Source organism: Patella vulgata, chromosome 6 (genome assembly GCF_932274485.2).
Source record: "Patella vulgata chromosome 6, xgPatVulg1.2, whole genome shotgun sequence".
NCBI classification, from domain to species: Eukaryota; Metazoa; Mollusca; class Gastropoda; family Patellidae; genus Patella; species Patella vulgata.
The window spans coordinates 39,167,923-40,240,803 of NC_065884.2; the positions used below are offsets into that span (position 1 = coordinate 39,167,923).

The 1,072,881-nt window shown below is 35.8% G+C and overlaps 8 protein-coding genes, 3 long non-coding RNA genes and 1 other non-coding gene across 30 annotated transcripts; 3 read left to right on the forward strand and 9 right to left on the reverse strand.

The window, feature by feature from the left end:
- Positions 1–670: 670 nt before the first annotated feature.
- LOC126825405 (myosin light chain kinase, smooth muscle) lies at positions 671–104,390 on the reverse strand. Of its 7 annotated transcripts, none has more exons than XM_050555070.2 (10): positions 104,227–104,390; positions 41,550–41,617; positions 23,204–23,297; positions 21,696–21,899; positions 17,096–17,237; positions 5,396–5,595; positions 4,706–4,858; positions 4,131–4,176; positions 1,532–1,618; positions 671–1,081 (listed from the first exon to the last, which is right to left on the reverse strand). In XM_050555070.2, exons 1-10 carry the CDS (start codon positions 104,271–104,273, stop codon positions 1,028–1,030), a joined length of 1,095 nt encoding a protein of 364 aa, XP_050411027.1. In that variant the 5' UTR covers positions 104,274–104,390; the 3' UTR covers positions 671–1,027. The 7 variants fall into 7 exon arrangements, with proteins under 7 accessions (XP_050411027.1, XP_050411026.2, XP_050411025.1 ...); XM_050555069.2 differs by lacking the exon at positions 104,227–104,390 and adding an exon at positions 74,711–74,774; XM_050555068.2 differs by lacking the exon at positions 104,227–104,390 and adding an exon at positions 64,129–64,268.
- Positions 104,391–116,430: 12,040 nt separating this feature from the next.
- Positions 116,431–163,753, reverse strand: LOC126825428 (D-dopachrome decarboxylase-B). The gene is made up of 4 exons (XM_050555120.2): positions 163,630–163,753; positions 123,083–123,200; positions 120,635–120,807; positions 116,431–116,705 (listed from the first exon to the last, which is right to left on the reverse strand). Exons 2-4 carry the CDS (start codon positions 123,188–123,190, stop codon positions 116,657–116,659), a joined length of 330 nt encoding a protein of 109 aa, XP_050411077.1. The 5' UTR covers positions 123,191–123,200; positions 163,630–163,753; the 3' UTR covers positions 116,431–116,656.
- Positions 163,754–220,721: 56,968 nt separating this feature from the next.
- On the reverse strand, positions 220,722–590,053 carry LOC126825412 (inactive phospholipase C-like protein 2). 4 transcript variants are annotated; one of them, XM_056102008.1, is made up of 26 exons: positions 589,664–589,940; positions 550,842–550,991; positions 532,543–532,761; positions 522,587–522,626; positions 501,443–501,572; positions 464,981–465,093; positions 376,448–376,514; positions 370,921–371,014; positions 369,371–369,488; positions 368,971–369,056; positions 358,982–359,102; positions 342,597–342,765; positions 310,771–310,866; positions 310,559–310,661; positions 309,952–310,131; positions 282,652–282,830; positions 264,035–264,173; positions 252,541–252,687; positions 252,090–252,187; positions 245,546–245,644; positions 240,872–241,057; positions 240,535–240,603; positions 240,319–240,372; positions 239,991–240,083; positions 229,321–229,416; positions 220,722–226,183 (listed from the first exon to the last, which is right to left on the reverse strand). In XM_056102008.1, exons 1-26 carry the CDS (start codon positions 589,914–589,916, stop codon positions 226,097–226,099), a joined length of 3,186 nt encoding a protein of 1,061 aa, XP_055957983.1. In that variant the 5' UTR covers positions 589,917–589,940; the 3' UTR covers positions 220,722–226,096. The 4 variants fall into 4 exon arrangements, with proteins under 4 accessions (XP_055957983.1, XP_055957982.1, XP_055957984.1 ...); XM_056102007.1 differs by having other exon boundaries at positions 245,546–245,647; XM_056102009.1 differs by lacking the exons at positions 220,722–226,183; positions 229,321–229,416 and adding an exon at positions 234,878–235,533 and having other exon boundaries at positions 245,546–245,647.
- LOC126825881 (5S ribosomal RNA) lies at positions 407,476–407,594 on the reverse strand. Its single transcript, XR_007682292.1, has one exon. It is a non-coding gene; the product is annotated as a 5S ribosomal RNA (ribosomal RNA).
- On the reverse strand, positions 557,946–563,637 carry LOC126825452 (uncharacterized). Its single transcript, XR_007681973.2, has 4 exons — positions 563,085–563,637; positions 559,752–559,803; positions 558,267–558,514; positions 557,946–558,076 (listed from the first exon to the last, which is right to left on the reverse strand). It is a non-coding gene; the product is annotated as an uncharacterized LOC126825452 (long non-coding RNA).
- A 46-nt stretch (positions 590,054–590,099) lies between the features above and the next one.
- On the forward strand, positions 590,100–753,262 carry LOC126825387 (ubiquitin carboxyl-terminal hydrolase 44). 7 transcript variants are annotated; one of them, XM_050555012.2, is made up of 17 exons: positions 590,101–590,177; positions 597,570–597,701; positions 608,271–608,348; positions 633,274–633,314; positions 641,789–641,947; positions 667,858–667,908; positions 668,515–668,581; positions 668,868–669,013; positions 708,897–709,047; positions 709,515–709,633; positions 713,285–713,434; positions 725,395–725,497; positions 730,381–730,582; positions 730,884–730,995; positions 740,265–740,491; positions 742,601–742,940; positions 752,514–753,262. In XM_050555012.2, exons 2-16 carry the CDS (start codon positions 597,594–597,596, stop codon positions 742,912–742,914), a joined length of 2,028 nt encoding a protein of 675 aa, XP_050410969.1. In that variant the 5' UTR covers positions 590,101–590,177; positions 597,570–597,593; the 3' UTR covers positions 742,915–742,940; positions 752,514–753,262. The 7 variants fall into 7 exon arrangements, with proteins under 7 accessions (XP_050410973.1, XP_050410976.1, XP_050410974.1 ...); XM_050555013.1 differs by lacking the exon at positions 752,514–753,262 and having other exon boundaries at positions 740,298–740,491; positions 742,601–746,412; XM_050555014.2 differs by lacking the exons at positions 713,285–713,434; positions 752,514–753,262 and having other exon boundaries at positions 742,601–746,412.
- Positions 752,302–756,973, reverse strand: LOC126825443 (uncharacterized). The gene is made up of 4 exons (XR_007681959.2): positions 756,732–756,973; positions 756,484–756,561; positions 754,037–754,143; positions 752,302–752,641 (listed from the first exon to the last, which is right to left on the reverse strand). It is a non-coding gene; the product is annotated as an uncharacterized LOC126825443 (long non-coding RNA).
- A 7,855-nt stretch (positions 756,974–764,828) lies between these two features.
- On the reverse strand, positions 764,829–768,738 carry LOC126825472 (uncharacterized). Its single transcript, XR_007681996.2, has 3 exons — positions 767,660–768,738; positions 766,691–766,848; positions 764,829–766,253 (listed from the first exon to the last, which is right to left on the reverse strand). It is a non-coding gene; the product is annotated as an uncharacterized LOC126825472 (long non-coding RNA).
- Positions 768,739–872,596: 103,858 nt separating this feature from the next.
- On the reverse strand, positions 872,597–875,314 carry LOC126825424 (E3 ubiquitin-protein ligase RNF170). Its single transcript, XM_050555111.2, has one exon. The coding sequence runs from the start codon at positions 874,704–874,706 to the stop codon at positions 873,912–873,914; it is 795 nt and encodes a 264-aa protein (XP_050411068.1). The 5' UTR covers positions 874,707–875,314; the 3' UTR covers positions 872,597–873,911.
- Positions 875,315–882,361: 7,047 nt separating this feature from the next.
- Positions 882,362–895,517, forward strand: LOC126825422 (uncharacterized). Its single transcript, XM_050555109.2, has 2 exons — positions 882,362–882,502; positions 890,059–895,517. The coding sequence occupies exons 1-2, from the start codon at positions 882,418–882,420 to the stop codon at positions 890,919–890,921; spliced, it is 948 nt and encodes a 315-aa protein (XP_050411066.1). The 5' UTR covers positions 882,362–882,417; the 3' UTR covers positions 890,922–895,517.
- A 12,408-nt stretch (positions 895,518–907,925) lies between these two features.
- On the forward strand, positions 907,926–960,418 carry LOC126825425 (zinc finger CCHC domain-containing protein 17). Of its 2 annotated transcripts, none has more exons than XM_050555113.1 (8): positions 907,926–908,184; positions 927,611–927,668; positions 939,681–939,781; positions 941,322–941,401; positions 947,702–947,802; positions 957,417–957,550; positions 957,640–957,688; positions 957,994–960,418. In XM_050555113.1, exons 1-8 carry the CDS (start codon positions 908,071–908,073, stop codon positions 958,041–958,043), a joined length of 687 nt encoding a protein of 228 aa, XP_050411070.1. In that variant the 5' UTR covers positions 907,926–908,070; the 3' UTR covers positions 958,044–960,418. The 2 variants fall into 2 exon arrangements, with proteins under 2 accessions (XP_050411070.1, XP_050411069.1); XM_050555112.2 differs by having other exon boundaries at positions 907,930–908,184; positions 957,640–957,717.
- Positions 960,419–1,001,046: 40,628 nt separating this feature from the next.
- LOC126824344 (APOBEC1 complementation factor) lies at positions 1,001,047–1,023,267 on the reverse strand. Of its 3 annotated transcripts, none has more exons than XM_050553554.2 (10): positions 1,022,426–1,023,267; positions 1,020,533–1,020,713; positions 1,019,384–1,019,478; positions 1,017,866–1,017,919; positions 1,009,683–1,009,756; positions 1,009,054–1,009,195; positions 1,004,896–1,004,991; positions 1,002,649–1,002,778; positions 1,001,724–1,001,867; positions 1,001,047–1,001,353 (listed from the first exon to the last, which is right to left on the reverse strand). In XM_050553554.2, the coding sequence occupies exons 1-10, from the start codon at positions 1,023,152–1,023,154 to the stop codon at positions 1,001,265–1,001,267; spliced, it is 1,734 nt and encodes a 577-aa protein (XP_050409511.2). In that variant the 5' UTR covers positions 1,023,155–1,023,267; the 3' UTR covers positions 1,001,047–1,001,264. The 3 variants fall into 3 exon arrangements, with proteins under 3 accessions (XP_050409511.2, XP_055958025.1, XP_055958024.1); XM_056102050.1 differs by lacking the exon at positions 1,001,724–1,001,867 and adding an exon at positions 1,007,028–1,007,117 and having other exon boundaries at positions 1,001,048–1,001,353; positions 1,022,426–1,023,266; XM_056102049.1 differs by lacking the exon at positions 1,017,866–1,017,919 and adding an exon at positions 1,007,028–1,007,117 and having other exon boundaries at positions 1,001,049–1,001,353; positions 1,022,426–1,023,264.
- Between the last annotated feature and the right edge of the window lie 49,614 nt (positions 1,023,268–1,072,881).

The window sequence follows — 1,072,881 nt, forward strand, 5'->3', positions numbered from 1 at the left end:
TGAAGATGTATTTACAGCTAAAATATATTTAAATTTTAAATATGAACCCATTTAAAATTATGGAACTAGAATTAAGAATGTCCTATTCTACTGAATTTGATCTAGGTATCTGATTCATAAAATACGTGTATATTAAAAATCGCCAAGTTTCAAAATTCACCGAGTCTTTCAATTCCCAAACCATCAAACCAAATCGAATTTTTAACCGCGTTAAGTTAATTATACAACAATTATTTTAAAAAGTGTAATTACAAACTCCGCGATTTAAACATTTACATAGGAACAGTATATATAATACATGGGTTATTCTAAAAACACCAGCAAACGAAACATATATACAAAAGAGAAAGACCGTACGATAATAGGATGGAGATGGTATAATTAAAACATGCATTATTTACAATGAAAAGACAAAGTAGAATCACTTTTCATATAGAATATGAGGTGAATTATGGTATTTCACGTGTACGCGCAATTAGGACCATTTAACCCGAAATGACCTCCCTGGTTTGACGTGATCGTGTTTTTGTTTTGATTACCGAGAAGCGTCAAATATTGCTTAGCTAATGTAGCCAAGATAAATTTTGATCCAAACGATCCTAACATGCGTCAATTATCATACCATAATAAACATGTATTATCTAACATGTATTATATTATCAACAACAAATAATTTTAAATCAATTTTTATCAAACTACACGCGATTGTCTTCTGTTTTGTATTACAAATTCATAGTGTTGAAACATTTTCTTCTTTTAAACCACATTGTAATTTCTTTAATGTACACCACATCAGATGCTGACACTTTGGCGTATGCCGACAAATCTGGTAATATCCACCAACTGCATGGTAGCTTATGGCTTTACAATATTTACATTGCATTCAGATATATTTCTTGAAATAACAACTAATGATATTGATTCAATGGCTCTACATTGCATTCAGATATATTTCTTGAAATAACAACAAATGATACTGATTCACATTCACACTGTCCTAAACGTTCAAGTTTCTAATAAAAAAATATTATGACAACGTCACACCCATTCTTCTTAACGCTAGCATGGCGTTGATGGCTTTCTAAAATAAAATAAAATAAAACACGAATTAATGCAATTCGAATTAATAAAATTGATTAATAAGTAGCATTGATATTGGTTTCAAAAGTGTGAAAAGAGAAGTGGATCTTCTAGGAGCAAACACTATCTCGTGCATGACATCCGTCTGTTTAAAATACTAGTCAATGTGAAAAGAATTGATGTCTGGGGGGAAGTGCATGTATTGTTTCAGACAGTTAAGGATACACGCCCCGTCGGTACAACCAATCCCCATCGATCCACCCCCATCCTGCTCCTGAATGTTATCATAGTTTGTTAAAAGCACAGGCACTTGAAGGGATTAAAATAAAATTGCTTACTACTGCTTGACTATATATTATAGTATATATAATATATAGTCAAGCAGTAGTAATAAATTTTATTTTAATCCCTTCAAGTGCCTGTGGTTAAAAGTTATCCACTAGATACATACTTGCCATTTTCGACGATATACAAACTTTCTTAATCTCTTAGTAGATAGGGACCTCTCTGGTAAATGGCCTTCTCGTTTTAGTGATCTCTGTAAGAGAAAGAAAATAAATACAGACTAGATCTGCTATGCAGATATGAAAGCTTTCATATTCACGGTCAGTTTCTAGCACATGTCATGGGTTATATAAAGAATCTCAACAAGGAAAAAGAATTATTAAAATCGATCAAAACTCGAAGTTTTATGCGTATATATAGTGAGTAACATTGCACCCGGAAAAAAAAAATCTGGGAAATAATTGAGACTTGTATTGCTGTAATCGAATTGACTCCCCATTCCAGAAGTTTAAAGTAGCTAAGTCTCTAACTCAATATCATCAAAAATCTTCGACATTGACTACACGAATTATTTGTCAATTCAAATCAACATTGGTCTTGTGGTCTTACAGGGAAAAGATGGGCTTCTGATATCCAATATTCAAGACAAAATAAACATTATACCATTGGTACACGAATCGTGTACCATAATGCGTTTAAGCGCCATTTGGAACAACGGACTCAAAGAACAGGGCTAGACATATTCCACAAGTCATGTCAAATGGTGACGCTATATTCTTATCTGGAGAGCATGCGCAATAAATACCACCGGTGTAGAAAGGAAAAACCAGACGCTAAAGATCCCATTGACATGAAACTTCTGGCGTATTTCGCCAAACAAACTGATTAGAAATTACAGTAAAAGCAGACACGATTGAATGTAAATCAGTTTATATACATTCACATTACATTATTATATGCGTTACGACCCATTATTGTCAATTTCTAAGTCCCAAATATTAGCGATTTAGCTCCTTTAAAATACGGATCTAGATGTTGAAAAACGGGACAGATGAGAAAATGAAATGAAAATGGCGGAAAATAACTAAAAAATGGCAGGAAAATGTCGAACAAGAAAATTGGGTCGTGTGATGATCATTTGGAAAATTAGGCAACCCTAAATTGCACGGTTATTAATATGAAATGGGCTTTAACGTCCTGCTGTTCTGCTTCTACTGGGCTAATTAAGACAGGCATACGCTATACAGAATGCTATGTGGGAAACTATGGCCTACTCTTATATAGAATTTCAACTGCCAAGGGATCTTTTACGTGGACCCCAATTTATAGACGGGTCCTCAGTTGATCGACCCATCCGAAAGATTAGACAGCTGTGCTTGTCAACCCCTCCGTTTTGTACCACTGACAAGGGGAAACGACGCTGGAAAATGCTGATATTTATGCGTATATATAGTGAGTAACATTGCACCCGGGCAAAAAAAAATTTGGGAAATAACTGAGACGTGTATTGCTGTAATCATTTCATTTTTGTTATTTTAAAACTTGAAAGATATTTAAAAATGATCATTAATCGGTCAAAAACTCGCGAAGTTAATGCCATTTTTTACTCGTAAACAACTTTGTCGGCACGAAAAACGTCAAAGGCAAAATTCGAAATTTTGACATTTTCAAATACCATAAATTCATTTTGGAAACAGGGGACGTATTCTCCAAACTACGGCCTATTGTTTTCATTTTCATGTCCGTTATCATCGATTTTTCACTTTTTCTCATATTCAGTTCAAAATGGTGACCATCAGTTGGCCGGTATCAAAATTCTGATCCGATAGATTTTTAGGCATTCCTTCAAGGATTCAGAAAATGTAACTCCCATGTCTCTAAGTAAAATATTGCAAAGGCCTTATGGATTTTAAACGTTTCACAATGGTGGTACTTCCGGTTCAGTCGGCAGACTTCATATTTTGTGTACACATCAGTACTTTCTTAGCTAATACAGCATAAAAAAAAATCAAGGCAATCTGAGCTGTATTTCGTCGATTTTTTTTAAATTTTTGATCCTTAATTTCATCAAAGGGAGATAATTTAGAAAATTTATAATGACATCTGCCAAGTTGCATCAGTATGTTCTACCTACATATTAAATTTCATGAAAATCGTGCAACTATTAAAGAAGTTGTCAAGTTGGCCTCAACTTCTGGTTCGAAATCACAGAGACGTATTTTCGAAATTCGAAAATCCGAAATTGCATATTTGAAGTAAATGTTTCAAGGAACTCAAAGAAAAAAGAATTAGTAAAATAGGTCACAAAGTTACAGCAATGTAGGTCAAATACACTCGTCCGTAAAATTCGGTGATATAGTATTCGTAAAACGTTTTGAAAATATATTTGATCAAAAGCTACCACCCATTTTTTTTTTGGGGGGGGGGGAGGGGGGGGCGGGGGTGGGTGGGTAGGTTAAAGTTTCAGAAAAATCCTATGGTTAGATTCTGAGAAATCCGATTTGCATATGCAATATGAAAGCTTAATAATAATAATCTTAACAAAAACAATAAGCTTTCATAATGAATAGGTGGTCTGGTGGATCTTTTTTCATAGATCAAGAGTTTTTATTTCTATCTTTAGACAGATTATTATTACCATCACGCCTTTCCTTTACCAATGTACACCATACATAGGTAAAAATATACATAGCTATAAAAAAAAGAGTTATTCCCAGACACTTTGTTTACGATAATTTATATAGCGAAATATCATAAATACCCACCCTTAACCACTGATGTTCTAAACAGTCGGCAGCAGATAGCCTTTTCCTGTAATAACAAGATCCGGTAAAAACATTAATGACCACCATAGAAAGTTAAATACCACATATCGTCATATCAACGCATTTGTTAACAAACCAATTAAAGCTAAGGTCAGGGTCAATTATCATAAAAAAATACCAACTGGTCTTCAAACGATCAATTGATATGTTGGCGGAAAGAAACTTATCTGCATTTAATCAGTGTCTTATAAAAGATGTAAATCTGATCTCATGTACATGTGATTTCATTTTCATCATGAGCGTAGTATTGTCAAATCTAAAGCATTTTGAGGAACAATTTAAAGTGCCCAATGGAGGGGTTTCATGGTTGGTGATTCCGGGTCGCCGACCAAGATAGTTTGGGTGTTAGTTACTAGTCTCCTATTAACCCGGAGAATAAACCCAACGATGAAAAACCACGGCTACACTATCCAGAAACCTGTCACAGATTTTAGATTTTCTGCACCTGGGAATGTTTCTCTTCTTTTATTCCAAACATTATTTCTAGCTACTAAATGTATTAATGGATATCTTACCTTTTATCCTTGATAAGTAGCTTGGAAATGAAGTCTTTAGCTTCCTTGGAAATGCTGTCGAATTCCTCTGCATTGAAATCCCATGTTGCAGAAGTTACATTGGCAAGAGTTTCTGATTCCGAATCCCCCATGAACGGCGAAAGACCAGACAACCTAAAGAAATAAAAGGAATAAAATCGAACACAGGAAACATTAAATCGTGATCGTTAGAATGTCATATTCGTCTATGTTGACATCGAAAGCGGACTGGCTGTATAATAACAAAAATTAACGAAATCATCTCTTTATGGCAATATATCCCTTATGACATAAGATAACGTATGTTGTATTTATAACATTTCCCGGGTACGTCTAAGCACGTATTCATTCATCTACTGAAAACATAGCTTGTCCGGTAAAGAAACATGCGCCCATGGCAGCCAAGTCGTCCAATGGGTGCACAAACATATTCGTTTATTTATTCTTTTGTAGTTATAAAACAACAAACAAAACTGGTCAAGAGTAACAACTCATTAAATAACTCAGAAATCATAATACGACCACATTTCAAAGTGGGCATATAAAAACTCACAATATAATGCAAAAGTATACAACAAAAAAGTACAACGGAGAGGTTATATCAGTTTCCACAATAAGGAAGCTTAATTTATTTCATAATTTAAGATAAAATTTAATATTTCGTGTACTTACAATACATAACATATGACACCAACACTCCACATATCAGAAGCTGTGTTGATTGGGTCAAAGTTGACAACTTCCGGTGCTACAAACTCAGGGGTACCAAATAGAACTCGTAGATCTTCTTTAGGATTATATTTTCTAGCCAAACCAAAATCTATAATCTTTATCCGGTTCCCTTCTCTTGATAAACATAATATATTTTCAGGCTGAAAAGAAAAACAAATCAAATATTATATTTGAATATAGGTTGCCAGGCAACAAAACATACGCCCACAGCAGCTAAATCGTCCGTGCAGTCGACAAGGGTTGTCGCATATTTATTCTTTTGTAGGTAATTAGGGGAATTTAATAGACAATTTCATACAAATGACATTATAATATTCGTCGTTTGAGGGTTCACAAGGTTCTAAAAACTAAAATAAGGGCCGTAACTCTTGAAGTAATCTCCAGAAATTGTTGAAATTCGACAGGCTTTTTCGTTTTACTAATTCAAATAATGCATATAAATTTCATACTGATCGGATGATAATTTTTGTCGTTCGAACGTTCGCAAGGTTCAACAAAGTAAAACAAGGGCCATAACTCTAGAAATAATTGACGGAAATTGCTGACATTTAATAGACTTCTTCATTTCACTAATTTAAATGATGCATATGAATTTCATACAGATTGGTTGATAATTTAAGGGCCATAACTCTAGACATAATACACGGAAATTGCTGAAATTCAATAGGATTCTCCTTTTTACTAATTTAAATGACGCATATAAATTTCCTACAGATCGGCAGATAACTTCCGATGTTAGAGCGCTCACAAGGTGCAACAAAGTGAAACAAGACTCCTAACTCTAGAAGTAATAAACGGAGATTGCTGAAATTCAAGAGGATTCTTCTTTTTACTAATTTAAATGACACATATAAATTTCATACAGATCGGCAGATAACTTTAGATGTTAGAGCCTTCACAAGGTGAAACAAGGGCCATAACTCTAGACATAATAAACGGAAATTGCTGAAATTCAATAGGTTTCGTCGTTTCACTATTTTAAATAATGCATATAAATTTCACAAAGATCGGATGATAAATTTTGGAGTAAGAGCGTTCATAAGAAAACAAGGGCCATAAACAGAAATTATTGAAATTAAATGGGCTTCTTCATCTCACTAATATCAACAACATATATCAATTTTAAAACAATCGGACCATAACTTTTGGCGTTAAAGCGTTCACAAAAAATTGTGGACGACGGACGGACCGACAGACGGGCGGACGGAAGGGGCGACGACAAAATACGACCACATTCCAAGGTGGGCGTATAAAAAGTCGAAAAATTGTTAAATTACTGGAAATGCTCTTCTAATTTTTTTTAAACTGCCCAATGGATGTTTCTGAAACTTATGGTACAGGAAGTTAAGTTCCCATTCCACTTGTTAAATCTATCCCAACAATGATCTGTAAACCAGTAGTAATCGAAAAAAATATTCGATATTTGAACCCCCCCCCCCCCCCCAAAAAAAAAAACCCAGTAAAAAATAGGTGCTCTTGCGAAAATTGTGATTTCACCATCGGGTGTGATCGGATCAAAACAACTAAAGTATCGTTTGGTAGCTAGATGAATGGGGTTTTGTATGACACTCTTCCTGTCTGATTCCTGAAAGCCGGTTCAGTGCTGCTTGCCGGTCTAGTTATTATTATTTATCGTGGGAGCATATTTCTTCATGATTGAAAACAGATATCGATCTGGGACTAAACTTTCTATCAAGAAATCATGTGGTGGTTACTTGATAAACTATATTTGAAACTTCTGCGCAGACAGGAAGTGGCCGAATTTTGAACGGTGGCCAGAAATTAAAAATCGGCAGTGGTTTAGCCAATTCTTTACCTATTTTCAAACAAATGCCATTTTAAGAAACCTCGAATCTTTTCCGAGACAATGGCTATCTCGCATTTTTTCAATTTCGAACATTCATCTATGGCTTTTATCGTTCGAAATTTGAAAACACGTTGTTTACGAGACAATTTTTGTTATTTTTCAAAATTTTCAAATTTGACCTACATTTTTGGATACCTGAAGCCCACCCGATTCCAGTAATATAAGTTTCGTTCAGAGTTATCGCCCTTTATTTTTCGATTTTTATTTTAATTTTCTGTCCATTTTATAACCCTTATATTTTTTTTTAGAAAGATTCAATAGATGTTTCTGAAACTCCTGGAACATAAAGCAATTTCAACAACGATTCGTAAACCGGAAGTAGTCGATATATTGTGCAATATTTAAAAAAAAAAAAAAAAAAAAAAAACCACACGCGGAAAATGGGTGCTTTTGGGGGAAAAAAGCGATTTCTCCGTCGGATAGTAACGTATTGAAACAACTAAAATATTGTCGAATGGCCCGATGAGTGGACTATTGTATGATACCCAATTCATACAGATATCGTGATCGGGAAGCAAAATATGACACGCCCAAAATCAAGTATTTTCCGATTTGGGGTCTCTTTGGACGCCTGTATCTCGAAAACTGCCCCAGCGAATTTTCTTTCTTAAACTTTCTCTATCGAGAGTACCTTCGGTAGTCTTGTGCATGAAGACATTTGATAGGACTTTGAAATAACTGGAATAGGAGAAAAAAGGGACTAAAAATCGAAAAAAAAGAAAGATGAAAAATCGTTAAATTTTGGAAAATGCTCTATTAATTTTTTTATTTTTACAGATTTTCAAAAGATAGGTTGCCAGGCAACGAAACATACGCCCACAGTAGCTAAATCGTCCGGGCAGTCAACAAGAGTTGTCGCATATTTTTTACTTTTTTCAGTAATGAAACATTTATCATACACTAAAATCTGATTAAGAGTAACAACTCATGAAGTAATTATCAGAAAACCATTAGAATTTGTTTGGTTTGTTTCAAAATCAATATACTTGTTCGTCTCATCTGAAGTCAATCGGATGATAACATAAGCCTCTAGAGCGTCACAAGATTTTTCAAAGCGATCAAGGGCTATAACTTTGGCAGTAATTATCGGAAATTGTTGAAAATCAATAGGATTCTTCGTCTCATGACCTCAAACACTGCGTATAAATTTAAAGTGAATCGGATATTAGCGTTAGCCTCTAAAGCGGCCATAAGTTTTTTTGAAGTGATCAAGGGCCATAACTCTGGCAGTAATTATCCGAAAATGCTGAAAATCAATAGGCCCCTTTGTCTTTTGACCTTAAACACTGTGTATAAATTTAAAGTCAATCGGATATTATGTTTAGCCTCTAGAGCATCCACAGGATATTTTGAAGTGATCAAGGCCCATAACTCTGGCAGTAATTATCGGAAATTACTGAAAATCAATAGGCTTCTTCGTCTCATGACCTTAAATACTGTGTATATATTTAATGTAAATCGGATATTAACTTTGGCCTCTAGAACGTCCACTAGATTTTTTGAAGTGATCAAGGGCCTTAACTCTGGCAGTAATTATCCGAAATCTCTGAAAATCAATAGACTTCTTCGTCTCATGACCTTAAACACTGTGTATAAATTCAAAGTCAATCGGATATTAACTTTTATTATTATTATTATTACAGCATATATATGGTGCGCCCTTTCATATAACATGTTCAGGGGCACTTTACAAAGTGATAATGTAATCATAAATAAACAACAAGATTATGGACATGTTTACGATTGTATACAGAGTCAGTTAAAAGCCTGATTAAATAAATGTGTTTTAAGTTGTTTTTTAAAAGAATATAGAGATGTACAACGTCTTAAACTAAATGGTAGATTATTCCATAAAACAGGTGCTTGACAACTAAAAGAGCGCTGACCATAAGAGACTAGTTAAACATTTTGGACTTTAAAAGTAGTTTATCTGATGTTCGTAATGTTCGGCCAGGTGCATAAAATTCTAAAAGATCTGAGAGGTAAACAGGAGCTAAATTATTTAAACATTTAAAAGTAAGTAATAAAACCTTAAAATCAATTCGATATTTAACAGGTAACCAGTGTAAATTATATAAAACAGGAGTTATGTGGTCACATTTCTTAGTTAAACATGCATTATGCAAGAGCAAAATCTGCTTATTACAAGTCTTTCTTTAGGCCTGAAATGTTATCTAAATTATCAATTAGACATTAATTAACTTATCCAGGCCATAATAAACTCTCGATGTCAAGGCTAGCCTTCGATGTTGGCTGGATTAGATTCCTATATGCCGCTAACGGCCATTGATAATCAAATAAAAAAAAGTGGATAATCGAGACTATGCTGTTTATATTAATGATTTTAGTAATGATGACCGAGACTATGCAAAAATTAATGATGACCCGCTTCTTTCTGGCTCATAGTGGACCAATTTGACTGAAATTTTCAGCAAATTACCTTTACACTATCTAGTTTTTAACTATTATAGCGAAAACTGCCATCTCTTTATCTTATCTCCCATAATGTATCTTTAAAGTAGCAAGTCTAGCTGCAGTATTCTGTACTTTTTGTAATTTATCTATAAGCTTTAAAGGTAAACCAACTAAAAGTGAATTAAAGTTATCTAATCGAGAAGTGACCAGAGAATTAACAAGTGACTTAGTCACCTCTACAGTTACACATTTACGTATTTTACCTATATGTCTGATATTAAAATAGCACAATTTACAAATATTATTTACTTGAGCTCTCATAAGCATAAAACTATCAAAGATTGCGCCAATATTACGAGCAGCATAAGATAAAAAAATATATCACAATTACCAATTACAACAGGGGGGTTATCATGTGCAAATTTACTTAATTGATGCCTTTAGCCTAATAACAAATATTCGGTTTTATCATCATTCAATTTTAGAAAGTTCTTTGACATCCATTTTCTAATTTCACTAATACAGTTCTCAAGTTGCAATTTTGATAAATTGAAAGAAGGACAATTAGGTGTAAATGAAATATATAATTGAGTATCATCGCCATACAAATAAAAGCCGAGACCATATTTTCTGACAATATCACCTAATGGTGACGTATAGAGGGTAAATAAAATCGGACCAAGAACAGAACCTTGGGGAACCCCAGATGACAAAACAGATTCAGACGACGATTTACAATTAACTAAAATACACTGATTTCTACCCACAAGATAGCTTTCTAAAAGATTTAATGCAAAGCCACAAATACCGAATTTAAATTGAAGTCTACGCAGAGCGTCAACAAGATTGTTCAAAGTGATCAAGGACCATAACTCTGGCAGTAATTATCGGAAATCGCTGAAAATTACTTTTTCGTCTCATGACCTTAAGGGCAAGGTAAAGTGACACCATCTTGTGTGCATAGTAGTCTCAACACCAACAAGGCTGAAGATATTATTTCCCAACACAGAATAGTGGCCCTTGGATACAAACGTCCAAAATAAACTCTATTACTCACAATACACTATTTCACTGTCAATACCCCTTTAATTCGTACATCCGCGTGTTATCGCGTAAACGAAAATTTTAGTTTCATCACTTTCTTGCCCAATCGCGGTTACACCTTCAGACAAAACGATAAAACTTGGGGACAGCTATTATCTCTCTATTTATACTCTGATCTATGTAATACAGTAGTCGAATCTTAAATTTGCGAGTTGCTTTCCTATTTCCTTGTAGTGTGAGATTTCCACGTCCTTGCTACCACGGGTTGGGATCCGCCATTTTCTTTTTCAATCTTGAAAATGACCCATCATATCTTTAGACGAGTGATGCGGATAATCTTTAAACTGACAACGCTTGAATCGATATGCAAAGGTTTCATTTACATCACCATACATACAATTATGTCGTATTCCCATTAGTAATAACACATTTCGCCGTTGTATAAAAGTAAACAATGGTTCGTAGGTAGCTTTCGTGTCCAAATATCTGGAATGTCCTTGACCTTATGCTTAAATCAATGAGCAAAGTGTTAATTTTAAATACATATTTTTAATTTTTTAATTTAAACAACTGCGGAATACGATTAATTCATATCTAAATACAAATGAGGTGTCATTTACGGGATTTGATAATATTAAAAAAATAAGTCATGCATGAACTCAGAAAGATAAATAAAAATGCAGTAAATACTTTTTGACTTATATTATCACAATTATCCTTACATCAGGTGGTAAATCGTAATATTATAGACTATTGCGCTCCATTTGCAAGAACTGTCACATCTATCAACATTATTCATATGGACCGTAAATTGATGAAAACTGAAATGTGAAAATCTAAGCTGTCATGGCTGCCGTTGTCAAGTGTTGGTAAATGTTAGCAAAAAGGCTTGTTTCTAAATTTTGGATAGATTATTATTCATTTATGTTAGAAAAATAATCATGTTGAGGGTTTGACACCAAGATATAATTTTTGTGAGACAAATTCATTTCTATGGAGTACCATTTGAAACACATCATATTTTCCAATCAATCATTCAGCTGGATAAGATTAAACAATGTGTTGAGTGTGAATAAATATTTAATAAAATTTATAACAATTTATTTTACTGGAAAACTCAGTCAAAATGTTCAATGTTTAATTGTCAGTGCATCTATATGCTTCCTGACACAAAGTTTCAAGAATTGAATTAAGAAGTAATACAAATGATAACAATGTGTATTCATTATAAAAAATTGCTGAAAACCAAAAGCAGTTTCAAGGAAATTGTGATGCAGTATTTACAATTTTCCATACAGACCCGAAACATTTAATCCAAATGATGTTTATGATGGTACTCCATACAAAAAGTCTGAAAGCAGTCCCTTGAAAAAAGATAGGTTGCCAGGCAACAAAACATACGCCCACAGCTAAATCGTCCAAGCGGTCGACAAGGGTTGTCGCATATTTATTCCTTTGTAGGTAATTGGGGGCCTTTACAAGACAGTTCCATACAGATCAGATTATAAATTTTGTCGTTTGAGGCTTTACAAGGTTCTACAAACTGAAACAAGGGTATCAACTCTGGAAGTAATCTACAGAAATTGTTGAAATTTAACAGGCTTTTTTTCGTTTTACTAATTTAAATAATGCATATAAATTTTCATACAGATCACATGATCACTTTTGTCATTCAAGCGTTCACAATCGCCATAACTCTAGAAATTATTGACGGAAATTGCTGAAATTCAATATCGGATGATAAATTTCATGAATGGAGAATTAACATGGTTTAACAAAGTGAAACAAGGGCAATAACTCTAGAAGTAATTATTGTAAATTGCTGAAATTCAACAGGCTTTTTCGTTTCACTAGTTTAAATCATGCACATGATTTTCACAAAGATCGGGTGATAACTTTTGGCGTTAGAGCGTTCACAAGGATCAATAAAGTGAAACAAGTGCCATAACTCTAGACGTAATAGACGGACATAGCTGAAATTCAATAGGTTTCTCCGTTGCACTAATCTAAATAATGCATATAAATTTCACAAAGATTGTGTGATAACTTTTGGCGTTGGGGTGTTCACAAGGTTTAAGAAAGTGAAACAATGGCCATAACTCTAGACGTAATAAACGGAAATTGCTGAAATTAAATAGGATTCTTCATCTCACTAATGTAAACAACATATATCAATTTTAAAACAATTGGATGATAACTTTTGGCGTTAGAGCGTTCACAAGAAATTGTGGACGATGGACGGACCGACCGACGGACGGACGGACGGGGGCGACGGCAATATACGACCACATGTCCATGTGGGCGTATAAAAATGGACAATTTTGACATGAAACTTCTGGAACTTGAAGAACTCCGTTTTATAAAAATGTTTAATGCAAAGCTATGTAAAATTCTAAAAATAGTTACTATCTCTTGTAACTTTTGACGTCGCTATGACGGTCGAAAGTATCTGGCGGAATGTGATAAATTTATCAGTTTTTATGAATCGTTAAAAGTTAAAAATTGTGGTTATATATATGAAAAGTTAAAGATAACTACTCTTAGGTATTAAATACACAAAAATATAAAAGTGTTTGAAAAAAGAACTACATTATTTGTCGATTACTAGCACTTTCGCTTATTACCAAAATGTTGATTATCTGAAGTCCATCGTCCACAATTTCTTTTCAAAAGGGGGTCACGGTGGCTAAGTGGGTAGACGCTGGCTCGCTAGCCTGGAGGTCGGGTGTTCGATCCTTGCATTGGTCGAGAAAGTTCACCCAGATTTTCCGGCGTGGTTCCCCCTTGTCAGTGATGCAGGACGGAGGGCCTGACAAAGACAGCTGTCCAGTCATTCGGATGAGACAAAAAACCGAGGTCCCATGTACACATTGGCTTGCACGTAAAAGATCCCTTGCCAGTTGGAATTTCATATAAGAGTAGGCCGTAGTGCCGCTGTCCGGGCAAAATGTCCCTCATAGCACACTGTATGGCGCATCCCCGCCTTCATTTGCCCAGTTCGGAGCAAAACAGTAGGACGTTAAACCCCATTTCATTTCATTTCATTTCTTTTTTCAAAAACTTTTATATTTATATATATTATATATTATATATTATGATGTTTTAAATTAGGTCAAACCTGGTTAATACTGGAATGGATGACTAATCACGTGATTTTTTTGGGGTGAGATTTAAGTGATGAGTTTGTTGGTCAATCAATCACTTCAAATATGGAGATTAGCGAAATATCAACAATCTCCTTTTTCAACCACGATTAAATGGATTAAACGTAAACTCTACTGACCAACTATGGGCGATTTTGACCCCAATTTACCTTTCATTATAATTATAAAGGTCAAACGCCTTTAGTATATTTCATGACCCTGGTCCCAAATCACCATACAGATAAACTGTGAATTACCTCTCTTTCAATCAACTTACCGATCCTAATTAAGTCCATTTGATACAAATGTGTTGAAATGTGTATTCCTTAACTTTGTTCTTGGTTTGTGAAATATTTCATGTTTATGTAAATTATTGCTTTCTTCCGTAAAATCGGTCAGTATTCTGTTGATATCGTCATATATGCTACATTTATTGATCATTCCCGATCATTTGGCAGTGGTAAGGATAAGCTACCGTATTTTTCTTGTTGAGCTACAAAGTCTGGTATATTCTTGTATTTGGTCTAATAATATGTAAAGTAAATGGTCACTGCTGATCAAAATACGTAATAGAATGTATGGTGTATCACTTGCGCCGTTAACAAACTTGTATATTATGGCGGGGTATCGGGTTCAAAATGCAATCTAGAGTAAAAAGCAGAAAGTGAACAGTAAAAAGTAGAAAATCTAAAGTAAACGGGAAAATTCTTATCTAAAAGGGTATTTTTATGGTGAAATCCTATAAATTTATGTACTTAGTCTGCAGAAACATCAAGCTTTTCAACTTTCGTGGACATAATTTCTACTTTCTACTCTCAACTTTTGACTTTCCGCTTTCTACTTTCTACTGTCAACCTTTAACTCTCGACTTTCAACTTCAGATTTTCTACTCACGATTTTCTAACGCAGATTTTCTCCAATACTATGGTGGCTGATAGTGGCCATGTAATTTTTCGCCATTTTCATAACCCGTCAACACGACATAACGACAGTATTAGTGAGAGCATACGTCAAAGTAGACATGGATATTATAGACTTTTGGCAAGCGGAATCTTTCATGTCCGTATCGCGTATCCGTATCGTATACGTGATACGTTGCGTCAGTGTAGTTTTAGAGTTTTGACAGACGTTCGTGCCGCGTACGTATGAGTAGTTGAGCTTAGCTTAGTTATCTTACAACATGACGACGGTTATCTACCAAAATCACCATCAGTGCTAGTCAAGTGCCTAGCCACAAATGCCTAGACTCGACAGCAATTTTTGGTTTCACTCATTTCAGAAAGTTTATACCCCTTTACGGTAGAATCACATCAGTTACAGATTTGCATGGTCCCACCTTCCTAAATTTAGCACGTAGATCATTCAGCATGCAGACAAACAGGAAAAATATGAAAATACCGAGAAAAACTTATCAAAAATAATGATTAAATTTCCGTCTTTATCGTGGTTAAAATCACATCAAATATACACCTTCGTGTTCTAGGATACACATAGATTCATAAAAACGCTATGCAACAACATTTAGCGTATAAAAGTAGCAAAAAAGGCGATAAAAAGACGAAGATGTTATACGGACCCTTTCCGTATGAAAGCTGTTCGATACGTGCTGCCGCATCCGTGTGCCGTATCACGTATGAGAAATACACACACATTGATGACGTCACACACAAAATCCATACGGAGACGCGATGCGGACCAGGAATTTACGCTTGCCAAAAGTCTCTAATATCCAAGTCTACTTTGACGTATGGTCTCACTAAGTAATACTGTCGTTATGTCGTGTTGACGGGTTATGAAAATGGCGAAAAATTACATGGCCACTATCAGCCACCATAGTATTGGAGAATATCTGCGTTAGAAAATCGTGAGTAGAAAATCTGAAGTGGAAAGTCGAGAGTTAAATGTTGACAGTAGAAAGTAGAAAGCGGAAAGTCGAAAGTCAAAAGTTGATAGTAGAAAGTAGAAATTATGTCCATGAAAGTTGAAAAGCTTGATGTTTCTGCAGACTAAGTACATAAATTTATAGGTTTTCACCATAAAAATACCCTTTTAGATAAGAATTTTCCCGTTTACTTTAGATTTTCTACTTTTTACTGTTGACTTTCTGCTTTTTACTCTAGATTGCATTTTGAACCCGATACCCCGCCATAGTATTTGAGTCTGCGAAATGATGCGTCTAATCATTAATCCAGTCTTTTAAAAAGGTTGGTACAATACAAAAACTATGGTAATAAATCCTAAAGGGTAATCAATGACAAAATGTGCATAAAGCGAGAGGCAAAATCGAGGCCATCTACTAAAATGGGATTTTTGTTTTTACAAAAGTACAACACGAATTTAATTTGATCTTCACACAAACCGAGGATTATGTTCAAGCAACTTGTTTCGTATACCATATTCGTCATTATTTATGGTTAGTTATTGATGCAACGACTTGGACTGAACACTGATTTCGGAAGACTATGCTAGTTCGGAAAAGTTATAGTTCCTCCGCGATGCCTTGTAACTGCAGACTGAGTTTCAAAGTATATATAAAGCTGCGATGTCTATTTAAAGCACAGGTAATAAGAAAGGCTGTCTGAAGTTTTTTTTATGTACGAAACTGTAGATTGCGATAAATTACTATCTATATGAAAATAATCACCGACTTATTGCTGTCTGCCAGATTCATTTCCCGCCAAAAATATTCATCACGCGAAAAAACATGGTAAAATTACGTTGACCCGTGGGTTAAGTAAACACTCAAATATACTGACCAATGGAACATAAAACATTGGATTTATTTGTAGTAAATGGCCAATAAAACTTAAACTGTCATTTACAGTGTACATAGAATGTTACGATTGGGTCAAGAATCCATGTAGATCAAATTCCATAGCAAAGGGTTAAAAACAGTTGTCTGTTCGTTCAGGGTAAGACATTTGAGCCTTTCTAAAAAAAAAACCCAGACAATTAATTTCCGTCGGTTCTCCATATTACCTATATGCAGGTGATAACCAAACAATACTTTTTTCGTTATTGTGATCAATATGAACACATAAAGAGTAATGCATATACGTCATAATATGCAGACAAAAAATGGGTTGCACGCCAAAAAAAATCAAATTGACCTTCCGACCAGACCATCCATTTAACTATACTAGGCCAGGATGATATTAATTATAAACTAACCTTCATATCTAAATGTAGAATGTTCTGCGAATGCATAAAGGCAGCACCCTCACATATTTGTCTGAGGAACATAACACAAGCTTTTTCTGTGAGAATAAAATCATCATTTATAACCCGTTCAAACAATTCACCACCTTCAATTCTGTAAAAAAAAAAAGGAAATGGCATATTTAAAATTCTACTGAAACAAGTTCAAAACCAATCATATGAACAAAAATAATCAGGAATATCATCATTTTGGATATATTTGTCAGATTCTTACATGATATTTATACAAAATTGCATTCTAATGTAAAGAGTAATTATAGACAGGACATTTTTCTCATTAAAAACACATGTCATCAGAGACACAAAATCAATTAAGTGATCAACTAGTCTATAATCAATTACATGTACATGTCTGGCCCAATATATTTTGGTTTTTAGGGCCTCTGGATCTTATGAAACGTGATATTGTATGTTTTTTTTTTTTAACAAGAGCATCGCTAACGCTGCCATATACGCCCACATTCTTGCTTTGATTGATATGGTACTTTTTAAAATGAAGAGAATGAAATATGAAATGGCTGTAATATGATCAGAGGCAAAGAAGGCTAGGCGTTTGGTTTGTTTTGCCAAATTTACAACAAAGTACTAACAAAAACGTGGGTGTGACACTGCCCCAGGAGGTCCGGGCAAGCATCAAAATAAATAGTTGCTGTCTTTACGGTATAAGGAATAAATATGCAAAGTTCTAAGATGATCCATTCAGAATTGCAGCCTGTAGACGATAAATACAAAAAATGGGTGTGGCTCTGCCCTTGCGGGGTGGATATGGAAACAATATAAATAGGTACCATCCTTAGGGTATAAGGAATAAGTATACCTAGTTCCAAGATAATCCATTCAGAATTGGGCGCTAACGGCAAAAAGTGTGCGTGGCTCTCCCCCGGGGGTTCGGAGCACTAACCAAAATCAATAGTTTACGCCCTTAGGCTATAAGGAATACATATGCCAAGTACCAAGTTGATCCATTCAGAATTCCGTCCTGTAAATGATAAACACAAAAATTGGGCGTGGCTCTGTCCCTGGGGGTCGGGACCTGCCATTGTCGTCCTTAGGCTATAAGGAATACATATCCCAAGTTCAAAGACAATCCATTAAGAATCGTGGCCTGAGGCAACTCACAGAGACACACAGAAAAATTGGTAAGGCTCTGCCAATGGGGGTTGGGCAATCACCAAAAAACAACAGGGGCATCCTTAGGGTAGAAGGAATAGGTATGCAAAGTTTCAAAAGGATCTGTTAAGAATTGTGGCCTGTAGGCGACACAAAAGGCACACAAACATTGGGCGCGGCTCTGTCCCAGGGGGTCGGACATGCACCAAAAATAATAGAGGTCAGCCTTAGGGTATAAGGAATAAGTATAAAAAAGGTTTTCAAGACGATCGATGAAGCATTGCAGGCTGTATATGACATACAGACACACAAAAAGAAAAGGGCGTGGCTGTCCCTGGGGGTTGGGCATTCACCACAAACAATAGGGATTGTCCTTAGGATAGAAGGAATAAGTATGCAAAGTTTCAAGATGGTGCGTTAAGAAATGCGGTCTATAGATGACAAACAAATAAATACAAGAAATGGGCGTGGCTCTGCCACTGGGGGCCGGGCATGCACCAAACACAATAGGGGCCATCCTTAGGGTATAAGGAATTCATATGAAATTTTTTCAAGACGATCGATTAAGAATTGTGGCCTGTAGGCGACACACAGACACACAAAATGAAAATGGGAGTGACTCTTCCCCTGGAGATTGGGAGATTGGGCATGCACCCCAAACGATAGGAATGTTCCTTAGGTTACAAAGAATAAGTATGCAAAGTTTCGAGATGATACGTTAAGAAATGCGGTCTGTAGACGACAAAAACAAATACAAGAAATGGGCGTGAATCTGCCCCTGGGGATCGGGCATGCACCAAAACAATAGGGATCATCCTTAGGGTATAAAAAATAAGTATGGAAAGATTCAAGATGATCACTTAAGAATTGTGGCCTGTAGGCGACACACAGAAACACAAAAGGAAAATGGGCGTGGTTATGCCCTTGGGGGTTGGACATGCACCTCAAACGATAGCGATGTACATTAGGGTATGCAAAGTTTCAAAATGATATGTTAAGAAATCCGGTCTGTAGACGACAAACAAACAAATACAAAAAATGGGCGTGGCTCTGCCCCAGGGGGTCGCGCATGCACCAAAAACAATAGGGATCATCCTTAGGGTATAAGGAATAATTAGTATGCAAAGTTTGAAGAAAATCGAGTAAGAATTGCGCCCTGTAGGCGACCCACAGACACACACACACACACACACACAGAGACATAATACATTATGAATGTGGACGTATAAAAAACAATTTTTATTATCTAACGGAAATAATTAATCTAATACATTTCAATGTTTTTATCTTGACATCTTGAGGAGGGCCAATTTACTTCTTTTCTTTAAACTTCTGAAGAGTTTCCGTAATTGAATATAAGAAATATCCGGGCTTTTATAGATGATATTTTGATAAATTAACAGTTTTTCAAGGACGTAATTCTTTTAATTGTTTCAAATGATAATTTAGAACTTTCACATACCAGTATTTCCTCTAAAAGAATGTTAAATATCTTATATAAATATAATCGACACGCGTATATAAGTACTTTAGACATCATGAGGTTTACTTTCATCACGTAAAAATGTACGTAAAGCAATCTCCTAAAATTATTTGGAAAAATTCATTCAGTTGATAAAAAAATTATAAATGTTTTTACACGCTAAGAATAAAGTTGCAGTCAAGATTTGTAAAATTCTTTAAAATCTCCGGAACCATTCAATGTTTGCATATTAAAAAAGATTACAAATTTAAAATTTTTTTACTCAAATAACCCTACATCAAATTGTATGCATCTATATTTGTAGTTTCAGTCATAAACCGATCTGATTTTTTTTCATCCGAAACCTCACAACATAGCGTTTATATTTGATCAAACTTATCAAAAATAATAACCCGTCAGTCGGACGGATGTTGTTATAGTAACACAATTCTTGGCACGTGCTACAATGGAGAGGTTGTTGACGCCATATTGCCTTAAAGTGGAAATATATACTTTCTTTTAAACCTCCAGTTTCCCGAATCTTTAATTTCATTGATGTAATTTTTATTACAGGGATTGATTTGGTATATTTCAGTGCAACCCCCGGTTTTAAGATCTGGTAGTCATTGTAGAGGTTCCTTCAATAGACTTTGAATAGCCGTATTTTACATGCCACTCACTCCATTATGTACATTGATTTGTAGGCACAAATAGAGTTGTTTTTACCTTTGGTTGGGTGACCCACCATAAATAAATATCTCCAAATATTTCGACAATTACACCACAATATTTATATATGCACCAAGCCTTAAATCAGTTTCGCACATTTATAGTCACTAAAAAAACGGTCATGTTGTACTTAGTAAGTTATGACCATTTTAACCATCCATAAATAATACACTGAAAGATGGTTACGGGTGTCGGCCATAACATCCGGGCACTTTTGAGTAAAAATAGGTTACGTGTCCTTGTTTTGAAATTAGTCTACCGACCATTCTACGTCTGATTGACAGGTCGGGATAATCAAGACTACTTTTTTTACGAAACATACCAGAAAACTGGAAAATGAAATGGTGTTTAACGTCCTACTGTTTTGCTCCTAAACTGGGCTAATGAAGACGCGCATACGCCATACGCAGTGTGCTATGAGGGAAATTTTGCCCTGGCAGCGGCGCTACGGCCTACTCTTATATCGAATTCCAACTGCGTAGGGATCTTTTACGTGCACGCCAATTTGTACACGGGGCCTCGGTTTTTTGTCCCATCCGAACGACTAGGCTGCTGTCCTTGTCAGGCTCTCCGTCCTGCATCACTGACAAGGGGAAACCACGCCGGAAAATCTGGATGAACTTTCTCGGCCAATGCAGGGATCGAACACCCGACCTCCAGGCTAGCGAGCCAGCGTCTTACCCACTTAGCCACGTGATTCCCAAGAAAGCTGGAACAAAAAATTAAATTTAGAAACACGCACGTTAGGCAACTCAACAATTGTTTTAAGAACCGTGTAAAAGTAAAAAGAAACTACTGCTAGTATCATGTTCTTGCCTAACGCAAGTGTTTCAGAGATATTATTTGTACTAAACCAAAAGATGCCGCTACTAACGGTACAGTTAATGATAAAGCAATTTAAAAAATAAAACGAACGTAATTTCTAAAGCTGCTGTAATAACCAAAAAGCTAAATATTACTGCTATTCAGAATCGTCAACAATAGATTTTTTACGGCTGTAATAGTTGATAGATGTGTAGAGAATTGCACGTGCGATGGGTATTTATAGTCTCGTGGATTCTAACGCTGAGTATTATCATACTGCGTAGTTAGCCAGAAATCACTTCGAGATACGCCACTGAAGCGTGCACATTCGCCGTGTGGAGTTCAACTTTCTGTAGGGAAAATTTTCACTCATGGGTCATCCTTGGCACAGTACAATTGAACCAAAACAGAATGTAGAAATTGAAGTGTGTGTATAGGCCAACTTACAGTTCTAATACGAGACAGAAACTGTTTTTCTTCTCATAAGCATCGTAAAGTTGAAGCAGTCGTGGGTGTTGAAGACTTTTCATGATTTCTACCTCATTTAAGATATCTTTCTTGTCTTGTGGTCCATTCATATCAATAAACTTAGCAGCTAACATCCTTCCCGATTCTCTTTCTTTACATTGTTTGACTTCACCAAATTTACCCCTGAAGAAAATCAAATTCATAAAATGAGAAACACGAAAGTTATCTCACAGATCGGACAGAGCCAAGAAAGATAGGTTGTCAGCTAACGAAACATACGCCCACACCAGCTAAATGGTCCGGGCAGTCAACAAGAGTTATCGCATATATTTACTATTGTCGGTAATGAAACATTTATAATACACTAAAGAGTTGAAACATTTATAATACAATAAAATCTGATTAAGAGTAACAATTAATAAAGTAATATCAGAAAATCATTTGAATTTGTTTGGTCCATATTAACGTTTAGTATACAAAACAAGTAATATCATGGATTGAGCTGTTCGGGTTATCAAAAATCATTGAAAATCAATATACTTGTTCGTCTCACGACCTTAACCTCTGTATATCAATCCAAAGTCAATCGAAACGATTACATAAAGGCATAAACACGGTGTATAAATATAAAATCAATCAGATGATATAACTATGGTCTCTACTAAGCATCCACAAGATTTTTCAAAGTGATCACGGGCCATAACTCTGGCAATAATTATAAGAAATCGTTGAAAATCAATAGGCTTCTTCGTCTGATGACTTTAAACACTGTGCATAAATTTAAAGTCAATCGGATATTAATTTTAGTTAGCCTCTAGAACGTCAACAAGATTTTTCAAAGTGATCAAGGGCCATAACTCTGGCAGTAATTATCGAAAATCGTTGAAAATCAATAGGCATCTTTGTCTTATGACCTTAAACACGGTGTATATAAATTTAAAGTCAATCGGATATTAACTTTAGCCTTAAGAGCGTCCACAAGATTTTTCTAGGTGTCCAAGGGCCACAAATCTGGCAGTAATTATCAAAAATCGTTGAAAATCAATAGGCTTCTTCGTCTCATGTCCTTAAACACTGTGTATAGATTTAAAGTAAATCGGATTTAACTTTAGCCTCTAGAGCGTCCACAAGATTTTTTCAAAGTGATCAAGGCAGTAATTATCGGAAATCGTTGAAAATCAAAGCCTTCTTCGTCTCACTGTGTATAAATTCAAAGGCAATCGGATATTAACTTTAGACCCCAGATTGTCCACAATTCCGACGGACGGACGGACGGACAGGGACGACGACAATATACGACCACATTTCAATGTGGGCGTATAAAAACAATACAACCCATTTTGTAACTCCAAAGTTCCAACTTTGTGGGAGGGGGTGTTTAATTTCGGATTGGCTATGAACAGACAGGAGTACTTGATAATATGTTGATATTTTTTACGACACTATAAACGATATATAAACATTATTATATATGTGATATTGTTTACCTCCCCAACATGGTATCCATAACGTTATAATCTCTAGTAACCCATTTGTCTTTCTTGATGACCACATTCCGACATTCAAATGGCGGCTCTTCAACTACAATTACAAAGAAATATAATGAAATGTAATGAGGTTTAAATCCTACTTTCCTGCCCCATTCGGGATAATAAAGTAGGAATACGCCATGTAGTGTATTATGAGGGAAATTGTGCCCTGAAAGCGACACTAAGATCTAGTTATAATATCGATTTCCAACTGTCAAGGGTTTACACGATACCTCGGTTTTCGTGTCATTCGAATCAGCTTTTTGTCCAAATCCGCCAGTGTAGCACCATGGGTCTTCTGTCTGACGTGGAGAGCAGATTTAAGGGAACCGGTCGCCACATCCTACGTACGACCCATGCATCTTTTCTTACTACATATTTCTGTAGCCTTGTGATCGTCTAGAATTTGTCTCTAGCTGTCTTTATTTCTGCTTCACGTTGTGTATTTACTTCTTTCAGTTTCTTAAGACGTTTGTCTTACCAGGAATAACAATGCGACAGTTTGCTTCTACATTTTATATATATATAGCTGAATACAGGTATACAAGCATAATAGATAACAATACTAGTTAAAATCATTTCTCTACCCTATCCAGCCTCTCGGCTGTCTAGGAACTCAGATGTACCCTCGATCTCTGGAATCTAATGCAAGTCTGACTTACAGGGTTCCCCGGTTTCTTTTAAAGGTAAGTGAATATCATGCACAATAACGTGTGATCATGGCCCTGAACTTGTGTAATTAACAAAATGATTGGTTACTTTAAATCAAATGATGCAATTAGAATAATTCCACTCACGTGTAATTCTGGTGGTAAATGAGTGACATATGTTTTCGATAAATAACTCTTTTTATGTGTCAACTGTCAATTACAGACTAAGTTGATTTAAGTATTTTAAGTACATATCACATATTATGCGAATATGTTATTTCTCGAGCAAAAATTCTACTAAAAGTATTACATTCGTCCCTTCCTTTAAGACTTTTAGCTCGGTATTGGGTAAAAGATCCCTTGAATCCTTCACAATAACCATAGAATTATATAACTATTCATAAATGTAGCAGAAATCTAGAAAATCAACATATATCACCTCCCCCACTTGCAAGATTTATGCTAAATGAACAGGTAGGAGACTCTTAAACTTCTATGTGCTAAACCCTATAATTATTCATGCAACAGGCAAATATCAATGATACTATACTATATAACAAAACTATGAAATAAAAACACAAATAATCAAAAATCAAAAGTTAAAAGTTGCATGCAAAAGTTCTCCAAAAAAAGTTCATCACTGTAAAATCCTATGAAAATCCACTAAGCCTAAACACAGAAAACACAAATTGTCTTTTTTAAATCTTCAAGTGTCCTAATTTCAAAACACTATAACACATCACGTAATATTTATAAAGTTCAGGTTTCACATTAAATTCTGTCTCAGGAAATGTCAATTTGGTAAACTGGTAAACCATTTCTTCTTCTTGGATGTGTATTGGTCTGTTTCAGCTACCATAGTATCAAGTTGAAACTTTCTTTTTTTCTTCTAAGTATGATTGGTTTGTACAATTTTATCCGTCAATCAAACATGTCATTGCCATCAGACCAAGAACTAACTATTCCTAAATTATTAAAACTTTATTTTCATATTAATCTAACATTATTATTTCGAAAAATTATTTGTAAATCTTACTCATAATTAAAATTAACTTTATTTAAGTATTAATAAACTTTGATGTGTCCCTTTAATTATAAAACTTCAAACTAACTTTGACTTCTTGACCTGAACTCGATCAGTAATGGACAATTTTATAATTACGTTCATGTTTTATAATTTCCGTTTGTGTTTTAGAAGTCAGCCATTTTTATTTTTTATTATTTCTCAGTCAGTAATGTGACCTTTTTGACCTAATCATTTACAATTTAGTATTTCGTTTTTTTATAAACACTATCCACTATTACATAAACATTCCCTCTATTATTTCATTAGCCAGGATGACACACAGATATGGCCACTATCTGAATGACATCCCATTTTATCCTACCATAGGACGTTAAAGCCCATTTTATTTAATTTATCTACAACTATGTTGAGAGAAAATGGCCGTACGCTCCATTCAATCAGAACACAGTCCATATTCATATAATCATGACAATCAGAATATACCTAGCTTTTAATTACACATAATTTACTATATCCCACATAGTGTGACTTACACACACATCAAATTTAACACAGTGTTAGAACCTATTGTTTATAATAATCTGACCTAATGTCAAATTACACATTCTAATCATCTCATGCCGACAGCTTAAAGCAATTAGCAGTATATATTAAACGTTAATATTACGTTTCTAAAGCAAAAATTTAATTACATAAAATTATATACGGACAAAATCTACCGTATACCTACACTTTTCTAAAAAGTGTCGGATTCTTAACTTAACCTCCTATTAAACTCGTATTGATGACTTTGTGATAATCTCACAATTTAACGAGCCTTTAATTTTAGTTTTTCCCCAGGAAAACTATAACCAACATCCCTAGATTAACCATATGGGATTTTCAACATAACCTAACTTTTTAATCAAAAGTTAAATTACAACAACTCTAAGGCCTGGACTAAGGGCCCTAAAATTATATAGTGTACGAAACAACAAAAAACACAAATTAACGAATCACAGTAGAAACCACGGCCAACTAGGAAACTAGAGTTAATCACTCACAAATTTCATCCTGAGCTCTGCCGTCGTTGTCACTGCGATCCGGAGACAACATTAATTCCTTATTTTATTCCCTATTCCGTTTCCTTATTATTATTATTCCTTAGTTATATCAAAACATTTTTTTTAAAACCTACTCCCTAAACTTTCTCTTTAACTTTTAATTTTACTCAAATTTACTACAGGTCATGTTAACCTGGCAATATAGATACCTATAGCCAGTGACATTATTTTGTTTAATAAACCTATCAATCTCAACTTATGAATGACTCTAATTTATTCTCTATACAGTTAAATTTTAAATACTTAGTTTCTAATCAGATTTTAACTTTAAATTAATATTATTTGGTCTTTAAACAAATTTAACACATTTAATTTACCAATTTACCAAACAAAATGTATTTACCCAATTTTTCGAATATCTCCAGCAGATTTCTTTTTTTTCCACCAGAATTTGTCTTCTGTTGCTGGATTGTACAGATCTTTTTTTCTTCTTAACGTCTTCAAACATGTATTCTTCTTCTAAAGTGACTTCTTACCCAAAAGTTCGAAACTGCGTTACGGCATCAAATCGAATATGTAAGACTATGCAGTGCTATGCAGTCACTGGTTAGATGTGGAAAATATTACGAGAGAACTCCCCACATCCAACGTGTGATGCATACTATCTTTTCTTCTAATCTTCTTCCAAATTTTCTGCTTACCCTAAAGGTCGAAACTGTCACGGCAACCAAATAGAATATGTAGCACCATGGGTCTTCTGTCTGACGTGGAGAGCAGATTTAAGGGAACCGTACGTACGACCCATGCATCTGTTCTTACTACATATTTCTGTAGCCTTGTGATCGTCTAGAATTTGTCTCTAGCTGTCTTTACTTCTGCTTCTCGTTGTGTATTTACTTCTTTCAGTTTCTTAAGACGTTTGTCTTACCAGGAATAACAATGCGACAGTTTGCTTCTACATTTTATATATATATATAGCTGAATACAGGTATACAAGCATAATAGATAACAATACTAGTTAAAATCATTTCTCTACCCTATCCAGCCTCTCGGCTGTCTAGGAACTCAGATGTACCCTCGATCTCTGGAATCTAATGCAAGTCTGACTTACAGGGTTCCCCGGTTTCTTTTAAAGATAAGTGAATATCATGCACAATAACGCGTGATCATGGCCCTGAACTTTTGTAATTAACAAAATGATTGGTTACTTTAAATCAAATGATGCAATTAGAATAATTCCACTCACGTGTAATTCTGGTGGTAAATGAGTGACATATGTTTTCGATAAATAGCTCTTTTTTATGTGTCAACTGTCAATTACAGACTAAGTTGATTTAAGTATTTTAAGTACATATCACATATTATGCGAATATGTTATTTCTCGAGCAAAAATTCTACTAAAAGTATTACACCAGGCATATTCGTATAATTAGAGGTTTTTCTTTGCCAGACCCTCCGTACTGCACCATTTACCATGGGAAACAAATAAAGTGGGACCTACTGGTTAGTTGATCAGCACCACAATCACCAGGCAATAATTGCAATTAGAAAGATACAATATGTTTTAATCAGATTATACAATCGGCATTCGGTAGGAAAACTCTTTGGGCACACACTATTTACGTTTCATATTTTGCAACTTCGATCACACCTATTATCAAGTGGCTGCAATGTAGGAAGATGGGTTGCCAGACAACGAAACATACGCCCACAGCAGCTAAATCGTCTGGGCAGTCAACAAGTGTTGTCGCATATTTTAACTTTTTTCAGTAATGAAACATTTATAATACACTAAAATCTGATTAAGAGTAACAACTCATGAAGTAATTATCAGAAAACCATTAGAATTTGTTTGGTTTTTATAAAGTTCAGCCCCATGCTAACGCTTAGTATACAAAACTTTTAATATCATGGATTTAGCTGTTCAAGTCATAAAAATTTACTTGTTCATCCCAAGACCTTAAACGCTGTGTATCAATCTGAAGTCAATCGGATGATAACTTTAGCCTCTAGAGCGTCACAAGATTTTTTTGAAGTGATCAAGGGCCATAACTTTGGCAGTAATTATCGGAAATCTTTGAAAATCAATAGGATTCTTCGTCTCATGACCTCAAACACTGTGGATACATTTAAAGTCAATCATATATTAACTTTAGCCTCTAGAGCATCCACAAGATTTTTTGAAGTGATCAAGTGCCATAATTCTGGCAGTAATTATCTGAAATTGCTGAAAATCAATAGGCTTCTTCGTCTTATGACCTTAAACACTGTGTATAAATTTAAAGTGAATCGGATATTAACTTTGGCCCCTAGAGCGTCCCCAAGGTTTTTTGAAGTGATCAAGGGCCATAACTCTGGCAGTAATTATCGGAAATCGCTGAAAATCAATAGGCTTCTTCGTCTTATGACCTTAAACACTGTGTATAAATTTAAAGTGAATCGGATATTAACTTTGGCCCCTAGAGCGTCCCCAAGATTTTTTGAAGTGATCAAGGGCCATAACTCTGGCAGTAATTATCGGAAATCGCTGAAAATCAATAGGCTTCTTCGCCTCATGACCTTAAACCCTGTTTATAAATCTAAAGTCAATCGGATATTAACTTTAGCCTCTAGGGGGGTCCACAAGATCTTTTGAAGTGATCAAGGGCCATAACTCTGGCAGTAATTATCGGAAATCGCTGAAAATCAATAGGCTTCTTCGTCTCATGACCTTAAACACTGTTCATAAATCTAAAGTCAATCGGATATTAACTTTAGCCTCTAGAGCGCCCACAAGATTTTTTAAAATGATCAAGGGCCATAACTCTGGCAGTAAGTTAATCGGATATTAACTTTAGCCTCTAGAGGGTCCACAAGATCTTTTGAAGTGATCAAGGGCCATAACTCTGGCAATAATTATCGGAAATCGCTGAAAATCAATAGGCTTCTTCGTCTCATGGCCTTAAACACTGTATATAAATTTAAAGTCAAACGGATATTAACTTTAGTCTCTAGGGCGTCTTCGCCTCATGACCTTACAGGGTGTGCACAACTCAGAACACTTAAAATTCCAGGAGTTTCCAGGAGTTATTTACCAGATTTCAGGAGTCCCTGTTCAGGGCCGTTAAAACCAAATTTGAATCCACCAGCCCAGGGCTAGTAGTCTACTGTCAGACACTGGCCCAGTTTTGATTTCCACAAAGTACAAGCTTTAATATAAGCCTACATGTAAAATAAAACTTGGGGATGTTATAATTTTGCCCGTTGGAAATTTTTAGTTGAAGATTAAAAGAGGCCAGAATTAGGTCGCAAGAAGTCGTTTATCAGCTTCAGGAAATAAGTCTGCGGTTAAATAATTGTTTGTTTCCCATGACCCGCTCGCACGTCTGTTTTCATCCGTAATAATTACGCACTTCCAATTCCATCATTATGTGGTCAAATTTAGTGAGGTCACAAATTCATCCTGTAATATTTGTTTGCCTTTAAATATGAACAATGAATTGACGCATTAAAATCGACTGTTTATCGATAAACGTGACACCGTAAAAAACGTCTAGTTGGCTAGAATGTGAAAAAAAAATTATGCGAAGCATATACGTGAAACAGGAAGTTAGAAAAAAGCCGTATCTTATCTGTCAATCAAACCAAAGAATGGTAGCTGTGCATAACATTTTCTTTCACCGAAGACGTCATATATAATTTATAAGGCACTTGTCTTTTGTAATAAAATTCACGGAAAGATATAAATGTCTTCAAATTCCCTCCAAAATAGCACTCTATGATCAATGGTTCCAAAACTGACGCCATGAGATAGCCTCGATCATGAGGTACCGACTGATTGACACTTCACGGTAGGGCTGGGGTAATGGTAATGGGTAATGGTAATGGAATGTTTTCATTACATTTTTTAAGTAATGGCCATGTAATGAGTAATGGAAGATTTCAAAAGTAATGAATAATGGAAATGTAATTAATTACATTCCAAAAATCATGTAATGGTCAATTACATTTTAATTACTTTTCAATTACATTTTATGACATATATAAATATTTCCAATATGACAAGCCTCAAATTTTATAGCACCAAAGAAGTAATTAAGTGAATCTGACTCAAGTCCAATTCATTATAATTCTAAAAAAAAAGATTTTTAAATTAGAAGAAAAATAAGAAGGCATTAAACAGTTTCTTTTATTACTTTTTATGTAGGAACCTTTTTTAGACATGTAACCTAAAAAGTGGATTTCTGATAAGATGTATATTATTATTATAATCAAAGATTAGTACTAATTTGCAGCCAATCACTGAGTCAATCAATCAATCAATCAATCAATCAGTCAGTTAGATTAAAAGACAATAAATAGTCTTACTGCACTTTAATCTTAATCTCAAGGTAACAAGTGACAAACCAAACAATGACCTTCAAGTATCTCATCATTTTATGCTTACTTAAAACTAATATATATTTTGTTTTAAAGTCATGCTGAATAATTTACCATTTATTATAGATTATATTATACAAAAACTATTTGGACTGATTAAAAATTTAAAAAAATTACTTAAAAGAAAATACAGTTAATTAACTATAGTTTTGATTCATTTTTCAAGTCATACAGTGAAAATGTCAGTTTTTGTCACCTCTGCCCGTCACTATAAATTTGCCTTGATGTTATAATTGCTAGAAATAATAATTCATAAACAAATATCTATTAAGTGAATCAAGGATTATTTTGAGTTTGATTTTGTAGGTACTTCATGGCAGAAAAATAATGTTGTCTTTTTAATTTCTATGAAAATGTTATTTTTTTATTTATATAGTCATAAAGTAATGGGTAATGGTAATTAATTACTTTCAATGTAATGGGTTATGGTAATTTATTACAATGCTAAAGATAGGTTGTCAGGCATGGGTTATGGTAATTTATTACATTGCTAAAGATAGGTTGCCAGGCAACAAAACATAAGCCCACAGCAACTAAATCGTCCGGTCCGTCGACAGGGGTTGTCGCATATTTATTCTTTTGTAGGTAATTAGGGGAATTTAATAGATGCAATTAACGGAAATTGCTGAAATTCAATAAGCGTCTTTGTTTTACTAATTTAAATTATGCCAACAAATTTTATACAGATCGGTTGATAACTTTTGTCGTTAGAGCGTTCACAAGGTGCAACAAAGTGAAACAAGGGCCATAACTCCAGTAATTATCGGAAATAGGCTTGTTAATCTCACTAATATCAACTACATATATCAATTTCAAAACAATCAGATAATAAATGTAGTCTGTAGAGTGTTCACAATAAATTGTGGACGACGGATGGACGGACCGACGGACCGACAGACGGACGGACGGACGGGGGCGACGGCAATATACGACCACATTTCCCCAGGGGTATATAAAAAGGGTAAAGACGGCTTCTAATATAAATATGCACCAGTTCGTGTTTAGGTAATTGTTTAACACGCGTGAAAATTTGATACCATATTCATTTATTTCAGTGAAACAGCTGTGATGTAATATAGAAACCAGATGTATTATTCATGTTGAAAGTTGTATCGTGTATTTTAATGAGTAGTTTGTGAACACGAGAACAGATGATGTTAATTCTTACAAAATAGAGCGTAACAGATAAACATACCTGCTCAATATTAACTTACATCTTATACCTGATAAAATTTTGTAGTTACCTTAACTTTACACCATTTTTTCCAGTTTTAGAATGTAATATCAGTGTAAAACTGTGCTGGGAAATCTACACTGGAATGCCAAGGTAAAATCAAAACAAATGCATTTGCCTTTGTTTGGTGTGATACCTTTTGCTACAGTAGAATGTATACCGTAATTCATGATGTATTTTATATACCGTAATTCCTGATTTGTTTATTTTACAGTATTTATACAGTTGAAGTTGAGTGGAACCGAATTTACCAGATGAATTTGATCAGAACAATTTTTCATAAACATTTACAGAACTGTCGACCCTAATAAGTCATGGCGAGTGTCGTGCATCAGGAGATTTGGTTAGTCGAGAGGTCAAGGAGTCATAGGGGAAATCATGCCGGAAAATCCCGAGGAACTTTCTCGGTGAACATCGGGACCGAACCCGGGCACTCGTGTTTAAGATAACCGCGTCTTATAACTCACTGTCCCTGGGCCATCGCGACTCAAGCTTATCACCGGTACAGAGTGATAGTGATTAAAATTCAGTTGTTTAATCTAATAATGTTAACAATTTATCTTTAAACTAGAACAAGGGACATTAAACTATTCTTAAAAGTCTACTTGTTACACACTTGTAGTCGGGTATCTAATCAATGTATGTTAATTATGTGGAATTCATTACCGCATATTAAATGTGAATATTAATCTACACCACAGAATGTTCCATGAATATGGGTGGGTGGGGGTCTGTCATTGAGTCAAGTGGTGTGGTTTCGATTTCTCGTTTGTACGTGACAAGGAGTGGGGTTGCCTTTCCAACCTCGTGGGGTTTCTCCGGTACCCCGCTGATAAAGACCCCTGTGCGCAAGCAAATTATTGACATAAAATTGAATCATGTGTTAGTCCCGAAATGACCTAGTTTGTGTCAAGTGGACGTTACCCCCCCCCCCCTCTCTCTCTCTCTCTCTCTCTCTCTTCATGAATGGCAAAGCTGGTAGGATTTGATGACAATACCCAAAATGGAGGATTTGAGAAATTTCAAGGCATTCAAGACACCATGCCTCCGTACTCTTCATGCATTTGTTATCAAGACTATTTTAAACTTTGCATATTATATGCTGTCATCAAAGGACATTTCGATGCAATAAAATTCTATTATATTCTATTCTATGAAGACGATACTAGTAGCCAAATTGGGGATGGAAATGTTTAGGCTATCTCGCCAATGTTGCAGCACAGTCGATAACTCATATCTTTGGACTTAGCTCTTACTGGCAAACATAAGAGAAATACGACTGTTTGATAAAACATAACAAATCTGTCCGATAATCCAAACATTAGCCTTGCTTTAATCTTAAACCCAGTAAAATGCCTCTTAAAAAAATACACGCTATATGAATTACATAACATGCAAGTTTTGAATACATCGCAAAATAGGATGGTTTAAAACTTTGTTCGACATCAAACGAAATATCGCAACAGCATCTGATAGTGTTAATTATTCCCAGCACCATGTAAATGTACACCTTGATATTTCATGCCTTTGATCTTTGTAAAATCAAAACCATTCTGAAAAAGATAGGTTGCCAGGCAACGAAACATACACCCACAGCAGCTAAATCGTCCGGTAATGAAACATTTATAATACACTAAAATCTGATTAAGAGTAAGAACTCATTAAGTACTTATCAGAAAATCATTAGAATTTTTTTTTTATAAAGTTCTGCCCCATGCTAACGTTTAGTATACGAAACATTTAATACCATGGATTTAGCTGTACAAGTTATCCAAATTCATTGAAAATCAATATACTTGTTCGTCTCAAGACCTTAAACTCTGTGTATCAATCTGCAGTCAATCGGATGGTAACTTTAGCCTCTAGAGCGTCCACAAGATTTTTTAAAAGTGATCAAGGGCCATAAGTCTGGAAGTAATTATCCGAATCGCTGAAAATCAATAGGATTCTTCGTCTCACCGTGTATAAATTTAAAGTCAATCGGATATTAACTTTAGCCTCTAGAGGACAGACGGACGGACGGGGGCGACGACAATATACGACCACATTTCAATGTGGGCGTATAAAAACGGAAACCTGTTGCGTATATCAATATGTAAATATTAGTATGATCCATATCAAATTGCACAACTGGTAACAATCAAAATACTTTAGATGCCACAATATAAATAAACAAAATATATCCCCTACACATACTGATTATGTGTGTGTGTGCGTGTGCATATATAGATGTTAATTTTATCGTAACGTCGAGATGTCGACTTGTCAGCGCTATAGTCTTAATCTTTCTATAACTATTCGCTAAAACACTTAGCTCATGTGTGAAAACAGTATAATTTTAAAATTAAAAGAGTTTTAGAAAATAAAGACTTATAGATGGTCTCTGTTTAAATTTGGCATAATCATTACTTTCAAAGAAAGAATGACACCCTCAGGTGTAAATGTAGGACCGAACCACTACTGTCATATTGAAGACGGGCTGCATGAGCGAAATATTGCCTGGACAGCGGCATGATGACCTACCCTTATACGTGCCAGACCCTCTGTGCAGCACAACTGACAAGAGGGCACCACGCCGGAAATCTGGATGAACTTTCTCGGCCAATGTTTTCTCAAAATAATGAAACATTTTCGTATTATATTAAAAAAATCTTGAATTACAATAGCAGGACCCAAGTAAGTTAACTATGTTAATTCCTTGAATTCGGGCGGTATCGAAAACGTTAGCATACACTACCTCGTGTACGACACCCACCGATACTGATAGATGACTAGAGCGATAGTTTAGATTTCAGAAGATTTCACATTTGTTTTATTACAGGATGGGAAGGAGATTGTAGAAAGCCCCAAACCGGGCCACATTCTTCAAAATCACCGCATTGGTGTAGCACGCCGCCCCAACAGTTGCAGGAGAAGTTTTTTTTATGAGGTGCAGAAAACGATTCGCAGCTGTTATTGACCTTATCGCATATTCATCCGATTGACATCACTAATGGGATTGAGGCCTAGATGATTAAAAATAGGCCCAGTATTGCCTTCAGCTATGAACACACTCTTAAAGTCCCATACGCCCCCCTCCCCCACGTCTCTTATTTTGTTTTACAAATAATTTCAGAATCAATAAAATGGTATCAATGATGTTTGATACGACTGAAAAAATAATTTGCCTAAAATTGATTAAACAACAGAGAATGAGAAATATTACATTTTGAATCCGTATCAATGACCCTTTCTATAACTATTCGCTAAAACACTTGGCACATGTGAAAACAATCTAATTTCAAAATTAAAAGAGTTTTAAAAAATACATCTTATAGGTATGTTGTCCCTTTTAAACTAGCTGAATGGAGGGGTAGCGTGTTTAGTCCATCGATCGATTTGTCCATCCCGTCGTTACACTTTTGATGGTTGCGACTAAGCGAGTCTTAAAACTATGCATACTTATTCCTTACACCCTAATGATGATCTTATTGCTTTTGTGCAAGCCAGACCCACAGGAACGCAGCCACTCCCAATTGTTGGGCGTATCGTTTCCAGGCCGCAATTTTGAAGGAATCATCCTGGAAGTTAGTTACCCATTCCTTACACCCTAACGATTATCCTCATTGTTTTCGGTGCATGGTCGGCCCCCGGGGACAGCAACACCACGTTTTTTTTGGGTGGATCCCATGGAGGCCGCAAGTCTGACTGAATCGGCTTTGAACTTAGCATGCTTATTCCTTACACCCTACGGATGGTCCATATTGTTTTTGGTATATGCCCATTTTTTGGATGTATGTCCTACATGCCGATCCATAACAATATTGTTCCGTACCCAAGCCCCCTAGGGTCAATGACACCCACTTTTTTGTTGATATTTTGTGGGGGAGCCACAGTGGATAGGCGGGAAAGACGTTGGTTCGGTAAACCGGAGGCCGGGTGTTCGATCCCTGCATTGGCCGAGAAAGTTCATCCAGATTTTCCGACGTGGTGCCCCTTGTCAGTTGTGCTGGACAGGGGGCCTGGCACGTAAAAGATCCCTTGGTACTTGGAATTCGATTTGTCCTGGCAAAATTTCGCTCATAGTATGGGGTATGCCCATCTTCAATATGACAGTAGTGGTTCGGTCATGCATTTACATCCGAGGGTGCCATCCTTTCTTAGAAAGTAATGATTGTGCCAAATTTGAACAAAGTCCATCTAGATTTGCGCCCTATTAGAGTGTTGACAGATAAAACGTTAAAAAAAAAACAATAACAAAAAAACCCAGACCTATAAAAATATATTTTCTAAAACTCTTTATTTTGAATTACATTGTTTTCACATGTGCTAAGTGTTTTATTCAAATATTAACACAATCATCACTTTTAATGAAAGGATGACACCCTCGGGTGTAAATGCATAACCGAACAACTACTGTCATATTGAAACGTGTTTTTTTTTGTTTTGTTTTTTTTTTTTTAAATCCCTTTTCTTCGATCGACTGCATCCTTTGATTTCAAGTTAAATGATGATCCATTGGAAGGAACATATTGGGTAAATGTACGTTATCATTAATACGGATTCAAAATGTAATATTTCTCATTCTCTGTTGTTTAATCAATTTTAGGCAAATTATTTTTTCAGTCGTATCAAACATCATTGATACCATTTTATTGATTCTGAAATTATTTGTAAAACAAAATAAGAGACGTGGGGGAGGGGGGCGTATGGGACTTTTAGAGTTGTTCATAGCTGAAGGCAATACTGGGCCTATTTTTAATCATCTAGGCCTCAATCCCATTAGTGATGTCAATCGGATGAATATGCGATAAGGTCAATAACAGTTGCGAATCGTTTTCTGCACCTCATAAAAAAACTTATCCTGCAACTGTTGGGGTGGCGTGCTACACCAATGCGGTGATTTTGAAGAATGTGGCCCGGTTTGAGGCTTTCTACAATCCCCTACCCACCCTGTAATAAAACAAATGTGAAATCTTCTGAAATCTAAACTATCGCTCTAGTCATCTTTAAGTATTGGTGGGTACCGTACACGAGGTAGTGTATGCTAACGTGTTCGATACCGCCCGAATTCAAGGAATTAACATAGTTAACTTACTTTGGTCCTGCTACTGTAATTCAAGATTTTTTTTAATATAATACCAAAATGTTGGGCACAAAATGGTTCATTATTTTGAGAAAACATTGGCCGAGAAAGTTCATCCAGATTTCCGGCGTGGTGCCCTCTTGTCAGTTGTGCTGCACAGAGGGTCTGGCACGTAAAAGATCCCCTGGTAGTTGTAATTCGATATAAGAGTAGGTCATAGTGCCGCTGTCCAGTCAAAATTTCGCTCATACAGCCCATCTTCAATATGACAGTAGTGGTTCGGTCATACATTTACACCCGAGGGTGTCATTCTTTCTTTGAAAGTAATGATTATGCCAAATTTGAACAAAGTCCATCAAAAAGTCTTTATTTTCTAAAACTCTTTTAATTTTGAACCTATAGGCTATTGTTTTCACATGAGCTAAGTGTTTTAGCGAATAGTTATAGAAAGGGTCTTGTAGATTAAGACTATAGCGCATGTGCAGTTTTAAACTTCCGACACGACAAGTCGACAAGTCGATGATACGACAGTTTGGCTTGGATGTAAGTTTTGAAGTATATTATGTAGGTCTTTCAGGGAATCATTATCTTGCGTCCACAATATAAAACAGTCATCCAAAAATATTTTCCAATTTCGTTTGAATTCGTTTTCGAATTCATCTCCAAAGGTTTGTGTAAGTCTATCCTTTATAATGGAAGATAGCAATGAAAAGTTACAATTCTTAGATGTAATGGTAACTATAAAGTCAGGACAATGACATTATTTATGAATAGTCCTAAGACGGACGAAAAGTACTTTAAAATGTTAAAATGTTATTAAACCAGTGTTGAAAACAGTTTTTGTCGGCATACTTTTTATCTTTTCATCGTTTACCGTGAAACAAAGTAGTGCAGCTTTACGGTTGTGTTAATATTTCTGGATATATATATATATATATATATATATATATATATATATATATATATTAATTAAACATTTATAATTAAAACATTTTTAATTTACACAACTAGAATGTTAATATAACAAAAATCAACACCTTGAATTAAGCAGTGGTTTAAATTTTTCAATAAAATATGATTCCTTTGCTTCTAATAGGTCGTTTTAATTATAAATGTTTAATTAATAATTTTGTTAATGATATGCATATTATTTTATCGTGTATATTATAGCCATTATAGTTCATTGTCGTAACCATGACGTTATTACGTCACATCAATTGTTGGAATTGGTAAAGTTTGCCTGCATACTGCACGCAGCGATCCATCTACGTCATACTTCGAGAATATGATCTCTGCCCTAAATGCAGTCCATTTAAAAAGCTTACGTGACTGGACTACTGCTTTGTATACGCAACAGAGTAAAAATAATCCGAAGCACGTGTTTTATGTAAACACATATGTCAGGTTGGTAAAATGTCAACTTCTGCCACTCCGGTAAAAGCGATATATAATAATGTGCTAGTGGGTAGGTAATATTGCAATGCAGTCTTTACCACTGTAAATTGCTTTAGAGTTTCAATCTGTTTATCTTTCAAAACAAGGTTAGATACTCCTAAATTTGTCTTCGCAAACAAAACCGCCTCTGTGAAATTATCTGTAGACAGTCAGCCCAAGTTTGGGATGGTTTGCCTGAAGAAGCTTAATAAAGCGGAAAGTACTCGCAAAAACCTAGTTTTCTTTCCTAAAAGATCTTTATTTCGAAAATATATATATATAAGTAAAATTTATCAGTATATCAAGGTTATTATTACAGGTCAAGGTATTTACTTCACATGTTTACATCATTGTTTTATGTGAACATGTTACATATTTTTACGGTAGTGTTGTGTAAAAACATTATACACAGGACAGAACTAATGCACGTGGTTATATGTATATATTTATTATAAACAAAGTTTATTGTGAGGAGACGGACAGCGTGGGGGTAAATCTGTTAAGTCTAAAATTACGTAAAAATAAACAATTTTTTATAAGAATTAAAAACCTATGTAAAAGAGACATACTGTTTATTATGTTGACTATTTGATCAACATTACCAGCGAAAAAGAAAACAACTGGCTTTTTGTTGTTTTTAAAATATAAGACTTTACGAAACGGGTGGTTCTGTAATAGTTTTCTATTACAATAATTCTACAGAATGTGGCTGCAGTGAACAGTATGTTCCTTACTGCCTGAAAATTTCAATAACACTGAATCAATCTGTGACGTTTCACAAAGTTATTTTTAGGGCCTATATTTTAAAGCGCCTTTGGATAGATTTCTCTTCACTTCAAAGCAGACTACTTAAAGTAGCTAAGTCTCTAACTCAATATCATCCAAAATCTTCAACTTTGAAAACACGAATTTTTTGTCAATTTAAATCAACATTGATGCTGTGATCTAATCGGAAAAAGATGGGCTTCTGATATCCAATATTTAAGACAAAATAAACATTTTACCATTGGTACACGAATCGTGTACCATAATGCGTTTCAGCCCCACTTCTAGCACTTCTGTCCATTTCTAGGTCCCAAATGTTAGCGATTTGGCTCCTTTAAAAGGTTTTTTTTATATGAAATGTTGTGTATATTGGAACGGTCGTTTTATTTGCGCCCTGTAACATCACCAAATTAAGGTTTGTTTACTTAGGTACAGCTAGAAATGATAACACTACCATGTTTGCATTAAAACAAACACATCCGACAGACCAATGTTTTATTTTTAGCAAATCTTCGTAGCTCTAAGGTACAGTCTGAGAACACATGAAGTTTGGGAGGTCTATAAAAGTAGTTTGTGTGCCATCATCTTGAGGTGGAATTGAGGTGAATGTCTATGACGGGATGTTCATGTTTATCTATATTTTATCTATTAGAATAAACTCACAATATTGTACAGGAATCTAATTACAATCTATGAAATAATCATGAAATTATGAAATCGGCAACATGTACCATTAATCCGAAGAGTAAAGAAATCCATTCCAAGGTATTGATGTAATGAAACTATACACCAAGTTTCATCACTCTCACTTAATTGGAACTAAAGTTATCGTGTCCCAAAGCATCAACCAATCAAATTGCTTATCTCTACTTACCCTAAGCAGAAAATGCTCATCTTCACACTCCATCAAGGCATTGACCTAATAAACACCTACACCAAGTTTGAACATTTTAGCTCAATTAGAAGGAGAGTTATTGTGTTCCAAAGCCTCAGCCAATCAAATTGCTTATCGCTCTGCTTACCCTGAACAGAAAGTTTCATCACTCTCACTTAATTAGAACTAAAGTTATCGTGTCCCAAAGCATCAACCAATCAAATTGCTTAACCCTGCTTACCTTAAGCAGAAAAGGCATTGACCTAATAAACACCTACACCAAGTTTGAACATTCTAGGTCAATTAGAAGGAGAGTTATTGTGTCCCGAAATGTGTGACGGACAGACGGACAGACGGACGAACCCATTTTAATAGTCCCCTGCTTTCTTCGAAAGGCGGGGGACAATAATAATGCTTTATTACACGACTGCATGGTATATACACGAGTATGGTAAAGCATACAATACAAAGTACAATACAATAATAAACACCAAAGAACATAGAATAAGGTTTCTAAAAGTATATTAAATTATATTAATAATGCTTGGAAGGTATATATTAGGCCTTACATAGCAAATGGTATATAATGTCTATTTTTAAACAGTTTGCAACATCTTGTATACATTTATATTGAATCATTCAAACTAGTTTTAATGTGATAACTTAAAAACTTTTTCCGAAGATTATTGTGGGCGGAGCAATGGAGAAGAACGTGCGTTTCATCTTCTATCTCTCCGCTAGTACCATTTTTACAGGTCCGCTTATCCCTGTGGACAAAAGGTTTTTTTATGCCTTCCTGTCTCTATTTCAAGCTTATGTGCACTGAGTCTATATTTTATCTATTAGAATAAACTCACAATATTGTACAGGAATCTAATTACAATCTATGAAATAATCATGAAATTATGAAATCGGCAACATGTACCATTAATCCGAAGAGTAAAGAAATCCATTCCAAGGTATTGATGTAATGAAACTATACACCAAGTTTCATCACTCTCACTTAATTGGAACTAAAGTTATCGTGTCCCAAAGCATCAACCAATCAAATTGAACAATTTCTAGGCAGTTTCTATTAATATTGAATTTGTCAAAAAGTTTTCTTCCTGATTTATTAAAAATCTTTATCTGTGTTTTTTTTAATGTTAATTTTAAGTCTCCATTGCTTGCAATATTTATCAACTATATTTAATGACGTTTGTAAACCACTACTTGATAATGAAAACAAAATAATATCATAAGCATATAGTAATGCAGGAATAGGGGTATCATTTAATTTAGGGACATCAATAGAATGATTTAAAACATATGGGAGCTTGTCAATAAAGATGTTGAATAATAACGGACTAAGGTTATTTCCTTGCATGACACCTACTTTATTCATAAACGTTTCACTTAGTGTATTTCCAACTTTGACTTGTAATTGGCTGTTATAAAACATATTTTTTAAACATTTATAAACATTACCATTTACACCTATCTCTTATAGTTTGTAGAAAAGACCTTCTCTCCAAACTCTATCAAAGGCTTTATTAAAATCAATGAAACAAACATAAAGACATCTATTCTTCTTAAAATACTTAAAATTAAGATATTGCCAGAGGTTTTATAATGTTTTCTATATGAAATGTATTATCTGTTTTTTGGGGTTTTTTTGGTCTTCTCTTCCCAAAACATTCTTTACTCATTTTCTACATTTTGACACATTAACAAATTTAAACAGTCTCAGTTGTATAAAGTTCAAATTTGCTGCAAGGTTCCAACCAAAGAAATTCCCATGATCAGATACTTACCGCCGGTTGGTTCACTCTCATCCACGTGCACTTTGTTATTCATCGCAGACCGATCTTTGGGTAAACACCTGAAAAGAAACCGGAAATTAGGTCAAATCATGAAAATGTCAAAAATATTATCTGCAAGAAATTTGCCTTTCGTTCAAAGGAACATTCTTTCAAGATGGCATCCATAAGGAAAACAACCAACGTAATCTAATAACTTCCATCTTGGAAAATGTTATAGAGGCACAGATGGAGATGTAAGAACAGTATATAGGGTGGTCCCAAAATGTCTGGTAACCTTAGATCAGTGTATAACTTTTAGTACTAGGTCAAGGCATAGAAATATGTTTTGGATTTCATGTTCGTTTTTAATTCTAATCGCACAATCAAAGTTTAATGTACTGATGATTGCAGAACCAACAATGTATTTCCAAATATGCGCCTTTTGTTAAAAAATTGACCAAACTGTATCAACTGGAAGATAAATATCTAGAAATGCGTCAGGAACGACATAATATTGTAGTAATGACATTTGTTTCAATTAAGCAATTTACAATGGTCATTATTTGTTTCTGTAGACAACAGTCTGCAATGACTACAAGATGTTATAATACAAGTCTTTTGGTTATGTTTACTTAAGGAGCAGTGTGGGAGCTAATGACTTTAGAAATGAATTTCGCGTTAAAAACACGGTTGGTAATTGCTAAACAGCTTCAAGTAGGCGAATCATTAGTAATTGCAATCAAATAATCCAGTAGAGAGGCGCAACTCGGTGCAGATGCCAGCAATAATGAACAGCTGAATGGTAGTTCAAATTGTGAGAAGTATGCAGTATTTCATAATATAAACTTAATACCAATATTCTTATATAATTTCTCAAACTCGGTAGGCCAAAACATTCAGTTTAGAACCACCTTATAATATCACGTTCTTGATTTTAAAACAGCACCCAAACATTTAAGCACCGCTTTTTGAAAATCTATTTTGGAATCTTTATTTATAGTCGTAAGAAAACTTCAATATATATAAAATTATGATTGAATGGACCAAATGGGTTGGAATTCAGAAGACAAATATATTTCATTAATACAATTTCTTACTTAACATAACTTCACAAAAATCAAATATCCTAGTGGATTATTTTAATTTGACCAACTACAAATATATGATGATTGGCAGGAACAAAGCAACTTCCAATGTTTTTTTATCCATCTTTGATAGTTGGGATTGAATATTCTAGAAAGCCTGTGATTATTCCAAACTTTGTATGATAATGGAACCAACAGTAGCTGCAGCATTATCTCTTGATATTCGGTATCTAAATGATAAAATTACACAAGATTCAACCTATAGTGGTCTTTTAGTTAGCTTTTTACTAAATGTCTATGAACGGGTTGCTGTATGTACAAAGAGGTTCAACACGTTTCCATAACAGTTTTATGTTCCTGCTGATGGACATACCGGACAGAACGCAAAAAGGTTATCAGTTTAACAGCAGCAACACCCAATTGATTCTTTGATAAAGAAAGGAAAAATGGCACGATGCCGCGGGTGAAGACATTTAGATAATTACAGGCTAACATGAAACACAGGTGACCTATTAGAACAAGTGTGATAGAAAACAATAGGTATAGAAATTCACACATAAACCAGATTACTTGTCTGTGATACACTAACTTACAATGATACAATAATTTACCATGCGTGTATATGATACAGTAACTCACAACCGGTATATATGATACAATAACTTACAATGTGTGTATATGATACAATGACTTATAATGAGTGTGTATGATACAATAATGTATAATGAGTGTATATGATACAATAACGCGGCCTAAACACTTCAACGTGCTTTTATGAATTAGGTACAGTAGCGTATCTTGGACCGTTATTTGTTTTTTTTTACCAGGTACGTATTTTTAGAAAAACAAATTAAGAAAGAGATTAATTACAAGGTATTAATTAATGTATAGACACGGTAAATTAATGGAAAGAGACAGTATTGGTATATTTTTATTAGAATGGAACTGGGCATCATTGTAAAACGAGGTTTATTCAACACTGGTATTCATGCGTTATCTGTTGAAATACTAGGGCGTATTAGTCTATCGATACTATTGAGGAGATAACCCGGTCAGATAAAAACAATCAGAATACTAGTATCACACAACTTTAGATTAGTCATACGCGAGAAACAATTATAGTGGCCTCGACAAATCAGTTACGAAACCAAACAGGTCTGTAATATTATGAAGCTATGGCCCAACAGAAATCGAACGAATCACACCAGTGCCACACAGGCCCGGCGGAGTGTGTGTGTGGCGGGGGGGGGGGGGGGCTTTAGCCCTTCCAATAATATGGCCGCAAGTACTCTTTTCTCCAGGTTATTGCACGCAAGTAACTAGTTACAGTGACGTAACTGGAAGAGACCTGAATTTAATATAGAAGTGAGACTTTCAGAAGAAAAAACCCTGCTATTCACGATCCTGATCCCTGGGTTAAGAGCCCTCTCCCATGTTGCGAGGGTCGCGATTAGTTAACTTTACTGAGCAGTCGAATATTTCATTCAATCTCATTTCCGTTGTATTTATGACATATCGGCTAATTAAAACACGACGGGAAAGGGTTTTTCTAACATTCTATAGCAGGGGCTAAAGCTCTAGAATGGAAGGTTTCATGCGTACCAAAGTTAAACTCGTCCAAGAACATTTGATCCTCAACACATAGTTTAATTTTCATCTGATGAATCGGACAAAAATTGTCGCCTCTTGAAGGTCATATTTCACATTTTGCGTAAAAGGCATTTGGCATAACACCACAACAGAAGGTCCGATGCGGTCCGATGCGCATCAAACTTGAAATCACCCAAGAACTAGTGATACTTAAACACTCGTTTTAAGTTTCATCGAAATCGGATGAAAATTGTTACAAACACGGTATTACATACTTTTACACTATTTGCGTAAAGGGGAGCGGCCATTTGACGGAAAGTTTCGGTCCGATTTCCTAGGAAATTCGGACTCAACCATGATTATGGACACGGTGATATATTTGAACGAATTGGAAAATAAGACAAAAATTGCTACCTCTAGAGAGGACCCACAAGCTAAAAACGTGATTTTGGGTACAATCAGGGTCCATAATCCAGAAAGTTACGGTCCGATAAGTGCAAATCGAAAGTAAATTGTGACCTCTAGAAGGTCCACGACAGGGCGACCTTCGGTTGTACGGTCCATGATGTAAATAGCGCATTGGCAACTGGCAATTTTATGATATTTTCAGACAAATCTACACACGTGTCAGCCATCTTTAAACTATTTCGACCGTGCTCTATCGCATGGTACGGCTGGTCACGGCCAGAGGTTGAACTAAATGTCGTGGACCATCCGACCTTCGGTTGTACGGATTTCCGTACTCTAGTCGAACTATTTACATGCAAATGACATTTAGTTCAACCCCTGGCCGTGACCAGCCGTACCATGCGATAGAGCACGGTCGAGATAGTTTAAAGATGGCTGAAAAGACTGACACGTGTGCAGATTTGTCTGAAAATATCATAAAATTGCCAATGCGTTATTTACACCATGGACCGTAATTCAAGTTTCATGGTAACAACCGGAAGTTAGAGAATATATATAGGGTCACGACAAAAAACTTTGTGAAATGATCCATGTTACCAGTTAACCCGGATGGAGTCAGCTTTGTAAGCCAATGGTCCAGGCCATTTGCGTTCGGGTGCTGGTTCAGACTGTAGGCGCGACCACAGTTTACATCCGAAGGTCGCCCTGGGTATTATATGTTTTTACACTATTTGCGTAAAGAGGAGCGGCCATTTGAGCTTTGAACTCAGCCGTAATGGTGTAACTGTGATATATTTGAACGGTTTTTACAATCAATAAAAATTGTGATCTCTAGAGGGCCCACAAGCTTAGAGTGTGGTTTTTCGTACAATCAAGGGCCATTATAATCCAAGAAGTTACGGCCCGATATGCGCCAATATCGACAGGAACCGAGATCTTTGGGTTATAAACATTGTAAGTTTCATCAAAATCGGATAACCATTGTGACCTCTAGAATGTCCACAACCTTGGTATTAGTATGCATATATTTGTCCAGTTCAGCATCACAGGAAATCACCATCGTCTGCAGTGCTTTCATGGTAAGGGATTAAAAAACCCATAAAAACTTCAATGCTGAGTAATTTTACTAGACAGAAGCCGCTTAGAAAGCATCTCCGACGATCTAGACTCCCGGGAGCTTCCAGGGCCTAGACGACCACTGGACCCTCTGCCAAAGTCCTATAGGACGGTAGCCCCCCCCCCCTCCTCCATCCCCCAATCAAGAGTTGCTTCCGCCGGCCCTACTACAATTAAAGTATTGAGCAGCTTTATTTTTATGACGACGACCCTTTATGTTATTTAGTTGAAGACCACAATGACGTATTTCATAATTTATATTTATGGATACATCTATCAGCATCGAATGATGAAGAATAGGGTATAAACATTTGGTTATTAAAAACAATGATCTTAATCAGAAGCCACTTAACATGCTCCTCTGGGATCACTCACCAATCCTAAAGGTAGCGCATCGTCCATTTCATATAGCTAACTGATACCATTTACCTTAAAGTTGGCTTAGCGCATGTTTAACCTTTTCTACGAGAGATGGAATACCCCACAGATACCGTTTCAATTATTCCGTATCTTTATTCCTGGCGCCATAAGTGCGTTCATCATTATACGCTCGTATCAACAACACACCATTAGCCATAACATTCGGTGATGTTATGCATGTTACCCTGTTCTAGATACATAGGGCGCTGAAGGAAAACGATCTACATAATCAAACACGATTATGGTAGATGGCTCAGAAGTAAAGTCCTATATACCGTTTTTCATTCCATTAACAATTTTACCTTAAGTCAGCAATAAGAGTAATATGTCTCAAATATCTTTACAAGAGAAAGTTATGTAAAGATGAATGTCGGAGAATATGATATATTGCTTAAAGGTATATTATCTTCTTTCTAGTAATCTAATGTTATATTATTAGAAACGGTATGTTAACTCTGTAATACTGTTTTAACAAAGCAGTCACAACTTGTCAAAGTTTGGTAATTCTATTAAGCACCTGGATCTTTAGATACGGTGAGAAAAATGGTAACTCATAAAAATATTAAATAGTATGTACAATATTAGCGACAAAATTATGCTTTTTAACTGACATGCTGACGAATATTGTTTTGGCAGTAAAACAAAAGATAGGTTGCCAGGCAACGAAACAAACGCCCACAGCAGCTAAATCGTCCGTGCAGTCAACAAGAGTTGTCGAATATTTTTACTTTTTTCGGTAATGAAACATTTATAATACATTAAAATCTAATTAAGAGTAACAACTCATTAAGTAATTATCAGAAAACCATTAGAATTTGTTTGGTTTTTATAAAGTTCTGCTAACGTTTAGTATACGAAACTTTTAACATGGATTTAGCTGTTCAAGTCATAAAAATTCATTGAAAATCTCAAGACCTTAAACTCTGTGTATCAATCTAAAGTCAATCGCATGATAACTTTAGCCTCTAAATCAATATGATTCTTCGTCTCCTGACCTCAAACACTGTGTATCAATTTAAAGTAAATCGGATATTAACTTTAGCCTCTAGAGCATTTACAAGATTTTTTGAAGTGATCAAGGGCCATAACTCTGGCAGTAATTATCAAAAATCGCTGAAAATGAATAGACTTCTTCGTCTCATGACCTTACACACTGTGTATAAATTTAAACTCAATCGGAAATTACCTTTAGCCTCCAGAGCGCCCACAAGATTTTTCAAAGTGATCAAGGGCCATAACTTTGGCAGTAATTATCGATAATCACTGAAAATCAATAGACCTCTTCGGCTCATCAGCGGACGGACGGACATATAAAAAATCACAAATATCTTGTATTTTGATTGAAATCATAACTACACCGTTAAATAAATTCAACTTACGTTTAACTTGTTTACACTAACGTGAGTAGATACGGTCATTTCAGTTTTAGACACCATAAAATAACAATAACACTTAGCTAGACCTCATATGGTATGTATGTATACCAGTTATCATAAACACTTCAATCGTTTCCTGAAGATGTTCGACTGGCTATTCGAGCCGTATGGTAAAGATAGCCAAAAAAGAAGAAAAAGAATTGTTATCGAAGATATATACGTCTTGATATTCATGACTATCAAGAACGTGTACACTTCATTATGTTCATCACAACTGTGACCATTCATAAGCGGCACGTGCCTTTTGCACATTTTTGACCAGATACGTCAGTCATATTGGGATACGTCATAGGGTGGTGCAATTACCGTACACTTGAAATGACCATGATATGATAGTGTTCATCTTGTACTTATCTTGAAAATACCCCCAACTGATACATATCAACATACACGTCACTCACTGAAAAATCATTTAATTGGTTGTTCACATATTCTGAAGATACCGACCAGCCATGGTATCATGTGCCATCAACAGATAAAAAAGACATCTTGAAACTTTCAAATTATCAATTAATTGTCGATGCCCAATAAGCTAAATTTAATCAAACTGACTTACGTGTACCAGAATATGATCGAATACTAATGAATATTTTCTGAAAATAGCCCAAAATAAAATAGTATTCTTCCGTTAAGAACCTATCTACTGTTTGCTAGAGGGAAGAAGGTTTCCAAATAGTTTTAAAATTGTGAGAAGAATTTATTGTGTATGTCACCATTTTAAAATACACGTAGGTAACACTGTGGCAAATTTTAGTAGTTCGTATAGATCTACCGCTACACGTTTTGGTAAAAAATTAAAGCGAATGACATTTATTCAATGTATCTATTTCAAGGATGAGGAATCTATCTGTATGATGAAGTAAGACGTTAAACGTCAAGAAAACTAATAACGTTTGATCCATAACAATCTTACAGTGCACGAATTTAAAACTCTTATCGTTTTTGATAATTGCGTTGAGAATATTCAGCATTATCAATCTCATAAAATTAATTATCAAGAATTTCAATAAATGTAAGTTGTCAAGTATAAAGGGATTAATGTTGAAGGAAGTTGAGATTATCGAGAAGCAGAATCAAGCTCGTAATGGGGAAAGGTCATTTAATTACTCAAATGCCTTGATCCCTTTTGAGGAAGCGGGATGTTTACTGTATTGATATGGGTATCCAAGGAAAATATTTAAGTTATTAAATTTAATTCACGTTCGAAATTGACACGTAGTTATTAAATACTCCAAGGAACTGTTCATTCGACAATATTGAAATCATTTAATACATTAATTCACAATAAGGTTAAACACATGGATTTATGCATTAAATATAATCACTTTTAGCATATCAAGATCTTGTTGAACGCGTGTAATGGGGAAAGGTCATTTAATTACGCAAATGCCTTGATTCTAGTGGGAGAAGCGGGATGTTAACTGTATTGATATGGGTATCCAAGGAAAATATTTAAGTTATCAAATTTAAATTTAATTCACGTTCGAAATTGACACGTAGTTATTAAATACTCCAAGGAACTGTTCATTCGACAATATTCAAATCATTTAATACATTAATTCCCAATAAGATTAAACACATGGATTAATGCATTAAATATAATCACTTTTAGCTTATCAAGATCTTGTTGAACATATCTTATTAAAACCTAATTACTGGACCAAAATATTCTTAACATGGTTACTAATATAAGATGGTGATTTCACTAATTATGTTCAACTGAATGTACCAGGCCTTACTTACAACCGCTCAAAGTCCTGCGAAATATTCGCCTAAATGCATAATAATATTTAATTATCTGCGATGTTTATCTACCAACTGGAGCTTGTAAGACACAACTAGACACCACTTTGTAAGCTGACGCATGCCGATATGGTACATTAAATATTACAAGGACAATTACATCATGTCAAAACATTTAATGCATTTATTTATGTAAGTTAATCAAACAGACAGATCTAAATACAGCACTCTATTAAAGCGACTTCAAATATACCCCTCCCTTCAAATATACCCCTCCCTGGTTAACTTCATTCCATAAAAGGCAAACATGATTATCATAATGTTATCTGGTTTTGCATAAGATGGACCATTAATTGCATACTGTTGGGCGCGTTTACACACGAATTTATATTAAAATAATTAGAAAGGTGATAGATGAAAATGCAAGCAAGATACCTGGTCAGTATATTAAAGTACAAAGATAGATTGCCAGTCAACGAAACATACGTCCGCAGCACATAGCCTCGTCTAAGGATTTGGTCGGTGCGCCCGACCCACGAGCACCGTAGGTTCGAGCCCGCGCGGGGGGTCTTGTGGGCCATCCCCCAGAAAATTTTGAAAATTGACTCCCTTAGACTCGATTTCTGAGCACTTAAAAAATAGTTTCGGAGATTTGATACACTATTAGTTTTGGCATCTTGTTAAACCATGGATTGAGTAATACCCTGTAAAATCAAGATCAAAACACTGCTGCGGCTGACCCGCAGACAGAAATATACCCATAAAACAATCAGAAAGACGATTTTGTAAACCTTCGCACCATGATATAGTACTGGCACATGGGAAAAACCTTGTCAGCGATTTTCAAAACGTATGTATGTTGCCGGCCAGTCTTCAACTTTTGGGCTCAGTAGGCGGCAGTTTGGACAGTGCGCGGCGGCGGCGCCGCCTAGTCACCATGTTAAACGAGGCTCTGCCGCAGCAGCTAAATCGTCCGGGCAGACAAATCATTAAGTAATTATCAGAAAATCATTAGGATTTGTTTGGCCCATGCTAACATTTAGTATACAAAACATTCAAAATCAAGGATTTAGCTGTTTAAATTATCAAAAACTATTGATAGGGTGCCCCGTACAGCGAACATTTTCCCTACAGAAAGTTGAACTCGACACGGTGAATGTGCACGCGTCAGTGGCTTGTCTCGAAGTGATTTCTGGCTAATCACGCAGTGCGACTATACTCAGCGCTAGAGTCTATGAGTCTATAAATAGCCGTCGCACGTGCAATTTTCTACACATCTATCAACTATTACAGCCGTAAAAAATCTATTGTTGACGATTTTGAATAGCAGTAATATTTAGCTTTTTGGTTATTACAGCAGCTTTAGAAATTACGTTCGTTTTATTTTTTAAATTGCTTTATCATTAACGGTAGGATTAGGAGCGACATCTTTTGGTTTAGTATAAATAATAATTCTGAAACACTCGGGTTAGGCAAGAACATGATACTAGTAGTAGTTTCATATTACTTTTACAAGGTTCTTAAAACAGTTGTTGAGTTGTTCCAGCTTTCTGTTATGTTTCGTAAAAAAGTAGTCTTGGTTATCCCGGCCAGTCAATCAGACGTAGAATGGTCGGTAGACTGGTTAAGCGAGACTAATTTCAAAACAAGGGCACGTAACCTATTTCTTATTTAAAAATGCCCGGATGTTATGGCCGACACGCGTAACCATTTTTCAGTCTATTACTTATGGATGGTTAAATGTCCATAGCTTATTAAGTACAACATGGCCGTTGTTTAGTGACTATAAATGTGCGAAACAACTGATTTAAGGCTTGGTATATATACTCTTCAAAAAAATGTAGGGGATATTGAAATGCAATTACCTATGCAGGCTGTGATATGATAAATAGTCATTGATACTTAACATGCTTGGGAGTATGTTCACAGATGAAGAACTTATCGCCCCAACAGAAGCACTGAGCTGTACATGCGACACGCAATAGCGCCATACACGTGGGAGGGGTTCATTGTCAAATTTGGCACTTCAAGAAAGGGTTGGTGAAACTGCCGCGTGCTGGTTTATCTATCCATGTTTGCTTTCCTATCGGTTCTTGCATAATATTTACTGTTTAGCGTATTTTTGCTTTAGTGTGTTACGTTTAATTTGATCGGGAGACGTGTTCATCGACGTCAACGTCAACCGACAACACTACAAGAATTGGCCGTGGCACTGCAAGAGGAGTGGGTCAGATTGCCCCAAATCGTGATTGGACGGTTGATTAGGAGCATGCCACGACGAACTGGTGAATGTCTGAGGATTGGTGGAGCAATTACTCATTATTAAGACACAAATCAAAAAAGTCCATTTTCACTTTTGACAGTTTATCTCTTTGCGAGTGAAATGGAGCCGTCAGATAAGCCGCCCATATGAACTGTTTATGTCCATGTGGCCTGTTATTAACATACACTGGTTACCTCTAATAAAGATAGGTTGCCAGACAATGAAACATACGCCCACAGCAGCTAAATCACCCGGGCAGTCAACAAGTGTTGTTGCATATTTTTTACTTAAACCCTGTGTATAAATTTAAAGTCAATCGGATATTAACTTCAGCCTCTAGAGCGTCCACAAGATTTGTCAAAGTGATAAAGGGCCATAACTCTGGCAGTAGGCAGTAATTATCGGAAATCCTTGAAAATTTATAGGATTCTTCGTCTGACGACCTTAAACACTGTATAAATTTAAAGTCAATCGGATATTAACTTTAGCCTTTAGAGCGTCCACAAGATTTTTAAAGAGACCAAGGGCCATAACTCTGGCAGTAATTATCGGAAATCGTTGAAAATCAATAGGCTTCTTCGTCTCATGACCTTAAACAATGTGTATATATTTAAAGTCAATCGGATATTAACTTTAGCCTCTAGAGCGGCCACAAGATTTTTCAAAGTAATCAAGGGCCATAACCCTTGTAGTAATTATCGAAAATCGTTGAAAATCAACAGGATTCTTTGTCTCAATCGGATATTAACTTTAGCCGCTAGAGCGTCCACAAGGAATTTGGACGCCGGGCGGATGGACGGACGGGGCGACGACAATATACGACCACATTTCAATGTGGGCGTATAAAAAACGTTTATGTGAAATGAGAATGGGAAAACATACATGCCTCGTGCACGACATCCGTCTCTACTTAATTTAAACAGAGTAATAGTTTGGATCTGATGTCTACAGTGTACCTTGAATTTAAATCAGCATTACAAAAATACACATAAACCATTGCATTTAATATCTTTTCGGTGATTTGACTCCAGTGTTCACGAATTGGAATGAAAAATACCAATTCCTTTGAGTTGTACTTGTTATATTTCAACCTTACAAACTATTATAGTAGTATATGTTATTGTTACAGACAGTTGTGTTTATGTATATTGATCAAAGAAAGAAAAGAGTTACATCTACAAGACGACGTAGAGATGACACCTAAAAGTACTATATTTTTAGATATTATTTATGATTCTAAGATGACAAGATAACCAAGAACTTCCATTTCTCTAAAGGAATAGTATTGCCACAACATTGCAACAACTCAGAAGTTGATAACATCAGTGAAAATTGTACTCATCACTATACAGTGCTGATAAAAAAAAAGACAGATATATTGCCAGGTCGTAATTATACAAATACGAGTGGAAGATGATTTATGAAATAGTAATAACAAGTGTGACGTTATTTTTTTATTGTACATTTTCCCAGAGACTTATGAATGAAAATGTTACAACTATGGGGTAAGACAAGGAATCCCAACGCACGGTATCAATGTTTCTCAGTGCTCGGATGAAAGACAATTTTGGCGCCCCCCGCACAGGTATTCATAATTTCGACATATTTCACGAAATCTGGTTAAATCGCATAATGAGGTAAGAAAAACAAGCAATAAAGTGAAATATAACTAATTAATTGTGCCGAATAAATAACAAAGAAAATCTTAATGTTGTCACTGTATTTCAGCAGAAATATCGAATAAATAACATATATAATTTTAATGCTGGCACTGTAATTGAGCAGAAATAAAAATCTGAGGAGGGCATTAATTAATGGGAATAATTGGCCAGGGCCAGAGGGCAATTTGCACGCCATCACACCTGCGTGCTGAGTCCCTGTCACCACACGCTATTGCTTGTGATGATGATGAGTTAGTTGTATTTTACGTCCGCTTCCACCGAGATGATATCGCTATTGCTTGTGGACAGAACCGTCATTTAACAGCACAATAGGCATTGTACCTGGGCCCCCACCTACACAACCATTCACAGGAATAAAGATAGGTTGCCAGGCAACGAAACATACGCCCACAGCAGCTAAATCGTCCGGGCAGTCAACAAGAGTTGTCGCATAATTTTACTTTTTTCGGTAATGAAACATTTATAATACACTAAAATCTGATTAAGAGTAACAACTTATTAAGTAATTATTAGAAAATCATTAGAATTTGTTTGGTTTTTATAAAGTTCTGCCGCATGCTAACGTTTAGTATACGAAACATTTACTATAATTGATTTAGTTGTCCAAGTTATAAAAATTCATTAAAAATCAATATACTAGTTCACCTCAAGACCTTAAACCCTGTGTATCAATCTGAAGTCAATCGGATGATAACTTTAGATATTTTGAAGTGATCAAGGACCATAACCCTGGTCGTCATATGATCTTAAACACTGTGTATAAATTTAAAGTCGATCGGATATTAACTTTCGCCTCTAGAGCGACCACAAGATTTTTTGAAGTGGTCAAGGGCCATAACTCTGCCAGTAATTATCAGATATCGCTGAAAATCAACAGACTTCTTCGTCTCTGGGCCTAAAACACTGTGTATAAATTTAAAGTCAATCGAATATTAACTTTCGCCTCTAAAGCGTCCACAAGCAATTGTTTACGCCGGATCGCCGGACGGACGGAGGCGACGACAAAATACGACCACATTTCAATGTGGGCGTATAAAAATGTAAATGATTGTACATTTGTACTTCCAACAAAATCAGTCTTTAAACATTAAAAAGACATGCTGTACAGATGCGTTTCTGAATGTGGGTATGCTTGTCGCTGAATTAATTTCTCGAAATTCATGATGCCATCATTGTTTTTTTAAATAAATATCTTTGGGAATAGTAAATGGGGCAAGTTTAAAACACATTTATATACATATAAAACCACTGATTTATAGACAACATTCCAACGGTTAAGCTCCATTGGGAAAAGACGTTTGACAGGACGGAGGTTGTCATCATTTTCTAAAATATAAACCCGAATCTTTTGCCTTTCCAAAAAGGTGCCTTGGAAAACATGAGTTTGGGGGTAATGGTAATCTCTATTCTATGTTTATTGTGTGACGTCGACGCAGTTTTGATTTTATATAGTCAACAATCACTTTAATTAAAACACGAATTTAAAGGGAAGTTGCCCAATTATTATATTATAAATAGCACAAAGACATTAAATTTCCGTTAGAAATATATAGTATACTCCTTATGGTGTTCAATTAGGTAGGCACTATATGCAGTTAAGTATATATATAGAAAACCATACAGCCTGTGGGGCGTGATTGATCTCGTTTGGCCCCGAAGCTTATTTTTCTGAAACCACGCACTACATGATCACGTTCTCAACTTGTAGCTTGTGGCTTTTAGCATGTTCACGGTTGTTGTTTGTTTTGTTTTTTTTTTTGGGGGGGGGGGGGGTCAATAAAAAAAAGAATTTGTATGATGACAGATGAAAGAACGAAAACGTTTTAAAACTGAAAACCAAACCACATCTATATACCCCTATTTAAATTCCTGTCGCATATTTGAAAGGTCGACCTATATCCACAAGCTCATCGCAATTGACAAGAGGTTCAAAGAAAGACAGGCAATTTTTATTCATTACGGGGATCTTTACAAATCCGCAGAATGGAAGGACTAGCATAAATAAGGTCAATTTATTCCCTTGTACTGCGGTAGCTTATCAACGAGGAAAAAAACTTCAACAGTTTGTCAAGTATTTCAAAAATGTCAAAATACTTATCAGGATATAGAGGTTGGGCTGACGTAATTTCTGACATTTTCTTTGGAGATCGCAGAATGAACTAAAGAAATTGTAACGTTGCATTTTATCAATAATTTTAGTTTCGCTTCTGTAGCTTTCAATGTGGTGATTTCAATTATTAAATCGAAGCCTTGTTACGACATATCTGTACTGACTGGAACAACGTACCATGACATGTAATTTAATTTTATAATCGATTCTCGTTTGCTAAAGGCATAAATAATAAATAAAACATGCATTTCGCTAGAGCGAAAACGTTGGACTAATTGAATTTGATGGAGAACTATGCATAATTATTGTTATTTCGTCTCAGTAGATGAGTCAGCAGCAATTTGCTGACTGTTTTTCTGTGTGTATATTTCGGTCCAACAAAAAGGCAATTTAATCGAGCGTATCATGATAATTTCCCTGGAATTGTATACCGGGCTAAAGACCTAATAAGAGACAATTTCATAAAAGATCAAATGCATTGCAATTTGTCCCAATGTGAACAATAGAAATAAACAGTTCAATGCGACTAACGTGGTATATTGTTATTTCAAGCGTGGAATCCACCCATGACATATAACGAGCCATATGATCTACTCCATTTCTTTACACCTCTCGGCCAACACATAAATCGAATCGCTATAACAATTATTGGCCGATAGTTCGGACTTGGTTTTCAGACGTTTTATCTAAAACAAACTAAAAGAGGGAGCCGCAGTGGCTCAGTCAGTAAGGCGCTAAACAAGAGGCCCCGGGTTCGATCTCTGTGTTGGCCGAGAGAGACTTCCTTGGGATTTTCCAGCGTGGTTCATCTTGTAAGTGGTGCAGGGTTGAGAGCTTGGCAAGGAACAACGTCTAGTCATTCGGTTGGGACGAAAAACTTGGTCCCATGTATCCGTTGGCGTGCACGTAAAGAACCCTTGAGAGTTGAAATACGAAATAAGAGTGGGTTGTTGCGCCGCTGTCCCTCCAAAATTGTCCTCATTACACATTGTATGGCACATTGCATTATCCCGGTTGGTACAGAAAAATAGGACGTTAAACCCCATTTCATTTCATTTCCATCTAAAAGGTTTCTGCGATCTCTCAGAGCACCTACATGTAGGATATGCAAAAATGTATATGATACTTTGTATCGAAATTTTTTATGTAATATCCGGTTTATAAGTTCATGAAAGAAAAAACCCACCCCAAAGCAATAGGATATCGATATATGACTAATAGACTACAAATGTCATTAAATGTTAATTAGATCTATGAACAACTTTTTTTTTTCTAAAAACATTTTTAAAAAAATTGTTTCATGCAGTTTACATTTTAAATATTAAATGTTTTCCAAATCCCAATAAATACCGAAAGTTGTTAAACAATTGTCAGTTTAATATACAACAATATATAAAAATATATAAAAACTTCAAGACTTTAAGAGAGAAATGGGGTTTAACGTCCACTCGTCACAAACTAGGTCATTTCGGGACTAACATGGTTCAACTTCATTTCAATAATTCGCTTGCGCGTAGGGGTCTTTAGCAGTGGGAGGAAACCGGAGGACCCGGAGAAAACCCTCGATTTTGAACAGGCGACGCAATTCCTTGTCACGTACGACCGGGGAATCGAAACCACGCCATATGGTTCTATGGCAGACCTATATGATACAGCGCGGCGCACATGCTAACCATTCGCCCCCACCCCCCCACCCCCCCACCCCCCACGCATTTAAATGATGATAAATAAGGATGGATACAGTTTCTGGGAATATAGGTTTACAACTTGTTATTATTATACATATGTCTTGGATTTTTCATTTAAAAATATACATAAGAACTTACTTATTTCATCGGAAATCCTTCCAGTGGTACAATAATGCCAACTCTTTCATTATTTATCGGAAACATAATTATAGAAATTAAAAAAAAAATCAATAAATGAATTTACCTGATTTTGTAGAAACAAATATCGGGATAGTCCACCTCGAGGTTGATATAATGTCCCATAGTGTCGATATAGGTGTACACATTCCACACCAGGTAAATAATATATAATGATAGGTATTATAGAACCTATATCACACTATCTCGTCCAATACCGACAGTAATACCATACAACTTCCCATACTGACAGTAATACCATACACCTTCCCTATCACAACAGTTTACACTTTCACTGATCCAATCAGATACAGTTAGGCCAAACCAAATATTCAAACAGTCTGGATTGAGTGGCCTATATTATACGTACTGAGTATTCGTGTAAATTATATAAATAACGTTTGTTTTAATCATAGAGATGCTAATATATAATACGTTAACACAAATTTGATCCCGAGACAATTTGTTATTTTGTTAATTAAATATGAAACAGAAACAAGGTAAAATACATTTATACATCGCGTTCAACTCGATCCGTTGAACCCAATATATAGTTTACCTCATCGCAGTCCCGAGGCAATTTAATAGTTAATAGATTGCCCGTTTATTATAAATACCCTCAACATCTTATTTTTAAAAAAAAAAAAAGTTTCTTTTAGTAGCCGTGGCCTTTAGGTATTTTTAGTACAACGGGCTTTCTCATTCTATTTTATGTTCAATATGACGTTTAATTGCTTAGATACCCACTACACTATATACTTCTAACTACCCACAAAATACCTGTTACTATTATATATTTTACATATATGTACTTTATATAGACTCAATACTAACCTCCACAACACACCCTAAATACCAACGAAACAATCCGACATAATAAACACTACATGATCAAGACTAGAATGGTATATCAACTACATAATCAAGGCTACTGTGGTAGACCTTTATATCATAACAGCTATAACATATATTTAGTAGGCAAAATAGGTACATAAAATATTGAAGAGTGGAACACGTGCATAGTAAGATATGAGTAATAATAAACAAATGTTTAGTAGTTAAGTTATGGTTATTATATGGTAATATTTTAACCAGATAATAACGTCGATTGTTCAATAAAAAATAGCTTGAATGTTTGAAATTCGCAATCATTAATTGACCCAAAGGTGTATTAAGAATTAACACCTGTTTACGGGCTATAAACAGGTGTAGAAATTAAGATAATTGCAGCGAACCTTTTATGTGCTGAATGCGATATTATCTTTTCCCTTTCAAAGAAGAATTAACTTAAAATTTTAATTTTGTTTGCTCAGAAAGATTATTTCGGCTTGAAAATCGTATTCTTTCGATGAACACACATCGAGCACATCGTTATGTATATGAAATGATTGACAGTATGTGTCATGTCAATCTAAACTGATATACATTTCTAGCTTTGATTCATTGGTTAAATTGAAATGAACTGCAAAGAATATAAATAACCTGTTGTTGTTGTTGTTCTTTGTGATTAATGTCCGCTGCCACCGAAGGTGATATCGCAGAGAAGTTGTCTTTATTTTCATCTTAGCGCACGCGCAGGGGTCTTTCGTGTGGGAGAAAACCGGAGTAAACCCACGAGATTGAGAAGGCGCCCCTATCTCCAAGCCACATAACAGGCCCGACGGTGTGCATAAATTGGCCGCAAGTACTCTTTTCTCCAGGTTATTGCACACAAGTAACTATTCGGTTAGATACAGTGACGTAACTGGAAGAGACTCGATTTTTATATAGAAGTGAGACTTCTAGAAGTAGAACGTAGACTTTAGTTCAACCTCCAATCTGGTTAAAACACAGATCCTATTTCGTTTCGTATTTATAGTTCAAAATTTCGTTTTACTTGTCTTTACTACACTTGGATCTGGAAGAGTTGTTATTTAACTCGTGTTCTGAATGGTGTCAGGGATAAGCCAATGAAACGGTCTGTCACGGCGAGCTTTAGACGTGTTTTGCACGGAACTGTGGGTAATCCACTAGTAACATCAATGCTGATTGGTTAATCAAATGTCTGACATCATAGGGTCATAAGTCGGTCTTCTGACCCCTTACGTGACCTATCGCTATAACTTGTCAGATCTTCATGTAGTGTAGGCCATCGAAAGTATATAAAAACGAAACGAAATATAGATCTGTATTTTAATCAGATTGGTTCAACCTCTGGCCGTGACCAGCCGTACCATTAAATAGAGCACGGTCGAGATAGTTCAAAAATGGCTGAAATGACTGACACGTGTGTAGATTTGTCTGAAAAATATCATAAAATTGCCAATTGCCAGTGCGTTATTTACACCATGGACCGAAGTTAGAGATATATAGGCCCACGACAAGAAACCTTGTAAAATAATCCTTGTTACCAGTTCACCCGAATGGAGTCAGCTTTGTAAGAAAATGTTTTAAAAGCATTTCTTCATCCACATCGTCAAAATATAGTTTTAAAGATAGATTGCCAGGCAACAAAACATACGTCCACAGCAGCTAAATCGTCCGAGCAGTCGACAAGGGTTGTCGCATATTTATTCTTTTGTAGGTAATTAGGGGAATTTAATAGAAAATTTCATACAGATGACATTATAATTTTCGTCGTTTGAGGGCTCACAAGGTTCTAAAGATAGGTTGCCAGGCAACAAAACATACGCCCACAGCAGCTAAATCGTCCGAGCGGTCGTCAAGGGTTGTCGCATATTTATTCCTTTGTAGGTAATTGGGAGCCTTTACAAGACAGTTCCATACAGATCAGATTATAAATTTTGTCGTTTGAGGGTTTACAAGGTTCTACAAACTGAAACAAGGGTCTTAACTCTGGAAGTAATCTACAGAAATTGTTGAAATTTGACAGGCTTTTTCGTTTTACTAATTTAAATAATGCATATAAATTTCATACAGATCACATTTGTCATTCAAACGTTCACAATCGCTATAACTCTAGAAATTATTGATGGAAATTGCTGAAATTCAATAGACCTGTTTCACAAATTTAAATGATGCATATAAATTTCATACATATCGGATGATAACTATTATCAATCGAGCATTAACAAGGTTTAACAAAGTGAAACAAGAGCAATAACTCTAGAAGTAATTATTGTAAATTGCTGAAATTCAATAGGCTTTTTCGTTTCACTAATTTAAATCATGCATATAAATTTCACAAAGATCGGGTGATAACTTTTTGCGTTAGAGCGTTCACAAGGATCAATAAAGTGAAACAAGGGTCATAACTCTAGACGTAATAAACGGAAATTGCTGAAATTCAATAGGCTTCTTCGTTTCAGTAACCTAAATAATGCATATAAATTTAAGAAAGATCGGATGATAACTTTTGATGTTAGAGCGTTCACAAGGATCAATAAAGTGAAACAAGGGCAATAACTCTAGACGTAATAAATAGGAATTGCTGAAATTCAATAGGCTTCTTCGTTTCAGCAATCTAAATAATGCATATAAATTTCAGAAAGATCGGATGATAACTTTTGACGTGAGAGCGTTCACAAGGATCAATAAAGTGAAACAAGGGCCATAACTCTAGAAGTAATAAACGGGAATTGCTGAAATTCAATAGGCTTCTTCGGTTCAGCAATCTAAATAATGCATATAAATTTCAGAAAGATTGGATGATAACCTTTGACGTGAGGGCGTTCACAAGGATCAATAAAGTGAAACAAGGGCCATAACTCTAGGAGTAATAAATGGAAATTGCCGAAATTCAATAGGCTTCTTCGATTCAGTAACTTAAATAATGCATATAAATTTCAGAAAGATCGGATGATAACTTTTGACGTTAGAGCGTTCACAAGGATCAATAAAGTGAAACAAGGGCTATAACTCTAGACGTAATAAACAGGAATTGCTGAAATTCAATAGGCTTCTTCGTTTCAGCTATCTAAATAATGCATAGAATTTTCAGAAAGATCGGATGATAACTTTTGACGTGAGAGCGTTCACAAGGATCAATAAAGTGAAACAAGGGCCATAACTCTAGACGTAATAAACGGAAATTGCCGAAATTCAATAGGCTTCTTCGTTTCAGTAATCTTAATAATGCATATATCTTTCATAAAGATCGAATGATAACTTTTGGCGTTAGAGCGTTCACAAGGTTCAATAAAGTGAAACAAGGGCCATAACTCTAGACGTAATAAACGGAAATTGCCGAAATTCAATAGGCTTCTTCGTTTCAGTAATCTTAATAATGCATATATCTTTCATAAAGATCGAATGATAACTTTTGGCGTTAGAGCGTTCACAAGGTTCAATAAAGTGAAACAAGGGCCATAACTCTAGACGTAATAAATGGAAATTGCTGAAATTCAATAGGATTCTTCGTTTCACTAATTTAAATAATGCATGTAAATTTCAGAAAGATCGGATGATAACTTTTGCCGTTAGAGCGTTCACAAGAAATTGTGGACGATGGGCGGACGGACCGTCGGACGGACGGACGGGGGCGACGGCAATATACGTCCACATTTCAATGTGGGCGTATAAAAACTAAAACAAGGGCCATAACTCTGGAAGTAATTTACAGAAATTGTTGAAATTCGATAGGCTTTTTCGTTTTACTAATTCAAATAATGCATATGAATTTCATACAGATCGGATGATAACTTTTGTCGTTCGAACGTTCACAAGGTTCAACAATGTAAAACAAGGGCCATAACTCTAGAAGTAATTGACGGAAATTGCTGACATTCAATAGGCTTCTTCATTTCACTAATTTAAATGATGCATATGAATTTCATACAGATTAAGTGATAACTTTTGTCGTTCAAGCGTTCACAAGATTCAACAAAGCTAAACAAGGGCCATAACTCTAGATGTAATCAACAGAAATTTGCTGAAACTCCATAGGCTTGTTCGTTTTTCTAATTTAAACGATACATATAAATTTCATACAGATTAGATAATAACCTTTGTCGTTAGAGCATTCACAAGGTACAACAAAGTGAAACAAGGGCCATAACTCACGGCGTAATTAACGAAAATTGCTGAAATTTAATAGGCTTCTTCGTTGCACTAATATAAATGATGCATATCAATGTCAAACAGATCGGATGATAAATGTTGTCAATAGGCTTCTTTGTTTTACTAATTTAAATGGTGCATATAAATTTCATACAGATAGGATAATAACTTTTGTCGTTAGAGCATTCACAAAGTACAACAAAGTGAAACAAGGGCCATAACTCACGGCGTAATTAACGGAAATTGCTGAAATTCAATAGGATTCTTCGTTTCACTAATTTGAATGATGCATATCAATTTCAAACAGATCGGATGATAACCGTTGTCATTAGAGCGTTCACAACATTCAACAAAGTGAAACAAGGGCCATAACTCTAGATGTAATTAACAGAAATTGCTGAAATTCAATAGGCTTCTTTGTTTTACTAATTTAAATAATATATATAAATTTCATACAGATCGGTTGATAACTTTTGTCGTTAGAGCGTTCACAAGGTGCAACAAAGTGAAACAAGGGCCATAACTCCAGAAGAAATTAACGGAAGTTATTGAAATTAAATAGACTTCTTCATCTCACTAATGCAAACAACATATATCAATTTCAACACAATCAGATGATAAATGTAGTCTGTAGAGTGTTCACAAGAAATTGTGGACGATGGACGGACGGACGGACGGACGGCAATATACGACCACATTTCCATGTGAGTGTATAAAAATGAGTAAATAGCAGAAAATATAGCACACGAAACAACTGACATGGGCGCCGCCATAGCCAATGGTCCGGGCCATTTGCGTTCAGGTGCTGGTTCAGACTGTAGTCGCGACCAGAGTTTATATCCGAAGGTCGCCCTGGGTATTATATGTTTTTACACTATTTGCGTAAAGGGGAGCGTCCATTTGAACATTGAATTTGAACTCAGCCGTAATGGTGTAACTGTACGTATATTTGAGCGGTTTTTACAATCAATAAAAATTGTGACCTCTGGGGGGGGGGGGGCACAAGCTAAAAGTGTGATTTTTCGTACAATTAGGGGCCATAATCCAAGAAGTTACGGTCCGATATGCGCCAATATCGACAGGAACCGAGATCTTTGGCTTATAAACATACATTGTAAATTTCATCAAAATCGGATAAAAATTCTGACCTCTAAAGTGTACACAACCTTGGTATTATTATACATATATTTGTCAGCATCACAGGAAATAACCATCGTCTGCAGTGCTTTCATGGTAAGGATTAAAAAAAACAACAACAAAAATTCGATGCTGAGTAATTCTACTAGTCAGACATCGCTTAGAAAGCGTCTCCGACGATCTAGACCCCGGGAGCTTTAGGGGCCTTGGCGGCCCATGGAACCTCGCCTAAAGTCCTATTTCATGTGATCCCCATGCAACTAGCAGATGGAGTCCACGGTCCGACTATGCTCACATCGCTTTTTGCGCAACTGAGATTTTTGTGTCCCCCCGGGGCCTAGGCCCCTCCGTGCCCCCGTGGTGAAGCCGGCGGTGTCTGGAGTGGACGTTAAGCCCTATCTTCACAGGTTATCTTTCACCTGTTGGTTTACTTTCAGTATCAACAGATATTACGGATGATTTTTAAACTGCCACCTTTTTATAAATAATTTTAGATTGGTTTATACATTGAAGAAACATACGAAATACCCCTGCTACCATATACTCTGTGTTCTCCATGATGTCAACCCCATTATACTTGCTATACTTTGGACGAATGGCCTAATTAAATACAGGCACTGCATCATGTGTTCAACATTTACAAACAAAAGCAGCTAAAGAACGTAACCTGTACCACTTCTTACTACATATCCTAGATATATAGTAATATTTACTGAATTCAAACTTCAAAGGTCCTACCTGGGTAAAATGTTTGAATATCTTTCAGTTAAAGAACCCATTGGAATCATTCACTCAGTCTGTACTTAACATTTAGACGTCTTATTTTCTTTTAACAAATCTCTATCTACCCCAAGTGAACTTTGAACCCGGCAATTAAAACTATTCCGATCAACACAGCCACAGGAGACGTAGTAAATAAACCTAACAGCTCGTGAAATGGAATTTCTACGTGAACAAGCTCGCGCGCTTCACATATGCTGTTGGGAAACGTTGCTTATCTTTGATCCTGGAGGTGAATGAAAGTAAAAGAGGTCAAATGGGAGGCGTCAGCTGTTATCAAAGTCAGAAACGCGTTCAAGAAATAAACAAAATGGGCTTTGGTGCCAGAGAAGCATACCAGAAACCTCGAAAACCACTTGATATTCTTTAATCTGGTTTACTGGAATGAAGAATCTATCAGGACATTAGATAATAATAACCTATCCTGTTCACTCTTTTCAAATATTTGATCTAGTTTTTGTTATCTTCCTATTCAGTCCTACACACAAACCAGGTTTTGGCAAAATCCAGCCTGACAAAGGCTATCTTTTGTTTAACTGTCGTTAATAATTAAGCAGCCATACAAGGTGAATATCTGATACCATGTCCCCTTCTCGTGTTTACAGGAATTTCAACTGTGTGACCTCATAAATGCTGACTGGGTTCTTATGCAGTAAAATAAGTTATTTATACTTAGGTCAAAATTTTATTTAACAACATTAACAATACAGAGAAGAATACCATTCAGGTACAGTTAAGTATATCTTCGAAAAGTAAACAAGATTAATTGCATATTAAGTATCTTAATATGAACATCCAGTTGATTGATCAACACTGTTATTATTGAAATATTACAGAAGTACTAGTACATGCATTTATCATATCAACTTACAATAAATATGCATGTAAAAAGGCCCCCAAAATGTTGCAGGCTATTACATTTTTAAACTAAATATTTATTTCTGTGTTAGGAATAAGATTAAATGATAATGATTTTGGATTATTGTAACACGGGTTTTAATGCATTCCAAAATAGATACCTTTCTTTCCATGTACATCCATGAAACCACAGAAAGAAATACTAATTCACTTCATTTCACAATAGGTAAAAAAATCTTAGATATTGAAATTAATTTACTAATACATGCAGACATAATACATTTTTATACGCCCACATTGAAATGTGGTCGTATATTGTCGTCGCCCCCGCCCGTCCGTCAGTCCCTCGGTCCGGCGTCCACAATTGCTTGTGGGCCCTCTAGAGGCTAAAGTTAATATCCGATTGACTTTAAATTTATACGTCATAAGACGAAGACGCCTATTGATTTTCAGCGATTTTCGATAATTACTGCCATAGTTATGGCCCTTGATCACTCTGAAAAATCTTGTGGACGCTCTAGAGGCTAAAGTTAATATCCGATTGACTTTAAATTTATACACAGTATTTAAGGTCATGAGACGAAGAAGCCTATTGATTTCCGATAATTACTGCCAGAGTTATGGCCCTTGATCACTTTGAAAAAACTTGTGACGCTCTAGAGGTAATTATTTCCGATAATTACTGCCTACTGCCAGAGTTATGGCCCTTTATCACTTTGACAAATCTTGTGGACGCTCTAGAGGCTAAAGTTAATATCCGATTGATTTTAAATTTATAAACAGTGTTTAAGGTCATGAGACGAAGAAGTCTCTAGAGGCTAAAGTAATCATCCGATTGACATCAGATTGATACACAGAGTTTAAGGTCTTGAGACGAACAAGTATATTGATTTTCAATGAATTTTTACGACGTGAACAGCTAAATGTTTCGTATATTAAACGTTAACGTTGTTACTCTTAATCAGATTTTAATGTATTATAAATATTTCATTACCGAAAAAAGTAAAAAATATGCGACAACTCTTGTTGACTGCACGGACGATTTAGCTGCTGTGGGCGTATGTTTCGTTTCCAGGCAATCTATCTTTAATGTGGTAAGAAACCATATTACTGAATTATAAGTCAGTTATATCTCACCCCCCACCTCCTTGTAGAAAAAAAACCAAGAATCAATCACTTTAAAAAAAATGTCAGCAATTAGCTGGTACACTGTAAAAAATATCTGGGTTTTTTTTTTGGGGGGGGGGGGGTCGGAGCAATATTTTTGTTTTTAAACAGCAAAAAACTTTTTAATTACACGAATATTTGTTATGTAACAAAAAATATTTGTATAAATACAAAACCTTCTGTGGATTTGGTAGATTTTCTGGGGTTTTACAAGAAATCTGTTTTAGAACAGATATTTTATCATTTCACTGACAAAATGTGTACACTTTGCAAAATGAGAGACGACTCTGTTGTAAGATCAGAGGTAATCGGTAAATGAAAGACTTTTTCGGGTTTTTAACGTATTATTCTGTAGCCGATTAAACAACCTATGCGCATTACGTCGCGCACAGGTGCCATTTTGGTGTTTCGAGATTGTTCTGACTGAAGTCGTGGAAAGTCAAAGTGTCACAAAACAGTGAAAGCCAGCTATTAACTTAAATTCTTTAAGTAAGTAGATTTATTAGAGAACCGCGGAAGAACTAGAAGAATGTATATATTCAAGTAAGACTTGTGGTCGACAGTGTCAAAATATTCGAATTTACTGTTACGATCAGTCATTTCATAGAAACCGAGTGAATGTCAAGTTCCAATGCCAAATACCGAACTGTTTGAAGAGCTGCATTAATTACAAGTCGTTGCAAACAAATATTTCGAGATATCACAAAGATGAACGATCGATGGTAACTTCAAAATCAGATGTAATTAATACTAACATTGAATTAATCCTACAGTGCACTATAGGCGATCGTAACAAAATATTTAACAATCGGTCTGTATTGATTGATCATTTTAAAAAAAAACACATTTTGGAAGGCAATGAAATAGCGTGCCCCTATAATGAATGCAAAACCTCTTTTAAAGTGAAGTCCTCTTCTTCGTCCCATTTAAGTAGAAAACATACAAATACCAGAACTGAACAGTCTTCTCATGAGTATGTTCCTGTAAGTAATACTAATAGTACCGGTATGTGTAGGCCTACTGGAGAGGAAGTTTCTGTAGAACATTCAGATTCAGATTGTAATGAAATATCGTTGAACCAGATGTTCAAAGACCCTTGTGTAGATAATGAAATTATTTCTTCGAATATATCGGATGATTTTGAAAATGATTTTCTGAAGCTTCAAGCAAAATATTTGGTTCCGCAGTCTACGATACAGTTCATAAGTAATGAGATAGGATTATTGTATTCAACAGGATATATCTTAATGCATAAAAAGCTTAAAAATCTTTGGAAGATGCAGGATTGGATCAAAGTGTTGTTGGGCAAATTTTATTTGAAATGCAAAAAGATGATTTGTTTTCGAACTTATCTAATTCACAAGATGACCCATTCAGCATCACTCATAAAAGGAACATATATTATAGGTCAAAATTCAGGCATGTATCTCCAGTGAAATTTGAAATTGGTCGAAATAGTTCTTGACCTAAATACGGATATTATATCCCCATTGAGGAGACGATAGGAAGTCTTTTTCATGACGAATCAGTTCTTCATCAGTACCGAATTCCAATAATCAGAAAAAGAAATGAATTTCATGATGTACATGATGACTTTTTAATGAAAAAAAATGAATTTTTAAACAATCCTGCCAATATTAAACTATTATTGTATCAGCATGAGTTCGAAATTGTGAACCCAATTGGAACTGCGAAAACAAAACACAAGATGGTCGGAGTGTATTTTACACTTGGAAATCTGTACCCTTGGCAAAGATCCAAAATTGACACTATAGAGTTGTGTTTACTCTGTCATGAAAAAGCTTTTAACAGAATTTGGGGCATCAGCAGTTTTCAAGCTGTTTTTGATGACTGGAAAAGATTTGAAAGTCTGGGATTTCCTAATATTAATGGGGTAGAAGGAAGACTAAAAGGAACTGTTGCTTTATTATTAGGGGACAATCTTGGCTCACATGCAATTGGGGGGCTTGTTGAAAATTTAACGGGCGAATTTTCGTGTCGGTACTGTCTTTATTCTGAAAAGATGCCATAAATGAACCTAAAGAATCACGATCCAAAAAAAATCATGAGCAAATAATAAAATACATGACATAATCCCGAACTCTCATTATATAAAGGTGTCAAATATGACTCTGAATTTAACCAGTTAACACATGTCCATGTAGTATCATCTATCATGCCTTCCTCCATGCCCTGCACATGACTTGTTTGAAGGTGTAATTTCATATGACTTACAATTAATTATAGATTATTTCATAAATCAAAAATGGTTAAATTCTTATGGTCAAGTTAATCAGTTAATAAGAGACTTTTGTTTTTTTACTTAATGTCAAGGACAAGCCCTCCCCTCTGAAAGCAAAAATATCGAAGATGCCAGGAAATGGCATGAAAATGTGGTGTTTGTTGAGAATGTTTTAACTTATCTTTGGGATTCTTGTTAAAAACATAGACGATGCTGCCTGGAAATTGCTTATTTATTTGAAAGAATTAATACGGTTAATATGTGCCCCTGCATTAAGTTACGGACAGATTAATTACCTGGAGGAAATAATTTCATCTTACATACAAGAGCGCATTAATTTGTTTCCTGACTTAAAGTTGAAACCAAAGCATCATTATATTATGCATTATCCACAGTTAACATTAAGATATGGTCCTCTCATACGTGTATGGAACATGCGAATGGAGTTCAAACACTCATATTTTAAGCGATATATCCGCAGGTTTCAAAATTTTAAAATTGTTGGTCATACCCTTGCAGAACAACATCAATATTTACAATCATTTTGTTCCTGTGACTTTTTGTTTGATAATGATATGATTTTGGGTGACACATCCATGTTTACTTTGGATGAGTTTGATGTTCCAGTTCAGAAATGCATACGTGCAAGTAAAATAAACATTGATAAATGCTTTACCTGTGATTGTGTAATATTTCGCAATATTACATACTCAAAGGATTGTCACCTTCTGTTATTGGATAATTCAGAAATATTTCAAATTAGAAAAGTGATAATGTTTCTTGTGAAAGATGGTAAACCCTATTGTGTTGTCCAGTTGTTTGAACTTATTTATATACCCTCATATGGCATTCACAGACTAAAGAAATTAGATTCAGGCTTCAGACTTTTACCATTCACAGATCAGATTTTTGATTTTTATGAACTGCCTGTGTACCACAGCATAGTATACCAAACGGAATGTAAATTACTGCTTTAAAGTAGCTGCCTCTATGTAATTTAAACTTCTTTGTTGTAAAAATAGGTTATTCTTTAGAATATATAAGTGAGACAATTCTAATTGCCCTCATGTTAAAATACATGTAGGTACCCCCTTTTACAAGTTAAAAAGATCTTGTGTGACAGTGCCTCCTGAAAATCCCCAAAGTGAACCAGATCATAATGTTCTTTTAAAAAATGTATGCTACTGTAGGCACTTTGAATGAAGATAACCGTAAATTAATGACTGAAATGATGAATCGAACATACACAGAACAACGTCAAAATACTGAAAAAGACATGAATATGGCAGCACTTAAGGATATGTGGCCATATTTATTTGAGGAAGATTTCTTTCTATCCAATTTTTATAAATTAACAAATGCGATAGATATTACTCAAGCTTTTAGTCCAGATGGCAACCTATCTTTATGAACTGCCTGTGTACCACTTCATGGATATGCATTGCGTTTCACTTAAGCATAGTATACCAAACAGAATGTAAATTACTGCTTTAAAGTAGCTGCCTTTATGAAATTTCAACTTCTTTGTTGTAAAAATAAGATTTTCCTTAGAATGTAAGTGAGACAATTTTAATTGCCCTCATGTAATTTGTGGCTGAAATGATGAATCGAACATACACAGAACGACGTCAAAATGTTGAATGAAAAAGACATGAATATGGCAGCACTTAAGGATATGTGGCCATATTTGTTTGAGGAAGATTTCTTTCTATTCAATTTTTATAAACTCACAAGCATAGTATATCAAACAGAATGTAAATTACTACTTTAAAATAGCTGCCTTTATGTTATTTCAACTTCTTTGGCCGTCCCTCATACGCAAATAGTGTAAAAAAAAATATGGTATATCAAGGTTGTGGACTCTCTAAAGTCACAATTTTTTATGAAACTTTAAATTTATGTTTATATCTCAAAGATCTTTGTTCCTTTCTTTAATCGCGCACATCCAAACATAACTTCCTGGATTATGACCCCTGATAATTCGAAACGCATTTTTAGCTTGTGGACCAGCTAGAAGTCACAATTGGTATTCAATTTTAAAAGATAGGTTGTCAGGCAACAAAACATACGCCCACAGCAGCTAAATCGTCCGGGCAGTCGACAAGGGTTGTCACATATTTATTCTTTTGTAGGTAATTAGGGGAATTTAATAGACAATTTCATGCAGATGACATTATAATTTTCGTCGTTTGAGGGTTCACAAGGTTCTAAAAACTAAAACAAGGGCCGTAACTCTGGAAGTAATCTACAGAAATTGTTGAGATTCGACAGGCTTTTTCGTTTTACTAATTCAAATAATGCATATAAATTTCATACAGATCGGATGATAACTTTTGTCGTCCGAACGTTCACAAAGTTCAACAAAGTAAATCAAGGGCCATAACTCTAGACGTAATTGACGGAAATTTCTGACATTCAATAGGCTTCTTCATTTCACTTATTTAAATGATGCATATGAATTTCATACAGATTAGGTGATAACTTTTGTCGTTCAAGCGTTCACAAGATTCAACAAAGATAAACAAGGGCCATAACTCTAGATGTAATTAACGGAAATTTGCTGAAACTCAATAGGCTTGTTCGTTTTACTAATTTAAATGATACATATAAATTTCATACAGATCGGATCATAACTTTTGTCGTTAGAGCATTTACAAGGTACAACAAAGTGAAACAAGGGCTATAACTCACGACGTAATTAACGGAAATTGCTGAAATTCAATAGGATTCTTCGTTTCATTAATTTAGATGATGCATATCAATTTCAAACAGATCGGATGATAACTGTTGTCATTAGAGCATTCACAAGATTCAACAAAGTGAAACAAGGGCCATAACTCTAGATGTAATTAACGGAAATTGCTGAAATTCAATTGGCTTCTTTGTTTTACTAATCTAAATGATGCATATAAATTTCATACAGATCGGTTGGTAACTTTTGTCGTTAGAGCGTTCACAAGGTGCAACAAAGTGAAACAAGGGCCATAACTCCAGAAGAAATTAACGGAAGTTATTGAAATTAAATAGGTTTCTTTATCTCACTAATGCAAACAACATATATCAATTTCAAAACAATCAGATGATAAATGTAGTCTGTAGAGTGTTCACTAGAAATTGTGGACGGCGGACCGACGGACGAACCCATTTTAATCGTCCCCTGATTTCTTCGAAAGGTGGGGGACAATAAACAACACTATTCTTACAATATATGGGACTCTTCATTGATGAAATTTGGGAGAGATGTTACCATATTAACCTGTCAGCTAGAGTTGTGTCTTAATTACCACAGGTCTACATATGCGTGGCAAATGTAAAGATACCATAATCCTATAGATTAACTGTCATGCAAATAAACTTTTAGAAAGTCAAAGAGAGCGGTAAAATGTGTGTTTCTAAACCAGTTTACATTACTTTCATTTACATTGAATAATTAGGTTAAAGCACAGCTACATGATGAATACTATATCTTGTAGACATTTCTACATTTTATTTAGTTAAAGATACATTATGGGAGATTTTTATAAGGAGTTAGCCATTCTTGCTATAACAGTTCACAAATAGATGATGAAAGAAGAATATATTGAAAATTTCAGTCAAATTACTTTATTCTGAACATAGTTATCACCAGTGTAATTTTTATTAAAAATGGGATTGAATTCCATCTTCACCGATTCTTAGTATTGCCGATCGTTTGATTGACAGGCGTTAACTCCACCTACATAATCTCTGCTGTCATCATATCCGAATTTGTGTTTTACCTTTTTGGATTTATATAACAATTGGACAAAATGAGTGAGAGGGTAAATTTTCATTCTTACTTGTATTTTGGACATGCATTAAATCAATTGAATATAGGACATAATATTATAATACAATTATGATAAATCTATAGGTATACACCAGAGCCAGTGGCGCGTGCCTATTGGGGAAATAAAAATATTTTTATTGATATTATTAAGACAGAAGACCTGTCCGCCTGTATTAGTCATCACACGGTCTCCAGGATTTGTATAATTTGTCATTATCTGTGTTTAGTTTATTGCACTTTAAATAGTTTAGATGTCATTTTTTAAGGCATCGCCCAACAGCGGCCTCGCTTCGTACACTCTATCATTTAGCCTCGATCCGGGAGTATGACGTCAACGTAACGGTTAATCTCCGCTCACGACGCCATTTAAAATTAAATCAGTCAACGAAATCCCGTTTAAATCCAAGCTGAATCCAAGCCATCCGTGGGTCTACAGAGTTGATTTTGTGCTTGTTGTGTAAATAAAGATCTAATTTATAATTTCTATGACATCTGAAGCCTAAATAAAGACTTGCAATAATCAGTTTTAGCTCTTGCATAATGTATGTTTAAAATAACTAGATCTCTTTGTTTTGAGGAAAAAGTAAAATTATCGAGATATGTTTGGTGCGTTTTTTTGTTTTGTGGTCTGTTTAGAATTTGCGGTCTGTAGATAGACCCCAGGTAGTCAATAGACTACAGAGAGACCAGCTTCCGCATAATCTAATGGAGCTTGCCAGTCGGCAAACCTCGGAGGATTCCGTTAACCTACATCTAGCCTCAGCTGTACGACTATACGGCACCGGTTTACTTATTAGGAAAACTTGCCGCCATTAAAAAGAAGTTATCAAAATTCCGTCGTTCGAAGCGTGTGTAGAATTTTCAGTGCAAATTATGTTGTCCTTGAAGAATATCGGATAAACTTGAAAGAAAAACAGCTTCAGACTTTGAAATATTTGTATGATAAAATATTCTTCAAAGGCGTCGTCATGGTAATCCGGGAACTTGAAAGTAGTTCCAATGGCGGACTTCGTCATACAGCCGAGGCTAGATGTAGGGTACTGTAATCTGCTGAGATTTGCGGAGTGGGAGCTTGCACCATTAGTATTCGGATTGATACACATATCAACCTACACTGTGCTGGGATTTGTTGTGTGACATGATCAGTAGATAACTGTATGTACCGAATCTGGTGCACGAGCCTACCTAGGGAAATATAAAAGTTTCTCTATGTAGATAAAATACCAATCTTTATGATAAATTAGATAATAGACCAGGAGCCCAGGGGAGCCAACCTAGCTGAAAAGTGTACCCCACCACTAGAAATGTTTGTCAGAGTGTTTTGGTAATACCTGAACATGTGCGGTACGATTTTCATGTGGTACACTATAGTGCTAATCTAGCCTATTTGGGGGGCATGACATTTTGGGCGTGGAATACTACACCCACCACCAAATACCCGGCAGACTTATATTCTGATGATACCATATATGCATGCATTGATAGACCTACCATATAGAAGAAAATTGGTACACTTTTCAATTACGTTGACCCCCACCCCCACCCCTGGGCTCCCTCTCTATAAACCCGCAAGAAATATATTTTTTTTATTACGTCCATCTAATCAATATTCAAAATTGAAATATACTCTTAAGAAAAGGTAGAGGATATTCAGAAACAATACAAAACTGCGGAAATGCACTAGGGCCTACTGTTTTTATTAGAGGTAACCAGTGTATGTTAATAACAGGCCAATTGCCTACACATGAACATAAACAGTTCATATGGGCGACTTATCTGACGGCTCCCATTTCACTCGCAAAGAGATACACCTTCAAAAGTGAAAAAGGACGTTTTTGATTTTTGTCTTAATAATGAGTAATTGCTCCACCAATCCTCAGACATTCAGCAATTCGCCGTGGCATGCTCCTTATCAACCTCCAATCACGATTTGGGGCAATCTGACCCACTCCTCTTGCAGTGCCACGGCCAATTCTTGCAGTGATGTCGGTTGACGTTGACGTCGACGAACACGTCTCCCGATCAAATTAAACGTAACACACTAAAGCAAAGACACGCTAAACAGTAAATCTTATGCAAGAACCGATAGGAAAGCAAACATGGATAGATAAACCAGCACGCGGCAGTTTTCATCAACTCTTCCTTGAAGTGTCAAATTTGACAATGAACCCCTCCCACGTGTATGGCGCTATTGCGTGTCGCATGTACAGCTCAGCGGTTCTGTTGGGGCGACAAGTTCTTCATCTGTGAACATACTCTCAAAGCATGTCAAATTTCCATGCATGACTATTTATCATATCGCAACCTGCATAGGTATTTGCATTTCAATATCCCCTACTTTTTTTGAAGAGTATATATTCCACATTTCTTTACGTCACCCATCTGTCGATCATGGCTAAATTTTCTTTAAACTATTTTCCCCAAAAATGCAAATTTAAAAAAAAAAACATTATGTGCAAACTTACTGAAATAATCCACTGCGGAGATCCATTCCTATACAATACTCCAATACCATGAGATGAAACTATACACGGGAAATCGCACAAGAAGTGTAAATTTGCGCACATGCGTTTTTTCTTTATTCAACTAAGAATTATTACCTATGTAAAGATGAGCTAGAAAGTTATAAATGATGCCCAAGACATTATTCATTTGTTATTTCAATAACAATACACTACCCACGTCTTTTCATCTAGACACTACGGGTAGACTATACATGTCTCTACATATTTAACATGGTTCAGGGCAAGGACATCTTACTAACATTTTTAATATAATAATGATACTTGAAAAAAGAACGGCCTTTCTTATGACGCAAAATGTATGGACCCTATCAGGTGTAACCAAATATTTAATTTAGCATCTTATATATGTATAATACAATCAAAGAGCCTACTCTGTATATACACTAGAACATAGACACACCCTAATATATATTATACGTTCTATATCATGAGCTATTTAGCAAATACGAGTCTAAACAACGCCGCTTATTATACGCTTAAATTTTACCCATATAAACTCGAATTCAGCTAAAACAAAATGTGTTTTGCGAACTAAATTTTCTTAGACAAATCAGTAAATGATTAGACTTGATGTAAAACATATACGTGCTGTACCTTGGACACAAAATTTTCGTTCCGTTTTGCTTCTCGGTATGTCTTCTTCCTACTTCTATTTTAACAACCAGTCTTTATTAGCCCAGGCGGTGCAGAAAAGTAGGACCTTAAACCCCATTGCATTATTTCATTTTCTTATTTTAACAATGTGCCAACTCTATGGTGTCTGAAAGCATCCAATCAAACTGCCGTGCTTTCAGGTCTAACGCGAAAGTCGCCGTTAAGCCAGTGCGATAAAAAAAATATCACAAAAACAAATGCCGATGTAAATTGTATTTTACAAAATCCCCCCCCCCCCCCATTTGGATTTCTGACTGAAAAACCCCATTATAATTCATTATTTTAGAACCGGATTGATAATTTATGACGAATGCTACACGCAACTTACAACATGAATGGCATTCAAGAATACTTTTTGTATAAGGAGAAAAAGAGGAAAAACCCCATTTTCCCTAGCATTTACCATGTTAAAGGGGAAGACCAACGATTTTCAACAAGGTTTCCATAAATCTTAAATATCACTGGAAATGGCATTTCTGGGCTTCCAGTTTTCGAAATTTCTGGGGGAGGACATCCGAACCCTCCGCTGTCTCTAGATCTGCCCATGTTAAGAAAAGAAGTTCTGTAACTTATCGTAAACTAATCTGTAGAGAGCCACGGTGGATGAATGAGCAAGGCGCTGGCTCACTAATCAGGACATCGCGGGTTCGATCCCGATGCTGGTCGAGAAAGTTCCTTGTCAGCCTCCGCTAGCACCAGAGACTGAAGTCAGTAATGGCAGTTGCATATCCATGTCGGCCAATTTGGACGCACGCGAAAAATAAATGTTTAGATCCTAATGTACAATATTTAAAGGGGAAGACCAACGACTTTCAGCAAGGTTTCCATAAATCTTAAATATATATTGATAAATAATCCCCTCTGTAACACAAGCAAAAGAGTTTTTGTAAGTAAGAAATTAATTTTTAGTCAAACATTCAAGCAGACGAAATATCTCTCACTTGCAAGCTGTCAATTAAACCACGTGATGTAAACAATTAGCCATGTGGCGTGAATTGAGGCACATCGTACTGTTCAGTATGAGTGAACTTACGCGACGTGTTTATAATATCCTAATAAACAACCCATTTGATCAAATTTTTGGCCAAAGGACGACGCGTGAACACAATACAGGAGTAAACTTATGCCAAATCTGTATTCTTACTATAGAGCCGAGTGAGCGTGTTGAACCAACTATGTCACTTCCGGTTTGAATAAAAATTAATTTCTTACTTACAAAAACTTTTTTGCTTGTGTTACAGAGGGGATTATTTATCAATATATATTTAAGATCTATGGAAACCTTGTTGAAAATCGTTGGTCTTCCCCTTTAAGACCCGTGTTGAAAAAGGCCAGGCTTAAAATAGACACCGGATATACGTCGAGCGTAAAAGCTCCTATAGGATCAAACCCGCGATGTCCTGATTAGTGAGCCAGCGCCTTGCTCATTGATCCACCGTGGCTCTCTACAGATTAGTTTACGATAAGTCACAGAACTTCTTTTCTTAACATGGGCAGATCTAGAGACAGCGGAGGGTTCGGATGTCCTCCCCCAGAAATTTCGAAAACTGGAAGCCCGGAAATGGCATTTCCAGTGATATTTAAGATTTATGGAAACCTTGTTGAAAATCGTTGGTCTTCCCCTTTAACACGGTAAATGCTAGGGAAAATGGGTTTTTTCCTCTTTTTCTCCTTATACAATAAGTGTTCTTGAATGCCATTCATGTTGTAAGTTGCGTGTAGCATTCGTCATAAATTATCAATTTCAAACCGTGTCTCAATTATTTTTGTTTCGTTTTATTGACGATATACTGCGTTGTAGCAGACGATATATGGCAAGCTTGCAGTTGCACACGGTCCAGTTGATCGACCGCAGTACGCAAAAGCATTACAAAGATGCATTGCTGTATGAAGCCGATTTATATGTTTTGTTTTAATTTTACTGCAAACAATTAATAGATAACATCTGTTTGGTTGTAAAATGCCATGAAATAGAGCATAAGAGTAAATAATAGAATGGGTAATTAGAGATGGTAACCTGCGGTTCCACGAAAGAATTATTCAAGACGATATTAAAATTTAAGCACGACCGTTGCACATCTAATAAAAAAAGAGAACAAATAATAATCACGATGTATAGAATGCACCGAGTCCAGTTACATATTTTCATTCAACAGTTGATCTCTGAACCAAATACTGTATTAGAATTTGATAAAATGGACACAAATGTATCGTTCTTCTTCTTGGTTGCGGCAAGATAAACTGATTGGATTAAAATTTCACTGAGTGCCAAAAGCTGAGCCAAGACGATTTATGTGACTACAATTAACAGAAAAAACGGTTTTAAAAAATATTCACAGATTCAACTTGATCGTCGTTTTATTCTTTCTGTTATTCATATCTCATCAATCAAGAGGAAAATATATAAAAATGGCTGAAGATTTACCCCGTGCACCATCCAACTATTTTATCATTGGTTAGAGCCAACTAAACGCGGGGAAATTTACAATAGCTATTGGCTAACAGCACGCATACATAAACAATCTTATTTGCATATTGCATACTATTTTTTGTATTATTAGCTGGAATTATTTTCAAGTCGACAGCCTCAAACAAAGACCAACATAGTACCGTGTTTTGTGTCGAGTAGGGTAGCATGCAGTGCTATAGCAGACGATATATCAACCTCGCAAAGAACTGTCCAGTCGGCAGTTGAATGTAAATAGGATAGACCATTTAAATCTTTTGTGTTAATAGTCCCGTAATTAATATATAACACCTGTTTAACCGTAAAATGCGTAATAAACTTCACTTAATTCTAGTTCGGGCCATTGAGCACGGATCAGTCATCCACTTGTTTCCTCAATTGCAAACGGCCAATTACGGGTTTGGTAAATTTGCCGTATCTTTCCTATATCAAAGGTTTTGTAAATATCGCTTTCTGGCATCGGTCGGTAAACCTTACGCGTATATAGACATGGCGTTCAGTTCCATTTTATGTAAAAGAAGCTTACTGTACGACGTTTTTTTCACAAAAAAACACACACTGGCCTATGGGTTTCAGTCTACGAATAAGGCCAGTGTCTGCGCATGACCGAAAATGACGTCAAAATGGAAACCCGTAAAAGCTCCTATAGAGCCCAGTGAGCGTGTTAAACCAACTACGTCACTTCCGGTTTAATAAAAATTAATTTCTCGCTTACAAAAACTTTTTTGCTTGTGTTACAGATGGGGTTATTTATCAATATATATGTAAGATTTATGGAAACCTTGTTGAAAATCGTTCGTCTTCCACTTTAAGATACAATGAACATTTTAAAATCACTACACGACGTTGTTTACTCTATGGCCATAATGGTTTCGAGTGTCATTTGTAGTGAAATAAGAAAAACATATCCCACAAGACAATACGGAAGTGATTAAAAATGGCTGACTCACACTAGACAAAATAAGAATTATTACCTATGTAAAGATGAGCTAGAAAGTTATAAATGATGCCCAAGACATTATTCATTTGTTATTTCAATAACAATACACTACCCACGTCTTTTCATCTAGACACTACGGGTAGACTGTAACCAAATATTTAATTTAGCATCTTATATATGTATAATACAATCAAAGAGCCTACTCTGTATATACATTAAAACATAGACACACCCTAATATATATTATACGTTCTATATCATGAGCTATTTAGCAAATACGAGTCTAAACAACGCCGCTTATTATACGCTTAAATTTTACCCATATAAACTCGAATTCAGCTAAAACAAAATTTCTCGCTTACAAAAACTTTTTTGCTTGTGTTACAGAGGGGATTATTTATCAATATATATTTAAGATTTATGGAAACCTTGTTGAAAATCGTTGGTCTTCCCCTTTAAGACCCGTGTTGAAAAAGGCCAGGCTTAAAATAGACACCGGATATACGTCGTGCGTAAAAGCTCCTATAGGATCGAACCCGCGATGTCCTGATTAGTGAGCCAGCGCCTTGCTCATTGATCCACCGTGGCTCTCTACAGATTAGTTCACGATAAGTCACAGAAGACAAAATAATAATCAAAAAACTTGCGTGTAGCATGGCGCAAGCAGGGCAAACGTGTGTCGTTCAATATGGACTGCATGCGTATTTCACCGAACATAATTGATTAGAAATTACAGTACAAATTTTAAAAATTGGATGTAAATCCCTTTCTATACACTCATAGTACATTAATAGGTATTTTTCAACCCATTTTCATCTATTTTAAAGGAACCAAACCACTAACTCAATATTTTTCATAATAGTCGGAATTAGAAACACGAATTAGAATTCAATATTGATCTATTTCAATTAATATTGATGTTGTTATCTTGCCGTGAAAATATGAGATCCTAATATCCAATATTTAAGACACAATGAACATTTTATATTGAGTACACGAGTCGTGTATTCTAAGGATATAATGGTTTCTGGTGCCGTTTGAAATGAAAAAGGAAAACATATACCAAAAGACAACGCCGGGGTAATAAAAAGTAATAACTACAAAATAATAACAAAAAAAGACCCGCGTATAGAATGGACTAAGCAGGCCCAAAAGACAACGCGGGAGTAATTAAAAATAACCACAAAATAATAACAAAAAAAGACCCGCGTATAGAATGGACTAAGCTGGCGCAAACGACTGTCGTTTAATTAGGACTGTTCACGAATTTCACCGAACGTAATTGGTTAAAAATTACAATATATTTTTTTTAAAAAATGATTATAAATTACAATATTAAATTAAAAACAAAATTGATTATAAATCACTTCATAATCATTCATATACTAATGTCCAAAAGAAAGTACACACTGTGCATTTTGTGCTGCATCAACCAAAGTCGTTTTTCCATGGTATATGGTATTTGGGTAGAATGTCAATTTGTTTCACATTTTTATTTTGCTTAGAAATGTTGAGTTTGGACGCAAAAGTCAAACTCAGTAATGCTTTATCAAATGTTTTTAATCTAAACATAACTTAGTCATAGTTTTAGTGTGCATACTTTCTTTTGGACATCAGTATATTACATTAATATGTGCTTTTAGACAAAGGTTCCAAAGAATAGAGCCACACGCCCTTTAAGGTTCCAAAGAACAGAGTCATACGCCCTTTAATATTCATATTTCTTTGTTACACATACATAATTAGTCAATCTAGAATCACTAAGCTATAGTTGAACTGCAGATGCACAGAACATAATACCGTGGAAACTGGGTGAAGGATTCTGATTCTCTAGTTTTTAATTCGTGAAACAAAATTCGCCTCAATTATTAGATTCCTCGCCAACAGTAAGGGATCTTGTGGTATTAAGACTTATGCATTTATGGATCCAGGAAGTACAGCTAATTTTATAACCAAATCCTTAATGGACAAGTTAGGAGTATCTGGCCGGAAAGAAAGGATGACCCTGGAAACTATGGGCAAACCATTAGACATCGATACCCACTTTTGTAAGGGACTGGAAATTTGTAGTCTTGATGGATCGAATCCAGTAGAATTAGTCACAGTTGTCAGTAATGATAAAATCCCTGTTTCTAAATCGCACATTCCAACTCAGATAGATCTTAAAAACTGGTCACACTTGGATCAAGTTTATTTGCCACAAATTGAAGCAGATATTGGAATGCTAATAGGAAATGGAACACCAGGTGCTTACACACCCATTGAAGTTATTACTGGTCCTTCCAAAGATTGTCCGCATGCTGTTAAAACTGGTTTAGGATGGGTCGTCTGGAATATTGTCCGATGCAGCACAGGTCAAAACCAAGAGATCTGTAATTTTGCTATTGAAAGAGACAAGGATCGAATGGTTGTATCAAAAATTGTAGAATCCCCAAACTTTGAAGATTTGTTTAGAAAATACATTAATACTGATTTCCCTGAGAAAACTATTGATGATAAAAGAGAGCCTTCACTGGAAGATAAGAAGTTTGAAGAATCGGTGAAGAATTATATATTATATTGATGACAAAACTGGGGCGGATCCAGAGGGGGTTTGGGGGGTCGACCCCCCCCCCCCCCCCTGCTCAGCTACATATTTTTTTTTGTAAATCAACACTTTTTATGAGAAAAGTTTCTCGGCCGTGTGCTTTATCCTTTAGCGTCAGATGTGGGGCGGACAGGATGGGCAGTTGGGCACCCAAAGCACGAGATAATAATATAGATAGACATTATGTGATATCACAATTGTATTAATTCATAATAAAAAATTGGCGTCAAACGAGGTGTTGAATTTCTCTGTTTAAAAAGCTCAATGTGTATGTCTATACGCCAAAATGACGATAGAGACAATGCGGGAGGGGGGGGGGGAGATACATTGTCTAAGGAACCTGGCAAACCCCCTCCTGCAAAAAATCCTGGATCCGCCCCTGTAAAAAGGAGCCTTCACTGGAAGATAAGAAGTTTGAAGAATCGGTGAAGAATTATATATTATATTCTGATGGCCATTACACCATTAATTTGCCATTTCGCAGAAAAGAGATACAGTTACCAAACAGCTCTGAGGTAGCCTTAGCTCGCTTAAATGGGATTAAGAGAAAATTTAAGTTGAATCAAACTTTTTCTGAAGATTACTGTAAATTTATGAATGATATCCTGAGTAATGGTTATGCTGAAGAAGTACCAACAAGTTTACTGGAGAGAGATGATGGTAAAGTATGTTATATTCCACATCACGGTATTTACGGTTCTAGTGAAAAAAAAGAGTAAGAAGATTCGCATAGTTTTTGACTGGTCAGCTAAGTTTCGAGGAGTTTCACTGAATGACTTACTATTGCCTGGACCAAACCTAACAAACAAATTAGTAGGTGTATTGATGAGATTCTGGCAAGAAAATGTGGTGATTATGGCAGATGTGAAGTCAATGTTTTTCCAGGTACAAGTTCCAGAAGATGATCGAGATTATCTTAGATTTTACTGGTGGAAAGACGGAAACTATGAACTTAATCCAGAAATATTTAGAATGACAGTGCATCTCTTTGGAGGCATATCCTCACCAACCTGTGCCAATAGTGCGCTCCATAAAACTGTTGATGATTTTGGCAATCAATTTGAACCTGAGATAGCAGATACAATTAAAAGAAACTTTTATGTTGGTGATTGCTTGAATTCAACAGACAATCTGGAAAAGGCCATCACTTTAGTTGAAGATTTAACTAAACTTTGTAAGATGGGAGGATTCAAACTCACGAAATGGATTAGCAATCATAGAACTGCCCTTGACTCCATACCAATTGAAGAACGGGCTCAGGAATTGAAGAACCTGGATTTAAACTATGATGAACTTCCAATTGAACATGCCCTAGGAGTAATTTGGCCAGTAGAAAAGTACTTATTGGGCTTCAAGATTAACATCCAGTTCGTCAACCTACTAGAAGAGGAATATTGTCAGTCGTAGGGTCAGTTTATGACCCTTTAGGATTAGCAGCTCCATTTATTCTACCAGCAAAACTGTTATTACAAGAACTTTGCCAACAAGGCATAGGATGGGATCAGGAAATAGAACCAAATCAACTAAATAGATGGAATAGATGCTTAATCAGTTTGTCAGATTTAGAACAACTTTCAACTCCGAGATGTCATAAACCACCAAACTTTGGACCCATAACAAGGCTTGAACTCCACCACTTTAGCGATGCGAGTGACCTAGGTTTTGGAACTGTCTCCTATGTTAGATTTGCAAACAAAAAGGGAGAATACATTGTTCTATCATTATGGGAAAATCCCGTGTTTCACCTTTGAAGAAAAAGACTATACCAAGGATGGAATTGGCTGCGCTTACTGTAGCTGTAAAGATGAGCCAACTGATATCTGAAGAGAAGGATTATAGATTTGACGACACTTTCTTCGGGGCTGATAGCATGTCAGTGCTTCGGTATATTATGAATGACAAAACCAGATTCCAAACCTTTGTCTCAAACAGACTGGTAATTATTCATGAGGGTTCCAGAGTTGATCAGTGGCATTAGGTAGATTCCACATCTAATCCAGCAGACTATGCTAGTAGAGGGTTGAAAATTGAAGACGGCATGAAGAGTAATAAATGGTTACAAGGACCAGATTTTTTTTATGGAGAACCGAAGATGAATGGCCCAAAACAGACATAAACATGTGTATCTCTGATGATAACTGTGAAGGAAAGAAGGCTGTTCACATGACTAATTTAGATGAATCAGTTTCAACGACTAACAAATATTTGACTTACTTTTCCTGTTGGACAAAAATGAGGAAAGCAGTAGGATCAGACCTGTCAACTCTACCGCATCATGCGGTAAAGTGCCGCAAAAAGGCCTCATGTACCGCTTTTCAAACAAAAGAGTTTTTTTAATTTTCTCGCCAAAACTATGGAACTAAAGGAAGCAACTTTTTGCATGTAAACAATAAAGATCGCGACTTTCGGTTATCAACATCGATTTGGGATATTGTAAGGTGTAATTTAGCTCAGAGATTTGTTCTCAAATTCTTTTCAACCTATTTTAGAGTTAATAAAGCGAATATAATTATTGGCACATGTTCCAAATACTCTTAAAATGCGTAGCGATAAACTAAACAAATAGCGGCCAATTTACGGCACCAATGGCCGACATTTTCGTTTGCGCGCGTACGTACGTACAACATCTAATACAATACTTCGAATGCAACACAACTCGGAACTTTAATTTCAAGATGGGAATACGTCTCGACGATTCTGACTTATATGGAACACTCTCTCGAATAAAAATAAAAGCAGATTTACGGAATCACGGGAGAAAAAAATCCCGTACATTGAGAGGATAATCACCATGGGGGGGGGGGGGGGGCATGATTAAATCGATACCAATATTAAGTCGTTTGCAAAACTAATTTTTTTACGCCCCACCCCTCCCTCTATTTCTAATGTAGAAATACTATATAATCTTACTTACATGAAACAATATTGACAAAAACTCTCGGAATGGGGAACACACGTCACAAGGATATTTTCAAATCATGGTAAGTTACAACAAAAGAAAAGTGGTACTGGTTAGGCCTACTGCCAGAACCCTGGACTGGTAATTTTAATTATTATTTTTTTTTACGTTACTAATTATTTCTTTTTGTAGGCTACATATTCAATTTTGGTTTAATTACATAAATAATTTTAGATATGGCTACCATTGCTTGTGTATATTTTATCTATTACCCTTTTAATGCAATTTTTGTATTGTTGGGCCTGCAGTTCAGTGTATCATTTCTAAATTAATTACCCTTGGAAGTGCGAATTTTCGCGTTTTTGGAATTCTACTGCCAAATCATGGTTTCTACTGCATTTTTTACACTACCCTACTGCATTTCAGCTCTGAGGGGTTGACGGGTCTGAGTAGGATGGATTCTAGTCCTTATGGAAATATTGAGGAAATAAGCTAAGCGGAGGAAAGAATTAAGTCAAGAACTAGAAGATGAACCTGACAATGAAAGAAAAACTAAATTAGTGGATAGAAAAGTCAAACAAGAAAGAGAAAATTTAAAGAATAAAAGCCACCAAATCACTTCAACCGTTTGAAATATGAATATTTCAAAAAGGCTGAAGATAGAATTCTTGCATTTGAACAAAGACAGCATTTTGAGGATGAGATCCAGATTTTGAAGAACACTGACAATACAGAAAAGGGTATTAAGAGAAGTAGCAGATTAACCAAATTAGACCCAGTCTCCAAAAATGGGTTACTACGAGTTGGTGGTCGATTGAGTCGAGCTACTATTGAAGAGAATGCTAAACATCAAATTATATTGCCAAAGAATTCCTTTATTTCATCTCTGATTGTAGATTACATCCATCAACGTCTTGGTCATCTTGGCAAAAACTCTATTTTAGCTGAACTGAGACAAAATTACTGGATATTAAAGGCTAATGTTGTAATAAAGAATATAGTATCTAGATGTTTTACCTGTAGGAAATATCAAGCCAAGGTAGTGGAGCAGAAGATGGCAGATTTGCCTGCTAATTGTCTGAAGTGTGATGATCCTCCTTTTACTCACACAGGAGTAGATTTCTTTGGACTAGTAGAAATTAAACGTGGTCGAAGTTTAGTGAAGAGATACAGTGTCATTTTTACCTGCCTGACAACTCGTGCTGTACATCTGGAAGTGGCACATTCCCTGAACACTAACTCCTACAGTATAAATGCCTTCAGACGCTTTATTGCTCGCAGATCTACAGTTAAAACTATTCTCACTGATAATGAGTTGAAAGACGCTATTAAAGAATGGAATCAGTCAAAAATGTCTCAGAAACTTTATCAGTGCAGTGTTGATTGGTCCTTTAATCCGCCTTCTGCCAGATACGAACTATCAGAAAAATTATGTACTCTATGTTGAAAGAGCAAGTCATAAAGTTAAATGATGAGAACTTGTCAACCCTATTTTGTGAAATAGAGTCAATAATCAAAAGCAGACCAATCACATGAAATTCTGATGATCCTAATGATTTAGAAGTTATCACCCCTAATCATCTCCTTCTTTTAAAATACAAACCTGACTTCCATCCGGGACTCTTTTCAAGAGATGATTGTTACACCCGACGAAGATGGAGACAAGTACAATACTTGACAAATTTGTTTTGGACACGTTGGGTGAAAGAATATTTACCAACACTACAAGATGGACAAAAATGGACCAACCCTAGATGAAATTTACAAGAAGGTGATATCGTGTTACTTGTTGGTAACTTGGCACACAGAAGTAGTTGGGCCCTCGGAAGAGTTATTGAAGTTATGGCAGACAAGAAAGGTTTGTAAAAGTCAAAACGAAGTCATCAACTCTAACACGACCTGTTGATAAATTGTGCTTAATGTAAGAATCAGAAATATAGGTGCTGAAATTCATAATTCGCTATAATATTATTTAGGTGTTTAGCATTTGGCCTTTGTGTAATTGTGTCGGTTCAGACCTATACAATTAGGGGGCCGGAATGTTGAGGCCAAAATGCTCGAATATTCGAAAATTGGTATTATTATCTAAAACCTGACTGAATAATGTATTATTTTTCTATTTCATCTTGTGCAAAAGTATGTGCAACTTAATTTAATTCCTTTATCCTTCTTAATTAATTTGGGATCCAAATCCGCAAATTGAATGTTCTAAAATCATGGGAAAATCACTGGTGATGGCGGAAAACTGGGCTGACGAAAATCGAAGAAAGTATTTTGAAGAATTCTGGAACTTTTGTTGGTTTTTAAGTCAATAGGGCAGCAAACAAACTCGGTAACAATACGAATGAAACATTATTAACATTTTCGTGTATCATATGACTGTAATTATCAAAGTATTTAAGGAATTAGAAACTTTCACTGAGAACCACGTGGTAGACCCGATTATCCGGAACTTATGTACCGCCATAACTGTGAATTGTAGGACTGTGCCAAATTACTTTAGAATTAATCGTATAAGTGATAATATTATATAAATTCTATGGTGCCTTTGTCTGTGACCTACTTTATTTGTTTATTTTCATAATTCTAGTGTCAAGTGCCAGGGGGCAGCCAATAAGCCTTTGTACTGTTGATTTGTAACCTCTGTTGAATCGGAAGATTATATGTAGGGTGCCCCACCATAAATAAATATCTCCAAATATCTCGACAATTACACCACAATATTTATATATATACCAAGCCTTAAATCAGTTTCAAACATTTATAGTCACTAAATAAACGTTCATGCTGTACTTAATAAGCTATGACCATTTAATCACCTATAAATACTACGCTGAAAGATGGTTACGAATGTCGGCCATAACATCCGATCACATGTGAGTAAAAAATAGGTTACGTGCCCTTGTTTTGAAAGTAATCTCGCTTGACCAGTCTACCGACCATTCTACGTTTGATTGACAGGCTGGGATAATCAAGACTACTTTTTTACGAAACATAGCAGAAAGATGGAACAAGAAATTTAATTTAGAAAGACGCACGTTGGGCAACTCAACAATTGTCTTAAGAACGCTGTAAAAGTAAATTGAAACTACTGCTATTATCATGTCCTTGCCCAACGCAAGTATTTCAGAGATATTATTTGTACTAAACCAAAAGACGCCACTCCTAACGGTACAGTTAATGATAAAGTAATTTAAAAAATAAAACGATCGTAATTAATAAAGCTGTTGTATTAACCAATAAGCTAAATATTACTGCTATTCAAGATCAGAATCGTCAACAATAGATTTTTTACGGCTGTAATAGTTGATAGATATGTAAAGAATTGCACGTGCGATGGCTATTTATAGTATCATAGACTCTACGGCTCGATATTTTCATACTGCGTACTAAACGTGAGCGATCAGTTCGAAAAAAGCCACTGAAGCGTGTACATTCGCCGAGTCGACACCAATTTTCTTTACGGACAATTTGGGTGCACGGGTCACCCTATTATATGCTGTAGACTTGATCTGTTTACATTTCCCTTGATAATCCTGCATCTTATTAAGCTATTTGTCTCCATGTTAAAGGGACAATAACACTCTTGCTGGCTTCACAGCTCCAGAAAATAAAAAATAGCCTTATTCTATGTACTAGATGTGTAAGTGTCCTACCTGTTGTGTAAATTATCCATTAAATCCTATTTTACTTGTTAAGATGAAATTTGTATCATCAATTAATTGGAATATTGTAAAATAGTACAATTTGTTGACCAGAATAAAGATTGGGACATATTATTCAGTTACAACAAGAGTGGTATTGAGCCTTTAACACTGGGCATCTCAGATTATCCTTAGTTATGTCTTTTCATGTGGAAATTAGTTAAGACCCTCAGTACGTACATGTAGGATATGAGTTATTATTTTAGTATTGTGCTTATGGCAATCTTTGTATTTTTCAGTAAATCAATCAGTCATATGTCAACCATAAAGAATTAGATTGAGAATGTCCTTAAACTGAAAGAACATAGACCCTATATCTCATGGAAATATAATTGTATAATTAATTCAAAATAAACAACCATCACAGCTTTTCGGAAAATTCATTTTAGTTAATGATTGATTCATTCAGAAAATTTGGGTGACAAAGAAATTTTTCGGGCAAATAGACTCCCCCCCCCCCCCGCCGTCCCCCAATCCCCAACTCCCAACACCCAACTGAGATTGGCTCCCTACACACATGTAGCCCCTTACCTTTTGTTAAATCCAATTCAGTTTGTTGAGTCAGATATTGTTTAAACTATGGAGGGCACCGGGGTTGTCTTGTACATGTACACAGTGCCGGACAGGTGGGCCTAAGCTCATTAAAAAAAGTAGGCCTAAGCCTAGAAAGAAAAAAAGAAAAAAGAAAAGAGACAGAAAAAAGAAAATAGAAAGAAAGAAGAAGGAGAGGAAAGAAAAGAAAGAAGGAAGAAGAGGACAGGACAAGGGAAAGAAAAGATAGGAAAAAAATGGCTGACAAACAAGACAAAAAAAGAAGTGTACTACAAGGAAAGAACTTTATGAGTTTGACCTCATTATACCGAGAACCGTGTAATTCATCTTTTGTTTTTGACACTGAAGAGAATTCTCAAATTCATCTAACGATAGCCTCTTGGGTCATTCTGTTATCTAATTGTATCAGGAAATCAAAAAATTTCCTTCTTCTGCTTTGGTCTGATATGTTTGGAAAATGGGTTTGCGGTTGTCGCGTACTTGTGTGGGCCTTGGTCAATGACCTGACAGGTGGGCCTTTGTCCCACCAGTCCGGCACTGCATGTACATATCTAATCTCACACTAATCCGCAGTGAATATTTGCTTGGCCGCGACAATCACTGATAAGGATGACATTGATGCGGCTTAATGAGCTAGAAATATTAACTTTTTTCCTGCTACAAATTAAATTCTAAAACATTTTTTGTATATATTGGAAAAATAAATAAAGGCGTTTGACGTATTTGTAGGTAAAAATTATTTCCGATTTAGTGTATATGGGTATTAAATTGACTAAAATGCAGCATTCTCCACGAAGCAGTTATGTCTTATGTAAACAATGCACGCGCCATTCAGCCAATGATTCACACCGCGTGCTGTGACAGCACGTGTTAAGGCAGTCATCTATGACAGAGATATTATACGAGACTCGTAATTCTCTGTGAAACAGATTGATCTAATCTGTGTAAGTGTGGTAAATGTGAAAATGAACAAAAAGACTGTTAAAGAAACCGAATTTGATGTTTATACATGTAGTGACAGTGGTGATGATAACGACCAACCTTGATGACATTTAAAGTCCAGAGTAACTGCGTAATTTTGATTTTCAATAATTGTTTTACTTCAATAAATAATTAGTTTTTTCTTACATCTACATCTGTTAGCAAATTACACAATTATAGATACGGTTTCAGTTTAAATGCTTGTAATTTGGCCTGAAATATCTGAACTAGGGGTTTACAGCTACCTGTAGTAAAAATAATGTAGGGTCTAATTGAAAGGGTATGTGGGTGTGGGTTTGTTGTAGTGGAAAAAATCACGTGGTTTCAATGCGATTTACAAAACCACGGACAGAGTCCGGTCTCCATTACTTCATAGACATATTGCTCACCCAATGTCAACATATCTCCTTGCTCATCAGACTAGGCGCTCCGCCCATAATTTCTTGGTAAACACCCGCTCACCAACCCTTGCAGTCCCATGGAACCCCATTAACGATATAAATATTGGGCTTGTGTGCTCACAAATGGTCTTGTGCGTCATACAGCATCAGCAGTCAACACACACATAAAATACGGTTACCAATTGCAGGCATTTGACAGGAAGGGAGATAACTCCCTATTACCGTTAATGGATTTCCAAAATTCTGTATGTTCTCTTGTCCATTATGTTTTCTGCATTTTGGTTTAAATCAAAATTTAACCAATAGCATATTCTTTGCCGAGGATGATGTCATTGGGTGTTTTCGCCAATGTTTAATTTTATGTCAACTTCACAATTGTTAGTATAAATATAGCATTTACTTGAAAATTATCACAATTTTCATCTGGTGTTATAAGCTTTCCAAAAATGTATAGTTTGTTTATTAGGGAGGGCCATGAAGCGGAATTGTGTGGAATAATGAATTGCACAGAGAAAGATAATAAATTGATTCTAGTCATAGCCTTTAAGATATTGCATATTATTGGGCATGGCGATCAAACAGGTAGTCCGAATTCGATTCTGATACACTGTTTAGGAACAGTTGACTCAAGTGCTTTATTAGTAAGTGCAGGGGAACCTGCACCACTCATAATTTACACAAAACAAATACACGGACAAGACACAATACGCCGATATCACAAACAAACGAACGAAGAGGACATAGGGAAACCCACGAGGTTGGATAGGCGACCCAAGAGACCATTAGGTAATGTCAGCATATGTCATGATCTGCTATATTTTACAAGAAATATGAATGTAAGCATATTGAAGTAAAAACCACCTATACAACTAACCACATCGGTAAAATGTATAAAAAAAAAAGTAGTCTGAAACTAAATGTTCTAAGTCAAGTGAGAAACATATTTAGTATTTAAAAGAATCGAGGTATATTACATATAGTTAGGGAATATGTTCCATTTGCCACAAAAACAAAGTAAAGATGGGTTGCCAGGCAACGAAACATACGCCCATAGCACCTGAATCGTCCGGGCAGTCAACAAGAGTTGTAGCATATTTTTACTTTTTTCGGTAATGAAACATTTATAATGCACTAAAATCTGATTAAGAGTAACAACTCATTAAGTAAGTAATTATCAGAAAATCATTAGAATTTGTTTGGGTTTTTTTTTTATAAAGTTCTGCCCCATGCTAACATTTAGTGTAAGAAACATTTAATATCATGGATTTAACTTTTCAAGTTATCGAAATTCATTGAAAATCAATATACTTGTTCGCCTTAAGACCTTAAACTCTGTGTATCAATCTAAAGTCAATCGGATGATAACTTTAGCCTCTAGAGCGTCACAAGATTTTTCACAATGATCAAGAGCCATAACTTTGGCAGTAATTATCAGAAATCGCTGAAAATAAATAGGCTTCATTGTCTCATGACCTTAAACACCGTGTATACATTTAAAGTCAATCGGATATTAACTTTAGCCTCTAGAACGTCCACAAGATTTTTTGAAGTGATCAAGAGCTATTATTATGGCAGTAATTATCGGAAATCGCTGAAAATCAATAAACTTCTTCGTCTCATGATCTTAAACATTGTGTATAAAGTCAAAGTCAATCGGATATTAACTTTAGCCTCTAGAACGTCCACAAGCAATTGTGGACGCTGGACAAGCAATTGTGGACGCTGGACAAGCAATTGTGGACGCTGGACCAACCGACGAACGGACGGACGGGGGCGGCGACAATATACGACCACATTTCAAAACTGAATACAAAGAAGCAAATGAGAAAATGTGACCAGATATTTTATCTTTCTGGCTTAGGTATTTCAGTTATTCTTTCCCTTACATATAGTCTGAGATATTGGCCAACTAGTACATTATTGTAATGCACATAATAGATCATCCAATATGACAACCTGAAAACTGTTAAATCTGATAAGCCATACCTTTGTTCATTATATGTCTTAGTTTTTTTGTACGCAATAAGACAACTAACGATAAATAAACAATGGAAAAACGAGAATAGCTGTTTCATCTATGTAGATGTATGTAGATATTATGAGTTTTAAGTAGCTGGTGTTATGCCAGTTGTGCAAAGTGATAAAGAAACGTACACGTCGCAATATAATTGAATGATGCAGTAATCTAAACCGTAAAATATACCTCCAAAATGCTTAATTATATTATAAAATTCCCTTAATGGTACATTAACAGTGGGTTATGAATAGACGATAGCCAAGAAGGATTTTTTTTTTAACTAATGCTGTAATTTCCGTCTGTCACGGTTCGCGCTAGAATTTTTTAAAACGATTTTAGAGAAACGGCTTATTTGTAATGTCATTTTTCATGATTTTGAGAAAACCACAAAACACATTTTGATCTAATTGCATTCTTAGTTGGGATTATAATTTACAGATAAAGTTGGGGATCGCGTGGCTAAGTGGGTAAGATGTTGGCTCGCTAGCCTGGAGGTCGGCATATTCCTGAAGCAACGATCGCGAGTTTTACAACATCTAACCGTTGCTGCAGAACTGGGAAATTCCTGAAATTTTGCGCTCGTTGTGTTTACACGTGATCAATTAGCATTGTCCAATCAGTGGTCGTCGCACATAACACACTGTAAACAAATATGGCGTCCTCCATAGAAACTCTTTGTTGATCAGGTATGATTTCCAGCAACCTTGACATTGATCGAACCTTGAACATTGCAAATTGATTGTCACATGTAGACATTTTAGCTATAAGCGCGAGACTTGATAATCGTAACGATATTTTCAACGAAGGAATCTGATAGGATCACAAGCTGGGCTTATACCCAATCAAAAATAGTGCCAAAATATGCGGGGTATTACGTGAAGGGCTTGATAAGATGTACGTAGTTAAGGCGAGATTAAGCCTTCTATTGAAGATGGGAGGTCGGGTGTTCGATCCCTGCATTGGCCGAGAAACTTCATCAAGATTTTCCGGCGTGATTCCCCCTTGTCAGTGATGCAGGACAGAGGGCCTGACAAGGACAGCTGTCTAGTCCTTCGGATGAGACAAAAAACCGAGGTCCCGTGTATACATTGGAATGCACGTAAAAGATCCCTTGGCAGTTGGAATTCGATATAAGAGTAGGCGATAGTGCCGCAGCCCGGGCAAAATTTCCCTCATAGCACAATGTATGGCGTATGCCCGTCTTCATTAGCCCAGCATTGGAGCAGAAAAATACGACGTTAAAACCCATTTCATTTCACAGATAAAGTTGCTCAATTGTATGATATTTAAACAGCGCGTGACTCTGAAAGCACATATTAATGTAATTTGAATGTATTTAAAGTGATTTATATTCAATTTTTAATTGTTTTATTGTAATTTCTAATCAATTATGCACGGTGAAATACGTGAACTGTCCAAATTGAACGACACAAATATGGACACAGATACTATAGTGCATGAACTCCTTTCACCTTCAATAATTACAAATAACTAAACCCCAAGGGAATTTGTTTCATACATTAGTGATTATAGAAAACCTCGTAAGTCCATTTACACATTTAATTGTTTATAATCCAAACGATATGTTTTGACATGGTTGTCTTTTTTTCATAGAACTGGTTACTTTTTGAGTTTGCTAAAAAGAGTCTAAGACAATGCAGGATTCTAAGCACTTTTACCGAATCCATATTCTATTCGACCAATTCTAACATAAGCTTGCATATGGACATAATAAAGTTTATATTAGATTCTATATTATTTTACACCGTACAATTTGTGTATCTGTAGGTTCGTAAAAGTAATAATATTTTCGAAACCCTTTTTACACTTTTGTCCTCCAAGATTGTAAGAAAAATATCTTTTTATTCTTTAGTAGGTAAGATACAAGGCTTTACAACTGATCAAGAGTACCAACCAATGAAGTAATTATTAGAAATATTTAAAGTTTGATTGGCTTCTAGATCTTTTTGTATATAATTTTTAAGTCAACCAGATGATAACTTTAGCTTCTAAAATGCTTCAAATAACTGACCCAACAGTTATTTTTGGACATCTTTGAAAATCAATAGGTTTGTTCGTTTCATGAAAATAATCACTGAACAAATTTTGCATCAACTGACAATAACTGTAGCCGGTAGGGCGTCTACGAGATGTTACAAATTGATCAGAGGCCATAACACGAACAGTAATTCTCAGAAATCGTTGAAAATCAATAGACGTCGTTGCCTCATGAACTGTGTGTTAATTTAAAGCCAATAAGATGATAACGCCAATTTGTCTCAATTTTCAAATTTAAATATAGGGTATGATGTATTATATAAAATATGCATATCTATAATATACATTTCCCTCGGCACTTCTTGTAATGCTTTGAAAGCTGTTGACAAAAAAAAACCGCTCTTGTCCATTCTTGTCAATAGATTTTGATATCACCCAAACTTTGGAACTGTGATTTAAGCAGTCAAGTTTGTTTTGATTTTTATATGATTAAAGGACACTTGTGATTCCGAGTCTGATATGACGTTTTGAAATTTGAATTTTACCCCCCCCCCCCAAAAAAAAAAAAAAAAATACTGATCTTCACTTGCAGATGAATGATTTAAATGGTTCCTTATCAATTGAAGGTAGGCTGGTCATATTTCTGCTTGAGGAAGTAGGACGTAAGATAGTAAGTATATGTAGCTTTGTTCCAGATGTTATAGTAACATTTTTATTTACTAGTAGCATCACGAGAAGTATGATTGAAGAGTGGGTCACATGGGTGAGTAGAGGTAAACAAGTACCAAACTTGTTAGATCAATTATTAATGTACGTTTCCGGATAACCAATCAGATGTGAGCTAATTATTGCTGCAATTTTATCACGTCTACTATCTGTAATTCGTGGAAATGTTTTTAATTACTGTTCACAAAGATAAACGTATGGTCAGATAAAACGGTCAAGCATCGAACGTTGGTTGTTAAAACAAATATGTTGACATCTAGGACGTTAGTGATTTGGCTATCAGATGTGGTCAGATATAGGCCTACCTTAATAAGTCGGAAAGTAAGCAGTTAATATTATCTTTGTGAGAGAGAGAGAGAAAGGGAGAGAGAGGAAGAGAGAGAGAGAGTATCGGTCGGGGCTGGGGGGTAGTTTTGCCCGAGCATATTTACCCGCAATTCAGCGTTTGGAGAAATACAATTTTATTAAACATTTTTAAAACACTTCTTTAATAATAAGAAGCAGATGTATTATTTTAAAGGCTGATAGTAGAGACTTTATTTAAAGTATCATGTGTGTGTTTTATATCAATAGTTATCTATGTAAATATACAGGTAAAAACTTCACAATTGATCATGTCTAGTTTATTGTCAGTGTCAGTGGAAATGAAATCGAGGTTAGCGTCATACATTTCCACACCAGCCGGGCTAATATTATTGGATGTTTCAAGTTAAAAGAAACAGAATCTCTTTGAATTTGGACAAGACAAATGACCAGATTGAGGTGAAATGGGGTGGCATCTACTTTTGACTTGTGACGTTATTTTCATTTGGGCCATTTAAGTGTAACCAAGAAATATATTATTCAAAAACCCAAAGAAAAACATATTTGTAACGTTTTCATCATTTTGTGACCATTATCAACATGCAATAAAAAGATAGGTTGCAAGGCAACAAAACATTCTACCACAGCAGCTAAATCGTCCGTGCGGTCGACAAGGGTTGTCGTATATTTATTCTTTTGTAGGTAATTGGGGGCATTTAATAGACAATTTCATACAGATGACATTATAATTTTCGTCGTTTGGGGGTTCCGAAGGTTCTAAAAACTAAAACAAGGGCCGTAACTCTGGAAGTAATCTACAGAAATTATTGAAATTCGACAGGCTTTTTCGTTTTACTAATTCAAATAATGCATATAAATTTCATACAAATCGGATGATAACTTTTGTCGTTCGAACGTTCGCAAGGTTTAACAAAGTAAAACAAGGGCCATAACTCTAGAAGTAATTGACGGAAATTGCTGACATTCAATAGGCTTCTTTATTTCACTTATTTAAACGATGCATATGAATTTCATACAGATTGGGTGATAACTTTTGTCGTTCAAGCGTTCACAAGATTCAACAAAGTGAAACAAGGGCCATAACTCTAGATGTAATAAACGGAAATTTGCTGAAACTCAATAGGCTTGTTCGTTTTACTAATTTAAACGATACAAATAAATTTCATACTGATCGGATAATAACTTTTGTCGTTAGAGCATTCACAAGGTACAACAAAGTGAAACAAGGGCTATAACTCACGGCGTAATTAATGGAAATTGCTGAAATTCAATAGGATTCTTCGTTGCACCAATTTAAATGATGCATATCAATTTTAAACAGATCGGTTGATAACTGTTGTCATTAGAGCGTTCACAAGATTCAACAAAGTGAAACAAGGGCCATAATTCTAGATGTAATCAACGGAAATTGCTGAAATTCCATAGGCTTCTTTGTTTTACTAATTTAAATGATGCAATGAAGGTTGAGTTTGAATTTCATAAAAATCCAACCGAAACTGTCGGACAAAATGGCGCTCCTTGTACGCAAATAATCTAAAAGTATGTAATACCAAGGTTGTGGACCCTCTAAAAGTCACAATTTTTATTCGATTTTGATAAAACTTGAAATGTATGTTTATATCACAAAGATCTTGGTTCCTCTCGATAATCACGCATATCGGAAGGTAACTGCCTGGATTATGGCCCCTGATTGTACGAAAAATGGTGTTTATTAGCTTGTGGATTCTCTAGAGGTCACAATTTTTATCCGATTTTAAAAACCGTTTGAATATTTCACCATTCCACAATAATGAAGGTTGAAATGGAATTTCGGGAAAATGAAAACGAAACTGCCCGGCAAAATGGCAGCTCTGTGTACGCAAATTGTGTAAAAGTATGTAACACGAAGGATGTGGAACTTCTAGAGGTCACAATTTTTATCCGATTTTGATGAAACTTAAAATACATCTTTATGCCCCTTTCGATATTTGCGCATTTCAGACCATAACTTTGTGGATTATGGCCCCTGATTGTATATAAAATCGCTTTTGTTTTTAGCTTGATTCTCTATCCATCTTTTGCAAAATGTGGGCGTATCTTGCCTGGCAACCGCTGGTTTAATATCCTGCTAAAAAAAAAACATACTGAAAGAAAAAAAAGATCTCTTCAGATTATTTTATATCAAGAACCAACTTTCAATGAATTGAAAGATTCTCAATAATTCAAAATATTGATGCTGAACAAAAATGTATAGAACTATTAAAATACATAGAATCTTTTGTAAACCAATCAATATTGCTTCACTGTAAGTTTATAGCTCTGTGTACGTACATGTATGTATGTTTTGTTTGTTTCATGCATAGTCTTTTTTTCATACATGTATATATGCACATAACCCTGTATGTTTTTTTTATTTCCTTTCACGTCTCCACCTTTATGTTTCTGGTTACATAAATGAGTTCAAATAATTCAGCTATGTTTCGGTGCAAACCAAGTCATTCTTTATGTATGTTTTGGGCCTGGTCTTTATGCTAAAATATTGCATATTTAGACTTTTGAGATACCTGTGAACCACCTGACATGTTTTCCATTAATCGCTAGTTTCCATCAATAAAATTCTATCAAACATATGGTGGTTGTATCTAATAAAAAGTGAACTTACATTTTTAAAATATTTTGTAAAAGTCAAGATTTCTGACAACTTCTAATTTGAGCGAAGGTCTCGGAGTGCTTTAAATTGAAAATCGTGTATAACTATACTAGACATGGAACTAGTTCCAATTTTAGACAGCCTACTTCTGTTGTGTAACTTTCTTCTGGAAAGATAATTTTTTTGTACTGTATACAAGAAAGTGTAGCTGTACTATTTGATAAACTTATACATATATGTTTATACAGAAATGTATATCTTTTACGTAGTATCTGCTTAGCTTTGTAAATTTCATTCTTAAAATTTTACAGATTTTACTTAGACATGTATATATTTTTTATATGTTTTACTGAAAGATCGTATATATTTTTGAATTATTTAAAAGGATTATTCTGACCTTTCAGCAAAATACAAAGCTGGAATGTATAGTATACATGTAGGTCATAGTATTGTGATCAGTATTAGAAGTTCACATTCTTTATTTTAGATAAACATAAATTATATTGATTGTAAGTACCTGATTCTAACTTTTTCATTTGTTACCTAACATCCGCAAAACACTAAACTAACATTAATTCGAAATCTGTCTTACAGCATAATACATGTACCATACCTAACACTTTAACTGGAATGGTTTTTAACAATATTATACATTCGTCTTACTGCAGGTTTTTATGTACAATAATACAAGAACACAAATTGGATCGGGTAGACTAATCACCGGAAATCACCGGAATTTACATTCACCGGAATTCACTTCGAAAATCCCCGATTCCTCCCACAAAACTACTTTATTTTAAATGTATAATACATTATAATATAACCAATAACTATTTTGATCTCTCCACAAGCCAGATGAAGGCGCTGTAAGTGTATTTATTTGAAAGACTACTGGAATTCATTTCAAATATATGCATCATTATTACGATAACGTACATGTAGGGCGCGTCGGGGTGCGTTGGGGTGCGTCGAATTACCCAATAGGCCTAACTCCAAAATAACACAAAATAACAATTTGCGTCGAATTACCCAATAACTCCAAAATAACACCCAATTACTCCAAAAATGTTGACTGTGAAAACACAAAAGAACAATTTAGATGAATTTAAGAAGCCTCGCTGCTTTGTGCCCGAAACCGGAGGTTCACGGGAGATAACTCGTGTATGTGATTTTTGTTAACAAGAAACTACCGTATATATACTTTCGTTGCAATTTGTTGTAATGTATTGTAATTAGAGATTGATTAATAGTTTATTAAAACAGTAATTATAGCATGAACATATTATGGTATATATATATAGTGCAATACACAATTTAATATTATAGCTATGATTCTAGAGACAATCAACAAAAGGACCCTGTCAACAAACAGGTTAAACATAAATCTGAACTTCATATCCACTGCAAATTAATTATCAAAATAACTACTAAACACGTCAGTATTGATTTAAGGAATAATCAGTAAGGATTAAGCCGAAATTGTGCGACCCCTGTGTTTTTGCACTTTATTTAATCTGGACTGCTTCATGCTACAGCGGATTTGATTGGCTTATTATTACCAAGTTAATTTTCGAATTAGTGTTCTAGAGTGCCGCGCTTCGACCGCTAGCTGGTCGGTCACCTCTGGCTTTCGGCTGTGGTTTCGATCCCTGGTGTGACCGTATATGTGGCTTGGAGATAGGGGCGCCTTCTCAACCTCGTGGGTTTACTCCGGGAAAGACCCGTGCGCGTGCGCGTGCGCTAAGATGATAATAATAATAAAAACATAAGACTTGTCTACGATATCACCTTCGGTGGAAGCGGACGTTAAACACTAAGAACAACAACAACGAATAAACTTAGCTCATCTACACTGAGAACGTTTTGCTCCACATTCAAGAAATGTTAGGTTTGACATTTTACATGGATTACTGCTGTGTTCTTATCATATTGTGTTTCCCCGAGTTGACCATCTGGAAATATCGTTTTACAATAGATACATTCTAGTTTAATATTAATGCAAAATATAAGTAAATACAATTGTCTTGGGCGAATTGCGATTTTCTCAATGTGAATTCCGGTGTTTTAAAGTAATTTATTATTAATGTAAAATATTAGTAAATGCGAAGGTCTTAAGTGAAAATTCAGATATTTTGTAAGTTAATTCCTGTGTTTTAAATTAATTTATTATTAGTGTAAAATATTAGTAAGTACGAAGGTCTGAAATGCGAATTCCGATATTTTGAATGTGAATTCCGGTGTTTATGTTTTCAATGTGAATTCCGGCCATTGTGGTGTTTTAAAGTAATTTATTATTAATGTAAAATATTATTAGTAAGTACGAAGGTCTGAAATGCGAATTCCGATATGTTGAAAGTGAATTCCGATGTTTATATGTTTTCAAAGTCAATTCCGGTGTTTATATGTTTTCAATGTCCGATTTTCTCAAAGTGAATTCCGATGTTTTAAAGTAATTTATTATTAATGTAAAATATATATTACCATGGACCTTATAATACATAAGTTCCATGTAAACACGAAGGTCTTAAGTGCGAATTCCGATATTTTGAAAGTGAATTCCGTTGTTTATGTGTTTTCAATGTGAATTCCGTTGAATTTAGGTGTTTAAAGGTAGTTTATTATTAATGTAAAATATTAGTAAATACGAAGGTCTTAAGTACGATTTCCGATATGTTGAAAGTGAATTCCGATGTTTATATGTTTTCAAAGTGAATCCCGGTGATTTAAAGTAATTTATCATTAATGTAAAATATTAGTAAATACGTGTACGAAGATCTTCAGTGAGAATTCCGATATGTTGAAAGTGAATTCTGGTGTTTATATGATTTCAGTGTGAATTCCGGTAATTGTATGTGTTTTAAAGTATTTCAATATTAATATTAATGAAAAATATAAGTAAATAGGAAGATTTTACGGGCGAATTCTGAAATCTTCAAAGTGAATTACGGTAATCGTTATAGACAATTCCGGTAATCGTTATAGAGAATTCCGGTGATTGTAAATGAATTCTGGTGTGTGGATTTGGTCAACTAATCTTGTAAGTTAAAATTAGGACTGAACTACTAATAAAAGAGGATTTTTGACGAATTACAAATAGTTCTCTACACAACTGTTTTAAAACATCTCAAATTTGACGAGTTACAAGATTTTCTCCACATATGTCGAGTAATCTCCCTTTAATGAACAAAATATCGGATTTACGAATCATATTAAAGGAGCTAAGTCGCTAATATTTGGGACCTAGAAATTGACACAAATGGGTCGCATCGCATACAATAATGTAATATGAATGTATATAAATTGATTTACATTCAATCGTTTCTGTTTTTACTGTCATTTCTAATCAGTTAGGTTCGGCGAATTTCAATCTCTAGCTTCTGGTTATTCCCGTCTACGCCGATAGTATTTATTGGGCATGCTCTCCAGATAAGAATATAGCGTCACCGTTTGACATGACTTGTGGAATATGCCTAGCCTCGTTTTTCGAGTCCCTTATTACAAATAGCGCTGAAACGCATTATGGTAAACGATTCGTGTACCAATTGTAAAATGTTTATTTTGTCTTAAATATTGGATATCAGAAGGCCATCTTTTCCCCGTAAGATCACAACCTCAATGTTGATTTAAACCGACAAATAAATCGTGTTTTCAATGTCGAAGATTTTGGATGATATTGAGTTAGAGACTTAGCTACTTTAAATTTAAATATTGTCATTGTACAAGGTGACAAATCACATATAATCACAACACAATAAACTACCATAACATGGGAATTAATTGTCAGCGGTACTTATCTAAATTGATTTCATTTATTTCAAAACAAGTTACGATGTCGATGACCGAAAGTGACAATCGACACAAGTTGCAATTATAAATAAATAAATATAGCTATAATATTAAATTGTTTATTGCACTATATATATATACCATAATATGTTTCATGCATATAATTACTGTTTTAATAAACTATTAACCAATCACTAATTACAATACATTACAACGAATTGCCAGGAAAGTATACATACGGTAGTTTCTTGTCAACAAAAATCACATACAGAGTTATCTCTCATGAACCTCCGATTTGGGCCGAAAGCAGTGAGGCTTCTTAAACTCAACTAAATTGCTATTTTGTGTTTCCGCAGTCAACATTTTTGGAGTTACTGGGTGTTGTTTTGGAGTTTTGGGGTAATTCGACGCGCCCTACGTTGTCATAACCATGATGTATATATTTGAATTGAATTCCGGTAGTCTTTCAAATAAATACACCTACAGCGCCTTCATCTGGCCTGTGGAGAGATCAAGATAGTTATTCGTTATATTATAATGTATTATGCATTTAAAATAAATTAGTTTTGTGGGAGGAATCGGGGGTTTTCGAAATGAATTCCGGTGATTATATGTGAATTCCGGTGATTGTAAATAAATTCCAGGGGTTCCGGTGAATTCCGTTGATTAGTCGGGCCCAACTGGATCGGTATCATATTATATGTATGGGATATTTGTACTAGGATTGGTCTGATGTTGCTCTCGTGCCATCTTTAAAGTAGCTAAGTCTCTAACTCAATATCATCCAAAGTCTTCGACATTGAAAACATGAATTATTTGTCAATTTAAATCAACATTGATGTTATGATCTTACCGGGAAAAGATGGGCCTCCAATATCCAATATTTAAGACAAAATAACATTTTACCATTGTTACACGAATCGTGTACCATAATGTGTTTCAGCGCTATTTGTAACAAGGGACTTAAAGAACGAGGCTAGACATATTCCACTAGTCATATCAAACGGTGACAACATATTCTTATCTGGAGAGCATGCGCAATAAATACTATCGGTGTAGACTGGAATAACCAGACGCTTGAGATTACCATTCGATTAAGTCGAACATAACTGATTTGAAATTAGAGCAAAAACGGAAACGATTGAATGCAAATCAGTTTATATACATTCATATTACATTATTTTATGCGTTGCGACCCATTTGTGTCATTTTCTAAGTCCCAACTATTAGCAATTTAGCTCCTTTAACTATTAACATTAGGTTGTTGATTGGAATAGAATTGAAAGTCGTGTTAATATGAAGTACTCTATGGCTCTGATTAATGATTTATATGGTATACCTGAGATGTCCAGAGTCCAGATGGTTCTAGTATAACAGTTTAACGCTATCTCTTGTCTAGGTATACCAGATTACAATCTAGCATCAAAAACTATACCTTGAAATATTACGATCTCGGTTTGGGTAGAAAAGAACCTAGCTACGAGAACGTAGCTAAAAACGTTGAGATATACTGTGATGTGTTTGTTTATAGCTACGATTAGATTTCTTTATTAATGCATGTGACATCTTAAAAATAAGTTAAGTTAATTTTATACTATTAGGACTAATTAAACATACCCGGTCCAATGTAGTGAAACAACTTTCGTTTATTTGCAAATATTGTCAATAAAGTTAATCAAGCGGTGGTTTTTTTGGGGGTTTTTTTCTTTATCAAAATTGAAATGGATGGTGCATTATTGGCTGATGGATACGACATATATTTCGACCCGCCTTCATGACGTAAAGACGTCAAACCTATCCCGTTTTAAAATGTCCGGAAAAGCCAGCTACTATCGCTTCAATTAAAAAGAGATTGTAGGATTATATGCTTAATTGTAATTGGATGTGACAGAAATGTAATAAATCGGCCATAACTATTTGAGAAAAACAGTTAAATAGTTAATCAGCAAACTAAACTACACGTACACTTCAAATACGTACACCAAAGAAGAGAAAATACATCTAAATTAAGTCTCTGTGACATTCAGAATATTTTTTATGGATCATTTAATAATAACAACGAAAGCCTAGGCCTTTAATTGACCTTAAAGATACTATCCAGGATGTCCCAAAATCCAAGTTTTATAATGTTTATGTAAAGACTTGTTATTATATATAAGCACACCAGAGCGTAAAAAACGCCACGAGTCATGAGATGGCTTGTACAATTGATATTATTATTACTATATCTATCTAATAAAGATGGGTGAGTGAAAGCAATAGAAACCAATGCAAACTTGAAATGGCCATAACCTTAGTTAGAATGGATCGGTTTGAATAATGTTTGGCCAAAAACTTCTGTTAACACATGCACTTTTAATGGTGTAAGGTTTAAACTCGATGTTTAACCTGTATTCCAGTATGTCTACTCATCGGCATTTATAATATAATTCAGTAGACATAGAAAAAACGAGCAGAATGGAAGCTTTGTATACTTCAGAATTATGAAGCATTATAATATTGTTCTCTCGTTTAGTTTCAAAGCAATAAAATGTATTCTGTAACAGGTTGCTTTAGAACTGTTTACAGCTATTCAGAAATGTTTTGAGCTTTCAGTTATAAAGTCGTCTGACAGTCAATATACAGCTAAGTAAAAATAGGATTCTTGATAGATATTAACCTAGTTTCTTAAGTGTCTAAACTCAATATACTAGGATTACATTAGTGCAGGCTGGCACTGCCATAACTATAACTACCATACCTCACTAAACTAAGGTGCCTGGCTGGCAGAAGCAATGAGCAGACGACTTACCTTTCATTTTTACACTTCCAATCTTGTGTTAAGAACTGACTATTCATCTTATATACCTTATAAACAAGCCAATCGCAAACTTTGGGAACAGATAAGTTCCATACATTAATTGTTCAAAATAAATAAAACTTTCACCCTATCATCATAATCTCTTCAGTTGTAAATACGGCGTCTGCTACAGGCGTAATCTGATCTGTTGCAATGAATTTTTACCATGCGCAGAAGGTGGAACTGTTAATGTTCTTCATTAATAATACACGCTACAGTAATGTAAATGTCTCGTCATTCTAATTGAAGTGAAATACATTGGTGGTACCGTTTCGTTTACACAGTAATTGGTTAATTTCCATATCGGGCACAGGGAGCCACGATGGCTCAGTGATTAAGGTCCTGGTTCACTAATCAGGAGGTCTCAGGCTCGATCCCGGTGTTGGCCGAGGGAGTTCCAGTTAGGTTTCCCCATGTCAGTATGACTTCTGACGCGACCTTCCACTACAACCGATCAGATCTTCATGTAGGCCATCGAAAGTATAAACCAGCGGCTGCCAGGCAGGATACGCCCACATTTTGCAAGAGATGGATAGAGAACAAACTAAAAACAAAAACGATTTTTTTGGTACAATCAGGGGCAATAATCCAGAAAGTTATGGTCTGAAATGCTCAAATATCAAAAGGGACCGAGATATGTTTCATCAAAATCGGATAAAAATTGTCACCTCTAGAGGGTCCATAAACTTTGTATTACATACTTATACACAATTTGCGTACAAAGAGCTGCCAATTCAACCTTCATTATGGTGGAAAAAAATAATAATAAGAAGTAGAACTAGAACTGCGAAGAAGTAATGACGGGTTTCACCGGTGCCACGTTACCCTTAAACATATGTCACTTCCGGTACCAATGAAACCATTAAACAGGTTTCCACAAAAGCATTGCACACATCAAATAAAATGGACGCAGAATCAACAAAATCCAGCAATATCAATTCATTTTATACATTTGTTACATGTAAGTGTACAGTACTTCCGGTGATAATGAAAATGTTCAATTAGTTTTATGAAATCAGAAATGGCATAAGGCATCACATGGTGAAAATTTTATGTAAATCGAATAATAATTGCCACTTTTATAGACCAAAAACCTTGAAAAGTGACTTGTAGAAAACCGTCTATTTCTCTGCAACCGTACAAGTTAGAAACCATTTTCTGGTATCTCTATGATATCATAATTTTAAAAACATTACAAATCAGACTCATTTGAATAAAATACCTGTTTTGAAGGCTAAAAATACAGTTTTTGCCAAAATGACGTTACTTCCGTTGATAATAAAAATCTTAAATTACTTGTATGAAATCGTAAATGGCATTAGGTATCACACAGTGAAAATTTTATGAAAATCGAATAATAATTGACACTTTTATGGACCCAAAACCTTAAAAAGTGACCTGTTGAAAATCGCCTTTTTCTCCGCAACTGAACAAGTTAGAAACCATTTTGTGATATCTATATGATCTCATGGGTTCATTCTATTAGTTGATTGGAATCAAATATTCAAATTTTAAACAAATAACAGATACGACTCATCTGAATAAATTATTTGTTTCAAAAGCTATAAATATAGTTTTTGCCCAAATTACGTCATTTCCGGTGATATTGAAAATGTTAAATTGGTTTGACCTAGTCACAATTGACATTACGCATCAAATGGTATCACTTTTATGAAAATCCAATAATAATTGACTCTTTTACAGGCAAAATAGCGTAAAAGTGACACTTGCAAAATTGACCATTTCTCGGCAACTGCTCATATTACAAGCTAATTTTGAGATAGATTCTCTTCGTATGAATTAATGCTACAAGTTTATGAAAGTCACAAAGATATATTTTAAAATATGAAACGCCTGAATGGGTTGTAAAAAGCTCAATTTTACACCGTTTTTCACCTTTAAATCGAAATGGCGCAATAATGAAATTGAAATTAAAAAAACTGCTTCCGACTTTTTTTGCGCCTTTACATGGCACAACTTCTTTTTTTACTTATTTTAAAAAAAATAATATTTGCTTTCGAAAAGACGTTCCTAACCGCAAAAATTATAGTTTTATTCAAAATTACGTCATTTCTGCAACTGATAGAAAGCTTTATCGGTAATAAAAAAAAGTTGAGACTTTGCACCATTGAGCATGTGAACTTTGTTTTACACAAATCGATCAATAAATAATTAACCTAGAACCCATAAACTGAATTAGCCAATAGCGGCCAAGGTGAATTATCGAGACAAAAATTTCTCATATTTTTGCTCAAGTCACATGACCTTTTAATTATGGGTAAAGCGCCATAAAAAATATTCATAAATAAAAAAGTTTTTTGTCAAAATTTAAATTTTCAAAATTTGGCGCCTAATATTTTCGAAGATTAATCGAAAATAAAAAATCTAAACAGGCTATGTCAAAATGTATCAAATGTTAAAATCCGACAATTATTGTTAATATTACGGCAATATTTCAAAAAACGACAACTTCGGTGATTTCGGACATTTCGCATTGTCACAGAAAGTTTGAAATAGCTTTAATCTCTAAGTCACACCCACTTTCCCAGTAAAACCGAAGACATCGAGTTCATCCGACAAATAGTTTCTGAGATATGCTCAAGTGGAAAAAAAAATAAGAAGAAGAAGAAGAACTAGAACTGCAAACAGTAATGACGGGTTTCACCGGTGCCACGTTACCCTTAAACATATGTCACTTCCGGTACCAATGAAACCATTAAACAGGTTTCCACAAAAGCATTGCACACATCAAATAAAATGGACGCAGAATCAACAAAATCCAGCAATATCAATTCATTTTATACATTTGTTACATGTAAGTGTACAGTACTTCCGGTGATAATGAAAATGTTCAATTAGTTTTATGAAATCAGAAATGGCATAAGGCATCACATGGTGAAAATTTTATGTAAATCGAATAATAATTGCCACTTTTATAGACCAAAAACCTTGAAAAGTGACTTGTAGAAAACCGTCTATTTCTCTGCAACCGTACAAGTTAGAAACCATTTTCTGGTATCTCTATGATAGTATGGGTTCAATCTATTTGTTGATTGGAATCAAATATCATAATTTTAAAAACATTACAAATCAGACTCATTTGAATAAAATATCTGTTTTAAAGGCTAAAAATACAGTTTTTGCCAAAATGACGTTACTTCTGTTGATAATGAAAATGTTAAATTACTTGTTTCAGGCTATGTCAAAATGTATCAAATATTACAATCCGACAATTATTGATAACATTACGGCAAAATTTCGAAAAACGACAACTTCGGACATATAATAATAACTAGAACTGCGAAGCAGTAATGACGGGTTTCATCGGTGCCACGTTACCCTTGAACTTATGTCACTTCCGGTGCACGTTATCCGTGAACTTATGTCACTTCCTGTATCAATCATAACCTGTGAGCAGGACTTCGATAACTTTCATACATCAACAAACAGAGTAAATTCACAAGCTACTAAGTCTCTGTTTAATTACAACGAAGCTACTTTATCACATTCTGCAATCAACACATCTTCCGACTGTATAGATGATGATAACAGAGTTGGGCCATTAAAACAACAATCCTTACGAGATTTTGGCGGATTTGCCTCGACCCCACAGCCTGATAAAAAGAAATAATGATGCCCGACAGTATCTTTATATTTTTGAACCAATTTCATTCACCAATATCATTCCCAGACTACTGTACCTTATTGTGTACTGGTTTTTTCTTGTTTTTCTTAATGTTTACAAATGCATGAATATATATACGTATTTAATTATATTTAAACACCCATTACAAGAGCTGAATCTGCGTATTGCAGGTCTTTTTAAGGCCTGAAATTTTATCTAAATTATTAATTAAGACATTAATTAAAACTTATCCAGACCATAATCAACTCTCGATGTCATCACTAGCCTGCGATATTTACTGGATTAGGATCCGATTTGTTGCTCAGCTTTCATTCATGATTTAATCATGAAATGGGTAATCGAATTCCATTTACATTATCTAGTTTTTAACTATTATAGTGAGAGATGCCAGCTCTTTATCTAATCGCCCATAATGTATCTCTAAGTTGATGACCAACTGGATAGTACCTCAAATCGTTTCATGCATTCGCCATTGTCCCAATTTTCCTTCATGCAATAATAAGTTTGCTTAGATTTTTAAAACAATGACAAAATCTTTCTGTAAAGTAAAGTTATGTACATGTATTTTACTTGTTGGTTCCCTATTGTCTAACTTTTACAGAGTAATATTAGCTTAGACCACTGTTTAGTTTATAATACATAGTTACATGTAATTATACATTTATATTATTATATAACTAATTATGATATAAAAAGAATCGAATGTATAAAACTACATGCCCACATTATTTATGCATTTAAAATGGGCGTATCTTTTAAAAGTTCACAATTATCTACTTAAAAGTTCCATTCAAATATTAACTAATTGGGTTATCATCTCAGTTTAAACTTTTGATTTCGTTATTTATTCCATTTAACTTACTGAAATGTAAACAGTCAATTATCTAAATAATTGTCAACTATGGGAACTCAGTCCTTACATCAAAATTGCATATCGGATTGTTAAACTGACCACCCTCTAAGTATTATCACTTTAACTTTCATCTTCATTTTTTGTCCAAATTGCCTGCTCTAGATATCATCGTACGATATTGTTATATTAACTTAACTATGACCGAAACATTCAATGTTTATGTATTATACTATTGCTTTAACTGTAAATAATTCACTGTTTTTGTCTGTATATATGTTTTATTTGTTTACTAGTTTTTTACATCATGTTCTCATGTCTCTATATCCACCAAAAACTAACCACTAAATATTTAAGATCTAACTGTTTGATGATTTCTCAGTCCCCTCGTGCAATACTGGCGCAAGTGCAACACTCATTATATTTTCATCGCTACTGTAATAGTTGACATTTACTACACAGTAAAGCACGAGGCATCTGAGAAATGGCAATGTCGAATAATATATCTAATAGTTTTATGTGAACTTGATAATTTATGTCTGCTAAGTACTGTATTAGCCTTATTAGTTCTAAGATCAGGAGCCGTTCATAAAAATCCTGGACCTTCAAATCACGATTCAAATGAAAACCTATCAGTCTATCACTTAAATGCACGTAGTATAAGACACAAACTTGAAACAATATACAACGATGTCAATGATTACCATATTTGTAGTTTCACTGAGACTCATCTGGATAACTGTGTGTTAGATTCATCTCTAAAATGGGACGGTTACCATTCTCCATACCGGAAGGATCGGACGTCGCATGGTGGCGGATTATTATTATATGTTAATAAAACCATTTATTGCAAACGGCGAGATGATCTTGAGGTTACAGGTATAGAGAGTATTTGGGTGGAATGCAAATTTCCAAACACCGTATTACTTGTTGCCTTATTTTACCGCCCGCCAAACAGCACAATTGAATTCTGGTCATTGTTCGAAAGATCCATTGAACTAGCCTATCAAACCACGCTTAAGGTTGTAATTTTAGGTGATCTAAATGATGACTTGCTAGCACCACGCTGCAAGCTACGGGATGTTTTATCTTTAAATAATCTCAGAAATGTTATTGATGAACCTACACGCGTTACTCTGACGTCATCAACCTTATTAGATGTAATTTTAGTAAATGACGAAATTCAGATTAGTTTCAGTGAAACGATTAATGTCACTCCTGACATATCCAATCATAAGGGTGTTTTTGCATTATTAGATTTTCCAGTTTCAAGTCCCAGGAATTTTAAACGGGAGATATTTGTATATAAGGATGGTAATTATAATAGGTTAAATACTCTTACCAAAGAACACGATTGGGAGAGTACCTTTGCAAATTCTGATATTTACTTAGTATGTTCAAAATTTTATGAAATTCTAAATAGCTATATTACATTGTGCATACCAAAAAAATCAATAACTATAAGACTAACTGACAAACCGTGGTTCAATACAGAAATACGTAGAGCGATAAGAATCAGAAACAGGTTACACAAAAAAGCTTTGAAAACACAACATGAATGCGATTTAAGAAAATACAAAGTTCAAAGAAATAAAGTAAATAATTTTAAAAAAAGCGTTAAAAACAAAATACAAAGAAGAAATCACAAATTTCTTGAATTCTAACGATACAAATAGCCAGAATTACTGGAATAATTTATGGAAAGTATTAGGCCAAAATGTATCAAATGATATTCCTCCACTTTTAGACCCCAATGGAAGAATTGCTCATTCAAATTTTGATAAAGCTGAATTACTTAACAACTATTTCGGATCAATTTCAAATAACACTCAGCAAGGAGAATTACCAAAATTCAATAAGCGAACAAATTGTCTACTTGATATTCCTTTAGTCGAAGAAAAGGAAATCGCAGATCTTATAAGTACACTGAAATTAAAAAAAGCCAATGGATTTGATAATATTAGTAACAAGTTACTAAAATATACCAAAACCTCAATATGTGTACCATTAAAATATATCTTTAATAAATCACTAGAATCAGGCGTTTTTCCAACAATTTGGAAAAAAGCAAATGTCTTACCTTTCTATAAAAAAGGAGACAGCTCTCTAGTTTCAAACTACCGACCTATAAGCCTATTAAGTACTTTGAGTAAATTATTAGAAAAGGTAGTTTTCAAACACCTGTTTAACTACTTTCATGAAAACAATCTCTTGTACAAATACCAATCAGGGTTTCGACCGAACTACTCTACTGTTCATCAACTTTTAGAAGTGTATCATGATATCTCATCTGCAATAGATAAGCAACTATATTCCTGCTATGTTTTTTGCGATATATCTAAAGCGTTTGACCGCATATATTTACCTGGTTTGATACACAAATTAAGTCAATATGGGGTTTCAGGCATGCTAATTACGTGGTTGTCTAGTTATGTCCAAGACCGGACTCAACGAAAATTCGTAAATGGCTCTGTGTCATCAGAAATTACTCTTCAATCAGGAGTTCCCCAGGGATCAGTTTTGGGCCCCTTTTTGTTTTTGACTTACATCAACGATGTACAATATGTACTCCATAATGTGGCTAGATTATTTGCAGACGACACGGCACTTGGGTGTAGCAAACAGTCAGTTTCAGAGATAGAACAGTCCTTAAACTACGATCTGACAAATCTCAACATTTGGGCAAATAATTGGCTTATAAACTTTAATCCAAACAAAACAAAAGCTATTTTATTTAGCTCCAAAAAAACAGAAAATTATCCGAGTCTGATATTCGATAATCAAGCACTTGAAGTGGTTAAATGTCACAAACACTTGGGCATTACCCTTTCAAATGACGCCAAATGGACCAACCATATAGAAACTATTATTTCGTCCACCTCAAAATTATTAAATATTTTGCGTAAACTAAAATTCACCTTTAATAGACAAACTCTAAATAACGCATATTTGATATTCATAAGGCCGAAATTGGAATACGCTTGTGAAGTGTGGGATGGGTGTAACGTTTCCAATACCGAAAAACTTGAAAAGGTACAGCTAGAAGCTGCCAGGATTGTCACTTGACTAACTAAAACTTGTTCTCGTGAAGCGCTTTATTTTGAAACCGGATGGAATAAATTGTCAGACAGACGTACACAAAAGCGACTAACTACATTTTTTTCAAATTAAAAATCAGAGAAACCCAGTATACTTATATAACATTCTAGAATATTATCAACAAACACCACAAAAATACAATTTAAGAAACATTAGCGAATATAGATATCCTTATTGTAGAACAACATTACACCAAACTTCGTACTTCCCCACAACAATTCGAGGTTGGGAATTATTAGAGGACCCCATAAAGCAATCAACCAACATTAAATCCTTCAAATATCTATATAAACAAAAAATTACGTTCCTTAATAAATAAAGCGCCAATCTACTACTGTAAAGGTAATAGACCTGAAAATATTATTCACACTAGAATACGGCATGGGTGTAGTTCGTTGCAAAATGATTTGTATGAAATAAACGTTGTGAATGATCCCACATGTTCTTGTGGCAAATTTATAGAAAATGCCGAACACTATTTCCTGCAATGTCACTAATATGATGTAATTCGTGCCGAACTATTAAATACATTGTCAAATTATTCTGTGATAAATATAGATATCCTATTGTGCTGCAATTCAGAATTGTCAATTGAGATGAATACAAACCTTTTCCTTGAAGTTCACAAATATATCAAACTTTCAAAACGATTTAAATAAAAGTTATTGTTAGTAGTTACATCTTAGAATAAATTATTAGCTATAGCTTTTTTGGTGGATAACATTTATTATTGTATATACTATTTCGCAATCTTGTTTGTATTAAATTTTGTCTGTCATTTGTATGTATGGAAAGGGCTTTTCTAAGTTTTTGAAACTTGTGCTCAATCCTTTTGATATTTGTCAATAAAATATGTTTAAACCAATGAAACCGTTAAACAGATTTCCACATAAGCATTGCACAAATAGACGCAGAATCAACCAAATCTAGCAATATGAATTGCATCTATACATTTGTTACCATGTGTTACATACGTCAAAAAAGTGATCCTGACAAAATTTATTACTAACTTACCGATAAGTTAGCTCACTTTCTAATGGGAAATTAAAATGGGAAAAAAATCTATAAAAGTCATCCTGACAAAATTGGTTATTTCTCTATATGTCCATTGGAATCAAATATCAAAATTGTTAAACGAATAATAAATATAACTCACTTCTAAAAAAATATTTGTTTTGAAAGCTAAAAATACAGTTTTTGGCCAAATGAGATTACTTCCGGTGATAATTAAAATGTTAAATTAGTTCTATGAAATCATAAATGGCATAAGGCATCACATGGTGAAAATTTTATGTAAATCAAATAATAATTGCCACTTTTATAGACCAAAAACCTTGAAAGGTGACTTGTAGAAAACCGTCTATTTCTCTGCAACCGTACAAGTTAGAAACCATTTTCTGGTATCTGTATGATCGTTTGGGTTCTACCTATTTGTTGATTGGACTCAAATATCATAATTTTAAAAACATTACAAATCAGACTCATTGAATAAAATATCTGTTTTGAAGGCTAAAAATACAGTTTTAGCCAAAATGACGTTACTTCCGGTGATAATGAAAATCTTAAATTACTTGTATGAAATCGTAAATGGCATTAGGTATCACACAGTGAAAATTTTATGAAAATCGAATAATAATTGACAATTTTATGGACCAAAAACCTTGAAAAGTGACCTGTTGAAAATCGCCTATTTCTCCGCAACTGAACAAGTTAGAAATCATTTTTTGACATCTATATGATCCCATGGGTTCATTCTATTAGTTGATTGGAATCAAATATCAGAATTTTATACAAATAACAAATACGACTCATCTGAATAAATTATTTGTTTCGAAAGCTATAAATATAGTTTTTGCCCAAATTACGTCATTTCCGATGACATTGAAAATGTTAAATTGGTTTGACCTAGTCACAATTGAAATTACGCATCAAATGGTATCACTTTTATGATAATCCAAAAATAATTGACTCTTTTACAGGCAAAATAGCGTAAAAAGTGACACTTGCAAAATTGACCATTTCTCGGCAACTGCTCATATTACAAACTAATTTTGAGACAGATTCTCTTTGTTTGAATCAATGCTACAAGTTTATGAAAGTCACAAAGAAATATTTTCAAATACGAAACTCCTGAATGGGTTGTAAATAGCTCAATTTTACACCGTTTTTCACCTTTAAATCGAAATGGCGCAAAAATGAAATCGAACTTGGTGCAACTTCTTACTTTTTACTTATTTTAAAAAAAATAATATTTGCTTTCGAAAAGACGTTCCTAACCGCCAAAATTGTAGTTTTGGTCAAAATTACGTCATTTCTGCTGCTGACAGAAAGCTTTATCGGTAATAAAAAAGTTGAGACTTTGCACCATTGAGCATATGAACTTTGTTTTATACAAATCGAGCAATAAATAATTAACCTAGAACCCATAAACTGAATTAGCCAATAGCGGCCAAGGTGAATTATCGACGATACAAAAAATTTGCATATTATTGCTCAAATCACACGACCCTTTAATTATAGGTTAAGCGCCATAAAAAAATATTTATAAATAAAAAAGTTTTTTGTCAAAATTTAAATTTTTAAAATTTGGCGCCTAATATCTTCGAAGATTAATCGAAAATAAAAAAATCTAAACGATCGTAGCTATTTGCCGTGTCTCAGGCTATGTCAAAATGTATCAAATGTTAAAATCCGACAATTATTGTTAATATTACGGCAATATTTCAAAAAACGACAACTTCGGTGATTTCGGACATTTCGCATTGTCACAGAAAGTTCGAAATAGCTTTAATCTCTAAGTCACACCCACTTTCCCAGTAAAACCGAAGACATCGAGTTGATCCGACAAATAGTTTCTGAGATATGCTCAAGTGGAAAAAAAAATAATAAGAAGAATAATAATCTTAACAAAACCCTAATAATAAGAATAGTGTGAAACCCTAATAATAATCCGAACAAAAACAAAAGTGTTTCATACAAGCTACGCAGTGTGAAATCCTAATTATTATTTGGAATGACGAAATTGGTAGTGAACGAAAAAGCAATCTGATTAAAATGCAGATGTATATTTCGTTTCGTGTTTTATACTTTTGATGGCCTACACTACATGAAGATCTGACCAGTTGTACTGGGAGGTCACGTCAGGAGTCATACGAGCGGCTTTTGACCCTATGACGTCAGACATTGATTAATCAATCAGCGTTTACGTTTCTAGGGGTTTACCTACAGAACTCACTGTAACGGACCGTTTTATTGGCTAATTCCTCACATCAAGCAGAACGCCTGCTATATAACAACTCTTCCAGATCCTACTTGAAGACAAGTAAAACGAAAGTTTGAACTATAAAAAACGAAACGAAATAGCATCTGGGTTTTAATCAGATTGAACAAAAAAGCTAACGAGAAAACCGAATGGTTTCTGTCCCCAAAATGACATTTTGACCCCCCCCCCCCTCCGCCCGCCCCATACAATGGAAATCTTACACACATATTTACAGATGTGCAGCGGAATTAAAAGTAATGTTTTTACCAAGCTCTAAGAAAATCATCATTTAAATGTCCAGGGGCATCATATACACTTCTTTAGAGATGGACAGTCCTAGAAATTTATGTTTTATTAATACATGTATATAACATGATCATCATTTATATCAACATAATGACATTTCCCCCAATTGTAGCACCCTGCACGTTTCAAGTCAGTAGCTTGAAGCGTATATATGGTATTAGTGTCAGTGGCTTGTGGCACGAAGTAACAGTATATTGTCGCATACATAATATATTATGTCAACGCTTGGGCGACATAATATATTGTGTTGACGCTCCAAGCGTGTTAGCATATTAGACCTGTAGACTCAGTGGAATGTACGCGTCATCAGAGCGGATCCAGGGGTTGGACCATGGGGACCGGTCCACCCCCTTAACAATAGAAAGTGTCCCTGTAAATAAAAGAGGGCATCCTTATCATAAAAAGGGCACCTGTGATGTCAGAATTTCAAAAAAGGGCACTTTTCTTTCGGATTAGGGTTAGGGTTAGGGTTAGGACACAGAAAAGAGAGAAAAAACAGAAAAGAAAAAAACAATCGAAACTTACCGATTCCATGATGGAAAATACCGCCAAAATATGTCTCCAAAGCATTCATTGGTTATCAAAGCGCCAATTAAATCTATCGTTGCAAGTTCATGCCTAGTCACCTCCATCCTAGTTCCAAGCGTTGACATAATATATTATATCGCCCAAGCGTTGACATAATATATTATGTATGCGACAATATACTGTTACTTCGTGCCACAGGCCACTGACACTAATACCATATATACGCTTCAAGCTACTGACTTGAAACGTATCGCCTGATTGTAGACATTGGACCCCCATATTTCGAAAACGCCCCTCAAACGCCTGATCAACACCCAGATTCGGAATCTACGCAAAAAACTGGTCTAGAAAAACTTGGTCTCATAAATTCACAGCTCGGGTGGCGATTCCCCCCCCCCTTTCAGCCACCGGACTTATATACGTCCACATGAAAATGTGGGCGTAAAAAAAAAACGAAACGAAATATAGATCTGTATTTTAATCAGATTAGGGAAAAGTAGACCAGGCATTTACCATTTGAACAATGTCTATGGTTTTAAATAATACATTTATTTATTCATTTAATTATCAAATATATTGATTTATTCGACAATATTCCCTCAGCAATCTACTATATAAATCATGCTTATTATCAAATATTTGTACACAAATAAATTTTAAATATAAAATAATATCGGTAGATCATCAATAATTATTGACCAAACATGTAGCGTTGTGCTGGTATATAATGTACAACCGTCCTGGAAAAAAGGAGAACATTAATTTTAGAGCGTTTTAGTACATATTATAATATAATAGGCATTCTTTCGGGAATGGGACCCACTATCCTTCTAACGATGTATACTAAATTTCTACACACAACTTAACTTTTGTGAGTTTATACCTACATGTGGATAGAACTGGTTCCACTTCTGATAGTGATAATAAGGAATCTGAATGTACGTTGGCACTGTTATGTCAACAACCGGGCCTCTGGCGCCAAAATTCCTTGACCACGCACCCCCCCCCCTCTCCGAAAGAACAGCCATTTCAAATTTGAGATAAAGATGGACAAGTGAACTGTTTGCGACCATATTGTATCTTTAACTAATTATTGGGTTCACATATATATATTGTGGCTGATTGGTATCATGTCGTGATGTCGTGGTGTCGCCCTTTATAACGCGACAACCCGACAACCCGATATCACGACATTTTAACCCGGCACTACGACAACCCGACATCATGACATTTTAACCCGACAATACGACATTTTCACCCGACACCACGACATTAAAAATGTCCCGTGTATACATTGGCGTGCACGTAAAAGATCCCTTGGCAATTGGAATTCGATATAAGAGTAGGCCGTAGCGCCGCTGTCCGGGCAAAATGTCCCTCATAACACACTGAATGGTGTAAGCCCGTCTTCATTAGCCCAGTCGGAGAAGAACTGGGCTAATGAAGACGGACACACCCTATACAGTGCACTATGAGGGAAACTTTACCCGGATAGCGGCGCTACGGTTTACTCTTATATTGAATTCCAACTGTCAGGGGGTCTTTTACGTGCACGCCCATATGTAAATGGGGTCTCGGTTTTTTGTCCCATCCGAACAACTACACGTTATCCCTTACTAGGCCCCCAGTCCTGCACCACTGTCAAAGAGAAATCACTCAGGAAATGGGATGTAATGTCCTACTTTTCTGGTAGTCACGGTGACTCAGTGAGTAAGACGTTGGCTCGCTAACATTGAGGTCTCGTGTTCGATTACTGCTTTGGTCGAGAAAGCTCATCGTGAATTTTCCGGCGTGATCCCTCCGGAGGGCCTGGTAGGGGATAACGTATAGTATTTTCGATGGAACGAAAAATCGGGGTTCCGTGACATTTCTTCATCGAAATTCAACTGTGAAGGATTCTTCGTGTGAAAATATCGTATTGTCTGGTTAAAAATGTCGTGATATCGGGTTGTCGCGTTGTCGTGGTGTCGGGTTGTCGGGTTGTCGGCTTACGAAGGGTGACACCAGGACATCACGACATGATACCAATCAGCCACCATACATATATGTATTGCAGAGAAGTCCTATCTCACGTACTTAAAAAAATATATTGAGTGGTTGACACATTAAAAAATTTGTAAACCAAAACATAGATGATTCTAGGTGAACCCGGAATATCATGTTTATCACATGTGTTGAAAAATTCCTATTACATCATTTGGCTTAGTAACCAATCATTATATTAATTACGTAATATACTAAACAGCAAAAGAAACTTGCATAAAACTTGCCAAATGTTTTTATTGTATATTTGTGAGCACATCTCCAACTTTACCTGAGCAATAAGGCTCCTTCCCAAACACAGAATTGAATCCAGGAAATGTTCTCAAAAACGCAACCTGACTTCTGAGATGGTAATGTGTTCTCCGTGATTTTCATGTAACTCATGCTGCACGCGCTGTTCACCGGGACCAGCCCTATAAAATGCACCCTCCACACCTGGTTGAATCATTCACACTACAACGTCAGCAGCATGCCACGACTAACGACAGCTCAGAGGAACCAGGTGCTTGGAAGACTCGACGCTGGTCACACTGCCCTAGCCGTTGCCAATCACTTCCAGGTCAAAGTTAGAATCATCTACAGGCTTCGGCAACGCTTTCGGGCCACCAACACCACGGATGATCTCCCCAGAACTGGTAGACCAAGGGTTACCACAAGGCTATAAGTCCGCCATGTTGTGCGACAGCACGTGCAGAATCCCTTCACACAGGCATCTAAGACAGCACGTCAGACAGTGGGAACACACGGAAGACCCATCAGTACCGATACAATGTGCCGACGTCTCACCAGAGAGAACATCCATTGCCGTAGATCTTACCGTGGACCGATCCTCACCCCTCCCCATCGACGCGAACGTCTACAGTTTGGCCAACAACGTCTACAGTTTACCTGGCGACACAGGCAATGGAGAACTGTTCTGTTCACAGATGAGAGTCGGTATTGCGTATCAACTGCAGATGGCAGGACCAGAATATGGTGTCGACGTGGCCAGCGTTATTCTGACCAATGTGTCATGGAACGAGACTCATGGGGAGGTCCAAGCATAATGGTTTGGGGTGCAATCGGCCTGAATCAGAGAGTGGGTCCTGTGGTGTTCCAAAATCTTGGCCCAGGGAAAGGAGGCGGCATCACAGCAGTGCGCTACATCGATCAAGCTCTCAGACCCAACGTCATACCACATTTCGCACGTCATCGAAACAACATTTTCTAGCATGACAACGCCCATGCGCACACCGCCAGAGTTACTTTCTACAGCAGAGCAGTGTCAACGTTATGCACTGGCCAGCCGTTAGTCCGGACTTAAACCCGATTGAACATCTTTGGGATGAAATTCAGAGGAAATTTTTCTCAGCGTGTGGTTCCAGGTGCCAATGGCGTTCATCAATCGTCTGATCCACTCCATGTACAGTCGCTGCGCTGCTGTTATTGACACTCACGGTGGACACACCAGATACTGGTTTATAGACTGTGTACGGACTCTAAACCTTCTCGTAATATCGTGGAATTGTGATGAATTAATCACTAATGTGTCAACATACTGCTCACAAAAAATTTCTTTAATCCATTTGGTAAGTCGTTTTCTAGAATGATTTGATTAAAGTGCCTCTTTGATTTTGAAATCGTACTAACGTTTTTTTTTTTTTTGTTTTTTTTTTTTGTTTTTTTTTTTTTTGCTGTTTAGTATATTTGTCCAATTAAATAATTGACAGAGCTGTCTCTAGGACACTGTCAATGTTATAAGACTAATTTGGGTCCTATAGAATTTAGACAGCCGCTTAATTCGGGAGAGACCGCCGAGGTTCAGACACCAGCTGGATGGAGTACACCCCGTTGATTTGTAGGAGAGCCGTATGATGTTGGCATCCGTCGGTAAACTCGGTCTGCAAATTGGGGGGGGGGGGGGAGACAAGTTAATTTTAAGTATTGTATCCAGAGCTTAATATAAAATATAGAACTGATACATTGTTATTCCTGGTAAGACAAACGTTTTAACTACTGAGATAGTAAGAACAAAATACACAACGAGAAAAGGAATCCCAAAGCGGTGGACACACTTGCCAAATGATTCGGCCTAATCGTTCGGCGTCGAAATTCACCTGGTGTGTCCACTGTCATTCGGCAGAATTTCTATTCGGGCAAATGATTCGCCCAAATCAATCATGTTTGATATATTCGGCCGAATTTTCACTCGGCCGAATTATATTCGCCCGGTGTGTCCGCCAATCACCACTCATCATCCATTCATATCGAGAAGTCACGTGATTGTTTGAAGACATAGAGGACGCCATGTTTAATCATGTGACGTGAAAGGTGATGCAATCGACTGGTGAATCGGGCGAAGCATTCTTCTAGTGTGTCTACCCATTAGGCCAAATAAAATTCGGCGCCGATTGATTTGGCCGAATGATTCGGATGATGTGTCCACTGCATAAGAAGAGAATTACAAATACTAGACGATCACAAGTTTATCAAAATAAGTAGCAGAAGAGAGTACGCGTCACACGTTGGATGTGGGGAGTTTTGGGCTTACTGGCTTTCCACACCTGATCAGCGACGCATAGCGCTGCATGGTACTACACTGTATCATTGTCCAGAGCATTCACACGACTATGCTCTTTGAACTTACCTATTTTCACCGAGTCTTAATTGCGTTTTAAGAAAGTCTAGTAATGGCGGTGTGTAGGTGGGATTTCTTTGTTCATCAAATACATCAATCGAATAAAGCTGCATAATACATGCTGGTGCTGTACTCTCTTTACGATACACCCGCGCCCCACTATTTATTACAACTTGCATAGCCTGAGAGAGGAAACAATAAAAAGAATATCTTAAATAAAATGTTGTGCACTGATAACTTAATTTTCAGTGTTCCCGTACACGTCATAGAAAGTAAACTCATCGATGTCTAAAGGGGAATTATATCATGACGTTCATTAAGATGGTAAGCCAGATGAAATGGGGTTTAACGTCCTACGTTTCTGCACCAACCGTGATAATTGAGTTTGGCATACACCATGCGGTGCACTATTATGCATGACTCATATGAGGGAAATTATGCCCGAATAGTGCCGTTGCGGCTACTCCTTTATCGAATTCCTACTGTTAAATGTTCTTTTACGTGCACGCCAACGTGCAACCAGCATGGGACCTATATTATTGACTCATCGGAACGAGTAGACGATGTACTATGCTTGGCTGTCCTTTCTGCACCAGGGGATGGAAACCGTGGTTACAAGATGGTAAGAGTAATCTGCCTTGTTCAAAAGTCTTTTTGATTCCCGGTATTGTTTTCTACTTTCCACCAAGTGGATTAAACATTTCTGGACAATGGGTGAGGTCAGAACAAAAAGTTAGTGCTAGTGTTAGAGTTTGTGTCATTAAAAGAGTTAGCCCCAGCCCCTTAATCTGATTACAGATTCCACTTTGGAAAATATATTAAATTTCAAAATTGAAACTCATGGTCATTTTCCATAATTGGTTTGTTGCTATCCACCGCTAAGTACATTATCAGTGGATAATTATATATTTCATGTGAGACAAGCAGTAAAACTTTATTTTTTACTTCATTTTTTTACCTCTAAACTTTAAACTGACTCACTGTTTTGACCTCAACCAAATTTATAACATTATCTTGGCTTTTGATTACTCAAGTGCAGTGAAATCAACACTAGTGTCACTCTAGTGTTTCCCTAATCTTAGAAGTTTTACTATTTTTTTTTATCATGGGCTCCAATAGAACACTGCCTCTATCCCCTAAGGGTTAACACGTCATCGAGGTCAAAAGTAAGATGTAATGTGTTATCTAAATTTCATAAAATGTTGTTATTTTGTCGTCTAATATCATTATTCAATATTAAAAGTTCTTTAATATTTATATAAAACACACAACAACGGATATGTGTTGGGGTCAATTCTTTAGAAGTAAGCCAAAAAATTATCGAAGCAGGATAAGCGGTAGCCATGTTTGAATTTGTTTCGGGTAACACCAGTGTTGTCTGGAGACACTACCTTGTAATTCTATCTACAGTTGGCATAACATTTTATTTGATGTCAAAAGTAAGGAAAATAGTTACACTAGTGTTACATTACGTCATAACTATTTAATCCAACATTTTGACCTCACCAATTGTAAACTTAATTTCCTTCAATGAACACAGGAGATGTTTTCGTAACGGAATAAACACGCTTTAAATTCCAGAAGATTGGAACCACTACTATAGAACATCAAAAAGTTCAGTCTGCGGGAAATTGCTGTAAGTTTAAAAGAAACATCTTGAAACCACAGGATTCAAAGAAACAGTCATTTTGAAACCGTCTGATAGAAAAAGAGGGAAAACAAAGAAATAAAACCGGGTTGGAAATGTGAAAGCGCTCCATATTTTGTTAATTTCTAATAAATATTTAGGCGAAACATGCAGTAACTGTTATTAAACAATAACAACCAATTTGAAACAATCTGAAAATAATATATGAAAAAAAACCAACCAACTCAAAACATTCTGTAGTAACAATCTGAGAAACATTCTATAGCAACAGCAAACATCTTAAAGGGCCTCAACCTGTAACTCAATATTATCCATAATATTCGAAAATAAAACATAAATTAGAATTCAATATTGGTCAATTTCAATCAATATTGATGTTGTTATATGGCGGTGAAAATATGGGATCCTAATATCTAATATTTAAGACACAACGGACATTTTAATATCAGTGCTTTATGGACATTATGGTTTCGAGTGCCATTTGTAATGCACAAAGAAAAACATATCCCAGTGGAAAATTTGTAAGTAATTAAAAATGGCTGATTCACAAACCGACAAAATAATGAAAAAACGTGTAGAATGGACTGTTCGCGTATTTCCCCGAACATTATTGATTATATTACTAAGAAAAATATTATAAATTGGATGTAAATCCCTTTATATATATATATATATATACACTCATATTACATTTGCATATGCTTTTCGACCCATTTTCGTCTTTTTATGGTGCCAAAAAATAGAAATTTACACCCTTTAAAATAATCTGAGAAATATTCTATATACTGATCTACAGAAATTGGACTTACAGAAAGTGGTTTGTTTAATACACTGGCAACTTTCTCTGCCAATTTGGCTTCAAAATCATTCGGTATGTCTTCGCTTTTACGATTGGTATTTACTATACACATCGGCATGATAATAGTTCTGAAGAATAAAAAAATAAAATAAATATTGTTTAGATATTGTTGCAAAAATGTCGGTAATAAAAAGATTTTCACCTTTGCATGTTCTTATCTTGATAATTGAACGGGCATATACGAACACATTTTTTTCTTAAACTTAATGATACATATAGTTATTTGATTTAACGGTTATGAATTTGCCACGAGACATTAAAATGCAGTGTCTTAAGATTACATATTTTATGATTAGTGTAAATTATAAAACGTTCATAATAATAACGAATACGCAACTACACTATACAGGCACGGCCGAGTGGGGGGGGGGGGGCTTTAGCAAGTACTCTTTTCTTCAGGTTATTGCACGCAAGTAACTATTCAGTTAGATACAGTGACGTCACTGGAAGGGACATGACTTTAATATAGAAGTGAGACTTCTAGAAGTAGAACGTAGACTTTCAGAAGAAACAAAACCCTGCTATTCACTATACTGATCCCTGGGTTAAGAGCCCCCCCCCCCCCCAATCGGAAATAAATTGTGTCCACGACAAGGCGACCTTCGGTTGCACGAATTTCCGTACTCTAGTCGAACTATCTGCATGCGAATGACGATATAGCACGGTCGAGATAGTTCAAAGATGGCGGAAAAGACTGACACGTGTGTAGATTTGTCTGAAAAATATCATAAAATTGCCAATTGTCAATGCATTATTTACACCATGGACCATATTTCAGGGTCCATGTTAACACCTGTAAATCAGAGAATATATATAGGCCAAGGACCAAAAACTTTGTGAAATGATCCATGTTACCAGTTAACCCGGATGGAGTCAGCTTTGTAAGAAAATGTTTAAATGTTTTAAAAGCATTTCTTCATCCCCATCGTCAAAACATAGTTTTAAAAATGAGTAAATGGCAGAAAATATAGCAGGCAAAACAACTGACATGGGCGCCGCCATATTGAATAACCAATGGTCCGGGCCATTTGCGTTCGGGTGCTGGTTTAGACTGTAGTCGCGACCACAGTTTACACCCGAAGGTCGCCCTGGGTATTGTATGCTTATACACTATTTGCGTAAAGAGTAGCGGCCATTTGAACTTTGAATTTGATCTCAGTCGTAATGGTGTAACTGTGGTATATTTGAACGGTTTTTACAATCAATAAAATTTGTGACCTCGAGAGGGCCCACAAGCTAAAAGTGTGATTTTTCGTACAATCAGGGGCCATAATCCAAGAAGTTACGGTTCGATATGCGACAATATCGACAGCAACCGAGATCTTTGAGTTATAAACATACATTGTAAGTATTATTATGCATATATTTGTCCAGTTCAACATCACAGGAAATCACCATCGTCTGCAGTGCTTTCATGGTAAGGGATTAAAACATAAACATAAAAACTTCAATGCTGAGTAATTTTACTAGTCAGAAATCGCTTAGAAAGCGTCTCTGACGATCTAGACCTCCATCCCCTACCCCCGTCAAGAATTGGTTCCGCCGATCCTGCTTTACTAATGCGCTAATAGTTCAATATGGGCGTAATTTCTCGTCGTTCCTGTTCGTCACCAATTACATTCACTAAAAACCCTTAAACGCAATAGAGGCTACAGTCTTACGGGATTTTTGGTCAAATTGGGGTCATGAGAGGATGTACACTATCGATTTTCATTCTTATGCAACCTTTTATGCCGATGTTATGGCCCCCTTTTCCGAAACCATTGTTAACGTAATATAGATTCTACAGATTTTAATGCATTGTTTTCAAATTTGGTGTGACGGTGGATCCTTTTGCTTTTCAGTCCAGTCAGGGGATGAATCCTGTTGATTTTCAAATCTGCCGTGAAGCATTGGGATCGAAGACGATAAACCGTGTTGCGGCATTCTGCTTCAGCTCCTGAACACGATAGAGATAGGCCTAAGCATAAGGATCCTTCTCAAGTTTGATCAGTATCCAAGTTTCGTTTTCATAAGCAGTTGTCTATGGCTATATATCTTTTTGAGAGACATAACTGCGTTGTGGGCGTATTTCTAAGCTTAGTGTGGTTAATTTTATTGTAATTTCACTATATCCCGGAAGCGATGGTTATGAACATTATCATGTAATTCCAAACATTTATGTACCTTCTTGGTATATAGTTTCAATATCGCATACTCCTAAAGCGATTGTTATGGGCATTATCCGCTTATTAAAAATTTCTTTGCTACTGCGGTCATGCTTGAAATCAACTGCTACATTTCCCAAAAGCTTAAACTTTCCCCTTAACTAGGGCTAAATTTGAATCCTTCAATCCAATTAAGGAAGTTGTAAAATGTAGAAGGGATAATTGCGGTACGTGTAGATATTTAATTCAGCGTAAATCATTTATATGTGACGGTGGAAAGAATTTTTTGTCAGTGAAAGTATGAACTGTAAAGTAACTTATGTATTATATATGTCATAAAATGTAGGCCTAGTGACTGTGCCGAACTGTCCAACTTTTGCACTAACATTTACAAAACAGAGTAACGGTTCATAGACAACATATCAGGGAATCAAATTTAAACATACATTATGCAAGAGCTAAATCTGGTTATAGCAAGTCTTTATTTAGGCTTCAGATGTCATAGAAATTATAAATTAGATCTTTATTTACACAACAAGCACAAAATCAACTCTGTAGACCCACGGATGGCTTGGATTTAAACAGGATTTCAATGATTGATTAAATTTTTAAATGGCGTCGTAAGCGGAGATTAACCGTTACGTTGACGGCATACTCCCGGAAATTTTAGATCGAGGCTAAATTGATAGAGTGTACGAAGCGAGGCCGTTGTTGAGCGAGGCCGCATGTCAGTCAGTTTGATTGAAAGTTCGATATATACGGCCTTGATATTATGTTTAGTTGTGGTTAAAATGAGAGTTTGGATGTCGGTATTATACGCTCTTTTGTCACTTGCATTTACAGAACAATTATGGAAATTGATAAACATCGCAGCTAACATGACCCCAGTTGAATTGCAGCCCCATTGGATAACTGTTTCCTATTTTTCTGCTTCGGGAGTTGCGTAGGCCTACCAGTTACAGTACAAGAGTACACGCAGGCTAACAAGAAGTCGGCTATAATTATGCCTCATTGATTCGGTCCATTCCTTTCAAACTTTCGCTTCTTATCTATATATTAAAAGTCTTATTTTTAATTTGTAATAAAAATAAATGTGACACGAATTGAATTGCAACCCCGTCTCAAACCAGCCATTGGAAACGTTACTTGATAATCGAGATTATGTAGGTGGAGTTAACGCCTGTCAATCAAACGATCGGCCATTCTCGGAGACGGTGAAGAGAGAGTTGCCTCCTATTTCTTGGTGATAACTTTGTTCAGAATAAAGTAATTTGACTGAAATTTTCAATATATTCTTCTTTCATCATCTATTTTTGAACTGTTATAGCAAGAATGGCCAACTCTTTCTTAAAATCTCCCATAATGTATCTTTAATGCCCCCGCCAGACCGGGTGGCGTCCTTACTGCGCTGCTGCGACCGTACAGCGACTAGAAAATGCACAAGGTCGCCGGCAAACGTAAACATAACGCGAGAAATTGTCCCAAAAAATTTACAAACTTGATAAAACTCTCGTTCTTTACCCCGTCATACCGGGGTGGCGCCTTGGCTGCGCTGCTACGGCGACGGAAAATGGCCCCAGAGCGTGTCAAGATCGCCATAATTGTGGTAAAAGCGTGGTGGAAACGCCAGATATCGCGCTGTGGTCTCGATGGTCGCAAAAGATCGCCGGGTCACGGCGTTTGTTTTGAGCATGTTCAAAACAAACGCCAAGGTTCTGCGATCTGCCCTGGAAAGATGTGAAAACGCAAAGTTTGTAATATTTTGGGACATTTTCGTACGTTGTGTTCACGTTTGCCGGCGACCTTGTGCATTTTCTGGTCGCCGTACGGTCGCTGCAGCGCAGTAAGGACGCCTCTCCGGTCTGACTGGAGCATTACAACTTTCAAAGTTAGATCGCAAAGCCTTGGCGTTTGTTTGGAACATACTTAAAACAAGCGCGGTGACTAGGCGATCATTCACGACCATGGAGACCACAGCACGATATCTGGCGTTTCCGCCACGCGTTTACCGCGCTTATGGCGATCTTGACGCGCTCTGCGACCATTTTCCGTCGCCGTAGCGTCGCAGTAAGGACGCCACCCCAGTCTGACGGGGGTATAAGGAAGGTCCCTTTAAGTGGGACCCTTGATATCTGCGGTAAAGGCGAGTTCAAAATATCGTTCTTTAAGATGTCGTATTCAGATCCCATGAAAATGAGATTGAAGGAACAATATTTTATTGACAAATTTAAACCCAAACTAAATATTTCAAAATAATTACAATATTATGCTAACTACATCTACTTCATTATTATTTTATTATATTATTGTATTATTATTCTTCCATGATGTCACGTCATTGTGTTTGTTATTGTGTGTCTTGATAAACTCAAGCGAAACAATCAAACATGTAGTCAATTAAACGATAAACGATAGTACTTTCTTTAAGCATTTTCAAACTTTATTTATTCTATATTTATTTATTCTACATATACTCTTCCAAAAAAGTAGGGGATATTCAGAAACAATACAAAACTGCGGTAATGCACTGCTGTTTTTATTAGAGGTAACCAGTGTATGTTAATAACAGGCCAATTGCCTACACATGAACATAAACAGTTCATATGGGCGGCTTATCTGACGGCCCCATTTCACTCACAAAGAGATTTTTCTCTTAATAATGAGTAATTGCTCCACCAATGCTCAGACGTTCAGCAAGTCGTCGTGGCATGCTCCTAATCAACCATCCAATCACGATTTGGGGCAATCTTACCCACCCCTCTTGCAGTGCCACGGCCAATTCTTGCAGTGTTGTCGGTTGACGTTGACGTCGACGAACACGTCTCCCGATCAAATTAAACGTAACACACTAAAGCAAGGATACGCTAAACAGTAAATCTTATGCAAGAACCGGTAGGAAAGCAAACATAGATAGATCAACCAGCACGTGGTAGTTTTCATCAACTTTTCCTTGAAATGTCAAATTTGACAATGAACCCCTCCCACGTGTATGGCGCTATTGCGTGTCGCATGTGCAGCTCGGTGGTTCTGTTGGAGCGATAAGTTCTTCATCTGTGAACATACTCTCAAAGCATGTCAAATGTCCATGACTATTTATCATATCGCAACCTGCATAGGTATTTGCATTTCAATATCCCATACTTTTTTTGAAGAGTATATACGAGTATATATATAGTCTTCAAAAGAAAGTTACTTTTAAAATCACAAGATAATGGCAACTAGTTTGCTACGTTTGTGATTTTTTCTTCGCAAAAAAAACTGTGTTAGGTGTATGAAAATTAGTCTCTGTCTTATTCATATCAATATCAGTCCGTCTTGTATTTTTTAGAATATATGACCATCAGTTATTTACGGTCCATAGGGAGTTCAATACTTGAATAAGTTGTAGTATTTTTATTCACTTGTTGAAAATCTTTGAATTTGACCAATCTGATTATATGACTGAATGACCATAGCAACCATTATTGTCAGAACAGCCTTGAAATGAAATGTAGTATTATCTTTCAAATACACTCACTGACTTTGTTTTGGTTTTTTTGTGTGTTTCAGGGCCCTGTTTCTCGAAATCTTAACTAAAGATAAAATCCAAATTTTAGTAGATACTTCAATTTTGATTGGCTAAGCCCTAAAATCAATCTATATTATCCAATCTGATTACTAAAATTTGGATTTTATCTTAGTTAAAATTTCGTGAAACATGCCCCAGGTGTGTGTTTCAATAAACCAATGGCTGAATTTCATTGTTGATGACATAGGGCCTACAAGCAAAATTTCACGAAGATTTCCTAGAATAAAGTTTTAAGATGTTAACCTTTTGGCCACTTCAAAGGGAGTCTAGTACCTAGAAAATATTCATTCGCAGTGAGTCGCTCAGGAAATTTAGAGGGCTGTTATACTCATTCGACGCCACTTTACATAATATAGTATACGTGTATCACTTATGGTACACAGTTTATTAAATAATACCCATGAAATGTTAACTTAACATATTAGGATGTTTAAATGGTCTTGCGACTATCTCTTATTCAAAGTGTTAATCTTTGTAAATTTATCTATAATCCCTTTAACATGTGTAATTTAGTCGTAGTAAACTTCTGAACTGATCGTTCGTTCGTTTCTGGAGTTTTACGTCCACTTCCACCTAAGGTGATATCGTAGACAAAGATGTTTCCTAAGAAACTTGCTGGAGGAAGCCGTAGGGATTAGGCTTGATCCAGTTTAATTTGAGACATACTGTAGTGTCTTAGCAGGGAATGCCCAAGTTAAAAATCTCATCGAAAGGCCTCTCAACTGATGATAAGATTTGCTTTATAAACGACAGAAGACATATGGTCAGTATTCTTACTGTGCCAGTCTTTAATAAACGTTTGAACCTTCATCAGCGTATATAATTTATTTGGAACTCTATATTATTTTTAGATCCCCCAGAAAATACTGTGAGAACCGGAAAGATCCCCGAACTAATAGTATACTGAGCTGCACCCCAAAGTCATAACTACTACCAATTACTTAGCAAACGGATGCACGTTCTCAATACTGTACATTAGAACAACCACTTACTACTGTTATATTTTACGATGTACATGATAAAATAATGCCACTTTAAGTAAAAGGAAGTAAAACTTGCGAGGAAGCTACACTCACAGTATTAACAGATAGGCCCTACAAGTGGAAAACTTATACAAGTATCTGAGAAGTTGGATATTCTTATCGGTCTATCGAGAGAACATGAAAATCGTATAAAAGACCTTTTGGTAATAGTTGGGTGGCCTGTCACTCAGTCATTTCAAATTGATAGAAAAGTTTCGTTTTCAGTACCAATTTGAAAGAAAGAGTCTATAGAACAATTTTGTTTCGAGTGCCAAGCAGTCAGATAAACAAAATCAAAATAGCCGCCAAAATCCAACATGGCTGCCAATTTCCCGCTTTTTTTCGCATTACGCCTCATAACTTTTGTACTATTGAACCTAGAATGGTGATTTTGGTCTCTATACCTAGGTTTGCATGCATGAGTAATTGAATAAAAATAAAATACTTCCAACTAAATTCTTACACGATTGCTTGAAAAATCTCCATGAATAATACACCCAATAAGAAAATGGCTAACAAGCAAGGCTCCTATATACATGTTAGTATTGGAAATTGTTCTAGTCCAGCTACTTCTCGCAAATGCACTTGCAATGACGTCTGCATTTCAATTTTTCGTCACCCATTTGCACCGAGAGCAGGTAATTGGGCAAGTGCACTTCATATATCCAGGTTGAACCCATCCTTGGGGGGCGGGGCAGCGTGGTCCAAATGAGAAGCAGTTTGCCGTCCTCTTCCTTCCACCTATGGTAAGTTGGGTTGTTGACAGGCATCATGGACATGTGGGCTGTTGCCCAGATACTCGCTTGGAAGACACTCCTTTTGAGATGTTGATCCAACGCATCACTAGTTGGGGAATTCTCTCAACGTCCCTAGTCTTCTGTGAGAACAACCTCAATCGGACGAGGTCAACATCATTGTCCTCGTTTGATTCATTTGAGTACAGCCTATAAAGTTTGTTGCCAATTCTTTCAACCTTGGCGATGTTTAGAATGGGGGTCGACAATAGTTGCAAACTGATCCATAAGGGACGACAGTTTATGCATCAACGTGCAACAGGGTCGCTTACCCTTAAACTTGAAGGAAGAAGTACTGTCTGATCCAGTGAATGGTTAATTCATTGTCCAAAGTATTAGGGAAGACCCCATATTAAACGAACGGCTTTCGTGTTGCTGTACTTGGGATAGATTTGATTGAACGGGAAGAATAGACACACTCCCTCAAAAACTCAAGTATCAGAAGCCAATTCAGCAATGGCCAGAGAGGGATTTCTCGGGCCATTGCTTCAGGAATATGCAGTGAATTAACAATTAACACTCCTCGAATGACACCACGAAAGTCCAAATGGGCACAAAATCAGACCCAACTTTTCTATGGTAAAATTGTGCACAGAATACGTTGCCGAGTGGTAATCAGTCCGCCATTGGGGCGTTTTCGAGATATTCGGGGTCAATGGTCAAATGAGGTCATTTGCACTGAAAGTGAATGCGCAGCCATTCTTGTATCACGAAAACATGCTGAAAATGATCGAAAGTAATCACCCTTTCAATAAAAATATAAACTTGCTAAATTCAACTTTGATTTTTGTGACCCCGGAGGTTAAAAGGTCAAATTTTCCGTTTTTGCACTATGAAGATTAAAAGCAATAAATGTCAGCGTAAAATATAAAAACTAAAGCGAAACCTGTTCCAATTAATAATAGGAACATTGAAAATGTATCTTTAGGTGGTCTTAGCACCGTTATTTTAACTTGGGAACGTCGAAAAAGATCTTGCATAACATAACCAAAACACTTCGAAACCGGTTTCGAGGAGAAACGTGGGAGAAAAGTGACAAGCGTGCCCAATAACAGCCAGCGGTATAACACGCAACGGAGGACCAGACACACCTCTCAAGACCGGGGGCAGTTTTGTCAGAAAGGCCAATCCCAACCACACCGACCACCATCCCAGTCCCAGCCACCAGCTCCCCAATACAAGAAGGGAGTCCAGCGTCACTCAAGGAAAGTCCACACAATATCAAATTCTCAGAACCAGTACACCCAAAAATCATAATTATATCATTAGAAGTTCTAAATCATTACGATATAAACCTCCTATAGAAAGGACTGAAATTCACACCTATGCCTAAAGCTAATAACCAGGAATTAGAGTGTGATATCAACGCCTGCTGTAGGAAGCTACGACAAAAGGAATTTTTCGGTGATAGGGAAGACACTGCGCCAGAGGATATTTCATCGACTATTTAACCACAAGGACAGGGTTTTATGTATCTAAATGCGCGTATCTTCGATAATAATAATAATAATAACTAGATATGCATAGCAGATATCAAAGCTTTCATATAAACTTCAAAAGGGGTTATTAGAATCTATGAATCATCAACCACTCTGACGGATGTAGAAAGGAATATATTGTTACTAAATCTGTTGTACTGTTTCTTGTTATGGTAAAGAAAACATGAATACAACTATGAGATTTGTATAGAATTGGCATTAATCAATATATTTATTGTTTAATACTACATGTATATTATAGATACAAAGTGAATTAAATGAACCCAATTACATGTACTTTATATAAGCAATGTTTTTTTATTCATCGTTACTTTGAAATCACATTATTTTCATTGATGATAAAAAGGTTGTATTTGTACCGAATCCAAAAAGTATGTTGTATGACATTGCATTATCTGTACCAATTATTTATTTGCAAACCAATATACAATGTTTATTTCTACTCCAATATATTTGTTTCAACCCATGATAGTTTATTCACTCTTCTCACTTAAATACAAGAATAACACACGATTAAATTACTGAAACAAGTAATGCTGGTAGATTATAATTTGATATTGTATACCATTTACTCTCTGTTAGATAAGGCGACGTGGTAATCTGTTAGATAAACATACATGGAAGTATATGTTAGATAACTACAATTTATGATATATTTTAAACCAAGGAAGTGGCCTTTCTAAAAATAAAAAAAATTAAAGGAAAATATATTTCATACAATTGTTATACTGTTACTGTTATCGTGAAGAAACATGATTGTTTATTTAATGTTGTTTATGACAAACATGTAATCATGTACATTTTTTAAATAAGAACAATTATGCTACATGTATGAATAACTCTCAAAAATTATGTTTTCATCAATCCAAGTATTTTTTTATTTGTATTACTTGATTTATACTGAATAAAGATTACACAAACATACAAAATGGTGTTGGCTGTGTGACGGAATTCCTCGTTGAGAAGTGGTATCGGGTGTCCCATAGAGAAGAAGCAAACCCTCCTTGTGATACACTTGTGTACATTTTAAAAGACCCATTTCGCTGTGTTCCAGAAAAATCCCCATTATAGCTAGTGCATTACATGGTTGTTGTTGGGGGAAAGGTGGGTCTTTTCTATTGGCAATGATTTACTTTTTATAGGCCCACATTGAAATGTGGTCGTATATTGTCGTCGCCCCCCTTTTACTGTTAATATCCGATTGACTTTAAATTTATACGCAGTGTTTAAGGTCATAAGACGAAGAAGCCTTTGATTTGCTCTGCCCAGGCAACGTTCCTGTGCTCCGATTGCCTTCAAATATGCACAGAATGTACCTTGGGATTCTAGCTATCACATATTAAAAATAGAAGAGTGTTGGATTCCGAGAACGTTCAAAATAAATTCAAAACCCGCCCCCAACAATCAAAGGTTTTTTGCTTAAAAAATTGCCGTATTTTATCGAATTTTTATTGTTCTTGATATCTGAGGATTTTTCTCAATTTAGTATGTGATAAATATCATCGCGGCGCAGCCAACCGCTAGAAATTCCAGAGATTTGGACCACCGGAATGATGCCTCAGCAGTCAAAAAAGGTCAAAATAGGCGATTTCGGTTTCTAGTGTCGATACATCTTTACGGTCATTTTAAAAAATTGTCTTTTAAGGATAATGTGTATAGTACCAGTACCTATCACATACGGAAGAGGCGATAAAATCTCTTTGCATTTGCAATTTCAAAATTAATTAAAACCAATATTAAATTCCGAAAATGGTTTTTTTGCTAAAACTTTTTTTTTTTTAATCGGATCAAAATGGGAGTAAGGCACAGAGTCCGGGGTGGTAATGGGCGTATTGTGTCCAAATTTCATGGTTTTCGGACAATCGGTGCCGGTGTCACGGCGAAATTCCACTTTTTTCCCCTCATGGAAGCCGTAAATTGACTTGAAGCCAGGGTCCTTGAAGTTGTACAGCTGCACCCGGTGACCGATATTTATTTAACGGGGAATAAGTGATAATTCATATTATAGCAGTAAATAATTAAAATATTTCATAGGGATTATAATAATATCTATATCTTGTCTGGGTACAGGGTTAAAACCAATATTAAATTCCGAAAATCGTTTTTTTGCTAAAACTCTTTTTTTTTAATGGGATCAAAATGGGGGTAAGGCACAGAGTCCGGGGTGGTAATGGACGTATTGTGTCCAAATTTCATGGTTTTCGGACAATCGGTGCCGGTGTCACGGCGAAATTCCACTTTTTTCCCCTCATGGAAGCCGTAAATTGACTTAGAAAAAAAAAACGACGAAAGGCAGGTGACAAGAACTTTTTTCCCCTCATGGAAGCCGTAAATTGACGCAAGGAGTAGGGTCGCCTGTCCAACCTTGTGGGTTTTCTCCGGGTCCTCCGGTTTCCTCCCACTGCTAAAGACCCCTACGCGCAAGCGAATTATTGAAATAAAATTAAACCATATGTTGGTCCCGAAATGACCTAGTTTGTGTCGAGTGGACGTTAAACCCCATTTCTCTCTCTCTCTCTCTCTCTCTCTCCGTAAATTGACTTGAGGCCAGTGTCCTTTAAGTTGTACAGCGGCACCAGGTGACCGATATTTATTTAACGGGGAATAAGTGATAATTCATATAATAGCAGTAAATAATTAAAATATATCATAGGGATTATAATAATATATCATGTCTGGGTATTACAGGGTTAAAACCAATATTAAATTCCGAAAATCGTTTTTTTGCTAAAACTCTTTTTTTTTAATGGGATCAAAATGGGGGTAAAGCACAGAGTCCGGGGTGGTAATGGGCGTATTGTGTCCAAATTTCATGGTTTTCGGACAATCGGTGCCGGTGTCACGGCGAAATTCCACTTTTTTCCCCTCATGGAAGCCGTAAATTGACTTAGAAAAAAAAAACGACGAAAGGCAGGTGACAAGAACAAACGACTTGAACGAATGCAGGTATCACCTTGAAATTTTCAGGGTACCTAGGTACCAACGTGAAAAGTTGCTCGCCGGAATTTAGTACTCATGGTACCTTTGGTTCCAGCGTAGCGCATGCGCGAAGTCAAATCCAGCTAAACTCGAAAACAACCTTGTCGGCACGGAAAACATCAAAGGAGAAATTCGAATAAAAAATGATACAATGATTTCACACAACAGGCCAGCTATTAGCCTCTCGATTGACAAGAGTTTCATCGCCCTCCATTCATTATAACCAATGTCATCGTGCCCTAAAGAATCAACAAATCAGCTTGCTTATCTCTGCTTACCCTAGGCAAAAAATGCTCATCTTTGAACTCAATCATGACATTGACCTAGTGAACGCCTACACCAAGTTTGAACATTCTAGCTTAATTAGAAGGAGAGTTCTTGTGTTCCAAAGTACCGGCCCTTCAAATTGCTTCTATTTTTCATTTTCAATTCAAAATGGTGACCATCACGTGACCGAAATCAAAATTCTGATCCGATAGATTTTTAGGTATTCCTATATTTCGACGATTTTTTTGAAAACTTTGATCCTTAATTTCACCAAGGGGAGATAATTTAGAAAATTTCCAAGGACATCATTGAAGTCGCATTGGCAAGATCTACTAACATTCTAAATTTCACGAAAATCGCACAACTATTAAAGAAGTTGTCAAATTGGTAATAACTTCCGGTTCGAAATGACAGCGACGAATTTTCGAAATGAAAAAATCCGAAATTGCAGATTTGAAGTAAATGTTTCAAGATACTCAAAGAAAAAAGAATTAGTAAAATAGGTCAAATAGTCACAAAGTTACAGCTTAATAATAATACCTAGTAAAAACAATAGTCTTTCACCGAAGGTGAAAGCCTAATAATATTAATCTTAGTAAAAACAATAGCCTTTCACCGAAGGTGAAAGCCTAATAATATTAATCTTAGTAAAAACAATAGTCTTTCACCGAAGGTGAAAGCCTAACTAGATCTGCATAGCAGATATCAAAGCTTTCATATAAACTTCAAAAGGGGTTATTAGAATCTATGAATCAACAACCACTCTGACGGAAGATATTCTCTGGGCTAAAAAATCTTTTTTCTCTCAGCTATGAGAGATACGTAGAATTAAACCGGCCCAGAGCCGACCGTGTTGATACGAAGCCGCTTATTTGACATTGACACATAACTGAAGGTGAATAGGCCTACCCGTCCAGTTAATACAATGGGCAATCTCACATCGGTCCACTAAAGAGAGGCACATGCTAGTCGCCCCCTACTTCCCCAAGACATTTAGTCCATACCTTGACTCTCATACATATAAACCATTTGGTACTACATGTACATGTATTTCGTACTTATATCATATTAAACCCCTCGGCCGCCATGTTGAATCACACAGTATTTAACGTTCTATATCCTAACATCTTTATGAAATCAACGACAAATCTAAACTTGGGCACTCCAACCATTTTTATTTTTACATCATTCAGTTTTTTTTTAAATAAGTAATTCTATCACAAATTATAGTGAAGACTGGACCACTAAACTAGTTACCCATCAGTTTTTCTTTGTGTTAATGCGTTCTACATTTTCAAAGCAATGATTCTTATAATGTGCGAGCCGCCATGACACCGGCGGATATTATAGTGAAGACTGGACCACTAAACTAGTTACCCATCAGTTTTTCTTTGTGTTAATGCGTTCTACATTTTCAAAGCAATGATTCTTATAATGTGCGAGCCGCCATGACACCGGCGGATATTATAACTTCGATAGGCGAGAAACTTCAGGTAGCAGTTGGGTTTCATCAAATCATATAATTATGCGGTACGGCTTCACCTTTATTTCAATGGGAATTGGTTTATTATATGTGCAGTGCAGTTTTAGGTCAGTTTATGTGTAAATTAAGGGAGCTATACATAGGCCAGTAACCTTTTTGTAGTCATTTGACTAAAAAAAACTTGCGGAAAGGAACTCCGTAGGACAAGCCACTACTGTGGCAGGAGTAAGGCGGAAGACATCAGTAGTGGAACCATTTCTAAGTTAATCCCGAAGTGCGTTGCTATTGTAAGAATATATAAAATCAGGTTTCCGTTCCGCTTTTTTTTTGCTGTAGTTTGAGTAATGAGTTAGAGCGTATATTTTGTAGTCAAAAAATCATTGCAAATAGAAGACCTCATCCCCACCACCACCAACCTGTAATACACTAGCTAGCTTGTGTATTTCCATATTCTATTTCCGAGAGATAGATAGAGAACACGCGAAATATAAAGTGATTTTTCTTACAATCAGGGACCATAATTCATGAAGTTACGATTCGATATGCGCAAATATCGAAAGGAACCATATCTTTGGGTTATAAACATGCATGTCAAGTTTCATCAAAATCTTTCACTGTGAAAAACCGGGGCTAAGTCATCTGAAATCAAACAAATTTTACAATGTAGGTAGTGAAAACAAAATGTTATGTTAAGCGTTGTTCGAGGGTGGGGTGGGTGCATAAAATTCCAAATGCAAAGGGTTATTTTTCGTGCACGCCAATATGCACACAGGATTTCGATTTTTCGTCCTACCTAAAAAACTGCACGCAAAGTTAGTTGTCGGGCCTTCGGTCAAGAATCACAGACAAAGGGAGAGAACGGGGACCTCTGTTTTGCATACCATCCAAGCGACTAGGCACTAATCCTTGTACCATGGACGAGGGGACGGGCGTTTTTCGTCCCATCGAAACGACTAGACACAGATCCTTGCTAGGCCTTCCATACTTCACCACTGCCAACGGGGAACCACTTTGACCTCGGGTTTTCGTACCATCCAAACGACTAGACACTAATCCTTGCAAGGCCTTCCGTTCTGCAGCAAATGAGCCACGCTGGCCTCGTTTTGTCGTAACATACAAACGACTAGACAATGTTTCATAATTTAGTCATGTTCGCGTGGGTGGGTTGGCAGCAGAATTTATATGTACATGATAGTGACACGAGGAGGGGGGGGGGGCGGGGTGTACACAAATCACACAAATCAGAGCTTTGTAATACACGCATATACTTGATATACTAAATACACAAATGGCTGAATTTCGAGACATTTCTGGCACTCTTTTATCACATAATGAGAACACTGCATTAATTTCTATATATCAATAAAATATGCCTCAGACCCATTGTTTATTTTTAAATTTGAATTAGACTCGTAACAAAATATATTTTCTGGCAACAAATAGCATATAAATAAAACTAGATTTACTTTCTGATTATTTTTTTTAAATGAAATCATTCCAGGGCTTTTATTGACATTTCAGAAAATGTAGAGTTGGTCCCATGCACTTGAGGCCAAGGTCCTTGAAGTTGTACAGCTGCACCCGGTGACCGATATTTATTTAACGGGGAATAAGTGATAATTCATATTATAACAGTAAATAATTAAAATATCCCATAGGGATTATAATAATATGTATATCATGTAGGTGTGCATGTAGGTTAAAATTGTGACCTCTGTAAATAGGCCCGTTCCTTGCATTTAGTTTTAGAGTTAGGAGTGCTAAAATTGAGAGAGCGAAATGGGGTTGATCGACCACTCGACACAAACTAGGTCATTTCGGGACTAACGTATGGTTCAATTTTATTTCAATAATTCGCTTGCGCGTAGGGGTCTAGCAGTGGGGGGAAACCGGGTGATCCTGAAAAAATACACAGGTTGGACGGGCGACCTACTCCTTGTCACGTACGGAAAGATACCCCAGCAATCAAAATAGGTCAAAATAGGCGATTTCGGTTTCTAGTGTCGATGCATCGTTACGGTCAGTTTAAAAAATTGTCTTTTAAGGATAATGTGTATAGTACCAATACCTATCACATACGGAAGAGGCGATAAAATCTCTTTGCATTTCCAATTTCAAAATTAATTAAAACCAATATTAAATTCCGAAAATCGTTTTTTTGCTAAAACTCTTTTCTTTTTAATGTGATCAAAATGGGGTAAAGCACAGAGTCAGGGGTGGTAATGGGCGTATTGTGTCCTAATTTCATGGTTTTCGGACAATCGGTGCCGGTGTCACGGCGAAATTCCACTTTTTTCCCCTCATGGAAGCCGTAAATTGACGCAAGGAGTAGGGTCGCCTGTCCAACCTTGTGGGTTTTCTCCGGGTCCTCCGGTTTCCTCCCACTGCTAAAGACCCCTACGCGCAAGCGAATTATGAAATAAAATTAAACCATATGTTGGTCCCGAAATGACCTAATTTGTGTCGAGTGGACGTTAAACCCCATTTCTCTCTCTCTCTCTCTCTCTCTCCGTAAATTGACTTGAGGCCAGTGTCCTTTAAGTTGTACAGCGGCACCAGGTGACCGATATTTATTTAACGGGGAATAAGTGATAATTCATATAATAGCAGTAAATAATTAAAATATATCATAGGGATTATAATAATATATCATGTCTGGGTATTACAGGGTTAAAACCAATATTAAATTCCGAAAATCGTTTTTTTGCTAAAACTCTTTTTTTTTAATGGGATCAAAATGGGGGTAAAGCACAGAGTCCGGGGTGGTAATGGGCGTATTGTGTCCAAATTTCATGGTTTTCGGACAATCGGTGCCGGTGTCACGGCGAAATTCCACTTTTTTCCCCTCAGGGAAGCCGTAAATTGACTTAGAAAAAAAAAACGACGAAAGGCAGGTGACAAGAACACACGACTTGAACGAATGCAGGTATCACCTTGAAATTTTCAGGGTGCCTAGGTACCAACGTGAAAAGTTGCTCGCCGGAATTTAGTACTCATGGTACCGTTGGTTCCTGTGTAGCGCATGCGCGAAATCAAAACCAGCTAAACTCGAAAACAACCTTGTCGGCACGGAAAACATCAAAGGAGAAATTCGAATTTTTGAAATATTCAAATAACAAACATTCGACCATGATCCAGGCTATCCTCAAATGTATTAATTTCGGTAATAGGAGACAGATTCTCTAAGCCACGACCAATTGTGTATGTTTTCAAGCCCATAAATGTGGATTTTTCACTAATTTTCATTTTCATTTCAAAATGGCGTCCATCAGTTGACCTAAATCAAAATTCTAAACCGATAGATTTTTAGGCTTTCCTTCAAGCATTCAGAAAATGTAACTCTTATGTCTTTAAGTAAAATATTGCAAAAGCCGTATGGACTTTTCACATTTTGAGATGGTGGCACTTCCGGTTTGCTCGACAAACTCCATATTTTGTGTACTCATCAGTACTGTCTTAGCTAGTACAGAAAAAAAATTTCAAGGCAATCTGACCTATATTTCGTCGATTTTTTTTAAAACTTTGATCCTTAATTTCACCAAGGGGAGATAATTTAGAAAATTTCCAAGGACATCATTGAAGTCGCATTGGCAAGATCTACTAACATTCTAAATTTCACGAAAATCGCACAACTATTAAAGAAGTTGTCAAATTGGTAATAACTTCCGGTTCGAAATGACAGCGACGAATTTTCGAAATGCCAAAATCCGAAATTGCAGATTTGAAGTAAATGTTTCAAGATACTCAAAGAAAAAAGAATTAGTAAAATAGGTCAAATAGTCACAGAGTTACAGCATTGTAGGTCAAATGCATTCCTTCGTAAAATTCGGTGATTTCGGATTCGTAAAACGTTTTGAAAATATATTTAATCAACAGCCACCACCCATTTTTGGGGGGATAGGTAAAAGTTTCAGAACGATCCTATGGTTAGATTCTGAGAAATCCGATTTGTGGACAAAACACACAAAAAAAATAACAACTAGATCTGCTAGGCAGATATTAAAGCTTTCATATTCACAGTCACTGTCACATGTCATAGAAATAATATGAACAAAAAAAAAAAATCATTATAATGAGTAAAAATTTGGTGAAGTTAAATAGCCAAGCAATATTCAATGGTCATTGAGTTCTATCTATATACATTTGTACAGATATATTTGTATCCATAGATATATATTTGTATCAATACATTTAATTTTGTTGTTTGAAATAAGGGGGGGGGGGGTGAATGGTTAGTATGTGCGCGCTGTATCATAAGGTCTGCCATTTAGTGAACTGGTGTGGTTTCAAATCCCCAGTTGTACGTGGCAAGGAGTAGGGTAGCACGTTCATCCTTCGAGGGTTTTCTCTGCAAACTCCAGTTTCCTTCCATTGCTAATGACCCATACGCACAAGCAAATTATTGAAATAAAATTGGACCATGTGTTAATGCCAAAATACCTAGTTTATGTCGAGTCGACTTAAACCCCATTTTTCTCCGTCTTCTGATTGAAATATGAATACCACATCATTTATTGTCATTTTATATATTTATTATGTAATAATGATTTTTCTCTGTGTTAATTTTTCTTTGTGTGGATACACTATAATACAACAGCTGGCTGAAAAGTTCTAGATCTGAAGAGGAGAGATTTAATTGGCTTTTACCACCACAAGTAGAATCATTGAATGAATCATAGACATAAGACCTGCAGCTGAAGTGTTATTATTGTATTTGTACCAGACAATCTTGTGAACCTACCCATTGAAATCACCAAAAATGGACAGAACTATCTATATGGCAGTCATCAAGTATCTGCAACTGAAAGTCCTAACCCAAACATTGAAATATGTGGATACGGTCTCCACTATAGGAGACAATGGCCCTTCCTTTTCTGCACTAAAGAAGTGGTTGCAGGAGGTACTTGATCCAGTGACATCCAGTGACAATCTGTGCTGTTTTCAATATTTCCTAAAAAAAATTTTAGCCAGATTTTTAAACATAGAGGAGACCTGGATTCATCAGTTTCAACCAGAATGCAAAATTCAATAAAAACAATGGAAGCATCCAGACTCGCAAGTCCCCAATCAAGCCAGGTCAGTTCTTTCGACTGGACAGGTGATGGGTTCACTCGTTTATGATTCCTAAACTATTCTGCTGATTGACTACCTTAAAAACAGCCAGACTATCAATAGAAGTATTATAAAGGTGTTCTATTCACACAATACTTCTGTTCATAAATGGGTGATATCATTTTCCCTCTATGATTACGTCATGTCAGCTGTGATCAATTTTTTAAGGGTAACTGAAGATAATTTCTTCCTGGCAGACATCAAGGCCATGCAACATCATTAACTAAAGAGTGAGAGTGTACACTTCAAAAGTGACTACATAGAAAAATAAATGGAAACAATGGACTTTATACAATTCTATACAGTTCTTTCACAGATGGGTTTAGAATTTTTCAGCCAGCTCTCAATAGTTATTGAAATTGAATTATTTGTTTTGGTTTGATACATGATATTATAATTATTCTTACATTGTTTGTATTCTATTTTAATAATGAACATTAAAACATGCTAATATTTGTTCATCCTTGCTGTATTGGGTTGGATGGCCGAATGGTTAGTGTGTGCATGCTGTATCATACGGCCTGCCATTAAGTCAACTGGCGTGGTCTCGAATCCCTGGTTGTACGTGGCAAGGAGTAGGGTCACCTGTCCATACTCCTGATTTTCTCCGGGTACTCTGGTTTCCCCCCACTGCTAAAGACCCCTACGCGCAAGCAAATTATTGAAATAAAATTAAACCATATGTTAGTCCCGAAATGACCTTGTTTGTGTTGAGTGGACGTTAAACCCATTTCTCTCTAATTATGTTTTGCATACAATGTGTAAATACAAATGTAAAGGATGTAACTTTAAAATAGAAGAAAATCAAATATTTTTAATATTAAACAATTGCTTTGTTCTTATACTTCTACAATCATTCTCATGTTGTTCATTTTGCCATATTTTTGTTTATTCATTCATATGTCTTCTATATAATGATGCATAGTATAGTACACTATGTTAAAAAAAATACTAGAAATGTATGTTTCTTTATCACCAAATGATTTATGTAAGTTGTGAAGTAAAACAGTTGAACATTAAATCCCATTTCAATTTATTTGCATGAGGTGAAGAGAAATAATGGTATTGAACAATTGACTATTCATGAAAGATACTAAAGAGAACTTTATTAATTTATACATACTTTTGCTAATTTTATTGTTATATCTTGGTAGTAACATACCAATATAAATAGTAATATTGTTTCTAGATGAAGACTATTATAATTGAAATGAAATGGGATTTCACATCATAATGCTATGCACGGACTGGGCTAATAATGACAAAAAACTACAATGAATACAATAGTATAAAATGTTGCTATGAAATTAAATAAATGTTGTATACAATAATTAACCGGTTTAATACTATATTATACATAAAAGTGAATGAAATTCAATGTTTACTATTTTGCTTTATACATGAATATCACAGGTCAAATTATTGAAATAAATAATGCAAATAGATTATGATTTGAAACATCTTGTATGTCATTGTTCTATTTGTTATATAAGACTACATGATATAAACTTTTTGATAAGCCTCTTTTATCATATTTTGAACCAATGGAATAAAGAGCAAAGACCTAGAATATATTGTAAATATAATCAGGTTTTTGATCAACTGATCAAAGGAAAATATTGCGAATAAATTTGTTGTACTGCTATTGTAAAGAAATCATCATTGTTTTATTTGATATTTAGAATACACATAATCGTGTATATATTTGAAGTTAAGAGCAATTATGATTAGTGATACCTGTATGACCAACTCTCAAAAGATAATCTCATTAAACCAAGTACTTTTTTTCATTTGTATTAGTTGATTTATACTGAATAAAGATAACACAAACAAACAAAAATGAGTTGGCTGTGTGAACACCTCAATGACAAGTGGTATCAGATGCCTCAGAGAGAATATTCAAATGCTCCTTGTGATACGTTTGTAACACAATTATAACCTAATGTATTACACGGGAGTGGAGTGGGTGGGTCGGGGGGCTTTTCGATTGGCAGGGGACTATTAAAATGGGTAAGCAGAGATAAGCAATTTGATGAAACTTTGTGTGTAGTTTCATTACATTAGTACCTTGACCATATTACCTTGACCAAGTTCGACAATGAGCATTCTCTTAGTCAGGATAAGCAAAGCAACTTGATTGGCCGGGACTTTGAATTGGTTGATGCTTTGGGGTATGATAACTTTGGTTATAATGAAGTACTGGAACATAACAACCCAGCTTTTAATTGAGCTAGAATGTTTAAACTTGGTGTAGATGTTCATCAGGTCTTGACTGAACATTTTGAGCTACAGCTTGGCAATTTCATTGGTCGATGCTTTGGGACAAGATAACCTTGATTTCTATCTGACAGAGAGTGATGAAATTTACAGTATAGTTTGATTGCTCGATACTTTTGAAAAAAATATGAAAGTGCGATTAATTAATGTGTCATCTTTTACTTTGGGGTTTTGGCGGGAGACATCAGCCATACTGTTTGCTTGTTTAATATCCCCTATACAATATACGCTCGACCTCATTACCCGAACTGGGGTAGAAAAGTGGGATCTTTGACAATGAGGCAATGAACTTGTACATTCTTTTGCAGCTGCACAAGAGGGAACATCAACGCCGGATTAACCATGGTGGTGGGGAGGGGGGCTGATACCGACCGGGAAGCCCCGCAAGGGGGTCGGGTCAGGGGGTTCTCCCGCTAAGAAATTTTAATTGGAGGCCGAAAACGTGATTTCATGGCATTTCAGGCACTTGTGTCGGAGCCATTTAGAAGTACCTCCCCCAGAAAAATAAAATTCTGCCACAAAATTAGCCACAATCCATGCGGGTGCTGTGAAATTTCTAGAGGAGGGAGCTGGAACCCATGAGCCCGTTAAATTCGCCACTGTAAATGAGCAGAGCTACATCAAACCTAATTTTGAGTCCCTCAGTGATAAATAACTTGATTCAAAATCGTATTATAGCCCCAACGACGATTTGATGAATGGAGACCGTAACGTTACGACAAAGTCTAACACTGTAAGTACCAAATAGTCATACGAGATATGTGCATCTCATCAAATTCAGCTTATACCATACCCACAATAATGTTTCGGAGTCAGTGAGTTCAAGTTAGACAATACGCTGACCTTCCACTGACCATGCTTATAATATAAAATCTGTCAATGACAGCTGATTCATTGTTTAGTTTTTTATATGATATATTTAATATCAATAATATATGTATATGCATGCTTTATTTTACTTTACACGACCTCTAAAAATGCCCCAAATCGTAAAAATACGACTTTTTGGATTTCGATCTCCTTTTTTCGGCTACCCCGGACATTTTCAAAAAATGATACAATGATTTCACACAACAGGCCAGCTATTAGCCTCTCGATTGACAAGAGTTTCATCGCCCTCCATTCATTATAACCAATGTCATCGTGCCCTAAAGAATCAACAAATCAGCTTGCTTATCTCTGCTTACCCTAGGCAAAAAATGCTCATCTTTGAACTCAATCATGACATTGACCTAGTGAACGCCTACACCAAGTTTGAACATTCTAGCTTAATTAGAAGGAGAGTTCTTGTGTTCCAAAGTCCCGGCCCTTCAAATTGCTTCTATTTTTCATTTTCAATTCAAAATGGTGACCATCACGTGACCGAAATCAAAATTCTGATCCGATAGATTTTTAGGCATTACTTCCAGGATTCCGAAAATATGACGCCCGAGTCTGTAAGTAAAATAGCAAAAAAGCCTTTTTGATTTTTCACGTTTAAAGATGGTGGCATTTCCGGTTCGATCGACAAACTCCATATTTTGTGTACGAATCAGTAATTACTTGTCTAGTATCGAATTTTTTTTTTAGGTCATTCTGACCTATATTTCGACGATTTTTTTGAAAACTTTGATCCTTAATTTCACCAAGGGGAGATAATTTAGAAAATTTCCAAGGACATCATTGAAGTCGCATTGGCAAGATCTACTAACATTCTAAATTTCACGAAAATCGCACAACTATTAAAGAAGTTGTCAAATTGGTAATAACTTCCGGTTCGAAATGACAGCGACGAATTTTCGAAATGCCAAAATCCGAAATTGCAGATTTGAAGTAAATGTTTCAAGATACTCAAAGAAAAAAGAATTAGTAAAATAGGTCAAATAGTCACAAAGTTACAGCATTGTAGGTCAAATGCATTCCTTCGTAAAATTCGGTGATTTCGGATTCGTAAAACGTTTTGAAAATATATTTAATCAACAGCCACCACCCATTTTTGGGGGGATAGGTAAAAGTTTCAGAACGATCCTATGGTTAGATTCTGAGAAATCCGATTTGTGGACAAAACACAAAAAAAAAATAACAATAACTAGATCTGCATAGCAGATATCAAAGCTTTCATATAAACTTCAAAAGGGGTTATTAGAATCTATGAATCATCAACCACTCTGACGGATGTAGAAAGGAATATATTGTTACTAAATCTGTTGTACTGTTTCTTGTTATGGTAAAGAAAACATGAATACAACTATGAGATTTGTATAGAATTGGCATTAATCAATATATTTATTGTTTAATACTACATGTATATTATAGATACAAAGTGAATTAAATGAACCCAATTACATGTACTTTATATAAGCAATGTTTTTTTATTCATCGTTACTTTGAAATCACATTATTTTCATTGATGATAAAAAGGTTGTATTTGTACCGAATCCAAAAAGTATGTTGTATGACATTGCATTATCTGTACCAATTATTTATTTGCAAACCAATATACAATGTTTATTTCTACTCCAATATATTTGTTTCAACCCATGATAGTTTATTCACTCTTCTCACTTAAATACAAGAATAACACACGATTAAATTACTGAAACAAGTAATGCTGGTAGATTATAATTTGATATTGTATACCATTTACTCTCTGTTAGATAAGGCGACGTGGTAATCTGTTAGATAAACATACATGGAAGTATATGTTAGATAACTACAATTTATGATATATTTTAAACCAAGGAAGTGGCCTTTCTAAAAATAAAAAAAAATAAAGGAAAATATATTTCATACAATTGTTATACTGTTACTGTTATCGTGAAGAAACATGATTGTTTATTTAATGTTGTTTATGACAAACATGTAATCATGTACATTTTTTAAATAAGAACAATTATGCTACATGTATGAATAACTCTCAAAAATTATGTTTTCATCAATCCAAGTATTTTTTTATTTGTATTACTTGATTTATACTGAATAAAGATTACACAAACATACAAAATGGTGTTGGCTGTGTGACTGAATTCCTCGTTGAGAAGTGGTATCGGGTGTCCCATAGAGAAGAAGCAAACCCTCCTTGTGATACACTTGTGAACATTTTAAAAGACCCAGTTCGCTGTGTTCCAGAAAAATCCCCATTATAGCTAGTGCATTACATGGTTGTTGTTGGGGGAAAGGTGGGTCTTTTCTATTGGCAATGATTTACTTTTTATAGGCCCACATTGAAATGTGGTCGTATATTGTCGTCGCCCCCCTTTTGCTGTTAATATCCGATTGACTTTAAATTTATACGCAGTGTTTAAGGTCATAAGACGAAGAAGCCTTTGATTTGCTCTGCCCAGGCAACGTTCCTGTGCTCCGATTGCCTTCAAATATGCACAGAATGTACCTTGGGATTCTAGCTATCACATATTAAAAATAGAAGAGTGTTGGATTCCGAGAACGTTCAAAATAAATTCAAAACCCGCCCCCAACAATCAAAGGTTTTTTGCTTAAAAAATTGCCGTATTTTATCGAATTTTTATTGTTCTTGATATCTGAGGATTTTTCTCAATTTAGTATGTGATAAATATCATCGCGGCGCAGCCAACCGCTAGAAATTCCAGAGATTTGGATGCCTCAGCAGTCAAAAAAGGTCAAAATAGGCGATTTCGGTTTCTAGTGTCGATACATCGTTACGGTCATTTTAAAAAATTGTCTTTTAAGGATAATGTGTATAGTACCAGTACCTATCACATACGGAAGAGGCGATAAAATCTCTTTGCATTTGCAATTTCAAAATTAATTAAAACCAATATTAAATTCCGAAAATCGTTTTTTTGCTAAAACTTTTTTTTTTTTAATCGGATCAAAATGGGAGTAAGGCACAGAGTCCGGGGTGGTAATGGGCGTATTGTGTCCAAATTTCATGGTTTTCGGACAATCGGTGCCGGTGTCACGGCGAAATTCCACTTTTTTCCCCTCATGGAAGCCGTAAATTGACTTGAAGCCAGGGTCCTTGAAGTTGTACAGCTGCACCCGGTGACCGATATTTATTTAACGGGGAATAAGTGATAATTCATATTATAGCAGTAAATAATTAAAATATTTCATAGGGATTATAATAATATCTATATCTTGTCTGAGTACAGGGTTAAAACCAATATTAAATTCCGAAAATCGTTTTTTTGCTAAAACTCTTTTTTTTTAATGGGATCAAAATGGGGGTAAGGCACAGAGTCCGGGGTGGTAATGGACGTATTGTGTCCAAATTTCATGGTTTTCGGACAATCGGTGCCGGTGTCACGGCGAAATTCCACTTTTTTCCCCTCATGGAAGCCGTAAATTGACTTAAAAAAAAACGACGAAAGGCAGGTGACAAGAACAAACGACATGAACGAATGCAGGTATCACCTTGAAATTTTCAGGGTACCTAGGTACCAACGTGAAAAGTTGCTCGCCGGAATTTAGTACTCATGGTACCTTTGGTTCCAGCGTAGCGCATGCGCGAAGTCAAATCCAGCTAAACTCGAAAACAACCTTGTCGGCACGGAAAACATCAAAGGAGAAATTCGAATAAAAAATGATACAATGATTTCACACAACAGGCCAGCTATTAGCCTCTCGATTGACAAGAGTTTCATCGCCCTCCATTCATTATAACCAATGTCATCGTGCCCTAAAGAATCAACAAATCAGCTTGCTTATCTCTGCTTACCCTAGGCAAAAAATGCTCATCTTTGAACTCAATCATGACATTGACCTAGTGAACGCCTACACCAAGTTTGAACATTCTAGCTTAATTAGAAGGAGAGTTCTTGTGTTCCAAAGTCCCGGCCCTTCAAATTGCTTCTATTTTTCATTTTCAATTCAAAATGGTGACCATCACGTGACCGAAATCAAAATTCTGATCCGATAGATTTTTAGGTATTCCTTCCAGGATTCCGAAAATATGACGCCCGAGTCTGTAAGTAAAATAGCAAAAAAGCCTTTTTGATTTTTCACGTTTAAAGATGGTGGCACTTCCGGTTCGATCGACAAACTCCATATTTTGTGTACGAATCAGTAATTACTTGTCTAGTATCGAATTTTTTTTTTAGGTCATTCTGACCTATATTTCGACGATTTTTTTGAAAACTTTGATCCTTAATTTCACCAAGGGGAGATAATTTAGAAAATTTCCAAGGACATCATTGAAGTCGCATTGACAAGATCTACTAACATTCTAAATTTCACGAAAATCGCACAACTATTAAAGAAGTTGTCAAATTGGTAATAACTTCCGGTTCGAAATGACAGCGACGAATTTTCGAAATGCCAAAATCCGAAATTGCAGATTTGAAGTAAATGTTTCAAGATACTCAAAGAAAAAAGAATTAGTAAAATAGGTCAAATAGTCACAGAGTTACAGCATTGTAGGTCAAATGCATTCCTTCGTAAAATTCGGTGATTTCGGATTCGTAAAACGTTTTGAAAATATATTTAATCAACAGCCACCACCCATTTTTGGGGGGATAGGTAAAAGTTTCAGAACGATCCTATGGTTAGATTCTGAGAAATCCGATTTGTGGACAAAACACAAAAAAAAAATAACAATAACTAGATCTGCATAGCAGATATCAAAGCTTTCATATAAACTTCAAAAGGGGTTATTAGAATCTATGAATCATCAACCACTCTGACGGATGTAGAAAGGAATATATTGTTACTAAATCTGTTGTACTGTTTCTTGTTATGGTAAAGAAAACATGAATACAACTATGAGATTTGTATAGAATTGGCATTAATCAATATATTTATTGTTTAATACCACATGTATATTATAGATACAAAGTGAATTAAATGAACCCAATTACATGTACTTTATATAAGCAATGTTTTTTTATTCATCGTTACTTTGAAATCACATTATTTTCATTGATGATAAAAAGGTTGTATTTGTACCGAATCCAAAAAGTATGTTGTATGACATTGCATTATCTGTACCAATTATTTATTTGCAAACCAATATACAATGTTTATTTCTACTCCAATATATTTGTTTCAACCCATGATAGTTTATTCACTCTTCTCACTTAAATACAAGAATAACACACGATTAAATTACTGAAACAAGTAATGCTGGTAGATTATAATTTGATATTGTATACCATTTACTCTCTGTTAGATAAGGCGACGTGGTAATCTGTTAGATAAACATACATGGAAGTATATGTTAGATAACTACAATTTATGATATATTTTAAACCAAGGAAGTGGCCTTTCTAAAAATAAAAAAAAATAAAGGAAAATATATTTCATACAATTGTTATACTGTTACTGTTATCGTGAAGAAACATGATTGTTTATTTAATGTTGTTTATGACAAACATGTAATCATGTACATTTTTTAAATAAGAACAATTATGCTACATGTATGAATAACTCTCAAAAATTATGTTTTCATCAATCCAAGTATTTTTTTATTTGTATTACTTGATTTATACTGAATAAAGATTACACAAACATACAAAATGGTGTTGGCTGTGTGACTGAATTCCTCGTTGAGAAGTGGTATCGGGTGTCCCATAGAGAAGAAGCAAACCCTCCTTGTGATACACTTGTGAACATTTTAAAAGACCCATTTCGCTGTGTTCCAGAAAAATCCCCATTATAGCTAGTGCATTACATGGTTGTTGTTGGGGGAAAGGTGGGTCTTTTCTATTGGCAATGATTTACTTTTTATAGGCCCACATTGAAATGTGGTCGTATATTGTCGTCGCCCCCCTTTTGCTGTTAATATCCGATTGACTTTAAATTTATACGCAGTGTTTAAGGTCATAAGACGAAGAAGCCTTTGATTTGCTCTGCCCAGGCAACGTTCCTGTGCTCCGATTGCCTTCAAATATGCACAGAATGTACCTTGGGATTCTAGCTATCACATATTAAAAATAGAAGAGTGTTGGATTCCGAGAACGTTCAAAATAAATTCAAAACCCGCCCCCAAAAATCAAAGGTTTTTTGCTTTAAAAATTGCCGTATTTTATCGAATTTTTATTGTTCTTGATATCTGAGGATTTTTCTCAATTTAGTATGTGATAAATATCATCGCGGCGCAGCCAACCGCTAGAAATTCCAGAGATTTGGACCACCGGAATGATGCCTCAGCAGTCAAAAAAGGTCAAAATAGGCGATTTCGGTTTTTAGTGTCGATACATCGTTACGGTCATTTTAAAAAATTGTCTTTTAAGGATAATGTGTATAGTACCAGTACCTATCACATACGGAAGAGGCGATAAAATCTCTTTGCATTTGCAATTTCAAAATTAATTAAAACCAATATTAAATTCCGAAAATCGTTTTTTTGCTAAAACATTTTTTTTTTTAATCGGATCAAAATGGGAGTAAGGCACAGAGTCCGGGGTGGTAATGGGCGTATTGTGTCCAAATTTCATGGTTTTCGGACAATCGGTGCCGGTGTCACGGCGAAATTCCACTTTTTTCCCCTCATGGAAGCCGTAAATTGACTTGAAGCCAGGGTCCTTGAAGTTGTACAGCTGCACCCGGTGACCGATATTTATTTAACGGGGAATAAGTGATAATTCATATTATAGCAGTAAATAATTAAAATATTTCATAGGGATTATAATAATATCTATATCTTGTCTGGGTACAGGGTTAAAACCAATATTAAATTCCGAAAATCGTTTTTTTGCTAAAACTCTTTTTTTTTAATGGGATCAAAATGGGGGTAAGGCACAGAGTCCGGGGTGGTAATGGACGTATTGTGTCCAAATTTCATGGTTTTCGGACAATCGGTGCCGGTGTCACGGCGAAATTCCACTTTTTTCCCCTCATGGAAGCCGTAAATTGACTTAGAAAAAAAACGACGAAAGGCAGGTGACAAGAACAAACGACTTGAACGAATGCAGGTATCACCTTGAAATTTTCAGGGTACCTAGGTACCAACGTGAAAAGTTGCTCGCCGGAATTTAGTACTCATGGTACCTTTGGTTCCAGCGTAGCGCATGCGCGAAGTCAAATCCAGCTAAACTCGAAAACAACCTTGTCGGCACGGAAAACATCAAAGGAGAAATTCGAATAAAAAATGATACAATGATTTCACACAACAGGCCAGCTATTAGCCTCTCGATTGACAAGAGTTTCATCGCCCTCCATTCATTATAACCAATGTCATCGTGCCCTAAAGAATCAACAAATCAGCTTGCTTATCTCTGCTTACCCTAGGCAAAAAATGCTCATCTTTGAACTCAATCATGACATTGACCTAGTGAACGCCTACACCAAGTTTGAACATTCTAGCTTAATTAGAAGGAGAGTTCTTGTGTTCCAAAGTCCCGGCCCTTCAAATTGCTTCTATTTTTCATTTTCAATTCAAAATGGTGACCAGCACGTGACCGAAATCAAAATTCTGATCCGATAGATTTTTAGGTATTCCTTCCAGGATTCCGAAAATATGACGCCCGAGTCTGTAAGTAAAATAGCAAAAAAGCCTTTTTGATTTTTCACGTTTAAAGATGGTGGCACTTCCGGTTCGATGGACAAACTCCATATTTTGTGTACGAATCAGTAATTACTTGTCTAGTATCGAATTTTTTTTTTAGGTCATTCTGACCTATATTTCGACGATTTTTTTGAAAACTTTGATCCTTAATTTCACCAAGGGGAGATAATTTAGAAAATTTCCAAGGACATCATTGAAGTCGCATTGGCAAGATCTACTAACATTCTAAATTTCACGAAAATCGCACAACTATTAAAGAAGTTGTCAAATTGGTAATAACTTCCGGTTCGAAATGACAGCGACGAATTTTCGAAATGAAAAAATCCGAAATTGCAGATTTGAAGTAAATGTTTCAAGATACTCAAAGAAAAAAGAATTAGTAAAATAGGTCAAATAGTCACAGAGTTACAGCATTGTAGGTCAAATGCATTCCTTCGTAAAATTCGGTGATTTCGGATTCGTAAAACGTTTTGAAAATATATTTAATCAACAGCCACCACCAATTTTTGGGGGGATAGGTAAAAGTTTCAGAACGATCCTATGGTTAGATTCTGAGAAATCCGATTTGTGGACAAAACACAAAAAAAAAATAACAATAATAATCTTAACAGAAACAATAAGCTTTCATATGTAATATGAAAGCTTAATAATCTTAACAGAAACAATAAGCTTTCATAAGTAATATGAAAGCTTAATAATCTTAACAGAAACAATAAACTTTCATATGTAATATGAAAGCTTAATAATCTTAACAGAAACAATAAGCTTTCATATGTAATATGAAAGCTTAATTAAATGAACCCAATTACATGTACTTTATATAAGCAATGTTTTTTTATTCATCGTTACTTTGAAATCACATTATTTTCATTGATGATAAAAAGGTTGTATTTGTACCGAATCCAAAAAGTATGTTGTATGACATTGCATTATCTGTACCAATTATTTATTTGCAAACCAATATACAATGTTTATTTCTACTCCAATATATTTGTTTCAACCCATGATAGTTTATTCACTCTTCTCACTTAAATACAAGAATAACACACGATTTAATTACTGAAACAAGTAATGCTGGTAGATTATAATTTGATATTGTATACCATTTACTCTCTGTTAGATAAGGCGACGTGGTAATCTGTTAGATAAACATACATGGAAGTATATGTTAGATAACTACAATTTATGATATATTTTAAACCAAGGAAGTGGCCTTTCTAAAAATAAAAAAAAATAAAGGAAAATATATTTCATACAATTGTTATACTGTTACTGTTATCGTGAAGAAACATGATTGTTTATTTAATGTTGTTTATGACAAACATGTAATCATGTACATTTTTTAAATAAGAACAATTATGCTACATGTATGAATAACTCTCAAAAATTATGTTTTCATCAATCCAAGTATTTTTTTATTTGTATTACTTGATTTATACTGAATAAAGATTACACAAACATACAAAATGGTGTTGGCTGTGTGACTGAATTCCTCGTTGAGAAGTGGTATCGGGTGTCCCATAGAGAAGAAGCAAACCCTCCTTGTGATACACTTGTGAACATTTTAAAAGACCCATTTCGCTGTGTTCCAGAAAAATCCCCATTATAGCTAGTGCATTACATGGTTGTTGTTGGGGGAAAGGTGGGTCTTTTCTATTGGCAATGATTTACTTTTTATAGGCCCACATTGAAATGTGGTCGTATATTGTCGTCGCCCCCCTTTTGCTGTTAATATCCGATTGACTTTAAATTTATACGCAGTGTTTAAGGTCATAAGACGAAGAAGCCTTTGATTTGCTCTGCCCAGGCAACGTTCCTGTGCTCCGATTGCCTTCAAATATGCACAGAATGTACCTTGGGATTCTAGCTATCACATATTAAAAATAGAAGAGTGTTGGATTCCGAGAACGTTCAAAATAAATTCAAAACCCGCCCCCAACAATCAAAGGTTTTTTGCTTAAAAAATTGCCGTATTTTATCGAATTTTTATTGTTCTTGATATCTGAGGATTTTTCTCAATTTAGTATGTGATAAATATCATCGCGGCGCAGCCAACCGCTAGAAATTCCAGAGATTTGCACCACCGGAATGATGCCTCAGCAGTCAAAAAAGGTCAAAATAGGCGATTTCGGTTTCTAGTGTCGATACATCGTTACGGTCATTTTAAAAAATTGTCTTTTAAGGATAATGTGTATAGTACCAGTACCTATCACATACGGAAGAGGCGATAAAATCTCTTTGCATTTGCAATTTCAAAATTAATTAAAACCAATATTAAATTCCGAAAATCGTTTTTTTGCTAAAACTTTTTTTTTTTTAATCGGATCAAAATGGGAGTAAGGCACAGAGTCCGGGGTGGTAATGGGCGTATTGTGTCCAAATTTCATGGTTTTCGGACAATCGGTGCCGGTGTCACGGCGAAATTCCACTTTTTTCCCCTCATGGAAGCCGTAAATTGACTTGAAGCCAGGGTCCTTGAAGTTGTACAGCTGCACCCGGTGACCGATATTTATTTAACGGGGAATAAGTGATAATTCATATTATAGCAGTAAATAATTAAAATATTTCATAGGGATTATAATAATATCTATATCTTGTCTGGGTACAGGGTTAAAACCAATATTAAATTCCGAAAATCGTTTTTTTGCTACAACTCTTTTTTTTTAATGGGATCAAAATGGGGGTAAGGCACAGAGTCCGGGGTGGTAATGGACGTATTGTGTCCAAATTTCATGGTTTTCGGACAATCGGTGCCGGTGTCACGGCGAAATTCCACTTTTTTCCCCTCATGGAAGCCGTAAATTGACTTAGAAAAAAAAAACGACGAAAGGCAGGTGACAAGAACAAACGACATGAACGAATGCAGGTATCACCTTGAAATTTTCAGGGTACCTAGGTACCAACGTGAAAAGTTGCTCGCCGGAATTTAGTACTCATGGTACCTTTGGTTCCAGCGTAGCGCATGCGCGAAGTCAAATCCAGCTTAACTCGAAAACAACCTTGTCGGCACGGAAAACATCAAAGGAGAAATTCGAATAAAAAATGATACAATGATTTCACACAACAGGCCAGCTATTAGCCTCTCGATTGACAAGAGTTTCATCGCCCTCCATTCATTATAACCAATGTCATCGTGCCCTAAAGAATCAACAAATCAGCTTGCTTATCTCTGCTTACCCTAGGCGAAAAATGCTCATCTTTGAACTCAATCATGACATTGACCTAGTGAACGCCTACACCAAGTTTGAACATTCTAGCTTAATTAGAAGGAGAGTTCTTGTGTTCCAAAGTCCCGGCCCTTCAAATTGCTTCTATTTTTCATTTTCAATTCAAAATGGTGACCATCACGTGACCGAAATCAAAATTCTGATCCGATAGATTTTTAGGTATTCCTTCCAGGATTCCGAAAATATGACGCCCGAGTCTGTAAGTAAAATAGCAAAAAAGCCTTTTTGATTTTTCACGTTTAAAGATGGTGGCACTTCCGGTTCGATCGACAAACTCCATATTTTGTGTACGAATCAGTAATTACTTGTCTAGTATCGAATTTTTTTTTTAGGTCATTCTGACCTATATTTCGACGATTTTTTTGAAAACTTTGATCCTTAATTTCACCAAGGGGAGATAATTTAGAAAATTTTCAAGGACATCATTGAAGTCGCATTGGCAAGATCTACTAACATTCTAAATTTCACGAAAATCGCACAACTATTAAAGAAGTTGTCAAATTGGTAATAACTTCCGGTTCGAAATGACAGCGACGAATTTTCGAAATGCCAAAATCCGAAATTGCAGATTTGAAGTAAATGTTTCAAGATACTCAAAGAAAAAAGAATTAGTAAAATAGGTCAAATAGTCACAAAGTTACAGCATTGTAGGTCAAATGCATTCCTTCGTAAAATTCGGTGATTTCGGATTCGTAAAACGTTTTGAAAATATATTTAATCAACAGCCACCACCCATTTTTGGGGGGATAGGTAAAAGTTTCAGAACGATCCTATGGTTAGATTCTGAGAAATCCGATTTGTGGACAAAACACAAAAAAAAAATAACAATAATAATCTTAACAGAAACAATAAGCTTTCATATGTAATATGAAAGCTTAACTAGATCTGCATAGCAGATATCAAAGCTTTCATATAAACTTCAAAAGGGGTTATTAGAATCTATGAATCAACAACCACTCTGACGGAAGATATTCTCTGGGCTAAAAAATCTTTTTTCTCTCAGCTATGAGAGATACGTAGAATTAAACCGGCCCAGAGCCGACCGTGTTGATACGAAGCCGCTTATTTGACATTGACACATAACTGAAGGTGAATAGGCCTACCCGTCCAGTTAATACAATGGGCAATCTCACATCGGTCCACTAAAGAGAGGCACATGCTAGTCGCCCCCTACTTCCCCAAGACATTTAGTCCAAACCTTGACTCTCATACATATAAACCATTTGGTACTACATGTACATGTATTTCGTACTTATATCATATTAAACCCCTCGGCCGCCATGTTGAATCACACAGTATTTAACGTTCTATATCCTAACATCTTTATGAAATCAACGACAAATCTAAACTTGGGCACTCCAACCATTTTTATTTTTACATCATTCAGTTTTTTTTAAATAAGTAATTCTATCACAAATTATAGTGAAGACTGGACCACTAAACTAGTTACCCATCAGTTTTTCTTTGTGTTAATGCGTTCTACATTTTCAAAGCAATGATTCTTATAATGTGCGAGCCGCCATGACACCGGCGGATATTATAACTTCGATAGGCGAGAAACTTCAGGTAGCAGTTGGGTTTCATCAAATCATATAATTATGCGGTACGGCTTCACCTTTATTTCAATGGGAATTGGTTTATTATATGTGCAGTGCAGTTTTAGGTCAGTTTATGTGTAAATTAAGGGAGCTATACATAGGCCAGTAACCTTTTTGTAGTCATTTGACTAAAAAAAACTTGCGGAAAGGAACTCCGTAGGACAAGCCACTACTGTGGCAGGAGTAAGGCGGAAGACATCAGTAGTGGAACCATTTCTAAGTTAATCCCGAAGTGCGTTGCTATTGTAAGAATATATAAAATCGGGTTTCCGTTCCGCTTTTTTTTTGCTGTAGTTTGAGTAATGAGTTAGAGCGTATATTTTGTAGTCAAAAAATCATTGCAAATAGAAGACCTCATCCCCACCACCACCAACCTGTAATACACTTGCTAGCTTGTGTATTTCCATATTCCATTTCCGAGAGATAGATAGAGAACACGCGAAATATAAAGTGATTTTTCTTACAATCAGGGACCATAATTCATGAAGTTACGATTCGATATGCGCAAATATCGAAAGGAACCATATCTTTGGGTTATAAACATGCATGTCAAGTTTCATCAAAATCTTTCACTGTGAAAAACCGGGGCTAAGTCATCTGAAATCAAACAAATTTTACAATGTAGGTAGTGAAAACAAAATGTTATGTTAAGCGTTGTTCGAGGGTGGGGTGGGTGCATAAAATTCCAAATGCAAAGGGTTATTTTTCGTGCACGCCAATATGCACACAGGATTTCGATTTTTCGTCCTACCTAAAAAACTGCACGCAAAGTTAGTTGTCGGGCCTTCGGTCAAGAACCACAGACAAAGGGAGAGAACGGGGACCTCTGTTTTGCATACCATCCAAGCGACTAGGCACTAATCCTTGTACCATGGACGATGGGACGGGCGTTTTTCGTCCCATCGAAACGACTAGACACAGATCCTTGCTAGGCCTTCCATACTTCACCACTGCCAACGGGGAACCACTTTGACCTCGGGTTTTCGTACCATCCAAACGACTAGACACTAATCCTTGCAAGGCCTTCCGTTCTGCAGCAAATGAGCCACGCTGGCCTCGTTTTGTCGTAACATACAAACGACTAGACAATGTTTCATAATTTAGTCATGTTCGCGTGGGTGGGTTGGCAGCAGAATTGATATGTACATGATAGTGACACGAGGAGGGGGGGGGGGGCGGGGTGTACACAAATCACACAAATCAGAGCTTTGTAATACACGCATATACTTGATATACTAAATACACAAATGGCTGAATTTCGAGACATTTCTGGCACTCTTTTATCACATAATGAGAACACTGCATTAATTTCTATATATCAATAAAATATGCCTCAGACCCATTGTTTATTTTTAAATTTGAATTAGACTCGTAACAAAATATATTTTCTGGCAACAAATAGCATATAAATAAAACTAGATTTACTTTCTGATTATTTTTTTTAAATGAAATCATTCCAGGGCTTTTATTGACATTTCAGAAAATGTAGAGTTGGTCCCATGCACTTGAGGCCAAGGTCCTTGAAGTTGTACAGCTGCACCCGGTGACCGATATTTATTTAACGGGGAATAAGTGATAATTCATATTATAACAGTAAATAATTAAAATATCCCATAGGGATTATAATAATATGTATATCATGTAGGTGTGCATGTAGGTTAAAATTGTGACCTCTGTAAATAGGCCCGTTCCTTGCATTTAGTTTTAGAGTTAGGAGTGCTAAAATTGAGAGAGCGAAATGGGGTTGATCGACCACTCGACACAAACTAGGTCATTTCGGGACTAACGTATGGTTCAATTTTATTTCAATAATTCGCTTGCGCGTAGGGGTCTAGCAGTGGGGGGAAACCGGGTGATCCTGAAAAAATACACAGGTTGGACGGGCGACCTACTCCTTGTCACGTACGGAAAGATACCCCAGCAGTCAAAATAGGTCAAAATAGGCGATTTCGGTTTCTAGTGTCGATGCATCGTTACGGTCAGTTTAAAAAATTGTCTTTTAAGGATAATGTGTATAGTACCAATACCTATCACATACGGAAGAGGCGATAAAATCTCTTTGCATTTCCAATTTCAAAATTAATTAAAACCAATATTAAATTCCGAAAACCGTTTTTTTGCTAAAACTCTTTTCTTTTTAATGTGATCAAAATGGGGGTAAAGCACAGAGTCAGGGGTGGTAATGGGCGTATTGTGTCCTAATTTCATGGTTTTCGGACAATCGGTGCCGGTGTCACGGCGAAATTCCACTTTTTTCCCCTCATGGAAGCCGTAAATTGACGCAAGGAGTAGGGTCGCCTGTCCAACCTTGTGGGTTTTCGCCGGGTCCTCCGGTTTCCTCCCACTGCTAAAGACCCCTACGCGCAAGCGAATTATTGAAATAAAATTAAACCATATGTTGGTCCCGAAATGACCTAGTTTGTGTCGAGTGGACGTTAAACCCCATTTCTCTCTCTCTCTCTCTCTCTCCGTAAATTGACTTGAGGCCAGTGTCCTTTAAGTTGTACAGCGGCACCAGGTGACCGATATTTATTTAACGGGGAATAAGTGATAATTCATATTATAGCAGTAAATAATTAAAATATTTCATAGGGATTATAATAATATATCATGTCTGGGTATTACAGGGTTAAAACAATATTAAATTCCGAAAATCGTTTTTTTGCTAAAACTCTTTTTTTTTAATGGGATCAAAATGGGGGTAAAGCACAGAGTCCGGGGTGGTAATGGGCGTATTGTGTCCAAATTTCATGGTTTTCGGACAATCGGTGCCGGTGTCACGGCGAAATTCCACTTTTTTCCCCTCCTGGAAGCCGTAAATTGACTTAGAAAAAAAAACGACGAAAGGCAGGTGACAAGAACAAACGACTTGAACGAATGCAGGTATCACCTTGAAATTTTCAGGGTGCCTAGGTACCAACGTGAAAAGTTGTTCGCCGGAATTTAGTACTCATGGTACCGTTGGTTCCTGTGTAGCGCATGCGCGAAATCAAAACCAGCTAAACTCGAAAACAACCTTGTCGGCACGGAAAACATCAAAGGAGAAATTCGAATTTTTGAAATATTCAAATACCAAACATTCGACCATGATCCAGGCTATCCTCAAATGTATTAATTTCGGTAATAGGAGACAGATTCTCTAAGCCACGACCAATTGTGTATGTTTTCAAGCCCATAAATGTGGATTTTTCACTAATTTTCATTTTCATTTCAAAATGGCGTCCATCAGTTGACCTAAATCAAAATTCTAAACCGATAGATTTTTAGGCTTTCCTTCAAGCATTCAGAAAATGTAACTCTTATGTCTTTAAGTAAAATATTGCAAAAGCCGTATGGACTTTTCACATTTTGAGATGGTGGCACTTCCGGTTTGCTCGACAAACTCCATATTTTGTGTACTCATCAGTACTGTCTTAGCTAGTACAGAAAAAAAATTTCAAGGCAATCTGACCTATATTTCGTCGATTTTTTTGAAAACTTTGATCCTTAATTTCACCAAGGGGAGATAATTTAGAAAATTTCCAAGGACATCATTGAAGTCGCATTGGCAAGGTCTACTAACATTCTAAATTTCACGAAAATCGCACAACTATTAAAGAAGTTGTCAAATTGGTAATAACTTCCGGTTCGAAATGACAGCGACGAATTTTCGAAATGCCGAAATCCGAAATTGCAGATTTGAAGTAAATGTTTCAAGATACTCAAAGAAAAAAAATTAGTAAAATAGGTCAAATAGTCACAGAGTTACAGCATTGTAGGTCAAATGCATTCCTTCGTAAAATTCGGTGATTTCGGATTCGTAAAACGTTTTGAAAATATATTTAATCAACAGCCACCACCCATTTTTGGGGGGATAGGTAAAAGTTTCAGAACGATCCTATGGTTAGATTCTGAGAAATCCGATTTGTGGACAAAACACAAAAAAAAAATAACAATAATAATCTTAACAGAAACAATAAGCTTTCATATGTAATATGAAAGCTTAATAATCTTAACAGAAACAATAAGCTTTCATATGTAATATGAAAGCTTAATAATGACTTTATTTAAGAAGGCTTGAAGATTAGGCTATAATAACCTTTCTAACATCCTGCCCTTCGTAGAAAATATAATACAAAAGATATAGCTAACAAATTAAACAACACGCCACAATAATTTACAATAAAGAAAAAAAAATATATACAAATCAGTTAAGAGGTTTATTTAAGTACATGTATATGCGGGTCCTATAACAGAAAGTTTTAATACATATAGATATAACATGTATTAACAAATATACAATATGTACATGCTTATAATATGGAAATACACAGAACACATATCATAAGAGATAAGCTTATAGGTTTCTAAAATAAGATATTTGAAGTAGATTTAAGGTAAAGAAGAAGTGTTTTCCTGAAAAGATTCAAGTTATTTAAAGTTTTTAAAGAGGCTGTGAACGAATTCCAGAGTTTGGGACCTTTAAAGCGTATACTGCTTTAAACTATATTAATATTAAATCTTGCAACCATATTACCCAAATAACAAATATAATTTTCACAACTTTAAGTTTAGTATCAACGACAATACGAATTGTGACACAAAAAATCTCATATATGTCTTGACTTGTAATGGTTGTCAAAATTTCTACATCGGGGAGACGGGCACACATTGAAAATGGACCCTTATTTGTAATAGACAAAACCTACAAGTAAAATTCCAAATGTTCGCTTTTTATAAAATGAAAACTGATGACACCACGAAAAGGAAGTTAATGGAAAATCATTTTATTAAAAAATACGTTCCTCTACTTAATAGTCAATAAGTAACAAATGGTTATTAACTTTATTAATTTTCTTAAATCTATCCCAGGATTATCTTCCACTCATTGTTCCTAGATCGTAACAATATACAACAGATTAACACACGTGTGTACATGTTTTCTATTAGTTACAGAGATATCATGTCACCACAGACAATGGTAGCTAAAGTCAGTTAAAACCACAGTGTTACTATGTAAATATGTATAAATATACTCTACTGCCCATCTTTATACAATGACAATATTTATGAATAGTCCCAAAACGGACGAAAAGTACTTTAAAATGTTATTAAACCACTGTTGAAATCAGTTTGTGTCGGCACACATTTTATCTTTTCATCGTTTACCGTGAAACAAAGTAGTGCAGCTTTTCGGTTGTGCTAATATTTATGTGTGTGTGTGTATTACAGTAAATCTGTCAAATCAGCCATTTGGTCAAATGCCCAATGTGGTCAGGCATTTGGCCAGATGACTGAATTTTCTAGATATTTTACCAAAATGTGTCAGGCTATGTGTTAAAACGAACATGACATAGGCAGTATTCATAAGTTAACACATAAACATAATCCATATACAGGTAATGTGAAGGGTACAAAGTTACTTATTGCAGCAGTTCAGGCTGGAATGACACCCACCGTTTCACTTGAGATTGTCCTTGCAACACTTGTATCTCTTTGTCTTGTATTCAGAGGTTCCTGAACAGTTGACTTGACCGCGTAAAGTAAGGTCTTTGGACAATATTGATATTGTTTGTTACCATTGCCTCGACAATATTTTGTTGTATGAGAGACACTACAGACTTTCCTAATTATTATGACAGTTGGCTTGCACTGGGAGGTAGAATGAAGGGACTATTGTGTGGTTCTCCAAATGGTATATTTTTCAACCACCACAAGAAAAAATATATCCTCACAAAATGACATTGTCTATGTTTCGAATAACACATAGATTAACGTAATATAAATACTAAAGTTAGTCCCGCTTCTCCATTTTTAATTAAATCATTAAATGACCGAAACGTTTTAATCTACTTAAAATCGGAGCCATCGGATGGCCTAGATATTCATACTCCCAGGCCTACATCAATCAACCCGAAGTATCAACAGCCCCCATACACGAGACCTGTTCAGGTGTTCCGGAAAATGTAGGCATTGATGTCGACTAACAATATGGCTAAAGAAAACGGGGAAAGGTTGAGATATTCCGCACAAAAACACATTAAAATTCACTTGAATAAACTCTGTATAATAACCACCTACCTTTCGCTTGCTTCAAGTGTCAACACACCTCTTATGGGTTATATAAATAATATAAATCATCGAGATGGTGGAATTTTATCACAGTAGGTCCAAAGGACATTTCTTTATCAGTTAGTTATGCATACCCGAGCACCAAAGATAACAAATATTTAAACATGCACTGCTTTATCAAATAGATAACTAAAAAAGAAGACTAAAAATATAAAACATTTTGGGATGTAAAGGAGTTGATGCATACCCGAGCACCAAAGATAACAAATATTTAAACATGCACTGCTTTATCAAATAGATAACTAAAAAGGAAGACTAAAAATATAAAACATTTTGGGATGTAAAGGAGTTGATGCATACCCGAGCACCAAAGATAACAAATATTTAAACATGCACTGCTTTATCAAATAGATAACTAAAAAGAAAGACTAAAAATATAAAACATTTTGGGATGTAAAGGAGTTGAAAATTTCTCGATGTTATTTATGGCGTGTCTGGGTAACGTCGATGAACAAATATTTGCATAGTTATTTGGATTTTATGAATCATAAAGATAGTGTTGATAGTCTGTTTTGTTTTGTTTTTATAACACACTTTTGGAATTCGAAGAACAGTATACGATGCTGTTGGGTCTTTTTCTTTTATGTAAATAAATGTTACCAAGGGAAATCAACAATAACCATTGTAATTCTTGTAAAATAGTAAGATTTAATTTTCCTTTCACATAACCACAAAATTAATCATATAAAAAAAGGGTAGAGGTAACAACCCTGAAAATACAAAAAAGGCAAATATTAATAAATTTGTTACATTACGTTGATAAAGAGAGATATGGGGGGCCAACGCCCGCTCAACATAATCTAGGCCATTCCGGGACACGCACAAACCCACTTCACTAATCCACCTGCACATAGGGGATCTTAGCAATGGTAGGAACCAGGGGGTCCTGATAGAACCCACAAGGTTAGGCAGGCGACCCCAATCCTGTCACATACAATTGCGGGATGTAAAACATGCCAGCTGAGTCAGGCCACATAATCCAACAACGTGAAGGATAGCTTGACAAACATTAATTGCTGTAGACGCCCCATGGCCTTGTATAGTAGGCTACTTGAAAACCATGTGACATTTACAGGTACATAAAGCCAATGACTATTAAGGAATTCAATTAAATATTCAGAATTACACTCAAAAAGTAACTATATGACATGCACACCGATAAACTGTCTATTTAAGCCTGTAGGCCACCCGTTCCAAACACATGGCTAAGTATGAAACGGGTGTCACAGAAGAGTTGTCTCCCCTTAATATCTTTGTTTCAGCACACCTAGTCCATATAATCAAACTTTTTTTTCAAATATCCTCCATTTTTTTCAAGGGACTACTACAAACTGTTTGTATAGTGTAGGCCCTAAAATTATAAACATCATTTGGAGTAAATACTTCGGGTCTATATGGAAAATATTAAATTTCCTTGAAACGGCTTTTGTTTTCAGCTATTTTTATAATGAATACACATTTTTAACATTTTTATGACTTCTTAATTCACCCTCGAAACTTTGTTCCTGGAAGCTTAAAGATACACTGACAATTAAACATTGCATGTATTTAGTAAGTTTTACAGTAAATATTTATTCACACTCAACACAGTGTTTAATAATCTATGTTAAATTGTACACCAATAGTCCACTATGGAATGTGGACATGTCCAGTTGAATAATTGATTGGAAAAGATGATGTGTTGCAGATGGTACTCCATAGAAAAGAATTTGCCTCACAAATTCTATATTAAACCCTCATAATGCTTATTGTTCTAACATAAATGACTAATAATCTATCAAAAATTTAGAAACCAGCCTTAGTAGTATGGGAGGTACTTTCTAGGTAGTGCGCCAGTTTCGTCCTGCGGCACGTTGAGGTATGCGGCACTTCAGGCGATTTACAAATGATCATGTGACAACTACGTAATTTGAATGACTGATAGCGGTCATCGGTTGTACCTGTTTATATGAATATGAGTTCGCGAAATGTTTTATTTGTACCGCGTATGGGCCCCCGTCGCCACGCCCCCACGTCTTTTTTGTCGTCGCAGTGACCCAAAAACCAACACATGTTCTAAAAGCCCATCCAGTCAATTGTATAGTTAATTGTATTAATTTGTTCATTTACTTTTGTTATTTCTATAATTAAGTTAATTATCTATAATTAAGTTAATTATCTATAATTAAGTTAATTATCTATAATTAAGTTAATTATCTATAATTAAGTTAACTTAATTATCTATAATTACTTTTTTTCATGAATTTTTTTTTCATGAATTATTCATAATTCAATTATTTTTTCATTCATGAATTTTTATATCAATTAATTTTTTTTTTCATTAATTAATTTTTTTCATTAATTTTTTTCTCTTTCATTAAATTTTTCTTATTCAAAAACTTTTTGTATTTGTTTTTTTACAATTTTATTTTGATCTATTTTAATTTGGTGAAATTATTTACCGATCTGGTGGCAGATTTCAATTTGAGTTTTTGAATTTCATTATGTATTTAACAGATGTTTTAACAGATGCTTTGGGGGGTCTTAGGTGAACTTTTGACTGATATACTAAAAAATATTATGCCAATAACCTCTGTATCCTTTCTATGCCAGTTTTTAATTTGAGTTTTTAGTTTTTGCGACCAACATTGGGTTTTATATACGACAAGTGAAATGAGGTTTAACGTCCATACTGGCTAATAAGGACTAGATTGATATACACGCTTATTATCTGGACTAAAGAAAATATCTACACTTTTAGCTGTTTAGAGTCGTGTGCGACAGAATAGAGTGCGGTTGTTATATTTTGGAACTTGAATATTCTCAGATTTAACCAATCAAAATGTAAAAATAGAGCGGGAGGAAGAGAGATGTCAATAACCTTCGAGGGTAGATCATACTTTAACAGATAGGATTTTGTTTTGTTTTGTTTTTTTGCGGAGTGGCTAAAATAAAAAAAAACGTAGATCATTAAGGTATTAGAAATGTTTTTAAAAAGTAAAAAGATGACTAGATAATTGTAGTCATTATCGTATCAATTAATCTGTTAATTAACATATTAATTGTTTTGATTAATTAAAGTTAGTTAAACCCCAACTTACTTCACTAAGAATTTTGGATTTTTATGCTAGCATTTGAAATATATTTACGAAAAATAAAAATGGTTAGTTCTCTTAAAACAAGGTTAACATTACATTATGTATTTAACAGATGTTTTAACAGATGTTTTTACCGATATACAAAAACTACCATGGATCTATTTAAATACGTCAATAGCATCTGTATCCCTTCTATCCTTATAGATTTTTCATTCATTATTTTTTTTTCATATTTGAATTATGAAAATAGTATGACATGTTTCCACCACCGAAATATGTTCTTTATATAAATGGGTTTTATTTTCGTAACACAGTATTTTAGATATGGTTTATATATACTATTCAAAAAAAGTAGGGGATATTTGATTTTGGGGGCATAATACTAAAATATGCAAATGACTACGAAAAAAGTCACTATAGAACCTAACAGAAGAAACATTTCCAGTTACATGTGACGCCCAAACGCACCAATAGCTACCGCATGGAATGCAGGTGATGCTTGGGATCATCATGGGGGTCCAACCCAAGATTTGCACGACTCTGACTTTGAATGTTACAGTCATTGTGGCATTGAATTCCAGGGTGGAAACATCAGTTTAATTGTTTTAGTGACCAGAAAACAAATTTTGATATGCGTCGGCTTACCCAAAATGAAAGGTTACGTGCCCTTGGCATGCTACAGATCGGCACAACACGGGCGGTTGTGGCGCGGACGATGAATGTTTCTCAGTCTGTCATAAGCAGGCTATGGTCCAGATACCGTGATACACAATCTGTACAGGACAGACCACGCTCAGGTCGACCAAGGGCGACAACTCAAGCCCAGGATCGATTTATCCGTACCTTGGCCTTGAGAAATCGTGTCATCACAGCAAATCAGATCAGCGCTCGTCTTCAAACAGACACTGGTGTGAGAGTGAGTGGCCAGACGATTCGGAATCGACTGCATAGGGGTCACCTTCGCGCCCGACGTCCTCGCGTGATCCCTTGTTTGAGAGATCATCACATTCAGGCAAGACGTCGTTGGTGTAGGGATCGTCAACACTGGGATAATCGACGCTGGAGCAATGTGATGTTTTCAGATGAGTCAAGGTTCGCTGTTGATTTTTTGGACAGACGTAGGAGGGTGTGGCGTCGTCGAAACGAGCGCTTCAAAGACGTTAACGTCATCAGACATGATCGATTTGGGGGTGGTTCTGTTATGGTGTGGGGAGGCATCACTGTTGCTGGAAGAACGGCTTTACATGTTGTTGCAGGGCGTGTTACAGGCCAGTACTACCGGGACAACATCTTGGCAGTCCATGTTGTGCCGTTCGCACGACGTCATGGCCGCCGTTTCATCTTCCAGGATGACAACGCAAGATGTCACAGGGCCAGGATCGTTACAGGTTACCTCCAACAACAGAACATCACCACATTACCTTGGCCAGCACTGAGTCCCGACTTCTCCCCCATCGAGCATGTCTGGGACATGCTTGGACAGAGGTTACGTCAACGTCAACAACGTCCTGCCAATGTCCAAGAACTTGCTGCTGCGTTGCAACAGGAATGGGACAATCTGGACCAAAATATGACCTTAGACGTCTCATTAGGAGTATGCCACGTCGGATCAATGCTTGTTTGGCAAACAGAGGAGGATTTACCCGTTACTGGCTTGGTTGTGATGCTGTGGTAACTTTGCTGTTTGACCCCGGGTATCATTTTACCCTTATAATGGTCAGTCTGTGCCTTACTTAGTCTAACGATCATTTGGAATAAATCGATGAATGTGAACTTCATTTCATTTTGTCATTTGTTTCTTCGTCAGTTTCATTAGGTGACTTTAATAACACTTAAAAATCAAATATCCCCTACTTTTTTTGAATAGTATATTATAGCGGTGGTCACTGTTATCTTGTATGGAGTTATGACATGTTATAGCTATCAAATTGCAGCACACATGTTTATAACCATTCCATGTAATTTAATATCTTTGAGAACTAAAGAAAATGTCTTCTGCGAAGGAAATTTGGTGACTATTCTTAATTTAACACCAATCTCTTAGTTGTGACATATGTTTTAATCATCAAATTAAAAGTCAAGCCCCTTTGAAGTCAAATGATATTCTTAAGAACCAAAGAATATGTCTTTGGTGTAGGAAAGTTTGGTATGTGTTTTATAACCAGTGTCTTAGCTGTGTCAGATGGTGTCACAAAATTGGACCTTTGGTTCTTTTTGGGGCGGATTGACAGTCATGTACTTATAGTTCACATTAACAAAAACACAGTATAATTTAAATATCTTTATATAACTACAATATATCAATACAATTATAATATATATATTTATGTAATTATTCTCTAATAAGTTCACGTTATCGATATCACTGATTCAAAATACCACTAATCACATTTATATGTTGATGAGATGACGATGAGTTGGTGGTACACGCGCACACATCAGTCACTAACTATTTGGCTCCCCGCGGCACATTTAAGAAGATGATTAAGATGATAAGGTTGATGAGTTATTCGTGTAAATCTTTTAATCACCATAAAAATAACTAACTGGAACAGTAGGACCAGGGTAAAATATAGGTAACACTATCCGTAGCACATTAACATTATCAGAAACAGAAACAGACACAGAAACAGAATCAGGTCACCTATTAAAAATAACACAATGTTTAACAAATAATCAAATTATTTCTATACATCCACGATTATCAATATTACAAAAATCAAACAATATTTACAAGTAAATGTACTAATTATTGCTCATAATCACACAGATTACCATTATAACGACACACAGCCAAAACCAACGAGACACACAGTCTAACACCCATTTAGTTCAAATATATTTACGAATGATTCATGAATGATATGATCAATGAATACATGTTTCTCCCAAAATCCATTATTAGAGTGACAATATAAATTCATATCTCCCACCACGTAAACTACAGTTTCACTCACAACCAATCAGACTTTATTACCACAATCTGAAAACATGTTCACCAGTTGCCATAAACTGTAATAAACAACAATAACATATATACTATATTTATTAATGTACAAATACCTATGACCTTAAAATATTCAGCAATACCAGCGTGAATATAAATCTATTATTCAGTACATCCACGGCAAACCATATTGTAAAAAGATACTGCCAAATAATAAGGAAAGAACACTTTGGTGTCATTTGATATTCTTGAGAACCAAAGAATATATCTTTGGCGTGGAAAAGTTTGGCATGTGTTTTAAAACCAGTGTCTTAGCTGTGCCAGATGGTTTAGCTATCAAATTACAAGGCAACGCCACTTTGGGGTCATCTGATATTCTTGAGAATAGAAGAATGTGTCTTGCGTGGGAACGTTTGACAAGCGTTTTGATTACCAGTGCCTTAGCTGTGCCAGATGTTTTAAATGTTTTCAAAGTGTTTGCTTTATTTTGGGACAATCAATGATTTATATTTCGCCATTTATAAATTTAATTAAAATATTTATTTTATTTTGGGAGATGAAATTTTACTTGTTGGCAAAATATTTTGGACAAAGAAAATTTGATTTTGTTAAAGTAAATCTAACTTAATGAATAATGACTCCCACACACAACCTTCCCAGCACACACACACACCCATACCGGCATATATGTATTTGTCAGACCCTTGACCCAGAACATACTTATGGGGACGTCCTGATCCACCCATGCAATTAAGACCCTTTTTAGGCATTTATAGAGAGTTTGATATTCTAATCAATATTAGATATTGTAAAAACTGATGAAATTGAAAATAAAGATATTTATCATTGTGGGGACATCGTTGGTGGGGCCTGTTGATCATTATAGGGACCCGAAACTATTATTCAGTCTTGCCATCATACTGGGGACAGTCTCACAAGGGTGGGTATATTGGATAGTCCACTCAAACACTCTATTCTAGTTTTAGATACATAGCAAGGACCAATAATTTCCTTACCTGGGAGAGGAAAGTTGTGAACGAAAAGGCATAAAGGGTATGTTCTTTTGAAGATTACGGCTAACAATTAAACTATTTAATATTAATTGTTTGAATAAAGTAATAGGATAGTTACTAAATAGCGAAATAAGGTAAAATAGCCGTGAAGAATATGAAAACTATGTGAAGAACACATACAAAATATTTTTATATTTTTTTATCCGATTTGAAGATCAAAATAATTAAAAAGTTCTCTAGACAGAAACCAGACCCATAGTTCCATCACTAAGATATCTTCATTATTGGGACGTCCCCACACTGACGGGTAAATTCCATTTTTTAACACTTGCACAGCATAAACAACTAGAATTAACATGATTTTCACCTAAATAAGAATTTGTCAAATACATTATAGAAACAGATGCAAAGCTGCCCTTAAATATAGTCTGTCTTGCATAGTTATCCCTCTCTTCCACACAAATCATTGCCTGCATGGTAAAATTATAGTCTCTTTAAGAGTAAAACACAATATTAGCTGCATTATGGGGACGTCCCCGTAATGACAGGTATATTATGTTGCATAACACGTGCACACCATAAGCAACAAGCATTACTATTCGTTTAAGATTATGATATTTGACTCCAATGGACATAGATTGAATCAATACGATCATATAGATTTCCAAAAATAGCTTGTCGAGAAATAACCAATATTGTCAGGATCACTTTTTAAGATTTTTGTTCGCATTTTAATTTCCCATTAGAAAGTCAGCTAACTTAACGGTAAGTTAGTAACAAATTTTGTCAGGATCACTTTTTTGACATATGTAACACATGGTAACAAATGTGTGAATGGAATTGATATTGCCGGGTTTGATTGATTCTTCGTTCATTTTATAACACGTCTGCAATGTTTAAGTGGAAATCTGCTTATCGGTTCCATTGGTACTGGAAGTGATATGAGTTCAAGGGTAACGTGGCACAGAAAGTGACATAAGTTCAAGGGTATCGTGGCACCAGTAAAACCCGTCATTACTGCTTCGCAGTTCTAGTTAGGCTTTCACCTTCGGTGAAAGACTATTGTTATTACTAAGATTATTATTATTATTTTTTTTTCCATTTTGCCTATTTCTCAGCAACTATAAGAGATAGACGTCTGAAGTTTGATTTTCTCTAGGGAAACTGGGTGGTAGTTAGTGTAAAACGAAATTTGTGCGCATAGCGGAAATGCGTTAAATCTTGAACGTGCACGAAAATTGAAAATCGGCCCTAATTATGTTAATTCTCAACCGGTTTTCAGATATTTACATTTTTGGATAGACCGAGACATTTCTGAGCAGATAGCAGTTCAAAAACGTCGAGTTTAGAAACGTTGTCGCTCTTATTTTTTTGGTGAAAATTGGAAAGTTTTCAAAATTTTCTAAAATTGGTATTTTTTGGAGAATTTGGAAATTTGACTTATATTTTTGGATAGCTGACATCAATCTGTTTCCAACAATATAAGTTTTGTTCTGAAATGTTAACTTTGATTTTTCACTTTTTATCGCATTTTTGTCAAATCATAGAGTTATTTTTTTAAAACGGCGCCTACGATTTTTACGAAACTTATGGAATATGAAGTCAAAGGACCAAACTAGTCCGTGAACTATAAATTAAAATCCTATAATCACCGGAAGAGGTCAAGAATGGAATCCAAATTTTGACAAAATTCTGAAAAATAGGTGCCTGTGCGCAAAATGCGAGTTTACCGCGTAGTTAAAGTATTATGTTGTTGGATAGCCACGTGAATTATCTACAAGGTGGTACTATAGCGACAAGTTTCTTTTTCAAACTTAAAAAGTTATGGGACTATGGAAAGCGGCCTAAATGGACCTAAATCGTTTTAAACAATTCCAAGAAAATACAGAGGGATGTCTAAAGTAGTGCTCAGAGGTATTTTGGAGGTTCTCTATTGACCGGAAGTAGTCACAAAGTGTACCGAAACATTGATAAAATTATGGAAAATGGGTGCATGTTCGAAAAAAGCGATGCATCAATTGGTTCTTTGCCGAGTAGTGAAAGTATTAAGTCTTTTGATAGTCACGTGAATTATCTACAAGATGGTACTATAGCGACAAGTTTCTATTACAAACTATATAAGGTTATTTCTCGAAAACGCCACCAACGATTTTTTTAAAACTTTCTCAATCGAGAGTCTAATGGATAGTGTACCTAATTGTCATAGGTAGCCGAAAAAAAGATCGAAAATTGAAAACGGTGTATTTTTACGATTTGGAGTATGTTTATGGGTCTTTTTCTAGAAAAGTCAACTTAATATTTTTTGGGAACTTCTTCTACAGAGAGTCTTATCGGTAGTCTTATATATGAATCCATTGTACAACAGTCCCAAATATACTGAGCGCCATGGAAAACGCATCACTTAGTTTTTCGTATAACAAAATGATCCTGTAAACATATCTTATTTATTTTGCTTCTTATTGTGAACAATATTCAAATGGGAACACAGAAATAACAGCACATTTGCACACTTATGGATGTTTAATCTGTAATCAACGGTACAAAGTCAGAGGGGTCAAAACCAAAAGTACGACACAGATGTCAGTAGCGCGTGTGTCCTCCACGGGCTCTTACGCACGTTGTGAAGCGACGTCGCAAGGAATTTACCAATGTTTGAAAGAAGGCCTGGGGCAAATTGTTCCATTCTTTGACAAGAGCAGCTTCTAAAGCAGCAATGGTGTGCATCTGTGGTCTCCGATACAGACGCCGTCCAATCTCATCCCAGACATGTTCTATCGGTGGCCAGTCCAAGACATTCATGATGTTAGCAGCCAGGTAGTCCATACTAAAACGGGCGGTATGCGGACGTGCATTATCCTGTTGGAAGTGCTGAAGTTGTGGGTGCACATCGGAACAACAAATGATTGCAAGACATCATCACGGTAGGCTACAGCATTAACGCCACCCCTGCAAATGTGTAGGGCGGTCCGGTGATGAAATGTGAAGCCTCCCCACACCATTACACTTCCCCCACCCCATCGATTCGTTTCGAAGACGCAGCAGTCTGCAAGACGTTTTCAAAGACGTCTCCACACACGTTGACGGCCATCAGCGTGATAAAGATGAAAGCGACTCTCATCACTGAAGAGCACACTTTGCCAGGCTATTCTTCTCCATGTCTGGTGTCCTTGAGCCCATATCAAACGCCGCTGACAGTGATGATCCCTGAGGATAGCCCCAACATAAGGCCGTCGTGCACGGAGTCCTACTTCTCTTAGACGACGTCTTACGGTGTTGGCACTTACTGGTCCTTGTCTTCCGACGACTGCTGCACCTGTTCGAGTCGCTGGGTGGAATCTGTCACGCAGATGAATGACCCGAATGTAGCGGTCTTGAGCCTGGGTTGTAACGCGTTGTGGACCAGGACGTTGACGGCCACGTGTTGATCCAGTAACTCGAACACGTTCCACCAACCTTACAATAGTGGACTGATGACAATCGAAGTGTCTGGCAATAGCACGTGTAGACATGCCAGCCCTGGACATTCCCATGGCTTCATTCCGTTGATTTTCAGTAAGTCTCGGCATCTCTAGCTCGATTCCTTAACACGTCCAACAACAAATTACGACAGATTGACGTTTCACAGTTCATGTACTGCACATTAAGTTGAAAACATGCTTTTAAAGGGCTCACACACAATGCTGCACGTGAATATTGGGTTTTTCATGTGCATCTCGTGCAACTTTTTTTTTTTTGCACACGGGCCGATATTTTTTGCATATGGGAGCATTGTGTGAAACAATAGTTCATAGTATTGCATAATATTATACATACAAAACCACCTAGTAATAAAATATTTGGGAAAAAAAGTGATGCGTTTTCCATGGCGCTCAGTATATCAAGAGTAGGAGAACAAAGAGATCAAAAATTGAAAACGGCACCTTTCATTGTTAAGCGAAACATGCAGTAAGGGTGCATACAATCTGTACGTTATGTCAACGTATAGAGCATATTCAAGAGTGCCTTTTCTTTCACATTGACGATTTTCGAACTAAAATTATGAGTGTTTACTTCTACCCAAAATATGGGTTTATTGACCCTTTAACAGAAATAGTTGATTTCTGTGTGTAATAATTAGTCTTTAAATTAATATGGTTGCTTCTTTGTCCAAATTATCTCATAACCGTAATCATCAAGACCGAATCGGCGGCTCACGCGGTTTATAAGCAAGTCCAATTAATTACATGTTCGTAGTAGTATCAAATATTGTAGTTGTGAGAGAAAACCTGATGTTTAAGCATGGAGTCTATCTGTTATTATTAAATCTTTACATGTTAGTGGCGTCAAATCTTTAACGTGCACGAAACCAGAAAATTGGCGATATTTCATTGAATATTCAATCAACTTTTGAACCAGTTACATATTTGAGTAGCTGACATGAATGCGATTCCGAGGTCCCGCTGTACGGGCAAAACTTTCCACGTGGCCCATTCCGAACAGAACAGTTAGACGTTAAACCCCATTTTATTTCAATTCTAATTACACCTTGAGTTTCAACCTAAACTCTAATTACGACTACAATTTTTACTTCGATATTAATATCTATTGCGATTCCAGTTTTTACCATAACTTCGGTGTGGACCACGACATTGCTTTTCGTCCAATTCGCGAAGCTGTTCTTTTTCCATTTCGTGTAGATCTCAGAAACTGTAAGAAGTGATAGAGTTCTGAAAATTGATGTTTTCGCATGTAAGATGTTAACAGATAACATTAGTAACTATTGCGAAGGTTGTGAGCAGACCGGAAATGGTGTAAATCTTTAACGTGCACGAAAACTTCTTGTGTAGAGACTTTAATCGTTATTCTTGTGTGTTAAATCTTTGAACAACTGTCATAAATATCAGGAGTAGGAAAAAGGGTATCGACAATTGAACTACGAGTGTTTTGTTGTTAACCAAAATATGGGATTAGTTCTTCTAGAGTGGAATTACGTCATTTTAGTAAGTAACAGTTTTAATGAGAGAGAGAGAGAGAGAGATGGGGTTTAACGTCCAAACGACAGAAAGCAGGTGATTTCGGGACTAACATATGGTTTAATTTTATTTCAATAGTTTGCTCTTGCGCATAGGGGTCTTTTGCAGTGGGAGGAAACCGGAGGACCCGGGGAATAATGAATAGGCCTATGCGACTTTAGTCTTGATTAAGACATTGATTTTCAACTTAAACTCTACTTACGCCCTTGAGGTTACTACTTCGATTTCGACATTTCGGGACTAACATATTATGGTTTAATTTTATTTCAATAATTTGCATCCGCGTAGATTTCTTTACCAGTGCAAAGAAACCGGAGGACCCGGAGAAAACTTAGTAGGTTAGACAGGCGACCCTACTACCTGTCACGTACAACCTTGGAATCGAAACCACCCCAGTTCACTCAATGACAGACTTATAATACAAGACCCTGTGTTTTGTAGCACAAACAAAGTAGGCAAGGGCATAGATAATTACATGTTTGGATGCCAAACGTCTGCCCGATTCTACCGATCTAAGATTATTATGTTGTGAGTTGTTCAACTTTACTTTTCAATTCCCTTCTATTGTAATGCGCAAGCGAAGGACATGTCAATATCTGAGTTATGCATGTGTAACTAGGGTGTGTGTGAGGTTAGTCTTTGTCTTGCATCCGGCGACCGTGTAACGTCTTGGGTACGGTGAAAGCCTTCAGCCTTGCAAGCAAGTCTAGTGAGGGTTTCACACTGCGTAGCTTGTGTGAAACACTATTGTTTTTGTTCGGATTATTCTTCGATTCGATGTCTTTGGTTTTCCTGGGAAAATGGGCGTGACTTAGAGATTAAAGCTATTTCGAACGTTCTGCGACAATGCGAAATGTCCGAAATCGCCGACGTTGTGTTTTTTGAAATATTGCCGTAATATTAACAATAATCGTTGGATTTTAACATTTGACATATTTTGACATAGCCAGAGACAAGACAGATAGCTACGGTTCCTTAGATTTTTGATTTTCGACGAATCTTTGGGAGATATTAGGCGCCAAATTTTGACAAAAAACTTTTTAATTAATTAATATTTTTTTATAGCATTTTACCCAGGGTTAAAGGGTCGTCTGATTTAAGCAAAAATGTAAACATTTTTTGTCTCGATAATTTTTCTTGGCCGCTATTGGCTAATTCAGTTTATCGAGGTTAATTATTTATTGCCCGATTTTTATAAAACAAAGTTCATAAGCTCCATGATGCAAATTCTCAATGTTTTTATTACCGGTAAAGTTTTCTATCGGCACCGGATGTGGCGCAATTTTGCTAAAAACTTCAATTTTGACGAGTCGGAACGTCTTTTCAATAACAAATGTTATTTTTTGCAAATCTGATAGATCAAGATAAATACCCTTACAAAAGGCGCAAAAAATTTCGGACTCGGTTTTTTTAATTTCGGTTTTGTATTTGCGCCATTTCGATTTAAAGGTGAAACAGGTGTAAAAATGGGCTATTTACAACCCATTCAGGCTTTTCATATTTTAAAATATTTCTTCGCAACTTTCATAAACTTGTAGCATTAATCCGTACGAAGAAAATCTATCTCAAAATTAGTTTGTAATATGAGTTTTTGTCGAGAAATGGTCAATCTTGCATGAGTCACTTTTTACGCTATTGTGTTTGTAAAAGAGTCAATTATTATTGGATTTTCATAAAAGGGACACCATTTTGACTAGTTCAAACTAATTTAACATTTTCAATAATGCCGGAAATGGCGTTATTTGTGCAAAAACTGTATTTTTAGCCTTCGAAACAAATGATTTATTCAAATGAGTAGTATTTGTTATTTGTTTAAAATTTTGATATTTGATTCCAATCAACTAAAAGAATGAACTCATACGATCATAAAGATATCACAAAAGGTTTCTAACTTGTTCAGGTCACTTTTCAAGGTTTTTGGTCCATAAAAGTGTCAATTATTATTCAATTTTCATAAAAATTTCACTGTGTGATACCTAATGCCATTTACGATTTCATACCAGTAATATAATATTTTCATTATCACCGCAAGTACCGTCATTTTGGCAAAAACTGTATTTTTAGCCTCTAAAACAAGTAATTGTTAGAAGTAAGCAATATTGATTATTGGTATAAAATTATGATATTTGATTCCTATGGACAAATAGTATCAATCAATACGATCATATTGATATCACAAAATTGTTTCTAACATCTTCCCTTGCCGAAAAATAACCTATTTTGTCAGGGTCACTAAATAAGATTTTTCGCATTTTAATTTCAGTTTATGGGTTCTGGGATAATTATTTATTGCCAGATTTGTGTAAAAGAAAAGCCCATATTATGCTCTCTGGTGCAAATTCTCAACTTTCTTCTACTGATAAAAGTTTCTGTCGGCACCGGAAGTGACGTAATTTTGCCCAAAACTTCAATTTTGACGTGTCGAAAGGTCTTTTAAAAAGCAAATATTATTATTAATATTTAGAAATCTGATAGATCAAGATGAATGCTCCTACTAAAGACGCAAAATATGTCTTGCTTTGTTTTTTATTTTATTTCGGTTTTGCATTTGCACCATTTTGATTTAAATGTGGAAAAAGGTGGAAAAATGAGCTATAGCCATTCAGGCATTTCATATTTTAAAATATTTCTTGACAATTTTCATGAACTAATTTAACATTTTCATTATCACCGGAAGTAATTTTGTCTGAAAGCCTAATAATAATTTTAGTAATCACAATAGGCTAATAATAATTTTAGTTAAAAACAGTCTTTCAGACAAAGTCTGAAAGCCTAATAATAATTTTAGTAAAAACAATAGTCTTTCAGACAATGTCTGAAAGCCTAATAATAATAATAAGAAGAATAATAATCCGAACAAAAACAATAGTGTTTCACACTGGCTACGCAGTGTGAAACCCTAATAATTAATCTAGGACTGAAAAACTGAATTAGCGAATGGTGGCCAAGAAAAATATTTACGAAGACAAAAAAAATGTTGACATTTTTAGTCAAATCAGACAAATCTTTAACCCTGGGTAAATTGCCATATAAAAATATTCATAAATAAAAAAGTTTTTTGTAAAATTTTAAATTTTCAAAATTTGGCGCCTAGTATCTTCGAAGATTCGTCGAAAATCAAAAATCAAAAGTAGCGCAGCTATGTGCCTTGTCTTCGGCTATGTCAAAATGCATCACGTGTTAAAATCCGCTGATTATTGTTAATATTACGGCATTTTTTAAAACAACACGGTGATTTCGGACATTTTGCATTGTCACAGAACGCCCGATAGAGCTTTAATCTCTAAGTCACACCCACTTTCCAAATAAAACCGAAGACATCGTATCGATCCGACAAGTAGTTTCTGAGATACAATCAAATTGGAAAAAAATAATAATAACTAGAACTGCGATGCAGTAATGATGGGTTTCACCAGTGCCACGTTACCTTTGAACTTGTGTCACTTCCGGTGCCAAGTTACCCTTGAACTTATGGCACTTCCGGTATCAATGAAACCCTTAAACAGGTTTCCACATAAGCACTGCACACATGAAATGAAATGGACGCAGAATCAACCAAATCCAGTAATCAATTCATTTTATACATGTAAGTGATCCTGACAAAATTACATTACTTCCGGTGATAATGAAAATGTTAAATTAGTTTTTATGAAATCAGAAATGGCATCATCACATGGTGAAACGTTTAAGTAAATCGAATAATAATTGCCACTTTTATAGACCAAAAACCTTGAAAAGTGACTTGTAGGAAATCGTTTATTTCTCTGCAACCGTACACGTTAGAAACCAATTTGTGGTATCTGTATGATCGAATGGGTTCATTCTATTTGTTGATTGAAATCAAATATCATACTTTTAAAAACATTACAAATCAGATTCATTTGAATAAAATATCTGTTTTGAAGGCTAAAAATACAGTTTTTGCCAAAATAACATTACTTCCGGTGATACTGAAAATGTTAAATGCGAAAAAAAATCTTAAAAAGTGATCCGGACAAAATTGGTTATTTCTCGACAAGGAAAGATGCTAGAAGCAATTTTTGGACACCTATATGATCGTATTGATTCAACCTATATGTCCATTGGAGTCATATCACAATGTTAAACGAATAATAAATATAACTCACTTAAAAAAAAAATGTTTGTTTTGTGAAGCTAAACATACTGTTTTTGCCAAAATGACAATACTTCCGGGGTTAATGAAAATGTTAAATTTATTCTATGAAATCATAAATGGCATAAGGCATCACATGGTGAAAATTGTATGAAAATCGAATAATAATTGCCACTTTTATAGACCAAAAACCTTAAAAAGTGACTTGTAGAAAATAGTCTATTTCTCTGCAACCGTAAAAGTTAGAAACCATTTTGTGGTATTTGTATGATCGTATGGGTTCATTCTATTTGTTGATGGGAATCAAATGTCATAATTTTAGAAATATTACAAATCAGACTCATTTGAATAAAATATATTTTTTGAAGGCTATAAATACAGTTTTGGCCCATTGCCTATTTCTCGGCAACTGCTAATATTACAAACTAATTTTGAAATACATTGTCATCGTATGGATTAATGCTACATGTTCATGAAAATTGTCAAGAAATATTTTAAAATATGAAATGCCTGAATGGCTATAGCTCATTTTTCCACCTTTTTCCACATTTAAATCAAAATAGTGCAAATGCAAAACCGAAATAAAATAAAAAACAAAGCAAGACATATTTTGCGTCTTTAGTAGGAGCATTCATCTTGATCTATCAGATTTCTAAATATTAATAATAATATTTGCTTTTTAAAAGACCTTTCGACACGTCAAAATTGAAGTTTTGGGCAAAATTACGTCACTTCCGGTGCCGACAGAAACTTTTATCAGTAGAAGAAAGTTGAGAATTTGCACCAGAGAGCATAATATGGGCTTTTCTTTTACACAAATCTGGCAATAAATAATTATCCCAGAACCCATAAACTGAAATTAAAATGCGAAAAATCTTATTTAGTGACCCTGACAAAATAGGTTATTTTTCGGCAAGGGAAGATGTTAGAAACAATTTTGTGATATCAATATGATCGTATTGATTGATACTATTTGTCCATAGGAATCAAATATCATAATTTTATACCAATAATCAATATTGCTTACTTCTAACAATTACTTGTTTTAGAGGCTAAAAATACAGTTTTTGCCAAAATGACGGTACTTGCGGTGATAATGAAAATATTATATTACTGGTATGAAATCGTAAATGGCATTAGGTATCACACAGTGAAATTTTTATGAAAATTGAATAATAATTGACACTTTTATGGACCAAAAACCTTGAAAAGTGACCTGAACAAGTTAGAAACCTTTTGTGATATCTTTATGATCGTATGAGTTCATTCTTTTAGTTGATTGGAATCAAATATCAAAATTTTAAACAAATAACAAATACTACTCATTTGAATAAATCATTTGTTTCGAAGGCTAAAAATACAGTTTTTGCACAAATAACGCCATTTCCGGCATTATTGAAAATGTTAAATTAGTTTGAACTAGTCAAAATGGTGTCCCTTTTATGAAAATCCAATAATAATTGACTCTTTTACAAACACAATAGCGTAAAAAGTGACTCATGCAAGATTGACCATTTCTCGACAAAAACTCATATTACAAACTAATTTTGAGATAGATTTTCTTCGTACGGATTAATGCTACAAGTTTATGAAAGTTGCGAAGAAATATTTTAAAATATGAAAAGCCTGAATGGGTTGTAAATAGCTCATTTTTACACCTGTTTCACCTTTAAATCGAAATGGCGCAAATACAAAACCGAAATTAAAAAAACCGAGTCCGAAATTTTTTGCGCCTTTTGTAAGGGTATTTATCTTGATCTATCAGATTTGCAAAAAATAACATTTGTTATTGAAAAGACGTTCCGACTCGTCAAAATTGAAGTTTTTAGCAAAATTGCGCCACATCCGGTGCCGATAGAAAACTTTACCGGTAATAAAAACATTGAGAATTTGCATCATGGGGCATATGAACTTTGTTTTATAAAAATCGGGCAATAAATAATTAACCTCGATAAACTGAATTAGCCAATAGCGGCCAAGAAAAATTATCGAGACAAAAAATGTTTACATTTTTGCTTAAATCAGACGACCCTTTAACCCTGGGTAAAATGCTATAAAAAAATATTAATTAATTAAAAAGTTTTTTGTCAAAATTTGGCACCTAATATCTCCCAAAGATTCGTCGAAAATCAAAAATCTAAGGTACCGTAGCTATCTGTCTTGTCTCTGGCTATGTCAAAATATGTCAAATGTTAAAATCCAACGATTATTGTTAATATTACGGCAATATTTCAAAAAACACAACGTCGGCGATTTCGGACATTTCGCATTGTCGCAGAACGTTCGAAATAGCTTTAATCTCTAAGTCACGCCCATTTTCCCAGGAAAACCAAAGACATCGAATCGAAGTATAATCCGAACAAAAACAATATTCACGTGCAGCAAATAGAATGGAAATGAGTGTTTATCTTATTACGTCACGGATATTTTCATTACGTCAAAATTGTTTTCCTTGGTATTTACGTCATTAAAACCAAAAAACGACCGTCAACTATCGCGAAAGAAAGAATTCCTAGAAAAATGTTAAATATTTTGGGCTACAATTTCGATAAACACCTCCTGTTTAGAATTTATCGGACTGTTATTGTCTATTTGATACCGCTTAAATTTTTCATTAGAGGCGCTCGATCGCTACGCGATCTCGGCCTCTAATGATTTAAGCAGTATCAAATGGACAATAACAGTCCTGGCTCTAAATTCTAAACAGTCGGTGTTTATCTCCTAATTGAGTTATTGAAATTTAATTTTCGATATTTTGACATTTTTGCATTTTTGGCACCTTTGAACATAGGATTTCTCAGGGTCATTTTATCTGATCAGATAATGTAATATATCATTACAGAGCCCTGCCGCTATTTAATTGCCCAAACTGGTTATTAAAACTATTCCGACAATAATCTCCATACCGGAAGTATTCAAAAAATGAAAAAAAAGATTAAAAAATTGTCGCTCTTGCGAAAAGCTGGATTTCTCGGTCAGATATTACCGGACCAAAAGAAGTAAAGTGTCTTTGGATAGCCCCATTAATGGACTATTATATGGCATCTCAATGCGACGATTTCGATGGTTAGAAAATAAATTGTGGTACGCCGAAAATCTAGTATTTTCCGTTTTTGGAGCCTTTTAGACGTCTTTTTCTCGAAAACGACAACTCCGATTTTTCTGAAACTTTTTTAACGCAGAGTCCTATCGGTAGTCTGTGGCGTGAATCCAAAAGGAAAAGGTTTGAAATAATATAAGGGGTCCAAAAATGGCCTCAATCTTTGAAAAAAGTTGAAAAATCGTTAAATTATTGAAAATGTTCTTTTATTTATCTTTTTTACAAAAAACTACTGAATAGATTTTTCTGACACTTCTGTGACAGAAAGTTAAGTATCTAAACAAATTGTTAAAACTATCTCGACAATGATCCAAAAACCGGAAGTAGTCGAAAAAATATCCGATATTTTTGAAAAAAAAACGTAAAAAGTAAAAGAAGTGGTGATCTTGTGAAAAAGTGATTACTATGCCAGATTTCACCGAATCAAAACAACTTAAGTATCATTGTATATCCTGATCAATGGACGATTTTATGACATCTAAATGGTAAAAATTTGCTGGTTAGGCAATACATTATGGGACGCTGAAAATCTTGTATTTTCCTTTTTGGAGCCTATTCAGACGCTTTTATTTCGCAAACTACTCTTAATACATTTCATAAACTTCTGTTACTTGGAGTCCTAGGGTGGTCTAGCCTCAATATATACTCATGTCCAAAAGAAAGTATAAGCTGTGCATTTCATACTGCATCAATCAAAGTCGTTTTTCCATTCTATGCGGTATTTGGGTACAATTTCAAAGGTATTAGGGAGGTAACTATCTCTAAGCACGGTGGAATCCGGCTACTAATTATTAGTCTCTATCATCCAGAAAAATACTCTACGAATATTAGTCTGGATCCGTTGTCAATATTTGAGAAAAATTGGCTAGATAATCAGGGCTTTTACATTATCCAAGGGAGGTAACTCCTCTTAAAACCAGATGTTTACGCCCACGAAATTAATTTAAGAATGTCATTTCAAAAAAACCATTTGATTGCATGCCAGTGCAATATCTAACATCTCAATTTTTTTTGTAAAAGTTCTCTCTTCATGGGCCATATCTATGCTTTTAAAATTAATCCTAATTCGTCTTCACGATTCATGTTTGTTTATATCTTTGCAAGAATTATGGGATTTATTGTGGGAAGGGGTGCAACTCTTAGTTGACTTTGGCTAAAGAGACTGGATAATCAACCACATTAAAAACCAAACTCCCGGTTACGCATGGGTTTTCTCCCACTAGATAATCCGGTCTTTTACATTATCCATGGGAGGTAACTCCTCTTAAAACCAGATGTTTACGCCCACGAAATTAATTTAAGAATGTCATTTCAAAAAATCCATTTGATTGCATGCCAGTTAAATATCTAACACTCAACTCTTAGTTGACTTTGGCTAAATCGGCCGTGGTTTCGCCTATTCTTTACCTATTTTAAAACAATTCACATTTTTGGAAACCCTGAATCTTTTCCGAGACAATGGCTATCTCACATTTTTTAATTTCGAACATTCATCTATGGCTTTTGTCGTTCGAAATTTGAAAATTCAAATTTTTACAAAAAACTTTTTTATTTATGAATATTTTTTAGTCGTGTTTTACACAAAATTAACGAGTCATCTGACTTGGGCAAAAATGTGATATTGGCTAATTCAGTTTTTCAGTCCTAGATTAATTATTTATTGCTCGATTTGTATAAAACAAAGTTCATATACTCCGTTGTCTCAATTGTCATTTTTTTGTTACCGATAGAGATATCTGTCGGCACCGGAAGTGGTTTATTTTTACCAAAAACTACAATTTTGACAGTTAGGTACCATTTTTTGTTACCGATAGAGATATCTGTCGGCACCGGAAGTGGTTTATTTTTACCATAAACTACAATTTTGACAGTTAGGTACCATTTTTCAAAAGCAAATATTATTTTTTTTAAAAATTGATATAACTAAAAGAGTGTGCCCTTTAAAGGCGCACAAAATGTTGGGATCGTTTTTTTTAATTTCGATTTCATTTTCGAGCAAATTCGATTAAGAGGTGAAAAAAGGTGCACAATTGACCTATTTACAACCCATTCAGGCTTTTCAGATTTTAAAATATTTCTACGTAACTTTTATAAACTTGTAGCTATAAACCATACGAAGAAAATGTATGTTAAAATTAGTTGGTAATATAAGCAGTTACCTAGAAATGGTCAATTTTGCATAAGTCACTGTTTTCGTTATTTTGCCTGTAAAATAGTCAATTATTATTAGATTTTCACAAAAATGACACCATTTGATTCAAAAAGCAAGTATGCGTCGTATCAAATTGATTACAATTTAAAATTGACACCGGAAGTGACGCCATTTTGTCAAAAAATGCATTTTTAACTTTTAAAATCAATATTTTTTTCAACCAAGAATTCTTTAACTTTTGGTTTACATTCACATATTAATAAAATTCATAAGGTCATATAGATTTCACAAATTGTTTCTAACTTGTTCAGTTGCGGAGAAATAGGCGATTTTCAACAGGTCACTTTTCAAGGTTTTTGGTCCATAAAAGTGTCAATTATTATTCGATTTTCATAAAATTTTCACTATGTGATACCTAATGCCATTTACAATTTCATACAAGTAATTTAAGATTTTCATTATCGCCGGAAGTAATGTTATTTTGGCAAAAACTGTATTTTTAGCCTTCAAAACAGATATTTTATTCAAATGAATCTGATTTGTAATGTTTTTAAAAGTATGATATTTGATTTCAATCAACAAATAGAATGAACCCATTCGATCATACAGATACCACAAATTGGTTTCTAACGTGTACGGTTGCAGAGAAATAAACGATTTCCTACAAGTCACTTTTCAAGGTTTTTGGTCCATAAAAGTGTCAATTATTATTCGATTTTCATAAAATTTTCACTATGTGATACCTAATGCCATTTACAATTTCATACAAGTAATTTAAGATTTTCATTATCGCCGGAAGTAACGTCATTTCGGCAAAAACTGCTGTGTTTTTAGCCTCCAAAACAGATATTTTATTCAAATGAGTCTGATTTGTAATATTTTTAAAATTATGATATTTGATTCCAATCAACAAATAGATTGAACCCATACGATCATACAGATACCAGAAAATGATTTCTAACTTGTACGGTTGCAGAGAAATAGACGGTTTTTTACAAGTCACTTTTCAAGGTTTTTGGTCTCTAAAAGTGGCAATTATTATTCGATTTACATAAAAATTTTCACCATGTGATGCCTTATGCCATTTCTGATTTCATAAAACTAATTGAACATTTTCATTATCATCGGAAGTACTGTACACTTACATGTAACAAATGTATAAAATGAATTGATATTGATGGATTTGGTTGATTTGGCGTCCATTTTATTTGATGTGTGCAATGCTTGTGTGGAAACCTGTTTAATGGTTTCATTGGTACCGGAAGTGACATATGTTTAGGGTAACGTGGCACCGGTGAAACCGTAATCATAAAAATATTCAATATTAAAAAAAAAAGTAAAAAAACAGTAAAAATCGGTGCTCTTGCAAAAATCGTGATTTCACCGTCGGGTGTGACCGGATCAAAACACCTAAAGTATCGTTTGGTAGCTCGATGAATGGGCTATTGTATGACACACTTTCTGTCTGATTCCTGAAAGGCGGTTCAGTGCTGCTTGCAGGTCTAGTTATTATTATTTTTTTCCGCTGCAGCCTATTTCTCCATGATCGGAAACAGATATCGATCTGGAACCAAATTTTCTATTGGGAAACCATGTGGTGGTTACTCCTTAAAACAATTTTGAAACTTCTGCGCAGAACGGAAGTGGCCGAATTTCGTGCGGTGCATAAAAATTAAAAAACGGCCGTAGCTTCGTCAATTCTGTACCTATTTTCAAACAAAAGACATTTTCAGAAACCCTGAGTCTTTTCTCGGACGATAGCAGTTGAAAATTTCGAAATTTCGAAACTTCGTCGCTGACTTCTAGCGTTCGAAAAATGAAAATTTTTGTTTTAAACACAATTTTTGTTATTTTTCAAAAAATTTCAAATTTGACTTACATTTTTGGATACCTGAAGACCATCCGATACCAGAAATATAAGTTTCATTCCGAGTTATCGCCCTATGGGTGGGCCATGGCGTGAGTCCAACAATGAAATCATTAAAAAGAGCCTCAATCTTGGAAAAAAGTTGAAAAATCCTTACATTACTGAAAATGATCTTCTAATTTTCTTTCTTTGGAAAACAGCTGAATGAATTATTCTGAAACTTTTTGTACAGAAGGTAAGGTAACCAAACAACTTGTTAAAGCTATCCCGACAATGATCCATAAAACGGAAGTAGTCGAAAAAATTTCGGATATTTTGAGAAAAAAAACCGTAAAAATAAAAAAAAAATGGAGATCTTGCGAAAAAAGTGATTAATACGCCAGATTTCACCGAATCAAAACAACTAAAATGTCATTGGATAGTTCGAACAATGGACAATCTTATGAGATCTAAATGGTAAAAATTCGCGGGTTAGGCAATATATAATGGAACGCTGAAAATCTATTATTTTCCTTTTTGGAGCCTATTCAGACGCTTTTATTTCGAAAACTTCTCTTATTTCCTTTCTTAAACTTCTGTTACTTAGAGTCCTAACGGTGGTCTATGGTGTGAATCCAAATTTAAAAGCCTCAATATAGTATAAACGGTCCAAAAGGGCCACAATCTTTGAAAAGAAGTCGAAAAATCGTTATATCTGTAAATCTGCTTCTAATGGTATAAGGGAGGTAAAACTGTCCAATGGATCTTTCTGAAACTTCTGGTACAGGAAATTAAGTTCCCATACCACTTGTTAAATCTATCCCGATAATGATCCGTAAACAGGAAGTAGTCAAATAAATATTCGATATTTAAAAAAAAAGACAGTAAAAAAAATCGGTGCTCTTGCAACAATCGGGATTTCACCGTCGGGTGTGACCGGATCAAAACATCTAAAGTATCGTTTGGTAGCTCGATAAATGGGCTATTGTATGACACACTTCCTGTCTGATTCCTGAAAGCCGGTTCGGTGCTGCTTGCAGGTCTAGTTATTATTATTATTATTATTTTTCCATTTGAGCATATCTCAGAAACTACTTGTCGGATCGATTCGATGTCTTCGGTTTTACTGGGAAAGTGGGTTTGACTTAAATTTTAAAGCTATTTCCAACGTTCTGCGACAATGCGAAATGTCCGAAATCACCGAAGTTGTCGTTTTTCGATATTTTGCCGTAATGTTATCAATAATTGTCGGATTGTAATATTTGATACATTTTGACATAGCCAGAGACAAGGCACATAGCTACAGTTCTTTGGATTTTTTATTTTCGACGAAACTTAGGAGATATTAGGCGCCAAATTTTGAAAATTTAAATTTTTACCAAAAACTTTTTTATTAATGAATATTTTTATGTGGTATTTTACTTAGGGTTAAGGAGTCATCTGATTTGACCAAAAATGGCAACATTTTTTGCCACCGTATTTTTCCTTGGCCCCCATTGGCTAATTCAGTTTTTCAGTCCTGGATTAATTATTTATTGTTCGATTTGTATAAAACAAAGTTCATATGCTCCGTGGTCCAAAATGTCATTTTTTTTGTTACCGGTACATTTTCCTTTCGATAGCGGAAGTGACGTAAATTTAGCAAAAACTGCAAATTTGACAGTTCGGTACCACTTTTTGAAAGCAAATATTATTTTTTTCAAATCTGGTGTGACTAAAAGGGTGTGCCCTGTTAAGGCGCAAAAATCATCGCGCTCAGTTTTTTTAATTTTTATTTCGTTTTCGGATCATATCGATTTGAAGGCGAAACCCATTCAGGCTTTTCATATTTTAATATATTTTTTCGAAACATTCATAAACTAGTAGCAATAATCCATACGAAGAGAATGTATGTGAAAATTAGTTTGTAATATGAGCAGTTGCCGAGAAATGGGCAATTTTGCATGAGTCACCCTTTACGCTAGTTTGCCTGTGAAAAAGTCAATTATTATTCGATTTTCATAAAAGTGACACCATTTGATGCGTAATGTCAATTTTAACAAGGTCAAACTAATTTAACATTTCCTATGTCACCGGAAATGACGTAATTTGGGCAAAAATTGTATTTATAGTCTTCAAAACCAGTATTTTATTCAAATAAGTGGTATTTGTTATGTGTTTAAAATTTTGATATTTGATCCCAATCAACCAATAGAATGAACCCATACAACCATATAGGTATCACAAAATGGTTTCTAACTTGTTCAGTTGCGGAGAAATAGACGATTTTCAACAGGTAACTTTTCAAAGTTTTTGGTCCATAAAAGTGTTAATTATTATTCGATTTCATACAAGTAATCTAACACTTTTACTGTCACCGGAAGTAATGTAATTTTGGCAAAAACTGTATTTTTAGCCTTCAAAACAGATATTTTATTCAAATGAGTCTAATTTGTAATGTTTTTAAAATTATGATATTTGATTCCAATCAACAAATAGACTGAACCCATACGATCATACAGATACCAAAAAATGGTTTCTAACTTGTACGGTTGCAGAGAAATAGACGATTTTCTACAAGTCCCTTTTCAAGGTTGTTGGTCTATAAAAGTGGCAATTATTGTTCGATTTACATAAAATTTTCTCCATGTGATGCCTTATGCCATTTCATATGTCATAAAACTAATTTAACATTTTCATTATCAACGGAAGTAATGTAATTTTGTCAGTATCACTTCCATGTAACAAATGTATACAATGAATTGATATTGCTGGATTTGGTTGATTCTGTGTACATTTTATTTGATGTGTGCAATGCTTTTATGGAAACCTGTTTAATGGTTTCATCGGTACCGGAAGTGAAATATGTTCAAGGGTAACGGGGCACCGGTGAAACCCGTCATTACTGCGTCGCAGTTCTAGTTAGGCTTTCGCCTTCGGTGAAAGACTATTGTTATTACTAAGATTAATATTATTCTTTTTTTATTGGGGGAAGCTAGATCTCAGCAACTATAAGAGATAGAGGTTTGAAATTTGATTTTCTGTTGGAAAAGTGGTGTGCAGCTACTGCTTAAAGCCATTTTGAAATTTGGTCGCATACCGGAAGTGACGTTAAATACGAAAAACGAAAACTGGTCATAACTGTGGGAATTCTCAACCGATATTTCCGATATTTACATTTTTGGATAGCTGGTGACATATCTGGGCAGATAGCAGTTCAAAACCGACGAAACTTTGTCGCTTTCATTTATTTGGTGAAAATTGAAAAAATTTCTAAATTTTGGTAAAATTTTTATTTTTAGGAATTCTTAAATTATGATTACATTTTTAGATAGCTAGCGTCGATCTGATTCCAACGATATAAAAAATATCTGAAATGTTAACTTTTATTTTTCTCTTTTTTTCGCATTTTGGTCAAATCGTAGAGTTCTTATTTTTTTAAAACGGCTCCAACGATTTTTCTGAAACCGCAGGAATATGAAGTCGAAAGTCTAATCCAGTCCTTAAACTATAAATGAAAACAATTGAAACCCCGGAAGTAAACACGAAATGTATCTGAACTTTGACAAAATATTGAAAAATGGGTGCCTGTGCGGAAATTGCGATGTATCAATTGTGTTTTTGCTGATTAGTAAAAGTATTCTATCGTTTAATAGTTAACTATATTGTCTATCAGATGGTACTTCAGCGACAAGTTTCTATCAAAAAATAAAAAAGTTATGTGCCTTTGAAAAGTAAGGTATTTTGCGATTTCGAGCAACTTTAGACGCATGTTTCTCGGAAACGCCCCCAACGATTTTAAATCTGTTGCGTGAAACCACTGTATAATTTTTTGAAATGTCAGGGGTAGCCAAAAAAAGAGATCGAAAATCGAAAACTTCGTATTTTTACGATTTGGAGCATTTTTAGAGGTCTATTTCTCGAAAAGTCAACATAATATTTTTTTGGAACTTCTTCTACAGAGAGGCCTATCAATAGTGTTATATATAAAACCATTGTACAACAGTTCCAAATTTTAGGAGTAGCGGAAGAAAGGGATCGAAAATTGAACACGGCACCTTTCATTGTTAAGCGAAACATAAGAGGGGATACAATCTGTACGTTTTGTCAACGTATAGAGCCAATTCAAGAGTGCTTTTATCAGTGATGATATTTGAACTAAAATTATTTCAACTATGAGTATTTTCTTCTATCCAAAATATGGGTTTAGTAACCCTGTAACAGAAATAATTGATAGCTGTGTGTAATAATTAGTCTTTGAATTAATATTGTTGCTTCTTTGTCAAAATTATCTTATACCGGTAATCATCTGGATAGAAATCGACAGCTCGCGCTGTTTATAATAAAGTCCAATTTCTTAAGCTAATTGCAGTAGTATCGTACAGTAGTATCGAATATTGCACCGGTGATAAAAGGCGTGACGCTGTTTGAGCATTGACTATATCTGTAATTAATATTAAATTTTTATTAGTGACGTCAAATCTTTAACGTACACGAAACCAGAAAATTGGCGATATTTCATTGAATATTCAATCAATTTTTGAACCAGTTACAACGTACAACCGGGGATTCGAAACCACGCCAGTTGACTCAATGACAGTCTTTATGATACAGCGCGCGCACGCTAACCATTCAGCCATCCTACCCCCCAGAGAGAGAGAGAGGGAGGGGGAGATAGAGAGAGAGAGGTTTAACGTCCACTCGACACATACTAGGTCATTTCGGGACTAACATATGGGTTATTTTTTATTTCAATAATTCGCTTGCACGTAGGGGTCTTTAGTAGTGGGAAGAAACCGGAGGACCCGGAGAAAACCCGCGAGGTTGGACAAGCGACCCTACTCATTGTCACGTACAACCGAGTAATCGAAAACCCTCCAGTTGACTCAATGACAGACTGTATGATACAGTGCAGTCCCAAAGGCTAGCATACCGTGCAAATTCCAGCCAGCATAATGTATCTATATAAGAGACATTTATTCCTACTGGCGATTTACAAATATTACATGAAGAAATTCAAATCATAAGAACATAAACACGACTAATACACAGTATAATATTGATTATAAAAGTACAATGTATATATTGGTTACACTATATATGTCACAAAACAACAATCATTAGATAATGATAATTATTTACTGATTATATAAATCATTTTAAGATGTAGGAGTTATCCGTTGTTTAATTTAACAGTTATATAATGACCCTTCGAACACCTACGACACCTACCGATATTTCTGAAACGCCGGGACTATGAATTCGACGCTCCACACCAGTCCTTGAACTATAAATGAAAATCCTCTAATCACCGGAAGTGGTCAAGAAAGGTATTCAAAATTTGACAAAATTCTGAAAAATGGGTGCCTGTGCGCCAAATGCGATGTATCAATTGGTTGTTTACTGAGTACTTAAAGTATTATGTCGTATGATAGCCACGTGAATTATCTACAAGGTGGTGCTATAGCAACAAGATTTTATTGCCAACTAAAAAATTTATGGGACTTTGAAAAGTAAGGTTATTTACGATTTCGACTAAGTTTAAACCCATGTTTCTCGGAAAAGCCGCCAATGATTTTTTTCAAACTTGCTCAATCGAGATTCTACTGGGTAGTGTATTGTTTGAAACCCTTGTACAATTTTTCTAATTGTCATGGGTAGCCGAAAAAAGAGATCGAAAATTGAAAACAGAGTATTTTTACGAGCTGGAGCATGTTTAGGGGTCAATATCTGAATTATGCTAGAGTGTGGGTTTTTTGGGGGGTGGGGGGAGTGGTGGGGATAGTCTTTTGTCATATATCTGGCGATCGTGTGACGCCTTGGCGACAGTGAAAGCCTTCAGCATTGCGCGCAATTCTAGTGATGATTGTTTTTACCAAATAAACAATCATCCAACGCGTTTTATTTTCCACTTGAGTATATCTCAGAAATTACTTGTCGGATCGATCCGATATCTTTGGTTTTACGGGTAAGATGGCATGACTTAGAGATTAAATCTATTTAGAACATTCTGCAACAGTGCGAAATGTCCGAAATCACCGAAGTTGTTTTTTCTAAAAATATTGCCGTAACATTAACAATAATATTCGGATTTTAACATATGATACATTTTTACATAACCAGAGACAATGCATATAGCTACGGGTCTTCAGATTTTTGATTTTCGATGAATCTTCAGAGATATTAGGCGCCAAATTTTGAAAATTTATTAATGAATATTTCTTTATGGTATTTTATCCAAGGCTAAAGGGTCGTCTGATTTGAGCAAAAATGTCAACAAATTTTGTCTAGATAATTTTGCTTGGCCGCCATTGGTTAATTCAGTCTTTCGCTCTTAGATTAATTATTTGTTGTTCGATTTGTTTAAAAGAAAGTTCATATGCTCCTTTATCCAAAATGTCATATTTTTTGTTACCGATACAGTTATCTGTCGGCACCTGAAGTGACATAATTTTAACAAAAACTATAATTTTGACAGTTCGGTACCACTTTTTGAAAGCAAATATTATTTTTTCAAAATTTGATATTACCAAAAGGATGCGCCATGCAGAGGCGCACAAAACATCTGACTCAGTTTTTTTAATTTCGATTTCGTTTTCGTGCTATTTCGATTAAAATGTGAAAAACGGTGTAAAATTAAGCTATTTACAACCCATTCAGCGTCTTCATATTTTAAAATATTTCTTTGTAACTTTCATAAACTCATAGCAATAATCCATACGAAGAGAATGTATGTGAAAATTAGCTTGTACTATGAGCAGTTGCCTAGAAATAGGCAATTTTGCACGCGTCACTTTTCACGTTATTTTGCCTGTAAAGGGGTCAATTATTGTTAGATTTTCAGCTTTTTTTTTACCATTTGTGACCTTTTGCCAATTTTGACTAGGTCAAACTAATTTAACATTTTCACTGTCACCGGAAATGACATCATTTGGGCAAAATCTGTATTTTTAGCCAGAAAATAAGATATTTTATTGAAATGGTTCTTATTTGTAATGTTTTTAAAATTATGATATTTGATTCAAATTAACAAATAGAATAAACCCATACGATCATACAGATACCACAAAATGGTTTCTAACTTGTACGGTTGAAGAGAAGTAGACGATTTTCTACAAGTCACTTTTCATGGTTTTTGGCCGCAAAAGTGTCAATTATTATTAGATTTTCATAAATTTTCACCATGTGATGCCTTATGCCATTTAGGATTTTATAGAACTAATTTAATATTTTCATTATCACCGGAAGTAATGACATTTTGGCAAAAACTGTATTTTAAGCCTTCAAAACAAATATTTTTTTTGAAGTGGGTTATATTTATTATTTGTTTAACAATATGATATTTGATTCCAATGGACATATAGATTGGATCAATATGATCATATAGATGTCAAAAAATGCTTCTAATATCTTCCCTTGTCGAGAAATAACCAATTTCTCAGGAACACTTTTTACAACGTTTATGGGGAAATCAGTTTATCGGTTTCATTGGTTCTGGAAGTGATATGAGTTCAAGGGTAACGTGACAGCGAAAGTGACATAAGTTCAAGGGTAACGTGGCACCGGTGAAACCCGTCATTACTGCTTCGCAGTTCTAGTTTATAATTCGATTTGTATAATACAAATTTCATATGCTGCGTGTTACCGGTAAAGTTTCCTGCCGGGACCGGAAATGACGTAAATTCTGCAAAAACTACAATTTTGACAGATTTTGACAGTTCGGTACCACTTTTTGAAAGCAAATATCATTTTTTTTCAAATTTGATATTACAAAGGCGCACAAAACATCGGACTCGGTTTTTTTAATTTCGTTTTCGGACCATTTCGATTAAAAGGTGAAAATAGGTGTAAAAATAAGATATTTACAACCCACCTACCGTCTTCATATTTCAAAATGTATGTCAAAATTAGTTTGTAATATCAGCAGTTGCCGAGAAATAGGCAATTTTGCATATTCAAAGTTTGCGTTATTTTGCCTGTAAAAGATTCAATTATGATTTAATTTTCAATTTTTTTTTATATCTAATACCACGTTTGACTAAGTCAACCCATTTTAACACTTTATCTGTGACGTAATTTGTGCAAAAACTGAATTTTTAGCCTGCAAAACAGATATTTTATTCAAATGAGTCCTATATGTTATTTGTTTACAAGTATGATATTTAATTCTAATCAACAAATAGAATGAACACATACTACCATACAGATACCACAAAATGGGTTCTAACTTGTAAGGTTCATTATTCGTATCAAATTATGATATTTGATTTCAATGTACATATAGGTAGGAAGTGAGTTATAATTAGTATTCGTTTAATATTATGATATTTGATTCCAGTGGATATATAGATTGGATCATTAGGATCATAGAGATGTCAAAAAATGCCGTGTAGCATCTTCCCTTGTCTAGAAATAACCAATTTTGTTTGCCTTTTTAATTTCAGTTTATGGGTTCTAGGTTAATTATTCATTGCCCGATATGTATAATACAAAGTTCATATTTTTCAAGGTGAAAATTCGTAACTTATTTGTTACCGATACGGCACAAGAAGTGACGTAATTTTGCGAAAATTTATAATTTTGACCGGTCGGAATTTTACGCAAGCAAATATTAATTTTTACAAATCTGATAGATAAAGACGAATACCCCTATGACAGGCGCAAAAAATGTCGAACTCAATCTTTTTTAAATTTTGGTTTTGTCTTTGCGCCATTTCGATTTCAAGGTGAGAAATGGTGCAAAATTAACCAATTTATAACCCATTCAGGCTTTTCATATTTTAGAATATTTCTATGTAATGTTCATATACTTGTAGCATGTATCTATATGAAGACAATCTATGCCGAAATTAGTTTGTAATATGAGCAGTTGCCGAGAAATGGGCATGTTTTGCATGAGTCACTTTTCACGTTATTTTGTCTGTAAAAGAGTCATATATTATTGAATGTTCATTAAAGTAACACCATTTGATGCATAAAGCAAATTTGCAATAAATCAATTTGAGCAGAATTTAAAATTGACAATGGAAGTGACGTGATTTTGTCGAAAACTGTGTTGATAACCTCTAAAACAGATATTTTTTTTTCAAGTGAGTCTTTTTGTTATGTGTTTAAAAGTATCATATTTAATTCTATTCAACAAATAGAATGAACCCATACGATCATATAGATATCACAAAAATGGTTTCTAACTTTTCAGCTGCGGAGAAATAGACGATTTTCTGCAAGTCACTTTTAATGGTTTTTGGTCCATGAAATTGTTAATTATTATTTGATGTTTATAAAAGTTCCACCATTTGATGCCTAATGCTATTTGTGATTTCATAAAAACAATTTCAAAAATTTATTTTAACTGGAAATGACAACATTTTGGCAAAAACTGTATTTTTAGCCTTCAAAATAATATATTCTTCAAATGAATGTTATTCAATATTCCTTTACAATTCTGATATTTAGTTGCATCAAAAATATATAATGATTTTATACGATGCTATTGCTTCTAACTTCTTCCGTTACTGTGAAATAACCAATTTTGTCAGGGTCACTTTTTAAGATTTTTAAAACGCGGTAACAAATGTATAAATGGAATTGATATTGTTGGATTTGGTTGATTCTGCGCCCATTTTTTAAAACGTGTGCAATGCTAATGTGGAAATCTGTTTAACGGTTTCATTGGTACCGGAAGTGACATAAGTTTAAGGGTAACGTACGTGGCAACGTAAGTGATATAAGTTCAAGGGTAATGTGGCACCGGTGAAACCCGTCATTACTGCATCGCAGTTCTAGTTAGGGTTTCACATTGCATAGCTTGTGTGAAACACTATTGTTTTTGTTAAGATTAGTAATCTTATTATTATTCTTTTTCCATTTTGATTAGATCTCAACAACTGCTTGTCGCATCGTTGCGATTTCTTCGGTTTTACTGGGAAGGTAGGTGTGACTTAGAGAAAAGCTATTTTGAACGTTCTGCGACAATGCAAAATGTCCAAAATCACCGAAGCTATCGTTTTTATACGCCCACATTTTCATGTGGACGTATATTGTCGTCGCCCCTGTCCGTCCGTCCACAATTGTTTTTGAACAGTCTACAGGTCACAATTTTTATTCGATTTCAGTGAAACAAATATATAGGTTTATCACCCTAAGATCTCGCTTCCTTTCGATATTGGCATGTATCGGACTGTAACTGCATGGGTTATGGCCCCTGATTGTACGAAAAATCACGTTTTTAGCTTGTGAACACTGTAGAGGTCACAATTTTTATCCAATTATGTTGAAACTTAAAAAGTAAGTTTATAACCCAAAGAGGTCATAATTTTTATCCGATTTAAAAAAAACAACGTATTATTATATCACCGTTACACCATAAGGACGGCTGAGTTCGAATTTCGTCACAATTTTTATCCGATTTTGTTGAAATTTTTACAAAAAACTTTTTTATTTATGAATATTTTTTAGTCGTGTTTTGTACAAAATTAAAGAGCCTTCCGACTTGAGCAAAAATGTGAATTTTTTTTTGTCTCAGTGATTTTTCTTGGACGCCATTGGCTAATTCAGTTTATCGGATCTAGGTTAATTGTTTATTCCCCGATTTGTATAAAACAAGTTCATATGCCCCTTGTCTCAATTGTCATTTTTTTGTTACCGATAGAGTTATCTGTCATGACCGGAAGTGGCGTAATTAATTTTACCAAAAACTACAATTTTGACAGTTTGGTACCACTTTTCGAAAGCAAATATTATTTTTTTTAAAACTCATATAACTAAAAGAGTGTGCCCTTTAAAGGCGCAAAACACTGTCAGCTCAGTTTTTTTAATTTAGATTTCATTTTCGAGCAAATTCCATTAAGAGGTGAAAAGGGTCTAAAATTGACCTATTTACAACCCATTCAGGCTTTTCAGAAAATATGTCTAGGTAACTTGTATAAACTTGTAGCTATAATCCATACGAAGAAAATCTATGTTAAAATTAGTTTGTAATATAAGCAGTTGCCTAGAAATGGGCAATCTTGTATAAGACACTGTTTTCGTATTTTGCCTGTACAATAGTCAATTATTATTGGATTTCATAAAAGTGACATCATTTCAATCAAAAAGCAAGTATGCGTCATATCAAATTGATTACAATTTAAAATTCACACGGGAAGTGAAGCCAATTTGTCAAAAACTGCATTTCTAACTTTTAAAATCAATATTTTTTTCAACTAAAATTATTTAATATGTATTAATAATTTTAACTTTTAGTTTAAATTCACATATTAATAAAATTCATACGGTCTTATAGATATCATAAAATTGTTTCTAACTTGTTCGGTTGCCGAGAAATAGACGGTTTTCTACAAATCACTTTTGAAGGTTTTTGGTCCATAAAATTGTCAATTATTATTCGATTTTCATAAAATTTTCATCAAGTGATGCCTAATGTCATAGCCGATGTTATAAAACTAATTTAACATTTTTAGTATCACCGGAAGTAATGTCATTTTGACAAAAACTGTATTTTTAGCCTTCAAAACAGATATTTTATTCAAATGAGTCTGATTTGTAACGTTTTTAAAATTATGATATTTGATTCGAATCAACAATTAGAATAAACCCATACGATCATACAGATACCACAAAATGGTTTCTAACTTGTACGGTTGCAGAGAAATACACGATTTTCTACAAGTCACTTTTCAAGGTTTTTGGTCTATAAAAGTGGAAATTATTATTCGATTTACACAAAATTTTCACCATGTGATGATGCTATTTCTGATTTCATAAACTAATTTAACATTTTTATTATCACAGAAGTAATGTAATTTTGTCAGGATCACTTACATGTAACAAATGTATAAGATAGGATGCCATGCAACCAAACATACGCCCACAGCAGCTAAATCGTCCGGCAGTCGACAAGGGTTGTCACATATTTATTCTTTTGTGGGTAATTAGGGGAATTTAATAGACAATTTCATACAGATGACATTATAATTTTCGTTGTTTGAAGGTTCATAAGGTTCTAAAAACTAAAACAAGGACCGTAACTCTGGAAGCAATCTACAGAAATTGTTCAAATTCGACAGGCTTTTTTCGTTTTACTAATTCAAACAATGCGTATAAATTTCATACAGATCGGATGATAACTTTTGTTGTTTGAAAGTTCACAAAGTTCAACAAAGTAAATCAAGGGCCATAACTCTAGACGTAATTGATGGAAATCGCTGACATTCAATAGGCTTGTTCGTCTTCATTTCACTAATTTAGGTGATAACTGAAACTCAATAGGCTTGTTCGTTTTATTAATTTAAATGATGCATATAAATTTCATACAGATCGGATAATAAATTTTGTCGTTAGGGCATTTACAAGCTACAACAACGTGAAACAAGAGCCATAACTCACGGCATAATTAATGGAAATTGCTGAAATGCAATAGGCTTCTTCGTTTCACTAATTTAAATGATGCATATCAATTTGAAACAGATCGGATGATAACTGTTGTCATTAGAGCGTTCACAACATTCAACAAAGTGAAACAGGGGCCATAACTCTAGATGTAATTAACGGAAATTGCTGAAATTCAATAGGCTTCTTTGTGTTACAAATTTAAATGATGCATATAAATTTCATACAGATCGGTTGATAACTTTTGTCGTTAGAGCATTCACAAGGAGCAACAAAGTGAAACAAGGGCCCTAACTCCAAAAGAAATTAACGGAAATTGCTGAAATTCAATAGGCTTCATCATTTCACTAATTTAAATGATGCATATCAATTTCAAACAGACCGGATGATAACTGTTGTCATTAGAGCGTTCACACGATTCAACAAAGTGAAACAAGGGCCATAACTCTAGATGTAATTAACAGAAATTGCTGAAATCCAATAGGCTTCTTTGTTTTACTAATTTAAATGATGCATATAAATTTCATACAGATCGGTTGATAACTTTTGTCGTTAGAGCGTTCACAAGATGCAACAAAGTGAAACAAGGGGCATAACTCGAGAAGAAATTAACGGAAATTGCTGAAATTCAATAGGCTTCTTCATGTCACTAATTTAAATGATGGATATCAATTTCATACAGATCGGTTGATAACTTTTGTCATTAGAGCGTTCACAAGATTCAACAAAGTGAAACAAGGGCCATAACTCTAGATGTAATTAACAGAAATTGCTGAAATTCAATAGGCTTCTTCATTTCACTAATATAAATGATGCATATCAATTTCATACAGATCGGTTGATAACTTTTGTCATTAGAGCGTTCACAAGATTCAACAAAGTGAAACAAGGGCCATAACTCTAGATGTAATTAACGGAAATTGCTGAAATTCAATAGGCTTCTTTGTTTTACTAATTTAAATGATGCATATAACTTTCATACAGATCGGTTGATAACTTTTGTCGTTAGAGCGTCCACAAGGTGCAACAAAGTGAAACAAGGGCCATAACTCCAGAAGAAATTAACAGAAGTTATTGAAATTAAATAGGCTTCTTTATCTCACTAATGTAAACAACATATATCAATTTCAAAACAATCGGTTGATAAATGTAGTCTGTAGAGTGTTCACAAGAAATTGTGGACGATGGACGGACGGACGGACGGGGGCGACGGCAATATACGACCACATTTCCATGTGGGCGTATAAAAATGAATTGATTGCTGGATTTGGTTGATTCTGCGTCCATTTTATTTCATGTGTGCAATGCTTATGTGGAAACCTGTTTAACGGTTTCATTGGTACCGGAAGTGACATATGTTTAAGGGTAACGTGGCACCGGTGAAACCCGTCATTACTGCTTCGCAGTTCTAGTGATGATTGGGGTTTTGTTTTTTTTTTGGGGGGGGGGTAAAAACAATCATCCAACACGTTGACAGTTTTATTTTCCACTTGAGCATATCTCAGAAACTACTTGTCGGATCGATCCGATACCTTGGTTGTACGGGAAAGTCGGCATGACTTAGAGATTAAATCTATTTCGAACATTTGGCAACAATGCGAAATGTCCGAAATCACCGAAGTTGTCGGGGTTTTTTAAATATTGCCGTAATATTTACAATAATCGGCGGATTTTAACATTTGGTACATTTTGACATAGCCGGAGACAGGGCAAATAGCTACGGTACTTCAGATTTTTGATTTTCGACGAATCCTCGCTTATATTAGGCGCGAAATTTTGAAATTTAAATTTTTACAAAAAACTTTGTTATTTATTTGATGGTATTTTACACAGGATTATAGGGTCATCTGACTTGAGCAAAATGTGAACAATTTTTGTCTCAGTAATTTGTGTTAGCCGCCATTGGCTAATTCAATTTTTCGGTCATAGATTAATTATTTATTGTTCGATTTGTATAAAACAAAGTTCATCTAATCCGTTTTCGGAAATGTCATTTTATTTGTTACCGTTAAAGTTTCCTGTCGGCACCGGAAGTGACATAATTTTACCAAAAACTACAATTTTGACAGTTCGGTACCACTTTTTGAAATCAAATATTATTTTTTTCAAATCTGGTATAACTGAAAGGGTGCGCCCTTTAAAGGCGCACAAAATGTCGTTTTCGGCCTATCTCGATTAAAAGGTGAAAAAAGGTGTAAAACTAAGCTATTTACAACCCATCCAGTGTTTTCATATTTTAATATATTTCTTCGTAACTTTCATAAACTCGTAGCAATAATTTATACGGAGAGAATGTATGTGAAAATTAATTTGTGATATGCACAGTTGCCGTGAAATAAGCAATTTTGCATGCGTCACTTTTCACGTTATTTAGCCTGTAAAAGAGTCAATTATCATTTGATTTCAATATTTTTTTTTATGATTTGATGCCTAATGCAAATTTTGACCACGTCAAACCATTTTAACATTTACACTGTCATCGGGAAATGACCTCATTTGGGCAAAAACTGTATTTTTAGCATTCAAAACAGATATTTCATTCAAATGAGTCTGATTTGTAATGTTTTTCAAATTATGATATTTAATTCCAATCAACAAACAGAATGGACACAGACGATCATACAGATACCACAAAAGGGTTTCTAACTTGTACGGTTGCAGGGAAATGAACGATTTTCTACAATTCACTTTTCAAGGTTTTTGGTCTACAAAAGTGGCAATTATTATTTTATTTTCATAACATTTTCACCATGTGATGTCTTATGCCATTTATGATTTCATAGAACTAATTTAACATTTTCATTATCACCGGAAGTAATGTCTATTTGGAAAAAACTCTATTTTTAGCCTTCAAAACAAACATTTTTTGTAGTAAGTTATATTTATTATTCGTTTAACATTATGATATTTGACTGCAGTGGACATATAGATTGAATCAATACGATCATATAGATGTCCAAAAATTGCTTCTAGCATCTTCCCTTGTCGAGAAATAATCAATTTTGTCAGGATCACTTGATAAGATTTTTTTTCGCATTTTAATTTCCTATTAGAAAGTCAGATAACTTAGCGGTAAGTTAGTAACAAATTTATAAATGGAATTGATATTGCTGGGTTTGATTGATTCTGCGTCCATTTTATAACACGTCTGCAATGTTTATGTGGAAATCTGTTTCGCGGTTCCATTGGTACCAGAAGTGACATAAGTTCAAGGGTAACGTGGCATCGGAAGTGACATAAGTTTAAGGGTAACGTGGCACCGGTGAAACCTGTCATTACTACGTCCAGTTCTAGTTTAAATTAAAATTGATACAAGTTTGGTAGCCTTCACTGGCTGAATTAAAGAGAGTGGTGGTGGTGGTGGTGGTGGGCGAGTTTTTAATGTCAAAATACGTGTCTTAAAGTGATAATTTAATATTTTTAGGTTATATTTTTAAAATGTATTAAAATGAAGCCTTAAAATAGATAGTATCTATAAACAGTCCTACCTTGTTAAAGAATAATCCTATTAATCCTATAATTCACTAATGCCAGTTGAGAAATTGGCAAAAATATCATTTTCAACTTCAAATTCAAACGTTAGAAGATAGCTATTTCATTGGGGGGGGGGGGGATAGAAAAACAAGGGAAGTAATTGTGTTATTATTTCCGGGGTGAATGATTTTTAAGTGTGAGAATGATACCTATGATCGTATAATAGTGAGTCGACAACCTATTGAGCAAAAGACAGAAATAATTATGTTTTGACTTTCTTAGAAAATATGAAATTCTCGCTTTAATACGAAATTCCAGTTATTGTGTCATACATCACCTGAAAGTAGGTTTATATGGCTCTTTAAATCTACTTGTTATTTTCTGGCAAAGATATCATTTTCAACTTCAAATTCAAACGTTTGAAGATAGCTATTCCATTGGGGGGGGGGATAGAAAATCAAGGGAGGTAATTGTGTTATTATTTCCGGGGTGAATGATTTTTAAGTGTGAGAATGATACCTATGATCGTATAATAGTGAGTTGACAACCTATTGAGCAAAAGACATAGAAATAATTATGTTTTGACTTTCTTGGAAAATATGAAATTCTCGCTTTAATACCAAATTCCAGTTATTGTGTCACACATCACCTGAAAGTAGGTTTAGGGCGATTCCATGTGTGTTGTAGTGGACATTCACAACGTTGTATTAGATAATTCCAAACTAAATTACTACATATTCAATAATTATGTTTTTGTATATTGACAGTTTATCCATGTATACTATTATCTTATTGGAATTAATGAACATAAAATGTAAGATGTCTCAAGATTAAGGAATATGTTATATGTTGTACGGGACCAAAAAAAGACATTGTAGTTCAGACATATTAATTGAAGTCAAAAGACTGTGAAATATAAACATTTATGGCAATAAACCCCGTATCTGCTGTTAGATTAGATGTTAAAGTAGTAAGGGACACCTCTTAGTTTTTATCTTGAACCTTAATTTATGTGACAACAACAAAAAAGGGCATAGCAATTAATGTGTTGTACGGACAACAATAATATATTGTACGGACACTTATGAATTTATGACACAAAAACACACATGAAACATTAGAAACAATTTATTTTAACAGAATTAAACAAGTTTGAACAAACAAATCAAAAAAGATTACCAATTCAATATTTCAATATAAAAATATTCACTGGTATGTACAAACCAAAAAGGGCATGGCAATTGTTATGTTGTACGGACAACAATAATTATGTTGTACGGACACTTATGAATTCATAACACAAAATCACAGATAAAACATTGCCGTTGGTAACAATTTTATTCTAACAACATTTGAACATGTTTGAACAAAAAAATCAAAAAAGATTACCAATTTAACATTTCAAAATAAAAATATTCCCTGATATGTACATACTATAAGATTATATTAATAACAGATAACCAAGTTAAAAAAAAATTATACCAAATGAATAATTAAATATTTGTAAAAGTATGAGACCCTATAAAAATAACAACACAGCTAATATCAGTAGTAGGCTAAATAACAGTTAGATCTGATACAGGTACATCAAAGAAAATCTGAGCTGACATTGACAAGGAATAAGATTGGTGGGCGGTAATCTTCTTTACAACTGATGTTGGTTTGTAAAATATTTCATCTAAAATTAAAGGTCACTTAAAATATTGACCAGCCCTATGCATGACAGACAATTCTACATTCTCTACCTTCTTATCTAACACATCTCCAGGGCAGGGATCTCCATCATAGTTTACGACACACCAATCGCCAATAGAATTATTTTCTTTCTGTATTTCATACATATTTCAGCATTGGTTTTTGAAATGTTGTTAGTACCTGTACATTGGTGTAAATGCTGGTTTACACCTATACTCAGACCTGGCTGTTCCTAAAAATAGATAAATTTTTGGACTGTAAAGATTAACTTAATACTATGAATTCAAATTAATTATGAAATTCAACTTCAATCCGCAAGACAGAAACAAACTGGGGGGCTGGATTTTTCTTAATCTGAGTATTTGATCAACCGGAATACGACTATTGATTTTTATTATTAAATGATTCTTACCATCTATTGTTGTAATCAAATCAAGAAAACCTTTTCTTCAAATCAATCAAATGACCTTCAAAAGACCCCATCATCTATGGTACCAAAGTGATCTCCCTTGAAAAGCCTTTGTAGAATCTTGTGTTGTACGGGACATGGCGCGTACAACATTAGATATGTTGTATGGGACAAACATTATAACGTATTTTTTTTTAGTATATATGTTGAATTTTTAATTTCAATTTGATAGGTATTATTGGCATCATTATGATGTTAGAAAGTTTCATTTAGTTTAAAGTTATGTTCTTTTCTTTTTGAAATAAAAAGAAGTTATTGTTAAATAGTGTTGTACGGGACATTGACATAACTATCGGTTTATTTAACATTAATATTTTTAATAAAAATAGTCATCTTATTAAAAAATAGCTATTATTAGTTCCTAATGTAGTAGATTTATTGTCTTATAAATATTATTGATTTGATTAACTTACTTAAAGGCAATCAATTTAAAAAAAAACTATTATATGTCTATTGAATAAAAACGCGCCATTTATTGGGTAATTGTTTATTTCATCCTAAAATCTATAAAAAAAAAATAAAATGTACAAAATTTATGTACATATATATAAAATACAAATACTAACGTGTATGAAAAGAATAGTAACAATGATTTTTAATTCAGTTGAAACTTTTCTGTCAATGTTGTTGCATAAATGAGTTCAGAAGTAACACTTATATGATAATGACTATTAATACAATATCGAATATTGAAACAGACTATAGTTCTGCCTTACAACGCCTTACAAAGATTGTTTTTACTTAATAAATATATAACTATTCAAAAAAAGTAGGGGATATTTGATTTTTAAGTGTTATTAAAGTCACCTAATGAAACTGACGAAGAAACAAATGACAAAATGAAATGAAGTTCACATTCATCGATTTATTCCAAATGATCGTTAGACTAAGTAAGGCACAGACTGACCATTATAAGGGTAAAATGATACCCGGGGTCAAACAGCAAAGTTACCACAGCATCACAACAAAGTCAGTAACGGGTAAATCCTCCTCTGTTTGCCAAACAAGCATTGATCCGACGTGGCATACTCCTAATGAGACGTCTAAGGTCATTTTGGTCCAGATTGTCCCATTCCTGTTGCAACGCAGCAGCAAGTTCTTGGACATTGGCAGGACGTTGTTGACGTTGACGTAACCTCTGTCCAAGCATGTCCCAGACATGCTCGATGGGGGAGAAGTCGGGACTCAGTGCTGGCCAAGGTAATGTGGTGATGTTCTGTTGTTGGAGGTAACCTGTAACGATCCTGGCCCTGTGACATCTTGCGTTGTCATCCTGGAAGATGAAACGGCGGCCATGACGTCGTGCGAACGGCACAACATGGACTGCCAAGATGTTGTCCCGGTAGTACTGGCCTGTAACACGCCCTGCAACAACATGTAAAGCCGTTCTTCCAGCAACAGTGATGCCTCCCCACACCATAACAGAACCACCCCCAAATCGATCATGTCTGATGACGTTAACGTCTTGGAAGCGCTCGTTTCGACGACGTCACACCCTCCTACGTCTGCCAAAAAATCAACAGTGAACCTTGACTCATCTGAAAACATCACATTGCTCCAGCGTCGATTATCCCAGTGTTGACGATCCCTACACCAACGAGGTCTTGCCTGAATGTCATGATCTCTCAAACAAGGGATCACGCGAGGACGTCGGGCGCGAAGGTGACCCCTATGCAGTCGATTCCGAATCGTCTGGCCACTCACTCTCACACCAGTGTCTGTTTGAAGACGAGCGCTGATCTGATTTGCTGTGATGACACGATTTCTCAAGGCCAAGGTACGGATAAATCGATCCTGGGCTTGAGTTGTCGCCCTTGGTCGACCTGAGCGTGGTCTGTCCTGTACAGATTGTGTATCACGGTATCTGGACCATAGCCTGCTTATGACAGACTGAGAAACATTCATCGTCCGCGCCACAACCGCCTGTGTTGTGCCGATCTGTAGCATGCCAAGGGCACGTAACCTTTCATTTTGGGTAAGCCGACGCATATCAAAATTTGTTTTCTGGTCACTAAAACAATTAAACTGATGTTTCCACCCTGGAATTCAATGCCACAATGACTGTAACATTCAAAGTCAGAGTCGTGCAAATCTTGGGTTGGACCCCCATGATGATCCCAAGCATCACCTGCATTCCATGCGGTAGCTATTGGTGCGTTTGGGCGTCACATGTAACTGGAAATGTTTCTTCTGTTAGGTTCTATAGTGACTTTTTTCGTAGTCATTTGCATATTTTAGTATTATGCCCCCAAAATCAAATATCCCCTACTTTTTTTGAATAGTATATTAAGATAAGCCTACATCATTGAGTCTGTATAATAATATCCACAGATAGAACATGGTGTCAGAAGTAAATTTTTACTTTTAGCTTTGATGTTTGAACATGAAATTGTGTCAGAAACTGGGTTTGCTCATTCAATTGTTGCATCGGTAGACTGACTAGAAGACAAGCTGAAAAAAAAAGATGGCGAAATTGGCCCCACCAGAAACATTTCACTTTAATAAACCGACAGAGTGGCCAGAGTGGCGACAACGATTTAGTAGATACAGACTAGCGTCTACATTACATAAAGAGGATGGCGATGTTCAGGTCAGTTGCTTAATATATTCAATGGGAATGGATGCTGAAAATATATTTAAAACTTTTACATATTATGATGAAGACGAAAACGCCATGGATTATGATGTTGTGCTGGGAAAATTTGATGACTATTTTATTCCGAAACGGAATGTGATATTTGAACGATCGGTCTTCCATCAATGTGACCAGAAATCTGGTGAAAATGTCGAATCGTGTTTGCGCCATTTATACGAGTTATCAGAACATTGTGATTTTAGTGAAAAGGAGGAGAGAATCCGGGATAAACTCGTAATAGGATTAGAAGACAAAACTGTATCACAAAAATTACAAATGGAGTTAGACTTAACTCTTACATACGCTGTGGATATTGCGCGAAATCATGAATTAGTGAAAAGCCAGAATAATTCGTCGCAGATAGAATTATCGGAGATGAAGAAAGCGCTAGACGCTATAGGAGCAAACAAGGGACATTATCGTGAAAGTCATTGGAGACCCCGAACAAATTCTTATCAGGATAAAGCTGGAAAACCATGGAATTCATTCAATAAAGGATCAAGTAACCCAAGATACCAAAACAGATATAGCGCTAATAATTTTAATTCCAGATATCAGTATAATCATAGTAAATCTTCACATAGGAACTGTAGTCAGTGTAATAGGCGTCATAGACCAAAAGACGGATGTCCTGCTGAAGGTGCGACGTGTAGGAAGTGTAATAATGTTGGACATTTTGCAGTAAGATGCAAGTCAGAATTTATTAGAGAAATTCAGGTCAGCCCATCGATATCAACTAATCCGGAAAATAATGTTACAGCTGTCAATCAAATTGGCAACAATGTTGCAGACAAAGTGGTAAATAACAATTGTATGGAGGGTCGTCAGGGACAAAATACTGACTGTTTGTTTCTTGGTTCGGTTGATGATATTAATCACTGTTCAGATGATTTTGAGCCAGTTTGGCAAGTACAATTAAAAGTTTGCGGAAATAGTGTTAACTTCAAAATCGACTCAGGAGCTGATACATCAGTTTTATGTGAATCTACTTATAATGAACTTACTTCTAAGCCACAATTGAGACCATCTAATATTTTGTTAAGTAGCCCAGGAGGGGATTTGGTCTGTAAGGGATATTTTATTGTAGAAACTAAGTATAAAAATCAACGGTTTAGTTTTCCTGTGTATGTTGTGACGGGACAGATAGCTCATAACTTATTAGGTCGCGCTACGGCTGTTCAAATGGGACTTACTTATCGCATTGAAAATTTAGATGATGTTTTTGGACCAATTGGATTAATAAAATGTGATCCTGTCCATATATCTTTAAAGGAAAACTCCACTCCTTATGCTGTATATTCCGCGAGACGAATCGCAATACCGCTTCAGAGTAAAACTGAAGATGAAATCAGGAGGCTGGTCAACAATGATATCCTTGAACTGGTTACGGAACCATGTGATTGGTGCGCGCCGGTAATTCCTGTTCTAAAGAAATCCAATGGGAAAGTTAGACTATGTGTAGACCTCAGACAATTGAATAAAGTTGTCAAACGCGAAAGGTATGTTTTACCAACCTTTCAAGACATTTTAAGCAAACTCTCTGGAGCCAAATATATATCTTCTTTGGACGCCTCGAGCGGATTTCATCAAATACCTTTAGATGTAGAGAGTAGAAAGCTTACCACGTTTATTACACCCAGTGGGCGTTATAGGTTTAAAAGATTACCCTTCGGAATTACTAGTGCACCTGAAATATTCACTCGGATAATGAACGGTGTGTTATCAAATTTAAATGGAATAGCTATTTATATGGACGACATATTCGTATTTGGAGCTACATTAGAAGAACATGACAGAAATTTAGAATCAGCTTTAAAGAGAATAAAAGAAAGTGGTCTCAAATTGAATAAAAGTAAATGTTTATTTAGACAAACTGAAGTTAACTTTTTAGGACACAAATTAACGCAAAACGGTATTGCTCCTCATCCAGACAAAGTTTCCGCATTTAACAATTTACAGGCCCCGAATTCGGTAGCTGAATTACGTCGGATTTTAGGTATGATAAACTACATCGGATGTTATATTCCAAATTTATCTGATGTTTTGCAACCGTTAAATAATCTTCTTAGAAAAGACGTCGTATGGATATGGGGAGCCGCCCAACAATCCGCATTTCAACAAATTAAGGAACTGATAACTTCAAGTTCTGTCTTAGCAGTGTTTGATATTACGAAACCAACTATGGTGAGCGCAGACGCAAGTCAATATGGCATCGGGGGAGTTATTCTACAATTACATGAACAAAATTGGAGGCCCGTTGCATTCTGTTCAAGAACTTTAACGGATTCAGAAACTCGATATGCCCAGATAGAAAAAGAGTGTTTGTCATTAGTTTGGGCTTGCGAAAAGTTTAAGTAGTTTAACCGATACCTCTGTGGATTAGAATCGTTCACACTAGTAACTGATCATATACAACTGGTGGTAGTTTTTTCTTTGATGTCCATAGCAGTTATATCTCATAACAACCTGCCATGACGTCATCACAGGTTGATGTATTCGTCCATATCAACCGCTGATGACGTCATGACAGGTTGATATTTCATATCAACCGCTAATGACGTCATCTCAGGTCGATATATTCAGCTCATATCAACCGCTGATGACATAGATGATCGAAATAAAACAAAAAACACAGAAATAAATTTTTATTCTTTTGACAATTAAAAAATGTTATGGTACAGTTTGTAACATTCCGGGCCGAAATAGACGGCGTACTTATCGGCATATTTAAATCGATTATCCATACTCCATGTCTAAGATATCTTTCAGAATTTTCTTTCCGTCCACACACTCCTAGACTTGAACTTATTTATCGTTCAAGAGTTCCTTTATAAAGTATTTTAAAACAGTCGGTCAAATCCTTCTCTGAACATACCGAAAACCTTCAATCATGGTTCACTATCAGAAATCTTGGAAAAGATTGCCTTTTGGTCCAAATTTTCTGCAGGCTTTGGATAGATCCTCGTCGATATTTGCATTCACATCTATTCCATCGTCAATATGTTGGCTAAAAAGGATTGATTATTCGTCTGACTTCGTATTACTATCCATTTTGTTTTTGCTTTCAATTCAATAGTCCAAAATGGCGACGTATAAACAAAAACATGCACGTAATTGCGCGTGATTACTTCGGTAATTTTCGCTATTTGGCGGAAACTATCGAGCAATTATCCAATCGTTGTTGCCTTTTAATGGAAGAGCCCATTAAATTTAAGGGTGAAATGGCGTTGTATATGTCGGATATAAACCTACTCGCGTTCTCTACCATATCAACCTCGGGTAGGTTAATATCCTATACATAAACCACTAGTTCCCTTGATAAATAGGAAGGATATCGACCAGATTCCAGTACGCTGTCAACGTATGTTGATGCGTCTGATGAGATATAACCCAGTTGCCGAATATTCGCCAGGAAAAACGATGATTATTAATGATACTCTTTCCAGAAGTCCTCAAATAGACAAGAGTTATGATGATATAGAAGAAGAAATTAAAGCTTACATTAGTCCGGTTGTTAGTTCATGGCCAGCATCGGATAAGCAATTAGAAAATATTCGCCAGTCAACGTTAACAGACGAAACGTTGCAATCAGTTTTAAGATATGTTCGCGAAGGATGGCCTGAATATAAATGTTAGACAAAATTTATTAGAATATTTCTCAGTTCGAGAACGCTTAAGCGAAATCAATGGATTATTAACAGTTGGAAGTCGTGTCGTTCTTCCCGTTTCCATGCGGAAGGAGATGATTGGCAGAATTCATGATGGGCATTTAGGAATTACAAAATGTCACGAACGCGTTAACATGAGCATTTGGTGGCCAGGAATTATCAAGGACATAGATTATAAAGTTTTAACATGCGAGTTCTGTCAAGGAAATAGATCAATCAAAGAAAAGAACCGTTACTTCCAAATCAGCTACCTGATCGTCCTTGGCAACATTTAGATCTATTTACTTTTAATAATAACAGTATATTGTAATCGTAGACTATTTTTCGAGATATCTTGAGGTTTTATATTTAAGTAGTACTACCAGTAGTAATACCATTCATAAGTTGAACTTCTTACAACCGACAACGGTCCACAATTCATTTCAGCCGAGTTTGTAAAATTTTGTAGTGATTACGGTATAACGCACGTAACTACCAGTCCTTATTTCCCACAAGCTAACGGAGAAGCAGAGCGAGCTGTTAAGACTGCTAAAAGTATACTACAACAGAGTGATCCAGCATTAGCATTATTGATATATAGGTCTACTCCTCTCCAAGTTACAGGATCAAGCCCCGCTCAATTATTAATGGGACGACAAATCAGAACCACGTTACCAACTCTTTCGAAAAATCTTAAACCAAGATGGCCGAATCTCCAGGATGTAAGAAGAAGAGATAGTGACAGAAAGCAGTGTTCACAACGAAATTTTAATAAACATTATTCAGCACGAAATCTCTCAGAACTGAAACCAGGTGACAGAGTATTTGTAAAATTAGACTGGGAGAAACGTGGAACGCCAGGGACCATAGTTAGTAAATGTAATCAACCGAGGTCGTATATATGGTGAGAACCAGATTTGGATTATTTAGGCGAAATCGTCGTCACCTATACCTCGACAATTCCGTTAATTTTCATGGTAATCATTCCGATGAAGACCCAACTGATTGGACTGATATACATGATCATGCATCTCACAAACCAAACATCGTTCAACAAGAACTTCTACCACCAGATCCAGTACAACCTTAACGTCGCTCAGGTCGCGAAATTATAAAGCCTTTGCGATATCGTGATTAAAGAACAATCGACATCGTGTTTGTTTATCTGTTTCTAATACTTGAATATTATAGTTGTTTGGTAAATAACGTTATTATACTCAGCCAAATTAAAAACTTGACACTGATGAATTTCAACAAATTTTTTTTTTCTGGTAAGTCAAATAAATTTTAAAGTGTTTCTAACGATAGTAAGTAGTAAGAAGCCTTTAATTTCATAAAATTGTAAAGTCACGTGGATCACGTGACTTTTGAGCATATAAAGATGAAAAACCTGAAAAACACGTGCAAACACAAACTCGTGAGGTCAATCGATGCAAGTTTTCTTAAACTGAACACGCACACGTACTTGAACTAGAAAAAAACAAATTAAAATTGTTATTTTCATCTTTGTTAGAAAATGCCGCGCCTTTCAAATGTAGAACGTCTACGTGCTATAGGTAGGCTCTATGCTGGTCAGTCTGTGGTCAATGTTGCAAGAGCCTTTAATTGTCCACGCCAGACAATAATTAATCTTAGAATGAGAGTGCTTCAAACTGGAACTATTGCCGACCGCCCAAGTACGGGAGCGCCACGTGTGACGTCACTCCAGGAAGATCAAGAAATACGATTACGTCATCTTAGAAACAGATTTGTCACTGCAACCTCCACAAGTAGAGACACACAAGACACATAAGATTTACTCAAAGACAGTGGAATTCGGTTGTCTTTAGAGACGAATCTCGATTCACTTTGAGATTTGCCGATGGCAGGGTCCGAGTGTACCGCAGACGAGGTGAACGTTACGCTCAAGTATGCGTCAGAGAAGTTTACCGATTTGGTGGCGGCAGCGTCATGGTTTGGGGTTCTTTTTGTGCACATGGACGTTCTCCTCTTGTTGTTGTCCAAGGGAACTTAAATGCTGTCCAGTACAGGGATCAGATTTTGCAACCTGTTTTTCTTCCGTTTATGCAGAGACATGGGCCTAGACTAACGTTTCAACAAGACAATGCTCGACCCCATACAGCAATTGCTACCCAGAATTTTTTAAGAAATGCCTGTGTCCAAGTCCTGGATTGGCCGTAGCTTAGCCCCGACCTTAATCCTATTGAACACATCTGGGACGAACTGGGTCGACGTGTTCGTCAGCAAGTGAATCCACCACTGACGTTGCAGGACCTTCAACATGCTCTTGCTGAGCAGTGGCGACGTCTTCCTCGGGTAGTGTTTACTAATGTTCTGAGATCCACGAGAAGACGTTGTGTGGCAGTACGAGACGCTAGAGGAGGCCACAACCGTTACTAAACGTGGCGCCCCCACAGGCTGCACACATGAAAGTGCTCTCACTAAAAAGTGATAGTAATGCTGATATACTTTAAGTTTGTGTTATTTGGTTGAATATTTTGATGTGTAAGATGTAGTAGCTCATACCTATCCAGTTTTCAAAAACTTTTTGTGTTTGGATTTGGAGGAATTTAGAAGTGTTTTTCGTCAATAGACATATAACTATTTTATTTCTGATATCAACTCAACCTCTATCTGTGTTGATGAAATGGTGACAACAATTCATTCTGTACTGATTAGATTAATATGTGATTCCCTTGTATCTGAATACATCATGATTGCTTACTCACGACAACAACTCTTGGATTATAGCCACTCAAGTGTTACAAGATTATCTCCAACTGACTTTTCTACTCTAAAAGAATGTAATATTCTTAAGAAATTCAGAGGAAAAAGATCTGGCAATAAGAAACCTACTGGCAAACATGTAAATTCAAAAATAGTTTTACGTGTTAATCTGTGGAATGCTCAGTCAGTACGAAATAAAACTCTGGAGATTTATGATTACGTGATCGAATCAAAAACAGATATTTTGTTTATAACTGAAACTTGGCTATCAAAAAATGGAGACGAGTCTAAATGTGTAGAAATGACCCCACCGGGCTACAAGCTAATACAGTTTCCACGTTTACTAAGGGGAGGAGGAGGAATTGCTGTAATGTATAGGGACATTATTCTACTGAATGTCTCACAACTAAAAACTAACTTCATCTCCTTTGAACATTTAACTGCAATAATTACTTCTGGAAAGATCACAATCAAGATTATTTGTATCTACAGACCACCACCATCGCGAAAAAATAAACTAACTGTGTCTGATTTTGTCAACGAATTTACAACTTTCTGCGATATCACTGATTCAAAAGATAACACAATTATCATTGGCGATTTTAATGTTCATTATGATGTTTCTGATAATTCCACTACAAAACAGATTTCACACGTTTTACAATCCTGTGATCTAAAACAGTATGTAAAAACATCAACTCAAAAGGCAGGGCATATCATTGATTGGGTTATCTCAAGAGACAATCATCTTATCCATGATCTACAGGTTATTGATAAACAAATGTCTGATCACTCAATTATCTCTTTTGATGTCAATTTCACAACGCTTCCATCAAAGAGGACTGGAGTTATTTTTAGGAATTTTAAAAATATAAACATCGACGATTTCACGTCTGATCTCTCAAACTCTGTTTTATTGTGTAATCCACCTGATGATGTAGATGACTTAGTTGACTTGTTCGACACCACACTACTGGATATTTTAAATAAGCACGCCCCTATACACACTAAGAAACTTAGTCAGCACTTATCTACGCCATGGTATAATGAAGACGTTGCAATCTCCAAGAGACATAGAAGAACTGCAGAGCGTAGATGGAAAAAAATCTGGCTTAGAGTTTCATAAACAAATGTTCAACAATGCTCGTAATGATATAAACCGCTGTATTAAAAAGGCTAAATCTACCTACCTGATTACAGAGATTTCCAAACACTCTAAAAATCCCAAAGCGCTTTACTCTACATTGGATGTTTTATTGGGTAAGAAGTCTGAAGTCGTATTGCCTCAAGGTGAAGATCTACATGTCGCCAACAGTTTCAGTTCATATTTTTCCGAAAAAATTTCAAAAATTCGAGAAAGTTTCGATTCTACTAGTGATGTGTTGTCTGTTGCAGAATTCCCAGGTGCCAAATTGCAAGCCTTTGCTGATGTCACAGAAGCAGATGTTAAAAACATCATTCTACATTCGAAGCCAACCTCTTGCCAACTAGATGTTCTCCCTACAAAGTTCCTTCTCAAAATATTGGATGTGATTCTGCCTATCATTACTAAAATCATTAATCAAAGTCTAAACTCCGGAACTGTTCCTAAATGTTTCAAAAGGGCTGTTGTAAAACCCCTTCTTAAAAAACCATCATTGGATTCTGAGGTGTTTAACAAATATCGCCCTGTTTCAAATTTGCCATTCCTTTCCAAAGTTTTAGAAAAAGCAGTCGAAATACAACTTGTTGAGCATCTCACCTCGTTTGGACTACTTGACAAATATCAGTCAGCTTATAGAGAAGCCCACAGCACTGAAACCGCCCTAATTTGTGTTCTTGATAACACAAAGATGTCTGTCGATGCTGGAAATATCGGTTTGCTAGTGCTTCTAGATCTGTCTGCAGCATTCGATACCATAGACCACAGAATACTGCTTGATCGGCTGCAACTGGAATACGGTTTAGACAATAGTGTCTTGAAATGGTTCTCATCATATCTGACTGATAGGAAACAATGCGTAGAAATAAACAAGGTGAATTCTGGTAGTTTATTTATTTCGTGTGGTGTCCCCCAGGGATCTGTTTTGGGACCCATTCTTTTCACCATGTACACACGATCACTAGGCAAGGTTATTCGCGAGGAGCATGTTGATTACCACGCCTATGCAGATGACACTCAACTTATTGATAGTTTCCATACCGATCTTCAATACCAAAAGTCTGTATGTCTGAACATGGAATCTTGTATTGATGCAGTCAAAACTTGGATGTCCTCAAACATGCTTAAGTTAAACGATTCAAAAACTGAAGCCTTGTTAGTAGCTCCAACGCAAAGACTAAAAAAGAGCCACGCAGATGTTAACATCGGCCAGTCCACCATATATTTTTCTGATACTGTGAAGAATCTTGGTGTCTTCCTGGATTCTGGACTAACTATGGAGAAACACATTAGTTATTTATGCTCAATCTGCAATTTTCACTTGAGAAACATAGGTGCAATTCGTCATTTTCTGACAAATGAATCCGCAGCAATTTTAATCAGATCTTTGGTAATGTCACGATTAGATTACTGCAACAGCTTACTAACTGGTGTGTCATTGGAGCAGTTATCCAAATTACAAAAATTACAGAACAGAGCAGCCAGAATTGTGACCAGAACTAAACCGCGAGAACACATTACTCCAGTATTGAAATCGTTGCATTGGCTACAAGTTCGTGAAAGGATTGATTATAAAATTCTGTCGCTCACCTACCAATCAGTCCACAAAACCTCTCCAGACTACATTCAAGATCTCACAGTACAATATGTGCCGAACAGAATGCTAAGATCTTCAAAGCAATCACGTTTATATAAACCTGACATCAATTTAAAAACATTTGGTGCGCGATCGTTTGGTTATACATCAGCTGCTTTGTGGAATGAACTACCCGAAGATATCATAAGTTCCTCATCACTAGATATATTCAAATCAAGAATAAAAACTTACTTATTTAGACGCTATATAAAATAGTTGCCTTAAACCATGGACCTTATAATATATAAGGTCCATGCTTAAACCAAATATTAAAAATCTAGTCCCAAAAATCCAGAGTGTCAAGTTTTTAATTTGGCTGAGTATATTATGTTTCAGTTATAGGACACTTGAAGATATAGACACTATAGTAATTATGGTCAGAATTTAAGATTTTGTTACTATAAGGTCCATGCTTAAACCAAATATTAAAAATCTAGTCCCAAAAATCCCGAGTGTCAAGTTTTTAATTTGGCTGAGTATATTATGTTTCAGTTATAGGACACTTGAAGATATAGACACTATAGTAATTATGGTCAAAATTTAAGTTTTCGTTACTATATCCTTTAAGAAGGGAGATGTTGCATAAATGAGTTCAGAAGTAACACTTATATGATAATGACTATTAATACAATATCGAATATTGAAACAGACTATAGTTCTGCCTTACAAAGTATTGCACGGGTTCTTGTACGAAAACGGGGAGCTGTAAGCATGTTGGACCAAGCTGGGTCGCAAGATTGTTTTTACTTAAAGATACATTATGGGAGATAAGATAAAGAGAGATGGTAGTTCTCGCTATAATAGTTAAAAACTAGATAGTGTAAAGGTAATTTGCTGAAAATTTCAGTCAAATTGATCCACTCTGAGCCGAGAAAGAAGCGGGTGAAATTTTTGCATAGTCTCGGTCATCATTACTAAAATCATTAATATAAACAGTTTAGTCTCGATTATCCACTTTTTCTGATTTAATTATCAACGGCCGTTAGCGGCATATAGGAATCTAATCCAGCCAACATCGAAGGCTAGCCTTGACATCGAGAGTTTATTGTGGTCTGGATAAGTTAATTAATGTCTAATTGATAATTTAGATAACATTTCAGGCCTAAAGAAAGACTTTTAATAAGCAGATTTTGCTCTTGCATAATGCATGTTTAATAAATATATTAAGATAGCCTACATTGATGAGTCTGTATAATAATATCCACAGCATATTGATAGAACAAATGTTCACTTCACTGTGGAATTGCCCATTATATGGCTCTTTAAATCTATTTGTTATTTTCTGGCACCTTCGTGGTTACATACTTTAAAAGAGATAAAAGCATTTTTATTTTGAGCAAAGAAATGGGTTACTAAAAATAGACTACTTTCAATTCATTTTATTTATCGAAGGCTTGGATTAGCCCATACTGAGCACGTGATTTCACTGAAGTCGTGGTCATCCAGCGAATTTCGTACTGAGGGCCATTTTGATTCGCAGTTTATAGTGAAAGGACAAAGGTAAGTATTCTTAGTGAAGGATGAGGTAGTGAGGGCTGACTTGATCTCGGCTTCTTCAAGTTTGTGTATCTCAAAAGTTTGGTGGTCAACTTCATACAAATTTTAGTGCAAAGACATGACCGTTTGTTTCTCTGTAGTGAAAAGCATTCAGCCCAACGAAAATTTGGGGAAAAGTTGGAGGTGGGCAAAGAGGCTAGAATTAACATTGAAGTCAATGGGGAAATTAATGGTGGTCTGCCTCCATTTGGGCTTCGTCTTAAGTTATTCACCATTTTGTTTATCAGTTGTTCTCGGTTGCTGTATGATCGACACCAGTTGTAAGAAAGAATGCCGCAAGTTCAACTAGTTGCTTTGAGTTGTAAGAGGTGTTCAGGTCGACCCTTTTCAGTTGTATACAGTTGCACCGTCGACATAAGGGCGCCCCCCTTAAATTGGTTACTTTAGTAACGTAAATTGTAGAAGGCGTAAATTGTATCGGCTCTGCCTTCTACTACGTTACTGTCAGCTGCTAATGAAAATGAACTAGTACATGTATGAAAATAAGTCTTTTCCCCATCCCGGTTCTAAGGATATTTTGGAACCCTTGCCGTCTATTTTTCACTGTGATTCTTCTTTGGTTGCCAAAAGGAATCATTTCTTGTCACATCCAACACCAATTTATAAAAATATTAAAATCCAACACCATTTTCATGTAGAATTACGCGATACAAAAACATAAACAACTTTCATTTGAATTGGGCCGCCATGTTCAAACTGACGCTCAGCCAATAATCCAAATTTAGGAATGGAATTTTACCGTAAACGAAAAATCTCGCTGTACATGAGAATAACACATAGAATATTTAAAATATTTTATAAAGGTCAATATAATATGTTGTTCTATTTTAAAGATTTTATGTAATAATTATTCATGTATGTTGAATAAAAAAAACCTTTAGTGACCATGTACAGCACGAATTTTCGTTTACGGTAAAATTTCCTTCCTAAGTTTGGATTATTGGCTGAGCGTTAGTTTGAAAATGGTGGCCCAATTCAAATGAAAGTTGTTTATGTTTTTGTATCGCACAATTCTACATGAAAATAGAGTTGGATTTTCATAAATTTGTGTCGGATGTGGTAAGAAATGGTTCCTTTTAGCGACCAAAGAAGAATCACAGTGAAAAATAGACGGTAAGGGTTCCAAAATAGCCTTAGAACCGCGATGGGGAAAAGACTTATTTTCATACTAGTTGTCATTAGCAGCTGACAGTAACGTAGTAGAAGGCAGAGCCGATACAATTTACGCCTTCTACAATTTACGTTACTTAAACATATATTATGCAAGAGCTAATCTGCCTATTTCAGGTCTTTCTTTAGGCCTGAAATGGTTTCTAAATTATTAATTAGACATTAATTAACCTATCCAGGCCATAATCAACTCTAGATGGCTGCGCTAGCCTGTGATCTTTAGTGGATTGTAAGCCGATTTACTGCATAACTTTCCTTCTCATTAAACGATTAAATGGATAATCGAGACTATGCTGTTTATCGTACTGACTTTAGTAATGATGAACGAGGCTTATGGGAATTTCAGTCGCTTAGTTCTCGGTTCATAGTGGATCAATTTGAATGAAATTTTCACCAAAATGCGTTCTACCTTATCTAGTTTTTAACTATTACAGTGAGAACTGCCAACTCGTTACCGAATCTCCCATAATGTATCTTTAAGTAACTGTTTATGTTTTTGTATCGCACAATTCTACATGAAAATAGAGTTGGATTTTCATAAATTTGTGTCGGATGTGGTAAGAAATGGTTCCTTTTAGCGACCAAAGAAGAATCACAGTGAAAAATAGACGGTAAGGGTTCCAAAATAGCCTTAGAACCGCGATGGGGAAAAGACTTAATTTCATACTAGTTGTCATTAGCAGCTGACAGTAACGTAGTTGAAGGCAGAGCCGATACAATTTACGCCTTCTACAATTTACATTACTTAAACATATATTATGCAAGAGCTAAATCTGCCTATTCCAGGTCTTTCTTTAGACATTAATTAACCTATCCAGGCCATAATCAACTCTAGATGGCTGCGCTAGCCTGTGATCTTTAGTGGATTGTAAGCCGATTTACTGCATAACTTTCCTTCTCATTAAACGATTAAATGGATAATCGAGACTATGCTGTTTATCGTACTGACTTTAGTAATGATGAACGAGGCTTATGGGAATTTCAGTCGCTTAGTTCTCGGTTCATAGTGGATCAATTTGAATGAAATTTTCACCAAAATGCGTTCTACCTTATCTAGTTTTAACTATTATAGTGAGAACTGCCAACTCGTTACCGAATCTCCCATAATGTATCTTTAAGTAACTTCCCTTAATGACACCATATTTTGATTCGAAACTTTTAGATGAGGTAATTATTCACATTTGCATATATTTAAACTCACTTTTATACAAAGTGTCCTATGGAACAGCAACCTTTACATATGACTCAAGAAAAAAATAGTATCTTTGTATTAATATTTTATTCGTCATGTCCAGTTTAATATTAAAACAAACAGTCTGATATTGCACTAGAACCCAGATTAATTTTTTGTAGTTAATTTTCTTACAAAAAAAGGAAAAAAATCCAAGTCATACACATTCTTTCACTAAAAGAAACAAATTATTTAATCTAATTAACACATGTTAAAAATGAACATCATACACCAGTCACAGTTAGCTTTCCAAAAAATGTTTACATATAATATCTAACTTAAAATATCCATCAAAAATAAGGAATATGCTGAAATGTACATAAATAAGCTGTAATGGACATCCTTAAAAGTCATTCGCTTCATAAAAAGATCAGTTGCCAGGCAACAAAACATACACCCACAGCAGCTAAATCGCATGCGCAGTCCACAAGGCATAATTTTTCTGTTTCGCAGATATTCCTGTTTTTATTTTAAACAAGCCAATAGTGAGGCTGATGTCCCCTGCCGAAATCCCAAAATAAATAGATGACACATTAATTAATCGCACATTTATTTTTTTCAAAAGTATCAAGCAATCGAACTGATTATCAACTATACACTAAGTTTCATCACTCTCTATCAGATAGAATCAAAGTTATCTTGCCAAAGCATCGACTAATGAAATTTCTTAGCTCTGCTTAGCTTTAGCTTGAAATGTTAATCATTGAACTCAGTCAAGATATTCACCTAATGAACTTCTACATCAAGTTTAAACATTCTAAACTTAGTCAAGGTAATGATATACATTGTAATGAATCTATACTCAAGAGTTTCATCACTCTCGTGCCCCTAAGCATCAACCAATCAGATTGCTTATCTCTGCTTACCGTAAGCAGACAATGGTTATCATCTAACTCCATCAATCAAATTCACCTAATGAACGCCTAGACCAAATTTGAACATTCTACCTTAATTAGAAGGAGAGTGTTCCAAAGTCTCGACCAATCAAACTGCTTATCGCTCTGCTTACCCCGAGCAGAAATACTCATTATCGAACTTAGTCAAGGTACTGATGTGATAAAAATATACACCAAGTGTCCTCACTCTCACTTAATTAGAACTAAAGTTATCGTGTCCCAAAGCATCAACAAATCAAATTGTTTATCTCTTCTTACCCTAAGCAGAAAATTCTCATCTTCAAACTCCATCAAGGCATTGACCTAATAAAACTATACACCAAGTGTCCTCACTCTCACTTAATTAGAACTAAAGTTATCGTGTCCCAAAGCATCAACCAATCAAATTGTTTATCTCTTCTTACCCTAAGCAGAAAATTCTCATCTTCAAACTCCATCAAGGCATTGACCTAATAAAACATCTAGCTCAATTAAAAGGAGAGTTATTGTGTCGCAATAAATGTGACAGACAAACCCATTTTAATAGTCTCCGGCTTTCTTTGAAAGGCGGGGGACAAAAATTTAAGCCATCATCAATTACAGATACAAACTGACTTAGACATCTTGACTTTTGGTATTACAAATAATATGTGATGTTTTCAGCAATTAAAATGAAACCAATTAACAAGAACCCTGAACGATTAGAAAAGATCAAATCACACAAAAAGTGAACCGTTCACTTAAATCGATCTTTTTTTTGTCGCATTTATAAAGTAAAAACAAGGTGAATTGTGACCAAACTATCTATGGTTAGCAAAAGCAAACATATTTTATAGCATAACAAATGTAAATAATATAAACTGGAACTTGCGTATAAATTATATAATTAAAAACAGATTAACTATGTGATAACTAGTATATCAATTCGTTTAAGATATTTTTTAACATCATACCAGAAGTACTGGTGTTAAAAGGTAATCATATACAATGTATGGTTGTTGGAGAATACAGCTATAAATTTTTAAAAGTAAACAAATAAAAAACATAAGATGAAAATTACTGGAAACAATTTAAAAGTAATATGGAACTCAACAGATATTAGGATAAATTATTAATAACTATAAAAGTGTTTTGAGCTTTCTTAATTAGACATTATAGAAACTACACAAAAACCATACATATTAAATAGTCTAGGTTTATAGAGGTTTGTGCAACTATATATTATATTTTGTGACTGTTGGATTCAAATTGTGTAAGAATATCAAGAAACGGAATAAAATATCATAAATATGTACCATGTTGGTCTGATTATGCCACAATCCTAGCAATACATAGGCACTATGAGACAGGGTATTACAGGGTTCCTATTCTGTACATACATGTACATGAGTATATAGCATTACTTTCATGTACACACTATATTAAGGGTGTTGAAAGAGCTAGGATGCACATAATTTTGTGTCACAGATTTCATGATTCATATTTAAGGCAGGTTTTAGTCTATTATCCAAATGGTTGCTACAGTGCATATATGTAGTAATATCTAACTTATATTTTAACACTATCTTCATTAGCCCAGTCGGTGCAGAAAAATAAGACGTTAAACCCCATTTCATTGATTTTAACGAATTTTACAAAGTTTGAGCTTATTGGAGATTGGGTATTTAATTTTTTTTAGAAAGAACGTCATTCATGTTCCTCTGAAACAATATACGTGTACTAGAGATATTTGATGCTTAAAACCTTCCAGAGATACATGTATATAGGAAATAATGTTCTCAAAATAAATCTGCCCTACATATTAAGAAGAAATGTTGGATTTGATATTTTTTCATGCACACACTTCACTTACAACAATAAAATCAAAGATATCTTGGACAAAGTTTATGTGAATGATAGTCCAAACTCCAAGTAATCAACTGATATATTTCTTCATTGCACTTGATAATTAAAGGACCTGCTGGCATGAATTATCAACTATGTTTTGGATATAATTTAAATAAATGTACCGTATTAGGGTTGCCACACTGTGAATAAATCATTTCAGTAGTAGCATTGACCGATATGGATAATAAATTTTTTAATTTTTCAATATCATACAGAATCTACTCTTAAAATAAATCATCAATAGAATTTGAATTCCTTGAGATAGCTACATCTTTGGCTCTTTCAGACTCGAACAACATCTAAGTTTTAATGCAATATTATTTATACATTTAATTCATCCATTTCAAAAATATGTTTTCAACCAAACACTAAAATCGGGTAGTGATTCTTGTGACATCTTTTCATGGACTAGAAATGTTGCCGATATGTACTTAAAGCTATTTCTAATGATTAGATAAACTCTTGTACCGGTATATAATTAATAGAAAATATTTATCTATCGAATCATATACCCTAACTTGGCTATTATATTATTACTGCATTCAATTATTTTATTATATTAAAGATACATTCCAGCGTGCAAACTGGGTGATTTAATGGTATATATGGACTAAAAACATATTCAAACTAATTAATTTGTCATAATTTGGTTCAAATCCTTCTCAAACATTGTAATTGCGAAGGAATGCCCTGCTATAAAAATTTGATCAAACCAGGTCATGTTTATGTCACGTGACTTACCTCTCTTGGAAGTCAGAGGAGAATTCATTGCATACATAAGACGATGTTGTCTTTAATCGCTTACTATTTATTACAAATATCGAATCCTAATTAAATTATCGGATTATCCACTGCCCGCGTCTTTTTTATCTCAGAAAGTGTTGTACGTCTAACTCTTCATAAAGTTAATCAACTTGTACATCAAGCACTCAATGTTCGCGTGTGACCTTTGACATCACGCGTGCAGAAATTCCTAATCGTCGGGCTGACGATTAGGGGAACCCTTACATTTTTGTCCTGTATAAGCTCCATGAGTGCTTTTCGGGGAATCCAGTATTTTTCTAGTAAGATTGGATATCTCTACTTTCCATATATACCAAAATTGCCATACTTTTATTGGAAATAACCACCCAATAAATACTTTTCTGGGAACCCATCTTGAACCGATATGAGCATTAAAGGCTTTAGGAAAGCATGTAGTCCATTATAAAGGTTTAATTTTGGATGGAAGACCAGGCGGTTTTTACCCAGCAAACTGTATGTATTGGAGTTAAGGACCAGTGGACTGATGTAGGGTTTAAATTTGGAGAAGAGTGGTCTGGTATATGGTTTAAAGTTTCGGAGAAGTGTGGTCTGGTATAAGGTTTAAAGTTTTGGAGAAGGTTTTAATAAGTGGACTGATATCTGGTTTAAAGTTTTGGAGAAGGTTTTAACCAGTCAACTGTTTAAAAATCCAATTTAAAGTGGGTTAGGTTTTAATAGTCATTTTCTTAATACATAACCTTAAACATACATTATGAAGAGCTAAATCTGTCAATTTCTTTAGGCCTGAAATGTTATCTAAATTATTAATTAGACATTAATTAACTTATCCAGACCATAGTCAACTCTCGATGTCATCGCTAGCCTGCAATATTTACTGGATTATAATCCGATCTGCTGCTGAACGCTCATTGATGATTAAATCAAAAAATGGATAATCGAGCCTATGTTATTTTATCAAAAAGACTTTAGTAATGATGATCGAGGCTAGGCCCAAAATTCAATCACTAAATTCTCGGTTCAGAGTGGATCAATTCGACTAAAATTTAAAGCAAATTCCCTTTACATTATCTAGTTTTTAACTATTATAGCTCTTTATCTAATCTCCCATAATGTATCTTTAAATATCTGTGTTAATTAAAAATAACCAAAATATCTATTTTGTACAGAAAACAAGATTTAGTAATAATAAAGTATATTAATATCACAGAAGTAGTTCTGACACATAATTAACAAAAAACACATAACTTAGTTCAACAGTTTCACATATACTTCAAAAAATTAATAAAACATTAAAACAGTATTTTTTATACAATTCAACAATTCATTCTCTTCTTAATAAACATCTTTCTTTTGTTATCATGTTGATTATTGTAAGACAAACAAACAACTCTGTCATATTACTACAATTACCATAGTCAATATATAGAACAATGATTCTACTAATTACAGTAACAAGAGTAATATTAATTAATTAAGGCAGTAAGTTCATGTACAATAATGTTATTATAAATTATAATTAATGATAAACATTGTGTCTTGTATACATTAAACTGACTACATGACTCATTATACGTTGATTTCACATTCACAAATATTGCTCTTTTATTTCACAAAGTGCAGTTGGAAATTCCATTTGTTTTGTTTCTATATTTCTGGTTCACATGACTGATTAACAACAATTACTTTGAGCATGTTTATTCATTATTTCCCAACAAGAAAATCTTCACACCGAGTTGAATAATTGACTTTAATTCTGTATGAATTATGGCAAACATGAGTATCCATAGCTTGGTTTTTAAATACAGTATTTTCAGTGAGTGATGTAAAGATAAAACATGTAATGGCTTGTAAGTTATAAGAGTATTTAACTGTATGTTTTATACTTGTTGAAGATTCTGATGGTTATTACACAAATCAGGCTCTGGTTGTTTCGATAAACCTGTAGACACAGCAGCTTCTTTAATCTACCATAATAAATAAAAAAAAAAAAAATAAAATAAAAAAACAATTATATAGCTTTATTTAGATAGATCGTCTACAGTGTTTGAGAACCAGCGGCTGCCATGCAGGATATGCCCACATTTTGCAAGAGATGGATAGAGAACAAGCTAAAAACAAACAGGATTTTTTGTACAATCAGGGGCAATAATCCAGAACGTTATGGTCTGAAATGCGCAAATATCAAAAGGGACCGAGATCTTTCGGATATAAAGATAAGTTTCATTTCGATTTTTGGAATGGTGATATATTTAAACGGTTTTTAAAATCAAAAAATAAATGTGACCTCTAGAGAGTCCGCATGCTAAAAATGCAATTTTTCGAACAATCAGGAGCCATAATCCAGGAAGTTACGTTCGTATATACGCGATTATCAAAAGGAACTTAAGGAACCAAGATCTTAGTGTATAATGGTGATATATTCACAAGTTTTTTTTTAAATCAGATAAAATTGTGACCTCTACATAGACCACAACGTGATTTTTCGTACATTCAAGGGCCATAATTCAGGAAGATACAATCCGATACGTGCGAATATCGAAAGGAACCAAGATCTTTGGGTTATAAACATGTATTTCAACTTTCATCAAAATCGGAAAAAATTGTGACATCTACAAAATGTAGAGGGTCCACAACCTTGATTTACCAGATGTTTACACTATTTGAGTTGAAATTCGAAGTCAACAAACCTTACGGTTTAACGGTGATATATTTGAACTTTTTTTTAATCGAATAATAATTGTGACCTCTAGAGGGACCAAAAGCTAAAAACACGATTTTTCTTACAATCAGAGGCCATAATTCAGGAAGTTACAATTCGATATGCACGAATATTGAAAGAAACCAATATCTTTGGGTTATAAACTTGCATTTCAAGTTTCATCAAAATTGGATCAAAATAGTGGCCTCTAGAGGGTCCACAACTTTGATATACCACTACCAGATGTTTATACTATTTGGGTACGAGGGGCGGCCATTTTGTCTGGCAATTTTGATCCGATTTTCTTGAAACTCAACCTCAGACAAAATTACGGGGTAACGGTGATATATTCAAACAAATTTTTAAATCGGATAATAATTGTGACCTCTAGAGGGACCACAAGCTAAAAACGCGATTTTACGTACAATCAGGGGCGATAATTCAGGATGTTACGATTTGATATGCACGAAAATAGAAAGGAACCAAGATATTTGGGTTATACACATGCATTTCAAATTTCATCAAAATCAGATGAAAATCATGACCTCCAGAGGATCCACTACCCTGATACACAATATTTTGACACTATTTGCAAACAAGGGACGGACATTTTGTCAGTCAGTTTCGGTCCGATTTTTATACGCCCACATTGAAATGGGGTCGTATATTGTTGTCGCCCCCGTCCGTCCATCCGGCATCCACAATTGCTTGTGGACACTCTATAGGCTAAAGTTAATATCCGATTGACTTTAAATTTATACACAGTGTTCAAGGTCATGAGACGAAGAAGCCCATTGATTTTCAACGATTTTCGATAATTACTGCCTGAGTTATGGCCCTTGATCACTTCAAAAAATCTTGTGGACGCTCTAGAGGTCAAAGTTAATATCCGATTGACTTTAAATTTATACACAGTATTTAAGGTCATGAGACGAAGAAGCCTATTGATTTTCAACGATTTTCGATAATGACTGCCAGAGTTATGGCCCTTGATCACTTTGAAAAATCTTGTGGGCTCTCTAGAGGCTAAAGTTAATATCTGATTGACTTTAAATTTATACACAGTGTTTAAGGTCATGAGACGAAGAAGCCTATTGATTTTCAGCGATTTCCGATAAATACTGCCAGAGTTATTGTCCTTGATCGCTTTGAAAAATTATGTGGACGCTCTAGAGGCTAAAGTTATCATCCGATTGACTTCAAATTGATACACAGAGTTTAAGGTCTTGAGACGAACAAGTTTTTTGATTTTCAATGAATCTTTATGACTTGAACAGCTAAATCCATGATGTTAAAAGTTTCATATACTAAACGTTCGCATGGGGAAGAACTTTATAAAAACCAAACAAATTCTAATGGTTTTCTGATAATTACTTAATGAGTTGTTACTCTTAATCAGATTTTAATGTATTATAAATGTTTCATTACCGTAAAAAGTAAAAATATGCGACAACTCTTGTTTACTGCTCGGACGATATAGCTGTTTCGTTGCCTGGCAACCTATCTTTACTAAATTCGAACTCAACCATCCTAAGGGTGTAACGGTGATATATTCAAACGGTTTTGTAAATCGGATAAAAATTGTGACCTCTATGGGGTCCACAAGCTAAAAACGCAATTTTTCATACAATCAGGTGCCATAATTCAGGAAGTTATGGTCCGAAGTTATAAACATGCATTTCAAGTTTCATCAAAATCAGATGAAAATTGTGACCTCCAGAGGGTCCACAACTCTGATACGCAATATTTTGACACTATTTGCAAACGAGGGGCAGCCATTTTGTCTGTCAGTTTTGGTCCGATTTTTACGAAATTCGAACTCATCCATTCTTAGGGTGCAACGGTGATATATTCACACACTTTTTTCAATCGGATAACAATTTTGACCTCTATGGGGCCCACAAGCTAAAAACGTGATTTTTCGTACAATCAGGGGCCATAATTAAGGAAGTTATGGTCCGATATGCGCGAATATCGAAAGGAACCGAGCTCGGATCTGTGGGTTATAAACATACATTTCAAGTTTAAACCAAATCGGATAAAAATTGTGACCTCTACAGTGATTTTTCGTACCATCAGGGGCCATAATCCATGAAGTTACAGTTCGATACATGACCATATCAAAAGGAACCAAGATCTTAGGGTGATAAACCTATATTTCAAGTTTCATTGAAATCAAATAAAAATTGTGACCTGTAGAGTGTTCATAAACAATTGTGGACGGACGGACAAACAGGGGCGACGACAATATACGTTCAGATGAAAATGTGGGCGAATAAAAACACCATTTCTATTAGTATATTTTATTGGTCCATTTGTAAACTTTATAAAACTTTTGTTTGACTTTGAACCTAGAAGTAGAAATAATATATAATTATAATATTAGGCTGCAATTTAACATACCTGTCTTACATATTCATTACAATCTTTCTTAGACTGTAACACTAAATCAGCTTGTCCCTTCAATACACGAACATTCCATGCAAAATTCTCAGTTGCCTGCAATATAAACAAACCAACAGTGAGGCTGATGTCCACCGCCGAAATCCAAAAATAAATAGATGACACATATAATTAATGAATTGCAAATTTATCTCTTTCCAAAGTATCAAGCAATCAAACTAATTATCTATACTTAGTCTAAGCAGAAAATGTTCATGATCAAACTCAGTCACGGTTTTGAAGTACCTGGTAGTGAAATGAAATGAAATGGTGTTTGACGTCCTACTGTTCTGCTCCGAACTGGGCTAATGAAGAAGGGCATACGCCATACAGTGTGCTATGAGGGAAATTTTGCCCGGACAGCGACACTACGGCCTACTCTTATATCGAATTTCAACTGTCAAGGGATCTTTTATGTGCACCCCAAACGATTAGAAATCGGCTACATGCAGCCCATTTGCGTATTGTGCCTCCATTAACTCGCCAGCACATGGCAAACAGGCGTCAATGGTGTAGGCAGCGTAGAAATAGGGGTAATCGTCGATGGGCAATGGTAATGTTCTCAGAGGAGTCCAAATTTACTCTGGATTTCACCGATAGGCGTGCTTGCGTTTGGAGGCGTGTAAATGAGGTTCATGCTGACATTAATGTCAGACAGCATGACAGATTCGGGCGTGGGGAGGATTCACCATGACTGGCAAAACAGACTTGCATATTGTTCAAGGAAGGGTCACTGGTGTGTACTATGGGGACCACATCCTGGCACCAATAGTTTTGCCCTTTGCTCAATGTGCAGGCCGACGTTACATCTTTCAAGATGATAATGCCTGTGCCCACCGCACTCGTGTCTAGAATGACTACCTCCAGCATCACCATATTGTCCATATGCCTTGGCCAGCCATGAGTTCTGACCTTTCCCCTATAGAGCATGTCTGGGACATGATCAGGAGACCGCCAACGTCAACCGACAACACTGCAAGAATTGGCCGTGGCACTGCAAGAGGAGTGGTCATTTTACACTACACCGTTGTAACTAGTAGAAATGAATTCTGTGCCCCTGAAACCATATATATTGACACCAAACACTACTATTTAATCAAAATCAGTTCATTGTCCGATTTTCCCGCCAAAAATTGCCAAATCACAGTTGATATGTCGATTACATTATATTTAAGGTGAAAATAAAAAATAAGTTGGAATATTATCGCAAAATGGCTACCCTCAAATAATGACCTTCCATACTATGAAGAGTATTGAAGACATACTCAGAAAAAATGTCAACATTGGTTTTTTGTCATCAAACATCAAAACCTTCAAAATAAAACTTATTCCACGAATTGTACCCGAAAAGCTGACGGATGGGAAATATGTAACAAACTATAGAGTGTCAACCATTTTCATGCGTGACCTAGAGTTCCCCACAATTTTTATGCGTGGCCTTGCTTGACCCATGAGTCATGACCCACCTAACAATTTGTATGTGTGGCCGGGAGCAGGTCGTTTCATCCCACTACCGGTTTATCTCGGGCTGTTTCATCCCAAATATACACGGGTCCTTTCATTCCTCTTATATCGGGTCGTTTCATCCCACAAATTTAAAAACCGGTATTACATGAATTTTTATTATTTTCTTTATACATTAATACAAATAACAATATGTCAATGCAATTTTATCATGAATAGTGTCCAACTCCTTCTTTTGCATACGCCTTAGCTTATTTTCCGAATATTTTATTTATACGATGTCAATGCAATTTTAATATGAATTGTATCCCAACTTCTTTCTTTGTAGACGCTTTAGTTTATTTTCTGAATTCACACCAATTCTCAACACCAATTTCACTAAAATTACATTGCTTACAATCGAGCGATGCTCATAGCAAAACATTCAACTTGTAATACACTGTATAGTCATTTGCATGCATGTTGGGTTCACTATAACAGGATTTCCAGTGATAGAACAGATCAAAGGATAAAATTGCACGTAGCCACTATTTCGACACTGTTATCTTTAGATTTTCAGATTACCTGGCGTCTCAAATAACCCAACATTAAAAGAAAGCATGCAGTGTCCACCTTACAACAGGTTCCATTGTTTTACGATTTATTTTATAACTTATCACACAGTTTAGACCACAATGTGTTACGATTCGCATTTTGGTATTCTAAATGAATTCTTATTTGGATTTCCTATATTTGGAGATGTTTATTTTCATTTCGTGTACGGAAATTAAATCAACGATCAGTTTTAAAATTAATTATGGTTTCGAAATAATATCAGTCTAATTTGTCTTATTTAGAAGGGGCTCCTGCACAATTTAGTTGATTATTTGGTAATACGTAGAGTCCATGATGTATTTTTGGCGAGTGATTCAGCTGTCAATATGTAATTATAAAACACCTTTTTATAAAGAAGATAAATGATGTTGGACATGATCTTTTAGAGGCATTTAGTAACTGGATAGAGCAATAAACTATAACACATACTTATGGAAGAACAATTACTGATTTATTTGGGCGACGTTTCGAAGAGTATTCTCTCAACTTGAAAACGTTGAGAGAATACTCTTCGAAACGTCGCCCAAATAAATCAGTAATTGTTCTTCCATAAGTATGTGTTATAGTTTATTGATGTTAGACATCATAAACTAACAAACAATACAGTATACTTTATTACAAAACCATCGGTGAACTAATCTAAAATCATAACGGAAATTAACTAACAATACGAATAAACAATACGAATATACAGCGGTGAACTAATCTCGGCCGTGATCGGTAATCAACAAAAATCGACGAGTAAAACTTATTTATTCCATACATTATTGTTTATTTAACAATAAGTAAGTGTTTGACAGTTTATTTAATGATAAGTACAACTCAGGTAATTGACTGCTTTAAAATAACAAGGGGGATGAAACAGACCGATAAAAAATCAGGTTGGGATGAAACAGCAAGGGGTGAAACGGTTGTGAGATGAACTGACCCGCATCCTGTGTGGCCTAGGTTTTTTTTCTGTAATTAATGTTTTCAGTATTTAGTGATTTTCGGTGTTTAAGGTTTTTCAGATGTTTTCGGGATAATTAGTATTAAAAAAGGTTTTTCTGTGTATTTTCGGTACTTTCCGGTATTTTTTCAAGTTTTTTCAGTTTACATGTCTGTGTAGATGTCTGTTAGGTGAATGCCTTTACAGAGTTCGATCATGCGCATTTTCCACTAGGCTAAGCAATTTGATTGGTCGAGACCGTGGAACACAACAACTTTGGTTCTAATTGGATTATAGATTCATTATATCAATACCTTGACTAAAGTTCGATGATGAGAATTTTCTGATTAGGCTAAGTACTAGTAGTGATAAGCAATTTGAGTGGTCAAGAATTTGCAACATAACAACTCTGCTTTTAATTGAAGTATAGATGTTCATTAGGTGAATGTCTTGACTGAGTTCAGTGATTAACATTTCCTACTGAAGCTAAGCAATTTCATTGTTCGATGCTTTGGGACAAGATAACTTTGATTCTAACTAATGGAGAGGGATGAAACTTAGTGTACAGTTTCACTACCAAGTGGGGGATCACGGTGGTTAAGTGGGTAAGACGCTGGCTCGCTAGCCTGGAGGTCGGGTGTTCGATCCCTGCATTTGCCGAGAAAGTTCATCCAGATTTTTAGGCGTGGTTCCCCCTTGTCAGTGATGCAGGACAGAGGGCCTAACAAGTAGTCATACAATTAGGGGCCATAATCCAGGAAGTTACAATCTGATATGTGCAAATAGCGAAAGGAACCAAGATCTTTGGGACATAAAGATATGTTTCAAGTTCCATCAAAATCGTGGCCTCTAGAGGGCCTACAACCTTTTAATACTCTGCAAATGAGCGGCGGCCAATTTGTCCAGCAGTTTCGGTCCGATTTTCACCCAATTTGAAGTCAATCATCAGTAGGGTGAAAAGGTGATATATTCAATCGTTTTTTTAAATCGGATAAAAATTGTGATCTCTGGAGAACAACAAGCTAAAAACGTGACTTTTTTCGTGTAATCAAGGGCATAATTCAGGAAGTTTTGGTCCGATATGCGCGAATATTGAAAGAAACCGAATTATAAACAAACATTTCAAGTTAAAACCAAATCGGATAAAAATTGATCTCAACAGTGTTCACAAGCTAAAAACGTGATTTTTCGTACCATCCGGTGCCATAATCCATGAAGGGTGATAAACCTATATTTCAAGTTTCATTGAAATCGGATAAAAATTGTGACCTGTAGAGTGTTCACAAACAATTGAATACGGACAGGGGCGACGACAATATACGTCCACATGAAAATGTGGGAGTATAAAAATGATCACATGCTCACCTATTTTGCATATTTCCAAGATGGGATGATGTGCAGATATTGATTAAGTACATGTGTAGTCTTCTTTGGGAGAGCCACAGTGGCTAGGTGGTTAAGGCGCTGGCTCGCTAGCCTGGAGGTCGGGTGTTAGATCCCTGCATTGGGCGAGAAAGTTCATCCAGATTTTCCGATGTGGTTTCCCCTTGTCAGTGATGCAGGACGGAGGGCCTGAGAAGGACAGCTGTCTAGTCAGCTGTCTATCGAGGTCTCGTGTAAACATTAGAATGCACGTAAAAGATCCCTTGGCAGTTGGAATTCGATATAAGAGTAGGCAATAGTGCCGCTGCCTGGGCAAAATTTCCCTCATAGCAAACTGTATGGCGTATGCCCGTCTTCATTAGCCCAGTAGAGGAGCAGCACAGTAGGACGTTAAAACCCCATTTCATTTCAGTCTTCTTTGGTGTCAGTATATATGTTTTCGGGGCGCAGATTCCATTTCTGCCATTTACAACTATTTATATTGATCACACATTCAGATTTAGCATATTTCTAATATGGCTGTCATTTGTGGCGGGGATGATGTGCTGATTTTGATTAAGTAGTTGTGTTTTGTGTCAATAAATGTTTTCGGGGACGTAAATTCGATTTCTGCACTTTACAACTGCATGAAATGATGTTATGTTCACCCATTCAGCATATTTCGAAGATGGCCTCCATTTGTTGCAAGACTTTTTCTAAAGACTTTACTGAAAAGGTTTTTGAATCCAATTCTGCTATGTATAAGCTTGTAGCATGTTCCCGGAAGCCAGTGTCGTGTTTACCCATTAGGTACATTATCTAACTATGAAACATTCTCATCCGATTTGTCCACTGAGCTAATATCGATATTCCAGGAAAATAGCACATTTACTTGGTCGATCGTGTTGAAGTAGTTGGACTCCAGCCTGATTTAAGACTTGGAGGCGCCATCAAGACTTTCAGTTTATGTTGCCTGTCAGTTATAGATACAAAATTAGTGCTGGTTAAAAATGTGAGACTTACAACTTTTGCAAAGTTAATTAATAAATAAATGTATGATATTAAATATACAGCGGTACACAAAGAAATTAAAAATAAGGACTGCAAATGAAATAGGAATACTGGCTATAAGAAACCTTCGTGGCATAGATTATATTATCCACTGATCCGTTTAGCGGAATTCTGTTGCATTGGAAAACAAACTACATTACCAGTTTGTTTTTCCAACACAACAGCATTCCTCTGAACGACTCCCTCCACACGCAGCTTGGGCAGTTATAGGGACGGCACTAAGCCTCGTCCATCAGCTTCAGTCTAGCATCCAAACCAAAGATGGAACACCAAGAAAACTAACAAATGTTCTTAATTTCTTGACTTTTGGTTGTTCTCTGGTTTGAAAGTGAATGAGGACGGGGTGAGCATGAAACAGTCTCTATGGGCGTGGTGAGAGAGCGGTATACGTCTGGTAGGCACGTCATGGGAGTGTGGTGAGATGTATCCTGGCTTGACAGCTAACCACAAGATCTTGACTGAAGCGCACTAGGCGTAGTAAGCACTTGGTGTGGTCGTGGCAGGAGCATGATGGGTGCACGTCAATTTCTTGCCACACTTATTTACGGAAGTCCCACACTGCTGTTACGCTCTCTTTGCCTTCATGCCAGGAGACTGAATAGGCTTTTCCTTCCCAGGAAAATCGATATCAACTAAGTGGTCATCTCGGATGAGGAATTTTCATTGTTGGATAATAAACCAAATGGGTATGACTCTGTGCTGGCTTTCAGGAATGTGCAGCTAATAGCCTACGTAGCAGAATTGGAATCAGAAACCTGTAAATAACAACGACAAGTAAATAAATGATTATAATATGTTTAGAAAACATTCCGCCATCTTGCAAATATGCTAAATTAAAGAACATACAATCACTTTACACATTTGCATATGGCAGAAATCTGCGCCCCGAAAACATATATAATGACATCAAAGACGACTACTTAATCAAAATCAGCACATTGTCCAATTTTTCCTCCACAAGTGGCAGCAATGTTGGAAATATGCTAAATATGTGAACATGTGATCATTTTACATGGTTGTAAATGTCAGAAATGGAAGCTGTGACCCCGTAAACATATATAGTGACACCAAACACTACTACTTAATCAAAATCTGCACATCGTTCCATTTTCCCGCCAAGCCGCCATCTTGGAAATATGCTAAGTATGTGAACATGTGTTCATTTCGCAAGATTACAACTGTCAGAAATGGAAACACAACTACTTGATCAAAATCTTCACATTGTCGTATTTTCCCACCAAAAATGGCCGCCATCTTGGAAATACATGTATCTTCATGAATATAGAATGTAGTCATGACCCCTGTAAATACTTATACAGTGCCAAAACACAATATGTCGATAACATTATAAATAAGCTGAAAACAAAATATAACTATAAGTTGGAATATTATCGCAAAATGACTGCCTTTCAAATAATGGCGTCCCTTACTATGGATCTACTCAGAAAAAATGTCAACATCAGAACCTACAAAATAGAACTTGTTCCATGATTTCTACCCAAAAAGCTGACAGATTTACGTTAAGGATTGGACTACTAGGTGGGTAATGGGTCACGCTAGGCCATACATAAATATAGTGGGACACTAGGTTGGTCATGGATCACAATAGGTCCCGCATAAGACTTGTGGGGCACAAAGTGAAACAAGGGCCATAACTCTAGATGTAATCAACGGAAATTGCTGAAATTCAAGAGGCTTCTTTGTTTTAACTAATTTAAATGATGCATATAAATTTCATACAGATTGGATAATAACTTTTGTCGTTAGAGCGTTCACAAGATTCAACAAAGTGAAACAAGGGCCATAACTCTAGATGTAATTAACGGAAATTGCTGAAATTCAATAGGCTTCTTTGTTTTCCTAATTTAAATGATACATATAAAGTGAAACAAGGGCCATAACTCTAGATGTAATTAACGGAAATTGCTGAAATTCAATAGGCTTCTTTGTTTTCCTAATTTAAATGATACATATAAATTTCATACAGTTGACTTATATCTTTAATTGCCACTTTAACTCTGTGCAGTGATGAAGTTTTAATGGTTATTATCAAAATTGTTGACTTTTCATGTTGGTTTTAAAATAACTTCTAAATGACCTTAACTCCTCAAACGTGTCTATAATTTATAGTGACTATATTCATTTTGGATGTACATTGACCATTGTATTGTTCTTATTTTATTTTGCTGCCAAAATGAGAACAAAATAGTTAATACGCTTCACGAATTGGAATATTGGGTTTTGACAATCAGATTAAAATTATTTCTGAAAGACTTAGACCCCTCATATTTGTCATTTGAGATCAACTCTTAAAGGACAATATTGGTGTCAGTCATTATTACCTATGTGATAGAACTGGTTAAATACATTCCAAATATAATTTTAACACAGAGATCATTGCTACGGGAGACTTGTAACAAGCACGTGAAGAAACAGGAAGTGATGCCAAACATGACAAACACGAGTTGTCCTTCTATATAACAGACTGAAGTAACGAGCGGTAACAGACAAACCATCGAATTTCATTTCACTGATAATTCCGTTGAAGTTGAAAAGTTATTATATACTAATTATTCCTTATACTCTAAGGACGTTCCCTATTGTTTTTGTTGCTGCCCGACCCCTAGGGGCAGAGAGCCAGGCTCAATTTTTGTATACGTCAGTTTGTCACCTACAAGCGACAATTCTTAACAGATTGTTTTGAAGCTGTGCATACTTATTCCTTAAGAATGATCGCTATTGTTTTTGGTGCATGACCAACCCCCAGGGGCAGAGCTACACCTATTTTTTCTTTGTGTGCCTGAGTGTTTTGATCATCTTGAAACTTTTCATAGCTATTCCTTATACCTTATTATGACCGCTCTTATTTTTGGTGCATGCTTGACCCCCAGAAGCACAGCAATGCCCATTTCTTCTATGTTTATCGCCTAGGGGACGCAATTCTGAATGAAGCATCCTGGAAAGTGACAGGCATGCACCAAAAATAATAACAGTCATCCTTTGGATATGAGGAATATATATGAAAAGTTTTCAGGGCGATACATTAAGAATTATCACCTGTAGGCAAAACACACAGACACACAAAGAAAAAACGGGTGTGTCTCTGACCCTGACGGTTGGGCATGCACCAAAAAAACAATTTGGAACATCCTTAGGGTATAAGGAATAAGTATGCAAATTTTCAAAGCCATGCGTTAAGAATTGCGGCCTGTAGTTTTCGGGTGTAACAACATTACTGTTCTTCAACTTTCGAAGCAGACAAAACAGGTTTTCCCCTGTTTTTGAAAGCAAAATTAAATTGAAATGATACTCCCTTTAGCCAAAAGGAGTATATATTTATATTCTACATTAGAAATTGCTCTAAAATGCCAAATATGAGGGACCAAATTCTTTCAAAAGTAATTTTTAATCTGATTGTCAAAGCCCAATATTCCAATTTGTGAAGCGGAATAACCATTTTGTTCTCATTTGGCAGGCAAAATAAAATTAGAACAATACAATGTACATCCAAAATGATTGCTTATTCGTAATCTACTCAAACATTTACTCTGAACAGATACGTTTGAGGGGTATAGGTCATTTAGACATAATTTTAAAATCAACGTAAAATGTCAACAATTTTGATAATAGAACTTCATCACCGCACACAGTTAAAGTGGCAATTAAAGATATAAGTCATGAAATACACAAGATGGACTTCAATGTATGTTATAGTAGGGCCATATACTATAACATATATTTTTTTATAATGTTTTTGGAGTGGGTCATGTTCCCAACTTTCCGAAATTTGTTCTACTATGACCCAGGGATCTTTAACGTGCACGTCAATGTGTACACAGTCCCTCGTTCTTTTTGTGCCATCTGAACGACTGACAACTGTCCTTGTGAGGTCTTCCGTCCTGCATCACTGACAAGGGGGAACCAAGCCGGAAAATCTTGATGAACTTTCTCACCATATCTCAGCAAGTTTTCGACCTAGAGAGGTATAATTTTGGATTTGTTAGTTTAAGGCCATATACTATAACATATTTTTTTTATGTTTTTGGAGTGGGTCATGTTCCCAACTTTCCGATATTGTTCCACTATGACTCAGGGATCTTTAACGTGCACGCCAATGTGTACACGGTTCCTCGTTTTTTTTTGTGCCATCTGAACGACTGACAGCTGTCCTTGTCAGGTCCTCCGTCCTGCATCACTGACAAGGGGGAACCACGCCGGAAAATCTTGATGAACTTTCTCGGCCAATGCAGGGAGCCAGCGTATTACCCACCGTGACACTGGCAAAGCACGTTCGCAAACGGGTCTGTGGATGAACTCACCGCCTGCTATTTAGAGCCACGAAAGTATCAAAACCTTATACAGCAGCCAAAAAAAGACATATGTCTGTTTCCGTGTTGATAGGGGGCCCAGTTGTGGAAATATGGGCTTTTAATGTTACCCTACTTACCTTAATTTAAATTTTATAGACTCAATAATCAGGTGAATTGATCAACTTTCAAAATCAGCTTTGGCCGTAGTACACTGGATTATATATGCAATCAGCTAATACCTCAAATTATTTATTTTCTAATTTTGCCTGAAAGCTGATGACACAATCGACACTCATTTGTGGACTGTGACACACAGACCATCAGTAGTGGAATATGAAAAACAGTAGCAGATTGGGACACACAGGACATCAGTGGTGGAAAGGGTCACAGACCATCATTGGCGTATTGCTTGGGCCACATAGGCCATCAGTGGTGGAAAGGGCCATAGGCCATCAATAGCATACTGGGCCACACAGGCCATCAGCAGTGGACTGGGCCACAAGGGCCATCAGCAGTGGGCTGGACAACAGACCATCAGTAGTGGACTTGGACACATACCACCAGTGGAGGAATGAACCACAAACCATCACTGGTTTACTGGGGTACACACAAACCATCAGAAATATGTTTTCATAAAGGATGATGTTTGAAAATGGTGTGATAGTCATGTGTGCGGAATTTCTTGAAGATATTTGCCAATAAAGATTTGAGTTGAGGAAGATCATTGAGCACAAAAATGAAAAAAAGTACACTGTAATATTTATACACAATAGTTCGCCTTGATAATTTAGAAGGGGTTTATTGTTCATTCGAACACACTTTTCGACCAATCAGAATCAAGGAAATTTCTAATTTGTGCTACAATATATTTTTAATCATGTATTAAAATGTTGAAAACTTACTTTAGTTAATTTTTTAGTGCGTAGTCCAGCTTGTTGACAGACAGTTTCTAAATCTTCATGCCATTCTAAACCTGCTTTCTGACATTGTAATAGCTGTAAATATAGTCAATTTTATTAAACTACCTATTCAAATCTACACTAATAAGAAAAGTCTGAGAAAAATGACGACAACAACCTTTTTCACATATCTGTGCATCTACCACAGATCTTGCTGTTTTTACAGTAAAAGAAATTTGTGCCAGCTTTTCTGATCCTGGATTTCAAATCTAGCACAAAAAAGAATGTTCAGGCAATATTTTAGAGGGGAGAACAAAATCTCAATGCCTACCTTTTCATAAACTGTGTCTGCATTCTGAATAACATTTTTACAGTCAGAAATTAACTACAAAATAAGATCATCAAAATAAATTGAGCAAACAATAGATATATGCAAAAGAAAAACATGTAGTGAGAGCATGGCCGGGATATATTATAAATAGATAGAAAATTTTGATCTTTTAGCTATTCACTGTATCATATAATAGTTATATAAATAAATACTTACATCTTCAAATGACATGAGTGCTTTACGCAGAATATCTGGTAAATTACCTTGAGCTTCTAAACAAGGGTACTGAAATAAATATTGTATAATTTCTACCACATTCAAACAAAAGGCTAGGTGAGTACCACTATCTATTTAGCAGGCTCAGTTGATAAATATATATCAACATGTTTATTATTCTAGAAATAACTAAACATCTCTTAAACAATCGAGATTAACACCTGAGAAAGAAAAAGATAATTGAATAGTTGTGGAGAAAGAAAAGGCTCATACTTCTACAACACCAGGCAAATTGACTAGAAATGAATGAAATCCAATTAAGACTATAAATTATTACCTCTCCTTTCATGACATAGGTTAATGATGACTGTTCACCAGTATTGGCTATTCTAGTTGCCAATAGACGAATACATTGTTTAATATTAGCTATAGGTGCTAGACCACATGTCTCTTTAAATGCAGCTAATGATATCTGTACATCATCTCTTAAATCTGTTCCATCTCTCAGTGGCTGAACAGCTGCCTAAAAAATCATTTTCACTTTCCTTGTATTGAAATCATTATAATTACTAAAGTCTAGCATAATTACGATTGTATTGTTTTCGTAAGTGTTTTTATTATTTTTTTTTGGGGGGGGGGGGATTAGTCAGAGTTTGGAGACAAAATTGTGCGTTGTGCAAACATTCTGCCAATATAGATGTGGTTGGCCTCCATGGATGTATTTATTAAATACAACCTGGGTCATTTTTGACAATCAGGAAGTGTTTTTACGGATGGGATCGTCTTCGGGTTTTCATTTTTGAATTCTTTGGACGAATCCCATAATAGGCTCTGACTGACAGTTTATCGAAATTCAGAAGTTCGCTCGATTAATATCAGCATCAAAGATTTGCAAAAGTTTTCCTCATTATTTTTTCAGCATTCAAGATGACGTATCCCCGTAACTATTTGTTGTATAAGTTGAAACTTAGTAAGAATAAGGGAAACATCGATGCCTTCAAAATGGCATATTAAAAAATTACCGAGGCCTTCCGATTTTCCCTGAACATGAATAGTTCTTTCCATTTTAAAGATATGTTGCCAGACAACGAAACATACACCCACAGCGGCTAAATCGTCCGAGCGGTCAACAAGGGTTGTCGCATATTTATTCCTTTGTAGGTAATTGGGGGACTTTACAAGACAGTTCCATACAGATCAGATTATAATTTTTGCCGTTTGAGGGTTCACACGGTTCTACAAATTGAAACAAGGGTCTCAACTCTGGAAGTAATCTACAGAAATTTTTGAAATTTGACAGGCTTTTTCGTTTCACAAATTTAAATGATGCATATAAATTTCATACATATCGGATGATAACTTTCATCAATAGAGCAATAAAAAGGTTGAACAAAGTTAAACAAGGGCAATAACTCTAGAAGTAATAGAAGGAAATTGCTGAAATTCAATAGGATTCTTCTTTTACTAATTTAAATGACGCATGTAAATTTCATACAGATCGGCAGATAACTTTTGATGTTAGAGCATTCACAAAGTTCAATAAAGTGAAACAAGGGCCATAACTCTAGACGTAATAAACAGAAATTGCTGAAATTCAATACGCTTCTTCGTTTCACTTATTTAAATAATGCATATAAATATCAGAAAGATCGGGTGATAACGTTTGGTGTTAGATCGTTCACAAGGTTCAATAAAGTGAAACAAGGGCCATAACTCTAGACGTAATACACAGAAATTGCTGAAATTCAATACGCTTCTTCGTTTCACTTATTTAAATAATGCATATAAATTTCAGAAAGATAAGATGATAATTTTTGGGGTTAGAGCGTTCACAAGGTTAAACAAGAGCCATAACTCTAAAAGTAGTTAACGGAAATTGCTGAAATTCAATAGGCTTCTTCGTTTCCCCAATTTAAATATTGCATATAAATTTCACAAAGATCGGATGTTAACTTTTGGCATTTAGAGCGTTCACAAGGTTCAACAAAGTGAAACAAGGGCCATAACTCTAGACGTTATAAACGGAAATTATAGAAATTAAATAGTAGGCTTCTTCGTTTCACTAATTTAAATAATGCATAGAAATTTCAGAAAGATTGAATGATAACTTTTGGGGTTAGAGCGTTCACAAGGTTAAACCAGCGGCTGCCAGGCAGGATACGCCCACATTTTCGAGAGATGGATAGAGAACAAGCTAAAAAGAAAGCGATTTTCTGTACAATCAGGGGCCATAATTCAGGAAGTTACAGTCTGATATGCGCAAATATCGAAAGGAACCGAGATCTTTGGGTTATAAACTTACATTTCAAGTTTCAACAAAATCGGATAAAAATTGTGACCTCTATAGGGTCCACAACCTTGATATACCATATTTTTACGCTATTTGAGAACGAACGGCGGCCATTTTGTCTGTCAATTTTGGGGCGATTTTCACAAAATTCAAACTCAATTGTCCTTAGGGTGGAACGGTAATATAATAATACGTTTTTTTAAATCGAATAAAAATTATGACCTCTATAGGGTCCACAAGCTAAAAACGTGTTTTTTTGTACAATCAGGGGCCATAATTCAGGAAGCTACGGTCCGATATGCGCGAATATCGAAAGGAACCGAGATCTTTGGGTTATCAACTTACATTTCAAGTTTCAACAAAATTGGATAAAAATTGTGACCTCTATAGTGTCCACAAGCTAAAAAATGTGGGCGTATAAAAAAAGTGAAACAAGGACCATAACTCTAGAACTAATAAACGGAAATTGCTGAAATTCAATAGGCTTCTTTGTTTCCCTAATTTAAATATTGCATATAAATTACACAAAGATCGGATGTTAACTTTTGGCATTAGAGCATTCACAAGGTTCAACAAAGTGAAACAAGGGCCATAACTCTAGATGTTATAAACGGAAATTATTGAAATTAAATAGGCTTCTTCATCTCACTAATGTAAACAACATATATCAATTTTAAAATAATTGGAAGATAACTTTTGGCGTTAGAGCGTTCACAAGAAATTGTGGACGACAGACGGACGGGGGCGACGACAATATACGTCCACATTTCTATGTGGGCGTGTAAAAATAAATAAAAACTGACATATGACCTTGTTCCATAACATTTTCATCTGCTTGGCCGCCATATTGGATTTTACAAATGGCAACAATTCTTAGGGAGCCGATTTTTAAATTTCAATTTTGTTTACTTAGGGTTTCACAATGAATTTTGTTCAACTTTTCACCTTCTAGATGGTGACCTAACCTTTCAATGAACCTTGTTCTTTGTATGTATGATGACCCTGATGTCCACTAACAATGACCACCCTTCGTTCTCAAATAGCGTAAAAATATGGTATATCAAGGTTGTGGACCCTATAGAGGTCACAATTTTTATCCGATTTTGTTGAAACTTGAAATGCATGTTTATAACCCAAAGATCTTGGTTCCTTTCATACAATCAGGGGCCACAATTCAGGAAGTTATGGTCCGATATGCGCAAATATCAAAAGGAACCAAGATCTTTGGGTTATAAACTTACATTTCAAGTTCCATCAAAATCAGAAGAAAATTGTGACCTCTAGAGGGTCCACAACCTTGATATACCATATTTTTATGCTATTTGAGAACGAAGGGCGGTCATTTTGTCTGTCAGTTTTGGTCCGATTTTCACGAAAATCGAACGCAACCATCCTTAGGGTATAACGGTGATATATTAAAACGTTTTTTTTAAATTGGATAAAAATAATGACCTTTATAGGGCCCACAAGTTAAAAACGCAATTTTTCGTACAATCAGGGGCCATTATTCAGGAACCGAAAGGAACCGAGATCTTTGGGTTATCAACTTACATTTCATCAATAGGGTCCACAAGCTAAAAACGTGATTTTTTGTACAAACAGGGGCCATCATCCATGAAGTTTCGATCCGATACATGCCTATATCGAAAGCAACCGAGATCTTTTGAAGATAAACCTATATTTCAAGTTTCATTGAAATTGGGTAAAAATTGTGACCTGTAGAGAGAGATAGAGAAATGGGGTTTAAGGTCCACTCGACACAAACTAGGTCATTTCGGGACTAACATATGGTTTAATTTTATTTACATAATTCGTTTGCGCATATGGGTCTTTAGCAGTTGGAGGAAACCAGAGGCCCCGGAGAAAACCCACGAGGTTGGACAGGCGACTCTACTCCTTGCCACGTACAAATGGGGATTCCAAACCACGCCAGTCGACTCAATGACAGACTTTGTGATACAGAGCGCGCACGCTAACCATTCAGCCATCCGACCCCCCGTGACCTGTAGAGTGTTCACAAACAATTGTGGACGGACGGACAGGGGCGACGACAATATACGTCCACATGAAAATGTGGGTGTATAAAAATGATAGGTTTTTCACAGGTATCTATGTTACTATACTCAATAATTCATAGTGTAACTTGATTGTTGATGTGCCAAGGCGAGGGGACCTGATGTGACATACCAAAACACTTCAGTAGTCCTCCAGAGTTCTAGTTTTTTGTTTTACTATACTCAAATGAATGAGAGTTCATAGTCAATAATCTTAAATCCCACCAAAATATAAGCTTACTGAAACAATAATGCTAATTCAAAGTGAATTTTTGAAAAAAATAAGTCCTTTTTTCATCTTTCCATTTGACCGATTAGAAAATGTCTAATTTCAAGCTGATGCATCTCTGACTGGTGGAGCCATACATATACTATTTTCTATTTGCTTAAAAAGTTTTGGCAATTGGCTCATTCAATTCATTAGTGTGCGCTGAAATCTTAAATTTGTTATTGTTGTTATCATTGAAGTCTTATATTTCAAAAACTGTCCCAAAGAATTTTAAAAATTCAGTGGGAAGAATGCTGTCAGAACTTCTAGTTGCTGTTATCATTGATCTAAGTCAATAAACGTAGATGCAAATGCAACAACTACATGAGGGGAAGGCTGGTAGTTCCAGCAATTAAATGGAAGAGTCTTTAGACTGACTGACAAAGAATATATACAAACCTTGAAAGTTTCATCAATGGCTTTAACTCCAATATTCTTCATACTGGTATAATCACGAGATCTTTTTGTTTTTTTCACTGACATGCCACGTTTGTACGCCTTCTAGAATAAATGGCCAAATACCAGATCTATTAGTATTTAATGTTCATTCATGTATTATCAAAATTAATTAACAATAATACTTATTTACCCAGAGGCTAGATTAACAAAATTGTTATACAGTAGAATCTGCATTAAGCAGCCACCCAAGGGAATTTTCACGACTGACCGCTTAACGGGAGTGGCCTCTTAATAAAATCTCAGTTTTTTTTTGTGCTGACATCAACTACATTTTACGCTTGGATGCATCGGGAGCAAATACCAATACTTGCATCGGTAAATTTGGCCGTCGGTGAAACTTGCTTGGAACGAAAATTCATTACTCAAATCTCGGACATAACTTGTCATTTTGTACCAACCTTCGATACTACTTCCTATCATTGTGATGCATTCGATAATATTTATCCATTTTTGTGAAGAAAATCAATGAATTAATTTTATTTTATCAAAAAAGCACATGAACAAAAAAAACATCGCTGATTTTGTCACCGATTTACAGGGCGTGTAACTCTGTATGTAATATTATAGGAGGCGCTAAAACGTCTGTTTAACAACAAAGTGGCAATGGAAAAGAGATACTAGATGATTGTGGCAAAACTCGCAGCTTCGTCGGTACTTTTAGTTTATTCAATCAGTATCAAATAATGTTTCGTTACGTGTGAAGAAATGATAAGGTTAGTCGTTTAAAAAAACAAAAGATTATTTAACAGATAATCCCGGGTTTATTGTTATTTTCACATTTCTTTTTACCTGACCAGTGGGGTTCCAGTTAATTAACTACTACTCACGGGATTAGCGAGGGTTTTACGAAGTACGACAAGATGGTATCATTCAACAATGGCCGATGTTTTGTTAAATTTATTAGTAAAATAGTGACCGCTGGCTGTGTTAGAGGAGTGACCGTTGAATAAAGAGATGAAACAATAGAATTTTTACGGGGGGAATTTATCGTGACCGCTTACAAGGAGATGTCGCTGAACAGGAGTGGCTGCTCATACAGATTCTACTGGATCATTAAATTATGTTAATTATGGATATTTGATAATCATTCATAATGTTAAAAATATCAAATTCTTTCTCCACCACATGGCCTACAAATTGTTATTAGGGTTTCACACTGCACAGCTTGTGTGAAACACTATTGTTTTTGTTAAGATTATTCTTATTATTATTCTTATTATTATTATTTTTCTTATTCCATTTTGATTGTATCTCAGAAACTACTTGTCGGATTGATTTGATGTCTTCGGTTTTACTGGGAAAGTGGGTGTGACATAGAGATTAAAGCTATTTCGAACGTTCTGCGATAATGCGAAATGTCCGAAATCGTCGATTTTTGAAATATTGCCGTAATATTAACAATAATCGTCGCATTTTAATATTGGATACATTTTGACATAGCCAGAGACAAGGCACATAGCTACGGTTCTTTAAATTTTTGATTTTCGACGAATCGTCGGAGATATTAGGCGCCAAATTTTGAAAATTTAAATTTTTACAAAAAACTTTTTTATTAATGAATATTTTTATGTGGTATTTTACCCAGGGTTAAAGAGTCATCTGATTTGACCAAAAATGGCACCATTTTTTGTCACCGTAATTTTCCTTGGCCCCCATTGGCTAATTCAGTTTTTCAGTCCTGGATCAATTATTTAATACTCGATTTGTATCAAACAAAGATCATTAGCTCCGTGGTCCAAAATGTCATTTTTTTTGTTACCGGTAAAGTTACCTTTCGGCAACGGAAGTGACGTAAATTTAACAAAAACTACAATTTTGACAGTTCAGTACCACTTTTTGAAAGCAAATATTATTTTTTTCAAATCTGGTATGACTGAAAGTGTGTGCCCTGTAAAGGCGCAGAAAACATCGGGCTCAGTTTTTTTAATTTCGATTTCGTTTTCGGGTCATTTTGATTTATATGTGAAAAAAGGTGAAAAAATGAGCTATTTACAACCAATTCAGGCTTTTCATATTTTAAAATATTTCTTCTATAAACTTTTATAAACTTGTAGCAATAATCCATACGAAGAGAATGTATGTGAAAATTAGTTTGTAATATGAGCAGTTGCCGAGAAATGGGCAATTTTGCATGAGTCACGATTTACGCTAGTTTGCCGGTAAAAGAGTCAATTATTATTGGATTTTCATAAAAGCGACTCGATTTGATGCATAATGTCAATTTTAACTAGGTTAAACCAATTTAACATTTTCAATATCACCGGAAATGACGTAATTTGGGCAAAAACTATATTTATAGCTTTCGAAACAAATAATTTATTCAAGTCGTATTTGTTATATGTTTAAAATTTGGATATTTGATTCCAATCAACTAATAGAATGAACCCATAATCATATAGATATCACAAAATGGTTTCTAACTTGTTCAGTTACGGAGAAATAGGCGATTTTCAACAGGTCACTTTTCAAGGTTTTTGGTCCATAAAAGTGTCAATAATTATTCAATTTTCATAAAATTTTCACTGTGTGATACCTAATGCCATCTACGATTTCATACAAGTAATTTATGATTTTCATTATCACCGGAAGTAACGTCATTTTGGCAAAAACTGTATTTTTGACTTCAAAACAGATATTTTATTCAAATGAGTCTTATTTGTAATGTTTTTAAAATTATGATATTTGATTCCAATCAACAAATAGATTGAACCCATACGATCATACAGATACCAGAAAATGGTTTCTAACTTGTACGGTTGCAGAAAAATAGACGATTTTCTACAAGTCACTTTTCAACGTTTTTGGTCTATAAAAGTGGCAATTATTATTTGATTTACATAAAACGTTCACCATGTGATGCCTTTTGCCATTTCTAATTTCATAAAACTAATTGAACATTTCCATTATCACCGGAAGTACTGTACACTTACATGTATAAAATGAATTTATATTGCTGGATTTGGTTGATTCGGGCTCCATTTTATTTGATGTGTGCAATGCTTATGTGGAAACCTGTTTAATGGTTTCGTTGGTACCAGAAGTGACATATGTTTAGGGTAACGTGGCACCGGTGAAACCCGTCATTACTGCTTCGCAGTTCTAGTTCTGCTTGTATTTGCAAACTAAACCAGATGATTTTTTATCTATAAAGTTTTTATTTCAGATTGGATTGGTTTGTTATTAGGACTATGTATTGCTACCCAAAATAATATTGGAATACTGCCAAACATACTGAGAGAAATATTGCATGAAATATACTGCAAAATCAGTTTTCAAGAGAAAACCCCAAACTTTCATTGATCCATTAGGACTATCTATTGCTACCCAAAATAATATTGGAATACTGGCAAACATACTGAGAGACATATTGCATGAAATATATTGCAAATTCAGTTTTCAAGAGAAAACCCCCAAACTTTCATTGATCAGGCCTCAACAGAAACAATATTGCATATATTTGTGGAATGTTTCTAATGAAATTTTGATATTAGTAGATCTGATAAAACTGCAGTACAAAAAAATAACTGTCTGAAGTCACCAGTAATTTACATGAGCTCTTGCTGTGATATTGATTACAGTACTTGAATTTTAATGTATTAAATGATAACCAGCGGCTGCCAGGCAGGATACGCCCACATTTTCGAGACATGGATAGAGAACAAGCTAAAAAGAAAGTGATTTTTCCTACAATCAAGGGCCATAATTCAAGAAATAACAATTCGATATGCGCAAATATCGAAAGGAGTCAATTATCTTTGGGTTATAAACTTACATTTCAAGTTTCATCAAAATAGGATTAAAATTGTGACCTCTATAGGGTCCACAACCTTGATATACCATATTTTTACGCTATTTGAGTACGAGGGGCGGCCATTTTGTCTGTCAGCTTTGGTCCGATATTTACGAAATTCGAACTCAACTATCCTTAGGGTGTAATGGTGATATATTCGAACGTTTTTTTTAAATCGGATAAAAATTATGACCTCTATAGGGTCCACAAGCTAAAAACGCGATTTTTCGTACAATCAGGGGCCATATTTCAGGAAGTTAAGGTCAGATATGCGCGAATATCGAAAGGAAACGAGATCTTTGGGTTATAAACTTACATTTCCAATTTCAACAAAATCAGATAACCAGCGGCTGCCAGGCAGGATACGCCCACATTTTTGAGAGATGGAGAGAGAACAAGCTAAAAAGAAAGTGATTTTTCCTACAATCAAGGGCCATAATTCAGGAAATTACAATTCGATGTGCGCAAATATCGAAAGGAACCGAGATCTATGTGTTATAAACTTACATTTCAAGTTTCATCAAAATCGGATAAAAATTGTGACCTCCATAGGATCCACAAACTTGATATACCATATTTTTACGCTATTTGAGAACGAAGGGCGTCCATTTTGTCTGTCAAGTTTTGGGCCGATTTTCATGAAATTCGAACTAGCAGTCCTTATGGTGTCTTTAGGGTGTAACGGTGATATAATAATACGTTTTTTAAATCGGATAAAAATTATGACCTCTATAGGGTCCACAAGCTAAAAACGCGATTTTTCGTACGGCCCGATAAGCGAATATCGAAAGAAACCGAGATCTTTGGGTTATAAACTTACATTTCAAGTTTCAACAAAATCAGATAAAAACTGTGACCTCTATAGGGTCCACAACCTTCATATACCATATTTTTACGCTATTTGAGAACGAACAGCGGCCATTTTATCTGTCAATTTTGGGCCGATTTTCACGAAATTCGACCTCAGCTGTCTTTAGGGTGTAACGGTGATATAATAATACGGTTTTTAAAATCGGATAAAAATTATGACCTCTATAGGGTCCACAAGCTAAAAACGTGATTTTTAGTACAATCAGGGGCCATAATTCAGGAATTTACCGTCCGATATGCGCGAATATTGAAAGGAACCAAGATCTTTGGGTTATAAATTTACATTTCAAGTTTCAACAATATCGGATTAAAATTGTGACCTCCATAGGGTCCACAACCTTGATATACTAAATTGTATATTGTGACCTCTAGAGTGTCCACAAGCTAAAAACACGATTTTTCGTACAATCAGGGTCCGATACATGCCAATATCGAAAGGAACCTAGATCTTAGGGAGATAAAGCTATAAAAATTGTTACCTCTATAGGGTCCACAAGCTAAAAACGTGATTTTTCGTACAAACTGGGGCCATAATCCATGAAGTTTTGATCCGATACATGCCAATATCGAAAGCAGCCGAGATCTTTTGGAGATAAACCTATATTTCAAGTTTCGTCAAAATCGGATAAGAATTGTGACCTGTAGAGTGTCCACAAACAAATTGTGGACGGACGGACGACGACAATATTCGTCCACATGAAAATGTGGGCGTATAAAAAGTGTGTTTTCATACAAAAGTCTCTTTGTAAACAATGAGAACAACTATCAAAAGTCTATTTGCAAACAAAATGAAAACAACTTATTGTGGAATATCTGTATTGCTGCTATATATAGATTTTCTTTGAAAGCCCTATTTATCATCTAAGAGATAAGGTGGCTATGAAGACCTGGTTATCCCGAATGTCAGTGACTAGTTTCGTTCGTATTGAACTCTTCAGACTGATTGGACTCACGTGTTGGGCGTTTTTATTTATATTATTCCGAAACCCCGGTGGGGTTTCTATGGTTACTAATTGGCGGGGTTTGCGAATTTGTTACCGGGGTTGTACAGAGGTTTGGCAAATTGGTGGGGTGGGGTGCCGAATTTGTTACCGGGGTCGCTAGGTCGCTTAACGAGGTTGTACTGATCATTTAGATTGAAGTGCTAGTGTCCATAATTTTGCTAACTAGGATGCCTTGGGTTGGTTTGTAAAATTGTTACTTGTCATAACAATGAAGAGTGAAGTTAACGGAGGCATATTGAAATTGGCTCTGTCGGTCTGTCTTTCTTTTGTCAGAGCATATCTCGTAAACCATTCAAAATAGCTTTATGGATCTAAAAAAGTATTTGTGCCCTTTGCCAATTTGAAATCTCTTGGATTTAAAAAATGTTATGACTTCCATGGAAACAATTGTGACTTAGCATTTGTTTTTCTTCAGTTAACTTTTTCTGTGTGCAGTATCTGAGAGAAATCATTGCATTTGGATTGTACAAATTCAATTCTTGGTTAGTACACAGATAGATCGTGAGCACAAAATCGAAATAGCGATATGTAATCCATGTAGATAGTAGTGTTCATTTTAAATAAATAAATGAAACATTCTAATTAACATGGGCATATGCCATGAAGTGTGCTATGAGTGAAATTTGCCGGGACAGTGCCATTTCCCCCTGCTCTTAAGACACTGTTCCTTGCCAGGCACTCTATCCTGCCCCACTGACAGGGAAAAATTTGGGGGAACTTTTTCAGCTAACACTGAGTCGGCACCTTACTCAATGAGCTACCTTGGCTCCCCATTTTATAGAAATGAAGTTCAAAATAATAGTTTACAAGATTTACTTACACCTCCCCCTCTTTTATTAGTTATAGCTATATGTACAAATAATGTACAGTTTAATATAATACTTCCAGTATTAGATAATAGACGGATATGACGATAACCTGAAACATAAATATAATAATCATTAGTTTTGGAATCTGTCAATGCCAGAAATGAAGCTATTAAAAAGATAAATTTATCAACTTTTAAAAGTCCAGACGGTGATAGGTAAATCTCCCGAGACGATAAATTAACATTTAATGGAAAGGACACAATTTTCCTAAAGTCACTTTTCTAGTAAATATTGCATATAGATTTAAAAAATTATATAGTGGATATTTTTCTCCTTTTTCCAATAAGGATTTTCAAGGGAGATATCAAAGTGGATATTGTTCTCCTTTTTCCAATAAGGGTTTTCAAGGGACATATCAAAGTGATATACAAGGTAATCATCCCAAATTTGATTTGAACGTACCAGTTTGCATACACTCAAAAGGTATGGTATATTGTCCAATAAACTCATCTCCTATATATTCATCATCTAACACAGCAAATCTTATTAGAGCCAGTTCTGGTAGGTTGATTTGAAACTCAAAACTTTCATCAAAAATAGGATTATAACCTGAAAAACATACCTTAAAATTATAAGACTTTCCATTCTAATATTTACATTCAATTCCCAATCCTGGGCCCTGTTTAACAAAAACTTAAACTAAAATCACTAAAATAGATTGTAACTAAAATCAAACTGTAATTAAAAATTGTATGCGTTTCACGAAGATCGATTGTAACTTAAAATGCAATTTTAATAGATTTTAGTTAAAATTGCTTGCGCTCGTGCAGTGCACAATTCCGGCAAGGGCACATTACCCCCCCCTCTCTCAGGGTATACATACAAGTTTCTAGAACACTCGATAACAAGGCCTTTCATTGAGTCTTTGGGTTGGATGACCGAATGGTTAAAGCGTGCGCGTTTGATCACAAACCCTGTCATTGAGTCAAGTGGCATGGTTCGCATTCCCGCTATTATATAACCCAGGCCATTGGCATTATTATCATTATTCCAAATATATCTATATGTCGCAATAGATCTCACAACGTAGCTCTAATCAATGTTTATTAATGTCGTGATTTTAAGTTAGGAGAGGGTGACGGCTGTCCTAAGTTAAAATTGATTTTAGTTAAAACTGATTTTAGTTAAAATTGTCCCTAAAATAGTTTTTTGAAACGCCACTATTTTATCTAAAATGCTTAAAATCGTTTTTTGAAACGCATCTATCTTAAGTTAGGATGGAATTTTAGTTTAAGACGATTTTAAGGAGATTCAAGTTTTTGTGAAACAGGGCCCAGGTATTTTGATGTTGATTATAGACAGACATTTATGACCCCCCACAGCATACTGAGTCACAATGAGGAAATTTTGAAAATTGAGTTATTGTTATTTTCACATTCTCCAACTCATTACCTTCAATTTGATGTATAGTTTGTTTGAATTGGACAAAAATTGACTGAACTGTGTCCATTAGAAGCTACTCAACTCACAAAAGTAAGTTTTGAGAAAAAGCAAGTCAAAGATTTGGTATGTTCCAAAACAAAATCCCATAGCAACCAGGCAATTTTTCTGCTGTTTTGTCGTTGAATATATCTTTCCATGGGTTTTCAGGGATGCTGAAGACGAAAATCGTAGTAAAAATTTGATCCGACTATTTCCGCAATTTATTTGCTATATTTTGTTGTTTAATATGTTTTTTATTTAGGATTTTAAGGGTGCTTACGACGAAAATCTTAATAAATGCACTCCTTTCGTAACGAAACATCCACAACACATACGGCATAATATTCACATGATAGTGTTATACTGAAGAACAATCTATACATTAGTATTACATTAGTAGTCTGTTGTGTATAATTAATTAGCACCTTAGTGCCAGCTAGTGGTCAGGAGATTAAGATTGTTGATTGGATAATCAAAGAAGCCGCCACAGCTGTAAGCGTTTTCATTAAACACGTGAATTAAAATAAGATTTTGCGTGTTCGATAGGTCTATTATTATTTTCAGGTACCGTGACGTTATCAAAATATAAGTCCGTATAGAAATGTCAATTTCATAGTCAAGAAATGCTTACGTTCACTTTCGTGCATTTTGGCTTTAATGTAAATATCAACATTATTCAGAGGATACTCAATGGCAGACTGAGAATCGTCGCATTTCGGCTCGTTGGTCGTTCTCATTTTTTCGACCCATTGTGAGAATTTTAAAGAATAATATCCCAGTTGCATTCCTTACTTTGCATGCCGTATGAAGAAGCGACGGTAAACGGAATTCAGCTATCAATAAAATGCTCTTCGAAAAGAAAATTATTGGCCAGAGGATACTCAATGGCAGACTGAGAATCGTCACATTTCGGCTCGTTGGTCGTTTTCATTTTTTCGACCCATTGTGAGAATTTTAAACAATAATATCCCAGATGCATTCCTTACTTTGCATGCCATATGAAGAAGCGACGGTAAACGGAATTCAGCTATCAATAAAATGCTCTTCGAAAAGAAAATTATTGGCCATTTTGTTTATTTCCATTTAAGGCCTATAGATTATTTTTTTAAAGATGATATGAGATATCAAATAATCACCACTTGGATTAATTATTCGGAGTAAATAATGAGTTGTCGACGGCTTTATCATTGACCCGTGACAGTTGATTAGTAATAGTATTACTCAATGACACACACCCGCTTGTCGATTAATTTACATTATCAGCCAAATATTTATGGATGATGTCTTGCACGCGGTGTCTGTGCCAATTAGCAAAGGAGTTGTGTGGACAGCATGGCAACAGGTGGAGTTTATTTATATTTTTGGAGGGTTTTAAAACTCGATTGTATCCGTTCAAAATCAATTCATCGAAAATATTTTTATCATATTTATAAACTAGAGATGCTCCGCTTTACAACGATGCCAATTGTTATGCAAGAGGAATGACCGGTCGTCCGGCTGCGAGCGAAGACAAATAACTAATTTCGAAGAGAATTTTAAGAAATAGGACAGATTAAAGAATACGGTACTCTTACAAAACGTTCAAATACAGGTGTTTTAAAATGTTTTATTGCTATATTGATCTTCTGTGTTTTAAAATGTTTTATTGCTATATTGATCTTCTGTGTCGATAGATAGTATATTTATAGACTCATTTTTGTGAAAATCTCAATTTCGTTCAAAATCAATTTTTTCACTTATTTTGTCTTTATCTCATTATTGATTCTCGCGCATTCCGACTCATTTAAATGCGGCCGGTCACATTTTAAATCATACCAACTTTTTTAATCACAATGTTTTGATGCTAAACTTATTTTAAATCAATAATAAATAAATCGAGGTGGATTTCATTTACATTTTATTATATATAGGTCTCATCCTCCAAATGTGTTAAACCACTTTAGAATGCATAAGGGTCTCATTGTACATGTAAACACTAGAAACTGAGCAAAATTTGTTGTCTGTAGATTGAAAATTGATTGAGATACAGGCATTTGAGTTTCATGAGTTACCGATGAGTTTTGGAAACAAAATATTTATCAATAATTTACTTTAGTTTCAGATATCTTAGTTTTACCTTTCTAGTCAAAATATACTGCTCACATTTGGTTGTCTTAAGAACTTTTTGTGCAGATTACGAATCTGCAATTAGACTACAGGTGAGTGTTAGGGTTCGCCTGCTATGTGGTCATAAAACCAAAACAAAAATTTGGTGTGATTGTATATTTTCTGGATTTTGTAGTGTTCCACAGGAGCTACAAAGTAATAGATATAGACCCAAATCTCCCTATCCAGAGATTGCCGGTAGTACTACATAAGAAACATATGAAAATGCACCGTCTTCACTAGATTCCCAGTCGATTGGCCTCGAATATGGTTTTAGACACAAATTTTTTAATATTGCCTCATATTTTTGAGCCGATAGAACCCGGTAGATGAGCACCTAAAAATCTGAAACTTTGTGTGAATATAGTTTGTACGAATGTCTCCCAACCTATGTTAAAGCCATTCATGTCCCATGCCGTCTAGATATTTTTTCGATTTTTTAAAATCTGTGTTTTGGGGCAATCTATGTCAATTATCATATTTTCGAGCCGATTGAACCCGGTAGATGAGCACCTAAAAATCTCAAAACTTGGTGGAATTATAATTTGAACTAAAGTCTCTAACATATGTCAATGTTAAAACCATTCTTGTCACATGCCATCTCAATATTTTTTCGAATTTTTCAAAATCTGTGCTTTGGGTCATTCCATGTCAATTATCACCCAAGGAATAAAACCATACCCCCTTCGTTTTTGCTGAAATTTGGTTTATATGTTTATTATGGCCGAAAAGGATGATATTCCTAATTTTAGCTTGATCCAACTAACAGTTCCTGAGATACAGTCCACCCAATTTGGGGGATTTCAGCCAAAATGGGCATGGCCGCCATTACTCAAATGACTTTAACCCAGTAACCAATATGTCAAAATTGCTGGAATAAGTATTTCTGGAATGGAAATTCCACAAGGATTCCAAATCTACACTTATATTTGACATCCAAGCGTGTTTTAAAGAGTGAAGATCTTTAGACTTTGAATTTGACCTTGTAGACAATGTGACCTTGAGATGAACTTTCATGAAAAATTTAGCTAAACATGTTTTCTACACAATGTCAAACAATTGGAGGTACAATATCTTTTATAAACATGCAAAATCAACTTATATATTCACACTTGAGGTTGAAAATCGTGGATAAGCTCTGATGATACATAGTAACCTGCCGCAAACTTTCAAACATTAATAACTATAATTCAAACAGCAAGACATCCTCTTTCCCATCCCAGAAATACTTATTCCAGCAATTTTGACTGGTAACTGGGTTATGGTCTTTCGAATAATAGCAGCCACGCCCATTTTGACCGCAATCCCCAAAATTGGGTGGACCATATCTCAGGAACGATCAGTCGGATCAATCTAAAATTTGGAATATTAGGGCTTACCTAATAAACATATAAACCATATTTCAGCAAAATCAAAGTAGGTACGGTTTAAAGATACATTATGGAAGATTAGATAAAGATCTGGCAGTTCTCACTATAATAGTTAACCAGCGGCTGCCAGGCAGGATACGCCCACATTTTGCAAGAGATAGATAGTCTGGATAGAGAACAAGCTTAAAACAAAAACGATTTTTTGAACAATCAGGGGCCATAATTCAGAAAGTTATGGTCTGACATGCACAAATATCAAAAGGGACTCAGATTTTTGAAATACAAAGATATGTTTTAAGTTTGATCAAAATCGGATAAAAATTGTGACCTAGAGGGTCCTTAACAGGGATGGGATTTCACCCGTATATTCCGGACTTGTCCGACGCTATTTTCCAATTGTCCAAAATTGTCCGACAGGGAATATGCCCAATCGGACATCAAGACATGGTGAATAATATTCAAAATTCCAAAATTAATATAGTCTACTGAGTGTATAACTAACACTCAACCCGATTATCGTTGATAATACGCTGGATTGAATAGGTAATTAAGTGATCAAAATATTCATCATGTTGTACCGCCAAATACCTACCTTGATTAACTAGTTTATCTGCCTTAATCCTTTATCAGACAATTCATCAATCCAATCCTGAACAGAAGTCATTGCTTCTCCTTTGTCGGGATATGTATCAGTCCAGTAAGAGTGATTACAAACTTAATCTACGTGATTGACCCATGATTTCCACATTTTGGATATTTTAATCTCCTTGATGTCGGCAGACAGCACGTAGAAATTAGTCATATACAGGCCACGAAATTTCAAATTTTGGCGTAACCAGAAAAATGGTTGCGGGTTTATGCTCTGCGTAACCATTTTCTTTGGTTACGCCAGATGATCATTGCGTAACCAATTGGTTACATAAAATGGTTGCGCTGTTTTCTTGTTTTATCCAGATTTAAATGGTGCTATTATTCATTTTCACTTGCAGTGAATGTATTTTTTAAAGAAATAACTTGACTAACTTTATTCTTTTATATTTAATATTATATTAGGTTAAGTGTTAATGACTTTAATCCCATGGTGTCCCCATTTAAACAATATAACATTAGAAAAAAAATGTTCCACTTCACTAAATCCCTACATTTTAATAATGAGGGGAATCGGTTCCAAAAATTACTAATGGATTCTCGTTTTTATATCATATCTGACCTTCAAGATAGGTTGCCAGGCAACGAAACATACAGCAGCTAACTCGTTCGGGCAGTCAACAAGAGTTGTCACATATTTTTACTTTTTTCGGTAATGAAACATTTATAATACATTAAAATCTGATTAAGAGTAACAACTCATTAAGTAATTATCAGAAAACCATTAGAATTTGTTTGGTTTTTATAAAGTTTTGCCCCATGCTAACGTTTAATATAGGAAACTTTTAACATCATGGATTTAGCTGTTCAAGTCATAAAAATTCATTGAAAATCAATATACTTGTTTGTCTCAAGACCTTACACTCTGTGTATGAATCTGAAGTCAATCGGATGATAACTTTAGCTTCTAGAGGGTCACAAGGTTTTTAAAAGTGATCAAGGGCCATAACTTTGGCAGTAATTATCGGAAATCGTTGAAAATCAATACGATTCTTCGTCTCATGACCTCAAACACTCTGTATAAATTTAAAGTCAATCGGATATTAACTTTAGCCTCTAGAGCATTTACAAGATTTTTTGAAGTGATCAAGGGCCATAACTCTGGCAGTAATTATCGAAAATCGCTGTAAATGAATAAACTTCTTCGTCTCATGACCTTAAACACTGTGTATAAATTTAAACTCAATCGGATATTAACTTTAGCCTCCACAAGATTTTTCAAAGTGATCAAGGGTCATAACTCTGGCAGTAATTATCGGAATCGCTGAAAATCAATAGACTTCTTCCTCTAATGACCTTTAACACTGTGTATAAATTTAAAGTCAATCGGATATTAACTTTAGCCTCTAGAGAATTTACAAGATTTTTTGAAGTGATCAAGGGCCATAACTCTGGCAGTAATTATCGAAAATGGCTGAAAATGAATAAACTTCTTCGTCTCATGACCTTAAACACTGTGTATAAATTTAAACTCAATCGGATATTAACTTTGGCCTCTAGAGCGTCCATAAGATTTTTTGAAGTGATCAAGGGCCATAACTCTAGTAGTTATCAGAAATCGCTGAAAATCAATAGCCTTCTTCGTCTCATGACCTTAAACACTGTGTATAAATTTAAAGTCAATCAGATATTAACTTTAGCCTCTAGAGCGTCCACAAGCAATTGTGGACACCGGACCGACGGATCGCCGGACGGACGGACGGGGGCGACGACAATATACGACCACATTTCAATGTGGGCGTATAAAAAACCAGGAATGGTAGCTACCACATTGTTTTCGGTCACTGAAGACTACATGCGTACTTCATGTTTTATCCAGATTTAAATGGTGCTATTATTCATTTTCACTTGCAGTGAATGTATTTTTTAAAGAAATAACTTGACTAACTTTATTCTTTTATATTTGATATTATATTAGGTTAAGTGTTAATGACTTTAATCCCACGGTGTCCCCATTTAAACAATATAACATTAGAAAAAAAATGTTCCACTTCACTAAATCCCTACATTTTAATAATATGGGGAATCGGTTCCAAAAATTACTAATGGATTTTCATTTTTATATCATATCTGACCTTCAAAAACCAGGAATGGTAGCTACCACATTGTTTTCGGTCACTGAAGACTACATGCGTACTTGTCACTTGCAATCATTCATCCAAGCACGTAGCATGCAATAGCCTCACTCATAGGTATAGCGACTGATTGACAAACAGTATTTATTATAAACCTCGGCACTCTATACACAAAGTCTCAAAAGGAAACAGAATAGTTTGTTGTCATGAAATAATATTAAAATAGACAGGAGAGTAAAATCGTTTACATTATCACTCGAGCGATGCCGGGGGGGGGGGGGGAGGGGGGGGGAGGGCTTCAAAGTTGACGACATACATACGGGTCATTGGTACTACAGCATGGCAATAGTGAAAACTGAAAGGAACATGTGTAGTAAATTCTTTGGAAATATAGCCGACATGTTAAATAGTCAAACTCATTTCTCATTTTGTGTTTGAAAATCCAAAGGTACGTTTTCAAAATTTATGGCATAACCAATCATTTAAAGAATTAGGAGTGAGGGGCATTTTTAAATCAACGTGCTTGCAACTGGTCAATAGCCTACGTGTTGTCAAAATACGTGGCCTGCATATATATCCTAATTGTACATAACACCCCAAATCAATATGTATCCGATAACTCGTCTGCGATATCACTTCGGTGGAAGCGAGCATTAAATAAAGCTATTTCACACACACACATATCCGAAAAATACTGGGGGGTTGGATGGCTGAATGGTTAGCGTGCGCATGCTGTATCATAAAGTCTGTCATTGAGTCGACTGGCGTGGTTTCGAATCCCTGGTTGTACGTGACAAGGAGTAGGGTCGCCTGTCCAACCTCGTGGGTTTTCTCCGGGTCCTCCGGTTTCCTCCCACTGCTAAAGACCCCTACGCGCAAGCGAATTATTGAAAAAAATTAAACCATATGTTAGTCCCAAAATGACCTAGTTTGTGTCGAGTGGACGTTAAACCCCATTTCTCTCTCTCTCCAAAAAATACTAGACATTGCTAACTCTGTTTCTGATCGCACGTTGTTATAGCACTCGACAAACCTCGGCAGATTCCGTTACTCTACATCTAGCTTCGGCTGTATGACAGTAAGTGATGCGGCACCGGTTTACTTATTAGGAAAATTTGCCGGTTTTAAATAGAAGTTATCAAAATAGCGTCGTTCGAAGCGTCTTTAGAATTTTCAGAGCAAAGTTGTCCTTGTTTGAAGAAAATCTGATAAACTTGAAAGAAAAACAGATTCAGACTTGAACATACTGGTATGAAAAAACTGGAATCTGCTGCGGTTAGCCAAGTGGCGTTATAGTACGATAACTGAAAAGGAAGTAGAAATCTTGCGAGACGCGTGAAACAATGAAATGAATACGTGAAAAATTTCACAATCTTGATATACCAGATGTTTACACCATTTGCAAACAAGGGGCAAAATTTTGTCCGAGTTTTTGTCTGATTTTCACAAAATTCAAACTCAACCATCATTAGGGTGTAACGGTGATGTACTAAAAAGGTTTTTGAAATCTGATAAAAATTTTGACCTATAGATGGACCACAAGCTAAAAGCGCGATTTTTTGTACAATCAGGGGCCATAATTCAGGAAGTTACGATCTGATATGCGCGAATATCGAAAGGAACCAAGATCTTTAAGATACAAACATGCATTCCAAGTTTCATCAAAATCAGATGAAAATTGTGACCTCTAGAGGGTCCAAAACCTTTATATACATTTTTTTAAATCGAATAAAAACTGTGACCTCTAGAGGGACCACAAGCTAAAAGAGTGAATATCGAAATGAACCAAGATTTTCGGGTTATAAACATGCATTTCATATATCATCAAAATCCGATCAAGCTAAAAACATGATTTTTTGTACAATCAGGGGCCATAATCCATGAAGTTATGGTCCGATACATGCCAATATCGAAAAGAACCGAGATTAGTCAAATTGATCCACTCTGAACAGTGATTTTAGCGATTGAATTTTCGGCGTAGCCTCGGTCATCATTACTAAAGTTGGTACGATAAAAACAGTCTCGATTATCCATTTCATGATAATGTCTAATTAATAATTTAAATAACATTGCAGGCCTAAAAAAGACCTGCAATAGGCAGATTTAGCTCTTACATAATGTATGTTTGGGTGATAATTGACATGGAATGACCCAAATCACACATTTTGAAAAAAATAAAAAAAATATTGAGATGGCATGCAACAAGAATGGCTTTAACATATGTTGGAGACATTCGTACAAGATATATTCACACAAAGTTTCAGAATTTTAGGTGCTGATCTACCGGGTTCTTTCCGCTCGAAAATACGAGGCAATTTTGGAAAATTTTGGGTCTAAAACCATATTTGAGGCCAATTTTCTGGGAATCTAGTGAAGACTGATGCGTTCTCATATGTTTCTTATGTAGTACTACCAGCAATCTCTGGATAGGCCAAAATATGGGTCTATATCTATTACCTTGTAGCTCCTGAAGCACTACAAAATCCAGAAAATATACAATTACACTAAATCAAATTGTTTTTGGTTTTCATGGCCAAGTAGCATGCAAACAATACCACTCACTTGTCATCTGATTGCAGATTCGTAATCTACACACAAAGTTCTCTAACACTACAAAATTTGGTCTGTATATTTTTACTAGAAAGGTAAAGATAGGTTGCCAGGAAACGAAACATACGCCCACAGCAGCTATATCGTCCGGGCAGTCAACAAGTAATGAAACATTTATAATACATTAAAATCTGATTAAGAGTAACAACTCATTAAGTAATTATCAGAAAAACTTCAGAATTTGTTTGGTTTTTATAAAGTTCTGCCCCATGCTAACGTTTAGTATACAAAACTTTTAACATCATGGATTTAGCTGTTCAAGTCATAAAGCTTCATTGAAAATCAATATACTGGTTCGTCTCAAGACCTTAAACACTGTGTATAAATTTAAAGTCAATCGAATATTAACTTTAGCCTCTAGAGCGTCCACAAGATTTTTCAAAGTGATCAAGGGCCATAAATCTGGCAAAAATTATCGGAAATCGCTGAAAATCAATAGAATTCTTCGCCTCATGACCTTAAACACTGTGTATCAATTTAAAGTCAATCGGATATTAACTTTAGCCTTTAGAGCGTCCACAAGATTTTTCAAGGTGATCAAGGGTCATAACTCTGGCAGTAATTATCAGAAATCGCTGAAAATCAATACGCTCTCTTCGTCTTATGACCATAAACACTGTGTATAAATTTAAAGTCAATCGGATATTAATTTTGACCTCTAGAGCATCCACAAGATTTTTTGAAGTGATCAAGGGCCATAACTCTGGTAATAATTATTGGAAATCATTGAAAATCAATAGGCTTCTTCGTCTCATGACCTTAAACACTGTGTATGAATTTGAAGTCAATCGGATATTAACTTGGACCTTTAAAGCGTCCACAAGATTTTTTGAAGTGATCAAGGGCCATAACTCTGGCAGTAATTATCGAAAATCGCTGAAAATCAATAGGCTTCTTCGTCTTGGATATTAACTTTAGCCTATAGAGCGTCCACAAGCAATTAGCCTATAGAGCGTCCACAAGCAATTGTGGACGCCGGACGTAACGACAGACGGACGGATGGGGGCGACAACAATATACAACCACATTTCAATGTGGGCGTATAAAAACAAGATATCTGAAACTCAAGTAAATTATTGATACATGTTTTGTTTCTAAAACTTATCGGTAACTCATGAAACTCAAATGCCTGTATCTCAGTCAATTTTTAAGCTACAGATCATAAATTTTGCCCAGTTTCTAATTTTTGCATATACAATAACATATATTTTTTCCAGATTTTTTTTGAGGTGTTGGGGGGGGGGGGGCTATTTCCTAATTTTATGAAATTGACCCACTTGACATGGAATGACCTGTAAATTAATTCAAAGTTTATTATATGCTCCTGTCAGCGAAACAGATAAAAGTTTTTGGGAATAATTTTTTGTGAAACTTGACGGGATTGTTTGGCTAATCCCAATTTATGCATAGTTATTGCTCATGAATGCTTGAAAGCCTTCAAAATGCTTGTATTCATTACCTGGCAACACTATATGTGTTTATTTTTAAATTACATGACTAAGTAAAACATCTCACCAGTCCCAATTTAGAATATTTGAAAAATATCTCGCCATCTGTGCTTAAAATGTATTATATATGATTGAATTGAATGATAGAAGGAATTGTAGCTGATAAACATCTATTTACCATTATGAGCGATTGTTCTGGTTCTTTCTTCAGCACAATCTGCTGGTATGCCAAATACTTCTATATTTATATATGGATCTGTAACATCTCCTTTGGCTGCAGAACCTTTAGGCTTTGGGAAATTTTGGCCACTTATTATCTGTAATTCAAAATTACCTCACATAATAGTACACTAGCATGATTCAACATCCCTTATTAAAATCAGTTTTTGAGGCATTTAGAGTTCAAATAATTAACCAGCGGCTGCCAGGCAGGATACGCCCACATTTTGCAATAGATGGATAGAGAACAAGTTAAACAAAAAGTGATTTTTCGTACAATCAGGGGCCATAATTCAGGAAGTTACGATTCGATATGTGCAAATATCGAAAGGAATCAAGATCTTTGGGTTGTAAACTTACATTTCAAGTTTCATCAAAATCTGAAGAAAATTGTCACCTCTAGACGGTCCACAACCTTGATATACCATGTTTTTACGCTACAGTAGAACTTGTATTAAGCAAGCACCCAAGGCAAATTTAAAAATGCTTGCTTAATGGAGGTGCTCTTTGACTAGAGGTATCCAATATTGCCCAACCCCTACCACAAAAAATAAAGATATAGATTGCACATATTTTTTTATTCATGTAGTATAACAATAACAATACATGTACTTTTTATCTAGTTGTGAATTCAAAGTAGTCGTGTATACTTTTACCTTCATTTGATAACTGTATCACTTTGGCACATTCTTCAAGTGTCAAAACTTTTCGAGTAGGTGTAAGAACTTTAGGAGGCGTAGTAATATTAGACATATTGATAAACAATGTCTTATCAATTCAGACTCTTTCTTATATATCATCATTGGCTTGGATATGAATAGACTATTGATTAATGGGTAAAATTATCAGCTTGGGGTGTGAGTAAACTTGTTAATAGTGATAGTTAGTTCAAGCCAAGCGAGTAAATCGTGTCAAGATCAGTGACAGTTCAGTCTCGTTTGCTTAAGCGAGAACGTGATTCTCTGAGATTCTCCGAGATTCACTATGTTGTGCACGCTTAATCTAGTCGCGAATTCAAGGTAGTCGCGTATACATGTTTGTTTAGTAATACTGGATCTCTGGCCCCCAACTATTTTAGCGATTACGTGACCACTTTTACCTTCATTTGATAACTGTATCACTTTGACACGTTCTTCAAGAGAGAGAGAGAGAGAGAGAGAAAAATGCGGTTTAACGTCCACTCGACACAAACTAGGTCATTTCGGGACTAACATATGGTTTAATTTTATTTCAATAATTCGCGTGCGCGTAGGGGTCTTTAGCGATGGGAGGAAACCGGAGGACCTGGAGAAAACCCACGAGGTTGGACAGGCGACCCTACTCCTTGTCACGTACAACCGGGGATTCGAAACCACGCCAGTCGACTCAGTGACAGACTTTATGATACAGCACGCTAACCATTCAGCCATCCAACCCCCCGACACGTTCTTCAAGTGTCAAAACTTTTCGAGTAGGTATAAGAACTTTACGAGGCGTAGTAATATTAGACATATTGATAAACAATGTCTTATCAATTCAGACTCTTTCTTATATATCATCATTGGCTTGGATATGAATAGAATATTGATTAATGGTTAAAATTATCAGCTTGGGGTGTGAGTAAACTTGTTAATTAGTGATAGTTAGTTCAAGCCAAGCGAGTAAATCGTGTCAAGAATAGTGACAGTTCAGTCTCGTTCGCTCAAGTGAGAACGTGATTCTCCGAGATTCACTATGATGTGCTCGCTTAATGGATGAAATAGCATGATCTGGGGCTAATATAGATGCCCGTTGCACGCGGTAAACAGGTGCGTGTTTAGTAGTGGTTAAATTACTTAAAAATCGCTCGGGGGTACGAGGGGCGGCCATTTTGTTTGTCAGTTTTGGTCTGATTTTCACGAAATTCAAACTCGACCATTCTTAGGGTGTAACGGTGATATACTAAACATTTATTTAAATCGGATAAAAATTAAGACCTCTATAGGGTCCACAAGGCAAAAACAGGATTTTTTGTACAATCAGGGGCCATAATTCAGGAAGTTACAATCCGATATGCGCGAACATTGAAAGGATCCGAGATCTTTGGGTTATAAACTTACATTACAAGTTTCAACAAAATCAGATAAAAATTGTGACCTCTATAGGGTCCACAAGCTAAAAACGTGATTTTTCGTACAATTAGGGGCCATAATCCATGAAGTTTCGGTCCGATACATGCCAATATCGAAAGCAACCGAGATCTTTTGGAGATAAACCTATATTTCAAGTATATGTCCACATGAATATGTGAGTGCATAAAAATGATTTAGAATTTTGAAAGAAAACATTTTAAACTATTGTTTGGTGATGATAACTGAAAAGCAATAATTTCACCACTGGCTGCCATACATAGCCTATAGTTAAAATAAATGAATGCGACTTCTGACTGATTTTTCTGGCACCAGTCATGTACATTTCTAAAATAAAATTGGAATGTGGGACATATTTCGATGGGGTCTACATCCAATATTGTTTACTATCATAACTTATACTACCATTGTGCCAAATTTGATGATTTTACCACAAACCGCACAATTTAATACCTAATGAAGTTTTGCACAATTCTGCTGGACTGTAACATGCAGATTACAACAAATAATTGTCCTCTTTATAATTTGTAGCATGTAAAATTATAAATACTTATTAGTTGATTCCAGGATAAAACACACTAAATAAACTTGAATAAATACCATCTTTGTTCAATCAAAGTACAAACATGTCTGTACTGTTAATACAATTTGGAGGATATTATTTCAAATCCGTAATTTAATTTGAAAAAGAAACAGCCATTTTCATTCACGGTTTACAGTATGTGACCACAAACTTTTCTTCAAGGATGTGGATTTATATTACTACCAGTGATGGGATTTAACATGTATATTCCGGACTTGTCTGAATTTTTTTTCGAAACGCCCAAAATTGTCCGACCGGGAATATGCCCAATCGGACATCAAGACATGGTGAATAATATTCAAATTCCAAAATTAATATAGTGTACTGAGTGTATAACTACCGTGCAACCCCATTATCGTTGATAATGGGCTGGATTGATTAGGTAATTAAGTGATCGACTATTTATCGTGTTATATCGTCTTACACACCTACCTTGATTAACTACTATTCTGCCTTGATTGGCTGAACTAATTCTTTATCGGACAAGTCATCAAATCAATCCTGAACAGAAGTCATTGCTTCTCCTTTGTCGGACGATATATCAAACCAATAAGAGTGATTAGAAACTTAATCTGATTAACCCGTGATTTCTCCATTGTCTCACGTTTTAATCTCCTTTGTGTCGGACAATAACACGTAGAAATTAGTCATATATGTCACATATCCTGATAGTATATAACACCTCAAATCAACATACATTGTATCCGATAACTTGTCTGTGATATATTTTCGGTGGAAGCCGAAGTTAAATAAAGATATTTCACACACATGGCGCTTATAGAGTTCAGTAATTAAAATGAAAGTACAAATCTCGCGAGACATGTGAAATTAAGAGATGTATACGTGCTGAATCCAATACGCCTGATGTTCGAGAAAAGATTCTATTTTGATAGCATATTGTCGGATTTATGATCATATTTTGAAGGGGGTTTATGTCTTTAAATAAATAAATAAACACGCTAAGAAATGTTGACAAATATTTCGATTGGAATGACGTAAGTAGTTAATTGTTTTAGACGATAGCGCGTGCTACAGTCGAATGCAATTATTTAGAAGTTGGTTACACTCGCTCATTAGGGCGTTGTTAACTACGGTTTACGGCCAAATAAATTTCGGGATGTCATTTTTTTACCTTCCGTATATAAATCGAAACGGAGTATCAGACGAATGTCGGACTTTGCTGAAAAATGTACCGACGCATGACCCGAAAAATACGGTAATTTTGGGGGAGTTTGAAACAGATCGGCAGCAGTCGGCACGCTGCCAATTCTATAGTATTACGATGTCATGTAATTTTGTAGGAATATTATTGACATAAATTTGAATACCGTACGGGTTTTAAACATGAAATATAACGAGGTGCACCAATTTTTTTTTTACATATGAATTTGAATATATTTTGTTGACACATGATTCTTAATTGTGTTTTGAAAACGTCTGCTTAAATTACGGTAAGAGTTATGCCCCTTTATTTTCGGGAAAAAATGTCCGACATGAAATTTTTTGAAATCCCATCACTGATTACTACCCTACAAAACACTCTGATAACACTTGTCCTTTGAGTCATGTGAGTAGGGAGTAGGAAATGCCTGTATGGCGGTATATTAAATTCAAAATTCTAACATGTAGTAATTTCTAAATTAAGACAATGTATAATCCAACTAATTTTTTTGTTCAGGGGGGGTGGGGTAGGTTGGATATGGCTGAATGGTTAGCATGTGTGCGTTGTATCATAAGATCTGTCATTGAGTCAACTGGCGTGATTTCGATTCCCCGGTTGTATGTGACAAGGAGTAGGTTTGCCTGTCCAACCACATGGGTTTTCTCCGGGTCCTCCAGTTTCCTCCTACAGCTAAAAATCCCTACGTCGAACAAATTTAGAATTTTGATACTTCTACCTAGCAACCATCATTATGACGTTGTTTGATGTCGCCACCCTGTACTCAATTTGGCGATTGAGCACCTGATCGGGATCATTATGTTGACACAAACAACTAGCTCTTCGTCAAGTTGAATGGTTTGGTGAAGTGTTACCAGCGGCTGCCAGGCAGGATACGCCCACATTTTCGAGAGATGGATAGAGAACAAGCTAACAAGAAAGTGATTTTTCCTACAATCAAAGGCCATAATTCAGGAAATTACAATTCGATATGTAATTTCAAGTTTCGTCAAAATCGGATAAGAATTGTGACCTGTAGAGTGTCCACAAACAATTGTGGACGGACGGACGGACAGGGGCGACGGCATAATACGGCCACATGAAAATGTGGGCATATAAAAATTGAAAACAACATCAAACGTGATATGGTTTGCAAATACTATTTCAAATACAAGTTAAACAGCATTTGTTAATTTTTTTTTAAGACAAGTGCAGGATTTGGAGAATTTTATTTAGAATATACTCTTCAAACCAGCGGCTGCCAGGCAGGATACGCCCACATTTTCGAGAGATGGACAGAAAACAAGCTAAACCGAAAGTGATTTTTCCTACAATCAAGGGCCATAATTCAGGAAATTACAATTCGATATGCGCAAATATCGAAAGGAACCAAGATCTTTGGGTTATAAACTTACATTTCAAGTTTCAACAAAATCGGATAAAAATTGTGACCTCTATAGGGTCCACAACCTTGATATACCACATTTTTACGCAATTTGAGAACGAGGGGCGGCCATTTTGTCTGTCAGTTTTGGGCCGATTTTCATGCAATTCGAACTCAGCCGTCCTTAGGGTGTAACGGTGATATAATAATACGTTTTTTTAAATCGGATAAAAATTATGACCTCTATAGGGTCCACAAGCTTAAAACGCGATTTTTCGAACAATCAGGGGCCATAATTCAGGAAGTTTCAGTCCGATATGCGCGAATATCGAAAGGAACCAAGATCTTTGGGTTATAAACTTACATTTCAAGTTTCAACAAAATCGGATTAAAATTGTGACCTCTATTTGGGCCACAACCTTGATATACCATATTTTTACGCTATTTGAGAACGAAGGGCGGCCATTTTGTCTGTCAGCTTTTGGGCTGATATTAATGAAATTCAAACTCAGCCGTCCTTAGGGTGTAACGGTGATACAATAAAAATGTGATTTTTCGTACAATCAGGGGCCATAATTCAGGAAGTTACGGTCCGATATGCGCGGATATCGAAAGGAACCAAGATCTTTAGGTTATAAACTTGCATTTCAAGTTTCAACAAAATCGGATAAAAATTGTGACCTCTAAAGGGTCCACAATTTTCACGAAATTCGAACTCAGTCGTCCTTAGGGTGTAACGGTGATATAATAATACGTTTTTTTAAATCGGATAAAAATTATGACCTCTATAGAGTCCACAAGCTAAAAACACGATTTTTTCGTACAATCAGGGGCCATAATTAAGGAAGTTACGGTCCGATATGCACGGATATCGAAAGGAACCAAGATCTTTAGGTTATAAACTTGCATTTCAAGTTTCAACAAAATCGGATAAAAATTGTGACTTATTTGAGAACGAACGTCGGCCATTTTGTCTGTCAGTTTTGGGCCGATTTTCACGAAATTCGAACTCGGTCATTCTTAGGGTGTAACGGTGATATAATAATACGGTTTTTTAAATCAGATAAAACTTATGACCTCTATAGGGTCAAGCTAAAAACGTGATTTTTTGTACAATCTGGGGCCATAATTCAGGAAGTTACGTTCCGACATGCACGAATATCGAAAGGAACCGAGATCTTTGGGTTATAAGCATACATTTCAAGTTTAAACCAAATCGGATAAAAATTGTGACCTCTACAGTGTTCACAAGCAAAAAACGTGATTTTTTGTACAATCAGGGGCCATAATCCATGAAGTTACAGTCCTATACATGCCAATATCGAAAGGAACCGAGATCTTTGGGTGATAAACCTATATTTCAAGTTTCATTGAAATCGGATAAAAATTGTGACCTGTAGACTGTTCACAAATAATTGTGGACGGACAGACGGGGGCGACGACAATATACGTCCACATGAAAATGTTGGCGTATAAAAAAGTAGGGGATATTGAAATGCAAATACCTATGCAGGTTGTAATATGATAAATAGTCATGGACTTGCATAAGATTTACTGTTTAGCGTATCTTTGCTATAGTGTGCTACGTTTAATTTGATCGGAAGACGTGTTCGTCGATGTCAACGTCAACACTGCAAGAATTGTCCGTGGCACTGCAATAGGAGTGGGTCAGATTGCCCCTAATCGTGATTGGACGGTTGATTAGGAGCATGCCACAACGAATTGCTGCATGTCTGAGGATTGGTGGAGCAATTACTCATTATTAGGACAAAAATCAAAAACGTCCATTTTCAGTTTTGACAGTGTATCTCTTAGCGAGTGAAATGGGGCCGTCAGATAAGCCGTCCATGTGAACTGTTTATGTTCATGTGTAGGCAGTTGGCCTGTTATTAACATACATACACTGGTTAGCTCTAATAAAAACAGCAGTGCATTTCCGCAGTTTTGTATGGTTTCTGAATATCCCCTACTTTTTGGAAGAGTATATATACATACTGCTGATCTATATTTTTTTATTGCTCTAAAACAATGTCTCTTTATACCATCCAAACAACTAGCCACTGTCTGTGCCAGAACCCGTCCTGAATCAATAACAAGCGAGGGAGAACCACACGCTGGAAGATATTGGTTATATCATAGAAAGAAATATATGTCTATGGGTTTTTTAACATCGTCAGCTAGTATCACTGAAAGATTGGTATTGCTTAATCTCGCGTAAATAGTGTTAATTTCGGCTACTAGTGTTCAATTTGTACTTGTATCCAATTTAATTATGATTAACAAGCGTCTAATTAACTAGTGTTTAGTTTGTCGACACGTGTTTAATTATAAGCGTCCCGCTTAATTATCACGACTATTCAATAATTAGTTGAACCGTCTGTTCTATCAATATGCTGTGAATATTATTACACAGACTCATCAATGTAGGCTTATTATCAATAATATAATATATTTATTAAGTAAAACAATCTTACGACACAACTTGGTCTAACCTGCTTACAGCTCTCTGTTTTTGTACAAGAACATGTGCAATACTTATTAAGGTAGAACTATAGTCTGTTTCAATACTCAATATTGTATTAATAGTCATTATCATATAAGTGTCACTTCTGAACTTATTTATGCAACATCTCCCTCTTTAACCCTCTCGTTACGTAAGCGCCCGAATACGCCCGTAATGTCCTGTACGGGATCGCCAGATGTTTCCTGAAATGACTGTCGGTAAAACTCGGTAATTTTTCACTCATAACAAAACTCTCACGTGACATACGACAACTGGAGTGTACTGTAAACATAGCAGTATTCAAAATGGCGGCCTCCGTGAAAAATTTTTTATCAGAGATTTTTGTGTAAAAATGAAGGTTTTTTGTTGAATTTTTGAATGGCGTCATCGGATTCAGACTGCGATTTTGATGAATTCGATTCTTATGACGTTGAATGTGCCGAATTGAAGCAAAAGGAAGTGATAAATGGCCGTGAATTAGATGATAATTTTGGCGATGAAAGTGACATTGAAATTGAACAAGAACTGGAATACGATTCTTCTGAAGGTTCCAGCAGCGAAAATGATGAATTTGCGGACGTTTTAAATAGGGAAGATCTAGAATGGAGTCAAATAACTCGCAAGGTAATTACTAAAAGTTTTTCAGCAAAACAAGGACCGACAAATTTTCCAAATGTAGGTCGGATTGACATAGTTGATGACGCCGGGGATGGTTCCATGTTGCCTCCAGCTTCCGCATATTTCAATCAGTTGATTCCTAATACTTTTTGGGAAACAAACCGTTATTCATCCCAAAATGTAAATATATCAGATGATGAACTGAAAACTTTTATAGGTATTACAATGTTGATGGGGTTGATTGTTTTGCCATCCCTGAAACAATATTGGTCGTCAGACCCCTCGTTGAATAGTGAGTTCATTAGGAAGTGCATGTCTCGCGACAGATATTTTGCTATTCTAAGAGATTTGCATCTCACTGATTCTTCTAAACAGCCAGCTAAGGGAGAAGATGGTTTTGATCGTTTATATAAAGTACGACCATTGATAGACATGTGCAAAAAATCGTTTAGAGAACAATATGATCCTCCACAAAATATAAGCATTGATGAGGGCATGGTTAAATATAAGGGACGCCTTGGATTTGTACAGTATATGTCGATGAAGCCCATGAAAGAGGTATAAAAGTTTGGATCGCTGCTGCGTCGGATACCGATTATGTTCATGCCTTCAATGTTTACACTGGCAAAAGTCTTGATGGAGTGCAAGAAAAAAATCTTGGACACAAAGTTGTTATGGATCTTATGGAAACCATGTTATATGAGTATCGACATGTTTATTTCAGGGGCGTTCCAGGCCTGAAGGGGCGCCGCTGGTAGGGGGGTCTGGGTGGGTATTCTGGGAGAAATCTAGGTATCATATTTTCCAAATTTATGCTGCTATTTTGACTATAAGACATACTACTGTACTACACAAGACACTCATGACAGGTCTGCTTAATATAATGCTAATACAATGTATTTCTATCCAAATAATAAATTGCATCTTATACATATCGAGGCATGAATACATGTATGAATCTTTAGTCTCTATGAGACATGATACTAACACAAAAATGCAGGAAATGCAATTATGCTATCAGTACCACCGATTGTTTTAATCAAAGACCATTTCACCTTAAGGTGACAGACATTTGCACGTCAGCATAATATATTTTACTAATCGTTGTGTATGTATGATTTTTCGCGTGCGCACTCTCAATTTTTTGAGGGGGTTCCGCATGAAATTTAGAGCTCTCAGGGGGGCCCGCTTATACGGGTGGACTTATTGTTTAATGGGGGCCTGGGAGGACACCGTCCTCCTAAACTCCCTGCCAGCACGCCCCTGGTTTATTTTGATAATTTTTTCACTAGTGTTGATTTAGCAATCGAACTCTTGAATAAAAAGACGTACTGCTGTGGTACTATTCGGTCCAATAGGAAATACTATCTGCTATTAAATGTTCATAAACTTGTTAAAGGCAGTACCAAATTCATGCAAAGTAACAACTTGATCACGACAGCATGGCAGGACAAAAAGACTGTGCACATTCTGTCTACTAACTGTGATGCTGAAATGTCTGCAGTACAACGCAAAACAAGAGCTGGAACTATTGAAAATGTTTTAAAACCGCTCTGCATAATTAATTATAATAAATGTATGGGTGGAGTAGACTTGGGTGACCAGCTCCGCCAATACTATTCTTTTGGTCGTACTAGTGTCAAATGGTGGCGCTATTTATTTTACTTTTTACTGAATGTACATGTATAAAGATGGTTTTATAAACTCTATGGTGTTTCTCATTTTTTCCCTGGAATGTTTCTGGATATCTTCCTTAGCAGATACATGTATACATGTATGCCACAGACTTACCTAGTAGAAATAACATGAATCCAATCCATTGAAGTCGCCGCTCGAATTTGATGATGGCACTCAGAAAGTCAACAAAATATTGTTTATTTTTGTATATTGCCCTTTTTCAATTGTGTGGAATACATGTTAATACCAATAAGCCCTTAAAAACTACAGCTTCGTACATTAATATAAAGTTAAACAAGTCAATGTAAGCAAAATATGTTGACACCCTAACGGTTTCATCCGTCGCGACAATCACAGTACAGTCGGGGACTTTGTCACTCTTTTAACTAAAATGTTTGCCATTTTTTTATTTACCATCAGAATAAATCGATGAATGTGAACTTCATTTCATTTTGTCATTTGTTTCTTCGTCAGTTTCATTAGGTGACTTTAATGACATTTAAAAATCAAATATCCCCTACTTTTTTTGAATAGTATATTTTAAAACTCACTAGTAATGAAAGGGTTAAAGGATAAAGTAACAAAACCTTAAATTATGAACAGAATTACTATAGTATCTATATCTTCAAGTGTCCTATAACTGAAACATAATAATAACGTTATTTACCAAATAACTATAATATTCAAGTAAACGATATCGCAAAGGCTTTATAATTTTGCGACCTGAGTGATGTAATGGCTGTACTGGATCTGGTGGTGGAAGTTCTTGTTGAACGATGTTTGGTTTGTGAGATGCATGATCATGTATATCAGTCCAATCAGTTGGGTCTTCATCGGAATTATTACCATGAAATTTAATGGAATTGGCGAGGTATAGGTGATGACGATTTCGCCTAAATAATCCAAATCGGGTTCTCACCATGTACAATCTCGGTTGATTACATTTACTAACTATGGTCCCTGGCGTTCCACGTTTCTGCCATTTACTAACTACTGTGTCACCTGGTTTCAGTTCTGAGAGATTTCGTGCTGAATAATGTTTATTAATATTACGTTGTGAACACTGCTTTCGTTCACTGTCTCTTCGTCTTACATCCTGGAGATTCGGCCATCTTGGTTTAAGATTTTTCGAAAGAGTTGGTAACGTGGTTCTGATTTGTCGTCCCATTCTTGAACTTCTAAGTTCCGTAGGTGTCTTCTACAGCCATTTGGAACAGGTTTAAAAGTTAAAATATGTATTCAGTATTGACTGACTGTTCACATTACAATTTTAACTTTTGAAAGATTTAATGTTTATACTTCGTGTATGTAAAGAAAATATTAATTCCACCCAAGACTTGATATTTATTTTTTCTGTAATAAATAAATATTCACTTGTAATAATCTTGGTGATTACATGTAGGTCTACTTTATAGTACTGACAACGTATCTCGAAATTCCATTCACATAGAAATCTGAAGATTAAAATGGCCCTTCACATTCTCCGAAAATTAACAGAAAATATTGTGCATATAAATGAAATGAAATGAAACTGGCTTTTAAGTTCTTACAAAACACAGATTAACATGTCTTACATTTCAATGAACTTATTAAATTTGCTCTCCGATAGCAATAATCATTTGATTTGTTTCATTCATCATGACGTGTGGTTCTGTGAAATGAAAGATCGTGACCCAGTGTATAAAATTTGTCAAGAAAAGTCGTAGGCCAATAGGACCTGCTGGTAGACGCCATTCATGAAAGTTGTAGGTCCTAACATTGAGTTGTGGGCCCAATAAATATTAACAAAACACACGTACACTACCCCACCCCAAATGCCTTTATTTCTAAGTTCTAGCCATTTGGGACAGGTTTAAAAGTTAAAATATGTATTCAATATTGATTGACTGTACACATTACAATTTTAACTTTTGAAGGATTTAAAGGAGCTAAATCGCTAACATTTGGGACCTAGAAATTGACAAAAGTGGGTCGCAACACATATAATACTGTAATATGAATGTATATAAACTGATTTACATTCAATGGTATCCGTTTTTACTCCAATTTCAAATCAGTGCAAATTTCTAGCGTCTAGTTATTCCAGTCTACATACGCCGTTTGATTTGGCTCAATGTGTCAAGCCTCGTCCCTCGAGACTCTTGATGAAACTGGGGCTGAAGCGCATTATGGTACACGATTCGTGTACCAATGGTAAAATGTTTATTTTGTCTTAAATATTGGATATCAAAAGCCCATCTTTTTCCGGTAAGATCACAACATGAATGTTGATTTAATTTGACAAATAAATCGTGTTTTCAATGTTGAAGGTTTTGGATGATATTGAGTTAGAGACTTAGCTACTTTAAGTTAATACTTCGTGTATAGAAAGATAAAAATCATTCCACCCCTATTTAACCCCAGACTTGATATTTATTTTTTCTGTAATAAATAAATATTTACTTGTAGTTGTAATTATCTTAATGATTATATATAGGTCTACTAGTACTGACAATATAATATCTTGAAATTCCATTCACATAGAAATCTGAAGATTACGGATTAAAATGGCCCTTTACACTCTCTGAGAATTAACAGAAAATATTGTTCATTTAAATGAAATGAAAAAAACTGGCGTTCAGGTCCTTCCAGACATAGATTAATGTCTTACATTTCAATAAACATGTTAAAGCAACAATCATTCTATTCGTTTCATTCATCATGATGTGTGGAACTGTGATATGAAAGACTGTGACCTCTTTCAAAATGAAAGTAAACTATCACTGCTGTTTGGCAGACGACACATCATTTTTTATCATTATTAAACTGACCTGATGTCACACGTTGGGATAGTCCATATTTATGAAACCATAAACTCTTTGTTATTCTTTCTATATATGACATATTGTACGTGCCTGTTTTCGAAGACTTGGGTCTCCATTTCGGTAGTGAAATCGTCATTAAAGAAATAGACTTGATAATCAAGTCTGCTAGTAAATCACGAGATTTAGAAAGAATGGGGGGAAAGGAAACTCGTTTTTTCCTCACTGGAATTGTATTGTTACCAGTAGTTAGGCTTTCAGGGAATTTTCAGCTCTGCTTTTTAAATTTCATTTTTACAAGACAAAGAATTTATATCATGTGAATTTTTATTCTTGGAATCATGACAGTACAGTAGATGGACTGACCTAGTTTAGTAGCACGCGTTTGGTTTTCACAATTGAAGGAATATAATATGCCGGATTATGCATGTGTATTCAATATCGGATAAAGACAAATAAAACAGTAAGGCATACTATCGGAACACACACTCATCTATTCCACACTTGATCAAAATGGTTAAATAATATTCTGCCGAACTCTGGGAGCGTGCTGATATTTGCAAGCACAGCCTCACTCCTACATGGATTTCTTTCAGTGGACAATTTTATTTTCATTTCCGATAATGAAATACAGTTAAATATCTGGATGAAATATATAACGGATATAAATAGGGACAATATAAATATTTTCAAAGTAGAATTTGATAGAACCATGAACAAAATATCCATGACACATATTTTTCCTGACAAAAACAGTTGGCTCACAGGGCGGACCAACCATCTTCAAAATAAAAAGATGTCGGCCCGCCAAGTTATTTATCGGGGCTGGGCCGACGGACCGACGTAAATTTTAAACACTGTGACGTGACCTCTTTCAGCATGAAAGTAAACTATCAGTGCTGTTTAGCAGACGACACGTCATTTTTTATCATTATTAAAACTGACCTGATGTCACATGTTAGGATAGCCTAAATTTATGGAATGATAAACTCTTTGTTATTGTTCCCATAAGACATATTGCACATGCTTGATTTCGAAGACTTGGGTCTAGTGTAGGGCTGTATGATATTGCAAAAAAGGGACGATATCAATATTGGCATTTTTTTTCAACGATATAGTTAAATATCGCGATATTTAATAATAATGTCACCTTGCTATTAAATAAATTAAATATAAATGCATTAAAGCTGACTACAGTGTGAGTAAGAATTGTGGGTAAAAATTGCTTTAATCATACACTTTAAACTTTGCATTTTTTATAATATAGATTTATTAAAATGAACAACATCCTTTTTGGATAAAAATTAAATACAACCGCTGATGTTTAAAGATAGGTTGTCAGGTAACAAAACATACGCCCACAGCAGCTAAATCGTCCGAGCGGTCGACAAGGGTTGTCGCATATTTATTCCTTTTTAGGTAATTGGGGGCCTTTACAAGACAGTTCCATACAGATCAGATTATAAATTTTGTCATTTGAGGGTTAACCAGGTTCTACAAACTGAAACAAGGGTCTCAACTCTGGAAGTAATCTACAGAAATTGCTGAAATTTGACAGGCTTTTTCGTTTTACTAATTTAAATAATACATATAAATTTCATACAGATCACATGATCACTTTTGTCATTCAAACGTTCACAATCGCCATAACTCTAGAAATTATTGCTGAAATTCAACAGACCTGTTTCACAAATTTAAATGATGCATATAAATTTCATACATATTGGATGATAACTTTTATCAATCGAGCATTAACAAGGTTTAACAAAGTGAAACAAGGGCAATAACTCTAGAAGTAATTATTGTAAATTGCTGAAATTCAATACGATTTTTCGTTTTACTAATTGAAATCATGCATATAAATTTCACAAAGATCGGGTGTTAACTTTTTGCGTTAGAGCGTTCATAAGGATCAATAAAGTGAAACAAGGGCCATAACTCTAGATGTAATAAACGGAAATTGCTGAAATTCAAAAGGCTTCAGCGTTTCACTAATCTAAATAATGCATATAAATTTCACAAAGATCGGATGATAACTTTTAACGTTAGAGCGTTCACAAGGATCAATAAAGTTAAACAAGGGCCATAACTCTAGACGTAATAAACCGGATTTGCTGAAATTTAATATGCTTCTTCGTTTCAGCAATCTAAATAATGCATATACATTTCAGAAAGATCGGATGATAACTTTTGACGTGAGAGCATTCACAAGGATCAATAGAGTGAAACAAGGGCCATAACTCTATACGTAATAAACGGAAATTGCCGAAATTCAATAGGTTTCTTCGTTTCAGTAATCTAAATAATGCATATAAATTTCAAAAAGATCAGATGATAACTTTTGACGTGAGAGCGTTCACAAGGATCAATAAAGTGAAACGAGGGCCATAACTCTAGACGTAATAAACAGAAATTGCCGAAATTCAATAGGCTTCTTCGTTTCAGTAATCTAAATAATGCGCATAAATTTCAGAAAGATCGGATGATAACTTTTGGAGTTAGAGCGTTCACAAGGTTCAATAAAGTGAAACAAGGGCCATAACTCTAGACTTAATAAACGGAAATTATTGAAATTAAATAAGCTTCTTCATCTCACTAATGTAAACAACATATATCAATTTTAAAACAATTGGATGATAACTTTTGGCGCTAGAGCGTTCACAAGAAATTGTGGACGATAGACGGACGGACAGTGGGGGGCGACGGCAATATACATTCACATTTCAATGTGGGCGTATAAAAATAGAATTAAACTGATACCTTGTTAAATGTATTTTCACTGAATATATCTGATTTATGAAGAAAGTTCAGACGTTTACTGAATATTTTTACAACACTATCGTGTGCATATATAAAATGGGGATTGACAGGAAATGTGGACTGTTTGATGAGTAATATTTAGTTTCCACTGAAATGGAACATAATGAATTCTTCATATCCATTTAGCGAGAGAGAGAGAGAGAGAGAGAGAGAGAAATGAGGTTTAAGGTCCACTCGACACAAACTAGGTCATTTTGGGACTAACATATGGTTTAATTTTATTTCAATAATTCGCTTGCGCGTAGGGGTTGTTAGCAGTGGGAGAAAACTGGAGGACCCATAGAAAACCCATGAGGTTAGACAGGTGACCTTACTCCTTGTCAGGTATAACCGGGGATTCGAAACCATGCCAGTTGACTCAATGACAAGCCTTATGATACAGCGTGCACGTGCTAACCATTCGGCCATCCACCCCCTATCCGTTTAGCAAAATTATAACCATTTTTAAAAAACACTATGAAGGAGAACATTATGAGTCTTCGTATATGTTTTACTGGATTCCTTGACCTCAAAAACATAGGTATAGATAGACATCAAGATCACTGAAATCACTGCACTTACAGAAATTTTATGGACAAGAACTGTTTTATGGCGGCCATTTTGAATTTCTCAATTTTTTGCGGGAACAGCTGGAGTGACGTCGTGGTTCCCCCCTTTTTGGAATCAGCATACCCCAAAACCCCCATGGCCACCCATTTCACATATCTGCCCCACTAGTCTGCAGTACGGTAGTGAAATCTTCATTAAAGAAATAGACTTGACAATCAAGTCTGCTATTAAAAATCACGAGAGTTGGAAATAATGGCGGAGAGAGAGAGAGAGAGAGAAATGGGGTTTAACGTCCACTCAACACAAACCAGGTCATTTCGGGACTAACATATGGTTTAATTTTATTTACATAATTCGCTTGCGCGTAGGGGTCTTTAGCAGTGGGAGGAAACCGGAGGACCCGGAGAAAACCCACGAGGTTGGACAGGCGACCCTACTCCTTGCCACGTACAACCGGGGATTCGAAACCACGCCAGTCGACTCAATGACAGACTTTATGATACAGCGCGCGCACGCTAACCATTCAGCCATCCAACCCCCCGGAAATAATGGCGGGAAAGGCCAATTGTTTTACACACACTCATCTATTCCACACTTGATCAAAATGGTTAAATAATATGTTTGCAAGTACGACCTCACTCCTACAACGATAATTTCTTGCGGTGGACAATTTTATTTTCATTTCTGGTAATGAAATATTGTTAAATGAAATATATTTCGGATATAAATAGGGGCAATATAAATATTTTCAAAGGAGAATTTGATAAGAGCCATGAACAAAATATCCATGACAAAAACAGTCGGCTCACAGGCTTGACTCGCCATCTTCAAAATAAAAAGATGTCAGCCCGTCCAGTTATTTATCGGCGCCAGGCCGACGTAAATTTTAAACACTGAACACGTGTCGACAAACTAAACACTAGTTAATTAGAGGCTTGGTAATCAAAATTAAACACTGAGATTTAAATTGGATAGTAGTACAAATTGAACACTATTAGCCGAAATTAAACTATAGTTATGAATATTTGAACACAGGACAGAAATTAACGCTATTTACGCGAGATTAAACGATACCAATCTTACAGTGATATACACACTGGCGCCAAAGTCCGGGCTACATTTCCCCCATGGCACACTGTATGGCGGAAGTCCGTCTTCATTAGCCCAGTTGGTGTGGAAAAGTAGGACGATAAACCTCATTTCATTTTGTTTTAATTTCGTCAAGAACACTGCTATCTATGAAATTCCGTATTGCTTTATGCAACTTGAATAAAATATTGTTGGAAAAAAACTACCATAAAGTTAGTCAGGTCAGTATAATGAAGTAATCAGAAATAAAATCTTCATTGCTATCCATTTTCCTTTAAAGGCTGTTTCATCCCCATAATATGGGATTTCTAAATTTATATCTTTGAACCATTTCAAGAAAAAGTTTATCATTATAAAGTGACATTTTAGTAAGAGCAGTAATAGAATACAGATCAACAGTATATAAGTATTAATATTGGCTTAACTGTAAAAAATATCAAATAAAATTCTCCAAATCCTTCACTTGTCCTCAACAAAAAAAAAAATGAAAAATGTTGTTTAGCTTAAGTTATATTTGAAATAGTATTTGCCAACCACATCACGTTCGACGTTGTTTCAATTTCGGAATTAATTCCCCGTTTGTACGTGACAAGGAGTAGGGTCGCTTGCCCAGCCTCATGGGTTATCTCTGCTAGACCCTACGCGCAAGTGAATTATTGAAATAAAATTGAACCATATATTAGTCTTGAAATGAGCTAGTTTGTGTCGAGTGGTCGTTAAACCCTATTTCTCTTTCTCTCTCTAAATTTCAGCACTCCGTCCAACCATCAACCAGATGAAGAGCGAGTCAATTATATCAAGATAATGGTCCCGATCAGGTGCGCAATCACCAAATGAGCACACAGTGGCGACACCAAACTACTTCATAAGGTTGCTAGGCAGAAGTGTAAAAATTCTAAATTCCTTGATGTTCATGCTAAACGTGTAAAGCATCCATGAAGAAGACATTTTTCGTCTAAATAATAGAAATAAGATGAAATAGAATAAAAATTTACACTGAAAAATTGATGTTGGATTATACATTGTCTTAATTTAAAAATTACACGAATATAAGTTAGAAATTACATGAATAGAAGTTAAAAATTACATGAACAGAAGTTAGAAATGAGACGATAGTACGTTAGAATTTTGAATCTAATATACTACCATAGTCCTGTGGTAACAGTATTGAATTTAACAGAACTTCCATTTATGCAGTTTCCTGCAATTCTTGAACTGAGAATTTTCATACAATGCTTGAGATAACATTTATTCAGTTACACCATTCAGTAGATTTTTCCATTACCTTTATATGTAATATCTGAGGAGATACACCAGGAATAACCTCCCTTGTGCTTGCACTAAAATATGCAATTTCTTCCCTCATTATGGACGGTTTTAATACAAAACCACAGCCACCATTTTTACGAAACCAACCATTATATAGATCCATCATTAAGCCAGCTGTCTGAAAGTTCAAGGCAACTGAAAATAGAACAAATTAAAATACTTTTAAAAATGTTTCATGTTTCATAATTTAGTATTTTTTTAAAATAAAGATGTCTTTTGTATATAGAAGAAATGAACTTATTTTTGTTGTCGGACATGTTATTTCTGTAAATTCCATATTTATATTTATACTTACAATCAAATAGTTTCAGGAGACAAATGAGAGACAGAAAGAAAGAGAAATGCGGTTTAATGTCTAGTCAACACAAATCAAGTAATTTAGAAACTAACCTAATTATGGTATATCATTATTCCATTACTTCACTTGCATTCAGGAGACATTACAATGTAACCCAGGTATCATTTAATCTTGTGTATCTAGCACTAATTTCTTTCACATTCGTTTAATATCCAATCTTTGTTTAAAAATTCGAAATTCGAAAAAACTGTTTCAAATCACCATAAATTGTTTAATTTGTAGTTCTGTCCAGTTTAAAACTGACCATTCAATTTTGATAATGAGTGTCCAATTTACAAGTGTTTAATTTCTCAATCACTGTTAAAAAATAAACAACCCAATTGATTAATGATGGTCAGGAAATTAAATACTTGTAAATTGGACACTCATTATCAAAATTAATCAGTCAGCTTTAAACTGGACAGAAGTACAAATTAGATGATTTTTGGTGATTTTAAACGATTTTTACGAATTTTTAAACAAAGATTTGATATTAAACGAATGTGAAAGAAATTAGTGCTAGATACACAAGATTAAATGATACCTGGGTTACAGTGATTAGAAATGGAAGGAAATCCGAGAGACCCTACTTCTTGGCACTCCCACAAGCCTGGGATTGAAATGAAATGAAATGGGGTTTAACGTCCTACTGTTCTGCTTCTAACCTGGGCTAATGAAGACGGGCATATGCCATACAGTGTGCTATGAGGGAAATTTTGCCCGGGCAGCAGCGCTACGGCCTACTCCGAATTCCAACTGCCAAGGGATCTTTTACGTGCACACCAATATGTACACAGGAACTCGGTTATTCGTCCCATCCGAACGACTAGACAGCTATCCTTGTCAAGCCCTCCCCGTCCTGCATCACTGACAAGGGGAAAACCACGCCGGAAAATCTGGATGAACTTTCTCGGCCAATGCAGGGATCGAACACCCGACCTCCAGGCTAGCGAGCCAGCATCTTACCCACCTAGCCTGGGATTGAAACTACAACAATTGACTCAAAGATCTTAAAGCACTCACAACCTCCCAAAAACAAATTTCAAAACATTATTTTAACTGACATCGTCAACCTCCAGTACTCCACAAATTGACCGACAGCTAGACAGTGGCGATACTTGCATCTGATCTATGGCAGAAAGGTAACCAAGTCTAGCCTAATGACGTTCTGTTAAACAAGCCAACAGTGAGGCTGATGTCCCCCGCCGAAATCCCTAAAGAAATAGATGACACATATTAATTAATCCGACACTGCATTCACCTAATGAATATCTACACCAAGTTTGAACATTCTACCTCAATTAAAAGCAGATTTTTTTTATGTCCAAAGTCTAGACCAATCAAATTGCTTCTTAGCTTACGCAGAAAATTCTCATTATCGAACTTAGTCAATAAGGTATTGATATAATGAAACTATAATCTGAATTTCATCCCTCTCACCCAGTTTTCTTGTTTCAAAGTCTCAATCAATCAAATTGCTAATTTTGGCTTAACCCTAGTACCATGGCAAATGCTTAACATCAGACTCTGTCAAGACATTTATTTCGTTTAAAAATTCGAAATTACTGTTTAAAATCACCATAAATTGTTTAATTTGTAGTTCTGTCCAGTTTAAAGCTGACCGTTCAATTTTGATAATGAGTGTCCAATTTACAAGTGTTTAATTTCTCAATCACTGTTAAAAAATAAACACTAGAGTACGTAGCTCATGGTAGTTTTGTATGCACTTATATGTCCAGTGCTAAACTCTTCAAAAATCATCTATTTGAAGGTCATTGAACATTTTTTGATTGGTGACACATTTGTCACCAGGGCCGAAATACGTGAAAATGCCACGCCCCTTTTTAAGCGCAGCAATACCCCCTGCCATTACTGTATCTCTAGAACCGGTGGACCCAGAAGGTTGTGTGACCACTCAAAATCTTCGGAATGGTCACATTATAGGGGGTCTGTAATACATTTATTTGTTTAAAAGTCAATAGCTTTTAAGATATTTACCAAAAACTGATTTATTATTATATAATTTACTCATTATTATATTACTTGTTGCAATTTTTTTCAATTGTCTATTTTAGAGTTCAATTATGTGAATTTTTTACACTTATTGCTTTTACTACAGTCACAAAATATTACATATTTTATGTTCATTCTTCTGCAAGTGCATTAAAAAACCCTTGACAGTCGGAAATCTAACAAAAAAAAGAAGGGGAGTTATCCCCTTAATACTGATTTCAAGAGGGTATGAACCTCCCAGTTGATGTTACTATATAATGGCAGGATTTCATTATAGTTGAATTGTGCATATTACAATCATCTTAACAAAGTGTTTTTGTAATAACTGCATTATCTACAATTAATTACGCTTAGCCAAAATATTTTGACAGGAAATGTTAGTGGTTTCAAGGTCAGCAGCCAAGGGAGCTTTTGATGGGACTGCATGCGTTATATGTAACTCTGCAGGAAAAACTTTAACACAAACTAATGATGGGCGTGTTAAAATCCGAATGGCAGCAGAACAATTGTAAGATTCTTTAGTCGCCTCAAGAATAAATGCATACAGCAACACATTTATGTACCATCTGAAGCCGAAATGTTGTTATTCTACTTACATTCTGAAGTCGAAATGATCTGCCAAAACAAAAGATAGGTTGCCAGGCAACGTAACATAAGCCCACAGCAGCTAAATCGTCCGGGCAGTCAACAAGAGTTGTCGCATATTTTTACTTTTTTTGGTAATGAAACATTTATAATACACTAAAATCTGATTAAGAGCAACAACTCAGAAAACCATTAGAATTTGTTTGGTTTTTATAAAGTTCTGCCCCATGCTAACGTTTTGTATACAAAACTTTTAATACTGTATTATGGATTTAGCTGTTACAAGTCATAAAAATTAATTGAAAATCAATATACTTGTTCATCTCAAGATCTTAAACTCTGTGTATCAATCTAAAGTCAATCGGATATTAACTTTGGCCTCTAGAGCGTCCACAAGATTTTTCAAAGTGATCAAGGGCCATAACTCTGGCAGTAATTATCGTAAATTGCTGAAAATCAATAGGATTCTTTGTCTCATGACCTTAAGCACTGTGTATAAATTTAAAGTCAATCAGATATTAACTTTGGCCTCTAGAGCGTCCAAAAGATTTTTTGAAGTGATCAAGGGCCATAACTCTGGCAGTAATTATCGGAAATCGCTGAAAATCAATAGGCTTCTACGTCTCCACCTTAAACACTGTGTATAAATTTAAAGTCAATCGGATATTAACTTTGGCCTCTAGAGCGTCCACACGATTTTTTGAAGTGATCAAGGGCCATAACTCTGGCAGTAATTATCGTAAATCGCTGAAAATCAATAGGCTTCTTCGTCTCATGGCCTTAAACACTGTATCTAAATTTAAAGTCAATCGGATATTAACTTTAGCCTCTAGAGCGTCCACAAGCAATTGTGGACGCCGGACCGCCGGACGGACGGGGGCGACGACAATATACGACCACATTTCAATGTGGGCATATAAAAATGAGCCAGAACTTGTTGAAGAGGTTGAAGAGGAGGAAAGCAGTGACAGTTATAACGTCGCCAAATGACGAAAGAAGAGTTCTAGTTCGAGTTACAAAGATACTGAAAGAAAGTGTGTTATATGTGACAGAGTAAGAGAGAGTTGTGGTGATAGGGGTCGGGTACTGTGTCGCATCTCAGAGTCTGACAGAGCAGCATCGTTTCTAGATGCTTTGAACTTTTATAAAGACGAAGTTAATACAAGGTGTGCTTTTTTTGATGAAGCTGGTGATGTTTTTGCTGCAGATGTATTCTATCATGGGAATTGTTTACGACAATACTTGCTGAAGTATAATGGACAAATTGATGCATTGTTTGAAAATATCCAGCGATCAAATGAGGCAGCTACACTTGACTTAAACTGCAAATTTGTATTTGATAGTCTCGATTTTAAAACTAGCAGCTACAGTGTTAGCCACATTTGTGACCTCGTCAATGCTAACTTAGAGACAGATAAGCAAATAGATAACAGACGGACAAAGGTTCTTTTAATCAAGTGCTTCAAGGACACAATCTGCTTCACCTATCCTGATGACAGGCGAAAATCACAGATGGTTTATTCTAGCTCTCTCCTGCAGGGTAATATCATAGAGACTTTAAGATCTTCTGTAAAGTCAGGCCCACAGAAGTGTGCAATGGAGCTACTGCATGAATGCAAAAATTATGATGTTAAACTTTCAATGGACCACTACACATCACATCGTCCCCAACAGTGGGTGCAGTTTATGAAGTTTATGTTTCTGAATGGCTATTAAAGTTTGACACACTCTTTCAGTTTATTTATTATTGGTTAAGTTCTGGAAGGAGTAGAACTCCATTTCACAGTAGTTTGACACAAACGGTCCATAAACTCTCAAGATCAAGACAGCTTGTTGACATCATGAATAGGATGAATTTAGCTATCAGCTATGATACAATGCAGAGAATCAACACTTCAGTGGCCCAAAAAAAGGTAGAGGTTTCTCTTCCCAATAGATGTCCTGTGTCATCAAAGATTTCTGAATGCCATGTTGTCCAAGGAGCAATGGACAATTTTAACCATACAGAGAACACTATTTTAGGAAAAGATTCTAGTCATGACACTGTTCTAGTCATATTTCAAAACCAGCCAATAGATAGTGATTCTGATGGCATTCAGATGACAAGCTGTTCTGAACCACTTTGAAAGAGAAAGTTAGCTGATGTGCTCCCCTGCCAAGTCATTGCAAAGTCACACCTGGTCAAAGGCACTGGTGATATACCAGAGTCATTTTCAATAACACCATACAATGATAATCGAAAACACAGTATTGATGATGATTATTTTCTTTTGTGCTTAGCAAGACAGAAGTACACAGATCACGAGGAGGGATCTTTTCCTAGCTTCACAGCAACAATGAGTGCGCTTCAAGATCAACTGAAGTTTGATATTACGAAGACATCATTTATACCTATCCTTCCGTAGCGACGGAAATGGACACAATATTCACATCAATGCTCAACTTTCAAGATGTTCTAAAGCAAAAGAATGCCATGTCAGGGGCATTATGGTCTGATGAAGGGGTGTATGCAATCGCAAAAGAAATACAGCTCCTGAAGCCCAAACAGTTTGGAAAGATATTCCTTGGAATGGGACAATTTCACATGGAAAAGATTGTAATCGCTTGCCTTGGAAAGTTTCTAGGCTGTATCGGTATTGATCTGGCATTAATTGAGACTGAAGCCTTTGGGAAGCATGTTGTAGAGAATAGTATCATGACAGGAGGTCACTACTGTAAATGCAAGGAGGCAATGAGTCTGATATCAGAAGTTATGACAACTCTTATGTTTGAGGTGATTCAGACTGACCAGGACAGTGCTCATGGTGTATTAGAGAAGCAGATGGAGACCATGGAAACTAAAATGCAGCAGGCTTTAGATGTTGAACATAGAGAATTCAGAGTGATTTGGGAAGAAAGCAAGTTCTTACATTCTGACTTGAAGAAGTCTCTCACAGAATGGAAAGAAACATCGGGCAATGAAAATGTGAGGTTCTGGAGCTTGTTTCTAGATGAGCTGTATCCTATCCTGAGGGATCTTACACACTCAATCCGACAGGGTGATTGGCATCTTTTCATTTCAGTTGTGCGTAGATGCATGCCTTTGTTCTTTGGGTTTGGTCGGACAAACTATAGCAGATGGGGTACGCTGTTCTTTGAAGATTGTCTTGACATACAAAGAAAGTTTCCGGGTATCTACAGATGCTTTATAGATGGTGGGTGGGTAATGTGTAATGTACCCCACTCGTCGACACGGCAGTGCAGTAGGCTCTGACATGGCATTCGAAAAGTGTTACAATAAACCTGCTAAGGTCGCAGGAGGTATCATTGGGATGACAAGACAGAAAGAGGCAGTAGCCTTATGGAATCACTTAAAACATGAGAAAGATCTTCATGTAGCACAGTTGCTTGAATGGTGTAACTTGAGCGACAAAGACGACAGTGAACTGAACCTTCACCATGAGTTCAATCCAAGTTCTACAAAAATTGGCCATGAACGTGCAAGAGCACTTTTGAATTACATAAAATCCATCAACAATCCTTTCAGCACTGGGATCAGACTTCTCAATATCTTTACTGGAGTTGATATACCCCAGGAGGTTGTTAATGGATTACTTGAATGCCTGGAAACTGGTGAGAAGAGTTATCAAGAGTTTGTTGAGGCCAGATTTCAGAACAAGGAAAAACATCTACATGACACAATACCTACTAACTGCAAGGCTGTTTTTGGGAAGCATTTTTCTACACTGTCCGTAGCTAAAAAGTCAATAGCAAAGAAAGATGCTGCAGAAACTATTAGGTACATTGATTATGCTAGGGAAAGAGGGTACAGCATGCTAAACCTCCTGAAGTATGAATTGACCAGCTTTCTCAATTCCTCACCACTGAATGTAAAGGTGCTATCAGATTAAAAAAGCCAGATAAAGCATCCTTATTGAGAGAACTAGTCAATCAACTTCCAGAGGAGAAAAGAAGTGTCAAATGTGATGCTCAGATGACAATAGTTGACTTCATGGCACTTGTGCGAAAACTACCAATAAAAAAGATGGGCCTTAACAAATTTGGGCAATTGGCTGAGAGTCTTTCTAACAGCATTCTTGCTGAAGGTTCTGACTCCACAAGAATAGACATTATTTTTGATGTGTATCAAAAATCATCAATTGAGCAAATGGAACGTACACAGAGAAGTTCTCGTGAAGAAATCACTATCACCATTAGATCTGACAATCAAAAACTCCCTGTCAATCTTGATATGTTCTGGAGCTCCATGTTAAACAAAGTAAGGTTACAGGAGTACGTATTCAAGTGGATGCTAAAGAATGTTGTGTCGCAAAAGGAAATAATCTTTGTAGGAGTATATGGGGGTGAATGTAGGATACTGTTAGCTGGAACTGAAAAACAGATCCCAAAGCTCTCAAGCAACCAAGAAGAAGCCAATGACAGAATCATGTTCCATATTAATGATGGTGTTTTGAAACACAGGGTTCAATCAGTTTTGGTTGACTCACCTGACACCGACGTGTTTGTCAACCTTATTTTTCACTTCCATAAAACCTGGCAACTACAAAAGCTGTTTGTAAAGCTTAGTAGCCGGAAAAACAAGAAAACGGTCCATCTATAAGTTGATCAACTGGATAACAGTTTGCTGTCGTGTCTTCCAGCTATTCATGCACTCAGCGGGTGTGATAGTATCAGCAAGATGGGCCCAAAACTTTCTGGCATGAAAGCATCTATGGACCTCTCCCTACTGGAAGGGTTTGGCGTAGATAACTTGTCACCAGAGATGATAAGTAAAGCTGAAGAATTCCTTGTGTCTCGATTAACGAAAACCGACTGTTCCACATTCAATGAGTATCGGTGGGAGCAGTACCACAACTCCAAGAAAGAGCTTGACTTCAACCATCTTGTGTGCTGTTCTTCAACAATACAAGAACACATCAAGCGGGCATATCTGCAGTGTAAGATGTAGTTACAAGCTCCAACTCCTGCAGTCACCAAACCAGATCCACGCCAGTATGGTTATAGAGAATCAGATACCGGAATTACAACCTGTTATACTGCCAGTACCATGCAGACCTGATGACATACCGCCTCCATGCAAATGCCCAACATCATGTGTGAGTACCAAGACGTGCACTTGCAGAGGAGCAAACATAAACTGTGTTATGTTTTGTGGATGTAGTAAAAAGGAAAGTGTAGAAATCCACATAATTAATATGGACAATATGTAAAATTACAACAGGAAATATAACAAAGGGTCAATAGTATAATAATAAATCAGTTTTTTGCAAATATTTTAACAACCATTGACTTTTTAACATATAAATGTATTACACTACAGACCCCCTATAATGTGACCATTCCAAAGATTTTAAGTGGTCACACAACCTTCTAGGTCAACCGGTTCTAGAGATACAGTTATGGCGGGGGGTAGTGTTGCGCTTAAAAAGGGGCATGGCATTTCACGTATTTCGGCCCCGGTGACAAATGTGTCACCAACCAAAAAATATTCAATGACCATCAATTAAATGATTTTTAAAGAGTTTAGCTCTGGACATATAAGTGCATACAAAACTACCATGAGCTACTCTAGTGTTGTTTATTTTTAACAGTGACAAATGTGTCACCAACCAAAAAATGTTCAATGACCATCAATTAGATGATTTTTAAAGAGTTTAGCTCTGGACATATAAGTACATACAAAACTACCATGAGCTACTAGAGTATAATGATGGTCAGGAAATTAAATACTTGTAAATTGGACACTCATTATCAAAATTAATCAGTCAGCTTTAAACTGGACAGAAGTACAAATTAGATGATTTTTGGTGATTTTAAACGATTTTTTAAACAAAGATTTGATATTAAACGAATGTGAAAGAAATTAGTGCTAGATACACAAGAATAAATGATACCTGGGTTACAGTGATTAGCAATGGAAGAAAATCCGAGAGACAGAAGAAAACCCTACTTCTTGGCACTACCACAAGCCTGGGATTGAAACTACAACAATTGACTCAAAGATCTTAAAGCACTCACCACCTCCCCAAAAACAAATTTCAAAACATTATTTTAACTGACATCGTCAACCTCCAGTACTCCACAAATTGACCGACAGCTAGACAGTGGCGATACTTGCATCTGATCTATGGCAGATAGTCCATGTGGCAGACCTCAGATTTCGGAGTATCATTACCAATTTGATGAATAAATTCAACCATGATTTTCAGTTAGCCTGGTGCCCGAAGTGTTCAAATTTGGCTGATGGACTTCCAGGTCACTTTGCTAAATCCCATTTTGGCGGCCATCTTTAAAAATGGCCGCCGTTTTTTCATTGCAATTGAGCGCGTCAAGGAAACCTTCATAACTCATTCACAGATTGACCTATTGATATGGAATATGGCTCAAAATGTTCGCAATAACATTCTACAGCTGCTGTTATATGACACATGTTGGTGAATGAATCATATATTTTCCAAATCAACAGATTATTCTGAGAAAAGCAACGTTTTGGCATTTTTTTTCAAGATTTATTTTATAAGTTTACTATCAAATCATGTTCAGGGTAATTTTAGCCAAATTTTGTGTGTGGTCTTCTTAAGTTATTCATTTGGCATAAATAAATACGCTCAGTGACCCAGTCTGTACAGCTGCGGTGGTTGGAAACTCAACAAAAGTTTTGAGTATACTGTCAATTTTAAAATGTTGAGCCTCGGCGAGGTAGGGTACTAACCACGTTTTGGCATTTTTTTTCAAGATTTATTTTATAAGTTTACTATCAAATCATGTTCAGGGTAATTTTAGCCAAATTTTGTGTGTGGTCTTCTTAAGTTATTCATTTGGCATAAATAAATACGCTCAGTGACCCAGTCTGTACAGCTGCGGTGGTCGGAAACTCAACAAAAGTCTTGAGTATACTGTCAATTTTAAAATGTTGAGCCTCGGCGAGGTAGGGTACTAACCATGTGAACGTTTATAGAACGAAATAGTGGCTCAGTGGGTCAGGCTCAACAAGGTACGGAATTCGATCCCTGTGTCTGGGTAAATTTTTCCTTATTTCACACTGTATGACGAATAGCCATCTTCATTGACCAAGTTAGAACAGTAGGACGTTAACCCACATTGCATTTCATTTCTGGTCCACAAATCGTAATGTGATAGATTTTTACTTTGAAGAGTCTGGCAACCTTTTGTGGTATCATCTAGAATCTAGACAGATGGTTTCATGGATTCATATTTGTCAATTGTGAAAGTGTAAAGTGTAAAATGTATTTCACAAGTTCTAAGTTTAAAAATGATACTTACAGAGATAATTTAAAATACATTTACGACTAGGTATCCCAAAAGCCATGGCTCACGATTTCCTCTTTGTTAATGTCACAACCATCCACCTCATTGGAATTACTATGACAATTGCAACTACTGTTTTTCTTCAGCAATTGACACTAGCCAAAGTACAAGAAGAAACAGGAGATCTCGGCAGCGACAATGATGATATCATTTTAATATCATAGGCCTGCATAAAGCGAAAGAGGAAATTGGTCGACATTACTTTTGTGATGCCTAGTTGTAAATGCATTTCCAATTATCTTCGCAACGATTCTTTTTAAACTTTCAACTTGTTGTGAAATGGATCTGTGGATACGATATCTAGACTATACCACAAAAGTTGCCAGGCATAGAGTCTTTGATGAAAAACCGGTTCGGTTGTACCATTTACATCCCACTTCTACTCGTTGCCACTGGCAACCTTTGATAAAACTGTCCTGTTTAATTGCAATACATGCTTAAAAGTATCAGAAATGTACAGAAAGAGTACTGATCATTTCTGATACACAGATACTTTTATACCGTTTTAGATATCTATCAAGCAATAAGTAGCGGACGTTTAGTCCGACCCAGATCGCAATTGATAACGAGGCTCTAACCAATGTACATGAAACAACTAGTCAAAATCATAGTAACAAAACAAAATGGGGGGAACTACATGGCAGTTCAAAAACATATACAATGGCATTAAATTAACATAACAACATATTACAAAAATCAATTATTATACATACCAATTGGCATCTATTTCATAATTTGGTTTGATTTATATTAATATGCAAAATATATAAATTAGAATATTGAATAATTATTTTAATTAATTGTGATGGTAGAAGGCGCAGTTCTCTTGCTGGACACTTCACAGGCATTGAAAATAAGCAGGATGAAAAAAAAACGCCTAGAAAGTCCTAAACTTTATTACAAATAAATTTCAACGGAAGAACCATCCGCCGATGCATACTTTCACCAGGAATGACCCACGTTTCGCATTTCCTTTACACTACATTTAATAATATCGCAGTCCTCTACGCCATAGACATTGTTTTGACGATGTGGTCTAAACAAAAACGTGATTGTTTTACGCTCAGAGTATCATAGCAAGACGCACGTGTAAATACTACTCAGGTCGTCTCTCCACTGCGAAATCATTCTACCATGAAATGTAACGTGAGGCTCAGAAAGGGATAAATAATGAAAGAACAGAAAGTATTTGTCACTTTTCGGTTGAAACGACTCGATAATAAATACTATTTTTCACATTTTGCTTCACAATACTCGGTACTTTTCGCATTTTTTCATTATGTAGTAGTTATTAGCACACTTTCCTCGGTGAATATCAGGACAGTTTTGGTCGGGAGCCGCCTCGGCTGGGCCCCTCGACCAAAACTGTCTTGATATTCACCGATACACCGAGGAAAGTGTGCTAATAACTACTACATAATGAAAAAATGCGAAAAGTACGAGATAAAAATCTGAAAAGTACCGAAAAATGCCGACAAAATACCGAAACAGTGATGAATGCCGAAAAAAAAATTTGGATACTAATTACCGAAAAATCCAAAATATCGAAAAATCAATAAATAACAAAAAAACAACACTAATTACCGAAAAAAACCTAAGCCACACATAAAAATTGCTAGGTGGGTCAGACGAGACCATGCATAACAATTGTGGCGAACTGTAGGTTACGCATTAAAATTGTGGACACTCTAGGTGGGTAATGGGTCAAGCAAGATCAGGCATAAATATAGCGGTACACTTTCACTTGAAAAATGAACCCCAAATATGCGATTTGGTGGCATATCTGATTATAATCTTTGTCAAATAATATATCTCATTAATCGATTAATTAGGCCAAAACCCCGACTTACAAGTAATTTACAACCATCAACCTGTGAAATTATCATATCGTCATATTATTAATTAACGTATTATCATTGTATCGTCAAGTGTCAAGAGAATTTAACCGGTTAAAAAATGGGACTAGTTGAGAAAATTTTGATCATTTGATTAACCAGTTATGAATATTGAATAAGTAGGAATATTTTCATTGTAAAATGTCCCATTTTTGTTGCCGGGAGCGCTATTTGATTCATCCTGTGACGGAATTCGGAATCCCCATTGCAGGATTCCGAAATACCGGCCCACACCTGTCCCAGAAAGTCTATTATACCAGCCCATTCCAGACTCCAGTGACGGCGTGACGGCTCGTTAAAGCCACCGGCCACATACAACATGATCATCGTCGCTCCATGGCCTGTCCCATACCCCCCCCCCCCCAATATAATGTTCAGCAGAAAAGTTTTTTTAGACGAATTGGACAAAATTATTTTTTTCATTTTTTCTCACGATCGAACTTAGTCAAGCTAATATCGCCCTCACTTCATTATAACCAAAGTTATTGTGCCCCAAAGCATCAACCAATCAGATAGCTCATCTCTGCTTACCGGGTACCCTTAACAGACAATGTTCATCATCGAACTCCATCAAGGTATTCACCTAATGAACACCTATACCCAGTTTGAACATTCTACCTCAATTAGAATGAGAGTTATTGTGTTCTAAAGTCTTGGCCAATAAAATTGCTTATCGTTCTGCTTACCCTGAGCAGAAAATGCTCATTATCGATCTTAGTCAAGGTATTGATGTAATGAAACTATACACCAGGTTTTATCACTCTCACTTAATTAGAACTATACTATCGTGTCCCAAAGCATCAACCAATCAAATTGCTTATCTCTGCTTACCCTAAGCAAAAAAATCTCATCTCCGAACTCCATCAAGGCAAGGACCTAAAAAAACACCTACACCAAGTTTGAACATTCTAGCTCAATTAGAGAGTTATTGTGTCCCAAAAAGTGTGACGGACAGACAGACGAGAGAAATGGGTTTAACGCCCACTCGACACAAACTAGGTCATTTTGGGACTAACATATGGTTTTTAATTTTATTTCAATAATTTGCTTGTGCGTAGGGGTCTTTAGCAGTGGGAGGAAACCCCGCCAGTTGACTCAATGACAGACCGTATGATACAGCGCGCGCGTGCTAACCATTCGGCCATCCAACCCCCCATACACAATCTGTACAGGACAGACCACGCTCAGGTCGACCAAGGGCGACAACTCAAGCCCAGGATCGATTTATCCGTACCTCGGCCTTGAGAAATCGTGTCATCACAGCAAATCAGATCAGCGCTCGTATTCAAACAGACACTGGTGTGAGAGTGAGTGGCCAGACGATTCGGAATCGACTGCATAGGGGTCACCTTCGCGCCCGACGTCCTCGCGTGATCCCTTGTTTGAGAGATCATCACATTCAGGCAAGACGTCGTTGGTGTAGGGATCGTCAACACTGGGATAATCGACGCTGGAGCAATGTGATGTTTTCAGATGAGTCAAGGTTCACTGTTGATTTTTTGGACAGACGTAGGAGGGTGTGGCGTCGTCGAAACGAGCGCTTCCAAGACGTTAACGTCATCAGACATGATCGATTTGGGGGTGGTTCTGTTATTGTGTGGGGAGGCATCACTGTAGCTGGAAGAACGGCTTTACATGTTGTTGCAGGGCGTGTTACAGGCCAGTACTACCGGGACAACATCTTGGCAGTCCATGTTGTGCCGTTCGCACGACGTCATGGCCGCCGTTTCATCTTCCAGGATGACAACACAAGATGTCACAGGGCCAGGATCGTTACAGGTTACCTCCAACAACAGAACATCACCACATTACCTTGGCCAGCACTGAGTCCTGACCTCTCCCCCATCGAGCATGTCTGGGACATGCTTGGACAGAGGTTACGTCAACGTCAACAACGTCCTGCCAATGTCCAAAAACTTGCTGCTGCGTTGCAACAGGAATGGGACAATCTGGACCAAAATGACCTTAGACGTCTCATTAGGAGTATGCCACGTCGGATCAATGCTTGTTTGGCAAACAGAGGAGGATTTACCCGTTACTGACTTGGTTGTGATGCTGTGGTAACTTTGCTGTTTGACCCCGGGTATCATTTTACCCTTATAATGGTCAGTCTGTGCCTTACTTAGTCTAACGATGATTTGGAATAAATCGATGAATGTGAACTTCATTTCATTTTGTCATTTGTTTCTTCGTCAGTTTCATTAGGTGACTTTAATAACACTTAAAAATCAAATATCCCCTACTTTTTTTGAATAGTATATATACAAGAGCAGTGCGGACCCTCCAATGGGATGCAAAATCAGCTAGTATGGGCAACTGTCCCAAGCCGTTAGATAAAAAATGCACATAGACAGGTATAATCTGTAATTGGTATAGATAAGGACAAGAATAAAAGATCAAACAATTATTTAAGCGGTATAATGAACCACGAGCAATAGGCCATAACATTAAAAACATGATAACGACTTGTGAAATCTTGTTGAAACGTCGCAGTGAAATAAACTATAGTTATTGTTATCCATAAATAGTGTGTTATTTGATTATAAAAGACATATTACAAGCTACATCAAACAGAAAATCAATCATTTTACGGAAATTCTGGCCGCCATTTTGAATATTCACCATCTTCAATTTTTTTAAACACTCTGTGTTTTGGTTAATTTTAAGTTCAGTAATCTCTTTCAATTGGATATTACATGTAATATTAAACTGTGAAATAACTATTATCTGACAAATTGGCCATTTGAGCAACTTTTGGCCGCCATTTTGAATTTCTGCCATCTTGGATTTGGGACACTCATATTAGAGATTATTTTTTTTATGATCAATGTTTCTGATATCTAGTAAATCACTTTAGTTGACCAAATAGATAATTTGGCTTATATGGGTCTGAACAAGATTTTTTTAGTAAACTTATGAACAGACATCATGAAAAAAAAAACCGAAAATATTGCTGTTTTCAGATTAATCTTTTATTTTGTAACCGAAAGCATTGATTAAACAACATGTATCATATACCAGCAGATTTAGAATTGTATTATGAACATTTTGAGGCATATTACATATCCGTAGGTGAACCTGTTGAGGAGTTGTGGAGGTTTCCCCGACAAATAAAAAATGGCGGCCATTTTTAAAGATGGCCGCCAAACTCACATTTGGACACAGCTCACCAAATATTTCTACGTCGTCACCCACGAAACAAGGGCCAAAGTTATTTTTAGTCTCTCTCTCCCTTTCCTCCCTTTTTCCCCCTTTTGCATGGCGATTTTTGTTGAATTTTTGGTGTAGAATCGAAAAAAAGGGTTTGAAAATACATTTTCTGCCAGGTTTTGGTGAATATTCATGATTTTGAGGCGGAAGGATACAAGAGTTGTGAGGTTGGTTAAGTTGAAATGTAGGGCCGGAAATTGCATGTTTACTTGTCTCTACTTCCAACTTGTGTATCTCAAGTTTTTCATGGTGAACCTCATACATGCTTTTGGGCAAGAGTTTGCCACATGTTGCTCCATCTGTGGCAGAAAGCGTTCTACCCAACGAAAATTTGGGAAAAAGTTAGAGCCAGTCTAAGTGACGAGAATTAACATTAAAGTCAATGTGGAAATAATTAGTGATCTGTGGCCTGTCTGTGTATAACAAGGCTGTGACTGACATGCCTTAATTTTGAAAATATGAAGACTAAATTATCAGAAAATATGTATAAAATATTTTGAGTACAGAAAAACTAAAAAAAATGTTAAATCTTAAAAAAATTTATCGATTTTGGCGAAAAATTGTGATTTTACTGCAAATTTCTCAATTTTCAGTTTTTATTTAATTTCTAACAGTAAGAAAAGTATTTTAATGTCCAATTTTGGCTTATTCAGCCTCAGAGAGTACAAAGTGAACAGTATTGTAATTTCACCTAATTTTGTCTAAAAATCAGGAATATTCACAGAAAATCTCCAGATTCTCCCATTTTGAGGTAGAAATTAATGCTTTCATGACTACTAAAATGAGTCAAAATATAACTTATAACTTAGATAGGATCTATAAGTTTGTCAGGTTTAGAAATAGCTCCAGCTTTCCTACAGAAAATTGAAATTTAGTCACACTCAGTTAATAATATACAGCAGATGGGTTTGTACAAAATGTTCAAAACAGGGGTTGGCTCAATTTTGCCACTATTTTACCCAGAATAAGCATTTTTTTCTTCTCAGAAACATTAAATTCTTGCATTTCCTTCATGTAGGAAGCAATATCCCAGTCTTTCTAGACATTTTTTAGTCCATCATTCTGTTTAGAGAGGCTATAAATGCCCCACCCCACCCTTTTTTATTAATGTGTTTTGAGAGTTTTAATTGCACCTGAGTTGACAATTAAATGATAGAAATTGGAATTTGTGGTTGAATTGCGGCTAGGAATGTTAATTTGCACCAAGAAATGGTTATTTTGTACATTTCACAGATTTCTAATCTTTTTTATTTAAAGTCAAACTTAGAACCATAAGACATGTTAGGCCAATGAGACCACACCCTGGTACAAAACTGGTGTAGATCTGTAAATGTCAGTTTAATGTTCAATATTTTTTTATCAAAATCTAGGATTTGTGGTGTTTGTTGCATTTATGTTGCTTATAGAACAATAAAATGTACATTTTGCTCCTTTTCAGGCCTCCTTTTTGTTGTCAATTCTGTCATAAAAACTTTTTTGACTTCATTTTTTCAGGAAATTGATGTAAAGATCCAGACATCTTGCTTCAGCACTAGGATTGCAATAAAAATTTGTATGATGCCTCTGAGGTTTGAGATGTTGGAAACATTGAAATATTCCCAAATTTGTGAAAAATGTGTATCCTGTGACCCTTTTGTTAGAGAGGAGTGATCATAGACTAAATATTGCATTTTTTTTCATTCACCAAGGCCTATTTTAAACCATAATTTATATTTATTACACCTATTTTAGTTTCTATGCACATATGTTAGCCAGAGATGGTAAAACATAGCTGTTAGACAGATTCCTTTGATAATGTTAGTTCTGCAACCAAAGATTAGATTGATTCAATCTGTGGCATGTTCAGGGGGTAGGGATACATGTTTGAGTATAAATCTCTAATATTACAATCAATGCAACTGATTTGCAATTTTTCTGTTTGCATATTGTCCACCGATTCTAAAAATATATTTCTTGCCAGTCTGGATGACCTGGCGCCTGGTACATTCGGGCATTTTTATGCGCGAACTCTTAGTTTTTTTTTACTGGCATGCGCACAGGTACTATTTCTTTTTCTTTTAACAAGTACCCAAATCGGGGATTTCGTGCGGAGGTAGTTCGGAGGTAAACAGTCTGTGAAGTACAACACTTGCCACTGTACCTGTGTATCGCTAATTATAAACCGAATGTGTGAAGACAGTTCATACATATCACTCAAAAATTTTTCAGTACAAACTCAGTTGATTCACGCTCGATTTGCTACTAAACAAACCCATCGGTTTATTTTCTCAACAGTGTGACCCGAAGTGACCGCGGATTTATTGACCTTGTATGAACTTATCCATAGCTATATCCTTACACCGAGAGAAATTATCTAGTCTCGGTGAAAAGAATCATGGTCATCTGGTAGAAAATTACTTTTGTATTTTTTGGAACGGAAAACAGTGTTTTTAGAAGCAAACTAACCTGCCGCACATGAGGAAGTCATTATACTAATAATAAAAGGCGAGACCTCTTTTTGCGGCGCAGGCTTATCACTGAGTAGTAAACCGTCCACAAACAATAATATAGGAAGCCTAGTGACGAGTGTAGCAAGTAGGCTATAGACTATAGGTTTGAGTCGAGATTACTCGCTTTCAGTTTACTCTGTTTTTGCAATAACCAATTATGTGAGAAATACCATACTGACATTCGGTTTTTAAAAGTTGTACGCGAACTAAATGCGTTTGTTAGATACTGACAGAGCAGCCCCGAGTCGAACAATCGCCGCCCGAGCTGTCTTCGTCAGCTAGTTTTACAATATCATGCAATAGGTGTATTAATGTGATTTTTAGGTTTAACCCCGCAAACAATGCCAAAATAGTGTTTTCACTGCTTACAGAAAACTGAAATTTAAAAAAAAATTTTTTTATGAGGGTGACCCTCCCACACACTCCCTATCGAGCTGCCGCTCGGTCTGCGCAGCCTCATGCCTGGCACATACTGTCAACATTGTATATTTTTCCGTTTCCGCCCTTCCCCCCACAATATATATTTCACGGCTACGTTGCGACGGTACCAGCATACCCAGTTGTTGACACCCATTACATCACTCCTGTCTAACAAATCATAAAGCTGTGGTGTTACGGTGGCGGCATAGTATTTCACCGTAACACCACAGCCACTCTAACCATTCATAATACATCTAACTATCCCTTTACAGCACTTCACTCCCTACACATTTCCCCTCGTCCTACTTTCCCAAACGTCAACAACACATCTCATACATCCAGTTCGCTGATTAACCCTTGTACCACGTCTACTGGATATTTAAAAAAGTGGAAAATTATTAGTATTTTGAAAGATGCTACATGTAAATTTTGTACATTTTTCATGACATGGCAGTAAAAAATTATTTTTTTGAAAAAAATTCCAAATTATGAGTGTTTTCTATGTAGTTTATTTGCAACTTGTCTAATTTTTTCGCAGAACTCAAATCCTGCCCCTAATAAGAAATATTTTTAAATTTTAGCACAAAAGGTCCATGGACCGGAGATGCACCACTGTACATAAAGCAGCATGTATACTTAAAGGGCCATCATTTTTGCAGTTATTCTTTGATTTTGATTTCCTTTCACCAGCATGTTGCCAGAACACATGGGAAGCAAATAAAAAGGGCCTTTTGGTGATACCTGAAGTTTCACCCCTATATAGGACACAGCTCACCAAATATTTCTACGCCATCACCCACGAAACAAGGGCCAAAGTTACTTTTAGTCTCTCTCTCCCTTTCCCTTTTTCCACCTTTTGCATGGCGATTTGTGTATCTCAAGTTTTTCATGGTGAACCTCATACATGCTTTTGGGTAAGAGTTTGCCACATGTTGCTCCATCTGTGGCAGAAAGCGTTCTACCCAACGAAAATTTGGGAAAAAGTTAGAGCCAGTCTAAGAGACGAGAATTAACATTAAAGTCAATGGGGAAATAATTAGTGATCTGTGGCCATTTGGCAAAGTGACCCGGATGTCCATCAACCAATTTTGGACACTTTAGACCTAAGGCTAACTGAAAATCATGGTTAAATTTATTCATCAAATTGGTAATGAAAATCTGTCTGTCACATAGACTAAGAAAGGTAACCAAGTCTAGCCTAATGACGTTCTGTTAAACAAGCCAACAGTGAGGCTGATGTCCCCCGCTGAAATCCCTAAAGAAATAGATGACACATATTAATTAATCCGACACTGCATTCACCTAATGAATATCTACACCAAGTTTGAACATTCTACCTCAATTAAAAGCAGATTTTTTTTATGTCCAAAGTCTTGACCAATCAAATTGCTTCTTAGCTTACGCAGCGAATTTTCATTATCGAACTTAGTCAATAAGGTATTGATATAATGAAACTATAATCTGAATTTCATCCCTCTCACCCAGTTTTCTTGTTTCAAAGTCTCAATCAATCAGATTGCTAATTTTGGCTTAACCCTAGTGCCGTGGCAAATGCTTAACATCAGACTCTGTCAAGACATTTAACTAAGTTTGAACATTCTACCTCAATAGGAAGGTCAGTTATTGTGTTCCAAAGTCTCTACCAATCAGATTAAAGTCTCTACTTAAGAATGAGTAATTTGAGATGTCACATTGTACTCTCTAGTCTGGTTATTAAAAACAATAGATATTATGTCGTCTGCTCCCCGGTATGCAAGTCACTTGATGAAAAATTAGATAAGAGAATTATTAATGGGTGACTGGAATAATTACTAATGAGTAAAAACTTCATACATGTTTGGGTTAGATACAAATATAGACTGGTGTTCCCGTGAATGAAACTGCAGTCGTTTGCTTGGGACATAGTTCTATTCTAAATATATTATAGTCTAGTAATGTCATAAGTTTGAGCTCAGCTCGTGTCAGTGTCAGTATGAGAAGAATGTTTGTGTAATACTAATAGTGGCTCATGTTTATAAAAGATAGGTTGCCAGGCAATGAAACATACGCCCACAGTAGCTATAGTTTTTTCTATTGTCTGTAACGAAACATTTATAATACACTAAAATCTGCTTAAAGATACATTCCCGGGTACAAACTGAGTGATTTGATGATATATTTGGATTAAAAACATATTCTAACTAATTAATTTATCATAATTTTGCTTCAAATCCTTCTAAAAAAATTGCAATAGTCGGGGTATACCCTGGCTAAAAAAAATCGATCAAAAGAGATCATGTTTGTGTCACGAGACTTACATCTCTCGCTACCTAGCAATGCAAGTTAAGTCGGAGGAGAATTCATTGCATACACAAGACAATGTTGTCTTTAATCGCTGACTATTTATTACAAATATCGAAGCCTAATTAAATTTTCGGATTATCCACTGCCTGCGTCTTTTTCCGTGATTTTTATCTCAGAAAGTGTTGTACATCTAATTCTTCATAAAGTTTATGAAAATGTACATCAAGCCCTCAATCTCCGTGTGCAACCTTCGACGTCATGCGTGCAGACACTCCTAATCGTCGAGCTGTCGATTAGGGAAACTTTTACATTTTTGTCCTATATGCGCTCCATGAGAGTTTTTCAGGGAATCCAGTATTTTTCTAGTAAGATTGGATATTTCTACTTTCCATATACCAAAATTGGAATACTTTTATTGGAAATAACCACCCGATAAATACTTTTCTGGGAACGTAGCTTTAAGAGTTACAACTCATTAAGTAATTATCGAAAATCATTAGAAATTGTTTGGCTTTTAGTTCTGCCCCATGCCAACGTTTAGTATATGAAACATTTAAGTGCTTGTCCACGAGAAAACCATGCAAAATCGTGCAAAATCGGGAAGGTGAGGGGTCTGCCGATTCCATTCATATTCATAGGGTTTAGTCATGCCCATAAGACTACTTGATAGCCAAAACCGCCGATATCAGAAATTGACCCTAGCCGAGATGCGGCAGGCAGGTGTTTTGGGGGCTTTTTTCTGATGTTAGCTGCTGTTTTTCAGGTTGTAAATGAGTACTTATGAAACAAATGATGATTCAATATATTAGGCTAGGTAGTAATGTTTCAAAAAAATGAAGAAAGAAAAATCTATCTTTCCACTCAGGGGTGCCATTTCCTGAAGTGTATAAGTCAAACCTTATAAAGTACCCTAACTTTATGCCGCGATATCTCCACTGCCGCGGGGTCCCATGAATTCTTTTTGTGGTTGTTAGTAACTGGGTATCAGGTCTCTCGATTAAAAAATACAAGCCAACAGTGAGGCTGATGTCCCCCGCCGAAATAGGAAAATAATTAGAGGACACATATAAAAATCAAATTGCGTATCGCTCTGCTTACCCTGAGCAGAAAATGCTCATTATCAAACTTAGTCAAGGTATTACTGTAATGAAACTATACACCAAGTTTCATCAATCTCACTTAATTAGAACTAAAGTTATCGTGTCCCAAAGCATCAACCAATCAAATTGCTTATCTCTGCTTACCCTAAGCCGAAAATGCTCATCTTCGAACTCCATCAAGGCATTGACCTAATCAACACATACACCAAGTTTGAACATTCTAGCTCAATTAGGAAGAGAGTTATCGTGCCCCAAAGTATCAACCAATCAAATTGCTTATCTCTGCTTACCCTAAGCGGAAAATGCTCATCTTCGAACTCCATCAAGGCATTGACCTAATAAACACATACACCAAGTTTGAACATTCTAGCTCAATTAAAAGTTATCGTGTCCCAAAGCATCAACCAATCAAATTGCTTATCTCTGCTTACCCTAATTGGAAAATGCTCATCTTCGAACTCCATCAAGGCATTGACCTAATCAACACATACACCAAGTTTGAACATTCTAGCCCAATTAGGAAGAGAGTTATCGTGTCCCAAAGCATCAACCAATCAAATTGCTTATCTCTGCTTACCCTAAGCGGAAAATGCTCATCTTCGAACTCCATCAAGGCATTGACCTAATAAACACATACACCAAGTTTGAACATTCTAGCTCAATTAGGAAGAGAGTTATTGTGTCCCAAAAAGTGTGACGGACAGACAGACGGACGGACGGACGGACGGACGGACGGACGGACGGACGGACGGACGGACGGACAGACAGACAGACAGACAGACAGACAGACAGACAGACAGACAGACAGACAGACAGACAGACAGACAGACAGACAGACAGACGGACGAACCCATTTTAATAGTCCCCTGCTTTCTTCGAAAGGCGGGGGACAAAAATTTCATATATGTCTACAACTACACTCTCAAAAATAGTAGGTAATTTTGACAAAAATCGGATAAATTCGAGAATTTTACGAAGCTTTATCCCCAATATTATCAAACTGATATTCAAACAAATGTAGTATAATACAGTCGCCTTCACAGCTGCTATGTTTAATGTTCGTATGACAACTCTTACTGCAACTGGAAGTGAAAATTTGCTAAAATTTGCATTATTTCACTCTTAAATCTCTTGATATGTACAGATCTCATTATAAGCCGCAGTTGAGAGAACTGTCATACCTCACAGTAGTCATTGAATAGTAAAATGTAGGCCTAAATCCTCAAGATTGGAAAATAAATTCTACACTCTAAAAATTCCAGGTCAGCACGACTAATAAGGCAAGATTTTTTCTTTTCTTTCAATTTTCAGGACTGATGTTATCTTTACCTCTACCTGCGACCAACGAGTTAATCATCTATATTTAGACTATACCCTACCTACAAGTAGTAGTCCTACACTCTTAAAGTACGGTGATCATCATCTTCACAAAAAGCCCCCAAAATAAACAAAAAACTTTTTTTTTTTTCAATTGGCTTAATGTAGCAATATATTAGGTGTATGTATATATCAGAATATCGAACAGCAACAATTGGTACTAGTAGTAGAGTAGTTTTATACATGTTGGTCTAACTCGTAACATTTTTTTTAAAGGACAATATTGGTGTCAGTCATTATTACATATGTGATAGAACTGGTTAAATACATTCCAAATATACATTCCAGAGATCATTGCTACGGGAGACGTGTAACAATACGAGAAGAAACGGGAAGTGACGCCAAACATGACAAACACGAGTTGTCCTTCTATATAATAGACTGAAGTAACGAGCGGTTAGAGACAAACGATCGAATTTCATTTCACTGATAATTCCGTTGAAGTTGAAAAGTTATTATATGGGACAGTGAGAGGGTATCTACTGACAGGCAATTCTTTTTTTGAATTGTCAGATATCCTCTCATCGTTTCATATAACAACTTTTCATCTTCAACGGAATTATCAGTGGAATGAAATTCGATCGTTTGTCTGTTACCGCTCGTTACTTCAGTCAGTTATATAGAAGGACAACTCATGTTTGTCATGTTTGTCATGTTTGATGTCACTTCCCGTTTCTTCACGTGCTTGTTACACAACTCCCGTAGCAAAGATCTATGTGTTAAAATTATATTTGGGATGTATTTAACGAGCTCTATCACATATTTTATAATGACTGACACCAATATTGTCCTTTAACTTGTTGTACGTAAAGCAGAAAGCGCAGATTGCTCTCTGAGGTAAGAATATACAATCGCAGATTAAATACTAAATTGGGCAATGCCCGTTATTGACCTCGTGAGTCAATCCTTAATCCTCACAAAATATCAAATATATACAAAATTTACTTTCGGGAGGGAATACTAATCCTTACAAAATATCACATCTAATTACATTCATGAACCCTCACAAAATATCAAATGTAATACAAAAACTACATTCATAATTTTTCACAATATATCAGAGACATTCAATGAATCCTTTCCTTACAAAATATCAAATACATGTACAGTATTATACAAAATTTACATTCATGAACCCTCGCAAAATATCATACAAAATTTACATTCATAAATATTTACAAAATATCATCAGGATAAAATAGTGGAAGTACCTCATGAATCTAATCTCCTCAATATATATCATGATCTATCATCAGGACGGTGTTACTATCATTGACAAATAGTAAATATCAGCAGAACGGTGTTATAATCATTGACAAATAGTAAATATCATCAGGACGGCGTTATAATCATTGACAAAATAGTAAATATCAGCAGAACGATGTTATAATCATTGACAAATAGTAAATATCAGCGGGATGATGTTACCATCATTGAAAAATAGTAAATATCAGCGGGACGATGTTACTATCATTGAAAAATAGTAAATATGAGCAGGACGGTGTCATTGAAAAATAGTAAATATCATCAGGACGGTGTATAATCATTGACAAATAGTAAATATCAGTAGAACGGTGTTACTATCATTGACAAATATGTAGTAAATATCAGCGGGACGATGTTACTATCATTGAAAAAAAGTAAATATCATCAGGACGGTGTTATAATCATTGACAAATAGTAAATATCAGTAGAACGGTGTTACTATCATTGACAAATAGTAAATATCAGCGGGACGATGTTACTATCATTGACAAATAGTAAATATGAGCAGGACGGTGTTATAATCATTGACAAATAGTAAATATCAGCAGAACGGTGTTACTATCATTGACAAATAGTAAATATCAGCGGGACGATGTTACTATCATTGAAAAATAGTAAATATCATCAGGACGGTGTTATAATCATTGACAAATAGTAAATATCAGTAGAACGGTGTTACTATCATTGAAAATTAGTAAATATCAGCGGGACGATGTTACTATCATTGAAAAATAGTAAATATCAGCGGGACGATGTTACTATCATTGAAAAATAGTGAATATCATCAGGACGGTGTCATTGAAAAATAGTAAATATCATCAGGACGGTGTTATAATCATTGACAAATAGTAAATATCAGTAGAACGGTGTTACTATCATTGAAAAATAGTAAATATCAGCGGGACGCCATCTTGGATGGCTGGATACCAGAATTGATAGTTTTGACAGAGCGGGTTCTACGACTGTTTGAGCGGGTTCGAAACGCTAGTCTGTCAATTGCCGATGGTATCGAGTCATTTAGCATCCATATTTTGTCACTATATTGATTAGAACATATCAATGTGGGCGTATAAAAACGAAATACAAAATCATAAAATTGTAGATTACTGAGTTAAGGTCAAGAGGTCAAAGTTAGTTTGTAGATTTATAATTTAATACTGTTTTAGAATTCTGATGATTAAAGAGACACATCAGAGTTTATTAATAATTAAATAGAGATTTAATTTTAGTTAAGAGTACGAGTACGAGTTAAGAATACGATTTAGAAATAATAATGTTAGCCTAATTTTAAAATAAAGTTTTAAATACGAATATTTAGATCTTGGTCTGATGACAATGACATGTTTGATTTGAGGAAAAATTGTACCGAAATGTGGTATTTTTTGTCTCTGTTGATGATACTATTTAAGATACGGTATATTCAATCACAACGCGAATGACATTTAAAGATACGTCCTAACCAGTTAAGGAATTACATACGCAACCAGAAACAATACTAGACGATCAAGGGCTGTTCCAAAATATGTAGTAAGAAATGATGCATGGGTTATACGCCGGATGTGGCGACCGGTTTTAGGAGTGGTCCGCTCTCCACGTCTGACAGACGACCCATGGTGCTACACTTACTAAAGGTATTGGTGTAATGAAAGCTTACACCAAGTTTCACAACTCTGACTCGAATAGAATCAGTTATCGATCTCCACATTCTTGACCAACCAAATTGCTTATTGCACTGCTTGTTACACTGAGCTGAAAATGCTAATTATCGAACAGTCAACATGTTGCTATAATGAAACTATACACTGGGGTTTATCATTCTCACTTAGAAGAATTAACGTTATGATGTCATAAAGCATCGACAAATCAAATTGTTTTCCGATTAGCCTAAGCAGATTATGCACCTAATTTGAACGGGGATCACGTGTCTAAGTGGGTAAGATGCTGGCTCGCTAGCCTGGAGGTCGGGTGTTCGATCCCTGCATTGGCCGAGAAAGTTCATCCAGATTTTCCGGCGTGGTTCTCCCTTGTCAGTGATGCAGGACGGAGGGCCTGACAAGGAAAGCTGTCTAGTCGTTCGGATGGGACGAAAAACCGAAGTCCCATGTACACATTGGCGTGCACGTAAAAGATCCCTTGGCAGTTGGAATTCGATATAAGAGTAGGCCGTAGTGCCGCTGTCCGGGCAAAATTTCCCTCATAGCACACTGTATGGCGTATGCCCCTCTTCATTAGCCCAGTTCGGAGCAAAACAGTAGGACGTTAAACCCCATTTCATTTCATTTCATTTCCAAGTTTGAACATTCTAGCTTAATTAGGCGAGTTATTGTGTCCCAGAGCACAAACCGATAAAATTTTTTATCTCCACACTTAGCCTAAGCAGTATACCCAGAGTGTGCTCATCTTTGAATTCCCCCAAGGCATTCACTTAACAAACGTCTATACCAATTTTGAACATTCTAGCTCAATTAGAAGGAGAGTTAATGTGTCCCAAAAAGTGTGACAGGCAGACCCATTTTAACAGACAGACCAACCGACCGACAGACAGACCCATTTTAATAGTCCCCTGCTTTCAATGAAAGGTGGGGGACAAAAACAAAATATAATAGTTGAGAAGGAAAGTTATTGTGACCCAAAGCATTGATGAATCAAATTGCTTATCTCCGCTTAGCCTAAGAGTATGCTCATCTTCCAATAATGTCAAGGCATTGATCTAATAAACACCTAAAAAAAAAATTTGAACATTCTACCTCAATTAGAAGGAGTGTTATTGTGTCCCAAAAAGTGTGACGAAGGACAGATAGGGACCCTTCTTAATAGTGCCTTCTTTCTTAGAGCAAAGTTGAAACCCAGTGAGATTTTATAGATAGGATTGATGTCTCAAGAGCAAACTGTATTATGACAGTTGATCTATCATATATTGAACTAACTAAAGACAAACATATAATAACTCACCCATTTGACATCCACAGTTCCAGAGATCTTGAGGATTATAATTACTAGAATCAACTCGCATTCCATTAGGATAAACACGAGACAAAAAGCGCTTATTATGATTAACAAATTCCTCAGGACATGACATGGCTAGCTTCAATGCTTGAGATTCACTATATGAACACATTTCCCATAGGTTTTCTGTAACAATAAAATATAATTCTTTGATTTTCTCTTTCACAGTAGGAGAAGCATATTGTTTTCAATTTTACGAGGTTAATTCTGGCATTTATTTTATGATCAAAGGAAATTATTAACCTAAATATAGGTATTGAAATTTGATTTTTCATATGCTGATAAAAACCTAATTAACAAGTTCAATGATATTACATCATGCGATAGAAGTATTTTAACAGACACGTAATCATAGTTCATATAGGCAATAATTTTTAAAACAGAGAATTCTGAGAACTTCTATCTTGCCCTCATGTCTATAAACAAGGAGCTTTTTCACCTATGGTTAAATTTACCTCTTAAATATCAATATCAATTAGTTATGATAAAATTATAATTTGGAAAAATTTTTTTGTTGATTTATGAAGTATTTGGTTGTAAATAATAAACTTACGTTGTTGTACAGAAATCTGAAAACTCTCAAATCTCTTTGACACAAAAAAATTGACAAGTTCTGAAAGCTCTTTAGCAAGTTTATGTTTTTTCATTGACCCTTCCTGAAATTAAAGTTTATTTTTAAAACATTGTTTAAATGTAATAGTTTTAGGACCGAAGTTTTTATATAATTCCACTGAAATGTGAGCATATAAAATATATTCTTCCTACCCTTTTATTATTTTTCTTTTTTTCTGTCTCTGCTCCTTCATCTTCATCTGTAACGTAACCTTCACCACTCTCCTGTTTACCTGTTAATTTCTTACCCTATAAATATAAAAATAACCTTTATATAATTTATTTACAATTCCTGATTACTGTATCTTATTCTACAACATTTACATCAGTTCTAGTTATAGATCATAGACAAAGACCCAAGCTATAAACTTACTTTATCTGATAATATGTAATGCTGCTTCTAGTAATGAATGAATAAATCATAGGCTTTAGATGCTTAATTAGCTTCTAATTAATCACACAAGAGAATGACCCTATCTGTCAATCAGTTTTTTTTATTTTAACAATTTGAAAACACATCTTGCATCTCACAGAAAGAATGCAAGATAGGTTGCCAGACAATGAAACATACTCCCACAGAAGTTAAATAGTTGGGAGTGGTCTACAAGGGTTGTTGCATATTTATTCTTTTGTGCATAATTGGGGGCATTTACAAGACAATTTCATACAGATCAGATCATAATTTTCATCATATGAGGGTTCACAAGGTTTGACAAACTGAAACAAGGGCCATATCTCTGGAAGGAATAAACAGAAATTTATGTACGGACGTCAATATACAACCACATTTCCATGTGGGTGTATAAAAATATAAGTAAATGCAAACCTAGCACTGTAGGTTTTGTAGGTACCCTGCCATTTCGCCTACGTCCCATTTCGACTACAGCTTATACAGGGTTCCCGCTGCTTCGTCAAACTTTTTTTCAAGGATATTCAAGGATAAATATATGTCAACTTCAAGGATTTTCAAGGACATTTTTTAGCCTAAAGTTACAATTTTTCATCTTAAAAATAACCAAAACATTACAACTATCGTTATAAAACTTCTAATCTAAACAGGATTTTCATATCAACTTACTATTATTACCAATTTGAAACAAAATTAAGGATCTCAACTGGGTCCAGAACCTTGATATACCATATTTTTACACTATTTGCGTACAAGCAGTGGCCATTTTGTCCGGCAGTTTTGGTCCTATGTTCACAAAATTCGAACTCAACCTTCTTTACGGAGTAACAGTGATAAACTAATACGTTTTTTTGAATCGGATAAAAACTGTGACCGCTGGAGGAACCACACGCCAAAAACACGATTTTTCGTTCAATCAGGGACCATAATTCAGGAAGTTACGTTCCGATATGTGCAAATATCGAAAGGAACCGAGATCTTTGGGTTATAAGCATACATTTCAAGTTTAAACCAAATCGGATAAAAATTGTGACCCCTACAGTGTTCACAAGCTAAAAAGATAGGTTGCCAGGCAACGAAACATACACCCACAGCAGCTATATTGTCCGGGCAGTCAACAAAAGTTGTCTGATACATTTTTCGGTAATGAAACATTTATAATACATTAAAATCTGATTAAGAGTAACAACTCATTAAGTAATTATCAGAAAACCATAAGAATTTGTTTTGTTTTTATAAGGTCTCATGACCTTAATCGGATATTAACTTTAGCCTCTAGAGCGTCCACAAGATTTTTCAAAGTGATCAAGGGCCATAACTCTGGCAGTAATTATCGGAAATCGCTGAAAATCAATAGGCTTCTTCGTCTCTTATCGTTATTTAAGATGGCAGTTTTTACACCACACACAAAAATCATGTGTAAACAAAATATTCAAATTCGTCCGTAATATAAAAATAGGTGCACCTCGTTATTTTTCATATTTAATTCCTGTACGGTATTCAAATTTATGTCAGTAATATTCCTACAAAATTCGTAATACGATAGAATGAAAGCGTGCCGACTACTGTCGATCTGTACTGTTTCAAACTACCGTATTTTCGGGTCATAAGTCGCTATATTTTTCAGCAGAAGTCTTATACTCCGTTACGACTTATGTACAGAGGGTAAGAATATGATATCCGAAATTTTTTGGGCAATAAACGTTGCTATACCACAACGAGGAATGACACCATCCGCTAAATAATCGCATTCTACTCTAGCATGTGCTATCGTCTAAAACAATTAAGTACTTACACTATTCCAATCGACATATTCGTCAACATTGCCAAGATTACTTATTTCTTTATTTAAAAACATAAACCCCATTCAAAATATGATCATAAATCCGAGAATATGCCATCAAAATAGAATCTTTTCTTCAACATTAGAAGCGTGAATTTAGTCACGTATTCATTTCATAATTTCACGCGTCTCACAAGATTTCTAATACTGGTTCAGCACTCGGCAAACCTCGGCAGATTCCGTTACTCTACATCTAACCTCGGCACTATGACAGTAAGTGATATGTACCTAATCAGATTTTCTTCAAACAAGGACAACTTTGCTCTGAAAATTCTAAACACGCTATTTTGATAACTTCTTTCTAAAACCGGCAAGTTCGTAGGTACATATATCACTTACCGTCATACAGCCTAAGCTAGATGTAGAGTAACGGAATCTGCCAAGTGCTGTAACCGCGTGCTATTGATCTGGGCGTTATATACTCTTACAATATGTGACTTCTCGTTCGTTCGTTTCTAGAGTTTTACGTCCACTTCCACCTAAGGTGATATCATAGACAATGTGACTTCTATGACTAGTTTATACATATTGTCGGCTCACATCAATGCGATTAAAATGTCCGACAATGCAGAAACCATGAGGTTAACACGAAGATTCAAATTATAATGGATTGATGAATAGTCCGACAAAGGGGAAACAATGGCTTCTGTTTAAGATTAGATTGATGAATTGTCCGACAAAGGATTAAGTCAGTCAATCAAGGCAGATTAAGTAGTTAATCAAGGTAGGTTTATAGACTGTATAACACGATAAATACGTTGATCACTTAATTACCTAATCAATCCAGCGTATTATCGACGTTAATCTGGTTGAGTGGTAGTTATACACTCAGTAAACTATATTAATTTCGGAATTTTGAATATTATTTACCATGTCTTGATGTCCGATTGGGCCGTTTGGCCGTTTGGAAAAAAGATTCGGACAAGTCCGGAATATACGGGCAAAATCCCATCACTGCCTTAAACACTGTGTATAAATTTAAAGTCAACGGACGGACGGACGGGGGCGAGAACAAAATACGACCACATTTCAATGTGGGCGTATAAACACGATTTTTCGTACAATCAGGGGCCATAATCCATGAAGTTACAGTCCGATATATGCCAATATCGAAAGGAACCGAGATCTTAGGGTGATAAACCTATATTTCAAGTTTCATTGAAATCAGATAAAAATTGTGACCTGTAGACTGTTCACAAACAAACCTATATTTCAAGTTTCATTGAAATCAGATAAAAATTGTGACCTGTAGACTGTTCACAAACAATTGTGGACGGAGGGACAGGGGAGACGACAATATACGTCCACATGAAAATGTGGGCGTATAAAAACGATTTTTGTACAATTAGGGGCCATAATCCAGAAAGGTATGGTCTGAAATGCACAAATATCAAAAGGGACTGAGATTTTTGGAATATAAAGATATGTTTTAAGTTTGATCAAAATTGGATAAAAATTGTGACTGCTAGAGGGTCCATGACCTTTGTATTACATACTTATACACAATTTGCGTACAAAGAGCGGCTATTTTGTCGGGCAATTTCATTTCGATTTTCCTGAAATTCGAATTCAACCTTCATTATGGTGGAATGGTGATATATAAATCTAAACGGTTTTTAAAACAGGAAAAAAAAAATGTGACCTCTAGAGAAACCACAAGCTAATAAGATATTTACACTATTTGCGTACGAGGGACGGCCATTTTGTCTGACAGTTTTAGTCCGATTTTCACTAAAAAATTCGAACTCAACTGTCATTACGGTGCAACGGTCATATATTCGAACGTTTTTTTAAAACAGATAATAATTGTGACCTGAAGAGGAACCACAAGCTAAAAACGCGATTTTTTGTACAATGAGGGGACATAATCCAGGAAGTTATGATCAGATATGCACGAATATCGAAATCAAACAAGATCTTTGGGTTATGAACAACATGCATTTCAAGTTTGATCAAAATTGTGACCTCTAGAGGGTCCACAAGCTTGATATACCATATTTTTACACTATTAGCGTACCAAGGGTGGCCATTTTGTTCGGCAGTTTTGGCCTGATTTTCACAAATTTGAACCATCATTAGGGTGTAACGGTGATATATTCAAATGGTTATTTTAAATCGTATAAAAATTGTTACCTCTAGAGGGACCACAAGGTTAAAACGCAATTTTTCATACAATCAAGGGCCATAATTCAGGAAGTTATGATCCGATATGAGCTAATATCGAAAGGAACCAAGAAAATTGGGTTGTAAACATGTATCAATCGCATCAAAATTGTGAGCTCTACTAGAGCGTCCACAACCTTGATATATCACATATTTACACCATTTGCGTACAAGGGGTGGCCATTTTGTCCGTCAGTTTTGGTCTGATTTTTACGAAATTCGAACTGAACCGTCATTACGGTGTAACGTTGATATATACGAACGTTTTTTTTTAAATCAGATAATAATTGTGACCTCCAGAGGAACCACAATCAGGAGCCATAATTCAGGAAGTTACGATTTGATGTCCGCAAATATCGAAAGGAACCACAAGCTAAAAACGCGATTTTTCATACAATTAGGGGACATAATCCAGGAAGTTACGATCAGATAAGCGCGAATATCAAAATCAACCAAGATATTTGGGTTATGAACAACATGCATTTTAAGTTTCATCAAAATCAGATCAAAATTGTGACCTCTAGAGGGTCCACAACCTCACTAGAGACCAGGTATACACGTATCCAGCTAATAGATTGCAGTCAAGATGTGTTAAATGCCGTCAAGATTCATCAAAAAACACCCAGTTTGTGCTACCGTGTAGATTAAGAAACACTGTTTAGTTTTGACATCGAGTTTTTAGACAAGGCCTTTATTTTCCCGGACGATGTCAAGAAATGAACACAGTGTTGAATTACTTAAGGTGTTTAGATTTTACGCCAAATTACCACTGTACCGAGAGCCGTCTAGTAACTTACAGGTGAGTAGTAATGCAATGCTGTTTACTTTTCATGTCTTGTAATTAGTTTGCCCAGTGTCATCTAGAAAACTTAAGGCGTTTGTTTTTGTGTGAAATATTTAATTTCTGTCTACCAATTTTAGAAACTATGTTCAAATTGACAATCTGAGTATAGTGTCTAAAATTCTCGAAAGAATTGCATATTTTTTGAATATCGTCCATTCTTCGGTATTGCTGACGTCCGTTGGGAAAAGCCGATTTACAATGAATTGACATTTTTCCTGGCGTAGATAAAACTCACATTTTATTTATTAGAAATTAACAAAACAATGGAAGGATAACTTGTTACTTATAATCTTGCTTTCTGGGTTTTTTCCCTGCTTCCGCAATTAATAACAAATGTATTTGTGAATTTACAAATTAATGTGTGCAGTTCTCGTTTCGGCCACAAATGAAACGTCATTTTCGCCATTTATCTAGGCGTTTTTGGGAGACTATTTTCGCCAACATTTATTTTTGTATCCCTATCCCTTGGGAATGTTGAAGAAATACCGAAGGAGGGGAATTGTTAATTGTTAACAATTGTAGGTACAGCCCCCCCCCCCCCATTGAAACTGGCAAGGACCGCAAATCGTATCTAGTTTAGTTTTGTCACAATAAAATCGAGTATTTCTAATCAAACCAGCGGATGCCAGGCAGGAAATGCCCACATTTTGAGAGATGGATAGAGAACAAGCTAACAAGAAAGTGATTTTTCCTACAATCAAGGGCCATAATTCAGGAAATTACAATTCGATATTCGCAAATATCGAAAGGAACCAAGATCTTTTGGTTTTTAACTTACATTTCAAGTTTCAACAAAATTGGATAAAAATTGTAACCTCTATATGGTCCACAACCTTGATATACCATATTTTTACGCTATTTGAGAAAGAGGGGCGGCCATTTTGTCTGTCAGTTTTGGGCCGATTTTCATGAAATTCGAACTCAGCCATCCTTAGGGTGTAAAGGACATATAATAATACGTTTTTTTAAATCGGATAAACATTATGACCTCTATAGGGTCCACAAGTTAAAATGCGATTTTTCGTACAATCAGGGGCCATAATTCAGGAAGTTACCTCCCCATATGCGCGAATACCGAAAGGAACCAAGATCTTTGGGTTATAAACTTACATTTCAAAATAGAATTAAAATTGTGACCTCTATACGGTCCACAACCTTGATATACCATATTTTTACTCTATTTGAGAACAAACGGCGGCCTTTTTGTCTGTCAGTTTTGGGCCGATTTTCACGAAATTCGAACTCAGCCGTCCTTAGGGTGTAACGGTGATATAATAAAACGTTTTTTTTAAATGGGATAAAAATTATGACCTCTATAGGGTCCACAAGCTAAAAACGCGATTTTTCGTACAATCAGGGGCTATAATTCAGGAAGTTACATTCCGATATGTGCGAATATCGAAAGGAACCGAGATCTTTGGGTTATAAACTTACATTTTAAGTTTCAACAAAATCAGATAAAAATTGTGACCTCTATAGGGTCCACAACCTTGATATACCATATTTTTACGCTATTTGAGAATGAAGGGCGGCCATTTCGTCTGTCAGTTTTGGGTGCATTTTCATGAAATTCGAACTCAGCCGTCCTTAGGGTGTAACGGTGATATAATAAAACGTTTTTTTTAAATGGGATAAAAATTATGACCTCTATAGGGTCCACAAGCTAAAAACGCGATTTTTCGTACAATCAGGGGCCATAATTCAGGAAGTTACGTTCCGATATGCGCGAATATCGAAATGAACCGAGATCTTTGGGTTATAAGCATACATTTCAAGTTTGAACTAAATCGACTAAAAATTGTGGCCTCTACAGTGTTCACAAGCTAAAAACGTGATTTTTCGTACAATCAGGGGCCATAATCCATGAAGTTACAGTCTGATACATGCCAACATCGAAAGGAACCGAGATCTTAGGGTGATAAACCTATATTTCAAGTTTCATTGAAATCGGATAAAAATTGTGACCTGTAGACTGTTCACAAACAATTGTGGACGGACGGGGTCGACGACAATATACGTCCACATGAAAATGTGGGTGTATAAATACAAAAGAAAAACAAGCAGGGTCATTATAATATTTAATTTCCAAATACATGAAAAGTTCCTCTACAAACTATATACACATATATTGCACACAAAACACTTTTCAGTTTACACACTAACATTCGGGATACCTCACATTCAAGTCTAAAACCTAATCCGCGTATTGTTTACAAACACTATTTGGATATCCGTTAACGGATACAAAACAAGGGTTATCCGAATCATTTTACTATCCGTTACAGTCTTCTGACATTCTGTATGCTCTACATTTAGCAATTTTTACATCTGATTACTTTGAAATTTTCCCCAATGCTATTGATCAGGTACGCAGCTTTGAGCATAAATGTTAATATTAGCGATAGTAACTAATAAAAATATTAATGCAGTGTAACGAAAACTGTAGTCTAAATAAAAAAGTATTCATTCATTTCTCGCGCTCGTTTACGCTAGATAGAAGCTACTTTTTGGGTTTACAAGATACAAGTTAACACTTTGTTTAGACTTCCCGCAATGAAATTTATTCATAACGACCTAGGTCACGTATATTCTCACTTACTGATTGGTTCAATAGCAGTAGATTATCAGAATGAGGCAAACGACCTTGGCGGAATAAATGTTAGATGTTTTTATTTTACTTTTTTCATTCGTGTTGAGCAAAAATGATAAGTGGGAGGGCCGCGGATTACAGGAGTAGTTATACACAAATTTATTCACCTCATTGATTTTTTAGGATATCATGGATAGTCTTAATAATTGCGGCTAAAGGTAGGCATGTTTTTTTCTTCGTGGCTCAAACGATTTGCAAATCGAAAGTAAGATTTCATACTTGGCATACACAGACACTCATAAACATTGAAATATGGAAGAAATTATGAGTATATGTGATTTTGTTCAAGAATTTCATGTTTCCGAATATAGCAAACAAAAGTATTCAGATCACAAATCTCGATCCGATTTTCAACACTAATGTGCAAATATCAATAGGAACCAAGATCTTTGGGTTATAATCATGCATTTCAAGTTTCATCAAAATCGGATTAAAATTGTGACCTCTACAGGGTCCACAACCTTGATATACCATATTTTTACACTATTCGCGTACTACAAGCGGCAGCCATTTTGTCCGGTAGTTTTGGTCCATGTTTGGTCCATTACCATGTTTTTATTAAGTATAGAATGAATAAAAACAAGGGAATGTACTGACAATTTCTATTTTTCTCTTGTTGTTATTAAGAGCGTGTCCGCGAGAGCACCATGCAGGTGGTGACAAGACCTTGGGTCAGGGATTTTGACCAAATTTTTTCTGTGAGATGGGTTAGTACCCAGATTCATCCGAACAAAATATTAGATTGGTTCAGTTGATACCGACCTCAAAAATTGGAAAAATAAATTTTTATAGAAAAATAAGCAAAAAATGGGCAATTTTGGAACCAAATTTGGATGATCTGCTATTTGGACAATAATTGATTTGGACAAACAAAATTTTGGACATTAGTAGGACCACTCAGGTGCCTCCTACACACAGGAGTTTTAAGTTTCTACTGCTAATGATATCTTGCTACTGGCCGGATACCCACCACTCTCTGAAAATTGAATTTAATGAAAACAAAAGTTTGAGATGCTATAGCTCGCCCTTTGCAGGGGCTGGAACAATATTTGAATGTTACCCACAACTAGCAACCTTCCTACGAACAAAACAAAAAATAAAAATGACCACACCAGGCAAAGTAAAAACAGGAGAAATGAATTAAAAACACCAAAAAATAGGATAAAATGTTGTGTTTGTCAATACCCCAGATAAGATATATGTATAAACATTGTTACAATGATAATATATTCCATTTAGTTGTTAGCAAGGATGATTTAGACATGAGAGAAACAGGGTACAATAAGATTTAGTGTCCACTGGACACAAACTAGGTCATTATGAAACTAACATATGGTGATGCATATCTATGGATATCTTTACAAAGATAATATATTCCATTCAGTCGTTAGCAAGGATGATATTGACTTACGAGAAAGAAATCGAGTTTAAGGTCCACTCGACACAAACTAGGTCATTTTGTGACTAACATATGGTACAATTTTACTGCAATAATTTGCTTGAGCGAACAGAGAAAATCCATGAGGTTGGACAAACAACATTACACCATGTCACCTGCAAGCTGTCACGCCACTTAACTCAATGACAGACCTTATGATCTCAAAACAAGGGACAAGTTTCATGCAATTTACACAGAATAAATCATTTTATATGAATATATGATATGGTAAAGATAACTACAGTGTCAATAGCTGCGGAAGGTTCACAGCAGCATCTTCAGTATTTTCTTGCGGCTGGAAATATTCCGTGGAGAACCAGACAACCGAGCCGTGATGTAGAGAAAGAGAACCATGTCCACGATCACAAACAGTCGCCCATGGCTTGAAGATTTGAAGTGTTTCTGAGGAATGTATGTGTTCGCGCTTGTAACAGGGTTTAACACCACCAGCAAGATGACTACAAAACAAGCACAGGATTAGTGGGTTGGCATGCCCAGTCACCCGCTGATTATCACCTTTTCTCGTTCCTTGTACCAAATGGGGTATTTTGGTAAAAAATATTTTAGGAATCAGACCCGATTTTAGGAGCTGTTCGTTGTATAAAAACATTTGGAAGTTTTATGGAGAGTCATTGAAAATCAGAAGACTACCATACATTCCATATTGAAATCCCTGGAGGAGAAGAGGACATAGGCCAAAACCAGTAGTACAAAACAAAACAGTACTCTGGGGTCGAAAAACTTGAAGGAAGGTCAGAGAGCATTTGCACTCGAACATAGGAATCTAAGTAAGTGAGCACTTCTGCTCGAATGTAGGTATATGTAGGAGGTCGGCACATGTGGTCAATATTATCTTGGAGTGTCGTAAATCTTGTTGTGATCTATGTCATCTTCGCCTTCAGAGATTTCAATACCAGACATCAAATGCCCCTACATGAAAACTTCTAAATGTTTCTTCTTATGTTTTTTTTTTTTTTTTAAAGTGTTGCTGCTTTGGTTAAATTGTGCCGATATAAAAGCTTGTCATGCCAGCCCATACATTTATGCACGTTCGTGCTACCAACTACTGAATATAGATCAGAATAATCGCTGTCTGATCCTGCAAATTATACACCAGTTACGCCCCTTTCCTACGATGACCGTGAACGTCCCATTTTGTCACAAAAACTTCATGATTTTTTAACCAAGATAGTATATTTGGTACGAGGAACGTTCAAGTAACAAAATATAGTAATAATGTTGATAATCAACAGTCATTTGAACTTTTGAAGTCTGTAGTCGGTCATCAGTGAAAAGACGAATTGCGTGGAAAAAATCGTTTTTACACTTTTTCAGAATATTTCAGCACTCTAGTGGGTTGCGTTGCAGTCAGTTTTTTTCTTCTGACATTTACTTTGAGGAATACCCTTCACAACCACACCAAGCAATTCTATGCCAGACCTGCAAAGAGTAGCTACAGACGTTTTAAGATCACTCACAGAAACTTCCACACGAATCATTCATTCCCAACAACTGCCAGATTTTAAGTCAACTACTTGGCCTATCATACCTGACCAATATCAAAAATTTAGAGACACAACATTTCGGGTAGGAGGGTTTTGAAATTAGGGTTAAAAATTGGTCGGAATAGGTCAAATTTTGCCCGAAAACAACAATTTCCAGTTATACCGGAAGTTGTCTGTTCAAAAATTTTTCACTTCATTCTAGATGATAAGCGGAGTTTCTTTCCTTTTTTCGTAAATTCTGGACGATACCCAGTCCCTAATGCCCTGATATATCACATATTTACACCATTTGTGTACGAGGGGCAGCCATTTTGTCTGTCAGTTTTCATGAAATTCAAACTCAACCATAATTACGGTGTAACCAAGATCTCTAGAGAGTCCACAACTTTGATATACCATATTTTTACACTTGTTTGCGTACGAGTGGCAGCCATTTTGTCCGGCAGTTTTGGTCTGATTTTCACGAAATTCGAAATCAACCGTCATTAAGGTGTAACGGTGAGGTATTCAAACGGAATAAAATTATGACAGCTCGACATGCGCGAATATCGAAAGGAACCAAGATCTTTGGGTTATAAACTTACATTTCAAATTTCAACAGATAAAGATAGGTTGCCAGGCAACGAAACATACGCCCACAACAGCTAAATCGTCCGGGCAGTCAACAAGAGTTATCACATATTTTTACTTTTTTCGGTAATGAAACATTTATAATACACTAAAATCTGATTAAGAGCAACAACTCATTAAGTAATTATCAGAAAATTATTAGAATTTGTTTGGTTTTTAGAAAGTTTTGTCCCATGCTAACGTTTAGTATACGAAACATTTAATATCATAGATTTAGCTGTTCAAGTTATCAAAATTCATTGAAAATCAATACATGTATACTTGTTCGTCTCAAGACCTTAAACTGTGTGTATCAATCTGAAGTCAATCAGATGATAACTTTAGCCTCTAGAGTGTCACAAGATTTTTCAAAGTGATCAAGGGTCATAACTCTGGCAGTAATTATCAGAAATCGCTGAAAATCAATAGGATTCTTCGTCTCATGACCTTAAACACTGTGTATAAATTTAAAGTCAATGGGATATTAACTTTAGCCTCTAGAGCGTCCACAAGAATTTTCAAAGTGATCAAGGGCCATAACTCTGAAGTAATTATCTGAAATCACTGAAAATTAATAGGTTTCTTCGTCTCATCACCTTAAACACTGTGTATCAATTTAAAGTCAATCGGATTTTATCTTTAGCCTCTAGTTCGTCCAGAAGCAATTGTGGATGCCGGACGGACTGGGCGTATGAAAATTGTGACCTCTAAAAACGTAATTTTTCGTACAATAAGGGGCCATAATCCATTAAGTTATGGTCCAATACATGCCAATATCGAAAGAAACCAAGATCTTTGGGAGATAAACCTATATTTCAAGTTTCGTCAAAATCGGATAAAAATAGTGACCTGTACAGTGTCCACAAACAAATTGCAGACGTCTTGACGGACAAGGGCGACAACAATATACGTCCACATGAAAATGTTGGCACATAAAAATTGTGGCCTGTAGAGGATCCACAACATTGCTTTTACACTATTTGTTGAAAGGGGAGTGTCCATTTTGACGGGAAGTTTCAGTACGATTTTCTCGACATTCAAACTCAACCATAATTATGATTTAACGGTGATAAATATTTGAATGGTTTAAAAAAAAAAAAAAAAAAAAATTGCTACCACTAGAGGGTCCACAAGCTAAATTATTGACATTTCGTACTATCTGTGGCCATAATCCAGGAAGTTATGGTTCCAAATCAGGGATGGGAAGCTATTTTTCAAACGCCCAAAATTGTCCGATCGGGATTATTCCCCATCGGACATCAAGACATTGGGAATAATATTCAAAATTCCAAAATTAATATAGTGTACTGAGTGTATAACTACCACTCAACCCGATTATCGTTGATAATAGGCTGGATTGATTAGGTAATTAAGTGATCAACGTATTTATCATGTTATACCGTCTATACACCTACCTTGATTAACTACATAATCTGCCATGATTGACTGACTTAATCCTTTGTCGGACAATTTATCAATCTAATCTTAAACAGAAGTCATTGCTACACCATTGTCGGACTATTCATCAATCCAATAAGAGTGATTATAATTTTAATCCACGCGTTTACCTCGACAGCATCTATAAACTAGTCATAGATGTCACATATCGTAAGAGTATATAACACCCTAAATCAATGGACTGTCATTTTGTCTGCGATATATTTTATGTCTTTTAAGACTCCATATATAAATTCTCATCCACAGTGGCACTTTCCCATGATCTCGATTGCCGTACGAAAATTGCTTAACATATAAGGCAGTGCTTACTATGAAGCTATGTGCTATGACTCACGTACGCCATACGCTGAAGTTAGCTATGTCATCACCACAAAGTATTATTATTTCGAACGGCTTTCTTTCATTTGCTGCCGTATAAACCAAGACATGTAATTTTGTAGGAATATTACTGACATACATTTGAATACCATAACCATACGGGAATTAATAAATATGAAAAATAGTGAGGTGTTCCTATTTCTGTTACGCACGGATTTGAACATTTTGTTAACATTTTATAAAGAAACCAGCGGCTGCCAGGCAGGATCCGCCCACATTTTCGAGAGCTGGATAGAGAACAAGCTAAGAAGAAAGTGATTTTTCCTACAATCAAGGGCCATAATTCAGGAAATTACAATTCGATATGCGCAAATATCTAAAGGAACCAAGATCTTTGTGTTATAAACTTACATTTCAAGTTTCAACAAAATCGGATAAAAATTGTGACTTCTATAGGGTCCTCAACTTTGATATACCCTATTTTTACGCTATTTGAGAACGAAGGGCGGCCATTTTATCTGTCAGTTTTCGGCCGATTTTCACGAAATTCGAACTCAATCGTCCTTAGGGTGTAACGGTGATATAATAATACGTTTTTTTAAATCGGATAAAAATTATGACCTCTATAGAGTCCACAAGCTAAAAACACGATTTTTCGTACAATCAGGGGCCATAATTCAGGAAGTTACGGTCCGATAGGCGCGAATATCGAAAGGAACCAAGATCTTTGGGTTATAAACTTACATTTCAAGTTTCAACCAAATCGGATTAAAATTGTGACCTCCATAGTGTCCACAACCTTGATATACCATATTTTTACACATTTCAAGTTTCAACAAAATCGGATAAAAATTGTGACCTCTATAGGATCCACAACCTTGATATACCATATTTTTACGCTATTTGAGAACGAACGGCGGCCATTTTGTCCGTCAATTTGAACTCAGCCATCCTTAGGGTGTAACGGTGATATAATGATACGTTTTTTTAAATCGGATAAAAATTATGACCTCTATAGGGTCCACAAGCTAAAAATGTGATCTTTCGTACAATCAGGGGCCATAATTCAGAAAGTTACGGTCCGATATGCGCGAACATCGAAAGGAACCGAGATCTTTAGGTTATAAACTTAAATTTCAAGTTTCAAATAAATCGGATAAAAATTGTGACCTCTATAGGGTCCACAAGCTAAAAACTTGATTTTTCGTACAATCAGGGGCCATAATCCATGAAGTTTCGATCCGATACATGCCAATATCGAAAGCAGCCAAGATCTTTTGGGGATAAACCTATATTTCAAGTTTCGTCAAAATCGGATAAGAATTGTGACCTGTAGAGAGTCCACAAACAATTGTGGACGGACGGACAGGGGCGACGGCATAATACATCTACATGAAAATGTGGGCGTATAAAAACGATGTTCTGACATCACAAACTATTCTTATTTCGGAAGTTCTGCATTCATTTGCTGCCGTATAAAGAGAGAGAAATGGGGTTTAACGTCCACTCGACACAAACTAGGTCATTTCGGGACTAACATATGGTTTAATTTTATTTCAATAATTCGCTTGCGCGTACGGGTCTTTAGCAGTGGGAGGAAACCGGAGAACCCGGAGAAAACCCACGAGGTTGGACAGGCGACCCTACTCCTTGTCACGTACAACCGGGGAATCGAAACCCCGCCAGTTGACTAAATGACAGGTCTTATGATACAGCACGCATGTGCCAACTATTCGGCCATCCAACACCCCCTGCTGCCGTATAAACGAAGACGCATAATTTTGAAGGAATATTACGATTGTGAATTTGATGCCGAAGCAGGATCAGCAAGCTTTTATTCAATGTATTACGAAAATGCTTAATTTTGTAGGAATGTTACTGAAATAAATTTGAATGCCGTACAGGAATTAAATATAAAAAATAGCGAGGTTCACCTATCTTTATTATATATGGGATTTTAATATTTTGTTCACATGTGATTTTTAATTGTGGTATGAATTGAATACCGTACGGGAATTAAATATGAATTTTTATTACGCACGGGATTTGAATATTTTGTTGACATGTGATTTTTAATTGTGGTATGAATTGAATACCGTACGGGAATTAAATATGAATTTTTATTACGCACGGGATTTGAATATTTTTTTGACATGTGATTTTTAATTGTGGTATGAATTCTTCTGCTTATATAACGATAAGAGTTATATGCCCCTTTATTTTCGGTAAAATGTCAAACAAGAAAAATTTTGAAATCCCATCACTGTTCCAAATGCACCATTATCAAAAAGAACCAAGACCATTCGGATAAAAACACTTATTTTATGATCAGTAGTGGAATACCGCATTTTATCAGTGAAATAAAAGTGTTATTCCACTGGCTAAAGTAGTCCATGTTGTTTTTACCTAAAATGATTGTAAAATCATAAAATAAATAGAACATTTGTCGTTTTGTCGTGAATAACATATTTTATTTCATCTCTAAGGAAGAAAACGTTTATATTTTCACTCATGCTACGCATTCATGAAAATATAAGTTTTCTTGGTTAGAGATGAAATAAAATATGTTATTCACTCTAAAACGACAAATATCCTCTATATATTTTAAGTTTCATCAAAATCGGATAAAAATTATGACATCTCCACAGGCACTTGTAAGGATTAAAATAATGCTTCTTACTACTGCTTGACTATATATATATATAATATTATACTACAATAACAACAAGGTGTATCATCCGCCATATTGTTTTGACTCGTTGAATACTCATTACTCATTAATTCTTACACTTCCCGTCATTTTTATTGCCAAAGAGACTTTATTTGATTATCATACAGCTTCCAATGTAATTAATTTGGTCATTTTACAGAGTCAATAATTAACCAACGGCTGCCAGGTAGGATACGCCCACATTTTGCAAGAGATGGATAGAGAAAAAAATAAAAACAAACAGGGTTTTTTGTACAATCATGGGCAATAATCCAGAAAGTTATGGTCTGAAATGCGCAAATATCAAAAGGGACGGAGATCTTTGGGATATAAAGATATGTTTTAAGTTTCATCAGAATCGGATAAAAATTGTGACCTCTAGAGGGTTGACAACCTTTGTATTGCACAGTTTTTTTTACACAATTTGCGAACAAAGAGCGGCCATTTTGTTGGGCAGTTTCATTTCGATTTTCCGGAAATTCGAATTCAACCTTCATTAAGGTGGAATGGTGAATTATTTAAACGGTTTTTAAAATCGGAAAAAAAAATTGTGACCGTAGAGAATCCATAAGCTAAAAATGTCATTTTTTGAACAATCAGGGACCATAATCCAGAAGTTAAGTTTGGGTATCCGCGATTATTCACACATTTTTTTTTAAATCAGATAAAAATTGAGACCTCTAGAGGGACCTCAAGCTAAAAACGCAATTTTTCATACAATCAGGGGCCATAATTCTAGAAGTTACTATACGATATGCGTGAATATCGAAAGGAACCAAGATCTTTGGGTTATAAACTTACATTTTAAGTTTTATCAAAATCAAAAGAAAGTTGTGACCTCTAGAGGGTCCACAACCTTGATATACCATATTTTTACGCTATTTGACTACGAGGCATGGCCATTTTGTCTGTCAATTCTGGTTCGATTTTTACAAAATTCTAACTCAACCAGCTTTAGGGTCCACAAGCTAAAAGCGCGATTTTTCGTACATTCAGGGTCCATAATTCAGTAAGTTATGATTCGATAAGCACGAATATTGAGAGGAACCAAGAATCTTTGGGTTATTAACTTACCTTCCAAATTTCATCAAAATCAGAACATTGTGACCTCTAGAGGGTCCACAACCTTGATATACCATGTTTTTACGCTATTTGAGAACGATGGGCGGCCATTTTGTCAGTCAGTTTTGGTCCGAAATTCGAACTCAGCCATCCTTAGGGTGGAACGGTGATATATTAAAATGTTTTTTTAAAAATCGGATAAGAATTATGACCTCTATAGGGTCCACAAGCTAAAAATGTGATTTTTCGTACAATAAAGGGCCATAATCCATGAAGTTGCTTATCTCTGCTTACCCTAAGCAGAAAATGCTCATCTTCGAACTACATCAAGGCATAGATCTAATAAACACCTACACCAAGTTTGAACATTCTAGCTCAATTAGAAGGAGCTATTGTATTCCAAAGTCTCAGCCAATCAAATTGCTTATCGCCCTACGTACCCTATCGAACTTAGTCAAGGTACTGATGTAATGAAACTATACACCAAGTTTCATCACCCTCACTTAATTAGAACTAAAGTTATCGTGTCCCAAAGCATCAACCAATCAAATTGCTTATCTTTGCTTACCCTCATCAGAAAATGCTCATCTTCGAACTCCATCAAGGCATTGACCTAATAAACACCTACACCAAGTTTGAACATTCTAGCTCAATTAGAGAGTTATTGTGTCCCCAAAATTGTGATGGACAGACGGACAAACCCATTTTAATAGTCCCCTGCTTTCTTCGAAAGGCGGCGGACAAAAACTAATTTCATCTTAGCTCGAACTTTCACCCACTACGGGGATCATCAGGCATTTAATAATGAGATAGTGAACAATTAGATGACGTTATGGCGTTATTAATACATATATGTACATGACAATAACAATATCAAATATAAATATTTTAGAATACCAAATTACAATATAAAACTAGAACTGCGATGCAGTAATGACAGGTTTCAACGGTGCCATGTTAACCTTGAACTTATGTCACTTCCAGTGCCACGTTACCCTTGAACTTATGTCACTTCCAGTACCAATGAAACCATTAAACAGGTTTACAAATAAGCATTGCACACATCAAATAAAATGGACGCAGAATCAACCAAATCCAGCCATATCAATTCCATTTAGATCTGTTACCATTACATGTGTTACATATGTCAAAAGACAATCGGATATTAACTTTGGCCTCTAGAGCATCCACAAGCAATTGTGGATGCCGGACCACCAGACGGACGGACGGGGGCGACGACAATATACGACCACATTTAAATGTGGGCGTATAAAAAGTGATCCTGACAAAATTTGTTACTGACCTATCGCTAAGTTAGCTGACTTTCTAATGGGAAATTAAAATGCGAAATTTTTTTTAAAATGTGATCCCGACAAAGTTGGTTATTTCTCGACAAGGGAAGAAGCTAGAAGCAACTTTTGGACATCTTTTTGATCGTATTGATTCAATCTATATGTCCATTGAAGTCAAATATCACAATGTTAAACGAATAAAAAATATAACTCACTTCCATAAAATGTTTGTTTTGGAAGCTAAAAATACAGTTTTTGCCAAAATGACATCACTTCCGGGGATAATGAAAATGTTAAATTAATTCTATAATATTGTAAATGGCATAAGGCATTACATGGTGAAAATTTTATGAAAATCGAATAATAATTGCTGCTTTTATAAACCAAAAACCTTGAAAAGTGACATGTAGAAAATCGTTTATTTCTCTGCAATCGTACAAGTTAGAAACCATTTTGTGGTATCTGAATGATCGTATGGCCATAGTGCAGACCCTTCTAGATCTAGCTACATTAAAGGGTATATTTCTTTTTGTGTCTTTTTCCAGATCAGAAAAGCAACAAAAACACTGCTGTTTGTGAAAATGTCATTTGATAAAATGATGGTCGTTTATTAAATAACTAAATTAGGATGATACAAGTAATATTCCCAAATTAATGGATAATATCAAAACATTATGGGAAATAATACTGAATGAGTGTTGGGCTTAACGAAATGATCATGAAATGGCCCAATATAGTAATGATGAATAACATTATAGTATACATCGCAATAGAATGATAAATAACATTATACATGGTAATACAAAATAACAATAAACTGGGCATAGAATACATGGTAAAACAAAATAACAATAAAATGGGCAATAGTATACATGGTAATACAAGATAACAATAAAATGGACAAATAAGCAGCATTAAAATATAAACCAACATGCAACGCTAGGAGCACACATAACACTATTTACCAAGAAATGAGGCGGTGTAGGGAAGGTGGTGGGTTTTTGAGTCAGTAAACTGATTAGTACTATACAAGTTGATTAGAACTCTGTGTGAGGCTAACATCCAAGCTTCAAAAACAATCCAATAATCTAAAGGTCAACTCGCATAACTGACCCTGATCAGGGGAAGTTAGATAGAAGCGGATAAAGAAGGTAATCTAATATAAGATTGGACAGCTGAGCTCTTCCAGCGACCTAAAACACGAATTTGGTCTTCAGACAGACCAGCCATAATTGTTGTTGTAGCAGCTCCACTACAAAAGGAGTGAAGCTTGAATTGATCTGGATTTAAGCCGAGGAAAGTCACCAGTTCGTGTAAGCTAGCATTGACAAAATTGTAACATACGGGTGAGCCATCTGCAAATTGAAATAATGGCCCAGAGGAGTGTGGTATAGCTTGTAAATATGACCAAAGATTGCAGGGGGCACAAGTAATGTTACTTTCGGAAGTGCATGAGCCATTAAGAAATAATCAAGTTGGTGAAGATGTGGTTTTATGTTTATAATGATGCATGGCTATCTCAATGGCGGAGACAGAGGAAGCATGAAATGTAAACTGAATCTTGCCAACACAAAGAATATTTTGCATGTGTAAAGATGATTTAATTCACCAAGGCGAAAGAACCCTGCAAAAGTGAGGGAAAAAATGGCTCGTAAAAGTGGGCACAAAAATTAGTGCTTACAATGGTTGTAATGGGAAAGGATGGGGCCAAGAGTTGGTCTGTGCAAAAGACTAAAAATCTGGTCCAGGCACGGCAGTAAGATGATTGGGAGGCTGTTGATAAACTAGCATCCATAAGGTTAGCAGCAGTGTCACTTAAAGTTTTATCAAGTCTGGAGGGATTAACTGTGGTGCTGGATCCAGCCACGGAGCCGCTATTCTGGATTGCTGAAATTGAAAGCGAGATAAGTGATCAGCAACTAGGTTTGATTTGCCAGCAATATGTTTAGCACGGAGTAAGATATTATTTGAAATGCAAACAAGGACAATGCGGCGTATTAAGGTCATTAAATCAGGGCACTTAGAAGTCATTTTGTTGAGAACATAGACCACACATGCATTGTCCGTCAGGAAAAGGACTTTGCGGTTGCACAGTAAATGGCCCCAATGTTCAATCGCAAGAGTGATTGGGAAGAGCTCCATAACATTAATGTTAAGGGTCCCACAAACCACTGTGAACCGAAAACCGCAGCATAGCCTAAAGTAGTAGCTGCATGGGAAAAAAGCCTAAGATTATCAGATGCAAATCAAGCATCATTTAAGAACACACAGCGGCCATTGAAAGATTCCATGAAAATGGACCAGATCTTAAGGTCAGCTCTAGCCGAATTCGTTAAACAAATTTTATGAAAAGATTCAAAAACATTGCAGGGCAGGTCATATAGACAACGAAGGAATGTAAGACCAGGGACGACAACTAAGGTGGCAAAGTTAAGCAAACCCAGAAGGGATTGTAGTTCACGAAGAGATACTTTCTTCCGGGAAAGAGACCACAAAAGAGCAGAGCGGATTTTGGACACCTTGCTCGCAGGTAAGCGGTAGAGCATGTTATTAGAATCCACCTTAATGCCATATACAGTGCACTCTGTCACATCCGACCTCTGATCACTCCGGCACTCTGTTACATCCGACACCATTTTCATGTCCCGATTTATTTCCTTATTACTTCAGGTCAGCTCTAGCCGAATTCGTTAAACAAATTTTATGAAAAGATTCAAAAACATTGCAGGGCCGGTCATATAGACGACGAAGGAATGTAAGACCAGGGACGACAACTAAGGTGGCAAAGTTAAGCAAACCCAGAAGGGATTGTAGTTCACGAAGAGATACTTTCTTCCGGGAAAGAGACCACAAAAGAGCAGAGCGGATTTTGGACACCTTGCTCGCAGGTAAGCGGTAGAGCATGTTATTAGAATCCACCTTAATGCCATATACAGTGCACTCTGTCACATCCGACCTCTGATCACTCCGGCACTCTGTTACATCCGACACCATTTTCATGTCCCGATTTATTTCCTTATTACTTCAGCCAAAAAATCTCTGGGTAATTCGACCTCTGTACGTTCCGTATTACGACATCAATCAGCCGTCCCGTCATACGATTTCCATTGAATCCGGCCTTCAATCGGTGGGTGTGAAGCAAACACTTACCGATCAATTATCCGTGAGATTAAAACTGGATGGGTGTGAAGCCACAAAAGATTAACAAGCAATCACCAATCAATTATCTGTGAGATTAAAACTCGCTACTGTTGGTCTTGTTTGATTACTTTGATAATTTTAATCTCTTGACGAATACTCAAGAATATCCACGAATTTTCCCCCTAATTCACAGTCGTAAAAATATTCCTAGCACCTGTTGGAAACATTCGTTGCGCATTCCGATTGCACCTGAATAACCTATAAGTTTGGTCACCCAACAGATCTCTTCGAACCGTGTGACGACGAACTGGGGATGTTCGATTCCCAGTCCGGAACGTCCCAAATTGACAGAATTGCAATCGAGTGACACGGAATTCAGTCCTGTCACAGTTCTGTCAGTCCCGACGACGGAGGTGGTGTGAGTAGAATTGTGACGTAATTAAACACGACGAACAGGTTTCGGCTGTATGGTTGGATGAGATATTTATATATCCAGTCGACGCATGCGTTGTAGCCCGAAGTACCCATTTTCACTCGGTTGTCACACTTTTTTTTGGATTGAGAGAATCCAATTCCGGAACGTTCAATCGAGTACGCCCAATGAACACGTGATAGCAAAGACAAGAGTGCGATCAACTGAAGACGGCGAAGAAGATAAATTAACGACAGACTTGACATATTCAAAATGCTTACACATGTTAAATGAAATAAAAATTAATGTAATAAAATTTTGAATGTACAGAAAGGTTTATCATTTTTAAAGGAAATAACATTCTGGTGATTCGAAGTTCTATGTTCGAAGCTACATTATAATAATACTTCCGGTTTTCGAAGTTACAATATTTCCGGTTTTGAGAAAACTGGGTATTCCGACACTCTGCGTAATCCGACATATTGAAACGATCCCGTACGATGACGGATTTGACAGAGTGCACTGTATAGTTATAACTGTTGTGGGAGTTAATGTTTTGGAATCTTTTATAGGTATACCAAGGAATAAGGCAAGGTTCAGGAAGGTTGTGAGTGAGTTTTGGCACTTCGTAGAATTTGCAGGACCAATAAAGAAAAAGTCGTCGATCATGTGGCTAACTGAGCATTGGTACTTATTTTCTAAGACCTAATGAAGAGCTGTACTGAAATGCTCAAATGTTTTGCAACTCATGCTGAGACCAAAGGGCAGACACATGTCTGTGAATCAACCGGAAAGCACTTTCGCGGTCAGCTTTGGCCATGAGAGCCCCTGGACCAAAATGCTTGACCAAACTTGTCAATAGAGTCATAGGAAACAGCAGTGAAAATAGGGTCAATACCCTATGGAGTGGTGCCTAGGAAAGTAGAGGTCATGGATCAGACGGAAAGAGTCTGGTTCATGTTTAGGAACAATCCCAAGAGGGTAGCAAGTTAAATTTGGGAATGGGGGACTAAGAAAAGGACCCATGACGCGGCCAGCATGTAGCTCATTGTTAATTTTATTAACTAAACATCCATGTGCTGTGCACAAGATGGATGATTATTGGCGATAGAGGCAATTCTTGAACCTGAAAATGGTATATGAAAACCGAAACAGAAACCTGTGATTAAATATTCAACTTCCGTTGGATCATAATCTCGTAAAATGTCTTCAAGTCTATTTACCCGTATTGGAGTTGGGACCTTTATAGGAGGATGTACTTGGTTGACGAAAGGAATATCTGGGTTGTGGGAAGTTGTTGGTTTGCCTGTAGTGAAAGGAATAACGCGAGACGAAAGGTTGATTGTCCACCTGTGCAGAAGGCAATTGGGAATAGGGAAGCATTGCAGGTGGAGGTAGCATACGTGGTTGTTGAGGGGCTTGGGAAACTGGAGTGAGTGTTCCGGGTTGTGGGACAGGAGCGGTAGGAAGGGATGGGTTTCTGGATGTTCGACGCGTGTAGCAGTTGTGAGCAGGGTGACTATAGCTGCACAGGGAACATATGTGTGAATAGGTGCAAAAGGGTAACTGGCAGCCAGAATGGCTGTTGAATTTTAAGCAAACTCTTTGTATTTTTGATGTATTTGTTCTAGGTGTAAACTGACGAGGTCCACGCTGGCTATGGAGCGTAGAGGCCCGAAGCCAAAGGTCCGTGTGAATTTAGCCCCAAAGAGCTGGATTGTCGTAACACACAAAATTGGGCATCGCAGGGCCATAAACACTCGCCAGGTCTGTGACCAAGCTATTATACAACAATAAATGACTTGCGGCTTCTGGGCGTTTTTTGGATATAAATGTCCATAAATATAGAGAAAGCTTTTTGCCAGCGGGAAAGGGTTTTAGACTTTTGTTTAGGGGAGATAGTTAATGTGGGCAAGTCATTAACATCCTGAAGGTTGAAGGCATACTGGGTGTCAGAGGCCCCAGGTAACAGGGTGGATAAGTCCACATATTTTTCCAACCAGATGTCCAGCTTGGCTTTATCTGAAACATGATTAGACAAGGAACTAGTGATATTAGTAACATTATTAAATAATTGAGAGGCCTGGATGGAAAAAACGGATGGTGTGGGTACTTCCAAATGGTGCGAGTGGGAAGTTAAGGGATGGTGCCTGGATTGTTGTTGGTTTAGTTTGGGTGGTGATGCAGTTGGTACCGCTGTTTGTTACTGGTGGTTCTGATTGCTATCCCAGTGAAGATGATAAGTGAGGCGGTTGAGAAGTTGACGAACTTGAGGGTTGCGATGGGTATTCTGGTGGTGGTTGAAGAGAGCTTGGTGGCTGTATAGGTGAAGGTTTAGTAGGTGGAGGTGCAGCGACTTGGTATGACACGGGTGGTTGGAAAATAAGCCCACGTTGCAGCAATTTGTCGATCAGGATGTCAGTCAAACGATCCTCCGCTGTTGACATAGGTGCAACATCTGATGTGCTAGGTACTGACGCATCGCCTGAAACGTTAGCAGACTTGTGACGTCTCTTGGGCATTCTGAAAAGAGAAGAATTATAGATATCAAAACTAAGGCCTTGCAAAGTAGCTGCAGGGTAATCTTGCAAGGCAGCTGTGATTGCAGAACAATAAGCATAAAATTGTAAGGCAGCCTGTGTTAAACCGTAAAGACAGGCATATCAAAAGCACGACAGTATATATATATATATATATATAAAATAATAAACAATAAAAAATAGGCAATGGAGCACATGCAGCAGGCAAGATTCAATATATAAGCAGCCATTTTTTTTTTTTTTTTTAAATAGAGCACAGCAGGCAAGATTCAATATAGTATTATAGCACAGCAGACAAAGTATATATGTCAAGAAATAAAAGCAATATGTGCAATAGAGCACGGTTGGCAAGATTCAATATAAAAGCAGCTTTTTTTTCTTTTTTCTTTTTTTTTTTTTTAAAATAGAGCACAGCAGGCAAGATTTAATATAGCACAGCAGACAAGATATATATATGTAAAGAAATAAAAGCAATATGTGCAATAGAGCACAGCAGGCAAGATTCAATATAGCACAGCAGAGAAGATTTAATATAGCAAAGTAAGCAACCCAAACACGCAATGGTTATGGAACGGAGGTCCACACCTAGATTTGAAGTACAGTCAACCCTCTGGAGTGATACGCAGGACGCTGACAAATCGTGGATCCCGTTCGCCGTTGGAAGTTGGAATGTGGAGGGTAGATGGTCGAATAGGAACACATTGTATTCGAAGCCACCATATTGGAAGATTTCAAGCACGAAGAATAGAGCAGCGAAATTGAGCGCGAAAGCCAAAGCCTTGACCAAACAAACTTTTAAGTGACGTAAATATCTACAAAAATCGCGACTATAGCCAAGAGTAGACACAATTAATGAACAAATTTTGTCTAGTGATGCAAGAAAAAGCGTAAAAAAGTGTGGGTGGTATGTACTTTGACCTAAATAAAAGGGCACCAAGCTCAAGGAACTAGGGTGGTTTACGACACGTCGAAAGTGTTCGCAAATGCAAGAACCAAAAACACTTAGCAACGGAAATTGACAGAATTAGCAGCTCCAAAAACATAAATTTCGAAGAAATTCCTTCCTAAGCAACAATAGATAGTTTAGATATAAAATTACCAGTAATAAGTCGTAACTAAGCGTGCCGTGCGTATAGCACCAGTTGGAATTTACTTCAACCGTTGACCTACAAAAACGGGCACCACGCGATTGTTAAACTGAACGGATCTATTGATCAATGTAAATATCAGGTAGGACAAACTTAACTTATCAATTCCTTGAAGCGCTGTCAGTATCCAGGAAACAGAGGTGTGGCAAATACACTGTTGAAATCCAGGAACAAAGTTGTGGCAAATACACTGTTGAAATCCAGGAACAAAGTTGTTGCAAGTTTCTTTCTAGTCTCGTGTAGTCTACGGCAAGCCAAGTCTCTGCAAAATTTCTTTCTTTCAGATGATACCGGACGTAAACAAAAAGTACCGGTACTGCAAATAACACTGTTGAAATAGGTTTTGCAAATTTCTTTTCTTCTAATACGGTATTACAGGTATACAACTCTGTGTAAAAATTTTTGAGTCAGTAAACTGATTAGTACTATACGAGTGGCTTTAGTAAAATATGTCGACCGTAGGCAGGAGGAATGTTCGAATGATTGGCACCAAGAATAGAGGATCATGGGAGGAAGTGGCAGCAATAAAAGTATCCGATTACCAGCTACAGCACTGGGTATTCAAACAATAAAGTAATCGACACAAATACTATTATATATCATAATATTCATTTGTGTGTGGAGGGTGACATGAATTAAAATTTAGGTATTGGTGTGTATCTGTTGGTTTGTAGTATAGGTCAGTTTTTAATTCGCCATTATTTGACACTATAAGTTTAACATCTAGAAAAAAAGTTTAAAGATATGTTACTCCTTTCAATAGAGAAGCAAATATTTTCATCTAGCTCGTTAAGCGATCTATGCAGTTTATCAATTACCTCCTGAGCTGCTTTCAAGATTAAAAACCAGTCGTCTAGGAATCTTTTCCATGCTTGTTTTATGTATATATAGATCTCATGTCCAACATTGTTAAATATTTGATTATACCAATTGTTTTCTAAAAAACCCAAAGCTAATGTAGCGTACGTGGGGCTTATCTTGCTACCCATTGGACAGCCTTTCTTTTGAAGATAAAAATTCCCATCAAAGTAAAACACATTATTGGACATTATGATATCAATAGATTTTACAATAAAATATTTAGTGATTCTCTTGGGTATTTCGTCAGGATATTTAAGCAACCAGTATTCTATCGCTTTTATTCCAAGTTTGAGGTCTATGTTATTGTAGAGATTGACTACATCAAAGCTTATGAGTGTACTTCCAGTAGTTACTTTTGTATATATATATACTCTTCAAAAAAAGTAGGGAATATTCAGAAACAATACAAAACTGCGGAAATTCACTGCTGTTTTTCTTAGCGGTAACCAGTGTATGTATGTTAATAACAGGCCAATTGCCTACACATGAACATAAACAGTTCATATGGGCGGCTTATCTGGCGGCCCCATTTCACTCGCAAAGAGATACACTGTCAAAACTGAAAATGGACGTTTTTGATTTTTGTCTTAATATTAATAATGAGTAATTGCTCCACCAATCTTCAGACATTCAGCAATTCTTCGTGGCATGCTCCTAATCAACCGTCCAATCACGATTTGGGGCAATCTGACCCACTCCTCTTGCAGTGCCACGGCCAATTCTATCAGTGATGTCAGTTGAAGTTGACATGCTCTGTGGGGGAAAGGACAGGACTCATGGCTGGACAAGGCATATGGACAATATGGTGACGCTGGAGGTAGTCATTCACGACACGAGTGTGGTGGGCACGGGCATTATCATCTTGAAAGACGAAACATCGACCTGCACGTTGAGCAAAGGGCAGAACTATCGGTGGCAGGATGTGGTCACGGTAGTACACACCAGTGACCCTTCCTTGAACAATATGCAAGTCCGTTCTGACAGTCATGGTGATTCCTCCCCACACCACAACAGACCCACGCCTGAATCTGTAATGCTGTCTGACGTTAACGTTAGCATGACGCTCATTTACACGGCTCCAAACGCAAGCATGCCTATCGGTGAAATCCAGAGTAAATCTGGACTCATCTGAGAACATTACACGCGCCCATCAACGATTACCCCAATTTCTACGCTGCCTATACCATCGACGCCTGTTTGCGATGTGTTGGCGAGTTAATGGAGGCACAACACGAGGTGTAACTCGAACTTGGTACAAGTTTACAGAAAGCTGATTGGCCGTTTGTCCTCGATTTCGCAGGACCTGTGTACGAAGGTATTGATCCTGGACTTATGTAGTGGCTCTAGGATGACCTGAACGAGGTCTATCATCAACATTCTGTGTTTGTTGGTACCGGTTCCACAGTCTGCTGATCACAGACTGTGACACATTAAGCATGTTGGCTACTGCTCGCTGTGTAGAACCCATTTGAAGCATGCCAATAGCATGTAGACGTTCATCATGTTGAAGACGTCTCATTGCAAATTAAACGTAACACACTAAAGCAAAGATATGCTAAACAGTAAATCTTATGCAAGAACTGATTGGATAGCAAACATGGATAGGATAAACCAGCACGCGGCAGTTTTCACCAACCCTTCCTTGAAGTGTCAAATTTGACAATGAACCACTCCCACGTGAATGGCGCTATTGCGTATCGTACGTGCAGCTCAGTGGTTCTGTTGGGGCAGTAGAGAGAGAGAAATGGGGTTTAACGTCCACTCGACACAAACTCGGTCATTTCGGGACTAACATATGGTTTAATTTTATTTCAATAATTCGCTTGCGCGTAGGGGTCTTTAGCAGTGGGAGGAAACCGGAGGACCCAGAGAAAACCCTCTGTTGGGGCGCAAGTGTCCATGACTATTTATCATATCACAACCTGCATAGGTATTTGCATTCCAATATGCCCTACTTTTTTTGAAGAGTATATAAATATACACACACACACCTAATAAAGCAGATATCTATAATTAAACAATTCTATTTCCATTCCAAAAAAGTAATATATTTTTGGGGAAACTGATGGCAACTCATATTTCTTAAAACATGAAGAACACCTTTTTCATTTCTGAATACTGATCATATACTATGGCATAGACTGTCAGTCCATTCTTTTGTTTGTGATGCCTATGCCAAAAACTGCAAGTCTCAGGTTTCGGCCAGTATCTACTGTAATAGATTTTTCGGGCATCGATCATTATTTGTTTCATCAACGTTCAGAACCCGTTATTTTTCTAAATTGTCACATGAATTTAAAATATACTATTCAAAAAAAGTAGGGGATATTTGATTTTTAAGTGTTATTAAAGTCACCTAATGAAACTGACGAAGAAACAAATGACAAAATGAAATGAAGTTCACATTCATCGATTTATTCCAAATGATCGTTAGACTAAGTAAGGCACAGACTGACCATTATAAGGGTAAAATGATACCCGGGGTCAAACAGCAAAGTTACCACAGCATCACAACCAAGTCAGTAACGGGTAAATCCTCCTCTGTTTGCCAAACAAGCATTGATCCGACGTGGCATACTCCTAATGAGACGTCTAAGGTCATTTTGGTCCAGATTGTCCCATTCCTGTTGCAACGCAGCAGCAAGTTCTTGGACATTGGCAGGACGTTGTTGACGTTGACGTAACCTCTGTCCAAGCATGTCCCAGACATGCTCGATGGGGGAGAGGTCGGGACTCAGTGCTGGCCAAGGTAATGTGGTGATGTTCTGTTGTTGGAGGTAAACTGTAACGATCCTGGCCCTGTGACATCTTGCGTTGTCATCCTGGAAGATGAAACGGCGGCCATGACGTCGTGCGAACGGCACAACATGGACTGCCAAGATGTTGTCCCGGTAGTACTGGCCTGTAACACGCCCTGCAACAACATGTAAAGCCGTTCTTCCAGCAACAGTGATGCCTCCCCACACCATAACAGAACCACCCCCAAATCGATCATGTCTGATGACGTTAACGTCTTGGAAGCGCTCGTTTCAACGACGCCACACCCTCCTACGTCTGTCCAAAAAATCAACAGTGAACCTTGACTCATCTGAAAACATCACATTGCTCCAGCGTCGATTATCCCAGTGTTGACGATCCCTACACCAACGACGTCTTGCCTGAATGTGATGATCTCTCAAACAAGGGATCACGCGAGGACGTCGGGCGCGAAGGTGACCCCTATGCAGTCGATTCCGAATCGTCTGGCCACTCACTCTCACACCAGTGTCTGTTTGAAGACGAGCGCTGATCTGATTTGCTGTGATGACACGATTTCTCAAGGCCAAGGTACGGATAAATCGATCCTGGGCTTGAGTTGTCGCCCTTGGTCGACCTGAGCGTGGTCTGTCCTGTACAGATTGTGTATCACGGTATCTGGACCATAGCCTGCTTATGACAGACTGAGAAACATTCATCGTCCGCGCCACAACCGCCTGTGATGTGCCGATCTGTAGCATGCCAAGGGCACGTAACCTTTCATTTTGGGTAAGCCGACGCATATCAAAATTTGTTTTCTGGTCACTAAAACAATTAAACTGATGTTTCCACCCTGGAATTCAATGCCACAATGACTGTAACATTCAAAGTCAGAGTCGTGCAAATCTTGTGTTGGACCCCCATGATGATCCCAAGCATCACCTGCATTCCATGCGGTAGCTATTGGTGCGTTTGGGCGTCACATGTAACTGGAAATGTTTCTTCTGTTAGGTTCTATAGTGACTTTTTTTGTAGTCATTTGCATATTTTAGTATTATGCCCCCAAAATCAAATATCCCCTACTTTTTTTGAATAGTATATTTAAAATCAGTGTAAACATGAAATTTAGTGCCACTCTAGAATAGTCACTCTGCTTTATGCCCGCTTTTTTATGTTTGTATGCACAAGTAGACAGAGACAGCAACAACACGATGATGTCCCGTTATAAAAATATTGTGGCCCGTTTTTATAACTTCAAAGGCCTGACTTTGCTCTGGAGTTTACAATACCAGGGACACTTTGGATTTTCCCACGTGTGCTGCGTGGTTGTGTTTGGTGCAGTCTGGATCACCCATTCCGTATAATGGATGGGTTAATGAAGAGACTGGGTGATGCTGACTGCCAGGCAGGATACGCCCACATTTTGCCAGAGATGGATAGAGAACAAGTTAAACATAAAGCGATTTTTCGTACAATCAAGGGCCATATTTCAGGAAGTTACGATTCAATATGCGCGAATATCGACAGGAACCAAGATCTTTAGGTTATAAAGATATATTTCAGGTTTCATCAAAATCAGATCAAAAGTGTGACTCCTAGAGGGTCCACAACCATGATATACCATATATTTACACTATTTGCGTACGAGGGTCAGCCATTTGTCCTGAAGTTTTGGTCCGATTTTCACGAAATTCGAACTCTACTATCATTAGGGTGTAACGGTGATATATTCAAACGTTTTTTTTAAATTGGATAAAAATTGTAACCTCTTAAAGGACCACAAGCTAAAAACAAGATTTTTCGTACAATCAAGGCCCATAATCAGGAAGTTTATGATTTAATATGCGCGAATATCGAAAGGAACCAAGATCTTTGGGTTATAAACATGTATTTCAAGTTTCATCAAAATCGGATCAAAATTATGACCTCTTAGAGAGTCCACAACCTTGATATACCATATTTTTCATCGGTCAAGATGATAATGCCGGTGCCCACCGCGCTCGTGTCATGAATGACTACCTCCAGCATCACCATATTGTCCAGCCATGAGTCCTGACCTTTCCCCTATAGAGCATGTCTGGGACATGATCGGGAGACGTGTTCGTCGACGGTGACGTCAACCGACAACACTGCAAGAATGGGCCGTGGCACTGCAAGAGGAGTGGGTCAGATTGCCCCAAATCGTGATTGCACGGTTGATTAGGAGCATGCCACAACGAATTGCTGAATGTCTGAGGATTGGTGGAGCAATTACTCATTATTAAGACAAAAATCAAAAACGTCCATTTTCAGTTTTGACAGTGTATCTCTTTGCGAGTGAAATGGGGCCGTCAGATAAGCCGTTCATATGAACTGTTTATGTTCATGTGTTGGCCTGTTATTAACATACACTGGTTACCTCTAATAAAAACAGCAGTGCATTTCCGCAGTTTTGTATTGTTTCTGAATGACCCCTACATTTTTTTGAAGAGTATAGTTTTCGTACAATCAGAGGCCATAATCCATGAAGTTACAGTCCAATACATGCCAATATTGAAAAGAACCAAGATCTTTGGGATATAAACATATATATTTCAAATCGGATATCATGTGTCCTCTGGGTTATTTTACAAGTGGAACAAGTATGCAAAGTCCTAGTAAGTTAGTGCATATGACTATCTTCATTAGTAGGACGTTAAACTCCATTATATTTCATTTCATTTTTGATTTCTTACAATAACATTTACATCATTAACTTATCATATAAATAGCCTCTTATAAAGTTTAAAAGATTTTTTAAATTTGGATTTTGGAAAATTCAGGGTGGCCTATTTTGGTCCTAATAAAAAAAAATTGCATACTTTTATCATAATTTTTCCTTTAAAGAATTCAGGTGAAGGAAATTCTGTCATATTTTCAACTACAGTTGTCATATCTAGTTTATCACCAAGTATTGTTTTTAACTGTTGAGCCATTATTTGTTGTTGTTTCATAGAACAATGATTCTCAATACACAGAACCAACGGATACCTGGAAAATGAAAGCATTTACAAAAAGCGAATAACATATAGTTAAATAATATACATGATTACTTACAAATGAAATGTAAGACACTGAATTGTCCATATTCATTTATGGCACAATATTCCTGACTAAAGTCAAATACTGTCTGCAAACCAATGGCAATAAAGAAATAACAACATATTGGTCGAAAATCTATTAAAATCAAGCAATTATAATGTTATTTCAAATTCATATTACTTTCCAGGGCTAGAAATTCATGCTAATCTCCGAATCTGATTCGCGCAAGGATTCTCGCAAGAGCTTACGTTGCGAATCTACAAGGATTTGCATAAAATTAAAAAAAAAAAAAAAAATCTCGGAGAATTGTCGAGTCCGACTATTAATGTCAGTCAGTATACGACTGACATTTAATCTAGCCGATTGGTAAAACAATGAATCCATCACTATGGTATCATAATTCAATCTACTTTTGGCTAAATTAGAACGGGTAATTATTACTTATTAATAAAAAAAATAGGTTGCCAGGCAATGAAACATACGCCCACAGCAGCTAAATCGTCCGGGCAGTCAACAAGAGTTGTCACATATTTTTACTTTTTTCGGTAATAATACATTAAAATCTGATTAAGAGTAACAACTCGTTAAGTAATAATCAGAAAACCATTAGAATTTGTTTGGTTTTTATAAAATTTTGCCCTATGCTAACATTTAGTATAGGAAACTTTTAACATCATGGATTTAGCTGTCAAGTCATAAAAATTCATTGAAAATCAATATACTTGTTCGTCTCAAGACCTTACACTCTGTGTATGAATCTGAAGTCAATCAGATGATAACTTTAGCTTTTAAAGGGTCACAAGATTTTTCAAAGTGATCAAGGGCCATAACTTTTGCAGTAATTATCGGAAATCAATATGATTCTTCGTCTCATGACCTCAAACACTCTGTATCAATTTAAAGTCAATCGGATATTAACTTTAGCCTCTAGAGCATTTACAAGATTTTTTGAAGTGATCAAGGGCCATAACTCTGGCAGTAATTATCGAAAATTGCTGAAAATGAATAGACTTCTTCGTCTCATGACCTTAAACACTGTGTATAAATTTAAAGTCAATGGGATATTAACTTTAGCCTCTAGAGCGTCCACAAAATTTTTCAAAGTAATCAAGGGCCATAACTCTGGCAGTAATTATCGGAAATCGCTGAAATTCAATAGGTTACTTCGTCTCATGAACTTAAACACTGTGTATAAATTTAAAGTCAATCAGATATTAACTTTGACCTCTAGAGCGTCCACAAGATTTTCCAAAGTGATCAAGGGCCATAACTTTAGCAGTAATTATCGGAAATCGTTGAAAATCAATATGATTCATCGTCTCATGACCTCAAACACTCTGTATCAATTTAAAGTCAATCGGATATTAACTTTAGCCTCTAGAGCATTTACAAGATTTTTTTTGAAGAGATCAAGGGCCATAACTCTGGCAGTAATTATCAAAAATTGCTGAAAATGAATAGACTTCTTCGTCTCATGACCTTAAACACTGTGTATAAATTTAAAGTCAATGGGATATTAACTTTAGCCTCTAGAGCGTCCACAAGATTTTTCAAAGTAATCAAGGGCCATAACTCTGGCAGTAATTATCCGAAATCGCTGAAAATCAATAGGCTTCTTCGTCTCATGGCCTTAATCACTGTGTATAAATTTAAAGTCAATCGGATATTAACTTTGACCTCTAGGGCGTCCACAAGACTTTTCTAAGAGATCAAGGGCCATAACTCTGGCAGTAACTATTGGAAATCGCTGAAAATCAATAGGCTTCTTCGTCTTATGACCTTAAACACTGTGTATAAATTTAAAGTCAATCGGATATTAACTTTAGCCTCTAGAGCGTCCACAAGAATTTTGGATGCCGGACTGCCGGACGGACGGACGGGGGCGATGACAATATACAACCACATTTCAATGTGGGCGTCAAGGGCGTGGATTTGTCATAACTTTTGGGGGGGACGGACCAACCCTGGAATCTGGAACATTTCATTACCAAACGAAATAAATAATTACGAACAGTTTACTTTACCAGTGTTATCAAGGCTGTAACTAGGGGTAATATGATGGCAATATGGAAAAATTGACTACTACATCAAAACTGCATAAATATTAATTGTTCATGAAGTTAAGTGAATCGTCCAAAGACGTTTGTTCTACGATCAGGACTGTTCTCTTTGAATATCTTGGCGACATGAAGGGGGTCATTATGCACCGCACACGCCATCAAGTGGCTCAGTCGGTTTTGTGTCATGGAGTTGCGCAGCCGAGTTTTGATACAGCGCAGAGTGCTGAAGGATTTCTCGACTGGGCAGGAACTAGCTGGGTTCAGCAGTGTGAGATGAGAAAATCTTCGACAGAAGGGAACGTCTGCCTCACTTCAGGTGACATAATGAGGAAAGCTTCGTGCACAAGTGAAATAGATTTGGCCGAAAACTGGAGCTTGAAGAATGGCAATTCTTGTTCTAAGTCCCGATTCAGCTCCAGATACGTAGAAATAAGCTCACCATCATGTGGATATAAACCTGAAAATCTGTCCTGGCGATCAAAATCATGGGGCGGACAGAGACCTATTCGTCCCCCCCCCCCTTCCAATTCTAAGGGGTGATGGATTCACTGACCAGTTGTTAGGTCAATTTAAATCTTCATTGAATATAATCCCGATAGAACACTGAATACACAGAAAGAGAAACAGTGGGTATTTTCCCGACAGAATCTCAAATGCTGAATTCCTATGACAGGTGACATATTGGTTAGAATTAGGTCAATAAACCAATCTAAATAGCATTTACACACATGCTGAAAGAGGCTTAATTTTAAAAATATTATTGAACTTGAAGCTATATCATAGTTGTACGAATTTTATTTTATAGCAATTTCAATTTTGGTTGTCACGTGATCATTGTGCCGTTTGTCTATCATCGACGAACGAATAGAAACTTTTGCAAGTTATGTGACTAGTTACGTGATGGACAAAAGACAAATTGTGCTATAAAGAAATGCCATGGTGCCATATCAACTTATTTTGACTAAGGCATTTTCTGGATATTACTTTTGACACTATTTAAGTATTTACCAAAAAATCCATTTGATTGTTTATTTTTATCATTGTTCTTGTATTTTGATGTTTTAGATACACAATCTTGTTTTTTAGACAGTATTATTAATTAAGATTCGGAGGATTCGCGCAAATGCCATACTTGAGAATCCTGTTAGATTTTCACAAAAAATGCGAATTTCTAGCCCTGCTTTCTATTCATCAGTCTGAACTATAGATCATTTCCATGCATGAACATCAAGGTCAAGATACTATCACTTATCAGTCAATATATTTTTTTAAAATCCAAAGTTTATTGACCTTCTTACATATTGCAGCTTTAAAAAATGATGATTTTTTCAGAAAATCAAGGATATAGTCTGATTGGGTTTGTTACATAATTCCCATCCGTCGGCTTTTTGGGTAGAAATCGTGGAATAAGCTTTATTTTGAAGGTTTTGATGTTTAATGATAAAAAACCAATGTTGACATTTTTTCTGAGTAGGTCTTCATAGTATGGGAGGCCATCATTTGAGGGTAGCCATTTTGCGATAATATTCAACTTATTTTTTGTTATTTTTACCTTATTTATAATGTTATTGACATATCAACTGTGACTTGGCAATGTAATATTGGCAGGGGTCGTGACAATGTTTTAGATTTTTTTGATCACTTCATGAAGATGGCAGCCATTTTTGCTTATTTTGATTAAGTAGTAGTGTTTGGTGTCAATAAATATGTTTTCAGGGGCACAGATTCAATTTCTGCCAGTTACAAATGTGTACCAGCGGCTGCCAGGCAGGATACGCCCACATTTTGCAAGAGATGGATAGGGAACAAGCTAAAAATGTACGGTACTTTTTGTACAATCAGGGGCAATAATCCAGAAAGTTATGGTCTGAAATGCACAAATATCAAAAGGGACTGAGATCTTTGGGATATAAAGATATGATTTAAGTTTCATCAGAATCGGACAAAAATTGTGACCATTAGAGGGTTGACAACCTTCGTATTGCATACTTTTACACAATTTGCTAACAAAGAGCGGGCATTTTGTTGGGCAGTTTCATTTCGATTTTCCCGAAATTCGAATTCAACCTTCATTATGGTGGAATGGTGAAATATTTAAAATCAGAAAAAAAATTGTGATCTCTAGAGAATCCGCAAGCTAAAAATGCCATTTTTCAAACAATAAGGGGCCATAATCCAGGAAGTTAAGTTCGGGTATCCGCAATTATCAAAAGGATCCATGATCTTAGTGTGTAATGGTGATATATTTACACATTTTTTTTTAAATCAGATAAAAATTGTGACGTATAATCAAGGGCCATAATTTAGGAAGTTACTATCCGATATGCCGAATATCGAAAGGAACCAAGATCTTTGGGTTATTAACTTACATTTAAAGTTTCATAAAAATCAAAAGAAAATTGTCCACAACATTGATATACCATATTTTTACACTATTTGAGTACGAGGGGCAGCCATTTTGTTTGTCAACTATCCTTAGGGTGTAATGGTGATATATTCAAACATTTTTTTAAATCGGATAAAAATTATGACCTCTATAGGGTCCACAAGCTAAAAACGCGATTTTTCGTAAAAATCAGGGGCCATAAATCAGGAAGTTACAGTCAGATAAGGGCGACCATCGAAAGGAACCGAGATCGGATAAAAATTGTGACCTCTATAGGGTCCACAACCTTGATATACCATATTTTTACACTATTTGGGAACGAGGGGCGGCAATTTTGTGAGTTTCGGGCCGATTTTCACGAAATTCGAACTCAGCGGTCCTTAGGGAATAACAGTGATTTACTAAAACGTTTTTTTAAATCGGATAAAAATTATGATCTCTATAGGGTCCACAAGCTAAAAACGCTATTTTTCGTACAATCAGGGGCCATAATTCAGGACGTTACAGTCCGATATGCACGAATATCGAAAGGAACCTAGATCTTTGGGTTATAAACTTACATTTCAAGTTTCAACAAAATCGGAGAATGAACCAGCGGCTGCCAGACAGGATACGCCCACATTTTCGAGAGACCGATTGCGCAAAAGCTAAAAAGAATGTGATTTTTCCTACAATCAAGGGCCATAATTCAGGAAATTACAATTCGATATGCGCAAATATCGAAAGGAACCGAGATCTTTGTGTTATAAACTTACATTTCAAGTTTCAACATAATCGGATAAAAATTGTGGCCTCCATAGGATCCACAACCTTGATATATATACCATATTTTTACCCTATTTGAGAACGAAGGACGGCCATTTTGTCTGTCAGTTTTGGGCCGATTTTCACGAAATTTAAACTCAGTTGTCCTTATGGTGTAACGGTGATATAATAATACGTTTTTTTAAATCGGATAAAAATGATGACCTCTATAGGGTCCACCTCTATATGTGCGAATATCGAAAGGAACCGAGATCTTTGTGTTATAAACTTACATTTCAAGTTTCAACATAATCGGATAAAAATTGTGACCTCCATAATAGGATCCACAACGTTGATATACCATATTTTTACCCTATTTGAGAACGAAGGGCGGCCATTTTGTCTGTCAGTTTTGGGCCGATTTTCACGGAATTCGAATTCAGTCATCCTTATGGTGTGACGGTGATATAATAATACGTTTTTTTTAAATCGGATAAAAATTATGACCTCTATAGGGTCCACGAGCTAAAAAAGCAATTTTTCGTAGAATCAGGGGCCATAATTGAGGAAGTTACGGTCCGATATGCGTGAATATCGAAAGGAACCAAGATCTTTGGGTTATAAACTTACATTTCAAGTTTCAACATAATCGGATAAAAATTGTGACCTCTATAGGGTCCACAAGCTAAAAACGTGATTTTTCGTACAAACAGGGGCCATAATCCATGATGTTTCGATCCGATACATGCCAATATCGAAAGAAAACAAGATCTTTTGGAGATAAACCTATATTTCAAGTTTCATCAAAATCGGATAAGAATTGTGACCTGTAGAGTATCCACAAAAAATTGTGGACGGACGGACGGACAGGAGCGACGACAATATACGTCCACATGAAAATGTGGGCGTATAAAATTTGAGACCTCTATAGGGTCCACGACCTTGAAATAGCATATTTTTACGCTATTCGAGAACAAAGGGCGGCCATTTTGTCTGTCAGTTTTTGGCCGATTTTCACGAAATTCGAAAACAGGAGTAATGATATTAAAGACAATGTGAAAATAGATGCACTACCTTACATCCATTCTATACCTAAATTCCATAAAAACCCAGTAAAATTCAGATATATAATATCCTCCAGTATCTGCCAAACGAAACCATTAGCCAAGACTATCACCAAAGGGCTTAAATTATGCCAAACCCAACATGACATTTGGTGCAGAACACTTCGTAGCTATACTGGAATTAATAGTTTTTTTATAATTGATAAAAATAAACCTATAGTAGACACTTTAGAAAAAATCAATAAAAGAATAAATGCAAACACAATAGAAACGTTTGACTTTTCTACTTTGTATACTATGCTTCAACATGCAGATCTTAAAGATAATTTAGATTGGTTTGTAGATAAAGCCTTTAATGGAGCTTTCGGGAAAGGCAGAAACTTGATGGCCATTTATACAGAAGATGCTAAATGGATTATAAAACGTTGCAATGCCGACACTGTAGTTTTTGATAAAGAAAAATTTCAAAATATCATACATTTCCTTATTGATAATGCCATATTTGAGATTGGGGATCAGATAATGCAACAAACCCCGCCCCATTTATGGCAAACGCACATTTATATAAATACGAATTCGACTTTCAAGACCATAAAAGAAAAACAGATTACAAAGTAGCTAAAAGTCTAAACTACACCTTCCGATACATTGATGACATAACACCTATCAATGATAACGGAAATTTCAACAAATATAAAAGTGAAATATATCCTCCTGAACTAATATTAAATAAAGAAAATTCTGGTACTATAAATGCATCTGTTCTTGACCTTAACATCAATATAATTAACAATAAATTAAATTTAATGTCGATATTTTCGACAAAACGGACAAATTTGGTTTTGAAGTAGTAAAATACCCGTCAATCTATAGTAACATACCAGATACCATGCTATATAGTGTTTTCTATTCACAGGCATTACAATTTTTGACAATATGTAACGATAAAGAACTATTTCTCTCCCGAATAAAATCTCTTTACTTTAAATGCACTGCCAAAGGCACTACACAATTACACATTTTAAAAGAAATTTCAAAACTTCCATTACTTCAACATACCAAGTTTGACATTTCTTGTAAGTATATAACCGACTACATACTGGATAATAATGATCCAATTTAAATTTTATTTTAGATTTTCTGTAGTTACCTAACCCTGTCTGAATTACCTCCCTTAATGTTATGCCTTTATAAATACACTTAAAACATAGATATGACGTCACCCTTTGATGTTTTTAACCATTATATATGAGAATGTACGCTTTTCTTAAACAATTGTCAATTATTTATAAAACTGTCCATTATTTTCAATAAATAATGGACAGTTTTATAAATAATATAGACGATTGTTTAAGAAAATACCAATAATGGACAAGTATCTGAAAAATGAACATGTATTTTGGGATAATTTATTCTCTGAACAAATTAAATTACAGAAAATGAAATTACTTTAAAACCTCATAGTTACCGAAATGTCACATGACCGAATGTTGATTTCACATGTTTGTCTACATAAAGAATTCCACTTAAATCCGTCATGTGACATATGTCACTTATCCGTTTAATAGTACGTTCGGCTCTACGTTTCTATACGCCCACATTTTCACACCTTCTTTGTGGGCAATCCACAGGTCATAACTTGAAATATAGGTATATGTATCCCAAACATCTCGGTTCCTTTCTATATTGGCTTGTATGGGACCGTAACTTCATGGATTATGGCCCCTGGCTGTACACACTAGAGGTCACAATTATTAGCCCATTTTGATGAAACTGAACATGTGTATTTATAACCCAAAGATCTCGATTCTTTGCAATATTGGCGCATATCGGACCATAACTTCCTGGATTATGGCCCCGGATTGAACAAAAACAAGCCAACAGTGAGGCTGATGTCCCCCGCCGAAATCCCCAAATAAATAGATGACACATATTAATTAATCGCACATCTATTTTTTTCCAAAGTATCAAGCAATCAAACTGATTATCAACTATACACTAAGTTTCATCACCATCTATCAGATAGAATCAAAGTTATCTTGTCCCAAAGCAGGAAATTGCTTATCTCTGCTTAGCTTTAGCTCGATATGTTAATCATTGAACTCAGTCAAGACGAACATCTACATCAAGTTTAAACATCCTACCTCAATTAGAAGAAGAGTTGTTGAACTCAGCCAAGACGAACATCTACATCAAGTTTAAACATTCTACCTCAATTAGAAGAAGAGTTTGACCAATCAAAATGCTTATTGCTCGTTAGCCTAAGCAGAAAATTCTCATCATCGAACTTAGTCAAGGTATTGATGCAGTGATGGGATTTCAAAATTTTACTTGTCGGACATTTTACCGAAAATAATGGGGCATAACTCTTATCGTTATTTAAGCAGACGAATTTGTACCACAATTAAAAGTCACATGTCAAAATATTCAAATCCTGTACGTAATAAAAATAGGTGAACCTCGCTATTTTTCATATTTAATTCCCGTACAGTATTCAATTCATACCACAATTAAAAACCACATGTCAACAAAATATTCAAATCCCGTACGTAATAAAAAATTGGTGACCTCGCTATTTTTCACACTTAATTCCCGTACGGCATTCAAATTTATGTCAGTAAATGTCCTACAAAATTAAGCATTTTCGTGATATGTTGAATGAAAGCTTGCCGATCCTGCTTCGGCATCAAATTCACAACCATAATATTCCTTTAGAATTACGTGTCTTCGTTTATACGGCAGCAAATGAATGCAGAACTTCCGAAATAGTTAAATCACTTGTAAACAGGCATAGCTAACTTCAGCGAATAACACTCTTTCATAGTCACGACAGAGTGACAGGCATCATAGGCAACACAGCAGAATGATTGACGCCTACAAATACGTTAGAATTTCTGCTCATATAGCTATTGGTAGCCCCTCCCCTTTTTGTTATTTTGCTGGGTGCGTACTAGTCTCGGTCACCCAGAAACTCCTAGTCTTCAACATCTTCGTAGAATATTTTTCTGGATAAAAGAGACTAATAGCCTACGTGACTCATCACACGGCTTCATAGTAAGCACTGCCTAATAATATGTTAAGCAATATTCGTGCTGCGCTCGAGATCAAGGGAAAGTGCCACTGTGGATGAGAATTTCTATATGGATTCTTAAAAGACGTAAAAGATATCGTAGACAAAATGACTGTCAATTGATTTAGGGTGTTATTTACTCTTACGATATGTGACATCTATGATTAGTTTATTATAGATGATGTCGGCTCACATCAATGCGATTAAGATGCCCGACAAATGAGGTGGATTAAAATTATAATCATTCTTATTGAATTGATGAATAGTCCGACAAAAGGAAAGCAATGACTTCTGTTTAAGATTAGATTGATGAATTGTCCGACAAAGGATTAAGTCAGTCAATCAAGGCAGATTAAGTAGTTAAATCAAGGTAGGTTTATACTATAGACGGTATAACACGATAAATACGTTGATCACTTAATTACCTTATAAACCCAGCGTATCATCGACGATAATCGGGTTGAGTGGTAGTTATACACTCAGTAAACTATATTAATTTCAGAATTTTGAATATTATTCACCATGTCTTGATGTCCGATTGGGCATATTCCCGGTCGGACAATTTTGGGCGTTTGGAAAAAAGATTCGGACAAGTCCGGAATATACGGGCAAAATCCCATCACTGTATTGATGTAATGAAACTATACACCAAGTTTCATCACTCTCACTTAATTAGAACTAAAGTTATTGTGTTCCAAAGCATCAACCAATCAAATTGCTTATCTCTGCTTACCCTAAGCAGAAAATGCTGATCTTCGCACTCCATCAAGGCATTGACCTCATAAACCCCTACACCAAGTTTGAACATTCTAGCTCAATTAGAAGGAGGGTTATTGTGTTCCAAAGTCTCGGCCAATCAAATTGCTTATCGCTCTGCTTACCCTGAGCAGAAAATACTCATCAACGAACTTCGTCAAGGTATTGATGTAATGAAACTATACACCAAGTTTCATCACTCTCACTTAATTGGAACTAAAGTTATCATGTCCCAAAGCATCAACCAATCAAATTGCTTATCTTTGCTTACCCTAAGCAGAAAATGTTATCTTCACACTCCATCAAGGCATTGACCTAATAAACACCTACACCAAGTTTGAACATTCTAGCTCAATTAGAAGGAGGGTTATTGTGTTCCAAAGTCTCGGCCAATCAAATTGCTTATCGCTCTGCTTACCCTGAGCAGAAAATGCTCATTATCGAACTTAGTCAAGGTATTGATGAAATGAAACTATACACCAAGTTTCATCTCTCTCACTTAACTAGAACTAAAGTTATTGTGTCCCAAAGCATCAACCAATCAAATTGCTTATCTCTGCTTACCCTAAGCCGAAAATGCTCATCTTCGAACTCCATCAAGGCATTGACCTAATAAACACCTACACCAAGTTTGAACATTCTAGGTCAATTAGAAGCAGAGTTATTGTGTCCCAAAAAGTGTGACGGACAGACAGACGGACGGACAGACAGACAGACGGACGAACCCATTTTAATAGTCCCCTGCTTTCTTCGAAAGGCGGGTGACAAAAAACGTGTTTTGAGCTTGTGGAACCTATGCAGGTCACAATTTTTATCCGATTATAAAAAAAACGTTCAAATATATCACCGTTACACCATAATGACAGTTGAATTTGAATTTCGTGAATTGGTTTGTGCCTTTGATCCTGTGTCCTGTCACTTATATCAGAGTATATATTAAATTTTAAATCAAAATTGGGACGGCTGGTACCCTCCATATTAACTACAGTATTAAGAAAATTATCAATATCTAAATCATTCTCGTGGGCAGCCTTTCCATCACAACTTTGACGGCTATTATCCCCCATATCAAGAATATCAAAATTTTACGGCTATTATCTTCCATATGGAGTACATTACCAATGTAATCAGTATCCAAATGCTTATCACATATATTCTCATTGTCAATATTTGTTTTCGACTGTGTTGTAAACATGTGGTCTCCATGTAGAATATTTTGGACTGTCTGTGTATGCTTGCATTGTATGACTGGAGTGTTTTGTCACATGCATTCATGAGCATGTGCATGTTGTTTTAAGAATATATCCATTATTTTATGGCTTGTTGTTTTAGAAAACTATACATTATTTGTATCTCTATGGTGCTATGTTTTAAGTCTGATAATAGCCTCAGACTGTCCATTATGTAAATACAAAGAAAAACTTCGGGGCTAACGCCCCTCAGTTGTTCTTTCTATTTACATAATGGACAGTCTGAGGCCATTATCCATCATTTACATAGTACGATTTCTTCAACATACCTGTTTTGCATTTCTTGTGTGGGGTATTATATTAATATATTATTATATATTGTACAATTACATAACTTAATAATTCCGATTAGTCGCTAGAACTTATGGTTTTTAAGGTTTTAACATTATTTTATCTGGATTATCATCGCCCTTATTATTGTGATTTTTTATCACCTTCTAAGATATGACGGCTGTCCCTCGAGACAGTCTACATTTCCTACTTGCTTCTCTGTATTCAGTTTTGTTTTTGTTTTTTGTGACTATGGAACATGTACCCTATATGTACTAAATACTGAAGCGTTTCTTTATTGAATTTAAGAGTTTAGACTACTTTTTTATACATTTCACCATTCGTTTGACATTTTGTTCTCTAGTCGGGTAAACTAGTGATCAGGTGACGGACGGTATCTGGTCAGATCTATTTATCTCGACGATCGGTGCCTGACAGAATACTGTAAGACAGCATTTCCGGCAGTCTATATTTCAAAATTTTCTGGGGGAGGACTCCCTACTTTGACGCTCGTTAGTGGGCATCGTCGTGATTCGCAAGTCCGTTCATTTGACACTTTACCTCATCGATCAGTGCCTGAAATACTGCCAGGCTGCATTTCCGGCAACCTGTTGAAGCTCGTGCATTTGCCCCCTTAACCTTGGACTTTGCCCCAGCTTTGCCCCTTCAATTACCGACGGCTGGTGCCACCACTGCTAGCATCCTAAGAGGAAACATCGAGAAACTAAAAAATGTTCTTGATTGTTCGACGTTTGGCTGTTCCCTGCGTTGAAAGTGAATGAGAACGGAGTGAGCATGGCGCAGTCACTATAGGCGTGGCAAAAAAGTGGCTTACGTCTGGTAGGCACGTCATGGGATTGTGGTGAGAACGTATCTCAGTCTGACTGCTAACCGCAAGATTATGGTCGGAACATGGTGCGCGTATTCAGATCTTGAGCGCGCTGGGTGTAGAAAGCGCGTGGTGTGATCGTGGCAGGAGCATGATGGGCGCTTGTCAATGTGGCATAAGCCCCACGCTGCCGTTACACTCTCTTCATGCCAGAAGACCAAATGAATAGCCTTTTCTTTTCCAGGAAAATCGATATCAGCTCAGTGGTCATCTCGGATCAGTAATTTCCATCGTTGGATAATATACCAAATCAATCTGACACGGTACCGGCTTTCAGGAATGTGCTATCAGCTCAGTGGTCATCTCGGATCAGTAATTTCCATGGTTGGATAATATACCAAATCGGTCCGACACGGTACCGGCTTTCAGGAATGTGCTACAAGTTAATAGCCTACATAGCTGAATTGGACGCAGAAACGTGTAAATAACAACGACAAGTAAATATATGATAATAATACGTTTATGTTCTGCTGACTTGAAAATATGCTAAATTGATCATTGATCATTTTAGACAGTTATATATGTCAGAAATTGAATCTGCACCACCGAAAACATATATATTGACACAAAAGACAATCAGCAGATCGTTCGATTTTTCCACCACAAGTGGCAGCAATATTGGCAATATGCTAAATATGTGAACATGTGATCATTTTACAAAGTTGTAAATGTCAGAAAAATTCTGCGCCCCTGTAGTAAGCATATATATTGACATCAAACACTACTACTTAATCAAAATCTGGACATGTCCCAATTCCCGCCAAAAATTGCTGCCATCTTGGAAATATGCTAGTATGTGAACATGTGATCAATTTACAAGGTTATAAATGACAGAAAAGGAATCTACGACCCCGAAAACAAATATATTGACACCAAAGACTACTACTTAATCAAAATCTTCACATCGTCTCATTTTCCCACCAAAAATGGCAGCCATCTTGGAAATATGCTAATTATGTAAACATGTGATCATTTTACAAGTTTGTAAATGTCAGAAATGGAATCTGTGACCCCGAAAACATATATATTGACACCAAACACTACTCTTAAACAAAATCTTCATATTGCCCATTTTGGAGCTAAAAATAGCCGCCATCTTGGACGGAATATCTTCATGAAGTGATGGGAAAAAAATCTGAAATATAGTTATGACCCCTGTGAATACTAATACAGTGCCAAATCACAGTTGATATGTCGATAACATTATAAATAGGGTGACAATAAACAAAAATAAGATGGAATATTATCGAAAATGGCTACCCTCAGATAATGGCCTCCCGTACCATGAAGACCTACACAGAAAAAATGTCAACATTGTCTTGTTTTTTTGTCATTACACATCGAAACCTTCAAAATAAAGCTTATTCCATGATTTCAACCCAAAAAGCCGACGGATTTACATTAAGGATCGGACTAATAAACGTTACTGATAAAAGTTGATCATATTTCAGGGCTAACATGAATAATTTCGATATAGTGTCCAACGAATTGTCTTTTTACAGCATACCTTCTTCAGCTGGTTTAAAAAAGTGAATGACTGATAATAAGCTGACTTAACTTTGTTTTCTGAATGCAAAGGTGGAGCAAAAACCAGTTCAAAGATAGGTTGCCAGGCAACGAAACATACGCCCACAGCAGCTATATCATCCGGGCAGTCAACAAGAGTTGTCGCATATTTTGACCTTTTTCGGTAATGAAACATTTATAATACATTAAAATCTGATTAAGAGTAACAACTCATTAAGTAATTATCAAAAAACCATTAGAATTTATTTGGTTTTTATAAAGTTCTGTCCCATGCTAACGTTAAAGACCTTAAAAACTGTGTTATCAATCTGAAGTCAATCGGATGATAACTTTAGCCTCTAGAGCGTCACAAGATTTTTCAAAGTGATCAAGGGCCATAACTCTGGCAGTAATTATCCGAAATCGTTGAAAATCAATAGGCTTCTTCGTCTCATGACCTTAAACACTGTGTATAAATTTAAAGTCAATTGAATATTAACTTTAGCCTCTAGAGCGTCCACAAGATTTTTCAAAGTGATCAAGGGCCATAACTCTAGCAGTAATTATCGGAAATCGCTGAAAATCAATAGGCTTCTTCGTCTCATGACCTTCAACACTGTGTATAAATTTAAAGTCAATCGGATATTAACTTTAGCCTCTAGAGCGTCCACAAGATTTTTCAAAGTGATCAAGGGCCATAACTCTGGTAGTATTTATTGGAAATCGCTGAAAATCAATAGGCTTCTTCGTCTCATGACCTTAAACACTTTGTATAAATTTAAATTCAATCGAATCTTAACTTTGACCTCTAGAGAGTCCACAAGATTTTTTGAAGTGATCAAGGGCCATAACTCAGGCAGTAATTATCGAAAATCGTTGAAAATCAATAGGGTTCTTCGTCTCATGACCTTAAACACCGTGTACAAATTTAAAGTCAATCGGATATTAACTTTGACCTCTAGAGCGTCCACAAGATTTTTTGAAGTGATCAAGGGCCATGACTCAGGCAGTAATTATCGAAAATTGTTGAAAATCAATATGCTTCTTCGTCTCATGACCTTAAACACTGTGTACAAATTTAAAATCAATCGGATATTAACTTTGACCTCTAGAGCGTCCACAAGATTTTTTGAAGTGATCAAGGGCCATAACTCTGGCAGTAATTGTCAGAAATCGTTGAAAATGAATAGGCTTCTTCGTCTCATGACCTTAAACACTGTATATAAATTATAAGTCAATCGGATATTAACTTTGACCTCTAGAGCGTCCACAAGATTTTTTGACGTGATCAAGGGCCATAACTCAGGCAGTCATTATCGAAAATTGTTGAAAATGAATAGGCTTCTTCGTCTCATGACCTTAAACACTGTATATAAATTATAAGTCAATCGGATATTAACTTTGACCTCTAGAGCGTCCACAAGATTTTTTGAGGTGATCAAGGGCCATAACTCAGGCAGTAATTATCGAAAATTGTTGAAAATCAATAGGCTTCCTCGTCTCATGACCTTAAACACTGTGTACAAATTTAAAATCAATCGGATATTAACTTTGACCTCTAGAGCGTCCACAAGATTTTTTGAAGTGATTAAGGGCCATAACTCTGGCAGTAATTATCGGAAATCGCTGAAAATCAATAGGCTTCTTCGTCTCATGCCCTTAAACACTGTGTATAAATTTAAAGTCAATTGGATATTAACTTTAGCCTCTAGAGCGTCCACAAACAATCGTGGACGCCGGACGGACGGGGGCGACAACAAAATCCGACCACATTTCAATGTGGGCGTATAAAAAGGCCTTCTCGATATCTGTCTTTGAGAAGGCTTTTTCCCCAGAGATGACTTATCTTGGCCATCTGAACAATTTACTTACAAATGTTAGCTATTTTTGGGGCTTGATCATTTTTTTATATTTTGTGCAATTCCAAGTAGAGTATACATATGCGTAATTCACTATAAGCTGTGACCAGGCCAGACAGCAGGATTAAGCTTGTTTCCCCTCTAGTGTGTTTAATTGCTACATTCTCTTGCATAGCTTATACTTGGCTGTCTGAATGGCATATTAGTGTTTTGAGAGAAACAGCACATTTTTAATTATCACATTCACTTTTTCTTATCTTGTTCATCAATATTAAATAAAAGAGAAATAAAATATTAGTCAGAATACATACTCAGATTTTGAAAATGCATGTTCATTAATGGCCTCTATGACGGCTTGAAAAGATATTTTGGAAGTTAACGTGTGACCATGGTATATAATAGGTTCGTCATTTGGACCGTCCCAGCAATCCACTGAAACAACCAAAAAAAAAAAAAAGAAAGATAGGTTGCCAGGCAAAGAAACATACGCCCACAGCAGCTATATCGTCCAGGCAGTCAACAATAGTTGTCACATATTTTTACTTTTTTCGGTAATGGAACATTTATAATACATTAAAATCTGAATAAGAGTAACAACTCATTAAGTAATTATCAGAAAACCATTAGAATTTGTTTGGTTTTTCTAAAGTTCTGCCCCATGCTAACGTTTAGTATACAAAACTTTTAACATCATGGATTTAGCTGTTTAATAAGTCATAAAGATTCATTGAAAATCAATATACTTGTTCGTCTCAAGACCTTAAACACTGTGTATCAATTTAAAATCAATCGGATATTAACTTTAGCCTCTAGAGCGTCCACAAGATTTTTTGTAGTGATCAAGGGCCATAACTCTGGCAGTAATTATCGGAAATTGCTGAAAATCAATAGGCTTTTCGTCTCGTGACCTTAAACACTGTGTATAAATTTAAATCGGATATTAAATTTAGCCTCTAGAGCCTCCACAAGATTTTTCAAAGTGATCAAGGGCTATAACTCGGGCAAAAATTATCGGAAATCGCTGAAAATCAAAAGGATTCTTCGTCTCATGACCTTAAACACTGTGTATCAATTTAAAGTCAATCGGATATTAACTTTAGCCTCTAGAGCGTCCACAAGATTTTTCAAAGTGATCAAGGGCCATAACTCTGGCAGTAATTATCAGAAATCTCTGAAAATCACAAGGCGTCTTCGTCTCATGACCTTAAACACTGTGTATAAATTTAAAGTCAATCATATATTAACTTTAGCCTCTAGAGCGTCCACAAGATTTTTCAAAGTGATCGATGGCCATAACTCTGACAGTAATTATCGGGAATCACTGAAAATCACTGGGATTCTTCATCTTATGACCTTAAACAATGTGTATAAATTTAAAGTCAATCGGATATTAACTTTAGCCTGTAGAGCAACAACAAGATTTTTCAAAGTGATCAAGGGCCATAACTCTGACAGTAATTATCGGAAATCGCTGAAAATCAATAGGTTTCTTCGTCTCATGACCTTAAACACTGTGTATAAATTGAAAGTCAATCGGATATTAACTTTAGCCTCCAGAGCGTCCACAAAATTTTTCAAAGTGATCAAGGGCCATAACTCTGACAGTAATTATCGGAAATTGCTGAAAATCAATAGGCTTCTTCTTCTCATGACCTTAAACACCGTGTATAAAATTAAAGTCAATCGGATATTAACTTTAGCGTCCACAAGATTTTTCAAAGTGATCAAGGGCCATAACTCAGGCAACCAGCGGCTGCCAGGCAGGATACGCCCACATTTTCGGGAGATGGATAGAGAACAAGCCAACAAGAATTCAGGAAATTACAATTCGATATGCACGAATATCGAAAGGAACTGAGATCTTTGTGTTATAAACTTACATTTCAAGTTTCAACAAAATTGGATAACCAGCGGCTGCCAGGCAGGATACGCCCACATTTTCGAGAGATGAATAGAGAACAAGCTAACAAGAAAGTGATTTTTCCTACAATCAAGGGCCATAATTCAGGAAATTACAATTCGATATGCGCATATATCGAAAGGAACTGAGATCTTTGTGTTATAAACTTACATTTCAAGTTTCAACAAAATCGGATAAAAATTGTGACCTCTATAGGGTCCACCCACAACCTTGATATACCATATTTTTACGCTATTTGAGAACAAACGGCGGCCATTTTGTCTGTCAATTTTGGGCGATTTTCATAAAATTCAAACTCAACTGTCCTTAGGGTGGAACGGTAATATAATAATACGTTTTTTTAAATCGGATAAAAATTATGACCTCTAATGGGTCCACAAGCTAAAAACATGATTTTTCGTACAATTAGGGGCCATAATTCAGGAAGTTACGGTCCGATATGGGCAAATATTGAAAGGAACCGAGATCTTTGGGTTATAAACTTATAGTTCAAGTTTCAACAAAATCGGATAAAAATTGTGACCTCTATAGGGTCCACAACCTTGATATACCATATTTTTACGCTATTTGAGAATGAACGGCGGCCATTTTGTCTGTCAATTTTGGGCCGATTTTCATGAAATTCAAACTCAGTTGTCCTTAGGGTGTAACGGTGATATAATAATATGTTTTTTTAAATCGGATAAAAATTATGACCTCTATAGGGTCCACAAGCTAAAAACGCGATTTTTCGTACAATTAGGGGCCATAGTTCAGAAAAAATTACGGTCCGATACGCGCGAATATCGAAAGGAACCGAGATCTTTGGGTTATAGACTTACATTTCAAGTTTCAACAAAATCGGATAAAAATTGTGACCTCTATAGGGTCCACAACCTTGATATACCATTATCTTACGCTATTTGAGAACGAACGGCGGCCATTTTGTCTGTCAATTTTGGGCCGATTTTCACGAAATTCGAATTCAGTTGTCCTTAGGGTGTAACGGTGATATAATAATACGTTTTTTTAAATCGGATAAAAATTATGACCTCTATAGGGTCCACAAGCTAAAAACGCGATTTTTCGTACAATTAGGGGCCATAATTCAGGAAATTACGGTCCGATATGCGCGAATATCGAAAGGAACCAAGATCTTTGGGTTATAGATTTACATTTCAAGTTTCAACAAAATCGGATAAAAATTGTGACCTCTATAGGGTCCACAACCTTGATATACCATTATCTTACGCTATTTGAGAACGAACGGCGGCCATTTTGTCTGTCAATTTTGGGCCGATTTTCACGAAATTCGAATTCAGTTGTCCTTAGGGTGTAACGGTGATATAATAATACGTTTTTTTAAATCGGATAAAAATTATGACCTCTATAGGGTCCACAAGCTAAAAACGCGATTTTTCGTACAATTAGGGGCCATAATTCAGGAAATTACGGTCCGATATGCGCGAATATCGAAAGGAACCAAGATCTTTGGGTTATAGATTTACATTTCAAGTTTCAACAAAATCGGATAAAAATTGTGACCTCTATAGGGTCTACAACCTTGATATACCATTTTCTTACGCTATTTGAGAACGAACGGCGGCCATTTTGTCTGTCAATTTTGGGCCGATTTTCACGAAATTCGAATTCAGTTGTCCCTAGGGTGTAACGGTGATATAATAATACGTTTTTTTAAATCGGGTAAAAATTATGACTTCTATAGGGTCCACAAGCTAAAAACGTGATTTTTCGTACAATCAGGGGTCATAATTCAGGAAGTTACAGTCCGATATGCACGAATATCGAAAGGAACCGAGATCTTTGGGTTATAAACTTACATTTCAAGTTTCAACAAAATCGGATAAAAATTGTGACCCCTATAGGGTCCACAACCTTAATATACCATATTCTTATGCTATTTGGGAACGAATGGCGGCCATTTTGTCTGTCAATTTTGGGCTGATTATCACGAAATTCAAACTCAGTCATCCTTAGGGTGTAACGGTGATATAATAGAATGTTTTTTTAAATCGGATAAAAATTATGACTTCTATAGGGTCCACAAGCTAAAAACGTGATTTTTCGTACAATCAGGGGCCATAATTCAGGAAGTTACGGTCCGATATGCACAAATATCGAAAGGAACCGAGATCTTTGGGTTATAAACTTACATTTCAAGTTTCAACAAAATCGGATAAAAATTGTGACCCCTATAGGCGTCACAACCTTGATATACCATATTCTTACGCTATTTGGGAACGAACAGCGGCCATTTTGTCTGTCAATTTTGGGCCGATTTTCACGAAATTTGAACTCAGTCATCTTTAGGGTGTAACGGTGATATAATAGAACGGTTTTTTAAATCGGATAAAAATTATGACTTCTATAGGGTCCACAAGCTAAAAACGTGATTTTTCGTACAATCAGGGGCCATAATTCAGGAAGTTACTGTCCGATATGCGCAAATATCGAAAGGAACTGAGATCTTTGGGTTATAAACTTACATTTAAAGTTTCAACAAAATCGGATAAAAATTGTGACCTCTATAGGGTCCACAAGCTAAAAACGTGATTTTTCGTACAAACAGTGGCCATAATCCATGAAGTTTCGATCCGATACATGCCAATATCGAAAGCAGCCGAGATCTTTTGGGGATAAACCTATATTTCAAGTTTCGTCGAAATCGGATAAGAATTGTGACCTGTAGAGAGTCCACAAACAATTGTGGACGGACGGACGGACAGGGGCGACGGCATAATACGTCCACATGAAAATGTGGGCGTATAAAAATTGTGACCTCTATAGAGTCCACAACCGTGATATACCATCTTTTTACGCTATTTGAGAACGAACGGCGGCCATTTTGTCTGTCAATTTTGGGCCGATTTCCACGACATACGAACTCGGTCGTCCTTAGGGTGTAACGGTGATATAATAATACGTTTTTTTAAATCAGATAAAAATTATGACCTCTATAGGGTCCACAAGCTAAAAACGCGATTTTTCGTACAATCAGGGGCCATAATTCAGGAAGATACAGTCTGATATGCACGAATATCGAAAGGAACCGAGATCTTTGGGATATAAACTTACATTTCAGGTTTCAACAAAATCGGATAAAAATTTTAAACCTCTATAGGGTCCACAACCTTGATATACCATATTTTTAAGCTAGTTGAGAATGAAGGGCGGCCATTTTGTCTGTCAATTATGTGTCGATTTTCACGAAATTTGAACTCAGTTGTCCTTAGGGTGTAACGGTGATATAATAATACGGTTTTTTAAATCGGAGAAAAATTATGACCTCTATAGGGTCCACAAACTACAAACACGATTTTTCGTGCAATCAGGGGCCATAATTCAGGAACTTAAGTTCCGATATGCGCGAATATCAAAAGGAACCAAGATCTTTGGGTTATAAACTTACATTTCAAGTTTCAACAAAATTGAATAAAAAGTGTGACCTCTATAGGGTCCACAACCTTGATATACCGTATTAGACCGGAGGCTTAGCGCAGGGGGGGGGGGGTGGGGGTGGGTCCATCAAATGGGCACAAAACCAGACCCAACTTTTCTAGAGTAAAATTTTGCGTAGAATACGATGCCGAGTGGTAATCAGTCCACCGTTGGGGCGTTTTCGAGATATTCGGGGTCAAAGGTCAAATGAGTTCATTTGCACTGAAAGTGAATGCGCAGTCATTCTTGTATTATGAAAAGAAGCTGAAAATGATCGAAAGTAATCACACTTTCAATAAAAATGTAAACTTGCTAAATCCACCTTAGTGACCCTGGAGGACAAAAGGTGAAATTTACCTTTTTTGCACTAGGAAGATTTAAAGTAATAAATCTTGGTGTAAAATATAAAAACTAAAGTGAAACATGTTCTAATTAATAATAGGAACATTTAAAATTTATCTTTAGGGGGTCTTAGCACCAAATTTTTACTTTGGAACGTCGAAAATGATCTTGCATCACAGAACCAACAGACTTTGAAACCTGTTTCAAAAATACGTAAAAACTGTCAAATCGAAATCTCTCGGATTTTTTTTCACAACGATTGTTATACATAACGATACTAGTTATCTGAAATAGTTTCAGTGTTAGACTCCAGCCTGCAGGCCGCGTGGATTTCCGAGAATCCCAGTCTAGGAAAACCGAAGTTAATCTGTAACAGGAAAACACGTATCTGACGACGATTAAAAGTTTGCAAATTTTTTATGAGTTTTTATGAAGTTCTCCGGAACATGGACGCAGATAAAACCGACGAATGCATTGTACATAGTAGTTCACAGGATATATATGTCGTATTGGTAAATGTTAGCGGGGAAAATGTTGGCAGGCTTTGTGACGCGGCCTGCAGACTGAACTCCAGCCATGAAACTATCCAATTGTTTTTTCAGACAACTAATAGTAGTATCATTATGTATAGCATTCGTTGTAAAACTAATTCGGAGAGATTTTGCTTTAACAGTTTTTATGTATTTTTGAAAAAGGTTCCGAAGCGTTTTGGTTCTATTATGCAAGTTCATTTTTGACGTTTGAGAGTTAAAGTTCGGTACTAAGACCACCTAAAGATAAATTTTAAATGTTCCTATTATTAATTAGAACAGGTTTCGCTTTAGATTTTATATTTTACGCTGAGATTTATTACTTTAAATCTTCCTAGTGCTAAAATGGAAAATTTGACCTTTTCACCTCTGGGGTCACAAAGAACAATGGTGAATTTAGCAAGTTTACATTTTTATTGAAAGTGTGATTACTTTCGATCATTTTCAGCTTATTTTCATGATACAAGAATGACCGCACATTCACTTTCAGTGCAAATGAACCCATTTGACCTTTGACCCCGAATATCTCGAAAATGCCCCAACGGCGGACTGATTACCACTCGGCATCGTATTCTACGCAAAATTTTACTCTAGAAAAGTTGGGTCTGGTTTTGTGCCCATATGATGGACACCCCGCCGCACTGAGCGTCCAGACTATATTTTTAAGCTAGATCTTTGGGTTATAAACTTACATTTCAAGTTTCAACAAAATCGAATAAAAAGTGTGACCTCTATAGGGTCCACAACCATGATATACCATATTTTTACGCTAGTTGAGAACAAACGGTGTCCATTTTGTCTGTCAATTTTGGGCCGATTTTCACGAAATTCGAACTCAGTCGTCCTTAGGGTGTAACGGTGATATAGTAATACGTTTTTTTAAATCGGATAAAAATTATGATTTCTATAGGGTCCACAGCCTAAAAATGCGATTTTTCGTACAATCAGGGGCCATAATTCAGGAAGTTAGTCCAATATGCGCGCATATCATAAGAAAGGAACCGAGATCTTTGGGTTATAAACTAACATTTCAAGTTTCAACAAAATCAGATAAAAATTGTGACCTCTATAGGGTCCACAACCTTGATATACCATATTTTTATGCTATTTGAGAATGAAGGGCGGCCATTTTGTCTGTCAGTTTTCGTCCGATTTTCACAAAAATCGAACTCAGTCGCCCTTGGAGTGTAACGTTATATAATAATACGTTTTTTTAAATCGGATAAAAATTATGACCTCTATAGGGTCCACAAGCTAAAAACGCGATTTTTCGTACAATCAGGGGCCATAATTCAGGAAGTTACGTTCCGATATGCGCGAATATCGAAAGGAACCGAGATCTTTGGGTTATAAGCATACATTTCAAGTTTAAACCAAATCGGATAAAAATTGTGATCTCTACAGTGTTCACAAGCTAAAAATGTGATTTTTCGTACAATCAGGGGCCATAATCCATGAAGTTACAGTCCGATACATGCCAATATCGAAAGGAACCGAGATCTTAGGGTGATAAACCTATATTTCAAGTTTCGTTGAAATCAGATATAAATTGTGACCTGTAGACTGTTCACAAACAATTGTGGATGGACGGACGGACGGACGGACGACAATATACGTCCACATAAAGATGTGGGCGTATAAAAATTATCGGAAATCGCTGAAAATCAATAGGATTCTTCGTCTCATGACCTTAAACACTGTGTATAAATTTAATTTAAAGTCAATCGAATATTAACTTTGACCTCTAGAGCGTCCACAAGATTTTTCAAAGTGATCAAGGGCCATAACTCTGACAGTAATTATCGGAAATTGCTGAAAATCAATAGGCTTCTTTGCCTCATGACCTTAAACACTGTGTATAAATTTAAAGTCAATCGGATATTAACTTTAGCCTCTAGAGCAGTGCTTCTCAACAGGGGTCCATGTGCACCCCCAGGGGTGAATTCGAAATGCTCGGGGGTGAAATTTGGAAAAAGGGGGAATTGGGGGTGAATTATACACAAAGGGGTGAATTTTGTGAATAGGGGGGAATTTGCATGAATTGAGTTTTCAGACTCCTGACCGGGAACCATCAGTCAGAATGTTACCGACCACAAACCCACGTAGCCATTGGTTGGAAACTAAATGACTGACTAGCACAATTAATTTCGACGCTGAGTATAATGGCGCTTATCCTATCCCGCTGTACTGTTGATTGTCCGGGAAGTGGGTAACCTAGTCTCATCTCAATGTGAAATAGACTATAGGCAGCTAGGTAGGATCGATCGTCGATCGCTTAGTTTCTTTTTACACCCAAACTCTGCACGGCCTGAATGGGATTTCCAATTTAATTTCAATCACTTGTCTTTAGTATTGGTTGCTCAATTTTCAGTTTATTCGTGTCAGTGTGACAATAAGCACTGTATTGTGCGATTGTGCATTATTACCTCTGCAGTATCACTCACCTAATTAGCATGTTTCAGTTTTTAGTTTTTAGTAATTTGATGTTTTATAGTGCCAGGGGTGAATAGCGAAGAAAATATTTCTCAAGTGAGGAATTGTATCATAAAGGTTGAGAAGCACTGCTCTAGAGCGTCCACAAGATTTTTCAAAGTGATCAAGGGCCATAACTCAGGCAAAAATTATCGGAAATCGCTGAAAATCAATAGGATTCTTCGACTCATGACCTTAAACACTGTGTATAAATTTAAAGTCAATCGGATATTAACTTTTGACCTCTAGAGCGTCGACAAGATTTTTCAAAATGATCAAGGGCCATAACTCAGGCAAAAAGTATCGGAAATGGCTGAAAATCAATAGGATTCTTCGTCTCATGACCTTTAACACTGTGTATAAATTTAAAGTCAATCGGATATTAACTTTTGACCTCTAGAGCGTCAACAAGATTTTTCAAAATGATTTCAAATAGGATTCTTCGTCTCATGACCTTTAACACTGTGTATAAATTTAAAGTCAATCGAATATTAACTTTAGCCTCTAGAGTGTCCACAAGATTTTTTGTAGTGTTCAAGGGCCATAACTCTGGCAGTAATTATCGGAAATCGCTGAAAATCAATAGGCTTCGTCGTCTCATGACCTTAAACACTGTGTATAAATTTAGAGTCAATCGTATATTAACTTTGGCCTCTAGAGCGTCCACAAGATTTTTTTAAGTGATCAAGGGCCATAACTCTGGCAAAAATTATCGGAAATTGCTGAAAATCAATAGGATTCTTCATCTCATGACCTTAAACACTGTGTATCAATTTAAAGTCAATCGGATATTAACTTTAGCCTATAGAGCTTGTGGACGCCAGACCGCCGGACGGATGGACGAACGGACGGACGGGGGCGACAACAATATACGACCACATTTCAATGTGGGCGTTTAAAAACTAGATAATGTAAAGGCAATTTGCTGAAAATTTCATTTAAATTGTTCCACTATGAACCGAGAACTAAGCGGTTGAAATTTCCTGCTAGCCTTGATCATCATTACTAAAGTCAGTACGATAAACAGCCTAGTCTCGATTATTCATTTAATAGTTAAATCGTGAAGGAAAGTTATGCAGTAAATCGGCTCACAATCCACTAAAATCGATGCCATCTAGAGATGATTATGGTCTGGATAGGTTAATTAATGTCTAATTAATAATTTAGATAACATTTCAGGCCTAAAGAAAGACCTGCAATGCAATAGACAGATTTGGCTCTTGCATAATGTATGTTTCATGAAGCTACGTTATAAAGTTTACAAATATAAATTATTTTGTAAGTGCTTTAATAATTGAAAACATAAAGCATTTTTCATGTATTTAATATGTATTTGAAATATTGCTATAATATAGACAATATTACACTTGTACAAGCAATTTAGGATTCTAACTATGATCCTGCCTGGAAATTAGTAAGTGCCAGTTATATCATAGAATGACAAGGTATAAGTATAACCCTTAAATCAGGAATTTTTACTTTTTTTATCAGATCCCCATTTGTAAATATATGACAGGTCTGTGAGCTTTAGCTTGTTAGATTGCAGTTCATATCCAAAAAGAGTTTAATGGCTTGAGTGTAAAGGTATAAAACTCACATTCTAGACAACGACAGCCTTTTTTAAGTGCCGAGATATAACCATCTACACTAGACGGTCCCTTTAACTGATCCTCTAATAAGTAGCTGAAATGAAAAAGAAAGATAATAAATGAACATAATTCCTGTTTAATATCTAATACTGGCCAAATGTTCTTATTGAAAATGTTTATAAATGTTGAATCAATTGTTTAAATAAAAAAAATCCGGGAATTCTGAATAATAAATACAACAGTAGTTACAACAATTTGTTTACCAATGTGAACTTTCCAAATGAAGAGGTATTGCTGTTCTTTAAAGAGTTAGCATACCCTGCTTTATGTACAACACCTAAATGGTGTGATAGAAGAGAGAATTAACATCCAAAAATAAACAATGAGCTGAAGATGACAGATACTTACGTATTGTGAGATGTAGAAATGAAATAATGGGTAAAAGATTGGGTCATATCTTGACAAACTTCTTTATGCTCCTCATCAAAAATATCACATTCTTCCGATAAAAGATAGGCTGTAAAACCTAAAAATATCATAATTTATTCGTCTAAATATAGCTTTTTATATAAAATAATACTGTTTGAGTAATATTCAACCAAGAACAGAAAGCAATGTCATGTCGAAATGATTGTCAGACAGTGAAAAGCATGCCTCCCATCTGCCATTGCAAAATCACTAACAGAAATAGAAAATGTTGTCAATGCAATTTTTAAAATCGAAAAAACAAGTTTGTAAATATCATTTTACTTCAAAGATAGGTTGTCAGACAACAAAACATACGGCCATACACTACGTTGTTCAGACATTCAACTTGGGTTGTTGTGTCTCATATTTTTTCTTTGGTCAATAATGAAATATTTACAATATAGTCAAATCAGAATTATCAGAAATCATTAGAATTTGTTTGGCTTCTAGTTCTGCCCTATTCTTGTGGTTTACACTGAGAAGTAGTAAGAGTGTTATTTGTACGTTTAGGGCATAGATATCTCCCGATTTGGTAAATTTCTATGAATATCGGTAAAATTCTAATTATCGCAACAAATCTAATACGAAGAGGCTAAAATCTGTAGGTACGGTGTGTTAATTAACAGGGGTGAGAAATTGACTGAGTGGTGATATAATTATCGCTAGGGGTGAAAATCTCGGCGACGGTGCGTTTTCTGTACCGGTGTGTTAATTAACGAACGGGTTAAAAACGACTGACACGGTGTGTATTCTTTGTTTGGTGAGTTTTCTCGAAAGCGTGTTATAACTGCACCAAAGGTGTTTTATCAAGGACTAACAGGCTTTATCTGACGCGTAGGTGTTAAATCCAATTTACTGTGCGATTTCTTGTTTGACCATGTGTTTTACGCAGATCGGTCTTTGTTAAGTGTAGGTCTTTATACATGGATTTATACGTGCTGTAGTTACATATGTTCCTTCTTATATGTATTTCATTTCTTGATGAATACTCTGTGTTTTATATTTTGTACCCATATTTTCAGGCAATGAAAAATTCGACGACCTTTTTTTTCTATTAACGTTTAGAGAAAAAATATAACTAACTTATTTCGTCTTTTTCTTGTCCACTGCATGCCTGAAAATATGCCCGAAGCTCTCTTATGATATGTATGCCCGAAAAAACGGTATTGATTTCGGGCAATTTTCTCTTATGCCCCCCCTGGATTACTTTGAGCTCCTACGCCTATGTTTGTCGGGCTGCATTTATTTATATATTTGTCTTTTTTGTGGGTTTAATTTGTTTATATATTATCATGCTACCACTGAAGTATAAATGCGTGTGTCTTAAAATCAGAAAATAGACATTATTTAAATATGGAGTTAATAATTAGTAAGCTTTATGATATAGGTAAAGTTTGCTGTAAATATTATTTTTCTTTATTGATTTTTTGATGTTTAGAAATAAATTCAACTTAATTTCATAAAACAAATTTAGGCTGGGTGTAGCTTACCATCAATACCCAGATGACCTTTCTCTCGACCTTCTTTTGTTGGTTCAAATCTTGATATAATTTCCATACATCTTTCTTTGGTTACTCGTTGCATCTGATAAGATAAAAACTTAACATAACTCATTATATACAAGCAACATTATATATACCAAGAACATCAGAAAACAAAGATAATAAATATTCTCCAAAAGAAGAATGCATTATGTTTAAACAGAGAAATTATTTGAAGAGATTTTATTTTTCCCTGAGGTTTGTAATTACAAGAGTCTTTGGAATGCTCAGCACAGACATAACCCATTGATACGATTCACATTTGAACTAGATTTATAATCAGAACATATATTGCAGAATCAACAAGCGGTTGTCAAGCGACATACACCCACATTTTGCAATAGATGAACAGAGAACCCGCTAAAAAAATGGTTAGATGCCAGGCAACAAAACATATGCCCACAGCAGCTAACGATAACGATAATATTGTCAGTAACGATAATATTTACAACACACTAAAATCTGATTACAAGTAACAACGCTTTAAGTAATTATCAGAAATCATTAGAATTTGTTTCGATTGTTTGTTTCATGACCTTAAAGATACATTATGGGAGATTTGATAATAAGTTGGCAGTTCTCACTATAATAGTTAAAGATAGGTTGCCAAGCAACAAAACATACGCCCACAGCAGCTAAATCGTCCAAGCAGTTGACAAGGGTTGTGGCATAATTATTCTTTTGTAGGTGATTAGGGGAATTTAATAGACAATTTCATACAGATGACATCTTTTGAGGGTTCACAAGGTTCTAAAAACTAAAACAAGGGCCATAACTCTGGAAGTAATCTACAGAAATTGTTGAAATTCGAAAGGCTTTTTCGTTTTACTAATTCAAATAATGCATATAAATTTCATACAGATCGGATGATAACTTTTGCCGTTCGATCGTTCAACAAAGTAAAACAAGGGCCATAACTCTAAAACTAATTGACGGAAATTGCTGACATTCAATAGGCGTCTTCATTTTACTAATTCAAATGATCCATATGAATTTCGTACAGATTAGGTGATAACTTTTGTTGTTCAAGCGTTCTCAAGATTCAACAAAGTTAAACAAGGGCCATAACTCTAGATGTAATTAACAGAAATTTGCTGAAACTCAATAGGCTTGTTCCTTTTACTAATTTAAACAATACATATAAATTTCATACAGATCGGATAATAACTTTTGTCGTTAGAGCATTCACAAGGTTCAACAAAGTGAAACAAGGGCCATAACTCTAGATGTAATTAACGGAAATTGCTGAAATTCAATAGGCTTCTTTGTTTTACTGATTTAAATGATGCATATAAATTTCATACAGATCGGATAATAACTTTTGCCGTTATAGCATTCACAAGATACAACAAAGTGAAACAAGGGTCATAACTCACGGCGTAATTAATGGAAATTGCTGGAATTCAATAGGCTTCTTCCTTTCACTAATCTAAATGATGCATATCAATTTCAAACAGATCGGATGGTAATTGTTGTCATTAGAGCGTTCACAAGATTCAACAAAGTGAAACAAGGACCATAACTAGGGCTGGGTAAAATATCGATATAAATCGATAGTATCGATTGGACGGCCCAGAAAAGCACTATCGATAGCGGTGGGTTACTATCGATTATCGCTCTTCGTCTATTTTTCTTGCGTCTGAAATGTCAATGTTTTCTTTCAGTTAATCATAATACACCACTCACTTTAATTACTATCAAGTATCAATGTAACACGTAACAAAATTGTGACTGCTTATTGAACAGCCGTTTTCATAAATTCACTCTCATTGAAACGTTACTTTAGTTTTGAAGAAATTATTGTTGAATATCGCTAAATCGGAGATACCCGGATGTGTAAATAAAGTTAGAGTTATTTCCCTTTGCAAGCTTCAGAATTAGTCTGCCATATTGACATTTTTGCGCGCACGTACGCAATGTTTTCAATCGGAACAAGTTCATTTTGGTCCCTTAACATAATTATTTACGATATTTCTTCATTCGGAACCACGGCTGCATTATTTTAATAATAAACAACATCAATTTACGTATATACGTAATATAACAAGTTTTATTAATGTTTTCCAAATAAATCAAACGATCTTTCGCAACTTCGTATGGTTTTGAACTTTGAACTTACACTGTATCCAGTCTTGATGACGACCGTGAAAATAAGGTTGTTTTTGATACTATCGATTATCAACCGACATTTCATTGCCGATTATCGATAGTAAAAATCACTATCGATACCCAGCCCTAACCATAACTCTAGATGTAATTAACGGAAATTACTGAAATTCAATAGGCTTCATTGTTTTACCAATTTAAATGATGCATATAAATTTCATACAGATCGGATAATAACTTTTGTCGTTAGAGCGTTCACAAGGGCCATAACTCCAGAAGAAATTAACGGAAGTTATTGAAATTAAATAGGCTTCTTCATCTCACTAATGCAAACAACATATATCAATTTTAAAAAAATCAGATGATAAATGTAGTCTGTAGAGTGTTCACAAGAAATTGTGGACGATGGACGGACGGACGGACGGATGGGGGCGACGGCAATATACGACCACATTTCCATATGGGCGTATAAAAACTAGATAATGTAAAGGCAATTTGCTGAAAATTTCATTCAAATTGATCCACTATGAACCGAGAACTAAGCGTTTGAAATTTCCGTCTAGCCTTGATCATCATTACCAATTATTAAAGTCAGTACGATAAACAGCATAGTCTTGATTATCCATTTAATCGTTAAATCGTAAAGGAAAGTTATGCAGTAAATCATGGTTCAAAATGTTCGCATGTCTACTTGTCGCCGAAAGGCGATTTTTTCGTCTGACAGCTAGCAAGTAAAATGCAAGAATTAAGCACGGATATACCGCGAAATTTAAAGCTGTCATTTGCACTGTTTACATTTCGCTCTATCGTAGGCAACAGTTACACAGTTTGGAAGTAGACAATTTTATAACAATGAATTTCACACAATCTACGCTTGTTTTCATCTGCTTGACACTAGTTTATAGAATTATGAAGTATTATATCTAAATAAATTAAAACGCACCCCCAGGTCATCTAAAACGGTAAATATAGTTGTAGCTGGAATGGAAATGCACACAGCTCGTTGTCTGGTGTATTTAATCATTTAAAAAGTTTAAAACAATTTCCATAAATAATGGCTATTAATAATTTATAAGAAAATTTACAAAATCAAATAATTAGATGGAAAAATATTTCATATATAAATATAATTTGTAGTGTAAATATAGACAGGATATGTGAGAAAGGAATTCCAGGGGGCGTTACTTGTCCTCTGCATGCAGTACATGTAAATACGGTACCATGCACGGGTGTGATTCATGTTTTGATAATCAATGTATTACGGATATTTTAAAATCTGAATTCTACACCTCAATGGCGAAGTATTCGATTTAGTACGCAAGTTTGGTACCATGATACTTGGCGGATATGGAGCAATGTACGTCAAGACCTAAACAATTTAAGAGTGTGTGTGTGTGTGTGTGTGTGTGTGTGTGTACCTACATATATATGGATATGTGTCACGTGATTGGTCTTTGATAATTGAGAGTGACAGGTTATTTACTGAAGCGACAGGTATTTTAAACATTTCCAGGCCTGAGTAAATCAGCTCATAATCACAAGGTTCTACAAATTGAAACCAGCGGCTGCCAGGCAGGATACGCCCACATTTTCGACAGATGGAAAAAAAAAGATTTTTCCTGCAATCAAGGGCCATAGATCAGCAAATTACAATTCGATATGCGCGAATATTGAAAGGGACCGAGATCTTTGGGTTATAAACTTACATTTCAAGTTTCATCAAAATCGAATAAAAATTGTGACCTCTATAGGGTCCACAACCTTGATATACCATATTTTTACGCTATTTGAAAACGAAGGGCGGCCATTTTGTCTGTCAGTTTTGGGCCGATTTTCACGAAATTCGAACTCAGTCGTCCTTGGGGTGTAACGGTGATATAATAATACTGTTTTTTAAATCGGATAAAAATTATGACCTCTATAGGGTCCACAAGCTAAAAACGTGATTTTTCTTACAATCAGGGGCCATAATTCAGGAAGTACGTTCCGATATGCGCAGATATCGAAAGGAACCAAGATCTTTGGGTTATAAGCATATATTTCAAGTTTAAAACCAATCGGGTAAAAATTGTGACCTCTACAGTGTTCACAAGCTAAAAACGTGATTTTTCGTACAATCAGGGGCCATAATCCATGAAGTGACAGTCCGATACATGCCAATATCGAAAGGAACCGAGATCTTAGGGTGATAAACCTTTATTTCAAGTTTTCGTTGAAATCGGATAAAAATTGTGACCTGTAGACTGTTCACAAACAATTGTGGACGGACAGACAGACAGGGGCGACGACAATATATGTCCACATGAAAATGTGGGCGTATAAAAATAACAAATTATATAAATAAAAAAGTAGCACAAATCAGTTTTCGTGTATAGTCGGAACTCGGAAATATTAGTTTATTTTTAGTGTTACCCATATATATACAATTGTCGGGCTTTAATCCAGCAGGACTAGTTTGGATATCTGAGAGGATCTTTTCCTCAATTTCACTGGATATTAAAGAACTAATTTCAACATAACAATTAAAATCAAGATATAATTTTTTTGTCATTTCATGTCCCTGCTGTTCTGTCAAATCGTTCATAATTTAATTGATGGCAATGTTTTTTTTGCTATGAAATACGCATTTCGGATTAAACAATTGAAACAATTTCTATAGATTTGGGAATTAAACTCTTTATTCTGCCATCGTCTTTCTTTGCTGCGCAGGTATGATCATCAGATTTATATTGTCTTTTATTGCCGATAATTTGGTTGACCTATATTGGACGTGGGAGGATCTCCGGCTTTTGGAACTTCCATTAACAACATGCATGCTTGAACTTTTCGGGTTGGAGCGTTCACAAGGTTAAACAAAGTGAAACAGGGGCCATAACTCTAGAAGTAATAAACGGAAATTGCTGAAATTAAATAGACTTTTTCGTTTCCCTAATTTAAATATTGCATATAAATTTCGCAAAGATTGGATGTTAACTTTTGTCATTGGAGCGTTCACAAAGTTCAATAAAGTGAAACAAGGGCCATAACTCTAGACGTAATAATCGGAAATTATTGAAATTAAATAGGCTTCTTCATCTCACTAATGTAAACAACATACATCAATTTTAAAACAACTGGATGATAACTTTTGGCGTTAGAGCGTTCACAAGAAATTGTGGACAACGGACGGATGGACTGGGGCAACGGCAATATACATCCACATTTCTATGTGGGCGTATAAAAATGGTGAATTATGTATGAAAGGCTTTTATAATAGTCCGGTGGCTCAAGCGGGAGTATCACCACCCGAAAAGAGAATTTATGAGACCAAGTTTTTCTGGAGCAGTTTTGTACATAGATTTTGGTGTTTATCATTATTTGGAGTACCTACCCCTTGTTCTGCTTCTAAAAACAGTAATAAATCATCAGTACACAAATGATCTGCATTACTTGCATATCTGGAAATAAAGAAAACAGAAATGATCAACCAAACATTACAAGAGATACCGTAATGAGCTTTAAGTAGCCTATTGTTGCCAGTAAACATGTAGAACTACCCCAGCTGGTTACATCTTTTTTCTTCTTAGTCATTCTTTAAACAGCGGCTGCTAGGCAGGATACGCCCACATTTTGCAAGAGATGGATAGAGAAAAAGCTAAAAACAAACAGGATTTTTTGTACAATTATGGGCAATAATCCAGTAAGTTATGGTCTGAAATGCGCAAATATCAAAAGGTACTGAGATCTTTGGGATATAAAGATATGTTTTAAGTTTCATCAAAAGCGGATAAAAATTGTGACCTCTAGAGGGTCCACAACCTTCGTAGCATACTTTTACACAATTTGCGTACAAAGTGCGGCCATTTTGTCGGGCAGTTTCATTTCCATTTTCCCAAAATTCGAATTCAACCTTCATTATGGTGGAATAGTGATATATTTAAATGGTTTTTAAAATCGGAAAAAAAAAATTGTGACCTCTAGAGAATCTGCATGCTAAAAATGCGATTTTTCGAACAATCAGGAGCCATAATCCAGGAAATTGCGTTCGGATATACGCGATTATCAAAAGGAACCAAGATCTTAGTGTGTAATGGTGATATATTCACAAGAAATTTCTTTTAAATCACATAAAAATTGTGACCTCTACATGCACTGCAAGCTAAAAACGTGACTTTTTGTACATTCAAGGGCCATAATTCAGGAAGATACGCACGAATATCGAAGGGAACCAAGATCTTTGGGTTATAAACATGTATTTCAACTTTCATCAAAATCGGATCAAAACTGCGACCTCTAGAGGATCCACAACCTTGATCTACCTGATGTTTACACTATTTGCGTACAAATACAGGCCATTTTGTCTAGCTTCTGGTCTGATTTTCACGAAATTCGAAGTCAACAAACATTACGGTGTAACGGTGACATATTCGAAAGTTTTTTTAAATCGAATAATAATTGTGACCTCTAGAGGGACCACAAGCTAAAAACGCGATTTTTCGTACAACCATAGGCCATAATTCAGGAAGTTACGATTTGATACGTGCGAATATTGAAAGGAACCGAGATCTTTGGGTTATAAACTTGAATTTCAAGTTTCATCAAAATCAGATCAAAATTGTGGCCTCTAGAGGGTCCACAACTTTGATATACCAGATGTTTACACTATTTGCGGCCATTTTTTGTCTGGCAATTTTGGTCCAATTTTCATGAAAGTCAACCTTAGACAAAATTACGGATAATAATTGTGACCTCTAGATCGACTATGACCAGGTAGTAATTAACACAGCCATTCACCCAATATTAGGGAGTAGACGTACACCACAACTTGGCTCCCAAGATGGATTATCTAAAGTAAGTTAACAATGGTCAGCTATGACAGAGAGAGAGAGAGAGAGAGTAATGGGGTTTAATGTCCACTCGACACAGACTAGGTCATTTCGGGACTAACATGTTTTTTAATTTTATTTCAATAATTCGCTTGCACGTAGGGGTCTTTAGCAGTGGGAGGAAATTGGAGGACCCGGAGAAAACCCACGAGGTTGGACAGGCAACCCTACTCCTTGTCACGCACCATCGGGGATACGAAACCAAATAGTAATGAACATAACAGAATCAAGGCCCATGTAGTCACCTCAGCAAATGAATGAATGGATGTCAATTAAATACTACTCCTTAACAACTATAAAAAATTATTAAGTTTAAATATATAAAGTATTAATTATTGTTTATTGTTACCAAGTAATCTCTAGTATATCAGAGGAAAGATTGTTGATCACAGGAGTTGACCACAGGCAGGAAGAGGCCATACTGAAGGGCAGGTCTCTGATAAGTTATTTCTTAGATGCTGTTCCTTATAATACATGCATTATGCAAGAGCTAAATCAGCATATTTTAAGTCTTTATTTAGGCTTCAGATCAGTGATGGGATTTCAAAAAATTTCTTGTCAGACATTTTTTCCCGAAAATAAAGGGGCATAACTCTTATCGTAATTTAAGCAGACGTTTTCAAAACACAATAAAGAATCATGTGTCAACAAAATATATTCAAATTCATATGTAAAAAAAATAGGTGCACCTCGTTATATTTCATGTTTAAAACCCGTACGGTATTCAAATTTATGTCAATAATATTCCTACAAAATTACATGACATCGTAATACTATAGAATGGCAGCATGCCGACTGCTGCCGATCTGTTTCAAACTCCCCCAAAATTACCGTATTTTTCGGGTCATACGTCGGTACATTTTTCAGCAAAGTCCGACATTCGTCTGATACTCCGTTTCGATTTATATACGGAAGGTAAAAAAATGACATCCCGAAATTTATTTGGCCGTAAACCGTAGTTAACGACGCTCATATACAACGAGCGAGTGACACCAACTGCTAAATAATTGCATTCGACTGTAGCACGCGCTATCGTCTAAAACAATTAACTACTTACATCATTCCAATCGAAATATTCGTCAACATTTCTTAGCGTGTTTATTTATTTATTTAAAGACATAAACCCCCTTCAAAATATGATCATAAATCCGACAATATGCCATCAAAATAGAATCTTTTCCCGGACATCAGTCGTATTGGATTCGGCACGTATACATCTCTTTATTTATTTAAAGACATAAACCCTCTTCAAACTATGATCATAGATCCGACAATATGCCATCAAAATACAGGGTTCCCGCGGCTTCGTCAAACATTTTTTCAAGGATATTCAAGGATAAATATACGTCAAATTCAAGGATTTTCAAGGACATTTTTTAGCCTAAAGTTACAATTTTTCATCTTATAAAAATAACCAAAACATTACCAACTATCGTTATAATCTTATATTTAAAAGGAATTCAAGACATTTGAAACAAAATTAAGGATCTCAACTGAAATTCAAGGATATTTTCCTATTTCCGCGAAATTCAAGGATATTCAAGACCTTGAAAATGAAATTTTAAATTTAAGGATATTCAAGGATTTTCAAGGACCGCGGGAACCCTGAAATAGAATCTTTTCCCGGACATCAGTCGTATTGGATTCGGCACGTATACATCTCTTTATTTATTTAAAGACATAAACCCCCTTCAAAATATGATCATATAATCCGACAATATGCCATCAAAATAGAATCTTTTCCCGGACATCAGTCGTATTGGATTCGGCACGTATACATCTCTTAATTTCACGTGTCTCGCAAGATTTGTACTTTCATTTTAATTACTGAACTATATAAGTGCCATATGCGTGTGTGTGAAATATCTTTATTTAACTTCGGCTTCCACCGAAAATATATCACAGACAAGTTATCGGATACAATGTATGTTGATTTGAGGTGTTATATACTATCAGGATATGTGACATATATGGGTCACTTTTCAGTATTGGGCACTTTTCGAATGTTTTAATATAAATTCGATTTATAATTAAAATTTTGATATTTCAAATATTTCATTATTTTCCATCCATGCACCAATACCTGCTGTAATATTGAAAATAAAACTGGTTCAGTAAATATTTTTTTAAATTTTTTATCTATCAACAATTGTCAAAATTCGTTATTTTCAACTTGCAAAATTGTGACATGGAAATCTGAATCTTTTCATTCCATGATTGCAAGTATTACAGGCAAAGAAATGAAGCATGCTGACTTTTAATGAAATAAATAATAGTTCAAATCATCATTTAAAACCATATTTGACACCCCCCTGTTTGTTGATTTTTTTTTTACGTTCATCTGACTATGAGGTTGCGCACGTTACATTTTGTGTCCATCAAATATTAAAAAAATGTTTTTGTGTTGGAAACCGCAATGGCCCGATAAACCTACGAATGTTATTTTAGAATGTTGAATTCGGCCGTTCTAAAGAATATACCTTTGCATGACAAGCCAAAATTATAATGTAATGAAAAAAACACAAAGGTCATTCATTGATACATTTATTCGTGTCCTATTTTCATTTGTAACGTCGGTAAAACATTTACTTCCTTCGATCACCCATCCATCGCTGTAAGCGGTCGTTTGTTACTAGAAATAGATATTAACGACATTGCCGGTAGTTTTGTTTACTTGGAATCACGTGATGACTGCATACGGAATTTGTTTCATCTTTGGTCTTGTTGTGTCCCGCCCGGTGTGAAAGCTGTAACGTCGGTAAGAATTGTGAGTATACATTAAAAAATGCCTAATAAATTGAAAGAAAAATTTATGTTATGAAAAAACAGACGATATGATGGAAGATAATTATCTTGGTTACTGAAATTCACTGTGTATGTTCACCGTACGAGAGCTGTGTGAAGTACGTCGAAGGATATTTCAGTAATTTCACATTTAATGCTTGGCTTCCGTGTAACGTCGGTAAATCACTTTTTCAGGTTCTATTACTAATATAAAATGTAGTCTGTGGTACTTTGTTTAAAAATATCTTATTTTAGCCTATAATTTAGAAACAATAAAAGTACATTGCTACTTTTATAAGACTGTTGACAGGCAATGCAATTTAAGCTAGCTTCCCTTTTGAGTTCAATATTAGCATCAATTTATAATTTATAATTATATTTTTCAGATCCTGGAAATCAAGGGGGATGAGGTGTTTCTCCAATTTATGGAACAGTCTGGGGATTTTTATCGTTGGCCAACAAGGGAGAATCAAAGTTGGGAAATGGTTCATTCCATAACAAAAAAACTAAATCCCCAGCAATTGTGGAAAATAAAAGTTGTAACCTGTTTCAGTTGTTTAAATTTGTTTAATGAATTATTGGCACCAGTTTTTCTGGATTTGTTATTTTTATAATAAAGAAAACGTTAAATGTAATTTGTGTTTTTCTATTTTGGTGTCCCATCATAAAAATGTAACATACGCAACCAATTAATTTTCTTGAAACCAAGAAAGACAAATTGAAATTAAAACCAATAACATTGGAGTCCATTATTAGGCTTATTATTTAACATTAGAATTGATAAATAGAGATTAAATGTTATTGCCATGGTAAAATGTGACTAAACACTGTACGCGCAATAAGGTTTGTAGTTTTTTGTTTTGAAGTATTTTTGTCTTAAAAGCGTAAAAAATCTGGATGCTGTTGTTATATTTTGGGTCAGATGAACTGAGTTCTGATATAGCACATGAAAAATTGTATACAGTTTCAAAAATTGTACCAAACCTGAGTCACTATTTGTGTCCTGTGTAACATGCGCAACCCCTAAACATTGAGGTATAAAATCAGATTTTTTTTAATTCTCAGAACTTACATTATGTTTTCGTTCTAAAATATGAAAATGTTACATATTTTTATTTGTATGCAGATAAATTTAAGCAAAATTAGTGAAGATTTTTTTTCTAGCAATAATGTCACACTTTTGTGCACAATACCAAAAAGTGACCCACATGACTAATTTCTACCTGTTATTGTCCGACACCGGATGATAGGACCACAAACTAAAAACGCGATTATTCGTACAATCAGGGGCCATAATTCAGGAAGTTATTATTCGATATGCACAAAAATAGAAAGTAACCAAGATATTTGGGTTATACATGCATTTCAAATTTCATCAAAATCAGATAAAAATTGTGACCTCCATAGGATCGACAACCCTGATACACAATATTTTGACACTATTGCAACTCAACAATTCATAGGGTGTAACAGTGATATATTCACACGGTTTTGTAAATTGGATAAAAATTGTGACCTCTATGGGGTCCACAAGCTGAAAACGTGATCTTTTGTACAATCAGGGGCCATAATTCAGGAAGTTATGCGCGAATATCGAAAGGAACCAAGATCTGTGGGTTATAAACATGCATTTCATGATTCATCAAAATCAGATGAAAATTGTGACCTCCAGAGGGTCCACAACCCTGATACACAATATTTTGACACTATTTGCAAACGAGGGGCGGCCATTTTGTCCGTCAGTTTCAGTCCGATTTTTATGAAATTTGAACTCAACCATTCTTAGGGTGTAATGGTGATATATTAACAATGTTTTTTAAATCGGATAAAAATTGTGACTTCTATGGGGTCCACAAGCTAAAAACGTGATTTTTCGTACAATCAGGAGCCATAATTCAGGAAGTTATGGTCCGATATGCGCGAATATCGAAAGGAACCGAGATTTGTGTGTTATAAACATACATTTCAAGTTTAAACCAAATCGGATAAAAATTGTGACCTCTACAGTGTTCACAAGCTAAAAACATGATTTTTCGTACAATCAGGGGCCATAATCAACAAAGTTACAGTCCGATACATGCCAATATCGAAAAGAACCTAGATGTTAGGGTAATAAACCTATATTTAAAGTTTCATTGAAATCAATAAAAATTGTGACCTGTAGAGTGTTCACAAAAATTGTGGACTGACGGACGGACGGACAGGGTCGACGACAATATCCGTCCACATGAAAATGTGGGCGTATAAAAAATTTGGGAAAAGAAGTTTGTTACATTTTGTTAAATGTCATATTTTTGTTTCTTTTTACCAGCAGACTAAGACCCCCAAAGTGTTAATGCCTTGTTACTTATTAAAACCTTAAAGATCACATAAGATTAAAAATCTTAATTGAATGTACTTATAGCCAATGGTTACTATATCCATTTTACGGCAAGTTCAAACCAATCTGATTAAAATTAATTCAGCTATTGAGGTTTAAGTATCCGAAAGCCAAAAACGGTTTTCAAATTTTCAATTACAACCTTAATCCGGTTGATTGGCTGGTGACGTCACAGGCACTACACATACTATATACATTATCTATACAATACACACCACCAGTTGACAAGTGTGTACGTGTTGGTCCAATTAACATGTGACTGGTATAATCATAATCACCAAATTATCGTCTTGCGTTGTTATAGATTAGACATTTGTAATTGGAATATTTTAGAGTGAATTTAAAATGCTGTATCATGCTGTAGATCCATTTAAGGTGCCATTGTTTGAATAGGCCCCGTGACAACTAAAGACGACCTAAGCAATTAGCGCATTTACCGGTAATTTGGATAACCCCGTAATACTTGATATCCCAAACTGTTCTCTATAAGTACAGAAATACAAATGGTGCCAGTCAATTGTCGATATATTCATTATTAGCTATATATAATAAAAATAACCATTTCTATACACAAAGAACAACTTTTATCCAATCTGATTAAAATACAGATCTATATTTCGTTTCGTTTTTTTATACTTTCGATGGCCTACACTACATGAACATCTGACAAGTTATAGCGATAGGTCACGTCAGGGGTCAAAAGACCGACTTATGACCCTATGACGTCAGACATTTGATTAACCAATCAGCATTGATGTTACAAGTGGATTACCCACAATTCCGTGAAAAACATGCCTAAAGCTCGCCGTAACAGACCGTTTCATTGGCTTATCCCCGACACCATTCAGAACACGAGTTAAATAACAACTCTTCCAGATCCAAGTGTAGTAGAGACAAGTAAAACAAAATTTTGAACTATAAAAACGAATCGAAATAGGATCTGTGTTTTAACCAGATTGAACTTTTATCGTAACTCCATTTGAAATTCACAGCGAATATGGAATTTTCCAATGACCATGCATAGATCGCCCTCATTTCTCAGCCAATCAATGCTGGGAATCTTATTGCCATGTACGGTTCCGTGCACTACGGGCGTAGTAACTGAGGTTAAACTTTGGCGCGAAAATTGCATGGGATTCATGGACATGAATTTTAAATACACTTGATCATACGCAGAGTTCCTGATGCCGTTTGGTGAGTGATTAAACTGTCAATGCAATTGTAAAATACTTTTATTATAAAGAAGATAACCTAATCGTATCCCTCGAAAAATTTATATTCAGATTTCATATCAAGTCAATTAAATGTTGTTTAAATGCCAGTCAACAAATAATACGATGCTACTTGATTACAAAAACACCGAGCAATAAGTATTGGGTAAATTATAAACAACTGATGAGTAAAACTTAATTATTTTATACAATTAATATGTGTGTGTACGATTCTACCATTAGTTCATTTGTGGGTACTACGCACACGTTCCACCTAGAGTGATGTCTTTAATCTGGCCAGCGTAAAAAAGATAATTACCTAATCAGCATTCTTAATCCCACTAACAATCACTGCTAACACCGAGATGTAAATTAATTTATGACCCCAAGTCTGTATAACTTTAGTCGGATTGATTAATTAATGACAGATATTAACAACATTACTTGCCATATTATTATCAATACACAAAGATAGTAAGATGACCCTTCTCAATCTGTCGGTTATTCCATTTAGATGGTTACCTACAAAATTTATTTGTACTGTTAATTCTAACGTATATTGAGATATTTTTTCGGGCTATACTATATACCAGAAAACACGGAAAAACTACCGGAAAACACCATGTTATACTGAATACCGGAAAACCACTAAATACCGGAAAATACACTAAATACCGGAAACCACCCTAAATACATGTAGGTAACCCGGAGAAGGGCTATACTGTAAACCGCAGGCATGAGAACAGTAAAATATATTTTTGGAGGAAAAATATTTGAGTGCCGAAGGTACGAATACGCAGTGTGCGCAGCACACTGCCCACCTAGGGGGGTCTGGGGGCATGCCCCTCCAGAAATTTTTTTGACATTTAACTGTCAAAAACTGGCTTTTTCACACATTTTGAGTGATATGTGACCTGAAACATTACCATATTTCAACAGACTTAAAATGGATATTGTATCCTTTCTTGCTGTAGATCTAGTAAATATTGTTTAATTGCAATAAATAATACATGTAACAACAGACTCACTGTAATTATGAATGTGAAGAAAAGAATAAAATGGTTATTTAATTCTTTTAATACAATGTTCAACAAAAGCAGCGAGTCCTTTTGATCCGTAATTTACCAGTTTATCACATAATAACGCACATGGCCACACCTGCCTTGTCAACTTTACGAATGAAATTGCTCAGCATAAACGATGATGTATCGATTTTTCCCGAACTGTTTCTATAAGTAATATCCACGGATTTCTCCAGCCAGCTCCATCGAAACTTATTCTTAATATTTGTATCAATTTCTTTCAAACGTTCATCCGATTCCTCACTTTGAATTATGGCTGCCATTTTCGCGCTTTAGTGAACTACCACAATCGTTGAGGTACGACAACAATATGTAGAAGCTTAATGCCCATTCGGCAAACCTCGGCAGATTCTACGATATATCTAACTGTAGGGTACCGGATTCTCCAAGGTTTGCCGAATGGCTTAATGCCGAGAAGGCGGCACGCATTGGCGGCACGTACCGTGAGATTCGGGTAACCTCAGTCAAGCCTAGTACGTATACTGGAGACTGGGGTAACAGATAGTTTGTTTACATTTTTACCGAGCGTACTGAAAACGATCGCTCGGCAGATTGTGAAATTTGAGACCTCGCCCCCCTTGAAAATTTTTATTGCATTTTTGTATTGATCTCAAAATCACCCAAAATGAAAATAAAAACGCGGAAAATTCTCATGCCTGAAACTGGAAACTAACCCTAAATAGCCCCTTTTGTAGTCCCATTTAGCGCAACAGCAGCAAGTGCATCCAAAATCATCAGAAAACACTATACTGATCTCCAAGAAAATCACCCGAAAACATTCACACAGAAACTAATAATTGCATATTCTAAAAATAAAAATCTGCACGATATCCTAGTGCACAGTAAATTAGATTAACTAAGACAAGTCTCCACCCTAACCCAAAATAAACCATATATTAAATCCTATCCCTAACCGTTAGTAAATAAAATCAACTAGATATAAGAATCCCTAGCCCTAACCCGGTGATGTGGAACAAACACAATTTTTTTTAGAAAATCCAATTCGTAGTAGGAAACAAACTAATGTGGCTCTCCCCCGAGAGCCTCAAATTTATTCTTTTTTCTTCTTCATCATCCTAGGTCAGTGCCTATGTGGAGACTTAACCTCTCCCCCAAATTCTTAAACCTAACATTAACCCTAACCCAGCCACACAGAGGACCAGGCTCCCGGTTACCTATTTAGGGTGCCAGTCTCCGGGTTACCTTTTTAGGGTATTTTCCGGTATTTAGTGTGTTTTCCGGTATTTAGTGTGTTTTCCGGTGTTTTCTGGTTGTTTCCGGTTGTTTTCTGGTATATAGTATTGCCGTATTTTTTGGTTTTTCATTTTTAAGGTCTATTTCAGAGTAATGAAGTCAAATCAGCCGTACGATGATAAGGTGATTTTGAGATTATGATTATACATTTGATTTTATTAGTTTTTCAAGTAGATCTCATCATTCTTCTCCCAAAACTTTTTAGATTCAAAATTGGATGAAAATTTTTTTTTTATGGAGGCTCAAAGTTGCAATTTTTGACTTTTCGTGGAAAAAAGGTTTTACAACGCCTTGAAAAAGTCATTTTTGGTGTTTTTTGCGAGGTCATATTTCATTTCATAGCAAACCTATCAAAAATGTAGATGTAAATTCATGAAATACAACTTTAAACTTTAAGGCTAATTATGTTTTGATTTTCACATTTTTGTAAAAATTACTCTGATTTCCTAAGCAACTCCAAAATACATAGGTTTTCTCAAAAATTATATTTTGTCTAAGTGATTTTGGTCAATTTTTTCATCAAAAATTATCTTGTCCATGTTATATTTGAAATATGGAACCTGGTTGTTATGCATTTTAAAATCAGTAGCTATCAAGTAAGATTAACAGGAAAAAAAAATAAAAAAAATATTGGTATGCATTCTCTCAAGAGTAGGATATATGTTCATTTTTGAACAATTTTCCACGGGAGCAAATTGCCTATTTTTGAGGCGTTTTTTGGACATTAATAAAATAAGAAGGAATGGAGATACATAAGTGAAATTATGTGAACATGTCAAAAAGTTTGTGAATTTTTAAAATTACATACTACTAATCCACCATATATTATCAATTTTGGTTGTCATAGCAACCAAAATGGAAAAAAAATGCAATTTTCGACCATTTTCAACGCCATTTACCATAACCCAAGAGGTGATCTCCACATTTTAAAGTGAGCAATTTAAAATATTTGAAACCCATGCAATATCAAATTATATGGATTGTGTAAGTTTGAGAAAAATATGAAGGAGTTTGAGTTGTTACCATAGCAACCACAGTTTTTTTCCCAAAAAGCATTATTTTCCAATATTTCTGAAATCAATATTGATAATTGTATTATCTTAAAATCAGAAGCTATCAAGCAAGATTTTAAAAAATAAATAAAATCAAAATATTTTTATGTCTTCTCTCAACAGCAGGAAAGGGGTTCACTTTTGAAAGACATTCCTCAGTAGCAAATTGCCCATTTTGTTTTTAAAAATAACATTACTGTTGTTTCACTGTCATTATTGTTCTCAGCATTCGTTGCTTTCATGTAGGCCTACATGTTACAAGAAGGATTCTACTTTGACATATTATTTTCTAATCAGTAGATAACAAAATTGACCAATAAAAAGTTATTTTTGTGGTGCATAATTCTCAAAAAGTAGGCTATCGATAGGCTACGGTAGTGTTAAGGCCTATAACTGAAAGCTACGACATTATGTGGTCAAAGATAATGCGATGATTTGACTGAAAGAAATGTTTTGTTTTTACTTCACTTTTGAATTTTCATTATTCATTCAAATCCGCATGACTCTTCTTCCTTTTTATTTTGTACATTTTCATCAATGTGAATATCAAATCAACAAGGCAAGGCCTTACGTTTGTCGGTAATTTCAATTTGTTTAACTGGCCAATAAAAATAGAGCCCCTATAATTAGGTGTTAAATATATTTACCAAAAAAACCCCAAAGAATTAAAATTATAATAATCAGTATGACAACTATGTACAATGCTAAATTATTTTTAATAAAATGTTTTGTGACAATTAAATTGGTATATGTATCGGCATGACTAACCTAATTATATCTATGTCGGTTCCATCATCTCAACCTCAATGCCTCAAACGAAAAATCCAGAATTTGAGCCATTTTAGCGTTAATTCTTTTGTTGTTCCAGCTTTATTTGGGAATAATTCCCTTTTAAGTGGATAGAAATCGTATTTATTATCCGTATTAAGTTGTCTTCCCTCACAGCTGCGGAATGTAATAATGGCTCTGCGAGACCCGTGTTGATATTTTCTGGTTTCAATTCCATTCGTGTGCAGAGTAAATGCTTTAAAATAGGCATGAATAATTCACCGAACAGCAAATTTTTTATTCCAGAACATTGAAATACTCGTCAATGCTACGGAATATTTCAATTGTTGTTGAAAAACATTTTGTGTTAAATGTAAAGACGTGTTGTAGCTGGGAGAAAATTTCCTTTCAGTGTAGAAGCGCGGGAATATGAGTCACGTGATGTCAACACAGTCGCCCTTGCAAAAGGCGTGAAAATAAATGGAATTAATAAGTCCTTTATTCAATTACGCTTACTTCATAAATGAACATTCAGTTGCATTTCGACGTAATTTATCGCGAATATGGGTATTGGGAACTTGAAATATAGTTTTTCTTCGCCGTGTCTTATGACGTCATAACCCGAAAAACTACGAGGTTTATTCGATCACAAAAAGTCACATTGTATACCATTTTCAAGTGCTCGGCGGCAGCACTTAACATGCTCCGATTTTATTGATTTTAATAGCATCAGAACGGCAATAAAACAAACTTTTGATCAGTCGGGGGTAGAATCTTGACAAATTGCCTCATAAAAAGTGAGCGTGAATTGTTTCTTCAACTTGAAAAATATACATCGTATTTTTAAATGCCAACATTCCACCCCAGACCGATCGAAAGGTAGTTCAATTATCTTTCCAATGGTATCAAAATGAAAAAAATATATTAATAATAACAACTGCCGCTGAGCACTTGAAACGGGGGTTTCAAAACGTGACAATTTTTTTTACCGTATCGCCAAAACACGCAAAATTGACATTTTTCAAATTACGTTTATGAAATTAATAATATGATCAGGTTCATAAAAAATATATCAAACAAAACAATAAGAAATTGGCTTTCAAAATATGTTAAAAATATTTCAAAAGATTAAATAGCGACTATGTGACGTTAAGTTTAAAAAAGGTTACAAATTGGGAAAAAAACATTTTCTTCCAACGCGAGCAATGGAGTTGTGACACCTACTTTTATGATACATTTTGCATGACCACATCTTTTTACTCCTGTACTCTTTTACTCGGGGAAATTAGAACCACAATAGAGATTTTTGGCAACCGTAAATTCCTGATCTGTATCGCGTATCCGTATGGATTTTGCGTGTGACGTCATCAATGTGTGTGTGTTTCTCATACGTGATACGGCAGACGGATACGGCAGCACATATCGAACAGCTTTTATACGGACCTTTTCCGTATAACATTGTGTCTTTTTTGCTACTTTTAGACGTGAAATGTTGTGTCATAGTGTTTTTATGAACCTATGTGTATATTTGATGTGATTTTAACCATGATAAAGACTGGAATTTAATCATTATTTTTGATGAGTTTTTCTCGGAATTGTCATATTTTTCCTGTTTGTCTGTCTGCATGCTGATTGATCCACATGGTAGGGACGTGGGACCATGCAAATCTGTAAATGGTGTAATTCTACGGTAAAGGGCTATAAACTTTCTGAAATTAGTGAAACCAAAAATTGCTGTTGAGTCTAGGCATTTGTAGGTTAGGCACTTGACTCGCACTGATGGTGATTTTGGTAGATAACCTCCTTCATATTGTAATAGAACTAAGCTCAGCTCAGCTACTCATACGTACGCGGAACAAAAGTATGCAAAAACTCTAAAACTACATTGATGCAACGTATCACGTATACGATACGGATACGCAATACGGATGTGAAAAATTCCGCTTGCCAAAAGTCTCTAATTCTAATACTCTTTTGACGAAAATGTATCTCGATTCGATTGGACTGCACACGATGTTAGAGGGTATTAAAATTGCTGTCGTGAGAAACGAGAGCGACCGTACAATATGAAACAAATTCTAAATTGGATCTTAAATTAAAATGAATTACAAAACAAATTATTCCGTAGTCAATTGTTTTATTTAATTAAGGAACTAAGGGGGATTAAGGAATCAGTCAGGCGTTAATGAGTACACACGCCGGCTGTATATAGGTAATTAAGGAATAAACATTTCGAATATGAATTCGGTCACTGTGATGACACTGGTGTCTGAGGGGATTAAGAGTGTTTTCGATAATTGGCAAAGTCGTTTTTACGGGAGATCTATTTTTACGACTTTGAGTGAAGATAACTGAATTAATTTCAATCAGATTGGTGTGAACTTGCCGTAAAGTTGATATAGTAACCATTGGCTACACGTATCTAAAAGTTCCCAAGCCCATCTTATGTGCACTTTAACGTAAAGTACAGCAGAGAAATATGCTGGTGTTTATTGGGAAAACAACAGAAAAGGATTATATCACAGAACTGGAAGAACAACAGAACAAGGCAGATATTTTTGGTTAATTCCCTAATTTGTCTATTTAATGTAGGTATATTAAGGTTAATAAATTAAAGAATCCCCACTCAACAGTAGCACCTAGAGTTGGTAGAAGTGAAGATTGCTTAATCAGTATAAGTGATTCGAAACCATGCCAGTCGACTCAATGACAGACTTTATGATACAGCGTGCGCACGCTAACCATTCAGCCATCCAACGTCCTTGAAACATGTCCGACATAATGGCAGACTTGATAAATGTATTCAAGAGTGAATGAGTGATCAATGAATTTAATTTAGCATTCCTCTCAGCTATCAGCACAAGCTAGAAACCATATCCTTGTCTCTTTATAAGTAACAAGGTGTCATGATTGACATCAATGGCTTAGTAAGAAACACATAATTAAATTACTTCATGTCCATTTATCATGCTTCACCATCTTGCCTACCATACTAAAATTCTACTTGTAGACTGTTTCAAAATTTGAGCAGCCATGTTTACATTACATTAGCGATTTCTATTTGATGGAGTATGTCCCCCAATCATACCTAACATCAACAACCTTATACTGTAACTAGAACTGCGACGTAGTAATGACGGGTTTCACCGGTGCCACGTTACCCTTGAACATATGTCACTTCTAGTACGATGAAACCATTAAACAGGTTTCCATATAAGCATTGCACACATCAAATACAATGTACTCAGAATCAACCAAATCCAGCAATATCAATTCATTTTATACATTTGCTACATGTAAGTGATCCTGACAAAATTACATTACTTCCAGTAATAACGAAAATGTTAAATTAGTTTTATGAAATCAGAAATGGCATAAGGCATCACACGATGATAATTTTATGTAAATCGAATAATAATTGCCACTTTCATAGACCAACAACCTTGAACAGTGACTTGTAGAAAATCGTCTATTTCTCTGCAACCGTACAAGTTCGAAATCATTTTTTGGTATCTGTATGATCGTATGGGTTCAATCTATTTGTTGATTGGAATCAAATATCATAATTTTATAAACATTACGAATAAGACTCATTTGAATAAAATATCTGTTTTAAAGGCTAAAAATACAGTTTTTGCCAAAATGACGTTACTTCCGGTGATAATGAAAATACTAAATTACTTGTATGAAATCGTAAATGGCATTAGGTATCACACAGTGAAATTTTTATGAAAATTGAATAATAATTGACGCTTTTATGGACCAAAAACCTTAAAAAGTTACCTGTTGAAATTCGTCTATTTCTCCGCAACTGAACAAGGTAGAAACCATTTTGTGATATGTACATGATCGTATGGGTCTTCTATCAGTTGATTGGAATCAAATATCAAAATTTTAAAAAAATAACAAATACGACTCATTTGACTAAATTATTGGTTTTGAAGGCTATAAATACAGTTTTTGCCCAAATTACGTCATTTCCGTTGACATTGAAAATGTTAAATTGGTTTGACCTAGTTAAAATTGACATTACACATCAAATGGTGTCACTTTTGTGAAAATCCAATAATAATTGACTCTTTTACAGGCAAACTAGCGTAAAAAGTGACTCATGCAAAATTGCCCATTTCTCGCCAACTGCTCATATTACAAACTAATTTTCACATACATTCTCTTCGTATGGATTATTGCTACTAGCTTATGAAAGTTGCGAAGAAATATTTTAAAATATGAAAAGCCTGAATGGGTTGTGAATAGCTCATTTTTACACGTTTTTTCACCTGCAAATCGAAATGACCTGAAAACGAAATCGAAATTAAAAAAACTGAGCGCGATGATTTCTGCGCGTTAACAGGGCACACCCTTTCAGTCATATCAGATTTGAAAAAAATAATATTTGCTTTCAAAAAGTGGTACCGAACTGTCAAAATTGCAGTTTTTGCTAAATATAGATCACTTCCGTTGCCGAAATGAAAATGTACCGTTAACATAAAAAATGAAGGGATTGGGTGATAAATAAAATCCCCTCTCTCGTCTTTTTTGATATCAAAAAATATCAACACTCGTTGATAAAGTAAAAACAATTTTGGCAGAGCCTTGTTTTTTTTTACTTTATCGACTTGTGTCGATATTTCTTGATATCAAAAAAGACTTGTAGGAGATTCTCCATAAATACAAACTGACAAGTGTTTTGAATCCTTTTCCACAATTGTGATATCCCATTCAACCCCTCCAACCCTCTCTGGCATACTGTACAGATGAGTAGTAGGTGCCATTTTATCAGAATTATTAGTGCTACTGTACCTAACTAGAGGCTTTATAATGGTATTCTCATCATATACATAATTTATAGTACTAGTAATCAGATATGTACAAGGTAAATATATACAGCCATGGATATAGTTAATCTCCTGTTAATCTGAGAAAATGAGTTGAATATTAATTGAAAATCTGATAAAATATCATTAACATTACATACAATATAAATAAACATCTGGAGGATATATTTTTATCAGACATATATTATGTTATTTATGATTTGTATTCAAAAAAATTATGTCAGATAATTACTTCCCAGGTTTTACAATCTTGGTTTAATATCATATTCAAGATTAAAATTAAATCATTCTTGGGACCGTGGGTTATAAATTTAAATATAGCATGTTAAATTAACTGAATATCTATCTACTATACAGCCAATTTGTCAATTATGTCTTTGATGTAAGACTTGTTTATCTCATAGAATTTTAATATAGTGAAAAGCCTGTGGGAACAGCTCATATCAGTCACATAATGTATTCATATTATTCACTACCTTCTGTCCTAAAATCAAATATGTAGACTTCAGAGAATACAAGTTGATATCCAGAATTCAACCACATGAATATTCATTAATTCATTTCTTTCTATTGTCATTTACAGAATGGGATTTATTAATCAGTTGATGTGACACTTATGGTACTTATAATGGATGACCCTTTCTCATCTAGACCTGGCAACTAGCCAACCACAAGGTTCATAATAAGATTATGTTTTGTGCTGACTGAATATTGCCTGGTACATTAATATTAGACAATTTCAGGACAGCCCTGTCATAAACTTTGTTCAAGATATTGCTTAGTCCATCACTTAAGTCTAAATTTATTACTCTGTATATAACACAACACAGTTCTATGGATAAAAATCACTATATTATATACACACAAATACAACGTTTCGACAAGAATTCACTGGTCGTTACAAAGCATACAAATTACAAATGAGGAAAAGATAGGTTGCCAGGCAATGAAACATACACCCACCGCGGCTAAATCGTCCAAGCGGTCGACAAGGGTTGTCGCATATTTATTCCTTTGTAGGTAGTTGGGGGCCTTTACAAGACAGTTTCATACAGATCAGATTATAATTTTTGCCGTTTGAGGGTTCACAAGGTTCTACAAATTGAAACAAGTGTCTCAACTCTGGAAGTAATCAATAGAAATTGTTGAAATTTGACAGGCTTTTTCGTTTCACAAATTTAAATGATGCATATCAATTTCATACATATCGGATGATAACTTTCATCAATCGAACATTAACAAGGTTGAACAAAGTTAAACAAGGGCAATAACTCTAGAAGTAATAAATGGAAATTGCTGAAATTCAATAGGATTCTCTCTTTACTAATTTAAATGACGCATGTAAATTTCATACAGATCGGCAGATAACTTTTGATGTTAGAGCAGTCACAAAGTTCAATAAGTGAAACAAGGACCATAACTCAAGACGTAATAAACAGAAATTGCTGAAATTCAATAGGCTTCTTTGTTTCACTAATTTAAATTATGCATATAAATTTCAGAAAGATCGGATGATAACTTTTGGCTTTAGAGCGTTCACAAGGTTCAATAAAGTGAAACAAGGGCTATAATTCAATAGGCTTCTTCGTTTCCCTAATTTAAATATTGCATATAAATTTCACAAAGATCGGATGTTAACTTTTGGCATTAGAGTAGGTGGAAAAGGTGATTTTGAGATTATGATTATACATTTGATTTTATTAGCTTTCCAAGTAGATCTCATCATTCTTCTCACAAAACTTTTTACAGATTCAAAATCGGATGAAAACTTTTTTTTTTATTGAGGCTCAAAGTTGCGATTTTTGACTTTTCGCGGAAGAAAGGTTTTTCAACACTTTGAAAAAGCCATTTTTGGTGTTTTTTGTGATGCCATATTTCATTTCATATCAAACCTATTAAAAATGAAGATGTAAATTCATGAAATACAACTTTAAGGCTAATTATGCTTCAATTTTCACATTTTTGTAATAATTACACTGATTTCCACAGTAACTGCAAAATACATAGGTTTTCTCAAAATTTCCATTTTGTCAGAGCGATTTTGGTCAATTTTTTCATCAAAAATGGTCTTGTGCATGTTATATCTGTAATTTTGAACCTGGTTGTTATGCATTTTAAAATCAGTAGCTATCAAGTATGATTAACGAAAAAAAAAAGAGTAAAAATATATATATGCCTTCTCTCAAAGAGCTGAATATATGTTCATTTTTTAACAATTTTCCGCGGCACACAATTGCCTATTTTTGGGACATTAATAAAAAAAGAAGGAATGGAGATACACATGTGAAATTATGGGAATATGTCAAAAAGTTTGTGAATTTTTAAAATCACTTATTTCCAATCCGCCATATATTATCAATTTTGGTTGTCATAGCAACCAAAATGGAAAAAATGCAATTTTTGACCGTTTTCAACGCTACTTACCATAACCCAAAAGGTCATCACCACATTTTAAAGTAAGCAGTTTAAAATATTTGAAACCCATATAATATTAAATGATATGGATTGTGTAAGTTTGAGAAAAATATGAAGGAGTTTGGGCTGTTACCATAGCAACCACATTTATTTTTTTCCGAAAAGCATTATTTTCCAATAATCATGACATCAATATTGATAATTGTATTATTTTAAAAACAGAAGCTATTGGACAAGATTTTAAAAAATAAATAAAATGAAAATATTTATATGTCTTCTCCCAAGAGCTGGAAAGGGGTTCCCTTTTGAAGAACATTCTGCAGTAGCTAGTTGTCCATTTTGGCCATTATTAAGACATAAATAAAATATAAAAGGAATTAAGATCTTGAAGAGAAATTTTGTTTACAAGTAAATATGTTTGTGAATTTTTAAAATTACTTATCTTTACTCTTGTATATTACTTAATATTTGGTTTTTATAGCAATCAAAACGAAAACAAACACCCCAAAAAAGGCAATGTTATTCCATTTTCAATGATGTTTACCATGACAAACCAATTGATCGCCACATTTTAAGTACAGTAGCAGAAAGCTTTTTAGCATATATTTATAGCCCATGTAATACAAAATATTAAGAATTATATAATTTTAGTGAATTATTAAGGATTTTGGATGGTTGTCATAGCAACCACATAATTTTAAAAAACGGACAACTCTTGTTGCATTATCATTGTTCTCAGCATTCCTTGCTTACATTATTGTTAGAATTCTGCTTTTACATATTATTTTCTACTCAGAAGATAACATTGACCAATAAAAAATTATTCTCTAAAGACTAAAGAGTAAAAGTAGGTTACTCAGTTACTGATAGGCTATGGTAGGCCTAGTCATGTTTATAAAGGCCTAGGCCTAACAGCTACAATTTAACTCAAAGAATTGTTATGTTTTTACTTCACTTTTGAATATTTATATTATTCCTTCAAATTGGTATGTAGCCCATTGAGCAGCTTCCTTTTTTGTATATTTTAATCAATGTAAACAAATATCGAATCAAGGCCCAATTAACCCTTTCACTGCGTATACCCGGTAGTACCGGGTATTATAAAATGTCGGTAAAATGCCCGTACCCGGTATTACCGTGTACTCAGTAAAGCCCTCGCTAAAATTAGTACCGTAACTGCAAGTGCCCTCTATTGTATTTTCTATACACTAGAGCATATTTCCACGTGTTTCAAAGCAGCAAACCGTAAAATGGCGGAGTGCATTGTGACAACGTAGACGATGCACTCTCGACGAAGTCGTGAATGACGTCTTGCTGACCAACATGTGGACAATTTCGAGGCGGGTGATACACATAATTCGTTTCCAGTTACTTGATAATGATAGTAGTCAGGACAGTGATTGGTATTATGAAGTGTGTGATTTGTTGCGCGACGTTCCGCCCATGGCTAGCTATGTCTCCCGTGCATGATGAACAAGCCCAATGTGAACACGATAGCCCTGTGTCTGCAGTAGATTCTGACAATAATTCTGATGTTGATAATAATGCTGGCCTGCTGGATCGTAAAATACGTAGGTAATTCCTGATTCCCGAACGTGTAGATCTATTGACTGACTATATTGATAATGATATGGGACTTGGGGATGAAAGTGAAAGTGAAAGTAAAAACAAGGTATTGCAATCCGCACGTGGTCATGGCAGCGGGAGACGTGATGCGCGTGTTCGCGGCGGCATTGCTCATGGCTGCTATTGATATTTTTGTTCATTTTATATATCTTTATCAAAATCCAGTAAAAAAACCAATATCTTTTAAGTATTTCATGGAGAAAAATTCGTTTTCGTGTTAGCTTTAGTGTGAAATGAGAAATCCAAAATGGCCGCCATGACGTCACGTGACTACATTATTATGCAAATTTCCAAAATTCTATTTTTTCCTCTTAGCCCAACCTCATGCCCATCCCAACAGACAAAAAGATTTTTCATAAAAGCTTCCATAAGTACTGCTTGGCATTCAGTTCCAACCTCCCTTTTTTCCTCAAAAAAGGGTCTAGCACAGGCAGTGGATTTACGTCTAGCATTGAAAGGGTTAAGGTCTTAGGTTTGTCCGTTTATTCAATTGTTTAACTGGCCAACAAATATGTGATACTCGAGGTGTTAAATATATTTTCCTAAAACAAAGAATTAAAATCATAATAATTAGTATGACAACTGTTATATAATGCTAAATTATTTAGTAAAAACTAAAACGTTTTGCGAAAATTGGGTATCCGTATCAATACTGAGTGATATGATAGTAATTAGTATTGACATGACTGACCTAATTCATAATCTATGCCGGTTCCATCATCTCAAACGAAATGTTGCAAATCGCCAACGGCAAATCCAGAAATTGAGCCATTTTTCAAATTATTTCAGCTAGTTGGTCCAACTTTATATATTTGGGTATAATATCCGTTTAAGTGGATAGAAATCGATGTACTAATTATCAGTAGTACCTATACTATCTTCCTCACGCCTGCTGTCAGTACCAAGACCCGTGTAGATGTTTTCCGGTTTCATTTCCATTCGTGTGCACAGAAATGCTTTAAAATTGGGCTTGAATAATTCAGTGAACAGCGAATTTATGATTTCAGAGCATTGAAACATTCGTCAATTTTACGGAATTGTTCAATTCTTGAAAAATGTTTGGTGTTAAAAGTAAAGACGTGTGGTCGCCGATAGGAAATTTCCATTCGATTTTATATTTATATCCTGTCACATGGTTATAAAAGCGCGCGAATATGAGTCACGTGATGTAAACACAGTCAACCCAGCAAAGCCAAAAGGCGTGAAAAAAATGGAATTAACTATCCTTATTTATTTTCAGGCAAGTCCTTTATTCATATAACATAACGCTTACTTCATAAATAAACATCGGAGTTGCCTTTCGACGTAATTTACCGCGAATATGAGTCTAAGGAACATGGAATACATTTTAGTTTTGGTGTTGAAATGACGTCATAACAAGGGCTAAACTACGCGATTTATTTTTGACAAAATTTCTCATTGTATACCATTTTCAATTGCTTGGCGGGCGCACTTGCCATGCTCCGATTTTGTTGATTTTAATAGCATCAAAACGACAATAAAACGAACTTTCAATCGGTCGGGGGTGCTATATTGACAAATCGCCTAAAAAAAAGATTGCGTGAATTGAAGCGTTCAACTTGCAAAAAATGCATGGTATTTCGAAATGCCAACAAAGCACCCCCGACCAATTGAAAGATCGTTCATTTATCTTTCTAATGATATTAGAATGAAAAAATAATATTAATAATAAGTGCGCCCGCCGAGTACTTGAAGTGGGGTACCCTCGTTTAAAAACGTGACAAAATTTTTCAGCGTAACGTCAAAACACGGGAAATTAACGTTTTTCAACTTACGTTTATGAAATTAATAAAATGAACACATATATAAAAATTATATCAAACAAAAGAACAGGATATCGGCTTCCAAAATATTTAAAAATTATTACAAAATATTAAATAGCCACCGTATGACGTTAAGTTGAAAAAGGGTTACAAATCAGGAAAAAATGACTTTCTTCCAACGCGGGCAATGGAGCTGTGACACCTAATTAGAGCGTTCACAAGGTTCAACAAAGTGAAACAAGGGCCATAACTCTAGACATTATAAACGGAAATTATTGAAAATAAATAGGCTTCTCCATCTCACCAATTTAAAGAACATATATCAATTTTAAAACAATTGGATGATAACTTTTGGCGTTGGAGCGTTCACAAGAAATTGTGGACGACGGACGTACGTACGTACGTACGGGGACGACGGCAATATACGTCCACATGGGCGTATAAAAATTGTGACAGTGGTAGACCGGTACTTTTGTTTTACGTCCAGTATCGTCTGAAAGAAAGAAATTTTTGCAGGGACTTGGCTAGTTACTTTAGTAACGAAATATGATAGTCCTAGTACCTGGACTCTCCGTTACTGCCAGCTTCTATTGGCAACTAGTATGAAAATAAGACTTTTCCTCATCTCGGTTCTAAGGCTATTTTGGAATCCTTACCGTCTATTTTTCACCGTGATTCTTCTTTGATCACCAACAGGAATCATTTCCTGGCACATCTGACACAAATTTATAATAATCCAACACTATTTTCATGTAGAACTGTACGATATAAAAACACAAACAACATTCATTTGAATGTGGCAGCCATTGTAAACTGACGTCTGCGCAGACCGGTTCATAACTGCGCTCAACCAATATTCCAAATTTAGGAATGGAATTTTTACCGTAAACGAAAATTCGTGCTGTACCGCAATTAATAGACTAAACTTGCTAAAGTTTTTTTTTATTCAACATACATGAACAATAATTAAATTTAATATAGGAATACAAGATTTAATTAAATGATATCAAGTAAAATAAAAAAATGTAGCCTATCACAACTATTCAACACACATGAACAATTATTACATAAAATCTATCAAATGGACTAACACATTTTATCAAAATAAAAATGAATCTCATATTTAGTGTACATGTACGTTTGTCTTTGTAATTTTTAAAAACAAATATTTCCAATACTTTTACATTCCTCTCTTATTTATTTCCAGTATTTTTAAAATTTGTGTTTTTTGGTGTTTTTTTTTACATCATTATATTCATGTTTTTTTATTTATTGAATATTTGAGATTCATTTTTATTTTGATAAAATGTGTTAGTCCATTTGATAGATTTTATGTAATAATTGTTCATGTGTGTTGAATAGTTGTGATAGGCTACATTATTTATTTTATTTGATATCATTTAATTAATTCTTGTATTCCTATATTAAATTTAATTATTGTTCATGTATGTTGAATAAAAAAAAACTTTAGCAAGTTTAGTCTGTTAATTGCGGTACAGCACGAATTTTTCGTTTACGGTAAAAATTCCATTCCTAAATTTGGAATATTGGTTGAGCGTAGTTATGAACCGGTCTGCACAGACGTCAGTTTACAATGGCCGCCACATTCAAATGAATGTTGTTTGTGTTTTTGTATCGTACAGTTCTACATGAAAATAGTGTTGGATTATTATAAATTTGTGTCAGATGTGTCAGGAAATGATTCCTGTTGGTGATCAAAGAAGAATCACGGTGAAAAATAGACGGTAAGGATTCCAAAATAGCCTTAGAACCGAGATGAGGAAAAGTCTTATTTTCATACTAGTTGCCAATAGAAGCTGGCAGTAATGGATAGAGTCCAGGTACTAGGACTATCATATTTCGTTACTAGAGTAACTAGGACTTGGCTTGCTGTAGACAACACGAGACTAGAAAGAAACTTGCAACAACAGTGTTTTGCTGCACCTCTGTTTCCTGGATACGGACAGTGCTTCAAGGAATTGATACGTTAAGTTTGTACTACCTGATATATGTATTGATCAATAGATCTGTTAAGTTTACAGTCTTGGGTGTCCGTTTTTGTAGGTCAAACGGTTTAAGTAAATTCCAACTGGTGCTATACGCACGGCACGCTTAGTTACGACATATTACTGGTAATTTTATATCTCAACTAGCAATTGTTGCTTAAGAAGGAATTCTATCAAAATTTATGTTTTTGGAGCCGCTAATTCAATTATTTACGTTGCTAAAGTCTTTTTGGTTCTTGCATTTGAGCACGCTTTCGTGAACTGCCCTAGTTCCTCGCGCTTGGTGCTCGTTTATTTAGGTCAAAGTACATCCCACCCACACTTTTTTACACTTTCCCTTGCATTACTAGACAAATTTTGTTCATTAATTCTGTCAAATCTTGGCTATAGTCACGGTTTTGTAGATATTTAAGTCACTTGCTATATTTTATCTTGCCTGCTGTGCTTTATTGCATATTGCTCTAATTATCCCAAAAGCTGCTTACATTACTATATTGAATCTTGTCTGCTGCTGAAAAAAAATAATAATAACTAGATCTGCTAAGCGGATATTAAAGCTTTCATATTCACAATCACTTCCTGTCACATGTCATGGGTCATATAAAGAATCTGAACAAGATTAAAAAAAATCATTAAAATCGGTCAAAAATCAAATTTGGTTAATGTGATTTTTCACTCGTAAACAATTTTGTCGGCACGAAAAACGCCAAAGGCAAAATTTGAAATTGTGACATTTTCAAATACCATAAATTTGACCCTGATCCCGGCTATCCAGAAATGTATTCATTTTGTAAATAGGAGACGTATTCCCCAAACTACGGCCTATTGTTTTCATTTTCATGTCCGTTATAGTCGATTTTTCACTTTTTCAGTTCAAAATGGTGACCATCAGTTGACCAATATCAAAATTATGATCCGATAGATTTTTAGGCATTCCTTCAAGGATTCAGAAAATGTAACTCCCATGCCTGTAAGTAAAATACTACAAAAGCCTTATGGATTTTTCATCTTCAAGGTGGTTGCACTTCGGTTCAATTGGCAGACTTCATATTTTGTGTACACATCAGTCCTTTCTTAGCTAGTGTAGAAAAGAAATGTCAAGGCACTCTGACCTATATTTCGTCGATTTTTTTGAAAACTTTGATCCTTAATTTCATCAAGGGGAAAGTCGCTTCTCCTCCACCTACTCAACCTTAATGATTTGCCCACATTCACTATCTCCCCAAAACAAAAGACTAAAACCCTTTCCCATGTTGCAAAAAGCTTTCTCTATATTTATGAACATTTATATCCAAAAACGCCCAGTAGCCGCAAGTCATTTTCCTTTCGCCAGCCAAGTACATCCTCCTAGTATAAAGGTCCTAACCCCAATACGGGTAAACAGACTTGAAGATATTCTGCGAGATTATGATCCAACGGAAGTTGAATATTTAATCACAGGTTTCTCTTTCAGTTTCATAAACCATTTTCAGGTTTAAGAATTGCCTCTGTCACAATAATCACCAATCTGGTGCACAACACACGGATGTTTTAGTTAATGTGTCATGGGTCCTTTTCTTAGTCCCCCATTCCCAAATTTAACTTGCTCCCCTCTTGGGATTGTTCCTAAATATGAACCAGACTCTTTCCGTCTGATCCATGACCTCTCCTTTCCAAGGCACCACTCCATAAATTCTGGTATTGACCCTATTTTCACTGCTATTTCCTCTGACTCTATTGACAATGTTGTTAGTTTGGTCGGGCATTTTAGTCCAGGGGCTCTCGTGGCCAAAGCTGACATCGAAAGTGCTTTCCGGTTGATTCCCATCCACCCTACAGACTATGAGTTGCTAGGGTTTTCCGTTTGTCTGGGTGAGCAGAGCTATTATTTCACAGACGTGTCTACCCTTGGTATCAGCACGAGCTGCAAAACATTTGTGACCCCCCATGGCATACTGAGTCGCGGTGAGGAAATTTTAAAAATTGACTTATTGTTACTTTCACATTCTCCAACTCATTACCTTCAATTTGATGTATAGTTTGTTTGAAACGGGCAAAAATTGACTGAGCTCTGTCCATTCGAAGCTACCCAACTCACAAAAGTAAGTTTTGAGAAAAAGCCAGTCAAAGATTTGGTATGTTCCAAAACAAAATCCCATAGTAACCAGGCCATTTATTTGCTGTTTTGTCTTTGCATATATCTTTCCAAGGGTTTTCAGGGGTGCTGAAAACGAAAATCGTAGTAAAAATGTGATTCGACGATTTCCGCCATTTATTTGCTATTTTGTTGTTTCATATTTTTTTATTTAGGATTTCAAGGGTGCTGACGACGAAAATCGTAGTATATGCACTTGTTTCGTGACGAAACCTTCATAACACATGCGGCATATTCACATGATATACTGAAGAATAATCTATACATTAGTAGTCTGTTTTGTATAATATAACTTTGGTGAGATTGACAGTTAATCTCATCAATTAATTAGCACCCTAGTGCCAGCTAGTGGTCAGGAGATTAAGATTGTTGATTGGATAATCATCAAAGAAGCCGCCACAGCTGTACGCGTTTTCATTTAACACGTAAATTAAAATAAGATTTTGCGTGTATGATAGGTCTATTATTATTTTCAGGTACCGTAATGGTATCAAAATATGAGTCCCTATAGAAATGCCAATTTCATAGTCAAGAAATACTTACGTTCACTTTCGTGCATTCTGGCTTTGATGTAATTAAACAATGGCAGACTCGAGAATCGTCGCAATTCGGCTCGTTGGTCGTTCTCATTTTTTCGACCCATGGTGATAAGAGAATTTTAAACAATAATATCCAAGATGCATTCCTTACTTTGCATGCCGTATGAAGAAGCGACAGTAAAGGGATTCATCTATCAATGATCATATTTGTAAACTAGAGATTCTCCGCTTTACAACGATGCCAATTATTATGCAAGAGGAATGACCGGTTGTCCCTCAGCGAGCGAAGAAAAATAACTAATTTCGCCTAGAATTTTAAGAAATAGGACAGATTTAAGAATACGGTACTCTTACAAAATGTTCAAATAAAGGTCTTCTAAAATCATTTATTGCTTTTTTGATCTTTTGTGTCGATATTTATAGACTCATTTTTGTGAAAATCTCAATTTCGATCAAAATCAATATTTTCACTTAATTTGTCTCTAGTCCAAAATATGATTTTGCGTATTCCGACTCACTTTGATATACGTAGTCACATTTGAGCGTTTAAGTACAGCTCTTCACCTTATTACTTGGTATACCTATAAAAGATTCCAAAACAGTAACTCCAACAACAGTTATAACTATATATGGCATTGAGGTGGATTCAAATAACATGCTCTGCCTTTTCATGGTCACTTTCCCGGAAGAAAGTATCTCTTCGTGAACTATAATCCCTCCTTAGTTTGCTTAACTTTGCAAACTCAGTTGTCGTCCCTGGTCGTACATTCCTTCATCGTCTATGACTCCGTGCTAAACTTATTGCTAGCAAATCAAGCCTAGTTGCTGATCACTGATCTCGCTCCAGACTTGATCAAACTTTAAGTGACACTGCTGCCTACCTTATGGATGCTAGTTTATCAACAGCCTCCCAATCATCATAACGCCGTGCCTGGACCAGATTTTTAGACTTCTGCACTGACCAACTTTGGCCCCATCTTTTCCCATTCCAACCATCGTAAGTACTAATTTTTGTGCCCACTTGTTTGATTTGGGTTACTCCCCATCAACTCTAAGTTCCTATGCCTCTGCTCTAGCATTTGTCCAGAAATCCTTGAGCTATACAGACACTATTAATTCCTTTTCTCTGCATAGCCTCCTACGTGGAGCACTTTGATTCCATCCCCAGTCGGATAAGCGTTTACCAATTACACTACCATTATTAAAACGCCCCTTGCATGCCCTTCCACTAGTCATTCCACTCCAGGTGCATCGCATTCTTTTACGAGCCATTTTCTCCCTCGCTATTTCAGGGTTCTTTCGCCTTGGTGAAATAGTGTTTAAATCATCTTTACACGTGCAGAATATTCTTTGCGTTGGCAACATTCAGTTTTCATTTCATGCTTCCTCAGTCTCTGCCATTGAGATAGAGATGCATCATTATAAACATAAAACCACATCTTCACCCACCCGATTATTTCTTAAATGTTCATGCATTTCCGAAAGTAACCTGACTTGTGCCCCCTGCAATCTTTGGTCATATTTACAAGCTAAAACACACTCCTCCGGTCCATAATGACCTTTAAATGTGTTGGGACTTGATTGCCCATACCCTTTTAAAAGACCATGAATGCCCTAATTCCGATGCGCTCACTATTATTAGAACAAGCCAACGGTGAGATTGATGTCCCCTGCCGAAATCCCAAAATAAATAGATGACACATATTAATTACATGTAATAGCACATTTATTTTTTTCAAAAGTATCAAGCGACCAAACTGATTATAAACTATACACTAAGTTTCATCAATCTCTATCTGCTTAGCTTAAGCTCAAAATGTTTATCATTGTACTCTGTCAAGACATTCACCTAATGAACATCTACATCAAGTTTAAACATTCTACCTCAATTAAAAGCAGAGTTGTTATGTTCCAAAGTCTTGACCAATCAAATTACTTATCGCTCCTTAGCCTAAGCAGAAAAGTCTCATCATCAAACTTAGTCAAGGTAATGATATAATGAATCTATACTCAAGAGTTTCATCACTCTCAATTAATTAAAACTAAAGTTATCGTGCCCCAATTTAAAGCATCAACCAATCAGATTGCTTATCTCTGCTTACCTAAGCAGACAATGGTTATCACCGAACTCCATCAAGTTTGAACATTCTAACTCAATCAGAAGGAGAGTTATTATGTTCCAAAGTCTCGACCAATCAAATTGCTTATCGCTCTGCTTACCTTGAGCAGAAAATGCTCATTATCGAACTTAGTCAAGTAATTGATGTGATAAAACTATACACCAAGTGTCCTCACTCTCACTTAATTAAAACTAAAGTTATCTTTTCCCAAAGCATCAACCAATAAAATTGCTTATTTCTGCTTACCCTAAGCAGAAAATTCTCATCTTCGAACTCCATCAAGGCATTCACCTAATAAACCCCTACGCCAAATGTGAACATTCTAGCTCAATTAGAAGGAGAGTTATTGTGTTGCAAAATCTCGACCAATAAAGTTGCTTATCGCTCTTTTACCCTGAGCAGAAAATGCACATTATCGAACTTAATCAAGGTATTGATTTAATAAAACTATACACGAACCCATTTTAATAGTCCCCTTCTTTCTTTGAAAGGCAGTGGACAAAAATTAACTATTGAATGACTAGGAAGCACACAATTTGTAGTGTGTACCACGCATATTCCAATAGATCACAATAGTTTTATGCAAAATGTGAAAAGAGCTAATTTAACTATCAACCCTACATTAGGCCGCGGTTAATTAATTGTCAGTTTCTCATGACCTGAGTTTGTGAAACATGCATGCTACATGAGGTAATTATTAATTATTGAGATGAAATTTAATTTTTTTAGTTTAACGCACTTTCCATTTCCGCAATAACTAATGTCAGTTTTGAAAACCCAATAATGGAACCGTGATTTATTCACATTTAATAAATATTTATAGATTAAAATGTCTGTTGCACAATATCCAGGCACATCGGAAGACTTGATCATAATAAATAAGTTAAAATTATTAGTGATAGGCTTCTAAGTTAACAGTTCATTATTTCATTCATTCTTGGCATTTCATTTCTTTATCTTTCCCTACTTTGACAGGTTACAAGGTGATTTGTTCTGACATAAATAATTGAAAATGAAAGCATACCCTTGAATTGTAAAAACAAAACAAGTCAGATTATCATGTCAGTCTAAAGAATTTACTACACATGTGGTAGTGGTGGAGGAAGTTAGTACAAATGACATTGGCAATAGCCTGTATGCTAATTGTCTTCATTCAACTTTGACCCCATCCCCCCCCCCCCCCTGCACACAGCATCATGGTAATATAAATACTTTTATTATTTTGTCTATCTTAAACTGTTTACATTTATTTGTATCTTTGTGTCCTTTTGAGACTGTTTATATCGTGTTGTTAATAAAATACCATGAAGCAGTTCTGGGACCGTTGCTAGTCAAGTAAATAAAATAATTAAGCAAGAATTAAAAGACATTTATATCTTTCTGTGAATTTTATTACAAATGACAAGTGCCTTATAGAGTAAATATGTGGTCTTTGGTGAATCTTGTAGCTACCATTCCTTGGTTTGGCTGACAGAAATGAAATGGGGTTCAACGTCCTACTGTTCTGCTCCTAAACTGGGCTAATGAAGACGGGAAAAGGCGTCTACAGCACCCGGTGTTCCCAGGCGGTCACCCATCCAAGTACTAACCGGGCCCGACGTTGCTTAACTTCAGTGATCGGACGAGAACTGGTGTTTTCAACGTGGTATGGCCGTTTAGCTGACAGATATGATACAGGTTTATCACTTCTGTTTTACAATGGACTCTGTTTCATATATTTTTTTCACATTCACCTCTAGCCTACTTCACTTATCACCTGCGGTGTCATGTTCATCTACAAATAGTGGATTTTAATGCGTCAATTCATTGTTCATATCTAAAGGCAAACAAATATAGTTTTACAGGACAAATTTTTGACCTCTCTTAATTTGACCAAATAATTATGGAAGTGCGTAATTATTACGGATGAAACGGACATGCGGCCGGGTCATGAGAAACAAACAATTAATTAACCGCAGCCTTATGCTGCATTACAGACTCCAAAATCCACCATCGCCTCTTTGGAATGGCTGGAAAGTAGTGAACAGGAAGTGTTTGTCCATATGATACACACCTGATGCTCTATTATAGAAGTATTTAAAGAAAATAACAATACTTCAAAATCTGAGTGCGCAAGTCTGATAGATGACTCAAAATACCTAGACCAGTGCTTCTCAACCTTTATGATACAATTCCCCACCTGAGAAATATTTTCTTCGCTATTCACCCCTGGCACTATAAAACATCAAATTACTAAAAACTAAAAACTGAAACATGCTAATTAGGTATCGTTTCAAACACATATTTAATGAAATGAAATGAAATGGAGTTTAACGTCCTACTGTTCTGCTCCTAACCTGGGCTAATGAAGACGGGCATACGCCATACAGTGTGCTATGAGGGAAATTTTGCCCGGACAGCGGCACTACGGCCTACTCTTATATCGAATTCCAACTGCCAAGGGATCTTTTACGTGCACGCCAATGTGTACACGGGACCTCGGTTTTTCGTCCCATCCGAACGACTAGACAGCTTTCCTTGTCAGCCCCTCCGTCCTGCATCACTGACAAGGGAGAACCACGCCGGAAAATCTGGATGAACTTTCTCGGCCAATGCAGGGATCGAACACCCGACCTCCAGGCTAGCGAGCTAGCGCCTTACCCACTTAGCCACGTGATCCCCCATATTTAATGAACAGATGCCATGGATTTACACATTAAAAGCACAATATAGGTGTCATGACCCTTGTTTAGTGAGCACCTTGTGCTTGGTGTTTTTGAACAAGGGTCTTCCACAGGGGTAATCGTTCATCGTGAGGTGCCGCAATAAATCCAAAATTTAGATAATCAATTGAAAATTTTCGAACTTTCACCTTCGCTTTCGTAGCCATGATGTTAATTCACTAGGACACTAGCTTTGGTGAGTGATACTGCAGAGGTAATAATGCACAATCGCACAATACAGTGCTTATTGTCACACTGACACGAATAAACTGAAAATTGAGCAACCAATACTAAAGACAAGTGATTGAAATTAAATTGGGAATCCCATTCAGGCCGTGCAGAGTTTGGGTGTAAAAAGAAACTAAGCGATCGATGATCTATCCTACCTATTTGCCTATAGTCTATTTCACATTGACATTGAGATGAGACTAGGTTACCCACTTCCCGGACAATCAACAGTACAGCGGGATAGGATAAGCGCCATTATACTCAGCGTCGAAATTAATTGTGCTAGTCAGTCATTTAGTTTCCAACCAATGGCTACGCGGGTTTGTGGTCGGTAACATTCTGACTGATGGCTCCCGGTCAGGAGTCTGAAAACTCAATTCATGCAAATTCCCCCCTATTCACAAAATTCACCCCTTTGTGTATAATTCACCCCCAATTCCCCCTTTTTTTCAAATTTCACCCCCGAGCATTTCGAATTCACCACTGGGGGTGCACATGGATCCCGGTTGAGAAGCACTGACCTAGACTCTTTGCACATGTTTTCTGAGATTTGAGAATCATACTGCAGAAAACATTTTTATATAGTGCATTATAATGTATTATGAATATCATGACTGTAATATATGAAGGATAAGATTCATGGATATCTGGTCAGGGTTCTTTATCCATTTTGAAATGAACCGGCCAGAATTGGGTCAAATGAGGTCCCAAGGGAAATGGGTTAATTATAAGCTTAAATTCCCTTTAATATAACTAGACTTCAACAAAAATAATTCTTGGTAATTTGTTATGGAGAATGTTGTATTTTAATGTTATGTTATTACCACAATAACATACAGTAATATTCCAGAATAAATTACTGTCTTCGTTTATTTGATGAAACTTTCGCATTTCATAAGTCAATGATTTAAAATATTAGCATTTTTCTACTATTGCCAGTATCAGAAAATGCAGTAGCTTTTTTGTCTATCACGTAACTAGTCACATAACTTGAAAAAGATTTATTTATTCGTCGTTGAAGACAAACGGCACAATTGTCACATGACAACCATAATTGAAATTGCTTATATAAATTCTGTATAATTATGATATATATAGCCTTCAATAAAAACGACTATTTTTAAAATGAAGCCTTTGTAAGAATGTGTTTAAAATAAAAAAATCGTAACGGTAAACGCTATTTAAAACTGGTTTACTGACCTACTTCCTACTGATATGTCACATGTCATTGGAAATTGGCATTGGAGATTCTATCAGGGAAATATTAATGACTGTTTCTCTGTGTATTCAGTGTTCTATCAGGGGATTACATTCAATGAAGATTTAACTTTACCTAACAAGTGGTCAGTGAATCCATCAATGTATGTTCCAGATGTTATTTTAATATCTACCGGTACCTGGAATTCATATGGAGAGTGAAGACGCTCGATTGGCAAACCATGCTGAGATCCTCTTCTTTCGCCACGTCGGTTATTTTTACTAAAGCCGCTGACTGAACCTGTTATGAATAATCAGCAAGCTTGTTTTGTTTTTATTACCGGATTATCAAAATTACCATTAAATGTGCTAATTTAGGTTACTCAGATTATGAACCACATGGCGATTCTCACTAAGGTATGACTGTTGTTGTAGCTGACAAGCAAGTTGATTGACTTCTTAAAGATACATTATGTAAGATTTAGATAAAGAACTAGCCATTCTTGCTATAATAGTTCGAAAGTAGATGATGTAAAATGAATTATTTGAAAATTTCAGTCAAATTACTCTATTGCAAGCGAAGATATTAGCCTTTGAAGGTTTGACAGACGTGTGCAATAATTTCAACCAATGTACTGGTTGATCGAAGCTAAGTCTCGGTCCTCCATATTTGATTAAATCAAAGTATCGCTGAACTATTCTAATCTATTTAATATCAGAGAAATCTGATGTTATCGAGAGTTGATTAAGGCCTGGATCAGTTAATTAATGTCTAATTAATACTTTAGACCAGCGGCTGCCAGGCAGGATACACCCACATTTCCAAGAGATGGATAGAGAACAAGCTAAAAACTAAAACAAGTTTTTGTACAATCAGGGGTTATAATCCAGAAAGTTATGGTCTGAAATGCGCAAATATCAAAAGGGACTGAGATTTTTGGAATATAAAGATATGTTTTAACCCTTTCAATGCTAGACGTAAATCCACTGCCTGTGCTAGACCCTTTTTTGAGGAAAAAAGGGAGGTTGGAACTGAATGCCAAGCAGTACTTATGGAAGCTTTTATGAAAAATCTTTTTGTCTGTTGGGATGGGCATGAGGTTGGGCTAAGAGGAAAAAATAGAATTTTGGAAATTTGCATAATAATGTAGTCACGTGACGTCATGGCGGCCATTTTGGATTTCTCATTTCACACTAAAGCTAACACGAAAACGAATTTTTCTCCATGAAATACTTAAAAGATATTGTTTTTTTTACTGGATTTTGATAAAGATATATAAAATGAACAAAAATATCAATAGCAGCCATGAGCAATGCCGCCGCGAACACGCGCATCACGTCTCCCGCTGCCATGACCACGTGCGGATTGCAATACCTTGTTTTTACTTTCACTTTCACTTTCATCCCCAAGTCCCATATCATTATCAATATAGTCAGTCAATAGATCTACACGTTCGGGAATCAGGAATTACCTACGTATTTTACGATCCAGCAGGCCAGCATTATTATCAACATCAGAATTATTGTCAGAATCTACTGCAGACACAGGGCTATCGTGTTCACATTGGGCTTGTTCATCATGCACGGGAGACATAGCTAGCCATGGGCGGAACGTCGCGCAACAAATCACACACTTCATAATACCAATCACTGTCCTGACTACTATCATTATCAAGTAACTGGAAACGAATTATGTGTATCACCCGCCTCGAAATTGTCCACATGTTGGTCAGCAAGACGTCATTCTCGACTTCGTCGAGAGTGCATCGTCTACGTTGTCACAATGCACTCCGCCATTTTACGGTTTGCTGCTTTGAAACAGGTGGAAATATGTTCTAGTGTATAGAAAATACAATAGATGGCACTTGCAGTTACGGTACTAATTTTAGCGAGGGCTTTACTGAGTACACGGTAATACCGGGTACGGGCATTTTACCGACATTTTATAATACCCGGTACTACCGGGTATACGCAGTGAAAGGGTTAAGTTCCATCAAAATTGTATAAAAATTGTGACCTCTAGTGGGTCCATAACCTTTGAATTACATACTTATATACAATTTGCATACAAAGAGCGGCCATTTTATTGGCAGTTTCATTTCGATTTTCCCAAACTTCGAACTCAACCTTCATTACGGTGTAACGGTGATATAATCAAACGTTTTTTTAAATCGGATAATAATTGTGACCTTCAGAGGGACCACAAGCGAAAAAAGGCGATTTTTCATACAATCAGGGGCCATAATTCAGGAAGTTACGAACCGATATGTGCAAATCTTGAAAGGAACCAAGATCTTTGGGTTATAAACATGCATTTCAAGTTTCATCAAAATCGGATTAAAATTGTGACCTCTACAGGGTTCACAACCTTGATACACCATCTTTTTACACTATTCGCGTACAAGCCGTGGCCATTTTGTCCGGCAGTTTTGGTCTGATTTTCATGACATTCGAAATCAACCTTCATTACGATGTAATGATGATATAATCAAACGTTTTTTTTTAAAATCTGATAATAATTGTAACCTCCAGAGGGACCGCAAGCTAAAAAAAAGGTGATTTTTCGTACAATCAGGGGCCATAATTCAGGAAGTTATGATTCGATATGCGCAAATATCAAAATGAACAAAGATCTTTGGGTTATAAACATGCATTTCAAGTTTCATCAAAATTGGATTAAAATTGTGACCTCTACAGGGTCCAGAACCTTGATATACCATATTTTTACACTATTTGCGTACAAGTGGCGGCCATTTTGTCCGTCAGTCTTGGTCGAACTCAACCTTCATTACGATATAACGGTGATATATTAAAACGTTTTTTTAAATTGGATAAAAATTGTGACCTCTGGAGGAACCACAAGCCAAAAAACGCAATTTTTCGTACAATCAGGGGCCATAATTCAGGAAGTTACGATCCGATATGCTCAAATGGAGGCAGACCACCATTAATTTCCCCATTGACTTCAATGTTAATTCTGGCCTCTTTGCCCACCTCCAACTTTTCCCCAAATTTTCGTTGGGCTGAATGCTTTTCACTACAGACAGAGGAACAAATGGTCATGTCTTTGCACTAAAATTTGTATGAGGTTGACCACCAAAATTTTGAGATACACAAACTTGAAGAAGCATACTAAAATCATGTAACTAGTTGCCGTACATATCGCCGTAGCTAACCTGATAACCCTCTTATCCTTCCGCCTCAAAATCATGAATATTTACCAAAACCTGGCAGAAAATGTTAATTCAAACCCTCTTCGTCCATTCTAGACCAAAAAATCAACACAAATGGGCATGCAAAAGGGGAGAAAAGAGAGAGAGAGAGAATTGCTATAAATAGACGAACTACAATTCGTGGGTACTGAGATGATGAAATTTAATGGTGGTCTGCCTCCTATATGGTTTTATAAGTTCATATATCATCAAAATTCTTTTCTTTATAGCTTCACATTTATTTTTGCAATATTATTATAATATAGAATCAGAAAAAAATAATTACTGCAGAAATGGTGACCCTTTAAAGTTATGTAGTGTTTTGTATACCGGATTGCAGCTCAGGTCCATGGGCCTTTTGTTCTAGAATTGAAGATTCTTTCTTAATTTTGTCGAAATGTGAGTTCTGCGAAAAGATTTAAAGAGTTTCAGACAAGTCACATCAAAAATATTCAAAATATTGGAATATTTTTCAAAAATTGACTTTCTTTTACCTTTTTCTACAAAATGGTCCATTTTTGACACTTTGTATGCCTCAAAATGCTAATATTTCCCTATTTCTGGGAAAGTCTGAGATGAAAAGCATTTATTTCTAGAAACCTTGGCCGGTATACAGGAAGACAAGCTGCAAATTTGTTGCATTGAAGGTAACTGTAAGGAACTATAGTGAAACCTGTAAGCCCACCCCCTAAAAATGTTGGTGTGGTAACAAATCCCACTTGTGTCCACATAAGTAATACTGTTGATGGAATATGGCTAAAAGCCATGTTCTTCTATCCCTGGCTTATATACATACATATAAACACAGTTTGTTATAAGAAGTATGAATTATTTATTAAAATATGGATTGATAAATGTAAAATAAATGCTGTATTTAGGTGACAACCAGCCACTCTAATAAAAGGGTCGCAAAGCACTATTTTTTTTTTAAAAAATGGGAATATTTCAGTTTTTTTAAATACTTTAACAATCAGAGGTATCCTTGAAATTACATAGTGTAAATATTATGTGGAAGCAAGTTGTTTTAATCTTTACATCAATGTCCTGACAAAATGAGATGGAAAAAGGGAGTTCTGACATAATTCAAAGCATAAAAGGGGCATGAAAAGGCTATTAATTAATATTTTATTGCCCTGTAAGTGCCACATTTTCAAAGTTCACCACAAATAATAGATTTACATTCAAAATGTAAAACATTAAGCTGCAAAAAACACATCTACAACATATCCATTTTGGGGTGTGGACTCATTGGAAGAAATGTCATAGGATTACATGTTTGACCATAAACAAAAAGTCTTAGAAATCCTTGAAATCTTATATGTAACTATTTGTTTGTGTCAAATAAAATGCTCGGTTACAATTCAAGCACAAAATCAGATTACTGCTAATTTGGAGTCAACAAATGTTCAAATGAATATCCAAATATCATCTTCAAGAAAAGGGGTGGGGTGGGGAGGGTGAGCCAGTCTAAATGAAATGAAGACAGAGAAATTTCCCTGCAAACACATAGATTTTACTTTCTCGAGTAGGGAAATGCAACAATTTCAGGTTTTGAAAGATTAAAATTGTGTTAAGCCTGAGGAAAACAGCAGCAAAATGCAGTTCACTCATGTTTTGAAAATTCTAACACACCTAAGCAGAACATAATTAGACTAAATTTCTTAATTTTTAAATTTTTGACAAACACATGAATACTTTTTCAATATCTGACAAACACATGGATCCTTGCCAAGTTATTTAACAATGAAAATAAAGACATGCAAGACATTTTGGTTCATTTTACAACAGATGAATAATTAAAATTTTGACAGCAATATTGGGGGTAATCTGAAGAATTTCAGACAATTTATCATGATTTCTAGGCAAAATTGAGTGAAATTATGATACTTTCTTCCCGTCTAACAATTATAATGCAGAAAAAGTAAAAATCATACATTAAAATATTTTCCACTAATTTTGAAAAGTAAATAAACACTGAAAATCACAAAATTTTGACTAAAATCAAAATTTCCCCTCCCAGATTTGTCAAATATTTTTGAAATTTTACCATTTCACATTTTTTACTACTAAAATGCCATATATCACATTTTCTGACAATTTGGAGATCATATCCTCAAATTTAGGCCTTTCATCCACTGTCAGGTTGTTTTCATATAGGAGGCAGACCACCATTAATTTCCCCATTGACTTCAATGTTAATTCTGGACTCTTTGCCCACCTCCAACTTTTCCCCAAATTTTCGTTGGGCTGAATGCTTTTCACTACAGACAGAGGAACAAATGGTCATGTCTTTGCACTAAAATTTGTATGAGGTTGACCACCAAAATTTTGAGATACACAAACTTGAAGAAGTATACTAAAAACATGTAACTAGTTGCTGTACATATCGCCGTAGCTAACCCTCTTATCCTTCCGCCTCAAAATCATGAATATTTACCAAAACTTGGCAGAAAATGTTAATTCAAACCCTCTTCGTCCATTCTAGACCACAAAATCAACACAAATGGGCATGCAAAAGGGGAGAAAAGAGAGAGAGAGAGAATTGCTATAAATAGACGAACTACAATTTGTGGGTACCGAGATGATGAAATTTAATGGTGGTCTGCCTCCAAATATCAAAAGGAACCAAGATCTTTGGGTAATAAACATGCATTTCAAGGTTCATCAAAATCGGATCAAAATTGTGACCTCTAGAGTGTCCACAAGCTAAAAACATGATTTTTTGTACAATCAGGTGCCATAATCCGTGAAGTTATGGTCCGATATATGCCCATATAACGAAAGGAACCGAGATCTTAGGGAGATAAAGCTATATTTCAAGTTTCGTTGAAATCGGATAAAAATTGTGACCTGTAGAGTGTCCACAAACAAATTGTGGACGGACAAACAGGGGCGACGACAATATACGTCCACATGCAAATGTGGGCGTATAAAAAGATAATGAAGACATCTCTCTCAAAAATTGGGAAGAACATTTCACTTCCTTATTTGATGTTAAGGTGGATACCACATTATCAGATGATAATAAATTAAATATACAGTTTGAAAATGAAGTTAAAAATTCAAAATTAAATACAGATTTAAATAGAGAAATATCTGCCTCTGAAGTTCGTTCTGCATTTAGAAAACCTTAAAAGAAACAAATCCAGTGGACCTGACCTAATTATAAATAGAATGCTAATTGCATCGCTCAATATTATGATTCACAACTATATAAAATATTTTATCCTTATTCTTTTCTCAGGTGTATTCCCCAAAGACTAGGGCAAGTCATTTATTGTCCCAATTCACAACCAGACAGGATACGCCCACATTTTCGAGAGATGGATAGAGAACAAGCTAAGAAGAAAGTGATTTTTCCTACAATCAAGGGCCATAATTCAGGAAATTACAATTCGATATGCGCAAATATCGAAAGGAACCAAGATCTTTGTGTTATAAACTTACATTTCAAGTTTCAACAAAATCGGATAAAAATTGTGACCTCTATAGGGTCCACAACCTTGATATACCATATTTTTACGCTATTTGAGAACGAACAGCGGCCATTTTGTCTGTCAATTTTGGGCCGATTTTCACGAAATTCGAACTCAGCCGTCCTAATGGGTGTAACGGTGATATAATAATACGTTTTTTTAAATCAGATAAAAATTATGACTTCTATAGGGTCTAAAAAGCTAAAAACGCGATTTTTCGTACAATCAGGGGCCATAATTCAGGAAGTTACGGTCCGATAGATGCCAATATAGAAAGCAGCCGAGATCTTTTGGAGATAAACCTATATTTCAAGTTTTGTCAAAATCGGGTAAGAATTGTGACCTGTAGAGTGTCCACAAACAAATTGTGGATGGACGTCCGGACGGACAGGGGCGATGACAATATACGTCCACATGAAAAGACCTGCAATAGGCAGATTTAGGTCTTGCATAATGCATGTTTAATTAACAAGTAATTTAGCCAAAAGTAGATTGATTTATGATACCATAATGGCCGGTTCATAAAACAATCTGTTAAGATCCCTGATCCGAACAATTTATGGTTGTTATTATTACATATGTAATAGTGAAAATGCTTAACCAGCGGCTGCCAGGCAGGATACGCCCACATTTTCGAGAGATGGATAGAGAACAAGCTAACAAGAAAGTGATTTTTCCTACAATCAAGGGCCATAATTCAGGAAATTACAATTCGATATGCACATATATCGAAAGGAACTGAGATCTTTGTGTTATAAACTTACATTTCAATTTTCAACAAAATCGGATAAAAATTGTGACCTCTATAGGGTCCACAACCTTCATATACCATATTTTTACGCTATATGAGAACGAACGACGGCCATTTTGTCTGTCAAAATTCAAACTCAACTGTCCTTAGGGTGGAACGGTAATATAATAATACGTTTTTTTAAATCGGATAAAAATTATGACCTCTAATGGGTCCACAAGCTAAAAACATGATTTTTCGTACAATCAGGGGCCATAATTCAGGAAGTTACGGTCCGATATGGGCAAATATTGAAAGGAACTGAGATCTTTGGGTTATAAACTTATATTTCAAGTTTCAACAAAATCGGATAAAAATTGTGACCTCTATAGGGCCCACAAACTTGATATACCATATTTTTACGCTATTTGAGAATGAACGGCGCCCATTTTGTCTGTCAATTTTGGGCCGATTTTCATGAAATTCAAACTCAGTCGTCCTTAGGGTGTAACGGTGATATAATAATACGTTTTTTTAAATAGGATAAAAATTATGACCTCTATAGGGTCCACAATCTAAAAACGCGTTTTTTCGTACAATCAGGGGCCATAATTCAGGAAATTACGGTCCGATATGCGCGAATATCGAAAGGAACCGTGATCTTTGGGTTATAGACTTACATTTCAAGTTTCAACAAAATCGGATAAAAATTGTGACCTCTATAGGGTCCACAACCTTGATATACCATTTTCTTACGCTATTTGAGAACGATTTGGGCCGATTTTCATGAAATTCGAATTCAGTCGTCCCTTGGGGATAACGGTGATATAATAATACGTTTTTTTAAATTGGGTAAAAATTATGACTTCTATAGGGTCCACAAGCTAAAAACGTGATTTTTCGTACAATCAGGGGTCATAAGTCAGGAAATTACAGTCCGATATGCACGAATATCGAAAGGAACCGAGATCTTTGGGTTATAAACTTACATTTCAAGTTTCAACAAAATCGGATAAAAATTGTGACCACTATAGGGTCCACAACCTTGATATACCATATTCTTACGCTATTTGGGAACGAATGGCGGCCATTTTGTCTGTCAATTTTGGGCCGATTTTCACGAAATTCGAACTCAATCATCCTTAGGGTGTAACGGTGATATAATAGAACGTTTTTTTAAATCGGATAAAAATTATGACTTCTATAGGGTCCACAAGCTAAAAACGTGATTTTTCGTACAATCAGGGGCCATAATTCAGGAATTTACGGTCCGAGATGCACGAATATCGAAAGGAACCAAGATCTTTGGGTTATAAACTTACATTTCAAGTTTCAACAAAATAGGATAAAAATTGTGACCCCTATAGGGTCCACAACCTTGATATACCATATTCTTACGCTATTTGGGAACGAACGGCGGCCATTTTGTCTGTCAATTTTGGGCCGATTTTCACGAAATTCGAACATAGTCATCCTTAGGGTGTAACGGTGATATAATAGAACGGTTTTTTAAATCGGATAAAAATTATGACTTCTATAGGGTCCACAAGCTAAAAACGTGATTTTTCGTACAATCAGGGGCCATAATTCAGGAAGTTACTGTCCGATATGCGCAAATATCGAAAGGAACTGATATCTTTGGGTTATAAACTTACATTTCAAGTTTCAACAAAATCGGATAAAAATTGTGACCTCTATAGGGTCCACAAGCTAAAAACGTGATTTTTCGTACAAACAGGGGCCATAATCCATGAAGTTTCGATCCGATACATGCCAATATCGAAAGCAGCCGAGACCTTTTGGGGATAAACCTATATTTCAAGTTTCGTCGAAATCGGATAAGAATTGTGACCTGTAGAGAGTCCACAAACAATTGTGGATGGATGGACGGACGGACAGGGGCGACAGCATAATACGTCCACATGAAAATGTGGGCGTATAAAAATTAGTTTTATCAGCTTGGAAATGGCATAACCGCGTTTCTCGTTCCCAATAATCCCTGAAACGACATACCATACCACACATGTATGTCGCTATTGGTATTGACGGAATACTTTTCGAGCCAATTTCTGTTGCCATTTTGGATGTTGACGGCTATACTGGATCAACCATTTGTGAAATGAATGGGATATAGTCCAAAATGAGTTGGGTAACCAACAAAACGTATAAAATGACATATTACACGGGTCGTTTCACTAACAATTTCAGACCATTTTTGCCCGCCATCTTGGATTTGTTTGCTCTCCTGGAGTTAGCCCATAGATTTCAGAGGTAGTAAACTACAAATATCTTCACTAGGGTCAATTCTATCAGAAACCATCATCAAACCTTGTTCCCTGATAAATGGTCACCGATCTGGGGGTTGTGACCTGACTAAAAGCTGTTAGTTTCATTCTTATGCGAAATCTTCAGCCTTAATTGAGATTGTGTGCCTATAGTTATTGGGGACCCGATTATAGTTGAAGTCTCAGGTGGAACGGACTAATTCTGTTTGAACATAGTTGCTGCTTCCGTAATGTGTGAACAGAAAGTCGACTAAAGATTTGCTATTACAGAATTGCTTATTTGCATAGACTCAACTCCCAACCCTTATGACTATGTTGTTTAAATTAAAAAACACAAATGGGAACTATTTGGATAACCATGCTAAGTTATTGAAGTTTATGCATTAATTTTCTAACATTAGAAACTGATGTGGGATGGCCACAGCTAGCATAAATTACAACTGGTTCTGACATTTATTTTATGACTAAGATTATACTACTATTCAAGAGTTTTCTAATGTCAGGATTTACGAAAGAAACATGACAAAAACACTGACCTGTAGTCCTCTTGACTAAGTTTATGAATTTGCCAGATAGTCGTGTTTTAAGGTGGAAAATGCAGGCCAGGTGACCCAGGTCTCTAATGGATGGAAAAGGAATAGGGGAACAAGGTCCTATGTAGGTAATGTGCACAAGAGAGAAATAGCTAACAAAATTTCAAGAAAATAGTGCAGAAGGGTCAGTGAATAAAAACAGAATTATACAAAGAGGGTCGGGATCCTTTCAGGACTAAATCTTATCATTATGCCATCAAGTAGATTATTAGAAAGAGATATCATAACACCAAAAGCACATTTCTATTAACAATTTACTGAATGAGTATTAAAGGTACAAAATGAACAAATTTGAGTATTAATTTAAAAAACACTCATCCATCTGAAAGCTGTAAACTATCTGGTGGAGTTGATGATGTCACACTCACAAACACTTTATCTAACAAAAGTTAGCACTTAAAATTTGTAATACAGTAAACCTCGTATAAGTCAGATCTTCGCTCACCTCGGATAAAATCGTTTGGACCCTTTGATCCTGCATGTTTTTATTAAATTACTGCGCGTAAGTCGGATTTCCTAAGTTGGATCTTTGCTCTACTTGGATCAAAATATTCGGTCCACTAGATCTAATTCCGGCTTTTTTCCTTTGCCTATGTCAGATCGGGAGTATGTTCACAACATGCTGTTAAAAATATGTCCCCCTCCACCAAACGCCCTGGCAGACGCCATTGAAATCCAAAGACAGGGCAAAGCATAAATTTACACAACTCGGCCATAAAAGACTTTTTGAAAAAATTTGATTGTATTTGGGCTAGGCAAAGCAATAATTGACTGAAGTTTCTCAGCTTTTCAAAGATTCTAATTTTTCCCCACCCCAGCTTACCTAAATTTCTTTTCGTCTTATATGGCCGAGCCACGTAAATCCGTGCGCCACCCCACATCTAGACCCCAATGGCATCCGCCAAAGCTGAAAGGGACGCATTTTTAACAGCATGTTGTATAATTCTCAGTAAAATGTTCCTTTAAATTGTTCAGGCGTTCACAGAGACTGACACACGACTGTTTAACAGTAAAAAGTTGCCCAGTAAAATTGACTTGGAACTGATTTATTTCGACAAGGATTCAATAGGACGGTTCCTGAACGTACAGGGCGATAATGAGACCAACGTTCAGAGTTGAACTAGGTCTTCGGCTAACTCGGATCTTCGCTTAATTGTATAAATTAAAATCATGCACATTGACAGTGTTGCACTACATCTAGTCAAATGATGAAGGAACTTGTCAACATTCATTAAGAATTTATTTTTAATATAAAAAAAAGTAATTAATTCAAGATAATCTACACGAAGAGAAAATGTACGAAAGATGAGAAAATATTTACCTTTATCACTCAAGATCTAGTAGGCTTATGTCATGAACCACATTTATACTGGGACCCTATAAAAAGTGTACGGTACCAGGTCTGGAAACAAAATATGCATTGATGCACGAGCCGTCGATATGATTATCAGCCATACATCGATGTATCGAATGGCATGAAAAAATTAAAAATTCCATGTAAATCTATCATTTTGTGTCTAAAAAATTTGTTTGGGTGACAAATGACAGTTTTTATTTTCACCAATGAAGAGTGAACATCAACAACTGTATCGAAAAAAGATCATTCTCAAAGAACACAAACACAATTACAAGGCCAGATAAGTTTTGTCACACTCATTTGGTATCTGAAAAATTCAGACATGTGCTTTTTTGATAAAAAAAATTAATGTATATTCTTTACAAAAAGGGATAAATTATCGAACACATAACAAAGGGGTTGGCTGACAAGTTCAAAGAGTTCATAGAAATGAAACGAAATGGGGTTTAACCTCCTACTGTTCTGCTCCGAACTGAGCTAATGAAGACGGGCATACACCATACAGTATGCTAGGAGGGAAATTTTGCCTGGACAGCGGCTCTACGGCCTACTCTAATATCGAATTTCAACTGTCAAGGGATTTTTACGTGCACGCCAATGTGTACATGGGACCTTGATTTTCCAGCCCATCTGAATGACTAGACAGCTGTCCTTGTCAGGCCCTCCGTCCTGCCTGATTGACAAGGGGGAACCACGCCGGAAAATCTGGACGAACTTTCTTGAGCAATGCAGGGATCGAACACCCGACATTTTTTCCCCGAAAGTAAAAGGGCATAACTCTCATAGTTATTTAAGCAGGCGTTTTCAAACTACAATTAAGAATCATGTGTCAATATTCCAATTCATCATACGTAATAAAAGATAGGTGCACATTGTTATTTTTCATGTCTAATTCCTGTACGGTATTCAAATTTATGTCAATAATATTCCTACACCAGCAGCTGCCAAGCAAGATATGCCCATATGTGCATATCGGACCATAACTTCCTGAATTATGGCCCCTGATTGTACGAAACATCGTGTTTTTAGGAAGTTACGATCCGATATGTGCGAATATCGAAAGGAACCGAGATCTTTGGATTATAAATTTACATTTCAAGTTTCAACAAAATCAGATAAAAATTGTGACCTCTATAGGGTCCACAAGCTAAAAACGTGATTTTTCGTACAATCAGGGGCCTTAATCCATGTAGTTACGTTCCGATACATGCCAATATTGAAAGGAACCGAGATCTTAGGGAGATAAACGTATATTTCAAGTTTTGTTGAAATCAGATAAAAATTGTGATCTGTAGAGTGTCCACAAACAAATTGTGGACGGACGTCCAGACAGACGGAAAAACAGGGGCCAATATTGAAAGGAACCGAGATCTTAGGGAGATAAACGTATATTTCAAGTTTCGTTGAAATCAGATAAAAATTGTGATCTGTAGAGCGTCCACAAACAAATTGTGGACGAACGTCCAGACAGACGGACAAACAGGGGCGACGGCATAACACAGCCACATGAAAATGTGGGCGTATAAAAATTAGGTGACATCGTAATACCATAGAATGAAAGCGTGCCGATTACTGCCGATCTGTACCTGTTTCAAATTCCTCCAAAATTATCATATATTTCAGGTCATAAGTTGATAAATTTTTCAGTAGAAGTCTGGCATTCGTCTTATACTACGTTTCGACTTATATATGGAAGGTAAAAAAAATGACATCCCAAAATTTATTTGGCATTAAACGCTGCTCTACCACAACAAGCGGGTGACACCAACTGCTAAATAATCGCATTCGACACTAGCACATGCTATCATCTAAAACAATTAACTAATTACATTATTCAATCAAAATATTCGTCAACACTTCTTATTTAAAAACATTAAACCCCATTCGAAATATGATCATAAATCCGAGAATCAAAATAGAATCTTTTCTCCGGCATCAGATGTATGAGATTCGTTTACATCTCTTAATTTCACGTGTCTCTCGAGATTTCTACTTTCATTTCAGTTACTGTACTATAACCGCCATGCGTGTGTGTGAAATAGCTTTATTTAATTTCGGCTTCTACCGAAGAAATATCACAGGCAAGTTATCGGATACAATGTATATTGATTTGGGGTGTTATATACTATAGGATATGTGACATATAGGACTAATTCCTACGAGTTGTCGGCCGACATCAAGGAGATTGAAACTTCCGACAATGGAGAAATCACGCGTTAATAACGTAGATTAAGTTTATAATCACTCTTATTGGATTGATATATAGTCCGACAAGGAGAAGCAATGACTTCTGTTCAGGATTGGATTGATGAATTGCCCGACAAAGGATTAAGTCAGCCAATCAAAGCAGATTAAGTACTTTATCAAGGTAGGTGTATAGACGGTATAACACGATAAATACGTTGATCACTTAATTACCTAATCAATCCAGTCTATTATCAACAATAATCGGGTTGACTGGTAGTTATACCATGTCTTGATGTCCGATCGGGCATATTCCTGGTCGGACAATTTAGGACGCTTGGAAAAGTCCGGAATATACGGGCGAAATCCCATCACTGGGTACCATCCTGTTATTGAAATGATTGATATGCTGAATTTGATCAAAATTTGTTAATTACTGCAACCTGTAGAGTATTTACAGATAAAAAGAAGCCAACAGTGAGGCTGATGTCCCCCGCTGAAATCCCGAAATAAATAGATGACATATATTAATTAATTGCATGTTTATCTTTTTCAAAAGTATCCAGCAATCAAACTGATTATTAAGTATACATTAAGTTTCATCACTCTCTATCAGATAGAATCAAAATAAACAAGGCATTGACCTAATAAACACATACACCAAGTTTGAACATTCTAGCTCAATTAAAAGTTATCGTGTCCCAAAGCATCAACCAATCAAATTGCTTATCTCTGCTTACCCTAAGCGGAAAATGCTCATCTTCGAACTCCATCAAGGCATTGACCTAATCAACACATACACCAAGTTTGAACATTCTAGCCCAATTAGGAAGAGAGTTATCGTGTCCCAAAGCATCAACCAATCAAATTGCTTATCTCTGCTTACCCTAAGCGGAAAATGCTCATCTTCGAACTCCATCAAGGCATTGACCTAATAAACACATACACCAAGTTTAAACATTCTAGCTCAATTAGGAAGAGAGTTATTGTGTCCAAAAAAGTGTGACGGACAGACAGACGGACAGACAGACAGACGGACGAACCCATTTTAATAGTCCCCTGCTTTCTTCGAAAGGCGGGGGACAATTAACAAAAAAGTGGGTGGGGTACCACACCCCTGGGGGTCTGGACATTCACCAAAATAAATAGATGTTATCCTTAAAGTATAAGGAATAAATATGCCAAGTTCCAAGATAATCCCTTTAGAATTCCAGCCTGTATATGATAAACACAAAAATTGGGCGTGGCTCTGCCCCTGGGGGTCGGGACATGCAGTTGTCGTCCTTAGGCTATAAGGAATACATATGTAAAGTTCCAAGTCGATCCATTAGGAATCGTGGCCTGTAGGCAACACACAGAAGGAAAATTGGTGTGTGGGATATTTGATTTTTAAGTGTTATTAAAGTCACCTAATGAAACTGACGAAGAAACAAATGACAAAATGAAATGAAGTTCACATTCATCGATTTATTCCAAATGATCGTTAGACTAAGTAAGGCACAGACTGACCATTATAAGGGTAAAATGATACCCGGGGTCAAACAGCAAAGTTACCACAGCATCACAACCAAGTCAGTAACGGGTAAATCCTCCTCTGTTTGCCAAACAAGCATTGATCCGATGTGGCATACTCCTAATGAGACGTCTAAGGTCATTTTGGTCCAGATTGTCCCATTCCTGTTGCAACGCAGCAGCAAGTTCTTGGACATTGGCAGGACGTTGTTGACGTTGACGTAACCTCTGTCCAAGCATGTCCCAGACATGCTCGATGGGGGAGAGGTTGGGACTCAGTGCTGGCCAAGGTAATGTGGTGATGTTCTGTTGTTGGAGGTAACCTGTAACGATCCTGGCCCTGTGACATCTTGCGTTGTCATCCTGGAAGAAGAAACGGCGGCCATGACGTCGTGCGAACGGCACAACATGGACTGCCAAGATGTTGTCCCGGTAGTACTGGCCTGTAACACGCCCTGCAACAACATGTAAAGCCGTTCTTCCAGCAACAGTGATGCCTCCCCACACCATAACAGAACCACCCCCAAATCGATCATGTCTGATGACATTAACGTCTTGGAAGCGCTCGTTTCGACGACGCCACACCCTCCTACGTCTGTCCAAAAAATCAACAGTGAACCTTGACTCATCTGAAAACATCACATTGCTCCAGCGTCGATTATCCCAGTGTTGACGATCCCTACACCAACGACGTCTTGCCTGAATGTGATGATCTCTCAAACAAGGGATCACGCGAGGACGTCGGGCGCGAAGGTGACCCCTATGCAGTCGATTCCGAATCGTCTGGCCACTCACTCTCACACCAGTGTCTGTTTGAAGACGAGCGCTGATCTGATTTGCTGTGATGACACGATTTCTCAAGGCCAAGGTACGGATAAATCGATCCTGGGCTGAGTTGTCGCCCTTGGTCGACCTGAGCGTGGTCTGTCCTGTACAGATTGTGTATCACGGTATCTGGACCATAGCCTGCTTATGACAGACTGAGAAACATTCATCGTCCGCGCCACAACCGCCTGTGTTGTGCCGATCTGTAGCATGCCAAGGGCACGTAACCTTTCATTTTGGGTAAGCCGACGCATATCAAAATTTGTTTTCTGGTCACTAAAACAATTAAACTGATGTTTCCACCCTGGAATTCAATGCCACAATGACTGTAACATTCAAAGTCAGAGTCGTGCAAATCTTGGGTTGGACCCCCATGATGATCCCAAGCATCACCTGCATTCCATGCGGTAGCTATTGGTGCGTTTGGGCGTCACATGTAACTTGAAATGTTTCTTCTGTTAGGTTCTATAGTGACTTTTTTCGTAGTCATTTGCATATTTTAGTATTATGCCCCCAAAATCAAATATCCCCTACTTTTTTTGAATAGTATATGTGAATCTATTAACTTGCCAGAGATATTAATTAATACAACATAATGCTATCCTTAATTTAAAGAGCAAAAATTCTACAAAAAGTCTTACACGAATAAAAAAAAAATCTTTGTCTCATGACCTTAAACACTATGTAAAGATAGGTTGCCAGGCAGCTAAATCGTCCAAGCGGTCGACAAGGGTTGTCACATATTTATTCCTTTGTAGGTAATTGGGGTCCTTTACAAGACAGTGCCATACAGATCAGATTATAATTTTTGTCGTTTGAGGCTTCACAAGGTTCTACAAACTGAAACAAGCGCCTCAACTCTGGAAGTAGTTTACAGAAATTGTTGTAATTTGACAGGCTTTTTCGTTTTATGAATTTAAATAGTGCATATCAATTTCATACAGATTAGATGATCACTTTTGTCATTAAAACGTTCACAAAGTAAAACAAGGGCCATAACTCTAGAAATTAAAGACGGAAATTGCTGAAATTCAATAGACCTCTGTTTCACTAATTTAAATGATACATATAAATTTCATACATATCGGATGATAACTTTTATCAATCGAGCATTAACGAGGTTGAACAATGTGAATCAAGGGCCATAACTCTAGAAGTAATTATTGTAAGTTGCTGAAATTCAATAGGCTTCATGTTCACAAGGTTCAATACAGTGAAAAGAGCCATAATTCCCGGGAAATTGCTGAAATTCAATAGGATTCTTTTTTTTTTAACTAACTTAAATGTCACATATAAATTTCATACAGATCGGCAGATAACTTTAGAGGTTAGAGCATTCACAAAGTGAAACAAAGTGAAACAAGGGCCATAACTCTAGAAGTAATAAACGGAAATTGCTGAAATTCAATAGGATTCTTCTCTTTACTAATTAAAATGATGCGTGTAAATTTTATACAGATCGGCAGATAACTTTTGATGTTAGAGCGTTCACGAGGTTCAACAAAGTGAAACAAGGGCCATACATGTAACTCTAAGACGTAATGAACAGAAATTATTGAAATTAAATAGGCTTCTTCATCTCACTAATGTAAATCACATATATCAATTTTAAAACAATCGAATAATAATAATCGGACGGGGGCGACAGCAATATATATATGTCCACATTTCCATGTGGGCTTATAAAAAGCTCTTTGTCTCAGGACCTTACACTCTAGAGGGATCGAATTTGACGGACGCACACACGCAAAATGCATGTTGATTTTGTAGACTGCGTGTTACAAAATATGTCACACGAAAAAAAATGCATGTAACATTTTTTCGCTTATTGTTACTGAATAACATGATTATTCAATAAAAACAATACACACATATCATAATTGACCTTTTTTAGTGTTCGACCATTATCTGTCCTTTCATTATTGTCATTAATTCCATCAAACAAATTCCGACATCACATTGGTCAAAAATATACATGAATCATTGAATGGCTTTCATGCGACACAAAACAGTTTTAATAGTAAAAAAAACCACATACTGTTTTGATTTTTCTGGATGATATTTAGCATAAATATTGAAAAATGTTTTCCTTGATGTTATTTACGATATTTTATTGCTTCATGATTGATAAATACTGTTATAAACTCCCGATAAGGAGCTTTGTTTATGTTACGTGACATCTCGCTCACTTTTCCACCCGTTAGCATTATCCCTGTTTCTGTTCAATTTCTATACATCTTGACAAATTGTTTATACCGATACTTTGATTTGCCAAAGGAATCATTGATTTTCAGATTGAAATAGATTTTAATAATGCAGAAATATAAATAATGCCAACATTGCCAGCTATATATTTTGAGGGTTCCGGTAGACTGATTATCATTCACTTCAGCGTCAGACGTGTATGCATATAGCGGTCTGTGATCCGAAAAAGCGCCATTTGACTAAATTAATGGAAACTTTTTGACATAATACTTATGTTTTATAGTTTAATTTTTTGCAAGTTTGTAAATTTTGTTTGTATATTCAGTACTGTATGCTAAAAGTTATATTGACAAGAAATAATAATATTGACTAGAAAGTGTCAAGTGAATACTCCAGGGGTATTTTCCAATTTTTTATGCATGTTTATATACATTTAAAAAAAATATATGATAAACTGAAAGTATTGACTTTCATAATATCGCAATATAGTGATTATATCGCAATGTTTTCAGGGATATCGCCCAGCTCTAGTGTTGAGGGTAGTTTGGGTGTTCATTCTTGTGTTTTATTAGCCATTAGTTTTGTAATGAAATTGTAAGGAACATGTGTACACTCCAATGTATAACATAGCTTGTACATGTAATCCAAAGATAATAAAAATATTTTCATTAAAGAAAAAATTGCCCCTTGAATTTCTTCAGAATCCTAGTTTTGCTTGTACATTTGAAATCAACAAGCAAAATTTTGCTTGTGTGTTTTCAACTAAAGTTCTATCCCTGAAACACTTTGTAACAAGCCAACAGTGAGGCTGATGTCCCCCGCCGAAATAGCAAAATAATTAGATGACACGTATTAATTAATAGAACATTTATTTTTTTCAAAAGTATCGAACAGTTAAACTATAGACTAAGTTTCATCACTGTCTATCAAATAGAATCAAGATTATGAAACTGATAAGCTCTGCTTGGCTTCAGCTCGAAATGTTAATCATTGAACTTAGTCAAGACATTCACCTAATGAACATCTACATCAAGTTTAAACATTCTACCTCAATTAAAAGCAGAGTTATTATGTTCCAAAGTCTTGACCAATCAATTAAATTGCTTATTGCTCCTTAGCCTTAGCAGAAAATTTTCACCATCGAACTTAGTCAAGGTAATGATATAATGAATCTATATTCGGAGTTTCATCTCTCTCAAAGTTATCATGCCCCAAAGCATCAACCAATCAGATTGCTTATCTCTGCTTACCGTAAGCATACAATGTTCATCATTGAACTCCATCAAGGCATTCACCTAATGAAAGCCTACACCAAGTTTGAACATTCTACATCAATTAGAATGTGAATTATTGTGTTCCAATGTCTCGACCAATCAAATTGCTTATCGCTCTGCTTAGCCTGAGTAGAAAATGCTCATGATTGAACTTAGTCAAGGTATTGATGTAATGAAACTATAGACCAAGTTTCATCAATCTCACTTAATTAGAACTAAAGTTATCGTGTCCCAAAGCATCAACCAATCAAATTGCTTATCTCTGCTTACCCTAAGCGGAAAATGCTCATCTTCGAACTCCATCAAGGCATTGACCTAATCAACACATACACCAAGTTTGAACATTCTAGCTCAATTAGGCAGAGAGTTATCGTGCCCCAAAGTATCAACCAATCAAATTGCTTATCTCTGCTTACCCTAAGCGGAAAATGCTCATCTTCGAACTCCATCAAGGCATTGACCTAATAAACACATACACCAAGTTTGAACATTCTAGCTCAATTAAAAGTTATCGTGTCCCAAAGCATCAACCAATCAAATTGCTTATCTCTGCTTACCCTAAGCGGAAAATGCTCATCTTCGAACTCCATCAAGGCATTGACCTAATCAACACATACACCAAGTTTGAACATTCTAGCCCAATTAGGAAGAGAGTTATCGTGTCCCAAAGCATCAACCAATCAAATTGCTTATCTCTGCTTACCCTAAGCGGAAAATGCTCATCTTCGAACTCCATCAAGGCATTGACCTAATAAACACATACACCAAGTTTGAACATTCTAGCTCAATTAGGAAGAGAGTTATTGTGTCCCAAAAAGTGTGACGGACAGACAGACGGGACAGACAGACAGACGGACGAACCCATTTTAATAGTCCCCTGCTTTCTTCGAAAGGCGGGGGACAAAAATTTCAAGTCAATTGGATGATAACTCTGTCCAATGTTATCAAGGGCCATAACTATAGGTATAAATCACGTTTTCTGTTCTTTTCTGAGGGGAAATGGAGGTAATATTGGAAATTTTTAAAATAAAATGAAATATTATATCATATTCTTGTTTGTCCTGTAAGCTTTTAATTGAATTGTTTATCGAGAAGAATGTCAAAATTTACCCTAAAATAGCAGCCATATTTAAAATGGCAGATCTCCGACTCAAAAATTAGCAGTACTGTATGTCAAAATTTTAGCTTAAAAAGACTTTTCCAGCTGAATTTATCTACGAACAACCCTACAAATTTTTCAATTCTGGAAAATAGGCTGATAATGTCACATCCCTTTCAATAGGTGATGAAAAACACATGCCTTTAGGAAGATCAAACAGGCAATTTCAACTTGATCCATTCACACGACCCATGTCCCACAGCATACTGATCACCAGCATTTTAAGCAAACTTCTCTGTCTGAACAGTATATAGTTTACCTTTATTAAGTGATGGATTATGGCCGAAGACTGTACGTTAGGTAAATAGAAAGAACAACTGAGGGGCGTAAGCCCCAAAGTTTTTCTTTGTATTTACATAATGGACAGTCTGAGGCTGTTATCAAACTTAAAACATAGCACCATAGAGATACAAATAATAGATAAGTTTCTAAAAGAACAAGCCACAAAATAATGGATATATTCTTAAAACAACATGCACATGCTCATGAATGCATGTGATAAAACACACCATTCATACAATGCAAGCATACACAGACAGTCCATAATTTTCGACATGGAGACTATTGTGACTGGGTCTGATATTTACGTGGGTTAGATACGGAAAAAAACTTATAATACATAGTAGCTTTATTATGGAAAGCATGGCATCTCTACAACATGGTTGCAGCAAGTAAGAACGTTCATCACCGGAAACATGCACATATTCATACGTAGTACGCATGCGTATAAATTACAGTTATTAAACTACAGAAGATAATTGTTGACATACTAATAATAATTTGTAAAGACATCACATATTTTCCCTTCTTTTGAAGAAAATAGAAACTTAACATTACAGCAACTAGCACTGAGAACTGCTAAAGGGTGAATCTGTGCACAGCCATCATAGAATTCTCAGTCATGATTATTATTTGTACGTGTGTTGAAAGAAAATTAATTTTCCGATTATTACTCGGTATTACCGCGTTAAAACTGTAAATAACGTGTGTTAATTAACAAGGGTGAAAAACTGTAGGAGAGGGGAGTTAATTAACGCTAGGGGTGAAAAACTGTGCGTCAGTGCGTTTTCAGTAGAGGTGTGTTAATTAACCGACCGGTAAAAAATGAATGTCAATGTTGTGTATTGTTTAATTGGCGTGTTTTCTCGCTAGTTGCGACAACTGCACCAAAAGGAGTACAATCAAGGACCAACAGGCTTTATCTGACACGTACGTGTTAAATCAAAGTTTGGGAAGTAAAACTGTTTTACCGTGCCATTTATCATTCGACCGTGTGTTTTACGCAGGTCTTTGTATAATTAAAGACAGGTCTTTAGATAGGTGTGTGTGCTCGCTATGATCTACGTTTCTCATGTCTTTTGTATTGCGTACTATATATATATAAAGTTGAATTAAATAAAATAAAAATACGGACCTTAATCTATCGTATACGGAAAGGTGAATGTAATGTCGTCATTTATAAATACACAGCAGTCAGCGCCCAATTTGAATATCCACGGGAATATAGAGAGTAAATCCAGCAAAAACAACAGAAATATATTTCTGCTTTATTACTAAAAAGACGCGCACTAACCGTTTCACATTTATTAAATTTATAAAAACGGGCCACGTTGCGTAAATTGTGCATCTTACCTTCAATAGCAATATCCATAAAACAGAAATCTCCATATTGATAAATAATACGGCACAACCAACCGAACAGTGGTAATTTCCACACAAATGATATATTTAAACTAAAACAACTTTAGCTTTTCACTAAATTTACATCGCATACAATCCAACGATCATCATTCCAGAACTTGGAATTTATAATAGCCGCTTTTATGCAATTACAGAATTATCTTGTGATCTAACATATCAAAGAAGCACATACACTTTGTAGATTGGACTTCCTTGTTGTGTTTTCTTCGTGATCCTAATACATATAAAACTACAGGTTAAATGATTTCTTCAACTTTATTATTAAGCTGGATTGGCTTCAAAGGTCCCTCGTTCTCAATAAATGATTGCTGCTCGGAATACCTGGGTGAGCTCTGATCAGTCTCACTCAACACCATCTTTTATAACCCCCTAATTTCTGCACGTCCTAGACTGACCTTGACTTTAGTTTCCATCCCAAATATTGACCAGGGGGAGAACATTACCTTATTTGGTCTACCAACCATGTCATAAACAGATAGAATTTGATGGATATTTTGACAATGGTTAGGATTTTACCAAAAGACCACTGTTTTTTTTTACATATAAACATGTCATTCGCTTTTATTAGTACATGGGATTTGACTCTATAGAAAGAGTTAACCAATAATTTTTCAAAGACCCAATATTGTCTTAAGGACCAAAGCCTTACAACTTGTCTTCTATTCTTTCGACTATACCTGGCGTTTATACTGCGTACCATATAGTCACGTTACTTATAAAGTTGCATTTAATAAAATAAAAATATTGACCTTAATCTATCACATGAAATGCAATGTCGTCATTTATAATATCGAACAGATAGGCCCCAATTTGAATATCCCCGGGTATATAGCGAATAAGTCAAATTTGCCGTATGTAATTATACTGTCTTCTTATTCTTACGACTGGCACCTGAAATAACCCAGCCACATCAGAAAGCAATATCAGGTTTATTTTATAACCATATTAGACATTGTTTCATTTGATTAAACGCGCAACTTCACATATTGACCTTTGATAGATGGTGTGCATTGAAGGCCGAGCCGTTGGCGCCAAAATGAAAAATAAAAATCAGCATGGTATTGTATCTGTCCCGTGGATTCAGCGAAGATTTTAAAGTTCCATAAACTTATAATTACTGAACGATGGATCTGCTCCCGATAGAACTAGACGATATAATTACTTGGGATATGATCATTTAAATAGTTCATCAATAACACTGTCTACATTTCCAATCGTTTTTTAAAATACAATATTAGAGCACTAGTATCTTGTATATACAGTCAAACTGGGGGAAAGTATTGCCATCTTTTTGTTATGGTTGATTGATCAGAATGTTTGAAAACGTTGACCTCTAGGTGTTGAGTAACAAATGCGGTGTTTAGATACTTGATTGGGGCCATAAAGTAATAAACTAATTAACAAGCTACACACGGATTATTTATTTCAACCAAAATGTGTATTAGAAGTTGCTGTCTAAATTACGGTTGTTAATTTTGTTTATAGATTTATTAATTGACTGTTTTCACTAACTTGAAAAATCGTGCAAACTGAAAAATAAGGTAATTTTTTATGGCATGTAAATAGAATACATACAAACGTGTATAGTAAAATTTACTGCAACCAGTAACAAACTATCTCTTGATACAGGCGTATCTGACTGTAACCCAGTTATCATTTAATCTTGTGTATCTAGCACTAATTTCTTTCACATTCCTTTAATATCAAATCTTTGTTTAAAAATTTGTAATAATCGTTTAAAATCACCAAAAATCATCTAATTTGTACTTGTGGCCAGTTTAAAGCTGACTGATTAATATTGATAATGAATGTTCAATTTACAAGTATTTAATTTCCTGACCACTGTTCAAAAATTAATCATTATACATCAGAAATTAATTGGGTTGTTTATATTTTAACATTGATCAAGAAATTAAACACTTGTAAATTGGACACTCATTATCAAAGTTGAATGGTCAGCTTTAAGCTGGACAGAAGTACAAATTAAACGATTAATAGTGATTTTAAACAGTTTTTATAAATTTTTAAACAATGATTGGATATTAAACGAATGTGAAAGAAATTAGTGCTAGATACACAAGTTTAAATGATACCTGGGTTACAGTGTCTGTTTTATGGAATAATCTACCATTTAGTTTAAGATGTTGTACATATCTATATTCTTTAAAAAAAACTATTTAAAACACAGTTATTTAAACGGGCTTTTAACCGACGCTACATGTCCATAATCTTGATTTTTTGAAGATTAAATTGTCACTTTGTAAAGTGTCCCTAAGTAAGTTACATGGAAGGGTGCACTATAATAATATATAGTAACACAATTTCGATTTATAGTATTAATATTACTTTGTCCCCTTTATTTGCAAAACATCTCTCCGATGATAATAATAAATTTGAATTACATCTCCGTAACAGTTGGAAACGTAATTGTCTAAGGTCTAAATGAAATGTTAAGTTTAATCAAATATAAAATTACAATGCTGTTTGTTTCAAAGCTGGGTGAGATGCTGGCTCGCTGGCCTGGAGGTCGGGTATTCGATCCCTGCATTGGCCGAGAAAGTTCATCCAGATATTACTGCGTGATTCCCCCTTGTCAGTGATGCAGGACGGATGATCTGACAAGGACAGCTGTCAATTCTATTTATACATGTAAAGGCGTGCACGAGCTTATTTGCACGTATTCAAAAACTGTTCGGTTGCTTTATTTGAGAAGATACTGATATTAAACTATGAAAATTCTGATAAATTGGTAGCTCTTCTGGAAGCGTTGATCATATCGCCTACCCTGTTTGTGTATTGTACGTTTTTTATAATAGCTAGCAAATAATTTATGATATTTGAATACTTTCTGAAAGAACATATACAGTGGATTCTGTCACATCCGACATCGTACGGGATTGTTACAATATTTCGGATCACACAGCGTGTCGGAATAACCAGCTTTCTCCAAAACCGGAAATACTGTAACTTCGAAAACCGGAAGTATTTTTATATTGTAGCTTCGAATCACCAGAATGCTAGGCCTATTCCCTTTAAAGATAGGATGCCAGGCAACAAAACATACGCCCACAGCAGCTAAATCGTCCGAGCGGTCGTCTAGGGTTGTCACATATTTATTCCTTTGTAGGTAATCGGGGGCCTTTACAAGACAGTTCCATACAGATCAGATTATAAATTTTGTCGTTTGAGGGTTTACAAGGTTCTACAAACTGAAACAAGGGTCTCAACTCTGGAAGTAATCTACAGAAATTGTTGAAATTTGACAGGCTTTTTCGTTTTGCTAACTTAAATAATGCATATAAATTTCATACAGATCACATGATCACTTTTGTCATTCAAACGTTCACAATCACCATAACTCTAGAAATTATTGACGGAAATTGCTGAAATTCAATAGTTCTGTTTCACAAATTTAAATGATGCATATAAATTTCATACATATCGGATGATAACTATCATCAACCGAGCATTAACAAGGTTTAACAAAGTGAAACAAGGGCAATAACTCTAGAAGTAATTATTGTAAATTGCTGAAATTCAATAGCCTTTTTCGTTTCACTAATTTAAATCATGCATATAAATTTCACAAAGATCGGGTGTTAACTTTTTGCGTTAGAGCGTTCATAAGGATCAATAAAGTGAAACAAGGGCCATAACTCTAGATGTAATAAACGGAAATTGCTGAAATTCAATAGGCTTCTCCGTTTCACTAATCTAAATAATGCATATAAATTTCACAAAGATCAAATGATAACTTTTGGCGTTGGAGCGTTCACAAGATTCAATAAAGTGAAACAAGGGCCATAACTCTAGACGTAATAAATGAAAATTGCTGAAATTCAATAGGCTTCTTCGTTTCACCAATTTAAATAATGCATGTAAATTTCAGAAAGATCGGATGATAACTTTTGGAGTTAGAGCGTTCACAAGGTTCAATAAAGTGAAACAAGGGCCATAACTCTAGGCGTAATAAACGGAAATTGCTGAAATTCAATAACATTCTTCGTCTCACTAATTTAAATAATGCATATAATTTTTAGAAAGATCGAATGATAACTTTTGACGTTAGAGCGTTCACAAGGATCAATAAAGTGAAACAAGGGCCATAACTCTAGACTTAATAAACAGAAATTGCTGAAATTCAATAGGCTTCTTTGTTTCAGTTAACTAAATAATGCATATAAATTTCAGAAAGATTGGATGATAACTTTTGACGTTAGAGCGTTCCCAAGGATCAATAAAGTGAAACAAGGGCCATAACTCTAGACATAATAAACGGGAATTGCTGAAATTCAATAGGCTTCTCCGTTTCACTAATCTAAATAATGCACATAAATTTCAGAAAGATCGGATGATAACTTTTGGCGTTAGAGCGTTCACAACGTTCAATAAGGTGAAACAAGGGCCATAACTCTAGACGTAATAAATGAAAATTGCTGAAATTCAATAGGCTTCTTCGTTTCACTAATTTAAATAATGCATCTAAATTTCAGAAAGATCAGATGATAACTTTTGGAGTTAGAGAGTTCACTAGGTTCAATTAAGTGAAACAAGGGCCATAACTCTAGACATAATAAACATAAATTGTTGAAATTCAATAGGCTTTTTCGATTCACTAACTTAAATATTGCATATAAATTTCACAAAGATCGTATGTAAACTTTTGGCATTAGAGCGTTCACAAGGTTCAACAAAGTGAAATTGAAATTAAATAGGCTTCTTCATCTCACTTATGTAAACAACATATATCAATTTTAAAACAATTGGATGATAACTTTTGGCGTTAGAGCGTTCACAAGAAATTGTGGACGATGGACAGACGGACAGACCGACCGACGGGGGCGACGGCAATATACGGCTACATTTCAATGTGGACGTATAAAAATGATAAACCTTTCTGTACTTTCAAAATTTTATTACATTAAATAATTAACAATAACAATGCATGCATATAATATATTCATAAAATCATTTACATTTGGTGTAAAATCGTTTCTTACTGCAGTTTAAATTATCGGCAAACTTCTGTTTAAATTCATCTTTACGCTTTAATATGTCTGACACTGTAGCTCGGCCAATTGAATACTTAACGGCTAATTCCTTCTGCACAGGTCGTGGAACTTCCTCGAAATCAGCTATATAAGTTGCCGCTTTACATCTAATGTCAAAACTGTTCGGGCACGCTTTGCAGGATGTTCAGACATTTTGAATACAATAATGTATAATGATTCTTCAATCGCGACAATTTTTATATAATGTCGTGGTATATGATATGAGTAACTAAAATCAAATACCAAGCGCACTATTAAAAGAGATTATAAATTGTAAAACAATCAATAACGAATTTATAACATTATCAAAGTAATCAACACAGACCGGCGCTTGCGAGTTTTAATCTCACCGATAATTGATTGGTGATTGCTTGTTAATCTTTTCTGGCTTCACACCCTTTGAGTTTTAATCTCACCGATAATTGGATGCTTCACACCCACCGTGTCGATTCAATGGAAATTATGTGACGGGACGGCTGATTGATGTCGTAATCCGGAACATACAGAATCCGGATTTACCAGCGATTTTTTGGCTGAAGTAATAAGGAATTAAATCGGGACATGAAAATCATGTTGTATGTCACAGCAATCCGGAGTGATCAGACATCGGATGTAACAAGAGTCCACTGTAGCTCGTTATAGTCGTTCGGGTGGGAAGAAAAACCAAGGTCCATTGTACACATTGGCGTGCACGTAAAAGATCCCTTAGCAGTTGGTATTCGATATAAGAATAGGCGGTAGTGCCGCTGTCCGGGCAAAATTTCCCTCATAGCACACTGTATGACATATGCTCGTCTTCATTAGCCCAGTTCGGAGCAGAACAGTAGGACGTTAAACCCCATTTCATTTCATTTCATTTCAAAGCTGCGTTGGGCTGTTCATCTAATTAATGTGATTTATATTTGATATCTGTGATTGATATCCGACTATCATAAAAAAATGGCCAATTAAAAACTAACATCTAACAACGAAAGTATTCAGATATCAAATTATTTGCTAGCTATTATAAAGATAGGTTGCCAGGCAACAAAACATACGCCCACAGCAGCTAAATCGTCCGAGCGGTCGTCAAGGGTTGTCGCATATTTATTCCTTTGTAGGTAATTGGGGGCCTTTACAAGACAGTTCCATACAGATGAGATTATAAATTTTGTCGTTGAGGGTTTACAAGGTTCTACAAACTGAAACAAGGGTCTCAACTTGTTGAAATTTGACAGGCTTTTTCGTTTTACTAATTTAAATAATGAATATAAATTTCATACAGATCACATTTGTCATTCAAATGTTCACAATCGCCATAACTCTAGAAATTATTGACGGAAATGGCTGAAATTCAATAGACCTGTTTCACAAATTTAAATGATGCATATGAATTTCATACATAACGGATGATAACTATCATCAATTGAGCATTAACAAGGTTTAACAAAGTGAAACAAGAGCAATAACTCTAGAAGTAATTATTGTAAATTGCTGAAATTCAATAGGTTTCTTCGTTTCAGTAACCTAAAAAATGCATATAAATTTCAGAAAGATCGGATGATAACTTTTGATGTTAGAGCGTTCACAAGGATCAATAAAGTGAAACAAGGGCCATAACTCTAGACATAATAAACGGGAATTGCTGAAATTCAATAGGCTTCTCCGTTTCACTAATCTAAATAATGCACATAAATTTCAGAAAGATCGGATGATAACTTTTGACGTTAGAGCGTTCACAAGGATCAATAAAGTGAAACAAGGGTCATAACTCTAGACGTAATAAATGGGAATTGCTGAAATTCAATAGGCTTCTTCGTTTCAGCAATCTAAATAATGCATATAAATTTCAGAAAGATCGGATGATAACTTTTGACGTGAGAGCGTTCACAAGGATCAATAAAGTGAAACAAGGGCCATAACTCTAGACGTAATAAACGGAAATTGCTGAAATTCAATAGGCTTCTTCGTTTCACTAATTTAAATAATGCATGTAAATTTCAGAAAGATCGGATAATAACTTTTGGCGTTAGAGCGTTCACAAGAAATTGTGGACGACGGACGGACAGACGGACGGACAGGGGCGACGGCAATATACGTCCACATTTCAATGTGGGCGTATAAAAACGTACAATACACAAACAAACAGGGTAAGCGATATGATCAACCTTCCCGAAGAGCTACCAATTTGTCAGAATTTTCAAAGAAAAAATTGACAAATTTTATAGTGTAATATCAGTATCTTCTCAAATAAAGCAACCTAACAGTTTTCCAATACGCGCGAATAAACTAGTGCACGTCTTTATATGTGATAGAATTGTTACTTTGATCAAGGAGCTGTTATTGCTCTGCACGGACTATGCGTGAAACGGTTAGACGTGAAGTCTGAAATGGTTGGGTTGACATTTGAATGGTACAAATTTGAAGACACAAATAATAACTTGTCGGAAGTTGAGAATAAGTATATTTACGAGAATAAGTATATTTACATACAGCAAATTTGGCTTATTCGCTATATACACAGGGATATTTAAACTGGGGCCTACCTGTTCGATATTTATAAATGATGACATTGCATTTCGTGCGATAGATTAAGGTCAATATTTTTATTTTTATTAAATTCAACTTTATAACACTGTAAACCGGGTATCATTTAATCTTGTGTATCTAGCACTAATTTCTTTCACATTCATTTAATATCCAATCTAGCACTAATTTCTTTCACATACGTTTAATATCAAATCTTTATTTAATATAATATTTGTAAAAATTGTTTAAAATCGCCAAAAATCATCTAATTTGTACTTGCGTCCAGTTTAAAGCTGACTGATTAATTTTGATAGTAAGTGTCAAATTTACAATTATTTAATTTCCTGACCACTTTCAATTTACAATTATACATCAATAATCAATTACATGTAGGTTGTTTATTTTTTAACAGTGATCGAGAAATTAAACGCTTGTAAATTGGACACTCAATATTAAAATTGAATGGACAGCTTTAAACTGGACATAAGTACAAATTTGATGATTTTTAATGATTTTAAACGACCTTGTGGATTACAGTGTAAGTAGCGTGACTATATGGTACGCAGTATAAACGCCAAGTATAGTCGTAAGAATACAAGACATGTCTCCAAAAATGATTACGTGTCATATGTGCTTCTTTGATATGTTAGATCACAGGACAATTCTGTAATTGCATAAAAGCAGCTATTATAAATTACAAGTTCTGGAATGAGGATCGTTAGATTATATGCGATGTAAATGTAGTGAAAAGTTAAAGTAATTTTAGTTTAAATATATCATTTGTGTGGAAATTACCACTGTTCGGTTGGTTGTGCCGTATTATTTATCAATATGGAGATTTCTGTTTTATGGATATTGCTATTGAAGGCAAGATGCACAATTTACACATCGTGGCACGTTTTAATAAATTTAGTCAATGTCAAACGGTGAGTGCGCGTATTTTTAGTAATAAAGCAGAAATATATTTTGGTTGTTTTTGCTGGATTTACTCTCTATATTCCCGTGGATATTCAAATTGAGTGCTGACTGCTGGGTATTTGTAAATGACAACATTACATTCGCCTTTCCGTATACGATAGATTAAGGCCCATATTTTTATTTCATTAATTGCAACTTATGGTACGCAATACAAAAGACACATAAGAGAAACGTAGATCATAGCGAGCACACACGCCTATCCAAAGACCTGTCTTTAATTATACAAAGACCTGCGTAAAACAAATGGTCGAATGATAAATCTCACGGTAAAACAGTTTTACTTCCCAAATTTTGATTTGGATATTGCTTTTGAAGGTAAGATGCACAATTTACGCATCGTGGCACGTTTTTATAAATTTAATAAATGTCAAACGGTGAGTGCGCGTCTTTTTAGTAATAAAGCAGAAATATATTTTTGTTGTTTTTGTTGGATTTACTCTTTATATTCCCGTGGATATTCAAATTGGGCGCTGACTGCATGGTATTTATAAATGACGACATTACATTTGCCTTTCCGTATACGATTTTTATTTCATTAAATGCAACTTATAGTACGCAATACAAAAGACACATAAGAGAAACGTAGATCATAGCGAGCACACACGCCTATCTAAAGACCTGTCTTTAATTATACAATTTACTTCCCAAATTTTGATTTAACACGTACGTGTCAGATAAAGCCTGTTGGTCCTTGATTATACTCCTTTTGGTGCAGTTATCGCAACTAGCGAGAAAACATGGCAATTAAACAACATTGACATTCATTTTTTACCGGTCGGTTAATTAACACACCTCTACTGAAAACACACTGTCGCACAGTTTTTCACCTCTCAGACAGTTTTTCACCCTTGTTAATTAACATATCATATTTACAGTTTTAACGCGGTAATAATACCGAGTAATAGTCGGAAAATTAATTTTCTTTCAACACACGTACAATTAATAATCACCATGACTGAGAATTCTATGATGGCTGTGCACAGATTCACCCTTTAGCAGTTCTCAGTGTAGCTTGCCACATAAATAGAATTAAAATAGTAATTACATTTCAGAATATTCAAGAAAAGTTTCTAACAGTTATACAACTCAATACTTAGGAAGTTAAACACTTGTTAATGTACATCAAATAATAACACTGAAGGATTTACAATGAAAGTTTAACCATTAGTTTCTTGCAAAGAAATACAGGAATTATCTCAACTTGTTTGAATGTTTGAACGAATGAATAAATCATTAGACCTTTATGAATGTACATCTACAACACTGTAACATTGTGTTTTTTTAAGGTCATACCTTGCGCAATAACATCTTAAATAAAGAATAAGTCATTGAAAGTATAATTAAAGGAGCTAAATCGCTAATATTTGGGACATAGAAATTGACACAAATGGGTCGCAACACATATAATAATGTAATATGAATGTATATAAACTGATTTACGTTCAATCTTTTCTGTTTTCACTGTAATTTCTAATCATTTAGGTTTGGCGAAATACGCCAGAAGTCTCAATTGAATGGCAATCTCTAGCGCCTGGTTATTCCAGTCTACACCGATAGTATTTATTGCACATGCTCTCCAGATGAGAATATGGCATCACCGTTTGACTTGACTTGTGGAATATGCCTAGCCTCGTTTTTCAAGTCCCTTATTACAAATGGCGCTGAAAGCATAATGGTACACGATTCGTGTACCAATGGTAAATTGTTTATTTTGTCTTAAATATTGGATATCAGAAGCCCATCTCTTCCCGGTAAGATCACAACATCAATGTTGATTTAAATTGATAAATAACTTGTGTTTTCAATATTGAAGATTTTGGATGATATTGAGTTAGAGACCTAACTACTTTAATACACTATTTTACTGTGTATAATCTTCAAGATACTTAGGTTTAGTAAACCTTAAACACTCATTTGTAGGATGTGAATTAGGAATGCAAATCGTAGGGTTGGCTTGTGAATTATTACTATTCACCTTTTCAGCTCTATACAAAACTAAGTCATTGAAATGCCATTTTTTACCATCATCCAAAGTTAAAACATTACCTTGAATGTTAATAACTTTAAATTTATGATTTACAACTCTATATTTGTTATAATATCTATCTTTCATCATATTTTGTTTCTTTGACACATAATCATTATAAACATGATTTGAACAATGAAGATTACTGAACGGTTTTAGCATATTAAGTTTTGTCCGCATTTCTCTCCCAGTCATAAGAAAAACGGGTGTTTGATTTGTTGTTGCATGTTTTGTACAGCGAATTGTTCTCCGAACAGTACATTGTACGTAAGGACTTAATCCTTAACCCTTGAACTTATGTTACTCCCGGTGCCACGTTATCCTTAAACATATATCACTTCCGGTATAAATGAAACCGTTAAACAGATTTCCACATAAGCATTGCACAAATAGATGCAGAATCAACCAAATCTAGCAATATCAATTGCATCTATACATTTGTTACCACGTGTTACATATGTCAAAAAAGTGATCCTGACAAAATTTGTTACTAACTTACCTATAAGTTAGCTAACTTTCTAATGGGAAATTAAAATGGGAAAAAAATCTGTAAAAGTCATCCTGACAAAATTGGTTATTTCTCAACAAGGGAAGATGCTAGAAGCCATTTTTGGACATCTATATGATCGTATTGATCCAATCTATATGTCCATTGGAATCAAATATCATAATGTTAAACGAATAATAAATATAACTCACTTCAGAAAAATATTTGTTTTGAAAGCCCAAATAACATTACTTCCGGTGATAATGAAAATGTTAAATTAGTTCTATGAAATCATAAATGGCATAAGGCATCACATGGTGAAAATTTTATGAAAATCGAATATTAATTTGCACTTTTATAGACCAAAAACCTTGAAAAGTAACTTGTAGAAAACCGTCTATTTCTCTGCAACCGTACAAGTTAGAAACCATTTTCTGGTATCTGTATGATCGTATGGGTTTAATCTATTTGTTGATTGAAATTAAATATCATAATTTTAAAAACATTACAAATCAGACTCATTTCAATAAAATGTATGAAAATCGAATACTAATGGCCACTTTAATAGACCAAAAACATTGAAAACTGACTTGTAGAAAATCATCTATTTCTCTGCAGCCGTACAAGTTAGAAACCATTCTGTGATATCTGTATGGTCTTATGGGTTCATTATATTTGTTGATTGGAATCAAATATCATAATTTTAAAAACATTACAAATCGGACTCATTTGAATAAAATATCTGTTTTGGGGGCTAAAAATACAGTTTTTGCCAACATGACGTCATTTTCAGTGACAGTGAAAATGTTAAATTGGATTGACCTAGTCAAAGGTGGCATGAGGCATCACATGGTAACAAAAATTGAAAATCAAATGATAATTGACTCTTTTACATGCAAAATAACGTGAAAAGTGAAGCATGCAAAATTGCCTATTTCTCGGCAACTGCGCATATTACAATCTAATTTTGACATATTGTCCTCGTATGGATTAATGCTACAAAATTATGAAAGTTGCGTAGAAATAATTTAAATTATGAAGACGTTGAGCGGGTTGTAAATAGCTGATTTTTACTCCTTTTTTTTCACCCTTAAATCAAAATGGCGCAAATACCAAACCGATATAAAAAAAACCCAAAAAACTAAGCCCGACATATTCTGCGCCTGTATTAAGAGCATTCATCTTCATTGATAAGATTTGTAGAAATTAAGATTTTTCCTTAGGAAAAGACCTCCCGACCCGTCAAAATTTAAATTTTAGGCAAAATTACGTCACTTCCAGTGCCGACAGAAACCTTTATAGGTAGAAACAAGTTGAGAATTTGCACCAAGCAGTATATGAGCTTTTGTTTTATACAAATCAGGCAATAAATAATTAATTTAGAACCCATAAACTGTAATAAAAATGCGAAAAGTCTTAAAAAGTGATCCTTACAAAATTGGTTATTTCTTTGCAAGAGAAGATGCTAGAAGCTATTTTTTGACATATTTATGATCATATTGATCCAATCTATATTTCCATTGGAATGAAATATCATAATGTTAAACGAATACTAAATATAACTCAATTCAAAAAAATATTTGTTTTGAAGGCTAAAAATACAGTTTTTGCTAAAATGACATTACTTCCGGTGAGAATGAAAATGTTAAATTAGTTTTATGAAAAATCTGAAATGGCACAAGGCATCACATGGTAAAAAATTTATGAAAATCGAATAATAATTGACACTGTTATAGACCAAAAACCTTGAAAAGTGACTTGTAGAAAATCGTCTATTTCTCTGCAACCTTACAAGTTAGAACCCATTTTGTGGTATATGTATGGTCGTATGGGTTCATTCTATTTGTTGATTGAAATTAAATATCATACTTTTCAACAAAGTAATATTACGAAGTTACGAAGTAATATTACGAAGTAATTAATATTACGATGAATTGGATATTTCATCTTATCCAGGTTTAGGGTTTAATCTCTTCCAGGTTTGGATCTATTTCAATCCAGGTTTGGATATCTAGTTTTTTTCCCTGTTCAGATAATTGTATATCATCCCCCTTTTTTCCAGAGATTGCATCATGCAGAAGTGAAAGTTACCGGTCCAAGATACTCAAAGCTCCAGTGAAGAGGAGGTATCTCCTAATACTAACATCCGGCCGACTTCTTCAGCAGAAGACAGACTGTCCGAAATCATCTTGCAGAAAATGATCGACAGGGGCTTGGTTCACAAAGCCCCGTCGCCTACTGGTACCGTTCATCTTTCGAATCTACCAGCGGGTCCATCTGATGCGCCTCTGCTGCAGACATTATCTCCATTGCCGCAGTCCCCTGCAGTCCCTTTCACTGCAGCTACTACCACAGAATTGACCTCGACTGCTACTACCTCAGCAAGTATTTCAGCCAATGCAGCAACCACCCCTGGATTGGATGTGTTCTCAGTGAATGCTGCCAATTTGTTTGGAACTCAGCCTGCCAGGGACACAGGTAGACATCCCGTCAGTCATATTTCTCGACATGTTTCCGACAAACTTAAGGCCATGATTTGGTCTAAATACTTATGATGATTTCTGTCAATTGCTGCCAGATTCCTTGCCAGATCGTTTATCGTTAGACATACAGGACACAGAGGATGAGCCGGTTTTGAAGATATCGTCAACGCCAAGGTCTAAAACTCTGACCTTCTCGCAATGGCAACAGGCTTTTTCCATATTTATGGATATTTAAATTCAGAGGGTGCCAGACTCTACCTCTGTATTATTAACATATTTGTCCTTGACGAACGAGCTGGCACAGACCTGTGTCACAAAATCTTTTAATTTTTATGATACCCAATTTAGGCGTCTTCGCCAGTCATTTCCCTGTGCTTGAGATCAATTCAACGGTGATCTTTGGCTTAGGGCAACTACCCTGCATGGACCACAAGTTCCTACAACAGGTCAGGCCACTTCAGGATTCCGAGAGGGAATTTGTTGGTCTTTTAATAGGCCTTCGGGTTGTCGTTATCGCAACTGTATCTATCCCCACAAATGCATGAAATATGGAGCTGCCCATCCCCAGATGCAGTGTGATGCAGGGAATCGCAACTTTGACCCTGTACCAAAAAATCTCTCTCATAGTTCATTTGCTGCAACACCCAGTTTGGGTCAAACCATCTTACCACCTCGTTCCTCTTCCGCAACTGTGACATCAGCTCAAATTCATAATGTAGGTAAGCCCCCCCTCACACCTTCCTGCTCAAACAGTTAGCTCCCATCCTCAACCTTTTAGGCATGCGTCAAAAACTTTCACCACTCCAGTCCAGGCTAACCGGTATTCATTTCGCAAACATAGTTTACCCGCCAGCAAAGGTCCCAACCCCAGTAATTCCTAGTAGGCTACAAAAGGTATTGGAAGACTATGATATCACAGAACAACAATTTTTGTTTAAGGGGTTTCCACAAGGTTTTCGCATGCCTTTCAAGGGTCCTCGTATATCTCACTTAGGTGAATGAGGAATTATCAGCAGGGAGAGTTATGGGCCCCTTCCTTTCAATGCTCATCCTTAGGTGTTATCCCTAAGCGTGAGGCGAGGTCTTATCGTTTGATTCATGATTTATCATGTCCTGTAGGTAATTCAATTAATTCCGGTATTGATCCGTTCTTTACACAGGTTTCGTATGATTCTATAGATAATGTAGTTTCTTTGGTTAAGCAAATGGGTAGGGGAGCATTAATGGCAAAGGCTGACATCCAAAACGCTTATCGCCTCCTTCCAATTCATCCAGATGATTATAACTTGCTAGGATTCACTATTTCCTATGAAGGGACATTACATTACTTTGTCGATATGTGCTTACCAATGGGGCTTAGTATGAGCTGTCAAACCATTGAGTGGTTTAGCTCCGCCTTACAATGGGTTGTGGAAAATAATTTTTTTGTGAGTGTTAGTCCCATGATAGACGATTTCTTTTTTATTGGACCCACCAATTCACTTCAGTGTGTGACATTGTTACAGTCTTTTCTTGACCTTGCCAATTACTTGTCTGTGCCCATTAAACATTCTAAAACTGTTCATCCCACTACAAACATCACAATTTATGGTATAGAGGTGGACTCAATCGCCATGGTGTACCATTTACCAGATGATAAAGTCGCCAGAATTCGTTTGGCCCTAGATAATACCTTCATAAAGAAAAAACTGTCGTTAAAAGAGTTACAATCATTGTTGGGTTTACTTAGTTTTGCGACACTAGTCGTGGTACCAGGGAGAACCTTTCTACGTCGGTTATTTGACCTGACAATCGGTGTCAAGAAATCTTATCACTTGATTAGAATAACTAATGCTGCACGTCTTGATTTGAAAGTCTGGAGTCAGTTTATGCAGGGGTTTAACGGTCGATGCATGTTTTTGAATGACACTTGGGTTGGCTCCGATACTAAGGCCGTGTTGAATTGATTCCTTGTTTCTCCTCGCCCACGCGCTTAGGTCGAGGACCCTGGAAATCGTGCGCTTACGTTTTTAACACAAAAAAAAATATTCAAAAAATTACGTTAATAACATCTAAATAAAATTCTACCAAACATCAGACGTCAATTCTCGTTGTTTATTCTTCGTTACGAACTAAATAAGTAAGTGCAGGGGGCCGCACTACACGCAAAACAAAAATCTACAAGATAAACCTGCGGACAAGACAGAAAATAGGCATTGCACCGAATAAACAAATATCAAATCAAGTGAATGGATCCGGTTGATAATACACATGTAGGGGCCCGCATACTATGGAATAAGTTACACTGTATATGATTGGATGAATTCCGCAAAATGGCGCGTGTAGCAGTCATTTCGGCTAATGAGAAAGCATATTATAAACTGTAAGACAGTCGCTAATATTCAACCGCGAACCTGAATAATCAATTTTTTCATTGGCTAAAATTATAACACGTCATTATTATTCAAGTATTACCCAATCATATCTTGTGTAATAAATAACGCACGCCTTACAAAATGGTGAGCTATGCCGGGACATAGGTAAATTCGCATACCGGTCGGCCTAATTTATTGATGTTCAAGGAAATAATAGTGGTCCCGTTCGTTCGTTTCTGGAGTTTAACGAACAAACGAACGGGACCACTATTATTTCCTTGAACATCAATAAATAAATTAGGCCGACCGGTACGCGAATTTACTTATCTCGACTCGACTTTGGTGGGTATTCCCAGCACTTTCACGTTTGATGATATTATCGAAACCATCTATAACTCAACAAGCGAATCAAATTTCGTCTAACTGGAATGTTTCCATTGTATTGTAACACAAGAATACGGAAAATTTATATCAAAATATGGTTATTTCATTTTTTAAACAAAAGTTAAACAAAGAAGCCACTTGTTACCAAATTTTAGTTTGTTATTAAATTTATTTAATTAAATATTATCTGTGTTTTTATTCTAACCAATAATATAACTAGATTATTTATAATATTATTAAAAATGGTACACAACCCTCAGACTATATAGGTATTATGCCAAACCACTTTGTGTTTTGAAACCCACTTTGTGTTGTGTTTACCGCACATGATTGCCAGAGTGGTGGCAGGAGAAACAAGGAATCAATTCAACACGGCCTAACTATCAAATTGTTTTCAGATGCAGCCCAATCTTTGGGTTATGCTGCAGTATTAGGATCTAAATGGTTTTCTGGGTCTTGGCCCCAAGGCATGCAACTTTTAAATATAAGTGTCCTGGAACTTTTTCTCATTGTGTTAGCATTGGAGCACTGGGGTCATTTGTTGACTAATCACAAAGTCTTATTGCTTACTGATAATGAGGCCATTGTATGTAGTAGTTATTAGCACACTTTCCGAGGTGTATCGGTGAATATCAGGACAGTTTTGGTCGAGGGGCCCAGCCGAGGCGGCTCCCGACCAAAACTGTCCTGATATACACCGATACACCGAGGAAAGGTGCTAATAAGTTACTTACATCACATTTCTATCGAGTATTGTGAAGCAAAATGTGAAAAATAGTATTTATTATCGAGTCGTTTCAACCGAAAAGTGACAAATACTTTCTGTTCTTTCATTATTTATCCCTTTCTGAGCCTCACGTTACATTTCATGGTAGAATGATTTCGCAGTGGAGAGACGACCTGAGTAGTATTTACACGTGCGTCTTGCTATGATACTCTGAGTGTAAAACAATCACGTGTTTGTTTAGACCACATCGTCAAAACAACTTGTCTATGGCGTAGAGGACTGCGATATTATTAAATGTAGTGTAAAGGAAATGCGAAACGTGGGTCATTCCTGGTGAAAGTATGCATCGGCGGATGGTTCTTCCGTTGAAATTTATTTGTAATAAAGTTTATGACTTTCTAGGCGTTTTTTTCATCCTGCTTATTATCAATGCCTGTGAAGTGTCCAGCAAGAGAACTGCGCCTTCTATCATCACAATCAATTAAAATAATTATTCAATACTCTAATTTATATATATTGCATATTAATATAAATCAAACCAAATTATGAAATAGATGCCAATTGATATGTATAATAATTGATTTTTGTAATATGTTGTTATGTTAATTTAATGTCATTGTATATGTTTTTGAACTGCCATGTAGTTCCCCCCATTTTGTTTTGTTACTATGATTTTGACTAGTTGTTTCATGTACATTGGTTAGAGCCATCGTTATCAATTGCGATCTAGGTCGGACTAGACGTCCGCTACTTATTGATTGATAGGTATCTAAAACGGTATAAAAGTATCCGTGTATCAGAAATGAACAGTACTCTTACTGTACATTTCTGATACATGGATACTTTTAAGCATGTATTGCAATTAACCAGGACAGTTTTATCAAAGGTTGCCCGTGGCAACGAGTAGAAGTGGGATGTAAATGTTATCAACAAGTCCACGTCCAAATGTCCTAATCTAATGTCCTTGGTTCGTCATTTAGTAACTGCTTCCATTAAGTATAATGTGTTAATTAGGGCGAAGCACAAAGCTGGCAAATCTAACAATGTTGCTGATTGTCTTTCTCGTTTCAAATTTCAACAAGCACGAGAATGGGCTCCATGGTTGGATATAACCCCTCAGAGACGGTGAACCCAATGTACTTGAGAACCTAACTCCATCAGCTCTGCAGCTGCTGAATGCGTCTTTGGCAAATTCATCAAAAGAATTTTATTTAAGGGCCTGGACAAAGTTTATTTCCTTCTGTATTAGCAATAATTCGTCCCCAACTTTTCCTCTCCCAAATGTGTTCATTGTTAACTTTCTTGCTCATCTGTTTGAGTCAGGATACTCACCTAGTTCCGTTGCTTCTCATGCTTCTGTTATTACTTTTGTGCAAAAAACGTTAGGTTTTTCAGATTCTATAAATACCTTTCTGGTTAAGAATTTAGTGAAAGGTGCTCGCCGTTCTAGATCCTCGGTTCCATCTCGCTTACCAATAACAGTAAATATCCTCTGCCAGCTACTTGAGGCTATTCATGTGGCAATTTGTGTAAAAGCACACCACTCTCTCTTAAAAGCGATATTTTCCTTGGCATTTGCAGGATTCTTCAGGATTGGAGAATTGGTTTCAAAATCAAAATTATGTGCTGGTTATGTCATTCAAACTCCTAACGTAAAATTTTTCTTTACTAATCATGAGGTTTTATCTTATATAGAGACTAGCTGGATACCCGGCTTCGCTCTGGGGTCATAACTCCGAACCCGGAAGTGGTAGACTAACGCCACTTGGCCTATGTTACTCCCCGGTCCGAGCTACCCCATTACCCCAAATTTCAGACTCGGGGCAGACCTAGTGTAGCTGCCAACCCCGAACAGACCGGCTTTGCTCGGGGGTCATAACTCCGAAACCGCAAGTGGTAGACTAACGCCACCTGGCCTATGTTACTCCCCGGTCCGAGCTACCCCTATACCCCAAATTTCAGACTCTGGGCAGACCTAGTGTAGCCGCCAAACCCGAACAGACAGACAGACAAACGACAGTCACAAATATATATATAGATAACCATGCTTAATTTTAAACATAAGTCATCATCATCACCTGTTAAATTAATTTTGCACTGTCAGTGCAATATTGTTAACTCCAAATTTTGTCCGGTATGTTTATTGTTTGATTATTTAAAGAGTTGTCCCCATCCATCAGGTCCATTATTTCAATTTATCGACGGATCCCCTGTCCCATATGCCTTTGTTAATGCTAGTTTAAGTAGACTGGTGTCCTTCTTGGGTTTAGATAGTTCAAAAATTAAGATACATTCGCTTCGATTCGGTGCTGCCACCACCGCTTTCATGAAAGGTTACTCTCAGGATGCTATTAGAATCTTGGGCAGATGGAAGAGCAATGTGGTTAGAGCTAGTGCTGATATCAAGTAAAATTTTACGCATTGATGCATCGGACGCAAACATCGATTCTCGTATCGATGCATCAGGAATTTTTTGCCGCCATTTTGTTAATCAAAAATTACAGAAAATAACATTAGTATTTTTGATAGAAACACGAATTTCCCTAACATTATCATTAGGCCTTCTATAGGAATGTTGATTTATTTGAATAAATTTATTTCCACAATATTCTTCTGTTATTTATTATGACATTCGTTAGCCATTGTTCAAATTTGTTGTGAAGGCGTGAGGGGTGAGGTGATTACAAGAGACAGCGTTTGCATTATTTATACGGATCGTATCAAAGCATGTCTATAGGGGTTTATGAAGTATATTCTCTATTGTCCGTGGCAGAAAATAAGACTGAATCGTTTTAAAACTAGCGTTAAGAACCGTCCGCGAAATATTATCCTTCTGACAGGTCGTTTGGTCATTTAAATGAACCGTGAAATTGACCTTGGGGTTAAAGGACATGATAGCCAGGGGACGTGACCAGCAAATGCAGTCTTTGCAGTCACTGGAAAATGGAGACAAACATAGAGAGAGAGAGAGGGAGGGAGGGTTTAACGTCCACTCGACACATTTCGGGACTAACATATGGTTTAATTTTATTTCAATAATTCGCTTGCGCGTAGAGAAAAACATAACGGAAGCGTAGGGTAAACAGGTCAAGCCTAATAATTTGTGCGGGATTCATTGAATTGTTCCGTTATTGTTTTATTTTGAATTATATAAAACACGCAGAAAAACGTATTTAAAAGGTGTTTTTTTATTCTAGTGGACGAACTTGTGAACTCCTCGGAGTCCTCGGACACATAAAGGTAATTATTAGTATTTTTTGCCGATGCATCGATAATACAAAAGATAGGTTGCCAGGCAACGAAACATACGCCCACAGCAGCTAAATCGTCTGGGCAGTCAACAAGAGTTGTTGCATATTTTTACTTTTTTCGGTAATGAAACATTTATAATACACTAAAATCTGATTAAGAGCAACAACTGAGAAAACCATTAGAATTTGTTTGGTTTTTATAAAGTTCTACCCCATGCTAACGTTTTGTATACAAAACTTTTAATATCATGGATTTAGCTGTTCCAAGTCATAAAAATTAATTGAAAATCAAAATACTTGTTCCTCTCAAGATCTTAAACTCTGTGTATCAATCTGAACACAATCGGATGATAACTTTAACCTTTAGAGCGTCACAAGATTTGCAAAGTGATCAAGGGCCATAACTTTGGCAGTAATTATCGGAAATCGTTGAAAATCAATAGGATTTTTCGTCTCATGATCCTAAACACTGTATATAAATTTAAGGTCAATCGGATATTAACTTTGGCATCTAGAGCATCCACAAGATTTTTCAAAGTGATTAATAAGGGCCATAACTCTGGCAGTAATTATCGAAAATCGGTGAAAATCAATAGGTTTCTTCGTCTTATGACATTAAACACTGTGTATAAATTTAAAGTCAATCGGATATTAACTTTGGCCTTTAGAGCGTCCACAAGATTTTTCAAAGTGATCAAGGGCCATAACTCTGGCATTAATTATCGTAAATCGCTGAAAATCAATAGGCTTGTTCGTCTCATAACCTTAAACACTGTGTATAAATTTAAAGTCAATCGGATATTAACTTTGGCCTCTAGAGCGTCAACAAGATTTTTCAAAGTGATCAAGGGCCATAACTCTGGCAGTAATTATGCATGACAAGTATTAGGTATTAGATGCCTATCCTTAATGTAGGCAAAACTTTTTCGTTTAGGCCATAGGTTGTAATCAAATAATATTATGTGTACAGGCCAGCATTCCTTTATTTAAGTGTTTATTTAGCAAATTAATTCCAGTGTCCATCTTTGGGCATGATGCCTATGTAGACTAATTATTGATGTGCCCAGGCTGTAAAATATGCATGTGTTTTATATGTGTTATTATATTACTATCAGGGAATTATCAGTGTAGTTAAGTGTTGTTGGTGTGATGTGTCTTGAGTTGGGCACGACATCAAGTGTAGTGATGTGTATGGCCGGGCTTATTATTTTCATTCAGCCCAACTCATTCAGAAAACATGGGATACTGGAAATATTTGGGGAAATTGTAATTTAAATTTTGATATGCTTCCTTTCTCATCTCATGTTTTCATTTCGTCATTTTGTATAATAAATGACATGTCACACCAACACTTGTGTTTTGTTATTCATTATAAATGTGTGTGGAAGGGGGTCCTTCGCTAGGAGCACAAATAACATATACGACTCATTTGAAAAAAAATATCGGTTTTGAAGTCTAAAATTCAGTTTTTGCCCAAATGACGTCACTTCCGGTGACAGTAAAGATGTTAAAATGGTTTAATCTATTCAAACGTGGCATTAGGCATCAAATGGTGAAAGAAAATTGAAAATTGAATAATAATTGATTCTTGTACAGGCAAAATAACACGAAATGTGGCTATTTCTCGGCAACTGCTGAAATTACAAATTAATTTTGACATACATTCTCTTTGTATGGGTTATTACTACGAGGTTATGAAAGTTACGATGAAATATTTTGAAATATGAAGACGGTGGATGGTTGTAAATAGCTTATTTTTACACCCTTTTTCGCCTTTTAATCTAAATGATCCGAAAACAAAATTGAAATTAAAAAAAATGAACCCGATGTTTTGTGCCCCTTTACAGGGCGCACCCTTTCAGTTAAATCAGATTTGAAAAAAATGATATTTGCTTTCAAAAAGTTGTACCGAACTGTCAAAATTGTAGTTTTTGCTGATTTTACGTCAGTTCCGGTGCCGACAGGAATCTTTACCGGTAAAAAAAAAAATGACATTTTGGACCACGCAGCATATGAACTTTCTTTTGTACAAATCGAATGATAAATAATTAATCTAGGACCGAAAAACTGAATTAGCCAATGGCGGCCAAGGAAAATTACAGACACAAAAAATGTTGACATTTTTAGTCAAATCGGATAACTCTTCAACCCTGGGTAAAAAGCCATATAAAAATATTCATAAATAAAAAAGTTTTTTGTAAAATTTTAAATTTTCGAAATTTGGCGCTTAATATCTACGAAGATTCGTCGACAATCAACAATCAAAAGTAGCACAGTTATGTGCCTGGTCTCCGACTCCATCAAAATGCATCATATGTTAAAATTCGATGATTATTGTTAATACTACAGCATTTTTTTTTAAAAACGACAACTTCGGTGATTTCGGACATTTCTCATTGTCACAGAATGCCCAAAATAGCTTTAATCTCTAAGTCACACCCACTTTCCCAATAAAACCGAAGATATGGTATCGATCCAACATGTAGTTTCTGAGATGCAATCAAATTAGAAAAAAAAATAATAATAAGAAGAAGAATAATCTTAACAAAAACAACAGTGTTTCACACAAGCTAAGCAGTGTGAAACCCTAATTAAGACCCTTGAGGTGCAGATTCAAATGGTCCTTGAATGTCAATAGCAATATCACTCCATGGATATTTAGAAATTTTATGTGGAGTTAAAGGACCAGTGGAATGATTTGCAGATTTGTCACTATTGGCACAACTGTCAAAATTGTTTACAAAATGTTCAGTGTCCTTGTCGATCCCTGGCCAATATGAGACCGTTCTAAGGTTTTGTTTTGTTTTTACAATCCCACAATTACCTTCATGGGCTAAGTTTAAGACATCTTTTATTAACAATTTTGGAATTACAGTTCGGTTTCCACAACTTAAAAAATTGTCTTTAACACAAATAGTTCCCCACGAATATGGAAATATTTTTTTTATGGCTATGAATTCGTACTCTCAAATTCAACAACTTGATTCAACACATCATCTATATGCTTTTCCTCAGAAAGAACATTATGAGTTATTCTCACAGAATTCACAGTTAGAGATTCATCTATCGAAATGTCACACACAAATTCACTGTCGAGTTGTGATTCACTAGTGTACTCTGTTTACGTAAACGTGACAGCCTGTCCGCTATAACGTTGGTTGATCCTTTCTTGTATATCACCTGGAAATCATACTCTAGAAGTGTTGCGCCCATCTTGCAATTCTAGCTGGTTTGTGTCCTGACGTATCTTTAGTCGATTGTAGAAGTGTTACTAAAGAGATAGGATCTGTAACCAATTTAAAATGTTTACCTCTCAGGTATCTGTCCCATTTCTTAACAGCCCAGGTACATGCCAATGCTTCTTTTTCACCAATGCTATATTTACGTTCGCAGTCAGTAAGTATCTTAGAAATTAATACGACTGGTCGGATTTCGCTATTATCTTGAATTTGAGAAATTTCAGCACCCAAGGCATAATCACTGGCATCGCATGTTACATAAGTTGGCAAATCAGTTCGATAGAAAGCTAGAACTGGGGGTAAAGTTAAACTAGTTTTCAAAGTACTCAAAGCCTTTCTTGACTTTGAGTCCATTCCCATGATTGATTAGTACGAACAAGTTTACGAATTGGCTCTGTTACACCGGCGAAATCGGGAATGATTAAAGAATCCTAGGACACTCTGGATTTCTTTGTGGGAAGTAGAATATCTCAGACAGAGTCAATGTTTTCTGTTAGCATGTGAACTCGTTTAGACGAATGAAAAATATATTAAAAATTTCAGTCAAATTACTTTATTCTGAACAAAGTTATCACCATTGTAATTTTTGACTAGAAATAGGAGTCAACTATCTCTTCACCGTCTCCGAGAATGGCTGATCATTTTATTGACAGGCGTTAACTCCACCTACATAATCTCGATTATCAAGTAACGTTTTCAATGGCTGTGGTACCGTTAGCCTATTCGGTTTGAGACGGGGTTGCAATTCAATTCATATCACATTTATTTTTACTACAAATTAAAAATAAGACTTTTAATATATAGATAAGAAGCGAAAGTTTGAAAGGAATGGACCAAATCAAAGAGGCATAATTATAGCTTGTACTGTAACTGGTAGGCCTACGTAACTCCCGAAGCGGACAAATACTTGAAATAGGAAACAGTGATCCAATGGGGCTGCAATTCAACTGTGGTGATGTGATGTTAGCTGCAATGTTTATCAATTTCCATGATTTTTCTGTAAATGCAAGTGACAAAAAACCGTATAATACCGACATCCAAACTCTCATTTTAACCACAACTAAACATAATATCAAAGCCGTATATATATATAGAACTTCCAATCAAATTGATTGACATGCGACCTCGCTCAACAGCGGCCTCGCTTTGTACACTCTATCATTTAGCCTCGTTTTAAAATTTCCGGGGGGAGTATGACGTCAACGTAACGGTTAATCTCCGCTTACGACGCCATTTAAAAATTTAATCAATCAATGAAATCCTGTATAAATCCAAGCCGAATCCATGCCATCCGTGGGTCTACAGAGTTGATTTTGTGCTTGTTGTGTAAATAAAGATGATCTAATTTATAATTTCTAAGCCTAAATAAAGACTTGCAATAATCAGATTTAGCTCTTGCATAATGTATGTTTAAATCATCACCAGAGGTTACTACGTAGAATCTTCCTTTAGTAGTTCGACCTTTAAATTCCACACACCTTAATTTCAGTTTTATTGTAAGATTTCAGAGGTTTATCAGCCGTGTATAATTGACGATCACTGAAGTTGTTCATATACGTGTGCTTAGAAATAATGGATATCAGAGAAAATCTACAAGAAAATCTAACTCAGTCCGACCAATTGTCAAAAGACAATTCAATGTTTGAGATTTTGAACAATTCTTTACCGCCAAAACTGTTAATTCAGTTTCAATATCACTATGATCTTCTGTATCGACCTGATTTACTCAATTTTGTTCCTGCCGTTACACATCTTTGCAAAATGACCAACTTTCTGACAATAATTACATTGCTGTTTTAACGCAATACAATGTGGATATTGAGCTCGGTGGCGGTTACTTCCGCATCGGAAACATTGATCTCGATTATTATTAACAGGTTGCTGTCTACGTTGATCAGATCTATAACTCGGTGGTTGTTGATCTAGTCTGTAACTCTGCGGTGCTTGACGCCGAAAACTTGATCTTCCACGACCATTAAATCTATGTTGTCGATTCGTATAGCCATCCTTTCATATTTTCTGTACGGACTGCATCTCACGATCTGCGCAAGAATAATTTTCACTATCACTCTTTGTATCAGTCAATGTTTTCATATCTTTCGAAGCAAGTTCAATTCTTCTTGCTATTATGATTGCATTCTCCAAACTAAGATCATTACCCTCCATAAGAAGTTTTTCTCTGATTGTAGCATTGTTTGTTTTTTTAATAATATTATCGCAGATCAGTTGGTCCAATAAATCACCTGGATAATCACAGTTTATTGAGAGTCGTCTTAATTTAAACACAATATCATCGATGGTTTCTTCTTTTTCTTGGGTTTTCTCCATAAATAACTTTCGTTGTACAGGAATATTTAGCCATCTCGAAACGTATTATTCTAGGCATTCATACAACCTTCGAAGCTACCACTTTTGTCATGTTGAGTTTCATAAATCTGTCGGCCTCGGTCACCAAGAGCAGAAATAAACATCACTCGCTTTCTAACAGACAGATAATTCGTGCCACCAATGGCAATAATATAATTCTTAAATTCACTGCGAAATGTCGCTTATTTGCATCTTTTGTGCCCAGGTTTAGAAAGAAAATCAGCAGGAAAGGGTATTCCATGTGAAGCCATGTTGATGTTAGTCGTCTTGCAGTGGCGGGAAAGTTAAAAAAAAAAGTGTATTAGGCCAATCGAAAGAAATTCGAATAAAATACCTCTGCATCATCTTTTTTGAAAAGACTTCTCAGCATCCTAGTTGCCATATTGTGACTGGGTCTGATATTTACGTGGGTTAGATACGACGATAAAACTTATAATACATATAGTAGCGTTATTATGGAAAGCATGGCATCTCTACAACATGGTTGTGGCAAGTAAAAACGCTCATCACCGGAAACATGCACATATTCATACGTAGTACGCATGCATATAAATTACAGTTATTAAACTACGTAAGATAATTGTTGACATACTAATATAAATTTGTAAAGACATCACAGAGACGACATGTTTATAAGGCAGTCGAAAACAAATATTAATAATGCGAATATATGTGATAAGCATTTGGATACTGATTATATTTGGTAATGTACTCAAGCGGAAGATAATAACCGTAAAAATTGTGATGTTCTTGATATGGGGGATAATACCTGTCAAAGTTGTGATAGAAAGGCTGTTCACGAAAATGATTTAGATATTGATAATATTCTTAATACTGTGGTTAACAAGCCAACAGTGAGGCTGATGTCCCCCACCGAAATCCCCAAATAAATAGATGACACATATTAATTAATCACACATCTATTTTTTTCAAAAGTATTGAGCATCAAACTGATTATCAACTATACACTAAGTTTCATCACTCTCTATCAGATAGAATCAAAGTTATCTTGTCCCAAAGCATCGACCAAGAAAATTGCTTATCTCTGCTTAGGTTTAGCTCGATATGTTAATCATTGAACTCAGTCAAGACGAACATCTACATCAAGTTTAAACATTCTACCCCAAATAGAAGCAGAGTTATGTTCCAAAGTCATGACCAATCAAAATGCTTATTGCTCCTTAGCCTAAGCAGACAATTCTCATCATTGAACTTAGTCAAGGTATTGATGTAATGAAACTATACACCAAGTTTCATCACTCTCACTTAATAAGAACTAAAGTTATTGTGTCCCAAAGCATCAACCAATCCAATTGCTTATCTCTACTTACCATAAGCAGAAAATGCTCATCTTCGCACTCTATCAAGGCATTGACCTCATAAACACCTACACCGAGTTTGAACATTGTAGCTCAATTAGGAGAGTTATCGTGTTCCAAAGTCTCGGCCAATCAAATTGCTTATCGCTCTGCTTACCCTGAGCAGAAAATGCTCAATATCGAACTTAGTCAAGGTATTGATGAAATGAAAGTATACACCAAGTTTCATCACACGCACTTAATTGGAACTAAAATTATCGTGTCCCAAAGCATCAACCAATCAAATTGCTTATCCCTACTTACCCTAAGCAGAAAATGCTCATCTTCACACTCCATCAAGGCATTGACCTAATAAACACCTACACCAAGTTTGAACATTTTAGCTCAATTAGAAGGAGAGTTATTGTGTTTCAAAGTCTCGGACAATCAAATTGCTTATCGCTCTGCTTACCCGGAGCAGAAAATGCTCATTATCGAATTTAGTCAAGGTATTGATGTAATGAAACTATACACCAAGTTTCATCACTCTCACTCTCAATTAGAACTAAAGTTATCGTGTCCCAAAGCATCAACCAATCAAATTGTTTATCTATGCTTACCCTAAGCAGAAAATGCTCATCTTCGAACTCCATCAAGGCATTGACCTAATAAACACCTACACCAAGTTTGAACATTCTCGGTCAATTAGAAGGAGAGTTATTGTGTCCCAAAAAGTGTGACGGACAGACAGCTGTCCAGATTTTGATTTGAAATTTAATATATACTCTGATATAAGTGACAGGATCATAGGCACAAATCAATTCACGAAATACGAACTCAACTGTCATTATGGTGTAACCAGTGTTCGACACAAACGTCGGTCCGCAGGCCCGAGGCCGACTGATTTATCGGAGGACTCCTGCTTGCCTATTTCACTCGGGTCCGCCGGGCCTTCGACAATTTGGGAAATGCTAGAACTGCCATAGAAACGCAACCTCCGAGTCTCCGATAGTTGACGGTTATTTTTTACTTGTCATCGACATGACGGAAGCTGCTGTTTTTCCAAACATTGACTCGTGTAACCAGCCTTTGATTTGTAACTGGGTTTTTTTTGTCGGCTTTAGCCGCTTGAACTTTAAACAATCCGATTGGTAAAAACAATGAATCGGCCACTATGGTATCATAAATCAATCTACTTTCGGCTAAATTTAACAGGTTAATTATTAATTTTTGATTAAGTAGTCAATCAACTTGCTTGTTGGCTACAATAACAGTCATACCTCTCGATATGGATTGCGAATCTGGCTCGGGAATCGCGCTTCTTCGACGCTCCATATAGATTCCAGGTACCGGTAGATAATAATATAATAATTGGATCATGCATTTAATGGTTTGGCTGACCAGTTGTTACAGAAATTTAAATCTTAGTTGAATATAATCCTCAGAACAGTCATTAATAATATATTTTTCCGACAAAATCTTCGATGCCAAATCCGCCGATGACATGTGACATCAGTTGGAATTTCTAGGTCAATAAGCCAGCGATGCTAGGTTTAGTTTTAAGTAACGTTTACCGTTATGATTTTTTATTTGATACACATGCTGGCAGAGGCTAAATTTTAAACATATTGTCGTTATTATTATTGAAAACTATATGGCATAGTCGTACGGAATTTTATTTTAAAGTAATTTCAATTATGGCTGTCACGTGATCACTGTGCCGTGTGTCTCTCATGGACGAATGAATAAAAACATATTTGCAAGTTACGTGTTACAAAAACTACAAATTGTGTTATGAAAAATACCACCGAGCTGTATGTAGTAGTTATTAGCACACTTTCCGAGGTGTATCGGTGAATATCAGGACAGTTTTGGTCGAGGGGCCCAGCCGAGGTGGCTCCCGACCAAAACTGTCCTGATATTCACCGATGCACAGAAGAAAGGTGCTAATAAGTTACTTACATCACAATTCTATCGAGTATTGTGAAGCAAAATGTGAAAAATATTATCGAGTCGTTTCAACCGAAAAGTGACAAATACTTTCTGCTCTTTCATTATTTATCCCTTTCTGAGCCTCACGTTACATTTCATGGTAGAATGATTTCGCAGTGGAGAGACGACCTGAGAAGTATTTACACGTGCGTCTTGCGACGATACTCTGAGCGTAAAACAATCACATGTTTGTTTAGACCACATCGTCAAAACAACTTGTCTATGGCGTAGAGGACTGCGATATTATTAAATGTAGTGTAAAGGAAATGCGAAACGTGGGTCATTCCTGGTGAAAGTATGCATCGGCGGATGGTTCTTCCGTTGAAATTTATTTGTTATAAAGTTTATGACTTTCTAGGCGTTTTTTTTCATCCTGCTTATTTTCAATGCCTATGAAGCGTCCAGCAAGAGAACTGCGCCTTCTATCACCACAATTAATTAAAATAATTATTCAATATTCTAATTTATATATTTTTCATATTAATATAAATCAAACCAAATTATGAAATAGATGCCAATTGATATGTATAATAATTGATTTTTGTAATATGTTGTTATGTTAATTTAATGTCATTGTATATGTTTTTGAACTGCCATGTAGTTCCCCCCATTTTGTTTTGTTACTATGATTTTGACTAGTTGTTACGTGTACATTGGTCAGAGCCATCGTTATCAATTGCGATCTGGGTCGGACTAAACGTCCGCTACTTAATGCTTGATAGGTATCTAAAACGGTATAAAAGTATCAGAAATGAACAGTACACTTTCTATACAATTCTGATACACGGATACTTTTATGCATGTATTGCAAATAAACAGGACAATTTTATCAAAGGTTGCCAGTGGCAACGAGTAGAAGTGGGATGTAACATTTTATATCCATCCAAAAAACGAAGACAGTAATTTATTCAGGAATATTACTGACACGAAAATTTTCTGAACGGTGTAGCTGTAGGCCTACCTATTATTAAAGGTAATGGAAGCTTATAATTTTAAAACCATTTCCTACGGGACCTCATTTGACTCAATTCTAGGCTATTGTGCTAACAATCTAGGGCGGGATAAGCGAGTTTATGCCATTCCTCAACGTTATCGCCAGGCGTCAAGTTTTTTTGTGTAACTGTTTGAAGTTGACCTAGTTTGATGAGAAAACCCGTAAATTATGTAGCCGTGAATAGATTTGTTTCCATTAAATTGAAATGAAATTAAGTTACTAAACCCTTAGTCCTTCTGTGGTGTACTGGCTTTATATGTACTTCCTTTATTCTGATCGTTCTGTGCTTCGCTTGGAAACTATAAATTTTATTATTATTGGTTGGGCCTGTGTGTCACCTGAAGGACCCACATGATCACGTGTCACACAGGTCCTGTGGGCCTGTGCTTGGAAAATGTTTGTTTCGGACACTGGGTGTTACGGTGATATATTTGAACTTTTTTGAAATCGGATAAAAATTGTGACCTGTATAGGTTCCACAGGCTCAAAACACGTTTGTTGTTCAATCAGGGGCCATAATCCAGGAAGTTACGGTTCGATATGCAACAATATTGAGATCTTTGGGTTATAAACACACATGTTCAGTTTCATCACAATGGGCTATAAATTGTGACCTCTAGTGTGTACAATCAGGGGCCATAATCCATGAAGTTACGGTCCCATAGGCCATACAAGCCAATATCGAACATATTCCTGAAGCAATGGCCCGAGAAATCTCTCTCTGGCCATTGCTGGATTAGCTTCTGAAACTTGCACTTTTGAGGGAGTGTGTCTAGTCTTAATGTTCAATCCAATCTATCCCTAAGCACAGCAACATGACATCCCTTCTTTTAATCAGGGGCCTTTCCTAAAACTTTGGACAGTGATTTAAGGTATTAAAAACGGTGAAAGTTTTGTTCCACTCAAAACTGTATTGTTTAAATTATATCCGTGCTGATAGCCTCGTTTGTCACACAATTAGTTTTTCTGCAATATTCACTGGTTAATTAGGCATAATAAAATCATGAGTCATGACGTAACGTTATGTAAACATATTTGGTCCAATTTGGAGCTCTGTTTAGTATTGTTACGCAGTTAGCTATTGGTTGTTAATTGGACTATTGACCAGTCATAATTTAGAACAAGAATTTGCCGTCTTTACAGCAGTGAGTAATCGGATTAGCTCTAATCAAACGAAACACTGCGAGGAGTATGATATCGAAAGGAACCAAGATCTTTGGGATATATACCCATATTTCAAGTTATGACCTGTAGAGTGTCCACAAATAAGGTGTGAAAGTGTTGGCGTATAAAACATATCATCAATCTAGTGTCGAACGTACTATTAAACGGACAAGTGAATATAATGGACGGATTTAAGTGGAATTCTTTATGTAGATAAACACGTGAAATCAACATTTGATCATGTGACATTTCGGTAACTATGAGGTTTTAAAGTAATTTTATGTACTGTAATTTAATTTGTTCAGAGAATAAATTATCCCAAAATACATGTTCATTTTTCAGATAAATGTCTATTATTAGTAAAACTGTCCATTATTTTCAATAATAGACGACTGTTTAAGAAAAGCGTACATTCTCCTATATACTGGTTAAAAACATCAAAGGGTGACGTCATATTTATGTTTTAATTGTTGTAAATATAACAGAATAAAAGTATTCAGCATTCATCAGTTATTTTTCAGGTAATTTTTTTTCCAATCTGCTTTTCTAACCTTAATACTTAAATTGGACTACAGCATACAGCGTTATGATTCTTCAATAACCAAAATCTATAAAACATTGCTGTACCATTCTATACCTTTAAATGGCAGTAATGACTTTGTTAAAACATCGCAAAACATAATAATGCATGAAGAAATTCTTTGAATTACAAGAATTTCCATTATTTATGTCAACAATTAAATGATCTGGGTTAATGAAGACAGGCATACGCCATGCAGTGTGTTATGAGGGACATTTTGTCCAGACAGAGGCGCTTTGGCCTACTCTTATATCAAATTCCAACTGCCATGGTCTCTATGCCAATGTGTACATGGGACCTGGGTTTTTCGTACAAACCGAATGACTAGACAGCTGTCCTTGTCAGGCCCTCCGTCCTACATCACTGACAAGGGGAAAGCACGCTGGAAAATCCTGATAAACTTTCTCGACCAACACCAGGAGCAAACCCGCGACCACCAGGCTAGTGAGCCAGCATCTTACTCACTTAGCCAACGTGGCTCCCTGTAGAATTCAAAAAATTTTTAATCATCAATCAACATACCTTACAAGAAGAAAATATATCTCTGGTCTTGTAGAGATCTCTTTAAATAATGCAACAAATTCATCGCTGTTCAATCTGTTACGTAAACCATCTCCTCTTTTAATTTGTAATTCCTGAAAGTAACAAAAAATATTTCAATATTTGTTTTGGATCTACCAACAACAAAAACTACTGTGCAACATGAGTAGAACAATGTTTATCTACAAAACATGACAATGGCACTAGGTATAGCATGAAAACAAATCATAGTGTTCATAACAGGAGCTTTTACGAGTTTCCCTTTTGACGCCATTTTCGTTCAGTGCCTGGCCTTATTTACTCACAGAAACTTGTAGGCGGTTACATATTTTAGATACCAAAAGCATGTATTGCTTAAAATGGAACTGGCAACTATTTCCATTTCGGAAAAAAGGTTTACTGACCAGTACCAGAAGTTGATATTTGCGAGACTATTATTATTATTTTTCTGCTAATTCTTTGTTACCATATAGATCGTCTTGGTTTAGCTTTTGGCACTTAAGTGAAATTTTAATCCAGTCAGTTTATCTCCATCATCGCAGCCAAGAACGACACATTTGTGTCCCATTTTATCAAAATTTCAAATTCAGTACTTGGTTCAGAGATTGTCTGTTGAATGAAAATATATAACTAGGATACATACCATACAATCTTGATGTATCAGGATACACAACATTTGATTTTTGTCTACGAATGTGTGTGTCAGTGCTCTATTGTGTCTCTGAACACAGGAGTCTGACCTTCTATCCGTATATTTTATACATACACCATGTCCAACCAGACAATAAAAAAGAACAGGAATGCAATGCCTGTTGAAGCCTCGATTTTACCTGCTCTCGCTTCGTCTCATTTTTTTTCAACAATACGTATTGTCAGGCAACCAAACCTCAGTCAATTCACTCAGATATGTTTTTTCTTCAATCTAGCCGTTTTGATTTGCATAAATACTCCCCACAAAACGATATCATAGCTACTTGTTTTCAATATTTACATTGTTTTCATTCGTTACCGATGGTCATTGCCGCCATGCGCTGATGTCACACAAAATCAATCTGCAGTGACTAAACCACTGAAACAAGTGCCAAAGATATTTTTAGTTTTTCTCTCCCTTTCCATTTTTCCCCCTTTTTCATGGCAATTTTTGTTGACTTTTGGGTGTAGAATAGAAGAAGAGGGTTTGCATATACATTTTCTGCCAGGTTTTGGTGAATATTTATCATTTTGAGGCGGAAGTATACAAGACTTCAGAGGTTGGTTAGGTTTTTGTGTGACGTCAGTGCATGGCGGCAATGACCATCGTTAACGAACGAAAACAATTTAAATATTGAAAAATGTAAAACTTTCATTGTGACTTATCCACTGGTACAGTAGTGTTTTTCAATAGAATTAGATACAGAAATTATACAATGTACATTGACAAGGATGACACACAAAAATTTCTTAAGAAATACAAAATGAAATGAAATGAAATGGAATGGGGTTTAACGTCCTACTGTTTTGCTCTGAACTGGGCTAATGAAGACGGGCATATGCCATACAGTGTGCTATGAGGGAAATTTTGCCCGGACAGTGGCACTACAGCCTACTCTTATATCGAATTCCAACTGTCAAGGGATCTTTTACGTGCACGCCAATGTGTGCATCACTGACAAAGGGGAACCATGCCGGAAAATCTGGGTGAACTTTCTCGGCCAGCATCTTACCCACTAAGCCCATAAGAAATATCCATTTCCAAATTGCTCGCACTTTTCTATGAAGTTTGGCAAAAGATCAAGGAAATCCAGGAGCACAGTTTCTACTCAAAGGGTGACAATTATTTTATCACGGTTATCCAGTATTGTAGACAAGTTAAAAGATAGGTTGCCACTTGAAGTAATCTACAGAAATTGTTGAAATTTGACAGGCTTTTACGTTTTACTAATCTAAATAATGCATATAAATTTCATACAGATCAGATGATCACTTTTGTCATTCAAACGTTCACAAGGTTCACAATCGCCATAACTCTAGAAATTATTGACGGAAATTGCTGAAATTCAATAGACATTTGTTTCACAAATTTAAATGATGCATATAAATTTCATACATATCGGATGATAACTTTCATCAATCGAGCATTAACAAGGTTGCACAAAGTGAAAAAAGGGCCCTAACTCAGGAAGTAATAAACTGAAATTCAATAGGATTCTTCTCTTTACTAATTTAAATGACGCATGTAAATTTCATACAGATCGGCAGATAACTTTTGATGTTAGAACGTTCACAAGGTTCAATAAAGTGAAACAAGGGCTATAATTCTAGACGTAACAAACAGAAATTGCTGAAATTCAATAGGCTTCTTCGTTTCACTAATTTAAATTATGTTATATAAATTTCAGAAAGATCGAATGATAACTTTTGGCTTTAGAGCGTTCACAAGGTTCAATAAAGTGAAACAAGGGCTACAATTCTAGACGTAACAAACGGAAATTGCTGAAATTCAATAGGCTTCTTTGTTTCACTAATTTAAATAATGCATATAAATTTCAGAAAGATCGGATGATAACTTTTGGCTTGAGAGCATTCACAAGGTTCAATAAAGTGAAACAAGGGCCATTACTCTAGACTAATGAACAGAAATTATTGAAATTAGATAGGCTTCTTCGTTTCACTAATTTAAATCATGCATATAAATTTCACAAAGATTGGGTGATAACTATAGGCGTTAGAGCATTCACAAGGTTCAACAAGCCAACAGTGAGGCTGACGTCCCCCGCCGAAATTGCAAAATAAATAGATGACACATATTAATCAATCACACATTTATTTTTTTTCATCACTTTCTATCAGATAGAATCAAGATTATTTTGTTCCAAACCATCGACAAATGAAATCGATTAGCTCAAGACATTCACCTAATTAGTTTTGTAAGCCAACAGGACCCGCTGGTAGACGCCATTCATGATAGTTGTAGGTCCTAACATTAACTTGTGGGCCCAATAAATATTAACAAAACACACATACACTACCCCACCCCAAATTCCTTGAACTTCTAAGTTCCATAGGTATCTTCTACAGCCATTTGGGATAGGTTTAAAAGTTCAAATATGTATTTAATATTGATTAACTGTTCACATTACAATTTTAACTTTTGAAAGATTTAATGTTTATACTTTATGTATAGAAAGAAAAAAATCATTCCACCCCAGGCTTGTTATTTATTTTTTCTGTAATAAATATTCACTTGTAATAATCTTGGTGAGTATATGTAGGTCTACTTTATAGTACTGACAACGTATCTTGAAATTCCATTCATATAGAAATCTGAAGATTAAAATGGCCCTTCACATTGTCCGAAAATTAACAGAAAATATTGTGCATATAAATGAAATGAAACTGGCTTTTAAGGTCTTACAAAACACAGATTAATATGTCTTACATTTCAATGAATTAAATTTGCTGTTCGATACCAATAATCATTTGATTTGTTTCATTCATCATGACACGTGGAACTGTGAAATGAAGACCGTGACCTCTTTCAACATGAAAGTAAACTATCAATGCTGTTTGGCAGACGACACTCATTTTTTATCATTATTAAAACTGACCTGATGTCACACGTTGGGATAGCCTATATTTATGGAACGATAAACTCTTTGTTATTCTTTCTATATGACATATTGCACTGCCTGATTTCGAAGACTTGGGTCTGCAGTACGGTAGTGAAATCTTCATTAAAGAAATAGACTTGATAATCAAGTCTGCTATTAAATCACAAGAGTTGGAAATAATGGTGGGAAATGTCACTCGTTTTACCTCGCTGGAATTATATTGTTATCCGTAGTTAGGCTTTTAGGGAATTTTCAGCTCTGGTTTTTCAATTTTATTTTTACAAAACAAAGGTTTTATATCACGTGAATATTTATTCATGGATTCATGACAGTAAGTACAGTAGATGGATACAGTAGATGGACTGACCTAGTTTAGTAGCATACATGTTTGGATCTCTCCATTGAAGGAATATAATATACCGGATTATGCATGTGTATTCAATATCGGATAAAGACAAATAAGACAGTAAGTAAGGCATACCATCGGAACACACACTCGTCTTCACACTTGATCAAAATGGTTAAATAAATATCCTGGGAGTGTGCTGATATTTGCAAGCATGTAAACAAAAAAGATCGCGATTTTCGGTTATCAACATCGATTTGGGATATTGTAAGGTGTAATTTAGCTAAGAGATTTGTTCTACCCTACTGCATTTCAGCTCTGAGAGGTTGACAGGTCTGGTCAATCGGATGATAACTTTGGTCTCTAGCAATGAAAGGATTTCAAAATTTTTTACCAAAAAATAAAGGCACATAACTCTTATCGTTATTTAAGATGGCAGTTTTTAGACCACACACAAAATTCACGTGTAAACAAAATATTCCAAATCGTCCGTAATAAAAAAATAGGTGTACCTCGTTATTTTTCATATTTAATTCCCGTACGGTATTCAAATTTATGTCAGTAATATTCCTACAAAATTCGTAATACGATAGAATGAAAGCGTGCAGACTACTGTCGATCTGTACTGTTTCAAATTCCTCCAAAATTACCGTATTTTTGGGTCATAAGTCGCTACATTTTTCAGCAGAAGTCCGGCATTTTACTCCGTTACGACTTATGTACAGAGGGTAAGAATATGATATCCCGAAATTTTTTGGCCAATAAACATCGCTATACCACAACGAGCGAATGACAACATCCGCTAAATAATCGCATTCTACTCTAGCACGCGCTATCGTCTAAAACAATTAAGTACTTACACTATTCCAATCGACATATTCGTCAACATTGCCTAGATTACTTATTTCTTTATTTAAAAACATAAACCCCATTAAAAATATGATCATAAATCCGAGAATATGCCATCAAAATAGAATCTTTTCTTCGACATTAAAAGCGTGTATTTTGTCACGTATTCATTTCATAATTTCACGCATCTCGCAAGATTTCTAATATAGGTTCAGTTATCGTACTTTAACCGCCTGAAGTTGTTTTTCTTTCAAGTTTAATCAGATTTTCTTCAAACAAGGACAACTTTGCTCTGAAAATTCTAAACACGCTTCGCACCACGCAATTTTGATAACTTCTTTCTAAAACCGGCAAGTTCGTAGGTACATATCACTTACTGTTATACAGCCGAAGCTAGATGTAGAGTAATGGAATTTGCCGAGGTTTCCCCGAGTGCTGTAACTGCGTGCTAGCAATGTCTAGTTATTTTCGGATATGTGTGTGTGTGAAACAGCTTTATTTAACGCGCGCTACCACCAAAGTGATATCGCAGATGAATTATAATGACTGTCTATTGATCTGGGCGTTATATACTCTTACAATATGTGACTTCTATGACTAGTTTAAACATATTGTCGGCTCACATTAATGCGATAAAAATGCCAGACAATGCAGAAACCACGAGGTTAAGACGAAGATTCAAATTATAATGGATTGATGAATAGTCCGACAAAAGGGAAACAATGGCTTCTGTTGAAGATTAGATTGATGAATTGTCCGACAAAGGATTAAGTCAGTCAATCAAGGCAGATTAAGTAGTTAATCAAGGTAGGTTTATAGACCGTATAACACGATAAATAAGTTGATCACTTAATTACCTAATCAATCCAGCGTATAACTGAGTGGTAGTTATACACTCAGTAAACTATATTAATTTCGGAATTTTGAATATTATTCACCATGTGTTGATGTCCGATTGGGCATATTCCCGGTCGGACAATTTTGGGCGTTTGGAAAAAAAGATTCGGACAAGTCCGGAATATATGGGCAAAATCCCATCACTGGTCTCTAGGGCATCCACAAGATTTTTCAAAGTGATCAATGGCCATAACTTTGGCAGTAATTATCGGAAATCGTTGAAAATCAATATGATTCTTCAGCTCATGACCTCAAACACTGTGTATAAATTTAAAGTCAATCGGATATTAACTTTAGCCTCTAGAGCGTCCATAAGATTTTTCAAAGTGATCAAAGGCCATAACTCTGGCAGTAATTATCGGAAATCGCTGAAAATCAAAAGGCTTCTTCGTCTCATGACCTTAAACACTGTGTATATAAATTTAAAGTCAATCAGATATTAGTGTTCACATACAGAATAAATGTTGGCTTTTACGTCAGGCATTGTTAATAACGTACAGAAAATTAAGTCCATATTAAATGTTTTTTTGTCCCCCGCCTTTCGAAGAAAGCAGGGGACTATTAAAATGGGTTCGTCTGTCCGTCTGTCTGTCCGTCCGTCTGTCTGTCCGTCACACTTTTTGGGACACAATAACTCTCTTCCTAATTGAGCTAGAATGTTCAAACTTGGTGTATGTGTTTATTAGGTCAATGCCTTGATGGAGTTCGAAGATGAGCATTTTCCGCTTAGGGTAAGCAGAGATAAGCAATTTGATTGGTTGATGCTTTGGGACATGATAACTCTCTTCCTAATTGGGCTAGAATGTTCAAACTTGGTGTATGTGTTGATTAGGTCAATGCCTTGATGGAGTTCGAAGATGAGCATTTTCCGCTTAGGGTAAGCAGAGATAAGCAATTTGATTGGTTGATGCTTTGGGACACGATAACTTTTAATTGAGCTAGAATGTTCAAACTTGGTGTATGTGTTTATTAGGTCAATGCCTTGATGGAGTTCGAAGATGAGCATTTTCCGCTTAGGGTAAGCAGAGATAAGCAATTTGATTGGTTGATACTTTGGGGCACGATAACTCTCTTCCTAATTGAGCTAGAATGTTCAAACTTGGTGTATGTGTTGATTAGGTCAATGCCTTGATGGAGTTCGAAGATGAGCATTTTCCGCTTAGGGTAAGCAGAGATAAGCAATTTGATTGGTTGATGCTTTGGGACACGATAACTTTAGTTCTAATTAAGTGAGATTGATGAAACTTGGTGTATAGTTTCATTACAGTAATAACTTGACTAAGTTTGATAATGAGCATTTTCTGCTCAGGGTAAGCAGAGCGATACGCAATTTGATTGGTCGAGACTTTGGAAAACAATAACTCTCCTACTTTGATTGTCCCCCGCCTTTCGAAGAAAGCAGCTGTCTGTCTGTCTGTCTGTCTGTCTGTCCGTCACACTTTTTGGGACACAATAACTCTCTTCCTAATTGAGCTAGAATGTTCAAACTTGGTGTATGTGTTTATTAGGTCAATGCCTTGATGGAGTTCGAAGATGAGCATTTTCCGCTTAGGGTAAGCAGAGATAAGCAATTTGATTGGTTGATGCTTTGGGACACGATAACTCTCTTCCTAATTGGGCTAGAATGTTCAAACTTGGTGTATGTGTTGATTAGGTCAATGCCTTGATGGAGTTCGAAGATGAGCATTTTCCGCTTAGGGTAAGCAGAGATAAGCAATTTGATTGGTTGATGCTTTGGGACACGATAACTTTTAATTGAGCTAGAATGTTCAAACTTGGTGTATGTGTTTATTAACATTTTGAGCTAAAGCTAAGCACAGCTAAGAAATTTTATTGGTCGATGCTTTGAGACAAGATAACTTTGATTCTATCTGATAGAGAGTGATGAAACTTAGTGTGTAGTTGATAATCAGTTTGATTGCTTGATACTTTTGAAAAAAATTAATTAATATGCGTCATCTATTTATATTGGGATTTCGGCGGGGGACATCAGCCTCAGTGTTGGCTTGTTATTTTTAGTAAGGTTTAGGTTTCGTGTATTCACATGTCATTACCATATTGGACTAAGAAATAAAATATTAGTAGATCTTAAACATACATTATGCAAGAGCTAAGTCTTTATTTAGGCTTCAGATGTCATAGAAATTATAAATTAGATTTTTATTTACACAACAAGCACAAAATCAACTCTGTAGACCCACGGATGGCTTGGATTCAGCTTGGATTTAAACAGGATTTCGTTGACTGATTTAATTTTAAATGGCGTCGTGAGCGGAGATTAGCCGTTACGTTGACGTCATACTCCCGGATTGAGGCTAAATGATAGAGTGTACGAGGCGAGGCTACTGTTGAGCGATGCCTTAACAAATGAAATCTAACCTATTTAAAGTGCAATAAACTAAACACAGATAATGACAAATTATAATGACTAATACAGACAGACAGGTCTTCTGTCTTAATAATATCAATAAAAATATTTTTATTTCCCCGATAGGTACAACGCCACTGGTGTATACCTATAGATTTATCATAATTGTATTAGAATATTATGTCCTATATTCAATTGGTTTAATGCATGCCCAAAATACAAGTAAGAATGAAAATTTACCCTCTCACTCATTTTGTCCAATTGTTATAAAAATCCAAAAAGGTAAAACACAAATTCGGATATGATGGCAGCAGACAAAAGACAGTCAGAGATTATGTAGGTGGAGTTAACTCCTGTCAATCAAACGATCGGCCATACTAAGAATCGGTGAAGATGGTATTCAATCCCATTTTTAGTCAAAAATTACACTGGTGATAACTATGTTCAGAATAAAGTAATTTGACTGAAATTTTCAATATACTCTTCTTTCATCATCTATTTTTGAACTGTTATAGCAAGAATGGCCAACTACGTATAAAAATCTCCCATAATGTATCTTTAAGATAATCATTTATTAACAAAAAAGTCCCTTTTGGCTATTTTAATAGGTTTTATTATCGAAGAAAAATCATTCCAACATTGCCTACACCTATTATTACCACATGCTCGATAGAAAAACACACTGACCATGATAATTTTGGTTTTATTACAATAACTTCAAAATGAATATAAATATATATAATTGTCTACGACATATTTCTCACATCTATTGGTTTGAGACTAGTGCTGGGTATTGCGACTGCAGTCACGATACGATACGTATTGCGATTCATGTGCCACGATATGATACGTATCACGATTCATAACTAGGTCATAGATTTATCAATAAAACAACAAATTAAATATGTGATTGTGTTTTTAATGAAGCTCGAACTTCACCGCAGGTTGAACTGGTCGTCTTCTTAATCTTAGCAGACGAACTAATAGACAGTCGCCACTATGGTGTCTTGTCAAATGTCGTTTTATGTATTTAAATATGTATGTTTTATTAACTAAGCCTTATAACAAACTTTAAAATTCGGAAACAAAACGAAAAGGCGTTAAAATGTTGTTAATCTAAACCTACGAAACTAACGGTAATTACGGTTGTGCTCTATTTATAGTAACACACATGTCAAGACTACTGGACATCGTTTGCGAAGTGTCATTGTTTCAATAAAATTTAGTGTATAATTTAAAGTTTTTAAAGTTAATAATATATTTGAGAAAACGCAAAAAAGAATCGTGAAAAATCGATTCGGCATCCCGCGATTCAATACAGGTATCGTGAGACGGTGAATCGTGATACATCGATTCAACGATATATCATGTCAGCACTATTTGAGACCATCTCTTGCAGTATTACTGAATGCAGAATTGTGATATAAATCCTAATATTGAATAAATAATTCAAATGACATACTAACTTCACAGCTAGTTACAGCCCCCCCCCCCCCTACAATATGGTATATCGTGCAAAAATAACAATAACTAATCCAAATGACATACTAACTTCACAGCTAGTTACAGACCCCCCCCCCCTTACAATATGGTATATCGTGCAAAAATAACAATAACTAATTCAAATGACATACTAACTTCACACCTAGTTACAGCATCCCCTAGAATACGGTAAATCGTGCTTAATAAAAATAAGCATATACAATACAATTTTGTGCATGTGGATTGTCAATATTAATATGGCTATAAAATAACACTGGAATAAGTAATGTTCTTAATTTTTCGTTTAAGAGCACATCAAGTGATCAAACTTTATTTTAAGTACTTATAATAGGGTGACCCGTGCACCCAAAATTTTCCGTACAGAAAGTTGGTCTCGACATGGCGAATGTACACACTTCAGTGGCTTGTCTCGAAGTGATTTCTTGCTTACTACGGACTATAGAATCTATGATACACTATTAGTCTATAGTATCATAAAGTCTATGATACTATAAATAGCCATCGCACATGCAATTCTCTACACATTTATCAACTATTACAGCCGTAAAAAATCTATTATTGGTTATTACAGTATCTTTAGAAATTTCGTTCGTTTTATTTTTTAAATTGCTTTATCATTAACTGTACTGTTAGGCCGCGTTGAATTGATTCCTTGTTTCTCCTGCCACCACTCTGGCAATCACGTGCGGTATAGTGCGGTAAGCACAACACAAAGTGGGTTTCAAAACACAAAGTTGTCTAGCATAATAATAGTCCGAGGGTTGTGTACCCTTTTTTAATATTATAAATAATCTACTTATATTATTGGTTAGAAAGAAAACAGATAATATTTAATTGAATCAATTTAATAACAAACTAAAATTTGGTAACAAGTGGCTTCTTGTTTAACTTTTTAAAATATTAGATAACCATATTTTGATATAAATTTTACGTATTCTTGTGTTACAATACAATAGAAACATTTTAGTTAGATGAAATTTGATTCGCTTGTTGAGTTATAGACGGTTTCGACAATATCATCATCAAACGTGAAAGTGCTGGGAATACCCACCAGTCGAGATAGGTAAATTCGCGTACCGGTCGGCCTAATTTATTGATGTTCAAGGAAATAATAGTGGTCCCGTTCGTTCATTCGTTACTCGAGTTTAACGAACGGGAACACTATTATTTCCTTGAACATCAATAAATTAGCGGTACGCGAATTTACCTATGTCCCGGCATAGCTCACCATTTTGTAAGGTGTACCTAATTTAGTACACAAGATATGATTGGACAATACATGAATAATAATGACGTGTTATAATTTTAACCAATGAAAAGATAGATTGCCAGGCAACGAAACATACGCCCACAGCAGCTAAATTGTCCGGGCAGTCAACAAGAGTTGTCACATATTTTTACTTTTTTCGGTAACGAAACATTTATAATACATTAAAATCTGATTAAGAGTAACAACTCATTAAGTAATTATCAGAAAACCATTAGAATTTGTTTGGTTTTTATAAAGTTTTGCCCCATGCTAACGTTTAGTATAGGAAACTTTTAACATCATGGATTTAGCTGTTCAAGTCATAAAAATTCTTTGAAAATCATTATATTTGTTCGTCTCAAGACCTTAAACTCTGTGTATGAATCTGAAGTCAATCGGATGATAACTTTAGCTTTTAGAGGGTCACAAGATTTTTCAAAGTGATCAAGGGCCATAACTTTGCCAGTAATTATTGGAATCGTTGAAAATCAATATGATTCTTCGTCTCATGACCCCAAACATTCTATATCAATTTAAAGTCAATCGGATATTAACTTTAGCCTCTAGAGCATTTACAAGATTTTTTGAAGTGATCAAGGGCCATAACTCTGGCAGTAATTATCGGAAATCGCTGAAAATGAATAGACTTCTTTGTCTCATGACCTTAAACAATATACGACCATATTTCAATGTGGGCGTATAAAAATTGATTATTCAGGTTCGTGGTTGAATATTAGCGACTGTCTTACAGTTTATAATATGCTTTCCCATTAGCCGAAATGACTGCTACACGCGTCATTTTGCGGAATTCATGCAATCGAATACAGTGTAACTTATTCCATGGTATGTGGGCCACTACATGTGTATTATCAACATCTTTAGTTCTTAATGAGGAATAAACAACGAGAATTGACTTCTGATGTTTGGTAGAATTTTATTTAGATGTTATTAATGTAATTTTTTGATTATTTTTTTTTGTGTTAAAAACTATATTGCACGATTTTCGGGGTCCTCAAGCTAAGCGCGTGGGCGAGGAGAAAAAAGGAATCAATTCAACAGGGCCTTAGGAGAGGCATCTTTTGCTTTAGTACAAATAATATCTCTGAAATACTTGCGTTGGGCAAGAACATGATACTAGCAGTAGTTTCATTTTACTTTTTACAAGGTTCTTAAAACAATTGTTGAGTTGCCCAAAGTGCGTATTTCTAAACTCAATTTCTTGTTCCAGCTTTCAGCTATGTTTCGTAAAAAAAGTGTCAATCAAACGTAGAATAGTCTGGTTAAGCGAGACTACTTTCAAAGCATGTGCTCGGATGTTATGGCTGACACTCGTAACCATCTTTCAGTGTATTATTTATGGATGTTTAAATGGTCATAACTTATTAAGTACAGCATGACCGTTTATTTAGTGACTATAAATGTTTGAAACTGATTTAAGGCTTGGTGTATATATAAATATTGTGGTGTAATTGTCGAGATATTTGGGGATATTTATTTATGGTGGGACACCCTACTTATAGCCATGTGGTTACTATATACACTTTATATCCTTGTAACATACTGACATAATCATTACCTCATTATAATTATCTACCTGTAAGTTACAAATCACTCATCACTCTTTAAAGATGGGTTCCCCACATACAAACTGGGTGATTTAATGTTAGATTTGAACATATTCAAACTAATTAATTTGTCATAATTTTGCTTCAAATCCTTCTCAAAATTTGTAAGGAATGTCCTGCTATAACCAGCGGCTGCCAGGCAGGATACGCCCACATTTTCGAGAGATGGATAGAGAACAAGCTAAAAAGAAAGTGATTTTTTCCTACAATCAAGGGCCATAATTCAGGAAATTACAATTCGATATGCGCAAATAACGAAAAGAACCGAGATCTTTGGGTTATAAACTTACATTTCAAGTTTCAACAAAATTGGATAAAAATTGTGACCTCTATTGGGTCCACAACCTTGATATACCATATTTTTACGCTATTTGAGAACCAGGGGCGACCATTTTGCCTGACAGTTTTGGGCCGATTTTCACAAAATTCGAACTCAGCCGTCCTTAGGGTGTGACGGCGATAAACTGAAACGTTTATTTTAAATTGGATAAAAATTATGAGCTCTATAGGGTCCACAAGCTAAAAACGCGATTTTTCCAACAATCAGGGGCCATAATTCAGGAAGTTGCAGTCTGATATGCGCGAATATCGAAAGGAACCGAGATCTTTGGGTTATAAACTTACATTTCAAGTTTCAACAAAATCGAATAAAAATTGTGACCTCTATAGGGTCCACAACCTTGATATACCATATTTTTACGCTATTTGAGAACGAAGTGCGGCCATTTTGTCTTTCAGTTTTGGGGTGATTTTCACGAAATTCAAACGCAGCTGACCTTAGGGTGCAACGGTGATATAATAATACGTTTTTTTAAATCGGATAAAAATTATGACCTCTATAGGGTCCACAAGCTAAAAACGTGATTTTTTGTACAATCAGGGGCCATAATTCAGGAAGTTACGGTCCGATATGAAGGAATATCGAAAGGAACCGAGATCTTTGGGTTATAAACTTACATTTCAAGTTTCAACAAAATCAGATAATAATTGTGACCTCTATAGGGTCCACAATCTTGATATACATGTACTATGCATATTTTTACGCTATTTGAGAATGAACGGCGGTCATTTTGTTTGTCAGTTTTGGGCCGATTTTCACGAAATTCGAACTCAGCCGTCCTTAGGGTGTAACGCAGGGGCGTAAAAAAAATTTTGAATCCACTAGCCCAGGACTAGTAGTCTACTGTCAGGCACTAGCCCGGTGTTAATCTTCAATATTTTGGCATATGTTTTGTTGCCTGCCAACCTATTGTTTTTAATAAAGGATGTATACACTACTCGGTTAACAGGTCACGGTTCGGTTGCAGTGGTGAAACGGTTCAAAAAACTACAATCCGATATTCATTTTCATATCATATCTGACCTTCAAAACCAGGAATGGTAGCCACAACAATGTTTTCTTTCACTAAAGACCATATAAATACTTCATATAGCACATGTCATTTATAATATACTGAGCGCCATGGAAAACGCATCTCTTAGTTTTTCGTATCACAAAATTATCCTGTAAACATATCTTATTTATTTTGCTTCTTATTGTGAACAATATTCAAATGGGAACACATCAATAACAACACACTTGTACACTTATGGATGTTTAATCTGTACAAAGTCAGAGGGGTCAAAACCAAAAGTATGACACAGATATCAGTAGCGCGTGTGTCCTCCACGGGCTCTTACGCACGCTGTGCAGCGACGACGCATGGAATTTACCAATGTTTGAAAGAAGGCCTGGGGCAAATTGTTCCATTCTTGGACAAGAGCAGCTTCTAAAGCAGCAATGGTGTGCATCTGTGGTCTCCGATACAGACGGCGTCCAATCTCATTCCAGACATTTTCTATCGGTGCCATGTCTGGAGACATGGCTGGCCAGTCCAAGACATTGATGTTGTTAGCAGCCAGGTAGTCCATACTAAAATGGGCGGTATGCGGACGTGCATTATCCTGTTGGAAGTGCTGAAGTTGTGGGTGCGCTCGAAACATCGGAACAACAATTGGTTGCAAGACATCATCACGGTAGGCTACAGCATTAACGCGACCCTTGCAAATGTGTAGGGCGGTCCGGTGATGAAATGTGAAGCCTCCCCACACTATTACACTTCCACCACCCCATTGATTCGTTTCGAAGATGCAGCAGTCTGCAAGACGTTCCCCAAGACGTCTCCACACACGTTGACGGCCATCAGCTTGATAAAGATAGGGCTGGCGGAAATAATCGATAATTGCCGATAATCGTCGGTAAGTGTTTTGAAAATCGATTATCGATACAGTTTTAAAATATCGATTATCGCGCAATTATAGGTACTTCACTTGCAAAAAGAAGTCCATAAAAATAATCCTTATCACTGTATTCTTTGCAACGCATGCTTGGGCCTAGAACTGTAATTAAACAGATTAGTCATAATAAAACACACGTTTTTTTTTTCACGCGAGACGCCACCGGTGAGAAATGTTGGTGGGTTATGTCATGATGAGAGCCAATGGTTTCACGTAACATCCAGCTTTGTGCCCCTTATTTTAACTCTTCATTTCTTTTGTCTTCTCTGTTTCTAAGTCAAACACGTACTTTCCCTTTATAAAATTTATTATTTTATAAAGAAATTTGCAGAGAAATGTCTGAAGAGGAGATTTTTAATTTCCCCAGGGGGAAGAAATCACTGTAAGAAATAAACTGTTAACGCGAACTGAAGAATTCGTTTGATGTAATCAAAGGGAAATAACTACATTTTACTCATTATTATCAATTATCGATCGGTGGATGGTCGGCGATAATCGATACTTGAAACAGGATCGTTTGCCAGCCCTATCTGGCAATAGCACGTGTAGACATGCCAGCCCTGGACATTCCCATGGCCTCATTCCGTTGATTTTCAGTAAGTCTCGGCATCTCTAGCTCGATTCCTTCACACATCCAACAACAAATTACGACAGATTGACGTTTCACAGTTCATGTACTGCACATTAAGTTGAAAACATGCTTTTAAAGGGCTCACACACAATGCTGCACGTGAATATTGGGTTTTTCATGTGCATCTCGGGCCGATATTTTTTGCGTTTGGGAGCATTGTGTGAAACAATAGTTCATAGTATTGCATAATATTATACATACAAAACCACCTAGTAATAAAAATATTTGGGAAAAAAAGTGATGCGTTTTCCATGGCGCTCTGTATAGATCACGATAAATTAACGTCCTTTAATTCCCGCTCGAAGATTTGTATATGTTACGTTATTATTAGCACTTACTGCAAAGCACAAGATAGCCTCGACTGATTGACAAATTAATTGTTTTACCGTATTTATTTACCTGGTCACTAAAGAGTCTCAAAATGAAACAAATCAGTTTGATGTGCTGATATAATTTTAAAATAGACAGGATAGTAAAATTGCTTATATTATCACTCGAGTGCCCTGCTGCTTGCCGATAGGGTCAAAGTTGACGACACACGGGCCACTGGAACCATTCATCATGGCATGTGTGTAATGAACACGTGTAGTAAATTCTTTGGAAATACCTGACATGTTAAATAATCAAAATTATCTTGTATTTAAAAATACAAAGGTATGCCTTTCAGATATTTATGTCAGAACTAATCTAATATAAAGTATAAAAGTGAGTCTTTTGTTTTTAAATCAACCCGATTTCAAATTGTTTATATGTGACCTGTCAAAGCGTGCAAGATTTAGAAATGATAATTCAAGAATGAATGAATAGAAGGGGTACAAAAAATGTCCATAAGGCTCTAAGTTTTACTACAGAAAATCTTTGGTTATGATTGAGTTTTCCTTGGAATTTGAGAAATAAATGTGGAATGTTTTATAGCTTACTTATCTATATTGTCACTAGTTTAATTCACAAACCGGTGAAAGGGCACTAGCCCAGGACTAGTACGGCTAAATAGATCACTAGCCTGTAAGTTATTTTTGGTAGCCCCGGGCGTCGGACAAAAATAATACATTTCAAGTTTCAACAAAAAATCGAATAAAAATTGTGACCTCTATAGGGTCCACAACCTTGATATACCATATTTTTTACGCTATTTGAGAATGAAGGGCGGCCATTTTGTCTGTCAGTTTTGAACCGATTTTCACTAAATTCGAACTCGGCCGTCCATAGGGCATAATGGTGATATAATCAAACATTTTTTTTTAAATCGGATAATAATTGTGACCTCAAGAGGGACCACAAGCTAAAAAAGGCGATTTTTTGGACAATCAGGGGCCATAATTCAGGAAGTTACAATCCGATATGCGCAAATATCGAAACGAACCAAGATCGTTAGGTTATAAATATGCATTTCACGTTTCATCAAAATCGAATTAAAATTGTGACCGCTACAGGGTTCACAACCTTGATATACCATATTTTTACACTATTTGCGTACAAACGCGAACATTTTGTCCGGCAATTTTGGTCCGATTTTCACGAAATTCAAATTCAACCTTCCTTACGGTGTAACGGTGATATAATCAAACGGTTTTTTTTAAATCGGATAATAATTGTGACCTCAAGAGGAACCACAAGCTAAAAAAGCCGATTTTTCAGACAATCAGGGGCCATAATTCAGGAAGTTACGTTCCGATGGGGGCAAATCTCTAAAGGAACCAAGATCTTTGGGTTATAAACATGCACGTAAAGTTTCATCAAAATCAGTTTTGGGCCGATTTTCACGAAATTCGAACTCAGCCGTCCTTAGGGTGTAACGATGATATACTAAAACGATTTTTTAAATTGTATAAAAATTATTACCTCTATAGGGTCCACAAGCTAAAAACGCGATTTTTCGTACAATCAGGTGCCATAATTCAGGAAGTTAAGGTCTAATATGCACGAATATCGAAAGGAACCAAGATCTTTGGGTTATAAACTTACATTTCAAGTTTCAACAAAATCGGATAAAAATTGTGACCTCTATAGGGTCCACAACCTTGATATACCATATTTTTACGCTATTTGAGAACGAAGGGCGGCCATTTTGTCTGTCAGTTTTGGACCGATTTTCACGAAATTCAAACACAGCCGTCCTTAGGGTGTAACGGGGATATAACAAAACGTTTTTTTAAATCGGTTAAAAATTATGACCTCTATAGGGTCCACAAGCTAAAAACCCGATTTTTCGTACAATCAGGGGCCATAATTCAGGAAGTTATGGTCCGATATGCTCGAATATCGAAAGGAACCGAGATCTGCGGGTTATTAACATACATTTCAAGTTTAAACCGGATAAAAATTATTACCACTATAGTGTTCAGAAGCTAAAAACATGATTTTTCATACAATCAAGGGCCATTATCCATGAAGTTACAGTCCGATACATGCCAATATCGAAAGGAACCGAGATCTTGGGGTGATAAACCTATATTTCAAGTTTCATTGAAATCGGCTAAATATTGTGACCTGTAGAGTGTTCACAAACAATTGTGGACGGACAGGGGCGACGACAATATACGTCCATATAAAAATGTGGGCGTATAAAAATTTGATCAAAGCAGGTCATGTTTACGTCACGTGACTTACCTCTCTTGGAAGTCAGAGGAGAATTCATTGCATACATAATTATAAGAGGATGTTGTCTTTAATCGCTTACTATTTATTACAAATAAACTCTTCATAAAGTTTATCAACTTGTGCATCAAGCGCTCAATCTTCGCTTGTGAGAGAGAAATAGGGTTTAACGTCCACTTGATACAAACTAGGTCATTTCGTGACTAACATATGGTTTAATTTTTTATTTCAATAATTCGCTTGCGCGTAGGGGTCTTTAGAAGTGGGAGGAAACCGGAGGACCCGGAGAAAACCCACGAGGTTGGACAGGCGACCCTACTCCTTGTCACGTACAACCGGGGATTCGAAACCACGCCAGTCGACCCAATGACAGACTTTATGATACAGCGCGCGCACGCTAACCATTCAGCCATCCAACCCCCCCACGCATGCAGAAATTCCTAATCGTCGGGCTGCTGATTAGGGGAACCCTTACAATTTTGTCCTGTATACGCTCCATGAGTTTTTTTCGGGGAATCCAGTATTTTTCTAGTAAGATTGGATATCTCTACTTTCCATATATACCAAAATTACCATACTTTTATTGGAAATAACCACCCGATAAATACTTTTCTGGGAACCCATCTTTAATGCAAAGCATGTTCAAGAGCTGATCACTCTTCACTCCGTAAGCAAACCATGTTCAAGAGCTGACCTTTCTAGTCTTGTATTGTTATAAATACTTGTGACTGGAATATTTTAGAGTTAATTTTAAAATGCCACATTATCTTTGTGATGTTGAGAGTTGTGGAAATTCCAGCAAAGAAAAGGGACACAGTTTTCCGTCGGATTGGGGTGCCACAGTGGCTAAGTGAGTAAAAAGCTGGTTCGAGTTAATTTTAAAATGCCACATTATCTTTGTGATGTTGAGAGTTGTGGAAATTCCAGCAAAGAAAAGGGACACAGTTTTCCGTCGGATTGGGGTGCCACAGTGGCTAAGTGAGTAAAAAGCTGGTTCGATCCCGGTGTTGGCCGAGAAAGTTCATCAGGGTTTTCCGGCATGGTTTCCCCTTGTCAGTGATGTAGGACAGATGACCTGACAAGGACAGCTGACTAGTCATTCAGATGGGACGAAAAACTGAGATCCCGTGGCAGTTGATATTTGATATGAATTTGATATAAGAGTAGGCCGTAGCGCTGCTGATCAGTCGGAGCAGAACAGTAGAACGTTAACCCAATTTTATTTCATTTCATCTCATTGCCGTCGGTTCTCTTCCGTCAAAAGTAAAGACATTCTCTATCATGAACATATCTCATATCACCAACAAACATGAATCACCAACAAACTATATTACACACAACTATCAATTTGGAATGGAAAGAACTCCAAGCCATTTATATTGTTTTTTTGTAAAATACGACAGTTTGTTGATTTCGACAAGCAGTACTTCATACATATCTTATTATCTTTATTTTCGAAGATAAAACTAATCACTTTTACACCGTGTGTGACCGTAATAGAGTAAATTCTTATGACTTGTGAACAACGCGTGGATGTTCAAATAGAGAATGACTAACAATGGATCGGTTTTTGTCATTCATAAGATTCCCAAATGACAATTAACTTTTATTGTTCTACTACCAGACATTCTTCATTAATTATCAAACCTGCCGCTGCCAGACAGCATATGCCCACATTTTGCAAGAGATGGATAGAGAACAAGCTAAAAACAAATAGGATTTTTTGTACAATCGTGGGCAATAATCCATAAAGTTATGGTCTAAAATGCGCAAATATCAAAAGAGATATAAAGATATGTTTTAAGTTCCATCAAAATCGGATAAAAATTTTGACCTCTAGAGGGTCAACAATCTTCGTATTGCATACTTTTACACAATTTGTGTACAAAGAGCAGCTATTTTGTCGGGCAGTTTCATTTCGATTTTCCTGAAATTCAAATTTCATTGTGACCTCTAGAGAATCCACGAGCTAAAAATGCGATTTTTCGAAAAATCAGGAGCCATAATCCAGGAAGTTACGTTCGGATATGTGCGATTATCAAAAGGAACCAAGATCTTAGTGTGTAATGGTGATATATTCACATGGTTTTTTTTAAATTGGATAAAAATTGTGACCTCTACAGGAACCGCAAGCTAAAAACGCGATTTTTCGTACAATCAAAGGCCATAATTCAAGAAGTTATGGTCTGTTATGTACAAATATTGAAAGGAACCAGGCAGTTTTGGCCTTCATTAGGGTGTAACTGTGATATACATGTATTCAAACGTTCTTTGAAATTGGATAATAAATGTGACCTCTAAAGGGATCACAAGCTAATAACAAGATTTTTTGTACAATCAGGGGCCATAATTCAGTAAGTTACAATCTAATATGTGCAAATATCGAAAGGAACCAAGTTCTTTGGGTTATAAACATGCATTTCAAGTTTTATGAAAAGTGTTCAATCTTATACCCCCATCTAGATTGAACATACAACCCATCATCGAAGCAGGTCCATAAACCCTCGGATGATATATGGGGAGTGCCATTTGATCAACGGAATCTCACAAGCCAAGCGAGTCTTCTTCTTTATGTCTACAACCTAGAAAGGAAAGCTGACTTTACTATGGCTAGATTCATTTGAAAGTTATTGTGTACTTCAAAACTGGGAAGAGAACAAATATAAAGTAGCAGGCCTTAGATCGCTATGAAAGACAATGCCGCTGTATGGTTAAAGTGTCTGCCAGAAGAAACAAGAAGTGACTATAAATCAGTGGAAAGTGCTTTTATAGAACAATAATGTACAGAAGTGGATGATGGTGAAGAAGTGGTTAGACAAGTTACAAAGAGAAAACAAGCCAACAGTGAGGCAGATGTCCCCCGCCGAAATACCAAAATATGACACATATTAATTAATAGCACATTTATTTTTTCAAAAGTATCAAGCAATCAAACTGATTATCAACTATACACTAAGTTTCATCACTCTCGTGATGTAGTTTATCTCCAATTCGTCTCGTTCTTACACCAAGATAAGTGAAGCCTAATAATCTGATTCTTTCCTTCAGAAAATGTTAACTTAGATAGAACATAATTCTTCATGACCTGACAGACAGCAGACAACATTTACTACCTCTATATATTACCCACTGTTCTAGAGTCTGTCTCTTTTCCTTTAACTTTAACAACACTGACCTATTAATTTTCTCACAACACAACTTTTATTGGTGATCAAATTCACTACAACACTTCATTCCTAGCATGCCTTAATTCACCACCTATAGTTCCTTCACTCAGACTGACTCAAGGGGATTTTATCTAAGAAGTTCAATTAGATTACTGTTCAATATCTTCCACCTATTGATTTCCATAAAACTACATTAACATCTGCTCAACCAAAAAATCTAATGGTAAAGGAGTGAAATTGGACCTTCGGGGGTTGAATGGTTCTAATAAAGGTTGAATGTTTTCCCTTAACAAGAAATGGAACATATTTCTAGTAAATCAGTATTTTTTTTCCTGGGTGCTTATATAGTTATAAAGTATTGAAAATTCAATATTTTAACTATTGAGTGAGATTGGGTTGGCATCCCATAAAAATACTCCAGAGTGTCTTGAGGTTATGTGTGAAGCTGTACTTATTTGGAACGAACCGCGACTGAATTCTTGGCGCATCAAATAGCCATGAGCTAAAAGACGTCAGTCGATTAATTCTAAATGCATGTCCTTCCTTGTACTGAACAACAATGACACTTACTGACAAACAAACGTTGTTCAGTGAAACAGGTTTATCCAATATCACATACACCAACATTTCTTTAAGTCGCAATGTTGGGATAGTTTGACCTTTTTTGACGTCATATCCTCCACATTAAAATTTGAGGACCCCTGTGGCTGTTTTACGTGAAACTAAGTGCATTTTTGCACAATATTTCTATGAATTGCGTAAGTACTGTTTTTGTAGAGATTTTATATCGGAATAGAAGACGATGTTTATTGAAGGAATAACAAGCCAACAGTGAGGCTGATGTCCCCCGTCGAAATCCCAAAATAAATAGATGACACATATTAATTAATCGCACATTTATTTTTTTCAAAAGTATCAAGCAATCAAACTACACACTAAGTTTCATCACTCTTTATCAGATAGAATCAAGATTATCTTGTCCTAAAGGTAATGATATAATGAATCCATATTCAGAGTTTCATCGCTCTCACTTCATTATAACCAAAGTTATCGTGCCCCTAAAGCATCAACCAATCAGATTGCTTATCTCTGCCTACCGTAAGCAGACAATGTTCATCATCGAACTCCATCAAGGGATTCACCTAATGAATGCCCACACCAAGTTTGAACATTCTACCTCAATTAGAAGGAGAGTTATTGTGTTCCAAAGTCTCAACCAATCAAATTGCTTATCGCTCTGCTTACCCTCAGCAGAAAATGTTCATTATCGAACTTAGTCAAGGTATTGATGTAATAAAGCTATACACCAAGTGTCCTCACTCTCACTTAATTAGGGGGGTGGCCGAATGGTTAGCACACTTGCGCTGTATCATAAGGCCTGTCATTGAGTCAACTGGCGTGGTTTCGAATCCCCGGTTGTACATGACAAGGAGTAGGGTCGCCTGTCCAACCTCGTGGGTTTTCTCCGGGTCCTCCAGTTTCCTCCCACTGCTAAAGACCCCTAAGGGCAAGCGAATTATTGAAATAAAATTAAACCATATGTTAGTCCCAAAATGACCTAGTTTGTGTTGAGTAGATGTTAAACCCCATTTCTCTCTCACTTAATTAGAACTAAAGTTATGTGTCCCAAAGTATCAACCAATCTTCTGCTTACCCTAAGCAGAAAATCCATCAAGGCATTGATCCAATAAACACCTACACCAAGTTTGAACTTTCTAGCTCAATTAGGAGAGTTATTGTGTTCCAAAACCTTCTCCAATCAAATTGCTTATCGCTCTGCTTACCCTGAGCAGAAAATGCTCATTATCGAACTTAGTCAAGGTATTGATGTAATGAAACTATACACCAAGTTTCATCACTCTCACTTAATTAGAACTAAAGTTATCGTGTCCCAAAGCATCAACCAATCAAATTGCTTATCTCCGCTTACCCTATATGGAAAATGCTCATCTTCGACCTCCATCAAGGTATTGACCTAATAAACACATACACCAAGTTTGAACATTCCCAAAAAGTGTGACGGACGGACAGACGAACCCATTTTAATATTCCCCTGCTTTCTTCGAAAGGCGGGGGACAATTTGGTCGCTCTTCACGTGTAGTTGAAAATACACAACGTCCATTGAGAACTTAATAATTATTTTCTGCACGATTAATTAGTAGGCCTAAATCATGACCAGTGCTTGAAATTAGGATTCTTCAACAACGGCACCAAAAATTTATAAATGCCGTAGCTAAAATTAGCCGACAAGGCATGACTGCCTTTCTTCATATTTAACAAATACTGTTGTTATTTTCCGTCACTGAACGTGCAATTTTTATATTTGTAGATAGACAAACGGCCCGTGCAATGATTTTCTGTGTCGATTAATCTGGTTCTAATTGTGTTTGGTGGTATTGTCATAAGTATAAAATTTACAGAGTCTTCTAAGAATAATAAAGTCATCGAAATTTGTTTTCCTTTCGATCATTTAGTTATTTGTGTTCCCAACAGTTGCGATCATGTCAACCATAACTAAAATTGATTCATCAAATTTCCCACGGCTCTGCCATAACCTTCTATAATAAGGGCACTATTTTAGAAAGTGAGAATTCTTATGAAAAAATAAATTATAACGGTAGGGTCGGGACACTTTTTACAACTAAATCTTGCATTTCTGAATTATTGACCTAATCCTAAGCCCAGACGCCCCTGAACGACTGTATGATATTGAAAAGTTATTACCTATGCATTTCAAGCGTCTACATGTATATATAAAAGGCATAACTTTTTGAGATTCGAGATAATAAAGGCTCCAAATTATTATGTGAGCGGTAATAGAAAATTGAGTATTTTACACACAAAACTTCGTCATGGGTGCAGTTCCCTTAAATCAGATCTGTTTCGGATAAATTTAATTGAAAATCCTAAATGTTCTTGTGGCGCGTCATCCGAAAACGCAAAGCACTATCTTATGGAATGTAACTTGTTTGATATCGAAAGAAATGAACTTTTCGATTCTTTACGGAAAATCAGCACCATAACCTTAAATATACTTCTTTGGGGTGATTCTAGTTTAAATACTGACATTCACATTTATGTCTTTAATCAAGTACAAAAATATATTAAGTCAACTAAAAGGTTCAATTGATAAGTATGCATAGTGTAGTTTCATTTTTTTTTTTTTTTTTCTAATTCTATTTGCTCAGCTGTAAAAATGTTGGGGTTTTTTTGTGTTTTTTTGTTGTTGTTGTTGTTTATTTTTGTGTACATAATACTACTACTTTGTGAGTTTTCCCCCTTCCAACTTTCGATTTCGATTTTTTATTCGCAAGGGTGAATACTCATATTGAATTTTAAAAGAAGATACTAAATCCCCCAGCGAGATTCTTTGGGCATGTCGAAAAAATTACTTTCATAATCCAAATATTTAAGAATTTCTCTATAATGGGATTTTTAACTATTTATTATAACATTTATATCCTTCGTTTTTGTATGTTCTTATCAATTGTACTATTATAACTATCAATTACAATGTATGTGGAGAGGGCATCGGTAAGTTTTCGTAACTTTTGTCCCAATCTGTTTGTACTTTATTTATGTTCTAATACAATAAACTATGTTTAAAAAAAACCCAACAAACTTTTTGATATGTGTACGTGAACAACGGCACAATTTGGGCTATTTTTATTACCGTGGCAGTCTGTGTTTGCTTCAGCCTCTATATCGTCCACAAGATTTTTTGAAGTGATCAAGGGCCTTAACTCTGCCAGTAATTATCAAAAATCACTGAAAATGAATAGACTGCTTCGTCTCACGACCTTAAACACTGTGTATAAATTTAAAGTCAATCGGATATTAACTTTAGCCTCTTGAGCATCCACAAGATTTTTTGAAGTGATCAAGGCCATAACTCTGGCATTAATTATAGGATATCGTTAAAAATCAATAGGCTTCTTTGTCTCATGACCTTAAACACTGTGAATAAATTTAAAGTCAATCAGATATTAACTTTAGCCTCTAGAGCGTCCAGAACCAATTGTGGATGCTGGACCGACGACAATATACGACCACATTTCAATGTGGGCTTATAAAAATCAAGATTGAAATAATGTTTTCTTGCGACTAATATACATGTATCTAAAATTTGAAAGAAAAAAAATATCAGAAATTTTTAGATTCACAGTGAAATATGCAATTTGGAGTTTGAAATGAAATACAAACGACATAAATAATTACAACTAGTGATGTTCCAATTATTGGTTTCACCATTGGTAATTGGCTAATGAGTGGCCTATCGGTAAAAATTGTTAATCGCCAGATAAACAGCTATTGGCCGATACTTGTTCAAAAAGACTTGGCAAATATCTTCAAAATATCATTGAGTTGTGCGCAAATCATTCACATTCTGCCCTTTTATTAAGTTGCCATTGTGTGACTATTCAGACATAATACAGGACTTGACACTCAGACAGTTCGTAATAGATGGTTGTATTTTCAACTATTTATGGAAACGGCAGGAGAGTGTAGTGCCGATAAATTTAGGGATTTTGCAATCTACATTTAATAATTCATAATCTTGATCATATAGTCAGTGCTTGAAATTAACCGCGGCATACAGCAGAACTGTGGTAAAAACCATAGCAAACAGGGGCTGCTACTGCAAAATAAATTTTGACGTTGTATTAGACCATGTACATGTTTCAAGTGTTCATGTAATAAAAACATATATACTCTTCAAAAAAAGAAATGCAATGTGACATTTCGTCGTCGGTATATTTTCGCCCTACCATTGCCTCGTTGCAACAGGAACCGCGACACATCGTTGAACCAAACTGTTCCCCAGTGTTGCTGTGGCCATACCCTCAGTTTCTGAACCCATTGAAGTCGGATTTCACGGTGTTGGCGTATTTCAAAACAGCAGCTCTAACGGGACGTCTGACTCCTAATCCAGTTTCACGTAGGTGTTTACGGACAGTCTGGTCTGAGATATTATGCCGTCCAGAATTGCTACTGCAGTAGAGGTTGTTGTTGAGAACCCTTTCGGCAAATGAAGTAACTGGATGTGATGATCCAGGGCAGGTGGGGTCACGTGTTGAACTTCGATGTCGGTACCTATGCCAAAGGCGAGAAATGGTACTCAGAGAAACATTCAGCCGCCAGGCTTTATTTGTCTGGGATTCACCTGCTTGTAACCGACCAATAGCGCTGTTGCGTTGGTCTTCGTTCAGGTAAATGAAATGAAATGAAATGAAATGGAGTTTAACGTCCTACTGTTCTGCTCCTAACCTGGGCTAATGAAGACGGGCATACACCATACAGTGTGCTATGAGGGAAATTTTGCCCGGACAGCGGCACTACAGTCTACTCTTATATCGAATTCCAACTGCCAAGGGATCTTTTACGTGCACGCCAATGTGTACACGGGACCTCGGTTTTTCGTACCATCCGAACGACTAGACAGCTTTCCTTGTCAGCCCCTCCGTCCCGCATCACTGACAAGGGAGAACCACGCCGGAAAATTGTGACCTCCAGTGTGTCCACAACCCTGATACAGAATATTGTGACACTATTTGTGAACGAAGGGCAGCCATTTTGTCTGTCAGTTTCGGTCCGATTTTTACGAAATTCAAACTCAACCATCCTTAGGGTGAAACGGTGATATATTTAAACGATTTTTAAAATATATTCAAATGGTTTTTAAATCTGATAAAAATTGTGACCTCTATGGGGTCCACAAGCTAAAGATAGGTTGCCAGGCAACAAAACATACGCCCACAGCAGCTAAATCGACCGAGCAGTCGACAAGGAGTGTCACATATTTATTCTTTTGTAGGTAATTACGGGAATTTAATAGACAATTTCATACAGATGACATAATAATTTTCGGTGTTTGAAGGTTCACAAGGTTCTAAAAACTAAAACAAGGGCCGTAACTCTGGAAGCAATCTACAGAAATTGTTCAAATTCGACAGGTTTTTTCCGTTTTACTAATTCAAATAATGCATATAAATTTCATACAGATCGAATGATAACTTTTGTTGTTCGAAAGTTCACAAAGTTCAACAAAGTAAATCAAGGGCCATAACTCTAGACGTAATTGCTGACATTCAATAGGCTTGTTCGTCTTCATTTCACTAATTTAGGTGATAACTGAAACTCAATAGGCTTGTTCGTTTTACTAATTTAAATGATGCATATAAATTTCATACAGATCGGTTGATAACTTTTGTCGTTAAAGCGTTCACAAGGTGCAACAAAGTGAAACAAAGGCCATAACTCCAGAAGAAATTAACGGAAATTGCTTAAATTCAATAGGCTTCTTCATTTCACTAATTTAAATGATGCATATCAATTTAATACAGATCGGTTGATAACTTTTGTCATTAGCGCGTTCACAAGATTCAACAAAGTGAAACAAGGGCCATAACTCTAGATGTAATTAACGGAAATTGCTGAAATTCAATAGCCTTCTTTGTTTTACTAATTTAAATGATGCATATGAATTTCATACAGATCGGTTGATAACTTTTGTCGTTAGAGCGTTCACAAGGTGCAACAAGGTGAAACAAGGGCCATAACTCCAGAAGAAATTAACTGAAGTTATTGAAATTAAATAGGCTTCTTCATCTCACTAATGCAAACAACATATATCAATTTCAAAACAATCGGTTGATAAATGTAGTCTGTAGAGTGTTCACAAGAAATTGTGGACGATGGATGGACGGACTGCAATATACGACCACATTTCCATGTGGGCGTATAAAAATGCGATTTTCCGTACAATCAGGGGCCATAATTCAGGAAGTTAGGGTCCGATATGCGCGAATATCGACAGGAACCGAGATCTGTGGGTTATAATCATGCATTTTATCAAACTCAAATGAAAATTGTGACCTCCAGAGGGTCCACAACCCCGATACACAATATTTTGACACTATTTGCAAACGAGGGACGGCCATTTTGTTTGTCAGTTTCGGTCGGATTTTTATGAAATTCGAACCCTGCCACCCTTAGGGTGTAACGGTGATATATTGTAACGGTTTTTTAAATCAGATAAAAATTGTGACCTCTATGGGGTCCACAAACTAAAAACGCGATTTTGCGTACAATCAGGGGCCATAATTCAGGAAGTTATGGTCCGATATGCGCGAATATCGAAAGCAACTGAGATCTTTGGGTTATAAACTTACATTTCAAGTTTCATCAAAATCAGAAGAAAACTGTGACATCTAGAGGGTCCACAACCTTGTTATACCATATTTTTACGCTATTTGAGTACGAGGGGCGGCCATTTTGTCTGTCACTTTGGGGCCAATTTTTTATGAAATTCGAACTCAACCATGCTTAGCGTGTAATAGTGATATATTAAAACTATTTATTTAATTTGGATAAAAATTATATCCTCTATTAGGTCCACAAGCTAAAATCGTGATTTTTCGTACAATCATGGGCCATAATTCAGGAAGTTACGGTCCGATATGCACGAATATCAAAAGGAACTGAGATCTTTGGGTTATAAACTAACATTTCAAGTTTCAACAAAATCAGATAACCAGCGGCTGCCAGGCAGGATACACCCACAGTTTCGAGAGATGGATATTTTTACTTTTTTCGGTAATGAAACATTTATAATACATTGAAATCTGATTAAGAGTAACAACTCATTAAGTAATTATCAGAAACCATTACAATTTGTTTGGTTTTTATAAAGTTCTGCCCCATGCTAACATTTAGTATACGAAACTTTTAACATCATAGTTTTAGCTGTTCAAGTAATAAAGATTCATTGAAAATCAATATACTTGTTCGTCTCAAGACCTTAAACTCTGTGTATCAATCTGAAGTCAATTGGATGATAACTTTAGCCTCTAGAGTGTCACAAGATTTTTCAAAGTGATCAAGGGCAATAACTCTGGCAGCAATTATCTGAAATCGTTGAAAATCAATATGATTCTTTATCTCATGGCCTCAAACACTGTGTATAAATTTAAAGTCAATCAGACATTAACTTTAGCCTCTAGAGCGTCCACAAATTTTTTTGATGTGATCAAGGGCCATAACTCTGGCAGTAATTATCGGAAATCGCTGAAAATCAAAAAACTTCTTCGTCTCATGACCTTAAACACTGTGTATAAATTTAAAATCAATCGGATATTAACTTAAGCCTCTAGAGCATCCACAACCAATTGTGGACGACGGACCGACAGACGGACGGGGCGACAACAATATACGACCACATTTCAATGTGGGCGTATAAAAACTACAAATTGTGTTATGAAAAAAATGCCATGGTGCCGGTGTTTAAAATTTATGTCGGTCTGCCGCCGATAAATAACTGGACAGGCCGACATCTGTCTATTTTTAAGATGGCGAGTCTACAAGATTTTTCAAAGTGATCAAGGGCCATAACTGCCTATAACTCTGGCAGTATTTATTGGAAATCGCTGAAAATCAATAGGCTTCTTCGTCTCATGACCTTAAACACTGTGTATAAATTTAAAGTTAATCGGATATTGACTTTGACCTCTAGAGCGTCCACAAGATTTTTTGAAGTGATTAAGGGCCATAACTCTGGAAGTAATTATCGGAGATCGCTGAAAATCAATAGGCTTCTTCGACTCATGATCTTAAGCACTGTGTATAAAGTTAAAGTCAATCGGATATTAACTTTAGCCTCTAGAGCATCCACAAGCAATTGTGAACGACAGACCGACAGACGGACGGGGCGACAACAATATACAAATATTGCAAATATCAGCAAGCTCCCAGAGTTCGGGAGGATATTATTTAACCATTTTGATCAAGTATGGAATAGATGAATGTGTGTTCCGATAGTATGCCTTACTTACTGTCCTATTTGTCTTTATCCGATATTGAATATACATGCATAATCCGGCATATTATATTCCTTCAATGGAGAGATCCAAACACGTATGCTACTAAACTTGGTCAGTCCATCTACTGTACTGCCATCAATGCAAGAATAAATATTCACGTGATATAAAACCTTTGTCTTGTAAAAATAAAATTGAAAAACCAGAGCTGAAAATTCCCTGAAAGACTAACTATGGTTAACAATATATTTCCAGCGAGATAAAACGAGTGGCCTTTCCGGCCATTATTTCCAACTCTCGTGATTTAATAGCAGACTTGATTATCAAGTCTTTCTTTAATGAAGATTTCACAACCGTACTGCAAACCCAAGTCTTTGAAATCAGGCACGTGCAATATGTCATATAGGAAGAATAACAAAGAGTTATCATTCCATAAATATAAAATATAATGATAAAAAATGAGGTGTCGTCTGCCAAACAGCACTGATAGTTTACTTTCATGTTGAAAGAGGTCAAATCAAATGATTATTGCTATCGACAGCAAATTCAATAAGTTCATTGAAATGTAAGACATGTTAATCTGTGTTTTGTAAGACCTTAAAAGCCATTTTCATTTCATTTATATGCACAATATATTCTGTAAATTTTCGGGGAATGTGAAGGGCCATTTTAATCTTCAGATTTCTATGTGAATCGAATTTCGAGATACGTTGTCAGTACCATAAAGTAGACCTACATATAATCACCAAGAATATTTATTTATCACAGAAAAAATAAATATCAAGCCTGGGCAGGAATGATTTTTTTTATTTCTATACACGAAGTATAAACATTAAATTAAATCTTCTAAAAGTTAAAATTGTAATGTGAACAGTCAATATTGAATACATATTTTAACTTTTAAACCTGTCCTAAAGGGCTGTAGAAGACACCTATGGAACTTAAAAGTTTAAGGAATTTGGGATGGGGTAGTGTACGTGTGTTTTGTTAATATCTATTGGGCCCACAAGTTAATGTTTGGACCTACAACTTTCATGAATGCCGTCTACCAGCGGGTCCTGTTGGGTTTTCTTGCCGAATTTTAAACACTGTATGGCACTGTATCAGTTTATTTTGGCTGCAGCATTTTCTGATACAGGCAATAGTACAAAAATGCTAATATTTTTGATCATTGACTGATGAAAGATGAACGTTTCATCAAATAAACGAAGATAGTAATTTAAGTATTGTACTGACGTGAACTTGAAAGCTACTACGTGAATTAAATATAGAAAATTTTCAAAAGGTATACCTAATTGTGTATTTTTGTGGTAATCACATACATCAGGATACACATTCTCCATAACAAATTACCAAGAATTATTTTTGTGGAAGTCTCGTTATATTAAAGGGAATGGAAGCTTATAATTAACCCATTTCCTACAGGGACCTCATTTGACCCAATTATGGTCAGTTCGTTTAAAAATGGATTAAGAACCCTTTGTCCACAACCTTAGTATTGCATGCTTTTACAATATTTGCGTAAAGGGGAGTGACCGTTTTGAGAGAGAGAGAGAGAGAGAGAGAGAAGGAGATTAACATCCACTTGACACAAACTAGGTCATTTCGGGACTAACACATGGTTCAATTTTATTTAAAAAAATCACTTGTGCATAGGGATCTTTAGCAGTGGGAGGAAACAGGAAGACCCGGAGAAAACCCACGAGGTTGGACAGGCGACCCTACTCCTCGGGAATCGTGACCTTGTCAGCTAACTCAATGACAGACCTCATAATATAGCGTGCATGTGCTAACCATTCGGCCATCCAACCCCCCATAATTCATGAAGTTACGATCCAATATGCGCGAATATCGAAAGCAATCGAGATCGTTGGGATATAAAGATATATTTTAAGTTTCATCATAATCGGAAAAAAATTGTCACCGCTACAGGGTCCACAACCTTGGTATTACATACTTTTTCACTATTTACATGTACGTACAGGGGAGAGGCCATTTTGTCAGGCAGTTTCAGTCCGATTTTCACAAAATTCGAAATCAACTGTCATATGATGTAACAGTGATATATTTGAACGTTTTTTGAAATCATATAATAAGCGGCTGGCATGCAAAATATGCCCACGTTTTCCAAGAGATGGACAGAGAACGAACTAAAAGAAAAATGTGATTTTTTGCACAATCAGGGGCCATAATCCAGGAAGTTACAGTCCAATATGCACGAATATCAAAAGGACCCAGATCTTTGGGTTATAAACATATATTTCAAGGGATCGGCCATTTTGTTCGGCATAAACATAAGTTTCAACAAAATCATACGCTAAAAACATGATTTTTCGTACAGTCAAGGGCCATAATCCATAAAGTTACGGTTCGATACATACCAATATCGAAAAGAACCGACACCATTTGGAGATAAACCTATATTTCAAATTTCATCAAAATCAGATAAAAATTGTGACTTGTAGTGTGTGTCCGTCCACAGGGCGATGACAATATATGAAAGCCGTGGGAAATATTATGACCCGATCGTGACCCAATTCTTCCCTCGATAATCATTGCATTTTGATTCCCTGAGATAATATAGTACCCAGCATTTCCTGACTAACAATGACATGTATCAACATCATGACATTCATGGCATTCTAATGGGTAACATTTTTGAATGAGTCACTATTGGTAAATGTATCTGTATCAGCTGATATGTTTCACTGTCAACATCTGATATAGGTAAAACCGATAGTAGCCATTGTTAGCACATCACTTAGCATTGATCAGAAAGGGGGAAATTTGCTCAATGGAGGTAACTCCAAATGGAAAGTACATGCATTAATATTTGAATTTTTTACATGCACATCTTATGTGCTTTACACACATAAATATAGACAAGATTATCCATGCAGATAAAAAATATTTTCAAACACTACATGGGGAATATTGGCTAGCTTTGAATGAAAAATACACCAATTAATTTTAGGATTTTTTACATCCGCATTTTATTATCCATGTAAGTAATAGTTATTAGCACACTTTCCGAGGTGTATCAGTGAATATCAAGACAGTTTTGGTTGAGGGGCCCAGCCGAGGCGGCTCCCGACCAAAACTGTCCTGATATTCACCGATACACCGAGGAAAGGTGCTAATAAGTTACTTACATCACATTTCTATCAAGTATTGTGAAGCAAAATGTGAAAAATAGTATATATTATCGAGTCGTTTCAACCGAAAAGTGACAAATACTTTCTGCTCTTTCATTTATCCCTTTCTGAGCCTCACGTTACATTTCATGGTAGAATGATTTCGCAGTGGAGAGACGACCTGAGTAGTATTTACACGTGCGTCTTGCTATGATACTCTGAGCGTAAAACAATCACGTGTTTGTTTAGACCACATCGTCAAAACAACTTGTCTCGGGCGTAGAGGACTGCGATATTATTAAATGTAGTGTAAAGGAAATGCGAAACGTGGGTCATTCCTGGTGAAAGTATGCATCGGCGGATGGTTCCTCCGTTGAAATTTATTTGTAATAAAGTTTATGACTTTCTAGGCGTTTTTTTTCATCCTGCTTATTTTCAATGCCTGTGAAGTGTCCAGCAAGAGAACTGCACCTTCTATCATCACAATTAATTAAAATAATTATTCAATATTTTAATTTATATATTTTGCATATTAATATAAATCAAACCAAATTATGAAATAGATGCCAATTGATATGTATAATAATTGATTTTTGTAATATGTTGTTATGTTAATTTAATGTCATTGTATATGTTTTTGAACTGCCATGTGGTTCCTCCTGGTTTGTTTTGTTACTATGATTTTGACTAGTTGTTTCATGTACATTATCCTTGTGCATTGTATAGAGCTATCGTTATCAATTGTGATCTGGGTCGGACTAAACGTCCGCTACTTATTGCTTGATAGGTATCTAAAACAGTATAAAAGTATCCGTGTATCAGAAATGAACAGTACTCTTTCTGTATAATTCTGATACACGGATACTTTTAAGCATGTATTGAAAATAAACAGGACAGTTTTATCAAAGGTTGCCAGTGGCAACGAGTAGAAGTGGGATGTAATAATATATATTTTCAAACGCAACTGGTGTAAAGCTTCTAATTAATTCTTATCCCAAACTATGGAAAGAGGTAATATTCTGAAACCAAATTTACAGGGTAAGGAGATAATAAGCTTATACATATTATAATTTTCGAGAACGGTATTGTAATTGTAGAGTCTGAGCTCCAATAGCAGAAAATTGTTCCTATTACCTATTGGTAATGATGAGTGCCACGCAGTGGGAGGGTATGTCACTTTTTTTCTGGAACACCTGATTTGAGAAACTCACATTGACAAAAAATATTTTGTACTTTCATATCTTAAAGTCACCATATTTGGCAATGCCTCCTTTGGCAAAGGTGAATTGTAGTTTTTGAGCAACTATTAGAGTGAAATAGTGTTGAAAATCGGATCGAGATTTGTGATCCGAATACTTTTGTTTGCTATCCGAATACTATTCGGATAATTCGGAAATGTGAAATTCTTGAACAAAATCACATCAAAAGTTCATATACTCATAATTTCTTACTTATTTCAATGTTTATGAGTGTGTGTGTATGCCGAGTATGAAATCTTATTTTCGATTTGCAATTTGTTTGAGCCGCAAAGAAAAAAACGTGCCTACCTTTAGCCGCAATTATTTAGACTATCCATGATATCCAAAAAAATCAATGAGGTGAATAAATTTGAGTATAACTACTCCTGTAATCCGCGGGCCTCCCACTTATCATTTTTGCTCAATCAACACGAATGAAAAGACAGGTTGCTAGGCAACGAAACATACGCCCACAGCAGCTAAATCGTCCGGGCAGTCAACAAGAGTTGTCACATATTTTTACTTTTTTCGGTAATGACACATTTATAATACATTTAAATCTGATTAAGAGTAACAACTCATTAAGTAATTATCAGAAACCATTACAATTTGTTTGGTTTTTATAAAGTTTTGCCCCATGCTAACGTTTAGTATAGAAAACTTTTAACATCATGGATTTAGCTGTTCAAGTCATAGAAATTAATCGAAAATCATTATACTTGTTCGTCTCTTGACCTTAAACTCTGTGTTATGAATCTGAAGTCAATCGGATGATAACTTTAGCTTCTAGAGGGTCACAACATTTTTCAAAGTCATCAAGGGCCATAACTTTGGCAGTAATTATCAGAAATCGTTGAAAATCAATGATTCTTCGTCTCATGACTTTAAACACGCTGTATCAATTTAAAGTCAATCGGATATTAACTTTAGCCTCTAGAGCATTTGCAAGATTTTTTGAAGTGATCAAGGGCCATAACTCTGGCAGTAATTATCGAAAATCGCTGAAAATGAATAAACTTCTTTGTCTCATGACCTTAAACACTGTGTATAAATTTAAAGTCAATCGGATATTAACTTTGGCCTCTAGAGTGCCCACAAGATTTTTTGAAGTGATCAAGGGCCATAACTCTGGCAGTAATTATCGAAAATTGCTGAAAATGAATAGACTTCTTCGTCTCATGACCTTAAACACTGTATAAATGTAAAGTCAATGGGATATTAACTTTAGCCTCTAGAGCGCCCACAAGATTTTTTGAAGCGATCAAGGGCCATAACTCTGGCAGTAATTATCGGATATCGCTGAAAATCAATAGGCTTCTTCGTCCCATAACCTTAAACACTGTGTATAAATTTAAAGTTAATCGAATATTAACTTTGAACCCTAGAGCGTCCACAAGATTGTTTGAAGTGATCAAGGGCAATAACTCCCGCAGTAATTATCGAAAATCACTGAAAATCAATAGGCTTCTTCATCTCATGACCTTAAACACTGTGTATAAATTTAAAGTCAATCGGATATTAACTTTAGCCTCTAGAGCGTCCACAAGCAATTTTGGACGCCAGACCGCCGGAAGAACGGGGGCGACGACAATATACGACCACATTTCAATGTGGGCGTATAAAAAGTAAAATAAAAACATCTAACATTTATTCCGCCAAGGTCGTTTGCCTCATTCTGATAATCTACTGCTATTGAACCAATTAGTAAGTGAGAATATACGTGACCTAGGTCGTTATGAATAAATTTCATTGCGGGAAGTCTAAACACAGTGTTAACTTGTATCCCGTAAACCCAAGAAGTAGCTTCTATCTAGCGTAAACCAGCGCAAGGAATGAATGAATATTTTTTTTTATTTAGACTATTGTTTTCGTTGCACTACATTAATAATACGTGTGATATTAACATTTATGCTCAAAGCTGCGTACGTGATCAATAGCATTGGGGAAAATTTCAAAGTAATCAGATGTAAAAATGGCTAAATATAGAGCATACGGAATGTCAGAAGACTGTAATGGATAGTAAAATGATTCGGATAACCCTTATTTTGTATCCGTTAACGGATATCCGAATAGTAGTTTCAACACTAGAGTAAAACTTGTAATTTCGATCTCTGGCATGGAAGCAGTAGTGTATACAACAAATATCATAACTTACCTTTATTTTCTGTGATATAACAGATGTTGTTATTGTGTCGTTGATGCGTTTAAATAATTTCACTACTTCTGAGTCTGCAATAAGACCTGAGTTCTCTGGGTCAGCATTGGTAAAAATATCCAACAACCAGGTGAATAAAAGTTAAAGAAAATACTTGTTGAAGGACAAGCACATGTAAATTGTATGTCAATATTCAAGTATATGACATACTGGTATGTACACCCAGTAACTGCCAATAAAATGACATGAAATGGGGTTTTATGTCCTACTCCTAATGAAGATGAGCATACGCCGTACAGTGTGCTATGAGGGAAATTTTGCCAGAACAACAGCACTATGGCCTACTCTTATATCAAATTTCAACTGTCAAGGGATCTTTTACTTGCACGCCAATGTGTACACAGGACCTTGGTTTTTCGTGCCATCCGAACGACTAGACAGCTGTCCTTGTCAGGGCCTCCGTCCTGCATCACTGAACTTTCTTGGCGTAAGCAGGGATCAAACACATGAACTCCAGCATCTTACCCACTTAGCCACCATGATCCCCCTAACTGTCAATAATTAATCTACAAGAGTTTTTGATATATTATTATAAGATAGATTCAGCTCATAAAGGGACCAGCGGCTGCCGGACAGGATACGCCTATATTTTGCAAGAGATGGATAGAGAACAAGCTAAACAAAAGGCGATTTTTTGTACAATCAAGGGCCATAATTCAGGAAGTTACGATCTGATATGCGCAAATATCGACAGGAACCAAGACCTATGGGTTATAAAGATATATTTCAAGTTTAATCAAAATCGGATCAACATTATGACTTCTAGAGGGTCCACAACCTTGATATACCATATATTTACACTATTTGTGTACGAGGGGCGGCCATTTTGTCCAGCAGTTTTGGTCCAATTTTCACGAAATTCTAACTCAGCCATCATTAGGGTGTAACAGTGAAATGTTCAAACGTTTTTTTTTTCAAATGGATAAAAATTGTGACCTCTAGAGGGACCACAAGCTAAAAAATGCTATTTTTCGCACAATCAAGGGCCATAATTCAGGAAGTTATGATCAGATATGCGCGAATATCAAAAGGAACCAAGATCTTGAATAATCTCTGATAGAACACCAGATATCCTGAGAAATAGACATTAATAATATATTTTTTCCGTCAGGATCTCCAATGCTTTCTGATTCCCGATAACATGTGATATGCATCAATTGGAATTAGGTCAATAAACCAGCATTGCTAGATTTAGTTTTAAATAGCGTTTTAGTTTTATTCATTTTTATTTTATACACATGCCGACAAGGAATTATTTTAAAAAATATTGTCCTTATCAATCAAGGCTATGGCATAATTTGGTAAAAATTATGGTTGTCACATCCTTGTGCCGCTTGTCTATCATCCACAAATGAATAAAAGCTTTGTAAGTTACATAATAGACAAAAACAGTAATTTGTGTTTTAAATATGACGAAATGCCATGGTGTCGTATCAGCTTATTTGTTCAGGAATATTACTTGAACTTCAAGTCATATCTTAGCCTATTCAGAATACGACATTCTCCATAACAAAATACCCTATTTCCTACCGGGACCTCATTTGACCAAATTCTAACCGGATTCAAAATGAATTAAAAACCTTGTTCTTATCACAAATGCTAAAAAAGCTCTCTCAACAGATTTAGGAGAGTGATTTACCCTTTTTCCAATTTCAGGAGAGGTTTTTTCGACTCTCCAGGAATTTATTCACGTGAAGGCCTGGGAAAGTTATGATCCTATATGTGTGAATATTGAAAGGAACCAAGATCGTTGGGTAATAAATATGTGAGTCGCTCCCAGCATATCAGTCGCTTGTCGCACGACGTCATTTTGTGCTACGGGCACAAAAGCATTGTTATCAATGGATTTTGGTCAAATTGTCGATTTTGAGATTGAGGTTGGAACATCAAGAAATACAAAAGAACTTTGTTATTTGAGAAGGATTTTGACGATCTGAAAACTGGAAATGGTGTTTTGGGGGTATTTTATGAGCCTACCTGATTAAAAAGGCCCAAGAAATGACGTCTATTCTGTGAAAAAATCAGCGAAAGTATTCCAATGTTTTGAAAACGCACGCGGTGCTTGATGCTAATCTCCATACGTCATTTGAAAGGTCGTGAACTTAACTTCCCATATTTGGAGTAAACAAAGGCAAATTCTTTGTCAATAACGAATCAGAGTCAGTTTAACAAGATCAACCGTAGGCCTTTTCGTTGCCACGAATGGCCGACCTCCCGATGATAATACGCGATTTCATTGGCTTAAAGCTCTTGCACGTGCTCGATGTGTAACATGGGCATGAGAAACGAGGATGTAAACACAGATTTGTTGACTTGCCTATCTATCAAATTCATCTTTTGTTCAATAGTTTTATGAATGAAAATTTCGTCATTTCGTATTAATATTAACTAAAAAGTTTGAAAAATGTCACCCAAGTCTAGACCCGCTGCCCATGTTGCACGACTCCTGAATTTAGCCAAGCAAATCGGTATTTAAGACGCCGGAATGATGAATTTCTACTCGGTACTAGTACTACTGACACTGTATCGGCCATGGCGGGTTCGATGTTTCTAAAGTACTAAACCTTCTATGTGATATTTAAACATGCATTATGCAAGAGCTAAATCTGATTATTGCAAGTCTTAATTTAGGCTTCAGATATTATAGAAATTATAAATTAGATCTTTATTTAAACAACAAGACCAAAATCAACTCTGTAGACCCACGGATGGCTCGGCTACAGCTCGGATTTAAATAGGATTTCACTAATTGATTAAATCAAATAAGAGGTAACCTGATGAAAATACGTCAGTTAGATCGAGGCTAAATGATAGAGTGTACTTAGCGAGGCCGTTGTAAAGCGTTTCCGTATGCCATTGAAAAATTTACTTGATAATCGAGATATGTAGGTGGAGTTAACGCCTGTCAATCAAACGATCGGCGAAGGTGAAGACGCATTTCGCTACCATTTTTAGTCAAATATTACAAGGATGATAACTATGTTCAGAATAAAGTAATTTGACTGAATTTTTCAATATATTCTTCTTTCATCATCTACTTTTGAACTGTTATAGCAAGAATGGCCAACTCTCTATAAAAATCTCCCATAATGTATCTTTAACATAAGTATTGAAAAAAAAAATCTTTATGTTAGGCCTATATATGATATTTTATTGCTTAAATGATTGATACTGTTATAACCCCGCCCAAAAGGTTCACGCCGTGAAAGAGCTTGTTTACGTCACGTGACTTCACGCTCACTTTTCCACCCAACTCGACTGATTACCGTAAGAACTATCCCTGCTTCTGCTCAATTTCTATGCATCTTGACAAATTTCTTATACAGATACTTTGATTTTCCAAAGGAATCATTGATTTTTTTATTGAAATACATTTTAATAAAGCAGAAGTATAAATAATGCCAACTAGGACATGAGGGATCCGATAAGTCGGAAGTGTCATTCAATTGTCATGTGGTCAGTGAACCGAAAAAAATCGCTACTTCAAGTACTTGGCTAAATAAATGGATACTTTTTGGCTTAGTACGTATATTCTATAGTTAAATTAGTATTCTTGGACTAATGTAAATGTATTTTCAAGGAGGTATACGCTCGAATGAGTAAACACGAGTTTGCACTGGTAAATATCAGATCATTCCCGTAGCTAATAGTAACAAGATGACTAGTCATCAACATCCCGCGCCCTTGCACTTGTTTGGACGAAATAAGGAAAAATAACTTGTTTATGCTATTGGTAATCAATATAAAAATGTATCAGATTTCACAAACAGTGTCACTGGTCCTAATATTGTGGCCCTGTTTAGTAGATATTGCTCTCTATTTCTGAAAACAAATGACTGATTGCTATTTACTAGAAGATTTGAGATAATTTATGACATTAAGCTCTGGTTTTAAAAAATTAGACATGACTACATAGAAAATAGAGATATTTTGCAAGTGGAGGGAACTGGAGCTTTAGACAAATCTCATATTCCGACACATGGTATATCAATTCACAGAATTTCATACTCTGATCACAGTAGCTCGGCAAGGCAGGGTCGCTATTCCCTGTAAGGTTTGCACAACACCCTTTGCCTACCTCAATTAGCTGCTGTATGTTAAACAATAAACTTATACATCAGAAAATAAAATATAATAGGTTAATGTTTGTACAAAGTTTCAAAAAGATTTCTTGAACAGATAATAAAATATGCTCCAGAAAGAAAATCAGGACGGAAGGCTGGATTTCAGAAAATAAAATAATGGGTAAAATTATTTTAAAGGTATCTTGAACAGTCAAATGTATTTCCATGGATTGGAAACACATAAAATTATCAAATCTGAGAAATTCAAAATAAGTGCCATGAAAATATCTTGAACGATTTATGAGATATGCTCCAGAAACAAAATTGTACACCAAAAACTAAGTAAAATTTGTTTCCATGGAAACACACAAAATATCAATCCCAGAAATTCCTAAATAGCAAAAGGCACAACTACTGTAATGGGTTGATGTGTGTGCAAAGTTTCAGAAAGATATCTTGAACGGTTTATGAGATATGCTCCGGAAACCAAATTGTACACAAAAAAACTAAGTCAAATTTGTTTCCATGGAAACACACAAAATATCAATCCCAGAAATTCCTAAATGGCAAAAGGCACAACTACTGTAATAGGTTGATGTGTGTGCAAAGTTTCAGAAAGATATCTTGAACGGTTTATGAGATATGCTCCGGAAACAAAATTATACACCAAAAACTAAGTCAAATTTGTTTCCATGGAAACACAAAAAATATAAATCCCAGAAATTCCTAAATAGCAAAAGGCACAACTACTGTAATAGGTTGATGTGTGTGCAAATTTCAGAAAGATATCTTGAACGGTTTATGAGATATGCTTCGGAAACAAAATTGTACACCAAAAACTAAGTCATTTTTGTTTCCATGGAAACACAAAAAAATATAAATCCCAGAAATTCCTAAATAGCAAAAGGCACAACTACTGTAAAAGGTTGATATGTGTGCAAAGTTTCAGAAAGATATCTTGAACGGTTTATGAGATATGCTCCGGAAACAGAATCGGACGGACGGACGGACAGACAGACAGACGAACGGACGAACCCCATTTCAATATCCCTCCCTAACTTCGTTCGGCGCGGGATAATAATTAGTACGGTACATGTCTAAGAAAAGAACCCTATATGATATATCCAAGTGAAAGTATTAATAAAAAGAAATGTTTAATGCCTTCTTATTTATTTTGCTAAACTGATTTAAATCTTTTTCTTAAAATTAGAATGAATTTGATTTGTGTCAGATACACTTATTCTTTGGTGCTATAAAATTTGAAGCTTATATTAAAAATAATTACATGATTTTTGGAAGGTAATTAATTCTATTACTCATTACTTTTGAAATCTCCCATTACTCATTACGGCCTTTACATTCCATTACCATCACCCCAGCCCTGGCATACAGCTTAATACGAAAGAAATTTTGCCAGGACGGCTTTCTCTTATATTGAATTCCAACTGCCAAGGGATCTTTTACTCGCACGCCTATGTGTACACAGGACCTCGGTTTTCCATCCCACCTAAACGGCTAGACAGTCCTTGTCAGTCCCTTCATCCTGCACCACTGACAAGGAGAAACCCTGCCGGAAAATCCTGATGAACTTTCTCGGTCAACACCGGGATCGAGCCGCGACTTCCAGGCTAGCGAGCCAACCTCTTACTCACTTAGTCACCGTGGTTCCCATTATAAAATGGTGATATGTCTAGGCCTATACCATGTTGAAGATAGGCCTATACATTAAATGTTCTATTAATGAGAGTGATACAGATTTTATGATAAGTGTAGATTTTGATAGTTTTGTGTTAATTTGTGATACAAGTAAATTACTTGATTGTAATTGTAGAGTTCAAACATACTTCAAAAACATATTAGCCTTTGAGGTTTGATAAAATGGGTGCACTGATTGCAATCACCGTACTGGTTGTTCGAGGCTGAGCCTCAATTCACCGTTTTTAACTTAATTCATTAAATTGTCGAACAATTTTTACATGTATGTACTGAAAATCCGACCCATAAAATGGCATCGAGAGTTGATTATGGTCTGGTCATGTAAATAAATATTTTATTAATAGTTTTTATAACACTTAAGGCCTAAAGAAAGACTCGCAATAGGTAGAATTAACTCTTCCATAATACATGTTTTAAAAAAAGATTCACAATAAATGATTTTTAGTTCACAACATGAATTTTGCGTGAAATATATAAATTAGAATATTTGCCATAGTCCACATAAAAATAGTCGTCGCCCCTGTCCATCCAGAAACATAGGTTTATCCCCCCCAAGATCTCCGTTTCTTTTGATATTGGCATGTATCGGACCATAGCTTCGTGGATTATGGTCCCTGATTGTATGAAAAATCATGTTTTTAGATTGTGGACACAGTATGTTTATAACCCAGATATCTTGTTATTCGTGCATATTGGACCATAACTTTCCGAATTATGGCCCCTGATTGTAAAGATAATCACGTTTTTAGATTGTGGACCCTATTACAATTTTTATCCGATTTAAAAAAAAAAAATTCAAATATATCACCGTTACGCCCTAAGGATGGTTGAGTCTGAATTTTGTGATTATCAGACCAAAACTGCTGGACAAAATTGCCGCTCTTGTACGCAGATAGTTTAAAAGTAGTAATACCAAGGTTGTTGATCATCTAGGTCACAATTTGTATCCAATTTTGATGGAAATTAAAATATATGTTCATATCACAAAGATCTTGGTTCCTTGTGATAATATTGATAATGACTCCACATTGTACGAAAATTCACGCTTGTTCTCTGCTTAATCTCTTGCAAAATGTGGGCGTGTCTTGTATGGAAATCGCTTTTTGAGTTGACTTTAAAATGCACAATAATATCTATATTTTAACACTATTGACAATAATGATTATGACGTGTTTGTTTTTATAAGGTTATGACGTCAAACATCTGGGTCTTTTAAGAGTTGATCTGTGATTAACGTCATGATATCGCATCATGACATCACGTCATGATGTCGGTCACAGAGCTTTGCCCTAAATACAGCCCCGAAGCCAAGGCCACATGATTTTGGGAATGGGCTATTGGTGATTTGTTATGAGGTTATGACATCAGACATCTGGGTCTCTTAAGAGTTGATCTGTGATTGACGTCATGACGTCGCATCATGATGTCGGTAAGTGAGCTTTGCCCCTAAATACTGCCGCGCAGCACAAAACCACATGATATTAGGAATGGGCTATTGATGATTTAATACATTCAGTGTACATGAAATAACTTACAAGAAAAAACATTTTGGCCGCCGTTACCATGGCAACCAACATGGTTAGATTTTGATGGGCACATTCATTTTGTGTAATCAAAAAATTTTTTTACTAATAATAAGGTAAACTCCTTCCTGCTATGCTATTGGCTTTAAATCCCAAATAAAAGAAGCATGTTTGGAATAGACTGTTTTCCCCTGTTTGGCCTTTTTTCTAAAATGTGACAAAAAGTCTGCGATTTGATTTTATTCATTTAGAAAAAGTAAAAAATGTCCCAACCGAGTTGTAACCACGCCTTGGGTGTTGTCTTTGGTTTATACTATCAGAAAATCATGGGTTTAGATATCTTAATTGAAGGTTGCTAAGGATTATTGAGTGAAATTTCTTCTGAAAATGTCCCAATACTTTGAAGTCCGTTTTCTCATTTTGACGTTTTTCCCATTTCGAAACACCCACAAACTTCAAAATATCATAAAATTCTTATCCCCGGTCCTAATTTAAAAAGAGTTACATTTTTGGAAGGCTCAGACTGTAGTCTATGCAAATATGCTATCAACTCATTTTTCATAAAAATGACCAAGAGACTGGTTTTGTGGGAGCAGCTCACATATATTCAAACAGTTTTTTAAATCAGATAAAAATTGTGACCTCTATAGGGTCCACAAGCTAAAAATGTGATTTTTCGTACAATCAGGGGCCATAATTCAGGAAGTTATGGTCTGATATGCGCGGATATTGAAAGGAACCGAGATCTGTGGGTAATAAACATACATTTCAAGTGTAAACTAAATCGGATAAAAATTGTGACCTTCACAGTCTTCACAAGCTAATAACGTGATTTTTCGTACAATTAGGGGTCATAATCCATGAAGTTACCACAGAGTAAAAATACAGAGTGGCGACTGCTTCATTTGCATACAAAGTAGGTCGCGCACTGCATCTTGGGTTTTGTCTGTAATGTCACTAAACACGTCGGCTAAAGAAGACGCTTCGCAGTTGAACAGAAGAAAATACTATAATACTATAGATAATAATAACAGCAGTATATATCATCAAAAAATTTATTTTGTAACAGTACATATTTGGTGAAGGGTGTTTTCATCTTTGATTAATTGGCATTATATTGCATACATGTATTATGATATATTCCAATGTAGAGTACTGAGTAGTGTAGGCCTAGAAGTAGATCTATAGTATAGGTATATGTCTTTAGGCTATCTAACTTATGATATTATGACCTCTCGCTCTAACTTGTCTAAGCTAAATCAAATCAAGGTAATTTCGGGACTAACATGGTTCAGTTTTATTTTAATAATTTAATTGATGGGTCTCTTTTTTTTAGCAGTGACTGAGTGAGAGGAGACTGGAGGACCCGGAGAACACCCACGAGGTTGGACAGGCGACCCTACACCTGTCGCGTACAAGCGGGGAATCGAAACCACGCCACTTGAATCCATGACATGTCATAGGTCTAATAAACGTATTAATATCCGGTAATTTAAATTGTAGATCTTTTTTTAGTAGTTGCGCTTTCGCGGGACAAGAAGTAGTTGCGCTTCGATGTAAACCAACTCATTCCTTGCATTCTTTATCGCATGCTATCTAGTATTTTCGTAATTTTAGAATTACATGTAGTTGTGATTTTAAAGGATCAAATTTTAAATCGTAAGCTTTACCCATTAAGTCTGTAGTTGCACATTTTCTTTTTACATTCTATATTTTGTGTATAGAAAAATGTGATTCTATGGTATGTTATATATACCTTTCCAAATTTCATAACAAAAATATTATTTTGCTCAATTTTCAATTGCAATAAGCTTTTAATACAGTAAGCCTAATACTGTTATGCTATTCAAAATCACATTTTCCCTTTTACTGGTAGGCCTTAATCCGATCAATAAAATATTTAACAAAAGAAAAAATAGGGGGATGCCCAAGTTCAGATTTTGTCATTGATACCGTGTGGTTGGAAAGTTTTCAATCTAATGATCCAATGAAGTTCAATGGCGCGTCTATTGGTTGTAGATTTTTGGAGGTCAGGATTGGTACCCAATTGTTTAATTATTTGGTAGTCAAGGTTTCGACTAGAATGGCTTGGTAGGTGGAAGTGAGAGGCAACTGGGGTGTCTCTCTTATGGGTGATATCAGCATAGTGTTCTTTAAGTCTAATTCTAAACAATCTTTTTGTTTCTCCTACATACTGAGACAGAGATTGCAAGTAAGCAGGTAGATCACGTTTCGGCTATGGCAAGTGTAATTGCTGTTGCAATTGTAAGATTTGCCAGTTTTGCTGGAGTGAAAGGTTTTCTTTCCTTTAAGCGTGTTGCAGTAATTGCATTGGGGATAGTTACAGGTGGATTCTAGAAAATTGTAACTGTTCCCATTTACTTGTGGCAAGGGTTTAGGGTCTTATATAGTGGCTGAGGTTAGAAGATCTTTGAGGGACGGGTTTCGTCTGAAGGCTGTTAAGCAAGGTTGTGGGAAAATAATCCGCCAATCGTTCGAGCTGTGGAGGATGTGCCAGTTATTTCTGATGATCTTGCTGATATGGACCGATGTTGGATTGTAGTTCGTTATGAAAACCGGACGTTTGTTATCCTTCGGCGTGGTTTTTGTGGTTAGGTGAGTTTTCCTCTGAATATTATCGGCTTTCTTTCGGTTAGATTCGATTATATCTAGTGGGTAGCCCCGTTTGAGATAATCGTTTACCAAGTTGTCTGCATGTTTTGTATAATCCGCTGGAGTGGAGCAGATTCGTTTTAGTCGGAGGAATTGACTGTATGGTCCCTTGTGTTTATTATGCGGTGGGTGGCATGAAGTGTAAGATAAGTATGAATGTGTGTCTGTCCGTTTGCAGTACAAATTAAACGTGAGTTTTTTTGTATAGTGTTCAAAGCTGACCACGGTGTCTAGGAAGGACACATTTTCCGTGGAGTATTCGGCTGTGAATTTGATGGTTTTGTGAAAGCTGTTCGTCAGCTGTAGGAAATCTAGTAGTTTAGAATTTCCATGTGTCCAGATGATGAAGATGTCGTCTATGTACCGGACGTAGACTAACGGCTTGAAAGGTACTTTATTTAACATAATTTGTTCTAATTCACTTAGGAAAACACAAGCGAAGCTGGGGGCCACTTTGGTCCCCATGCTGGTGCCTCCTATCTGGAAATAATGTTGATTGTTGAAAACAAAGTTGTTTTTAGTAAGGCCTTTAGTAAGTCAACTATAAGGCCTTTTAGAAGTTTTTCCGTAATCTGTCCCGACTGGTAAAGTTGGGTTAGAAATTGCGTGATTTGCGTATTAAATTCCGCAGTTGGGTCTTCCTGAAGGGGCAGGTAAAAGGCAGTATTAGACAGTTGTCTTTCTGCTTCTGTGATATAATCAGATTTGTTGAGTATGACAACGGCCGAGCCTTTATCGGCTTTTTTGATAATAATATCTGGGTTCGTCTTTAAATGAACAATGACTTCCCTTTCTTCTATGGAGAGATTGTTTCTCTTGAAATTTATTATCTCTGTGTTGAGGATTTGGTTCTTTATAACTCTAAAGAAGATTTCTAAGTTTAAGTTTGCCCCTGGGTTGGGGGTCCAGGTGCTTTTCGGTGCAAATCTTTTATCTTACTTTAGATTAAAAGTATTGGGGGGGTGAGGGTGCATTGTGAAAATGATAGGTTATTCTCATTTTGCGGAATAATTTTCTCAAGTCTATGAGCGATTGACTAAGGTCTATCCCTTTGGGTGTTGGGCTAAAGGTAAGTCCTTGGCTGAGGACAGAGAGTTCTTGTGCACTTAATTTGGACTTAGATAAATTAACAACGAAAGACTTAAGGTAAGTTTCAGAGGTTTTATTTGACGAAACATTAAAATCACTGTTATTATTGAGGTTTAAAGTGTGAGCTAGTTCTTTTACCATCCTGAATATTCTAGATTGGTTGTTGTGGGTGGTGGAATTAAATCGTTTTCTGGATGAGGATCTGGAGTGATACCTCTTATTGTTGTTATTGACTCTGGAGGTCCTGGGGGCGGATCCTCTTGGTGTGTGTGGCTTTTTCCCACTTCCATTGAAGTATTTTCCTTGGAAAGGGTCATCCTTTTTGCTCTCTAAGCTGAGGCGGTCGAAACAGAGTTGCAATTTGGCTTTACCCGTAGAGATTTCTCTATCTATGACCGCGGTGACTCCCAAATCCGCTTCGGAAAGTTGGCCGGCGTCACATGCATCTGTGAGTTTGCTTTTAGCTATTACGAGATCTTTTTGAATTTTCTCGCAGGTCCTATCTAGGTGTTGGATATGGATCCTCATCATGGTAAGACAGTTCTCTTTGGTGGAGCGGGCTCTGAATTCCGCTACTTCTTTGTCGTATTCCGTATTGCCCGGTCGAAACGGGGTTGCAATTTGGCTTTACCCGTAGAGATTTCTCTCTCTATGACCGCGGTGACTCCCAAATCCGCTTCGGAAAGTTGGCGGGCGTCACATGCATCTGTGAGTTTGCTTTTAGCTATTACGAGATCTTTTTGAATTTTCTCGCAGGTCCTATCTAGGTGTTGGATATGGATCCTCATCATGGTAAGACAGTACTCTTTTGTGGAGCGGGCTCTGAATTCCGCTACTTCTTTGTCGTATTCCGTATTGCCCGTGTAGATCCTGGGTTTAAAGGAAGACGCTACGATTTTTGCGGCATGGCAAGCCTCTAGGAAATCATTCTGTACTTGGAGACGAGCGGCTTTGCTCTTTATATTTCTGACACTTTTATAAAGTGGTAGGATGTTTTCCGGTAATTGTACCGATTTAACATTGGAAGACTGGTTGGTGGTTTCAGAATTGACTGGGAGTCTTTTAGCCGGTGGAGCTTCTTCCATTAGGGTCGTTATGGATTCCGAGTTGAAGAGGGAATCATGACTGCCCGCTGGGGTCACAAATTTAGCAATAACTGGTTAATGGCAGGTTTAATAAATAGGTAGATAGAGATGGGCGATTTCACCAGTTATCCCTTTTAGTAGTGACTAGTTTCGTTCAGAATTGAACTCTTCAAACTGATTTATCTCACTTAGTGAGGTTCTATATATACTGTGGGGAAACCCCGGTGAGATTTCACCGGGGTTTCTAATACCGGGGTTTGGTATTTTACCGGGGTTCCGGAATTTACCGGGGTTATATTGAGATTATTTTTGGCGGGGTTTCCCGTAATTAAAAATACCGGGGTTTGGTATTCCCCTCCGAATTGGTTTGGGGATGTGAGGAAATCCCAGTGGCTGAAGACTGGGAACGGAGCGCCGTTGATGTCCGTAGAGTTATTGCTTCGGCTAGGAGTATATGAGATTCTTTCTGGTGGGAATCTTGTGGCGACGACTGTGGTAGTCGAAAAGGAAGTACTCGGTAGCTCTTGGGCGGTGACTGTGGGAGTCGAAAAAGAAGTACTCGGTGGCCCTTGGGCGAGCTCCCCGATGGTTTCTTGGATGGCTGTCTGGAGGGTGTCTGTCTTTGTGGGCTGGTTTCCCTCATCATTAGGAAGGTTGCCTTTGCATTTGTGTTTGGTTCGGTATTCCTTCCTACGGAAATCCTTCCCGCAATTGACACATCTGAAGAAAATTGGATGATGTCGCTCCCTGGCGTGTCGCAGGACATAGCATCGTTTGGAAAAAACTTTTCCGCATTCTTCACAGGCTTCCATTATGTTTGTAAGGAAGCGGTTATTATGACGTGAAATGGGTCATTGTGACGTAAAGTGGGGCGACATATACATTAGAGAGTATATAAGGAAAAGAAATGGGGGTGGTTAAAGACGAACCCCCATAAAGAAAATGGGGGGGTTAGAAAAGAACCCCCCGTGAGAGGGTTGATAGGCTAAAAAATCCAAAGTTGGAACACCCAGTGGAGGGGTTGTAAACAAAAAAAAAATAGGGGATGCCCAAGTTCAGATTTTGTCATTGATACCGTGTGGTTGGAAAGTTTTCAATCTAATGATTCAATGAAGTTCAATGGCGTGTCTATTGATTGTAGATTTTTGGAGGTCACTAATTTTAAACCATTCAGTAATTCAAAATAAATTTAATTTACTCTGTCATTACCTAGTAATAGTATGCTGTATGGTTAACTTCAGTTTTCATGGCAGATAATTCCATAAGTACACAGTATAAACTAAATTTTCTATTTCTAAATAATCAGTTGACAAAAAAAATCACAAAAATAAAAGTAACTCTGAACACAGATCATGGATATCTAGAGCAAACTTCAGATTTATAATAATTTAATATATTCTTGTGTAGTAGTGTAAAATGGATAATTTCATAGTATTACGGGGCCTATAAAGTCTGTCAAAACATTACATGACACCCAGAGCAATATGCAAAGTATTCATTCTAAAGTTGTTTTTGGTTTATACTTGTTTGTAAAAATAGAAACCAATCAACTCAAATAATGTTTATTGAAAAATTTTTCCCGAAATAGTATAAATAGAACTTCACTTTTGAGTCTAACCAGTCTGAAGAGTTCAATACGAACGAAACTAGTTACTGTAAAACACTTGGGATAACTGGAAGAATCGCCTATCTCTACCTATCTTGAAAAATTTTATAGGCCTATTTCAAATAGAATTTTAATATTGTTAATTATTTTATTTCTTTTTTTTTAAAATGAAAGCCTACCTTAATTAATAGAACAAAAATCATAAAAGCACACAGTGAGTCAATGTTGCGGCCAAAGGTATTTTATCTTGGAAAACAACCAACGGCCCAAATCTGTTTGTTGGAAAACGTTATATGCCTCTTTGAAATTCGATTTTAATATTCTTAAATTATTTTTTTTATATTTTAATGAAAGCTTACTTTATTAACATAACATAAATAAGAAAATCACACAGTAATAAGCTCTAGAAGACAAAGGTAAATCATGTTGATGTTGAGTAAAATAGGCCTTATCAAAAAAAGGGCGTGTCACTTTGACATTTTCAAATGGTCCATTTTAATCTGGGAATCGTAACAACAAGTATTTGGTGGATTAGTTTTAAAGTTAATAAAACCTTTTTAAAATCGACAATAATTTACGGCCTTATAGACCAATTCATAAACCGTCACAAATGCCGTCTCTCACTTCATTCCGGGCTGTACCACGCTTTATCTATGCATGTTTTAAAAATATAAATCATGTTTTATAAATTCACGAAAAACACACACAACTAACATATAATTGTATGTGATAATTCTCGGTAGTTTTGTTACCGAAAATACTATAAAACTACGAAATTAAAGAGATTTAGTTCATCGATATAGATATCGTAACGTCGTTGAGCGAACTGTCAGTGTGTGTTTATTACAGACAATTCCCAAGATGTGTTACTGATATAATTTATTCCCTAGAGTGATCGGCACCTGGATAGATGTAATGGTTCAGGCGGTAATGAATGATACATGAAAGCGATAGCTTCCTGACCTGTCTGTCAACAGCGGCAGTCATGTGGCATTCTCCCCCATTTCTAGAGCTATAGTTAAAGATGGGTTGCCAGGCAACGAAACATACACCCACAGCAGCAAAGTCGTCCGAGCAGTCAACAAGAGTTGTCACATATTTTTTCTATTGTTGGTTATGAAACACTTATACATGTTATAATACACTACCAGCGGCTGCCAGGCAGGATACGCCCACATTTTCGAGAGATGGATAGAGAACAAGCTAAAAAGAAAGTGATTTTTCCTACAATCAAGGGCCATAATTCAGGAAATTTGATTAGATATGCGCAAATATCGAAAGGAACCAAGATCGTTGGGTTAAAAACTTACATTTCATGTTTCAACAAAATCGGATAAAGATAGGTTGCCAGACAACGAAACATACGCCCACAGCAGCTATATAGTCCGGGCAGTCAACAAGAGTTATCACATATTTTTACTTTTTTCGGTAATGAAACATTTATAATACATTAAAATCTGATTAAGAGTAACAACTCATTAAGTAATTATCAGAAAACCATTAGAATTTGTTTGGTTTTTATAAAGTTCTGTCCCATGCTAACGTTTAGTATACGAAACTTTTAACATAATGGATTTAGCTGTTTCAAGTCATAAAGATTCATTGAAAATCAATATACTTGTTCGTCTCAGGACCTTAAACTCTGTGTATCAATCTGAAGTCAATCGGATGATAACTTTAGCCTCTAGAGCGTCACAAGATTTTTCAAAGTGATCAATGGCCATAACTCTGGCAGTAATTATCCGAAATCGTTGAAAATCAATAATTGTAATCAAAATGAACCGATCGGATAAACGGCTCGCAGGAAAATAAACGATTCATCTAATAGTTAAACATAGTAGATAAATTAACAGGTGTTGATTTTTAAACGCCTCTCGGGAAATTGGACTACTCGTCTAATAAATAAACGCATTAGACAAGTCAACGCTTCGGCCATTTCTAAACACCTCTCGGAGAAAATAAACGGTGTACCATTAAATTAAACTATAGTACTAATTAAACGATTTTTGTAATTTCCAAACGATTTTTATCGATATCAAACAATGTTTTGAAATTAAACTATATGCATAGTTTTTAGCGCTAAAAACCCCTTATTAAACAATACAAGTTTTACAGTGTACTCATCATAGAGTTATATATAGAAACTAGAGTCCGCACTGATCACGTGACTCCCATGACTACAACGTTAAAGGTTTGTGCCAGAATGGAGCGACGGCCGCCATGTTAGTTCCGGGGATTATGAACGTAAATACCCGGATGCTCACTATGTTATCGCATCAATCAATCTGTGTCAAACTGTTTTAAAACGTGCACAAATATTAAATTTTTAAATTTTCTCACCCAAATTTTTATTGTTTAATAAAAATAATAATAAAGATCCATGGACCGACTTATCTCCGGCCCATCTTCCCACGTAAAGGTTATAGAGCAATTTAATTTGACATGTCAGCGATCTCGACCGCAGTGTCTCTACGGCTACTTTGGACTTACTTTACCTTCGTTTTCTCTTTTAAATTTTTTATTAAAATATTGATCTTTAAAATTAGTGCAAAGTCTACAATATGTATTCCTATACAGTAAATTTGTTAAATTGTTTTAGAAATTTATGGAACTAATTAATAAAGAGTGTAGAGAAATGAATGGCCCGCAGAATTATATGTACCGGTATTTTTATTTATTTGTTAATTATTTTTTTTTAGGAAATTAGGGAATGAAAAGTGAAGAAAAATTAATAGCCTACGTAAAATGTTGTATTTCTATTTACCGGTATTTATTTATTTGTTAATTATTTTTAGAAATTTATGGAACTGAAAAAGTGAAGAGAAATTAATGGTCTGTAGAGAAATGATCGGAATAGTTTTAGAACAACAACAATAATAAAGGAAATATGTTAATGAAATGAAATGAGGTTTAATGCCCTACTGTTCTGCACCAACCGGGATAATGAAGATGGGCATACACCATAAAGTGTGCTATGAGAGAAATTTTACCCGAACAGCGGCGGTACGGCCTACTCTTTATATCGATTTCCACCTGTTAAAGGTTCTTTTACGTGCACGCCGCATTTTCATCACATCCGAACGACTAGACACTGTACCTTGACATACACTCCGTCTGCACCACTGACAAGGGGAAGCTCCGTTGGAAAATCCTGAGGTATACTTTCTCGCGATCGAACACCGGATCCCTTTATTCTGTCACTTAGAAACCGCGGTTCCCTAACTTACAAGTACATTGAAGACTGCCCGACCATAATATGAAAAAACAGCAATAAAATGAAAATTAAAAATATCATCAATTGTAATTTGTACCTAATAATCCTATCTGCTGTTACGAAATTGTCTCAGTTTAATGTTTAACAGCCATCTGTTCAGAAGGCTCAGGACTTGTTTTTTTAGTGGAAATCTGTAATTTAAGAAAATAATATTTTAAGCCCTGTTGTTGCATTGATATTTATTTACTGCAGAGGAGAGGTGGACGGACAGTGAATGGTGGACTGGAACTTCGATCCAGACTTTGAGAGACGGTCATAAAGTTTGCTTCACTTTTTGAGGCCTATGTCAGAGTATTAGAAAAAAAACCCACCTAGGTGAAAAAAACAGTACAACTCTTGCCGTAGGTTCATATTGAGAGAGAGAGAGAGAGAGAGAGAGAGATAGGGTTTAACGTCCACTCTACACAAACTAGGTCATTTCGGGACTAACATATGGTTTAATTTTTTTATTCAATAATTCGCTTGCGCGTAGCGGTCTTTAGCAGTGAAACCGGAGGACCTGGAGAAAACCCACGAGGTTGGACAGGCGACCCTACTCCTTGTCACGTACAACCGGGGAATCGAAACCCCGCCAGTTGACTCAATGACATATAAGAGTTAGAAGATATGGTGACTGTATAATTTAATAATATATATTTTTTTAAAAAGGTGTTAAATGTGTCAAATTGTGTGTGTGTTTTTTGTGTGTGTGGGTGTGGGGGTGTGTGTGTGTGTGTGTGGGTATGGGTGTGTTTGTTTTCGGGGAGCATTGCAGAGACAGCGTATCGTTCGGATGGGACGGAAACTGAGGTCCCGCGTACACCTTGGCGTGCACGTAAAGAACCCTTGCCAGTTGGAATTCAATTTCCCTTATAGCACTGTATGACGTTAAACCCCATTTCATTCATTAATTTGTTTGTTTTCGCTTGTTCAACTGAACTTGTTTATGTTTTGAAAAATATTATGACATGAAAATTTATTATATATCTTAAGTTTCTTCTAAAGATTTAGTAGTAAAGGTTTTTTTTTATTTTAAAATGACTTTTAGATTAGGTCTTCACATCAAATTAATGACATTAATTCGATTGTTATTGACGTTTACATTGGCAACTAAGCTTGACCCTAACCCAGTGCTAGAAGAATGGACCGATTTTTGATAGGCACAGTTGATAAATAAATATAACCTATGAAACGCTATTCCACTACCCTTTTTTCGGGTGTTTGAGCAGCCAAAACAGCAGCAACTTTCTGGCATATTGATTATAATAATCTAATGGTCGTCAGCGTCAACTCCCCGGAACTAACATGGCGGACAAGGCCCCTTCTCGGCACGCTGTCACATGATCACTGCGGACTCTAGTTTCTATATATAGCTCTATGGTACTCACCTATAAATTGTTTGCCTCTTTGTATTGTGATTTAATCATTAATAACATATTGTCTGTATTATATTTTTAAAATGAATAAGTCAAGCCTTATAATGTAATTTAATTGGTCCTTGTTGTCCTTTGGGTTGGTCCGAATAGCAAAGATAAATATGGGTCCGATGTTATGCAATATCGATGCAGGGTTGTTTTTTTTTTTTTTCTCTTTTTTTTTCTAACAATATTTATTCAATATTTACATATTATAAAGATACAATATTCGATTATGGGATCTGAAAACAAGCCGTACAGATATATAAATGCATTGTTTATAATTATAATCACGATTTACATACAATTATAATTACAAAAGCAAATGCAGGTTCAATCAAGAAACTGCGTGTTCACAGTCTAGTATAACTTTCGAGCTTCTGATATCTAGATTTTAAAGCTTATAGATTGCAGTTACACAGGGTACATGCATATGCAGTAGGAAATCGGGAAGTTGGACGTACAAAAGAATGGAATCATTCAGAAAGATTACTCAAAATAAGAAAATTATAACGGGGTGAAGGCGAGAATTACATGTAACACACTCGTGGACATTGTATAAATATATGACATGCGCATGTAATGTAAACGTATGTGTGTGTGAAATGGCTTTATTCAATATCCACTTCCACCGAAATGAATTGGGCGACATTTAAAGTAGATGTATATTGTGACAGCGGAGATTTGTCACCGAGTAACACAGAGTAAGAATATAGTTCCAATCTTTTGGCGCGTTTCTGATCACTTGACTTACCGTTAAGCGCCCCGTAGAGTGATTTACGGCACTGTGCTCTATGAATGATTGATTTAGATTAACTGAAGCTGCAAGTAATGTGTAAAAGCTCATCGTATGACGTATATAATTCAAAGTTTGGATTTTATAGCAGCCAATAATTGATGGATTACATCTAAGTTATAGACGAAGATGTAATGATACGTTTTAAAAAATTGTAAGTTGTTCATTGTAGCATACATTTTGGCCGACGTTATATGAATGTACAGTGCGCTAGAAAAAAATCCTAACCGATACAGAATGCCGGTAAATGTTTTCCCGAGATTACCTAACTCATTTTGTTGTTATTCAAACCGGCCCGTACATTATACATGTACACGTTTTCGCGGCAGCATTACTGTATTACAACTCCTTCAATTAATTATAGACAATATTATTTCGACCCTAGCTTCTCGCGAATTCCTTGCGGGAAGCATGGCAAAACACGATGTAACGTATCTCTTGAATTCAACGGCTCGTCTAATAAATGAACGCCCTAGATCATTGAACGGGAAGTCCATTTTTAAATGCATCTCGGGAAATTCAACGGCTCGTCCAATAAATGAACACCATAGATAAGTGCACGGGTAGTCCATTTTTAAACTCAACTCGGAGAAACTAAAGCTGTTGACATTAATCTAAACAATAGTACTAATTAAACCATTTTTGTTATTCTTCAACGATTTTTATCAATTATCGAACGGGGTTTTGAAAATAAACAGTATGAATAGTAACCAACACTAAAAAACCCATATTAAACGATACCATATTTGTAGTGATGGTCATCACCATATACAATTTAAAGTTTGAATTTGATAGCAGCCAATAATTGATGGATTACATCTAACTTATAGACAAAGATGTAATGATACGTTTAAAAAATTGTAAGTTGTTCATAGTTTGCATACATTTTGGCCCCATGTAATGCATGTACAGTGTGTTAGAAAAAAAAAATCCGACCCTAGCTTCCTCGCCAACATACCTTGTATTCAACTGAAATAAATTACTTTTTTTTCAACATGCTTAAATTGGGATAATATCGGCACTCAAGCGATTACCATGTTCCTCCGCGAAACACTGTAATACACCGCGAAACACCCTATTTTGCGGTGATTTTGCTAGCTGGCGTTTCGCTAGCGATTCTCCAAGATTCCGCCACGGAACAGGGAGTTTTTCCGCCATGTTGGGTGATTCTAGTCCCAAACTCCAGCAGCGTAGTGTACATGTTAAGTCACAAAACTTAATAAACAGAAACAGAGGCAAACTGGAGACCACCACAAAAATAAGCCATTAGAGAATACTAAGAAATTGGGGAACATGCTGCAGTAATCTAAATAGTTCCAAATATTTTTTTATACTTTTTTTTATCTCTGTTGAAATATATAAGCTTATAATTTAAAGCATGTTGGGAATATTTTAAGTGCTATATAGAACGCATTATCTTCAATGGCAATAAATTCATCAGATACATTAAATTGAAATAATATAATTTTCTTATGAATGTATTAAATTATTTTAGGTATTTTAATCCTCATTCTAACAAAGTTATAGTCAGTACACAATTCTATGGAATACAATTATTGTTTACGGAGCTACGATTTAACTACTGGTAGTTTTCTCTAATCTTTATTATGCATCAAGGATCCTGGTCAAAATGTGGCTAAGTAATAAAATTTAATTGTATTTTATAGAATTGTGTCCAGTGTCAGTGTACATGTAGTTCCAGTTAAATTAGTAAATAAAAGTTAGTTTGATATCCATGTTCTAGTTTGTTTTTTTTAAATTTTAGTTCCACTTCTAGAAACAGACACAATTACTGCCAAGCTGAGCATGTGCACTAATTTTTGTTATGTGTAAATATGCATAGAATATATTATTAAAAGGATATGAATCTCTCATTCTCTGCATTTCTTCTATAGCATTAGGAGCTGAAATATAAAGAAAATACAAGTTCAGATCCTATTTGTAACCTTATGTAGTGAAGTGGATCTCTGGATAGAGCGGATTACTGTGGTAGAGGGTTCACTACTGTAGAGGTGTGGGAGTAGCAGCTGGCTCAGAAAGACTAACACCAGATTAATCAGCAACTCTCTTTATTATACTCTGTCTCATGCTTGTCAGGCTCTCGAACCACGCTCCTAGCAACGGCTCTCAAAATGGCTCTCTCCTCAGAGCTCTAATCTAACGCTCCCACAAAAGGGCTCTCTGTAACGCTCCTTAACGGGCTCTCTATAACGCTCCTACAAGGGCTCTATGTATTGCTCCCTGTAAGTTGGGGTCAAACTCGTCAATGTAATCTACTGGAGAAATGGTCTCGGTCTTACCTCTGCTAACACGACTGAATTCCACTGCTACTGGGCAAGACAAGGTACTATATACCCAAGCAGAGGTCGCAGTGGATCAATTTCGAGTTGTGTAAAAATATGCAGACATTAAAATTTTTTGCGTTTTTGCTCTCTACATCTGCGTGATTTAAAGTCTCTCAAAATATGCAATAGAAGCAAGGAAAATCTTTACGTGAACAACCCTATTTTAAGTGTTTTTATTTCATCGATATTGTATTTAGTCTAATGACGACATAAGGTTGACAGCATATCTATGGTTGACGGCACAGTCATTTCAATCTTTCATTTCGACAGGAAGTAAAGAGCAAACTATCGCTATGAGAGAGAGAGAGAGAAAATGATACTGAAATTTCGGTGAAAATTTTGCCCAATCTCACTGAAATGACCAAATTTCACTGAAATCTCACCAAAATTTCACTGAAATAAAAATATATTTTGGTCTATTACTGAAATTTCACTGAAATAAACAAAAATTTTGGTCTACTGAAATTTCACTGAAATAAAATATATTTTGGTCTACTGGAATTTCACTGAAATATTTATATTGCAAATTTCATTGAAATTTCACTGAAATTAAAAAATATAAAAATGTCATTTTTTCATGGTAAATATTTTAATAACTGCATGTCGAAATGTTTTTAATTTCCATTAATTAATCACGTGATTTCGTGAAGTAAACAATTTCATTGACGTTTATTTTATTCGTCCATCACCGTGCGTAATCCACGAACACGTGCTACATGTAAGTAATATTAACTACATGTTTAAAATGATTTCTAAACTTATGAATGACTCAACATCAAAATTTGTTCCGATAATCATTGTATTATGATAGAATGGCTATTTTCTCAAATGTAACACCCATGTTTCAATACCCATATTTGGAAACGAGGTCATCGATTACGGCACCCGTAAATTTCATTTACAGTAAATATTTAACGATCAATTAATGCAACCATGTTTTGAAATCAACCTCTTTTATTGTGAAAAGATAAAATAAATCTAAACCTTCTTAAATTCAAATTTTGAGGTCATTGCCGGTTAGCGTAAACAATGTCAATGACAGAGATTCCAAGAGTGTCGGGTTACAGGCGAGCGGCAATGTTTTTAAAAATTTTGGAATGGAAAACGAACGAAGAAATTTTTAATTCTATAATGGTTGTAAATTATATGAAACTCTCATGCAAACAAAAGCTAGGACCTCGCGTGCATATTTCATTACTAAATTGATAAACTGGTGCTGCTATTTAAACAGATTAACGGGCTAATTAACCTAAGTTCTTTTCATCGTTTTGCGAAAGGCTTCGCATTTTTAATATGTGGAATAATAGAGTTGTGTTTGTGCTCGTTATTTTCTGGATTATATGACCCCCAAAACACCTATCACAGAATGGTTTGTTGGATAAATTTCGAAGTAATTAATTATAAAATGGATGTACTGATGATAAGGCGTAATTTCAAAAGCAGCCATGGTGAGTATAGTTGCTTAAATTCTAGTTGATCGGGCTATCGGCTATTGGTATATTTCGTCATGCAAATAATTATGTGACCTTGCTACATGTATGTTTAGTTTTTAAAAAATATGGTAAAACCGTTCTGTCTATATATATTACGGATCCACTAAAAATAAATAAAAAGATATAAATTATCAGTGTTAAAACCTTGTGTATTCAGAAGTAAATGCCTGCCTGCCACAAGTGACAGCCGATGCACATTTATCCCAAAATTTATTTTATATGCTTTGTTTTTGACAGGATAATTTTGAAACTGCTGAATGCTCTAACATCACACTGCATTGCACATGCCTATATTTATTTAATATTATTTTGATTGTGTCATTTCAGGCCATATTTTTATTATCATCGAAGAAAAGGACAACAGAAGAAAAAGAAAATACAGAAATTTGAGGGATAATTAATAATAGAATAATATTGTAATTGATTGGATTTTTTTTTCAGAATGCATGTTAATAAAGACTTTGAAATAGTAATGAGATTTCAGTAAAATTTCAGTGAGTTTTCAGTAAAATCTCAATGAAATTTCAGTGTGAAAATACACACTGAAATTTCAGTGAAATCTCACTGAAATTTCAGTGAGAGATTTGGTCAAAATATTATTGAAATTTCAGTGAGATTTCAGTGAAATTTCAGTGAGAAATTTGGTCAAAATTTTATTGAAATTCGCAAATAAAGTTTATGTATAATTACTATAGTTTACAGGACAATTTGGTCAAAATTTTATTGAAATTTCACTGAGATCTCACTGAAATCTCATTGAAATTTCAGTGAAATCTCACTAAAATTTCAGTAAAATCTCACTGAAATTTCAACAATACTTTGACCAAACCTTCACTGAAATTTCAGTGTGTATTTTCACAGGGGAAATTGTTTAATTTTCTCAAATTGTCCTGTAAACTATAGTAATTATACATAAACTTTATTTGCGAATATTGTTCTGAATTTTTTCAATGTTTATATTTTCATTGGAAACAAAACGAGAAACATTGAATTGTTACGGTGCAGACTTTGTGCCAAAATTATCAGGGCGTCAAAGTAAAACTTAAGATTTTTTCTGTGACTTTTCTTTATGGTTTTCATCAAGTCAGTATAGGAGTGAAAGATTGATACTGAAATTTCATTTTTCTTTTTATTTATTCTAATAGATATCGAAACATTTTCTAAATATTAATGGTCAATAAATGGCTTCATCTATGGTCAAAGTATAGTATGAAATACATGAATGGTCCTTCTAAATAATGGATTAGAGTTGAGAAGTGCTATTTTTGCTGGAGCGATTTTCAGCTGTTGTAATTTTAGAAGAGCTTTTTATGGTTCCTCTTTTTTTTTTAAACGTGAAGCACTGTCATTCCGACGTCGGGGAAATTTTCTGCGTCTAAATTACACAGCGTCCGTCATTATATGTGCGTTAATTTTGAAAAAAAATGTGTGAAAAACGCAGATTTTTGCGTGACTGCGACCTCTGTACCCAAGATTATGTGACGTAACCATGTGGTATAAGAAACAAGGAAATTGATGACGTAGTGTACAAACTACGAAATAGAATAATCTAATTATTCTCACATCGGGGAAATTTTCTGCGTCTATATTACGCAGCGTCCGTCAATATTTGCGTTTATTTTGAAAAAGATGTGTGAAAAACGCAGATTTTTGCGTGACTGCGACCTCTGTACCCAAGATTATGTGACGTAACCACGTGGTATAAGACACACCTACTGTTCCTGCTAATCCTAAGCATGTGCCGCCAATAGACAACAAGCCAACGACAGCGCGTGTAGTGACGGATATAACTTTTCAGTATCTTTCAGAAATTTAAATATACCATAAAATTTTATTTTTTTATCTCTTCATTGCTATTAAACTGTCAATCATAAAACTGATTTGCCAGCAGTGGTTTGGAAAATCAATATCTAAGCTTACACTATAAGCTTATTTGATTTCAGAAATAAAATATAAAGAAGAAAACACAACAACTAGTATAATAACATTAAACATCTCATCAGGGTACTGTTACTATTGCCCATGTAAACATATAAAAAAAAAGAGGTACACTCATTTGTGACATCAAAACAGCAGCTGCCAGGCAGGATACGCCCACATTTTCGAGAGATGGATAGAGAACAAGCTAAAAAGAAAGTGATTTTTCCTACAATCAAAGGCCATAATTCAGGAAATTACAATTCGATATGCGCAAATATAGAATGGAACCGAGATCTTTGGGTTATAAACTTACATTTCAAGTTTCAACAAAATCGAATAAAAATTGTGACCTCTATAGGGTCCAAAACCTTGATATACCATATTTTTATGCTATTTGAGAACGAACAGCGGCCATTTTGTCTGTCAATTTTGGGCCGATTTTAACGAAATTCGAACTCAGCCATCCTTAGGGTGTAACAGTGATATAATTATATGTTTTTTTAAATCGGATAAAAATTATGACCTCTATAGGGTCCACAAGCTAAAAATGCGATTTTTTCGTACGATCAGGGACCATAATTCAGGAAGTTACAGTCTGATATGCGCGAATATCGAAAAGGAACCGAGATCTTTGGGTTATAAACTTACATTTCAAGTTTCAACAAAATCGGATAAAGATAGGTTGCCAGACAACGAAACATACGCCCACAGCAGCTATATAGTCCGGGCAGTCAACAAGAGTTATCGCATATTTTTACTTTTTTCGGTAAGGCTGACCTTAAAAATATCTTTGTTTCGCCTAACGCGACCGACTAACTAAAACCACCCCCGACTTAAATTATTTTATTGCACTTTTCCACGATCTTTTTATTTTATTTTGTGTGTCAACCTGAAATATATCACGAGAGTTATTTCCCTTTACTATGGCTATAGTTTGATTCATTATTGAAACTGGTTGATCAAGACGAAAGCGTCATAGGTGTCGCTTCTCAACAATATGGTTGCAGACGAATACACGTCCATTCCCACGAAATGATTCTGCTTCTATGTCTGTGGTGCGTAGTTTTAAACATGACGACGATATTTTCAATATCCGTTTTCGAGAAAAATGAAGGCACAACCCGCAGTATCGTTAAAAACGTGTTGAAGGAGTTTCACACTTCAAGTTCGTGGCAAATCGTTTGCGAGTCGGGCATCACGAAAAATTCCCGATGTCATTCACTCATTTATTTTTTTGCCAATTGAATAAAGAAGACGAATGTTTCCACCCGGAAAATTATTAAGCTGTCAAATTAGCTCTTAAGTTTAATAAAAAAACCTTTCAGTTCGTTACTTTTTACGTCAGACCCCAAATTCATTAAACAAAATTAATGAATCTGTAGTATACAGCTAATAAGTTTTCTGTATTGATTTCTCTAACTTTAAAAAAAAAATCTGAAAAAAAAAACCGACCTACCGACCCTTCTCCTCGATTGTGGGTCGGGTTTGGTGAAACAAAGATATTTTTAAGGTCAGCCTAATGAAACATTTGGGCCGATTTTAACGAAATTCGAACTCAGCCATCCTTAGGGTGTAACAGTGATATAATTATATGTTTTTTTAAATCGGATAAAAATTATGACCTCTATAGGGTCCACAAGCTAAAAATGCGATTTTTTGTACAATCAGGGGCCATAATTCAGGAAGTTACAGTCCGATATGAGCGAATATCAAAAGGAACCGAGATCTTTGGGTTATAAACTTACATTTCAAGTTTCAACAAAATCAGATAAAAATTGTGACCTCTATAGGGTCCACAACCTTGATATACCAGGTGACACAAAAAAAAACGTTCATCACCGAAACTTGAATAACGAAGAGGGGTTGTCAGGGACCTCCAGTGGTTCCAGCAGGATGGTGCCACCCCCCACACCTCAAACGAATCATTGGCATGGCTACAGCAGCGTTTCCCTGACCGACTGATCAGCCGCAGGTGTGACCTGGAGTGGTCGCCGCATTCACCGGACTTGAACGCCCCATATTTTCATCTGTGGGGATACCTTAAGGACAGGGTGTATGGCAACAACCCCCAGACTATCCCTAATCTGAAGGCAGCAATCACAGCAGCAATAAAAGCGATCCCAAGAACTTTGCCCGCCGGATCCAAATGTGCTTGCAGCACCGGGGAGCTCATTTAGAGCACATTTTTTGAGCGCCAGTTAAACAAAGAGTTTTTGTGGTACAGACTTGAAACTTTGGAGATGTCTGCTACATAGACTTAACCTAATGTAGCTGAATTTTTGTGTTAATCTAAATAAAATTTTGAAAGTTATTCGATTTTTATTGATGAATGTTTTTTTTGTGTCACCCTGTACCATATTTTTACGCTATTTGAGAACAAACGGCGGCCATTTTGTCTGTCAGTTTTGGATCGATTTTCACGAAATTCGAACTCAGCCGTCCTTAGGGTGTACATGTAACTGTGATATAATAATACGTTTTTTTTAAATCGGAATAAAATTATGACCTCTATAGGGTCCACAAGCTAAAAACGTGATTTTTCGTACAATCAGGAGCCATAATTCAGGAAGTTACAGTTCAATATGCGTGAATATCGAAAGGAACCGAGATCTTTGGGTTATAAACTTATATTTCAAGTTTAAACAAAATCGGATAAAAATTGTGACCTCAATAGGGTCCACAACCTTGATATACCATATTTTTACGCTATTTGAGAACAAACGGCGGCCATTTTCTCTGTCAATTTTGGGCTGAATTTCATGAAATTGGAACTCAGCCGTCCTTAGGGTGTAACGGTGATATAATTTACGTTTTTTTAAATCGGATAAAAATTATGACCTCTATAGGGTCGTACAATCAGGGGCCATAATTCAGAAAGTTACAGTACGATATGCGCGAATATCGAAAGGAACCAAGATCTTCGGGTTATAAACTTACATTTCAAGTTTCAACAAAATCAGATAAAAATTGTGACCTCTATAGGGTCCACAACCTTGATTTACCATATTTTTACGCTATTTGAGAACGAATGGCGGCCACTTTGTCTGTCAATTTTGGGCCGATTTTCACGAAATTCGAACTCAGCCATCCTTAGGGTGTAATGGTGATATAATTTACGTTTTTTTAAATCGGATAAAAATTATGACCTCTATAGGGTCCACAAGCTAAAAACGCGATTTTTCGTACAATCAGGGGCCATAATTCAGGAAGTTACAATACGATATACGTGAATATCGAAAGGAACCAAGATCTTTGGGTTATAAACTTACATTTCAAGTTTCAACAAAATCAGATAAAAATTGTGACCTCTATAGGGTCCACAACCTTGATTTACCATATTTTTACGCTATTTGAGAACGAATGGCGGCCACTTTGTCTGTCAATTTTGGGCCGATTTTCACGAAATTCGAACTCAGCCATCCTTAGGGTGTAATGGTGATAAAATAATACGTTTTTTTAAATCGGATAAAAATTATGACTTGTATAGGGTCCACAAGCTAAAAATGCGATTTTTCGTAAAATCAGGGGCCATAATTCAGGAAGTTACGGTCCGATATGTGCGAATATCGAAAGGAATCGAGATCTTTGTATTATCAACTAACATTTTAAGTTTCAACAAAATCGAATAAAATTGTGATCTCTATGGTGGCCACAAGCTAAACAAGAGCATCGCTAACGCAGCAATATACGTCCACATTCCTGTTTTGTTTGATATGGTCCAGTTTGCATTGAGGGTCTGTGAAATAAAACTGGGTTGTAGGACTGCTATCAGTTTAACACTTCGTTCACATTAACAGAACACAATTTTATTTTAAAACAATCGATGTCTTTATTCTAAAAGCATGGCGTTTCGAATAGGTATGCAAAGTTTCAAAAGGATCTGTTAAGAATTGCGGTCTGTAGGCAAAACACAAGACACACAAACATTAGGCGTGGCTCTGTCCCAAGGGGTCGAGCATGCACCAAAAATAATAATAGAGGTCGGCCTTAGGATTAAGGAATAAGTATAAATAGTAGCCTTAGGCTATAAGGAATAAGTATAAAAAAGTTTTCAAGATGATCGATTAAGAAATGCGGTCTGCAAGTGACACACAGACATAAAAAAAGAAAATGGGCGTAGCTCTGCCCCTGGGGGTTGGGTATTCACCACAAATAATAGGGATGTTCCTTAGGACAGAAGGAATATGTATGCTAGGTTTCAAGGTGATACGATAAAAAAATGCGATCTGTAGATGACAAACAAATAAATAAATATAATGGATGGGCGTGGCTATGCCCCTGGCGGTCGGGCATGCACCAAAAACAATAGGGATCATCGTTAGGGTATAAGCAATTCATATGAAATTTTTTCAAGACGATTAAGAATTGTGGCCTGTAGGTGACACACAGACAGAAAAAGAAAAGAAAATGGGCGTGGCTCTGCCCCTGGGGGTAAAAAAAACAATAGGGATCATCGTTAGGGTATAAGCAATTCATATGAAAAAATTTCAAGACGATTGATTAAGAATTGTGGCCTGTAGGCGACACACAGACATAAAAAAGAAAATAGCCGTGGCTTTGCCCCTGGGGGTTGGGCATGCACCCAAAACGATAGGGATGTTCCTTAGGGTACAAAGAATAAGTATGCAAAGTTTCAAGATGATACGTTAAGAAATGTGGCCTGTAGACGACAAACAAACAAATACAAAAAATGGGCGTGGCTCTGCCCCGGGGAGGCGAGCATGCACCAAAAACAATAGGGATCTTCCTTGGGGTATAAGGAATAAGTATACCAAGTTTGAAGAAAATCCAGTAAGAATTGCGCCCTGTAGGCGACACAAAGACACACGAAAAGAAAATGGGAAATGGGCGTGGCTCTGCCCCTGGGGGTTGGGCATGTACCCCAAACGATAGGGATGTTCCTTAGGGTACAAAGAATGTGTATGCAAGATTATAAGTTAAGAAATGTGGCCTGTAGACGACAAACAAACAAATACTAGAAATGGGCGTGGCTCTGCCCCTGGGGGTCGGGCATGCACCAAAAACAATAGGGATCTTCCTTGGGGTATAAGGAATAAGTATACCAAGTTTGAAGAAAATCCAGTAAGAATTGCGCCCTGTAGGCGACACAAAGACACACGAAAAGAAAATGGGCGTGGCTCTGCCCCTGGGGGTTGGGCATGCACCCCAAACGATAGGGATGTTCCTTAGGGTACAAAGAATGTGTATGCAAAGTTTCAAGATTATTAGTTAAGAAATGTGGCCTGTAGACGACAAACAAACAAATACTAGAAATGGGCGTGGCTCTGCCCCGGGGGGTCGGGCATGCACCAAAAACAATAGGGATCTTCCTTGGGGTATAAGGAATAAGTATACCAAGTTTGAAGAAAATCCATGAAGAATTGCGCCCTGTAGGCGAACCACAGACACACACACACACACACACACACACACACACATACATACATACACACACACACACACACAGACAGGGGCGACGGCATAATACGTTCACATTATGAATGTGGACGTATAAAAACGTGTTTTTTCGTACAAACAGGGGCCATAATCCATGAAGTTTCGATCCGATACATGCCAATATCGAAAGGAACCAAGATCTTTTGGAGATAAACCTATATTTCAAGTTTCGTCAAAATGGGATAAGAATTGTGACCTGTAGAGTGTCCACAAACAAATTGTGAACGGACGGACAGGGGCGACGACAATATACGTCCACATGAAAATGTGGGCGTATAAAAATGCAAAGCCCTTGAAAATATCTGTTTATGTTTTTATGTTTCAAAACAAACAACTTTGCTTTTTTGTTGAGAATTTGTTAAGCTGTACATTAAATTACGAAGCTGATTATCATGTATCTTCAAGTACAGCTTCAATTTTCTCTCAATAATATTCCATTAATGACAAATAATTTCCCAAGTATTTATTTCCATTAGGTAGTCAACCAGTTTGCCTAAATAAAATTTCAACAACCAATGAGACTACCAAAAATCCAGTAATGACACTTGTCTTGAGAAGGTGAATTAAAGAATATAAAAAGATTTCTTAAATAATTCTTCACTTACCAGTGCTAGACTTGGAATTGGCATTGATAAGACAAGTTAATCCAGTCACCCAAATATTGGCTTCATCAGCTGTGTTAGCTATCAAATCCATAGATTCAAACTCTTCACCAAAGATAATAGAAAAAGCACATTCATCTGGATAGATTCCTGCTATTTCCTTATTTCTTAAAGCATCAGTTGTTTTTCCTTGTCGAACTTCTTTTACTGATGCCACACCAACTAAAAATAGAAACATTACAATATAACACAACAATTACGGGTATAATTAAATTATTACTATGGTAAGTCAAATACCGGTAGCTAAAGCTTGATAACGGTGAGAGTAACCTCATTGAAACCTCGCAGTTACTAAACTTAACTGACACAGTTATATGGGACAACAATCACTGGTTTATTATACACAAGCACAACGTTTCAATAAGTATTCTCTTATCGTTATCAAGCACAATAAACCAGTGATTGTTGTCCCATATAACTGTGTCAGTTTTGTTATGTTTCCAACTGCTAAAATGCCACTAAAGCTAAAATGCCACTAAAGAGTTACTAAATTTAATGAATGTTATCCATAATGCTCTCTGTCATTAGCTACAGCTAACATTTACTTATACTGTTCATAAACCCCATTTATACTGGTTTTGAAGTACCTGGTAGTGAAACTCTACACTAGGTTTCATCACAAGTTTGCTTGTCTCAAAGCATCAACCAATGAAACTGGTTAGCTTGAACTCAGGCAAGACATTCACCTAATGAACATCTACACCAAGTTTAAACATTCTACTTCAAAAGCAGAGTTGTTATGTTCCAAAGTCCTGACCAATCAAATTGCTTATCAGAAAATCTCATCATCGAACTTAGTCAAGGTATTAATATAATGAATCTATTCTCTGATGAGTTTCATCACGCTCACCCAATTAGAGCCAAAGTTATTGTGTTCCAATGTCTCAACCAATCAAATTGTTTATCTCTGCTTAGTCTTAGTGGAAAATGTGCATGACTTTTTAGACATTTTTTTTAACAATTTTGGTTCCAGCACTCTATGTTATTGTTCTCTATGACGTCTTTTCTGTTTCCTTAGAGATTATTTTTAAAAGTTTCATTTATTACCTTGAAGAAGTCCTCTTCGAAACATTGGTTCAAGAAAATAAATTAAATGATACATGTAACTACCTTCTCTTCGGAGGAACTGATTGGACATCTCCAAGTTTACATGTATTTACTGATGAACAAGAAACAGTTTTCCTGTCAAATTCTTATTTTTTTTTTTTTTTTTAAACAAAGATTATGAAGAAAAAAAACTGCTGAAAATTGTATAATTCAACAGGTGGAAGGCCGAAAGATGTCTGTGGAAAGTCTGCTTTCTTGAGGATCTATAGATGCTGGGTGGATCATGAAAAACAGAACCAGCGGCTGCCAGGCAGGATACGCCCACATTTTTCCAGAGATGGATAGAGAACAAGCTAAAAACAAGCAGGATTTTTTGTACAATCAGGGGCAATAATCCAGAAAACTATGGTCTGAAATGAGCAAATATCAAAAGGGACTGAGATACGATTTAAGTTTCATCAGAATCAGACAAAAATTGTGACCTCTAGAGGGTCGACAACCTTCGTATTGCATACTTTTACACAATTTGCGTACAAAGAGTGGCCATTTTGTTGGGCAGTTTCATTTCAATTTTCCTGAAATTTGAATTCAACCTTCATTATGGTTGAATGGTGAAATATTTAAACAGTTTTTAAAATCGGAAAAAAAATTGTGACTTCTAGAGAATCTGCAAGCTAAAAATGCCATTTTTCGAACAATCAGGGGCCATAATCCAGGAAGTTAAGTTCGAGTATCCGTGATTATCAAAAGGATCCACGATCTTATAGTGTGTAATGGTGATATATTCACACATTTTTTTTAAATCAGATAAAAATTGTGACCTCTACAAGAACCACAACCTAAAAACACAATTTTTCGTACAATCAAGGGCCATAATTCAGTAAGTTACTATCTGATATGCTGAATATCGAAAGGAACCAAGATCTTTGGGTTATTAACTTACATTTCAAGTTTCATCAAAATCAAAAGAAAATTGTGACCTCTAGAGGGTCCCCAACATTGATTTACCATATTTTTTACACTATTTGCGTACGAGGGGCAGGAATTTTGTCTGTCGGTTTTAATCCGATATATTTAAGAAATTCGAATGGTGATATATTCAAACTTTTTTTTAAATCGGATAAAAATTATGATCTCTACAGGGTCGACAAGCTAAAAACGTGATTTTTCATACAATCAGGGGCCATAATTCAGGAAGTTATGGTCAGATATGCGCAAATATCAAAAGGAAACAAGATCTTTGGGTTATAAACTTACATTTCAAGTTTCAACAAAATCAGATAAAAATTGTGACCTCTATAGGATCCACAACAGGATTTTTTGTACAATCAAGGACCATAATCCAGAAAGTTATGGTCTGAAATGCGCCATAATTCAGGAAGTTACTATCCGATATGCATGAATATCGAAAGGAACCAAGATCTTTGGCTTATAAAATTTTATTTCAAGTTTCATCAAAATCAAAAGAAAATTGTGACCTCTAGAGGGTCCACAACATTGATATACCATATTTTTACCCTATTTGAGTACGAGGTGCGGCCATTTTGTCTGTCAGTTTTGGGTCGATTTTTACGAAATACAAACTCAACCATCCTTAGGGTGTAATGGTGATATATTCAAACATTTTTTTTAAATCGGATTAAAATTATGACTGCTATAGGGTCCACAAGTTAAAAACGCGATTTTTCATACAATCAGGGGCCATAATTCAGGAAGTTACGATCCGATATGCGTGAATATCAAAAGGAACCGAGAACTTTGGGTTATAAACTTACATTTCAAGTTTTATCAAAATCAGAAGACAATTGTGACCTCTAGAGAGTCCACAACCTTGATTTATCATATTTTTACGCTATTTGAGTACAAGGGGCGACCATTTTGTCTGTCAGTTTTGGGTCGATTTTTATGAAATTCGAACTCATCCATCCTTAGGATGTAACGGAGATATATTAAAACGTTTTTTTAAATCGGATAAAAATTATGACCTCTATAGGGTCCACAAGCTAAAAACATGATTTTTCCTACAATCAGGGGCCATAATTCAGGAAGTTACGGTCCGATATATGTGAATATCGAAAGGAACCGAGAACTTTGGGTTATAAACTTAGATTTCAAGTTTCATCAAAATCAGAAGAAAATTGTAACCTCTAGAGGGTCCACAACCTTGATATACCATATTTTTACGCTATTTGAGAACGAACGGTGTCCATTTAGTCTGACAATTTTGGGTCGATTTTCACGAAATTTGAACTCAACCTTTTTTACGGTGCAACAGTGATATATTTGAAAGTTTTTTTAAATCGGATAATAATTGTGACAACTAGAGGGACATCAAGCTAAAAACGCGATTTTTCGTACAATCAGGGGCCATAATTCAGGAAGTTACGATCCGTTATGCGCGAATATCGAAAGGAACCAAGATCGAATTCAGCCGTCCTTAGGGTGTAACGATGATATACTAAAACGATTTTTTAAATTGTATAAAAATTATTACGGTGATATAATAATACGTTTTTTTAAATCGGATAAAAATTATGACCTCTATAGGGTCAACAAGCTGAAAACACGATTTTTCGCACAATCAGGGGCCATAATTCAGGAAGTTACCGTCCGATATGCGTGAATATCAAAAGGAACCAAGATCTTTGGGTTATAAACTTACATTTCAAGTTTCAACAAAATCAGTCTAAAATTGTGACCTCTATAGGGTTACAAACCTTGATATACCATATTTTTAAGCTATACTATTCAAAAAAAGTAGGGGATATTTGATTTTGGGGGCATAATAATAAAATATGCAAATGACTACGAAAAAAGTCACTATAGAACCTAACAGAAGAAACATTTCCAGTTACATGTGACGCCCAAACGCACCAATAGCTACCGCATGGAATGCAGGTGATGCTTGGGATCATCATGGGGGTCCAACCCAAGATTTGCACGACTCTGACTTTGAATGTTACAGTCATTGTGGCATTGAATTCCAGGGTGGAAACATCAGTTTAATTGTTTTAGTGACCAGAAAACAAATTTTGATATGTGTCGGCTTACCCAAAATGAAAGGTTACGTGCCCTTGGCATGCTACAGATCGGCACAACACAGGCGGTTGTGGCGCGGACGATGAATGTTTCTCAGTCTGTCATAAGCAGGCTATGGTCCAGATACCGTGATACACAATCTGTACAGGACAGACCACGCTCAGGTCGACCAAGGGCGGCAACTCAAGCCCAGGATCGATTTATCCGTACCTTGGCCTTGAGAAATCGTGTCATCACAGCAAATCAGATCAGCGCTCGTCTTCAAACAGACACTGGTGTGAGAGTGAGTGGCCAGACGATTCGAAATCGACTGCATAGGGGTCACCTTCGCGCCCGACGTCCTCGCGTGATCCCTTGTTTGAGAGATCATCACATTCAGGCAAGACGTCGTTGGTGTAGGGATCGTCAACACTGGGATAATCGACGCTGGAGCAATGTGATGTTTTCAGATGAGTCAAGGTTCACTGTTGATTTTTTGGACAGACGTAGGAGGGTGTGGCGTCGTCGAAACGAGCGCTTCCAAGACGTTAACGTCATCAGACATGATCGATTTGGGAGTGGTTCTGTTATGGTGTGGGGAGGCATCACTGTTGCTGGAAGAACGGCTTTACATGTTGTTGCAGGGCGTGTCGTTCGCACGACGTCATGGCCGCCGTTTCATCTTCCAGGATGACAACGCAAGATGTCACAGGGCCAGGATCGTTACAGGTTACCTCCAACAACAGAACATCACCACATTACCTTGGCCAGCACTGAGTCCCGACCTCTCCCCCATCGAGCATGTCTGGGACATGCTTGGACAGAGGTTACGTCAACGTCAACAACGTCCTGCCAATGTCCAAGAACTTGCTGCTGCGTTGCAACAGGAATGGGACAATCTGGACCAAAATGACCATAGACGTCTCATTAGGAGTATGCCACGTCGGATCAATGCTTGTTTGGCAAACAGAGGAGGATTTACCCGTTACTGACTTGGTTGTGATGCTGTGGTAACTTTGCTGTTTGACCCCGGGTATCATTTTACCCTTATAATGGTCAGTCTGTGCCTTACTTAGTCTAACGATCATTTGGAATAAATCGATGAATGTGAACTTCATTTCATTTTGTCATTTGTTTCTTCGTCAGTTTCATTAGGTGACTTTAATAACACTTAAAAATCAAATATCCCCTACTTTTTTTGAATAGTATATTTCAACCTCATTCAAATTACGAAAATTTCAAAGTTTACACACATAGATGCTGGTCTTACCGTTAGCGAAAGTTTTGTCCATCGAAATAGCCATTTCCATTTGGACAAATATGTCACACAATGCATTTTAAATTGATAAATCACACCCGAACAAGTAATATATGCCTTTTTTTTTTTTTTTTTTTTTTTAAAATATAGTTTATTTATAAAATTCATATAATTACATTCAGTTATGCATAATTATATTAACAAGGCAATAGATAATTTAATACAGTAGAATTATTTATTTATTTACAATTGTTATATACAAAGTCAATATGAGATGATATATACAAACGGTAATATAATACAAAATACAATTAAAGTTCCTATATTATAGCTACTTTCTTATATACAGCTAAAAATATATTTGAAGTCTGTAGTGGAAAAGCGTCTGGTTGAAAGAGAGTGTGATGTTTCCCAGCACAAAAAGAACGTGCATAGGGAATTGTGGGATGTTATGATGGCCATGTTAATGTTAGAGGTGAGTGTTGATTACAGTGAATCAATAGCGGTAAAACAAACGGGTAAAACTTGAGTTAGTGTTTAAATGTTTTTAATGGATTTCTATTTTACTGTTGGACATATTTCAGTGGGTGTATAGGTATTTTATTTATATGACAGAGTGAGATAGTGCCATTTAACGAAAACGAAAGATGACTAAGATGTCAAGTTGTGACAACTTAAAGTAAATAGCACGGTCTGTTTAGTCATATAGTAGAGTAATTAATATGGAAGCTTCATACAGGACGATAACTTGCCTTATACAGGAGAATTCGGTAAGGCAGAGTAGGCTGAAGCTTGGTGATTTCGATTTTATTTCCTTTTGTATAATATTGGTTTATCAATTAAGCCAAAATTTTCCAGAATTTATATGGGGTAGGCCTACAGGTGTTTGGTTATTTTCGCTTGTAGGCCTACATTCTTACTAAAAAAAAAAATTGCAATGAGTGCTCATATACGAAAGAAATATAAGAAGATGTCTATGGTTGTAGCTACTTATTATAGTAGCAAAGTCAATATTTCATGGGAGAAGTTGCAGAGTATAAATTCAGACATGATGACACAAACCTAGCCAAATGTTTTGAATTGTTCTAGGAGGGTGCTGTATGAAGAAAGTCTAGATATTATAGCAGAACAGTCATCTGCATGCCTTCATCTCCTGTTTTCAAGCACACATAGCCAGAAGTCACCGTCAACCTTGCTAAATACATGTATCAGTCGGATAATACCTTGATTTCGGCACCAAAGAGTCTGGGTCAATGCATACTGTCCGTCAAGATTCCTAATTAATTACGTGAATTCACACGTGTCATCAAAAGGAATTGATAATTGACTAAAATAGAAGCCCCTTTAACAACAAATTGTTACCATGTCGTATTCTTGTAAACAATACTTTCTATTAATTTTATTTACGATAAAACTCGGGATTTAAAAATGTGGATATAAAAGATAATTCAATTTTTGAATCGGTACAGACTTAAAGGTTATCGTATGCGCCGTGTGAAAAGAATACTTAATCATCATATTCGCAGGTGACATATTCTGTTAAAATCATTCGTTGAACCGGTGGTGATATTTTTTTTAATTTGGCACAAAAACCATCCCTTATATCGCACCGTGTCCCTTTAAGTTGGACTTTCCATGCATGTACAGTCAGCACATCCGTACATGTAAATGTTTTAAAATAGCTAGGTTTATTTATAGTGCAATTGCACCGCAGTCATCATATCGTAGTCGAATATCAGCTAATACGGCATGCAAAAAAAAAGATTGTTAATTTAACACGGTTAGACACGCAGATTTTGCTGTCTTAAAATTGAAAATATAACAAATATCAAAAATTGGCAGGCTTTTATATAATATAATAAACAGAGTTATGGCTGTACGATTCATTACTTTATCAATATGTTCGACATTTTTAAGACATTCAAACTCATTCAAATTACGAAAATTTCAAAATTTATACACATAGATGTTGGTCTTACCGTGGGCGAAAGGTTTTGTCCATTAAAATATCCATTCCCATTCTGACAAATAAGTTTCACAATGCATTGTAAATCGGTAAATCACACCTGAAGTATTATATCTTCGGATTTAAATCACAAAAGAATTAAATGCACACCTCGCCAGAAGTCAACGTCAAACATGTACATAATACCATGATGACCTATTCATTTCGGCACCAAAGAGTCTGAGTCAATGCATACTGTCAATCAAGTTTCCAAATTATGTGAATTCGCACGTGTCATCAAAGGGAATTGATAATTGACTATAATAGAAGCCCCTTTAACAACAAATTGTCATTGTCTGCGATATCACCTCGGTGGAAGCGGACGTAAAATACAACTAACTCATCATCATCATCATCAACAAATTGTTACCATGTCGTAGTCTTGTAGACAATACTTTCATTCTGAATTGTCAGTAAGTAATCATTACCCAAAATAGTTGACCTCATTAATAAAGAATAATTACAATTGGGACGCGAACAAACTGGATTTTCACACTAAATAGGTGCGGTTGTCACGGCTAAATTACTAACAGGCTACGATGAATTAGGGTTAGGTTAGGTTAGGGTTCCGATATCTTTATTTAGGGTTAGGGTTGGGTTAGGGTTCATTAGTCCACCGATATCTATCATTAGGGTTGAGTTAGGGTTAGGTTTATTGATACCCACATTATAGTATTTCTTATAGCGGCGGACTAGTGAACCCCTGTCGGTGATAATATTTTTAATTTGGCACACAAATCATCCCTTATAACTAACGCATGCTTTTTTGTGAGGCAATTTCCTTTGTTCTGTTTGATGTTCACTCTTTGATCAGTTACTATTAATCTAAGTTCTGTCGGACAAGATCCCATTCATAAGATCTGGTTGTTAGGTGTTTTTTTAAAGGTTCTTTGATATGTTCATTGATAATTATTGGAAAGAAACCGAACCGGATTATTATTTAGGATATTTATCGTCAACTGTATAAATACGGTAAGCAGTTTGTGTGTTGCATTTATAAGTTAAAGTATAAAAAGAAATATTTGAAGGGGCTATTTAAGACATGATATTTTTAAGCCTTATACCTGTAACTGAAACGATTTGACGTGTTGATCTGTTTTGCAATGTGGGGAATGGGGCATCTGTAAAGTCAAATACGAAACTGAAATAAGTAAACAATCTTCCAGCTTCTATCCAATATGACTTTTAATTTTGGGGACATAAAGTACATGTATATATTGAACGTTGGGAGCCGAATCGTCATTTTAATTGAATTACCGTTAAAGGAGAAAATATTCCTTCCTAGCAATTTGTGCTAATTCGTTTATTTCTACGAATATCGTTAAATTGTTGTTCATAATTAAAACGGATAATAAATCAGTATATAAAAAAACAGCATATTTTAAAACACCCACGTGCAAATCGCTGCCTTCTATATATGTTTATTGTCGTCCATTTTCAGACATTGTTATCAGAATTCACGAGACATAGAAAATTGCTATGTGTCTGTGCTTTATGGTGGGATTCACGAATTAAATACCGATGTAGATGTACATTATAAATGAATAGAACATAACGGACATTTTAGGATATGAATACAATAATACATTGGTACACTTTAGTTAATAATCAAAACGGAATTTGAAAAGAGTATTATGAATATATGAATTACCGGTGAACTAAAACAACTAATATACTCGTGATATCGTTCCATTAAATATTTGTTTCTTTCTAATAACGTTGTGGCAATATGGACTAAATTACTCTGACTATTTCAAATCACTATGGACTATAATCCGCCGAGGATTTGATATTTCCACCGACTCTAATCCGCCGCGAATTTAATATTTTCGCGGGCGATAATCCACCGCGAATTTTATATTTTCGCGGACTTTTTTCCGCCCAGAACGTCTCTAATTCCGCGGAGTGTATATGGGTAAAAAAACCGCGATTTTTGAGCGGAAAAAACGCCCACAAGGACTATTTTCATACTTCCGCCTGAAGCGTACTGTAATTAGGGCTGGCAATCGATCCTGTTTCAAGTATCGATTATCGCAGACCATCCGCCGATCGATAATATCGGCAAATTATTTTGACTTACAATTGGTTTGAAAACAATCATAATTTGTCCACGAATTATATGCGAGTTTATGCTGTGATATCATTCTGTATACATGTAGAATTTTTTTTCTCATTTATTTGACATTTGACAATAAAATAATAGCACTCCATAGCATAACCAAGGTGTAGAAAGAAACTCGATTAACTTCATTTGGAAGACAGAACCCGCCACCGCTCGCCATATCTTTGTCGCTTATGACCTAAATAATACTGAGTAAAATGTAGTTATTTCCCTTTGATCTCATCAAACGAATTCTTCAGTTCGCCGTGACAGTTTATTTCTTGCAGTGATTTCTTCGCACTGGGGAAATTAAAAATCTCCTCTTCAGACATTTCTTCGCAAATTTCTTAATATAATAAATTTTATAAAGGGAAAGTACGAAAACACTTACTGACGATTATCGGGAATTATCGATTATTTCCGCCAGGAAGTTACTACCCGATATGCGCGAATATCTAAAGGAACCATGGTCTTTGGGTTATAAACTTACATTTCAAGTTTCATCATAACGCGATTTTCATACAATCAGGGGCCATAATTCAGGAAGTTACTATCCAATATGCACAAATATCGAAAGGAGCCGAGATGTTTTGGAGATAAACCTATATTTCAAGTTTCGTCAAAATCGGATAAGAATTGTGACCTGTAGAGTGTCCACAAACAAATTGTGGACGGACGGACAGGGGCGACGACAATATACGTCCACATGAAAATGTGGGCGTATAAAAATTGTGACCTCTATAGGGTCCACAACCTTGATATACCATATTTTTACACCATTCGCGTACGAACGGCGGCCTTCCTTACGGTGTAACGGTGATATAATCAAATGTTTTTTTAAATCAGATAATAATTGTGACCTCCAGGTTGCCAGGGAACGAAACATACGCCCACAGCAGCTATATCATCCGGGCAGTCAACAAGAGTTGTCGCATATTTTTACATTTTTCGGTAATGAAACATTTATAATACATTAAAGTCTGATTAAGAGTAACAACTCATTAAGTAATTATCAGAAAACCTTTAAAATTTGTTTGGTTTTTATAAAGTTCTGCCCTATTGATTTTCAGCGATTTCCGATCATTACTGTCGGAGTTATGGCCCTTGATCACTTTGACATATCTTGTGGACGCTCTAGAGGCTAAAGTTAATATCCGATCGACTTAAATTTATACACAGTGTTTAAGGTCATGAAACGATTGTGACCGGACGGACAAGGGCGACAACAATATACGTCCACATGAAAATGTGGGCGTATAAAAATTGTGACCTCTATAGGGTCCACAACCTTGATATACCATATTTTTACACTATTCGGGTACGAACGGCGGCCTTCCTTACGGTGTAACGGTGATATAATCAAATGTTTTTTTAAATCGGATAATAATTGTGACCTCCAGGTTGCCAGGGAACGAAACATACGCCCACAGCAGCTATATTGTCCGGGCAGTCAACAAGAGTTGTCGCATATTTTTACATTTTTCGGTAATGAAACATTTATAATACATTAAAATCTGATTTAGAGTAACAACTCATTAAGTAATTATCAGAAAACCTTTAGAATTTGTTTGGTTTTTATAAAGTTCTGCCCAGGGCTCACACTGTCGGTCGCCAAAGTCGCAATTTGCGATAAAAATATGAAAGTGGCGATTAAAATTTGATTTTGGCGATAATGTTTGGCGGTACTGGCGATTCTTTTTGAGAATTGGCGGAAAAAAATCTTAAAATTCTAATCGTATTTATCCTGGATTAACCATTATTGAGTGTCAATCACATGGCGGGATACTATAAATTAATCAACTGGCTGATAATCCGGATCGCGTCAATGAATAATACTAATCAGTTGTCTTGGATTAATGATTAGTTGATTGATAATTGCAAATGATATATATAAAGCCTATCTCAAGTCATTATTTGCAGCTAATGATTAATCCAAGCGGTGACTATTTGATGTTTCGTTTCGTCCTTAAAAAAAAATGGCAATACATTGTACAGGTAATCAAAATGGCCGACAGTTTCTTTCGAAGAGAATGAAATATTTTGATAGTTGAATTCCGTTTACTGTGGCTTCATACAGCATGTAAAATATACAAGCATGTCATTTGGATATCATTATTTCAAATTATATCATCGCCACTGGTCGAAAACGTAAGAACGAGTTGAATAGTGACGATTCTTGAACGAGAAAACAGTTTGTCATTTGTAACATATTACCTTCGCCAAAATGCTTTAAAAGTGAACGATGGGTATAATTGTAAGCATCTCTTAAAAATATAATTGACATTTATATCATTCTATCAGGGATTCAGATTCTAATACCTTTACGGTACCGAAAATAACATTTAGTATACGTAACTTTTAACATCATGGATTTAGCTGTTCAAGTCATAAAGATTCATTAAAAATCAATATACTTGTTCGTCTCAAGACCTTAAACACTGTGTATCAATTTAAAGTCAATCGGATATTAACTTTAGCCTCTAGAGCGTCCACAAGATTTTTCAAAGTGATCAAGGACCATAACTCTGGCAGTAATTATCCGAAATCGCTGAAAATCAATAGGCTTCTTCGTTTCATGACCTTAAACACTGTGTATAAATTTAAACTCAATCGGATATTAACTTTAGCCTCTAGAGCGTCCACAAGATATGTCAAAGTGATCAAAGGCCATAACTCCGACAGTAATGATCGGAAATCACTGAAAATCAATAGGATTCTTCATCTCACGAGCTTAAACACTGTGTATATAAATTTAAAGTCAATCGGATATTAACTTTAGCCTCTAGAGCGTCCACAAGATTTTTCAAAGTGATCAAGGGCCATAACTATGACAGTAGATATCGGAAATCGGATGTTAACTTTAGCCTACGGACGGATCGACGGATGTCCAGACATACGGACGGACAGGGGCGACGACAATGTAAGTCCACATGAAAACGCAATTTTTCGTACAATCAGGGGCCATAATTTAGGAAGTTACGGTCCAATATGCTCGAATATCAAAAGGAACCGAGATCTTTGGGTTATAAACTTACATTTCAAGTTTCATAAAAATAAGAAGAAAATTGTCACCTCTCGAGGGTCCACAACCTTGATATACCATATTTTTACGCTATTCGAGTACGAGGAGCGGCCATTTTGTAGCGGTGCACAATTCCCATCGCCCGGGACAGGTTAATCATTTTGTTGGACAGCTGATATTTCGCATTACGTCCGCCTGCAGACAAGCCTATTTCCTCTGACAGAAATTCTTTGAAATTGAACAATACTTTGTGATCATTTAAAGCATTTTAGTTCCAGTCTGCAGAATAATACTAGCTGAATAAACTAACTTCAGTTACAACTAACTTTCTAAGCACATGATAGTCCTACCGGTAATAGCTTCCGGTACTAAAAATAACTTTTCTAAAATAAATGAGTATTGTAGATTGACAACATTCCTTACCGAAGATACCACAATTTTTTTTACTCTATTTTGTGAAAATATGTCCTCGTTTCAATGTCATTCACAGCATTTTATTGTTATAAGTGTTTATTTCACAAAGATTGCAAATGCTGTAATATAGCTCATTTTTCCACATGACCGGTTGTACTGTCAGACTTATCCCTGTTTTTTCACGAATTGCCCACACTTTTTCAAAGGAATCATTGATTTTCTGATTAAAATAAAATATATCTTATGTAGGCAGAAATGTGAATAAAGCCAACTATACTGAGAGGTACCGGTAGACTGATTATCAATGACAATGTTTCATGGTGGTCCGTAAATCACATGATCCGAAAAACCGCTATTTATTTGACTTGGTTAATGGGCAGTTTTTGAGACAGCTCTAATATTGTATAGTTTAATTAACATGTAGCATTCTTGTATTGGAATATTTCATTTTCAATACGGCATAAGCTTGAATGAGAAAAAACGAGTTTGCAAGGGTAAATGAATATCTTCCTATATCGAACCCGGTCGTAGCTATCAAAACGGCTGATAGAACAACACAAACTTTTTCTGATGTTTTTTCCTTTTTATCCCTCCATTTATGGTTATTGTTGTCTATTACAATTATAACGTCCTATACATTATTGATGATAACATAGACAGGTTGAAACATTATTGGAACATTTGGATGCTTAAATATTTGTTACTTTATTCTTTCTATTTACTTAAAATGGACAGTCTTCGGCCATTATCATCTCTTAAAAACAAAAGACCTTATTTTTATATTGAGGGCAGGTGTATTTTTCTGTAGGGCTAGCAAATTTTGTCATGACACCTGCCCATGGGCTAGTGGTTCAAAAGTGAAATCGTGCACCCCTGCATTTTGTCTTGTCAGTTTTGGTCCGATTTTTACGAAATTCGAACTCAACGATCCTTAGGGTGTAACGGTGATATATTTAAATCGCATAAAAATTATGACCGCTATAGGGTCCACAAGCTAAAAACATGATTTTTCGTACAATCTGGGGCCATAATTCAGGAAGTTACAGTCCTATAGTATATGTGCGAATATTGAAAGAAACCAAGATCTTTGGGGTAAAAACTTACATTTCAAGTTTCATCAAAATCAGAGGAAAATTGTTACCCCACAACCTTGATATACAAGGCTCTACAATGCGACTGATATTTATAAATGCTAGGTTTCTGCGAGGACTCTGAGAGGAAATTCTAATTGCTCATGCGCTGTATTTATCGAAAGTTTACAAGACAGCTGACAGCATGGCTAGCAGACGAATCAAACCTATATCGTCTTACTTTACTAGTAAAGTAACTTCATCTCGCAGTGAGTCTCAGTCGGGGAAAAATGATGATAGTCATGCTTCTGACGCTACACCACCCAAACAAGCAAAATTACAAGCCTCGCCGTCTTCATCTCACAGTGAGTCACACTGATTTTTGTTGGCTACGGTATGACAAGGAAACCAATCTAATCTTCAGACTTGGCAACTGAAAATTTTGTTTGGCTAGTGGTTTTGAAAATTTACTTATGTTTGCACAAGTAAGTTCAAAATGCTGTGTAGAACCTTGATATACCATATTTTTACGCTATTTGAGAACGAGGGACGGCCATTTTTGTCTGTTAGTTTTGGGCCGATTTTCACGAAATTCGAACCATCCTTAGGGTGTAACGGTGATATACTAAAACGTTTTTTTTTTAAATCGGATAAAAATTATGATTTTTTGTACAATCAGGGGACATAATTCAGGAAGTTATGATCCGATATGCGCGAATACGAAAGGAACTGAGATCTTTGGGTTTTAAACTAACATTTCTAGTTTCAACAAAATCGGATAAAAATTGTGACCTCTATAGCGTCCACAAGCTAAAAAAATGATTTTTCGTACAATCAGGGGCCATAATCCATGAAGTTTCGGTCCGATACATGACAATATCGAAAGCAACCAAGATCTTTTGGAGATAAACCTAGATTTCAAGTTTCGTCAAAATTGGATAAGAATTGTGACCTATAGAGTGTCCACAAAATATTGTGGACGGATGGACGGACAGGGGCGACGACACTATATGTCCACATAAAAATGTGGGCCACATAAAAATGTGGGGGTATAAAAATTGTGACCTCTATAGGGTCCACAAGCTAAAAACCTGATTTTTGCTGACAATCAGGGGCCATAATCCATGAAGTTACGGTCCGATACATGCTAATATCAAAAGGAACAGAGATCTTAGCGAGATAAAACTATATATTAAGTTTCCTTGAAATCGGATAAGAATTGTGACGTGTAGAGTGTCCGGACTTACAGGGACGACAACAATATACGTCCACATGAAAATGTGGGCGTATAAAAACAACAAGATGACTAGTCATCACCATCCTGCGCCCTTGACCTTGTTTGGAAGGCATAAGGGAAAACAACTTCTTGGAATATCAATGGGACTAGTCAGAAGATTGATACTCTGATCATAGTAGCACGGCAAGGCACAGTTGCTACTCCCTGTAGGGTTTGCACAACAACCTTTGCCTACCTCAATCAGCTGCTGTATGTTAAACATTAAGCTTATACATCAGAAAATAAAATACTTAAAGTTTGATCTTTGTATAAAGTTTTAAAAAGATTTCTCTGAACAGATAATGAAATATGCTCTAGAAATGAAATCAGGACAGAAGGAAAGTCATCAAAAAAAAAAATAATAGGTTGATGAATGTAAAAGTGTTATAAAGGTATCTTGAACAGTTTCTGAGATGTGCTCTAGAATAATAATTATATACCAAACCAGCAGCTGCCAGGCAGGATACGCCCACATTTTGCAAGAGATGGATAGAGAACAAGCTAAAAACAAACAGGATTTTTTGTACAAGCAGGGGCAATAATTCAGAAAGTTATGGTCTGAAATGTGCAAATATCAAAAGGGACTAAGATCTTTGGGATATATAAAGATATGTTTTAAGTTTCATCAAAATCGGATAAAAATTGTGACCTCTAGAGGGTACACAACCTTCGTATTGCACACAATTTGCGTACAAAGAGCGGACATTTTGTCAGGCAGTTTCATTTCGATTTTCCTGAAATTCAAATTCAATCTTCATTATGGTGCAATGGTGAAATATTTAAACGGTTTTTAAAATAGGAAAAAAAAATTGTGACCTCTAGAGAATCTGCAAGCTAAAAATGCGATTTTTCGAACAATCAGGAGCCATAATCCAGACAGTTACGTTCGGATATACGCAATTATCAAAAGGAACCAAGATCTTAGTGTGTAATGGTGATATATTCACATGTTTTTTTTAAATTGGATAAAAATTTTGACCTCTACAACAAGCTAAAAACATGATTTTTCATACATTCAGGGGCCATTATTCAGGAAATTACCATCTGATATGGCCAAATATCAAAAGGAACCAAGATCTTTGGGTTATAAACATGCATTTCAAATTTCATCAAAATCAGATCAAAATTGTGACCTCTAGAGGTTCCACAACTTTGATATTATTATTATTATTATTACAGCATATTTATAGTGCACCCTTTCATATAACATGTTCAGGGGCACTTTACAAAGTGACAATGTAAATCACACATAAACAACAAGATTATGGGCATGTTAACGATTGTATACAGAGTCAGTTAAAAGCCTGATTAAATAAATGTGTTTTAAGTTGTTTTTTAAAAGAATATAGAGATGAACAACATCTTAAACTAAATGGTAGATTATTCCATAGAACAGGTGCTTGATAACTAAAAGAGTGCTGACCATAAGAGACTAGTTGAACAGTTTTGGGCTTTAAAAGTAGTTTATCTGATGTACGTAATGTTCGGCCAGGTGTATAAAGTTCTAAAAGATCTGAGAGGTAAACAGGAGCTAAATTATTTAAACATTTAAAAGTAAGTAATAAAATCTTAAAATCAATTCGATATTTAACAGGTAACCAGTGTAAATTATATAAAACAGGAGTTATGTGGTCACATTTCTTAGTTAAAGTAACAAGTCTAGCCGCAGTATTCTGTACTTTTTGTAATTTATCTATAAGCTTTAAAGGTAAACCAACTAAAAGTGAATTAAAGTTATCTAATCGAGAAGTGACCAGAGAATTAACAAGTGACTTAGTGGCCTCTACAGTTACACATTTACGTATTTTACCTATATTTCTTATCTAATATTAAAATAGCACAATTTACAAATATTATTTACTTGAGCTCCCATAAGCATAAAACTATCAAAGATAGCGCCAATATTACGAGCAGAATAAGATGAAAATATATCACAATTACCAATTACAACAGGGGGGTTATCTTGTGCAGATTTACTTAATTGATGCCTTGAGCCTAATAACAAATACTCGGTTTTATCATCATTCAATTTTAGAAAGTTCTTTGACATCCATTTTCTAATTTCACTAATACAGTTCTCAAGTTGCAATTTTGATAAATTGAAAGAAGATGGACAATTAGGTATAAATGAAATATATAATTGAGTATAATCGGCATACAAATGATATACAAGATGCTTACACTAATTGTGTACGAGGGGCCGCCATTTTGTCCGGCAGTTTTGGTCATATTTTCACTAAATTCGAACTCAACCAAAATTACGGTGTAACAGTGATATATTTGAACGTTATTTCAATTGGATAAAAATTATGACCGCTATAGGGTCCACAAGCTAAAAACGTGATTTTTTCGTACTATCAGGGGCCATGATTCAGGAATTTACGGTTCGATATCCTTCTCAAAACACTGCAATTGTCGGGGAATACCCTGGCTATAAAAAATAGATCAAAATAGGTCATGTTTGTGTCACGTGACTTGCCTCTCTCGGTACTTAGCAACGAAGGCGAAGTCGGAGGAGAATTCATTGCATACACAAGACGATGTTGTCTTTAATCGCCGACTATTTATTACAAATATCGAAGTCTAATTAAATTATCGGATTATCCACTGCCTGCGTCTTTTTCCATGATTTTTATCTCAGAAAGTGTTGTACGTCTAATTTTTCATAAAGTTTACCAACATGTACATCAAGTGCTCAATCTCCGCGTGCAACCTTCGACGTCACGCGTGCAGACACCCCTAATCGTCGGGCTGTCGATTAGGGAAACCCTTACATTTTTGTCCTGTATGCGCTCCATGAATGTTTTTCATGGAATCCAGTATTGGATGTTTCTACTTTCCATATATACCAAAATTGCCATACTTTTCTTAGAAATAACCACCCGATAAATACTTTTCTGGGAACGTAGCTTTAATTAATCAGAACTTCATTACCAGTATACATTTACTGACATAATAAGTACACTATAACTTGTAATAACTATACATGACATGAACATGTAGTGTATGATTGATATATATGTTTACTTACTTTTAGCTTTGTGTGGCTTCTTATTGGTGGGCTGCCAGCGTATTTCTGTCATGTCATTGCTAAGTGAAAAGAACCGATGATATTGTCGACTATTTGAACGAACTTTGATAAGTTCACTTCCATTCTGCATATATGCTAAACAGTCTTGAGCTGTAAAATATAAAATGATAACAACTTTAGGAAAGATTTGTTTAAAGTTTTCAGTCATTGTAATTATAATTTACCTGTCAATGAGGTTGGATGCCTTGTCACCTTTGCATGACATTTTGAGTAGAGATGAATAAACAGTATTTTTATATTTTATTCATTTGACTTAGAAACTACATCAAAGATAAATTAAAGATAGGTTACCAGGCAACGAAACATACGCCCACAGCAGCTAAATTGGCCGGGGAGTCAACAAGTGTTGTCGCATATTTTTACTCTTTTCGGTAATGAAACATTTATAATACACTAAAATCTGATTAAGAATAACAACAGATGAAGTAATTATCAGAAAACCATTAGAATTTGTTTGGTTTTTATAAAGTTCTGACCCATGCTAATGTTTAGTAAACGAAACTTTTAATATCATGGATTTAGCTGTTCAAGTCATAAAAATTCATTGAAAATCAATATACTTGTTCGTCTCAAGATCTTAAACTCTGTGTATCAATCTGAAGTCAATCAGATGATAACTATAGCCTCTAGAGCGTCATAAGATTTTTCAAAGTGATCAAGGGCCATAACTTTGACAGTAATTATCGGAAATCGTTGAAAATCAATAGGATTCTTCGTCTCATGACCTCAAAGATTGTGCATAAATTTAAACTCAATCGGATATTGACTTTAGCCTCTAGAGCATTCACAAGATTTTTTTTGAAGTGATCAAGGGCCATAACACTGGCAGTAATTATTGAAAATCACTGAAAATGAATATATTTCTTTGTCTCATGAACTTAAACACTGTATAAATTTAAAGTCAATCGGATTTTAATTTTAGCCTTTAGAGCGCCCACAAGATTTTTCAAAGTGATCAAGGGCCATAACTCTGGCAGTAATTATTGTAAATCGTTCTTCATCTCATGACCTTAAACACTGTGTATAAATTTAAAGTCAATTGGATATTAACTTTGGCCTCTAGAGCGTCCACAAGATTTTTTGAAGTGATCAAGGGCCATAACTCTGGCAGTAACTATCGGAAATCGCTGAAAATCAATAGGCTTCTTCATCTCATGGCCTTAAACACTGCATATATATTTAAAGTCAATCAGATACTACTAACTTTAGCCTTTCTCATTTGGAAAACTATCTTGGCCAAATAGTAGATTTGCATAAACTATTAAATGACCTGGATATCAATATTAAATCCACTATTGAAACTAGTTATAAGGAAATTGCATTTTTAGATGTGCTCATAATCAAATTATTACAGATATTTACTCGAAAGAAACAGACACTAACAAGCCAACAGTGAGGCTGATGTTCCCCACCGCAATCCCAAAATAAATAGAACACACATATTAATTAATTGCACATTTATATTTTTGAAAAGTATCGAGCAATCAAACTGATTATCTTTACTTAGTCTAACTAAGCAGAAAATGTTCATGACAAAAGTCAGTCAAGGTTCTGAAGTACCTGGTAGTAAAACTCTACACTAAGTTTCATCACTCTCCATAAGTTAGAATCAAAGTTATCGTATTCCAAATCATCCACCAATGAAATTGCTTAGCTTGAACTCAGTCAAGACATTCACCTAACGAATATCTACACCAAATGTTTAAATCTTCTAGCTCTACCTCAATCAAAAGCAAAGTTGCTATGTTCCAAAGTGCTTATCGCCACTTAGCCTATGCAGAAAATTCTCTACTAATTGAGCTAGAACATTCAAACTTGGTGTAGGTGTTTATTAGGTTAAGTGAGAGTGATGAAATTTGTGTATAGTTTCATTACATCAATACTTTGACTAAGTTCGATAATGAGCATTTTCTTCTCAGGGTAAGCAGAGCGATAAGCAATTTGATTGGTTGATGTTTGGGACACAATAACTTTATTTCTAATTAAACATACATTATGCAAGAGCTAAATCTGCCTATTATAGGTCTTTCTTTGGGCATGAAATGTTATATAAACTATTAATTAGACATTAACTAACGTATCCAGACCATAATCAACTCTCGATGTCAACGCTAGCCTGCGATAATTATTGGATTATGATCCGATTTGCTGCATAACTTTCCTTCTCGATTTAACAATTGAATGGATAATCGAGACTATGATTTTTGTCATACTGACTTTAGTAATGATGACCGAGGCTATGCGGAACTTTCGATCGCTTATTTCTCGGTTCATAGTGGATCAATTTGACTGAAATTTTCAGCAAATTGCCTTTACATTATCTAGTTTTTAACTATTATAGTGAGAACTGTCATTTCGTTATCGAATCTCCCATAATGTATCTTTAAGTGAGAGGGATGAAACTTCGAGTATAGATTCATTATATCATTACCTTGACTAAGTTTGATGATGCGAATTTTCTCCTTAGGCTAAGGAGTAATAAGCAGTTTTATTGATCAAGATTTTGGAACATAACAACTCTGCTTTTAATTGAGGTAGAATGTTTAAACTTGATGTACATGTTCATTAGGTTAATGTCTTGACTAAGTTCAATGATTAACATTTTGAGCTAAAGTTAAGCAGAGCTAAGCAATTCCATTGGTCGATGCTTTGGGACAAGATAACTTTGATTCTATCTGATAGAGAGTGATGAAACTTAGTGTATGGTTGATAATCAGTTTGATTGCTTGATACTTTTGAAAAAAATAAATGTGCTATTAATTAATATGTGTCATCTATTTATTTTGGGATTTCGGCAGGGGATTTCGGCAGGGGACATCAGCGTCACTGTTAGCTTGTTTCTTTTGTCAAAAGATTGTTGCATAAAATCTGATTTAGAGTTACAACCAGTGATGGGATTTCGCCCGTATATTCCGGACATGTCCGACGCTATTTTCCAAACGTCCTAAATTGTCCGACCAGGAATATGCCCAGTTGGTGAATAATATTCAAAATTCCAAAATTAAAGAAAGGGTCTGGCACTCGTTTAAGTTGCTGTGGGTGGAAAGACAATTGTCTAAAAATAATGTAAAACTTTATTTTTCGAATATCAGTCTAATAGTTTAAAAGATATGATCCGTTAAAGTTCCAAAATTATCACCTGTCCACAGAACGGCACCGAGTATACCCTGTGTTACGAAAAATAGTCGTGACGTAGTTGGCATTTTTTAATTTAATATGGCGGTGTTATACTCATTAATAATGGATCGTGACAGCATTTTAGAATCGGAGAGCGATCAGCGTGATATTGCATCCTCGGGGTCAAATTCCGACAGATTTAATCCACGAGAATCTTGAAGAGAGAAATTTAGAACCATATCAATTTGAGTCGTATGTTTCTGATGAAGAAATAGTAGGGATATTGGCGCTACGAGTATGACCGATGCAGATGAAAGAAGGCTTATTTCCACAAACTGGTCAGTTTATAACTTTTATTGTTTCAAAACAATAGCATAGTGATGTGAATGATGTGAAAATTTGGCACCTTTCCAAAAAGTGCATAAGGAATATTTATGATGGGCCTAGTAATGCATTAGTCCATATTGCCAATGTTGATTGAACTATTAAGGCTAGGTATCCCCGGTCCTTTGTTTCGGTTAATTATTTTTTTTTGGACCCATTTATTTATGGGCTGGCTCTATTAATTAAAGTCCATTTTTTAAACAAATTATTTATTTCACAGGTGTTCTTGTGGCAGTTGTACCATTATGCCAACAGTACAAGAAAGTATCTGCTGCAGAGAAGTTGATTTAGTTGAGAAAAAATGTGAGGAACAGGGGTTATATTGCATTCTCCAGCACCCTGGTTTTCATCCAGTCTGTCTGAATGCCTTTGTTTTAGAAACTGCATCTACATGTACAGTATAGGCAACAGTATGGGGTGACACAGAGGAAACAGGACCTGAGTATTTAAATTAAATTAAATAAATCTGTCTTGCAGGAGAAAAAAGCCTTGATCTGTCTGTATACTCATTTGAATTGGTGTTTTCAATTACATTTAAAAATATATGCCAAAATAATATAATAATGTTGGCTTGATACAGGTATCTTTTTCTTACAGATGCAGCCATTACACTTCATACAGACAGTTTGTAAGATGGTGTTGGGGATACCTTGGGAAAAAAGTTTGTGTGGCAATACCTTCCTGTGTTGTGACAAAAATTAGAGAAACATTTCCATCCCAGGATTATAAAGGATTTATACAAATAAAAAACTAATTCTGAATATTTAAACTTATTTATTTGGAAATCGTGAAATTTTTTAACTTCACAGCGTCTTCTTTTAGTGGGTGAACATAACCGGAGCATAATGGTGGTGGGACTCTCAAAGGAATTGCAGTTCTGTTTTGATTGTCACACTTTTCCGTTGCATATTGAATGAGGCTTTTAACTTACTCTGAAAGAATACAAGACCAGTGTTATTTTTTTCAACCAGCGGCTGCCAGGCAGGATACGCCCACATTTTCGAGAGATGGATAGAGAACAAGCTAACAAGAAAGTGATTTTTCCTACAATCAAGGGCCATATTTTTACGCTATTTGAGAACGAAATTCGAACTCAACCTTTCTTAGGGTGTAACGGTGATATAATAATACGGTTTTTTAAATCGGATAAAAATTATGACCTCTATAGGGTCCACAAGCTAAAAACATGATTTTTCATACAATCAGGGGCCATAATAGTAATATAATAATAAGTTTTTTTAAATCGGATAAAAATTATGACCTCTATAGGGTCCACAAGCTAAAAACGCAATTTTTCGTACAATCAGGGGCCATAATTCGGGAAGTTACGGTCCGATATGCGCGATTATCGAAAGGAACTAAGATCTTTGGGTTATAAACTTACATTTCAAGTTTCAAAAAAATCGGATAAAAATTGTAACCTCTATAGGGTCCACAAGCTAAAAACGTGATTTTTCGTACAATCAGGGGCCATAATCCATGAAGTTTCGATCCGATACATGCCAATATCGAAAGCAGCCGAGATCTTTTGGGGATAAACCTATATTTCAAGTTTCGTCAAAATCGGATAAGAATTGTGACCTGTAGAGATTCCACAAACAATTGTGGACGTCCGAACGGACAGGGGCGACGGCATAATATGTCCACATGAAAATGTGGGCGTATAAAAAGTAAAATCTAATTATAACGTAAACAATAAATTCAAAATTGTTCCATTGAAAGTAACTGTCTTTAATAGCCCAGTTTGAGCGGAACACTAGGACGTTAAACCCCATTTCATTTTTATGTCATTTCATTGAAAAAATTCATTGTTCTTTTTAATTTTCAGCAAAATATTCCAATAATACATACTATAAGATGTTGGCTCTTTGCACTCCCTAACTATATAATCTCCTTTTTTATATTTTGGATAGATTACATCAAATTTTGGTCTACCATCTTTGGTAACAGCTTGAATTCGTGCACTATTTTCGTTGTAATGGAGTGCAGCAATTAAAAGTCTAAAACAAAGAATAAGAAACTGTTAAATTAGAACTGGGAATTATTGCCATGAACATAAAATTTCTAAGACATTTATACCTGATTTCAATTTCCACATGTTAGATACTTTGATAATTTGAGAAGGAATGAATTATAAAATTCAAATAAATAATTATGTTGAACAATTTTTGGGAATCTTTAAATAACAAGAATGGAGAATCACATTTTTAAGAGCTCTAATTGATATTTAACGGTACATTGAAACAACTTTTAAAAAAATTTTGGGAATCCATCCCAACATATGTTCTTAAAATAACAATATTGGAGAATCACATTTTTAAGAGCTCTAATTAATATTTAACGGTACATTGAAACAACTTTAAAAAAGATAGGTCGCCAGGCAACGAAACATACGCCCACAGCAACTAAATCGTCCAGGCAGTCAACAAGGGTTGTCGCATATTTTTACTTTTTTCGGTAATGAAACATTTATAATACACTAAAATCTGATTAAGAGCAACAAGAGCACGAAGTAATTATCAGAAAACTATTAGAATTTGTTTGGTTTTTATAAAGTTCTGCCCCATGCTAACGTTTTGTATGCAAAGCTTTTAATATCATGGATTTAACTGTTTAAGTCATAAAAATTCATTGAAAATCAATATACTTGTTCGTCTCAAGATCTTAAACTCTGTGTATCAATCTGAAGTCAATCGGATTATAACTTTAGCCTTTAGAGCATCACAAGATTTTGCAAAGTGATCAAGGGCCATAACTTTGGCAGCAATTATCGGAAATCGTTGAAAATCAATAGGTTTCTTCGTCTCATGACCTTAAACATTGTGTATAAATTTAAAGTCAATCGGATATTAACATTGGCCTTTAGAGCATCCACAAGATTTTTTTACGTGATCAAGGGCCATAACTCTTGCAGTAATTATCGGAAATCGCTGAAAATCAATAGGCTTCTTCGTCTCATGACCTTAAACACTGTGTATAAATTGAAAGTCAATCGGATATTAACTTTGGCCTTTAGAGCGTCCACAAGATTTTTTGAAGTGATCAAGGGCCATAACTCTGGCAGTAATTATCAGAAATCGTTGAAGATCAATAGGCTTCTTCGTCTCATGACCTCAAACACTGTGTATAAATTTAAGGTCAAAAGGATATTAACTTTGGCCTCTAGAGCTTCCACAAGATTTTTCAAAGTGATCAAGGGCCATAACTCTGGAAGTAATTATCGGAAATCGTTGAAAATCAATAGGCTTCTTCGTCTCAAGACCTTAAACACTGTGTATAAATTTAAAGTCAATCAGATATTAACTTTAGCCTCTAGAGCGTCCACAAGCAATTGTGGACGCCGGACCGCCAGACGGACGGACAGACGGGGGCGACGACAATATACGACCACATTTCAATGTGGGCGTATAAAAATTAAAATATGACCAGCAGACAACATCCCAGCTTGGATTCAATTCAATGCTCACACACATCTTTGACGGTATATTTTATCATTAGTTACCTGCAATGCATTCCATGAAACAAAAATCCTATCATTTTAGGGGCAAAATGATTTACGACACTATGGTAGGCTTCTATATTTGATGTTTGGTAGATCGGATAAAGTTTCTTGACATCTCTCTTTACTTGATTTGTAGTTAGTAAATCTGTCAACTTCTCACAAGCTTTAGTACCTGTAATTAAATTATTCTTGTAACAAAGATCCAAATATGGAATTAGAAACCTGGGTAATATTAATGATCAAAGGTGGTCATGCAATATATTACAGTTTTATGGGAAACAATCACTGGTTTATAATATAGAACAACATTTCGACAAGTATCCCCAATATTACTAAATGCCACTTAGACATTAATATATTACCTGGTTTTAGCCATTTTATTTTCAATCCATCCTCATGACAACATTTTGGAAAAAATTCACTATGCCCTTCGTGTACATATTTTGAACATGGTTACACACTGACTCTCAATTTGCCCACATAACATTCCAATCTCCATCTTCAGTGGAGCCAGCTGACCAATAGAGGTGGTTTATGATGCTTTTTGTCCACAAACCCACATCTTCACATTCTTTTTCTTTTGACAATGATGCCATTTTTTTCTTTAGACCTATAGAATATAAAAGATAGGTTGCCAGGCAACGAAACATACGCCCACAGCGGCGAAATCGTCCGAGCAGTCGACAAGGGTTGTCGCATATTTATTCCTTTGTAGGTAATTGGGGGCTTTTACAAGACAGTTCCATACAGATCAGACTATAAATTTTGTCGTTTGAGGGCTTACAAGGTTCTACAAACTGAAACAAGGGTCTCAACTCTGGAAGTAATCTACAGAAATTGTTGAAATTTGACAGGCCTTATCGTTTTACTAATTCAAATAATGCATATAAACTTCATACAGATCACATGATTACTTTTGTCATTCAAACGTTCACAATCGCCATAACTCTAGAAATTATTGACGGAAATTGCTGAAATTCAATAGACCTGTTTCACAAATTTAAATGATGCATATAAATTCGAACTCAGCCATCCTTAGGGTGTAACGGGGATATAATAATACGTTTTTTTAAATCGGATAAAAATTATGACCTCTATAGGGTCCACAAGCTAAAAACGCGATTTTTCGTAAAATCAGAGGCCATAATTCAGGAAGTTACGGTCCGATGTGCGCGAATATCGAAAGGAACTGAGATCTTTGGGTTATGAACTTACATTTCAAGTTTCAACAAAATCCAATAAATATTGTGACCTCTATAGGGTCCACAACCTTGATATACCATATTTTTACGCTATTTGAGAACAAAAGGCGGCCATTATGTCTGTCAATTTTCACGACATTCAAACTCAGCCATCCTTAGGGTGTAACGGTGATATAATAATACGTTTTTTTTAAATCGGATAAAAATTATGATCTCTATAGGGTCCACAAGCTCAAAAACGCGATTTTTCATACAATCAGGGGCCATAATTCAGGAAGTTACGGTCCGATATGCGTGAATATCGAAAGGAACTGAGATCTTTGGGTTATCAACTTACATTTCAAGTTTAAACAAAATCGGATAAAAATTGTGACCTCTATAGTGTCCACAAGCTAAAAACGTGATTTTTCGTACAAACAGGGGCCATAATCCATGAAGTTTCGATCCGATACATGCCATTATCGAAAGCAGCCGAGATCTTTTGGAGATAAACCTATATTTCAAGTTTCGTCAAAAGCGGATAAGAATTGTGACCTGTAGAGTGTCCACAAACAAATTGTGGACAGACGTCCGGACGGACAGGGGCGACGACAATATACATCCACATGAAAAGCAATAAATAAAGTATTAAAAACATACATGTACCTTTCTCCCTACATTGAGGTGTAGCTTGAACATCGACTGACTTTAAGATATTCTAAAAGATAAAGCATGCTGTTAAACTAAGGAATAATTCATTGTGTGTAATAGTAGGGCTTCTTGTCACAAAATCGTGCTCAATTAAAACTCATGCAAAACCATTTAAAACCAGCGGCTGCCAGGCAGGATACGCCCACATTTTCGAGAGATGGATAGAAAACAAGCTAAAACGAAAGTGATTTTTCCTACAATCAAGGGCCATAATTCAGGAAATTACAATTCGATATGTGCAAATATCGAAAGGAACCAAGATCTTTGAGTTACAAACTTACATTTCAAGTTTTAACAAAATCGGATAAAAATTGTGACCTCTATAGGGCCCACATTTTTACGCTATTTGAGAACGAAGAGCAGCCATTTTATCTGTCAGATTTTGGCCGATTTTCACGAAATTCGAACTCAGTCGTCCTTAGGGTGTAACGGTGATATAATAATATGATTTTTTTAAATCGGATAATAATTATGAACTCTATAGGGTCCACAAGCCAAAAAACACGTTTTTACGTACAATCAGGGGCCATAATTCAGGAAGTTATGGTCCGATATGCGCAAATATTGAAATGAACCAAGATCTCTGGGTTATAAACTTACATTTCAATTTTCAACAAAATCGGATAAAAATTGTGACCTCTATAGGGTCCACAACCTTGATATACCATATTTTTACGCTATTTGAGAACGAACGGCGGCCATTTTGTCTGTCAATTTTGGGCCGATTTTCACGAAATTCGAACTCAGCCATCCTTAGAGTGTAACGGGGATATAATAATACGTTTTTTTAAATCGGATAAAAATTATGACCTCTATAGGGTCCACAAGATAAAAACGCGATTTTTCGTACAATCAGGGGCCATAATTCAGTAAGTTACGGTCCGATATGCGCGAATATCGAAAGGAACCGAGATCTTTGGGTTATAAACATATATTTCAAGTTTCAACAAAATCGGATAAAAATTGTGACTTCTATAGGGTCCACAAGCTAAAAACGTGATTTTTCGTACAAACAGGGGCCATAATCTATGAAGTTTCGATCCGATACATGCCAATATTGAAAGCAGTCGAGATCTTTTGGAGATAAACCTAGATTTCAAGTTTCATCAAAATCGAATAAGAATTGTGACCTGTAGAGGGTCCACAAACAATTGTGGACGGACGGACGTCCGGATGGACAGGGGCGACGGCATAATACGTCCACATGAAAATGTGGGCGTATAAAAATCAAAAGGCTTCTTCGTCTCATGACCTAAAACACTGTGTATAAATTTAAAGTCAATCAGATATGGACAGGGGCGACGGCATAATACGTCCACATGAAAATGTGGGCGTATAAAAATCAAAAGGCTTCTTCGTCTCATGACCTAAAACACTGTGTATAAATTTAAAGTCAATCAGATATTAAACATACATTATGCAAGAGCTAAATCTGCCTATTGCATGTCTTTATTTAGGCTTCAGATGTTATAGAAATTATTAATTAGACCTTTATTTACACGACAAGCTTAAAATCAACTCTGTAGATCCACGGATGGCTTGGATGCTGTTTGGATATAAACAGCCTCGTCCATTTAAAATTAAATAAATAAATGGCGGACCAAGCTAACGCTGACGGTTACTTGCTGATGTCACAACTGGAAGCCTGCCAAACGAGGCTACCGTAGCCATTGAGTATGTTATTTGATAATCGAGAATATGTGGGTGGAGTTATCGTTTGTCAATCAAACGATCGCCAATTCTCATAGACGGTGAAGATAGAATTGATGCCTATTTCTAGTCCAAACTTCTAACAGTGACAATTTCGTTCAGAACAAAGTAATTTGACTGAAATTTTCAACATTTTCTTTTTTTATCATCTATTTTTGAATTATTATAGCAAGAATGGCCAACTCTTTATAAAACTCTTAACTAATGTATCTTTAATTTTGGCCTCTAGAGCGTCCACAAGATTTTTTGTAGTGATCAAGGGCCATAACTCAGGCAGTAATTATCGGAAATCGCTGAAAATCAATAGGATTCTTCGTCTCATGACCTTAAACACTGTGTATCAATTTAACGTCAATCGGATATTAACTTTGACCTTTAGAGTGTCCACAAGATTTTTTGAAGTGATCAAGGGCCATAACTCTGGCAGTAATTATCGAAAATCGCTGTAAATCAATAGGCTTCTTCGTCTCATGACCTTAAACACTGTGTATAAATTTAAAGTCAATCAGATATTAACTTTGGCCTCTAGAGCGTCCACAAGATTTTTTGAAGTGATCAAGGGCCGTAACTCTGGCAGTAATTATGGGAAATCGCAGAAAATCAATAGGCTTCTTCATCTCATGACCTTAAACATTGTGTATAAATCTAAAGTCAATCAGATATTATCTTTGGCCTCTTGAGCGTCCACAAGATTTTTTGAAGTGATAAAGGGCCATAACTCTGGCAGTAATTGTTGGAAATTGTTGAAAATTAATAGGATTCTTCTTCTCATGACCTTAAACACTGTGTATAAATTGAAAGTCAATCGGATATTAACTTTGGCCTCTAGAGCGTCCACAAGATACTTTGAAGTGATCAAGGGCTATAACTCTGGCCGTAATTATCAGAAATTGTTGAAAATTAATAGGATTCTTCTTCTCATGACCTTAAACACTGTGTATAAATTTAAAGTCAATTGGATATTAACTTTGGCCTCTAGACCATACACAAGATATTTTGAAGTGATCAAGGGCCATAACTCTGGCAGTAATTATTGGAAATCGCTGAAAATCAATAGGCTTCTTCGTCTCATGACCTTAAACACTGTGTATAAATTGAAAGTCAATCGGATATTAACTTTGGCCTCTAGAGCGTCCACAAGATACTTTGAAGTGATCAAGGGCTATAACTCTGGCCATAATTATCAGAAATTGTTGAAAATCAATAGGATTCTTCTTCTCATGACCTTAAACACTGTGTATAAATTTAAAGTCAAATGGATATTAACTTTGGCCTCTAGACCATCCACAAGATATTTTGAAGTGATCAAGGGCCATAACTCTGGCAGTAATTATTGGAAATCGCTGAAAATCAATAAGCTTCTTCGTCTCATGACCTTAAACACTGTGTATAAATCTCAAGTCAATCGGATATTAACTTTAGCCTCTAGAGCGTCCACAAGCAATTGTGGACGCCGGACCAAGGGACGGACAGGGGTGACAACAATATACGACCACATTTCAATGTGGGCGTATAAAAAACGACAAAGTTATGTCCTCTTCATGTCATGATTATATTAATTAATTATAAAATTCCTACCCTAGTGACTTCTCTTTTGTGGTAAGCTGATCTCTTTCCTTTCTTTGGAAGGGAACTATCGGTTGTTTCCTGGTTTATTGCTGGATAAATGGATGGCACGGATCCCGGAAGAAGCTTTTTGTATTTTTCTGTGAAATCCAATGCCTTTTTTATGTCATATTTTTGGTCATAACAATCTGCAGAAAAGTGGACTTCGCATTACATAGCATAATTCCTAGTTGGTTGGGTAAAGTCAGCTCTTGTCAGTTTAACAAACCGTGCCCATTGTGTCTTCAAGGATTTTTCTGTCGGAAACAAATGCACGGATACCCCTTCCTTGTGAGTATTGCTGCATCCCGCAGCAACACAACGTCTCCCCATCACATAAAGAAAAATCTGAATCTTTGAAGGTGCCCCCCTCTTTTCTTCACAATGAGATCTTGGCGCTTCCGGCTCCCTGCTAACTCGCATGACGTCACGCGGGGGAATTCCTTATAATCTAATCAGGAAAGGTATGTCTTTTTTCGCCAATAGCCCAGTAGGCCCTCGGCGCACAACTTTCAAACTTCCTACACTTGTTATCATGATATAGATGAAGGATTTAAAGCAATGATGCTCAAGTTCCGGACCCTATCTTTAATATAGTGTACTGAGTGTATATCTACCACTCAACTCCATTAGGCTGGATTGATTAGGTAATTAAGTGATCGACGTATTTATCGTGTTATACCGTCAATACACCTACCTTGATTAACTACCTAATCTGCCTTGATTAGCTGACTTAATACTCTGTCGGACAATTCATCAATCCAATCCTGAACAGAAGTCATTGCCTCTCCTTTGTCAGACTATGTATCAATCCAATAAGAGTGATTATAAACTTAACCTACATGATTAACCTGTGATATCTCCATTGTCGGACATTTCCATTTCCTTGACAAGTCATTAAAGATAGGTTGCCAGGCAACGAAACATACGCCCACAGCAGCTATATCTTCCCGGCAGTCAACAAGTGTTGTCGCATATTTTTACTTTTTTCGGTAATGAAACATTTATAATACATTAAAATCTGATTAAGAGTAACTACTCATTAAGTAATTATCAGAAAACCATTAGAATTTGTTCGGTTTTTATAAAGTTCTGCCCCATGCTAACGTTAAGTATATGAAACTTTTAACATCATGGATTTAGCTGTTCAAGTCATAAAGATTCACTGAAAATCAATATACTTGTTTGTCTCAAGACCTTAAACACTGTGTATAAATTTAAATTCAATCGGATATTAACTTTTGCCTCTAGAACGTCCACAAGATTTTTCAAAGTGATCAAGGGCCATAACTCTGGCAGTAATTTCAGAAATCGCTGGAAATCAATAGGCTTCTTCGTCTCATGGCCTTAAACACTGTGCATAAATTTAAAGTCAATCGGATATTAACTTTGACCTCTAGAGCGTCCACAAGATTTTTTGAAGTGATCAAGGACCATAACTCTGGCCGTAATTATCGAAAATCATTGAAAATCAATAGGCTTCTTCGTCTCATGACCTTAAACACTGTGTATAAATTTAAAGTCAATCGGATATTAACTTTAGCCTATAGAGCGTCCACAAGCAATTGTGGACGCCGGACCGACGAAACGACATACGGACGGACGAACAGGGGCGACAACAATAAACGACCACATTTCAATGTGGGTGTATAAAAATGCATCATTTAAGATTTAGATAATGAGTTGGCCCTTCTTGCTACATGTATAATAGTTCCAAAATAGATAATTCAATTTCAAAGTTAATATATTGAAAATTTCTTTCAAATTATTATATTCTGAGCGACATTATCACTGTTTGACATTTTGACATGGATTGTTTATTATCGTACATGTAGCAACATTAATTGTTTATTGAGACTCAGCCTCGCTTCTCCATTTTTAAATTAAATCATTAAATGGCAATCATATTTTAATCTGTTTGCATCTGCGCCATCCGACAGTCTAGAGGGTTGATTTTAAGCTTGTCATGTGAATTTATGTCTGAATAAATCATTTATATAACATTTGAAGTCAAAATAAAAACCTGTAATAGGCAGATTTAGCTCTTACATAACACATTTTCAAGAAATTATCACAAATCATTAGAATTTGTTTGGTTTCTATTCAAAAACTGTTTAAAGTTGGTATTGGTACTAGGGCTGCAAAGATATGCCAGGCCATGATACGATGCACATCACGATTCATAGTCTACGATACGATTAATATCACGATACAGGAAATAAATTTTAAAAATGCTGTTAAATTTTGACAGTCTTTCACTGTCAAAATACGAAGGCCTACTTTTATGATTTATTTTAAATGTGGTGTTTTCCTCGGTCAACTGACCGGTTTTCATTGCTGTCATGCATAACGGGGGAATCCTAAAAACTCCCATACTTCACTTGTGACTTATAGGGGATTTCGATCTCAATATTGCTTTTGTTGATTGTGGGACTTGAATTTGGTGGATTCATTATTAATAAATTACAGCTAATGAAAAGCTTCCGCGTAGTCAGATTAGTCATAGATTAGGGAACAGCAAAGGAAATAACATTACGAAGATTTTAATATCAAATATTAATATACATTGAAAATGTGCTGATCAATGTATTCAGTATACAAATCGCCATTCTTATACAGGAATATTATTACAAATCGCATATTATAGACGTATATAGGCCTATATATATTAATATGTTGTTTTTTTCTGCATATTATTCAAGTGTGTAATTTGAACGCAACTTAATTTCCAGCATGACTTGCTTAACCAGACTGATATTTTAATCTCGACGAAATAGCTACAATGAGCCACTTCATGTGTCGAAAATGCCTTAACACTCGCTGAAAGTAAAAAAATTATTTTGCTCATGGACTTATTTACGCATTTAAAGGAATATCAGTCTATTTTTCTGAAATTGTTATTTGGATAACGAATCGCGATACGGCTAGTGATTGTATCGTGCATCATAGATTTTTAAAACATAGTGGGTCATCGATTCATTGTTGCAGCCATAATTAGTACATAAAATGAACTTCCTAACAAAATTCTAAAATTCAAGGTACAAGATACTGTACCTGTAACAAAATAATCCCTTTAAATCCTATTAATTATTAAATGTGGTTATTCTGAAAGCAATTTAATTTGCTTGTGCACTTATATGGATGAAAAATATATCAAAATAGCATCTAATAAATCACAGTTAACATGTTTTTGATCTGTGTAAAACAAAGTAAAAAAAAAATGTAACTCTTTTCATAACTACATGTGTTCTGACAAAACAACATAAAAAAGAGGATTTGAAAAAATAAAGGTTGACTTTAATAGTGTAATAGTGTTATTTATCACACATTATTACTGATGTTAAATTGTAGGTAGGAAGACATGTTACAGTCATGAGCAGCCTGTCTCTTACAGGCAATTTTAAACACAGTTTTTCTTCATGTAAAAAGTAAAACAGTTTTATTTTCTAGTTTAATTTATATACGTATGTTACTGTTATTCACAAAGAAATAACTTTAATCCTTGGTATACAACTTTGACCTCTAGGGCGTCCACAAGATTTCTTGAAGTGATCAAGGGCCATAACTCTGGCAGTAATTATCGGAAATCGCTGAAAATCAATAGGCTTCTTCGTCTCATGACCTTAAACACTGTGTATCAATTTAACGTCAATCGGATATTAACTTTAGCCTCTAGGGCATCCACAAGCAATTTTGGACACCGGACCGCCGACAATATACGTCTAGATTTCAATGTGGGCGTATAAAAATAATCAATTAGAGAAATTTGATATTTTCCGAATATACAAATTAGGCATCATTACTTTAATTAACACACTCTAAAAGAATTGGAGCATGTCACTAACCATAACACTGAAATTCAGTGTTTGTTGTTTGCATGACTAACCGTAAATTCTGAATAAAGATTTATGTTTTGAAGAATTAAGAGCGAGATAAAATAATTTTAATGATAGTTTGAAAGTCAACAAAACATAAGCCTACAACAGCTAGGTCTTCTGAGTAGTCAACAAGGGGTGCCGCATATTTAAGGTATTAAGGATTATAAAGTTAGAAATTAAGGTATTAAGGATTATAAAGTTAGAAATTAAGGTATTAAGGATTATAAAGTTAGGGTTACTAAGAAACAAAGCTAAGGTATAAAAAAGTCCTGAAAATTGTATAAGAAGGTGAGTGGACCATACTGAAGGGCAGATCTCTGGTAAGTTATTTCTTAGATGCTGTTCCTTATTAATATTAAGTTACCTAGCCTGTGGGTCAGTTTTGTATTATATACTCTTCAAAAAAAGTAGGGGATATTCAGAAACAATGCAAAACTGCGGAAATGCACTGCTGTTTCTACATGTATTAGAGGTAACCAGTGTATGTTAATAACAGACCAGGCCAATTGCCTACACATGTGACATGAACATAAACAGTTCATATGGGCGGTTTATCTGACGGCCTCATTTCACTCGCAAAGAGATACATGTACACTGTCAAAAGTGAAAATGGATGTTTTTGATTTGCTCCACCAATCCTCAGACATCCAGCAATTCATCATGGCCCACTTCTCTTGCAGTGCCATGACCAATTCTTGCAGTGTTGTCTGTTGACGTTGACGAAAACGTCTTTTGATCAAATTGAACGTAACACACTAAAGATATGCTAAACAGTAAATCTTATGCAAGAACCGATAGGTAAGCAAACATGGATAGGATACACAAGCAAGTGGTAGTTTTCATCAACCCTTCCTTGAAGTGTCAAATTTGACAATGTACCCCTCCCTTGTGTATGGTGCTATTGCGTGTCGCACATACAGCTCAGTGGTTCTGTTGGGGCGACAAGTTCTTCATCTGTGAACATAATATCAAAGCATGTCAAGTGTCCATGATTATTTATCATATCACAACCTGCATAGGTATTTGCATTTCAATATCCCCTACTTTTTTTGAAAAGTATATAATATTATTGTTTAAAGTAGCTAAGTCTCTAACTCAATATCATCCAAAATCTTCAACATTGAAAACACAAATTATCTGTCAATTTAAATCAACATTGATGTTATGATCTTACCTGGAAAAGATGGGCTTCTCATATCCAACATTTAAGACAAAATAAACATTTTACCATTGGTACACGAATCGTGTACCATAAGGCGTTCAGTGTCATTTTTAACAAGGGACAAGAAAGAACGAGACTAGAGATTCCACAAGTCATGTCAAACACTGACGCAATATTCTTATCTGGAGAGCATACGCAATACAGTCATTATCTTTTGAGGCGTGCGATCGCTTGCGAGCGCCTGTCGCGCACCCGAATGTTGACCGAGGGAAGGTTTTTCTCCCTCGCCTTAAAATTGAAAATCGCTCTCCATATAATCATGGACATGTATTTGGGTTTTTTTTTTAAAAGAGCGTGAAAGACTCCCATTCCGATCGCCACCATGCTGTCATTGTGAACATTTATTTGGTGTAATTAGTATAATGTGATCGCACATGGTTCCTATGAACCATTGGTTAATTTAACTGAAATTAAAAGTAGAACTGTCGCGAAACCTGAGAACTTACGAGAGATGGCACATAAAAATTTCCAATGAGAATAATTCCGGAAGAAATAGATTATATTTTGATGGAAATTTCAAGCGAAAATGATTATATTTTGAATAGGGGTTATGTTTTTAAACAAAATTTTTACAAGCTATATATATTTAGAAAATTACTTCTATTAGAATACATTATGTACTGTAGTTATAGACGACAGCAGAAGTTTGACTTGACCGTACAACTACGAGTGCTATTATTTAGCAGATGATGTTTATTATCATTTATGTAACCAAGAATGGCCCCTTACACGCAGTTGTTGATCTTCAGAACCATTTCCCATACAAACAACTAATCATTTTCCTTAATATCAGATCATTCTCCTTAATTTCTAAACCACTCTTCTTATCGAAACTGGGAGTGGGAGAGCTTTTTTAGGGGAGCGATTTTTTCAATTTGTTCATTAAGGGGAGCTTTTTTCGCTGTCATCTAAAATACAAAGATAGGTTGCCAGGCAACAAAACAACCGCCCACAGCAGCTAAATCGTTCGAGCAGTCGACAAGGGTTGTCGCATATTTATTCTTTTGTAGGTAATTTGGGGAATATATAGACAATTTCATACAGATGACATTATAATTTTTGTCGTTTGAGAGTTCACAAGGTTCTAAAAACTAAAAAAAAGGCCGTAACTCTGGAAGTAATCTACAGAAATTGTTGAAATTCAACAGGTTTTTCGTTTTACTAATTCAAATAATGCATAATTTCATACAGATCGGATGATAACTTTTGTTGTTCGAACGTTCACAAGGTTCAACAAAGTATAAAACAAGGGCCATAACTCTAGATGTAATTGACGGAAATTGCTGACATTCAATAGGCTTCTTCATTTCACTAATTTAAATGATGCATATGTATTTCATACAGATTAAGTGATAAATTTTGTCGTTCAAGCATTCACAAGATTCAACAAAGCTAAACAAGAGCCATAACTCTAGATGTATTTAACTGAAATTGCTGAAATTCAATAGGCTTCTTTGTTTTTCTAATTTAAATGATGCATATAAATTTCATACAGATCGGATAATAACTTTTGTCCTTTGAGCATTCACAAGGTACAACAAAGTGAAACAAGGGCCATAACTCACCGCGTAATTAACGGAAATTGCTGAAATTCAATAGGCTTCTTCTTTTCACTAATTTAAATGATGCATATCAATTTCAAACAGATCGGATCATAACCGTTGTCATTAGAGCGTTCACAAGGTGCAACAAAGTGAACAAGGGCCATAACTCCAGAAGAAATTAACGGAAGTTATTGAAATTAAATAGGATTCTTCATCTCACTAAAGCAAACAATATATATCAATTTCAAAACAATCAGATGATAAATGTAGTCTGTAGTGTGTTCACAAGAAATTGTGGACGATGGACGGACGGACGGACAGACCGACAGAAATATACGTCCACATTTCTATGACAATGCATTAACACTATTGGCACAAGGGCAGTTTTGGTCCCATTTTCACAAAATTTGAACTCAGTCGTTATCGGATAAATATTGTGATCTTTACAGAAACCACAAGCTAAAAACGCGATTTTTTGTACAATCAAATGAAATGAAATGGAGTTTAACGTCTTACTGTTCTGCTCCGAACTGGGCTAATTTAATGAAGACGGGCATACGCCATACAGTATGAAGGAAATTTTGCCAGGCACTACGGTCTACTCTTATATTGAATTCCAACTGTCAAGGGATTTTTTACTTGCACGCCAATGTGTACATGGGGACAATGGTTTTCCGTCCTATCCAAACGACTAGAGAGCTGTCCTTGTCAAATCTTCCGTCCTGCATCACTGACAAGGGGGAACCGCGCCGGAAAATCTGGATGAACTATTTCGGCCAATGCTGGAATCGAACACCCGAACTCCACTTAGCCACCGTGACCCCTTGTACAATCAAGGGCCATAATTATGGAAGTTACGATCCAATATGCACAAATATCAAAAAGTTATATTTGAAATTTCATAAGATAGGTTGCCAGGCAACAAAACATACGCCCACAGCAGCTAAATTGTCCGAGCGGTCGTCAAGGGTTGTCGCATATTTATTCCTTTGTAGGTAATTGGGGGCCTTTACAAGACAGTTCCATACAGATCAGATTATAAATTTTGTCGTTTGAGGGTTTACAAGGTTCGACAAACCGAAACAAGGGTCTCAACTCTGGAAGTAATCTACAGAAATTGTTGAAATTTGACAAGCTTTTTCGTTCTACTAATTTAAATAATGCATATAAATTTCATACAAATCACATGATGAATTTTGTCATTCAAACGTTCACAATCGCCATAACTCTAGAAATTATTGACGGAAATTGCTGAAATTCAATAGACCTGTTTCACAAATTTAAATGATGCATATAAATTTCATACATATCAGATGATAACTATCATCAATCGAGCGAGCATTAACAAGGTTTAACAAAGTGAAACAAGGGCAATACTCTAAAAGTAATTATTGTAAATTGCTGAAATTCAATAGGCTTTTTCGTTTCACTAATTCAAATCATGCATATAAATTTCACAACTTTTGGCGTTAGAGCGTTCACAAGGATCAATAAAGTGAAACAATTGCCATAACTCTAGACGTAATAAACGGAAATTGCTGAAATTCAATAGGCTTCTCTGTTTCACTAATCTAAATAATGCATATAAATTTCACAAAGATCGAATGATAACTTTTGGCGTTGGAGCGTTCACAAGGTTCAATAATGTGAAACAAGGGCCATAACTCTAGACATAATAAACGGAAATTGCTGAAATTCAATAAGCTTCTTCGTTTCACCAATTTAAATAATGCATGTAAATTTCAGAAAGATCGGATGGTAACTTTTGGAGTTAGAGCGTTCACAAGATTCAATAAAGTGAAACAAGGGCCATAACTCTAAACGTAATAAACGGAAATTACTGAAATTCAATAGGATTCTTCGTCTCACTAATTTAAATAATGCATATAATTTTCAGAAAGTTCGAATGATAACTTTTGACGTTAAGAGCGTTCACGAGGATCAATAAAGTAAAACAAGGGCCATAATTCTAGACATAATAAACGGAAATAGGCTTCTTCGCTCCAGTAACCTAAATAATGCATATAAATTTCAGAAAGATCGGATGATAACTTTTGACGTTAGAGCGTTTACAAGGATCAATAAAGTGAAACAAGGGCCATAACTCTAGACGTAATAAACAGGAATTGCTGAAATTCCATAGGCTTGTTCATTTCAGCAATCTAAATAATGCATATAAATTTCAGAAAGATTGGATAATAACTTTTGACGTTAGAGCGTTCACAAGGATCAATAAAGTGAAACAAGGGCCATAACTCTAGACGTAATAAACGGAAATTGCCGAAATTCAATTGGCTTCTTCGTTTCAGTAATCTAAATAATGCATATAAATTTCAGAAAGATCGGATGATAATTTTGGCGTTAGAGCGTACACAAGGTTCAATAAAGTGAAACAAGGGCCATAACTCTAGACGTAATAAACGGAAATTGCTGAAATTCAATAGGCTTCCTTGTTTCACTAATTTAAATAATGCATGTAAATTTCAGAAAGATCGGATGATAACTTTTGGAGTTAGAGCGGTCACAAGGTTTATTAAAGTGAAACAAGGCCATACATGTAACTCTAGACGTAATAAACAGAAATTGTTGAAATTCAATAGGCTTCTTTGTTTCACTAACTTAAATATTGCATATAAATTTCACAAAGATTGTATGTTAACTTTTGGCATTAGAGTGTTCACAAGGTTCAACAAAGTGAAACAAGGGCCATAACTCTAGACGTAATAAACGGAAATTATTGAAATTAAATAGGTTTCTTCATTTCACTAATGAAAACAACATATATCAATTTTAAAATAATTGGATGATAACTTTTGGCATTAGAGCGTTCACAAGAAATTGTGGACGATGGACGGACGGGGGCGACGGCAATATACCTCCACATTTCAATGTGGGCGTTGAAATGTGGACGTATAAAAATTTCACTAAATTTGAAATCAACCATCATTAGGGTGTAACGGTGATATACACTGTATTTCAAACGTTTTTTTTAAAATCGGATAAAAATTGTGATCTTTAAAGGAACCACAAGCTACATGTAAAAACGTGATATTTCGTACAATCAAGGGCCATAATTCAGGAAGTTACAGTCCAATATGCACAAATATTAAAGATAGGTTGCCAGGAAACGAAACATACGCCCACAGCAGCTAAATCGTCCAGGCAGTCAACAAGTGTTGTCGCATATTTTTTACTTTTTTCGGTAATGAAACATTTATAATAAACTAAAATCTGATTAAGAGTAACAACTCATGAGGTAATTATCAGAAACCCATTAGAATTTGTTTGGTTTTTATAAAGTTCTGCCCCATGCTAACGTTTAGTATACGAAAATTTTAATATCATGGATTTAGGCTGACCTTAAAAATATCTTTGTTTCGCCTAACGCGACCGACTAACTAAAACCACCCCCGACTTAAATTATTTTATTGCACTTTTCCACGATCTTTTTATTTTATTTTGTGTGTCAACCTGAAATATGTCACGAGAGTTATTTCCCTTTACTATGGCTATGGTTTGATTCATTATTGAAACTGGTTGATCAAGACTAAAGCGTCATAGATGTCGCTTCTCAACAAAATGGTTGCAGACGAATACACGTCCATTCCCACGAAATGATTCTGCTTCTGTCTGTGGTGCGTAGTTTTAAACATAACGACGATATTTTCAATATCCGTTTTCGAGAAAAATGAAGGCACAACCCGCACTATCGTTAAAAACGTGTTGAAGGAGTTTCACACTTCAAGTTCGTGGCAAATCGTTTGCGAGTCGGGCATCACGAAAAATTCCCGATGTCATTGATTTTTTTGCCAATTGAATAAAGAAGACAAATGTTTCCACCCGGAAAATTATTAAGCTGTCAAATTAGCTCTTAAGTTTAATAAAAAGACTTTCAGTTCGTTACTTTTTACGTCAGACCCCAAATTCATTAAACAAAATTAATGAATCTGTAGTATACAGCTAATAAGTTTTCTGTATTGATTTCTCTAACTTTAAAAAAAAAATCTGAAAAAAAACCCCGACCTACCGACCCTTCTCCTCGATTGTGGGTCGGGTTTGGTGAAACAAAGATATTTTTAAGGTCAGCCTTACATGTAGCTGTTCAAGTCTTTTATAAAAATTCATTGAAAATCAATATACTTGTTCGTCTCAAGATCTTAAACTCTGTGTATCAATCTGAAGTCAATCGAATGATAACTTTAGCCTCTAGAGCGTTACAAGATTTCTTGAAGTGACCAAGAGCCTTAACTCTGGCAGTAATTATCGGAAATCACTGAAAATCAATAGGCTTCTTCATCTCATGACCTTAATCAATGTGTATAAATTTAAAGTCAATCGGATATTAACTTTAGCCTCTACAGTGGACGACGGACGGGGGTGACAACAATATACAATGTGGGCGTATATAAACAATAATAGTTTACGTGAATTCTTACTTTGATTTCTCATTTTACAATACGTTTACACATATTTATTTTTTATATTTTATTTACAATACAAGGGGGTTACACTGAATTTATTTTTTTCAATTTGAATACTGATATACATGTAATTACTCAAAATTGACATGTCTCGCAACGTGAGTGGTACTATTTCCGGTTTAATAGTCCCGATTCGTAGAGTTATGTCCCTGTATTATATAGTATAATGAATTGAGTCTGGGTAGTTCGAGAAGAAAATGTCACACAGAGAATTCCGTTTTGTTTATAAAATTTATTTGATATTTTACGTTGAAAGTGTTGAGAAATGTGGATAAATCTTTGTGTCAATATCCAAAATGACAGGCATGTTAATGACTGCGAATCAAAAACGTTAGATTTTAATTTTTGATTAGCAATGGACAAAATATGTATCGCACATTGCACTGCGATATTGGTTGTCGGCAGCCCTGGAGGGGCGGCCATTTTGTCTGGCAATTTTGGTCCGATTTTCATGAAACTCAACCTCAGACAAAATTACGGTGTAATGGTGATATAATCAAAGGTTTTTTTTTTAAATCGGATAATAATTGTGACCTCTAGAGGAACCAAGAGCTAAAAATGCAATTTTTCGTACAATCAGGGACCATAATTCAGGAAGTTACGATTCGATACGCACGAAAATAGAAAGGTGCATGATATTTGGGTTATAAACATGCATTTCAAATTTCATCAAAATTGTAACCTCCAGAGGATCCATAACCCTGATACACAATATTTTGACACTACATGTATTTGCAAATGAGAGGCGGTCATTTTGTCCGTCAGTTTCGGTCCGATTTTTACGAAATTCGAACTCAACAACCCTTAGGGTGTAACAGTGATATATTCAAACGGATTTGTAAAATGGATAACCAGCGGCTGCCAGGCAGGATACGCCCACATTTTCGAGAGATGGATAGAGAACAAGCTAAAAAGAAGGTGATTTTTCCTACAATCAAGGGCCATAATTCAGGAAATTACAATTCGATATGCGCAAATATCGAAAGGAACAGAGATCTTTGTGTTATAAACTTACATTTCAAGTTTCAACAAAATCGGATAAAAATTGTGACTCTATAGGATCCACAACCTTGATATACCATATTTTTACGCTATTTGAGAACGAACAGCGGCCATTTTGCAGGGCTCTATAAAAGTTGAGTGTGGATGCGCACACACTTGAAAATGTGCCTGCAGGGTCATTTTTGGGAGGGGGGGGGCGTGGTCTTTTATGAAAATTAAACCCTTCTTGGTGTATTTTCAGAGCATCTGCTGCCTTTTGTATTTGGTTCAGTGCAAATCAAATTTCCATTTACATGTATATATTCAAATTTTACCAAATTCACTTAATTTTCATCAATGATACAGGGATCTAAAAACTTTTTGACACCACCCAACCGAGCATAAAATTGTCCCTCCCCACTCTGTTTCTCTGGATAGATAAGTTGAGGACCTTTCGGTATTTGTTGTTTTGTTGGGGTTTTTTTTTCAAATATTACTTTATTACTTTGAGATTAAAAATTATTAAAACGGTGTTTGTGTTTTATTTGAGTACAACGAATTATGACAACAGGTAGATATTGATAATTAAAACACGTTGTATTATTTGAATTGTTTGTAAAGTTGTTGTACGTGTCTCACGAATATTATTATTATTACGGTGGAATGGGAATCAGGTCAGGCAAAAACTGGGAAAGCTCTCATCGTCCTGCTAGTCCTACTCTCGGGCCGTAGCAAATCCACGGTCAACACAGGTAAGAAATAAAATAAGATCATCGTGAAAATTTGCAGGCACGTGTTGGACAATTACGACATTCAAACCTTTAACATTGGAGTGCCATAAATTGGTCTGGGTGACCTATTTACGGCAAATAAACAAATATAAAGACCGTAGAATAATTGTAAAATGAATAGAACTAGGCCTACACATCTTCTAAGTATAAATAAACAAAATACCAATACATCTTTCTTTAAACTAATTTGGGGTGATAGGGTCTACTACGGCACACAATAATAAATTATGCCGTGACAGACATGGTTTGCGTACGTCGGCTTTTACCATGGCTTTGCCGTTTAATTGCCATGGTAAATTTCGGGCGCCGAGTTTGTGTACAGAGAAAGACGAAGGGGTTTAAATACGACCGGGCCTTTTTCAATTTTTTCTTTGTGCTGGGCGGCAAAAAATAGTGCCGGGTGATATCTTCAAAATGTGCCTGCAAAAAAAAATTTTCAAGCAAATGTGCCTGCGCACACCGTGCGCATGTGCGCGGAAATATCGATGCCTGGTCATTACGGTGTTCATTTTACAAATAGTCCCCCCCCCCCCCCCAAAAAAAAAATTTCAGATTTTTTTTCTCCAAAATTTTGTTGATGCCTATTATGTTTTGAATGTTTTCAAGAACGCAATCAGTCTACCTCCATCATTGACCATATTTTATTTTGTATTTTAATTTTAGTTTTCAGTAGATTTCAGTGTTTCAGTAGATTAAACACTGCCATCGGAGGGCCCCATTATATGCCAGTTGCGCCGGTCTCCTGATCCTTACCAGTAACGCTGGCATCAGGGTGGTACGAATAAGTGGAAGGCACGACTAGGCCAACTCCTCCTTAGGTAACAAAAAATTGCATCATAAAACAGAAAGTATCATCAAAAGTTAATAAATCTCTGAATAGTTCGAGTTGAAGTTCCCGGTTTAACCGCTATGTGTCCTAATCACCAAACGAAATGGATGCCACGCAATTCTCGGACAGGCTGTAATCTGAAAAGTGTCTATCCTTTCCAAGAGCTATCCATCTCGTTGGAAGGGCTAACAATCTACTTGTTTCTGAGCTTACTTTCATTCCAGGGTCAAATATAATCACTTGAACCATAATAATATTCAACATATTCCATCATATTCCGAGGGCCACACACAGGATTTTTTTCTGGATTACTTTTCGAGCCTTTTTCCCCAACTTGTTGACCAGTTTTCCTTGACAAAACCCCAACTTTCGCCCAATTGTCCATGAGAAAACTATATATTCTATCTTACTGCACTGACGGGAAGTGGTAAGCTGGACGTCTGTGAAAAGGGTTGATCGATAAATTTTCAAGGAAGCAATTGTTGTTTTTGTTTGTGAAATAGAGGACTCTAGCCTACTTTCCCCCCGAGAACCCTCTCAGGCAACCAATTTGTTTTATGTACTACTACCGTAATAAAACATTACTATGTTAACCACTTCCTGGTGGCTGAAGACTTACACCGAATGCGTATTTGGAAAAAAATGTCCCCGAGAAAATGTTTTTTCAGACAATTGATATTCGAGATGTCTTCTGTTGCACAAATTATGCTGCACTGTGTAAGAACTTGCATCCTTTGATCAGAAGATTGTAGATGGAAAATTATCATTTGCACTATTTCAAAGTAAACCTGCATTTTCGTATTTCATCCCGTAATTTGTGATTAATGACAATGACAGTTGAAATAATATGGGTTGAGGAACGGAAGATCTATGTTCGTCACGTGACTGGAAATTCCACCCCCGTCCCACCCTGACGATGATCCCTCCCGGAGAGGTGCTGCGCGCTCTCTAAATAAATCTCGGGCACAGTTTACTCTTCTAAGTTTTCCGGTAGCTATTTAGTAACCCAGAGTTTGGTCCTCGCGTGTGGTTTTGGACCAGGTGAGCGCTGATGAAATAAGTTCATCAACATACAAGCGAGCAATCGCCTACGGTCAAAGAAAAATTTCTTTTCAGATTTTTTTTTAACAATTTTTTTTTAACAATTTCTTCTCCCAAATTTCTTTCCCAAAAAAAATTCTAATTTTTTTTCCAGTATTTTTCTCTGTAAAATTATTCTCTACGGAATGTTTTTTTGTAAAACCAATTTTTCGAAAAAATTCGAATTTTTGTTTTGTTACAAATTTTTTTTCGGCAAAAAAATTTTTGAAAAAAAAAAACCGGAATTTTTTTTTTTTTTTTGGGGGGGGGGGGGGGGGGGGTATTTGTAAAACGAACATCGTAATGACCTTGACCTTCCTTCATCGGCGCTCACTTGGTCCAAAACCGCACACAGAGGACCAGGCTCCTGCTTACCAATTTAGGGTGTTTTCCGGTATTTAGTGTTTTTCCGGTATTTAGTGTTTTTCCGGTGTTTTCCGGTATTCAGTATAAAATGGTGTTTTCCGGTTGTTTTCCTGTATATAGTATTGCCGTAAAAATTATGACCTCTATGGGGTCCACAAGCTAAAAACGCAATTTTTCGTACAATCAGGGGCCATAATTCAGGAAGTTCTGGTCCGATATTTGCCAATATTGAAAGGAACTGAGATTTGTGGGTTATAAACATGCATTTCAAGTTTCATCAAAATCAGATGAAAATTGTGACCTCCAGAGGGTCCACAAGCTAAAAACGTGATTTTTGGTACAATCAGGGGCCATAATCCATGAAGTTACAGTCCGATACATGCCAATATCGAAAGGAACCGAGATCTCAGGGTGATAAATCTATATTTCAAGTCGGATAAAATGGGATAAAAATTGTGACCTGTAGAGTATTCACAAACAATTGTGGGCCGACGGACGGATGGACAGGGGCGACGACAATATAAGTCCACATGAAAATGTGGGCGTATAAAAACCGTATTAGTATATCAGCGTTACACCTTAAGGTTGGTTGAGTTCGAATTTCGTGAAAATCGGCCCAAAACTGACAAATAGCGTAAAAATATGGTATATTGAGGTTGTGAACCCTCTAGAGGTGACAATTGTCTTCTGATTTTGATGAAACTTGAAATGTAAGTTTATGACCCAAAGATCTCGGTTCCTTTTGATATTCTCGCAGATCGGATCGTAACTTCCTGGATTATGGCCTCTGATTGTACGAAAAATTGTGTTTTTAGCTTGTTCTCTATCCATCTTTTGCAAAATGTGGGCGTATCCTGCCTGGCAACCGCTGGTGGTTACTTGTATAGTTAAATTTTACTACAATATGCTTACATTCATATTTCTTGTAACATATACATGTAGCAGATCATGACTCATGCTGACATTACTGTTCACAATGGTTTCTCTGGGTTTTATTCCTGATTGTTTTCAAATTTGAGTGAAGTCTGTGTCACTACAGCCCCAGGACTGTACAGCGCAGTAGACGCTTACGGCTAGCCCCCAGATGTATTCCCTTTATTTGAATTGTGTGTTTGTTTGTGAGTTCTGCATATGTCTTGTGCGTATATTTGTTTTTGTGTAAATTATGTGTGGTGCAGTCCCCCTGCACTTACTAATACAACTAATTTATGCTTACATTCATATTTCTTGTAACATATACAATGTACATGTAGCAGATCATGACTCATGCTGACATTACTGTTCACAATGGTTTCTCTGGGTTTTATTCCTGATTGTTTTCAAATTTGAATGACGTCTGTGTCACTACAGCCCCAGGACTGTACAGCGCAGTGGACGCTTACGGCTAGTCCCCAGATGTATTCCCTTTATTTGAATTGTGTGTTTGTTTGTGAGTTCTGCATAATGTGTCTTGTGCGTATATTTGTTTTTGTGTAAATTATGTGTGGTGCAGTCCCCCTGCACTTACTAATACAACTAATTTAATCATTTTCATTGTCACTGGAAGTAATGTCATTTGGCAAAATAGTTTTTTGAAGTGAGTTATACTATAGGCCTATCTATTATTCGTTTAACACAGGGGTCGAAATAACGCTTGTCTACTTGTCGAATCCAAGTAACATTTTCAATGGACAAGTAGAAAAAAAATCTACTTGTCGCCGGCGACAACTAGAATAATATCTATAAAAATTCAGGCTAAAAATGTATGTCTGTTTTATCCATTCCAATAAAATTGGAAGAGGGGAACTTTTCATTTTAAAACAAGGAACCAGGAAAAGGGTACGGCAACACTCCCTTAGAGAGTAATTAAAGCTGGACAGGCTGATACATCTGCGTGGAGACTGGATCAAAAGATGATACCGGCGGGGCGGAGAAGTAAAATAAAATTAAAGAATCCCCGCTCAACAGAATACACAACAGACTTGTAGAAGTAGAAGATTGTTTAAAGGGTCGACGTTTCGGGTGCAATACCCTTTATCAAGATTAAATTATGATGATCCTGTGACGCCTTATATACAATAATGGTGATGACGTCACAGGATTTTTAAATTTATTTATGTACAGTATAAAGATTGTTAAAAAAAGAAAGAAAAGATTGTTAAATTTAATTGAAGTATAAGATTACATGTATGTACAAATTTGATTAAATTGCTAAAATGATTAGAAAAAATTGTTTAAAATGATAAAAAAGAAGAGTTAATTACTAAGAATGTTTAAAGATTGATGATAATTATGGAGCGATTTAAAGTGAATAGTAGATAATGGTCTCCAGAATGGCTGAGGCAGTGGTTGTTTCATCTTCTTCTGTATTGATGGGATAAGTTGATATGTATAGTCTCGGTCATCCGGAACCTCTTAGTCTTCAAACTCGCAGAGGAGGAATAAAAGACTAGAATACGTAAGGAGTTTGCTACGATCGGACTGAAGGTTGCGTGGTTAGCGGAGTATAGAGTTAAAAGAGTAATTACGTAGCTTGGTGGTTCAATTCTTTTGGATCGTGAAATCAGTGATAATGATGAGTGGTGGATCGTATTCAGGTTAAATAGAAGGGTTGTTGGTCACCTCTAGGAGGTTCCGGATGACCGTAATGCCATTGGCTATTCCTTTTTAATTACCCAATCACAGTCAATATTACATAACTCCATGGCAATCATGGCTCAGCTGTAGGTCGTCAAATTGGCGATTTACCATATTAAAATGGAAGTTGTGATTAAAATTTAATTTTGCCGATAATGTTTTGGGGTACATGGCGTTAAAAAATCTTAAAATTGTAATCGTATACATACATGTATGTCCTTGCTTGACCATTAATTACCTTGAAATTTGAATGCCAATCACAACCATGTGAGCTAAATCGGTAATATTTTGGACCTAGAAATTGGCACAAATGGGTCGCAACACATACAATAATGTAATATGAATTTATATAAACTGTTTCACTGTGAATTGTCATCAGTTATGTTCGGCGAAATACACTAGAAGTCTCAATCGCATGTCAGTTTCTAGTGTCTGGTTAATCCAGTCAACACCGATATTATTAATTACACATGCTCTCCAAATAAGAACATGATATCACAGTTTGACATGACTTGTGGAATATGTCTAGACTCATTCATTGAGCACCTTGTTACAAATGGCACTGAAACGCATTATGGTACACGATTCATGTACCAATGGTAAAATGTTTATTTTGTCTTAAATATTGGATATCAGAAGCCCCATCTTTTCCAGGTAAGATCACAACACCAATGCTGATTTAAATTGCAAAAAGATTCGTGTTTTCAAAGTCGAAGATTTTGGATTGAGTTACGGACTTAGCTACTTTAACATAGACGTGAGTAGAAGTGAGACTTCTAGAACGTAGACTTTCAGAAGAAGAAAACCCTGCTATGCTCTATACTTTTCCCAGGGTAAAGAGACCCCCGGTTGCGAGGGTCGCGATTAGATAACTGAACGGTCGATCTTTATTTCAAGTCCATCTCATGTCTGTTGTATAGTGTATAGATGACATATTAGGTAATTAGAAAAACGATGGGATAGAGTTTTATTTATACTCTTTCCTTGTGCCCCTTATCAATCAAATAATTCACTGCTATGGCCAGTTGAAACAAGCGGTTGCCATGCAAGATATGCCCACATTTTGTAAGAAATGGACGGGGAAGAGGTGAAATGAAAAGGGCTATCCTATCATTCAAGATCATTTGATCTTTAACATATTTAAGGTACATCAGAATGGGACAACAATTGTAGCCTACCCCCCCCCCCCACCTGGGGTGCCTACAAAATCTGTACATATTTCAGATTTTGCGTGAAAAGCAGGGGTTATAGCTCTAGAATGTAAGGTCTGATGCTACCAAAGTTGAACTGATCCAAGAACTTTTGATCCTTAACACACAGTTGAAGTTCATAGTGAAAGGTACACAAACTTCATTCATATTTAACATTTTGTGTAAAAGGCAGGGGCAGATGCGCAAGCAAATGGAACCCACCCATGAACTAGTGATACTTTTTTTAAGTTTCATCTAAATCGGATAAAATTGTGACCTCTAGATAGTCCACAACCTGGGTATTACATGATTTTATTATACTATTTTTGAAAAGAGGAGTGGCTATTTGACGGGGAAGTTTCGGTCCGATTTTGCGGAAATAATTATTGTGTAACGGTGATATATTTTAACAGTTTTGAAAATAAGATACAAATTATGACCTCTAGAGGGCCTGTAAGCTAAAAACATGATATTTCCTACAATCAGGGGATCAGAATCCAGAAAGTTACGGTCCAATACGAGCCAATATCGAAGAAACCCAGATCTTTGGGATATAAATATACATTTTAAATTTCATCAAAATTGGATAAAAAATTCCAACCGCTGGATGGTCTACAACCTGGGTATTACGATCAGAATCAGATCCTAATGTTAAAGCTACTGGCAGATTTCGTCAAGGTCACGACATGTAAACAGGGTTAGGGCAAGTGATTGTTGCAGAGGATTGTGGGTTAGGGTAAGGGCTAGATCTTTGGTTAGGGTTTGCGCTAGCCTTGTTTACATCTCGTTACATTTTCAGGAAATGTGAACTCAACCGTAATTATGGTGTAACGGTGATATATTCGAATGCCTTTTAAATTGAATAAAAATTGTAACCTGAAGTTTCATCAAAATTGGCTGAAAATAGTGACCTCTAGAGTGTCCATAAGCTAAAAATGTCATTTTTCGTAGAATCAGGTCATAATCCATGACATTACGGTCCAATACATGCCAATTTCGAAAGAAACCAAGATCTTTGGGAGATAGACCTATATTTCAAGTCTCGTCAATTTCGGATAAAAAAATTTGACCTGCTATAATTGAATGTTTTTTTTACAATCAAATAAAAACTGTTACTTCTACTGGGTCCACGGTTCTTAAAATCAGGGGCCATAATCCAGGAAGTGACGGTCCTATATACGCCAATATCGAAAGGAACCGAGATCTTTCGGTAATAAACATACATTGTAAGTTTCATCATTCATTATGCATATATATCTATAATTTGTCAAGTTCAGCATAACAGGATTAAACCACCATAGATTGTGTTTTTATGGTAAGGGAGTTAAAAATGAAATAAAATTTCACTTCATTACTGATTAATTTTATTAGCCAGAAATGGCTTAGAAAGCGTCTCCGAAGATCTAGACCCCCAAGAGCTTCCGCAACCTAGGCGGCCCCTTGACCCTCGCCAAAGGACCTAGGATGTTAGCCCCCCAATCAAGAATTGCTTCCGCCGGCCCTGTATAAAGCCTATCATTTGATGTTTTGTTTTGTCTTAAAAATAAAATAAAATATATTAGAAAATTCTTTCCAAAGAAAATGAAATATTTTGATTGTTGAATTCTGTTTGCCGTGGTTCATTTGATTTTGGAATGTAAAATATAGGGACCTACACGCATGCCTGATTGGATACCGTATTATTTCAAATTATATTATCACCATGGGTCGGAAACGTGCGGACAACGAACGAGTCGGAATAGCGAAGATTCTCGAGTGAGAAAACGGTCTTCATTTGTTTCATTACTTCCGCCAAAATGTGCTAAAGTGAACGCGGAGTCTGATTGTAAGCATCTCTTACAAATGAAATTGAAATACAATAAGTTTATTTATTATTAAATTTTTTTTTTTATTAAAAACGAAAATTAGTGGTGACAACTTGAAATGACCAAGTGACAAGTAAAAAAAATTTCTACTTGTCATCTGAGACAAGTAAAATTTTACAAACATTTCAACCCCTGGTTTAACATTATGATATTTGAATCCAATGGACATATGATATATACATTGTAGATTGGATCAATACGATCATATAGATAACAGATGTCCAAAAATGGCTTCTGGCATCTTTCCCATTAGAATGTCAGCAACAAATTTTTTCAGGATCACTTGTTTAACGGTTTCATTGGTATCGGATGTGACATAAGTAGAAGGGTAATGTGGCACCGGAAGTGACATACAAATGTAAGTTCAAGGGTAACATGGCACCGGTGAAACCCGTCATTACAGCATCGCAGTTCTAGTTATATGTGTTTTAATACAATTGCTTTCTTCAAAGACCACTCAGACCAATCTGATTTTGTTATGAAAATGTGTTATCTTAAAGTAGTTAAGTCTCCAACTCAATACCATTCAAACATTTTACAATTGGTATACGAATCGTGTACCATAATACGTTTCAGCGCAATTTGTAATAAGGGACTCGAAAAACTGAGACTAGGCATATTCCACAAGTCATGTCAAACGATGACGCTATATCCTATCGGTGTAGGCTGGAATAAACAGTCGCTAGAGATTGAAATTCGATTGAGAATACTGCCGTATTTCGCCGAACCTAACTGATTAGAAATTACAGTAAAAACAGAAACGATTGAATGTAAATCAATTTATATACCCGGTACATTCATAATCATATTACATTATTGTATGCGTTGCGACCCATTTGTGTCAATTTCTAGGTCCCAAATATTAGCGACTTAGCTCCTTTAATAAAATTGATATACAGATCTTTTGTTGTTTTAATTAAATTGATATTGTGTTTTAATAAATTGATGGTTGTGTTTGAACAATGTTTGTATTAATGTTTTAGTACTTTGTTGTTTTAACAGATTGGTAGTCCTGTTTGTTTTATTATTTCATCATGAAGCACTTCAAAGAAAATCAATTAACAAAACATCAAGTAACTAAACTGATTAGTAGTACTAGTAGTACTCATACAGGGCTGTGCTTTCCAGTGGGGTCAGGCAGTTTGAAGAAAGATCCAAGACCAGCGGCTGCCAGGCAGGATACGCCCACATTTTCGAGAGATGGATAGAGAAAAAGCTGAAAAGGAAGCGATTTTTCGTACAATCAGGGGCCATCATTCAGGAAGTTACGGTCCGACATGTGCTAATATCGAAAGGAACCGAGATCTTTGGGTTATAAACTTACATTTCAAGTTTCAACAAAATCGGATAACAATTGTGACCTCTAAAGGGTCCACAACCTTGATTACCATATTTTTACACTATTTGAGAATGAAGAGCGGCCATTTTGTCTGTCAGTTTTTGGCCGATTTTCACGAAATTCGAACTCTGTCGTCCTTAGGGTGTAATGGTGATATAATAATACGTTTTTTTAAATCGGATAAAAATTATGACCTCTATAGCGTCCACTAGCTAAAAACGCGATTTTTCATACAATCAGGGGCAATAATTCAGGGAGTTACGTTTCGATATGTGCGAATATCGAAAGGAACCGAGATCTTTGGGTTATAAGCATACATTTCAAGTTTAAACCAAATCGGATAAAAATTGTGACCTCTAAATTGTTCACAAGCTAAAAACGTGATTTTTCTTACAATCAGGGGCCATAATCCATGAAGTTACAGTCCGATACATGCCAATATCAAAAGGAACCAAGATCTTAGGGTGATAAACCTATATTTCAAGTTTCATTGAAATTGGATAAAAATTGTGACCTGTAGACTGTTCACAAACAATTGTGGACGGACATCCGTCCGGACAGGGGCAACGACAATATACGTCCACATGAAAATGTGGGAATATAAAAACAGACTTCATGTATGTTATTTTAAGAGTATTTGAAATAATTCACGATACAATTATCTGATATTATTTACAATCATTTTTGTGTTTCTATTTTATTGTAGACTGACTACAACCAAAAGGACGCTGTGTATACACTACAGTGCTGGAGTTTGGGAATATAATCGCCGAACACCGCAGAAAAACACTCTATTTCACGGTGGAGAATCGCTAGCGAAACGGCAGCTAGCCAAATCATCGCGAAATAGGGTGTTTCGCGGTGAATTATGGTGTTTCGCGGTGAAACACGGTGAATCGCTTGAGTGCCTATATGATCCCGATGTAAGCATGTTGACGAAAAATGTAATTTATTTAAGTTGAATACAAGATATGTTAACCGTTGGCGAGGCAGCTACGGTCGTATTTCTAACACACTGTACATGTATAACGTGGTGCCACAATGTACGTGTATGCAAACAATGAATAACTTACAATTTTTTAAACGTATCATTTCATCTTATTGGCTGCTATCAAATCAAAACTTTAAATTATATTCGATGAGATTTTACACATAACTTCATTACTCGCAGCTTCAGTTAATCTAAATCAACCATTCATAAATCACAGTGCCATACATGTAAATCACTCCGCAATGCGGTTAACCGTACGTCACGTGGTCAGAAACGCGCGAAAACATGAGATGATGGGTTCGACACGGGGACTATATATTCTTACGTTGTGTTACTTGGCGAAAAGTATTTAGCAAATCTTGACTGTCACCGGTATATGATAATAATGTATTATGACGTATTAAAATAATATGGGTGGGAGGGGGTACACTGCGAAAGTCACAAAAGTGACAAATAGAACTTGCAACGGGAGTCGAAAGCGCTTTCAAATCAGACATAAGAAGCTCGTACTTACCGCAAAAATGAAATGAACGCGACACAAGTCTCCGATGTCAGAGAATATTAGTAAAGTATAACCGCTATCAAATCCACACAAAAATCCAAGGCACTCATTTTATTTTAGAAAAGAATAACTGTAGGCTCGATAGAAGAGCCTATTCTTCATGAACCCCAAACCAATGGTAACTGTCAACTTGTATGTTGTCATTCTCGTGCAGTTTGTTTGAATAACAGAAATGTCCCGTGTATCAAGATCAAAGAATAAAATCGCAGGTAGCTACTATTTGTTGTTTTTATGCAAATTCAATTAATCTAAAAGGTGCTCTGGCGCAGTTTAAGGAATTATTTTTGAGCCAATATTAACCATCGCCAATTTTTTAAATCATGGGATAAAGTCAATTAACAAACAATACGGGTCTACTTTATTACAAAAACATTGGTGAATTTACCATTTTGTCTAAAATCATAACGCTAATCAACAAACAATACTATTGTTTTTTATTACAAAAACATCGGTGAACTATATTGTTTTTGTACATATTGTATTTATTTATTTGTTTGTACTATATGTTATACCTGATGAGTCTTTGGCTTAAAGGAATAAAGAATTTGAACTCGAACTAATCGCTGTCGGGATGGCGAGCCAAGCTAGTTGATTATTAGGTAAATAAAACAATATAAACAACCAATGAGTAAAAAAAGTGATCTATTCTAATCAATTAAATAATATACAAGTCAAGTACCGGTATTACCTTAACCGTGGACGGGTTTGCTTGTGGACGGGTTAACGGACACTCAACTTACAAATATTAAATCATCGCCGTATTGGCACTGACTGACGGCACTTCGTGCACGGACTGTTGAATTCTCGTTTAATTTATTGTGTTAATTTCACTATTGTTTAAAATGTAAACAAAATCTTATCTCGAGTACATAGTACCGTATATCGAGCTAGTCTAGTAAGTAGTAGGCTAGGTTAATCCAGACTAAAACGAAAGTCCTTTTATTGTATTAATAACATTGGCTTCTGGTAGACTCGATTGTCATCTAAGGGATTATATTTTCTTTACGCGGTCTATTTATACAACAGTAAAACGATTGTAAATATTGGCGCGATAAAAATTTAATTATAAGTCCAAGCTATTGTTGATAGAAAATAATAATGATTTACGTGTATCATAGATAATATTAAGTAACAATAGAATAAAAATACTGTTTGTTGTTTTTCGAGTTTTAGGCCATTATTACTTATTTTATGCATATTTTTGGTATGAACTTTTTTGGACCAGTAAAATCTCATTCGGTCCAGCAATAGTTGGAATAATACCTGCCCAAATGTCCAGTAAAAAAAATATCATTTCGCATGGACTGCAGGGTACATGTATATGCAGTAGGAAATCGACAAGTTGGACGTACAAAAGAATGGAATCATTTAGAAAGTGTACTCAAAATAAGTAAATTATAACAGGGTGAAGACGAGAATTAACACACTCTATCGTGGATATTGTATAAATATATGAGGCGCATGTAATGTACACGTATGTGTGTGTGTGAAATGGCTTTATTCAATATCTGCTCCCACCGAAATGAATTGGGTGACATAAAGTAGATGTATATTGTCACAGCGGATATTATTCGCCGAATAAAACAGCGTAAGAATATACATGTAGTCACAATCTTTGGCGCGTTTCTGACCACGTAACATACCGTTAAGCGACCCGCGGAGTGATTTACTGTACGTGCTGTATGGATGATTGATTTAGATTAACCGAAGCTGCGAGTAATGAAGTAATGTGTAAAAGCTCATCGTATATAATTTCAAGTTTGGATTTGATAGCAGCCCCAAATTGACGGATTTACATCTAAGTTATAAACGAAGATGAATTGATATGTTTAAAAATTGTAAGTTGTTCATAGTTAGCATACATTTTGGCCGGCGTTATGTATACATGTATAAAGTGCGTTGGAGAAAAAATCCTAACCGATACAGAATGCCCGTAAATGTCTTCCCGAGATTACCTTACTCATTTGTTATTCAAACCTGCCTGTACATTATACATGTACACATTTCCCGGGAGCATTACTATATTACAACTCCTTTAATTTATTATAGACAATATTAGTTCGACCCTAGCTTAAGGTAGGCTCGCGAATTCCTTGTGGGAAGCACGGCAAAACACGATGTATTCTTATCGAAACACGGCGAATTCCTAGAGAAACACAGTGAATTCCTAGTGAATCTTAGAGAAAAATCGCTGCGGAATCAAGTGAAATTTCACCGTGAAATCTAAGAGAATTCTGAGAGGTTTTTTTCACCACGTCGCGGCGATTTCGGTCCAAAAAATTTGGGAGGAACTGTAGGTTTTTGTTTTAGAAAAGTACTACCTACTTTCGATAAATTAGAGGAGAAATCCGCCACAGACCCTATAAAGGCTGTAATGTGTTACATATTTGACAATTGGATGACAGGCAGTACATATGGACCATCCCGACTTGGGCTGGAGTGTTTTGGGGAGAACCACAGTCACCGTGACAAATATTATAAAAATATAATTTGTTGGGCCTGGTTATCAATATATAATATCAGACTGAATGAACTGCAGTAATTGTCAGAGGTGTCACTGACAGTCACAATAAAAACCTACCTAAAATTAATACTGGGCTAGTGCTTATTGCCTGTACTAACAAACTACGACAAAAACTGCCAACCTTTACTTTCTGGCTTTCGACTCTTCTGAGCCTGACAAGTCGTCAGTTGCAGACTCTGTATTACTGCAACAGTATATCATTATGTGTCTAATGCTTTAACCATGCCTTAGGAAATCTGTAACTTGGACTTTGCACAAAGCAAATATTGAAGACAAAAATAATTCACTCTTACCGGTTGCTATTTTGCGCTCAGTTGGCATACTGCTAAAAGACACCGTTTTCTTACGCGGTGTTCGTTTGGAATGTCCATCTTTATTCATTAAACTACTCCTCCGTGGCAACGATGGTTTAGGAACGGTTAATTCATTTGTCGATTCTATATCTAAATCCTCTGGTTTAGCACCAGAATCACCATTTACAAATACATCCTCGGGTTTTTCATTTTCCGTAACACAAGCAGGCTCCTGCTGCACATCGTCCGCCATTTTGGAATCTTATTGGACGATACCACTTAGATATATAGGGGCTTTCCTTTTTCAGTAGCTGTCAAATGTAATTTCATGCAAGAAGCTTCTATTTGCTACATAAATATATCTGCTGAAATATTAGTTCTAATGGACTTCTGTTTCATTCACTGAGAGTATAAAATAAAATGTACCGCTACATTATGTCAATAAACTGTTCCATGTACTTGGAATCATGGGTAATAAAATAATTTAAATATGGCAACCAAGACGTTCGGGGAGGTAACTATGAATTATAATAAAAAGATAAACAAAATCCTTTACTGCATGAATTATTTGTTAATGTTCTTGCAGACATAATATGGTCAAAAACTTTATATTGACTGATCAGTCGAGAATGTAATTTCTCAAAAGGCCCTATATTTCACAAGCTCGAACGCGTCCAGAGATCTGCTGTCCGATTCATAAAGAAGGACTAGACCTACCGATTAAGTAATACCGAAGTATGATCAAGAGAAGAAGGCTGTGTATCTTCCATGTTGAAGGATCTGAGCTACCCACTCTCCAAGAAAGAAGACGTCACCAGAGATTGACCTTCTTATACAAGGTGGTGGAAGGGCACGTGCCGGCCATTAATATTGAGCACTACCTGAAATCTCAGAGAGTGAGAGAGTAAAACTTTCTATCAGAGCTAAAAAATTTGAAGACTTTACACATACTAACATTGTACTGAATTCAGTTAACAACAATAGCAAGTGTTTCGACATTATTCCAACTAAAAGTGTCAATTACAAACATTCATTCTTCCCAAGAACTCTATTACTACTATTAGAGTGGAATAGACTTAGCGATAGTGTTGTGAAAGCAGATACCATCAAGCGCTTCAAGACACTAGTGGCTACGAGTGAAATCTAATAGCGCACTCCTCCCCCGTTGAATGAAAGCCAGATTTGGTCGCTTCAACGTAACCCTTCAGATCAGACCCTTCAGATCAAAAACGATATCAACTGGCAGTGAAGAAACCCAACTAAGCAGGCCTTGAAGAAGTGAAGGAAATTCGAACCTGACTGAACAGTGAAGTGTCATTCATCCATTTCATCCCATCACATTTCCAATATTCAGACCAAGTCATCTAGCTACTGTCCAAATATCATAATATAAAAAAATTGTCATCAAAGTTATATAGTGCGATTTTAGTCTGATTATGTATAAAATTGTTTTAGGTGAATTTTATGCTGTCCACTGCCTTTAAATATAAAGAAATTGTTGTGGCATTGTGATGCAACACTTTTCTATTGTTAGTGAAGTCTAGCTGCTGTATATTCTTTTGTTTTCTTTTGTGTAACATATTCTAGACAACTTCTTCTTGAATGTCTGTCCAGTGCCACCTAAGTGTAACAATATAAATATAGACAAGGAAATCACACGATGCATATTTGGCAGTGTCTTTTATTCGATTACATGTCATTTCGGTCCCGCGTCATTTCGGACTTACGTCATTTCGGACTCCAAAAAATATGTCCTCAACATTTCGGACCTCGGGTACATGTAGGTGACGTTTCGGACTTGGGTAGATGATGTTTCGGACTCGGGTAGGTGACGTTTCGGACTCGGGTATAGAACATAGAATTATAGAACACTGACGTCAATTTACTTTATAAACTATTTTATTTATTAATATAGCATAAAACGATAACAGCGATTTATAACAATGCCAAACGGGCATATTTATTTGATGAAATAATAGCCTCAGTCGGGTATTCATTTATTGTATAATAAAACATACATTTAAATTCATACATTTAACATAGCATCAGTGATTTATAACAACAACAGGCATATTTATTTGATGAAATAATAGCTTCAGTCGAGTATTCATTTATTTTATAAAACATACATTTATTTTATTTATAAAACATACATTTATTTTTTCAGTTTTCCAATTATTTTAATTATTTTTTCACTTTTCTTTATTAGGCAGGTGGGCCGTACAAATGGCTTTTTTTTTTTTTTTTTTAATAGCCTACTCGTACTAATATCTTAGTGGTTATATCCATCCCATAGTTGAAATAGTCGGCCCTCTATATGCCGATACCGGCTTCTCCGGTGCCGTCTCATCGAGCTCTCCGACATCATGGTAATGTTGAGGGGTTATCTTTTCTGCCTCTGAAAATAACTCACAATAGTCACAATTAAGTAAATAAAATGACACCGGGCCCGTGGCGTTGACTCAATCAACAAAAGAAAGGCAGCGGTGTTTTTATTTCTCAATCGTTTCTTAACGGCTTTAAGAATCGCCGATCAATTGATCAATTATAGTCAATAATCTAAACTTACTCAGATTAAATACAACAATCGCCAATCAATTAAATAATCTCGGCTTGGTTTCACTATATTATCATATACCTGACAATAGATAATGCACAGTTGTATATCTGTTTGATTTGTATAAACTTTTGGGAAAAAAATTAGCAAAATAGCTACATATAAAAATATATAAACAAATATAAAATGTATTATATGTTTGTCCATGCATGTTGTTAATTGTTCATATTATAATTTTGTATAAATGTATATTTGTAAATAAATAAAGCTAAAAAAAAAAAAAAAAAAATAAATACAGTATTCGCCGATCAAGTAATATTGGTTTTACTTCAAGTTCAAGGTCTGTATGGGATAAATAAAACATAACTAACAATGTTTATATTCTTTATTATAGTGAATGGTCTGTCTTCGGCCCCATCTAAAATGAAAGAATAAACAGTTATTACAAATACATACATATAATTTTTCAGCTTTTATTGAGTCCGAAACATCACCAGTCCGAGTCCGAAAAGTCGGCAAGTAAGTCCGAAAGGTCGTCAAACTGAGTCCGAAACGACGTTTGTGTTGAGTCCAAACTGACGCAGGACCGAAATGACATGCTACCTTTTATTCAAGTGACATAGTACAGGCAAGATGCACGTGCAAAAACTGAGTGACAACATGATCGGCTACATGCTTACAAAACCAGTCGATAAATTTTTTTAACATGATAATACTACAACCTCAAACATTTTTTTTTTTTTTTTTTTTATTATTTGTTCAATAGATGTTTATTATTGTACGTAATAGTTAACAGATTACTATTTGTTGGTTAATCTCTGTAAACAATAATCTAAGTCCTATGATCACATAACATAGTCTTTGAATTTCACTGGTTGTTGAACTCTTCTACCACTTGATCGTACAGGTGTTGGGCTAGTTGGCTTGACCTGACCGTTTACATCTGGATCACTGATTGCCGGTTTTAAAGAATGTGTATTCGGATTAAGATTATCAATATTATTAATATCATTTTGCGTTTTAACGGATTTTATTACATTTACACGATTTCTCCTGTAACTAGAACCATCTGGAGTAATGACGTTATACCATCTTGGCGTATCTGCGCGATTTTCTACGAAAGCAGGGTTCCACTTATTACCATCCTGCATTCGGATAGTTTCATTATCAAAAAGTTCTGGCAAAGCTTATTTGGAGTGTTTAGCAAAATAATGCTTTTGACGCGAACTTTTGATTTTGAAATGTTCCCGGGCCTTTATTGGATCTACTACAGCAGGAATTAACTGGTTAATAGGTTGTTGGTAAAAGTGACCGTAATCGTCTACTCATCAACAGTTGCGACGGAGAAGCGATGCCATCAATTGGTGTATTACAATATTCTATCATACCTAAATAAGGATCTATTCCGTCGGATTTGCTTTTAGTTAATAAACGCTTTACAGTCTGTACCGCCTTTTCAACCAAACCATTTGCCTGCGCGTGATACAGACTTGTTGTTGTGTGAACAAAATTCCACTCATTAGCAAACAGTTTGAATTCATTAGATGAATACTGTGGACCATTGTCACTTTTTACTTCTGATGGTATACCGTGTCTGGCAAAAATTGATTTCAAATGTAAAATGACATTAGATGACTTGGTATTATTGAGTTTAGCTATTTCATAAAATCGAGAATAGTAGTCGACTGCGATGAGATAATCGGAATTGTCCCATTGAAAAAGATCCGTTGCGATTACTTCCCATGGACGACATGGTATCCTGGATGGAATCATTGGCTCTTTCTGGTTGGATAATCTGTTTTCTAAGCAAATTTCGCATTTTGAAACCATGTCAGAAATATTCTGACTGATGCCGGGCCAAAACATCACATCGCGAGCCAGTTTACGACACTTTTCAATACCTAAATGTCCTACATGAACACGTTTCAACATTTCTCTTCTAAGAGATGGTGGAATAACAATGGTTTCGCCTTTCAAGATAAGTTTGTCTGATACAGAAAGTTCATCTCTGTACTGCCAGTATTCACTAATATTAGCAGGTAATTGCCATTTACTATCTGGAAACCCGAAACAATAACCTTTTGTAGATCATGTAATTCAGTCTTCGTAGCTTCACATATTTCGGCTAGTTTGACATCTGTAACCGGCAAATGTAATACGATACTATGAACAAAATAATTCATCTCACTATCAAGATTTTCTTCACTACTGCTTTCTGGTAATGCGGCTCTTGATAACGTATCTGCTACTATCAGCTGCTTTCCTGGTTTGTACTGTAATGTGAAAGTATACCTCTGCAGTCTCAACAACATGCGCTGAAGCCTTGGTGGCACTGCTGAAAGCGACTATTTCAAAATAAACTGTAAAGGTCTATGGTCATTTTCAACTACCACTTCTTTGCCATAGGTATATGTGTGGAATCTTTCTAGGCTAAAAAGAATTGAAAGTAATTCTTTCTCTATCTGTGCATAACGCATCTAGGCATCTGTCATGGACCTGGAAGCGTATGCAATAGGATGCCCCTCTTGCTGCAAGACTGCACCTAATCCACATTTAGAAGCATCACAACTTTTGGTGATTGGTTTTGAAACATCAAAATACTTCAATACTGGACCTGGTTCACGTGTAAGTATTTCTTTTATTTCAACAAAAAATTTCTCTTGTTCGTGTAACCATATAAATTCCACATCTTTCTGCAGTAATGACCTTATTGGCTGAGTTATGGAAGACTTGGGTACAAATTTGGCCAGATAATTTACTGTTCCTAAAAGTCTTTCAACACCTTTCTTGTCAATTGGTGGTGGCATTTCCGATATGGCTTTGATTTTGCGCGGATCTGGCTTTATGCCATCAGCTATTAATTTATGACCTATATAACTAACCTCACGTGCAAAGAAGACACATTTATCAATATTTAAAGTCAAGTTAATTTGCTTACACCGATTCAAAACCAACTTTAGACGTTTTTCAAGTTCAAGTCGGGATTCTGCCCAAATCAAAATATCGTCAATGTCAGTTTCTACACCGGGTAAATCAAAGAAATGTTCAGCTATTCTTTTTTGAAATACTTCTTGCGCGGATTTGATGCCAAATGGCATTCTACAGAAACAGTATCTCCCGAATGGCGAATTAAAAGTAGTAAGAAGTTGACTTGTTGTATCTAAGGCGATCTGCCAGTATCCACTATTAGTATCTAGTTTAGCAATCCACTTAGCCTTGGACATACGCGTAGTAATGTCTTCAATAGTTGGTAAATCAAAATGCTCTCTTTTGATTGCTACGTTTAAATGTCTTGGGTCGAGGCATACGCGAAGTTGACCATTCAGTTTTTCAACAACAACAAGTGAGCTAACCCAGTCGGTTGGCACATCAACTTTTTTGATGACACCCTTATTTTTCATATAACTCAGAGTTGCTTGCAGTTTTTCACGAAGCGCGACTGAGACTTTCCTGTCAGGGTTTATCACTGGAATTACAAACGGGTCAATTTTAATATGATATGGTCTCTTTAAACAACCTAAACCATTGAAAACTGTAGGGTACTGTTTAACAACATTAGCTTTAATTTTAATGTCTAATTCAATATTATTGTCAACATTCATAACCACTTTAATTAAACCCAGTTCTTGAGACGCCCTAAACCCCAGGAGTGGAGATTGGTTAGTTTCTGTTACATAAAACTCAAGGTTTTTATTTTCTACTTTTAAGTGGCATTTAAACTTCACAGATAGTGGATTCCCTGTGTAACTGGTTAAAGTGGACGTCGATGGTTGTTTAAAAATATTTCCATTGTCTATTTTCTTGAAAATATCAACAGGAAGTATGTTGGCCTGAGACCCTGTATCCACTTTAAGCTTGACTGGCATGTCTTCAATTGTGACTGTAACAAAACATTCACCTGTCTTGAACAAATCGTCACTTTTCTCTACAGAGCCGATAAACAGAAAATCAGAGTCACTTTCATTATTCTTAATTTGATGGACAGTTTTTGAACGACAATATTTTTCATCATGATGCAGACCTTTACATCTTCTACAGGTTATACCATACGCCGGACAATTTCTCCATTCATGACGCGTTCCACACTTAAAACAATCAAATGTGTAAACCTGATACGATTTCCTTCTGGGTAAATCATATTTCTTATCGCCATACAATGTATGTTGAAGTGTCACGATACTTTTTTCTGGTAGAATTTTTGCTAAAGGAACGACTCTTCCGATTCGCACTAAAACCTGTTTCTTTCTGTCTCACACCATGAACACTAATATTAGCAACATCTTCATTTATGTCTTTCATCTGTGCTTTTGAAGGTTCATCCGCACGACAAATCGATAAAGCCTTGGCCAAAGTCAGTTCTTCATGATCCTCTCGTAGCAACCTCTCTTTAATTTTTTCATTATTGGTTCCACAAATAATTCTGTCCCTTATTAATTGTTCAGTCAAATTTTCAAATTTACAGTTTTTTGCAATTAACTTCAGGTCAGTCACAAATTGATCAATTGGTTTGTTTTTACCTTGCACACGAATATTGAACTTGTGTCTTTCAACCGTTACATTTTGTTTTGGATTACAATAACCATCAAATTTCTCAATTAAGGGTTGCAGTTTGTCTTTTTCGTCTGGTTGAGACTTAAAAGTTTCGTAGATTTCTCTTCCATCTTGACCAATCATGTAAAGAAAAGCGTTGCACTGGTCTTTTTCAGAACCATCGGACATCGCCAAGTTGAGATATAACTGAATCGTTTGCTTCAACCTGCGCCATCGCTCTGATCTATTACTGTCATTGAAATCTAATTCTGATGGTTGTTTCAAATTCAAATAGTCCATTATTGTGAATAAACTAACCTCACTTCTTATTGATGTGGTTTTATTCACTGCGACAAATGGGTTACATTTTCTGACACCATGTAACAATATAAATATAGACAAGAAAATCACACGATGCAGGCAAGATGCACGTGCAAAAACTGAGTGACAATATCAGGCGTAACCAACCGAGCACATATCTGATCGGCTACATGCTTACAAAACCAGTCGATAAATTTTTAACATGATAATACTACACTAAGTAATATGAAGTTAGTTTATACTTGGGCCTAAGACTTAAAATTTAATACTACCAAATTAAAGTACAAATTATTTTTAGCTCTTTTTTTCAAAAGTTATTATTTGTATTTGATCTACCTACTTATGGCTATGCAGTATTGTAACCATACACAGTGTGGTTGTTGCTTTTCACAAACGATAAATTTTGAGTAAGCTTACCCGTTATAATGAAAGTTATATCATAATGTTACAATTAATGAATTTTATAATAATCAGTAATATAGTTTGTTTACTTTTCAGACAGAATGAAATAATGGCTCAAGAATGGAAGTTTGTAGTCATTTAAATAAACTGCATTTAGGAACTAACACTACTATTCTAAATCCTGAAAAATGGCTTTGTTTTATTTGTGGTACTACAGAGAGTGTCTGGGTAATATTATTATGAAAGTATATATCGTCGTTGGGCGTAAAAAATCTTGTAACTCAATTTTCCTGGTTTTTATACGCCCACATTGAAATGTGGTCGTTTATTGTTGTCGCCCCGTCCGGCGTCCACAATTGCTTGTGGATGCTCTATAGGCTAAAGTTAATATCTGATTGACTTTAAATTTATACACAGTGTTTAAGGTCATGAGACGAAGAAGCCTATTGATTTTCAGTGATTTTCGATAATTACTGCCAGAGTTACGCCCCTTGATCACTTCAAAAAATCTTGTGGATGCTCTAGAGGTCAAAGTTAATATCCGATTGACTTTACATTTATACACAGTGTTTAAGGTCATGAGACGAAGAAGCCTATTGATTTTCAGCGATTTTCGATAATTACTGCCAGAGTTATGGCCCTTGATCACTTCAAAAAATTTTGTGGAGGCTCTAGAGGTCAAAGTTAATATCCGATTGACTTAAAATTTATAGTTATACACAGTGTTTAAGGTCATGAAACGAAGAAGCCCATTGATTTTCAACGATTTTCGATAATTACTGCCAGAGTTACACATGTATGGCCCTTAATCACTTCAAAAAATCTTGTGGACGCTCTAGAGGTCAAAGTTAATATCCGAATGACTATAAATTTATACACAGTGTTTAAGGTCATGAGACAAAGATATTGATATTGATATTCAGTGACATCCGATAATTACTGCCAGAGTTATGGCCCTTGATCACTTTGAAAAATCTTGTGGACACTCTAGAGGCTAAAGTTAATATCCGATTGGCTTTAAATTGATACACAGTGTTTAAGGTTATGAGACGAAGAAGCCTATTGATTTTCAGCGATTTCTGATAATTTTTGCCAGAGTTATGGCCCTTGATCACTTTGAAAATTCTTGTGGACGCTCAAGAGGTCAAAGTTAATATCTGATTGACTTTAAATGTATACACAGTGTTAAAAGTCAGTACGATAAACAGCATAGTTCCAATTATCCATTTAATCGTTAAATCGTGAAGCAAAGTTATGCAGTAAATCGGCTCACAATCCACGAAAGATCACAGGCTAGCGATGCCATCTAGAGTTGATTATGGTCTGGATAGGTTAATTATGTCTAATTAATAATTTAGATAACATTTCAGGCCTAAAGAAAGACCTGTAATAGACAGATTTAGCTCTTGCATAATGTATGTTTAAGAGTAACAACTCATTAAGTAATTATCAGAAAATCATTAGAATTTTTTTTTTTAAAGTTCTGCTCCATGCTAATGTTTAGTATTCGAAACATTTAATGTCATGGATTTAGCTTTTCAAGTTATCAAAATTCATTGAAAATCAATATACTTGTTCGCCCCAAGACCTTAAAGCGGAAATTGCAAATTTTTAAATTATATTTTTAAAATTTATTAAAATAAAGCCTGAAAATAGATGGTATCCATAAACAGTCCTACCTTGTTAAAGAATAATCCTATTAAATCTATAATTCACTATTGCCAGCTGAGAAATTGGCAAAAATATCATTTTCCTCTTCTTTTTTAAGAGCCACTTTCTGTAAGAATCAGGCAAGGCCCTTAAGTGACCACCTTCAAATTCTCTAATTTTTCAACATAATGTACCATTTAGTACTACAATCACAATTCTAAAAAAAAAATCGTTAATTTTTGTCGGTTGTTGAGATATGGGAGCTTGGAAATTGACCCAAATTTTCAAAAACAGCTTTTGGAGAATTTTAACTGAAAAATTACAACAAAGTACATGGTTACCCGTAGGTTATTTGGGTGGTTCTTGTTATCTGCTATGAGTAGAGATGAAAAATAGTGAAAAACCTGTGGGATACTTTTGGCTTACCAAAGTGTCATGGCTCAAAAGTGCGCGAAAATGAATTTTCGAGCTTTTTTCAATGGTCATTTTCTCCAAAAGCCTTTGGTATCCCATAATTTCCTTTTGTGATATTGCAAGACTACCTACATAATGTCTCTAAAATGCAAAAACATTCATGGGACAGTAAAGGCTTTTGGATATATTTCAATTCAAAAATAATTTTTGTGTCCATTTTAACACTCTTTGTAGCCCCATAATGGCTGATGCCCCGCCTTTACAAAAAAAAAAACAACACTTAAATTAAACCTTAAACATAAAAATATTATTTTTTAAGGAGAAACCTATTTGTAGCCCCATAATGGCTGATGCCCCATGTTTATAAAAAAAAAAAAAAAACTAAAATTAAACCTAAAACATAAAAATGTTATTTTTTAAGGAGAAACCTATGGGATACTGACCTACTCCTTTAAAAAAAACTAATCTTTTGTAACATGTTTTTACAAAAAAAAACTTTACTTTGACCTTGAACTTGACCCTGTGGCCCACGTGACCTTGAGATGACCTTTTATTAAAAATTTAGCCCTACACAATATCAAAAATTGAAGGCAAAATTTGAATTATTTGTCTGTAAAATCAAGGACATTTCAATCGGAAATGAAATGAAGTGAATTGGGTTTAACGTCCTACTGTTTTGCTCCTAAACTGGGCTAGTGAAGACGAGCATACGCCATACAGTGTGCTATGAGGGACATTTTGCTCGGGCAGCGACGCTACGGCCTACTCTTATATCAAACTCAAACTGCCAAGGGATCTTTTACGTTCACACTAATGTGTGCACAGGACCTCAGTTTTTTGTCCCATCCGAACGACTAGACAGCTGTCCCTGTCATCCCTCCGTCCTGCATCACTGACAAGGGGAGACAACGCCGGAAAAATCTGGATGAACTTTGTCGGCCAATGCAGGGATCGTACACCCAACCTCCAGGCTAGCGAGCCAGTGCCTTACCCACCGTGATCCCCTCATTTCAATAGGAGAAACTTACTTGAATATTGACCTACTTAGTTAATAATTAATATTTTATTATACCATGTTTTTTTTAACTTTAAAAATAGCAGTGGACGCTTATAAGGCTAGTCTCCAGATCCACTCAGTTGATTTCATATTTATATTTTTGCTATTTATTTCTTGCAATGTCTGTGGGTTTCTGTTTGTGTGGGGGGACTTTGACTTTGACATGCTTGTTATTTTGATGTCAATTTGGAAAATTGTCAGCGCCAAGTAGTCATATTATGTTTGTATGGCATGATGATACATTACCTATGGAAGAAGAACTTTGCCAATATTATTTCAATGTAACCGCTGCAAAATGCTTATTTTTGTTTTACAGATTGCAATGTCATGGTGTTAAAATTCAATAATACAAAATACGGTATAATTGTTATTTTGCACATTACACTTCTCCGTTCTGCATTTTGCATTATTGACAAATATCATTTGAATACAGAAAAAAGTCTGGACTAAGACGGAAATTAATAATTTAAGGTCAAGGTCAGTAGATGGAGGCCGAGATCAGACTGGCATACAATAAGTCACCATACAATAAGCTGACTTGCCATGTAATAAGGGCAGCTGTCTAGTCATTCGGATGGGATAAAAAACGGAGGTCCTGTGTACACTTTGGTGTGCACATAAAAGTTCTGTTGGAATTCAATATAAGAGTAGGCTATAGCTCTGGTGTCCAGGCAAAATTTCTCTCATAACACACTGTATGGCGTATGGCCGTCTTCATTAGCCCATTGGAGCAGAACAGTAAGACTTGTCAGACCCTCCGTCCGGCATCACTGACAAGGGGAAAAATAAATGCTCAAAGTCAAAGCCGGGTGGTACAAAACTCTTATTAAATGACAGGGTAAAATACCTGCGGGGTAAATATATTGTGTTCCTTTTCACTAAAAAGCATGTATGTAAATAATTTTCTGGCGCATTTATATTTACAAACATGTACCCTGAAAAAAAGATTATTAAAGTTGAAATGAAGGGTTTGGGTAGGTGGTATGAAGTAAAAATACAGGGCTTATAGAAGGGGCGGATTAGCTATACTGGGAGCATGATTTCATTGAAGTCATGGTCATTCAGCAAATGCTAGCTTGACTCGCCCATATTGCTTGACAAGTCGACTTATATTGTACGGTGACTTACATATCCCTGAAGCAATGACCCAAGAAATCCCTCTTTGCCCATTGCTGGATTGGCTTCTGATACTTGAGTGTGTCTGTTCTTCCTGTTCAATCAAATCTATCCCAAGTACAACCCGTCGTTTAATCTTAAAACTTTGGACAGTGATTTAAGGTATTAAAAATGGTGAAAATATTGTTCGTCTTCAAACAGTATTGTTTACATTGTATCCATGGTTATAGCCTCGTTTGTCACGCAATTAGTTTTTCTGCAGTATTCTGTGATGCACTGGTTAATTGAGCATAATAAATTCTTGAGTCATGTTGTAACGTTATGTAAACATATTTGGTCCAATTTCGAGCTCTGTTTATAGCGTAATGATGTGATGATGCCCTTATGGCTGCTCTCAGTTTTGTGTGTCTACAAAGTTAAGCTATTAAATCATATTGCCTGTTTATAAAAGTGGTACCAGTGTGTTTCTCATGTAGCAGAGAATCTTATGATGCAGTTTTGTGGTAACGTTGTATTTTAACTTTGAAGAATTTGACAATTTTATATTATTTCAACTGATCAGCAATGGCAAGTCAAGCATGAAATCACTGACTGAGTTTAGGTCGTTACTAAATTTAGCAGTGTGTTTACAAGTTTCACTACTGACAACTCTCTCTGACTTTTATGGGGAACAATTGCTGCCAAATCAACATTTTATTTATGGCGAGGAATGAGCGCCAAAACTGTTGTCAAACTTACTCAAGAGACCAACTGCTGTCCTTGCGAGACTTTAACCCACTTAAAAAGACACATATAGACTATCTTAAAACTCTTACAAGTAACATAACGAATTTTCAGAAAACAAGGAGAGGGTGTTCCTCGGGAAAAAATAGAAAGCATCGTATTAGTGTGATAACTTTTCCCCCATATGGAAACGACCGAGCTGTTCCCGGTAAACCTAATTTAAGCAACCTTATTCAAATAAACTGTCCGAAGGCGTTGCAAGAACCTTCACGTAAAGAATGTGGTCTAAAACTTTGTTTGCTAAACGCTCGTTCTGTGCGGAATAAATCAATTGAATTGAACAAATTTATTTGTGAAAATGAGTTTGATCTATTCGCAGTAACCGAAACATGGCTCAGTGGTGATAGCGAAGGCCCTGTGCTATCTTCCCTGATACCTAAGGGTTATTCAATACTTCATAAACCCAGATTAACAGGAAGAGGTGGTGGTGTAGCACTGATTTTTAAAACCGCCCTCAAAGTGCAGAGACATAAACAATTTTCTTACTCGTCTTTCGAATATCTTGAGTGTATCCTGAATTCTAAAGTTTCAATAATTGTTATTTATCGTCCTCCGAATCGCAATACCAGTCCACAATTTATTGAAGATTTTTCAGACCTGTTAAACAAATTATCAACCTCAAATCTTGAACTTTTGATTACCGGTGATTTTAATATACATCTGGACAAGAAGGACGACTCATTGGCTGTTCAGTTTGAAGATGTTATCAAATCCCATTCCTTGTTACAGCATGTCAATACTGCTACCCATGTTCGTGGCCATATTTTGGACCTCATCCTTACTAGAGAAGACGGGTTATCAGTTCACAATGTGGAGGTTACGAATAAACTTCTATCTGATCATTTCGCACTTACAATGAACCTCAATATTAAACGAGCTACTATCTCTACTAGACAGATAACTTATCGTAAATTTAAATCAATGAATTCTGACGAATTCAGATCGTCATTGGATTTTTCTCGGATATCAGAAACCGCATCGATACAAAATGTTCATCAAAAAGCTGTTCATTTCAATGAATGTATCCAGTATGTGTTAGATCAGGTTGTTCCAATTCAGACTAAAACTATCAAGGTCAGACCAGGGAATGTGTGGTTTAATGAAGAGATACGTGAGGCAAAACGGGGGCGTAATAGGGCGGAGAGAAAATGGCGACAGACAGGTTTAGTAGTTCATAGGGAAATTTATCACGCGGCAAAAGTTAGTGTTACGCGTCTTATTGAAAACTCAAAAGCTTCATATTATAAAGACAAGATAGAAACTAGTAATAATTCTAAAGAACTTTATATGGTTGTTAATTCTCTTCTTGACCACAACCATGGTGTCAAAATATTACCCTCCGTAAATAATTTGTACTTGCCAACTCGATTCTCAGAATATTTTGAAAGTAAAATTCTTAATATTAGGAATAATTTCACTGATAAAAATTCCATTCATGACCATGAGAAAAACATTTCGAGTGCTCTGGACAGATTTGAAATATTGTCTCAGGACGAAATCTCTCGTGTCATCAAATCTATGGCAACAAAATCATGTGCCTTGGACCCATTGCCAACACAGATACTGAAAGATCAGCTTCCGGTATTACTCCCGACTATTTGTGACATCATAAACTCTTCGTTTAGAACCGGAACATTCCCAGATATCTATAAACATGCCAATGTAATCCCTCTCATTAAGAAACCCTCGCTTGATCCAAACCAAGTCAAGAACTATAGGCCGGTATCCAACCTAAGTTTTGTGTCGAAAGTTCTAGAGAAATGCATCGCAAAACAATTGATTGGTTATATATCTGAATTTAGTCTTCTCAGCACCTATCAAAGCGCCTACCGTCAATATCATAGCACAGAAACTGCACTGTTAAAAGTACAAAATGACATTCTCTTGTCCATTGATAATCAAAGCTGTGTGTTTTTGCTGCTTTTAGATCTTTCTGCAGCATTTGACACAGTTGACCACAAGGTGCTGTTCTCGCGACTTGCTGGTGAATTTGGTGTAACTGGTTTAGCTCTCGAACTACTTAAATCTTATTTAACAAATCGTTCCCAATCTGTCATTATACACAACAATCTGACAAAAAAGATCTGAGCTTCTGTGTACCGCAGGGCTCAGTTTTAGGCCCAATTTTGTTTAGCATATACACCACCCCATTGTCCAAAATTATTGAGAAACATGGTCTGCAGTTCCAACTTTACGCAGATGACACTCAGTTGTACCTGTCGTTTAAACCCTCTCTGCCTGGAGATTTCAATACATCAAAATATCAAATTGAAGAGTGTATTAGTGAAATTTGTGTATGGATGGGAATCAATTTCCTTAAACTGAACCACGAAAAGACTGAATATATTCTTTTTGGATCAAACAATTTAGTATCTAAGTTTGATAAAGGTGTTTTCACTCTTAGTTGGTGAGCATGAAATAATCCCAACATCTTCAGTCTGTAACATTGGTGTTATCTTTGACAGTGAACTATCCATGGAGAAACAAATTAGCAATATTTGCAGATCTTGTTATTTTCAACTGAGGAATATAAGTAAAATCAGTAAAAATTTGCCAGTTGAGTCCATCAAAACTGTTGTTCAGGCGCTTGTCACATCACGATTAGATCAATGTAATTCGTTACTTATTGGTTTACCATCTCGTCTCACTGATAAATTGCAAAAGGTTCAGAACGCTGCAGCTCGACTCATTACCAGATGTAAATATAATGATCATATCACCCCTATTTTAATTCAACTTCACTGGTTACCCATTGTTTTTAGAATTCAATATAAGGTCATTCTTTTAACTTTTAAATGTTTAAATCATATGGCACCGTTGTATTTATCGTCGCTTTTAGATACATATTCCCCTACTCGTACATTGAGGTCCTCAAGTGACCATTATTCACTTGTCTGTAAAACAGCTAGACTGAAAACTTACGGTGAACGATCGTTTACAGTGCAGGCCCCTAAACTGTGGAATAAGCTCCCACTTACTCTCAGAAGTTCTACCTCTTTATCGAGTTTTAAATCGCAATTGAAAACACTTTTATTCAAACAAGCTTTTGATTTATAGATTTATTTTTACTGTTTTAATTTTATACAATTATTATAGATTTTTAAACGTATGTTTTATTTTTTATATTTTTTTATGTAATATTTATTGTACAGAGCATCTGAACACATTTTGTGAAAGCGTGCGCTATATAAATGATGATAATAATAATAATAATAATGATATTGTTAATCTGACTATTGACAAGTCATTATTTGGAACAGAAATTTGCCTCCATTACAGCAGTGTTAATTGGGATTAGCTCTAATCAAACAAAACACTGCGAGGAGTATGGGTGACTTATTGTATGCCTGCTTGATCTCGGCCCCCATTTATGTACCTTGACCTTGTAGATTGATCGCGTAAATTATTATTTTCCGTCCTAGTCCGACTTTTTTCCATGTGCGAATGAGATTCAGTAAAAAGGCATTCGTCTATAATGCAAAATGCAGAATCGAGAAGTGTAATGTGCAAAATAACTATTATACTGTATTTTGTATTATTGAAAAGTGTATTCTGAATTTCAACACTGTGACATTGGTATTGTGGAGCAATAGAAATTGCAAATTGTAAAACTATAAAAATAGGTATTTTGAACTGCTGACATTTGCATTTTGCACTGGTAACATTGAAATAATATTGGTAACATTGAAATGATATTAGCAACATTATTCTTCCATAGGTAATGGGTCATCATGCCATACAATCATAATATGACTACTAATTGGTGCGGACTAATTTTTCAAATTGACATTAAAACAACAAGCATGTCAAAGTCAAAGTCACCCCATTTTACCTTATAGTAAATGTAGGAGGACCATGCCACACACAAACAGAAATCCTCTAGACAAACCCACAGACATTGCAAGAAATAAAAAGCAAAGTATAAATATGAAATCAACTAAGTGGATCCGGAGACTAGCCTTATAAGCGTCCACTGCTATTTTTAAAGTTAAAAAATCCATGGTATAATAAAATATTAATTATTAACTAAGTAGGTCAATATTCAAGTAAGTTTCTCCTATTGAAATGTCCTTGATTTTACAGACAAATAATTAAAATTATACCTTCAATTTTTGATATTGTGTAGGGCTAAATTTTTAATAAAAGGTCATCTCAAGGTCACGTGGGCCACAGGGTCAAGTTCAAGGTCAAAGTAAATTTTTGGGGGTAAAAACATGTTACAAAAGATTAGTTTTTTAAAGGAGCAGGTCAATATCCCATAGGTTTCTCCTTTAAAAATAACATTTTTATGTTTTAGGTTTAATTTTAGTGTTTTGTTTTTTTTTATAAACGTGGGGCATCAGCCATTATGGGGCTACAAAGAGTGTTAAAATGGACACAAAAATTATTTTTGAATTGAAATATATCCAAAAGCCTTTATTGTCCTATGAATGTTTTTGTATTTTAGAGACAATATGTAGGTAGTCTTGCAATATCACAAAAGAAAATTATGGGATACCCAAGGCTTTTGGAGAAAATGACCATTGAAAAAAGCTCGAAAATTCATTTTCGCGCACTTTTGAGCCACGACACTTTGGTAAGCCAAAGGTATCCAACAGGTTTTTCACTATTTTTCATCTCTACTCATAGCAGCTAACAAGAACCACCCAAATAACCTATGGGTAACCATGTACTTTGTTGTAATTTTTCAGTTAAAGTTCTCCAAAAGCTGTTTTTGAAAATTTGGGTCAATTTTCAAAATCTCATATCTCGGCAACTGACAAAAATAATGATTTCTTTTTTTTAGAATTGTGATTGTAGTACTAAATGGTACAATATGTTGAAAAATTAGAGAATTTGAAGGTTGTCACTAAAGAAAGTCTTGATTTTTGCCTGAATCTTACAGAAAGTGGCTCTAAAGTAATGGTGATCAAGGCTAGCCGGAAATTTCAACCGCTTAGTTCTCAGTTCTTAGTGGATCAATTTGAATGAAATTTTCAGCAAATTGCCTTTACATTATCTAGTTTTTATCTGTTATTATAGTGCGAACTGCCAAATCGTTATCGAATTTCCCATGATGTATCTTTAATCAGATTTTAGTGTATTATAAATGTTCCATTACCGAAAAAAGTAAAAACATGCGACAACTCTTGTTGACTGCCCGGACAATTGAGCTGCTACTGTGGACGTATGTTTCATTGCCTGGCAACCTATCTTTTTATCATTAAACATCAAAACCTACAAAATAATGCTTATTCCACAATTTCTACCCGAAAAGCCGATGGATGGGAATTATGTAACAAACCGAATCGGACTAGACATGTTGTTAATAGCGTTATTCTGTTGGTTTGAATTTGTAAACTTAAAGTAGCTAAGTCTTTAACTCAATATCATCCACGGTCTTCGACATTGAAAACATAAATTATTTGTCAATTTAAATCAACATTGATGTTATCTTACCGGGAAAAGATGGACTTCTGATATCCAATGGTACATGAATCGCGTATTTCACTGAACATAACTGATTTCAAATTAGAGTAAAAAAGGGAAAAGATTGAATGTAAATCAGTTTATATACATTCATATTAAATTATTAAGTGTTGCAACCCATTTGTGTCAATTTCTGGGTCCCAAATATTTGCGATTTAGCTCCTTTAATGTTATAGTGTGTAGACAGTTTATCTCACCTGTGCTTTTTCATGGGAAACCTTCTCTTAATCATTGATAATTGTCTAAATATTGTATGAATTATAACCTTAATGGATAAGCTCCAATAATTTAAAAAAAAAAAATTTCAGGCATGTTTGAGTTGCAGTAATGTAGCATGTGGTCGTTTAAACAATGAACATGCTCTGAATCATTTCGATGATAAAAAGGTAAGTACCAGTATTGTAAAACAATATTATGTATATTATGCAATAAACGCAGGGGACTATTAAAATGGGTTCGTCTGTCTGTCTGTCCGTCCGTCCGTCCATCCGTGACACTTTTTGGGACACAATAACTCTCTTTCTAATTGACCTAGAATGTTCAAACTTGGTGCAGGTGTTTATTAGGTCAGTGCCTTCATGGAGTTCGAAGATAAGCATTTTCTGCTTAGGGTAAGCAGAGATAAGCAATTTGATTGGTTGATGCTTTGGGACACGATAACTTTAGTTCTAATTAAGTGAGAGTGATGAAACTTGGTGTAGTTTCATTACATCAATACCTTGACTAAGTTCGATGTTGAGCATTTTCTGCTCAGGGTAAGCAGAGCGATAAGCAATTTGATTGGCTGAGACTTTGGAACACAATTACTCTTCTTCTTATTGAGCCAGAATGTTCAAACGTGGTGTAGGTGTTTATTAAGACAATGCCTTGATGGAGGTCGAAGATGAGCATTTCCTGCTTAGGGTAAGCAGAGATAAGCAATTTGATTGGTTGATGCTTTGGGACACGATAACTTTAGTTCTAATTAAGTGAGAGTGAGGACACTTGGTGTATAGCTTTGTTACATGAATACCTTGACTAAGTTTGATAATGAACATTTTTTGCTGAGGGTAATCAGAGTGATGAGCAATTTGATTGGTCAACAGTTTGGAACACAATAACTCTCCTTCTAATTGAGGTAGAATTTTCAAACTTGGCGTAGGTGTCTATTAGGTAAATGTTTAAATTTGATGTACCGGTAGATGTTCATTAGGTGAATGTTTAAACTTGATGTAGATGTTCATTAGGTGAATGTCTTGACTGAGTTCAATGATTAATATTTCGAGTTGACGCTAAGCAGAGCTAATCGATTTCATTTGTCGATGGTTTGGGACAAGATAATCTTGATTCTATCTGATAGAGAGTGATGAAACTTAGTGTAATGTTTAATTGCTTGATACTTTTGAAAAAAATAAATGTGCGATTAATTAATATGTGTCATCTTTTTATTTTGGTATTTCGGCAAAGGAACATCAGCCTCACTGTTGGCTTGTTATGCTTATATTTGCCCTGTAACTAGAACAAAAAAGTATGTGGTATATAGTTAGCTAAATCAATGAACAAAAGTTCTTAAAGATGCATTATGGGAGATTTTTGATAGAGAGCTGGCCATTCTTGCTATAATAGTTCAAAAATAGATGATGAAAGAAGAATATATTGAAAATTTCAGTCAAATTACTTTATTCTGCTGAACAAAATTATCGCCATTGTAATTTTTGACTAGAAATAGGAGTCAACTATCTCTCTTCCTCCTATAAGAATGGCCGATCGTTTGATTGACAGGTGTTAACCCTACCTACATAATCTCGAGTAACGTTTTCAATGGCTGTGGTACCGTTAGCATATTCTGTTTGAGACGGGGTTGCAATTCAATTCGTATCACATTTATTTTTACTACAAATTAAAAATAAAACTTTTAATATATAATTAAGAAGCGAAAGTTTGAAAGAAATAGACCAAATCAATGAGGAATAATTATAGCCGACTTCTTGTTAGCCTGTGTGTACTATTGTACTTTAACTGGTAGGCCTACGTATTAAACTCCCGAAGCAGACAAATAGGAAACAGTGATCCAATGGGGCTACAATTCAACTGGGGTGATGTTAGCTGCGATGTTTATCAATTTCCATAATTTTTCTGGAAACGCAAGTGACAAAAGAGCGTATAATACTGACATCCAAACTCTCATTTTAACCACAACTAAATATAATATCAAGGCCGTATATATCAAACTTTCAATCAAATTGACTGACATGCGGTCTTGCTCAACAGCGGCCTCGCTTCATACACTCTATCATTTAGCCTCGATCTAAAATTTCCCCGAGTATGACGTCAACGTAACTGTTAATCTCTGCTTACGACGCCATTTTAGAATTTAATCAATCAATGAAATCCTGTTTAAATCCAAGCCGAATCCAAGCCATCTGGGGTCTACAGAGTTGATTTTGTTCTTGTTGTGTAAATAAAGAGCTAATTTATAATTTCTATGACATCTGAAGCCTAAATAAAGACTTGCAATAATCAGATTTAGCTCTTGCATAATATATGTTTAAATAGATGGTAATCATTGTCCTTGCTAACATCACACTGATAAGACGTCTAGTTTCTAATAATAACATATGGCCGGGTAAGTTTATTTATGACTGACTGTAACATCATTGCTTGAATTTGAAAATATCTACATGTATTAAAACAAGGTTATGTAATTGCTATTGAGAAATAGACATAAATATCTGGATTTAGTATAGGGCAATTCCACGGTAACGTACGTACATTTTGAACTTGTCACATTTTTATCACTTCCAATATTATCTAACCATGAATAACTAACTGTTTGAGTTTTTGTCCTCCGCCTTTCTAAGAAAGCAGGGGACTATTAAAATGGGTTCATCTGTCTGTCTGTTCGTCCGTCTGTCTGTCCGTCACACTTTTTGGGACACAATAACTCTCAGGACTTCTAATTGAGCTAGAATCCCCAAACTTGGTGTAGGTGTTTATTAGTTCAATGTCTTGATGGAGTTCGAAGATGAACATTTTCTGCCTAGGGTAAACAGAGATAAGCAATTTGATTGGTTGGTGCTTTGGGACATGATAACTTTCGTCTTTAGTTCTAATTAAGTGAGAGTGATGAAATTTGGTGTATAGTTTTATTACATCAATACCTTGACTAAGTTCGATAATGAGCATTTTCTGCTCAGGGTAAGCAGAATGATAAGCAATTTGATTGATCGAGACTTTAGAACACAATAACTCTCATTCTAATTGAGATAGAAAAATGTTCACACTTGGCAATTGGCATAGGTGTCTATTTGGCTTTGGGACACGATAACTTTAGTTCTAATGTGAGAGTGAGGACACTTGGTGTATACATGTAGTTTTATCACATCATTACCTTGACTAAGTTCGATAATGAGCATTTTCTGTTCAGGATAAGCAATTTGATTGGTCGAGACTTTGGAACACAATAGCTCTCTTTCTAATTGAGGTAGAATGTTCAAACTTGGTTTATCACCTAACGAATGTCTTGAAGGAGTTCGATGATAAACATTGTCAGCTTACTATAAGCAGAGCTAAGCGATCTGATTGGTTAATGCTTTGGGGCACAATAACTTTGGTTATAATTAAGCAAGAGTGATGAAACTCCCAGTATACATGTATATCGTTACCTTGACCAAGTTTGATGATGAGAATTTTCTGCTTAGGCTAAGGAGCGATAAGCAATTTGATTTGTCAAGACTTTGGAACGTAACAACTCTGCTTTTAATTCAGGTAGAGTGTTTAAAGATGGGTTCCCAGAAAAGTATTTATCGGGTGGTTATTTCCAATAAAAGTATGGCAATTTTGGTATATATGGAAAGTAGAGATATCCAATCTTACTAGAAAAATACTGGATTCCCCGAAAAACACTCATGGAGCGTATACAGGACAAAAATGTAAGGGTTCCCCTAATCAACAGCCCGACGATTATGACCTTCTGCACGCACGATGTCAAAGGTCACAAGCGAACATTGAGCGCTTGATGTACAAGTTGATAAACTTTATGAAGAGTTAGACGTACAATGCTTTCTGAGATTAAAATGACAGAAAAAGACGCGGGGAGTGGATAATCCGAGAATTTAATTAGGATTCGATATTTGTAATAAATAGTAAGCGATTAAAGACAACATCGTCTTATGTATGCAATGATTTCTCCTCTGACTCCCAAGACGTGACGTAAACATGACCTGGTTTGATCGAATTTTAATATCAGGGCATTCCTTCGCAATTACAATGTTTGAAAAGGATTTGAAGCATAATTATGACAAATTAATTAGTTTGAATATGTTTTTGGTCCATATATACCATTAAATCACCCAGTTTGTACGCGGGAACCCATCTTTAAACTTGATATAAATGTTCATTAGGTGAATGTCTTGACTTAGTTCAATGATTAACATTTTGAGCTAAAGCTAAGCTGAGCTAAGCAATTTCATTGGTCGATGCTTTTGGACAAGATAACTTTGATTCTATCTAATAGAAAGTGATGAAACTTAGTGTATAGTTGATAATCAGTTTGATTGCTTAATACTTTTGAAAAAAGAAATGTGCGATTAATTAATATTTATTTTGGGATTTCGGCGGGGGACATCAGCCTCACTGTTGGCTTGTTCATTTTTTTTGAAGACAAGTGAAGGATTTGCAGAATTTTATTTGATTTTTTTTACAGCTAAACCAATATTACTATTTATTTACTGTTGATCTGTATTCTACACTGCTTTAACAAAAATATCACTTTATAATGATAAACTTTTTCTTGAAATGGTTCAATTTTTCTTGGAATAGTTCAAAGATATAAATTTAGAAACCCCATATTGTGGGGATGAAATGGCTTTTAAAGGAGACCGGGATAATCTGTACGCGTAGATAGTGATGAAGTTTCTCTCTCTAATGCTTTCATTATACTGACCTGATTAACTTCCAACAATATATTCTCTTCAAAAAAAGTAGGGGATATTCAGAAACAATACAAAACTGCGGTCAAATGCACTGCTGTTTTTATTAGAGGTAACCAGTGTATGTTAATAACAGGCCAATTGCCTACACATGAACATAAACGGTTCATATGGGCGGCTTATCTGTCGGCCCCATTTCACTCGCAAAGAGATACACTGTCAAAAGTGAAAATTGACGTTTTTGATTTTTGTCTTAATAATGAGTAATTGCTCCACCAATTCATCGTGGCATGCTCGTAATCAACCATCCAATCACGATTTGGGGCAATCTGACCCACTCCTCTTGCAGTGCCACGGCCAATTCTTACAGTGTTGTTGGTTGATGTTGACGTCGACTAACACGTCTCCCGATCATGTCCCAGACATGCTCTATAGGGGAAAGGTCGGGACTAAATATAGCTGGCCAAGACATATGGACAATATGGTGATGCTGGAGGTAGTCATTCACGACACGAGCGCGGTGGGCACGGGCATTATCATCTTGAATTAGGTGTCACAGCTCCATTGCCCGCGTTGGAAGAAAGTCGTTTTTTCCGGATTTGTAACCCTTTTTTAACTTAACGTCAAACAGTGGCTACTTAATCTTTTGTAATAATTTAAAAATATTTTGGAAGCAGATATTATGTTCTTTCGTTTGATATACTTTTTATATACGTGTTCGTTTTATTTATTTCATAAGCATAAGTTGAAAAACGTCAATTTGCCGTGTTTTGACGTTACGCAGAAAAATGTTGTCACGTTTTTAAATGAGGGTACCCCACTTCAAATGCTCGGCGAGGTCACTCATTATTAATATTTCTTTTTCATGTTAATATCATTAGAAAGATAATTGAACGATCTTTCGATCGGTCGGGGTGCTTTGTTGTCATTTCAAAATACCATGCTTTTTTTTTTTAAGTTGAACACTTCAATTCACATAATCTTTTTTTGAGGAAATTTGCCAATATAGCACCCCCGACCGATCGAAAGTTTGTTTTATTGCCGTTTCGATGCTATTAAAATCAACAAAATCAGAGCATGTTAAGTGACCTCGCCGGGCATTTGAAAATGGTATACATCGGAAAATGTTTTGGAAAATAATTAATAACGTGGTTTGGCATGTGATGACGTCATTTCATCGCGCGAAGAAAAAAATAATTTCAAGTTCCTAAGACCCATATTCACGGTAAATTACGTCTAAATGCAACTCATTGTTCATTTATGAAATAAGCATTATGTTATATGAATAAATGACTTGCCTGAAAAGACATAATGATAGATAATTCCATTATTTTGATGCCTGATCTCGACAAGAATCCACAATGTTTACATCACGTGACTCATATTCGCGCGCTTTTATCGAAGGGAAATTTCCTCTCGTTTCAGCTCCAATTACACACGCCTTTACGTTTAACACCAAATATTTTTCAACCGTTAAAAAATTTCCAAACATAGACAAGTATTTCAATGTTCTGAATTACTTAATTCTCTGTTGTTCATGCCTCATTTGAAGTATTTAATGTGCACACGAATGAAATTAAAATCGGAAAATATCAACACGGTATGGGAGAATCATTTCCGGTTGCGACTTGTATTCGTCTGAAGGAACGGACTTACGGATAAAAGTAACATGATTTCTGACCATTGTAATACCCAAATAAAGTTGGAATGGCAAAAGAATTAACACCAACAAAAAATAATTTAAATAATGGCTCAAATTCTGGAATTTCCGTTGACGATTTACAACATTTCGTTTGAGATTTATATATATATATATTGCCGTGGTAAGTCAATAAAATGGCCGTACAGTTACAAAGGCAATTTATTCAATATTTTATCATAATATATCGGTTTTCATACTTCATTGTAATTTTGGGAAAATACATGTATTTAACACCAAATTTTATTTGTTAGCCAGTAAAAAACAAATTGATATAAAATTGCATTTTTGGGGTTTGTTTTTCGTTTTGGTTGCTGACAACAAAATATATGTTAAATATACAAAAGTAAAGATATGTAATTTTTAATATTCACAAAATTCTGGACTTGTAAACAAAATTCACTTCAAGATTTCAATTTCTTCATATTTCATTTACAGTATGTCTTAATACCAGCGAAATAAATGGGCAATTTGCTACTGCGGAATTTTTTCAAAAGGGAACCTCTTTCCAGCTCTTGAGAGAAGACATATTTATAAAGATTTTGATTTTATTTATTTTTTAAAATCTTGCCCAATAGCTTCTGATTTTAGATAATACAATTATCAATATTGATGTCATAATTTTTGAAAAATAATGATTTTTTAAAAAAAATATAGTGGTTGCTATGGTAACCACTCAAACTCCTTAATATTTTGCTCAAACTTATACAATCCATATCATTTGACATTATATGGGTTTCAAATATTTTAAAATGCTTATTTTTAAATGTGGTGATCACTTTTTGGGTCATGGTAAACAGCGTTGAAAATGGTCAAAAATTGCATTTTTTCCATTTTGGTTGCTATGACAACCAAAATTGATAATATATGGCGGCTTAAAAATATGTAATTTTAAAAATTCACAAACTTTTTGACATATTCCCATAATTTCACTTGTGTATCTCCATTCCTTCTTATTTTACTATTGACCCCAAAAACGCCCCAAAAATAGGCAATTGTGTGCCGCGGAAAATTGTTCAAAAATGAACATATATTCAGCTTTTGAGAGAAGGCATTTAGATATTTTTACTATTTTTTTTTTCTGTTTATCTTACTTGATATCTACTGACTTTAAAATGCATAACAACCAGGTTCAATATTTCAGATATAACATGGACAAGACCATTTTTAATGAAAAAATTGACCAAAATCACTTTGACAAAATGGAATTTTTGAGAAAACCTATGTATTTTGGAGTTGCTGGGGAAATCGGAGTAATTGTTACACAAATGTGAAAATCGAAACATAATTAGCCTTAAAGTTGTATTTCATGAATTTACATCTACATTTTTGATAGTTTCGATACGAAATGAAATATGGCATCGCAAAAAACACCAAAAGTGACTTTTTCAAGGTGTTGAAAAACCTTTCTTCTGCGAAAAGTCAAATATCACAACTTTGAGCCTCCATAAAAAAAAAAATTTTCATCCGATTTTGAATCTGTAAAAAGTTTTGTGAGAAGAATGATGAGATCTACTTGAAAAACTAATAAAATCAAATGTATAATCATAATCTCAAAATCACCTTTTCCACCTACTTGAATGAAAGATGAAACGTCGACCTGCACGTTGAGCCTTTGAACAATATTCAAGTCCGTTCTGCCATTCATGGTGATTCCTCCCCACACCATAACAGACCCACGCCCAAATCTGGCATGCATGCTGTCTGATGTTAACGTTAGCATGGTGCTCATTTACACGCCTGCAAACGCGAGCACGCTTATCGGTGAAATCCAGAGTAAATCTTGACTCATCTTAGAACATTACACGCGCCCATCGACGATTACCCCAATTTCTATGCTGCCAATACCATTGACCCCTGTTTGCCATGTGCTGACGAGTGAATGGAGGCACAACACGCAGTTGTCGCACATGCAAATGGGCTGCATGTAGCCAATTTCTAATCGTTTGGGGTGTAACTCGAATTCCTGTAACTTGGTACAAGTTTACAGAAAGCTGATTGGCCGTTTGTCCTCGATTAAGCATGTTGGCTACAGTACTGCTAGCTGTGTAGAACCCATTTGAAGCATGCTAATAGCACATAGACGCTCATCATGTTGAAGACGTCTCATTGCAAATTAAATGTAACAAACAGTAAATCTTATGCAAGAACCGATAGGAAAGCAAACATGGATAGGATAAACCAGCAGGCGGCATGACTATTTATAATATCACAACCTGCATACACTGGTGATAGGGTATCATTTAGAATGGGGTTTTTGGCGCTGGAAAATATGGATATAGTTTACTTTCAAAACGTTGTTCGATAATTGATAAAAATCGTTTAAGAATTACAAAAATGGTTTAGTTAGTACTATGGCTTACTTTAATGGTAACAGGTTTAGTTTCTCCTATAAATGGATGACCCGTTCACTTATCTACGCCGTTTACTTATTAGACGAGCCGTTTACTTTCCCTGAGATACGTTGGAAAATCAACACACAGTTAATTTATCTACGGTGTTGAACTATTAGATGAACCTTTTAATTTCCTGCGAGCCGTTTATCCGATTGGTTCATTTTGATTACAATTATTTACATATAAGTACGAATAAAAAAGTTGAATATAAAAAAATGCACACCCATAGATGATCACCTTACCGTGGTTGTAGTATTATTTATTATCCATTATCCTATAAAATTAGTATTCAACCATTGACAAATACATCCAAAATCGGCATAGGCGTACGGACCCGATGACAGTTAGGGAGGGCAGAACCCGAAATGCCCGAAAAAATTTCGGGTTTACAGAGAGCACCAGTTTTCCTTGACAGGCGAAGAGAGCGGAGCTTACCTTGCCCCCCACCCTCACCCCCCTCAAAAAATTTTTTGGGAATATTTGACGGCTGCAAACACATTTTCCTGCTATTTCAGCCCGTGAACAAAGTAACTTCAAAGTGGTCTAATATTAACGTGGCTGACTCTAATTCCAATCAATCGTTTACAGTCCCCGAAGACGGGGCCGTTGGGAGAAAATTTTGAAATTTTAACTGCCGCAAACGCGTTTTTCCTGCTATTCCAGCCTGTGAATACAGCAACTTCAATTTGGTCCAATATAGCCTACCTGGCTGACCGGAATTCCAAACAACCAATCAATCGTCGCTGGGTTCAGGGTTATACCCTTCCGGAGAAAATTTTGAAAATTTAACCACCGCAAATGCGTTTACTGCCTGTGTAAACTCCAAAAGTATCCAATGGTTTTGTAACCGAAATCCCACTCTGAATCCCAACCATCCAATCAGACTGTTGCAGCTGCATTCACAAATAATAATAGATGCCCGAAAAATGTCGCACAAAGTAGATTGGCTCCAGACAATATGTTTTAATCCATAGTCAACTCAGTACAAATTCGTGGTATTCAATTAAAAGAAAAGTAAAATTAGTGTTATATTAGGGCTCGATAACAGTAAGGGAAGCAAAACTAAAAATGCCTGAAATAATTTCTGGTTTACAGACAGCGGCGCCGGTTTTCTTCGAGAGGTGAAGAAGCGGAACTGACCTTGTATGGCCCCCCCCCCCCAAGAAAATTTTGGAATATTTGACAGCCGCAAACACTTTTTCCTGCTATTCCAGCCCGTAAAATTAGTGTTTTATTAGATTTTGGGCACTTTATTTTGCCAAGTAGATGAAATAAAAAATTTTTTTTCACTTTACCCGTCTGCCCGAAAATTCAGCTTGCCCAAAAGTTAGGGGGGCAGCTGGCTCGTACGCCTATGAAAATCGGTAAATTACTCCCAGGTAATTATACAATTGGAAATCGGTAAATCACGTCCCAGGTAATTATACAATTGGAAATCGGTAAATCACATTCCAGGTAATGTATCTTTTTTAAATCACAAATCAATTAACATAGTCTTCCATCTGTACACATGGCAAGAAGTCAACCTCACAATGGCAGTGCGATAATCTTGCGAGACTGTTACACTGTCAATCTCTATAGACAAGCTGTCACCCATTTTCAGATAGGATTATCGGATTGGCTTCAAGCAGGAAATAGGCTTCAATGATGTTACGTAATCACTTGATGGGGGGCAATAAAATGCAGAACGATTTGTTATACCTGAATCAAATGATATTGCATTAAATCAACATTTACACTGTCCCAATATATGTACTTGTATATATGGTATTATAAAACAAGCCAACAGTGAGGCTGATTTCCCCCGCCAAAATCCCAAAATAAATAGATGACACATATTAATTAATAGCACATTTATTTTTTTCAAAAGTATCGAGCAATCAAACTATACACTAAGTGTCATCACTCTCTATCAAACAGAATCAAGATTATCTTGTCGCAAAGCATCAACCAATGAAATTGATGCTCTGCTTAGCTTCAGCTCGAAATGTTAATCATTGAACTCAGTCAAGACATTCACCTAATGAACATCTACATCAAGTCTAAACATTCTACCTCAATTAAAATTAGAACTAAGTGAACGCTCTAACGACAAAAGTTATCAACCGATCTCTGTATGACATTTATATGCATCATTTAAATTAGTAAAACAAAGAAGCCTATTGAATTTCAGTTAATTACATCTAGAGTTATGGCCCTTGTTTCACTTTGAATCTTGTGAACGCTCTAATGACAACAGTTATCGTCCGATCTGTTTGAAATTGATATGCATCATTTAAATTAGTAAAACGAAGAAGCCTATTGAATTTCAGCAATTTCCGTTAATTTAACGCCGTGAGTTATGGCCCTGGTTTCACTTTGTTGTACCTTGTAAATGCTCTAACGAGAAAAGTTATTATTCGATCTGTATGAAATTTATATGTATCATTTAAATTAGTAAAACGAACAAGCCTATTGAGTTTCAGCAAATTTCCATTAATTACATCTAGAGTTATGGCCCTTGATTTACTTTGTTGAACTTTGTGAACGTTCGAACGACAACAATTATCATCCAATCTGTATGAAATTTATATGCATTATTTGAATTAGTAAAACAAAAAAGCCTGTCGAATTTGAACAATTTCTGTAGATTACTTCCAGAGTTAGTTTTTAGTTTTTAGAACCTTGTGAACCCTCAAACGACGAAAATTATAATGTCATCTGTATGAAATTGTCTATTAAATTCCCCTAATTACCTACAAAAGAATAAATATGTGACAACCCTTGTCGACTGCTCGGACGATTTAGCTGCTGTCGGCGTATGTTTTGTTGCCTGGCAACCTAACTTTATAATTGCCGTTATGATTTTACATTAGTTCACTTATGTTTTTGAAATAAAGCTAAGTATACTTGTATTGTTTGTTAGTTTATGATGTCTAACATTATTTATCTTCTTTATAAAAAGGTATTTTATAAATACATATTGACAGCTTAATCACTCGCCAAAGTACATCATGGACTCTACGTATTACCCCAAAATCTGAAAATGGGCGACAGCTTGTCTATAGAGATTGATAGTGACTTATGTACAGTCTCGCAAGATTATCGCACTGCCATTGTGAGCTTGACATATGACGACGTGTACAGATGCAAGACTAGTTTATTCATTTGTGATTTCAAAAAGATACATTACCTGGGATGTGTTTTACCGATTTCCAATTGTATAATTACCTGGGACATAATTTACCGATTTCGGATGTATTTGTCAATGGTGGAATACTAATTTTATAGGATAATGGATAATAAATAATACTACGACCACGATAAGGTGATCATCTATGGGTGTGCATTTGTTTATATTCACCTTTTTTATTCGTACTTCATATGTAAATAATCGTAATCAGAATGTATCGATTGGATACATGGCTCGCGGAAAATTAAAAGGTTCATCTAATAGTTCAACGTCATAGATAAATTAACCGTTTGTTGATTTTTCAACGTATCTCGGGGAAAGTAAACGGCTCGTCAAATAAGTAAACGCCGTAGATAAGTAACCCGTGTGTTGATTTTTCAACATATCTCGGAAAATTTATAATGGTCGTCCATTTATAAACGCCTCTTGGAGAAACTAAACCTGTTACTATTAAACTAAGCCATAGTACTAACTAAACCATTATTGTAATTCTTAAGAGCCACTTTCTGTAAGATTCAGGCAAAAATCAAGACTTTCTTTAGTGACAACCTTCAAATACTCTAATTTTTCAACATATTGTACCATTTAGTACTACAATCACAATTCTAAAAAAAAAAAATCATTCTTTGTAGACCCATAATGGCTGATGCCCCGCGTTTATAAAAAAACCCAAAACACTAAAATTAAACCTAAAACATAAAAATATTATTTTTTAAGGAGAAACCTATGGGATATTGACCTACTCCTTTAAAAAACTAATCTTTTGTAACATGTTTTTACCAAAAAAAACTTTACTCTGACCTTGACCTTGTGGCCCACGTGACCTTGAGATGACCTTTTATTAAAAATTTAGCCCTACATGATATCAAAAATTGAAGGTATAATTTTATTTATTTGTCTGTAAAATCAAGGACATTTCAATAGGAGAAACTTACTTGAATATTGACCTACTTTAAAAATAGCACTGGATGCTTATAAGGCTAGTCTCCGGATCCACTTAATTACTTGATTTCATATTTATACTTGTGCAATGTCTGTGGGTTTGTCTAGTTGATTTCTGTTGGTGTGGGGCATGGTCCTCCTACATTTACTATAAGGTAAAATGGCGTGACTTTGACATGCTTGTTGTTTTAATATTTGTCAATTTGGAAAATTAGTCCGCGCCAATTAGTAGTCATATTATGATTGTATGGCATGATGATCCATTAGCTATGGAAGAATAACGTTGCCAATATTATTTCAATGTTACCAGTGCAAAATGCAAATGTCAGCAGTTCAAAATACCTATTTTAGTTTTACAATTTGCAATTTCTATTGCTCCACAATACCAATGTCACAGTGTTGAAATTCAGAATACACTTTTCAATAATACAAAATATGGTATAATAGTTATTTTGCACATTACACTTCTCTATTCTGCATTTTGCATTATAGACAAATGCCTTTTTATTTTAATGAATCTCATTCACACACGGAAAAAAGTCTGGACTAGGACGGAAATTAATAATTTACGCGATCAATCTACAAGGTCAAGGTACATAAATGGGGGCCGAGATCAAGCAGGCATACAATAAGTCACCCATACTCCTCGCAGTGTTTTGTTTGATTAGAGCTAATCCCACTTGACTTGTCAATAGTCTGATTAACAACCAATAGCTAACTGCATTACAATATCAAGATTTTATTATGCTCAATTAACCAGTGCATCACAGAATACTGCAGAAAAACTAATTGCCTGAAAAACGAGGCTATAACCATGGATACAATGTAAACAATACTGTTTGGAGACGAACAATATTTTCACCATTTTTAATACCTTAAATCACTGTCCAAAGTTTTAAGATTAAACGACGGGCTGTACTTGGGATAGATTTGATTGAACAGGAAGAACAGACAAACTCAAGTATCAGAAGCCAATCCAGCAATGGGCAAAGAGGGATTTCTCGGGTCATTGCTTCAGGGATATGTAAGTCACCGTACAATATAAGTCGACTTGTCAAGCAATAAGGGCAAGTCAAGCTAGCATTTGTTGAATGACCATGACTTCAATGAAATCATGCTCCCAGTATAGCTAATCTGCGCCTTCAATAAGCCCTGTATTTTTACTTCATACCACCAACCCAACCCCTTCACTTCAACTTTAATAATCCGTTTTTCAGGGTACATGTATGTAAATATAAATGCGCCAGAAAATTATTTACATACATGCTTTTTAGTGAAAAGGAATACAATATATTTACCCCGCAAGTATTTTACCCCGTCATTTAATAAGAGTTTTGTACCACCCGGCTTTGACTTTGAGCATTTATTTTTCCCCTTGTCAGTGATGCAGGATGGAGGGTCTGACAAGTCTTACTGCTCTGCTCCAATGGGCTAATGAAGACGGCCATACACCATACAGTGTGTTATGAGATAAATTTTGCCTGGACACCAGAGCTATAGCCTACTCTTATATTGAATTCCAACGGAACTTTTATGTGCACACCAAAGTGTACACAGGACCTCCGTTTTTTATCCCATCCGAATGACTAGACAGCTGCCCTTATTACATGGCAAGTCAGATTATTGTATGGTGACTTATTGTATGCCAGTCTGATCTTGGCCTTCATCTACTGACCTTGACCTTAAATTATTAATTTCCGTCTTAGTCCAGACTTTTTTCTGTATTCAAATGAGATTTGTCAATAATGCAAAATGCAGAAGGGAGAAGTGTAATGTGCAAAATAACAATTATACTGTATTTTGTATTATTGAATTTTAACACTGTGACATTGCAATCTGTAAAACAAAAATAAGTATTTTGCAGCGGTTACATTGAAATAATATTGGCAACGTTCTTCTTCCATAGGTAATGTATCATCATGCCATACAAACATAATATGACTACTTGGTGCTGACAATTTTCCAAATTGACATCAAAATAACAAGCATGTCAAAGTCAAAGTCCCCCCACACAAACAGAAACCCACAGACATTGCAAGAAATAAATAGCAAAAGTATAAATATGAAATTAACTGAGTGGATCTGGAGACTAGCCTTATAAGCGTCCACTGCTATTTTTAAAGTTAAAAAAAACATGGTATAATAAAATATTAATTATTAACTAAGTAGGTCAATATTCAAGTAAGTTTCTCCTATTGAAATGAGGGGATCACGGTGGGTAAGGCACTGGCTCGCTAGCCTGGAGGTTGGGTGTTCGATCCCTGCATTGGCCGACAAAGTTCATCCAGATTTTTCCGGCATTGTCTCCCCTTGTCAGTGATGCAGGACGGAAGGCCTGACAAGGACAGCTGTCTAGTCGTTTGGATGGGACAAAAAACTAATGTCCTGTGCACACATTGGTGTGAACGTAAAAGATCCCTTGGCAGTTTGAGTTTGATATAAGAGTAGGCCGTAGCGTCGCTGCCTGAGCAAAATGTCCCTCATAGCACACTGTATGGTGTATGCTCATCTTCACTAGCCCAGTTTAGGAGCAAAACAGTAGGACGTTAAACCCAATTCACTTCATTTCATTTCCTATTGAAATGTCCTTGATTTTACAGACAAATAATTCAAATTTTGCCTTCAATTTTTGATATTGTGTAAGGCTAAATTTTTAATAAAAGGTCGTCTCAAGGTCACGTGGGCCATGGGGTCAAGTTCAAGGTCAAAGTAAAGTTTTTTTTGTAAAAACATGTTACAAAAGATTAGTTTTTTAAAGGAGTAGGTCAATATCCCATAGGTTTGTCCTTAAAAAATAATATTTTTATGTTTTAGGTTTAATTTTAGTGTTTTGTTTTTTTTGTAAACGCGGGGCATCAGCCATTATGGGACTACAAAGAATGTTAAAATAGACACAAAAATTATTTTTGAATTGAAATATATCCAAAAGCCTTTACTGTTCCTTGAATGTTTTTGCATTTTAGAGACATTATGTAGGTAGTCTTCCAATATCACAAAAGAAAATTATGGGATAACCAAGGTTTTGGGAGAAAATGACCATTGAAAAAAGCACTTTTGAGCCATGACACTTTGGTAAGCCAAAGGTATCCCACAGGTTTTTCACTATTTTTCATCTCTACTCATAGCAGCTAAAAAGAACCACCCAAAAAACCTATGGGTAACCATGTACTTTGTTGTAATTTTTCAGTTAAAGTTCTCAATTTTCAAGCTCCCATATCTCGACAACCGACAAAAATTAACGATTTTTTTTTTAGAATTGTGATTGTAGTACTAAATGGTACATTATGTTGAAAAATTAGAGAATTTGAAGGTGGTCACTTAAGGGCCTTGCCTGAATCTTACAGAAAGTGGCTCTTAAACGATTTTTATATGCCCACATTGAAATGTGGACGTATATTGCCGTCGCCCCCGTCCGTCCGTCTGTCGGTCCGTCTGTCGGTCCGTCGTCCACAATTTCTTGTGAACGCTCTAACGCCAAAAGTTATCAACCATTTGTTTTAAAATTGATATATGTAGTTTACATTAGTGAGATGAAGAAGCCTATTTAATTTCAATAATTTCCGTTTATTACGTCTAGAGTTATGGCCCTTGTTTCACTTTGTTGAACCTTGTGAACGCTCTAATGCCAAAAGTTAACATACGATATTTGTGAAATTTATATGCAATATTTAAGTTAGTGAAACGAAGAAGCCTATTGAATTTCAACAATTTCTGTTTATTACGTCTAGAGTTATGGCCCTTGTTTCACTTTATTGAACCTTGTGAACGCTCTAACTCCAAAAGTTATCATCCGATCTTTCTGAAATTTACATGCATTATTTAAATTAGTGAAACGAAGAAGCCTGTTGAATTTCAGCAATTTACGTTTATTACTTCTAGAGTTATGGCCCTTGTTTCACTTTATTAAGCCTTGTGAACGCTCTAACGCCAAATGTTGTCATCCGATCTTTCTGAAATTTATATGCATTATTTAAATTACTGAAACGAAGAAGCCTCTTGCATTTCAGCAATTCTAGAGTTATTGCCCTTGTTTCACTTTGTTAAACCTTGTTAATGCTCGATTGATGATAGTTATCATCCAATATGTATGAAATTTATATGCATCATTTAAATTTGTGAAACAGGTCTATTGAATTTCAGCAATTTCCGTCAATAATTTCTAGAGTTATGGCGATTGTGAACGTTTGAATGACAAAAGTGATCATGTGATATGTATGAAATTTATATGCATTATTTAAATTAGTAAAACGAAAAAGCCTGTCAAATTTCAACAATTTCTGTAGATTACTTCCAGAGTTGAGACCCTTGTTTCAGTTTGTAGAACCTTGTAAACCCTCAAACGACAAAATTTATAATCTGATCTGTATGGAACTGTCTTGTAAAGGCTCCCAATTACCTACAAAGGAATAAATATGCGGCAACCCTTGACGACCGCTCGGACGATTTAGCTGCTGTGGGCGTATGTTTTGTTTCCTGGCAACCTATCTTTATCAATTATCAAAAGATGTTTTGAAAATAAACTAGATGCATACTTTCCAGCGCCAAAAACCCTGTCCTAAACGATACAAATACAATATCTCCAGTGATAGGTATTTGCATTTTAATATCCGGGCTACTTTTTTTGAAGAAATTATTATTCAAGTTGCATAAAAGCGGTATAGAATTTAATAGACGAAATTAAACCAAAATGAAATGGTGTTTATTGTCCTATACTTTTCTACACCAACTGGGTTAATAAAAATGGACTTATGCCATACAGTGTGCCATGCGGGAAATTTAGCTTGGAGAGCGGTGCCATGGTCTGCCTTTATTATGAATAGACACTGCCTCTGCCTACAATACGGAACTAATAATATCAGAAATATTATAAAGCTTAGTTTTGCCAGTGTCATGTGTATACTAGCTGACATTGTTATATAACCCATAGAAATAGATTTCTTCTGGCGTGGGTATAAAGAGATATTTTTTTTAGAGCAGTAATAGAATATAGACCAACAGTATATAAATATTAATTCGCTCAACTGTACAAAAAAAATGAACAAATGCTGTTTGGCTTATATTTGAAATAGTATTTGCAAACCATATCACGTTCGATGTTTTCAATTTTAACACTCTGCCAAACCATTCAACCTGACGAAGAGCGAGTCGTTTGTATCAACATAATGGTCCCGATCAGGTGCACAATCGCCAAATTGAGCACACGGTGGCGAAACCGAATGACGTAAATAATGATGGTTGCTCGGTAGAAGTATTAAAATACTAAATTTGTTCAATGTTCATGCTTACATGTAAAGCGACAATGAAGTAGACATTTTCATCTTAATAATAGAAATATGATTAAACAGAATTAAAATTTACACTAAACAAATAAAGAAGTTAGATTATATTATACATTATCTTAAACATACATTATGCAAGAGCTAAATCTGATTATTGCAAGACTTTATTTAGGCTTCAGATGTCATAGAAATTATAAATTAGATCTTTATTTACACAACAAGCACAAAATCAACTCTGTAGACCCACGGATGGCTTGGATTCGGCTTGGATTTAAACAGGATTTCATTGATTGATTAAATTTTTAAATGACGTCGTAAGCGGAGATTAACCGTTACGTTGACGTCATACTCCCGGATCGAGGCTAAATGATAGAGTGTACGAAGCGAGGCCGCTGTTGACAGGGTTCCCGCGGTCCTTGAAAATCCTTGAATATCCTTAAATTTAAAATTTCATTTTCAAGGTCTTGAATATCCTTGAATTTCGCGGAAATAGGAAAATATCCTTGAATTTCAGTTGAGATCCTTAATTTTGTTTCAAATTGGGAATAATAGTAAGTTGATATAAAAATCCCGTTTAGATTAGAAGTTATGCTAGTTATACTAAACAATAACTCTGACGTATACCTGTCAATCAACTGATCTAAATAAACAGCTGTGTTTTGTCACGTAATAACAAGATAAGCCAATGACATTTACCGTTAGGCAACCAAATACTCTCACGTGACCCCATTGTCCAATTAACATACTAGAAGCCACTACACTGACTAATCAAAATCGTTATTAGTAATTATATTAAACCATGCATAATAATTAAGGCAAGCCTGCATGACATTGAAAATAAAACATGTCTTGCAAATTTCAAACTTCGTGGCTTGATAGCTATAACTGGCTAAGTCGTGATGAAACAAACATTCATCAAGTGAAATGTTGCATATGCAAGAAGAGTTTCAGTATCAAGAAAATGGGTATATCCGCTGTACGTTCACACGAAAAGAGTGAAAAACACATCAAATTAACGAAAGCTATGTCATCAAATATGACTATTAGCTTCACATCGGCATCAGGCTGCAAGTCGACAGCTGCTGCTAGTGCTACAGAAAGGAAAACCTCTCCCCCTGCGACAGCGCAACCACAAATAGATACTGTCTTAACACGGCCTCCCGATGCCGGCCAAGCGGGTACAAGTGGCCAGACACAAATATCTGTCACTGGCAATGCCGTTTTAACTGCTGAAATTTTATGGGCAGTAAAATGTATTACGTCACATTATAGTTATAACAGTTGCACGGATATAGACAAATTTTTTCAATGTGCATTTCCAGACAGCCTAATTGCCCAGAAATTTACATGTGGCGAAAATAAAATTACCTATCTCGTTTGCTTTGGTATTGGTCCCTACATACAAGACAAATTAAAAACATTGATACGCGGTGTCGAAAATTACGTCATTATGTTTGATGAATCACATAATGAAAGTTTACAGAAAAAGCAGGTTGATGTTCATGTTCGCTTGTGGGATAATGGATCAAATGTTGTGGTTTCTCATTATTAAACTTCCGAATTTATTGGACATGGCAAAGCTGAAGATCTTCTTCCCGTTTTTATACGCCCACATTTTCATGTGGACGTATTATGCCGTCGCCCCCCGGACGTCTGTCCGTCAACAATTTGTTTGTGGACACTCTAGAGGTCACAATTCTTATCCGATTTTGACGAAACTTGAAATATAGGTTTATCTCCAAAAGATATCGGCTGCTTTCGATATTGGCATGTATCGGATCGAAAATTCATGGGTTTTGGCCCCTGTTTGTACGAAAAATCACGTTTTTAGCTTATGGACCCTATAGGGGTCACAATTTTTATCCAATTTTGTTGAAACTTTAAATGTATGTTTATAACCCAAAGATCTCGGTTCCTTTCGATATTTGCGCATATCGGACCATAACTTCCTGAATTATGGCCCCTGATTGTATGAAAAATGCCATTTTTAGCGTGTGGACCCTATAGAAGTCATAATTTTTATCCGATTTAAAAACCCGTATTATTATATCACCGTTACACCCTAAGGACGACTGAGTTCGAATTTCGTGAAAATCAGCCCAAAATTGACAGACAAAATGGCCGCCGTTCGTTCTCAAATAGCGTAAGAATATGGTATATCAAGGTTGTGGACCCTATAGAGATCACAATTTTTATCCGATTTTGTTGAAACTTGAAATATAAGTTTATAACCCAAAGATTTCGGTTCCTTTCGATATTCGCGCATATCAGACCATAACTTCCTGAAGTATGGCCCCTGATTGTACGAAAAATCGTGTTTTTAGCTTATGGACCCTATAGAAGTCATAATTTTTATCCGATTTAAAAAAACGTATTATTATATCACCTTGGTATATCAAGGTTGTGGACCCTATAGAGTCACAATTTTTGTCCGATTTTGTTGAAACTTGAAAGGTAAGTTTATAACCCAAAGATCTCGGTTCCTTTCGATATTCGCGAAATATCGTACCGTAACTTCCTAAATTATGGCCCCTGATTGTACGAAATATCGCGCTTTTAGCTTTTGGACCCTATAGAGGTCATAATTTTTATCCGATTTAAAAAAACGTATTATTATATCACTGTTACACCCTAAGGACGGCTGAGTTCGAATTTCGTGAAAATCGACCCAAAACTGACAGACAAAATGGCCGCCCTTCATTCTCAAATAGTGTAAAAATATGGTATATCAAGATTGTGGACCCTATAGAGGTCACAATTTTTATCCGATTTTGTTGAAACTCGAAATGTAAGTTTATAACCCAAAGATCTTGGTACGTAACTTCCTGAATTATGGCCCCTGATTGTACGAAAAATCGCGTTTTTAGCTTGTGGACCCTATAGAGGTCATAATTTTTATCTGATTCAAAAAACCATATTATTATATCACCGTTACACCCTAAGGACGGCTGAGTTTGAATTTCATTAAAATCTGCCCAAAATTGACAGACAAAATGGCCGCCATTCGTTCTCAAATAGCATAAAAATACGGTATATCAAGGTTGTGGACCCTATAGACGTCACAATTTTTATCCGATTTTGTTGAAACTTGAAATGTAAGTTTATAACACAAAGATCTCAGTTCCTTTCAATATTCGCGCATATTGAATTTAAATTTCCTGAATTATGGCCCTTGATAGTAGGAAAAATCACTTTCTTGTTAGCTTGTTCTCTATTCATCTCTCGAAAATGTGGGCATATCCTGCCTGGCAGCCGCTGGTAATAAAATGTGTCGACGATATCGGGCTTAACAAAAGTAATGTTTTAGTTTTACAACTTTCTATGGATGGTCCAACTGTTAATTAGAAACTTTTTAGATTACTTAATTCGAATTTCGGAGACTCTCTGATTAACATAGGTAGCTGTGGGTTGCATACAGTGCACAATGCTTTTAAAAATTTTGTTGAAAAGTCAGGATTGGGTGTTGGCGATTTTCTCAAATCACTGTACTGGATATTTAAAGATACGCCCGCATGAAGGTCCGGCTATACAACTTTAACTGATTCAACAGTCTTTCCACTTAAATTCTTTGGTCATCGGTGGCTTGAAAACAAGCCTGTGGTAACCTGGGCAATTGAAATTTGGCCAAGTGTTGTAAAATATATAAAAGATAAATCCACACAATCATATAAAAGTAAAACATTTGAAGTTGTGCGCAATGGTATTAATAATGATAAACTTATGTTTGTTAAATTAGCCTTTTTCCTGACTGTAACTTACTGTAAGTAATAAGCCTAATGACCCCGTTCTTGCAAATATTTCAGAGTGAACGACCCTTAGTAACACTTTTGTGCACTCACATAGAATCAATGATTAAACAGTTGATGAAGCCTTTTGTAAAATCGTCCTACTAAAAACCGCTACAAATATCAGTAATTTACTTAAAATTGATGTTGAACAAGTAGATAATCATATCATGTATAAAGACATCGATCTCGGGATTAAGGCTGAGGGAGAACTACGGAAACTAATTAGTGGGAAAGTTGTATCCGAAAGGGACGTTTTGGACTGTAGAATCCAGTGCAAGAATATGTTAATACATATAGTTTTAAACATTTAATGACAAAAACACCTATTACATATGCCATGGCCAGAAATCTAGAGGGTGTCTGCATCCTAAACGGATAGCGAATCTTCCGGATATAGCAAAGACACAATTTAAACACATCCTTGAAATATTAATAACAGCCAAAAAATTAGATGAGGCGACAAGTGATTTGATAAAGTCTGAATATGATGATTTGATTAACTATGTGTCTAACTTGTCAAGATGTTGCTGATCTTATCTCACGAACAAGCTGGAGTAGAACGCAGGTTTTCTTTTAATGCAAAAATTTTAGCGGAAAATATGCGGGGAAAATCTATAATAAATCGAAGGCATATTGTGCATCATGTACATTTAATTGGCGGAGTGGACAAATTACGCCCCAGTGCCTTCAATATGCTAGTGCAGCTCGAATAAAATACAGATAATACCTGGATGACCAAAAGAAAGAGGATGCTAAGTCAACAGTAGATTCAAAACGAAAATATATTGGAGATGAACTTACTGACTGTAAAAAGAAAAAGAAATGCCTCGAAAATGACCTTATTGTGCCGAAAGTCGATCTGTAATAATAAAAAAACAGTTTATGTCTTCAATTCCTTTTAAATATGAGATTATAACGATAGTTGGTAATGTTTTGGTTATTTTTAAGATGAAAAATTGTAACTTTAGGCTAAACAATGTCCTTGAAAATCCTTGAATTTGACGTATATATTTATCCTTGAATATCCTTGAAAAAATGTTTGACGAAGCCACGGGAACCCTGTGTTGAGCGAGGCCGCATGTCAGTCAATTTGATTGAAAGTTCGATATACGGCCTTGATATTATGTTTAGTTGTGGTTAAAATGAGAGTTTGGATGTCGGTATTATACGCTCTTTTGTCACTTGCGTTTACAGAAAAATTATGGAAATTGATAAACACTGCAGCTAACATTACCCCAGTTGAATTGCAGCCCCATCAGATCACTGTTTCCTATTTGCTTCGTGAGTTGCGTAGGCCTACCAGTTACAGTACAAGAGTACACGCAGGCTAACAAGAAGTCGGCTATATTTATGCCTCATTGATTTGGTCCATTCCTTTCAAACTTTCGCTTCTTGTCTATATATTAAAAGTCTTATTTTTAATTTGTAGTAAAAATAAATGTGATACGAATTGAATTGCAACCCCGTCCCAAACCGTATAGGCTAACGGTACCACAGCCATTGAAAACGTTACTTGATAATCGAGATTATGTAGGTGGAGTTAACGCCTGTCAATCAAACGATCGGTCATTCTCGGAGACGGTGAAAAGGGAGTTGACTCCTATTTCTAGTCAAAAATTACAATTGTGATAACTTTGTTCAGAATAAAGTAATTTGACTGAAATTTTCAATATATTCTTCTTTCATCATCTATTTTTGAACTGTTATAGCAAGAATTGCCAACTCTCTATTAAAATCTCCCATAATGTATCTTTAATTTAGAAATTACACCAAATATAAGTTAGAAATTAGACGATAGCATGTTAGAACTTTGAATCTAATATACTGTCATATAATAAATATATAATATGTTCTCAACAGAATTTCTATATGAAAGCCCAATTTTTCTATCAAAGATTATTTTATTAGGGTTTCACACTGCGTAGCTTGTGTGAAACACTATTCTTTTTGTTAAAATTATTCTTATTATTATTTTTATTATTATTATTATTTTTTTTTTTTTTCCAAGAGAATGTATGTGAAAATTAGTTTGTAATATGAGCAGTTGCCGAGAAATGGGCAATTTTGCATGAGTCACTATTTACGCTAGTTTGCCTGTAAAAGAGTCAATTATTATTGGATTTTCATAAAAGTGACACCATTTGATGCTGATATCAATTTTAACAAGGTCAAACCAATTTAACATTTTCAATGTCACCGGAAATGACGTAATTTGGGCAAAAACTGTATTTATAGCCTTCGAAACAAATAATTTATTCAAATGAGTCGTATTTGTTATTTGTTTAAAATTTTAATATTGGATTCAAATCAACTAATAGAATGAACCCATACGATCATATAGATATCACAAAATGGTTTCTACCTTGTTCAGTTGCGGAGAAATAGACGATTTTCAACAGGCAACTTTTCAAGGTTTTTGGTTCATAAAAATGTCAATTATTATTCGATTTTCATAAAATTTTCACCCTGTGATACCTAATGCCATTTACGATTTCATTCAAGTAATTTAAGATTTTCTTTATCACCAGAAGTAACGTCATTTTGGCAAAAACTGTATTTTTAGCCTTTAAAACCGATATTTTATTCAAATGAGTCTGATTTGTAATGTTTTTAAAATTATGATATTTCATTCCAATCAACAAATAGATTGGATACAGTTACCAAAAAATGGTTTCTAACTTGTAGGGTTGCAGAGAAATAGTTGATTTTCTATAAGTCATTGTTCAAGGTTTTTGGTCTATGAAAGTGGAAATTATTATTCGATTTACATAAAATTTTCACCATGTGATGCCTTATGCCATTTCTGATTTCATAAAACTAATTTAACATTTTCATTATCACCGGAAGTAATGTAATTTTGTCAGGATCACTTACATGTAACAAATGTATACAATGAATTCATATTGCTGGATTTGGTTGATTCTGCGTACATTTTATTTGATGTTTGCAATGCTTATATGCAAACCTGTTTAATGGTTTCATCGGTACCGGAAGTGACATGTGTTCAAGGATAACGGGACACCGGTGAAACCCGTCATTACTGCTTCGCAGTTCTAGTTATTATTATTTGAAATTATTCATTATGTTCGATCATGTAATAACATACTGTTTCATATTACTTTCAGCATCCATTAGCTATAGAAGTGAACAACAGATATGTTTATTGGTATTTATTCTTCTATTTGCTATAAAAATTAGGGTTGTCACGATTAATCGGTTTCTAGCTCAAACCGATTCACATTTTGAAAAATCGGTAGTCGTTTCATCATATTTATACAATTACATATAATGTTTGACTTTTACTGTCTGCTAAACACACTGCTGAATTGCTGCCTATTAAAACCGTATGGAAAGTAAGTCTTTTGAGACTCTATACAGAAATTCCCATTTACAGTGGTACGATCTTAATGTCACATGGAATTCTTCGCCTACCATATTAGGCATTGCTTACTACAATGGTTGATTTTGGCGCGAAATAGCTGTCAACAAGGGACAGTAACAACATTATAATATCATGGGCATTATAATACATGGTCTGATATGCATGCCCCACGAGACGGGGAAGTTGGCTATGCCTTTTTATGAGTGATAAACTGCCAATGTAATTTTAATAAAATACCGTTTTATATGCTGTATTCGTTACTGCTTGAAAATATGGTGTTTCCCACAAGGAAATAGTAAATACCATACTTGTAGTGTTCGGGTGCACAAGTGGGAAAATCAACATGGCTGTCATTCTCCCTTCTCAAGGATTTTTAATACCGCTAAACACAATTTGTGAAAATAAAATAGCTTAAACGAATATCAACCCAAAGAAGGTTCGGCTCTGTTCAGTATTTACAAAGATATAATGAATTGAAAATTTATCAGCGTTTGGCATCCAATGCAAACAATAAAAACAAGCCAGTGTAACCCTTGGTAAATCTTTTGATGGGTCTCTTTTAATTTTAATTGAATTCAACGTAGGAAAATATTAAATATACCGCTGATGACCTATATTGTTTTTGTTTTCTTAATTAAATGTTAAATAATCAATCTGATTCTGAGAACATTTTATCGTAAATTGAGCCGTGAATAATTAGAAAGGGCCTATTGTCCTAAAAAATACGTGACAAGGAGTAGGGTCGTCTGTCCAACCTCATGGGTTTCTCCAAGTCCCCTGATTTCCTCCCCCTGCTGAAAACCCCTACGCGCAAGCGAATTCTTGAAATAAAATTGAACCATATGTTAGTCCCGAAATGACCTAGTTTGTGTCGAGTGGACGTTAAACCCCTTTCTCTCTCTGTCCTAAAACTGCAAATTTTGAGCAGATGGTCACGTTACTGGAACCTTTTTGTTGATATAGACCGCACCGTCCTTAAACCTGCATGAACTGCCAGACAATAACAAGTTAAAACAAAATAGAAAGCCGCATGTTTTTCTAGTTTTCTGTTTAATGTGTTTATTGTCGATGTTCAGAAAATGTATCCCAATATGTAAAATCCTATAAATCACGTAATCATGTATTCGGATCAATATGCACATCCACAACAAGCATTTAACTACAAAAATAGTATAATTACCGTTCAAAACATTTAACTTTGTAACTTTGGCTGCCATCTTGTTACATCATATGTCGTGAACTCGATATAGTTTTAGCTACCCGAGTTCTCCAGCAGAAATCACGACTTCCGAGCCATTTTTATACGCCCACATTTTCATGTGGACGTATATTGTCGTCGCCCCTGTCCGTCCGTCCGTCCGTCCACAATTTGTTTGTGGACTCTCTACAGGTCACAATTCTTGTCCGATTTTGAAGAAACTTGAAATATAGGTTTATCCCCAAAAGATCTTGGCTGCTTTCGATATTGGCATGTATCAGATCGAAACTTCATGGATTATGGCCCCTGTTTGTACGAATAATCACGTTTTTAGCTTGTGGACCCTATAGAGGTCACAATTTTTATCAGATTTTGTTGAAACTTAACTTGTAAGTTTATAACCCAAAGATCTCAGTTCCTTTCGATATTCGTGCATATCGGACTGTAACTTCCTGAATTATGGCCCCTGATTGTACGAAAAACCGCGTTTTTAGCTTGTGGACCCTATAGAGGTCATAATTTTTATCTGATTTAAAAAAACATATTATTATATCACCGTTACACCCTAAGGAAGGTAGAGTTCGAATTTCGGGAAAATCGGACCAAAATTGCCGGACAAAATGGCCGCCGTTTGTACGCGAAGTGTAAAAATATGGTAAATCAAGGTTGTGGACCCTGTATGGGTCACAATTTTAATTCGATTTTGATGAAACTTGAAATGCATGTTTATAACCTAAAGATCTTGGTTCCTTTCGATATTGTCGCATATCAGATAGTAACTTCCTGAATTATGGCCCCTGATTATAGATAAATCGCATTTTTAGCTTGTGGACCTTATATAGGTCCTAATTTTTATCCGATTTAAAAAAACGTATTATTATATCACTGTTACACCCTAAGGAAGGTTAAGTTTGTATGTGGGGAAAATTGGACCAAAATTGCCGGACAAAATGGCCGCTGTTTGTACACAAATAGTGTAAAAATAAGGTATATGTCAAGGTTGTGGACCCTGTATGGGTCACAATTTTAATTCAATTTTGATGAAACTTGAAATGCATGTTTATAACCTAAAGATCTTGGTTCCTTTCAAATTGTCGCATATCGGATCATAACTTCATGAATTATGGCCCCTGATTATACGAAAAATCGCCTCTTTTAGCTTGTGGTCCCTCTGAAGGTCACAGTTATTATCTGATTTTAAAAATCGTTTGAATATATCACCGTAACACCATAATAAAGATTGAGTTCAAATTTCCTGAAAATCAAACCAAAACTGCCGGACAAAGTGGCCGCCGCTTGTACGCAAAAGGTGTAAAAATATGGTATAACAAGGTTCTGGACCTTGTAGAGGTTACAATTTTAATCAGATTTTGATGAAACTTGAAATGCATGTTTATAACCCAAAGATCTTGGTTCCTTTCGATATTTGCACATATTGAATTGTAACTTCATGAATTATGGCCCTTGATTGTAGGAAAAATCACTTTCTTTTTAGCTTGTTCTCTATCCATCTCTCAGCCGCTGGTTTGTAATTACGAATGCTGCCTACCATATCGTTAGTCTTATTTTCCATAAAACCGAGGAGTAACGAATACAGCATTAAAGAAGAAAGCAATGCTCCAACAATGTAATGGAAAGATTCCCTCAGAAATTCATCCAGTATAAATTAATTTTAAATCCAGTTGTAATTTATTATTTAATTCACAATCAAAATGTGCAGTTAATGTGTACGAAACAATGAATAAACGAGTTCCTGACATTACGAGTCAGGAGGATCTTCTATTCGCCCCCCTTGGCAAATGTTGTCACTTTTTTAAATGACACATGTTCTTTTCTATTTGTACCGTCTTCTGCGGCTTCTCTTGTTGTTTTTCGTCAACATGATTATCGCTGTATGTTAAAATATTATATACAGGATTCGTTGTACTAGTGAATTGTAATCTATTACCAGTATTGGATTTTTAATTAGCAGTTAAAGCTGTAGGGGTAAGTCAGAACACAGGAATGTCTTACTCAGCTCATCCGCGTAACTAAGTATCAAAACTAATGACTTTGTAAATGTTGTTTATTAACAATTTAAACGATTTATTCCAACATCTCTTTATCACAAACTCAACGAAATGTACTACAATAATATACAATCAGCTATTCAGTCGTCACGCGTCATTTTATAATTTACTTATCAACAAAAAATCACAAGAAAAAAAAATCAGAACGCAGTACATACATTGCCATTATAGAATTTATACGGCATCCGATTAATCGGCACCGATACGTTTTTTGGCTGGCCGATTATCCGATTCAAGAATTTTGTAATCGTGACAACACTAATAAAAATTCATGAATACAGTTTCACTTTATACTTATAATATAAAGCTCTTCTCTTAACATTATATACTCTTCAAAAAAAGTAGGGGATATTGAAATGCAAATACCTATGCAGGTTGTGATATGAAAAATAGTCATGGACACTTGACATGCTTTGAGAGTATTTTCACAGATGAAGAACTTATCGCCCCAACACATGGCTCAAAATGTTCGCCTGTCTACTTGTCACCGACAGGCGATTTTTTCGTCTGACAGGTAGCAAGTAAAACTACCTGTTGCTTGCGACAGGTGGACTAGATATTACTTGATGTTCAGTAAATTGACTTAAAGACCACAATACTCACGTCCACGTCACGTACATTTAATTATTCGTTTCTAAATGCAAGAATTAAGCACGGAAATACCGTGAAAAGCCGCCATTTGCACTGTTTACATTTCGCTCTGTCGTAGGCAGCAGTTACTAACACAATTTGAAAGTAGACAATTTTATAACAATGGATTTCACACCATCTACGCTTGTTTCCTTCTGTTTGACACTAGTTTATAGCATATGAAGTATTATATCTAAATAAATTAAAACGCACCCCCAGGTCATCTAAACTAGTTCTATCGTAACGCCACCACAGTAAATATAGTGGTAGTTGGAATGGAAATGCACACGGCTCATTGCCTGGTGTGTTTAATCATTTAAAAAGTTTAAAATAATTTCCATAAATAAAGGCTATGAATAATTTATAAGAAAATTTACAAAATCAAATAATTAGATCGGGAAAATATTTCATATATAAATATAATTTGTAGCCTAAATATAGACAGGATATGTGAGAAAGGAATTACAGGGGGCGCTACCTGCCCTCCGCACGCCATACATGTAAATACGGGAGCATGCACAGGTGTGATTCGTGTTTTTTTATAATCAATGTATTACGGATATTTTAAAATCTGAATTCTACACCTCAACGGCGAAGTATTCGATTTAGTACGCAAATTTGGTACCATGATACTTGGCAGAATTCGCGTGGATACAGATGATAGAATTGTACGAATCTTCAAGTCACTCAGCTAAAGCCGATTCGCCGACTTTCAAGAACTCTTTGGCATTTCTATGTTGAAGAAATAAAAAGGTTTCATATTACAATGTTTATATGGAGCAATGTACGTCAAGACATAAACAATTTAAGAGCGTGTCTGTGTACCTACATGTATGGATATGTGTCATGTATTGGTCTTTGATAATTGAGAGTGACAGGTTATTTACTGAAGTGACAGGTATGAAGAAAAGCTACCTGTCGCTTGCGACATGTAGCTTTTTTTAAACATTTCGAGGCCTGCAACAGAACCACTGAGCTGCAAGTGCGACACGCAATAGCGCCATACACATGGGAGGGGTTCATTGTCAAATTTGACATTTCAAGGAAGGGTTGATGAAAACTGCAATGTGCTGGTTTATCCTATCCATGTTTGCTTTCCCATCAGTTCTTGCATAAGATTTACTGTTTAGCGTATCTTTGCTTTAGTGTGTTACGTTTAATTTGCAATGAGACGTCTTCAACATGATGAACGTCTACGTGCTATTAGCATGCTTCAAATGGGTTCTACACAGCGAGCAGTGGCCAACATGCTTAATGTGTCATAGTCTGTGATCAGCACACTGTGGAACTGGTACCAACAAACACACAATGTTGATGATAGACCTCTTTCAGGTACAGTACGGAGATCGTGAAAGTTTGAGGAAACACGATATTACCGTGTTTTCTATCGTGGAATTCCATGATTTATCGAGTGAATATCGAGTGACACGATAGCACTGCCTCGGTGTTGAAAATACGGTATGACTCGGTGTTTTAATTAAAACATGCCTCTCTTCTTTTATTTTAGGTGAAATACATGTAGCACTTTAATTATTATAGATCTACGTTGGCATTTTCCCATTAATCACGAAAATTTGACGGCTAGTTCGAAATTGGAGCAGGAATAAACACATTTTTCGTTAAACCCCGGGTACTATTCATTCTTCTTCTAAACAGAATATGCCTAAAGATACCAATACGTTATGACTCTGTGTTTTAATTAAAACATGCCTCTCGTTGTTTATTTTAGGTGAAATACGTGTAGCACTTTAATTATTATAGATCAGTTACTACGTAGGCATTTTTCCATTAATCATGAATATTTGACGGCTAGTTCGAAATCGGAGCAGGAATAAACACATTTTTCGGGAAACCCCAGGTACTAATTCTACTATTCATTCTTCTTCTAAACAGAATATGCCTAAAGATACCAATTATACGTTATTACTTAATTAATAATAATATGTTCCATATTTTTAATACTTGCGTCAATCGACTATTACAAATTCATTCATATTACGGAAAAATGATAAAATACGCACAAATTGATTCTGGTCTTACCGGGGTGTAGTTTTATCCATCCAAATAGTAATTCACATATTGACTAATAAGTCACACGGTGCATACATTATTGGTAAATCACACCTCAACTAATATATCTTTTCTGGTTTAAATCACAAATGAATTAAAAGTCTTCGTCACCTGATATTAAGCACACTTTGCTGAATGCATGAACTCGTATCAGTCCAGTCCGATAAAGGCGATAATATAATGCTGACTTTTTCATTTCCGCACCAAAGAGTCTGGGGAATGCATACTGTCAATCAAGGTTTCATAATGTGAATTGGCACGTGACATCAAAAGTAACCACTTGTTGATTGACGTTATCTTATGACTTAAAATGTTTGGCGATGGTTAATATCACCTCACATAATTTACATTGCTGTGAGTTGTTAGTACAGAACACAAGTAATTTGTATGTGATTGGCTTCAAAAGAACCTAAGCTGCCAATCATTCTTTGAACTCTCGGTATTACAAATGTAAAAATAGCCAACAAGCCTGACTGCACGATTCTTTCAAGACAATGTTCTATGATGCGTAGACATGTTGTCTCCCAACCAGCCACGATTGCGCCTTGTTTAACCAATGCTGTTATAAACCACACAGTGGATTTGATCATGTATTAATGTCTGCTGCATTATAACTTATCGCAGACGTCCACCTGCGAATATTTGAAGTTGTTGTTTATAACGTTAAAAAAGCAAATACACATCACGTGTCATTAAGCGATTTATATTTTGATTAGCATAATAGGCGGATCCCTGGTGCAATGGCATTTGGGCCACTGTAGTCCTAGAGCCAATACACAAGCCCAGGATCGATACATTCATACACACAGGTCCTGCGAAATCGAGGAATCAGCTTTCTGTAAACTTGTACCAAGTTACAGGAATTCGAGTTACACCCCAAACGATTAGAAATAAGCTACATGCAGCCCATTTGCATGCGTGTTGTGCCTCCATTAACTCGCCAGCACATGGCAAACGGGCGTCAATGGTGTAGGCAGCGTAGAAATTGGGGTAATCATCGATGGGCACGTGTAATGTTCTCAGTTGAGTCCAGATTTACTCTGGATTTCACCAATAGCATGCTCGTGTTTGGAGGCATGTAAATGAGCGTCAAGCTGACGTTAACGTCAGACAGCATGACAGATTCAGGCGTGGGTCTGTTATGGTGTGGGGAGGAATCACCGTGACTGGCAGAACGGACTTGCATATTGTTCAAGGAAGGGTCATTGGTGCGTACTACCGTGACCACATCCTGGCTCTGATAGTTCTGCCCTTTGCTCAACGTGCAGGTCAACGTGTCATCTTTCAAGATGATAATACCCGTGCCAACCACGCTCGTGTCGTGAATGACTTCCTCAGCGTCACCATATTGTCCATATGCCTTGGCCAGCCATGAGTCCTGACCTTTCCCCTATGGAGCATGTCTGGGACATGATCGGGAGATGTGTTGGTCGACGTCAACTGGCAACACTGCAAAAATTGACCGTGGCACTGCAAGAGAAGTGGGTCAGATTGGACGGTTGATTAGGAGCACGCCTTGTCAAATTGCTGAATGTCTAAGGACTGGTGGAGCAATTACTCATTATTAAGACAAAAATCAAAAATGTCCATTTTCACTTTTGACAGTGTGTCTCTTTGCATGTGAAATGGGGCCGTCAGATAAGCCGTCCATATGAACTGTTTATATTCATGTGTAGGCAATTGGCTTGTTATTAACATACTGGTTACCTCTAATAAAAACAGCAGTGCATTTCCGCAGGCTCCACTACTGATGTCTTCCGTCTTGCACCAGCCACAGTAGTGGATTGTCCTACAAAAAAGTTACTGGCCTATAACTCCCTTAATTTCCGATTACACTGACCCCAAACTGTACTGTACATAACTTATGTAATAAACTAATTCCCATTGAAATAAAGTTGAAACCTTACCGCATAATTATATGATTAAAAACCCAACGGCTATGTGAAATTTATGTTCCTTTTAAAATGGCTGCCAGATCAGAATCACATGATTTCATCTCACATGAAAATACAGAAAAACTGTTCAGTAAGATAGATTAAGATTTCAGTGTTCCACTATTCGCTATTTGTAAAATAATTACTTATTTCCATGCAAACTGTGATGATATGTGTTGCAAATTTGCAACTGAACCTACTTTTACTTGCGCAAAAGCCTCAAATAGTGTATCAGTTGTAGTCGCAGATAAGAAGGATGCAGGTACACTATTGTAGCTAGGGGAAACATTGATTTGATATTTATAGACCATTTTGACTATTTACCACATTAAATTTTGGCACGGTCATTTATTTTAGTTATGAATGTGATGAGTATATATATGGAGATAATAAATCAGGAGATCTTGCTTTACTTAGAGATGCATTGAGTGCAATAACTACACAAAGTTTTGAACAAGTAGAATCAAGAGGTCAAAGGTTACTACGATCTTATTCAAACACAGAAATCACTTCAAGGTAAAATCTAAAGTATTATTTAATCCCTTTTGGGTTAATGATAATCTGTTGTTTTATTTTAAACACTATAGCTAAAATATGGAATTTAAAAAGTATCAATATTATCTTTTTGAAATATTAGGTCAGTGCTTTCAAAAAATTGTGTTTTGTGTCTAGGTATTGCATTTTTCACAGCATAAGCAAAGTTAAACCATAGCCATGATGTCATCCTTTTTTATAGGCCTACTTTTTCTTGTGGACGTATATTGTCGTCGCCCCTGTCCATCCACAATGTGTTTGTGGTCACTCTACATGTCACAATTTTTATCCCATTTTGACGAAACTTGAAATATAGGTCTGTCTCCCAAAGATCTTGGTTTTTTTCGATATTGGCATGTATCGGACCATAACTTCATGGATTATGCCCCCTGATTGTACGAAAAATCACGTTTTTAGCTTGTGGACACTCTAGAGGTCACAATTACTCACAATTTTGATCCGATTTTGATAAAACTTGAAATGCATGTTTATAACCCAAATATCTTGTTTACTTTTGATATTTGCGCATATCGGATCGTAACTTCTAGAATTATGGTCCTGATTGAACGATAAATCGCGTTTTTAGCTTGTAATCCTTCGAGAGGTCAAAATTTTTATCCGATTTAAAAAAATGTTTTTGTGTATCAACGTTACACCCTAATGATGGTTGAGTTCGAATTTTGTGAAAATCGGACCAAAACTGTCGGACAAAATGGCCGCCCCTTGTACGCAAATAGTGTAAACATCTGGTATATCAAGGTTGTGGACCTCCTAGAGGTCACAATTTTGATCTGATTTTGATGAAAACTTGAAATGCATGTTTATAACCCAAAGATCATGGTTCCTTTCGATATTCGCGCATATCGGATTGTAACTTGCTAAAAAATATCCCTTGATTGTACGAAAAATCTCGTTTTGAGCTTGTGGTCCCAATAGAGGTCACAATTTTTATCGGATTTAAAAAAAACAAAACATCTGAATATATCAGTTATAGTTATACACTAATGATGGTTGAGTTCGAATTTCGTGAAAATCGGACTAAAACTGACAGACATAATGGCCGCCCTTTGTACGCAAATAGTGTAAAAATATGGTATATCAAGGTTGTGGACCCTCTTAGAGGCCACAGTTTTTATCCGAAATATATGTTTTTATCATAAAGATCTTGGTTCCTTTTGATAATCACACATATCCGTATGTAACGTCCTGGGTTATGGCCCCTAATTGGTCGAAAAATCGCATTTTTATACGCCCACATAGAATTGTGGACGTATATTGCCGTCGCCCCTGTCTGTCCGTCTGTCCACAATTTCTTGTGAACGCTCTAACTCCAAAAGTTATTATTTGATTGTCTTATGTGGTTTACATTAGTGAGATGAAGAATCCTATTGAATTTCAGCAATTTCCTTTTATTATGTCTAGAGTTATGGCCCTTGTTTCACTTTATTGAACCTTGTGAACGCTCTAACATCAAAAGTTATCTGCCGATCTGTATGAAGTTTACATGCGTCATTTAAATTAGTAAAAAGAAGAATCCTATTGAATATCAGTATCCGTTTATTACGGCTAGAGTTATGGCCCTTATTTCACTTTGTTGCACTTTGTGAACGCTCTAACCTCTAAAGTTATCTGCCGATCTGTATAAAATTATTACATCTAGAATTATGGCTCGTTTCACTTTATTGAACCTTGTGAACGCTCTAATGCCAAAAGTTATCATCCGATCTTTGTGAAATTTATATGCATTATTCAAATTAGTGAAATCAGGAAGCCTATTGAATTTCAGCATTTTCTGTTTATTAAGTCGACTCATGTTTCACTTTGTTCAACCTTGTTAATGCTCGATTGATGAAAGTTATCATCCGATATGTATGAAATTTGTAAGCATCATTTAAATTTGTGAAACAGAGGTCTATTGAATTTCAGCAATTTCCGTCAATAATTTCTAGAGTTATGGCAATTGTGAACCTTGTGAACGTTTGAATGACAAACGTGATCATCTGATCTGTTTGAAATTTATATGCATTATTTAAATTAGTAAAAAAAAAAAAGCCTGTCAAATTTCAACAATTTCTGTAGATTACTTCCAGATTTGAGACCCTTGTTTCAGTTTGTAGAACCTTGTGAACCCTGAAATGGGAAAAATTATAATCTGATCTGTATGGAACTGTCTTGTAAAGGTAGAGTGGTTCAGAGACTCACATTTTTGTCCTTATAAAAACTGACCCACTTATCTGTCTGATTGCATCATCAGGGATATTTTCTGAAGTGAGCAATGTTTAGTCCCGCGCACGTGATTTTGGAGGTCGCAACAAATATACGTCACAAATAGCTTTCCACGTGATATTATATACAAACATGTATTGGTATATAAAGCCAAGTAAAAATACACTCATTACGCACTTCGACTTTCGTGTTTATTTAATAGCAAACGTGAGCAAAAATTTTGATTACAACTCTTTGGTTTAATTTTTGATTTTGGGGTTTTTGGCGATTTCGGTACAGAGCTAGCTGTAATAGCTTCGTTTCATTTCTAACTTTTAAAACCATGAGCGTGGCAAGATAAACTCATTACAACATTTTGGGATTTTCTTTTATTTAGTTGTTACAACCTTCGTTTACATGGCACTCTATTTACTTTAGGAAATAAATATTTGCTAGCTCTAAATACGCAGAACTATTTGAGACCGGAAAATAAACGAAACAAACTTTTTATTGGTAGTCTTTATTTTCCAGACACTTTTCGGTAGCTTGGTGTAAATTACTTTCATAATCATAGTATCTTATTTAATTATTCTGTAGCCATAAGCTTTGATCGACGGACTTAGTTTTTTTTTTTCTAAATCTGAGACTGAGCCCTGCAAGATGACGTCCACCGATGATTTGCTATCCAGCATTGGATTGGACAAGTACCCCTATGATTTGAGCACTGTAACCAAACTACCTATGGCAAAAATTACAAATAGGCCTATACTAGGCATTGTGAATGTTTGAATGACAAAAGTGATCATGTGATCTGTATGAAATTTATATGCATTATTTAAATTAGTAAAACGAAAAAGCCTGTCAAATTTCAACAATTTCTGTAGATTACTTCCAGAGTTGAGACCCTTGTTTCAGTTTGTAGAACCTTGTAAACCCTCAAACGACAAAATTTATAATCTGATCTGTATGGAACTGTCTTTTAAAGGCCCCCAATTACCTACAAAGGAATAAATATGTGACAACCCTTGTCGAAGTCTCAGATGATTTAGCTGCTGTAGGCGTATGTTTCGTTGCCTTACAGTTACAACCCATGTTTAGCTTGTGGATTCTCTAGTGGTCACAATTTTTTTCCGATTTTAAAAAAATGTTTAGTTATATCACTATTCCACCATAATGAATGTTGAATTGGAATTTCGGGAAAATCGAATGAAACTGCCCTACAAAATGAAATTTATATGCATCATTTAAATTTGTGAAGCGAAAAAGCCTGTCAAATTTCAACAATTTCTGTATATTACTTCCAGAGTTGAGACCCTTGTTTCAATTTGTAGAACCTTGTGGACTCTCAAACGGCAAAAATTATAATCTGATCTGTATGGAACTGTCTTGTAAAGGCCCCCAATTACCTACAAAATAAATATGCGATAACCCTTGTCGACCGCTCGGACGATTTAGCTGCTGTGGGCGTATGTTTCGTTGCCTAGCAACCTATCTTTGTTTAGCATTTTCTCTATCCATCTCTTGCAAAATGTGGGCGTATCCTGCCTGGCAACCGCTGGTTATCCGATTTTGTTGAAACTTGATATTTAAGTTTATAACCCAAAGATATCAGCTCCTTTCAATATTCGCGCATATCGGATCGTAACTTACTGAATTATGGCCCCTGATTGTACAGAAAATCGTGTTTTTAGCTTGTGGACCCTATAGACACATTCTCGTTTAAATAGCCCAAATTCAAAATGACAAATGAAAATTGTGGAGGTCTTTTATTTGGTTAGCATTACACTCATCTGTAACAATCATCTATGTACTTAATGAATTTGATAATGTACGACTTAATTACAGTCTTGAATTTTCTTAATGACGAATTAATAAATCACACTGAAAAATGATAAATGAGATAAATGTTTCACATACTTCTAAAAAATTCTCAAAAGACTATGGTTCCAAGTAGAATTTAATTTTGCAAAATAAAAGTCTTTTGTTGTTAGCTATAAGAACTCAAAGACAACCCAGGTGTTTTAAAATCATCTCATATCAAGTAATTGGGGTACGTGAGATTCCACAAATGTATGGAACTATTTGGCGTTTTAAAGCTTCTTAGGTACAAAATGCCTTTCAAATATATAACCTATCTAACAAGAAAAGAAACAAAATTTATGTTTGACAAAAATTTATTTAAAGCAGTTTAAAAAAGAACAATATTAAATATTTGAACACAAACGTGATTAATAATGCCAATTTTTTTATTTTTTTTTTAAATATATCCAATATCAAAAGCTAACATATTTGATGAAAAATAATTTTAACGAAATCCCGAATTTAAAATTATGTCAACTGAATTTGTAAAAATATTTTTTACACCTGTTTACCCGAATTTGTAGATTTCGAACAGTTTCATTTATTATGCCCTTCTCTTAACCATCTACTTATTTCTGATAAATAACATATCTGACACAAAAATCAAATAAATTCATAAACATTTAAATTCCTAAACAATTTTTCAAAGTATGAACAGAATTTAACATTCGTGAAACAAAGTTTGCTTAACATTAAGGTGAAAAAGTCACGATCTATGTCTTACTGAGGCGCTTATCCACCTTCTCCAAAATACGATATAAAGTCTCTTTATCGATTTTGAATTGTCGGTGTGATTTTCCAATTGGGACAGGCGGATCAATAATCATTACAACATCATCGCAATCAACCCAAATAATATCTGGAGGATTTGGCAATCTGAATTTTGTGTCTTCATCTTTAGTTTGGGTAGTATAAATAAAAGTGGCGTGCACATCCTTATCATTATGGTCTACTTTCAGGACTCTTCCTACATACCACAGATTTTCATATATAGCGATGACGTAATCGTTTTCGGATGGAATAATTGTAGAATTGGTGCCTTCTTCAATCATTGGATTAGATGCAGACACTGTCAAATTCTTGGTATTTGGCAAAGCGACAGCATTCTACCCTTCACACATACCGTCGGCCATTACCAAACACGGTCCACATTAGAATGATGTTGTGCGGGTATATAAAACGTTATCTCTGTTACAAATAGCATGTAATTTCATGGTACCAGGAACTGGTTTGAGTTTAAGTGATGAAATACTTTCAGCCATTTTGTCATATTCACTTTGAGAATAAAAGATATACTGGATCAACTTTTGATTTTGAACAGCCCAGGAAAAGAAGTCATGTGCATCTTGTATCTGGGTTTTACCTTGCTTCACCGCCTCAGCCGCCTGTTGTTTGGCTGTCCCACCTATACCGTCGCACGGGCCCTTACCATGGCCACATTCAAAATTATTCCATCTTGCTGCTACTCCAAACAGTTCTTCATGTCGCTTAACGGCATCAAAAATAAACCGGTTTCTGTATTGTGAGGAAGGACTGTCAGTCCAATAATGTACCATATTAACATCAGAAAATAGTTTTTTTAGTTCTGGTATCAATTTATTGATGATTGTCAATACAGCTGTAGCTTTGTGTTGACCGATGTCTGAGACAAAGACTAAACTCTTATGTTGAATGATACCCTTGTCATCTTTATGGTATGCTACAACTGGGTGAATGGTTACTCCAGTTGAATTAAAATAGACTTTACAATATTCTCTGGGTTTGGAGATATCTTGACACCAAGAGACCTTAGACACTGAAGCTTCTTGGCAAAACTTTGGTGTTTATGACATAAACATATGTTACGGGACAGGACAGATGTAACATGAATATACGTAGGTCGAAATTTACAGAATGTTGAAAAAGAAATCTCAACATATGGATGGTCTGCTTTAAATTTTTCATAGAGATTTGATAAATAATCATTTAGTATTCGTTTCTTGTATTTTGTTCCATCAGAATTTGTGACATCATTTTTCCCCGGCATCATTCTACTGATATCTTCTCTTTCCATAAAAGCTTTCACCTTTTGTTGGAGATCAGTGCGCACTGCCTCCATTCTCTTTCTTGGTATCAACTGTATATTCTTGCTGTTGTTAAGCCTCTGTGATTTTCTGCTTAACGTCATCTCTTTCTCAACAATGGACATACATCTATACTTTTAATAATCTTTCCGCTCACCACTCCATACAAAATGCGCCTTTTCGATTCTTCTGTGTTTAACTTCTTTGTCTCCTTAACTTCTCTTATTATGTCATTTGTCATTATTAATTTCTTGACTATTGAGGGTTTCATCTTTTGGGACTGATACCAGCTTGTCTTAGTTCATGTTTCGTTTTTATACGCCCACATTGAAATGTGGACGTATATTGTCGTCGCCCCCGTCCGTCCGTCTGTCGGTCGGTCCATCAATCCATCGTCCACAATTTCTTGTGAACGCTCTAACGCCAAAAGTTATCATCCAATTGTTTCAAAATTGATATATGTTGTTTACATTAGTGAGATGAAGAAGCCTATTTAATTTCAATAATTTCCGTTTATTACGTCTAGAGTTATGGCCCTTGTTGAACCTTGTGAACGCTCTAATGCCAAAAGTTAACATACGATCTTTGTGAAATTTATATGCAATATTTAAGTTAGTGAAACGAAGAAGCCTTTTGAATTTCAACAATTTCTGTTTATTACGTCTAGAGTTATGGCCCTTCTTTCACTTTATTGAACTTTGTGAACGCTCTAACTCCAAAAGTTATCATCCGATCTTTATGAAATTTACATGCATTATTTAGATTAGTAAGACGAAGAAGCCTTTTGAATTTCCGTTTATTATGTCTAGAGTTATGGACCTTGTTTTACTTTATTGAACCTTGTTAACGCGCTAACGCCAAAAGTTATCATCCGATCTTTCTGAAATTTATATGCATTATTTAGATTACTGAAACGAAGAAGGCTATTGAATTTCGGCAATTTCCGTTTATTATGTCTAGAGTTATGGCCCTTGTTTCACTTTATTGATCCTTGTGAACGCTCTCACGTCAAAAGTTATCATCCGATCTTTCTGAAATTTATATGCATTATTTAGATTGCTGAAACGAAGAAGCCTATTGAATTTCAGCAATACCCGTTTATTACGTCTAGAGTTATTGCCCTTGTTTCACTTTATTGATCCTTGTGAACGCTCTAACGTCAAAAGTTATCATCCGATCTTTCTGAAATTTATATGCATTATTTAGATTACTGAAACGAAGAAGCCTATTGAATTTCAGCAATTTCCGTTTATTACGTCTAGAGTTATGGCCCTTGTTTCACTTTATTGATCGTTGGGAACGCTCTAACGTCAAAAGTTATCATTTGATCTTTCTGAAAATTATATGCATTATTTAAATTAGTGAGACGAAGAATCCTATTGAATTTCAGCAATTTCCGTTTATTACGTTTAGAGTTATGGCCCTTGTTTCACTTTATTGAACTTTGTGAACGCTCTAACTCCAAAAGTTACCATCCGATCTTTCTGAAATTTACATGCATTATTTAAATTGGTGAAACGAAGAAGCCTATTGAATTTCAGCAATTTCCGTTCATTACGTCTAGGGTTATGGCCCTTGTTTCACTTTATTGAACCTTGTGAACGCTCCAATGCCAAAAGTTATCATTCGATCTTTGTGAAATTTATATGCATTATTTAGATTAGTGAAACTGAGAAGCCTATTGAATTTCAGCAATTTCCGTTTATTACGTCTAGAGTTATGGCCCTTGTTTCACCCGATCTTTGTGAAATTTATATGCATGATTTAAATTAGTGAAACGAAAAAAACCTATTGAATTTCAGCAATTTACAATAATTACTTCTAGAGTTATTGCCCTTGTTTCACTTTTTAAACATTGTTAATGCTCGATTGATGATAGTTATCATCCGATATGTATGAAATTTATATGCATCATTTAAATTTGTGAAACGGGTCAATTGAATTTTAGCAATTTCCGTCAATAATTTCTAGAGTTATGGTGATTGTGAACGTTTGAATGACAAAAGTCATCATGTGATCTGTATGAAATTTGTATGCATTATTTAAATTAGTAAAACGAAAAAGCCTGTCAAATTTCAACAATTTCTGTAGATTACTTACAGAGTTGAGACCCTTGTTTCAGTTTGTAGAACCTTGTAAACCCTCAAACGACAAAATTTATAATCTGATCTGTATGGAACTGTCTTGTAAAGACCCCCAATTACCTACAAAGGAATAAATATGCGACAACCCTTGACGACCGCTCGAACGATTTAGCTGCTGTGGGCGTATGTTTTGTTGCCTGGCAACCTATCTTTGATTTTGGTGTCATATCTTCTTGGGTAATAATTGTACTTTCGAGGGTTTGTGGGGTTTTTTTCATCATTCTTTCACACCTCTTCTCACATTTTTTTTTAGCTTTCTTCAGTTTCTTTATTTCTTCTCTCAATTGGTATATCTTGTTATTGGCTTTCTTTAGTGTATTCGTTCTAACCGTGGGTTTTTTCTTTGGGAACTTTAATTTAACAAATAGTTGGCTGGGAGAAGTAGATGATCTTCGATTAGATGGACTTGGCCCAAAGACAAAGGCATCATTAGAAGACGATATAGTTGGTGACTGCTCATTACTTGTTTTTCTACATTCTACAATTTCTATTTTTCGCCTTTTTGTGTTTCTTTCTCTCTCCATATGTGAAACTATATAATTTCGACATCTCGCTTCTTTTCTTCTGATCTTTTATATTTAAATCATTTATCCCCTTTCTGTAATGTTCTTGTCGTTTTCTCTCTCCTTCAAGGTATGCCGGGTCTTTTCTTTTCTTCCTCTCTCTATATTCTCTCTGATATTCAGCTGGCGTTTTACCCATATTACTGAAAAAAGATAAAAGATAATTTGAATTATTTCAGTAAAGTCATGAATTTTAGAATTTATATCTAATACATTAAATTTTTCGTCAGATACGTTAATACTGATAGCACAATATAATGCAGGACTTCCCAAATACTAATGGCAGATAATGCACGTTTATCATTCTTATGGGGTAATTACTGATTGATGAATCTCCAGACTAATTAATTTTGATTCTATGGACTATACTAATAATACCGTAAAATACGTTAACTTTTCTTCAGATACGTTAAGGGATAAATGGTGGCGTCAACAATATTATCTTGTGTATAAATCGTTGGTATTTATTTCAGGGTAATTGTGGGGGATTTGTATTACTTATATTTCAGAATTTTGACGAACTAGGATGTAAACAATAACCATGACAGAATCACAACTTTACTTACCTAATGCATCTGTGTTTCTCTTCAAATTGTAGATGAAAACGTGGCCTAGACGTGTTTCACTTTGACAAAAATGGCAGCCTACTGTCAATGACACGTGGTAAACAGGCTATTTGGCGGGAAATAATATATGGAACACTAATGTAGAAACAATATTTGAAGAGTGTAACGTATCTGATGAAAACGTATCTCACGTAAAAATGATTCCACTAGCCATATAACTATATTTAGTACTCTCAAGGACCGAAAAAAAATGTTCAGATGGAGAGCTATCAGATGTGAATCGACTTGCACAATTATCAAGATAATAATCTTGTATGAATAGCATTTAATCATGCTTGAAATATATCGTATCTGATGCAGATATTACATACTTAGTTTATTTTTTCACTTTCAAACTAACTAGAAATATTTATCTTAATGGTCATCTACCCGACGTAATATTGTTTCTTAAATATGTAAAGTTGTACTCTGTTTAATAGTAAAAACTATGTTTTCGAAACGGATTTTGTAAGTGACTGTAAGTCCAGAAACAACTATCGTATCTGATACAAAATTTTGCGACAAGCCATAATGTTGCGACTTCAGGGTTTTGGTCAAGTACACTCAATATTTGCTTTCGATAATATATTTGAACTTTATTTGTGTAAAGTTTCCAAACAAAACGTGGTGAATTTTCATGACCAGTGCGTCAGAACATTGGTTTAAATACAGCAATCTGTCAATGCGACATTAACGTATTTGATGATTTCTGATCAATACGTTATATGCTACATCATATGACAGGGTATCAGGTTCAAAATGCGATCTGCAGTAGAAAGTAGAAAATAAAAAGCAAAAGAGAAAATTCTTATCCAAAATGGACATTTTCATGTGGGAAACATATACTGCTCGTGCTTTTCAACCGAATACGTCCACCTTTTTAACTTTAAGTCGTAAATATTCTACTTTCAACAACATAATTTCTACTTTCAATAATCAACTTTTGACATTCGACTTTGAACTTCAGATTTTCTACTCGAGATTTTCTCCATGCATATTACGGAAATAAATTTGATCACGTGACTATTTCTGCATGTCATTAAAATACGGTATTTTTCCAGAAAAATAAACGATCCCAGAGAAAGATAACTCTAGTTGTAAGACTAAGATAAGATGGACTCAGACTAGCAATTATTTGCCCGTTGTAATCAGTTTGGGTTCCAGCCCCGAGGACCTTTGTAAACTTTGCTGTTTAGTGATGACTTCATTTTCGTGCTTGAAAATGATGCCCTTGTGTTTATCATGGCCTCTCATATTTGAAGATAACATAAATTGCTTGTGTGTTGACGGTTGTGCATATCTCTTGGTCAGGAAAGTTGTAGGCACCATCGCCATTGTAAATCATTTGACAGGCCAGAGTGAAAAGGGAGACCTATGATTGGTCAGCAATGTATCAGATTCCATACTGGGGGGGGGGGGGGAACTGTTGTAGTGTTACATAATCAGATTATGGACAATTCCATGCTAAAGTATACAATTAGGTGAAAAATTTGATTAGTTGATAAGTGGACAAAAATAGTGTCTTATGGTGAGAAATAATCCATACTTTGAAGAAAAATTTCAATTTGGGTGGAGACTCTTCCGATTTTTTTTTTATTTGGTCTTGTGTCAAGGTTTATGTTGTAAATGTTGAATTTATAATTCTATTGTATTTTCTTACTTTGTGTTTGTTTGATTATTCTGACTCATAAAGAATGATTTGGCATTAGTTATATGACAATGTATATAAACATAATATTTAAACATTAAAATATAAAAATAATATATTTTTGTGAAGGTAACCAAGATTGAAAAATATCACTATGAGAATGTACGTCCGTTACCAAATATTTACATTTTTTATACAAGCACATTGAAATGTGGTCGTATATTGTCGTCGCCCCCGTCTGTCAGTCCGGCGTCCACAATTGCTTGTGGACACTCTAGAGGCCAAAGTTAATATCTGATTGACTTTAAATTTATACACAGTGTTTAAGGTCTTGAGACAAAGAAGCTTATTGATTTTCAGCGATTTCCGATAATTACTGCCAGAGTTATGGCCCTTGATCACTTTGAAAAATCTTGTGGACGCTCTAGAGTCCTAAGTTAATATCCGATTGACTTTAAATTTATACACAGTGTTTAAGGTCTTGAGACAAAGAAGCTTATTGATTTTCAGCGATTTCCGATAATTACTGCCAGAGTTATGTCCCTTGATCACTTTCAAAAATCTTGTGGACGCTCTAGAGTCCTAAGTTAATATCCGATTGACTTTAAATTTATACACAGTGTTTAAGGTCTTGAGACGAAGAAGCCTATTGATTTTCAGCGATTTCCGATAATTACTGCCAGAGTTATGGCCCTTGATCACTTAGAAAAATCTTGTGGACGCTCTAAAGGCCAAAGTTAATATCCGATTGACTTTAAATTTACACACAGTGTTTAAGGTCATGAGACGAAGAAGCCTATTGATTTTCAGCGATTTCCGATAATTACTGTCAGAGTTATGGCCCTTGATCACTTTGAAAAATCTTGTGGACGCTCTAGAGGCCAAAGTTAATATCTGATTGACTTCAAATTTATACACAATGTTTAAGGTCATGAGACGAAAAAGCCTATTGATTTCCACCGATTTCCGATAATTACTGCCAGAGTTATGGCCCTTGATCACTTCGAAAAATCTTGTAGACGCTCTAGAGGCCAAAGTTAATATCTGATTGACTTTAAATTTATACACAGTGTTTAAGGTCTTGAGACGAAGAAGCCTATTGATTTTCAGCAATTTCCGATAATTATTGTCAGAGTTATGGCCCTTGATCACTTTGAAAAATCTTGTGGACGCTCTAGAGGCCAAAGTTAATATCCGATTGACCTAAAATTTATACACAGTGTTTAAGGTCTTGAGACGAAGAAGCCTATTGATTTTCAGCGATTTCCGATAATTACTGCCAGAGTTATGGCCCTTGATCACTTAGAAAAATCTTGTGGACGCTCTAAAGGCCAAAGTTAATATCCGATTGACTTTAAATTTATACACAGTGTTTAAAGTCATGAGACGAAGAAGCCTATTGATTTTCAGCGATTTCCGATTATTACTGCCAGAGTTATGGCCCTTGATCACTTTGAAAAATCTTGTGGACGCTCTAGAGGCCTAAGTTAATATCCGATTGACTTTAAATTTATACACAGTGTTTAAGGTCATGAGACGAAGAAGCCTATTGATTTTCAGCTATTTCCGATAATTACTGTCAGAGTTATGGCCCTTGATCACTTTGAAAAATCTTGTGGACGCTCTAGAGGCCAAAGTTAATATCTGATTGAAAGGTCATGAGACGAAAAAGCCTATTGATTTTCACCGATATCCGATAATTACAACCAGAGTTATGAGATTAAGATCTTGAGACGATCAAGTATATTGATTTTCAATGAATTTTTATGTCTTGAACAGCTAAATCCGTGATATTAAAAGTTTTGTATACAAAAACGTTAGCATGGGGCAGAACTTTATAAAAACAAACAAATTCTAATGGTTTTCTGATAATTACTTCATGAGTTGTTGCTCTTAATCAGATTTTAGTGTATTATAAATGTTTCATTACCGAAAAAAGTAAAAATATGCAACAACTCTTGTTGACTGCCCGGACGATTTAGCTGTTGTGGGCGTATGTTTCGTTGCCTGGCAACCTATCTTTTCTCTCTCATTCATATTTTTATATAGAATTATTTAAAACTTCATATCTAAAGCTAGAATAACCCATTCTTACTATAATGACCGTAAAAAGAAAAGATTTGCAAAAATTCTCAGAATAATTTGGGTTTTCATAGATGTACTCCGTTACTTTTCACAATATTTCATGTTACCAAATATTTCCATTTTATCTCTCTCATTCATATTTATTGATGGAACTGTTCAAAAACTCATATTTAAAGCTAACATCACTCATTCTTGTTACAATGACCATAAAAAGAAAACATTTGCCAAAATTCTCTGAATTGCTTAGGGTTTCATAGATGTATGTACGTCCGTTACAAAAATTTTAGGGTAAAAATGTACGTCCGTTACAAAAATTTTAGGGTCACAATATTTCATTCAAGGAGTAATGTTTTTAGGAAAGTAACTGTTCCATTAATTCAAATGAGTTAACTATTATTATTATCTAGTATAAGTCTGATTATTTGAAAGTTTACATATCTCATGTAATGGGTTAGCAATTTGCACTCGTATGTCCGTTACCAGAAAATATGTACGTCCGTTACCACAATAATTTCTAATTTACTGGGTTACAAGAATCCAAATGTGAGAAGTGATAATGCAGTACACATGTAGTACTAGTGCCCTTTCTTAAAAGGATTATAACTTTTAAATTCCACAAGACAATTCACAGAGTTTTGAAACTATGTTCATGCAGGCAAATCATGGTGTTCATTTCTGTGCGTCCGTTACCTATACTTTGAAGAGCCAATGTTTATTTCCAGTGTTCATGAACAAATTAAATTATATGTCAATTTATACTTAAATCATGTGTCTTTAATGCTATATAAAACCCAAGCAGTTAATTATTCATGGTTAGAAGATATTGGAAGTAATAAAAATATGGCGAGTTCAAAATGTACGTCCGTTACCGTGGAATTGCCCATATTTCAACTTACTTATTGGAAATACAGCTATATAGGAGATATTTTGAAATTCATGAGCACTGCATGTTTCAACATTTTAGATTTGACCACAATTTGGCACTTGAAACTATGTTAACAGAGAAAAACTGTGTGGTTTTCGATGAAAGTGTTAAACTTAAAAGTCTAATATTGCATCATGATTCAGATTACTCTTTTAAAGTATTTTCGTGTTTGATTTATATTGAATTCATTTCATCTGTTTGAAGAATGCATTTATGTTAAAAACAAAATTTCTGTGGAATTCAAAATTCATGTGCTTTTAAATTATCAGATTCCAACTGGGGGGTGGGGATGAAAAAGCTGTTGTAGTTTTACATAATCAGATTATTTCAACTTACTTAGGAGATATTTTAAAGTTGATAGGCACTGCATGTTTCAACATCTTAGATTTGACCACAATTTGGCACTTGAAACTACGTTAACAGAGAAAAACTGTGTGGTTTTTGATGAAAGTGTTAAAAAGTCTAATATTACATCATGATTACTGTTTTAAAGTATTTTCGTGTTTGATTTATATTGAATTCATCTCATCTTTTTGAAGAATGCATTTATGTTCAAAAATAAAAATGTTCTGTGGAATTCAAAATTCATGTGCTTTTAAATTATCAGATTCCAAACTGGGGGGGGGGGGTGTGAAAAAGCTGTTGTAGTGTTACATAATCAGATTATTTCAACATACTTATCCTATGGAAATACAGCTATATAGGAGATATTTTAAAATTGATAGGCACTGCATGTTTCAACATCTTAGATTTGACAACAATTTGGTACTTGAAACTATGTTAACAGAGAAAAACTATATGGTTTTCGATGAAAGTGTTAAAAAGTCTAATATTGCATCATGATTACTGTTTTAAAGTATTTTCGTGCTTGATTTATATTGAATTTATCTCATCTTTTTACAGAATGCATTTATGTTCAAAAATAAAAATGTTCTGTTTAATTCAAAATTCATGTGCTTTTAAATTTCTGTCTGAAATTCCACAGTTTTCTGATGTATTATATAGTGTTTGCAGAATGCCGCACAGCTCATCTGAAAATGCATAGATTTTCATAATCTTTGGCCAGGGCATTGAATATAATGTTTGTTTATTAGATAACAACAGATTTGTTTACACTGCGAGTTATAAATAGACTCTTCCTGCATTTTTGGGTTGACTTTTTGGTCTAGAATTGGAGAAAAGGGATCAAATTTGCAATTTCATAGCAGTTTTTGGTAATACTGATGATATTACAATGGAGGGATAGGGGATGTAAAGTGTCTTTTTGCAGAGCAATCATTGTGTCGGAAGTGAGATTTTCACCCCAGTCAACTTCAAATCCCCATAGCAAAAAATCTAAACGGTCAATCCCCTACAAATTTATGATGAGAATATTGCCAAATGTGGTCCCCATTGTGCCTATAAAGATTGGAACCAACGGAATGTTGAGCAAACAGCTACAGCCTGTGATGTTACAGCCATTTAACATTGAAGTCAATGGGCAAATAATTGCTAGTCTGAGTCCAACTTATCTTAGTCTTACAACTAGAGTTATCTTTGCCTGGGATCGTTTATTTTTAAATACCGTATTTTAATGACATGCAGAAATAGTCGCGTGATCAAATTTATTTCCGTAATATGCATGGAGAGAATCTCGAGCAGAAAATCTTGAGTAGAAAATCTGAAGTTGAAAGTCGAATGTCAAAAGTTGATTATTGAAAGTAGAAATTATGTTGTTGAAAAGGAAGAGCGGTATATGTTTCCCACATGAAAATGTCCATTTTGGATACGAATTTTCTATTTTGCTTTTTATTTTCTACTTTCTACTGCAGATCGCATTTTGAACCTGATATCCCGCCATAACATCAACACAGTAAACTTTAAGGTCAAAGATGAAACGTGCAATTATGATACACATTGGCGTAATTTATTTAAACACGTTTACACATATTAATTTATGTTTAATTGGCGAAAAAATGGATCCGACAAGACAATGTGCTTTTGGGTCCATTAGTGGAGAATGTGTCTATAGAGGTCATAATTTTGATCCGATTTAAAAAAACGTTTGAGTATATCACCGTTACACCCTAAGGATGGTTGAATTTGTATTTCGTGAAAATCGGCCCAAAACTGACAAACGAACCCTCGTTCTCAAATAGCGTAAAAATATGGTATATCATTGATGTGGACCCTCTAGAGGTCACAATTTTCTTCTGATTTTGATGAAACTTGAAATGTAAGTTTATAATCCAAAGATCTCAGTTCCTTTCAATATTCGTGCATATCGGACTGTAACTCCCTGAATTATGGCCCCCGATTGTACGAAAAATCACGTTTTTAGCTTGTGGACCCTATAGCGGTCATAATTTTTATCCAATTTAAAAAAAACATTTTAATATATCACCGTTACACACTAAAGATGATATTCGCGCATATCGGATTGTAACTTACTGAATTATGGCTCCTGATTGTACAAAAAATCGCGTTTTTAGCTTGTGGACCCTATAGAGGTCATAATTTTTATCCAATTTAAAAAAACGTTTTAGTATATCACCGTTACACCCTAAGGATGGTTGAGTTCGTATTTTGTGAATATCGGCCCAAAACTGACATACGAAATAGCCGCCCCTCCTTCTCAAATAGAGTAAAAATATGGTTTATCAAGGTTGTGGACCCTCTAGAGGTCGCAATTTTCTTCTGATTTTGATGAAACTTGAAATGTAAGTTTATAACCCAAAGATCTCGGTTCCTTTCGATATTCGCACATATCGGACTGTAATTTCCTGAATTATGGACCCTGATAGTACGAAAAAATCGTGTTTTTAGCTTGTGGGACCCTATAGCGGTCATAATTTTTATCCTATTTTAAAGAAAACACATAGTATATCAACGTTACACACTAAGGATGGTTAAGTTCGAATTTCGTAAAAATCGAAACAAAACTGACAGACAAAATGGCCGCCCCTCGAACTCAAATGCGTAAAAATATGGTTTATCAATGTTGGGGACCTTCTAGAGGTCACAATTTTCTTCTGATTTTGATGAAACTTGAAATGTAAGTTTATAACCCGAAGATCTTGCTTCCTATCGATATTCGCACATATCGGATAGTAACTTCCTGAATTATGGCCCCTTATTATATCTGAAAAATCGCGTTTTTAGCTTGATGTCCCTCTAGTTGTCACAGTTATTATCCGATTTAAAAAAACTTTCAAATATATCACTGTTACACCGTAATTTTGGCTGAGTTTGAATATCATGAAAATCGGACCAAAACTGTTGGACGAAATGGCCACCCCTCATACACAATTTGAATTACTGTAAACATCTGGTATATCAAAGTTATGGACCCTCGAGAGGTCTTGTGGATGCTCTAGAGGCTAAAGTTTGAGGTCATGAGACTAAGATTCCTATTGATTTTCAATGATTTCCGATAATTACTGCCAAAGTTATGGCCCTTGATCACTTTGCAAAATCGTGTGACTCTCTAAAGGCTCAAGTTATCATCCGATTGACTTCAGATTGATACACAGAGTTTAAGATCTTGAGACGAACAAGTATATTGATTTTCAATGAATTTTTATGACTTGAACAGTTAAATCCATGATATTAAAAGCTTTGTATACAAAACGTTAGCATGGGACAGAACTTCATAAAAACCAAACAAATTCTAATAGTTTTCTGATAATTACGTCATGAGTTGTTGCTCTTAATCAGATTTTAGTGTATTATAAATGTTTTATTACCGAAAAAAGTAAAAATATGCGACAACTCTAGTTGACTGCCCAGACGATTTAGCTGCTGTGGGTGTATGTTTCGTTTCCTGGCAACCTATCTTTCAAATAATTACTTGTAAAGTTATGGCCCTTGTTGAACCATATGAATGCTCAAATGATGAAAGTTATCATCCGATCTGTATGAAATTTATATGCATTATTTAAATTAGTGAAATCGCGACTCTTATTGAATGTCAGCAATTTCTGTCAATTACTTCTAAATTTATGGCCCTTGTTTTAAAACTTGTGAACGTTCAAATGGCAAAAGTTATAATCCAATCTGTATGAAATTTATATGCATTATTTGAATTAGTGAAATGAAAAAGCCGGTCAAATTTCAACAATTTCTGTACATTACTTCCAGAGTTAAGACACTTATTTCAGAACCTTGTGAACCCTCAAATGACGAAAATTATAATCTAACCTGTATGAAATTGTCTTGTAAATAAATGCCCCCAATTATCTACAAAAGAAAAAATGTGCGACAATGTATGTTTCGTTGTCTTGCAACCTATCTTTAAAGTAACTGTCCATTATTTTTGGGGTGTTGTTACACAAGACACTGTTTTTTTTTAAGATGTCTGTTATTTTAGACCAGAGATTCTCAACCAATGTGCCGCGGCACACCAAGATCTTCCTTAGTGTGCTGCGAAAAACCATGCAATCCCAATTGTGCATTCACTGGTGTCTACTGATAAGTTTATAGCTCTATTTTTCTTTTTTTAATTTGTGTCATCCTATATGTCTGTAGCCCCGTTAACACTTGGCCGCAACAAGCGTGCCGATCTGGGCACAGTACCAGGCGGCGATGAATTTCAAGAAATTGACCCGTTTACATTACACCAAATGTGGAACTCTTCACAGAAAAGTTAATTTCAGTTCCTATGCAAATTACCCGGATGATAACAATTATATTGGTTGATTTAGTTTGAGCAGTCATTTTGAAAGAACTGATGACAGATCTGTCAAAGTTTGTGGGGAGAACAGGAGAAGGTTCGTTTTGCGCATGCGCTGTAATTCAGACTGATACCGTGCTCAGACCGGATAGCGTTTACACTATGAAAATTTAACTGTGCCGTGCCTGGTACCGTGCCGAGACCACCTCATTTCAGTGGGCCACATTGCCATGGTACTCAGTACGGCACGCTTACCCGATCTTTTGGCCCGTTTACACTACAAAAAAATTAACCGTGCCATGCCTGGTACCTTTCCTGGCACACTTAAAATTTGTAATTTAAACAGGGTTTATGACTAGTCTCTGTCTATGGTTTTATGCCATCTGACTTACCATGTTTTTATTTTGCAAAATTCAAACATTTTTCATATTTAGCCAGGTGTGCTGCTATTTTTTCATGTGTTCCAAGGTGTGCCATTGGCAAAAAAAGGTTGAGAACCACTGTTTTAGACAAAGAGTGGCTATGGTTTAAGTTAGATAATAGCCTCGGATGTCGGATTGTCCATTATGTAAATAGAAAAACTTTGGGGCTAATGCTCCTCAGTTGTTCTCTCTATTTACATAACGGACAATCTTTGGCCATTATCAATCACTTAAAATGTACTCAGATTGATATTTGAAAACATTTAAATAAGAAAACAAAACCAATGGTGGATTCAGTCAGATTAAATAGAGGCCCATCAAAAGACTTTACCCAAATTATCAATAGTAGATTAAATCTTGGATTCAGTGGGACTCAAGAGGCCAAAGGAAAGATTTTAAAGCTGGCTCTGACTTGTTTATATTGTTTGCAGAGAATGACAAGTGTTGTCTAATTTTCATTTCATCATATCTTTGGGCAATTCCATGGTGACGGACGTACAAGTGGGACAATATTCTGCCTTGTTACTTCCTTGTACAACAACACAGAACAATTTTACTTTGGTAATGTTTAAGTACTTGATGCTATGCTACTATGGTATATCAACAAGCTTGCCTTTGTCCCTTTGCAACTGAGATATAGGTCCTGAAACGTGTGTGACGGACGTACGCACAGAAACGAACATTATCCAATCATATGTATTCAAACATTATTTTCTGTGAATTGTGATTACTCTCGAATCTAACTTTATCACAGAATCAAACCAAGATTCGTCCCTACATAAATTCCTTCTCGATTTTAACCAGTCTCTCTTACGTTTTTCGCAGATTCACCATTTTTAGTGTGACGGACGTACAAATTTTTGTGACGGACGTACAGTGTGCGATTTCATCACTGTATTTCATCAAACAGTTGAAAAATAATTTGTCAAACCATATTATATAGCAGAGCGACAACAAATAAAGGATATAGTGTCTTTGTTACAGCTGATACATGGAAGAACAATATGTAAGATTTAGATAAAGATAGGAAAAGAGGGGCGGAAGAGTCCCCATAACAGTGCAAGCAAGTTTGTTACCGGGGATTTTTTTACTATGATTTATCTACAAGGAATTGTTCCTGTTTTTCCTCGGATGCATCACTGAGATCCAGACTTGCTTGCACTGTTATGGGGACTCTTCCGCCCCTCTTTTCCTATCGTGTGTGAGGTTTTTTCGTCATCTTCTTGGGATTATTTATTTTATTTTACGGACGATTGAGCATCCTCTGTGGATCCCTTCACACGTTCCAGAGACACCCGAACGCCAATGGCGTACCATCTCTACAGCCTCAACCTACCAGCATGGAAGAAGAAAATCCTTATAAAACACCCAGAACGATACTGAATCTGAAACGTTTTTTCAACTACTATTATAAGCAGCTAGAAACTTTACGAAAACCCAGTAAAAATGTCGAACTCTCCTTTACTAGATACCACCTATTTTTTTTTGACATATTTCGAAACTTATTATCGAATTCACCTTGTTATAGCAGAAGAGATTTAAAGTTTCCACTATACCAATAATAAAGAAATTAGAAGATAAATCTTTACACACTTGGGATTATTTATTTTATTTTACGGACGATTGAGCATCCTCTGTGGATCCCTTCACACGTTCCAGAGACACCCGAACGCCAATGGCGTACCATCTCTACAGCCTCAACCTACCAGCATGGAAGAAGAAAATCCTTATAAAACACCCAGAACGATACTGAATCTGAAACGTTTTTTCAACTACTATTATAAGCAGCTAGAAACTTTACGAAAACCCAGTAAAAATGTCGAACTCTCCTTTACTAGATACCACCTATTTTTTTTGACATATTTCGAAACTTATTATCGAATTCACCTTTTTATAGCAGAAGAGATTTAAAGTTTCCACTATACCAATAATAAAGAAATTAGAAGATAAATCTTTACACACTTGGGTTTGATTTAGAAAAACCTAACTTCACCCTTAAGAAGAAATAATACCACCAGTACATACCAGATCGAGGAAAACCTATTGAAACCAAATCGACAATCTATTTTTACAGCATCCGTTTTAGAGAAACTGTTATTCTAACAACTTCTGCACCTTTAAGCTATACTTCGTACACTTTTTTCCCGAGGCCCTCTAAACTACAGAATATATTTTTATTCATAGAGGTGACCAATACGATCTACCGCCCATCAGCATCACCGATTTCACGATCCAGAGTTGAACCACTAGCTACGAAACTACTCCTTTGAATTCATAACCGATCGCAGCAGAACTCCATACGTATAGGCCTATTCTACCTCTGCACGTTTGAAGACTAGGAGGTTCCGGATGACCGAGACTATACGTATTCATCTCTAAGGAAACTACCGCCATTGTTGTTACCTGACTACAGTCCTTTGATGATAGTCGCCGTTTATATATATTTAATTGTTTTGGTTTTGTTTGTACATCAATTTTATTCATATTTATATATTTTTTTTTATTTTTTTATGTACATTAATGATCTTAAATTTGTCTATATTATTATGTCATTATTATTTTTATAATCCCAGTATAGGGATTAATTTTATTAATCCTCAACGTTATGCGCATGCGCAATAATTCTATTGTCTATATATACCCGGTAACGGGATGATTTTTGTAACCAGTTGATAAAGGGCGAACGCCCGAAACGCGTCCTGGATAAATTCTGTTTATATCTACACAGTCTTGTCAAGTTTGTTACCGGGGATTTTTTTACTATGATTTAGATAAAAAGATGGCCATTCTCGCTATAATAGTTTAAAAATAGATAATGTAAAATGTATATGTTGAATTTAAGTCAAATTACTTTACTGGGCACAGTTACGCTCATAATGAGCGTTTGAAATTTTGACAAGAAAAAGTGTAGTCTCGATTGTCAAAGCACTCTATTCCCTAGATAATAAATAATTATCCATGAACTAAAAGTTTAAAAACACAACACAGTTTATATGGAAATACAATCACTGGTTTATAGGCATAGCACGACGTTTCGACAAGTATTCTCTTATCGTTATCATTTGTGCTTGATAACGATAAGAGAATACTTGTCGAAACGTTGGCTATGCCTATAAACCAGTGATTGTATTTCCATATAAACTGTGTTGTGTTTTTAATGTGTTCAATCGCTAAATGCCACTCAAGGATTATAACTAAAAGTTTAGTAAATAGTAGTTTAATTATTAAATGGGTGTGGTGTTCTAATCTACTTAAAATCAGAGCCATCCGATGTCCTAGAGAGTTGATTATGGGCTTGTTATGTAAATAATTTAATAAATGTTGGACATAAGCATCTTTAGAAGACCTTATTTTAGCCCTTCTTCTGGCCTGTCTTTCTCTAGCTGTTAAAGCCATTTTTGAGCTTCTGATCTGGCGCTTATGACTTAGTGAATAAAATGTGAAACTCATAGAGAGCACCCCTTCAATGCTTGGCACTGCATTGAATATTTTTCCATAATAAAGAATAAAAGTGTGTTTTTATTTAATTAATACTTAGTTTAAAGCATGAAACTTACTGACAGAATTTATTTCATTCATAATTAAATTTTGGTGGAGGAAAACCTAAGGTTTGCAGTTATTTTGTTCCTGCAGCAAATTAATAAATGATGTTTTATATAAAATCCTATAAAATTCTGAAGAGTTAAAAATATGACTGACTCTTTAAGTTTTCTGGCTTGGTGTAAAATGTTGTAGATTCATAATTTTAAGCCTTTTAAAAGTTAACAACCGATTACCATGCAAGATTAGATACGCCCACATTTTTCGTACAATTAGGGGCCATAATCCATGAAGTTATAGTCCAATGATATATACTCTTCAAAAAAAGTAGGGGATATTGAAATGCAAATACCTGTACAGCATGATATGGTAAATAGTCATGGACACTTGACATGCCTTGAGAGTATGTGAAGAACTTATCGCCCTAACAGAACCGCTGAGCTGCATCTGCGACAAGCAATAGCGCCATACACGTGGGTGGGGTTCATTGTCAAATTTGACACTTCAACTTAGTTCATGGAAGGGTTGATGAAAACTGCTGCGTGCTGGTTTATCCTATCCATGTTTGCTTTCCTATCGGTTCTTGCATAAGATTTACTGTTTAACGTATCTTTGCTTTAGTGTGTTATGTTTAATTTGCAATGAGACGTCTTCAACATGATGAATGTCTACATGCTATTGGCATGCTTCAAATGGGTTCTACACAGCGAGCAGTAGCCAACATACTTAAAGTTGCAATTTCATATTTTTACGTTATATTTTTAAAATTTATTAAAATAAAGCCTTAAAATAGATGGTATCTATAAACAGTCCTACCTTGTTAAAGAATAATCCTATTAATCCTATAATTCACTATTGCCAGTTGAGAAATTGGCAAAAATATCATTTTCCTCTTCAAATTCAAACGTTTGAGGATAGCTACTCCATGGTGGAGAATAGAAAACAAGGGAGGTAATTGTGTTATTATTTCTGGTGTAAATGAGTTTTAAGTGTGGGAATGACACCTATGATTGTATAATAGTGAGTTGACAACCTATTGAGCAAAAGACATAGAAATAATTATGTTTTGACTTTCTTAGAAAATATGAAATTGTAACTTTAATGTATCACAGTCTGTGATCAGCAGACTGTGGAACCGGTACCAACAAACAACTACACAAGCCCAGGATCAATACATTTGTACACAGGTCCTGCGAAATTGAGAACAAACAGCCAATCAGCTTTCTGTAAACTTGTACCAAGTTACAGGAATTAGAAACTCGCTACATGCAGCCCATTTGCATATGGATGACCGCGTGTTGTGTGTCCGTTAACTTGCCAGCACATGGCAAACAGGCGTCATGGTGTAGGCAGCGTAGAAATTGGGGTAGTAGTCGATGGGCGCATGTAATGTTCTCAGATGAGTTCAGATTTACTTTAGATTTCACCGATAGGTGTGCTCGCGTTTGGAGGCGTGTAAATGAGCGTCATTCTAATGTTAATGTCAGACAGCATTACAGATTCGGGCGTAGGTCTGTTACGGTGTGGGGAGGAATCACCATGACTGGCAGGACGGACTTGCACCGATAGTTCTGCTCTTTGCTCAACGTGCAGGTCGATGTTTCATCTTTCAAGATGATAATGCCTGTGCCCACCGCGCTCATGTCGTGAATGACTACCTCCAGTGTCACCATATTGTCCATATGCCTTGGCCAGCCATGAGTCTCACCTGGGACATGATCGTGAGACATGTTCGTCGACGTCAACGTCAACCGACAACACTGCAAGAGGAGTGGGTCAGATTGCCCCAAATTGTGATTGGACAGTTGATTAGGAGCATGCCACGATGAATTGCTGAATGTCTGAGGATTGGTGGAACAATTACTCATTATTAAGACAAAAATAAAAAAAGTCCATTTTCACTTTTGACAGTGATCCAATGGGGCTGCAATTCAACTGGGGTGATGATAGCTGCGATGTTTATCAAGTGACAAAAGAGCATATAATACAGACATCCAAACTCTCATTTTAACCACAATTAAACATAATATCAAGGCCAAATATCGAACTTTCAATCAAATTGACTGACATGCGGCTGTGCTCAACAGCGGCCTCGCTTCGTACCCTCTATCATTTAGCCTCGATCATCACTGCCTTTTATGGATAATTTCCAGGAGTATGACGTCAACATAACGGTTAATCTCTGCTTACGCCGCCATTTAAAAATTTAATCAATCAATGAAATCCTGTTTAAATCCAAGCCGAATCCAAGCCATCCGTGGGTCTACAGAGTTGATTTTGTGGTTGTTGTGTAAATAAAGATCTAATTTATAATTCCTATGACATCTGAAGCCTAAATAAAGACTTAAAATATGCTTATTTAGCTCTTGCATAATGCATGTTTAACATAACTGGTTACCTCTAATAAAAACAGCAGTATACATGAATATTGAAAGGACCCAAGATGTTTGGGTCATAAACATACATTTTAAGTTTCATAAAAATTGTGACCTCTGGAGTTTCCACAAGCTAAAAACATGATTTTTCATACCATCAGGGGCCATAATCCAGGAAATTACGGTCCAGTATTTGCGAATATCGAAAGCAACCAAGATCTTTGGGCGATAAACCTATATTTCAAGTTTGGGGATCATGTGGCTAAGTGGGTAAGACGCTGGCTCGCTAGCCTTGAGGTTGGGTGTTTGATCCCTGCATTGGCTGAGAAAGTGCATCCAGATTTTCCGACGTGGTTTCCCCTTGTCAGTGATGCAGGTTGGAGGGCCTGACAAGGACAGCTATCTTGTCGTTCGGATGGGACGAAAAACCGAGGTCATGTGTACATATTGGCGTGCACGTAAAAGATCCCCTGGCAGTTGGAATTCGATATAAGAGTAGGCTGTAGCGCCGCTGCCCGGGCAAAATTTCCCTCATAGCACACTGTATGGCATGTTTGTCTTCATTAGCCCAGTATAGGAGCAGAACAGTAGGACGTTAAATCCCATTTCATTTCATTTCATTTCATTTATTTCAAGTTTCATCAAAATCGGATAAAAAAAACTGTGACCTGTGGAGTGCCCACAAGCAAAAAGTGAATGGACGGACAGGGTCAATGACAATATACGTCTACATGTGGGCGTATAAAAATATTGTTGCGTTCATGCTACATGTATGTTAATCTGTAATTGTTCTATTCATAATTTAGGTGTCATGCAGATGAAAATGATCGTATAGCTACAGCTGTTTGTCATTTTGGGTATGCATATTTTAGATTTTTTCAACCAACTCTTACCATTTATATGGATAATTGTTGTAAAAGTTATCAAAACTAAAAAATTAAAAAGTTTGTGAGTAAAAGTGGTCTTTTTGAAGTAGGAGTAAGGACAGGTAATACTTGACAATATTGCAATTTTGGTTGCAATATGAGCAATGTCATGGAAAATGGAAAAACTATTTCTCTTGGCTGACACACTAAGCATCATCTGCATGTCTGCCCAAGATTTCTTGTGTGATGGTACTTAAACTCTGAACTCCACAAAATTTAGTTAAAGATACATAAAGGGAGGAGGGGGTGTGGTGTGGTTTAATGCATAATTTATAAAATTCATGTATATGTATTACCATATTTTATTTCTCTTTTTTTTTTATTATATGATATTTATTGTAAATCAGCAAATTTCAGGGTAGGATGAACTTGTTTAATTAAATCCACTATAATAAAGACCTCTTTTAAGCAGCCATTTTTTCAAGGATGAAATATTATATTTGAATTGTATGACCGTATTTATGAGGGTGGCATTTTGTATTCTCAATATACTTTTGGTAGGCATTAAAATATTTCAAAACAATTTATGTTTTTCAGACGAGTCATACTGTGTAAAGTATTTAGTGCCTGGCATTTTTATGTTAAACAACAGAAAATTGCTCAGGTAAGAAATTAATATGTTAAATGCAATAAACACATGCATGTATCATTAGTCAAACCAGTAAATTAATTGATTGGATGATAATTAATTGATAACATATCAGTTATGTGATTATATATATAGTATCTAACTGTGTCTCTTAGCCACATTGTAAGAAGCCACTCAGATGATAATGGTCCTAAAGGTTTCTCCTGCCTAACTCGAGCAATTCCCTCCCCCACGGCTCTCTCTCTCTCTCTCACAAAATATACAGTTAGCCAACATTAAGTTTATACTTTCATTGTTATAGGAACAAAGTTCAACACCTAAAAAGAGAAAATTAGATATTCCACCCACACCTCCATCTGTTAGGAAACGAACCCTGATACCTGGAGTAACAGGTCTACGTAACCTAGGAAACACATGTTACATGAATTCTATACTGCAGTGTTTAGGGTAAATTTGTTGTTTAATTGTACGTTTTTTGTCCCCTCACTTTTCGAAGAAAGCAGGGGAGTATTAAAATTTGTCTGTCCGTTTGTCACACGTCTGTCTGCCATCACACTTCCGAAGCTAAGCATTTTCTTTGCATAGGGTTGATACTTTGGGACACGATAACTTTAGTTCTAATTAAGTGAGAGTAATGAAACATGGTGTATACATGAATCACCCATTCCAAAAAAATGGCGTCTCGCTGTTGCATTGTGGGAGATTCGTGAGCAAACTCACAAGTAGGGCCGCCATTGCTTTGCATGGGATTTCTCTGACCAAATTGCGAAAAACTCCGATTTTACTGTTATTTTAAGGATGGAGGATATTTCATTCGATGTGATAGAGACCTGGGGGCAGTTTCACAAAAGTTCGTAACTTTAAGAAAAAAAACTACGTTAAGAAAAACTTACGAAAAAGATACGAATTATTTACGCCGGTTTCACAAAGGCCGGTGTAAGTTTTTTCTTAACTTTTTCTCGTATCTTTTTTCGTCACTTCATTCACACTTCTGTAAACATTCCCACGGACTGAATGTTGACAAAGATCCTTACCTTTTGAAACATAAACGACGAAATGATATATTCCTTATATATACGCTAAGATTTAGCGGTGTATTTATGAATAAAATGCTATTTTCATGCCTGTTGTTTACTTGTTTTTGTTTGCTACGTCATAGCGCGTGACATAGTACCATACGTCGTCTGTAAGTCTGCCAAAAGCCGAAATGGAACCAAAAAGGCGAAAACAAAATTGGAATCCGGCAGCTCTCGGTGTTTTAATTGAGGGGGTTGAACAGAATTATGGGATTCTGAAGGAACTATGCAGTGAACTATGTATTTTTACGACGAGTCCCCTTATCGCTTTCCCCTTATCGCGTGTCATGTTGAAGCTTAAAGTTAAAACAAGACGATAATTCGTACGTTTACCCGAGTTTAGAATCAGCTGTTGCTTGAACATTAATGGAATGAAACCCTTTCCTGCAGACGAACAGCGGTTCATTTTCTCCCGATGGTGCTATGATGGCAACTTGTGTACCATCAATCGTTCCCACTACATTTGGGAAGCCTGCTATTGGTGAAAACCTTCCTTTGTAGAATTGATATCTTCCATGGAATAGGGGAAATTTATTGATAATTTATCGTCAACACAGGTTGTTATTGCTCGTGAAACACGATAAATTCTCTAGACACTGATGGTACACTCATCCCATGTGCATCAGCAATGAGTTTTTGGAAGCTACCTGTGGCATAGTATCGTAATGCAATCAGGACTTGTACAGGTGATGACAAGGATTTCGATCGGTAAGTTGCGGTTTCGATATCATCATTATTAATAATAATACAGTTAATAAGATGTAATTTACTGGTCCGGTCAAGTCTGTACCGCGAAACTAACTCCTCATCTGTATGGGTGTCGAGAGGGTTTAATCTATCCCAGAATATTCTCTCTCGTCGAAGTTGCCGATCCGCATAAAGTAACAAGGCGGCCATTTTGTCAAAGATACGAAAAAAATTCCAACTTACGACAAGGTGAGAGTTGCCGTAGACTTTACGATAAAAGTTACGAATTTCGTAAGTTAAGAATTTAGTGAAACGCGATTTTTACGTAAGTTTACGTTACGATAAACTTACGCAAATTTTTCATCGTAAGTTGCTTTGTGAAACTGCCCCCTGGAAGGTTGATGCACTTAAAGAATACCTGAGAAGCGAAATCTTAAGTGTACAGGCCGCAAAAAGGAGTTGGTAGCGCTGGTCTACTCAGCAAAACAAATGCAGGTAATAACAATTGTTTGTTACCATAGTATAAAGTATATAGGGTCTAAATATTTGATGTCTTTTTATTAAGCATTCTTAATGTACCCTGTGCTATTTATTTCTATGCAACACTGTACACTCACAGTAGTATTGACCTGCTAAAAGTGACAGCGATCAGCTGATTGATACGAAGGTTAAGTTTTGACAGCTGTTTGTTTTGAAGTTTTCATTTTACCTTTTTGCGATCTGTATACTTCAGAATGTGTTTTCTGAGGTATTCTTTACGTGCATTAACCATCTGTGTCTCTATCACATCATATGAAATATCCCCCATCACTAAAATTAACGTAAAATCAGCCTTTTTTCGAAATTTGGTCAGAGAAATCCCATGCATAGCATTGGCGTCCTCCTCGTGAGTTTGCTCACGGATCTCCCACAATGCAACAGCGAGACGCCATTTTTTTGAATGGGTGATTCATGTATAGTTTCATTACATCAATACCTTGACTAAGTTCAATAATGAGCATTTTCTGCTCAGGCTAAGCGGAAGGATATGCAATTGATTGTTTGAAAGACAATAACACTCCTTCTAATTGAGATAGAATGTTCAAACTTGGTGTAGGCGTTCATTACAGACCTCGTCAGGAGGCGCGAGTCATTACTCGCGCGCATGCTATACTCGCCTGAAATGCATTTCACAAGAGTAAGGCATTACTCACGAAAACATTTCTGGAAACTTTTCATTGAAAAATGTACAATTCTTAAATGAAAATTAAATACTATCTAAGGCCATAGTTATTTGATTTCCTGGTTTGCTCGGTTAACCATTTTTAATTCAATATCTACGATAAAATACTCTGTTTCCTATGGAGGCTGAATGGTATCGTGTTGTGATGTCGCCCTTCATAAGGCGACAACCCGACATCACAACATTATAACCCGACACCACGACAACCCGACATCACAACATTTTTAACCCGACACTACGACATTTTTACCCAACATCACGACATTAAGAATGTCGGAATGTCGCGCAAAAAATAATGTATTGTCGCGTAAAAATGTTGTGGTGTCATGATGTCGGGTTTATTTATCAATGTTGAAGCGGCCATGAAAAATAGAGTGCTGTCGAGATCAAGTCAGCCCTCACTATCTCATCCTTCACTAAGAATACTTACCCTTCACTAACTGCGAATCAAGCTGGCTTACCAAATTCGCTGGATGACCATGACTTGGGAGTAATCATTTGCTCGGTATGGGCTAATTTGAGCCTTTGATAATTAAAATGAATTGAAAGTAATCTATTTTTAGTAACCCATTTCTCTGCTCAAAATAAAAATGCTTTTATCTCTTCTAATGTATGGAATTATGAATAAGCTAGAAAATAACAAGTAGATTTATTAAAGAGCCACAGAAACCCACTTTCCGGTGATGTATGACACAATGACTGGAATTTCGTATAACACATATTAAACACTCGCCCATCCCCACCACTCTCTTTAATTCAGCCATTGAAGGCTACCAAACTTGTATCAATTTTAATTTTAAAAAGTATATGCATTCCGCCGAAAATATAATAAATACATTTCAAGAGAGGATTAACTTTACTTTTCAGTATAGATATACAGAATTTTGAATTAAGCCCCGCATTTTTATTTCAAATACCCCACCCCCTTTTCACTTTTCAAGGCAAGTAAATATAAATTAATTATATATTTGAACGTGCTTTCTACTGATATGAAGCATGATATCTCGAATTTTGTATTAGAACCCGTAATTAGACATTGAATACCCCCTCCCCCCACGTAATTACTTAAATATGCAAGAGCTAAATTGCCTATTGCAGGTCTTTCTTTAGGCCTGAAATGTTTTCTAAAGTATTAATTAGACATTAATTAACTGATCCAGGCCTTAATTAACTCTCGATGGCATCAGATTTCTCCGATATTAAATAGATTGGAATGGTTCAGCGATACTTTGATTTAATCAAATATGGAGGACCGAAACTTAGCTTCGATCAACCAGTACGGGGGTTGAAATTATTGCACCTGTCTGTCAAACCTTCAAAGGCTAATATCTTCGCTTGCAATAGAGTAATTTGAATGAAATTTTCAAATTATTCATTTTACATCATCTACTTTCGAACTATTATAGCAAGAATGGCTAGTTCTTTATCTAAATCTTACATAATGTATCTTTAATAGAGTTCAGTATAATCCAACTTTGATAGTTTGTCAACGTAAGTAAATATAAATGTGCCAGAAAAGAGAAATGAAAGTGCTTTTCAATGATATATAACATAATATCTGGAATTGCGTATTAAGACCCGTATTTTTAGTTTGAATACCCCTACCCCCATCATTTAATAGATTTTTGTACCATTCGTCTTTGATCACCTCTCAAGGCAAGTAAATATAAATGTGCCAGAAAATTATTTATATATGAAAAGACCGGTGAAAGTGCTTTCTAGTTCTACTGATATGTAACATGATATATGGAATTTCGTATTAAGACCCGTATTTGGTAGTGAGGGCCAGCTTGATTCGTAGTTAGTAAAGGGTAAGTATTCTTAGTGAAGGATGAGATAGTGAGGGCTGACTTGATCTCGTGGCCGCTTCAACATTGATAAATAAAGTCGACAACCCGACATCACGACACCACGACAACCCGACATCACAACATTTTTACGTGACAATACAACATTTTTACGCGACATTACAACATTCTTAATGTCGTGGTGTTGGGTGAAAATGTCGTTGTGTCGGGTTAAAAATGTTGTGGTGTCGGGTTATAATGTCGTGAATGTCGGGTTGTCGCCTTATGAAGGGCGACATCACGACATGATACCAATCAGCCACCATAGTTTCCCGTTGTACATGACTCTGCGCTAATATTATTCCGATTACACAATGCTAAGAATAGAATAAAGTAAAAATAGAAGGCGTCTATTGATTGGACAATAAAGAAATTATTTTGGGCTTGCAACGTATAATTTTTATGATTGGTTAATTTAACTGAAATCCAAAGTAGAATTCTCGCGAGAAATATTACGAGATATGAAAATGTGTAGAATGTTGTAACGTATATAATGTCATTTTCTAGTTTCTATGACTGAAATGTTTTCTAAAGTATTAATTAGACATTAATTAAACATACATTATGCAAGAGCAAAATCGGCCTATTGTAGGTCTTTCTTTAGACCCAAAATGTTATAAAAACTATTAATTAGACATTAATTAGCTTATACAAACCATAATCAACTCTCGATGGTAAGGCTAGCCTGTGATATTTGTTGGATTATAGTTCGAATTGCTGCAAAACTTTCCCTTCGTGATTAACGATTAAATGGATAATCGAGACTATTAGTATTGTCTTACCGACTTCAGTAATGATGATCGAGGCTAAGCGGAATTTTGACCCGCTTAGTTCTCGGTTCATAGTGGATCAATTTGACTGAAATTTTCAGCAAATTGCTTTTACAGTATGTAGTTTTTAACTATTATAGTGAGAATTGCCAACTCGTTATCTAATCTCCCATAATGTATCTTTAACTTATCCAGGCCTTAATCAACTCTTGATGGCATCAGATTTCTCCGATATTAAATAGATTGGAATGGTTCAGCGATACTTTGATTTAATCAAATATGGAGGACCGAGACTAAGCTTCGATCAACCAGTACGGTGGTTGAAATTATTGCACACGTCTGTCAAACCTTCAAAGGCTAATATCTTCGCTTGCAATAGAGTAATTTGAATGAAATTTTCAAATTATTCATTTTACATCATCTACTTTCGAACTATAATAGCAAGAATGGCTAGTTCTTTATCTAAATCTTACATAATGTATCTTTAATAGAATTCAGTATAATCCAACTTTGATAGTTTGTCAAGGTAAGTAAATATAAATGTGCCAGAAAAGAGAAATGAAAGTGCTTTTCAATGATTTAATAGATTTTTGTGCCATTCGTCTTTGATCACCTCTCAAGGCAAGTAAATATAAATGTGCCAGAAAATTATTTATATATTTGAAAAGAACGGTGAACGTGCTTTCTACTGATATGTAGCATGATATATGGAATTTCGCATTAAGACCGGTTATTTGGTAGTGAGGGCCAGCTTGATTCGTAGTTAGTAAAGGGTAAGTATTCTTAGTGAAGGATGAGATAGTGAGGGCTGACTTGATCTCATGGCCGCTTCAACATTGATAAATAAAGTCAACAACCCGACACCACGACAACCCGACATCACAACATTTTTACGTGACAATACAACATTTTTACGCGACATTATGACATTCTTAATGTCGTGGTGTTGGGTGAAAATTTCGTAGTGTCGGGTTAAAAATGTTGTGTTGTCGTGGTGTCGGGTTATAATGTTGTGATGTCGGGTTGTCGCCTTATGAAGGGCGACATCACGACATGATACCAATCAGCCACCATAGTTTCCCGTTGTACATGACTCTGCGCTAATATTATTCCGATTACACAATGCTAAGAATAGAATAAAGTAAAAATAGAAGACGTCTATTGATTGGACAATAAAGAAATTATTTCGGGCTTGCAACGTATAATTTTTATGATTGGTTAATTTAACTGAAATCCAAAGTAGAATTCTCGCGAGAAATATTACGAGATATGAAAATGTGCAGAATGTTGTAACGTATATAATGTCATTTTCTAGTTTCTATGACTCTATTTTAAATAGTGGTTTCATTTTAAAATAAATATTAAACAAGCTAGAATAAAGTTAGAAATGCCGAGAACTATTTGTATTGGAATAAGGTCAGAACACAGTGCGTTGACATTGCCGTACGCACGAGTGCTTTTTAATTACTAAACTATTATTAGTATATTTTAGCAGGCGATGCCACTGTTAACATAGTGGGGCAACAGTACATTCTACGATTTTCAAACACCAAATGTATATGTGTAGAGACGTATTTCTGAAAACCTTCTTATCTTAGCTAAACAGGATAACGGAAAATTTTGTTATAATAAAGATGAATATGACCCCTAACGACAAGGGTATTACATTAGACTTTACACACGATCGACTAATATTATTTTCACCGGTTGTCTTTGTTCCTTCGACAGAAGCCTTTCATTTTTTTTTTATAAGTAAACTACTATTATTTTCACATTCAGCCAAAATCAATTGGACAAAATATTATTTTATTATTCTTTATTAAATTAATCTAGGCACTCGCATAAATAGGTTTTCTTTTTGGAATTAGAATGAATAAAAATTCAAGTATTGAATTAATATTTATAATATTACAAATGACAAGAAGGCTTACTTCTAATGAAGAACATTAGAAAATAAAGTCTTACATCTTTGGAATGGAAGTTAATCAATGGAGTCTAGGCTTAACTTCCATTTGTCAGAGTTCTTGCGTAAGTAAGTCAGTTACTCGCCAAACTCACGCAGAGTCTTTTTTGCGGGAGTAATGGAGTACTCACACAGTGATTCTTCGTGGCAAGCACTGCATTAGGTGAATGCCTTGATAGTTGATGGAGTTCGAAGATGAATATTTTCTGCTAAGGGTAAGCAGAGATAAGCAATTTGATTTGTTGATGCTTTAGGACACCATAACTTTGGTTTTAATGAAGTGAGAGTGATGAACCATAACCATTTTTATACACCCACATTTTCATGTGGACGTATATTGTCGTCACCCCTGCCGTGGGTCCACAGTTTGTTTGTAGACACTCTACAGGTCACAAGATCTTGGTTCCTTTCGATGTTGGGATAAATCAGACCATAACTTCATGGATTATGGCCCCTGATTGTGCGAAAAATCCTGTTTTTACCTTGTGGACACTCTACAGGTCACAATTTTCATCTGATTTTGATGAAACTTGAAATGCATGTTTATAACCGCGCATATCAGATCGTAACTTTCTGAATTATGGCTCTTGTTTGTAAGAAAAATCTCTTTTTGTTTAGCTTGTTCTCTATTTATCTCTTGCAAAATGTGGGTGTATCTGCCTGGCAACTGCTGGTATTTTTATTTTGTAAAAAATGTAAAATGAAATGCATAAAATTTGCTGTTTTTGAATTTGATGGTTCGTTTCTGTCAATAATTTTAAATTGTGTTTTTCAAAAATTGCAATTTCAAACAAAGTTAAATTTCTCAGCCATTCTTTTAAGATAATTGCACATGTCACACACCAATCTAAATGTCTTTATAAAGACAGAGTATAAAGTTGCCTTTGGATTTTTCTGATTTGACCCTTGTGTTTTATTTAGCCAGACCTATTCATATGTTAAATTATGTGATGTAAGCTATTGCCTAATATTTCAAGTTGTATAACACGATTAACACATTTAGGTGTAGTGCAACACTACACCATATTATAATTATAAAAGAAGTTCTAATCTATATTGCTGATAAGGCCGCGGTTAATTAATTGTCAGTTTTTCATGACCTGAGTTTGTGAAATATACATGCTAAATGAGGTAATTATTAATTATTAAGAGTGTATCCGTGAGAAGACCATGCAAAAATCGCAAAAAGTGCTAAGATGGGGGGTAGGAAGTTTTTGATCAAACTTATGGTATGACACCCCCTAGGGGCAAGAGGTAACATGCTGAAGTGGTTACAGGCTGATGTCGCTCTAAAGGACTGTACAGGAATTATTCATTTTATGGGTAAAATATTGCGGTTTTCACACGTGTATTTATCACCCTTTTTAAGCACAGACTGCATTCTATGGTGGAATAGCAACCTTCTAATTTTGACCCTGTCTGATAAAGCGGGTGGTCAACTTCTACCCCAGCACTAATTTGAAAAAAAAAATAAGTACATACTAATTTTGTGTGGACTTGTTTTAGGGTACCATATTCACATTGTCCTTACAGTGCAGAAAAAGATACACTGTAACTTTTACTTTCATGGTCGCAAGTAGAATTTCTTTGGATGGTTTTGAAGTGCTAAGCACATAGTATCCATAGGTGTAAAAAAAATGACCGGAATGCAACATACTTAAAATATACAGCTTATTGAAAAGTGCTAAAAATAAGCTTTTGTGAAACATTTTTTTGCAAATTTAATTAGAGAAATAAAATTTTTGGACTTTTATACGTTTTCATCATATCCATAGCCATTATTTGTACCATGTTGTACTCTATATAAGTGTGTATTTGTATTTATTGTATATTTGGTATTGTCGTATTGTCCCTTTAACATATTTGTTGTATTGTCTCTTTAAGATTTCATTTTCAAACAAGTTACCGAAAATGGCTACAAAATGTTTAATTTCAGAGCATGTTTCCACTATTCATTTTGGGACACATCCACTGATTTCTACAATACAGAAATGTGGAAGCTTAAATATTAACGGCAACGAAGCCTAATTGCGTCGAAGTAGGTGACATTGAACAGTGTAGTATGGTAGCTACAGCTCTCGGGCACCGTCAGGTGCACCTTCAGGGCCGGATTTAGAATAAGAGAGGTCCTAGGCAAACCCCCTGAACAGGGCCCACGACATGGGCCGTGGGACAAGCAACTCGGTGAGAGGGTGGGTCGGGGGAAGTCATGGGGTTGGTGGTTCGAATCTCACTTTTAGGTGAATTTTTCATTTTTGTTGCATTATTTTATTTAAAATAATGTCTATTTGAGAGTAATGGATATGTTTGTTAAGATTGAGCACGTCGAAACTCCAATGGAAGGTCGTGGACAACTGCGGAAGTCAATTCCCGTCGACGCCAGATGAGCCATGAACGATTACAGGCCTTTGAAAGTATTTTTTTTCAAGATATTTTTATAAAACAGATACTAATGTATTTTAGGGCTGGTAGTAAACACCATATGAATGAAAAGGAAAATAAATTCTTAGGTTTTTTTTATCTACTACGGTTAACTATCTCCAAAATAGGGAAATAACAGATTAATTTCCTGGGTTATTGTTTCCTTTACCTAGTTTTTGTCAAGTCGATTCTGGTCATTTTTATTTTTTGTATCAAATGTTGGGAGGTTGCTTGTTCACGTGAGCATAAATTTTTTAAACCCACCCCATGAAAGAAATAGCTATAGGGCGTCAAACTTTGGGTGACGAAAAATGGGGAATTTAGACAGGCTTTGATATCCAGTCCGTATACAGATCTCGTTCGCCAGAATCGTCTGAAGTTAATATTGTGGTAACAGCACTGAGTCATCGATAAACTGTGTGAGTTTGGTCTTTCTGCTAAGTATAGTTAAGGTGTAAGGACTTGCCAAAGTTGGTATTTGAGAAAAGACAGATTTTGGCAATTTCACCATATGAAAAATGTTTTTTCAATTTTCTCATACAGGAATTGAAAGATTTATCTAATATTGCACATTTCTGTGTTTTGGGACTATCCCAACTTATAAACCAAATTTGGTCAAAATCTGCGATTGAAGCCTTAGCACCTTCTGCATGGTTTTCTCGTGGACACGCTCTTAATTATTGAGATGACATTTAATTTTTTTAGTTTAATGCTGTTTCTATTTCAGCAATAACTAATGTCAGTTACTTGGTCGTTGGAAACCCAACCCAACGGTAACCAGTGTCCGCGATTTCTTCTTCACATTTATTAAATATTTATAGATTAAAATATCAGTTGCACAATATCCGGGCACATCGGAAGACTTGATAAGTTAACGGTTTGTTAATTCATTCATTCTTGGCATTTCATTTCTTTATCCTTCCTTACTTTGACAGGTTACGAAATGACCTGTTCCAAACTGGTTAATAATTTGTTCTGACATAAATAATTAAAAGCATACACTTGGATTTTTAAATACAAATAAGTTAGATTATTTATAAACAAGTCAGTCAAAGAATTTACTACACACGTGGTCGTTTCTATAGATGTGAGGGAAGATAGTACCAATGCCATGGCAATAGCCTGTATGTTAATTGTCCACAACTTTGAACCCATCATCGGCACGTGGCATCACGATAATATAAATACTTTTATTATTTTGTCTATCTTAATCAAACTGTTTACATTTATTTGTATCTCTGTGTCCTTTTGAGACTGTTTATATAGTGTTGTTAATAAAATTCTGTGAAGGGGGTGAAGCAGTGTCAACCAGTCAGTATCTCATGATCGAGGTTATCTCATGGCGGCAGTTCTTGGACTGTTGCTAGTCAGTAAATAAAATAATTTAGCAGGAATTAAAAGACATTTATATCTTTCTGTGAATTTTATTACAAATATGACAAGTGCCTTATAGAGTATATATTGTGGCCAGGTCTTTGGTGAATGTTGTAGCTACCATTCCTTGGTATGGATGACAGATATGATACGGCTTGATCACTTCCGTTTTGCGGATGGACCCACACTCACATTCTAGCCTACTTTTAAGTACTTTACTTATCACCTACGGTGTCATGTTCATTGATAAATAGTGGATTTTAATGTGTCAATTCATTGTTCATATTTAAAAGCAAACAATAAAGTTTTAAGGGACAAATTTTGGATCTCACTAAATTTGACCAAATAATTATTGAAGTGCGTAATTATTACGGATGAAAACGGACATGCGGGCCGGTCATGAGAAACAAACAATTAATTAACCGCGGCCTAATATCTGTCTTTATTTTTTCTGACACTTAGCTTGATGTCAAATACATTTTACAACCAATACATGTTGAATGTTGTGATACTATTTCAGTAATGTACCTCTACCAGTTCCTGTGACTGTACAGACTTGAAATTTTCAGGGGATGTTCAGAGTAACTAGTCATGATATGCATGACCTTACACCAAATTTCAGCCGTATCTGTCAATAACTTTTTATTTTACCCTAGGGCTATTTACACAGTAAAGGGACATATTACTCCCAACAGGAAGATTAAAATAAATCTTATAATAGGTCATATATCTATTTTGATTCATCAAGGGACCATTTTTATACGCCCACATTTTCATGTGGACGTATTATGCTGTCGCCCCTGTCCGTCCACAATTTGTTTGTGGACACTCTACTGGTCACAATTCTTATCCGATTTTAATGAAACTTGAAATATAGGTATATCTCCAAAAGATCTCGGCTGCTTTCGATATTGGCATGTATCGGATCGAAACTTCATGGATTATGGCCCCTGTTTGTACGAAAAATCACGTTTTTGGTTTGTGGACCCTATAGAGGTCACAATTTTTATCCGATTTTGTTGAATCTTGAAATATAAGTTTATAACACAAAGATCTCGATTCCTTTCGATATTCGCGCATATCGGACCGTAACTTCCTGAATTATGGCCCCAGATTGTACGGAAAATCGCGTTTTTAGCTTGTGGACCCAATAGAGGTCATAATTTTTATCTGATTTAAAAAACCGTATTATTATATCACTGTTACACCATAAGGACGACTGAATTCGAATTACGTGAAAATCGGCCTAAAATTGACAGATAAAATGGCCGCCGTTCGTTCTCAAATAGCATAAAAATATGGTATATCAAGGTTGTGGACCCTATAGAGGTCACAATTTTTATCAGATTTTGTTGAAACTTAACTTGTAAGTTTATAACCCAAAGATCTCAGTTCCTTTCGATATTCGTGCATATCGGACTGTAACTTCCTGAATTATGGCCCCTGATTGTACGAAAAACCGCGTTTTTAGCTTGTGGACCCTATAGAGGTCATAATTTTTATCTGATTTAAAAAAACGTATTATTATATCACCGTTACACCCTAAGGAAGGTAGAGTTCGAATTTCGGGAAAATCGGACCAAAATTGCCGGACAAAATGGCCGCCGTTTGTACGCGAAGTGTAAAAATATGGTATATCAAGGTTGTGGACTCTGTATGGGTCACAATTTTAATTCGATTTTGATGAAACTTGAAATGCATGTTTATAACCTAAAGATCTTGGTTCCTTTCGATATTGTCGCATATCAGATAGTAACTTCCTGAATTATGGCCCCTGATTATACGATAAATCGCATTTTTAGCTTGTGGACCTTATAGAGGTCATAATTTTTATCTGATTTAAAAAACCGTATTATTATATCACTGTTACACCATAAGGACGACTGAATTCGAATTTCGTGAAAATCGGCCTAAAATTGACAGATAAAATGGCCGCCGTTCGTTCTCAAATAGCGTAAAAATATGGTATATCAAGGTTGTGGACCCTATAGAGGTCACAATTTTTATCCGATTTTGTTGAAACTTGAAATGTAAGTTTATAACCCAAAGATCTCAGTTCCTTTCGATATTCGCGCATATCGGACCATAACTTCCTGAATTATGGCCCCTGATTGTACGAAAAATCGCGTTTTTAGCTTGTGGACCCTATAGAGGTCATAATTTTTATCCGATTTAAAAAAACGTATTATTATATCACCGTTACACCCCAGGGACGACTGAGTTCAAATTTCGTGAAAATCGGACCAAAAATGACAGACAAAATGGCCGCCCTTCGTTCTCAAATAGTTTAAAAATATGGTATATCAAGGTTGTGGACCCTATAGAGTTCACAATTTTTATCCAATTTTGTTGAAACTTGAAATGTAAGTTTATAACACAAAGATCTCGGTTCTGTACGATATTCGCGCACATCGGACCATAACTTCCTGAATTATGGCCCCTGATTGTAGGAAAAATCACGTTTTTAGCTTGTGGACCCTATAGAGGTCATAATTTTTATCTGATTTAAAAAAACGTATTACTATATCACTGTTACACACTAAGGACGGCTGAGTTCGACCTTTGTGAAAATCAGCCCAAAACTAACAGACAAAATGGCCACCCTTCATTCTCTAATAGCGTAAAAATATGGTATATCAAGGTTGTGGACCCTATAGAGGTGACAATTTTTATCCGATTTTGTTGAAACTTGAAATGTAAGTTTATAATGCAAAGATCTCAGTTCCTTTCGAAATTTGCGCATATCGAATTGTAATTTCCTGATTTATGGCCCTTGATTGTAGGAAAAATCACTTTCTTTTTAGCTTGTTCTCTATCCATCTCTCGAAAATGTCGGCGGCGGTTCCTATTTTTAATATTATTTTTTCATTTTAATATCATTAGAAAGGTAATTGAACGATCTTTCGATTGGTCGGGGGTGCTTTGTCGGCATTTCGAAATACCATGCCTTATTTGTAAGTTGAACGCTTCAATTCGCGTAATCTTTTTGTGAGGCGATTTGCCAATATAGCACCCCCGACCGATCGAAAGTTCGTTTTATTGTCGTTTCAATGCTATTAAAATCAACAAAATCGGAGCATTTTAAGAACTGCCGCCGAGCATTTGAAAATTGTATACAATGGGCAATTTTGTCAAAAATAAATCGCGTAGTTTTGCCTTGTTATGACGTCATTTCTACTTGAGAAGAAAAATCCATTCCAAGTTCCTGTGACTCGTATTCGCCGTAAATTTAGCTCGAAATGCAACTCGATGTTTATTTATGAAGAAATCGTTATGATATATGAATAAATGACTTGCCTGAAAATAAATAACGATAGTAATTCCATTTTATTCACGCCTTTCGCAGGGCCGACTGTGTTTACATCACGTGACTCATCTTCGTGCGCTTTTATAACCATGTGACAGGACATAAAAAAATCGAAGGGAAATTTCATCCCAGCGACCACACGTCTGTACTTTTAACACCAAACATTTTTCAAGAATTGAAAAATTCCGTAACATTGACGAATGTTTCAATGCACTGAAATCATAAATTCGCTGTTCACTGAATTATTCAAGCCCTATTTTAAACCATTTCTGTGCACACGAATGGAAATGAAACCAGAAAATATCTACACGGGTCTCGGTGCCGACCGCAGCCGTGAGGAAGATAGTATAGTACTACTGATAATTAGTACATCGATTTCTACCCACTTAAAAAGGGAACTTAAGCCAAATAAAGTTGGAATAACAAAAGAATTAACGCTAGCTGAAATGGTTTGAAAAATGGCTCAATTTCTGGATTTTCCGTTGGCGATTTACAACATTTCGTTTGAGATGATGGAATCGACATAGATTATGAATTTCAATTAGCCTAGGTCAGTCATGTCGACAATATTAAACTAATAATTACTATCACTCAGTATCGATACGGATACCCAATTTTCCCAAAACGTTTTATTAAATAATTTAGCATTATATAACAGTTGTCATACTAATTATTATAATTTTAATTCTTTGTTTTTTTAGGAAACTATATTTAACACCTCGAGTATCACATATTATTTGTTGACCAGTTAAACAAGTTGAAAGAACCGACAAACATAAGGCCTTTAGGCCTTGATTTGATATTTATTTACAATACATGGATTAAAATATACAAAAAAGGAAGTTGCTCAATAGGCTACATACAGATTTGAAGGAATAATAGAAATATTCAAAAGTGAAGTAAAAACAACAATTCTTTGAGTTAAATTGTAGCTTTTAGGCCTAGGCCTTTATAATATAAACATGACTAGGCCTACCATAGCCTATCAGTAACTGAGTAACCTACTTTTACTCTTTAGTCTTTAGAGAATAATTTTTTATTGGTCAATGTTATCTTCTGAGTAGAAAATAATATGTAAAAGCAGAATTCTAACAATAATGTAAGAAACGAATGCTGAGAACAATGATAATAAAACAACAGTTGTCCGTTTTTTAAAATTATGTGGTTGCTATGACAACCATCCAAAATCCTTAATAATTCACTAAAATTATACAATTCTTAATATTTTATATTACAATTACATGCCATGGGCTATAAATATATGCTAAAATGCTTTCTGCTACTATACTTAAAATGTGGTGATCAATTGGTTTGTCAGGGTAAACACCATTGAAAATGGAATAACATTGCCTTTTTTGGGGTGTCTGTTTTCGTTTTGATTGCTATAACAACCAAATATTAAGTAATATACAAGAGTAAAGATAAGTAATTTTAAAAATTCACAAACATAAATACATGTAAACAAAATTTCTCTTCAAGATCTTAATTCCTTCATATTTTATTTATAATTATGTCTTAATAATGTCCAAAATAGACAATTAGCTGCTGCAGAATGTTCTTCAAGTTAAAAAGGGAACTCCTTTCCAGCTCTTGGGAGAAGACATATAAATATTCTGATTTTATTTATTTTTTAAAATCTTATCCAATAGCTTCTGTTTTTAAAATAATACAGTTATCAATATTGATGTCATGATTATTGGAAAATAATGGTTTTCGGAAGAAAAAATAAATGTGGTTGCTATGGTAACCACTCAAACTCCTTAATGTTTTGCTCAAACTTATACAATCCATATCATTTGATATTACATGGGTTTCAAATATTTTAAAATGCTTATTTTTAAAAGTGGTGATCACCTTTTGGGTTATGGTAAATAGCGTTGAAAATGGTCAAAAATTGCATTTTTGCCATTTTGGTTGCTATGACAACCAAAATCGATAATATATGGCAGATTGGAAATATGTAATTTTAAAAATTCACAAACTTTTTGACATATTCCCATAATTTCACTTCTCTATCTCCATTCCTTCTTATTTTACTAAGGTCACCAAAACGCCCCAAAAATAGGCAAATGTGTGCCGCGGACAATTGTTCAAAATTGAACACATATCCAGCCCTTGAGAGAAGGCATATAGATATTTTTACTATTTTTTTTTCGGTTAATCTTACTTGATAGATACTGATTTTAAAATGCATAACAACCAGGTTCAATATTTCAGATATAACATGCACAAGACCATTTTTGATGAAAAAATTGACCAAAATCACTTTGACAAAATATAATTTTTGAGAAAACCTATGTATTTTGGAGTTGCTTGGGAAATCAGAGTAATTGTTACAAAAATGTGAAATCGAAACATAATTAGCCTTAAAGTTGTATTTCATGAATTTACATCTACATTGTTGATAGTTTTGATATGAAATGAAATATGGCATCACAAAAAACACCAAAAATGATTTTTCAAAGTGTTGAAAAACCTTTCTTCCGCGAAAAGTCAAAAATCGCAACTTTGAACCTCAATAAAAAAAAAAAATTTCATCCGATTTTGAATCTGTAAAAAGTTTGGTGAGAAGAATGATGAGATCTACATGAAAAGCTAATAAAAACATATGTATAATCATAATCTCAAAATCACCTTTTCCATCTACTATTAATACATGTCATTGTGATACATAAATAATGGCACTTTAACAATTTAATACAATGGGATCCAACAACTATGCATGAAAAGTGGTATACAAGATAGGACACAATATAATCCATAACACTATAATGATTGAAGGATGAGTATGAACTCAGTTATGCATGCAAAATGATATACAAGGTAAAAAAACAAGACAAAACACACCACTAGACTAAATAACAAGAAATAATTGAAACGGCCTACAAACTTAGCCCTACTAATATATGTCATTGTGATACATATTTAATGGCACTTTAACAATTTAATACAATGGGATCCAACAACTAGGCATGAAAAGTGGTATACAAGATAGGACACAATATAATCCATAACACTATAATGATTGAAGGATGAGTATGAACTCAGTTATGCATGCAAAATGATATACAAGGTAAAAAAACAAGACAAAACACACCACTATACTAAATAACAAGAAATAATTGAAACGGCCTACAAACTTAGCCCTACTAATATATGTCATTGTGATACATATTTAATGGCACTTTAACAATTTAATACAATGGGATCCAACAACTAGGCATGAAAAGTGGTATACAAGATAGAACACAATATAATCCATAACACTAATATAATGATCTAAGGATGAGCATGATAACAAAAACGGAGACACTGTAGCAGCCTACACTGACAACAATTGACTCCTGTTAAAGGAAGGATTTCTGTTAGGATCTAAAGTTGGAGGACGGGCAGGCGAATATAAGAACGTACTGCGTTACTATATCTTTACAACATTTAATTTCTTGATTTAATTATTTACAATAATTTTTATACGCCCACATTGAAATGTGGTCGTATATTGTCGTCGCCCCGGCCGGCCGGCCGGCGTCCACAATTGCTTGTGGACGCTCTAGAGGCTAAAGTTAATATCCGATACTTTAAATTTATATACAGTGTTTAAGGCCATGAGACGAAGAAGCCTATTGATTTTCAGCGATTTCCGATAATTACTGCCAGAGTTATGGCCCTTGATCACTTCAAAAAATCTTGTGGACGCTCTAGAGGCCAAAGTTAATATCCGATTGACTTTAAATTTATACACAATGTTTAAGGTCATGAGACGAAGAAGCCTATTGATTTTCAGCGATTTCCGATAATTACTGCCAGAGTTATGGCCCTTGATCACTTCAAAAAATCTTGTGGACGCTCTAGAGGCCAAAGTTAATATCCGATTGACTTTAAATTTATACACAATGTTTAAGGTCATGAGACGAAGAAGCCTATTGATTTTCAGCGATTTCCGATAATTACTGCCAGAGTTATGGCCCTTGACCACTTCAAAAAATCTTGTGGACGCTCTAGAGGCCAAAGTTAATATCCGATTGACTTTAAATTTATACACAGTGTTTAAGGTCATGAGACGAAGAAGCCTATGGATATTCAGCGATTTCCGATAATTACTGCCAGAGTTATGGCCCTTGATGACTTCAAAAAATCTTGTGGACGCTCTAGAGGCCAAAGTTAATATCCGATTGACTTTAAATTTATACACAGTGTTTAAGGTCATGAGACGAAGAAGCCTATGGATTTTCAGCCATTTCCGATAATTACTGCCAGAGTTATGGCCCTTGACCACTTCAAAAAATCTTGTGGACGCTCTAGAGGCCAAAGTTAATATCCGATTGACTTTAAATTTGTACACAGTGTTTAAGGCCATGAGACGAAGAAGCCTATTGATTTTCAGCAATTTCAGTACTTACTGCCAGAGTTATGGCCCTTGATCACTTTAAAAAATCTTGTGGACGCTCTAGAGGCCAAAGTTAATATCCGATTGACTTTAAATTTATACACAGTGTTTAAGGTCATGAGACGAAGAAGCCTATTGATATTCAGCGATTTCCGATAATTAACGCCAGAGTTATGGCCCTTGATGACTTCAAAAAATCTTGTGGATGCTCTAGAGGCGAAAGTTAATATCCGATTGACTTTAAATTTATACACAGTGTTTAAGGTCAAGAGACGAAGAAGCCTATTGATTTTCAGCGATTTCCGATAATTACTGCCAGAGTTATGGCCCTTGATCACTTCAAAAAATCTTGTGGACGCTCTAAAGGTCAAAGTTAATATCCGATTGACTTTAAATTTATACACAGTGTTTAAGGTCATGAAACGAAGAAGCCTATTGATTTTCAGCTATTTCCGATAATTACTGTCAGAGTTATGGCCCTTGATCACATCAAAGAATCTAGTGGACGCTCTAGAGGCCAAAGTTAATATCCGATTGACTTTAAATTTATACACAGTGTTTGAGGTCACGAGGCGAAGAATCCTATTGATTTTCAAAGATTTCTGATAATTACTGCCAAAGTTAGGCCCTTGATCCCTTTGAAAAATCTTGTGGACGCTCTAGAGGCCAAAGTTAATATCCGATTGACTTCAGATTGATACACAGAGTTTAAGATCTTGAGACGAACAAGTATATTGATTTTCAATGAATTTTTATGACTTGGAACAGCTAAATTCATGATACAGTATTAAAAGTTTTGTATACAAAACGTTAGCATGGGGCAGAACTTTATAAAAACCAAACAAATTCTAATGGTTTTCTGAGTTGTTGCTCTTAATCAGATTTTAGTGTATTATAAATGTTTCATTACCGAAAAAAGTAAAAATATGCGACAACTCTTGTTGACTGCCTGGACGATTTAGCTGCTGTGGGCGTATGTTTTGTTGCCTGGCAACCTATCTTTATTCAATCTGTGAATTATGTATTAAACAAATAAATAACAAAATAATCTGTTGCCAAGCTTTCATCAAAATAAATGCTGGTTTTTGTTTGTTATATTGGATGGAAATGTAGTAATGTTATCAATAAATGGATGAAAGATAACGTTATCAAAAATGTAATTGATGGAAAATAATGTTATCAAAAATGTGACGGATGGAAAATAACGTTATCAAAAATGTGACGGATGGAAAATAACGTTATCATAAATTCTAATGATTGAAATGGCAACAAATTTCATGTAGATTAGATGTGTAAATGTGATATAGAGCGAAATAGCAGAATAGCAGACACCGTCCCTGAGTCTCGATTTGGACGGAACCAGGAATCCGGATGTTTACATTCTGAACAGATGCGTCATCTGCGAACATCGATTATTACTATTTTTAGAACGTGACGGAATTTGAAAACATGAGGAATTGATAGATTTACCAATGTCGGGTTTTGTTCTCTTTATTCTCCTCAATGGCAAGTCCTATTCGCGTCCGTTTTTGCGAAAAACCGTTCCCTCTTAGTAGTTAAGAAAAGTTTTGGAATGCATTTTGTCCGAAGTCAACGTTATGTGTGTACGGATGGAATGAATTTTATGTGAAGTTCGACATTTTGTTACAGCAAAAATAACGTGGAAATCAGTCCTAAATACAGAACAGATCAGTGTAAGACACACTTTATGCCAAGTTCTACCAAATTTTACCAATGTGAGTGGACTTATTGTAAAATATCAACGCTTAGACACAATACAAAATGTCGAGCGTTAATGAATTATTTTTATACGCCCACATTTTCATGTGGACGTATATATTGTCGTCCCCCCTGTCCGTCCACAATTTGTTTGTGGACACTCTACAGGTCACAATTCTTATCCGATTTTGACGAAACTTGAAATATAGGTTTATCTCCAAAAGATCTTGGTTGCTTTCGATATTGGCATGTATCGGATCGAAACTTCATTGATTATGGCCCCTGTTTGTACGAAAAATCACGTTTTTAGCTTGTGGACACTATAGGGGTCACAATTTTTATCCGATTTTGTTGAAACTTAAAATGTAAGTTTATAACCCAAAGATCTCGGTTCCTTTCGATATTCGCGCATATCGGACTGTAACTTCCTGTATTATGTCCCCTGATTTTACGAAAAATCACGTTATTAGCTTGTGGACCCTATAGGGGTAATAATTTTTATCCGAATAAACAAAATGTATTATTATTATTACCGTTACACCCTTAAGACGGCTGAGTTCGAATTTCGGGAAAATCAACCCAAAACTGACACAAAATGGCCGCCGTTCGTTCTAAAATAGCTTAAAAATATGGTATATCAAGGTTTTGTACCCTGTAGAAGTCACAATTTTAATTTGATTTTGTTGAAACTTGAAATGTAAGTTTATAACCCAAAGATCGTGGTTCCTTTCGATATTTGCGTATATCGAATTTTAACTTCCTGAATTATGCCACCTGATTGTACGAAAAATCAAGTTTTTAGCTTGTTGACCCTATAGAGGTCATAATTTTTATACGATTTAAAAAAACGTATTATTATATCACCGTTACACCCTAAGGATGGCTGAGTTCGAATTTCATGAAAATCGGCCTAAAATTGACAGACATAATGGCCGCCTTTCTTTCTTAAATAGCGTAAAAATATGGTATATCAAGGTTGTGAACCCTATAGAGGTCACAATTTTTATCCGATTTTGTTGAAACTTGAAATGTAAGTTTATAACCCTAAGATCTCGCGCATTTCGAACCATAACTTCCTGAATTATGGCCCCTGATTGTACGAAAAATCGCGTTTTTCAGCTTGTGGACCCTATAGAGGTCATAATTTTTATCCGATTTATAAAAATGTATTATTATATCACTGTTACACCCTAAGGACGGCTGAGTTCGAATTTCGTGAAAATCGGTCCAAAATTGACAGACAAAATAGTCGCCATTCGTTCTCAAATAGCGTAAAAATATGGTATAACAAGGTGATAGAGGTCACAATTTTTATCCTATTTTGTTGAAACTTCAAATGTAAGTTTATAACCCAAAGATCTTGGTCCCTCTCGATATTCGTGCATATCGGACCGTAACTTCCTGAATTATGGCCCCTGATTGTACGAAAAATCACGTTTTTAGCTTGTGGACCCTATAGAGGTCATAATTTTTATCCGATTAAAAAAAGCGTATTATTATATCACTGTTACACTCTAAGGACGGCTGAGTTGAAATTTCGGGAAAATCGGCCCAAAACTGACAGACAAAATGGCCGCCGTTCGTTCTAAAATAGCATAAAAATATGGTATATCAAGGTTTTGGACCCTGTAGAGGTCACAATTTTAATCTGATTTTGTTGAAACTTGAAATGTAAGTTTATAACCCAAAGATCTTGGTTCCTTTCGATATTTGCGCATATCGAATTGTAATTTCCTGAATTATGGCCCTTGATTGTAGGGAAAATCACTTGCTTTTTAGCTTGTTCTCTATCCATCACTCGAAAATGTGGGCGTATCCTGCTTGGCAGCCGCTGGTTAGCTTGTGGACCCATTAGAGGTCATAATTTTTATCCGATTTAAAAAAAAACGCATTATTATATTACCGTTACACCCTAAGGACAGCTGAGTTCGAATTTCGTGAAAATCGTCCTAAAATTGACAGACAAAATGGCCGCCGTTCGTTATCAATTAGCGTAAAAATATGGTATATCAAGGTTGTGGACCCTATAGAGGTCACAATTTTTATCCGATTTTGTTGAAACTTGAAATGTAAGTTTATAATCCAAAGATCTCTGTTCCTTACGATATTCGTGCATATCGGACCGTAACTTCCTGAATTATGGCCCCTGATTGTATGAAAAATCGCTTTCTTTTTACCTTATTCTCTATCCATCTCTCGAAAATGTGGGCGTATCCTGCCTGGCAGCCACTGGTTTTGAGAAAAAAATAATATATGTTTTTCATGCAGTTATTTTATATTGTCTTTTCTGTCTCCCCAACCATATATCAATTAGGAACAATAACAAAAACATAAGAAATATACATATATTTTTATTTACATGTCCAAGTTGATTGTTATGTTTTGTCCCTTTACTGTGCAAAGAGCCCTAGTTTAGCTTCTGCCAAGATAAAAGTTTATCCGTTTTGACGCCATTTTGTTTGTTGACTATTTAGACTCGAATAACAAGACACTAAGATGGGTTCCGACACACTGCGCTTCCTGCCTAATGCTGCAGTTCCTGATAATAGCAATCTTTTTCGTATATTTTAATTTTTGTGTTAAGCCACCAATTTCTATAAACGACTATTTGGCGTTGACCAGATGGATTGGCCTTTACGTGTGAATATCGCCATAACCTTGACTTTGACTTCTAATTTCCTATCGAGCTAGGGGCCTTTGCGCTTGTTTGTGAGTCAACTTGTGTGTTTTTGGTTGTCCGCGACAAGGAGTAGGGTCGCCTGTCCAACCTCGTAGGTTTTCTCTCGGTTCTCCAGTTTCCTCCCACTGCTAAAGACCCCTACGTGAAAGCGAATAATTGAAATAAATTTAACCATAATGTTAGTCCTGAAATGACCTTATTTGTGTCCTATGGATTCTCTGGTTGTGCATGACAAGGAGTAGGGTCACCTGTCCGACCTCATGGGTTTTCTCCGGGTTCCTCCCACTGCTTAAGACCCCTACGCAGAAGTGATCGAATAATTGAAATAAAATTAATCATTATGTTAGTCCAGAAATGACCTAGTTTGTGTTGAGTGGACGTTAAACTCTCAAACTCTCTCTCTCTCTCTCTCTCTCTCTCTCTCTCCCCCCACCCCCCACAGAATATGGACTGTTCACCACCTCACCCCCACCCCCGACTCCTACGCTTATGCAGAGCCTATGACAGTAATCTTAAGTGATTTGGCTTTCCGATCTACCCTCGGACCACAGCTACTCTTCTAGAAAAGGGGGCAATTGTCAGCTTGAAAGTGACTATAGACTACTCATATACTGCCAGACCCTAAATTTATGTAATAACTATTTTTTCAAACATTTTATGTTAAAAAAAGCATGGGCCTATAGGCTATTTAATGACATCGGCACTACCCTATAAATAGTATAATACGTCTGGTGTTGTAACCAAGTGACAGACCAAAAGATCGCCCTTGTGCATCTGCGTTGCTAGTTTTACCATCACTTTGTTCGGACGTATTTTACTTCTTACAAACAACCATCATTGCTTTTAGTGCATTTCTGATCCATTTTGTATATAGTTTTTACAAACACACCATCATTCTTTTTAGTGCATTTCTGATCCATTTCGTATATACTTTTTTTATATTTTTTCATCCATATAGGCGTCCTGTCCTATTGACATTTCTAATTTTATGGTCACTTCGTTCCGACATATTTTACATCTTACAAACAAACCATCATTCTTTTTAGTGCATTTCTGACCCATTTCGTATATAGTTTTTACTAAATTTTCCAAACACACCATCATTCTTTTTAGTGCATTTTTGATCCATTTTGTATAAACTTTTTATACGCCCACATTGAAATGTGGTCGTATATATTTATTTTGTCGTTGCCCCTGTCCGTCCGTCGGTCCCGCTTCCACAATTGCTTGTGGACGCTCTAGAGGCTAAAGTTAATATCCGATTGACTTTAAATTTATATACAGTGTTTAAGGCCATGAGACGAAAAAGCCTATTGATTTTCAGCGATTTCCGATAATTACTGCCAGAGTTATGGCCCTTGATCACTTCAAAAAATCTTGTGGACGCTCTAGAGGCCAAAGTTAATATCCGATTGACTTTAAATTTATACACAGTGTTTAAGGTCATGAGACAAAGAAGCCTATTGATTTTCAGCGATCTCCGATAATTACTGCCAGAGTTATGGCCCTTGATCACTTCAAAAAATCTTGTGGACGCTCCAGAGGCCAAAGTTAATATCCGATTGACTTTAAATTTATACACAGTGTTTAAGGTCATGAGACGAAGAAGTCGATAATTACTGCCAGAGTTATGGCCCTTGATCACTGATCACTGTGGATGCTCTAAAGGCTAAAGTTAATATCTCATTGACTTTAAATTTATACACAGTGTTTGAGGTCACGAGGCGAAGAATCCTATTGATTTTCAAAGATTTCTGATAATTACTGCCAAAGTTATGGCCCTTGATCACTTTGAAAAATCTTGTGGACGCTCTAGAGGCCAAAGTTAATATCCGATTGACTTCAGATTGATACACAGAGTTTAAGATCTTGAGGCGAACAAGTATATTGATTTTCAATGAATTTTTATGACTTGGAACAGCTAAATCCATGATACAGTATTAAAAGTTTTGTATACAAAACGTTAGCATGGGGCAGAACTTTATAAAAACCAAACAAATTCTAATGGTTTTCTGAGTTGTTGCTCTAATCAGATTTTAGTGTATTATAAATGTTCCGTTACTGAAAAAAGTAAAAATATGCGACAACTCTTGTTGACTGCCCGGACGATTTAGCTGCTGTGGGCGTATATTTCGTTGCCTGGCAACCTATCTTTAATATATTTTCATCCATTGTTCAATTATGGCTGCTGCCGCTGGAAATGTTTCAAATCAAGCTACATTTGATACCATTAACCTTATTCAGATTGGAAGACATTTCAACAATATTGATGCCACTGTACAATTTTGTAGGGCTAATGGGCTTTTGGCCACTCGGATGGACTGTCCCACCTGCAATGTTCCCTGTAACGAGGGTGTTTTGAGACGATCAAATGAAGGCATATGCTGGTGGTGTCCCAACTGTAGAAAAGTGATAAATATTCGAAAAGGGAGTTTTTTTGAAGAGTCTAAGTTAGATATCTGGCAAATCCTGGGTTTAACGTACCTGTGGTGTCAAAGTTGTGGGTCCTCCCGGGGTTTAAGCATTGAACAGGTCATGAAAGAACTAGAGATTGGTGGTTGCACAACAGTAGTCGAACGGCATCAATTGTGTAGAGATGTTTGTGTCCAGTATTTTTTAAATCATCCACAGCAGATAGGGGGTTATTGTGGAAATAGATGAGTCTTTTTGCCAGACGCAAAGCCAATGTTGGTAGAGTTGTTCAACCCCAGTGGGTTTTTGTATTGAACAACATAATTCTATCACAATTCTCAACACATCATCACAGTTTGTATTGAAATAAGTAATTCTATCATAATTCTCAACACATATCATCATAGATTGTATTGAAATAAGTAATTCTATCATAATTCTCAACACATATCATCACAGTTTGTATTGAAATACGTAATTCTATCACAATTCTCAACACAGTTTGTATTGAAATACGTAGTTCTATCACAATTCTCAACACACGTCATCACAGTTTGTATTGAAATAAGTAATTCTATCACAATTCTCAACACACATCATCACAGTTTGTATTTAAATAAGTAATTCATTCTCAACACATATCATCACTCTATACTATCAATGGCGATGACCCACGTCCTGGAAGACATCAAAAGCAACCAATCAAGAAAATATTATGCGTGTGCATGTTGGTGGTGGTTGATCGATGATTGAACACTCAATATTAGGGATGGGCGATGTTTCGATATTGTAGGTATAACCGGTATGAAAATTCTAGTAACGAAAATATCGCCTTGTAAAAAAATAGCTGCATTATCGTATCGTCACTAATATCGTCTTCGAAAAATATCGCGGTATTGAAAATGAGAGTTAATTCCCTTTCTTCTTAAAATAAGTCTTGTTATTCGTAGCTACAGTCAGCTGATGCGGGGAAAATATCCGGTAAAGATTAAATTATTCTTCGCTAAAGTAAATGCAATGACTTCGTTAGAATTTGATGAGCAAATCGAAGTTCATGGAATTAGACAAGATGCCGGCGACAATTCGTCGTCAGTTTCAACTCAATCTGACGATAACCCGTTATTTAGAAGCGGACGACAACTTGTTCCAAAGAAAAATTGTACAAGCGATGTTTGGTTGTATTTCGGCTATGACGAATCTGACGAACAGCAGACAACTATTCTTTGTCGATTTTGTATGCGAACAGTCGGCGCTAAAGGAGGGAATACAACGAACCTGTATCAACACCTCAAAATTCACCACCCCACGAAATATACCGCATGTAAACAGAAACTTGAAGGTTGTTTTAATGAACAAAGTATCAAAAATAGAAAACTGTCTTCGAATTCTTGTCATACCACCACCACCACCACTCAGATGTCGCTAAAGGACTCATTTCCTTATGATAAAAAATCTAAAAAGTGGATATCCATGACAAATTCAGTTACTCACTTTTTGGCTAAAGATATGATACCCATATTTACTGTTGAGAAAAGTGGTTTCCGAAATATGATGAAAACCTTTGATCCTAGATATTGTTTACCTGGTAGAAAATTTTTTTCAGACATTGCCATCCCTGCTTTATATAACACTGTACATGATAAGGTTTTAGAGGAGATCAGACGTAGGCCTGTTTGTTATTTTGGGGCTACTACAGATATGTGGAGCAGCCGAAATATGGAGCCTTACTTGGGTTTCACTGTGCATTTTATAGGCGAGGATTGGCGACTCAAGTCCAGACATCTGGAGACTTTATATTTTCCGTCTGACCATACTGCTGAAAATTTGGCATTGGGTTTGAGGGAGATCATTACAGCATGGGACTTTCGAGAAACTGACATGGTATGCATAACAACTGATAATGGAGCCAATATCACAAAAGCAGCATCGTTAAATAATTATCTTCGTCTCCAGTGCTTTGGACACAGATTGAATTTGGCCATAAACAATGCATTAAAAGACCAACGCATCGATAAGGCTGTAGCTTCCTGTAAAAAAGTAGTATCAGCATTTTCTTATTCCTGGAAGAAAAAACGTGAACTTTTGAAAATACAACAAAAATTACATATGCCAGAACACTGTTTAATATCAAACTGCGACACGCGTTGGGGATCTCTTCAATCAATGATAGGAAGATATTTAGAACAAGAGAAAGCAATCACGCAAGTTCTCTCTTCAGACCGCAAAAGTTTGTCATTAATACCAAAATGGCAGACTGTATGTGTCATGGAGTCTGTTAACAAAGCTTTGGCGCCTTTGGCCGATTTCACCGATGCCCTAAGTGGTGAAGATTACGTATCGATTTCATCAGTAGTACCAGTATTACATTTGCTAAATAATGAAATTTTAGTCAACGAACCAGAGGATACTGAGATGACCAAAGAAATAAAATCTAAGATTTTAAAATATCTAAATGAAAAATATTCCGCTGAGTCAGACCCAGAATCAAGAATTCTTCTAGAAATAGCAACAATGCTAGACCCAAGGTATAAAGACAAATATCTCCCACCAAATACACAGCCGGAGATCAACGACATACTTATTAGATTCATCGCATCAACAAAAACAATACCACCTGCGCTGTCTATCACATCATCGCCATCTGATACAAATGAAAGTATGTCCCAAGATGATGGTAGCGTGGTGCTAAGAAAAAAAGCAAAGATGAATCTGGGAAAATTGTTTAAGAGGAGAGAGTCATCTGAAGCAGATATATCGTTATCACCGGAAGAACAGATCATGAAAGAATTAGAGCGTTACCTTTTTCTCCCATCTATTGACTTCGAGCATAATCCGTTAAGTTGGTGGAAGGACAATTGCAATATTTATCCTCACCTAGCCCTATGCGCCCGAAAATACTTATGTGCTCCTGCAACATCCTGTCCATCAGAACGTTTATTCAGTACTTCCGGAAACGTAGTTACTTGTTCGAGAACACGCCTCAAACCAGCAAAAGTCAACATGTTGGTCTTTTTAGCTAAAAATTTAGATTGAACTGAGAGCTTAATTGTTGAACTGTATTACACCTTACATTGTCGCAAACTGACCATTGATATGTTTTAATTGTCTTCCTTATTTAACTAAGGTTATGTGGTTTTTACAAGTGGATACAATTAGTTTTTTAGTGTTTACTATCTGATCATATTTTGAACACTAAGTAGTGTTGTAAATTGTTTTTGAATTTTAGACAGCTATATGGTGTTTTAAAAAGGGAGTTATATAGTGACTTAAACAAATTCCCAAAGAATGGGAAATGAAAACTAATTTCGTAATTCTGTCCCTTTTTTATCCGCATAAAGTGGGTTTGTTTTTAGTTGTGTTTTCGTTTTGTTTTTACTTTTGTTTTATTTCTTAGATTAAAATATTATGACTCGCTAATATGGGTGTTACTTGTTTCTCATATATGTGCAGGCAAAATCTGCCCCCCCCCCCGTAACCCTGTTTACATTGATATATCGATCTGTCATCCTGAAAAATCAAAACAAAATATTAAAAAATGCGATACGCTATAATTATGGTCTATATCATGATTATTTTACAAACAAACAGCATACTGGATATCGCCACAATATATAGCGATATCACAATATGAATACTGAAATATCGCAATGTTGAAAATAGCAGATATCGCCCACCCCTACTCAATATATTGCCAGTTTTGTGGGCATCCTCATGAATATGTAGAAAAATAATGAAAACCATTGACTTTGTACAGGTCTTTCACAGTATAGGCTTAGAACTTTTCAGACAGCCGGTCACATTTTTACTAAACATCCCCCCCCCCCCAAAAAACCCAACAAAAACAAATCTTTATGTACGCCCTTGGCTATGCTGTATTATTGAGGATAATGCCCAGGGTGAAAGTAGAGAGAACACCCTTCTAAGCAAAGGAGGGGCAAAGATTTTACAATATTTTCATAACGTGACACTAATTTACAAAAACCTCTTTTTTTCTGGATGATGTACAAGTTTCAGCCTGTCAAATAAAGAAACAGCTAAGACATATAATAATAATAATAATAATGTACATTTGTTGAGCACCAAATCCATCCAAAAACATGCTTAAAGCACAGTAAGACAATAGTTATATCACAGTGAACAGAATGTCTAATTATCATAGCATTCTCGAAATAAGTCTTCGGCTGTGATATGAAAGTAGTCAAAGTTTCGCTGTTTCAGATTTTCAGAGGTAAATCATTCCACAATTTGTGAGCAACTACACAAAAACTTCTGTCACCAAAATTTTTCAGTTTTGACTGTTGATCGACAAGAGTGTTCTGGTTATAAGATCTCAAGTACCAGTTTGGTTGATATAGTGTTAGTAGTACAGATAAATAGCTGGTGCAAGATTTCGTAGACACTGGTATGTGAGGCACAGAACCTTAAAGTTGACGCGAGCTGGAATTGGGAGTCAATGTAATGATTTTAGAATAGATGTTATGTGAGATAATGTTTTTGTTCGTGATATGATTCTGGCTGCTGTATTCTGTAGCTTGAATTCTGGACAGAACTAGTGACTATATTAGAGATTTGACGGTGTCAATCATGATGAGATGTCTAATATCATTGATGCACCGCAAATGAAAGTAACAGGACTGACACAGCTTATCAACTTGTGTTTCGAATGTCAAACACGGATCTAGATATAAACACTAAGATCCTTCACAGCACTAACTAACTGAATAACCGAGTCTCCAATTTTAACATTTGTTTGAGATCAGTAGTATATTTGTTCCAAATAACATAGCTTCAGTTTTGTCATTATTCAATTTGAGTTTATTTGAGGTCATCCAATTTCGTGAAAATCGTCCCAAAATTGATAGACAAAATGGCCGTCGTTCGTTCTCAAATAGCGTAAAAATATGGTATATCAAGGTTGTGGACCCTATAGAGGTCACAATTTTTATCCGATTGTGTTGAAATTTAATTGAAATGTAAGTTTATAACCAAAGATCTCGGTTCCTTTCGATATTCGCGCATATCGGACCGTAACTTCCTGAATTATGGCCCTTGATTGTACGAAAAATCGCGTTTTTAGCTTGTGGACCCTATAGAGGTCATAATTTTTATCCGATTTAAAAAACTATTATTATATCACCGTTACACCCTAAGGAAGGCTGAGTTCGATTTTCGTGAAAATCGTTCCAAAATTGATAGACGGAATGGCCGTTGTTTGTTCTCAAATAGCGTAAAAATATGGTATATCAAGGTTGTGGACCCTATAGGGGTCACAATTTTTATCCGATTTTGTTGAAACTTGAAATGTAATTTATAACCCAAAGATCTTGGTTTCTTTCGATATTTGCGCAATCGGACCGTAACTTCCTGAATTATGGCCCCTGATTGTACGAAAAATCGCGTTTTTAGCTTGTGGACCCTATAGAGGTCATAATTTTTATCCGATTTAAAAAAACGTATTATTATATCACCGTTACACCCTAAGGACGGCTGAGTTCGAATTTCGTGAAAATTGGCCCAAAACTGACAGACAAAATGGTCGCCCTTCGTTCTCAAATAGCGTAAAAATATGGTATATCAAGGCTGTGGACCCTATAGAGGTCACAATTTTAATCCGATTTTGTTGAAACTTGAAATGTAAGTTTATAACACAAAGATCTTGGTTCCTTTTGATATTTGCGCATATCGAATTGTAATTTCCTGAATTATGGCCCTTAATTGTAGGAAAAATCGCTTTCTTTTTAGCTTGTTCTCTATCCATCTCTCGAAAATGTGGGCATATCCTGCCTGGCAGCCGCTGGTTAAGTAATGGACACACAATGGCCTGCTTGAAGATTTCATGAAATATTCCGCTTTGCAAGCTATAATTTACTATGGAGGTTATGATAGGCAAAAGTGTATCAATGTAGTCACAGACAATGGTAGACAGATCCCATTCCTTCGGATTTCTTCCTCGGCAAATGGACGAAATTCAGTCAATATGGCTTCCGTCCTGACTTGTCTGTAAAAACAGACTGGGTTTGAGCAAAAAAATTGTCCAACTGACTTTTTATTTTTCCGATCTTAGAGATGAAGAAATTAGAAAAGTTATTTGCTTACTCACAAATCACAAGTTGAATCAGAAGTTTTGATTTTGACTGAACACCTAGTATTGGTTGCATAAATCCGTGAAATTTCTTCAAGTCATTGCCAATGGCAGAAATTTTGTCCATACACTAAAAGGGCTATAGCATTCTTTAAGGTTTTACCGACATTGTTTCGATTTGATTTGTAGATGCTGTGGTGAATCTCCTGGTTAGACTTACACCACTGTAGTTCTGCCACCCTGCATTGTAACTTAACTTTCTTAACGTCCCCATTATACCATTTTGAACCAGGTCTACCCATGGTAATGGTCGATGGTCCAAGCCAAGATAGTGGCCTTTTAAAATGGTTACGGAGTGAAGGTAGTATGTCAAGGTCATATATGTCCAAAAACGGAATTTGAAAATTTTGAGTTTAGTTTTCTGTAGCGCGACTTTGACCCAATTAACTTTTCTGAGGCCCATCATCTCTGCTTTTACTTAGAACCTCGATAATACAATCAGAAATATGGCCATGACACGCATAAACGCAAAGGCCCCAAACTTGATGGGAAGTTTGGACTCCGGGTCAAAGTCGAGGTCACGGTTGGTTAGCATTGATGACTGGAGGTCGCCATGATCTTTGTATTGACCACGTCCACTGAATTCCTTTCGAACAGGGGCCCCTCTGAGTTTGACCTTTTCTGACCAAGCAGTGTGCGACAGGACCCAGGTAAAAGTCAATTGTCCAGGCCAAGATTGGGGCCTTTTAAAATGGTTACGGAGTGATCGAAGGTCAAATGTCCAAAAACGGAATTCGAACATTTTAAGTTTAGTTTTCTGTAGGGGAACCTTGACCCACGGCTTTGACCCAATCGTCTTTTCTGAAGTGCATCGTCCCTGCTTTCACCTCGAAAATTAACCTCAATAATACAGCAAGAAATATGGCCATGGTATCCATAAGCGCAAACCAAAGGTAATTTGAAACCAAAGTCAAGGTCATGGCGATATTCACACGTAAAGGCCAATCCCTCTGTTCAACGCCAAATAGTTGTTTATAGAAATTGGTGGCTTAGCACAAAGATAGATTGCCAGGCAACAAAATATACGCCCACAGCAACTAAATCATCCGAGCGGTCGACAAGGTTTGTCGCAACTCGCATATTTATTCTTTTGTAGGTAATTAGGGGGCATTTAATAGACAATTTCATGTAGATGACATTATAATTTTCGTCGTTTGAGGGTTCACAAGATTCTAAAAACTAAAACAAGGACCATAACACTGGAAGTAATCTACAGAAATTGTTGAAATTCGTTTTACTAATTCAAATAATGCATATAAATTTCATACTCATCGGATGATAACTTTTGTCGTTCGAACGTTCACAAAGTTCAACAAAGCAAAACAAGGGCCATAACTCTAGAAGTAATTGACGGAAATTGCTGACATTCAATAGGCTTCTTCATTCCACTAATTTAAATGATGCATATGAATTTCATACAGATTGGGTGATAACTTTTGTCGTTCGAGCGTTCACAAGATTCAACAAAGTGAAACAAGATGTAATTAACGGAAATTTGCTGAAATTCAATACGCTTGTTTGTTTTACTATTTTAAACGATACATATAAATTTCATACAGATCGGATAATAACTTTTGTCGTCAGAGCATTCACAAGGTACAACAAAGTGAAACAAGGGCCATAACTCACGTCGTAATTAACGGAAATTGCTGAAATTCACTAGGCTTCTTTTGTTTCACTAATTTAAATGATGCATATAAATTCTAAACAGATCGGATGATAACTGTTGTCATTAGAGTGTTCACAATATTCAACAAAGTGAAACAATTGCCATAACTCTAGATGTAATTAACAGAAATTGCTGTAATTCAATAGGATTCTTTGTTTTACTAATTTAAATGATGCATATAAATTTCATACAGATCGATTGACAAGCCTTGAAGTAACTGATAAGGTTTAGCCTGACATCATGTAATTCAATAGGATTCTTTGTTTTACTAATTTAAATGATGCATATAAATTTCATACAGATCGATTGACAAGCCTTGAAGTAACTGCTAAGGTTCAGCCTGACATTTCAGATTTTCAGCCTGACAAATACTTTATAAAGTATATTAAACCAAAAAACTTTTGAAATTTACTATGTTTATATATATTATTATACATACATTTATTAATAAAATAAATTGATGACTCACATACAACCTGGAGTTTTAAGTTTTTATATGTATATGGAATACAACTTTATAGTTCATATAATAATGTCATTAATCTCTTTGGTGGGGCTGGGGATTAAGATTCAAATTTAACTAAAGAATAGACATCTTGAGTTGTCGTAAATGGTTCAGAATCGGCCAAGTCATTTTTGATCCACTTTTTTAGTCTACGGTTCGTGTTTGTAATTTTCGAACTGGTGACGGCGACGGCCCCCGTTTAGAAGTGTCTTTATGAAAGACATAAGACACAGTACCAGTCTTTGAATTTTCTGGAACGGTCTCACTAGCCGGGATATCCGTGTCCGAGGGTTGGGAAAAGTAAGAAGTTATTTTATTCGACATGTTTTCACGGCTCTTCTATTTACATTCACATCGGAAGTGTCCAACAAAGTAAGTTATTTTCGTATAAAAAGTCTGTCCCTAATTACATCCATAGTCAACTTGAACATTTTCTTGTAAACTAATTTTAAAATATTATTACTTTTATTACTAATAATTTATATAATTATATGTCATGTTAGGTGTGATTTAGAGCTAATCATATACGAAAGTACGAAAGTAACGCAAAGCTAGCTACGAGACTCGAATAACCAGTGTAAAAGAACCGATTCTCAATATTATTCATTATTTTATCTTCACGCGGCCGAGAGAGATACATGTATAAATAGTAATATTTTTACTATGACTCGGGTCGTTGATATAACCAGCGTAAAAGAGTCGATTCTAAAACTTTGAAGATTTTATCTGCACGCGGCCGAGATATAAATGGTAACATTTTCACTATGACTCGGGTCATTGATATTTTTGGTCCTGGACTTTCGAGTCTAATAATAAATAGCGATCGACTCGAATATTTTTGACTTAATGTTTTACAAAAACACGGTCGGACAATTATGTCCGGACGAAAGGCAATTTGGCCTGTCAAAAAGGGTCAATTCGCCCGGACATTGTCCATGTCGGGACGCTTATTTCAGCGCTTGTCGGTTGATAACTTTTGTCGTTAGAGCGTTCACAGGATGCAACAAAGTGAAACAAGTGCCATTAACGGAAGTTATTGAAATTGAATAGGCTTCTTCATATCACTAATGCAAACAACATATATATCAATTTCAAAACAATCAGATGTTAAATGTAGTCTGTTGAGTGTTCACAAGAAATTGTGGACGACGGACGGACCGACCAACCAACAGACGGATGGACGGGAGCGACAGCAATATACGACCAATTTCCATGTGGGCGTATAAAAATTAAAATATGCGAAAATTGTTGTTAGGCAGCGTTAGGCAGGAAGCGCAGTGTGTCGGAACCCATCTTAGTGTCTTGTTATTCGAGTCTAAATAGTCAACAAATAAAATGGCGTCAAAATCAGATAAACTTTTCTCTTGGCAGAAGCTAAACTATGATAAAATGAAAAGTTATTGACCGATTCGGCTGACATTTGTTGTGAGGTCATGGCCAGTTCCTGTGAATATCCCCTGAAAATTTCAAGACTCTACGATCACAGGAACTGGTAGAGATACGTTACTGAAATAGAACCGTGAATGTTCTTGAGATAGTGTTGCATATTAAATCTGATTTGTCCTCTTTGTGGAAATAATTTAAGAGCCACTTTCTGTAAGATTCAGGCAAAAATCAAGACTTTCTTTAGTGACCACCTTCAATTTCTCTAATTTTTCAACATATTGTACCATTTAGTACTACAATCACAATTCTAAAAAAAAAAAATCATTATTTTTGTCGGTTGCCGAGATATGAGAGCTTGAAAATTGACCCAAATTTTAAAAAACAGCTTTTGGAGAACTTTAACTGAAAAATTACAACAAAGTACATGGTTACCTATAGGTTATTTGGGTGGTTCTTGTTAACTGCTATGAGTAGAGATGAAAAATAGTGAAAAACCTGTGGGATACCTTTGGCTTACCAAAGTGTCGTGGCTCAAAAGTGCGCGAAAATGAATTTTCAAACTTTTTTCAATGGTCATTTTCTCCAAAAGCCTTGGGTATCCCATAATTTTCTTTTGTGATATTACAAGACTACCTACATAATGTCTCTAAAATACAAAAACATTCAAGGGACAGTAAAGGCTTTTGGATATATTTCAATTCAAAAATAATTTTTGTGCCCATTTTAACACTCTTTGTAGCCCCATAATGGCTGATGCCCCGCATTTATATAAAAAACAAAACACTAAAATTAAACCTAAAACATAAAAAATATTATTTTTTAAGGAGAAACCTATGGGATATTGACCTACTCCTTTAAAAAACTAATCTTTTGTCACATGTTTTACAAAAAAAAACTTTACTTTGACCTTGAACTTGACCCTGTGGCCCACATGACCTTGAGATGACCTTTTATTAAAAATTTAGCCCTACACAATATCAAAAATTGAAGGTATAATTTTAATTATTTGTCTGTAAAATCAAGGACATTTCAATAGGAGAAACTTACTTGAATATTGACCTACTTAGTTAATAATTAATATTTTATTATACCGTGGGGTTTTTAACTTTAAAAATAGCAGTGGACGCTTTATTATAAGGCTAGTCTCCGGATCCACATAGTTGATTTCATATTTATACTTTTGCTATTTATTTCTTGCAATGTCTGTGGGTTTGTCTAGTTGATTTCTGTTTGTGTGTGGCATGGTCCTCCTACATTTACTATAAGGTAAAATGGCGTGACTTTGACATGCTTGTTGTAATATTTGTCAATTTGGAAAATTAGTCCACGCCAGTTAGTAGTCATATTATGATTGTATGGCATGATGACCCATTACCTATGGAAGAATATTGTTGCCAATATTATTTCAATGTTACCAATATTATTTCAATGTTACCAGTGCAAAATGCAAATGTCAGCAGTTAAAAATACCTATTTTAGTTTTACAATTTGCAATTTCTATTGCTCCACAATACCAATGTCACAGTGTTGAAATTCAGAATACACTTTTCAATAATACAAAATATGGTATAATAGTTATTTTGCACATTACACTTCTCGATTCTGCATTTTGCATTATAGACAAATGCCTTTTTACTGAATCTCATTCGCACACGGAAAAAAGTCTGGACTAGGACGGAAATTAATAATTTACGCGATCAATCTACAAGGTCAAGGTACATAAATGGGGGCCGAGATCAAGCAGGCATACAATAAGTCACCCATACTTCTCACAGTATTTTGTTTGATTAGAGCTAATCCCACTTAACACTGCTGTAATGGAAGCAAATTTCTGTTCCAAATTATGACTTGTCAATAGTCCGATTAACAACCAATAGCTAACTGCGTTACAATATCATTACGCTATAAACAGAGCTCCAAATTGGACCAAATATGTTTACATAATGTTACAACATGACTCAAGATTTTATTATGCTCAATTAACCAGTGAATCACAGAATACTGAAGAAAAACTAATTGTGTGACAAACGAGGCTATAACCATGGATACAATGTAAACAATACTGTTTGGAGACGAAAAATATTTTCACCATTTTTAATACCTTAAATCACTGTCCAAAGTTTTAAGATTAAACGACGGGCTGTACTTGGGATAGATTTGATTGAACAGGAAGAACAGACACACTCAAGTATCAGAAGCCAATCCAGCAATGGGCAAAGAGGGATTTCTCGGGCCATTGCTTCAGGGATATGTAAGTCATCGTACAATATAAGTCGACTTGTCAAGCAATAAGGGCGAGTCAAGCTAGCATTTGCTGAATGACCATGACTTCAATGAAATCATGCTCCCAGTATAGCTAATCCGCCCCTTCTATAAGCCCTGTATTTTTACTTCATACCACCTACCCAAACCCTTCATTTCAACTTTAATAATCTTTTTTTCAGGGTACATGTATGTAAATATAAATGCGCCAGAAAATTATTTACATACATGCTTTTTAGTGAAAAGGAACACAATATATTTACCCCGCAGGTATTTTACCCCGTTATTTAATAGTTTTGTACCACCCGGCTTTGACTTTGAGCATTTATTTTTCCCCTTGTCAGTGATGTAGGACGGAGGGTCTGACAAGTCTTACTGTTCTGCTCCAATGGGCTAATGAAGACAGCCATATGCATACAGTGTGTTATGAGAGAAATTTTGCCTGGGCACCAGAGCTATAGCCTACTCTTATATTGAATTCCAACGGAACTTTTATGTGCACACCAAAGTGTACACAGGACCTCCGTTTTTTATCCCATCCGAATGACTAGACAGCTGCCCTTATTACATGGCAAGTCAGAATATTGTATGGTGACTTATTGTATGCCAGTCTGATCTTGGCCTCCATCTACTGACCTTGACCTTAAATTATTAATTTCCGTCTTAGTCCAGACTTTTTTCTGTATTCAAATGAGATTTGTCAGTAATGCAAAATGCAGAACGGAGAAGTGTAATGTGCAAAATAACAATTATACCGTATTTTGTATTATTGAATTTTAACACTGTGACATTGCAATCTGTAAAACAAAAATAAGCATTTTGCAGCGGTTACATTGAAATAATATTGGCAACGTTCTTCTTCCATGTATCATCATGCCATACAAACATAATATGACTACTTGGCGCTGACAATTTTCCAAATTGACATCAAAATAACAAGCATGTCAAAGTCAAAGTCCCCCCACACAAACTGAAACCCACAGACATTGCAAGAAATAAATAGCAAAAGTATAAATATGAGTGGATCTGGAGACTAGCCTTATAAGCGTCCACTGCTATTTTTAAAGTTAAAAAACCCTCGGTATAATAAAATATTAATTATTAACTAAGTAGGTCAATATTCAAGTAAGTTATTCCTATTGAAATGATGGGATCACGGAGGGTAAGGCGCTGGCTCGCTAGCCTGGAGGTTGGGTGTTCGATCCCTGCATTGGCCGACAAAGTTCATCCACATTTTTCCGGCGTTGTCTCCCCTTGTCAGTGATGCAGGACGGATCACTGACAATATTCAAGTAAGTTTCTCAAATTGAAATGAGGGGATCACGGTGGGTAAGGCGCTGGCTTGCTAGCCTGGAGGTTGGGTGTTCGATCCCTGCATTGGCCGACAAAGTTCATCCAGATTTTTCCGGCGTTGTCCCCCCTTGTCAGTGATGCAGGACAGAGGGCCCGATAAGGACAGCTGTCTAGTCGTTCGGATGGGACAAAAAACTGAGGTTCTGTGCACACATTGGTGTGAACGTAAAAGATCCCTTGGCAAAATGTCCCTCATAGCACACTGTATGGCGTATGCTCGTCTTCACTAGCCCAGTTTAGGAGCAAAACAGTAGGACGTTAAACCCAATTCACTTCATTTCATTTCCTATTGAAATGTCCTTGATTTACAGACAAATAATTAAAATTTTGCCTTCAATATTTGATATTGTGTAGGGCTAAATTTTTAATAAAAGGTCATCTCAAGGTCACGTGGGCCAAAGAGTCAAGTTCAAGGTTAAAGTAAAGGTTTTTTTTGTAAAAACATGTTACAAAAGATTAGTTTTTTAAAGGAGTAGGTCAATATCCCATAGGTTTCTCCTTAAAAAATAATATTTTTATGTTTTAGGTTTAATTTTAGTGTTTTGTTTTTTTTGTAAACGCGGGGCATCAGCCATTATGGGGCTACAAAGAGTGTTAAAATGGACACAAAAATTATTTTTGAATTGAAATATATCCAAAAGCCTTTACTGTCCCATGAATGTTTTTGCATTTTAGAGACATTATGTAGGTAGTCTTGCAATATCACAAAAGAAAATTATGGGATACCCAAGGCTTTTGGAAAAAATGACCATTGAAAAAAGCTCGAAAATTCATTTTCGCGCACTTTTGAGCCATGACACTTTGGTAAGCCAAAGGTATCCCACAGGTTTTTCACTATTTTTCATCTCTACTCATAGCAGTTAACAAGAACCACCCAAATAACCTATGGGTAACCATGTACTTTGTTGTAATTTTTCAGTTAAAGTTCTCCAAAAGCTGTTTTTGAAAATTTGGGTCAATTTTCAAGCTCCCATATCTCGGCAACCGACAAAAATTAAGGATTTTTTTTTTAGAATTGTGATTGTAGTACTAAATGGTACATTATGTTGAAAAATTAGAGAATTTGAAGGTGGTCACTTAAGGGCCTTGCCTGAATCTTACAGAAAGTGGCTCTTAAAAGATAATATTAGTTGATGTTGTTATTGCAGACATTTAGATGAATTTCGAGACTTCATTTTGGATTTAGATTTTAGTAATGTGTGGAGTCCAGTAGGTACACCGTCTGCTAGAAAAGAAAAAATGCCTTATAAACCATCAACACGAACTAATCATAGACTTAATACTTCAGATTACTTTCAGGTATATTATAATACTTGTTTTGATTACTATTCTCAACAAGAAAAGGAATGGGTGTCCTCGGTGAAGGAATTCCCACCAGGCGTCGCTAGTAAAAATGCGGTTCAACGTGACCTTATCGATGGTAAGAGCACCGTATTTCAACGTATCGGGATTAAATTTCATATTAACGACAAAAACTAACGTTTGTCAACACACCAGGTTGTAATGAATGTACAGGAAAACGATGCTGTAAGGTAAACCATAAGGTCACGTGGGACCGCCTCCTCTATGGTGTCACCTATAAATTATACCCCTTTATCTCTAGCGAGGACGCCCATTGTGCAGCATAAAAGTGTGGTGTAAACAATCACTGGCAACCCACAACTGTTACTGTTAGAGTAAATTGGTGACAGTTTCACAGTTTGTAGTTGTCATGGCAGACAAGTATATAATGAATATATTTTTTTTCATTCTTATTTTTGTTTCAGCATTTAAGTAAACCAGTAAATAGTCCATGTGAAAGTAGGAATAAAGGTGGATTGATTGGAGGAGGAGGTTTTCCTTCATCTAGTGTTCAGCTACATTCTTCTTTTCATCTTAATAACATGTAAGTAGACTGGAAAGAAAATATCATTTTCTGTACATGGAGGTTGGGCCTTTTGACTGTTCGATTTTCCTCACTTCTTGCAATTGACAAAAAAGAGATATGTTTAAATTTGCTGTGGGTGGGGCTGGGGCTGGGAAAGTGGTCTACATCAGATCTTGTCTAGTGCCATGTCATGTTAATATGTTGCAAGGATGGAATAGGGTCACCTAGGCCAAAATTAAAAGATTGTCTGTTTGCCCAAACGCGACCGACCCAAAAAAAAGCTGCCGAGTCAAATTCTTTTATTGCTGTTTTTGAAGATTTTTTTTTTTCTTAACAGCATTATTTTTATGCTTGACAATGACACCCAAACGCGAAATAATCAGTCGGGAGATTGAACAGCCACTGTCATGTCTATACATATTAACACCAAACTCGACACGTGATTTCGTAAAATCCTGTTATTTATCGCGATAGTTGTTGTTAAGGAACGGTATGTGTCATGGCGGACAATAACTTTACACTGTCGTCTTCGGGAGTGATAAAAACTGAAAATAAAGTAAAACCAATCGTTTCGAACAAGTTGCAGCGAATTAACAACAGTAAGACATGGAGGGACGTCTTTGATGATGTCACTGTTGATGAAATAGACACGAAGACAACGGACAAAATGGTTGTGACTGTTTCAACAGACAGGGTTGGAATTAGCTGCAATTTTCAGCCGAGATAATTCTTATCTACGTCTGCAATTGATACACTATTCGACTCTTTGCGCATGTAAAATTAGGTTTTAACCTAATAAGTTGCAAAATTTTCAACACATATCATCATAGTTTGCATGGAAACAAGTGATTATGTTACAAATAGTGACGAGTGGGACACAGAAATCTTAATCTTATCATACCTAACAGTTTTTCTGTATTTTCGAGTGATATAATATCACATGATTCTGGTATGGCGACCATTTTAACTAAACAAAAATTACGCATTGCAGTTGGGTTAAATCAAATCATATAATTATGCGGTAAGGTTTCACCTTTATTTCAATGGGACTTGGTTTATTATATGTTAAGCTATGTGCAGAACAGTTTGGGGTCAGTGTAATCGGAAATTAAGGGTGTTATAGGCCAGTAACTTTTTTGTAGTCAAACGACTACAAAACTTGCGCAAAGGAAGGCCTTAGGACGGTCCACTACTGTGGCTGGAGTAAGACGTAAGTAACGTACGAAAATTAATTGGTGGCTAGCTTTTTTTTCGCACATATACAGTGAATGGCCATTTTGCTCAGTAATCCCAGCCAGAATTTGGCTATTTTCTAAATTTGCGTTAAAGTTTAAAATATTTGTTTTAGAACTGAAATAAATTAACTATTAGTCAATCCCAACGCTAAAAACATCAACAGAATTGATTGTGTATATCTGAAATAGACACGACCGACGCACAAAATAGTGCCAAGATGGCAGCCTCTATGAACAACCATTCGCAGACGCTGTCATTGAAGACGACGTCAATTCTATGAGTTGTAGATGTTATTTTTGTGAAAAATCATTGGAAGAAGAGAGAACATGTTGGGACTGGACGAATTATATAGTCTTTATGGGTGCAAAGGAAACAATGCTGAAGATAAACCTTTTGTTTACAATGTAACGTGTTGTTGACCTCATGACCCATTGACGTCAATGTCATGACCTGTGATGTGTAGATCACATGATATGGATATCATGGCTATTGACTGTGTTTGAGATACTTTTCCGCATGTAGCGTGTCTCAGATGTTCAGAATGGGGTGGAATACAAACTTTTGAACCTGATATGAATGTGCTGATTCAAGTTGTCCAGGCATTAGACAACATGTTAAAGTTTGCGACGTTTACTGTTAACAGACATTCCTCTGATGAAAATGAGAATAACAACGTAGACGCATCCATTTCTGTCAATGCCACAGAAAAAACATATTTTGATTTAATGATGTCAAATGAGTTAAAGTGTACAAAGAATGGTGGTATTTTTTTAGCATTATTTTCTGGTTTACAACCAGTGTTCTAGTCATTAATAACAATGTGTTGTGTTGTACTGTTCTCATTAATAAAGTTAGAGTTTAAATATTGTTTTATTTTTGCATTTAGTTCTCAAAGTCTGGTCCTCCCCCCCCCCCCCAAAAAAAAAAAAGAATTTGCCTACTTACCTACCCATAATCATCATGAGTCGGGTTTGGGCAAACTGAAATATTTTTAACCCTTGGAGCTGAAAATTGACCGTATATCACCAGGGCTAGAAATTCTCGCAAATCTCCTAATCTTTATTCGCGCAAGGAATCTTAGAAGAAAAAAAAATCTCGGAGAATTGTCAAGCCCAACTGTTGAATGTCAGTCAGGGTCAGTGTTCTTAATCGGCTGTGTTTTCTGGGATTTAGCCGATTGATGTTTAATATAGCCGATTGGTAAAACAATGAATCAGCCACATGGTACATGTATCATAAATCAATTTAAAGCTTTTGGCTAATATTATGTGTTAATTATTACTTGTTAATAAAGAAGTGTCGGCTACAACAACAGTCATACCTTAGTGAGAATCGGCCATATGTGGTTCATAATCCGAGTAATTAGCACATTTAACGGTGATTTTGATAATCCGGTAAAAAAACAAAACAAGTTTGCTGATAATTCATAAATAGGTTCAGTAAAATACGCCACGAGAATGAAGACAATCTCGGTATGGTTAACGAATCGCGCATCTTCCATGCTCCGTTCGTGTGAATTCCAGGTACCGGTAAACATTAAAATAATAACTGGATCATACATTGATGGATTCACTGACCAGTTGTTAGGTAAATTTAAATCTTCATTGAATATAATCCCCTGATAGAACACCAAATACACACAGAGAGAAACAGTGGATATTTTCCCAACAGAATCTCGAATGCCAAATTCCAATGCCATGTGACATATTGGTTGGAATTAGGTAAATAAACCAGTTCTAAATAGCGTTTACTGTTACAATTTTTTTATTTTATATACATGCTGACAGAGGCTTAATTTTAAAAATATTATTGAAGGCTATATCATAGTCATACAGAATTTTATTTTATAGCAATTTCAGTTATGGTTGTCACGTGATCATTGTGTCGTTTGTCTATCATCGACGAATGAATTAAAACTTTTGCAAGTTATGTGACTAGTTACGTGATGGACAAAAGACTACAAGTTGTGCTATGAAGAAATGCCATGGTGTTGTATCAGCTTATTTTGACTACGGCATTTTCTGGATATTACTTTTGACACAATTTAACTTTAAGTGTTTACCAAAAACTTCATTTGATTGGGATTTTTTTGTATCATTGTTGTTGTAATTTGGTGTTTTAGATTAACACAATAAACACAATTTTGTTTTTTAGACAGTATTATTAATTAAGATTCGGATTATTCGTTCAGATTCCATGTATGGGAATCCTCTTAGATTCTTGCAAAAAATGATGAATTTCTAGCCCTGCATCAGTCAGTTATATACGGAAAACTTGTTTCTTCAAATGATCGTTACGCAACTACAGTAGTAATGATCCCTGTGTTAAAATTATAGTTGGGATGTGTTTATTAACCAGTTCTATTATATGTAATATTGACTGACACCAACATTATTCTTTAAAAAACAAATATATTATTTGAATGTACTCTAGGTCTTTGTGGCAAGAAATACACGGTTTACTGCGTGTTTTGTGGTCTGGTAAATGGGCGCAGGTTAGTCCTCATGCTTTCCTACATACAGTGTGGAATCGTATACCTGTCTTTAAAGGTCATTCTCAACATGATGCTCAGGAATTTCTCTGGTAAATATCCTGCATCTTATATGCTACATTTTCATTGTTATTAATGTTGTTAAATGTATTGTCTTTTCATTTCAAATTTGTTGCGGCCATTTCCATATTTCTTTCAAAATTACTGTGTTAGTCTCAAGACGATCTAAACTTTGATCTTGGCATTTTTATACACCCACATTTTCATGTGGACGTATATTGTCGTCGCGCCTTTCCGTCTGTCCACAACGAGCGTCCTCGCTGGCGATAAAGGGAGGTAATTAATAGGAGGCGCCACCATTAACCTGGTTCCACGTGACTTTTTGTTTACGCCATTGCAAAGCAGAAGTCAGTATTTCACACAGTTACTGTTACGTTTCTTACATCTTTTGCAATGGAATTCATTGGTGAAACTTCGAAGGTTGGTTCTTCGAACATCACGGTTTTAAGAAAAGAATTAAGCAGAAGGGGTGCCATGTTATCAGGCCGTAAACAGGAGTTGATCGATCGGTTAGTATTTAATAGGCCTTTTTTGTTTACTTTTTGACGGCTGGACGATTTACCCAATACTAACATAATACTGCCAGATACCACCACATATTACCTTATTATTGTTAAAAACAAAGAGAACACTTTAATTATATTTTTTTTAAAAATCAATTAATACACGGAAAACTAGCCAAAAATGTACGATAAATATTAAACTTGTAAGTCTGTTTAGCTTTCTTAGACCTATGTTATGTACCGCTAGGCCTAGACTGATCGAGTAGCTGAAGTTTTCCGCGAATTAACTAAATTTTATTTCATATAATAGAAGTATTCTGTCAGTTTTTCACAATAATAAAGGTAGTATATGTGGTAGTATTGGGTTGGAAGCCTATTAGGCAAATCGTCCTGACCCTTTCTTACAAGTCTTTTTGTAATGTAGGCCTATCGTTCCATTTAGGCCAGAAAAATGTGACCTGGCAACATACCATATCAGTTCATTACATTAATTTTAATCATACTTAGAAACGTTATAATACATGTAATAGAGAAGAAATAGAATTTCAAATATTATTTTTGCTGATAAATCATGCACAAGAGACTGGTTTAAAAATAGCAGCTAAAAAATCCAAGAAAACTGGAAAAATGTTAATTCTTAACTATTTTGTCTGTTCTTTTTGATTGCATGTTTTTACCTTTCATTTCTTTTTATATTTTCAGTTTGGAAGCATATGAATAGGTGTCACAACTCCATTGCTCACGTTGGAAGAAAGTGTTTTTTTCCCAATTTGTAACCTTTTTATACGTCCACATGTCGTCGCCTCGGTCCGGACGTCCGTCCACAATTTGTTTGTGGACACTCTACAGGTCACAATTCTTACCCGATTTTGACGAAACTTCAAATATAGGTTTATCTCCAAAAGATCTCGACTGCTTTCGATATTGGCATCTATCGGATCGAAACTTCATGGATTATGGCCCTGTTTGTACGGAAAATCACGTTTTTAGCTTGTGGACACTATAGAGGTCACAATTTTTATCCGATTTCGTTGAAACTTGAAATGTAAGTTGATTACCCAAAGATCTCGGTTCCTTTCGATATTCGCGCATATCGGACCGTAACTTCCTGAATTATGGCCCCTGATCGTACGAAAAATCGCATTTTTAGCTTGTGGACCCTATAGAGGTCATAATTTTTATCCGATTTAAAAAAACGTATTATTATGTCAGAGTTCGAATTTCGTGAAAATCGGCCCAAAATTGACAGACAAAATGGCCGCCGTTCGTTCTCAAATAGCGTAAAAATATGGTATATCAAGGTTGTGGACCCTATAGAGGTCACAATTTTTATCCGATTTTGTTGAAACTTGAAATGTAAGTTTATAACCCAAAGATCTTGGTTCCTCTTAATATTTGCGCATATCGGACCGTAACTTCCTGAATTATGGCCCCTGATTATACTAAAAATCGCGTTTTTAGCTTGTGGACCCTATAGAGGTCATAATTTGTATCCGATTTAAAAAAACGTATTAACCGTTACACCCTAAGGATGGCTGAGTTCGAATTTCGTGAAAATCGACCCAAAATTGAAAGACAAAATGGCTGCCGTTCATTCTCAAATAGCGTAAAAATATGGTATATCAATGTTGTGGACCCTATAGAGGTCACAATTTTTATCCGATTTTGTTGAAACTTGAAATGAAAGTTTATAACCCAAAGATCTCGGTTCCTTTCGAAATTTGCGCATATCGAATTGTAATTTCCTGAATTATGGCCCTTGATTGTAGGAAAAATCACTTTCTTGTTAGCTTGTTCTCTATCCATCTCTCGAAAATGTGGGTGTATCCTGCCTGGCAGCCGCTGGTTTAAACTTAACGTCACATATTTTTTATGAACCTGATCATATTATTAATTTCATAAACGTAAGTTGAAAAACGTCAATTTTGCGTGTTTTGATGTTACGGTAAAAAATTTTGTCGCGTTTTGAAACGGAGGGTACCCCATTTCAAGTGCTCGGCGGCAGTTGTTATTATTAATATATTTTTTTCATTTTGATACCATTAGAAAGATATTTGAACTACCTTTCGATCGGTCGGGGTGGAATGTTGGCATTTAAAAATACGATGTATACTTTTCAAGTTGAAAAAACAATTCACGCTCACTTTTTATGAGGCAATTTGTCAAGATTCCACCCCCGATCGATCGAAAGTTTGTTTTATTGCCGTTCCGATGCTAATAAAATCAGAGCATGTTAAGTGCTGCCGCCGTCCGCCAAACACTTGAAAATGGTATACAACGTGACTTTTTGTGTACGAATAAACCTTGTAGTGTTTCGTGTTATGACGTCATAAGACACCCCGCGAAGAAAAACTATATTTGAAGTTCCCAATACCCATATTCACGGTAAATTACGTTGAAATGCAACTGAATGTTCATTTATGAAGTAAGCGTTATGTTATATGAATAAAGGACTTGCCCAAAAATTGTTAATTCCATTTATTTTCACGCCTTTTGCAAGGGCGACTGTGTTGACATCACGTGACTCATATTCCCGCGCTGCTACACTGAAGGAAATTTTCTCCCAGCTACAACACGTCTTTACATTTAACACAAAATGTTTTTCAACAAGAATTGAAATATTCCGTAGCATTGACGAGTATTTCAATGTGAAATGAAATGAAATAAAATGAAATGGGGTTGAGTATTTCAATGTTCTGGAATAAAAAATTTGTTGTTCGGTGAATTATTCATGCCTATTTTAAAGCATTAACTCTGCACATGAATGGAATTGAAACCAGAAAATATCAACACGGGCCTCGGAGAGCCATTATTACATTCTGCAGCTGTGAGGGAAGACAACTTAATACGGCTAATACATACGATTTCTATCCACTTAAAAGGGAATTATACCCAAATAAAGCTGGAACAACAAAAGAATTAACGCTAGCTAAGAATAATTTAAAAAATGGCACAGATTCTGGATTTTTCGTTTGAGGCATTGAGGTTGAGATGATGGAACCGACATAGATAGAATTAGGTCAGTCATGTCGATACGTATACCAATTATCGCAAAACATTTTATTAAATAATTTAGCATTATAGATGTCATACTGATTATTATAATTTTAATTCTTTGTTTTTTTTGGTAAATATATTGAACACCTAATTATAGGGGCTCTATATTTATTGGCCAGTTAAACAAATTGAAATTACCGACAAACGTAGGGCCTTAAGGCCTTGTTGATTTGATATTCACATTGATGAAAATGTTGGTTTGTTTTTCGTTTTGGTTACCGGTACTATAACATCCAAATATTAAGTAATATACAAGAGTAAAGACATGTGATTTTAAAAATTCACAATCACATTTACTTGTAAACAAAATTTCATGTCAATATCTCAATTCCTTCATATTTTATTTATGTCGTAATAACGCCATAACGACCAAAATGGGCAATTTGCTACTGAGGAATGTTTTTCAAAAGTGAACCCCTTTCCTGCTGTTGAGAGAAGACATAAAAATATTTTGATTTTATTAATTTTTTAAAATCTTGCCTGATAGCTTCTGATTTTAAGATAATACAATTATCAATATTGATGTCATAAATATTGGAAAATAATGCTTTTTGGAAAAAAAATAACTGTGGTTGCTATGGTAACAACTCAAACTCCTTCATATTTTTCTCAAACTTACAGAATCCATATAATTTGATATTGCATGGGTTTCAAATATTTTAAATTGCTTTCTTTAAAATGTGGAGATCACCTTTTGGGTTATGGTAAATGGCATTGAAAATGGTTGAAAATTGCATTTTTTTCTATTTTGGTTGCTATGACCACCAAAATTGATAATATATGGCTTATTAGTAGTATGTTATTTTAAAAATTCACAAACTTTTTGAAATGTTCACATAATTTCACTTATGTATCTCCATTCCTTCTTATTTTATTAATGTCCAAAAAATGCCCCAAAAATAGGCAATTTGCTCCCGCGGAAAATTGTTCAAAAATGAACATATATCCTGCTCTTGAGAGAAGGCATATGAATATTTTTTTCTTTTTTTCCTGTTAATCTTACTTGATAGCTACTGATTTTAAAATGCATAACAACCAGGTTCAATATTTCAGATATAACATGAACAAGACAATTTTTGATGAAAAAATTGACCAAAATCACTTTGACAAAATATAATTTTTGAGAAAACCTATGTATTTTGGAGTTGCTTGGGAAATCAGAGTAATTGTTACAAAAATGTGAAATCGAAACATAATTAGCCTTAAAGTTGTATTTCATGAATTTACATCTACATTTTTGATAGGTTTGCTATGAAATGAAATATGACATCGCAAGAAACACCAAAAATGAGTTTTTCAAGGCGTGGAAAAACCTTTCTTCCGCGAAAAGTCAAAAATCGCAACTTTGAGCCTCCATAAAAAAAAAAAAAATTTCATCTGATTTTGAATCTGTAAAAAGTTTTGGGAGAAGAATGATGAGATCTACTTGAAAAACTAATAAAATCAAATGTATAATCATAATCTCAAAATCACCTTTTCCAATTTTAATTTTGGAAAATCCCAAGTGATGAATCAGTCTGAGTATCAAATGGACACACAGAAAGAACACTTATAAATATTTACATGAGGGAAGTGTCATACCAGAAATAACTATGGACAACATTGAAAGCTATCTGGGTTCCCTGATTAAGAGTTTAAGTAGAGAGAGTATAAATCTTGTTAATGAAAAATTCCTTATATACATCAAGACCATGACGAAACAGGACCATTCTTTTTTAAAAGTCAGTGTAGAGCTGAAATGCAAAAGCATGTGAAATACAATATTGACGTTGCTGTAATCGACACATGTCAATGTGATTGTTGAGCTGGTATGGGCCCTGAAGCTCACTGCAAACATGTTAATGCTGTGTTGTATGCTCTGTTTATTTTTTATACGCCCACATTTTCATGTGGACGTATATTGTCGTCGCACCTGTCCGTTCGGACGTCCGTCCGCCTGTCCACAATTGTTTGTGGACACTCTACAGGTCAGAATTTTTATCCGATTTCAACGAAACTTGAAATATAGGTTTATCTCCCTAAGATCTCGATTCCTTTCGATATTGGCATGTATCGGACCGTAACTTCATGGATTATGGCCCCTGACAATTTGTTTGTGGACTCTCTACAGGGCACAATTCTTGTCCGATTTTGATGAAACTTGAAATATAGGTTTATCCCCAAAAGATCTCTGCTGCTTTCGATATGGGCATGTATCGGATCGAAACTTCATGGATTATGTCCCCTGTTTGTACGAAAAATCACGTTTTTAGCTTGTGGACCCTATAGAGGTCACAATTTTTATCAGATTTTGTTGAAACTTAACTTGTAAGTTTATAACCCAAAAAATCTTGGTTCCTTTCGATATTCGCGCATATCGGACCGTAACTTCCTGAATTATGGACCCCTGATTGTTCGAAAAATCGCGTTTTTAGCTTGTGGACCCTATAGAGGTCATAATTTTTATCCAATTTAAAAACCTGTATTATTATATCACCGTTACACCCTAAGGACGACTGAGTTCGAATTTTGCGAAAATTGGCCCAAAATTGACAGACAATTTCGAATGCCCGCCGTTTGTATGTGAATAGTGTAAAAATATAGTAAATCAAGGTTGTGGACCCTGTATAGGTCTCAATTTTAATTTGATTTTGATGAAACTTGAAATGCATGCTTATAACCTAAAGATCATGGTTCCTTTCGATATTTGCGCATATCGGATAGTAACTTCCTGAATTATGGCCCCTGAATGTACTCAAAATTGCCTTTTTTAGCTTGTGGTCCCTCTGGAGGTCACAATTATTATCCGATTTAAAACCAGCGGCTGCCAGGCAGGATATGCCCACATTTTGCAAGAGATGGATAGAGAACAAGCCAGAAACAAACAGGATTTTTTGTAACAAACAAACAGTTTATTTATAACTATAAGGCAACAGCCTACAGTACATATACAATAAATCTGAAAGATAATCTATAAATTATATAATATCAAATGTTCAACTTAAGTTACAAGTTACTTTCTATTTGATGATACATGTGTTTAACGAAAGTAAGACGTATTTCAAGAAAGGTGATATTTACAATTTAAATCTTACTATTTTAGTTAAAAATATTCACAATAAATAAAGTAACTAAATTTAGAGTTAATAGCGGAGCATTATGTGCCTTAATTCGATACCTTTTGATATAAACAATGACAAATTCCTTATTTCGATGTGATAAGTCGAATTAAATAGTGACACTAGATTACTTACTGTTGGGGATCTAATAAACCATGACGGTAAGAAATTATGTCTTAGTTAGATCTCGCAAGATTGGACAGCATATCATGAAGTGGATTTCATCACCCACTTGATTAGTGTTACACAGTTTGCATATACGTTCTACCCGGAGGATTTTGTCTCTACGACCTTGTTCTACATCGAGAAGAACAGTTGAACATTTAAAGTTTGCTAATGCAAATCTCAGCTTATGTGGAAGATTGCTGTTTAAGTATGATTCGCAATAAATACTAGATTTAAGTAGACTGTAAAACATACATTTTGGGGAATGGGTAATAAAATCATGCCATTCTTGAAGACTTACATCTCTAACACGTTGTTTAAAACACAGCATAAATTGTGCAATATTAGCAACACCTTGATTAAACCAAACATGACCAAATCCGTATTTGAACAAAATCTTACGTACATTAGTGCACCAATTTATTCTATTATGTACATCCAGATCATAGAGCATTTTGTAACACAATTTCGGTAATCTGGAGTTATCCATGCCCAATAATTTAAACCAATACTTAATGGGTTTACATACATAATTAGTGTATAATTCATATCTACCACATTCAGCTCTTGCTAAAGCATTTGTTGATTTAACACCAGTACATAATAACCACTTACAAAATCTATTTTGGACTTGTTCGATAACTATTCTTAATTCAGTTCCCCACACTTCAGCCCCATAATACAATATAGGAGAAACCTTTGAATCAAATAGTTTGAATATGGTTTTAACATTTTTGTGACCTAGTTTGGAAATGCATAGTTTGATGACATTTAATGCTTTAGAAGCTTTTTGTGCTAATGTTGTACAACATAGATTCCATTTGAGTCGATTTGAGAATACAACTCCTAAGTATTATTTATATTGATTTTTTGTACAATCAGGGGCAATAATCCAGAAAGTTATGGTCTGAAATGCGCAAATATCAAAAGGGACAGATCTTTGGGATATAAAGACATGATTTAAGTTTCATCAGAATCGGACAAAAATTATGACAACCTTCATATTGCATACTTTTACACAATTTGTGAACAAAGAGCGGGCATTTTGTTGGGCAGTTTCATTTCGATTTTCCCGAAATTCGAATTCAACCTTCATTATGGTGGAATGGTGAAATATTTAAAATCAGAAAAAAAATTGTGATCTCTAGAAAATCCACAAGTTAAAAATGCCATTTTTCGAACAATCAGGGGCAATAATCCAGGAAGTTAAGTTTGGGTATCCGCGATTATCAAAAGGATCCATGATCTTTGTGTGTAATGGTGATATATTCACACATTTTTTTTAAATCAGATAAAAATTGTGACCTCTACAAGGACAACAAGCTAAAAATTTGATTTTTCGTACAATCAAGCACCATAATTCAGGAAGTTACTATACGATATGCGCAAATATCGAAAGGAACCGAGATCTTTGGGTTATTAACTTACATTTCAAGTTTCATGAAAATCAAAAGAAAATTGTGACCTCTAGAGGGTCCACAACATTGATATACCATATTTTTACACTATTTAAGTACGAGGGGAGGCCATTTTGTCTGTCAGCTTTGGTCGATTTTCACGAAATTCGAACTCAGCGGTCCTTAGGGTATAACATTTTTTTAAATCGGATAAAAATTATGATCTCTATAGGGTCCACAAGCTAAAAACGCGATTTGTCGTACAATCAGGGGCCATAATTCAGGACTTTACGTTCCGATATGCACAAATATCGAAAGGAACCGAGATCTTTGGGTTATAAACTTTCATTTCAAGTTTCAACAAAATCAGAGAAAAATTGAGACCTCTATACTATAGGGTCCCACAACCTTGATATTTACGATATTTTTACGCTATTTGAGAACGAACGGCGGCCATTTTGTCTGTCAGTTTTGGGCCGATTTTTACGAAATTCAAACTCAGCTGTCCTTAGGGTGTAACGGTGATATAATAATATGTTTTTTCAAATCGGATAAAAATTATGACCTCTATAGGGTCCACAAGCTAAAACGCGATTTTTCGTACAATCAGGGGCCATAGTTCAGGAAGTTACGATCTGATATGTGCGAATATCGACAGGAACCAAGAGCTTTGGTTTATAAACATGCATTACAAGTTTCATGAAAATCAGATTAAAATTATGACCTCTAGAGTGTCCACAAGCTAAAAATGCGATTTTTCGTACAATCAGGGGCCATAATCCATGAAGTTTGGTCCGATGCATGCATATATTGAAAAGGAACCGAGATCTTAGGGAGATAAAGCTATATATCAAGTTTCGTTGAAATCAGATAATAATTGTGACCTGTAGAGTCTCCACAAACAAATTGTGGACAGACGGACAAACAGGGGCGACGACAATATACGTCCACATGAAAATGTGGGCGTATAAAAACGTTTGATTATATCACCGTTGAGTTCGAATTTCGTGAAAATTGGCCGAAAATTGCCTGACAAAATGACCGCCGTTTGTATGCGAATAGTGTAAAAATATGGTATATCATGGTTGTGGACCTTGTAGAGGTCGCAATTTTAATTCAATTTTCATGAAACTTGAAATACATGTTTATAACCTAAAGATCTTGGTTCCTTTCGATATTGTCGCATATCGGATCTTAACTTCCTGAATTATGGCCCCTGATTATACGAAAAATTGCCTTTTTATACGCCCACATTGAAATGTGGTCGTATATTGTTGTCGCCCCAATCGGTCCGTCTGTCCGGCTAAATTTAATATCCGATTGACTTTAAATTTATACACAGGGTTTAAGGTCATAAGACGAAGAAGCCTATTGATTTTCTGCGATTTTCGATAATTACTGCCAGAGTTATCACTTTTGATCACTTCAAAAAATCTTGTGGACGCTCTAAAGGTCAAAGTTAATATCCGATTGACTTTAAATTTATACATAGTGTTTAAGGTCATGAGACGAAGAAGCCTATTCATTTTCAGCGATATTCGATAAATACTGCTAGAGTTATGGCCCTTGATCACTTCAAAAATCTTGTGGACGCTCTAGAGGTCAAAGTTAATATCCGATTGACTTCAAATTTATACACAGTATTTAAGGGCATGAGACGAAGAAGCCTATTGATTTTCAGCGATTTTCGATAAATACTGCTAGAGTTATGGCCCTTGATCACTTCAAAAATCTTGTGGACGCTCTAGAGGTCAAAGTTAATATCCGATTGACTTCAAATTTATACACAGTATTTAAGGGCATGAGACGAAGAAGCCTATTGATTTTCAGCGATTTTCGATAATTACTGCCAGAGTTATGGCCCTTGATCACTTCCAAAAATATTGTGGACGCTCTAGAGGTTAAAGTTAATATCTGATTGACTTTAAATGTATACATAGTGTTTAAGGTCATGCGACGAAGAAGCCTATTGATTTTCAACCATTTCCGATAATTTTTTTCTGAGTTAGGGCCCTTGATCACTTTGAAAAATCTTGTGGACGCTCTAGAGGCTAAAGTTAATTATCTGATTGACTTGAAATTTATACATAGTGTTTAAGGTCATGAGACGAAGAAGCCTATTGATTTTCAGCGATTTTCGATAATTACTGCCAGAGTTATGGCCCTTGATCACTTTGAAAAATTTTGTGGACGCTCTAGAGGTCAAAGTTAATATCTGATTGACTTTAAATTTATACACAGTGTTTAAGGTCATGAGACGAAGAAGCCTATTGATTTTCAGCGAATTCCGATAATTACTGTCAGAGTTATGGCCCTTGATCACTTTGAAAAATCTTGTGGACGCTCTAGACACTAAAGTTAATATCCACAGCAGCTAAATCGTCCGAGCGGTCGACAAGGGTTGTCGCATATTTATTCCTTTGTAGGTAATTGGGGGGCTTTAAAAGACAGTTCCATACAGATCAGATTATAAATTTTGTCGTTTGAGGGTTTACAAGGTTCTACAAACTGAAACAAGGGTCTCGACTCTGAAAGTAATCTACAGAAATTGTTGAAATTTGACAGGCTTTTTCGTTTTACTATTTTGATTAGTGCATATATATTTCATACATATCGGATGATAACTTTCATCAATCGAGCATTAACAAGGTTTAACAAAATGAAACAAGGGCAATAACTCTAGAAGTAATTATTGTAAATTGCTCAAATTCAATAGGCTGTTTCGTTTCACTAATTTAAATCATGCATATAAATTTCACAAAGATCGGGTGATAACTTTTGGCGTTAGTGCGTTCACAAGGATCAATAAAGTGAAACAAGGGCCATATATCTAGACGTATTAAACGGAAATTGCTGAAATTCAATAGGCTTCTTTGTTTCACTAATCTAAATAATGCATATATATTTCACAAAGATTGGGTGATAACTTTTGGCGTTGGAGCGTTCACAAGGTTCAATAAAGTGAAACAAGGGCCATAACTCTAGACGTGTTTATTTTTAATGTGTTCAATTACTAAATGCCATTCGAAAATCGAACAGTAGTTCAAATATATCACCGTTACACCGTAATTTTGGTTGAGTGCGAATTTCGTGAAGATTTGGACCAAAACTGCTGGACAAAATGGACGCCCCTGGTACGCTAATAGTGTAAACAAAACATCTGGTATATCAAAGTTGTTGACCGTCTACTTCTAGACGTCACAATTTTGATAAAACTTGAAATGCATATTTATAACCCAAAGATCTTGGTTCCTTTCGATATTTGCACATATTGGATTGTAACTTCCTGAATTATGGCATCTGATTGTTCAATAAATTGCATTTTGGTCAAAATTTTTTTTCCGATTTCAAAAAAACGTTTAAATATATCACCATTCCACCATAATGAAGGTTAAAATCGAAATAAAAATGCGCAACAAAATGGCCGCTCTTTGTATGCAAATTGTGTAAAAGTAAGTAATACGAAGGTTGTGGACCCTCTAGAGGTCACAATTTTTATCCAATTTTGATGAAACTTAAAACATATCGTTATATTCGAAAGATCTCAGTCCCTTTTGATATTGCGGCTTGCGCATTTCAGACCATAACTTTCTGGATTATTGCCCATGATTGTACAAAAAATCGCGTTTGTTTTTGGCTTGTTCTCTATCCATCTATTGCAAAATGTGGTCACACATGTATATTGTCTAATAAATGAATAATATTTAAAAGAAACAATATTACTATATAGTTTATGATAGACAGTTAGATAAAAAGATTGTTTTTCTTGTAGTGAATTATTAGATAAATTAGAAGAAGAAGTACCATTATTACCAGAGTATAGTCATCATTCAAATATATTAGCCGACACATTCCAAGGACAGCTTATCAGTCAGGTAAAGTTATTGTTGTAGCATTTGTTACTGTCTGAGCCAACCTAATACTATACTAAGCAGCAAAAGAAATGTCAGGTTGGTAGGTTACTCTGAATAGACGCATTGCATAAAACTTTCCAAATGTTTTTATTGTATATTTGTGAGCACATCTCCAACTTTACCTGAGCAATAAGGCTCCTTCCCAAACACAGAATTGAACCCAGGAAATGTTCTCAAAAACGCAACCTGACTTCTGATATGGTAATGTGTTCTCCATGATTTTCATGTAACTCATGCTGCACGTGCTGTTCACCAGGACCAGCCCTATAAAATGCACCCCCATACCTGGTTGAATCATTCACACTACGTCAGCAGCATGTCATGATCACGACAGCTCAGAGGAACCAGGCGCTTGGAAGACTTGACGCTGGCCACACTGCCCATCTCATTGTCAATCACTTCCATTTCAATGTTCGGACCATCTACAGGCTTCAGTAACGCTTTTGGGCCACCAACACCATGAATGATCGCCCCCGAACTGGTAGACCAAGGGTTACCACAAGGCGACAAAGCCGCCATGTTGTGCGATAGCACATGCAGAATCCCTTCACACAGGCATCTGAGACAGCACGTCAGACAGTGAGAACACACGGAAGACCCATCAGTAACAAAACAGTGCTCCGACGTCCCACCAAAGACAACATCCATTGGCGTAGATCTTACCGTGGACCGATCCTCACCCCTCGCCATCGATGTGAACGTCTACAGTTTGCCCAACAACACCAGAACTGGCGACACAGGCAATGGAGAACTGTTCTGTTCACAGATGAGGCCCTGAACCAGAGAGTGGGTCCAGGGAGAGGAGGTGGGATCACAGCAGTGCGCTACATCGATCAAGCTCTCAGACCCCATGTCATATCACATTTCTCACATCATTGAAACGTTTTCCAGCATGACAACGCCTGTGCCCACACCACCAGAGTTACTCGGGTCTTTCTACAGCAGAACGGTGTCAACTTTATGCACTCGTCTAGACTTAAACCCGATTGAACATCTTTGGGATGAAATTCAGAGGAGACTTAATAACATCGTACTGAGACCAAACACAGCCAATGGATTGCGCCAGGCTTTTCTTAGAGTGTTGTTCCAGGTGCCAATAGCGTTCACCAATCATCTGGTCTACTCTGTGTACAGACGCTGCGCTGCTGTTATTGATACTCGTGGTGGACACACCAGATACTGATGTATAGACTGTGTACAGACTCTAAACCTTCTCGTAATGTCTTGCAATTGTGATGAATTAATCACTAATGTGTCAACATACTTTTCACAAAAATTTGCTTTGATCCATTTAGTAAGTCGTTTTCTAGAATGATTTGATTAAAGTGCCTCTCTGATTTTGAAATCGTACTGACGTTTTTTTGGCTGTTTAGTATAGATAAAGAGTTTTCATCCTGTATGAATGAACTACTAAATTGTGTTTTTTTAAAAAAAACTTCCCTTGGTTCAATAAAATTCACAATTTTTAGTATTCCAACGAATAAAAAAGTTCTCTTGAAATATCAACATATTTACTTGTATTTTCGACTAAGTTCAACACAGCATGGCACTCATAACAAGGTAGACGAAACCCAAAAATGCTGTTGTGGGGTGATAGAGTTTGACAGATTTCGACAACCAGCTGTAGCCATCAAAACAAACTGTGATCGTTTGAGTGGTTTTATGTTCAGTACACCAACATTGTTTTTATAGGTCATAACAGATTCAGAAGGTAATTTGATAAAAGATACTTTATGTTAATCATTGTAGAATTGTATGATTTTATGTTTTCTGCTTGAAAATGAAACTGATAATTCATATGTAGAATATAAAATTAAAATTACCTCTACACCTTTTTAATCTATTATTACCTATAAAATCAATGTCTACATCTATAATCCTTAAACATACTTGAAAACGATAAGAGAATACCTGTCGAAATGTCATAGTATGTCTATAAACCTGTGATTGTTTTCCGTATAAATTGTGTTGTGTTTTTTAGTGTCCACATCCTGAGAATATATGGTTTGAGTTTGGGTAATGATAAATATCAACTGATATTATATTGAGACAATTGCTCGCCAATCTACTAAATTTTATTTTTCGCCCACATTTTCATGTGGACGTATATTGTCGTCGCCCCTGTCTGTCCGTCCACAATTGTTTGTGAACAGTCTACAGGTCACAATTTTTATCCGATTTCAATGAAACTTGAAATATAGGTTTATCACCCTAAGATCTCGGTTCCTTTCGATATTGGCATGTATCGGACCGTAACTTCATGGATTATGGCCCCTAATTGTACGAAAAATCACGTTTTTTGCGTGTGAACACTGTAGAGGTCACAATTTTTACCCGATTTGGTTTAAACTTCAAATGTATGCTTATAACCCAAAGATCTCGGGTCCTTTCAATATTCGTGCATATCGGAACGTAACTTCCTGAATTATGGCCCCTGATTGTACGAAAAACCTTTTTTTCAACTTGTGGACCCTATAGAGGTCATAATTTTTATCCGATTTAAAAAACCGTATTATTATATCACCGTTACACCCTAAAGATGGCTGGGTTCGAATTTCGTGAAAATCGTCCCAAAACTGACAGACAAAATGGCCGCCCTTCGTTCACAAATAGCGTAAAAATATGGTATATCAAGGTTGTGGACCCTATAGAGGTTACAATTTTTATCCGATTGTGTTGAAACTTGAAATGTAAGTTTATAACCCAAAGATCTCGATTCCTTTTGATATTCGCGCATAACGGACCGTAACTTTCTGAATTATGGCCCCTGATTGTACGAAAAATCGCGAGGTCATAATTTTTATCCGATTTAAAAAACATTTTATTATATCACCATTAAACCCTAAGGACGTCTGAGTTCGAATTTCGTGAAAATCGGCCCAAAACTGACAGACAAAATGGCCGCCGTTCGTTCTCAAATAGCGTAAAAATATGGTATATCAAGATTGTGGACCCTATAGAGGTCACAATTTTTATATGCCCACATTGAAATGTGGTCGTATATTGTCGTCGCCCCCGTCCGTCCGTCCGTCCGTCCGGCGTCCACAATTGCTTGTGGACGCTCTAGAGGCTAAAGTTAATATCTGATTGACTTTAAATTTATACACAGTGTTTTAGGTCATGAGACGAAGAAGCCTATTGATTTTCAGTGATTTCCGATAATTACTGCCAGAGTTATGGCCCTTGACCACTTCAAAAAATCTTGTGGACGCTCTAGAGGCCAAAGTTAATATCCGATTGACTTTAAATTTATACACAGTGTTTAAGGTCATGAGACGAAGAAGCCTATTGATTTTCAGCGATTTCTGATAATTACTGCCAGAGTTATGGCTCTTGATCACTTCAAAAAAATCTTGTGGACGCTCTAGAGGCCAAAGTTAATATCCGATTGACTGCAGATTGATACACAGAGTTTAAGATCTTGAGACGAACAAGTATATTGATTTTCAATGAATTTTTATGACTTGGAACAGCTAAATTCATGATACAGTATTAAAAGTTTTGTATACAAAACGTTAGCATGGGGCAGAACCATTCTAATGGTTTTCTGAGTTGTTGCTCTTAATCAGATTTTAGTGTATTATAAATGTTTCATTACCGAAAAAAGTAAAAATATGCGACAACTCTTGTTGACTGCCCGGACGATTTAGCTGCTGTGGGCGTATGTTTCGTTGCCTGGCAACCTATCTTTATCTGATTTTGTTGAAACTTGAAATACAAGTTTATAACCCAAAGATCTCGGTTCTTTTCGATATTTGCGCATACCGAATTGTACCTTCCTGAATTATGGCCCCTGGTTGTACGCAAAATCACGTTTTTAGCTTGTGGACCCTATAGAGGTCATAATTTTTTATCCGATTTAAAAAATCATATTATTATATCACCGTTACACCCTAAGGACGATTGAGTTCGAATTTCGTGAAAATCGGCCCAAAACTGCAAATAAAATGGCCGCCCTTCGTTCTCAAATATAGTAAAAATATGGTATATCAAGGTTGTGGACCCTATAGAGGTCACAATTTTTATCTGATTTTGTTGAAAATGTAAGTTTATAACCCAAAGATCTTGGTTCCTTTTGATATTCGCGCTTATCGGACCGTAACTTCCTGAATTATGGCCCCTGATTATACGAAAAATCATGTTTTTAGCTTGTGGACCCTATAGAGGTTTTTTATTTTTATCCGATTTAAAAAATCGGATTATTATATCACCGTTACACCTTAAGGACGGCTGAGTTCGAATTTCGTGAAAATTGGCCCAAAACTGACAGACAAAATGGCCGCCGCTCGTTCTCAAATTGCGTAAAAATATGGTATATCAAGGTTGTTGACCCTATAGAGGTCACAATTTTTATCCGATTTTGTTGAAACTTGAAATGTAAGTTTATAACCCAAAGACCTTGGTTCCATTCGATATTTGCGCATATCGAATTGTAATTTCCTGAATTATGGCCCTTGATTTTAGGAAAAATCACTTTCGTTTTAGCTTGTTTTCTATCCATCTTTCGAAAATGTGGTAGCCGCTGGTTCACAATGAATATATCACTGATTGCACAGATGCTAGTAAATAATAGTAAATCCATATCTTTAAAACTAATATTATGATCTAACTTAAGCTTATCACATCATCACCCCATAGTTGTAAATACCCATATGTTATATCATTTCATCAAGAAATAATTATGGACAAATTTCTAATGTTGTCACACTGAATTTATATCCGCTTAAGTAATTGGTTTTTCACTAAAAGTAAATCTCACATGTTATCATATTTTCTTGAACTGTCAATACTAAGATGTTTTTGACTAAAAAAAATTTTTTTTTTTTTTTTTTTTTTTTTTACAGGTCACATGTTTGAAATGTGATAACCAATCTTCTACTCATGAACCATATCTAGATCTGTCTCTGGAATTCCCTGATCGTTATCAAATAACATCCTCCAATACAAATGTCTCAAATGCTTCTTGTCACGTAACAGAAATGTTGACCAAATTTACAGAAATAGAAATGCTGGAAGGTCCTATTTACGCCTGTGAATATTGCAACAGTAAGTCTTTTCCTTCTATTTGACTTGAAGTATACATGTAAAGTATAGCCTGTTATTGCTATTCTATGAATAATTTTACGTCTAGTTGATGGATTTTGATAAAACTTGGAATAAAACTTCATTATCGCCGTCCGTCACTTACCAGATTCCAAACATCAATCCCATCTGTAAATATTTAATATTCAAGATTTAGAGAAAGCGCAGGGGGTTCTGGCTTTACTATATTAGTTCAAATATAGATATTTTGCATACCTTCTAATTCAAATAAAATGATGAAATTAAATGATTGTTTGCCTTGCAGAGAAGCTAGTTGAAGCAGGTGATAACAAACCGTCCATATTATCTGAAGCCTGTAAACAATTATTGTTAAACAAACTACCTCCTGTACTCAGATTACATTTAAAACGATTCCGGTAAGTACATGACCTGCCTTTAATTAATATGCATTTATACTTGGGCCTTATTTACTAAAATATTTCAAGAATGCCCTTGTTAAAATCAGTGCTTTTCTTTGAGGAGTTAGCCATAAAATATTAAAATTTAATGCCTAAAGTGATTTGTTACTATTTAAGCTGGACCAGCTCATAAAATTTGAAAGCTAAGGTATAGTCCAACCAACTCAAACAGACCATAAATCATTGATGCATTTTTCAGACAATGTTTCATGGCTTAAACATACATTATGCAAGAGCAAAATCTGATTATTGCAAGTCTTTATTTAGGCTTCAGATGTTATAGAAATTATAAATTAGATCTTTATTTAAACAACAAGCCCAAATTCAACTCTGTAGACACACGGATGGCTCGGCTACAGCTCGGATTTAAATAGGATTTCACTTATTAATTAATTCAAATATGGCGCATCCTGATGAGAATACGTCAGTTAGATCGAGGCTAAATGATAGAGTGTACTTAGCGATGCCACTGTAGAGCGTTTCCGCATGCCATTGAAAACTTTACTTGATAATCGAGATATGTAGGTGGAGTTAACGCCTGTCAATCAAACGATCGGCCAAGGTGAAGGCACATTTCACTACCATTTCTAGTCAAATATTACAACGATGATAACTATGTTCAGAATAAAGTAATTTGACTGAAATTTTCAATATATTCTTCTTTCATCATCTACTTTTGAACTGTTATAGCAAGAATGGCCAATTCTCTATAAAAATCTCCCATAATGTATCTTTAATCAATTTTAAAATGTACTCAAATTGGTTATTTAGCCTCAATTAAGAAAACAAAACCTGCTTGGATTCAATCTGATTAAAAAGAGGCACATCAAGAGATTTTACTCAGCACTTGTAGATGACACTAAATGATGCAAAAAACTTCAATTCATCATATCTTTTATGTAAATAGTGAATAGACTTGAACCCTTTTTGAACTGATATTGTTTTAGAGATTCAACTTATACAGTTTTGTAGTTACAAAGAATTCAAAATACCTCAAATGACATTCAGTAACTTTAAAGATGTATTATGTTTCGCCCCTGTTTGTCCGGACGTCTGTTCATGTTTGTTTGTGGACACTCTGCAGGTCACAGTTTTTATCCAGTTTTGATGAAACTTGGAATATAGGTTGATATTCCAAAGATCTCTGTTCCTTTTGATATTGGCATGTATCGGATCATAACTTCATGGATTATTGCGCCTGATTGTACAAAAAATCTAGTGTTTAGCTTGTGGACTCTCTAGCTAGGTCACAATTTTTATCAGATTTTGATGAAGCTTAAAATGTATAACCAAAAGATCTTGGTTCCTTTTGATATTGCCGCATATCAGACTGTAACTTCCTGGATTATGACTACTGATTGTACGAAAAATCATGTTTATTAGCTTGTAGATCCTCTAGAGGTCCCAATTTTCCCTCTCCCCGTCTATCTCTTGCAAAATGTGGCAACCGCTTGCTCAAATTTATATGTGACCCTCCAGCACAAAACCAGTCAGATGTCCCACTGCTCAGTTTCTAAAGACACAGCAAAATACACTATATGGGTCAAAACTACCGAAAAAATAGTAGATTAATACGAGATGTTAGTTGTTACTAATAGTAAGTGCAGGGGGACTGCACCACACAAAATTAAACAAAAGCAAATACACGGGCAGGACATCATACTCAGGAAAACACAAACATACAGACAATTCAAAAAAAGTGAATGGATCCGGGGGCTAGCCGTAAGCGTCCACTGCGCTGTACAGTACCGGGTCTGTAGTGACACAGACTTCACTTAAATTTGTAAACAATTAGGAATACAACCCAAAGAACCCATTGTGTAATGCCAGCATGAGTCATGATCTGCTATATGCTACACGAAATAAGAATGTAAGCATATGTAGTAAAATTCAACTATACAAGTAACCACATCGGTGAAATGTATAAAAAAAGTAGTCTAAACTCTAAATTCAATCAAGAAACACTTTAGTATTCAATACATATAGGGTACATGTTCCATCGTCACAAAAACAAAAAACAAAACTGAATACAAAGAAGCAAATAGGAAATGTAGACTGTCTCGAGGGACAGCCGTCTGCTGACTGAGAATGACGTCATATCTTAGAAGGTGATAAAAAATCACAATAATAAGGCCAAGGGCGATAATCCAGATAAAATAACGTTAAAAGCTTAAAAAACCATAAGTTTTAGCGACTAATCGGAATTATTAAGTTATGTAATTGTACAATTTATAATATATTAATATAATATCCCACACAATTTATAATATATTAATATAATATCCCACACAAGAAATGCAAAACAGGTATGTTGAAGAAATCGTACTATGTAAGTGTATTTATAAAGGCATAAAATTAAGGGAGGTAATTCAGACAGGGTGAGGTAACTACAGAAAATCTAAAATAAAATTTAAATTGGATCATTATCCAGTATGTAGTAGGTTATATACTTACAAGTAATGTCAAACTTGGTATGTTGAAGAAATGGAAGTTTTGAAATTTCTTTTAAAATGCGTAATTGTGTAGCGCCTTTGGCAGTGCATTTAAAGTAAAGAGATTTTATTCGGGAGAGAAATAGTTCTTTATTGTTACATATTGTCAAAAATGGTAATTCCTGTGAATAGAAAACACTATATAGCAGGGTATCTGGTATGTTACTATAGATTGACGGGTATTTTACTACTTCAAAACCAAATTTGTCCGTTTTGTCGAAAATACCGACATTAAATTTATTGTTAATTATATTGATGTTCAGGTCAAGAACAGATGCATTTATAGTACCGGAATTTTCTTTATTTAATATTCGTTCAGGAGGATATATTTCACTTTTATATTTGTTGAAATTTCCGTTATCATTGATAGGTGTTATGTCATCAATGTATCGGAAGGTATAGTTTAGACTTTTAGCTACTTTGTAATCTGTTTTTCTTTTATGGTCTTGAAAGTCGAATTCGTATTTATATAAATGTGCATTTGCCATAAATGGGCGGGGTCAGTTCCCATTGGCAAACCAATGGTTTGTTGCATTATCTGATCCCCAACCTCAAATATGGCATTGTCAATGAGGAAATGAATGATATTTTGAAATTTTTCTTTATCAAAAACTACAGTGTTGGCATTGCGACGTTTCATAATCCATTTAGCATCTTCTGCATAAATGGCCATCAAGTTTCTGCCTTTCCCGAAAGCTCCATTAAAGGCTTTATCTACAAACCAATCTAAATTATCTTTAAGATCTGCATGTTGAAGCATAGTATACAAAGTAGAAAAATCGAAGTTTCTATTGTGTTTGCATTAATTTTTTTATTGATTTTTTCTAAAGTGTCTACTATAGGTTTTTTTTTATCAATTATAAAAAAACTATTATTCCAGTATAGCTACGAAGTGTTCTGCACCAAATGGCATGTTGGGTTTGGCATAATTTAAGCCCTTTGGTGATAGTTTTAGCTAATGGTTTTGTTTGGCAGATACTGGAGGATATTATCTGAATTTTACTGGGTTTTTATGGAATTTAGGTATAGAATAAATGTAAGGTAGTGCATCTATTTTCACATTGTCTTTAAAGCTGCAATTTCATATTTTTAAGTTATATTTTTAAAATTTATTAAAATATAGCCTTAAAATAGATGGTATCCATAAAACGTCATACCTTGTTAAAGAATAATCCTATTAATCCTATAAGTCACTATTGCCAGCTGAGAAATTGGCAAAAATATCATTTTCAACTTCAAATTCCAACGTTTGAAGGTAGCTAATGCATGGAGGCAATAGGAAAACAAGGGAGGTAATTTTTAGGGGTGGGAAATAATGCCCATGGTCGTATAATAGTGAGTTGTTAACCTATTGAGCAAAAGACATAGAAATAATTATGTTTTGACTTTCTTAGAAAATATGAAATTATCGCTTTAATATCATTACTCCTGTTAAATGTATATTGGTTATGTAAAATATCTAGTTAAGTTAAATCTGTAATGCATTTATAAGTGTCATTATGGGTATTGGGCCAAAGTAAGAATATTTCTAATATAGTATTTTTTACAGATAAAGGCAATATTATTGCTGGCCTTATCGACAGGCGTTAGAACAAATCTATCTTGAAGAGAAGCAAGACATTCAACTGCGGATGTATTATTTAGGACTTCGGGTGGCGGGTGTCTTGGGTTAAGTTTTATATATTTGATTCTTTTTGACAAGAGATCAAAAACAGTGTTTTTCCATTCTCCAAAAGATTCTAATGGTGCACGAAATTTATCAGACCAAGCTACTATGCATTTCCTGATTTGAGATTTAAGATTATGTAACTTTTTGAAATTAGTTTTACTAGGTTGTTCTCGAAATTGTGGTCCAAAGCGAAAAAGTTTTTTTAAGATTTTTATCTTCAACAATATCGAAGTTTCTTGTAAGTATATGGTCATGAAACTTGTCTTTAAAGGGAGAGTTGGCGCATTGACATATAGTATTATCGTAATTGTTAATAAACTCTTGTACGTTAAAGTTTTCAATAGTTTGATGGTAGTTAAATATTTTATTACGAATTGGAGGTAAAAATTTGTATACGACTGTAGGTGAAATTTTAGGAAAAGTATCTGGTATAGATTTTTATAATTACTGATCGGTCTCTAAAGATTCTATTCAATCCAATGTCTTGTATATGTTTATCTGTAAAAAGGATTTTACATAAGACGTCAGGTTTTTTCTTTTGCACTTTATGAGGCTGTATTGAATGCTTAGGTGAAAATTTACTATTTATCAAATCGGTTATAACATCGTAATATTGTGGAAGAAAGCGTTCATTAAGTTGATTAGAATAGATGATATCCTGTATTAGCACACCCAAGTTTCTTAGCTGTAGATTTTTTCAAAGTGTGTATAATTTGTCGTGCTAGGTTGAGTACACAAGCTGCACAGTACAATTTATCGGAAGCATGGCATTGACATACAGAATACGATTCATTCAAAATACTTTCTGGGTCTTTTTGAAATTTCAATTTTTTTTATAGAACTTTTTTATATGCCCACATTGAAATGTGGTCGTATATTGTCGTCATCCGTCCGTTAATATCCGATTGACTTTAAATTTATATACAGTGTTTAAGGCCATGAAACGAAGAAGCCTATTGATTTTCAGCGATTTCCGTTAATTACTGCCAGAGTTATGGCCCTTGATCACTTCAAAAAATCTTGTGGACGCTCTAGAGGCTAAAGTTAATATCCAATTGACTTTAAATTTATACACAGTGTTTAAGGTCATGAAGCGAAGAAGCCTATTGATTTTCAGCGATTTCCGAAAATTACTGCCAGAGTTATGGCCCTTGATCACTTCAAAAAATCTTGTGGACACTCTAAAGGCCAAAGTTAATATCCGATTGACTTTAAATTTATACACAGTGTTTAAGGTCATGAGACAAAGAAGCCTATTGATTTTCAGCGATTTCTGATAATTACTGCCAGAGTTATGGCCCTTGATCACTTCAAAAAATCTTGTGGATGCTCTACAGGCCAAAGTTAATATCCGATTGACTTTAAATTTATACACAGTGTTTAAGAGCATGAGACGAAGAAGCCTATTGATTTTCAGCGATTTCCGATAATTACTGCCAGAGTTATGGCCCTTGATCACTTCAAAAAATCTTGTGGACGCTCTACAGGTCAAAGTTAATATCCGATTGACTTTAAATTTATACAGTGTTTAAGGTCATGAGACGATGAAGCCTATTGATTTTCAGTGATTTCAGATAATTACTGCCAGAGTTATGGCCCTTGATCACTTTGAAAAATCTTGTGGACGCTCTAGAGGCTAAAGTTAACATCCGATTGACTTTAAATTTATACACAGTGTTTAAGGTCATGAGACCAAGACGTCTCTTCATTTTCAGCAATTTTCGATAATTACTGCCAGAGTTCTGGCCCTTGATCACTTCAAAAAATCTTGTGGACGCTCTAAAGGCCAAAGTTAATATCCGATTGACTTTAAATTTATACACAGTGTTTAAGGTCATGAGACGAAGAAGCCTATTGATTTTCAGCGATTTCCGATAATTACTGCCAGAGTTGATTTCAGATTGATACACAGAGTTTAAGAGCTTGAGACGAACAAGTATATTGATTTTCAATGAATTTTTATGACTTGCACAGCTAAATCCATGATATTAAAAGTTTTGTATACTAAACGTTGGCATGGGACAGAACTTTATAAAAACCAAACAAATTCTAATGGTTTTCTGATAATTACTTCAACATTTGTTACTCTTAATCAGATTTTAGTGTATTATAAATGTTTCATTACCGAAAGAAGTAAAAATATGCCACAATACTTGTTGACTGCCTGGACGATTTAGCTGCTGTCGGCGTATGTTTCGTTGCCTGGCAACCTATCTTTTATTTTGAAATTTATGATCAAGTTTTTTGTAACAATTTCTTGTAATCAAAGTGTTTTCATCACGGTTACTGTAATCGATGTTTTTAAATCTATGATTGAGACCATAAGGGAAAATGGTTTGTAATTTTATTATCCAAGTTTCTTCTGCGTGATTTCTTTCTTGTGTAACTGCAGGATCGATTTTGCCATTACTGAGGTGTCCTAAACCAGAAAGTTTTTCAATTATTTGAACTCTGTATCCAAAATCCTTTCATGGATTTTGTTTGAAATGTTGATATAGTAGTTTGTGTGCATTTTCAGAATTTCCTGCTGATCTATGATTATTAAACCTTGTTTTACAAGATTTACTAGTTTCCCCAACATACTGTAATCTGCAGTGATTGCAAGTCAATAAATATACTATATTTTGCATATTACAATTAAGATTTTGATCTGTAGAAATATGGTAGCATCTACCAGTAACCGAGCTACCAAATGTGTGGGCTTCATTGTAATCAGTACATAATTTACACTGTCTATAGTTACAAGCACCAAAAGACAGACTACAAAATTCACAATTAAAGATACATTATGGGTGATAAGATAAAGAGATGGCAGTTCTCGCTATAATAGTTAAAAAATAGATAGTGTAAAGGTAATTTGCTGAAAATTTCAGTCAAATTGATCCACTACGAGTCGAGAACGAAGCGGTTGAAATTTTTGCATAGTCTCGGTCATCAATACTAAAATCATTAATATAAACAGCATAGTCTCAATTATCCAATTTTTTTTTATTTAATTATCAACGGCCGTTAGCGGCATATAGGAATCTAATCCAGCCAACATCGAAGGCTAGCCTTGACATCGAGAGTTTATTATGGTCTGGATAAGTTAATTAATGTCTAATTGATAATTTAGATAACATTTCAGGCCTAAAGAAAGTAAAGACTTGTAATAAGCAGATTTTGCTCTTGCATAATGCATTGTTAATATTTGAATCAATTAAAGTATCAGGTAGGTTACCTGCAGCCAATTCATCAAAACTACCTGCTAGATTCTTATTGGTGAGATTAACATGCGGAGTCACATAAGGTGTTCCGTGTAGAGGGACAAAATTTCTCATAGGGTTGCTAGCCCTATGGCAGGCTACACCAGGTGGGGGTGCATGGCAGGCTACACCAGGTGGGGGCTGCCCACTGGTGCTTACATTTTTTCTAGTAAGAACCATATTAGAAAAATCGGATAAATATAAATAAATAAATAATAATGACGAAAAATGTATTGTTAAATTCAATATCACCATATAAGATTATGTGAAATTGAGCCATATGCTAATATTTCTACTCTAATAAGAGGGTTTGGTTTAGGTTTTCCCCTCGAATGTGATCTAAAACCAATTATTTATAAAACAGTTACCATGGTAATGGGCAAAAATAGTTTTATTTGGGTGACTCAAGATATATATCATCACTTAAAAATAAAACACATTAAAGGACAATATTGGTGTCAGTCATTATTACATATGTGATAGAACTGGTTAAATACATTTTAACACAGAGATCATTGCCACGGAAGACGTGTAACAAGTATGTGAAGAAATGGGAAGTGACGTGCAAAATTATATTTTGTGGCAAAAATGTGGAACCAGGCCTTTGTAGCCATGGCCATAATGCAGCCAATGCGAGTTATATGGATCTCCTCAGGTATATTTCAGAAAACCAACAACAAAAATATGTTACTAAAGGAATATGTTGATGAAATTTTGTACAAATGTTGGTACACCACACATTATTATACACACAAAATTACATTTTGATGTATGCAATAGTATATGTCTTTCTATGGGATTTATTTTGGCTGTTTTAAAAGGCAAATTTCTCATTATTTTGAATTTGGCAGCACCGCAGCTATGGAAACTTCAGATGGCCATAACTCAGCCAATTTTTATGTGGTCGTATATTGTCGTCCGGCGGTCTGGCGTCCACAATTGCTTGTGGATGCTCTAGAGGCTAAAGTTAATATCCGATTGACTTTAAATTTATACACAGTGTTTAAGGTGATGAGACGAAAAAGCCGATGATTACTGCCAGAGTTATGGCCCTTGATCACTTTAAAAAATCTTGTGGACACTCTAGAGGCTAAAGTTAATATTCAATTGACTTTAAATTTATACACAGTATAAGGTCTGCTCCTAACCTGGGCTAATGCAGACGGGCATACGCCATACAGTGTGCTATGAGGGAAATTTTGCCTGAGCAGCGGCACTATCGCCTACTCTTATATCGAATTCCAACTGCCAAGGGACCTTTTACGTGCATTCTAATGTATACACAGGACCTCGGTTTTTTGTCTCATCCGAAGGACTAGACAGCTGTCTTTGTCAGGCCCTCCGTCCTTCATCACTGACAAGGGGAAACCACGCCGGAAAATCTGGATGAACTTTCTCGGCCAATGCAGGGATCGAACACCCGACCTCCTACCCACTTAGCCACCGTGATCCCCAACTGGTTTTATAGTACATGGAGGGTCACATATGGAAAAAGATCTACATCATTTGGACCAACATCAAACATACTAATAGCCAATCCTGATTTACAGTTGATACATAATAGTATAACATTAACATTCACTTATCTGGCTTAGTTTAATTATAAAACTTGATATTAATAATAAGGTGTATTCTAGATCAATCCTCCCATGTTTTTCTGGCAAAAATTGCTTAATGCATGCAGCAGGTGCAGAGAAATTACTGGTGTGCATGTTGATTTAGCATGAATGTTTTTAGTGCATAGTGCATGGTCGGGTGTATATTATCTCACCATATAACACATCATAATCATCATTTTTTTTCTTACAAATACATTTTTAGGGAAAAATCAACGAAGCTGTTTGTTAATTCCAGGTGGTCAGGTCGATATCATCGTGAAAAAATCAGTACTCATGTAAGTTTTGATGAGGACTTAGATATGTCCCCATATTGTTCTGACTCTGTGAGTTGGACATCTTGTACATATAGATTATCTGGTGTTGTAGTACATCATGGATGGGGTTTCGGTTCCGGTCATTATACAGCATATTGCTGGAGTAGTGAGGCCGGTAAGTATTAATAATTAAGTTTTGGATTAGATATTTATGACCAAATCATCTTAATTTCTTTACTGTTAAATATCAGTATCAACAAATATCCGAAATGTACATACTACATACATAGTGTTGAAAATCGGATCGAGATTTGTGATCCGAATACTTTTGTTTGCTATCCGAATACTATTCGGATAATTCGGAAACGTGAAATTCTTGAACAAAATCACATCAAAAGTTCATATACTCATAATTTCTCACTTATTTCAATGTTTATGAGTGTCTGTGTATGCCGAGTATGAAATCTTACTTTCGATTTGCAAATTGTTTGAGCCGCGAAGAATAAAACGTGCCTACCTTTAGCCTTAATTATTAAGACTATCCATGATATCCAAAAAAATCAATGAGGTGAATAAATTTGTGTATAACTACTCCTCCCACTTATCATTTTTGCTCAATCAACACGAATGAAAAAAGTAAAATAAAAACATCTGACATTTATTCCGCCAAGGTCGTTTGCCTCATTGTGATAATCTACTGCTATTGAACCAATCAGTAAGTGAGAATATACGTGACCTAGGTCGTTATGAATAAATTTCATTGTGGGAAGTCTAAACACAGTGTAAACTTGTATCCCATAAACCCAAGAAGTAGCTTCTATCTAGCGTAATCCATCGCAGGGAATGAATGAATATTTTTTTATTTAGACTACTATTTTCGTTGCACTGCCTTAATATTTTTATATGCCCACATTTTCATGTGGACGTATATTGTCGTCGCCCCTGTCTGTCTGTTCGTCCACAATTGTTTGTGAACCGTCTACAGGTCACAATTTTTATCCGATTTCAATCAATCTTGAAATATAGGTTTATCACCCTATGATCTCGGTTCCTTTCGATATTGGCATGTATCGGACCGTAACTTCATGGATTATGGCCCCTGATTGTACGAAAAATCACGTTTTCAGCTTGTGAACATTGTAGAGGTCACAATTTTTATCCAATTTGGTTTAAACTTGAAATGTATGCTTATAACCCAAAGATCTCGGTTCCTTTCGATATTCGTGCATATCGGAACGTAACTTCCTGAATTATGGCCCCTGATTGTACGAAAAATCGCGTTTTTACTTGTGGACCCTATAGAGGTCATAATTTTTGAATTTCGTGAAAATCGGCCTAAGACTGACTGACAAAATGGCCGCCCTTCGTTCTCAAATAGCGTAAAAATATGGTATATCAAGGTTGTAGACCCTATAGAGGTCACAAATTTTATCCGATTTTGTTGAAACTTGAAATGTAAGTTTATAACCCAAAGATCTTGGTTCTTTTCGATATTTCCGCATATCGAATTGTAATTTCCTGAATTATGGCCCTTGATTGTAGGAAAAATCACTTTCGTTTTAGCTTGTTTTCTATCCATCTCTCGAAAATGTGGGCGTATCCTGCCTGGCAGCCGCTGGTTATTAGTTACTATCGCTAAATAATACGCATGAACATTTATTCTCAAAGCTGCGTACGTGACCAATAGCATTGGGGAAAATTTCAAAATAATCTATAGTAAAAATGGCTAAATAGAGAGCATACGGAATGTCAGAAGGCTGTAACGGATAGTAAAATGATGCAGATAACCCTAATTTTGTATCCGTTAACGGATATCCAAATAGTAGTTTGAACACTATACATACAACAAGTACATAGATTGTTGAAAATCTCACATTTAAATCAATATGTTGAAAATCTCTCTCGTCTGGCATCTAAATCAGTACTTGACTTGAAAGTATCAAAAAGTTGGATAATATTGAGCTTTAAAAACATACTTTTGGGAGTCTACAGCCTTATTCTATCTTATCTGAAGTGCAGACGGACAACACAACAGAAAACAAACTAAGTATGAAACCTGACAAACATTACAGTGATCTAAGGACATGGACTCCACAGTCCGTCCTTAGCAACTACTGAACTATCAATAATAAATGAATCCGTTGACTGGCTGTTAGTCTCTATTGCTCTGTATAGTCCATAGTCTGTCATATACCTCAAGTACAATCACTTTAATGAGCAAAACTCGATCTGTTTTCTATTAATAGTATTAATACTTTAGTTCCTTATTTTTCACTATTTTCAGAATCCTGGTTAAATTGTAATGACTCAAAAGTGGAGTTTTGTTCATTAGGTGATGTTCAGAAGTCTCAAGCTTATATTCTTTTCTACACACAAGTTACAACAGATATATCTAATGACAGTTTAGCCACACCCTTAAATTCATTTGAAACTGTGCCCTGTTCAGAGAGTGAATCATTCAGTGAAAATTCTTTAATGGTTGATGAGGAAATAACTTTCAATTTCAAAAACTCAGACTCATTTCAAGGAGAGAATTCTAGTTCTCAAAATAATACTCCTACACGATTAAAAATGAAACGAAGGCGAACAACATTTTAGTGAAATGTTGAGACAGCTTTTAAAAGGTTTGTGTGCTTATGCTGAATCTAAGTGAAACAATTGCGCATGTGTCAAATATGAACGCAATTTATGGTGTAAATTGTTCTTTTCGTCTGACATGTTTTCAAACTATGCAGTTTTCTTTTTGTTGCTTGATTCAACAGTATACTTTTATTTCCACACTGATATACATTATTTAACCATGAGCATTCTTTCCGTTAAAATCTCCCCTCACTTTACTCAGATAGTGGCAAAGCATGTAATACATATACCAAGGTTGTGGACCCTCTGGAGGCCACAATTTTTGTCCAAATCAGATGAAACTTAACATATATCATATTTTAAACATACATTATGCAAGAGCTAAATCTGCCTATTGCAGGTATTTCTTTAGGCATTACTTAACTTATCCATACCATAATAAACTCTCGATGCCAAGGCTAGCCTTCGATGTTGGCTGGATTAGATTCCTATATGCCGCTTAACGGCCATTGATAATTAAATCAAAACAGTGGATAATCGAGACTATGTGTTTATATTAATTATTTTAGTAATGATGGCCGAGACTATGCGAAAATTTCACCCGCTTCGTTCTCGGTTCATAGTGGATCAATTTGACTGAAATTTTCAGCAAATTCCCTTTACATTATCTAGTTTTTTAACTATTATAGTGTGAACTGCAAACTCGTTATCTAATCTCCCATAATGTATCTTTAAAGATCTTGGAAGAGTTTGCTTTTTGTGCACATCAGACCGCAATTTCATGGGTTATGACCTACCTTTTTTACACAAGTGTGAAATATGTACAAAGTTTGTGGTCCCTCTTAGAACCCACAATTTTTATCCGATTTAGATGACACTTAAAATATATGAAAATGTATGTCAAAGATAAAAAGTTAACTTTTGTTACTCATCAGACCTTCTGTTCTGGAGTTAGCTCCCTTTTCTGAAAACCTTATGAAGGCGATAGAGGCCTTTGTTTTTAACAGATTTTTTTTTCTGATTGTTCATATTTTCCATCATCTCTTGCAAAATGTGGGCTTATCTTGCATGTTAAACCACTTGTTTAGTTATTTGATAAAGCATCTCAGTCTAGACAGTTGTCTTCATTCTTTGCATGATCAATTTATTAAACTGTTAGCCTTGGATATTATAAGAGAAAGAAAGATTATAAGAAACAACTAAATACAAAATGCGACAGGCTAAAAATGCAATATTAGAAAAACTTGATGATCTTGATAGCAATAACCCGCGTGAATACTGGAAACTTGTCAATTCCCTTCTTAAAGACAAACCAGATGGGGTGATAACATAACCATTAACGTGTGGGAAAATCATTTTACCACACTTTTTGAAAAAAAACATGATCAGTCCAAACTCTCTGAAATATTTGAAAAAATTGAACAACTTAAACAAGAGCCTATTAATACCAACCTGAATGAGCCTATCTCTGCAAATGAACTTCGAAAAGCTGTAAAAAAAACTAAAAACAAAAAAATAGAATGGGCCTGATTTGATTCTCAATGAAATGTTAATATCTTCCTCCGAAATTATGATTGATCAGTTCCTAAAATTGTTCAATATGATTTTAACGACGGGTTGCTATCCAGCGTCCTGGATGGAATCATATATTGTTCCACTACACAAAAAGGGCAGTAAGGATGATTTAAATAACTATCGTGGCATTTCCCTGTCCAGTTGCTTCAGCGAGTGTTTTCTGTCTATTATCAATAATCGAATAACAAATTACCTTGAAGACAACAATTTACTTGACCCGGCACAGGGCGGGTTCCGTAAAAATCATCGGACAGTTGATAATATTTTCATACTCAAAACGATTATCAACAAATTTAAGTGTAAGAAACAGAATTTGTTCATGGCCTTTGTGGACTTTAAAAAAGCCTTTGACTCTGTATGCAGAACAGGCCTCTTTTATAAATTACTAAAAAATAACATCAACGGACCGATATTTGATTTAATTACATCCATGTACTCAAATACTTCATATACTGCGAAAACTTCCATGGGAATCTCCAATACAATAAACTCTTTCATGGGTGTGAAACAGGGATGTGTGTTAAGCCCTGTACTATTTAATATCTATATTAACGATTTACAGTTTTATATTAATAATGCGAACACAAATCCTCCCTCACTAGAATCTAATAATGTCTCCCACCTGCTGGTTGCTCTCCACTACTGAAACTGGGTTACAAACTAGTCTTGACCAACTTAATAAATTTTACGGTGATTGGCAGATTGACCGTAACCCAACAAAATCAAAAATCATGATAATCAAAAATAATCAAAGAAAAATAAAGAACATATTTCATTTTGGCAATATTAATCTTGAAATAGTTAAATCATACGTTTATCAAGGGGTGTGCCTTTCCAATAACTCTACGTTCAAGTCTGCAATCACCGAACTTAATAGTAAAGCTAGACGTGCATGGTTTTATTTGTGCAATAAAATTGGTACTACCGATTTTCTTCCTACCGATGTTCTGATCAAATTATACCAATCCGTTGTCAAGCAGATAGCTATATATGCATCCGATATCTGGGGATCTAGTTTGGTACACAGCAAAATTTTTGAAATTAGTAAATGGGACCAAATTAATCATCATAAACTAACTATTAAAATCTGCAAATCAATACTAGCACAACCATCAAAAACATCCAACATTGGCTGTCTAGCAGAATTGGGTATTTTCCCAGCTAACCTTGACATATTTCAAAGAATGATCTCCTATAAACGTCTTACTAATTCTAGTATAGACAGTTTTCCTAAAAGTGTTCTTTTACATTCTGCCTTCATTACCGATAGCAACCTCATTGCAAACAATAACATTAAATATTCTTGGACAGCATCCATAGCAAAATTATATGAATATTATGATCTCCCTCATAACCCCTCTCCCTCAGCAACTAAACTAAAACTTCAAACTAAATTCAACCATCATTTTGCAGAACTAACTAAATCAGGAACCAAACTGAGAACGTATGGTCTGTATAAAAACTTAATAAATCACCCCGCTCGTTACCTCCTGCAGGTTAAAAATAAAAACTTTAAATCCGCCTTACTTAGCTCACACAAACTGGAAATAGAGAGAGGGCGATACAAGAATATTCCACCAGACCAAAGGTTATGCACCCAATGTTCTCTTTCCAGTGTCCCAGATATGAAAACTTGCGCTTAAAATATATCTACCCTACTTTAATACAATCTTGTCAATTAACCTTTGAGCTTCTTTTTAATCCGCCAGATTTTCTTGCTAAAGAAGCAGTAGCAATGTATACATATCATACTTTCATTGTTATATTTTCATTATATCATCTCAATGGTACATGCATTTTCATTTCATTATATCATGTTATTCCAATATATTGTTCCATGTAAAATATATTTTTGTATACCTGATATTGATGTATGCGTATGTTTTGTATAATGTTCTTAATGGACGTAATATGCAAATAAAAAAAAGTTGAAAATTCAAAGTTGAAGTTGCCCCCCCCCCCCATCCCCATCACGTTGTGTATTTACTTATTTCTGTTTTCTTAAGACGTTTGTCTTCTCAGTAGTTATAACAATGCAACTGTTCGTTTTTATACGCCAACATTTTCATGTGGACGTATATTGCCGTCGCCCCTGTCCGTCCGGACGTCCACAATTTGTTTGTGGGCTCTTTACAGGTCACAATTCTTGTCCGATTTTGACAAAACTTGAAATATAGGTTTATCCCCAAAAGATCTCGACTGCTTTCGATATAGGCATGTATCGGATCGAAACTTCATGGATTATGGCCCCTGTTTGTACGAAAAATCACGTTTTTAGCTTGTGGACCCTATAGAGGTCACAATTTTTATCCGATTTTGTTGAAACTTGAAATGTAAGTTTATAACCCAAAGATCTCAGATCCTTTTGATATTCGCGCATATCGGACGTAACTTCCTGAATTATGGTCCCTGATTGTACGAAAAATCGCGTTTTTAGCTTGTGGTCCCTATAAAGGTCATAATTTTTATCCAATTTAAAAAAAAACGTATTATTATATCCCCGTTACCCCTAAGGGAGGTTGAGTTCGAATTTCGTGAAAATCGGACCAAAATTGCCGGACAAAATGGCCGCCATTGGACGCGAATAGTGTAAAAATATGGTAAATCAAGGTTGTGGACCCTGTATGGGTCACAATTTTAATTCTATTTTGATGAAATGCATGTTTATAACCTAAAGATCTTGGTTCATTTCGATATTGTCGCATATCGGATCGTAACTTCCTGAATTATGGCCCCTGATTGTACGCAAAATCACTTTTTTTTAGCTAGTGGTCCCTCTGGAGGTCACAATTATTATACGATTTAAAAAAAAACGTTTGATTATATCAAGGTTGAGTTCGAATTTCGTTAAAATCGGACCAAAATGGCCGCCACTTGTACGCGAATAGTGTAAAAATATGGTATATCAAGGTTGTGGACCCTGTACAGGTCGCAATTTTAATTTGATTTTGATGAAACTTGAAATGCATGTTTATAACCTAAAGATGTTGGTTCCTTTCGATATTGTCGCAACTTCATGAATTATGGCCCTTGATTGTAGGAAAAATCACTTTCTTTTTAGCTTGTTCTCTATCCATCTCTCAAAAATGTGGGCGTATCATGCCTGGCAGCCGCTGGTTACATTTTATTTATCAAGCTGGATACATATAAGCATAGTAGAGATTACAATACTAAAGTCATTCTCAAACCCTAGCCAGCCAGACTCGATATGGGCGAGTCTCCTGATAGAAATGGTTACATCTTTTACCTTCCAGAATCTGTCTGTTGTCTAACGAATTCTCACAAGTATGATAATTTTGTAGCTGTGGGTTTTGGACGTTCAATTATCTAATTGGTCAAATATGATGTAAATAATTATAGCTATTGGTTAATTAAGTCACATGACGTCGAAACCCACTGTTATATGGTTAAATGGAAATTTACTGCAGAAACTTCCCATGAGATATCTGTTATCATGTTATTGACATATAGAACCAGCTATGTTTTGATTCTATAACTCTTTTTTATATAGCAATATGTCATTCGTTCACTCATTTTGATTTAAGTATTTTTAGTACATATATGTGAATATGTTTGAATCTAATAACTTGCTAAATCATTAATTAATACAATATAATGTCATCTTATTTCTCTATTCCTTGCCTATAAATTGAAAAGAATATAGCAACGACAATATTGCTGCACTTGTGCACGAAGCATTATGTCACCTGAAGTGAGGCAGACGTTCCCTTCTGTCGAAGCTCTTCTCATTTCACACTGCTGAACCCTGCTAGTTCCTTCAGCACTCTGTGCCGTATCAAAACTTGGCTGCGCAACTCCATGACACAAAACCGACTGAGCCATCTGATGGCACGTGCGGTGCATAATGATCCCCTTCATGCGCCAAGATATTCAAAGAGAACAGTCCTGATCGTAGAACGAACGCCTTTGGACGAGTCACTTAACATCATGAACAATTAATATTTATGCAGCTTTGTTGTAGGTAGTCAATTTTTCCATATTGTCATCATATTACCCCTAGTTACAGCCTTCATCGAAATAACACTTGTACAGTAAACTGTTCGTAATTATTTATTTCGTTTGGTAATGAAATGTTCCAGGTTCCAGGGTTTGTCCGCCCCCCCCCCCTCAAAGTTATGACAAATCCACGCCCTTGATGGGGAGCTTGGTATCTCTGCCACCAGGGATCAATTCCTGGCTGATCACGAGCCACCGGTAAACGGAACTTCGGAAGGGTGTAAGGACCAGCTAAAAAGTGGTCATTAACGGTGTTTGCTAAAATTAAGATAAGCTTCACCGTAGGAATAAGACAGACTCGTTCAGTGTTCAAACTCTTATGTAACAAAACTTTTAAAATATATTATATCAGTATTTACAGCTTCAATGCGTTTATTTCTGTTAACTGTCCTTTTTCGGATGAACAGTGTTCACCGTACTATCAAAGTGTCTTTACTTTTTCGGGCGAATAACATTCGCCGTACTTGTTCTTGAATCTGCAACTTGTCTTTTTCGGCAATCCTTGGTTGCCGTACCCTCTGAAACAGAAAGGGTACTGACCTCTTTCCTGATAGGAGGTTCTATGCCATCGGAACGTAGCTTGCCAATGTCAGCGATTTGATCGCTGATTATTGGCCGCAGTCCCATTCGCTGGGGGGGGGGGGAGTGAGTGGCTGAATGGTTAGCGTGCGCGCGCTGTATCATACAGTCTGTCATTGAGTCAGCTGGCGTGGTTTTGAATCCCCGGTTGTACGTGGCAAGGAGTAGGGTCGCCTGTCCAACCTCGTGGGTTTTCTCCGGGTCCTCCGGTTTCCTCCCACTGCTAAAGACCCCTACGCGCAAGCGAATTATGTAAATAAAATTAAACCATATGTTAGTCCCGAAATGACCTAGTTTGTGTCGAGTGGACGTTAAACCCCATTTCTCTCTCTCTCCCATTCGCTGGCCTACCGTGCAAATTCCAGCCACTGGCTGTGTCTATAAGAGACATTTAAATGTATTCCTACTGGCGGTTTACAAATATTGCATTCAAATCATAAGAATATAAACTTGACTAATACACAGTATCATATTGACTATAACAGTATAATGCATATATTGGTTACACTATATATATGACAAAACATCAATCATTAGATGATAATAACTATTCACTAATTATATAAATCATTTTAACTCGTAGGAGTTATCTTTTACCCTAATCTAAAAATAATTACTCTGGTTAGAAAGGTATGGACAATTAAGGTATTTAAAGAAATGATTACGAGAAAACATAACACTATAGACTTCTAGATAACACATATAATCATTGTTTAATATATATATAAATGGCCATATAGTGCCGCTGTCCTGGCAAAATTTTACTCATAGTATGGCGTATGCCCGTCTTCATCAGCCCAGTCCAAGCAGAACAGTAAGATGTTAAACCCCATTTAATTGTTTTAGTTTTTAGAACCTTGTGAAGCCTCAAACGATGAAAATTATAATGTCATCTGTATGAAATTGTCTATTAAATGCCCCTAATTACCTACAAAAGAATAAATATGCGACAACCCTTGTCGACTGCTTGGACGATTTAGCTGCTGTGGGCGTATGTTTTGTTGCCTGGCAACCTATCTTTTTTCTTTTCAAACGTTATCATCCGATCTGTATGGAATTTATATGCATCATTTAAATTAGTGAAACGAAAAAGCCTATTGAATTTCAACAATTTCCTTTAATTATGTTTAGAGTTATGGCCCTTGTTTCACTTTGATGAACCTTTTCAACGCTCTAACTACTAAAGTTATCATCCGATCTGTATGGAATTTATATGCATCATTTAAATTAGTGAAACGAAGAAGCCTAATTGAATTTCAGCAATTTCTTTAAATATGTCTAGAGTTATGGCCCTTGTTTCACTTTGTTGAACCTTGTGAATGCGCGAACAACAAAAGTTATCATCCTATCTGTATGGAATTTATATTAAACGAAAAGGCCTATTGAATTTCAGCAATTTCCTTGAATTACGTATAGTTATTGCCCTTGTTTCACTTTGTTGAACATTGTGAATGCTCCAACGACAAAAGTTATTATCCGATCTGTATGGAATTTATTTGCATCATTTAAAAAACAAAAGTTATCATCCGATCTGTATGGAATTTACATTCATCATTTAGATTAGTGAAACGAAAAAGCCTATTGAATTTCAGCAATTTCCTTTAATTATGTCTATAGTGATGGCCCTTGTTTCACTTTGTTGAACCTTGTGAACGCTCCAACATCAAAAGTTATCATCCGATCTGTATGGAATTTATATGCATCATTTAAATTAGTGAAACGAAAAAGCCTTTTGAATTTCAGCAATTTCCTTTAATTATGTCTAGAGTTATGGCCCTTGTTTCACTTTGTTGAACCTTTTGAACGCTCTAACTACTAAAGTTATCATCCGATCTGTATGGAATTTATATGCATCATTTAAATTAGTGAAACGAATTTCCTTTAAATATGTCTAGAGTTATGGCCCTTGTTTCACTTTGTTGAACCTTGTGAATGCGCGAACAACATAAGTTATCATCCGATCTGTATGGAATTTATATTAGTTAAACGAAAAGTTATTATCCGAACTGTATGAAATTTATATGCATCATTTAGATTAGTAAAACAAAGAATCACATTGCATTTCAGCAATTGTTGCGCCTTGTAAATGCTGTAACAACAATAGTTATCATCCGATCTGTATGAAATTTATACAGATAATTTAAATTAGTGACACGAAGACCCCTCAGCAATTTCCAATAATTACGACTAGAGTTATAGCCCTTGTTTAACTTTGCTGAACCTTGTGAACATTCGAAGGATGTAAGTTATCATCTGCTCTGTACGAAATTTATATGCATCATTTAAATTAGTGAAACGATGAATCCTATTGAATTTCAACATTTTCAAATAATTACTTGTAAAGTTATGGCCCTGGTTGAACCTTTGTGACACTACGGTGTCCTTAATTAGATGAATTATGAATTATTTCCACGTTGTGTATACGGCCCTTGACACTAGGGTGACACTTATCTATTCAGGAAGTTCACGTTGTGCATATGATCAATTAACTCTGGAACACTTTTTACGTTAACTATGTTTTTATATCTTTATAACATCCATAATACAACGATTATATAAGGAAACTACACACACAGCTATGACATTAAATATAAGCTAAATATAGATTACGATTAACGTCATTCTCTCTACCCCACCATTTCGTAGGATAAGTTTACTGAGGGTACCCCACAACATCATATGGCTCTCCTAGGACTTAACAGGGTGGTCTAATCCAAGTGGTGTCTAAATGATGCCCGAAGATGTCTATTTCCCAGCCTCTCAGCCGAGGAGGCTGTTGGTATGATGTTCCCCTCTCGGACCGCTCTATGTAATTTAGGTGCACGGATTCACGCAAATTCATGTATTTGAGATTTTTCCCTTCTATTCTGGCATTGTTTGTTTACCTCATTAATTCATTTAGTTGCTGATGCATAAATTTGAGACCGACTGCAGTGATTGCACTTATTTTGAGACCGACTATTTTTTCCCCCTTTCTGGAATTTTTTTCTTAGACCAACATACTCACAAAAGAATAAGGGCAAAAACATTTTCTCAAATAGGATAAGTTGACAAGGTTATTTTATACTAAAGGTTTGCGTGAGCAGCCTAACGTATGCAATTTAGGTGCACGGATTCACGCAAATACATATTTGGGATTTTTTCTTCTATTTTGGCATTGTTTGTTCACCTCATTAATTCAGTGAGGACTTATTTTGAGATCGACTGCACTTATTTTGCGACATAATTACTCTGTGAACTTAAAAATCGTTTATTATTTAATCAATCTTGTCCCATTTCTGCCCATCCAGATTACTATTTGTGGGAAAAGAGAGTGTAAAAACCACCAATGATGACTGATCATGAGAATGGAAACAGGACTGATAGACTGTCAAATAACCTCAACTCTACCCCCACACTATCATAACAGTATGATAATTTTTTTTTTTTTTTTTTGTATGTTTAAGAATATGCCAAACATCATACTGGTGTTGTATTGATGGGTATTCCTCTCGCATTATTTTGGTGATTGATGGAGATCTATCAGTAGTGATGGTAGATACTGTTATACCATGGTCCAAGATGTTTCTGTCACCTTTTAATAGAAAGCAACACAAAATGACTAGGCTGGCAGTCATCAATGCAATATGAAGATATAAATAAGGTTATTTTTCTGTCCATTTTCTCAAGTTGAAAGTTACTACACTTTGAGTCAATTTCCCTTTGGTGGCTAAACATATATATTTTATATTTTGGATTAAGGGCAAGGTAAAGTGACACCATTTTGTCACAACACCTGAAATGGGGGGTTCTCAAAAAGGCATTAACACTAGCTTCAATGCCCATATGTTGGAATCTACATGTGCATGAGATGATACAGAACAATAAAAGATAGGTTGCCAGGCAACGAAACATACGCCCACTGCAGCTATATCGTCCGGGCAGTCAACAAGAGTTGTCACATATTTTTACTTTTTTCGGTAATGAAACATTTATAAATTATAATACATTAAAATCTGATTAAGAGTAACAACTCATTAGTAATTATCAGAAAACCATTAGAATTTGTTTGGTTTTTATAAAGTTCTGCCCCATGCTTACTTTTAGTATACGTAACTTTTAACATCATGGATTTAGCTGTTCAAGTCATAAAGATTCATTAAAAATCAATATACTTGTTCGTCTCATTTATCTTAAACACTGTGTATAAATTTAAAAGTCAATCGGATATTAACTTTAGCCTCTAGAGCGTTCACAAGATTTTTCGAAGTGATCAAGGGCCATAAATCTGACAGTTATTATTGGAAATAGCTGAAAATCAATAGGCTTCTTCGTCTCATGACCTTAAACACTGTGTATAAATTTAAAGTCTATCAGATATTAACTTTGACCTCTAGAGCGTCCACAAGATTTTTCAAAGTGATAAAGGGCCATAACTCTGGCAGTAATTATCGAAAATCGTTGAAAATCAATAGGCTTCTTCGTCTCATGACCTTAAACACTGTGTATAAATTTAAAGTCAATCGGATATTAACTTTGACCTCTAGAGCGTCCACAAGATTTTTTGAAGTGATCAAGGGTCATAAATCTGGCAGTAATTATCGAAAATCGCTGAAAATCAATAGGATTCTTCGTCTCATGACCTTAAACACTGTGTATAAATTTAAAGTCAATCGGATATTAACATTAGCCTATAGCGCGTCCACAAGATTTTTTGAAGTGATCAAGGGCCATAACTCTGGCAGTAATTATCGAAAATCGCTGAAAATCAATAGGTTTTTTCATCTCATGACCTTAAACACTGTGTATAAATTTAAAGTCAATCGGATATTAACTTTAGCCTATAGAGCTTCCACAAGCAATTGTGGACGACGGACGGACAGGACGACAACAATATACGACCACATTTCAATGTGGGCGTATAAAAATGGATGGAAATCCAAAATAATGACTATGAAATAAAATATTTACTAAATAATGAAGCAAATACCTAAGTCAGGACTGCGCGTCTACAAGCTTTATAAAAAAGAACACAGGAAAATTAAACTGGCTAAAAGTTGCTCAGATAATCAAACTCCAACCATCAAGACTTGAAATCTGAAAATAAATTATCAAAAATTAGTTATAGGACCTAAAAAATTTTCAAATATTTTGTAATCAAAAGGCCATTTTGTTTCATGCACTACTTTCACTGCAGATGTATGTGTGGCACAGTGAACAGCAATATTGCCCCTATGATATGAGGTACACAAAGCTATGAATGTGACTGCATTTAACATAGTGTGCTACATTGTACAAAAAGCCTTCATATTCCTGATATGACATCTAATTACAATAATAGCAGCCTTTTTTGGGGGGGAGGGGGGGATTTTTTATGACTTGAATGCTATATTAGAATGTATACTAAGGCTTATTACATGTATATATATAGTTATACCATAATGATGAATGTATTATTTGTGTGTAAGAGATCGACAGAGCGAGAGAGGTTTAATGTCCTCTGGATACAAACTAGGTCATTTCGGGAATAATTTCAATAATTAGCTAGCGTGTTGGTGTCTTTAGCAGTGGGAGGACCTGGAGAAAACCCACAAGGTTGGACAGGCAACCCTACTGCCTGTCACATACAAGCAGAGAACTGAAACTACGCCCCTTGACTCAATGACAGACAGACCTTGTTATCAAATGTGCACGCGTTAAACTTTCGGCCACCCAATTTACTTAAAGATAGGTTGCTAGGCAACTAAACATACGCCCACAGCAGCTAAATTGTCCGAGCGGTTGACAAGAGTTGTCATATATTTGTTCTTTTGTAGGTAATTAAGGGGCATTTAATAGACAATTTCATACAGATGACATTATAATTTTCGTCGTTTGAGGGTTCTAAAAACTAAAACAAGGGCTGTAACTCTGGAAGTAATCTACAGAAATTGTTGAAATTCGACAGACTTTTTCGTTTTACTAATTCAAATAATACACATCAATTTCATACAGATCCGATGATAACTTTTGTCGTTCGAACGTTCACAAGGTTCAACAAAGTCCATAACTCTAGAAATAATTGACAGAAATTGCTGACATTCAATAGGCTTCTTCATTTCACTAATTTAAATGATGCATATGAATTTCATACAGATTGGGTGATAACTTTTGTCGTTCAAGCGTTCACAAGATTCAACAATGTGAAACAAGGGCCATAACTCTAGATGTAATTAACGGAAATTTGCTGAAACTCAATAGGCTTGTTCGTTTTACTAATTTAAATGATGCATATCAATTTCAAACAGATCGGATGATAACTGTTGTCATTAGAGCATTCACAAGATTCAACAAAGTGAAACAAGGGCCATAACTCTAAATCTTATTAATGGAAATTGCTGAAATTCAATAAGCTTCTTTGTTTTACTAATCTAAATGATGCATATAAATTTCATACAGATCGGATAATAACTTTTGTCGTTAGAGCATAAACAAGGTACAACAAAGTGAACAAGGGCCATAAACAAGGTACAACAAAGTGAACAAGGGCCATAACTCACGGCGTAATTAAAGGAAATTGCTGAAATTCAATAGGATTCTTCGTTTCAATAATTCAAATGATGCATGTCAATTTCAAACAGATCGGATGATAACTGTTGTCATTAGAGCGTTCACAAGATTCAACGAAGTGAAACAAGGGCCATAACACTAGATCTAATTAACGGAAATTGCTGAAATTCAATAGGCTTCTTTTTTTTTAATAATTTAAATGATACATATAAATTTCATACAGATCGGTTGATAACTTTTGTTGTTCGAGTGTTCACAAGAAGCAACAAAGTGAAACAAGGGCAATAACTCTAGATGTAATTAACGGAAATTGCTGAAATTCAATAAGCTTCTTTGTTTTACTAATCTAAATGATGCATATAAATTTCATACAGATCGGATAATAACTTTTGTCGTTAGAGCATTCACAAGGTACAACAAAGTGAAACAAGGGCCATAACTCACGACGTAATAAACGGAAATTGCTCAAATTCAATAGGCATCTTCGTTTCACTAATTTAAATGATGCATATCAATTTCAAACAGATCGGATGATAACGGTTGTCATTAGAGCGTTCACAAGATTCAACAAAGTGAAACAAGGGCCATAACTCTTGATGTAATTAATGGAAATTGCTGAAATTCAATAGGCTTCTTTGTTTTACTAATTTAAATGATGCATATAAATTTCAAACAGACGAAATTAATGGAAGTTATTGAAATTAAATAGGCTTCTTCATCTCACTAATGCAAACAACATATATCAATTTCAAAACAATCAGATGATAAATGTAGTCTGTAGAGTGTTCACAAGAAATTGTGGACAGACAGGGGCGACGGCAATATACGACCACATTACATGTACATCAAATGGAATAATCAACATTATTTACAATTTGTTATACCCACCTGTTATTATATTAAAGTCAACAAATCCTAAATCACATTTCAGTTCCTGGCATTCATTAGACAAGTATTCCTATATTTCTGAAAAATAAATAATGTAAAGGTGTATTTTTCAATTCATTTTCTAAATCCAACAAATTCTATATTTGAACATCAATATACATGTACATGAGTAAAGCATCCAGAATTATTTGCAAACTTTCCAATGGCAATTGCTATCAGATGTTCTAGTTAATTAGATGCTGACATACATGAATCACATCCATTCACAGATGTACAATATACATGTCTTCTAGAAGGGTTGGTACCATAGAGGTGTATATATTGACTAGAGTGTATTGTGGTCACGTGATCCCCATTGACGTAACGTTAACGCTGTGGGCTGTCACTGGAGACTGGCCGCCATGTTTCAAACGGGAAAGAATCACGGAAGTGCCCGGATGAACGTTATGTAAACAAAGGGAAATAGACTGACGGAGGGCGGACAAGCCCATTAAAAAAGCAGTTCTAATTCAACAATATCAACCAAAAAAATGATGATTGAAAGGTCTTACCTTACTGTCCTAAAAACAAAATCGTTTTGGTCAACTGGCATATTTTTGGGGCTTTATTATTAAGAATAACTCTTATCATAATCATCATCATCATGAATACCGTGGCATGGTCACCATCCATGGTGTAAATTGTAATGCAGAACTGACGAAATCATGTTTATTTTATTAATTGAGCACAATGAAAGGACTGCTTCATTGATTGACAGATAACTAAACTATGTAAAGAAATAAAATCGATTTTAAAAATAATCTATGACTTCTATCATTTACCAGTAGAATAATATCTGATGCCGATTGGAAATATTTTTTTTAAAAAAAGGAAAATATAAACACGCCTAGCAAGGCCTTAGTAGGCCTAGCTATATGGTTTTCAATTTCCATGATCTGGTGTCTGATTTTTCTTTGTTGAAAAATACGGCGGTATATTAAATTTTACAAAAAAATAAGACTAACCTAATCATATTTAATAAGATTTTCGTAGTAGCAGCGATTAAAAAAAATATCATTATCAGGCCTATTTTTTTTTTTTACAAAATTTGACTGGGAATGAAGTTATCAAGATTACTTATTATTAACCATTTTTTTTTTAAAACTATTTCGGGGGTTTTAAGAAGAAGAAAAAAAACAAAACATAAATATTGCAAGAAACTTTCACTTTATTCTGTACATATGTGTACACAATGAATGTCGGCCTAAATCCGAGGGAGTAAAACTAACCGATAGCAAAGCAACTACTGGCCAGTGAGTGCATGTCTGTGACTAAACACTTCACTCCAATAAGTAGACTTACTCCCCGCGATATTTTTCGTACAATGCAAAATGTGTGTATATATATATATAATATGCGCAATTTCCATAATAATTAAATATACATTAATTTGGAAGTTCGCTAAACGCACGGACCTTGTAATTAATACATAATAAAAGTATCAGTACTAATAATATAGACCCGCCCGGTTTTCGGCCTCAAACTTCCAGTGTTCGACGTCTTTTCGCCCGCGCCGTGTTTATTAAATTATTTTACACAATTATCATGATTATACTATATCTATTAGATCACTATTTCTTACCTACTTATGAAATGATAATCCACTCCCTTTTTGCCTGACACTGAATTAACCAAAACAACAACAACTCTCCGGCATGTTGATATATGCCAACGTAGGCTAAATCTTCCCTGTTGTAAAATGGCTGCCGACCTCCATAGTCGGCACACTATCACGTGACCACCATACACTCTAGTCAATATATACACCTCCATGGTTGGTACGGTGTAGATTTGTAAAGTTGCCAACAGGGTTTGTGTAATAGTGATATTGTGGGCATACCCTGCCCATGCACAACACTCATCACTGTGCAAAAGTGTAACTTTACTGTCTAGATAGGGAATGTTCATGATTGGCATGTACATGTATGTGATGATTGCTTTAGGTATGCTAGATTTAAAAGATAGGTTGCCAGGCAACGAAACATACGCCCACAGCGTCCGGGCGGTCAACAAGTGTTGTCACATATTTTTACGTTTTTCGGTAATGAAACATTTATAATACACTAAAATCTGATTAAGAGTAACAACTCATGAAGTAATTATCAGAAAACCATTAGAATTTGTTTGGTTTTTATAAGGTTATACCCCATGCTAACGTTTAGTGTACAAAACTTTTAATATCATGGATTTAGCTGAAAATTAATAGGATTCTTCGTCTCTTGACCTTAAACACTGTGTATAAATTTAAAGTCAATCGGATATTAACTTTAGCCTCTAAAGCGTCCACAAGATGTTTCAAAGTGATCAAGGGCCATAACTCTGGCAGTAATTATCTGAAATCGCTGAATATCAATAGGCTTCTTTGTCTCGTGACCTTAAACACTGTGTATAAATTTAGAGTCAATCGGATATTAACTTTAGCCTCTAGAGTCCACAAGATTTTTTGAAGTGATCAAGGGCCATAACTCTGGCAGTAATTAACAGAAATCGCTGAATATCAATAGGCTTCTTTGTCTCATGGCCTTAAACACTGTATATAAATTTAAAGTCAATCGGATATTAACTTTAGCCTCTAGAGCGTCCACAAGCAATTGTGGACGACGGACGGACGGACGGGGCGACGACAATACATTCTTTTTCTCTACTAAAAAAATATTTGATATAAATTGGTCAGAGTCAGACCTAAAGACAGGAACAATAGCGCTTTTTGCTAGCAAAGTCTAAACTTCAGCATCCATTTGCTCCTCATCAAAGGGAGGTGAACCAGGAATGGAAAACTGAACTGGTTTCGATATAAAATCTATTTGATAGCCTTGTACAATATCAAGAATCCATTGATCAGAAGTTAAATTACCCCAGTTCCAAAATATGTTACCAGCAGTAAAATCAGTACTTATTGAATTATTTATTTGTATTGTTGAAATTGATTTTGGAATGGTCTTTGACCCCTTCCTCGTGCTCTTCCCCAGCTTGTGTAGGGTCTTCCCCTGAAGTTTCCTCTCCGATCCTGAGGTCTTCTGTTCTGGAAACCTTGTCCTAAAAAAGATCTTCTATTAGACCTGGGATTTAAACGTCCTGACATATTGAGAGAGGATGAAAATCTATTAGATTGATCAATCTCCTTCATTCTGTTGGCAACATCAGGCCCAAAAAGTGTCTCTCCTACAGGTCTTGTTGTTGAGCAAAGAGGGTGATAATGTCTACTCATAAATTTCTTAAGAAATATCTGACGTCTAAGCGAAAGTTCTAATATACTATAATAGAATCCACCAGGGTATTTTTAAATTCCTGGGGCCTGTTTCACGAAATTTTAACTAAAGATAAAATCCAAATTGTAGTAGATACTTCAATTTTGATTGGCTAAGCACTAAAATCAGTCTAATATTATCCAATCAAATTACTCAAATTTGGATTTTATCTTAGTTAAAATTTGGTGAAACAGGCCCCTGGTTATTAGACTTGGGAAGTAAACCCAGTAAAGGGGCAATGCCAAGGCCTATTAATTTTTGCACCTCCTGTAGTGAACTATCCTGCACTTGAGCAGGCCTGGGTAATACCTGCCAAATATGAGGTTCAACCAGAGGAGGTTGTAACCTCTTACAATTTTCAGGGATTGGATATTTTGTAACCAATTTGTTAACTTGTATTTTTTTTTTAAGTCACAATATTGACTAAATTAACCAAATTATCACCAACGGGCTTGCCATAAAAGTCATCACCCTGAAATATTTTAGGCACATCAAAGGAATCTGATTCAGACGGTTCCTCTTGGAATTCGTCATACATAGATTGCGGGTCAACGATATCTAATACTGGTTCATTGGCATAATCATCATACGTCTCAGTTGCATTACAAGAAGTAGATGGGCCTGTATCTGATTTATTTACATAAACTTCTTGTTCCCCCAAATTGAATTATAACAAGCAGTTGCCATGCAAGATACGCCCACATTTTGCAAGAGATGGACAGAGAACAAGCTCAAAAAAGAAGTGATTTTTCGTACAATCAAGGGCCATAATTCAGGAAGTTACAATCTGATATGCATGAATATTGAAAGGAACCAAGATCTTTGGGTTATAAAAATGCATTTCAAGTTTCATCAAAATCGGATCAAAATTGTGTCCTCTCTCTAGAGGGTCCAAAACCTTGATATACCACATGTACAATATTTGCGTACGATGGGCAGCCATTTTGTCCGGTAGTTTTGGTCCGATTTGTACGAAATTCAGACTCAACCATCATAAGGGTGTAACAGTGATATATTCAAACGTTTTTTTAAATCGGATAAAATTTGTGACATCTAGAGGGATCAGATCCTAAAAACACGACTTTTCGTACAATCAAGGGCCATAATTCAGGAAGTTAAGATCCAATATGTGCGAATATCGAAAGGAACCAAGATCTTTGGGTTATAAATATGGATTTCAAGTTTCATCAAAATCGGATCAAAATTGTGACCTCTATAGGGTCCACAACCTTGATATACCATATTTTTACACAATTTGAGAACGAACGATGGCCATTTTGTCTGTCAATTTTGGGCCGATTTTCACGAAATTCGAACTCAGCCGTCCTTAGGCTGTAACGTTTATAAAATAATACGTTTTTTTTTAAATCGGATAAAAATTATGACCTCTATAGGGTCCACAAGCTAAAAACGCGATTTTTCGTACAATCAAGGGCCATAATTCAGGAAGTTACGGTCCGATATGCGCGAATATCGAAAGGAACCAAGATCTTTGGGTTATAAACTTATATTTCAAGTTTCAACAAAACCGGATAAAATTGTGACCTCTATAGGGTCCACAACCTTGATATACCATATTTTTACGCTATTAGAGAACGAACGGCAGCCATTTTGTCTGTCAATTTTGGGCCGATTTTCACGAAATTCTAACTCAGTCATCCTTAGGGTGTATCGGTGATATAATAATACCAATCGGATAAAAATTATGACTTCTATAGGGTCCACAAGCTAAAAACGCGATTTTTCTTACAATCAGGGGCCATAATTCAGGAAGTTACGGTCCGATATGCGCGAATATCGAAAGGAACTAAGATCTTTGGGTTATTAACTTACATTTCAAGTTTCAACAAAATCGGATAAAAATTGTGACCTCTATAGGGTCCACAACCTTGATATACCATATTTTTACACAATTTGAGAACGAACGATGGCCATTTTGTCTGTCAATTTTGGGCCGATTTTCACGAAATTCAAACTCAGTCGTCCTTAGGGTGCAACGGTGATATAATAATAAGGTTTTTTTTAAATCGGATAAAAATTATGACCTCTATAGGGTCCACAAGCTAAAAACGCGATTTTTTCGTACAATCAGGGGCCACAATTCAGGAAGTTACGGTCCGATATGCGCAAATATCGAAAGGAACCGAGATCTTTGGGTTATAAACTTACATTTCATGTTTCAACAAAATCGGATAAAAATTGTGACCTCTATAGGGTCCACAAGCTAAAAACGTGATTTTTCGTACAAACAGGGGCCATAATCCATGAAGTTTTGATCCGATACATGCCAATATCGAAAGCAGCCGAGATCTTTTGGGGATAAACCTATATTTCAAGTTTCGTTAAAATCGGATAAGAATTGTGACCTGTAGAGTGTCCACAAACAAATTGTGGACGGACGGACAGGGGCAACGACAATATACGTCCACATGAAAATGTGGGCGTATAAAATCTCATTTACAGCTGGCAGACTCTGTTTTATTTGATCAAATTTCGGTCCTATCAATGACAACATTATTATTATTGTTAGGTGCATCATAATGAGGTACCGGCAGATATTAACCAAAACTAGAAATAGGTACAGGAATATCAATATGCTGATTAATAGGATTGCTTGTGACAGTAGCACTAGGTGCAGGCCTAAGATTGTTTTTCCTAAAAGTAGAGCCCAAAACATTAGTATGACAACTACTAGTGTTAGATTGCTTGTTATTAGTCATCCCAAACTTAGGCTGCCTATCTACAGCTAGCTCCGGCTGAGAATAGGCCCTAAGCTAATTTACCGACATTTTAATTCCTACATTGACGATTTTAGTCGAAAACACCGAGTATGCTTTTAGAAATTTTTAAAAGTATTTATTTCTCTTCTATTATCATATTGAATGAAATTAAATATGTTTATTTAGCCGCTGTGTGTATGAAAGGTGTCAAACTAATCAAAGCCGAATCACAAAATAGTCATCTTATTATTCAATATGGCGGCGCCCATGAAACATAATTTCACAGAGGCGGTTTTGTTTGCGAAAACAAACTTAGGAGTATCTAACCTTGTTTTGAAAGATAAACAGATTGAAACTCTAAAGACAGTTTACAATGGTAAAGAATTTATTGCAATATTACCTATACCACATATTATATATCGCTTTTACGCGAGTGTCAGCGACATGGCGTGTTTACATAAAACACACGTGCTTGGTTATTTTTACTCTGTTGTCTAAACAAAACGCTGTATAGTCGATAAGTCCCGCCCCAAAATGATCACGTGAACGTTTTAAATGGCGGGTAATCAGTGCAGTGTCACATTCTGGGAAGTATGACGCAGATGGGTCGCTGCATGCAGTATGGGTATTAGTATTACGCTGAGTGACCTTGACAATATTTGCAGCTTTTTTAATAGTTATTCTGGGTGCGATCTTCTCAGACGACTCAACAACAGTCGGATCAATCACACTAACTAAATCACCCTCAATTTTGCGACTTTTGGGATTTTTGATCGTCTTTATAGATGTAATTTTACCGTCCTTTCGTTTTCTTGTATTCGACGGGGTTTGTTTACATTCTTTCTTGGCAATACTATTTCCGGGGAAACCTACAGTAACATTGCTGACGACAGCCGTGTTTTCATTGGACGATTGATGGTTGAGGTTGTCACCAAAATCAAAATTATTAAGATCCAGAGGATCATAATCGATTATTAGATCATTGCTATTAGATGGTACGTGACCATCTTCAAAATTATCCATATCTGCTGAATACAATGTAATTATCAACCCAACAGATTGATAGCGATAAGACAATAAAAAAATAAGGGACAAATCAACGATTAGTCCACGATTGCTTACAACAATGATAAAGAGCTATAATATGGATGATAAAGGGTAAACGAATCAGCAATTCTGAAATACAAACCAACGGAACGTAGTGCAAAGGTCTAGGTTCAACAAGAAAAAAGACATTGATGATGGCTACATTACTGTTTATATACCCTATCTGGGTACACATGATTGTTATATATACACGCACGTGTGAGTTTTGTTTACTTTAAACGTTGAATTTAGTGCATATTCTAGTGACGTCACAAGAAACATGCAATCATAAATTGGAGAAGCCCGAAGGTCTATAGTGGAATATAACTTAAAACACATGTTTATAACCCAAATATCTTGGTTCCTTTCTATTTTCGTACATATCGAATTGTATCTTCCTGAATTATGGCCCCTGATTGTACGAAAAATCACATTTTAGCTTGTGGTTCCTCTAGAGGTCATAATTATTAACCGATTTAAAAAAACGTTCGAATATATCACTGTTACTCCGTAATATTTGGTTGAGTTAGAATTTCATGAAAATTGTACCAAAACCGCCGGACAAAATGGCCGCCCCTCATACGCAAATAGTGTAAACATCTGATATATCAAAGTTGTGGACCTTTTAGAGGCCATAATTTTGATCCACATTCGCACATATTGGATTGTAACTTCCTGAATTATGGCCTCTGATTGTTCGAAAAATCAAGTTTTTAGCTTGTGGTCCCTCTAGAGGTCACAATTATTATCCGGTTTAATAAAACGTTTGAATATATCACCGTTACACCGTAATATTTGTTAAGTTCGAATTTCGTGAAAATCTGGCCAAAACTGCCAGACAAAATGGCCGCCCCTCGTAAGCAAATAGTGTAAACATCTGGTAAATCAAGGTTGTGGACCCTCTAGAGGTCACAATTTTGATCCGATTTCGATGAAACTTTAAATGCATGTTTATAACCCAAAGATATTGGTTCCTTTCGATATTCGCGCATAGCTGATCGTAACTTCCTGAATTATGGCCCTTGATTGAACAAAAAATCACATTTTTAGCTTCCTGAATTATGGCCCTTGATTGAACAAAAAATCACATTTTTATCCAATTTAAAAAAAAAGTGTGAATATATCACCATTACACACTAACATCTTGGTTCCTTTTCATAATCACGGATATCCGAACTTAACTTCCTGGATTATGGCCCTGATTGTTCGAAAAATCACATTTTTGCTTGCAGATTCTCTAGAGGTCACAATTTTTTTCTGATTTTAAAAACCGTTTAAATACATCACCATTCCACTATATTGAAGGTTGAATTATGGCCCTTGATTGAACAAAAAATCACATTTTTATCCAATTTAAAAAAAAAGTGTGAATATATCACCATTACACACTAACATCTTGGTTCCTTTTCATAATCACGGATATCCGAACTTAACTTCCTGGATTATGGCCCTGATTGTTCGAAAAATCACATTTTTAGCTTGCAGATTCTCTAGAGATCACAATTTTTTTCTGATTTTAAAAACCGTTTAAATACATCACCATTCCACTATATTGAAGGTTGAATTATGGCCCTTGATTGAACAAAAAATCACATTTTTATCCAATTTAAAAAAAAAGTGTGAATATATCACCATTACACACTAACATCTTGGTTCCTTTTCATAATCACGGATATCCGAACTTAACTTCCTGGATTATGGCCCTGATTGTTCGAAAAATCACATTTTTAGCTTGCAGATTCTCTAGAGGTCACAATTTTTTTCTGATTTTAAAAACCGTTTAAATACATCACCATTCCACTATATTGAAGGTTGAATTATGGCCCTTGATTGAACAAAAAATCACATTTTTATCCAATTTAAAAAAAAAGTGTGAATATATCACCATTACACACTAACGATCTTGGTTCCTTTTCATAATCACGGATATCCGAACTTAACTTCCTGGATTATGGCCCTGATTGTTCGAAAAATCACATTTTTAGCTTGCAGATTCTCTAGAGGTCACAATTTTTTTCTGATTTTAAAAACCGTTTAAATACATCACCATTCCACTATATTGAAGGTTGAATTCGTATTTCGGGAAAATCAAAATGAATCTGCCCGACAAAATGGCCGCTCTTTGTACGCAAATTGTGTAGAAGTGTGTAATACAAAGGTTGTGGACCCTCTAGTGGTCACAATTTTTATCCGATTAAAACTTATCTTTATATCTCAAAGATCTCGGTCCCTTTTGATATTTGCACATTTCAGGCAATAACTCTCTGGATTATTGCCCCTGATTGTACAAAAAATCGCGTTTGTTTTTAGCTTGTTCTCTATCCATCTCTTGCAAAATGCGGGCGTATCCTGACTGACTGCCGCTGGTTTTTAAAGGGGTAGAGATGGACGGGGGCTCCAGCATCCCCCTTCTGAAGACCCGGCTTTTCATTTGGTGTATGCTGCCTAAAATGGGTGTAAAATTGTAATAAAATCTTAATACTAACTTTACTCTGCTCAGTCGGGTCAGAAAATATTTCTCTTTCTGACTCAACAAACTCCGAATCTAAAGATGTGTCAAAAGTGGGCTGCCACAAAGGAGATGAATGACTGGCTACAGGGCTGGAGAATGACTGCTTGTGGGTGGATCATTAAGGAGTTTTGAAACTGGAGGTAACGGTAATGGCTTACTCTGTTCCTGAAAATTAAATTTAAAAAGTCAGTATATATTGGTTTATATAGTCTCAATGAAAGCTACATAGACAGGTAAAGGTTCTACAAGTAATGAATAGGAAAATTATCTTACAATGAAACACAAACAGTTATGAATAATATCTGAGATAACACCTTACCAACATGTTTACATTCCCCTGATTGCATTGAGCGTACCATGATTTCCAATACATGCATGTAGAAAACTTTCATTTTTTTACAGCTACCCCAGGATATTTATATAAATATAACTAATCCTATGCTATAAACTCTAGTACTAGTAGCCTTCTGCACATGTAATTCTTTGGGTGATGATACATTGGCATTTTATTTATCAAACTCAGAAATCAAAAGAATTGATTAAATGTAGATTTGACCATTAAGATTTGGTTTATTAATTAAAAAATTATTTTCATAACCTACTAGATCTACAACAGTTTTTTCTTCTGTACATTTTCTTAAGTTTTCCCTCTTTTAATAGGCACTTCTCACATACTGAATTTGAGGTGTTGTCTCATCGGCACATTTACTAGTAACAGTACATGTAGGCCTACTTGTTGCAAAAGTAGACTTTAGCTTACCTGAAGAAAAAATGTTTGAAAAGAATGAAAATAAAGTAGACCTAATATGTTTATATTTTTATTGGCAAAACACAATCAGTTATTTCAGAAATATCCATGTAATTGAATATCAACCTAGAATAATCAAACAGAATGTGGGGACTTTCTGAACAAAAGAATGTGCCTGCAATTACTAGTTCCCTTCAAGAAACCATAACATACGCCCACAGCAGCTAAATCGTCCGGGCAGTCAACAAGTCTTGTCGCATATTTTTACTTCTTTCGGTAATGAAACATTTATAATACATTAAAATCTGATTAAGAGTAACAACTCATGAAGTAATTATCAGAAAACCATTAGAATTTGTTTGGTTTTTATAAAGTTCTGCCCCATGCTAACGTTTAGTATACAAAACTTTTAATATCATGGATTTAGCTGTTCAAGTCATAAAAATTAATTGAAAATCAATATACTTGTTCGTCTCAAGATCTTAAACTCTGTGTATCAATCTGAAGTCAATAAGATGATAACTTTAGCCTCCAGAGCGTCACAAGATTTTTCAAAGTGATCAAGGGCCATAACTCTGGCAGTAATTATCGGAAATCACTGGACAGGCGACCCTACTACTTGTCACGTACAACCGGGGAATCAAAACACGCCAGTTGACTCAATGACAGACCTTTTGATACAACCCCCTTCAAAATTTGAAATAAGTTTTAATGTTTGTAAGAATCAATGAACAAAACTGAGTCTATCTGTTATCCTATTTACATTTTCAGGGACAGTATAATATTGGGCTGTGTATGACTATAGCCCCTATAAATGACTTACCTTTACTTGTCATACGTATATTGCCTTTGATCATGTTGTTTTTTAATCCTTTGATCTTGTTGTTGTCATGCATGGTTTCTGAATTGTTGTTATTGCTTGTCTATATATAATTGCTCTACACACTTGTTACTGTACTTGCTTGAAAACGTTGAGAGAATACTCTTCGAAACGTGGCCCAAATAAATCAGTAATTGTTCTTACATCGTATGTGTTATAGTTTATTGCTCTATCCAGTTACTAAATGCCTCTAAAAGATCATACTTGTTTGACATTCTTCGAAGGAAAATTGAGTGGGAACTGCTGTCTTTTTCAAATTATTTCTTTTCTTAAATAGATGAGGTGCCACCAAATGCTTTGTTTCACATTCGTAATCACTTGGTTTGAAGTGTTTGCCACATACGTGATAGTTCTGTGCTCTCATGTTGACAAGTCACCGTCGTCTTATTTCTGGATCTTTTGGGAAATTGTGAAAAGGAATGCCAAGTTTCACAGTTAAAGTGGAATGTGAACATCCCGGTACACAACAACAATACATTTCAGTGAGAAAATCTACAATCACAGTCTTATACTGACCAAAACAAACTACATTTGCTTGAGCTTCCAATGAAAAAATGTTTGTTTTCCTTTGAGGTACGTCAATTCCGTTTTGAATAGGTGGAGGTCACTGCTAAACGGTGCTATTGCGGTTTACTTAAAAATTATCTTTGGAATCTTTTAAGTTATTCTATCGCATATGTAATATTCACTGACACCAATATTGTCCTTTAATGTCTCACTCTCGACCATTAAACCACGCATAAACTTGCTTTCGAAACAGATTCGTTAGTTTGATATCAATGGAGGTTGGTCCGGATATCGGTAAATAACGATACTGCTTGTGATCAATTTTAAGATACATTTCTTTATTGTTCAGTGGTACGCACGATAATATGTAAATACACGTACGCTTTCGAGAAAACTCACCATACAAAGAATACACACTGTGTCAGTCGTTTTTAACCCGTCCGTTAATTAACACACCTAGTACAGAAAACGCACCGACGCAGAGATTATCAGTCAATTTCTCCCCCACTTTTAATTAACACACCGTATCTACAGATTTTAGCCTCTTCGTATTGGATTTGTTGCGATAATTAGAATTTTACTGATATTCATACAAATTTTCCAAAATTGGTCGATATCTATACCCTAAACGTACAAAAAAACCACTATAGTACGTATTGTTTAATGGTCGAGAGCGAGACATTATAAGTAATATATTGTAACAAAATGAGGGCCGTGAGGTCCGAATGTTTTTACAATATATTACGCAATGTCTTAAGCTCGAGACCATTAAACAACTTAAAATACAGACACTTGCACGTGCTTTGCAATGAAATACGTCACTCGAGTTCAATATTTTACCAAGTTACGCTTGGCGCATTGCACGTACAATTATTTGAAAAAATGGTACCCCAACATCAAAGGATGACGTCACATCTGTATTTTAATACTTCTTAGTGCCGGTAGGACATAGATCTATTGTCTATAATAGTCGCCGGAAAGCAGTTCTTTCAAGTTGATATAAAGTTCATTAGGGTTTTTGTTAAGATTATTAAGCTTTCATATTACATATGAAAGCTTATTGTTTCTAGATTATTAAGCTTTCATATTACATATGAAAGCTTATTGTTTCTGTTAAGATTATTAAGCTTTCATATTACATATGAAAGCTTATTGTTTCGTAATATGAAAGCTTATTGTTTCTGTTAAGATTATTAAGCTTTCATATTACATATGAAAGCTTATTGTTTCTGTTAAGATTATTAAGCTTTCATATTACATATGAAAGCTTATTGTTTCTGTTAAGATTATTATTGTTATTAAGCTTTCATATTACATATGAAAGCTTATTGTTTCTGTTAAGATTATTATTGTTATTTTTTTTTTGTGTTTTGTCCACAAATCGGATTTCTCAGAATCTAACCATAGGATCGTTCTGAAACTTTTACCTATCCCCCCAAAAATGGGTGGTGGCTGTTGATTAAATATATTTTCAAAACGTTTTACGAATCCGAAATCACCGAATTTTACGAAGGAATGCATTTGACCTACAATGCTGTAACTCTGTGACTATTTGACCTATTTTACTAATTCTTTTTTCTTTGAGTATCTTGAAACATTTACTTCAAATCTGCAATTTCGGATTTTGGCATTTCGAAAATTCGTCGCTGTCATTTCGAACCGGAAGTTATTACCAATTTGACAACTTCTTTAATAGTTGTGCGATTTTCGTGAAATTTAGAATGTTAGTAGATCTTGCCAATGCGACTTCAATGATGTCCTTGGAAATTTTCTGAATTATCTCCCCTTGGTGAAATTAAGGATCAAAGTTTTAAAAAAAATCGTCGAAATATAGGTCAGAATGACCTAAAAATAAAATTTGATACTAGACAAGTAATTACTGATTCGTACACAAAATATGGAGTTTGTCGATCGAACCGGAAGTGCCACCATCTTTAAACGTGAAAAATCAAAAAGGCTTTTTTGCTATTTTACTTACAGACTCGGGCGTCATATTTTCGGAATCCTGGAAGGAATACCTAAAAATCTATCGGATCAGAATTTTGATTTCGGTCACGTGATGGTCACCATTTTGAATTGAAAATGAAAAATAGAAGCAATTTGAAGGGCCGGGACTTTGGAACACAAGAACTCTCCTTCTAATTAAGCTAGAATGTTCAAACTTGGTGTAGGCGTTCACTAGGTCAATGTCATGATTGAGTTCAAAGATGAGCATTTTTTGCCTAGGGTAAGCAGAGATAAGCAAGCTGATTTGTTGATTCTTTAGGGCACGATGACATTGGTTATAATGAATGGAGGGCGATGAAACTCTTGTCAATCGAGAGGCTAATAGCTGGCCTGTTGTGTGAAATCATTGTATCATTTTTTATTCGAATTTCTCCTTTGATGTTTTCCGTGCCGACAAGGTTGTTTTCGAGTTAAGCTGGATTTGACTTCGCGCATGCGCTACGCTGGAACCAAAGGTACCATGAGTACTAAATTCCGGCGAGCAACTTTTCACGTTGGTACCTAGGTACCCTGAAAATTTCAAGGTGATACCTGCATTCGTTCATGTCGTTTGTTCTTGTCACCTGCCTTTCGTCGTTTTTTTTCTAAGTCAATTTACGGCTTCCATGAGGGGAAAAAAGTGGAATTTCGCCGTGACACCGGCACCGATTGTCCGAAAACCATGAAATTTGGACACAATACGTCCATTACCACCCCGGACTCTGTGCCTTACCCCCATTTTGATCCCATTAAAAAAAAAGAGTTTTAGCAAAAAAACGATTTTCGGAATTTAATATTGGTTTTAACCCTGTACCCAGACAAGATATAGATATTATTATAATCCCTATGAAATATTTTAATTATACTATTCAAAAAAAGTAGGGGATATTTGATTTTGGGGGCATAATACTAAAATATGCAAATGACTACGAAAAAAGTCACTATAGAACCTAACAGAAGAAACATTTCCAGTTACATGTGACGCCCAAACGCAACAATAGCTACCGCATGGAATGCATGTGATGCTTGGGATCATCATGGGGGTCCAACCCAAGATTTGCACGACTCTGACTTTGAATGTTACAGTCATTGTGGCATTGAATTCCAGGGTGGAAACATCAGTTTAATTGTTTTAGTGACCAGAAAACAAATTTTGATATGCGTCGGCTTACCCAAAATGAAAGGTTACGTGCCCTTGGCATGCTACAGATCGGCACAACACAGGCGGTTGTGGCGCGGACGATGAATGTTTCTCAGTCTGTCATAAGCAGGCTATGGTCCAGATACCGTGATACACAATCTGTACAGGACAGACCACGCTCAGGTCGACCAAGGGCGACAACTCAAGCCCAGGATCGATTTATCCGTACCTTGGCCTTGAGAAATCGTGTCATCACAGCAAATCAGATCAGCGCTCGTCTTCAAACAGACACTGGTGTGAGAGTGAGTGGCCAGACGATTCGGAATCGACTGCATAGGGGTCACCTTCGCGCCCGACGTCCTCGCGTGATCCCTTGTTTGAGAGATCATCGCATTCAGGCAAGACGTCGTTGGTGTAGGGATCGTCAACACTGGGATAATCGACGCTGGAGCAATGTGATGTTTTCAGATGAGTCAAGGTTCACTGTTGATTTTTTGGACAGACGTAGGGGGGTGTGGCGTCGTCGAAACGAGCGCTTCCAAGACGTTAACGTCATCAGACATGATCGATTTGGGGGTGGTTTTGTTATGGTGTGGGGAGGCATCACTGTTGCTGGAAGAACGGCTTTACATGTTGTTGCAGGGCGTGTTACAGGCCAGTACTACCGGGACAACATCTTGGCAGTCCATGTTGTGCCGTTCGCACGACGTCATGGCCGCCGTTTCATCTTCCAGGGTGACAACGCAAGATGTCACAGGGCCAGGATCGTTACAGGTTACCTCCAACAACAGAACATCACCACATTACCTTGGCCAGCACTGAGTCCCGACCTCTCCCCCATCGAGCATGTCTGGGACATGCTTGGACAGAGGTTACGTCAACGTCAACAACGTCCTGCCAATGTCCAAGAACTTGCTGCTGCGTTGCAACAGTAATGGGACAATCTGGACCAAAATGACCTTAGACGTCTCGTTAGGAGTATGCCACGTCGGATCAATGCTTGTTTGGCAAACAGAGGAGGATTTACCCGTTACTGACTTGGTTGTGATGCTGTGGTAACTTTGCTGTTTGACCCCGGGTATCATTTTACCCTTATAATGGTCAGTCTGTGCCTTACTTAGTCTAACGATCATTTGGAATAAATCGATGAATGTGAACTTCATTTCATTTTGTCATTTGTTTCTTCGTCAGTTTCATTAGGTGACTTTAATAACACTTAAAAATCAAATATCCCCTACTTTTTTTGAATAGTATATTTACTGCTATAATATGAATTATCACTTATTCCCCGTTAAATAAATATCGGTCACCGGGTGCAGCTGTACAACTTCAAGGACCCTGGCTTCAAGTCAATTTACGGCTTCCATGAGGGGAAAAAAGTGGAATTTCGCCGTGACACCGGCACCGATTGTCCGAAAACCATGAAATTTGGACACAATACGCCCATTACCACCCCGGACTCTGTGCCTTACTCCCATTTTGATCCGATTAAAAAAAAAAAAGTTTTAGCAAAAAAACGATTTTCGGAATTTAATATTGGTTTTAATTAATTTTGAAATTGCAAATGCAAAGAGATTTTATCGCCTCTTCCGTATGTGATAGGTACTGGTACTATACACATTATCCTTAAAAGACAATTTTTTAAAATGACCGTAACGATGTATCGACACTAGAAACCGAAATCGCCTATTTTGACCTTTTTTGACTGCTGAGGCATCCAAATCTCTGGAATTTCTAGCGGTTGGCTGCGCCGCGATGATATTTATCACATACTAAATTGAGAAAAATCCTCAGATATCAAGAACAATAAAAATTCGATAAAATACGGCAATTTTTTAAGCAAAAAACCTTTGATTGGTTTTGAATTTATTTTGAACGTTCTCGGAATCCAACACTCTTCTATTTTTAATATGTGATAGCTAGAATCCCAAGGTACATTCTGTGCATATTTGAAGGCAATCGGAGCACAGGAACGTTGCCTGGGCAGAGCAAATCAAAGGCTTCTTCGTCTTATGACCTTAAACACTGCGTATAAATTTAAAGTCAATCGGATATTAACAGCAAAAGGGGGGCGACGACAATATACGACCACATTTCAATGTGGGCCTATAAAAAGTAAATCATTGCCAATAGAAAAGACCCACCTTTCCCCCAACAACAACCATGTAATGCACTAGCTATAATGGGGATTTTTCTGGAACACAGCGAAATGGGTCTTTTAAAATGTTCACAAGTGTATCACAAGGAGGGTTTGCTTCTTCTCTATGGGACACCCGATACCACTTCTCAACGAGGAATTCAGTCACACAGCCAACACCATTTTGTATGTTTGTGTAATCTTTATTCAGTATAAATCAAGTAATACAAATAAAAAAATACTTGGATTGATGAAAACATAATTTTTGAGAGTTATTCATACATGTAGCATAATTGTTCTTATTTAAAAAATGTACATGATTACATGTTTGTCATAAACAACATTAAATAAACAATCATGTTTCTTCACGATAACAGTAACAGTATAACAATTGTATGAAATATATTTTCCTTTATTTTTTTTTATTTTTAGAAAGGCCACTTCCTTGGTTTAAAATATATCATAAATTGTAGTTATCTAACATATACTTCCATGTATGTTTATCTAACAGATTACCACGTCGCCTTATCTAACAGAGAGTAAATGGTATACAATATCAAATTATAATCTACCAGCATTACTTGTTTCAGTAATTTAATCGTGTGTTATTCTTGTATTTAAGTGAGAAGAGTGAATAAACTATCATGGGTTGAAACAAATATATTGGAGTAGAAATAAACATTGTATATTGGTTTGCAAATAAATAATTGGTACAGATAATGCAATGTCATACAACATACTTTTTGGATTCGGTACAAATACAACCTTTTTATCATCAATGAAAATAATGTGATTTCAAAGTAACGATGAATAAAAAAACATTGCTTATATAAAGTACATGTAATTGGGTTCATTTAATTCACTTTGTATCTATAATATACATGTAGTATTAAACAATAAATATATTGATTAATGCCAATTCTATACAAATCTCATAGTTGTATTCATGTTTTCTTTACCATAACAAGAAACAGTACAACAGATTTAGTAACAATATATTCCTTTCTACATCCGTCAGAGTGGTTGATGATTCATAGATTCTAATAACCCCTTTTGAAGTTTATATGAAAGCTTTGATATCTGCTATGCAGATCTAGTTTTTTTTTTGTGTTTTGTCCACAAATCGGATTTCTCAGAATCTAACCATAGGATCGTTCTGAAACTTTTACCTATCCCCCCAAAAATGGGTGGTGGCTGTTGATTAAATATATTTTCAAAACGTTTTACGAATCCGAAATCACCGAATTTTACGAAGGAATGCATTTGACCTACAATGCTGTAACTCTGTGACTATTTGACCTATTTTACTAATTCTTTTTTCTTTGAGTATCTTGAAACATTTACTTCAAATCTGCAATTTCGGATTTTGGCATTTCGAAAATTCGTCGCTGTCATTTCGAACCGGAAGTTATTACCAATTTGACAACTTCTTTAATAGTTGTGCGATTTTCGTGAAATTTAGAATGTTAGTAGATCTTGCCAATGCGACTTCAATGATGTCCTTGGAAATTTTCTAAATTATCTCCCCTTGGTGAAATTAAGGATCAAAGTTTTCAAAAAAATCGTCGAAATATAGGTCAGAATGACCTAAAAAAAAAAATTCGATACTAGACAAGTAATTACTGATTCGTACACAAAATATGGAGTTTGTCGATCGAACCGGAAGTGCCACCATCTTTAAACGTGAAAAATCAAAAAGGCTTTTTTGCTATTTTACTTACAGACTCGGTCGTCATATTTTCGGAATCCTGGAAGGAATACCTAAAAATCTATCGGATCAGAATTTTGATTTCGGTCACGTGATAGTCACCATTTTGAATTGAAAATGAAAAATAGAAGCAATTTGAAGGGCCGGGACTTTGGAACACAAGAACTCTCCTTCTAATTAAGCTAGAATGTTCAAACTTGGTGTAGGCGTTCACTAGGTCAATGTCATGATTGAGTTCAAAGATGAGCATTTTTTGCCTAGGGTAAGCAGAGATAAGCAAGCTGATTTGTTGATTCTTTAGGGCACGATGACATTGGTTATAATGAATGGAGGGCGATGAAACTCTTGTCAATCGAGAGGCTAATAGCTGGCCTGTTGTGTGAAATCATTGTATCATTTTTTATTCGAATTTCTCCTTTGATGTTTTCCGTGCCGACAAGGTTGTTTTCGAGTTTAGCTGGATTTGACTTCGCGCATGCGCTACGCTGGAACCAAAGGTACCATGAGTACTAAATTCCGGCGAGCAACTTTTCACGTTGGTACCTAGGTACCCTGAAAATTTCAAGGTGATACCTGCATTCGTTCAAGTCGTTTGTTCTTGTCACCTGCCTTTCGTCGTTTTTTTTCTAAGTCAATTTACGGCTTCCATGAGGGGAAAAAAGTGGAATTTCGCCGTGACACCGGCACCGATTGTCCGAAAACCATGAAATTTGGACACAATACGTCCATTACCACCCCGGACTCTGTGCCTTACCCCCATTTTGATCCCATTAAAAAAAAAGAGTTTTAGCAAAAAAACGATTTTCGGAATTTAATATTGGTTTTAACCCTGTACCCAGACAAGATATAGATATTATTATAATCCCTATGAAATATTTTAATTATTTACTGCTATAATATGAATTATCACTTATTCCCCGTTAAATAAATATCGGTCACCGGGTGCAGCTGTACAACTTCAAGGACCCTGGCTTCAAGTCAATTTACGGCTTCCATGAGGGGAAAAAAGTGGAATTTCGCCGTGACACCGGCACCGATTGTCCGAAAACCATGAAATTTGGACACAATACGCCCATTACCACCCCGGACTCTGTGCCTTACTCCCATTTTGACCGATTAAAAAAAAAAAGTTTTAGCAAAAAAACGATTTTCGGAATTTAATATTGGTTTTAATTAATTTTGAAATTGCAAATGCAAAGAGATTTTATCGCCTCTTCCGTATGTGATAGGTACTGGTACTATACACATTATCCTTAAAAGACAATTTTTTAAAATGACCGTAACGATGTATCGACACTAGAAACCGAAATCGCCTATTTTGACCTTTTTTGACTGCTGAGGCATCATTCCGGTGGTCCAAATCTCTGGAATTTCTAGCGGTTGGCTGCGCCGCGATGATATTTATCACATACTAAATTGAGAAAAATCCTCAGATATCAAGAACAATAAAAATTCGATAAAATACGGCAATTTTTTAAGCAAAAAACCTTTGATTGTTGGGGGCGGGTTTTGAATTTATTTTGAACGTTCTCGGAATCCAACACTCTTCTATTTTTAATATGTGATAGCTAGAATCCCAAGGTACATTCTGTGCATATTTGAAGGCAATCGGAGCACAGGAACGTTGCCTGGGCAGAGCAAATCAAAGGCTTCTTCGTCTTATGACCTTAAACACTGCGTATAAATTTAAAGTCAATCGGATATTAACAGCAAAAGGGGGGCGACGACAATATACGACCACATTTCAATGTGGGCCTATAAAAAGTAAATCATTGCCAATAGAAAAGACCCACCTTTCCCCCAACAACAACCATGTAATGCACTAGCTATAATGGGGATTTTTCTGGAACACAGCGAAATGGGTCTTTTAAAATGTTCACAAGTGTATCACAAGGAGGGTTTGCTTCTTCTCTATGGGACACCCGATACCACTTCTCAACGAGGAATTCAGTCACACAGCCAACACCATTTTGTATGTTTGTGTAATCTTTATTCAGTATAAATCAAGTAATACAAATAAAAAAATACTTGGATTGATGAAAACATAATTTTTGAGAGTTATTCATACATGTAGCATAATTGTTCTTATTTAAAAAATGTACATGATTACATGTTTGTCATAAACAACATTAAATAAACAATCATGTTTCTTCACGATAACAGTAACAGTATAACAATTGTATGAAATATATTTTCCTTTATTAAGCTTTCATATTACATATGAAAGCTTATTGTTTCTGTTAAGATTATTATTGTTATTTTTTTTTTGTGTTTTGTCCACAAATCGGATTTCTCAGAATCTAACCATAGGATCGTTCTGAAACTTTTACCTATCCCCCCAAAAATGGGTGGTGGCTGTTGATTAAATATATTTTCAAAACGTTTTACGAATCCGAAATCACCGAATTTTACGAAGGAATGCATTTGACCTACAATGCTGTAACTCTGTGACTATTTGACCTATTTTACTAATTCTTTTTTCTTTGAGTATCTTGAAACATTTACTTCAAATCTGCAATTTCGGATTTTGGCATTTCGAAAATTCGTCGCTGTCATTTCGAACCGGAAGTTATTACCAATTTGACAACTTCTTTAATAGTTGTGCGATTTTCGTGAAATTTAGAATGTTAGTAGATCTTGCCAATGCGACTTCAATGATGTCCTTGGAAATTTTCTAAATTATCTCCCCTTGGTGAAATTAAGGATCAAAGTTTTCAAAAAAATCGTCGAAATATAGGTCAGAATGACCTAAAAAAAAAATTCGATACTAGACAAGTAATTACTGATTCGTACACAAAATATGGAGTTTGTCGATCGAACCGGAAGTGCCACCATGTTTAAACGTGAAAAATCAAAAAGGCTTTTTTGCTATTTTACTTACAGACTCGGGCGTCATATTTTCGGAATCCTGGAAGGAATACCTAAAAATCTATCGGATCAGAATTTTGATTTCGGTCACGTGATGGTCACCATTTTGAATTGAAAATGAAAAATAGAAGCAATTTGAAGGGCTGGGACTTTGGAACACAAGAACTCTCCTTCTAATTAAGCTAGAATGTTCAAACTTGGTGTAGGCGTTCACTAGGTCAATGTCATGATTGAGTTCAAAGATGAGCATTTTTTGCCTAGGGTAAGCAGAGATAAGCAAGCTGATTTGTTGATTCTTTAGGGCACGATGACATTGGTTATAATGAATGGAGGGCGATGAAACTCTTGTCAATCGAGAGGCTAATAGCTGGCCTGTTGTGTGAAATCATTGTATCATTTTTTATTCGAATTTCTCCTTTGATGTTTTCCGTGCCGACAAGGTTGTTTTCGAGTTTAGCTGGATTTGACTTCGCGCATGCGCTACGCTGGAACCAAAGGTACCATGAGTACTAAATTCCGGCGAGCAACTTTTCACGTTGGTACCTAGGTACCCTGAAAATTTCAAGGTGATACCTGCATTCGTTCATGTCGTTTGTTCTTGTCACCTGCCTTTCGTCGTTTTTTTTCTAAGTCAATTTACGGCTTCCATGAGGGGAAAAAAGTGGAATTTCGCCGTGACACCGGCACCGATTGTCCGAAAACCATGAAATTTGGACACAATACGTCCATTACCACCCCGGACTCTGTGCCTTACCCCCATTTTGATCCCATTAAAAAAAAGAGTTTTAGCAAAAAAACGATTTTCGGAATTTAATATTGGTTTTAACCCTGTACCCAGACAAGATATAGATATTATTATAATCCCTATGAAATATTTTAATTATTTACTGCTATAATATGAATTATCACTTATTCCCCGTTAAATAAATATCGGTCACCGGGTGCAGCTGTACAACTTCAAGGACCCTGGCTTCAAGTCAATTTACGGCTTCCATGAGGGGAAAAAAGTGGAATTTCGCCGTGACACCGGCACCGATTGTCCGAAAACCATGAAATTTGGACACAATACGCCCATTACCACCCCGGACTCTGTGCCTTACTCCCATTTTGATCCGATTAAAAAAAAAAAAGTTTTAGCAAAAAAACGATTTTCGGAATTTAATATTGGTTTTAATTAATTTTGAAATTGCAAATGCAAAGAGATTTTATCGCCTCTTCCGTATGTGATAGGTACTGGTACTATACACATTATCCTTAAAAGACAATTTTTTAAAATGACCGTAACGATGTATCGACACTAGAAACCGAAATCGCCTATTTTGACCTTTTTTGACTGCTGAGGCATCCAAATCTCTGGAATTTCTAGCGGTTGGCTGCGCCGCGATGATATTTATCACATACTAAATTGAGAAAAATCCTCAGATATCAAGAACAATAAAAATTCGATAAAATACGGCAATTTTTTAAGCAAAAAACCTTTGATTGTTGGGGGCGGGTTTTGAATTTATTTTGAACGTTCTCGGAATCCAACACTCTTCTATTTTTAATATGTGATAGCTAGAATCACAAGGTACATTCTGTGCATATTTGAAGGCAATCGGAGCACAGGAACGTTGCCTGGGCAGAGCAAATCAAAGGCTTCTTCGTCTTATGACCTTAAACACTGCGTATAAATTTAAAGTCAATCGGATATTTACAGCAAAAGGGGGGCGACGACAATATACGACCACATTTCAATGTGGGCCTATAAAAAGTAAATCATTGCCAATAGAAAAGACCCACCTTTCCCCCAACAACAACCATGTAATGCACTAGCTATAATGGGGATTTTTCTGGAACACAGCGAAATGGGTCTTTTAAAATGTTCACAAGTGTATCACAAGGAGGGTTTGCTTCTTCTCTATGGGACACCCGATACCACTTCTCAACGAGGAATTCAGTCACACAGCCAACACCATTTTGTATGTTTGTGTAATCTTTATTCAGTATAAATCAAGTAATACAAATAAAAAAATACTTGGATTGATGAAAACATAATTTTTGAGAGTTATTCATACATGTAGCATAATTGTTCTTATTTAAAAAATGTACATGATTACATGTTTGTCATATACAACATTAAATAAACAATCATGTTTCTTCACGATAACAGTAACAGTATAACAATTGTATGAAATATATTTTCCTTTATTAAGCTTTCATATTACATATGAAAGCTTATTGTTTCTGTTAAGATTATTAAGCTTTCATATTACATATGAAAGCTTATTGTTTCTGTTAAGATTATTATTGTTATTTTTTTTTTGTGTTTTGTCCACAAATCGGATTTCTCAGAATCTAACCATAGGATCGTTCTGAAACTTTTACCTATCCCCCCAAAAATGGGTGGTGGCTGTTGATTAAATATATTTTCAAAACGTTTTACGAATCCGAAATCACCGAATTTTACGAAGGAATGCATTTGACCTACAATGCTGTAACTCTGTGACTATTTGACCTATTTTACTAATTCTTTTTTCTTTGAGTATCTTGAAACATTTACTTCAATTCTGCAATTTCGGATTTTGGCATTTCGAAAATTTGTCGCTGTCATTTCGAACCGGAAGTTATTACCAATTTGACAACTTCTTTAATAGTTGTGCGATTTTCGTGAAATTTAGAATGTTAGTAGATCTTGCCAATGCGACTTCAATGATGTCCTTGGAAATTTTCTAAATTATCCCCCCTTGGTGAAATTAAGGATCAAAGTTTTCAAAAAAATCGACGAAATATAGGTCAGATTGCCTTGAAATTTTTTTTCTGTACTAGCTAAGACAGTACTGATGAGTACACAAAATATGGAGTTTGTCGAGCAAACCGGAAGTGCCACCATCTCAAAATGTGAAAAGTCCATACGGCTTTTGCAATATTTTACTTAAAGACATAAGAGTTACATTTTCTGAATGCTTGAAGGAAAGCCTAAAAATCTATCGGTTTAGAATTTTGATTTAGGTCAACTGATGGACGCCATTTTGAAATGAAAATGAAAATTAGTGAAAAATCCACATTTATGGGCTTGAAAACATACACAATTGGTCGTGGCTTAGAGAATCTGTCTCCTATTACCGAAATTAATACATTTGAGGATAGCCTGGATCATGGTCGAATGTTTGGTATTTGAATATTTCAAAAATTCGAATTTCTCCTTTGATGTTTTCCGTGCCGACAAGGTTGTTTTCGAGTTTAGCTGGTTTTGATTTCGCGCATGCGCTACACAGGAACCAACGGTACCATGAGTACTAAATTCCGGCGAGCAACTTTTCACGTTGGTACCTAGGCACCCTGAAAATTTCAAGGTGATACCTGCATTCGTTCAAGTCGTTTGTTCTTGTCACCTGCCTTTCGTCGTTTTTTTTTCTAAGTCAATTTACGGCTTCCATGAGGGGAAAAAAGTGGAATTTCGCCGTGACACCGGCACCGATTGTCCGAAAACCATGAAATTTGGACACAATACGCCCATTACCACCCCAGACTCTGTGCTTTACCCCCATTTTGATCCCATTAAAAAAAAAGAGTTTTAGCAAAAAAACGATTTTCGGAATTTAATATTGGTTTTAACCCTGTAATACCCAGACATGATATATTATTATAATCCCTATGAAATATTTTAATTATTTACTGCTATAATATGAATTATCACTTATTCCCCGTTAAATAAATATCGGTCACCTGGTGCCGCTGTACAACTTAAAGGACACTGGCCTCAAGTCAATTTACGGAGAGAGAGAGAGAGAGAAATGGGGTTTAACGTCCACTCGACACAAACTAGGTCATTTCGGGACCAACATATGGTTTAATTTTATTTCAATAATTCGCTTGCGCGTAGGGGTCTTTAGCAGTGGGAGGAAACCGGAGGACCCGGAGAAAACCCACAAGGTTGGACAGGCGACCCTACTCCTTGCGTCAATTTACGGCTTCCATGAGGGGAAAAAAGTGGAATTTCGCCGTGACACCGGCACCGATTGTCCGAAAACCATGAAATTAGGACACAATACGCCCATTACCACCCCTGACTCTGTGCTTTACCCCCATTTTGATCACATTAAAAAGAAAAGAGTTTTAGCAAAAAAACGATTTTCGGAATTTAATATTGGTTTTAATTAATTTTGAAATTGGAAATGCAAAGAGATTTTATCGCCTCTTCCGTATGTGATAGGTATTGGTACTATACACATTATCCTTAAAAGACAATTTTTTAAACTGACCGTAACGATGCATCGACACTAGAAACCGAAATCGCCTATTTTGACCTATTTTGACTGCTGGGGTATCTTTCCGTACGTGACAAGGAGTAGGTCGCCCGTCCAACCTGTGTATTTTTTCAGGATCACCCGGTTTCCCCCCACTGCTAGACCCCTACGCGCAAGCGAATTATTGAATTAAAATTGAACCATACGTTAGTCCCGAAATGACCTAGTTTGTGTCGAGTGGTCGATCAACCCCATTTCGCTCTCTCAATTTTAGCACTCCTAACTCTAAAACTAAATGCAAGGAACGGGCCTATTTACAGAGGTCACAATTTTAACCTACATGCACACCTACATGATATACATATTATTATAATCCCTATGGGATATTTTAATTATTTACTGTTATAATATGAATTATCACTTATTCCCCGTTAAATAAATATCGGTCACCGGGTGCAGCTGTACAACTTCAAGGACCTTGGCCTCAAGTGCATGGGACAAACTCTACATTTTCTGAAATGTCAATAAAAGCCCTGGAATGATTTCATTTAAAAAAAATAATCAGAAAGTAAATCTAGTTTTATTTATATGCTATTTGTTGCCAGAAAATATATTTTGTTACGAGTCTAATTCAAATTTAAAAATAAACAATGGGTCTGAGGCATATTTTATTGATATATAGAAATTAATGCAGTGTTCTCATTATGTGATAAAAGAGTGCCAGAAATGTCTCGAAATTCAGCCATTTGTGTATTTAGTATATCAAGTATATGCGTGTATTACAAAGCTCTGATTTGTGTGATTTGTGTACACCCCGCCCCCCCCCCCCTCCTCGTGTCACTATCATGTACATATCAATTCTGCTGCCAACCCACCCACGCGAACATGACTAAATTATGAAACATTGTCTAATCGTTAGTATGTTACGACAAAACGAGGCCAGCGTGGCTCATTTGCTGCAGAACGGAAGGCCTTGCAAGGATTAGTGTCTAGTCGTTTGGATGGTACGAAAACCCGAGGTCAAAGTGGTTCCCCGTTGGCAGTGGTGAAGTATGGAAGGCCTAGCAAGGATCTGTGTCTAGTCGTTTCGATGGGACGAAAAACGCCCGTCCCCTCGTCCATGGTACAAGGATTAGTGCCTAGTCGCTTGGATGGTATGCAAAACAGAGGTCCCCGTTCTCTCCCTTTGTCTGTGGTTCTTGACCGAAGGCCCGACAACTAACTTTGCGTGCAGTTTTTTTTTAGGTAGGACGAAAAATCGAAATCCTGTGTGCATATTGGCGTGCACAAAAAATAACCCTTTGCATTTGGAATTTTATGCACCCACCCCACCCTCGAACAACGCTTAACATAACATTTTGTTTTCACTACCTACATTGTAAAATTTGTTTGATTTCAGATGACTTAGCCCCGGTTTTTCACAGTGAAAGATTTTGATGAAACTTGACATGCATGTTTATAACCCAAAGATATGGTTCCTTTCGATATTTGCGCATATCGAATCGTAACTTCATGAATTATGGTCCCTGATTGTAAGAAAAATCACTTTATTTTTCGCGTGTTCTCTATCTATCTCTCGGAAATGGAATATGGAAATACACAAGCTAGCTAGTGTATTACAGGTTGGTGGTGGTGGGGATGAGGTCTTCTATTTGCAATGATTTTTTGACTACAAATATACGCTCTAACTCATTACTCAAACTACAGCAAAAAAAAAGCGGAACGGAAACCCGATTTTATATATTCTTACAATAGCAACGCACTTCGGGATTAACTTAGAAATGGTTCCTCTACTGATGTCTTCCGCCTTACTCCTGCCACAGTAGTGGCTTGTCCTACGGAGTTCCTTTCCGCAAGTTTTTTTTAGTCAAATGACTACAAAAAGGTTACTGGCCTATGTATAGCTCCCTTAATTTACACATAAACTGACCTAAAACTGCACTGCACATATAATAAACCAATTCCCATTGAAATAAAGGTGAAGCCGTACCGCATAATTATATGATTTGATGAAACCCAACTGCTACCTGAAGTTTCTCGCCTATCGAAGTTATAATATCCGCCGGTGTCATGGCGGCTCGCACATTATAAGAATCATTGCTTTGAAAATGTAGAACGCATTAACACAAAGAAAAACTGATGGGTAACTAGTTTAGTGGTCCAGTCTTCACTATAATTTGTGATAGAATTACTTATTTAAAAAAAACTGAATGATGTAAAAATAAAAATGGTTGGAGTGCCCAAGTTTAGATTTGTCGTTGATTTCATAAAGATGTTAGGATATAGAACGTTAAATACTGTGTGATTCAACATGGCGGCCGAGGGGTTTAATATGATATAAGTACGAAATACATGTACATGTAGTACCAAATGGTTTATATGTATGAGAGTCAAGGTTTGGACTAAATGTCTTGGGGAAGTAGGGGGCGACTAGCATGTGCCTCTCTTTAGTGGACCGATGTGAGATTGCCCATTGTATTAACTGGACGGGTAGGCCTATTCACCTTCAGTTATGTGTCAAAGTCAAATAAGCGGCTTCGTATCAACACGGTCGGCTCTGGGCCGGTTTAATTCTACGTATCTCTCGTAGCTGAGAGAAAAAAGATTTTTTAGCCCAGAGAATATCTTCCGTCAGAGTGGTTGTTGATTCATAGATTCTAATAACCCCTTTTGAAGTTTATATGAAAGCTTTGATATCTGCTATGCAGATCTAGTTTTTTTTTATTTTTAGAAAGGCCACTTCCTTGGTTTAAAATATATCATAAATTGTAGTTATCTAACATATACTTCCATGTATGTTAGCTGTTGTTATTTTTTTTTTGTGTTTTGTCCACAAATCGGATTTCTCAGAATCTAACCATAGGATCGTTCTGAAACTTTTACCTATCCCCCCAAAAATGGGTGGTGGCTGTTGATTAAATATATTTTCAAAACGTTTTACGAATCCGAAATCACCGAATTTTACGAAGGAATGCATTTGACCTACAATGCTGTAACTCTGTGACTATTTGACCTATTTTACTAATTCTTTTTTCTTTGAGTATCTTGAAACATTGACTTCAAATCTGCAATTTCGGATTTGGGCATTTCGAAAATTCGTCGCTGTCATTTCGAACCGGAAGTTATTACCAAATTGACAACTTCTTTAATAGTTGTGCGATTTTCGTGAAATTTAGAATGTTAGTAGATCTTGCCAATGCGACTTCAATGATGTCCTTGGAAATTTTCTAAATTATCTCCCCTTGGTGAAATTAAGGATCAAAGTTTTCAAAAAAATCGACGAAATATAGGTCAGATTGCCTTGAAATTTTTTTTCTGTACTAGCTAAGACAGTACTGATGAGTACACAAAATATGGAGTTTGTCGAGCAAACCGGAAGTGCCACCATCTCAAAATGTGAAAAGTCCATACGGCTTTTGCAATATTTTACTTAAAGACATAAGAGTTACATTTTCTGAATGCTTGAAGGAAAGCCTAAAAATCTATCGGTTTAGAATTTTGATTTAGGTCAACTGATGGACGCCATTTTGAAATGAAAATGAAAATTAGTGAAAAATCCACATTTATGGGCTTGAAAACATACACAATTGGTCGTGGCTTAGAGAATCTGTCTCCTATTACCGAAATTAATACATTTGAGGATAGCCTGGATCATGGTCGAATGTTTGGTATTTGAATATTTCAAAAATTCGAATTTCTCCTTTGATGTTTTCCGTGCCGACAAGGTTGTTTTCGAGTTTAGCTGGTTTTGATTTCGTGCATGCGCTACACAGGAACCAACGGTACCATGAGTACTAAATTCCGGCGAGCAACTTTTCACGTTGGTACCTAGGCACCCTGAAAATTTCAAGGTGATACCTGCATTCGTTCAAGTCGTTTGTTCTTGTCACCTGCCTTTCGTCGTTTTTTTTTCTAAGTCAATTTACGGCTTCCATGAGGGGAAAAAAGTGGAATTTGCCGTGACACCGGCACTGATTGTCCGAAAACCATGAAATTTGGACACAATACGCCCATTACCACCCCGGACTCTGTGCTTTACCCCCATTTTGATCCCATTAAAAAAAAAGAGTTTTAGCAAAAAAACGATTTTCGGAATTTAATATTGGTTTTAACCCTGTAATACCCAGACATGATATATTATTATAATCCCTATGAAATATTTTAATTATTTACTGCTATAATATGAATTATCACTTATTCCCCGTTAAATAAATATCGGTCACCTGGTGCCGCTGTACAACTTAAAGGACACTGGCCTCAAGTCAATTTACGGAGAGAGAGAGAGAGAGAGAGAGAAATGGGGTTTAACGTCCACTCGACACAAACTAGGTCATTTCGGGACCAACATATGGTTTAATTTTATTTCAATAATTCGCTTGCGCGTAGGGGTCTTTAGCAGTGGGAGGAAACCGGAGGACCCGGAGAAAATCCACAAGGTTGGACAGGCGACCCTTCCCCTTGCGTCAATTTACGGCTTCCATGAGGGGAAAAAAGTGGAATTTCGCCGTGACACCGGCACCGATTGTCCGAAAACCATGAAATTAGGACACAATACGCCCATTACCACCCCTGACTCTGTGCTTTACCCCCATTTTGATCACATTAAAAAGAAAAGAGTTTTAGCAAAAAAACGATTTTCGGAATTTAATATTGGTTTTAATTAATTTTGAAATTGGAAATGCAAAGAGATTTTATCGCCTCTTCCGTATGTGATAGGTATTGGTACTATACACATTATCCTTAAAAGACAATTTTTTAAACTGACCGTAACGATGAATCGACACTAGAAACCGAAATCGCCTATTTTGACCTATTTTGACTGCTGGGGTATCTTTCCGTACGTGACAAGGAGTAGGTCGCCCGTCCAACCTGTGTATTTTTTCAGGATCACCCGGTTTCCCCCCACTGCTAGACCTCTACGCGCAAGCGAATTATTGAAATAAAATTGAACCATACGTTAGTCCCGAAATGACCTAGTTTGTGTCGAGTGGTCGATCAACCCCATTTCGCTCTCTCAATTTTAGCACTCCTAACTCTAAAACTAAATGCAAGGAACGGGCCTATTTACAGAGGTCACAATTTTAACCTACATGCACACCTACATGATATACATATTATTATAATCCCTATGTGATATTTTAATTATTTACTGTTATAATATGAATTATCACTTATTCCCCGTTAAATAAATATCGGTCACCGGGTGCAGCTGTACAACTTCAAGGACCTTGGCCTCAAGTGCATGGGACCAACTCTACATTTTCTGAAATGTCAATAAAAGCCCTGGAATGATTTCATTTAAAAAAAATAATCAGAAAGTAAATCTAGTTTTATTTATATGCTATTTATTGCCAGAAAATATATTTTGTTACGAGTCTAATTCAAATTCAAAAAAAAAAAAATGGGTCTGAGGCATATTTTATTGATATATAGAAATTAATGCAGTGTTCTCATTATGTGATAAAAGAGTGCCAGAAATGTCTCGAAATTCAGCCATTTGTGTATTTAGTATATCAAGTATATGCGTGTATTACAAAGCTCTGATTTGTGTGATTTGTGTACACCCCGCTCCCCCCCCCCCTCCTCGTGTCACTATCATGTACATATCAATTCTGCTGCCAACCCACCCACGCGAACATGACTAAATTATGAAACATTGTCTAGTCGTTTGTATGTTACGACAAAACGAGGCCAGCGTGGCTCATTTGCTGCAGAACGGAAGGCCTTGCAAGGATTAGTGTCTAGTCGTTTGGATGGTACGAAAACCCGAGGTCAAAGTGGTTCCCCGTTGGCAGTGGTGAAGTATGGAAGGCCTAGCAAGGATCTGTGTCTAGTCGTTTCGATGGGACGAAAAACGCCCGTCCCCTCGTCCATGGTACAAGGATTAGTGCCTAGTCGCTTGGATGGTATGCAAAACAGAGGTCCCCGTTCTCTCCCTTTGTCTGTGGTTCTTGACCGAAGGCCCGACAACTAACTTTGCGTGCAGTTTTTTAGGTAGGACGAAAAATCGAAATCCTGTGTGCATATTGGCGTGCACGAAAAATAACCCTTTGCATTTGGAATTTTATTCACCCACCCCACCCTCGAACAACGCTTAACATAACATTTTGTTTTCACTACCTACATTGTAAAATTTGTTTGATTTCAGATGACTTAGCCCCGGTTTTTCACAGTGAAAGATTTTGATGAAACTTGACATGCATGTTTATAACCCAAAGATATGGTTCCTTTCGATATTTGCGCATATCGAATCGTAACTTCATGAATTATGGTCCCTGATTGTAAGAAAAATCACTTTATATTTCGCGTGTTCTCTATCTATCTCTCGGAAATGGAATATGGAAATACACAAGCTAGCTAGTGTATTACAGGTTGGTGGTGGTGGGGATGAGGTCTTCTATTTGCAATGATTTTTTGACTACAAAATATACGCTCTAACTCATTATTCAAACTACAGCAAAAAAAAAAGCGGGAACGGAAACCCGATTTTATATATTCTTACAATAGCAACGCACTTCGGGATTAACTTAGAAATGGTTCCACTACTGATGTCTTCCGCCTTACTCCTGCCACAGTAGTGGCTTGTCCTACGGAGTTCCTTTCCGCAAGTTTTTTTTAGTCAAATGACTACAAAAAGGTTACTGGCCTATGTATAGCTCCCTTAATTTACACATAAACTGACCTAAAACTGCACTGCGCATATAATAAACCAATTACCATTGAAATAAAGGTGAAGCCGTACCGCATAATTATATGATTTGATGAAACCCAACTGCTACCTGAAGTTTCTCGCCTATCGAAGTTATAATATCCGCCGGTGTCATGGCGGCTCGCACATTATAAGAATCATTGCTTTGAAAATGTAGAACGCATTAACACAAAGAAAAACTGATGGGTAATTAGTTTAGTGGTCCAGTCTTCACTATAATTTGTGATAGAATTACTTATTTAAAAAAAACTGAATGATGTAAAAATAAAAATGGTTGGAGTGCCCAAGTTTAGATTTGTCGTTGATTTCATAAAGATGTTAGGATATAGAACGTTAAATACTGTGTGATTCAACATGGCGGCCGAGGGGTTTAATATGATATAAGTACGAAATACATGTACATGTAGTACCAAATGGTTTATATGTATGAGAGTCAAGGTTTGGACTAAATGTCTTTGGGAAGTAGGGGGCGACTAGCATGTGCCTCTCTTTAGTGGACCGATGTGAGATTGCCCATTGTATTAACTGGACGGGTAGGCCTATTCACCTTCAGTTATGTGTCAATGTCAAATAAGCGGCTTCGTATCAACACGGTCGGCTCTGGGCCGGTTTAATTCTACGTATCTCTCGTAGCTGAGAGAAAAAAGATTTTTTAGCCCAGAGAATATCTTCCGTCAGAGTGGTTGTTGATTCATAGATTCTAATAACCCCTTTTGAAGTTTATATGAAAGCTTTGATATCTGCTATGCAGATCTAGTTATTGTTATTTTTTTTTGGTGTTTTGTCCACAAATCGGATTTCTCAGAATCTAACCATAGGATCGTTCTGAAACTTTTACCTATCCCCCCAAAAATGGGTGGTGGCTGTTGATTAAATATATTTTCAAAACGTTTTACGAATCCGAAATCACCGAATTTTACGAAGGAATGCATTTGACCTACAATGCTGTAACTTTGTGACTATTTGACCTATTTTACTAATTCTTTTTTCTTTGAGTATCTTGAAACATTTACTTCAAATCTGCAATTTCGGATTTTGGCATTTCGAAAATTCGTCGCTGTCATTTCGAACCGGAAGTTATTACCAATTTGACAACTTCTTTAATAGTTGTGCGATTTTCGTGAAATTTAGAATGTTAGTAGATCTTGCCAATGCGACTTCAATGATGTCCTTGGAAATTTTCTAAATTATCTCCCCTTGGTGAAATTAAGGATCAAAGTTTTCAAAAAAATCGTCGAAATATAGGTCAGAATGACCTAAAAAAAAAATTCGATACTAGACAAGTAATTACTGATTCGTACACAAAATATGGAGTTTGTCGATCGAACCGGAAGTGCCACCATCTTTAAACGTGAAAAATCAAAAAGGCTTTTTTGCTATTTTACTTACAGACTCCGGCGTCATATTTTCGGAATCCTGGAAGGAATACCTAAAAATCTATCGGATCAGAATTTTGATTTCGGTCACGTGATGGTCACCATTTTGAATTGAAAATGAAAAATAGAAGCAATTTGAAGGGCCGGGACTTTGGAACACAAGAACTCTCCTTCTAATTAAGCTAGAATGTTCAAACTTGGTGTAGGCGTTCACTAGGCCAATGTCATGATTGAGTTCAAAGATGAGCATTTTTTGCCTAGGGTAAGCAGAGATAAGCAAGCTGATTTGTTGATTCTTTAGGGCACGATGACATTGGTTATAATGAATGGAGGGCGATGAAACTCTTGTCAATCGAGAGGCTAATAGCTGGCCTGTTGTGTGAAATCATTGTATCATTTTCTGAAAATGTCCGGGGTAGCCGAAAAAAGGAGATCGAAATCCAAAAAGTCGTATTTTTACGATTTGGGGCATTTTTAGAGGTCGTGTAAAGTAAAATAAAGCATGCATATACATATATTATTGATATTAAATATATCATATAAAAAACTAAACAATGAATCAGCTGTCATTGACAGATTTTATATTATAAGCATGGTCAGTGGAAGGTCAGCGTATTGTCTAACTTGAACTCACTGACTCCGTAACATTATTGTGGGTATGGTATAAGCTGAATTTGATGAGATGCACATATCTCGTATGACTATTTGGTACTTACAGTGTTAGACTTTGTCGTAACGTTACGGTCTCCATTCATCAAATCGTCGTTGGGACTATAATACGATTTTGAATCAAGTTATTTATCACTGAGGGACTCAAAATTAGGTTTGATGTAGCTCTGCTCATTTACAGTGGCGAATTTAACGGGCTCATGGGTTCCAGCTCCCTCCTCTAGAAATTTCACAGCACCCGCATGGATTGTGGCTAATTTTGTGGCAGAATTTTATTTTTCTGGGGGAGGTACTTCTAAATGGCTCCGACACAAGTGCCTGAAATGCCATGAAATCACGTTTTCGGCCTCCAATTAAAATTTCTTAGCGGGAGAACCCCCTGACCCGACCCCCTTGCGGGGCTTCACGGTCGGTATCAGCCCCCCTCCCCACCACCATGGTTAATCCGGCGTTGATGTTCCCTCTTGTGCAGCTGCAAAAGAATGTACAATTGTCAAAGATCCCACTTTTCTACCCCAGTTCGGGTAATGAGGTCGAGCGTATATTGTATAGGGGATATTAAACAAGCAAACAGTATGGCTGATGTCTCCCGCCAAAACCCCAAAGTAAAAGATGACACATTAATTAATCGCACTTTCATATTTTTTTCAAAAGTATCGAGCAATCAAACTATATTGTAAATTGCATCACTCTCTGTCAGATAGAAATCAAGGTTATCTTGTCCCAAAGCATCGACCAATGAAATTGCCAAGCTGTAGCTCAAAATGTTCAGTCAAGACCTGATGAACATCTACACCAAGTTTAAACATTCTAGCTCAATTAAAAGCTGGGTTGTTATGTTCCAGTACTTCATTATAACCAAAGTTATCATACCCCAAAGCATCAACCAATTCAAAGTCCCGGCCAATCAAGTTGCTTTGCTTATCCTGACTAAAAGAATGCTCATTGTCGAACTTGGTCAAGGTAATATGGTCAAGGTACTAATGTAATGAAACTATACACAAAGTTTCATCAAATTGCTTATCTCTGCTTACCCATTTTAATAGTCCCCTGCCAATCGAAAAGCCCCCCGACCCACCCACTCCACTCCCGTGTAATACATTAGGTTATAATTGTGTTACAAACGTATCACAAGGAGCATTTGAATATTCTCTCTGAGGCATCTGATACCACTTGTCATTGAGGTGTTCACACAGCCAACTCATTTTTGTTTGTTTGTGTTATCTTTATTCAGTATAAATCAACTAATACAAATGAAAAAAAGTACTTGGTTTAATGAGATTATCTTTTGAGAGTTGGTCATACAGGTTTCACTAATCATAATTGCTCTTAACTTCAAATATATACACGATTATGTGTATTCTAAATATCAAATAAAACAATGATGATTTCTTTACAATAGCAGTACAACAAATTTATTCGCAATATTTTCCTTTGATCAGTTGATCAAAAACCTGATTATATTTACAATATATTCTAGGTCTTTGCTCTTTATTCCATTGGTTCAAAATATGATAAAAGAGGCTTATCAAAAAGTTTATATCATGTAGTCTTATATAACAAATAGAACAATGACATACAAGATGTTTCAAATCATAATCTATTTGCATTATTTATTTCAATAATTTGACCTGTGATATTCATGTATAAAGCAAAATAGTAAACATTGAATTTCATTCACTTTTATGTATAATATAGTATTAAACCGGTTAATTATTGTATACAACATTTATTTAATTTCATAGCAACATTTTATACTATTGTATTCATTGTAGTTTTTTGTCATTATTAGCCCAGTCCGTGCATAGCATTATGATGTGAAATCCCATTTCATTTCAATTATAATAGTCTTCATCTAGAAACAATATTACTATTTATATTGGTATGTTACTACCAAGATATAACAATAAAATTAGCAAAAGTATGTATAAATTAATAAAGTTCTCTTTAGTATCTTTCATGAATAGTCAATTGTTCAATACCATTATTTCTCTTCACCTCATGCAAATAAATTGAAATGGGATTTAATGTTCAACTGTTTTACTTCACAACTTACATAAATCATTTGGTGATAAAGAAACATACATTTCTAGTATTTTTTTAACATAGTGTACTATACTATGCATCATTATATAGAAGACATATGAATGAATAAACAAAAATATGGCAAAATGAACAACATGAGAATGATTGTAGAAGTATAAGAACAAAGCAATTGTTTAATATTAAAAATATTTGATTTTCTTCTATTTTAAAGTTACATCCTTTACATTTGTATTTATACATTGTATGCAAAACATAATTAGAGAGAAATGGGTTTAACGTCCACTCAACACAAACAAGGTCATTTCGGGACTAACATATGGTTTAATTTTATTTCAATAATTTGCTTGCGCGTAGGGGTCTTTAGCAGTGGGGGGAAACCAGAGTACCCGGAGAAAATCAGGAGTATGGACAGGTGACCCTACTCCTTGCCACGTACAACCAGGGATTCGAGACCACGCCAGTTGACTTAATGGCAGGCCGTATGATACAGCATGCACACACTAACCATTCGGCCATCCAACCCAATACAGCAAGGATGAACAAATATTAGTATGTTTTAATGTTCGTTATTAAAATAGAATACAAACAATGTAAGAATAATTATAATATCATGTATCAAACCAAAACAAATAATTCAATTTCAATAACTATTGAGAGCTGGCTGGAAAATTCTAAACCCATCTGTGAAAGAACTGTATAGAATTGTATAAAGTCCATTGTTTCCATTTATTTTTCTATGTAGTCACTTTTGAAGTGTACACTCTCACTCTTTAGTTAATGATGTTGCATGGCCTTGATGTCTGCCAGGAAGAAATTATCTTCAGTTACCCTTAAAAAATTGATCACAGCTGACATGACGTAATCATAGAGGGAAAATGATATCACCCATTTATGAACAGAAGTATTGTCTGAATAGAACACCTTTATAATACTTCTATTGATAGTCTGGCTGTTTTTAAGGTAGTCAATCAGCAGAATAGTTTAGGAATCATAAACGAGTGAACCCATCACCTGTCCAGTCGAAAGAACTGACCTGGCTTGATTGGGGACTTGCGAGTCTGGATGCTTCCATTGTTTTTATTGAATTTTGCATTCTGGTTGAAACTGATGAATCCAGGTCTCCTCTATGTTTAAAAATCTGGCTAAAATTTTTTTAGGAAATATTGAAAACAGCAAAGATTGTCACTGGATGTCACTGGATCAAGTACCTCCTGCAACCACTTCTTTAGTGCAGAAAAGGAAGGGCCATTGTCTCCTATAGTGGAGACCGTATCCACATATTTCAATGTTTGGGTTAGGACTTTCAGTTGCAGATACTTGATGACTGCCATATAGATAGTTCTGTCCATTTTTGGTGATTTCAATGGGTAGGTTCACAAGATTGTCTGGTACAAATACAATAATAACACTTCAGCTGCAGGTCTTATGTCTATGATTCATTCAATGATTCTACTTGTGGTGGTAAAAGCCAATTAAATCTCTCCTCTTCAGATCTAGAACTTTTCAGCCAGCTGTTGTATTATAGTGTATCCACACAAAGAAAAATTAACACAGAGAAAAATCATTATTACATAATAAATATATAAAATGACAATAAATGATGTGGTATTCATATTTCAATCAGAAGACGGAGAAAAATGGGGTTTAAGTCCACTCGACAGAAACTAGGTATTTTGGCATTAACACATGGTCCAATTTTATTTCAATAATTTGCTTGTGCGTATGGGTCATTAGCAATGGAAGGAAACTGGAGTTCGCAGAGAAAACCCTCGAAGGATGAACGTGCTACCCTACTCCTTGCCACGTACAACTGGGGATTTGAAACCACACCAGTTCACTAAATGGCAGACCTTATGATACAGCGCGCACATACTAACCATTCACCCCCCCCCCCCTTATTTCAAACAACAAAATTAAATGTATTGATACAAATATATATCTATGGATACAAATATATCTGTACAAATGTATATAGATAGAATAATCGTATAGATAAAGAAAAATTAAAATCCCCGGCTACAATCCAACCAGGGAATAGCGGGAGTGTAGACGATCTGGGACCTAGCTCTCCAAACAAATTACGCTCCTGAAGCAAAAAGAAAGAGTAAATCGGTGCTGCCTGTTGTGTGTATTATATGTAAAAAACGTGACAGATTTGTCACTGTTGGAGAAAATAGGAAGAAGGGTGTATTAACACAGACTCAGACCCAAACAGGCTCAGGTAGGCCTAATGTTAATATTATGTTACTTACTAAATTTATAATTATTACTAATAAATATTAAATATATTCATCCTACAGTTTTTAATTATTGTGTTGTTGTTTTTGTTGTAAATGGAATCAGAAGTGCTACTGCAATCACTGTAAAATTGTTATGAAGCTAGCCAGTAAAGCCCTTTACCCCATTTGTTGATTTGGCACAGTCATTGGTTAAAGTGTTGCACATTTGCTTGCACAGGGGATGAAACATAGAGAAGTTAACTTGTTTTTTATTTTCTTGGCCCACTTGTAGGTGCCTTGCTAAGACGATCTGTCTCTAGACCATTTCCGCTCACACAAAGGATCTGAACTAAACCGCATGCCAGAGTTGACCAGCCAGGTACATGTACATGTAGCACAAACAACATTCAACGCTATATGGTGTATAATTTGTTTGCAAATTTGTTTGTAGGCCAACTGTTGAAAGCTGCTGAATTGAAAGAGGATGAAGATATTTTAAGGCATATCAGAGGGCAAGATTGTGTGGCCATTGAGGTCAGATATCACCAAAAATGTTATAGGCAATATACATGTACTGAATTTCTTAGACAGTTATCAGAAAGGTAAATATTTGTGATGTTTTTTTTATTTGTATTCTCCGCCTTCTTGCCACTGGTATTATTCAAATAAAACTGAACCATGGGTGAGTCCTGAAATTACTATGTTTTTGTCCAGTTGACGTTAAACCGCAATTCTCCTCTCTATCTCTCCTTGTACTGCTAATGCCTTCCTGTCTTCATTAGCTGGTTTCTGCATGAAAATAAGATGTTAACCCCTGTGTAAGTGTCTTTTTCCTCTGTTGTACGAAATTAATGAGAGTAAACCAAGCTCCAGAATTTTGTTTTAATTGTGTACATGTATATGTTTATTTATATTTTTCAGCAAAGATGACTAGCCCTCCGTCGAATATTAAACCACATACAATATATTCTGTGAAGATGTCATAAGAGAAAGAATCATAAATGGCCAGCAAAGTTGTCTTGTACAGAGAGAGAGAGAGAGAGAGAGAGAGAGAAATGGGGTTTAACGTCCACTCAACACAAACTAGGTCATTTTGGGACTAACATACGGTTTCAATTTTATTTCAATAATTCGCTTGCGCGTATGGGCCTTTAGCAGTGAGAGGAAACCGGAGTGCCCGGAGGAAACCCACGAGGTTGAGAAGACGCCTCTATCTCCATGCCACATACGCTCACACCTGGGATCAAAGCCACAGCCACAAGCCAGAGGTGACCGACCAGCTAGAGGTCGAAGCGCGGCACTCTAGGCCATCCCAACCCCCCTTTCTTGTACAGACCTGTGCATGTGTAGTCAATGTGAAAATGAAAAAAAAACTGTTAAAGAGACCGAATTTGATGTTAATACATTTAGTGACAGTGATGATGATAATGAAGATTAACTTTGATGACATTTGATGTGCAGAGTAACTGTTTAATTTTGATTTTCAATGATTGTTTCACTTTAATAAATAATTTCACAACTGTTCATCCTGTTTTCTAACCTTTCCCTTCATTCCAGCCCAGATACACAATTATTTTTTTTAACTTATATCTACATGTATGTTTGTAATTTGACCATTAATCATATCCTAAATAAAATTCACAGCTACATGTACAGTTGTAAAAATACTGTAGTGGCTAATTGAAAGGGAACATGTATGTGGGTTTAGAATGTTTATCTTAGTGGAAAAAAATCATGTGGTTCAATGCTTATAAAGTGCTACTGATCTCCATTATTTCAAAAGCATATCACTCAACTACTGTCAAACATATCCCCTGGCTAGAATATGCTACAAATCGACTCTAGCATGTTCCATACAAGCGATAATTTCTGAGCAAACATCCAACAACCAACCCTAACAGGCCCTTGAGATCCAACAAACAAAATAATTATTGGGCTTGTTTGCCCACACCTGGTCTTATGATTCATACAAGACCTGATAGTCTATCAATTACAGGCATTTGACAGAAAGGGAGATAATTCTTTTTTACCGTTAATGGATTTCCACAATTCTTTATTCACCCATGACATTTGTGTTTTGAGCATTTTTATTTACATCAAAATCTGTCCAATAAACTGTTCATTGCCAAGGATGAAGGCATGAGGTGTTTTACCAACTATTTAATTTTATGTCAACTTCAGAATTGTTAGTACACAAATAGCATTTATTTGACAATTTTGACGAATTTCATCTGGCCCTAAATCAATAAATTGCAAACATTTTGCTTGGAACTCCCAGATTTTGTCTTCCTGGCATCATAAGCTTTCCAAAAATGTATAGTTTTTCTTTTATGGAAGACCATGTAGCGGAGTTGTGTTTCTAAGCTAGCTAGAAATTTTGGCTGCAGGCCTACACCTCCCAAGCTAAATTTCCCTCATGTCATCCTGTATAGCAAAGGCATATGCCTGTCTTAATTAACCCAGTACTAAACACAATTTACTTGTTTAATTTTTCCAGCATTTTTCAGGATAGCTGATGGGATGCGGGTCAAGTTATGCCACTTGTCTATTTAATTATTTACCAGTGAAAAATCGAATTAACTTCACCAAATTTTTACTCATTATAATGATTTTTTTTTTTCTGTTCATATTATTTCTATGACATGTGACAGTGACTGTGAATATGAAAGCTTTAATATCTGCTTAGCAGATCTAGTTAAGCTTTCATATTACATATGAAAGCTTATTGTTTCTGTTAAGATTATTAAGCTTTCATATTACATATGAAAGCTTATTGTTTCTGTTAAGATTATTAAGCTTTCATATTACATATGAAAGCTTATTGTTTCTGTTAAGATTATTATTGTTATTTTTTTTTTGTGTTTTGTCCACAAATCGGATTTCTCAGAATCTAACCATAGGATCGTTCTGAAACTTTTACCTATCCCCTCAAAAATGGGTGGTGGCTGTTGATTAAATATATTTTCAAAACGTTTTACGAATCCGAAATCACCGAATTTTACGAAGAAATGCATTTGACCTACAATGCTGTAACTTTGTGACTATTTGACCTATTTTACTAATTCTTTTTTCTTTGAGTATCTTGAAACATTTACTTCAAATCTGCAATTTCGGATTTTGGCATTTCGAAAATTCGTCGCTGTCATTTCGAACCGGAAGTTATTACCAATTTGACAACTTCTTTAATAGTTGTGCGATTTTCGTGAAATTTAGAATGTTAGTAGATCTTGCCAATGCGACTTCAATGATGTCCTTGGAAATTTTCTAAATTATCTCCCCTTGGTGAAATTAAGGATCAAAGTTTTCAAAAAAATCGTCGAAATATAGGTCAGAATGACCTAAAAAAAAAATTCGATACTAGACAAGTAATTACTGATTCGTACACAAAATATGGAGTTTGTCGATCGAACCGGAAGTGCCACCATCTTTAAACGTGAAAAATCAAAAAGGCTTTTTTGCTATTTTACTTACAGACTCGGGCGTCATATTTTCGGAATCCTGGAAGGAATACCTAAAAATCTATCGGATCAGAATTTTGATTTCGGTCACGTGATGGTCACCATTTTGAATTGAAAATGAAAAATAGAAGCAATTTGAAGGGCCGGGACTTTGGAACACAAGAACTCTCCTTCTAATTAAGCTAGAATGTTCAAACTTGGTGTAGGCGTTCACTAGGTCAATGTCATGATTGAGTTCAAAGATGAGCATTTTTTGCGTAGGGTAAGCAGAGATAAGCAAGCTGATTTGTTGATTCTTTAGTGCACGATGACATTGGTTATAATGAATGGAGGGCGATGAAACTCTTGTCAATCGAGAGGCTAATAGCTGGCCTGTTGTGTGAAATCATTGTATCATTTTTTGAAAATGTCCGGGGTAGCCGAAAAAAGGAGATCGAAATCCAAAAAGTCGTATTTTTACGATTTGGGGCATTTTTAGAGGTCGTGTAAAGTAAAATAAAGCATGCATATACATATATTATTGATATTAAATATATCATATAAAAAACTAAACAATGAATCAGCTGTCATTGACAGATTTTATATTATAAGCATGGTCAGTGGAAGGTCAGCGTATTGTCTAACTTGAACTCACTGACTCCGTAACATTATTGTGGGTATGGTATAAGCTGAATTTGATGAGATGCACATATCTCGTATGACTATTTGGTACTTACAGTGTTAGACTTTGTCGTAACGTTACGGTCTCCATTCATCAAATCGTCGTTGGGGCTATAATACGATTTTGAATCAAGTTATTTATCACTGAGGGACTCAAAATTAGGTTTGATGTAGCTCTGCTCATTTACAGTGGCGAATTTAACGGGCTCATGGGTTCCAGCTCCCTCCTCTAGAAATTTCACAGCACCCGCATGGATTGTGGCTAATTTTGTGGCAGAATTTTATTTTTCTGGGGGAGGTACTTCTAAATGGCTCCGACACAAGTGCCTGAAATGCCATGAAATCACGTTTTCGGCCTCCAATTAAAATTTCTTAGCGGGAGCGCGTATGGGTCTTTAGCAGTGAGAGGAAACCGGAGTGCCCGGAGGAAACCCACGAGGTTGAGAAGACGCCTCTATCTCCATGCCACATACGCTCACACCTGGGATCAAAGCCACAGCCACAAGCCAGAGGTGACCGACCAGCTAGAGGTCGAAGCGCGGCACTCTAGGCCATCCCAACCCCCCTTTCTTGTACAGACCTGTGCATGTGTAGTCAATGTGAAAATGAAAAAAAAACTGTTAAAGAGACCGAATTTGATGTTAATACATTTAGTGACAGTGATGATGATAATGAAGATTAACTTTGATGACATTTGATGTGCAGAGTAACTGTTTAATTTTGATTTTCAATGATTGTTTCACTTTAATAAATAATTTCACAACTGTTCATCCTGTTTTCTAACCTTTCCCTTCATTCCAGCCCAGATACACAATTATTTTTTTTAACTTATATCTACATGTATGTTTGTAATTTGACCATTAATCATATCCGAAATAGTAGTTCACAGCTACATGTACAGTTGTAAAAATACTGTAGTGGCTAATTGAAAGGGAACATGTATGTGGGTTTAGAATGTTTATCTTAGTGGAAAAAAATCATGTGGTTCAATGCTTATAAAGTGCTACTGATCTCCATTATTTCAAAAGCATATCACTCAACTACTGTCAAACATATCCCCTGGCTAGAATATGCTACAAATCGACTCTAGCATGTTCCATACAAGCGATAATTTCTGAGCAAACATCCAACAACCAACCCTAACAGGCCCTTGAGATCCAACAAACAAAATAATTATTGGGCTTGTTTGCCCACACCTGGTCTTATGATTCATACAAGACCTGATAGTCTATCAATTACAGGCATTTGACAGAAAGGGAGATAATTCTTTTTTACCGTTAATGGATTTCCACAATTCTTTATTCACCCATGACATTTGTGTTTTGAGCATTTTTATTTACATCAAAATCTGTCCAATAAACTGTTCATTGCCAAGGATGAAGGCATGAGGTGTTTTACCAACTATTTAATTTTATGTCAACTTCAGAATTGTTAGTACACAAATAGCATTTATTTGACAATTTTGACGAATTTCATCTGGCCCTAAATCAATAAATTGCAAACATTTTGCTTGGAACTCCCAGATTTTGTCTTCCTGGCATCATAAGCTTTCCAAAAATGTATAGTTTTTCTTTTATGGAAGACCATGTAGCGGAGTTGTGTTTCTAAGCTAGCTAGAAATTTTGGCTGCAGGCCTACACCTCCCAAGCTAAATTTCCCTCATGTCATCCTGTATAGCAAAGGCATATGCCTGTCTTAATTAACCCAGTACTAAACACAATTTACTTGTTTAATTTTTCCAGCATTTTTCAGGATAGCTGATGGGATGCGGGTCAAGTTATGCCACTTGTCTATTTAATTATTTACCAGTGAAAAATCGAATTAACTTCACCAAATTTTTACTCATTATAATGATTTTTTTTTTCTGTTCATATTATTTCTATGACATGTGACAGTGACTGTGAATATGAAAGCTTTAATATCTGCTTAGCAGATCTAGTTATTGTTATTTTTTTTTTGTGTTTTGTCCACAAATCGGATTTCTCAGAATCTAACCATAGGATCGTTCTGAAACTTTTACCTATCCCCCCAAAAATGGGTGGTGGCTGTTGATTAAATATATTTTCAAAACGTTTTACGAATCCGAAATCACCGAATTTTACGAAGGAATGCATTTGACCTACAATGCTGTAACTCTGTGACTATTTGACCTATTTTACTAATTCTTTTTTCTTTGAGTATCTTGAAACATTTACTTCAAATCTGCAATTTCGGATTTTGGCATTTCGAAAATTCGTCGCTGTCATTTCGAACCGGAAGTTATTACCAATTTGACAACTTCTTTAATAGTTGTGCGATTTTCGTGAAATTTAGAATGTTAGTAGATCTTGCCAATGCGACTTCAATGATGTCCTTGGAAATTTTCTAAATTATCTCCCCTTGGTGAAATTAAGGATCAAAGTTTTCAAAAAAATCGTCGAAATATAGGTCAGAATGACCTAAAAAAAAAATTCGATACTAGACAAGTAATTACTGATTCGTACACAAAATATGGAGTTTGTCGATCGAACCGGAAGTGCCACCATCTTTAAACGTGAAAAATCAAAAAGGCTTTTTTGCTATTTTACTTACAGACTCGGTCGTCATATTTTCGGAATCCTGGAAGGAATACCTAAAAATCTATCGGATCAGAATTTTGATTTCGGTCACGTGATGGTCACCATTTTGAATTGAAAATGAAAAATAGAAGCAATTTGAAGGGCCGGGACTTTGGAACACAAGAACTCTCCTTCTAATTAAGCTAGAATGTTCAAACTTGGTGTAGGCGTTCACTAGGTCAATGTCATGATTGAGTTCAAAGATGAGCATTTTTTGCCTAGGGTAAGCAGAGATAAGCAAGCTGATTTGTTGATTCTTTAGGGCACGATGACATTGGTTATAATGAATGGAGGGCGATGAAACTCTTGTCAATCGAGAGGCTAATAGCTGGCCTGTTGTGTGAAATCATTGTATCATTTTTTATTCGAATTTCTCCTTTGATGTTTTCCGTGCCGACAAGGTTGTTTTCGAGTTTAGCTGGATTTGACTTCGCGCATGCGCTACGCTGGAACCAAAGGTACCATGAGTACTAAATTCCGGCGAGCAACTTTTCACGTTGGTACCTAGGTACCCTGAAAATTTCAAGGTGATACCTGCATTCGTTCAAGTCGTTTGTTCTTGTCACCTGCCTTTCGTCGTTTTTTTTCTAAGTCAATTTACGGCTTCCATGAGGGGAAAAAAGTGGAATTTCGCCGTGACACCGGCACCGATTGTCCGAAAACCATGAAATTTGGACACAATACGTCCATTACCACCCCGGACTCTGTGCCTTACCCCCATTTTGATCCCATTAAAAAAAAAGAGTTTTAGCAAAAAAACGATTTTCGGAATTTAATATTGGTTTTAACCCTGTACCCAGACAAGATATAGATATTATTATAATCCCTATGAAATATTTTAATTATTTACTGCTATAATATGAATTATCACTTATTCCCCGTTAAATAAATATCGGTCACCGGGTGCAGCTGTACAACTTCAAGGACCCTGGCTTCAAGTCAATTTACGGCTTCCGTGACACCGGCACCGATTGTCCGAAAACCATGAAATTTGGACACAATACGCCCATTACCACCCCGGACTCTGTGCCTTACTCCCATTTTGATCCGATTAAAAAAAAAAAAGTTTTAGCAAAAAAATGATTTTCGGAATTTAATATTGGTTTTAATTAATTTTGAAATTGCAAATGCAAAGAGATTTTATCGCCTCTTCCGTATGTGATAGGTACTGGTACTATACACATTATCCTTAAAAGACAATTTTTTAAAATGACCGTAACGATGTATCGACACTAGAAACCGAAATCGCCTATTTTGACCTTTTTTGACTGCTGAGGCATCATTCCGGTGGTCCAAATATCTGGAATTTCTAGCGGTTGGCTGCGCCGCGATGATATTTATCACATACTAAATTGAGAAAAATCCTCAGATATCAAGAACAATAAAAATTCGATAAAATACGGCAATTTTTTAAGCAAAAAACCTTTGATTGTTGGGGGCGGGTTTTGAATTTATTTTGAACGTTCTCGGAATCCAACACTCTTCTATTTTTAATATGTGATAGCTAGAATCCCAAGGTACATTCTGTGCATATTTGAAGGCAATCGGAGCACAGGAACGTTGCCTGGGCAGAGCAAATCAAAGGCTTCTTCGTCTTATGACCTTAAACACTGCGTATAAATTTAAAGTCAATCGGATATTAACAGCAAAAGGGGGGCGACGACAATATACGACCACATTTCAATGTGGGCCTATAAAAAGTAAATCATTGCCAATAGAAAAGACCCACCTTTCCCCCAACAACAACCATGTAATGCACTAGCTATAATGGGGATTTTTCTGGAACACAGCGAAATGGGTCTTTTAAAATGTTCACAAGTGTATCACAAGGAGGGTTTGCTTCTTCTCTATGGGACACCCGATACCACTTCTCAACGAGGAATTCAGTCACACAGCCAACACCATTTTGTATGTTTGTGTAATCTTTATTCAGTATAAATCAAGTAATACAAATAAAAAAATACTTGGATTGATGAAAACATAATTTTTGAGAGTTATTCATACATGTAGCATAATTGTTCTTATTTAAAAAATGTACATGATTACATGTTTGTCATAAACAACATTAAATAAACAATCATGTTTCTTCACGATAACAGTAACAGTATAACAATTGTATGAAATATATTTTCCTTTATTTTTTTTTATTTTTAGAAAGGCCACTTCCTTGGTTTAAAATATATCATAAATTGTAGTTATCTAACATATACTTCCATGTTAGGGTGACCCACCATAAATAAATATCTCCATATATCTCGACAATTTCGCCACAATATTTATATATATGCCAAGCCTCAAATCAGTTTCACACAATTATAGTCACTAAATAAACGATCATGTTGTACTTAATAAGCTATGACCATTAATCATCTATAAATAATAGACTGAAAACTGGTTCCATGTGTCGTCCATAACATCCAGACACTTTTGAGTAAAAGATAGGTTACGTGCCCTTGTTTTGAAAGTAGTCTCGCTTAACCAGTCTATCGACCATTCTAGGGCTGATTGACAGGTCGGGATAATCAAGACTACTTTTTTACGAAACATAACAGAAAGCTAGAACAAGAAATTGAATTTAGAAATGAGCACGTTAGCTAGCTCAACAATTGTTTTAAGAAGCTTGTAAAAGTAAAATGAAACTACTGCTAGTATCATGTTCCTGTCTAACCCGAGTGTTTCTGAGATATTATTTGTACTAAACCAAAAGATGCCGCTCTTAACGGTACAGTTAATGATAAAGCGATTTAAAAAATGAAACGAACGTAATTTCTAAATCTGCTGTAATAACCAAGAAGCTTAATTTCACTGCTATTCAAAATCGTCAACAATAATTTTTTTACGGCTGTAATAGTTGATAGATTTGTAGAGAATTGCACGTGCCATGGCTATTTATAGTATCATACTGTCAGAAAGTTGGTCTCGACACGGCGAATGTGCACGCTGCAGTGGTAGTCTCGAACTATCAGCGGTGGACTGTATTTCTGTAGGTGCGTGGGCCACCCTATCCATGTATGTTTAGCTAACAGATTACCACGTCGCCTTATCTAACAGAGAGTAAATGGTATACAATATCAAATTATAATCTACCAGCATTACTTGTTTCAGTAATTTAATCGTGTGTTATTCTTGTATTTAAGTGAGAAGAGTGAATAAACTATCATGGGTTGAAACAAATATATTGGAGTAGAAATAAACATTGTATATTGGTTTGCAAATAAATAATTGGTACAGATAATGCAATGTCATACAACATACTTTTTGGATTCGGTACAAATACAACCTTTTTATCATCAATGAAAATAATGTGATTTCAAAGTAACGATGAATAAAAAACATTGCATATAAAGTACATGTAATTGGGTTCATTTAATTCACTTTGTATCTATAATATACATGTAGTATTAAACAATAAATATATTGATTAATGCCAATTCTATACAAATCTCATAGTTGTATTCATGTTTTCTTTACCATAACAAGAAACAGTACAACAGATTTAGTAACAATATATTCCTTTCTACATCCGTCAGAGTGGTTGATGATTCATAGATTCTAATAACCCCTTTTGAAGTTTATATGAAAGCTTTGATATCTGCTATGCAGATCTAGTTAAGCTTTCATATTACATATGAAAGCTTATTGTTTCTGTTAAGATTATTATTGTTATTTTTTTGTGTGTTTTGTCCACAAATCGGATTTCTCAGAATCTAACCATAGGATCGTTCTGAAACTTTTACCTATCCCCCCAAAAATGGGTGGTGGCTGTTGATTAAATATATTTTCAAAACGTTTTACGAATCCGAAATCACCGAATTTTACGAAGGAATGCATTTGACCTACAATGCTGTAACTTTGTGACTATTTGACCTATTTTACTAATTCTTTTTTCTTTGAGTATCTTGAAACATTTACTTCAAATCTGCAATTTCGGATTTTGGCATTTCGAAAATTCGTCGCTGTCATTTCGAACCGGAAGTTATTACCAATTTGACAACTTCTTTAATAGTTGTGCGATTTTCGTGAAATTTAGAATGTTAGTAGATCTTGCGAATGCGACTTCAATGATGTCCTTGGAAATTTTCTAAATTATCTCCCCTTGGTGAAATTAAGGATCAAAGTTTTCAAAAAAATCGTCGAAATATAGGTCAGAATGACCTAAAAAAAAAAATTCGATACTAGACAAGTAATTACTGATTCGTACACAAAATATGGAGTTTGTCGATCGAACCGGAAGTGCCACCATCTTTAAACGTGAAAAATCAAAAAGGCTTTTTTGCTATTTTACTTACAGACTCGGGCGTCATATTTTCGGAATCCTGGAAGGAATGCCTAAAAATCTATCGGATCAGAATTTTGATTTCGGTCACGTGATGGTCACCATTTTGAATTGAAAATGAAAAATAGAAGCAATTTGAAGGGCCGGGACTTTGGAACACAAGAACTCTCCTTCTAATTAAGCTAGTATGTTCAAACTTGGTGTAGGCGTTCACTAGGTCAATGTCATGATTGAGTTCAAAGATGAGCATTTTATGCCTAGGGTAAGCAGAGATAAGCAAGCTGATTTGTTGATTCTTTAGGGCACGATGACATTGGTTATAATGAATGGAGGGCGATGAAACTCTTGTCAATCGAGAGGCTAATAGCTGGCCTGTTTTGTGAAATCATTGTATCATTTTTTGAAAATGTCCGGGGTAGCCGAAAAAAGGAGATCGAAATCCAAAAAGTCGTATTTTTACGATTTGGGGCATTTTTAGAGGTCGTGTAAAGTAAAATAAAGCATGCATATACATATATTATTGATATTAAATATATCATATAAAAAACTAAACAATGAATCAGCTGTCATTGACAGATTTTATATTATAAGCATGGTCAGTGGAAGGTCAGCGTATTGTCTAACTTGAACTCACTGACTCCGTAACATTATTGTGGGTATGGTATAAGCTGAATTTGATGAGATGGACATATCTCGTATGAGTATTTGGTACTTACAGTGTTAGACTTTGTCGTAACGTTACGGTCTCCATTCATCAAATCGTCGTTGGGGCTATAATACGATTTTGAATCAAGTTATTTATCACTGAGGGACTCAAAATTAGGTTTGATGTAGCTCTGCTCATTTACAGTGGCGAATTTAACGGGCTCATGGGTTCCAGCTCCCTCCTCTAGAAATTTCACAGCACCCGCATGGATTGTGGCTAATTTTGTGGCAGAATTTTATTTTTCTGGGGGAGGTATTTCTAAATGGCTCCGACACAAGTGCCTGAAATGCCATGAAATCACGTTTTCGGCCTCCAATTAAAATTTCTTAGCGGGAGAACCCCCTGACCCGACCCCCTTGCGGGGCTTCACGGTCGGTATCAGCCCCCCTCCCCACCACCATGGTTAATCCGGCGTTGATGTTCCCTCTTGTGCAGCTGCAAAAGAATGTACAAGTTCATTGCCTCATTGTCAAAGATCCCACTTTTCTACCCCAGTTTGGGTAATGAGGTCGAGCGTATATTGTATAGGGGATATTAAACAAGCAAACAGTATGGCTGATGTCTCCCGCCAAAACCCCAAAGTAAAAGATGACACATTAATTAATCGCACTTTCATATTTTTTTCAAAAGTATCGAGCAATCAAACTATACTGTAAATTTCATCACTCTCTGTCAGATAGAAATCAAGGTTATCTTGTCCCAAAGCATCGACCAATGAAATTGCCAAGCTGTAGCTCAAAATGTTCAGTCAAGACCTGATGAACATCTACACCAAGTTTAAACATTCTAGCTCAATTAAAAGCTGGGTTGTTATGTTCCAGTACTTCATTATAACCAAAGTTATCATACCCCAAAGCATCAACCAATTCAAAGTCCCGGCCAATCAAGTTGCTTTGCTTATCCTGACTAAGAGGATGCTCATTGTCGAACTTGGTCAAGGTAATATGGTCAAGGTACTAATGTAATGAAACTATACACAAAGTTTCATCAAATTGCTTATCTCTGCTTACCCATTTTAATAGTCCCCTGCCAATCGAAAAGCCCCCCGACCCACCCACTCCACTCCCGTGTAATACATTAGGTTATAATTGTGTTACAAACGTATCACAAGGAGCATTTGAATATTCTCTCTGAGGCATCTGATACCACTTGTCATTGAGGTGTTCACACAGCCAACTCATTTTTGTTTGTTTGTGTTATCTTTATTCAGTATAAATCAACTAATACAAATGAAAAAAAGTACTTGGTTTAATGAGATTATCTTTTGAGAGTTGGTCATACAGGTATCACTAATCATAATTGCTCTTAACTTCAAATATATACACGATTATGTGTATTCTAAATATCAAATAAAACAATGATGATTTCTTTACAATAGCAGTACAACAAATTTATTCGCAATATTTTCCTTTGATCAGTTGATCAAAAACCTGATTATATTTACAATATATTCTAGGTCTTTGCTCTCTATTCCATTGGTTCAAAATATGATAAAAGAGGCTTATCAAAAAGTTTATATCATGTAGTCTTATATAACAAATAGAACAATGACATACAAGATGTTTCAAATCATAATCTATTTGCATTATTTATTTCAATAATTTGACCTGTGATATTCATGTATAAAGCAAAATAGTAAACATTGAATTTCATTCACTTTTATGTATAATATAGTATTAAACCGGTTAATTATTGTATACAACATTTATTTAATTTCATAGCAACATTTTATACTATTGTATTCATTGTAGTTTTTTGTCATTATTAGCCCAGTCCGTGCATAGCATTATGATGTGAAATCCCATTTCATTTCAATTATAATAGTCTTCATCTAGAAACAATATTACTATTTATATTGGTATGTTACTACCAAGATATAACAATAAAATTAGCAAAAGTATGTATAAATTAATAAAGTTCTCTTTAGTATCTTTCATGAATAGTCAATTGTTCAATACCATTATTTCTCTTCACCTCATGCAAATAAATTGAAATGGGATTTAATGTTCAACTGTTTTACTTCACAACTTACATAAATCATTTGGTGATAAAGAAACATACATTTCTAGTATTTTTTAACATAGTGTACTATACTATGCATCATTATATAGAAGACATATGAATGAATAAACAAAAATATGGCAAAATGAACAACATGAGAATGATTGTAGAAGTATAAGAACAAAGCAATTGTTTAATATTAAAAATATTTGATTTTCTTCTATTTTAAAGTTACATCCTTTACATTTGTATTTATACATTGTATGCAAAACATAATTAGAGAGAAATGGGTTTAACGTCCACTCAACACAAACAAGGTCATTTCGGGACTAACATATGGTTTAATTTTATTTCAATAATTTGCTTGCGCGTAGGGGTCTTTAGCAGTGGGGGGAAACCAGAGTACCCGGAGAAAATCAGGAGTATGGACAGGTGACCCTACTCCTTGCCACGTACAACCAGGGATTCGAGACCACGCCAGTTGACTTAATGGCAGGCCGTATGATACAGCATGCACACACTAACCATGATATAATATGAATTATCACTTATTCCCCGTTAAATAAATATCGGTCACCGGGTGCAGCTGTACAACTTCAAGGACCCTGGCTTCAAGTCAATTTACGGCTTCCATGAGGGGAAAAAAGTGGAATTTCGCCGTGACACCGGCACCGATTGTCCGAAAACCATGAAATTTGGACACAATACGCCCATTACCACCCGGGACTCTGTGCCTTACTCCCATTTTGATCCGATTAAAAAAAAAGAGTTTTAGCAAAAAACCGATTTTCGGAATTTAATATTGGTTTTAATTAATTTTGAAATTGCAAATGCAAAGAGATTTTATCGCCTCTTCCTTATGTGATAGGTATTGGTACTATACACATTATCCTTAAAAGACAATTTTTTAAAATGACCGTAACGATGTATCAACACTAGAAACCGAAATCGCCTATTTTGACCTTTTTTGACTGCTGAGGCATCCTTCCGGTGGTCCAAATCTCTGGAATTTCTAGCGGTTGGCTGCGCCGCGATGATATTTATCACATATTAAATTGAGAAAATCCTCAGATATCAAGAACAATAAAAATTCGATAAAATTCGGCAATTTTTTAAGCAAAAAACCTTTGATTGTTGGGGGTGGGTTTTGAATTTATTTTGAACGTTCTCGGAATCCAACACTCTTCTATTTTTAATATGTGATAGCTAGAATCCCAAGGTACATTCTGTGCAAATTTGAAGGCAATCGGAGCACAGGAACGTTGCCTGGGCAGAGCAAATCAACCCGGTCGCGGAAATTTGTTCATTCTTTAAAGTTATTATAACCGCCATCTTAGATACACCGTCACCTACCAAACCACTCCGAAATATACCCAAAATCCCAAAATCGACCATAATTTCTTTTGACTTCGCGCATGCGCCGCGCTGGAACCAAAGGTACCATGACTACCAAATTCCGGCGAGGAACTTTTCACGTTGGTACCTAGTTGCCCTGAAAAATTCAAGGCGATACCTGCATTTCTTTCAGGTCGTTTGTTCTTCACATGGTTCCTGCCGTTCGGCTTTTTCCGCGATTTACGGCTTCAGTAAGGGCGAAAAAAGAGGAATTTCGCCACGACACCGGCGCCGATTGTCCGAAAACCATGAAATTTGGAAAGAATACGCCCATTACCACCCCGGACTCTGTCCCTTACTCCCATTTTGATCCGATTAAATAAAAAAGAGTTTTAGCAAAAAAACGATTTTCGGAATTTAATATTGGTTTTAATTAATTTTGAAATTGCAAATGCAAAGAGATTTTATCGCCTCTTCCTTATGTGATAGGTATTGGTACTATACACATTATCCTTAAAAGACAATTTTTTAAAATGACCGTAACGATGTATCGACACTAGAAACCGAAATCGCCTATTTTGACCTTTTTTGACTGCTGAGGCATCCTTCCAGTGGTCCAAATCTCTGGAATTTCTAGCGGTTGGCTGCGCCGCGATGATATTTATCACATATTAAATTGAGAAAATCCTCATTTATCAAGAACAATAAAAATTCGATAAAACCTTTGATCGGTGGGGATGGGTTTTGAATTTATTTTGAACGTTCTCGGAATCCAAAACTCTTCTATTTTTAATATGTGATAGCTAGAATCCTAAGGTACATTCTGTGCAAATTTGAAGGCAATGGGGTACATTTGCTCATTCTTCAAAGTGATTATCATAATGTGTTATGATCGGCATGTTAGATCAATCCGAGTCAAATCGACCGTAATTTCTTTTTACTTCGCGCATGCGCCACGCTGGAACCAAAGGTACGTTGACTACCAAATTCCGGCGAGGAACTTTTCACGTTGGTACCTAGGTGCACTGAAAACTTCAAGGCGATACCTGCATTCGTTCAGGTCGTTTGTTCTTGACACGGTTCCTGTCGTTCGTTTTTTTCCGCCATTTACGGCTTCTGTAAGGGCGAAAAGAGTGGAATTTCGCCACGACACCGGCACCGATTGTCCCAAAACTATGAAATTTGGACACAATACGCCCATTACCACTCTGTGACTTACTCCCATTTTGATCAGCAAAAAATAAACAACCGATTTTCGGAATTTAAATTTGGTTTTAATTAATTTTGAAATTCCAAATGCAAAGGGATCTTATCGCCTCTTCCGTATGTGATTACTATTAGTACTATACACATTATCCGTAAAAGACATTTTTTTTAAAATGAACGCAACACCAAAAACCGAAATCGACTAAATTTATACAGAGTGTTTAAGGTCATGAGACGAAGAATCCTATTGATTTTCAGCGATTTCCGATAATTACTGTCAGAATTATGGTCCTTGACCACTTCAAAAAATCTTGTGCACGCTCTAGAGGCTAAATTCAATATCGGATTGACTTTAAATTTATACACAGTGTTTAAGGTCATGAGATGAAGAAGCCAATTGATTTTCAGCGATTTCCGATAATTACTGTCAGAGTTATGGCCCTTCATCACTTGTGGGTGCTCTAGAGGCCAAAGTTAATGTCCGATTGACTTTAAATTTATACAGTGGTTAAGGTCATGAGTCGAAGTAGGCGATTGATTTTCAGCGATATCTGATATTTACTGCCAGAGTTGTGGCCCCTGATCACTTCAAAATATCTTGTGGACGCTCTAGAGGCCAAAGTTAAGATCCGATTGACTTTAAATTTATGCGCAGTGTTTAAGGTCATGACACGAAGATGCCTACAGTATTGATTTTCAGCGATATCTGATATTTACTGCCATTTCCGATAATTACCGTCAGAGTTATTGCCCTTGATCACTTTAAAAAATCTTGTGGACGCTCTAGAGGTTAAATTCAATATCCAATTGACTTTAAATTTATACAGTGTTTAAGGTCATGAGATGAAGAAGCCAATTGATTTTCACCGATTTCCGATTGAATCCTTTGAAAATCACACCTAACTCTAAAACTAAAGGCAAGAAACGGGCCGGTTTACATTGAAGCACAACTAATTCCTGTCCTGCGTACTCTGTATATAATATACGGTTTTCTAAATATGCCTTGGATGGTAGCCACAAGTCGACAATTTTTGTTTTGTATTTTTGCCATTTTGTTCATATGGTAAATGTAATTTTTCAGATACCTGATGACATTTATACTTATTGTTTCAATAGATTCTAATAACCCCCTTTGCAGTTAATATGAAAGCTTTCATATCTGCTATGCAGATCTAGTTAAGCTTTCATATTACATATGAAAGCTTATTGTTTCTGTTAAGATTATTAAGCTTTCATATTACATATGAAAGCTTATTGTTTCTGTTAAGATTATTATTGTTATTTTTTTTTTGTGTTTTGTCCACAAATCGGATTTCTCAGAAACTAACCATAGGATCGTTCTGAAACTTTTACCTATCCCCCCAAAAATGGGTGGTGGCTGTTGATTAAATATATTTTCAAAACGTTTTACGAATCTGAAATCACCGAATTTTACGAAGGAATGCATTTGACCTACAATGCTGTAACTTTGTGACTATTTGACCTATTTTACTAATTCTTTTTTCTTTGAGTATCTTGAAACATTTACTTCAAATCTGCAATTTCGGATTTTGGCATTTCGAAAATTCGTCGCTGTCATTTCGAACCGGAAGTTATTACCAATTTGACAACTTCTTTAATAGTTGTGCGATTTTCGTGAAATTTAGAATGTTAGTAGATCTTGCCAATGCGACTTCAATGATGTCCTTGGAAATTTTCTAAATTATCTCCCCTTGGTGAAATTAAGGATCAAAGTTTTCAAAAAAATCGTCGAAATATAGGTCAGAATGACCTAAAAAAAAAATTCGATACTAGACAAGTAATTACTGATTCGTACACAAAATATGGAGTTTGTCGATCGAACCGGAAGTGCCACCATCTTTAAACGTGAAAAATCAAAAAGGCTTTTTTGCTATTTTACTTACAGACTCGGGCGTCATATTTTCGGAATCCTGGAAGGAATGCCTAAAAATCTATCGGATCAGAATTTTGATTTCGGTCACGTGATGGTCAAAATTTTGAATTGAAAATGAAAAATAGAAGCAATTTGAAGGGCCGGGACTTTGGAACACAAGAACTCTCCTTCTAATTAAGCTAGAATGTTCAAACTTGGTGTAGGCGTTCACTAGGTCAATGTCATGATTGAGTTCAAAGATGAGCATTTTTTGCCTAGGGTAAGCAGAGATAAGCAAGCTGATTTGTTGATTCTTTAGGGCACGATGACATTGGTTATAATGAATGGAGGGCGATGAAGCTCTTGTCAATCGAGAGGCTAATAGCTGGCCTGTTGTGTGAAATCATTGTATCATTTTTTGAAAATGTCCGGGGTAGCCGAAAAAAGGAGATCGAAATCCAAAAAGTCGTATTTTTACGATTTGGGGCATTTTTAGAGGTCGTGTAAAGTAAAATAAAGCATGCATATACATATATTATTGATATTAAATATATCATATAAAAAAATAAACAATGAATCAGCTGTCATTGACAGATTTTATATTATAAGCATGGTCAGTGGAAGGTCAGCGTATTGTCTAACTTGAACTCACTGACTCCGTAACATTATTGTGGGTATGGTATAAGCTGAATTTGATGAGATGCACATATCTCGTATGACTATTTGGTACTTACAGTGTTAGACTTTGTCGTAACGTTACGGTCTCCATTCATCAAATCGTCGTTGGGGCTATAATACGATTTTGAATCAAGTTATTTATCACTGAGTGACTCAAAATTAGGTTTGATGTAGCTCTGCTCATTTACAGTGGCGAATTTAACGGGCTCATGGGTTCCAGCTCCCTCCTCTAGAAATTTCACAGCACCCGCATGGATTGTGGCTAATTTTGTGGCAGAATTTTATTTTTCTGGGGGAGGTATTTCTAAATGGCTCCGACACAAGTGCCTGAAATGCCATGAAATCACGTTTTCGGCCTCCAATTAAAATTTCTTAGCGGGAGAACCCCCTGACCCGACCCCCTTGCGGGGCTTCACGGTCGGTATCAGCCCCCCTCCCCACCACCATGGTTAATCCGGCGTTGATGTTCCCTCTTGTGCAGCTGCAAAAGAATGTACAAGTTCATTGCCTCATTGTCAAAGATCCCACTTTTCTACCCCAGTTCGGGTAATGAGGTCGAGCGTATATTGTATAGGGGATATTAAACAAGCAAACAGTATGGCTGATGTCTCCCGCCAAAACCCCAAAGTAAAAGATGACACATTAATTAATCGCACTTTCATATTTTTTTCAAAAGTATCGAGCAATCAAACTATACTGTAAATTTCATCACTCTCTGTCAGATAGAAATCAAGGTTATCTTGTCCCAAAGCATCGACCAATGAAATTGCCAAGCTGTAGCTCAAAATGTTCAGTCAAGACCTGATGAACATCTACACCAAGTTTAAACATTCTAGCTCAATTAAAAGCTGGGTTGTTATGTTCCAGTACTTCATTATAACCAAAGTTATCATACCCCAAAGCATCAACCAATTCAAAGTCCCGGCCAATCAAGTTGCTTTGCTTATCCTGACTAAGAGAATGCTCATTGTCGAACTTGGTCAAGGTAATATGGTCAAGGTACTAATGTAATGAAACTATACACAAAGTTTCATCAAATTGCTTATCTCTGCTTACCCATTTTAATAGTCCCCTGCCAATCGAAAAGCCCCCCGACCCACCCACTCCACTCCCGTGTAATACATTAGGTTATAATTGTGTTACAAACGTATCACAAGGAGCATTTGAATATTCTCTCTGAGGCATCTGATACCACTTGTCATTGAGGTGTTCACACAGCCAACTCATTTTTGTTTGATTGTGTTATCTTTATTCAGTATAAATCAACTAATACAAATGAAAAAAAGTACTTGGTTTAATGAGATTATCTTTTGAGAGTTGGTCATACAGGTATCACTAATCATAATTGCTCTTAACTTCAAATATATACACGATTATGTGTATTCTAAATATCAAATAAAACAATGATGATTTCTTTACAATAGCAGTACAACAAATTTATTCGCAATATTTTCCTTTGATCAGTTGATCAAAAACCTGATTATATTTACAATGTATTCTAGGTCTTTGCTCTTTATTCCATTGGTTCAAAATATGATAAAAGAGGCTTATCAAACAGTTTATATCATGTAGTCTTATATAACAAATAGAACAATGACATACAAGATGTTTCAAATCATAACTTATATCTACATGTATGTTTGTAATTTGACCATTAATCATATCCGAAATAGTAGTTCACAGCTACATGTACAGTTGTAAAAATACTGTAGTGGCTAATTGAAAGGGAACATGTATGTGGGTTTAGAATGTTTATCTTAGTAGAAAAAAATCATGTGGTTCAATGCTTATAAAGTGCTACTGATCTCCATTATTTCAAAAGCATATCACTCAACTACTGTCAAACATATCCCCTGGCTAGAATATGCTACAAATCGACTCTAGCATGTTCCATACAAGCGATAATTTCTGAGCAAACATCCAACAACCAACCCTAACAGGCCCTTGAGATCCAACAAACAAAATAATTATTGGGCTTGTTTGCCCACACCTGGTCTTATGATTCATACAAGACCTGATAGTCTATCAATTACAGGCATTTGACAGAAAGGGAGATAATTCTTTTTTACCGTTAATGGATTTCCACAATTCTTTATTCACCCATGACATTTGTGTTTTGAGCATTTTTATTTACATCAAAATCTGTCCAATAAACTGTTCATTGCCAAGGATGAAGGCATGAGGTGTTTTACCAACTATTTAATTTTATGTCAACTTCAGAATTGTTAGTACACAAATAGCATTTATTTGACAATTTTGACGAATTTCATCTGGCCCTAAATCAATAAATTGCAAACATTTTGCTTGGAACTCCCAGATTTTGTCTTCCTGGCATCATAAGCTTTCCAAAAATGTATAGTTTTTCTTTTATGGAAGACCGTGTAGCGGAGTTGTGTTTCTAAGCTAGCTAGAAATTTTGGCTGCAGGCCTACACCTCCCAAGCTAAATTTCCCTCATGTCATCCTGTATAGCAAAGGCATATGCCTGTCTTAATTAACCCAGTACTAAACACAATTTACTTGTTTAATTTTTCCAGCATTTTTCAGGATAGCTGATGGGATGCGGGTCAAGTTATGCCACTTGTCTATTTAATTATTTACCAGTGAAAAATCGAATTAACTTCACCAAATTTTTACTCATTATAATGATTTTTTTTTTCTGTTCATATTATTTCTATGACATGTGACAGTGACTGTGAATATGAAAGCTTTAATATCTGCTTAGCAGATCTAGTTAAGCTTTCATATTACATATGAAAGCTTATTGTTTCTGTTAAGATTATTAAGCTTTCATATTACATATGAAAGCTTATTGTTTCTGTTAAGATTATTAAGCTTTCATATTACATATGAAAGCTTATTGTTTCTGTTAAGGTTATTATTGTTATTTTTTTTTTGTGTTTTGTCCACAAATCGGATTTCTCAGAATCTAACCATAGGATCGTTCTGAAACTTTTACCTATCCCCCCAAAAATGGGTGGTGGCTGTTGATTAAATATATTTTCAAAACGTTTTACGAATCCGAAATCACCGAATTTTACGAAGGAATGCATTTGACCTACAATGCTGTAACTCTGTGACTATTTGACCTATTTTACTAATTCTTTTTTCTTTGAGTATCTTGAAACATTTACTTCAAATCTGCAATTTCAGATTTTGGCATTTCGAAAATTCGTCGCTGTCATTTCGAACCGGAAGTTATTACCAATTTGACAACTTCTTTAATAGTTGTGCGATTTTCGTGAAATTTAGAATGTTAGTAGATCTTGCCAATGCGACTTCAATGATGTCCTTGGAAATTTTCTAAATTATCTCCCCTTGGTGAAATTAAGGATCAAAGTTTTCAAAAAAATCGTCGAAATATAGGTCAGAATGACCTAAAAAAAAAATTCGTTACTAGACAAGTAATTACTGATTCGTACACAAAATATGGAGTTTGTCGATCGAACCGGAAGTGCCACCATCTTTAAACGTGAAAAATCAAAAAGGCTTTTTTGCTATTTTACTTACAGACTCGGGCGTCATATTTTCGGAATCCTGGAAGGAATACCTAAAAATCTATCGGATCAGAATTTTGATTTCGGTCACGTGATGGTCACCATTTTGAATTGAAAATGAAAAATAGAAGCAATTTGAAGGGCCGGGACTTTGGAACACAAGAACTCTCCTTCTAATTAAGCTAGAATGTTCAAACTTGGTGTAGGCGTTCACTAGGTCAATGTCATGATTGAGTTCAAAGATGAGCATTTTTTGCCTAGGGTAAGCAGAGATAAGCAAGCTGATTTGTTGATTCTTTAGGGCACGATGACATTGGTTATAATGAATGGAGGGCGATGAAACTCTTGTCAATCGAGAGGCTAATAGCTGGCCTGTTGTGTGAAATCATTGTATCATTTTTTATTCGAATTTCTCCTTTGATGTTTTCCGTGCCGACAAGGTTGTTTTCGAGTTTAGCTGGATTTGACTTCGCGCATGCGCTACGCTGGAACCAAAGGTACCATGAGTACTAAATTCCGGCGAGCAACTTTTCACGTTGGTACCTAGGTACCCTGAAAATTTCAAGGTGATACCTGCATTCGTTCATGTCGTTTGTTCTTGTCACCTGCCTTTCGTCGTTTTTTTTCTGTCAATTTACGGCTTCCATGAGGGGAAAAAAGTGGAATTTCGCCGTGACACCGGCACCGATTGTCCGAAAACCATGAAATTTGGACACAATACGCCCATTACCACCCCGGACTCTGTGCCTTACTCCCATTTTGATCCGATTAAAAAAAAAAAAGTTTTAGCAAAAAAACGATTTTCGGAATTTAATATTGGTTTTAATTAATTTTGAAATTGCAAATGCAAAGAGATTTTATCGCCTCTTCCGTATGTGATAGGTACTGGTACTATACACATTATCCTTAAAAGACAATTTTTTAAAATGACCGTAACGATGTATCGACACTAGAAACCGAAATCGCCTATTTTGACCTTTTTTGACTGCTGAGGCATCATTCCGGTGGTCCAAATCTCTGGAATTTCTAGCGGTTGGCTGCGCCGCGATGATATTTATCACATACTAAATTGAGAAAAATCCTCAGATATCAAGAACAATAAAAATTCGATAAAATACGGCAATTTTTTAAGCAAAAAACCTTTGATTGTTGGGGGCGGGTTTTGAATTTATTTTGAACGTTCTCGGAATCCAACACTCTTCTATTTTTAATATGTGATAGCTAGAATCCCAAGGTACATTCTGTGCATATTTGAAGGCAATCGGAGCACAGGAACGTTGCCTGGGCAGAGCAAATCAAAGGCTTCTTCGTCTTATGACCTTAAACACTGCGTATAAATTTAAAGTCAATCGGATATTAACAGCAAAAGGGGGGCGACGACAATATACGACCACATTTCAATGTGGGCCTATAAAAAGTAAATCATTGCCAATAGAAAAGACCCACCTTTCCCCCAACAACAACCATGTAATGCACTAGCTATAATGGGGATTTTTCTGGAACACAGCGAAATGGGTCTTTTAAAATGTTCACAAGTGTATCACAAGGAGGGTTTGCTTCTTCTCTATGGGACACCCGATACCACTTCTCAACGAGGAATTCAGTCACACAGCCAACACCATTTTGTATGTTTGTGTAATCTTTATTCAGTATAAATCAAGTAATACAAATAAAAAAATACTTGGATTGATGAAAACATAATTTTTGAGAGTTATTCATACATGTAGCATAATTGTTCTTATTTAAAAAATGTACATGATTACATGTTTGTCATAAACAACATTAAATAAACAATCATGTTTCTTCACGATAACAGTAACAGTATAACAATTGTATGAAATATATTTTCCTTTATTAAGCTTTCATATTACATATGAAAGCTTATTGTTTCTGTTAAGATTATTATTAAGCTTTCATATTACATATGAAAGCTTATTGTTTCTGTTAAGATTATTATTGTTATTTTTTTTTTGTGTTTTGTCCACAAATCGGATTTCTCAGAATCTAACCATAGGATCGTTCTGAAACTTTTACCTATCCCCCCAAAAATGGGTGGTGGCTGTTGATTAAATATATTTTCAAAACGTTTTACGAATCCGAAATCACCGAATTTTACGAAGGAATGCATTTGACCTACAATGCTGTAACTTTGTGACTATTTGACCTATTTTACTAATTCTTTTTTCTTTGAGTATCTTGAAACATTTACTTCAAATCTGCAATTTCGGATTTTGGCATTTCGAAAATTCGTCGCTGTCATTTCGAACCGGAAGTTATTACCAATTTGACAACTTCTTTAATAGTTGTGCGATTTTCGTGAAATTTAGAATGTTAGTAGATCTTGCCAATGCGACTTCAATGATGTCCTTGGAAATATTCTAAATTATCTCCCCTTGGTGAAATTAAGGATCAAAGTTTTCAAAAAAATCGTCGAAATAAAGGTCAGAATGACCTAAAAAAAAAATTTGATACTAGACAAGTAATTACTGATTCGTACACAAAATATGGAGTTTGTCGATCGAACCGGAAGTGCCACCATCTTTAAACGTGAAAAATCAAAAAGGCTTTTTTGCTATTTTACTTACAGACTCGGGCGTCATATCTTCGGAATCCTGGAAGGAATATCTAAAAATCTATCGGATCAGAATTTTGATTTCGGTCACGTGATGGTCACCATTTTGAATTGAAAATGAAAAATAGAAGCAATTTGAAGGGCCGGGACTTTGGAACACAAGAACTCTCCTTCTAATTAAGCTAGAATGTTCAAACTTGGTGTAGGCGTTCACTAGGTCAATGTCATGATTGAGTTCAAAGATGAGCATTTTTTGCCTAGGGTAAGCAGAGATAAGCAAGCTGATTTGTTGATTCTTTAGGGCACGATGACATTGGTTATAATGAATGGAGGGCGATGAAACTCTTGTCAATCGAGAGGCTAATAGCTGGCCTGTTGTGTGAAATCATTGTATCATTTTTTATTCGAATTTCTCCTTTGATGTTTTCCGTGCCGACAAGGTTGTTTTCGAGTTTAGCTGGATTTGACTTCGTGCATGCGCTACGCTGGAACCAAAGGTACCATGAGTACTAAATTCCGGCGAGCAACTTTTCACGTTGGTACCTAGGTACCCTGAAAATTTCAAGGTGATACCTGCATTCGTTCAAGTCGTTTGTTCTTGTCACCTGCCTTTCGTCGTTTTTTTTCCTAAGTCAATTTACGGCTTCCATGAGGGGAAAAAAGTGGAATTTCGCCGTGACACCGGCACCGATTGTCCGAAAACCATGAAATTTGGACACAATACATCCATTACCACCCCGGACTCTGTGCCTTACCCCCATTTTGATCCGATTAAAAAAAAAGAGTTTTAGCAAAAAACCGATTTTCGGAATTTAATATTGGTTTTAATTAATTTTGAAATTGCAAATGCAAAGAGATTTTATCGCCTCTTCCGTATGTGATAGGTACTGGTACTATACACATTATCCTTAAAAGACAATTTTTTAAAATGACCGTAACGATGTATCGACACTAGAAACCGAAATCGCCTATTTTGACCTTTTTTGACTGCTGAGGCATCATTCCGGTGGTCCAAATCTCTGGAATTTCTAGCGGTTGGCTGCGCCACGATGATATTTATCACATACTAAATTGAGAAAAATCCTCAGATATCAAGAACAATAAAAATTCGATAAAATACGGCAATTTTTTAAGCAAAAAACCTTTGATTGTTGGGGGCGGGTTTTGAATTTATTTTGAACGTTCTCGGAATCCAACACTCTTCTATTTTTAATATGTGATAGCTAGAATCCCAAGGTACATTCTGTGCATATTTGAAGGCAATCGGAGCACAGGAACGTTGCCTGGGCAGAGCAAATCAAAGGCTTCTTCGTCTTATGACCTTAAACACTGCGTATAAATTTAAAGTCAATCGGATATTAACAGCAAAAGGGGGGCGACGACAATATACGACCACATTTCAATGTGGGCCTATAAAAAGTAAATCATTGCCAATAGAAAAGACCCACCTTTCCCCCAACAACAACCATGTAATGCACTAGCTATAATGGGGATTTTTCTGGAACACAGCGAAATGGGTCTTTTAAAATGTTCACAAGTGTATCACAAGGAGGGTTTGCTTCTTCTCTATGGGACACCCGATACCACTTCTCAACGAGGAATTCAGTCACACAGCCAACACCATTTTGTATGTTTGTGTAATCTTTATTCAGTATAAATCAAGTAATACAAATAAAAAAATACTTGGATTGATGAAAACATAATTTTTGAGAGTTATTCATACATGTAGCATAATTGTTCTTGTTTAAAAAATGTACATGATTACATGTTTGTCATAAACAACATTAAATAAACAATCATGTTTCTTCACGATAACAGTAACAGTATAACAATTGTATGAAATATATTTTCCTTTATTTTTTTTTATTTTTAGAAAGGCCACTTCCTTGGTTTAAAATATATCATAAATTGTAGTTATCTAACATATACTTCCATGTATGTTTATCTAACAGATTACCACGTCGCCTTATCTAACAGAGAGTAAATGGTATACAATATCAAATTATAATCTACCAGCATTACTTGTTTCAGTAATTTAATCGTGTGTTATTCTTGTATTTAAGTGAGAAGAGTGAATAAACTATCATGGGTTGAAACAAATATATTGGAGTAGAAATAAACATTGTATATTGGTTTGTAAATAAATAATTGGTACAGATAATGCAATGTCATACAACATACTTTTTGGATTCGGTACAAATACAACCTTTTTATCATCAATGAAAATAATGTGATTTCAAAGTAACGATGAATAAAAAAAACATTGCTTATATAAAGTACATGTAATTGGGTTCATTTAATTCACTTTGTATCTATAATATACATGTAGTATTAAACAATAAATATATTGATTAATGCCAATTCTATACAAATCTCATAGTTGTATTCATGTTTTCTTTACCATAACAAGAAACAGTACAACAGATTTAGTAACAATATATTCCTTTCTACATCCGTCAGAGTGGTTGATGATTCATAGATTCTAATAACCCCTTTTGAAGTTTATATAAAAGCTTTGATATCTGCTATGCAGATCTAGTTAAGCTTTCATATTACATATGAAAGCTTATTGTTTCTGTTAAGATTATTATTGTTATTTTTTTTTTGTGTTTTGTCCACAAATCGGATTTCTCAGAATCTAACCATAGGATCGTTCTGAAACTTTTACCTATCCCCCCAAAAATGGGTGGTGGCTGTTGATTAAATATATTTTCAAAACGTTTTACGAATCCGAAATCACCGAATTTTACGAAGGAATGCATTTGACCTACAATGCTGTAACTCTGTGACTATTTGACCTATTTTACTAATTCTTTTTTCTTTGAGTATCTTGAAACATTTACTTCAAATCTGCAATTTCGGATTTTGGCATTTCGAAAATTCGTCGCTGTCATTTCGAACCGGAAGTTATTACCAATTTGACAACTTCTTTAATAGTTGTGCGATTTTCGTGAAATTTAGAATGTTAGTAGATCTTGTCAATGCGACTTCAATGATGTCCTTGGAAATTTTCTAAATTATCTCCCCTTGGTGAAATTAAGGATCAAAGTTTTCAAAAAAATCGTCGAAATATAGGTCAGAATGACCTAAAAAAAAAATTCGATACTAGACAAGTAATTACTGATTCGTACACAAAATATGGAGTTTGTCGATCGAACCGGAAGTGCCACCATCTTTAAACGTGAAAAATCAAAAAGGCTTTTTTGCTATTTTACTTACAGACTCGGGCGTCATATTTTCGGAATCCTGGAAGGAATACCTAAAAATCTATCGGATCAGAACTTTGATTTCGGTCACGTGATGGTCACCATTTTGAATTGAAAATGAAAAATAGAAGCAATTTGAAGGGCCGGGACTTTGGAACACAAGAACTCTCCTTCTAATTAAGCTAGAATGTTCAAACTTGGTGTAGGCGTTCACTAGGTCAATGTCATGATTGAGTTCAAAGATGAGCATTTTTTGCCTAGGGTAAGCAGAGATAAGCAAGCTGATTTGTTGATTCTTTAGGGCACGATGACATTGGTTATAATGAATGGAGGGCGATGAAACTCTTGTCAATCGAGAGGCTAATAGCTGGCCTGTTGTGTGAAATCATTGTATCATTTTTTATTCGAATTTCTCCTTTGATGTTTTCCGTGCCGACAAGGTTGTTTTCGAGTTTAGCTGGATTTGACTTCGCGCATGCGCTACGCTGGAACCAAAGGTACCATGAGTACTAAATTCCGGCGAGCAACTTTTCACGTTGGTACCTAGGTACCCTGAAAATTTCAAGGTGATACCTGCATTCGTTCATGTCGTTTGTTCTTGTCACCTGCCTTTCGTCGTTTTTTTTTTAAGTCAATTTACGGCTTCCATGAGGGGAAAAAAGTGGAATTTCGCCGTGACACCGGCACCGATTGTCCGAAAACCATGAAATTTGGACACAATACGTCCATTACCACCCCGGACTCTGTGCCTTACCCCCATTTTGATCCCATTAAAAAAAAAGAGTTTTAGCAAAAAAACGATTTATGGAATTTAATATTGGTTTTAACCCTGTACCCAGACAAGATATAGATATTATTATAATCCCTATGAAATATTTTAATTATTTACTGCTATAATATGAATTATCACTTATTCCCCGTTAAATAAATATCGGTCACCTGGTGCAGCTGTACAACTTCAAGGACCCTGGCTTCAAGTCAATTTACGGCTTCCATGAGGGGGAAAAAAGTGGAATTTCGCCGTGACACCGGCACCGATTGTCCGAAAACCATGAAATTTGGACACAATACGCCCATTACCACCCCGGACTCTGTGCCTTACTCCCATTTTGATCCGATTTAAAAAAAAAAAGTTTTAGCAAAAAAACGATTTTCGGAATTTAATATTGGTTTTAATTAATTTTGAAATTGCAAATGCAAAGAGATTTTATCGCCTCTTCCGTATGTGATAGGTACTGGTACTATACACATTATCCTTAAAAGACAATTTTTTAAAATGACCGTAACGATGTATCGACACTAGAAACCGAAATCGCCTATTTTGACCTTTTTTGACTGCTGAGGCATCCAAATCTCTGGAATTTCTAGCGGTTGGCTGCGCCGCGATGATATTTATCACATACTAAATTGAGAAAAATCCTCAGATATCAAGAACAATAAAAATTCGATAAAATACGGCAATTTTTTAAGCAAAAAACCTTTGATTGTTGGGGGCGGGTTTTGAATTTATTTTGAACGTTCTCGGAATCCAACACTCTTCTATTTTTAATATGTGATAGCTAGAATCCCAAGGTACATTCTGTGCATATTTGAAGGCAATCGGAGCACAGGAACGTTGCCTGGGCAGAGCAAATCAAAGGCTTCTTCGTCTTATGACCTTAAACACTGCGTATAAATTTAGAGTCAATCGGATATTAACAGTAAAAGGGGGGCGACGACAATATACGACCACATTTCAATGTGGGCCTATAAAAAGTAAATCATTGCCAATAGAAAAGACCCACCTTTCCCCCAACAACAACCATGTAATGCACTAGCTATAATGGGGATTTTTCTGGAACACAGCGAAATGGGTCTTTTAAAATGTTCACAAGTGTATCACAAGGAGGGTTTGCTTCTTCTCTATGGGACACCCGATACCACTTCTCAACGAGGAATTCCGTCACACAGCCAACACCATTTTGTATGTTTGTGTAATCTTTATTCAGTATAAATCAAGTAATACAAATAAAAAAATACTTGGATTGATGAAAACATAATTTTTGAGAGTTATTCATACATGTAGCATAATTGTTCTTATTTAAAAAATGTACATGATTACATGTTTGTCATAAACAACATTAAATAAACAATCATGTTTCTTCACGATAACAGTAACAGTATAACAATTGTATGAAATATATTTTCCTTTATTTTTTTTTATTTTTAGAAAGGCCACTTCCTTGGTTTAAAATATATCATAAATTGTAGTTATCTAACATATACTTCCATGTATGTTTATCTAACAGATTACCACGTCGCCTTATCTAACAGAGAGTAAATGGTATACAATATCAAATTATAATCTACCAGCATTACTTGTTTCAGTAATTTAATCGTGTGTTATTCTTGTATTTAAGTGAGAAGAGTGAATAAACTATCATGGGTTGAAACAAATATATTGGAGTAGAAATAAACATTGTATATTGGTTTGCAAATAAATAATTGGTACAGATAATGCAATGTCATACAACATACTTTTTGGATTCGGTACAAATACAACCTTTTTATCATCAATGAAAATAATGTGATTTCAAAGTAACGATGAATAAAAAAACATTGCTTATATAAAGTACATGTAATTGGGTTCATTTAATTCACTTTGTATCTATAATATACATGTAGTATTAAACAATAAATATATTGATTAATGCCAATTCTATACAAATCTCATAGTTGTATTCATGTTTTCTTTACCATAACAAGAAACAGTACAACAGATTTAGTAACAATATATTCCTTTCTACATCCGTCAGAGTGGTTGATGATTCATAGATTCTAATAACCCCTTTTGAAGTTTATATGAAAGCTTTGATATCTGCTATGCAGATCTAGTTATTGTTATTTTTTTTTTGTGTTTTGTCCACAAATCGGATTTCTCAGAATCTAACAATAGGATCGTTCTGAAACTTTTACCTATCCCCCCAAAAATGGGTGGTGGCTGTTGATTAAATATATTTTCAAAACGTTTTACGAATCCGAAATCACCGAATTTTACGAAGGAATGCATTTGACCTACAATGCTGTAACTTTGTGACTATTTGACCTATTTTACTAATTCTTTTTTCTTTGAGTATCTTGAAACATTTACTTCAAATCTGCAATTTCGGATTTTGGCATTTCGAAAATTCGTCGCTGTCATTTCGAACCGGAAGTTATTACCAATTTGACAACTTCTTTAATAGTTGTGCGATTTTCGTGAAATTTAGAATGTTAGTAGATCTTGCCAATGCGACTTCAATGATGTCCTTGTAAATTTTCTAAATTATCTCCCCTTGGTGAAATTAAGGATCAAAGTTTTCAAAAAAATCGTCGAAATATAGGTCAGAATGACCTAAAAAAAAAATTTGATACTAGACAAGTAATTACTGATTCGTACACAAAATATGGAGTTTGTCGATCGAACCGGAAGTGCCACCATCTTTAAACGTGAAAAATCAAAAAGGCTTTTTTGCTATTTTACTTACAGACTCGGGCGTCATATTTTCGGAATCCTGGAAGGAATGCCTAAAAATCTATCGGATCAGAATTTTGATTTCGGTCACGTGATGGTCACCATTTTGAATTGAAAATGAAAAATAGAAGCAATTTGAAGGGCCGGGACTTTGGAACACAAGAACTCTCCTTCTAATTAAGCTAGAATGTTCAAACTTGGTGTAGGCGTTCACTAGGTCAATGTCATGATTGAGTTCAAAGATGAGCATTTTTTGCCTAGGGTAAGCAGAGATAAGCAAGCTGATTTGTTGATTCTTTAGGGCACGATGACATTGGTTATAATGAATGGAGGGCGATGAAACTCTTGTCAATCGAGAGGCTAATAGCTGGCCTGTTGTGTGAAATCATTGTATCATTTTTTGAAAATGTCCGGGGTAGCCGAAAAAAGGAGATCGAAATCCAAAAAGTCGTATTTTTACGATTTGGGGCATTTTTAGAGGTCGTGTAAAGTAAAATAAAGCATGCATATACATATATTATTGATATTAAATATATCATAAAAATTTGGACACAATACGCCCATTACCACCCCGGACTCTGTGCCTTACCCCCATTTTGATCCCATTAAAAAAAAAGAGTTTTAGCAAAAAAACGATTTTCGGAATTTAATATTGGTTTTAACCCTGTACCCAGACAAGATATACATATTATTATAATCCCTATGAAATATTTTAATTATTTACTGCTATAATATGAATTATCACTTATTCCCCGTTAAATAAATATCGGTCACCTGGTGCAGCTGTACAACTTCAAGGACCCTGGCTTCAAGTCAATTTACGGCTTCCATGAGGGGAAAAAAGTGGAATTTCGCCGTGACACCGGCACCGATTGTCCGAAAACCATGAAATTTTGACACAATACGCCCATTACCACCCCGGACTCTGTGCCTTACTCCCATTTTAGCAAAAAAACGATTTTCGGAATTTAATATTGGTTTTAATTAATTTTGAAATTGCAAATGCAAAGAGATTTTATCGCCTCTTCCGTATGTGATAGGTATTGACCGTAACGATGTATCGACACTAGAAACCGAAATCGCCTATTTTGACCTTTTTTAACTGCTGAGGCATCCTTCCGGTGGTCCAAATCTCTGGAATTTCTAGCGGTTGGCTGCGCCGCGATGATATTTATCACATATTAAATTGGGAAAATCCTCAGATATCAAGAACAATAAAAATTCGATAAAATACGGCAATTTTTTAAGCAAAAAACCTTTGATTGTTGGGGGTGGGTTTTGAATTTATTTTGAACGTTCTCGGAATCCAACACTCTTCTATTTTTAATATGTGATAACTAAGATCCCAAGGTACATTCTGTGCAAATTTGAAGGCAATCGGACCACAGGAACGTTGCCTGGACAGAGCAAATCAACCCGGTCGCGAAAATTTACTCATACTTCAAAGTGATTATCATGTTGTGTTATGATCGCCATGTTAGATCAATCTGAGTCTCTGATCCACCGTCATCTACCAAACCACTCCGAAATATACCCAAAATCCCAAAATCGACCGTAATTTCTTTTTACTTCGCGCATGTGCCACGCTGGAACCAAAGGTACGTTGACTACCAAATTACGGCGAGGAACTTTTCACGTTGGTACCTAGGTGCACTGAAAACTTCAAGGCGATACCTGTATTCGTTCAGATCGTTTGTTCTTGACACGGTTCCTGCCGTTCGTTTTTTCCGCCATTTACGGCTTCTGTAATGGCGAAAAAAGTGGAATTTCGCAATTCCAAATGCAAAGGGATCTTATCGCCTCCTCCGTATGTGATTGCTATTAGTACTATACACATTATCCGTAAAAGACATTTTTTTTTAAAATGAGCGCAACAACAGAAACCGAAATCGACTATTTTGTCTTTATCATACATTAAATATTATATGCCATCGGTTAATTTTTATACGCCCACATTGAAATGTGGTCGTATATTGTCGTCGCCGCCGTCCGGACGGCTAAAGTTAATATCCGATTACTTTAAATTTATACACAGTGTTTAAGGTCATGAGAGGAAGAAGCCTACTGATTTTAAGCGATTTCCGATAATTACTGTCAGAATTATGGTCCTTGACCACTTCAAAAAATCTTGTGCACGCTCTAGAGGTTAAATTCAATATCCGATTGACTTTAAATTTATACACAGTGTTTAAGGTCATGAGATGAAGAAGCCAATTGCTTTTCAGCGATTTCCGATAATTACTGTCAGAGTTATGGCCCTTCATCACTTAAAATAAATCTTGTGGATGCTCTAGAGGCCAAAGCTAATGTCCGATTGACTTTAAATTTATACACAGTGGTTAAGGTCATGAGACGAAGTAGGCGATTGATTTTCAGCGATATCTAATATTTACTGCCAGAGATGTGGCCCTGATCACTTCAAAATATCTTGTGGACGCTCTAGAGGCCAAAGTTAATATCCGATTGACTTTCAATTTATGCGCAGTGTTTAAGGTCATGACACGAAGATGCCTACAGTATTGATTTTCAGCGATATCTGATATTTACAGCCATTTCCGATAATTACCGTCAGAGTTATTGCCCTTGATCACTTTAAAAAATCTTGTGGACGCTCTAGAGGCTAAATTCAATATCCGATTGCCTTTAAATTTATACAGTGTTTAAGGTCATGAGATGAAGAAGCCAATTGATTTTCAGCGATTTCCGATTGAATCCATTGAAAATCACACCTAACGCTAAAACTAAAGGCAAGAAACGGGCCGGTTTACATTGAAGCACAACTAATTCCTGTCCTGCGTACTCTGTATATAATATACGGTTTTCTAAATATGCCTTGGATGGTAGCCACAAGTCGACAATTTTTGTTTTGTATTTTTCCCATTTTGTTCATAAGGTAAATGTAACTTTTCAGATACCTGATGACATTTATACTTATTGTTTCAATAGATTCTAATAACCCCCATTGCAGTTAATATGAAAGCTTTCATATCTGCTATGCAGATCTAGTTATTGTTATTTTTTTTTTGTGTTTTGTCCACAAATCGGATTTCTCAGAATCTAACCATAGGATCGTTCTGAAACTTTTACCTATCCCCCCAAAAATGGGTGGTGGCTGTTGATTAAATATATTTTCAAAACGTTTTACGAATCCGAAATCACCGAATTTTACGAAGGAATGCATTTGACCTACAATGCTGTAACTCTGTGACTATTTGACCTATTTTACTAATTCTTTTTTCTTTGAGTATCTTGAAACATTTACTTCAAATCTGCAACTTCGGATTTTGGCATTTCGAAAATTCGTCGCTGTCATTTCGAACCGGAAGTTATTACCAATTTGACAACTTCTTTAATAGTTGTGCGATTTTCGTGAAATTTAGAATGTTAGTAGATCTTGCCAATGCGACTTCAATGATGTCCTTGGAAATTTTCTAAATTATCTCCCCTTGGTGAAATTAAGGATCAAAGTTTTCAAAAAAATCGTCGAAATATAGGTCAGAATGACCTAAAAAAAAAATTCGATACTAGACAAGTAATTACTGATTCGTACACAAAATATGGAGTTTGTCGATCGAACCGGAAGTGCCACCATCTTTAAACGTGAAAAATCAAAAAGGCTTTTTTGCTATTTTACTTACAGACTCGGTCGTCATATTTTCGGAATCCTGGAAGGAATACCTAAAAATCTATCGGATCAGAATTTTGATTTCGGTCACGTGATGGTCACCATTTTGAATTGAAAATGAAAAATAGAAGCAATTTGAAGGGCCGGGACTTTGGAACACAAGAACTCTCCTTCTAATTAAGCTAGAATGTTCAAACTTGGTGTAGGCGTTCACTAGGTCAATGTCATGATTGAGTTCAAAGATGAGCATTTTTTGCCTAGGGTAAGCAGAGATAAGCAAGCTGATTTGTTGATTCTTTAGGGCACGATGACATTGGTTATAATGAATGGAGGGCGATGAAACTCTTGTCAATCGAGAGGCTAATAGCTGGCCTGTTGTGTGAAATCATTGTATCATTTTTTATTCGAATTTCTCCTTTGATGTTTTCCGTGCCGACAAGGTTGTTTTCGAGTTTAGCTGGATTTGACTTCGCGCATGCGCTACGCTGGAACCAAAGGTACCATGAGTACTAAATTCCGGCGAGCAACTTTTCACGTTGGTACCTAGGTACCCTGAAAATTTCAAGGTGATACCTGCATTCGTTCAAGTCGTTTGTTCTTGTCACCTGCCTTTCGTCGTTTTTTTTCTACGTCAATTTACGGCTTCCATGAGGGGAAAAAAGTGGAATTTCGCCGTGACACCGGCACCGATTGTCCGAAAACCATGAAATTTGGACACAATACGTCCATTACCACCCCGGACTCTGTGCCTTACCCCCATTTTGATCCCATTAAAAAAAAAGAGTTTTAGCAAAAAAACGATTTTCGGAATTTAATATTGGTTTTAACCCTGTACCCAGACAAGATATAGATATTATTATAATCCCTATGAAATATTTTAATTATTTACTGCTATAATATGAATTATCACTTATTCCCCGTTAAATAAATATCGGTCACCGGGTGCAGCTGTACAACTTCAAGGACCCTGGCTTCAAGTCAATTTACGGCTTCCATGAGGGGAAAAAAGTGGAATTTCGCCGTGACACCGGCACCGATTGTCCGAAAACAATGAAATTTGGACACAATACGTCCATTACCACCCCGGACTCTGTGCCTTACCCCCATTTTGATCCCATTAAAAAAAAAGAGTTTTAGCAAAAAAACGATTTTCGGAATTTAATATTGGTTTTAACCCTGTACCCAGACAAGATATAGATATTATTATAATCCCTATGAAATATTTTAATTATTTACTGCTATAATATGAATTATCACTTATTCCCCGTTAAATAAATATCGGTCACCGGGTGCAGCTGTACAACTTCAAGGACCCTGGCTTCAAGTCAATTTACGGCTTCCATGAGGGGAAAAAAGTGGAATTTCGCCGTGACACCGGCACCGATTGTCCGAAAACCATGAAATTTGGACACAATACGCCCATTACCACCCCGGACTCTGTGCCTTACTCCCATTTTGACCGATTAAAAAAAAAAAAGTTTTAGCAAAAAAACGATTTTCGGAATTTAATATTGGTTTTAATTAATTTTGAAATTGCAAATGCAAAGAGATTTTATCGCCTCTTCCGTATGTGATAGGTACTGGTACTATACACATTATCCTTAAAAGACAATTTTTTAAAATGACCGTAACGATGTATCGACACTAGAAACCGAAATCGCCTATTTTGACCTTTTTTGACTGCTGAGGCATCATTCCGGTGGTCCAAATATCTGGAATTTCTAGCGGTTGGCTGCGCCGCGATGATATTTATCACATACTAAATTGAGAAAAATCCTCAGATATCAAGAACAATAAAAATTCGATAAAATACGGCAATTTTTTAAGCAAAAAACCTTTGATTGTTGGGGGCGGGTTTTGAATTTATTTTGAACGTTCTCGGAATCCAACACTCTTCTATTTTTAATATGTGATAGCTAGAATCCCAAGGTACATTCTGTGCATATTTGAAGGCAATCGGAGCACAGGAACGTTGCCTGGGCAGAGCAAATCAAAGGCTTCTTCGTCTTATGACCTTAAACACTGCGTATAAATTTAAAGTCAATCGGATATTAACAGCAAAAGGGGGGCGACGACAATATACGACCACATTTCAATGTGGGCCTATAAAAAGTAAATCATTGCCAATAGAAAAGACCCACCTTTCCCCCAACAACAACCATGTAATGCACTAGCTATAATGGGGATTTTTCTGGAACACAGCGAAATGGGTCTTTTAAAATGTTCACAAGTGTATCACAAGGAGGGTTTGCTTCTTCTCTATGGGACACCCGATACCACTTCTCAACGAGGAATTCAGTCACACAGCCAACACCATTTTGTATGTTTGTGTAATCTTTATTCAGTATAAATCAAGTAATACAAATAAAAAAATACTTGGATTTGATGAAAACATAATTTTTGAGAGTTATTCATACATGTAGCATAATTGTTCTTATTTAAAAAATGTACATGATTACATGTTTGTCATAAACAACATTAAATAAACAATCATGTTTCTTCACGATAACAGTAACAGTATAACAATTGTATGAAATATATTTTCCTTTATTAAGCTTTCATATTACATATGAAAGCTTATTGTTTCTGTTAAGATTATTAAGCTTTCATATTACATATGAAAGCTTATTGTTTCTGTTAAGATTATTAAGCTTTCATATTACATATGAAAGCTTATTGTTTCTGTTAAGATTATTATTAAGCTTTCATATTACATATGAAAGCTTATTGTTTCTGTTAAGATTATTATTGTTATTTTTTTTTTGTGTTTTGTCCACAAATCGGATTTCTCAGAATCTAACCATAGGATCGTTCTGAAACTTTTACCTATCCCCCCAAAAATGGGTGGTGGCTGTTGATTAAATATATTTTCAAAACGTTTTACGAATCCGAAATCACCGAATTTTACGAAGGAATGCATTTGACCTACAATGCTGTAACTCTGTGACTATTTGACCTATTTTACTAATTCTTTTTTCTTTGAGTATCTTGAAACATTTACTTCAAATCTGCAATTTCGGATTTTGGCATTTCGAAAATTCGTCGCTGTCATTTCGAACCGGAAGTTATTACCAATTTGACAACTTCTTTAATAGTTGTGCGATTTTCGTGAAATTTAGAATGTTAGTAGATCTTGCCAATGCGACTTCAATGATGTCCTTGGAAATTTTCTAAATTATCTCCCCTTGGTGAAATTAAGGATCAAAGTTTTCAAAAAAATCGTCGAAATATAGGTCAGAATGACCTAAAAAAAAAATTCGATACTAGACAAGTAATTACTGATTCGTACACAAAATATGGAGTTTGTCGATCGAACCGGAAGTGCCACCATCTTTAAACGTGAAAAATCAAAAAGGCTTTTTTGCTATTTTACTTACAGACTCGGTCGTCATATTTTCGGAATCCTGGAAGGAATACCTAAAAATCTATCGGATCAGAATTTTGATTTCGGTCACGTGATGGTCACCATTTTGAATTGAAAATGAAAAATAGAAGCAATTTGAAGGGCCGGGACTTTGGAACACAAGAACTCTCCTTCTAATTAAGCTAGAATGTTCAAACTTGGTGTAGGCGTTCACTAGGTCAATGTCATGATTGAGTTCAAAGATGAGCATTTTTTGCCTAGGGTAAGCAGAGATAAGCAAGCTGATTTGTTGATTCTTTACGGCACGATGACATTGGTTATAATGAATGGAGGGCGATGAAACTCTTGTCAATCGAGAGGCTAATAGCTGGCCTGTTGTGTGAAATCATTGTATCATTTTTTATTCGAATTTCTCCTTTGATGTTTTCCGTGCCGACAAGGTTGTTTTCGAGTTTAGCTGGATTTGACTTCGCGCATGCGCTACGCTGGAACCAAAGGTACCATGAGTACTAAATTCCGGCGAGCAACTTTTCACGTTGGTACCTAGGTACCCTGAAAATTTCAAGGTGATACCTGCATTCGTTCAAGTCGTTTGTTCTTGTCACCTGCCTTTCGTCGTTTTTTTTCTAAGTCAATTTACGGCTTCCATGAGGGGAAAAAAGTGGAATTTCGCCGTGACACCGGCACCGATTGTCCGAAAACCATGAAATTTGGACACAATACGTCCATTACCACCCCGGACTCTGTGCCTTACCCCCATTTTGATCCCATTAAAAAAAAAGAGTTTTAGCAAAAAAACGATTTTCGGAATTTAATATTGGTTTTAACCCTGTACCCAGACAAGATATAGATATTATTATAATCCCTATGAAATATTTTAATTATTTACTGCTATAATATGAATTATCACTTATTCCCCGTTAAATAAATATCGGTCACCGGGTGCAGCTGTACAACTTCAAGGACCCTGGCTTCAAGTCAATTTACGGCTTCCATGAGGGGAAAAAAGTGGAATTTCGCCGTGACACCGGCACCGATTGTCCGAAAACCATGAAATTTGGACACAATACGCCCATTACCACCCCGGACTCTGTGCCTTACTCCCATTTTGATCCGATTAAAAAAAAAAGTTTTAGCAAAAAAACGATTTTCGGAATTTAATATTGGTTTTAATTAATTTTGAAATTGCAAATGCAAAGAGATTTTATCGCCTCTTCCGTATGTGATAGGTACTGGTACTATACACATTATCCTTAAAAGACAATTTTTTAAAATGACCGTAACGATGTATCGACACTAGAAACCGAAATCGCCTATTTTGACCTTTTTTGACTGCTGAGGCATCATTCCGGTGGTCCAAATCTCTGGAATTTCTAGCGGTTGGCTGCGCCGCGATGATATTTATCACATACTAAATTGAGAAAAATCCTCAGATATCAAGAACAATAAAAATTCGATAAAATACGGCAATTTTTTAAGCAAAAAACCTTTGATTGTTGGGGGCGGGTTTTGAATTTATTTTGAACGTTCTCGGAATCCAACACTCTTCTATTTTTAATATGTGATAGCTAGAATCCCAAGGTACATTCTGTGCATATTTGAAGGCAATCGGAGCACAGGAACGTTGCCTGGGCAGAGCAAATCAAAGGCTTCTTCGTCTTATGACCTTAAACACTGCGTATAAATTTAAAGTCAATCGGATATTAACAGCAAAAGGGGGGCGACGACAATATACGACCACATTTCAATGTGGGCCTATAAAAAGTAAATCATTGCCAATAGAAAAGACCCACCTTTCCCCCAACAACAACCATGTAATGCACTAGCTATAATGGGGATTTTTCTGGAACACAGCGAAATGGGTCTTTTAAAATGTTCACAAGTGTATCACAAGGAGGGTTTGCTTTTTTTTTTATTTTTAGAAAGGCCACTTCCTTGGTTTAAAATATATCATAAATTGTAGTTATCTAACATATACTTCCATGTATGTTTAGCTAACAGATTACCACGTCGCCTTATCTAACAGAGAGTAAATGGTATACAATATCAAATTATAATCTACCAGCATTACTTGTTTCAGTAATTTAATCGTGTGTTATTCTTGTATTTAAGTGAGAAGAGTGAATAAACTATCATGGGTTGAAACAAATATATTGGAGTAGAAATAAACATTGTATATTGGTTTGCAAATAAATAATTGGTACAGATAATGCAATGTCATACAACATACTTTTTGGATTCGGTACAAATACAACCTTTTTATCATCAATGAAAATAATGTGATTTCAAAGTAACGATGAATAAAAAAACATTGCTTATATAAAGTACATGTAATTGGGTTCATTTAATTCACTTTGTATCTATAATATACATGTAGTATTAAACAATAAATATATTGATTAATGCCAATTCTATACAAATCTCATAGTTGTATTCATGTTTTCTTTACCATAACAAGAAACAGTACAACAGATTTAGTAACAATATATTCCTTTCTACATCCGTCAGAGTGGTTGATGATTCATAGATTCTAATAACCCCTTTTGAAGTTTATATGAAAGCTTTGATATCTGCTATGCAGATCTAGTTGTTATTTTTTTTGTGTGTTTTGTCCACAAATCGGATTTCTCAGAATCTAACCATAGGATCGTTCTGAAACTTTTACCTATCCCCCCAAAAATGGGTGGTGGCTGTTGATTAAATATATTTTCAAAACGTTTTACGAATCCGAAATCACCGAATTTTACGAAGGAATGCATTTGACCTACAATGCTGTAACTCTGTGACTATTTGACCTATTTTACTAATTCTTTTTTCTTTGAGTATCTTGAAACATTTACTTCAAATCTGCAATTTCGGATTTTGGCATTTCGAAAATTCGTCGCTGTCATTTCGAACCGGAAGTTATTACCAATTTGACAACTTCTTTAATAGTTGTGCGATTTTCGTGAAATTTAGAATGTTAGTAGATCTTGCCAATGCGACTTCAATGATGTCCTTGGAAATTTTCTAAATTATCTCCCCTTGGTGAAATTAAGGATCAAAGTTTTAAAAAAAATCGACGAAATATAGGTCAGATTGCCTTGAAATTTTTTTTCTGTACTAGCTAAGACAGTACTGATGAGTACACAAAATATGGAGTTTGTCGAGCAAACCGGAAGTGCCACCATCTCAAAATGTGAAAAGTCCATACGGCTTTTGCAATATTTTACTTAAAGACATAAGAGTTACATTTTCTGAATGCTTGAAGGAAAGCCTAAAAATCTATCGGTTTAGAATTTTGATTTAGGTCAACTGATGGACGCCATTTTGAAATGAAAATGAAAATTAGTGAAAAATCCACATTTATGGGCTTGAAAACATACACAATTGGTCGTGGCTTAGAGAATCTGTCTCCTATTACCGAAATTAATACATTTGAGGATAGCCTGGATCATGGTCGAATGTTTGGTATTTGAATATTTCAAAAATTCGAATTTCTCCTTTGATGTTTTCCGTGCCGACAAGGTTGTTTTCGAGTTTAGCTGGTTTTGATTTCGCGCATGCGCTACACAGGAACCAACGGTACCATGAGTACTAAATTTCAAGGTGATACCTGCATTCGTTCAAGTCGTTTGTTCTTGTCACCTGCCTTTCGTCGTTTTTTTTTTCTAAGTCAATTTACGGCTTCCATGAGGGGAAAAAAGTGGAATTTCGCCGTGACACCGGCACCGATTGTCCGAAAACCATGAAATTTGGACACAATACGCCCATTACCACCCCGGACTCTGTGCTTTACCCCCATTTTGATCCCATTAAAAAAAAAGAGTTTTAGCAAAAAAACGATTTTCGGAATTTAATATTGGTTTTAACCCTGTAATACCCAGACATGATATATTATTATAATCCCTATGAAATATTTTAATTATTTACTGCTATTATATGAATTATCACTTATTCCCCGTTAAATAAATATCGGTCACCTGGTGCCGCTGTACAACTTAAAGGACACTGGCCTCAAGTCAATTTACGGACAGAGAGAGAGAGAGAGAAATGGGGTTTAACGTCCACTCGACACAAACTAGGTCATTTCGGGACTAACATATGGTTTAATTTTATTTCAATAATTCGCTTGCGCGTAGGGGTCTTTAGCAGTGGGAGGAAACCGGAGGACCCGGAGAAAACCCACAAGGTTGGACAGGCGACCCTACTCCTTGCGTCAATTTACGGCTTCCATGAGGGGAAAAAAGTGGAATTTCGCCGTGACACCGGCACCGATTGTCCGAAAACCATGAAATTAGGACACAATACGCCCATTACCACCCCTGACTCTGTGCTTTACCCCATTTTGATCACATTAAAAAGAAAAGAGTTTTAGCAAAAAAACGATTTTCGGAATTTAATATTGGTTTAATTAATTTTGAAATTGGAAATGCAAAGAGATTTTATCGCCTCTTCCGTATGTGATAGGTATTGGTACTATACACATTATCCTTAAAAGACAATTTTTTAAACTGACCGTAACGATGCATCGACACTAGAAACCGAAATCGCCTATTTTGACCTATTTTGACTGCTGGGGTATCTTTCCGTACGTGACAAGGAGTAGGTCGCCCGTCCAACCTGTGTATTTTTTCAGGATCACCCGGTTTCCCCCCACTGCTAGACCCCTACGCGCAAGCGAATTATTGAAATAAAATTGAACCATACGTTAGTCCCGAAATGACCTAGTTTGTGTCGAGTGGTCGATCAACCCCATTTCGCTCTCTCAATTTTAGCACTCCTAACTCTAAAACTAAATGCAAGGAACGGGCCTATTTACAGAGGTCACAATTTTAACCTACATGCACACCTACATGATATACATATTATTATAATCCCTATGGGATATTTTAATTATTTACTGTTATAATATGAATTATCACTTATTCCCCGTTAAATAAATATCGGTCACCGGGTGCAGCTGTACAACTTCAAGAACCTTGGCCTCAAGTGCATGGGACCAACTCTACATTTTCTGAAATGTCAATAAAAGCCCTGGAATGATTTCATTTAAAAAAAATAATCAGAAAGTAAATCTAGTTTTATTTATATGCTATTTGTTGCCAGAAAATATATTTTGTTACGAGTCTAATTCAAATTTAAAAATAAACAATGGGTCTGAGGCATATTTTATTGATATATAGAAATTAATGCAGTGTTCTCATTATGTGATAAAAGAGTGCCAGAAATGTCTCGAAATTCAGCCATTTGTGTATTTAGTATATCAAGTATATGCGTGTATTACAAAGCTCTGATTTGTGTGATTTGTGTACACCCCCCCCCCTCCTCGTGTCACTATCATGTACATATCAATTCTGCTGTCAACCCACCCACGCGAACATGACTAAATTATGAAACATTGTCTAGTCGTTTGTATGTTACGACAAAACGAGGCCAGCGTGGCTCATTTGCTGCAGAACGGAAGGCCTTGCAAGGATTAGTGTCTAGTCGTTTGGATGGTACGAAAACCCGAGGTCAAAGTGGTTCCCCGTTGGCAGTGGTGAAGTATGGAAGGCCTAGCAAGGATCTGTGTCTAGTCGTTTCGATGGGACGAAAAACGCCCGTCCCCTCGTCCATGGTACAAGGATTAGTGCCTAGTCGCTTGGATGGTATGCAAAACAGAGGTCCCCGTTCTCTCCCTTTGTCTGTGATTCTTGACCGAAGGCCCGACAACTAACTTTGCGTGCAGTTTTTTTAGGTAGGACGAAAAATCGAAATCCTGTGTGCATATTGGCGTGCACGAAAAATAACCCTTTGCATTTGGAATTTTATGCACCCACCCCACCCTCGAACAACGCTTAACATAACATTTTGTTTTCATTACCTACATTGTAAAATTTGTTTGATTTCAGATGACTTAGCCCCGGTTTTTCACAGTGAAAGATTTTGATGAAACTTGACATGCATGTTTATAACCCAAAGATATGGTTCCTTTCGATATTTGCGCATATCGAATCGTAACTTCATGAATTATGGTCCCTGATTGTAAGAAAAATCACTTTATATTTCGCGTGTTCTCTATCTATCTCTCGGAAATGGAATATGGAAATACACAAGCTAGCTAGTGTATTACAGGTTGGTGGTGGTGGGGATGAGGTCTTCTATTTGCAATGATTTTTTGACTACAAAATATACGCTCTAACTCATTACTCAAACTACAGCAAAAAAAAAGCGGAACGGAAACCCGATTTTATATATTCTTACAATAGCAACGCACTTCGGGATTAACTTAGAAATGGTTCCACTACTGATGTCTTCCGCCTTACTCCTGCCACAGTAGTGGCTTGTCCTACGGAGTTCCTTTCCGCAAGTTTTTTTTAGTCAAATGACTACAAAAAGGTTACTGGCCTATGTATAGCTCCCTTAATTTACACATAAACTGACCTAAAACTGCACTGCACATATAATAAACCAATTCCCATTGAAATAAAGGTGAAGCCGTACCGCATAATTATATGATTTGATGAAACCCAACTGCTACCTGAAGTTTCTCGCCTATCGAAGTTATAATATCCGCCGGTGTCATGGCGGCTCGCACATTATAAGAATCATTGCTTTGAAAATGTAGAACGCATTAACACAAAGAAAAACTGATGGGTAACTAGTTTAGTGGTCCAGTCTTCACTATAATTTGTGATAGAATTACTTATTTAAAAAAAACTGAATGATGTAAAAATAAAAATGGTTGGAGTGCCCAAGTTTAGATTTGTCGTTGATTTCATAAAGATGTTAGGATATAGAACGTTAAATACTGTGTGATTCAACATGGCGGCCGAGGGGTTTAATATGATATAAGTACAAAATACATGTACATGTAGTACCAAATGGTTTATATGTATGAGAGTCAAGGTTTGGACTAAATGTCTTGGGGAAGTAGGGGGCGACTAGCATGTGCCTCTCTTTAGTGGACCGATGTGAGATTGCCCATTGTATTAACTGGACGGGTAGGCCTATTCACCTTCAGTTATGTATCAATGTCAAATAAGCGGCTTCGTATCAACACGGTCGGCTCTGGGCCGGTTTAATTCTACGTATCTCTCGTAGCTGAGAGAAAAAAGATTTTTTAGCCCAGAGAATATCTTCCGTCAGAGTGGTTGTTGATTCATAGATTCTAATAACCCCTTTTGAAGTTTATATGAAAGCTTTGATATCTGCTATGCAGATCTAGTTATTGTTATTTTTTTTTTGTGTTTTGTCCACAAATCGGATTTCTCAGAATCTAACCATAGGATCGTTCTGAAACTTTTACCTATCCCCCCAAAAATGGGTGGTGGCTGTTGATTAAATATATTTTCAAAACGTTTTACGAATCCGAAATCACCGAATTTTACGAAGGAATGCATTTGACCTACAATGCTGTAACTCTGTGACTATTTGACCTATTTTACTAATTCTTTTTTCTTTGAGTATCTTGAAACATTTACTTCAAATCTGCAATTTCGGATTTTGGCATTTCGAAAATTCGTCGCTGTCATTTCGAACCGGAAGTTATTACCAATTTGACAACTTCTTTAATAGTTGTGCGATTTTCGTGAAATTTAGAATGTTAGTAGATCTTGCCAATGCGACTTCAATGATGTCCTTGGAAATTTTCTAAATTATCTCCCCTTGGTGAAATTAAGGATCAAAGTTTTCAAAAAAATCGTCGAAATATAGGTCAGAATGACCTAAAAAAAAAATTCGATACTAGACAAGTAATTACTGATTCGTACACAAAATATGGAGTTTGTCGATCGAACCGGAAGTGCCACCATCTTTAAACGTGAAAAATCAAAAAGGCTTTTTTGCTATTTTACTTACAGACTCGGTCGTCATATTTTTGGAATCCTGGAAGGAATACCTAAAGATCTATCGGATCAGAATTTTGATTTCGGTCACGTGATGGTCACCATTTTGAATTGAAAATGAAAAATAGAAGCAATTTGAAGGGCCGGGACTTTGGAACACAAGAACTCTCCTTCTAATTAAGCTAGAATGTTCAAACTTGGTGTAGGCGTTCACTAGGCCAATGTCATGATTGAGTTCAAAGATGAGCATTTTTTGCCTAGGGTAAGCAGAGATAAGCAAGCTGATTTGTTGATTCTTTAGGGCACGATGACATTGGTTATAATGAATGGAGGGCGATGAAACTCTTGTCAATCGAGAGGTTAATAGCTGGCCTGTTGTGTGAAATCATTGTATCATTTTTTATTCGAATTTCTCCTTTGATGTTTTCCGTGCCGACAAGGTTGTTTTCGAGTTTAGCTGGATTTGACTTCGCGCATGCGCTACGCTGGAACCAAAAGTACCATGAGTACTAAATTCCGGCGAGCAACTTTTCACGTTGGTACCTAGGTACCCTGAAAATTTCAAGGTGATACCTGCATTCGTTCAAGTCGTTTGTTCTTGTCACCTGCCTTTCGTCGTTTTTTTTCTAAGTCAATTTACGGCTTCCATGAGGGGAAAAAAGTGGAATTTCGCCGTGACACCGGCACCGATTGTCCGAAAACCATGAAATTTGGACACAATACGTCCATTACCACCCCGGACTCTGTGCCTTACCCCCATTTTGATCCCATTAAAAAAAAAGAGTTTTAGCAAAAAAACGATTTTCGGAATTTAATATTGGTTTTAACCCTGTACCCAGACAAGATATAGATATTATTATAATCCCTATGAAATATTTTAATTATTTACTGCTATAATATGAATTATCACTTATTCCCCGTTAAATAAATATCGGTCACCGGGTGCAGCTGTACAACTTCAAGGACCCTGGCTTCAAGTCAATTTACGGCTTCCGTGACACCGGCACCGATTGTCCGAAAACCATGAAATTTGGACACAATACGCCCATTACCACCCCGGACTCTGTGCCTTACTCCCATTTTGATCCGATTAAAAAAAAAAAAGTTTTAGCAAAAAAATGATTTTCGGAATTTAATATTGGTTTTAATTAATTTTGAAATTGCAAATGCAAAGAGATTTTATCGCCTCTTCCGTATGTGATAGGTACTGGTACTATACACATTATCCTTAAAAGACAATTTTTTAAAATGACCGTAACGATGTATCGACACTAGAAACCGAAATCGCCTATTTTGACCTTTTTTGACTGCTGAGGCATCATTCCGGTGGTCCAAATATCTGGAATTTCTAGCGGTTGGCTGCGCCGCGATGATATTTATCACATACTAAATTGAGAAAAATCCTCAGATATCAAGAACAATAAAAATTCGATAAAATACGGCAATTTTTTAAGCAAAAAACCTTTGATTGTTGGGGGCGGGTTTTGAATTTATTTTGAACGTTCTCGGAATCCAACACTCTTCTATTTTTAATATGTGATAGCTAGAATCCCAAGGTACATTCTGTGCATATTTGAAGGCAATCGGAGCACAGGAACGTTGCCTGGGCAGAGCAAATCAAAGGCTTCTTCGTCTTATGACCTTAAACACTGCGTATAAATTTAAAGTCAATCGGATATTAACAGCAAAAGGGGGGCGACGACAATATACGACCACATTTCAATGTGGGCCTATAAAAAGTAAATCATTGCCAATAGAAAAGACCCACCTTTCCCCCAACAACAACCATGTAATGCACTAGCTATAATGGGGATTTTTCTGGAACACAGCGAAATGGGTCTTTTAAAATGTTCACAAGTGTATCACAAGGAGGGTTTGCTTCTTCTCTATGGGACACCCGATACCACTTCTCAACGAGGAATTCAGTCACACAGCCAACACCATTTTGTATGTTTGTGTAATCTTTATTCAGTATAAATCAAGTAATACAAATAAAAAAATACTTGGATTGATGAAAACATAATTTTTGAGAGTTATTCATACATGTAGCATAATTGTTCTTATTTAAAAAATGTACATGATTACATGTTTGTCATAAACAACATTAAATAAACAATCATGTTTCTTCACGATAACAGTAACAGTATAACAATTGTATGAAATATATTTTCCTTTATTTTTTTTTATTTTTAGAAAGGCCACTTCCTTGGTTTAAAATATATCATAAATTGTAGTTATCTAACATATACTTCCATGTTAGGGTGACCCACCATAAATAAATATCTCCATATATCTCGACAATTTCGCCACAATATTTATATATATGCCAAGCCTCAAATCAGTTTCACACAATTATAGTCACTAAATAAACGATCATGTTGTACTTAATAAGCTATGACCATTAATCATCTATAAATAATAGACTGAAAACTGGTTCCATGTGTCGTCCATAACATCCAGACACTTTTGAGTAAAAGATAGGTTACGTGCCCTTGTTTTGAAAGTAGTCTCGCTTAACCAGTCTATCGACCATTCTAGGGCTGATTGACAGGTCGGGATAATCAAGACTACTTTTTTACGAAACATAACAGAAAGCTAGAACAAGAAATTGAATTTAGAAATGAGCACGTTAGCTAGCTCAACAATTGTTTTAAGAAGCTTGTAAAAGTAAAATGAAACTACTGCTAGTATCATGTTCCTGTCTAACCCGAGTGTTTCTGAGATATTATTTGTACTAAACCAAAAGATGCCGCTCTTAACGGTACAGTTAATGATAAAGCGATTTAAAAAATGAAACGAACGTAATTTCTAAATCTGCTGTAATAACCAAGAAGCTTAATTTCACTGCTATTCAAAATCGTCAACAATAATTTTTTTACGGCTGTAATAGTTGATAGATTTGTAGAGAATTGCACGTGCCATGGCTATTTATAGTATCATACTGTCAGAAAGTTGGTCTCGACACGGCGAATGTGCACGCTGCAGTGGTAGTCTCGAACTATCAGCGGTGGACTGTATTTCTGTAGGTGCGTGGGCCACCCTATCCATGTATGTTTAGCTAACAGATTACCACGTCGCCTTATCTAACAGAGAGTAAATGGTATACAATATCAAATTATAATCTACCAGCATTACTTGTTTCAGTAATTTAATCGTGTGTTATTCTTGTATTTAAGTGAGAAGAGTGAATAAACTATCATGGGTTGAAACAAATATATTGGAGTAGAAATAAACATTGTATATTGGTTTGCAAATAAATAATTGGTACAGATAATGCAATGTCATACAACATACTTTTTGGATTCGGTACAAATACAACCTTTTTATCATCAATGAAAATAATGTGATTTCAAAGTAACGATGAATAAAAAACATTGCATATAAAGTACATGTAATTGGGTTCATTTAATTCACTTTGTATCTATAATATACATGTAGTATTAAACAATAAATATATTGATTAATGCCAATTCTATACAAATCTCATAGTTGTATTCATGTTTTCTTTACCATAACAAGAAACAGTACAACAGATTTAGTAACAATATATTCCTTTCTACATCCGTCAGAGTGGTTGATGATTCATAGATTCTAATAACCCCTTTTGAAGTTTATATGAAAGCTTTGATATCTGCTATGCAGATCTAGTTAAGCTTTCATATTACATATGAAAGCTTATTGTTTCTGTTAAGATTATTATTGTTATTTTTTTGTGTGTTTTGTCCACAAATCGGATTTCTCAGAATCTAACCATAGGATCGTTCTGAAACTTTTACCTATCCCCCCAAAAATGGGTGGTGGCTGTTGATTAAATATATTTTCAAAACGTTTTACGAATCCGAAATCACCGAATTTTACGAAGGAATGCATTTGACCTACAATGCTGTAACTTTGTGACTATTTGACCTATTTTACTAATTCTTTTTTCTTTGAGTATCTTGAAACATTTACTTCAAATCTGCAATTTCGGATTTTGGCATTTCGAAAATTCGTCGCTGTCATTTCGAACCGGAAGTTATTACCAATTTGACAACTTCTTTAATAGTTGTGCGATTTTCGTGAAATTTAGAATGTTAGTAGATCTTGCGAATGCGACTTCAATGATGTCCTTGGAAATTTTCTAAATTATCTCCCCTTGGTGAAATTAAGGATCAAAGTTTTCAAAAAAATCGTCGAAATATAGGTCAGAATGACCTAAAAAAAAAAATTCGATACTAGACAAGTAATTACTGATTCGTACACAAAATATGGAGTTTGTCGATCGAACCGGAAGTGCCACCATCTTTAAACGTGAAAAATCAAAAAGGCTTTTTTGCTATTTTACTTACAGACTCGGGCGTCATATTTTCGGAATCCTGGAAGGAATGCCTAAAAATCTATCGGATCAGAATTTTGATTTCGGTCACGTGATGGTCACCATTTTGAATTGAAAATGAAAAATAGAAGCAATTTGAAGGGCCGGGACTTTGGAACACAAGAACTCTCCTTCTAATTAAGCTAGTATGTTCAAACTTGGTGTAGGCGTTCACTAGGTCAATGTCATGATTGAGTTCAAAGATGAGCATTTTATGCCTAGGGTAAGCAGAGATAAGCAAGCTGATTTGTTGATTCTTTAGGGCACGATGACATTGGTTATAATGAATGGAGGGCGATGAAACTCTTGTCAATCGAGAGGCTAATAGCTGGCCTGTTTTGTGAAATCATTGTATCATTTTTTGAAAATGTCCGGGGTAGCCGAAAAAAGAGATCGAAATCCAAAAAGTCGTATTTTTACGATTTGGGGCATTTTTAGAGGTCGTGTAAAGTAAAATAAAGCATGCATATACATATATTATTGATATTAAATATATCATATAAAAAACTAAACAATGAATCAGCTGTCATTGACAGATTTTATATTATAAGCATGGTCAGTGGAAGGTCAGCGTATTGTCTAACTTGAACTCACTGACTCCGTAACATTATTGTGGGTATGGTATAAGCTGAATTTGATGAGATGGACATATCTCGTATGACTATTTGGTACTTACAGTGTTAGACTTTGTCGTAACGTTACGGTCTCCATTCATCAAATCGTCGTTGGGGCTATAATACGATTTTGAATCAAGTTATTTATCACTGAGGGACTCAAAATTAGGTTTGATGTAGCTCTGCTCATTTACAGTGGCGAATTTAACGGGCTCATGGGTTCCAGCTCCCTCCTCTAGAAATTTCACAGCACCCGCATGGATTGTGGCTAATTTTGTGGCAGAATTTTATTTTTCTGGGGGAGGTATTTCTAAATGGCTCCGACACAAGTGCCTGAAATGCCATGAAATCACGTTTTCGGCCTCCAATTAAAATTTCTTAGCGGGAGAACCCCCTGACCCGACCCCCTTGCGGGGCTTCACGGTCGGTATCAGCCCCCCTCCCCACCACCATGGTTAATCCGGCGTTGATGTTCCCTCTTGTGCAGCTGCAAAAGAATGTACAAGTTCATTGCCTCATTGTCAAAGATCCCACTTTTCTACCCCAGTTTGGGTAATGAGGTCGAGCGTATATTGTATAGGGGATATTAAACAAGCAAACAGTATGGCTGATGTCTCCCGCCAAAACCCCAAAGTAAAAGATGACACATTAATTAATCGCACTTTCATATTTTTTTCAAAAGTATCGAGCAATCAAACTATACTGTAAATTTCATCACTCTCTGTCAGATAGAAATCAAGGTTATCTTGTCCCAAAGCATCGACCAATGAAATTGCCAAGCTGTAGCTCAAAATGTTCAGTCAAGACCTGATGAACATCTACACCAAGTTTAAACATTCTAGCTCAATTAAAAGCTGGGTTGTTATGTTCCAGTACTTCATTATAACCAAAGTTATCATACCCCAAAGCATCAACCAATTCAAAGTCCCGGCCAATCAAGTTGCTTTGCTTATCCTGACTAAGAGGATGCTCATTGTCGAACTTGGTCAAGGTAATATGGTCAAGGTACTAATGTAATGAAACTATACACAAAGTTTCATCAAATTGCTTATCTCTGCTTACCCATTTTAATAGTCCCCTGCCAATCGAAAAGCCCCCCGACCCACCCACTCCACTCCCGTGTAATACATTAGGTTATAATTGTGTTACAAACGTATCACAAGGAGCATTTGAATATTCTCTCTGAGGCATCTGATACCACTTGTCATTGAGGTGTTCACACAGCCAACTCATTTTTGTTTGTTTGTGTTATCTTTATTCAGTATAAATCAACTAATACAAATGAAAAAAAGTACTTGGTTTAATGAGATTATCTTTTGAGAGTTGGTCATACAGGTATCACTAATCATAATTGCTCTTAACTTCAAATATATACACGATTATGTGTATTCTAAATATCAAATAAAACAATGATGATTTCTTTACAATAGCAGTACAACAAATTTATTCGCAATATTTTCCTTTGATCAGTTGATCAAAAACCTGATTATATTTACAATATATTCTAGGTCTTTGCTCTCTATTCCATTGGTTCAAAATATGATAAAAGAGGCTTATCAAAAAGTTTATATCATGTAGTCTTATATAACAAATAGAACAATGACATACAAGATGTTTCAAATCATAATCTATTTGCATTATTTATTTCAATAATTTGACCTGTGATATTCATGTATAAAGCAAAATAGTAAACATTGAATTTCATTCACTTTTATGTATAATATAGTATTAAACCGGTTAATTATTGTATACAACATTTATTTAATTTCATAGCAACATTTTATACTATTGTATTCATTGTAGTTTTTTGTCATTATTAGCCCAGTCCGTGCATAGCATTATGATGTGAAATCCCATTTCATTTCAATTATAATAGTCTTCATCTAGAAACAATATTACTATTTATATTGGTATGTTACTACCAAGATATAACAATAAAATTAGCAAAAGTATGTATAAATTAATAAAGTTCTCTTTAGTATCTTTCATGAATAGTCAATTGTTCAATACCATTATTTCTCTTCACCTCATGCAAATAAATTGAAATGGGATTTAATGTTCAACTGTTTTACTTCACAACTTACATAAATCATTTGGTGATAAAGAAACATACATTTCTAGTATTTTTTAACATAGTGTACTATACTATGCATCATTATATAGAAGACATATGAATGAATAAACAAAAATATGGCAAAATGAACAACATGAGAATGATTGTAGAAGTATAAGAACAAAGCAATTGTTTAATATTAAAAATATTTGATTTTCTTCTATTTTAAAGTTACATCCTTTACATTTGTATTTATACATTGTATGCAAAACATAATTAGAGAGAAATGGGTTTAACGTCCACTCAACACAAACAAGGTCATTTCGGGACTAACATATGGTTTAATTTTATTTCAATAATTTGCTTGCGCGTAGGGGTCTTTAGCAGTGGGGGGAAACCAGAGTACCCGGAGAAAATCAGGAGTATGGACAGGTGACCCTACTCCTTGCCACGTACAACCAGGGATTCGAGACCACGCCAGTTGACTTAATGGCAGGCCGTATGATACAGCCTGCACACACTAACCATGATATAATATGAATTATCACTTATTCCCCGTTAAATAAATATCGGTCACCGGGTGCAGCTGTACAACTTCAAGGACCCTGGCTTCAAGTCAATTTACGGCTTCCATGAGGGGAAAAAAGTGGAATTTCGCCGTGACACCGGCACCGATTGTCCGAAAACCATGAAATTTGGACACAATACGCCCATTACCACCCGGGACTCTGTGCCTTACTCCCATTTTGATCCGATTAAAAAAAAAAGAGTTTTAGCAAAAAACCGATTTTCGGAATTTAATATTGGTTTTAATTAATTTTGAAATTGCAAATGCAAAGAGATTTTATCGCCTCTTCCTTATGTGATAGGTATTGGTACTATACACATTATCCTTAAAAGACAATTTTTTAAAATGACCGTAACGATGTATCAACACTAGAAACCGAAATCGCCTATTTTGACCTTTTTTGACTGCTGAGGCATCCTTCCGGTGGTCCAAATCTCTGGAATTTCTAGCGGTTGGCTGCGCCGCGATGATATTTATCACATATTAAATTGAGAAAATCCTCAGATATCAAGAACAATAAAAATTCGATAAAATACGGCAATTTTTTAAGCAAAAAACCTTTGATTGTTGGGGGTGGGTTTTGAATTTATTTTGAACGTTCTCGGAATCCAACACTCTTCTATTTTTAATATGTGATAGCTAGAATCCCAAGGTACATTCTGTGCAAATTTGAAGGCAATCGGAGCACAGGAACGTTGCCTGGGCAGAGCAAATCAACCCGGTCGCGGAAATTTGTTCATTCTTTAAAGTTATTATAACCGCCATCTTAGATACACCGTCACCTACCAAACCACTCCGAAATATACCCAAAATCCCAAAATCGACCATAATTTCTTTTGACTTCGCGCATGCGCCGCGCTGGAACCAAAGGTACCATGACTACCAAATTCCGGCGAGGAACTTTTCACGTTGGTACCTAGTTGCCCTGAAAAATTCAAGGCGATACCTGCATTTCTTTCAGGTCGTTTGTTCTTCACATGGTTCCTGCCGTTCGGCTTTTTCCGCGATTTACGGCTTCAGTAAGGGCGAAAAAAGAGGAATTTCGCCACGACACCGGCGCCGATTGTCCGAAAACCATGAAATTTGGAAAGAATACGCCCATTACCACCCCGGACTCTGTGCCTTACTCCCATTTTGATCCGATTAAATAAAAAAGAGTTTTAGCAAAAAAACGATTTTCGGAATTTAATATTGGTTTTAATTAATTTTGAAATTGCAAATGCAAAGAGATTTTATCGCCTCTTCCTTATGTGATAGGTATTGGTACTATACACATTATCCTTAAAAGACAATTTTTTAAAATGACCGTAACGATGTATCGACACTAGAAACCGAAATCGCCTATTTTGACCTTTTTTGACTGCTGAGGCATCCTTCCAGTGGTCCAAATCTCTGGAATTTCTAGCGGTTGGCTGCGCCGCGATGATATTTATCACATATTAAATTGAGAAAATCCTCATTTATCAAGAACAATAAAAATTCGATAAAACCTTTGATCGGTGGGGATGGGTTTTGAATTTATTTTGAACGTTCTCGGAATCCAAAACTCTTCTATTTTTAATATGTGATAGCTAGAATCCTAAGGTACATTCTGTGCAAATTTGAAGGCAATGGGGTACATTTGCTCATTCTTCAAAGTGATTATCATAATGTGTTATGATCGGCATGTTAGATCAATCCGAGTCAAATCGACCGTAATTTCTTTTTACTTCGCGCATGCGCCACGCTGGAACCAAAGGTACGTTGACTACCAAATTCCGGCGAGGAACTTTTCACGTTGGTACCTAGGTGCACTGAAAACTTCAAGGCGATACCTGCATTCGTTCAGGTCGTTTGTTCTTGACACGGTTCCTGTCGTTCGTTTTTTTCCGCCATTTACGGCTTCTGTAAGGGCGAAAAGAGTGGAATTTCGCCACGACACCGGCACCGATTGTCCCAAAACTATGAAATTTGGACACAATACGCCCATTACCACTCTGTGACTTACTCCCATTTTGATCAGCAAAAAATAAACAACCGATTTTCGGAATTTAAATTTGGTTTTAATTAATTTTGAAATTCCAAATGCAAAGGGATCTTATCGCCTCTTCCGTATGTGATTACTATTAGTACTATACACATTATCCGTAAAAGACATTTTTTTTAAAATGAACGCAACACCAAAAACCGAAATCGACTAAATTTATACAGAGTGTTTAAGGTCATGAGACGAAGAAGCCTATTGATTTTCAGCGATTTCCGATAATTACTGTCAGAATTATGGTCCTTGACCACTTCAAAAAATCTTGTGCACGCTCTAGAGGCTAAATTCAATATCGGATTGACTTTAAATTTATACACAGTGTTTAAGGTCATGAGATGAAGAAGCCAATTGATTTTCAGCGATTTCCGATAATTACTGTCAGAGTTATGGCCCTTCATCACTTGTGGGTGCTCTAGAGGCCAAAGTTAATGTCCGATTGACTTTAAATTTATACAGTGGTTAAGGTCATGAGTCGAAGTAGGCGATTGATTTTCAGCGATATCTGATATTTACTGCCAGAGTTGTGGCCCCTGATCACTTCAAAATATCTTGTGGACGCTCTAGAGGCCAAAGTTAATATCCGATTGACTTTAAATTTATGCGCAGTGTTTAAGGTCATGACACGAAAATGCCTACATTATTGATTTTCAGCGATATCTGATATTTACTGCCATTTCCGATAATTACCGTCAGAGTTATTGCCCTTGATCACTTTAAAAAATCTTGTGGACGCTCTAGAGGCTAAATTCAATATCCAATTGACTTTAAATTTATACAGTGTTTAAGGTCATGAGATGAAGAAGCCAATTGATTTTCACCGATTTCCGATTGAATCCTTTGAAAATCACACCTAACTCTAAAACTAAAGGCAAGAAACGGGCCGGTTTACATTGAAGCACAACTAATTCCTGTCCTGCGTACTCTGTATATAATATACGGTTTTCTAAATATGCCTTGGATGGTAGCCACAAGTCGACAATTTTTGTTTTGTATTTTTGCCATTTTGTTCATAAGGTAAATGTAATTTTTCAGATACCTGATGACATTTATACTTATTGTTTCAATAGATTCTAATAACCAATCTTTGCAGTTAATATGAAAGCTTTCATATCTGCTATGCAGATCTAGTTTTTTTTTTGTGTTTTGTCCACAAATCGGATTTCTCAGAATCTAACCATAGGATCGTTCTGAAACTTTTACCTATCCCCCCAAAAATGGGTGGTGGCTGTTGATTAAATATATTTTCAAAACGTTTTACGAATCCGAAATCACCGAATTTTACGAAGGAATGCATTTGACCTACAATGCTGTAACTTTGTGACTATTTGACCTATTTTACTAATTCTTTTTTCTTTGAGTATCTTGAAACATTTACTTCAAATCTGCAATTTCGGATTTTGGCATTTCGAAAATTCGTCGCTGTCATTTTGAACCGGAAGTTATTACCAATTTGACAACTTCTTTAATAGTTGTGCGATTTTCGTGAAATTTAGAATGTTAGTAGATCTTGCCAATGCGACTTCAATGATGTCCTTGTAAATTTTCTAAATTATCTCCCCTTGGTGAAATTAAGGATCAAAGTTTTCAAAAAAATCGTCGAAATATAGGTCAGAATGACCTAAAAAAAAAATTTGATACTAGACAAGTAATTACTGATTCGTACACAAAATATGGAGTTTGTCGATCGAACCGGAAGTGCCACCATCTTTAAACGTGAAAAATCAAAAAGGCTTTTTTGCTATTTTACTTACAGACTCGGGCGTCATATTTTCGGAATCCTGGAAGGAATGCCTAAAAATCTATCGGATCAGAATTTTGATTCCGGTCACGTGATGGTCACCATTTTGAATTGAAAATGAAAAATAGAAGCAATTTGAAGGGCCGGGACTTTGGAACACAAGAACTCTCCTTCTAATTAAGCTAGAATGTTCAAACTTGGTGTAGGCGTTCACTAGGTCAATGTCATGATTGAGTTCAAAGATGAGCATTTTTTGCCTAGGGTAAGCAGAGATAAGCAAGCTGATTTGTTGATTCTTTAGGGCACGATGACATTGGTTATAATGAATGGAGGGCGATGAAACTCTTGTCAATCGAGAGGCTAATAGCTGGCCTGTTGTGTGAAATCATTGTATCATTTTTTGAAAATGTCCGGGGTAGCCGAAAAAAGGAGATCGAAATCCAAAAAGTCGTATTTTTATGATTTGGGGCATTTTTAGAGGTCGTGTAAAGTAAAATAAAGCATGCATATACATATATTATTGATATTAAATATATCATAAAAATTTGGACACAATACGCCCATTACCACCCCGGACTCTGTGCCTTACCCCCATTTTGATCCCATTAAAAAAAAAAGAGTTTTAGCAAAAAAACGATTTTCGGAATTTAATATTGGTTTTAACCCTGTACCCAGACAAGATATACATATTATTATAATCCCTATGAAATATTTTAATTATTTACTGCTATAATATGAATTATCACTTATTCCCCGTTAAATAAATATCGGTCACCTGGTGCAGCTGTACAACTTCAAGGACCCTGGCTTCAAGTCAATTTACGGCTTCCATGAGGGGAAAAAAGTGGAATTTCGCCGTGACACCGGCACCGATTGTCCGAAAACCATGAAATTTTGACACAATACGCCCATTACCACCCCGGACTCTGTGCCTTACTCCCATTTTAGCAAAAAAACGATTTTCGGAATTTAATATTGGTTTTAATTAATTTTGAAATTGCAAATGCAAAGAGATTTTATCGCCTCTTCCGTATGTGATAGGTATTGGTACTATACACATTATCCTTAAAAGACAATTTTTTAAAATGACCGTAACGATGTATCGACACTAGAAACCGAAATCGCCTATTTTGACCTTTTTTAACTGCTGAGGCATCCTTCCGGTGGTCCAAATCTCTGGAATTTCTAGCGGTTGGCTGCGCCGCGATGATATTTATCACATATTAAATTGGGAAAATCCTCAGATATCAAGAACAATAAAAATTCGATAAAATACGGCAATTTTTTAAGCAAAAAACCTTTGATTGTTGGGGGTGGGTTTTGAATTTATTTTGAACGTTCTCGGAATCCAACACTCTTCTATTTTTAATATGTGATAACTAAGATCCCAAGGTACATTCTGTGCAAATTTGAAGGCAATCGGACCACAGGAACGTTGCCTGGACAGAGCAAATCAACCCGGTCGCGAAAATTTACTCATACTTCAAAGTGATTATCATGTTGTGTTATGATCGCCATGTTAGATCAATCTGAGTCTCTGATCCACCGTCATCTACCAAACCACTCCGAAATATACCCAAAATCCCAAAATCGACCGTAATTTCTTTTTACTTCGCGCATGTGCCACGCTGGAACCAAAGGTACGTTGACTACCAAATTACGGCGAGGAACTTTTCACGTTGGTACCTAGGTGCACTGAAAACTTCAAGGCGATACCTGTATTCGTTCAGATCGTTTGTTCTTGACACGGTTCCTGCCGTTCGTTTTTTCCGCCATTTACGGCTTCTGTAATGGCGAAAAAAGTGGAATTTCGCAATTCCAAATGCAAAGGGATCTTATCGCCTCCTCCGTATGTGATTGCTATTAGTACTATACACATTATCCGTAAAAGACATTTTTTTTTTTAAATGAGCGCAACACCAGAAACCGAAATCGACTATTTTGTCTTTATCATACATTAAATATTATATGCCATCGGTTAATTTTTAAACGCCCACATTGAAATGTGGTCGTATATTGTCGTCGCCGCCGTCCGGACGGCTAAAGTTAATATCCGATTACTTTAAATTTATACACAGTGTTTAAGGTCATGAGAGGAAGAAGCCTACTGATTTTAAGCGATTTCCGATAATTACTGTCAGAATTATGGTCCTTGACCACTTCAAAAAATCTTGTGCACGCTCTAGAGGTTAAATTCAATATCCGATTGACTTTAAATTTATACACAGTGTTTAAGGTCATGAGATGAAGAAGCCAATTGCTTTTCAGCGATTTCCGATAATTACTGTCAGAGTTATGGCCCTTCATCACTTAAAATAAATCTTGTGGATGCTCTAGAGGCCAAAGCTAATGTCCGATTGACTTTAAATTTATACACAGTGGTTAAGGTCATGAGACGAAGTAGGCGATTGATTTTCAGCGATATCTAATATTTACTGCCAGAGATGTGGCCCTGATCACTTCAAAATATCTTGTGGACGCTCTAGAGGCCAAAGTTAATATCCGATTGACTTTCAATTTATGCGCAGTGTTTAAGGTCATGACACGAAGATGCCTACAGTATTGATTTTCAGCGATATCTGATATTTACAGCCATTTCCGATAATTACCGTCAGAGTTATTGCCCTTGATCACTTTAAAAAATCTTGTGGACGCTCTAGAGGCTAAATTCAATATCCGATTGACTTTAAATTTATACAGTGTTTAAGGTCATGAGATGAAGAAGCCAATTGATTTTCAGCGATTTCCGATTGAATCCATTGAAAATCACACCTAACGCTAAAACTAAAGGCAAGAAACGGGCCGGTTTACATTGAAGCACAACTAATTCCTGTCCTGCGTACTCTGTATATAATATACGGTTTTCTAAATATGCCTTGGATGGTAGCCACAAGTCGACAATTTTTGTTTTGTATTTTTCCCATTTTGTTCATAAGGTAAATGTAACTTTTCAGATACCTGATGACATTTATACTTATTGTTTCAATAGATTCTAATAACCCCCATTGCAGTTAATATGAAAGCTTTCATATCTGCTATGCAGATCTAGTTATTGTTATTTTTTTTTTGTGTTTTGTCCACAAATCGGATTTCTCAGAATCTAACCATAGGATCGTTCTGAAACTTTTACCTATCCCCCCAAAAATGGGTGGTGGCTGTTGATTAAATATATTTTCAAAACGTTTTACGAATCCGAAATCACCGAATTTTACGAAGGAATGCATTTGACCTACAATGCTGTAACTCTGTGACTATTTGACCTATTTTACTAATTCTTTTTTCTTTGAGTATCTTGAAACATTTACTTCAAATCTGCAATTTCGGATTTTGGCATTTCGAAAATTCGTCGCTGTCATTTCGAACCGGAAGTTATTACCAATTTGACAACTTCTTTAATAGTTGTGCGATTTTCGTGAAATTTAGAATGTTAGTAGATCTTGCCAATGCGACTTCAATGATGTCCTTGGAAATTTTCTAAATTATCTCCCCTTGGTGAAATTAAGGATCAAAGTTTTCAAAAAAATCGTCGAAATATAGGTCAGAATGACCTAAAAAAAAAATTCGATACTAGACAAGTAATTACTGATTCGTACACAAAATATGGAGTTTGTCGATCGAACCGGAAGTGCCACCATCTTTAAACGTGAAAAATCAAAAAGGCTTTTTTGCTATTTTACTTACAGACTCGGGCGTCATATTTTCGGAATCCTGGAAGGAATACCTAAAAATCTATCGGATCAGAATTTTGATTTCGGTCACGTGATGGTCACCATTTTGAATTGAAAATGAAAAATAGAAGCAATTTGAAGGGCCGGGACTTTGGAACACAAGAACTCTCCTTCTAATTAAGCTAGAATGTTCAAACTTGGTGTAGGCGTTCACTAGGTCAATGTCATGATTGAGTTCAAAGATGAGCATTTTTTGCCTAGGGTAAGCAGAGATAAGCAAGCTGATTTGTTGATTCTTTAGGGCACGATGACATTGGTTATAATGAATGGAGGGCGATGAAACTCTTGTCAATCGAGAGGCTAATAGCTGGCCTGTTGTGTGAAATCATTGTATCATTTTTTATTCGAATTTCTCCTTTGATGTTTTCCGTGCCGACAAGGTTGTTTTCGAGTTTAGCTGGATTTGACTTCGCGCATGCGCTACGCTGGAACCAAAGGTACCATGAGTACTAAATTCCGGCGAGCAACTTTTCACGTTGGTACCTAGGTACCCTGAAAATTTCAAGGTGATACCTGCATTCGTTTACGGCTTCCATGAGGGGAAAAAAGTGGAATTTCGCCGTGACACCGGCACCGATTGTCCGAAAACCATGAAATTTGGACACAATACGTCCATTACCACCCCGGACTCTGTGCCTTACCCCCATTTTGATCCCATTAAAAAAAAAGAGTTTTAGCAAAAAAACGATTTTCGGAATTTAATATTGGTTTTAACCCTGTACCCAGACAAGATATAGATATTATTATAATCCCTATGAAATATTTTAATTATTTACTGCTATAATATGAATTATCACTTATTCCCCGTTAAATAAATATCGGTCACCGGGTGCAGCTGTACAACTTCAAGGACCCTGGCTTCAAGTCAATTTACGGCTTCCATGAGGGGAAAAAAGTGGAATTTCTCCGTGACACCGGCACCGATTGTCCGAAAACCATGAAATTTGGACACAATACGGCCATTACCACCCCGGACTCTGTGCTTTACTCCCATTTTGATCCGATTAAAAAAAAAAAGTTTTAGCAAAAAAAAGAGTTTTAGCAAAAAAACGATTTTCGGAATTTAATATTGGTTTTAATTAATTTTGAAATTGCAAATGCAAAGAGATTTTATCGCCTCTTCCGTATGTGATAGGTACTGGTACTATACACATTATCCTTAAAAGACAATTTTTTAAAATGACCGTAACGATGTATCGACACTAGAAACCGAAATCGCCTATTTTGACCTTTTTTGACTGCTGAGGCATCCAAATCTCTGGAATTTCTAGCGGTTGGCTGCGCCGCGATGATATTTATCACATACTAAATTTAGAAAAATCCTCAGATATCAAGAACAATAAAAATTCGATAAAATACGGCAATTTTTTAAGCAAAAAACCTTTGATTGTTGGGGGCGGGTTTTGAATTTATTTTGAACGTTCTCGGAATCCAACACTCTTCTATTTTTAATATGTGATAGCTAGAATCCCAAGGTACATTCTGTGCATATTTGAAGGCAATCGGAGCACAGGAACGTTGCCTGGGCAGAGCAAATCAAAGGCTTCTTCGTCTTATGACCTTAAACACTGCGTATAAATTTAAAGTCAATCGGATATTAACAGCAAAAGGGGGGCGACGACAATATACGACCACATTTCAATGTGGGCCTATAAAAAGTAAATCATTGCCAATAGAAAAGACCCACCTTTCCCCCAACAACAACCATGTAATGCACTAGCTATGATGGGGATTTTTCTGGAACACAGCGAAATGGGTCTTTTAAAATGTTCACAAGTGTATCACAAGGAGGGTTTGCTTCTTCTCTATGGGACACCCGATACCACTTCTCAACGAGGAATTCAGTCACACAGCCATCACCATTTTGTATGTTTGTGTAATCTTTATTCAGTATAAATCAAGTAATACAAATAAAAAAATACTTGGATTGATGAAAACATAATTTTTGAGAGTTATTCATACATGTAGCATAATTGTTCTTATTTAAAAAATGTACATGATTACATGTTTGTCATAAACAACATTAAATAAACAATCATGTTTCTTCACGATAACAGTAACAGTATAACAATTGTATGAAAAATATTTTCCTTTATTTTTTTTTTATTTTTAGAAAGGCCACTTCCTTGGTTTAAAATATATCATAAATTGTAGTTATCTAACATATACTTCCATGTATGTTTATCTAACAGATTACCACGTCGCCTTATCTAACAGAGAGTAAATGGTATACAATATCAAATTATAATCTACCAGCATTACTTGTTTCAGTAATTTAATCGTGTGTTATTCTTGTATTTAAGTGAGAAGAGTGAATAAACTATCATGGGTTGAAACAAATATATTGGAGTAGAAATAAACATTGTATATTGGTTTGCAAATAAATAATTGGTACAGATAATGCAATGTCATACAACATACTTTTTGGATTCGGTACAAATACAACCTTTTTATCATCAATGAAAATAATGTGATTTTAAAGTAACGATGAATAAAAAAACATTGCTTATATAAAGTACATGTAATTGGGTTCATTTAATTCACTTTGTATCTATAATATACATGTAGTATTAAACAATAAATATATTGATTAATGCCAATTCTATACAAATCTCATAGTTGTATTCATGTTTTCTTTACCATAACAAGAAACAGTACAACAGATTTAGTAACAATATATTCCTTTCTACATCCGTCAGAGTGGTTGATGATTCATAGATTCTAATAACCCCTTTTGAAGTTTATATGAAAGCTTTGATATCTGCTATGCAGATCTAGTTAAGCTTTCATATTACATATGAAAGCTTATTGTTTCTGTTAAGATTATTATTGTTATTTTTTTTTTGTGTTTTGTCCACAAATCGGATTTCTCAGAATCTAATCATAGGATCGTTCTGAAACTTTTACCTATCCCCCCAAAAATGGGTGGTGGCTGTTGATTAAATATATTTTCAAAACGTTTTACGAATCCGAAATCACCGAATTTTATGAAGGAATGCATTTGACCTACAATGCTGTAACTTTGTGACTATTTGACCTATTTTACTAAATCTTTTTTCTTTGAGTATCTTGAAACATTTACTTCAAATCTGCAATTTCGGATTTTGGCATTTCGAAAATTCGTCGCTGTCATTTCGAACCGGAAGTTATTACCAATTTGACAACTTCTTTAATAGTTGTGCGATTTTCGTGAAATTTAGAATGTTAGTAGATCTTGCCAATGCGACTTCAATGATGTCCTTGGAAATTTTCTAAATTATCTCCCCTTGGTGAAATTAAGGATCAAAGTTTTCAAAAAAATCGTCGAAATATAGGTCAGAATGACCTAAAAAAAAAATTCGATACTAGACAAGTAATTACTGATTCGTACACAAAATATGGAGTTTGTCGATCGAACCGGAAGTGCCACCATCTTTAAACGTGAAAAATCAAAAAGGCTTTTTTGCTATTTTACTTACAGACTCGGGCGTCATATTTTCGGAATCCTGGAAGGAATACCTAAAAATCTATCGGATCAGAATTTTGATTTCGGTCACGTGATGGTCACCATTTTGAATTGAAAATGAAAAATAGAAGCAATTTGAAGGGCCGGGACTTTGGAACACAAGAACTCTCCTTCTAATTAAGCTAGAATGTTCAAACTTGGTGTAAGCGTTCACTAGGTCAATGTCATGATTGAGTTCAAAGATGAGCATTTTTTGCCTAGGGTAAGCAGAGATAAGCAAGCTGATTTGTTGATTCTTTAGGGCACGATGACATTGGTTATAATGAATGGAGGGCGATGAAACTCTTGTCAATCGAGAGGCTAATAGCTGGCCTGTTGTGTGAAATCATTGTATCATTTTTTATTCGAATTTCTCCTTTGATGTTTTCCGTGCCGACAAGGTTGTTTTCGAGTTTAGCTGGATTTGACTTCGTGCATGCGCTACGCTGGAACCAAAGGTACCATGAGTACTAAATTCCGGCGAGCAACTTTTCACGTTGGTACCTAGGCACCCTGAAAATTTCAAGGTGATACCTGCATTCGTTCAAGTCGTTTGTTCTTGTCACCTGCCTTTCGTCGTTTTTTTTCTAAGTCAATTTACGGCTTCCATGAGGGGAAAAAAGTGGAATTTCGCCGTGACACCGGCACCGATTGTCCGAAAACCATGAAATTTGGACACAATACGTCCATTACCACCCCGGACTCTGTGCCTTACCCCCATTTTGATCCCATTAAAAAAAAAGAGTTTTAGCAAAAAAACGATTTTCGGAATTTAATATTGGTTTTAACCCTGTACCCAGACAAGATATAGATATTATTATAATCCCTTTGAAATATTTTAATTATTTACTGCTATAATATGAATTATCACTTATTCCCCGTTAAATAAATATCGGTCACCGGGTGCAGCTGTACAACTTCAAGGACCCTGGCTTCAAGTCAATTTACGGCTTCCATGAGGGGAAAAAAGTGGAATTTCGCCGTGACACCGGCACCGATTGTCCGAAAACCATGAAATTTGGACACAATACGCCCATTACCACCCCGGACTCTGTGCCTTACTCCCATTTTGATCCGATTAAAAAAAAAAAAGTTTTAGCAAAAAAACGATTTTCGGAATTTAATATTGGTTTTAATTAATTTTGAAATTGCAAATGCAAAGAGATTTTATCGCCTCTTCCGTATGTGATAGGTACTGGTACTATACACATTATCCTTAAAAGACAATTTTTTAAAATGACCGTAACGATGTATCGACACTAGAAACCGAAATCGCCTATTTTGACCTTTTTTGACTGCTGAGGCATCATTCCGGTGGTCCAAATCTCTGGAATTTCTAGCGGTTGGCTGCGCCGCGATGATATTTATCACATACTAAATTGAGAAAAATCCTCAGATATCAAGAACAATAAAAATTCGATAAAATACGGCAATTTTTTAAGCAAAAAACCTTTGATTGTTGGGGGCGGGTTTTGAATTTATTTTGAACGTTCTCGGAATCCAACACTCTTCTATTTTTAATATGTGATAGCTAGAATCCCAAGGTACATTCTGTGCATATTTGAAGGCAATCGGAGCACAGGAACGTTGCCTGGGCAGAGCAAATCAAAGGCTTCTTCGTCTTATGACCTTAAACACTGCGTATAAATTTAAAGTCAATCGGATATTAACAGCAAAAGGGGGGCGACGACAATATACGACCACATTTCAATGTGGGCCTATAAAAAGTAAATCATTGCCAATAGAAAAGACCCACCTTTCCCCCAACAACAACCATGTAATGCACTAGCTATAATGGGGATTTTTCTGGAACACAGCGAAATGGGTCTTTTAAAATGTTCACAAGTGTATCACAAGGAGGGTTTGCTTCTTCTCTATGGGACACCCGATACCACTTCTCAACGAGGAATTCAGTCACACAGCCAACACCATTTTGTATGTTTGTGTAATCTTTATTCAGTATAAATCAAGTAATACAAATAAAAAAATACTTGGATTGATGAAAACATAATTTTTGAGAGTTATTCATACATGTAGCATAATTGTTCTTATTTAAAAAATGTACATGATTACATGTTTGTCATAAACAACATTAAATAAACAATCATGTTTCTTCACGATAACAGTAACAGTATAACAATTGTATGAAATATATTTTCCTTTATTTTTTTTTATTTTTAGAAAGGCCACTTCCTTGGTTTAAAATATATCATAAATTGTAGTTATCTAACATATACTTCCATGTATGTTTATCTAACAGATTACCACGTCGCCTTATCTAACAGAGAGTAAATGGTATACAATATCAAATTATAATCTACCAGCATTACTTGTTTCAGTAATTTAATCGTGTGTTATTCTTGTATTTAAGTGAGAAGAGTGAATAAACTATCATGGGTTGAAACAAATATATTGGAGTAGAAATAAACATTGTATATTGGTTTGTAAATAAATAATTGGTACAGATAATGCAATGTCATACAACATACTTTTTGGATTCGGTACAAATACAACCTTTTTATCATCAATGAAAATAATGTGATTTCAAAGTAACGATGAATAAAAAAACATTGCTTATATAAAGTACATGTAATTGGGTTCATTTAATTCACTTTGTATCTATAATATACATGTAGTATTAAACAATAAATATATTGATTAATGCCAATTCTATACAAATCTCATAGTTGTATTCATGTTTTCTTTACCATAACAAGAAACAGTACAACAGATTTAGTAACAATATATTCCTTTCTACATCCGTCAGAGTGGTTGATGATTCATAGATTCTAATAACCCCTTTTGAAGTTTATATGAAAGCTTTGATATCTGCTATGCAGATCTAGTTATTGTTATTTTTTTTTTGTGTTTTGTCCACAAATCGGATTTCTCAGAATCTAACCATAGGATCGTTCTGAAACTTTTACCTATCCCCCCAAAAATGGGTGGTGGCTGTTGATTAAATATATTTTCAAAACGTTTTACGAATCCGAAATCACCGAATTTTACGAAGGAATGCATTTGACCTACAATGCTGTAACTCTGTGACTATTTGACCTATTTTACTAATTCTTTTTTCTTTGAGTATCTTGAAAAATTTACTTCAAATCTGCAATTTCGGATTTTGGCATTTCGAAAATTCGTCGCTGTCATTTCGAACCGGAAGTTATTACCAATTTGACAACTTCTTTAATAGTTGTGCGATTTTCGTGAAATTTAGAATGTTAGTAGACCTTGCCAATGCGACTTCAATGATGTCCTTGGAAATTTTCTAAATTATCTCCCCTTGGTGAAATTAAGGATCAAAGTTTTCAAAAAAATCGACGAAATATAGGTCAGATTGCCTTGAAATTTTTTTTCTGTACTAGCTAAGACAGTACTGATGAGTACACAAAATATGGAGTTTGTCGAACAAACCGGAAGTGCCACCATCTCAAAATGTGAAAAGTCCATACGGCTTTTGCAATATTTTACTTAAAGACATAAGAGTTATATTTTCTGAATGCTTGAAGGAAAGCCTAAAAATCTATCGGTTTAGAATTTTGATTTAGGTCAACTGATGGACGCCATTTTGAAATGAAAATGAAAATTAGTGAAAAATCCACATTTATGGGCTTGAAAACATACACAATTGGTCGTGGCTTAGAGAATCTGTCTCCTATTACCGAAATTAATACATTTGAGGATAGCCTGGATCATGGTCGAATGTTTGGTATTTGAATATTTCAAAAATTCGAATTTCTCCTTTGATGTTTTCCGTGCCGACAAGGTTGTTTTCGAGTTTAGCTGGTTTTGATTTCGCGCATGCGCTACACAGGAACCAACGGTACCATGAGTACTAAATTCCGGCGAGCAACTTTTCACGTTGGTACCTAGGCACCCTGAAAATTTCAAGGTGATACCTGCATTCGTTCAAGTCGTTTGTTCTTGTCACCTGCCTTTCGTGGGTTTTTTTTCTAAGTCAATTTACGGCTTCCATGAGGGGAAAAAAGTGGAATTTCGCCGTGACACCGGCACCGATTGTCCGAAAACCATGAAATTTGGACACAATACGCCCATTACCACCCCGGACTCTGTGCTTTACCCCCATTTTGATCCCATTAAAAAAAAAGAGTTTTAGCAAAAAAACGATTTTCGGAATTTAATATTGGTTTTAACCCTGTAATACCCAGACATGATATATTATTATAATCCCTATGAAATATTTTAATTATTTACTGCTATAATATGAATTATCACTTATTCCCCGTTAAATAAATATCGGTCACCTGGTGCCGCTGTACAACTTAAAGGACACTGGCCTCAAGTCAATTTACGGAGAGAGAGAGAGAGAGAAATGGGGTTTAACGTCCACTCGACACAAACTAGGTCATTTCGGGACCAACATATGGTTTAATTTTATTTCAATAATTCGCTTGCGCGTAGGGGTCTTTAGCAGTGGGAGGAAACCGGAGGACCCGGAGAAAACCCACAAGGTTGGACAGGCGACCCTACCCCTTGCGTCAATTTACGGCTTCCATGAGGGGAAAAAAGTGGAATTTCGCCGTGACACCGGCACCGATTGTCCGAAAACCATGAAATTAGGACACAATACGCCCATTACCACCCCTGACTCTGTGCTTTACCCCCATTTTGATCACATTAAAAAGAAAAGAGTTTTAGCAAAAAAACGATTTTCGGAATTTAATATTGGTTTTAATTAATTTTGAAATTGGAAATGCAAAGAGATTTTATCGCCTCTTCCGTATGTGATAGGTATTGGTACTATACACATTATCCTTAAAAGACAATTTTTTAAACTGACCGTAACGATGCATCGACACTAGAAACCGAAATCGCCTATTTTGACCTATTTTGACTGCTGGGGTATCTTTCCGTACGTGACAAGGAGTAGGTCGCCCGTCCAACCTGTGTATTTTTTCAGGATCACCCGGTTTCCCCCCACTGCTAGACCCCTACGCGCAAGCGAATTATTGAAATAAAATTGAACCATACGTTAGTCCCGAAATGACCTAGTTTGTGTCGAGTGGTCGATAAACCCCATTTCGCTCTCTCAATTTTAGCACTCCTAACTCTAAAACTAAATGCAAGGAACGGGCCTATTTACAGAGGTCACAATTTTAACCTACATGCACACCTACATGATATACATATTATTATAATCCCTATGGGATATTTTAATTATTTACTGTTATAATATGAATTATCACTTATTCCCCGTTAAATAAATATCGGTCACCGGGTGCAGCTGTACAACTTCAAGGACCTTGGCCTCAAGTGCATGGGACCAACTCTACATTTTCTGAAATGTCAATAAAAGCCCTGGAATGATTTCATTTAAAAAAAATAATCAGAAAGTAAATCTAGTTTTATTTATATGCTATTTGTTGCCAGAAAATATATTTTGTTACGAGTCTAATTCAAATTTAAAAATAAACAATGGGTCTGAGGCATATTTTATTGATATATAGAAATTAATGCAGTGTTCTCATTATGTGATAAAAGAGTGCCAGAAATGTCTCGAAATTCAGCCATTTGTGTATTTAGTATATCAAGTATATGCGTGTATTACAAAGCTCTGATTTGTGTGATTTGTGTACACCCCGCTCCCCCCCCCTCCTCGTGTCACTATCATGTACATATCAATTCTGCTGCCAACCCACCCACGCGAACATGACTAAATTATGAAACATTGTCTAGTCGTTTGTATGTTACGACAAAACGAGGCCAGCGTGGCTCATTTGCTGCAGAACGGAAGGCCTTGCAAGGATTAGTGTCTAGTCGTTTGGATGGTACGAAAACCCGAGGTCAAAGTGGTTCCCCGTTGGCAGTGGTGAAGTATGGAAGGCCTAGCAAGGATCTGTGTCTAGTCGTTTCGATGGGACGAAAAACGCCCGTCCCCTCGTCCATGGTACAAGGATTAGTGCCTAGTCGCTTGGATGGTATGCAAAACAGAGGTCCCCGTTCTCTCACTTTGTCTGTGGTTCTTGACCGAAGGTCCGACAACTAACTTTGCGTGCAGTTTTTTAGGTAGGACGAAAAATCGAAATCCTGTGTGCATATTGGCGTGCACGAAAAATAACCCTTTGCATTTGGAATTTTATGCACCCACCCCACCCTCGAACAACGCTTAACATAACATTTTGTTTTCACTACCTACATTGTAAAATTTGTTTGATTTCAGATGACTTAGCCCCGGTTTTTCACAGTGAAAGATTTTGATGAAACTTGACATGCATGTTTATAACCCAAAGATATGGTTCCTTTCGATATTTGCGCATATCGAATCGTAACTTCATGAATTATGGTCCCTGATTGTAAGAAAAATCACTTTATATTTCGCGTGTTCTCTATCTATCTCTCGGAAATGGAATATGGAAATACACAAGCTAGCTAGTGTATTACAGGTTGGTGGTGGTGGGGATGAGGTCTTCTATTTGCAATGATTTTTTGACTACAAAATATACGCTCTAACTCATTACTCAAACTACAGCAAAAAAAAAGCGGAACGGAAACCCGATTTTATATATTCTTACAATAGCAACGCACTTCGGGATTAACTTAGAAATGGTTCCACTACTGATGTCTTCCGCCTTACTCCTGCCACAGTAGTGGCTTGTCCTACGGAGTTCCTTTCCGCAAGTTTTTTTTAGTCAAATGACTACAAAAAGGTTACTGGCCTATGTATAGCTCCCTTAATTTACACATAAACTGACCTAAAACTGCACTGCACATATAATAAACCAATTCCCATTGAAATAAAGGTGAAGCCGTACCGCATAATTATATGATTTGATGAAACCCAACTGCTACCTGAAGTTTCTCGCCTATCGAAGTTATAATATCCGCCGGTGTCATGGCGGCTCGCACATTATAAGAATCATTGCTTTGAAAATGTAGAACGCATTAACACAAAGAAAAACTGATGGGTAACTAGTTTAGTGGTCCAGTCTTCACTATAATTTGTGATAGAATTACTTATTTAAAAAAAACTGAATGATGTAAAAATAAAATGGTTGGAGTGCCCAAGTTTAGATTTGTCGTTGATTTCATAAAGATGTTAGGATATAGAACGTTAAATACTGTGTGATTCAACATGGCGGCCGAGGGGTTTAATATGATATAAGTACGAAATACATGTACATGTAGTACCAAATGGTTTATATGTATGAGAGTCAAGGTTTGGACTAAATGTCTTGGGGAAGTAGGGGGCGACTAGCATGTGCCTCTCTTTAGTGGACCGATGTGAGATTGCCCATTGTATTAACTGGACGGGTAGGCCTATTCACCTTCAGTTATGTGTCAATGTCAAATAAGCGGCTTCGTATCAACACGGTCGGCTCTGGGCCGGTTTAATTCTACGTATCTCTCGTAGCTGAGAGAAAAAAGATTTTTTAGCCCAGAGAATATCTTCCGTCAGAGTGATTGTTGATTCATAGATTCTAATAACCCCTTTTGAAGTTTATATGAAAGCTTTGATATCTGCTATGCAGATCTAGTTCTTATTATTATTCTTATTATTCTTATTTTTCTTATTCCATTTTGATTGTATCTCAGAAACTACTTGTCGGATTGATTTGATGTCTGTGGTTTTACTGGGAAAGTGGGTGTGACTTAGAGATTAAAGCTATTTCCAACGTTCTGCGATAATGCGAAATGTCCGAAATCGTCGAAGTTTCGATTTTTGAAATATTGCTGTAATATTAACAATAATCGTTGCATTTTAATATTGGATACATTCTGACATAGCCAGAGACAAGGCACATAGCTACGGTTCTTTAGATTTTTGATTTTCGACGAATCGTCGGAGATATTAGGCGCCAAATTTTGAAAATTTAAATTTTTACAAAAAACTTTTTTATTGATGAATATTTTTATGTGGTATTTTACCCAGGGTTAAAGAGTCATCTGATTTGACCAAAAATGGCACCATTTTTTGTCACCGTAATTTTCCTTGGCCCCCATTGGCTAATTCAGTTTTTCAGTCCTGGATCAATTATTTAATACTCGATTTGTATCAAACAAAGATCATTAGCTCGGTGGTCCAAAATGTCATTTTTTTTGTTACCGGTAAAGTTACCTTTCGGCAACGGAAGTGACGTAAATTTAGCAAAAACTACAATTTTGACAGTTTTGAAAGCAAATATTATTTTTTTCAAATCTGGTATGACTGAAAGTGTGTGCCCTGTAAAGGCGCAGAAAACATCGGGCTCAGTTTTTTTAATTTCGATTTCGTTTTCGGGTCATTTTGATTTATATGGGCAAAAAGGTGAAAAAATGAGCTATTTACAACCAATTCAGGCTTTTCATATTTTAAAATATTTCTTCGCAACTTTTATAAACTTGTAGCAATAATCCATACGAAGAGAGTGTATGTGAAAATTAGTTTGTAATATAAGCAGTTGCCGAGAAATGGGCAATTTTGCATGAGTCACGATTTACTCTAGTTTGCCGGTAAAAGAGTCAATTATTATTGGATTTTCATAAAAGCGGCACGATTTGATGCGTAATGTCAATTTTAACTAGGTCAAACCAATTTAACATTTTCAATGTCACCGGAAATGACGTAATTTGGGCAAAAACTGTATTTATAGCCTTCGAAACAAATAATTGATTCAAATGCGTCGTATTTGTTATTTGTTTAAAATTTTGATATTTGATTCAAATCAACTAATAGAATGAACCCATACGATCATATAGATATCACAAATTGGTTTCTAACTTGTTCAGTTGCAGAGAAATTGACGATTTTCATAAAATTGTCACCGTGTGATACCTAATGCCATTTACGATTTCATTCAAGTAATTTATGATTTTCATTATCACCGGAAGTAACGTCATTTTGGCAAAAACTGTATTTTTAGCCTTTAAAACAGATATTTTATTCAAATGAGTCTGATTTGTAATGTTTTTAAAATTATGATATTTCATTCCAATCAACAAATAGATTGAACCCATACGATCATACAGATACCAAAAAATGGTTTCTAACTTGTACGGTTGCAGAGAAATAGACGATTTTCTACAAGTCACTGATCAAGGTTTTTGGTCTATGAAAGTGGAAATTATTATTCGATTTACACATAAAATTTTCACCATGTGATGCCTTATGCCATTTCTGATTTCATAAAACTAATTTAGCATTTTCATTATCACCGGAAGTAATGTAATTTTGTCAGGATCACTTACATGTGACAAATGTATACAATGAATTGATATCGCTGGATTTGGTTGATTCTGCGTACATTTTACTTGTGTGTGCAATGCTTATATGGAAACCTTTTTAATGGTTTCATCGGTACCATTAGAGATTAAAGCTATTTTGGGCATTCTGTGACAATGCGAAATGTCCGAAATCACCGAAGTTGTCGTTTTTTAAAAAATGCCGTAGTATTACCAATAATCATCGAATTTTAACATATGATGCATTTTGACATAGCTGGAGACCAGGCACATAGCTGTGCTACTTTTGATTTTTCATTGTCGACGAATCTTCGTAGATATTAAGCGCCAAATTTCGAAAATTTTGAAATTTTACAAAAAAATTTTTTATTCATGAATATTTTTATATGGCATTTTAACCAGGGTTGAAGAGTTATCCGATTTGACTAAAAATGTCAACATTTTTTGTGTCCGTAATTTTCCTTGGCCGCCATTGGCTAATTCAGTTTTTCAGTCCTAGATTAATTATTTATTATTTGATTTGTACAAAAGAAAGTTCATATGCTGTGTGGTCCAAAATGTCATTTATTTTGTTACTGGTAAAGATTCGTGTCGGCACCGGAAGTGAAGTAAAATCAGCAAAAACTACAATTTTGACAGATTTTGACAGTTCGGTACAACTTTTTGAAAGCAAATATTATTTTTTCAAAATTTGATATTACCAAAAGTATACGCCATGCAAAGGCGCACAAATCATCGGACTCAGTTTTTTTAATTTCGATTTCGTTTTCGGGCTATTTCGATTAAAAGGTGAAAAAAGGTGTAAAATTAAGCTATTTACAACCCATCCACCGTCTTCATATTTCATCGTAACTTTCATAACCTTGTAGCAATAACCCATACAAAGAGAATGTATGTCAAAATTAGTTTGTAATATCAGCAGTTGTCAAGAAATAGGCAATTTTGCATGAGTCACATTTCGTGCTATTTTGCCTGTACAAGAATCAATTATTATTCAATTTTCAATTTTCTTTCACCATTTGATGCCGAATGCCACGTTTGACTAGATTAAAACATTTTAACACCTTTACTGTCACCGGAAGTGACGTCATTTGGGCAAAAACTGAATTTTAGCCTTCAAAACCGATATTTTTTTCAAATGAGTCGTATATGTTATTTGTTTAAAAGTATGATATTTAATTTCAATCAACAAATAGAATGAACCCATACGACCATATAGATACCACAAAATGGGTTCTAACTTGTAAGGTTTCAGAGAAATAGACGATTTTCTACTAGTCACTTTTAGAGGTTTTTGGTCTATAACAGTGTCAAATATTATTCGATTTTCATAAAATTTTCACCATGTGATGCCTTATGCCATTTCTGATTTCATAAAACTAAAATTTCATAAAATTCCCACCGGAAGTAATGTCATTTTAGCAAAAAACGTATTTTTAGCCTTCAAAACAAATATTTTTTTGAAGTGAGTTATATTTAGTTTTCGTTGACCATTATGATATTTCATTCCAATGGAAATATAGATTGGATCAATACGATCATAAATATGTCAAAAAATAGCTTCTAGCATCTTCTCTTGCAAGGAAATAACCAATTTCGTCAGGATCACTTTTTAAGACTTTTTGCATTTTTATTACAGTTTATGGGTTCTAAATTAATTATTTATTGCCTGATTTGTATAAAAAAAAAGCTCATATACTCCTTGGTGCAAATTCTCAACTTGTTTCTACCTATAAAGTTTTCTGTCGGCACCGGAAGTGACGTAATTTTGCCTAAAATTTAAATTTTGACGGGTCGGGAGGTCTTTTCCTAAGAAAAAATCTTAATTTCTACAAATCTTATCAATGAAGATGAATGCTCCTACTACAGGAGCAAAATATGTCGGGCTTAGTTTTTTGGGGTTTTTTTTATATCAGTTTTGTATTTGCGCCATTTGGATTTAAGGTTGAAAATAGGAGTAAAAATCAGCTATTTACAACCCATTCATCGTCTTCATATTTTAAATTGTTTCTACGCAACTTTCATAATTTTGTAGCTTCAATCCATACAAGGACAATGTATGTCAAAATTAGATTGTAATGTGCGCAGTTACAAAGAAATAGGCAATTTTGCATGCGTCACTTTTCACGTTATTTTGCATGTAAAAGAGTCAATTATCGTTCGATTTTCAATTTTTGTTACCATGTGATGTATGCCTCATGTCACCTTTGACTAGGTCAATCCAATTTAACATTTTCACTGTCACTGAAAATGACGACATTTGGGCAAAAACCCATAAGACCATACAGATATCACAAAATGGTTTCTTATTTGTTCAGTTCCAGAGATATAGGTCTTGGTCTATAAAAGTGTCAATTATTATTCGATTATCATAAAATTTTCACCATGTGAGGCCTTATGCCATTTATATTTTCATTGAATTAATGTAAAAATTTTATTATCACCGGAAGTAATGTAATTTTGGCAAAAACTGTATTATTAGCCTTCAAATTGTTTTGAAGTTAGTTATATTTATCATTTCTTTAACATTATGATATTTGATTCCAATGGACATATAGATTGGATCAATACGATCATATAGACGTCCAAAAATTGTTTCTAGCATCTTCCCTTGTCGAGAAATTTCCCATTAAAAAGTCAGCTAACTTAGCGGTAAGTTAGTAACAAATTTTGTAAGGATCACTTTTTTGACATATGTAACACATGGTAACAAATGTATAAATGAAATTAATATTACTGGGTAACTGGCACCGGAAGTGACATAAGTTCAAGGGTAATGTGGCACCGGTGAAACCCGTCATTACTGCATCGCAGTTCTAGTTTCATATTATGATTGTTATTGATTTGGTTATTATTTTTTGTGAACCTTAGGGGCAGTGGCTGAAGGGCAGAAAATTTGACTCAATATCCTGGCTTTTGAGATCATTGCTGAGAGCAAATTCTTGTGAACGAGAGGATCAGAAATCCATTTTAATATTGGCACATGAACCGCATGCCAGAATGCTTTCGACTGCCATTTTTAATGAAGTGACTCGATGAACAAGGTTTAACATATCCCACTGGATAATACTACCTGTGCACACTGGAATAATCAGACGCCAAAGACTCTGACTGCCATTCAATTTGGACTCTTCGCTTATTTTGTCGAAAATAACTTATTATAAATTTCAGCAAAAACAGAAACGATTGAATGTAAATCAGTTTATATACATTCATATTACATTATTATATGCATTGCAAGCCATTTGTGTCCATTTCTAGGTGCCAAAGAATAGAGATTTAGCTCCTTTAAATGTTGCAATTATGATACAATTTTCCTGAAATTTTTGTCAGTTGTTTAGCTTGTAACTCCTCAGACAATTTAGCAGCTGGTGGGCATGTTTCATTGCCTGCCAAAGTGTGTCTTACCTACTAGCGAAAAACACCCTCCCACCCCCACCCCCACACATACTAATGTTTGTTTAATATGGAAATAATTACCATACACTACTAGTGTACACAGTACCAAATAATTTAAATGAAAGGCACTGTGTGTTCTGACATTTGTTTCAGCTGTTGTATTTAAAAAAAAGATTAATAATTTACCGAGACGCAATGAAAATGCAGCACATCTCGTTTGAGAGACACACTGTAACAACATCAGATCACAACAAATGACAATAACAATTTCGTGTTTGTGTGAACACACCCCAGATCAATTCTCTAATTCGGCAGACTGGAAATGTTGAAAATCATGATCTGGTGCAGACAGGGGTTATAAAAATTTAAAATGTGTTTCAAAAAGAAAGGGCCAGTACAACTTTTATAGTTCTGTATCTGTGGAATACGCAATGATATGCTAAGGTTGACATCTGAATTCTGAAAGTGCAACATTAATTCAAGACGGTGTGAGCATCAGAGCCATCAGCTGAAGTTTTGGATGCCATCACACTACCATCCAGTGCCTGGCTGATTGTTTCCAGCAGAATAGAGATTGGCAAAAAGGCTGGACAGCCATGCATAACATTCACCTTAACAAGACTAGCATATTATCTGTCAACATCTGCAGGATTGCATTTTGCCAGCTTCCCATACTGCTATGGGGTCATCAGTGCTGGCACTATTTGCTGCCGACTACACTCTCCTTGAGCACAATACTCTCCATGTATCTTTTTGAAATTGATTCTGACTATACTCTGCTGGACTGCGTGCCAGACTGCCTTACATTGGACCAATTCTGACTAGACGCCATCACTAACTTTGGATTTTTACCCCTTGTGCCCACTTCTCACTGTACCTAGTGTAAACGGTAAAGCAATGTTGTTATGGCCCCTGATGTTTGTTGTCACACAAAAACTGCATTAAGTCCCGCCAACACTTCCAGTCAAATCATTGGGGTGTTTTCATTGCATTGCAGTATATTACTAGACATTCTTACATTACAATTAAACATTACTGGCAGAGTAATTTAATACATTGTGTTTATAATAATAATAAAAGCCTTAAGCTTACAAAAAGAATTCTATAAGGCTGTACCATTATCGGCAGTTGGTCTGCCTCTATTTTCAACAACTCTTCTATAAATAAGACTAACATAAATAGCTAATAACAGTATGATAAAAATATCATCTAGAAAACCAAGAAGTCCGAACATTGATTCTGGTATGATATCAAACGGTGAGATAAAATATAATAAGGCAGCAATACAACACATTACAACTCGTAATCTAAACATCCACAACAATCCACCCACAGTAAAAAATTCAGAGAAGGCATGACGCAGAAGTGTAGGTAAATCTCGCACATAATCTAAAAACGGACGAGGTTCACCAGAAAATCTGGCATTATAATGATTTATTGCACCCTGAATTAAAGTTCTTTCGGCCGAAGGAGTCTGAACTTCTTCTTCTGTAAAATTGAAAAGCATAATTGTAACAGCTTGCCTACACACCGGGCATTTTACTCCCCCTAACCAATGTCCATGTTCCCAATATGCTACGAAACAGCTACTGCAAAAAACATGTCCACAATTAGTTTCTGAAGCAAATACAGCATCCCCCAGACATATTGGACATGTAAACTGATTATTATGATCTCTTCTGGCTCTTGATGGTGTTCTGGCACTCAAATGTTCTCTGGTTGCTGCCACATTAATGGCACTGTCGGGGTGAATATTGTTTGAACGCTCTTCATTTTGTATCTTCCATACAAAGTAAATCAGAGGTATGAGTATCCCCAAAAACGCTGCAAAACCATACAGAATTTCATTACCTACCCCTTCTATGAGGTTAGTTTTACGCAAATAATAACCTGACATTTTCTTATTCTCTATAGTGCTGGCACGATATATCGTTGAATTATCGTGATTCACCTTCTCACAATTCACATATTGAATCACGATCACTGAATCGATGCATCACGATTCTTTTTTTATGTTTTTTTTTTTTTTTTGTGGCTTCAGTAAGTAACCTAGCTGTCACCGTAATTATCAACATCACACATTATCCATCATAGGTACACTAATGACTAAAACTCTTAAATTATTTTGGACCTTATCAATAGGCCTATTGTGATATAAAACAGTTTTATTTTTCTGAGATCAGCAGGACTAATCACTAGGCCTAATAATAACAATAAAAATCAATTTCAGTCCTACTCATTCGTACATTTTTCTCTTGTTTTGGTAAATATTGACCTGGTACGAATCGTATCGTAGCACCTGAATCGCGATACTAAGGGCCTACATGTATCGCATCATGACTGCAGTGGCAATACTCAGCACTATCTATCTTAAACAATCACTGAAAATCCATTAAAAAACCCCCACAAGAATTGTAAAACGTACTTTGTATTGTAGATTTCCTACATGGTCAAGGATGCTTTCGGGTCAAGTTCAAGGTTGGTGATGCATTCGGCAAACCTCATCTGATTCCAGTACCCTCGTATTTAGCGGCGCGTCGAATTACCCAATAACACCCAATAACACCCAGTAACACCCAATAACTCCAAAATAACACCCAATAACTCCAAAATAACAACCAATAACTACAATTTAGTTGAATTTAAAGTAGCTAAGTCTCTAACTCAATATCATCCAAAATCTTCAACTTTGAAAACACGAATTATTTGTCAAATTAAATCAACATTCATGTTGTGATCTTACCGGAAAAAAATGCGCTTTTGATATCCACTATTTAAAGGAGCTATATCGCTAGCATTTGGGACCTAGAAATTGACCAAAGTGGGTCGCAACGCATATAATACTGTAATATGGATGTATATAAACTGATTTGCATTCATTGGTTTCCGTTTTTACTCTAATTTCAAATCAGTCATGTTCGGCGAAATAAGCCAGCAGTTTCAATCGAATGCAAATTTCTAGCGTCTGGTTATTCCAGTCTACATACGCCGTTTGATTGGTGCAATGTGTCTAGCCTCGTCCCTCGAGTCTCTTGTTACAACTGGGGCTGAAGCGCATTATGGTACACGATTCGTGTACCAATGGTAAAATGTTTATTTTGTCTTAAATATTGGATATCAGAAGCCCATCTTTTTCCGGTAAGATCACAACATCAATGTTGATTTAATTTGACAAATAAATCGTGTTTTCAATGTTGAAGATTTTGGATGATATTGAGTTACAGACTTAGCTCCTTTAATACAAAATAAACATTTTACCATTGGTACACGAATCGTGTACCATAATGCGCTTTAGCCCCAGTTGTATCAAGAGACTCGAGGGACGAGGCTAGACACATTGAGCAAAATCAAACGGCGGATGTAGACTGGAATAACCAGACGCTAGAAATTTGCACTCGCTTGAGACTGCTGGCTTATTTCGCCGAACATAACTGATTTGAAATTGGAGTAAAAACGGAAACCATTGAATGTAAATCACAAAAACAAAACTATACAGTTATATGGGACAACAATCACTGGTTTATTATACACAAGCACGACGTTTCGATAAGTATTCTCTTATCGTTATCAAGCACAATGACATTTAGTAAACTTGAGGGTCTATATATATGTACAATGCGAAACCATTCTTATTACTAATCATTAGAAGAGTTCAACCAATCAACCAAGTCTCTAACTCAATCATCCAAAGTCATATACCAGGAAAAGACAGGCTTCTGATATCCAATATTTAAGACAGAATAAACATTTTACCATTGGTACACGAATCGTGTACCATAGTGCGTTTTAGCGTCATTTGCAACAAGTGACCAGAAAGAACGAGGCTAGACATAATCGACTGGAGAACCTGCTCAATAGACTCGAATAACCAGACGCTAGAAATTGCTATGGGGTTGAGACACAGGCCGTATTTCGCTGGACATAACTGATTTGAAATCAAAGAGTCAAAACGGAAACAATTGAATGTAAATCAGTTTATATACATTCATATTACAGAATTATATGCGTTGCAACCCACTTTTGTCAATTTCTAGGTCCCAAATGTATGATGGCCCATGGTCGCAATAGCGTTTTTTGGGTTATTTTTGGTATTTCATTTAAAATAATAAAAATATTAGTACAAAAAAAAAAAGAAACATTTTTTTTTTTTTTACAAAATAAAAAAAAATAATCTTTAAAAATTAAAAAAAAAATCTTTTTAAAAATTTAAAAAAAAAAAATCTTTTTAAAAAATTTAAAAAAAAAAAACTTTTTAAAATGAAAAAAAAATCTATATATATATATATATATATATATATATATATATATATATATAAAAATAATAAAATATATTTTAAAAAAATAAAAAAGAAATAATATTTAAAAAAAAATTAAATGAAAAAAAAAAAAAATTGAAAAAGAAAAGATGAAAAATAATTCCCGACGTGGCCCATCGTCGCAATAGTGTCTTGAGTATCCAGACCCAGTATACAGCTATCATTAGACTAGAGCGACCAGAAACATTTTGTGGCCCATTGTTGCAGTAGTATCTCGATTATTATGTGTGGGATCTATGAAGAACGTATAAACTCGAACGACAAGAAACGAGTCTGTAGTTATCTCACGTCAACATAATTGTAGATACTTCAATTTTGATTAGCTAAGCACTAAAATAAATCTAATATTATCTATTATCCAATCAAATACTAAAATCTGAATTTTATCTTAGTAAAACAGGCCCCAGACGAAGTCCACGTAGGCTATCATGCTCCATTTTGTCTTTGAAATTGATGTTGTCCGACATCGCACTTTCGCACCTCTTACCCGTTCCTGTGGTCGTAGCGGGGGACTAGCGATGACCTCAGGGAGAGCAGGGGTTTCACAAACACTGAAGCTAAAATCACTAACATAGATTTTAAAATCAAAGTGAAATTTTAAATTTATGCGTTTCACGAAGATCGATTGTAACTTAAAATTTAATTTTAATAGATTTTAGTTAAAATTACTTGTGCCTTGATGTGAGGTAACTATAGACTGGTTTCTTGTCGCTCGAGTCTATACCATACGTTCTTCATAGATCCCACACAGGATAATCTGAACGACAGACCCACGATGTTTGACAGGTCACCCTACTCCTTGTCACGTACAACCGGGGATTCGAAATCACGCCAGTTGACTTAATGACGGGCTTTATGATATGACAGGCTTTATGATACAGCGCGCACGTGCCAACCATTCGCCCCCCCCCCCCCCGGCTACTTAGTAGTAGTAGGCCTATACTTCGAGGATTAGTTTCAAAGTTGTTAACTACTTTTGAAATTCGACCTCAGGGAGACCAAGTGTTTTAAAAACATTACATAAGCCTTTTGAGGGGAGAATAGGCCTTGCGCACTAGTAGGCCGAATGGTGTCATTAAAGTCAATGACTTCAAACGTCATTATGTATGTAGGCCTAGTTCTAGTTAGACTGGATAAACTAGTCTAAATGACGCTAGGCTTCTATAGTCTATTAATTATACATTTCTATTGACTTGCATATGTATAAATACATATATCCAAGTCCATAGACGTCATGGGTGGAAAAATTGTGTTTCACGTGTTGATGTCTGTTTACCTTTTTCCTTTCGGAAGGGGAGATAACTACAAACTCGTTTCTTGTCGCTCGCGTCATGCCACATAGGATAATCGAGACACTATAGCAACAATGGGCCACGAGGTATTTCTGGTCACTCAAGTCGAATGATAGCTGTCGTAGGCTGATTTTATACCGAGTCTGGATAATCAAGACACTATTACGACGATGGGCCACGTGCAGAATTCTTTTTTTGATTTTTTCTATTTCACTTATTTTTTTTTTTAATTAAAATGTTATTTTTTTTATAGATTTTTTTAATCTTAAATATTTTATTAATTTTTTTTATATAGATTTTTTTATTTTAAAAAGATTTTTTTTTTTTCTTAAATTTTAAAAAGATTTTTTTTTCTTTTTAATTTAAAAAGATTTTTTTTTCTTTTTAATTTAAAAAGATTTTTTTTTCTTTTTAATTTAAAAAGATTTTTTTTTCTTTTTAATTTAATCAAATTGTTGTAAATGCGAGGTCGATAGCATGCGAACACACACGTCTGCGTATCGCTACAGCAAACATGATCGGAAAAAATAACGTACTGGCGTTGGGTATGCTTATGGCAGTAACAATATTTAAAAAGTTTTTTTTCCTTAAATTTTAAAAAGATTTTTTTTTATTTTGTAAAACAAAAGAAAAAAAAATGTTTTTTTTTTTTTACTTTTATTTTTTATGATTTTAAATGAAATACAAAAAATAACCCCAAAAACGCTATTGCGACCATGGGCCACCATACAAATGTTAGCGATTTAGCTCCTTTAAGAAGCATCGCTGCTTTGTGTCCAAATCGGAGGGAGATAACTCGTATATGTGATTTTTGTTGACAAGAAATTAATAACACCCAATAACTGCTCAATAACTGCCCAATAACACCAAATTGTTGACTTTGGAAGTACAAAATAGCAATTTAGTTGAATTTAAAAGCCTCGCAACGTTGAGCCCAAATCAGAGTTTTACGCTCATCGCCTGAAGGGAGATAACACCCAATAACTGCTCAATAACACCCAATAACTGCTCAATAACACCCAATAACTGCCCAATAACACCAAATTGTTGACTTTGGAAGTACAAAATAACAATTTAGTTGAATTCAAAAGCCTCGCAACGTTGAGCCCAAATCAGAGTTTTACGCTCACTCGCCTGAAGGGAGATAACTCGTGTATGTGATTTTTGTTTACAAGAAATTAATGTATGCAGCGATGCTTCTTAAATTCAACTAAATTGTTATTTTGTGTTTCCAAAGTCAACATTTTGTAGTTATTGGTTGTTATTTTGGAGTTATTGGGCAGTTATTGGGTGTTATTGGGCAGTTATTGGGTGTTATTGGGCAATTATTGGGTGTTATTGGGTAATTCGACGCGCCCGTATTTAGTTCTATATGATGCCATTAAATGCCTACATCTAGCCTCGGTTGTATGACGAAGCCCGCCATTGGAACTACTTTCAAGGTCCCGATTTACCAACGGCGTTGCCCATGACGACGCCTTTGAAGAATGTTTTATCATACAAATATTTCAAAGTCTGAAGCTGTGATTCTTTCAAGCAGAGAGAGGAAGAGAAATGGGATTTAACGTCCACTTAACACAAACTAGTCATTTCGGGACTAACATATGGTTTAATTTTATTTCAACAACTCGCTTGCGCGTAGGGGTGTTTAGCAGTGGGAGGAAACCGGAGGACCCGGAGAAAACCCACGAGGTTGGACAGGCGACCCTACTCCTTGTCACGTACAACCGGGGATTCGAAACCACGCCAGTCGACTCAATGACAGATTTTATGATACAGCGCGCGCACGCTAACCATTCAGCCATCCACCCACCCCTCTTTCAAGCAGAGCCTCGTCTAAAGATGTGGTCGTGCGCGGCAATGTCGGGCGAAGCACGACCCGCGAGCACCGTAGGTGCGAGCCGCGCGATCGTGAGAGCCCGCGCGGGGGGTATGGGGGGCCCTCCCCCTGAAAATTTTGAAAATTGACTCCCTTAGACTTAAAAAATAGTTTCGGAGATTTGATACACGATTAGTTTTGGCATCTTGTTAAACCATGGATTGATTAATACACTGTAAAATCGAGATCAAAACACCGCTGACAGAAATATACCCATAAAACAATCAGAAAGACGATTTTGTAAACCTAAATGTCAGTGATTTTCAAAACGTATGTATGTTGTCGCCCAGTCTTCAACTTTTGGGCTCAGTAGGCGGCACAGTTTGGCAAGTGCGTGGCGGCGGCGCCGCCTCACCATGTTAAACCAGGCTCTGCTTTCAAGTTTATCCGATTTTCTTCAAACAAGGACAACTTTGCAATGAAAATTCTACACGCTTCGAACGACGCAATTTTGATAACTTCTTTTTAAAAGCGGCAAGTTTTCAAATAAGTAAACCGGTGCCGCATCGCCATTGTAAAGGTGTGGATACATATCGCCACTCGGCAAACAGCAGATTCCAGTACCCTACATCTAGATGTACAATCTGTTTCACAGAGAGTTACGGAAGTGTTCTAATATCTCTGTAAAAGTTGACCGCTTTCAACACGTGGCTTCACAGCACGCGGCGTCAATCATTGGCTCAATGGCGCGTGCATTGTTTACATAAGACGTTACTAGTTCGGGCAGAATGGTGCCTTGTACTCGTTGTAATACCCATTTACACTAAATAGGAAATAATTTTTACCTACAAATACATAAAGGAGCTAAATCGCTAATATTTGGGACCTAGATATTGACCCAAATGGGTCGCAACGCATATAATAATGTAATTTGATTGTATATAAACTGATTTACATTCAATTGTTTCCGTTTTGACTCTTTGATTTCAAATCAGTTATGTCCAGCGAAATACGGCCTGTGTCTCAACCCCATAGCAATTTCTAGCGTCTGGTTATTCGAGTCTATTGAGCAGGTTCTCCAGTCGATTATGTCTAGCCTCGTTCTTTCTGGTCACTTGTTGCAAATGACGCTAAAACGCACTATGGTACACGATTCGTGTACCAATGGTAAAATGTTTATTCTGTCTTAAATATTGGATATCAGAAGCCTGTCTTTTCCTGGTATATGACTTTGGATGATTGAGTTAGAGACTTAGCTACTTTAAACATGCATTATGCAAGAGCAAAATCTGCTTATTACAAGTCTTTCTTTAGGCCTGAAATGTTATCTAAATTATCAATTAGACATTAATTAACTTATCCAGACCATAATCATCTCTCTATGTCAAGGCTAGCCTTCGATGTTGGCTGGATTAGATTCCTATATGCCGCTTAACGGCAATTGATAATTAAATCAAAACAGTGGATAATCGAGACTATGCTGTTTATATTAATGATTTTAGTAATGATGACCGAGACTATGCGAAAATTTCACCCGCTTCGTTCTCGGCTCATAGTGGATCAATTTGACTGAAATTTTCAGCAAATTACCTTTACACTATCTAGTTTTTAACTATTATAGCGAGAACTGTCATCTCTTTATCTTATCTCCCATAATGTATCTTTAAACGTCTTTATTTATTTTTCTAATACATAAAAAAATGTTTTAGAATTTAGTTTGTCGGTGGAAAAAAGTTAATATTTGTGACTCATTAAGTCGCATCGATCTCATCCTTATTAGTGATTGTAGCGGCCAAGCGAATATTCACTTCTGATCAGGCCTGGAGGTCGGGTGTTCGATCCCTGCATTGGCCGAGAAATTCCATCCTGATTTTCCGGCGCGGTTTCCCCTTGTCGGATCAGCTGTCTAGTCGTCGGATGGGACGAAAAACGGAGGTCCCGTGTACATATTGGCGTGCACGTAAAAGATCCCTTGACAGTTGGAATTCGATATAAGAGTAGACCATAGTGTCCGAGCAAAATTTCCCTCATCAGCACACTGTATGGCGTATGCCCGTCTTCATTAGCCCAGTTAAACCCCATATATATTTCATTTCATTTCATTTACTTCTGATCAGTGTGCTAGATGTATGTGACCAAGTGATCAAGTCACAAAATTATAGTCTTGCTTGGTCCGGTCGGATGTCACATGTTGCCTCACTTTCACATGTCCGCCATTTTATTATCAAACTTGTAGCAACAACAGTTTTGGAACACCCAGTCAGAGGTGATTTAACAATGTTTATTTTGTATATTTTATTCGCTTTCAGTGCTATTAACTAAGACCTGTACAGGTAGATTTATATTTGTGGTGCAAATACTTAATATTAAGTCAATATATTCTCATTTATTGAAAGAAGCACTCAACTCATGTCCCGCGCTGTTCACGATCTTTGACCTATGTCAGATTTCTTGATTTTATGCAGAATTGGTAATAGTTTGTATGACAATTGTTGTCTTCTGCTGTCATACAAGATTCTAAATAATGTAGGTTGTTTGTTGATGAGGGTTAATTGTGATATTAGACGGTATTTTATTTATCCTGAAGTCATATGTAAAGACATGTTATGAATTGAAAGCCACGCGTTTTATGATTGAGGGGAGACGACTCTTCTATGACCCCTGTTTCATCATTAGCCATGTGTTTGGAATTTGTAGTATACAGGCTTAAATAGGCAGGTTACCGGTGTGCATGTCGTATAGTTACTTTTTGAGTGTAATTCTCAATATTTATTTGAATCCCTAAATAGTCAATTAATTATTAATACTATAATGGTGTTAGGCTTTTGACTTTATGTACATGTAAACGTCAAAGGGTTTTCAAGCACTCTTATACAGGGACATGAGGCATCTGCAGCAATTGATGTTTGTCAACCCTCCTTCACATTGTTGGATTATGTAAATATTTGTTAACAAATTAAGAGCTTTGGGTGGCCGAGTGGTCTGACGCATGAGCTTGGATCATATGTTCTGTCAATGACTCGGGTGGCATGCTTTGGATCATGCACTTGTACATGTATGTGACAGGATTGGGGTCGTCTGCCTAACCTCAGGGGTTTTATCAGGGCATTCTGGTTCCTACAAATGTACCATTGTTAAGATCCCCTATGTGCAGGTGAATTTATAATGCGTGTCCTGGAGTGGCCCAGATCATGTTGAGCGGTTGTTAGCCCCATCTCTTTTATCAAGTCAACTTCATGATGTAACAAATTTATTAATGTTGTTTTTTTGTACTCTCAGGGTTGTTACTCCACCCTTTTTTTTGTATGTTTAATAGATTTAAAAATTAAATCTTATTGTATTAACAACATGGTTTTTGTTAATTCCCCTTGGTCACACGTAGAACAGTGATTCTCAACCAGTGTGTCGCGAGATCTTCCTAAGTGTGTCGCGATATTTTGAACGGCGCGCTAAGAAAATGCGAAAAGCGACTTGATCCCAATTGAGTATTCTCTGGTGACTACTGGTACGTTCATAGCTGTGTTTTTCTTTATTTAGTTTGAGTTTCTATGTGGCTATAACTAGTCTCTGTCTACGGTTGTATGCCGTCTACGACTTGCCATATTTTTATTTTGCAAAATTCAAATATATATTTCGGGGGGTTAGATGGCCGAATGGTTAGCACGTGCGTGCTGTGTCATACGGCCTGTCATTGAGTCAACTGGTGTAGTTTCGAATCCCCGGTTGTACGTGACAAGGAGAAGGATCGCCTGTCCAATCTCGTGGGTTTTCTCCGGGTCCTCCGGTTTCCTCCCACTGCTAAAGACCCCTACGCGCAAACGAATTAATGAAATAAAATTAAACCATATGTTGGTCCCGAAATTACCTAGTTTGTGTCGAGTGGACGTTAAACCCCATTTCTCTCTCTCTCTCAAATATTTTTCATGTATATTTAGCCAGGTGTGCCGCTATTTTGTCATGTGTTCCAAGGTGTGCCGTTGCCCAAAAAGTGTTAAGAACCACTGATATTGTAGAGTAACGGAATCTACCGAGGTTTGCCGAGTGGCTCATCAAAATAAGGGATGGAACTCTTGTTTGTAAACGGACTGAGACTAGCAATTATTTGCCCATTGACTTCAATGTTAAATGACTGTAACATCACAGTCTGTAGCTTTTTGCTCAACATTCCGTTGGTTCCAATCTTTATAGGAACAATGGGGACCACATTTGGCAATATCCTCATCATAAATTTGTAGGGGGTTGACCATTTAGATTTTTTGGTACAGGAATTTGAAGTTGACTCGGGTGAAAATCTCATTTCCGACACAATGATTGCTCTGCAGAAAGACACTTTACACCCCCTATCCCTCCGCTGTAATATCATCAGTATTACCCAAAACTGCTATGAAATTGCAAATTTGATCCCTTTTCTCCAATTCTAGACCAAACAGTCAACCCAAAAGTGCAAGAAGAGGGGAGAAAAAAAATAAGGGAAAAGTTGTCTATTTATAACTCGCACTACATCATGAAATAAGGGGAAATAATTACTAGTCTTAGTCCAAACTGGTCTCGAGCCACTATGGTGGCCTATCGTTACCATTCCGGGGCCTGTTTTACGAAATTTTAACTAAGATAAAAATCCAAATTTTAGTAATTTGATTGGATAATATTAGATTGATTTTAGTGCTTAGCCAATCAAAATTGAAGTATCTACTAAAATTTGGATTTTATCTTTAGTTAGAATTTCGTTAAACAGGGCTCAGGAATTTAACAAAATTTCTTTAAAAACCTAAATAAAACTAAATGAAAATGAAAAACAAAGTCAAAATCCAAAGTAAAATAGAAACAAAAGTAAAAGTAAAATCAAAAGCAAAGGTTAAAGCAAAAGTTAAATCAAAAGTAAAAAGTAAATCAAAAGTAAAAGTAAATCAAAAGTAAAACCAGAATGTAAATTAAAATCAAAACACAAATGACAACTAAAATCATTTTTAAAAGTAATTTGAAATGTAAAACAAAAGTAAAAGTGAAACACAAAATAAACATATTTGTCGGCCTATCGCTATCATTCAACTTTTCTTTTTTCACGCAAAAGTAAAATAAAAATTTTGGGTCGGCCTATCATTCATGTCACGTGATTAACCTATAGCCTAAACAGGAAAGCAGGTTAAGTAAACAGGGTTATTAAGTCTACCTTTTATTTCATAGATATCCTAAAAATATGGTGGCCGATAGTGGCCATGTTAAATATCACCCTTTTCATAACGCGACAACACATCACGGCAGTATTGACGCAATCACACGACACTATACTCCGTCGTAACATCGTGTTATTTTTGTCGTAACATCGACTTGTCGGCTTAGTCTCTTTCTACAAGTCACAAAAATACAGCTGTACTCATTACATCATATAAGTAGCAGATTAGATAAATATAAAAGAGATAATAGGAAAACGTTGATTAATTTGTTTTCCCAAAATAAAGAAGCATTCTGCGCCCAAAAGTAAATTATATTTGGTGTTATATTCAAAAAATCTAGATTTACAATAACAGGACCAGAGTGAGTTACCTATGTTAATTCCTTGAATAAGAAGTGGTGTCGGAGGTATCGAACAAGTAAGCATACATTACCTCGTGTACGACACCCACCAATACTTATAGGTGACTGGAGCGATAGTTTAGAAGGGATTTCAGAAGATTTCACATTTGTTTTATTACGAGGTGGGAAGGGAATTATAGAAAGCCTCAAATCAAGCCACAATCTTTAAAATCACTGCATTGGTGTAGCAGGTGCAGGAGAGGGTTTTTTTGTTCGTTTTTTTAAGGTGCAGAAAACTATTCATCCGTTTGGCATCACAAATGGGATCGGGGCCTAGATAATTAAAAATAGGCCCAATATTGCCTTCAACTATGAACACATTCTAAAAGTCCTACAAAAAAAAACAATTGCGTAGTTTTCAATGTGGATTTCCACGCTATTGGCATACACTTGCAGGCCTTCACGTAAAAGGAGCGCGATCGCTCTCGCTCTCCTGGGCGCGCCTGGATGTCGGTCAAGGTGCGCTTTTTATCGCTCGCCTCTGTAGCTAATTTGACTCTCCTCAACGAAGACGAATGTTAACTTGGGTCTCGGATCTCCATCGCTGTTTATTCTTTACTAGTCTTACCGTCGGATATATGAAATAGCCAGCGGTTATACCATAGAAATATGCGTCTGGTTAAGTTAGTCTATTTTGTGGTTGTGCTTAATATAACAGGACAGTTCATTGGGTCACTTGACGAAAATAGCCAATCAGAATGACCCTTCTAGTTGACGACTGTCGTCTTGGCAACTCTGACTTCCTGTCTCGTAAAAAAATGAATGGTTGCATGCTCTCAAATATTCTGAATGAAGTCTCTCATTCTTTCTACTTTATACCTACGTTTCGTTACGTTTTTGGTATGGAACTGTTTGGATAAAATGTCTGCCTCCGCTGAAAGTGACACAACTGATACACCAAGTCCAAATTCTCGTTCAGTCCAACTGAAAACATTTTTGCGGTGGAATACGGGGGGACAAATCGGTGTCAAGACGGACACAAATGGGCATCTTACAAGCGTTTGGTGTAAACTTTGTGCCAAACATTGTGAACAAGTTATCAAAGACACGAAAATATGAGGACAGGCAAAATCTGATGTGCAAAAATATATTTGTGGAATTGACTTTATAACTAAACATAATGTGATGAGACATTTGGGCTCAGCAGCCCACAAGACTGCAATTGAATATGAAAAACTTTGTTCTGGAACAGATAAAATAATTGATCTTGATCTAGATGATCCGGACACTGACAGCAATAATAGTAAACCCCATTTTGAAATCCCCCTACGACAACCAACGATTACAAAATCATTTCAAGACCTGTCAAATGATGCATATAGAAAACTTTTAGATGCAGCTTACACACTGGCTGTAGATGGATTGCCATTTAGCCATTTTAAAACTTTAGTTCAAGTTATGAAAAACTGTGGAGCAAGACTGATATCGAAATATGATAATTCCAACCGGGCTAGGGAATTTGTAAATTTCCTAGCCGATGCTGTTCGGGAAAAAATTACCAATGTTCTTAACTCAGTTACTTGCTTTTCTTTACTCACGGATGGGTCCCAAGCACGAAAAACGGGGAGTGAAAAAGAACTAGCATTTATCAAAGTCATTCACGACGGTAATCCAACTTTTTTGTGTGCTGCACTGTGTAACATTGATGAATACGGAGATGCAACTTCTGATAATTTGAAAACATCCATAGATGATATATTTCTGAAGACTCTTAATCTCAGTAAGGATGACTATGAACGAAAGTTAATAAGCTTTACAAGTGACGGCGCCTCTGTTAATACAGGCACTAAAAATGGTCTCATAAAACAAATGAAAGATGATAACAGGAACTGGTTGATTGACATTCACTGTGTTCTGCATAGACTTGAATTATCTGTAAAAGATTCACTTATGAAAAAAAGTGAATTTTGTGGTGTGTTCGATTTTATGGTTTTAATTTATTACCAGTTTAAGAGATCAGGAAAACTTACAAGACATTTTACGAAAATGTCAGAGATTTATGATACAAGAGTGCTGAGATTTCCAAAGGTGAACGGCACAAGATTTATTAGCCACCAGATTCGTGGACTAAACATTTTGATTGAAAATTGGGTAATTTTAGGCTTGACATTAGAAGACTGTATCAAAACGAACAAATGTGCCAAGACCACAGCCAAATTACAAGGAATTCTAAATAAACTTAAAGATTATTCATTTCTGTGTTTATGTGTGAACTACTATAATATTATTAAACCTTTGTCAGCTCTCTCTTTGTGTTTGGAGAAAGGTGATGTTATTGTGACTGAGGTGATGCCTTCATTAGAGAGAACAGTAAGTGAATTAGAAGAGTTGAAAGACAGTTTTATTCAAGAAAATCAAAAAGATTACCAGAAAGAAGTTTGTGAAGCAAGGGGTTTTCATTTAAATTCATCGGTATCAGCCTTTGGTAATTATCTTTCTTTATTTGTCTTTCTGCATCTGGAGACATTCTAATGACAAAAGTATAGCAGTTGCTACTAATTAATGAATGATAATATTGGTAATCTCAGTGTTAGTATATCAGACCAGTAAGCAAGGTCTTTCAAAAACATGTGAGTAAATTTCCTAGTATTCATGTCTATGATTGAAGGAAGAAAGCCTCTTTGAGTACATTCTTGACTGACGTTTAGTGACAGTAGGCTTAATTTGATACATGTATATATATACTATTCAAAAAAAGTAGGGGATATTTGATTTTGGGGGCATAATACTAAAATATGCAAATGACTACGAAAAAAGTCACTATAGAACCTAACAGAAGAAACATTTCCAGTTACATGTGACGCCCAAACGCACCAATAGCTACCGCATGGAATGCAGGTGATGCTTGGGATCATCATGGGGGTCCAACCCAAGATTTGCACGACTCTGACTTTGAATGTTACAGTCATTGTGGCATTGAATTCCAGGGTGGAAACATCAGTTTAATTGTTTTAGTGACCAGAAAACAAATTTTGATATGCGTCGGCTTACCCAAAATGAAAGGTTACGTGCCCTTGGCATGCTACAGATCGGCACAACACAGGCGGTTGTGGCGCGGACGATGAATGTTTCTCAGTCTGTCATAAGCAGGCTATGGTCCAGATACCGTGATACACAATCTGTACAGGACAGACCACGCTCAGGTCGACCAAGGGCGACAACTCAAGCCCAGGATCGATTTATCCGTACCTTGGCCTTGAGAAATCGTGTCATCACAGCAAATCAGATCAGCGCTCGTCTTCAAACAGACACTGGAGTGAGAGTGAGTGGCCAGACGATTCGGAATCGACTGCATAGGGGTCACCTTCGCGCCCGACGTCCTCGCGTGATCCCTTGTTTGAGAGATCATCACATTCATGCAATACGTCGTTGGTGTAGGGATCGTCAACACTGGGATAATCGAGGCTGGAGCAATGTGATGTTTTCAGATGAGTCAAGGTTCACTGTTGATTTTTTGGACAGACGTAGGAGGGTGTGGCGTCGGCGAAACGAGCGCTTCCAAGACGTTAACGTCATCAGACATGATCGATTTGGGGGTGGTTCTGTTATGGTGTGGGGAGGCATCACTGTTGCTGGAAGAACGGCTTTACATGTTGTTGCAGGGCGTGTTACAGGCCAGTACTACCGGGACAACATCTTGGCAGTCCATGTTGTGCCGTTCGCACGACGTCATGGCCGCCGTTTCATCTTCCAGGATGACAACGCAAGATGTCACAGGGCCAGGATCGTTACAGGTTACCTCCAACAACAGAACATCACCACATTACCATGGCCAGCACTGAGTCCCGACCTCTCCCCCATCGAGCATGTCTGGGACATGCTTGGACAGAGGTTACGTCAACGTCAACAACGTCCTGCCAATGTCCAAGAACTTGCTGCTGCGTTGCAACAGGAATGGGACAATCTGGACCAAAATGACCTTAGACGTCTCATTAGGAGTATGCCACGTCGGATCAATGCTTGTTTGGCAAACAGAGGAGGATTTACCCTTTACTGACTTGGTTGTGATGCTGTGGTAACTTTGCTGTTTGACCCCGGGTATCATTTTACCCTTATAATGGTCAGTCTGTGCCTTACTTAGTCTAACGAACATTTGGAATAAATCGATGAATGTGAACTTCATTTCATTTTGTCATTTGTTTCTTCGTCAGTTTCATTAGGTGACTTTAATAACACTTAAAAATCAAATATCCCCTACTTTTTTTGAATAGTATATATTAAAAAGTTCTATCAATTTATATTTTTCAGGCACCACAGAATATTCTATAAGTAAAGATGGTCTAAGATTGAATCATGGTAAACTGCAGGCTGATAAACAGGAGAAAACTGTTGTTACACTGACTGGAATTAAGAATATTGAGAAATCGTCATCCCCTGGTTGTGGTAGAGGCAACAGTACTGCAATTGATTCTGTTATAAATTGTTTAACGCAGAGATTTTCTTCCTTTAGGAACCAGGATATTTACAAATACATGTTCTGGGTAGACCCAGCTAACTGGTCTGATATAGACACTGAGATGGATGCTATCCGTTGGTGTTATGAACGTTTCCAAGTTACACTAGACTATGGAAAGATTGATTTTAGCAGAGTTAAAAGTGAATGGAAAGATTTCAAGAGAACTGTAGGTCATTTCTATTCAGGTGTTACAAGTGCTGTTAAACTGTGGCAAAAGATTTGTGCTTATAGGAAGTTACAATTTCCAAACTTAATTAAAATTGTGGAAATTTTGTTGTGTTTGGGTCCCAGTAACAGTACTGTAGAGGCAGGCTTCAGTCATTTAACTGGGATGCTGTCGGATAGAAGGCTTAGCCTTCATCACAGTTCTATGGAAGACTTGTTATTGATTAAAATCAACAATCTTGTATGGACAGAAAAAGAAAGAAATGCAATTCTAGAATCGGCTGTAAAGTCTTATATAAGTAGTAAAAGAAGAAAATGTGAATTGGACCCCCCTGCATCAACCAGTACAATGGAAGTTCATGATCATGATCATGATCATACAGATACATGTATGGACACTGAGTGTGACAACAGTGATACAGATGATGAAATTGATGAGCATGATAATTGTTCAGACATTGACAGTTTGTGGGACAGACTCATTGATTGACTTGTAAATGAACAGTCTGCCAGTTGTTGTTAATTACTTGACTGTGGTTTTTAGTTTATGTGGAAATGTCTCTTATTAAAAGCTGACTCTTTTACTCTTCATAACACAAGACACGTGTTCCTAACTTTTATTTATGGTTCATTTTAACACATGATAATAAATACTCATTCTTGATGACAATTAATACTTTTATCTTCTCATATAATCCACCATAGACCAGATATTTAGGCCCCTAATCAAAAATGAAAAAAAGCTCTCCTTAAGAGATTCAGGAGAGTTTTCTCAGGAGAGCGATTTACCCTTTTTGCAATTTTAGGAGAGCTTTTTTTGACTCTCCAAGTATTTATTCACGTGAAGGCCTGCACTTGCCATATCTGTTCAAACAGTGGCTCAGATATACCACAAATCGACTCTAGCATGTACCAAAGGCCCTAGATACGAGAACGTAGCTAAAAACGTTGAGATATACTGATGTGTTTGTTTTTAGCTACGATTGATGCCTTTAGTTCCAAGTGGCAAACTCAATTTCTTTATTAATGCATGTATCATCTTTAAAATAGATAAGTTTATGATATTATGATTAATTAAACTTACAGAGGCCAATGTAGTGGCACAACTGTCGCCTAACTCCAAATATTCGCGTTTAAATTAATGAAGCGTTGTTTTTGTCTGACATTTCACCGCCATCGAAATCCATTCATAGTTACTGTGCTTTCAATTGTCCTTTTGATTGGCTGTTATAAAAGCCTTATATTTAGCCCCGCCTTCATGATGACAGCCTATCGTTTAAAAAGATGGCGGTCCTAGTAACGGCTTAACGCCTCGATTTTAAAAACGACGATTTGTAACCGTTTCAGGTAGGATTATATGCTTAATTGTAGTTGGGTGTTGTAGAAATATTATAAATAACAATAATCAATCGTTGTTTTGATTAAAACTATTGTCAATTTTGTTTAAAAATGCCGGGTGTGAATCACTCCCGCAGGTGCAACGTTATAGGTAATGGGCTCCTGTCTTATCTCGAAACACGGAGGGTTGAGAGATTAAGGTTTGTTATCTACAAAGGCCCAAGAACCGAAAATATCCCCCCCCCCCGCACCACACACACACCCACACACACACACACACACACACACCCACACACACACACACACACACCCGCCCCTTTAACGATGCATACCGTGGGTTTTTATGCCACCCCAGGGATATCATTCCCCATACAAAATTACGTGTCACCACGCCCCTGGCAGAGAGGCCTGTACGCGAGACACAAGAAGCGAGCGTGGCACCGCGTGCATGATGCCTTGCGGAAACAAATTATTGACAAAAAAGTAGGTGTGGCCAAAACATCAATTGGTGCCTTCCTTAGTATATAATAAAGAATCAATATGCCAGGTTCAAGGGTGATCCAACTTAGCACTACCCCTTCGCTAAAATCAATTGTTGTTTTCGTGAGAGTAGAGGCGATCAGTGTGTCAAGTTTCATGATAATCGGTTAAGAATTGCGGCCGTAAAATATCGAAATGAAATTAAATGGGGTTTAACGTCCTACTGTTCTGCTTAGACTGGGCTGATGAAGACGGGCATACGCCATACTATGAGTAAAATATTGCCAGGACAGCGGCACTATATGGCCATTTTTATATATATATTAAACAATGATTATATGTGTTATCTAGAAGTCTATAGTGTTATGTTTTCTCGGTTTATTCCCACGAAGGCGCAGTTATTGACCGTAACGGATTAAACGAGGTCGTTTTCGACGACTTCGCGGGAATCCAGCTCCTAGGGATTAAAATGGATTAAAATTGTAACAATGGTGTTATAGATTGTTATGATAAGAATTTACACTTTCATAATCCCCAATGTAACTAATTAACCAACATTTTAGAATCATTTTTGGCATAAGAAATGAAAACATAACTACACTATAACAAAAATTAATTTAATTTCGCCAAATAAGACACCCTGTCTAAATACTCGACTAAAGTCAATTTCTCTTCCTCGTGTCTTCCTTTTAATTCCTGGAGCTGGCTTTGGATTTGAGCATATTTATATCTCTTCCTTGGTAGTTAATATTTTGTTCTTGTTGGAAAAATGTGATCATTTCAAAAACATTCGGATGGGCTTTTCCAACTATCTTCTTCATTCTTGCATGCCATCCTTCCAGAGTGTTGTTGGTTCAGAATGAACATAAATTCATAAAATCTTTAACGCCCTTAATTGGATCCTAATAGCAACATGCCTGTCTTCAAACGAAAGCCGACAAATCGATATCTGCGCCTTCGTGGGAAGGTTTAATTTTGGTCACGCTCTGTAACTGCGCCTTCGTGGGAATACACCGTTTTCTCGTAATCATTTTTTTAAATACCTTAATTGTCCATACCTTTCTAACCAGAGTAATTATTTTTAGATTAGGGTAAAAGATAACTCCTACGTGTTAAAATGATTTATATAATTAGTGAATAGTTATTATCATCTAATGATTGATGTTTTGTCATATATATAGTGTAACCAATATATGCATTATACTGTTATAGTCAATATGATACTGTGTATTAGTCGTGTTTATATTCTTATGATTTGAATGCAATATTTGTAAACCGCCAGTAGGAATACATTTAAATGTCTCTTACAGATATAGCCAGTGGCTGGAATTTGCACGGTAGGCCAGCGAATGGGAGAGAGAGAGAAATGGGGTTTAACGTCCACTCGACACAAACTAGGTCATTTCGGGACTAACATATGGTTTAATTTTATTTACATAATTCGCTTGCGCGTAGGGGTCTTTAGCAGTGAGAGGACCCGGAGAAAACCCACGAGGTTGGACAGGCGACCCTACTCCTTGCCACGTACAACCGGGGATTCGAAACCACGCCAGTCGACTCAATGATAGACTGTATGATACAGCGCGCGCACGCTAACCATTCAGCCCCCCCCCCCCCAGCGAATGGGACTGCGGCCAATAATCAGCGATCAAATCGCTGACATTGGCAAGCTACGTTCCGATGGCATAGAACCTCCTATCAGGAAAGAGGTCATCACTCCCGCAGGTGCAACGTTATAGGTAATGGGCTCCTGTCTTATCTCGAAACACGGAGGGTTGAGAGATTAAGGTTTGTTATCTACAAAGGCCCAAGAACCGAAAATATCCCCCCCCCGCACCACACACACACCCACACACACACACACACACACACACACACACCCGCCCCTTTAACGATGCATACCGTGGGTTTTTATGCCACCCCAGGGATATCATTCCCCATACAAAATTACGTGTCACCACGCCCCTGGCAGAGAGGCCTGTACGCGAGACACAAGAAGCGAGCGTGGCACCGCGTGCATGATGCCTTGCGGAAACAAATTATTGACAAAAAAGTAGGTGTGGCCAAAACATCAATTGGTGCCTTCCTTAGTATATAATAAAGAATCAATATGCCAGGTTCAAGGGTGATCCAACTTAGCACTACCCCTTCGCTAAAATCAATTGTTGTTTTCGTGAGAGTAGAGGCGATCAGTGTGTCAAGTTTCATGATAATCGGTTAAGAATTGCGGCCGTAAAATATCGAAATGAAATTAAATGGGGTTTAACGTCCTACTGTTCTGCTTAGACTGGGCTGATGAAGACGGGCATACGCCATACTATGAGTAAAATATTGCCAGGACAGCGGCACTATATGGCCATTTTTATATATATATTAAACAATGATTATATGTGTTATCTAGAAGTCTATAGTGTTATGTTTTCTCGGTTTATTCCCACGAAGGCGCAGTTATTGACCGTAACGGATTAAACGAGGTCGTTTTCGACGACTTCGCGGGAATCCAGCTCCTAGGGATTAAAATGGATTAAAATTGTAACAATGGTGTTATAGATTGTTATGATAAGAATTTACACTTTCATAATCCCCAATGTAACTAATTAACCAACATTTTAGAATCATTTTTGGCATAAGAAATGAAAACATAACTACACTATAACAAAAATTAATTTAATTTCGCCAAATAAGACACCCTGTCTAAATACTCGACTAAAGTCAATTTCTCTTCCTCGTGTCTTCCTTTTAATTCCTGGAGCTGGCTTTGGATTTGAGCATATTTATATCTCTTCCTTGGTAGTTAATATTTTGTTCTTGTTGGAAAAATGTGATCATTTCAAAAACATTCGGATGGGCTTTTCCAACTATCTTCTTCATTCTTGCATGCCATCCTTCCAGAGTGTTGTTGGTTCAGAATGAACATAAATTCATAAAATCTTTAACGCCCTTAATTGGATCCTAATAGCAACATGCCTGTCTTCAAACGAAAGCCGACAAATCGATATCTGCGCCTTCGTGGGAAGGTTTAATTTTGGTCACGCTCTGTAACTGCGCCTTCGTGGGAATACACCGTTTTCTCGTAATCATTTTTTTAAATACCTTAATTGTCCATACCTTTCTAACCAGAGTAATTATTTTTAGATTAGGGTAAAAGATAACTCCTACGTGTTAAAATGATTTATATAATTAGTGAATAGTTATTATCATCTAATGATTGATGTTTTGTCATATATATAGTGTAACCAATATATGCATTATACTGTTATAGTCAATATGATACTGTGTATTAGTCGTGTTTATATTCTTATGATTTGAATGCAATATTTGTAAACCGCCAGTAGGAATACATTTAAATGTCTCTTACAGATATAGCCAGTGGCTGGAATTTGCACGGTAGGCCAGCGAATGGGAGAGAGAGAGAAATGGGGTTTAACGTCCACTCGACACAAACTAGGTCATTTCGGGACTAACATATGGTTTAATTTTATTTACATAATTCGCTTGCGCGTAGGGGTCTTTAGCAGTGAGAGGACCCGGAGAAAACCCACGAGGTTGGACAGGCGACCCTACTCCTTGCCACGTACAACCGGGGATTCGAAACCACGCCAGTCGACTCAATGATAGACTGTATGATACAGCGCGCGCACGCTAACCATTCAGCCCCCCCCCCCCAGCGAATGGGACTGCGGCCAATAATCAGCGATCAAATCGCTGACATTGGCAAGCTACGTTCCGATGGCATAGAACCTCCTATCAGGAAAGAGGTCATCACTCCCGCAGGTGCAACGTTATAGGTAATGGGCTCCTGTCTTATCTCGAAACACGGAGGGTTGAGAGATTAAGGTTTGTTATCTACAAAGGCCCAAGAACCGAAAATATCCCCCCCCCCGCACCACACACACACACCCACACACACACACACACACACCCGCCCCTTTAACGATGCATACCGTGGGTTTTTATGCCACCCCAGGGATATCATTCCCCATACAAAATTACGTGTCACCACGCCCCTGGCAGAGAGGCCTGTACGCGAGACACAAGAAGCGAGCGTGGCACCGCGTGCATGATGCCTTGCGGAAACAAATTATTGACAAAAAAGTAGGTGTGGCCAAAACATCAATTGGTGCCTTCCTTAGTATATAATAAAGAATCAATATGCCAGGTTCAAGGGTGATCCAACTTAGCACTACCCCTTCGCTAAAATCAATTGTTGTTTTCGTGAGAGTAGAGGCGATCAGTGTGTCAAGTTTCATGATAATCGGTTAAGAATTGCGGCCGTAAAATATCGAAATGAAATTAAATGGGGTTTAACGTCCTACTGTTCTGCTTAGACTGGGCTGATGAAGACGGGCATACGCCATACTATGAGTAAAATATTGCCAGGACAGCGGCACTATATGGCCATTTTTATATATATATTAAACAATGATTATATGTGTTATCTAGAAGTCTATAGTGTTATGTTTTCTCGGTTTATTCCCACGAAGGCGCAGTTATTGACCGTAACGGATTAAACGAGGTCGTTTTCGACGACTTCGCGGGAATCCAGCTCCTAGGGATTAAAATGGATTAAAATTGTAACAATGGTGTTATAGATTGTTATGATAAGAATTTACACTTTCATAATCCCCAATGTAACTAATTAACCAACATTTTAGAATCATTTTTGGCATAAGAAATGAAAACATAACTACACTATAACAAAAATTAATTTAATTTCGCCAAATAAGACACCCTGTCTAAATACTCGACTAAAGTCAATTTCTCTTCCTCGTGTCTTCCTTTTAATTCCTGGAGCTGGCTTTGGATTTGAGCATATTTATATCTCTTCCTTGGTAGTTAATATTTTGTTCTTGTTGGAAAAATGTGATCATTTCAAAAACATTCGGATGGGCTTTTCCAACTATCTTCTTCATTCTTGCATGCCATCCTTCCAGAGTGTTGTTGGTTCAGAATGAACATAAATTCATAAAATCTTTAACGCCCTTAATTGGATCCTAATAGCAACATGCCTGTCTTCAAACGAAAGCCGACAAATCGATATCTGCGCCTTCGTGGGAAGGTTTAATTTTGGTCACGCTCTGTAACTGCGCCTTCGTGGGAATACACCGTTTTCTCGTAATCATTTTTTTAAATACCTTAATTGTCCGTACCTTTCTAACCAGAGTAATTAATTTTAGATTAGGGTAAAAGATAACTCCTACGTGTTAAAATGATTTATATAATTAGTGAATAGTTATTATCATCTAATGATTGATGTTTTGTCATATATATAGTGTAACCAATATATGCATTATACTGTTATAGTCAATATGATACTGTGTATTAGTCGTGTTTATATTCTTATGATTTGAATGCAATATTTGTAAACCGCCAGTAGGAATACATTTAAATGTCTCTTACAGATATAGCCAGTGGCTGGAATTTGCACGGTAGGCCAGCGAATGGGAGAGAGAGAGAAATGGGGTTTAACGTCCACTCGACACAAACTAGGTCATTTCGGGACTAACATATGGTTTAATTTTATTTACATAATTCGCTTGCGCGTAGGGGTCTTTAGCAGTGAGAGGACCCGGAGAAAACCCACGAGGTTGGACAGGCGACCCTACTCCTTGCCACGTACAACCGGGGATTCGAAACCACGCCAGTCGACTCAATGATAGACTGTATGATACAGCGCGCGCACGCTAACCATTCAGCCCCCCCCCCCCCCCAGCGAATGGGACTGCGGCCAATAATCAGCGATCAAATCGCTGACATTGGCAAGCTACGTTCCGATGGCATAGAACCTCCTATCAGGAAAGAGGTCAGTACCCTTTCTGTTTCAGAGAGTACGGCAATCTAGGATTGCCGAAAAAGACAAGTTGCAGATTCAAGAACAAGTACGGCGAATGTTATTCCCCCGAAAAAGTAAAGACACTTTGATAGTACGGTGAAGGCTGTTCATCCGAAAAAGGACAGTTAACAGAAATAAACGCATTGGAGCTGTAAATACTGATATAATATATTTTAAAAGTTTTGTTACATAAAAGTTTGAACACTGAACGAGTCTGTCTTATTCCTACGGTGAAGCTTATCTAATTAATTTTAGCAAACACCGTTAATGACCACTTTTTAGCTGGTCCTTACACCCTTCCGAAGTTCCGTTTACCGGTGGCTCATGATCAGTCAGGAATTGATACCAAGCTCCCCATCAAGGGCGTGGATTTGTCATAACTTTGAGGGGGTGGGGGCGGGCGAACCCTGGAACCTGGAACATTTCATTACCAAACGAAATAAATAATTACGAACAGTTTACTGTACAAGTGTTATTTCGATGAAGGCTGTAACTAGGGGTAATATGATGACAATGTGGAAAAATTGACTACCTACAACAAAGCTGCATACATATTAATTGTTCATGATGTTAAGTGACTCGTCCAAAGGCGTTCGTTCTACGATCAGGACTGTTCTCTTTGAATATCTTGGCGCATGAAGGGGATCATTATGCACCGCACGCGCCATCAAATGGCTCAGTCGGTTTTGCGTCATGGAGTTGCGCAGCCAAGTTTTGATACGGCACAGAGTGCTGAAGGAACTAGCAGGGTTTAGCAGTGTGAAATGAGAAGAGCTTCGACAGAAGGGAACGTCTGCCTCACTTCAGGTGACATAATGCTTCGTGCACAAGTGCAGCAATATTGTCGTTGCTACATTGTTTTCAATTTATAGGCAAGGAATAGAGAAATAAGATGACATTATATTGTATTAATTAATGATTTAGCAAGTTAGTAGGTTCAAACATATTCACATATATGTACTAAAATACTTAAATCAAAATGAGTGAACGAATGACATATTGCTATATAAAAAAGAGTTATAGAATCAAAACATAGCTGGTTCTATATGTCAATAACATGATAACAGATATCTCATGGGAAGTTTCTGCAGTAAATTTCCATTTAACCATATAACAGTGGGTTTCGACGTCATGTGACTTAATTAACCAATAGCTATAATTATTTATATCATATTTGACCAATTAGATAATTGAACGTCCAAAACCCACAGCTACAAAACTATCATACTTGTGAGAATTCGTTAGACAACAGACAGATTCTGGAAGGTAAAAGATGTAACCATTTCTATCAGCAGACTCCCCATATCGAGTCTGGCTGGCTAGGGTTTGAGAATGACTTTAGTATTGTAATCTCTACTATGCTTATATGTATCCAGCTTGATAAATAAAATGTAACCAGCGGCTGCCAGGCATGATACGCCCACATTTTTGAGAGATGGATAGAGAACAAGCTAAAAAGAAAGTGATTTTTCCTACAATCAAGGGCCATAATTCATGAAGTTACAATTCGATATGCGCAAATATCGAAAGGAACCAAGATCTTTGGATTATAAACATGCATTTGAAGTTTCATCAAAATCGGATTAAAATTGTAACCTCTACAGGGTCCACAACCTTGATATACCATATTTTAACACCTTTCGCGTACAAGCGGCGGCCATTTTGTCCGGCAGTTTTGATTGATTTTCAGGAAATTTAAACTCAACCTTTAGGGACCACAAGCTAAAAGAGGCGATTTTTCGTATAATCAGGGGCCATAATTCAGGAAGTTACGATCCGATATGCGACAATATCGAAAGGAACCAACATCTTTAGGTTATAAACATGCATTTCAAGTTTCATCAAAATCGAATTAAAATTACGACCTGTACAGGGTCCACAACCTTGATATACCATATTTTTACACTATTCGCGTTCAAGCGGCGGCCATTTTGTCCGGCCATTTTCACGAAATTCGAACTCAACCTTTATTACGGTGTAACAGTGATATAATCAAACGTTTTTTTTTAAATCGGATAATAATTGTGACCTCCAGAGGGACCACTAGCTAAAAAAAGAAGCGATTTTGCGTACAATCAGGGGCCATAATTCAGGAAGTTACGATCCGATATGCGACAATATCGAAATGAACCAAGATCTTTAGGTTATAAACATGCATTTCAAGTTTCATCAAAATAGAATTAAAATTGTGACCCATACAGGGTCCACAACCTTGATTTACCATATTTTTACACTATTCGCGTACAAACGGCGGCCATTTTGTCCGGCAATTTTGGTCCGATTTTCACGAAATTCGAACTCAACCTCCCTTAGGGGTAACGGGGATATAATAATACGGTTTTTTTTAAATTGGATAAAAATTATGACCTTTATAGGGACCACAAGCTAAAAACGCGATTTTTCGTACAATCAGGGACCATAATTCAGGAAGTTACGTCCGATATGCGCGAATATCAAAAGGATCTGAGATCTTTGGGTTATAAACTTACATTTCAAGTTTCAACAAAATCGGATAAAAATTGTGACCTCTATAGGGTCCACAAGCTAAAAACGTGATTTTTCGTACAAACAGGGGCCATAATCCATGAAGTTTCGATCCGATACATGCCTATATCGAAAGCAGTCGAGATCTTTTGGGGATAAACCTATATTTCAAGTTTCGTCAAAATCGGACAAGAATTGTGACCTGTAAAGAGCCCACAAACAAATTGTGGACGTCCGGACGGACAGGGGCCACGGCAATATACGTCCACATGAAAATGTTGGCGTATAAAAACGAAGTTGCATTGTTATAACTACTGAGAAGACAAACGTCTTAAGAAAACAGAAATAAGTAAATACACAACGTGATGGGGATGGGGGGTGCAACTTCAACTTTTTTTATTTGCATATTACGTCCATTAAGAACATTATACAAAACATACGCATACATCAATATCAGGTATACAAAAATATATTTTACATGGAATAATATATTTTACATGGAATAGTATATTGGAATAACATGATATAATGAAATGAAAATGCATGTACCATTGGGATGATATAATGAAAATATAACAATGAAAGTATAACAATGAAAGTATAACAATGAAATGAAAATATGACGTATACATGTATAATGATCAAATAAACTAGGCAGGTGCCCCCCTTTCCTTAAAAGCATGATATGTATACATTGCTACTGCTTCTTTTGCAAGAAAATCTGGCGGATTAAAAAGAAGCTCAAAGGTTAATTGACAAGATTGTATTAAAGTAGGGTAGATATATTTTAAGCGCAAGTTTTCATATCTGGGACACTGGAACAGAAAATGGAATTCAGCTTCTACGGTAGAAAGAGAACATTGGGTGCATAACCTTTGGTCTGGTGGAATATTCTTGTATCGCCCTCTCTCTATTTCCAGTTTGTGTGAGCTGAGTAAGGCGGATTTAAAGTTTTTATTTTTAACCTGCAGAAGGTAACGAGCGGGGTGATTTATTAAGTTTTTATACAGACCATACGTTCTCAGTTTGGTTCCTGATTTAGTTAGTTCTGCAAAATGATGGTTGAATTTAGTTTGAAGTTTTAGTTTAGTTGCTGAGGGAGAGGGGTTATGAGGGAGATCATAATATTCATATAATTTTGCTATGGATGCTGTCCAAGAATATTTAATGTTATTGTTTGCAATGAGGTTGCTATCGGTAATGAAGGCAGAATGTAAAAGAACACTTTTAGGAAAACTGTCTATACTAGAATTAGTAAGACGTTTATAATAGGAGATCATTCTTTGAAATATGTCAAGGTTAGCTGGGAAAATACCCAATTCTGCTAGACAGCCAATGTTGGATGTTTTTGATGGTTGTGCTAGTATTGATTTGCAGATTTTAATAGTTAGTTTATTATGATTAATTTGGTCCCATTTACTAATTTCAAAAATTTTGCTGTGTACCAAACTAGATCCCCAGATATCGGATGCATATATAGCTATCTGCTTGACAACGGATTGGTATAATTTGATCAGAACATCGGTAGGAAGAAAATCGGTAGTACCAATTTTATTGCACAAACAAAACCATGCACGTCTAGCTTTACTATTAAGTTCGGTGATTGCAGACTTGAACGTAGAGTTATTGGAAAGGCACACCCCTTGATAAACGTATGATTTAACTATTTCAAGATTAATATTGCCAAAATGAAATATGTTCTTTATTTTTCTTTGATTATTTTTGATTATTATGATTTTTGATTTTGTTGGGTTACGGTCAATCTGCCAATCACCGCAAAATTTATTAAGTTGGTCAAGACTAGTTTGTAACCCAGTTTCAGTAGTGGAGAGCATGATAAGGTCATCCGCAACCAGCAGGTGGGAGACATTATTGGATTCTAGTGAGGGAGGATTTGTGTTCGCATTATTAATATAAAACTGTAAATCGTTAATATAGATATTAAATAGTACAGGGCTTAACACACATCCCTGTTTCACACCCATGAAAGAGTTTATTGTATTGGAGATTCCCATGGAAGTTTTCGCAGTATATGAAGTATTTGAGTACATGGATGTAATTAAATCAAATATCGGTCCGTTGATGTTATTTTTTAGTAATTTATAAAAGAGGCCTGTTCTGCAAACAGAGTCAAAGGCTTTTTTAAAGTCCACAAAGGCCATGAACAAATTCTGTTTCTTACACTTAAATTTGTTGATAATCGTTTTGAGTATGAAAATATTATCAACTGTCCGATGATTTTTACGGAACCCGCCCTGTGCCGGGTCAAGTAAATTGTTGTCTTCAAGGTAATTTGTTATTCGATTATTGATAATAGACAGAAAACACTCGCTGAAGCAACTGGACAGGGAAATGCCACGATAGTTATTTAAATCATCCTTACTGCCCTTTTTGTGTAGTGGAACAATATATGATTCCATCCAGGACGCTGGATAGTAACCCGTCGTTAAAATCATATTGAACAATTTTAGGAATTGATCAATCATAATTTCGGAGGAAGATATAAACATTTCATTGAGAATCAAATCAGGCCCATTCGATTTTTTTGTTTTTAGTTTTTTTACAGCTTTTCGAAGTTCATTTGCAGAGAGATTGGCTCATTCAGGTTGGTATTAATAGGCTCTTGTTTAAGTTGTTCAATTTTTTCAAATATTTCAGAGAGTTTGGACTGATCATGTTTTTTTTCAAAAAGTGTGGTAAAATGATTTTCCCACGCGTTAATGGTTATGTTATCACCCCATCTGGTTTGTCTTTAAGAAGGGAATTGACAAGTTTCCAGTATTCACGCGGGTTATTGCTATCAAGATCATCAAGTTTTTCTAATATTGCATTTTTAGCTTGTCGCATTTTGTATTTAGTTGTTTTCTTATAATCTTTATTTCTCTTATAATATATTGACCGCAGTTTAGAGTTGTTTGGATTATTATTTAATTGTTCTAGGGCCATAAGCATATCTCTTTTCAACCTATTGCAATCTCTGTCAAACCATTTATTCTTTTTATTACATTTTTTTACCTTCACAAGTTTTACACATTGTTTTGGGGTTTGGATCAAAGTCTTTCATCAAGAAATTATTGATAGCCAGTTTAGCGCATGGCTTATGTAGTTCTACCTGGAATGCTTGGTCAGATTCTACTTTCCATATAAATTTCAATGGTGATTTTCGTCGGGACGAATGTAGTGCGAGTTATAAATAGACAATTTTTCCCTTAGTTTTGTTCTCCCCTCTTCCTGCATTTTTGGGTTGACTTTTTGGTCTAGAAAAGGAGAAAAGGGATCAAATTTGCAATTTTATAGCAGTTTTGGGTAATACTGATGATATTACAGCGGAGGGATAGGGGGTGTAAAGTGTCTTTCTGAAGAGCAATCATTGTGTCGGAAGTGAGATTTTCACCCCAGTCAACTTCAAATCCGTGTAGCAAAAAATCTAAACGGTCAACCCCCTACAAGTTTATGATGAGGAGATTGCCAAATGTGGTCCCCATTGTGCCTATAAAGATTGGAACCAATATTGCATCATGATTACTGTTTTAAAGTATTTTCGTGTTTGATTTATATTGAATTTATCTCATCTTTTTACAGAATGCATTTATGTTCAAAAATAAAAATGTTCTGTTTAATTCAAAAATCATGTGCTTTTAAATTTCTGTCTGAAATTCCGCAGTTTTCTGATGTATTATAGTGGTTGAAGAATGCCGCACAGCTCATCTGAAAATGCATAGATTTTCATATTCTTTGGCCAGGGAATTGCATATATGTTTGTTTATTAGATAACAACAGATTTGTTTAAACTGCAGAAACATGTGAGGTGTATAGGACTAAGACTAGTAATTATTTCCCCTTATTTCATGATGGACGAATGTAGTGCGAGTTATAAATAGACAATTTTTCCCTTAATTTTATTCTCCCCTCTTCCTGCATTTTTGGGTTGACTTTTTGGTCTAGAATAGGAGAAAAGGGATCAAGTTTGCAATTTTATAGCAGTTTTGGGTAATACTGATGATATTACAGCGGAGGGATAGGGGGTGTAAAGTGTCTTTCTGAAGAGCAATCATTGTGTCGGAAGTGAGATTTTCACCCCAGTCAACTTCAAATCCGTGTAGCAAAAAATCTAAATGGTCAACCCCCTACAAAATTATGATGAGGAGATTGCCAAATGTTGTCCCCATTGTGTCTATAAAGATTGGAACCAACGGAATGTTGAGAAAAAAGCTACAGCCTGTGATGTTACAGCCATTTAACATTGAAGTCAATGGGCAAATAATTGCTAGTCTGAGTCCATATGTTTCCCCATTGACTCCAATGTTAATTCTCGTATCTTAGACCGTCTCTAACTTGTTCCCAAATTTTCGTTGGGTAGAAGCTTTCTACCACAGATGGAGCAACATGTGGCAACCACTTGCCCAAAAGCACGTATGAGGTTCTTCATGAAAAACATGAGAAACACAAGCTGGAAGTAGAGACAAGTAAACATGCAATTTCAGGCCCTACATTTCAACCTAACCAACCTCTCAAATTGTATCCTTCCGCATCAACATTATATGAATATTCACAAAAACCTGGCAGAAAATGTATTTTCAAACCCTTTTCTTCGATTCTACACCAAAAAGTCAACAAAAATCGCCATGCAAAAGGGGGAAAAAGGAAAAGGGAGAGGAAGACTAAAAATAGCTTTGGCCCTTGTTTAGTGTAGGACGGCGTAGGAATATTTGGTGATCTGTGTCCATCATTCTGAACATCTGAGACACGCTACCTGCGGAGAAGTATCTCAGAAACAGTCAATAGCCATCTTATCCATATCACGTGATCTACACATCACAGGTCATGACATTGACGTCAATGGGTCATGAGGTCAACAACACCTTACATTGTATACAATAGGTTTATCTTCAGCATTGTGTCCTTTGCATCCATAAAAACTATATAATTCGTACAGTCCAAACATGTTCTCTCTTCCTCCAATGATTTTTCACAAAAATAACATTTACAACTCATAGAATTGACGTTGTCTTCAATGGCACTATTGACAGCGTCTGCAGCCATCTTGGCACTATTTTGTGCGTCGTCGTGTCTATTTCAGATATAAACAATCAATTCTGTTGATGTTTTTAGCGTTGGGATTGACGAATAGTTAATTTATTTCAGTTCTAAAACAAATATTTTAAACTTTAACGCAAATTTCGAAAATAGCCAAATTCTGGCTGGGATTACTGAGCAAAATGGCCATTCACTGTATATGTGCGAAAAAAAAGCTAGCCACCAATTAATTTTCGTACGTTAGTTACGTACGCTGTGTCCATATGTTGACAAGAAACTAATGTATATATGGCTACAGATCATTAAAGATTTGCCTTTAATGTTAATTGTTGTCTCTTATACCGGCTCTAACTTTTTCCCGAATTTTCGATGGGTAGAACGCTTTCTACCACAGATGGAGCAACATGTGGCAACCTCTTGCCCGAAAGCACGTAATAAATTCACCATGAAAAACTTGAGATACACAAGCTGGAAGTAGAGATAAGTAAGCATGCAATTTTTGACCCTACATTTCAACCTAACCAACCTCTCAACTCTTGTATCCTTCCGCCTCAAAATCACGAATATTCACCAAAACCTGGCAGAAAATGTATTTTTAAAGCCTTTTTTTCGATTCTACTCCAAAAAGTCAACAAAAATCGCCATGCAAAAGGGGGGAAAAGGGAAAGGGAGAGAAAGACTAAAAATAACTTTGGTCCTACATTCGTAGAAATATTTGGTGAGCTGTGTCCATATAATTTCGTTGCAATTTGTTGTAATGTATTGTAATTGATTAATAGCATGAAACATGTTATTGGGTGTTATTTTGGAGTTATTGGGTAATTCGAGATCGACGCAAATTGTTATTTTGTGTTATTTTGGAGTTAGGCTTATTGGGTAATTTGACGCGCCCTACGTTATCATAATCATGATGCATATATTTGAAATGAATTCCGGTAGTCTTTCAAAATAAATACACCTACAGCGCCTTCATCTGGCCTGTGGAGAGATCAAAATAGTTATTCGTTATATTATAATGTATTTTACATTTAAAATAAATTAGTTTTGTTGGAGGATTCGGGGATCTTCGAAGTGAATTCCGATGATTGTAAATGAATTCCGGTGATTAGTCTACCCGACTAGCACTCGGCAAACCTCGGCAGATTCCGGATAAACTGGATGGAAAATAGCCTAGAGACCATGGTCCGATAAGGACGGAAAGGGGCGGGGTTTATGCTTTTTAACCAATCGGATGTGAGAAGTAGTTACATCTGCGGATCCTCGCGGGTTGTTTCAAAACGGTAAGCGTTTTTTTCCATCCACTGGAGCCAGGTGTTATGACGTCATATGTGGATTGTGGGTTAGGATAAGGGTTAGGGTAAGGGCTGTGGCCTGCAGATTTCGTCAGAGTCTCGAGATGTAGACAGGGCTAGCCCTAACCCTAACCCTGGGCCATTCCTAACCCACAATCCACATATGACGTCATAACACCTGGCTCCAGTGGATGGAAAAAAACGCTTACCTTTCAAAACACGTGCTCAAAACACAAATATTAATAAGTAAAAGATTCGAGGTAATTTATCTGATTCTGAATGAAAAAGACCGATATAACATAATATAACTGGCGTGCAATTTAATATAGTTTCACGCCATGGTCCATTTATTGACTCTATTTAAATCGCAATTCTCAGGCACCGAATGTCATATAATAAGTAGTTAATTATACTTATTTATTTATGTTTTGAAACAACCCGCGAGGATCCGCAGATATAACTACTTCTCACATCCGACTGGTTCAAAAGCATAAACCCGGCCCGCCCCTTTCCGTCCCTATCGGACCATGGTCTCTAGGCTATTTTCCATTCAGTTTAATATACCTCCTAGCTTAGATGTAGGGTACTGGAATCTGTTGAGGTTTGCCGAGTGCCCGACTAGATGTTGGTTACTGGAATCTGCTGAGGTTTGCCCAATCTGTTTAACAGAGTATTACGAAAATCTTCTAATAGCTCTGTAAAAGATGACCGCCTTCAACAAATGACGTCATATCACGCGGCGTCAATCATTGGCTCAATGGAGCGTGCATTGTTTACATAAGACGTTACAGATTCGAGCAGACTGGCGCCTTTTACTCATTTTAATACCCATTTACACTAAAATAAGGAATAATTTTTACCTACAAATACTTCAAACGTCTTTATTTATTTTTCTAATACATAAAAAAATGTTTTAGAATTTAATTTGTCGGAGGAAAAAAGTTAATATTTGTGACTCATTAAATTGCATCGATGTCATCCTTTTCAGTGATTGTCGCGGCCTAGCGAATATTCACTGCGGATCAGTGTGAGGTTTGCCGAGTGGTCTATTTGAACGCTCTTCAATGCGAAGATCCTTCTAGTTTGCTAGATGTAAACTAATATATAGTAATATAAGAATTTAATATTAATATTTACTAGATCTTAGGCCTACACGTTTTTCATCTATTAAATTAATGCCAAAACGCGGCTATGAGAGAGGGGATGAAGAACAACATTATGAGAGAAAAAAACATAGAACCAATAACCCAGAAGATATTCCAAATCTACATACAATTTTTAATGGAGAGGTAGGGGGTCATTTCATGTCAACTGGACCAATGGTTGGAAAATGACCCCATCCAAAAAAATTATAAAAAATATATGTTATAGTATATGACCTTAAAGGAGCTAAATCGCTAACATTTTGGACCTAGATATTGACAAAAGTGGGTCGCAACGCATATAATACTGTAATATGAATGTATATAAACTGATTTACATTCAATGGTTTCCGTATTTACTCCAATTTCAAATCAGTTATGTTCGGCGAAATAAGCCAGCAGTCTCAAGCGAGTGCAAATTTCTAGCGTCTGGTTATTCAAGTCTACATACGCCGTTTGATTTGGTGCAATGTGTCTAGCCTCGTCCCTCGAGTCTCTTGATTCAACTGGGGCTGAAGCGCATTATGGTACACGATTCGTGTACCAATGGTAAAATGTTTATTTTGTCTTAAAGGAGCTAAATCGCTAACATTTGGGACCTCGAAATTGACAGAAGTGGGTCGCAACGCATATGATACTGTAATATGAATGTATATAAACTGATTTACATTCAATGGTTTCCGTTTTTACTCTAATTTCAAATCAGTTATGTTCCACGAAATAAGCCAGCAGTATCAATGGAATTCAAATTTCTAGCGTCTGGTTATTCCAGTCTACATACGCTGTTTGATTTGGTGCAATGTGTCTAGCCTCATTCCCCAAGTCTCTTGCTAGAACTGGGGCTAAAACGCATTATGGTACACGATTCGTGTACCAATGGTAAAATGTTTATTTTGTCTTAAATATTGGATATCAGAAGCCCATCTTTTTCCGGTAAGATCACAGCATCAATGTTGATTTAAATTGACAAATAATTCGTGTTTTCAAAGTTGAAGATTTTGGATGATATTGAGTTAGAGACTTAGCTACTTTAAATATTCGATATCAAAAGCCCATCTTTTTCCGGTAAGATCACAACATGAATGTTGATTTAATTTGACAAATAAATCGTGTTTTCAATGTTGATTAAATTTTCAAATTTTTCTCCGGGAGGGTGAGGCCTCCATATACCGCGCGACGATTGATTGGTTGTTTGGAATTCGGGTCAGCCAGGTAGGCTATATTGGACCAAATTGAAGTTGCTGTATTCACAGACTGGAATAACAGGAAAACGCGTTTGTGGCAGTTACATTTTCAAAATTTTCTCCCAACGGTCCCGTCTTCGTTGACTGTAAACGATTGATTGGAATTCGGGTCAGCCACCTTAATAAGGCTATAATATATATTCGACCACTTTAAAGTTGCTTTGTTCACCGGCTGAAATAGCAGGAAAACGCGTTTGCGACAGTTAAATTTTCAAAATTTTCTCCTAACGGTCCCGTCTTCGAGGACTGTAAACGATTGATTGGAATTCGAGTCAGCCACCTTAATTAGGCTATATTAGACCGCTTGAAGTTGCTTTGTTCACTGGCTGAAATATCGGGAAAACGCGTTTGCGGCAGTTAAATTTTCAAAATTTACTCCTAACGGTCCCGTCTTCGAGGACTGTAAACGATTGATTGGAATTCCGAGTCAGCCACCTTAATTAGGCTATATTAGACCACTTTGAAGTTGCTTTGTTCAACGGCTGCAAAAGCAGGAAAACGTGTTTGCAGCCGTCAAATATTCCAAAATTGTCTTTGGGGGAGGGGGGTTATACAAGGTCGCTGCTGTCTGTAAACCCGAAATGTTTTTGGGCATTTCGGGTTTTGCCCCCCTAACTGTCATCGAGCCCCTACGCCTATGATGATATTGAGTTAGAGACTTAGCTCCTTTAAACTAAGAAATCCGAAATTTTACCTCTCTAGGTTGGAAACTCGCTATGATATGGCCATTTGAAATTAGGGTACTAAAACAGATCATAAATTCAGTAATTTTTTTCAGGTTTTCAGATATGCTTTAAACTCACATTTCTAGTAATAGTAGTAGGACCCTCTAACTTTGTAATCTAAGACAACTTTTGGTGAAGATTATGAATTTAGCATCATACTCATTATCCAATGCATACTGTTCGCGCCACCAGGTGGCAAAATGCGGAACAAATGAATTATTCACTTTTATTTTCAGGATTTCCACAGCCTCTGGCAAAATCACTATTGTATACATAAACTGCAAAATTGGCATAGTTAATGTCAGTTTGTCTTATATCAATTTACAAAAGATTCTAAGTTGATGGGATATATATACTTTTCTAAATATTCAGTCTCGAAATTCAATGCACACTGAAAACATACAAAATATACCCATTTTCACCTTCAATTTTGGCAATGTGGGACAGAGGTTAAAATTCTGAAAAAGTTTTAGAATGAAACTTCAATTACCCTACTATAACATACATTAAAGTCTATCTTGGGTATTTGATGGCTTATATTTTTAATTGGCACTTGAAATATGTGCTGTGATAAAGTTTTAATGGCTGTTATCCAAATTGTTGACTTTCACGTTTATTTTAAAATGACTTCTAAATGACCTATACTCCTCAAACAAGTTTATTTAAAGTGATGTTTTACGTAGATTACAAATATGTAATCATTTTGGATGTACATTGTATTATTCTAATTTTATTTTGCCTCCAAAATAAGAACAAAATGGTTAATACGCTTCACGAATTAGAATAATGGGTTTTGATGATCAGATTGAAAGTATTTCTGAAAAACTTAGACCCCTCATATTTGTCATTTTAGATCAACTCTTAACAAACGAATTAGAATAATGGGTTTTGATGATCAGATTGAAAGTATTTCTGAAAAACTTAGACCCCTCATATTTGTCATTTTAGATCAACTCTTAACAAAGAATAAGAATAAGGACTCTTTTAGGATCCAGGGAGTATCGGTTCGTTTTAGTTTTGCCTTAAAACAGGTCAAAGGTTTTTTGTCTGCTCAGAAAGTTTGAGTACGGCCTTATGTACTTTCACTATCTCAAGACACATCAAAACTACAGGCCGCAATACTTAACGCATCGTCTTGAAACTATGTATACTAGTTTTTCCTTAGACCATAAGGATGTTCCCTATTGTTTTTGGTGCGTGCCAGACCCCAGAGGCAGAGAGCCACGCTCAATTTTTGCATGTGTCAGTTTGTCGCGTACAATCCAAGATTCTAAATGGATTGTCTTGAAGTTCCTTATACCCTAAGAATGATCGCTATTGTTTTTTGTGTGACCAACCCCCAGGGGCAGAGCCACGCTATTTTTTCTTTGTGTGTCTATGTGTTTTGATCATCTTGAAAACTTTTCATACTTACTCCTTATACCTTTAGAATGACTGCTCTTAGTTTTGGTGCATGCCCGACCCCCAGGGGCATAGCAACGCCCATTTTCTTTTTGTTTATCGCCTGGGGGCCGCAATTCTGAATGGACCATCCTGGTGCGTAACAGGTGTCGGGCATGCACCAAAAGTTTAAAATTGCAGCCTGTGGACGATAACACTAAAATCTGATTTTGCTGTGCCCCTGGGGGTAGGGCGGGCATACACCAAAAGTCATAACAGTCATCCTTTGGGTATAAGGAATATATATGAATAGTTTTCAAGACAATCCATTAAGAATTACGGCCTGTAGGGCAAAAAAAAACCCACACAGACACACAAAGAAAACATGGGTGTGGCTCTGCTGACCCGGGTTGGGCAAGAACCAAAAACAATAGGAAACATCCTTAGGGTATAACTATAAGGAATAAGTATGCAGTTTCAAGACCATGCGTTAAGAATTGCGACCTGTAGTTTTCAAGTGTTCAGTGATAGTGTAACAACACTACTGTACATGTACTTCAACTTTCTGAGCAGACAAAACAAGTTTTCCCCTGTGTTGGAAAGCAAAATTAAATTGAAACGATACTCCCTGTAGCCAAATGAGTCTATATTCTTATTCTACAATATACGTTGCTCTAAAATGACAAACATGAGGAGCCTAAGTCTTTCAGAAGTAATTTTAATCTGATTGTCAAAGCCCTATTTTACAATTTGGGAAGAGGAATAACATTTTTATACGCCCACACTGAAATGTGGTCGTATATTGTTGTCGACCCCGCAGGCATCGATATTTCCGCGCACATGCGCAGGCAGGTTTGCTTGAAAAAAATTTTTTGCAGGCACATTTTTAAAGATGTAGTCACGCCGCCCGGCACTATTTTTTGCCGCCCAGCACAAAGAAAAAAATCGAAAAAGGCCCAGTCGTATTTAAACCCCTTCGTCCTTCTCTGTACACAAACTCGGCGCGCGCAATTTACCACGGCAATTAAATGGCAAAGCCATGGTAAAAGCCGACGTACGCAAACCATGTCTGTCACGGCATAATTTATTTTTGTGTGCCGTAGTAGACCCTATCATCCCAAATTAGTTTAAAGAAAGATGTATTGGTATTTTGTTTATTTATACTTAGAAGATGTGTAGGCCTAGGTCTATTCATTTTACAATTATTCTACGGTCTTTTTATTTGTTTATTTGCCGTAAATAGGTCACCCAGACCAATTTACGGCACTCCAATGTTAAAGGTTTGAATGTCGTAATTGTCCAAAACGTGCCTGCAAATTTTCACGATGATCTTATTTTATTTCTTACCTGTGTTGACCGTGGATTTGCTACGGCCCGAGAGTAGGACTAGGAGGACAATGAGAGCTTTCTCAGTTTCTGCCTGACCTGATTCTCATTCCACCGTAATAATAATAATATTCGTGAGACACGTACAACAACTTTACAAACCAGTCAAAATAATACAACGTGTTTTAATTATCAATATCTACCTTTTGTCATAATTCGTTGTGCTCAAATAAAACACAAACACCAATTTAAGAATTGTTTTAATTTTTAATCTCAAAGTAATAAAGTAATATTTGAAAAAACCCCAACAAAACAACAAATACCGAAAGGTCCTCAACTTATCTATCCAGAGAAACAGAGTGGGGTGGGACAATTTTATGCTCGGTCGGGTGGTGTCAAAAAATTTTTAGATCCCTGTATCATTGATGAAAATTAAGTGAATTTGGTAAAATTTGAATATATAAATGGAAATTTGATTTGCACTGAACCAAATACAAAAGGAAGCAGATGCTCTGAAAATACACCAAGAAAGGTTTAATTTTCATAAAAGACCACGCCCCCCCTCCCAAATATTTTTTGGTCTCGCTTCGCTCGCCCAATATATTTTAACACCACTCACCAAATCCTTGCTACATCCCTGTGTTTCAGTATGACCCTGCAGGCACATTTTCAAGTGTGTGCGCAGGCACACTCAACTTTTATAGAGCCCTGCGCCCCCGTCCGTCCGTCCGGCGTCCACAATTGCTTGTGGACGCTCTAGAGGCTAAAGTTAATATCCGATTGACTTTAAATTCATATACAGTGTTTAAGGCCATGAGACGAAGAAGCCTATTGATTTTCAGCGATTTCCGATAATTACTGCCAGAGTTAGGGCCCTTGATCACTTAAAGAAATCTTGTGGACGCTCTAGAGGCCAAAGTTAATATCCGATTGACTTTAAATTTATACACAGTGTTTAAGGTCATGAGGCGAAGAACCCTATTGATTTTCAGCGATTTCCGATAATAACTGCCAGAGTTATGGCCCTTGATCACTTTGAAAAATCTTGTGGACGCTCTAAAGGTCAAAGTTAATATCCGATTGACATTAAATTTATACACAGTGTTTAAGGTCATGAAACGAAGAAGCCTATTGATTTTCAACGATTTTCGATAATTACTGCCAGAGTTATGGCCCTTGATCACTTCAAAAAATCTTGTGGACGCTCTAGAGGGTAAAGTTAATATCCGATTGACTTTAAATTTATACACAGTGTTTAAGGTCATGAGGCGAAGAACCCTTTTGATTTTCAGCGATTTCTGATAATAACTGCCAGAGTTATGACCCTTGATCACTTCAGAACATCTTGTGGACGCTCTAGAGGGTAAAGTTAATATCCGATTGACTTTAAATTTATACACAGTGTTTAAGGTCATGAGGCGAAGAACCCTATTGATTTTCAGCGATTTCCGATAATAACTGCCAGAGTTATGGCCCTTGATCACTTCAAAAAATCGTGTGGATGCTCTAGGGGCTAAAGTTAATATCCGATTGACTTTAAATTTATACACAGTGTTTAAGGTCTTGAGACGAACAAGTATATTAATTTTCAATGAATCTTTATGACTTGAACAGCTAAATCCATAATGTTAAAAGTTTCGTATACTAAACGTTAGCATGGGGTAGAACTTTATAAAAACCTAACAAATTCTAATGGTTTTCTGATAATTACTTAATGAGTTGTTACTCTTAATCAGATTTTAATGTATTATAAATGTTTCATTACCGAAAAAAGTAAAAATATGCGACAACTCTTGTTGACTGCCCGGACGATATAACTGCTGTGGGCGTATGTTTCGTTGCTTGGCAACCTATCTTTTTCTAATTTGGGAGGCAAAATAAATTTAGAACGGTATGAAGTAGATGCAAATTATTACATATTCGTGATCTAGGCAATAAGGTTCTATAAATAGACACGTTTGACGGGTATAGGTCATTTAGAAGTTATTTTAAAATCAACAATTTTGATAATAGCCATTAAAACTCCACCACTGCACAGATTTCAAGTTCAAATTAAAAATATAAGACCCCAAATACACAAGATGGACTTTAATGTGTGTTATAATAGGGTAAATGAAGTTTCATTTTCAACCAGTTTCAAAATTTTAACCTCTGTCCCACATGGCCAAAATTGAAGGAGAAAATGGGTAAATTTTCCATGTGAATGAATTTTGAGGCTGAATATTTTGAAAAGTATATATTCAATTGACTCAGAATCTTTTGTAAATTGATAAAGTACCAACTGACATTAACTATGCCAATTTTGGAGGTTATGTATACAACAGTGACTTAGCCAGAGACTGTGGAAATCGTGAAAAAAAAAGTGAATAGTTCATTTGTTCCGCATTTTGCCACCTGGTGGCCTAAAAAGTTTGAATCGTACAATAAATGTGATGCTAAATTCGTAATCTACACAAAAAGTTGTCTTAGATTTCAAAGTTAAACAGTTATACTCCAATTACAAATGTGAGTTTAAAGCAATTGAAAACCTGAGAAAAACTTTTCAATTTATAGTCCGTTCCAATACCCTAATTTCAAATGGCCATCTCTCAGTGATTTTTTTATCTAGAGAGGTAAAATTTTCAGATTTGTTAGGTAAAAGACTATATACTATAACAAATATTTTTTATAATTTTTTGGGAAGGGGTCATGTTCCCAACTTTCCGAAATTTGGTCCAGTTGACATGAAATGACCCTAGGAAGAAAGAACGTCACTACTAAACTAAAACTAAAACTAAATCCCTTTATTAAGGATTTAGTGTAGTTTACGGTAGTTAGGCCTAGTTGGCAGTTAGTTTACCCCTCCCTTAGAAAAAAATTCTGTAGAGCAGTGGTTCTCAACCTTTTTTCGCCAACGGCACACCTTGGAACACATGAAAAAATAGCAGCACACCTGGCTAAATATGAAAAATATTTGAATTATGCAAAATAAAAACATGGCAAATCATAGACGACATACAACCGTAGACAGAGACTAGACACATAGAATGACTCAAACTAAATAAAGAAAAAACACAGCTATAAACTTATTTTATTGTAGTGTTTTGAATTTCATCAGTCCAATAGCTGGCTTCTTTAGTGAGAAATTTTCTTAGTAACTTAGTGTGCTGTTTAAAATTTTGCGGCAGACTTAGGAAGATCTCACGGCACACTACTGTAGTTTACCTTTTTTTTTTTTTAAAGGAAAAAGGAATGATGTAGAGGTGGGGGGTGGGCAGGGGTATAATAATCCCATTTAAAATTTAGTGCTGGGGAATTTTTATACATCCACATGAACATACGGGTCCAATTGTCATATTCCACAGGCCCAACATTCTCCTGAACATCCCCCGCCAAGTTACACCATCTGCCAATAAAAATAAAGATACGATCAAACGTAATTCGATACCTACTTTTCCGCTTAAAATCATAACCAGTTTATAGCTACCTTTTTAACTAGATAATTTATTAAGGTCCATGACCATATTTTAGACGGTTTGGTCCATGTCTTTGGTTTTGACGCTTATAACTGGAGTATGAAATTGAAAAGGTTTGTCGTGTCTGAGACACCCGGTTTAAAAACTACATGTGTTTTGTGTTTTCATTGACTGAGAGCCCATGTCCAGCTTATTTGAATATTTCCTTAAATTGTTATTATTGAACTTTGAGTTTTAACTTTGACGATTTTGTTTGTTTAGCCTACTTGGAACCGGAATGCAGATTGGATTGATGTAATTAAACTTATGATAAAATGCCTGTAAAATCTATAAATTCATATGATTTATTTACCCCTGTAACTGAGCCAATGTTTCATGTTATGTCAAATGTTAACGAGTTACCTGTTAATTATACTTTACCTGTTAGTATAATCGTAGTACATCTGTTAATACTTACCTGTCACATCTTCTTTAATTTATGTTTCATTTGAGAATGATAATTATTTTACCTGTTAGCTCCTCAAATGAATTACCTGTTTATACCACATCCTTTGACTTACCAGCTGATTCTTACTCTAGGCCTATAGCACAAAATGTGGAATTTCCAGTTAATTCATCCAGTGTATCTCCTAATGTTAAACCAGTTACATGCAGTTCCTTATATATGCCTAGTCAGAACAATATTGATATTAGCTTACCTTCTAGACATTATGGAATTGGAATGCCTGTTAATTTAAGTAGTAATAATTGGTTGCTGAAGGTCAAAGTGTTAATACTTTACCTGGTATTAAGTCACACTTGTCAAATAATTTACAATTTAATAGTTCTCTGATTGCTCATGTGTTGCCTCCTGAGACTTATAGAATGCCCTTTGTTTCACAGGCGCCAGAATTAATTTATCCTAATGCATATAATTACCATGTAGAATAATAACATGTTGTATAATCAAGAACCATTTGCACCAAGACAGTTTGTTCCTCCTGTCAGATGTAGTTCATATCCCACTTTTAATTCTAGTCCACAAAGTGTAAACAATGATACTATTTTACAGAAACTGTGTCAGGTTACTTCAACTTTAAAATATGTGTCATTTATTAGTCAGACATTTTAATTTCACCTATCGATATATCGATGATGTTCTATCACTGAATAATCCCAAATTTAGTGATTATGTAGAATTCATATATCCTGATGAGCTCGAAATTAAAAACACTACTGACTTTGACTTTCCGATTGTTAACTTTCCATTTATTAGTAGTAACATTCCAATATCACCAGCTTATGGAGTGTTTGTGTCTCAGCTAATTCGTTACGCGAGAGCTTGTTCCTTTTATTCTGATTTTTTAAGTAGATCAAGGCATTTGTCATCAAAGCTTCAACTACAGGGATACTTGTGAACTAAACTTATTAAAACCTTTAAAAAGTTTTATGGCCGTCATATTGACTTGATTGGTAAATATAACATGTCTCTCTCAGCTATTATTCTAGATATATTTAATTGACGCATATACTATCTCCCTGATAATGTCTGTCTACTACAATCCCCGGTTGTACGTGACAAGGAGTAGGGTTGCCTGTCCAACCTCGTGGGTTTTCTCTGGGTCCTCCGGTTTCCTCCCACTGCTAAAGACCCCTACGTGCAAGCAATTTTTGAAATAAAATTAAAACCATATATTAGTCCCAAAATGACCTAGTTTGTGTCGAGTGGACGTTAAACCCCATTTCTCTCTCCCTCTCTGTCTACTACATCGTTAACACTGTTCATCACAGTGTTAACGATCTACTACAATCCCCGGTTGTACGTGACAAGGAGTAGGGTTGCCTGTCCAACCTCGTGGGTTTTCTCTGGGTCCTCCGGTTTCCTCCCACTGCTAAAGACCCCTACGCGCAAGCAATTTTTGAAATAAAATTAAAACCATATATTAGTCCCAAAATGACCTAGTTTGTGTCGAGTGGACGTTAAACCCCATTTCTCTCTCCCTCTCTGTCTACTACATCGTTAACACTGTTCATCACATTTTGCATACTGATAGTCCATTGGCCAATCACGCTATTTTACTGAGATTTCGTCTAATAGTTTGATGCAGCTATGGTGGGTGTGGCGCCAGGCAGGGTAAGCTTACTCTTCCGGACACCTGTTACCACTGTTTGTCGTGTATTTTGTACACTGTGAACAGTCCATATGCTGATTGCACTATTTTGCCTTATTACACGTTTTTTAGGACTTCAAATTTTGTCTAATGGTTTGGATTGTTCGTACTTGGTTTTATTTTATTTATACATAACTTTGAAACTTGTCTTGAAGAACAAAACCCTGAAGAGTCACGCAGACTTCAATTGTTAATTCAACATTGTACAGGAAAGGGTAAGGAGGCTATTGAAAGTTACCTGTTATAAAACTGCAAAGGAGACGTTGCAGGAAAATTTTGGTAGACCACATATTATTGCTAAAGGGCTTTTAACAAAATTAGAAAATTTACCTATTATTAAACATGCTGATGGCACAACTCTATTAGAATTTTGTAGACATTTAGAAATTACTAGTAGAACTTTGACAGGGGTGGGTCCCGATTATGTGAGTGATTTGAATCATTTACATACTCTTATTTTATTAAATAGAAAACTGACACTATTTCTTCGTGCCAAGTGGACTGAATGCGCAGGAAGAATCCTACAATCGACCTTAGACCGAAATTTTTAGACTTTCTTAGTTTCGTAAAATACAGAGCTAAACTGGTTAATAATGAATTCGGTGAAGATATTATGATTCAATCAAAAGACAAAATTACTGATAGACCTATGCCTAAGAAGTTTACAACTCTAACAGTACAACATAATGAAGAAGCATATCAAGAATTAAAATTTGTTTATTGTTCTGGTCAACATCAAATTTGGAAATGTTATAAGGCTAGTAAACTGTCTGATCAAGAACGTGTTAAGGCTGCACTTGATGACCGACTTTGTTTTAAATGTTTGACCTCAGGACATCAGTCAAAACTGTGTGATAAACCTGACATTAAATGCCAAATAGAAGGTTGTAGTAGAAATCACCATACATTGTTACATGGGGTTAAATTTTAGTACTTTAGCGGAACGAAGAAATATGGAAATGAAGAGACAAGAAACAAGAAATGTTAATTTTAATAGCAATTCGAAAACCAATGGAAATAATGATGTCAAGAACTGTGGAACAGTAACTGCTGCAACTGGGGCTGGCGAGTGTAAAGTTTGTTTAGGTACCATACCAGTCGAGTTGGAAGTAAACAATCAAGTAAAGAGAACCTATGCGTTGTTAGACACCGGGAGTGAAATTACACTTCTTAAACGGAAATATCTTGGCTAGTCTTGCAGTGGAAATAGATCATCACCTATTATAAAACTTACTGGTATAACCGGAGTACGACTGAAATAAATAGTGAGATTGTAGACATTGCTGTAAAATCATTGAATGCAGACACATGTTAGAACTGTTGAATCTACCCATTTCACAAAGTTGTATTCCACGGTTATCCGATATTCGAAAATGGCCTCATTTGAATGATGTTGAATATGAGGACTTAGACTCTATGGACATTGATTTAATAATTGGTGTTAAAGAGAAACCTCATTTGTTTATTCAGCATGATTACAGAGCAGGCGAAGAAGATCAACCTGTCGCAATTCGGTATAGTTTGGGTTGGATGGTTTTGGGACCTGTGGGCAAAACCAGGAAGGACTCTGCTGATTATTGTGTTAATTTTGTAAAAATTAACTCAGCTGATGATAAACTTGATAATTCTGACATTGATAGACTATGGAACACAAATTTCGGCGATTTAGAAGTAGATAATAAAGTTTGTATGTCGATCGATGATAAAAGAGCATTGTACATATTATTCAAAATAGTTTAATTCACGTAGGTGAACATTTTCAAGTTGCGTTACCATGGAAACGTAAACACCCAAGCTTACCTAATAATAAAAACATTGCAGAAGATAGACTTTATGGTTTTAAAGGGCGACTACATAGAGACCAACTGTTATTTGAGAAGTATACAACTACTGTTCAAGACTACATAGAGAAGGGAGTCAAGGGACATGCTGAAATAGTGCCAGAAGAAGACTTAGTTGTTAAAGATAGGCCAGTTTGGTATTTACCACATCACCCGGTTACACATCCGTTGTAAACAGAGAAGGTTAGAGTTGTTTTTGACTGTGCTGCTAAGTATAGAGGTACTACTTTGAATCGACAACTATTACAAGGTGTACAAAGAAATAACAGAAATACTATCTAAAGGTGGAATTCATATTACCAAATGGTGTAGTAATAACAGAGAATTTTTAGCTACTGTTCCAGAGACAGAAAGAGGCAAGTCAGTAGTAAATTTAGATTTGGAAAACTTACCAACGGAGAGTGCCTAAGGACTAAAATGGAACACAAAATCTGATACTTTTGCCTGGGAACCCTTGAATTCTGCTAACAGTAAACCAATGACAAGAAGAGGAATATTGTTGGTTGTATATTCCTTGTTCGATCCTCTTGGGTTTATAGCACCGTTTGTCATGAAAGCTAAACTGATATTGCAGATGTTGAGTCGAAAAAAGTTAGGGTGGGATGATCCTATAGCAGAAGAAGATAAACTTCAGTGGACTCGATGGTTAGATGATCTCCAAAAGTTATCAAATGTTAAAGTTGATCGTTGCTTTAAACCAAAGAACTTTGGTGAAGTTATTGACACACAATTGCATGTAATTTCCGATGTGTCGCGTGTAGGCTATTCTTCCGTTGCCTATCTTAGATTCGTTGATAAAGAAAACCGGATACATTGTTCATTTGTTACTGGAAAAGCTAGACTTGCTCCTGTATGTAAAATTTCGATCCCATGTTTAGAATTATCAGCAGCTGTAATTTCGGTTAAACTCAGTGAATTGATTCAAGATGAACTGGAATATGACATTAAAAAGTGTATATTTTGGACTAACTCAATGTCTGTGTTAAAATGTATAAATTAATAATGAATCTAAACGGTTTCATGCATCCATATGGGTGCTAATGTTTCTCAATTTAGATACGTAAATAGAGATGTTAATCCTTCGGATGATGGGTCAAAAGACTTAAAACTAAAATCATTCTTGATAGATGATAGATGGTTGACTGGTCCTGAGTTTTTGTACAAAGAAGAGAGTTGTTGGCCGAGAATAGTTGAAATCCCAGAATTACAAGACAGTGATCCAGAAGTTAGAAAAGAAGCACAGATTTATGCTACTGTGTCAAATGTAGATTGTTTGAATAATCTGTTACTACGTTTTTCGTCATGGTGGAAATTGAAAAGAGTTGTGTAGTAGCTTGGTTATTACGTTTTAAGCAGTTTATTTGGGATCGAGTAAATAGTCGTTTGGAATTAAGTGAACTTAGAAGTGTACCGAAACATTTGACTGTTGATGAACTTAATCATGCGGAAATTGCGATTCTGAAATTTATTCAACGTGATGTTTTCTCTGATGCTTTGAACATTATTAGTTCAGCTCTAGATGATTGGAAAAATCCTCAAAGATGTCTTTGAAGAAAATTGGTACGTCGTTGATTAAACTCAATCCCAAATTAAAGGATGATTTGTTATGTGTTGGTGGACGATTAGAATACACACCTGTTGAATTAAAACATCCTGTATAATATTACTGTATAAGCATCATTTCACAGATTTAAATATTCTTTATTATCATATGAACGTTGGTCAAATGGGACAAGAATCGGTTCTGTCAGCATTAACACAGAAATTTTGGGTTGTTAAAGGGCGTTCGGCTGTACGAAGCGTTCTTAATAAATGTATTGATTGTCAACGTAGAACTAAAAAAACCTGAAGAACAGTTTATGGCTAATTTACCAAAAGAGAGATTAACCCCTGATAAACCCCCATTTACTTGTGTCGGTGTGGACTACTTTGGACCTTTATTAGTAAAACAAGGTAGATGTACTGTTAAACGTTATAGCTGCCTTTTCACGTGTATGTCAACACTCGCTGTTCACATTGAGATAACTCATAATTTGAACACGGACTCCATGATTAATGCATTGCGTAGATTTATTAGTGTTTGGGTTATCCTGAATCCATTATAAGTGACAATGGTACAAACTTTACCAAAGCTGACAAGGAACTGAAAGAAGCTATTCAGAACTTTAACAACTCTAGAATTGTTGATGTTTGTGCACAAAAAAGTATATCTTGGCGATTTAATCCTCCTGCAGCTAGTCACATGGGTGGCATATGGGAGATAATGATCCGATCGGTACGACAAATTTTGAAGTCACTTGTAAAAGAACAGTTAGCATCTGACGAAGTGTTGTTAACTGTCATTGCTGACGTTTTGTTATATATCATTATTTGCTTGATAACGATATCTGTACGTGTATCGAAACGTAGCATGTTAATAAATTCAGAAGTAGTGTATCCATATAAGTGTTTTTAATCTGACGTTGTTCTTATTTTAAACAACAGACCGCTTACTAGAAATAGCGATAGTGTATCTGACGCATTACTATTGACTCCCAATCATTTATTACATCTACGACCCTGTTCTAGTTTACCCCTTGGGACCTTTGAAAAGAAAGATTTGTATATCAAACGTAAATGGCGACAAGCACAATATTTTGCTGGCGTCGTTGGGTTAAAGAGTATTAACCCACCTTATTAGAGCGTACTAAGTGGAATATTGCTAAAAGAAATATTTGTATTGGAGATGTTGTACTTTTAGTAGATGATAATTATCCTAGAGGTCAGTGGCCTATAGCATGTATTGTAGATGTTATTAAGTCACAAGATGTTTTTGTAAGATCTGTAAAACTTAAAACTAGTTCAATGGTTGCAACTAATGTTAAACGACAACATAATAACGTATCTGTACATGGTAGTATTGTATTAACAAGGCCTATAACTAAGATTTGTTTATTTGAACTGGATTAATTACATATCCTGGAAAATGTACATGGATATTTACATGTAGTTAAATATATTACTATTGTCCATTTAGACGTTAAGAAAATGGTATTATTGTTTGTGGTAGTTTTTACTGTTAAGTTAAAATTCGGCATGTACTGTCGGTCGGTTTATTCTGGTGTGCTTTTGGTTTACATAAAAATGTCGGCAATTAGTTTTTATGTAGGGGCTGGTGTAGCTACCTTTTTATACGCCCACATGGAAATGTGGTCGTATATTGTCGTCGCCCCTCTCCGTCTGTCGGTCTGTCCGTCCACAATTTCTTGTGAACACTCTACAGACTACATTTATCATCTGATTGTTTTGAAATTGATATATGGTGTTTGCATTAGTGAGCTGAAGAAGCCTATTTAATTTCAAGAACTTCCGTTGTTTTCTTCTGGAGTTATGGCCACTGTTTCACTTTATTCCACCTTGTGAACGCGCTAACGAAAAAGTTATCAACCGATCTGTATGAAATTTATATGCATCATTTAAATTAGTCTATTGAATTTTAGCAGTTTCCGTTAGTTACATCTAGAGTTATGGCCCGTGTTTCACTTTGTTGAATCTTGTGAACGCTCTAATGACAACAGTAATCATCCGATCTGTATGAAATTTGTATGCATCATTTAAATTAGTGAAGCGAAGAAGCCTATTGGATTTCAGCAATTTCTGTTAGTTACGCCGTGAGTTATGGCCCTTGTTTCACATTGTGGTACATGTACCTTGTGAATGCTCTAACGACAAAAGTTATCGACCGATCTGTAAGAAATTTAAATGTATCATTTAAATTAGTAAAACAAAGAAGCCTATTGAATTTCAGCAATTTCCATTAATTACATCTAGAGTTATGGCCCTTGTTTCACTTTGTTGAATCTTGTGAACGCTCTAATGACAACAGTTATCATCCGATCTGTATGAAATTGATATGCATCATTTAAATTAGGGAAACGAAGAAACCTATTGAATTTCCGCAATTTCCGTTAATTAAGCCGTGAGTTATGGCCCTTGTTTCACTTTTTTGTACCGTGAATTTCAACAATTTCTGTAGATTACTTCCAGAGTTACGGCCCTTGTTTTAGTTTTTAGAACCTTGTGAACCCTCAATCGACAAAAATTATTTATAATGTCATCTGTATGAAATTGTCTATTAAATGCCATGACAATATTTTAGACGGTTTTGGCCAGGTCTTTGATTTTGACGCTTATGCAAAGTGTGGCGCAGTTTCCCTGTTTTTTGGCTAAGCTCAAGCAGACGGCTTCACGACTGGAGTATGAATTTGAAAAGGTCTTGTGGTGTCTTAGACACCGGGTTTAAAAACTACATGAAAACCAAACCAAACTACTAACATGAAAATTATGATGTGGTTGTGTTTTTATTGACTGAGAGCCCATGTCCAGCTTATTGGAATATTTCCTTAAATTGTTATTATTGAACTTTTAGTTTGAACTTTGACGATTTTGTTTGTTTAGCCTACTTGGAACCGAAATGACGATTGGATTGATTTAAGTAATTGACATTGTTTGTAACAGTGATGGTTTCAGTTTAATAAACTGTGGAAAATTTGATGAGATTTGTACTGATAATAGTAATAAATAGTGATAAACGATCCAGTGTGACTTATGTCACACAGTTTTTGGACCAAATATTAAGCAAACAGAGTTAACTGCCCTTGAGCTTGGTACACGCTACGAACTTAGTGTGCCGTTCAAAATTTCGCGGCACACTTAGGACAATCTATCGCGACACACTGCTGTAGTGTACCGCTTTTTTTTTTTAAAGGAAAAAGGAATGATGTAGAGGTGGTGAGTGGGCGGGGGTATAATAATCCCATTTAAAATTTAGTGCTGAGGAATTTTTATACGTCCACATGAAAATACGGGTCCAATTGTCAGATTCCAAATCATAACCAGTTTTTGGACCAAATATTAAGCCAAACAGAGTTAACTGGGGAATTTTTATGCGCCCACATTTTCATGTGGACATATATCGTCGCCCCTGTCCGTCCACAATTGTTTGTGAACACTCTACAGGTCACAATTTTTACCCGATTTCAATGAAACTTGAAATATAGGTTTATCACCCTAAGATCTCGGTCCCTTTTGATATTGGCATGTATTGGACTGCAACTTCATGAATTATGTCCCCTGATTGTATGAAAAATCACGTTTTTAGCTTGTGAACACTGTAGAGCTCGCAATTTTTTTCGATTTCGTTAACTTGAAATGTATGTTTATAACCCACAGATCGCGGTTCATTTCAATGGTCACGCATGTCGGACCATAACTTCCTGAATTATAGCCCCTGATTGTACGAAAAATAGCGTTTTTGGCTTGTGGACCCTATAGAGGTCACAATTTTTATCCGATTTAAAAAAACGTTTGAATATATCACCGTTATACTCTAATGATGGTTGAGTTCGAATTTCGTGAAAATCGGGCCAAAACTGCCGGACAAAATGGCCACCCCTCTTACGCAAATAGTGTAAACATCTGGTAAATCAATGTTGTGGACCCTCTAGAGGTCACAATTTTGATCCGATTTCGATGAAACTTGAAATACATGTTTATAACCCAAAGATATTGGTTCCTTTTGATATTCGTGCATATCGAATTGTAACTTCCTGAATTATGGCCCTTGATTGAACAAAAAATCCTGTTATTAGCTTGTGGTCCCTGTAGAGGTCACAATTTTTATCCGATTTAAAAAAAAAATGTGTGAATATATCACCATTATACACTAAGATCTTGGTTCCTTTTTATAATCGCGGATACCCGAACTTAACTTCCTGGATTATGGCCTCTGATTGTTTGAAAAATCGCATTTTTAGCTCGTGGATTCTCTAGAGGTCACAATATTTTTCCTATTTTAAAAAACCTTTAAATACATCACCATTCCACCATAATGAAGATTGAATTCGAATTTCGGGAAAATCGAAATGAAACTGCCCGACAAAATGGCCGCTCTTTGTACGCAAATTGTGTAGAAGTGTGTAATATATTTGCACATTTCAGGCCATAACTTTCTGGATTATTGCCCCTGATTGTGCAAAAAATCGCTTTTGTTTTTAGCTTGTTCTCTATCCATCTCTTGCAAAATGTGGGCGTATCCTGCCTAGCAGCCACATGTTTTTGTTAGATTTGACAATATTCAACTCTGTGTCGCCTACTATGCCAGTATGGCACAATTAACAATTGACATATTGTACATCGATAGCCAATTATATATTATATTATTATTCATAATAAGCTAAAATATTGTTATCTTACCGGTACTTATTGTCCGCCGCCTTTCGAAGAAAGCAGGGGACTATTAAAATGGGTTCGTCTGTCTGTCTGGCTGTCTCTCTTCCGTCCGTCCGTCCGCCTGTCCGTCCGTCTGTCCGTTTCACTTTTTGGGACACAATAACTCTCCTTCTAATTGACCTAGGTTCTAGGTTCTAAGATGCGCATTTTTGGCGTAGGCTAAGCAGAGATAAGCAATTTGATTGGTTGATGCTTTGGGACACGATTACTTTAGTTCCAATTAAGTGACAGTGATGAAACTTAGTGTATAGTTTCATTACATAAATACCTTGACCAAGTTCGATGATGAGCATTTTCTGCTTAGTTATAAGCAATTTGATTGGCCAAGACTTTGGAACACAACAACTCTCCTTCTCCTTCTAATTAAGCAAGAATGTTCAATGCCTTGATGGAGTGCGATGATGAGCATTTTCTGCTTAGGGTAAGCAGAGATAAGCAATTTGATCGGTTGATGCTTTGGAACACAATAACTTTAGTTCTAATTAAGTGAGAGTGATGAAACTTGGTGTATAGTTTCATTTCATCAATACCTTGACTAAGTTCGATGATGAGAATTTTCTGCTTAGGCTACGGAGCAATAAGCATTTTGATTGGTCAAGACTTTGGAACATAACAACTCTTCTTCTAATTGAGGTAGAATGTTTAAACTTGATGTAGATGTTCGTCTTGACTGAGTTCAATGATTAACATATCGAGCTAAAGCTAAGCAGAGATAAGCAATTTCCTTGGTCGATGCTTTGGGGCAAGATAACTTTGATTCTATCTGATAGAGAGTGATGAAACTTAGTGTATAGTTGATAATCAATTTGATTGCTTGATACTTTGGAAAAAAATAGATGTGCAATTAATTAATATGTGTCATCTATTTATTTGGGGATTTCGACGGGCGACATCAGCCTCACTGTTGGCTTGTTTACAGGGAGTATGGCTGTTTGGCCTAATCCCAGGCAACTCGCTGCGAGTTCCAGAGCTGCTTTGGGTAGTCATTTTAATTGCTTATATGGTCATCATTTATTAGCGACATATTTAACGTGGGTACCCAAAACAGTTCTAGAAGCGAGATGCCTGTGTTTAATATATGTACATCCTAAAAAAAAAGGTAAGATTATTTTAGCATTTACAAATTTTGAAGCAGAGAAGCCAGTTATTCTTGATGATCTATTCATAAATAACTATTTTCAGGTAGCCAGTGTACAGAATTATGGAGTATTTGTTAAAATACCAGGATGTAAAAAACAGGGTGAGAAGACTGCTTATTTACTGACGTATACCTCCACAAATATGGAAGCGTGGGAGAGTTGGGTCACTTTGTAAACTTCCCTATATTCCACAGTATATTATATATATATATAAAAGAAAGTTACTATATTTTAGGTGAATCGGGAACAACCCACCCTGGCTTTTAGTAAGTTTGTTTGAATTTGTGTGATAATATTTAAAGTGGTGAAGGATTTTCAAGAGGTGTTAAAATGGCACAAGTCTACCCACCCGCTGGGGAGAGTTGTGCATATGCGTGGTAAACATGAGCCGGGGTAAGGATTTCTACACAGTGGCTTAAACAATAAACAGACACATTTAACTAGTCAGTGGTAATATGTAAATTGACAATCACGTGTGCTGCAATCACATCAACGCGCGACCTTTCCGATCGTTTGAGTTTGGGCAACAAAAATGACAAGTGAAGACAATAAAATTAATTTGGAAACAATTCATTGTCAGTCTTCTCAATTTTATTCACAATGAATATATCACCGATTACACGAATACTCGTAAATATTGCTTTTCACATCATCATCACCCCATAATTGTAAATACCCTGTATATTATATATGTTTTAATAAATTATATTAGACCCTACATCCCTGTCAATTATATGCAACTCTGTGGCTAACATTTATAAATAAACACACTTTATTTCATAATTTTAATTGATAATATTTCATAACGCGGGATCTAATCCCAATGCTCTGTGGTTATTAGTCCATTTTCAATGTTTTATGATTACGACAAAAACTATGAAAAAAGTCCACAGCTTCTCAATAATTTCCATATTTAATTCACGTTCCGACTGTTCACGTCAATAATATTCCTGATTTAATTACTTTTTTTTTCTTTATTCGACAGATACTGAACTCGAAACATTGTTGATAAGAACAGTTTGGGATGTCTAAATATGGTTTATCGTCTTTATGAAAATGTATTTAAAACAAAAAATCACTTGTCAAAAGAGGTATCGCAGATTGCATGTATTATTCGATCTTGTGGGTTAATTATGCAGACCGTGGGAAAAACATGTGCAAGTTTCGCGCTAAATTTAACCATTTTCACTGCATCTGTGTAGCATACAATAACTCATATGGCATGGTACCTTTTACGGTAATACTATAGAATTCAAAGCGTTGATTGGTTGAGGCATGATCGCGATCTACGAAATGCCATCAGAAAATTCCATTCTCTGTGGATTTCAAAATGGAGTTGTACTTGTGGTTAATATAGGCCTATAGTTAATAACCGAGAGTACAATCGTATGGATACATTGCCCTGTGAATTTCAAAACAAAGCCGGGATTTTCGGAAATTGTGTTACCGAGATGAAAAATTCTGAACAGTTTTTGCACAACGGAAATAATATTGGAAGAGAAATAGAAAGACATGGAACTATCTGACGATAATTAAACCGATGTGCGGTATCATATGATTTGTTCAAATTCTTGTTGATAATAATTTTTGGTATTTATACAAAAAAAAAATAATAACGTTATATACTTATTCAATGATTCAATCGCCTCAGCTATTAATTTTGCCGAGGCAAATGTAAAATACATCGGCATTTACGGATTTACCCCGGCTACAGCAGATTGCCGAGGTTAATTGACAGGACTGCTTAAGTTCATCAGGATATATTAAAGGAATAGTATTCTTTTTGTTCTGAACATGTGTTCAAAAGAAATAATCCCACCCAACTGTCTAACCAAATAATTAATACGGGCGTATTTATGTTTGTAAACACCCAAACTCATTACTGGGTCCGAGAGCAATAGCTTATTCATACACAAAATTTGAATTGTCGTGAAAGAGCCAAACACCGTTACGATAGACAAGCCTTGCTGAGATCCCCTTATACGAAATGATCTGTCCCGATAAGTGAGGTAATTAGCTTCCATTTGTATACGCCCACATTGAAATGTGGTCGTATATCGCGTCACCCCTGTGCGTCCGCCCGCCCGCCCGTCTGGCGTCCACAATTGCTTGTGGACGCTCTAGAGGCAAAAGTTAATATCCAATTGACTTTAAATTTATACACAGTGTTTAAGGTCATGAGACGAAGAAGCCTATTGATTTTTATACGCCCACATTTTCATGTGGATGTATATTGTCGTCGCCCCTGTCCGTCCGGACGTCCATCCATCCGTCCGTCCACAATTGTTTGTGAACAGTCTACAGGTCACAATTTTTATCCGATTTCAATGAAACTTGAAATACAGGTTTATCACCCTAAGATCTCGGTTCCTTTTTGATATTGGCATGTATCGGACTGTAACTTCATGGATTATGGCCCGTGATTGTACGAAAAATCACATTTTTAGCTTGTGAACACTGTAGAGGTCACAATTTTTATCCGATTTGGTTTAAACTTGACATGTATGTTTATAACCCACAGTTCTCGGTTCCTTTCGATATTCGTGCATATCGGACCATAACTTCCTGAATTATGGCCCCTGATTGTTGAAAAATCGTGTTTTTTTAGCTTGTGGACCCAGTAGAGGTCACAATTTTTATCCGATTTAAAAAAACGAAACTGACGGACAAAATGGCCGCCCCTCGTTCGCAAATAGTGTAAAAATATTGTGTACCAGGGTTCTGGACCCTCTGGAGGTCACAATTTTCATCTGATTTTGATGAAACTTGAAATGCATGTTTATAACCCACAGATCTCGGTTCTTAATATATTTGCGCATATCGGACCATAACTTTCTGAATTATGGCCCCTGATCGTATGAAAAATCGTGCTTTAAGCTTGTGAACCCCGTAGAGGTCACAATTTTTATCCGATTTAAAAAAACGTTACAATATATCACCGTTACACCTTAAGGATGTTTGAGTTCGAATTTCGTAAAAATCTGACTGAAACTGACAGACAAAATGGCCAGCCCTCGTTCGCAAATAGTGTCAAAATATTGTGTATCAGGATTGTGGACCCTCTGGAGGTCACAATTTTCATCTGATTTTGATGAAACTTGAAATGCATGTTTATAACCCACAGATCTCGGCCCCTGATTGTACGAAAAATCGTGTTTTTAGCTTGTGGACCCCGTAGAGGTCACAATTTTTATCCGATTTAAAAAAACCTTACATTATATCACCGTTACACCCTAAGGAGTTGAAATTTCTTAAACTTCGGACCGAATCTGATGAAGAAAATGGCCGCCCCTCGTTCGCAAATAGTGTAAAAATATTGTGTATCAGGGTTGTGGACCCTCTGGAGGTCACAATTTTCATCTGATTTTGATGAAACTTGAAATGCATGTTTATAACCCACAGATCTCGGTTCCTAACAATATTCGCGCATATCGGACCATAACTTCCTGAATTATGACCCCTGATTGTACGAAAAATCACGTTTTTAGCTTGTGGACCCCATAGAGGTCACAAAACTGTTTGAATATATTACAGTTACACCCGATGCTTTAGTTGCAATTTCGTAAAAATCGGACCGAAATTGATGGACAAAATGGCCGCCCCTCGTTCGCAAATAGTGTCAAAATATTGTGTATCAGGGTTGTGGATCGTCTGGAGGTCACAATTTTCATCGGTTTTGATAAAATTTGAAATGCATGTTTATAACCCAAATATTGTGGTTCCTTTCTATTTTCGTGCATATCTATTCGTAACTTCCTGAATTATGGCCCCTGATTGTACGAAAAATCGAGTTTTTAGCTTGTCCCTCTAGAGGTCACAATTATTATCCGATTTAAAAAAACGTTTGAATATATCACTGTTACACTGTAATTTTGTCTGAGGGTGAGTTCCACGAAAATGGACTAAAATTGCCAGACAAAATGGCCGCCCCTCGTACGCAAATGGTGTACACATCTGGTATATCAAAGTTGTGGACCCTCTAGAGGCCACAATTTTGATCAGATTTTGATGAAACTTGAAATGCAAGTTTATAACCCAAAGATCTTGCTTCCTTTCAATATTCGCGCATATCGAATTGTAACTTCCTTAATTATGGCCTCTGGTTGTACGAAAAATCACGTTTTTAGCTTGTGGTCCCTCTAGAGGTCACAATTATTATTCGATTTAAAAAAACGTTCGAATATATCACCATTACACATTCAGATCAAGGGTTCCTTTTGATAATCGCGTATATCCGCACGTAACTTCCTGGATTATGGCTCCTGATTGTTCGAAAAATTGCATTTTTAGCATGCGGATTCTCTAGATGTCACAATTTTTTTTCCGATTTTAAAAACAGTTTAAATATATCACCATTCCACCATAATGAAGGTTGAATTTCAATTTCGGGAAAATCGAAATGAAACTACCCGACAAAATCGCAGCACTTTGTACGCAAATTGTGTAAAAGTACATGTTTCCCTTTGTTGTACCTTGTTTATGCTCTAACGACAAAAGTTAGTATCCGATCTGTATGAAATTTATATGCATCATTTAGATTAGTAAAACAAAGAAGCTTATTGAATTTCAGCAATTTGTGTAATTACATCTAGAGTTATGGCCCTTGTTGAATCTTTTGAACGCTTTAATGACAACAGTTATCATCCGATCTGTTTGAAATTGATATGCATCATTTAAATTAGTGCAACGAAGATGCCTATTGAATTTCAACAATTTTCGTTAATTACACCGTGAGTAATGGCCCTTTTTTCACTTTGTTGTACCTTGTGAATGCTTTAACGACAAAAGTTATTATCCGATCTGTATGAAATTTATAGGTATCGTTTAAATTAGTAAATCGAACAAGCCTATTGAGTTTCAGCAAATTTTCGTTAATTACATCTAGAGTTATGGGCCTTGTTTCACATTGTTGAATCTTGTGAACGCTTGAACGACAAAAGTTATCACCCAATCTGTATGAAATTCATATGCATCATTTAAATTAGTGAAATGAAGAAGCCTATTGAATGTCAGCAATTTCTGTCAATTACTTCTAGAGTTATGGCCCTTGTTTTACTTTGTTGAACCTTGTGAACATTCGAACGACAAAAGTTATAATCCGATCTGTATGAAATTGATATGTATTATTTCCATTAGTAAAATGAAAAAGTCTGTCGAATTTCAACAATTTCTGTAGATTACTTCCAGAGTTACAGCCCTTGTTTTAGTTTTTAGAACCTTGTGAACCCTCAAACGACGAAAATTATAATGTCATCTGTATGAAATTGTCTATTAAATGCCCCCTAATTACCTGCAAAAGAACAAATATACGACAACTCTTGTCGACAGCTCATACGATTTAGCTGCTGTGGGCGTATGTTTAGTTGCCTGGCAACCTATCTTTATCCGATTTTGTTGAAACTTGAAATGTAAGTTTATAACCCAAAGATCTCGGTTCCTTTCGATATTCGCGCATATCGGACCGTAACTTCCTGAATTATGGCCCCTGATTGTACAAAAAATCACATTTTTAGCTTGTGGACCCCATAGAGGTCACAATTTTTATCCGATTTACAAAACCGTATGAATATATCACTGTCACACCCTAAGGATGACTGAGTTCGAATTTCATAAAAATCGGACCGAAACTGACAGACAAAATGGCCGCCCCTCGTTCTCAAATAGTGTCAAAATATTGTGTATCAGGGTTGTGGATCCTCTAGAGGTCACAATTTTCATCTGATGTTGATGAAATTTGAAATGCATGTTTATAACCCAAATATCTTGGTTGCTCTCTATTTTCGTGCATATCGAATCATAACTTCCTGAATTATGGCCCCTGATTCTACGAAAAATCACGTTTTTAGCTTGTGGTCCCTCTAGAGGTCACAATCATTATCCGATTTAAAATAACGTTCGAATATATCACCATTACACCGTAATTTTGTCTGAGGATGAATATCATGAAAATCAGACCAAAATTGCCAGACAAAATGGCAGCCCCTCGTACGCAAATAGTGCAAAAATCTGGTATATCAAATTTGTGGAGCCTCTAGAGGCCACAATTTTGATTAGATTTTGATGAAACTTGAAATGCAAGTTTAAAACCCAAAGATCTTGGTTCCTTTCAATATTCGCGCATATCGAATTGTAACTTCCTGAATTATGGCCTCTGGTTTTACAAAAAATCGCATTTTTAGCTTGTGGTCCCTCTAGAGGTCACAATTATTATTCGATTTAAAAAAACGTTCGAATATATTACCGTTACACTGTAATGTTTGTTGACTTCGAATTGCGTGAAAATCAGGCCAAAACTTCTGGACAAAATGGCCGCGCCTCGTATGCATATAGTGTAAACATCTGGCAAATCAAGGTTGTGGACCCTCTAGAGGTCACAATTTTTATTAGATTTTGTTGAAACTTGAAATGTAAGTTTATAACCCAAAGATCTCGGTTCCTTTCGTTATTCGCGCATATCGGATTGTAACTTCCTGAATTATGGCCCTTGAATGTACAAAAAATCACCTTTTTAGCTTGTGGTCCATGTAGAGGTCACAATTTTTATCTGATTTAAAAAAAACTTGTGAATATATCACCATTACATACTAAGATCAAGGTTTCCTTTTGATAATCGCATATATCCGAACGTAACTTCCTGGATTATAGCTCCTGATTGTTCGAAAAATCGCATTTTTTAATTTTTAGCATGTGGACCCTATATAGGTCACAATTTTTTTTTCCGATTTTAAAAACCATTTAAATATATCACCATTTCACCATAATGAAGGTTGAATTCGAATTTCGGGAAAATCTAAATACAACTGCCCGACAAAATGGCCGCACTTTGTACGCAAATTGTGTAAAAGTATGCTACGAAGCTTTTGGACCCTCTAGAGGTCACAATTTTTATCTGATTTTGATGAAACTTAAAACATATCTTTATATCCCAAAGATCTCAGTCACTTTTGATATTTGCACATTTCAGACCATAACTTTCTGGATTATTGGCCCTGATTGTACAAAGAATCCTGTTTGTTTTTAACTTGTTCTCTATCCATCTCTTGCAAAATGTGGGCGTATCCTGCCTGGCAGCTGCTGGTTATCTGATTTTGTTGAAACTTGAAATGTAAGTTTATAAACCAAAGATCTCGGTTCCTTTAGATATTTGTGCATATCGAATTGTAATTTCCTGAATTATGGCCCTTGATTGTAGGAAAAATCACTTTCTTTTTAGCTTGTTCTCTATCCATCTCTCGAAAATGTGGGCGTATCCTGCCTGGCAGCCGCTAAAGTTAATATCCGATTGACTTTAAATTTATATACAGTGTTTAAGGCCATGAGACGAAGAAGCCTATTGATTTTCAGCGATTTCTGATAATTACTGCCAGAGTTATGGCCCTTGATCACTTTGAAAAATTTTGTGGATGCTCTAGAGTTTAAAGTTAATATCCAGTTGACTTTAAATTTATACACAGTGTTTAAGGTCATGGCCCTTGATCACTTCAAAAAATCTTGTAAATGCTCTAGAGGCTAAAGTCCAATTGACTTTAAATTTATACACCGTGTTTGAGGTCATGAGATGAAGAATCATATTGATTTTCAGTGATTTGGGATAATTACTGCCAAAGTTATGGCCCTTGATCACTTTGAAAAATCTTGTGATGCCGCTAGAGGCTAAAGTTATCATCCGATTGACTTCAGATTGATTGAGACGAACAAGTATATTGATTTTCAATGAATTTTTATGACTTGAACAGCTAAATCTATGATGTTAAAAGTTTCGTATACTAAACGTTAGCATGGGGGAGAACAAATTCTAATGGATTTCTAATAATTACTTAATGAGTTGTTACTCTTAATCAGATTTTAGTGTATTGTAAATGTTTCATTACCGAAAAAAGTAAAAATATGCGACAACTCTTGGTGACTGCCCAGACGATTTAGATGCTGTGGGCGTATGTTTCTTTGCCTGGCAACCTATCTTTGTATTTATTGATGTCCAAGTTTTTGAGGAGTCCAAAGGATATATGCGAGCTTTTGATTAGCCATCAAAAAGATATTTATCCTGCTCATATTATGAACTTTGATTTTGAATCTTCTGATGAATATTAAGAATAAACTAATATCTAAACATGTCTCTAGTGTACTGTGTTTTTTTTATGTACATTTCCAGATCTCTTGAAAAGTACCATTATAATTTAATATTTTGAATGACGAAATTGGTACTGAACAAAAAAGCAATCTGATTAAAATACAGATGTATATTTTGTTACGTTTTTTTATACTTTCCATGGCCTACACTACATGAAGATCTGACAGGTTGTACTAGGAGGGTGCGTCAGGGCTCAAACGAGCGGCTTTTGGCCCTATGATGTCAGATATGGATTAATCAATCAGCGATGACGTTTCTAGGGGTTTACCCACAGTTCTGTGCAGAGCACGCCAAAAACTCGCCGTAACAGACCATTTCATTGGCTTATTCATTGGCTAACTAGATCGCTAGACGAGAAAACACTTTGCCAAGCTCTAAGAAAATCATCATTTAAATCAAGGTGAACTCATTTCCCGCCAATTTCCCCACCCCCTTCCATACACGCACACCTGCTACCCCCACCCCACCTCCCCACAAATCAAAACAGTTGTCCCGGGGCATCATATACACTTCTTTAGAGATTGACTTTCCTAGAAATTTATGTTTTATTAATATATAACAAGATCATCATTTATGTCAACATAATCACATTTTGCCCCAATTGTTAACATTGGACCCCCCCCCCCCCTCCATATCTCGAAAACCTCGGTCTCATAAATTCACAGCTTGGGTGGTGATCCCCCCCCCCTTCAGCTTCCAGACTATTACACTGAAATTTCTTTTCATCAAGAATTTGTGCCAAGTTGGCTTCAGGTGTTCGAATAGCCAAGTTATTCCTCTGCTTAAAAGATTGCCAAAAATGTTCCTCTGTCATTCCTCTTGTTCTCCACAACATTGGTTCAATAATATCATTTCTTGTTGCGAATTCCACAACCAGGGAACAACATTTATTTCTGGTTAGTCCAGGAAACTGAACTGCCAAAATCTTAATATGCTCTGCTAATTCAACTTTCATATCTGTAGAAAAAATCATGTTCTTTAACTGGCAGTTTTTAAAACCAAAAACGTCGCCTGGTTTATCAATATATCTTTTAAGGGTCATCCTTGAAATATTAAAGTCTTTAGCAGTTGCTCTAATAGTAATACTGGACCCTGTTTGAACTTGTATCTTGGCTCTCTCTAAAATATCTTGAGGCACACTGCATTCACTGCCAGTGTCACCCCCCCTCCCCTCCTCCCCCCCCCCTCCCTAACAACTGTCCCAACTCTTCCTCATGTCAACCATATTTGAAAATCTCATCTTTTTGTCGGTCGACAGACTTTTTGGGAGACACAATAACTCTCTTTCTAATTGAGCTTGAATGTTCAAACTTGGTATAGATGTTTATTAGGCCAATGCCTTGATGGAGTTCGAAGATGAACATTTTCTGCATAGGGTAAGAAGAGATGAGCAATTTGATTGGTTGATGCTTTGGGCCATGGTAACTTTAGTTCTGATTAAATGAGAGTGACGAAACCTTGGTGTATAATCAGTACCTTGACTAAGTTCGATAATGGGCATTTTCTGCTCAGGGTAAGCAGAGCGATAAGTAATTTGATTGGCCGAGACTTTGGAACACAATAACTCTCTTTCTAATTGAGCTAGAATGTTCAAACATGGTGTAGGTGTTTATTAGGTCAATGCCTTGATGGAGTTCGAGGATGAGCATTTTCTGCTTAGGGTAAGCAGAGATAAGCAATTTGATTGGTTGATGCTTTGGGGCATGATAACTTTAGTTCTAATTAAGTGAGAGTGATGAAACTTGGTGTATAGTTTCATTACATCAATACCTTGACTAAGTTCGATAATGAGCATTTTCTGCTAAGGGTAAGCAGAGCGATAAGCAATTTGATTGTCCGAGACTTTGGAACACAATAACTCTCCTTCTAATTGAGCTATAAAGTTCAAACTTGGTGTAGGTGTTTATTAGGTCAGTGCCTTGATGGAGGTCGAGGATGGGCATTTTCTGCTTAGGGTAAGCTGAGATAACCAATTAGATTGGTTGATGCTTTGGGACATGATAACTTTAGTTCTAATTAAATGAGAGTGATGAAACTTAGTGTATAGTTTCATTACATCAATACCTTGACTAAGTTCGATAATGAGTATTTTCTGCTCAGTGTAAGCAGAGCGATAAGCAATTTGATTGTCCGAGACTTTGGAACACAATAACTCTCCTTCTAATTGATCTAGAATGTTCAAACTTGGTATAGACGTTAATTGTGAATGCCTTGATGGAGTTCGATGATGAACATTGTCTGCTTACGGTAAGCATAGATAAGCAATCTGATTGGTTGATGCTTTGGGGCACAATAGCTTTAGTTTTGATCAAGTGAGAGTGATGAAACGCCGAGTATAGATTCATTATATCATTACCCTGACTAAGTTCGATGATGAGAATTTTCGGCTTAGACTAGAAGCGATACACGATTTGATTGGTCAAGACTTTAGAACATAACAACTATGTTTTTAATTGAGGTAGAATGTAGCAATGGTGATACTTCACGTAGCAATGATGATAATTCACGTGTCGCAAAAATGTAGTGCATATGGTTACTCTTATTATGAACAACGATATTCTAGCTGTGAAGTTAGTCCTTCATTTATTATTTATTACTAGGATTTAAGTCACAATTCTGTGGTCCATAATGCGGTAAGAGATGGTGTTAAACCAACAAATGTTACAAATATGCCATAAATAATTATATATTTATCTTCATTTCGTAGTTATTATTTTATCAAGGTACGTGTGAGGTACTGGAATGATTTTTCTACGGCTAGTTCAACTCTTTATTTTTGTCTTTAACCAAGTAAGACATTTCGATAATAAAAGGGAATATTTCATTAATAAATACTAGTATTTTATTTCTTAGTCCAATATATAATTTTTATACGCCCACATTTTCGCGCATATCGAACCATAAATTCCAGAATTATGGCCCCTGATTGTACGAAAAATCGCATTTTTAGCTTGTGGAACCCATAGAGGTCACAATTTTTATCCGATTTAAAAAACGTTACAATATATCACCGTTACACGCTAAGGGTGGTTGAATTCGAATTTCGTAAAAATCGGACCGAAACTGACGGACAAAATGGCCGCCCCTCGTTTGCAGGTCACAATTTTCATCTGATTTTGATGAAACTTGAAATGCATGTTTATAACCCACAGATCTCGGTTCCTTTCGATATTCACGTTTTTAACTTGTGGTCCCTGTAGAGGTCACAATTTTTATCCGATTTAAAAAAAAACGTGTGAATATATCATCATTACACACTAAGATCTTGGCTCCTTTTGATAATGGTGGATACCAGAACTTAACTTCCTGGATTATGGCCCCTGATTGTTCATTTGCGGATTCTCTAGAGGTCACAATTTTTTTTCCGATTTTAAAAACCATTTAAATACGTCACCATTCCACCATAATGAAGGTTGAATCCGTATTTCGGGAAAATCGGCATGAAACTGCCTGACAAAACGGCCGCTCTTTGTACGCAAATTGTTTAGAAGTGTGTAATACGAAGGTTGTGGACCCTCTAGAGGTCCCAATTTTTATTCGATTTTGATGAAACTTAAAACATATCTTTATGTCCCAAAGATCTCAATCCTTTTTGATATTGCCCCTGATTGTACAAAAAATTACGTTTGTTTTTAGCTTGTTCTCTATCCATCTCTTGCAAAATGTGGGCGTACCCTGCCTGGCAGCTGCTTGTTTCTGTACACCATGCTGACAAAGTGGTGTAGACACGTGAGTTCACAGTACCCTAAATAAAAAATATGAATTGTGAATTTAATTTGCAAAGTTTTCGTGCACTATCTAAAATGACAGACAGTGAAAATTTTGAAGTGGAAGCCCTGGTTCAGACCTATCATAAAGTGATGTGGTGGTCTGATGGACCAGTCATTTATATCAAAATTGCCTTATTGATACTGTATGTTTATTAGCTATTTGTCACATAGATTGCCCCGCAGATGGCAATTAATGAAGTTTTCTACTTTAGGTTTGGTTCATAAGTCTCAAATGTCAAAAAGTAAAATTGAAGATCCATCTGAGATGTTGTCTGTAGGAGAAACAGTTTACTGTAAAATAATATCAATAGAGGTAAGTGTCTGCTGATGAAACTGGATTTAAATTAAATCATTACTACTAGCCTGATGCTTTATAATAAAGCTAGTATATTATGGTGAAACAATATCATGGTCAAACTTTAAAGGGCAAGTCGGGGATCATGTGGCTAAGTGGGTAAGACGCTGGCTCGCTAACCTGGAGGTCGGGTGTTCGATCCTTGCATTGGCCAAGAAAGTTAATCCAGATTTTCCAACGTGGTTTCCCCTTGTCAGTGATGCAGGACGGAGGGCCTGACAAGGACAGCTGTCTAGTCCTTCAGATGGGACGAAGAACCGCGGTCCCGTGTATATATTGGCGTGCATGTAAAAGATCCCTTGTTAGTTGGAATTTGATATCAGAGTAGGCCGTAGCGCCGCTGCCCGGGCAAAATTTCCCTCATAGCACACTGTATGGCGTATGCCCGTCTTCATTAGCCCAGATTAGGAGCAGAACAGTAGGACATTAAACCCCATTTCATTTCATTTCATTTTTAAAGTCCCAAATGTCACATGACACTGTAAATAAAAGTGGGTTATTATTACACCAAATGCCAAAATGTCGATATATAGCATAATTTAGTTTGTCTGAAAAATTTTAATCAAAATATTAAGCTTTTCGCCAATTATCGTTAGGTATGCTTAACATGGTTATTTAAGAAATTTCATTCTTCAATTCTATGAATGAGTGACTTGGTCTTCATAATCGCAACAATCACTTACCACTATAACTTCGGTAAGTTTATAGACATAGTTATCTAGGTACTTTAATAACACAGAATTTGGCAACTTAAAAATTACGGCCAACCGCACATAGAAATTTAATGTTTACATTTCTTAAAAAAAGTATCTCAGAGCTGTAGATAGTTGTATGTGACTACGATAAAGATTTGCATAGATCTTTCACTAAGAATGAACCAGTTTGATTTACATAATAGCAAAGATTCAAATCTGGTATTCAATGGAGCATCCATTTCTAATGAAAAACGAAACGGTTTACCAAAACATTTTTCTCAATATAACTTTGTTAATTATAAGTATAAAATTCATCCCAATTTGACCACAACCACTTTAAAATAAAATAAATAAGGTAACTTATTTTCCGATTGCTTCCTTGTATTCAGTATTGTTTTTCTGTTTTATAGAAACAAGGACTTATGGCCTTACTTTGTAATTAATACACCTGAATTCTTTCGAACCCTTATAATGTTTCTCACTACTACTGAGGCTGTTTAGTTGTACATGGCTTTTTACTACATTTAACCAATATGGTTACTTGTATGTATTGTTCCTTCATTTTTGAGTGACGTCTGTAACACTACAGATCCAGGACTGTACAGCGCAGTGGACACTTACGGCTAGCCCCCGGATCCATTCACTTCATCTGATATAATATGTACGTTTGTTTGTGATTTCTGTGTATTATGTCTTGCCCGTAAATTTGTCTTGTGTAATTGTCTGTTTGTGGTGCAGTCCCCCTGCACTTACTAATAAAGAGTTCATGCTCCGTCAAATAATTTTTGTTAAATATTTTTTAGAATGATAAAGTTGCTTTATCTATGAAGATGGTGAGTCAAACAACTGGGGTAGATTTAGATCCAAATAATGTAGAACTCAGGTATTTATCATTTGTCTTTATTTATACACAGCATTTATTATTAATGGCTTTAAATTAGAGTGCTGTAACTTTATCATGTATTTATATTCAAATCTGTTTGAAGTTGACATTTAACATTTCAATACAAAAAGGACTTTAGCTTAAGTAAGATCACTACATTTTTCAGTCCAGGTTACACAATCTAGTTTGACAAAAATTACATGTTTTGGCATACCAGAAGTAGGGTTGCAAAGGGTGGGAACTTTCCAGGAATTTTGGAAAGTTTCCAGGGAACCCACCGTCAACAATTTCGCTCATAATTTTTATACACCCACATTTTCATGTGGACGTATATTGTCGTCGCCCCTGTCCGTCCGGACGTGCGTCCACAATTGGTTGTGAACAGTCTACAGGTCACAATTTTTATCCGATTTCAATGAAACTTGAAATATAGGTTTATCACCCTAAAATCTCGGTTCCTTTCGATATTGGCATCTATCGGACCGTAACTTCATGGATTATGGCCCCTGATTGTACAAAAAATCGCCCAAGTCCGTCCGGACGTCCGTCCGTTCGTTCGTTCGTCCGTCCGTCCGTCCACAATTGTTTGTGGACTCTCTACAGGTCACAATTCTTATCCTATTTTGACGAAACTTGAAATATAGGTTTATTCCCAAAAGATCTCGGCTGCTTTAGATATTGGCATGTATCGGATCGAAACTTCATGGATTATGGCCCCTGATTGTACGAAAAATCACGTTTTTAGCTTGTGGACCCTATAGAGGTCACAATTTTTATCCGATTTTTTTAAAACTTGAAATGTAAGTTTATAACCCAAAGATCTTGGTTCCTTTCAATATTCGCGCATATCGGACCATAACTGAATTATGGCCCCTGATTGTACGAAAAATCGCGTTTTTAGCTTGTGGACCCTATAGAGGTCATAATTTTTATCCGATTTAAAAAAACGTATTATAATATCACCATTACACCCGAAGGAAGGTTGAGTTCGAATTTGTTAAAATCGGCCCAAAATTGACAGACAAAATGGCCGCCGTTCGTTCTAAAATAGCATAAAAATATCGTATATCAAGGTTGTGGACCCTATAGAGGTCACAATTTTTATCCGATTTTGTTGAAAATTGATATGTAAGTTTATAACCCAAAGATCTTGGTTCCTTTCGATATTTGCGCATATCAGACAGCAACTTCCTGAATTATGGCCCCTGATTGTACGAAAAATCATGTTGTTAGCTTGTGGACCCTATTGAGGTCATAATTTTTATCGTAATAGTGTAAAAATATGGTATATCAAGGTTGTGGACCCTATGGAGGTCACAATTTTAATCCGATTTTGTTGAAACTTGAAATGTAAGTTTATAACCCAAAGATCTCGGTTCCTTTTGATATTTGCGCATATCGGACCGTAACTTCCTGAATTATGGCCCCTGATTGTACGAAAATACGTGTTTTTAGCTTGTGGACAGTATAGAGGTCATAATTTTTATCCAATTTAAAAAACCGTATTATTATATCACCGTCACACCCCAAGCACGGTTGAGTTCGAATTTCGTGAAAATCGGCCTAAAACTGACAGACAAAATGGCCGCCGTTCGTTCTCAAATAGCGTAAAAATATGGTATATCAAGGTTGTGGACCCTATAGAGGTCACAATTTTTATCCAATTTTGTTGAAACTTGAAATGTAAGTTTATAACACAAAGATCTTGGTTCCTTTCGATATTCGCGCATATCGGACCCTAACTTCATGAGTTATGGCCAGGGCTCTATAAAAGTTGAAAATGTGCCTGCAGGGTCATACTGAAACACAGGGATGTAGCCAGGATTTGGTAAGTGGTGTTTTTGGGAGGGGGGCGTGGTCTTTTATGAAAATTAAACCCTTCTTGGTGTATTTTCAGAGCATCTGCTGCCTTTTGTATTTGGTTCAGTGCAAATCAAATTTCCATTTATATATTCAAATTTTACCAAATTCACATAATTTTCATCAATGATACAGGGATCTAAAAACTTTTTGACACCACCCGACCGAGCATAAAATTGTCCCGCCCCACTCTGTTTCTCTGGATAGATAAGTTGAGGACCTTTCGGTATTTGTTGTTTTGTAAATTTTTTTTCAAATATTACTTTATTACTTTGAGATTAAAAATTAAAACGATTCTTAAAACGGTGTTTGTGTTTTATTTGAGCACAACGAATTATGACAAAAGGTAGATATTGATAATTAAAACATGTTGTATTATTTTGACTGGTTTGTAAAGTTGTTGTACGTGTCTCACGAATATTATTATTATTATGGTGGAATGAGAATCAGGTCAGGCAGAAACTGAGAAAGCTCTCATCGTCCTCCTAGTCCTATTCTCGGGCCGTAGAAAATCCACGGTCAACACAGGTAAGAAATAAAATAAGATCATCGTGAAAATTTGCAGGCACGTGTTGGACAATTACGACATTCAAACCTTTAACATTGGAGTGCCGTAAATTGGTCTGGGTGACCTATTTCGGCAAATAAACAAATAAAAAGACCGCAGAATAATTGTAAAATGAATAGACCTAGGCCTACACATCTTCTAAGTATAAATAAACAAAATACCAATACATCTTTCTTTAAACTAATTTGGGATGATAGGGTCTACTACGGCACACAAAAATGAATTATGCCGTGACAGACATGGTTTGCGTACGTCGGCTTTTACCATGGCTTTGCCGGTTAATTGCCGTGGTAAATTTCGCGTGCCAAGTTTGTGTACAGAGAAGGACGAAGGGGGTTTAAATACGACTGGGCCTTTTTCGATTTTTTCTTTGTGCTGGGCAGCAAAAAATAGTGCCGGACGCATCCGCCGCCCGGTGTGGCTACATCTTTAAAAATGTGCCTGCAAAAAATTCTTTTTCAAGCAAATGTGCCTGCGCACGCCATGCGCATGTGCGCGGAAATATCGATGCCTGATTATGGCCCCTGATTGTACGCAAAAACGCGTTTTTTGGCTTGTGGACCCTATAGAGGTCATAATTTTTATCCTATTTAGAAAAACGTGTGAATATATCATTGTTACACCCTAAGGACGGCTGAGTTCGAATTTCGTGAAAATCGGCCCAAAACTGACAGACAAAATGCCTGCCCTTCGTTCTCAAATAACGTAAAAATATGGTATATCAAGGTTGTGGACACTATAGAGGTCACAATTTTTATCCGATTTTTTTGAAACTTGAAATGTAAGTTTATAACACAAAGATCTCGGTTCCTTTCAATATTCCCGCATATCGGACCGTAACTGCATGAATTATGGCCCCTTATTGTATGATAAATCGCGTTTTTAGCTTGTGGACCCTATAGAGGTCATAATTTTTATCCAATTTAAAAAAATGTATTATTAGGCTACACAAAATAAATGTCTTGTTTCTCGGGCAACTGACAGCTGAAACTGTAGGGGGGGAGGGCGGTTTATTTTTTTTTTTATCTCATTTCTGGCTAGAGGATGGTGCAAAATAAAATGTGCCTATTGTTGAAAATTGTTGGGGCGGGAGGGCGGCCTTGTATTTTTTTTTTTTTTTAATAAGAAAGTCATTACTTGTCTACGGTTTTGCTTTCAGTTATATATTATACATACTTAGAACATAAACCCAAAAATCAAGTCTACTCAAACACTGAACACTGACTGAAAGGAAAATAATTTTCCATATTTAATTCACGTAATGTAGCTTACTAATGGTAATAGTGACAACCATAATTGAAATTGGTTTAAAATAAAATTCCGTACGACTATTAATAGCCGTCCATAATAACGACAATATTTTAAAGAGTAAGCCTCTGTCAGCATGTGTATCATCATCATCATCACGGTAAACGACACTTCGATCTAAATCTAGTATCGCTGGTTTATAATGATTGACCTAATTCCAACCAATGTCACGTGTCATCGGGATATGACTGTTTCTCAGGTTATTCGGTGTGTTTCTCAGGATATTCGGTGTTCTATCTGGGGTTTATATCGAATGACTATTTAAATTTAACTAACAACTCGTCAGTAAAACCATCAAATGTGTAATCCAATTATTATTTTCCGGATTATCAAAACTACCGTTAAATGTGCTAATGACCCAGATTCTGACTAAGGTATGGTGACTATCATCGTATCGTATTCGTAGCCACAAGTTATAATAATTAACCTGTTCTACGATTCATTGTTTTATAAGTAGGGTTTTTTTAAACATGGACCGACTGAAGCCGGCAATAATGAGCCGATTAAGATCGAATGATTGAAATACATTGCATTGTTGTCAATGACTTTCGGTGTTTAACACGATTCAAATTCTAGTTCACAAGGGGAGGTAATTAAAATCACGTGATACAAAAATGGAGGTTCTTTCGATATCAATAAAAAAGACCCTTAAATGAGCGTTTACATCTGAATCAGTTTAATACATTTGAATGGATATTCACGTATGGGGCATGTAGATACATGCGGCATATTTTTTTTATGACTTGCTTATCGATGTTCGGGCGGGCGTTACATATTTTTTTTTTTCGTCAAGACTAATAAATAGGCCGCTTGCGCAACCAATTTTGCGTGCGGGCGGTGCCCGAGAAACAACTTATTTTATTTGTGTTGCCTTATATCACCGTTAAACCCTAAGGACGGTTGAGTTTGAATTTCGTGAAAATCGGCCTAAAACTGACAGACAAAATGGCCGCCGTTCGTTCTCAAATAGCGTAAAAATATGGTATATCAAGGTTGTGGACCTTATAGAGGTCACAATTTTTATCCGATTTTGTTGAAACTTGAAATGTAAGTTTATAACCCAAAGATCTCGGTTCCTTTCGATATTCGCGCATATCGGACCGTAACTTCCTGAATTATGGCCCCTGATTGTACGAAAAATCACGTTTTTAGCTTGTGGACCCTATAGAGGTAACAATTCTTATCTGATTTTGATGAAACTTGAAATAATATAGGTTTATCTCCAAAAGATCTCGGCTGCTTTCGATATTGGCATGTATCGGATCGAAACTTCATGGATTATGGCCCCAGTTTGTACGAAAAATCACGTTTTTAGCTTGTGGAATCTATAGAGGTCACAATTTTTATACGCCCACATTTTCATATGGACGTATATTGTCGTCGCCCCTGTCCGTCCGGACGACCGTCCACAATTGTTTGAGGACTCTCTACAGGTCACAATTCTTATTAGATTTTGACGAAACTTGAAATATAGGTTTATCCCCAAAAGATCTTAGCTGCTTTCGATATTGGCATGTATCTGATTGAAACTTCATGGATTATGGCCCCTGTTTGTACGAAAAATCACGTTTTTAGCTTGTGGACCCTATAGAGGTCACAATTTTTATCCGATTTTGTTGAAACTTAAAATGTAAGTTTATAACCCAAAGATCTCGGTTTATTTCAATATTTGCGCATATTGGTCTGTAACTTCCTGACTTATGGCCCCTGATTGTACGAAAAATCACGTTTTTAGCTTGTGGACCCTATAGAGGTCATAATTTTTATTCGATTTAAAAAAACGTATTATTATTTCACCGTTTAACCCTAAGGATGGCTGAGTTCGAATTTCGTGAAAATCGGCCCAAAATTGACAGACAAAATGGCTGCCGTTTGTTTTTAAATTGCGTAAAAATATGGTATATCAAGGTTGTGGACCCTATGGACCCTATCCATCTCTCGAAAATGTGGGCGTGTCCTGCCTGGCAGACGCTGGTTGATATGATATAGTACACCTACTCATTAACCAGCAATATTATTTGATAATATTATTCATACTCAAAGCTGGTATCATTTTCCAGCTGGTAATCATAAGTAGAACATTTATCCGTGTTGGGATGGTAAATTGAATATCCTTTTCGACATCTGTTTGAGTTCACATATTTTTAATTCGAAACGAAGCAAAACACCCTCTGAATTTTTGATATGATATAGTACACCTACTCATTAACCAGCAATAAAAATTTCAGTCGAATCCATTCAGTCCCATATCGATTTTTGTTTAGTTTAAAAAAATAGCTTAAAAATATGATATTTCTGTGCTTGCTCACTCGACAAAAAATCCTATCACTGAATTGAGACCAGATTTGGAATCAGCGTATAGGTTTACAAAAAAATACAAAATTTCAAGTAATTTGGAAATTATTGACAGTTTTTCATTATTCTGGGTGCACCGGTTTAGTAACACCCCACTTCGGAAAAATGTCTGCAAAATCTTTGAGTTCCCCCGCTGGTCGAATTGACGTGGAAGGACCCTTAAGTTATTTTACATAATTTTTTTTTGTTGAATGCCTGTATTATTTCAGTTTAGACGAAAAAAAGAGAAGACAGTTTTTTAAGAAAGAAAGAGAAAAGATAGAACTTGGTGCTGTATTAAATACAACTTGTCGTAGATGTGGTGGACATGGTAATTATAATCTGTTTATAAATTTGTAAAACAAGAAAGCAAAAGCAAGAAATTAATGCATTAAATCTGACCTACTTATAGTTGTCTGGTTTATTTCTGCTTAGTTAAAATTACAATAACCAGGCCTTGTCATTTCTTTTGCGTCCATTTTTATACGCCCACATTTTCATGTGGACGTATATTGTCGTCGCCCCTGTCCGTCCGTCCACAATTTGTTTGTGGACTCTCTACAGGTCACAATTCTTGTCCGATTTTGACAAAACTTGAAATATAGGTTTATCCCCAAAAGATCTCGGCTGCTTTCGATATTGGCATGTATCGGATAGAAACTTCACGGATTATGGCCCCTGTTTGTACGAAAAATCATGTTTTTAGCTTGTGGACCCTATAGAGGTCACAATTTTTATCCGATTTTGTTGAAACTTGACATGTAAGTTTATAACCCAAAGATCTCAGTTCCTTTAGATATTCGTGCATATCGGACCGTAACTTCCTGAATTATGGCCCCTGATTATACGAAAAATCAGGTTTTTAGCTTGTGGACCTTATATAGGTCATAATTTTTATCCGATTTAAAAAAACGTATTATTATATCACTGTTACACCCTAAGGAAGGTTGAGTTCGAATTTGGGGAAAATCGGACCAAAATTGCCGGACAAAATGGCCGCCGTTTGTACACGAATAGTGTAAAAATAGGGTAAATCAAGGTTGTGGACCCTTTATGGGTCACAATTTTAATTCGATTTTGATGAAACTTGAAATGCATGTTTGTAACCTAAAGATCTTGGTTCCTTTCGATATTGTAGCATATTATTATCTGATTGTAACTTCCTGAATTATGGCCCCTGATTATACGAAAAATCGTGTTTTTAGCTTGTTGACGCTATAAGCTAAAATCGGGGAAAATCGGACCAAAATTGCCGGACAAAATGGCCGCCGTTTGTACGAGAATAGTGTAAAAATAGGGTAAATCAAGGTTATGGACCCTGTATGGGTCACAATTTTAATTCGTTTTTGATGAAACCTGAAAAGCATGTTTATAACCTAAAGATCTTGGTTCCTTTCGATATTGTCGCATATTGGATCGTAACTTCCTGAATTATGGCCCCAGATTGTACGCAAAATCGCCTTTTTATACACCCACATTTTCATGTGGACGTATTATGCCGTCGCCCCTGTCCGTCCGTCCGGACGTCCACAATTGTTTGTGGACTCTCTACAGGTCACAATTCTTATCCGATTTTGACGAAACTTGAAATATAGGTTTATCCCCAAAAGATCTCGGCTGCTTTCGATATTGGCATGTATCGGATCGAAACTTCATGGATTATGGCCCCTGATTGTACGAAAAATCACGTTTTTAGCTTGTGGACCCTATATAGGTCACAATTTTTATCCGATTTTTTTGAAACTTGAAATGTAAGTTTATAACCCAAAGATCTCAGTTCCTTTAGAGGTCATAATTGTTATCCGATTTAAAAAAACGTATTATTATATCACCGTTACACCCTAAGGAAGGTTGAGTTTGAATTTCGTGGAAATCGGCCCAAAATTGACAGCAAAATGGCCGCCGTTCATTCTCAAATAGCGTAAAAATATGGTATATCAAGGTTGTGGACCCTATAGAGGTCACAATTTTTATCCGATTTTGTTGAAAATTGAAATGTAAGTGTTTATAACCCAAAGATCTCGGTTCCTTTCGATCTTCGCGCATATCAGACCGTAACTTCCTGAATTATGGCCCCTGATTGTACGAAAAATCGCGTTTTTAGCTTGTGGACCCTATAGAGGTCATAATTTTTATCCTATTTAAAAAAACCTATTATTATATCACTGTTACACCCTAAGGAAGGTTGAGTTCGAATTTCGTGAAAATCGGCCCAAAATTGACAGACAAAATGGCCGCCGTTCGTTCTCAAATAGCGTAAAAATATGGTATATCAAGGTTGTGGACCCTATAGAGGTCACAATTTTTATCCGATTTTGTTGAAACTTGAAATGTAAGTTTATAACCCAAAGATCTCAGTTCCTTTCGATATTCGCGCATATTGGACCGTAACTTCCTGAATTATGGCCCCTGATTGTATGAAAAATCGAGTTTTTAGCTTGTGGACCCTATAGAGGTCATAATTTTTATCCGATTTAAAAAAACTTATTATTATATCACCGTTACACCCTAAGGACGACTGAGTTCGAATTTCGTGGTGAAAATCGGCCAAAAAATTGACAGACAAAATGGCTGCCGTTCGTTCTCAAATAGCGTAAAAATATGGTATATCAAGGTTGTGGACCCTATAGAGGTCACAATTTTTATCCGATTTTGTTGAAACTTGAAATGTAAGTTTATAACCCAAAGATCTCAGTTCCTTTCGATATTCGCGCATATTGGACCGTAACTTCCTGAATTATGGCCCCTGATTGTATGAAAAATCGAGTTTTTAGCTTGTGGACCCTATAGAGGTCATAATTTTTATCCGATTTAAAAAAACTTATTATTATATCACCGTTACACCCTAAGGACGACTGAGTTCGAATTTCGTGGTGAAAATCGGCCAAAAAATTGACAGACAAAATGGCTGCCGTTCGTTCTCAAATAGCGTAAAAATATGGTATATCAAGGTTGTGGACCCTATAGAGGTCACAATTTTTATCTGATTTTGTTGAAACTTGAAATGTAAGTTTATAACACAAAGATCTCAGTTCCTTTCGATATTTGCGCATATCGAATTGTAATTTCCTGAATTATGGCCCTTGATTGTAGGAAAAATCACTTTCTTGTTAGCTTGTTCTCTATCCATCTCTCGAAAATGTGGGCGTATCCTGCCTGGCAGCCGCTGGTTTAGCTTGTGGTCCCTCTGAAGGTCACAATTATTATCCGATTTAAAAAAACATTTGATTATATCACTGTTACACCGTAATGAAGGTTGAGTTCGAATTTCGTGAAAATCGGACCAAAATTGCCGGACAAAATGGCCGCCGCTTGTACGCGAATAGTGTAAAAATATGGTATATGTCAAGATTGTGGACCCTGTAGAGGTCGCAATTTTAATTCGATTTTGATGAAACTTGAAATGCATGTTTATAACCTAAAGATCTTGGTTCCTTTCGATATTGTTGCATATCGGATCGTAACTTCATGAATTATGGCCCCTGATTATACAAAAAATCGCCTCTTTTAGCTTGTGGTCCCTCTGAAGGTCACACTTATTATCTGATTTTAAAAATCGTTTGAATATATCACTGTAACACCATAATAAAGGTTGAGTTCAAATTTCCTGAAAATCAAACCAAAACTGCTGGACAAAGTGGCCGCCGCTTGTACGCGAAAGGTGTAAAAATATGGTATATCAAGGTTGTGGACCCTGTAGAGGTTACAATTTTAATCCGATTTTGATGAAACTTGAAATGCATGTTGATCTTGGTTCCTTTCGATATTTGCGCATATCGAATTGTAACTTCATGAATTATGGCCCTTGATTGTAGGAAAAATCATTTTCTTTTTAGCTTGTTCTCTATCCGTCTCTCAAAAATGTGGGCGTATCCTGCCTGGCAGCCGCTGGTTTTCATTTGTTTAATTTGAAAATATTCTGGGGTAGACCTTCCTTAACTTCATTATGAAACATAACGGCATTGATTGAAAGTCATCTTCATTATTTCTTGACCATTCTAAAGCTTTGTCTTATTTTGTAGGTTTGCGAATAGTCTCACGGGACGAGATCTAAGATGGCGAACCTCGTGTAAACAACCTCTGGCAATATGATATATTTCATGATACAAATGTTGTTGAAGTGTTGTGATAGTTCACTCGCCCAAATTAAATGACTTCAGTGCTGTATCAGATATCCATCAACTATGTCAAAAAGCGATTTTTCTCATCACATACCGCCAGAGCAATTAATGTACCAGATTATCAAGTTTTCAAGCAATATAGCTATCCATTACAGAAAAAAAATTCAAGATTTCATTGTAGGAAACAATGCTTAATTTGTAAAATTTTCTTGGGGGCCCTGGAGAAACACTAGATACACCACTGGTTCTTGTACACATTTACAGGAGGATCTCCTGGCATTTTCATTTGGCAGTGCCTAAACAACCCACCCATCTGTCGTTTTAGAAATAAATAGGATACATCAGGCATTTATGCCAATAAAGATTTATGTTCTCCGACTTCAGGTAGCATTAATTTGATGACACATTATTTTCTGATCTTACAGTATTTGGATTTATAAATCAACAATAAAGTTTTTATTGACTTTTTTATTAATTGAAGAAGATGGAATTATTGAAGATCTTTTATAATGGTCTTTCATGTAGATTCATTACAATTTTTAATCTGATTAATAATGAATATTATTCGAATAACTTTTTTATACCTCCACATTCATCATTTTGGCGTATATTGCCGTCTTCCCTGTATGTTTGTGTCTGTCTGTGTGTTCGCCTACAGGCCACAATTCTTAAGTGATCATCTTGAAACTTTACATACTTATTTCTTATACACTAAGGATGATCCTTATCGTTTTTAGTGCATGCACGACCCCTAGGGGCAGAAAAGCCATGCCTATTTCTTTAATTTGTTTGTTTGTCGTCTACAGGCCGCATTTTTTAACGTATCATCTTGACTTTGTACCCTAAGGAACATCACTATCGTTTGCTGTGCATGTCCAATCCCCAGGGGCCGAGCCACACCAATTTTCTTTTTGTATGTCTGTGTGTCACCTACAGGCCATAATTCTTAATCAATATGAGTTCCTTATAACCTAAGGATGATCACTATTGTGTTTGGTACGTGCCGGACACCAGTGGCAGAGCCACCCCCATTTCTTGTATTTATTGGTTTGTCATCTACAGACCGCATTTCTTAACGTATCACCAAGAAACTTTGCATACTTATTCCTTCTATCCTAAGGAACATCCCTATTGTTTGTTGTGCATGCCAGACCCCCTGGGACAGAGCCAGGCCCAATGTTTGTGTGCCTTGTGTTTCGCCTACAGGCCGCAAGTCTTAACAGATCCTTTTGAAACTTTGCATACTTTTTTCCTTATACCCTAAGGATGACTCCTATTGTTTTTTCGTGATTGCCCAACACCCTAGTACAGAGCCATGCCCAATGTCTGTGTGTATTGTCTTTTGCCTACCAGCCACAATTCTTAATGGATCGTCTTTGAACTTAGGATATGTATTCCTTATAGCCTAAGGACAACAACTGCATTTCCCGACCCAATTTTTGTGTTTATTGTTTACAGACCGCAATTCTGAATGGATCAACTTGGTACTTGGCATATGTATTCCTTATAGCCTAAGGGCTCAACTATTGATTTTGGTGAATGCCCTGACCCCCAAGGGCAGAGCCACGCCCAATTTTTGCCTTTAGCGCCCGAAGGCCACAATTCTGAATGGATTATCTTGGAACTTGGTATACTTATTCCTCATACCCTAAAAACGGCAACTATTGATGTTGATATTTTGTTTGTAAATGTTATACAGATTGCAATTATTAATAGATTTGGATCCAATTCAGAATGATCCAGCATAGGGTTGTACCTGTATATGTATTGTTCCATGTCCAACCCCCAGGGACAGAGCCACACCAAATTTTTATACGCCCACATTGAAATGTGGTCGTATATTGTCGTCGCCCCCGTCCGTCCGTCCGTCCGCTTTCTGTCCAGCGTCCACAATTGCTAGTGGACGCTCTAGAGGCTAAAGTTAATATCCGATTGACTTTAAATTTATATACAGTGTTTAAGGCCATGAGACGAAGAAGCCTATTGATTTTCAGCGATTTCCGATAATTACTGCCAGAGTTATGGCCCTTGATCACTTCAAAAAATCTTGTGGACGCTCTAGAGGCTAAAGTTAATATCTGGTTGACTTTAAATTTATACACAGTGTTTAAGAACGAGTCTGTGAGAAGACCATGCAAATTCTGCAAAAAGTGATAAGGCAGCAGGAAACCGATTTTGATCAAACTTGGTGGTTGGTACCCCGGGGGCCCCCAGACCCCACAGAAAATAAAGTAGGTCTCTGCTCCGCCTGATTGCGGAGCTTGGTCGCCCCGATTTTTGGGGTTTAAAACGACGCTATTTTCAGTGAGAAAAATACCATACTTTTGACGGCAACTGCGGCTTCGGTACACATTTTTCGAGACTGTTCATAATGAAGTATGAACCACCTTGGGTTCCCCTCAATATATGCCCAATATCAACGAAGTTCAAGTTGGAGTGTAGAAATGAGACTAGTTTTAAAAACCTAGGTATCCAAAACACTGAAATTAGACCCATTTTAAAACGCGTTTTTCTCGACTGCGGCGGGGTGCATGGTCGACATCGACCTTGAGGGCTGAAGTATATTAGTGACACATAATTTGTCTGAAAAAAGTTTCACTGCATCGGATCTATGCAAATCACAGGAACCCTGGGAACTTTGGGTATTTACTCGCTTTAGAAGGTATTTTTTGATTGATTATCTTGATCTCTATTGATTTATCTTGATCTTAATTTCATTTCCACTCTGATAATGTTTCAGAAATCATGGCTCTTATAATATCCCGCCTCCGGTCAGGTGTCTGGGCTGTTTGTTTGACTGGTATCCAGCGATGCCCTAATCCCTTTGCAAGAAAAAAAAGTGAAAGTTTTTTTATTTCAATATTATGTGATTTTAGCCTCTAAAATGGCGTTTTCCACGCTAAAGTGCTCATTTTCTGAGCGGACTAAACACATAAAATGTGGTACGGTGAACAAGTACCCGAATGAACGTTGTGTTGTTGCGCTCCGCGCCTGTACAAAGGATATTACTATGTATTTTCATTTAGTGTGTTGAATCCAGTGTCCTTTTTCACGAGTACACTGTATAAAGCGAAACGGTGTGAAATCAAAAAATTCGAACCGAATGGTGAGGCCTATATGTATTACGAGTTATAATATTGCTAGTAACTGTATATGTATGATATGTACATAATATATATGGAATACTATTCAAATTAATGATATCTTTACATTTCGTATATTTCTTTTTATCATCGTCTCATATACTCAGATCAAGTTTGCGGCGATGTTTTTGGCCATATTCCCTTGACGTCTCTGTAAAAACGTGTGGTAATGACAGAATCGTAATGTACATGTGATGACCTTTTCAGCGATATGTCACATGGGTATATTAGTGTCAAGTCCAAGAAACCGGAAGTGACATCACTGATACCGGAAGTGCCCTTCTGGGCTTTGTATTACCGTGGGGAAGCTACATTCGAAATTTCATCTTGATGTATGGCAGAAAAGTTGACAATAACTTAACTTACATCGTATCCGAAAGTGTCGTAATATCTGCCGAGTGTGCCTACTTTCAACACTCGCTCCGAAAAACTGGGGCGAGCTGCATCCAATATTATTGTTGATATATATAGTGGAGATAAAGTACTAAAAGCACATGTATTCACCCTCGCTCCCACCCCCGCCGCAGTGAAGAGAAACGTGTCGAAACATAGCCTATTTTATTTGATGCCATGGACTTCATGTATCGAAACTCTAACCCAGGCTCTATGGCTGGATTAAAGTGAAAATAATTTTGTGGAAAATTTCAAGGGACAGTAGGCCTACAAAATCCCTAAAAAGAATTTCGTTCAGGTGAGTATCCGTTGCATGAGTGAGACTTAAAATTTAGTTAAGAAATGCATTAAAATTAGCCATTATTTTTAAGAAAATAACGAAAAATCATTTCTGTGGGTACTGGTGGGATTTGGATCGCAATATGACCGCATGTGCTTCTGGGGGTCCTAAGGAACCAACAGTGGTGGTATGGTCCGGATTCATGATTTAGGGCCTTGTCACATTTTGCATGCTTTTCTCACGAACACGTTCTTAAGGTCATGAGACGAAGAAGCCTATTGATTTTCAACAATTTTCGATAGTTACTGCCCTTGATCACTTCAAAAAATTATGTGGAAGCTCTAGAGGTCAAGGTTAATATCCGATTGACTTTAAATTTATACACAGTGTTTAAGGTCATGAGACGAAGAAGCCTGTTGATTTTCAGCGATTTCCGATAATTACAGCTAGAGTTATGGCCCTTGATCACTTTGAAAAATCTTGTGGACGCTCTAGAGGGTAAAGTTAATATCCGATTGACTTTAAATTTATACACAGTGTTTAAGGTCATGAGACGAAGAATCCTATTGATTTTCAGCGATTTCCGATAATTTTTGCCAGAGTTATGGCCCTTGATCACCTTGAAAAATCTTGTGGAAGCTCTAGAGGCTAAAGTTAATATCCGATTGACTTTAAATTTATACACAGTGTTTAAGGTCTTGAGACGAACAAGTATATTGATTTTCAATGAATCTTTATGACTTGAACAGCTAAATCCATGATGTTAAAAGTTTCGTATGCTAAACGTTAGCATGGGGTAGAACTTTATAAAAACCGAACAAATTCTAATGGTTTTCTGATAATTACTTAATGAGTTGTTACTCTTAATCAGATTTTAATGTATTATAAATGTTTCATTACTGAAAAAAGTAAAAATATGCGACAACTCTTGTTGACTGTCCGGATGATATAGCTGATGTGGGCGTATGTTTCGTTGCCTGGCAACCTATCTTTGTGTTTTTTGTCTACAGACTGGAATTATAAATGGATCATCTTGGAACTTGGCATATTTTTTCCTTATACTATAAGGATAGCAACTAATTATTTTGGTGCATGTCCCGACCCCCAAGGGTGTGGTACCACACCCACTTTCTTGTTAGGTAAATACTCTACAGGTTGCAATAATTAACAGATTTTGTTCAAATTCAGCATATCAATCATTTCAATAACAGGGTGGTGGTACCTATTTATATTGTTCCATATCCAACCCCCAAGGGTAGAGCCACGCCCAATTTTGTATTTATCGTCTACAGGATGCAATTCTAAATGGATCTTCTTGGAACTTTGCATATTTATTCCTTATACAGTAAAGACAGCAACTATTTATTTTGATGCATGCCCCGACCCCCTGGGGCAGAGTCACACCCACTTTTTTGTTAATATTTTGTCTGTATATTTGGTAAAACAAACCCAACGCCTAGCCTTCTTTGCCTCTTGTCATATTACAGCCATTTCATATTTCATTCATTCTCTTCATTTTAAAAAGTACCATATCAATCAAAGCAGGAATGTGGATGTATATTGCAATGTTAGCGATGCTCTTGTTATTTTGTTGGGGGGGGGGGGGGGATGGCTGAATGGTTAGCGTGAGCGCGCTGTATCATAAAGTCTGTCATTGAGTCGACTGGCGTGGTTTCAAATCCCCGGTTGTACGTGACAAGGAGTAGGGTCGCCTGTCCAACCTCGTGGGTTTTCTCCGGGTCCTCCGGTTTCCTCCCACTGCTAAAGACCCCTATGCGCAAGCGAACTATTGAAATAAAATTAAACCATATGTTAGTCCCGAAATGACCTAGTTTGTGTCGAGTGGAAGTTAAACCCCATTTCTCCCTCTCTCTGTTATTTTGTTTCTTCGATATTCTGTATTTAATATTTTACAGGACTGCATGTGTAGAAAAATCAAAACTTAATTTTCAGATTTTTCCAAGCCACAAAATTTATATTCATATTAAATTTGCCCTATAAATTTCAGGTCATTTTGCTCAAGATTGTTATGTTATTAAAGGCAATAAACGTTATGATCTAGTTCCAGAAATAAACGAGGCTGACATACTTCCAACTTCTCAATCACCCCAAAAATCAGACACGAAAAAAAAGAAAAAAAAGGTGAGTTCAATCCACAATTTTTTATCATTTATCAAATATTTTTTACTGATCTTGATGTAATTTTGGTATTATTTTTTAATTGTTTACAGGAAAAGAAACATAAAAAAGAGAAAAAGAAGAAAAAAGTGTCTAATCCAGGTAGTGATTTAGATCACAATAGAAGACATGTTAGTATTCACTAATATTTAATATATTAAATTTGAATAACCAAGAGGTCTTGAAAGTGAATTGAAGCTGAAGTTTTACAGCTTACACATTGACATTTGTCTACGTTAAGTTGAAGTATACATCAAAACAAGAGAGCCGAAAATGCACACAAACATACATTATCTTCAAATTCTCTTTCATCACTTTGTCAGTAAAATATTTTTAGAAGTAGAAACATATTAGTATTCAAATGAGCCTCTATATATTGTAGTTAAATCCATTTTATTTTTTTGCAGAAAAAGAAGAAATCACACAAAAAAGATCAAAAGAAAAAATGCTACAGTAGCTCTAGTGAAGGATGAGGTGTGAGAATCAATGTGATGGGATATTTTTTTTGTACTAAATTTATTATTTTTGGCAATATCAACATTGAAAGCATTGAAGAACCAAACATTGCCATTCTGTAATGTTTGAAAATAATTGAAGGATATAAAGTGTGATGAAATTATTATATGTATGTAAATGAATTTTTGACTTTGTTATGAATCCTTGTTCCATTTTTATACCCCAACATGGAAATGTGATTGTATATTGGTGTCGCCTACGACCATCCGTAAGTCCATCCGTGCCACAATTTCTTGAACACTCTACAGCTTACATTTAATATCTGATCTTTTTGAAATTTATATATGTTTACATTAGTGAGACAAAGAAACCTATTTAATTTCAATAATTTCCATTAATTACTTCTAGAATTATAGTAGGGTTTGGACAAAAACTATTTTATTCTGAATTGATTTACTGGAATCAATTTTTCTTAGGCGAAATAGACTTTTCTGGTTGGGGCCTGAAACTTTTTCAAAATGGCGGCCAAGAATCACGAAAATTATGGCATTATATAATCACGCTAAATATGATTAATGATATGTTGTATGTAGGGTTTTTGTGGACGCTGAATCGAAATACGTGCTTGAAAAACAATTTTGAATAACCAGTCTGGTGGAAATCCAATATAGCTGTCAAAAATCCAAAGGCAGATTAAAGGCCTTTGATATTCTCGTGGCTTCATTTATCAAAAGTATAAAAGAACCGATTCTTTTAATTCTGACCTTTTTCATTAATCACTTTGTAAATAATTTCACAATGTATATATAACATGTAATTGACATTATCTGCTATATCACCTTAAATAAAGCTATTTCACACACATAATTCTGGCCTGTACAACTCGAAAAACTGCAAAAGATTCAAAACTCAGCTGCTCGCCTTATTTATAGAACATTATACAGGGATCATATCACACCCATTCTATATGAACTACACTGGCTTCCTGGGATTTTTAGATTTGAATATAAGATTTTATTATTAGGCTAGTTTTAAAATGTATAAATAACATTGCACCTGCTTATCTTAGTAATCTTTTATGTTTTTATAAACCTCGTCAACAATTACAGTCGTCCAGTGACAATCTGCTCCTAATTGAAAAAAATTCTAATCTTTCTCATTATTGTCCCCCCGCCTTGATGGAGTTCGAGGATGAGCATTTTCTGATTAGGGTAAGCAGAGATAAGCAATTTGATTGGTTGATGCTTTGAGACAAGATAACTTTAGTTCCAATTAAGTGAGGGTGATGAAACTTGGTGTATAGTTTCATTACATCAATACCTTGACTAAGTTCGATAATGAGCTTTTTCTGGTCAGGGTAAGCAGAGCGATAAGCAATTTGATTGGCCGAGACTTTGGAATACAATAACTCTGCGTAGGTATCTATAAGGTGAATGCCTTGATGGACTTCGAAGATGAGAATCTTCTGCTTAGGGTAAGCTGAGATAAGCAATTTGATTGGTTGATGCTTTGGGACACAATAACTTTAGTTCTAATTAAGTGAGAGTGAGGACACTTGGTGTATAGCTTTATTACATCAATACCTTGACTAAGTTCGATAATGAATATTTTCTGCTGAGGGTGAGCAATTTGATTGGTCGAGACTTTGGAACACAATAACTCTCCTAATTGAGGTAGAATGTTCAAACTTGGTGTAGTCATTCATTAGGCGAATGCCTTGATGGAGTTTGATGATGAACATTGTCTGCTTACGGTAACCGTAGATAAGCAATCTGATTGGTTTATGCTTTGGGGCACGATAACTTTGGTTATAATGAAGTGAGAGCGATGAAACTCCGAATATAGATTCATTATATCATTACCTTGACTAAGTTCGACTAAATTTTCTGCTTAGGCTAAGGAGCGATAAGCAATTTGATTGGTCAAGACTTTGGTACATAACAACTCTGCTTTTAATTGAGGTAGAATGTTTAAACTTGATGTAGATGTTCATTAGGTGAATTTCTTGACTGAGTTCAGTGATTAAACATTTCAAGCTGAAGCTAAGCAGAGCTAATCAATTTCATTGGTCGATGCTTTGGGACAAGATAACTTTGATTCTATCCGATAGAGAGTGATGAATCTAAGTGTATAGTTGATAATCAGTTTGATTGCTTGATACCTTTGAAAAAAATAAATGTGCTATTAATTAATATGTGTCATCTATTTAATTTGGGATTTCGTCAGTTGACATCAGCCTCACTGTTGGCTTGTTCACCTTATAATGACCTCAGGGAATATTGTACTTGATGTCATTATTGATGCTTATCTAAGTTATCTATTCAGATCAACCTGTTCAGAAGAATGTATATTGTACAATAAATGTAAAACAACTAACCTCTTTGTCAGATTTAATCAAATTATTTCACTGTAAATAAAGAAATCTCAAAAGTGATCTAAAATTTCACAAAATGTTAATGCATATATCAGATGACCCTCTTTGCCTTTGTGGGAATGCAAAAAAGGATTGTGAAAACTTTTTCTTTCATTGGCCTAGATTTCTAAAAGCTAGAAAAGAAACAATTGATAAATTTCCGATGAAAAACACCAGCGGCTGCCAGGCAGGATACGCCCACATTTTGCAAGAGATGGATAGAGAACAAGCTAAAAACAAACGGGATTTTTTGTACAATCAGGGCCAAAAATCCAGAAAGTTATGGTCTGAAATGCTCAAATATCAAAAGGGACTGAGATCTTTGGGATATAAAGTAATGTTTTAAGTTTCATCTAAATCTGATAAAAATTGTGACCTCTAGAGGGTTCACAACCTTCATAGCATACTTTTACACAATTTGCGTACAAAATGCGGCCATTTAGATTTTCTCGAAATTCGAATTCAACCTTCATTATGGTGGAATATTTGAACGTTTTTTAAAATCGGAAAAAAAAATTGTGACATCTATAGGGTACACATGCTAAAAATGCAATTTTTTTCGAACAATCAGGAGCCATAATCCAGGAAGTTACGTTCGGATATACGCGATTATCAAAAGGAACCCTTGATCTTAGTATGTAATGGTGATATATTCACAAGTTTTTTTTTAAATCAGATAAAAATTGTGACCTCTACATGGACCGCAAGCTAAAAACTTGATTTTTTGTACATTCAAGGGCCATAATTCAGGAAGATACAATCCGATATGCGTGAATATCGAAAGTGATCAAGATCTTTGGGTTATAAACATGTATTTCAACTTTCATCAAAATTGGACCAAAATTGTGACCTCTAGAGGAGTCCACAACCTTGATTTACCAGATGTTTACACTACATGCGTACGAGGGGCGTCCATTTTGTCCAGAAGTTTTGGCCCGATTTTCACGAAATTCGAAGTCAACAAACACTACAGTGTAACGGTGATATATTCGAACGTTTTTTTAAATCGAATAATAATTGTGACCTCCAGAGGGTCCACAACCCTGATACGCAATATTTTGACACTATTTGCGAACGAAGGGCGGAGTTGTGTCCGTCAGTTTCGGTCCAATTTTTACGAAATTCGAACTCAGCCATTCTTAGGGTGTAACGGTGATATATTCACACGTTTTTTTCAATCGGATAAAAATTGTGACCTGTATGGGGTCCACAAGCTAAAAAGCGATTTGTCGTACAATCAGGGGCCATAATTCAGGAAGTTATAGTCCGATATGCGCAAATATCGAAAGGAACCAAGATCTGTGGGTTATAAACATACATATCAAGTTTAAACCAAATCGGATAAAAATTGTGACCTCTACAGTGTTCACAAGCTAAAAACGTGATTTTTCGTACAACCAGGGGCCATAATCCATGAAGTTACAGTCGGATACATGCCAATATCGAAAGGATCCGAGAGCTTAGGGCGATAAACCTATATTTCAAGTTTCATTGAAATCGGATAAAAATTGTGACCTGTAGAGTGTTCACAAACAATTGTGGACGGACCGACGGACGGACAGGGGCAATGACAATATACGTCCACATGAAAATGTGGGCATATAAAAAAACAGCCAGTCCTTACTTTTCGGGCCAAAAAGTAATACATATAATGAAAACGCTAAAATATTTAAAACTGTTCATAAATACTTGGATATCACAAAACGTTTCTGTTCGTAATCCTACAAAATTTTGCATTTAAATTACGTCAGTGGGGCGTAAATTATATGAAAGTATCGCCTTCTATCTGTATGAAATGAAGCTTAAAATGTCATGATATTACTGAATGGTTACTTTTTTCCGTCTGACATAAGCCTTATAACGATTTAAGTAAATGCGGTTCAGTTCCATTAAATTTAATCTGATGAAGACGACAAACAAATAAAACTAATAAATAAAAACGTTTGTAGGTGTGGTGTGTTGATAGCATACCCCCCCACCCCCACCCCCAATTTATTTATTTTCTTCTTTTTTTTTTATTGTGTGTGCCTTTAAAGGGACATTCGTAGGTATCTGAGCTAAAAATAGTCTTACTGAACAATAGAAAATCTAAATAAAAAAATCACAAAATATGAAAACAAAAACAACTCGACGTTAACAAAAAATCACCATCGACTGCAGTGCTTTCGTGGTAAGGGATTAAAAAAAAACATAAAAAATTCATTGCTGAGTAATTTTACAACGAACCTCGCCTAAAGTTCTAGGACGGTAGCCCCGCCCGCCCGCCCGCCCCCCCCCCCCCCATCAGGAATTGCTTCCGCCGGCCCTGTTGAACCCAGAATTCATGTATAAAATGAAAGATATGCAATCATTGTGTCGGAATAGAGCAGGAGCCCAGGGGGTCAACCCAGCTGAAAATTGTACCCATATGGTATTAATGCATGCATATCTGGTATCATCAAAATGGAAGTCTGCCGGGTATCTGGTGGTGGGTGTGGCTGTGAGGGATGCAATACTAGGTATGAATTCTTGAGCTAGATTAGCTCAAAAGTGTACCACATGAAAATGGTACAGCAGTGTACCTTATATCTTCAAGTATTACAAAAACACTCTGACAGACATTTCTAGTGGTGGGGTACCCTTGACACAGTTATGTAATTGCCAGACCACAGCTAGGCTAGATTAGCTGAAATCTGTACCACTTAAAACTGCTTGGAAGTTGTTCAGCACCACCACAGGAATCAAGAATGATCACTGGCAGACAATTTGTGCGGTGGGTTACCCCGACAGACACGACGAAAATACCACGCCCCCCACCCCACTAGGCTAGATTAGCTGAAGTCCGTACCACCTAAAAGTGCTTGGAAGTTGTTCAGCACCATCACAGGGATCATGAATTATCACTGCCAGACAGATATTGCGGTGGGGTACCCCTGAAAGAAATGCCCTGCCCCGCAACTAGGCTAGATTAGCTGAAATATGTACCACTTATAACTGCTTTGGTGTTGTTCAGCACCACCAAAGGAATCGTGAGTGATCACTGCCAAACATATTGTACGGTGGGTTACCCCTAACAGACACGCCCAAAATGACACGCCTCGCAATTAGGCTAGAGTAGCTGAAGTGTGTACCACTTAAAACTGCTTGGAAATTGTTCAGCACCCCAGGGATCACACTGCCCATTGCTAGAGAGTTTGTTTGGTGGGGTTCTCCCAAGAGACACGACAGCCAAGCGCCCCCTCCCAAAAATTTGGCTTTATCAGCTGGGTCAGACTTATTGAGAATTCTGGGTATTACATATTTTCATGAGTATGTAATATCTATTAAAGATTAAACATGCATTATGCAAGAGCAAAATCTACTTATTACAAGTCTTTCTTTAGGCCTGAAATGTTATCTAAATTATCAATTAGACATTAATTAACTTATCCAGACCATAATAAACTCTCGATGTCAAGGCTAGCCTTCGATGTTGGCTGGATTAGATTCCTATATGCCGCTAACGGCCGTTGATAATTAAATCAGAAAAAGTGGATAATCGAGACTATGCTGTTTATATTAATGATTTTAGTAATGATGACCGAGACTATGCAAAAATTTTACCCGCTTCTTTCTCGGCTCATAGTGGATCAATTTGACTGAAAATTTCAGCAAATCACCTTTACACTATCTAGTTTTTAACTATTATAGCGAGAACTGCCATCTCTATCTTTTCTCCCATAATGTATCTTTAAGTAATTGTATGAAGAATAATAAATAGTGGTTCAACTCAGTGACCACTGACATACGAACCATAAAGTCCGGTTGCCAAACCCCATTTTAAGCCTTGTCATGGAAATACAGTCCACCTATGGTTTATTGGTGTATTACAGAGGCGGATTTAAGGGGCGCCCCCCCCCCCCCTAATTTTTGACAGTGCCCTTTTTTACTGCTGAAAGTGCCCTTTCTCAGACCCAAATATGTCCGTTCCCAACCCGTTGCAGGGATCCCAAATGACTCAAACCATCGATTCAAACACACCAGTCTGGTCTAATTAATTTTAATGAGTTTGAAATAGTCGATCGATGCAAGTATTAAAATGTCGAACATATTGATAAAGTAATGTATCGGTACAACCATAATTCTGTTTATTTTATTATATAAATGCCTGCCAATGTTTGATATTTGTTATATTTTCAATAAGCCAGTAAAATTAACAATCTTTTTTTGCATGCCGTATTAGCTGATATTCGACTACGATATCACTGCCGTGGAATCGCACGATAAATACATAAACCTATTTCAAACCAGCTATGGATGTGCTGACTGTACATGCGTGAAAGTCAGACTTTTTCAAATTCGCCGTGGATGGCGGTTTAAAACAATCACGGAGGTCGGCAGTTTACTCAAATTCGCGAAGGAAATTTAGAGCGGAATAATTTTGAGCTTGGCCAGAGCAGATTGATTAACTGACGTCGTCGATTTTTACATTTATATTTTATTATGCAACTTTATAAGTGGCGTGACTATAAAACACGTACTGCGTCTTATGTTCATCAACAAATACAAAAGACGCATAGAAGAAACAGCCCCGTACAACTTCCACATATAAAGACCTGTCTTTATACAAAGTCCTATTTGCGAAAAACACACCGGCGAATGAAAAATCGCACGGTAATTAAGTGGCGTGACTATAAAACACGTACTGCGTCTTATGTTCATCAACAAATACAAAAGACGCATAGAAGAAACAGCCCCGTACAACTTCCACATATAAAGACCTGTCTTTATACAAAGTCCTATTTGCGAAAAACACACCGGCGAATGAAAAATCGCACGGTAAAAACAATTTTCCTTCCCAAGTTTCCATTTAACACTCACGCGTCAGATAAAGTCGGTTGGTCCTTGATTATACCCTTTTGGTGCAGTTATAACAACTATCGAGAAAACACACCAATTAAACAATAGACACCGTGTCATTCGTTTTTAACCCGTCGGTTAATTAACATACTCAGTACAGAAAACGCACCGTCCCAGAGTTGTTCACACCTAGCGATAATTAACTCGCCTTTCAGTCCATTTTTCACCCTTGTTAATTAACACACCTTATCTAGAGATTTTAAGCCATAATGAGGAGTTATAATCCGAATTTTATTTTTTTATCGAGATACGTAGGTATTGACCGTTTTGCGAGTTTTTAATACGGCAAACGTACGTTTTAACCTTTACCTATTTCTCAGTGTTTATACTATACTATTCAAAAAAAGTAGGGGATATTTGATTTTTAAGTGTTATTAAAGTCACCTAATGAAACTGACGAAGAAACAAATGACAAAATGAAATGAAGTTCACATTCATCGATTTATTCCAAATGATCATTAGACTAAGTAAGGCACAGACTGACCATTACAAGGGTAAAATGATACCCGGGGTCAAACAGCAAAGTTACCACAGCATCACAACCAAGTCAGTAACGGGTAAATCCTCCTCTGTTTGCCAAACAAGCATTGATCCGACGTGGCATACTCCTAATGAGACGTCTAAGGTCATTTTGGTCCAGATTGTCCCATTCCTGTTGCAACGCAGCAGCAAGTTCTTGGACATTGGCAGGACGTTGTTGACGTTGACGTAACCTCTGTCCAAGCATGTCCCAGACATGCTCGATGGGGGAGAGGTCGGGACTCAGTGCTGGCCAAGGTAATGTGGTGATGTTCTGTTGTTGGAGGTAACCTGTAACGATCCTGGCCCTGTGACATCTTGCGTTGTCATCCTGGAAGATGAAACGGCGGCCATGACGTCGTGCGAACGACACGCCCTGCAACAACATGTAAAGCCGTTCTTCCAGCAACAGTGATGCCTCCCCACACCATAACAGAACCACCCCCAAATCGATCATGTCTGATGACGTTAACGTCTTGGAAGCGCTCGTTTCGACGACGCCATACCCTCCTACGTCTGTCCAAAAAATCAACAGTGAACCTTGACTCATCTGAAAACATCACATTGCTCCAGCGTCGATTATCCCAGTGTTGACGATCCCTACACCAACGACGTCTTGCCTGAATGTGATGATCTCTCAAACAAGGGATCACGCGAGGACGTCGGGCGCGAAGGTGACCCCTATGCAGTCGATTCCGAATCGTCTGGCCACTCACTCTCACACCAGTGTCTGTTTGAAGACGAGCGCTGATCTGATTTGCTGTGATGACACGATTTCTCAAGGCTTGAGTTGTCGCCCTTGGTCGACCTGAGCGTGGTCTGTCCTGTACAGATTGTGTATCACGGTATCTGGACCATAGCCTGCTTATGACAGACTGAGAAACATTCATCGTCCGCGCCACAACCGCCCGTGTTGTGCCGATCTGTAGCATGCCAAGGGCACGTAACCTTTCATTTTGGGTAAGCCGACGCATATCAAAATTTGTTTTCTGGTCACTAAAACAATTAAACTGATGTTTCCACCCTGGAATTCAATGCCACAATGACTGTAACATTCAAAGTCAGAGTCGTGCAAATCTTGGGTTGGACCCCCATGATGATCCCAAGCATCACCTGCATTCCATGCGGTAGCTATTGGTGCGTTTGGGCGTCACATGTAACTGGAAATGTTTCTTCTGTTAGGTTCTATAGTGACTTTTTTCGTAGTCATTTGCATATTTTAGTATTATGCCCCCAAAATCAAATATCCCCTACTTTTTTTGAATAGTATATAAACACTAGATAGCGCTCAGCCTATACGAGTCTATTAATAGAATGCTCTCGCTCAGGAGAAACAAAATGGCGGCTATTGAAGGGCAAACGTCAATGGTGCTGAATGGCAGTCGACGATGTTTTTGCGTTTTTTTCAGAACTTTTGGTGATTAAGGGGCGCTTAATATCTCAATATTGCACGTATTTTTAATACTACACTACATTCAATACGAAATTTTGAATTCCCAAAATGTCTTATATTTGGCTACGCCCATTATTAGAATGGAGGGGCGAATTGGATCTACTAAATTCAACAAATTCAAGGATATTTTTTTCTCCAAAACATGCGACATGACTGTACTAAATAAAAACATAGGACTTTGATTTTCATTTTGAAATGAAAAATAAATAAGTATCCTTCTAAATATTTAATTTTGATTTAAACTATCCCTGAATTGAAATTGGCCTAATTAAATTTTTGATTATTTCTAAAGGTAAATAGGCCTAGACTATAATTACCGTATATTGAATTAATTAAGTCTGATTGATCGGTAAAAAAATACCCCCAAAACAACAAACAATATTTTCACTCACCTTATTGATTAAATCGATAATAGTTTCTAAACTGGAATTAATTACTCATGTAAAAATAAAATAGTTTTTGTCAACTTGTGGCGTTTTGATGTTTTGTTATCTTTAACATATCTTTCATTAAAAATATTTTTATGATGATGCACAATCATGGTAACAAAGATGCTACAGATTTGATTTATCATCTGTGATCCATGATCATCTTCATATGGGAAATTTAATGTTTCCAAGAAGTGGTCATCATATTCCTTGAAAACATCTCGTCTAAGCTGTGAACACACAGCCACCTGGACTTTTGGTAAAAAAAACTTTTGTCGATGGCATTAATTGGTCTTGCCCGTGCAACAAATTCCCTGAAATAAAATATATTCAATATAAAGTCACCAAAATAGTGAGAGGGTAATGCGACATGAGGTCAGGTGTGTGTACGTGCTTGTGATATTTTTGATTTTGTTGGCTTGTAGTCAATAAACAACAAGCCTTAGACCTGGATGGTATCGGGATCAGCAATTATGGAGGGGGTGGGGTGTTAATGTGGGAGTAATATAGTAATTCTCATCTGCCTTTGTGGTGCAACTTCTCATCTGCCTTTGTGGTGCAACTAATACCTCATTTAGATGACAAAAGTTATGAACTATTAGTATTACTCTGGTAAGCAAAGATCTCTCAAATAAATTTCTAAAAATATATTTGAAATTTTTCTATGCCAAATAAATGGCTATTATTATTGAAGTTCTCTATCGTGTCAGTATGTGACGAAAATCATAGAAATCTTCCAATCTAATATGAATATGGAAAGTATTCCTGTGAATTCTACGATGTCATTTCCAATCCACGATGTTTAACGATTTTAGCAAGCTTATCAGTTAACCTAGAATAGGGCTACTTGTGACAAATTTAACAAAGCATGTGCATGGGATCATTGAATAGAAAAGATTATTTGTTATCAACTAAAAATCTTCAAGATCAAATTACATTTTATAACAAAAAACAAAGCCAACAAGTTAATTAACTGTTTTAATAACAATTGTATTACAATTATTTGAAACAGTAATAAAAATTAGTTTAATAATAATAATAACATAATAGTAATAAACAATTAGTTTAACTTTAATAACAATAAAATGAATAACAATAATATACAGTAATAATAAACAGGGTGGGGTGTGGTCACGAGTGGTCTGAAATACAGACTTTACATGTAGATGATAAGCGATTAGGTCTGTCAAACGGCTTGGTTTCTATTCCAAAGTTGTACATGTAGGTGACAAGGTGTAGGGCCGTCTGCCCAGCCTTGTGGGTTTTCTGCACAGTTTTCTCCCACAGCCTAAGATGCCTATAATAAGCAAGCGAATTATTGAAATAAAATCCTACCATATGTCAAGTGTATGTTGAACACCATCTCTCTCTCTCTCTCTCTCTCTCTCTCTCTCTCTCTCATGATATACAGTAATAAATAATTAGTTTAATTACAATAATAAACAATTAGTTTGATATAAATAATATGCAATTAGTTTAATAACAATAATAAACAATTCAAATTCAACAAGAAACTTAAATTATCAGATAATTCACATTATTTACCTGACTACGGCACAATAATCTTCGGAAAAAGTTTTTAAGTCATCACATTAAAACTAGTTTGAATGATTCAATAATGCATATAATGAACGATGATAAATGTATACAAAATGTTGCAAAATGTTTAAAAATAGACATTAAATACCATTTGAAATGTAAGGCTTAATGTATACCTTCCAAGCATTATTAATATAATTTAAAACATAGATATGACGTCACCCTTTGATGTTTTTAACAAGTATATAGGAGAATGTACGCTTTTCTTAAACAATCGTAAATAATAGAGGACTGTTTAAGAAAATACCAATAATAGACAAATATCTGAAAAATGAACATGTATTTTGGGATAATTTATTCTGTGAACAAATTAAATTACAGAACATGAAATTACTTTAAAACCTCATAGTTACCGAAATGTCACATGACAGAATGTTGATTTCACGTGTTTGTCTACATAAAGAATTCCACTTAAATCCGTCCGCTATGTCGTTTATCCGTTTAATAGTACGTTCGGCACTAGATCGATAATAACGTTTTTATACGCCCACATTTTCACACCTTCTTTGTGGACACTCTACAGGTCATAACTTGAAATATTGGTATATATCCCAAAGATCTCGGTTCCTTTCGATATTGGCTTGTATGGGACCGTAACTTCATGACTTATGGCCCCGGACTGTACACACTAGAGGTCACAATTATTAGCCCATTTTGATGAAACTGAACATATGTGTTTATAACCCAAAGATCTCGATTCCTTGCGATATTGGCGCATATTGGACCGTAACTTCCTGGATTATGGCCCCGGATTGAACAAAAAAACGTGTTTTGAGCCTGTGGAACCTATGCAGGTCACAATTTTTATCCGATTATAAAAAACGTTCAAATATATCACTGTTACACCATAATGACAGTTGAGTTTGAATTTCGTGAATTGGTATTATACCTCGACCTGGCATTAACTGGTATAACACCGAGGTACGCGATGCAAAGAAAAGTCGTCGTTTGGCTGAACGGAAATGGAGGTCTACTCATCTTGAGGTACATCGGCAATTATATAACGATGAAAGAGCCAGAGTATCTAAAACTACCAGAGAGGCCAAGTCACGCTACTGTCTTGAAAAACTGACTGAAGATGCCAACTCTCTTGATAAGTGTCATTCCTTCATGAAATCATTGCTTGGTACCAAATCCACAGCCACTCAGCCACATTCAGATGATCGCGAGAAATTGGCAAACTCTTTCTCTGACTTTTTTGCCTCAAAGATTGACAAAATTAGAAAGGAGTTTACTGATCATGGAGTCCTTAGTGATACAAATACGTGTATACCCGTGAACTTGACTGGTGTCGTGCCACTCAACGAGTTTGAGAGTTTTAGTCAGGATGACATTTTAAAGATCATCAAATCCGCCAACAAAACGACATGTCCACTTGATCCAATACCTTCCAAGCTACTCATTCAACTGCTAGACATTCTACTTCCTGTTATTACTCTATTAGTCAACTTAAGTTTAAGTACTGGATGTTTCCCATCGGTGTTCAAACAGGCGGTGGTGAGACCACTCATCAAAAAGGAGTCTCTTGATCCCAATATTCTCAAAAACTATAGACCTGTGTCTAACTTGTCATTCCTTTCCAAAATTGTGGAAAGAGCTGTAAATCTCCGTCTTCAATCCCATATCTCGAAATATGAGTTGTTGGATAAGTTTCAGTCTGCTTACAGACCCCACCATGGCACTGAGACCACTGTGTTGAGGGTCCTCAACGACCTACAGTGTGCAGTGGATACAGGGAACGTAGCATCTTTGACTCTTTTGGATTTATCTGCAGCGTTCGACACTGTGGACCATCAGATTCTATACAATAGACTTAAAAACCAGTTTTGGATTTCCGGTACACCGCTTTTATGGATCACATCATATCTTAGTAATAGACATCAAACAGTTCTACTTGGTGAGGTTAAATCTCTACCGTTTAAACTTGACTGTGGCGTACCGCAAGGCAGTGTTTTAGGACCCATTTTCTTTGTTCTTTATACAACCGCTTTAGGGTCTGTGATCGATGGCTATGATCAGAGGCACTACTCTTACGCCGATGATACTCAACTCATTGGTGTGTCTAGTCCTATGCTAATCAGAAATGCCTTACAAAAAACTACTGACTGTTCGCTGGCAGTTAAACAGTGGATGAAAGCGAACAAACTAAAATTGAACGACGATAAAACAGAGGCTCTTTTAGTAGGTTCATCACAACAACTCAAGTTACTACCTGATCTTAAAATCACCATTGGTAATTCAGAAATAAATTTCTCCAAAAATGTTCGAAACCTTGGAGTGATATTTGATCCTTCTCTGACAATGGACGCTCAGGTTGATACGGTATGCTGTACATGCTACTATCATCTACGCTGTATATGCAACATCAGAAACTATCTCACTACTGACGCTTGTAAACTACTTGTGAGATCACTTATTTTATCAAGGATTGATTATTGTAATAGTTTACTCTATGGAATCCCACAAGCATTTCTAGCCAAGATCCAAAAGGTTCTTAATACTGCAGCCCGAATAGTAACAAGGACACATGAGTTTGATCACATCCAGAATGTGCTGGCTTCTTTACATTGGTTACCTGCTGAGGCGCGAGTCAAATACAAAATACTAACATTAGTGTATAAATGTCGCAATAATGCAACTCCTCAATACTTATCTGAACTCTTATATGACTACAACCCTATTAGATCACTTCGCTCTCAAAATAAACAGTCACTAGTTGTTCCAAGATATAATTTGAAGTCATATGGGTATAGGTCTTTCAGTTCAGCTGGTCCTAGATTATGGAACGAACTTCCACAACAGATCAAGAATCAACAAACTTTTAATCAATTTAAATCCGCACTAAAGACTTTCCTGTTTCAACAGTTTTACCAGTAGAGCCATTACAAAAAGCGTTTTGAGCATGTGTCAACATGGAGAAGACGCTATATAAAACTTCATTATTATTATTATTATTATGTGCCTTTGATCCTGTGTCCTGTCACTTATATCAGAGTATATATTAAATTTTAAATCAAAATTGGGACGGCTGGTACCCTCCATATTAAAAACAGTATTACGAATATTATCAATATCTAAATCATTCTCGTGAGCAGCCTTTCCATCATAACTTTGGCGGCTATTATTCCCAATATCAAGAACATCACAATTTTTACGGCTATTATCTTCCATATCTAGTACATTACCAATGTAATCAGTATCCAAATGCTTATCACATAATATATTCTCATTATTAATATTTGTTTTCGACTGTGTTGTAAACATGTCGTCTCCATGTAGAATATTTTGGATTGTGTATGCTTGCATTGTATGACTGGAGTGTTTTGTCACATACATTCATGAGCATGTGCATGTTGTTTTAAGAATATATCCATTATTTTATGGCTTGTTGTTTTAGACAACTATCCATTATTTGTATCTCAATGGTGCTATGTTTTAAGTTTGATAATAGCCTCAGACTGTCCATTATGTAAATACAAAGAAAAACTTCGGGGCTAACGCCCCTCAGTTGTTCTTTCTATTTACATAATGGACAGTCTTCGGCCATTATCCATCACTTAATATACTTTAGAAACCTCTGTAAACCTTATTCTATGTTCTTTGATGTTTATTATTGTATTGTACTTTGTGTTGTATGCTTTGTCATACTCGTGTATATACCATGCAGTTATGTAATAAAGCATTATTATTATAATTATTATTATTATCGACTTGTGTTGATATTTATTGATATCAAAAAAGACTCGTAGGAGATTCTCTATGTACACACAGTTTTTGTAGACAAGGAATTTCTAAGCAATAACTGCTCCCTTTAGGCTGATATAATTCAACTACAGTATTGGTTTTAATAACTATAAACTTAATTTGTCTTTTTAGAGTAATTAATATTTTATTTCAATTACATGAAACTGATCAGGGAACAGCCTGTATCACACTAGATAAGAAACCTCATCTCTCAACCTTCCGTCAGTAGAATCTGTCATTCGTCTGGTGACTTGTCATTCACTTTGTCATTCGTCCGGTGAATCTGTGCCATTCGCCTGGGGATTTGTCAGTCACTTTGTCATTCGTCTGGTGAACACCTGTCATTCTCTAGATCTTTGTTACTCACTTTGTCATTCGTCCGGTCGGTGGATATGTCATTCAGTTTGTCATTCGTCCGGTGAATCTTTGTCATTCTTTGCCATTCGCCTGGTGATTTATTCACTTTGTCATTCGTCTGGCGAAGTTCTGTCATCCACTTTGTCAGTCGTCTGGTGAACCTCCGTATAGGGGGGGGGGGGGGTGCCAGAAAAATTTTTCTTTGTCTTCCAAATTTTTAGAATAAATCAATCTGAAACTAAAACGAGTTTTGCACAAAGCTCCACTTACATATAGTAGTATTCAAAAAGTAAACCGCGAGCGATTTCATTTGTCAATTATAATATGATATATGGTTTCATTCTCTAATGTTTGTGCCCGAACGGAAATACATTGCCCATAAATGGACGGTTCACCGGACGAATGACAAACAGAATGACAGAGGTTAACCACACGAATGACAAAGTGAATGATAGAGATTTACAAGAATACAGATTCACAAGAAGAATGACACAGGTTCACGACAGGAATGAAAGAAAATGACACGAGTTCACCAGATGAAGATGAAGAAGACGAATGACAGAGGTACACCAGACGAATAACAGGGAATTAAACCGAAATATTTACAGAGTGAATGATAATTCGCTAGACGGACGAATGACAAAGTGGATAAGTTATATTTATAGCACGGCTTTCACGAGTTAACAGGTTTAACCAGAGGCCGAGGGTTAAACCTGTTAACGAATGAAGCGTGCTATAAATGACTTGTAACATTGACAACTGCTCAACATGCTTAGTGTTACTGCACAGAAAACCCACCCCACTTCTCTATATAATTTCTACTAAAACTAGTGTAAACCAGCAAAAGTGTGTAATAACATTGAACATGTCTAGTTATTGCACAGTTAAGCTCCACCCATCTACTGGAGGGAAAACAATCTGCTTATTCAACAAAAAAGAACAAAGGAAGATTTCCCGTCCATGTTACAAATAGGTTTACAGGACGAATGACAATGTGGATAAACAGGTTCACCGGAAGAATGAATAAGAGGATGTCAGATTCACCAGACGAATGACAAAGTGGATGGCAAGAAATTCGTCGGCTGAATACCAGAGGTATACCAGAAAAAGACAAAGTGAATGACACGGGTTCACAAGATGAGTGACAGAGTATGACACGGGTTTGCCGGCCTAATGTCTGTCATTCGTGTGGTGTACCTCTGTCATTCTCTTTGTCATTCGTATGGTGAACATTCTCTGCCATTCTCTTTGTCATTCGTCTGTTGCACCTCTGTCATTGGTGTGGTGAAACTCTGTCACTCTCTGTCATTCGTCTGGGGAACCTCTGTCATTGGTGTTGTGAAACTCTGTCATTCTGTTTGGCGTTCGTCTCGCGAACCTCTTTCATTATATTTGTCATTCGTATCGTGAACCTCTGCCATTCTGTTTGTCATTCGGCTGAAGTACCTTTGCCATTCTATGTCATTGGCGTGGTTAACCTGTGTCATTCTGTTTGCCATTCGTCTGTACCTCTGTCTTGGTGTGATGAAGCTATGTCACTCTTTGTCATCGTCTGGCGTATCTCTGTCATTCTGTTTGTCTTTCGTGTGGTGAACCTATGCCATTCTGTCTGTCGTTCGTCTGGTGTACCTCTGTCATTCGTGTACTGAACCTTTGTCATTCGTGTGATTAACCTCTGTCATTTTGTCTGTCATTGGTGTGGTGAAACTACATGTATGTCATTCTATTTGTCATTCGTCTGGTGAACCTATGTCATTTTGTTTGTCATTCGTGTGGTGAACCTTTGTCATTCTGTTTGTCATTCGTCTGATGTACATTTTCTGTCATTCGTGTGCGAACCTGTGCCATTTTGTCATTACAGAGCTACACTAGACGAATGACAAAGTGAATGACAGAAACCACCAGACGAATGGCGTAACGAATGACAAACTAAATGACACTGGTTCACCAGCCGACTGACGTGAATGACAGACGAATGAAAAGTGGTCCACCAGACGAATAACAGCAGGGTTTCACCAGGCAAATGACAAAGTGACTGTCAGGGATTCACCAGGCCGCCTATCAAGGCGAATGACGAAGAGAATGACAGGTTAACAGGACGAATGACAAAGTGAATTGCAGAGCTTCGCCAGACGAATGACACGGGTTCACCAAAAGAATGACGAATGACAGGTTGGTTGACCAGACGAATGACAAAGTGACTGTCAGGGATTCACCAGGCCGCCAATCAAGGCGAATAACAAAGAGAATGGCAGGTTAACAGGACGAATGACAAAGTGAATGGCAGAGCTTCACCAGACGAATGACACGGGTTCACCAAAAGAATGACGAATGACGGGTTGGTTGACCAGACGAATGACAGGAGGATAACCGGATTTTTAACAAAGTGGATGACAGAGCTTTACCAGACGAATGACAAAGTGAATGAAAACCAGCGGCTGCCAGACAGGATACGCCCACATTTTCGAGTGATGGATAGAGAACAAGCTAAAAAGAAAGTGTTTTTTCCTACAATCAAGGGCCATAATTCAGGAAATTACAATTCGATATGCGCAAATATCGACAGGAACCGAGATCTTTGGGTTATAAACTTACATTTCAAGTTTCAACAAAATCTGATAAAAATTGTGACCTCTATAGGGTCCACAACCTTGATATACCATATTTTTACGCTATTTGAGAACGATGGGCGGCCATTTTGTCAGTCAGTTTTGGTCCGATTTTCACGAAATTCGAAATCAGCCATCCTTAGGGTGTAACGGTGATATACTAAAACGTTTTTTTTAAAATCGGATAAAAATTATAACCTCTATAGGGTCCACAAGCTAAAATCGCAATTTTCGTACAATCAGGGGCCATAATTCAGGAAGTTACATTCCGAAATGCGCGAATATCGAAATGAACCGAGATCTTTCGGTTATAAACTTACATTTCAAGTTTCATCAAAATAGGATTAAAATTGTGACCTCTATAGGGTCCACAACCTTGATATACCATATTTTTACGCCATTTGAGAACTCAGCCGTCCTTAGGGTGTAACGGTGATATAATAATACGTTTTTTTTTTAAATCGGATAAAAATTATGACCTCTATAGGGTCCACAAGCTAAAAACACGATTTTTCGTACAATCAGGGGCCATAATTCAGGAAGTTACGGTCCGATATGCGCGAATATCGAAAGGAACCGAGATCTTTGGGTTATAAACTTACATTTCAAGTTTCAACAAAATCGGATAAAAATTGTGACCTCTATAGGGTCCACAACCTCTATATACCATATTTTTTACGCTATTTGAGAACGAACAGCGGTCATTTTGTCTGTCAGTTTTCGGCCGATTTTCACGAAATTCGAACTCAGCCGTCCTTGGGGTTTAACGGTGATATAATAATACGTTTTTTTTTAAATCGGATAAAAATTATGACCTCTATAGGGTCCACAAGCTAAAAACGCGATTTTTCGTACTTATATAAGAGTATATTGCGGCTGCCCTGGCAAAATTTCCCTCATAGCACACTGTTTGGTGCATGCCCGTCTTCATTAGCCAAGTAGCCTATAGGAGCAGAACAGTAGGATGTTAAACCCCATTTCATTTCATTTCATTTATAGTGCTTCACATAGCATTAATATTGGTTATGACATAAACAAATGTAGATATTTACTTCTTCCTAATAATTTTACATAAAACCCTGTTACCTCTTGAGAGAACCAGCGGCTACCAGGCAAGATACGCCCACATTTTCGAGAGATGGATAGAGAACAAGCTAACAAGAAAGTGATATTTCCTACAATCAAGGGCCATAATTCAGGAAATTAAAATTAGATATGCGCGAATATCGAAAGGAACTGAGATCTTTGTGTTATAAACTTACATTTCAAGTTTCAACAAAATCGGATAAAAATTGTGACCTCTATAGGGTCCACAACCTTGATATACCATAATTTTACGCTATTTGAGAACGAACGGCGGCCATTTTGTCTGTCAATTTTGGGCCGATTTTCACGAAATACGAACTCAGTCGTTCTTGGGGTGTAACGGTGATATAATAATACGGTTTTTTAAATCGGATAAAAATTATGACCTCTATAGGGTCCACAAGCTAAAAACGCGATTTTTCGTACAATCAGGGGCCATAATTCAGGAAGTTACGGTCCGATATGCGCGAATATCGAAAGGAACCGAGATCGTTGGGTTATAAACTTATATTTCAAGTTTCAACAAAATCGGATAAAAATTGTGACCTCTATAGGGTCCACAACCTTGATATACCATATTTTTACGTTATTTGAGAACGAACGGCGGCCATTTTGTATGTCAGTTTTGGGCCGATTTTCACGAAATTCGAACTCAGCCGCCCTTAGGGTTTAACGGTGATATAATAATACGTTTTTTTTTAAATTGGATAAAAATTATGACCTGTATAGGATCCACGAGCTAAAAACGCGATTTTTCGTACAATCAGGGGCCATAATTCAGGAAGTTACATTCCGATATGCGCGAATATCGAAAGGAACCGAGATCTTAAGGTTATAAGCATACATTTCAAGTTTAAACCAAATCGGTAAAAGCGTGATTTTTCGTACAATCAGGGGCCATAATCCATGAAGTTACAGTCTGATACATGCCAATATCGAAAGGAACCGAGATCTTAGGGTGATAAACCTATATTTCAAGTTTCATTGAAATCGGATAAAAATTGTGACCTGTAGGCTGTTCACAAACAATTGTGGACGGACGGAAGGACAGGGGCGACGACAATATACGTCCACATGAAAATGTGGGCGTATAAAAATCATAAGGCGAATGATAGACAATGACAGATTAATTGGACGAATGACAGTGAATGACATAATTCCTCGGACGGGCGAATGACAAAGTGAGCGTCATAGAGACTGGCACAGGTTCACCAAACGAATGACAAAGTGAATGACATATTCACCGGACGAATAACAAAGGTAATAACATAATTCACCGGAAGGACAAACGACAAAATGTTTGACACGGAGAATGAGGCAGCTTCACTGGACGAATGGTAGAGGTTGGTCAGACGAATGACAAAGTCAATGACAGTGGTTCAGCAGACGATTGACAGAGATTGACACACGTTCACCAGACGAATGACAAAGAGAATGACACGGATTTATCGGACGAATGTCACAGCTTCACCAGACGAATGACAGAGAATACAATAGATTCGCATGACGAATGACAAAGTGAATGACAGAATTAACCGGACGGACGAATAACAAAGTGTGCGACACAGACAATGACACAGGCTCACCAGACGAATGACAAAGTGAATGATAGAAATTATCTCTGACGAATGACAGAATAACACACATTCACTGGACGAATGACAAAATGTATGTCTTATTAATAGGCTAGATTGATTTTACTGGTGGATCGATGGCTGAGGCCACGGTGTCACCACTAATAAAGAAAAAATAAGTCGATAGTTATCAAACTCAATACTGTAGTTGAATTATATTGGCCTAAAGGGAGCAGTAATTGCTTAGAATTACGTGTCATTCGTCATTCGCCATTCGCTTGTCATTCGTCATGCAAATTAGGGAGGCCCTATTTGTAGCAAAATTATGACTTGGAAGTTAACATACCTTCTAAAGGGGGAATGAACATTGCAGTGCGTTGGGGTAATAAGATAAAAGGTATGGAGCATCTCTTGAATGAAATACAGTCGGCTACCAGTAAAATTATGTTACATTTAGTCTGAATTTCATTTTTTTTTTTTTTTTAACAAAACTTTAGTGATCCACCAGAAATCAAACATAGTAGAACCCGCTCTCCCAATCCCCAACATCACGTTATCTGTAAATGACATAGATTAATATATATTTGATGGGTTGAATAAATTGCTAGCTTATCAACAGATGACAACTTTTCTCATAGAATCAGACATTTTTATTTGTTCAGTCGCTTTATCACTTATGTTGCTATAGTTACCAAGTAATATGTTGGTATCTGTGAAGGTCAGTGTTAGTTTATCAGAATACAGATAACCTGTTTAAACTACCAGTCCTTAATTGCCATTGTGTGGTTATTATAAATTATAGAACACCCTTTAGATCTATATGAACATTATGATACAATGCAGGGGCGGATCTAGGAATTTTGAAAAGGGGGGGGGGGGAGGCGCCGCAAAATGAGGACACTGACCGCGGAGACGGGGCACGCCGCTGAGAGTCGATTTTTTTTTTTTTTTTTTTTTTGGGGGGGGGGGGGGGGTCCGCAAGAAAATTATCCATCATTTCCTTGCATCTGTAGCCATTCCAAGAGCTATTTGGCTGATATTTTTGTCTAAGTAAACGTTCGGAAATCGTTGAAAAATAGCGTTAAAATCGAGCAAAAAAGCCAGTTGAACATGCGACTCGAAAATTGTCATGGCGAGCGAGGCATTATGATGGGAAAAAAGACGAATCTATTCCCTAGCGACTTCACTATTTAAGCCTTGTAACTTGTACTTTGTACTGTCCACACATGAAACAATGCTACATCAAGTTGCACTCATGTGCGTCGGTGATGGGCACAATTAAGTGTATACGCCGCCGATTCCAAAAGATGTCTGTCTAAAGCCACTCTATAGGATTAGGGCACCAACAAGAATTCGTTTGAAAGTGAAAGCATTAATTAGACCAGACTGGTGTGTTTGAATCGATGGTTTGAGTAATTTGGGATCCCTGCAACGGGTTGGGAACGGACATATTTGGGTCTGAGAAAGGCCACTTTCAGCAGTAAGAAAGGGCACTGTCGAAAATTTGGGGGGGGGGGGGCGGGGGCGCCTCTGCAATGTTTCTCAGCTGTTTCTCAAACATATCTAAATATATCTGGTGGTTTTATCTATGCACATTTTGAGATATAATTTTTATACGCCCACATTTTCATATGGACGTATATTGTCGTCGCCCCTGTCCGTCCGGACGTCCGTCCGTCCACAATTGTTTGTGGACACTCTACAGGTCACAATTGAAATATAGGTTTATCTCCAAAAGATGGCATGTATCGGACTGTAACTTCATGGATTATGGTTCCTGATTGTACGAAAAATCATGCTTTTAGCTTGTGAACACTGTAGAGGTCACAATTTTTATCTGATTTGGTTTAAACTTGAAATGTATGCTTATAACCCAAAGATCTCGGTTCCTTTCGATATTCGCGCATATCGGAACGTAACTTCCTGAATTATGGCCCCTGATTGTACGAAAAATCGCGTTTTTAGCTTGTGGGCCCTATGCAGGTCATAATTTTTATCCGATTTAGAAAACCGTATTATTATATCACCGTTAAACCCTAAGGACGGCTGAGTTCAAATTTCGTAAAAATCGGCCCAAAACTGACAGACAAAATGGCCGCCGTTCGTTCTCAAATAACGTAAAAATATGGTATATCAAGGTTGTGGACCCTATAGAGGTCACAATTTTTATCCGATTTTGTTGAAACTTGGAATGTAAGTTTATAACCCAAAGATCTCGCGTTTTTAGCTTGTGGACCCTATAGAGGTCATAATTTTTATCCGATTTAAAAAACCGTATTATTATATCACCGTCACGCTCTAAGTACGACTGAGTTCGAATTTCGTGAAAATCGGCCCAAAATTGACAGACAAAATGGCCGCCATTCGTTCTCAACTAGCGTAAAAATATGGTATATAGGACACAGCTCACCAAAAAACAAGGGCCAAAGTTATTTTTAGTCTCTCTCTCCCTTTCCCTTTTTCCCCCTTTTGCATGGCGATTTTTATTGACATTTTCTGCCAGGTTTTGGTGAATATTCATGATTTTGAGGCGGAAGGATACAAGAGTTGTGAGGTTGGTTACGTTGAAATGTAGGGCCGGAAATTGCATGTTTACTTGTCTCTACTTCCAACTTGTGTATCTCAAGTTTTTCATGGTGAACCTCATACATCCTTTTGGGCAAGAGTTTGCCACATGTTGCTCCATCTGTGGCAGAAAGCGCTCTACCCAACGAAAATTTGGGGAAAGGTTAGAGCCGGTCTAAGAGACGAGAATTAACTCTAAAGTCAATGGGGAAATAATTAGTGATCTGTGGCCATATCAAGGTTGTGGACCCTATAGAGGTCACACTTTTTATTCGATTTTGTTGAAACTTGAAATGTAAGTTTATAACCCAAAGATCTCGCTTCCTGTCGATATTCGCGCATATCGGACCGTAACTTCCTGAATTATAGCCCCTGATTGTACGAAAAATCACGTTTTTAGCTTGTGGACCCTATAGAGGTCATACTTTTTATCTGATTTAAAAAACCGTATTATTATATCACCGTTACACCCTACGGGGGACTAAGTTCGAATTTCGTAAAAATCGGCCCAAAATTGACAGACAAAATGGCCGCCGTTCGTTCTCAACTAGCGTAAAAATATGGTATATCAAGGTTGTGGACCCTATAGAGGTCACAATTTTTATCCGATTTTGTTGAAACTTGAAATGTAAGTTTATAACCCAACGATCTCGGTTCCTGTCGATATTCGCGCATATCGGACCGTAACTTCCTGAATTATGGCCCTTGATTGTACGAAAAATCGCGTTTTTAGCTTGTGGACCCTATAGAGGTCATAATTTTTATTCGATTTAAAAAAAACCGTATTATTATATCACCGTTACACCCTAAGGACGACCGAGTTCGTATTTCGTGAAAATCGGCCCAAAATTGACAGACAAAATGGCCGCCGTTCGTTCTCAAATAGCGTAAAAATATGGTATATCAAGGTTGTGGGCCCTATAGAGGTCACAATTTTTATTCGATTTTGTTGAAACTTGAAATGTAAGTTTATAATCTAAAGATCTAGGTTCCTTTCGATATTCGTGCATATCGGACCGTAACTTCCTGAATTATGGCCTCTGATTGTACGAAAAATAGAGTTTTTAGCTTGTGGACCCTATAGAGGTCATAATTTTTATCTGATTTAAAAAACCGTATTATTATATCACCGTTACACCCTAAGGACGACTGAGTTCGTATTTCGTGAAAATCGGCCCAAAATTGACAGACAAAATGGCCGCCGTTCGTTCTCAAATAGCGTAAAAATATGGTATATCAAGGTTGTGGACCCGATAGAGGTCACAATTTTTATCCGATTTTGTTGAAACTTGAAATGTAAGTTTATAACACTAAGATCTCAGTTCCTTTCGCGATATTCGCGCATATCGAATTGTAATTTCCTGAATTATGACCCTTGATTGTAGGAAAAATCACTTTCTTGTTAGCTTGTTCTCTATCCATCTCTCGAAAATGTGGGCGTATGCTGCCTGGCAGCCGCTGGTTCTCTCAAGAGGTAAATATCTACATTTGTTTATGTCATAACCAATATTAATGCTATGTGAAGCACTATAAATGAAATGAAATGAAATGGGGTTTAACATCCTACTGTTCTGCTCCTATAGGCTACTTGGCTAATGAAGACGGGCATACACCAAACAGTGTGCTATGAGGGAAATTTTGCCCGGGCAGCTGCACTATATAGCCTACTCTTATATAAAATTCCATCTGCCAAGGGATCTTGTACATGCACGCCAATGTATACAGGGGATTTCGATTTTTCCTCACATCCAAATGACTAGACAGCTGTCCTTGTCATGCCCTCCGTCCTGCACCACCGACAAGCGGAAACCACGTCGGAAAATCCTGATGAACTTACTCGGCCAATGCAAGAATCGAACACGCGACCTCCAGACTAGCAAGCCAGCGTCTTACCCACTTAGCTACCATGGCTCCGCAAGGCTCTATAAAACATAACAATAGACTTCCATTGGCTAAAATAATCAAATGGAGTAGGAGCTCCTTCATGATATTCTATTCTTTAGGGTGGGCTGGAAAAGGTCATTTACATTGTACTAATATCTTCATTTACAACCTACTTTGTTGATAAACTTATTTACACTTTTTACTGTTTGGCTGGGTGTCTTTACCTGTCATCACCATGTAAAAAATATACATCTAACCAGTGTATAGTCATAGCTATACATAGTTTTCTAGTCCTGTTTATTATTAGAGTAACTTAGTTTATTGGCATTAAATATTAGATAGCTAATAACCTTGAGTTAATATTTATTTTACCTTTAGAAGGTTTTAGTTAGGTTTAAAGATATGTAAATTTTGGGTGCTTATCTTATCCTAACCTATTGTAATTTGACCTTTATCTCCTTTCGGTATGTTGAGATTATCTATTTTAATCTACATATAGGCCTAAATTTATTATCTTTTATAACTCATAGTCCATTATCTATGAGCTGTATATCCGCAGATATATCATACCTTGAATTAAGATATTATTATTATAACTAAAGATATAATAGCACATTTATTCAAGCCTTATTGAAAAAATAGCATCTTTTAGTGTAGCCTATTTGTTTTTTTAAAAGTGAAACAAGTTTGATTCAAAGTATTTGCATAATTAATAACAAAATTAAAAAATGAGCTATGTAACTAGCATGTTCAATATGCCATAAAAGATAATTAAATGTACAAGTGATATATTAAAATTATTTTAAATATTAAAAACATCCATATTGATATTCTTTCATTGATATCACGATCTTCATTTTCTTGCGTAATTTTCATATTATAACTTAAAATTAATTTGTCAGTATGCAAACAAGACAATCTTTTACCATTATTTCATGTGATTTCACCATAACATCAATACCTTCCATTGAAGGGTGGGGTGGGTGGCCAAATGGTCTAACATGTGCACTTTATATCGTAGGGTTATTGAGTCAAGTGGCATGGTTTCGACCCGACACGTGTAAGGTCGCCTGGTAAACCTCATGGGTTTTCTCCAGGTCCTCCCACTGATAAAGACCCCTACTCTCAAGTAAATTATTGAAATAAAAATGTACCATATGTTAGTCTTGATATGACCTAGTAAAAACAAAGGAAACTGATATCTCAAAGGAATAGGAAGATGGAGGCATGGACAAATATGACCTCTTGGTTTTATTGGAATACAGTAGCAAAATTAACTATTCGCAGAATTTCTGTCCTATATTTCAGATTTTTTAACCCAGTTTTTTGGGGTTGTGAATTTTATGTAGTCTACTCTATTAAGGTAGATGTTGGGTTAGAGGTTATCACAAAATTTGTTGTATCATTGTTAGAAAGACCTCCTGTCTATACAAGTATAAATTTATCTAGGTTATATAGTTATCTTATCTGGTAACAAGTGGTGAAAGTCCCTTTTAGTCACCTGATGTAGGATGATTTCAAATGTATTATGAAATATGTTATTTCACATAATCCACTATTCATTATAGTGATAATTCCTCTCTTAATAAACAAGTATTCAAATAACTGAATTTTTAGTATTCATTATTCAGTACAAATTGAAACTGATTATATCTGTTCCGTCTTTTGTGGCTAATGAAATATTAAATATTTATTCAAACAAACAGCTAAAAGAAAGTGTATTGATTTGAATGAATCACGATTTCTGTACATACACAAATAAAATTTTTAAAACAATATTTTGACATCAATATGGAAATGTGGCTGTCAACCTTATTATTCAAATAAGTAAATGTATTTGTATATATTCTTGATAATGACTTGTGAAATCTTGTTGAAAAATAGCAGTATAATAAACCATATATATATATATAGTAATAGTTATTCCATAAAAAGTGTGTTAATTACTGACAGCAAAAAAACATGATACCTGTACTATTAATTTGCAATATTTATATGTATATATTCGGTACATGTATGATGATGACAAATATTGATATAGAGTCAAGTTACATCTAGAGGCCTACATTTTTACATGTCACTTGGTTTACTGACAAACCCTGATATGTAAGCCTGGTGGAGGTTGAGTTATGACGAATGTAGGATATTTGCTAAAATATTAATCCACTAGAGTTCTGTGTCATTATGATGTTCTTTTATGACAAAAATCAGCTTGGCATTATGAACCAAACCAGCTAACAACTGAAAGGTCATATCATAAATTTTATCAGGTTTTCCACCTTAAAGGAGCTAAACCTCTAACTCAATATTTTCCATGATATTCGAAATTAAAAAAACAAATTAGAATTCAATATTGGCTCATTTCAATCAATCAGTATTGATGTTTATACAGTTCACAATTCTATGGAATACAATTACTGCTTATTACTGAGCGAAGTTTTACTGGACATTGCAAGAGCTTTAAATCTGTCTATTGCAGGTCTTTCTTTAGGCCTGAAATGTTATCTTAATTATTAATTAGACATTAATTAACCTATCCAGACCATAATCAACCCTAGATGGTTATGCTAGCCTCAGGGGCGCACATAAAGATTTTGTTTGGGGGGGGGGGGGTGTTTAGCAAAAATGCGACCGACTGATGCACATGTCCCTAATACGAGTGACGCAGTGAGGGGCCGAGCACCACAGATGATAGTTTTCTAGGGGCCAGTAGCTGATCTGGAAGCTGAGAATAGGGGCTGGTGTGGGGTGGTTCCAAATCTAGGACGACATCCAGAATCACACCCCACAATGAATGTCAACAAAATACTGCCTATAACACTGGGCGTCCCGGTAGAACATAGATCGTATTGCCTATAGTTGTTCGCCGATCGTTATCTCCTTGGAAAGCAGTTTTATTCAAGTTGACATAAAGTAAATGTCATATAATATGATTGTTATTGATTTTGTAATTAAATTTATGTGAACCTTAGGGGCAGTGGTTATAACACTGAGCAATCGGAGAGAATTTTGAATAATTGAACCAATATCCTGGCACTTGAGGTCATTGCTGGGAGCAAATTCTTGTGAACAAGAGAACCAGAAATAGGAGTCAATGGGACAGAATCTCGAAATCTGCCCCTGTCAATTCCGCCTGTTTTGCCAGAGTTGTCAGAACATTTGTACAGTCTGACGATCCATGACCCACACACCGGCGGTACTACTAACTGGGCAGTTCACTATAACCGTGAATATGACAGTGCTGGGGCAGTATAAAACCACAGAGGAGTGGAAGAATGATGCCATAATGGAATCTACCGGCGCAGGCGCGAAAAAAATTCAGATATGTAACTAATCTTTTTATTTTGGGAGACTGGGCCTGAAAAATTATAGTCAATGTCATGACAAATGGGAGGATAAGAAATGCGACAGAATCTTGAGGTCCGTCCGTCAATTTCGCCTGTTTTGTGAGAGTAGAAAGAACAATTTTACACATTAGAATTGAGCGCCGTGTGCGCGAAAAAATTTTAGATTATGTAACTGAGCTTTAAATTTTTTGGGACTGGGCCTGAGGGGACTTTGTCTCACGGGGGCGCTTACTTGGTCTCTGAAATGTCATTTACTGGACTTTGGAATCTGGGGAAAGGTTTTGCAGAATTCTGATGGTCAGAAAATACTTACAACATGAGTAAAATACGTTTTAATTTCTACTGGGATTAAATATGCAATAAGTAAAAATTCTTAAGTTCAATAGATCGCCTTAATATTTCATAATTTAAAGATTTGTTTACGTATTTCTGAAACAAACTATGCTTCCGATAACTTCTTGCCAACTGTTCGACTAATGTTATTCGTATAACAATCAATAATATAATTTAACTTATCAAAATCTTCGTAACAAGCTCTCTCAATTTCTTAGACCAACATACTCATAACAGGGAATTTTTTTATTCAAACATAAAAAGTTGACTAGGTTATTTTATACTATACCGTTGCAATTTAGGTGCACGCATTCACACAAATTTTTTCCCTTCTGTTTTGGCATTGTTTACCTAATTAATTCATTTAGTCTGAGACCGACTGCAGTGAGCACTTATTTTGAGACCGATTATGTGACGTAAGAAATTTAGGTGCACCTATATTAAAGGGACAATAACACTCTTGCTGGCTTGAAAGCTCCAGAAAATAAATAATATCTCTATCTAAGTACTAGATGTTTAAGTGTCCTACCTGTTGTGTAAATTATCCATTACATCCTATTTTACTTGTCCAGAGGGTTCGAAAATATTTTTAAATCGAAGTTTCATTTGAAAAGGTTTACTTTAGACGTTTCAAACTATTATGTTGAATTTTTAAAAAAAATTTAAATAAGGTGTGTTAAGATGAAATTTGTATCATCAATTAATTGAAATATTCTAAAATATACTATTCAAAAAAAGTAGGGGATATTTGATTTTTAAGTGTTATTAAAGTCACCTAATGAAACTGACGAAGAAACAAATGACAAAATGAAATGAAGTTCACATTCATCGATTTATTCCAAATGATCGTTAGACTAAGTAAGGCACAGACTGACCATTATAAGGGTAAAATTATACCCGGGGTCAAACAGCAAAGTTACCACAGCATCACAACCAAGTCAGTAACGGGTAAATCCTCCTCTGTTTGCCAAACAAGCATTGATCCGACGTGGCATACTCCTAATGAGACGTCTAAGGTCATTTTGGTCCAGATTGTCCCATTCCTGGACCATAGCCTGCTTATGACAGACTGAGAAACATTCATCGTCCGCGCCACAACCGCCTGTGTTGTGCCGATCTGTAGCATGCCAAGGGCACGTAACCTTTCATTTTGGGTAAGCCGACGCATATCAAAATTTGTTTTCTGGTCACTAAAACAATTAAACTGATGTTTCCACCCTGGAATTCAATGCCACAATGACTGTAACATTCAAAGTCAGAGTCGTGCAAATCTTGGGTTGGACCCCCATGATGATCCCAAGCATCACCTGCATTCCATGCGGTAGCTATTGGTGCGTTTGGGCGTCACATGTAACTGGAAATGTTTCTTCTGTTAGGTTCTATAGTGACTTTTTTCGTAGTCATTTGCATATTTTAGTATTATGCCCCCAAAATCAAATATCCCCTACTTTTTTTTAATAGTATAGTACAATTTGTTGACCAGAATAAAGATTGGGACATATTATTCAGTTACAACAAGAGTGGTATTGAGCCTTTAAGTATTTGAGGATTTTCCCTTCTATTCTGGCATTATTTGTTTACCTCATTAATTCATTTGGTCAGTCGCCGAGGCATAATTTTGAGACCGACTGCAGTGACTGCACCGATTTTGAGACCGACTATTTTTTTTTTCCTGGGGGAAATTATTTTACTTAGACCAACTCACAACAGAATAAGGGTAAAAAACATTTTTTCAAACATGATAAGTTGACACGGTTATTTTATACTAAAGTTTTGGGTGAGTAGCGTGGCGTATGCAATTTAGGTGCACGGATTCACGCAAATACATATAATTTGGGATTTTTCCTTCTATTTTGGCATTGTTTGTATTAATTCAGTGAGCACTTATTTTGAGATCTAATGCACTTATTTTGCGACCGACTGCATTTATTTTGCGACAGACTATTTTTTTCGCTGGGGGGGGGGGGGTTACCCCACCCCACCCCACCCCCACCCGCACATTTCCGCCCCTGGGTAGCCCGCGATCTTTAGTAGATTATGAGCTGATTTACTGCATAACTTTCCTTCACGATTTAACGATTAAATGGATAATCGAGACTATGCTGTTTATCGTACTGACTTTAGTAATGATGATCGAGGCTAGGTGGAAATTCCAACCGCTTAGTTCTCGGTTCATAGTGGATCAATTTGAATGAAATTTTCAGAAAATTGCCTTTACAATATCTAGTTTTTTACTGCCAACTCGTTATCGAATCTCCCATAATGTATCTTTGATAAAGACTAGAGAAGCCTAGTCGAAACCTGGCTCAGTCATAAGCAGTAATTGTATTCCATAGAATTGTGACCTGTATATCCCAGTTCAATTACTAAATGCCATTGAAACAACATTGATACTGTTATCTTGCTGTAAAATATGGGATCCTAATATCCAATATTTAAGACACAATGAACATTTTATAATCAGTACACAAGTCATGTATCCAATTTGTGAAGTGAAATGGAGTTTAACATCCTACTTTTCTGCACCGACTGGGCTAATGAAGAAGGGCATACGCCATGCACAGACTGTGGGGGACATTTTTGCCCGGACAGCAGTGCTATGGCCTACTCTTATTTCAAATTACAACTGTCAAGGGTTCTTTTACGTGCACGTCACTGTGTACACAGGACCTTGGTTTTTGGTACCATCCGAACAGCTATACATTGTCTCTTGCCAGGCCCTTACGTCCTGATGAACTCTCTGAGCCAACACAGTGATGAAACATGGGACCTCCAGGCTAGCGAGCCAACGACTTACTCACTGAGCTACCGTGACTTCAGGTGCCATTTGTAATGAACAAAGAAAAGCATATCCTACAAGACAATTCGGAAGTAATTAGTAATGGCTGATTCACAAACGACAAAGTACATGTAATAATAAAACATGTAGAATGGACTAAGCAGGTGTAAAAAAACCTGTCGTTCAATTTGGACTGTTCATGTATTTCACCAAACATAATTGATTACAAATTACAATTTTAAAAAAAAAAAACAATTGAATATAAATGACTGTTTATATCAAGGGGCATTATGTAAGATTTATGTAAAGATCTGACAGTTCTCGCTATAATAGTTTTAAAAAAAAAAATAGATAATGAAAAGGGAATATGTTGAAAATTTCAGTCAAATTACATCATTCTGAGGCTACCATTGTTAAGAAAATAAAGTCGCGATTATCCATTTTTAAATTAAATCATCAATTGTCAATCATATTTAAATCTGTTGAAATTCTCGAGCATCCGATGGCATCAATAGTTCATTATGATTTGGCAAGTTAATAAATGTCTAATCATACTTTATATAACATTTAAGGTACAAAAAAGGCCTGCAATAGGCAGATTTAGCTCTTAAATAGTGCCTCTTAAATATGTGCTTTTATACCCATTTCGTCTATTTTACAGTTGCAAAGAATACAGCCATTCACCCTTTAAAGTCTCCAAAACAATGAAATGAAATGGGATGTAGCACTCTACTTTTCTTCACCAACCAGGCTAATGAAGTTGGACATATGCCATGCTGTCTGCTATGAAGGATAGTTTGTCTGGACAACAGCACTATGGCCTACTCTTATTCCAACTTTAAGGGTTCTTTTACATGGTTTTCAATACCATCCAAATGACTAGACACTCTTTCATATGTCACTAATAAGGGGAAATCACGCTGGAAAACCCCGAGGAACCTTCTTGGCCAAAACAGCGATGTCCTGGTTATACATAGCATATATTATACTTTTCAAAGATAGGTTGCCAGGCAACAAAACATTCGCCCACAGCAGCTAAATCGTCTGAGCGGCCGACAAGGGTTGTCGCATATTTATTCCTTTGTAGGTAATTGGGGCCTTTACAAGACAGTTCCATACAGATCAGATTATAAATTTTGTCGTTTGAGGGTTTACAGGGTTCTACAAACTGAAACAAGGGTCTCAACTCTGGAAGTAATCTACAGAAATTGTTGAAATTTGACAGGCTTTTTCGTTTTACTAATTTAAATCATGCATATAAATTTCACAAAGATCGGGTCATAACTTATGGCGTAAGGGCGTTCACAAGGATCAATAAAGTAAAACAAGGGCCATAACTCTAGACGTAATAAACGGAAATTGCTGAAATTCAATAGGATTCTTCGTTTCACTAATCCAAATAATGCATATAAATTTCACAAAGATTGGGTGATAACTTTTGGTGTTGGAGCGTTCACAAGTTTCAATAAAGTGAAACAAGGGCCATAACTCTAGACGTAATAAACGGAAATTACTGAAATTCAATGTTTCTTCGTCTCACTAATTTAGATAATGCATATAATTTTCAGAAAGATCGAATGATAACTTTTGACGTTAGAGCGTTCACAGGGATCAATAAAGTGAAACAAGGGCAATAACTCTAGACGTAATAAACGGAAATTTCTGAAATTAAAGAGGCTTCTTCGTTTCGGTAATCTAAAGAATGCATATAAATTTCAGAAAGATCGGATAATAACTTTTGACGTTAGAGCGTTCACAAGGATCAATAAAGTGAAACAAGGGGCATAACTCTAGACGCTGAAATTCAATAGGCTTCTTCGTTTCAGTAATCTAAATAATGCATATAAGTTTCAGAAAGATCCGATAACTTTTGGCGTTAGAGCGTCCACAAGGTTCAATAAAGCGAAACAAGGGCCATAACTCTAGACGTAATAAACGGAAATTGCTGAAATTCAATAAGCTTCTTCGTTTCACTAATTTAAATCATGCATATAAATTTCACAAAGATCGGATGCTAACTTTTGCCGTTAACAGCGTTCACAAGGTGCAGTCAAGTGAAACAAGGGCCATTACTCTAGATGTAGTAAACAGAAATTGCTGAAATTCAATAGGCGTCTTCGTTTCACTAATTTAAATAATGCATATAAATTTCAGATAGATCGGATAACTTTTGGCGTTAGAGCGTTCACAAGGTTCAATAAAGTGAAACAAGGGCCATAACTCTAGACGTAATAAACAGAATCAATTTTAAAACAATCGGATGATAACCTTTGGCGTTCACAAGAAATTGTGGACGATGGACGGACGGACTGACGCACGGTCCCTTCTGCTGGAAAAGGTGATGCTTCAGTCTTTTGGGATTCCAAGGGTATTCTTCTGATTGGCTATTTTGAAAAGGGCCAGACTATCAATGGAAGATATACTCTTCAAAAAAAGTAGGGGATATTCAGAAACAATACAAACTGCGGAAATGCACTGCTGTTTTTATTACAGATAACCAGTGTATGTTCATAACAGGCCAATCCTACATATGAACATAAACAGTACATATGGGCGGCTTATCTGACGGCCCCATTTTACTCGCAAAGAGATACACCGTCAAAAGTGAAAATGGACGTTTTTGATTTTTGTCTTAGTGAGTAATTGCTCCACCAATCCTCAGACATTCAGCAATTCGACGTGGCATGCTGCTAATCAACCTCCAATCACGATTTGGGCAATCTGACCCACTCCTCTTGCAGTGCCACGGCCAATTCTTGCAGTATTGTCGGTTGACGTTGACGTTGACGTTGACGTCGACGAACACGTCTCCCTATCAAATTAAACGTAACACACTAAAGCAAAGATACGCTAAACAGTAAATCTTATGCAAGAACCGATAGAAAAGCAAACATGGATAGATAAACCAGCAGGCGGCAGTTTTCATAAACCCTTCCTTGAAGTGTTAAATTTGACAATGAACCCCTCCCACGTGTATGGCGCTATTGCGTGTCGCATGTGCAGTTGCATAGGTTGCATTTCAATATCCCCTACTTTTCTTGAAGAGTATATTTCTACAACTCTGGGCCCTATTTCTCAAAATCTTAACTATAGATAATAACTAAATTTTAGTAGATACTTCAATTTTGATTAGCGAAGCACTAAAATAAATCTAATATTATCCAATCAAATTACTAAAATTTGGATTTTTTTGGATTTTATCTTAGTTAAAATTTCGTGAAACAGGCCATTGCTCTTAAAATATACTGAGCGCCATGGAAAACGCATCACTTAGTTTGCGTATAACAAAATGATCCTGTAAACATATCTTATTTATTTTGCTTCTTATTGTGAACAATATTCAAATGGGAACACATCAATAACAAAACATTTGTACACTTATGGATGTTTAATCTGTAATCAACGGTACAAAGTCAGAGGGGTCAAAACCAAAAGTACGACACAGATGTTAGTAGCGCGTGTGTCCTCCACGGGCTCTTACGCACGCTGTGCAGCGACGTCGCATGGAATTAACCAATGTTTGAAAGAAGGCCTGGGGCAAAGTGTTCCATTCTTGGACAAGAGCAGCTTCTAAAGCAGCAATGGCGTGCATCTGTGGTCTCCGATACAGACGGCGTCCAATCTCATCCCAGACATGTTCTATCGGTGCCATGTCCGGAGACATGGCTGGCCAGTCCAAGACATTGATGTTGTTAGCAGCCAGGTAGTCCATACTAAAACGGGTGGTATGCGGACGTGCATTATCCTGTTGGAAGTGCTGAAGTTGTGGGTGCGCTCGAAACATCGGAATAACAATTGGTTGCAAGACATCATCACGGTAGGCTACAGCATTAATCCGACCCCTGCAAATGTGTAGGGCGGTCAGGTGATGAAATGTGAAGCCTCCCACACCATTACACTTCCCCCACCCCATCGATTCGTTTCGAAGACGCAGCAGTCTGCAAGACATTCCCCAAGACGTCTCCACACACGTTGACGGCCATCAGCGTGATAAAGATGAAAGCGACTCTCATCACTGAAGAGCACACTTTGCCAGTCTACTCTTCTCCATGTCTGGTGTCCTTGAGCCCATATCATACGCCGCTGACGGTGATGATCCCTGAGGATAGCTCCAATATAAGGTCGTCGTGCACTGATTCCTACTTCTCTTAGACGACGTCTTACGGTGTTGGCACTTACTGGTCCTTGTCTTCCGACGACTGCTGCACCTGTTCGAGTCGCTGGGCGGAATCTGTGACGCAGATGAGTGACCCGGATGTAGCGGTCTTGAGCCTGGGTTGTAACACGTTGTGGACCAGGACGTTGACGGTCACGTGTTGATCCAGTAACTCGAACACGTTCCACCAACCTTACAATAGTGGACTGATTACAATTGAAGTGTCTGGCAATAGCACGTGTAGACATGCCAGCCCGGGACATTCCCAAGGCTTCATTCCGTTGATTTTCAGTAAGTTTCGGCATCTCTAGCTCGATACCTTCACACGTCCAACAACAAATTGCGACAGATTGACGTTTCACAGTTCATGTACTGCACATTAAGTTGAAAACATGCTTTTAAAGGACTCACACACACAATGCTGCACGTGAATATTGGGTTTTTCATGTGCATCTCGTTCAATTTTTTTTTGTGCACACGGGCCGATATTTTTTGCGTTTGGGAGCATTGTGTGAAACAATAGTTCATAGTATTGCATAATATTATACATACAAAACCACCTAGTAATAAAATATTTGGGAAAAAAAGTGATGCGTTTTCCATGGCGCTCAGTATATTTCCGCACCTCACATTGTATAGTCTACCTAAATTTTTTTGCAAGGTTCTATTTTATGTGTGCCTTAATTGAGTTATTGTGCACATATATGTTTATTACAGCTTAGTAAACTAACGGTCAGTGTCACACAGATGTATATATAACACTATGTTCAATCTCTACTGTGGGGAGTTCTCTATACATTATTCATGCTATTGACATATCGTTGGCGGTGAGTCAGAAGGTCGAATTCGGCATATTGTACAAAATTCGTTTCTTCAAAATCAAAATTTTCTTGTGCGTCTTTTCATATAGTTCCCATATTTCTAAGCCAATATAAAGGTATTTTATAGATATTGTTTCAAAATGTCATAAAATTGTTGAAATTATTTTGGAGACTCTACCGTGTGATATGTATGAAATTCTAGCAGGTAAAGATGAATCTTTTCCCCAAGATATGTCTTTGCTGTATAAAATTGACAATTTCTAGCTTTAACTCCTTATTTCTACATTAGATGTTTAGCCCATACATGTGTAGCTACATGTAAGGTACATATTTTACAGACATATTTGAGAAAATCTTTAGAAATACGTTCTTTTTTTGTACAACATTTTGTCGATACGTTTCTGTAAGATATCATGATTCTTAACCTTTAGGCATATGCATTTTTTGGTTCTCCTTGAAAATTTGGCAAAATCTGTACATGAACTTTTGATTGCGGTGAGGATATATTCCCCATGATTAATAACTGGAAGAAAAAAAACATATGCTCACTAATATATGATTTTAATATTGATTAAAGTACATTTAGATAATGTAGCTTTATTTTACTATCTACTAAATAGTAGTAGTATAATAGTAATACAAAGATAAATAGAACATGGTCTAATATAGATTGGTTGAATCACATGTTTTCATATACATACATACTTCAGCATTCTAAATACCCTTATCATAACTACAACTTTAATAAGTCACAAGACACATTTAGTTATCTATTTTAGGTTGCATTATTTTATGATCCATTATTGTCATTTTAATAAAATATGCATTCTCAAAGCTATGATATGTAACAACTTTGCAGATTAATCCCTTGCAAATCTGAAGTCTTAATTAAATTGTCTTCACATATTATCTTTTGACTGACTACAGGTTTATCTTTCAATCAAACTTTTCAAATCAAATCAATCCCTGGTCATTCCCGTCTACCATTTGTGTTTGAGAAAGAGGTGATGCATCATAGATGCATTTGATAAACGAGAATGTAGATATTCCAATTAAATAACACAAACTAACATCACTAATGCTTACTACTAGTTAGGAATCCAGCCTCCACACCAACAAACTATTAATCAATCTATTATTAATAACAATATAACATTCATAAAATACTCTTTTACATAACCCTTCACTTCACAATTAATCTATTGTGTGTCATCAAATTTAAAAGATGGGTTGCCAGGCAACGAAACATACGCCCACAGCAGCTAAATCATCTGGGCAGTCAACAAGAGTTGTTGCATATTTTTACTTTTGTTGGTAATGAAACATTTATAATACACTAAAAGTAATTATCAGAAAATCATCAGAATTTGTTTAGCTCATGCTAACATTTAGTATACAAAACATTTAATATCAGGGATTTAGCTGTTAAAGTTATCAGGAATCATTGAAAAACAATACACATGTACTTGTTCGTTTCAAGACCTTAAACTCTGTGTATCAACCTAAAGTCAATAGAAACGATTATATATAGGCATAAACATGGTGTATAGATATAAAAGCAATCAGATGAAAGCATCCACAAGATTTTTCAAAGTCATCAAGGGCCATAACTCAGGCAGTAATTATCGGAAATTGTTGAAAATCAATAGGTTTTTTCGTCTGATGACCTTAAACACTGTGTATAAATTTAAAGCTAATCGGATATTAACTTTAGCCTCAAGAGTGTCCACAAGATTTTTCAAAGTGATCAAGGGCCATAACTCTGGCAGAAATTATCGGAAATCGCTGAAAATCAATAGGCTTCTTCGCCTCATGACCTTAAACACTGTGTATAAATTTAAAGTCATTTGGATATTAACTTTAGCCTCAAGAGCGTCCACAAGATTTTTCAAAGTGATCAAGGGTGAAAATCAATAGGCTTCTTCGTCTCATGACCTTAAACAATGTGTATGAATTTAAAGTCAATTGCTTGTGGACGCCGGCCGGCCGGGGGGCGACGACGATATACAACCAGATTTCAATGAGGCTGTATAAAAACAGTTCTCTTTTTGACTTAAATGCTTTCTTATTCTACTTGAATTGAAAATGTACAGATTTCAGATCTTCAAAACAACAACTTTCAAAGTTTCTTCCATTTGATGGAAACATTTATCAATTTACATACTGACAAATTCTAATTTGTTATAATCCATCAGTTACTAGAATTAACTATACAACATTTAATGTTGAGTAAAGTTGATATGATTTCAGTCATTCCAATAGATATATCATCTCATTCCAACATGATCATCATTTACTTAGAATTTAGATCTTGATTGACTATCATAGCTTATTATACTAGAACCAATTACCAGAAGCATCCCAGTGATTAAAAATGTGCCTATAGAATTTAAATTGCCGGGCCAGTTATAATAACAGATTTCAGAATAATTTATTTGACTGAATATATACTCACCATGACTATTGACCATTATTTTTAATTTTTCTTTTTTACTTTGGGAAAGCATATCCATCTCCTCACAGTACACACTCAAAAAAAGACACAAAACATTTTCCCAGCCCAGCCCCCCCCCCCCCCACACACAAATTATCACAATGAACCCAATTTGCAGCATCTCAAGCATAAGCATTATAGTTGACCAAAAAACTAAATTTCGAAGTGGGCTAAGCTCTGCAAGACACCAATTTGCCTTTCTTGCAAAATATGGTAAGCTTTGCAAGACACCAAATTGCCTTACTCACAAACTACGGTTTAGAACTCCCCAGGTAATAGCCCCTTCTGAAATCAATGAAACCCCCTCAATCTACTGTAACTGTCTATGGCCCAGCTTGTTTATATATATTTTTTCAACAAAATCTTAATTCTTTGTAACTCAAATACCAACTATTCCTTTGATGTATATATTAAGTTAACCAGAATAAACTAGTGAATGATTTAAAACCAATCATGTAACAACTATAAATAACCTAACTATCTAGAATTATATATATATATAGTAAAAGGTTATAGTTAAAGCTACTCTTAGGTGTTAGATATTCGAAATAAAGATGTTTTATATATATATATATATATATATATATATATGTGCTATCACTAACAAGGCTCAATCAATGGGACTTACAAAATACTTTTCTCCTTTTCTTAATTATTCACATTAAGGAAATTAACTAAGTAGAATTTTTAATCTTTGAGATCTAAGGATGTAATGTAACATGCATATCTTGATTTGTTATAGTAAATTATGTCCACTTCACTCTTAAATTTACAATCTTTAACCTGCGATACTAAGGATTTATAAGATAATTTACAGATACTGCCATAAAAAGCCATATTAGAACTTTTATTAAATTGAAGGATATTATCAGTTACATTACAACCTTTCTGAGATCTTAGATATCACAGCTGTACAGCCTTTGGTAAAATATAGATACAAAATCCTGAGTTTTCATAATACACCCTTATTAACTTCAGTAATCCATTTGAAGAATTAAATAGAAGGCACTTAAATTTCCCATTTTAAAGATTAGCTGGTTTAATGCTAAGTTTACACTGTAAACTTTACAAACTTCTGATAAAAATTAAAGTGTTAACCGGGCATAAGGGATCATCATCTGTACAGTGTATTAGATTTTATAACATTAACCTCTTTAAGACTGTTTGAACATGGAAGCGTTTCAAGGAAATCTCCCTTTACTTTTTCTAACTTAAATACTTGAGCACTTGTAGTAAGACAAAATAACATTTGTCCATCAAAACAACCATGATATTGGACATAATAAGTTGATATGATAATAATGGCGTAATAAAAACAAAGACTAGTTATACACATAAGTCATACATATATAATAATATATATCCAATGTCGTTTTCGAATAAACAAAATGATAAAAATCCAACTAAAAAAATATACATGGGAGTACAATACTGGGAATTGTTAGTGATTCTAAATCTATCTAATATTTTCACACCGCACAACACTTTTCCGTTTTTGAAAGGCCTACATTGTGTATCAATCTATAATGAAAATCCCACAATATGTATTAGAACAAATCTTTTGGACATATATTTGACAAATTAAAAGCAAGTGAAATTATCAAACCCTTTTAAAACTAACATCTGAGACTAATTTTGGCCATTTTTAAAAACCAATTCTGACAAGATTAAACCCAGCATGGATCATTAAACTTTAACCATTTACGAATATTGTACTCAAAATCAATAAAACCTAGTGCACCAAACTATATAATAGAAAATTAAAATAAAGCAAATTATAATAATGGGGTTATAATAAAAAATATTAAAATTAATTACATTCAAATGTTTCTTTGTCTTAGATATCTTACAGCTCCAAAAACACTCAAAACATTCAATTATTGTTGACCATGACCCCCATTAGCCTAAGTAAATAAACAAAAGGCAACAATACTAATATACTACAAACAATAAATAAGAATTAGATATATTTCTATCTATTATATAATGACCATCACCAATATTATGAATTCTGTAGATTTTTATAATGATACCTTATCAGTTATTGTTGATTCGTAATTAATGCATTCATTATCAATGTTTGTTTACTAATGTGTTGCAAATAGAGCATTATTCCTGAAAACATTCAAAGATAATATAAGACATACGAAATTCAGATACTGGCGCCATTAATCATTTCACACCCATAAAATAGTCTGATATTGGTGACTGTTCACTACATAAATTCACTTGATTTGAATTCCTACCAATCACTGAAATTCTTCAATAAAACAATGGCTTTCAGGAATAATACTCTTATAAAATCTAGTTCTTAAGATTATTCTACTGTTAGTGCTTGGCAAGAAAGTGTCCATTGAGCAAAGATCTGATCTTGTAAAAAAATAATCTCCTTAAATTATACTACTCCATGATGTTTCCAAATCATACAACTTAAAATCTAATATTCTACCTTAAATTAGCCTTAAGATCTATTTACCTTCTACTAACATTTGATTTTAATACCTAGTATTAAACTAATAACTTCCTACTAATTTTTTATTTAACTAAAAGAAACTGATTTGTGATCCTTCCTTAATTGAACATTGACAAATATCATGTCTTTTGGCACCAAGGAAGACAACATATAATATAAATAAATAACAGCTATTTTATAGCACTTTTAAAGAAAGACAATACAATAATTTACAAAAAAAAAACAAACTCCAAATTGGTTTTCATTCTGGATATGTTCAACAAAATCAGATGTCCGATTTAAAACAGCTTGTTCCTTCATAAATTACTGGGTATAAACTTGTAAACGAGACGCTAGGTTAGTTGTTTGAGTTGTAAACTTCTTTTACAAACAACACATATAAACAAGGTATCATATAAACAAAATAATGAAAACAACACGATAGTAAAAAAAACTAAGTAAATAAAAAAAAGTAATAAAAAAGGTAGACAATTGTTTTTATGGAATTCTAACAAAATAAATTATGAATCAATAATCATTGACTATTTTGTTATGAATTCCTAGTTTAAACATAAGTTTTGGTAAAAATCTTTAATACCTTACAAATAAAATAGTTTCAAATAAAACTAAAAGTCAAACCAAATAGAAAATATTTCCAAAATATATTGGAATAAAATATTTCACAACTGAAGATACATCCATGCAATAAAAATATTCAAGAATAAATGGAATGCTTAATACATAAAAATTGTTTTAATTATCCATCCCCCAATCTGTAACACATATGTAACATAGTAGGATGTACTTTAATTGCATTACAAACTAAATACTGTAACATTTACACATAAAGATAAATGGTAGCCCTAAATTTTTTTATAATACATGTACAATAAAAAATAACTTTAATATAGATGACTTTGATATGTATTCTTTTATCAGTATGGATATAAGAAAAACTTTCAAGGTAGCCAAATGTTGACCTTACAGTTCAGTTCAACTCAGCTGGTAACAACTATGACAAACACCTTGACCTACATTAAATTTCCACTCTACAGGTTCCTGCAAAAATGTTTGGCCAGAGTTATCCAGAATAAGTATGGGTTATATTTGGTTGTATTATACACCAGTTAAACCCCAATCTTCTTTGGTAATACTTACCTACAAGAACAGAGTTTAGCCAATCAGAAAAACAAATAAAGATTATTTATACATGTACGAAAGACTAAAAATCAGTTAGTTGGAATTTGTATTGACATTATATTGAGTTGTGTTTGTTTGGTATACAATAATGACATATGACCGACTACATCTTTGAAATAAAAAGAGCTAAAGTGCTTTAAGATAACAAATTTTGAAATCTATATTAGTGGTAGAATTCCAATAGTTATACAGATTTAACATAAATGATCAAGTAATATGGCACCTATGGAATAATACCTTTTACAAAATGAATTTCTTTAGTAAAATTCATTTCAGTTTTAAAAGAAATCAAGACAAAAATGAACTTCATTTTAATTTGTGTTGCCAGAAAAAAAGTAAAAGGTACAATACATACAGTTAAAGAGAAAATTGGTTGAAAATAAATTGATATTGTTTTAGGTACAGGTAATATACTGATTTTAATAATTCTTAAATAAATATGTTTTCTTCATCCAAGTAGAACCCTGCTACTCTGGTCTTGGTCTGTGATGAAAGAGAAATCAGTTTGGGGAACAACTCGAGGTTGCCAAATTAATAGTTATGATACACTGAGGCAGTTGTAGGAGCATGTCCAGGAAATCCAGGGGGGAATTCGTAGGCTCCACTAAACTCTCCAGCGTCTGAAAAACAGAAATTGTGAAACTGCATTACTTGAAAAAACTTTAAGCAAGATTTAAGTCAGAATCACTGAATGCAAATTATTAATAATAAGGCAATAACTTGTCCCAAAAATTAAATAATTATTTTTGGGCAAGTTTTGTTTCAATAACTTTGTCTATGAGCTAAATAATTCGAAAAAAATATAACCATAAGTAATATTGGTATAAAGGTTAGAGAAAATAGCAGGAGCAGAATACATGTAGTTTTCAAATAAAAAAATTAAGAAAATATTAAAGACTAAGACAATTAAATATTTGATGTGTGGTGTAATTAATTCATTTGAAATAATATCTTTATGTTTAATGTGAATCAGCAATTTATTCTGCTTACTTTGCAAAATTTTTCCAGAAGAAACAACATAAGAAGCACTGCTAATGGGTGGTGGAGCAAAAGTTAATTCACGGCTGTTTTGAAAAGTTTGTCCAAGCGGACCTTGCTGGAAATGGCTAGCATTTGGCAGAGATAGATCAGCACCTAGACAAGATAATATAGATAGAAAGGATAGACAGACATCATATAATTTCACAAAGTTTGTGAAAACTGTAGGACCCTCAAAATGTTTTTTTTAATTACTACATGTACATGTGTACCGGTAAGTGGAATAGAGCCTAGTTAAGTTTCCAGTATTTATCTCCTCTGTGTGCGGACAATAAACTGTATAGTCGATGATTCAAAATAATTATCACACAAATGAATGCCAATCCATTCACTCTATTTATAGGCAGTATCTTGGCAAATAATTCTCAAATTTTGTATAAATTCATCCACGAGTTTGTGGTTGTAAGGTCAAATACAAAGTTAAAAACATGCAGACCGACTGACAGGGTCACAACAAAACATTTTCACAAACTCTGGTATCTACTACATATACATGTACAAGCTGACTAAATTCTACAAACTTATTCTAATTACAATAAGCTTAATCAAATATAATAAATTATTATACCCATGCTATATAATCATACCATTCAAATATCATCAAACTACTTTGATATGATAAAAATCAAAAACATAGAATTAGAAAGATTCTAGTTTTTTACAGCACAGAATAATTTTCTGTTTAACTCACTTATTTTAAAATACATATTGTTGAGTAGTGCCTCCCCTTAAAATGAACAATAAGGTTTAGCAAAATATTACTACAAATTATAAATCTAAGCTTATCCGAGGTGTGTAATTAGCTTACATTATATTTTTTTTACACATGACAAAATGAAAAGTACCAAAATGTTATAGAAATAAAGTAGATATTTACTTTCAAAAGGAATTCCCAACTGTGTCAATACATATTCTGCTGCAAATATCTTGGCTTCCTCGACAGTTGGACAAAGTTTATTAGGTTGAAATGGGGCTGGGTTTTGACTAGCTAATGCTGGAATGGTAACCTGAAATAACCAAACAACTGAATTGTAATTTACAAGACAACCCCACAGACTGGAAAGGTTTGTAACCCTACATGATCGTCCGTCGTAATACACTACAGTAACAGAGAATTTTTAATTTTTTTAAGAAATTCACTATAATCTAACATTTGACCTTTCACCAAAAGGTTCTTTAGCCCCTTTGGTAGAAAATCAGGTCAAAGTTTGATATCCTTAGACTTAGGAACAAAACTGTAGGAAGTGGTTGCCAAGCAAGACACGCCCACATTTTGCAAGAGATGGATAGAGAAAAAGCTAATGAAAATCAATGAAAATGTGGGCGTATAAAAATTGTGACCTCTAGAGAGTCCACAACCTTGGTATTACATACTTTCACACTTTTTGATTATCTGGAGCGACCATTTTGTCGAGCAGTTTGGTCCAATTTTCATGAAATTAAAACTCAACCATATTTACTATGTAACAGTGATGTATTTTTAAAAACAGTTTTTTAAATTGGATAAAAATTGTGACCTCTTGACAGGGTTGATGACAATATTCGTCCACATGAAAATGTGAATCCAAAACCATTTGAATAACATAAACTTTGATGGGATCCAAGTCATCCAAGTCATAATAAACTTGATGCGGTGACACCAGTAGTAGGAGTGGCTAAAAACAAAGTCATGGGCATCATAAACCCATCTTTTATATAGTGTAAAAACTGACTTCCTCAGAGAACACAAAGTACACAAATGATATTTGAAGCACAAGGGAAGTCATAGTAACCTGTGATGTCATATTGTTAATATCACGTCATAACTTTGATGACATATAAAGAATAAGCTAAATATAGATAAATGATGTCATAGTTAAAGATGGAAAGGTTGCCACAGAAGTCAAAGATAGGTTGCCAGGCAACAAAACATACGCCCACAGCAGCTATATCATCCGGGCAGTCAACAAGAATTTTCGCATATTTTTACTTTTTTTGGTAATGAAACATTTATAATACATTAAAATCTGATTTTAAAGAGTAACAACTCATTAAGTAATTATCAGAAAACCATTAGAATTTGTTTGGTTTCTATAAAGTTCAGCCCCATGCTAACGTTTAGTATACAAAACTTAACATCATAAAAATTCATTGAAAATCAATATACTTATCAAGACCTTAAACTCTATGCATCAATCTGAAGTCAATCGGATGATAACTTTAGCCTCTAGAGCGACACAAGATTTTTCAAAGTGATCAAGGGCCCTAACTATGGCAGTAATTATCGGAAATTGCTAAAAATCAATAGGCTTCCTCGTTTCATGACCTTAAACACTGTGTATAAATTTAAAGTCAATCAGATATTAACTTTGACCTCTAGAGCGTCCACAAGATTTTTTGAAGTGATCAAGGGCCATAACTCTGGCAGTAATTATCGGAAATTGCTGAAAATCAATAGGCTTCTTCGTCTCATGACCTTACGCAATGTGTATAAATTCAAAGTCAATCGGATATTAACTTTAGCCTCTAGAGCGTCCACAAGATTTTTCAAAGTGATCAAGGGCCAAAACTATCGGAAATCATTGAAAATCAATAGGCTTCTTCATCTCATGACCTTAAACACTGAATTTAAATTTAAAGTCAATCCGATATTAACTTTAGCCTCTAGAGCAACAGCGACAACAATATGACTAATATGTATGACCATATTTCAATGTGGGTGTATAAAAGGTACGTTTATGGGTAATCATAGAATAGCAACTAAACACAATGAGCACAACTTGGGCAAATTTTGTCAAGATCGATGCAGCAATGGGAGATATGGCCAGGACAAAAAAATAAACAACCCCAGAGCAATAGTAAACTCTCCTCGCATGGTTTAATCAATATTGAGAATTGTCTTACATTTACCTAAATGTGTATGAATTTCTGGCACAAATTTTTGATTTGTAACAAATTGCAGAACATGATTTGTTACCACAATCATGAGTGACAACAGAATATATTTCAACACTATACCTAACCCAATGTAACCTGGATGTACACTGGATGTCCAATACACCTAATCTGAGTAAGGACAGATTCTTAAGCCTACCATTATTTATTAATGGCCTGAATAACATCAAACATTATGATGAAACTATACCTTGTACAAGAAGAACTGTGAATCTCGTTGAACAGCAGAATGTAATTGGTATATAGGACTACCCCAACCATTTTTACCACATAAATCTTCTAATATCTGTAATGTTTAATTAAATCATAGCCTTAGTTAGTAAACATAATGATATAATTATTTTTCTCGACAAAGTCATCATCCCACTTGGCAGCTCGAACACTCTTTATCTTATCTGTGAGGCAATTACATGTACGGTAGATTGAATTGAATTCCAAATACTGTTAGAATCTGTTGGGGTCTCTATATTAAAAGAAATCATAGTTTTATTTTACAACCACAAACCAAGTTCTATAATTTACAAGCTCTATAAATTTTCAGTCAATAGCAGGAGTAAAGAGTTGCGAATGAAGATGCATAAATAAGAATTCAAAATTATTGTTAATGATTACCCACATAAGTTTTCATATAAAAAGCTTCTAAGGCTTAAAATTACTAAGAAATTTATCACACATTACTTTTTCCACCTGATATTAAAATATAAATTCAACTAAAGCAAACTAGGGTGATCCGATCAAACCAAAATTCTGATTGAATCTTGTACCGGTACTGTAAAACAACAAATTTTTACCCAATGAAATTAATGAGCCTAAATTAAATACAATGTATCACCTAGTGAACATTTGAAAAATTACTCTTGATTATTTCTTGTTTTACAGTATATTAGGATGAAAGCATACAAGCAAGTTTATTTGGGCTGGGTGGGGTGGGGGGGGAGGTATATAATGGGAATAAATAGGTTTCAATAGCATGCTAGTGTAGGAAATAAGGAATATTACCTGGCAAGTGATTTTACAAGACAACAGTTTTTAACAAAATTTAATAAATGAAAGAATGACACATAATATATCCCATTAAAATCACAGATACAGTATCTACTATCAAAGATAATTATTTTGACAAGAATAATTAAGTAGATATAGCAACAGATTTTATTCTTCTGAGATGGATGCATTTTGATTTGATCTATTTAAAGTTTCAATGCCAACACTTTCCCCATTTGAAATTGATCTGCTTTATATTCAGCTAAATCAAAAAAGTTTTTTATCTAAATTTGCAACTACACTTGTAATAACAGAATATTACATGTATCTATCTCATAAACAGTAAAAGCATGAGGAAGCCAAAAGAAAAGCTTTAAGTAAAGGCTCAAGCTATATCAATCTGTCAGTAAGTAAATCTACCATTTTACACTTAAAATTATAAATGTAACTAACAAAATTAATATTTTAAAAAGTTTTCAATATTAATTTTAATTTCATGTTTTTGACTATAATGATAAGAATTTTAGTGAATCATATAGGAGTTAATGAAACTCAAATAATCGCCTACTACTAGTAAAAGAAAGATTGGTTGCCAGGCCAGGCAACAAAACATACACCCACTGCAGTTATGTCGTCTGGGCAGTCAACAAGGGTCGTCACATATGTTTTCTTTTGTTAGTAATGAAAACATTTACAACACACTAAAATCTGATTACACGTAACAACCCATTAAGTAATTATCAGAAATCATTAGAATTTGATTGAATGTCTGTCTCATGACCTTAAACACTGTGTATAAATATATATTAACTTTAGCCTCTAGAGCGTCCACAAGATTTTTCAAAGTGATCAAGGGTCATAACTTTGGCAGTAATTATTGGAAATTGTTGAAAATCAAAAGGCTTCTTCATCTCATGGCCGTAAACACTGTGTATAAATTTAAAGTCAATTGAATATTAACTTCAGCCTCTAGAGTGTCCACAAGATTTTTCAAAGAGGTCAAGGGACATAACTTTGTTAGTAATTATCGGAATCGTTGAAAATCAATAGGTTTCTTCGTCTCATGACCGTAAAAACTGCATAAATCTAAAGTCAGCTGGATATTAACTTTAACCGCCAGAGCGTCCACAAGCAATGGACTTGTGGGACGACAATATACGACCACATTTCAATGTGGGGCGTATAAAAATGTCTAACAAATGATAAAAGCCCAAAGTTTTTGTTTTTATCAAACTACAACTGTGTATCATTAAACAAAAGTGTTGAATATAGCTAAGCCTTTATAAGATTAGATTGATTGAATGGATACTAGATTGATTATGTTCCGTTTGCTAATACCTGTACTGGAGATTTAACAGACTGTGGTTTTAATGTGACAGGGTTAGTTGGGGTCAATTCCATCCCAGGTAAAATATCAATCAGCCGACCCTAACACAAAAATGAGGTTAGCTTGAACAATCAATTTTCGACAAAATGAAAATTTGTTATATACATTATTAAACATTGTAGTTGTCACAATTCATGCAATATTAAATAATTAAAAGCCATTATTATGTTAATTATGAACTTGGATTAGAGTTCTGGATAATATTAATAGTCCTCCAAATCAATACGTAAAAAGCTTACATGTGTATCAATATAATAACAATGCATGCAATTGAAGTTTCATTGGGCAACCCAATTACACGACCACCAGCAATGTCAGCCTCACCCATAATTAATGATTAATATAATTAATTCATAAAAATTCTCAATTCTTATAAAATAAAAGTTTAACAAGCCAACAGTGAGGCTGATGTCCCCCGCCGAAATTGCAAAATAAATAGATGACACATATTAATTAATCGCACATTTATTTTTTTCACTAAGTTTCATCACTCTCTATCAGATAGAATCAAGATTATCTTGTCCCAAACCATCGACAAATGAAATCGATTAGCTCTGCTTAGCTTCAGCTCGAAATGTTAATTATTGAACTCAGTCAAGACATTCACCTAATGAACATCTACATATACATCAAGTTTAAACATTCACCTAATAGACACCTATGCCAAGTTTGAACATTCTACCTCAATTAGAAGGAGAGTTATTGTGTTCCAAAGTTTCTACCAATCAAATTGCTTATCACTCTGCTTACCCTCAGCAAAAAATGTTCATTATCGAACTTAGTTAAGGTATTCATATAATAAATCTATACACCAAGTTTCATCAATCTCACTTAATTAGAACTAAAGTTATCGTGTCCCAAAGCATCAACCAATCAAACTGCTTATCTCTGCTTACCCTAAGCGGAAAATGCTTATCTTCGAACTCCATCAAGGCATTGACCTAATCAACACATACACCAAGTTTGAACATTCTAGCTCAATTAGGAAGAGAGTTATCGTGCCCCAAAGTATCAACCAATCAAATTGCTTATCTCTGCTTACCCTAAGCGGAAAATGCTCATCTTCGAACTCCATCAAGGCATTGACCTAATAAACACATACACCAAGTTTGAACATTCTAGCTCAATTAAAAGTTATCGTGTCCCAAAGCATCAACCAATCAAATTGCTTATCTCTGCTTACCCTAAGCGGAAAATGCTCATCTTCGAACTCCATCAAGGCATTGACCTAATCAACACATACACCAAGTTTGAACATTCTAGCCCAATTAGGAAGAGAGTTATCGTGTCCCAAAGCATCAACCAATCAAATTGCTTATCTCTGCTTACCCTAAGCGGAAAATGCTCATCTTCGAACTCCATCAAGGCATTGACCTAATAAACACATACACCAAGTTTGAACATTCTAGCTCAATTAGGAAGAGAGTTATTGTGTCCCAAAAAGTGTGACGGACAGACAGACGGACGGACAGACAGACGGACGAACCCATTTTAATAGTCCCCTGCTTTCTTCGAAAGGCGGGGGACAAAAAATTCTGCTCTGTAACACATTCACAAACTTTCTAAGTCAAAAATTGAAAGGTAGGGAAAATCTGAATTTCTTCAATGAAAATTCTGTGAAATTTTTTTTTTCCAAAAATTCCTATAGTGGTCTTCTGAAATCAAATTATTTTAATTTTCATTAATACAAATAGTACTAAGTTATGAAAAATTTCCAACAACTATCTCCTGTACCCGCCGATTATTCACAAGCACTATTCATGGACAGAGAGTGACGACACTGAATAGAATGTAAGTGTAGTAAACAATAATCACAATGTCAATATCGGTTATTCCCAGCATGTATTAAATTTGATTATGATTTGATATGTGTTTGTGTGTCAGTTTGCATATCTGTATTACTAGTAATTGTACCTAGAAAAAATTATGATTAACAATTTTCAACTGATTGTTGTTTTATTGTGAAATACAACTTACTTCAACAGGGTATCGTCTGTAGCCAGCACGGACATTTGAAGGCATATATCCTCTTGTTCCCCCAGCTCCCCTTGACCCAGCAGCACCTCTACCACGTCCTCGGATTGCTGGGTTTGCTACTAAAGGACCTCTATCGTAACCCCTAAAAAATAGTTTAAATATCTGACTTTATGCATCTAATTATAAAGGATATGTTGTGTTAGCCAGCAACACGAAAATAATTTCTTTTTTGGAAATTTAAAGAAGAATCCAATGACATATCTTCATTATCATGTGGCTAACCAGAACAAAGCAAGAATAATTGTCATTATAATTCATCCCCCACTGCTTCTCCTGTGAAGTCTAAGCTTTAATTGTACTGGTACTCATTTTCAGCTGAAATCTTTTTTAAGTCTGGTAATAAGCAATGCCAGACAAAAATTCAGGTTTTGTCAAGCATGATTCTTCTTGCACCTTTCAATTTATTCCACACAGACTACTGGTAGCCTTTTTTTATGGTCTATTTATAATTAATGTCCAGCACAAAGTGAAAAGATCTCTGTTGTTATCAAAACATAGCCTGACATTTTGTCAGACACACTAAATAATTATTTCCAGGCCTGAAAATAATAAGATGGAAAAAATACTACCTTCCTGGTGCAACCTGACCATATATGAACGGTGGTACAAATGGTGTCTCATATGCACTGTAACCATAGCCTACCTGTAATTACAGACCATAATTTACTGTAAAAACCTAGAATTCAGAGTTTCAAATACAAATTTATTGAATGATAACAAAATGATAACAACAATTACCCTCAGCCTAAAATGTCAGGTTGCTGAGTTTTAATTACATGTAAACTCTCTGCATATTTGATTTTATTTAATGTTGTATTTTTTGTAATAACACAAAGAATCCATCATAATATTTAAAATGTATCAATCAAATATTTACAGCCCACATAAAATAAAAACATGCACAAAATCTATCCATCAAGTGGTTGCCATGCAAGATACGTCCACATTTTGCAAGAGATGGACAGAGAACAAGCTAAAATAATAATATGATTTTTCGTCCAATCTGGGGCGATAATCCAGGAAGTTGCGGTCCGATATACGGGAATATTGAAAGGAACTGAGATCTTTGGGTTATAAACATACTTTTCAAGTTTCTTCTAAATCGGATAAAAATTGTGACCTCTAGAGTGTCCACAAGCTAAAAACATGATTTTTCGTACAATCAGGGGCCATATCCATGAAGTTTCGGTCCGAAAAATGCCAATATCGAAAGGAATAGAGGAGATCTTTTGGAGATAAACCTATATTTCGAGTTTCGTCAAAATCAAATAAGAATTGTGACCTGTAGAATGAACACAAATTGTGGATGGATGGACAGACAAGGATCGCGACATCATACCTCCAAATGAAAAAGTGGGCGTATAAAAACAAAATGTTAGTTAAAATTGAAAGAAAGTTAATAATTAGCAAATATTAGCATAACAGTAACAATCAGTTCAATTCTAAAATATCCCACTCTAGATAAATGAAATAATAATAATTGAAGTCATGCTTTAAATTAATGCATAAAACCAGCGGCTGTCAGGCAGGATACGCCCACATTTTGCAACAGATGGATAGAGAACAAGCTCAAAATAAACGGGATTTTTTGTACAATCAGGGGCAAAAATCCAGTAAGTTATGGTCTGGAATGTGCAAATATCAAACAGGCAGTTAAGTTCGGGTATCCACGATTATCAAAAGGAACCAAGATCTTAGTGTGTAATGGTGATATATTCACACACTTTTTTTAAATCGCATAAAATTGTGACCTCTATAGGGACCACAAGCTAAAATCATGATTTTTTGTTCAATCAAGGGCCATAATTCAGGAAGTTACAATCCGATATGTGCGAATATCGACAGGAACCAATATCTTTGGATTATAAACATGTATTTCAAGTTTCATCGAAACAGATCAAAATTGTGACCTCTAGAGGGTCCACAACTTTGATTTACAAGATGTTTATACTATTTGCGTACGAGGGGCGGCCATTTTGTCTTGCAATTTTGTTCCGATTTTCATGAAACTCAACCTCAGACAAAATTATGGTGTAACGGTGATATATTCAAACGTTTTTTTTTAAATCGGATAATAATTGTGATCTCTAGAGGGACCACAAGCTAAAAACGTGATTTTTCGTAAAATCAGGGGCCATAATTCGATATGCACTAAAATAGAAAGGAACCAAGATATTTGGGTTATATATGCATTTCAAATTTCATCAAAATCAGATGACAATTGTGACCTCCAAAGGGTCCACAACCCTGATACACAATATTTTGACATTATTTGCGAACGAGGGGCGGCCACTTTGTCCGTCAGTTTCGGTCCGATTTTTACGAAATTCAAACTCAACCATCCTTAGGGTGTAACTGTGATATATTCAAACATTTTTTGAAATCGGATAAAAAATATGACCTCTATAGGGTCCACAAGCTAAAAACGCGATTTTTCGTACAATCAGGGGCCATAATTCAGTCAGTTACGGTCCAATATGTGCGAATATCGAAAGGAACCGAGTTCTGTGGGTTATAAACATGCATTTCAAGTTTCATCAAAATCAGATGAAAATTGTGACATCCAGAAATACGCAATATTTTGACACTATTTGCGTATGAGGGGCGGCCATTTTGTCCGTCAGTTTCGGTCCAATTTTTATGAAATTCAAGCTCAACCATCCTTAGGGCTTAACGCTGATATATATTCACACAAATTTTTAAATCGGATAAAAATTATGACCTCTATAGGGTCCGCAAGCTAAAAACACGATTTTTCATACAATCAGGGGCCATAATTCAGGAAGTTACGGTCCGATATGCGCGAATATCAAAAGGAACCGAGTTCTGTGGGTTATAAACTTACATTTCAAGTTTCAACAAAATCGGATAAAAATTGTGACCGCTATAGGATCCACAACCTTGATATACCATATTTTTACGCTATTTGAGTAGGAAGGGCGTTCCATTTTGTCTGTCAGTTTTGGGCCAATTTTCACGATATTCGAACTCAGCCGTCCTTAGGGTGTAACGGTGATATAATAATACGTTTTTTTAAATCGGATAAAAATTATGACCTCTATAGGGCGAATATCGAAATGAAACGAGTTCTTTGGGTTATAAACTTACATTTCAAGTTTCAACAAAATCGGATAAAAATTGTGACCGCTATAGGATCCACAACCTTGATATACCATATTTTTACGCCATTTGAGACCAAAGGGCGGTCATTTTGTCTGTCAGTTTTGGCCCGATTTTCATGATATTCGAACTCAGCCGTCCTTAGGGTGTAACTGTGATATAATAATACATTTTTTTTAAATCGGATAAAAATTATGACCTCTATAGGGTCCACAAGCTAAAAACGTGATTTTTCGTACAATCAGGGGCCATCATTCAGAAAGTTACGTTCCGATATGCGCGAATATCGAAAGGAAACGAGATCTTTGGGTTATAAACTTACATTTCAAGTTTCATCAAAATTGGATTAAAATTGTGCCCTCTTTAGGGTCCACAAGCTAAAAATGGATTTTTCGGACAAACAGTGGTCATAATCCATGATATTTCGATTCAATACATGCCAATATCGAAAGCAACCAAGGTCTTTTGGAGAAAAACCTATATTTCAAGTTTCGTCAAAATCGGATAAGAATTGTGACTTGTAGAGTGTCCACAAACAAACTGTGGACGGACGGACAGGGGCGACGACAATATACGTCCACATGAAAATGTGGGCGTATAAAAAGATAATGGACATAGTATTTGACATTTGGAACAATTTCTTCATTGAAAGACAAATGCATCTTAAATGCTTTCCAAAATTATTTTTACAAAAAGGTGGTTAATAATTCCATTATTGATTGGTAGAAAATGGCACCACAAGATACTAGTAAGTAAACAATTCATTGGAATACAATTACTGCTTATTACTGAGCTAGGTTTCAACTAGGTTTCTCTAGTTTTTATCAACTAATGATGATAAAAAATATAATAAGATGGGACATTATTTCAAGGGTTTCTTTAGAAGCTGGGTACAGGTCTATTTTATAACCATTTTTAATACGTTGTTAGTACGTAAGTAGTACAGTACATAGCTGCGAAATAGAAAACAGAGATGTGCAGTAAAATCTGAACCCATTCATCCATAAATACAGTTGCAACGGGTTATCAAGTCTTCAACACTTGTCAAGTTAAACTGTACATGTACATTGTGGCATTCAAGTCACAGACGCTTATTCCATTTCCTTTCAAATAGAGTTAGTGTTGACATAGCTGAATATCGTGCCTACCCCTTTTTTATCCACTATACTCGAAACCACAACAGTTACTTGAATTACTTTTCTCATCCTCACCATGTCAAGATGATGATTTTGTTATGCCACAGGCCAATATTTTTCTAATTCATTGGTTCACGGGCGGGCGTCGGACAAGGGGTTGAATATTCTACGCTAGTAAGTGAATAACTTTAAACATTTTGGTTTAGTTACTGACTATAAATTACAGCTCTTGGATAAATTGTAGTCGATCACCTCAACCGTTTTCTTGAACTATGTACGTAACTCTGAGTTTTTGGATTTAAATATTTTGATTATATGTCCATTGTTTTATTTCTTGCCCTCCCTACGAGAATACAAAGACAAAATCATTGCCTTACTGACTGCTGCAAGTACATGTACCACATTGCTATGTAAATAGATGGCTAATGTATGAACAGTATCATAAAAGACAAAAATAAATAACCTTATCTATTCTATCAAAAGCTCCTACCAAATAATACTTGGGAAACGTTTGTGAAGAATTCATCAATAAATATGTGATTGTACCTATTTTACCCCCACCCAAGAGCAACACGATTTTGGCTTGACTAGTCAATTGGAACTATAGAAGTGGTCTAAAATATTTACACACCACATCCCGAGGTTTCAAATCTTTTCAATAGCTAATTACCTTTATTCCTTAGGTATGTAGATCTTTACTTTTGCATGAAATATTTATCCCACAAAATTGACCTTATTGACCTTCTGGTGTAGGCTGTTGAAAGTGATCTAAAAATCAACCAGACTGTGCCAAATTGAGTGTCAAAATGATAAATGTCCTCGAGGTGCATGCAGCATGGCCCTAGAACACCTGATGATAGTTTGTACCTATGGCATTCATACAATTTCATATTATCTACACTTATTCTAATCATAAAATGGGGTCGGATGGCCTGTGCGCGATGTATAATAAGGTATGTCATTGAGTCAACTGGCGTGGTTTCAATTCCCCAGTTGTATATGACGAGGAGTTGGGTCACTTGTTCAACCTCGTGAGTTTTCTCTGGGTCCTCCAGTTTCCTCCCACTGCTTAAGACCCCTACGCGCAAGCGAATTATTGAAATAAAATTGAACCATGTTAGTCCCGAAATGACCTAATTGTGTCGAGTGGACGTTAAACACCATTTCTATCTCGCTCTCTAATCATTAAAGAAATCACTGTCCAATCCATCCACGTAAAAACAATACTCAGTAAATGAGGATTAATCATGTGTCCTAGTAGCTTAGAGCTACCATGTAAATACAGAAATGCCCTCAAAATAACAGAAGAGCATGCTATATATTCCATCAAAATATGTTCTTGCTAGTTGTGAATAAATGTAATTTGTTATTAATTTTAGTAAAAAAACATAGGTTGCCAAATAACAAAACATACGCCATTAAGCAGATTTGTCGCTGAATCTGTAATCTAAGTTTGCCACAATCTACTTTGTGGACATAATTTTTGTAAAATACATGTAGGTACAATACAGTGATGGGATTTCGCCTGTATATTCCGGACAGGTCCGACGCTATTTTCCGAACGCCCAAAAATGTCCGACCTGGAATATGCCCAATCGGACATCAAGATATGGTGAATAATATTCAAAATTCCAAAAATAATATAGTGTACTGAGTGTATAATTACCACTCAACCCGATTATCATTAATTATCGGCTGGATTGATTAGGTATTTAAGCAATCAACTATTTATCGTGTTATACCGTCTATACACCTACCAGATTATCGTTCATAATAGGCTGAATTGATTAGGTAATTAAAAGATCATCGTATTTATCGTGTTATACCGTCTATACACCTACCTTGATTAACTGCTTAATCTGCCATGATTGACTGACTTAATCTTTTATCGGACAATTCATCAATCTTTTTTAAAACAGAAGTCAATCCAATAAGAATGATTATAATTTTAATCTACGTGTTTACCTTGTGGTTTCTACATTGACTTGTCGGACAGCATGTATAAACTAGTCTTAGATGTCACATATCGTAAGAGTATATAGCACCCCAACTCAATGGACAGTCATTTTGTCTGCGATATCTTTTACGTCTTTTAAGATTCCATAATGAATTTCTCATCAACAGTGACACTTTTCCGCGATCCCGATTGCCGAACGAAAATCGCTTACAAGGCAGTGTTTACGATGAAGCTATATGCTATGAGTCACGTACGCCATACGCTGAAAGAAGCTATGCCTTTTTACAAGTAGGTATGGATCGGCAATCTTTCATTCTATCGTACATATATTACGAAAACACATAATTTTATAGGAATATTACTGGCATAAATTTGAATACCACACAGGAACTAAATATGAAAAATAGCGACGTGTTCCTATTTTTATTACGCACTGATTTGAATATTTTGTTGACATTTTATAAAGAAGACCAGCGGCTTCCAGGCAGGATACGCCCACATTTTCAAGAGATGGATAGAGAACAAGCTAAATAGAAAGTGATTTTTCCTACAATCAAGAGCCATAATTCAGGAAATTACAATTTGATATGCACAAATATCGAAAGGAACCAAGATCTTTGGCTTATAAACTATTATTTCAAGTTTCAACAAAATCAAATAAAAATTGTGACCTCTATAGGGTCCACAACCTTGATATACCATATTTTTACGCCATTTGAGAACGAGGGGCAGCCATTTTGCCTGTCAGTTTTGGGTCGATTTTCACAAAATACGAACTCAGCCGTCCTTAGGGTGCAACGGTGATACACTAAAACGTTTTTTTAAATCGGATAAAAATTAAGACCTCTATAGGGTCCACAAAATACGAACTCAGCCGTCCTTAGGGTGCAACGGTGATACACTAAAACGTTTTTTTAAATCGGATAAAAATTAAGACCTCTATAGGGTCCACAAGCTAAAAACGCGATTTTTTCTACAATCAAGGGCCATAATTCTGGAAATTACAATTCGATATGCGCAAATATCGAAAGGAACCGAGATCTTTGTGTTATAAACTTACATTTCAAGTTTCAACAAAATCGGATTAAAATTGTGACCTCTATAGGGTCCACAACCTTGATATACCATATTTGTACGCTATTTGAGAACGAAGGGCGGCCATTTTGTCTGTCAGTTTTGGGTCGATTTTCACGAAATTCGAACTCAGCCGTCCTTAGGGTGTAACGGTGATAAAATAATACATTTTTTTTAAATCGGATAAAAATTATGACTTCTATAGGGTCCACAAGCTAAAAACGGGATTTTTCGTACAATCCGGGGCCATAATTCAGGAAGTTACAGTCCAATATGCACGAATATCAAAAGGAATCGAGATCTTTGGATTATAAACTTACATTTCAAGTTTCAACAAAATCGGATAAAAATTGTGACCGCTATAGGATCCACAACCTTGATATTCCATATTTTTACTCTATTTGAGTATGGATTATAAACTTACATTACAAGTTTCAACAAAATTGGATAAAAATTGCCACCTCTATAGGGTCCACAAGCTAAAAATGTGATTTTTCGTACAAACAGGGGCCATAATCCATGAAGTTTCGTTCCGATACATGCCAATATCAAAAGCAGCCGAGATCTTTTGGAGATAAACCTATATTTCAAGTTTCGTCAAAATCGGATAAGAATTGTGACCTGTAGAGTGTCCACAAACAAATTGTGTATGTCCACATGAAAATGTGGGTGTATAAAAACGATTCTTATTCAGGAAGTTATGCATTCATTTACTGCCGTATAAACAAAAGACACGTAATTTTGCAGGAATATTAGGGCTACTATTGTGAATTTGATGCTGAAGCAGGATCGGTAAACTTTCATTCAATGTATTACCAAAATTAGTTATTTTGTAGGATTGTTACTGTCATAAATTTGAATGCCGTACGGGAATTAAATATGAAAAATAGCGAGGTTCACCTATTTTTATTACGTACAGGATGTGTATATTACAAAAATGAGTTATTTTGTAGGATTGTTACTGTCATAAATTTGAATGCCGTACGGGAATTAAATATGAAAAATAGCGAGGTTCGCCTATTTTTATTACGTACGGGATTTGAATATTTTGTTGACACGTGATATTTAATTGTGGTATGAATCCGTCTGCTTAAATAACGATAAGAATTATGCCCCTTTATTTTCGGTAAAATGTCCGACAAGAAAACTTTTGAAATCCCATCACTGGTGCAATAATTTATTTACATTGTTGAAAATAAATGGATGAGCACCTAAATCTCGATTGCTAATAAAGATGCACAACTCTGAATGTTATTGTCAGAAATTTGCTTAAATGAATTGGCATATTCATTTTACCAGGCTGAATGCCTTTTTAAAATTTAAAAAGATTTGATGATTATAGTTTCTACATTGTTCTCAATAAAGATATAAATTTATGGAACAAGACAGATGCACATTCCAACACACATTTTTGTATGCCACATTTCAAGTTAATAAAAATAAATTAAATAGAAAAATGATGTACTTCTGATGATAAAGAAATATTAGAGAGCAAATTCTGTATATCTTGTTCATCTTCCTATTAAATAAATAATATATATGTAAATATGTAATGAATAAGATAAGGAATTTACACCAAAGTCAGCAATTAAGAATATGAGAATATTTTTCAACATACATTGTAAATGAAAGTAAGCTTATAACTTATTTATGTACAACAGTTAGCAATTAGCCTGACTACTGCTTCACGCATGCGGTATTTCAGCAAACCAAATACAGATCCTTATGTTTATTCCTCTAATTTATATTGCTTATTTGGACAGTCTGTATTCTGTCAGTTATAAAGATAGGTTGTCAGGCAACGAAACATACGCCCACAGCAGCTATATCGTCCGGGCAGTCAACAAGAGTTGTTGCATATTTTTACTTTTTTCGGTAATGAAAAATTTATAATACATTAAAATCTGATTATGACTATGAGTAATAAGTCAACAAGTAATTATCAGAAAACCATTAGAATTTGTTTGGTTTTTATAAAGTTTAGTATATGAAACTTTCAACATCATGGATTTAGCTTTTCAAGTCATAAAGATTCATTGAAAATCAATACCTTAAACTCTGTGTATCACTTAAAGTCAATTGGATATTAACTTTAGCCTCTAGAGCGTCCACAAGATTTTCAAAGTGATCAAGGGCCATAACTCTGGCAGTAATTATCGGAAATAACTAAAAACCAATAGTCTTCTTCGTCTCATGACCTTAAACACTGTGTATAAATTTAAAGTCAATCGGATATTAACTTTAGCCTCTAGAGCGTCCACAAGATTTTTCAAAGTGATCAAGGGCCATAACTTTGGCAAAAATTATCGGAAATCGCTCAAAAATCAATAGGATTCTTCGTCTCATGACCTTAAACACTGTGTATCAATTTAAAGTCAATCGGATATTAACTTTAGCCTCTAGAGCGTCCACAGGATTTTTCAAAGTGATCAAGGGCCATAACTCTGGCAGTAATTATCGGAAATCGCTGAAGATCAATAGGCTTCTTCGTCTCATGAACTTAGACACTGTGTATCAATTTAAAGTCAATCGGATATTAATTTTAGCCTCTAGAGCGTCCACAAGATTTTTCAAAGTGATCAAGGGCCATAACTCTGGCAGTAATTATCGGAAATCGCTGAAAATCAATAGGATTCTTCCACTCATGACCTTAAACACTGTGTATACATTTAAAGTCAATTGAATATTAACTTTAGCCTATAGAGCTTGTGGACACCGGACCGACCGACCGTCTGATGGACGGACGGACGCGTGCGACAACAATATACGATCACATATCAATGTGGGTGTATAAAAATCCATTTAATCTTAGAATGGTCAACACGATCTATCCAAGATCAGTATTACCAATGGTGATTTAGTTCATACACTGTAATTGAAGTTTCTATTATTTGGCAGCTGTACTTCTCCAGACAATTGCAATATTAAGGCCCTAACTTTGAAATATGAAAGATTTTCTCTTTTCTTGATTCTAAAAGCTTACTTGTTGGTAAACACCTTTCATTAATCTACGTGGATCACTTTTATCTGGTGGTTTAGCCCAAACAACTTCAACATAAGAACCTTCGACAGAAGTACCTGAAAAAACAATGCAGGGTGTATGTTAATTGTTATCAACTATTTGCGGCCATTTTGTCCGGCAGTTTCATTTTGATTTTCACGAAATTCGAATTCAACCTTTATTATGGTGGAATGGTGATATATTCAAACGGTTTTTAAAATCAGAAAAAAAATTGTGACCTCTAGAGAATAGGCATGCTAAAAAAATGCGATTTTTCGAACAATCAGGAGCCATAATCCAGGAAGTTACGGTGGAACGGTGATATATTCCAACGTTTTTATAAATCGAATAATAGTAGTTATCTCTAGAGGTACTACAAGCTAATAATGCGATTTTTTGTACATTCAAGGGCCATAATTCAGGAATATACAATCCGATACACGCGAATATTGAAAGGAACCTAGATCTTTGGGTTATAAACATGTATTTCAACTTTCATCAAAATCGGATCAAAATTGTGACCTCTAAGAGGCTCCACAACCTTGATTTACCAGATGTTTAAACTATTTGCATACGAGGGGCGTACATTTTGTCCATACGAGATCTGTGGGTTATAACCATACATTTCAAGTTTAAACCAAATCGGATAAAAATTGTGACCTCTACAGTGTTCATAAGCTAAAAACGTGATTTTTCGTACAATCAGGGGCCATAATCCATGAAGTTACAGTCCGATACATGCCAATATCGAAAGGAACCGAGATCTTAGGGTGATAAACCTATATTTCAAGTTTCATTGAAGTCGGAAAAAAATTGTGACCTGTAGAGTTTTCACAAACAATTGTGGACGGACGGACAGGGGCAACGACAATATACGTCCACATGAAAATGTGGGCGTATAAACGAAACATAATTGTAATCAAATTTTAATTAGATTGGCTAGACCTGTAACTACATACATGTAGTTGCATTTTCAATCTGCCTTTGAATATTTCCTGATTTCCACTTATGTACATGTAGCAACATAAGATACTGGTAATGTGGTGTTAGTTAAACTAAATAGCTGAAATGACCATGTGCACTGAAATCGAAGATCATCAAATTTATGTTTTAAGCTTTATAATTTATTACCATTTAGATTTGACATTGCCTCTGCTGCACTTTCCCGGTTCTTAAAATGGATGAAACAATAATCCTTGATTTTCTTCACTCTTTCAATAGAATTTGGTGTACCCGATGCTCGTTCAAACATCTCTTTCACAGTTTCTTCTGATGTATCTAACATTAAATTACGAACATACAGAACTCTCACCTGTAAAATATACAATTCAATTTAATCTTAAGAAGGGTATTAAGCTTTATTCAATAGAAGAATAAGTACTACTTTAAATGAACTTGTTTTTAAAGATATAAGCTTACTCATACGGTAATGCTTCCACTACATTATTTGAAGTCAACATTGTTTAAATAAAAGCTATGCTCTTCAAACTTACAATACTGAAACATAATATTGTAACTTTATATACATACAGAATGTAAGCTTACTGATTGGGGGGGGGGGGGGGGTTGCTCAATTTTAGTATTGCCTGAAAATCTTACTTTACTTAAAATACTTCCCAAAATTGACTGATTTTGCCAAAGAAAAACCCTGCTGACTGTACACTGTGGTAATGAATGTTATCCTAAAGGCCCTTTCGCATAAGTGAATTATTGAAATATAATTGCAACATGTCAGTCCCAAAATGACCTAGTTTGTGACAAGTGGATGTTAAACCCCATTTCTCTCTTTCCACTAAGAAGAGATGAAGGGGAGGCCTAAGCTTAAAATGGACATTTTTTAGGCCTTAAATGTTATCTAAATTATTAATTAGACATTAACTTATCAAGTAATCAAGGCCATAATCATCTCTCGATGCCATCGTTAGTCTGTGATATTTAGTGGATTTGAATATGTTTTGTGATGGATGATTTAATGTAAAACTGGATAATTGAGACTGTTTAATATCGCAAAAAACAGTAGTAATGACGATCGAGGCTAGCCTAAAATTGAATTGCTAATATCTCGGTTCAGGGTGAAGCAATTTGACTAAAATTTAAGCATATTCTGTTTTCATTACCTTTTTTTAAACTATTATGTGAGAACTGTTCAGCTCTTTATCTAATCTTACCTAATGCCCCTTTAAGTACATTTGTTGACTCAAGTTCAAGAGTCACAAAACTGGCTAAAGTAGTAGCCTATCATCCACAGAATGTACTACATATAAAGCTTACTCAGCATAATTTCAAAAGTGTTACCAAAGCTTATTCATAATCATAATGAAGTTAGTGGTGTACAGTTAACACTGGGAATGGTTACAGAATAGTGAGGGATGAACATAGTTAGTAGCAGAAAGCAACACTGTTGCAAAATGACACCCAAAACTCTAAAATAAGGGAGGCCTGAAATTATATAATTTTTCATTGGTTTGACTTTTCTCGTAAATTACTAACTTTGTTCTTGTTAAATTAATTTATTCTATCTATTGATTCGATGTTCAAACAATACACCTAAATATCATTTAAATACTAAATAGTCTAGTCTACATCATATTTTATCTATGGTCAACTAAATAAATATGGACTTAGGCCAATCATAAGTAAAATGAACTACATGACATGCAGTAATAATTTGTATTCCATTTCCAAACAGATCTACCTTGGGGGAGGGGGAGGGGGGGGGCTAAGTACGGACATGATAACCAACTTTATCATTCTAATCGACTATAGGCCCTACATTTGATTTTGATTGTCTAATTATTATTTATGAACTGACCAATAAATAAGGTTCAGTTAGGCCTATACAGCCACCTGGTAGTGGGCCTATAGGCTAGTCTTTTAGAATCTAAATCTAAGTAATTGATACAATTTTCTAGCCTATATTTTTCTAAACGTGTGTAAGTTAAAATTATGGGCTTTTTTTCTTTTTTTAAAGTAAAATATTTCCCATAATTTAAATATCGCTTAGATATAATCATATTATCATACATTTGACATGATATCCTCATCAACATCTTGTTCGGGTTCGGCCCAATCAACTGCTATCTGATGTCCCCAAAGTTGAATTCTGCCAGGTATTAACTTTCTACGGGCCATCGCCGCGTCTCGATGCGAACTGTACTCCACAAATGCAAATCCACGATTTTTAGTTTTATCCAAGACGCTGGGATAAACAATAACTTTCATGACTCCATCGGTAACCTTTTCCATTTCTTGTTTAATTTCATCTCTTTGTTTATTTTTGGGAATACCTCCAACAAATAAGCGACAATTGTCAACACTTGCGCAAACTCCAAGCAGACGACCTTTCCGTACTTCAAAATTATTTAATTCCTTTATTGCTCGTTGAGCGTCTTGTCTGTTTGTGTACATACAGAATGCATATCCTCTGTTTGAACCGCTAAAATCCATCATTAATCTGAATTCGTAAACTTTGCCCATTCTTTCAAAAACTGGAACAAGTTCATCTTCGAAACAATCTCTTGGAATTTTACCGATAAATATTTCAGATCCTCTTTGGGGCTGACCACCTTCCCATCCTGGCGGTGGACCTCCGTATTTTCTCTGTCCATTTTCTTGAATCATACTATATCCAGTCCTTTCCATTAATGTAAGAAGTGCTGCTTCGTTAGGAGCACCAGCAACCCCCTGAACTGTCGGTTTTTCTCCGCTGGCATCCATCACCACTCTTGATTCTTGACAGGTACCTCGAGTCATTCTCCCAAAACTGTCTTCTGCCAGAAATGACGTCGCGCATGCGTTTCCTTTCTGGGTACGTTCCGATAAGTATGCAAATTAGGTAACGTGACTTAAGCCACGCCCTTTCTTTTGTTTACGTTTTGTTTGAATGATTAACAGTTAATTATCCAATGAATGAACAACTTGAACTGATCGTGGGAATTTAGTGCTGACTTTTAACACCTCTTTGATGATTAAGAAATTGGTTGAACTTTGGAATTTGGGCCAATGTCACACCTTGGTGTGAACACTGCAAAACTGATAAGAGATTTATTACCTTGTGTTGATAACCCAAACCAGTAAATTTAGTTCAAGTAGCTTGTACATACACTGTAAATGACAACTAAGATATGATGACAATATCGTGTCGGAGCACGAACCGTAATAAACTTTCTATACCTTTGAATGTTTATTTTGTAATTTAAACTCTCGGTCTGAGGGGTGAAAATTATATTATTATTATATTCACCTTCATGAAGTAACAAACCACTGCAACCATATCCGTTAAAAGAATTATTAATGATCGGGGTCGTCAATTTTTCTGACGAAACTGATCAATTGTGTTTTAATTCGGTTATAGAATAATTTCATCAATGATTAAATCTATGGAATTCACCCAACCCCCTCCTCCCAATCCCAAACCGACCGATTCAGTACTGGTATTTCTAAACAAATCTTGTTTAATTGCTTTTGAGAGCTTAGATATCGTGTGCAGGCCAGGGCCTATTTTTGGATGTTGGCCTATGTGTAAATATTACATAAGATTTATCCCAATGTTGAATTATTAGACTGGGTGGCTAATAATGTTTATTTTGATAGTATGTACAGTCCGATACTAAAAAATATACCCTCCCTGATAAGATATAGGCCTACTTAGGTTTGTTTATTGATCAAATAAATCTGCTACTGTCAAAGAAGAAGTATGAGCCAACTATAATATATTTATAGAAATTACTCCAGTTGGTATCCGATCCCAGTTATTTCTGAAAGCGAATATTACATAATCTGTTATAATATATAGTTCTAAAAAGTCTAATAGATTTCTGTATTTCATTGTTGTTTTAGATGTCTTTTCTAAATAAAGTAAGGTAATTTGGACGTGCTTGTAGCAGCGACCTTTATATTAAAATAATACATATTTTTGACCTTTGAGATAAATATGAACGAGCCGTTTTGTGCCTTAAATGATCGTTTAGTATGTTATTATTTAAAAACTAGTTTTATCGCACAAACTCCAATTGTATATTTTCAGCACATTCTAAAATAACATGGATCTTCTTGAAAATTGAAAACGTTTTCAACTCAGCACGGTCGTTCCTTTTAATTGCCTAATTATAAAGTATTGAAATATAAGGCAAGACAGAGCGTTGAAAAATTGGGTTGGACATGGAGAATGTCTTGACACGCCTCAGTGTAATTGATATTAACATTACCATAGTTTAAAGTGTGACATGTATACGCGTGAAGGTAAACAGTATAAATATTGAAATTTACCATGGTCAGATGTAGAATAAAATTAATTTATCTCAAAGGTCAATCCCGTTTTGTAGCATAAATTCACAATTCCAACGAACTTTCGACAACTATGGCTATTCCATGCTACAGATTTTCCAAAAAAAACCCCCAAAAACTGGAGGATCTGCTATATTACTTTACTTTCAAACTTTAATTAAAATTTTCTACAAATTGCCGAGACCGATTTTAGCGGCGGAAAAGGTGACATTGCAGAACGGGAGGCCGCGGAACGCCGAGTATCAATAGCGTTCGTCGGATCCAAATGCTTCACACCGAATTTGAAAAGAAACAAATCCTTCAAAAAAAGATTTTAAAAAAATGTGTTAAAAACTGTTGCCAAAATGATCGAGTCCACCAGATGGAACAGATGGTTGTGAAAATTTCCTTTCATTGAAATTTCAAAACAAATCCGTAAAAGACTGGAACCCCTAAAATCGAGAGGGTCAGTTGACTCATGACCCTAAACAACCCGTTAAAAACTGTATACCCTCTATCGCGTTAATATGAAAGTAGTTGCCGGATCAATACCGACATGTTAAATGAAATGGAAAACACTCGCCAACCTTTATTCCAACCATGAAAGAACCCTTGTACAAAATTAAACCGGAATATTTATTTTTTACACCACGATGATGTTCTTCAGTCTGCATGGGAGAACTTGACTCAATGACAGACATTACATAATATGATCCAACGCGCTCGCGTTAAACTATTCGGCGACCCAATCCCCCTTGGCATAAAGGTATTTAAAGGGACCAAACTAGACTATATAGAAATTAATATCTTACTTAGGATATAGAAATACATATAAATCAATTGTCATCCGTGGAGTGAAATCTGGAGTAGACAACGGGACTCCCTGCGTTGCGATCCTACTTTTCTTGGCTTACATTAATGATACAATCCAGGATACAAATTATAATATTGAACTTTTTGTAATTGATATATACGATGCGTGATTTGCATTTTTTTTTTTTTTTTGAAAACCTTAAATTTCTCACGGCTTATCAACTTTTCTCCAGGTTATTGCACGCAAGTAACTGTTCAGTTAGATATAGTGACGTAACTTGAAGAGACCTGATTTTAATATAGAAATGAGGCTTCTAGAAGTAGAACGTAGACTTTCAGAAAAAAAAACCTGCTATTCACTCTGATCCCTCGGTTAAGACTTAAAGATAGATTCCCAGAAAAGTTTTTATCGGGTGGTTATTTCCAATAAAAGTATGGCAATTTGGTATATATGGAAAATAGAAATATCCAATCTTACTAGAAAAATACTGGATTCCCTGAAAAACACCCATCGAGCGTATACAGGACAAAAATGTAAGGGTTCCCCTAATCGACAGCCCGACGATTAGGAATATCTGCACGCGTGATGTCAACAAAGGTTACACGCGAACATTGAGCGCTTGATGTACAAGTTGATAAACTTTATGAAGAGTTAGACGTACAACACTTTCTGAGATAAAAATCACGGAAAAAGACGCGGGCAGTGGATAATCTGAGAATTTAATTAGGATTCGATATTTGTAATAAATAGTAAGCGATTAAAGACAGCATTGTCTTGTGTAAGCAATGAATTCTCCTCTGACTTCCGAGAGAGGTAAGTCACGTGACACAAACATGACCTCTTTTGATCGAATTTTTATAGCAGGGCATTCCTTGGCAATTATAATGCTTGAGAAGGATTTCAAGCAAAATTATGACAAATTAATTAGTTTGAATATGTTTTTAGTCCATATATACCATTAGATCACCCAGTTTGTACGCGGGAATGTATCTTTAAGAGCCCCCCAGTTGCGAGGGTCACGATTAGTTAACTTTACTGAGCAGTCGAATATTTCATTCCATATTGGCTAATCAAAACACGACGTCATAGAGTTTTTTTATACTCCCACATTTTCACGTGGACGTATTATGCCGTCGCCCCTGTCCGTCCGGACGCCCGTCCGTCCGTCCGTCCACAATTTGTTTGTGGACACTCTACAGGACACAATTATTTATCGGACCAAAACTTCATTCGCGCATATCAGATCGTAACTTTCTTAATTATGGCCCTGATTGTACGAAAAATCGCGTTTTTAACTTGTGGTCCCTCTAGAGGTCACAATTGTTATCTGATTTAAAAAAAAAAGCGCTCGAATATATCACCGCTACACCGTAATTTTGGTTGAGTTCGAATTTCGTGAAAATCGGACCAAAACTGCCGGACAAAATGGCCGCCCCTAGTACGCAAAATAGTGTAAACATCTGCTATATCAAGGTTGTGGACCCTCTAGAGGTCACAATTTTGATCCGATTTTGATGAAACTTGAAATGCATGTTTATAACCCAAAGATCTTGGTTCCTATCGATATTCGCGCACATCGGACCCAACTTCCTAAATTATGGTCCCTGGTTCTACGAAAAATCGCGTTTTTAGCTTGTGGTCTCTCTCTAGATGTTACAATTATTTTCCGATTTACAAAAACGTTCGAATATTAATATTATATCACAGTTACACCGTAATGTTGGTTGAGTTCGAATTTCGTGAGAATCGGTCAAAACTACCCGACAAAATGGCCGCCCCTCGTACGCAAATAGTGTAAACATCTAGTATATCAAGGTTGTGGACCTTATAGGTCACAATTTTGATCCAATTTTGATGAAACTTAAAATTCATGGTTATACCCCAAAGATATTAAACAGACAGCTTTATGGATAACATTCTCTAGAGGTGTATTAGTTGCAACATTTCAACGAGGATACTCTCACCGCTGTCAAGGAATGATACAACCAAATTGTTGTTGTTGTTTATTACAGATTTAACGTCCAATACAATAAATATGATATTATGGACAGGTTGATTTAATTAAATTATTTACACTTGAAAATTGTTAAAACACAAAATAAAAAAGTTTTCTGATATCAAAAGTTCTTTAAAACAAACTTGTTAACTCACTGTCGTGAGAAGAGAGGATGGGTCATCTTCTCCCTTTGTTATAATAAAGTTAAAACAGGAGGTCCAGCTGACTGATGTTTGGCGTCATCAGAGCGGCTAGAAAAAAATCCGTGGGGAAAAAGAATCCGCTGGCTTTATGTGGAAAAGCGAAGTGCTCGCAGTGAAAACCACATAACTGGACCCGTAGAATATTTGAATATTTAAAGTGTTCGTACAGTAAGTTACATATTATGGTTAAAAATTAATTAAAAGTTCAAGACTTCAAAGTTTAAAAGTTAAGAACCAAGGATTTAATTACCGACTATAAATTTAACCCAGTGATGTCATCACTGTGTACAATAATACGAAGTTTAATGGAAGATACCAAACTTCAATAAACCCTTCAAAATTTTGAGATATTGTTCAATTCCAGTTTCATAGACGACACTTCCGTATGATCCCCACAGAAGAATATGCCTACTGTTTTACTTTCAGATATTCGAAATCCCCAGTCATTATATAGACCATATCGACAATTTGTCTTAGGCTTCTTGCATTCTCGTTCTAACCGTACCGCAGTTATTCGCTGCATGCCAGATTGAACTGTCGTCCACATAAACCGCTACGTCAAGAAGTTTCTTAATGTAGTTATTAGACTGAAGGTCATTAATCATGCGATCTTGAAAAGTGTGCGGGTTATAACAGAACCCTGGGGTGTGCCATTTTCGAGTTCGTATTTGTTGCTTATTGAGAGACCTACATTAACTTGTATTTGACTATCGCTTAGAAAATTAGCGCTCCTGTGGAACATTCGTCCTGTTACCCACTCCCAGTCCATGTACTTTTTTAAGTAGGCCATCCACCCAAACTAAATCAAATGCCTTGGTCAGGTCGACGAATACTGCACATAGATAATTGTTCTTTTTAGATAGTGAAGTCATGATGTCATGCTGTAATCTTACAATATGATCAATAGTGGAGCGCTGCTATATCCACTTTGATTTGGACTAATTAATCCATTACTTTCGCAGTAATATTTTAGCCTATTATTTACCATAGTCTCAAGTGTTTTACACAACGTAGAGATCAAATTTATCGGTCTGTAAGAACCGGTTTCATTTTTATCTTTTAATAGTTTAATCAACGGGGTTATCGTTGCTGTTTTCCAGCTTGTAGGAATTATTCCTTCTGACCATGATTTATTGAATAATTCTAGAAGTAAATTACGTAATGACCCTGAGAGTTTTCTTAACATGCTATATTTTATTTGATCTTCGCCAGTCGCCGAGTCAATCCTGCCTCTTAAATCTTTATGCATTTCCTCTATGGTATAGGGTAAGTTAATTGCTTTATGTTCATCTGTTCATGGTTTATTCCAATGCAATTCCAACTTTCGTTTTAAGAATTTGTCACTGTGATTTTTATCGCTACTGCCATCAGCAAACGTTTTTGCTAACAGCTCCGCCTTTTCGCTATTTGTCATGGCTGATTGGGTACAATCAAACATGTTACAGAAGGTTATATACAAGCGGATAACAATAAACTAATTAACAGTTTGAATCAGAAGCCATTATTAATCAACAAGAAACCCTTAAAGGGAAGAAAATATACAATTATACTAATACAACAGTTGATAATAACGAACCCTTAATCTATATTACGAATACAGAATAAGAACAACCAGTAAATAAGAAATCATATATATTGATATACCATTAATCTCATTAATCTCCAACTTCTATATAAGGATTAAAACAGATAGTGTATAACAGGGTAACGGGACGAATATTCCACTGGTTCGAGGATTTTCTAAGCGATAGTCAAATACAAGTTAATGTAGGTCTCTCAATAAGCAACAAATACGAACTCGAAAATGGCTCATCCCAGGGTTCTGTTATAAGCCCCACACTTTTCAATATCATGATTAATGACCTTCAGTCTAATAACTAAATTAAGAAACTTATTGACGTAGCAGTCTACGCAGACGGCAGTTCAATCTGGCATGCAGCGAATAACTACGGTACGGTTAGCACGAGAATTCAAGAAGCTTTAGACAAATTGTCGAAATGGTCTCATGACTGGGGATTTCGAATATCTGAAAGTAAAACAGCAGGAATGCTCTTCTGTAGGAATCATAGGGAAGTGTCGTCTATGAAACTGGAATTGAACAATATCCGAATTGAATTTAAAGATCAGGCAAAGTTTCTAGGGGTGACCTTTGGTCGCAAAATTACTTTTATACCACATATTGAAAATATTGTTAAACGAGGACAGAATGTTCTGAACATAATGAGAGCAAATAAAACGACCCTGTTAATGATAATATATGTAGAGAGAAATGGGATTTAACGTCCGCTCGACACAAACTAGGTCATTTCGGGAGTAACACATGGTTCAATTTTATTTCAATCATTCGCTTGCGAGAAGGGGTCTTTAGCAGTGGGAGGAACCGGAGGACCCGGAGAAAACCCACGAGGTTGGACAGGCCACCCTACGCCTTGTCACGTACAACCGGGAATCGAAACCCCGTCAGTAGACTCAATGACAGACCGTATGATACAGCGCGCGCGTGCTAACCATTCGGCCACCTACCCCCCCCCCCCTGTTAATGATATATAAGTCCATGATAAGATCAATATGTGACTATGGCTGTGTCGCTTTTGCGAGTGCAAATAAAACAGCTCTTGCTAAACTAGATAGTTTACAATATCAGGCAATGAAGATAGCAACGAAAGCCTCATTTGGCACAAAAAGGGAAAGTCTATTGCAGGAAGTAGGTGAAATGTCACTGGAATTGAGGTGAAACGAACTGGCATTGACATACTGGGCCAAGTTACTGTATCTTGGGGAAAGCTGTCCAACATTTAAGTGTACAAAAACATCAAGGAAAAAATTCAAAAGAAATGTCAAATCAGAGACTCATCCGTTTGGCCATACAGCAAATTATCTATTAAAAGACCTAAGATTAGATCACTATAAAATTACTGACAGGGTATTTTCGTATCAAGCCCAGTGGACTTTATTAAATTCAAACTATGACATAAGCCTAGGTAACGTTGTCAAGAAAAAAGAAAATCCACAACACGCTCTAATGCTATCGAGGGAATTCTTGAACGAAAAATGATCATCGCACGTGAAAATATACAAGGACGGGTCTCACGGTCCAAACACTACCAAAACTGCATTAAGTGTACTCATTCCTGAATTTAATATTAATATATCAAAAAGGCTACCAGATGGATTCTCTATCTATACAGTAGAATTAAAGACAATATCCACAGCTCTGGAGTGGCTCGTGTCATCCACCGTTCAAAGAGCAGTCATTGTGTCAGACTCCCTTGGCAGCATAAAGTCAATAATACATGACAAAAAAACCCACCTAGACCAGACATTGCTCAGAATATTCGAGCAAGTGTTTACTCCCTCCGAAACAAAAATAAAACCGTAGAATTTACATGGATACCATCCTATGTTGACATAGCAGGCAATGAGTCCGCAGACAACCTGGCTCGCAAAGGACTCAGCCTCTGCGAGACCGAATACTTAAAATATAGCGTTCAGGAATTTAATAGCATCGTCACAACTAAAATTAAATCAGAATGGAAAATTGAGTTGGCCAGAGCAAATACTTTTAGATTCAATTTAAACAACGCTCTGGTTGTAAAGACGGGGATCAATCACCCATCGCGCAAGATTAAGAACTAAAGATTTAATTACCGACCATAAATTTAACCCAGTGAAGTGCGAATGTGGCCACAATTTGACCGTTAATCATGCCATCATTGCGTGCAATAAGTTGGAAGAGAAAAGACTCCCTGTACGAAGTTTAATGGAAGATGCCAAACTTCAATATACCCTACAAAATGTAACCCCCCCCCCCCCTGAATATGTCATAAAATTTATGAAGCTATCTCAAAATTCATAGCAGAATCGGGAATCAAATTCCAAGTTAGCTGCGTTAAAAGAGCACTAGTCAAGGAAAGATAACTGGTTGTGTAGACCAGGTTGGCCCCTAAACCACCTTGACGCTTTAATAATATCAGAATAAATTAACGTAAAGATAGGGAACTACATATCTAGTTACAAAGGAACTATTGTTGTAGGACAGTATGGCGGTTCAGTCTACTGCATGATTTAATATAATAATATACTAGGGAAAAATAATGACAAAATAAAGGAATAGGGATCTACACAACCATTATTAACAATTACAGTGCACATCAGTCAATTTAATTTAATCTGTGTTTAAAAATTTATCTATTCCTATAAATGGTTCAATTTGTTTTGTTGTTATTTTTGTGTGTTGCTGCTGACTCTTCTTTTCTTTTCAGGTAACTTTTATCTGTGGAGAGCCGTACGCAAGAAAAACTCTTAATGGAATGCCTATAACTTTTAAACTTTAAAGTCTTGAACTTTTAACTAATTTTAACCATATGGAACTTATTGGATGAACACTTTTAATATGCAAATAATCTGCGGATCCAACTATATATGTGGTTTTTACTGCGAGTACTTCGCTTTTCCATATAAAGCTAGCGGATTCTTTTTCCCCACGGATTTTTTTCTATCCGCTCTGATGACGCCAAACATCAGTCAGCTGGACCTCCTGTTTTCACTTTATTATGACAAAGGGAGAAGATGACCCGCCCTCTCTTCTCACGACAGCGAATTTATAAGTGTGTTTTAAGAAACTTTTGATATCCGAGGACTTTTTTATTTTGTGTTTTTTAACAATTTTCAAGTGTAAATAATTTAATTAAATCAACCTGTCCATAATATCATATTTATTGTATTGGACGTTAATCTGTAATAAACAACAACAACAAAGTGTATAACAAACCATATTATAAAGGTCTAGGACCCTAAAAATTATCAATCATTTTAGCAAAGCTGGCACCAGTGCGTCAACTGATGCGCTACATCAAAAGAAGCGGCATTAATTTCACGACCTTTCCAGCTTTAGCGTTGTTATGACGAATTGTATAAAACTTTTACCTTTTAAAGGGTATATTTCAAATTTTGGCGATATGAAACTAGATTTACATGATAAAATAATTATGACCATATCTCATAATGGGAAAAACAACAATATAAATGACGCAATTCCAAATCATTAGTCGAGAGATAATTTATACAGTGGCTATCATTCGTTTAATTGCAGGAAATTAGTTAAAACATATAGCCGATAAATTTTCAATACGCAAGTTTTCTTTTTAAAACAGGGTTTGATGAAATCTGGGAGGTAGTATATAATCTTATATGAAATCCACAAACCACACCCTTCCTGGCACCCCCACTGGCACCCCACCTTCATGGCTCCTCGTCAACATAACTAAGGTCATTTTCAAAGCAACACGGTTAACATTTACTGTGGTCATGTGCGCAATGCTACACATTTGTGAATACAATGCATATATTATGGTTAACCAAAACCTGCAATGACCTATGCCTAATTATCCAATATAATATTATAGGCTAGCTATCTTAATATCAGAGAAGGAGAAGTTTGAACAGAAAAAGAACACTTAACAACCATTCTCTTAATGAATATTATAAGAAAAATGACAATTTTCAAGCTTATACAAACATAATTTTACACTCCCCACCTTAAAAAAGTTAAAGCTTTGTACACAGGTCCTCTGGACAAAAAAACCCCTACAAAATAGGTTGGAATGGCAGTTTGATTTTTTTGGGTTTGGGAGATTTTAAGTAATACGTTAAAATGTAATTATTGTTTTATATCTTACATTATGCATTGATGTCAAGAAATTTAAAGATACATTATGGGAGATTAGATAAAGAGCTGACAGTTCTCACCATAATAGTTAGAAACTTAGATAATGTAATGGGGATTTGCTAAAAATTTCAGTCAAATTGATCCACTCTGAACCGAGATTTTAGCGATTGAATTTTCGGCCTATCCTCGATCATCATTACTAAAGTCAATACGATAAAAAAAAAAACACATCGTCTAGATTATCCATTTCATGACTAAATTATGAATGGAAGTCGAACAGGAAATCGCAAGCTAATCCAATAAACATCGCATGCTAGCGATGACATCGAGAAATGATTATGGTCTGGATACGTTAACTAATGTCTAATTGATAATTTAGATAACATTTCAGGTCCACAGAAAGACCTGAAATAGGCAGATTTAGGTCTTGCATAAGCTAAAAACGCGATTTTACGTACAATCAGGGGCCATAATCCAAGAAGTTATGGTCTTAAAAGGGCAAATATGAAAGGGACTGAGATCTTTGGGATATAAAGATATATTTTAAGTTTCATTAAAATTGGAAAAAATTGTGATCTATAGAGGGTCCACAAACTTCGTATTACATACTTGTACACAATTTTGTCCGATTTTCACGAAATTCGAACTCAACCGTCATCAGGATGTAACTGTGATACATTTAAACGTTGTTTTTTTTTCAATCGGATAAAAATTGTGATCTCTAGAGGGTCCACAAGCTAAAGACGTATTTTTCGTACAATCAGGGGCCATAATCCAGGAAGGTACGATCCGATATGCGCAAATATCGAAAGGAGGCAAGATCCGTGGATTATAGACATACATTTCAAGTTGCATCAAAATCGGATAAAAATTGTGAATTTTATAGAGTGTCCACAACTTTGGTGAAATGAAATGGAGTTTAACGTCCTACTGTTCTGCTCCTAAACTGGGTTAAGAAAGACGGGCATACGCCATACAGTGTGCTATGAGGGAAATTTTGTGTACACGGGCCCTCCGTCCTGCATGACAGACAAGGGGCGACCACGCCGGAAAATCTGGATCAACTTTCTCGGCCAATGCAGGGATCGAACACCCGACCTCCAGTCTAGCGAGCCGGCGTCTTACCCACTTAGCCACCGTGATTCCCCACAACCTTGGTATTACATACTTTTACACTATTTGCGTACAAGGAGCGGCCATTTCGTCCTACAGATTCGGTCAGATTTTTACGATATAAACATATATTTCAAGTTTCATCAAAATCGGATAAAAGTGTCCTCTAGAGGATCCACAACCATCGTATTACATACTTTTGCACTATTTGCATACAAGGAGTGGCCATTTTGTCGGGCAGTTTCCTTCCGATTTTTACGAAATTCGAACTCATTATGGTATAACGGTAATATATTTAAACGTTTTTTAAAATAGAAAGCAAATTGTGACTTTTAGCGAGTCCACAAGCTAAAAATGCGATTTTTCGAACAATCAGGGGCTATAATCCAGGAAGTTACGTTCCGATATGCGCGAATATCGAAAGGAACCAAGATCTTTGTAATATAAACATATATATAAAGTTTCATCAAAATCGGATCAAAATTGTGGCCTCTAGAGGGTTCACAATCTTGATATACCACATTTTTACACTATTTGCGTACGATGGGCGGCCATTTGTCCGGCAGTTTAGGTCCAATTTTCACGAAATTCTAACTTAACCGTCATTAGTTTGTAACGGTGATGTATTCAAACGTTGTTTTTTTTTAAATCGAATAATAACTGTGTATTCTAGAGGGACCACAAGCTAAAAACGCGATTTTTCGTACAATCAGTGGCCATAATCCATGAAATTATGGTTCAATATTTGCCAATATCGAAACGCACCAAGATATATTTCAAGTTTCGTTAAAATCGGATAAAAATTGTGACCTGTAGAGTGTCCACGGACGGACAGGGACGACGGCATAATACGTCCACATGAAAATGTGGGCGCATAAAAATGCCCTGAATTACAACTTAAAACGACTGTATCTCATAAATGGAGTGGCAGACATCCAAATACAATTTAATTTGATCACTACCTATATTTAATTGTAGACAGTGAACTCAAATTGAATATTTATTTATTTTTTTTACCGACAGTCATTGATCAGCAAATAGCTAATGCCCCTTAAAGTCTCACCTCCCCCACACAATCCGAATGATCAAGCAGTGCCGGACTGGGCCCACCTGTCCACCTGTCTGTGACAGGTGGGCCTAAGCTCATTAAAAAAAAGTGGGCCTAAGCCTATAAGGAAAGAAGAAAAAAGAGAAAGAAAAAAGAAAAGATAAAGAAAGGAGAGGGGAGGATAGAAAAGAATAAAGGAAGGAGAGGAGATGACAGAGGACATGAGAAAGAAAAGATAGGAAAAAAACAAACAAACAACACAAAAAAAGAAGTGTACTACAAGGAAAGAACTGTATGTACTGTGTATATTATAATTTGCATTATTTTCATCACAGAGAATAAAAGGTTTTTGTTTTTGACACTGTAGAGAATTCTCAAATTCATCTAATGACAGTGCTCTTAGGTCATTCTGTTATCTAATTGTATCATGAAATCAAAAATTTGCCTTCTTCTGCTTTGGTCTAAAATGCTTGGAAAATGGGTTTGCGGTTGTCAATTTTCAAAATTTTCCGGTGGGCGGGGGTCCCAGACCCCGCGCAGACGCTCGTGCGCCTTCGGCGCGCTCGTGACAGGTGGGCCTTAGGCACACAAGTCCGATACTGTGATCAAGCACACCTTCCATGAAAATGATTAGTGGGAGCATGATATTTTCGAACTATGGACATTCTAGCCAGTGAAAGATCATAGCGAGGAGCCCGGTGATCTGGTGACAATTTTTATTACGTGTTTCGGTACCTTCGGTGGAAACACCTATTGTTTTCGTAAGTGGTTTTATTATTTTTACGTGTTTCGGACCTTCGGTTGAAACACGTATGGTTTCTGTAAGTGTTTTATCATTTTTGCATCAAAGATTTGCTAGTTTTCTTCATCATATTTTCGACATTCAAGATGGCATATCTCCGTCACTATTTGAGGTATCAAGTTGAAACTTGGTAGGAATAAGGAACACATCGATGCCTCCAAAATGGCATATTAAAAAAAGTTGTGACCGTTTCCGGAAACTTCCCGAAATTACCGAGGCCTTCCGGTTTTTCCCGAACATGAATAGTTCTCTCCATTTTGAAAATAGACCAAAAATGACATATGGTGGTGTTAGTCCCAGATATTATCTTCCATTTTCAAACACCTCGTTCCATAACATTTTCAACCGTTTGGCCGCCATATTGGATTTTACAAAAAACATTCAAATCGATATTAAGTCGCCATTTTAAATCCGGTTTTGTACTGAACCCACCCCAAATGGCAACAATTATTTTAGGTGCCTATTTTTTTAATTTCGATTTTGTTTACTTCCGGTTTCACTTTGAAGTTTGTTCGACTTTTCATTATCTACATCGTGACCTAATCTTTCCACGACCCTTGACCTATGTATGTATGATGACCCTGATGTCTACTAACAATTAATATAAAAAAGTTCGGTCATGAAGTATAACTTCCGGTTTTGTTAAGAGTTCAAAATGACAGATTTTTCCACTTTAATAGGTATTGGATGTTACTGTACTCAATAATTTATGGTGTAACTTGAATGTTGATGTAACAAGGCGCGACGTGACGTGTCATGACATACCGAAACACGTCAGTAATCCTTAGGAATTCTAGTTATCTTTTTTTTTTGGAGTCCATTTGAGCAGCCAAAACTGTACATGGTGCAAACATTCTGACAACGTAGATGTGGATCTATTTATTAAATATAAATTGGGTCATTCTTGACGAACAGGAAGTGTTTTAGGGATGGGACAAAAAATAATCCCAGATTGCCCATATCTCGGTTATTTCTCAACGAATCTTCTTCGGGTTTTCATTTTTGGATTCTTTGTACGAACCCCATAATGGGCTCTGACTGACGGTTTTTTCGAAATTCGGAAGTTTTCTCGATTTATATTAGAATCAAAGATTTGCGAAAGTTTACTTCATCATTTTTTCGACATTTGATTAAAGGTGGCATATAATGTTCTAAGACCTTGCTCCATAACATATTCAACCGTTTGGCTGCCATACTGGATTTTATATTAAAAAAAAGTTTTAAATCGATATTCAGCCGCCATTGTGATTCCGAATTTCGCAAAAAAAATTTTTGTTTTGAAGCCAGCCAATGTGGTAACATTCTGGTTACTTCTATCCCGTGACTTTGTAGTTCAATGACCTTTGACATATACATATTAGATTACCTTAAATATACATTATGGGAGATTAGATAAAGAGCAGGCAGTTCTCACTATAATAGTTAAAAACTAGGTGCTGTAAAGGGAATTTGCGGAAAATTTCAGTCAAATTGATCCACTATGAACCGAGATTTTAGGGATTGATTTTTCCGCCTAGCCTCGATCACCATTACTAATGTCCGTAGGATAAAAAAAAACCATAGTCTCGATTATCCATTTCATGATTAAATTATGAATGGAAGTCGAACAGCAAATCGGAACCTAATCCAATAAACATCGCAGGCTAGCGATGCTGGACACCTTTCACCCAATCGGCTTAGTTTAGCCCAATGCCCCAGGGTCAGTTTCTTCCTTCGAAGTGACAGAGGGAGTTCGCCAATTTCCTGCAGTAACGACACACGCTTGGCACCTAGGCCACAGCCTGTGGCAATACAAATGGCTTTGTATTGTACGGTGTCCAACTTGCTTAATGTAACGGGTCTTGCATTTAAGAAGGCCATGCAGCCGTAATCTTATAAAGGACGTATTAGAGAACGGTAAATTATCATGAGGCCGACTCGGCTCGCTCCCCATTCATGTCCCGTTATCTTCCTCATAAGGTTCAGGATGCGCTGAGTACGTGTTACTACATATTTGATATGCGGTCTCCATGTCACTTTCCTATCAAAGATTACACAAAGGAACTTGGTTTCGTCTTTGAATTCTATGTACTGACCATTGAGCTGCAGGGACATCCGGGAAACCTCGGGGTCCCTGCATACTAGCATACGTACAGTTTTGGGTGACGAGATCTGGAATCCCCATTCATTTGCCCAAGAGGGGAACCCGTCCAAGGCTCCTTGCATACGTTTCTGAACCTGCGAATATAGACTACCCTTGGTTCATAGGGTGCTATCGTCCGCGAACGTAGCAAGCGAAATATCTTTTCCGAGATATTCTTTGAAGTCGTTCACCATAATGTTGAACAAAGGTGGGCTTATAACGGAACCCTGGAGAGTTCCGTTATCCATTCCGGTCTCTTTACTGAGGTATTTGCCGATTGTAACCCTAATTTGTCTGTCTGAGACAAAACTCTTGATCCAGTTGAACATGTTGCCATGCACGCCCACCAAGGACAGTTTGTGTAACAGCCCTTCTGTCCAGACAAGATCGAAGGCTTTTGACAGGTCAACAAAGATGATACAGAGGTAGGATCCGCCTCTCGTGGCTGTCACCATGGCATGCTGAAGTCTGGCAATGCGATCGTATGTCGAGCGGCCTCGGCGGAACCGCTCTGATTCTTGTCTAGCAGCTTGTTACTCTCTAGGTAGTATATTAACCTATCGTTCACCAGGGTTTCAAGAGTTTTGCAAAGCGTAGAGGTGAGGCTTATCGGGCGATAAGACTCCGTTTCATTTGGGTTTTTTCCCATTTTAGGGATAGCAACCACTGTAGCCGTACGCCACAGACGGGGTATCTCACTTTTCCGACAAGAGAGGTTAAAGAGGTCAAGGACGGGTTTCGAAGCATTTTCTGGCAGATTTTATAGCATAGAGTACTTGACCCCGTCCGACCCCGAGGCGCTGTCTTTTTTAGAAGACAGTGCTTTCTCGTATTCTCACAGGGAAAAGGGGGCGTTCAGATCTGAGCGTCCCACAAGTTCGTCGCCTTTCGGCTTAAACTTTTCTTTTTGCGGATCGAAGTCTTTTTTCCTGTTGCTAAATTCAGGCGTCAGGTTGTTATTGCTACTCGCCATAGCAAATGTTTTAGCTAGAAGTTCGGCCTTTTCTGTGCAGTTCTGGGCCACTTCTGCTTTGTAACAGAGAGTCGGTGGGCATGCCGTCCTAGTCTTTCCATTCATAGCATTAATCTTCTGCCACACCTCTTTAGAGTTTGAATTTGCATTGTTATTATTGTACTTTTTTAGCCCTTTGATGGTTTCATATTAGTTATTGTTTTTTGTTACCTTGTTGTATATAATTTGATTTCTTGCCATTATACTGTCATTACTTACTTGAGAACGACAAGAGGAACTTGTTGAAACGTAGTGCGAAATAAACCCAGTGATTGATTTCCATATAAATTTGTGTTTTATAACGTTAAGTCTAGATGAGTTGGGTTGCAGCCCGGCCTAAAGTAGGTTGGGCTGCCGTCATTCAGAGCGCAGAGTCCATTGTCTTCGATAAAGCTGTGCAGAACACTGCCTCTACGATCATTTTTCGATGAGCCCCACAAAGCGTGGTGCGCATTGAAATCCCCGCAAATCAAAATACGATTGTATTTGATTTGATCGTACAGGTTCTGAAATCCGTTATCTACTACCCTTTGTGGGGGTGAGTAGATATTTATCACTGCTAATCTAGAGCCGTCCGCCATATGGATTACTGCGTCCTGTCTTCCAACTCCGTTACATTGAGCGGTAGCTCCTCGTGAGCCCCGCCTACTCTAATGTACATAGCTAGACCACCTTCTCCTCCTTTAGAGACGCCAGGTCGATCTGACCTTAGACACGTGTACCCAGGAAGTTTAACGTCGCCGTTTTTTGTAAACACAAGACGCCATAGGACCCTTTGCTAAGATGGTGACGTCGTTCGGTCGCCCTGGCCCGAATGCCATTTAGGTTAAGTTGAAGTACCGTTAGTTTATCCTCCATTTTAAGAGCCGGAGAGATACACTTGGTGACTCCAACAGTCTAAATTAGCAGTCCTCACCCTGAATATTGACAATGGCCTCAACATGTTGAGGTTTGTCTGATGGGAGGACCCCCTTCGGGGATGACGTCACCGTCATTTGGAACCGCTTTCGGGCCAGTTCCGATCGCTCCACATCATTCGTACTCCGACTCCGGTGTCGTAGTGCTTTTCTGGGTGTGCTGACTTCTGGGGATTTGGCCGAATCGGAGTCGCCCTCATCCTCAGATGTCATTTTTCGCTTGAGTGGGGTATGCCTACTCACGGACTTTTTCGGGCTTGCGGTAAGGTTCTGTACATATTTTGCCAGGGTTTTAGACATGGCAGCAACTAAGTCGTTATTGTCGGTGCTGCCTTTCGCGGCCAACACCAGTTCCGTGCAGAACATGACAAAGCCTGTTTCGTTTCTAAACTGGGGAACGAATCCTCAGGAATGTCTCCCTGGCGACCAAGCTCTTATAGTGCGAGTTCTGAGCGGCGTTGTTTCCCATGTATCATGTATGTAGTACGGAATAAAATCTCTACGCCACGGTTGATAAAGGCAATAATTAACTTATTATCAAACTCCTTGTAATCATCTGAACAATAAACTTACTACTCTTAAGCCAAATATTATTATAGTTAAATGCAGTATACCGTCGGTGAAGTGTCAAAAGCGTGTATCTAAGAATTTCTAAAGATTAAGAAATAGAACCTTTTGCATTTCAAAATTTCCACAAATCAAGATACAACATTTGGACACATGATATCCAGAACAGTTCTAATTGGCGTAGAGGTACACAGCTTAGACAGAAATGTGCATATTAATTGGGAGAGTTTAAAAATGCAAAAAAAAGTGTATTTGACTAATTTCCCGAGATACACTCTTTTGACACTTCACCGACGATACGCTTTAAAGGAACCCAACTATGGAATTCGTTGTCGCCCTCTTTTAAACCTTTAAAGAGAACATAAAATGGCCGACAATACTTTTCGGTACATATAGCCAATAGTTACTATATCCACTTTTCGGACTACTCGGAATCTCTCACCCGTCCAGCACCCGGATTCGAAATGAAGTTAGCACACATATTCCTAGCGCCAATAAAAACCTAGATATAATTATCAAGAAAATAATTGTTACCTTTATATTAGAAAATAACATCTTAAGACATATTAATGCAAATTATATATGTAATAGACCCCCCCCCCCCCCACAATAAAATAAAATAAAAAAAAACAAACAAAAAAATAAATAAATAAAACAAACATACTATTACCGTAAACATACTAAAGTATCGAACACTAGGCTAACTGAGCACGCAGAAAAGGATTACGTCCACGCTGCATCAAAACGCACCGAAACCAGCTTTGGCGGCAAAATGTTTTGTATTTCACGGAGTCAAGGGATGAATAACTTACTAAAATACAAAAATTCAGAAGCCTCATATGCTGCTGGCTTATTGAGATATATTACCTTAAACATACTAAATCGTAATAGGGTAGTCTCACTGCGCACGCAATAACTTCTAAACTAGCTTAGGTGGTTCCAAGATCTTATTTCACCAAATCGACAAATGCATAATGTATGAACATGCCAAATTTCATTAACTTTCTATGTTAGCGTATAGAGTTATACCGCACCCGGATATGAGGCGGCGTTGAAGGGTTCAATAAACAAGGGGTACGCTCAAGCTGCATCAAAAAGCATCCAAACCAACTTTGGTGGAAAAATGTTTCTTGTTTCACGGAATAAAGGGATGAATAAACTACTAGAATACAAAATCTTAGAAACTTCCTATGCTGGCTTTTCGAGATATATCACCGTAAACACTAAAACTATGGGGGAATCGGGTAACGGTAGGCTCATCGCGCACTCAATAACTTCTAAGCTAGCTTTGGTGGCTTCAAAATCTTTATTTCGCCAAATCGACAGATGGATAAGTATGAACATGCCAAATTTCATTAAAGACCACGTAAGATCAAAAATCTTAATTACATGTACGTATAGCCCATGGTTACTATATCAACTTTACAGGAACTTCACACCAATCTGATTAAAATTAAAACGCTTTTCAATTTTTCAATTACGACCTTAATCCGGTTGATTGGCTGGTGACGTCACAGGCACTACACATAGGATATACATTATCTATACAATATCTCACTGTCTGTACAATATAGCACTATCAATACACACGGCAAGTTGACAAGCGTCTGTTGACGGTCCAATTACCACGTGACTGGCCTAATCATAATCACCGAATTATCGTCTTTCATTGGTATAGCTGAAACATTTGTGATTGGAATATTTTAGAGTGAATTTCAAATCCATTTGTTGTTGTTAGTTAGTTGTATTTTACGCCCGCTTCCACCGAGGTGATATCGCAGACAACGTAGATCCATTTAAGCTGCCTTTGTTTAAATAGGCATTGAACCTAATGAAGGGTCTAAACCAATCAATCTACCCTTCTCTGAGGAGGAGTTAAATAAGGCTCTTTCCATCAAGAAGGATAGTGCGGCTGGAGAGGACAAAGTAAAGTACTCGATGCTCAAACATCTGCTTAGAAATGCCAAAAGGATACTACTAAACTTCTTCAACACATCCTGGCTGGCAGGAGAGGTACCTAAAGAATGTCGGAATATTTTAGAGTGAATTTCAAATCCATTTGTTGTTGTTAGTTAGTTGTATTTTACGCCCGCTTCCACCGAGGTGATATCGCAGACAACGTATATCCATTTAAGCTGCCTTTGTTTAAATAGGCATTGAACCTAATGAAGGGGCTAAACCAATCAATCTACCCTTCTCTGAGGAGGAGTTAAATAAGGCTCTTTCCCTCAAGAAGGATAGTGCGGCTGGTGAGGACAAAGTAAAGTACTCGATGCTCAAACATCTGCCTAGAAATGCCAAAAGGATACTACTAAACTTCTTCAACATATCCTGGCTGGCAGGAGAGGTACCTAAAGAATGTCGGAAAGCCAACGTCATCCCTCTTCCAAAACCAGGTAAAGAGAGAACAAAGGTCCTATCGACCAGTAAGTTTGACATCCACACTGTGCAAAACCTTGAAAACAATGGTTAACATACGACTACAGTTCTATCTGGAGAGCAACCGACTGATCGACGAAAATCAAAGCGGGTTCAGGAAAGGGCGTTCAACAACGGACCACTTGGTGAGACTACAGCAAGTCATGTCGCAGGCTCTCCTCTCTGGGAACCTGTTATGTGTCGTGTTTGTAGATTTAACTAAGGCTTTCGATTAAGTCTGGCTAGACGGGCTGCTCTTCAAGTTAGGACGTATTGGTATAACGGGCATAATGTTTCGGTGGATCAAAAGCTTTCTGAGCGATAGAAGGATACAGGTGAATGTTGGCAGATTCCTGAGTGCCGTGCAAACATTAGAAAATGGCACGCCTCAGGGGTCGGTTATCAGTCCCACTCTCTTCAATATCATGATCAACGACATACAGAAATCTTCCTACCTCGACGCCAAAACTGAGTTAGCTAAATTTGCTGATGACAGTACCATATGGAGGAAAGGGAGGAACTTCTGTGAACTACAAAAGAACATGCAGAAGGCCTTAGACAAATTCATGGCATGGGCAAACGATTGGGGATTCAAAGTCTCGGAGAAGAAAACAGTCGGCATGCTTGTAAGCAGGGATTGGGGATAAGCAGAATGACTCTGTGTATGAACGGGAAAACCATCGAGTTTAAAGACCAAACCAAATTCCTTGGCGTAATCTTTGACCGAAGGCTGACCTGGAAACCGCACATCGACGAGACTGTAGATAGATGCACCAAAATCCTAAACTTAATGAGGAAAATAACGGGCAGCACTTGGGGGGCCAACAGAGTCACACTAATGATGGTGTATCGTGCTCTAATACGATCTGTATTAGACTACGGCTCTCTGGCCTTCATGAAGTGCGCGCCATTACTCTTAAGGAAGCTTGACACCATCCAATACAAAGCTCTGTGTATTGCGACTGGCGTAGGGCAAGGGACTGGGAGAGAGGCACTACTGCAAGAAGTCGGGGAGTTGCCCCTATCCCTAAGAAGAAAAGAACTAGCGACAGGGTACTGGGCTAAGATCTCGCAACTGGGCGAAAGATCCCCAACCTTTGTCAGTCTACAAAATACAAGATATGTGAGAGATCCTAGAAAGAAAAGCTTCGGCCAGGGTATCAGGGAAACAATCAAGGAACTGCGACTGGGGGAGCTCGTGATATATGAACACAACCCCCCAGCGATCGCCCCTTGGACGCTCCCTATACCGCCGGTTAATCTAGATCTACTACAAAAAACCGACAAGAAAAACAACCCCACTGCTGCACGTGCTTTCTCTCTAGAACACCTGGAAGACAACTGGCCGTCTGATGACTGGGACCATGTGTACACAGATGGCTCACGCAATCCTGAAAGGGGCACCAGCTCGTTTGGAATATACCTGCCAAACGGGGAACAGGGAATAAGCAGGAAACTGCCCAATAACTGTTCGGTGTACACTGCAGAGCTTGTGGCCATTCGTGACGCTATATCATGGATTTCCCATCAAAAGGCTAGTAAGTTCGTAATTCCAAGCGACTCTCTGAGCAGTCTGATTTCAATCCAAAATGACAACTCGGACTCAAGACCAGAAGTCATTTTGGAAATCAGGCAGCTGTACCAGAGGGTTTTAGAGAAGGGAAGCAAAGTAGAACTCGTGTGGATTCCATCACATGTCAACATTAGAGGAAACGAGGAGGCAGATCGACTCGCCAATGAAGGTCTCAAGGACACAGCACCACTCCGCACCATAGACTACAGCACCACGGAAATCTACAGTATGGTCAAAAGACAGGTCAATTCAATCTGGGAATTAAATCTCGTTGAACTTGACACATACAGATTCCGGCTGGATGACAAGATCTACACAAAGACAACACTCAATCACCCTAGAAGAGATATTTGTAGACTTATATCGAAGTTAAGGGTGAAAGAGCAGCTGCGAGACTACAAACACCAAGTCATCATCTGTGAGTGCGGAGAAGAATGTACCACCAACCATGTCCTGGTAGACTGTGAGGTATACGAGGAGGAGAGAAGGGAACTAGTGAGAACAATGGAGACCAACAACATACCATTCAACACTAAGAACCTATTCTTCCCGAGACCAGATCTGAAACTGCAAATCTTCGAACAAATCCACGCCCTAATGGACACAGTTGGACTAAGTAGAATAGTGAAGTAAGAGGGGGTCACGGTTAGACGGGCCCGGCATCTAAACACTAAACTACATAGGGGATTTATACCAAACTGGCAGGATAGTGGAGTAAGGGGGAGTCACGATCAGACGGACTCGGCATCTAAACACTATTCCACCAAAAACAGACACCAAACCTACAGAGTGGAATAGTGGAGTAAGGGGAGGTCACGATAAGACGGGCCTGGCACCTAAACACAAACCCCACAAAGATGACATCTACCAAACTAGCAGGATAGTGGAGTAAGGGGGAGTTACGGTCAGAAGAACTCGGCACCTAAACACTATTCCGCAAATAAAACTGATACCAAACCCAGAGAGTGGGATAGTGGAGTAAGGGGAGGCCACGATAAGACGGGCCTGGCACCTACACACTAAAACGATGACATCTACCAATCCAGAAGCAGACGAGATCATCTACCAAACGATATGTTTTATATTAAATAAAGGGAAGAACTTCCCACTAAACCAAATCCATGGCCTAATCATTGCAAAATCATATTCTAAAAAACAGGAATCAACTTCAGCTCTCCTATGTCTTGTCTGCGATATCACTTATGTGGAAGCAGACGTTAAACACCAAGAACGAACGAAATAGGCCACGTGTCAAATGAAGACGACTCAAGAAATTAGCGCATTTACCGGTAATTTGGATAACCCCGTAATACTTGATATCCCAAACTTAAGTACAGAAAGAAATACAAATGGTGCCAGTCATTTGTCGATATATTCATTATTAGCTATATATAATAATAATAACCATTTATATCCATAAAGAACAACTTTAATCGTAACTCCATTTGAAATTTACAGTGAATATGGAATTTTCCGATGACTATGCATAACATGTACAATAGATCGCCCTCATTTCTCAGCCAATAAACGCTGGGAATCGTATTACCATTTACGGTTCCATGTACTACGGGTGTAGTAAATGAGGTTAAACTTCGGCGCGAAAATTGCACGGGATCATACGTGGAGTTCCTGGTGCCGTTTGGTGAGTGATTAAACTGTCAATGCAATTGCTGTTGTTGTTGTTGTTGTTGTTTATTACAAATTTAACGTCCAATACATAATGTATGATATTATGGACAGGTTGATTTAATTAAGTTATTTACATCTGAATGAGTAAAATATAGAAGTTAGGTAAAAGCACTAAATAATAATTGCAATTGTAAAATACTTTTATTAAAAAGAAGATAAACGATTGTTGTTTAAACGCCAATCAACAAATAATACGAGGCTACTTGATTACAAAAACACCGGTGAGCAATAAATATTGGGTAAATAGGAATTATAAACAACTGATGAGTAAAACTTAATTATTTTATACAATTAATGTGTGGGTGTACGATTCTACCATTAGTTCGTTCATGCGGTATTATGCACTCGTTCCACATAGAGTGATGTCTTTGATCTGGCCGGCGTAAAAAAAGATAATTACCTAATCAACATTCTTAATCCCACTTACACTCACTGCTAACACCGACGTGTAAATTAATTTATGATCCATGTTTGTATAACTTTTATAGTCGGATTGATTAATTAATGACAAATATTAACGACACTACACTTTATGTGGAAAAGCGAAGTGCTCGCAGTAAAAAACACATAGCTGGACCCGTATATTATTTACATATTAAAAGTGTTCGTCCAACAAGTTCCATATTGTAAAATATTAATTAAGAGTTCAAGACTTCAAAGTTTTAAAGTTGTAGGCAATCTAAATTGGATCTTAAATTAAAATGAATTAGAAAACGAATTATTCCGTAGTCAATTGTTTTATTTAATTAGGGGGATTAAGGAATCCTTCAGGCGTTAAAGAATACACACGCCGGCTGTATATAGGTAATTAAGGAATAAACATTCCGAATATGCATTCGGTCACTGTGACTTCCCTGGCGTCTGAGGGGATTAAGAGTGCTTTCGATAATTGGCAAAGTCGTTTTTACGGGAGGTCTATTTTTACGACTTTGAGTGAAGATAGCTGAATTAATTTCAACCAGATTGGCGTGAACTTGCCGTAAAGTGGATATAGTAACCACTGGCTACACACATTAAAAAGATTTTTCGTCCATCTTATGTGCACTTTAACATTCTATGTTGGCGCATCGAGTTATACCACTGAAAAGTTCCTAGCACCGGGATTCGAGGCGGCGCTGGAGGGTTCAATAAACAAGGGGTGCGCCCACGCTGCATCAAAAAGCACCCAAACCAGCTTTGGTGGCAACATGTTTTTTGTTTCACGGAGTTAAGGAATGAATGAACTACTAGAATAAAAAAAATCCAGAAGCCTCCTATGCTGGCTTTTCGAGATATATTACCGTAAACATACTAAAAATATGGGGAATCGGGTTAGGGTAGGCTTACCGCGCACACAATAACTTCTAAACTAGCGTTGGTGGCTCACTATGCACTCAATAGCTTCTAAACTAGCATCGGTGGCTCCTCGATCTTTATTTCACCAAATCGACAGATGCATAAGGTATGAACATGCTAAATTTCATTAACTTTCTATTTTGGCGTATCGAGTTATACCACCGCAAAGTTCCTAGCACCCGGATTCAAGGCTGCGTTGGAGGGTTCAATAAACAAGGGGTACGCACAAGCTGCATCAAAAAGCACCCAAACCAGCTTTGGTGGCAAAATGTTTTTTGTTTCACGGAATCAAGGGATGAATAAACTACTAGAATACAAATATATCACCGTAAACTTTCTATGTTGACGTATCGAGTTATACCACCGCAAATTTCCTAGTACCCGGATTCGAGGCGGCGTTCGAGGGTTCAATAAACAAGGGGTGAGCCCAAGCTGCATCAAAAATCAGCCAAACCAGCTTTGGTTGCAAAATGTATTTTATTTCCCGGAATCAAGGGATGAATAAACTACTAGAATACAAAATTTCAGAAGCTTCCTATGCTGGCTTTTCGGGATATATCACCATAAACATACTAAAACTATGGGGGAGTCGGGTAAGGGTAGGCTCATCGCGCACGCAATAACTTCTAAACTAGCTTTGGTGGCTTCGAAATCTTTATTTCACCAAATCGACAGATGGATAAGGTATGAACATGCCAAATTTCATTAACTTTCTATGTTGGCGTATCGAGTGATACCACTGAAAAGTGTCAATGTTACAAGTAATTTATAGCACGCTTCATTCGTTAACAGGTTTAACATCTCGACATGCGGTCTCATGAAAGCCGTGCTATAAATATAACTTGATGTAGATGGTTCTGTTCATTTTGAATGTTGTGTTGCATAAGTAGCTTCTGGCATAGTCGGTAAATCAGATGGGGGTTGTCAACATCGGGTAATGAATCTAATGATTCTACCTGGCATGTCCGACACAAAAACGGTAGATCCCTCCCAGTTTTAACTGATCTCAAATAGACTGCTTTCGAAATACCTGTAAAACCAAGATGCAAGTAAAAAAATAAATAAGGTTTTCCAGAATTCATATAAAATTCTAGCCAATATGTTTAATTAAAATTAATATTTACACACAACATTTTTTTCTGATCCGTCGACTTCCTACAGAAATAAATCTTATGAACTAGTACTAGTACCAGTATGATCAACAATGACAACGGGTATCGAAATTCCAATCATTCACTGCGCAATTTGTATCCAATTTTGTAGCCTTTTGAGTATAAGTATAAAATATAAACTTACCGGAAAAAAATGGAATCATCGTTTGGGATGAATCGTAGCAGTTTATGCTTTCTAAAACTGTCAGTCATATCTATCATTGCGAGCTGCGCTGTCAATAGTGAGGTGACCTCTTACACATGCGCGACAATGGGATCCCCCTTTTCCGGTTTGTAGACAGATTTACCAGTCTCATTGATAGTCTCATTGAAAACGCCCAAGACCTAGCTGAATTTCTCCATTTTTTTAAATTAGGTATGTTAGGATGAAATTTATAGCTATACAGTACACCAAGTAAGAATTTTGACGAACCATTAAAAATATCTACAAATATTATGACTGATCATAACGTTTAGAGAGTTGATGAAGTTGGAATATACATCGTTGATATCATGGCACTTAAAAACATTTTGAGTCCAGTTAAAATTAGAAATTTCAAGATTGAGCTTCTCATAGTCTGCGGGGTTAAATTCTCTAATAGTACGTTTATAGTTCAAGCGTTTGAAAGTGTTTAGTTTGTAAGTTAAAATGATTGGTGAATGGGTACTGCAAATAGGGCTTTGAACGTCAGAGCGAAAACAAAAGATTTACGGTTAACAATAAAGAGGTCGATACAAGTTCCTGGTGTAACAGTAAAATTGGTTGGTTCATTAATAATGTTTTCAAGATTTAATTTCTTTAAGACGGTTAAAAGTTTAATTGAATTAGAGGATTGGTAGAATATTAATATTAAAATCGCCTGTTAAAATCCAGTGATTACGTTTCTAGTATAAGGAAAGATTTGTAATATAAGAATCTTCAATGAAAAAAATGGAATTAAACAGTTAGAAATTTTAATGGATCCATGTGATTTAAAGCGTCGACACATGGATCCAAAATTTTCACAATCTACAACAGAATACAATAATAATAAATAATAATAATAATAACTTTATTTCCAATCAAGGGTCCACAGGGGACATGGTACAGAGCAAACAAAGAGAGAAAACCCAAATGACAGTCAAGTAAGAAAATATAATCTGGACCAAAATGACCTTAGACGTCTCATTAGGAGTATGCCACGTCGGATCAATGCTTGTTTGGCAAACATAGGAGGATTTACCCGTTACTGACTTGGTTGTGATGCTGTGGTAACTTTGCTGTTTGACCCCGGGTATCATTTTACCCTTATAATGGTCAGTCTGTGCCTTACTTAGTCTAACGATCATTTGGAATAAATCGATGAATGTGAACTTCATTTCATTTTGTCATTTGTTTCTTCGTCAGTTTCATTAGGTGACTTTAATAACACTTAAAAATCAAATATCCCCTACTTTTTTTGAATAGTATATATACTAAATATTCGTATCATCCCAAATCGACAATAAAACAGTGAGAAAAAGGAAAATCTAAGTAATGGCAATCTAATTAACATAAAATTTACGACATAATGGATTCTTCAATGTTTTGATGGTGATGATGAAGAAAATAGGCCTACATCTGTTCTCAGGAATCCGATAAGATTTTCAAAAAAAAGATCAGTAGAATTATAGATTGTTATTCCACAAAGTCGAAAGGTATGTTAGATTTTTCATTCAGTCAAGTTAGAGCGAGTTTATTGCCGTACTTTGAGCTCCAAACCCGATAGAAATGAAGGCGGAAGTGGCCATAATAGTTTTAGAGATCACTACGTGATGGCGCTCCTGCGTCGCGACAAACGGGGCCGATTTGTCAAGTGGGAGCAACTGTCCAATGCTGAGGATAAAACATCGTATAAATTATCGAAGAAGGATGACGCACTATTAGGTGGTCTATACAGTACACCAAGTAAGAATTTTGACGAACCATTAAAAATATCTACAAATAAAATTTCTAAATCTTGGTGCAATAAATCATTCCTACATTTAAAACGTAAATTTTCTTTAATATAAATTGCTACCCGCCCCCCCCCCCCTTCGATTTTTATCAAGCCTTAATGGTGGGTGAAAATTTTGAATTGTGATGGAAGAATTTACTATGTTCTGATCAAGATGGGATTCAGTTATACAGATAATATCATGGATTGAAAGTCCGGTTTCAATTAAATCAATTTTTGGTGGGAGACTGCATACATTATTATGAACAATAGTAATATTACCTATTTTATGTTGATTATCTGGACCAGGGTTCGGTTCTATTCCGGCAATTAATAAATGGACATGGACGACAATATTTGGAAAAAGATTAAAACACATATTATATAAATACGTTGGATGTTGAGAATAATGTGAGAGTTACATAACTGAGAATCGCATTTAACATAATACTAATTAAATTCGCCTTCATATTTCTGAAATACTTGGATTGTCAGGGCCGGCGGAATCAATTTATGATTGGGCGGGGGGGGGGGGGTGGGGCTACCGTCCTAGGTCCTTAGGCGAGGGTCCAGGGGCCGCCTAGGCCCCGGAAACTCTTGGGGATCTAGATCGTCGGAGACGCTTTCTAAGCGATTTCTGGCTAATAAAATTACTCAGCAATGAAGTGAAATTTTATTTCATTTTAACTCCCTTACCATAAAAACACAATCGGTGGTCGTTTAATCCTGTGATGCAGACTTGACAAATATATGCATAATGCATGATGAAACTTACAATGTACGTTTATTATTTTTAGCTTATGGACACTCTAGACAAGAGGTCACAATTTAACTCATGGGTCCCCCGTTTTGTCGTTCTTATTCGGGATAGAAGGGGATTACGCGTTCTTAAAGATACATTATGGGAGATTAGATAACGAGTTGGCAGTTCTCACTATAATAGTTAAAAACTAGATAATGTAAAGGCAATTTGCTGAAAATTTCAGTCAAATTGATCCTCTATGAACCGAGAAATAAGCGATCGAAAGTTCCCCATAGCCTCGGTCATCATTACTCAAGTCGGTACGACAAAAATCATAGTCTCGATTATCCATTTAATCGTTAAATCGAGAAGGAAAGTTATGCAGCAAATCCGATCATAATCCAACATTTATCGCAGGCTAGCGTTGACATCGAGAGTTGATTATGGTCTGGATACGTTAATTACTGTCTAATTAATAGTTTATATAACATTTCAGGCCTAAAGAAAGACCTGCAATAGGCAGATTTAGCTCTTGCATAATATATGTTTAAGTTAGTGTTAAGTTCTAGCAGACCAATAGTGAAATTTTTAACGAAAAAATTAATGTTGTACACCTCTCAAGGGGGTGTTCTTAAGGGAGGAAGGAAGGGTCGGAGGTCTTCTTAAGTATTGTTTTTGGCGACATCTGAAGTTGGTCGACTTATGCACGAAAGTTGATTGTTGTACGCAAAAGTCGAATTAAGCTCGAAATTTCGACTTTTTGTCAGACCCCCCCCCCACCACCACCACCACGGGAAGGGCCCCTTGTTGCATATATACAACATATATCTGGTTGGCAAGTGCAGAAACTCAAATTGACAACACATTTTTCCTTAATATCCATTGCAACCCTTATAATCCAGTGTTGCATAGCTGCAACATACAGTGTTTCCATCTATCAGTCACTATGTGAACTAGGCCTCTCAATATGGCGGCCCCCACGTGAAGTCACGCTGTGTCACTGCCTCATCTTTGGACCCTTACTGTACAAATACCAGGTGAGTGCTGAACTTATCATATATCTTATTTTTATGGGTACATATTAGGGCGTAACTACAATACTAAATTGTTCCGTATTTCATAGAATTATTTTTACTTTAGTATCGTTTTTAATGTTGTTGCAAATATGCAACATTGTAGTCTCTATCATCCAGAAAAATATTCTACGAATATTAGTCTGGATGCGTTGTCAACATTTGAGAATAATAGGTCATTGGCTAGATTATCCGGTCTTTTACATTATCATAAAAAACGTCTAAGGGGGTAACTCCTCTTAAAACAAGATGTTTACGCCCATGAAATTAATTTAAGAATGTCATTTCAAAAAATCCATTTGATTGCATGCCAGTTAATTTTTTTTATTGTAAATTTTCTCTCTTCTTGGGCCATATCTATGCTTTTTAAATTAATCCTAATTCGTCGTCGCGATTCATGTTTGTTTATATTAATACAAGAATTATGGGAAGGGGCGCAACTCTTACTTGACTTGGCCAAAGATACTGGATAATCAACCACATTAAAAACCAAACTCCCGGTTACGCATGGGCAATGGACTTTACGTCAAATATTGACAACGGTCCCAGACCCTTCGTATGTTGAAGACTAGGAGGTTCTGGGTGACCGAGACTAGCAACATTGGGGTTTAGTGAAGGCAAAATAAGGGGAAATAACTCTTTTATGGGATATCCAAAATGGAATGATTGAATTTAGTTATTGACATATTTTGTTTATTTCACAGGGGGGTTGGATGGCCGAATGGTTAGCATGTGTGTGCTGTATCATACAGCCTCTCATTGAGTCAACTGGCGTGGTTTCGAATCCCCGTGGGTCCTCCGGTTTCCTCCCACTGCTAAAGACCCCTACGCGCAAACGAATTATTGAAATAAAATTAAACCATATGTTAGTCCCGAAATGACCTAGTTTGAGTCGAGTGGACGCGAATTATTGAAATAGAATTAAAAACCATATGTTAGTCCCGAAATGACCTAGTTTGTGTCGAGTGGACGTTAAACTCCATTTATCTCTATCTCTGTCATTCAATTTTCAACTTTCTATTAAAGAATATTATTTCATATCAATTCTGTTTTCTTGATTTGGGGGTTTCCCCATGTTATACCTCGTCTGAATTGTACCCTCAATAAACCGCTGTTGCAAATATGCAACATTGCCAAATATGGTTTAAAAGGGTGGCCCATCAAGAAATTATGTATAAGGTGTTTAGTTGATGCCCCCGGTCTTAAAACCCACTATGTAATATTTTTTTTCCCGTGACCATTCTATGCTTGGGCTCTACAGGGTTAAGAATCAAGGTTCAGACAGAGTATCGGGCACCGCTGTTCACTCATCTAGCATAGTAGAAATTTTGTACGCGATGTTGATAATACATTTATAGGGTCTAACAGTGATAGTTTTTGAGATATTGACTTTTTTTCTGATTGGTCGACTTGAACTTTTCCCCAAGCGATCATGATGGGTCATTTTTTTCTGGAGCACCTACGAACTCCTTTTATTTGAGACCACGTGTGCTTTGATGGGACTTTTTTCCAGGAAATCACATAACTCTGTGTTTGTCCAGCAGACTAGTAGAGAGATGAAATAAACAAGTTTATTGCGTATTATTCGTTTTGAAATGTATCAGTTGGTTGGCCTTGAACTTGCATGTCGCTTTCGTGACCTTGGCATTTGATTTACTCGCAGGCTTCAATGGAAATAATGCGTATCGATAAACTAAATCGCTTGAATTTCGTAGTTTTATGGTATTTTGGATAACAGAAACTATTGACAATTGTCACAAACATGTGATATTTCTGACTCAAACGATTGTCGAATTTTAAAAGTATTTAACAACTTTTAAACTAATACACGAAATAACCAATGTTCCGATGCATAGATTTTGTTCTTGGGGGTTTAATTTGGGTCGTCATCTAATTGCTTATATTGCCTTACAATAAAATAAACGGGTGGGCCGCAGCTATATTGCCCATGCAATGAAAAGAAATTGAATAAAAATTATTTGTGTGAATGATAGTATGTTTAAATTATATAACCCGGGCCATTGGAAATATTATCATTATTCCAAATATATCTATATGTCGCAACAGATCTCACAACGTAGCTCTAATCAATGTTTGTTAATGGCGTGATTTTAAGTTAGGAGAGGGTGACGGCTGTCCTAAGTTAAAATTGATTTTAGTTAAAATTGTCCCTAAAATAGTTTTGTGAAACGCCACTATTTTAAGTTAAGATACAATTAAAATTAAAATTGATTTTAGTTAAAATTGTCCCTAAAATAGTTTTGTGAAACGCCACTATTTTAAGTTAAGATACAATTTTAACTTACAATATTATTTTAGTGGATTTTATCTAAAATGCTTAAAATCGTTTTGTGAAACGCATCTATCTTAAGTTAGAATGGAATTTTAGTTTAAGACGATTTTAAGGAGATTTAAGTTTTTGTGAAACAGGGCCCTGCAACTTTGCAGGTTTTTGACCGATTTTGATGATTATTTTTTTAAAGTTCTTTTTTCTTTTAAGATACTTGATATAATTCATGACACGTGAATATGAATATGAAAGCTTTCATATCTGCATGGGACAGTAGCAGATCTAGTTTTATTTGAGATTGGATCGAGAAACAGGAAATGATAATTCAGATATTAAATTACAGCAAACTACGCCCCCGCCGCAAACACACATACGCTGTGAATTCCTTAAGCAAGCTGCGTCCACATCTTTGAAAATCAATAGCAACCCGCCCCCCCCCCTCTCCCCCGTCCCAAATGCTTCACATCGAGGATGAAAAATATCTTTTAAAAACTACAGCCCCCATAGAGTTTACACGGATTTTCCGGAAAGGGATGTTGCAGAACGCTGAATATCAATAGAAAACTAAAATAATATCAAAATACTTTACTTGTGTGCGTAAAATATTTCATAATTTTGAGGGGAAAAGATCAGCTAAACTAATCATTAACTATTTATATTTATTTATTCACTCTCATGCATGACGTAATGAGTTCTTACTCAATATTTTATTGTTCTTTTAGGAACAAAATAGGCCAAATTAATCGATATAGCACTATTAGGGAAAATGCACGACAAGGAAGCCTATTTATTGATTTTAAAAATATCTAGAATAGTTTGCTTTTGTACATACAATATTTTATAATTTTTATCTGTCGGGTTATGAAAAAGGCGAGATTTTACATGTCCCCACTCAGACTCCATACAATTGTAAACAGCGCCATTTGTTACCAAAATGAGCTTAGAATTATGACGCCCCTATGTTGGCTTTTCGAGATATATCACCGTAAACATACTAAAAATATTTGGGAATCAGGCTAGTGTAGGTTAACCGCGCACACAATAACTTCTAATCTAGCTTTGGTGGCTCCAAGATCTTTATTGCACCAAATCGATAGATGCATCTAGGTATGCAGGGGCGGGTCCAGAGGGGGGGGGGTCGACCCCCCCCCCCTGCTCAGCTACATAAAATTTTTGTAAATCAGTACTTTTTATGAGAAAGTTTCTCGGCCGTGTGCTTCATCCTTTATCGCCAGATGTGGGACAGCATGGGCACTCAAAGCACGAGATAATGATATTATAGACATTATGTGATATCACAATTAATGCTTTGCATCCATAAAATTGAATGACAAAGTCATTGTATTAATTCATAATAAAAATTGACATCAAACGAGGTGTTGAATTTCTCTGTTTAAAAAGCTCAATGTGTATGTATATACGCCATAATGACCATAGAGACCATGCGGGAGGAGGGGGGGGGGGGGTTACAGTGTCTCAGGAACCTGGCAAACCCCCTCCTGCAAAAATCCCTGGATCCGCCCCTGGTATGCCAAATTTCATTAACTTTCTATGTTCGCGTATCGCGTTATACCACCGCAAAGTTCCTAGCACCCGGATTCGAGGCGGCGTTCGTGGGTTCAATATCGTGCAATATCTATGCGGCGATTAGTAAGATTTTATTTCATGAAGGTATAACGCATTGTGAAGTGTTGTTTGTTGTTTGTTCACTAACATGGTTATTATATCGTGGAAACGTTATGCTTTATCACTGTTATGTATATTTCAGGTAGATTATTATAAAATTGTAAAATTTCATATAAAGAACTTGTAACATTTATCTATAAATTCAAGTTTGAACCTTTAACTTAATGATACATTATGTAAGATTAAGATACAGAGCTAGCCAAGCCTGCTATAATAGTTTGAAAATAGGTAATGTAAAATGAATAATTTGAATATTTCATTCCAATTACTCTATTAGCCTTTTGAAGGTTTGACAAAACGTGTGTAATAATTGCAACCACCGACTTCCATTTTTAAATTAAATTAAAATATGGCTGAACCGTTCTAATCTATTTAATATCGGAGAAATCCGTGCAATCGAGAGTTGATTATGGTCTTGGATCAGTTAATTAATGTCTAATTAATAATTTAGAAAATATTTCAGTCCTAAAGAAAGGCCTGCAATAGGTAGATTTAGCTCTTGCCTAATGTATGTTTAATGTCTACATCTGCCATTTTTGGAATATAATTTTGGTATTTATATGTGATCAATATCTTTTTTTCCATATCTAGAAGTTATTGTTAACGTTCTGTATAGTTACTGCTGTAAATCAATGTCCGAGTATAGGTATTTGTTATTGCAACAAATTTCCCCGTTTGTTAAGCTAATTACAATTCTGTCTAGGTATGTAATATTTTGATGTTTGGTGTATGGTTGATGCAATTTGAGAAAGTTATTGATAAAACTGCTATTTACTCTCAAAAAATTACCAAGTATGAAATACAATAAAATGAACACAATTCACGTATAAACTAGGTTGATAATTAACAAAATTATTTCTTAAAGGTTTGGGGAATATACGGTAAACCGAATGATTTAGTATTTTAGATAATATTATTCACGGGGGTATTAACGCTCAAAAATTTGCTTCCTAAACATTTTTTTTTTTTATCTTTTGTGTGGTTTTTTTTTTCAAATTAATGGAATATCGAATGATTAAGTATTTTAGATAATATTTTTGCACGGGGATGCTTTAAAAAAGCTCAAAATGAATATTACTCGAAACTAAACGATATGATAGTTTCACACACGGCTATATCATTTACATACTTGTGATACTTCAAGAAAATATAAGTTACATGTTTCAGCCCGGAAAAAAAGAGTTCAAACAGTCCTTCGTGTTTATAAAATTGTGCGGGAGCCATAAAAAGCTCCTGATACCTTGAATATATGCAGTTTAAAAGTAAACAAAAACTGAAAGTAGTTTATTAATCTCAATATTTAGGAGAGCGATTTAGCTAATTTGCAGGAGTCTTTAATGACTCCTTCGAAGGAAAGCCGACGTGCGTCGAGAAGAGCAGGAGCGAAAGCTCCCCTTAAACGAGAATGACTGGTTCAAATAGATAATGAAAATACATAAAGACAAAACACAATAACATGAGTAACGGAGCGTTCTAATCACCAATTTTTAAGGAGAAAAAAGAGTAAGGTTGGTATACATATTTTTTAAAATAAAAGACTGTGGGGGAAATATATACATTTTGTAATAAACAACATGAAAAGATATTATTCGTGCTGTTGTTAAATATATAAGGAGAAAAAAGAGTAAGGTTGGTATACATATTTTTTAAAATAAAAGACTGTGGGGGAAATATATACATTTTGTAATAAACAACATGAAAAGATATTATTCGTGCTGTTGTTAAAGTCTGTGATGGCTTGTGGTCGTGTGTGTGCAAGTGAGAGGCGGGTGTGTGTGGGTGGCTGGTTGTCTGTCTTTTCACCATTTCGTGTGTACCGGAGCGTTCTAATCATCATTTTTGAGAAAAAAAGACGAGTAGGATTGGTATACATATTCAAAAAAAACGCCCGTAGGGGGGAATATATACATTTTGTAATAAACAACATGAAAAGATATTATTCGTGCTGTTGTTAAAGTCTGTGATGGCGTGTGGTCGTGTGTGTGTGCATGTGAGAGACGGGGAGGGGGTGGGGCGTGTGGGTGGCCTGTTATGTGTCTTTTCACCATTCGACGAGTTGAATGAACTCTCAAACACCCGACACTCAACCTTTCTGTTATTCAAATCAACCTTGCAGCAAAATTAAATAACCAGTTTTCAAAGGTTCGACAATTTCCAAATCTCTTTTGTCTAAAATATTTTGGCAAGAAGTGTAAAATATTACCCAAAATAAAATAAATAAATAAAAAATCCTTTCACTAAAACAATAAATGACCCAATAAATAAGTGATTTCTCTCCATTGCGAACGAAAATTTCCAAATTCACCATTTTGTAAAACGGGGTTAGTTTATGTGGATACCGTCTTATTTCAATCGAAGTGAACCCTGATGCATTTTACGACAGGTTATAAGATGTACCACTCACTAGTCACTCACTGCGACATCAAAGCTTAGTATATTGATTCTAGAGACCTTCTGCTTAAACGATATTTTAAAATTCTTTAACAAATCCGTACTTTTATAACGGAATAATTAGTATGAACAGCCCCATTACAATTACTAATTCTTATGTTCTTTGCTAACAGTTAACGCGGCTCCAACACAGCAAATAGTGTTAAGAGTGCGGTTTAATTTTCTTGAGAAGGTAATAGTCCTTGTTTTGTGTGGATTAAAGTTAATTTTTCAACTTTTTGAATTATTTGGGGCGTAATTGCAGCATGTAAAGGATGCGTTCAAGAGATTTCAATATTCAAAGAACAAAAACTACACAGTGAAGATTCTTTTATTTTGATTTTGAATGAAAAGTCAAATGACAGTGAAGATTCTTTTATTTTGATTTTGAAAAGTCAAATGACTTTTCATTCAAAATCAAAAACATCTATATTTCGAATATATACGATTTGTGAAACAAAGAGTCACGAAGAAGTTGCTTTAGTAACTACTTTCAACCCATCACAAGAAGATGGCAAATCTATAATTAATAATAATCTCCATATTCTTAAAAATAGCCCGATTATGGATGATATATTAAATAAGACAAAAATAATAAATAGTTTAAAGCAACCTCAAAGCCTGGCTAAATTACTAATCTCATCAAAATTCGAATCAACTAAAATCATACCCACAGTCAACAAGTGTAATGAATCCAAATGTAAAACGTGTTCAATCATAATTGAAGGTTCATCCATAAATATCACGGACAATTTTACATTTCATGTAAAACAACCAATGTCTTGTAAATCCGATTACATTATATATGTAATAATTTGTCCGGGCTGTAAGGGTAGATGTATCGGAAAGACCATAAATATGCTTAGATTAATTTTATGTAGGCATTAAAGATACTTTCCTCCAGAAAAGTATTTATCGGGTGGTTATTTCCAATAAAAGTATGACAATTTTGGTATGTATTGAAAGTAAAACACCCAGTCTTACTAGAAAAATACCGGATTCCCTGAAAAACACTGAAAGGTAGCACGCGGTGATTGTCTAAATCTCCCAGCGTTAGTGAGCTCTTGGCGTGTATGTTAATAAAGTTGATAAAGTTTATGAGATAAAAAAAAAACCCACGGTAAAAGACTTGGGTAGTGTATAATTCGAGAATTTATTAGGCTTCGATATTTATGATAAATAATCATCGATTAAAGACAATAGTGTCTTCTATGTGCAATGAATTCTCGGTAATCTAGGGTTACCGCTTATTTTATTTCTCAATTTGAATATGCAGTTTTCCATTTCATCTCTCCTTTTCTCCATTTATTTATTAATAATGGTTTAATATATTTAGATTCAACTTGTGTTGAGTAAATATCATTTGCTTTAATCTGATTCCGTCTTTTTATACATAAAAATTGAGATATATGTATATGTCAAATTTTGGTTGATATTGCCAGAAAACATTTCTGTTTCGTATTATCTGTGTAAATTCAATGTTGATTGCATCCATTAAGAGTTATAAGTCTTGACTTGACCAGTGTATGTACACTTTGTGTGGCAACCATTCACAAGGGGTCAGTCACGCTTATCATACTCTTATCGTCTGCTACAGCTGGCTAGTCGTCCGACTGGGACGAAAAACCGAGGCCCGTGTATACATTGGCGTGGGAACCCTCCTTTCCTCCGAAGCCTTTCACACCCAAGTGCTTATCCTCGCGCGTAAAATTATTTTCACACAACTTTTCAAAACTAACTTTCAATGCCGCCCATGCAATTGGTTCAAGTTTTTAAACTGATCACCCTTTCGGGTAGGTTTTGTCATTCGTTTTTCACACCACCAAAGCGTAAGATTGCTAGAAGGAACTGGAGACACCTATAAAAAAAACCTAATCACCTTACTTGAAAACTACAGAGCCGACTGGCTGGAATATGGACGCTCTTTAATTATAAAATAATAATAAAAGAAGACGATTAAAACAAACATCTTGACAACGTGTAGAATACTACGTCCTCCTGAATTTTGACTATTTCCATATTTAAAATACAGCATAAACACAGGTTAACCAAACCGTCACTTTTTTAATACCCCTTACAGCTGTCCGTATAATACAGACATCACAACCAAACCGTCACTTTTTTAATACCCCTTACAGCTGTCCGTATAATACAGACATCACAGGTCCATCCACGGACTCAAACGACCTAAATCAATAATTCAATATTAAACAATACCAGCGGCTGCCAGGCAGGATACGCCCACATTTTCGAGAGATGGATAGAGAACAAGCTAAAAAGAAAGTGATTTTTCCTACAATCACGGGCCATAATTCAGGAAATTACAATTCGATATGCGCAAATATCGAAAGGAACCGAGATCTTTGTGTTATAAACTTACATTTCAAGTTTCAACAAAATCGGATAAAAATTGTGACCTCTATAGGGTCCACAACCTTGATATACCATATTTTTACGCTATTTGAGAACGGAGGGCGGCCATTTTGTCTGTCAATTTTGGGCCGATTTTCACGAAATTCGAACTAAGCCGTCCTTAGGGTGTAACGGTGATATAATAATACGTTTTTTTTAAAATCGGATAAAAATTATGATCTCTATAGGGTCCACAAGCTAAAAACGCGATTTTTCGTACAATCAGGGGCCATAATTCATGAAGTTACGGTCCGATATGCGCAAATATCGAAAGGAACCGAGATCTTTGGGTTATAAACTTACATTTCAAGTTTCAACAAAATCAAATAAAAATTGTGACCTCTATAGGGTCCACAAGCTAAAAACGTGATTTTTCGTACAATCAGGGGCCATAATCCATGGAGTTTCGATCTGATACATGCCAATATCGAAAGCAGCCGAGATCTTTTGGGGATAAACCTATATTTCAAGTTTCGTCAAAATCGGATAAGAATTGTGACCTGTAGAGTCCACGGACAATTGTGGACGGACGGACAGGGGGGCGGCATAATACGTCCACATGAAAATGTGGGCGTATAAAAATGATACTCTAATTACTAAACTTAGCGAGTTTAACCTCAGTATCAACACCTGGCCTCTATAACAATACCTACTCAACCCATTATTCACAATCCATTGTTCAGAGAACAATGCACTAATCAATCTATACAATAGTGCAAAGGCGTCAACTTCAACTTGGTAAAAAATGCTCAAGGATCCACCCCTTACTATTCACCAAGCCTTAAATCTAGGAAGCCATTCGTTAGGAGTTTCGGCGGGAAGACCAGAAAACAGTGGCAGGACCCTGACAGAAGATTTCATCATGTTTTTATATTATTTTTCAGTTTTTACTCATCAAATTAATACCCATTTTTGAGACCGGCATCTCCACCAATTGTTGCGGCTACCCTTTTACATGGGGGTGTAGCGAGGGAGCCACAACGGGGTTTTCTAGGAAGAACAAAATACCATCAATCTTTAAAGACGTTACAATTTCATATTTTCTAAGAAAGTCAAAACATAATTATTTCTATGTCTTTTTTGCTCAATAGTGACAATAGGTTGTGGACTCACTATTATACGATCATAGGTTATCTTTCGCACAGTTAAAAATCTTCACACCGGAAATAATAACACAATTACCTCCCTTGTTTTCCTATTCCCCACCATGGAATAGCTATCTTCAAACGTTTGAATTTGAAGTTGAAAATGATTTTTGCCAATTTCTCAACTGACAATAGTGAATTATAGGATTAATAGGATTATTCTTAAGGTAGGACTGTTTTTAGATACCATCTATTTTAGGGCTTTATTTTAATACATTTTAAAAATATAACTTAAAAATATGAAATTGTAACTTTAAGGCGCCATCTTTATTCTCGATCTCCTATCACGCAACACAAATCATATAGACACAAAGTGTCTGGTTAATCGAATATAAGCATGCGTCATCGACATGAACTTGGCATTGGATAACTAAAGAGGTTCTAAAGGATCCGAATTAGTAATATATAAGTAAATTATAACAATGCGTAAAACAGTGGAATAACAAAAGATATTGGCGAAAAAGGGGGAAAATCGAATATGCAAATATTCCTACTCGACAATATCAAGATTGTGGACCCTCTAGAGATCGCAATTATCATCCGATTTTGATGAAACTTAAAATATATGTTTATATTCCAAAGATCTTGGTCCTTTTCGATCGTCGCGCACATCGGACCGTAACTTCCTGGATTATGACCCCGGATTGTACGAAAAATCACGGTTTTAAAGAAAGTCTAAATATGTCACCGTTACATCCTAATGATGGTTGAGTTCGAATTTCGTGAAAATCGTACCGGAACTGCCTGACCAAATGACCGCCCCTTGTACGCAAATAGTGTAAAAGTATGTAATACCAAGGTTGTCTTCCCTTTGATTTTGATGAAACTTGAAATGTATAAATATAAAGAATGTGGGGACCCTTCGGGACTAAATCTTATAAAATTGTATAGACATTCTTTGCGAAAGTTCCTAAGTGTGAATCCAATTCGATTTAAAATGGTTCAAATATTATCCAACGTGACACATCATTCATGACTCAGTCGGGATCAGTCGTGAAAGGCCCAATTATTTGTATAACGGCTTTTTTTCGGAAAGTGTACGGCATCGGCCATTTCCGAATAGGATAATAGATGCCATTTCTCCTGGGAGGGCTTGCTAAATTGAACAATTAGTGGGATCATAAACCGTTATATAAACGATCGAATTTCGTTTTGTGAGCTAAAAATAGTTTTCACTCAGATTTGAGCGTACATATTTTATAAGGCGTAAAAAGAACCAAAATAGTTTATAACCCAAAGATTTCGGTTCCTTTCGATATTCGCGCATATCGGACCGTAACTTCCTGGATTATGGCCCCAGATTGTATGAAAAATCACGTTTTTAGCTTGTGGACCCTCTAGAGGTCACAATTTTTATCCGATTTAAAAAAAAACCGTTTAAATATATCACCGTTACAACCTAATGACGGTTGAGTTCGAATTTCGTGAAAATCGGACCGAAACTGCCTGACAAAAGGGTCGCTCCTTGTACGCAAATAGTGCAAAAGTATGTAATACCAAGGTTGTTGACCATCTAGATATAAGATTAGGCCATAGTTCCGCTGTCCGGGCAAAATTTCCATCATAGCACACTGTATGGCGTATGCCCGTCTTCATTATCCCAGTTCGGAGCAGAACAGTAGGACGTTAAACTTCATTTCATTTCATTACTTTCAATGTTAATTCTGGCTTCATTGCCCACCTCCAACCTTTCCCTAAATTTTCGTTGGGCTGAATGCTTTTCATTACAGGCAAGAGGAACAGATGGTCATGCCTTTGCACTAAAATTTGTATGAGGTTGACCATCAAACTTTTGAGATACACAAACTTGAAGAAGCATACTAACCAGCGGTTGCCAGGCAAGATACGCCTACATTTTGCAAAAGATGGATAGAGAATAAGCTAAAAAAAAGATAGGGTGCCAGGCAACGAAACATACGCCCACAGCGGCTAAATCGCCCGAAGGTCGACAAGGATTGTCGCATATTTATTCCTTTGTAGGTAATTGGGGGCCTTTACAAGACGGTTCCATACAGATCAGATTATAAATTTTGTCGTTTAAGGGTTCACAAGGTTCTACAAATTGAAACAAGGGTCTCAACTCTGGAAGTAATCTACAGAAAATGTTGAAATTTGACAGACTTTTTCGTTTCACAAATTTAAATAATGCATATAAATTTCATACATATCGGATAATAACTTTCATCAATAGAGCATTAACAAGGTTGAACAAAGTGAAACAAGGACAATAACTCTAGAAGTAATACACAGAAATTGCTGAAATTCAATAGGATTCTTCCTTTACTAATTTAAATGACGCATATAAATTTCAGAAAGATAGGATGATAATTTTTGTGGTTAGGGCGTTCACAAGGTTAAACAAAGTGAAACAAGGGCCATAACTCTAGAAGTAATAAACGGAAATTGCTGAAATTCAATAGGCTTCTTCGTTTCCCTAATTTAAATATTGCATATACATTTCACAAAGATCGGATGTTAACTTTAGGCATTAGAGCGTTCACAAGGTTCAACAAAGTGAAACAAGGGCCATAACTCTAGACGTTATAAACGGAAATTATTGAAATTAAATAGGCTTCTTCGTTTCACTAATTTAAATAATGCATATAAATTTCAGAAAGATAGGGTGACAACTTTTGGGGTTAGAGCGTTCACAAGGTTAAACAAAGTGAAACAAGGGCCATAACTATAAACGGAAATTGCTGAATTTCAATAGGCTTCTTCGTTTACATCTATTATAGTCATACTGCAGGTGCCGATCACTTTAAGGAATTATATCGTAATCAACACTTAAAATGTGATCATCTCCACTTTATTAATTAAAGTTCATAATAGATGGTGTGTATTTTTTTTTTTCGTAGGAAGCCTGACCCAATTATTACTTCAAAAACACCGCGTTGGTGTTTGATTCCCCGCAGTAAAATAGGATCATGCGTTTCCCGACTAACAATGAAAAATATCTACACAGATTATCATGCCATTCGAAAATTTTTAATGTGTAATAGTTTTATATCCACCATCGGTAATTGTATTGTATCGACCAATATTTATCGCTGTCAATATCTGATATCGGTAAAACCGATAGGTTCGACAACGGACTATCACTACTACTAAAATTATTTGAATTTTGTTTTCTTCCAAACCTTTGATGTGGTCTAGATCTAGCTGTGTAAAATCAACATTTCTTTTGTGTACGTCTTCGTAATCCTTTACTCTGTTTAGAGTTGAATTCTTTTCATTTTCATTTTCTACTTCATCTGCGCGCGCTTGCCTTTCGCTTATCTCTAATGCTCTTCATGTTTCTAAGAAATGGGTTAAATCTAAATCTTCTGGGAGTGATTTTCGTCGTTATCTTTGAAGGGTGCATTTTAAAATTAATTGTGACAGTATTTATCTATCTATATCGTGGAAATCACACGTTTTTGCTAAACTTCTATAGTTCAAAGTCGTTTATGGAACGCATCTAAGATTCACCTTCTTCCTGTTTAGCCTATCTAAAATTATAATCTTCATATGCTATTTTCACCTTAGGCTTAAAATATGTATTTAGGGCAGCAATTTTGCTCGGTCATAATCGTTGTCTTCACCTGTGTTGTGAAGCGTTTCGAAAATATAATCAACACCCGGCCCAGCATAATGAAATAAAAGCGCACATCTTCTTCTTGAGTCTTGGTAGTCAAACTTATCACCAGTCTTTGTAATCTCCAGAACAAAGATAAGTTCCTTTGTAGGTAATTGGGGGCCTTTACAAGACAGTTCCATACAGATCAGATTATAACTTTTGCCGTTTGAGGGTTCACAAGGTTCTACAAATTGAAACAAGGGTCTCAACTCTGGAAGTAATCTATATTTATTCTTTTGTAGGTAATTAGGGGAATTTAATAGACAATTTCATACAGATGACATTATAATTTTCGTCGTTTAAGGGTTCACAAGGTTCTAAAAACTAAAACAAGGGCCGTAACTCTGGAAGTAATCTACAGAAATTGTTGAAATTTGACTGGCTTTTTCGTTTTACTAATTCAAATAATGCATATAAATTTCATACAGTTCGAATGATAACTTTTGTCGCTCGAATGTCACAAGGTTCAACAAAGTAAAACAAGGGCCATAACTCTAGAAGTAATTGACGGATATTGCAACATTCAATAGGCTTCTTTATTTCACTAATTTAAATGATGCATATGAATTTCATACAGATTAGGTGATAACTTTTGTCATTCAAGCGTTCACAAGATTCAACAAAGTGAAACAAGGGCCATAACTCTAGATGTAATTAACGGAAATTTGCTGAAACTCAATAGGCTTGTTCGTTTTACTAATTTAAATGATACATATAAATTTCATACAGATCGGATAGTAACATTGGTCGTTAGAGCATTCACAAGATACAACAAAGTGAAACAAGGGCCATAACTCACGGCATAATTAACGGAAATTGCTGAAATTCAATAGAATTCTTCGGTGAACTAATTTAAATGATTTATATCAATTTCAAACAGATCGGATGATAACTGTCGTCATTAGAGCGTTCACATGATTCAACAAAGTGAAACAAGGGCCATAACTCTACATGTAATAAATGGAAATTGCTGAAATTCAATAGGCTTCTTTGTTTTACTAATTTAAATGATGCATATAAATTTCATACAGATCGGATAATAACTTTTGTTGTTAGAGCATTCACAAGGTACAACAAAGTGAAACAAGGGACTTAACTGACAGCGTAATTAACGGAAATTGCTGAAATTCAATAGGATTCTTCGTTTCACTAATTTAAATGATGCATATCAATTTCAAACAGATCGGATGATAACTGTTGTCATTAGAGCGTTCACATGATTCAACAAAGTGAAACAAGGGCAATAACTCTACATGTAATAAATGGAAATTGCTGAAATTCAATAGGCTTCTTTGTTTTACTAATTTAAATGATGCATATAAATTTCATACAGATCGGATAATAACTTTTGTTGTTAGAGCATTCACAAGGTACAACAAAATGAAACAAGGGACATAACTCACAGCGTAATTAACGGAAATTGTTGAAATTCAATAGGATTCTTTGTTTCACTAATTTAAATGATGCATATCAATTTCAAACAGATCGGATGATAACTGTTGTATTAGAGCGTTCACAAGATTCAAGTGAAACAAGGGCCATAACTCTAGATGTAATTAACGAAAATTGCTGAAATTCAATAAGCTTCTTTGTTTTACTAATTTAAATGATGCATATAAATTTCATATAGATCGGTTGATAACTTTTGTCGTTAGAGCGTTCACAAGATTCAACAAAGTGAAACAAGGGCCATAACTCTAGATGTTATTAACGAAAATTGCTGAAATTCAATAGGCTTCTTTTTTTTACTAATTTAAATGATGCATATAAATTTCATATAGATCGGTTGATAACTTTTGTCGTTAGAGCGTCCACAAGGTGCAGAAGAAATTAACGGAAGTTCGTGAAATTAAATAGGATTCTTCATCTCACTAATGCAAACAACATATATCAATTTCAAAACAATCAGATGATAAATGTAGTCTGTAGAGTGTTCACAAGAAATTGTGGACGACGGACCGACGTACTGACGGACGGACGGACGGACAGGGGCGATGGCAATATACAATCACATTTCCATGTGGAGGTATAAAAACGTTCACAAGCCAGACAAGGTGACGACATTATACGGCCACACTGAACAGTTCAAGTAACATTTACTGCCATGCAAAAGTTCAATAAAATTTTAAGCAGTGTGATTTATCAAAATAATTAATATGGGTATATCAGGGAAAGTAAGCATGCACAGTCTCATGCACAATATCCGTCACTATAGGTCACTGTAGAGCAATCTTAGAAGATCTTCTGGATATTTGTTATAGATAATTCCATCAGACTTTTATAACACATTTTCATATACTGAACTGATATTTTTCTAAAACATTATTCAGGTAATATTATATTATCAGTTCATCTTGAAAATGAATTATAACTGGGTTCTAAATTTGACCAAAAAGCACAAATTTATTTTAATTGTATTCCTAAATATATAATTTTACAAGGTAAGGAAATAATACAGAGTTAGTGGTCAGAAAGCTTTGCTACATTATGTAAGATAGGTTGCCAGGCAACAAAACATACGCCCACAGCAGCTAAATCGTCCGAGCGGTCGTCAAGGGTTGTCGCATATTTATTCCTTTGTAGGTAATCGGGGGGCCTTTACAAGACAGTTACATACAGATCAGATTATAAATTTTGTCGTTTGAGGGTTTACAAGGTTCTACAAACTGAAACAAGCGTCTCAACTCTGGAAGTAATCTACAAAAATTGTTGAAATTTGACAGGCTTTTTCGTTTTACTAATTTAAATAATGCATATAAATTTCATACAGATCACATGATCACTTTTGTCATTCAAACGTTCACAATCGCCATAACTCTAGAAATTATTGACGGAAATTGCTGAAATTCAATAGACCTGTTTCACAAATTTAAATGATGCATATAAATTTCATACATATCGGATGATAACTATCATCAATCGAGCATTAACAAGGTTTAACAAAGTGAAACAAGGGCCATAACTCTAGAAGTAATTATTGTATATTGCTGAAATTCAATAGCCTTTTTCGTTTCACTAATTTAAATCATGCATATAAATTTCACAAAGATCAGGTGTTCATAAAGATCAATAAAGTAAAACAAGGGACATAACTCTAGATGCAATAAACGGAAATTGCTGAAATTCAATAGGCTTCTCCGTTTCACTAATCTAAATAATGCATATAAATTTCACAAAGATTGAATGATAACTTTTGGCGTTGGAGCGTTCACAAGGTTCAATAAAGTGAAACAAGGGCCATAACTCTAGACGTAATAAATTGCTGAAATTCAATAGGCTTCTTCATTTCACTAATTTAAATAATGCGTGTAAATTTCAGAAAGATCAGATAACTTTTGGAGTTAGAGTGTTCACAAGATTCAATAAAGTGAAACAAGGGCCATAACTCTAGACATAATAAACAGAAATTGTTGAATTTCAATAGGCTTCTTCGATTCACTAACTTAAATATTGCATATAAATTTCACAAAGATCGTATATTAACTTTTGGCATTAGAGCGTTCACAAGGTTCAACAAAGTGAAAAAGGGCTATAACTCTAGACGTAATAAACGGAAATTATTGAAATTAAATAGGCTTCTTCATCTCACTAATGTAAACAACATATCAATTTTAAAACAATTGGATGATAACTTTTGGCGTTAGAGCGTTCACAAGAAATTGTGGACGATGGACGGACGGACCGACCGACGGACGGGGGCGACGGCAATATACGTCCACATTTCAGTGTGGGCGTACAAAAATGGAGCATAATAGTTCTAGCCCGACGAGCCAAATACTTCACATATATCTTGAAAGTCGAACATAAAATGTACTGATTTAATGCAAAGAATTGCTATGTAATTTACTACACCAGAGTACAAGACCTTCATGTGGAATAGACTGTTAAAACTTTTTTGAAATGTTTAGTAGGCCTATTTACAGATCAAATCTGGCAATACTATTGACACCCCTTGCAAACAAAAGCACTCCAAGTAAAAACGAAATCATTAATGAAAACATTAAATTTATACAATTAAAAGTGTATCTAAAATGGAAAAGTTTCTAATTGAATAGAAAGTTAGGTTGCCAGGCAACGAACATACGCCCACAGCAGCTAAATCATCCGAGAGGCCAACGGGTTGTCACATATTTATTCTTTTGTAGATAATTGGGGGCATTTATTTACAAGACAATTTCATACAGATGAGATTATAATTTTCGTTGTTTGAGGGTTCACAAGGTTCTACAAACTGAAATAAGGGCATTAACTCTGGAAGTAATTTACAGAAATTGTTGAAATTTGACCTGCTTTTTCATTTTACTAATTCAAATAATGTATATAAATTTCATACAGATTGGATTATAACTTTTGCCATTTGAATGTTCACAAGTTCAACAAAGTAAAACAAGGGCCATAAATTTAGAAGTAATCGACTGAAATTCAATAGGATTCTTGATTTCACTAATTTAAATAATGCTTATAAATTTCGTACAGATCGGATGATAACTATCATCATTTGAGCATTCACAAGGTTCAACAAAGGCCATAACTCTACAAGTAATTGTTTGAAAATGCTGAAATTCAAAAGGATTCTTCATTTCACTAATTTAAATGATGCATATAAAATTCGCACAGATCAGATGATAATTTTCGTCCTTTGAATGTTCACAAGGTTCAACGAAGTTAAACAAGGGCTATAACTAGACATAATTATTGGAAATTGCTGAAAGTCTTTGTGTCACTAATTTAAATGATCTGTGTAAATTTCATACAGATTGGATGATAACTATTGTCGTTAGAGCATTTACAAGGTGCAACAGAGTGAAACAAGGGCCATAACTTCAGAAGAAATTAACAAAAATTGATGAAATTCAATGTGATTCTTTGTTTTACTAATCTAAATGATGCATATAAATTTCATCCAGATCAGATAATAACTTTTGCTGTTGGAGCGTTCACAAGGTTCAATAAAGTGAAACAAGGACAATAACAAACTGAAACAATAACTCTAGACTTAAGTAACGGAAATTGCTGAAATTCAATAGGCTTTTTCGTTTCACTAATTTAAATGATGCATATAAATTCCATACAGATTGGATGATAACTTTTGTTGTTAGAGCATTCACAAGTTTCAACAAAGTGAAACAGGGGCCATAACTCCAGAAGAAATTAACGAAAATTATTGAAATTCAATAGCCTTTTTCGTTTCACTAATTTAAATGATGCATGTAAATTCCATACAGATCGAATGATAACTTTTGTCATTGGAGCGTTCACAAGGCTCAACAAAGTGAAACAAGGGCCATAACTCTAGACATAATTAACGGAAATTGCTGAAATTCAATACACTTCTTCGTGTCACTAATTTAAATGATGCATATAAATTCCATACAGATTGTATGATAACTTTTGTCTTTAGAGCGTTCACAAGGTTTAACAAAGTGAAACAAGAGCCTTAACTCCAGAAGAAATTAACGAAAATTATTGAAATTAAATAGGCTTTTTTATCTCACTAATGTTAACAACATATATCAATTTCAAAACAATCATATGATAAATTTAGTCTGTAGAGTGTTCACAAGAAATTGTGGACGACGGCCGGGGGGGGGGGGGGGGGGCGACAGCAATATACGACCACATTTCCATGTGGGCATATAAAAATTACATTTTGGCAACAACATTATTAATATTATACACATACATTATATTAATGGGCCTTGAAAGTGGAACGGTTGGGGAACTAAACTTTGATTAGAATGGCAGGGGATTGAATCCCGGTGTGGGCTGAAAAGAGTTTTTCTGATTTTTCAAAACCGGTTCCTATTGGTCTGGGGTAACGTCCGTGGCACTGACCAAAAAAGCGTACCTATCCATCCAGATGGGACGAACTATCAACATTCACCGGTGCACTCCATTGGCGTGCACGTTCAAGAACCTTGGCAGTAGGAATCCGAAGAGTGGGCCAAAATACTGCTGTACGGGCAGTGTGTTAGTCTCACAATTACCTCGTCAAAGTGTGGAAGAGACGTTAAACCCCATTCCACGTACATATATAACAATAAGTGTGATTTGATTCAGATATACATTGACTTTAACCGAACATCATCCACACAATTGCAAACAAGACGTACTGGTCAGTTTAAATCAACATTGATGTTATTATCTTACTGTGAAAAGATGGGAGTATGATATCCAATATTTAAGATAAAATGAAAATTTAAAAATTGGCACATGAATCATGTGCCAGAATGCTTTTGAGTGCCATTTGTAATAAGCGACTCGATGAACGAGGCTAAACATATCCCACAGGAGAATACTACCGGTGTAGACTGGAATAACCAGATGCCAAAGACTGCCATTCAATTTGGGTACTTTGCGTATTTCGCTGAATATAACCGATTAGAAATTACAGTAAAAACATAATACATCATTATATGCTTGCGACCCATTTAT

Bases quoted from the DNA above. Each gene is read 5' to 3' on its own strand.
- LOC126825405 (XM_050555067.2), bottom strand. From the start codon at position 57,381: ATGGGACATTATATCAACCTCGAGGTGGACTATCCCGATATTTGTTTC. The intron at 21,900-23,203 runs GTAAACAATATC...GATTTTCTTCAG, and splicing joins ATGGATACCATGTTGGGGAG to GGGTAAATTTGGTGAAGTCA. The intron at 17,238-21,695 runs GTAAGTTGGCCT...TTTTTTTTACAG, and splicing joins TTCTGTCTCGTATTAGAACT to AATTGAAGGTGGTGAATTGT.
- LOC126825428 (XM_050555120.2), bottom strand. From the start codon at position 123,190: ATGCCGATGTGTATAGTAAATACCAATCGTAAAAGCGAAGACATACCG. The intron at 120,808-123,082 runs GTAAGTCCAATT...TTCCTCTCTCAG, and splicing joins TATTAAACAAACCACTTTCT to GCTATGCAAGTTGTAATAAA. The intron at 116,706-120,634 runs GTAAGTTCAAAG...CCTTTTTTCCAG, and splicing joins TTAAGACTCGGTGAAAATAG to GACGGTTGTACATTATATAC.
- LOC126825412 (XM_056102007.1), bottom strand. From the start codon at position 589,916: ATGGCGGACGATGTGCAGCAGGAGCCTGCTTGTGTTACGGAAAATGAA. The intron at 282,831-309,951 runs GTGAGTTATTAT...TTCTATTTTCAG, and splicing joins GAACTGTGGATGTCAAATGG to TTGCCTTGAACTTTCAGACA. The intron at 240,373-240,534 runs GTAAGTATTTAT...CTTATTTTGTAG, and splicing joins CACTCATGTCATTTGAAGAT to TTAATTTCTGACTGTAAAAA.
- LOC126825387 (XM_050555012.2), top strand. From the start codon at position 597,594: ATGGAAGTTTGTAGTCATTTAAATAAACTGCATTTAGGAACTAACACT. The intron at 608,349-633,273 runs GTAAGTACCAGT...TATTACTTTCAG, and splicing joins ATCATTTCGATGATAAAAAG to CATCCATTAGCTATAGAAGT. The intron at 668,582-668,867 runs GTAAGAAATTAA...TCATTGTTATAG, and splicing joins AACAACAGAAAATTGCTCAG to GAACAAAGTTCAACACCTAA.
- LOC126825424 (XM_050555111.2), bottom strand. From the start codon at position 874,706: ATGTCAGGTTATTATTTGCGTAAAACTAACCTCATAGAAGGGGTAGGT.
- LOC126825422 (XM_050555109.2), top strand. From the start codon at position 882,418: ATGTCACATGTTGCCTCACTTTCACATGTCCGCCATTTTATTATCAAA. The intron at 882,503-890,058 runs GTGATTTAACAA...TATATTTTTCAG, and splicing joins TTTGGAACACCCAGTCAGAG to GCACCACAGAATATTCTATA.
- LOC126825425 (XM_050555112.2), top strand. From the start codon at position 908,071: ATGCCAAAACGCGGCTATGAGAGAGGGGATGAAGAACAACATTATGAG. The intron at 939,782-941,321 runs GTAAGTGTCTGC...AATATTTTTTAG, and splicing joins GTAAAATAATATCAATAGAG to AATGATAAAGTTGCTTTATC. The intron at 957,718-957,993 runs GTTAGTATTCAC...ATTTTTTTGCAG, and splicing joins TAGATCACAATAGAAGACAT to AAAAAGAAGAAATCACACAA.
- LOC126824344 (XM_056102049.1), bottom strand. From the start codon at position 1,023,154: ATGACTCGAGGTACCTGTCAAGAATCAAGAGTGGTGATGGATGCCAGC. The intron at 1,020,714-1,022,425 runs GTATGATAATAT...TATATTTTACAG, and splicing joins ATGAGGATATCATGTCAAAT to GTGAGAGTTCTGTATGTTCG. The intron at 1,007,118-1,009,053 runs GTAAGTTGTATT...TTTTTGTGTTAG, and splicing joins ACAGACGATACCCTGTTGAA to GGTCGGCTGATTGATATTTT.